At 36.1% G+C, this 1152913-nt stretch overlaps 6 protein-coding genes across 9 annotated transcripts; 2 read left to right on the top strand and 4 right to left on the bottom strand.

Moving 5' to 3' along the window:
* Positions 1 to 35165: 35165 nt before the first annotated feature.
* Positions 35166 to 65993, bottom strand: LOC150101850 (uncharacterized). The gene is made up of 2 exons (XM_090400206.1): positions 65892 to 65993; positions 35166 to 40306 (listed from the first exon to the last, which is right to left on the bottom strand). The coding sequence occupies exons 1-2, from the start codon at positions 65962 to 65964 to the stop codon at positions 39054 to 39056; spliced, it is 1326 nt and encodes a 441-aa protein (XP_090256332.1). The 5' UTR covers positions 65965 to 65993; the 3' UTR covers positions 35166 to 39053.
* Positions 65994 to 107475: 41482 nt separating this feature from the next.
* LOC150101849 (E3 ubiquitin-protein ligase RNF115-like) lies at positions 107476 to 214424 on the top strand. Its single transcript, XM_090400628.1, has 10 exons — positions 107476 to 107790; positions 149972 to 150042; positions 170918 to 170963; positions 174200 to 174423; positions 179237 to 179274; positions 192773 to 192797; positions 193608 to 193680; positions 200916 to 201009; positions 206283 to 206398; positions 210279 to 214424. The coding sequence occupies exons 1-10, from the start codon at positions 107698 to 107700 to the stop codon at positions 210543 to 210545; spliced, it is 1047 nt and encodes a 348-aa protein (XP_090256754.1). The 5' UTR covers positions 107476 to 107697; the 3' UTR covers positions 210546 to 214424.
* Positions 214425 to 256506: 42082 nt separating this feature from the next.
* LOC150101848 (mitochondrial inner membrane protease subunit 1) lies at positions 256507 to 272871 on the top strand. Its single transcript, XM_090400465.1, has 2 exons — positions 256507 to 256793; positions 269499 to 272871. Exon 2 carries the CDS (start codon positions 269522 to 269524, stop codon positions 270011 to 270013), a length of 492 nt encoding a protein of 163 aa, XP_090256591.1. The 5' UTR covers positions 256507 to 256793; positions 269499 to 269521; the 3' UTR covers positions 270014 to 272871.
* An 18360-nt stretch (positions 272872 to 291231) lies between these two features.
* On the bottom strand, positions 291232 to 306751 carry LOC150101847 (uncharacterized). Its single transcript, XM_090400701.1, has 2 exons — positions 306538 to 306751; positions 291232 to 292892 (listed from the first exon to the last, which is right to left on the bottom strand). Exons 1-2 carry the CDS (start codon positions 306617 to 306619, stop codon positions 291637 to 291639), a joined length of 1338 nt encoding a protein of 445 aa, XP_090256827.1. The 5' UTR covers positions 306620 to 306751; the 3' UTR covers positions 291232 to 291636.
* Positions 306752 to 329851: 23100 nt separating this feature from the next.
* Positions 329852 to 559711, bottom strand: LOC150101846 (uncharacterized). 4 transcript variants are annotated; one of them, XM_090400253.1, is made up of 14 exons: positions 559156 to 559711; positions 491351 to 491611; positions 477837 to 479672; positions 457971 to 458437; positions 457159 to 457305; positions 435826 to 435981; positions 435496 to 435576; positions 418918 to 418999; positions 405903 to 405979; positions 381179 to 381316; positions 361722 to 361856; positions 350807 to 350955; positions 339867 to 340026; positions 329852 to 331011 (listed from the first exon to the last, which is right to left on the bottom strand). In XM_090400253.1, the coding sequence occupies exons 2-14, from the start codon at positions 491418 to 491420 to the stop codon at positions 330943 to 330945; spliced, it is 3567 nt and encodes a 1188-aa protein (XP_090256379.1). In that variant the 5' UTR covers positions 491421 to 491611; positions 559156 to 559711; the 3' UTR covers positions 329852 to 330942. The 4 variants fall into 4 exon arrangements, with proteins under 4 accessions (XP_090256379.1, XP_090256382.1, XP_090256380.1 ...); XM_090400256.1 differs by lacking the exon at positions 559156 to 559711 and adding an exon at positions 556902 to 556931; XM_090400254.1 differs by lacking the exon at positions 559156 to 559711 and adding an exon at positions 507556 to 507679.
* A 67453-nt stretch (positions 559712 to 627164) lies between these two features.
* Positions 627165 to 1130921, bottom strand: LOC150101845 (3'-5' RNA helicase YTHDC2-like). The gene is made up of 27 exons (XM_090400932.1): positions 1130691 to 1130921; positions 1110283 to 1110384; positions 1101640 to 1101730; positions 1089106 to 1089299; positions 1082526 to 1082722; positions 1054562 to 1054728; positions 1033848 to 1033950; positions 1005292 to 1005448; positions 993689 to 993743; positions 961033 to 961249; positions 929767 to 929902; positions 911969 to 912161; positions 904953 to 905140; positions 860584 to 860677; positions 832153 to 832240; positions 823298 to 823378; positions 799317 to 799625; positions 773915 to 774080; positions 759880 to 759986; positions 749014 to 749285; positions 736654 to 736907; positions 725753 to 725865; positions 707006 to 707432; positions 692728 to 693011; positions 679011 to 679162; positions 636060 to 636144; positions 627165 to 628105 (listed from the first exon to the last, which is right to left on the bottom strand). The coding sequence occupies exons 2-27, from the start codon at positions 1110374 to 1110376 to the stop codon at positions 627878 to 627880; spliced, it is 4452 nt and encodes a 1483-aa protein (XP_090257058.1). The 5' UTR covers positions 1110377 to 1110384; positions 1130691 to 1130921; the 3' UTR covers positions 627165 to 627877.
* Between the last annotated feature and the right edge of the window lie 21992 nt (positions 1130922 to 1152913).

The following is a 1152913-nucleotide window of genomic DNA, read 5'->3' as shown; positions in this document are numbered from 1 at the left end:
AATAAATTCATATGGAATAAAAGAGAAATTAGTCGGAACACTAAATTAGCTGTATACAAGACAGTGTTCAAACCAGTTTTAACTTATGGATCTGAGTGCTGGGTCAGAAGTAAAACACTTGACCAAAGACTAGAGACTGCAGATATGAGAGTCCTGAGAAAGATTAGAGGCATGTACAGATGGCATCAATGGCAATATCATATTAAAAACGAGGATATTAGGAAAGAACTTGACATTGTCAGCATCCAGGAATGCATTATGTTGCGTCGTATATACCTGATATTGATATATCGAGGCAATATATTTAACTTTATCCTTTCCTACTTCAGCTGCTATATCAAATTCTATCGCATGTATCTCTTTGTTAAGTTGGTTGCGCCATTGTTATGTGATCTTCATTAATATTAATCTTAACGTTATGTCTCGCTTCTCTTATACCTTTTCTTACGTAATTTAACCTTTTAAGGGCCTTCAGAAATTACCTGTTCCCTGAATTCCATGAGTTATCTTGGTCACTCAGGCAAAATTTATTTTTTATCTGTGCCAGCCTGGGCCTTAAGGTTAGAGATAAACTCAGCCTTTAGGATAATCATAGAATATCAGGTGCCACTAATAATGTTAATTGATTTCTTAGAAGCCTTGGGTTCTCTGGCTTATTTTATTTGCAGTCGTGCCCTACTATTTTCAATTGGGTATCTCCGCACACACACGATCACAGGTTCGATGTTTTATGAAGAGTCAGAGTCAGTCATGATCAGAAACACATGTAAGGAATCAAAATAATTATTAAACTCATTATATAATTCCATACAAGTTAAAGTAGTTATGAAATCTAATTTAACTTCTACCATTCTTTCACTCTCTCACTCTTAAAACCATTGTGCATTGACTTCAAAATGTTAGCAAATTCAATAACTCAACATATAATACATTCTTAATTACAGCTCAATTGGACATTTAGGCATTTTAGCACATAAATAATCACTCTCGGATTAATTACGACGGAATATCTATCTAACTGAAAGTTCTTAAAGTTCATTTCAAAAGCATAGTCATTTACATAAATCTTAGTTCTTTCTTCACTCTTTCTTCCATTTACAAATTTTAAGATGCATTCTCTTAACACTGTTAGTCAATTCTCAAAAGGGGCTAGAACAAGTGAGAGTACTTATCTATTCTTTATCGGTTTTCTTCCGTCCTTCTTTGTTATGCCTGGTTGTCTCGATCTTATCGCCACATGGGTTACACGTGCTCGCCTGAGATGGGCGCTATCTCTCTGCTAAGGTTTTCCATCGATGACCTTCTCATTGACGGCCTACGGTTGATCTTGCCGAAATCTGCTGCGGTGTCATGCCGGAACTTTTCGTAAGTCAACCCTCAAAAATGAAAGCTGAACTGCGATGAACTCTTGGAGCACACGAAGAGAAATGCAGGAACAAGAAAAAATGGGGTGATTTACTTCTGTGGCGTGGGTTTTATACGCTCCTCTAGAGCACCACCTTTCCGAGTTTGAATTTCTCTTATCGTCTCAGGCTGGATGACTTCACCGATCAACATACGGGACTTCTTGTTTCCAGGAACGCATGCATCATGATGTCTTCTCAGATGTGATGCCTGCGGGTGCTTATGCTGCTCTTATAGTATTAGGGCGATCTTTGCCCTATGTTGCTGAATAATACGCATTCTTTCATTTATAATATTTCACTAATGATTTCTCTCATATCTGCACCTTTTTGCTGACTTACATTCATGCTGGACATATAGATACATTCATTTAAATTCACATAATTCACAGTTTATCATACAAGGTGTTGAAAAAAAAAACATAGTTACACTGCGCTAAAAGATAAGTATGCATATATATTTTTTGTTAATTGTGAGATTCTGGAATGGTGACGTCATGTAAAATTTGAAGTCGCCTATTTCAGATCTAACAGTTAGCAGAGCTAATCTCAGGTGGTATGGTCACTTAAATAGAATCGGAGAGGAAAGATTAGCAGAACAAGTGTTCTCTGCCAGTTTTGCAGGAAAACGACCCAGAGGAAGACCAAGATATGGGTGGATTGATACAGTACAAAGTGCCTTAGACAATAGAAATATAAGATCTGGTAATGTTGGAGTCTGGACAAGTAACAGACTGATTTGGAGGAAAATTGTAGATAGGAAGTTAGTAATGATGTAATTTTTTCATGTAGTACTATCATATCCTGTACACCCCCTTTAGGGTACATGGCAGGAATTTGTTGATGATGATGACGACTTTATGAATGATCACCATCAGATTCCTGACATGTACCCTCAAAGGGTGTACAGGATATGATAGTGCTTCATGAAAAATTTACCTCATTACTAACTCCCTATCTACAATTTTCCTCCAAATCAGTCTGTTATTTGTCAAGTCTCCAACATCATTATCAGATCTTATATTTCTATCGTCTAAATCACATTGTACCGTATCAATCCACCTATATCTCGGTGTTCCTCTGGGTCGTTTTCCTTGCCATTCTGTTTAAGTGACCATACCACCTGAGATTAGCTCTGCTAATGCATTCCTGGATGCTGACAATGTCAAGTTCTTTCCTAATAGCCTTGTTTTTAATATGATATTGAAATTGATGCCATCTGTTCACGCCTCTAATCTTTCTCGGGACTCTCATATCTGCAGTCTCTAGTCTTTGGTCAATTGTTTTACTTCTGACCCAGCTCTCAGATCCATAAGTTAAACTGGTTTGAACACTGTCTTGTATACAACTAATTTAGTGTTCCGACTAATTTCTCTCTTAATAATATTTTTGGTTTACAGATCAAGTGTTGATCAATTTTATTAACTTAACCAACTAGTTTTGCAACACTAACTGTTGGCATCTATTTGTAATTATTCTAGTCAGTTTTATGGTTACACATACTTGTGAGATTGTTTCAGCCTATATGTAAGTGCCCTGAAGACTCCAACAGTTAAAGCGTGGTGAAACTAGTTGGTTAAGTTAATAAAATTGACCAACACTTGATCTGTAAACCGAAAATATTATTATTAATTCTCATGATCAAGAAAATAAACCTTCATTAATTTCTCTCTTATTTCATATGAATTTATTCAATTGACTTCCTACAATACCAGTTTTGTTGATTCTGTTTTCTATTTCCATGTTCAATTTACCATCTTCACTAAAAATCGTGCCTAAGTAGCTGAAATGTTTTACTTGTTCCACAGGTTCCCCATTCAAAACACAGTTGACATTTTCAACGATTCTACCTATTTTCATTGTCTTTGTGTTTTTATTGTTGACCTTCATACCATATCTATTACAACAGTTATTCAATTTACTCAGGGAATCCTGCAAACTTGTAGTGGATTTATTTAAAAGTATAACATCGTCCGTATAAAGCAAAGAGCTGATATTAAACAATTCTGATATCATGTTTAATACCACTTTCCTTCGTAATGTGATCCATATAGATAATGAATAACAGAGGAGATAATGTACATCCTTCTCTCATACCAGATTTAACATTAAACCATCTTCCTGTACATCCTTCAATTCTAACTGCCAACTTACAACTCAAATACAGAGTAAGTATTGCTTGATATAATGCCCCACTGACACCACATAACTTTAGCGTATTGAATAGCTCCTCTCTTGGCACCTTGTCGTATGCATTTTCGAGATCGACAAAACTTTAATACAGATCTTTGTTATATTCTTATGCTTTCTCAACTAATTGTTGTAAAGTGAAGATCTGATCTTGACAGCCTCTATTTGTCTTAAATCCAGCTTGTTCTTCACCAAGCTTTTCTTCCACAATTCTTCTCAACCGTTTGTCAAGTATACTGGCATAAATCTTGCCCGGAACACTCAGTAGGGAAATTCCTCTGTAATTCTCACATTCAGTTTTATTTTCCTTTTTATATATGGGTACTATTAGAGCTCTACTTCAATCAACAGGAATTCGTCCCTCTGTCGAGGCCTTCTGAACTATGCAGTGCAGCCACTATAAGACTTTTATACCACCATACTTCAGCATTTCTGGTCAGATATCATCTACTCCTGCTGCCTTTCCACATTTCAAGCCTTTGATGGCTTTTTCTACTTCCAGTATGGTTATGTATTTCTGACTGTATGCCTGTTGAGTGTTTTTTTACCACTGTGCTATCACTGCTTGTTTCATTTACCAATTTTTCGAAGTAATTACTCCATACTTAAAGGATATCTTTTTCTCCCGTTTTCATTTCACCTTTATCATCTCTAACTTCTTTTACAGCATTCGTTCCTCCATTTCTAAAGAAGAGGGGATAATATACATTATCCCCTCTTCTTCAACAACCCAGAATATATTACCACCTTCTTGATATTTATTTTCTATGTTCTTGCCAAAGTTCTCCCATGACTTTTGTTTAGCTAGTTTTACACAGTGTTTAGCTTTCTTACATTTGTCTCTGTATTCTCTAAGAACACAAGTTGACTTATTTGCCAGGAACTTTTGATATGCTTTCTTCTTTTCCTTCACTGCCTCTTTAACTTCCTGTGTCCACCATGGAGTTCTGATTTTTTAATCCTTGCAAACAACCTCACCACATGCCTCTCTGGCTGAATCAATCAGGGTTTTCTTCAAGGTTTGGTTCTTGTTCTGAAACTCTTTCATATTTTCTTCAATAATCTTTGTTTATTTTAGTCTATAGTTCACATCTGAGAGAAGCTCAACTTTTATTTGCTTTAAAACTTTCTTACATGTCATTCTTTTCAATATGAAATTCAATTTTGTCCTGCTCAAGACTAAATAGTGATCGCTTCCAATTTCAAATCCTCTGTACCCTCTGGTGTCCTACACCAGGGAGAAAACATCACTATCAACAATAACATAGTCAATGAGACTTTTCTTATTCCTTGCCTCTTCCTTCCATGTGAATTTGTGCACATTGTTATGTTGGAACATGGTGTTAGTAATAACCAGTACATGTCCTGAGCAGAAATCCAACAGATATTTGCCATTATTATTAGCTTTGCTCTTTTCTCCAAATTTTCCCAAAATATTTTTGTATGTCTCGCAATCATTTCCTACTCTGCTATTTAGATCCCCAACAAGGAGCAACTTTTCCTTTTTCATTGTGTCAGTTGCTTTTTCTAAAGCCTCAAAAAATTCCTCCACTTCTACCTTAGTAGAACCTTCTGTGCAACCATAGGCACAAATAAGTCTCATTGTCCAGTTCTCCATTCTGATATTTGCCCACATCACTCTACTTGACACTGTCTACCATTCAAGAAGATGAGTCTTGTATTTTGTGTTGAATACTATGGCTACTCCTTCTTTTCCTTGATTGTCATTGCCTGAATATAACATTTTGTATTTATTGCTCAGAAAGATCTCCCCAGTTTTTGTCTTTTTTGTTTCAGTCACCCCTATTATGTCGATCTGGTACTTATCTAATTCCTCAGCTAGCTCCATTTCTTTGCCATTCAGGTTTCTTATGTTGATAGTAACTCTGGTGATGTTGAGTTGGGGTGTGCTTTAGGATTTGTATGATTAAAATCACTAACTTGATATCTTAGTTTCTTATGTGGCTTATGAAGCAAACATACAAGTGGGGAGGGAGGGGACTGAAAAGTACTGATAAACACATAGAACAAAAATATTAAAGCAACATATAACCACAAAAAAAAAAAAAAGAAAAACATCACTGGGAATATGTAGAATAATGTGCAAATTACATGGTTCTACCTCAATTCCTTCATGGTGATTATCACAACTTTTCAGCACACCCTCAGACAAACCCTTAGAGAATAAAAAAAAAAAAAAAAAACTTTCAACTTAATTATACAGTGTATATTCAATGTTTTTATTGACATTTTAATACTCTTGTATCACTGGCATAGAAAGCTGCTCTAGTACAGCAAATATACTCTGCTCTGTGGGCCAAAGCATCCTGTGAACACTTTCAAACCAGGCTTCCAATTTACATTGAAATTAAAATTTTTCACAAAAAAAGGTTTATATATTTTTACACAAAAATCAGTATTAAGTACAAAGGAAAAGTAAAACAAAAGAGCATAATGTGAATATAACAAATAATGCAAAAACTTAGGCAAATATGACAAAATAGGATTGTACCTTCTTGAATCATGGGCACATGCTCCACCTTTACTTGCTCAACATTTTATAAAATGTTTCTTTGTCTCACAAATCAAAATGAAATTAAGATTTTCAGATGTTAAGAGAACTATAAGCAGAATGAACTTATTTAGAAATCCTTTTACATTTTCTATTATTGATGCACCTGCTGAGTGCCAGTTAGAATTAACTGGACTTCAGAATGATCTACTGAAGATTGTTTATGAAAAATTAATAATAATAATGAAGTACCTTAAAAACAAACTTTATTCCCAACTCGCCCTCAAATTTTGAAGGGCTATATCATAGGTAGCCAACAGCAGGCCCACGGGCCACATGCAGCCCATAATATGATTTTGTGTAGCTCGCGGCAGGATAAAAACTATGTTAAGTTATATGTATTATTATTAATTTAGCTATTAGTTTCAACTGCAGATTTTCTGATTGATATACTAGTTATATTCATTCTTTCTGATGGAAACAATTTATATTCTCAACACAATCAAAATTGCTCTAAAAAGATTACTCAATTTATAAAATCTACTGCTTCTCTGTGTGAGTTGTGGGAGTGGTAGATTTCTATGTGCTCCAGAGTAACACATCATTGAAAGTCACTTGCTCTGCTCTGGTTACAGTGATCAGCTTCAGAGACTCAGTTTCAAGTATTTTATATTGTTCTCCTGGTAGTAAAATGATTTAACAAATATAGTAATTCAATACATATAACTATTGCCTTGAAAAAATGCAGAGTTAAGTTCTAAAATTATGTCTAAAAGCGTGTGGCCTGTGATGCTACTACTCATCATACATTGGCCCTCGTATAGAATGAAGTTGGCTACGCCTGGGCTATATGATAAAAATTCAAGCTCATTGTACATTATATTTTACTCATATATTGTCATATATAAATATAAATTTCTCATTTCCTTTATTGGCCCATACATAAATTAGGTTGGGCACTTCTGTATTACAGCATGGATAAACCAGGAAAACATCAGTCTTATTAACCAGTTAAACTAAGCAGAAAACTCCATTATATAGAAATGGATTATTCTAAAATAATTATGCATTGATAGTTAATATGCTGTTCCTGTTGGTTATATTACTTAACCTTATTAGTAGTGGAAACATTAAAATATTGGATAAAATATATAAACATAATACATTAATGATAATCAATGGCAGACACAAATGATTCTGCCAAAATTGATCTTTTGGTGAGTGATGTGTGATCTACATAACCTTCCACAATGGTGATGCAGAAATATTTCCTCATTATCTGATGCCCTTTTCTTATTTTTTTTTCTCACAATCTTTGTGAATCTCAGTTTCAAAATATTATGACTGTAAAAATCGCATTGCCTTCCTCCATTTCAAGCAGTCAATCAGAGCTTCCCAGTAGTTTACTGATTTTGAATTTCTTCATGTTTGCCTTGCATTTATCCTTGAAGCATTCTTTTGTTTCTGTTTAAAGAGCTGAGTATCTGGCATATTTGCAATGCTGCCAATCCATTGAAGTTGGTCGCTGATAATCGTCTTAAGATTTGTGCAGCTAGCTTCAAAAAGATGCTTGCAAAGAAATCTTAAGGATTCTTTGTAGACATCATTGGCAGTGATTTTTTTTCAGGTGTCTGTAGTAGGTGGCCCATGTTTTACAACCATAAAGAAATACTAGGTTAACAACCCAGTAGTCCAAGTTTCATTGCAGCATGGATATTCTGGTCATCAGATTTTCACTAATGTTCAAAAACTACATAACTACAAATACAAACTACATTTTGAAATGTACTAATGTAGTACATTTCAAAAAAAAACATTGAATTTCCTCATACATTAGTGTTTGCTGAGAAAAGACTGCCACGAAAATGGAAAAATAACTAGAAATGGTTACCATTGCTCCATTCACCTGAATAACAAATGTTTGCACCTGATCAGCTGGGCAGATTTTTGAAGCACCTGCAGTTTTTGATGTTTACATAGTCTTCTTTGAAAATGTCAATGATTTGAAATTCAGTTTCGGAATATGAGAAAACATCAGTATATGGACGTTCCATATAATGCTTTGTCTTTGTTTTAGCTTTCCATTCCAGTCAATAATATATAGTGTTAGGACTTTGAACCACGAGATTGCTGTAGTTATCTGATATACTCTCCCCATTTGATGTCTATTACAAGTACTGATAGCCTTAGGCCATCTACCTGTGATGGCTGAGAGTGCAGATTGGTTGCTTCCAGTCTTCAAAAGTTAATCAGGCTGAACAGCCTTGCCTACTGCTTTGGAGAATAAAAGCATCAGAAAATGTTGCACCATCTAAGCTATTTAAGAATATATTCCACTACCTAAATGCTTATATTCATTCTATTCTATTCTCTAGTTGAAAGATTAGAAAAATTATTTCAAAACAGCCAAATCTCAATCCTATTTTATTTACAATAAAAACTGCTCAATCAGGACAAGCAGTGCTCTTTACTTATTCATGCGTCTGACAATACACAGATTTTTATCATCTCAACAGTGAGGCTCTCAAGTTGTGACCACTCCTAAAGAACTGAACACTGAATTTCTGGCTTTGAGGAGTTTTTCAAAGGAAACTAATTTTTCCTCTCACAGATAATCCAGCTTTGGCACTAGAGGTTTGAAATCAAAGTGATAATATTCTTGAATAATATCAATTTAAGGGTTCTCATATGTTCATTTATTTCAAGGTTTCTCATACTGCTGAATCCCTGGCTGATAGCTTATAAACCTTAAGACTAAATCTGTCATCATTATCCTCCTCTTTTCATAGAAAAAGTAATGCTACTTGCATAACTTTAATAAAAATCAGCTAACACCTTTTATTCCCATACAGTAAGTGAGGCCTTTTAACCCTATTTAGCTTTTGGAAACTGAGTTTGCAGTTCAATCTCCACCAGTAGCCAGAGATAGCTGGCTCAAGACTATCACTAATTATAATTAGCTACCAATCTCGTGTACGGTACCCAACCCTAACAATGTTTTTGTCTGAAATAATGTGGATTCTGTGGTTGATTATTTTGAGTTTATGGGATGAAAAACCAGAGTTTCCATGAGAAAAAACCTGTTTGCCCGTGCCAGAGATCGACTAACTTGGGAACTAGTCAAAGAAGGGCTTACAGTAAGTTCCTCCTTTCGGTGACTAGACTTGAATTCAAGTCTATCTTTGGGTAGCCTAGTGCAGAGGATGCAAGCACCACTTCCATTGAGTTTCATGAGCCTCATAACTTTTCAATATTTTTGTTATTAACATAACTTAATTCCTCCAAGTTATCGCTGGAGGGCACTCCACAACCCCACCATCTACACTTCTGTCAACATACTGTATCACTAGCCACCAACTCCACACCATGTTATTCATGTGTTATCTGGCCAGTTTTCATGCAACATGAAAAAAAAAAATTTCGAGAGTAAATCTCTGCTACTTTTGTATAAGATCGGCCAATTCACCTTCAATTATATAAATATTTTTATAGGTAAACTATTCATTTGAATGGTGCTTAATTAATCCTTATTTTCTAAAAATATGAGTGTTAACTGAGTAACATATATTCATGCAGTAGCGCAGTCAGGATTTAATCTTGGGGGGGGGGGGGGCGAGTTGAGTAAACGATTTGAGAATACACTACGCATCGCATACGACCTATGACTAAGCATCTGCAGCGATAGATAATTCATAAGTAGTATAGAAATAGAAGACACGACACAACATAAATTTAAAAAAATGAATTGTATTAATTAGGAAAAGATTTGGAAATTTTTCTAGTGTTTTTTCTTTTTCTTTAAGGGGAAGGGCCCATTGCCCCCATCTGGGCGTGCCACTGCATTCATGGTCCAAACTTAAATTCATCCGATTGTCCTTATACCATCTTACTATTTTTAAGAACACTTCTTCATAATCACTGTTTCTTCCAAAATTTAAACCTGTAACTTTTTCAAGTCGAATATTAATAAGGTTCTTCTCTTATCGTAACCTTTGTCTTACTGTTCTTTACATGAGACAGTCTGTTTTGAACAAGGCTTAAGTGTATCAGTGTAATCATTACAGTTTCACGTGGTTTTCGAGAAGATTTAAGCATTCGTTGTTTATGTTCTAACTGCTGTTTATTCAGTAGATTCAAGTAATTTTTGAACATTTTGGATCAGTTGTAATTTCGACTGCTGCTGCTTATTTACTGTGGATTTGCCTTTCATTCAGTAACTGTTCTGAGTTTCATTTATCAATTATTTCTTTTACCATGAACATGGCTCGACTGATTTTTGATACTATTAAGTACAGTCCTTTTTCTTATTTTCAATTATATTTATTGTTTGTTTAAATAATTAAAGTTAATAATTAATTAGATTCAAACTGATTAAACTATTGTAAACTCATTCGAAATAATTATAATAAAATATACTTTATTGTTACTTTATTTATTTTATATATATATATACACACACACACACACACACACACTTTATCATTTAAATGTCGAAATTGTAATAAACAATACATCTTAGTGTATCTTGAAATCATTAATAAATAGAAAAGCGAAAACACTGTACTTAAAGTCCGATATCTCTTTTTATCTATCGTGATTTCTCTTTCTCTGTGGCGTTTTGTACACATATGCTTATTATACAACTGCTCCCAGAAAATATCAGGTTAGGAGGATCAAAGCGCTGCTTATTCTATATACACTTCTGCAAGAACTGTGACTGAATAGAGGAGCGATATTAATAATAGCATATGGTCAAATTTTGAATACAATTTAAACGAAAAATACAAATATATCTGGGAAACCTTTCGTAATTGACAAATTAATGCCCAAGCAGCTTATATTGCCTATTCATAAATATAATACTGACCATCGGCCATCCTTGTGTTATTCTTATTTTGATAACTGGTGCTTCGTCAGGCAGCAAATATAATGATGATTCTGCCCTCATTTGACGATAAGTAGAATCAACAGAAATAATTACCAACTCTTACGCTTACAATTCATGGAGATAAACCAGATCGATGATTACGTATTTCTATATTTATTTATATAATTTTCGCAGCGGCAATCCCACGCCGAATATATTCAGAATTGTCAAAGGTTAATTCGTCGAGGAATATCAAGGAATATATGCATCCGAACTTAACTGATACATGATTACTAATTTAAAATGTTCGTGGCTACATTTTAGCTCTAATTTACAACCTACTCAGAAGTTCAAGATTTCTCATTAATCCGGCTGCATCAGTAAAGGTGCGTGATAGCGAACAATGAAAATCGAAAGGCATATTACGTTGTTTCCATAACAACAATCTTATCTCTCCTGAAATGTATATGTAAGTTTTGTTAATGTACTCTCTGCATGACGAACACTATACTAAACTTCCAGAACGTATATCTTTTGTACAAAGGGCAATAACCTCGTGATTAGATAATATCTTTGTCGATGTTATATTATTCAAATGAAATAATATGGACACAAAACAATCCGGAGATACGCATCCATGTTTCGTTCTGAATTTTATCTTTACAAAATTAATTTAGTATGGATTTCTTGGTAAAACTGCACATCTCATTTGGTACCAAGTGATGTAACAAATAAATGACAAAGAATTAAAAAAAAAAAAAAAAAAAAAACTACCGATAATGACAATATCATTCAGCTTCCACAAGAGTAAGCACGTGTTTTATCCTGAATGCTGTGGTGGTGGACTGCATAACCTTGTAGTGACTTCCGTGATGATAGAGCTACGAAAGAAAAATTATATAGTCGTTTGTAGTCAGCAACCAGAGGGCTTTGGACGTTTTTTTTTAACATCATTTATTATTCAAGTGAATCCCACTCGCAAAAACGGTGGTAAATCTATGGTACATTATTTAGTCATAAATAAGCCAAGCGCTAGACAATTCGATAACTGTTCTCGAATTGTCGGAACACTATTCTTGAAAGAACTTTTAAAACCACTCAGCTCTTCAATAAACACGCATTTTTGCGGTCTCACAATGAAATCATCTACCACCTAAAGACATTCACAAGACATCCATCCTCAAGGTAGGATTCACTTTCCACCCAAAATCTATTGGGTGGAAAGTGAATACACTATTTGCTCGATCAGAAAGTTGAGTAATCTTGATATAAATAAGACAGGTGGCCTAGATCAGATTTCGTTCTGTTGGTGAAAGAACGTGCTAAAGAATTAGTATTACCACTGACTTGGTTGTTTAATGAGAGTTTTTCGTTTGGAACAAAAATGCTTTAGGGCGAGAATTTTTCATTGCATAAAGGTGAAGGTAAAGAGACTCGTTTTCATTTCTGAAGTGGTTATTAAAAGTTTTGGCGATATTGGTTAAGAAAAGGGCAGAGAATTGGGTAGACAAAAGAAGAAAAGATTCTATATATAGATACAGAGGTCAACGCAGGTTGTTTAAATGGGAAATCTTGAATCAGTCTTGTATAGTATGCACATTTTATAGTAAGTTGATTACAGTGGTAGTGATGGTGCTGATCAGGGCGGTGTGCAGGTTGTGCCCCCGCACAAAGGCGCCTGATCAGGAGGGGCGCCATTTCAAGAATTCAAGAAGTAAAACTTTACTACATAGATAGCACGACTTAAACAGTAAGGCGATAAAAGATGAACAGTCAATTCCACACCCGATTAGCCGCTTTGCTTTGACGTACCGTTTCATGAGTGGTACGTCAAAGAAGGTTTGAATTATGTTGTGCTTTTTTATGATAATTGAACAAAATAAATTTTAGATGTTCTATTTTTATGTACACATACGCATATCTTGTATTTATATAATAAATAAATAAAAATTTCTTGAAATTAATTTCATTTTAATTTGCAAATTCTATTTTATGGGGAGCGTGCTGATAGTTGCTAAGTCATAATAAGGTTGATTCATGTGATATTTCTGGATTTCGCTAAGGCACTTGACAAACCGCCATGTTAAAAATTGTCGTACAATCCGCAGAAATAGATTTAGATCTGTGGATTAGATGATTGGTTAAGAAACCGACCCGCTAATTGATCAAAAGGTTGTATATAGAGTGCTTCATCTTTGTTGGAAAGAGAGTTACCAATGAGTTCCACAGAGTTTTATCCTGAGAACACCAACCTGTTTCTTAACTATATTAGTGATTTTCAAGGGGATATTCAGTTATTTGCAGATGTTCGCGCGGTTAGCCTAGCGGCTTTGCGCTTCGCAACCATATGCCGGGGGAAGGAGTGTCCCAGGTTCGATTCCCGTCGAAGACGTGAGGAACTTGAGGATCTTTCTCAGCCATAGCCAAGTTAGCCGCTCTTGGGCGCGGGCAGTATGGTTTTTTCCGCCAGTTTATCTGGCTTTTTCATCCCGCAAGCAGGCAAACCGTCCCCGTGAACATACGCCTCTACAGCCAAAAATATATCCCCCTCCCAGCGGCAGACTAGGCGACAGGTCGGTTGGGAGTGGTACCAACTGCGTGTTACTTAGTCGCATCTAAGTAACACGCAGATCCTGCATAGGAAGCGGGAATAACGCGTAGTAAAAGAAGATTCAGTTATTTGCAGATGATGCAAAGGTGGGCAAAACTATTAGAAATTATACTATTGTATGTAATTGTGCTTTAGAACGATTTCGATAGGCTGTCTATGTGGGTAGATGAGTCCGTACCAATCTATTCAAATACGATTGATTGATGTATAATTTCTCTTGGCACCTCCTTTATGCATCAGAACTATTTTGCTCTCTAATATGGAAGGTATACTTTACGTTGGAACTTTAAACGCTGTGTATCACATTGGCGGTATTGTATTGTAGGGGATAAGGAAGTGCAGAATCGTTGGATGATGGTGGACACAGAATAAAACTGAAGTGCAAAAGATATATTGGTGAAGTGATAAAAACCACAGAAAGAAATGATGCTATATTAAGAACACTCACAAGCATAGATAAGAGGTGGTCATTACACTGCATAAGTCTTTAATTAGACCTCATCTAGGATACAGATTTGGTCACCTGGTTGGAGAAGAGAAATACTTGCAAAAAAAAAAAAAAAAGTTCAGAAGCGGACAACAAAAACACTTTGTGAAATATTAGCTATAATAAGAGACTGAGGTTATGTAATTTGCTGTTTGTTAAATAGGAAGAGAATGGTATGATTGAGACATAAATTGCTATTAAGAGCTTACCAGATAGCCAAAGATAGATTTCAGAGGTTGAACAAAAATAATGAGAAGAGTTCATTCTTCGAAATTGTGTAAAGGTATGGTGCATAAGAGAGTGAGCCATGATCCCCTCCCCTTGTATGGCGAGTGGTTAGTGAACAGAATTCAGAGTACACACAAATTGATTCAATGTGTATACGCACACATTATGTGAAGCCTTCATGGAGTCCAAGGACTCGTTACGGGAGAAAAACTCCACAGCACGTTAAATTCACCATACTTACTCCATCTACCTCCCACTAACATACTACTTACTTATCCTCTTCATGCCTCGTATGACACATAAGGCCGAGATCCGTTTATTCCAGATACCTCTCTCCTGAGCACCAGTTCAGCTTCCCTCCAGCCAGCCATTCTTTCCTTTTCTATTATTCTCTGCCAAGTTAATTTAGGCCTTCCCGTTTTACTTTTAAGATTCACTCCATGGCGAAGCCATTCTAGGAATCTCTAATGTTCATTCTTAGTATGTCTCAAATCAATTTCCATCTTTTTTTTTATTATTATTTATTTCATCCGTGATGCTTTTTGCTCAGTCAGTTTATAAAATTTATTGTCAGTTACACGTTGGGGCCAAAATATTTTACGCAGACATTTTGTTTGAAAACTGTTTAATTTAATTTCCTGTTTTTTGGTAAGCTTCCATGTCTCTGATTCATATAATAATCCGGCCTTAATATTGCTGTTGGAGATCTTTATTTTGGATTTATTATGATATGATATTTTGAAAATTTACATATATTTATTTTTCTGAAAGCAATATCAGCTTTTGTCACTCTTTGCATTACGTACATCCCTGTCAGTTCCGCCTTCAATAGCTACATTTCAGGTGCGAATGCTGGTCTTGAAATTTATGCTTGCTCTTGTTATCATTCAGGGAGTGAGAGGTGTGATTGAAGTGTGATTAGCGGAATAATAATGAATTACTGACCATTTAAAACTATATATTTAGAAATTTATGTACATTTAATCATGCAAATACAACATTTATTTTACAAATAATATTCTATCTTTTTCAATTTAGCTACTTGAATACAAATTCTACTCTACGATTCTTCTTTATGAACTGGTCAATAACATCGTCATAAAAAGTTGGTTGTAACTTAATTTTCCCAAGCAACATGTACACTTGTAAAGGCTGGCTGAAGCTCACTGGCTAGAGCTACTTTGACTGCGTATGGCCTTGTGTTTAAGACGACGTTAAGGGAGCGGAAATGGCTATGCGCGCACTTAAAATCACAGTGCTGCAGCGAGGACTTGGAAGATCCTACAACCGAGCAAGCTAAGGTAGCTTTGACTAGACCAGCAAGCATCGGCCTTCGATACACAATGCAAAGCTCAATTATTGCTGCGCAAGCTTAAGACGTCTTCTGTCTACAAAAATAAAAGCCTAAATGGAATGCTTATAAATGCATGCATTTGTTAACAAATAAATATTACTTCTTTCTCAATTAATGAGCTTGCATAGCAAGCATGGAGAATTCGCCACTGCTACATTTGCTCCCAAGTACATAAAATTCTTAAATTCTTCTCTGGCATGCCAATTGATTTTGATCTCTTTGTGGCGTTTGGTGCTTAGTTTAAAAAGTATGGTTTTAGTCATATTTATTCTAAGACAAACCATTTTAGCTTTTTTAACAAGTCTTCAGATTCTGTTTGATACACAAACAAAATCTGTAGATGATATCAAAATGCTGATGATTTTGATTATATCAAAACTATGTAACCAGCATAATCTAGATCTTCTAATTAATACACTACATGATCCGAAACCATGCACTATGTCATCTACCGCCTTATAATAGTATTTTTACATTAACTGCGTGTGATTTCTGGCTGATTTGCATGTGGTAATAACTTAAGCGACTGTTTCAAAAATTGAGAATTATCTTACTTCACGTTGTTGTTAATGCAGTATTATAAATGACGTCTCTGAATATCAAAAATTAACCTAACATGGTTGATATCCAAGGCTGGCCTTAAACCGTTGAACCTAGTCGGGCAACGAAGCAAGAAATATAAAATTTGATAAGATTTTGGAAGGTTTTTCTGAATAAAAAGCAAGAAAATTTTCTTTAAAATTATTTTTTTTAGTAAAATAGAATCAATAAATATATTATTGCATTTTTAATAGTGTTTACAGCATATATTCCTGATACCTAATATCTTAAATTACGGGTCCCAGCAAAATACAAAGCCACTCTAATAGACTGCAATAAGATCAAGCAAAAATGGCTCGTAGAGATATTCAAATCCATGATATGTTTTTGGTACAATATTTTTTTAAAAAATACGCATGCTACAATTAAACGCCTTGATTGCTGCACTCTACGTGTGACCTATTGTGAGAATTCTCAGAATTCATCAAATAAGTGCAGGGGTATATATTTACATTATAGTCATATAGTCAATCTATTTTAATGTCTGGGAATTCCACCAACAGGGCATAGGCAGTGTGCAGTAGTAGTTAGCCTCTAACACACTTTCAAGCATAGGAACATTAATTACGATCGTGATGTGTATAAATTTTAACTGTGTCATTATACGAAGTACTGTATATAACATTATTCATGCAAATTTGAAGTCATCAAATTATAGCGAGCGGAAAGTAACTGAAAGTGAGTAGTAGATACATATTCATGTTATTAGAAACAGTGAAGTATTGAATTTAGAAAATCAAAATTCTGATCACATAATTCATCTTTAAAAAAAAATAAATAAGGTAGACTTCAGACTAAAGTAAGACTTCAATTGGTAACGTACACGGAAGAATGAAATTTTTTTCACCAAGGGTTAAAAAATATAACTATACTAGCTACAAATATTACATTCAAGTATTCTATGAGCATCATAAATTAAATAATATATCAACACCAACCGACGAAACAAAAATTTAGCTAAATCAAATTACCTATCAACATTTAAAACGAGTTGTAGCCAAATGTGACACCAATGCCATCTATGTTAAGTAAAAGCACCGCAAATTGTAAAAGGTGTAAATTGTTAAACTTCGTTTATATTATTTCTAATAATATATTTGCTTACGTATTTCTGATTCAGCCATGTATTAAACATAAAATAAATATGAATTGACTGTTTTTAGGAAAACCGGTTTTCGCTGTACTTTTAATAACATTGTAAAATGTTAAGTATTTTTCGTTATGCAGTAGTTACTCTTCTAGCAAATAAAGAATCTTTATTGCACTTCTGGATATTTTATGTGTGATACGTTGCTTAAATTAAAATATAATTAGCTTATTTATTGGTGGTGTGCTACTAACAAATACATTTATGCGTGTCAAGACACCATTGCTTCTAAACAACGTACACTAGCAGAGGCGAAACTGAACAATTAAAAAAAAAACATCAATGTGTGTATCATAAAGTTCAGGCTTTTCTATGTTATTTATTTATTGTGCGAAGAGGGGGGGGGGGATGCGAGTAAGAAAGGGAGTTTCAAAGTTCAAACAAGAAAGACAACACTTATGCACTTAAACAACCAACCAAAGATCATGAAATTTTCTAAGGTCAGCCCGCGTTTCGAATATTTGGAGCAAAATAAAATTCGGCGTACCTTATTAAATATTTTTTTTTTATTGTAAGAGGGCGCTTTAGCTAATAAAATGTTTATGATAACTGATGGTTATAAATGTATGCCTTTCAGAATTAAATATTTGAAAGTAGCGTCTTTTAATGAATCTTTTTTTTTTTTTTTGTAAATCGGAACCTCTTTAATGATTATTATTTTTATTTATTTATTTATTCTTGAAAATCGGAATTTCTTTAATGAATCCTTTTGTAATTCCTTCTTAATTTTTTTAGTCTAGATCTTGAAAGTAAAGAACTTACTTTGTTGTTCTACATATATAAATTTATATTTAAATTTTACATCTACGACCTAATAATGAAACGATCTCTTCTTTAAATTTTAAATTATTATTATAAAATTATTTATTGCAATATTAATAAAGCACAAAAGGTTCTAAAAATTTCGTACTGGTTATAAAAAATAGTGACAGTTTTGAAACTTAGTATCAAATAAGCAGTTATGCTGTGTGACGCTAAAAAAGCAAAAAAAAAAAAAAAAAAAAGAAAGATCGGGATTGTGCATCTGGGCTGATTACACATCTGTTTCCTGACCAATTTCCAAAAAAAGATCAAAAATGCATCTGGGAAGTAGGGGATCCCCAAAGTAGGTATTAGTATATCATTATATGTGCTGCAATATAAATTTATCAATCTGAAATATAATGTAAATAAAAGAAATGATATTATTACCGTGTCCTGTTACTATAAATTCATAATATATATATTTTAGGTGACTACATGCTTACTCTAATTCGAAACCATATAAAAATTCGTGACATTAAGAACGTAAAAGTTAAACAGTTTACAAATATTAGTAATTGCAACACAACTTCCTGAATCAGCTTATACACTGAAGAGGATTCTTCACAAACATGTACACCATCGTTCCCTTATGTTTCTAATAATCTAGTGGATGTGCTTGGTTTAAGCTACAGGAAGCCTTTCCACTTCATGCATACATGCTCTGTCTTTCTTACAGTCAGTTAGATTACTGTGGTTCAGTTACTTAAATAATAGTTATAGTATCAATATTATTTCTCGGTGAGAGGGGAGAGATTTAACACTTCAGTCCCCCAACACCCAGTAAGGATAAATAAAGCATATTTTAAACAGTTTAACACAAAAATTATTAGCTTTTATATTTCGTTGCTTGTTATAAAAGTATCTTCAGAAAGTTTGCCAAGAAATGGTAAAGTTACATTCAAAAGGCAGCATGCATCACGAATTTAGTATATGCAACTGTGACAGCATAGCATTGTACATACGTGAATGACACATGCAATACTTCGCGTGTTTACGTCCTTTGTTTATATTGTTTTCTTTGAATGAAGTCTTAGCGTTTCTTGGTACACGCTCACACGACGATATCCCTATAACTAATAGCGAAAAATGTCCCTGGTAACGTGCAAGGCACAATGGCCCGTCACGGCCAGGTAACTAGGCTTTATTCTATCTGCATGGCATGCTGTGTGTGTGTGTGTGTGTGTGAATTGCATGTATTCTCTGACTGGTTGTTTATCTCTCCTGCAGGATGAAAATAAAAAAATAAATAAAGATAAATGATTCCCTCCTCCCCCATAGAGAAACTCTTCTATCCCCTGTATTAGACCACCTAACTCCCCACAAGTCGAAAATTCCTTATAAAGATTCTTTGTGTGCTAGGCAGGATTCGAATCCATTTACTAACCTAAAGGCATCGTCACCGACAGCCACGGAAGCTAAATCCTGATTTTTACGTGTTAAATTGTTATTCATATTTTTTTTAGTGTCTTTCATATACACATATACGTAAATAAAACAGAACTTCTCCATGTTCCATGGAGAAGTTCTGTTTTATTTACGCAGTTTCATATACGCAATTACTTGGCTTTTACAGACATATCTCTTGGACTTTATCCCACAAAGGTCATGGTTAAAATGACATTACACTTTTTTTTTCTCGATACTTTTTAACTCTTTGCCTTTTATCCCAAAATGTTAGAGCTTCAACTAGGAGCTAGTTGGTTTGGTGCATTTTGCCATTTGTTCAACCATCTTAAGTTCATGATTGGCTGATGAAAAATATTATTATTATTATTTTCAGTTCTAATTCTGTTTTTATTAAATAAATCAATGGTTACAATGCATTATATATACTGAGTAAAATTTAAATAATTAAGTATATGATATATTATTTTATATAATGTATTAATATATACTTGGTGAAATTTAATAACATAATAGAATGAGAGAAATGTAACTAACATAAAAAATAGAAATAATGAATGCACATTTATTTACGCGCTAAGAACGCTCTTTTTTTAAAAAAAAACATATCTCTTGTTTTATCAAAGAGGAAGATCTATAAGGAAATTTATCACTTATTTACACGAGAGCGATTCGTCAATGCTACTCACTGTACACGTACTGACTTTCTCAATGTGGTTTGCGCAACACGGCCTGCCATTTGCACAATACAGCTACTATATGAATGGGTTAAGTAATTTTGAAACTTCACTTATATGCCAGACAACAATTTTATCACTCACTAAATGTTGTAATGCAAATCGGTAAACACATTCCAGAAAATATGTGAATCATATTCAGAATTTTTTAAAATTAATAAAAAGGAAAAATAAAATAATACTTTCTAGAGCAGCGCTTCCCAAACTGTGGGCCGCGGCCCTTTTGGGGGCCGTAGGTTTTGTTGAGGGGGCCATGAAATAATGAAAACAAATTTAAAATCTTTTAAGACTAAGTAGATTCTTTTTATCTTAAAAGAAACGTATTTAATTTTTATTATTTATTTATTATTATTTTTTATATTTTAATGGAAAAAAAATCACACATTGGTGCGTGTTCACAAATTTTGCTTCCTTCGTATTTCGGCGCTAGGCTTATTCATATAAGTTTCATTTCAAAGCGGAAATATAAGAATTGCAGTTTCAAATATTTCACCTGATATTGGTGTAGCAGTATTGAAACACATCCATCACATTAAATTGTTATTAAACTTCTTTTATGTTTTTAATTCTTTCTTTATTACTAATCGTTTTATGTTTCATGTGCTTGTACTGCAAATGTACAATAAATCTATCTATATAAAAATATGAGATAATATGACATGTCAAATGTGTATGTAACATGCTAAAAATGTAATATTTGCATTTGATTTTTGCAATATTCGTTGTGTATGTTTTGTATTGAATATAAATATAATAATATGTCTATATTACGAATTTTGTTCGAGGGGAGCAGTGATATATTTTAATTTTTCCAAAGGGGGCTCTGGCATCTAGAAGCTTGGGAAGTACTGTTCTAGAGTATACTAGAGTGTTGGTTATAGCTCTACAGTAAGAAAATCTGTAAAAAAATAAATTTAATTTAAATAAAAATTAAATTAAAATATGTGATTTTTGCTGCATCTTAAAAGATATCTATTTTTGCAAAAATGTCCGTCTGATCTTCAGCCAATTTTTTATTATATAGACTTTTCAATGTTTTCTTAATGGGGAAACCTTCGTCTGCTTTAAATTATAAATTTTGATTAATTGGCGATTCACATTTTCGTCTGCTTGAAATAAAAAAAAAAAAAGTTCTCTGCAAGCAGAACTTTATTACGTAATGAAAATATACGAATGAAGATCTCTATTTGCAAAATCCGTAATTTATTCAAATAAACTGCCGATTCACAGTTAATAGTGAGTGATTTTTCAACGAAACTGTCCTGCAGTATATTTAGTCTTACGATTAAATAACCTTTGATACACTGTGTATTCCACTTATGGAATATATACTTGTTTTCTTGTTTTACATTTATAGTTTAGCAGAGTGAGCACAAAAATAAATAAATAAACAATAAAGAAATAAATACATAAACGAAGTAACTTGATAAGTGTATTCATTATGACTTAACTAACAGATATTAGAAATTACTCATGAATAAATTGCGATATGAAAACTAACACACAGAAAAAACCTTAAGGAACCTACACTGCACTAATAGAAAACATTTGACACGTAGTCATTGCTACTTCCTATTATGCATACGTATGCATTCTAATAGTCGCGCAACATTCAAGGTCGAATGATTCAGAGAAGTTGCGGTTGTTTACACCTGAAAGTCACCTTATACTATTCAATGGACTGAACAGTCAGGTCATAAACCTGAAAAAAGTCAGGTTTTATCTTTCTCTATTTGGAAATACGTGATCAAAGGAAAGGTGGCTGGTTTCGCTCACTGTCTACGAAATTGCTATTGTTTGCAGTGGGCTTAAATCGCTTTTTTTTGAGTATTACCATCGGCTGGAAGGGCGTGGCCAGGGCCGGCTCTACCGACGGTTTAACGCGCGTACATTTGCACGGGGCGACAATATTTTTTGGGGGAAGGCGGCCAAAACGAAGGTGAATAAAATTAAGATGTGGAATAAATAATAATAATAATAATAATAATAATAATAATAATAATAATATTGCGTAAGATCGCAGTTTTTATAAGTTGACCAGTGACTTATTATGCCCATGATGCTGTTTCTATTTCCGACAATCCGTCGACCAATGATACTCGCTTAATGCTCTTCGGTAATCGAAGCTATGCGAGTCATTCTTCGCTTACTCTCTTTCCCTCTCGCCTCTCCTCTCTATTCCTTACATATGCAACAATGGAGTCTGCAATAAAACTGCATTTAAAAGTTCATTATGCGATATTATATTTCCATCTTGTGCTTGTTAACTTACTATGAATTGAATTTCCCACTGTTAGCTGGTGTTAAATTCTGAATGAGAAGAATTAAAATATAATAGTATCTCATTCAGAGTTTAACATAATCTGCCATTCCCAAGGCCAATTTTGTTCATCAGAATAAATGTTAAAATATTACCCACTGTTGTGTGTCTCTATTTTGTATAATATATTGTAATATATTTGTAAAAACTTGTAATTGTTAGTTGTATTAATCACGCTAATTCTTAGTATTGGGTATGCATACATTTGTGAACTAAACACGGGAAATTGGAACTTAATCCGATTATATGAATTATTGCCTAAGGCACGACACGTGTACTAGAAAACGAGTCATATACGAAGTAATTGAAATTTTCACTAGAGTCCTTCTCTTAAAGTAAAGGCCGTCGATACTGTAATCTCCAGAACGTTTCACTTGTTTTTGAACGTATATTAAGGAAAGTTGATTTTGCTCAGTGTTAGTGACTGTTACAATGATAAGATTTTTTTTGAGTTTTATGTAAATTAGTAGTTAGTACAGTGTTTCAACCTCCATTAATAATACCATACTAATAATAATATTTTATTGTAGGGTTTAAAACAATTTTAATATTCAAATAGATTACAATGTCCGATAAAAGAAAAAAAGCTATCAGGTGCAGAATATCGCAAACGGAAACTGGAAAAAGAACGTGATATTCAAAAACATAACGGGACTTGACTTAAATATCTAAAAACTGAATCAGCTGATGTAGGGCAGGAGGAAATAAGTAAATGTACCGAAACCAATGATTCTGAGCTCATGGCAAGTACTTCTAACTCGGATCCCAGTAACATAGACATTGCAAGGAATTTCGAAAATGAGACTGATATGACAATTTCCGAATCTAGAGATTTAGGTGATGAACTTGATAGGTAAACTGATCCAGCTAGATGGAATACTTCTTTACGCCGAAAGACTGGAAATCGTAAAAAAGGGCCCGCCAGAGAAACCAAACAGTGATTTCATTTTTCTGCGCAGCTCTAATGGCAGGAAATATTCATTAAATTTTTACACCAGGGAACTAAGCAATGGAGAACATATTAATCGATCATGGTTACTGTATTCAAAAGAAAAAGATTCTGTATTTTGTTTCTGCTGTAAGTTGTTTTCCTGTAATATAATGTCATTCACTACTGATGGGTATAATGATTGGGGTCATTTATGTATCTTAATGAACACGAGAAATCCAAAAACCATTTGGAGTCCCATAAAAAGGATTGAATTATCGTTCAGGCTTAAATTAGACCAGACAATTGATTCAATGCAGCAAAAGTTATTAAATTCAGAAATTTGGCACTGGAGGAGCATAATAGAACGCCTAATTGCTGTCGTCCAGTTCTTGGGTCAACAATGCTTACCATTTCGTGGAACATCTGATAATTTATATGACCCAAATAATGGAAATTGTTTACAGCTTGTTGAACTGATTGCCAGATTTGACAGTGCTATGTCTGAACATTTAATGAGGTTGCTTGTGGTTCGGCCCAACATTATCTTGGGGAAAATATTCAAAATGAATTGATTGCTCTCCTCTCTGGAACCATAAAAAAAAAACAAATAATTTCTATGGTTGAGAAAGCTAAATATTACAGCATACTTGCAGACCGTACTCCCGATGTAAGCCACATTGAACAATTAACATTAATTGTAAGATTTGTTAATACGGATCCAACTGATATCAACATTCATTAACATTTTCTTGGTTTCATTCCTGTAGAAGCCACTACAGGCTCAGCGTTAACCGAATGTATCGTAAGAAAATTATCAGACATGAATATTCCAATCGCAAACATGCGTGGCCAGGGTTATGATAATGGATCGAACATGAAAGAAAAGTATTCAAGAATTCAACAACGCATTAGAGACTTGAACCCAAGAGCTTTTTATATCCCTTGCTGTTCTCATTCTCTCAACTTGGTGGTCAATGATGCCACAATGTCATCTAGAGAAGGGATTTCATTTTTTGAAACGGTTCAGAACTTGTATGTTTTTCTCAGCGTCAACGCTGCGTTGGGGAATCCTTAAGACACATATTACAACCCTAACTCCCAAGCCATTAAGTACAACTCGCTGGGAATCTAGAATCCACGCTATTCGTCCTTTAAGATATTATATTGAGGAGTTTTATTATGCACTGATAGAAATTGCGGATGATGAGTCAGTAGACAAAATGGCGAGACACGAAGCTGAAACCCTTTCTCTAAAACTTAGAGACTTTAAATTTTTATGTTGTCTGGTTATATGGCACTATGTTTTAAATGAAATTAATGTTGCAAGTAAACTGTTGCAAAGCATAAAGATGGAATTGTCTAGCGCCATAACAACATTGGGTAATGTTCTCAAAAGTCTTAAGAATCTCAGAAATGATAAATCATTTCAAAATTTTCTTGTCGATGCTACAACATTAACTGAGAAAGTCGAAGCTGATGCTGATTTGAAACCAACATTCGAAAGTACCAGATCGCGTCAGCAGAAAAAGCAGCATGATTATGAAGCAAGAGATGAACCTATTTTAGATCCAAAAACATAATTCAAAGTTGAGTTTTTCTTTTTTATTATTGATGTTGCAACTAATGCTATTGAAAAGGTTCGAACAATTGGAACATCACAGTTCACATTTTTCATTTTTATATAACATCTCTAAATTAAAATCTGAGACGACAAATGAGCCTTAGACAATTGTAAAAACCTAGAAGCCGTTTTAACACATGAAGAAAATAGAGACATCGATGCAATTGAGCTATGTGATGAACTGAAAGTAGTGTCCAAATTAGTACTAGAAAATACGCCGCCAATTGAAGTTTTTCGTTTTATTGTTGAAAATAACTTTGCTCCGAATGCCGCTGTCGCCCTAAGAATATTACTGACATTGCCTGTGACGGTTGCAAGTGGTGAGCGTTTAATAAGATTCAGTTTTGAGAAACTGAATCTTATTAAACTTACTTACGCTCAACAATGGCCGAAACTAGATTGGAAGGTCTTGCCATGATTTCAATTGAACATGAAATCGGTCAGAAATTAGACTATGCAGACCTAATTTCTGATTTTGCAAATATGAAAGCAAGAAAAATGTATTTTTAATCAGTAGATACTAAAAACAATATAAATTCTAATTAAAATAATGTGAAAATAGTGCTAAAACTATAACGTGTACATTCTATAGTTAAGTGTAACTCAACAGTTCACCATTGTACAAGCGAAGATCATTCCATATATGTAAGTAATAAATTATTACTACATTTCGTTTCATTGTCAATTGATGAAGTCTATGGTTTATTTTATGAATATGCGGTATTTTAATCACTTTATCAGTGCATTATTATTAATGGTACTATATTTAAAATTAATGGTCATGAAGCTAATGTTGAACATAATGGTTTTCAAAATTCCAAAAGTTAATTTGAGGTTGGTGCTGGGGCGGTAAGTAATGGATTGCACGGGGCGACAAAAATTCTAGAGTCGGCCCTGGGCGTGGCACGTATTTGTAAAATAGTTCTTGATCGTAACTGTTAACACTTTCTACATGATGACTCATACCCCGTTTTTCAGAAGTAATTACCTTTTTAACTAACAGCATTTATTTAATAAAAGAGATACTACTACTACTACTAATAATAATAATAATAATAATAATAATAAAAAGATTAGGAAACACAGAATAATACTTAAAAATAAGTAGACATAATAATAAAGAATGTTTGTTATGTCTACTTATTTTTAAGTATTATTCTGTGTTTTGGTTGGTTTGGGGGAGAGAGAGAGAGAGAGAGAGAGATATCTATATTTCATCTCTTTCAATGTGTACTTTGTATCCTTTCTTACAAACAGCCTCTATGAGATTTGCGTACTTCTTTTGGGATATCTGAAGCAGTCTTTATAACAGAGGGTTCTATGCTCATTTGCTCATTCTGCGAATTTACATATTGGTTATTTTTCGACGCATAACTCACAACCCAACTCGTTATAGGGGTGGAATATGAACTATACTTTATCTATACGAAAAAGAGTAAGAAATATTGATGTCTCTTCAATTTAATTTGCAGATGTACAGAGATCTGATGCCAGAATTTTAACTACCAGTTGACATGTTCATTTGTCACTTGCCTTGTATTTATTTATTTATTTTTAAAGTAGACTTTTCTTCTCTTGTTTTTCATAAGATAATACAAATGAATATGATATTAAGTAACTGGCAAAGAAATATAATATGAAATATAAAAGGGCTGCGTATCCTGAGGAGGAGGACGAAAATTACGAGTGAACTCCCACAGGGTTCTGTCCTGGAACCCTGTGGGAGTTCACTCGTAACTGCATAATAAAGATATTGCAAGTGATTTATAAGCAGATATTCAACTATTTGCACATAATGCAAAGTTGGGGGAAACTATGAAGAATGACGCTAATGTGCTGGGCTTCAGAGCGATTTGAATGGACTGCAGGCAGAATGGGGATGCTAATTCAACACCAATAAAACTAAAACACCAAAGGTTTTTGCAATTTGGAACTGTGAAATGGAACGCTGTTAATCATGCTGGTGGCTGTATTACAAGAAATCGAGGAAACGAGGGATATTAGTGGATAGCGAGTTGAAGTTTAAAGGACATTTCGCAAAAAAGAATTAAAACAGCACAAAGAAGTTCCTCTATAGTAAGAACATTGATGAACATTGACAAGTACAGGTAAGAGGGTAGTCATTCTGCTGTACACGGCTTTGAATACACCACTCCTGGACTTGACACCACTCATTGACTTGGTCGTCGGTATTTTTTGAAACAAGCTCTGAAAATATTCACAGGTAGATAACAATGGCAGTAACATAAAAATCGTTAAAGAGCTATATAGTTACCAAGATGAATACTGCAGATACCGTATAAATACCTAGGATATTTTTCAAAACATTAAGGAAGGGAATGACATAACCAAGAACTATATGAACTTTATGGATCTCTATTTCTAGTTGATGAGATTCGAGCAAGCACATTGAGATGGCTGGGACATGTGGACAGAATGGATGAGGAGAGAATGGCTAAACAAGCATTGAAGATGAGGGCTCATGGAAAGCGATTCAGAGGTAATCCGCGGATGCGTTAGAAAAATAATGTCCAAAAAGAATTAGATGAGAAAGCAATTCAGAACTGGAATGAAAAGCTCAAGACAGAAAGGAATGAAGAAGCTGGTGCATGCAGCTAAGAATCTTAGAGGTTCAACTTCTTCTTCTTCTTTAGAATTAAAGAAGGGAATGGAATAGGGGAAAGAGGTTATTCTTGGAAAGTGTATAAAACGTGGTGCATAAGAGAGAGTGGCATGTATTTTTTCCCTCTCAATTTAAGATGTATGACGGATATTATCTGTTAGATTACCTGTTATCTAGCTACTAAAAAAGTTCCAGTCCAGACGATATCTTCTCCAACTATACTTAAGAGATGCGCTCCTAAACTAACACCCTCTCCAAGCAATGTAAGTCACGAACAACTTTATCACCTAGAGAACCGCCTGCTAATCAGTAACCAATAGTGTGAATTTCGCACTCAAGATCCACAGCGGATTTCGCCTTCTGCCTCTGGACACTGCGATGGAAATATTTGAAGAAACTTGCGCTGTTGTACTTGCTATTTCCAAGGTATTTAATAAGATTTGGAAGTCTGGAGGTAGAGCACTACTGGGCAATGTATTGTCTTATGGCATGCCTTCCAGAAAACTGGAGACCCTCTGTAATTGGGTCTCCAGTTTTTTTTCAAGTCGTCCACTGCATGTAATGATTGCTGGTGTTCTCCCTCTTCAGATTTCTCAACGAATGCAGGCATTCCTTGGTCTCTGTTATAGCACTCACCGTCTTCTCCACACACAAACGACCTTCTGTCACTGACCTCAAAGCTTTGAGGGAAGATAGCACTCTCCATTCATCTTCATATGAGGAACTTCTTAGTGCTCAAATATTTCAAGCTCTTCTTCAGTGCCCTAAATGTAGATCTCCATGCCAACCTTCAGTGTACAGGAAGACAACCTAGTCACCTTCAATGCTTCCAAAACAAATTTTATATTTTTCTCCCTCGAAAGACCTTAGTTATTTTTCTTGCTTTTCCTTTGATAGCATTCAAGATCAGATCTCTCTCTCTCTCTCTCTCTCTCTCTCTCATATCTTCCATTGAACCCGACACTGCTCTCACATTTTTGGTACTAAATCAAATACGTCTCAAAACATTCGTGTTGCCGTTCGAAAGGGGGTGGAAAACAATTCTGCTACGATTTCTCTCATATCCTCTCCTGCCGCTGTCTCACAGAGGATCGGTTTCCGCGTTGTCTTTTTCACCGCTACTTCCAAGGACGCTCTTCAGCAGAAATGGCATCCATTATTCCTTCCATTTCTGATAAACCTATAATAACACAAGCTACAGCTATCAAACATTTATTTACAGTTCAGCTGTATAAAATCACGAAGGTTATTTTCTTGATCATAAATTAGTAAATAATAATAATATTTTTTGGTTTACCGATCAAGTGTTGATCAATTTTATTAACTGAACCAACTAGTTTCGCCACACTTATCCGTTGGCATCTTCAGGGCTTACATAGAGGTTTAAACAATCTCACAATTATGCGTAACTGCAAACTGACAAGAATAACTGTAAAAAACTGACTAGAATAATTACAAATAAAATAGTATCGAACGTGAGTGAAACACGTATCGCGTGTACAAGATCAGCTAGCTGCTGCTGAGGAACAGAAACTGAGGAACAGAACTGAGGAACATTGCCAAACCTGTTAATTGTTGATAGATCTTATTTTTCCAAGAAAAGTAGTTGGAGTTTAGGCAGTGAGCAAACAATGAGGTTATATCTTGTGGGAACAAGGTACTTAAGATGTCAATGACCTCCACTACAGGAACGTTTGTAAAGAGAGAGGTGACATCTAAGCTGGCTAGAAGATCATTATCCGATATCTTGATGTTTTTTAACTTTTCCACAAAATGTCCGGAGTTTTTTTTAACAGGCTTGGCAATGGGAAGCCCACTCTCACCTTCATGTGCTGACCTCTTTATGGAAGACTTAGAAAACAAAATCTTATTGCAAATTTTTCCTAAACCTAAAATTTGGTTTAGATATGTGGACGATATCTTCATCGTATGGAACAATAATAAAGATGACATATATGATTTTCTCAAAAAGATCAATGCCTTCCATCATTCTATTAAATTCACTCTGGAACTTGAAAGAGAAAAACAACTACCGTTTTTAGACATCTTAATCAAAAAACAAATTGACGGCAGTATAAATCTATCGGTGTACAGAAAACCGACCAATACAGGTCGCTACCTACATTTCAACTCCTCCCACCACATCTCACATAAACTCAGCATTGTACACATGTTAAAGAAATGAGCGATTCGCATCACAACGGACAACAAGACCCTTCAAGATGAGTTAAAATTTATTTCCAACAATTTGTACTTGAACGGATATCCAAGAAGACTAGTCAATAAAATCCTTTTCTCTGAACCACCACAAAGAGAACAAGAAGATATTCAATATATAAAAACGATTGCAATTCCGTTTGTAAGTGGCATCTCCAACAAGTTCGCCAATCTCCTCAAACAACATAAAATAAGAGTAACATTCAAACCAATAGAATCTATTAGTAAACTACTAAGATCTCCAATAGACAACCATTCTTTCTACAAATATGCTGGAGTTTATAATATTCCATGCTCATGTGGCTCTAGTTACATCGGACAGACTTCCAGAAGCCTCGAAATCAGGAAAAAGGAGCACATTGGCTATGTCAAAAACAACAGACAGGACATTCCTGGCCTATCGTCTCATTTCTCTACAACTAACCATGTCATCAAGTGGGACAAAAGCTGTTCCCCTTACATAGAGGAAGATTACCATTCAAGAATTTTCAAAGAGGCAGCCACAGTCGCCCGTTCTACTGTCAACCTCAACAGAAATCAAGGCCTAATACTCCCAGAGATATGGAAAACCCTAATCAGAACCTTAAAAACGGAAGAAATGAACTTTAATACAAACTACAGAAAGTTCCTCAGCAGCAGCTAACTGATCTTGTACACGCGATACGTGTTTCACTCACGTTCGATACTATTTTATTTGTAATTATTCTAGTCAGTTTTTTACAGTTATTCTTGTCAGTTTGCAGTTACGCATAATTGTGAGATTGTTTAAACCTCTATGTAAGCCCTGAAGATGCCAACGGATAAGTGTGGCGAAACTAGTTGGTTCAGTTAATAAAATTGATCAACACTTGATCGGTAAACCAAAAAATATTATTATTATTTAATTACTTATAAAACTTTGTTGTGAAACTCCATAATTATGGAAAATAAAACCCGGAGACACTAGAATATTTTCTCCATGTTCTTTGAGAGGACAGGAAGCTCTAGATTTAAGGTTATTGTGATCCCCTAAGCCAGTGTTTCTCAAAGCGTTGTATGCGGACCCCCGGGGGTCCGCGAAAGGTCTTCAGGGGGTCCGTGGAAATTTTAGGCTATGCATCATTAACGCATGGAATAAAATTTAAGTTTGAGATCGTAAAACGTTCCTATTTTATCACTGATATTTTAGGCTATGCATCATTAACGCATGGAATAAAATTTAAGTTTGAGATCGTAAAACGTTCCTATTGTATCACTGAATAAGGTACAGAGACATCTGCAGGCTGTGTAATACGTTTCTCAACAAATAGTGCAATTAAAGACAACTGGGTAAAAACGGAACTAATGAATCGCAGGCTCCCACATAAAATGCTGTATAGTAGACAATCAAAACCATATGGTGCACCGGCAACATATGGTTTTGTTTGAGTGAACGTGTTAAAACTAAGAAATATATAGTGAATGTGTTTCAGATATTATATAAGGAATTCGGTTGAAGAGAATTAGCATTTCAACTGAACTGTCGGCTTGCTTTTGTCAATTAGTAGCGCGATCTTTTGTTAATACCGCACCAATAATATGGACGTCTTCATAGCTGCTTTATCTCTACTGGCCTACCATTGCTGTCGGTTTCGAGTTCTGCTTTCACTAGCCATTTGTTGAAGGACTGTTCGTTAAATACGGTAATTTTTTTTTAGCTTTCAAATTCTTAAGTATGGATCGCCGGTTAAAGACTGGATTTTTAAAATGCGCAAAAGAGAGGAACATAGTAGATACAAGTAGCTGTCAGCAACAAGAAAATGTTGATAGTGTATCTGGATCAAGTGAAATTGATAAGTGTGTGTCGTCTGACATCTCTAAAGAACCAACTAGGAAGAAGATGAGAAAACTTCGTAAGTACGATATAAATTACTTGAAATGTGGATTTTCATGGACGGAAAATGAAGAGGAACCTATTCCATTATGTGTAATTTGCGGTGAAGCTTTAAAAAATGAAAGCATGAAACCATGTAATTTAAATCGCCATTTTGAGTCGAAACATAATGAACGCAAGGATAAACCTGTCGAATTTTTTTTAAAATAAACTAAAAAATTTGAAAGAATCTCAAAAAGTGATGTCGATCGTGTCAGGAGATGAAAACATGAAGGCTTTAGAAGCTTCATATCGTGTGTCGCTATTAATAGCAAAAAGTGGTGCAGCGGAAACAATTGGTGAAACTTTGGTCAAGCCTACAGCAAAAATAATAGCGGAAATTATGATCGGAGATAATGTAAAAAGATCTTTTGATAGGATTTGTCTTTCAAATAGTACCGTTCATCGAAGAATCACTGAAATGGCTGAAAATATAAAACAAACATTGTTATCCGATGTACGTAAGAGTCGTTATTATGCGTTGCAGGTAGATGAATCCACCGACATTACAAAATTTGCAGATCTTCTAGTGTTCGTTAGGTACGAAAAAATCAAAAAATTCATGATGACCTTTTATATTGCCAACCCTTGCCAGAACATACAACAGGAGAAGAAATATTCAACAGCATAAATACCTTTATGCATCAAAACAAGCTTGATTGGAAAAGTTGTGTTGGAATAAGCACGGACGGAGCGAAATCCATGGTCGGATCTAAAAAAGGGATTGTTTCAAGGATTCAAGCTGTTGCACCAAATGCAAAGTCGACACACTGCTGCATACACAGGGAGGCTTTGGCTACACACATGATGTCTACAGACCTAAGAAAAGTTCTTGATGAAGCTGTAAAAATCATAAATTATATTAAAGGCCGTCCTCTAAACGCCAGACTTTTCTCTCAACTTTGCAAAGAAATGGGAAGCAACTATACACAACTTCTTTTTCCATACCGATGTTCGTTGGCTTTCTCGTGGAAAAGTTCTTACTCGTTTATTTGAACTTCGGAATGAACTACAAGTTTTTCTTGATGAAAAGCTTGAATTGAAAAAGTATTTACATAATTGGAAATGGCTCAGTCGATTAGCATACCGGGCAGATATATTTACTGTATTAAATAGTCTTAATTTATCTTTACAAGGCAAGGAAATTTCTATATTTCATGTCCAAGATAAAGTGAACGCCACGTTGGCAAAAATGAAGTTATGGCAAAAACGGGTTGGTAATGGAGAATTTGACGCGTTTCCATCGCTTCATGAATTGCTCACAAGTTCAAATGAACAAATTGATGATGATGTGAAAATTACTATCATGAAGCATTTAAAAGCTTACAAATGAATCTAGAAAAGTATTTCCCTGAATTGGACATTAATATTGAGTGGATAAGATACCCTTTCAATAAAAACAAATTTATGCCAAAAAGTCTATCGTCAATAGAAGAAGAACAACTTTTAGAACTAGCTTCTGATGGTTTCCTAAAAAATAAATACAGTGAGAATACGTTATCATCATTTTGGCTACAAATACTGAATGAATTTCCTGAATTAACAGATAAAGCTCTAAGGTTCATTTTTCTATTTCTAAGTTCATATCTGTGCGAAGTTGGATTTTCGGCCCTTGTAGATATTAAGACGAAGAAGAGGAATCGCATTATAGATGTCGAACCGCATCTGAGATTGAAATTAACAACTATAGAGCCAAATTTTGCTGAAATTTTATCTCACCATAAGCAATTTCACTCCTCTCATTGATGATAAATTATTTCAAGTAAGTAAAACTTTATAGTATCTTTATAAAGTTTGTTCTATTAAAAATAAATCATATTTTTTGTTTACATGAACATATAAATTCAAATAAAATAGATATTTAATTTTTTTAATATTTTAAATTAATTTATTAATTTTAATTAATTTAATTTAATTTATTCGTTTTAATTAATTTATTTTTTAATTAATTCGTTTATTTTTGAATTAATTAATTAGGGGTACTTGGTAATAATACAAATTTAAGAAGGGGTTCGCGGATATCTGAAGTTTGAGAAACACCGCCATAAGCTGTAACTTTTAAGACCTGGTCTACTGAGTCGATGTTAGGTTATCTATACTGAGGCAGAGGCCCCTTTTAATGTGAGCTGTAGCTTGTAAAGCTTGCATGCGAGGGGACCTGTACTCCGGCTATGAAGACAAAGCATGTTTTTACGAAACTTCAAAACTTCAAGCTTCCAGTAGACATGATATAGCGGCATCACACTGAACGATTAAAAATCATTTGCCATTGCTTAAAGATATTCTCTCTCTCTCTCTCTCTCTCTCTCTCTCTCTCTCTCTCTCTCTCTATATATATATATATATATATATATATATATATATATATATATATATATATATATATATATATATATATATATATATATATATATATATATATATATATATATATATATATATATATATATATATATATATATATATATATATATAATGTGTGTGTGTAATTTTCATCAGGTGAATAACTGGTCATTATACTCTGGCGTTAGAATGTACATGTTTGGGAGTCGCCGATCACTGACATGGAGCGTAGTGCCATGACCTTCAGTTTATGAGAATGTAGGATGTCTACTCTTTGTAGATGAGTTTTCGAAGGTCACAGTAGTGAAGTACTGGAATCGCTGATAAATGCCAAGGTTATTTTTAGCCCTGACAAAACATTTTCTTTACCAAGTTATTATATGTGTGGATGTCATGGAAATTGGTGTTTTTTTTTTTTTTTTTTTGCTGCTTCTTTTAGTTTCGTAACTACTGTTTTCTGATTCCATCTATTATTTCTAAAAATATCGCATATGTATATGACACTTTAATAATTTAAGGCAATTAAAGAAAGAAAAACAAAATGCAATAATCAGATAACTATTTTAAATAACAAAAATAAACATTTATTCAACTTTTTTTTTTTCCATTCTGAAATACACATAAAATGAACACCACTTACAATTATGTTTTAATATACAGCATTTTGAAGTTACACATACTTAGACAGTGACGCAACTTATTTTTGTTTCTCCCACTCTTTCATGGCAGAGTTTCGTGGTACGGTTGGTTACGTCATCACAGTTTACAACTGAAATGGCAATCACAAGTAGGAGGAAAGGAAAGCAGTTCATTCTCCCTCTGAAACTTCAGACGGTTGAAATTTAAATATATATATATATATATATATATATATATATATATATATATATATATATATATATTGACAAATTAACAGTTTGTTAATTTTTCACGTTTTCTTCTTTCAAGGTTTCAATTTAACTCTTTTCGAACAGCAGATTTAATGTCCACATTCCATAAAAGACAGATGTTGTTTGAATAATAGTATATTTGATTTAGACAAATGCAACATTGGCATACCCTGCTATCTGTCATTTCGAAGTAACGTCATCAATCAATTTCCAACCATTATCATTAACCTGTTTTTATGTCATTTGAGATCCGTATTTAACTTCCCCCAATCCTCCGGTGAAGTTTTTTTCGATAAATTCTTCCAGTCGAGATTGTGACTTCGAGTAGTCATGGTTTTTAGCACGTTATTGATTTTTATGCGGCATTAGCGAAAGGAGAGTTCTGTAACGTGGTCTAGATTTTTCACCTTGTTCTTTTCTGTTTTTAGGTCATGATTCCGATATCAAGTGCAATTTTAATAGTATTCTGTGCATAATATTCACTTACCACATGCAGATATATATAATATTTATAATATCATGTTTCCATACTTAGAGGTGGGGTGGGGGGGATGATGTTCGTGTGATGGGTTGATTACAGCCGAATCAGCCAAGACTATAAGGCTGTGTTGTCTATAAAATGCCTGATATAAATTATATAAATCATTCACTGATCGTTCGCTGATATAAATAAGTAGTTAATGTGAATACTATTGCTATTGATAATTTATATTCCGTGAAGTGCACGGTTTGGATAAACAGAATTGGATATCTGTTTGGTTTTTGCTATTTTTCTGCTATTAGTAGTGCAGTGTTCATGAGAATCACAATAACAGTCCTGACATCCACACTGTCAGTAGCGATTCCATAGGTTTTGTAGCATTTTGGAATCAGTTTCTAGTACTAACTATATTCTAGCGGTATTTTCAAACACCTCTTGCTCTGAAATTGTGGAGATATTAAGGGGGGGGGGGAATTCCAAAAACAGTGAGTGATGAATAGTAAAATTTAGAGGTGGGGGAGATAATGATGTGCGTGTGCTTGGTTGATTACAGCCGAATCAGCCAATATACAGTATTTTATATACTGTATATTGGCTATAAAAAAACTGTTGAGCATAACATAAAAAGGAAGGTGGAATATATCGGAATGTGTCAGAATATATAGAGATAACAACTCCGCTTGTGATCACTGCTGGGGCATTTCATCGTGGGAAAGTAGGTTTTATTTCTGACAGGATGGAAAGGATTTGAGGTTTAGAAGTGCATGAGAAAAAAATGTAGTTTTAATACTATGTCCTCTGGAATCAGTAAAGTGGATTGCGTGGTGTTTCATGTATTAAGAGGAACTGACAGCTGTAACAGGAGATGTGCAATTGTTTGCCTGTGATACAAAGATAGGCAAGGCAATCAGGAATGCTACTGATATCCAGCACTTACAAAATGATTTGATAGGCTGGAAAATTGGACAAAAGAAAATGGCTGTCAGTTTAATGTTAGTCAATGTAAAGTTATGCACTTTGGCATAATGAGATTTCCAACTGCATATTATATCAGCGGGATTATGGTACAAGAAACTAGTGATGCTAGTGATCTTGGCGTAATGGCGGATAGGAATATAAAGCTTAAAGCTCACATAGCAAAAGTTGCAAATACAACTCAGAGGATAATTGCGATGTTGTATTGAACCTTGACATTTAAGTATAAGGAAGTCATTTTACCTCTTTATACGACCACACCTGGATTATTTTGCGCAGATTTAGTCTTCCGAGTTCCAAGGGGATAAAGAAACTGTGGAAAGGGTGCAAATAAGCGTTACAAAAATTATATCCGGTTATGGGATTTAGATTATGAAGACAGATTGCGAGCATGTGGATTGCAGACTCTAGTTAATAGGAGAAAGAGGGGTGATATGATAGAGGTCTATAAACTTTTGAATGGATATTATAGGATATCGACTGATGAAATTTTTCATTCTATGGAAGGTAGGGAGAGAACACCGGAGCATCCAGGTGTTCTCTCCCTACCTAAAGGGGAAGTTAAGTTTGTTCACAGTCAAGAAAGGGACAAAAGCTAGGTTTTTTTTCCTCTCACAGAGCAGTGAGTGAATGGAATAGTTTGCCTTTAGTGGTATTGAGTGCATCTAATGTGAATGAATTTAAGGGAAGGTATGACAGCTGCTTTAGGTGATGTATAGCCTATGTCAGCGTTTCTCAACCTTTCTAAGCCCAAGGACCAGTAAAATGCCTGTAACAATTCTACGGACCACTAAGTTTTTTTTTTTTTCGATAATTTTAATTTTTACTTTACTTATTCAATTTTAATGTATTTTGTTTGGATAATTAAAAAATATATAATTTATTTAATTAATTTAAGTCTGCCTGCGGACCACCTGTCCTATCGTCGCGGACTACCTGTGGTCCGCGGATCACAGGTTGAGAAACACTGGCCTATGTTAATGAGTCCTTCATTCCTTGAACTCAGATAATAATAATAATAATATTGATTTGCTGTTCAGTGAAAAGTTTTTGGACTGTTACTGGTGAGGATTAGCATAGATTTGTTAAGAGATGCTATTGTTTCATTAAATTTCTTACCTTTCATATTTTTTTTTTTTTCAGAGGCATTTGACAGGGTGTCACTTGAGAAATTTATTTAAGTTGCAACGTATGAGTTAGATATCAGGTTTCTGGACGGAAAGTGGCGTCTGATAGATATTGGGGAATTCTATACGGGAATTATCAAGGAAGAAGGATGGTTAAAAGTAAGGGTTCCACAGGGCTTAGCATTACAAGTCTTTGCCGTTTAATCTTTATGATACTGTTCGTGGATTGCAAGGAGATATTCAGGTTTTTCTAGATAGTGTCAAGCCTGGAAATGTTATTAGTAATAGTGCCAATTTTGCAGTCCTAAAGGGTGGATTTCAATAAGGTTGACAGGTGAATGGAGATGTCATGTAAGGTATCACCGATATATCGCTAACGTAATCTGATCCAGAGGACGACCAGCAGAGATAAAAGAGAGGAGTGGAGTGATGATTCCAATGTATATATAGCTCTGATCAGACCACATCTGGATTATTGTGTTCAAATCTGATACCAGAATTTCAAAGGGATGAAATAATCTTGGAAAGAGTCATTGTTAACTCTTTTTTTTTTTTTTTTGTTAACCTTGGCGGATAACAAAAATGATATTAGGATTGTATAATGGTAATTATGAGACTGGGGATATTCAGACTGCAGAGTCAGGTAGATAGAAGACGAAGTGATAATATGATTGAAGCATTCTTGTGTCGTGCGCGCGCGCGCGCGCACGCACGCACACACACACACACACACACGCGCGCGCGCGCGCGCGCGCGCGCATTTTTCCTTCAGGTTTCCTTCTTTCCTTGTTAGTTAGAAATATTTTGTTTAAATAATTCATTTATCAAAACTGCTTCATCATAAAATTAAGCAAACAACTTTAAATTGGATTATATCAGTCACATTATTCTTTTCTCCTTCTTGTGTAATCTGGAAACTAAGTAATTAATAATAATCAACTGCATAAACGTATAAAATTGCCACATCTAATATTGGTTCGTCTCTAGGGATCTACAGCAAAAACATAGATCGTTGCCAGGTGTTTAGAATTAATATTTAAATATCACATAAGACGATTTTTAATTATTAAACATTGTCAAAATACCACTTTGTAGTTCATAATGGCTTCGTATAGTGTTTCTAGATTTTTATCGGTTTATGATGGATGTATAATATTTATATCACACAACCCCTTTATAAATGCAGTGTGTGGTACGATAATAGTATATATAGTAGATATTTCTATCAGCGATGTAATCCAAACTCGTGGAGCAATTTACCATAACCATCAGAACACTTGATTAACAACTTTAAAACAGTGATATTGGCATATGATCAAGCTCATCTTGCACGCTCATTTGAACAGGACCAGTAATTTCATTTGCTAGAGACAATTTTAACGAATTAGTAATCAAATTGATAATTATTTCCAGTATATAATCCCATGTCCCTAGTCCAGAAATATCTATCCATATTTGTCTGATATCATTCACTTTAAAATTTTCAATTTTCGGTTTTTTCCCACTATATAGTTCCTGTTTTATCTTAATAAAAGCAGATAATTCTCTCACTGTTATAGCGGCATAGCCTTTAGGACCTATATTAGCAAAATGGGCATAGAAATCATACCCGCCTGTTAAATTTTTAAATCCCAGATTTGCCTCTAAAAATACTGTATTATTGTCATATGTCATTATTACATCTCCAGTACGACATAGTGTCGATAGACCATACAAAGTTCCATTGGTTAATTCAAGTTGACCATAAGCAGTAAAGAAAACCATCTGTTTTCGAAAACTTTCTTTGTGATCTGGTAGATTAAGAGGATCCACTTCACTTGTCTTCATATGTTCTCCAGCTTGTTCAAGAATATTATCGAAAATATTTACGGACTCTTCTTTAACCAGTTCTTCAGGTATGAACTGAAGCTGTTGATCCATTTCATTTTTTAAGTCATCTTTCAGTTCTTCTAGAATAGATTCCTTGACTTCATCGAAAATAATTTGGCTTAGTTGATTTAACAACGTGTTCATAACACTGGACCATGCACCACCTCCAAGCAGATTTTCAAAATGTAATTTAATGTCTTCCACTTCTACGTTAATGTCTATGGAGCCCACTTCCAATTTCTGTGCTGTAGTATTTAAAGCCGTTGACGCATGGATAGTAACATGACTTATATTCATCCAAAAGGTACCATTCCCCGAGAGTGTGAAGAAAGTAAATGATCCACCTAATACGTATTCTCCTTCAAGCCGTAACATAGGTATATATAAATTCAGGCTTGCATTCATGTGTGCAAGATTTATTTTGACACGGCGTATATCCAGCTGTCGAAGACCATATATTAACATATCCCATAACTGTCCTTTGATATCGGTAAACGTTCCGCTTTGCGAAATATTAAAGTTCGGTACAGGAAAGGGATCGTGGAGAAACTCTTGAATTAGGACATTTGGGTGTATACTTCCATCATCTCTTGTAGCTTTCTCAATTACATTTTGAAAATCAATCACAAAGTTTTCATCTATGTTTCGACGATCTCTTGAAATATCTTCTTTGTCTGTTCAAGAAAGAAAAAAATAAAAATAGTGTAGTACTAACATATTTTACTATATTTTTACATTAGTAATCTCAACACTAATTTATACTTATATGTTGTAGAAGTATAATGTTTAGATCAGTAGTTCTATAGAAACCTGCCAGAGATTGATTGGAGCTATATAGGGCCATTCATATGAAGTCATCATAAGCGTAGACATGCATGCTATTGATTTTTTAGAAGGTTAATGTCTTGCTAAAAGCATTTCTCTGGAGGGTAATTAAATTAATCGGGCAATGTTCACTTCGGTATCCGATTAAAAATGCTATTATAGAAGGTCAATATAGAAAGTTACCATGAAGAAAGAAAGAAGTATGGAGCAACTGTAATGTTTTATAGTTCATTTGAATCTTTTCATGACTGCTTTGTCTTGAACGTTCAAATGAATGAACATAAAGTTGTATGTATACGTATGGAGAAGTCCCTTGTGATACTGTCCATGGATTATTCTAGCATTTGATACAATTTGCTAAAAGTGGCTGGCGATAGCAAATGTAGAACTACTATGAGGTTGCGTCGAAGAAATTAAGAGTACAGCAGAAATATACGAAATCTCAGCAGAGATTTTTTAATCAATGCTGTGAGAAATACTTGAATGCGTGTATACAGCTGGTAAGAGTCATCAAGAAAAATAAACTCGCTTAACGAACAACGCTCAACATTGTTAAGGAACTCTACCGCCCACAATGGGAATAAATCGAGTTCACTGACTGCATTTCAGATTAGCAAGATGTAGTAATGCTTCTCAATTTTCTATCAACAAGAATCTGCTCTAATACAGACCTTTAGTTGTTGTTGTTGTTGTTTCTCAGAGAATCCTGTGTAGGCTGCAGTATGATCAACAAACCCGGATTGTTCCAGTTCATAGTACTCAAGATATTTCTTAAGATTCTTGCCACGAACACCCGCAGTTCTGGATAAGCCAAATTAGTCACACCACCCTTGCAAGAGATCTGGCAAACACCAGTAGTATTTATGGAATCCCTTGTGGGGAAAATTTATCCCTCAAAGAACCCAAAAAATAAAGAAAGTTTCAGAATAGCTCAGAATGCAACTTTAAGATCAAGAGTTTTCTCAGCAGTGTACTTAGGGGTCCTATTGACATAAATGTCAACCACACTGTTAACTTCTTCTTGACTTTTTAAAGTTAAAGCTTGAAGAAGGGAATGTTCAAGGAATCTACTTTCTGTCTAATGATTTTTGTGACCTTCTCATCAGTGAGATAAAAAGCATATAACACTTTTTCATCTACAACCACTCAAGAAGAAATTAACCGTGTGATTGACCTTCATGTGCGAGAGGTCAATCTCTGAGCGCATCACCAAGATACTTAGGTCTCGTGACCTTCATGTAACATTCCATCTTGTCGGAAAGTTTTCTTTCGCTTCCTCTGCTAGCATTTCCTGTTGTTTATCAGATTTTCATTTTTGATTTAGCTTACTCAGACCCACCTGGAAGATTTGCTGTTGATTGCAAGCCACATAAAAAAATACATCAAGTACCAGAACCGGGAAAGTCTTCGCTTATAGATTTGCATGGGATTTGACGGATATCCCAATGTAATATAGGGTTCCTTATAAAATTCCTGTATAAGGAAAATTGTAAAACATTAGTACATCCTCTTAAATATGAACGGAGCAGATGGACTACGTTGATCAAATCATGCTCAACATGCTTATACGTTGACCAAAAAATGCCACAAATCAAGAGATTTATTTTGGTAAAAAGTATTCCTTGTTTATTGATTTTCATAATGTCAACTTACTATGCAATTAAACAACAGATTCTTACTAAAAATAGTATACACATTACTGTAACTAATAGGTTTTAACTGTTTATTAGGACAACTACAGATGTTATTGGAAGCATATCGCTGAAATGCACCTCTTTCCATACGTAAATAAACTCCATATGCCCCTTTCTGTTTGAATAGAAACATATTCTTATCTTCATCCAATATTTCATCCCAGTATAAGCAAACAATAAAAGTTTGCATATGAAGCATCTCAACGATTAGCTACTTGCTAATGGAGAACGACTAAAGTCATTACAAGTTCGTTCAAGATATCCCACAATCGGACTGACACCTGAATTTTGGCCTTTTATGAACAAATAAATACCCACTCTTCTTAGAAAAAATGTGTCATCAAAATAAAATATAGAATTTTTAAATATATATATATATATATATATATATATATATATATATATATATATATATATTTCATCTTTCTTTTTCCTGTAAGGTTCAACAGTCTCTCACGGCCAAGAACCTGCCATTGTAGAAACTTGATTACTGCTTATGATGCGTGGTTAATCATACCTGCATTATCTACTGTATCTGTATATTGCGTGTGTTCTTCCGGCCGGTTTACTTGTTTTGTGGGATAAAAACTCTTCTATCTCCATATGAGAACAGCAAACTCATCATACCTTGAAAAGCCCTGATAAGGGTTCTTCGCGTCTTAGACGAGATCCAAACCCAGGTCTTTCCAATAAAACAGCATTAATAACCAACTACAGAGCATTATTTATAACCGGTTCAACAACAAAAAATAATAAATTTATTTATTTATCAAGTTTTTCACACACATCGCTACTTGGTACTTTTTTGAAGAATACGCTGCTTGGAAAGAAGTCAACGGACACCATAGTATCAGGAACAAACAGCTATATCACCGGCCTTAAAAAGATGTAGGGCCTCTTTTTTGCTGCGATGACTACAGCAATTCTACTGGGCATACTTTCCACAAGTGTACAATAGCGATCAATGGTAATTTTGGACCATTCTTCTTGTAGTCATGTAGTGATGTCCTGGAATGTTGTAGTGCGGACGTCCTTGACCTCACTCAACACTTCACTTCATTCCACAGATGTTCGATAGACAATGCACCTTATAACACGGTGCATTGTCTTGCTGAAAGAGACAATGGTCACTGCCGTAGAAACGCCACAAAGTAGGAAGCATTACATTTGTCCCAGAATGTTCAGATACCTCACGGAGTTGAATGTTTGTGGTATCACAAACAGAGGTCCGAGGCCAAAGAAGGAAACACAGGCATAGCATCACACCGTCACCTCCGAATTTCATAGCTTTGGTTACACACTCTGGTTAGAGACGTCCACCGGGCACCCGCCACACCCACACTTGTCCGTTTGCTCGGTAGAGGATGTGCGTGATTCGTCGCTTCATAATACAGCTTTCCAAGTTTCCATGTCCCACTCTTTGCACCAATGAAGACGACGCTGTATGTTAGTTCGGATAATGTGGGACTTGCATATTGGGGTCCTACCATGGAAACCCATGTTGTGCGCCTCGATTCTGAATGTGTTTGTGCAGATTCGTGTTCTAGTCGATGCGCGGAACTCCGCATTCAACATGTCGGCCGATGAATGATGGTTTTTACATATTATCTTTTGTAGCACTCGACGGTCATGTTCGGTGTGTGGTGAGTTGTTCATTGCGGGTAGCACTTGCAGTTGACTCCCTGCGCTTCCATCCGAGTATGGTATCATTGAATCGAACTTGCAAAATATATACGATGTCATATTGAAACTCCGTCAGTTCCCTTCTCGATGAAAAAGTGCGGGTTCACATCATCGGCCTATGAAAGAATTACAGAGGGCAAGTGAGACTGTTCATAGGAGAGATAGAAAAAGGGGAGAAAAAAAAAGTAGAAAGAGTTGAAGAAGTAGGAAAAGGCCTCAGCTCATAATTCTCATCTTAATAGCAAAAAGCTATCTGTTAATCTCTTTCATCGTGTGCTTAATAACATAAAACTCACAGACCCTTGTTAGACGGGACTCGAGTGTGAGCGGTATTCGGATGATCTGTCCCCTTCCGAGCGGATCGCCAGGAGTTAGCCTGCCTCGTCCGTGATTGTCATCCACTCATTCCGTGAAAAACCATAGAGGAGAGAAGACCCAAGAAGATTGTATAAGAATTAGAACTCAAACTTACATTCTGATGAGAGGGAAAAATCACTATAACGGAAACAGACAAAAGTTAACCGACCTATATTGCAGCCATGTTACCCGGACACAGTCCTACTGATTTGGGAGTATCATCATTCCTCCAATAAACACGGGCTATAAACACCTGACTCATTATATGACACGATACATTTGTCCATGGGAATGTTCGTTGACTTCTTAGCAGTGTATATTTAAAGGCGTTAACACAGGAACTATTAAACATGTAAAAAAAAAAAAAAAAAGTCATAACTTAAAATGTCTTAAAAACGTTTATAGAATGTAACTTTAAAAAAGAAAGTAATTCATTCTTGAGTTGAATGCATAGCACTTTGATTTATAGCGCTAATAACTAAAAACTATTGCAAAAAATGATAATAATGATGAATTCTTTTATATCAATAATGCATGGATATTCGAATAATAATTTCTTTTTATGTAATTCCATTCCTTTCAGTATAATATAGCTTGTGCATACACAAGCTTGTTCCTCTTGTCACAGTCGGCAGACCAATAAATAGAGAGGGTAAAAAGATACCGTCAAATGGAGATGTAATGGCGAAAGCAACTAGAGCTATGAGATCAGCGTATTATATTGCACGGGATTAAAAAAAAAAAAAAAAAAAAAAAAAAAAGAGTTTCGTGGCTATAGTTGTTATTTTGAGGTGAAGTTAAATCAATTTAGATCGACGTGTTAAGCAACTGGAATATGAATTATACAACTTTTTTTTTTTAAATACACATTTATAACTTTTTTATTACACAGTGTCTGCTTATCATTATAATACACGTATAAATTAATCTATAATATAGTAAAATGTTGGATATTTTATAACCAGAGTCATTTGATTCTGTACATAATAATAATATAATACTAGTAATCCGCATGGTACTTGCAGATCCTTAAGTGTGGAATGAGTTTGATGAAAAAATGGATTTATATAAGAGGGGATCTGCCTGCATTTGAATGCGTTTGGTATCAGGAGTCTGAAGAAATTACTATGATAGGAGGAATGCGAATATATATATAGGTAAGAGTTAAGTTATGTAACTGTGACAATAATACGAATGTGCATTGTCAGAGATGTAAGAATGATGAAAGGACGATTGCGAAGTCGTCGGGTTTAGACCAATTAGATACTTGCAAGAATATCTGCATAAGTGATGCATTGGATACAAATATAGATCTGCAAATTGTCCAACTGAACCAAGCAGGCTACAGGAGTGCTATTAAAGAAAAAAAAAAAAATAATAAAACAGAGATAATAACTTATGTCTGTACACAATTGCTAGGTGTATCGGGAACCAAGGGGGTTTATGTGTCTTGCCTTAGCGAATAAGTTGCCTCAGATCAAAGGCAGTAGTATGTGAGACGTGGCTTTCAGAGGCAGATACACTGTAAACGGTATAGTAGTTGTGGGAAGGGCAGTCAATATAAGAGAGAGAGAGAGAGAGGTGTGCTGTTAATGATAACTGAGAATTTGAATCCGGTCCCAATCGAAAAACCTTATGAATGCAATGCTAGTAACAATCCATGTAGCAGTGAGTTTAAAGCTATCAGCTGAGGTGGAATCTGATCCATCTTGTAAGAGACCTGGTAAATCAGTTGCTGGTGAAATGAAATGCGTCGTCAAATTAGCCTGATGTGTATCAAACGAGTATTTATCATGGGAGACTTTAATTATCCGAATATCGATTGAGTAGCGTTGAAATCTTATGAAAAGAACGACGTCGAACTTATTGATCTGGTAAGAAACAATTTTGTAAGAAACAGCATGTGCTGACAGGAGGAACCCGAGATTAGAGAGTGTTGAGTCAGATTGTGGTGTCAGACGGAGTTTCAATTAAAGACGTGGCTAAGTATATGGATGTTCCAGTCAGAAAATGTTACATGAGGAGAATACTAGACCTTGTCCCAGTCCTTCCCTTGAATAGGAAGGATACCGGCAGTGCATGGGAAGCAATAAAAAATTCGTAAATGATTCAATATCGGGATGCATTCCAATATACCACGAACTCTTGGGTCAAGAGTTCAAAGAATAAATAAGATTGCAGTGAAATGAATGTGTAATAATGCCATTAAGAAAAAGGTTAGAAGGAATACCGTGTGTATGAGGATTACGTTGGTTATGAAAATTACAAAGCTCAGGCTAGAAAAGTTAAAAGTATTGTATGAATGCGTCTGAATATGAAAAGAAACTACAAGCCAAGGACAACCTAAAATAATTCTATCGCTATGTTGTAAGTAAAAGAAAGAATGAATTTGGGGAAAAAAATCCAACTGAATGCTGATGGTATGCGGGTGGTAGAAGCAAAAGAGATTGTTTAGCTAACGAGCTTCCCCCCCCCTCCTTTGCTAAGAACTATTAACCTGATGTACGTAACATCGAACTCAATGCTAGAGATCTATACTTAACAATGTGACTCCGGTGCATGAAGAGGAAGTACTAGGCTGTTGCAAAAAGCACTTAAGAATTCGGCAATAGGGGCTGATGGGATTTCAGCACGGATGCTGAAGGAGTGTTTAGTAGAACTGGTTGTGCCCTTTGACACAGCTGTTAACTTGAGTTTTCTCAGCATAGGGAAGATTCTATAAGATCGGAAAGATATATGATACCGTTACACAAGGGTGGTGTAAAGACTAATGTATCTATCTGTCGATCTATCATTATCTCTGCAGTGGTGGTGAAGATTTTGGAAAAGTGAGAGCTCGCATACAGAAATGGGATGACAGAGAATCCATACAATGAACCACTTTGCAATGCCTTCCAACAGAATACGGAATGGAAAGATGTTGCATAAGTTCGAGGATAAGGAATTTAATTATAAGCTATTAGAGTGGACAAGAACAGCAGAATGACAGGCATTAAAATGTAATGTACTATAAGTCTGCGAGAATTAATAATAATAATAAAAAAAATAATAAATAAATAAATAATAATAATAATAATATTATTATTATTATTATAAAAACCTCCACGGAGTCAAAGACTCATCGTGGGAGGCCCACTGTTATACACACAGTTTTTCACACCGCACCGTAAATATATTCACTCTCTCTCTCTCTGCGCTCACTACACTCTCGGGCAATGCAATCCAATCACTCACCACTCTCCATGCAAAAAACCTGCTCCTCACTCCCTTGCTCACACCCTCCTTATACAGCTTCCAGGGATGACCTGTTGTTCTCCTGCTATTTTCATTCATTCTGTGCAAAACCTCCCCGACATTAATCTGGTAATAACCTCTTAATAGCTTATATGTCTCAATCATATCCCCTCCCTCTCCTCCTATCCACCAATTTCTGCAAATTGCGTTTTGTCAATTTCGCCAATCTCCAATCAACATTCCAGAGACCAGAAACCACCTTAGACAATCGCCTCTAAACTTTTTCCAACGCATCTTCATCTTCTTGAAAACCAGATGACCAGATCTGTGCACAGTAATCCATATGTGGCCTGATCAAAGCCTTTACAAAGGAACCATAACATCCTTACTTCTACAAGTCAGTGTCCTCCACATCATTCACATTATCCGCTGTATTGTCTTCACAATTTTAGTAACATGTCCCCGAAATTTTAGGTCCTTGTCTACAATCACTCCAAGATTGCTCATCTCCTCTACTTCTTCCGATATATTTCCACCGATTGTGTACTTTACATCCCATCTCTGCTTCCCAAATTTCAAAACCTAACACTTTGAGACATTGAATTGACATGAAGTCCTCTTGCAAAGTTACAGCATCTGTTGTAGCTTTGCAAGAGGACTATTAGAGTGGGGATATCATATCACCATTCAAACCTCTCCAAATATCATTTACATACAAATTAAACAGCAATGGACCCGAAACAAACCCTTGAGGTACACCACTAGTAACTTTCCTCTTCTGGGATATCGCTCCTCCATAGGCAACTCGCTGATACCTATCAGACAGCCAATCTCCAATCCAGCGAACTAATCTATTGTTCAGTCCCATCCGTTCCAATTTAATTACCAGCTTGTCGTGTGGCAATTTATCAAACGCCTTTGCAAATCTAAATATACCACTGTATATGCAACACCCTTATCCAACGCATTATTGTCACTTTATTGTAAAAAGTAAACAGACTGCTAAAGCACGATATTCCTTTAGCAAATCCATGCTGGCCGCCAGAGAGTATTTTTCTATTGTCAACCCAATTCTGAATCTTAGTCTTAACTAACTTCTCTAATACCTTAACTACAACTCCAGACACACAGACTGGTCTATAATTCAAAGCTTTACTCTTATCACTTCCCTTATGAATTGAAACAATTTTATCCCCTCTTTCCACTCTTTTGGAACTTGACCCAGTGAAAGACTCATGTTGAAAAGATATGCAAAAGCTGTTGTTAACCCTCTGGCATATTCCCTCAAATCGTGGTGAAATAGCATAAAGTCCCACAGTCTTATTTACATCAAGTCTATTCAATTCCTCATATACCTCCTGTTCACTTTCCCACTGCTTTCAAGTTCTGAAACTTGAGAACTTCAATGAGATTTTCAATGGCATTAAACCAGGCTTTAAAACGTGGTATAAGTGCGCAAGAATTAAGGCGTACCCAAACATATTACATTTATGAAGTCATCCTAGAAGAAATGAAGTTCGATATTCATATAACAAAGATTGTTAACACACCCCAAGAAGATAATAGCATTGACTTTTAAGGAAGTCATTTTGCCTCTTTACCAGATCTTTGATTTCATCTAGGCTATTGCATGCATGTCGGGTCTCGTGGTTTTCGAGGTGATGCAGATACAGTGGGGAAGATGTTAAAAACGATATCAGGACTTTGGAATACTGATTATGAAGACAGATTTGAATGTGCAGACAGCATACCTCAACAAACAGGAGAAAGAGAAGTGATATCATACTTTAGAAGGGATAGAATTTTTCATTTTATAGAACGCGGGTGGAGGATGAGAGGGCATCCATGGAAGTTGAGAATGAAAGTAGTCAAGAAAGGGATGGGAGCTAGATTTTTCTTTCATAGAACAGTGCGGGATTGCAATAGCTTACTATTGCACTGAAAGTGGTAGGTAAGTGCAGAGCGTGAATGAATTCAAGGAAAAGAATATTAGCTAGTGTTAGTGATGCGTAACCTCCCTTGATGTACAAAGTACGGTGAAATATGAAACAACAACAAAAAAGTCCCATTCATCAAAATACAAAATTTTGTTGCTTGAATTTAATTTCTAATTTGATGATTTCACATGGAATGACCCATATTGTATTATCAGGGCTGCATTTATACTTTTTGAGACCCTAGGTGCAACATCATTATGAGGCCTCAAAAGAATAAATCTATTTCAGTTAATCAAATTCCTACACATTTTTTTTTTAGTTTATTGAAAATAAATGTCAACATTTCCATAATAACTTATTTTAATAAAATAAAAATAACACAAATTAGTATACATATATTTGCATTTTAAATATATATATATATATATATATATAACTCAGTTCAAATTTAAATTAAAAAAAAATAATAACTAAAAGTTTTTTTTCTGGCTTTGGTTTTAAAAAAAAATCAGCTAACGCCTTTTATTCTCTTATAGGGAGTAGGCGAGACCTTTATACCCTATCTAGCTTTTCGAGACTGAGTGGGCAGTTCAATCTCCACCGGTAGCCAATCAGAGATAGCTGGCCCATGTGTATCACTAATTATAGCAGCCACCGATGAAGAGGCTGGCAGACAAGTGCTGCCATCTCTTGGTACCTAACCCTAACAAGATAGGTTACTGTCTGAAATAATGTGGGTACTACGGTCGATTTTCTTGAGTTTATGGGACGAAAAACCCGAGTTTCCGGGTGGAGAAACCCGCTTGCCCGTGCCAGAGATCGACTAACTCGGGTTACGGCCGAAGAAAGGCTTAGAAAAAGTTCCTCGAGTCGGCGACTAGACTTGAACTTAAGTCCGACTTCGAGCGACCAAGCGCAGAGGACGCAAGCAGCACTTCCACTGAGCTACACAGGCCGATTGGCTTTGGTTTTGGTAAATATATCTATAATGTCATCATAATTAATCGAGTCTATTACATCTGATTCAATGCATAATAACGACAGGTCACTTGTTTTATTTTGGTGCAAGCTGCTTCTTAAATTTTTTTATTCATTTCAACACTGAAAATGAGCGTTCAGCACTTGCATTTGAAATAGGCATCGTCAAAAATATTTTTAGAATTGTTTCTACGTTCGGAAAAGTAGACCTTAACCCATCGTTTATAAATTTGTACATATTTTAATTGAAAAATTTTCTTCCTTTATCATTATTAAAAATTGCTTAACTTCACCAATAAATTTTTCTGAGTCAATATCAGCCCCATAAGATTGTAAAATTTTGTTAATACTAGTCTTCTGCTTGTCTTGAGCTATATCTTTCTTAAAAAAAAAAAGCCAAACATATGTCTAAATAGCTTTTTGCTCTTTCATTAATTTGAAAAATTAGCTTATCGCAAAGGCATTAAAAGTATTAACAATGGAATTTTTAATTACTCGTTAGATTGTGAAATTTCGTGAGACATTTTTTTTCCGTTTTTTTTTCACTCTTTCCTTCTTATCTTTAAATTTTGTCTCATCTGTTAATAAATTCGCTTCTTCATTTAAAAACTACGCAGCAAAACTATTTCTTATATCTAAAATAAAACCAACTAAAGACTAACAAATTATTAGCTAAAAACAAATCCATATTGGGATCTTGTAGAGATTTACTAATAACATTTATTCGTTAAAATTTTGTTCCACACAACTGTTAAACCGGTTAGCCTAGTGGTTATGCGCTTCGCAATCATATGACTGAGAAAGGAGTGTCCTAGGTTCGATTCCCGTCGGTGACGTGAGGAGCTGAAGGATCTTCCTCAGCCATAGCCAAGTTAGCCGGGCGTGGATAGTAGGGTTTTTTTCCCCAGTTTAGCCTGGGATTTTTCATCCCGCAAAGCAGGCAAACCGGCCTTGAGAACTCAACACTACGGACATAGGATACACGAACGTAGGGCCGACCACCTTATCTTGTGAATGGTTTGAGGTCTGTTGATTAATAAACCCTCGAACACCGCAAGGTAAAAAAGGGTAAAAAAAAAAAAAAGATGAGACAACTGTTAAAATTGCTGTTTCTGAATTGTCGAAATGATCAGCCAATGATGAGCTTTAATTTAGAAATAGGTTTTTCATGAGGAGAAATGGATAGTTCAAGTAATGCCTCTTTAATTTGTTTATATCTACGTTTCAAAGCAATACAGCGTCAGCTCTTACGGACCACCTCGTTTAACTTAGTCTTTTAACTGTTAAAGATTTTTTTTCCCTAAATGTTTAAGAGGTATACTCCATCTTCTTGTCGAAGATGAAAATTAACAAAATCAACTCTCTACACCACACAATCAAATTCACTCTAAAACTTGAAAAAGATAACCAATTATCATTTCTGGACACTTTAATTAAGAGGCTTCCGAATGGTGGTATCAACCTCTCAGTTTACCGCAAACCTACCAATACAGGACGTTATTTACATTTCACTTCCTGCCACCACATTTCTCAGAAACTTAGTATTGTACACATGTTGAAGAACCGTACCTCTCTCCTTACAACAGATCAACAAGACCTCCAGGAAGAACTATCCCTGATATCCACCAACCTTACCATGAATGGATTTCCTCGAAGACTCGTCCACAAGATACTTTGCTCTGAACCCCGACAAAGACAACAAGATGATGTGCGTTATATTTCTACCATCGTCATTCCATACTTAGGGACAGTTTCCAATAAGATTGCTAGACTCCTTAGACCACATAAAATAAAAGTGGCCTTTAAACCCACAGAAACGATTAGACAATTCTTAAGATCTCCAAAAGATAACCATCCTTTCTCCAAATATGCTGGAGTTTATAACATACCCTGCTCGTGCGGCTTGAATTACATCGGCCAAACTTCAAGGATCCTTGAAATTAGGCAAAAAGAACACATAGGTGACGTTAATAATAACAGAGAAGAAAAATCGGGGTTAGCTTTTCATTTCTCAAGAACGAACCATACCATAGAGTGGGATAGAAGCACAATTCCTTACATGGAGGAGGACTTCCGCTCCCGAATTTTTCAAGGAGGCCACAACAGTTGCCCGCTGTATACAAAACCTTAACAGGAACCAAGGACTAATCTTGCCCGTGATCTGGAAGACCCTTATCAGATCCTTCAACTCGCCAGAACTGAATTATAGTGCCAACTATAGAACGTTCCTAAATAACAACAAGTGATATCATCCACGCTCTCTGAATGTATTGTACGCGCTCTGTTCTCTGTTTAATATAATTGGAATCAGTTGATTATAGTTTGTAACAGTTTTTTACTTTTTAGTGCCTTACATCAGTTATGTACCCTGAAGATGCCAACAGCCTTAGTTGGTGAAACTAGTTGGTATAACCTAGTTGTTTATTATATGCACTTGATCAATATAATCCCATTAAAAGTCTTTCCACATCAAAAATTTATATCCAATGATATTTTAGCAGGGACTTTTCGCCTTTGTCTTAAAATTGCAACAGATTATTATTAATAATAATAATATTATTATTATTATTATTATTATTATTATTATTATTAATATTATTATTATTTATTATTATTATTTTTTTTGTAGGATCCACATTACTATAATATCCTGTGAGTAACCACTGGAGATATGTGGAAAATATAATACGAAGGGTATCCCTATACGGAATTATTCAAAATTTATGCTTATTTTGAAGATTTTCTACTGCATCTCCCTCCCATCTCCTCTCCTGGAACTAAGTTACATAACTACTTTAAATTTCTACTAGTTTGAAAGCTTTCAGACAGTATTCAAAATGATTTCATTTTTTACTTCAGCTTACCGTTTTGACAATAGAAATAAGCAATGTTGTTGTACTGTCGAAGCTTCTAATTCTGTACTGTTTTTTTGCAATCTGAAATCCGTTGTTCAGTGGTCTGCTGAAATTATTCAAAGTTTTAGCAATCCTATGCTACATTTTCAATATTTTTCTAAAACTTCATGCATACCACACAAAAGAAAATTCAGTAGTGTTGTTATTATTATTATTTTTAAATTCTAAATATTACTACTTCTTAGAAATACGCGATAATAATCCTCTTGGCTGGATTAAAAGCTAAACCCTTAGATTACTCTCACTGCTATTGAGAAAAACAAGAGAGACCTTTTCCCAAGAAATCACACTAAATTGCCTCAGGCTGTAGTGCACATGCATCAAGAATGTCTTGTTTTTGTTTAGATTATATTTGGTGAATTCAAACATATAATTAAAATGAAATATATATTAATCTTTAATTGACCATGATTTATAAACATCTAATACCAACAAATAATATCTAATATCATGGTGAATTAAAGATCAATATATATTTCATTTTAATTAAATGTCTTGTTTTGATTTCAATTGTAGATTAGCAGACATGCAAACAGAAAAAAAAAATTGGCATTTCTTTTACAGGCTGATACAGTATTTAGGCTAAAATGATTTCTTAATTTATAGTGATCGGTTTCACTTTTATTATCGAAAAATTATAAATTATTTCATACAATTATCTTGAAAAAAAGAATTTGAATTATTTAAAAGAAAAAACGCATATGTATTACATAATCCTTTATTTATTTTTTTTTTGAGGGGGGGGAGAGTTATAGACCTATTCCTTTCTGTTCAAGTAACAGTCTGTAAGCTAACGAAAATTATTGAGAAAGTGAGGAAGGAACAAGTCAAATAGACGTGCCTCACAATAGCCAAATACACACAGAAATTTATTTTATTTTATTATTTTTTTACACCTATATAATTGATTTACAGATGTTCCAATTCTGGTACAATCACGTTGGAAAAATAACGAATTGAAATAAAAAGAAAATGCACGGAAGGAGTTAGCCATCAAAGGCGAAATACAATGTTTATTCTATTATGAAAATTTTAAAAATAAAATTTCGTTGTGACGCATGCACCTATACATGTTTCGAATGATAAACTGTAGAGAAAGTATCGCTACTTCAAAACTACCGCATAATATCGCAATTTACCGAAAATATGTACATAACAGTTGACTTCATAACCGCGGTTATTTCGATTTGTAGTGAGTAATTAGGGAAAACCAAGAAAGTTGAAGTGCAAAAACCTAAAGATTACTTTATAAAAATTATGCATTGCGTGATATGATTTAAGATTTACTTATGATACTCAATAAAGCAAAATCGTAAAAGTGCGAACCTTGGCACAATCTGTGAACTAACCTTCTTCTAAGATTATGAATAAAAAATAAAGAAAACTTAATTTCGACAGATGAAGGCTGTATTTATTTTAAGATTCGGATTTTCATTAATTTATAAAATAATTGTTTGACAAAAATAATTATCGTGAATCAAGTGCTGGGAGAATAAAATGAATTGGAGATTAAAATAATTAGCAAAAAAATTGATAGTGACATTGATTTTCCAAAGTGATACAATATGAAGTAAAGTGAAGAAAGCATGAAAAGATTTCTTATTTTGCACTGGCATTAAAAACTATAATTATACGATAAAACAAGTAGTAAAGATGAATATAACTCGTAGGTATTTAGTCTAATATTACTTAGATTCCGGTTACCGAGCAAACGACAAGCAACTGCGTTTCTTGCTATAGGCAATGAACGTAGCTACTTACGCCAGGTGGTCTAGTTAAGTGTTCTTTTCAGCGTGAAGAATTATCGCACCTTCTAATGGACACGACAGTCAAATTACACTTCTTATCCATGTTCTTTCAACAGGTGGACAGAATATTATCCAGGTTTGCTGGACGTGTATATACGTCCAGCAAAGAGATGGTACGCTTACAGACATGAATTTTATGGAATACAGCAGTTCCTGTTAGTTTTATATTCTAAGGAAAGGACAATGTATTTCAAATGGAGGTGAAAGGCCTCACAAGTTTTTCAGCGGCCTCTAGTTTTTGTATTATGAATTCAATATTTAAAAATAAGTATTTTATTTTGCAACTATAAGTAGTCTGTTTTTTATATTGTTGTTTGTGAGGAGTAAGGTTTTAAAATGTGGCCCCCATAAAGAGTGAGGCCCAGCTTGTGCCTTATGGTAAATGCGACCCCGTGTATTATTTTTTTTAAGTGACTCCCACCCGACGAAAGTTAATATACCTATAAGCATTAATACCGTGGTAGTATAAGGATTTTTTATTTATTTAGTTTCGTTCGTTTTTAATATTTATGTAATTTTACATAACTCGGAAACCTTGCTCTAGAGATCAAACATGAAACTACTTTTCAAACCTCCAGTACTGGACGATGGTATTCATCTCCCGCTTAAGGACGGTAATAAACATTCATGCCCATGACAGGATTCAAACCTATCACCTGTTGATTGGCATAAATTAAAAATATGGTTCTGAGAATCTAATTGTTTACTTTGTTAAAATCATTAAAATTTGTAAAAAATATAGTTCTGCTAAACTGTGGTGTGCTGTGTATACGTATATAAATATGCAATATTAGTACAACAAATTCCATGATTAGGTATTCCCCCCCCCAAAAAAAAAAATCTCTATGCGTATCATGCCAATTTGATACAACAAATTTAGTACAACAAATTCCATGATTAGGTATTCCCCCCCCCAAAAAAAAATCTCTATGCGTATCATGCCAATTTGAATGGCAATATGGTATAAAATTGATGGAATTGCGGATCTCATTATGTGAATACATTTCATCTTGAACCTGTTTGACAAGATGCCAAAGTATTCCACTTAACAATACTTCTGAATAAAACAAGAAAATGTATTTCTATTGAAATACGAAAATAGCCGTCGCTCGATTTTTAGTAAAGCACTCTTTATCGAGAAGATAAAACACGCCCTTTATATTTTTTGACGTCGATATCAAGCTTTTTATATATCAACAATAACTATATTAACCGCTAAGAGCTTATTAGAGCTAATCCAAATCCTATACATGTAATAAACTTTCTGTATATTGCTTTCTTCATAACTGCTTTGCAATGCTTTTCAAGGCGTGTTTCAGAAATATAACCACATATCATTAAGCTGGCTGGCGTAAGTTATTTGGAAGAGTTAATCAATTATAAGATAATGTGCAATTTCCTCTATCAGTGAAATTGATGAGAAGGTTTTTTCTGTTTCCTGTATAACACGTGGTTCTGAGATCATGCCAATTATCGCACTCTAGTGGAAAGGAAACACTCATAAATAATGTGTATAATATTATTCATTTACATGTTTATTGGAGGAATTTTCAGTCTGCTTTTTTTATGTAACTCAAATTAAAATAAGATATTATTTATCAAATTACAGTATTTACATTTTATTTAATTTAAATAAAATTAAAAATTTAATTAATTTAAATTAAATTTTATTTAATTTAAATAAAATTATATTTAAAAATCCTTTTAAGGATACTGGAAAAGCTGGTTAAAAAAAAGTCGCGCAGTGCTTGTAAAACATCGGGCAAATGTTAATTATTAATAATAGCATTCGATTCTAATATGTTATGTTATGTAATATTATATTTGCATAATTATATGCAGTGGGGTTCATAAAACCTTAGCATACTCTCAATTATATTTAAAACTGTTCTTGCTTTAATAAGTTCTACTGAAAATATGTTCTTCTCAAGATATTTGTGATTAACAAGGGTTAAGAAAATGGTCATCCGTAAACATCGTTGTAATATTAACCACCGAAGAGAAAATTCCGAAACGTAAATCTAGATTGTGAAATGTGCTACAGTAAAAAGCAATCTGTTCTCTTTTAGGTATCGTCTGTTTAATCATAGTAGTGCAATATCGCGGTATCTCTTGTGCTAAAGGTCACCATGCCTCTTAGCATGGCTACTGTTCATGATTTTATCAAATCATAAGCAAACTTATGATTATCTAAACTTTGTTAAGAGATTTCCCAGATTTAGGAAACACCTCCAAGTTGTAATTTTACACTATTTTTGTTTGCGAAAAGTCTTAATTTACTAGCTACAATATTAACCTCTTTGGCACAGTTAATTTACATAAATTTCCTAGAAATATTTAAAAAAGAAGTTTGTGAATAGTGGTCCTCCCAAAAAGGTGTCCTCCCGCGATGAGTCTTCGGACTGCTTGGAGGTGTCAGGAATAATAATAATAATAATAATAATAATAGTAACGAAACGCTTTGGGCATCGTCATCTGCTTTTTGCAAATGGATATGTATCAGGTATTTGTGTGGTTTTAATTAGTTGTCAGGAAATAGTGCATTAAGAATTGACAGTTTCAGCCTGGGAAATCTAGACCGCTAGCTTCGAAACATGACAAAACACTTAGTGAAAGTTATCTGTCTGCTGGTTCTCGTCTAAGAGCCTACCCTGAAATACCGCATAACCTGTACGGCTCGATCTTTTCTCGAGAAGCTACGCGCACACGAACACATATATTAGTACTAGAAGCCGCTACCGTAATCTTCGGTATCAGAAACTAGTATAGAGAAAACATGATTGCTTCTGGCTCCACAGAAGTATTTCACAAGCTGAAATTATCAGTTCTATAATGCACTATTTTGCTGATAACAAAGCAAAGTCGCAGAAATATTCCATGCGTATAACAACACATTTGCAGATAGCAGACTACAATGCGCAGAACCTTATGCTATAGTAGCAGATGTGCGCACTCGTTTCTTCGCCAGTTGCTTCTGTATTATTATTATTATTATTATTATTAGTAGTAGTAGTAGTAGTAGTAAATATACTAAAATTTCCATTAAGGTTAAGACTCATCGTAAGCCTCCACTTTTTTTTTAATTAAATCATTTTATATTAATTCACGTAAATCTATTGTAAAACCTAACTCTCCCAAAGAGACTAATAATGAAATTAATTTAAAACTTTTCACACGATCATCAAAAATGAAAAATACAAAGTAGATGCAATGCCTTGTATACAAAATCTGTACAGTTTAGGTAATTATAAAGAACGGATTTTTATTTCCTTTCCGCAAAAAAATATTTAGTTGATGCCGAGTAAGAAGTCGTCACTAGCTCAAGTTGGCTTTAAAAAAAAAACATCATTTTACTGTGAGTATATATGTGTATGGATTTATATTTTTGTATAGCCATGTTCAATAAATGTACATGGCTATACATTTATTGAACAACCCATGGAGAAAGGATCAGGACGACATTTATTTCTGCGGCATTCGTAGACCTTGTTAGATGTCCATTTTTTTCTTTCATAAATGATATAATTATAAGTGATTTAAAGATAATATTCAATAAAATGCTTCATTTTAGTGTTTACTATATATTTATAGTAATTTAAAAGTAGTATACTACTAAAGACAAGTTCGATTCTCCTCAACGTTGAGGTAGTTGATTTCATGCAAAAGTAGGATGGTTTCCCTCCCGGAAAATTGGGATTGGGTTTTTCACCCCACATATGGGCAAATCGGCCAGGGAAGAACACAAACATTTAACAGGCAAATACACTATTAGAGCAGACAGTGTAATGTATGGGGAGATGGTGGAAAGTGGTGTAATGTGAAGCTGAAGAATTAAATAGTATTGATAGGGTTGTGTGGAGTAGTGTCCTCCCACAATGGGTCCTTGGAGGTGTCACGTAATAATAATAATAATAATAATAATAATAATAATAATAATAATACTCTAGAACTGTTTGTCAATTAATTTGTCATCATAGGCAGTTGCATATATTGTTTTTATATCACAACCAAATCATTGTACACGGAATCACCTGTAACAGGTGATTCCGTGTAGCTAATTCTTGAAACAGCTTTAGAAAATATATGAATGATGGTGATGTTTTATCTCCATTTTTTCTCAAAAAAAATCAATACATAAAATTCTTTAATCTTTTAAAATTCCAGATAAATTTAGTTTTTTTTTTTTTTTAACTTTATAATAATTGTTATAATGTTAAAATGGGAGATAATTTCATCGCCCAGGGTGAGATCACTTTTTATTGAAAGAGGCCTGAAGTGGATTGAAGAAGCTCATTGTTTGGTCTTTAAAACGGGGATTCATGACTATGAACAAATAATACTTAAGAAAAAAAAAAAGGCATCCATGGTATAAAAGTATTATATTACAGCTCTTCGTGAATGGGAGTGACATAAAAAATAAAAAAATAAAATAAAACTATATCTGAAAAATTCCAATTTCTAAGAAAATGCTTGATTTTGTGATGACGTCATTTTAGATGTACCTTTTTCAGTCTCTCCGTTATGGTATAATGTTTAGAGAGGCACTTGAGGATGTAGAAGAAGGAATAAAAATAAACGGAAGAATCATTAATAACTTAAGATATGCGGATGATGTAGTAGTGATGGCAGAAAGTGAAAATGGGTTACAACAAATTATTCAAAGAATTGAAAACTCTTGTAAAGACTATGGACTAAGAATTAACACAAAAAAGACCAAGATAATGATAATGGGTAGAAAAATAGGAGATAATGTAAAAATAAGATGTAGAGGAAAGATTTTAGAAGTGGAAAGATTTCAATATTTAGGTAACTGGATCTCAGAGAAAGGAACTTCAGAGTTGGACATTAGAAATAGAATAGGTAAAGCTAAATCGGCATTTATGGAAATGAAGAGAATTTTAATAAACAAGAACACTAAAATAGGCGTTAGAATTGGAATAGTTAAAGCAACAGTTTGGAGTATTGCAAGTTATGGAAGTGAGTCATGGACACTAAGAAAGAGAGATATGGAAAGAATTAATGCATTGGAAATGTGGTGTTATAGAAAGATGGAAAAGATTAGCTATACAGAAAGAATATCAAATCAAGAAGTTTTAAGACGAGTTGGGATGGAAAGAACACTGTTAAAGAATATTATGCAAAGAAAGACTAGATTTGCAGGACATCTTCTGAGAGGTTCTTCGGGACACCTGACAAGAACTATATTACAAGGGATAGAGAAGACATGGAAGACCGACTAGAGAGTGGTTTAATGACATCGTGGAATGGACTGGTTTAAGAATGATGGAAGCGACAGACAGAGAGAAATGGAGAAGAGCTGCTCATCTGCTGCAACCCTCTTGCTAGAGGATGCTACCGGACGACGACGACGACGAAATTCTGGTAGCTGCGCATTCTCTTGAGATGTCCCTAAGGAGGCGCGCTCAACTGAGGGCTGATGCCCCATCGCATCAAACCCCTTTCACTTATAAAGTAGAAATGGTTTGATGAATGTCTCTGTTGATAAATTATCAGCCCAAGTTCACAAAATAAAATAAAATAAATAAATAAATTACTTAAGATCTTCCTTGTTACTTGATATATATATAGAGAGAGAGAGAGAAAGAAAGTTTTTTTACCTTCGGTGTACTATATGTTAAAGATACCAAGCAATTACTTTTACCCAAGGTAAAAACTGTCTACAACTTTCTCTCATCCGAAGACTTTCATTTAATAAGGTCAAAGCATCTTATTGCAACTCGTAAAGGTAAATATAAGTTTTGCATTACTGCAACCTTGGTATCACCACTTGGGTCTAGCTCCCACTGAGTAGACCTCAATAAAGGTCGAAACCGGCCTGGGTAGTGACCCTTCCCATAATACATAGCATTATAGTTGTCCGTGAAAATATCTGTATTGTATTACGGGATACTTAAGCAAGTGATCAGAGCTTATGCCACCTTTACCACGAGTTGCCTGAGAGCTGAAAATACTTCAGGTACAAACTTAGCTTACTTGCTTGTTTGCTTACTTCGAAAAAAAAAAGGATTAAAACCAAGTTTATAAAATTTCTTGGTATCTTTAATATATATATATAGACTATTGGAAGCATAAAGTTCACCAGAAAGTGGTTGAGAATGAAAAAGCTAAAATACTCTGGGATTTCAAAATTCAGACTGACAAAAGCTTGGAATGTAATACACCCGATATCACAGTGGTTGAAAAAAGTGAAAACAAGGGTGTTACGTTTATCGAAATATCAGTACCAGGAGATAGTCGGATTGACATCAAAGAAAATGAAAAAATTACAAAATATTGCGATTTGCAAATCGAAGTTGAACGAATCTGGCAAAAGAAAACGAAAGTTGTCCCCATAATAATAGGTGCTTTAGGCGCCATCCCTAAAACATTGAAAAAACATCTAGAAGCACTCGAGTTAGATGGATTAAAAATTGGGCAGCTGCAAAAGGCTGCTTTGTGCACAGCTTTCATTTTCAGAAAGTATTTCCACAACTCATAGGCCCTTGGGAAGGGCTCGAATTAGTGGAATATAACCAGCCTTTTCTTAAGACTGAGGAAGCAAATCAAGCTTTGATGAATATTATATATATATTTATATACAGTATATATGAAGTAACGAGGAAGATCTTAAATATTTCTTCTTTGCGACATTTCATAGTAATTATTCAACAGCACTACTATAAAGAAGAATACGTTGAAACACGAGCATTAACTTATGTCGTTCGTCAACACACCAAATAATGCGGTTCCAGTGGGTTCAAAATACCTCTCGCAGGGCAGTAAGAAGCTCTTACATATCTTTTAACACGTTCATTGCCAAGCACGCGATATCGCGCGATGCGAGTTCTCACCAAACGGCCGATCACGCGTTATCGCGTGGACGTCGCTAACTAAATAAAAAAAGAAAAAATTTGGCCACCACACGAAATTCCAATTTTCAGTTTGGCAATGAAAGTGTTAAATGCACTTCCAGTAAATCAGCAAGCGATCGCCATCTATAGAGAGACCTGAAGAACACTCTATAGATTCTTTATAAAAATTACAAATAGATGAAATCCCCCGAAAAAATTAAATCATGTGATCAGATTAAATGAGCCTGTGTAGCTCAGTGGATGTGGCGTTTGCACACCATCGCGCTAGGCCGCACGAAGGAAGTCTTGGTTTCGAGTCTAGTCGGCGACTAGAGGAAATTTTTCTAAGCCTTTTTTCGACCGGTTCCCGAGTTAGTCGATCTCTGGCACGGGCAAGCAGGTTTTTCCTCCCGGAAACTCGGGTTTTTCGTCCTGTAAACTCAAGAAAATCGACCGTAGAACCCACATTATTTCAGTCATTAAATATATTGTGTTAGGGTTAGAGACCACGAGATGGCGGCACATTTGAGCCGTCTCTCTTCACTGCGTACTGCTTAATTAGTGATAGCCTTGGGCCATCTGTCTCTGATTGGGTACCAGTGGAGATTGAACTGCCCACTCAGTCTCCAAAAGTTAGATAGGGCTAAATGGCCTCGCCTACTCCCGTATATACGGGAATAAAAAGGCGTTAGCTGATTTTTTTTTTGATCAGATTAAATACAACAAATTGTCACGTACGGTATCCTCAAAAAAAAAAAAAAAAAAAAAAAAAAAAAAAAATCTACCCGAATAACTTTGAGAGTACCAGTTAGAATCATGATTATAATAATGTTTTATTTATTTATATTGGTTTAATAATGATAATATTCATTGTTGTTGTTTAATATATGTTAAGATATCTTTGATTAAGTTTTCTTCATTACTAACTTAATTAAACTGAAGTAAGTTGTAAAAATTTATCATTGGAGTCTAACAAATAGCAGGACTCTCGTTTAAGAAATGTTGTAAACCTAATAGTACCTTAGTGCCGTTGGTGAGCTAAGGTTTCTTTTTTACATATTTTTATTAATTTTATCTATTTTGTTGTACTTTTATATAATTTTTACATAACCTGGAAACCCTGTTCTATAGACCAAACATGGAACTTTTAAAGCAACTTCAAGCCTCCGATAAGCAGGGAGGTGGTTTCACACCGAGTGATGAAATTCGCCTCTCATCTAAAGTTATTATTATTATTATTATTATTATTATTATTATTATTATTATTATTATTATTACGGGTGACCCCCAAGCAGTCCTTAGACTCATCGAGGGAGGCCCTAAACAACTATTCGACATTCACACGGTATCTATCATACTTTGCCTTGAACTCATTCACAGTCATAGCACCCACAACAGACTCAGGCAGCTTATTCCATTCATTCACCACTCTCCAAGTAAAAAACCTAGTTCTAACACGCTTACTAACCAAACTCTTTCCCAGTTTCCATGGATGGCCCCCTAGTCCTCCCACCACCAGTCCTGTTATCAAAAATATCCTCTGAATTAATCTTATAGAAACCCTCCAATAATTTGAATGTCTCAATCATATCACCCCTTTTCCGCTTAACAACCAATTTCTGCAACCCACAAATCTTCAACCTGTTCTCATAAGGTTCATTCCATAGACCTGCTATCATCTTGGTCACTCGTCTCTGGATCCTCTCCACTTCCTCCTCCCCATCAAGAAGAAACCCTGGCGACAGATCTGGGCACAGTAGTCAAGATGGGGTCTTATCAAGGTTCGATACAGAGGAACAATAACTTGCTTGTCTCCGCTCGTCAAAGTATTCTTCAATAACCATGTGATTTGATGAGCTGATTTAGCCACTGTGCCCCCTAAACTTCAACTCCCTATCCACCAACACTCCCAAATCCTTGGCTTCGTCAATCTCCTGGAGTACAGTTCCACCATGTGGTACACTGCTGCTAATCTTTTCACCCCAAAATGCATAACCTTACACTTTGGCACATTAAATTGACATCCATTCTCCTTAGTCCAGTCCTTAAAACTATCCAAATCATCCTGCAAAATTTTGACATCCTGTGCACTCACTATTGCTCTACCCAACTTTGCATCATCAGCAAACAAATGAAGAGTTCCTCTGAGATCTTTTCTTATATCGTTAATGAACAAATTGAACAGTAGTGGTCCAAGAACAGAACCCTGCGGCACACTACAGTCACAGGCCGTCTTTTGGACTCCACTCCTGAGTAAGTAAACTATTCTCTGATATCTCTCCATCAACCACCCTCCTAAACCACAAAAGTTAACCACAAAAAAAATCCATGCCCACCGGGTGGGGGGTGTACCCACAACCTGTTAAATGCAGAGCGGATATACTAACCACTAGGCCAACTAGACCAGCCTAATTTGGAAGAAAAATATTGATAGGGGATTAATAATAATATAAACTTAATCATGGAACATTATCATAGTATCCCTTTGAGAGTACATGATCAGGAATGATTACGGTGATGACATTTTTTATATAGTATTATGCATAGAATATGTATTTGTATGCACATATAATACATATTCATTAATACATGTGCATATATATTGCATTATTTACAATATATGCACATGTATATATTGCAAATAGTATGTATGAACTATAAAGATTCATGGCTAATTTACATATTATTATTATTATTATTATTATTATTATTATTATTATTATTATTATGTAAACTGCAACATAAGTAATATTGTTTAACCTGTGTAATTGTGAGTTATTAAGTGTAAAGTATTACTATGATTATTATTAATGGTAATAATACACGCTTTTTACTGTTGTGTCAATGAGAAATTCTGCAAATGATAATGATATTACGAGTAATTATAATATGTACTGAACCATTTTGTAAGAAAAAGTTGCATTGTTGCCTAAATTTTAGTATATTCATGTAATTATTTTAGAGATAATAAATTATCATTATTATCATTATTATCATCATTTATGGACTTCAAAGATTTAGACCTATTATGGTTTATTCCAGTCTGAGAAGTATCTCTTCAATGGATTATATCATCTTTATCCCGAGAGACGATTTATAATGAAGCACATGTTTGAACAGTCTTTCTGTTTGCATTCTTTTAACATGCTCCATCTAATTATGTTTATATTTGTTTATTTTCTCTATTACTGGTTCCTGGTTTAATGCTTTCATTATTTCTTCATTTATGATGAAATACCGTATATTTCTTTTTTGTTTTTCTCATAAAGTTACTATTGATTTTTATTGTCAAATTTCACTTCCATATTGGTAAAGCTAGTGGATTATATAAACTTTTAATCGTCTGTCTTTTTATCAGGTCAGGTTTAAACACAAAATTTTGTGCACTTGTAATTTTTAGATATTTTGTCATTTTCATGCTCTTTTCAACTTATGAACTCATGCTTTCTAAGTATGTAAAAGAATTAACTTGTCTCCCAAAACTTAGAATGCTATTTGGAAAATAATATTGATTACTATTCTTATGTCGCAATATTATAAGTTATATATTATAAGGTATGGCATGCAAATCAGCTGTATTTTATTATATTTATTTACTTTCGTTTCTTTAGATAATCTTAGAAATTGCACCACGATTTTAAAATAAATATTTAACAGTAATAGATGGATAAATAGTCTAAATATACATATGTCTATAACCACACATATAAAATGTGTAATCGTTTTTATCATGAGATCAATACGTTCTATAACGATGATTCTTAGCATGGAATTATTAGCATTTCAAAGAATCAGAGTACTGCTTACATCCAAAACGTATTGCCATCATTTTTAATTTATCCCAAAGGGAAAATTAACGATGTGATCTGTGCTACATTGTCGTAAATGTGTATATTTGAAGAGGTTAAAACGTACAGTAATCTAGGTTAAAATGTTAATTTATATCAGAAAGAAATAACTTAAATAGCCATACTAACCGCTATATGATAAGACAAAGTTTGCTGTTAAAATTCCAATGAAAATCGAGATGGTCACTTTCAGGATAATCATTTCGTCACCAAATGTCACTTTAGCGTCTGCCAAGCGAGCAACTGCCAACCTTACAGTTCCGTAATCAAACAACTAAACTACTTTCCTGACCCCCATCTCTAATGTACCACGTGATTTTTAAACAGCGTTGTGACCACTTCACTCTGTTATGTTTTGATACGAAGTTCAGAGCATTGTGTATATCTGTTTTAGCCGATGATTGAATCATATAGGAAAGTTTAGTGAGAACTATGTAGCGAAACAGGCGACTTTCGAGATTTCAAGGTTTGGGGATTATATTTCGACAGATGAAGAATTATGCAAAGTGATAAAAACTTGTTTGATTTTGATTTATATATTTAGAGGAAAATGTTAAAGCAGTTTCAGATGTGTACGGGTATGACTTATTATGTTGTATTTTTCAACCTCATTTAAAGAAAACAGCATCATAAATTATTCGAAAGTCACTTTGTATCGCTTTTTTAGACAAGCACTGTTTGATGTACAGTATATTTAATTGTATCCAGGGCCGCATACGACGAGAATCATTGTCAGTTTTAGCTAATAAGGATCATGATATTGAACCGATAGCAAACAAAAATTAGCTCCCAATCTTTTCGATAACTAAATGTATATAAATCAGCAAATTAATAATTATTAATAACAACAATAATACTTTTGAGAAATATAGGTCCTATAGAACTATTTTAGGAATATTTATCATGCACTGGCGTTCGAAATATTTGCATGTTTGTCTGGTTGGCCAAGTGGATAGCGTCTACTCTCCAACTAACAAGCTGTGGCTTCGAATATTACTGTGGGGGGGGGTAGATCTTTGTGGTATCATTAGGTGGTAAATCATTTTCATTCGATGTGAACCCCAGTCTTGCTTATTGAGGGGTCTAAATAGTATTAACATATTTTGTCTATAAATTTAGTCTCTGAATTCACCAACCCCTAAACAGCCCACCCACTGTACTAATGTACTATAAGTTTATAACCTTTCGTAAATGGGATTAAAATAGCCAAGTGATATATTACATTCTAGACTACCAGCTAGATAACCATATTTCCAATTAGGTCCATTTTATAGAATAGATTTTTTGCTACGGTTTCCAGTTTTTTATTTTTTTATTTTTTGTAAACGTTCATTATTGCTAATAATATGTTCACTTTCATATTTGGAAGTTTTAAGATAAATCAATGAATACATTCTCTTTGATATGGAAAGTTTTTTAACTTGGGTATATTATGTATTCAAGATACCAAGTAATTTTATATAAACTTGGTTTTTAATCCTATTTCCCAAGTGAGCAAACAGACCAGTAAGTCAAGTTTGCGCCTGCACGTACTGCAAGTCTGAGGCAACTCATCTCAGGTCTGGCTCTCACTGACGAGACCTCAATAAAGGTCGAAACCGGTATGGGTAGTGACCATTGCCTTTAATGCATAGCATCATACATCTCCGCAAGGGGATGTGCTTTACATTAAGGGAAAAATACTAAGGAAAGTGATCAGAGCTTAATCCACCTTTACCACGAGTTGCCTCAGACTTGCTCTACGTGTAGGCGCAAACTTGACTGTCTGTTTGCTCACGTGCGAAATAGGATTAAATATCAAGTTTATAAAAAATTACTTGGTATCTTGAATACAATTTAGTAAATTTTCGATTTTTAAAGAATTTTAAAATATGTTGATTTGCCATGTAATATGAATTTAATTCTAGACCTATTTAGCTGCATAAAAAGTATTTGCATCCATAGCATTAGCTTGCTCGAAGAAAGACCATCTAAGTTCGATTCTGGTCTCTCCGACTGGTTCCCAAACAGGGACGAATGCTGGTCTTGAAATTCACGCTTGCCCTTGTTATCATTCAGTGAGTGAGAGGTTTGATTGAAATCTGATTAGCAGAATAATGAATTACTAACCATTTAAAACTATATATTTAGAAATTTATGTACATTTAATCATACAAATAAAACATTTATTTTACAAATGATATTCTATCTTTCTCAATTTAGCTACTTGAATACAAATTCTACCCTACGGTTCTTTATGAACTGGTCAATAACATCGTCATAAAAAGTTGGTTGTAACTTAATTTTCCCAAGCAACACGCACACTTGTAAAGGCTGGCTGAAGCTTACTGGGTAGAGCTACGTTGACTGCCCATGGCCTGTGTTTAAGCAACAGAGTGAGACGACGTGAAATGGCTATGCGCACGCATGAAATCACATTGTTGCTGCGAGGACCTGGACGCTCCTACAACCGAGCAAGCCAAGGTAGCTTTGACTAGACGAGCAAGCACCGGCATTCGATACACAACGCAAAGCTCAATTATTGCGGCGCAAGCCTAAGACGTCTTCTGTCTACAAAAATAAAAGCCTAAATATAATGCTTATAAATGCATGCATTTATTAACAAATAAATATTACTTCTTTCTCAATTAATGAGCTTGCACAGCAAGCATGGGGAATTGGCCCCTATTACTAAATGAATCAATCTCTGGCACGGCAAGTGGAGTTTTTTCACTGAAATTCGTGTTTTTAATCTAGCAACGCAAGAAACTGACAGTAGAACTAACACTATTTCAGACTATTATATATAGTGTTAGGGACCATGAGACGGTGGCAGTTAAAAATCATTCGTAGTCTTAGAACAGCTATCTATGATTGGCTGATAGTGAAGAATAGCTATCCCTAGTTCCCAAAAGTTAGGACTAAATGGTCTTGCTTACTGCTTTTGAAGAATAGAAAAACTTCATCATTCATTGCATATTTCTTTATTTCTGTCATACACAGAAATAAAAACCAGGCGTCTGTATAAAGTCTTTTTTCTCATTTTGTCTCTTTATTTGAAACACGGATGTTATGGTTAACGTATGTATACCAAAAGACCTACTCACGTGTAATCGGATGCTTGGGTCTTTGGCATGACAGCATCATTAAGAAGAACTGCTTGTCTATATCAAGGTAGTGAATAAGTGGTTCGTTGGCTGATAATCTCCATTTCGTGATCGATCAATCAAAGATTTGATCAAGTTGTGCAATGCTTGGTGTATCAATGGTTATCAGCATTGCTTGTCTCCAAAAATAGCAACCAAATGGGGTGTGGCTACTGACCAGTCTTCAGAAAGATGTTAAAGATCATGGTATCTTTAACATCCATGTGTAGAGGCTTAAGTGTTGTCAGGACATCATGTCGGAGGCTTAATAGATTGTATACAGCACTCATAAAGCATTAAAACAGAATTTAATACTTCCCATATTTCGTCTCAGTCACTGGGACATCTTCAGGGATTACAAAAAAACTAATGAACATATAAACAAATAACACACAATACTAAGCCCAACCACGTGGGTGACTCTACAGTTTTATCAAGGTGGAGCACCCACTAAGAGCGGTTGTAGGTGGCCTGGAATGTAAGGTGGAATCTCTGATGATAAGTGTTTCCCAAATCTTAGGAAGCTTAATGCGACCGTATTTATTAAGATTTGGTTGATTTCTGCGAGCTGCAGCTGATTCTAAAAATAGTTTCTATTTTTTGAATTTGCTGTGGTGAAGCATGTTGTTTTTTCCCCATTAGATCCTGTGGGTTGCATCCAAGACAAATATTCAGTTCCTCCCCCATTCCCCAGTCTTCTCTTCAGAAAGTGTTTAGGAATGCCATCACCATACCCTACATCCGTGGCACATCGGAAAAAATATCCAAGATTTTAAAAAAGTAAAACCTACACACAGCATTTAAGCTCCACCTCAAACTGACTACCCTTATCCGTTCTACAAAAGATCAGCTCTCTCCTCTCTCAGTGCCTGGAGTTTATAAAGTACCCTTTTCCTGTAAGCTGGCATACTTTGGACAGACAGGCAGATCAGCAACCATCTGCCTAGAGCAACACAAGTCATACATCACCAACCACGACTATGGTCAGTCAGGCCTGGCTGACGTGAGGTATCTTTAACATATATACCAGGGTGACTCCAGAAAGTAAGTTCCTTTTTTAAATATTTTCACTTCAGGGCTGCGATCGCAATAGTGAGTTTGTTGATTCCTGAGCAAGGCGGTGGTGCCATTTTCAGACATGCTCGCAGTGCATATGCTTCTTGGTGTGTTTTTATAATGTCTAAGAAAATCGAATCACCCGCCGCATGTGAAATTTGATCAGTTATCTGTTTCCTGATTGCGATGAACGTTAAAGCAGCTGAAATTCATCGGCAAATTATTGAGCAGCATAATCATGTTCACAAACAATGAATTTCAAATTATGGAGAACACGCAACGAGTGATTCAATGGTAGGAAGATGGGTAAAAATTTTCCCACCTTCGGCTGGGAGAGTTCCATCATCCCCCATATAGTTCTGACCTCGCGGCAAGCAACTTTCACCTGTTCAAATATCTGAAATTTTTCCTTGGTGGCTGGCGGTTTCAAGGCGACGACGAGGTCAAAGAAGCCGTCAATACGTGGTTTGCGTCACAGGCGGCAATCTTCTAAAACGATGGTATACAACTCTTGGTGCCCCGTCTAGTTTTCTGAGATGTGGGATTCAAAACCACAGTGCCTGAACAATGACGGAAATTATGTAGAAAAGTAGTGAAAGATGTCTACTTTAATTTCGAATAAAGTTTTTTTTGTAAGTATATTTTTGTTTCTCTGACAGCCCATCGGAACTTACTTTCTGGACGTCCCTTTCGTATATATATATATATATATACAGGGTGTTCGGGATAAATTTGACATATTTATAATTAATTATATTTTTCCGTAAGTTATATGTATTAACACACACTTCTCTTCATTTAAAAGTTTGGACCCTTCTTCATTCATATATAAGATGTCAGAAAGGATGGATAGCTGGAACCCACCTGAATCATGGAAGAGAATAACTTGTATCATGATGATTCGTGCCCGCCATCAAAATAAGGATATTACGACTGCTGCCCAATGCTCCCTGAATACAGTAAAAACAATCAGGCATGAACTAGAGACTTGCAATGGTGACTACGAGGATGTAGCAAGAAGAAAGATCCCTAGCAGACGATCTGATTGCGTTCGTACAGCAGAATTCCTCGCAAATCTGCAGGAACAGGTGTTGAAGAACCCTGGCATTGGAATTCGGGCTTTGTTCGTGGAGTTGCTAACTGTAGTCAAGCCCTGGATAACAAGGGTAGCCAATGGTAGGTCGTATGTATGGCAGCAGGATTCGGCCCCTTGCCACACCTCTGGGAAAAGTCAAAAATGGTTGTCTGAAAATTTCTACGACTTCACCAGTCCAAATGTTTGGCCTCCAAACTCCCCAGACCTTAACCCCATGGATTATTTTGTATGGGGCGCAGTTGAAAAAGACACCAATCGCACTTCCAGTAATACAAAAGCCCAGTTAATGGATAAAATTAAAACAGTTTTTGCGGCCCTTCCCAGGGAGACTGTAGCATCAGCTTGTTCGAGGTTCCGAAGCAGAATTGAAGCTGTGATCGATGCTAATGGTGGTTATTCTGAGTAAATCTTGTTGATAGTATTGTAATTAACTCTGCCTGTAATGTTTTTTTGTCAATTCATTAAATTTAATAGATACAAAGAAGATTTTCTTTTTCCTTACGAAACTGTCAAATTTATCCCGAACACCCTGTATATATATATATAATTTTATACAACAATTTTATATAGGCCCAAATTTCAATTGAGCCTATAGTTTCCAGCGATTTCGAAGGCATCGGGGAGAGAGTATGGTGGACTCTTGCACTATCTCGTGATCTTAAACCAAGCACTGCTACTGATTTATGAAATAATGTGATTCTATGTCTAGTTTTCTGAGATGTGGGATTCAAAACCACAGTTTCTGGAGACAAAAGCATACTTGTTTGTAATAAAGATTGCCTAACATAGGAAAGAACTGAAAAAAGCCTACAGAAAGTTCTTGTTGATGAATAAAATACAACCTATGGTAAAAATTCAAAAGAACAAAGTCAGATGGATATAAATGATAAACAATGTAGACTGGAAATGAAACTGAAAATAGAAAACATTGTACAGGTTAAAAGAAGACGGTAGTGTGTTCTGTGATGGAAAGGAAATTAGATGTTTTGGATTTGTGCGAAACAAAATGAAAAAAATAAGCAAAGTAGAATTTAAGAGGAGACTTTTGTTTCAGGAAGCAGCTAATGACTAAAGAAAAATGCTATTAATTTGATCTTCAGTAAAGATGTAAACGAAAGAAGTGTAATGGAATTAGTGATAATGAGGTTTGTATTTGAATGTAGCGGAAAACGAAACTGCTTGGGAAGTCAATGGACACCATAGTGCAAACAACAACCATTGTGCCCACCTTAACAAGGTATAGAATCACATTTCACTACAATGACTGCAGCAATCCTATGGGATATATACTTTCCAAAAGCGTACGATATCGCTTAATGGATATTTTGAGCCATTCTTGCTGTAAGCATGTAATAAGGTTCTGGACTGTTGTGGGGTGGTGTTCCTTTTCATCCCACAGATGTTCAATAAGGTTTCGATCAGGGCTCTGTGGAGGCCAGTCAAGTGTGGTGAAGTTCATGTTCACAAACCATGCAATTACAGCAGCAGCCTAACGACACAGTGCATTGTTCAGCTGAAAGAGACAATGGTCAGTTCCGTAGAAACGCCACAAAATAGGAAGCACTACTTCGTGGCATTCTACTAACTGTCACAAATCAGAATGGGATAATTAGTATAAGGCATCAAGATAGGGGTGGGACTAATCAGGCTTCTGCACTTCATGTATACTAATGCCAGGAATATTTGGAACAAGAGGGAAGAAGTTTTGGCCTTGGTTGGCTCTTCCTGGTCACAAGTTATTCGCATTAGTGAGGCATGGCTGACAGAAGATGCTATAGCTAGTGGGACAGAATGTGAAAGGTATAGTGTGTTTAGGAGGGACAGAGAGAATAAAATGGGGGAAGGGTGTTATTGATGATAGCAGATGAACTGCAGCCAAGGAGAATTGAAGTTGTATTGCAGGATAGTGAAAAGAGCTCATTTGAGGCTATTTGGTGTGAGATTGAGACTGGCAGAACCAAATATACAGTTGGGTGCTGCTATAGACCAGGTGATGGAATAGATGGTGGAGATAGTATGCATAGACAAATAGACGCAATGAGTGGAAGGAGGGTAATTATTATGATGGATTTCAACTATAGTAATATTGAATGGAAGAAGGAGAGGACACGTGGGAGGAAGGAATTGGATTTTATGCAGTTATTAAGGGATAACTATCTGAATCAGAATGTAATGGAATATACTAGGGATTCGAGGTTGACCAAGTAATTGCATCTGAGAATTTGACTGCAATGAATATGACCACGTTGCCACCAATTGGTGAGTGTAATTATAAGGTCTTGGCCTGGGAGGTGGCTAAATGTGTGGAATTTTCAATTAAGAAAGGGTAAATGTGGATTGGAGATTGCTTGCTTCAATGCCATGACATGTAAAACTGCAAGGACTGGAGGTTGATAGTGCATGGGAAGCAGTAAAGGAGCATTTGAAGGAGGTAATGGCTGACTGTATGCTTAGAGTCCGGATAGTAAATCAAGTCGGGGCTAAATGGATGAATAACACCATTAAGCTTGAGCTGCAAAAAAAGAAACAACTGTGGAGGGAATTTAAGGAGAAATGTGACCTGCAGGTCCATGAACAGTATGAGGCACAGGCCAGAAGGGTAACGAGTGTGGTAAGAAAAGCAAAAAGCGGATTATGAAAGGAAATTTGCCACACATGCTAAATAAAATCCCAAACAGTTTTTTCGATATGCTGCAAGCAAAAGAAAAAAAATGTATACTGCAGAATGATTTTAAGGAATGCCGATGGTATGGAGGTAACTGAATCCGTTGATATAGAGGAATTACTGAGCAAGCACTTCGCAAGAGTATATCATCCAGGTGGTGATATTGCAGGAATGAAGGAACCAATAGCTTATATGGGAATTGTGATGAATGAAATGGAGATGAATAGTATATTACAAAACCTTAATGTGAATATATCTGTGGGATTGGATGGTATACCAGCTTGGGTCTTACGCGAAGCGGCTAAAGAATTTTCAGTGCCCTTTACCATTTTATTTAATTTAAGTCTGGGTTAGTCCCGAGTGGGTGGAAAGAGGAGAAAATAGTTCCACTGCATAAAGGAGGTTCAAAGACTGCTGTTGCAAATTACTGACTGATCTGCATATCAGGAGTTGTTGTCAAGGTTTTGGAGAAAGTAGTCAAGAGAAAAATATAGGAATGGATAAATGAAAATGGGATACCGTTTGAGGGACAGCACGGTTTTGCGAAGGGTTGATCATGCCTCAATAACTTGCTCACGTTTTATACACAGTGACAGCTGAACTGGATAAGGGTAATGGGTATACAGTGATTGCTGGACCTTGCTAAGGCCTTTGACAGGATACCACATGGAATTCTAATCAGTAAACTGCGGCATATGAGTATGGATATTGGGTTGGCGAGATGGATAGGAGGATGGTTGATGGAGAGATATCAGAGAGTAGTTTATTTAGGAGTAGAGTCCAAATGACGACCTGTGACTAGTAGTGTGCCGCAGGGTTCTGTTATCGGACCACTACTATTTAATTTGTTCATTAATGATATAGGATAGGATCTAAGAGGAACTGTTCATTTGTTTGGTGATGATGCAATGTTGGGTAGAGCAATAGTGAATGCACATGATGTCAAAATTTTGCGGGATGATTTGGATAGATTGGAGGACTGGGCTAAGGATAATGGATGTCAATTTAATGTGGCAAAGTGTAAGGTTATGCATTTTGGGGTGAAAAGATTAGCAGCAGTATACCACATGGTGGAACTGTGTTCCAGGAGATTGACGAAGACAGGGAGTTTGGGAGTGTTGGTGGATAGGGAGTTGAAGTTTAGAAGGCACAGAGGCTAAATCAGCTCATCAAATCACTTGGTTACTGAAGAATACTTTGATGAGCAGAGACAAGCAAGTTATTGTTCCTCTGTATCGAGCCTTGATAAGACCCCATCTTGACTACTGTGCCCAGATTTGGGTGCCAGGGTTTCTTCTTGATGGGGAGGAGGTGGAGAGCATCCAGAGACGAGTGACCAAGATGATAGCAGGTCTATGGAATGAACCTTATGAGAACAGGTTGAAGATTTGTGGGTTGCAGAAATTGGTTGTCAAGCGGAAAAGGGGTGATATGATTGAGACATTCAAATTATTGAAGGGTTTCTATAAGAATAATTCAGAGGATATTTTTGATAACAGGACTGGTAGTGGGAGGACTAGGGGGCCATCCATGGAAACTGGGAAAGGATTTGGTTAGTAAGCATGTTAGAACTAGGTTTTTTACTTTTAGAGTGGTGAATGAATGGAATAAGCTGCCTGAGTCTGTTGTGGGTGCTATGACTGTGAATGAGTTCAAGGCAAAGTATAGATACTGTGTCGATGTTGAATAGTTGTTCTTGACATGATGTTTATTGCCTCCCTTGATGAGTGTAAGTACTTCTTGGAGCTGCCCATAATAATAATTATTATTATTCTTTGTTTCATCCTACGGTCATGTTCGGTGAGGGTGTGGGTCGTCCACTGCGGGTAGCACTTACGGTTGACTACCTGCAATTCCTCGGCAGTATGGTGTCATTGATTGTAGATCTAGTATGGTCCAATTTGTCAACATTTTGCCGAACATAGGCCTGCAACATGGCATCCTATCACAACACCTCTTTCAAAGTCAGTCAGTTTTTTTTTGCAACCATTTTTACTTCGACACAGTTACACTGACTTTGGAGCATCATATTCCACTAATTTATACAGGCTATAAACACGTGAATGGTTACATACATGACACGAGGCATCTTGTCCAGGAAATTGTCCGATGATCTCTTTCCGAGTGTATATGCACCAAAACAGAATTTAGATATAAAGGGAAAAAACGACATTTGAGGATAATTTTGAGGGTTTTATTCGAATTAACTATGGAATCATCATAGGAGATCCTAATGAATAGGTTGGAGGAAAAAAGAACAGGAATAGAAAAAAGATTGGACCTTTTCATTTTGGGCCAAGAAAGGACAAGGGCAACTGACAATAATTATTAGGTATCATCTCAAAATTGAAAATAGTTGGTTTGCGAAAAGAAGCGAAAAAATTTAAAGATATAGTTGGAATGGTAAGCAAAAAGTAATTTCTTGTTTATTTGTTTTATTATTTCTTGATGATATAATCAGAAATTCTGGTAGTACAAGAAGGATGTTTATATGACATCATTAGACTGATCTGGAGAAAATGATATATGATGATATGACAAAAGCCATCTATGTTCCAATATATAAAGGAGGCTCAAGAAGGGAGCCTCCTTTATATATTGGAGAGAAGGGAATAATATTACTCTGTCACTATGTAATAATTTATGAAAAAATAATGGCATCAAAAATAAACGATAAAATAGAGGGTGCTCGATGAAAAGAACGGTTTGGTTATAAAACAGGTGATCAACTGTTGATTTGATTTTTCCTGTAAGGGAAATTATGGGGAGACATGGGAATTTACAAAAAAATCCCTTTATAGCATTTCTTTATTTGGATAAAGCATTGGATTCAACGAGGGAAACGTCTGGTAAGTTTGGAAAAGATAGGCATAGAAAAATGTACTAGTCTCGATAACCTATACAGTATATGCTAAATCTAAATGCTGTATAAAGACTAAATTTGGTAATTCGAAGTGGTTCACACTAAATGGCAACTTAATGGATTATGATAAGGTGTATTGTCCCCATGTCTTTCACTGTGGTGATGAGTAGTGTCCCAGATACGATAAATGACCCGAAAGGAGAAAAGCTGTTTCCAGATGATGTGTGATTTGGGCACATTCTGTTGAAATTGAAGAAACTGAGAAAATGGAAAAATACGACAAAGAATTATGCATTATATATTAGTTAATAGCAGGAGGAGTGAGAACATGGTTTTAAATCTTAGAGAAAATGCAAACATTATTAGGGTTAGACTCAATGGGCCAATACTGAAGAGTAGTGAAAACTTTAGGTATCTGGGAAATATACTTTTTGGTAATGGAAGTTTAGATAAGAGGTAATGAGGAGAATTTCACTGGACTGAATCATTTTAAGAGTGTAAGTAGTCTACTTTCGGACAGATAAATTCCACTGAATTGTAATATCTTAATTAACCGAAGTACTTTTTTTTGCTTATTTTGCCTTATACAGCAGAGACATGGAGATTAATAATAATAATAAAGAGAAATAAGTAGAATACCAGCAGTAGAAATGAAAGTTTTCTCAGGAAAGTTAGAATAGGAAATAAGGATATTATGAATGTTTTGGGACTAGAAAGTGTTGAAGAAATTTTATGAACTCTCGCTCGAAGTGGTTTGGATATATATAAGGGAATAAATTTAGAAGAATACTGAGAAGAATGCATGAATGAAGGTTGAGGTGAAGAAACCAAGAGCAAGACCACAGAAAAGGTGGAGAGAGCAAATAAAAGAAGATTTAGAAAAAAGAAAATTGAACTGGAACGACGTTCACGAAGAAAGAATTTGGGAAGATAGAAAGAAATGCAGAGCTTTGGTCTTCTGATCTGACAGTTTCTATTGGATCATTTGTTGATTAAGAAGAAACTATGCTCTCATGTCAGCAATAAAAGACAAAATTTGCCATTTGTCATTTTTTTATGTACACTGTCTATTCAGATGTAATGTGCCACCTTTCTGATGTCAGTAAAATAGATGCTGATGTGCAATATGCCAATGGTGCTGCTTATAAAGGGAATAATTGGTCTCCAGGAAGTAATTTTGATCTTCTAAGCTAAACAATAGCTTAAAGTAACGAGTTGCTCGTTACATTAAAATACTCAATATTAAAATACTGAAATACTATAATACTCAATAACAAGCGCCAATGTATTATGAGAAAGCTAATTATTTCTTTGTTTATAGTTAGGCAATAGAATCTGTGTTTGGAGAAGTGAACAACCACAATCAATTGCATGAGTTACCAAGAGACGACCGTCAGCAATCATGAATTTCATGGAAGGACTACAAGCCAGAGTCTTCGTTAGTAATAATAATTCCCATCGTCGATTTTCACGGAATAAGATACTCACAGAAAGTAGTGAATCAGTGGAAATCCATGCGAAATAAGTTTAAGTATAAAGTATTTCCAAATGATGAATGTGTTAGAAATGGAGAATAAAGATACCATAAAAAATATGGGCATCAAAAACCATGCAAACACCTACTGCAGGTTTTTCATTTTTTGGAAAAAACTTCCTGATATAGACTCAGTGAAAATTAAAATATACAAATGCAAATAGAAATGGATCAAACATATTGAAAGAATAGACTTGTCTAGATGACTCAAGAAAATACTCCAATACAACTGGAGGACAAAAAGAGGAAAGGATGGGTTGAGACCCAGACATGCATGGGCCTAAAATCCTAGACATGGGCCTAAAAATCCATGGAAGGACAGGGTGATGGCGGTTTTTCTCCCTACAACGTCATTCTCCTGAAATCTCAAATACTTGATTTGAGGAGAATGACTTGAAAAGTTTGTAGTTGTGCCAGCACAGTCTGCTGAATATTTTTTAAAAATATCTGTAGGATGAACTGGAACATAGAATTAGGACCTAATTCGAATGGAGCTTGGCGCTGTTATGCAGTGCTAAGCAATTGTAGTCAAAACTGAGAGGTCATTAATTTCTGTCAATAAAGATATGTTTTGATTATATCTGCACGTAGTCAATGAATTTTGATAAGCTACTGATATAAAAGAGAAAATTGTGCTACAAAATTCCCTTTAGTATGGTGGCTTTGATGAATCTTGTCATCCATCACTAATCATAGCACTTGGCAAATTAGGATACTGTTTCTTCAAATCAGCTGGACGTGTTTCAGTATAGTGGCCGATAAGAGACGTTGCAGTGTATATTCAGTCCATTAAGTGTAACTTACGGGCTATGTTATGAAGATGTTTCCAGTTTGTTATATTAATTCCGAGTGAAAATGAAAACGAGCGTGATGTTAACAATCTGGTTATGATTATTCTCTCTTCCGAATGGTACATTGGGTAATAGCAAACTAGGCGTGAATAATCGAAAAAATCAATGGAGAAGGAAGAAAAAAAAATCCAAATATATTTCTAATGACAAGCAAACTCTTTGATAAAGTTACCCTTTACTTATAGAAAGAATTCTATAATTGGTAAATAATTTTAACAGGAACAACAATGATTATCTGATTGTTTAATAAAAGAACTTTTATGTATTTCGGTTAATAAACACTTCAGTATCATATTCTTTAATCCACCATTAATAAATTAAGAAATATAATGCATGTGGAAAGAACACCACTGTTGTGCAGTCACGAAAGCTAAGTAATTTGCCTTTCAGTCAGAATGGTTTAAATCTTCGATCATACTGTTCGATCACACATAAGAGAATCCTTGACACTTCTGTGCATGGCAGAAGAAGGCGAATCCATTCCGATAATAGGGTAATCAATCCGTTTCGTGTGATGAGTTTGTTTATTATTACACGTCGGAAAATTAGCTTTTCTTTTATGAACATTCTAGTTTTAAAAGTGGAAAGTATTTTGTTTGTATAACAGTTGGAAAATTTTAAGTATAGCATTAACAAAATTTTATAAAGGTATAAAATGAAAGATATTGTAAGCGAAATTTATTTTTTTAAGAAAGTTTTGTATACATATAAAAATAATTATGCAGAAAAAAGTTTTTTTTTTTTTTCAAATGCACTTAGCCATTTTAAAATTACAGTTCAGACAACTCAGACACTTTCATATACTAAACCGATTAATTATTTATGACTTGTAATTCTTTAACAAGACCATGCATAAAATTAAAAAAAAAACTTTATCAAATCATTTTAATCTTCATAGTCTGAATCAGTGTCCGAATCATAATCACTTTCACTTATATTAATCGCCAAAGGCTCGCATAGTTCTTTGATAATTCCATCTCTGTCCCAATACATATTTTCCAACAAGGCGAAATGAGAGCAATATTTTCCCCAGTTTTGAGCTGTAATACTTTTAATCACCTGTTCTGACTACTTGTAAAGGTTTGATATGTCAATATCCCAGTTACTTCGCGATGACGAATAAATTTCTTCACTTCTGCCCAAACATACTCAATAGCATTAATATCACAATGATATGGTGATAGTAATATATCAGCCACTTCTGAGCAGATCAAGATCAAGATAAGATAAGGAATCGTGCCGTGATTGGTTGTTGAGATTATGATGTCATTATGTGTGTGACGTCATGAGTTTGGAATGTTTGGAATTTCCCTGGGGGACATATGTGTGATAGGCTTCAGTTTTTGTGTTTTAGCTCACGTATGGAATTATGGGTGATGATAGAGATAAGGATTCGTGTTGTGGTTGGTCTGGACACTAATGACCAGATCAGGATCAAGATAAGATAAGGAATCGTGTCGTGGGGGTGTGTTGTTTTCGCATGTAGATAAGTGTCATTTGTTGTTGTCAATAAGTGACGTAATTTGTTAGTTGTAAATAAGTGACGTTATTGTTTGGAATTGAAAAGGAAGATATATTAGTGGATAAAGATTCATGTTGTGATTGATGGAACACTTCTGACCAGATCAAGGTAAGATAAGGAATCATGACGTGAATATTTGTTATTATTAGATGCAGATAAGTGATGTAATTTGTTAGTTGTAAATAAGTGACATTATTGTTTTGAATGGAAAAGGAAGATATTATTAGTGGATAAGGATTCGTGTCGTGATTTGCGGGATACTATGGACAAAATAGGGGTAGGTTGAATGGGAGGAAGCGACATCAGTGTCTTGGATGTGTATTGTTATACTTTGTAGATAAGTAAATGGTTTGCATATGGCATTATGGGTGATGGATATTGATAAGATAAAGTTTAGAATGTTTGCAATTTCGCTGGGGCCCCTATTCTGTCAGTGACATCACGTGGTGTGTTGGGTAAGCGTATAGTATTGTGGGTGTTTTTAGAGATAAGGAATCGTGACGTTATGTGTTTGGAAATTTCTGGAGAACACATGTCTCTCTGTGATATCACATGGTGTTTTGGTTTGCCTATGGAATTGTGGGCAATGGTTTTGAGATAAGATATCTTGGAATTTTCCCAGGGTGACACACATCTGTCATTGTCATCATGTTTTGTCTTTGGTTGTCTATAGATGGCTGTACTAATTTTCCAATACAATTCCAATAAATTTATTTCCAATAAATATTTCTTTCCTGTTAAGGGGTGGGAATTCTTAGAGTAGAGTCGCGATGGCGGCAGTGATTAGCGTTTTCTGAGTAATTTAATTATATGGTGGTGTCCCTCAAACACACACTTTTTTTTTTGCTCCAAAGTTATCACTATCAATTGGAGGCGGCATCACTAAAAGATTATTGGCAAATGACGACCTCTTTTTTGAATTAGCATTATCTTGTTTACCAATGTTTGGGTATTGGTGTTTTTTTTTTAGTTTACCATGAAGAGAAAAACCAAACGGCATTTTAAAAAATAAATTTAAAATAAACGGAGACAATTGCAAAAGGATTACAATAAATTTTTGTATGTAATCTGGAAATTCAAATGATAATTTAAATATACTTACAGTCTTTCCAGAATGACTCTTCTTAATGCAAATAGATATTCCAAAATAGTTGAATTTTATCCACAGCACAACACACACACAGAAAAACTCAAGTTTGAAAGAACGAAATTTCTGTAATAACCTGAAAACCTATTTGACTTTTGTTCCCTTAGATTTTCTGTCTGTTTGTTACACCAGTAATTCCTTCGCATTGGGTCATACTATGTTTTTATTCCAACGGTGGCGAGTGTAAGCTCAAACTGTCTTTTCCTGACTAATATATCCACCAGCGATCAGTAATTTTCCATTTCTCAATGCCGATTTTTTTTTTGATATGGTTCTTTTTTTTTCAAATGATTGGTTATTTTCTATTTTACTTTTAAAATTCAGTTAACTACATATTATAAGAAGAATAACTGAGTAAAAGAAATAAATAAACTGTGTATGAATTATTTTCCCATACTGTTAATTTTCATTAGACTTGTTTGTAGATAACTGAGTGACTCATATATCCGGTCATTTATTTTCAGTCCTCGTTCAGAGCGTGGGAACATTAGTTAGACATTTGTAAATGAATAATCCCTTCCTTTCATAGATGTATCGCGATTTCTTCAAAGGTAAAATTTTCCCAGGGTTGTGCATTTCTCATGATTTCTGATGTGACTAAATGTTTTCGAGTTGATACAGGAATTGATTACATTACTGTAAGGTTTGCAATTTGACCTCATGATCGATGAGGACTAAGTTATTCAATATCACATGTTGTCGTTATTGGTTTTCCATTGGTTCTGATTTTTTATAAATAGACTAATGTGCTTGGTGCTTCCCATTGTCTTTCAAGTATTTGGAATATCTGTATGCATTCAGAAGTTTGTAGTTCCAAAATGAGTTTTTCTGGAGAAAATATAAGTTTATTTTATGTCAATTTTTATGGCAATGTCATTAGAAAATATTCACATTAGTTGAATTTTTTTTAGCGACTAAATTAGCGAATTTTGCCTATAAGGTTATAAGGTGGTTTTTGCAATGGAAAATTAAAAATCATGTTCATGATTTTCAATCTGTTTTGTGTTAAGTGAAATCCCATAAGTCATTATACATGTGTGTGTGTATATGTATGTATATATATATATATATATATATATATATATTTTTTTTTTTTTTTTTTTTGATTTTATTCATTGGGAAAAGATATTGAGGGTGGTTATTTAGTAAAATTGTGTTAGTGAAAGCATCGCGTAGTGTCGAAATTGCAAAAACACATTATGATGAGTAACATTTATCTGAAATCTAGAAAGTATTTTTTTTTAATGTGTGTTTTTGAGGGCTGATGTTTAGTAAATGGTGTTAATGAAACTATTGCATAATGTCGAAATTGCAAAAACACTTTATGATGAGTAACATTTATCTGAAATCTAGAAAGTAATTTTTTTTAAGGTCTAAGTTTTTAATATATAAGTTTATAAGGTGGTTTTGCAATAGAATTAAAAATATGTTCATGAAAATACTTCAAACTGTTTCGTGTTTTATTTATTTATTTATTTTTTTTGCTTGTTAGGTTTTTGGGAAAGATTTTGAGGGCTTATGTTTAGTCAAATTGTGTTAGTGAAAGGATTACGAAGTGTCGCAACTGCAAAATCACTTTCTGATGATTAACATTTATTTATAAAAGAGATTTCTGAACCTAGAAAGTGATTTTTTTTTATAGTGATCATCAGTCATTCGGTTTGTTGTTGGTGGCATTGTGTATAATCATGCACCAGTTATTGTCAAAGTTGATTTAACAGATTCATCTGTAAGTGAAAACAAACAACAACACACAGGTCATGGTGTTAATCCACGTGTTTCTCTTACTGGTGTGGTTGGAATGAACCCCCACAATTATTACATTCTGAATGTGAAACTAAAAGATCTTCTACTACTACTACTACTGACCCCTCACTCTACAGGGATTTTTAGACTGTTTTGGTGGGCCAATCACATAATTCTATCAAATATCAAACTCGTCAATTGGAATATTAAATTCGATTTCGTGATATTGAACCCCTCTTACCAGAGTGTTTTTTGAAATGTTTCAAGATATGCTTAATGAGATCATTCAGTGTTTATGAAGTTCAGGAACTTTTTCTCACATTCGGTTGAGCATTAGTGCATCCAGTTTAGAAAGCAATATTAACTTATCATTCATGTTGCTTTTTGAATTAACTATCCAAAGGATAGTTCATGCATTTTGTGCTGTAGCTCAATCGAAATGTGGGTTTCTTTTGGCAAATAAGCTTTCTATAGATGTCATACTTATCAATATAAGTAATAATGGTGGTGGCAGAACCAATGTAAAAAAATGAATGCTGCTTAGCCTGGATGAATTTCTGAAAATAAAAAAAGCTATTGTAGAAATTACCAACAAAGACAATCTTTGCATGGCCCGAGAACTTGTTCTGGGTGTTTCTGCACACAGTGATGATGCCCAAACATACAGACAAGTGTGGTTAGATCATAAAAAAAGATACAAACAAAGAGAGATTTAACTCTGCACAAAATTGCTGGGGTTCTGCTTACTTCTGGTGGTATTCCAGAAGCAGCTCTCTTTCAAAAGCATTTGACTCCGGAATACCAAATTGTAGTTTTTTCTAATGATGCTGATTTTTCTGAGGTGTTTTGGGGACCAAATGCAAGTAAACAGATCTGTATTGTATACCGCAGCTCTCATTATGATTTTGTGCATAGTTGCCAGCTCTGTTTGGGAATAACTATTATTGACCCACTTGCATAAAAACTTTCAAAAACCAATTGAACTGCAAATGCATGGATGTAAAAATGTATGCATCTGCTGCTGCACAAACGCCAGACATAGTGTGCGGGGCCTTCTTTTGTGCAAGTCATCCAATAGATTTATCTATGGCAATGAATGTCTGACTTTGCACATACAAATATTTGTCCAAAAATCCATCATTGTGGACAGTGTTTGGCTACTTTCTCTAGAGATAAAAGCCACGTCTGTCCACCTGAAAATTACTGCCGCCACTGCAATTCAGATCACCCAAAACAGATGTGTTTTGTGCAAAAATCGGAGAGCTCAAATAAGCAGGTTACTGTGATTTATTTTGACATAGAAACTATTGCTAAAAATCATCGTCATGTTCCAATATTATGTATAGCTGATTTCGGTAGTCACAAATGCGAGTTCTGGGGTGAAAACTGTGTGGGTCAGTTCCTAGATGAGTTGTTTTCTGTCAAAAATATCATGAAAAGGGATCGAGTTGAAAGGATTCTTGGGACTGTCAAACAAAAATATGAAAATATCCGTGCAATTGCACACATTTTTCATGGTTTTGACTGGTATTTTATTTTGGAATACCTTTTTTTAAAAAATTTCCAACCTGTGTAGTGTTTGATGGATCGAATATACTTGCTATCTATTATGACCCTTTAAACATCATATTTCTTGATAGTTTTTTCTACATTAGTGTCACTCTTAGGAAACTGCCAGCCATGTTCGATCTCCCAGAAGTTCGTAAGGGTTTCTTTCCTCATAAGTTTCACGCATCTGAATCTCTGGATTATCGTGGAGTCATCCCCGAAAAATCATATTTCCAGCTGGAATTTATGAACAAAGAAACTCGTACAGAATTTCGAGACTTGGTACGAAAATCGGCTAGATAGACAGTGAATACTGTTTTAAAATGGAACTTTTGGCTTATACGAAGGATGATGTGCATATTTTGCATGACAGCTGCAACACTTTTTTGCACTCTCTTCATACAGCTCACCCAGATCGATCAGTTTCTCCATGATATTACAATTGCAGGAGTATGTTTGAGAGTATTTCTCCAGAACTTTTTAAAACCTAACACATTGGCCATACTTCCTGCTCGGGGTTACACAGGGGCAAATGTGTAAAGTCAGAAGGCCTTGACTTGGCTCAAATGGCAAGAACAACAGAACAACATAACCACACAATATGCACATTCTGTTGGGGGGGAGTCCGCATCGGACCTTATTTTTTCGATGGGAAATGTGAAAGTATTTTATATGAATACTACGGTTTCTTCTGTCATGGTTGTCAGGAATGCTATAGAGCAAATACTTATAGAAATACAAACATGATCACACTTTTTTAGCAAACAATGGATCGTGAAAACTATTTTCGTAGCAAAGGATTCGATGTGATCTCAATTTGGGAATGCCAATTTGATACAGAAATTTCTGAAAACACAGCTTTGAAAAACTTTATTGCTGCTCTTAATATTCCAGATCCCATTTTACCATGTAGTGCTCTGCATGGCAGAACCAACTGCTACAAAAAATATCACAAAATTCAGGCAGAAGGGGAAGTTATTCGCTATTTGGACTTCAATAACCTTTATCCATGGGTAATGAAATACCAGGTATTTCCTATGGGGCATCCCGAAGTTAATCTCGATAATTTCGACTATTCTCCTGGGGTATACTTTGGTATTTGCCATGCAAAAGTGGAAGCACCTACCGATCTCTTTTTACCGGTTTTGCCCATCACAGTGATCGAAAAATTAATCTTTCCCCTGTGTGGAAAGTGTGCTTCCGAAATGACTCCATTATGCTCTCATACGGACCAATCTTTTACAGGTTTTTGCTGCACTCCAGAATTAGATTTAGCACGTGCTTGCAGTTATAAAGTTATAGAATTTTACAATTTTAGAATTATAGCATTTTTCTCAAAAATTTGAAGGTGAAGAAAACTTCTTTCCTCACTACATTGATACCTTTCTGAAGCTGAAACAGGAAGCATCTGGATGGCCTGAAAGTCAAATCTGACAGTCTTATCTGGATGAGTTTTTACTAAGGGAAGGTGTTAGGTTAAATAGTGAACATATTAGTAAAAATCCTGGTAAACGTTCACTTGCTAAGCTTTGTTTGAATTCTCTATGGGGAAGGCTTGGTATGAGAAGGTTAAGAACTCACACCCAGGTGATTTCCTCTTATGAAGACCTCATAGAATGTTTTTTAGATAACAGTAAAGTTATCCAAGATGCCAGATTAGTTTGAGAAGAGCAGATGATGGTTGCCTATTCTGCTATTGAAGGCACTGAGTCTGAAAATAGGAAAGGGAATGCCGTCATCTCTTCATTTGTAGCTGCCTACGGTAGGATAAAGTATATGAGGTCATGGAACCTTTGCAAAGATGGCTTTTATACACAGATACCGATTCTGTCATTTTCAGTGAAAAATCAGGCGATTCTTCACCATCCACCTTGGGGAACTAGGTGACGAACTCGATGGTGACTTTATAGTTGAGTATGTTACCATAGGCCCCAAATCTTATTCCTACAAACACGGGGGGGGGGTAAGATTGTAACCAAATGCAAAGGCATTACTTTAAATTCTCGTGCAGCCACTGATATTAATTTGGAATCTATGATAGCTGCAGTAAGGGGTGAGCCACAAAATATCCAAATTCCTGTAACATTTTCTGTTCATAGAGACAAATGGAGCTGTTAACTCAAAATGACCTCCGTAACAAAAAGATTTGAATACACTTTTGTGAAGCGTATAGTGTCAACAGACACATGCACTATTCCCTATGGATATTTTAAAAGATAATTCCTTATACTCACATACCCCATAAGCAAAAGATGCCATCTATGGGACAGAACACTAAACAACGTTCTACCTGTTAGGTAAAAATCCATGATTTTTTCCCAACACGATAATTTGCAATGTTACCCTTCTCTCGTGCAGTTTTCACATCATTGTTATTGTTACTATTATTCCACAATAGCTTCTGTTTTTTCCCTTAGAATTTAAAAAGAAAAAAGTCGTCTTGGCATGACATGGTGACTGTGATAAAAAAAATCTTGACGGGGAGATTTTTTATATTAAAAACAACTATCTATCTGTTTTTACTTGATCTCTGATTATATAAAAATAATCAAAGTCTAATTATGTTATCATTTTCGCTATGTTCATATATCCATTTACAGGTATTATTTCGAGAGCCACTCAGTCAGGAAAAACAACATTTGTGTTGTCTCTCATAGATCATTGTAATCAACTAATCAAACTACCACCGAAGCGAATCGTTTACTGTTACAGTGAAAATCAGGATAAATTAAAAAAAATTACCAACATAGAAAATCATAATCGATGATTTGGTTCACCAGGCTAAGGACAGCACGGAAATAGCTGATGTTTTCATAAAAGGTTGACATGACCGTAACCTAAGTGTCATTCTACTGACAAAATTTATTCTGTAAAGGAACACATTTTCGGACAATTTCTCTCAATAGCCATTATGTTATTGCTTTTAAAAATCGCCGATACTCTTTACAGTTTTCTTATTTAGCTTCCCAAGTATTTCCAGGACCAACGAACGTGTTAGTTCAGATTTATAAAGATGCAACATGGGAATCCCACTCATATTTAATTTTAAACTTAAGACGGTAAACACCTGATATTTTGGGCTTAAGGTCACGGATTTTGCCAGGTGAAGAACCCAACACAGTGTTTCTACCTGAATGGCTGATAGACTCAAACGCTATGAATATCTCATCAATTATCAATTATCTTATCTCATTCCTCTTCCAAACAAGCAAATGATGCTTTAAAACACTGAAGCACCTCCAGCCAAATCACCACACTCTGTGAAATCTGCAAAAATGTTTTATCTGGAAATATTCCACTAAAAGACAACCAAAAGTCACGCCTATGTAGGAAAAAAAATTATAAGAGCACTAAACAATAAATCGCTTCCCTTCATTACTAGAAGAAAACTGGTTTTACAGCATGGGGGAGCACTGTACCCATTATTAGGCAGCATCATTGTTCCTTTATTGAGTTCACTTATTAGAAAATGAATATGTTTAAAAAATTTATGCTCCTCCAATCACCAGAGGAGCATGAACTGTACACACTAGATGATGAAATGAGTGCCATTTCAAAAATGAGAAATCAAAATCCAGATGAAAAAGTAAAAGCATATTTTGTTGTTTTCCAGAAGTATTTAGGTTTGAAAAACCAATTGGCTCACACAGAAGGAAAGCAACAGGAACATAGTCTCTCATATCCAGGACCTACCCTGAACAAACCGAATACCCAGAACCATTCCCCTCAACCATCAACATCAGCTAGTCCCAGTGAGGAAAATACTTCCAGTCCACTCCCTGCCCGCAGGAGAGCTCAAAGAACAAGTACCAAGTTCGTCTTTTTATCTCCCAGAAAGCTGCGTGGGAATAAGAAACTATTGTGAAAAAAATGGTAAGTGAAAAAAAAATTTTTTTTTAATTATTTTTTATTTTCAGTAAATGATCTGTAATAGAATAAGTTACTACAATATCATTTTACCACAAATCCTTAGAATAACATTTGCTAATAATATTTTACATAGGCAGACCACGACATCTCAATATTAAAAAATATACACAGTGCAAACCACACGCGACAGAATCATTAGGTTGTACAGGTACACTATTATAAGTGTACCTGTACAACCTGAACAGGTACACTTATAATATATTAGTGTTGATATTCAGAATGTTAACAATATTCCTTTCGGGTGGACGACCGAAGCTATCGAGAAAATCACCGTTTTTGTCTTTGATATAGATAGCTTGCCAATGTTGTCCTGGCAACCAAGTGGGATCTGTGTTCACGACGAACATTGACTGTCGTTGTCTGATCGGATGTTGTGGCAATTCATCACGAGCACAAACTCCTAAACCCACTTTTCTTGTGGTGGGTTCTAACTCTAGTATGTTTATTAATTGTTCAGTGTTCATAGTCCAGTAACACAGAATGATCCTTTATTATGGATCGTTCTGTGTTACTGAACGATCATACACATACAATTTCACATAACTTACACTCAAATTCTGCATAAAGAACCACTGTGATGTTTTCAGGAAGAGGTTGAGCAAATTTAACTTCGAGGCGTACACTTCCTCTTCTTAACAGACTGACATGGAGGCAACGGCATTTTGATCTGGCGATAAGTCAAATCCACAGAGAACGTTTCCCTTTACGTATTCCTCATAAGAAATGTCATTACGATAGACTCTGCTCCATTTGCCTAGTGATGTGAACAGTGACATGCAACATCTGCTGTAATGTCTTTCTTTGGGAGTCAAAGTTGCAAGGGGATATTGAATACCATCAGCTGTCACCACAAGAAAATTCAGATTGAAATGATGAAAATTAAATGGATTTCTGTTGAAAGTGCCATTAAATCCATCACTAGCAACCAGTCCAATAATTAATCTAGATGGTATTTCATCTAGAAACAGATTGTTTCGTGTGGCATCTGACATACCCTTGGGAATCGAAAAATAAGACATCTGCACTCGATTGATGGGCTATACCATGTTTGACTTGTCTAACACAGACAGGTGAGCCAGTTGAATCTTTGGGTTTATTTTGACTTTGCGGACAAAAAGTAGCCTCTTCAATTTGCACTTTAGCCTTAGCATCAGCATTTGCAGTCAGTAAACAAAATTCGGGAGAACTGCGAACCAAACGAACACGAAAAGAAACGTTGTTGATCAAGTACCGGTCTTGATGCATAATGTCAGCGTGTATTCGCCCAAGCATTTCGACACTTTTCGATTGGTTAATTCGAGCTTGTCATCTACGCATCCCACATCCACTTTTGGTAAACATATAACTAACATTAGCCACATCATCTTTAACAAATAGTTCATTTCTCAGTTGACTGTTTTTAGCATCTCTGTCATAATTTAGTAGGTTTTCAGTATAAGCCCTATAAGGATACGTGTCTGATGACACATTCACTAGTTTATCTTGGAGAAAAAAGTCAATTTGACTGAACAGGGAATGGAAAAAATTATTCACAACACCAACTGAAGAATCTTCGATAGGTTTACCATCATTGTCAGTGATGCGCACTCGAACGCGTAAGTATGATTTTCCCAAATCCAAGTATTCTTCCGATGTACCTTGTATGCAAAATTCCACAGGACGTCTACTGTCAATACTGGATATTGTTTGGTAGGTGACATAAGAACGTCTTTCCACACACATATTGACACGAGGATGGGAAAAAAGATCTAACTCTGACATCATATCCTCAGCAAATGATGTCATCTCGCTTGCGCTTTTTAGTATTCGTTTTTTTTTCTTGCTTCCTTGACCTCTCTAAAGTAATCGGCTCTGAGCCTTTTCAGCAATTGTTTTCCCAGCTTCTGTTGCTCTGTTTATAAAGGCTCGACGTACAGGTACCCCTTCCGATACATCTCCTATCATATGCTGACCGGCTTTTAAGGCTTGACGACCGACAAATTGAGCTGCAGGTTTTAAAAGTGGACTTAGAAAGGATAAGGCACTTTTAAAAATACTACCTAATCTGTACCCATCCTGTATTGGGGCCCCCGTAAACATTTGAGCTCCACCTGCCTGCAGTGTGTAATATCTGAGATAATCAGTCATCCTTCACTTGTCGGAAGTGTAATTTAAATATTGTCTTGCCGTCACGAAAGTGGAACAACTCGCCGCTGTCAGAACGAATTTCAATACTAATTGACTGAAATGTTTGTTTTCGTAACGGATAATAATCAGGGTGAGCAAAAACGAAGGAATACTTGGTGCTGCACTGAACAACTCGTAACAATGGTGCACATGTGTCACCAACTATCTGTTCTTGGATTAAATCAGAATATGCGGCTACACCCCTCTTTATATCAAGTGGATATTTCCCTGTGATTGTACCTTTCAGTTTATCACCGATTTTATTAAAACCCAGTAGAAGGCTCAAACCCAAGGCCTCCTTGGGAAACAACAGGTTGTAATCTTTTGGGACTGTCAGAGAAATGGTATTGTTTGGGTTCTTTTTTCCAGTAATCACAGAACTCACATCAAACACTGCTTGAAGAAGTTCAGAGGGTGAATTGTAGCTGCCATGGGGAATTTCTGGTACACTTTGTAAAATCCTTCTATAGACTTTTCGAAAACTTTATTTCCTGTGATGTTGTTGTCAACATTGTTGACTCCTCCTCCTCCAACTCCACGTATCATATGAAACTCATCGTAACCGGAATCGATGTTATTAAATTCTCCCGGAAGATGAATTTCGGCAAGAGCAACTTCCCATTTATCTTTATGTCTGATCTCGTGTGGTAATTCCACTTGAAATTTCTTTTGCGTGTTAGGAAGAAACAATTTCATACTGGCGTTACTGGGAAGGGTTAGTAAAACATCTTCACTACGAACCCAAGAATTATACGATGAGGGATAATCGAGCCACTTAACAAAATACTGAAGCTTTCCTTTCTGTCTGCGGTGTTTAAGTACTTGTTCGATTAGATACACGTCTTCCGGAAGTTCATTGGGTATATCAGTCTTTTGCAGTTGAGGTTCATAGAAAGTCCTTTTCACCATCTCTCCGTCCCGACTGCGAACTCTATATACGGCAGGGTTTCTATTAATAACCTGAGCAATAGTGAACAATTCTCATGTCCAGTTACCCCAATACTCTTTTCTAAATTTCTGGGTATCATCACTTAAAACCACTATCACCTACTTGAAATTTTGGTTTGGTAGTCTTCCCTTGGGTTCCGTACAAATATTTCCAAACATGATCCTCGTTGTGAAGGTTAACTTCCGAAGGAGCCATACCGATAGTGCAGTGTGGTGTGAGGTTATAAGTATGTACAAGAGTCGGCAAAACTTTCGTATAACTTTTACTTTTATTATACGTCATCCATTTGTAGATCTTTGTTTTCAATGTTCTGATAAATCTTTCTGAAATGGGTGCTTTCATTTCGCCCCTGGTCGTGTAGAAATGAATATTATGGTTCTTAAACAATGAACGAACTTTTAGGGAGCCTGTATAGCTCAGCGGATGTGGCGTTTACACACCGCCGCACGAAGGAAGACTTGGTTTCGAGTCTAGTCGGCGACTAGAGGAAATTTTTCTAAGCCTTTTTTCGACCGGTTCCCGAGTTAGTCGATCTCTGGCACGGGCAAGCAGGTTTTTCCTCCCGGAAACTCGGGTTTTTCGTCCTGTAAACTCAAGAAAATCGACCGTAGAACCCACATTATTTCAGACATTAAATATATTGTGTTAGGGTTAGGGACCACGAGATGGCGGCACATTTGAGCTGTCTCTCTTCACTGCGCACCGCTTAATTAGTGATAGCCTTGGGCCATCTGTCTCTGATTGGGTACCAGTGGAGATTGAACTGCCCACTCAGTCTCCAAAAGTTAGATAGGGCTAAATGGCCTAGCCTACTTCCGCATACGGGAATAAAAAGGCGTTAGCTGATTTTTTTTTTTTTTTTTTGCACGAACTTTCTTGTTTCAAAACTCTTTTCCTTGATCAGTGTTTATGTAACATGCCACTTCTTTAAAAATAGACTCGAAAGCATTAACAACAGCGTCTGCTGATTTCTTCTTCAGTGTTCGAACCCACTCAAATCGGGGAAAACAATCAATGCATACAAGAAGGAAACACACGCCCCATTCTCTTTTGCATGGGATGACATATCTGCCAAATCACATTGAAAAGTGTGTAAAAGTGTCTGGACTTTGATTTGATTGCGTTTAAACTTTCTTCTAATGGGTTTATGTCTCACATAAGTAGGCTGTGTTGCTAACCAACTTTTCACGGTTTCATGTGGCAAATTTGTATGTTTCTGTAAAGCTTTGATACTTCCAAAACTAACAACTGTATTAGGATTATAATAATCAGCTAACTTTTCCATCACTAACAATAAGTTTTTTCTTTGCAGATGAAAATCAAGAACCATCGCGAAGGTTGCTGATGTTTGTTATAATAGCAGTACTATTTATACTTATGTATTTTGAACTGTCTATTCTCATATGGGAAGCAGTATCGAAATCACCCAATCGCACATGTCTCATCCAAGAAATGTTACGACAAGAAAAACACCACATGCATTGGTGTTTATCTGTAAATTTCTATTTCTGCATAGATATTATTTACATTGTAAATAATATCTATGAAATAAAATGTGTGAACTTAAATGAACAAACGGTTTCACTGACGTGTTATGCATATTTAAGTAAGATCACTTTTGTTAAAATCACAATGAATTCACACACGATTTGTTTATTTATTGAACTTTAAGATCTTAATTTTAGACAAATCAAAATATTCGGATGAATTATGAATAAAATATCAATTCGAATATGAATGAAGAATAAAATATGTATTAGGTATGGGGAAAAAAAGAAAAAAAGTGTGTTTGAGGGACACCACCGTATAATTAAATTATTCAGAAAATTCTAATCACTGCCACCATCACGACCCTTCTCTAAGAATTCCCCCCCTTTAACAGGATAGAAATACCCCAAATGTATTTGAAAATTAGTACAGCCATCTATAGACAACCAAAGACAAAACATGACGACAATGACAGATGTGTGTCACCCTGGGAAAATTTCACGATATCTTATCTCAAAACCATTGCCCACAATTCCATAGGCAAACAAAAACACCATGTGATATCACAGAGAGACACATGTTCCCCAGAAATTTCCAAACACATAACGTCGCGATTCCTTATCTCTAAATATCACCCACGCGAACCCAACACACCACGTGATGTCCATGACAGAATGGGGAGCCCCAGCGAAATTCCAAACTTTATCTTATCAATATCCATCACCCATAATGCCATACGCAAACCGTTTACTTATCTACAAAGTATAACAATACACATCCAAGACACTGATGTCGCTTTCCCCCATTCAACCTACCCCTATTTTGTTCATAGTATCCCACCAATCACGACACGAATCCTTATCCACTAATAATATCTTCCTTTTCCATTCAAAACAATAATGTCACTTTACAACAAACAATTACGTCACTTATTTACAACTAACAAATTACGTCACTTATTGACAACAACAAATGACGTCACTTATCTACATCTGAAAACAATACACACCTACGACACGATTCCTTATCTCATCTTGATCTTGATCTGATCATTAGTGTCCCACCAATCACGACACGAATCCTTATCTCTACCATCACCCATAATTCCATACGCAAACGAAAACACAAGAACAGAAGCCATTGACACATATGCCCCCAGGGAAATTCCAAACATTCCAAACCCATGACGTCACACACACACAATGACGTCATAATCTCAACAACCAATCACGTCACGATTCCTTATCTTATCTTGATTATGATCTGGTCAGAAGTGGCTGGTGTACTACTGGTGATGGTCTCAAAGCTAAGAATCCATGCTCTTTGAGTATCGTGTCGAATTTAAATAGTTTAGTTTTGGGAGAGTTTCTTTTGATCAAGTTGAGAAATCAATTTTTCGCATATCTACGGAATTAGAAATGTTATTTTCAGGAAGCCAGTCCATTATAACTTGCTTCCTATTAGAAGAAGTTATTTTTATAACGTCTGCATCAAAATCATTCAAAGCTACATTTTCGATGGTTCTCGTTCTCTGGCGGATTTTATGAGATTTGAATTTTGGCTTACCTTCATCTTTTGATTTCTTACGAATTCATTCAACAGTCAACTCTTATATGACTGAAATTTCACTTGCACGTTTTGTGGACTGAGAAACTTAAACAAGGAGATTGTCTTCTAACGGTTATTTTTCGCACAATGTCAGCACATTGTCCAATATTCTTTTGCAAGAGCTATCGAAAGTTTTCAAACCATAACTGATTGACGGTACTGGATCCATAATACAAAAAAATAGTAAAAAAATCAATGCAAAAAAAAAAAGTGACAACAAAAATCAAGCTAGTCATCTGGTGTAACCATAATACAATAATGTATTGTATTATGGTTACACCAGCCAATCTGTGTAAGTCGTGCCTTGAGGGCCTGTATACATCAGATTATTATTATTATTATTTCTATATTCAAGAAATATGCCACGGTAGCATAATCAAATCTTTCACTGGATGAGCCAGCTTTAGGCCTTATCCCAAGACCAACTTCAGATTGTTCTTGACATCTCACCTAGCGTTTATAGTTTCTATAATAACTGGAACTTGGCCGAACATCGAGATTGTCATTTACTTCCATTTTGACTTAAATACTGAACTATAGAGGCTCTGAAATATGTGTGTGTGTATATATATATATATATACACGAGTTTTCACGACTATTGGACATGTTTTTAAAAATAATTGATATGACTATATAGCCGAATGAGGAAATAGAAAATAACGAATTTATTTCTAAAGGCACTGCTAATTTTGTCTTTCTAGAAGATAGAGATACATAAAAAAACATTCCTCGAGTACATCTACCAAAGTTTAAAATTATCAGCGAATTGCTCATATTCGAATGAATTCTCGGACTAGCTGCGTTGTTGTTCTCCTGCACGAGGACGTGGTCTCGCGACCACCATAGCTGAGGTTGGCTGTGGTTGACATTCAGGTGAAAAGGATTTCATCTCTAGTGCAATTTCTGCTGATTCTAAGATTTTTTTTTCAAATTAATCATTGAATTTATATATGATTTCAGATTTATCCCAGTTTACTGAGTGTATATTGGATTGATGACCTTTTTGATCAGAAGAATTAAGAAACGTGACTGGAGAAATCTGTGGCTCCGGTTCTATGATAGGACATGTCTCGAAGATTCTTCGAAAGAAGCTCAATTTATTTCTCTGCTTGTATATAATATGGAGAATTACAGCCGTGTCAAAGACGATAAACAAATTGTCATGCTTTGGTTTTACCGGGCGAAGCCAGGATCGAAGTTTGTTAAGGGGATGAAATAAGGTACGAATCTCATATTTTTGAGGATTTTTGCCAATTTATTAAAAATAGCGATAATATACGGAATAACTTTCACATCATTACTCTCTTCGACATGGTATGAAGGAGGATTAAACAAATGCTTAGAAATCAACTGTTTACGATAACATTTCTGAAAAATCGATAAAAGCAACTTTAATTCTTTAGTGATCTCTTTTCATCGCTAGGAATAAGACCAAGTTTTAAGGCGGATCACTATCTTTACACTCAGTCAGGGGACTGAATGTAAACATAGAGCTCTTCAATTTTTCGAACGAACGAACGAGTACGTTTTTCATTAAGAAAAGGAAGGGAACTGCTAAATTCTTGTTCTGCTCTAAATTTTATCCTGGGATGTTATTTGTTAAAATGATTCAAGAACTCTTGCAGTGAATCCGTACCATGGCTCAAAATCAAGAAAACACCATCGAACAATATTGAAATTTTCTTTAGAATAAGAGTATAAAATGACCGATTTCAGTGACCTATGTTTTTCAATAATTAGTAGGCTGAGTTTGATTCTTGTTGCGGAGAAAAGAATCTTTGTGTGGGCTTCTCATCAATTGAAAGTGTGTTAGCCAATTCATATGGAACCAGGACGTTAATTCGGGTTTTTCATCTCGCATATAGGCAAATCGGTACAAGTCCACGTGAATTTATAGACCAAAGATACTATTAGTGGCGGTAAATAGGATTGTGGTTTGTATGGAGTGCTTTCCCTCCATGAGTCCTTTCAGTTGGCATGTAACAGCAACACTGTCCATTTAAACTCCAAGATTCTTTGCAAAACTATAATTGGTGGCTAAAATATTCGAAATATTCCCATTCTAAATGCAAATTAAAATGAGTTTTCATTTATTTCAAGTGGAATTTTATCTTATACATACTTAGGAATTTAAGGATTTTTTTTTTGAGATACGCATTTATATGTATATATTACTGCATTCCATAATAAAATATCAGCATGCATTTTGAAATAGTTTTAGAAGGTATTTTAGAAGGAATGTTTATACAGTGAATTTGAGAATTTACTGTATAAACAGTCCAATAGTACACCTTCTGCCGATGATGTTGTTGAACATTGATGATTGATTACCATAATTTTTCAATGAGATTTTGATATTATTATTATTATTATTATTATTATTATTATTATTATTATTATTATTATTATTATTATTATTATAATGGCGTCTCCCTGGAGTCAAAAGACTCATCGCAGGAGACTCTACATTGACACACTAACCATTATTCAAACAATGCCCACCACACTTCTCCTTAAATTCATTCACAGATGAAGCATTCACAATCACCTCTGGCAACCCATTCACAACCCTCCAAGCAAAAAAATCTAGTCCTAACACCCTTGTTAACTACACTCTTACACAATCTCCAGGGAGATTCTGTAAGAATGTGGGTTAACATGTCTTTGGCCCCTCGTTGTCTCCCTTCCTGCACTAGTCTTAAAAAAAGTCATCAGAATCAATCCTATAAAACCCCTTTAATAATTTATATACCTCTATCATATCTCCTGTCCTATGTCTATCAGCTAGTTTTACAGCCCACAGATCTTCAATCTATCCTTGCAGGAAACATCTTACAGACCTGCAACAATCTTTGTAACTCGCCTCTGAATCCTCTCCACCATTTCTTCATCACCAAGAAATCCAGGTTACCAGATCTGTGCGCAATAGTCCAAATGCGGTCTTATTAATGCCTTATAAAGTGAAACGATCACTTCCTTATCCCTGTTTGTCAGTGTGTGTTCTTCAACAACCATATAATTTGATGTGATGTTTTGGCAACTTTCGCAATATGCCCTTTAAACTTAAGTTCTGTGTCCACAATAGCTCCCAATTCCGTTGCCGCATCAACTTCTTGCAGTTCAGTTCCATTAATATAGTAAACAGCATGTGATCTCATCCTCCCGAAATGCATCACCTTACACTTAGCCACGTTAAACTGACAGCCATTTACTTTAGCCCATATCGTCAGCCTATATAGGTCATCCTGCAAGACATCTACATCATCTGAATTGACTATTCCTCTTCCTGAATTTTGCATCATCAGCAAACAAGTGGATATTTCCTTTCAAATTATTCCAATATCATTAATGTCCAAATTAAACAATAGAAGACCAAGCACTTAACCCTGAGGTACACTACAAATCACCTACCTTCTCCTGGACTCAGATCCTCCATAAAGCACTCTTTGATATCTATCCACCAGCCACCCTATAATCCAAATCACCAGCTTCGGATCCATACCCATTTACTCCAATTTATGCAAGAGAGTTCCGTGTGGAATCTTGTCAAATGTCTCTGCAAAGTCCAACAGTATCACTGAGTAAGGATTTCCTTTATCCAACTTCACTCTTACTTTATTATAGAAAGTAAGCAAGTTACTAAGGCAAGACCTACCCTTCACAAAACCATGTTTCCCCTTTAAAGTATCATATTGCTGTCCACCCAGTCCTGAATTCTATTTTTCACCAATTTTTTTTCCAAAACATCACCCACCACTCCAGATATATTGATTGGTTTATAAATTGCTACCTCTGTCTTGGAACCTCCCTTATGCAGTGGAATTATTTCCCCCTCTTTTCACTCTATTGGAACTTCACAGAACTGAGGCTTAAATGAAACAGCCTGGTTAGAGGAGGTGCTAATTCTCTTGCACATTCTCATAACTCATGGGCCGATATGCCATCTAACCCAATGGTAACGTTAGCATTAAATTAAGGGGATATTAAATCCCACATTGTTTTAAAACCGAATAAGGAACTCAAAGATTGGAATCAGAGAGTTTCATGTCGAATATAGTATAAAAAACTATAAAAGTATCGGCGAATACTAGCGTGAGCTAATGCAAGTAGTCCTAGAACGTAGTACAAAAACGGGCAACTCGTTGCAAAGGTGGGTAACGTTCTGATCGCTATTTTTGGTATTTTCCATAAAGTAAAATGTGGGATCTAATGTCCCCTTAATTTAAATAATGTTTATATCCCTGAAATGAAGCCTGTTGGCTTTTTATATTTAAGTTAGCATTAAATTTCTGTAATATACTAAGCATCTCTATTTCGTCTATCTCTAAACTCATCAGTCAATGACATTATTATTATTATTATTATTATTATTATTATTATTATTATTATTATTATTATTATTATTAAGAAAGACCTCCAGGGAGTCAGAGACTCATCGAGGGTGGCCACATACTACACACACCAGATATCATACTTATTCTTGAATTCATTCACACTGCTTGCACTCACAACATCCAAAGACAATCTATTCCAATCACGCACCACCATTTGAGAGAAAAATCTAGCCCTCACACTCTTCTTGGCCGCCTTCATTCTCAGCTTCCAAGAATGCCCTCTCGTTCTTTCCCCATCCTCCATAAATTGAAAAATTCCATCAATCCTGTATGACATGTTCAGAATTTTGTAAGTCTTAATCATATCACCCCTCTTTCTCCGGTTTGCTAGTCTGCAGTCTACAATTTTTCAATCTGTCTTCATAATCAGTATTCCACAATCCTGATATCAATTTTAACACTTTCCTTTGTACTCTATCCAATATATCAGAATCACAACGGAAATTAGGAGACCAGACCTGCGCACAATAGTCCAAGTGAGGTCTTATCAAGGCCTTGTAAAGAGGCAAAATAACATTCTTATCTTTACATGTGAACGTTCGTTTCAGCATTGCAATTATCTTTGGAGTTGTATTTGCAATCTTTGCTTCAACTTCCTATCTATTAACCCTACAAGATTCCTAACCTTATCAGTTTCTTCCAGCCTAATCCAACCAATATAATGCGACATTGGATATCTAATCATGCCGAAGTGAATGACTTTACATTTACTGACATTGAACTGACACCCATTTTCCCATGCCCACAATTCCAACCTATTCAAATCATTATGCGAAGACTGCATATCAGCAGCATTCCTGAGTACTCTACCTATCTTAGCATCATCAGCAAGTAGGTGTATGTTGCTTGTCAAATCCTTCCCAATATCATTAATGTGCAGATTGAATAACAGTGGACAAACCACTGATTCTTTGGTAACTATTGGTTACCTTAAATCTTGCAGACTCCCACCTTCTGTATACCACTTTTTGGTATCTGTCAGTCAGCCATTCTCTTATCCATGCTAATATTGCATAACCCAAACCCATTTTCTCCAATTTATGCAGCAGTTTGCCATGCTATATTCTGTCAAAAGCCTTAGCAAAATCCAAAAGTATCTTGGTGTATACACCATGATACTTTTGGATTTTGCTAAGGCTTTCAATGGTAACATTGTTATAGAATGTGAGCAAGTTTCTAAAATATGACCTTCTCTTAGATAACCCATGCTGCTCATTGCAAATTAGATATTCACTGTCAACCCATTTCTTAATGCGGGCCCTGACCAATTTTTCCAAAATCTTCACCACCACTCCTGAGATACTAATTGGTCGATAGTTGGATACATCGGTCTTTGCACCACCCTTGTGCAATGGAATTACCATATATATCTTCCATTCCTGTAGAATCTTCCCTGTTCCGAGACTCATATTAAACATCTTGGTCAAAGGAATGGTCAGTTCAGCTGAACACACTTTAGCACACGTGCTGATTTTCCATCAGTCCATATTGCTGAATTCTTATTCGGTTTGTCAAACAGCTCTAATACCTCAGCCTCACACACCTGCGTTTCTTCATCTAGTGAAGAGGTAACAGTGAGCTCAATGTTGCGTTCACCAGGTTGATAGCTTTTATCGAAATGGGCAATCATTAACTGAACAACCTCTTATGCATGTGTAACTCTCACGCCATCTGTATTTAGAAGCGTTATTCTTTCATATTCATTCTTTCTTTTACTTGCATGATATCGATAGAATTCTTGTGGGTTGTCTTTAGCACGCAGAGCCAGTTTCTTTTCATAATCAGACTTTGCTTTCCGTACAACAGTTGTGAATATTCTGGCCTGCTGCTTATAAGTTCATAACGGACGTCATTCGTATGCAAACGATATTCCTTCCACATCGTCCTTTTCTTACGAATCTCTTGCTTAATAAGATTACAGATCCATTTGACTCCTACTCTACTTATTCTTCGAACTCTCTGAACACATTCTGATATCGCATCATTTAAGTATTGTTTAAATGCTCACCATGCACTGTCGATATTCTTTCCATCCAGCAGCCATTCGGCTTGACTTATTCGGCACTGCAATCTCACAACCAAGATGGTACAGTTTTGAAAAATTATCACTAAGTACCTGAACCATTTCATTTGCTTCTGTAATTTTCCTACCATCAACACTTTTTAAAGTCATCCTTCCATGGTTATCTTCCTTTTACTTGCCTCAGAATTTCTTTTGGACTCATCAACTAGCTTCCTCTCATAATTATCTTTGGATTTCCTATACACTTTACTCTCTTTGCCTGTACCTTGTACTGCTCATGGGAAGGTTCATCACTTTTTTCTTTATACTCCCACCACAACCTTTTCTTTATTTGTAACTCCTACTCAATAATATTATTCATCCATCTTACTCCTACTTGATTTCTCCTTCTGACTCTGGGAATACAGTCTGATACAGATTTTTTTTCAACACACCTTGAAAATCTCCCACTCGCTATCAACATGTCTCCCTTTCAAATTCTCATGCCATAGCACTGCTGAAAATTGACTTCTCAGGTTGACATATACCCCTTCTTACCAGAATATTCAGCACATCTTGCAATCTCCCAGGTCTAGACCACATGATCGCTTTCCCCAAGTGAAGACAGTGTAACTGAATTACTTATTGATTTGTTCTCTGATGCTATGACCAGATCTCACACTTTCGAATCTTTTTGTACCTTCCATTACACGCGGTCTCAGGTAGTTATCTCTTAACAACTATATAAACTCTATTTCCTTTGTTCCTTGTGACAATTTCTTCTTCCAAACTATGTCCTCAAAGTTAGAATCCCCCATAATAATTACTAGACCTTCACTCATCATTCTAATTTGCGAATACATACTCTCTATATTGTCCCTTATACTCCTTGGATTTAGCAACAACCGATTACATATTTGGCCCTGTTGATCTCTATCTCACACCAAACAGCCTCAAATGAACTGCCCTCTACGTACCTTTCACTTTGAAGCATTTCTACCCTTTTTGGTTTTAACGCTTCGTCTCTCATTAGTAAAATCGTTTTAAAAAACCAAGCTGGTGTAGTTCAGTGGAAGGTAGTGTTTGCACTCCTCAGCACTGAACCGCCCGAAAAAAAGAGCGTTGCGAGTTCGATTCTAGTCGCAGACTAAATGAAACTTTTTCTAAGCCTCTTTTTCGATCGTTTCCAGTGTTAGTCGATCTCTGACACGGGCAATAGGGTTTTTTCTCCCGGAAACATGGTCCCGTTAACTTAAGAAAATCGACCGTAGACCCATACTATTTTCAGACATTAAAAAAATATTGGATTAGGGTTAAGTACCAAGAGATGGTGGCTGGAGATTGAACTGCCCTCTCAGACTCTAAAATTTAGGGCTAAAACGGCCTATATGGGAATTTGACTATAGAAAAAATTACTAATTTTCTAAAGTTTCTTCCAGCTAATAACAAAGCATAAAATGTATCATGGCTATAATTCCATAACATTTCTAGCAGATAGATAAATAATTATATCATTTGGGAAAATATGTCAGAATGGCCTAAATGGATGTAGTTGGGGTTGATGTTTTCCTGCAGAAGAATTTCTCCAGTTCTAGTTCTTCAAAGCAGAACTAAGAAGAAAAAGAAGCTAATAAGAGAACACCGATTATCTGAGAGTTGACTTTTTTTTCACGTGGTAAGCTACAAATCGTGGAGAGTACCAATTTGTCACTTAACGTCTGAATTCTCTAAGTCAAGGATGATATCATCCATGACAGTGAGCAACTCTCAACTGTTCACCCAAAACAACCAACTCAACAGCCGCTCCCCTTTCTTTTGATGAACATAAATATCTGATTCTCCTGAACAAAGCAATTAAGTCCACATATATGGTAATAATACGTCTCTTCATATATCTTCGTGTATTGATGTGAGCTTAAATAGACAGCAATTATCATACTTTCATATAGTTTAATACAATTCAGTTTTGAAACATAATGTAAATAGTCATGAAGATATTTCATGCACATCCTTTGTTTGCTTATCATTGGTAAAGATATAAAACGAGAATATAATTTCTTAAACGGAATGTGCACCCTGTGAAAACGGTGTTTGCATTCATAAAAGTAGGCCAATAGTCGATCTCTGGTGGAAACGTTTTTTATGATTTATTATTTTTATTTTATAAATCACACACACACACACACACACACACACACACACACACACACACACACACACACACACACACACACACACACACACACACACACACACACACACACACACACACACACACACACACACACACACACACACACACACACACACACACACACACACACACACACATTACAAGAGAATAACAGCTATAAATTAACTTGCAAACATTTATTAAACTTTATTCTGAGAGTGCAGTATTACACTTACAAATCTTACTAGGCCGAAGCCTGTACAAGAGATCACCCGATTCCGGCACGAGGCATCCTAACGGTTAACCCTCTATGGCACTTTTGTGCTTTCGGATCCTGTGTGAATCATATAAAATCTGGCTGTACATTTATTTTTTTTTATTTTTTTTATTTAAGTTAAGGGATATTATATCCCATATTGTTTCTTAGCCGAATAAGAAACTCAAAGAGTTTCATGCTGAATATAGAAACTATATAAAGTTCGGCGATTCCAAGCGTAAGCAAATACTTGGGACAACAAGCTCACCTCCATCTCCACAGCAGATCATTCTATATGGAAATTCCTAAACAACCTCAGGATCAAGCGCAAATCACTCCCCCCCCTCTGCAAGCAGAACAGCACCTTGCATACACAGATGCTGACAAAGCCGAAGCCATAGCAAGAAACCTAGAGAAACAATGCAGTCCTGCATATGAGAACCTAAACATCAGCCACATATACAAGATCCATCGTAAAGTCAGGTTCACAGTAAATCGTCCCGATGTCAATCCATGTCCTATAATGCCTACCGCACCTACCGAAATAATCGTAATCATCAACCATCTCAAGATCAAAAAAGTCCCAGGTCCTGACGGCATCACTAACCAAGTCATCAAGGCACTACCACGCAAAGCCATAGCACATCTGGCACACATCATAGACTCCATCCTCAAATGGCAGCACTTCCTCCATTCATGGAATATAGCTGACATCATCCCAATTCACAAACCAGGCAAAGATCCACACCTACCTGAAAATTACCGTCCCATTAGCCTGCTGTCCTATTTAGGGAAAATAGCTGAGAAAATCATCCTCATCAGACTCCAAGATCATGTCAACCAACTAAATATCATTCCAGAAGAAAAATTTGGCTTCCGTCAAAATCACAGCGCCACCCCATCAAATCCATAGATTGGTAGAATACATCACCACAGGATTCAATTGGAATCAACACACCGGAGCTGTCTTCCTAGACATCTCAAAGGCCTTCGATAAGATCTGGCACCAAGCTTCCTCTACAAACTTATCATCCCTAACCTTCCACTAAACATGATACATCTGATCAAATCATACCTTTCCAACAGGAGGATGCAAGTCAAAATCAATGAAACAGTCTCAACCCAATGGAAAATCGCTGGAGTTCCTCAAGGATCACTGCTAGCCCCGATCCTGTTCAACATCTATATGGCAGACATCCCTCAAAATCCTCTCACATCCACCATCGCCCTTTATGCAGATGACACGGCTATTCTAGCCAGATCTCGTCAACCACTTCTCATTACCAAAAAACTACAAGATATCATCCTGAATCTAGAGAAATGGTTTAAAGAGTGGCGACTACAGTTAAACCCCCAGAAAAGCACAACGATATTCTTCACAAGAAGATGAGCATCCCCCAAAGGAGACATGACCCTGTTCAACTCTAAAATTCCCTGGAAAACTGAAGCAAAATACCTCGGAATACTTCTCGATAAACGATTATGCTTCAACAGTCACATCAAGAGCACATGCACCAAAGCTTCACACGTTATCGCCCAGCTACACCCCTTGATCAACAGACACAGCAAACTAAGCTCAAGAAATAAAATACTACTGTACAAGACAGTGATCCGTCCCACAGTCATATACGCCTGGAGCCATACCTCCAAGACAAACATCCTCAAGCTACAAAGACTACAGAACAAATGCCTGCGAATGATTCTGAACGCCCCGTGGTTCATCAGGAACGCCCAGATCCACCGGGACATAAATATCCCTTACATCTCTTCACTACTAAGCTCCCTAGCAGAGAAATTCTTTATGAAGACATCTACGCATCCAAACCAACTAATACAGCAAGCCGGAAACTATGACGGTAATGACCACTGGAAACATAAAAGACCAAAAGCCATCCTAACACCCAACGACGAATAACCACTTCTGCCCACTCAGGGCGAACTAAAATAGCTCACAAATCTCTCCCATCACTGCTCCCGAAACAGACAACAGGGAATATGAAAAGCGTCAAGCTTCACCCTCTGCGCCATATATGTCCTACGTCCTGTCCTGCGCAAGCAAATACCTGGATAGTGCAGCAACTGACCCTTGAAGGTAGTGCAAGCTGAGGCAACTCATGCGTAAGCAAATACCTGGATAGTGCAGCAACTGACCCTTGAAGGTAGTGCAAGCTGAGGCAACTCATGCGTAAGCAAATACCTGGATAGTGCAGCAACTGACCCTTGAAGGTAGTGCAAGCTGTGGCAACTCATGAGTTGCCTCAGCTTGTCGCCGGTCTTTAAACCATTTTTCTAGATTTAGGATGGTGTCCTGTAGTTTTTTGGTAACGAGAAGTGGATGACGAGATCTGGCTAGAATAGCCGTGTCATCTGCATAAAGGGCGATGGTGGATGTGAGAGGATTTTGAGGGATGTCTGCCATATAGATGTTGAACAGGATCGGGGCTAGCAGTGATCCTAGGGAACTCCAGCGAGGATTTTCCGTTGGGTTGAGACTGTTTCATTGATTTTGACTTGCATCCTCCTGTTGGAGAGGTATGATTTGATCAGGTGTATCATGTTTAGTGGAAGGTTAGCGATGATAAGTTTGTAGAGGAAGCCTTGGTGCCAGATCTTATCGAAGGCTTTGAGATGTCTAGGAAGACAGCTCCGGTGTGTTGATTCCAATTGAATCCTGTGGTGATGTATTCTACCAATCTACGGATTTGATGGGGTGGTGCTGTGATTTTGACGGAATCCAAATTGTTCTTCTGGAATGATATTTAGTTGGTTGACATGATCTTGGAGTCTGATGAGGATGATTTTCTCAGCTATTTTCCCTAAATTGGACAGCAGGCTAATGGGACGGTAATTTTCAGGTAGGTGTGGATCTTTGCCTGGTTTGTGAATTGGGATGATGTCAGCTATATTCCATGACTGGGGGAAGTGCTGCCATTTGAGGATTGAGTCTATGATGCTTGCCAGATGTGCTATGGCTTTGCGTGGAAGTGCCTTGATGACTTGGTCAGAGATGCTGTCAGGACCTGGGACTTTTTTGATCTTGAGATGGTTGATGATGCCGATTATTTCGGTAGGTGAGGTAGGCATTAGGACATGGATTGACATCGGGACGATTTACTGTGAACCTGACTTTACGATGGATCTTGTATATGTGGCTGATGTTTAGGTTCTCATATGCAGGACTGCATTGTTTCTCTAGGTTGTTTCTTGCTATGGCTTCGGCTTTGTCAGCATCTGTGTATGCAAGGTGCTGTTCTGCTTGCAGAGGGGGGGATTTTCGCTTGTTCCTGAGGTTGTTTAGGAATTTCCATATAGAATGATCTGCTGTGGAGATGGAGGTGAGCTTGTTGTCCCAAGTATTTGCTTACGCTTGGAATCGCTGAACTTTATATAGTTTCTATATTCAGCATGAAACTCTTTGAGTTTCTTATTCGGCTAAGAAACAATATGGGATATAATATCCCTTAACTTAAATAAGTTAATGTTGCCGAATTGAAGCCTTTGGCTCTTCATTATAATTAATAATTATTTGTTGTTAATTTTCATGATTCTTGTAGATGGCAGTTGTAGAGGAGCAGTTCAGATATATTTTGTTTTTCATAATGGTATTCGTGCGCTGAAGGTACGTTATTATTTTCTGTAGCGGGCTAAATTTGTATAAATTTTTAAATCAGTTACGCAAGTTTAGAAGGTCAACCTCACGAACAGTCATCTATATATCTAGTGTGTTTGCGTACTTTTTTTTTTGAAAAAAAAAAATTCTTTTTAGCGATGCAATAAATCTAAATGTGAAGACGGAGACCAACGGCTGTCAAAATATGGCAGAAGCGGCAGTAGAAATTGATGCTGTTGTCCCGGATTCTCGGTTTTTCTGCCATCAGTGTAAAGATGAAGTCAATCCTGTGATACCAGTAAGTTAAATTTTGATTTGCTTTCTTTCTGAGTCCATAAAATTACTACAACAGAAATTAGTACACATACTCTCAACTGAAGCATTTATAGAGGTGTTACAGTGTCCTCGTGCATTAGTCACCAATGGGTCAAGTACACGGTTGATGTCTCATTTTAACAGAGTTCTATGGCTCTTGAAAATACTTAAATTACGCAACATTTGAGAATTACAAGGAATCATGGGCATTATAGATTTAACATCGCTCTACTGAATAGCTTTGATAAGCAGTAAATGTACTTCACGGCAAAAAATATTACTTTGTTTCATTATTTTCTAAAGAGCGAAATGCAGCGATATCATCAAAATACACTGATCTACAATCAAAATTAGAATTATTAAAATAGCAGAAAAGGTTGAACTTAAAATAAATGACTAAAACAAGGATTCTTAAAATGAACAGCAAATGCTACAAAGAAACTGAAATCAATATGCAGTAAAAGAAATTAAGATTTTACATATTTGGGAGCAAATAGATATCGAAAATGGAACTACTGAAAGCAATTTAATTTTCTGAAAGCAAATACTACTTTCAGAAAATTAAATAATATATGGAGATCATCCAGTTATCATAATAAAACCAAAATGAAGATCTTCAGTAGCAAGTGTTAGGGCCATATTATTATATGGATCACACATGGAAACCGACCAAAAAACAAGAAACTAAATCAAATAGTTTTCAACTAAAATGTCTGTGTAAAATATTAAAAATATTTTGGTCCCAACATATAACAAATGTTGACTTATATAAACTGACTGAACAAAAAATTATCACCAATGAAATTAAAATGCAGATGGAAATGGGTTGGGTACTTACTGAGAATAGACAGCAAAGAGATTCCAAAAGTAACTTTGACATGGCTTCCAGAAAGGGAAAAGAGGAAAGCTTAAATTAGCTTGGCAAAGAATGACCAGAAAGGATTGACCAGAAAATGACCTGAATGGCTGGTTGGGAGAGCTGAAGGGAAGCTTAATTGGTGGTGCATCTGAGAGCTCAGCTTTATGTGCCATGAGGCACAAAGAGGAAAAGTAAGTATGCAGTGATATTGTCAATGGAAATTTTATTTTTATTTACATAGTTTGATTCCTAATTCTGCTGATGTTATTTACTTAGCTTGTGATAATTATTGTAACACTTTGATTTTGTTTAAAAGTATACCCATGTGGTTGAGAACTAGATTCTCTTTTAAAGTTAAGAACATGGTAAGATGAGAAAGAATTATAACATCTTTCATTACTATGGAACTCTGAAAGTGATATATAAAATTACGTTTATTGTATTATTACATGACACCTCCAAGGAGTCCATGCTACACCCAAATCGTCCCTACTTAATCCTCCAATACTACTACTACCACCGTTAATGCACCACACCACCTACTGCCTACCACCACCATAAATAGTAATTTTGTTCTGTAGATTGCATGTGTTCTCATGACTGATTTGCCTATATGCAGGATGAAAAACCTAAGTTTCTAGGAGAGAAAAAAAAAAACCCTGCTAGCTTCATGAGAGATTAGTTAACTTGACTTCAATTGAAAAAAAGCCCATATTAAGATTCCTCTCATCATGACGAGAATTGAGCTCAGGTCTCTTCCAGTTGAAGGGCACAATGTCCCATTGTTCCTCCAATTGTGCTAAGGAGGTGATATTTCTTTGGTTGATTTCTCTGCAAAGTAATACCAATTTTGTTGCATTATTGCAGGAATATCCCATGCAAAATATAGAACCTTATTAAGAAAAATGGTTAGTTTTTCATGTTAGTATAAAAATAAGAAGAGCATAAGCAAGAAATGCAAAGAACTGTTTACTGTTCTTTGCATTTCTTGACAGGTAGTTGTGCTCTTAGTATGCTGGTTAAAAAAGCAATGAAACATTAGTCTCAGTTGATAAATATTTTATTATTTGCCATTGATTGGCAAATTTTCCATTCTTTCCATTGATAGGCTTGCCTAAAGACAATGCTGGCTCTTGCTATAATTTTTGAGAAACATTAGTAAGTTTAAGTTGAAGTTGGACTGTGTTTGGATGTTGACCAAATACTGTTCATGTTTTCATAGGTTTTAAGAGAGGAATAATGAATGATGCTAGTTTGGTTTGACAGTGCTTGCGAAAGTAAGAAAAGAACTGAAACAGAGAATGAACTGTTTGTGATAGTATAGAACAAATGTGTAAAAAAAAAAAAAAAAAAAAAAAAAAAAAAAAAAAAAAAAAAAAAAGCATGAGAATGTTTATTCTGTAGAACAGAATTATCTGATTAGATATCTCTTGCATTCTTGTGATACTGCACTGTAGGTTTCTTTTTCTTTCTTAAGGTATCGACATTAAAAAAAAGGTGGGGGGAGGACTGTGATCTGGGCAACATCAAGAATTTTCAGGGACTTTTTTTGTAGGATACTGCAAATTTGGAAACTATGTTCAAAAGGTAGAGCATCTTTGTCAACAATTCTGTCCAGTTTGGTATCACTTGTTGTGATTTGGTTTCAGGTCCTCTTTTATTTTGTCTATCCATCTAATTCTGGGCTGCCCTTTGGATCTTTTACCTTCCATCTTTGTATTCAGGGCTTTAGTTGGTAATCTTTCTGTTTCCATTCTGGTCACATGGCCAAACCATCGCAGTCTTCTTTCTTGAATTTTGTCTATTATTGTTATTTCTTGTTTTAGTCGTTTCCTTATGTCTTCGTTTCTTAGTCTATCCAGCAAGATACTCCCAGTAATCTTCTTAGCAAACCCATTTCAGTAGTTAATAATTATTTCTCTTCATCCTTTTTGAGATTCAGGAGATTGAGGAAAATTGTAGATAGGAAGTTAGTTAGTAATGATGTAAATTTTTCATGTAGTACTATCATATCCTGTATACCCCTCAAGGGGTATACAGGATATATTGAGGGTACATATCAGGAATTTGATGCTGAAACACAACTGAATGGTAGTCTTCACTTTTCAGTATACAAAAAGAAAAGTCGCATCATCAAAACTTTAGTGCGTCGATGCACACTCTTTATTCTCCCCTAATTTTCTTCTAAAAGCAGAACTTTTAGTAGTTACTCTTATCTCCAGTGGCTGCATCACCAGAAGAAAGGGGATGAAGGCCAAAATTACTAATAATTTTGTCCTACATTCCCTTTCTTCTGCAGAGGAAACTTTGTCTCCATTCATTATGTTAAAGGTGTGCCTGAGAAGCATGCCAGATTTACCTTCAAGTCTCCTTCCATTTAGTTTTCAAACTAAATTGATTCTTACACTCTTCTAAGGATAAATATTTTCCACTTCTCTTTTCAGGAGTTTAAAGAATTCCTTGCTCATTCAGCCTCCCTAATTGGCTCAAACATTCAGAAGAAAACCAAGATTATATCCATCTCCATGATTCTGATAATAATCAGATCTTACCAGTCATGTCCTATCTACTAGATGCAGGATTCATTGGAATAAGACTAAGTTAAACACAAGTCAATATCTTTTAGATAGTGTGATGTTCTTCATCTGAACCTAAATAATTATATTAAGAAATGATTGCAGTAAACTATTTCCTGGATTTTTTAAAATTTTATTCGGCATATGCAATACAAATAGAATAAAAAGCAAAGCATGAACATAATTTAAAAACTACAATTTCATGTCTAAGTTTCTGATCCATTCTAGTGCTGATGGTGCAGCTTGGAAAAAATCAGACCAGTCACCTTGATGAGCATGCAGACTGCATTCAGTGGTGATGTGACAAATTATTTGTTTAGGAGCACCTCAGTCACATTGAGGAGGAAGGTGTTTTCTCCCCACTTAAATAACAAGTCTGCCCATATTTCGTAGTATGTATGAATCTTATTTAGGGTCACCCATGTTTTACATTCGGAAGTTCAAGAACAGAAGATTGGTTGCTAATTCCTTGAAACAGCATTTGTAGTTGAGGATTGTCAATGTTTGTATCCTGTTGTCCATTCTTCTCTGAAGATGAAATTATTTGTAACTATTGGTCTTCTGGATTTTAATAGTGCACAGAGAGAAGATGGGTATTACTTCTTGTATTCTTGAAGGAGAGCACCAGCTCTCTGAAGGTATAGGATGTTGCTCAAGATAAGAAACCAACAAGTATTCGTTGATCTGATTGCACCAGATATCAGCCATCCTATCCTATTCCCTCAGCCATACAGCTGGTGAGGGTAGCCATATGCTACCATACTATGGAGATGATGATGAGCAAGGTGGTTTCCCATTCCCTTCCTTGCTGTAGTATATTTTATGACTGTAGTTCATGGGACCTGTTTGCCTGTTTTGAGGGATGATGAACCTGAGTTACAGGGGAAAAAACCCTCTACCTCTGTTAACTTATCTTTAGTCGAAAGAAACTAGATAAAGTGTGTGGAATTTTTTCTTGACTATTATGTATAAGACTATTACACTTTTTATTATTATTATTATTATTATTATAATAGTCTTATACATAATAGTCGAGAAAAAATTCCACACAATGAACAGGATCAACGAGATCACCAAACAAAAGGTACGTAAAAAAAGATGTAGAGACAATAGCGTGATCCCAAAATTTCTTCGTTTAAAACAATATTATAAAACTAAAAAAGCTAACATGATTTACCAATGAACTTCGTGTGCACTTCTCAGAGAAAGAATTTGTCATACGAGATTCATGCTTAGCAAAATAGACTCACAGTGCTATAACTTATTCACAGATATCTCTAATAACCTTGACGCAGAGACATGGCAACTATTAGACAATATGATTAGCAACAGTTTTACAGAAACATTTAACCACAGCAAAAAGACACATATTGATAAATTCAATATGCTGTATGATAATCATATCAACTATAAACCGTCTCTACCAGATAACCAAGTGATAATTAACCTATCTAAACACGTTTTAACTAAACCTGAGATCTCTATCCTCAAAAAAGGATTCAATTTTGCCTTAAAACCCACTGCCATTCCTAAAATAGAGTTCATCTGCAACTTAGAAAAAGCCTTCTCATTGCTACCACTTCCAATAGCTAAGGACTTATGATTAAAAAGCAGCATAATCCTTTCAGCTCCGACAAGATCTCCTAACTCCAACTCTAACCAAATGGAAAGAAGAACGCTTCTCAAATTAAGAAATAATAAAGACATCATCATGCTCAAAGCCGACAAAGGTAATAATACAGTTATATTAAATACTAAAGATTATGAAGAAAAAATTAAAAATCTATTATCTGACAGGTCTGTCTATGAAGTTCTCAGTAGAGATCCGACCATAAAAAAACCATAATGACACCAATGAACTATTACGTGGAATGACTAACTGGCCTATAGAAGTAATAAGAAAGTTAAAATCAATGCACCCACTAACTCCTAGACTGTATGGCATTCCTAAATTTATAAAGAAGGTATACCAATAGTTGACGGAATCTATTCTCCCACTTACCAACTGTCCAAGTACCTTGCTAAGATTTTACAACAACACATTCACGTCTCGGATACTTACATTAAAAACTCACAACATTTTATAGATAAAATAAAACACATCCCTATCTATGAAGAGGATATACTAGCAAGCCTAGACATTACATCTCTGTTTACAAACATTCCAGTGGTTGAAGTCATCAACATCTTAGGCAACTTGTTCCCAAGAAACATCACTGCTTTGTTCAATCACTGTTTAACTTCTAACTATTTTATTTGGCAAAAAACTGCCTACAAACAACTCACCGGATTAGCCATGGGTAGCCCCCTCTCCTTTCCTTGTGCTGACTTATTCATGGAAGATCTAGAAGAAAAAATCTTATCCCAGATCATTCCAAAACCGAAAATTTGGTACAGATATGTGGATGATATCTTTCTCATTTGGGATCATACGAAAGAAGAACTAATGGATTACCTTAACCAAATCAATAGTTTCCACCATACCATCAAATTCACATTAGAAATTGAAAAAGATGAAAAGCTGCCATTCCTTGACATCCTAATAAAGAAACAAACCAATAATAGTATCAACCTATCTGTTTATAGAAAACCTACAAATACTGGACGTTACCTCCATTTCAACTCGTCTCGTCATATAGCTCAGAAACTTAGCATTATCCATATGCTCAAGAAAAGAGCTATACAGTACACAACAGATAAGAATGACCTACAAATGGAATTAACTACAATATCCAGAGAACTATCTTTAAATGGTTATCCAAAAAGACTCTACAACAAGATTCTCTTGACTGATATACCACATAGACAACGTGATGACATCCAATACATCAATACTATTACTATTCCATTTGTCAGCACCATTTCCAAAAAATTAGCTAACCCTCTAAAACCACATAATATCAGAGTAGCATTCAAGCCAATCAACGCTATTCGGAAATTTTTAAGATCACCGAAAGATCCTCATCCATTCTACAAATACTCTGGAGTATATAATATACCTTGCTCATGTGGTATTAGTTATGTAGGTCAGACCTCTAGAAGCTTTGAAACGAGAAAGAAAGAACACATAGGATATGTCAGAAACAACAGACAAGACATTTCAGGCCTTTCTTGCCACTTTGCCTCTACTAATCATCACATTGAGTGGGATAAGAGCCTTATGTCCTATATAGAAGATAACTACCATTCAAGAATCTTCAAGGAAGCAGCTACAGTCGCCTGTAAAACTGAAAACCTAAACAAGAATCAAGGTCTAATTTTCCAGAAATTTGGAAAGCTTTAATCAGATCATTAAACATCAAAGAAATGAACTTTCATGACAATTACATCATGAGCCATAACGAATAAATCACATGCATTGCCTCGTTCAATACTAATTTTTTGTATGAATTAGAACCATCAGTTATAACCTGGTCTGTTACCTTCATATAGCTTACTAGTTTGTATTCCCTGAAGATGCTGATAGAAAAATTGGCGAAACATGTAGGACGATAAAATAAAGCTACTTGACGAACATTATATAAAAAAAGTGTAATAGTCTTAGACTAGATAAAGGTTCCTCACGTCACTGATGGGAATCGAACCCAGGTCTTTCTGACCAAACAGCTTTGTCTATACTGACTGAGCTACGGAGGCTCTGAGATATCTCTCTCTCTCTCTCTCTCTCTCTCTCTCTCAGAAACTTGGAATTATTTCTACTTTGGGACATAGAGCTCACTCTCTTCTTGACGACCCAGATGAATTTCTTAAAGAAATCAATTTTCTTAGATCTACTTTCAGACTGAATGGTTATTCTCAAAAAATTACTAAAAAATACCTTTTTAATCCTCCTAGTCACCATACTGAAGAAATGAATAATGTTAAAGGCAATATATCTATACCATACATAAGCTCAGTCTCTCAAATATTAGCCAAGGTTCTCAAAAAATATAACATTACAACTTTATTTACTCTGCTTCCTAAGATCCGCTCTAGTGAGCCGTCCAAAACCTAGCCATCACAATCTAAAATATCCCGCTATGTACAAGATATGGTGTGACTGTGACATTCCTTACTTTGGCCAGACATACAAGTCTGTTGAATTGCGTTTGGAGGAGCATAGGAGGGACATTGCTTATAAGAGAACACGTGCCAGTGCTTTATCCAGCTATATCCTTTTTTCAGCCGATTCTGATAATGAAAACCATAGTCATACAGTCCTTTGGAATAGATCTAACAACATTTTCCATTGCCATGACGAATTGAAGAGAAAAATTGTAGAATCTAGAGAAATCATCCTCAACCCTGTACATTTAAATAATAATTTAAGCTACACCCTCCCAGACTGTCATTCTGCTGTGATCAAATACTGGCGCTCACGAGATGCTATGTGCATGCACTCACCCAACAATGTGGCCAACGAAGGAACAGCTTTGAATAAGTTAACTACAATGTTTTCATATTAAATATGTATAGTGACTTTCCTGTGCTGTTCACAGTTTTTATCTTCAGTGTTTAATGTTTTTTCTTTTTTTTTTATAAAAACAGCTGAACAAGGCTGTAAAAAGCCGAAACTAGTCGTGTGATACTGTTAAACCTTTTCCTTTTCTCTCGGTTTATGTCATTCAATTATTTTAAAAAATTTGTTTAACTACCAAGTAAATGAATCTCTAAGCACATACACACACTAGCGGGGCTCTGCTTCTACGCCCCCCCCCCGAGTTCCTGGCTGGTAAGACAAAAAGTGACATAAAAACGTTTCCAATTTCAGCTTATCTTTTTATATATATAGAATACACACACACACACAGCAATACCTCGCGTAGTCTGGGTAATCGGTTCCACTGATATCCAGACTGTTTGAAACCGGACTAATCGAGGAACTAAATACATACAAAAAATGATAATTGGTTCCAAAAAAAAATATTCTCCGTTTTTCAATAAATGAAACGAGATTAATAAATTCAGATGTCTTTATCAAAAATAATTAAACAAAAAATACATGTTTTTTGTAATTCTCTAAAAATTGCAATATCGATGTCTGCACATTTTTCTTCTTTGGTTTTTTCTCTTCATACATTTCCTTATAGCAACAAATTGCATTGTTTATCATTCAGCGAATTGTAAGGCTACGTTCAATATAGGGATCAACTTCCATAATATGCTCTGACAAGGTGTTTTGATAGTTGTTCAGCTGTTAATTCTCGCGCAGGCACTTCAACACAGTTGTCGTTGTCCTTCTGCTCTTCATAAACTCGTTGTTCATCCATGTTAATAAGTTTCATTATCCAATTCTTTAGTGTTCGATTCAATGCACTCAATTACGTTGATGGAATCTTAACTCTTTGAAACCAAGTTGCTGTCCAATTTCCACTATGTTATTAGTGGATAGGCTTATGTGTTCATCACACGTGTTGAATTGGATTTAAACGGTATTGATGCAAACACAGATTGATAAGAAAATAACTATTTATTAAGTAAAGGGGATAAAAATCCCTTATTGTTTTTCAGCCAGTATGCGAAACTAAGATCGAAAACTACGATCTAAACGTTTCATGCCGACGAACTGTCGACGGATCTAAGCGTAAGTGACCACTTGGTAGTGCCACACCAAGGCAACTCGATGCAAAGGTGGAGCAAACTCCCTCACTATCCTTGATATTTTCTCATAATGTAAAAACACACATCTCCTAGGAGTTGTAGAACTGCTTTACATTATGAGGAGAGGTCACTACCCAGACTGGTTTCTACCTTTTTTGAGGTCTCATCAGTGAGTAGCTAAACCTAGATAATATCAAAGTTTAAGTGAAAAGAACTTACATACCTTTGCTATACGAATGCCAGAAAGGTGTGCCACTCTATTATATTATAACATATTATAACTAAGATGAAAAGCCAAACGGCTATTTTATCCCCTTTACTTATCAACCTCGCCAGAAAAAATAGCCGTTTGGCTTTTCATCTTAACTATTTATTAACTTAAAAGCTAATATTTTGCTGGTATTATATCCAGCATCTTCAGAGCAAACAAACAAAGTTTGTTACAAATGCGAGACAACCACAATTCAGTGTAACAGTGGGGCTAGTATAAGCAATTGCAGCGTACAACACAAGACAAGTCCTAATACGGTGCCATCTAAGTTAAAAAAAAAAAAAAAAAAAAAAAAAAAAACAGTAGTCCAAAGTTCGAAAAAAATAAAATTAAAATAAATAAATATTAATTTGGTCTTAGGATGACTATCTCCCAAATCTTTGATAGATTTATACAGCCATACTTGTTAAGGTTTGGAGTATGTTTTAAGGCTTCTGTTGATTCCAGGAACAACTTCTCTGACTTGTAGACTTCTGTACTTTTGTTTTTTTCAATTGATCCTGTGTGCTGGGGTATCCGAAGCATGGTCTGCCAGACCTGACTTGCCATAATGAAAGTGCCAGATATATTTTTTGCATTTACTGAGGTGGATGTCCACAGTTCTTCCTGTCTGTCCATAGTAGGCTCGATGACAAGAACAGGGCACTTCATAGATTCCTGGATGTGATAAAGGAGTGAATCTGTGTTTAAGTGAACGGATGAGAGTTGCCAATTTCACATAAGGTTTAAATACAGTGCGCAGTTGGTGTTTGTTAAGCACCAACTGCGCACTGTATTTAATCTGTAGATATCTTTTCAGATGTGCCTTTAATGTACGGGATGGTGATAGTTTTGTTGTAGTCTTCTGTGGTAGATAGTGGGGGGGGATTTCTGGGTAGCATTTAGTATTTTATTTATCTTATGGGGATTATAGCCATTCTTTAGGATGGTGTGGTGCAGGTGAGGAAGTTCAGCAGTGAGAGCAATGTCATTTGAACAGATTACTCTAGCTCTATTGGTTAGTGTTTTTAAGATACCATATTGTTGAGAAGGGTGATGGTGTGATTGTTTCTGTAAATATCTTCCTGTATGTGTGGGTTTTCTATAAATACAAAATGATAAGGAACTTTCTGGAAGATGTGTGATCAGTGGTCCAGGAAGGGCAGGCAGTCATTGGCTTCTAGTTCCATTGTAAAGTGGATTTTAGAGTTCTAGCTATTTAGATGCACTCAAAATGTATTCAATGTGTCTGGGCCATGTGGCCAAATAGCATGCACATCATCAACATAGCATAGCCAGAGACTAGGTTTGAGAGTGGCTGTGTTAATAGCTAGCTTTTCCAGATGTTCTATGTAGAAGTTGGCTAAGGGGGGATCCCATAGCTGTCCCATCTAATTGTTTGTATATTTTCCCTTTCCATGTAAAATAACCTGCCTGTACTGTGAATTTAAATAGCTGAAATATATCAGGGGGAAATTGTGAATTTAGTAAGTTAAGTGTTTCAGTCAATGGTACATTAGTGAATAATGAGGTGATATCAAAACTCACCATTAGGTCTGAACTATTTAAGGTGCGGTTTTCTAAAATACTTTTTAGGTGGATAGAATTTTTAACAAAAGAGGGAGAATTGTTTGTGCAAGTGGCTAGTGGTTTGGCTAAATGTTTAGCTAGTTTATATGTCGGAGTGTTTATACTATCTACAATAGAGCATAAAGGTGTACCTTGTTTGTGGATTTTTGGAGCTCCATATATTCTGGGTGTTTTAATGTGAAACGGTTTGAGTTTGTTGACTGTTTCTTTTGGCCAGGAAATGACTTTGTTCAATAGCTTGCACACCTTATTCTTTTGTGAATTGGTGGGATCTCGATCTATAATTTGATATGTTGACCGGTCTTGGAGAAGTGTGTGCATTTTGCTTTCATATTCTGTTGTATCCATTACTACAGCTGCATTTCCTTTGTCTGATTTGGTTATTGTAATGTGGTTATTATTGCATAGCTCTTTTAGAGCCATTATTTTTTTATGTGGGATATTATTTTTGGGAGACTTAGAATGGATTAGGATATTGGCCACGTCTAACCTAATATTATTGGCTATTGCTGGAGGCAGGCCATATATTCCACGTTCAACGGAAGCCATTATTTTGGTTTTTGGAACTTCTTTAGGAGTAACGGCAAAATTGTGTTCATGACTTAATGCACTCGTGGCTTCTTTAGTTAAGGTTAACGATGATAAGTTCACAACGACGCCATCTTGATGTAATTGTGACCACTGGGCTGCTGGAGGAAAACATACTCCAAACTTTAACAAGTATGGCTGTATAAATCTACCAAAGATTTGGGAGACAGTCATCCTAAGACCAAATTAATATTTATTTGAATTTTATTTTTTTCAAACTTTGGACTACTATTTTTCAAGTTTCTAGGACTACTATTTGGACTACTATATTTTTTTCAAAACTTTGGACTACTTTTTTATTTTTTATTTTTATAACTTAGAGGTGCCTTATTAGGACTTTAGTCTTGTGTTGCACATTGCAATTACTTATACTAGTCCCACTGTTACCGAATTGTGGTTGTCTCACATTTGTAACAAACTTTGTTTGTGTGCTCTGAAGATGCTGGATATAATACCAGTGAAATATTAGCTTTTAAGTTAATAAAATAGTTATTTTCTTATCAATCTGTGTTCTCATCAATACTGTTTAAATCCAATTCAACATATGTTATTACTGACTTCAGCAAAATGAGTTTCAAAACCAATGAAATCGTTTGCGCAATGTAATATAATATGTTTCCATACTGCTCTCATATTGCTTGTCATTAATTCATGCCATGCTTCGTCTATATTTTCGATAATGTTTCTGATGTTGTAGTTCTTCCAAAATTCCATTAAAGTAGGCACATTTTCTCCTGTTGTAGCTTTTATGGCTTGCAAAAAAGTGTGGCGCAATAATAGGCCTTAAACGTCGCAATGACATTGTGATCCATTGGTTGGATCACCGACGTCGTATTTGGTGGAAGAAAAGTTATTTGTACATTTTCATTTAAATCACAAAGACTAGTCGGATGACCTGGAGCATTATCCAAGATCAATAAAATCTTAAAATCTAATCCTTTTACTCTGCATTAACGTTCTGTTGTAGGGCAGAAATAGTTGGTGAACCAATCTTCAAATAAAACTCTTGTGAACCATGCTTTCTTATTTGAACACCACAACACTGGGAGATTATTTTTTGATACATTTTTAAGAGCTGTAAGATTTTCTGCATGGCACACAAGCATCGGTTTTAATTTGAAATCCCCCTGCTGCATTTCCACCTAATAACAGTATGAGACGGTCTTTTGAAATTTTATATCCAGGGCATGACTTTTCATTGGCTGCTATAAAAGTGCATGACCGCAACTTTTTCCAGAATAATCCCGTTTCATTAACGTTAAATATTTGTTCATCTTTATAGCCACCTTTTTGTATGATTTCACTCAATTTCTTCGTATATCTTAAAGCAGCCTCTTTATCTGCACTGGCAGATTCACCAACAATACGAACATTGTGAATACCAGTTTGTTGCTTAAAATGAAAAAACCACCCACGACTTGCTGTAAAATTTTTACTACTTCCCTCACCTTCATTTTCTATATCATCAGTAGTCTTCAAGTCATTGTAAAGACTTAATGCTTTGACTTGAATTTCCATTTGAATAAGTGGAACTCTCTTTTGAGTTAAGTCTTTGATCCATATGGATAATAGCCACTCCGTATTTACCATTCGACTGCTTCTGGTTTTAGTCACTATTTTTGATAAATAAGAAGCTGTAGCCATACCTTGCGATTTGTATTGATCTTTTTTTTTGATAAGTTTTTGAACTGATGACTTGTCCATTCCTTTTTCATGGCCTATTTTAGCAAAGGATGCACGTTCTTCATGAAGCTTGATTATATCGAGCTTTTGTTCTAAAGTGAGTCATTTACGTTTCTTGTGACAGAATCACTTTCACGTTTTCTTTTTGATCTTTTTTTTTTTTTTTTTGATAAGTTTTCAAACCGATGACTCATCCATTCCTATTTTATGGCCTATTTTAGCAAAGGATGCACCTTCTTCATGAAGCTTGATTATATCGAGCATTTGTTCTAAAGTAAGCCATTTATGTTTCTTGTGACAGAATCACTTTCACGTTTTCTTTTTGCACTCATGTAGTTTTTTTAAATGGGATTAAAATTTAATTATCACAAATCAACTTTACTGTAGATTTGCGCATCGAAAACTGATAGACATAGAAGTTAATTCAACATTAAAGTTTACAAACGTCCACTGCTTACTCGTACTATACATAGCTTACACATTAAGACGTTGAACATAATGCTGTGTTTACATTCTCGCCGAGTCTAGGTACATACACATACAACAGGGAACCCCCGAAAAATATTCCATTCTGAAGAGCAAGTAGTGAGCCTATAGAATAAGTAAAACATTTCGGCTATTTATGCACAATTTTTACTGAAGAAGACAAATTAAAAATGGAAATAGACAGTAGAAGAATCAAAGCTGGTATCACAGGAAGTCAACTGAAAATTTATATTGAAGAAGAGAAAATTTAGCAAAAACACTATACTAGCAGTATACAAGAAAGTTAAAACCAAGTTTAACTTGTGGATCTGCAAGTCAGAAATAAAGCAGTTGATCAAAGACTGGAGATCACAGGTAACAGTTATTAGGGAAATAACTTGGTGTTAGCATTTTCAGGAATGTGTAAGTAGAGCTCTCAGATAGTGTAGGCACTTAAACAGTATGAGAGATGAAAGATTTCACAATAGCAAGGAAAAGAACCAAAAAGAGACCAAGAGTTAAATGAATTTGATGCAGTCAGAATCTCTTTAGAAGTAAGATCTGAAAATATTGGAGTTCTAGCAGATAAACTAATTTGGAACAAAATTGTTGTTGGAAGTTTTTCCACTTGGTTATACTATAAATTAAAGATTCCAAGAAATTATATTCTTGGTTTAATCCTTTATCCAAGTGTAAGCAAACAAAGTTTGTCCCTGAAGTATTTTCAAGGCTGAGAATACTTCAGGCCTGAAATAGCGTTGAAATTACTTCAGGTGCAAACTTTGTTTGCTTACACTTAGATAAAGGATTAAACCAAGAATATAATTTCTTGGCATCTTTAATTTATTGTTGATACAAAGCTAGTAATAATGTAAAGTTTTCATATGGTGCTATCATAGTATCCTGTATACCACCTGAAGGAACACATTTGTTGTTGATAATAGAATGACTTTAAAAGGAATATGTATTTGTTTGCTGGTAATGGAAAATTGAGAGGGCAGTAGTTAATGAATTATGTAGAGGTCTTGTAGAATGTTTTAAATAGACTGACAGTTCGGGCAAAGGTTAATGGTTGTCAATTTAGTGTAGCAAAGCATAAGTTTTATACGCTTTGAGATGAAAAGTGCATAAAATTGGCACTTCTCTGATGCAATGATGTGGCTAGGGATTTGGAGATGAGGGTGAACAGAGAGTTGAAGTTCAGAGAGCATATTGCAGAAGTGGACAAAACTCAAATTATTACTTAGATGTTAACAGAAAACACGGACGATATAAAGATAAGGGAAGTATTGTCCCTCTTTGTTAGGCTTTGTTATAGCCACATCACTTTGATACTGCATTGATTTTGTCATTTGAGTTTCTTAGGAATGTAGAAATGTTGGAGAAGATATTTGATTTCTGAAGATAGACTAAAGGTTTGTGAGTTTAGTTATTAGGCACAGAAGAAGAAGAAATGTAATAGAAGCATGAAAGGGTTTTATAAAGTAGATGCCAAAGAAAAATTTCAGTACATGACAGGACAGGAGAGAACAAGAGTTGTCCCTATAGTGAACTGCTCAGAGGAGAGCATTAGGCCTATGGATGATCCCTCTCTTACAGATTCACTTCTACTTTCATTTCACAGATGCAGTGTTTCAGCATTGTGTCTATTCTACAGGTACTTCAATAGTCATTGTTCTCTGCTGAACTGGAAACCATCATTCCTCCACTTTCTGTTGCACCCCTTAATGCAAGAGCAGCAGTGTCCCAGCATTCGGTATTATTGCCAACCTCAAATACATTGAACCTGCTTATCCTCTTTTATTATGTCCACCTCTGTCCTCTGGAACAGCCTTCTTCATGAAATATTCCCAAACAACTACAACCTGCAACTCTTCAAAAAAAAAAAAGTTTGTTTATTTTTTTATCTCAATTCTCTCCTGCATCCTACACATAGCATTGATGTGCTTATAGGTCCTTTGACCTCTCATGTATGGGATTGACATTAAAAAAAAAAAAAAAAAGTTAGCTTACTTGTAGAACCATTTTACTGTGTACTCTCATTCTTTCAGAATGCTATCCTTGATGAAAGAAACAGAAGGAAGTATCATTTTTTGAAGGTCTAGTTAGTATTTCATCCAACTAGGAAAATATCTTTTTTTTTTTCCCAGTGGGAATGCCCTGTTCTGTCAAGAGCACCTTTGATGGAAACAGCCATCAAAGGGCTCTGACCATGAAAAGGCAGGGAGTGATAGTTGATTGGGAGAGGCCATTAGCAGCCATGTTACTGGTTTTCTAGAAAACTGTTATCCACATTGTCATGTATAACCTGACTATCTGTGAAACAGTTTGTCTTATCAGTTTCACTAATCTGTTATCCATCTCTCTCTCTCTCCCTCAGCTTAAACACTAACTTGCCTTCTGCCTATCAGATGCCTTGGTAAAGTCCAGAAAATATCACACCTTGAATTTCATGTTCCCATTATATCTGTTTTTTCATAAATACAAGAAATAAAACAAGATTTCTTATTAAAAATCGATGCTGAGCTCCATATAAAGTCCTGTTTAAGTTACTCAAGCTTGTATCCTAATTTCTAACCTTTATCTACAACAGTTTCTCAAAGTTTGGTCTTGCATGGTTTTCCTGAGGGGCTGTAAGAGAATTTCATTAGTAAATAAAGTCTTTTTTTTTTTTATTTTAGTTTGTAAATTTTCAGATACAATTTTAAAATACAATATATTAAAAATATTATTAATTAAAAAAAGTTCTTTTACATAATTTGTTTAGTTTCGGTATAATAATGTGCATAATATTTTGCCATATGCTGTATATCTCAACATCCAAGTGTATAGTGGTATATAAAATCAGCCACTGCGTGCTGCCAAGGTGTGCTGAGAAATCCTATCCTAATTTTCCATGGAAATATATTAAAGGCAACTACTCTAGAATTCGTGTGGCATTTTGGTATGAAGCAACCATATGACATCTGTTGATGTTTAATGAAATTGATATAGAATTGTATGTTAGTGAATTTTATGTAAGATGAAAGTGTGAGAAAGGGGGTGATGCAGATATATTAACATGCCAGCAATCATTGGGCAGGCTAACTTATTCTAATTGTTGCTTCATACCAATTCTTGTTACTGTTCCCATTGCAGCATTTCTTGAAACTCTAACTCTCTGATGACCTGTCACTTCTAATACACCACTCAACCAATATCTAAACAAGGAATTACTGTGATGGAAAGCAAACATTAACAAGATTATAAACTGGTGTAGGATCTGCCACTTTTCCTGAATACTATAACTTTTATCAGTGTTTTTTTGCTAACTTATTCAGTGCCACAAATTCATTTCTTATTTTTGATATCCTTAATTGTGTGGTATGCTAGAACTGTACTTATGTTCCCTACACCAGTTCATAATCTTGTTAATGTTTTCTTTCCATCACAGCAATTCCTTGCCAACTAGTAGATGTAGCGTTGAAGCCTCACCTGCACCATCACGGCTTTGACAACTTGCTGCTCTTTCCTTTATACCTTTTGCTCGACCCTGGCAACTTTCATGTGGACATAGTAGGGTTTTTCTTCCCCAGAAACTTGAGGTTTTCATTTCACAAAATAAATGCACAAGTAACAGATGCACTGACCTTAGTCTCTGTTGCTTGTACTAAAAATTCCAAATAATACCATCATCATCCAGGCACCTCTTGTTTCTCTGCCACAATTTCTTTCTCTTTTACAGCTTGTTATTATCCTGCATCTTCATACAAATGCTCACTTTTTCAACTTTCATTATTTAAGATGCAAAAGAGTAATGATTAAAAATAGTTGAGGAACATGACTGAAATTTTTGCTTCTTTTGTTATCAAGTTTTGTTCTGTTTTCCCACTCTTTGTTTCCTCCAGTCGAGGAGCTGACAAAGAAATTAATTGGTGAATTGTCATTTAAATAAATAAAAATAAAAAAATCTTGCCTATATCTTTTTGAATTACAATGCAAATTTAACATTTGAAATTAAATGTTTTTAGTGAAAAACTGAAGTATATTAATATTAATAAGATCAATATCTAAAAACCTAATAATTATATCTCGGCAACCCTTTCCAACAACAGCAAACATATATATATATATATATATATATATATATATCAGTGGCGTCGCATGCTTATTTCGGTTGGGTGTGCTGTCGTGTGGGTTATGCAACCCATGCTACAAATTTTACGTCAATTTAACAATATGCATGGGCGTCTGCAGAAAAATAAAATTTAATTAATTTAATTGAATGATTAAATTAATCAATTTAATTATTGATGTAATTAAATAATAATAATTATTATTATTATTATTATTATTATTACGGGCGACTCCAGGGAGTCCTTAGACTCATCGAGGAAGGCCCTAAATATCATGTCCACACAACTATACGACATTCTCACAGTATCTATCTATCTTGCCTTGAACTCTCTCACCGTCATAGCACCCACAATAGACTCTGGCAGCTTATTCCACTCATTTACCACTCTAAAAGTAAAGAACCCAGCTCTAACACCCCTGTTAACCACACTCTTGCCCAGCTTCCATAGGTGTCCCCTAGTTCTCCCACCACCAGTCCTGATCTCAAAAATATCCTCTGAATTAATCCTATAGAAACCCTTTAGCAATTTGAATGTCTCAATCATATCTCCCCTTTTCCGCCTATCAACTAGTTTCTGAAACCCACAAATCTTCAACCTGTTCTCATATGGTTCATTCCATAGACCTGCTATCATCTTAGTCACTCGCCTCCTTCTCATCATCAAGAAGTAACCTAGGTGACTAAATCTGGGCACAATCATTGAGATGAGGTCTTATCAAGGCTCAGTACAGAGGTACAATAACTTGCTTGTCTCTGCTCGTCAAGGTATTTTTCAACAACCAAGTGAGTTGATGAGCTGATTTAGCTACTTTTGCCATGTGCCCCCTAAACTTCATCTCCCTATCCACCAACACTCCCAAGTCCCTGGCCTCATCAATCTCCTGGAGTACAGTTCCACCAATGTGGTATACTGCTGCTAATCTTTTCACTCCAAAATGTATAACCTTACATTTTGTCATATTAAATTGACATCCATTCTCCTTAGCCCAGAACTCCAATCTATCCAAATTGTCCTGCAAGATTTTGACATCTTCTGCATTCACTATCGCCTTACCCAACTTTGCATCATCAGCAAACAAATGAACTGTTCCTCTTAGATCCTTCCCTCTATCATTAATGAACAAATTAAACAGCAGTGGTCCAAGAACAGAACCCTGCGGCACACCACTAATCACAGGCCGTCTTTTGGACTCTACTCCTGAATAAACTACTCTTTGATATCTCTCCATCAACCACCCACCTATCCATCTCACCAACCCTATTTCCATTCCCATATGTTATAGTTTACAGATTAGAATTCCATGTGGTATCCTGTCAAATGCCTTTGCCAGGTCCAGTAGTATCACTGTAAACCCATTACCCTTATCCAGTTCAGCCGTCACCTTGTTATAAAACTTGAGCAAGTTACTGAGACATGATCTACCCTTCACAAAGCCATGCTGTACCCCATACAGTATCTCATTTTCATCAATCCATTCCTGTATTTTTCCCTTGACTACTTTCTCCAAGACCTTGACAACGACTCCTGATATGCTGATCGGTCGGTAATTTGCAACCGTAGTCTTGGATCCTCCTTTATGCAGTGGAACTATTTTCCCCTCTTTCCACACCTTCGGGACTAAACCAGACCCGAGACTCAGATTAAACAACATGGTCAAGGGCACTGATAATTCTTTAGCCGCTTCACACAAGACCCGTGCCGGTATACCATCCAATCCCACAGATGTATTCACATTAAGACTATTCATTCACATCAATAGTCTATTACATTCACATGTAATAGACTATTCACCTCCACTTCATTCATCACAATTCCCATATAAACTAATGGTTCCTTCATTTTTTCAATGTCACCACCTGGATGATATACTTTTGCAAAGTGCTTGCTCAGTAACTCCACTATATCGACTGATTCAGTGACCTTCTTACCATCGTCATTCCTTAAAATCATTTTGCCATGTACATTTTTTTTTTTGCTTGCAGAATATTGAAAGAATTGTTTGGGATTCTCTTTTGGTTGCATAGCTAGTTTCCTTTCATAATCCACTTTTGCTTTTTTTTACCACACTCATTACCCTTCTGGCCTGCACTTTATACCGTTCATGTGCCTGCAGGTCACCTCTTTCTTTACATTACCTCCACAGTTGTTTCTTTTTTTGCAGCTCAAGGTTAATGGTGTTATTCATCCATTTAACCCCTACTTGTTTTACAATTTGGACCCTAGGTATACAATCATCCATAACCTCCTGTAAATGCTCCTTTACCACTTCCCATGCTCTATCGACATCCAGCCCTTGCAGTTGTACATGCAATGGCACTGATCCAAGCAATCTCCTAAGCTTGTCATACTTGCCAGCATGGTAATTCCACATATACCATGTCTTAATCTAAAATTCCACACCTTTAGCCACCTTATGATCACTCTCACCAATAGGTGGCAACTTGGTCATCATTACAGTCAAATTCTCAGATGCTATTATCAGGTCAAGCACTCTCACACCCCTAGTATTTTCAGTTACATGCTGTCTCAGATAGTTATCCCTTAATAATTGAATAAAATCCATTTCCTTCGTCACGTGTCCTCTCCTCCTTCCAATCAATGTTACCATAGTTGAAATCCCCCATAATAATTACCCTCCTTCCACTCATTTCGTCAATTTGTGTATGCATATTATCTCCACTATCTATTCCATCACCTGGTCTATAGCAGCACCCAACTGTATATTTTATTCTGCCAGTCACAATCTCACACCAAATAGCCTCAAATGAGCTCTTTTCACTATCCTGCAATACAACTTCAATTTTTCATTAGTGAAAGCCATGTTTCACTAATGTCAATAACCTGTGGCCAGGAAGAGCCAATCAAGGCCAAAAATTCTTCCTTCTTGTTCCTAATACTCCTGGCATTAGTATATACATGAAATGCAGAGGTCCCTTTGTCCCACCCCTATCTTGATGCATTATTCTAAATATCCCATTGAGATTTTTTGTCCTTAGTACTGGCTCAGGTACATTATATACATTCTTACACTCAACTGTGTCACTGATGTCTGCATATCCACTTCCCCCCCCCCCCTCCTTGGTAGTTCTAGTTTTCCTGGTTTTGCACATCCATTTTCACTTCATTCAGCAACACTTTTTCCAGTCTTTGCACACCAAATCCATTTAAATGCAGGCCATAATTATATCAATAAACGTCTTTTAGCATTTTTTGATATAATTATTTGTCGATGTAAACTATAAATACATTATTTTCATTTTACATAGATTTTTAACGATCTTTAATTCTTGGTAAAACAAGTATTTGGAAATAATAGTTTTTACACAATTTCATATATAAAAAAATTGATCGGCATATTTTATTAAAAATTAACTAATCCCAAAATCCTAAATTAAATTATTTCAGTTTAAAAGCAAAAAAATCATAAAACTAACAAGTGAAATAATATTAAATTACATACACTTACCTTTTAAAAATGTATTTTTCTGTTTAAATCTGTTTCATTATAAATTTGCAATTCACACTTCACTCAGTGATTCACTAGACGCATATGGCAAATGAACACTGTCCACAACAGTAGTGAACATTTTTTTTACAAATCAGAAAAAGATGAACCAAAAACAGGAACACATGCTTTATTGCTGCAATAAAACGTGTTCTATGACTACCTCCACCGTGCACCAAAACAGGCCAACCCATAATAAAATTTTAAGACAGATAAAAGCGTCTTCCATGGTCAAGGGTGTAAAGTTGCATATCTCAATCACTTTTAAGATTATAATTTGTGGAATTTTTTACTCGATCCTGGGGGGGAGTTCCCATTTGCTCTCCCCCTCTGCAGATGCACATGACCGTATGATTGCATTTTTATCAATGTATGAAAGTTTGAGAGTGCATCAGCGCTCCTCTTAATTGGTCCAATGCAATTAATTGCAGGATAACTTTAAATACTTCTGCAGTGGGGGGAACAATCGGTTTGTTTTAGAATTTATTAGAAAACAACAATGATGGAAAATGCGATATTTGGTTGGTATATTTGAAATACTCAAAGATGAAATTATGTGAACCATCATTTATAAGATGTGAGAATAGGAAATTAAAGGAAAGAATAAGTGTGAGTGAAAATACTTTCATTAATGCTAAATGAATTATTAATAATTAACATTTGTGATAGGTGTGTCCTTTAAGTTGCTGGGTAGAGTGAATAGCACTAGCCTATAAAGTCTAGACACGAATAAGTGAATTTATGATGGCATAATTTAAAAAAAAAACTTACAAGCAGACAGAGAGTATGGCAGGAATAAATATGGTTTGATGGAGCAGCCAATCATTTCGTAAAATTTGTTGCCCATGTTATGTGTATTTTTCTGATTTGCATATATTTCGCTCCGTTTTCCAAGAATTTTCTTTTGTTTACTGAGACTCAGTGTACATAACATCCGATCATTATTGGAATTATCCACACTTCTGTGAATCCTACATTCATTTTATTTTATTTTTATTTTTTTTTAATTTATTTTATTTTTTTAAGTATCAGCGGTTCGTGTTTTATCAATATCACATATGCTGGTATTTTTTTGTAGATCAACAATGTCTCTAATACACAGAATATTCATTTTTATTCAGGAATAGATATCTTTTACTGTCTGTTGTTTGCAAAGTCTGCAAACAATTAGGGGAGTCTTGAACGGGAATAAATGCAAAAATATAATATCGGTGATACTGATATTTCATGGATGAGCACCGCACACCTAGCACACCCAGAATATTTGCCCCTGATATATATATGTGTGTGTGTGTGTGTGTGTGTGTGTGTGTGTGTGTGTGTGTGTCCTGTCCTGTCCTGTCCTGTCCTGTCCTGTCCTGTGGATCTCTCTCTCTCTCATCTAGTAACAGCTACTCTATATGTTCAACATTTTTACATAGATAGATAGATATATATACACACATCAAAATATATATAAATGCAAAGTCTGCAAACAATTAGGAGAGTCTTTAATGGGAATAAATGCAAAAATATAATACCAGTGATACTGAGGGATGAGCACCGCACACCTGGAATATTCGCCCCTGATATATATATATATATATATATATATATATATATATATATATATATATACACACAGGAATACCTCGATTATCGTGGCTTATAATTTGATACCAAAATTCCAATTATTGCACTCCAAATTCGAATTCTTGCGGCCGCGAGATGTAGCCCACTACATATGCAACCAGTTCGAGTCGCCACTCTCTAGGTATCGCTCTCTTGTAGCGCTTCGTTTTTTTATCCGACGGCACCTTCTCACCACTTACCAGTAACTATCTGTCCTTGCCTGAAGTATATGTGGATATTTATGTCTCTTGTTATTTACCCCTACAATGAATGCTAAAAGAAACAAGGATGATTTCAAGTCTACAGCTATCAAGAAGAAACATAGAGTGATCAGCTTAGGAGATAAGTTGCATATGATAAATAAATATGAATCAGGCATAACCAAAGCCAAGGTTGCAAGAGAGTATGGCCTAAATGAATCAACTGTTCGCCATATTTTAGACCACGCTGCAAACTATAAGCAACTAGGACAAAGTGCATCGACATCGTCTGTGTCCCAAACTACGAGAAACAGAAGCCATCTTATGATTGAAATGGAAACGCTATTGTCAGTGTGGACAGACTGTTGTAACCAAAAGAGAATTCCTCTTAGTCAAATGACAATAAAAAGAAAAGCATTGAATTTGCTTGAAACTTTAAAAAGAAAACAGTTAGAAAGCAAAAATGATTCGGTGTCAGTAGTGGAAGAAACTTTCTCTGCAAGTTCAGGGTGGTTTGATCAGTTCAAAAAAGCAATCGAGCATTCATAGTGTTCGTGTACAAGGTGAAATTGCAAGTGCCGATGAAAAAGCAGCAGCTAGTTTTCCTGGTGAATTGCAACAGATCATTGAAGAAGGAAATTATACCGATGATTAGATATTTAATGCTGACGAAACAAGCTTATTATGGAAAAAAATGCCCACTGAAACATTTTTAGCAAAAAATTAAAAATTAAAGCCTGGCTACAAGGTTTCGAAGGAGTGTGTAACACTTTTACTATGTGGCAATGCTTCTGGAGATTACAAGATGAAGCCTCTCTTTATTTATTGTTCACAGAATCTTCGCCCGCTTAGAAGTTTAGATAAAAATGTTCTCCCTGTTCATTGGAGATCCAATAGAAAAGCTTGGATGACAAAAACTATTTTTGTGGATTGGTTTAAAAACTGTTTTTGTCCTGAAGCTGAAAGGTACTGCAAGTCATTAAATCTTGATTTTAAAATCTTGTTATTAGATATTGCACCTAGTCATCCAACAGCACTGAATGATTTGTGCAAAAATGTAAAAGTTATTTATTTATCACCTAATACCACTTCCATCATCCAGCCAATGGATCAAGGTGTAATCGCATCCTTTAAGGCATGTTACCTGCGAAGAACATTTTCACAAGCAATAGAAAAGACTACAGGAGATGAAGCTATGACTTTGACAGAATTCTGGACAGCATTCAATATCAAAAATTGCATTGAAAATGTCAAGGAAGCATGGAGTGAAGTAACGTCTAGCAACCTGAGAGCAGCGTGGCAAAAGATTATTCCTCATTGTGCAAATGATTTTAAAGGATTTGAAAACAAAGTAACCCGTGTTATCAATGACATAACTGAGCTTGGCTTCGAGGACTAAAAAATTGAAAAAGGTGATGTTCAGGACCTGCTTCAGTCACATGATAAGGAGCTGGATGATAAAGACCTAATTAACTTCGAGAGAGAGAGAACGTGCTTACAATGCTCAAATCGATGATAATGACGAACAAATTGACTTGGCACCAAAGGAATTTACCCTCAAAGAAATGGACGAAATGTTTAGAATTGCTGAAAATTTTAAAGAAAAAATCTTGAACGGCGATCCAAATCTCGCGATCACTGAAAGTTCGTCAGGAAATTGAAAATTCCATCCATTGCTACCGAGTTTTATACGAAGAAAAAAGAGAAAAAATTCCACCAGACAATTCTACACTAGTTTTTTTATCCAAGAAAGAATAATTGTATGTACTATATGTACTTCTTATATATAAATAAAGATTAAAGAATAATCTTGTTTTTCTTAATGAATCTTCATTTTTTACTTAACATGTTTCTTTTTTACTTGATATATAAAATTTAATTAATAGATTTCAAAAATCCTTGGCATTGATCACCCATTCTACACACATTATTTATCCCGATTATCGCGGATTCGATTATTGCGGTATTTTTCATGGCAACAATAACCGCGATAATTGAGGTATTCCTGTACATACAGGTAACCCTCGTATAATGCGGTCTACAAATTGTAGTAACCCTTGTTCAACACGGTACTTATACAACGTGGTTTCGATATAAGATGGTATACAAACTGTCGTAACCTTTTATCTTTTCATATATTTTTCACCGCACGACTTAAAAATCTAATTTTATTTTCGTTAAATTTGCATCTGCCCGTATCGTGCATGTAGTTATAAGCAGCGAATTTATATTAGGGGAAATGCCCTTTAGCATGTATCTACGTTCAATTGTTTACCGTATAAAGTGTTTATTGATGAAAATTGTGTTTGTTTTCTGCCAGGAAAGTGCATTAAAAATCATAATTGTGTTAATCTCAAGCTGAGCACTTTATTTTCTGGTGAGTTACATACAATATGTAATTCTTTATTTGTGTAAAAAATATTTTTATAGTAATGGCCATTAAAATTGCAATGAAAGGGAAAAAACCAACATCGAAAAAAAAATTCATTTCTCTTGAAGAAAAAATTTAAATCTTGGATCGGTTGAAAAATGGAGAAAAATCAGGAGTTGTTGCAAGGACTTTGAATTTAAACGAATCAACACTTTGGACAATCAAACAAAATGAACATAAAATCCGAGAAAGTGTTATGCTGGGTCAACAGTAAGCACAAGGCACATTGCTCGTGTATGCGATATTCTAATGGAAAAAATGGAGAAATCTCTAATGATTTGGATAGAAGATTCCAAAAGAAAATTCATTTGGATGGAAATCTTATAAAACAAAACGCTCTCAAAGTTTATAAACATTTAAAAGAACTTGATCAAGATTCTTCGTCCAAATGGCGGGGAAAATTCTGTCGAAGATGTTGATTGTGATGAATCCGTTAATGAATTCAGTTTAAAGAAATTAACAGAAGATCGGACTTGGCAAGAAAGTTTAGAAGTTATTTTACAGATAATGATCCCTGAATGGAGTGCTCCAGATAATTCACGAGACAACTGGATATTTGTTTAACTCCAATATTATGAACTTAATAAAAAATTTCAGCATAGTGGTAAGCAAGGTCTTAACTTCTTGATAACTAAACCAGCCGAAGTATTCAAATGATGTCCAAGAGATTTCAAGTGATGACGACGTCCAGCCAGTCATAAATAAAGAACATCTACGAAATGTTATTTATGAAGACAGTGATGACAATTAAAATTTGCTTTTATTCTGCCTAAAACATTTATGCATTATGTGCAATGAAGTTTATGTACAATTTGTAATTTTTATAATTTTATACTATGTATTTGTTTCATAGTTTATATTTTCTTAACTTACATGAATTACTTGAATTAAATAAAAAATATTTTTTTTGTTTGATATGTCGTTGTTCATATAATTAAAAAAAACGACTTCGGAACTAAACCCTACTTTTTCTATGTGATCTCAGTCTCGCATAACACGGCATTTCTGTGGAACCTAACATCCGCGTTATATTATTATTATTATTATTCCTGACGCCTCCAAGGAGTCCGAAGACTCATTGCAGGAGGACACACCTACAACTGTCTCAACCACTACATCGAACCTCTACTACGAATCATCTCTATCAACGCCATCTACCATTATACGAGGATTACCTGTGTATATATATAACATGAGTGTCCTGTGGATCTTTCTCTCATCCAGTAACAGCTACTGTTCAACATTTATATATATATATATATAAATTTATTAAATATAAACTTATTTACATATATATATATATGTGTGTGTGTGTGTGTAAATTCAGCTTTAATCATGTACTGGCGTTCACGTGAGGCTGCAAGCACGCACTCTCCCAACAATGCAACAAACGAAAGAACAGCTTCAAATACAACTACAACGTCTTCATGCTAATTATGTATAGAGACTGTCTATGTTGTTCATAGTCTTTTAACCTTCAATGTTTAGTGTTTTTTCTTTCTTTTATAATGTCACCTGAAGAAGGCTGTTACAGGCCGAAACTAGTAGTGTTTTTATATTAAAACCTTTTTACTTAAATCTCGGTTCTAGTCATTCAATTTTTCATAAAACCATGTATGTTAACCGAGTTAATGATCATTCTGTCATATATATATATATAAATACACACACACACACACACACACACCGAAATATTATTAAAGAAGAAATCAGGAAAAGAAAAACAAGTGGAAATAAGTAATATATGGTGTTTTTTTGTTTTTATATGGCTTCTTTCCCCCCCCCCCCTCCTCCACATAAATGTTTATGAAATCCATATGTTACATAGCTATGTTACATGGTCTACATAGTGCTATGTAGACCAAAATAGAATGATTAGCAGAAAAGAAAGTACATTATTATTGGAACCAAAAAAGACATTTGAAACTAGGAATGTCAGTTAAAAAAAGCTCGTGTTTTGATTTAAAACTTCAGATCAAAAAAATAAATATATATTACATGTAGTTATTTTATCAAACTGTTACTCTTAAAAGTGTATAAAAGTGGTATGAAAATTTTTATTTCATAAGGTATTATTTAATGTGATATTTATTCTTATTTGAAATGAAATGACAGTGGAAATTGATAGAAGAAATTCATAGTCCTTATGAATGAGACTGCTCTGCCTACTTTCATCTCTTTATGCTTATAGCTATGCTTTGCCTCAGTCAAAATTTTCTCAAAGGTAAATTTTTTAAAATTTTTCTTGCAGATTTTAGACAGAATTTAGTGACTTCTACAAAGAATTCACTTAGTATCATTTTCTTTTCTTGCTTCCTGCAGTAAGGAAAACAGCAGCTGGTTGCATAAAAGTAGCAACAAAAATAGGTTATTTATAATGTGATAGGTCTTTGCTCTGGAACATAACTTTGAATCATGATGCCATGTTAAGCACACTAACTCATAGTTTAGTTATGTTATTTACCTCATTTAAGATGATTTGTGCACAGTCTGATTTTGTTGTTACAAGTTTATTTAACAGAGAAAGTAATTATTTAATATAATCAGGTGTGCTTTCACTTTTCCCCTCCTCTCACCCTTTGTTGGGATGAATTTATCTTCTTGGCATACTCTGACACACTTTATTTATAGAACTGTGGTGCTGAGGATTAAAAAGAAAAGACTTTTTTCATATGTTACTAAAACATTAAAAACTGGAGTAACAAATAAGTTATAGAAATGATATAAGCTCAAGGAATAAAATAACTAGAAATAATAAAAATTACAGATGAATTCAGTAACAACAGGAACTGTGTTTAAAAAAATAAATAAATTTTCATAAAATTGCCACTTAAATTGTTGTGAATACAGTAAAATTTAAATTTCTTTTCCTGATACATACAATAAATGTATCAGGAAAAGAAAATAATGGAAAGAATAACCTTAATAGATTTGTTGGAGAGGGGATAAGTAATGTGAACTTCAAGAAAATGTCTAGAGCACTTTCTGCAGATAGAAGGATGGTGTTGGATAAATGCCATTAGTAAATAGCAAAATGCAAGGAAATGACAGCATAGATTTTAGCTATATTTCTTTATAGCCTACTCTCCAGACAATTTCTGACTGATATAACAAAATGAATATGCTACTAAGGCTTACTTCTTATATGTATTGGTGATTTTAAAAGTTTTATTTCTGGACTAAGAAATTGTGGACAGTATTCACATTAATATTTGAGCCTCAGATAATTCACCTATTATAATTGAAAATATTTACTACAGATTGTAATAATAATGATAAGTAATCATTAAGAAGGACACAGAATATTAATTTATCATCATGATTCATTTTATATTTGATAGGCATCCAAGAATATGGTCAGGTACAGATCAATGGTTCTTAACCGGTGTTCCGCATACTCACTTGACTACAAAGCACGCCAATCTTGCTTCATAAACTAAAGATTATTACAAGAGATTGTTGGACATGCAAGTAAAATATTTTGAAAAGTTCATAATCAAATTCTTGACATTTACCCTCAAGGGGTGTACAGAATATGATAGTACTACATGAAAAATTTACATCATTACTAACTTCCTACCTACAATTTTCTGCCAAATCAATCTGTTTTCACAAATCAACCAAACCGATAAGGCACAACTCAACTTACATCATATAAGGTAGCTGAATTAATTGTTGTAAAATTAAAACCACATACTATAGCAGAGTCTCTTATTTTACCAGCATGCTGTGAAATACATGTTGATACCGAACGTACAACGGGACAAAATATTTTTGACTATTACGTCATATTTAGAAAATTTTAAAATTTCATGGGAGCTGTGTGTAGGAATGCGTACCGATGGTGCTCCATTAATGGTAGGCTCTATTAAAGGATTTGTTACCCTTGCAAAGAAAATAAACCTAAATATTATATCTACACAGTGTTTTTTGCACAGAGAATCCCCAGTTTCAAAAACATTACCCGCAATATTAAAACCTGTACAAAGAAACCTTTGCAAAGAAAGGTTTACCAAGTTGTAAATATGGTAAATTACATCGTCATTACCTTTAAAAGCAGGCCTTTTTAAAAAACTTTGCATATCTATGGAAGCCAAATACGAATCTTTGCTTTTTCACGCTGAATTAAGATGGTTATCCAGGGATAAAGTGCTATTCCGAATTTTAGAACTTAGAATGAATTATTAGTCTTTTTTCAAAATGAAGGTACAGATACTTTTGTAAAATGTCTTCAAAATGAATTCGATGTGCTAAAATAGCATATTTAGCCGATATTTTTAATTACTTAAATAGCATTAATACAAATATCCAAGGGGAAAATGAAAATATTTTGATATCCACTGACCAATTGTCAACTTTTCAGAAAAATGTATCTCTTTGGAGAAACCTTTTATCAGAAAAAAATACAGTAGATACGTTTCCTTCACTCTATAATAAAAATGTCGAGGGAATTATTTCCGTTATAACAGAATATTTAACAATATTGGAAGAAAAGATTTCAACTTACTTTTCTTCCTTAAATACACACAATTATGACTGGATACGAAATCCATTTGGTACAGTTAACACATCGAGTTATGAATTTTCGTTACAAGAAGAACAATTAGTTACCTTGTCAATGGATTGTACTCTAAAAATGAAATTCTCTGAAATAAATCTTGAGGAATTTTCGATTTTTGTCCAAGCCAAATACCCAGCTCTCTCCACAAAGGCACTGAAAATTTTGTTAGTTTTCAACATCATATTTGTGTGAGCTTGGTTTCTCAATATTAACCAATATAAACACTAAAAAGCATGAAAGACTTGCTAATATTGACAAGAGATGAGGGTAGCTATATCACATATTAGACCTGATACTGCTGAAATCTGCAAAAGTCGGCAAGCTCAAATATCGCATTAAAATAAGTTCCATTTTTATTGTTAGTTTTATGACCCTAATGCTTTTGGTGTTGCCCAAATTTTTCTTATAATCAAAAGTGTTCCGTGGCTTCGAAAAGGTTAAGAACCACTGGTGTAGATTTTAGATCAAGTTGAAGAAGCTGGTCAGGGACATCACTAAGTGCATGCTGAACACAAAGGATATCTGTAAAATTCTGGTTCAGGGTGGGAAGGGGTTAGTTTGGGATTCATAGAAATCATGAGTTTTGTGGTTATTAGTATAACTACATATTACAGTTTTTATAAAAATTTTAACATAGTTTTATATTTTTAAATAATACTTTATTGATAAATGCAATTATCACTGTGTTATTTCAAAAATATTCTTACGTGAAAACCCATTATTATTATTATTATTATTATTATTGGAACAAAAAAAGACATTTGAATCTAGGAATTTCAATTTAAAAAAGCCATAACCTATCATGGCCAAGTAACTTGGTTTGCTTGAAACCTGATTAATTCTCTGATAGATTAAAACCTACTTAATGCTCTGGTTAATCCTATCTTCATAGTATATTATAGCAGTCAGTTGTTGCAGGTATTTAATCTTCTTGCTGTTTTACAGTATGTAAAACCTGAGTTTTTTTGAGGAAAACTGTTTTGAAACTTGTTACTTTTTTTTTTTTTAAAGAAAACAGCCTGCCGATAAATTATTTGTCATCCATGTTAAAGATACCAAGCAATTTTAAACCTGGTTTTACTCCATTTTTTCTAAGTAAGCAAACAGACAAAATGTCAAGTTTGCACCTGCAATTTATGCAGGACTAGCTGATCCCACAGGTAGTGCAAGACCAAGGCAACTCGTGGTAAAGGTGGAGCAAGCTCTGATCACAAATCTTAATATTTACCCTTAATGCCAAAACACATCTCCAAGAAGGGGATGTATGATGTTTTGTATTAAAGGCAAGGGGCCACTACCCAGACCGGTTTCGACCTTTATTGAGGTAGAATGGGAGTTCATGCCTTTCATCACTGGCCTCTTTAGATTTAAAAAAAAAGTTGTGCTGAGAGTCAGCTTGATGGTGAGAGAGGAGAAGAAAGATAGAGTGGATAGTAGTAGGTAGTTAAAAGAGGCCTCAGTCGATCCACCTGGCCTGACTTAAATGCCAGCACCAAGCAGATCTCCGACATTATCTCCCTCCATCCGTTCTCCTCCGCGTTCTCCGGCCAGCCACCTCTTCAGATGTCTGGCCGATGAAAGAAGTGAAAAAACAAATGCAGGAAGACACACATAAATTGAAAATCAAAAGAACTAGGACACACATAAACAGAAACAACAAAGGAGCTAGAACACGCATAAACAGAACAACAAAAGTTGGTGAATTAACAGAAAAGTACTGCAAGAACGGGGGAAGAGCCTGGCCCGAGTGATGCAGCCCGCCAGGAGCTGCACCGCCTCGCTGTAAGCCTTCGCCGCTCGGGTTCTCAGGTCTGCCCCCTCCTATGTGGATTAAGTGTGAACATACAGAAACAGAACCAAGAAACTTAGAAGGGGCTTTTTTTTTTTTTTTAAGTCAAAATTTCCCTACTATCTCTTACCGCTTCCTCATAGTCTTTTACCACGTTTTCCATCACTGTGAGTACGTGTACTGACTCTTCATCATTAAGTTGCCATATTCTCTTCAAGCATTCATTCCATTCCGCTCGGTCGTAAGTGACTTTCCCAAACTTGAGCCATATTCTAAGACTCTCTAGCTCACCTTCACATTGCAAAGCCATGTCTCCCTTTTCCTGTACAGCTGTGTGGACTTTGTTTTTTATCTCGGGTTTATTCCTAAGATATAATAGGATTCGTTTTGTTACATTCGAATATTTCGAATATTCATATAGGGATTCTTTTCTTTTTACCAGTTTTGTAATGGGGTGAGAAGAACCGGTGTTTGTATCTACTGGTAAAGTTCTTTTTTCAAATTCCTTCATCATCCCTGGGTATCTCTTTTCCAGATCTACTCGTGTCAGCGACTTCAATGTGTCGCATAGGTGTTGTTTTTCTTCCTCTGTTAAGTCCAGGTGACCGTCCAGTTGCTGGGGTTCGACATTGGTTATATCCCTTTACATAGAGTTCTCCCCATATGAGTCTATTGCTCCTTTTAAAGAACAAGAAAGTTGGCTCTCCTTTTGTGGTCATTATCTGAAATAGTTTTTCTGCCGTTTTAGGAGATCCCTTAAAGTTCTTCAGAATGACAGAGCCATTTGGAGTATTGCTTTTAACAAAGTCTGTTCCTTCCTTAGTTTCTGGATTATTTCCTTGCTCTCTGTCTTCTTCTGATGAGGTTTCTTCCTCATTTTCTGTGTTGTTTCGCGATATTATCTCATTTCCTTCCTCATTCTTATCTGAACTTGAGGCTTCTATTTGGCTTTCAGTGTCCTGTTTATTTCGTTTCATTTCTCCTTCTTCTTCCGGCGTGATGGGTCGTTTAGTTGTACTGGTGTTGATTTCCATTTCCTCTGTTTCTGTGCTGTCATTGTTGCCTTCCGATTTCTTAGTGATCTGTTTCTTTTTCTTCCTAATTCTCCCTTCTGCTTTCCTCCCAGTTATTGCCCGATTTCCTAATGTAGTCGTTGCGGTAGCTGGCGGTTGGAGGGCTGGAAACTCTTCTGGTTCAGTTGTTTGTGGTTCGTTTACTGTTTGGCCCGGTAGCTCGAGAGTCCTGTGTTGTTAGCTTAGGAATGGCTACTGCCGCAGGTGTTATGGCGCCTCCTGCTCTTTCTGCAAGGGTCCTATTAGGACAAATGTCTATTTTATGGGATGTGTTCCCACATTTACGGCACGGTGACTCACATTGATTCAATGTGTGTTCTGTCGATAAGCAGTTGCGGCATGTGTTGTTTTTCGGGCAGTGAGCGCTAAGGTGACCCAAAGCGGTGCACCGAAAACATTGTTTTCTTACGCCTGGATAATTGACTATTACTCTTGCTGAGCCTAAAAAAATCAAGTTGGGAACCTCGGTTTTCATCTCGATTGAAATGCTCACTTCCCCTGATTTCCACTCTGGGATATCCGCGTCTTGTCCGATTGTTACGTTTCGGACAGTCCCCCATTTGGAGAAAATGGTTTTAATGATTTCCTCCCCTTTCTCTAGATATTCGAGTGGAAACCTGTCAATTTTTACGGATTTTAAAATACTCCCGACTAGGAAGGGTAGGTATTTTTTCCCTTCACATTCTACACCTTTAAGGAGTGTTTCTCTTGTTTCTATGTTGTTTGTTACTATTTGGAATCTACCCCCCCCCCCCCCGTAAGGGGTAAGCCCGTAAATACTTTCTGCTTTGACTACTTTGAGAAGAGCTCTCACAAACGTCGCTTTGTCGATGTTTGGGTCAATTTCGATCCCGAGAGTACGAACTCTTGGCAAGAATTTCGACATTGTTTAAAAGCAAATACCTTACCAACGGAATAGCAAATTTCAGTCCCCGAAAGGAAATACCCTAAAACGGACCTGCACCGATTGGAACGAGGCCGCAAAAAATAAAAACCAACAAAAGAAAAACTAGAAGGGTTCTTACCAAACAATACTGGAATAGGAGCTCTCTCTCGGGATCTGGTAACTGGCAACTGGAATCCAAAAGAAGATTGGAACATGGAGCTTTCTCTTGAGGTCTCATCAGTGGGAGCTAGGCAAACAATACTGGAATAGGAGCTCTCTCTCGGGATCTGGTAACTGGCAACTGGAATCCAAAAGAAGACTGGAACATGGAGCTTTCTCTGGGGGCTGCTTTATTGAGATCTCATCAGTGGGAGCTAGGCTAGAAATACCAAGATTTAATAATGCAGAGCTTGTAAGTATTTTACCAAAACAAGTTACCATAAGGTGTTATAACCTTATTAAATAAAAATCTCAGGAGGAGATATAAATGTAGAAAGTATTTTTAACTTGGGTATAGTTATGTTAAAGATACCAAGCAATTTTAAACCTGGTTTTACTCCATTTTTTCCAAGTAAGCAAACAGACAAAATGTCAAGTTTGCGCCTGCAATTTATGCAAGACTAGCTGATCCCACAGGTAGTGCAAGACCAAGGCAACTCGTGGTAAAGGTGGAGCAAGCTCTGATCACTAATCTTAATATTTACCCTTAATGCCAAAACACATCTCCAAGAAGGGGATGTATGATGTTTTGTATTAAAGGCAAGGGGCCACTACCCAGACCGGTTTCGACCTTTATTGAGGTCTCATCAGTGGGAGCCAGGCTAGAAATACCAAGATTTAGTAATGCAGAGCTTGTAAGTATTTTACCAAAACAAGTTACCATAAGGTTATCATCAGTGGGAGGAAAAATACTTTCTACATCTATATCTGCTCCTGAGATTTTTATTTAATAAGGTTATAACACCTTATGGTAACTTGTTTTGGTAAAATACTTACAAGCTCTGCATTACTAAATCTTGGTATTTCTAGCCTGGCTCCCACTGATGAGACCTCAATAAAGGTCGAAACTGGTCTGGGTAGTGGCCCCTTGCCTTTAATACAAAACATCATACCCAAGTTAAAAATACTTTCTATATTTGTCATCCAATAAACCACGGTTTCCCAAACTTCTTGCTAAAGTGGAGCCCTAAAGCAGCGCTTCCCAAACTGTGTGCTGCGGCCCCTTGGGGGCCATGAAATAATGAAAACAAATTTAAAATGTTTTAAGACTAAGTAGATTTTTCTTATCTTAAAAGAAACGTATTTAACTTTTATTATTTTTTTTTTTGTTTTTTTTTATATTTTAACGGAAAAATTCACACATTGGTGTTGGTTCACAAACCTTGCTTCCTGTGTATTTCAGCACTTAATGAATATTAGTAAATGTATGCTTATTCATATGTTTCATTTCAAAGCAGTGGTTAATTGTATTTACTTTGAATGCTCTCTGGGGAAGCTCCAAATCTTCCCGTCCCTTTCATCATGTGCTCGTAATCAGGGACTGTTGATATTGACTTTATATACACATCAAAACTCGTTTTATATTATCACTGTCATCCGAGCTAGTTTTCTGTTACCAATAAAAGTTTCGCGTATACTTCACACATGAAAAAAAGCTTAAACAAGTTCATGTGGGGAGATAGTAACTCACTTGCAATGGTAAACAACATGCCCTCCCTAACAGCCATTATACTGCAGAGGCAATAAAACAAGTTACTTTTATTATGCCAGTGAATAAGGTATGAGCAGTCTGTGTAATATATTTCTCAACAAATAGTGCAATTAGAGACAACTGGGATAAAAACACACTAATTATTGAATCACATGTCCCCTCATACAGAAACTGCTATATAGACTGAAACAAAACCATACGTTGCATGGGCAAACACAGTATCTAACTAAAATCTATTGTTATTAATTAGATGTGTGTAAGTTCGATTTCGCAAGGCAGCAATAAAATTCAACCAAACGTGTTAAAACCAAGAAATATATAGTGAATGTTATGGCAGTTTCACATATGGAATTCGGTTGAAGAGAGTTAGCATTTCAGCTCAATTGTCAGCTATGCTTTTATCTTTCGGTTGCGTGATCTTTTGTTAATACCGCACCAATCATATCCACGTTTTAATAACCTGCCTTTGCTGTCTGTTTCGCGTTAGGCTTAATTACTGTAAAGGAAGAAAAGTCACAAAAGAGAAAAATGTTCCTGGTCCGGGGATTCCCTTATTCAGGTAATATTCACTAATTTCATGTTGTTAGTCTGTGGTGTACCAGTATCGGTAAGTAGTGCTATTATTTGATCTATTCTACGTTAAAAATTTAACCCTGAGATGGATAAGTGGCTGATATAAAAAAATAAAAAATAAAAAAAAATCCAGCAAACAATCAGAAGAAGCAGAAACAGACTCAAAAAAAAGGACAGTATTTCATATTTTACCAGAACAGCCCGCGTCGTCTTCAGCACCAAATGGTAAGATGCAAAAAATGTTGAATGAAAAAATTCGAAAATACGATCCTTCTTATTTGAAATATGGGTTTGTACCATCATATAATAATCCAAACAAACCTATGTGTGTGTAATTAAAAATAAACATAGGTCCTGCTTATCAATGGAAGAATTGGAAAGAAATCTAAGAATAGCCATTTCAAATATTTCACCTGATATTGACTATTTGTGTAGCAGTATTGAAACACATCCATCACATTAAATTGTTATTAAACTTCTTTTATGTTTTTAATTCTTTCTTTATTACTAATCATCTTACGTTTCATGTGCTTGTGTACAATATGCAAATGTACAATAACAATATATTTATCTATATAAAAATCTGAGATAATGTGCCATGTCGAATGTGTATGTAAGATGCTAAAAATGTAATATTTGCATTTGATTTTTGCAATATTCACTGCATATGTTTTTGGATATAAATTATAAATTAGTATTGAATATAAATACAATAAATGTTATAATAATATATGTCTCAATTACGATTTTTTTTCGGGGGGGTGGGGGTGGGAAATATTTTAATTTTTATAAAGGGGGCCCTGACATCCAGAAGTTTGGGAAGCACTGCCCTAAAGCACGTAAAATTTTTTTGCAGAGCCCTCACAACTAAGTCTTCGAAAAAAAGGAAGAACTCGATAAAACTCGCCATTTTACAATTTAGTGCTCCATAAATTTAAAAAATTTAAGTTCATTTTAATGACTACTGTGCAGTTGTTTTGAACTGCAGACTTTTTCAAAGTCTGATATGAGGAACATGCTTGTAGTATCATATCATTTTCTTCATTTAGTCTGTTTCTATATTTAGTTTTAATAGCTGCATATCATGAGAATGTCTTTTCTCAGAGATATGTTGTTGAAAAGCGTATCAAAAACTTCAAAGTTTGAACAGCAATTTCTGAGTATTTCTCATATAAGTCGATCCAAAATGTTGAAAGTTCACTTTCTTTAAATTTGGCTTTCAATTCATAGTTGAAATTTCTGTTAGGTGCTGCTTCTCTTTCCAAGACAAGGATTATGTATTTGTGGAATCAACAAATAGATCTTGAATCCAAAGAAAATTCTCTATATTCTAAACAAAATATTGGCCAACTTCTAGCTGGTTGGCAAGAAGAAATTCACACAGATGTTCAAAGCAAATTCATATTTTCTCTCAAGAATGCATTCATTACAAAGCTTTAGTTTGCATTGGAGCGCATTGATCTTACCTTGATGCCTTGCATAGAAACCTTTGTTTCATTTAAATATAGTGAACATATCTGAGAAATAACTCGATCTCTGCATTCAACATTTATCTTTTAATTTAGAGGCTAAATCATGTTGGAGTTCAGACAAAATAACATAAATTTCCTCATGTAGTTCATAAAACCTCGTGGAGCACTAGAATTTTAGTTGTGGAGACTTAGGACTCCTCGAAGCCCACTTTGAGAAACCCTGAAATAAACTAGCTGTTATTTGGCCCTTCGTGGTGGTGTTGCATAATAATTATATTGATGTTTCACAAAAGTACAGCATCTGTTTGATGTTTTTATGATTTGTTTTTGAGAAAGAGTCTTGTATTTAAAAAAAAAAAAAAAAAAAAAAAAAAAAACTATTTAGAAAACAATTACATCCATTAACTTTATAATTAGGAGCATTTTTTTTATAAAGGATATTGTTTGGAAATTTGATATTTCTGATATTTCGTTTTTAAAGAAAATGTACTAATTAAAATTGTATTTGCATTTAAGTATTAAAACTTTAAAAAAATATTGAAATCATTCACTTTTTTTTTGTCTTGTTATAGTATTATATTATTATTCATTTAATGATATTCTGGATTGTTATTCTAATAATCTAGATTCTCTTTTTCATGACCTTTCATGTCTAATTTCAGGTCAAAATTTTTTCGCAAAAGAATACAATGATTTTAAGATTTGCCTACTACACTTTCATTTTACAAAAAAAAAAAAAAGTTTTAAGTTTTTGTGCTGTAATAATGTGAGCAATGCATTAGTCATGTTAGCATAATGTAATAACACTGGTGGCACAAGTTAGACATGGGTTGAAAGCAGAGCAGTGTCCTAGCCAAAGCATTAACTGTCTGTAATTTCTTTCTTTTTTAAATACAAGTAATACAGCTACTCTATAATCACATTTTACATAATAATTTACACAAAATAGGAACATCACTGAAATTTTACATGCAAAACTTACCTACCTGTACCCTTGTCTTATTCATTTATCAATAAATAACTGTACTGTGATTTTACAAATTCAGTTGCTTGCATTTTGCTAACTTCCATTCTGGTATAATTTTTGATGTTAGTATAGTTGAATATATTTAAGGTTTGTATTGCATTCCAATTCAAATTAATATGGAAATGATTGGAGGCAATCATAAAAAGGTGTTGTTTAATGGTATAGTGACATAATTCATTAGTATAAGTTAAACATAAAATGCATTTGGTTTATATAGTGTGAATATTTAATTTTGTTTCACCACTAAAAATGGGGATGCTGGATAAAGATTTGAGGTTTGATATGTTACCTTTGCAACATATCAAACTTCACAGATTGGCAGACTGTGTCATTATTGACAGCAGACAGTTTGGCTTCTCTTCCAGCTTGGGCTGTGAAGTTGGAGAAGAGAGGCCAGTCTGAATTGTGGATTTGAAATCACCAAGGAAGATTAGCTCATTATTAGGATAATAAGAATGTTGTATGATCAACTTTCAGAGACAGTCATATAAGTTTGTAAAGTCATCTTTAGGAGAACAGTAGAGGCAGCCAATAAATGTAACAAAGTGAGGTAAGGAAATCTTGAACCAAAGCTGATCCTATAAAGTGGATTCCAGGTCTATTAACCTTTGGCACAGAATATCAGACCTGACAAATGCCGAGTTCTGCTCTTTCTATTAAAGGACATGCACAATATAATGAGGAAAGCTGAAGTGAGATGTAATTGCAGCAGATGACAGTTAAGGTTCACTGATGAATAGCATATCAGGTGTGGATGTCTCTAAGTGGTGTGCACTTCATTGATATTAAAATCGAGACTTTGGATGTTGGTAAAGTCGTTCTGGAAGTTTTCTGCATGGAATATTGATGTTTGTTGGGTATTTTGTGTAGATTTTTTGTTATTTGCAATTTTTTGAGATTTTTGTGAGAGATTTTGTATACTGAATTATATGATTGATTGGTTTCAAGCAGATCCTATAAGTGGGGAAAATTTGGCAAAATTATTTGAAATTTTGGTAATAACTCTGCTACAGCTGGATGAAATTTAGATAGAATGATTTGAAATGATATGAAATTATATTATGTTACAAACAACACTAAAACTGTTTGTGTGGCAGCCTAGTTTGTTGGTTCAATAGTAATTCTTCTCTCCGACTGATGTCATGTTTGAATCCCACTGCTGCCTTTGATGTTTGAGAATATCTTTAAGTATAGATGCATTGCATTGCTTTGTGTGAAACTGCTGTCACCACTACCTTACTTACTGGAAGGCTAACATGCCATAAAGTTCCATGTTTGTTCTCTAGGCAGGATTTCTAGACTAGTGCTGTCCCACTCATAAAAGTTGTAAATTTTTTGTGAGTGGGATCCATATAATAAGATAATCAAAAATTGATCTAGATTCAGTTACTGTGATATTAAAAATGTCATAGTACAGAAATCCATCTTTTTGTGATAATTTCTATACTTGTTAATGCTGCATACTCTCAGATAGCTTGTCAGAATTTCATGTGCTATTTGTTAACATTGATAATCAAAATAGCATAAAAATAGGTTAAGGCAGATGATCAACCTTGATGATTTAGATATATTTGATGTATCTGTGTAAGCTGCAATTTCTCTTTGCTTAAAAACTTGATTTGTTGATAGTATGATTTCATAAAAGCATTCTAAAAATTTAAACTTGTGGACAGACTTATGTGTTCGTCGTACATGTTGTTTATTTTTTAGCGGTATATATTAGAACACAGAAAAATAAGTAAATAATTAATTTATTAACTTATTGCTGATATTTCGCTGGTGTTATAACCAGCATCTTCAGAGCACCAAAACAGTTTGTCACAATATGCGAGACTATAACAACATGGTGTAATCAACGGACTAGTTAAACAAAATTGTAGCAGCAACACAAAGACTAGAGTCCTGATTTTGGGACCCTCTATCTGGAAAAAAAAAAAAAAAAAAACGCAGCTATCACGTAAGACTCGAGTCCTAAACACAGAAAAAAAAACCCGGTACTAGTTTTTTTCTTAAGATGACTGTCTCCCAGATTTTAGGCAAATTTATACAGCCATATTTGTTGAGATTTGGAGTGTGTTTCAGGGCTTCTGTTGCCTCTAAGAACAATCTCTCCGACTTGTAATAGCTTCTGTGCAGTACTTTTGTGTTCTTCCAGCTGATCCTGTGTGCAGGGGTATGCAGAACATGGTCTACTAGGCCCGACTTGCCATAGTGATAATGCCGGATGTATCTTTTGTGTTTGCTGATGCAGATGTTCACAGTTCTTCCTGTTTGATCGTAGTAGGCTTGATTACATGAGCAGGGTACTTCGTAGAGTCTCCTGAATGTGATAAAGAGGGAATGTTGTCCTTGGGTGAGCAGATAAGGGTTGCTAATTTGTCACACAGTCTGAATGTGGTGCATAATTCATGTTTATTAAGAATTCTTGAAATCTTTTTGGATGTGCCTTTAATGTATGGGATGGTGACTGTTTTGTTGTAGTTCTCTGTGGTGGATAGTAGGAGGGGTTTCTTAGGAGCATTTAGTATTTTGTATATCTTATGGGGATTATAGCCATTGGCCAAGAAGGTGTTGCGTAAGTGAGCCAGTTCAGCAGCAAGAGCATTGTCATTGGAACAGATTGCTCTTGCTCTGTGGGTTAGCGTTTTTTAAAATCCATATTGTCGAGAAGGGAGATGGTGTGATTGTTTGTGTAAATATCTCTCTGTATGTGTGGGTTTTCTGAAAACGATAAGGAATCATCTGGAAGACATGTAATAAGTGTATCCAGGAAGGGCAGACAGTTATTAGCTTCAGTTCCATTGTAAAGTGCATTTTTGGATGTTGGCTATTTAAATGCACTAAGAATGTTTCCAATGCCTCTGGGCCATGTGGCCAAATAGCAAACATATCGTCAACATAGCATAGCCAAAGTGTTGGTTTGAGAGTGGTTGTATTGATTGCTAGTTTTTTCAGGTGTTCTATGTAAAGGTTGGGTGGGGAAAAGGGGGAGCCCATGGCTGTCCCATCTATTTGTTTGTATATTTTTCCTTTCCATATGAAATATTCTGCACGTATTGTGAATTTGAATAGTTCAAATATATCAGGGGAGAAGTGTGACTTCAGTAGATTGAGGGTTTCTATTAGTGGTACATTTGTGAATAGTGAGGTGATATCAAAGCTTACTATTAAGTCTGAGCTTTTTTGGGTATGGTGTTGTAAGATGCTTTTTAGGTGGGCTGAATTTTTGACAAAAGAGGGAGAATTGTTTGTGAGATCTTGGCCAATGGCTATAATCCCCAAAATAAACAATATACTATAAAATAAACAAAATACTAAATGCTCCTAAGAAACCCCTCCCACTATCCACTACAACAAAACATTACTTATTTTTCTGTGTTCTAATATATACTGTTGAAAAATAAACAACATTCTAAGAATTTTTAAATTTATTTTTACATTTCTTTATCATTGTGGTCTATGCACACCTTTGCAAACTATCTATATCTCCATAGTTTGAAACTGCTGCTTTAAAGCTAGTGTATTTCATGTTTTGTGTGATTAAAGCTATGTATTATTCTTCTTTAAATGTGTATTGCCAGATTAATTTTTTTTTAAAATTTAATTTAAATGATAGGAATGGATTTGTCCTCAATGCCAGAGTGGATTTATAGAAGAGCTTGAGAGTAGTCCAGAAGAATCAGTCAGGTAATTCATAATTTTTGTCATTTTGGCAGACTTGTGTTGTTTACTACTAATGCATTAAAAATGTAATTATACAATTAATTTATTTAATTGGTAATTAATTTACGGAATTAACAACGCATATGAAGTATTTAATTAAAGATAACTTTAATGAATCACTTCTATATTTCGGCAATGTCACATTGCCATCTTCAGGAACATAAAGATATGGTACGTGCACTAAGGAACTAACAAAGCAAATGAGGAAGAATGTAAGAAACTAATTTTGTTCCTAAAGTCCTAATGGTGCCCTCTTGCAGGCTAATTTGGTAGTCTTGGCAGTTGGGCTGAAGTTCTCATAATGAAAGTCTCCCAAATTTGGGGCAGTTTCATGCACCCAAATTTGTTGAGGTTAGGAACGTTTTTTAGAGCTGCTGAAGATTCTTTGAATAATCTTTCGTATTTAAACTTGCTGCGATGGATTATTTTTGTTTTCTTCCAACGAATTTTATGGTGGGTATCTAAGGCATGGTCTGCCAACCCAGAGCGGCGCTGTACTGGTGAAACCGGATGTAGTCTTGGTGTTCTGAAATCCTGATATTTGTTGTTCTGCCTGTTTGGCCAAAGTAGGACAATTTGCAGCTGCAAGGGACCTGGTATACACCAGGTAGGTCTAGGGGAAGTGGTTGGTCTTTGGTAGAGCGGATAAGGGATGCCAACTTTTTATATGGTCTGTAACAGGAAGTAAGGTCATATTTTTTGAGGATATTAGTTATTTTTTCAGAGGTGCCCTGGATGTAAGGGATAGTGATAGACTTGGTGCAGTCTTTATTGTGGAGGGGGGGAGGGGGGTTGTGGTTTACAGGTTTTAGTATTTTTTGGATTTTTTTGGGGTTATAGCCATTGCTAAGAAAGTGTTGAGGATGTGGTTTAGTTCCATAGTCAGGGCCTTGTCATCTGAGCAGATTAATTTTGCCCTGTTATATAGTGTTTTTATCACCCCATATTGTTGTGAGGTGGGGGGTGGGATTGCTGGTGAATGTATCTGCCAGTGTGGGTGGGTTTTCTGTAAACAGAGAAAACCAAAGATCCATCAAGCTGGCGGGTGATTAAAGTGTCTAGGAAGGGGAGGGTGTTGTTTTCCTCTTTTTCTAAGGTGAACTGGATTCTGGGATGTTGGTTGTTTAAGTGTGTTAGGAAGGAGTGGAGTGTGTCTGAGCCATGTGGCCAAATAGCAAACACATCATCCACATAACGAAGCCAAATAGTGGGTTTTTGTGGGGCGGAGTTTAAGGCTTTCTCTTCAAATGTCTCCATAAAGAAATTGGCCAAGGGCGGGGAAAGTGGTGAACCCATGGCTGTCCCCTCTATCTGTTTGTAGAACTTTCCTTGCCAAACGAAATAGCCTGAGTTCATTGTGAACTGAAATAGGGCTGAGATATCGGGAGGAAACTTGGCTTGGATGAGCTCAAGGGTTTCTTTGAGTGGGACATTAGTGAATAGGGAGGAGACGTCAAAACTGACCATTATGTCAGTGTGTTGGAGTGTGAGGTTTTCTATACTGGCTTTAAAGTGGGCTGAGTTTTTTATGTGTGATGGTGTGTTGCCAGTGTAGTGTGTGAGCGTTTTGGCTAAATGTTTGGCTAATTTATATGTGGGGGAATCAATGCCATCCACTATGGGACGCAATGGCACATTTTGTTTATGTATTTTTGGGAGTCCATATAATCGGGGGGGGTCTAGAGTTATAAGGTTTAAGTTTGTTGGTGACTTCCACAGGCCAAGAAGTGACCTTCTTAAGGAGTCTGTGGATAGTTCTAATCTGAGAGTTGGTCGGATTATATTCAATGGGGAGGTAAGTAGTACGGTCTCGTATTAAAGAATTTAGCTTACCTTTGTAGTCTTTTTGATTGAGTACCACAGTGGCGCTTCCCTTATCTGCTTTGGTGATTACTATTTTTTTTGTTGTTTTTTAATTCTTGTAGGGCTGTATATTCGTTTTTGGATAAGTTGGATTTCGGCGGTTTGGCTTTAGTGAGAACACCGACTACATCCAGTCTCACGTTGTTGGCGATATGGTTAGGCAGGTTGCGAATTCCACGCTCTATTTGGATCATGATTTCTTCAGCAGGTATCCTTTTTGGAGCTAGGGCGAAATTGTGACCACGTGAAAGTGCGGTGAGTGCTTCAGGCTTTAAAACTGTCGACGAGAGGTTGACTACTGTGTTAAGTGGTGGCTGAGGTACAGAAGTAGAAGTCTTTGTCAGGTTTTCGTATTTTTTCACGTGCCGACTACGTATTTTTTCGAATTCCTTTCTTGCCGATGTGCATGAGATGTCATGAAGTATCGACCATAGATCAAGGCCGAGTGTGTTAGAAAGCTCTTCCTCTAGCGCCCGTAAGGTTTTGTTTTCGTCGGCAAGGAGAACGCGTGTCGCGGTAATTTGTTCTCTTAACAGGGCGAAGCTAGTGCGGTTATAAATGCGTAGAGCTTTCTCGGAAGTGAAACGGTGCTTCAATTTGACACAGTTGGGGATCATTGCCGAAATATAGAAGTGATTCATTAAAGTTATCTTTAATTAAATACTTCATATGCGTTGTTAATTCCGTAAATTAATTACCAGTTATGTCTAACCAACGTATAAGTCTTACTACTAGAATTAATTTATTTGCACATTAACATCTAGCTACCTCGAATAAGCTACTCTAGATAAGTTAATCTGTTCAAAACTGGTGTTACAATTGCCTGCACTCATTCACTTTCAATATGGAGTACTGAAATTTCAATTAGGAGATGAATACAAACATTACATTGTTTGCAAGCATATTCAAACAGAAGTGTATTTTTGTTTGCTATGCTGAATATAACATGTATGTAAACAACAGTTAACTTCTGAACTAATGTTCTCTTCATCGGAGGAAAAAAAAAGAAAAAAGAAGCCTGTTGGAATTAGAAGGAATTTTAATAAAAATTATAAATATTGTTATAAAGTTTTGGTTTATGACAATATAAATTTTGTTGTCATAAAAATTTATGTTGCCGGCCGAGTGTTACTGTATCCGTTCTCTAGCCTGAAGGCTGCAGGTTCGAATCCTGCCATGGGTATGGATGCTTGTGTTGTCTGTGAAAGTGTTGGTGGTGGGTGGTAGATGCCATTGGTGTGCTTACGGTTCGTTGTAGTTGGTGGATTGAGTGAGTGGCGGAGACAGAGAGTTGTAGAGTAGATGCCCTCCCTCGATTAGTCTTTGGACTCCCCTGGAGGTGTTACATAATAATAATAATAGATGTACAGTAGCTTAGTTGGTTTTCACAGAGCCTGCTGGTTGGAACGACTGGACTAGTATCCTATCTATGATGTGAAGACCCTTTATCAGGGCCTTTCAATCAAAGGTGAGTTGGTTAATTTCATATAGAAGTGGAAGGTTTTATTCTCTCAGAAACTCGAATTTTTCATCACTACCAAGAGGCAAAAAGAGCCCTGTGAACACCTATCCACAGATGAATACTATTGGATCAGAAAGGGAATGGAAAACCACCTTGTTTTGTAATAATTCCCTAGTGAAGTAGCATAGCTATCCTTCCAATCAATCTAGTTAAGGCAACACACACACAATGCTCTGGTTACTATTTGCATATTGAACACATTAGACATTACTTCCTTCAGGAAAAAACCACCTCCTGGCCATTGATGCAAAAGTTCTCTATCGTTTTGTAAGTACTATGATCTGTATTGATTGCTTCTAAACTTTTCCCCATTTCAGAATTAAAGACAACGTGGAAGTTTTATAGTATTGAACAGTTATTTAAAAAAATATTAGTATACAGTTTGAAGACCTGTAGGTGATAGGAAAAAGTTAATATTAAAAGAATGCGGCAGGTTAAAATAGAAATGCTGGACTTGGATGGGAGGGGGGAATTAACGTAATGTGAATTCTGTGAAGGGATTTGTCTTTGTAGAGGGATATCATCCTGCATAGCAAAACTGAAGAGGAATGAACCATGTGATATTGCTGGCCTGGTTGGCTGAATGGTTAGCATATTCACTCTCCATCCAAAAGGCTGTGGTTCGAATCTCGCCATTGGCATGGATGCTTGTGATTGTCTGTGAAAATACTAGTAGTGGTAGTGGGTGGTAGTTGCAGTTCATTGTAGTTGGTGGATTGAGTGGTGGAGATAGAGTAGGTGCCCTCCCTTAATAAGTCTTTTCTAGGAATAATAATAATATTTTGTAAACCTATTTTTGCAATTATGAAGAAGGGAGGGGGGGAATAAAATATCAAATTATATAATTTGGAATTGGGGAGAGCAGATATGTTAATAAGGAGTTTTGTGGGATTGAATGTATTATAATAATAAAAAAAGTTCGATGGCAAATGTTAATGGAATTGCTAGCTTGGGGGTGGATATAGCATTTTTGCTCTCAACTACATTCTTAGGTTTGAATTTCACTGCAGCACAGTGATTTGCATTAGGTGGTCATGAATTTCACTATTCAGTGAGACCGTTCTATTAGAGGCTTGAAGTAACTTGAGAGAAAAATCAGAACTCCATGGTGGACGCAGGAAGTTAAGGAGGCATTGAAGGAAAAGAAGAAAGCATATCAAAAGTTCCTGGCAAATAAGTCAGCTTGTACTCTTAGAGAATATAGAGGAAACAAATGTAAGAAAGCTAAACACTCTGTAAAACTAGCTAAACAAAAGTCATGGGAAGACTGGTAAGAACACAGAAAATAAATATCAAGAAGGTGGCAAGATATTCTGGAGGTTGTTGAAGAAGCTCAGAAATGGAGGAAAGAGTGCTATAAAAGGAATTAGAGATGATAATGGTGACATGAAAACCGGAGAAAAAGATATCCTTGAAGTAGGGAGTAATTACTTCAAAAAATTGCTAAATGAAACAAACAGTGATAGCACAGTGTTAAAAAAAAAATACTGAGCAGGGATGCAGTCAGGAATACATATCCATACTTGAAGTAGAAAAAGCCATCCACCGAAATATGAAAAGGCAGCAAGAGTAGATGATATTCAACGAGAAATGCTCAAGTAGGGAAGTATAAAAGTCTTATAGTGTCTGCACTGCATATTCAGAGGGATGAATTCCAGATGATTGCAGTAGAGCTGTCATAGTAGCCATATATAAAAAGGGAAATAAAACTGAATTTGAGAATTACAGAGGTATTTCTCTACTGAGTGTTCCTGGTAAGATTTACGCAAATATACTTGAGAAACGGTTGAAAAGGATTGTGGAAGAAAAGCTTGATGAAGAACAAGCTGAATTCAGGCCAAATAGAGGCTGTCAGGATCAGATCTTCACTTTACAACAAATAGTTGAGAAATCATGGGAATATTATTATTATTATTATTATTATTTCGGGCGACTCCAGGAGTCCTTAGACTCATCGAGAGAGGCCCTAAACATCATGTCCACACAACTATGCGATTACATTCTCACAGTATCTATCATAACTTGTCTTGAACTCGTTCACCGTCATAGCACCCACAACAGACTCTGGCAGCTTATTCCACTCATTTACCACTCTAAAAGTAAAGAACCCAGCTCTAACACCCCTGCTAACCACACTCTTGCCCAGCTTCCATAGGTGTCCCCTAGTTCTCCCACCACCAGTCCTGATCTCAAAAATATCCTCTGAATTAATCCTATAGAATCCCTTTAGCAATTTGAATGTCTCGATCATATCTCCCCTCCTCCGCCTATCAACTAGTTTCTGCAACCCACAAATCTTCAACCTGTTCTCATATGGTTCATTCCATAGACCTGTTATCATCTTAGTCACTCGCCTCTGGATCCTCTCCACCTCCTCCCCATCAAGAAGGAACTGAGGTGACCAAATCTGGGCACAGTAGTCGAGATGAGGTCTTATCAAGGCTCGGTACATAGGTACAATAACTTGCTTGTCTCTGCTCATCAAGGTATTTTTCAACAACCAAGTGAGTTGATGAGCTGATTTAGCTACTTTTGCAGTGTGCCCCCTAAACTTCATCTCCCTATCCACCAACACTCCCAAGTCCTTGGCCTCATCAATCTCTTGGAGTACAGTTCCACCAGTGTGGTATACTGCTGCTAATCTTTTCACCCCAAAATGCATAACCTTACATTTTGTCACATTAAATTGACATCCATTCTCCTTAGCCCAGCACTCCAATCTATCTAAGTCATCCTGCAAGACTTTGACATCTTCTGCATTCGCTATTGCCCTACCCAACTTTGCATCATCAGCGAATGAATGAATTGTTCCACTTAGATCCTTCCCTATATCGTTAATGAACAGATTAAACAGCAGTGGTCCAAGAACAGAACCCTGCAGCACACCACTAGTCACAGGCCGTCTTTTGGACTCTACTCCTGAATAAACTACTCTTTGATATCTCTCCATCAACCAACCACCTATCCACCTCACCAACCCTATATCCATTCCCATATGTTGTAGTTTACGGATTAGTATTCCATGTGGTATCCTGTCAAACGCCAGGTCTTTGCAGTATCACTGTAAACCCATTTCTCTTATCCAGTTCAGCCGTCACCTTGTTATAAAACTTGAGCAAGTTACTGAAGCATGATCTACCCTTCACAAAGCCATGCTGTCCCCTGTACAGTATCTCGTTTTCATCAATCCATTCCTGTATTTTTCCCTTGACTACTTTCTCTAAGACCTTGACAACGACTCCTGATATGCTGATCGGTCGGTAATTTGCAACCGTAGTCTTGGATTCTCCTTTATGCAGTGAAACTATTTTCTCCTGTTTCCACACCTTCGGGACTAAGCCAGACCCGAGACTCAGATTAAACAACATGGTCAAGGGCACTGATAATTCTTTAGCCGCTTCACGCAAGACCCGTGCCGGTATACCATCCAATCCCACAGATGTGTTCACATTAAGGTTCTGTAATAGACTAGTCACCTCCACTTCATTCATCACTATTCCCGTATAAACTAATGGTTCCTTCATTTTTTCAATGTCACCACCTGGATGATATGCTTTTGCAAAGTGCGCGCTCAGTAACTCCACTATATCGACTGATTCAGCGACCTCCTTACCATCGTCATTCCTTAAAATCATTTTACCGTGTACAGTTTTTTTCTTGCTTGCAGCATATTGAAAGAACTCTTTTGGATTCTCTTTTGCTTGCAAAGCTAGTTTCCTTTCATAGTCCGCTTTTGCTTTTTTTACCACACTCGTTACCTTTCTGGCCTGCACTTTATACCGTTCGTGTGCCTGCAGGTCACCCCTTTCTTTAAATTCCCTCCACAGTTGTTTCTTTTTTTGCAGCTCAAGGTTAATGGTGTTATTCGTCCATTTAACCCCTACTTGTTTTACTATTCGGACCCTAGGTATACAATCAGCCATTACCTCCTGTAAATGCTCCTTGACCACTTCCCATGCTCTATCGACGTCCAGCCCTTGCAGTTGTACATGCCAATGCACTGATCCAAGCAATCTCCTAAGCTTGTCATACTTGCCAGCACGGTAATTCCACATATACCCTGTCTTAATCGAAAATTCCACACCTTTAGCCACCTCCCAGGTCAAGACCTTATGATCACTCTCACCAATAGGTGGCAACATGGTCATATTCATTACAGTCAAATTCTCAGATGCTATTACCAGGTCAAGCACTCTCACACCCCTAGTATTTTCAATTACATGCTGTCTCAGATAGTTATCCCTTAATAATTGAATAAAATCCTTTTCCTTCCTCACATGTGTCCTCTCCTCCTTCCAATCAATGTTACCATAGTTGAAATCCCCCATAATAATTACCCTCCTTCCACTCATTTCATCAATTTCCCTATGCATACTATCTCCACCATCTATTCCATCACCTGGTCTATAGCAGCACCCAACTGTATATTTTATTCTGCCAGTCTCAATCTCACACCAAATAGCCTCAAATGAGCTCCTTTCACTATCCTGCGATACAACTTCAATTCTCCTTGGCTGCAGTTCATCAGCTATTATCAGTAATACCCCTCCCCCCATTTTATTCTCTCTGTCCCTCCTAAACACTATAACCTACACATTCTATCCCACTAACTATATCTTTTTCCGTCAGCCATGTTTCACTAATGCCAATAACCTGTGGCCAGGAAGAGCCAATCAAGGCTAAAAATTCTTCCTTCTTGTTCCTAATACTCCTGGCATTAGTATACATGAAATGCAGTGATCCCTTAGTCCCACCCCTATATTGATACGTTATTCTAAATGACCCATTCCCATTTTTTGTCCTTAGTGCTGGCTCGGGTACATTATATACATTCTTACACTCATCTGTCTCACTGATGTCTGCATATCCATCCCCCCCCCCCCTCCTTGGTAGTTCTAGTTTCCCTGGGTTTGCACATCCATTTTCCCTTCATTCAGCAACACTCTTTCCAGTCTCCGCACACCAAGTCCATTCAAATGCAGGCCATCCATCTTGTATAAGTCCTTTCGCCCTTCAAACTCATTCCACACGTCCACGAATTCCACACCACACCGTCTGCGTAACCTACGCATAATGTCATTTGCAATTATGGCCCTCCTCCTAAACTCCTCTCTGTCATACCACGGCAACAGACTAACCATTCTAACTCTGTCACTCTTTTCTTTCGCTACCTTTAACAATACTTTCAAGTCCTCTCTCATAAAAAATTTATCACCTTTCAATTCATTCGTACCTGCCACAATTATTAATTCTTTCACCCTCTGTTTTTGCACTCTAATACTCTCACTTACATCCTTAAATTTCGCACCCGGTAAGTACGATTAAGTTACACTGCCATCTATCACCCCTCTTAATAACGAGTCACCATACAACACTCTTTCCTTCATTTCAGAAACTCTCTCATTCTTGCACTGTTTTTTTACATTATCCGAATCACTCTGGAAAGAGTTTTGCAAGTGCTCTAATTGCCGCTGCGCATTTTGTATCACTGCGCGCAACCTAGCGATCTCACTTCCTACAAATAATTCCTCATTATTTTTATCATTTAAACCATATTCTCTCTCAGTATGGTTGCTTTCACTCTTTCTGAGATCACCGCTCTCATTGCCATCTTGTACATCGCAATTCTCTATCAAGCCACTATTTTCACTCACATTCTAGCAATTCTGGCTTTCTTCAACCATAGCTATCTCACTACCTGACACATACTTCAACTCCTCACTTTGCTTACACTTTCTACACATTCTCCCACCACTATCACTTTCAGTCCAAATTCCAGCCTCATTCGGGAATGCATACACCCCACACACATCACATTGGACAAACTCTCTCACATTATAGTTTTTGTACAATGGCGTCGTATTTTTGGATGCCATTATCTTACGTCGCATTGGTCCATATTCAAATCTATGAAACGTAACTTATATACTAAATTAAATAACGTAATTCACACCAAAATCCCACAGACACAACAAACTACCAAAGTTAGGCAATATTACGTTATGATTTTAACCTATATTCTGATATAACAAAGATCTGTATTTAAGTTTTGTCAATCTGAAAAAGACATATGACAAGGTGCCAAGAGAGAATCTATCCAATACGCTACAGTTGTATGGTGTTAGTGGATCATTATATCAAGCAATACTTAGTCTTTATTTGAGTTGTAAGTCAGCAGTTAGAATTGAAGGAAGTACAGAAAGATGGTTTAATGTTAAATCTGGTGTCAGACGATGATGTACATTATCTATGTGGATCACATTATGAAGGAAAGTGGTATTTGCTGTTAATCTCAGCTCTTTGCTGAGATTAACAGCAAATCAAAATTAGAGAGGTTAATCTTACCTCTTTGCTTTGTAAACGGTTTTGTTTGTTTCTATTTATATATTGTTATTCTAATTAGCAGTGTGTGCTTTTCCTCTCGTAACCTTTCTCGCTTACTTTACTGCATACTATGTTTATCCACCTTTCGTATTTACTAGTCATATGCCTATGAACACTGGAAAATTTATTTGTAAGACTGTGCCATCCAATATATCAATATTTTGCATAAGACTCAATAAAACGTCTGGTAGATATCTCTCTCTCTTATTAGCGTAAATTCCTTCAACAAAGTTTACATAAACAGTTGTGGTTCGTAAGTAACTAAACTGCGCTTTTATTGCCTTAATTGTTTCCTGCTCACAATTCTGATTATTTTTAGAAACAGTGCAGTTGTAAAATAAAAGATCAGGCAGCACTCTTTTAACAAATAATTAAAACACATTTATTTACATTAATATGAAATATACATGAATTAAACAATAGGGAGATTGCTTTCTCTATCCATCTATAAAATCTTTAGCATAAAATTAGAACCCTTTTACTTCAACACTAAATAATCTCTTTAACTCAAAAACTTATTTACTCTTTGCTTACAATTTCAACTTATTAAACTCCTAGTTTACTCGCAAAGAGGTTAGCTAGCTCTCTATTAAGTTATTTTTACAATTTTGATATCAACTTCCAACATACCAATTGATTCTCTTAAGGACACTTCTTATTATTACTAAACAAATTTTTAATAGTCCATCTATAACATATTATAAGAGGAATTGTACAAAAGTATGAACTTACAAAGGCTCTATATCGTCAAAAGTCTTGCACAAAAAGTTCTATGGCAAATTCTTTCATCTCAGATCTCGAGCTTCCTCAGGAATGTCTGGCATTTGCAGTATCTCGTCATGAAAATAGTGGGCTGTGGACTGCAACCTATGGTACTCGTACAGCTCTGGCAAAAGGTTATTCTCCTACGGCGAAAAGAAAAAACTTCTTTTTTCTTTTTGCCATCATCTTTACATCAGTTTTTCTCCTTTGGCTTGGGCTCGCCATAATGCCTGGACGACTGGCTCCTCTATCTTGCCGTCTCCATTAGTTCAAACTGCCACCAGATGTGATTACTGGCTAGCTGTAGTTCAGATGGATTTAGAGAGAAGATCTTCTTTTGACTGCCGACTGGTTCCCTCTCTCTCTTCTCGGTGACTGGAAGCCCCCTTATGCTTGGCTCTGTCCCTTTTTATTATGCCTTCTCTGAGATTTCGCACGAAGGGTTGTAATCCCCTAAGAATTTGGCATGACTCTCTCATCTTCTTTTAAGTTCAACCCGCACTTTGTTCTCTTCCGTGCACTCTTTTGATCGTAAGTTGCCGGCCAGCGGAAAGTTGTTTGGACCTTTCAGACTGACTTTGGATGTTTATGCACAGAGCTTTTAAGCACCTTCTCTTACACACAAAATTTGTAAACAACCTTTCTTATGTCCTCATAGAGAGCTATTACAGAACGTTCCTGTAGCAAAACATTGCCTTTGTTCTTGACATCCTAAAATATTCTTGTTAAAGGAGTAAATACAGTTAATTTTCAAAGGGTTATTTACAATAATATCTAGCACAAAATATACAGCGACAAACACGGTTATTTTTATAACATTCTCATGGGACTTGACCTCTGTAAAAATCTGTGTAAAGCATTTTGGTATTTTTAAGCTACATCAAATTTTACAGCTTTATGTTGTACTTCTAAATAAATCTGCTAGAAGTCTGCAAGATTCCCTGACTAAATTGAATAACTGTTGTAATAGATATGGTACGAAAGGCAGCACTTACAAGACAAACACAACGAAAATAGACAGAAGCATTGAAAATATCAACTGCATTGTGAATGGAGAACCTATAGAATAAGTAAAACATTTTAGCTACTTAGGCACAATTTTTAGTGAAGATGGCAAATTAGATATGGAAATAGACAACAGAATCAACAAAGCTGGTATGGTAGGAAGTCAATTGAATAAATTTATATAGAATAAGAGAGAAATTTAGTCAAAACACTAAATTAACTGTATACAAGACAGTGTTCAAGCGAATTTTAACTTATGGATCTGAGAGCTGGTCAGAAGTAAAACACCTGACCAAGGACTAGAGACTGCAGATATGAGAGTCCTGAGAAAGATTAGGGGCATGAACAGATGGCATCAATGGCAATATCATATTAAAAACAAGGATATTAGGAAAGAACTTGGCATTGTCAGCATCCAGGAATGTGTTAACAGAGCTAATAATCAGGTGATATGGTCACTTAAACAGAATGGGAAAGAAAAGATTAGCAAAACAAGTGTTCTCTGCTAGGTTGTCAGGAAAAAAAAAATGCAGAGGAAGACCAAGATATAGATGGATTGATACAGTAAAAAGTGCCTTAGAAATATAAGATCTGATAATGTTGGAGTCTTGACGAGTAACAGACTGATTTGGAGGAAAATTGTAGTTAGGAAGTTAGTAATGATGTAAATTTTTCATGTAGTACTATCATTTCCTGTACACTCTTTGAGGGTACATGACAGGAAGTTGGGGATGACAAGAGGTCATCCCCAACTTCCGGGGATGACCTCTTGTTCTTCTCCCCTCTAGTCAAGTGCTGAGACATTTTCTCTGCATTAGTTCTATAAAATCCTTTAAGTAACTTAAATGTTTTTATCATAACTCCTTCCTCCTCTTTTTTTTGATGATGAAATAGCTTGGGAAAAATTCCTGTTTCGTTACTTTAGAAGGGTTCCTGAATTATCTAATCTTTAGTAAGAATCATCATAAAATTTAGACACTAGAAAGAGCACATGCTTTTGACAGTCCTGACCAAACAAAGTTAGTAGGTCACTGTGTTACAGACAGCTCATTAAATTACAAAATGCAGTTGAAAGAAAGCCAAATTATTCAGATTAATAGTCACCTTTCAATTTCTTTGTTTATTTGTTAAGTGCATTTTATGTTATGTTTCCATGCTCGGACTTGACATTTTAAAATCATTCTGTGTGTTATTTGCAATTTTATCTATTATCCAAACAGTGAAACCTTTCAGAACTGAAGGGGGAAGGGATTATTCCATGTAAGTTACTAGAGAACATTTCTGGGAATCAGTCATCCAAAACAAGTCTTAATAAGTGCAGCTGTTCTTATTTTACATTTGGGTTTAGCAACCACCATCAGAATGCTCGACCTATAACATTAGTGTGCCATGTGTAAGCAAATGATTAGAGTGAAAAAGGGAATCTAGCAATACATTTCTTGAAAGGGTTGTATTCATTGAGGAAAATGTTATGGGGGAAACACTTCATTATGAAAAGTCAGGTTGTGAGTTTGGAGCTGAATCATATATGGATGTTGACCAGTAGCTGCCCATGTTCATACATGATTAGAGGAAAGTGGAGGTGCTCAGTTCAGTGTATCAGCACCCCATGGAAATACCTATAGAAAAGACTACTGAAACAGCATGAGTGAAGTGTGGTATTTCTTCTGAGAAGAGATTGTGTTTTGGCAGTATTGAAATTTGCCATATTACCTTCCTTTTGCTGGCAAGTGGTAGGGAGATCAGTGTTTAAGGTATTAGTAATAGAAGATCTTTCAGCTTGAGTCATATTAGTACCTTAAAATCATGATAACATAACTTTACTGCCTGTCTATAAATGTACAGATTTGGATATTGTTTTGGATAGGTCAAGATTGTAAAATCCTTTTGGATTCTACCTGAAAATTTTTGGAATTCTGTGTTTTATTATTAATATCAGTCATCATGATATATTATTATTCCATTGTATCATTTCTAATCAGCTTGTTTACATTTATTTATATAAATTCTGTAGGTGGTGAGAATATTATGGATTATTTCCAGTCATAGTGTTGCTTTTATTATTATTATTATTGCACAGGCACCTCCATAGAGTCCTAAGACTCATCTTGGGAGACCCAAGCTATCAACATAATATATATTGTACCTCTCCTTAAAACCATTAACAGACAAGACATAATTGACTCAGGCAGCCTATTCCATTTATTCACTGCTCTCCAACTGAAAAATCTAGTTTTCATGCCCTTGCTAACCACACTCTTACCCAACTTCCGGGGATGACCTCTTGTTCTGCCCCCCTCTAGTCAAGTGCTGAGACATTTTCTCTGCATCAGTTCTATAAAATCCTTTAAGTAACTTAAATGTTTTTATCATAACTCCTTCCCTCCCTTTTTTTTTTTGCCTATCAACGCTTGTGCAATCCACAAGTCCTCAGTCTATCCTCATAAGGAGTATTCAACAGATGCATCATCTTGGTCACTTGCCTCATCCTCTCCACCACTTCCTCATCCTGAAGAAACCCAGGTGATCAGACTTCAGCACAGTAGCTCAGATGTAGTTGTATTAAGGTTTTATAAAGAGGAATGATAACTCCCTTATCTCTGCTTGTTAATGCATTCTTCCATAACCAAGTATTCTTGTGATTTACTCTAGCTACTTTAGCAATATGCCCTCTACACTTCAACTCTCTATTTAATACAACTACCTCCCAAATCCCTGGCTTCATCAATTTCCTGGAGTACAGTTCTCTCAATGTGGTACACAGCTTATGATCTTTGTATCCTAAAATGCATAACTTGACACTTTTTCACATTAAATTGACATCCATTATATTTTGCCCATATCATACCATCACCTATTCAAATCATCCTGCAAGCTCTCTACATCACCTTGATTAACTATTACCCTACCCAACTTTGCATCATCAGCAAACAACTGAATATCTCTCTCAAATTATTTCCTGTATCATTATATCATACAAATTAAGCAGCAGTGGTCCAAGCACACAGCTCTGTGGCACACCACTAGTTACCTGCCTTCTCATGGATTCTGCTTCTCCATATACTACTTTTTTGGTATATGTCCATTGGCCACTCTTTTATCCATATCTCCAGTTTCCTATCTGTTTCCATTTATTGCAGTTTGCATGATAGGATTTCATGTGATATCCTGTCAAACACCTTTGCAAAATCTAGCAGTATCATCATGTAGCTGTTAATAATTAATGTATTTTATCCTATATTATACGACATTGTTATTTATATGTATTATAAATAATATTTCATTTACTAACAATTATTTTTATTTTGACTCCGAGTGTCCCTATATGTTATTATATTTGCACAAAGAGTTCACTCCAATTGGTGCAATGACTTTAACTCACTCTTTCAGAATCCAACTAATCATTGACTCAATACCAAGTACAAAATAAACACATTTAATAAAACTTAAAACAACATATATACACTTCTAGTAAAAATACATAACTATAAATACAGATTAAATGGATCCAAGGCCTTATTTAAAAAATACAAACTTACTCTTAAGACAAAACACTTTTTCTTTCACAATCAAAAAAAATGTTCATAGTCTTATTCTCTTCCTGTTAAGGCTCTTTCCAGAAGTTACAAGGTTCTGTACTTCATTTTTTTTTAGGATCCCTTTAAAATTCTTTTTTACTGCCTCACATAAAACAAAATCAAGTTCCTTCCTACTTGAATATATCTTGGCCAGTTTATAAAAACTTAGTTTCAAGATTTCCCTTTTCTTTACTTATTCCTTTTTGAAACATATTTCCACTATTCCTTTTTCGGAATACAATATGAAATTTCCTTTTGACTGCCGCACACAAAAAATCAAGTTCCTCCCAACTTGAATATCCCTCGGCCAGTTTATAAAAACTTAGTTTCAAGATTTCCCTTTTCTTTACTTATTCCTTTTTGAAACATATTATTTCCACTATTCCTTTTTCGGAATACAATATGAAAATTCCCCTTAACTGCCGCACACAAAAAAATCAAGTTCCTCCCAACTTGAATATTCCTCGGCCAGTGTTCTAAAAAACTTTCCGAACGCTCTCTTGTTTACCACTGTAACTTGGATACGCAACGCTTTCTTGTCAGCTGTCAATCAAAACATCAAGTTCACTCCGGGAGCATGCGCACTTCAACAACGTCAGAAACTACGCATTGTAAAAATATGGCTGACTCGCTGTATCCACCAACGCTGAAGAAAGTCTTTCACAAACACAAAATTCAACAAAAAAATACAACAAACTTTCTTATAAATAATACAAATAATCAATTAAGTAAGTACTTCAATATTTTTACTTTCTTACATATTACTTCTAACATAATATTTTCATAACGAGCACATCACAAGTGCAGACACTGCGTGTATGAAAACAAAAACTAACAAGCAATATTAATACGTAAAAATATTCAGAATTTTTTTAATATGATTATTTTTACATCTCTTTTATCCATATCTCCAGTTTCCTATCTGTTTCCATTTATTGCAGTTTGCATGATAGGATTTCATGTGATATCCTGTCAAACACCTTTGCAAAATCTAGCAGTATCATCATGTAGCCATTCCCTTTATCTAACTCAGCTGTCACCCTATTATAAAAAATTAATAGATTACTAAGACATGATCAACCTTTCACAAAGCCATGCTGTCCCTCATAGAGTATCATATTCTTATCAATCCATTCCTGAATTCTCTTTTTGGCCAATTTTTCCAGTACTTTTACCATCACTCCTTAGATACTGATCAGTCTATAATATGCTACCACAGATCCTCCTTTATTCAAAGGAATTATTTTGCCCTCCTACTCTCTCTTTGGAACTTTGCCAGAGCTGAGACTTAAATAAACAGCCTAGTTAAAGGCATCATGGCATCACCAGCATGTTCTCTTAAAATGTGAGCTATATCCCATCCAATCCCACAGCTGTATTTGCATTCAGATTCTGCAATATCCTCAATTTATTCACTTGTGTTCTCATGTCAGTATCTGTCATAACGATCTTCACTTGGACGATATACCCTTGCAAAATGATCACTCAGTAGTTCAATAATTTCATCTGCCACTGTTACTTCTCTACTATCTGCGCTCATTAAATTATCCTCTCATAGTCATTCTTCTTCTTACTTGCCATATAATGAAAAAACTTTGATTTCCTTTCACCTGTTCAGCTAATTTCTTCTCATAATCTGTTTTACATTCCTTGCCATGTTGGTCATTTTCTTGCCTGATCTTTGTATCATACTGTTCATGAGTTAAGAGTCACCTTTCTCCTTATATACCCTCCACAACACTTTCTTTTCTTGCAGATTATGCTTAATGTTACTACTCATCCATCTAACTCTTTCCCAATTTACCCTCCTGACCTGGGTATATGGTGTGATATTGCTTCCTCCAGGTGTCCCTTCCTTGACTATTCCCCCATGCACTGTGAACATCTTTCCCTTGCAGAACTTTATACCATGGTACTATTTCAAACTGCCTCCTAAATAACATATACTCTTAACTGGAATTTCCACATGTTACCTACTAAGATAAGGTCACATGATCACTTTCATTGGAGGCAGAGTAACTGCTTCAAGTATTTATCTATCCATAAGTGTATAAATTCCATTTTCTTTTTGCCATGTGATCTTTCCTCCTTTTGATCTATGTCTCTAAAGTTGGTCTCCCATAATAACTACTCGACTTGCACTCATTGTACTAATCTGCTGATGCAATGTCTTCCACAATCATCCCTGGCCTATAGCAGCAACCAATTTTTATATTTTGTCCTATTGGCCTTGATCTCACACTAGATTGACTCAAAAGAACTGCCATCTGCCCAATTGAATCCTAATCTCGACTACGATTCATCTGCTATCATCAGCAATATCCCCCCCCCCCATCCTATCTACTCTATCCTCCCTGAAAATACTAAATCCATCACATTCTATCCCTGTAACTATGTGATCTGCTGTTAGCCAGGTATTACTAATACCTATAACTTTTGGTTAGGTTACACTAATCAATGCCAAAAAAATCTTCCCTCTTATTCCTGATGCTTCTAGCATCAGTATATAGAAACTGTAGCATCTCCTTGGGTCCCCAACCACTTTTATATCCTGAATCGACTACCCCGTTTGATATTTTTGCCTGAGACACTAGATTCCACATTTTTTGTTCATTCACACATTCATTTGCTTCATGGGTGCTTTCACACACATTCATCTGCCCTAATTTCTTTAGTTTTCTTGACTTTTTGCTTTCACACTCTCAGTGAACAAATCAGACACCTAACACTCCAAATCCATTTAAGTGCAGTCCATCAGCATTGTCCAAATCTTTCCAGCCATCGATCTCAGGCAATAGGTCCACAAACTCCATATCATTCCTTCTGCACAACCGGCATATTGATTTATTAGTTATCATCACTGTCCTTCTCAGTTTACAGTGGCAGTAAACTCATAAGCTTCACCCTCTCGCTCTTCTTTTTTGCTTCTTCCAACAACCCTTTCATGTTCTCCCTCATACAATATTTCTCACTTCTTAGATCTTTGTTCCAGCCAAAAACTCCACTTATCCTAGAATTGCCTTAAATAATTATTTGCTTATGCTCATTCTGTTGATTATTCTTATAATTTTCTTTTTTGGTTTCAGACCTCTTGTTTCAATCTTGCACTTCATCCTATGAAGGATTACATGCAAGCACACAATTTCTTTATTCAGGTCTTCTAATTCTCCTGAACTTCCTCCACTGCTCTTTTAGCATTATAATTGATATTTACATTTTCCAGTCTTGTAGCAATGCTCTCTACTCTCTCACATAATTTGTTCTCTCAGCATTCATATTCAAATCATTTATTTCATACTCTCTCTCACCAGTTTTGTTCTCCTTCCACAAATCTTTCAACTTTCACGACAAATTCATCTCACAAATTTTACACTGCACACAATCACACAAATATAGCTTACTCCACAAAGACGTCTTGGCTGCCATTGCTTTGCTCTGCTATGCATATTTTCCATACAATCAATATATCTAATTTAAGGAAATATGTTTTACTTAGGTCTAAATAATTCAGTCTATCTCGCATACTTATAAAAAATAAATGCAATAAATTAACTCCATATTATTAACAAAGATGTGAAAAAAAATTACTTATCCTTTAGTAGCATTTTGAATTGACAACATTCACCAAAGATCCTCAAACCCGGAATTTTAAGATGACAGAGTTTGTATTCTTTATCATTTTCCTCTTAATTTCAAGTGAATTTTCACATTAATTAACTGTTTCAGTGGACATTCTATTTCATGTTGCATCATGCCCTTTTTTTGTTTCGATATTGTATGGATATTTTCTTAAGTCTGTGTTCCTCATTCCATGTTTGAAGCTTTGTATTAATACAATAAGTATGTCTTCTTATTCATAGTAACATCAGATTATTTTTATATCATGCAGTATCATTTGGTTGAGTATTTTTTAGCCCTGATATATAATTATGGCTCTGCTGGTTGGAATTATTTAACTATTATGAAGATTCTAATGGCAGTCATACCATGCTTTCATATATTAATATTAGAGTATTTGCATTCCCAGAAATATATTTTAATGTGAATAAAGTTTTATTTTATTAATTTTTTTTGCGCAGTTGTGAGGGGGGGGGGGAGCAGAGTGAACAGCACATGAACCATATACTGACTCCTCACTACTGTGGCTAATCTGATACATATGAATTTCACCACACATATAGGATAGCTTGTGCAAATTCATGCAGCTTATTTTGATATTCATTCTCTCGCCTTTTATTATTATTATTTTTATATACATATATTCAATATATTTACACACACAACAATACTGACTTGCTCAACAGTGCTAGATTAGATAAGCATTATACTTAAATTTTAATTAACTTATCCTCTAGCCATAAGAACCCTAATTCTCTCTTACATAAATTCTGTTGATGAAAGTCAACATATTTTCTACCTGAATAGTAAAAAAAAAATTTTAAAAATTGCATATTTGTTCTAACTACCTTATATATATATATATATATATATATCCTGAATTAACTTACAAACTTCACTTCCTCTTCTTAGATAAATTCATCAGATTACAACTAACCAACAAATTAATTATCATGATACAATCCCTCCACATATGCTTAGTTAATTTTCTCTGAATGACCTAAATTTTATTGATGAGCATTAAAAACCCTAGTTAGTAAAACTGGGAGCTATAATCCCATATTAACTGAATAAAACAATATGGATTTTAGTATTCGTGTATAGAAGCTTAAGTGCTGTGAGGACATTATGTTGGAGGCTTAGTGGATTGTATATAGCACTCAGAAAGGATTAAAACAGAATTTAATACTTCTTATATTTCATCTCAGTCACTGAGACATCTTCAGAGATTACAAAAAAACTAATGTAACATCTACACAAATACCACACAATACTAAGCCCAACCACGTGGGTGACTCTAAAGTCCTATCTAGGTGGAGCGCCCTCTAAGGGCGGTTGTAGGTGGCCTGGAATGTAAGGTGGGATATCTAATGATAAGTGTTTCCCAAATCTTAGGAAACTTAATGCAACTGTATTTATTAAGATTTGGTCAATTTCTGAGAGCTGCTGCTGATTCTAAAAATAGCCTCTCTTTTTTTTTTTGAATTTGCTGTGTTTGAGCATGGTGGTTTTTTTCCATGAGATCCTGTGGGCTGTATCCAAGACATTGTCAGCTAGGCCTGACTGATCATAGTCATGGTTGCAGATGTGTGACTTGTGTTCCTCCAAGCGGATGGTTGCTGATCTGCCTGTCTGTCCAAAGTATGCCAGCTTGCACGAACAGGGTACTTTATAAACTCCAGGCACTGAGAGAGGAGGGAGCTGATCTTTTGTAGAACGGATAAGGGTAGTAAGTGGAAGGATTGTTGGAATGAATGTCGGCAGTTCCAGTGGAACCGCCCTTACAAGTGAGCTTGACCACATACACAACACTTTCCTCTCCAATGGCTACAGCGATCACAGTATTAAAAAATGTGTGATTGGAGAAACCGGATCAAAACTGGTGCTTTTGCTGATGGCTGTTTTTCTCTCAGAAAAATGTTCAGTTAGTTATGTATTGTTGGGTAAGTATTATGTAGAAATTTCTAAATATTTTATTTTATGTAAATTGAGTAAATTCAGATTTCATGAAATATTGTGATTTTTTTTCTTATTTTTATATTGCATTTAAAACTTGTAATTTAATGGATTTTAAATGTTGAGCATTTCATTTTTTTCCCCCTTTCAGTGATGACTTTGGTGATGGTGTTGATTCCTTTCTTCAAGTTTTACAGGTAAACTTCTTTTTAATTTTTAACTGTTTGTACTGTGTGCATTATCTGATGACTAATTTTCTTTGTCAGAATACAAACATAAGAAAAACTTCACACATCGTCTCTGAAATTCTTTCTTCTTCAGTGTTGAATCAGGTAATCTCAGTGGGAATATGCTTAAGTTTTGTTATTTATCTGAAGGATATTTCAGATAAAGTTAATTTTATTTATTTTTTTCTTACAAAATTCTCATTCCAGCAAATCTTAATTTTTATGAAACATGCAGAATTGTCTTCCATATAAATTAAAAATTCAGATTGCTGGTGTTATTATACAACATATTCATATTAATAACTATTGAAAGTATATGAATATATTTAAATTTCTCAGAATACTGATCTACCAGCTCTTCAATAATACTTGTGTTGGTAGATCAGTATTCTGATTGCCATTATATTATGTGTGATGTAAACATTGGTCATCACACCTTAGGAAAATAGCTCTACCTAATGTTTGCAGGAATTGGTGGCTAAAATCCAGCTGCTGAAAATAGTTTAATTGCTAGCAGTGGTGTGGCAAAGAAAACAAAAAATTTTGTTTCAAAACTAGACACTAAAGCAATGATTAAATATCATACAAAAGATTTTAAGTGATACTAGAAGTACGAGTCCCAGCACTTGGTTAAAACCCACAAGAACTTCACTGAGGGCCCACCTTAATCTTTTGTTTGTTACCTTAACTATGATCAGAGAAAACTACACAAGATTTGCAATCTTGCTCATACTTATTTGAGTAAACTTGCAAGAGTTATACTTAGATATGATGGAAATTAATTAAGAAGGGTTATGTTGGTAAATGATTCAGTGAAAGAATGGTTGTGAATATTTGCATGTGTAGCATCAGTTTGAGTGAAGAATGGATTTGTATGAGAGGGGTGCCCTACACTTGAATGCATTTGGTATTAGCAGTCTGGAAAAATTATTAATTGGCATGGGAACTGATACTGTGAGTCAGGGAAACTAGATTATGATGAGAGGAACAGTGAGCATCTTTGCAAAAGAGTGACTATGTTATGTAACTGTTAATGAGAGGAATGTGCATTATCATTGAAATTATTAGGAAAAAACAGTTGCATGTTCATCTCATTCAGATTTATTCAAGTGCAAGGATGTCAGCATGAGTAAAGCATTAGATAAGAATAGAGATCTACAAGTTGTGCAACTGGGTCATATGGACTGCAGAAGTGAGTATATATTAAAAAAAAACATATTGGTAACTTATGTCTACACGAATACCTGGAGTTTCAGAAACAAATGGGTAGCGTTGTTTCCTTGGTGAACATGGTGATCTGAGTCCCCAGCAGGACTTAGGTTGTAGGCATCGAGACCTGGCTATCGAAGGTAGATATACTAACTTGTATTTGACCGTAAAGGGCATAGTATTTTTAAAGATAGGAGGGGGGGGGGCTGATTTCAGTCCAGTTAGGGTAGAAAGCTATGACTACAATGCTAGAAACACTTTTCCATGTAGCATTAAGTTTAAAACTATTTGGTATAAGTTGCAGTCTAACAGGATCAAATACATAGTGGGATGTTGTTACAGACCAAGTGGATTAGTTACTAGTGACAGTGAAATACATTACTAAATAAACATGATGGATTATTTATTTTGTATGGGAGTTTTCCCCTTACCTTCCCCATCCCTTAGGACAGGTTGAGCCCTTCTAATGAGAGATTAAGTATGTATTTTCTGACTGTAGATCCATGTATGCTTACAGGGGGGCCATTTTGTCTGTTCTGAGGAACGAAAAAAACAAGTTTCCAGGTGAAAAAACCCTCGACCTCCATATGAGACCAGCTAACTCACCTTTAGTCAAAAGAGACCAGATAAAAGTTCCTCACGTCATGGATGGAAATCGAAACCAGGTTTTTCTGACCAAAGGACTTTGTCCATACTGACTGAGCTACAGAGGCTCAACATGATGGTGTGAAACGAGTAATCAACCCATAATGATTTACATTAATTATCCAAGCATTGATTGGATAGTGGTGAAATCTCATGAGAAAAATGAAACCAAATTTATTGAACTGTTGTGAGACAACTTCTTCAAGCAGCATGTGACAGAAGAAACTCCAGATCAACATGTTAGAGCTGATTATAGTGTCAAAAGGAATTTAGTTAAAGATGTGCCTCTTCTGCCTCTGATTGGTGATTGTGCTGTACTGACTTCATGAGTGAGTGGAAAGGCTTATGTGTTGGTAGTACATGTTAGTTTATTTTAGTGGTACAGAATGGAAAAGAAAATTTATATTTATTAACTTATTAGCTGATGTTTTGCTGGTATTATATCCAGCATCTCCAGAGCATCATCTCTGCCTCAACTTTAGCCTCAATCCTATTTAGCATGATCTTCAATAAAATTTTGCTTGCATGAGATATTAAACTTGTTCTATAGTTCTTGCAAGCCTTCATATCTCCCTTCTTATGTAGTGGTATGAAACAGACTTTCCATTCTCTAGGCCATGATCCTGTTGCCCATATCCTTGTAATCAATCTATGAAACTCTTATCCCTCCATCCCCCTTTCCTTAATTAACTCTGCTGTGATTCCATCTGCTTTTTTTTATGTTGGGCCCATATACAGGAGGTTGGTTGTTCAACCTATAGTATGTTAGTACCGTATATGGGTGGTGGGTTGTGAAAGGAGAAACTTGTTTACATTTGATTTGAATACCTGTATGTTGTATTCCTTGGGAAATACGTCTGGGGGAAGACTGTTCCACAGTACTGCAGTAACAGGGATGAATGAGGAGGAAAAGAAACTTGTTCTGTGGGTTTCGAGGTGTACTCTGAGACCTGGGGCCTTATTGCTGTTAAGCTGCTTAACTGCTCAAATATCCTCCACTTTTTCCTCCTGGAGCTTATAGAATTCCTTGCTTATGTGGCCTTCAGTTGTTCAGCTCAGATTTATCAAGAAGAATCAAGATTATATTCTACTTCATGAGTTTGATAATTCTGGTTTGGCCAGCCACATTTTATTCACTAGGCAGAAACAGATATAACTTTTGATAAGAATAATTCATCTTTTTTGTACTGTGTTTTAATTGTTTTCAAAAAATCAATTCTGAACTAGCTAGAAATTTTACACTAAGGTGCATTACACATTGTATATTTATATTACATCTTGGAATATGAAGTTTTTAGTTTTTAATTTTTTTTTAAATTTAAAATTTTTATTTATTTTTTATATCCTTTCAGTCACATTTAGGTGGATTAGATGAAGCTGAAACCAGAAGACGACAGCGGCGACAAAGGTATCGGCAGAGACATATGCATCGCATGTTAGAACCATTGGAGCAGACAGAGGAGGAAGAAAATTCTTCAACTAATAATGAGGATGATGTTGTTCAAATTACTGGAATGCCACAACGTTATCGAGGCCCATTTAATAGATTATTTTATCGTAGTGAAAGACCCACAGCGTATGTTTGTTTGTATATTTTATTTGTTTGTTTAGTTGACACTACTCTTATTAGTACTACTGCATGACTATTATTAGGCTGACTTTTCTGTGGAATTATTACAGTTGTATAAATAATTGCAAGGGAGAAATATGTGGAGCAGAACTTGGTTGGAGACATGCAGAAGACAGTTATGTAAAAAATAAACAGAGGTCAATCTTATTTTAAATACATGATCAAATTATGATTGAGGGGGAGAACATTATCTAACAAAGTACTTTCTTTATGAATTTTTTCTTCATTTTTCACCTTTGTTTACGTAGGTAGAAAAAATGAATCATTGACTTGAGCATGGTGATAATCAGATGGACTGGATGAGGGAGAAGCTCCATCTTCGTTTCCTTGATATTTGTAGGCCGAATACAAATATCAAGTTACCTGTAGTCAGAAAATTGGAAGGCCTTCACTGTTGACTAACTAGTGTAGGATACTGCTCACAGTGTGCCTTCATTCTGATTATTCAGAATAGCGATTAGCATTGACAGCATTCCTTTCTGGAATCAGCTCAAAGTAGACCAATCGCTCAGAATTCTATTAAGGCAGAATGACCGGTCTCAAGCTGACCTCTTACTGGAAGTGCTGCTTCACCTGAATTGAGCCAGTAATTTTGTTTTATTGCCAAAGTGGACCCACTTTACATTAAAGGTAATATTTGATGAAACAGTTTCCCTAATAATTAGTGAGCATTTCTGCAGAAGTAGCACTACGCTTGCTATACTGGTGAATGACATCACATAGCCTACCGTGGAATATATAGTTTGACCAACAATCTACAGGTATTTGTGGCCAGATTAGAACCAGTCACAAACACATGTAGACAGGGTCATCTGGAATTAAGTCAGTCTTTAAGTGCTGATGTGGCTAGTCATTAATTATTCAAATCAAATTTAAAGGTCTCTACAGAACATTCTGGTTTTTTATTTAGCAAATGCTTTAATTTATCTGTTACTAACTTTAAATTCATATGTATGTCACAGTAATCAACTTTTTAATAATATGTAAATATTTCACCTTAAGTAACATACGACATCATCAGTACAGTTAAAAACAAAATAGGAATTATCAAAAAAACACATTAGTGCACATGCTTACATTGGAATCCCTCTATGTATACAGTAGCATGTTTAAGGAATAAATACTATTGGTTGCAATTTAATTACAACCCAGTAGTATTTAGTCCTTAAACTCTACTGTATACATAGAGAGATTACAATGTAAGCATGCGCACTGATGTGTTTTTTAATGTAATTCCTATTGTTGTTTATAACTGTACTGATGATGTGTTATGATACTTAAGATGAAATATTTACATATTATTAAAAAGTTAATTACTGTGGCATATATATGAATTTATTGTTATGAATACTCCACAGGTTTGTTTCTCTATATATTTAAATAAATAATAATAATAATAATCAATTTAGCTGCATCATACCAGAATTTGAACTCATTCTGAGATTAGAATGATAAATGGCCAAAATCATAAATAAATGTTAGTGTTTTTAAATTGAATGATTTTGGCCAAATATCCTCACCAGGGAATCGTTTAAAGTTCAAAGCTACATACAGTGTAGAGAAATAACTAGGGTTTCTGACAAATGTCCAAACTTCATCTTTACATGGTGTGTCCCATCATTAGGTATTCACCTGGATACTGAACAATTGACAATGCACTAGCAATTTGGGACTTGCCCATCAAATTGTATTCTGCATTGGCTTTAAGCACAATAAACATTAATACAACATAAAGTTTCAGACCAGCTGTGGCTGTGCTCCTGCAAAAGAAAGAGCAGCTGTAGTAGTGAACACTAAACATAAACTTCTTAAGCAGTTTCAAGTAGTATGCTGTTGGCTAATATCACAATGTTAAATTTGGACAATGCAACTTATTTGTGCCTTTGCTATCACAAGGAATTTGAAGGAAGAAGCAGGGGAGTTTTTCTAGTTATTGGAGAGGACAGATATATAAAAGAAGCTGGTTCTTGTTGGAGGTATAAACAGCATAGTAAGAACTAAAAAAGTTCAAGCAGAAATGAAAATTTGAAGAAAAGGGCAAAGCTAATAGTAATGGTAAATATCTGCTGGATTTCTATTCAGAACATGGACTAGTTCATTACAAATACCATGTTCCAACACGTTTATAAATTCACATGGAGAGGATGCGAGAGATAAGAAAGTCTTATAACTTATAAAAAATGGTATTTCACATTTTTTACAAGACACAAGAGTATGTCAGTAATTGACATTGGAAGTAATCAGCATTTTTAATTTTAAGCACGATAAAAACGAATATGGTATTGAAAAGAAAAATTTTGTATGAATTTTTAAAAAGAATTACATTCAAGCAGCCTTTAGTGATGAAGTGTAGACTGAAATATACTAATCAAGAAAATATGAGAGCTAATTCACCATTCAGAATACAGTTGATGTTTTAAATGTTTCTGCTGATTTTCATACCAAATTTATTACGACAGTTATTCAGTTTAGTTAGGGAATCTTGCAGATTTGTACTGAATTTATTAAGAAGTATAGGCATCATCATCTGCATAAAGCAAAGAGCTAAGATTAATATCACCAATTTTGATATCAGATTTAATACCACTTTCCTTCATAATGTGATCCTTATAGATAATCAATAACAGTGGAGATAACGTGCACCCTTGTCACACACCTGACTTAACAATGTGTGTGTGTGTATTATAGTGGAAATAAAAAAAAAAAGTAGGTGAAAGGACAGTCTTGTGGAACAAAGCCAGTTGCAGAGTTTGGAGATAAAAGATCCATCTGCCATCACAAGTAGTGTGCAGCCTGTGAGAAGCTAGTAACCCTGTTGCAGAAGTCAGATCATATGGTCACAGCTTCCTTAGATATATTCATTATCTTTCATTTAATTTATATTTTGTATCTGTCTATTTCTCCTTGTTGGCTATATGGTTTTTTGGCATTCTTATTAATTTGATCCTTTCCTACTCTTGCATTGAGGTTTCTGCTATTATTATATTTTTAAATAGGGTGCCCCATAAGTTCAACATCATAGGAAAAATATTTAAAATAAAAACAAAAGCTTTTATATACAGAACTTGCTCAATATGTCTTTGGTACACATTCAGATGTGATACCCATCAGCAGACATGTTGAATGGTGTGAAGAGTTTACTTAAATTTTTGCAAGTCTGATAACATAACATGTGGCTACTTTTGTAAAAAGCAGTGATTGTGCATGCGCTCATGCTAGAAATCAAAGTAATCCAGAATCCTAGAAAGCCAATACCACACTCTTGTGGTATTGGCTTTTCTAGAATTAATTTATAGTTATGATGATAATATCCAAATAGTTAGTAATTTATTTTGAGAGATTTAGTTTTATGTATTTAGAATTTCTGTGAGCACATTTTCATATGGTAGAGTACATTGCAACCTCAAAATAGACATTTGCCATTTCATGTGAAGGATCTTAATCTCTGTTTTCTATACCATTTGTGAATTTTTTTATTTATTTATTTTTGTATGTGGTTTCTACCCACAAAAGGTTAATTGCAAACCTATAGTATATTTGTATCATGGGTGGGATAAGGATTTTTTTTTTATAAATTTTTATTAATTTTATTTATTTTTTACTCGGTTTGGAAACGCTGTTCTAGAAACCAAACATGGAACTTTTTCAAGCAACTTCAGCCCTCCAGTAAAGCAGGACAGTGGTCTCACACTGAGCAATGAAATTCATCTCCCCACCTAAAGACAGTCACAAAAATACATGCACAGAGCAGGATTTGAACACGCGACCTGTTGATTGAAGAACAGGTAATCCGCTCAGCTAACCAGGCCGGCAAATTGCACCATGTTTTAAGACTGAACAACTTCACTTTTGATGTGAGACAGTAGAATTACTCTTGGATGCTGATGATTTTAATTACATACTCTGCATATTAATTGCTCTTTCTGAATGTAACAATGAACTAATTTCTTATGTTTTGTTTATGATTTACCTGTGATAGTTTTTGTAAGCAGTATGTGGACATCAATATTATGTGCATACATTACCCAGTTTTTTTCCTTTACTAATTTTAATGCTTAAATTAATTATTTTTGTTTACATTTTAATTATTTTTATCTCATGGAAATATATCTAAGTAATAATACTTAAATTTTTTTCTGAAAATTTCATGAAGCTTCTAATATTTAATTATAAATTGGAAAAAGCAAAACATTTAATGTAGAACTGCCCCTATAATCCAACCTAGGCAAAAATTAAATTTTAACTAAATGAGATTTATGTTATTAAAAAAGGATTATTAATTTGACATACCTGTGTATATATATATTTTTTTTGAGGGTAAAGGATGGCATAGTACTTTTTTTTTTGAGGGGGGGGGGGGGAACGTGTGTATACCATGTAGTCAGGTGGTTAAGATGAAAAAGCTTTTATCTTTTTTGGGGAGTCATAGTCCTAGTTGAAAACGGTGTGTGAAAGACTGTACCAAAGAATGTAGGGAGGAAGAAATGAAGGAAGAGAATGAGAAGTGGGTTTAATAGGTTGGATGCAAGATTGATAGATTGTGAAACGATGTTGATCAGCAGTTTTTCCTGTATTTCTAGGTGTAACTGGCTAAAAATGACTAATTAGGCTCAAGATAAGTTTTAGATGATAAGTGTACTTTTGGACCTGATTATTATGAAATTTGCAATGTATTTTTTAAAAGCATTTTTAATGTATATGTTTATTATCTTTAAGTAGAGCCCTGTAGAATAATCAAATTATTCAATTCAATTTTTAGTTTCTGGGAGCAGCTAGCAGCTTTGTTAGAAGGACGAGGTGAGAAAAATGATTTGCTACAAATACTTTAAACTTCTAAAAGAATCATACCAGATATTCAAATTTATTATACATAAATCAAATCTAAAATTTTCTAGTTTTCTCTTTCAATTAATTTCTTACAACTTTTATTATCAACAGAACAAGAAAGAGAACGTTTTCTCCACTATTCAAAATACTCGTAGATATCTGGTTTTGGAAATATAAAATAAAAACATTCAAAAACATTGCTGCAAAATGACTTCACCTCAAGGAAATTTCAACACATCCTAGCAATGACCTGTAATCTTAGATTACAATTTAAAAGATTAGTAATGTAAAGTCTGTTATATTTTAACATACTTCAATCCTTTACGAGGGTGGTCTGAAAAGTTCTCGGCCTCAACCATAGATGGCAACACTATTGGTAACATTTTTTTTTTCTAAGGTGGTACATCTGTCATAAGCATCCATGTGAGATTGCAAGCCATTCTATCACCTTAAAAAAAAAATCAGCTAACGCCTTTTTTATTCCCGTATACATAGGGAGTAGGCGAGGCCGTTTTAAGCCCTATCTAACTTCTCCCTTGAAATGGATAAAATTGAGTATCATGCGGTTATAAAATTCTTTGTAAAAGAAGGTTTAACGCCAAAAGAAATTCATTCGAAGTTCATAAAAGTTTATGGGCACTCTTCTCCTTTGTTTTCGACAATTAAGAAATATTCTGCTGAGTTTAAACGTGGCTGTACCAGCCTTGAAGATGATCCACGTGAAGGACGTCCAGAAAAGTGTAACAACACCAGAAATCATTGATCATGTGCACGATATGGTATTGGATGACTGGTGAGTCAAAGTGCGTGTAATTGCTGAATAGGCATTTCAAAAGAACTTGTAGGATATATTTTGCATGAAGAATTGCAAATGAAAAAGCTTTGTGCAAGATGGATGCCACGCTTACTCACATCAGATCAAAAACGCACTCGCATGAAAATCTCCGAACAGTGCTTGGAGCATTTTAACAGGAATAAAACTGATTTTGTGTGTCGATTTATTACTGTGGGTGAGACTGGATTCACCATTAAACACCAGAACCCAAACAGCAGTCAAAACAGTGGACAGAAGCTGGTTGTTCAGCACCAAAGAAGACAAAATCTGTTCCATCAGCAGGGACGGTCATGGCATCTGTGTTTTGGGATGCTAATAATTGTTTATTAATTATCTTGAAAAGGGTAAAATAATAACCGAGGAATATTATTCTGATCTTTTAACCAGACTAGATGAAAAAATTTGTGAGAAAAGACTCGGTTTGCAGAAGAAAAAAAATCATCCTTCATCAGGACAATGCGCCTGCCACAAAGGTGTTTTGGCAATGGGAAACTTAAGTGATCTGCACTATGAATTGTTGGAACATCCATCCTATTCTGCAGATTTGACTGCCTCTGACTTCTATCTCTTCCCAAAACTAAAACTCTTCCTCACTGGTCAGTGTTTTTCTTCGAATCAAGAAGTGATTGCAGCTGTTGATTGTCGATATTACTGAGAACCACTACAGGGACAGGATAATGGTGCTGGAGCATTGCTGGAATAAATGTATTAGTCTTAAAGGAGATTATGTTGAAAAATAGATAATTTTTTTTTAAATTATAAATTTGTTTTTTCATTGTTAAGCCGAGAACTTTTCAGACCAGCCTCTTAAACTTCTAGATACAAATTTTCCTCATCATTAACTATTCCACAAGAAGATTAAAAAAAAAAAAATTCTCTTTGCCAAAGTAGTAAAAGAAACATTTATCATCATTCAAGTAGATAACTTTCACATAGTTAATGAGAGGAGATGGAATTTTCTAACCTTCAAATGAAGTGGCTTCCACTCCCATCCTCCTCTTTTACAATTGAGAGTTGTTTCATATACAAAGTATCTCATTAAAATAATGTTCTAGGATTTGCTTCCTTAATATTCATTAAACTATCATTCCATGTGTATTCTACAAATGTGTGGGATGACACTGTTCTCATAATACAAGTTTGTTGAATTCTTAGAAATAAAAGGACTGGTGACCTTTAAACATAATTATAGTACCCGTAAGAGTGAGGTATTAACATCAAATAACTGTCACCTTGAAAACCTACAAACAGAACAGAAAAAAGGACTTTCTTTAAATCCTGGTTAATATTATATTAGTAAATTCTAATTAAAATTATATCCAAAAAAAAATTCTTCCTTGCATTCCATATTTTGAGCCTTATGATCTCCCCACCTACAACATTTGCCCCAGTACATCCATCATGGCATCTCATAACACTGATTTCAAGTCAAGTAACAACAGTTTTAATAATAATAATAATAATAATCAACGCTGATAGATATCCACAATTATCAAGTAAATATGAAATCATCGGGAAGCATTAATATGCCATTCACAATTTTTAAATGAAGAGCGATTCAGTCAAATACCACAATATGTATAATAATTTTATAGCTCCCTTATTTTTCACAATAGTATCATATTTTTATGTTAATAATCATTTGTAGATATATATGAAGCCATGTGCTGATACATTGATGTGTCTAAATTTACTCTTCTTTAAAAAATAGTAGTTCCTCCAAAATATTAAACATAATCTGATTTATAACATTCACATATTCTTAATCCCAGGAACAAGACTACAGAACTGTAGTACAAAAAAAAATAATAAAAAAAATAAAAATTTATGATTAATATAAAAAATTATACAACGAATTATTTACATAAAATTTGATTTAAACACCTTTAGCGATACTTTCTCTCACTTACACATCATTAAGCTTAACTTTGTAAAAAAAAAAAAAAGTGGGGGCAGGGTGATTGATTAATTAAGGTTACATGAGTTATCAAGGTTAGATAAATGGAAAAAGATCTCCACATAACTCATTATAAAAATTATGGAAACAACTCCCATGTTAGAGTAAAACTTCAGTTTAATATAAACCAAAATAATCACTCTATGTTTCGACCTTTATATTTGGAGTATACACATATATACAAAGAAACAAGCTGTGCTACAATCTTCATGGGTATGCTAAAGTTACATTGATTTGGTCAACTGTTAAAATTACTGGCCTGATCTGGTGGTGGTGGGGGGGACTTATTACATCAATGCTAGTCTCCTGTTATCATTATTATCTATTTGGTTACAAAAATAAGTTAAACTAGAGAGCAACATGTTCACACAAAGTTACTCATATAAGTATACATATAAATTCAAACAAAGCAGTATGGATGGTGGCCAGCGAAAAACTAAGTGGACTGAATGTGTGCCATCCAAATTCTTGGGATTTTTATGCCACTGTTATTGTTAAGATTAGGATGGTTAATCAAATTTTTTTTATTTAGTTTATTTTATATTAAACTGAAGTATTTACTCTAATACAGTAGTCATTTCCATAATTTTTTATAATGAATCCTCATCACTGTGTAACCATGAAGGATCTCCACATAGTCTTTAAGCAGTGCAAAGAATTGACTAAGGCCTCTGACCTAATGTCCAATTCCTGCCTTAACATGTTGCACCATGTTAGTAGTTATACACTGCATACTAAAGGAACAGAGATAGACTGGCAATTTGGGATTGCCAAATTGTATTCTGTATTGGCTTAAATACAAACAAAGAAACATGATAGATAAAATTTCATGCTGGCTGGGCATTGCCTGTTTAAAAAAGATTTTCACTCTTTTCATCAAAAAAAAAACCCAGGGCAATTGGCAGAAAGTTAGCTACTGGAACAAACTCAGCGTCAGCAGATTTGTAAATGGCCACCATTAGTTTACGAAGTATCAATGAAAAAAAATTAAAAATACATGACGTTACATTTGGGCAGTATCAAGAAAAGGAAGGAGTGGCAATAGCATCCAATACAAAATTGGATGTTGAATATTAACTTTTTGGTTGGAAGACAGTTTCAGATAGCTGATAAACTTCAAAATGGGGAATCGGACAGTGAAACTTATTTGTGCTTATGGTCCCACAAAATTCCTCCACTGCTTCCTTAGGGTTTCCTAAAAAGTGGAGGAATTTTTCAAGTGCCATTAGAGACAATTGATATTTAAAAACAAACAAACAAACTAGAAATCAAGTCCATCTTGAAGCTCTAAACAGCAGGGTAGGAAATGGCCCCTAAGCATATAAAAATGTTTGGAAAAACCTGGAGAAAAGAACAAAGCTAATAATAATGGTAAATACCTGCTTAATTTCTGTTCAGGAAACATTCATCACTAACACCATGTTTCAACATACACATGTGCTGAAATTTGCATTGAAGAGGACATAAGAAAATTCTTATTTGACTATATTATTGCTAAAAGTGATATAATCACACACCAGTTTATGATACAAGTGTACAGGCAATTTTAAATTGGAAATGATCATTATTGAGTTTTAAGCAGAATAAAAATGAATATCATAGTGAAAAGAAAAATATTGTAAAGAAAGTTTTAAAAAGAATTAAAAACAAACGGCTTTTAGAGGTGAATTGTAGACTTAACTATAAAGACATTATTCAAGAAACAATGAAAGAGTTTGAAAATAAGAACCAAATCTTGTAATATCATTGGCATATTGTGAAGAAAGGATAGAATTGTAGGAACTCCAGAATGAATGCAGAAAGTTAAAGAAGCAGCCCTGGAAAAGAAGAAAGCACATCAAAAGTTCCTAGCAAGTAAGTCGGCAGATGCACTAAGAGAATAGAGAAAAATATAAGAAGGCTAAATAAAAATAGGTGATATTAAAGATCCAACCTTATATGTAGAAGCTTTGAAAGATTTGAAAATTTGACTAGAGAGCTTATGAAAATGCAGTCCTTGGCATCTGATTTGCCTTTTGAAAAATACAACAAATAAGGTTGGATTTTTAATATTTCCTATTTCTATTTATTTACATCACTGAAATGAAACCATATGGCTTTTCCTTTGATAATTAGTGACAGGATAAGCTATGTCTAAAAGTAGCTCACAAGTTTTGGGAAGACTGCTGCAAATATAGAACAAAAATATTAGGAAGGTGGCAAAATATTTTGGAGGCTATTGAAAAGCTTAGAGGAAAGAGTACTGAAAAATGTCTAGAGTAATCATTAAAAGTGACTTCCATGGAGTCAGAGAATCATTGAGACAAGCCACCTATCACTCATACTGCATCATACCTTTTCTTGAAGTAAGTCATTCCTGTCATGCACCATTTATGAGAGGAAAAAAAAATTAGCTCTCATCCCTTTCTTGACTGCATTCATTTCCAACATCCACGAATACCCTCTTGTCCTTTTCCTCATCCTCTATAAATTGAAATATTCCATCTACTGGTGGAATCCTGTATGACCCTTTCAAACATCTATCATATCATCTCTCTCTTTCTCCTGTTTGCTTGCATTTGCAAGCCACAAATTCTCAGTCTCTCTGTATAATCTGTGTTCCACTCCCGATCTAATCTTTAACGCTCTTCTTTGCACCTGCTCTCCTCCATCCCATTGGAAACCTGGCAACCAGATCTGTGCACTGTAGCCATGAGGTCATAATCAAAGTCTTGTACAGAGGCAAAATGACTACCTTATTCTTGCATGTCAATGTTTGTATCAGCTTTGCAGTCCTTTGAGTTATTTGCAATGTTGTTATATGGCCTCTGAACATCAACTTACTATCTACTAAAAGTCCATGATCCCTAGCTTGGTCAGTTTCTTCTAGCATACTCCCACCAGCAGAATACATCATTGGATATCTCATTACACTAAAGTGCATTACTTTATGTTTACTAACATTGAACTGATAGCTATTTTCACATACCCACAGTTCTAGCTTATTCAAATCATTCTGCAAGTACTGATTGCCAGTTTCATTCCTGATCATCTTGCCTGTCTTTGCTTCTTCTTGGCTTCACAATTGTTTGCCTGTTACGTTTTCAAGGATTTAAAAAGTCTTCTGCCCATCTCCTCTTGGGTCTTGCTCTTGATTGGTGTCCCTTTATATATAAATATAAAGGGACACTTATTAAAATATTGCCAGGAAATATAGATTTATATTTCCAGGCAATATTTGGCCACCTGCTCTCATTCATTCTTTTTTTTTTAATAAATTTTTTTTATTTTAGTATTTGTTATTTTCATCATCATCAAATTCCTGACATTTATGATAGTACTACATGAAAAATTTACATCATTACTAACTTCCTACCTACCATTTTCTGCCAAATCAATCTGTTACCTGTTAAAGCTACAATTATCAGATCTTATATTTATATATCTATCTTCTAAGGCACTTTTTACCATATCCCATCTATATCTTGGTCTTCCTCTGGGTCTTTTTCCTGCCAACCTGGCAGAGAACACCTGTTTGGCTAATTTTTTATTTTAGTAATAACCATCCACAAAAGGCTATTACTAAACCCTATAGTACATTTGTACTGTGGGCGGGCAAGGATTTTTTTTTCTCAATTTTTGTCAATTTTTTATATACATATTTTTTTAAATTTTATTTTTACATGGTCCAGAAACCCTGGAACTTTTTCAACCACTTTATTCCTCCAATAAGTGGGGAGGTGGTCTCACACTAAGCAATGAAATTTATCTTCCACCTAAAGATGATTACAAACATTCATGCCCATGGTGGCATTTGAACCTGTGACCTGTTGGTTGGAGAACAGGTATGCTAAGCACTCAGCCAATGTAAAGTTTGAATAACAATGGACCAAGGACTGATCAATGTGGTATACCACTGGTCACTTTAAATTGCAGACTCACATCTGTCATACACAACTTTTTGATGTCACTCAGCCATCCTCTTATTCATACTAATAATTTATAATCCAACTTGTGCAACAGCCTTTCATGCTTAAATAAATTATAATACCAGAATTAACTCACATAAAATATTATTTTATTAGTATAATTTTTGCCTAAGTATCAAAGGCATCTTCAATACAAAGCTAATCGAACAATTCCACAAGGCACCACCTAAGTAGTTAATGTAAGATAACTAAAAAAGATCATTAAATTTCCTAACTTAAAAAGTAATTAAATAATATGTGTATATATATATATATATATATATATACACATACACACAATTAAACAAAAGTTAGGAAAGATTAGCTGATTTAAAAAGTACACTCTCCCACAAGCGGGATAGATGTAGACCATCGGATCTGTTTATAAGTTAGGAGAGTGAAGTAAAGTTTCACATGTTTCTTTATAAAGCTGTTCCATGAGGAACCAACTTGTGTGAAGAACTCTTGTCTTGTTCCAAGCGAACTCTATGTCTAGTGTTGATAGCATGCTCTGCAAATCCAGACTGTTCAGGTTCAAGGTATTGAATATAAAACTTGTGTTCTTCTTGCCGAATAAAAGCAGATCTTTCCGAAATAAGATAACCCACAAGAGCAAGGAATCTGGTAGAGACCTGGATAATTGAGATATGGAAGCTTGTCCTTTGGAGAAGTGAAAAAGGTTGAGATTTTTCTGATGGAGCAAAAGGCAGCAAAAATATTTAGTGGTTTTAAAATTGTTATGCATTCACTAATGTTTTGCACATAAGGGATAGGAATATGAGTTATTTCTTCTGCATTTGAAGAGGTAGAGATGCCAAAACTGCTCAAAACTCTTTTCATGAAAAAAATTCTTTTAACTATTAGATAAAAATGTAGAAATAATGTAATTCTTTCTGTAATAGTTCATCTGAAGAACATAAGGAGTGGCCTGATGAACTAGTGTTTTAACTTTTGACTGGGATGGTGATGAAATTCATGGATATAACGACTGTATGAGTCTTTTTTCTAAAAACTGAGAAATGTAGATTACCATCTGGTTGGCAAAGAATTAAAAGATCTAAAAAGGCTAACTGCTTATTTACTTCTTCTAGGGTGACTTAGATCCTTGGATGAAGTGCATTTAATTTAGAGAGGAAACTGTTGTAATTCATAAGAAGAGCCATTCCAGATAGCAAAAATATCATTTACATATCTGAACCAGTGAGTAGGTCTAGGTGAAGTGTTGTTCAAAGTGCTCCATAAAGAAGTTGGCAATAGCAGGAGAAATAGGATTGCCCATTGCTGTTCCTTCGATTTGTTGATATAACTTGTTTTTGACGGCAAAATAAACAGAATGTATTACAAAATCAAATATTTTAACAATGTCTGAAGGGAATTCTTTTTGTAGTAATTCAATGCTATCAGATAAAGGAACATTAGTAAATAATGAAACAACATCTAAACTGTTCAAAAGAAGATCCCAAATTTTATTTTTGAAATGCAAAGTATTTTTTATATAAGTAGCAGTTCTAGTTGAAGAAGTGAGTAAATTTGATAAATATTTTGGAATTTTATAAGTGGGACATCCTTACAGTCTGTAACTGGTCTTCACAGAATACCTGGTTTATGAACTTTGGGAAGCCATACAATCTAGGTGGACAACAAAAGAAGATTTTAAGTTTTTTTCTTTTGATCTTCATGGAAATCATAGATACATTATCAATAAGAGAATTAAGTCTGTTTAATTGACTACCAGTATGATCTGATGTGAGGGGCCTGTAAGTTGAATGGTCTCGGAGTAATAGAGACATTTTTCTCTCATATTCTTTTCTATCTTGAATAACAACAGCCTTTCGCTTGTCAGTTTTCATAATAATTAATTATTATTATTCTTCAGTGATTTCAGCGCTTTAAATTCAGAGTAAGAGAGATTTGGACACGGAGGCTTGGCATTAAAAAGAATTTTTGCACATTCGAAACACATCCTGTTAGTTGTTTTTTTGGGATAAGGATGAATATCTATCTATGCTATGAAAAAAGTTTATAAGGGGTACCTTATTCAGAGCAACGGTGAATTATGTCCTTTTGATAAAGCAAAATGTTCATTTTCTGTTAGTGGACGGTTGGAAACATTGATGACTAGTTTATCTGTATCACAGACGTTAGTACTGGTTCTAGAGTGACTCACTAGTGAATCAAACTTACGCTTTAAACTTATCATGAAAACCTTTAGGTATGAAGCCAATGATATGCACAAAATAGTGTTAGAAGTTTCACCACTAACACAGATTCCAAGTCATTCTTGATATAAACAATTTTTCTATTTAAGAGGGCTAGAGATTTTTTAGCTTCACATAGCTGATAATTTAAAAGTCACCTACTAGCCTTTAAATAAATCCTATGAGCTTTATGAGACCTAAAAACTTCTTTTAATTTACAACAGGTAGGAATACCTGGGCTTATCTTACAGCGCTTTACGAATGTTATTCTGTAAATGCATTTAGCCTTCTTTACTAATACTTTATCGTATCTAGCACACATCCTTATTGAAGCTTTTCGTGATGAATTCTGTCAAAACCTGTAACAAAGTTTAAAAATATCAGTGCATCCATTCTCCTTGTTTAACTCAGCCATCACATTATTATAAAATCTAAGTTTGACCTTCCCTTAGTAAACCCACGCTCTTCATTGCAAAGTGTAGATTCTCTATCAACTCATTTCTTATGCGATCTTTGCCACCACTTCAGAGATGCTGAGAGGTCAATAGTTAGACACATCATTGTTGCACCACCCTTGTATAATGGGATTATCATACATTATTTCCACTCCTGTGGAATCTTTCCTGTGTTGAGACTCAAATTATACAGGTCAAGAGCACAGCCGGTTCAGCTGAGCAGCATCAATACTAGTATCCCATCAGTTCCCAATTGTTGAATTCATATTCAGTTTATGCAATTGCTCTTGTACCGCCTCATACACTTGAGTTTCTTCCTCCAATGTAGAGGTAGCTTTGGGCTCCATGTTGCATACAGATCGATAGCTTTAGTAAAATGGGTACTCAATAGATGAGCAATTACTTCAAAAGATTGTTAAATGAAACAAACAGTGACAGCTTGATGGTATGAAATATTTAAGAGGAATGCACCCAGGAGTATGTATCAATACTTGAGATAGGAAAAGATATCAAAAACCTGAAGTGTGAAAAGACAGCTGGACTAAATAATATTCAACCAGAAATGCTCATGTATGAAAATATAAAAATTTAAGTGGCTGCACAGCATTCTGGAGATGATTGAATTGGAGCCTCATATTTCCATGTATAAAAGGGAATTAGAACTGAATGTGAGAATCACAGAGGAATTTCTGTACTTAGTGTTCCAGTAAGATTTATGCAAGTGTATTTGAGAAAAGGCTAAGAAAAATTGTGGAAGGAAATCTTGAAACAGAACAAGCTTCAAGGTCAAATCGATGGTGTCTGGGTCAGATTTTCACTTTAAGACTGATAATTGAGAAATCATGGCACTATAACAAGGATCTGTCTGTAAGTTTTTAGATCTGGAAAAGGTGTGTGTGTGTGTGTACACACACACACACACACACACACACACACACACACACACACACACACACAGTAGCGAACAAATTAATCCAAACAATCACATTTTAAAGAAAAATTATTTTAATTTTGCAAGAAAATAATTACAAATAAACTCCAACTTTACATAATAATTTATATGTGCTCATCTGTTCCTAATAAGTTTGTTAATTCGCTTAGGCATAGACTACCAACGTAGAACACGTTTTTCTTATTTCTGCATCTTGAAACAATACTTTTTATAATGGATTGTATTAAGTTATCCTTTGTATTAGAATTTAATTTTTCAAGTCTCTTTTTTTCACTATGATCTGCAACTTTTCTATTGGGTCAGGAAAGTTACCTGACCACTGAAACAATTGGATGTTGTAATTTTTGAGGAACTCTTTCACTTTTTTCAAAGTGTGACATGGAGCAGGATCCTGTTGGAAGATGAGTTCTTTGTTCTTTCTGGATCTGTGGGACCACTCATTTCTCCAATATTTTTATGTATTGGTAACTTTTTATCATACTGTCAACAGGGCACAAGTGATCCTGTGTAAAACAACCCCAGAATATCTTTTTATCTGGGTGTTTAGGAGGCTTGTTGAAGGTGGGTAGGAGAAGTTCTCAGCTGCTGATTTGTGAACATAGGGTACATCCTTGGACAAAGAAATGGCTCTCATCTAAGGATGTGACCCTCTTCCATTTCTCAACAGTCCAGTTTTTTACACTTTTGTCCATTGAGGTCTTTTTTTTTTCTGCATAGCCTTTATCAGCAGTGTTTCTTTTTTGGTCTGTGGGCAGTTCTCCCTGCTTCCAACAATCTCTGACAGACTGTCATGTCAGAAACATTAATCCCACTAGCTACCAAGTCTCTAGGCATAAATGCCTAGCAGACAATCTTGGATTCATTTTGCTTTTTCTAATTAGTAAATGATCTTGAGGAAGTGTAGTTTTCCTCTTTCATCCACATTTTCCTTTTCTGAAGGGAGAAAAGGTAATTGTCTCCCTAAACATCTTTAAAATTGTATTAACAGTGCCCAAACTATAAATTAAAAGATGCCAAGAAATTATATACTTGGTTTCATCCTTTATCCAAGTGTAAGAAAACAAAGTTTGACTTCACTAGACTAATGATTTCACATCAATTGCCTTGGTATCCCATAATGCAAAGCACATATCCTTACAGACATGTATAATGCTATGCATTATTGGAAGGGCCAGTTTGCTTACACTTGGATAAAGGATGAAACCAAGTATATAATTTCTTGGTATATTTAATTTATAATATAACCAAGTGGGAAAACTTTCAAGTATGTGCTGAGAAAGAATACATAGTTTTGAATGCTTTCTTGGATATGTATCCATTTTATAGCTACACAAAATGAATAAAACGGTATGAATGTCAACTTACTTATGCTATTAAAAACATGCAGCACTCAACCAAAATCATGAACTAAAACCAAAATTATTGTGAAGTGAAACAGAAGCCAAACCAAAACTAAAAACTTGACAAAAATTCAGCTTGTTTGGATTAATATGTTTGCTACTGTGTATCATCATCAGCTTTTGTTGATCCACTGCTGGATGAAGGCCTTTCCAAGATTACTCCAAAACTGTCTGTCCATGGCTCTCCTTTTCCATGTCACTCCTGCAAATTTGATGATATCATCAATCCGCCATGATTTAGGTTGGCATTGTGGTCATTTTAGCTTAGGCAAACCATGTAGCAAGAACATGGAAGAAGTTAACCCTAATTCGCTACATAAAAAAAAAAAAAGGTTAGGTAGAATTTGTTGTGCTACTTGAATATGGTCCATTACTAAAGCTACTTCAAAAGCCTGTCTGTTCCTTTGGTTGTCCAGAGTCATACAAAGCCTATGAGCTAAGACTTTTGTAAACCAAACCACTGACAGTAGACTGATGGGTTGATAATTCATCAAGTCTTCTACCTCACCTTTTTTATGTAGCAGAATTAGGGTTGCCTTCTTCCATGTTCTTGGTACATGGTTTGCCTAGGCTAAATTTATGGTGTCTCTCTCTTTAGAGATAAATTCCGGGTATTTTTCCTGTTTTATTTCATTTTTTTCATTGGTAAAGCAATTCTTTACCAATAATTTTTTTTTTAAATTCTAGCATGAGGCTTTGTTCTAATAGGAATATTTTGCATATTAAACATGTATATATAAACATTTATTAGGCCATAACATATTATTCATGTTTTAAGAAGCTAAAGACTATAATCTGGACAGACTTCTTTGGATTCCAATCAACTTAACCTCTATAGTAATCCTACGGTACTTCTTGGCAAGTACAGAATTATGGAGATAAATGATAGAGTAACACTTCATGCTGCATGTATAGCTAATTACACAGATTAAGACAGCATTTTTTGTGCCATGTTTAGCCTAATATAGTATGGTGCAAAAAAATAAATAAATAAAATGCAACAATATGTTATGCTATGGAGTAAATGGATGTCAAAGTTCAGTGCTGCTTTTTCTGCACCATGCCATACATGCACTTTAAACAGGCATAGTGCTCTATGGAATATGAAATCAGTTGGCCATCTAATTTTTATTAGATATATGATTTCAAAGCATAAAACACAATTTATTGTCTAATAAACATTTATGGTCTGTTTTAATTCAGTGCAGTACAACCATTGTTTTTGTTTATAGACTTATCAACTATACGAGTTTTTAGTACTTGTCCGCAGTATATATCAGACACAAACATAAAACAAATTACTTTTTTTGCTAAACAGCATAATTCTGAATGACATAAAATCAGTAAGTAGCTGTATGTATATATATAGATAGATAGTAAGATAAGTAAAATTTGTAAACTAAAATTAAAGCTTTATATCTGGTTTTATCAAGATTGAACTTATTTTTTAAAATGTTAATAAATAGTTTGTTAAAAGAAACATACATGAAAAGAAACTTTGTTTTATCATTTGTTAGGGCACATCATTGCAAAAACTTTAAAATCTGATCATTCTCACATTCAGCAGATTACATTTTAATATGAGTTGAGAATGTTTCTGAACTTCATCCATGTTATAAAAATGCTATAAATCTTGATTTTTAGGGTAATTTTAATAGTTCATAGTATTTTGTGCATTGTTTTATATGATAGCCTGACAGTATTTCTTTTCTATTCCTCTCTAGATGCTGAAGATTTTGAACATCCTTTGTAAGCATTGCCTCTTTTTTTTTTAAAAAAAGTGTCAGATAGAGATCTGTTTTTTTAGGCGTTCTTTACCAGTGAAGTTCATAATGGCAGAACACCATCTTATTGGCCTATGTCCAATATAGTGTTGTTTTTCTGTACTTAAAACCACGTGATTTGTAGAACTACTATAAGTATGTGTGTGTGATAGTAACAATGTTTATGGACATGTGTCTATCATACTGCACTTTCATCTGATGGATGTTGATGAAATTTGATATAATGGTTCCTTACTAAAATATATATATATATATATATATATATATCCTAAATTCAGTTTTGGTTGAAATTAGATAACTCAGTTTTTTATTTTACACAGAAAATATTTATATGAAACATCCTGTTTAATGCAGTTCAAATCTACCATTATTATGATTCTACTTTTTGGCTACATGTATTTCATTAGCATCTAGTGAAAATTTTATGTTTGTATAAAGTTAGATACTTTGTATATTGTATTTGAAATTTATGTAGTTGAATTAAAATGTCATGCAAGTGAAGATTACCATTTCTGAGTTCAGTAATTTGGTAAAGAGTTCAGCCTACAGAATTTTTCTTGACAAGAAGGGACTTTTGAGATTCCCAATGCAATGAACTTGGGCTTTGGATGTAAATAAGTTAATGAAACCCTAAAGTTAAATAAAACTGAAATCACAGTAAAGAACGCCTTTGAAAGCTCCATGTATTTCATTTATGGAAAGCCATTCTCTTCTTATTATGAATATATAGATTATAAATTTTTAATTCAAATTAATATTGCATTTCCTTTTACAGTTTTTTTCCACTGCATGGAAATCCAGGAGATTATGCTTGGGGAAGAGAAGGTTTAGATGCTATAATTACGCATGTAAGGTTTCACGCAGTGTTTATAATATATTTTGTTCTCTCATATTTGTACAAGATGATTAAGTTTTGTTAGCGGGAATTTTTTTTAATAATAATTAATATAACCAAATGTGTTCCATTCTATTCAGATCTAAGTATATTTTGCATATTTGGTATTAAAATTGTTCTTTAAGAGACACTTGTGCCATGAGAGGTTTCTATTAACACAAAAAAAAAGAAATAAGTAATGATATTTATTTAAAGCCATATATTTCAGCCTGAGTATTACAAGGTAGAACGCTGCTAACAATGGATTGATTTGAAAAAGTAAGAAGTGCGCGATGTTACAATAAAACAATGATTTAACCAAGGGAATATTACATTATTAAATATTAATTAGCTTTATTTAAAAAATAAAAAAACACCTTTAACTATGTGTGATTAGAATAAGACTTTCCAATATCTTAGAGGCAGTAGATCCAGTTTAAGTTTGGACAGCAAAGTAAGGCCTTGGCACTTTATTTAAACAAACATTCAAATTTATACAGACATAGATGAAGTAAGCGTGATTCAATCTATAGTATAATATGATCTGTATCTGTTCCATACTGTGCCAAGCCAGATTTCTCAGATTTACTGTTTCTAATATAAGATTGGTGTTCTTGTATTCTCTTTTCTGCTGAGCATCCAATTTGTTCTAAGTAAGAATGATGATAGTCACAAGGAACTTGGTAGACACCAGGGCGAGCCAGAGCCACAAACTACCACACAACAGCTTTTTAATTCCTATAATCCTAGCTGAATTAGCAAGAAAACAGTATGTCGAATTCCAATCCCTTACATTTCTCGCATCTTGGAACCCTTAATTCTTAAGAAATACAATTTAGTGACTATTTTTCTTCTCATCAACATAGTTTCCATCTTCCAAAGATAAACAGGTCTCCTCTGACTCTCTCTGGTGTCTAACAGTGACTTCAGACAAACTGGATGCTCAGTAGAAAAGAGAATACAAGAACACCAATGTTATATTAGCAACAATGAATCTAAGAAATCTTACTTTGGCACAACACGGAATAGAAACAGATTCAATATCCTATGGTCTGAAACTCACTTACTTCATCTATGTCAATATAAATTTGAATGTTTTTAAAGAAAGTGATTGCTTTTCTCTAAGATATGGGAAAGTCTTATTCTAATCATTGTTTTTTTATGCAGCTAATGAATATTTAATAATGCAATGTTTCCTAGGTTATACCATTGCATTGTTTTATGTATAACAACATGTGGCTTTTACTTTTTCAAATCAAGAGTTTTGAAGGAATCAGTGTTTAATTGCATTGCTTAGTCTTTATTTGGTTATTTCTTCAGGACCAAAAAAGTTTGCTGTAGAGGATAGTTCGTTATACTGAATTTGGAATAAAAAAATTATTTTTCTTCCAGAGTACTCTCAAAAGGATAACTACATTTTCTTCCCCACACAATTAGCTTTCAGTGAATCTCTGGAAAGCAAGCTGGTTAAGCTTGAATATTTTTATTTATTTTTTTTACCTATTTAGATTCCTCTACTCCCAGCCCTAGTATTACAGGGTTTCATATGTCTGAATATAATACAGACATATTTCATATGTCTGTATTATATTATGTTTCATATTCAGCTGTCTGTATTATTGCCTACAATCATAAAAAAAAAATAGATTTCATTTCAATCATATTGGAATCTGCATGTTATGTCTGTACTCCATGGTGTTTTGGCTACATTATTTATAGTTGTTAATATCATGGAATACATATTCCATGTCTGCACTTTACATATGGACATTATAAAAAAGTAGATACTATTCATTAAAGTTTGAATGGAGACCAAAGAGGAGACCCCAACATAGCCTTTTAAGGAATGCGAAGACACAGCCAGGGCTTCTAACCTATTGTGCAATCCTCTCCTTCTCGTTGCACCCTGTTAGTATGGGCTGGTAATTTAGGATTTAGTTGAACAAAATTGTATACGTATTGGCTTAAACCACAATAAAAGGATACAACATGATGAACTTTCTTACTTTATCTTAATCTCTACGATTCAATTTCATGACTCTGGGTATACTCTCTGATACTGCCTTGCTCAAACAATCCTTGACCACTTTCCATGCACTAATGACATTCATTCCATGTAAGTTTGTTATACCATGGTGCTGCTCCAAGTTGCCTCCTAAGTTTGTCATAATTGCCAACTTTGTAGTTCTGCATAAACTCTTTCTTGACTAAGTTCCATATGTTGAGGACAAGACTTCATTGTCACTTTCCTTGATTGGAGGTAGAGTTGCTACTACAGTTATAGATAAATCCAGCACTCTCAAAATCCTGATCCCTTCCATCAGGAAATGTTTCAGGTAATTATCTCTTAGTAACTATTATTATTATTATTCCTAACACCTCCAAGGAGTCTGAAGACTCATTGCGGGAGGATACCTACAACTGTCTCAACCACTACACCGAACCTCTACTACGAATCAACGCCATCTACCGTCCACCACCACCATAACTGGTATTCTATGTCTGTAAATTGAGTGTGTTCTGAAGGGCCGATTTGTCTGTATGCGGGTGAAAAACCCAAGTTTCCGGGAGAAAAAACCCCGCTACCTCCGTATGAGATCGGCTAACTCACCTTCAACTGAAATTGTCCAGATAAAGATTCCTCCCGTCGCGACGAGAATCAAACTTAGGCCTATTCCAATCGAAGGGCGCAATGTACAGTCGTTCTTCCAATTGCGCTAAGGAGGCGCTTAACTATATAAATTCAATTTCCATTTTGCCATGTACCCTTTCCTCCTTCCAATCTATATCATCATAGTTGAAGTCTCCCACCCATGATAATTGCCTGGCCTGTACTCGTGCTAATCTGCTGATGCATGCCATCCACATCTTCTTCTAGACACACATGTCTATAGCAGCAACCAACAATATATTTTGTCCTATTGGCCTCTATCTCTCACCAGCCTCAAATGAACCATTTCCATCAGATCTACAATCTTCCTTAACTTTTTTGTTGATTGAAATTCTTCAGCTATCATTAATAATACTCCCCCCGCCTCCTGCCCTATTTCCTCTATCTTCTCTGAAAATACAGTATCCATTACATTCTATCCCTGTAATGGGATAGAATAATATTTGGTCAAGTTGAGCTGACCAATGCCAAAAACTCATCTTTTTTTATTTCTGATGCTTCAGGCATTTGTGTACATGCATTTCAACATCCTCTTGGATCCACAGTTATCCTTACATAATTTTATTATATCATGTCATCATCAGCAAAACTATGTATAAGGTTTTATCAGAAACAGATTGGGTGGAATGACAGAGCCCAGAGGGATGCTTACATTGACAAGAAAGTCTGAGGAGAGAACACCATCCACTATTGAGGGGATCAACCTGAGAGAAAATTAGTGATCCTGATCCATTTTCTAAAGGGCAAAGGTAGTCGAAGATGTTAGCTTGTTGAGAAGCTTTCGATGCTAGATCCTATCAAAAGTCTTGGAGATTTCAAGAGCATTGGCGCAGATTACCCCAAACCTTTCCATTGAATTTGTCCAAATGTGTGAGTGATATAGGCCAGGAGATCTCCTGTAGATATAGAGTGCTGAAATCCATACTGGTGGTCACTAATTAGATAGCATTTCTCAAGGTGTTGAAGTTGACTGCTGATAACTTTCTCCATTACTTTACACAAAATTGACATGAAAGCAGTAGGTCAATAGCTTGATGGTAAACGTTTATCTCCCTTTTTGGGAACAAGTTGTGAGTTTCTTCCATGGAAAGGATGAATGACAGCTGAGTACAGTTTAGTGAATAGATGAGAGAGAACAGGTTAGTTCAGGAGCACATCTCTTGAGCATGATGTGGAGAATTCCATCAGGATCAACTGTCTTTGTATTATCCAAGATTCTTCTGATGTCTTTCAGAATACAACACAGGCATGACCTGGTAGTATAGTTGGCAGTGAGATTATGTGCCATTTGATCAGTAAGCCTCCTAAAGAAAGCATACACTAACTGTCTCCTAAAGAAAGCATACACTAACTGGTGGCCAGCCTGCAGAACTGCTTTATAGCTGTATCCTCAGAGGTGGAGGAAGTACTGCATCCCTACAGTGTGTTTGGCATGCCCTCGAAGGGTATTACTGATGCTGCATGATGCAGTTGGGGGGGGGGGAGAAACTGGAACTCTTTCTCTGGGAACCAAACATAGGACTAGTTTGAATTTCCTACAACTAGGAAGGTATCTCTTTATAGCAGGAGGAATACTTGCTGTTGCCAGAGACCCTTTAGTAGAAACGGGCCACACCGTGACAAGGTGGTGTTGACTTGACTGGGAGAGGCTGTATATTGTGTAATCACCATCCCATAGTGGCCTATAGTTATAGTATTTAGTGCTAAATATGAAGCTAATTTTTTTTTTTCAATGCCAGATAATATCAATTACAGTGGTGTGAGCAAATATCAGAATGGGGAACTGGACAATTATTTGTACCTATGACCTACACAGAAGGTTCTACTAACGAAGAAGTTTAGTCTGTTTGCTCTCTACATTTATACCACTCAAATGAAGATAATCTACCACATAAAAACTTCAACAAATATTCTTATTTGACGGGAGTGGAAAACCCATATCATATAGATTTGAAAGAAGAATTGCTATCCATTCAGACAAGAAATTCTATCCATTTACTTTATGTAGGATACTTTGTAGTTGATTGAGATGCTGTTATTTGGCTTTCTTTACAGCTCTTCTAAGACAGAAATATACACATTAATACTGTTCATTTGTAAATTTGAAATGTGCTAGTTTATTTTTCCATTATTCTCTGTTTGATCCTACTTTGGCTTCACTAAGCAAGAAATTTTTATTTTCACATGCCTGCCTATCTTTTGAGTATTAGGGGTGTGAACAGATGGCATCAATGGCAATATCATATTAAAAACAAGGATATTAGGAAAGAACTTGATGTTGTTAATCCAGGAATGTGTTGGCTAATCTCAGGTGGTATGGTCACGTAAACAGAATAGGAAAGGAAAGATTAGCAAAACAAGTGTTCTCTGCCAGTTGGCAGGAGGAAGACCAAGATCTAGGTGGATTGATACAATAAAAAGTGCCTTTAGAAGATAGAAATATAAGATCTGACAGTGTTGGAGTCTTGACAGTAACAGATTGATTTGGAGGAAAATTATTGATGGGAAGTTAGTAATGATGTAAATTTTTCATGTAGTACTATCATATTGTTACGTCATTATTTCCTTATATATTTTACCTCTATTGTTCTCCTTGTGCCTACTGAGATCTGGCTTCTAAACTGACTTTCTGGGACCGTTTCTCTCTTCGAGCTCTGACGAAATTTATTTGTTAATGCTGCACCAGTCAGAACTCTAGGAAAGAAATTCTTATCCAAAGAAACTTTCCCAGAATTTAATACCTTATATAGATTAAGTAGTTAGGTAAATTGAGTTCTCAGTATACAGTCGTGGCCTTGACAATCTTAAATTCCCCTTCTTTCCTCTACTTAGGTTCGATATTTTTGTGAGTGGTAAAATTCAATCTCTTACTCAGACAAACTCAGGTATACATGGGAAAACATTTATTATTTATCTAAGACATTACAATTTAAACAACACATATAATCAATCAAATCAAAGTTAATACTAAAATACAAGTAAAGCAGGATAATAATAATCAAACAGACAGGCTATTCAAACACACTCATGAGAATCTTATATTCATCTATATTACAAACATGGATGTCAGTATTAAACTAGATAACTGCTACTAATGACCTATACGCATTAAACTTGGTCTAGACAACTTATGAACGTAGACTACCAGTCCAATTCGATTAACATAACACAGGAAACTGTCTCAAAAATCTCTCTGTCTTCTTTTCTAAACTCTGTCCATTTTACACCTTCGTCACCAATAGATAACACATAAAAAGGAAGATTTGTACATTACCACCTTGTTAGATGATTTCTCGATCCTTCCGTCTGTTCTTTGTTATAGATTCTCCCTCTGTACGATGGATTGCTGTCACGTGCTCATCCCGAATTCACCACTTGTTTCTTCTGGACTTACAAACTTTTCGCGTCGCCGCTTCTAACATGATTTACCTTCAAAGGAATCATTTGCTGCTTTCTCATCAGTTAGATCCACACCGATGGTCTAAAACTCGAACACTGTCATCATCTCATGCTATATTTTCTTCGATTCGTGTCGCTCAGCAACGGGAAACACGCTGCCGCTTTGCCGTCTTCACATGTCTTGTCGGGTATCAGGCATGCTGATCAGCTTCGACCAGGAGACCCACGGGGAGGGCACACGCGACTGGGGAACACCACAAGAACCAGGAGAAAAAATGTAAAAGGAAGCTAAAAAGAAGCCTCTCTCAACAATGTGAATCCGTTTTAAACTTCATTATTGCACCCTCTTTCTGCACCCCATACTTGTCTACGACGCTCTCCCATTTGCTGTCGCTTTTTTCTGGGAACGCGAATTTCTTGCACCTTCCACAAATGCCTACTCATCACTTGTTACGTCATCTTTGGTGGTCAAACTGTAACCTTTGAACTTTCGTTCGCACAATGATACACGGCTTTATACATGGCATATTTTAACATTGATGTTTTTGACAAATTAAGATTCCATCTATTTTAGACAATAAACCTTAAACATAGTACAATTTAATATTTATTTCCTACTTCGATTTCATTTTAACTTAAGATTCAACCTCTTCTTTTATATTTTAATTCTTTTTTAAGCAAAGTTAATATCTGCATCTTTACATATTATGTGTGCTTTTGCTTGATATTGTTCTCTTGTTAAATCTTGAATGGAGCAGTTCTATTCTTGATAGAGCCATCATTCAAGATCTAACAATATCCTGTACACCCCTTGAGGTATATATCAGGAATTTGATGATGATGATAATGTATACTGTTTGCAAAAGCACAGGAACATATAGTAGGTTTGTGATATCCTTATCTTAATTACAGTTGAGGCTGGGAAGAGATGTCTTGCTGTCAGAACTGTACTTTTATTTAGATTCTGAGAAACTTGCAATAAACATTCAGGAAACATTTTTGATTATCCTTTAATATTATTGTTTGCTATAACAAATATATACTGTATTGGAATGCATAATACAGTTTATTGTTATAGATGCTTACAATGGATATGTTGTCTTTCATATACTATTTTTTTTTTTTTTTTGTTTTAACAGTTATTAAATCATACCGATGCATCTGGCCCTCCACCTTTATCCCAGGAGGAAATAGAAGATATTCCATCTGTAAATATTACTATGGAGCAAGTAGGTAAGGGTATTTTATTTTAACAAAAGCTATAATCATAAAGTTTATAATGCATAATTCTGTGAAGTAGGTAGATAATAAGAAAAACATACTGTCTTAAAGGATTAAAAATTCACTGTTAGAAATGTCGAGATAATTGCATTGTTTTACAAAAGAATCATCTCATAGATTTATCAGGAGGTGAATTATAATAGACCAATACAATGATGACTTCATTATCAGTGTACTATCAACAATTTTACTGCAGAATTGTTAAGGGTCTCTTATTTGATAACTTTTGATATGCTTACACATTCTTGAATATTAATGATACTAAAATCTTTTTTGTTGTTATAAATATGGTTCTGTTCATTGGTCCTCTAATTGTGCTTAAAACTTTTTTCTAATTCATATGCTAGATCCATTCTGTTAAAAGTGGTTTGAATATTGATTTTTTTCATTGTGCAGTTTGAATCTTTAAGCTGCTAATATTCATATCCATTTTTTTGCAGCAATTATTCACTTTCATTAATGAGCCTTTAAGGCTGGTGGATTTATTTAAGATGATATTATTTATACATAGAAAATTTACTAACACATTTGGGGAAGAAAAAAAAAGTGAATGTAATATTCACTTGGGAGTTGTCAATATTGTGAGTTATTCTGGCATAAAAGGTGTGAAGTCAAGCTTGATGAATTACTGGATTTTTCTTGACTAGTTCTTCACTTGATTTACTGAGTAAAGTGCACTTGTACCCACATGATTTGATGATAGGAACAATGTATGCTGATAATTTTGATGTATTTTTGGCTATTCCTTCTTTCTCAAGACTAACTTTTTGAGTCCATCACAAAGTTCTGATTTGTCTACCCTTGCAGAGCTTCAACCTTGTCTGAGTCCATGCTTCTTTAGATATTGTTACTGAATTTCTAATTAGTTCTTGTTTTCAAAGTCTTTTACTCAATTGTTTATTTGAGTGTACATTTCATCTCTTAAAATGGCTTGACTTTGATTAGTTTTAAAACTTTCATGCATATTTTTCTTTTTAATATGAATTTCTCATTTTTATCTTGCTCAAAATAAAGATGATTGCTTCCTACAGGATGATCATAAAGTAATGCAACCAAAAGTTTGAATTTGTACCAGTTGTTTCCAAATTGTTATAATCATTCCTTATGCTACTAGATGTCACCATCATATTATTACAAACTGTTGTATGGTCATTTAAACAGAATGGAAGAGGAAAGATTAGCAAAACAAGTGTTCTCTGTCAGGTTTGCAGGATAAAGACCCAGAGGAAGATCAAGATATAGGTGGGTTGATACAGTAAAAAGTGCCTTAGAAGACAGAAATATAAGATCTGATAATGTTGGAGTCTTGATAACAGGTAACAGATTGATTTGGAGGAAAATTGTTGATAGGAAGTTAGTAATGATGTAAGTTCTTCATGTAGTATTATCATAATATCCTGTACACCCCTTGAAGGTACATATCAGGAATTTGATGATGATGAGTGTTAGTTCCCTCTTGCTTGTTTAATAGATGGATTGTTGTTGTTGAGTCCATTGAAGAGCTTCTAGATATGACTGTGAGCCTGTAGAACTGCTTTGGCAATCTCTTGAACTTTGATGGAGTAGAGCTTTTCTCTGGGGTTATTCTCGATTTTCTGTAGAGCCTCACTCACCTCAAAAATTACGCCCACTACCACTAACTGATGCTATTTCACTCTTCTTCTTGTTAGTTTATTTTAACAATCTTATTTTTGCAACAGAATTGGCATCAGTTAGTGGTAGTGGGTGTAATTTTGAGGTGAGCATCTTGCTTGTTTGGCTAGTTTGTTTGCTCTCTCTCATTACCTTCATTATTTACATGACTTGTATCCATTTCAGTGTACAGTTATTTTTCAAACTTAAAGTTGTTAGATGTTCATGAATTTCCTGTGTGAGTTTTATTTTTTTTTTCATTTTTTAATGCTTCAAGTGCATATTTTGAGTCACTGAAGATGGTCATTCCTTCTGTAATGTTTATTACTCGATTAGAAAGATAGAACTTTAGAGCTGCATGTATGGCTGTTAATTCACAAATGAAATTTGAAGCTGAACAGGGGAATTTTTTCAAGAAACTTACGGTCTCTAATAAGGAAAATAGTGATCTCATAAACATCCATTGCTACAGTGGGATTGGAACTCGTAGAATTTTGGTTAAAGATGGGTACTTTCAGTTTGCCTGTGAGGCTTCTCTCGTTGCTGAATCATTCACATCCGTAACCAGATCTTGTTGTTCTTCGGTAGGAAGAGGTTTTTTTGGTACCATCCAAAATGTGTCAGCAATTGCACAAATGAGAAATAGTGTCTTGACCAACAGTACACTTAACTCTTTGAAGGCTAAATAAGCTATTATTTGAATTAAGGGGATATTAAATCCCACATTGTTTTAAAACCGAATAAGAAACTCAAAGATCGGAATCAAAGAGTTTCATGCCAAATATAGTAAACTATAAAAGTATCGGTGACTACTAGCGTAAGCTAAAGCACGTAGTCCAAGTACGTAGTACAAACTAGGGCAACTCGTAGCAAAGGTGGGGAAAGTTCTGATCGCTATTCTTAGTATTTCCCATAATGTAAAAGCCATCTCCTAGGAGATATATGATGCTATACATTATGGTGGGAGGTCACTACCCAGACTGGTTTCGATCTTTATTGAGATCTCATCAGTGAGTAGCTAGACCAAATTAATACCAAGGGTATAGCGAAAAGAACATATATTATAACATAAATTGAAAGCCAAACGGCTATTTTTCTGGCATCCTTAATAATAATTAAGGGGATACAAATCCCTTGTTGTTCAACTGCCAGTAAGCAAAACTAAGATTGAGAACTACAAATCTATGAGTTTCATATATACCGAAAAACTATCGACGAATCCAAATGTAAATGACCACTTGGCAGTACATTATGATAAATGTACATTATGAGAAAATATCAAGGATAGTGAGGGAGCTTGCTCTACCTTTGCTTTGAGTTGCCTTGGTGTTGTACTACCAAGTGGTCATTTACTTGGATTCGCCAATAGTTTTCGGTATATATGAAACTCATAGATTCGTAGTTCTCGATCTTAGAGTTTTGCTTACTGGCAGTTGAACAACAAGGGATTTGTATCCCCTTAATTATAAGAACTTATATACTTTGCTATACGAGTTGTCAAAAAGGTGCACCATTGAATTACATAAATATAAAGAGCCAATAGGCTTCATTTCGGCGATGTAAACATTATTTAAATTAAGGGAATATTAAATTCCACATTGTTTTAAAACCGAATAAGAAACTCAAAGATCGGAATCAAAGAGTTTCATGCCGAATATAGTAAACTATAAAAGTATCGGTGACTACTAGCGTAAGCTAAAGCACGTAGTCCAAGTACATAGTACAAACTAGGGCAACTCGTAGCAAAAGTGTTTATTATGTAAATAAGCTATGTAAATTTTTAGCTATAGCTATATTCTCAGCTATAGCTTATTTACATAAATAAGCTATAGCTGAGATGTCTCTATGTCAGGAAAGACCAGAGGAGTAAGTAGTAGCACTGAAGTTCACTAGGTTATCATCGCCCTACTGAAGAACAATGACAAGATCTGATTTTGGACAGGTTATGGATGCTGTGAATGATTCAACAACAAGATTAGTCTCATAGGCAAAGTGAAAGTACCCATCTTCAACCAAAATTCTATGATTTCCAATCCCACTGTAGCAATGAATGTTTATGAGATCACTAATTTACTAGAGGCATGAAGTTTCTTGAAAAAAATTAGCTTCCTGAGTTGACAACAGTACGAATTCTGTTCTCTTATAACTGTAAATTAAACGAATGTTGCACAGTATTTCTTTAATTGAAAGTATAAAAAGTAAAAGTTATGAAATTTTGTTTGAGTACCAGCTCATGTTTGAAAAACTCTATAAGGGAAAAAATTATACATTTCTTATTTAGAATTTGAGTTTTTGATCTAAATTTTTCATTTTAATTGTAAAAAACCTAGATTTTTGCAGTCTGTACATATTTACAATAGTTCATTCTGATTTCAGGTAAGTGAAATTAGCTTAAATGTTACTTACCTCTCAGAATTTAAACATTTGTTCATTCTAGATTTTATAATTTCATGATCTAGTTCTATCTTATGTCTCCAATTGTTTATGTGTGTGTATGTTGTATATATGGCTCTTGTCAATCCTTTGCGTGTTGTCCTCAGTATACGATTTCCTTTGTTCTGTTTCCTTTTTTTTTTCACCATTTTGTTTGTCTCCTGGTTGTGATGCCATCTGCTAGGAAATTCAGTTTGCTATAGTGAAGGCTTCAGCTTTTATTTTTTGTAACAGTGAGCTTAAAATAACATTGGCGCTTTTGAACTTAGGCTGGTGCTTTTCTGTAATTTGTTATAGCATTTTATTTTATTACCATGGTGTTCTCTATAGTGCATGTCCACTGTACATATTGCAATTACTTACCTTCCTTTTTTTAGTTTACAAATATCAGTATTCATCATTTCTGCTATTCTAGTTAATAAAAATTGTCAATCAACCCAATAATTATTCCTTGTTAATATTGTATAACATAGGACACTGAGTTCAACCCAAACTAATTTCATATTAAAGTGGCTTTATGATGTGTTTGGGCTGGAATTCTGTTTTGTGTTAGCTGCTACAGCCAGTTTCATTTTCACCTGTACTACTGTGCACAGATCTGAGTTCTGAGGTGATAGAAATAAAGCTGTGAAGGTGAAAAGGAAAGTGTTAAAGATGATATCAGAACTGTGGAATGTAGATTATGAGGACAAATTGAGAATTTGTGGACTGCAGATACATGTAATAAATATCCATAAATTTACAAGTGTGTTTTTTTAAAAAAAAAAAAATGCCTAATGTTCTCATTAATTTTTAGTAATTTTTATTATCAGTTAATTGTTATCAACTGGTAACAAAAATTCAGCAGTGTACTAATTTATTTAACAGCAACAATAGTGATTCTGCAGTGCTGCCTGATTTAAACATACTGATATTGATATCAGGACGCTAAAATGGAATTTAGAATATCATAATCTTCCAATGTGAAAGATTTGTGCTCCTCTAATCTGAGAAAAGTCTTCAAAAAGGATCATATATAATAATATGCAATAACTGTATTCTAAATAAACTTACTATAATTTGAATTTATCTTATGGAAAAAAAAATTTAGTTTCTCTTTAGTTTTTTTTTTTCCTCTTTCATATTTGATATTTCTTTAGTTTCCTTTTTTTTTCCTCTAGAAAAAGCACTGCAGTGCACAATTTGTATGGAAGATTTTACTTTTGGAGAAGAAGTAAAAGAATTGCCTTGTCAACATCATTATCATAAAGGATGTATTGTTCCTTGGTTAAAGTTGGTGAGTAGCACTCTTTATAGAATGTTTAAATTATTCTGTTAAGGATAATATTCTGTCTGTTAACTAATAGCAATGAATTGTACTGAATATTCATTACCTATTTAATTATTAATTTGCCTAAAAAAACTGGAAATATTCTGTCTAAAGTAAAAATGAATATATCTATCATTAGGTTTCCTTCCTTGGCAGGGAGAAATATCTTAATCTTCCCCTATCTAATTTTCATTAGTGAGCCTGTGTAGCTCAGTAGAAGTGTCTGGCATTTGCATTCTACGGTGCGTGACCGCATGAAGAAAGACATAGGTTCAAATCATGGCCTTGGGCCAGCTATCCCTGATTGGTAACCAGTGGAGATTGAACTGTCCATTCAGTCTCCAAAAGTTAGATAGGACCAAAACAGCCTCACCTACTCCCTATACGGGAACAAAAAGGCGTTAGCTGATTATTGTTTATTTTTTTAATTTTCATTAATAACAGTATTTATTTTCTTACCATCTGTATTCACCAAAGTTATTCTTTCCCTTTTACTTGCCACAAAACTGAAAAAAATTAAATCATTACGATTTCCTCTGACCTGTATAGCTATTTTTTCCTTTCACAATGTTTGTCTTCCTTGTTATACTTAATGTGTATTGAAAGATGAATCCTAAGGGAGTTTTTTTTTATACTTTTTCTGGCAGGAGGCAACATTACTGGATATTATGAAATCTCTCCTGCAGTTCTCTACTTTTTCGAGTATACTGTACTTTCAAGGTGGCATGTATTGTATGATTTTTATGGTTTCAGAATATCATACCAAGTGAAATAATTATCACTGGATGCTGATAAATTTCTGTTTTGAGAATAGAAAGTTCATCATTGTGATTAAGGCTAAGATGATAAACCTTTGGAACTTTCTTTAAAGAAATGTTTGGATTTGAAGTTGCTTCAGTGTAGTAATGTGGAATTTTCTCAAAGATTCTTATGGCTGATTCAATCCCATACTAGACCAAACTGGACTTGCATGGTTTTATAATAAAAGCCAGATGTAGCTTTTGTGTTCATTTGATTTGAATTTGCATATCATGCAACTCAGCAAGAGTGCTGGGAGGGTTTAAAAAGATGGACATTTCCCTGGATGGATTTTTCCCTTCATTCTAGTTGTTAATGCTATCCACAGTGATGGCACTAACTTCATGAGCATGGGACTTGATAAACAACAGTTGAAGACAAGAAGCAAGTTTTTTTTTTTCTTTCAGAAAGTAGCTAGCTTGAACTTGCTGAGAATCCTGGCCACATGTTCTTAGAACACCTGTCACATCAGAAATAGTGAATCTACATATTCATCTTAATTTGGCAGATGATCAGAGACATGACCAATAATTTTTTGAGTTGCTTTAGGGTTATCTGAGTACTATGTTTAATTAATAGTTATGTTGGAGAAATAACTTCAGATATTAAGAAATGTGAGCCCTTGTTGATAGTTTTGAGTAATCTGTATTTTTAGGAATAACTGCACTTCTGATAAATTTTTATGTGGTTGTATTTAAAAGATCAGTTGTATTTGAATTTCTCCATTTTTTTTTTAATATATATATATATATATATATATATATATACTAATGATGGTTTTGAGATATTCAAAATATCTCTTATTAACTAGCTTTGGTTAATAAATGTCCATCTTTTTCAGTATGGTCACATGTTTCTTTCTGAAGTTTTGGAAAACCTACATGTTCCACTATCATTAACAGTACTCTTCTGTGATATTTGCCATTCTAAGAAATACTGTACCCTTCATATTCTAATCTTGCGAATATAAGGTGATCAAAATTAAAGTATCCTTGTTTAATGGAGCATCATTCATTGATCCATATGCTGCAAAACTTTGCAGGAATAATACATTGCATATCATGTGGAAGTGATATCTGGGGGGGGGGACAGTTCCAAACTCCACCACTAGGGGCATTGTAGACACCAAATGTATGGAATTTGCATATCATGCAAGTTGTCTGGTTATAGGGTTTAAAAAGATGGATATGCTATTTTCCCCTTCAATCTGGTTATTAATATTGTCCACAGTGATGACACTAATCTTGTCCCAATGTGTGCTTTGCTCGTGAAGCTGTACCACTTAAACAATTACAATGCTGTTGCTTCACTCTGAAAATTTCATTGCCTGAACAAACGTCGACAAGAAGAAATGGGATCATTGGGATTTAGACCTAGCAGGGGTTGCCAGGTGTAAGACACATGGATGTGCCTTACACTGGAAAATTCTATGGAAGATTCTGTATTTCTACCCATTCAAGATAACTGTGATACAGGAGTTGTGCCAGCAAGACTTTGAAATTCGACTAACATTCACTTTAACATTCCTTGCTCAAGTAGAGTTGGACAGTGCATGGCTGTGGATGATTTTTTGGGATGATGAGGCTTACTTTCACCAGGGTTGACCACAGATAAGGGGGGTGGGGGGCATACGGTATTGCAATATTTGAAAGTATGTTCGCTTTTCAGAGTAGGCTTCCTGGATCATTTCACCTTTAGTTCATCCATGGTATACTAATCTATAAGTTTTACAGTCCTTTGTGGATGTGATTTAAAAATTAATAATAAAATAAGATATTGTTGGTAATAAGTCATAACTTCTATTGGTTTTTAGTGTTCATAAACCTCCCACATAAGAACAGTTGCAAATCATGTAACTTTAGTGTCATGTGTGAATGAATGGTTAGGAAAAGGAATTTGTTGGTGTAGACATGGAATGGACAGAATGCTATTTATAATATGTACATAAATATATTTAAGGTTAGATGAACTTATTGTTGTATTATTACTCAAAAAAAAAAAAAAAATCTCTGAACTTTATTCTAAGCATCCCTGATTTCACACTATATATTTGCATATCTATTTGTCATGTCATCTATTTTTATCATTTAATAAACATAGTTGTGGATTTTTCCACTTCTGCTGAATACTATCAGCAGAGGTGGCAGGGTTTTTCATCCCTCAAAAACAGACTAACCATAAGAACACGTGCAATTAACAGACATAATACACTGGCCTCATTGCCTAAGTTACTTTGGCTGTAAATCCAAAATCATCAGACCACCAGATCGATCTTGCAATTCTAAAATAGATTTAATATATTAAATATGATGCTGAAGCCATTTGTATGAAAATGTGGTAGAATTAATTTACTATTATTTAGTTAAAATCAAAGTAAATTAAGGCTTAAATAGATACCATCTTATTGTACAAGATAGCATTCTGAATACTCTGCAGTTGGTAGTTTTCCAGTGCAGTGTAGAACTAGTATTTTTAATTTTATAGTTAGCTGATTGCTTTAGTTGCTTTTCAATGGTCACATGAGAATTAGTTTTGTCTCGATAGAGTTAGACCTATTTGTCCATTAGGTGGCTTCAGTGTCATATTTTAATATATTTTAAATTTTCATTTAATTCATTGAGAAAAACTTCACAGAACTGTAATCTGATTGGAATCATCCTCAAGGTAACAATGCATTAATTGGGGGATGTATGGTTTAAACTGAATACTCTAGCATCCGTAATACTGATTTTTCATTAACTGCTTCTAAAGAAGTGTCGTGGGTTGATTTTTTGGGACTTTGCATGGTAGTAGTAGCAGAAATGAAAGCTTTATTCTCCTCAGTTGTCACTGTTATGGGCATTCTAGAATGTGATACATCTAAAATAGATCCAGTAGCTTCCATCTTATCTTGCAACTTATAAATTGTTTGGTGGGATGGCGATGACAGTCTGGTTTCCAATACCATTTAATCACAGTACATTATAGTTGATAAATCTACATCTTTCAATAGAGGTGTATTCAATTCATTTCATTCTGAATGTTTATTTTATTTTTATGTATATCATAGCATGCCAGCTGTCCGATATGTCGCACATTATTTCATGAGGATCAATCATGTGGCAGCAGCCCACCAAATGGAAGTAGTAGCAGTTATAGTAGCAGCAGCAGCAGTAGTAGCAGTTCATGTGAAACAAGTGGCCACATTAGTACTAGTAGTAACAGTAGCAGCCATAGTAATAATAGGCAAGTTCGTACTCCAAGATTTTCAGAGTCTAGTTTTCTTAGTGAACCAAATAGAATTTCGTTAGATGACCTTCTGGATGACTCCGATTGACAATATTATTGTTTCGTGTATAGCTATATATAAATATATTTATACATGCACATATATATATATATATGTATGTATACATACATACAAACTTATGCATATATGTATTTATGTGTGTATAAAAATGACTGCAGTCTTTTAAGTGTCACAGAACTATATTCAAAGATCTAGGACTATTGACTACTTATTTGGTATATCCTGCCTCATTTTCCTTCACATGTACCAGAAAAATCTGCTGATTAAAGCAACAATATGCAACAAATTTTTTCAGGTTCTAGTCACAAATGCTGAAATTTATTTGTAATAAAATTAATATGACAATGGATAACTTATCTGTTCATTGCTACATTGTTCTTCTGTATTTATATATGCATGTTAAAACATTTAGCATATTTTTATTCATATTGAAATAAAATTTACATAGTTCAAATTTATATGATCTGAAAGAATTTTGGAATGGATATGCCACTGAATTTCAAAATTTGGGACCAACATCAGTGAAGGTATTTGAAAGAAACTGAAATCTTATGTTACACATTTTGTTATTGTTAAATAGTGGTGATATGTATAGTGCAATTTTCAGAATTTACAATTAGGATTGTGAAATTAAAAAGAAAGAAAGAAAGCTGTTAAGTAATTTGTTATTCTGGTATACAAATGAAAGCCTATATTAAATGATGTTGATATAACTTCTTTGGACAATTGCTTACGTTCCTGTTGATCTTCTGCCCTTATGAAAATCTGTAAATTGATATTGATGGAGAAATATGTATGCTAATTGGATGAATGTTGCTTTTCCCCCCCTTAGAATTGTTTTTCTTTGTTTAAGTTAAAATGGTTTAGTCGTATAAAAATCAAAAGTGATATTTTTCCTTGTATTGTCATCAGTTTAAATTATTTTAATTCTTCATGGGGGGAGGGGGACACAAAGTGATATCCATGTTTTGTGTTGTCTTACGAAATGTGATTTGTGTCCAGTAGAAGTTGTAGTCAGATATTAATTCTTTCTTATCTTTTAAAATATTTGGTATTGCATTGTAAAAATAAATAACCTGATCTCTGGATTTTCAGCATTTAATGTTCTATGACGGGATTTTTCTGCATGTGATGAATAATAGTTTTAGCACACTGTGCTGTAGTTAATATCATTTTCTTGATGATGTTAATAAAATGGCAAGATTGGCAGAAATGCATACATTTAGTGATCAATAAATATCTATCACTATAATGTTTAAAGTCTTGGATATAAATGTATATGAAATATAGTTATTTATACTTTAGAAGCTTATTACAGAAATTAAAACTGTTAATTCATTTTTATGGAATTATGCTTGCCATGAAAAATATAAAAAAGTTTTATTCCATAAGTTGCACACCATAAAGTTTTGCATCCATGTCCTTCCACACCTTTTCTTCATAAATAAATGAAACATTTCATTGATCTTTTAATTACATGGAGTTTGGGATTTTTAGTTGGTTCAGAAGGAAATCTGTTCTTATCATACGTACATACAAACTTTTGTACGTATATATATATATATATATATATATATATATATATATGTAGTAAATCACATGGTATCCATCTACTCATTGGCAACTTAGTGTTCTGCAAATAAGCAGAATACTAATTTGTAATCTCTGTTAATAATTAGTCATTGAACTAGCAGCTAACTGCTAACTTGTCATTATTGTGACAGTAGCAGTGATGATAACAAGTTTATAGTATTAGCTGTGTAGCTGTGATTTACTCATATTTTAGTTTAATGGAAGAAACAGATATCTAGGGATGATTGTTTTTATTTAATTACGAAGCCAGCGTTTCACCTCGGTCACCAAGGCACAAAGATGAGAATATGCACATACGTGTAGACACACAAAAAGTAGGTAAACAACACAACGAAATCCTGGGCTCTTAACTGGCACCCCCCCCCCTCTATAGGTGTGTTCAAGATTTGATTTGGGAATGATACTGTTATAATAATGTGAGGCAGGCTTTTTGATTGGAGGAATATTGTACAGCTGTGGCAGATATCAAAAATTCTCATATTTAAATCTCTATCTGTACAGTAAAAAAATCCTCCGCCTACTGAATACAATGATAATCAGTGGCATTGTTTGCAACCCTAGAATGGTGGTAGTTTAGATATTGAATGTATATTTTATGTTCATCCAGATCCAATTTGAAGGAGCAGAAAGATCCTGTATATCAGGATGATCTAAGTGTTGGAAAAAATTTAGTGAGTGGATAATGGCAGCTAATTTTTTATAAAACTTGAAAGAAGTTTAAATGTTATCTTTTAAGCACTTGTGCTTTTTTTACATCCGTCCTTCACACCACCACTGAATTGTATGGTGTTATTAAAATAGCAAAAGGAGCTAGAATGATCTGTTCAGACCATACCAGTCTTACTACTGAAATCATTTGTATCATAACACTTTCTCAGCTTACTGCAATAGCAGAGTTATGATTCTAGTGAAATCAGTTGTATCCTAACACTTTCTCAGCCTACTGCAATAGTAGACGGTTCTGATTCTAGAATCAGAACTGTCTACTCATTGCCATTCTTAAATCCACAGTACCTCTGAAATAGGTACTGTGGATTTAATGTTGAAATGTTTGAAGCACTCATGCTATGAATGCTTCAAACATTTCAACCTTTCATGCCTTACCAAAAATTAGCTACCCTTATCCATTCATCAAAAGATGTTTGTTACTTAGATCATTTTGGCATATATTGAATTCCTTGCTGTTGCAAATTGCATACTTGGCAAGATTGGAAGAACTGGCAATATCTGTTGGGAAGAACATGAAAAATAGGTCCAATATCTACACTACAATTGTTCTGGGGTACAACCATATCATTGATTCAGATCATCATATCACAGAGGTTTTAAAAAACCTCTGTTATACTCGTTGATTTAAATCAGAATATTTTTGGAATATGCCACAGCTGCAACACCCACAACATAAATAAATATAACTGCTACACACCACTAAAAATTTAGGGGAGTTATTACAAAACTGTCAGCCCAAAGAGATCTTATCGTGATCACAGAGGGTGCCAGAGATCATAAGAATACAGACATACGCACACCATAAAATCTAATAGTAGTGAATACAGTGTCATATAAATAGCCATTGGTCATAATTGAAAAGCATTGTAAGGCAGAGCATTACTGTACATTATTTAGCAGTCTCCTGTTTAACCCTTCCTCTTGTTTGTCTGTGAGAATGCTTAATGAGTAGGACCAAATATTAGCATAATTAAATTCTGTCCACACAAGCGCTATTGTGTTAGTTTTGTGACCATTTATACACATGTGGGGTTGACAAAATAAATAAAATAAAACTTGGTTATTTATTATTCCTGTGCATCTGATACTTCCATTAAAGTTAACCAATGACTCATCAGCGTTCAAGTATCCACACAGCATGTGATTTACTGTGCTAAACTTTTGTGTGGTGTGCTGCTTACAGGAATTTCATTTTACATAATATTTAAATTAATTCTTCTTTAAGAAATATCAAAAAAAAATATTTATTATAAATACTTTTTATTTTGTAGATACATTTATATTTAGTGTCTATGAGAAAAATGTTTTCTTAAAAACTTTTGTGCCTTAAGGCAACATGTTCAAAATATTGTCAAAATAATAGGATAGGTTTTGGAGATGATAAATTGCTCAATTCTTTTTAATTAGAATGGTTCTTTATTATGCAAAATGATAAATATCAGATGTGAATAACAACCATTAATTTATTTATATCTCCAAAACATATCTTTGTGTAAAACAAAAGTATAGAACTGGTTGTAACTTTCAATTGTTAAATTGAAAGAAAATTAAGAGAATGCAGTAAAGAAAACAAAAAAAAGTGTGCACTGTGGTTGTTTCTCTTGGTAAAATGCTTAATTTGAATACAAGACTTAAACCTTAATTTGTAAACTGTGAAAAACTAGGTTTATGATTTGACAAGAAGACTGTGTTTTAGTTTTAAGTCAGTTTGAACGTAATTTAGGAAGAATAAGGCAGTATGATTATAGTCCCCCCCCCCTTATATATATATATATATAACTTAGTACATCATGATCTATCTAGCACATATGTCATTGTAAGATAATCACTTCTTGTAGTCAGTGCTCTTATGTGCCTAAATTGTAGATATTCTCATTCAAGTTTGCTTGTTTGTTAGAGAAAAAAAAAAAAGCTGATACTAAGACCACCTATGCTTTGTTGGGAGTGGGGTAAAGTTTCTTTTGCTCTTTTGTTTCTTTCATCACTAAGTGAAGAAGATTAGTTATAAAACTATTTAGTCATTGAGTAGGTTGTTGTAGACTTTTGAGTTTTGCCTCAAAACGACAAGCATTAACTGTGTTTGCTATTCTAGGATGCATCATTTAGAATCTTGCTATCTAAAAATCACATTCAGCCTAATTTCAAAATTTACTCCAATCATAAACACTGGTGTTAATATAATTTACCAGAGATTTTATTCAAAAGCCATTAAAAATAGGTCTTTTTTAAAACATTTTTGAAATGCTTTTTTAATATATTAAATAGAATAGATGCCTTCAAAATGAAGTTGAATTTTAAAACTGATTATATACAGATCTCATCAAAAAGCGATATAAGGCTTCAAAACCAAATATGAGTAAAACTAAAAACGATACTTTTATTTATTTTTGTCATTCATTTTCTATGTGTGTGTCAGACTAGAGGTCTCCAAAATTGTTTGACAAGTGCACTGCACAAGTTCGCATGAACCAAATACTGATTATGACCTAGACTAATTGTTGATTTCTAAAATGAGTTGCAATAAAAAAAAAAAAAATCATCATCATCAAATTCCTGCCATGTACCCACAAGGGGTGTACAGGATATGATAGTACTACATGAAAAAATTATATCATTACTAACTTCCTATCTACAATTTTCCTCCAAATCAGTCTGTTACTTGTCAAGACTCCAACATTATTAGATCTTATATTTCTATCGTCTAAGGCACTTTGTACCATATCAATCCACCTATATCTTGGTCTTCCTCTGGGTCGTTTTGCTGCCAACCTGGCAGAGAACACTTGTTTTGCTAATCTTTCCTCGCCCATTTTGTTTAGGTGACCATACCACCTGAGATTAGCTCTGCTAATGCATTCCTGGATGCTGACAATGTCAAGTTCTTTCCTAATATCCTCGTTTTTAATATGATATTGCCATTGATGCCATCTGTTCATGCCTCTAATTTTTCTCAGGACTCTCATATCTGAGGTCTCTAGTCTTTGGTCAAGTGTTTTACTTCTGACCCAGCTCTCAGATCCATAAGTTAAAACTGGTTTGAACACTGTCTTGTATACAGCTAATTTAGTGTTCTGACTAATTTCTCTCTTATTCCATATGAATTTATTCAATTGACTTCCCACCATACCAGCTTTGCTGATTCTGTTGTCTATTTCTATATTTAATTTACCATCTTCAGTAAAAATCGTGCCTAAGTAGCTGAAATGTTTTACTTGTTCCACTGGTTCTCCATTCACAACACAGTTGACATTTTCAATGATTCTGCCTATTTTCATTGTCTTTGTCTTTTTATTGCTGACCTTCATACCATATCTATTACAACAGCTATTCAATTTAGTCAGAGAATCTTGCAGACTTGTAGCGGATTTATTTAGAAGTATAACATCATTCGCATAAAGCAAAGAGCTGACATTAACATCTCCAATTTTGATATCATGTTTAATACCACTTTCCTTCATAATGTGATCCATATAGATAATGAATAATAGAGGGGATAATGTACATCCTTGTCTCACACCAGATTTACCATTAAACCATCTTCCTGTACTTCCTTCAATTCTAACTGCTGGCTTACAACTCAAATAAAGACTAAGTATTGCTTAATATAATGCCCCATTGACACCATATAACTGCAGCGTATTGAATAGGTTCTTTCTCTTGGCACCTTGTCATATGCCTTTTCCAAATCGACAAAAGCTAAACAGACCTTTGTTATATTCCCATGTTTTCTCGACTATTTGTCGTAAAGTGAAGATCTGATCCTGACTGCCTCTCTTTGGCCTGAATCCAGCTTGTTCTTCACCCAGCTTTTCTTCCACAATTCTTCTCACCCGTTTCTCAAGTATACTTGCATAGATCTTGCCAGGAACACTCAGTAGGGAAATACCTCTGTAATTCTCACATTCAGTTTTATTTCCCTTTTTATATATGGGTACTATGAGAGCTCTACTCCAATCATCGGGAATTCGTCCCTCTGTCCAGGCTTTCTGAACTATGCAGTGCAGCCACTGTAAGACTCTTATACCACCATACTTCAGCATTTCTGGTCGAATATCATCTACTCCAGCTGCCTTTCCACATTTCAAGCCTTTGATGGCTTTTCTACTTCAAGTATGGATATGTATTCCTGCCTGCATGCCTGGTCAGTGTTTTTTATCACTGTGCTGTCATCACTGCTTGTTTCATTTAGCAGTTTTTCAAAGTAATTACTCCATACTTCAAGGATATCTTTTTCTCCAGTTTTCATGTCACCTTTATCATCTCTAATTCCTTTTACGGCACTCTTTCCTCCATTTCTGAGCTTCTTCAACAACCTCCAGAATATTTTGCCACTTTCTTGATATTTATTTTCTATATTCTTGCCAAAGTCCTCCCATGACTTTTGTTTAGCTAGTTTTACACAGTGTTTAGCATTCTTGCATTTTTCTCTATATTCTCTAAGAGCACAAGCTGACTTATTTGACAGGAACTTTTGATATGCTTTCTTCTTTTCCTTCACTGCCTCTTTAACTTCCTGTGTCTACCAGGGAATTCTGATTTTTTTATCCTTGCAGACAACTTCACCAGATGCCTCTCTGGCAGAATCAATCAATGTTTTCTTCAGAGTTTGCCACTGAATCTCCAAGGTTTGATTCCTGTTCTCAAACTCTTTCATTTTTTCTAGAATAATGTTTGTATATTTTAGTCTACAGTTCACATTTCAGAGCTGCTCAACTTTTATTCATTTTAAAACTTTTTTACATGTTCTTTTCAATATGAAATTCAATTTTATCCTGCTCAAGACTAAATAGTGATCACTTCTAATTTCAAATTCTCTGTACACTCTGGTGTCCTGCACCAGAGAGAAAACATCGCTATCAACAATAACATAGACAATGAGACTTTTCTTATTCCTAGCCTCTTCCCTCCATGTGAATTTGTGCACATTTTTATGCTTGAACATGTTAGTAATAACCAGTCCATGTCCTGAGCAGAAATCCAACAGATATTTGCCATTATTATTAGCTTTGCTCTTTTCTCCAAATTTTCCCAAAATACTTTTGTATGTGTGACAGTCATTTCCTACTCTACTATTTAGATCCCCAACTTCATTTTTCATTGTGTTGCTTTTTCTACAGCCTCAAAAAATTCCTCCACTTCTATCTTAAAACCTTCTGTGGGATCATAGACACAAATAAGTCTCATTGTCCAGTTCCCCATTCTGATATTTACTCACATCACTCTACTTGAAACTGCCTGCCATTGAAGATTAGCCTCATATTTAGTGTTGAATACTATGGCTACTCCTTCTTTTCCTTGATTGTCATTGCCTGAATATAACATTTTCTCATATGTTATATTCAGAGCTCACCGGTTTTGGTCTTTTTTGTTTCAGTCACTGAAACAAAAAATTATGTCGATCTGGTACTTATCTAATTCCTCGGCTAGCTCCATTTCTTTGCCATTCAGGTTTCTTATGTTGATAGTACCAATCTTCAATTCTGGTGATCTTGAGTTGGGGTGTGTTTTCAGATTTGTTCCAGTAGCTGGCTTTTTGCTGTTTGCCCTGGTTCCCTGGCAAAAACAACGGGGGCCTTGTTTAACCGGCCGACGCCCCAGCCGGCATGAAATTTTGTCATGTTGTACCATCATTTTTTATTTTGGTTTAACCAATAAGAATACAATTTGGTCGGCTAAATCCCAAATTGCCAGCCCATCCTTGTTCGTTCATATCCAAGTAGATGCCCAATAGAGTGCACCACGAGAAGGTGAGGATTGGACATTAGGTCAGAAGCCCTGGTTGGTTCTCCCCATCCCTTTAAAGGCTATGTGAAGGTCTCCTCTCAGTTATACAGCTTTGACCCTTAAGCACCAAAAAAAAAAATATATATATATATATATATATATATATTTTTTTTTTTTTTTTTTTTTTTTTTTTTCAGAATTCATTTTTACTCAGTTGGAATATTATGAAAAAGCTTTAATGACTGATACCGAGAGAATAAAAAGATGACATGATATATTTGAAAAGGTACTACTAGTTTCATTGAATAGATCAACATCTTTAGGTATCACAATCAAAGAAATATATAAAGAATTGCAGACACTTAAAATTGTAATAACTGAACAAGTACAAAAAAGACAGCGTGTTTGAAAACAAAAAGCGAGCTTGAGTTCCAAACAAACATATACTCTGCCCTGTCGCGAGTGTGCCAATACTGAACAGAGGCAACATGTGCATCAGAGAGATTGAAACTTAGGCTGTTATTGATATGAGAAGAATCTAGAGAAATTTCTCTAGATTCGATAATCTTTCTCTCGAGTTCATCATAGCACACATGGATGTTAGATGTGTTTTGTCTTAGGATTTTTTCTTTTTTTCATACAGTTTGCTGGTTTCTTAATTTTGGACTTAGTTGACAAAATAATTGCCATATACACCCATTTGATTCCTAGGATGGCAGTGGATATTTCAAGAAGTGTATCCAAGTAAAATGAGAGTATTAGTTATACTAGTTAATTGATGTTGTATAGTTATATTAGTTATACTTGTGGGGGGGGTGCTTAAGGGTCAAAGCTGTATAACTGAGAGGAGACCTCCACATAGCCTTCAAAGGAATGTGGAGAACCGACCAGGGCTTCTGACCTAATGTCCAATCCTCACCTTCTCGTGGTGCACCCTTTTGGATATCTACCTGGATACTGAACGAACGAGGATGGGATGGCAAGTTTGGATTTAGCTGACCAAATTGTATTCTTATTAGCTTAAACCAAAATACAAAATGATGGTACAACAGGACAGAATTTCATGCCGGCTGGGGTGTCGCCCGATTGAACAAGGCCCCGTTGTTTTTGCCAGGGAACCAGGACAAACAGTGAAAAATCAGCTATTGGAACAAATCTGAAAACACACCCCCAACTCAACATCACCAGAGTTAAAGATCGGTACTATCAACATAAGAAGCCTGAATGGCAAAGAAATGGAACAAAAAAGCAAAACTGGTGAGATCTTCCTAAGCAATAAATACAAAATGTTATATTCAGGCAATGACAATCAAGGAAAAGATGGAGTAGCCATAGTATTCAACACTAAATACGAGGCTAATCTTCTTGAATGGCAGGCAGTCTCAAGTAGAGTGATGTGGCAAATATCAGAATGGGCAAGTGGACAATGGGACTTATTTGTGCCTATGGTCCCACAGAAGGTTCTACTAAAGTAGAAGTGGAGAAATTTTTTGAGGCTTTAGGGAAAGCAACTGACAATGAAAAAGGAAAAGTTGGTCCTTGTTAGGGATCTAAATAGCAGAGTAGGAAATGATTATCAGACATACAAAAATATTTTGAGAAAATTTGGAGAAAAGAGCAAAGCAAATAATAATGGCAAATACCTGTTGGATTTCTGCTCGGGACATGGACTGGTTATTACTAACACCATGTTCCAACATAAAAATGTGCACAAATTCACATGGAGAGAAGAGGCAAGGAATAAGAAAAGTCTCATTGACTATGTTATTGTCGTTACTGATGTTTTCATCCTAGTGCAGGACACACCAGAATGTACAGAGGATTTCAAGTATACTTGAGAAACAGTTGAGAAGAATTGTGGATGAAAAACTTGGAAAGAACAAGCTAGATTCAGGCCTTTCTTTTAGTATTGCACGGTGATCAGCATTCATTTTAGAAATTATGGACTTTACAACCGTGTTATAAAAAACTTTTAATTTCCCGACGTTTCGATCTTCATATTAAGATCATCATCTGGAGCATATACAAATATACAGGCTGAGTTATATTATATACAGTAAGCTACAGAAACAATGATTTGATTACAGGTTATTCTACTGGCATGACCTCTAGTGGGAAAAAAAAATATTTAGAAACTACATCAAGCTAAATTCTATTTATGATAACATGAATAAACATTCTTTCTTATAGATAGTTTTCTTTCAGTAACAATGATGTCCTATTTTTAGCATTACAATTGTTATTTTTGATTTAGGATCCTGGATTATCTATAGTCCTGTTTATAGTTACTCTTAGAGAGGAAGGTTCCGTGGGTCGAATATGTGCCTTCCATATGTTTGGGATTTTTAGACCATCATTATTGTTCAGATTGTGGTGGTTGATAATAATCTCGCAGGCTTCCTTAAATTTGCGTTCATACCATGTTTTGGTGTGATGTAGACAACTAGTGCTTTTCCAGTCAATAAGGTGTTCAGGGCATGATCAGAAAAGCCAGCTTCACCATAATTATTATATTTAATGTGTCATTTATGTTCTTTTTGTCTGATAGGAATTATGTATCCTGTTTCCCCTATATATGGTATGTTGCAGGTACAATAAATATCGTATACTCCAGTGTGGGCCAGCAGAGGGAGTGGGTCTTTGGATGAGTTGAGTAAGCCTTTTCATTTTACAGGAGGTTTAAAGGTGGCTTTGAGGTTGTATTTTTGTAGTATTCTGTTTATTTTATCTGATGTTCCTTGAATGTAAGGAAGGTTATAGTTTTATTGTAGTCTGGTTTATCTTTGTTTTTTATTGAGGTCTTGTAGAGAATTTTGTTAATAGTCTTTTGACTGTAACCATTTTTTTTGAAAAGTATTGCTGATAACTTTAAATTCATCTTTCAATGAATGTTTACTGGAGCAGATCTTCAGAACCCTGTTTTTTAGAGTGTTAACAGTGAAGGAAAGATTGCCAGAAAGAAGATGTGTGACAGGTGTATCTAGAAACGGAAGTGTGTTCTGTTTTTCAATCTCTATTGTGAACTTTATGCGTTTGTGTTGTTTGTTTAGGTGGCTAAGGAATGTGTCTAGTGTCTGGCGGCCATGGGACCAGTTCACAAAAACATCGAAAATGTATCTAAGCCAGACTTTGGGTTTTAAAGGAGAGGAATCTAAAGCATGTTGCTCAAAATGTTCCATGCAAAAGTTAGCAATGGTGGTGGTGGTGGTGGTGGGGAAATAATGGCGAGCCCATGCCTGTGCCTTCTTTTTGTAGGTAGAAGTGTTTTGCCTTACAAAATAACCAGAATGTAATACATGCTCAATGAGTGCTGTGATATCTGGAGGGAATTTGGTCTGTAAAAGAAGGATTGTGTAATTGATTGGGACATTTGTAAAGAGCGCAGAGATGTCAAAACTGACTAATAAATCATCTTTGTAATATAATGTCTTTGATAATGCTTATGAAGTGTTGTGTGTTACTGATATAGGAGGGGGAATGACCTACCAACTCCTTGAGTGTTGCTGCTAATTTCTTGGCTAAGTGATAATTCGGGCTATCTATCCCTTCGACTATTGGCCGTAGTGGTGTATTTTGTTTGTGAATTTTCGGTAGCCCGTAAATTCTTGGGGAACGAGCGTAGTGTGGAAATAGTTTTTTGACCATATCTTCGAGCCATGTGGTAATTGATTTAAGTAGTTTCTCTGTTTTCTTTTTTATTCTATTGGTTGGGTTGTAGTTAATGAGTTGATATGTATTATTGTCCGAGACTAGCAGATTCATTTTTTCTATATAAGTGGTTCGGTTTATAATAACAATGGCACTTCCTTTATCAGCTCTAGTTATCATGATGTTTGGATTTGATTTTAATGATTTCACCGCTGTTAATTCGTTTTCATTAAGTTGCTTGTTATTGTTTTGTTATGATTTAAAATGTTGGCAGTTTCTAAACATATTTTGTCTGTTATCTTATTAGGGATGAATCTAAAGCCTCTTTCAATATTACAAATAAATTCCAGTTTGTTTATCGATTTTGTTGTGCTACTGCAAAATTTAGACCTTTGATAAGTACGAGAGTTCATCATTGTTTAAAACGTAGTTGGATAGGTTAACTACGTTACTGTTACCTGCAGGCGATTGGTGGCTCCTGTCGTTTCTTGCTTCTGGTTGATTGTTATCGTTCACTGTGGAGAAATTCAGGCTAAATAGAGGCTGTCAGGATCGGATCTTCACTTTACGACAAATAGTTGAGAAATCATGGGAATATAACAAAGATCTGTATTTAAGTTATGTCGATCTGGAAGAGGCATATGACAAGGTGCTGAGAGAAGCTATTCAATATGCTACAGTTGTATGGTGTCAATGGGGCATTATATCAAGCAATACTTAGTCTTTATTTGAGTTGTAAGTCAGCAGTTAGAACTGAAGGAAGTACAGGAAGATGGTTTAATATTAAATCTGGTGTCAGACAAGAATGTCTTTTATCCCCTTTGTTATTCATTATCTATATGGATCACATTATGAAGGAAAGTGGTATTAAACCTAATATCAAAATTGGAGATGTTAATATCAGCTCTTTGCTTTATGCTGACGATGTTATATTTCTAAATAAATCCGTTACAAGTCTGCAAGATTCCCTGACTAAATTGAATAACCATTGTAATAGATATGGTATATGAAGGTCAGCAATAAAAAGACAAAGATAATGAAAATAGGCAGAATCATTGAAAATGTCAACTGTGTTGTGAATGGAGAACCTGTGGAACAAGTAAAACATTTCAGCTACTTAAACACGATTTTTAGTGAAGATGGTAAATTAAATATGGAAATAGACAACAGAATCAACAAAGCTGGTATGGTAAGAAGTCAATTGAATAAATTCATATGGAATAAGAGATTAGTCAGAACACTAAATTAGCTGTATACAAGACAGTGTTCAAACCAGTTTTAACTTATGGATCTGAGAGCTGGGTCAGAAGTAAAACACTTGACCAAAGACTAGAGACTGCAGATATGAGAGTCCTGAGAAAGATTAGGGGCATGAACAGATGGTATCAATTGCAATATCATATTAAAAACGAAGATATTAGGAACGAACTTGGCGTTGTCAGCATCCAGTAATGTGTTAGCAGAGCTAATCTCAGGTGGTATGGTCACTTGAACAGAATGGGCTAGGAAAGATTAGCAAATCAAGTGTTCTTTGCCTGGTTGGCAGGAAATTGACCCAGAGGAAGACCAAGATATAGGTGGATTGATATCGTAAAAAGTGCCTTAGATGATAGAAATATAAGATCTGATAATGTTGGAGTCTGGACAAGTAATAGACTGATTTGGAGGAAAATTGTAGATAAGAAGTTAGTAATGATGTAAATTTTTGATGTTGTACTATCATATCCTGTACACCCCTTGAGGGTACATGGCAGGAATTTGATGATGATTATAGTTGGGTGATATTTCAGTGTCATCGGACCACAAAACAAAACTTTTTTTTTTACAACCAATATCCAGTGTTGAAAAGTGTTAAAAACATTCTTGCTACCTTTGAATTTGAACACATATTGGCGAAATAAGGATATTGCTTACATAGCCATACATATATAATAAAATGTCTTGTATTAAATTATTTGTACGATGTTAGGCCAGTTATATCAAGAAGCACTAAATTTTATTAATTAAAGGAAAAAATTAAAACTTTAAATAGAACTTTCTGATGGCACTTATATATCACAGAAGAAATCTACATTAACAAAAAAAAAAAATTTTTTTTATCCCCATTTTGGTGATATAATATATAACTTAATAACCTGAATGCAGTTAAGCATATATACAACCAACTTTGTTAAACTTGTAATTATTATAAGTATTTAATATGAGAATATTAATCCTGAATTAGTTTCAGACATATCATATCTGCATGCCACTTATCCCTGCTGGCAGTGAACTCATACCATCATATTAAACATATTTTTTAAAATCTATTCTTAACTTAAGCTTAGCAGTGAAAAATTATCGTGAGCAGTTTAAAAATGACATCCTTGCTGAGCTCTGCTGTCCTCAGGCATTTTGTATTTGAAAAATCTGTCACAACTACTTTTAAACACTTGAATTTCATGGGCATGTCAGAGATATGTTATGAATATAATTAAGTTAAACTCAAACACTTCTCTGTCTTTATCTGTTATCTGGAGGAAAATATTTGCACTTTCCTGTAGCAGAAGAAATCTAACAGCCAATATCACGTTTAGCATCTTTCCATGGATTGTAAAATAGTGGGAAATGTGCATGCTTGATCATAAATCATGAAAATTGCATGAAATCATCATGAAAGAGAGAGAGAGAGAGAGAGAGCTTGAAGTCCATTGCATAATAGAATACCATAAGAATAGCATGAGCAATTGAGATTAGCTATGATGAATAGTTCTGCTTAACGTTTTTGTTACAACTTGAAATGTCACAAAAAATCTGGTGGGTATGAACTGAAGAATGCAAAAGACCACTACCCTGCTTATTGGCTAAACTCTCCGATGCTACAAAGTAAATGCAGAGAAACATAAGACTAAGTATTGCAGATTTTCAACAGACTCTCAAAAGGGAAATTTTTGCATAATGATGAAGTTTAGCTACTAAAATGGAATGTGTATTGTCTGGTAATCAACCAACCAGGTTCAAAGGAAGACTCTTCCCAATACTATTTCTTCCCTCTTAAAAAAAATCTCACGAGGTATTTTTGTTAACCATGAATTTTTTTCTGGGCATAATTATGAAAGTACACCTGACTGACAATGCAATGGTGGGAATGATTGCTTGAATGCAAGAGTTGAGGAATGAAATTAGACATATGATGGATAGGAACAAAAGAGTGCAATAAAATTAAATGAAAGACAATGCAGAAAAAGTCATAGCTAGTGACTCAAGAATAGCACTATATGGAGATTCTATTGTAAAAGGTATGTTTTCCAGGAGAGACAATGAACAGGGTGATTGAGGTGCTGGATATAAGAAGTGTGTGGGGAAGTTAGTGGTTTTGATGAATGATTTGGTTGGGCATAAGGAAAATGTGAGATTGGATATCAGGAAATTATTAAGGAGAGTGAAAGACAATGTAGTTGGAAGGATAGTTTGTGTGTTTCCCAGGTATGACAAGTTATAGCAGACAGCAAAGATCTTGAATGGAATGTTAGCATAAATTTGTGAAGAGAAAAAAATGCAGTTTGTGAACATGTGGGATGAGTTTGAGGGATGAATGAAACTGTATAAGAACAGTGGACTGCATCTGAATGGTTTTGGAGTGAGTAATTTGGAAAGGTTGCTGCTAGAAGTAAGTGTGTAATGAATGATGCAAATATGGTATCAGTGAAAGTCAAAGATGATGTGAATGAGCAGTAGTGTGTACTGGGTAGTACTGCTGTGGTCATGAATGCGTGTATAGGGATGGTCAGCATAGGAATAGAGCAGCTAGGAATAGGAATACATGGGGAGGTTGGATATAGGGTGTATGGGCAGAAGGTGAGCAGGTGAGAAGTCATAGATGGACTGGGAGGCATTATGAATAGAACTGGTTATAGAATAAGAAATTTCTTTATTTATGAATGCCAGGAGTATCAGAAATAGGGAGTCTAAGTTGGTACATCTGTCATAAGCATCCATGTGAAATTGCAAGTCATTCTATCAAGTAGTTTTTTTTTTATACAGCTGTCTGAAGCAAAAGTATTGTCTGTATCCCTTGAAATGGATAAAATTCAGTATCGTGCAGTTATAAACTTCTTTGTAAAAGTAGGTTTAATGCCAAAAGAAATTCATTTGAATTTCATAAAAGTTTATGGGCACTATTTTCCTTCGTTTTCGACAATTAAGAAATGGGCTGTCGAGTTTAAACGTGGCCATACCAGCCTTGAAGATGATCCACGTGAAGGATGTCCAAAGAGTGTAACAACACCAGAAATCATTGATCAAGTGCACGATATGGTATTGGATGACCGGCGAGTCAAAGTGCATGAAATTGCTTAGACTATAGGCATTTCAAAAGAACGTGTAGGATATATTTTGCATGAAAAATTGCAAATGAAAAAGTTTTGTGCAAGATGGATGCCACGCTTGCTTATATTAGATCAAAAACGCAATCACAAAAATCTCTGAACTGTGCTTGGAGCATTTTAACAAGAACAAAACTGATTTTGTGAGTCAATTTATTACTATGGATAAGACATGGATTCACCATTACACACCAGAATGCAAACAGCAGTCAAAACAGTTGACAGAAGCCAGTTGTTCAGCACCAAAGAAGACAAAGTCGGTTTCATCAACAGGAAAGGTCATGGCATCGCTGTTTTGGGATGCTAAAGGCATTTGGTTTGTTAATTATCTTGAAAAGGGTAAAACAATAACTGGGGAATATTCCGATCTTTTAACCAGACTAGACAAAAAAAAATTGTGAGAAAAGACCTGGTTTGCAGAAGAAAAAAAATCATCTTTCATCAGGACAATGCACTTGCCCACAAAGGTATTTTGGCAATGGGAAAATTAAGAATCTGCACTATGAATTGTTGGAACATCCACCCTATTCTCCAGATTTGGCTCCCTCTGACTTCTATCTCTTCCCAAAACTAAAACTCTTCCTCGCTGGTCAACTTTTTTCTTCGAATCAAGAGGTGATTGCAGCTGTAGAGGGGTATTTTGCAGATCTTACTGAGAACCACTACAGGGATGGGATAATGGTGCTGGAGTATCGCTGGAATAAATGTATTAATCTTAAGGGAGATTATGTTGAAAAATAAAAAGAATTTTGAAATTATAAATTTGTTTTTTCATTGTTAGGCCAAGAACTTTTCAGACCACCCTTAGATGCTGCATAGGCATTGATCAAGAGCTATTTAACAGAAGCAATGTCTAAGTGTATTCCAAAGGTGAAAAGGTTAAACAATGTAGGAGTTAAATAGATAAATGAAGAGATTAAGCAAGAAATTTGGAAGAAGGCACTGTGGAGGCAACACAAGATGAATATTTGTAGTGATCATTTGCATAAAGAGTATAAAGATAGGCCAGGAAGGTGACTCAGTAAAGGAAGCAAAAGTGCAGTATGAAAAGAAATTAGCCAATCAAACTAAGAAAAATTCTAGTGAATTTTTTTGATATGTGATAAGTAACAGAAGAAATGACTATGGAATGATGATGATGCTAGTTGATGACACTGGCAAATTGGTTACTAATGTGAAGGATATAGTTGAAGTATTCAGTGATCAGTTTATCAGTGTATTTGATCCTCATGAAAGCAACATCAGAAGTAGGAGCGTAGAGAGTATGCTGCAGGTGGGATTGATGATTAATGAGCAGGAAGTATATGAAGAATTTAGTGAACTTGATGTTAATAAAGCAATAGGACTTGACAGTATATCACCACAGTTCTTGAGGGAATGCTCTCTGGAATTAATGGCATCTTTGGTACACTTATTAAACATGAGTCTTGAAATAGTACAAATCTCAAAGGAATAGAGAAAATTTTTTCCACTTCACAAGGAGTTGGAGGGAATAAGACTGAGCTGAGGCCACAAATTATAGGCCGTTATGTGTGTGTGTCTTGGGTTGTTCTTAAGGTGTTAGAGAAGTTGGTGAGGACTAGGATTCAGAAATGGATTGATAATAGTGGTATTATTTATGATGGTCAGCATGGGTTTGTTGGGGGGGGGGGTCACATTTCAGCTGTTTGTGTTATCACAAGGTGACAAATTCACTTGATAAAGAATATGCATATATTCTTTATGCTATTCAAGATGCTTTACTTGGATTTTTCAAAGGCCTTTGATAGACTGCCAACATGAAAAGTCAGTAGCAGAATTGAAACAGATGGGATTAGATAAGACTAGTAAGTTGGATAGCTGATTGGCTTTATGGCAGGTATCAGCAGGTGAGGAGAGGAGTGATATCTCAAAAGAGTAAGATTAGTAATGGAGCACCACAGGGATCTGTTTTGGGACCGTTACTGTTTAATTTGTACATTAACAACTTTACGACTGGCTTGCCTGGAGATGTGCAGCTGTTTGTCGATGATGCAAAGTTGGGAAGAACTATGAGAAGTAGAGATGTTGTGATCTTGCAGGAGGATCTCAATAGGCTGAGTGGTCAAATGAGTGAAGTTGTCAGTTTAATGTTGCAAAGTTCAAGGTGAAACTTTGGTAGGCCAGGTTAGGATGCAGAGTATACAATTAAACATGAAATTTTGAAGGAGATGATAGATCTGGGAGTGATGGCAGACAGAGATCTGAAGTTTAGAAGTCGCATTGCTAAAATTGTAAGAACATCCCAACAAATTATGGCAATTATGAGAAGGACATTGACTTCCAAAAGCAAAGAAGTTAATGGTTCCCTTGTGTAAGGTTTGATCAGGTCATATGGACTGCTGTGCACAGATTTGGTCACCTGGTTTTTCAGAGGAATGATGATGCATTGGAGAAAGTCCAAACAAGATTTACTAAGTTAGTCTCAGGTCTGTGAAATGTCATACAAAGAGAAAGATTCAGGGAATGCAACTTATATAGCCATGTTAATAGAAGAAGAGGGGATATGATCGAGATATTTCAAATGGCGAGGGGTTATCAGATTAATGTGGAAGAGATTTTTCATAGAGTAGAGGGAGGAAAGGGTTAGAACTAGAGGCCATCCCTGGAAGCTATAAGGAGGATGTGAGCAGGATAGTGAGAAGCAGGTTCTTTGCATTGCATAGAGAGAATGGTGAGTGAAATGTATTGCCTGAAAGTGTGGTGAGTATGGAAACTGTGAATGGGTTTAAGGCATGGTTCATCGATATTTTGCATGAGAGTTTAGACTTCCCACGATGAGTCCTCTGACTCCATCGAGGTCAGATTTATAATAACAGATCGGTTTCTAATAATACATAAACTGGCTGAAGTATTATTAAATTGATAGTGCATGTCGTGCTGAGATGTCAGACATGTGGTCTATTGCTGAGCTTGTGTTATGTAATGTCTATCATAACCTAGTTCCTAGCTAGTAGGTCTTTTATATATCCCAACCACGGTTGCTTTGCAGAAAGGCTTAAATTCAATTCAATCCTTTTCTCTACATTCTTAATCATTTTTTTTTTTATGTGAATTTTTCGTAAGCATCTGACATAGCAGATAGTGCACATGCAAAATTTTATTTTTTGTCTGGTCTCTTAAGTAGTGAATGGAGTTGTTTTGTTGACCTTAACATCATTGAGACTTTTGTCATCAGTGTGAAATTTTAGTAATAGTAATTTTATTTGTGGTGTTTTTCATATGAGGTAAAGAAAATGCATCTTTATAGTTTAAGTTTTTTTTGTAATGTGCTAAGATATTTTGATGGCTTTGTAAAAATGTTATTAATAGCTTTTAGGTTGCAGCCATTCTTTAGGAGTAATCCCCTGAGGTAATCTATTTCTTGTTCTCTTTTATTATTTGATATGTGCACGTACATTCCATTATGCATAGTTGTAGACACCACACATTCTTCAACATATTGTCTATTCAAATAATTAACAAAATTTCTACCTCTACATGTTGGTAAATATCTTACTGTATCAAAAATTTATAGGATTTCATAAACAAAATTAAGGATTCCATTTCGAATCTGACAGATGTTTTAGCAAGTTTAGACAGTATTGTTGAGCAACTTTTCTAGAGATGATGTAATGTAGTTGCCAGAAAAATTATTTCCTCTAGCCTCCATTCATTTTTTCAAACATTATCTAAGAGACAATGCTTTCTTCAAATTTGAAGACTTATTCCAAGTACAGAGTTGCCACACTTGACAACTCTGTAAATATGGCTAAGGTATTATATGTGAAGAATATTTTCCTTGTCTAGCTGGGTTCCAAATTTCCTGAATAGCTTAAGCCACAAAATGTTTCACAGTGGAAAGTGAAAGAAAACAAATTTACTAATCGCTCAGTTATTGAATAAAACTTTTTTATGGTATTGGCGTGTGTGGGGGGGGATATTTACATGTAACTTCCTATCATCATTCTGTCCAGAAGCAAGGTTTCATAGACTCAAAGTGAAACATACAGTATACGAATGCAGACAATGAAGTGAATAAGAAATCCATTACCTCATGGAGTTACTCCTAAATAATAGATAAATTAAAGACTATCAGTAACATTTAACAAAAGCCCAGAGTAAATTAATAAAGTGATACACCTTTTGACAACTCGTATAAGTAAATATGATCTCTCCATTGCTTCTGCCTTCGTATCACCACTTCTGGGTCTGGCTCCCACTGACGAGACCTCAATAAAGGTCGAAACCGGTCTGGGTAGTGGCCCTTCCCTTAATGCATAGCATTATACATGTCTGCAAGAAGAAGATGTGTTTTGCATTATGGGAGATACTGAGACAAGGAGTGATGAGAGCTTGGTCCACCTTTACTACGAGTTGCCTCAGTCCTGAAGATACTTCAGACGCAAACTTTGTTTGCCTACACTTGGGTAAAGGATTAAACTAAATTTATTATAACAAAAGCCATTAAATGTCTCGGCTTGCATACAAGAAAACGTATATTGTAAAGGTTCAGATAATATAAAATTATCTGTTATGTTAGACAGATGGACACTCAGAAAAGACTCGTGTGAAAAAACATTAAGGATGTAAAGAAAAAGTGAGCTCACAAATCTGGCCTTGTTTTTCATACTACTGGTGAAAAACAAAACATCAGGCAGGTACTTTGGGAATTCACATGAGTACCAGATATTGAATTTTACAGCTATGTCTGACATTTCTGTTAGTTTATGTATTAGGAATCAATCTGTTACTGTAAATTTTCAAATTAAAATATTTTATTCCTGATTAAGTATACGAATGAACATAAGAAACTAAGCAGAATTACAATTTACTCAAGTTTTTTTTTTTCCCGTGTTGTGATATTCTTGCCTTTAAAAAATCATGGTTACATATCTGAAAACACACCCCAACTCAACATCACCAGAGTTAAAGATCGGTACTATCAAAATAGAAGCCTGAATGCCAAAGAAATGGAGCTAGCTGAGGAATTAGATAAGTACCAGATCGACATAATAGGGATGACTGAGACAAAAACTGGTGAGATCTTTCTGAGCAATAAATACAAAATGTTATATTCAGGCAATGACAATCAAGGAAAAGAAGGAGTAGCCATAGTATTCAACACAAAATACGAGGCTCATTTTCTTGAATGGCAGGCAGTGTCAAGTAGAGTGATTTGGGCAAATATCAGAATGGGGAACTGGACAGTGAGACTTATTTGTACCTATGGTCCCACAGAAGGTTCTACTAAGGTAGAAGTGGAGGAATTATTTCAGGCTTTAGAGAAAGCAACTGACACAATGAAAAAGGAAAATTTGGTCCTTGTGGGGGAATCTAAATAGCAGAATAGGAAGTGACTGTCAGACATACAAAAATGTTTTGGGAAAATTTGGAGAAAAAAGCAAAGCTAATAATAATGGCAAATACCTGTTGGATTTCTGCTCGGGACATGGACTGGTTATTACTAACACCATGTTCCAACATAAAAATGTGCACAAATTCATATGGAGAGAAGAGGCAAGAAATAAGAAAAGTCTCATTGACTATGTTATTGTTGATAGTGATGTTTTCTCCCTGGTGCAGGACACCAGAGTGTACAGAGGATTTGAAATTGGAAGTGATCACTATTTAGTCTTGAGAAGGATAAAATTCAATTTCATATTGAAAAAAATGACATGTACGAAAGTTTTAAAGCGAATAAAAGTTGAGCAGCTCTCAGATGTGAACTGTAGACTAAAATACACAAAGATTATTGAAGGAAAAATGAAAGAGTTTGAGAACAGGAACCAAACCTTGGAGATTCAGTGGCAAGCCTTGAAGAAAACCCTGATTGATTCAGCTAGAGAGGCATGTGGTGAAGTTGTCTGCAAGGATAGAAAAATTAGAACTCCATGGTGGACACAGGAAGTTAAAGAGGCAGTGAAGGAAAAGAAGAAAGCATATCAAAAGTTCCTGGCAAATAAGTCAGCTTGTGCTCTTAGAGAATGCAGAGACAAATGTAAGAAAGCTAACCAGCATGTAAAACTAGCTAAAAAAAGTCATGGGAGGACTTTGGCAAGAACATAGAAAATAAATATCAAGAAGGTGGCAAAATATTCTGGAGGTTGTTGAAGAAACTTAGGAATGGAGGAAAGAGTGCTGTAAAAGGAGTTAGAGATGATAAATGTGAAATGAAAACAGGAGAAAAAGATATCCTTGAAGTATGGAGTAATTACTTCTCAAAAATTGCTAAATGAAACAAGCAGTGATGACAGCACAGTGATAAAAAAAACACTGACCAGGCATGCAGTCAGGAATACTTATCCATACTTGAAGTAGAAAAAGCCATCAAAGGCTTGAAAGTGGAAAGGCAGCAAGAGTAGATGATATTCGACCAGAAATGCTGAAGTATGGTGGTATAAAAGTCTTATAGTGGCTGCACTGCATGGTTGGGGGGTAGCCCGGAACTCAGGGGGGGGGTTGGCGCCTATACACTGCATAGGTGCCCTGTCCATCTGTTTTAAATGCTGACTTAAATTTTATAAGCTTATTTATATAACTCATAAGCTATACATTACTATGTATAATGTAACATATTGAACAGCTGCATGCAATAAATTTCATAAGAGATAAATCTTTTGGCATTATATATATATCTTGTGATCTACAAAACTTAATACAAATCCTTGTTATATTCCTATCATTTCTTCTCTATTTTATTTGTCCTAAAGTAAAAAATCAATTTTCACAAATCTCTCTTTGGCCTCAATTCAGTTTGTTTCCAAAATTTCTCTACAACAATTTTTCTTAGCCTCTTCTCAAGTATGTTTGCATAAATCTACCTGGAGTCCATCTCAGAACATAGCAGAAAAGTTTTTCTGGAATTTGTTTTTTGACACCAAGTGTCTTCTGAATTATGCACTGTAGCCAACCTGGTTGGCCAAGTGGTTAGCATATCCTCTTTCCAATCAACTGGCTGTGGATTCAAATCCCAGCATGAGTGTTTGTGATTGTTAGTAGGTGGGAGATGAATTTCATTGCCAGCTTGAGACCATACATATTTCTGCTTATTGGAGGACTAAAGTGGCTTGAAAAAGTGACAAGGTGCCAAGAGAGAAGCTATTCAATACGCTGCAGTTATGTGGTGTCAATGGAGCATTATATCAAGCAATACTTAGTTTTTATTTGAGTTGTAAGTCAGCAGTTAGAATTGAAGTAGAGGAAGATGGTTTAATGTTAAATTTGGTGTGAGACAAGGATGTACATTATCCCCTCTGTTATTCATTATCTATATATCTATATGGATCACATTATGAAGGAAAGTGATATTAAACATGATATCAGAATTGGAGATGTTAATGTCAGCTCTTTGCTTTATGCAGACGATGTTAAACTTCTAAATAAATCTGCTACAAGTCTGCAAGATTCCCTGACTAAATTGAATAACTGTTATAATAGATATGGTATGAAGGTCAGCAATATAAAGACCATGAAAATAGGTACAATCCTTGAAAATATCAACTGCGTTGTGAATTGAGAACCTGTAGAATAAGTAAAACATTTCAGCTATTGAGGCACGATTTTTAGTGAAGATTGTACATTAAATATGGAAATAGACAGTAGAATCAACACAGCTGGTATAGTAGGAAGTCAATTGAATAAATTCATATGAAGTAAGAGAGAAATTAGTTGGAACACTAAATTAGCTGTATACAAGACAGTGTTCAAACCAGTTTTAACTTATGGATCTGAGAGCTGGGTCAGAAGTAAAACACTTGACCAAAGACTAGAGACAGCAGATATGAGAATGAGTCCTGAGAAAGATTAGAAACGTGAACAAATGGCATCAATGGCAATATCATATTAAAAACGAGGATATTAGGAAAGAACTTGACATTGTCAGCATCCAGGAATGCGTTAGCAGAGCTAATCTCAGGGTTACTTGATCAGAATGGGCTAGGAAAGATTAGCAAAACAAGTGTTCTCTGCCAGGTTGGCAGGAAAACTACCCAGAGGAAGACCAAGATATAGGTGGATTGATATGTTACAAAGTGCCTTAGACAATAGAAATATAAGATCTGATAACGTTGGAGTCTTGACAAGTAACAGACTGATTTGGAGGAAAATTGTAGATAGATAGGAAGTTAGTAATGATGTAAATTTTTCATATAGTACTATCATATCCTGTACATCCCTTGACGATGATGATGAAATCTTTCCGAAGGGATTTCATATCACTCTTAATGACCCCACCCCAATTTTGCATTATTAGCAAATAAGCTGAACAGTTGTATCTTAATAATAGAATCATGCAGCATACCATCTATTTTGGAACATAGTTAACCCCTGAGCACACATCTTGCTATGATTTAGTTCAACAAATGATATCAAGTGATAACAAATGATATTCAACTAAAACCCAATAGGTAAGGATGGATTTTAAATTAATGTTTCAGAATCGTGAAATTCTGTTTCAGTGTTAATGTGATACAGTCATGTCCATTCACTTGCAAATATTGCATTGCTGTTACCACTGATTCTTGCATTGAGTACCAACTTGATACCATTTTGAATGCTGCAGATTTCTTAGTCCTACATATCACGAGTTTACATTGGTGAATGTTTGTATTTGTACCAACATTCACCCTGTTAAGACATTTTCGAATATGAAGTACAAAAAAATGTCATTACAGATCAGTATTTTTGCAATTGCAATTGATTGTTTTTTGATTACTGAAATCCCCACATTCGAACTAATTAAGCATAATTATGTATAAAAAAAATTCCATACTTGTTAATTTTCAAAAAAAACAACAACTTTATATGCAGTTACATTCTGTATTTTGTTCATAAAAAAATTATGTAATTTTTTTTTTCTATCTTTACCTGTAAATGGTAAAAAGTTCCATGTTTGGTCTCTAGAGTAGGGTTTCTGGACTATGTAAAAATAAAATTTTAAATATTACAAAACTATATATCTACTCTAGAATATAAAATTATAAGCTTTTTTTGTAACGTTTTTGTCAAGTTATTTGAAACGTTTTGAAACTCAGTGGCTACCTTGAGTGTCGAGTCATCTGAATTCAAGGAGAACCGGCCTACCAGTCTGGAACTCGGGGGATTGGGTGACCCCTTTTCGAGTCATCAGAATTCCAGGAGAACCGACGTACCGTTCCGGAACTCGGGGGGAAGGGGAGAACCCCATTTCGAGTGTTTAAATTTTGAGTCTTCAGAATTCAAGGAGAACCTGCCTACCTGTCTGGAACTCGGGAGGAGAACTCGAGTCAACGAGAACCGGTCTACCAGGTCCGGAACTCGGGGGGGGGAGGACGCCGTAGGCGTCAGGAGAGGGGGGAGATACCCTTAGTATATAGTATATATATATAAATTGATAAAAATTGTAAAAAAATATGCTTTATAATAACCTTTCATGGATGGGAACTACACATAAAAAGTACCTTAAAACCTCAATTTTTGCTTCTTAGCCTGTGAAGCCTATATTACTGATTACTGTCTGGCTCTTAGAAAAAGTTTGCTGATCCCTGATTTCGATAGCCAATCTCTTATCCCTTTCACGCAGTTGCCAAACGATATGGTCATGGTTGCTTCTACTGCAGCATTATTTAGTACAGTAGCCCTCATAAGTTATCCATATCGTTTGGCAACTGCGTGAAAGATATTCTTTCATGCTCTATATTCCCTTCAATTGCATGGTGACAAGGTGATGATTCATCACCTACAGGCCTGGCCCATCAGGAGTTGATCAAAGGTCTGAAGCTCTGAACCTCAAAAGACAATATCCACAGCCCTGCTGAACACTACAGGTCATTCTCTTATGCAGATGTAGCTAACAGCCTTCGCATGAATTTTTACTACTGTGTACAAATGCACAAATAACTAAATCGTGAGAATGGAATCATCTTTGCGATCAAAAATACTCTATTAGAGCAATATTTAGAAGCAGTGCAACATGTCACCAGAAAATATAACCCACATTTCAAGTGTTGCTGGAATCATTCAAATGTATTTTAACAATTCATTTAGTCTGAGATGGTAATCAAAAAGGAGTAAACATTGGTGCATGCCATGCGGATCACTCATCAATCACACATATACCCCAGAAAGTAATGGCTTCAAGTGTTCCACCAGAAAAAAAGTCATCAAATACAGTGTGGATTACTATCAGAATACAGAACAGACAAGCATAATCCCAATGCTACAAGAGCCTCTGCCACTAGGCTTGAGTTTGTGCACATTGAAAAACTTTTACAAGAGAACTTTAATCAGTTGGTGCCTGTGAAAATTTTAAGTTGGAGTGCTGCATACACAAAAAAAAATTTTTTTTCCTAATCAGTAACGAATTTATTAGTAAATGAATTTACATATTAAAAATTGCTTTATTAAAAATATTTCATCCTCACCACGAACAAACATCAATAATAAAAGTTTCGTATCAATAGCAATGACAAGCGCAAACGAATATCGGCGTTAGATCTCAGTGCATTTGTTTCGTGTAATGATAATTGAAAAAATATAAGTTTTTCATATTTTCAACAGGCCTGTGTTATCTCAGTGGAAGTGGCGCTTGGTCGCTCGAAGTCAGACTTAAGTTCAAGTCTAGTCGCCGACTGGAGGAACTTTTTCTAAGCCTTTCTTCGACCTATTCCCGAGTTAGTCGATCTCTGGCACGGACAAGCGGGTTTTTTATCCCATAAACTCAAGAAAATAGACCATAATACCTACATTATTTCAGACAGTAACATATCTTGTTAGGGTTAGGTACCAAGAGATGGCAGCTTGTTTGACAGCCTCTTCATCGGTGGCTGCTATAATTAGTGATAGACATGGGCTAGCTATCTCTGATTGAACTGCCCACTCAGTCTCCAAAAGCTAGATAGGGTATAAAGGCCTCGCTTACTCCCTATAAGGGAATAAAAGGCGTTAGCTGATTATTTTTCATATTTTCATCAGAGACTCATAATTCAGTCTTGTATCTATAATAAATAATTATGTTATTTTAACAAAATAAAATAAGATTTACAAAAAATAGTTCACCACGAACAGGCATCAATAATAAACGGTTTATTTTATATCACAGAAATAACGAGCGCAAGCATACGATACACTACCCAAATGGCAGGTGTCAGAATGACGTAACGTGCAATGACAAGCGCAAAGGAATATCGGCGTTAGATCGCAGTGCATTTGTTTCGTAATCTAAAGCGTTAATCGAACAATTCCAATTAACTCTGCAATCAATATCAAAGCATAAGCTGTAACCTTTAACATGTATTGCATTTATATATAATGTAAGCATTGTTATTATTTATAAACACAGACAAAATTTAATTTTTTCCTTGGGGTGTTGCAGTGCTTATGTACGAGCCGCCACTGACTTTAATGCACTTTGCTGATGACAAATTGCTCCATCGCAAAGTAGATGGAATAGCCAACACCTTTTACATTACTAGCTGCTGGATGTCTTTACATGAAAAGTCATGATAAAGAAGAAAGTGGAATAGCGAACGTCTTTTTACATCACTGTAGCTGCTGGATACCTTTACTACTGCGAAAAAGGTCATAATAAGGAAATCGTGCCCATAGACATAGATAAAGGATATTAGTGAAGCTGTAAGTCTGCAGAAGAAAGAGGCAAATGAGTTAACTGTTTTGGCAGGCACAAACGATTTGAAAAGTGAGAAATGTGCAATGAGAGAAGATATGAAAGATGTTAGGTAGAAGCAAAAATGAACAGTAAGAAAGTAAATGTGGATCTGCTGCTTCGGTATGATAGGACAACTGAGAAGAAGAGTGGTGATTATCAGTGAAAAGTGCAGGAGAAATGGCGTGCAGTTTATTGATGTGTGGAGTGAATTTGATGGACAAAAGGACATGCCTGACGGACTACATTTAAATGGTTTTGGAATTAGGTTTGGAGAATGTGGTAGTGTAAAACCAGGGAAACTAGAGATATTAGAGAAGATGAAATCAAGCATGTGTCTGGTCACCCTTGTGATAAATGAACATGTGTACAGTAATGATTATACAATGACGAACGGGATTTCACATGTCTCCAATTTGAATGGATTGGTAATGACATTACACAAAGGTGACTAAGGATACAAAGGAGTTTTTAACATAGGTCAGCTTGACTTGCCCAGAAATAATAGGCATCAGACCTGGTTGACTGAAAATGATATATTTGCAGGGATAGAATGTAAAGGGTATATTTTCAGGGAGGATAGAGGGGAAAGGACAGGGAGGTGGGGTATTGATGATAGCTGAAGGATTGCAACCAACAAAATTAGAAGTTGGGGATTTTAGGTTTGAGAGAGATGTTTCATTTGAAGCTGTCTGGTGTGAGATAGGGGACAGAACAAAATGAGTGTTGCTATAGACTGGGAGTGGAAGGGGGGGAGTCCACAGAAAGATGTAGATGCCATGTATTGGCAGATTAATACAAAACTATGCCAAACAATTATGGGAGACTTTAATAGTGGGGACCGATTGGAGTAAGGAAAGGGGCATGGCAAAATGAAAGTGGGATTTATATGTTTACCAAGGGATAATTACATGAAACATGTCATGGAGGGACCAAGGGGTTTGAGAGTGTTGGATCTGATGATAGCATCAGAATATATATCCATAACCAAGTTAAACATTCTACCTCCAGTTGGGGAGAGTGACCATGGGGTCTTGTTAAAAAAAGTGATGTCAGCTTCCATAGCGCAATTGGGAGAATAGCGGAACATTGCGTTATTCGATTGGAAAAGATCTGGATTCGATTTTCAAGTGACAAGGGGAATCCTTATATGGGATTTTTCAGTTGAAGGTGAGTTAGCCAATCTCATAGTGGTAGCAGGGTTTTTTTCTCCCAGAAACTCGGGCTTTTCATTCTGCATACAGACAAATCGGCCTTCAGAACGCAATTAACAGACAAAAATACTGTTGTTGATAATGGGCGATGGATGGCGTTGATGGTAGTAGTGGAGAGGAAGAGATGTAATTAGCAAAGTATAGTATGTCCTCTCACAATGGGTCTCTGGACTCCCTGTAGATGTCTCGTAGTAATATTCATGACCAGTACAAAGTGCAAGCAAGAAGGATGACTAGTATGGTAAGGAAGGCCAAATCCGGGAGTATTAGTCAAAGTAAATCAAAAGAGTTTTTTCGTTATGTAGCAAGTAAGAAGAAAAATGACTATGGTAGGATCACTCTAAACAATGCCCATGGTAGGAAAATGACAGCCGACAGTTGAGCTGAGTTGCTCAGTGATCATTTTGCATAGGTGTTATCATCCAGCTGGAGATTTTACAGTTGTTGATGTTACAAAAACATCAAAATTAAGGCAGATGAACAGGTGTTTGGCATATTAAAAAAAAATATGAATATGAACACAGCAGAAGAGTGGGTGGCATATCATCTCGTGTACTACGTGAATGTGCAAGAGTATTAGCATTGCCCCTGACAAAGTTGTTCAATCTAAGTCAACTCTGGCAGGGTTCCAAGGTAGTGGAGAAAGGGTAAAATAGTATCATTGCATAAATATGGCTTCAAGACAGAGGTAGCAAACTGAGGTAAAATACGACAATGGGTGGACAGGGATGCAACACTATAGTGGGCAGCATGGCTTTGTAAAGTGTAGGTTCTATCTTAGTAAATTATTCACATTTTATATAATAAAGTAGCAGCAGAATTGAATAAAGGTAATGGTTGTAGCATGATACTGCTCGACTTTGCCAAGGCATTTGACAGAATACCACATGGAAAACTTACAAAAGCTGGATCAAATGGGAATGGATATGAGACTAGTAACATGGATGGGGACGGGCAGGGGTTAGCTGATGGACAGACACCAGAGAGTATATGATGGGTGGAGTACCTCAGGCTTCAGTACTAGGACCACTATTTAATTTGTATTCAATGATATAGGAAATGATTTAAGAGGGGATATTCAGTTGTTTGGTGACGATGCCAAACTGGATTGAATATGGTGTATCATATTGTTGATATTCGTTTACAGGAAATTGATGAGGCTAGGGACTTGGGGGTAACGGTGGACAAAGAGTTGAAGTTCAGAGGGCATATTGCAAAAGTTGGTAAAATAGCTTAGAGGTTTACTTAGATGTTAAAAAAATAACCAGTAAAGATGAAGTTATTATCCCTTTTACAAGACTATGATTTGGCCATATCTGGACTACTGCACACAGATTTGCTCACCTTGGTTTCTTGGGAGAATAGGAGGTAGTAGGATTCAGAGACGAATGACCAAGATGGTGACAAGTCTGTGGAATACTTCCTATGTGGATAGGGTGAAGGTTTGTAAGTTACAAACTGTAGTTGATAGGCAGAAAAGATAGGACATGGTAGAAACATTTAAGATATTAAAGAGGTTTTATAAAATTGATGCAAGTGAAAATTTTCAATATTCAATATGTGACAAATAGAGAACTGGGGACCATCTGTGGAAGTAGGGATGTGCAAATAAGATTTATTTTGTGGTGAGTGAAAAGATTGCCAAAATTTGTTGAGTTCTTTGACAGCGACTGGATTCAAGGAGAAGTATGACAGGATCTGTGTCTATAATGGTTTTGGGTCTCCCATGATGCATTTCTGGACCGCATGAAGATACCCAATAATAATAATCTCAAGAATTAGAAAGCTGACAGCACCACAAATGCTAATGGATTAGAAAACCAGAAACCTGAAAAATAAAAATAATAAAAAAAATTTCCCAAACATTCTGAAAGTACAAAACATTCTGACCCTGATGATTTATAATCAAGTACCGCTAAAGTCTGCTCCATCTAAAAGCGGTCATAGAGTCAAGGAAGCTGCAAAACCGGCAAATAAACATGAACATGAAATAACAGGAGCAAGAAGAGAATATTGTTACAATCGAAGGGAAAAAAAGCTACTCAGATAACTAAAGATGAACCACTGCAGTTTCATTAGAGAACACGTTCTTCTCAACAGTCAGCAGAGAAGGATGAGGAGCTGATGCTTTCTGAATCCTCCAGTGTCAGAGGAAACTAAAAATGCAGTCAGCTCCCCTAACAACTGAGTAGCTTCAGTGATGCTCATCGCAAAATTGTCCATAGCATATGTGACAGTGACATCGTACTAGTGACACTGTACTAGTGACATCGGGGGTCTAATTACTCAGCTAGAACTAAGAAACCTGGCAAGGGAATACCATATCAGCCAAAACAACTCTGACCAACAGAAGCATAAGGATCAGGAGTTACTATAGCTAACCACTAAAAAGCACCCCTAAAACAACACATCATCAGTACCTTTCTCAGTTGCAAGCATGCATTTATTAAAATTCAGACGGAAAAATATATACATAATATTATATACTACGGGATGAACAGCTTGCAGTACAAATACTGGAGCGCATCCAAAGTCACCTCAGTAATATTAAGGATGACCACCTCATAATTGCAGTGGATTTCAGCTGCACCCAGAAGCCTGTATTGGACAGACACTAATTACAGAACATTATCTTGCCTTACTTCAATTCCTACATGTGATTAATTACGACTTTACTGATATCTTCAGACACCTACATCTACACGAAAAATTTCCAGGAGAACCATGGGTGGTCTGGGACTCTTTATCAGGCACGGCCAATTTTTAATGGAAAAGGATCTTTAACAATTGCTTCCCAGGACACTGGTATCTCACTATCTCTAGGAACTATTGTTACTTTCATCGAAAACACGAATTTCACAACCAATCTCTGAATGTTGGTCACTCTTTAAGTTCAAGTTATTTACACAAAAGTACAGCAACCAGAAGATTCGGAATAGGCATTTAATCTCGCTCGAACTGTAGCAACAATCACATCATCCAGGCTCATAGGAGCTCTAGTAAAAGCACAACGTATACACATAAAACAGATGTGACCACAAAGTATTTCTGCTCATTAGAAAAGCCAGAAACAGGAGTCCACCAGCATTTTTGCTATAACATAGCGAAAGCATAATAAAAAATCACGATGAAATCCTATCTATTTTACAGTACTACAAAAATATCAACATAGTTAATAACCATCAATGCCACTAGTAAAATCTTGATTTGAAAATATTCATCCTCAGTGCTACATGATTTCCAAAAGCCTGCACTTCTCTGTCAAAAATAAATCTGGTAAAGATGGGTCTGATTACTGTCATTAAGCGTGTACCAAAGAAAGGTGACCTTTCAAAATTCTGAAATTAGCGATCCATCTCCATTATAAACACAGACTATAAAATGATATCAAAAGTCATTACCAACAGATTAAGCCTGCTCTTAAGGAAATAATAGATGGGCAACAGAGCCATTCTATCCCAGGGTAATCTGTCCATTCCTCAGGTGATCTTATAACCATGCGCATTTTAACACTAAACCATACTTTCGACTGCATGGAACATCCTACTTATTCAACTGCTTGTGGCTTTGGTCAGGCATCATTCAACTTTTATGAAGGTAAATAACAGGCTCACTATATCTCTACCATACAACAGAGGTATTAAATGAGACTGTCTCCTTTCTGGTCTGCTTTACAGAATTGCCATTGAACCTCTTCTGTATCTGGTAAACATGTTGCTTAGACCGATCTTTCTTGAACTCCAATTTTCACAGCATAGGCTAATAATGTTACTGTTATAACCCGCAAGGAGCAGGATATCTATCCTCCTCCTTGCGGAAAATGCAGAAAATAATGCATAAGATAATACAGAAACAGCACATCAAGATTATGAATACGGTTTATTTGCTGTAATTTCAGATAACCAATCTAGCACCTGCAGCTGTCACTATCATTATTCACTCATTTCACCATTTAGTGATTATTCTTCATTTTGCTTACCACATAATAGAAGTTTTGGTCATGCTCAGTTGTAAATGGGATTTACAACTGAGCATAATCAATAAGCTCGCCCTTTTCCAGTTCACTCCCTAACTCTTTTCACTTTAGAATTCTGAACGATATGCGGGGTTACTTTCATGATTAATTGATTTCGGATGTGTGGGTTTAGTCTGTCACTAAAAATCCTATTTTGGGATAATAACAGCTTAGCTGATTAAAGGCACTAACGCGATTGAAGAAACTATAACAGAAACAAAAATTACTTAAATATAAAGAGCCAATAGGCTTCACTTCGGCGATGTAACATTATTTAAATTAAGAGGATATTAAATCCCACATTGTTTTAAAACCGAATAAGAAACTCAAAGATCGGAATCAAAGAGTTTCATGCCGAATATAGTAAACTATAAAAGTATCGGCGACTACTAGCGTAAGCTAAAGCACGTAGTCCAAGTACGTAGTACAAACTAGGGGAACTCGTAGCAGAAGTGGATTAAGCTCTGATCACTATTCTTAGTATTTCCCGTAATGTAAAACCCATCTCCTAGGAGATGTATGATGTTATTCATTATGGTGAGAGGTCACTACCCAGACCGGTTTCGACCTTTATTGAGGTCTCATCAGTGAGTAGGTAGGCCAAATTAATACCAAGGGGCCCTAGTTTGTACTACGTGCTTTAGCTTACGCTAGTAGTCGCCGATATTTTTATAGTTTACTATATTCGGCATGAAACTCTTTGATTCCGATCTTTGCGTTTCTTATTCGGTTTTAAAACAATGTGGGATTTAATATCTCCTTAATTTAAATAATGTTACATCGCCGAAGTGAAGCCTATTGGCTCTTTATATTTAAGTAATTTAATGGGTGCACCTTTTTGACAACTCGTATAGCAAAGTATATAAATTCTTTTCGCTATACCCTTGGTATTATGATGAGACCTCAATAAAGGTCGAAACCGGTCTGGGTAGTGAGCTCTCACCATAATGAATAACATCATACATCTCCTAGGAGATGGGTTTTACATTAGGGAAATACTAAGAATAGTGATCAGAGCTTAATCCACTTCTGCTACGAGTTCCCCTAGTTTGTACTACGTACTTTAGCTTACGCTAGTAGTCGCCGATACTTTTATAGTTTACTATATTCGGCATGAAACTCTTTGATTCCGATCTTTGAGTTTCTTATTCGGTTTTGAAACAATCTGAGATTTAATATCCCCTTAATTTAAATAAACAAAAATGATTTCGATTTTTTTTTTCTTGAGAGAATACATTTAGGTACTGTGCATCTGCTCATCGTTCTGAAGTTTTTTTTTTTCATATTTAATTTATATGTAGGAAATGTACTATCATTTTTCTGCAGTTTTTTAATTTATCTTTAAAGTTCCTTTTTTTAATTTACTTGAATGTCATAGTAAATGTGGCGAATTGATATAATTTTTCTAGATTAATATTAATGCTTCTTAGTAACTTCCAGGTTTTGAGTTTTCTATAACAACAATACATCCATTATTACTTTGCTTTTCAGAAACCGCAGCAGAATCTTTCCTTACTTTCACAAAACTTCTAAACTTCTAAAATTGTTCAAACTTGCCACTTCTATTGGTTAGTTATTGTCAGTTTTCTGAGTTAGGCGCCCACCTGGCTTCCATTAATTCTTTCCAAATTACAAATATGCTCAACATTTACCACTGTTCACACATTTGTGGCAATGCTACATAGAGATATCTGAAAATACCTGACAATACAAAAGAGAGTAAGCAATTAGTTGAGTGATGACATTTCATTCCATTATATTTCACACAGACACTTACATTCCCCTCGATTGCACTTCCTATAAATATTTCCATGGTTGTTGTTCATCAGTACTGGTCTCGACAAATTTTCTTCTTGCTTCTAAATCTGTTAAAAGATATGCCAGATATTCAACATCTCTTTACAATTGTTCTAACTCCGTACTCAGAGACCAATTTTCTCTTCTGGAAAGTCTTTCCATGTATATATTTCATAAAGGGAAATATAGACATGGTTTAATTTGAAACATGTACAGTCTACAGGGTTCAAATCAAATGCTTTCAAATTCTTTCAGCAATATGTAGGGCTTTTATTTCCTGGATTGATTTTGAGGATCTGCATGTGAACAGTAAGTATAGGTGAAATAAAATCTCTTAAGTTTGCTGAAGTTTAGGGTCATCATAGATGAGTTATTATTTCTCTTTGTTAACTCTAAATGTGACACACCTTAGAACTTTTATTCAAAACGAATATCAAGTTAAATGCAGTTGGAGATAAAGAATTCAAATTCTAGACTCTGAAAGGTTTGAAAATTCATGAAAAACGCATTCTGTTCACATTTACAGTATATTTCCTAAAACTCTGCTAACGCCTTTTTATTCTCTTATAGGGAGCAGGCGAGGTGTTGACTAAGGAAGTATTTCAGTCTCCACCAGTAGTCAATCAGAGATAGATGGCTGAGACTAGCACTAATTATAAACAGCATCCAGTAAAGAGACGGCTGACAAGTTCCTCCATCTTGTGTTCCCAAATCTTAATATCATATTTGTTGTCTAAAATAATATGAGATCTGCGGTCGATTTTCTTGAATTTACCAGACGAAAACCCAGTTTCTGGGAGAAAAAAAAACTGTTTGCTCGTATCAGAGATCGACTAATTTGGGATCTGACAGAAGAAAATATTAGCAAAAGTTCCTTTCTACTCAGCGACTAGAAATGAACTTAAGGCTTTCTTAGTGTGGGCGGCATAGTGGTGTAGATGCAAATGCCACTTTCACTGAGCTATACAGGAATTAGTAACCCCTCTATGTTACCTTAAAAGATTGAGAAGTGCATTTCATTAGATTTGTGTCACATCTAGAGGACAATTATTTTGTACTACAGTGAAACACAAGGACAGCATCCACCATATTTAGCTTTATGACCATTGTTCCCTAGATTAAAAATAATTCAATCGCTACAGATTTGAGGATATATAGGTACAAATAAATTAAATTAAAGATTCCTTTGTACCTCCCAAAAACGGATATAAATATATATATATATATATATAGCCTGTGTAGCTCAGTGGATGTGGCGTTTGCACACCACCGCGCTAGGCCGCACGAAGGAAGTCTTGGTTTCGAGTCTAGTCGGCGACTAGAGGAAATTTTCTAAGCCTTTTTTCGACCGGTTCCCGAGTTAGTCGATCTCTGGCACGGGCAAGCAGGTTTTTCCTCCCGGAAACTCGGGTTTTTCGTCCTGTAAACTCAAGAAAATCGACCGTAGAACCCACATTATTTCAGACATTAAATATATTGTGTTAGGGTTAGAGACCACGAGATGGCGGCACATTTGAGCCGTCTCTCTTCACTGCGTACCGCTTATTCAGTGATAGCCTTGGGCCATCTGTCTCTGATTGGGTACCAGTGGAGATTGAACTGCCCACTCAATCTCCAAAAGTTAGATAGGGCTAAATGGCCTCGCCTACTCCCGTATATACGGGAATAAAAAGGCGTTAGCTGATTTTTTTTTTTTTTTATATATATATATATATATATATATATATATATATATATAAAATGATAGAAAGGTTTGGAAAACTTGTGCTGTCATCCCTGACATTTCCAAAGCCTTTGAGGATGTGCCGCATTGTGGGCTACTTAACAAATTGCCATTCTTTAGTCTCTTGGCACCCTCTGTAATTGGGTAGCCAGCTCTCTCTCTCTGGTCATTATCTGCAAATCATGGTAGATGGCTCTATCTTCGAGCTTCACCATCGATGCTAGAGTGCCTGAAGACACCTACTCTTTTTGAATTGTTCATAAATGACCTACTCGCAGTCACCACTAATCCAGTCCTTGCTTTGTTGATTATAGTACTCTCCATTCATTCAATAAACTATACAGTACTCTAATATCCCAGGCTACAACATCATCTAATCAGTGACTTGAACATTGATCATGCTATCCTTCAATTGGGAAGAAGGATAACCTTGTCTTGTTCAATGCCACCAAAACACAGTCTTACCTTTTCCCTTACAAAGGAGATCTCAGCTCAGCTCCACATATTCAAATCACCAGACATGATCAGATATCTCTGCTTGGACTAACGTTTACCTCCAGTATCTTCTGGCATAAACACATCAATAGCCTCCTCAGTATCCATGAATCTAGGCATTCTCTTTCGTTCAAATTCCATTTTACACCCATTCACCTAACTACATACAAATGCCAAATCCGTTGATGCTTATAATATACTACTCACATATTTTGGGTGATGCACCTAAATCTTCCCTTCAAATTCTGGCCTTGTTCAGAGGCAAGCAGTAAGGTTCATTGATGATCCCTCTCTTACAGATTCACTTTTACCTCTATCTCACAGAGGCAGTGTTTCAGCAGCACTGTGTCTATTCTACTCTTTTATTCTAGTCTTCTTCATCAAATATTCTCAAACAATTACAGCTTGCAGCTTTTCAAAAAAAAAAAAAAACATTAATAAATTTCTATGTCAGTCCCCACCTGCACCCCACACACACAGCACTGATGTGCTTATAGGTGATCTCTCGTTTATGAGATCATCATAAAAATAAACAAAGAAAACAATAAGAAGAAGAAGTTGGACTAACAGCTAAAGTCCTATTCTGGGGTGTTCTTTATGGGAGTTGTTTAGCTTAGCTGTTGAGTTAAGAAAGTTTAACAAAATTATATTTATTTGGATTAGGTTGGTGTTTTAAATCTGCTACTGGTTCTAAAAGTCTTTCAAGGTTGTATTTGTTCTAATTGCATTCTGTGAAGGGTATCCAAGGCATCGTCAGCTAGATCTCACTGACCATGGTTATGTCAGTGATATTTCTTGCATTCTGCAAGACAGATCTCCCAGTCTGATCATAAATGATAACTTTCTGTTTATTATAATAGCTGTTTTGACCATAATATAAGTGCGATTCTGATTGCTGAATCGAACTTATATTGTGGTCAAAACAGTTATTATAATAAGATAAGAAAAAATCCCTTGCCCTTGAGATAGATCATTTAACTCGGGAATCGGTCGATAAAAGGCTTAGTAAAAGTTCTACTAGTCAGGAAAGGCAGCCCCTAGGAATTTTGTCGCCCCGTGCAGTGGCATATTTTGCCGCCCCTTCTCCCTTATTTTTCGTATAGTTTATGCCAACTTTGCCGCCCCATTCAGTAGCATATTCTGCCGCCCCTTCTCCCTTATTTTTCGTATAGTTTATGCTAACTTTACCGCCCCAAAAAACTTATCGCCCCGTGCAAATGCACGTCTTGCACCGTCGGTAGAGCCGGCCCTGCTGCTAGTCGGTGATTAGAACTGAACATAAGGTCCTTTTTCTTCAGGAGATCTTGTGCCATGGAAGAACTTTTTTCCAGGTTTTTTTTTCCGCTGGTCCCTGGGTAGTCGATCATTGCCATTGGCAACGATCGACTAAACAGGAATGACACCTCTCTCTCTCTCTCTCGAAGTCGCTGAGTTCACGTCGTGTTGCTATACCACCTGTATTCAACTACTACAATGAAATACTGCTTCCTACTATCTGTATACTGGTTTTTATATTATTAATAAACCTGGAATGTTCCATAACTTCAATTAACAGGATGCCCATTCAGTTATTGATAGAAAGTGTATATAGTATCTCTCCTTTTATCCGGGAGGATATGTTCCAAGACTTCCCCTCCCCTCCCCTCCCCTCGCGGACACCTGAAACTGCAGATACTATCGAATCCTATATACACTATGTTTTTTTCCTATACATGCATACCTATATTAAAGGTTAATTTATAAATTAGGCACAGTAAGAGATTAACAATAACTAATAATAAAATAGTGCAATTATAACAACATACTGTAATAAACGTTATCTGAATATGAATGGAATCTTAGAACTTCAGCAGACGTTATTTTTTATTATTTATTTATTATTTTATGAAGTCGAGAACTTTCACCTTTTCGCTTAAAAGGAAGCCCTTTATGGCTTCTTTTTGGCATATCCGAATTGCCAGCATCACTAATCTTGCACGTTGAGGCCATTATTTAATAAAGTAAGGGTTACTTGAACACAAGCACTGCAATACTGCGACAGTCGATGTGATAACCGAGAACTACTCAGAACGGCACGCGATTTAAAACTTTTGAATGGCTTATTTCTAGAATTTTCCATTTAATATTTTTAGACGGCTACTAAGTGAGTAACAGGCTGGTAGAGTATACAGTACAGCATGGATACGCTGAACAAAGGAGTGATTCACGTCCCAGCGAGACGGCGCGAGATATCATCACGTTACTAATAACGGCGCTCAATTAAAAATATAAATTGTTTATTTCTGGAATTTTCCATTTAATATTTTCGGACCGGGATTGAACCCTGATAACTGAAACTGCGGATAAGAGGGAGAGTGGAACTACGGTAATTACTATCATTGTTGTTGGTGGGCAGTAGATGGCCTGTATGTAGTTGGAAAATTAAGTAGTGGATACCATGAGTTGTGTGTGCAGTTCGAGGATTAAGTAGTGGAGGGTGCAGTGTAATGGAGTGGAGTAGAGTGTCATCGCGCGATGAGTCCTTGGATTCATTGGAGGTATTATGTAATAATAATAATATTCACACAAGGGTGCAGCACCCTGTCTCATCACTGTAGGATCTGGATATGACTGAACGAGTAAAATTTTCATCACGTTAGCATTCAGTAAAAGATGCAATCTTTTATGTTGCAATTTTTTAAGTTAGTTTACTAGGTATCATCATCATCATCATCATCATGCTTTTCAAGGATTTAGGCCTAGAGTGGCCTGTTCTGGCTTTAGAGGTCATAGTTAAATCTCTTTAGAGGACGTGCTTTATTTTCTTTTTCCTAATGGTTCGTACCTAGTACTTTACTAGGTATGTTACACGAAATTTATTATAGTAAAGTCCTGACCCTAGGAGGTTTGAATAAGAATAAAGTATATTCTATGTAGAAAGTTTATTTTTCACTTGGTTAGACTATAATAAATTTAGTTTAATCCTTTATCCAAGCGTGAGCAAACAAAGTTTGCACCTGAAAATATATTCAGGGCTGGGGTAAGAGAGTACAACACCGGGCAACTCATAATAAAGGTGGAGCAAGCTAAAATCACTCCTATCCCAGTATCTCCCATAATGCAAAACACATCTCCTTGCGGATATGCATGATGTTATGCATTAAGGGAAGGGCCACTACCCAGACTAGTTTCTGCCTTTATTGAGGTCTCCTCAGTGGGAGCCAGGCCCAGAGGTGGCGATACCAGGCAGAAGCAATAGTGAGGTCATCTTTACCTATAGGAGTTGCCAAACGATGTGCCACCTTTTTATTAAATTATTCTGGATTTAGAGAGAGATGTTGAAAGTTTATTTTTCACTTGGTTAGACTATAATAAATTTAGTTTAATCCTTTATCCAAGTGTGAGCAAACAAGGTATGGGCCTGAAACTATCTTCAGGACTGGGGTAAGATAGTACAACACCGGGCAACTCGTAGCAAAGGTGGAGCAAGCTACCATTACACCTATACCACCACTCCTGTCCCAGTATCTCCCATAATGCAAAACACATCTCCTTGCGGATATGTATGATGTTATGCATTAAGGGAAAGGCCACTACCCAGAGAAGTTTCAACATTTATTGAGGTCTCTTCAGTGGGAGCCAGGCCCAGAGGTGGAGATACCTGACAATTGACAATTGGCATTTATGACTTAAGGAGTGAAGCGAAAAGCTTTTCAAATTCCCCATTGTCTGTCACGGTCACAGTGAGAGAAAATATTATGAGCAGTTTGCTCGCCCAGAATGGGCATGGAGATTATACATCACTGAAGGAAGTTAAAATGGCTTTTGGTCTTTTGTGTTTGATTGTATCTGTAGGCTCATAGGCTACAGCTTGCTGAACTAGATCATTGGGATGAGTGGACGTCTTTAGGAAGAACTTTGCAGCTAAAGTCTGCAGGAAGGAGAAGACATAAGGAATATTTGTATCTCAGTGAAGTTGATGATTTCTGACGAGCCATGGGGCATTTAGGATTATTCTCAAGCATTTGTTCTGAACCCGTTGCAATTTGATAATATTTGTAGTGGAGGTGTGGCTCCAGGCTGGAGAAGCATAAGTAACTATAGCACGAATCGTCAGCTGGTATAAAAGCAGTTTGATTCTGATGTTTAGCTTGCTGCTTCTGTTTATTAGTGGGTAGATCTGAGCCATGGCTTTAGATGCCTTTGCACATGTAGCCTTGATGTGTTGGCTAAAAGTTAATATTTTGTCGAGGACGACACCTAAGTAATTTGTTTCCCTCTGCCAGGGAATTTTGGTGTTGAATAATAAATGTCTCCTACAGGAGATATCGACCTTTTTGTGAAGAGAATAGCTGAACGTTTTAGGGGATTTACTTGCAGTCTCCATTTGGAGAACCATCTTTTTAATTTTAGGTTTTCTTGAAGTTTTCTAGTAACGAAATATGGTCGAAGAGATCTGACTAATAATGCTGTGTCATCTGCATACAGGGCCATGATGGATGCCATTGGGCTGTGCGGGATATCAGACATGTATATAGAGAATAGCAATGGAGCCAGTAGTGATCCCCGTGGCCCTCCAGCCAAGATGGGTCACTGAGATAAGGTATTGCCGTTAATCTTGACTTGCATGGTCCCGTTTTGCAGATATGAACTAACTAAATGTGTCAATTTCATTGAGATACCAGCTGAGATAAATTTATGTAGCAATCCAAAGTGCCATATTTTGTCAAATGCTTTGGATAGGTCAAGAACAACACTCCCGTGTATTGACGCCAGTTGTAGCTAGTAGTAATGATGTATTCCACAATTCTCTGGATTTGGTGAGTAGTACTGTGGTATTGCAGAAAGCCGAACTGCTCTTTAGGAAGGATGTCTAGTTCATTTATTGAGGCTTGAAGACGTGCGAGGATGACCTTCTCCGCAATCTTGCCTAGGTTGGAGATGAGATTGATTGGACGATAATTTTGAGGCAGGTGAGGATCCTTGCCTGGCTTATGTATATGAATTACATCGGCCAGTTTCCAGGTGTAAGGAAAATAGTGAAGAATTAGGATTGCATTTATAATTGTGGTCAGTGCACTACTGCTTTTCGGGGCAGAAGTTTGATCACCCGATTAGTAATGCCGTCTGGCCCAGGAACTTCTTTGTTCTTTAATTTTTTAATAATGTAATATATCTCAGCAGGTGATGTTGGTGCAATATGGTCAGTGCTGGTGTCAGGAAGTTTGAGTGAGTGTCTGACCTTGCTGTGAATCTTATATATGTGGTCAAAGTCAAGGTTTTCATACAAAGGCCTGCATTGCTCCTCCAAATTGTTTGCTATAATTTCTGCTTTGTCTACATCTGTGTGAGCAAGGCCGTGGTCAGAGAATATTGGGGGAAGGGATCTATCTGTCTTTGTTTTTGATATTTTTCAGTAGTCCCCAGATGGAGTGATAAGTAGGTGAAATGGAGACTAACTTTTCTTCCCATACTTGGTCTCTGTAAGCTTTGAGTACATCTCTTACTGCCCCATTTAATCTGTTTAGAGCTATTTTATCTTGTGGTGCACACGTGTTACAGAATCTTTTTCTAGCTCTGTTTTTGTCTCTGATCAAGTTCATGATGTCTTCAGGCAAACGATCTGGCTTGCGGGCAGATTTGTAGGAGATAGCTACCGGTATAGCAGAATTAATGTGTTGTGTGAGATTTGTAACTGCAGTTTCTACTTCTTCTTTAGTGCATATGTGAGGAACAGGTTCAATATAATTCTTGAGTGCTGTTGACAGTCCTTCCCATGCTATGTAGGAGTGCGAAGGAGGAGACAAGTATTCTTGTTTTCCCAGCTGTAGTAGAATTGGGTTGTGATCGGCTGATAGTTCATCCATAGATATACTGCTGTATTGAAGTTTGATATCCTGCAGAATAGCTATATCCAGGATGTCAGCAGTGCCAAACGTACTGAGATGAGTTTGTTAGGTGGGGCCTGCCATAACAGCATTTCTTGATCCTAAGTAATTGGAAACAATGCAACCATTATTGTTGGTGGTTGTGCAATTCCAAGCAGGATGCTTGGAGGTCAGATCCCCAGCTATAATGGTGGGCTCTCTGACGCATAAGATGGCATTTAGGTCAGAGTGTAGTAGAGATTTTTGGGGAGGGTTGTAAGCTGAGTAGATTTTCAATCTGCTAGCGGAGCTGGTGACTACTTCCACGCCTGTGATCATTAGTGGTAGAAGTGGTTAGTGGTAGAAGGGTTGCTCACAGTGTGGTGCTTAATGTAATTTTTTATGAAGATGGCAGTGCCGCAGCCTCTGTAGAGTAATCTATCATTTCTGTATAGGCGATAATCCCTTATTTTAGGATTGTCTGAGGGTCTTAAATGAGTTTCACTGATTAATATAACATCTGGTTGATACCTATATGTGAAATCTCGGAGTTCCGGAATTTTGTTTTTGAGGACATTTGCATTCCAAGCAACGATCTGAAGAGATGCTGGAATGAGTTTGCTACTATTCATTTATGAGCGCTCTGAGGATGACCTGGGTTTCACGAAGAAATATTTTAGTGGAGGTTGCAATAGGGTTTGAAAGGCTGAAATCTTGTAGCATGTTTGCTAGTGAGGCCGTAATAACAGCTGTTAGATTTTTAGGTGCTATTGGTTGATTTTGTTCTGGTATTGGTCTATTTGTACGGGTCACATCGACATAACTTCTTGTTTGCTTTTGGGTGTCTCTATTATTGGAGGTCTCCGACTGTGGCCGCTGAGTCTCAGATTTTGATGCCTGGGCCTCTGGTATTCATATACTGTAGGAGGAGGGCTGATTGACTGCCTCCATCCGTCTGTTCTTTGGGCGCTGAGTACATCCTTTGTAGTTCGCAGGATGAGGGCCACTGCAGTTGGCACATTTGGCCGAGGTGGTCCTCGGCTTTGTGCAGATATTGGTTGGGTGGCTGTCCCCACATTTCAAACATCTATATTCCGCTCTACATAAATTCTGGGCATGGCCAAACTTCTGGCACCTGTGGCATTGCCCAGAAGATGATCTTTTCTGGGGTGGTTCTGGTGTGAGGAATGTTTTTAAGTTGTAGATATTTTTGTAAATTTTATGAATTTCTACTAGGGGAGATACCAGGCAGAAGCAATAGTGAGGTCATCTTTACCTATAGGAGTTGCCAAACTGTGTGCACCTTTTTATTAAATTACTCTGGATTTAGAGAAAGATGTTGAAAGTTTATTTTTCACTTGGTTAGACTATAATAAATTTAGTTTAATCCTTTATCCAAGTGTGAGCAAACAAAGTATGGGCCTAAAACTATCTTCAGGACTGGGGTAAGAGAGTACAACACCGGGCAACTCGTAGCAAAGGTGGAGCAAGCTACCATGACTCCTATCACTGCTGCTCACACTTGGATAAAGGATTAAACTAAATTTATTATAGTCTAACCAAGTGAAAAATATACTTTCAATATCTTTCTCTAAATCCAGAGTAATTTAATAAAAAGGTGGCACACCGTTTGGCAATTCCTATAGGTAAAGATGATTTCACTATTGCTTCTGCCTGGTATCTCCACCTCTTGGCCTGGCTCCCACTGAATAACCTCACTACCACTACCAAGACGAGTTCAAAACTAGTCTTGGTAGTGGCCCTTCCCTTAATGCATAACATCATACATATCTGCAAGGAGATGTGTTTTGCATTATGGGAGATACTGGGATAGGAGTGATGGTAGCTTGCGCCATCTTTGCTACGAGTTGCCGGTGTTGTACTATCTTACCCCAGTCTTGAAGATATTTTCAGGGGCAAACTTTGTTTGCTCACACTTGGATAAAGGATTAAACTAAATTTATTATATTCTATGTAGTGTATCAGTGATGCAGAATAGAAATCCCTTGAAAATTGCAAAGTAAGGGTCTGTTTTAGTGACATTACTATTTAACTTGTATATTAATGATATTGGCAAAGATTTGGATGGAGATGTTCAGTTGTTTGCAGATGATGCAAAGTAAAGATGTTGTGGCCTTGCAAGAAGACTTGAATAAATTGAGTGATTGGGCAAGCAAATGGGGATGTGAGTTCAAAGTTGCAAAATGTAAGGTTTTAAAATTTGGAAAACAAAGATGGGATGCAGAATTTATGCTTGGTGAGAATATATTGTTGGAGGTAGAGGAAATAAGAGATCTGGGGGTGATCTCTTATTTGGATAAGGATCTAAAATTTAGGGGACACATCCCCAAAATTGTGAATACAACACAAAGACTTCTGGGAATGATGCAGAGGACAACACTGACGTGTAGAAGTAGGGAGATTCTTGTTCCATTGTATATGGCTTTGATTAGGCCACACATGGACTATTGTGCCCAGATTTGGTCACCGGGTTTTCAGAAAGATGAAGAGAGGTTGGAGAGGGTCCAACGGCGACTTACTAAGGTAGTTTCTGACATCTGGAATGTTGAGTATGAGGAAAAATTGAGAAGATGTAATTTGCAGAGTCTGGTGGAGATATGATAGAGACCTACAAGTTGGTAAGGGGTTGTTATAAGATCAGTGGTGGAGAAGTTCTACAGAGAATAGTGGGAGATCAGGGGAGAACCGGAGGTCATCCCTGGAAACTGTATAAAGAGGGTGTGTGAGTAGGGGAGTGAGAGGCAGGTTTTTTTCGTGCAGAGTTGTGAATGATTGGAATGCCTTGCCTTAGGGTGTGGTGTCTGCAAGGAGTTTGAGTGTGTTTAAGACACGGTATGATGAGATGTGTGCGTGATAAAAGGACCTCCAAGATGAGTCTTTGAGTCCATGAGGTTTTGGGAAATAATAATAATAATAATAATAATAATAATAATAATAATAATAATAATAATAAACAATGCCTTATCTCCAGAATATTACAGTATCACCAGAAATTCATGTTGCTCTGCATGTTTTTAAAATTTTAATTTTTATCTATTGGACTTTGGACTCCTTCATGTTCTACCACACGACCAATTCAACCTAACAGCCTGTGGTCACGTGTTTCACCTACCTTTTAGCGTCGATGGAAGTGAACTTAGGCTCTTCTGACGAACAGGAAGCGTCTTATGTTTTCATGACGAAATGTAACTTCGGCCGTCATAACCAATACAGAACTTTCCATCAAACCGAGGAAGCGGTGTACCGAAAAAAGAAAGTAATATAGAAATTCTTAGGGAGGAAAAGGAGGAGAAAGATGATTTTCAAATATACGAATCGTAATTTAAACATCCCTTTTTAAGTGTAGTGTGGCTTCATAATTGTTGGTTTAGTAAACGGGAATATGGGAGATAGAAAAACGTGTGTATTTTGAAAATTGACGAATAATGTATGAACTAGATTTGATTGTTCTCTAATTGTATAAAGGTAAGGAGTTGATTATTAGGAAAATTTTGAAATTTTCAGGGGAACAAATTCATCACTAATACCCATATTCTAATTTTACCAACTGAATATTAACTATGTAATATGTATATTGAATATAGCATATCCAATCAACAATATTATTATGTGACACCTCCAGAGAGTCCAAAGACTCATCGAGGGAGAGTGTGGCAACAGCATCGAACGATTGTTTCCTTCCAACTACTAACCTCGCTCAAACTTGCTTAACTTTTTGTATGAGCCATTAGTATCAGAGGCTATACCAATCGACTAACCTTTGCTGGCGTTAGATTGCATGTATTTAATAACTGCTTAGAAGTAACTTTTCTACAGATGAAATGTAATTAACATACAAAATTAAAGCGCTCAACTGAAAACCTTATCACAGCACAGCATAAAAATAAGTTAAAACTGCAGGTATTTTTTGCAGAATGCTACAAATGTTTTTAACATTTACAATTGTACAAATGTTTTTAACATTCAGAAATTCCCCATATAATGGACAATGCAGATATTATACTGCCAAATCTTATATATTTATGTTGATTATTATCGTTCTTTGTGTAATGCTGACTTGATTATGTAATGAAATGACTTGATTAGCATTACCTGTTAACATTCCATGAACGGCATGTTATTATTTAATAGACTTCCAAAGTCAGTAGACTTACTGTCATATTGAATCTTGAACTAGCTCACACTTTTCACATTCACTAAATCTACTGGCAAAGGTTTGCCACTCATCTATAGCTTACCAGGTAAAACTCTTACATACAGTTTATATGGATAGTTGTCCTTTCTCTCTCCTGGTATACTCCAGTATTAACCAGCATGAAATTGGAAGTTTTTCTTTTGGTAATACTGTTGATGGGGGATGATGATGTTTTTTTTTTTTTTTTTTTTTTTTCCCCAAAAGGATGTTTGCCTCTTTACAAGGCCTTACTTTATTGTGCACAGGTCTGGTTTCCATGGTGATTCTGATTTAAGGAGTGTCAAAAATGATAATCAGGATTGTGGAATATAGATTATGAAAACAGACTGAGAATTTGTAGGCTGCACACAATAGTGAACAGGAGATAGAGGAGTGATATGATTGAAACATACAAACTTCTGAAAGGGTTATATAGAATTTCAGTAGATGGAATTTTTCATTTTATGGAGGATGGGGAAAAGACATGAGGGCATCCATGGAAGTTGATAATGAATGCTGTCAAGAAGGGGGTTAGGGCTGGATTTTTCTCTCATAGAGGAGTGTGTGACCGGAATGGATTGCCGTTGGATGTTGTATGTGTGCAGGTAACGTGAATGAATTCAATTACAGGTATGATAGCTGGTGTGAAGAGTATGGCCTCCTTTGATGAGTCCCTGACTTCCTGGAGGTCTTTCTTAATAATAACAATAATTCACTGAATGAATGTTTTTTCTTTGTACCTTTTACTCCCATTTTTCCGTTTGAGTAGTCCAAATTATTACTTTTGAACCCAGCAAGAGGACTTTTATAGTGTAGAAATTATAAAGGAAAATATTACATGCTACTAAAGGAGCAATGTTGCCTTAAACTTGGCTACAGAGTAAGAGCACAAAGGAGCTACTCCTCTCCAATAAACCAGAGCGCAGCAAACCATGTGACAAGTGTTACGTGACTGATGTTATCAGAACTCGTGTCACCAGTGTTCACTAGAAATAACAGTACTGCATACTGCTTCCTAATATAAAGTGGTAACTTATACAAATTTAAAAACTCAATCCAACTAAAAGAACACAGATAATTCAAAATGGCTAAAAATATTGATTTTTAATAACTTTAACAATTTGATATTACTAACTGTATTATCACATGAAACTAATACAAAATTAACAAAATAATTACAACCCAAACTATTAATGAAAACAAATTTAAGACCAAGTGTAACAGAAAAATGAAACAGTTATCAGTGAAAAAGATATGATAAACTAAATACAATCTAAACCACACAGATATATGAGCACTAAGATAACCCAGTACCACACTGCTTAAAATAACTGCCATGAAAACCGGTACCAAAAATATAAGATTTTACAGTACCTATGGCCTACAGACTTAGCCTTTTACAGTCAGTAAAAACAACATATTTCCACTTCTGGTATCAAGAAACACACAGGAATACTGCAATCATTGAATACAAGACCTGCTATTACCACATCCTATAGCACCTCTGCCCTGTGATCCTTGAAGTTAGTAAAGTCAACATATTACTACTGTTGACATCAAGAGACTCATACCATAGTTTCCCCCAACCTGCTGCCTTCAGTAATTAACCTCACACTTTGAAAGTGAGTAAACCAGCATATTGCCACTGGTAGCAGAAATAATTTTAAAAAAGTACCATTTCTTATGTCATCCAGAAAAAAAAAAAAACACTTTCTTATAAAAACAATAAAATTGTATATCACGACAGTATTTTATTCTACAGTTCCATAGTATTTATTCTCTATATATCGCAACCTCAAGTGCTCACTAAGTGACCCACTCAGGAGTGGTGAACTCCTGCCACTCTTGTACTCACTTTAGTGAGTACAGGAGTGGCAAACCTGAGGTACCTGATGTTGGACAATGCCTTACTTCACATAATATACATCTGTTATATTATCTGTAGATTGGTCCCTATCCTTCTTTCTTCCTTTCATTTATTCATTCTCCCCCCCCACCCCCTCCCAATGCTATTAGAGTATATGAGGACTAGGATGAACATTTCCCCATCTTACTTTGTTCTTTGTGTGCAGTGAGAGTCTGCCTTCTCACTCTCACCATGCCCAGCTAAATCTAGAGGGAAAATGCAGCAGAGAAGTGGCAAACCAGCTGTATTAATATTGCCAAAATTCCCTATGAATAGAGAATCATTATCGAATCAAGATAATGCTACCACATCTGGAGGCATCCAACATGGCTGTTTTTAGATCACAGGAAACAGCTGAGAAATATGCTATGTGGTCAGCTCAAAAATAACCCACCTCCTAACATTGGATGTAAGGACTCTTCTTAAACCAGGAAAGACCAAGTTGATGGAGATAAAACTAGAGAGGATTAGGTGGATATAATAGGTATTGCTGAAATACACTAGCCAGGAGAAGGCATGGTAAATTTGAAGAATGGAAAACTGTTTTACTCAGGAAGAAAATATAACACCCATAGAGAGGGAGTCACAATATTAATCAGTAATCGCTTGCAGAACTCTGTCTTAACCTTAGAGTCACATGGTCCAAGAATTATAACAGATTAAAAGGAAAAGAAAACGAGATTTTTTTTTTTTTTTTCAAAATTACTCAGATTTATGCACCATATCAATCATGTGAAGATGAAGAATTAGATACCTTCTACCAGTAACTACAAGATCTTATTAACAAAAGAAAAAGGATATCCTAATAGTAATGGGAGACTTCAACAACAAGGTAGGGAGATTTACACCAGGATATGATGAGCAAATTTGGAGTGAAAGAGATGAAAGACTGCTGGAATTCTGTGAACATAACAATCCATTAATCTCAAACACCATGTTTTTTCATAGACCATCATGCAAATGCACATGGACATCTCCAGATGGTATAATTAAAAATTGTATTCATTACATTCTGATCAAAAATAACTTGAAATCCTCAATCCAAAATGTAAGAATACTAAAGAAAGCAAATTTTGACTCTGATCATGAATTACTAGCTGCAAAAAGTAAACTGAAATTTAAAAATAGCAAACCAAAGACCCTATAATACAAACATAATAGAAACAGAGTTAAAGCAAATAACCTTTGACAGTGTAGAAAATACATGGAAAATGGGCAGAGCAGTTATGGTAAATGCTGCAAGAAAAACACTTGGTGCAACAATTAGAACAAATAACAAGTGGATAATCACAAAAATTTTGGAAACTTTAGAAGAAAAAAAGAGCTGCAAAAAATACTCTGAACAGAGAAAATACAGAGAAAGCAATATTATTAAAGACTGAAAAACAAAACAGGTAGAATGTGCAATCTGCTAAAAACACTTGATTAGAAGAAAAAGCAAAAATCTATGAAGAAGCCAATAAAAAGAATGATAGCAAGACTGTATATAAAATTATAAAAGAATTAACAAACAGACCACTAAAAATGAATGATAAAAACAATATTGAAACTGTAACAATTCAAGAGATTAAAAAATTTGGAAAGAATATTACCACATACTTTTCTGGAGAGAAGAGGACTGGAAAAACACAAACAAAAAGATAGAAAGAGAAAAACAACAATTCATAATAAAAGAAGAATTTCTGAATGCAATAAACCAAATGAACATATTTAAGTCACCTGGTTGTGATGAACTTCCTACTGAACTGTGGAAATATGGTGGTATAGCATCCACGAGTTTCTTGCTTGAACTTTTTAACCAAATACTATATGCTTGTGAAATTTTAGGTGACTGGAAAACAACATACGTATAGCCGAACTAGTTGGCCAAGTGGTTAGTGTATCTGCTCTCCAGCCAAAAGGCTGCGGGTTTGAATTCTGCTGTGGGCATTGATCTTTGTGATTGTCTGTGGAAATACTAGTGGTGGTAGTGGTGGTGGTGGATGGTAGATGGCTTTGATGTAGTTGTGGTTAGTTGTATTGTAGTTGATGGATTGAGTGGCTATAGAGTAGGTGCCCTCCATCGATGAGTCTTTTGACTCCCTGAAGGTGTCACGTAATAATAATAATAATAATATACTGCAGTTTTATTGACTTTAAACAAGCATTTGATTCCATTGATAGGAACAAAATGATAAACATCTTAAAATATATTACGTTAGATTCAGAACTACAAACCTTTATTACAAATTATTATAAAGATTCCAAAACAACTGTCAGATTTAATAAAATAAAAACAGACAAATTCAAAGTAGAAAAAGGAATTATGCAGGGTTGCCCACTCTCACCAAATTATTTATTATCTTGCAGTCTCATTATTTACATCAATACTTATAGCCCATTTGCTTATTTTCTAAAGGAGCACCTTTAGTATTAAACCATTGGCTTAATTCTAGGAGTAGCTCCTACTAATACGTAAAACTTTTATTCCCTTGAGCTCTGAAGATAACTCATATGTCAAAATGACTCACACACCATAAAAGCATATTTTCTTTTTTTTTATCTTTTTATTTTTAATTTCTTTCTTTCATTCTTCATATGAGCTTATTACGGCACCACTGTATGTATTCCTCCGTTTTTAATTTTTAATTTCCATATTTTCATATTTTTAAAATTTCCTCTAGTCGGTGACTAGAATAGAACTTAAGACTCTCTTTCTTTGGGCAGTCTAGTGGTGTGTGAACAGCATGCACGCACACACACACACACCACTTTCACTGAGCTACACAGCCGTCAAAGTCCTATATGTGTGGCAACTAGAATTGAACTTACGAAGCTCCCTCTTCGGGCAATCTATCACCATGGATGGCACACACACCACTTAGACTGAGCTACACAGGTGCTCTAAAAGGTGTTTCAAACTTACTTTATTATTTTCTACACATTATCTACAAACAGAACAACACGTCAGTCAGAGAACAAGCATTTGTAAACAACTTAGATGACTGAAAGTTATTATTTGGTTCTTTTCATTAAAAATTGAAACGCACTATTTGATTTTTAAGACCATGAATTTAATAAACATTTAAACAAATCATCTACTAGTTTCACTAGCTGTAACTGTCTAGCTTTGTCAAGATGAGAAAGGCTATGCTAGATTAAATACAAAAAAAAGAATGAAGTAACAGGTTAAAAACAGATAAATTGGAGAGCACGTGTGACATCACATGCATAAGGTGTGAAGACTTAGTTATTGTTATTAAGTCATGTTTTATAATTTTTTACATAATTTAGTTCCGTTAAACTTAATGAGTTTAACAGATTTTTTCACGTCTTTTAATATTATTCCCTGGTTTCTATTGAGATTATTTCCTGTTCGTAGGACTACTGCAGCTTCTTTAAAGGTTCCACATCTAAAATCCTCTTCGATATATGGCATGGAACTGTTGTCCCAATCTATTGAATGGGTTGAAGTTGAGAAATGATGTGCTAACCCTGAGGTGTCTGTTCTATTATTGACATCTCTGACATGTTCCTTTCGAATTTCTAAGCTTCTTGAAGTTTGGCCTATGTAGGTAAGTCCACACGTACATGATATGCTATAAACACCTGCGTATTTGTAGAAAGCGACGCTATCCTTAGTGGATCTTAATAACTGTCTTCTGGTTGTGGTAGGTTTAAAAACAATGCTGATGTTAAAAAGTCTCATGATTCTTACTATTTTGGTGGAGACTGATCCGGCATAGGGTATGACGATGGATGATACGTACTGGGTCGTCCGAGGTTGTTGCTGGAGGTGTTTCTATAGAGAATTTTGTTGATTATATTTTGAGGATAACCATTTTGTGATAGAGTTTTTGATATAAGTGAAAGCTCAGCAAGTACGTCTTTTTCCCCTTTTTAATGATATTTTTGGCTCTGCTTTTTAGCATATGTATAATGCTCAGTTTCTGTGCATAGTGATGATTGGATGTATAATGGAGATAACGTCCTGTATCTGTAGGTTTATGATATATTGTAAGTTTGATATTTCCATTAACTTTTTTTTAACTAGTACATCTAAAAAGAGTAATTGATGATTGTTTTCCAATTCTAATGTGAATTTAATTTTATGATGGAAGGAGTTAATTTTTTGGAGGAACTCATGTAAGATATCTTCGTTATCTTTCCAGATAATGAACACATCATCAACATATCTTCACTAGACTGATAGTTTTGGATTTATTTTTGCTAGGATGTTATTTTCTAATTTTTCCATAAACAGGTCCACACACGGTGGTGACAGTGGACTGCCCATGGCTAAGCCTTCTAGTTGTTGGTATACTAAGTTGTTAACTTTAAAGTAGTTGGACTTGAGACAGTGGCAGAATAGTTGCATAATATCATTTGGAAAGAGATCTTTTGTAATCTTAATGACTTCTTCAATTGGTATGTTTGTGAACAAAGAGACCACATCCAGACTTGCCAATAAGTCTGTGTTGGATATATTAATGTTTTTAAGTTTTTCAACGAAGTGTTGAGAATTCCTTATATATGAAGCTGATTTCCTTATCTTCTCTTTTAATAGGTTAGCGAGGTATTTGACTAGTAGGTATGTTGTTATTATTATTATTATTATTATTATTATTATTATTATTATTATTATTATTATAAAAACTTCCATGGAGTCAAAGACTCATGTGGGAGAGTATACGCGAAAAATTATAAAACACGACCTAATAACAATAACTAAGTCTTCAACGCCTAATGCATGTGATGTCATTCGTGGTACAGCACATGTGCTGTACCACGAATAAGGGCAAACACCTTTGTAGTGAAATTGGAAGAACGATGGCATGTTGTGCTCTTTGATTGGAAAAGGCCCAAGTTCAATCTTGTTTTGACGAGAAGAATCTTTATATGGGCTTTTTCAGTTGAAGGTGAGTTAGTCGATCTCATAGGTAGCAGGATCCTGGAGGTAGCAGGATTTTTTCTCCCGAAAACTTGAATTTTTCCTCCTGCATACAGACAAATCAGCCTTGCGAACACACACAATTTACAGACAAAAAAATACTAGTGGTGGCATTGATGTAGATCAGGCGTAGCCAACTTCATTCAATATGAGGGCCAATATATGATGAGTGGTAGCGTCATGGGCCACACACTTTTAGACAGAACTTAATAAAAATAAACCCTGCATTTTTTTCAAGGCAATAGTTATATGTATTGAATTACTATATTTATTAAATCATTTTACTACTGGGAGAACAATATAAAATACTTGATTGATTTAAATATAAGTTGTTAAATTAAATTTAATTACATATTTCTGGATTTTTACATGTAACACAACTTAATGAGAACACTGTGGGCATTCATGTGCGGCAACAAGTTCATCAAAGTCGATTTTCAACGATGATGACGATATTCGTAACAAATCCTGAGTCATCAGTTGGTCAGCTTCTTTGTGACGATTTAACCGCCCTCATAGTTGAGAAAGTGTATTTACATATGGATGTGCTTCCAAACATAGATGCAATTCTCAAGATGAAATCACTCAATGCAGGATATTTTTCCCTTGGTACCAGTTTCCAAAAGTCAATGCCTATCTCCACCCTTGACTGTAAAAAGGGGTCACTTTGAAGGTCACACAACTCCAATTGAATAGTGTCATGCTGCTCTGAAATGTCGCATTTCAGTGGGTTGTTAAATAATGTCAGTTGTTGCCACATGTCACTGAAGTCAGAAAATCGTTTACTGGATTGCTCCAAAAGTTGGTCTAACATTGGCACAGAAAATTTGAAGTCAATGTCATGGTTCTCCTCCATCAAATCCCTGAAGGAAGGGAAATGTACCAAGATTCCTCTGACTAGGGTGAATTTAAAAACCTTCAGTCGACTTATGAACCCATCTAGGTGTCCAACTAAATCTGAGATTGTTTGGTTACGTCCTTATAACTTCACATTGAGTTCGTTCATGTGGTGTGTGATTGGAAAGTTAGAAAGGCGAGTAAGCTGTTAAAATGAGGATCACATATATAGTTTTATGATTAGTTCTTTGATTGTATTCTCGTTTTACTCTAAAAACTGTTTTATTTCCTTTCTCAAAGCAAAAAACCGTTTCAAACAGTTCCCTCTGCTTAGCCAACATACTTCTGTGTACAACACTAAATCGTCATATTCTGCCTCCATTTCTGTTAGAAAAGAAAGAAACTTGCGGTGTGTCAAGGCCCGATTTCAGCCCTTAATTAGATTTACAGTTTTCACAACATCCTCTTTCTCCAGAATTTTACCACACAGAGCCACCTGATGTATAATGCAATGCAATACAGGGCAATTGATTCCAGCCTTCCTTAGTAAGCCAACTAAGCCTGTTTGAATACCACGCATTGATTTGGCACCATCTGTCACAATAGCTGTGAGATTGTTGATGTCACCAGTACCATTTACAACCTTCATAACTGCATCATAAATGTCTTAACCTTTGGCTGTGATGACTCTAATGCTAATAGGTCTTCATTAATAACAAAGTCTTTGGAAACAGTTTGAATGAAAATTAGAAGTTCATCTGTATCTGTTATGTGAGTTGATTCATCCAGAGCCAATGAGAAGTAAGCTGAATCTGTAATAACACTTTTTAATTTATTTAATATGTGAGAACCTATTTCCTCGGCTCTTTCTGTTACAGCTTGTTTTGATAGTGGGACGCTTTCAAACTCACTGGCAATTTTATCTTCCCCAAATGCACTTGCCACTTTCACAGAACAGTGTTTTACAAATTCACCATCAGATGATGATTTTTTTTCTATCTACGATTTTCCTCCAAATCAGTCTGTTACCTGTCAAGACTCTAACATTATCAGATCTTATATTTCTGTGTTCTAAGACATTTTTTTACCATATCAATCCACCTATGCCTTGGTCTTCTTCTAGGTCTTTTCCTTGCCAACCTGGCAGAGAACACTTGTTTTGCTAATCTTTCCTTGCCCATTCTGTTTAAGTGACCATACCACCTGAGATTAGCTCTGCTAACGCATTCCTGGATGCTGACAATGTCAAGTTCTTTCCTAATATTCTTGTTTTTAATATGATATTGCCATTGATGCCATCTGTTCACGCTTCTAATCTTTCTCAGGACTCTCATATCTGCGGTCTCTAGTCTTTGGTCAAGTGTTTTACTTCTGACCCAGCTCTCAGATCCATAAGTTAAAACTGGTTTGAACACTGTCTTGTATACAGCTAATTTAGTGTTCGACTAATTTCTCTCTTATTCCATATGAATTTATTCAGTTGACTTCCTACCATACCAGCTCTGTGGATTCTGTTGTCTATTTCCATATTTAATTTACCATCTTCACTAAAAATCGTGCCTCAGTAGCAGAAATGTTTTACTTATTCTACAGGTTCTCTATTCACAACGCAGTTGATATTTTCAATGCTTCTGCCTATTTTCATTGTCTTTGTCTTGTTATTGCTGACCTTTATATCATTTTTATTACAACAGTTATTCAATTTAGTCAGGGAATCTTGCAGATTTGTAGCGGATTTATTTAGAAGTATAACATCGTCTGCAGAAAGCAAAGAGCTGGCATTAACATCTCCAATTTTGATATCAGGTTTAATACCACTTTCCTTCATAATGTGATCCATATAGATAATGAATAACAGAGGGGATAATGTACATCCTTGTCTGACACCAGATTTAACATTAAACCATCTTCCTGTACTTCCTTCAATTCTAACTGCTGACTTACAACTCAAATAAAGACTAAGTATTGATATAATGCCACAATCACACCATATAAGCTCCATCAAAATTCTTGACTCAATACAGGGGAAAGCAATTAGACTGATAAATGACCCATCTTCACCAACTCACTCCCCTCACTTTCACATAGACACTTGGTCTCTGCAATTTGTATATTCTATAAATATTTCCATGGGAAATGTTCATTTGAAACAGCATCAATAATTCCCCCACTCTGTGCTAAGTCCATTGGAACACATACAGCTACCGCCCAACATCCTTTCACAGTACACCTTGAAACCCACAGAACAAGTTTCTTTTCCAGTTTCTGAATCCAGCTTCACCAAGCTTTTCTTCCACAATCCTTCTCAACTGTTTCTCAAGTATACTTGCATAAATCTTACCAGGAACACTCAGTAGAGGTGAGTGTGAGGGGGGGGGGGGCAAGTGGGGGAATTGAAAGAACCAATGGAAAAAACTCGTTTTTTTTTTTAATAACATATATATACATATATATTATAAGGGATGGGCGGATCGTTTTTTTATATACAGGGTGTTCGGGATAAATTTGACATATTTATAATTAATTATATTTTTCCGTAAGTTACATGTATTAACACACACTTCTCTTCATTTAAAAGTTTGGACCCTTCTTCATTCATATACAAGATGTCAGAAAGGATGGATAGCTGGAACCCACCTGAATCATGGAAGAGAATAACTTGTATCATGATGATTCGTGCCCGCCATCAAAATAAGGATATTACGACTGCTGCCCAATGCTCCCTGAATACAGTAAAAACAATCAGGCATGAACTAGAGACTTGCAATGGTGACTACGAGGATGTAGCAAGAAGAAAGATCCCTAGCAGACGATCTGATTGCATTCGTACAGCAGAATTCCTCGCAAATCTGCAGGAACAGGTGTTGAAGAACCCTGGCATTGGAATTCGGGCTTTGTTCGTGGAGTTGCTAACTGTAGTCAAGCCCTGGATAACAAGGGTAGCCAATGGTAGGCCGTATGTATGGCAGCAGGATTCGGCCCCTTGCCACACCTCTGGGAAAAGTCAAAAATGGTTGTCTGAAAATTTCTACGACTTCACCAGTCCAAATGTTTGGCCTCCAAACTCCCCAGACCTTAACCCCATGGATTATTTTGTATGGGGCGCAGTTGAAAAAGACACCAATCGCACTTCCAGTAATACAAAAGCCCAGCTAATGGATAAAATTAAAACAGTTTTTGCGGCCCTTCCCAGGGAGACTGTAGCATCAGCTTGTTCGAGGTTCCGAAGCAGAATTGAAGCTGTGATCGATGCTAATGGTGGTTATTTTGAGTAAATCTTGTTGATAGTATTGTAATTAACTCTGCCTGTAATGTTTTTTTGTCAATTCATTAAATTTAATAGATACAAAGAAGATTTTCTTTTTCCTTACGAAACTGTCAAATTTATCCCGAACACCCTGTATTTATACGAGGTGGGAAAGGGTGAAAGGTGTTGAAAACAGCAACTCTCTGTTGCTGTATTCAGTTGCTGTTTTCAACCCCTTTCACCCTTTCCCACCTCATATAAATATATAAAAAACGATCCGCCCATCCCTTATAATATATATGTATATATATGTTATTCAAAAAAACCCGGGTTTTTTCCATTGGTTATTTCAATTCCTCCACTTGCCCCCCCCCCCCCCTCACACACACAGTAGTTTGGACAACACAAAAGAAGAAGAGCCACAACACCCACAAAAAGGTATGTGCAAATTTCTTGTCCTCTATGCAACATATATTTATTGATAAATATATATCTACAATGCCCTAAGAATCCGTGAGAAAAAAAGCCAATGTCATTTAAACTGGGGCACTCCTAAACAGAAGCAGGCAAATAGCCGTAAATATAATAATTGAAAATAATAGTTTATAATACACTAACCTTCACAGTCAGAAGATGACATTTTTCTTTAATGCAAGGTATTCACTTCCTAGAATAAGTGTTTTGCATTACGGGATGCCTACGACTGGTCAGTTGCTTTGGTCATGTACAGTCAAAGAATTACACAGGTAAACTTGTAGTGAAATCAACTGATTTGTTATGTAAGTAAGCAGTTATGAAGATATTTCACATGTAGACTTTTATTTACTTAAGCTGGGATAAAATACAGATGTAAACCATATAAGTTTGCAACTATGTGTTTCCATTGTTATTCATAGAACTTTATATAGATATATATATGATATATTTCAGATTGTTTAATATCCAGTTGTCAATTACTATATTTGTTTTATTAATTTTTCCATACTTTTATCCCCTTAAAAAGTATGGTACATTTTTTTTTTTAAATGCAAATTGTTTCTTTTATACATGAACTAATGTTTTTACTGTTTTTGCAGGATATAGAATTTGAAAGTTTAAAATGGCTGCTGTTGCTGCTACTACTACATTGAGGAAATTTTTTCAGAAACTTGTTAGCCATAGCTTTGTGGCAGCAAAATGTGGTATCCAGTTTGGATGCTTAATTTATTGTACTATGGAATTTGTAGGAGATTTTGTAATATGTAGTGGACCCTCTATGGAACCTACTATATTTTCAAATGATGTAATTCTAACAGAGCACATATCAGTTTTGAGAAGAAAAATAAATAAAGGAGACATTGTTATAGCTCGGTCCCCAACAAATCCTAAGCAGTATATCTGTAAGCGTATTGTAGCACTACCTGGTGAGAAAGTTAGGAAAGGTTTTCGTTCAGAGTTTATTCCTCAAGGACATGTATGGCTTGAAGGTGACAATAAAGGAAATTCAACTGACTCGCGTACATATGGTCCTGTACCCATTGGTCTGCTAAGAGGAAAAGCTGTATGCAAAGTATGGCCTTATGAAAAAGCTTTGTTTTTTTCTGATAAGTGATGTGAAAAATTACTAGATAACATGTTATCATTCAAAAAAAAAAAAAAACGTTCCTCCTAGTCCATCAGACCAGTATTTCTCCAAATAATAATTTTACAGATCAGATCTTCCAGTAAAAGAGAAAAAAAATAAAAAGTTTAAAATTAAACTTGCATGTCACGACAGTTCATTAAAAATTTAAAGCTGCAAGTCTGATCTTGAATTTGTCTTAGGTCTTGATTTTTATATAGTAGTAAGATCTATAGCAAAACATTTTGTTACCTTGCATATTACAAGTGAACAGGTTTGCTTCAGCATAACAATGATAGACATTGAAGATTTCTAAAGTTTTACAAGTTTTATTTGTCTTCAAGCAAACAAAAAAAAAAAAAAAATTGAGAACTTGGTTTGAATAAAAGATTTTCATCTGAAAAGAAATTACCTGTAGGCTGGAAGGAACTCATTTGATTAGTGCAAAATGTTGTATTTAATTATCAAATATTTTATATTTTATTTTCAAATGTAGTAACGAATTTGTCCATAACATCCATCACTCAGAAAAATAATTTTATACTTCACCAATTGCAAGATGTTTATTATATGTGAAATAACTTCTGTTTTCTAATTAATCTCTTTAAGATCTAAAGCTTTAGGTGCTGGCAATTATTCATTTTAACTATTTTTAATGATCTTAACTAATGCACATACCATAGATTGAACCCTAAATTGATGTTCACTTGCCAACAACTTCCTGTTCAGCATTATGATATTTTACAGTCTCTAAATCCAGCTTCTAGATATTTTTAGCCTCTACAAGTAGGAAACCTTGTACAGAATACACAGTGTACCTCTTATAAGCTCATTGTATCCCGACTGGTTTCTATATTTATAGGATGAAATTTCATCTCAGATTATCTGAGTTTTATTTATTTATTATTTTTTTATGTAAATCCCAGCCATGAAAGGTTGTAAACCTAATCACACTTGTGCTAAAAAGTTCAATAATCTGAAAACCATGTCATAGACATGAAAGATCTTTTTCAAGCTGCTTCAGGCCTTTAATAAGCAGGATGTTGGTTCTCACCAGGTGATGAAATTCACCTGCCACCTAAAGACGTTCACAAAATATCCATGTCCATAGCGGGATGCGAACCTACCACCTCTGGTTGGAGAGTGGGTAGGTGTAGATAATCTGGCTAGCCAGGCTAGAAAATCCAAGATGAAAAATTCCTGCTACCTCAATATAAGGCTCTCTAGCTCACCTGCAATTGAAAAAAAAGCACTTTTCTTTCACATTCCTCATGTCAACAACAAGAACTGAACTCAGACTTTTTCAATCAAAGAGTGCATGTTGCATCTACTTTTGCTGGGGAGGTTGAAGATCAGGTGGTACTATGATGTATCTGTCAAGGTATAGCGAACAGCATACCATTGAATTGAATTGAAACATAACTAAATAATATAGTAGTAATAAATTGTGTTCAACAGCTTATGTTGCAAATGTTTGAATTGTTTGCAAATACAATAATTTGGTTATTCTGATTATACAGTTTAGTTGATGTATAGTTCTAAGTGAAAGTATTCATTGCAAAGTATTTTTACCAAAATTGTGTTCTCTAAACTCCTTATTGAGATGTGGAGTGACTTGAAAAATTTCCATTTTTGGTCTCTTGGTAGGGTTTCTGGATTATTCAAAAATTAAGTGGATATTGAATACCACATTATTTCTTAGCCAAATAAGACACTCAAAGATAGAAAATCTAATCTAAGAGTTTCATGCCGAATGTAGAAAACTATATAAAGTTCAGCAAGTCTAAGCATAAGCCAACACCTGGTAGTGCAATGCTAGAGCAACTCGTAGTAAAGGTAGAGCAAGCTCCGATCATTCTTCTTGGGTTTCTGGATATTATCCAACTTTTAGCTCACCCATGGTACTAATATTTATATGCTAACAATATATTATGAATAGAATTCACATTAAAAAAATAAATCAATCTAGAAAAGTTGTGTGGTCTTAGAAATTTGTTTTGTACCTAACTGCAAGAAAAAAATTCAGTGCCTTTCTCAGTTACACACTGAGTCTCTGAATAAGCTCATTATTGCAATTGACTGTAATAATCTCTTGATTATCTGACACAAAACTGACCAGTTTAATTTAATTTTGTAAGTTAAAAATTTAAATTTAAACATCATAGTACCATGCAATTGCTAGTTCTGAGAACTGATGATTTTTGGTATGTTCTGAATTGTTAAATCCTTTTGTCAGCATCATGTGTTTATTTTAAATTTCACACCTAAACCTATATAAGCAAAACAATTGCTTTGTCACTCAAATGTGTTTTTTCTAAGTAGCACTGAATTTTATATTCAGTCATTATGTTTGTGGAGAAGAGAATTATCATTTTTTTATTGCTTTCATTTTCAGGATTTAAAATCTTATTTTATTATTATTATTATTATTATTATTACGTAACACCTCCAGGGAGTCCAAAGACTCATCGAGGGAGAGCATCTACTCTACAACTCTTCATCTCCACTTCACACCAATGCCATCTACTGCTGATCACTACCACTAGTATTTTCACAGACAATGACAAACATCCATGCCCACGGCAGAATTCGAACCTGCACAGCCTTTTGGCCAGAGAGTGGATATGCTAACCACTCAGCCAACCAGGCTGGCATAACATTTTTTTTTTTTTTTTTTTTTTTTTTTTTTTTTTTTTTTTTTAATATAGCAAAACTTTTCAGAATATACGTATGTCTGCAATATTTGGGTTTAGTATAAGTTCTTGGTAAATTTTATTTTGTATAGTGTATATATAAATACATATATGTAGTTGACCTCCTGTGAAAAGGGCAATGGAATGCTTGAATTTTTATGTTAAGCCATGAACGTTTAATTTGTTATAAAGTTATCAAAGAAGTTTTTATATGGATGGGTGGATATTTTTGGATATGTTTAGCTTATTTTTATTCCATTTACATTCAGAATTCTTTCTAATAATAATAATAACTATAATAATCTCTTAATTATCTGGTGCAAAACTGGCCGACCCATTTTTCTATTTATTAACTATTGCGCCTGTGGGTTAACCCTCAAAAAGGGTTAACCCACAGGCGCAATAGTTAAAAAATGAGTTGCTTATCATTGTGCATTCAAAATAGCCCATTAGGGTCTGCATTAGTGGTTAGTTGATTTGCCACTTGGAGATCCAGATAATTGATTGATTACTCTGATAACATTGTTTTCTGTTGTTATTAGTGAAAAATAAATTGAGAAACAATTTTTTTTTAAATTGTACAATGTTTTGGTTTAAAGTGTATAATCATGTTGTAAAAGACTGACTTAAACATTATATCCACTATTCTCTATGCAAAAAACCCTATTCCTCATTCACCCTTTCCTTTAGGAATAAATCCTGTGCCATTGGTTTATTCCTACAGGGAAATCAAGATATTCCTAGAATGGAATATTCTGATTCATGAAATATGACCATATAACAAAAGAACTTGGGATCTTCCATGGCTTGCACTATTGTCTCCTATATTCCAATGCCTTCCCCCTTTCCTTATAGAATGCATTGTTATTAGATTTGTTTATCTCATCTATATGCAGATTATTTGAAGACTAGCTGCATGAAGTTTATTTAAATTTGGTATTTGGAACATTCTCCTTACAAAAATTTTTCAAACATCCCAATTTATGTCTCATTTGGGCTATACAAAGGGCGAAACATAATTACACAAAATTATAATTGCAGTAACTGTGCTCTGGCTAGATAGAATAAGAATTTTGGATTTAGGGTATATACAAGAATATGTCTATCTATTTCAATTTTGGTTTCAGTCAGATCATTTTATTAATAAAATGATTTAATTAACTCTCTACTGGCTAAAAGAGTTTAATGAAATTTGGTAAATAGGCTATTACTTTATCAGATTGTTTTCGGTTTTGGTTTCATTTGGATTGCTAGTAGTTACTGACTCTTAACTTGTCAGATATTTAAACTGACTTGTCAAATAACCTCAACAGTCAGTCGAGGAATTTGAAGAATACACATTTGGCAATAGCTATTATAATGTCACAGACATTATAATAGCTATTGCCAAAACATCAGATAAAGACAATTAAAAAATCAACAGTGAACAGTTTCATGCTATATTTGTTTGTTACACATATTGATGGCAAAAAATTGACTAATACTAAATACCAGATTTCTATAGTTCTTTTTGCAGGTTGATAGGCCAACTGGATAGCGTCTCTGCTCTTCACTAAGTTATAGTTTCGAATTCCACTACAGTCATGGATTTCTGTCAGTGTCTTTAGGAGGGAAATGAACTTAATTTTTTTCATCTGGTTTGAGACTGCCACATCAGGTAGACTAAAGTTGCTTAAAAAAAAAAAAAAATTCATTTGATAACAATGTTTCCAGAATATCCCCGAGCTCATGGTACTCATATACAATACATTTACAAACATTCGTAGGTGGCTCACATTAAAAAAAATAAATAAATAAAAAAGAAGTCAAAAACAGTTCTTAGTTTAATTATCATGACAAATGGTATCACTATACAAGAATGCTGTTATGAAACAACTTCAATGTGCCTGCTTCTTCTTACCACTTCCAAGTCTCTTCAGCTAGGGGTAGAGGTGTTGACTATGTGTCTCCTATATGCTTTCTAGGTTATGGGATAACAGCCACTCGAGAATTGCAGAAAGTCAGTTTCATTTTTATGAAATGCTGATTTCACTTCCTAATCTGTGTTGCTATTCTTGAATTGCTCATAGTAATTACTTGCTTATATCAGCTAACCTGATTTGCCTAAACATCACATATTCATTGCCTCTACATTCCCCACTAAATATTCTATACTGCCATGATCAATTATTAAATATATTATAGTAGAGTATACTCTAGCAAACTGAAGTGTGAAGTACTATAAATGTATATGCATTTAAAAAAAAAAAAAAGTATATTTGCTTGCACTTTTTTGTTATGCTTCATGGTCAATTTATTGAAGGATAATTTCATATCTTAATTATTTTATTTAAAACAGAGTTCAACGTAAGCATTTAGCTTATACATAATTGAAATTAACTAAAATTTTGGCTTTTCTATGGCTAACAATGGAACTTTTGTCTTATCCAACTTAAAAATTTATTTTGATGTATTTAAATTGTAAATTTTTAGATGCTAAAAATGCCAAGATTATATGTATATTGAATCTATAGATAAACTATTTTTCGATCCTCGATGTATGTAAATAAAAGAAAACATTACTTTTATGTGTCTAATGTTTCCAATTCGGCTTACATTTAACATGTAACATTTAAAAGAAACCGACCTTTTGATAGAAAATAAAACACCCAATTATAATTGTTCAAATCATTTATCAATATTATTATTATTATTATTATTACAGGCAACTCCAAGTAGTCCTTAGACTAATCGAGGGAGGCCCTAAACATCATGTCAAAAACAATTATTCAACATCCGCACAGTATCTATCATACTTTGCCTTGAACACATTCACAGTAATGGCACCACAACAGACTCTGGCAGCTTATTCCACTCATTCACCACTCTCCAAGTAAAAAACCTAGTTCTAATACCCTTGCTAACCACACTCTTGCCCAGTTTCCATGGATGGCCCTAGTCCTCCCACTACCAGTTTTGTTCTGAAAAATATCCTCTGAATTAATCTTATAGAAACCCTTCACTAATTTGAATGTCTCAATCATATCACCCCTTTTCTGCCTATCAACCAATTTCTGCAACCCACAAATCTTCATCCCGTTCTCATAAGGTTCATTCCATAGACCTGCTATCATCTTGGTCACTCGCCTCTGAATCCTCTCCACCTCCTTCCCATCAAGAAGAAACCCTGGTGCCCAGATCTGGGAACAGTAGTCAAGATGAGGTCTTATCAAAGCTTGATACAGAGGAACAATAACTTGCTTGTCTCTGCTCGTCAAAGTGTTCTTCAGTAACCAAGTGATTTGATGAGCTGATTTAGCCACTTTTGCAATGTGTCCCCTAAACTTCAACTCCCTATCCACCAACACTCCCTAATCCCTGGCCTCATCAACCTCCTGGAGTACAACTCCATCAATGTGATATGCTGCTGCTAATCTTTTCACCCCAAAATGCATAACTTTACACTTTGCCACATTAAATTGACATCCATTCGTCTTAGCCAAGTCCTCCAATCTATCCAAATCATCCTGCAAAATTTTGACATCATGTGCATTCACTATTGCTCTACCCAACTTTGCACCATCAGCAAATAAATGAACAGTTCCTCTCAGATCCTTTTCTATATCGTTAATGAACAAATTAAATAGTAGTGGTCCAAGAACAGAACCCTGCGGCACACCACTAATCACAGGCTGTCTTTTGGACTCTACCCCTGAATAAACTACTCTCTGATATTTCTCCATCAACCGCCATGATATCCATCTCACCAACCCTATATCCATCCCCATATATGCTGCAGTTTACTGATTAGAATTCCATGTAGTATCTTGTCAATGGCCTTAGCAAGGTCCAGCAGTATCACTGTAAACCCGTTACCCTTATCCAGTTCAGTCGTCACTGTGTTATGAAACATGAGCAAGTTACTGAGGCATGATCTACCCTTCACAAAACCTTGTTGTCCCCCATACAGTATCCCATTTTCATCTATCCATTCCTGTATTTTTCTCTTGACTACTTTCTCCAAAACCTTGACAATGACTCCTGATATGCTGATCGGTCGGTAATTTGCAACAGTAGTCTTGGATCCTCCTTTATGCAGTGGAACTGTTTTCCCCTCTTTCCACTCCATTGGGACTAACCCAGACCCGAGACTCAAACAAAATGGTCAAGGGCACTGACAATTCTTTAACTGCTTCATGTAAGACCCGAGCTGGTATACCATCCAATCTCACAGATGTATTCACATTAAGGTTTTGTAATATACTATTCACCTCAATTCCCATGTAAGCTATTGGTTCCTTCATTCCTGCAATATCACCACCTGGATGATATACTCTTGCAAAGCGCTTGCTCAGTAATTCCACTATATCAACTTATTCAGTTACCTCCAGTGGCAGTTGTGAAAATTTTAAGTGGGGGTGCTGCATATACAAAAAAAAACATTTTTTTTCCTAATCAGTAACGAATTTATTAATAAATAAATTTACATATTAAAAATTGCTTTATTAAAAATATTTTATCCTATCACGAACAAACACCAATAATAAAAGTTTCGTATCAATAGCAGTGACAAGTGCAAACGAATGTCAAATGTCGGCATTAGATCGCAGTGCATTTGTTTCGTGTAACGATAATTGAAAAAATATAATTCTTTTCATATTTTCAACAGTGACATTCGTCATAATTCAGCCTTGTATCTATAATATATAAATAATTATATGTTATTTTAACAAAATAAAATAAGATTTACAAAAAATAGTTCACCATGCACACGCACCAATAATAAACGTTTCATATCTCACAGAAATAAGGCGCATAAGCATACTAAAAATACTCCGATATTCGTTTGCCTTAGGCAAACGAATATCGGCATTAGATGGCAGTGCATTTGTTTCCTAATCTAAAGCGTTAATCGAACAATTCCAATTATTTACTATTCAATCAATGTCAAAGCATAAGCTGTAACCTTTAACATGTTGTATTGCATTTATATCATACTATCAACATTACTGACATAAGGGGTGAAGCAAAAGCTTTTCATATTCCCGGCTATCTTGAGAGAAACTGAGTGGAGAAAGTTTATGAGCTAATTGCTCACCCTGAGTGGGCTAGGAGATTAGTCCTCAGTGTTGAAGTTTAGGATGGCTTTAGGTCTTTTATGTTTGAAATAATCCATTGCGTCATAATCTGCAGCCAGTGGGATCAGTTTGTTAGGGTGCACCGATGCTTTTGAGAAGAATTTGATTGCTATAGTCTGCATGAAAGTAAATATAGGGGACATCTTTGTCCCGATGTAGCTGGACAGTTCGGAAGAACCATGGGGCACCCAGGATCACTCTGAGACATTTATTCTGGATACGTTGTAGTTTGAGAATATTAGAATTTGAAGTATGACTCCAGGCCGGTGAAGCATAGGTGAGTATTGGACGAATCATCAGTTTGTATATGAGAAGTTTGATTCTGGTGCTCAGCTTACTATTTCTGTTAATTAGCAGATAGAGCTGGGCTATGGTTTTTGATGTGTTTGCACAGAGAGTCTTGATATAGGAGCTGAAAGTCAGTTTTCTGTCCAGTATTACGCCAAGATATTTGATCTCATTTTTCCATGGAATTTTAGTGTTGAAAAGGAGAATATCTTCTTTAGGAAGCAGTGATTTTCTGGAGAATAGGACGGCTACTCTTCAGGGGATTCACTTGGAGGTGCCATTTAGAAAAGTATTGTTCGGTTAGCAGTAGGTTTTCTTGTAGTTTCTTGATGGATAGGTAAGTCTTTAAAGATCTGGCTAATTTCGCTGTATCATCAGCATAAAGAGCTTTAATTGAAGATAATGGGTTGTGTGGTATATCATACAAGTATAAGGAGAATAGGATTGGTGCTAGTAAGGAACCTTGTGGAACTCCAGCCAAGATGCATTTTTGTGTCGAGACTACCCAACATATCCTGACGCATGCGCCTATCGTAGAGGTATGCCTTTATAAGATGAATGATTCCAACTGGTACACCAGATGATATCAGTTTGTATAGCAAACCATAATGCCAAACCTTGTCAAATGCACTGGCTGTCAAGGAAAACATCCCCAGTGCATTGACCCCAGTTAAAACCCGTGATGATGTGTTCCACCAATCTGTGTATTTGCTGTGTGGTGCTATGCAACTGTCAGAAGCCAAACTGCTCCTCAGGCAGGATATTTAATCGGAGTATTGAATCTTGAAGTCTGGTAAGAATTACCTTCTTGGCAATTTTGTCGAGATTTGAGATGAGGCTGATTGGTCTGTAATTTTGAGGCAATCTGGGATCTTTTCCAGGTTTATGGATCGGTATTATGTCTGCCAGTTTCCAGTAGGAAGGGAAATATTTGTAGTGAAGGATGGAGTTAATTATATTTGTCAGATGGACAATAGCTCTATGTGGTAGAAGCTTTATTACTTTGTTATAGATACCATCCGGTCCAGGAGCCTTTTTGTTCTTGAACTTTTTAATAATAGCATATATTTCAGCAGGTGAGGTGGGTGCAATTTGAGTGGAATATGCGAGAGCAGAATTGAGTGAGTATCTGACATTTTGGTGGATCTTGTATATATGGTTAAAATCAAGGTGATCGTATGCAGGTTTACATTGTTTTTCAAGATGATTTGCTATTGCTTCAGCTTTATCAGCATCCATGTGGATGAGACCTGAATCTCTTTGGAGGGGGTGGGGAAGAGGTTTATTTCTGTTTTAAATCTTTTGGATGAGATTCCATATGGAGTGGTTATCAGTAGAGATGGAGGTTAGTTTTTCTTCCCAGAGTTGAGTTCTATGGGCTGCAAGGACATCTCTCACTGCAGAATTCAACCTGTTCAGGAACCGTTTGTCTTGCGGCACGCTGGTGTTGTGATATCTTTTTTTCTTGCCTTATTTTTTTCTCTAATTAGATTCATAATATCTTCTGGCAAGTGGATGGAATTGCGGGCAGTTGCAGGGGTAGTAACTGCTGCACAGGCTGCTTTAATCTGTTCTGTTAAGTTTTTAACAGCTGTTTCAATTTCCTCTTTTGATTTAATGATGGGAACAGGATCAATATATTTTGAAGTACCTTGGAGAGCCTTTCCCAAGGAATGAATGAATGAGTGAGGGAGGAGATAATTTTTTAAGGTTTCCCAATTTTAATCGTATTGGATTATGGTCTGATGATAGATCGTTGATCGTCATTAAATTGTATTGGAGTCTGATGTGCTGCAATATGGCTATATCCAGCACATCAGCCCGACCATAAGTGTTGGGATGGGTGGGATCAGTGGTTGTTGCAAGAAGGTTGTTGAAACCAGCATAGTTTTGTAGTATCTGTCCATTTTTGTTGGTGGAACGGCTATTCCAGGCTGAATGCTTGGCATTTAAATCACCTGCCACAATGATAGGCTCTCCGGTATCGAATAAGGCGTTCAAATCCGAGCAGAGTAATTATTTTTGCGGAGGATGATATGCTGCAAAGATTTTTAATTTCCGACAGAACTCGTGAGAATCTCAATGTCAGTGACCTCGAGGTTGGTGGTAGGAGGGATGGTTATGGAGTGATGACAGATGAAATTTTAAATGAAAATTGCTGTGCCTCCTCCTCTTTGTGATAGTCTATCAGCTCTGTACAGTTGGTATCCACAAATTTTGGGGTTGTCTGAAGATCTTAGGTGCATTTCATTTAGTAAAAGGACATCTGGCTGATGTCTTTCGATGAAATTTTGAAGTTCTAATATCTTACTCCGCAGGCCATTCGTGTTCCATGCAATGGTCTCTAGAGATTCTGGTTTTAGTTTATTACTGTTCATTAGTGAGTGCTGAGATGATGGTTTGGGTATCCTTTAGGAAGCTTTTGGTAGAAAGTGATGGGTTGGATCTGCTGAAATGCAACGCCATATTTGCGAGAGAAGAGGTAATGATAGCCAGATTTGTGTGTGGTGTCTGTTCACAGGATGACTGTTTAGGACGAGTTACATCCGCATATGTCCTAGATTGTTGATGCGGAGTTACTCTTTTGGGAACCTCTGACTTCTGAAGGGCATCTTACCTTTTATAGAACTACAGGAAACTGTGAAGTAGTCTCTAACATAGGTGAGGAAGAAAATGTTTCTGCTTCTGATTTTCTATTTCTTGGATTGTACATGCATCCTTTGTAGTTGGCAGTGTGAGGACTGCCACAGTTGGCACATTTAGCCAGGGTGGATTTTGACTTAGAGCATGTATATTTTGGGTGGCCGACCCCACATTTTAAGCATCTAAATTCAGCCCTACACATTTTCTGGGTGTGACCAAACTTCTGACATCTATGGCATTGCCCTGTTGAAGCCCTTTTTCTCAATGGTTCTATAGTGATTTTCAGTCCACAGATGGACATCAGATCATATATGTGCTTGTAGGTTTGACTAATCTTTACTAACACTAGTGGCATTGGAGTCCTGTCTCTCCTGGTCATTCTGCTGACCTTTACGGGTGGTAAATCTTGCTGGTATAGATCTGCAAAGATTTCTTCTGTGAAAACATCTTCAGATACACCTCTAATCACTACCTTGAGGTTTTTTCCTGATCCCAGTGAAAAAGTGTGGTACTGAATACCTCTAGTATTCAATTCAGAGGTTAACCGTCGATAATCCATCACTGTTCTGGGTTGGATTTTAATGCCGTCTGTGACATTTTTTGCTTCGCTGTATGAGATCTGTAAGTTGTACATTGTAGTCCTTAGGGACATCCATTTATTCTTTTCATGCAGAATAATTGGGGGTATCTTTTCCCTTGAGGAGGTAGGCGAGTCCGGGACAGCCATCTTCTTCCATAACATCCACATTTGGTGGTTCAGAGGCCGCAGTTTTGCGTGCGCGAACCTCCAGATAATCAGTGTGGTCAGTAAGGGGATTATCCTCAGCAGTTGTTGCTATTTCGCTAGCGCTGTCTTGAAGAAGTTCTAAGAGTTCAGAGTCATCTGTATCAACTTCTTTTATTTCATGAACTACTACCTTTCCTGGCCATTGTGTGTGAAGCAGATTTCCTACGTGTTTAAAAATTGCTAGAAGCTGTTTAAAATTAAGTTCGTACGGTGCATCCATAGTTAGACCCAAGTCTTGTTCTCTAGAGCAGGACATGACTTTCCCTTTCCACAATAGTAATAATAGACAGTTTCTAATGAAATAAATGAAGCAATGAAACAATTGGCGATACTGATGGCAGTAGGCCTAGCGTATCGCCCTTGTTTTGAAAATTGTTGACTTACCTAGTTAGCTGATTCTTTGGACCTCTTTAAAATAAACTGATTGATTATAGTAGTAAAACTATTTACTACTATTAAATTTACTAGTCAAAATTCCTTGAATCACATTTTATATCAACTATCAAAAACCCGCACGTCAGACATCAAAAATCATTCCTTTCAAAAACCAAACTACTCAGCATTTATATCATGCTGTAAGAATTGTTATTATTTATAAACACAAACAAAATTTAATTTTTTCTTTAGGGGTGTCGCAGTGCTTATGTACGGGCCGCCACTGGTTACCTCCCTACCATTGGCATTCCTTAAAATCATTCTGCTGTATACATTTTTTCTTTTACTTGCAGCATATCGAAAAAACCGTTTGGGATTCTCTTTAGCTTGCGTGGCTAATTTCCTTTCATAATCCTCTTTTGCTTTTCTTACCACACTCGTTACCCTTCTGGCCTGTGCTTTATATTGTTCGTGTGCCTGCAGGTCACCTTTCTCCTTAAATTCCCTCCACAGTTGTTTCTTTTTTTTTTGCAGCTCAAGCTTAATGGTATTATTCACCCATTTAACCCCTACTTATTTACTATCCGGACTCTAGGTATACAGTCAGCCATTACCTCCTTCAAATGCTCCTTTACTGCATCCCATGCACTATCAACCTCCAGCCCTTGCCATGGCACTGAACTAAGCAATCCCCTAAGCTTGTCATACCATCCCAGTAATTCCACATGCACCCTGTCTTAATTGTAAATTCCATGCATTTAGCCACCTCTCAGGTGGCTAAATGCATGGAATTATGATCACTCTCACCAATTGGTGGCAACGTGGTCATATTCAATACAGTCAAATTCTCAGATGCAATTACTAGGTCAAGGACTCTCGAACCCCTAGTATATTCCATTACATGCTGTCTCAGGTAGTTATACCTTAATAACTGCATAAAATCCAATTCCTTCCTCCCATGTGCCCTCTCCTTCCAATCAATGTTACCATAGTTGAAATCCCCCCATAATAATTACCCTCCTTCCACTCATTGCATCTATTTACTTATGCATTCTATGTCCACCCTCTATTCCATCACCTGGTCTATAGCAGCATCCAACTGTATATTTTGTTCTGCTACTCTCAATCTCACACCAAATAGCCTCAAATGTGCTCTATTCACTATCCTGCAGTTTATCAGCTATCACCGATAACACTCCTCACCCCATTTTTTTCTCTCTGTCCCTGAACACACTATACCCTTCACATTCTATCCCACTAGCTATATCATCTTCTGTCAGCCATGTTTCACTAATGCCAATAACCTGTGGCCAGGAAGAACCAACCAAGGCCAAAAATTCTTCCTTTTGGTTCCTAATACTCCTGGCATTAGTGTATATGTAGTGCAGAAGCCTGTTAGTTCCCACCCTTATCTGGATGCCTTTATACTAACTATCACATTCTGATTTGTTGTCCTTCGTACTTGGGCATATTATACACATTCTTACACTCAACTGCCTCACTGATGTCTGCATATCCACTCCCCCCCCCCAATAGCTCCAGTTTCCCTGATTCTGGACATTGACTTCATTCAGCAACACTTTTTTCAGTATCCACACACCAAATCCGTTCAGATGCAAACCATCCATCTTGTAAGTCCTTTTGCCCATTAAACTCACTCCACACGTCCACAAACTCCACACCACTCCTGCATAACCTGCGCATAGTCATTTGCAAATATACTCTCACTATGCACGGTCATCTATACACACACACACGGTTAAATAAGTTTTTTATATATAGTTTTGGGATACTGTTGAGGGTCGTGGTTACTGCCAGTTGAACATTTTCAATGGTGTCGTATCGCTTACATTTCATTTGAAGGCGGAGGAAGAGAAATAAGTTACAGGGTGCTAAATCAGATGAATACGGCGAGTGATTCAACACACAAACTTGGTTTTTGCTCAAAAACTGTCTCACAATGTTCTAACGATGAGATAGTGCATTATCGTGCAAAAGTGACTAGCTGTCTGCATCACTACATTCATGTCTTAAGCGACAAATGCTCACAATCAATCGCTTCAAAGCTTCGAGATAAAACTCACCATTGACTGTTTGGTCAGGTGGAACGAATTCTTTGTGGATCCTCTTGGAATCCTCTTCAAATACAGAAGAACCTATGCATATACCTATCCCCTATGTACAAAGCATTAGCGAACGCATAGTTAAAATGTTAAAACAACTAAATATTTGTGTGGCCTTTTGATCCATCAGAAAAATCTTCACATTCCTCATGTCTCCAAAGGACAAGCTCCCACATCTCAGCTATCCAGGTGTCTACCGGATTCCCTGCTCTTGTGGGTTATATTTCGGACAAACAGGAAGATCTGCTCTGATCTGGTTAGAAGAACACAAGTCGTATATCCGGTGCCTTGAACCTGAACAGTCTGGACTTGCAGAGCATGCCATCAACACCAGACATAGAGTTCAGTGGAAGAAGACAAAAGTCGGTTCCTAATGGAACGACTTTACAAAGAAACATGTGAAACGTTACTTCACTCCCGTAACCTAAACAGATCCGATGGTCTATGTCTTTCTCACTTGTGGGATATAGTACTCTATAAATCAGCAAATCTTTCCTATGTTGTATACACGTATATGTATTTATCAAAAAAAAAAAAAAAAAATCAGCTAATGCCTCTTTGTTCCCGTATAGTGTTAAATTGTGAATGAAACTATTTTGTGTAATTTATTTTTTTTCATTCACATTTAACATTGCTTATTATGTATTAATCATGATTTGTATAAAAATTATTTATTATTCCTTAATTTAGGATTACTATTTAAATATTTATTCTAAACTTAACCTACTATTAATTTGTTAAGTAATAATATGTGCAGAATTTATAATAACTAAAATATATATATGATGTAACGAAAAGTATTATTATAATTAATTCTATACGTAATGAAAAAGCTGATTGAGTAGCTCAAATATTCTGTTTATTCTTATTTGTGAAAATTTAACGTTATGTAATCACTCATGTAGTAGTAGAGCATTGTATTACATTAGCGAAATGTTTGCGTTCATTTGTTGTCATGGAGACGCATGAAATAAACAAGCACGAGTCGAATACAGCGTGACCTTCGGACTGAAAGGAGAGGAAAGATATTATATAGAAGATTTTTAATTAGAGAGGAGAGAGGGAGTTTTGTGGAGCGGGAAGGAGGATAGGATACAAGCAAAGGAAGTGGAAGAAAATTATAAGTTCTCTAGGGCAGAAATTCATGAGAATAGTGTTTAGAAGTGAGCTAAAACATAGTGAATCATATACTTAGCTGTAAGTGAAATCAGCTGTGTTGTAAAGGAAGATTAATGCCGTAACCGGATAAATAAAGAACTGGACATTCAATGCAAAAATTCTGATTAGTTCCAGTTAGTCTAGGATTACGTCTTAATTCTATGTTGCCCTGAGAAGAATTATATTGAAATTAACTAGTTTGAGAAAAGTAAACAAGGAAAGATATCAGTGCCTTATTGATGTTTTTTTTTTTTTGAGTAGTGAAGCGCAATTAACAATAGTTCAGTTAAATCGTTGGAGAATTTTTATTAATGTGCTCCGCTAACGTAAGTAAGTTAATTCATAAGTGTGCTCACAATTAATTGATGTATTGAAGATTGTATCTGGTAAGAGTAGTCATACTTGTTTGTTTATTCTAACATTAACATATCTTCAAACTTCAAAGTCCGAAATAAGATTGCTTGGAATATTGTATCTGGTAAGAGTAGTCATACTTGTTTGTTTATTCTAACATTAACATATCTTCAAACTTCAAAGTCCGAAATAAGATTGCTTGGAATATTGTCTACCTTGATTAGTGCTTCCTGTGAATTTTAAACATTAAATACAGCTGATAGATATTTGGAGACTGTTTAAATAAGAAGTTTCGTTTTACTAACTTGAGTTAAGAAAGCTTGTGATTTTGAAACTGTGAATTGTATGTGAAAGTTTAGAACATTGAATTGGCATGAGTGACTTAGCAAGATGTATTAAGTTGATTGTATTGTTTCATTTTAAAGCAGAATGCTTGTATTTGTTATATATATCATATATTAAATGTTTTATTTTGTTAATCTAAATATTGTGTTTGCCTGAATTCCTTTTTATTGCACCGTTCATAAATATTCGAATCTTGCAGGAACCCCAAGTGGAATAGTAAATAATTCGGCCTAAATAAATGAGTTTTTGATGAAATCACATGATTTCATCAAAAACGACTTACTTGTCTGAAAACAGACAAGTAAGCCAAGTTTGCGCTCGTGACTCGTGGTAAAGGTGGAGCTTACGCCACGAGTTGCCTCAGACTTGCACTACTTGCAGGTGCAAACTTGCCTTACTTGTCTGTTTGCTTACTTGGGAGAAAGGATTAAAACCTAGCTTATAAAATTGCTTGGTATCTTTAACATGGTTTCTACATCTTACTCTCATCCTGAGATTTTTATTTAATAAGATCAAAGCACCTTGTTGGCAACTTGTTTAGGTAAAATTTATATGCTCTGCATTACTTCAACCTTGGCATTTTTAGGTCTGGCTCCCACTGACGAGATCTCAATAAAGGTCGAAGCCGGTCTGGGTAGTGGCCCTTGTCTTTAAAGCATAGCATCATACATCTCCACAAGGGGGATGTGCTTTGCATTAGGGGAAAATACTAAGGAAAAGTGATCAGAGCTTACTCCAACTTTACCACGAGTTGCCTCAGACTTGCACTATGTGCAGGCACAAACTTGACTTGTCTGTTTGCTTACTTGGGAAAAAGGATTAAAACCTAGCTTATAAAATTGCTAGGTATCTTTAACATATATATACGTAGGCTGTTCAATAAGTTATGACTATATTTATACAGAAAACAGATTACCTTTAATCGTCATCATTTACATGGTCTTTTTCGAAGTAACTACAGTGAAACGCGATGCATTTGTCCCAACGTTGCCCACTTCTTAAACACATGTGAAAGTCCGTTTTTTGAGAGTTCTTTCAAAACCGCCTCCGCAGCTTTTACACATTTGCTTTGTTTTGCTTCGTTGCTTTAGAAATGGCGGCCTCTTAGTGGTTTCTTGAGCTGAGGAAACAGCCAGAAATCGCAGGGTGCGAGATCAGGACTGTATGGAGGGTGTGGTAGGATATCTATGTTGTTTTTCTTCAAAACGTCCACTACACAACCAGCAATATGTGGCCTTGCATTACCGTGGTGCAATAAGAAGCCATTCTTCAGCAATGGACGCTTCCTTTTACGTGCTGTACCATTGTCCGTAAAACATCCGCATAATATGAGCCGTTTACAGTATTCCCAGGTTCTACAGCGTGTTGGTAAACAATGCATTCGTAGTCAAAAAACATTGTGGTCATAACTTTACCAGCCGATTTTACAGTTTTTGCTTTCTTGGGGATAGGCGAAGATGGATGCTTCCATTCACTGCTTTGTTGTTTCACTGTAGGGTCATAGTGATACAACCAAGCTTCATCTGCTGTAATGATGCATTTTAAGAAGTTGTCGCCTTCTTGTTCCAGTCTTTCTTTCCATTCTGTGCACACATCCACTCGATGTTGCATTTGCTCCGGTGTCAAGAGTTTGGGAATCCATCGGGCGCAAACACGTTTCAGTCCCAAATGTTCAGCCATGATTGAGTGAATACTTCCCACAGAAATATTCAGGACAACATGTAGCTGGCGTACTGTAATTCTGCGATCCTCCTTGATGATAGTCGCTGCTGTGTTGATCATTGTCTCTGTGATGGACGTTGAAGGTCTTCCCTCACGTTCAAGATCTTCAACATTTTGCCTTCCTTCCTTAAAAGTTTTATGCCAGCGAAAAATACTTGCCCTCGACATTACTTCTTCGTGGAAAGCTTTGCGTATCATGTTAAAAGTGTCCGATGCCGATTTTTGCAAATGCACACAAAATTTAATCGCATAACGCTGTTCCAAGGACGCTTCCATTTCGACGACTGGTCACGCTCGAAGGCGCGCCGAAACAAGCTTGCGTTTAGTTACGTGACACTCTGGCACATCAGCCCGTATACGCCATCTATCAACCTCTTTTGTTAATACTGACAGCAACATTTCTTTATTCCACAGAAATTAATATTGTGATCAGTGGTTTCGCGACAGTAAAATTAGTCTTATTACTTATTAAACAGCCCTCGTATATATACATATATATATGAATTCTCTTTATCAAAAAAATCAAAAATCAACTAACGCCTTTTATTCCCTAATAGGGAGTAGGCGAGGCCTTTATACCCTATCTAGCTTTTGGAGACTGAGTGGGCAGTTCAATCTACAGGTAGCCAATCAGAGATAGCTGGCCCATGTCTATCACTAATTATAGCAGCCACCGATGAAGAGGCTGGCAAACAAGTGCTACCATCTCTTGGTACCTAACCCTAACAAGATATGTCACTGTCTGAAATAATGTGGGTACTACGGTCGGTTTTCTTGAGTTTGCAGGACGAAAAACCCGAGTTTCCAGGAGGAAAAACCCGCTTGCCTGTGCCAGAGATCGACTAACTCGGGAATCGGTCGAAGATAGGCTTAGAAAAAGTTCCTCCAGTCAGCGACTAGACTAGAACCTAGGTCTAACTTCAAGCAGCCAAGCACAGAGAACGTAACAGCCACTTCCACTGAGCTACACAGGCCAGTGCCAATTTTCCTGTCTGCAGGATAAAAAAACCCTGCTACCTCCATATGAGAGCAGCTAACTCACGTTCAGTCGAAAATGATCATACATATAAGGATTTCTTTCATCAAGACGAGAATCGAACTAAGTCTTTTTCCAATTGAACAATTGCCATTGTTCTTCCAATTGCACTACAGAAGCACTTATTGTTGAGCATATTGTGTTAGTATCTGTAAAATGATGATTTTGGCATTTCTTATACACTCCTATGTAATGTTGCTTTTACCTTTCTGATATTTCATGCTGTCTCCTCATTTCATTGTTATTCCATAGTACACCACCATAGCAAATTTTGTCTTCCATAATTGGCAAAAACAAAACCATATTTTGTTTTGTTTTTGCCAAGCGATGTTATTCACTAGTGTGTTACTGACAGAAACCCTTATTTTATTAAGACACATTCTGCATATCTCCACACATCTGCATATATTTGAATTTTTCAAATTCTCCACATGCTTCAGTTACTTCTCATGGAGAGAAACCTATGCAACTAGCCAGATGGATAAGATGGACAAGAGCAAATTAAAAGCAATGTAGTTAATTTCTATAGGGAATAATTTTTAGAAAACCCAGCAGAATACTGCTAAACAAAACCATCTGGCTATATACAGGGTGATTCAAAATTCCACGTACAAACTTTGAGGGGAGATAGAGAACATCAAAATCAACCATATTCACATAGGAAAGCATGACCAGAAACGCCACCGAAAGGTACTAACAGGGACACAAAGATACAGAAATAACACAAGGCAGTAGGTAGTGTAAAAAAACTATTAGGCGTAACTGAACAGTTCAGTAGTAGTTGGATACATAATATTGTAAACGAGGTGTATGTCTGCGATCTCAGCACTCGTAAAACGACGCATGTTCTTCGTACGATGTTCAAAGGCTTGAATGAGGAAGCCCAATTGCTCACCTTTAGCGCTGGCGAACAGCACCACCTATCACTTTCGGGTTTCGTTTCCGGTCATGCTTTCCTATGTGAATATGGTTGATTTTGATGTTCTCTACCTCCTCTCAAAGTTTGTACGTGGAATTTTGAACCACCTTGTATATAGAGGACATATTTGCTATGTGACCTAGGTATGTTAGATACATTTTTAGTACAGCGATACCTTTCACTAAAGAAAAGGAAACGACTGTTTTCCCTTTCTAGACAATAATTACGACTAGGAAATGGTCCATTATCCTTTTGTCTTTATTGAAACATCTCCCCTCCACACACACACACACACACTGGAAGGTAATTATGTAAGCAGTCATCATAATCCATTCCAGCAGCATGGCATGTCTGATTAGCAGACCATGCTCTTGGTACTCTTTCATAGAAGATTAAACTGCAGAGAACGACCGTGCTGTATGGAAATTGGTATTTTTGGAATTAGCTATGAAACACTGTTCTAAACCGTCAGCATTGAGTATATACGAGTTGCTCTTGATCTTTACCATTGCTGAAGACTGAGGGGGGGGGGGAATGTGTGTGTGCATATATTGTATGAATAAATTAGTAGCTTAATTGGAAGAACGACGGTACGTTGGGCCCTTCAATTGGAAAAGGCCTAAGCTCGAGTCTCGTCATGACGGGAAGAATCTTTATATGGACTTTTTCAATCGAAGGTGAGTTAGCCGATCTCATACGGAGGTAGCAGAGTGTTTTCTCTCGGAAACTCCGGTTTTTCATCCCGCATACAGACAAATCGGCCTTTCAGACGACATGCAATTTACAGACAAAAAATAATAGCTGTGGTGTTGGTGGGCAGTACATGGCGCTGATGTAGCTGATTGCTAGTGGAGGTTCGGTGTAGTGGTGGCGACGGAGAGTTGTACAATAGGTGTCCTCCCGAGATGAGTCTTCGGACTCCTTGGAAGTGTTACGAATAATAATAATAATAATGACGTCACAAACATCCATGTGCAAGGTGGGATTCGAATCAACAGTTTTTTGGTTGGAGAGAGCATATACTGATTACGTGAGCAGCCAGGCTGGCATGATGAATTAATTTGCTAAATATAGTGAAAGTCATTTTAAGACCACATTTTGCCCGACTTCTCTGAATTAACTTCTTTTTTATTCGACTCTCGAAGGGTGCCTTGATTAGTTCTTTTTCAATTACAATTTGAAATAATCTACAATCTAATCGAGTGTTGTGTGTTTTATCACAGGTGTAATTGATTTGTGCTCTGAAGATTACCTAAAATTTACTGAGATCTCATGAGGACCTCTTACAAGTTATAGCTTAGAACCCCACAATAACTTTAAATGCGATTACGTGTGTTAATAATTTCCGCCTTTTTTGAGTTTGATACAAATTTTAGAAATAACGAGCATTTCGAGCATGTTGAATTACTGGTTGAACAAACAATGAAACCGAATTTATTGCCTTTATTTACTTATTTATAAACAAGACCAAATTAAGAGCAATCTCTCAGTACAAAAGATTGAAGTATAACAGTTCGGTGGTAGTGCTTGTATAAATTTAGCTAATTGTTTTATTCTGCTCATATCCTTTAGTTGTGTTTTAATATTGTAATTCCTATAAGCAAATACAAGTCCACATTTCAGATGAATTCGCCGTGAAGTTGAGTTTATAAATCATTAAATGATTTTAGTAGTACCATGGCTGAAAATTAATAGTAATTTTTTCATCTTCTGTAACTGAAGATACTTTTCTCTCGTGGTAGTAGTGGTTTAAAACAAAGCATCCTTCCTCCATTCTGATGGGAGTGGAGAAAGGTGATTTAAAAATCTGAATATTATGTACCAAGTAATTATAAAACGAAATTTATTATTTTTGTAGAAACGGAATTTTCCATTTTGAATAGCGGTATAAAGCACTTGATTTATCTTATTACTACAATGAAAGGCAAAACATCTGTCCGTTAAGTTGAAATTCCATTTTAATTTTACACACATCTCCCTGCCTTTTGTTTTAGTTGTTAAAAGAAAAAAAACCATACGATGTACTCGTATGCATGAAAGATAGCAAACAAGTTTTAATTTAAAAATAATGATAAAGGCTTATTGTCTAACTCTTTTTGAACACTCCTTTGAACCTGATCAGAAATTGCATTTGCCAAGAAAAACTTCAAAGTATTAGTAACAATATTAAATATTATATCTAATATTACATCCCACGTTCCTAGTCCAGAAACGTTCAGCCTTATGTTGTTAATATTGATCACCTCAAAATCTTCAATTTGCAGTTTGCTTTCAGGTTGCAATTCTTGGCTTATCTTGATAAAAGCGGACAGTTTACTTATTGACAAGGAAGCGTAGCCCATGGGACCCACACCTAATATGTGAGCATTCCACTCATATCCTCCAGTTAGATTTTCAAATCCGAGATTTGCTTCTAGAGATATAATATCATCTTCATATGTAATGATTACATCTCCTGTGCGATGAATTGTAGATAAACCATGAAGAATTCCATTTGTTAAAGAAATTTCGCCACGCATAGTGAAAAACAGCTGACTTTGATATATTTCTTTATAATCTGGAAGTTGAAGAGGATCTACTTGGCTTCCTGCCATATGCCTACTAGTTTGTTCAAGAATATCATCTAGAATGCTAATGGAATTTTCGGTAATGACAATGGGAATTTCATGTAGTTGACTGTCAATTAATGTTTTCAAGTTGTCTTTCAATGTGCCTAATATAGAATTTTTAACCTGATCGAAAACGATACCACTCACTTGATTCAGCAGTTTGTTAGTAAATTTCGACCAACCACCACCACCCATAAGATTATCAAAATCAACCCGGATATCTTCAACTTCTAGATCAACATCTATGGAATCTACCTCTAGATTTTTTGCACTGTCAGAAATTAAGGAACTCGAAGCATGAACTATTATGTGACTTACATTCATATAAAATGCACCTTCACCAGAAACCGAAAAGAAAGTGACACGCCCATTTAACGTATATTGACCTTGAAGCTGCAGAAGTGGTAGGTATATCAGCACTTCTGCAGTCATCATTGCGAGATTCAGTTTTATTCTATGGATGTCTAGTTTTTGAAGACCACGTAGTTTCATTTCCCAGAATTGGCCTTTTAACTGTGATAGCGTGCCACTGCTTGTAATGTTGAAATCAGGAACCAGAAAAGGGTCATGGATGAACTCCTGTATTAAACCATTGAGATGAAGTGATCCATCTTCCATTCTAGCTTTTGATAATGCGATTTGGATGTCATTTATATTAATGTCGTCTAACTGCCTGGCATGTCTGGATTTCGAGCTCTTTCCTGTATACAAAATGATAAATAAATACAAATATTTACATTAGTAAACAGATAAATGATAATGTGAAAAATTTTAAATAAGATTATCAAAAGCTTTGAAACAATTTTATAAAATGTTCTGTTTCAATAAAATAAAAATATTTTTATTTTATTGAAACCACTTCCACTGAACTAAAAAATTTAGTTCAGTGGAAGTGGTGCTTGCATCCTTCGTGCTTGGTCTCTTGAAGTTAGACTTAAGAAGTCTAGTCGCTCCGGCTCCCGTATCTAAACCTATCTTTTTTGATTTTTATCTTTTGACCGGTTCTCAAGTTAGTCGATCTCTGGCACAGGCAAGCAGGTTTTTCCTCCCGGAAACTCGGGATTTTCATCCCGTAAAACTCAAGAAAATCGACTGTAGTATAGTCCGACCACAGAAGGGAGAGCTCTCGTTGGAAGACTGCTAAGAAGAGTCAATTCATGTTGAAGGGGAGAAAGAAATATAAGGCGATGAACGAATTGGTCAACAACATGCGAAATCACGTGCTTTATAGGTAAAATTTTCCAACTGTTATACAAGCAAAATAGTTACCACTTTAAAAACTACAATGATCATAAAAGAGACGTTAATTTTCCGACGTGTAATAATAAAAAACTCATCCCACAATATGGATTGATTACCCTATTATCGGAATGGATTCTCCTTCTGTTGACATGCGCAGAAGTGTCGAAGGGTCTCGTGTCAGTGGGCATACTATACCCACATTATTTCAGACAGTAACATATCTTGTTAGGGTTAGGTACCAAGAGATGGCAGCACTTGTTTGCCAACCTCTTCATCGGTGGCTGCTATAATTAATGATAGACATGGGCCAGCTATTTCTGATAGGCTACCGGTAGGGTGACCAACTCTCCCGTATTTTAGCTAATTTTTTTGGATCATCCCGGCTCCCGTATTGATCTTCAAATACTCCCGTATTTTTCATAATCAATGATTATCGTTAATTTCTCAATGTATATTATAACCGCCAAATACAATTTCACATTAATATCGATAGTTTGGAAAATTCTAATCGATCCAATTCTGTTCTGGCCAACGAATATACACGGGTGTTCCGGCAATGATGTTATGTCGTTGGTTGATCTTGTAACGTTTGGCGCCATTTTAATAATCGATACCCATTCGGAATAATCAAATCGTTGGTAGCGATTTTCAGTATACACTTCCGGATTTTGTTTGTCTGTTTCCTATCTTGCGTTCTTACCAGCCACAACTGTGTCTGCATTCATTCTCAAAGTATTTTCAGTATCCTTGAACATCGAGTGCCATCGTATATTTTCGTGATGGATAATGACGGTGAAACGGAAAGTAATAATGTAAAAACCCCACCAAAAAAGAAATGTAAATATTTGTGTGTTTATCTGAAGAAATGGGTGAACAGTACCTGTGGCTAAAACCCGTGCCATCATCCAACGTTCACAAAGCTAAGATAACATTCTCTTAGTGTGGGCATTTGAGCTCACACTAAGAGAATGTTCTCAATGATGAACAATAAATGGACAGATCAGAGAAATCAAAGTAGCTTAGAATTAATTACATTAGAACTAATGTAGTGATCAATTTTGATTATAATTGTAAAGAGATTTTGCAGTTTGCACAAGGAGACAAGAAAATCAAAGCTGCTGCAGCATATGTTATAAATATAAATAAGTTTAATCTAAAAAGTATGGATATTTTAATTGTATGTAAGTATAAATGTTTAAAATTATATTAAATATTTTGATGTGATGCAATTTAAATTGCAGTTTATACATTTTAAATATAAACCATCCTCTCAATTAATGTGGGATTCACGTCCCAAAAATTTTGCTAAAATTTGTCGTGTCCCAATCTCCCTTATTTTCATGTTCAAAAGTTGGTCACCCTAGCTACCGGTGAAGATTGAACTGCCGACTCAGTCTCCAAAAGCTAGATAGGGTATAAAGGCCTTGCCTTCTCCCTATAAGGGAATAAAAGGCGTTAGCTGATTTATTTATTTATTTATTATTATCAGCTTCCTTAGTTTTCCATGGAGTTTTATATTACATAACGTGAAATGGAAGGATTACTCTTACTATCATTGCTATATGATACTGCTGTCTAGAGTGCTGTAAGAGTTACTGGTTTTACATTATCAACACACTATTTAAATTTATTAGTCGTATTAAACAAGATATAGTCTACCACATTTAAACTATTAAATCCTGTTATAAAAAAAGAGAGAGAGAGAGCAGTTCAGAAATAGCAAATATAAATAAGTGCATTGCAGACAATCATAAGGATGCGTTTTGTATCAATTACAATCTTGTGTGTGTAGGGTTCAATTCAAATACCGTCTAGGAACGAAATTTTTTTTTTTAACAGTTTTATATGAAGACAGCAAGGTTCTTCATTTGCAAACTAGAGACTAGAATATATAGCCTGCGATTGAAATTCCAAATAATCTTACTCGCCTTGCATCTCGTACTTGTAATATACTGAACTGTTTAAAGTCTGAAACTATTCCGAGCTGAATGTTTCGTTGTTGATATTTCTCAACTGCTGTTGTGGAATTAGAAGGCATGCATTCGATTTTCGTAATGACGTGAAGTATCTTATATATATATTTAAATTTAAACCAGATTTCCACGATGAGTTCTGGGACTTCATGGCGGAGGTGTGTCGGGGGAGGGGGGATGTAATTATAAAATATTACGTTATTCAGTGACTACGGTAGTTTTGTGAAAGGAGCCTCTATAGCTCAATCGGTAATGGAAAGACCTGTGTTTCAATCCTATCCAGGGCACATTTCAACTGAACATGAGTCACTTGGTGTTATGTGGAGGAGGTAGTGTGTTTTTTTATCCCGCAAATACAAGAAACTCTGTCGTAGAATACGAAATTAATATGCTAAATTGCTGTTTAAAAAAAGGGAAAATCTGCCACCTGTACAAGACACGTTGACGAATTTCATCTTCACTCCCTCTAAAGCTTCTTCGTATTTTAGGATACGTTGTGAGTGAGTGGGGAGTTCTGTGCCATTTAGTGACAAAAGAAAGGTCAATGCGTGAACTTCACTTAAGGATAATCTATTTGACCATTTGAATTTATGGTCAAATAGATTAATGTCCAGATCATTGGACATTAAGTTTCAGTATGACGTGCTCTTTGATGTTACATAACTAAACAGGCCAGAGAACGTTTTTAACACTAGCGTCATAGCCTAAGTCGCTTTTGGACATAAACTTAACCATTCCAATCAAGCTATTGATTGGAATAGTTAATCCCATTAGGCCTGAAGAATAATTTGTGTTTAGCAGTATTTTCAAATATTTCCTCTTATTCAAAGTAATGTGTGAAGACTGATAAAAGCTGTGTACTAGGAGTAAGAACTATTAAGTTTGCTCCACAGAAAAAAATTACCCTCCTATGTATATAAGTTCAAAAAGGTGTATGTGTGTGTGCGCGCGCGATCTGAATCATCCCATAGTTGAATAGTTAAGCTATCAACCTTCCAGAAGTAGTCTATACTCACCCACCAACCTTACCTAATTCCGAGATTATACATCAGTAACTGCACTTGTTTGTACAGCATTTGGTAAATTTATTTGTGTCTGTGTTTTTAACCTGCAAATTTCAAAATTTTGTAGTGGTATAGTGACATTCTCGATACATAGTATGTTTAGTCCATGTCACAGTACCATACTTTCCTGTCTCTTAGAGAACTCGATTAGATTAATTCTGCATATATTTTCATGTTCTGGAATGCAATTCTGGAAAAGAAATCATACAATGTACAGTATCTTTAAATCAATGCTTTATTATTATTATTTATAAATTATATTTCCGTTTAACGCCTTTTATTTCCCCATAGGGAGTAAGCGAAGTCGTTTAGCTCTAAGACTGAGTGGGCGGTTCAATCTCCACCTGTAGCCAGTCAGAGATATCGGGCCCCAAACTATCATTAATTATAAATACCGCTGAAGATTGTGTGGGTTCTACGGTCGATTTTCTTGAGTTTACGGAACGAAAAACCCGCATTTCCAGGATGAAAAACTTGCTTGCCCATGCCAGAGATACTATCTCGAGAACCGGAAGAAAGGCTTAGAAAAAGTTCCTTTATTCGGCGACTAGATTCAACAGAAAACTATTTTCTTCGGGCAGCCTAGCACTGTTGGGTGTAAATATCACTTTCGCACAGGTCTTCAAATTATATTACTTTGCAGTGTCTAAAGCGAACCAACTACAATGTCTCATTCCAATAGCGATAGTGAATAATTATAATAATGCAAGTTGCTAGAAGTTTATCATTATTAATTTAAATTTTGAAATCGATGCTGTTTTTTAAAACTTAATTTGTGTTTAGCTCTTCTGTACAGTTGCGACAGCATTTTTATTACTGTTTATTTTAATTTAAATAAAAACTCATTTTTTTTTTATCCTTTAAAAACAAGTCTGGCGTAGAAGATAACGCAAATAATAAACCTTATTCAAATAATACATTGTCATAATGAACTGGGTGTAATACAATCTCGCTTGTTAAGATAGGGTCTCACTAGGTGGACAGGTCAGGAGTTAGAGGGATACCCTAGTTTCCAAGTTGGGGGCTGGGGGGTGGCGTATGGAAAATTCATCGGATAAAAATAATAGATTATGACCAGGAAAGGATAAAGGTAAAAGATAAAGCATATCTCGAACATTTTAAAAGAAGCCTAGCGGAATGTAAGCAGTATAATAAAAGAACTGGAATCAGTAAAACAAATAAAAACCAAAAATAAAAATATAGCATTGATAACTGAAGGGGAAAAAAAAGAAATTAAAAGAAGCAAAATATATAGAAATTTATAGTGTGTTATATAGTGGAATAGACTACCAGAGCAGAACATCGAAGCTTTCCTTTATTATAAATTATAATAAAGGAAAAATAGAATACGAAAATACAGTTTCAAAAACGAACGAATTGTAACAGTTATATTAAAAAGAAATGGCAGCTACTTAAATATTATAGGAGTCTACGCCCATTAAAATGGCGGAAAAGAGGATTCTGAACACTTTATGGGATCTACAAAATAACTACACGTTAATAGCAGGAGATCGTAATGCTAGAATTGGAAATAATCAAATCCAAATGCTTTGGGATCGGATTATTTCCCAAAAATATGGTCGAGAAAACAAGTTCTAAGATCCAGCTAATTTTCGGTAGTATTAAGACCACACTTCCTTAACATATACCAGTTTTAATAAAATGAACAATTTAACGCAACAAATTTCTTAGTCATCTAACGTAATCATGGATGCCAACACAAAAAAAACTAGAAAATAAAAAGAATTATACACATCAGATATTATCAGAACTCACAATTAGTATAAATAAACACGTGACCAGAAAACCGTTGTATTTATTGTTATATATGCGTTGGAACAATGCTAGTTATTGCTGTCAAGTTCTGTAGCATGATGCATGTCTTATCCCAAGTCCGCTGTTAGATTTTTGATGAAAGCAGAACAAACTTTTTTTTTCCTTTTTCGTTGCATTGTGTCGGGATCCGAAGCATTTCTGATGCTTTTTTGAATTCTTGTAAAGTAATTATAATCAATATATGGCATTTCTGTTTCTTGCCAAAGTATTTGGTGACCTGTTTTTATTATATGGAAGGATAATCCTGATTTGTATTGTCTTCTTTTTTAAAGGGTATTTTACGTGTTCAGACATGCAAATCTCCCAAGACCTTCCCGTATAGCAAATGCCACAAGAGCAGTGAATTTCATAAACTATTTTTTCATGGGAAGTTGTAAGAACCTCGAGTTCTTATATATTAAGAAAAAAAAAAAAAAAGCCACTTTAACTTTGTAAACGACGCACGTTGCAACTTTGTATAACATTCTAGAAATATTGTTTATGTAAAGGAGCTGTCTGAGGTGTCAGAATTTTACTAATCATCTTCGGGTGGCACCCACTGAGGACCAGAGTATGTCTCAGATAGCACTTTTTTTTTTCTTTTTTTTGACGTACCCGAAATGTTGTAAACTCTATCTTGTAATGTTTTAATCATAACTACTCTATCTAATCGGACTTACATAATCAAGAGTACCTGATGATATAAGTCCGACGACTCACGAAATTTGTTGGGTTATGTTGTTTATTTTAATAAACCTGTTGCATATTAAGAAATATGTGATCTCAATACCGAAAATTAACTGAAGAACTGCTAAACCACAGAAACATTCGCATTGATCTAGAGCAGAGGGGGGGGGGTTCCCAACCGGGGGAATTTCAGGGTTTCAGATGGGAATTAGGACCATAGTGGGGATGAATTATGTGTTAGGCACTACTTTTAAATACTGTATGCTTTACAAATAAAGTTTTCTTAATAGTTTATCATTATATTTAAAAAAAAAATCAGCTAACGCCTTTTTATTCCGGTATAGGGAGTAGGCGAGGCCGTTTAGCTCTATCTATTTTTTTAGATAGGGCTAAACGGCTCTAGATTTTTACACCCGGGAACTGTACAAATATTCATCTTTTTTAAAGAGATTAACAAACATTTGTTACAAACAACCAAAATATTATTGTACATGTTTAGAAAATCTGATGTGTCACACACACTGATCTCATGGAAAAAAGAAGTACATGCGAAATAAAAAGAGAAAAAAAAAGAAATAGACAATTATATAACGTATATCTATTACAATAAGAAAGATTAGTACATTATCAGCGCTGCCAGATGGGTAAGAGGCACCTTTGTTCAAAATTTCAGTGCTCCCATAAAATAAAATTTGCGAATTAAAATGAAATTAATTTCAAGAAATTTTTATTTATTTAGTATATAGATACAAGATATATGTGTACATAAAAATAGAGCATCTCAAAAAAAAAAATTATTTTTTTCAATTACCACAAAAAAAAAAAAAAAATCACAACACAATTCAAACCTGCTGCTTTGACGCACCACTCATCAAGTGGTACATCAAAGCAAAGCAGCAATTCGGTTATCGAGTTTACTGTTAATTTTTATCGCCTTACTATTTATTTTAAGTCGTGCAATCTATGTAGTAAAGATTTGTTTCATGAATAAGAGCATTGTTTCAAATGTTTTCAAATTTTACTATTATTTATCATCTTGAAATGGAGCCCCCTCCTGATCAGGCGCCTTTGTGCAAGGCATAACCTACCACACCCGCACAGGGCGGCCCTGCATATTACAGTATATCAATCGCGATTAACAGATTATCTAAAATAAGCCAAAATTAATGAGAATATAGAAGAACACAAACCGAATAAAATGATTCTTAAGGCGGCTTCTGAAGAACTTGGAAAGAAAAAATAAAATATCAAAAAAGAAAAACAATAAAAATTTAGAAAATATATACAGACAGCAATAAGAGAAAAACAATTAGCATATAAATCATTATTTCAAAAACAAACAAAGGAAACAAAAGAAATATACAAAAACAAAGAAATATAGTTGAAACCGTAGTAAGCTCACAAAGAGATTCTTTGGATGGCTTATTAATAATACAGGATATATATATATATATATATATATATATATATATATATATATATATATATATATATATATATATATATATATATATATATATATATATATATATATATACAGGGGCGGCTCGTCAATAGGGGCGCACCCACCTATATTTGTATAAGTAGCCCAATAATTGTAGTTTTAAAAAATATGTTTCTTGTAATTATTAATTTTTGATCTATTTCCAACACGTTTTATTGATTAATAAAAAAACAAAAACAAACCAATTCTGTAGTATTTTGTGGCAATATTGTATAATGCGACTTAGTACGGTCTCTGGGGCCAGCCACGGTTGGCCCTATTTTATACGTGTAGAACACAGGGCATGTATGAGCACGTACACTATTTGTTTACCGGGCGCAACGCTTACCTTGGGGGCCAGTTTAGTCTGGCCCAGTCGCTGTGTTGCACGTAAGTACTTAGCGCGCGATTCTTTGATTGTGAACCACGTGCACTCAATCGTGTTTGTTTACCGGGCACAACGCTTATTTTGGAGCCCGTTGTTAGTCTGGCCCAATCACTGCGCTTGTACGTAAATAACGCGCAATTCTTTCATTGTCTTATTATTTATTCTCGTTGTTGATCTGTTTTATTGTTTAATAAAAAATTTTACTGTAGAGTTCTGTGGCAATATTGTATAATGCAACTTAGTAGGGTCTCTGGGGCCAGCCACGACTGGCCCTATTTTATACGTGTAGAACACAGGGCATGTATGAGGTACGTGCAGTAGCGATCATGTTTGTTTACCAGGTGCAACGCTTATCTTGGGGCCCGATTAGTGTCGCCCAATCACTGCGTTTGTACGTAAATAGCGTGCGAATCTTTCATTGCCTTATTATTTATTCTCGTTGTATTGTTTTTAGGCAAAAGGCGCGAACTTCAAGGCTTGGAGCGATGATGTCTGACGTGCGGAATGAATGATTTTTGATCTAATGGAAAAATGAATGGGCGATTTTGATGGGAACGGACGTGTTATTTTAGACTGAGCGTGGTTACATTGCATACAAGGTTTCTCAGTAATCTCACATTGCACTGGCGCTAACAGTGTGATTGCTACTGTCTCCTCCTCTGCACGAAATGTGCAAGAGGTCAAATGGCCGGCAGGCCCCACTCGCAATGAGGACCAGTGGTGGATTTAAGGTTTTATAGGGAGGTAGGTTTCTAAACTGTGGCCAAGTGAGATATTGATACTCCTTTTCCCCAATTAGTAGGTTGCAACAAGACTTAATTTGCTAGTAGACCAACTCAGTCTAGAGGACACTTGCTGGCAGGCTACAAGCCCTGCGAGATTATATACTGCTAGTAGTCTATCTAGGTCTACAGGATACTTTGCTGGCAGGCCCCTAGCCCTGCGGGATTATTTATACTGCTATTAACCAATTTCTGCTGGCAGGAAATCGCCACTTTGACATGGAAAACATCAAAGAACAGATCCAGATCCTTAATAAGGAGCAGTCCCTAGAGGTACTGAAACTCATAATAAGCAAGTTAGAATCTGACTGGCCAGGATTTATAAAACAATATATTCACTCTAATGATCAGGATGGAGAGGAGGAGGAGAATGAGATTTCACAAGATGAACTCATTGCTGCACTGTCACCAAAATCCCCCTGTCAAAACATCTCTGAAGGGGAGCACTCTAACAAAAGAAGAAAAACCATAGAAGACCAGATGGATGAAGACATACCAACATCAGATGTCCTGAGGAACACCGAAAAGGTTCCACCAGTTATACTAAGAGACAAGGACAAATGGACTACTGTCACAGCAGCCCTTAGGGAACACAAAATCTCATATTGCTGGGCTAAAAATGAAGACGGAGTCAAAATCCATCTCTCAGTCTAAGTATCTCAGTCACTGACTACAGACAGCTGACAAGATTAATGGATAACAAAAGTCTTCCATATCACATTTTTGCTTTACCCGGTGAAAAGAATCTCAAAGTACTTCGCGGAGTACTGGCCTCACTACTGTCCTATAGATTTTGGCTTTCAGATTGATCGGCACCCTCTTATCGCATAACACTCCAGCCATCTCCCTCCAGTTCCTCCAACCCGCTTGTATCCTGCATCCCACTTCCTTCTCAGCTCCTCCATTTTCTTCCACTGTTGAACCTAAGTATCTAAAGTCTCTCACCTTCCTGATGACATTTCCTTCCAGCTCCAGATCTGTCTCCTGTCTGCCGCCCACTGTGCAACACATATACTCTGTCTTACTTCTGCTCAGTCTCATACATCTCTCCCAGTACTTTTCTCCATCTTTCAAGTTTAGTTCCCGCTTCTTCTCTTGAATCTGCACACAGCAAGATGTCATCTGCATACAACATTGTCCAAGGCGCATCTTCTCTCACCTCCTCTGTTACCACCTCTATCACAATATTAAAGAGAAACGGACTTAATGCTGACCCTTGATGCAAGCCAACTGTTACTTGAAAACTTTCTGTCTGTCTGTCCCAGACAGGTCCGAACACTTGTCTTCACATTTCTGTACATTTCCCGCAACAACCTGACATATTTCTCTGGCACCTTCTTCTCCCTCAAACACCTCCAGACTTCTTGCCTTGGCACTGTATCGTATGGTTTCTCCGGATCAACAAATGCCAGATGTAGTTCCCTTTGTTTCTCTCGATACTTTTCCATCATCTGTTGTTGATCTACCAGGCATGAAGCCAAATTGTTATTTTACAATCTCCACCTCCTTCCTGAATCTACTATCAAGAACCCCTTCTAGAATTTTCATTGTGTGGGACATCAACTTTATTCCTCTGTAATTTTTACAGTCTTGTGCATCCCCTTTACCCTTGTAGATGGGGACAAGAGTACTCTCCCTCCATTCCTCGGGTATATTTTCCTGTTGGCAAACTTTCATGAACAGGTCCCACAGCAGGTCAGTTCCCTCTTCCCCCAGTGCCTTCCATGCCTCCACTGGAATTCTGTCGGGGCCCACCGATTTTCCATTCCTCATCCTCTTCATGGCCTCCATCACTTCCACTCTACTGATGTTCTGCACCTTCCCCTCAGAGGGCTGCCCATCTCCTCTGTGAGTCCTTGCATTTTCCTCATTTAAAAGTCCCTCAAAGTATATTTTCCATCTGTTTCTTATGTCCACATCCCTCCATAATACTCTTCCTTCAGTGTCTTTGATCTGCCTCACATGTAAGATGTCCTTTGCTGCTTTATTTCTACATTTCGCTAGTTGGTAAATTATTCTCTGTCCTTCCTTTGTTTCTAATTGATCATACAGATCTTGATATGCCATGGCCTTCGCCTGTACCACAACTCTCTTGGCTTCTTGCTTTCTCTCTCTCTGTATACCTCTCTGTCCTCTTCCACTCTTGACTCATCCCACTTCTGCTTTGCCTTCCTCTTAGCTGTCACTGCCACTTGTACATTATTATTCCACCACCAACCCTTCTTCTGCTCTCTAATCTTTCCAGATGTCTCACCAAGCACCTCGATTGCACAGCTCAGGATTACTTTTGAATTATGTTTCCACCAATCTTGTACACAGTCCATCCGAAATCCTCTCTAACACTCTCTCCCTAAAATGATTCCTCACACTCTCCTCTTTTAAGCGAAACCACTTAATTGTCTTCATCCCATGGCATCCAGAGGTTCTTATCTTCGATCTTATTTTAAAGTCTGCACACAGCAGTCAGTGTTGCTGTGCTACTTGTTCTGTTGGAATTACTTTACAATTTGTCACAATCTTAAGATGTTTTCTTATAGTCAAAATGTAGTCAATTTGTGAACTGTTGTTACCACTCCTAAATGTTATCAAATGTTCTTCCCTATTGTAGAAAAACGAGTTCACAATTGCCAGATCAAACGCTACTGCAAAGTCCACAACCCTCTCTCCTTCCTGGTTCATCATTCCCACTCCATGGCCACCATGCACCCTTTCACAGTCTCTGTTCTGCCTTCCTATGTGTCCGTCTCCTCCGACAATCAACATTTCATTTTCTGCCAATTCCCTCATTTCTTCATCTAATACGTTCCAGAACTCATCTTTCTCCTCTGCTGTACAACCAACTTGTGAGGCATATACACATAATACGACCACCTGCTCTTCTCCAAGACCCAATTTCATTCGCATGATCCTGTCGTTCCTTCTACCCACTTCCAGTACTTCACCCTTCATCCTGCCACACACCACAATTCCTACACCATTTCTTCCCTCGTTATTCGCTCTAGAGTAGAACAATTTATATCCATCTCCCAGTTCCTTTGCCTTTCCCCCTTCCACCTTGTCTCCTGCACACATAAAATGTCCAGCTTCCTCTTCCTCATGATGTCTGCCACCTCTCTTCCCCTTCCAGTCATGCTTCCAACATTCAGTGTTCCCACTCGCAACATCCTCTCCACCTGCTGGGCTCGCTTCTTTAACCGCACCCGCCCTTGATGCGGTAGCCCTCGTCCACTTCTCGCAGCTGTAGGGCGATGTGGCTGCGTGTCGCTTAAGGGGTACTCCCTAGTCCTTATATCATTTTCTCTTTGACTCATATCATAGTTTGAGCTAGCATTGGCGTTTTCCGACCGGATGCCCTTCCTGACATCAACCCTCGCATTTATCCGGGCTTGGAAATGGCACCTATTGAGGCTAGCTTGCCTCCTTCGGTGGCTGCATAAGACGAAATGACTTAGCAAGATAGGAAAGACTCACCCCTAGCCCTCGAATACTCTAATAGCATCAGGGGGAAGAAGCAAGGAGAGGAGAAAGAAGCAAAGAAAGAAGAGGAGGGACCAGTCTACAGAATAATATAACATATATATATTACTTGAAGTAAGGCATGGTCCAGCATCTGGTACTTCGGGTTTGCCATGCCCGTACTCACTAAAGTGATGCCTTGAGATTAAGGTTTTTTACACTTTTACTACCTTATGTTATTTCTATATCTTTGTGTCCCTGTTAGTACTTTCGGGTGGAGTTTCCGGTCATGCTTTCCTATGTGAATATGGTTGATTTTGATGTTCTCTACCTTCCCTCAAAGCTTGTACATGGAATTTTGAACCATCCTGTGTGTGTATGTACGTACGTATGTATATATATATATATATATATATATATATATATGTTCTTACGTTTTCTGTAGTTCGCACACGAAATAAATAAATATCATTTCAAAAGGCCTGTATAGCTCAGCGGAAGTGGCACTTGCATCCTGGTACTGGCACATTCCATCTTGACACTGGCAAGCGGATTTTTTCTCCCGGAAACTCGAGAGAAAATCGACCGAAATGGCAGCACTTGTTGCCAGCACAAATAAAAAAAAAAAAAAAACGATGTTTTTATTTATTTAAAGTCAAATGTTCTAGCGATAGCTTTTATAAATTATGGTAGTTCTACAGCTGTTGTTTTTCTACGCGAAATATCATTTTTTTTTTTTTTTTCCACAGGAGGTAACTGAAGTATAGAGTGAATCAGACTTTATATTATTATTAGTAAGTGATGCCTCCATGAATTCATTGCAGGAGGCAGTTCCCCATCCACACACATGCTACTGCATGTGTGTGTGGATGGGGAACTGGGAAAATTTTAAAATAAATAATGGATCCACATCCACACACATGCTACTGCATATGCAGTAGCATGTGTGTGGATGTGGATCCATTATTATCCTCATCCATCTATTCATCATCTACTCCCAAATGTCAAATGAAAAATCCGAATTTCCGGGAGGGCAAACCCTGCTCTTACTGTATGAGGTCAGCTAACTCTTCAAAGTTTCCTAAATGTTTTTTTTCCTTTTCTTTTTTTTATTTCGAAGCACTAGTTCAAAGTCCAAGTTAGACTGCGAATTAAAGAATACGGGAATAAAGGCGTTAGCTCATTTTTTTAAATTAAATAATTTAAATATTCTGTATAACATTTTTAACTGCAAAAATTATAAATTCCCGCTGCGTAATTTCTGTACAACTTATGTATTAGAATAAAGGCTGGAGTCATTAGTGGAGCAACTGACAGTTTCGCATAATAACTATGATCGCCCAACTAATCAAAAATTGATTTCTTAAGGCATGCTTCCATTTTTCTGGCTAAAAAAATGTCAGTGATTAACTTGATTAATAACGAAAAGTAAGAAAAATGCGTATTAAATACTCACCGTTAAACGATGCTGAAGACACGAGTAAAGAAACGTATAAAAATAATGTAAACATGAATATTATTAATCTTGAGTTGCACATTATTTTAGTTTATATGTCAAACTACCAATATGAGACCCTGGATGTAAACTTGTAAAACACATGAACAAAAAATTGCATTAAAAGACGTTTTTTTTTCACTTTTTTCCGGCCTTTTACAGATTAGAATACTAATGACGGGTATTGTGCGCGCAGAGTTTAACGAATTAAATATTCTTATCATCTTTGCTGTTTATTGATAACAACTTGACACGCAACATGTGATGAATGAATGCATTCAATCAGTTATTATTTCTTCCATCACTTCCCGTACGCATATCAGTGGAAAATCTTGCAAAAGTTTTTAACTTCAAGGTTTGTTTGTATCAGAGCCAAACGAAAGAGAATTCATAATGATCATGAGGACGTGCTGTGCTTGCTTGCGCTCTTCTGTGTTAATTGTTCTCACTGTAAAATAAATCGATCTAAAATCATTCCTAGTTATGTTTGTAGATATACATTTTTTTAAACTTTTAGATGACGTCATGCGGAAGGTTCTGAATCCAATATGCAACCAAAAAATCACACAAGGATTTATTTTACATCTATGTACTTTTTTTTTTTTTTTTAAATTATTTATTGGTTTTGGGATATTTTATCATTAGGAGTTTGACAGGATAGATACCAGCAGGTTGTGTATTGGGGAATAATATCCCAGAAGAGGAAAGTCTCTAGTGGCATGCCCCAGTGGTCTGTTTTGGGGCCATTGTTGTTTAATTTGTATGTAAATGACATTAGAAAGGGCCTAAATGATGATATACAGTTCTTGGCAGGAGGTGATGCAAAGTTGGGGAGCATTATGAGAACTACAGCAGATGTTGTATTGCAAGAGGGCCTAAACTGACTGTCTGAATGAGCAAGTGTGTGGGGATATAAGTTTAATATTGCAAAGTGTAAAGTTTTAAATTTTGGAAAGCAAAGATGGGATGCAGAGTATAGGATTGGTGGAGATATTTTAGAGGAGATAAGGATCTGGGGAATGATGGTGGATAGGGACATGAAATTTGTGGATATTTTGCTAAAATTTTAAGAACAACACAGCAGATTATAGGAATGATGCAGAGAATACTGATGTGTAGAAGTAAGGATGTTTTTGTTTCCATTGTACAAGACTTTGATCAGGCAACACATGGATTACTGCAAAGATTTGGTTACCAGGTTTTCAAATGAATGATGAGATGTTGGAGAGGGTTTATAGATGATTGACTAAGTTGGTTTCTGGTCTCTGGAATATGAGGACAGATTGAGAGAATGCAAATTACAGAACCTAGTGGATAGAAGGAAGACATGATTGAGACATAAGTTGGTAAGGAATAATTACCAGATTAACGTGGATGAGATTTTTTGTAGAATATCTGGAGACGGGGAGAATGAGAGACCATTCCTGGAAGCTATATAAGCTGAATGTGAGCAAGGGAGAGGGGGTGAAGAGTAGATTTTTTTTGCATAGAGAGTGGTGAATGATTGGAATGCTTTGCCTGAGAGTGGGGTGAGTGCAGGAACAATGAATGCATTTAAGTTGAGGTATGATGAGCTGTGCATGTAAGAGTGGGACCTCCCACAATGAGTCGCTTGACACCATGGAGGTCTGTTGATAATAATAATGATGATTAGGAACATTACAGTTTAAAAATTATCACAATTTCTTTAGTAGTTAATCTTTAGCAGAGTAGTAATGAAACTGAACATATAAACTTGTTTGCATCGAAGAATATGTAACACAATTTCAGTGAGAATATACACTTGTGTTCAACTGTCTTTGTAGATTATTAATTTAATGTTATATTATCACAAAGTAGTGCATTTGGAAGAATGATTGGCAAGGACTGGAGCTCGGCTTTTGTCCTGATGAGAGGAATCACTGTATGCATTCTTTTGCTTGAAGGTGAGATAGAGCAGCCCAGAAACTCAGGATTTTCATCTCACATGTAGGCAAATTGGCCAGAGAACACACACACACACACACACAGTCAACAAAAAAATACTATTAGTGGGCATTCTATGTCAATGGCATAGTGAGTGGTGGTTTATGTAATGTGAGAGAGACAGCATAGTGATAATGTAGATGGTGAATTAAGTGGTGGAAAGTGGATTTTGTGGTGATGAGTTTGTCTCCATGGAGGTGCCACATAATATAATAATTTAAAAGTTAGTTGTAAAAAACACACTGTGGGCTGTTTTGGTGTTGTTTGTATATTTAGATGTGTGTTGATAGGTAATGCATCACTTACATAATAAGGCCTGCATAGGAGTATTTTCATTATTCTGGATGTAAAATACTGACAAGAAAAGAAAACATTTTTTTTTACAAAAAACAAAATATTGTTTTTTTGTTTGCATGTAGTGGTGTTAAGTACTTGGTTTTATATAATTCCATATAGAAATTGGATTTTTCGGTGAGAAAATTTGGTATAATAAGGTCCAGGGTTTCTGTAATAGTAGAATGGTAAATAATGAAGTAATCTTCCAGTTGATCACAGTGTCTACAGCCTTTAGGTTATGGTTTAAAGCAAACAGAATTTTTAATCAAAGCAGGAAAGTTGCTTGTGAATGGGAAAAGTGATTTTGCTGTTTAGTAGAAGAGAGTAGGACAGTGAAATTATTTCACTCCACAGAGGAAGGAGTGACAAGACTGGGGCATCAAATTACTAGCTATCTAATTTGTATATATCTGGAGTTTAAAAGAAGTTGGGGAAGGCTAATGAATTAGAATTTAGTTGATAATAGTGCAGCTCTCTATTAGGATCAGTTGAGCAATCTATTAAATGGATAGAGATTTACTTATATATTAAAAGGTGACAAATGTAATTGGACAAGGGAGATTGATTATAAATATGAATTATAAAAAAACATAAATATTCATATTTTTTAATGTGCATAATGAATAGACTGTGTGGATCAGTGAGCTACCATTTCATTGTTGCAAAGTGCAAGGTTTGAAATTTAGGGGACAAGGAAGGGATGTTGTTTATATAATATAACTGGTAGGGATTATTGAAGGAGGTGGAGATAAGGTACCTTCTCTGATGGTATGCAAGGATCTAAATTTTAGGAATGAGCCTCAATAGCTCATTTGGTATAGATGATTCCTTTCGTTGAAAACACCCAGATTTGAATCCTGTCTGTGAAATGAACCTATGTCAGGCCTTTTTTAATGAAATGGTAAATTAGTAGGTCTTATACAGAAGTAGAAGGTGTTCCCCCCCCCATGGAAACTTTGGTTTTTCATCCCTCAGAACAGGTAGCCTAGTCCTGTGAACACAGTTCTACAGACAGATAAAATACTTGACCCTAGAGGGAGAGAGGGATGCATCAGAGGAATGGCAAGTTGCATTAAACTGCCTAAAACTCCTAATCAGGAGATTAAATTCATCTTGGATGGATGAGAAATGGATGGATATTAGGAGGGAGGGCATAGTTCTATTTCTACTATATAAGGTCTTGGTCTTGCTGTATTTCGACTACCACATACAGATTAAGTTGTCTGGTTTTGAGGAGATGAAAAAATTTTGGAAATTGCCCAGTAGAGAAGATATTATCAAGTATCTAACAATTTGGGTATGACGACAGTTTGAGGAAATGTCATCCAGATTGTGGTGTATATAACGAAAGTGTTACAACTGGAACAGAAGTTCATACTAGATCAGGGGTCTCAAACTCAAAAGCAGCAAAGGGCCAGTCAATTAGATGTATATCAGACACGGGCCTTATTCAGTATTATTCTGTGAATTTTTTTAGTCCTTTCTTTCTGTGAACACAGAAAGAAAGGACTAAAAAAAAAAGAACCTCTAACAAAGACCCTTTTGTTTCTAGGCCTTTACAACTTACGTAAACAGTTACACCACCATTTAAATTTTAAATTTATAACCATTTTTATTTTTAAATTTTAAAAATATAACAAGTTTATAAAATATAAGTTCAATTACATTTTATTCATACTTTAAGAAAATTATTTAAATACATAATTTTGACTTACAAAAATAAAGATTTTTATCTACAATTCCTTTTTTTAATTTGATTTTGATCCTGAAATCTGACATCTTTTCCTCTGTACTAACATGTCGATATCTGCTTTTCGTTTTGTGTTGCAATATGAAGTATTGCATTTAATCCAGAATCTTTTTTTAATCCTTGAGTGGAACTTTGACTTAGTAAGTTTCATAATTGAAAATAATTGCTCACATACATAGGTGCTTTCAAAGATTGACAATATTTTTGCACAATAAATTTTATATTTGGGATATTTACTGCCGAATCAATGTTAGAATTCCTAAAATCAATATTAGATACACTGATTTTTAGAAAAGAAATCATTAAGGTCGCTGGCCAGATACGAAGCCTTTGCAGGCCATATCTGACTAGTGGGCCGCCACTTTGTGACCCCTGTACTAGATTAATGCAGGAGAGATTTTTCTTAAAGTGGAGACAAAAACAAGACATCATCCTTGAAATTAAAGATCCCAAGAAATTATATTCTCGGTTTCATTCTTTATCTGAGTGTAAGCAAAGTTTGCTCATGAAGTCACTCCACGTGCAAACGTGAACATTGTTTACACTTGGATAAAGGATGAAATCAATAATTTTTTGACATCTTTAATTTATATTGTATTATTACTAAATGAAAAAACTTTCAGCAGCCATCTTTGAAAGTTTTATAATGTGGAATTGATAAAATGGTGAATGACACAAATGTACTGCTTAAATGTGAGGTAGGTATAGAAACAGTTTATCATTCGGTTGTTTGCAGATGATGCAAAGCTGGGAAGGGTTATTAGTAATAGTGTAGATGTGGTAGCCCTGCAAGAGGATTTGAATAAGCTAGATAGATGGGCAAATGAATGGGTGGGAGTCAGTTTAATGCAGCAAAATGTAAGGTCTTGAGGTTTGGGATACATCGATGAGATGCTGCATACTCTATGGGAGGAGTTAAACTGGAGGAAGTAAGAGAGACAAGAGATCTGGGTTTGATGATTAATAGAAACTTGAAATTTAGGGGACATATTGCAAAGGTAGTGAAGGTAACGCAGATGATTGCTGCAATAATGAGAAGGACACTGACCTGCAGAAATAAAATGGTTATCTTCCGTTGTATAAGACTCTGATCAGACCACACTTACACTATTGTTCTCAGATCTGGTCCCCAGGATTTGAAGGGGATAAATTAACTGTGGAAAGGCTACAAAGGCAGATAACAAAGATGGTGTCAGTGTCAGGACTGTACAATGTTAGTTATGAGGATTGGCTGAGGGAGTGTGGACTGCAGAGTTTGTTGGATAGAAGAAGGAGGGGTGATATGATTGAGACTTTTAAACGGTTGAGAGGTGGTTACAGGGTTGACACTCGGGAGTTCTTTCGCTTGGTTGAACAATGGGAAGGAGTCATGACAAGGGGCCATCCCTGGAAGTTAAAAAAGGAAACTGTGAGAAAGAGGTGGTGAGGAGTGGTTTCTTGGCATGGAGGGTGGTTGAACCATGGAATGCATTGCCTGATGGAGTGGTGAGGGCGAGAATGGTCAATGCATTTAAGGAGTAGTATTATTATAGACTTTGTGTTTCCTAGGAGGGACCTCCCTCGATGAGTCTTGATATACTTGTTTCTTAGAAAGGATCTCCCACGATGGGTCTTTGACTCCATGGAGGCCTGAATAATAATAATTATTATTAATATCAAAACTCCATGAAGTCAAAAAAACTCTGTTGGTAAAAACAAACTATCACATACAAAGCCCATCACTGTTCATTCAACTCATTTCTGTTTCTGTACTTGCCATACTCTTAGGCAGTGCATTCCACTCATGTAAAGAACTTCTACTGCCCCTTTGCTCACACTCTCCTTATACAGCTCCAGTTATGGATTTTGTTCTATGCCTGTCTTCTGTCTTTACTCAATCATTCCATAGACTGAAAACACCTTATTCAATTTTCACTGACCCTGTCTGGTGTATAACTGTTCTGTTGAAAACAGGTAACTAGATCTTCACATATGTAGTCTGATCAAGGCTTTACACAATGGATAAACCTTTTAAAGGAGGTGTTCTGATAATAATGTGCACAGTAATTAGAATACGTGTGGCCTTGAAAGTGTTTGGTCTTGTTTTGTATCTTCTTTCCTCCATTGCAGTTTAACATATATAGTGATGAAAAATATCAAAGTTGTATTCATTGTGTTATCACATACACAATGATTGAGTTATTTAAAAGTTTGTTGTGTTTATGATAATACACCAGATGCAACTTTGATACTCATTACAGTACATAGACCTATAGTTTTTTTCATCATAAAAATTGGTGATGACTCAATTTTTCGCATCAAAAATGATTGCTGCACACTTTTACATGCTTTGGATTTTTGATGAACAATTACAAAATTTTTATCATCACCAATCGTGATGTAAGCAACCCAAATTGCAACTAATGATTTACATAAGCAAAAAACTGAGCAGCTATCAGAGAGAACTGGCCATTAAGTCACATACTAATAAACATTGGATTAGCAAAATTCAATGTTTTTAATACCTGTGCAGCAATTACCAGTCTAGTCTACCATTTTCATCTTAATAATGAAAATGGTAGACTAGATAGGGGTGGGACAAAGAGACCTATGCATATCATGTATACTAATGCTAGGAGTATTAGAAACAAGAAGAAAGAATTTTTGGCCTTGGTTGACTCTTATTGGCCACAGGTTATTGGCATTAGTGAAACACTGCTGACGGAAGATGATAAAGTTAGTGGGACAGAATGTGTAGGTTATAGTGTGTTTAGGAGGGACAGAGAGAATAAAATGGAGAAGGAGTATTATTGATGATAGCTGATGAACTGCAGCCAAGGAGAATAGAAGTTGTATTGCAGAATAGTGAAAAGAGCTCATTTGAGGCTATTTAGTGTGAGATTGAGACTAGCAGAAGAAAATATACAGTTGAGTGCTGCTATAGACCGGGTGATGGAATAGATGGTGGAGATAGTATGCATAAACAAATTGATGAAATGAGTGGAAGGAGGGTAATTATTATGGGGGATTTTAACTATGGTAACATTGACTGGAAGGAGGAGAGGACGCATGTGAGGAAGGAACTGGATTTTATTCAGTTACTAAGGGATAACTATCTGAGACAGCATAGAAAATACTAGGGGTGTGAGAGTGCTTGACCTGGTAATAGCATCTGAGAATTTGACGGTAATGAATATGACCATGTTGCCACCTATTGGTGAGAGTGATCATAAGGTCTTGATCTGGGAGGTGGCTAAAGGTATAGAATTTTCGATTAAGACGGTATATGTGGAATTACTGTGCTGGCAAGTATGACAAGCTTAGGAGATTGCTTGGTTCAGTGCCATGGCATGTAAAACTGCAAGGGCTGGATGTCGATAGAGCATGGGAAGTGGTCAAGGAGCATTTACAGGAGGTTATGGCTGATTGTATACCTAGGGTCCGAATAATAAAACAAGTAGGGGTTAAATAGATGAATAACACCATTAAGCTTGAGCTGCAAAAAAAGAAATAACCGTGGAGGGAATTTAAAGAGAAAGGTGACTTGCAGGAACACAAACGGTATAAAGCGCAGGCCAGAATGGTAATGAGTGTGGTAAGAAAAGCAAAAGCGGATTATGAAAGGAAACTAGCTATACAAGCTAAAGAGAATCCCAAACAGTTCTTTCATTATGCTGCAAGTAAAAGAAAAACTGTACACGATGCCGATGGCAAGGAGGTCACTGAATCAGTCAATATAGTGGAATTACTGAGTGAGCACTTTGCAAGAGTATATCATCCAGGTGGTGACATTGAAAAAATGAAGGAACCATTAGTTTCTACGGGAATTGTGGTGAATGAAGTGGAGGTGAATAGTCTATTACAGAACCTTAATGTGAATACATCTGTGGGATTGGATGGTATACTGGCATGGGTCTTACGTGAAGCGGCTAAAGAATTATCAGTGCCCTTGACCATGTTGTTTAATCTGAGTCTCAGGTCTGGTTTAGTCCCGAATGTGTGGAAAGAGGGGAAAATAGTTCCACTGCATAAAGCAGGATCCAAGACTACTGTTGCAAATTACAGACCGATCAGCATATCAGGAGTTGTTGTCAAGGTCTTGGAGAAAGTAGTCAAGGGAAAAATACAGGAATGGATTGATGAGAATGAGATACTGTATAGGGTACAGCATGGCTTTGTGAAGGGTAGATCATGCCTCAGTAACATGCTCAAGTTTTATAACACAGCGACGGCTGAACTGGATAAGGGTAATGGGTTTACAGTGATACTGCTGGACCTGGTTAAGGCCTTTGACAGGATACCACATGGAATTCTAATCCGTAAACTGCAACATATGGGAATGGATAAAGGGTTGGTGAGGTGGATAGGAGGGTGGTTGATGGAGAGATATCAGAGAGTAGTTTATTCAGGAGTAGAATCCAAAAGACGGCCTTTGATTAGTGGTGTGCCGCAGGGCTCTGTTCTTGGACCACTGCTGTTTAATTTGTTCATTAACGATATAGGGAAGGATCTAAGAGAAACAGTTCGTTTGTTTGCTGATGATGCAAAGTTGGGTAGGGCAATAGTGAATGCAGAAGATGTCAAAATCTTGCAGGATGACTTGGATAGTTTGGAGTTCTGGGCTAAGGAGAATGGATGTCAATTTAATGTGACAAAATGTAAGCTTATGCATTTTGGGGTGAAAGGATTAGCAGCATTATACCACATTGGTGGAACTGTACTCCAGGAGATTGATGAGGCCAGGGACTTGGGGGTGTTGGTGGATATGGAGATGAAGTTTAGGGGGTACATTGCAAAAGTGGCTAAATCAGCTCATCAAATTACTTGGTTGCTGAAGAATACTTTGATGAGCAGAGATAAGCAAGTTATTGTTCCTCTGTACCGAGCCTTGATAAGACCTTATCTCGACTACTGTGCTTAGATTTGGTCACCTACATTTCTTCTTGATGGGGAGAAGGTTGAGAGGATCCAGAGGAGAGTGACCAAGATGATAGCAAGTCTATGGAATGAACCTTATGAGAACAGGTTGAAGATTTGTGGGTTGCAGAAATTGGTTGATAGGTGGAAAAGAGGAGATATGATTGAGACATTCAAATTGCTGAAGTTTCTATAGAATTAATTCAGAGGATATTTTTGAGATCAGGACTGGTGGTGGGAGGACTAGGGGACATCTATGGAAGCTGGGCAAGAGTGTGGTTAGTAAAGATGTTAGAGCTGGATTCTTTACTTTTAGAGTGGTAAATAAGTGGAATAAGCTGCCAGTCTGTTGTGGGTGCTATGACAGTGAATGAGTTCAAGGCAAGGTATGATAGATATTGTGAGAATGTTGAATAGTTGTATGGACATGATGTTTAGGGCCTCCCTTGATGAGTCTAAGGACTCTTTGGAGTTGCCCTTAGTAATTATAATAATAACATCATCCTCCATAATCATTCATTCGGCTTGACACACGAAAAAAAAAAAAAAAGCTATGGATTTTTCTTGGCCAGGTGTTGCCATACTGCACTTTGGCTATCTCTACCAACCAAGTCATCTCCCTAGCTTCCTCTTACTAGTCCTTATGCAACAGGTACTACAAGAGGATGTTAGTACACTAGTTGTATAGTAGAATTGCTGGTCAATGTTACAAAGTGTAAGATTATGAAATATGGAAGGCAAGAGGTTTTTTTATATGGAGATTGATAGGTAAATACTTATGCTGCTTAAATAATGCTTTCTTCTTCTTTTAGATTGCATTCTTAATCTCCCTAGTCATCCTTTTTACACGTACTTTATTTAATCTGCTGTCCTTCCAAGTACAATTCTTCATTCTGTGGTTTAGTTTGTAGTCATCTCCTAAACTTTTTTTACCAGCCTTTTATTTCCACACATTCTTCCTCACAGAATTTCTCATATGGTTTGCTATCACCAAGGTAATCACTTCTTGAACACTCTCACCAACTGGTTCATTATTCATTTGACAATTACATCCTCTAATGACATGTCGAAACCTAAGACTCAATCTTCACATGTACCTTCATTATGTACTGGGCTAAGGTAGTTGTCCCTCAAATACTTGCAAAATTAATTTTCCTTGCTCCTCTAGGGTATTACCATAATTAAAATTATCCATAATGATTACCCTTCTTTTCTTCACTAAGCCAATTTGTCTATACATTTCTTTTTCACCCCTCACCAACTATGGAGTGCTGTGAGTAGTGAAATAGATGTTATGGTGCTACAAGAGGATCTTAGTACACTAGTTGTGTAGTAGAATTGCTGGTCAATATTACAAAGTGTAAGGCTATGAAATATGGAAGGCAAAAGGTTTTTTTGTATGGAGAATAATAGGTGATAGGAGTACACTGCCTAAGAATGTAGTGAGTGCAGAATGGTAAATGCCTTTAAGGCATAGTATGATGAGCTGTGGATGTAGCAGTAGGACCTCCCACGAGTCTTTTGGGTCTGTGGAAGTCTGATGATAATAACTGTACCCCACAAAGTGGAGTAATTTTGTTCTTCTTTCAGCCTTTGAAACTCCTTTAAACAAGGATGTGAAGTGTTTCACTGTCTGGAACATTCCCTTAAAACACATGCCATTATTTCATTATTAATGGCAACGTCATTTAATTTTTTTTATATCTTCTGCTCGCTCATTAATAATCTCCTCTGTCATCCCATCCTCACTTAAACTTCATACTTTCTTTTCCCTCATTAGTATGAAATATCTTGATGAATTACCCATATCATATATATTTCTTTTTCATCATATTTCTTTTCCCTCATTAGTATGAAATATCTTGATGAATTACCCATTAAATATTTCAGCTGTAATCCTCTGCATTAGTTATCTTTTCCCCATTTCCATCAGCTAATATCATCCTTCCATAGTTTTTCCATAGCACAATTGGAAGAACGACAGTACATTGCGCCCCTTCGATTGGAAAAGGCCTGAGTTCGATTCCTGTCGTGATGGGAGGAATCTTTATATGGAAGATTTTTCAATTGAAGGCGAGTTAGCCAATCTCATATGGAGGTAGCAGGGTTTTTTCTCCTGGAAACTCGGGTTTTTCATCCCGCATACAGACAAATCGGCCCTTCAAAACACATGCAATTTACAGACAAAAAATACTCGTGGTGGTGGGCGGTAGATGGCGCTGATGTAGTTGATTGGTAGTAGAGGTTTGGAGATGGAGAGTTGTACAGCAGGTGTCCTCCCGCGATGAGTCTTCGGACTATATGGAGGTGTCACGAATAATAATATCTACCAGCCATATATTGAAAGAATGTCTTGGAATTTATCTTGGTGATTATTGGCATCTGATTTATACCATCATCTTCCAAACTGCCTTCTTAATTTCACCTGTCATCCATTTTACACTTACCATGTTTAATCTTCTACACTCCACTCCCATGTAAACAACAAGATATTGTTGCTGTTTAATATTCTGTGACCAGTGTCCAAGCAGCATTGTTCTTATTTCCACTTGAGTTCCTCATGCCATAAGGAACTACTGCTCTAAGTTAGTGATATTTAAAGTGTGTTCTGTGGAACTCTGGGGTTCAGCAGAAATATTTGCAAAAATATTTCATAAAATTCAAATTTTTTTTGTTTGTATTTCTTCAAAACATTTTTATAATCTATTTAAAGTTAGTTATTGAAAAAAAAAAAATTAATTTAAATCATATCAGAATAAGATTTTTAGATATCCCTACAAACACTCCCCCCCATAAGATATTATTATATTGGTATCTCCATGTAGTCAGAATAGTCATCACAGAAGATCCATTATTCTTCACAATACTTATACCTCTCCTTAAACTCATTCACTGATGAAGTACTTAACCATCTCTCGCAATTCCTGGCCTCATCAATTTCCTGCAGTTTCGTTCCATCAGTATAGCACACAGCTTACAATCTCTTCTTCCTAAAGTACATCACCTTACACTTGGCCACATTAAACTGGCAGCATTCCTGCCCGATTTCTACATCACTTTCATTTGCTATTGCTCTTCCTAGTTTAGCATCATCATCAACAAAGAACTGAATATTTCTTGTCAAATCACTTCCTATATCATTGATGTACAAATTAAACAATAGAGGACCAGGTACTGAGCCCTGCAGTACACTAGTTACCTGCCTTTTCCTGGACTTATCTCTTCCATAAACCACTCTTTGATATCTGTCCACATATTTCCTCCCATGATGAGTCTTTTGACTCCACGGAGGTCTGAATAATAATAATATTTCCAAGTGCTGAGGCATGTCGACCATAAACAGTTTGTCTCTAATATGCCTCTTTTTGAGTTTATTATAATAAACTTACGAATTTTTATTTATTATGAATATTTATGAAAGTTTTTGATATTTTTATTATTAAAGTATTACAGTTCAAAAAATTTTAATTCATTTTTATACCTAAAAATATTCACTAAAGTAGGCTATACTTGAATAGGGTTCCATAGAAATAATATTTGGAAACAAAGGTTCCACAGGTTTTGGAAGTTTGAAGACTGCTAATCTGTGAGCTTTCCATAATTATATGTCCTTTTCGCATTAATTTAATATGATCATTCATATAGCTGGTTTCCACAGGTGAATTACCTTGGTTACTTTTGCCAACTGAAGATAGATTTGATATCATCATCTGAAGTAACAATCAAATTGAAGACTCTTAGTTTTCTGTTACATATTGTCAAAGGTGTTTGTCCCACAGTTAACTGAAGAAAGTCATTTCCTTTGCTCATAGATGCTATTCTCTTTATTTCAGTCTATATTTTTCATACTTAAAATCATCACTTTCCTCAAATTTATGAAAACAATTTGTGTGAACATTATCATTATCTTCCCATTTTCAGACTTATAACAGTATCTCCAGGGCCATCGCCAGATTAGATCGCGCCCTGAGGCAAACAATTAAATATTGCCCCCGATGGATTATAAGACAAAAATATAAGAAAATCTCCAATTTTTTTAACCTAGTCCAGAAACTCTGCTCTAGTGACTAAATATGCAACTTTTTCAAACCACTTAGGTCCTCCAATAAGTAGAAATGTGGTCTCAAGCTGACAATGAAATCCATCTCCCACCTAGAAATCACAAACACTCATGCTGGGATTTGAATCCACAGCCTGTTGGTTGGAAGAGGATATGCTAACTACTTGGCCAACCAGGCTGGCTACAGTGCATAATTCAGAAGACACCTGGTGTACAAAAACAAATTCCAGAGAAATTTTTCTGCTATGTTCTGAGATGGACTCCAGGTAGATTTATGCAAACATACTTGAGAAGAGGCTAAGAAAAATTGTTGTAGAGAAATTTTGGAAACAAACTGAGTTGAGGCCAAATGGAGATTTGTGAAAACCGATTTTTTACTTTAGGACAAATAGAGAAGAAATGATGGGAATATAACAAGGATTTGTATTAAGTTTTGTAGATCACAAGATATATATAATACCAAAAGATTTCTCTTATGAAATTTATTGCATGCAGCTGTTCAAAATGTTACATTATACATAGTAATCAGGGCCATCGCCAGATAAGATTTCGCCCTGAGGCAAACAATTAAATATTATCGCCTCTGATGGATTATAAGACAAAAATATAAGAAAATCTCCAATTGCATTTTGTTTTTTTTTACAAGAGAAACATTAATGCAAAATGATTACATAATAATATTAAGTAAATGTTTGTTCTCTGGGGATATTGCACAATAAAACTTTATAAGCTCTTCTAAATTTAAATTATAAGCCATGTCCACCTCTAACAATATAATTATTAGACCAACCAATCTTTCTTGGATCATTGCTGTTCACAAATAATTTTTAATCAGTTTAAGCTTGGGAAAAACTTCTTTCCGCACTTGCTATGCTAACAGGAATTGTTAGCGTAGCGATGGCACTTACTGCAATATAGCTGAAAGAGCACCCTTTTAAGCCTTGGCCAAATGTTTAGCTAGTTTGTATGTGGGGTCAGTTTTGATGTCTCCTCCTTATTGATTCCCCCACATACAAACTAGCTAAACATTTGGCCAAAGCTCTCTCACACACTATACTGGCAACACACCTTCATACATAAAAAAACTCACCCCACTTCAAAGCCAGCATAGAAACCTTACACTCAAACACACTGACATAATGGTCAGTTTTGATGTCTCCTCCTTATTCACAAATGTTCCACTCAAAGAATCCTTAGAGCTAATCCAAGCTAAATTTCCTCCCAATATCACAGCCCTATTTCAGTTCACAATGAACTCAGGCTATTTTGTTTGGCAAGGAAAATTCTACAAACAAATAGAGTGGACAGCCATGGGTTCTCCACTCTCCCCACCCTTGGCCAACTTTTATATGGAGACTTTTGAAGAAAAAGCCTTAAATTCTGCCCCACAAAAACCAACCGTTTGGCTTCGCTATGTAGATGATGTATTCGCTATATGGCCACATGGCTCTGATGCACTCCTCTCCTTCTTAACACACTTAAACAACCAACACCCCAGAATCAAATTCACCCTGGAAGAGGAAAAAAACAACTGCATTCCTTTCTTAGACACACTAGTCACCCGCCAGCCTGATGGAACCTTGGTTTTCTCAGTATATAGAAAACCCACCCATACAGGCAGATACATTCACCAACAATACCACCACCCCTCCTCACAATAATATGGAGTCATTAAGACACTACAGAACAGGGCTAAACTTATCTGCTTGAATGACAATGCCCTAACCACAGAACTAAACCACATTCTCAACACTTTCTCAGCCAATGGCTACCCCCCCCCCAAAAAAAAAATCCAAAAAATATTGAAACCAGTAAACCACAACCTCCCCCCCTCCCCTCACAACAAGGATTACTCTAAATCCATCACCATACCCTACATCCGAGGCACCTTGGAAAAAATCACAAAAATCTTAAAAAAACATAACTTCTTGTTACAGACCATATAAAAAATTGGCATCCCTTATCCGCTCTACTAAAGACCCCCCCCCCCCCCCCCCTAGACCTACCTAGTGTATACTAGGTCCCTTGCAGCTGTAAGCTGTCCTAGTTTGGCCAAACAGGCAGGACAGCAAATATCAGAATTTCAGAACACAAGGACTACATCCGTTTTCACCAATACAGCCACTCTGGTCTTGCTGACCATGCGCTGGATACCTGCCATAGAATATGGTGGAAGAAAGCCAGGATAATACACCGTAGCAAACACAGATACGAAAGGCTTTTCATGGAATCAGCTTCAGCTCTAAGAAACGATCCAAACCTCAACAAATTGGGCTGCATGAGACTTCCTCAAATTTGGAAAACCTACATCAGAAGACCTTCAGCCCAATCGCCCAAGAATACCAACATTGCCTGCTAGAGGGCACAATCAGGACTTTAGGAGAAATAATAGCTTCCTATTTCTTCCTCACTTAACTGTTTTGTTGTGCCTGCGTGCAGGTGTCTTGTACTTAAGTTCTTGAAAATGGCAACGTGACATTGCCGAAATATTGAAATATATTAAAATTTATTTTAATGTATATCCTAGTAGTACGTTGTAATTTCCTTAAATTATATAGTGAAAATTTAATAAGTATTCGAAAAATAAAATCTTCACAGAATAACAGAAAATAAATTAAATTACATAAATATACTTGAAATTTTTTTTATTCAAATTTTAGGGTTTTTGATTTCATATTCACAAAATTAGAAATAATGGTCTTAACTTCTAATTCCGCACATACATCATTTTCAATAGCTATTAACGCCAAACTAACAGGCCTATTTTGTGATATACTTGTTCTTAAGTAGGTTTTAATCAATTTCAACTTGGAAAAGGAACGTTCACTGCTTGCTACACTAACAGGTAATGTTAATAGTATCCTTAAAGCAATTGAAAAGTAAGGGAAAGATAAATTATTGGACACAATAAAATTGAGAATATCGAAAGAGTTTTGAATATTTAAAATATCCCAGAAAGCACAAGCACATAACTCATTATATAGTTCTATTGCATTTACGTCTTTATTGTCGCCTTCCTTCAAGAGAATCTCTAAATCGTCAAATTTTTTCGTAAATCTTTGTTATTAATTTGTAGTAATCTATACAATAAATTGAAATTATCATAATATGTTTTTAGTTGTTCAAAATGCTATTAATGAACACATTGCAACGTCTGGAAGTGTATAAAACACATTCACTCTAACTTATCTTCTGGCGATTGTGGTGTTTCTTAATGATCCTCATAAAAAAATTGTCGTGTCTTCTTTCGTCGTCGAATTTCCGTACCAATTTTAAATTATTGTTCTCCATCCACCTCTTCACTCAGTTCTTTTGCCGTTTTTAGAACTTCTTTAAAATTCGTATCTGATCGATACTCTTGTAAGAATATTTTTAAGTTTTCGATAGATTCTAAAGCAAGTGTAATGTTCATATTTTTGTCTTGAAGCATTTTACTCACAGGGTTTATTCTGTTAAGTAAATCATGCCAAGTTATAAGAAAGCAAATAAATTTGTAGTCCTTTATTTTAGCACATAATGTTTGTGCTTCAGGCTGAGTTTATGAAAATTTTCATTATTTAAAATTTCAATCGTAAATTTTTCCTAACTGATATCGTAGAGGGCAGATTGCATTAATTTTACTTTCCCATTGCGTTTCTGATGGCTGTTTCAATGTTAAATTTTTACGAACTTTAAAAAGGATTGCCCACCGTTTGTAAGAGAATGAAAAGAAATTGTATACTTCTTGAATAATTGCAAAGAAACTAATTGTATCTGCATTCACTTTGGCTGCATCGTTAATGATTAAATTTAGAGTATGTGCAGCACATGGCATGTAAAAAAAGCTAGAGGATTTTTGTTCAAAAGCAAATTTTGTAGCCAATATTTTTTCCCTTTCATATTTGCCCCATTGTCATATCCTTGACCTCACATGTCTTCAATGGGAATGTTCCATTTTTCCAGTTGTTCCATTATTGTTGCACATAAACCACGTCCTGTGGAATCTGATAAGTACAGATATGATATATCTGTGCATATATGATATATCTGCAGATATGATATATCTGCAAAACCTAAAAGGTTTTCCATGATCTTGACAATTCCATTGTCACATGAAACAAAGCAAATAATAATGGTCATTTGTTCTGTTTTACTTGCATCAGATGTGCAGTCTAAAAATATGGAATAATATTTAGATTTTCGAATTGTTAATAAAATTGTATCCCTGATTGCGTTACTTAAAGTTCACAATATTTTATTTTGACTATCTTTTCTGAAATAGTGTACTCTATTGTTTCGTTGTAGGGCCCTTTCAACATGATTTTCCATAACGGGATCAAACTTCCCAAACAGTTCGACTAATTTTAAAAAATTGCCGTTATTCCTTTCATATAATTTATCAGGTGATCCACGAAAAGCTAAATTTCAGCTACCAAGGAATTTTATAATTTCAATCAAGTGTTCTCAAACAGTCGTCCAATGTTTCTTTTCCATTTCATACATGCTTTAGCAATCAATAGTAGTTTTGTTTTTTTAAATTTTTATCAAGTTCCTTCCATTTTAAGAAAGTTTTCATTTGAGTTAAACTAGTCCCGTGTCTATGCAAAGTTGTACTTACATTTCTCCGATTGTTATAACCTTCCACAAGACTACTTGATTCAGTAAGGGCGAAAAGTTTGCAACAAAAGCAAAAAACAGAATTTAAAGTTTTGGAATAAATGAGCCATGTTCTTGGCACGAGCTACCCGTTTTCCATTGTTCTATTATAATATGTTTCACCAAATTTACGACCATATGTATCTCTGGGATTTTTCTTTTTAATATTATATTTTTCTTTTGAACAGGCCCCATTTCAATTAAAACAACTCTTAATTTTTCATCAATATTTCCCCATTCACCTGGATCTAAATTTACAGAGACTAACAATGTGTTAGTTTCCTGGTCAACTGCAACTAAATCTTCTAACTTGTTTTCTTCTAACTGTTTTTCACTTAAATCATGCATCTTGTTATCATGTTCAGTAGTTGCAATAGTACTTTCATGCAAACTGGATGATGTGCACGGTTCTTCGACTCTGATTTCTGATGTATTGAGTTGGTTACAATCTGTATCAGAATATTTTAATATTTTAACAAATTTATTAAGAGCCCCAGTTTGTTTCTTAATATCTGCTTCTTTCGCAGCATGACGCTTACGATTTTGTGCACCGGATAACTTTTGTTTTAAATTTTTGATTCCATTTCTATTTTATACCCACAAGAAATTATTACATAACACGACACAGAGACAAAATAATAGTCCGCACTGCGCTACTGTTAGTAGCCTACTGAGATGCATACCATATGACTGGTTAACTAGCAACAAATGTTTTGTACGAAAATTCATTTGTGCTCATAAAAATCGTTCACCATTTCACTTTAGATAGACTGAAGTAGACACAACATTCTGCAGGCAAGCATTTAGCCTGCTCTCGATGCACAATTGTAAACAGCTGGCTGATCAAAGAGGCGACAATATAAATTTTTTTTTTAAATTTTTATTCGGTGTATCCAGCTTTATTTATTTTAATGTTGATCATTCTAAGAATATTTTGTTATAATGATAAAAATTTTGTTTTTTGCGTGCCCGCTTCCGCCAGCCATGGTTCCAATGACTGTGTGTCGGCAGATGTGATTCCAACAGGACGGGGCTCCAGCCCATTTTGGCATTTGTGTTTCAGTATTTGGACAGGTCCTTTGGGGCTCGATGGATTGGACGTGGTGGACGTGTCGCATGGACCCCATGCTCACCTGATTTATCAAGTATTGATTTCTTTCTGTGGGGGACCCTTAAAGCCATGGTGTATGAAATGCCTGTTGCCTCTGACATGGACCTCGTGGCAAGAATTGCCATCAGCACTGCTAATATCCGGGAAACTCCAGGTATTTTCGAAAATGTATGGCAATCAATGCATTGTTGGTGTCAGGCATGCATCACTGCTAATGGTCGTAACTTTGAGCACCTGATGTGAAACCATATTATGTATCCAACTACTATTGAACTGTTCAGTTACGCCTAATAAAGTTTTTTGCACTATTTACTGCCTTGTGTTATTTCTGTATCTCTGTTAGTACCTTCCGGTGGCATTTCTGGTCATGCTTTCCTATGTGAATATGGTTGATTTTGATGTTCTCTACCTCCCCTCAAAGTTCGTACATGGAATTTTGAACCACCATGTATATGCGAATAATTTTTGGACATATCAGCTCTGTAGGATATATTCTTCATATTAATTCTCATACTCCTGGTATTTATAAACAAAACATAGTAACTTGTTTTGAGTGTGTAACCAATCTAACTTATTCTGCCTCTCATCACTGTCTCCTCTATACCAGGTTAAATTCTTCATATTCTCCCCTCTACCATTAGATTAGATCTTTCATTTCATTAATATAATACTCTGCCTGCAGTGTTCTCAGTCTAAAATACATAACTTTACTAACCACAGAATCAGTCTGTTCAAATTAGCTACACTTCTTGTCCCTTCCTCCAACTTTGCATCATCAGCAAATAACCAGGTATTATTCTGTAGACTATCCCCAATATCAATACACAATTTAAACAATGGCCCAAGTGTAGAATCCTGTAGGACCCACTGGGGGATACTTTTGGATTCAAGATTTCTTTGGCTGTGAACCTTTGTCTCCAACCCCATTGACTGTTGTTTGGTCTCTGGATCATGGTGATGAAGCCATGTTTCATCAACAGTCACAATATGAGCCAAAAAATTTGTACCTGATTTCTCAAAATGACCCCAAATCTTTTAAGATGACAGCACACATTCTCTCTTTTGGTCAGCATTCAAACATTTCGGAACCCACTTCACTGAGAGCTTCTGCATGTCCAGATGTTGGTGGATAATGACCCCAACTCATTCCCTGGATATCTCCAGAGTCTTTGCAATATTTTTGGCTGGTATTCATTTATCATCAAGGATAACGGCATGCACTGCATCGATGTTTTCAGGTGTGATCGCTGTGGAAGGTCTTCCTGACCTAGGTGCATCTGTTGTCTCAGGATGCCCAGTTTTAAACTTGGCCACCTATCTAGTGACTGTTGGATATGCTGGGGCACAGTCCCCTAAAGTCTTGCACAAAGTTTGGCGAATCTCAGTTACGAACGTCTCTTGCAGCACAAAAACTTGATGGCAGCACATATCCCATGTTTTCAAATTTCTTCAAACCTCTGACATTTCTTATATATCCTAAAAGAAAAAGAACAAATTATTACAATTTGAAGAAACAAAGGATTAAAGGGTTTTAAGATATGTTCTTTCTTGTGGTTATATCAGTTGCTTTAATATCATTTTTTGTTCTAGATCTTTATTAGAGATTTTCACCCCCCCCCACCTCATAGGTAGATGAAGAGTTTTATAGGATCAGTGGTGCACCCAGAGGGGGGACCTAGGGGCCCTGTCACCTCCCCCCCCCCAAAAAGGAAAAAACACTAGAAATTTTCCAAAAATCTTTTCCTAATTAAAATTCTTTTTTTTTAAATTTTTGTGTCGTGTCTTCTATTTCTATACCACTCATGAATTAGCGATCATTGCAGATGCTCAGTCATAGGTCGTATGCGATGCATAGTGTGTATTCTCAATTCGTCTACTTAACTAGCCCCCACCCCCCAAGATTAAATCAGGAGTGCGCTACTGTATAGGATGACACAGAAGAACTTTTTTCTGTACGTGAGAGGAAGGGAGAAAACAGGTCTCGCTCCTGAAAATAGAGAGTGTAGTTAGCAAGCATGAGGACTAGAATTTTGAGTGCTGCTTTTGAGTGTTTTTTTAGCAACAGAGTTCAAAGAGAAGTATGACAGGTTTGTGTAACTCATGAGTGATTTCATGGAGATGCCTAAGAAAATAAGTAATAGATAGCAAGCAGTTTTTTTGAGTGTTGCACAGCACTCTAAAAACTTTCTATCCTATTCTCCTTTAATAGACATAATGGCTCGTCATGTCCAAGTAATTTGACTTTTTGCAAACTTAATTTATGCTATGGTAGGTGATGAACTATCACTATAGTCTGTCTGTTAGTGTAAGGTATTACTTGGATGTTTTTTTTTTGTTTTTTTTCACAAGAGAAATAAACCAGGTTTCCAGGAAGAAACACTGCCAATTTATCAATTTATGTATGAGAATAGCTAAAAACTAAGTTTCAGTTGAAAAGCCTCTATAAACATTTCTCATATCTTTAAATGGAATTTAATACAAGTTTTTCCAATCATTCTCTTCCTCCTGTACATACATACCTCTTCTCACTGATCCCAAATCCCATTCATAGTTTTGCTGACAATAGACCTGGAAAATGCATACGACAGAGTGGCCAGGCAGGAGGTATGGAGGTGTATGAGGAAGAAGGGGGTGTCGGAGAAGTACGCGAGGTTGGTGAAGGAGATGTATGAGGAAACAAACTCAGGTCAGGTCTAGTGTCGGCATGACAGAAGGGTTCCCCATTGTCGTAGGGCTACACCAAGAGTCAGTTCTGAGCCCCTACCTCTTTGACCTGGTCATGGATGTACTAGTGGAGGATGTCAAGAAGGAGGCACCATGGAGTATGCTGTTTGCCGACACATTGTTCTATGCGAATCATCCCGAGAGAAGCTTGAAAATACCCTGGAAGAGTGGAGAAACTTATTGGAGGAGAGAGGCATGAAAATTAACTGGGAGAAGACTGAATATATGTCAACGGGGAGTCACGAGGATATGATCATACGACTTCAGGGTGAAAGGCTAATTTCAGGGAAGAAATTCAAGTACCTTGGGTCGGTCGTCGAGAGGAATGGTGACCTGGATGAGGAAATACAGCACCGAATAACATGCGGCCGGATGAACTGGAGGAAGATGAGCAGTGTCCTGTGCGACAAGAGAATGAGTTGTAAGAGAAAAGGAAAGCTGTATAAGATGGTGGTGAGGCCGGCGATGCTTCATGGTGCAGAGACGTGGCCTATAACAAAGGCACAGGAGAGGAAGATAGAGGTAGTGGAGATGCGGATGTTGAGATGGATGAGTGGTGTGACAAAGAAGGACAGGATAAGGAATGACTACATCAGAGGGACGGTTAAGGTGGGACCAATTGGCAAGAAGATACAAGAAAGTAGGCTGAGGTGGTTCGGACATGTAGAGAGGAAGGGTGAGGAGTATGTTGGTAAACGAGTGGAGTATATGGAGTTGGAGAGAAGGAGGAAAAGAGGCAGGCCCAAGCTCAGGTGGAGGGATAAGGTGACAGAGGATCTTAGGGAGAAAGGATGGAGTCCGAAGGACGCCCTGGACCGGAGAACTTGGAAGAGGAAGGTTAAAGATCGGTGCGCCGACCCCGTTTAACATGGGATATAAGGCATAGTGAAAGAAGAAGAAGAAGTACATTCCATTTGTTGCTTTCATGTGACTGGCCTTGTTGTGCACAATCATTCAAAGGTTTAACATTTCCACCATCAGTGTCTTAAACTCTGGTCTTCTAGCAATTCTTAAATGGGAATAAGGATAATCAATAATCTTGTGAACTTCAATGTTACCAAAATGTAGTAGTCCTAAGATCTGACTTCACTTCCCTTATTTTTGATAATTTGAATGATCTTGTCTCATAGATTCACTACAATCACTCTTTCAAAGATGTTTTGTTTCAGCCTTGAGTCTTCACATTTTTGTGGACAGTGTTCTGCTGAACTGGCCACCATAATTTCTCCACTTTCTTCTAAGATTGTAAGAACACAAACAGCTGCTGATCAACAGCTATTTGCTTCCCAGCTTAAAACCTACTCCAATTTCTCATTCTTGTCTTCCATCTTCCACTGTTCTTTAGAACAATTTCTCTCATTCTATTTTTCCCAAAATACTACAACCTTCAGCTATTCAAGAAACATCAGCAAATGCCTTTTTTTTCTCTTTAATCTTTGCTCACACATGATGCAGATGTACTATAAATTTTTACACTCTTTCATTTGTGGGATGGATATAAAGAAGAGCAAACTAACCAAGTACACTACAGAGGCACAAGATCAATATTTGGAAACTATCTGGATGAAGCAAGATACTTCATTCTAAGATTAGAGAATTCATGCTTGTTTTCTCAGATGATACCACAACACTGCTTATGACAAGCATTAAGTCTAAAAAAAAACAATAAATAAATCCTTCTCATCAGTAAATACAAAAATCATTATCACTAAATAAATGTGACTATTGCAAAGTGTATGCACAGATATTTTTTTCCATTTATGAAAATAAACAGAATAAAACCACTGTTTTTATTACACAAATTTTATTTTATTTATATATATACACACACAGACATTACATACACTGAAATTAGATTCTGTACTTCAGTTATAGTATAGTTTTTGTTACTTTAGCAATGGCACCTTTATAAATAAACATTCAGAGGACAGGGCATCTGAAAGTCTATGTACTGTACATACTAGGAGTGATATCTGCATCATAGCTCTCTTAATTACAATGATATTGTGGAAATATACATATATTCAGCAGGATATAGTTCGAGAGGATAAATTAAAGTTGACTGAAATAATTTATAAATACTTGTAATTATATTACAGAGCAATAGTCAAAACTGTCATGTTAGAGTAAGTACCAAAAGATACAAAACTATGAAATGTGCAATAGACAGGTGTCCAAGAGTTTACATTATCTCTTCCACATGATTGAAAGTCTTATGAAGGTGTTTACAACACCTTTTAAAAGCTCTGTATGAATATACCCAAATCTACAATTACTGTGATATTGCAGATTCAATTAGTTACACTAAGTGAATCTACAATTGTTTAGAGCATCAATGATCATGCAGAACAATCTAGAAAATTTTCACACGTACTTCGAATCTATTAATCTCATTATAAATGCTCAGCAAATAACTGCATTAAAACTTTGGTTATCACATGACAGTGTTTACTGCCTTACCATACCATCTGAAGCCAGATAAAAATATATATATTAGTTATATTATAAACAACTTTGTGAAGAAATAAAAATTTTTCACAAGTACTTTAACAAGGAAATTTAAAGGCCTAAAAGGATTTCATTATACAGCACAAAGTTCTTAATATAAACTATATACATAGTATTTATAGCAAAAAATAAATTTCATTAAAATTTCCTATAATAAAATAACCATGATAAAATATTTAATTTTTTTTTCCTAGATTTCTGAAAATTTCTGTGCTCATAAATTTGGAGCTGATCATTGGGATATTTAACAACTGTCTGAAAACTGTACAGTGCAAAATGCTCACTGAGTATTTGAGGTAGATGAATGTGACAAAAAATATTTTTAACAGTTTACATTAATTATTTTTATTTATTAACAAGCTTCACGTGCAATTTCTTGTCTTATGCGATGGACTTTAAAGATGGCCGGTGAGAATGACTAACAAGTCTAGCTGCATATTCATGCATTGTCTAAAGAAAAAAGCAACAATTAAAATTCATTAATTCTTGAATTAATTTATAATTAATATAGGAAAACGCTTTTTAAAAAAATTCTCATTTGCACATCATAGGTTAATAAAACTCTTCAACTTAATGATAGAACCTCTTTAATATATTAAAATAATAATGAAAAAAATATAAAAAACTCCTGAAATCAACAGAATCTCCTTAATACATTCTGTGTGTGTGTGGGCGTGCGCACAGAATCAAGAAAGATGAAATAAAGTCTCCTTTTCAGGATGAAAGTTTTATCGATTATTTTATTATTTCAGTAACCTCTATGCAGTCAATAGACTCATCATGGAAGGCCCACTCAACCAGCAACATATCATAATGAACTTTGAAGTTATTTACACTCCATGCATTCACAATGCACTCCAACAATGCATTCCACTCACCATCAACTCCCCACATAAAAATTAATTCTTTCCATACCCTTCTTCACCACATATTTATACTTCTTCAAGGGATGGCTCCTCCTCCTTTCTTGTTCATCCCTCTTAACAGCGCTTAATTTGAAGGTCTCTCCTATGCTACAAGTGAACAAGAGGGCACAATTTGGAGTAAAGCGGATGACAAACAATATTAAACAGGAATTGCATGCGAAAAAGAGGTTGTGGAAGAGATATAAGGAGACAGGAGAAGAGAAGATGCATGAAGAGTATAAGACACAGGCCAGAAGAGTGACTATTATGGTAAGGAAGACGAAACTGGAATATGAGAGGAGATTAGCCCTAAGATCCAAAGAAAATCCTAGGGAATTTTTTAGATATGGCCAGTAAGAGGAGAAATGACTGTGGAAGAATGATATTGTGGGTTAAAAATGGGAATAGAGTGACTGATGCAGCAGATATAGTGGAATTGTTCAATGAACACTTTATTGGAGTATTTCATCCTGGAGGAGTCAGTTTTAATGCTAGAGGGATAGGGCATGTTCAAGGTTTAGAGGTGCAGGAGGAGAGTGTGTTTCAAATACTGAGTACTCTGGATATCAGTAAAGCTGTGGGACTGGATGGTATTTCACCACAAGTTTTGAGAGAATGTGCTAGGGAACTGACATTGCCTTTGACCTGGGTTTTCAATGAAAGTCTGGCTGCTGGAAAGGTGCCCATTGAATGGAAGGAAGGTAAGATAGTGCCATTACATAAGGGCAGTAGCAGACTAGAAGTGTCTAATTATAGACAGTTTGTGTGTCATCAGTAGTTAGTAAGATCTTGGAGAAAGTAGTAAAGGACCGTATACAGCATTGGGCAGATGAGGGTAATGTTATCTGTGAGAGTCAACATGGATTTGTGAAGGGGGCGCTCTTGTTTTAGCAATATGCTAGCCTTTTATGATAAAGTTACAAGAGCATTAGATGAGGGAAAGGCATATACTGCCATTTTCTTAAACTTAGCAAAGGCATTTGACAGGGTGCCACATGATAAGCTGATATTTAAGTTGCAGCACATGGATCTGGATGTCAGATTGGTCAACTGGATCCAGGATTGGCTATCTGATAGGTATCGGAGAGTTGTGTATGGTGGGGCAGTTTCAAGGAAGCAGAAGGTTACAAGTGGGGTCCCACAGGGCTCAGTACTGGGACCTATATTGTTTAACCATTATATAAATGACATTGTCAGTGGATTGCAAGGGGATATTCAGTTGTTTGTAGATGATGCGAAGCTGGGAAGGATTATTAGTGATCCTTCCTGGGGTGAAAAGATTAGGCAGCAGTATATCACATTGGTGGAACTGTACTCCAGTAGATTGATGAGACCAGGGATTTGGGGGGTGTTAGTGGATAGGGAATTGAAGTTTAGGGAGCACGTTGCAAAAGTGACTAAATTAACTCATCAAATCACTTGGCTTCTGAAAAATACTTTAACAAGCAGAGACAAACAAGTTATTGTACCTCTGTATCGAGCCTTGATAAGACCCCATCTAGACTACTGTGCCCAGATATGGGTTCCAGGGTTTCTTCTTGATGGGGAGGAGGTGGAGATGATCCAGAGATGAATGACCAAGATGATAGCAGGTCTGTGGAATGAACCTTATGAGAACAGGTTGAAGATTTGTGGGTTGCAAAAATTGGTCGATAGGCGGAAAAGGGGTGATATGATTGAGACATTCAAATTACTGAAGGGTTACTATAAGATTAATCCAGAAGATATTTTGGAGAATAGGACTAGTGGTGGGAGGACTAGGGGCCATACATGGAAGCTGGGAAAGAATGTGGTTAGCAGGGGTGTTAGAGCTAGGTTTTTTACTTGGAGAGTGGTGAATGAGTGGAATAAGCTGCCAGAGTCTGTTGTGGGTGCTATGACCATACATGAGTTCAAGGCGAGGTATGATAGATACTGTGTGAATGTTGAATAGTTGTTCTTGACATGATGTTAGGGCCTCCCTCGATGAGTCTGATGACTCCTTGGAGTTGCCCGTAATAATAATAATAAAAAAAATTAGTAATAGTGCAGATGCGGCAGCCCTGCAAGAGAATTTGAATAAGCTAGATAGATGTGCAAATGAATTGGGGGGGGGCGGCGTCGGTTTAATGCAGCAAAATGTAAGGTCTTGAGGTCAAGTAGGGGAAACAAGAGATCTGGGATTGATGATTGATAGAAACCTGAAGTTTAGTGGACATATTGCAAAGATGGTGAAGGTAACACAGAGGATTGTTGCAATTATGAGAAGGACACTGACTTGCAGAGATAAGAGGGTTATCATTCTGTTGTATAAGTTTCTGATCAGACCACACTTGGACTATTGTTCTCAGATTTGGTCCCCAGGATTTGAAGGGGATAAATTAACTGTAGAAAGGATTCAAAGACGGATGACAAAGATGGTTTCAGGACTGTACAAGGATAGTTATGAGGATCGGCTGAGGGAATGTGGACTGCAGAGTTTGGTGGATAGAAGAAGGAGAGGTGATATGATTGAGACTTTTAAACTGTTGAGAGGTGGTTACAGGGTTGATGCTGGGGAGTTCTTTCGCTTGGTTGAACAGCGGGAAGGAGTGATGACAAGAGGCCATCCCTGGAAGTTATGAAAGGAAACTGTGAGTAAGAGGGCGAGGAGTGGTTTCTTTGCATGGAGGGTTGTTTAGCCGTGGAATACATTGCCTGATGGAGTGGTGAGGGCGAGAACGGTCAACGAGTTTAAAGAGTGGTATGATAAACTTTGTGTTTCTTAGGAAGGACCTCCCACGATGAGTCTTTTGACTCCATGGAGGCCTGAATAATAATAATAATAAAAGGTGTGCATGAAACAGGCACGAATGGCAATCAGAGACAGAATCAGGGAAATGGGAGTGGTCAAACTGAAGGAAGAGGTGTGGTCTAGTGGCTAGAGTAGAGAATGTTGGTACTGATAGAATGATCTCAAAGACACAGGGATTGTTATGTATGTATACAAATGTAAGGAATATTCGAAATAAGAGAGCTGAATTTGTTGCATTGATTGAGTATGGCTAACGATAACTGGTATAAATGAAACTTGGTTGATGTGATGTTTGGAGTAGAAATGGAAGGGTATACTTTATGGAAGGATAGGAAGGTGAAAAGAGAGGTGTGTGTGTGGGGGGGAGGTAACTGTTAATTGCAGAGCAATTGTGTCCACAAAGTGTGGAAGTTGATAGTACATGTGCAGATTTTGAATCTGCATGCTTTGAAGTTGAAATTAACAGGCTAGTATATCTGATAGGCTGCCTGTAATAGGCCAGGGAATGTAGAGAATACTGATTCATGAAATGTTTAGGCAAATTGAATGGGCATGAAAAAAGAAGGCGATCTGATAGGAGACTTTAATCACAGGAATATAGAATGGAAAGAGAAGATAGTGTATGGGAATAAATTGAATTTCTGAGGGATAAATATCTTAAGTAGCATGTGACTGCAGCAACTAGAGGCTTTAATGTTTTGGATTTGGTTATAAATTCACAAGATGTAGTTGTTAAAGGGGTGTTGACACTGCTGCTGGTTGGTGAGAGTGATCATAAGGTACTTGTTTGGGAAGTGATGAAACAAGAAAGGTTACTGCCAAAAAGGGACATATATGTAGAATTATAAAGTGGGTGACTATGGGAAGCTCTGTACTCAAGGAGAAGGAACATCCAAGGGCAGTTCCATAAAGCTCAGTAGTATGAGCACTGCTATTTTCAACCTTTATGTCAAAAGGGGACAAATATCCTGGAGGATAATTTACCCATCTCATCTATGAATAGCCCATCTACCCATCACTATGTTGGACAGATGAGCTGTGCAGAAAAGATGCTGACAATGCATGGAAATTCATAAGGCAGTATCTGACACAAGCAATGTATAACTGCATACCAAGGGTCAAGTGAGTAAATAGAAATCAAACATGCTGTGTTGGAAAAGAAAATACTATGGAGGAGGTACAAGGCAGTTGACAATCAGATCCATAAAGAGTATAAAGTGCAGGCTAGGAAGGTGATGAGCATGGTAAAGAGCATATACCAAAGGTGGTGAGGGTAACTCAGAGGATTGCTGCAATACTGAGAAGGACGCTGACCTGCAGAGATAAAAGAGTTATCATTCCATTGTATGAGGCCCTGATCAGACCACACTTAGACTGTTGTTCTCAGATTTGGTCCCAAGGATTTGAAGGGGATAAATTGACTGTGAAAAGGGTACAGAGGCAGATAACAAAGATGGTTTCAGGACTGTACAATATGAGTTATGAGGATCGACTGAGGGAACGTGGACTGCGGAGTTTGGTGGATAGAAGAAGGAGAGGTGATATGATTGAGACTTTTAAACTGTTGAGAGGCAGTTACAGGGTAGACATTGGAGAGTTCCTTCACTTGGTGGAACGGCAGGAAGGAGCGATGACAAGGGGCCATCCCTGGAAGTTACGAAAGGAGGCTGTGCGCAAGAGGGCGAGGAGTGGTTTCTTTGAGTGGAGGGTGGTTAAACCTTGGAATGCATTGCCTGAGAGAGTGGTTGGAGTGGGAATGGTCAATGGGTTCAAGGAGTGGTATGATAAACTTTGTATCTCCTAAAAACGACCTCCCACGATGAGTCTTTTGACTCAATGGAGGCCCGGATAATAATAATAAAATTATACAGCTTAGTATAATTCAAACTTACTTAAAAATAAAATCCATTATCATAACCCCAATAATGTTCTAAAATAAAAACTATAACAAATGTTATGTCTTTAATTGTAATGTCCAAATATTTAAAGAGATGGAGTAAACACGATAAACACACTACGAACACTCTACTACTGCGCAAACTGCATATAAATAACAGTGAAACTGCACGACGGACAGTGCCGCATTATGCTAATAGCTTTCATCTCACTGACGTGCATATGCTTGTGCATGTAGCAATATGACACTGTGGTAAACACAGTGCTGCTAGCATCCTTCGCCCTCCTAAGTGCTACAAGATGGATTTTTATTTTTATTATTTTTTATACAAAATAAGAGAATTGTATAGGATTGTTGATGATAAAATTAAATATTACAAGCAAATATAAATAAATTAATAAATAATATCAATTGTTTGCTGATAATCCAATTTGGGGTTGTAGTTTTAACATTAATAAGTGCAAGGCATTGCATTTTGGAGTGCAGAAACATAAGGCTGTGTACTATATCAGCAGTGCTGTTCTGCAGGAAGTGGATAAGATTTGAGAGTGATGGTTGACTGTAGACTGAAGTTAAGATAGCATATTGCTAGTGTTGCAAAGCCTGCACATCGTAGTGCTGCAATGATAAGAGGTACTCTAATATGTAGGGATATGGAAGTGGTCAGACCACATTTGGACTATTGTGGTCAGATCTGGTCACCTGGTTTTCAGTATGATGTAGAGAAATTGAAGAGGATCCAGAAGTGAGTGACTAAGGCAATATTAGGACTTTGGAATGCTAGCTATGGAGAGAGGTTTAAGAAAGATGGATTGCAGAGCTTCAGTGGATAGAAAGAAAAGAGGTAATATGATAGAAGGAGAATTGTCAGCGAGTGGAATGCATTACCAGAATATGTTGTCAGTGCCGGGAATATTAAGGATTTTAAGATTCAGTAGGATGAATATGTTGTTAGTTGAATGAATCTCCCATTATTAGTCTGCTGGCTTCTTGAAGGGTGTAATAATAATAATTATTACTACTAATAATAATTATTATATAGGCACCTCATTGGACTGTTTCTACAATTGCTTCACTGTCTGAAAGACCAGGTGCCCAAATCTGCAAACAGTATTTTTTTATTTTTATCTTTACTTCTACATATCAATATCCTTCTCATTACTGTCAACACAATGTGGTGATCTCACAAGTCTAAGAATGCAGAGAACCCAAATTTCAGGTCCTTTTTTACATCACCCCCAAATCCCTTATATACTCTATCTCCTTCAATGTATCCTGCCAACCACACGTGGCAATACTATTCTTGATGCCGAAATTTCAAACCACTGTGGTGCACCTCAGGGGTTTGTTTTAGTGGAATTCCCATACATCCAGTTTAAATATTAATCAATCTTGTGGCAATTTATTAAATGACTTTGCAAAATCTAACTATATTAATGTATATGCATCTAATATCTCTCTTTTGTCCAGTACAACTGTCACCCTGTTGTGATAAGCAATCATCTACTGAAACATGATTTCCCATGAACAATGCAATGCTGATCCACAAAAATCCTGCTGTTATTCTCATTCTGGATCTTAACCTTCAAAATTCTCCAATACCTTAAATACAACACCACAAGATACACAGATTAGCCTGTAATTTGAAGCCTTATTTCTTCAGTGCAAAATTTTTCTTCTACAATTTTATCCTCCTTTCATTCTTTAGATGTCATAAGGTGCTTGCTATACAAGAGTAACATGAAGAGTGCTACTAATTTTCTTAATTAAAAATCACCATTTCCTGGTATGTATCCTCAATTATTATACTGCATTATTACATTTAAATTATTAGCTTTTTATCAACAGTTTTGTCTTAATTTTTTTCAATAATGGTAATAAATTGCTATTTATTATTATTATTATGCAACGCCTCCAGGGAGTCCAAGGAGTCATCGTGGGAGGGCACTAATTTGCTAAATACATCTCACCCTCTCCACTACTACTTAATTTTCTTACTATGACATTACTGCCATCATCAGTAACAACAGTATTTTTTGTCTGTAAATTGTGTGTGTTCGAAGGCCGATTTGTCTGTACGCAAAATGAGAAACCCGAGTTTCCTGGGGAAAAAAACCTTGCTACTTCCTTATGAGATCAGCTAACTCACCTTCAGTTGAAAAAGCCCATGTAAGGATTCTCCTTATCATGACAAGAATCGAACCCAGGTCTTTTTCGGTTGAAGGATGCAATGTTCTTCTGTTCTTCCAATTGCGCTATGGAGGCCGATTTATTAATAAGGTCTTCAATACTATAAAATCTTACATTTCATTTTTCTATCTCATCAGTCCACCCAGTTTTGGTATTAGCTTTTTCTTGTTAAATGCTAATATGCAAGTTCCTTTCTAACATATTCATCTCTTTGCTTGTTAGGTTTATGGCCAAGTCACTTAGCTTCATAGAAACCCAATTAATGCTCTGATAGGGTGATTAATCCTATCTGCATCATATGATATGTTTGTCAGTTATGCATATTATCTGGATAGGTTTTCTGTCTTGCAGGATGAAACACCTGAGTTTTTAGGAGGAAAAAATCTGCCAACTCCATATGAGACTTATTAACTCACTGGTTAAAAGCCCAAAAAGGGTTCTTTGCATCCTAGCTAGGATTCAAACCCAGGTCTTTTCAACTTAGGGCAATGATTAGCTTATGGAGACATTTTCTGATATCTTCATTTTTAAGATGATCCTGACACTTGCTTGGTTCCCTAAGTTTCCTCATAACTCTCAATATTTATAATCTCAGTCTTTGATCAACTGTTTTTATTTCTAACTCAACTTGCAAATCTTTAAGTTAAAATTGGTTTGAATACTGTCTTGTACGCTACTTTGGTATTTTGGCTAATTTCTCTCTTAATCCATATAAATTTATTCAAATATTCACTAAATTAATAAACTCTCACATCTAACCTCTGTTATCCCTTTCTTTGATTCATACATATGCTTTGCATCATCATTATATATTGCAAAAAGTCTTTAGTTTTTAATCATTATTATTGATCAGCAACTGAAAAGTAAATCCTTGGAAGTTTTTCCACTTGGTTATACTAAAAATTAAAGATGTCAAGAAATTATATTCTTGATTTAATCCTTTATCCAATTGTAATCAAATGAAGTTTGCCACTGAAGTAAATTCAGGACTGGGAAACTCATATATAGAGGCTAATGACTTCACATCACTTGCCTTAGCATCCTATAATGAAAAGCACACATCCTGACAGACATGTATAATGCTATGCAAAGCAAGTGATGTGAACTCATTAGCCTCTATATATGAGTTGCCCAGTCCTGAAGTTACTTCAGATGCAAACACTTGGATAAAGGATTAAACCAAGAATATAATTTCTTGGCATCTTTAATTTATTTTATGAAAATTAGATCCATTCTAACAGAGAAAAATGACTAAAGATAATATTACTAAAAGAAATTTATTTCTGCTGCACTTTTCTGTGTGTGCGTGCGTGTGCCGTGCTCATGTAAGGAAAAAAAAAATATTTAAAAAAAATATTTCATATAAATAAAGTAGGATCAGGTTCATTACTGTTTATGTAAATTATTAGTTTGTGTAATTAAAAAATGTCACTAGTTGATTAGGCACTTTTGAACACTGGGTAAAATATAAAGTAACATAGTTATTATGGAAAAAATATAATTCAATAAAAATTTATATTAATAATTAAAATACTCTTACTTCATGTATGAATATATATTGTTCTTTGGTTTGTACAGCTCCACCCCGATCGATCCTCAATTTCGCTACACATCTTAAAATATCAACACTTCTACTCTCTTCATATTCTTTCATGCAGATGTCCAAGGCAATGAATACACCAGTTCTTCCTGTTCCAGGACTTAAAATGTTTTGACTATTAGTAAACTTAATGGAACAACAACATATTACTGATTTTTCACTTAGAAATATGATAATTTGTATACATATTACTTAAAAGCATGCATGGATCAAGGGGAAAAAAAATCTTCCTACAATAATATTAATTTATATCTCTTCAGAGTCACTAGAAGGTCCATCACTAATTATGATATATCTCATGTTGTCTTATTTAATATCAGTGCACTTGTAACCTGCTCTGGCTACTTTTCTACTTGCTCATCACTCAAAAATTCTGTTTCTCACACCTTTTACAACTTTCAGGAAATGACTCCTTGAGCTCACACTACCTACTGCCTTGTGCCAAACCTTACATGCATCTTATAAACTCTTCTCACTAACTCATAAGTTTTGACATGCATTAAAGTGCACAAGAACTGATAGTGACCCTGACTAGACTAAGTCCTAGCATAGGAAGGGTCCCAAAAGAGTGGAAAGAGGATAAGAGTTCCTTTATATAAAGGAACTCTCGTCCTTTAGAAGCTTAAAAGACATAGAGCAAGTTATTGACTAGTTTTTATATCAGGCATGGCTAAGGTATTATTGGGAGAGTTAATTAAGGTCATAATATTATCAAGAATGGATAGATGGATATATTTCATACTTCAGATGGATATATGAGTCAATTACTAAAGTAACTGACTCATTTTTCTATAATAAAGTTTTAGATAAAGGAAAGGGCCTACTTCAAACTACGATAATGCAGGACTGATTTCATAGGCTACTGCACAAAAATCTATTATGTAAATTGGAACAAATATGGAGGGATATGAAGCTGATGGATAAGAGGATAACTTGCAGGAAGATATCAAAAAGTGTAATATATGGTGAAACAGAATCAAGAAGTAAGTAGGTACCTAGCAGTGTACTACAGGCTCAACACTTGCTATCTAATTTGCACATTAATAATATCATGGGAAACCAGTTGAATATACAGGTGACCCTCGTATAACGTGGTGTACAAATTGTAGTAACCTTTATTGAATGTGGTACTTATACAATGCGGTTTCGATATAACTCTGTCTACAAATTGTAGTAACCCTTTATCTTTTCATATATTTTTCAATGTGCAACTTAAAAATCAAATTTTATCTTCATTAAATTTGCGTCTGCCCATATCGTGCATGTAGTTATAAGTAGCGAATTTATATTAAGGGAAATACCCTTTAGCACACATGTACATCAGTTGTTTACCATATAAAGTATTTATTGTTGAAATTGTCTTCGTTTTCTGCCAGGAAAGCGCGTTAAAAATCATAAGTGTGTTAATCTTAAGCTGAGCATTTAATTTTTTGGTGAGTTACATACAATATGTAATGCTTTTTTTATGTAAAAAAAATTATTTTTATAGTAATGGCCACTTAGAGTGCTTTTGCGATATACGCGTTTGTTAACAGGGGTAAACCCACCCACTGTAAACTGCCAAGGTAACAACTGAACAAGACTCAAGATACATTCGGTTTCAATCAGCACATGAGACTCAACCTTCGCGAACTTCTTCATAAGTGCTCCAATCTCTTCAATAGTGAATTAATTGATGGGGAAACAGATTTAAATGAGGAGGAACTGGTACAATTAATAGATGATGTCGAACCAAATGGCAGGGAAAGTTCTGCCAAAGATTCCGATTGTGATGAATCCATTAAAGAATTCAGTTTAAAGAAATTAGCAGACGGATTGGACTTGGCAAGAAAATTATTTTATGGATAATGATCTTTCAATGGAGCACTCTGGAAAATTCACAAGGCAATTGAATATTTGTTCAGCTCCATATTACAAACTTAATAAAAAATTACAAGGTCTTATTACTGACTTCTTGATTACTAAACCAGCCAAAGTATGCAATGAAAATTATACTAATGATGTCCAAGAGATTTCAAGTGATGACGACGTCTGGCCACTCGTAAATAAAGAACATCTATGAAATGTTAGTTTTGAAGAGAGTGATGATGATTAAAATATGCACTTTATTTTATTTTGCGTAAAATTAATGTATTATGTGCAATGAAGTTTACATACAATTTATAATTTTTTATAATTTTATACTATGTATTTGTTTCATAGTTTATATATTTTCTTAACTTATGTGACTTACCTGAATAAAATAAAAATATATTTTTGTTGAATATGTTATTGTTTATATAATCTTTAAAAAAAAAAAAAAAAAGATTTCAGAACCTAACCCAACTTTTTCTATGTGATCTGAATCTCGCATAACGCGATTTATATAGTGTGCCATTTTTGTGGAAACTAACATTTGCGTTATACGAGGTTAGCTGTACTTGTATGGGCTAAGAGAAAAATTAAACAACACACCAAAAAAAGTAGCAGTATACAAGACACCATTCAAACCAACTTTAATTTATCAAAGACTTGAATTAGATATTGATCAAAAACTTGAAACTACATATACATAACTCATATATATATATATATACCTCAGAACTCATATGAGTTCTGAGGAAAATTAGAGGAGCAAACAGCATAAATAACAGAATTGTATTCCATAACAGAATTCGAGCTATGCATGGAAGAATCAAAATGATGAAAACAAATGATATCATTATGAAAGAGGTAAAGAAAGATCTGCAAGTGGCATTATATGGGGATTTGATTATTAGAGGCATGGTAAATGAGAAGATGCACAAGGTTTGTTTTCCTGGAGGTAAAATGAATAGAGTGAATGTTGAAAGTTTATTTTTCACTTGGTTAGACTATAATAAATTTAGTTTAATCCTTTATCCAAGTGTGAGCAAACAAAGTTTGCTCCTGAAAGTATCTTCAGGACTGGGGTAAGGTAGTACAACACTGGGAAACTCGTTGCAAAGGTGGAGCAAGCTAACATCACTCCTATCTCAGTATCTCCCATAATGCCAAACACATCTCCTTGCAGATATGCATAATGTTATGCATTCGACCTTTATTGAGGTCTCTTCAGTGGGAGCCAGGCCGAAGTGGAGATACCAGGCAGAAGCATTAGCAAGGTCATCTCTACCTATAGGACTTGCCAAACGGTGTGCCACCTTTTTATTAAATTACTCTGGATTTAGAGAAAGATGTTGAAAGTTTATTTTTCACTTGGTTAGACTATAATAAATTTAGTTTAATCCTTTATCTAAGTGTGAAGGTCGAAACTAGTCTGGGTAGTGGCCCTTCCCTTAATGCATAACATTATACATATCCGCAAGGAGATGTGTCTTGCATTATGGGAGACACTGAGATAGGAGTGATGTTAGCTTGCTCCACCTTTGCAACGAGTTTCCCAGTGTTGTACTACCTTACCCCAGTCCTGAAGATACTTTCAGGAGCAAACTTTGTTTGCTCACACTTGGATAAAGGATTAAACTATTATTATTAGAATAGAGTGAATGAAGCATTGGATATGAGGAGTAAGCAAGTAACAGAGTTAGTAGTGGCAATAAGGACAAATGACTTGACAAAGAACACGTAAGATTGGATATCATGAGGTTGAGAAGGATAAAAGATAGTGTGATAGGAAAGGTAGTTGGTGTTTTGCCCATGTATGACAGTGATGAAATGAGGTGGCAAGCAAAGATAGTGAATGATATGTTAGCAGAAATATATGAGGAGAAAGGAGTGTGGTTTATTAATGTGTGGAATGAGTTTGAAGGATGAATTGAGCTGTATAAGAGTGATAGACTGCTATTGAATGGTTTTGGTGCAAGTCATTTGGAGAGACTGCTGGAAGGTAGAGAAAAGAGTGCAGAGAATAAATCTGATCAAGTAAGAAGTGATGTGAAAGAGTGGGAGAATTAAAAAGGAGAGATTGAAGTGGTGGTTATGAATGGAGAAATGAGTAGCATGAGTATAGAGATGGAGAGAACAAGTGTGCGAGAGAAGCAGGGAATTGGGAAGCTTAGGGTGAACAGGGGAACACAGTGTGAGAAAGGATGATGCCGCAAAAGGATGTGAATGTGATGACCTGGAATCAAAGGAAAATAGTTGGATTTGAAGAAAGTTCTAAGATGAATAAGGAATAAAAGAAATGGCTCGAGTAAAGTTTGAAGAAGTTGCATCTAATAAGTGGTATCAGTGAAACTTGCAGTAGATCCAGCAATGAGTTGTTATGTTTTATACAAATGGTAGAAGTGTAAGAAATAAGGCAAATAAAATAGTTACATTAATTGAGTCTGTTCACCCAAGAATTGGTGGAATAAGTGAGACATGGTTGGATGAGGATGACATTCTGACAGCAATAGAGATGGAAGGGTATGATATATTTCATGAGGATAGAAAGAGTGAAAAGGGAGTAGGGAGTACTATTGATCATAGAGAAAAGAGTTATGTCCATACAAAGTAGAGATGCAAGAAGGAAATAGTGCCAGTGGGTTTTGAGGCAGTATGGTGTGAGATAGAGACGAATAGAATGAAATACTTAGTTGGATGTTGTTATTCACCTGGCAATGTCAATGATAGTGACTATGAAATGTATAATCAAATTAGCCAAGCAAATAACAAAAGGGTAATCATTGTGGGTGATTTTAATTATGGCAATATAGACTGGGATGATGAGATAGCAACTGGAAGTAAACAAAATGAGTGAGTTTTTCAGGAACAACTATCTCAGACAGTATGTAACACAGGGCACATAGAGATTGACGGTCTTGGATTTGATCATCTCATCAGAGGATGTAATTATAAATGAGGTGTCCAATCATGCATGAATTGGTGAGAGTGATCATGAAGTGATTACCTTGGTGGTTTCCAGTAGTGTGAGGGCTTCTGTGACAAAAGAGTATATGTGGAACTACAAGGCTGGTGATTATGAGGAGCTCAGGGGACAGATTGCAGATGTAGCATGGAATGAGGAATTTAGCTGGAAAAGCAGTCAATGCAGCTTGGGGGGATATTCAAGTACTATCTGGTAGAAGCAATGTCTAAATGTATTCCAAAGGTCAGAAGGTTAAATAAGGTAGATGTGAAATGGATGAATGAAGAGATTAAGCATGCGATACAGAGAAAAAAGGCATTATGGAGGCAGTATAAGAGAAGTGGCAATAACCAATTTTATGAGGATCACAAAGACCAAGCAAGGAGAGTAACTTGGTTAGTAAGGGTAGCAAAAGTGAAATATGATAAGCAGTTAGCTAATGAGGCCCAAAAGAATCCTACTGCAAAAGCTTTTGATGGATTACTACATAAGTTGATAGTCAAACTACAGTGGATGGGGTTGGATATTAGACTAGTGGATTGGATTGGAGATTGGCTATCTGTTAGGTATGAGCAAGTTGTGTATGGGAAGCAATATTCCAGAAGAGGAACATCACTAGTGGTGTGCCTCAGTTTCTATTTTAGGGCCATTATTGCTTAGCCTGTATGTTAATGATATTGGGAAAAATTTGGATGGGGAGATTCAGTTGTCTGCAGATAATGCAAAGTTGGGATGAACTGTGAGGAATAGAGCAGATGGCCTTCCAAAAAGACTGGAATAGATTTAGCGAATGGTACAGGTGTGGGGATGTCAGTTCAATATTGCAAAATGTAAGGTTTTAAAATTTGGGAAAGATGGGATGTAGAATTTATGCTTGGTGGTGATATATTGTTGGAGCTAGAGGAAATAAGAGATCTTGTGGTGATAGTGGATGAGAATCTGAAATTTAGAGGACAAGTTACCAAAATTATGAAGACAATATAATGAATTCTGGGAATGATGTGGAGGACATTGACTTGTGGAAGTAAGGAGATTCTTGTTCCATTGTATAAGGCTCTGATTAGGCTAAATGGAGTATTGTGTACAGATTTGTCACCTGGTTTACAAAAGGACAAAAGATGTTGAAAAGGGTACAGAGGCAACTGACTAAGGTAGTTTCTGATCTCTGGAATGTTGAATATGAGGAAAAGTTGAGAAGATGCAATTTACAGAATCTAGTGGATAGGAGGAAGAGGGGTGATATGATAGAGACATACAAGTTGGTAAGGGGTAGTTATAGGATCAATGTTGAAGTTTTTCATAAAATAGTGGGAGATCAGGAGATTAAAAGAGATCATCCGAAAGAGATCAGGAGATTAAAAGAGATCATGACGGAAGATGATATAGTTAGTGGGATAGAATGTGTAGGTTATAGTATGTTTAGGAGGGACAGAGAGAATAAAATTGGGGGAGGGGTGTTATTGATGATAGCTGATGAACTGCAGCCAAGGAGAATTGAAGTATTGCAGGATAGTGAAAGGAGCTCATTTGAGGCTATTTGGTGTGAGATTGACACTGGCAGAATAAAATATCCAGTTGGGTGCTGCTATAGACCAGGTGATGGGATAGATGGTGGAGATGGTATGCATAAACAAATTGATGAAATGAGTGGAAGGAGGGTAATTATTATGGGGGATTTCAACTATGGTAACATTGATTGGAAGGAGGAGAGGACACATGTGAGGAAGGAAATGGATTTTATTCAATTATTAAGGGATAACTATCTGAAACAGCATGTAATTGAAAATACTAGGGGTGTGAGAGTGCTTGACCTGGTAATTGCATCTCAAAATTTGACTGTAATGAATATGACCATGTTGCCACCTATTGGTGAGAGTGATCATAAGGTCTTGACCTGGGAGGTGGCTAAAGGTGTGCAATTTGTGATTAAGACAGGGTATATGTGGAATTACCATGCTGGCAAGTATGACAAGCTTAGGAGATTGCTTGGATCAGTGCCATGACATGTACAACTGCAAGGGCTGAACGTCGATAGAGCATGGGAAGTGGTCAAAGAGCATTTACAGGAGGTTATGGCTGATTGTATACCTAAGGTCCGAATAGTGAAACAAGTAGGGGTTAAATGGATGAATAACACCATTAAGCTTGAGCTGCAAAAAAAGAAACAACTATGGGGGGAATTTAAAGAAAGGGGGGGGTGACCTGCAGGCACACGAACGGTAAAAAGTGCAGGCCAGAAGGGTAACGAGTGTGGTAAAAACAGCAAAAGCCGATTATGAAAGGAAACTAGCTATGCAAGCAAAAGAGAATCCCAAACAGTTCTTTCAATATGCTGCAAGCAAGGAAAAAACTGTACATGGCAAAATGATTTTAAGGAATGACGATGGTAAAGAGTTCACTGAACCAGTCGATATAGTGGAGTTACGGAGCGCGCACTTTGCAAAAGTATATCATCCAAGTGGTGACGTTGAAAAAATGAATGAACCATTAGTTTATACGGGAATTGTGATGAATGAAGTGGAGGTGAATAGTCTATTACAGAACCTTAATGTGAATACATCTGTGGGATTGGATGGTATACCGGCACGGGTCTTGCGTGAAGCAGCTAAGGAATTATCAGTGCCGTTGTCCATGTTGTTTAATCTGAGTCTCGGGTCTGGCTTAGTCCCGAAGGCGTGGAAAGAGGGGAAAATAGTTTCACTGCATAAAGGAGTATCCAAGACTATGGTTGCAAATTACCGACTGATCAGCATATCAGGAGCCGTTGTCAAGGTCTTGGAGAAAGTAGTCAAGGGAAAAATACAGGAATGGATTGATGAAAATGAGATACTGTACAGAGGACAGCATGGCTTTGTGAATGGTAGATCATGCCTCAGTAACTTGCTCAAGTTTTATAACAAGGTGACGGCTGAACTGGATAAGGGAAATGGGTTTAAAGTGATACTGCTGGACCTGGCAAAGGCGTTTGACAGGATACCACATGGAATTCTAATCCGTAAACTACAACATATGGGAATGGATATAGGGTTGGTGAGATGGATAGCTGGGTGGTTGATGGAGAGATATCAAAGAGTAGTTTATTCAGGAGTAGAGTCCAAAAGACGGCCTGTGACTAGTGGTTTGCCACAGGGTTCTGTTCTTGGACCACTGTTGTTTAATCTGTTCATTGACGATATAGGGAAGGGTCTAAGTGGGACAGTTCATTTGTTCGCTGATGATGCAAAGTTGGGTAGGGCGATAGTGAATGCAGAAGATGTCAAAGTCTTGCAAGATGACTTAGATCGATTGGAGTTCTGGACTAAGGAGAATGGATGTCAATTTAATGTGACAAAATGTAAGGTTATGCATTTCGGAGTGAAAAGATTAGCAGCAGTATACCACATTGGTGGAACTGTACTCCAAGAGATTGATGAGGCCAGGGACTTGGGAGTGTTGGTGGATAGGGAGATGAAGTTTAGGGGGCACATTGCAAAAGTAGCTAAATCAGCTCATCAACTCACTTGGTTGTTGAAAAATACCTTGACGAGCAGAGACAAGCAAGTTATTGTACCTCTGTACCAAGCCCTGATAAGACCTCATCTCGACTACTGTGCCGAGATTTGGTCACCTCGGTTCCTTCTTGATGGGGAGGAGGTGGAGAGGATCCAGAGGCGAGTGACTAAGATGATAGCAGGTCTATGGAATGAACCATATGAGAACAGGTTGAAGATTTGTGGGTTGCAGAAACTAGTTGATAGGCGGAAAAGGGGAGATATGATTGAGACATTCAAATTGCTAAAAGGTTTCTATAGGATTAATTCAGAGGATATTTTTGAGATCAGGACTGGTGGTGGGAGAACTAGGGGACACCCATGGAAGCTGGGCAAGAGCGTGGTTAGCAGGGGTGTTAGAGCTGGGTTCTTTACTTTTAGAGTGGTAAATGAGTGGAATAAGCTGCCAGAGTCTGTTGTGGGTGCCATGATGGTGAGCGAGTTCAAGGCAAGGTATGATAGATACTGTGAGAATGTTGAACAGTTGTGTGAACATGATGTTTAGGGCCTCCATCGATGAGTCTAAGGACTCCCTGGAGTAGCCCGTAGTAGTAGTAATAATAATAATCCCTGGAAATTGTGTATAAAGGGTGTGAACAAGGGAGTGAGAAGCAGGTTTTTGCATGCAGAGTTGTGAATGATTGGAATGCCTTGCCTGCGAGAGTGGTGTTTGCAGAGAATTTGAATGTGTTTAAGGTGCGGTATGAAGGGCTGTGTGTGTGTGTGTGTGTGTGTGTGTGTGTGTGTGTGTGTGTGTGTGTGTGTGTGTGTGAGAGAGAGAGAGAGAGAGAGAGAGTCTTCCTAGATGAGCTTTTGACTTCATGGGTCTTAGGGTAATAATAATGATAGTGGTATTATCTCATGAATCTTTCTGGAATCATCACGGAAGACCACTCTATGCTACAGCACTACATGATTCGCCATTTACAGTGCCAAAATCTACTACTGCTACTAACACTCCATGGTATTTTTGTTTGATTATTGCATGTGTTCTCTAGGACTTGCAAGTTTGTATGATTACTTAACAGAATGGAACAAGAAAGTTTAATAGGCTGGCAGGAAAAGACCCAGAAGAAGACCAAATTATAAGATTTAATAGTGTGAAAATCCTGACAAATAACAGACTATTTTGTTTGATTACCTAATTGCAATTATATTGCAATAATGTAATCATAATAACATAGTACTGTTATAGTATCCTATACACACCTTGAAGGTACATTTGATATTGAGAATGATTTAGGAATAGAGTGGTATTCAATTGTTTGCTGATGCTAGACTGAGGAAAGCAATAGTTAAAAATAATGTAGAGATCCTGCATGGTGATTATTATTATTATTATGTGACACCTCCAGAGAGTCCAAAGACTCATCAAGGGAGAGTGTGCCAACAGCATCGAACAATTGAACTCCTTCCAGCTACTAATCGCACTCAAACTTGTTTCACTTTTTGCTTAGGCCATTAGTAGCAGAGGCTCTACCAATCAACCAACCTTTGCCAGATTAACTACTGATATCATGGGCAAAATGTTAATAGTTGCCAGCTCAATATGGCAAACATAAATTATTCATTTTGGGAAGTAAGATTTTCATGTAGCATATTTTCATATGCTACATGAAAATATTATATGTAACATATTGCAATGTACTGCAGTAAACTGATGAGGCTAGTGATTTGGGGTTGGTGGAGGATAGTATTTCTCTCTCTCTTTCTCTTGGAAATTCACAGATGAGAAAAATTAAAAATGTTTTAATTTTTCTCATCTCAAGTCCTGGGATAAACAACAACTTGAGATTGAAGACCTTTCATAAATTTAAATTTATAAATCTGAAAAAAAATTGTCTAATTTAATTATTATTAGGAGATATTAGAATTAGGGGATATTAAAGATCCATATATACTTTATAGCCAAACAGAGGAATAGGAAAATGGGGGAGCTCATTTCCCTATTCCTCTTGCATTCCCATTCTCTCTTCATCTCTCATACTACTACTGTTTCCACTGCCAAGCAGTTCTATCTCTTCAATACCACTCTCCTGATCTTTCACTTCATCTCTTACTTCTGATCTCTTGCTTGCATCACACACATTGCACTTCCATCTAGCAACACTTTCTCCAGTGCACTCACTCCAAAGCCATTCAAATGTAACCCATTACGCCTGTATAATTCCATTCTTCCCTCAAACTCGTGCCATACATACTCCCTTCTCCTCACACATATCTGTTAGCATACCATTCATCATTCCAGCTCTCTATCTCAACTCATCACTTCCATACCTTGGCAACACACTGACAACCTTTCCTACTACACTGTTATCTTTTACTCTTCTCAATAACCTCCTGATATTTGCTCTCACATGCCCCTTATGTTATTTATAACCATATTATAATTATAATACCATTATAATCATACCATACTATTATTATTACATTATCATATCATTATAATCATAATATATTTATATATGATATTTATTTACATAAATATATTTTTTATAACCAATTCATTTGTTTAAACAGAATCAAATACATCAACCTACCTACAATGGACAACAGCTGGACCAGAATTACAGTTCACGTAACACCTGATATGCAACAGAAAATTTAGCAGAATTCCGAGATCTTGGGGCACTCCTTGTGATGGCCATGCTGTATACCAGAAATGAATCACTTCTCTAAATAAATTTTTCTGAAATGACAAAACAAAATAATTAACTTTTCAGATAAGATTCATGACATTTAGGTTATTAAGAACATCTACATGAGAAGTATGGTTCAGATTATTGTTATTCTGGACTTCCATTGCATTGCAAGCCTGATTGTGGGGCCCAGTGTGGACAACACAAAGTTGACTGCACAACTCATTAAACTTATTCACTATTCTACACTCTCACCACTCTTTCAGGCAATGCATTCCATGCTCCTATCACTCTCCATGCAAAAAAACTTACTTCTGACTCCTCTAACTCTGTTTCCTTTTGCAGCTTCCAGGGATGTATCATCATGAAATATGAAACTTATATGATGAAAAATCTTCACAGTATCAATCCAGTAAATACCTCTCAACAGCTTAAATATCTCAATCATTTAAGGTTATTTCCACTTCATTTTTCTGTCTAGCAAACTCTGCAGTTTGTATGCCCTGAGTCTATCTCCATATTCAGACATTGTCCAGTCCTGATATTATTTTTGTTTTCTACCTCTGTGCCCTCTCCAAGGTTATTTCATCCCCTTCAAATAGTGACGAGATCTGAGCAAAATAATCCAGATGGGATCTGATGAGGGCTTTATACAATGGACATCTTCTCAATATTGTACAGTATTCTGGGTTATCTTTGCAGCTTATATCCTATAAATTTCCATTTACAGTCGCCTCAAAATCCTTGCTTCCTCCAGTGATAACTCCAAATAAATATGAAGTGCCTCCTTCTGTGGATTCCAAATTTCAAAACTTTATGTTTGGCTGTATTAAATTGATATTTCCATTCATTAGCCTACATTTACAGTTTCTTCAAATCCCCCCCCTTTCCCATATATTACTTTTTGATATGTCAGTTAGCCATCATCTTATTGATACCAATAGTTTAGAATCCGATCCCAATTATGTCAAAAGTCTTAGCAGAATCCAAAAGTATTATGGTATATCCATTCCCCTTGTCTAACTCAGTGATAAAATTATTATAGAATGTGAGCAAGTTACTAAAATATGACCTTCCCTTAGTAAATTGCTGTTCATTGCAAAGTGTAGAGATTCTCTGTCAACCCATTTCTCCATGTGAGCCTAACCAATATTTCCAAAATCTTCACCACCACTTCTAAGATACTAACTGGTTGATATTTGGATACATCAGTCTTTGCACCACCTTTGTGCAATGGAATTACTATATATTCTTTCCATTTCCACAGAATCCTCCCTGTTTTGAGACTCATATTAAACAGCCTGGTCAAAGGAATAGCCAGTTCAGCTGAACACTCTTTTAGCACACATGTTGATATCTCCTCAGTCCCTATTGCAGCATTCTTATTCAGTTTGTGCAACAGCTGTAGTATTTTCTCCTCATACAGCAAAGAGGTAATTGTGAGTTCAACATTGCATATACCAGGTTGATAGCTTTTAGCAAAATGACTACTCATTAGTTGAACAATCTCTTCTGCATCAGTCACCTGTTTCTTTTCACACTCAGACTTAGCTTTCTCTACACTTGCGACTATTATGGCTTGCTGCTTATAATTATCATGACTGACATCATCCTTATGCACATGATATTCCTTCTGCATAATCTTTTTTTTTTATGAATCTCTTGCTTAAGAACACATTCTGATATCGCAGCATTTAAATATTTTTTTAAACACTTTCCATGCACTATTGATTTCCTTCACATTCAACAACAGATACCAAGGTGCAGAACCCAGCACAATCCTCGGGTGATCATAATTTCCTGCTTTGTAGTTCAGCAAATAACCTTTTGTGAATGGAACATTCATAAACTTAGCCATTTCCCTAGTGAGTACCACATGATCACTGTCACCAACCAGAGTGGAATAGGTATTTTTAAATGAACCCCCCCCCCCCGGCACTATAATCAGATCTAACACTCTTTGACCACAAGTTCCTTCCATCACATGTTGTGTGAGGAAGTTGTATCACAACAGCTCAATAAATTCAGTTTCATTCTTCTCATGATTTCACAGCTACCCAATCAGTGTTCAGATAACTAAAGTTCCCCATTATGATTACTCTTTTTGTACCCATCATCTTTATTTGGCGATGCATTTCCTCATTACTAGCAAACCAATCCATACCCCACTATGTATTTGATCTTGTTAGACTCCACCTCACCAGATAGCTTCAAACTCACTGCCACATGAAAAACTGTTACTAGTACTGCAGTCATATTTTTCAACTCTAACTAGATTCAAGTCATCTGACATCATTACCAGCACACTCCCTCCTCTCCTATCCTTCCTAAAAATACTATGCTCTTTGCACTCGATACCAGTTACTATGTCTGCTTCTCGCAGCCAGAAGCAACCTCCCATCAATGTATCCTAAAATTCAAGGCTACATTTAGCTTAATTAAACTAACATCCTCATTCATTTTTCACCTGTCCAATTTATTCAAATCCTCTTGCAGAGCTACCACATCTGCAGTACTATTAATAACCCTTCTCAGCTTCACATTATCTGCACACAACTGAATATCCCCTTGTAATTCATTGATATAAAGGTTAAACAACACAGGTCCCAGTACTGAGCCCTGTGATATCCCACTTGTAACTTTCTGCTTCCTTGATACAGCTCCCTCATACACAACTCTCTGATATCTAACAGATTGCCGATCCAGAATCCAGCTTGTTAACCTGACATCTTAACCCATGTGCTGCAACTTAAATATCAGTTTATCATATGGTAAAATCAAAAAAAAAATGGCAGAATATGCCTTTACCTCATCAATTGCTCTTGTTATTTTATTATAAAAGGCAATCGTATTATTAAAACAAGAGAACCCCCTTAACAAATCCATGCTGACTCTCACAGATAACATTACCCTAATCTGTCCCTTTCCCATGGCCAGACTTTCATTGAAAAAGCCACATTCTCTCAAAACCCGTGATAAAATTGCTTTATTGACAAGCAGAGTTGTCAGTATTTGAAACATAAATGCTTCAAATTGTCCAATGAACAATAAAGTGTTCATTGAATGACTCCACTATGTCCTTTGTATTAGTCACTCTATTCCCATTTTTATCCAACAATGTCCTACTGGCCACATAATGAAAGAATTCCTTAGGATTTTCTTTGGATCGCAGGGCCAATCTCTTCTCACATTCCAGTTTTGCCTTCTAGCCAAATTAGTCACTCTCTTGGCCTGAATCTTATATTCTTCATGCATCTGCTCTCCATCGTGCTCCTTATATCTCTTCCATAATCTCTTTTTTACCTGTTGTTCCCATTTGATACTGTTTGTCATCCACTTTACATCAAACTGTGTTTTCTTCACTCATGGTATACAACTTGCAATTACTGCTAATAAATATTCAAGTTTCCCAAGCAATTAAATATGGAAATAGACAACAGAATCAACAAAGCTGATATGGTAGGAAATCAGCTGAATAAATTTATATGAAATAAGAGAGAAATTAGTCAAAATACTAAATTAGCTGTATACAAGACAGTGTTCAAACCAATTTTAACTTATGGATCTGAGAGCTGGGTTAGAAATAAAACACTTGACTAAAGACTAGAGACCACAGATATGAGAATCCTGAGAAAGATTAGGGGCATGAACAGATGACATCAATGGCAATATCATTAAAAATGAGGATATTAGGAAAGAACTTGGCATTGTTAGCATCCAGGAATGTGTTAGCAGAGCTAATCTCAGGTGTATAGTCACTTAAACAGAATGGGAAAGGAAAGATTAGCAAAACAAGTATTCTCTGCCAGGTTGGCAGGAAAAAGACCCAGAGGAAGAACAAGATATAGGTGGATTGATATGGTAAAAAGTGCCTTAGAAGATAGAAATATAAGATCTGATAATGTTGGCATCTTGACAGATAACAGATTGATTTGGAAGGAAAATTGTAGATAGGAAGTTAGTAATGATGTAAGGTTTTCATGTAGTATTATCATATCCTGTATACCCCTTGAGGGTACATGTCGGGAATTGATGATGAAATTCTCAAGCACTGATGATATCTTGCCCTTCCAATTCCTCCTTCAATGGAACTGCCCCAAGCTGATATCTAAGACTGTTGAAAGTTTTTTTTTACCTTGGTTCTGCTATACATTAAAGATGCCAAAAATTATATACTTAGTTTTAATCCTTTATCCAAGGAGGCAAACAATTCTGCACATGAAATATATTCATGTCTGAGCTACTTATAGAGTCTAATGCACAAAACGTTGTTTTGCTTCCTTGGGTAAAGGATTAAAACGAAGCATATAATTTCTTGGTATCTTTCTGAAAGCAAAACAATGTTTTGCATGTAAAATATATTCACATCTGAGCTACTTGTATATAGAGGCTAATGACTTCTCATCACTTGCCTTAGTATGTATCCCATTATGCATAGCATTTGAACATCCAAAAGGGCATGTGCTTTGCATTATGGGATATATAATGCAAAAGGATACATAATACATTACTTTCTCTTCGATACTCTTGCATGTCTATTTGTCTTCCAAATCAAAACCACATGGTCACCCTCTCCAACTGGAGGCAGAGATGCCATCTTAGTTATAATCAGATCTTCTGATGTTATGACCAAATCTAAAATGTTTCTTCTACTACATCTTATCTAAGACATTTGTCCCTCAAGAATTCCAGAAATTCCATTCCTTTACTACTACAAGCAGTTTCCTATTCCTGATTTATACTGCTGTAAATCTCCAATAACAATCATTCTTTTTTGCACTTGCCAAGCTCAACTTCCTAAACATCTCCTGCTCTTCACTCTCTATGTTCCCTGGCTTATAGCAACACCCCACTAAATATCCTCTCCTACCCACTGCTACCTCACACCATATGCTTTCAAAACCATTAGTACCATCGCCTTCCAAATCCTCCTCTCTGAAAGGACACATCATCACTTATCATAAACAGTACTCCACCACAGGATAGTTAGGACATTTGCCCTAACTATCCCATCGCAAAATGCTATACCTGCTACTTCTATTCCTGTCAGTATTATTATTATTATTATTATTGTTCCGGGAAACTCCAAGGAGTCGACAGACTCATCGAGGGAGGCCCTAACATCATGTCAAGAACAACTATTCAACATTCACACAGTATCTATCATACCTTGCCTTGAACTCATTCAAGGTCGAAGCACCCACAACAGACTCTGGAAGCTTATTCCACTCATTCACCACTCTCCAAGTAAAAAACCTAGCTCTAACACCCTTGTTCACCACGCTCTTGCCCAGCTTCCATGCATGGCCCCTAGTCTTCCCACCACCAGTCATATTTTCAAAAATATCTTCTGGATCAATCTTATAAAAACTCTTCAGTAATTTGAATGTCTCAATCATATCACCCCTCCTTCGTCTATCGTCCAATTTCTGCAACCCACAAATCCTCAACCTATTCTCATAAGGTTCATTCCACAGACCTGCTATCATCTTGGTCACTCGTCTCTGGACCCTCTCCACATCCTCCCCATCACGAAGAAACTCTGGTGCCCATAACTGGGCACAGAAGTCCAGATGGGGTCTTATCAAGGCTCGATACAGAGGAACAACAACTTGTTTGTCTCTGCATGCTGAAGTATTTTTCAGAACCCAAGTGATTTGGTGAGCTGTTTTAGTCACTTTTGCAATGTGTCCCCTAAACTTCAACTCCCTATCCACCAGCACTCCCAAATCCCTGGCCTCATCAATCTCCTGGAGTACGATTCCACCAATGCGATATACTGCTGCTATTCTTTTCACCCCAAAGTGCATAACCTTACACTTTGCCACATTAAACTGACATCCATTTTCCCTAGCCCAGTTCTCCAAACTATCCAAATCATCCTGTAAAATTTTGATATCCTGTGCACTCACAATTGCTCTACCCAACTTTGCATCATCAGCAAACAAGTGAACACTTCCTCTCAAATCCTTTCCAATATCATTGATGAACAAATTGAAAAGCAGTGGTCCAAGAACAGAGCCCTGCGATACTCCACTAGTCACAAGACGTCTTTTAGACTCCACTCCTGAATAAACCACTCTCTGGTATCTCTCCTTCAACCACCCTCCTATCCATCTCACCAACTCTATATCTATCCCCATCTGCTCCAGTTTACTGATTAGAGTTCCATGTGGTATCCTATCAAAGGTCTTGGCAAGGTCCAGTAGTATCACTGTAAACCCATTACCCCTATCCAGTTCAACCATCACTGTGTTATAAAACGTGAGCAAGTTACTGAGGCATGATCTACCCTTCACAAAACCATGTTGTCCCCCATACAATATCCCATATTCATCTATCCAATCCTGTATTATTTTCTTGACTAATTTCTCTAAGACCTTGACAATGATTCCTGATATGCTAATCGGTCGGTAATTTACAACACAGTCTTGGAACCACCTTTATGCTGTGGAACTATTTTCCCCTCTTTCCACCCGCTCGGGACTAACCCAGACCCGAGACTCAAATTAAACAAAATGGTCAAGGGTACTGATAATTCTTTAGCTGCTTCTCATACAACACGAGCTGGTATACGATCCAATCCCACAGATGTATTGACATTGAGGTTATGCAATAGACTACTCACCTCCACTTCATTCACCACAATTCCTGTATAATCTACTGGTTTATTCGTTTCTGCAATGTCACCACCTGGATGATATATTCTTGCAAAGTGCTCACTCAGTAACTCAACTATCTCAACTGATTTAGTTACCTCCCTACCATCGGCATTCTTTAAAATCATTCTGCCATGTACATTTTTCCTTTTACTTGCTACATATCTAATAAACTGTTTAGGATTCTCTTTAGCCTGTATGGCCAATGTTCTTTCGTAATCTTTTTTGCTTTTCTTACCACACTCGTCACCCTTCTGGCCTGCGCTTTATACCGTTCATGTGCCTGCCAGTCACCTTTCTCCTTAAATTCCCTCCATAGTTGTTTCTTTTTTTGCAGCTCAAGCTTAATGGTGTTATTCATCCATTTAACCCCTACTTGATTTATTATTCAGACTCTAGGTATACGATCAGCCATTGCTTCATGCAAGCACTTCTTAACTACCTCCCATGCACTATCAACTTCTAGTCCTTGCAGTTGTACATGCCATGGCACTGAACCAATCAAACTCCTAAGCTTGTCATACTTTCCAGCCTGATAATTCCACATGTACCCTGTCTTAATTGAAAATTCTACACCTTTAGCCACCTCCCAAGTCAAGACCCTATGATCACTCTCACCAATTGGTGGCAATATGGTCATATTTGTTACAGCCAAATCCTCAGATGTAATTACTAGGTCAAGCACTCTCTGTCCCCTAGTATTTTCCATTACATGCTGTCGCAGATAGTTATCCCTTAATAACTGCATAAAATCCAATTCCATCTTCCCATGTGTCCTCTCCTCACTCCAATCAATGCGACCATAGTTGAAATCTCCCATAATAATCATCCTCCTTCCGCTCATTTCTTCTATTTGCTTGTACATACTGTCACCACCATCTTTTCCAACACCTGGTCTATAGCAACACCCAATTGTATATTTAGTTCTGTTAGCCACAATCTCACACCAAATGGCCTCAAATGTGCTCTTTTCTCTATCCTGCAATTCAACTTCTATTCTCCTTGGCTGTAGTTCATCAGCTGTCATCAACAATACTCCCCCCCCCATTTTATTCTCTCTGTCATTCCTGAACACGCTATACCCATCACATTCAATCCCACTAGCTATATCATCTACAGTCAGCCATGTCTCACTAATACCAATAACCTGTGGTCTGGAAGCGTCAACCATGGCCAAAAATTCTTCCTTCTTGTTTCTAATACTCCTAGTATTAGTGTACATGAATTTAAGACCCCCATTAGCCCCAACCCTACCTTGATGCCTTATATTAACTATCCCACTCTGATTTGTTGTCCTTATTTGCTCTGGCATATTATGTTCATTCTTACATTCAACTGCCTCCCTAAGGACTGTATATCTACTCCCTCCCCTTAACAAATCTAGTTTCCCTGAATTGGCACATCCACTACATTCAGCAACACTTTCTCAAGTCTTCTTACACTGTAACCATTCAAATGCAAGCCATCCATCTTATACAGATCCTTTCACCCTTCAAACTCACTCCACACGTCCACAAATTCCACACCACTCATCATACATAACCCACGCATAAAGTCATTCGCAATTATGGCCCTCCTTTTAAACATTTCACTGTCATACCGTGACAAAAGACTAATCATTCTAACTCTCTCACTCTTTTCTTTTGCTACCTCAAACAATTCATTCAGGTCTTCTATCATTTCCATTTTTTCTCCTTTCAAATCATTCGTACCTGCAACAACAATCATTTCTTTCACCCTTTCCTTTTGCTCTTTAATAGACTCAGTTACATCCTTTATGGTCGCACCAGGTTGGTACGATTTTGTCAAATCCTCTACTAACATACCTCGTACTAATGAGTCTCCATACAGCACTCTATCCTTCATTTTGTTCATGTTCACATTCATACGTCTGTTTTTCCTGTCATACCTTTTATTATTGGTTGGTTCATTCAGTCGACTTTTGTTCATGCACTCTAGCTGCTGTTTTGCCCTTTCTATCGCACCTTTCAACAACGCGATCTCACTCAATGCATCTATCTCATCTTTTTTATTCTCTGAGAAATCATTAATACTATCATTCACACTTTCTATATTCACACTCTCACAATTCTCATGTACAACCTTGCCCATTCTGTCATATCCCTATTTTCTTCATTCTGAAGTTTGATAAAAATATCACACTCACGATCCGAAATACATTTCAATTCCTCATTCTCCCTACATTTTCTACACACATTCAATCCTTTATTATCTTCTAACCACACTCCGACCGCACTCCGCAAAGTGTACATTTCACAGCTAGTACACTGACTCATTTCTTTTATACTACCGTTCTTTGATAAAGATGGCGAACCATCATTACTGGCCGCCATTTTCCTTCGTACAGGTACCATACTTATTTGCAACGTGTTTTATCAAATTATAGGTTATAACACACCAAAAACACACAAACAGATGCACTAAAATACGCAAGGCAAACAAAACTACGCAATATTAAGTATTGCGCAATATTAAGTATGTTGTTCACAATAATGTCAACAATGACATTATTGTGAACAACAATGTTCTGTCAACAATGTCTCAAAGATCCCAATAATCTTTGGACAGGCTGATGTTATCAGCACTACCAATTCATGTCCTTTATTCCAGATGCTCCTGGCATTAGTATAAAGAATCAAGGCATCGTCACTGCTTCTATACCTATCATTATCCCTTTCAGACTACACTGGATTCAGCATCACATGATTTATTTCCCCCCTTTTTCCAAATGCCTGTTCCCACAAGAGGCCACCCCTGCTAGCATCCACTCTGATAATTCTAGTTTCCCTACATTGATACACTGACTTGTTCAGAGGACAACATTCTCTCCAGGTACCTATGTCCTTCCCCCATTCAAATGCAAGTCAAAAAAAATACAAGTTCCCAATTAATTAACCAAGGCAACAATCTACTCCTTTGTTTCTGATACGCTTAGCATTTGTGACTGGTTTTCCCTTTCAGTCATTTTCGACCGTAAGTGACTTTGTAGGCATTGCCCACAAAGTATTCCTAGTGACATTTTTACAGGGTAGTTCACCATTGCTTTCCCCAATCCCCCCAATTTTATCTAGGCTCGGGACTGGCATTTAGCTGGGATATATTCATGACCGTAATCTGTGTGTGTTCATGAGGTCGGTTTGCCTGTTCTGGGGGATGAAAAACCAGAGTTTCGTGGTGAACCTCCTCCCCCCTACTTTCGTATGAGACTGGCTAACTCACCTTTAGTCGAAAGAGACCAGATAAAGGTTCCTCACATCACTGATGGGAATCAAACCCAGGTCTTTCCGCCCAAAGGGCTTCGCCTATACTGACTGAGCTACAGAGGTTCTAGCATTTGTGTACAGACATAAGTTACCACTGTTGGAGGGTGGCATTTATGTAGCTCAAATTAGCATTATGAAAGATAAAGGCAAAGGATAAAGATAATCCAAAAATGCTGACCTGCTTTGCTTATGGATAAATTCTGAGATGTCATCTCACCAGATCCAGGACTTCCAAAGTCTGAGTCTCCTCCATTATGTTTTGTTTTAGGCAATTATTTATCTGGAGTTACATAAATTCCACCCTCCAAAACTGGCAAATCTTTAATCTTTCTTTTCAAGATAATAATGGCTTTACTGACAAGGAAAAGTGATACAGACATTTTTTTAAAGATTAAACTCAAAAGCTAAACATTTTTTTAGATGGTAGTTCCAAAGAAAAGCACATCCAGATTAGTATTATGATTAATAAAGGTAAAGGATAAAGATAATCCAAAATGCTGATCAGGAGACCAAATAATGGTACTTTTTTCAAGTCACTTCAGGCCTCCACTATAAGCAGGAATGGCAATTGCAATGGGTAATGAAAATTATCTACCATCTAAAGTCATTCACAAACATCCTTGCCACAGTAGAATTAAAACAGTCTGCAGGTCAGTGAACAGAGAGACTGTATGCTTAACCAATCAAGCACAGATCAATCACAGATCAATCACTGGGTAATAGTACCTACATTTAGATTATTATTATTTTAATTTTCTGAGTGTAGTAGACAAAATTATAAAAGCAGTATTTGAGATGCTACTGATGACACTGATAAATATTTTTACTGCTTATAAGCCTAATCTGCAATTATAAAATTGTAATGTCTCTTACCTCAAGTTCATACAGACGAAATGTAGACATTATATAATTCTCCCTGACATCCTTCTTCTGAAGAGACACTTGATAATCTCCATATAACTTATGGCAGTCTAAAGTGTTTTCAGGAAAGTATGGGGCACATCGTGGCTATTAAAGGTACATTTTAAGCTAATTAGTTATGTTCATGTAATAAACAGCAATAAATGCCATATTATTAGAATTTTAATTTCTTATGAAATAATATTTTTAAAGTTTTTTCCTGTGATTAACACGCATACATACTCAAACATATACCTGCATTATATCTTTAATAATCCATTCCTAAATTGTATTCTAAGGCATATATAATTGTATACAAGTATATATAATTGTATACTACAGCAGCTTGAAATGTATTTTTTAATTTTATTTATTTTTTTTTTTTTATACAGCTGTCGCCCATGAAAGATTTATAAAAAACCTAGAGTACATTTGTATACAATGGATAGACCAAGGATTTTTTCTTACTTTATTTCTTTATTTTAATCATTATATATATACATATATATATACATATATATATATAATCTCCCATCTCCTATCGGAGGTCGGCGACCAACTTGGTAAATTTTGAGCGATCCTCAGCTACTCTGAGTAGTGTCTCAGAGCTCATGCCAGTCCACTGTCTGCCCAGCCTAGATTTTCTTTGTCTTCCTTGTCCTCTTCCTCCATTTATCTTTCCTTTTATAATCAATTGAAGTATCTTATATTTTTCATTACAAAGTAGGTGACCAAGATATGCAGTTTACCTTCATTTTATGGTACCTAAAAATTCACGTGACTTCCCCATTTGTTCCACTACTTCCTGATTGGACATTCTTGCTGTCCATGGGATTTTTAACATTCATCTGTATAACCACATCTCAAAGGCTTCAAGTCTTTTTATTGATGTTGTTCTCAAGGTCAAAATTTCTGTACAGCAGTGCAGACCATACATAGCATTTAACCATGCATACTTTAGCTAAGCTCTAAATTTAAACTGCAGTTACACAGTGTTGATTTTATCAAGAGAAAGTTTTTTCTTACCATTTCAATTCTAACTTTTATTTCCATTTCTGGATTACAATCTTCATTTAACCTGCATCCAAGATATTTAAACTTTGCCACTGTTTCTATTTGTTTCCCATTTAAAGAAAGTGCTGAATTAAGAATTGGTTTCTTGCTTATGACCATGAATTTAGTTTTGGTTATATTTATTTTTAATCCCATTTTTTCACTCTCTTCATTCACTAGTTCAAGACGATTTTTGAAGAGTCAGCCAGGAGAGATGTGCCATCAGCATGTCGGATGTTACTCATGATTTCACCATTTACATTAATCCCTTCCTTCCTTCCTTCTAAGATTTTTTGAAATATGGCTTCTGAGTATATGTTAAAAAGAAGAGGTGACAGCACACATCCTTGCCTTACTCCTCGTTTGATATTAATGGAGTCTATAATAATGTCAACAACTTGAACAGATGCCTTTTGGTTCCAATATAAGTTTTCAATGATCCTGATGTCTTTACCATCTAATCTGATTCTTTTTAATAGTGCAATCATTTTAGCATGTTGGACTTTGTCAAATGCTTTCTCGAAGTCAATGAAGCAAATGAATACTTCTTTGTTTTGGCCAATACATTTTTGGAATAAGATTTGAGAAAAGAAAAGAGCCTCTCTTGTTCCTAAACTGTTTCTCAAGCTGAATTGGGTATCACTGATGGTGTCTTCACATTTTCTGTATATTCTTTTTTGAATTATTTTCAGAAACATTTTAAGAACATGACTCATTAGGCTGATCATTCTATAGTCATTACAAGTTTTTGCATTTGCTGTTTTAGGTAGCATGATGAAGGTCGACTGTAACCAGTCTTGAGGGATTATGTCTGTATCATTGATCTTATTAAATAGCTTTGCTAATATATTAATGTTGTCACCTTCTAATAACTTTACTATTTCTGCCGGTATTCTATCCTGGTCTAAGGCTTTACTATTTTTAGCTGAGTTCACCTTCCATCTGTTCATAAGTATTTTGTGGATTCTGTCTGATATCAGTAAAGAGTTCTTCTATATATATTTCACCCATTCTATTTAGTCATCCATATATTATTGGATATTATTTTTCCCTTTTTGTTTCGAAGGATACATAGTTGTTTTTTCTTAAATATACTCTTTTTTCTTAAAAGAAGTGGTTAAGAATGAGGACGTAAGTGGCATGAGTATGGAAAATGAGAGAATGGATGTGCAAGATGAACAGGGAAACGGAGAGGCTCAGAGTGGACAGGGATACACATTACAGGGGTAGTGGAACTAGCTGTAGATCCAGGAATGAGTTGTTGTGTTTATATACAAATGCTAGAAGTGTAAGAAACAAGGCAGATGAAATGGTTGCACTAATTGAGTCTGTGTTCACCCAAAAATTGTTGGAATAAGTGAGACATGGTTAGATGAGGATGACATCCTGACAGGAATAGAGATGGAAGGATATGATGTGAAGATAGAAAGAGTAAAAAGGAAGGGGGAATGCTATTGATGATAGAGAAAGACTTATGTCCATACAAAGTAGAGATTCAAGAGGGAAATAGTGCCAGGTTTTGAGGCAGTATGGTGTGAGATAGAGGTGAATGGAATGAAGTACTTGGTTGGATGTTGTTATAGACCAGGAAATGTGGATGGTAGTGACTATGAAATGTATAATCAAATTAGTCAAGCAAATAAGAAAAGAGTGATCATTATGGGTGATTTTAATTATGGCAATATAGACTGGAATGATGAGATAGCAACTGGAAGTAAAGAAAATGAGTTTCTTAAGTTTTTGAGGGATAACTACCTCAGACAGTAGGTACAGAGGGAACACGAGGATTGAGGGTCTTGGATTTGGTCATCTCATCAATGGATGTAATTATAAATGGTCAAATCACCCACCAATCGGCGAGAGTGATCATGAGGCGATTACCTGGGTGGTAATCACCTCAGAAGTGTGAGGACTCTGTAAGAAAAGGGTATATGTGGAACTACAAGGGGGGGTGATTATGAAGAGCTCAGGAGACAGCTTGCAGGTGTAACATGGAATGAGGAGTTAGCTGGAAAAGAGATCAATGCAGCTTTGGGGATTTTCAAAAACTATGTAGTAGATGCAATGTCTAGATGTATTCCAAGGGTGAGAAGGTTAAATAAGGTAGGTGTGAAATGGATGAATAATGAGATCAAGCATGCGATACAGAGAAAAAGGGCATTATGGAGGCCGCATAAGAGAAGTGGAAATAACCAATTCCATGAGGACTACAAAGACCAGGCAAGGTGGGTGACTTGGTTGGTGAGGGTAGCTAAAGAGAGAGATATGAACAGCAGTTAGCTAATGAAGCCAGAAAGAATCCTAACGAGTTCTTTCGATATGATCTAGCAAAAGAAAGAATGATTATGGAAGGATAATCATTCTTTCTTTTGGGTGGATATTGCGGAGTTCTTTCACTTAGTGGAACGGCTGGAAGCAGCATGGACAAGGGGCCACCCCTGGAAGTTATGAAAGGAAGCTGTGAGCAAGAGGATGAGGAGTGGTTTCTTTTCATGGGGGTGGTTAAAAGACAGGATGCATTGCCTGAGAGAGTGGCAAGAGCTAGAATGGTCAATGAGTTCAAGGAGTGGTGTGATAGACTTTGTGTTTCCTAAGAAGGACCTCCCACGATGAGTCTCTTGACTTCATGGAGGCCTGAATAATAATAATTATTATTACTGTTATTATTCAACTCCATCTGTTGAATATTATTGTTGGATATTATTCAATATCCAACTGTTTTCACTACTTCCAGAGTGATACATTGTCATGCCATTAATTTGAGTTTTGCCTAATCCTGGCCACCTAACCTCACTCGTTCCTAAAATCCCAATTTCAAGTCTTTTAATTTCCTGGACAGCATTTCTTAGCTTGAGGAATGGAGTTGGAATAATATTAAACAAAGATGTTAATAAGTCACTGTTGAGTTTCATCCCCCACTCAGATAGGATGATGTTATTAAAATTGAAAGGTCAACCACTAGATGTTAATTTTATACAGGTCTATGCCCCCTACTGATGACAAGAGTGATACCGAAATCGAAGAGCTAATAAAAAAACACAGGGGTGCTTAAAGGTCAAAGCTGTATAACTGAGAGGAGACCTCCACATAGCCTTTAAAGGAATGCGGAGAATCGACCAGGGCTTCTGACCTGATGTCCAATCCTCACCTTCTCGTGGTGCACCCTGTTGGGTATCTACCTGGATACTGAACGGACGAGGATGGGCTGGCAATTTGGGATTTAGCCAACCAAATTGTATTCTTATTGGTTTAAACCAAAATAAAAAATGATGGTACAATATGACAAAATTTCATGCCAGCTGGGGCATCGCCAGTTAAACAAAGCCCCCCCCCCCCCCGTTGTTTTTGCCAGGGAACCAGGGCAAACAGCGAAAAGTCAGCTACTGGAACAAATCTGAAAACACACCCACAACTCAACATCACCAGAGTTAAAGATCGGTACTATCAACATAAGAGGCCTGAATGGCAAAGAAATGGAGCTAACTGAGGAATTAGATAAGTTCCAGATCGACATAATAGATGTGACTGAAACAAAAAAGACAAAAACTGGTGAGATCTTTCTGAGCAATAAATACAAAATGTTATATTCAGGCTATGACAATCAAGGAAAAGAAGGAGTAGCCATAGTATTCAACACAAAATACGAGGCTAATCTTCTTGAATGGCAGGCAGTCTCAAGTAGATGGATGTGGGCAGATATCAGAATAGGGAATTGGACAATTCCCTATTCTGATATCTGCCCACATCTGCAAATGAGACTTATTTGTGCCTATGGTCCTACAGAAGGTAGAAGTGGAGGAATTTTTTGATGCTTTAGAGAAAGTGTTAAATTGTGAATGAAACTATGTTGTGTAATTTATTTTTTTTCATTCACATTTAACATTGCTTATTATGTATTAATCATAATTTGTATAAAGATTATTTATTGTTCCTTAATTAAGGATTACTATTTAAATATTTATTCTAAACTTAACCTACTATTAATTTATTAAATAATAATGTGTAGAAATTTATGATAACTAAAATATATATGTAAAGTAACGAAAAGTGTATTATAAATAATTGTATACGTAATGAAAGAGCTGATTAAGTAGCTCAAATATTCTGTTTATTCTTATTTGTGAAAATTTAATGTTATGTAATCACTTATGTAAGAGTAGAGCGTTGTATTACATTAGCGAGATGTTTACGTTCATGCGTTGTCATGGAGACGCATGAAATAAACAAGCACGAGTCGAAGAGTGCGTGACCTTGGAACCAGAAGGAGAAAGGAAGGCAATAAGAATTTTATAGAAAGAAAAGGGAAGAGTTTTGCGGAGCCTGAAGGAAGGTACGATACAAGCAAAGAAGTGAAAGAAAGATTATAAATTCTTTAGGGCAGAAATTCAAGAGCATAGTGTTTAGAAGTAGCAAGGAACGTAGTGAATCTTATACTCAGCTGCAAGTGAAATCAGCTGTTGTTATAGAGGAAAATTGATGTCGTAATCGGATAAATAAAGAACTGGACATTCAATGGGAAATTCTGATTAGTTCCAGTTAATTTAGGATTACGTCTTAATTCTATGTGTGCCCTGAGAAGAATTATAATGAATTTAACTAGTTGCAGGAAAGTAAACAAGGAAGGATATCAGTACCTTATTACTGTTTTTTTAGAGTAGTGAAGCGCGATTAACAGTAGTTCAGTTAAAGCGTTGGAGAATTTTATTTAATGTGTTCCACTAGCTCAAATAAGTTAATTCATAAGTGTGCTCGCAATAAATTGAAGTGTTGAAGATTGTATCTGGTAAGAGTAGTCATACATGTTTATTTATTCTAACATTAACTATAGCGTATCTTCGAAGTTCAAGGTCCGAAATAAGATTGCTTGGAATAATGTCTACCTTGATTAGTGCTTCCTGTGAATTTAAACATTAAGTACAGCTGATAGATATGTGGAGACTGATTAAATAAGAAGTTTCGTTTTATTAAATTGAGTTAAGAAAGCTTATGATTTTGAAGCTGTGAATTGTATGTGAAAGTTTAGAACATTGAATTGGCATGAGTGACTTAGCAAGATGTATTAAGTTAATTGTATTGTTTCATCTTAAAGCACAATTCTTGTATTTGTTATATATATCATATATTAAATGTTTTATTTTGTTAATCTAAATATTGTGTTTGCCTGAATTCCCTTTTATTGTACCGTTCATAAAAATTCGAATCTTGCGGGTGCCCCAAGTAGAATAATAATAAATGATTCGGCCTAATGAGAAGACTGCTAACTTAATTAAGAATCGATCCTACTATTTTATATAGACTAATCTAAAATAGGGTGGCGCAGTATAATTATAAATTTCCCTACTTTTGGATCGGTGATCAATTCGCAATTAGTTATTTTATTTATAAGAGTGACATGAACCAAGATGGCGGATTTAGAACATAACATGAAAATAGAACGTCACGACAAAAGCAACTGAAACAATGAAAAAGGAAAAGTTGGTCTTTGTTGGGGATCTAAATAGCAGAGTAGGAAATGATTGTCAGACATACAAAAATATTTTTGGAAAATTTGGAGAAAAGAGCAAAGCTAATAATAATGGCAAATACTTGTTGGATTTCTGTTCAGCACATGGACTGGTTATTACTAACACCATGTTCCCACATAAAAATGTGCACAAATTCACATGGAGAGAAGAAGAGGCAAGGATAAGAGAAGTCTCATTGACTATGTTATTGTTGATAGTGATGTTTTCTCCATGGTGCAGGACACCAGAGTGTACAGAGGATTTGTAATTGGAAGTGATCACTATTTAGTCTTGAGCAGGATAAAATTGAATTTCATATCGAAAAGAATCACATGTAAGAAAGTTTTAAAGCAAATAAAAGTTGAGCAGCTCTCAGATGTGAACTGTAGACTAAAATAGACAAAGATTATTGAATAAAAATGAAAGAGTTTGAGAACAGTAACCAAACCTTGGAGATTCATTGGCAAGCCTTGAAGAAAACCCTGATTGATTCAGCCAGAGGCATGTGGTGGTGGTTATCTGCAAGGATAGAAAAATCAGAACTCCATGGTGGACACAGGAAGTTAAAGAGGCAGTGAAGGAAAAGAAGAAAGCATATCAAAAGTTCCTGGCAAATAAGTCCACTTGTGCTCTTAGAGAATACAGAGACAAATGTAAGAAAACTAAACACTGTGTAAAACTGGCTAAACAAAAGTCATGGGAGGACTTTGGCAAGAACATAGCAAATAAATATCAAGAAGGTGGCAAAATATTCTGGAGGTTGTTGAAGAAGCTTAGAAATGGAGGAAAGAGTGCCTTAAAAGGACTTAGAGATGATAATGGTGACATGAAAATGGGAGAAAAAGATATCCTTGAAGTATGGAGTAATTACTTCGAAAAATTGCTAAATGAAACAAGCAGTGATAGCCTAGTGGTAAAAAACACTCAACAGGCATACAGTCAGGAATACATATCCATACTTTTATACCACTATAATTCAGCATTTCTGGTCAAATGATATTTGACCAGAAATGCTGAATTATGGTGGTATAAAAGTCTTACAGTGGCTGCACTGCATAGTTCAGAAGTCCTGGTCAGAGGGACGAATTCCCGATGATTGGAATAGAGCTCTCATATTACCCATATATAAAAAGGGAAATAAAACTGAATGTGAGAATTACAGAGCTATTTCTCTACTGAGTGTTCCTGGTAAGATTTATGCAAGTATACTTGAGAAATGGTTGAGAAGAATTGTGGAAGAAAAGTTCGGTGAAGAACAAGCTGGATTCAAGCCCAAATAGAGGCTGTGAGGATCAGATCTTCACTTTACAACGAATAGTTGAAAAATCATTGGAATATAACAAAGATCTGTATTTAAGTTTTGTTGATCTGGAAAAGACATATGACAAGGTGCCAAGAGAGAAGATATTCAATACGCTACAGTTATATGATGTCAATGGGACATTATATCAAGCAATACATAGTTTTTATTTGAGTTGTAAGTCAGCAGTTAGAATGGAAGGAAGTACAGGAAGACAGTTTAATGTTAAATCTAGTGTGAGACAAGGATGTACATTATCCCCTTTGTTATTCATTATCTATATGGATCACATTATGAAGGAAAGTGGTATTAAACATGATATCAAAATTGGAGATGTTAATGTCAGCTCTTTGCTTTATGCCGATGATGTTATACTTCTAAATAAATCCGCTACAAGTCTGCAAGATTCTCTGACTAAATTGAATAACTATTGTAATAGATATGGTATGAACGTCAGCAATAAAAAGACAAAGACAATGAAAATAGGCAGAATCGTTGAAAATGTCAACTGTGGTGTCAATGGAGAACCTGTGGAACAAGTAAAACATTTCAACTACTTAGGCACGATTTTTAGTGAAGATGGTAAATTAAATATGGAAATAGACAACAGAATCAACAAAGCTGGTATAGTAGGAAGTCAATTGAATAAATTTACATGGAATAACTGATTTCTCGGAACACTAAATTAGCTGTATACAAGACAGTGTTCAAACCAGTTTTAACTTATGGATCTGAGAGCTGGGTCAGAAGTAAAACACTTGACCAGAGACTAGAGACTGCAGATATGAGAGTTCTGAGAAAGATTAGAAGCGTGAACAGATGGCATCAATGGCAATTAAAAACAAGGATATTAGGAAAGAACTTGACATTAACAGCATCCAGGAATGCGTCAGCAGAGCTAATCTCATGTGGTATGGTCACTTAAACAGAATGGGAGAGGAAAGATTAGCAAAACAAGTGTTCTCTGCCAAGTTGGCAGGAAAACGACCCAGAGGAAGACCAAGATATAGGTAGATTGATACGGTACAAAGTGCCTTAGACGATAGAAATATAAGATCTGATAATGTTAGAATATTGACAAGTAACAGACTGATTTGGAGGAAAATTGTAGATAGGAAGTTAGTAATGATGTAAATTTTTCGTGTATTATTATCATATACTGTATACCTCTTAATGGTACATGGCAGAAATTTGATGATGATGATGATAAAAAACACAAAAAAACATGATATTAACATCGTCGTGAGTGATTTCAATGCTAAAGTTGAGGAAGGCAGAAGTGGAGATTTAGTTTTTGAGCATGGACTGAGAACAAGAAATGAGAGAGGAGACCATCTTATTCATTTCTGCCAAGAAGAGGAGCTAATAATCACAAACATAGTTTAAGCTACCATCCCAAAGGCTGTACTTGGCAATCACCACAGGATAATAATGGGTCAGAAACCAAATTGATTACTTGCTAATTAATCAACAATTTCAAAATTCTATAAAGAGTACAAAAACCTATCCTAGCGCAGATATTGCTTCTGATCATAATCTACTGGTGGCAGAGCAACTTAGACTGAAAGCTATACTTAAGAAACATCAACAAAAAAGTTCGATTTAGGAAAATTAAAAAACCCAGAGATAAGAAACAAATTGAGATCAAGATCTGACTCAAGAACTAGACTCAACAACACTTATCAAGACTCTGACTCAACAACACTTATCAAGAATGATGACGTCATGAGGATTAAAGAATCATGGGACAAATTAAAATCTGTCTTCATAGAGAACTGTACCAATACCTCGTGTGTTGATAGAGCAGTAAAAAAAGAAAGATTGGATAACTGACAAAATTCTCTCTCTCATGGATCAACGCAGATCATATAAAAATCATAGTCCAACAAAATATAAAGAGGTTCAGAAAATTATTAAACGCAAGATCAAAGAAGCAAAAGAAATCTGGATGAATGAAAAATGTAAAGAAATAGAAAATCTACAGGAAAAGCATGACAATTTTAATCTACACAAAAAGCTGAAAGAGACCTCAGGTATATTATTATTATTATTACCCAAGACCCCTTGGAGTCAAAGACTCATCTAGGAGGTTCTTCTTAGGAAACACAAAGTCTATCACACCACGCTTTGAACTCATTCACCATTCTTGCTCTCACCACTCTCTCAGGCACTGCATCCCGTGGTTCAACCACCCTCCATGCAAAGAAACCACTCCTCACCCTCTTGCGCACAGCTTCCTTTCATAATTTCCAGGCGTGGCCCCCTTGTCCTCGCTCCTTCCTGCCGTTCCACCAAGCAAAAGAACTCCCCAATGTCCACCCTATAACTGCTTCTCAACAGCTTAAAAGTCTCGATCATATGACCTCTCCTTCTTCTATCCACCAAACTTTGCAGTCCACATTCCCCTCAGCCGATCCTCATAACTGATATTGTGTAGTCCTGAAACTATTTTTTTTTTCTGCCTCTGCATACCCTTTCCACAGTTAATTTATCCCCTTCAAATACTGGAGATCCAAATTTGAGAACAATAGTGTAAGTGTGGTCTGATCAGGGTCTTTTACAAAGGAATGATAACTCTTATCTCTGCAGGTCAGCGTCCTTCTCAGTATAAGTAGGGCAGTGGTCGTACACAGAGCAATGGAATTCATCTCCTACCTAAAGACATTTACAAACTCTATGCCAAGATCTGAACCTGCAACATGCTGATTGAAGAGCAGATAAGCTAATTGCTCAACAACCAGGCCAGCCTATAAGGATTCATTATTAAATTTAATAGTTTCTTCCAAATAATTATCTTTAGATGTAGGTTGATCTAGATTCTATTTCTAAAGCAGTAATAACTGTAACCAGTCATTGCTACAGTTATTCACAGATCACACATGTATGAGAACTTGAAAAAAATTAGGAAATGAATGGATGGTATCAGTGGCAGAAGCATTAAAAATGAAGGTATTAGAAAGGAATGTAACATCATTAAAGTGTGAGCTTAGCTAATGTAAGCTCACACTTTAATGGTGTCTTAAACAGAATGGCAGAAAAATTGGCAAAAGAGGCAATGCCAGGAAAATGATTTGGAGGAAGACATAGATATAGGTGAATTAATGACGTTAGTAATGTCTTAGAAGATATAAATGTAAGATTTGAGTATTGCTGAACTAATAAATAACAGATCAGTTGGGAAGAAGAGTATAAAGCAAGTCATAATGTAAATGTAACTTGGATCCAGATATTATTATCATTTTTATCATTAACATCTAACCTCCATGTAGTCAAAGGACTCATCGTGGAAGGTTTATACCCATATTAAAAAAAAAAAAAAAAAAAAAAAAAACGACCTGTGCTTTAAGACACATTCACAGTTTCCACACTTTCAGGTAATGCATTCCACCCACCAATAACTCTCCATGCTAAGAATCTGTTTCTCACTCTCCCTGCTAACACCCTCCTTATACAGCTTCCAGGAATGACCTGTAGTTCTACTTGCTTCCCTCTATGAAAAATCTCCTCCACGTTAATCTGGTAACAAACCCTCATCAACTTATACATTTCAATCATATCTTCCTCTTCTTCTTCTATTCAAAAAGACTAAGTTACATTCTGTCAATTACTTGTATCTGGCGTTCCCAAGACATGACACCGATTTAGTCAACCTTCTCTGGACCATCTCCAACACATTCTCATCCCTCTTAAAACCAGGTGACCAAATCTGCACACAATAGTCCATATGTGGCCTGATCAAAACTTTATACAAAGGGAACCATATCTCTTTGCTTCTGCATGTCAATGTCCTCCTTATTATTGCCATAATCCGTTGTGATGTTCTTACAATTTTAGCAATGTGATCCCTAAACTTCAAGTCTCTGTTCATCATCTCAGTCTCTCCTCCAAAATTTCTCCATTAATTGTATCCTAACCATGCCTACCAAATTTCAAGACCTTGCACTTTGCAAAATTAAACTGATAGCTCAACTCATTTTCCTACTCACAGTCTATTCAGATTCTCCTGCAAGGCACAACATCTTCTCTACTTCTCATAGTTCTTTCCAACTTTGCATCATCAGCAAACAGCTGCACATCTCCAGTTAAGTTGGTCCCGATGCTATTAATGTACAAGTTAAACAATAATGGTTCCAAAACAAACGACATTCCTCTTTTGGGATACCACTTCTCCATACATAACCTGCTGATACCAGTCTGACAGTAAATCAGCTATTCAACTTACTAGTCTGTTATCTAATTCCATCTGTTTCAGTTTAGCTACTAGCTTGTCATGTGGGTCTTTCAAAGGCCTTTGAAAAATCCAAGTACACCACCATGTATACATCTCCTTTATCGAGTGAATTTGAATTTCTGATGTGTGTCTCCTGGTGATAAAGTGCAAGAGGGGATCTATCAAATCAAATTCTGATCTATACATACAAAAAAGTTATTTTTTTTGTGCTGCATTATTTATCTACTGCTACAAACTCATTTATTTTTATTTCTTTTTCTAATATTAATCTTAATTTTGCTGCCTGGTTGGCCAAGTACTTAGTATATCTGCTCTCTAACCAACAGACTGCAAATTGGAATCATACTGTGGGCATGGATGTTTGCGATTGTTTTAGGTAGGAGATGAATTTCATTGCCCAGTGTGAGACCACTTTCCTGATTCTTGGAGGTCTGAAGTTTCTGGACTATATAACAATAAAATTTATAAAAATACAAAAATATATAAAATTAATGAAATATAAAAAAAAAAATCATGAATATACTATAGTTTTACAAACAAAAACTTTTGCAAATGGAAGCCAAAAAAAATAATATGATAAGAAATAAAATGATAAGAAGTTAAAAGAAAGAGAGAATCTAATTATGGAATTTGTGTGTAATTCAATAACTAAATTCCTTTCATAATAGTTCGAGGTTGTGGTCCTTGAGGAGAACTGCATACAAGGTGCTATTCCAGAGGTTAGAAAAAAGATAGAATGAAAGATCGATTGGAGGAGCAATACTGGAGGAAGTAGGGGAGACAAGAGATCTGGGGGGGGGGTGATGATTGATAGAAAACTGAAATTCAAGAAGCATATTGCAAAGGTGGTGAAGGTAACCCAGGGGATTGCTAAGAGGTAACCCAGACGATGACCTGCAGATATAAAACAGTTATCATTCCATTGTATAAGACCCTTATCAGACCACACTTAAACTATTGTTCTCAAATTTGTTCCCCAGGATTTGAAGGGGATAAATTAGCTGTGCAAAGGGTACAGAGGCGGATAACAAAGATTGTTTCAGGACTGTACAATATCAGTTACGAGGATCGGCTGAGGGAGTGTGGACTGTAGAGTTTGGTGGATAGAAGAAGGAAGAGGTGATATGATTGAGACTTTTAAAACTGTTGAGAGGCAGTTACAGGGTGGACATTGGGGAGTTCTTTCGCTTGGAGGAATGGCAGGAAGGAGTGAGGACAAGTGGCCACCCCCTGGAAGTTATGAAAGGAAGCTGTGAGCAAGAAGGTGAGGAGTAGTTTCTTTGCATGGAGGGTGGTTGAACCATGGGGTGTATTGGCTGAGAGAGTGGTGAGAGCAAGACTGGTCTATCATAGTATGATAAACACAGTCTAGCATATCATGAGTGGTATGATAGACTGTGTTTCCTAAGAAGGACCTCCTGTGATGAGTCTCTTGACTCCATGGCTGGAATAATAATAATAATCAGTTAGAAGGTTTGAGGTTGCAATGTAGGATGTTAACTAGCAACTGTTCCTATTTTTGTGGATCAAGAAAGAGAGGGGAGGGTATGAAAGTTAATTTAATAGAACAGTGACACAGAAGAAGGTGATTAAATACTGGTGAATCTACACATGCAAATACCAAATATGATTTCTTATATTCAGCAAAGCTTCATTCTCAAAAAACGATTAAATGAAAATGTGGTGACATGCCACTGATGGAAATTTGTTAGTTCTCCTTTTACAATCATAATTATTATTAATACTGGACCTTTATGTAGGTTCATAGATTCATTGCAGGAAACCCCCCACTATTACAAAATATCATTAGACCATGCCTTAAATTTGCTATTTCTACACTCACTGCACTCCAAGGTAATGCATTCCACTCACCACACATTCTCAATGCAAAGAACCTGCTCATCACTTCCCTGTTTATACCTTTCTTATATAGCTTCCATGGGTGTCTTCTACTTCTGTCTGTCTTCAATTCTAGGAAAAATCTCTTCCACATTAACTGGTAATGGTCCCTTACCAATTCATATCTCAATCATATCTATCCCTCTCAAATTCACAAAGCTCTATAAATACCATTTTCTCAGTTTGTCTAGAGCATCTCCATGGAGTCTACAGACTTACTGCAGGAGGCCTCATAAAATTTTGATAAGTACTAGCCATCATTTGCATGATACCCATTACAATACTCACAACTGACTCTGGTGGCTATCCCAATTCTATTCATTAATTTATTTCTCTTCGAGCAAGAAATCTAGTCCTCACACTCTTCCCAACCACACTCTTACTCAATTTCAAATGAGGACGCCTAGTTTCCCTCCCTCAATAGTCATACACTTAAAAATTTCTTCAGTATCAACCAATTTCTGCCTGTCACCCAATTTTGTTAACCCATAAATCTTCGACAGTCCTCATAATGAACATATCACAGACCTGCCACCATTTTGGCCAGTGGTCTGTGGATTCTCTCCACCTCTTCCTCATCCACTCCAGAAGAAACCCATGTGATCAGATCTGTGTACAATATCCATATGGAGTCACAACAAAGTCTTAAAAAGAGGTATAACTTCTAACCTCCTTATCTCTACTTGTTCTTCAATAACCAGGATAATGCTATGAATTTTAGCTACTTTTGCAATAATATTATTATTATGATGATGATTCGAGCTCTCCATGGAGTCACAAGACTCATCATGGAAGACCAACCTTAGAAAACACAAAGTCTATCATGCCACTCCTTGAACTCATTTACTGTTTGTGCTCTCACCACTATCAAGCAGTGCATTCTAGACAGAAGGTGGTTCAACCACCCTCTATGCTAAGAAACCACTCACCTTTCTTGCTCAAAACTTCCAGGGATGGTCCCATTGTCCTTGCTCCTTCCCCTTGGTGAAACAAGGGGAAGGAGCAAGGAAGAAAGAAGAAAGAACTCCCCAGTGTCAACTCTGTAACTACTTCTCAACAGTTTAAATTTCTCAATCATATCACCTCTCTTTCTATCTACTGAACTTTACAGTCCACATTCCCTCAGTCTATCCTCATAACTAACATTGTACAGTCTTGATATCATCTTGTTATCTGCCTCTGCACTCTTTTCAAGGTTAATTTATCCTCTTCAATCTTGGGGACCAAATTTGAACACAGTCAGGACTTTATACAAGAATGACAACTATTATCTTTACTAGTCAGTGTCCTTCTCAGTATTGCAGCACTCCTCTGGGTTACCTTCAGGAAACATATTGCAAATGTGATGAATTTCAATGTTTTATCAATCATCACCTCTAGACCCCTTGCCTCTCCACACTTCCTCCAGTATAGTTCATCCAACAGAGTATGCAGCCTCTCATCAATCATCGATGTACTCCAAACTTCAAGACTTTACATTTAGCTGAATTAAACTTACCCTCATTAATTTGCCCATCTTTCCATTTTATTCACCACCTCCTCTTCGAGGGCTACCACATCTGCACTATTACTAATAACATTTCTCAGTTTCACATCATTTGCAGCAAATAATTGAATATTCCCTACAATCCATTAACAATGTCATTAATATAAAAGGTTAAACAATACAGCTCCCAGTAATGAGTCCTGTGGGATCCCACTTGTAACCTTCTGCTTCTTCCTTGATACTACTCCATCATACACAACTCTCTGATACCTATCAGACAGCCAATCCAATTCACTAACCTGACATCCAAACCCATGTGTATAAATTAAATATCAGCTTATCATGTGGCTCCTGTCAAATGCCTTTGTAAAATCCAAAAAGGCAGAATATGCCTTTCTCATTAAACTACTCTTGTCCTTTTATTATAAAAGGTAACATATTACTAAAACAAGAGCATCTCTTAATAAATCCAGGCCTTTGCAGATAACATTACCCTTGTCTTCCCAACGATGTAAATGATCCCTCACTAATTTCTCCAAAATCTTAAACTGGTCTATAGTTTTGACACTTCCATTTTACTACCACTCTTATACAATGACACTATCTTACCCTCCTTCCACTCCTTGGGCTCCTTTCCCATGGCCAGAATCTCACTGAAAAGCCAGGTAAACAGAACTGTCAGTTCTTTAGTACGCTGTCTCTCAAAACCCATGGCAAAATTCCGTCCAGTCCCATTGCTTTATTGACATCCAGAATACTCAGTATTTGAAACACACTCTCTTCTTGCACTTCTAAACCTTGAACCTGCCTCATCCCTGTAGTATTAAAACCTACTTCTCTAGGTTTTAATACTACAGTATACAACTTGCCATTGCTGCTAATAAATATTCCCAAGCACACTTGGGAAAGTCTATGAAATTTAATTTGCATCCCACAGCAATTCGAGATCCCTAGCCTTATTAATTTCCTCCCCAGTTCCATCACTGTAGTGCACAGCTTGTAATCTTGTCATCCCAAAATGTATAACTTTACACTCTGGCACATTAAAGTGATAGTCATACTCCTTCACTCATATACCTTGTGTACTGGGTAAAGGAGTATGTAGCCTTTGGAATGGCACAGTATGACCGTTGCTGTCCCTGTGCTACTAAACTATAAATCAATCAATCAATTTTTTTTGTTCATACTGTTAGTTTGTTTAAATCATCCTGCAAGATGATCTTCATAACATCATTATTAACTATTACTCTACCTAGTTTTGCATCACCAGTGAAAATTCAATATTTTCCTCAGATCATTTCCTATGTTATTAATGTTCCAGATTGGTTAAGCATAGAGCCTATAGCATCCCAATAATCACATGGCTTTTCTATAAACTGCTCTTAAACTAGTGGTTTGACTGCATTGTGTTGATTATGTGTTTGCCATTTGGCCACCCAGACACATTAGATACAATATTTTTAATGCATTTAAATAGCACTGTAAAATCGAATTCACAATGGAACAGGGAGCTAATGGCTGCCTTTCCTAGATATACTAATCACATGGCTTCCTGATGGTTCATTATCTTTTTCTGTTTATAGAAAACCCACACATACTTGGGAGATATTTGCACAAACATTCACACAATCATCCAACTCAACAATATGGTATTGTAAAAACACTAACTCAAAGAGCTGGAGCTATCTGTTCCAAAGACAATGCTCTTACCACTGAATTCACTAACTTGCATCACACTTTCTTAGCCAATGGCTATAATCCCCATAGAATAGAAAAAAGTACATGCTCCCTGGAAATCCTCCTCCATTTGCATGGAGGGTGGTTGAACCATGGAATGCATTGCGTGATGGAGTGGTGAGAGCGAGAACGGTCAATGAGTTTGAGTGGTATGATAGACTGTGTTTCTTAGGGGGGGGGGACCTCTCCCTCAATGAGTCTTGATAGACTGTATTTCTTAGGAAGGACCTCCCACGATGAGTCTTTTGACTCCATGGAGGCCTGAATAATAATAATAATAATAATAATTGCTACAGCAAAACCATTATCATCCAATATGTTCAAGGCATATCCAAACAAATATCTAGAGTGCTTAATATCATCTGTGCACCACATTTAAACTGTATGTCAAAATGTTCTTAGGTGAACAGATGAGAGTTGCCAAACTCTTCTTTATTGCATCCAGAAGTATATGAAGTGCCCAGTTCTTGTGACCAGCTTGCTATGGACAGACAGGAAGAACTTTTGACATCTGCCTTTGAGAACATAAAAAAAATGCATTTGGCACTATCATTATAGCAAGTTTGGTCTAGTAGATCATGCCTTGAATATCCCTTCACACAGGATCAAATGGAAGAAAACAAACGTGCTACACAGAAGTCATTATAAGTCAGAGAGAGTGTTTTTAGAATCAGTAGCAGCTTTAAAACATACTCCAAACCTCAAAAAGTATAGTATCAATTTACCAAAAATCTGGGAGGCAGTCATTTTAAGATTATAGTAATACTTGTTTTTTCTCTCTCTTTATCCAACATTAGCTAGCACCAGTTAGGACTTTAGCTCCTTGTGTTGTCCATTACAAGTTTTTTTAAACTAGACCAACTGTTATACCAAACTGTCATTGTTTTGCATACTATTACAAACTGTTCTTGTGCTCTGAAGGTGCTTGATATAACTGTAAAATATCAGCTAATAAGTTAATAAATATTTTAATTATTTTCTTATTATTCTGTGTTGTGAATCGATACCATTAAATAACTAGCATGTTCATTCAGTATCCACAGAATGGAGATGATTAAATACAGGGTCAGAAAAATTGGTTGACTTTCAACATTCTTTACGAGATCTCTATATAGCTTGTATATAGAGATACATGTTCGGGGTCAATTTGCCTGTTCGAAAAACCCGTATGAGATCGGCTAACTCGCCTTTAGCCGAAAGAAACCAGATAAATGTTCCTAACCTCATGGATAGGAATCAAACCACGCTTTTTCGACCAAAGGGCTTCTATACTGACTGAGTTATCTAGTATTGATCCTTAAGTGTCCTGGACTCGAGTAAAAGTAAGAGTCTGCATAGCTCAGTCAGTATAGAAGCCCTTTGGTCGAAAAAGCGTGGTTTGATTCCTATCCATGAGGTTAGGAACATTTATCTGGTTTCTTTCGGCTAAAGGCGAGTTAGCCGATCTCATACGGGTTTTTCGAACAGGCAAATTGACCCCGAACACAAACATATCTATAATCATAAAAAGGAGCAAAGCCGGCTGCATTAAATCGTCATAAACCCCTCATGAGGGGATTCTACCCATCCTCAGGGACGGATGAGAAGGGTAGGAAGGAACATAACGTAACTACAAAAAAAAAAAAAAGAAAAAGTCATTACTTTGATTCATTTTGCCGGCCTGGTTGGCCAAGTGGTTAGCGTATCTGCTCTCCAGCCAAAAGACTCTGGGTTCAAATCCCGCTGTGGATATGAATGTTTGTGGTTGTCTGTGAAAATACTAGTGGTGGTAGTGGGTAAATGGCATTGGTGTAGTTGTAGTTCGTTGTAGTTGGTAGATTGAGTAGTAGAGAGTTGTAGAGTAAGTACCCTCCCTCGATGAGTCTTTGGACTCCCTGGAGGTGTGATGTAATAATAATAATAATAATAATAATAATTATTTACAGTATTACATATAAATATTCAGTTTCTTTCTATACCGAATACTTAATTATGTTAAAGCTGATTATAAAAGACTATTTCAAAGTGCAATGCATGTGTGGGGGAAAAAAAGCATATGAACACAATATAAAAGGTATGTTTCAATGTTTAATGACAACTTGTAGATCCTTAAATGAAAAGAGAATAAACTTAATTTAATGAAATAATGGAATTTTATATTGATATCCAAGATGGCATGCCAAATCAACATTTAACTGAAAATACATTTCCTGATATATTACTAAAAAATAAAAAAAGTACCATGTTATTTTCTTCCAAATTTGTAAGCATTATAATAACTCTGCTTTGCTGTTCCCACACCATTCTCCAGAAGTCTTCTACTGTTTCTGGTAAAGGTGCTTGGCAAGCAATATAGACATGAGGTTTACCTCCATAACCCTAAGAATGCATAATCATCAGTTTCAAGAATGATAAAATTAAAAATAAAATGTTTACAACTATTTCAAGTAATATACTATGCTGATAAATTCTGCCTTTATTGTAACCAATCTTTTTACTTTTTTTTTTAAAAATGGACTAGAAGGAACTTGAAATAAAATGAAAACTACTAGGATCTAATATCAGCTTGATTTATATAATTTTACATCACCAAACTGAAGCCTTTCAGTAAAAACTACTAGGTTATTATTAAAATAGTTACCATTATGATCCAGCATAAGAGTACAGTGATTAAGTGTGCTGTGTTTGGTAAATTGTCAAGTGCTCTTGAAATTTTTCCGGAGGTTTAATTTTTCCCATTCTTAGCAGGACATTCAAAGTAACTGCTGTTTTAATTTACATTGTCATCCAGTCCACCACCATTCAGCAATTACAATCCTTTCTATCATGCTTACACGGTGATCAGAATACATTTTGAAAAATTATGGAGACAACTACTGTGTTATAGAGTAAAACTTTAGTTTCATAAAAACCAAAATCAACACTCGACATTTTGACCTTCATAACAAGGTCATCCTCTGGAGCATACACAATATATACAGAAAAACAAGCTGCACTACAATCTACATGGTTAGCTAAAGTTACTGACCAACCGTTACTACAATTATTGGCCTGACCTCTGGTGAAAAAAACAAACAAAAAAAACAATGTAATTATACATATAAATTTCAGCCAATTAGTATGGAATAGTTTCCTAAAGTCCTCAAGTATGCTAGATACTAAGTGGGCTGAATATGTGCCATCCAAATTCTTGGAATTTTTATTATTATTATTATTCCTGACACCTCCAAGGAGTCCGAAGACTTATCGTGGGAGGACACCTACAACCGTCTCAACCACTACACCGAACCTCTACTACGAATCATCTCCATCAACGCCATCTGCCACCCACCTCCACTACCACCACAACTAGTATTTTTTGTCTGTAAATTGCATATGTTCTGAAGGGCCGATTTGTCTGTATGCGGGATGAAAAACCCGAGTTTCCAGGAGAAAAAACCCTGCTACCTCCGTATGAGATCGGCTAACTCGCCTTCGATTGAAATCGTCCAGATAAAGATTCCTCCTGTCACGACGAGAATCAAACTTAGGCCTATTCCAATCGAAGGGCGCAATGTACCGTCGTTCTTCCAATTACGCTACGGAGGCGCTTATGCCACCATTATTGTTGAGATTAGGGTGATTAATCAGAATTTCACAGGCTTCTTTAAATTTTCTTTCATACCAGGTTTTTGTATTTTCAGCGATTACAACTTTGGAGGATAGTAAGGACTTCACAAAAAATGATCCACTTGTGTGCCCTGTAAGCATCTGGTTATTAAAAATGTGTCAGGTAAGGTGCAGGAATCAGTGTATTCTGGATGCACGTAAGCAGAGAAAATAAGTTAGAATGGTGCGATGTGGTTGAGAACAATTAAAATATGTACTAGCTAAGAGACCATTTAGTGTGATTGAGAGCAGGATGATGTAAAAGTGAATATGAATCTGAATATGTGAATAAGTATAGGATGAGAATAGAGTGCCTGGAGAAAGAGAGAGAAATGGAAAAGATGAGAAAGAAAATGTGAGAAACGTGGCAAGAATAGAAGAAAATGAGCAAGGGTGGGAGTGAAAAGATAGATGGGAAGAGAAAGGAAATGAATGAAAGTGCAAGACAGATCAGACAATACATGGGAGGGAGATAAGGGAATGAGCAGAAATGCAAATTAAAACAAGGGAACAATTGGAAGGGATTATTCTATGATTCAAGATGTTCAAGGCAATGTTACAGGAGTGTTGACCTCGAGAATTGAAAGTTCAATTTTGGCAGTGAAGAGAGGTCTGACCATGGATAAGATCATAACGTTTGTTGGTAAGTAACTTGAGAGAAATGAGAAAAGAAATATAAACTACTTTCAAGCCTTATTTGAAACTAGCTGCCCTTGTCCACTCTCCTGAAGTTCAACTCCTTTCCCTCTCAATTCCAGGTGTATGTGTGTGTACAAGGTCCTTGTTCTTGCAACTAACTTGTCCTATGGTCAGACTGAAAGATCTACTAATATTCTTTTGAAGAACAAGAAATATAGCAGCCACCATTATTATTATTATATAACACCTCGAGGGAGTCCAAAGACTCATCGAAGGAGGCACCTCCCCCCCCCCCCCCACTCCACAATCCACCAACAGCAACTACCTTCATTGTCTGCACCAACGTCAACTACTGCAGACCACTACTAGTATTTCCACATACAATCACAAACATCCATGCCAATGGTGGGATTCGAACCCCGAAGCCTTTCAGCTGGAGAGCGGATACACTAACCACTTGGCCAACCAGGCTGATAAATTATTATTATTACATGACACCTCCAGGGAGTCCAAAGACTTATTGAGGGAGGGCAACTACACCAACGGCAGCTACCGCCCACCACTAGCATTTCCACAGACAATCACAAACATCCATGCCCACAGCAGGATTCGAACTCATAGCCTTTTGGCTGTAGAGCGGATACACTAACCACTCGGCCAACCAGGCCGGCTTCAATTATGGTCAGTCAGGTCTAGCTAACAGTACCTTGGACACCATGCACAGAATCAAATAAGGGGAAAAAAACTACTGTGCTATACTGCAGAACTACTACAAACATGACCAACTTTTTTTTTTCTTTTTTCTTTATTATTATTATTTTTTCTTTTTTTGGAATCAGCAGCAGCAGATTAAACAACAAACAGCCAAATCTTAATAAATGCGGTGTTTGAAACTCTCAAGATTTGGACCAGTAAATCATATACTTCCTATTCAACAACTTGTCCATGCCCACAGAGGGCATCTTCTCTCTTAAAACTTTAGAGTCCTACACAAATAAGTAGGAGATATAAACCTTTTTATATCTCCTACTTATTTGTGTTGTTTGTATACATTATACACTAACTAAAAGTGTTTTAAATTAGGGTATAATGTGGCTCTTTTTTATCACAAATTGTGCTGCATTTTTTCAGTTTGGATACAAATGTCCTTCAGTGGTGTCGTTGAAATTTTTTGTTATTTATATTGTGTTTTGCTACTTGTTTGTTCATACTGCTTCTGCTTCTGAAAATGGCATTCATAAAGAAACATACGTCAGCAGTACAGAAGGCTTCTGTACAAAAGTCTGGTTCTGCTTTGGATTTTTTGCAGGAGATGCTTTGCGAAAATTGCTATAATGTATACACTAAAAAATGCGAAAGATTTGTGGACTGTTCGGGTAAACAAGAAGGAAAACATTAACATATGTGAAAAGCATCTTGATAGATTAGAGTGATTAGAAACTGAGGCAAGTGTTGGAACTGTAGTAGAAGAGCTTAGGCAGGAGTTAGTGAAAATGAAAAGCTAAATGAGACATCTGGAAGAGGATATTTATTATTATGTGACACCTTCAAGGACTCATCGAGAGAAGGCACCCACTCTACAGGTCCCAGGTTCCACTCAATGCACCAAACCATAACTACCATCATCTACACCACCAATACTATCTACTGTCAACCACCACCACTAGTATTTTCACAAGCAATCACAAACATCCATGTCCAAGGTGGGATTTGAACCTGCAGCCTTTTTTTTTTTTTTTTTTTTGACTGGAGAGTTGATATGCTAACCACTCAGCCAACCAGGCCAGCATATTAAACATCTAAAGAAGAGATTGGCTGATGATAATGTGAAGGAGGAAGAAGTTAGTATTATGAAGAAAGAGTTACAGGATAGTCGTATATAATTGTATGGGGGGGTACTCAATCTTTAGAGGTGTGATTACAAATAAAGTGCACAAAACATGCTTTCCTGGTGAAACAATGAAGCAAATAACTGATGCATTGTAGAAAAGGAAGGACTGGGCATCAAAATTAGTGGTAGTCATGGGCACAAATGACTTAGTTGGGGTGAAAAAGAATGTTGATTGACACTTGAAATTGTTGCAACAGGTAAAGAAGAATAGTGTTGTTGGGAATGTTGTAGACAAGTTGCCCAGATATGAAAAGAGTGAATTGAGAAGGAGAGCAGAGATAATGAATTGTAAGATGGATGAGTTATGTGAGGCAAAGGTAATTCAATTTGTAAACCATTGGAATGAATTTGAAGGGAAATTGGAATCATTGAAAGCTGATGGATAACATTTGGATGGGTTTGGTGTTGGGCATTTAGAAAGTCTATTGTTTTCTGAGAAGACACAGAGTCAAGAAGTTAATGTAGTAAATGATCAGAGTCTACATGTGAAGCAGGAGAGCACAAATAAACAGATTGTATGACAGAAAGAAGATGGATATGAAGTTGAAGATGTGGTTGCAGTAGCACAAGATGATGGAATGCATAAAGGTGAAGATGAGACAAGTAGGATTGGAAATCAGAGTCAGGATCAGGAAAACTGGAGTGGTCAGACTGAAGAGAGAACGTTGGTGCTGGTAAAATGGCCTCAAACATGCAGGGATTGTTATGTTTGTATACAAATGTAAGGAGTATTTGAAACAAGAGAGCTGAGTTTGTTGCATTGAACACTTAAAGATAATTGGAATAAGTGAGACTTGGTTGTCTGAGGAGGATGTGATGTTGGCAATAGAAATAGAAGGATATATAATTTCCAGAAGGATAGAAATGTGAAAAGGAGGAAGAGGGGGGGGGTACTGTTAATGATTGCAGAGGAATTGTGTCTGCAAAGTATGGAAGTTGATATTGCATGCACAGATTTTAAATCTGTGTAGTGTGAAGTTGAAATAAAACAGTTTAATTCCGGTAAGACTTATAAAACTTATAAGTCTTACCGGAAACAGTATAATTCCGGTAAGACTTATAAGAACCGCAACCTTTGACTGATGCGATGGTATGGGAGTTAAGTGAGTGTGCACATGGTGAGGTGGGGGAGGTGGGGATGCAGAAGCTATGCCTGCCCACCACAATAAGTTAGTTACACTTCCGGTGCTCATCTGTTGGTATATTCAACATATTGTTGCGCAAGTCCATTGACAGTGCTTGTTATCATTGAATTCTTTTTCAAGTGCTTAGAACTGTCGCATCAAAAATGTAAATATGAAGAGGAACACAAAAGTTTTAGGCCAGGGTGGGAAGAGGCGTTTCTTTTTGTGAAACGACAAAGTAAACCAATGTGTGCCAATTTTCCATATGCCAAATAACACTTGCGCAATTCGAAGCAGCAATCTCAAGCATTATTATGACACGCATCACAGTAATTTTAGTAATGAATTTCCTCTTGGCTCTGATCTGAGGTGAACTAAACTTTGAAAGAACAACTCCATTGGCAGAGTAAATTGATGTCCACGTTTACTAAAGAGGCTGATATTACTACCGGGGCTGGTTTTATTGTAGTGTTTAATATTGCACAGGCAAAATATCTGTATAGAAGGAGAATTTATCAAGAGGAATATTGCACAAATAATTTCGGTTTATATAATAATAAAAAAAACTACTCAAACAGATGCCAGTCCCCAGGCATTCAACTGAAAGGAGAATTTCCGTTATGAGTGCTGACATAGTAAATAACTTGCACCATAACTTGAAAAACTGTGCTGCATTTAGTCTGGCTTTGGATGAATCTACAGATATTCAGGACAAACCACAACCAGCTATATTTGTCTGCTTTGTATCTCACGACCTAGACATCAAGGAAGAGCTATTGGACTTGATAGCATTGAAAGATACAACATGTGGCTCTGATATCAAAGAAGCTCTCGATGTTGCACTTACAAAAGCTTCGGCATCATGCAAAAAAATCATCAGCATTGCAACTGATGGTGCTCCAGCTATGAGGGGTAAAACTAAAGGGCTCATGAGGTCTCCTTGATAATGATGAATCATATCCTGCTTTCCTACCTGTACATTGCATTATTCACAGGAAACATCTAGTTGCCAAGTGTTTTAAATTTGAACACATAATGAAAGTAGTTCTAAGAATTGTCAGTTTTATTTGATCAAGTGCTAAAACATGCCATTACAATGAAAATGACAATTCAGAAGCTTTCTCGATGAGTTGAATTGTGATGAGATTCCCAATGATGACGTATCATTGTTTTGCTTAGTAAGGTGGCTCTCAGTTAGCAATGTACTGTACGCCCACAGATGCGAGACACTTCTGTGGATGTTAAAAGAAGGAGAATCCATTCTGATATTAGGGTAATCAATGCATTTTGTGGGATGAGTGTTTATTATTGTACATTGGAAAATTAACTTTTCTTTTATGAAAATTCTAGTTTTTAAAGTGGTAACTATAATATTTTGCTTGTACAACAGTTGGAAAATTTATGTATAAAGCATGTGACTTCGCTTGTTGGTGGCCAATTCATGCATCCTTTATTTCTTTCTCCCCTTCAGCATGAATTGATTATTCTTGGCACAAAGCCAAGGTCGGTTCTATGACGTGTGGGTGTACAATATCAAACAATTTTTTTGTTGTTGTTAGGTCCATTTAAACAGTTACTTAGAGTGAAGGAGAAATTTTTCCCCTCATCTCGAAAACACTTAGTGGTTGTTAGACATGGAATTTTTCACTGATGTTTTCCAGCATCTACAGATATTAAACATTTCACTTCAAGGGTAAGAAAAACTAATAACTGATCTTGCACAGACCATGCTAAGCTTCCAAAACAAACTGCAACTTTTCCAGAGAGACTTGGAAAATAAAACTTTCAATCACTTCGTTTGTCTGAGGAAAATACTGGCAAATTTCCCAGGAGTGGAATTAGAAATGGGATCTTATGTTAGCAAGTTAAATGATCTGGTCGAAGAACTAAACAATTGATTTTGCAACCTTAGAGAACTTAAGTCAACATTCACGTTTTTGGAAAATCCTTTCCTCACGAATGTGCTTTAGTGCAGTTGTCCTGTTTCAAAATCAATTGTGATGGATGTCACAGCTGCAAATCATGAGCTTTTGCTACTTCAAGAGGTCAAAGGACTGAAGCTAGTGAATATTTCGTAATTGAGTTTTGGAAGCAAGTTCCGGACCAACGGTATCCAACACTTAAGCAACATGCCAGAAAACTGATCTCCATTTTTGGGACCACATACTCCTGTGAAGCGCTATATTTGACTCTTAAATTTATTAAATCTAAATATAGATTGTTTTAGATAATGAACATTTGAACGAGCTTGTAAGAATTGCTTTCACTGATTACACACCTAATTTTAAAGAGTTGTTTACTAAAAAAACGGATAAAAGGAAGGCCTCTACTAGTAAATACGTAACTAAAATTATTGTGTTTTGACTTTGAACAATTAGAATAATTTGTTCTAAGTAAACTTCATTTAATATGTTTTGAATTAAACTTTTTTATTGCAGTAAATTATATCTGTCACCATAAAACAAAAAGTAGAAATATTGTCACACATGACAAAAATGGTAGACAGCTATCAGTAAATTCGAACTTGATGAAAGAATGGAGAAACTACTTTCAAGAATTACTGAATGTTGATAACCCTAACATTCAAGTCAGCTAGCGTACCTGCATCTAACCACCACTCTACCAATAAATTGTGAAGACTTCACTGAAAAGAAACTGAAAATAGCAATAGATCAATAATTCTAATTCCGTCAAACCCCGTATTGACGGAATTAGAGCAGAAGCTTTCAAAAATGCTGGGTATAATACATATTCCAATCTTCTTGCTATAACGAATTAAGTTTTAAATGCTGGAATAATACCTCAACAATGGAAACAAGGCCTTATTGTCCCTATACCCAAAAAAAGGGCAGTCTTAATAGAATGGATAACTGCAGAGGTATTACTTTGCTATTAACCACAGTTAAAATCTACAATAGGATGATACTCAATAGAATAGAACCTTACTTAACACCACTTTTAAGAAAAAAACAAGCTGGATTTCTAAAAAAATGATGTACAATAGAACAGATACATTGCATCAGAAGAATCATAGAAGGTTCACATGATGAAAACTTACCACCTTTATAGGCTTCAAAAAAGCCTTTGACTCCATTAATAGAGAAGCAATGTTTAAAATACTCAGCTTCTATGGTCTACCCTCAAAACTCATACAAGCAATTACAGCACCTTATAAAGATTACAATGCTAAAGTAATCTTTAAAACAGAAACGTCTGAATCATTTCCAGTGACAACAGGAGTCCTGTAAGGTGATGTACTAGCACCTTATTTGTTTTTAATATGCTTGGACTATATCTTCTGGACCATCAACACAGAAGATCTTGGTTTTAACATTAAAACATCCACCCACACCATGCAAATGACTGATCTTAGATTTGCTGACGATGTTGTACTTATTGATACAGAACCAACAAATGCACAAAAACATTTTGGTCTATTAGAGGCACAGGCTAAACTTATTGGTCTGCAGATCAGCATCCAAAAGTTCAAAGTATTCTTAATAGGTTGTGAAAACTTTATACTTCATATGTAAAGGTGTTAGAGCTGAGTTCTTTACTTTTAGAGTAGTGAATGAGTGGAATGCGCTCCCTGAGTCTGTGGTGGATGCTGTGACAGTGAATGAGTTTAAGGCGAGGTATGATAGATACTGTATGAATGTCAAATAGTTGTGATGAATATGATTTGGGGCCTCCCTCGATGAGTCTAATGACTCCCTGGAGTTGCCCGTAATAATAGTAATAGTAATATCAACAATAAACCCTTAGAAAGAATAAAGGACTTTCATTACCTTGTATCGTACATCAGCAATACAGAAAATGATATCAGAAAGCATAAATAGCTGGCTCTAGTCTTCCATAACAAACTCTGCCCCATCTGGAAATCATCATTGGTATCATTAAAGACTCAGATGGCTTGGGCATCAACTCATATCCTGAAGTCTCGCCTTTTTGGAATCCCTCATCCTGTACAAACCAGAATATGACAAACAACTACTGTCATCAGTAGCTGTTAAGATCTTGGAGAAAGTAGTGAGGGACCGTATACAGCATTAGGCAGATGAGGGTAATGTTATCTGTGCGAATCAACATGGATTTGTGAAAGGACGCTCTTGTTTTAGCAATATGCTAACCTTTTATAATAAAGTTACAAGAACATTAGATGAGGGAAAGGCATATACTGCAATTTTCTTAGACTTGGCGAAGGCATTTGACAGGGTTCCACATGATAAGCTGATATTTAAGTTGCAGCACATGGGTCTGGATGTCAGATTGGTCAACTGGATTCAGGATTGGCTGTCTGATAGGTATCAGAGAGTTGTGTATGGTGGAGCAGTTTCCAGGAGGGTTACAAGTGGGGTCCCACAGGGCTCAGTACTAGGACCTATATTGTTTAACCTTTATATCAATGACATAGCCAGTGGATTGCAGGGGGATATTCAGTTGTTTGCGGATGATGCGAAGCTGGGAAGGATTATTAGTAACAGTGCAGATGTGGTAGCCCTGCAAGAGGATTTAAATAAGCTAGATAGATGGGCAAATGAATGGAGGTGTCAGTTTAATGCAGCAAAATGTAAGGTCTTGAGGTTTGGGAAACATCGATGGGATGCTGCATACTCTATGGGAGGAGTTATACTGGAGGAAGTAGGGGAGACAAGAGATCTGGGATTGATGATTGATAGAAACCTGAAGTTTAGGGGACATATTGCAAAGGTGGTGAAGGTAATACAGAGGATTGCTGCTATTATGAGAAGGACACTGACCTGCAGAGATAAGAGGGTTATCATTCCATTGTATAAGTCTCTGATCAGACCTCACATGGATTATTGTTCTCAGATTTGGTCCCCAGGATTTGAAGGGGATAAATTAACTGTGGAAAGGATACAAAGACGGATGACAAAGATGGTTTCAGGACTGTACAAGGATAATTATGAGGATCGGCTGAGAGAATGTGGACTGCAGAGTTTGGTGGATAGAAGAAGGAGAGGTGATATGATTGCGACTTTTAAACTGTTGAGAGGTGGTTACAGGGTTGACACTGGGGAGTTCTTTCGCTTGGTTGAACAGCGGGAAGGAGTGATGACAAGAGGCCATCCCTGGAAGTTACGAAAGGAAACTGTGAGCAAGAGGGTAAGGAGTGGTTTCTTTGTGTGGAGGGTGGTTGAGCCATGGAATGCATTGCCTGATGGAGTGGTGGGAGCGAGAACGGTCAGTGAGTTTAAAGAGTGGTATGATAGACTTTGTGTTTCTCAGGGGGGACCTCCCATCGATGAGTCTTGAGAGACTTTATGTCTTAGGAAGGACCTCCCTCGACGAGTCTTTTGACTCCTTGGAGGCCTGAATAATGATAATAATAATAATAAATATCTTAAGCAGCATGTGACTGAAGCAACTAGAGGCTTTGTTGTTTTGAATTTGGTTATAAATTCACAAGATGTAGTTATTAAAGGGATGTTGACACTGCTGCTGGTTGGTGAGAGTGATCATGAGGTACTTGTTTGGGAAGTGATGAAACAAGAAAAGGTTACTGCCAAAAATAGATACATGTGGAAATAAAAAGCAGGTGATTATAGGAAGCTCTGTAGTCAGTTAGCATCAGCATGTTAGGTAGATGAGCAGAAAAGATGCTCATAGTGCACAAGGCAGTATCTGACAAGCAATGTATAACTGAATATTAAGGGTTAAGTGAGTAAATAGAGTAAGTGTGTAATGGATGAACAGTGAAATCTAGCAAGCTGTGTTGGAAAAAAAAAATGCTATGAAAGAGGTACAAGACAGTTATTATTATTATTATTATTATTCCGGGCAAAACCAAGGAGTCTACAGACTCATCAAGGGAGGCCCTAACATCATGTCAAGAACAACTATTTGACATTCACACAGTATCTATCATACCTCGCCTTCACCTCATTCACGGTCGTAGCACCCACAACAGACTCTGGCAGCTTATTCCACTCATTCACCACTCTCCAAGTAAAAAACCTAGCTCTAACACCCCTGCTAACCACATTCTTGCCCAGCTTCCATGTATGGCCCCTAGTCCTCCTACCACCAGTCCTATTCTCAAAAATATCTTCTGAATTAATCTTATAGAAACCCTTCAGTAATTTGAATGTCTCAATCATATCACCCCTTTTCTGCCTATTGACCAATTTTTGCAACCCACAAATCTTCAACCTGTTCTCATAAGGTTCATTCCACAGACCTGCTATCATCTTGGTCACTCGTCTCTGGATCCTCTCCACCCCCTCCCTATCAAGAAGAAACCTTGGCCAGTAGTCTAGATGGGGTCTTATCAAGGATCGATACAGAGGAACAATAACTTGTTTGTCTCTGCTTGTTAAAGTATTTTTTTCAGAAGCCAAGTGATTTGATGAGCTGATTTAGCCACTTTTGCAATGTGCCCCCTAAACTTCAATTCCATATCCACCAACACTCCCAAATCCCTGGCCTCATCAATCTCCTGAATTACGGTTCCACCAATGTGATATACTGCTGCTATTCTTTTCAACCTAAAATGCATAACCTTACACTTTGACACATTAAATTGACATCCATTTTCCCTAGCCCAGTCCTCCAAACTATCCAAATCATCCTGCAAAATATTGACATCCTGTGCACTCACAATTGCTCTACCCAACTTTGCATCATCAGCAAACAAGTGAACATTTCCTCTCAGATCCTTTCCTATATCATTGAAGAACAAATTGAAAAGTAGTGGTCCAAGAACAGAGCCCTGCGCACACCACTAGTCACAAACCGTCTTTTGGACTCAACTCCTGAATAAACCACTCTCTGGTATCTCTCCATCAACCACCTTCCTATCTATCTCACCAACCCTATATCCATCCCTATCTGATCCAGTTTACTGATTAGAGTTCCATGTAGTATCCTGTCAAAGGCCTTTGCAAGGTCCAGTAGAATCACTGTAAACCCATTTCCAACCAATTACCCTTATCCAGTTCAGCCATCACTGTGTTATAAAACATGAGCAAGTTACTGAGTCATGATCTACCCTTCACAAAACCATGTTGCCCCCCATACAATATCCCATTTTCATCTATCCAATCCTGTATTCTTTTCTTGACTAATTTCTCCAAGACTTGACAACGATTCCTGATATGCTAATTGGTCAGTAATTTGCAACAGCAGTCTTGGAACCTCCTTTATGCAGTGGAACTATTTTCTCCTCTTTCCACTCCCTTGGGACTAACCCAGACCTGAGACTTAAATTAAACAAAATGGTCAAGGGTACTGACAATTCTTTAGCCGCTTCATGTACGACACGAGCTGGTATACCATCCAATCCCACAGGTGTATTGATATTGAGGTTATGCAATAGACTACTCACCTCCACTTCATTCACCACAATTCCTGTATAATCTATTGGTTCATTCATTTCTGCAATGTCACCACCTGGATGATATGTTCTTGCAAAGTGCTCACTCAGTAACTCAACTATCTCAACTGATTCAGTTACCTCCCAACCATCGGCATTCTTTAAAATCATTCTGCCATATACATTTTTTCTTTTACTTGCAACATATCGAAAAAACTGTTTAGGATTTTCTTTAGCCTGCATGGCCAATGTTGTTTCGTAATCCTTTTTTGCTTTTCTTACCACACTCGTTACCCTTCTGGCCTGCGCTTTATACCGTTCATGTGCCTGCCGGTCACCTTTCTCCTTAAATTCCCTCCGTAGTAGTTTCTTTTTTTGCAGCTCAAGCTTAATGGTGTTATTCATCCATTTAACCCCTACTTGATTTATTATTCAGACTCTAGGTATACAGTCAGCCATTGCTTCATGCAAGCACTTCTTAACTGCCTCATATGCACTATCAATTTCTAGCCCTTGCAGTTGTACATGCCATGGCACTGAACTAATCAAACTCCTACGCTTGTCATACTTACCAGCCCGATAATTCCATATGTACCCCGTCTTAATTGTAAATTCCACACCTTTAGCCACCTCCAAGTCAAGACCCCATGATCACTCTCACCAATTGGTGGCAATGTGGTCATATCTGTTACAACCAAATCCTCAGATGCAATTACTAGGTCAAGCACTCTCTATGATCCCTAGTATTTTCCATTACATGCTGTCGCATATAGTTATCCCTTAATAACCACATAAAATCCTATTGCTTCCTCCCGTGTGTCCTCTCCTCACTCCAATCAATGCGACCATAGTTGAAATCTCCCATAATAATTACCCTCCTTCCACTCATTTCTTCTGTTTGCTTGTGCATACTATATCCACCATCTTTTCCATCACCTGGTCTATAGCAGCACCCAATTGTATATTTTGTTCTGCTAGTCACAAGTTAGTGGTGATTGGTGATCAAATCCATGAAGAGTATAAAATGCAGGCTAGAATGGTGATGAGCATGGTAAAGAAAGAAAAGGTGCAGTATGAGAGGAGATCTGGCTTGTCAGGCCAAGGTTAACTCAAGGAAATTTTTCCGTTATATGGCAAGCAAGAGAAAGAATAATTATGACAGGTTAACACCGGTGGATAGACATGGCAGTGTATATCATACTGGTGTAAATGATGCCGTGCAATATATAGAAGAGAGGCAAGTATTAGGAGAACTGGAAGTGAAAGAATCAGAGGTGTATCAGATGTTGGTTGGGTTAGATATTAATAAGGCTGTGGGAATGGATGACATATCATCACTTATTCTTAAGGAATGTGCAGCACAGTTAGCTATACCCTTGATCTGGTTATTTAATGAAAGTCTTGTAGTGGGTATGGTTCCTAAAGAGTGGAAAGAAGGCAAAATAGTACCACTCCACAACCATGGTTCTAGGATAGAAGTGTCCAATTATTGACCAGTCTGCATAACTGCATTTGTGGTCAGGGTGTTGGAAATTGGTGAGGAATAAAATACAAGATTCAGTCATCCAGAGGTCATCCCTGGAAGTTATGTGAAAGTGTGGTGAGGAGGAGTGTGAGGAGTAGATGATTTTTTACATGGAGAATTGTCAGTGAATGTAACGCATCATTACCAGAATATGTTGTCAGTGCAGGGAATATTAAGGATTTTAAGATTCAGTAGGATGAATATGTAGTCAGTTGAATGAATTCCACAATGAATCTGCCAACTCTATGGAGGATGTAATAATAATTACATTTCTCATATTGTATCCCATATGACGTCTCTGTAACTGATGTAAATATTGAGACCATTAAACCTGTGTTTTTTTTCATTATGCTATTTTTACTCAATTAAACCTTAACATGTACTGGTGTACAAATAGAGAAAGATAGGGATGAATAATAGATTAGTCAGACAGATTAGGAGATTGGTTGTCCCAATAATACCAGCAAGATGTGTGTGATAGCACTGTCTTAGAAAAAGAAGGTAACCTACTTGTTGCCTTCTTTTTCTTGGAGCAGGGTTCTGTTCTTGGACTGCTACTGCATGACTTATTTGTTAATCATATTTCATGTGGATTGACAAGGGATATTCAGTTGTTTGTTGAGGAGAAAAATTGAATAAAGTTGTTGATATCAGTTTCTTTCAGATACCTTTTTAACAGACTTTGGTGGACACATGAGTTAAAATTTTAATGTTGATAAAACAAGGCGTTTCACTTTTGAGTGCAGAAGTGCAGGGCATTTTACATATTAGCGGAACATTACTGCTTTAGAAAGTGAATGACATTCAGAATCTGGCACTGTTAGTTGAAAAAGGTTGATGTTAAGAAGGCACATTAAGAAGTCTGAAGATTACACAGAACATTGCTGCAATGATAAGGAGCATACTGTCAAGAAGAGAAAAGTGGTTGTATCATTGTAAAAAGTGATAGTGTATGGTCTTAGACCATACACAAACCTATGTGCAGAAATTTAATCATCTGGTTTCCACAGTGATAAACTGAGCATGGTCCAGATATAAGTATTAGAGGCAGTATTAGAAGTTTAGATTCATGGTTATGGAAAGTGGTTAAGAAAATGAAATTTGCAGTGTTTAATGAAGACAGAAAAGAGGAGATATCACACAGATGTTTAAGTTAGTGGAGAGATTTTACAGGATTAATAAATAAGAAGAGATGAAGGACAAAGGGGAAGAATAGCAGCTATCCTAGTACGTCGTATAACATTAATGTAGAGAAGGTAATGGGAAGTACTTTTTCATGTGGACAGTAGTGAGTGAGTGCATTGCATTTCCAGTGTTGTGAATGCTCAAACTTGCACAATTGAGTTTAAAGTTCATCATGATAGTTCTATTGCTAGTTCAACCAAGGTCAGCTCCACAGTCATTTGTTAACAATAATAATAAATTTAGTTTAATCCTTTATCCAAGCATGAGCAAACAAAGTTTGCACCTGAAAATATTTTCAGGACTGGGGTAAGGTAGTAACAACACCAGGCAACACGTAGCAAAGGTGGACCAAGCTAACATCACTCCTATCTCAGTGTCTCCCATAATGCAAAACACATCTCCTTGCAGATATGTATAATGTTATGCATTAAGGGAAGGGCCACTACCCAGACTAGTTTCGACCTTTATTGAGGTCTCTTCAGTGGGAGTCAGGCCCAGAGGTGGAGATAACAGGCAGAAGTAGTAGCAAGGTCATCTTTACCTATAGGAGTTGCCAAAAGGTGTGCCACCTTTTTATTAAATTACTCTGGATTTAGAGAAAGATGTTGAAAGTTTGTTTTTCACTTGGTTAGACTATAATAAATTTAGTTTAATCCTTTATCCAAGTATGAGCAAACTAAGTTTGCACCTGAAAATATTTTCAGGATTGGGGTAAGGTAGTACAACACCAGGCAACTCTTAGCAAAGGTGGACCAAGCTAACATCACTCCTATCATGCAAAACACATCTCCTTGCGAATATGTATAATATTATGCATTAATAAAATCCAGGAAGGGCCACTACCCAGCTAGTTTTGACCTTTATTGAGGCCTCTTCAGTGGGAGTCAGGCCCAGAGGTGGAGATATCAGGCAGAAGCAGTAGTGAGGTCATCTTTACCTATAGGAGTTGCCAAAAGGTGTGCCACCTTTTTATTAAATTACTCTGGATTTAGAGAAAGATCTGGATTTTGATAAAGAATTAAACTAAATTTATTATAGTCTAACCAAGTGAAAAATAAACTTTCAACAATAATAATATTTACTGAACCACCTTGCACAAAATTCCTCCTTCCGTGAACCAAGAAAGAGGTTCAGCCAGCCTGGTTGGCCGAGTGGTTAGCGTATCTGCTCTCCAGCCAAAAGGCTGCGGGTTCGAATCCCGCCTTGGGCATGGATGTTTGTGATAGTCTGTGAAAATACTAGTGGTGGTAGTGGACAGTAGATGGCATTGGTGTAGATGATGCAGTTGGTGGATGATGGGTGGATGAGGTTGAGTGGTGGAGACAGAGAGTTGTAGAGTAGGTGCCCTCCCTTGATGAGTCTTTGGATTCCCTGGAGGTGTCAAATAATAATAAGAAGAAAATTTTAATGATTTAATTGAAATAATGATTCCAAAATAACTATGATCCGATCTAACAACATCTGTCAAGTTAACACCTAAATGAAACACTGGGTATCTTCAACATAATTAAGCATGTATTACTTGCTTAATTAAGTTGAAGCCTTTAGCTGTAAACCACACTATCACTGATTTGTGTTTTGTTGATAATAAATGTTGCTGATGTTCTGCACAAATATATTTATTCTAAGTTGGTAGATCATTGACAAAAATCTTTTTTAACACTGGCATGAGAAGGATTGTTGTGTTGGAGGAGGAGGAGGAGGAGGAGGGGGGGGGAGTGATTATCATCATCAAATTTCTGGCATGAATCCTCAGGGAGTGTACAGATTACTATGATAATAGTATATGAAAAAGTTATACCATTACTAACTTCCTGTCAACGTTTCTCCAAATTAATCTGTTATCTCTGAAGAACCCTATATTATCAGATCTAATATTTCTGATTACACAGGGGGGGGGGCCTCTTACAATATCAATCCACCAAGACCGTGATCTTCCTCTGGGTCTTTTACCAGCCATTCTGGCAAAGAACACTTGTTTTGCTAGCCTTCAGTAATGGTAACACATTACTGAATGCTAATAATGTCAAATTCTTTCCCAATGTCTTCATTTTTAATATGCTACTGCCATTGATGTCATCTGTTCTCTCAGAACTCTCATATCTGTGTATTCCAGTCTTTGATCAAGTGTTTTATTTCTAACCCAACTCTTAGATCTGGAAATGGTTGGAATATTGTATTGTATATAGCTAATTTAGTGTTTTGACTATTTCTTTCTTATTCCATATAAATTTATTCAACTGACCTCCTAAGATTAGTGAAGGTGTACCACCTTTACTAATCCAGCTGTCTATTTCCATATTTAATTCGCCATCTTCACTAAAAATTAAACAGCTGAAATGTTCTATTTCACCATTCAGGATACAGTTGATGTTTTCAAATGTTTCTGCCTATTTCCATTGTCTTTGTATTTTTATTGCTGATTTTCATAAAAATTTTTTACAGCATTTATTCAGTTTAGTCAGAAAATCCTGTAGACTTGTAGTGGATTTATCAGTACAATAATCCATATGCAGCCTGATCAAAACCTTATACAATGGGACTATAACATCCTTACTTCTACATGTCTTCACAATTTTGGCATCATGTCCTTATACATCATCACCCAAAGTTCCCTTATCTTATCCACCTACTTTAAAATGTCCCCCTCCCCCACAATTGTATACTTTGCATCTCATGTTTACTTTCCAAATTTTAAAACCTTTCACTTTGCAAGATGGAACCGTAGCTCACTTACTTTTCCATTCACCCAGTCTGTTCGAGTGGTCTTGAGAAACTACTCCTCAATAGTTCTTTCACACGTCGCATTATTTGCAAACAACTGCATATCATTATTCAAACCTTTCCCAGTATCATTAATATATCAATTAAACAGCAATGCCCCTAAAATGGACTTGGGCACACCACTAGTGACTTTTCTCTTCTTCAATATTGTCCCCCCCCCTCCAAACACAACTTCTCATATCTATTAAATAGCCAGTCCAGTCCAGTAGGATAATCTGATATCATAGTCCTTTGCAAAATCAAAACTTATCATTGTATATGCATCTCCCTTGTCCAATCCATTTGTCAAAGGAAAACTAAGGAAAGACTACTAACCTCAACCTCTCTTCCTATGGCAAGATGGTAGAACATGAGCCTCACCCAAAATACCTTGTAGTGAGCTTGGACCAACCTGTCCAACAAAATTAAAATGAGAAATAATATCATTTCAAAGCTTGCTGGAGGAACAACCTAGGGGTTGTGGGTTGTAGGGCAGAAGTCCTAAGGTCATCTGCACTAGCCCACACATTCTCTGCAGCAGAATACTGTGCCCCCCATCTGGGAAAGAAGTGCGCACACTAACATCATAGATACCCAGCTAAACTCTACCATGTACACAATTAGTGGGACACTGCACTGAGAAGCACCTCTCTCTCTCTCTCTCCCCCCCCCCCCTGGCTGCCTGTCCTATCCAACATTGCTCCACCAAATATACGGAGAAGACAAGCCTCAATTAAAGGATTTAATAAAGCAATGAGCAACCCACTTCTGTCCCTGCACCAGACTCTCAAAAATTTACCTAGTGTTCGCCTAAAATCAAGAAACCCTTTCTGGTCCATGGACAAACTCTCTTCAGCTGCCTTACCATCAACATCTGACACGTGGAGAGAATACTGGTCCAGCAATCTCCCAACAAATGGCTTCCAGGTTGAAGATCCCTGTGCTCTGCAGCCTGGTTTTGCTTTTTCTAGGAAGATATGGTCATCTGTTAACAAGATCAGAACTAACCAGAGCAGATGTGGCTACCTACTACACAAATGGAAACTGTCATTATTGTGACTGTTCTCTCATAGCCCAGACAATCACTCATATTGTGCACGACTGCCCAAAGTGCCAATTTTTGGCTTTTTGGACTAGACATTGACCTATAGCTGCATTGTATTCTTTTCACCATAAGAATAAAAAATAAGTAGATTGCTAAAACATGATTGAGACCTCGTAATGTGGAGGATAGTGAAAAGGAAATGTATAAACAAATTGGCCAAATGGGTAAAGGGTTATAATTGGTGATTTTAATTACAGTAATACAGATTGGAATAACAAGATAGCAAAAGGATGAAAGAAAATGAGTTTCTTGAGTGTTTTTGAGGGACAACTACCTCAGGCACTATGTAACAGAGGGCACATGAGGATTGAAGGGGTCTTGGATTTGATTACTTCAGCAGAGAATATTATAAATGAGGTGTCAAATCTTCCTACAGTTGAGAGTGACCATGAAGTGATGACCTGGGCGATTGCCAATCATGTGAGGACTTCCATGAGGAAAAGGTATGCAGAACTACAAAGCTGGTGATTATGAGGAGCTCAAGAAACAGCTTGAAGTTGTAGCATGGAATACGGAGTTGCCTGGAAAGGAGATTAGTGCTGCTGGGGTGATATTCAAGAACTATCTTGTAGACATAATGTCCAAACATACTCCAAAGATCAGAAAATTAAATAAGTTCGTGTGAAATGGATGAATGAAGAGATTAAGCATGCAATACAGAGAAGAAAAGGCATTGTGGAGGCAACATAAAAGTAGTAGTAATAATCAATTCCATGAGGAATACAAGGAACAGGCAAGGAGGGCAACTCAGTAAGGCTAGCAAATGTTCAATATGAGCAGCAGTTAGCTAATGAAGCAAAAAAAAAAAATCCTAGGGAGTTTTTCGATATGGAGCTTGAAAAAAAAAAAAAAAAAAAGATTATGGAAGGATGGCACTGATTGGAGAAAATGGTATAAGGACAACCACTGCAGAGGATATAGTTAAGATATTTAATGAGCAGTTCAATAAAAGTCTTTCATCCTTGTGAATATGACATCACAGAGAGTTTGAAAGCAGTGGATGATGAGGAGGAGAGAATGACTGTGAGTGAGGAAGAGGTATATGGGGAATTAAGTAAACTTGATATCAACAAGGCTGTGGGACTTGATGTATCACTGCATATTCTGAAGGAATGTGCCTGGGAGTTGACATCTGTCTTGACATACTTGTTTAACATGAGTCTTACATTGGGTCAAGTTCCAAAGGAGTGGAAGGAAGACTTTGTGAAGCAAGACTGTACTGCTTGAATTCAAGCATCAAATTATAGCCTGATCTGTGTGTTAGGTGTTGTGGCTAAAGTGTTGGAAAGGCTGGTGAGAATCAGAATCCAGAACTGGTTGACAACAATCGTATTATCTGTGATGGACAGTACAGATTTGCTAAAGGGAGATTATATTTTAGTAATCTACTTATTTATTACAATAAGGTGACGGCCTCATTCAACAAAGGAGATGGATACACAGTAGTATACTATGATGCAAAGTTGAGATGAACCATGAGAAGTAGAGTAGATGTGGTGGCCTTACCAAAGAAGACTTGAATAAACTGAGTGAATGGGCACAGGAGTGGAGATACTTATTACAATAAGGTGATGGCCTCATTCAACAAAGGAGATGGATACACAGTAGTGTACTATGATACAAAGTTGGGATGAACTATGAAAAGTAGAGTAGATGTGGTGGCCTTACAAAGAAGACTTGAATAAACTGAGTGAATGGGCACAGGAGTGAAGATACCAGTTCAGTGCCAGTTCAAAACAAAAGGTGAGATGTAGAATTTACTCTGGTGGGGATATATTGTTGGCAGTAGAAGAAATAAGAGATCTTCGGGTAATGATGAATAAGGATCTAAAATTTAGAGGACATGTCAAAATTGTGAGGATAACACTACCAATTCTGGCAAATGATGTGAAGGACACTTACTTGTATAATTAAAGAGATTCTGGTTCCATTATATAAAGCCTCTGATTAGACCACATATAGACTACAGATTTGATTACCTGGTTTTCAAAAGGATGATAAGATGTTAGAAAGGATCCAGAGGCAATTGACCAAAATACTTTCTGATCCCTGGAATGTTGTATATGAAGAAAGGTTGAGACAATGCAGTTATGAGGAAGATGTGTGATATGATAGATTAGGAGTAGGGGTTATTATAGGGTTAGTGCTGAAGAGGTTTTTCATAAAATGGTGGGAGATTGGGGGGAAAACAAGAAGTTATCCCTGGATGCTGTATAAGGAGGGTGTGAGAAAGGAAGTGAGAGGCAGGTTTTTTGCATGGAGAGTTGTAAATGATTGGAATGCATTGCTTGAAAGGTATCTGCAGAGAATTTGAATGTATTTAAGGCATGGTGTGTATGACAAAAAGGACCTCCTAGATTAGTCTGTGACTACATAGGGTCTTATGATAATTATTTTTATTATCATTATACACATAGATTGGCCTATAATTTGATGCTTGAATTCTTTCACCTTCTATATGAAGCAGTACAGTCTTACCTTCCTTCCTTTGGAACTTGACTCAGTATAAGACTCATATTAAACAAATATGTCAAGGCAGATGTCAGCACCCTGACACATTCCTTCAAAATATGCGATGATATATCATCAAGTCCCAAAGCCTTATTAATATCAAGTTTGCTTAATTCCCCATGCACCTCTTCCTCACTCATAGTCAGTCTCTCCTCCTCGTCATCCACTGCTTTCAAACTCTCCGTGATGAAGTAATATATATATATATATATTAATTGCAATTTCTACTAGATCTACTTATATAAGAAACTCTCGATTTTAAAAATAACATTTGTGATCTTCATCTAGGAACTTTTGATGTTGTGGATGTCAGCTTAGATATTATTATTATTATGTGACATCTCCAGGGAGTCCAAAGACTCATCAAGGGAGGGCACCCACTCTACAACTCTCCGTCTCCACCTCACCATCTACACCAATGCTATCCCACTGCCCACAACCACCACTAGTATTTTCACAGACAATCACAAACATCTATGTCCATGCCTGGATTCGAACCCACAGCCTTTTGGCTGGAGAGCAGATACGCTAACCACTCGGCCAACCAGGCCAACAATATTGTATCCTTGTTTACTAATATTCCTTTATCAGACACCATTGAATTATTTCAAGAATAATTTCCTTCAGATATTGTTAAACTATTTGATTTTGTAATACATTCCAGTTATTTCACCTTTGAAAACAAATTACAACAGATTAGACAAGCAACTATGAGTAGTCCTTTTTCTCCTATCATTGCCAACTTCTTGCATTGAACACTTTGAACAACATATCTTTGATAACATGTCACCTAGACCTACGTATTGGTGCAGAATTAGTACACATTGGTACATAGATGATACTTTAGCAATTTGGAATGGCATTTAATGGCTCTTCCTGAGTTACAGCAGTTTCTTTCCGAATTAAATACCTTTCATCCCAGGATCCAATTCATCTTAGAAAAAGAAACAGATAACCAAACAGCTTTTTGGATCTTCTGATGCTTTGTCAACCAGATGTAAACTTACAATTTATTTTCGCTTTTTAGGAAGAAGCATACAGGCTGCTATAGCCATGCTGAATCTCACTACCATGCTAGTCAAAAGGCTAGAACTATCAAGACCTTATTACATTGTACTCATTCTTTATGTTCTTCTGATGGTTTTTTACAGAAAGAATTACAATATATTAAATCCACCTTTTTATCATATGGTTTTAAGAATTCTTTCATCAAAAAAGCATTTAACAATTATGGTACCTCTGCCTCTTCCAATGCAGAAGAAATAACTTGCATTCATATCCCTTATGCCAGCCTGGCTGGTCGAGTGGTTAGCATATCCGCTCTCCAACCAAATCCCACCATGGGCATGGATGTTTGTCATTGTCTGTGGAAACATTAGTGATGATGGTCAGCGGTAGATGGCATTGGTGTAGTTGCGGTCAGTTGGTGGATTGAGTGATGGAGACAGAGTTGTAAAGCAGGTGCCCTCCCTCGATGAGTTCTCTGGACTCCCTGGAGGTGTCAAATAATAATAATAATAATAATAATAATAATAATAATAATAATTTATGTGCAAGACATTTCTGAATGAATAGTGAAAGTTAAAATCTCTGAATATTTTTGTTGTCTTTTACCCTATCAGGAAAATCTCCAACTTTCTCTCTTCTCCTAAGGACAAGCTTCCGCCTCTAGGTTTTTCAGGCATGTACCAGATCCCTTGTGTTTGCAGCTGATCTCATTTTGGTATATAAATGTAGCAGATTACTCTGGTCTCACCTTCTTTCCATAGCTCCCTATCCTATCATTCTTCAAACAGTTAAAGAATTAATATACGATGCTTATAGAAAACTATGCAGAGAGACATTTCAGTATGCAATATGTCCAACTTAAACTATAATGCAGTTCTCACAATGTAATACCATGCTCAGCACCAAGTGATTCAGGAATTCTTGAGGCAAACTGGCTGAATCCTTCAAAGCAAGGATAAGGCCTTGTTTGTTTTTTGGAGGAGAATTTCGAGCAGCATTGCATCTCCCTATTGCGTACCAAGCATACTCAATTGGGGTTGAGATCTGGGGATTGCACTGGCCACTCGATTCAATTTGATGGCATTGTCATCCATAAAAATGAATTCTTTGCCTACAGCACCATGGAACAATCGAACACGATGTCGAAGAACTTTGTTGAATATTGTTCACCAGGCATAGTCCCTTTTTTGGTGCATCCATTCCATTAAGCATAATAACTCTCTACACAATGACCCCAGTACCTCCACATCTATCCCTTTCAAGAACATTCTCATGATGGTAAGCAGTACCATTTTCATGCCAGTGTCATTTAGAATCGAGGAAAGACTAAAACGAGTCTCATCTGTAAAAAGTACATTAGCCCATTAGTGTCTTGTCCAATTTTTATGGATACAACATCACCGAAAACGTGCTGTATGATGAACTGTGGATAAAGGGATTCAGACTTCAGGCCTTTGGTTGTATAGGCCTACATATTGCAGATGTCTTGCCATAGTTTGTCTAGATATTCATGTACCCGTGCTTGAATGGAGCTGACTTGCAAGCTGACCTGCCTTGCCACATTGATTATGTTTTGCTGTCATAACCAAATATCTGTCTTCATGCTGCATCATAGAGCGAGGAGGACCTCTTCGTGAATATCTGGAACACATTCCACTGGTCTGAAATGCTGACCAATGCCATCCTGCTTTATGAGATTCCAAACTCTCTCTCTCTCTGGCAATATCAGTAATTCTGCAGCCTTCTTCAAACTTTCCAATAATTTTTCCCTGCATGAAATCATCTAGATGACGTCTTTGAGACGTTACAAGACATCCAAGTTTGCAACTTTATTCCTTCTCTAAAAGAGCTTCCTTACAAACACAATTTGTTTAGTGAAATCTTTTGCCTTTTACCTGTTGTTGTGCTACGTGACTCCTTTGCACACGATTCAAAAATTTAAATGTGTACCTGCTTTCTACTCGAAATCGTCAGTTATACAAATTGCCACAAGCTGATTCATCTGGTGGTTGTAATCTTCAGAAATAGTGTTCATTCTTAGGTTTTGGACACGAGTATACTTGAGTTTTTAGTATTAGCATGACTCTTACTTACAATATTACATACATCTATTACACTATCTTCTCATGTCTAATGAAACCAAGGGATTTAAATGCCCATTAAAACGGTCTGAAGCTATAAATGTTGTTACTTCAAATTAATTAAAAACAAAGATAAGCACAAAACTTACCCGTACATAGTTGGCATTTATATAATCTGAATTCGGTTTACTTTCCAATGTTGACAGTATTACACGTGTTTCTGGAACTATAGGAATTAAAAGAATAAATGACACATAAAGCAAACAAACCATTCTTTACATGTCAGTTTTTGTTTAAAGAGAAATGTGTTCATATGCACTTTTTAAAAACTATCTTATTGACTTAAATTTTATGAAAACAAAAGTAGACAAGTTTGGATAAAAGAATTGTTTAAATATAAAGACAAACTTAAATCAATCAATCTGCAATTTAACATTGTATATTAACTTTCAAAATTAAAAAGAATTTTTTATTTTATTTTTTATTTTATTTTTACATGTTTACATCTGTATAACCGAATCTTTAAAAAGGTACCTGTGGCAAAATATAAATAATAAATTAAACAATAACTACAGTAATTAACTTTAATGAAAGGTACAAATATTTCAGAAATCAACAGTACATCATCAGTGTAGAACAAACAGTTCAAAGGAATGGAATACAAAGTACATAACAGTCGGTGGATTACCAATTAAAAATTGTTGCCGTGTGCTAGAAATTAATATTAATAAATTATTATTAAATAATACTTAAAAACTATTTCTTTGATGTTTACATAAGATAAGAATCTCCCAAACTTTTGGGGGAGAGAAACAATCATTTCGATTCAAATTTGGCCGATGTAAAAGGGAAGATGCTAATAAACTATGATTTGAAGTTGCTGCTTCACTTTTTAAAAGCAAATTACCTCCATGCAATTTATCGAGTTCTGAAACCCGTGCGCTAACCTCATTAAGAAAAAATAGCAAAATATCTATTTCAAAAGCTGATGAAGTAAAAGCGGCAGTGGTAATGGATAAGGCTGACTATGAGAGAAAAGTATTGGAAGTTTTTTCATTTGGTTAGACTATAAATTATATACTTAGTTTTTAATTCTTTATCCAAGTGTAAGCAAACAAAGTTTGCACCTGAAGTACCAAGGTTGAAGCAATGCAGAAGTCGTATTTCCATATACCAGTTCCCATAATGCATAGCATTATACACAATTCTTATGTATGTATCTTATGTGGTTTGCCCTAGTATCCCATAATTTGCATTATAGGATACTAGGACAAGTGATGAGAAGTCAGTCCACCTTTGCCATGAGTTTCCCCGAGTCCTGAAGATACTTCAGGTACAAACTTCGTTTGCTTACACTTGGATAAAGGATTAAACTAAATATATAATTTAGAGAGAAAAGTAAACTGCCTTTTGCAAGATACCTCCACCTAGCAAGGAATCAATCATAACCCTAGAAAATTGCAAATTAAACAATTAAATACACTGCTTAATGAAGTTGTTAGTTGGGATTAAAATACCATGGACAAGTTGTGCACTCATTTTGGAAGAACTCCTCGTTTATACAGCCTCACAAAAATTCATAAAGAAGGTTATCCAGTAAGACCCATTGTGAACTGTACTGACTTTCCCACTTATAGAATTGCTAAATTTCTGTCACGTTCATTAACTGCCCATACTGGACAATCCAGATCTTTCATCAAAACTTCGACACATTTTCTTGAACAAATGTTCAAATACAAGAGTCTGACTTGTTAGTCAGTTTTGATATTATTTCCCTCTTTACCAATATTCCATTATCTTACACTGTCAATTTACTATATGATGATTAAACTCTGGATATTGCAAAGATTTTTGAATTTGTTATACATTGAGGATATTTCAGCTGGAAAAACAAGATCTATAAACACGTGGAAGGTACTGCCATGGGTAGCCCTCTGTCTCCACCTTTGGCAAACTATTTTTTGAACCATCTGGAAGGCCTTGTTCTCATCCATTCATCCCCAACCCTCTCTTTGGTTTCGTTATGTTGATGTGTCTTTGCTATTTGGCGGCATGCTGAAGAGGAACTTACTACATTCCTAAAACAGATCAATAACTTTCACCCACACATTCAGTTCACCATAGAAAAAGAAAAGACTGGTAGTTTACGTTTCTTGGACATCCTTCTTACACGCACAGCCTCTGGTAATTTATCAACCAGTGTTTATCGAAAACCAACCTTTACCTGCAGATACATTCATCAAAAGTCTACTTATCACATCTCTCAAAAAATTGGTGTTATCAAGTCTTTAATTAATAGAGCACATAAAGTGTGCTCCTCTCGCTCAGGCTTACAAGAACTTTTCCCTATCAAGAAGTTAATAGAATTTAATGGTTACAGCCCTAATCAAATCCAGCAGATAATTGACTCCTATGTTCCACCTAAGGATTCTTCAACAGACCACAGGGTTCTAATCCCTTATATCTCTGGCATCTCAGAATCGATTGGCAGAATTATGAAGAAGAATCATCTCATTCCCACATATTTTCCTATCAATAAAATTTCTCACTTGTTGCCATCTACAAAAGATAAACTGGCACCTCTATCATTAGCTGGTTTCTGATAATTTAACCAAACATGCCATTCTGTGGAAAAAAGAAAAGTCTGGTCTGGCACAACATAGCATTAACACTAAACACAATATCCAGTGGGACAAAGCTTGTCTTCTCCATAGATGCAAGTTTAAATATGAACGCCTTTTCAAAGAAAGTTGCGAAGCCCTTTTATATTGGCCAAATTTGAATCGAAATGATTGTTTCTCTCTCCCAAACGTTTCGGAGATTCTTATCTTATGTAACTATCAAAGAAATAGTTTTTAAGAATTGTTTAATAATATTTTATTAATATTAATTTCTAGCATGCGGCAACAATTTTTAATTGGTAATCCACCGACTGTTACGTACTTTGTATTCCATTCCTTTGAACTGTTTGTTCTACACCGATGACTATTAATGTTAATTACTGTAGTTATTGTGTAATTTATTATCTGTATAACCTATAAATCATCATGAATGATGATGCTGTTTTTTCTAATTATGGAAATTCTAGGATCATATTACAAAAACTGAGTAAACAACACAAAACTCTTATAATAAAGAGCATGCTGATGAGTAAACATATGAAAATAGTTGGTCTCAGATCAAGTGTTAACATTAGAATATCAATGTAACACTGCATTCTAAATAAACACATTTTGTACACTGATTTTTGCATCTGGATTTATTTCATGGAGATAAAAGCGGGGGAGGGCAAGATTAAAAGGAAAGATTTCAAAAATTGCATATAGTTATAAGAATTATTATTATTATTACGGGTATTACGGGTATCTCCATGGAGTCAGTAGACTCATCGCGGGAGACCCAAACTAGCAAAACAATATCTGTCATATCTCTTCTTGAATTCATTTACAGATGAAGAGCTCACAATGCTGTACTCATTCAGTAGGAAGTAGGATCTGAGTCATTCATGAAAGGTCTACACCAGTGTTTCTCAACATTTTTTAGATCATGCCCCACCTCAACATCTCAAAGATTTTGATGCCTCCCTCTAGCATAATAGTCAGCCAAGGTCTGAAAAAGTATAATATAAATATGTATAAATATGTGCATGTACATTTTCTAATTTCCCCCCAAAATATTCAAATTGCCCCCCTGTGGGGCATATGTCCCATGTAGAAACACTGGTCTACACCAAATATGTGAATAAAATATCAAATGCTATTTATATGCAGGAAGGGTAGTTAAAAGAAGACAAACATTGCCATTGTGAATGGTAATTGTAAATACATTAAACACACAAAGAAAGAAGATAAAATAAGAAGATTAGAAAGAAAAAAAAATCCAAAAAATATTGAAACCAATAAACCACAACCCCCCACCCCCTTCGCAACAAGGATTACTCTAAATCCATCACCATTCCAAATATCCGAGGCACCTTGGATAAAATTAGAAAAATCTTAAAAAAACATGACTTAACTTATTGTTACAGACCTTATAAAAAACTGGCATCCCTTATCCACTCCACTAAAGACCCCCCCCCCCAGACCTACCTGGTGTATACCATCATGACTTTTAGGAGAAAGAATAGCTTCCTGTTTCGTTCCTCATTTACTGTGTGTTGTGCTTGCGTGCATGTGTTCTGTATTTAAGTTCCTGTGATAATGGCAACGTGACATTGCCGAAATATTGGAAGTGTATTAAAATTTATTTTAATGTATATTCTATTGTACGTTGGAATTTCCTTAAGCTATTTAGTAAGAATGTATAACTAACGTCTAAGCCTTTCCACTAGAAAAAAGAAAGAAGATAATTCCATGATATATTTAAAAGTAATTATGATCTCAAACAATGAGACACAGACTCCTTGGATGCATGTAATACCAGTTTCATATCTGAATACATACATATATACATCCATAAAAACTATACTTGAGATCTTTTCATGGCTGAACTGTACAAAGAATATTTGTATAGTAAGGTAGTACAATCATACTACTGTACTATGCAAATAAGGTCAATAAAACAATGCATAGTCATTATCCTTGAGAAGCTGCTAGAGGCAATTTTACTCTGGAATTTGGTCTGAAATTATCATTAAGTGAGAACCTCTGTGGAGTCCAGAGATTCATAGCATGCAGTCCACACAAACCACTATTCACTGTACCTGTCACATCTCTCACTGACAAAGAACTTATGCAATTAGGGAAAAGTGACAGTTAGTGAAGATGATAGAGATATTGCAAAATGATTTTAATAGGCTGAAAATATGGGAAAAGGAAAGATGATAGAGATATTGCAAAATGTTGATTAATTTTAATGGTATAGATGAGAACACAGACTTATAAGAAACTAACTATTTATTAACTTATTGCTGATATTTCGCTGGTATTCTATCCAGCATCTTCAAAGCACAAAAAACAGTTTGTCACAGTATGCGAGACAACAACAATCCAGTATTACAATGGGACTAGTTTGAACAATGGTAATGTACAGCACAAAAACTAAAAGTCCTACTTACGTGCCATCTATGTGAGAAAAAAAAAATCCAAAATGTTTAGCAAATTTATACAGCCATATTTATTGAGGTTTGGAGTATGTTTCAAGGCTTCTGTTGATTCTAAGAACAATCTCTCTGACTTATAAAAGCTTCTGTGCAGCACTTATGTTTTTTCAAATTGATCCTGTGTGCAGGGGTATCCAAAGCATGGTCTTCTAGACTTGACCTGCCATAGCAATAGTGCCGGATGTATTTATTATGTTCACTGAAGTGGATGTTCACAGTTCTTCCTGAAAGTCGTCCATAGTAAGCTTGATCATGCGAACAGGGCACTTCATAGACTCCTGGGTGAATAGATGAGAGTTGCCAATTTGACATATGGTTTAAATATGGTGCATAGTTGATGTTTATTAAGCACTAAAGATATCTTTTTAGATGTGCCTTTAATGTATGGGATGGTGATGGTTTTGTTGTAGCTTTCTGTGGTGGACAGTGGGAGGGGGATTTCTCTGAAGCATTTAGTATTTTGCCTAACTTATGGAGATTATAGCCATTGGCTAAGAAGGTGTGATGCGGTGAGTGACTTCAGCAGCGAGAGCATTGTCATTGGAACAAATCGCTCTATGGGTTAGTGTTTTTAGGATACCATATTGTTGATATGAATAATAGTGTGATTGTTTGTGTAAATATCTCCCTCCATGTGTGGGTTTTATAGAAAATCCACACATACAGGGAGCCCTTTCTATTATCCATCTGCTTAGATGGATAAATGAGAATAGTGTGACAGGAAGGGTAGTAAGCATGTTGCCTAGATATGACTGTGGTGAGATGAGGTGGAGAGCAAGGATTAAGAATGGTATGTTGGCTGAAATATGTGAGGAGAGTGGAGTACAATTTGTTAATGTGTGGAATGAGCTTGAAGGACGAAGTGAACTGTATGGGAGTGATGGACTGCATTTGAATGGTTATGGTGCGAGTCATTTGGAGAGACTGTTGCTGGAAGGTAGAAAAGTAAGTATAGGGAATGAATCAGATCAAGTGGGAAGTGATGTGGACGAGCAGGAGAGTATGACAGGAGATTGAAGAGATGGTTATAAATGAAGACCTAAGTGGCATGAGTATGGAAAATGAGAGAATGGGTGTGCAAGATGAATAGGGAAACGGGGAGGCTAAGGGTGGACAGGGGTACAGAGCGTGAGATGGGTGGATGCTCCAAAGGGATGTGAGAGCATGTGTAGACAGGAAAGGAATGGGATGACCTGGGATCAAGAGGAAACAGTTGGAATTGAAGAGGGTTCTAAAATAAATAAGCAGTAAGGGAAATAGCCCCAGTCGAGTATTACAAGATCACATCAAATAAGTGTTATCAGTGGAACTAGCTATAGATCCAGGAATGAGCTGTTGTGTTTATATACAAATGCTAGAAGTGTAAGAAACAAGGCAGATGAAATGGTTGCACTAATTGAGTCTGTTCACCCAAAAATTGTCGAAATAAGTGAGACATGGTTAGATGAGGATGACATCCTGACAGGAATAGAGATGGAAGGATATGATATGTTTCGTGAGGATAGAAGGAGTAAAAAGGGAGGGGAAGTGCTACTGATTATGGAGAAAGAGTTATGTCCATACAAAGTAGAGAATTGTAGAAGGAAATAGTGCCAGTAGTTTTGAGGCAGTATGGTGTGAAATAGTGGTGAATGGAATGAAATACTTGGTTGGATGTTGTTATAGACCAGGAAATGTGGATGGTAGTGACTATGAAATGTATAATCAAATTAGCCAGGCAAATTAAGAAAAGAGTGATCATTATGGATGATTTTAATTATGGCAATATAGACTGGAATGATGAGATAGCAACTGGAAGTAAAGAAAATAAGTTTCTTGAGGGATAACTACCTCAGACGGTATGTAACAGAGGGCACACGAAGATTGAGGGTCTTAGACTTGGTCATCTCATCAGAGGATGTAATTATAAATGAAGTGTCAAATCACCCACCAATTGGTGAGAGTGACCATGAGGTGATTACCTGGGTGGCTGCCACCAGTGTGAGGACCTCTATAAGAAATGAGTATATGTAGAACTACAAGGGGAGGGTTGATTATGAAGAGCTCATGAGACAGTTTGCAGGTGTGTAGCATGGAATGAGGGGTTAGCTAGAAAAGAGATCAATGCAACTTGGGGGATTTTTAAAAACTATCTAGTAGATGCAATGTCTAAATGTATTCCAAGGGCGAGAAGGTTAAATAAGGTAGGTGTGAAATGGATGAATAAAGAGATTAAGCATGCGACAGAGAAAAAGAGCATTATGGAGGCAGCATAAGAGAAGTGGAAATAACCAATTCCATGATGACTACAAAGACCAGGCAAGGTGGGTGACTTGGTTGGTGAGGGTAGCTAAAGAGAGAGAGATGAACAGCAGTTAGCTAATGAAGCCGAAAAGAATCCAAAGCAGTTCTTTCAATATGTAGCCAGCAAAAGAAAGAATGACACTGATTGGAGAAAATGGTATAAAGACTGCCATTGCAGATGTGGTGGAGATACTTAATGAGCAGTTTATAAATGTCTTTCAATGTTGTGAATGTGACTTCATGGAGAGATTGAGAGCAGTTGATGATGTGGAAGAGAGACTGACTGTAAGTAAGCAAGAGGTGTATTGGGAGTTGAGCAAACTAGATCTAAATAAGGCTGTGGGACTTGATAATATATCACCACGTATTATGAAGGAATGTGCCAGGGAGTTGACGCCTGCCTTGACATATTTTTTTAATACAAGTTTTGCACTCGGTCAAGTTCCTAAGGAGTGGAAGGAGGGCAAAATTATGCCACTTCATAAAGGAGGTGATAGAACTCAAGCATCAAACTATAAGTCTATCTGTGTGTCAGGTGTTGTAGTTAAGTTGTTGGAGAAGCTTGTGAGAACTGGGATCCAGAATTGGGTTGACAACAATGGTATTATCTTTGATGGACAGCATGGATTTGCTAAAGGGAGGTCATGTTTTAGTAATCTACTTACTTATTACAATAAGCTGATTGCTTCCATAGACAGAGGAGAAGGATACACAGTAATACACTTAGATTTTGCAAAGGCTTTTGATAGATTACCACATGATAAGCTGACAGTCAAACTAGAGCAGATGGGGTTGGATATTAGATTAGTGCATTGGATTGGAGACTGGCTATCTGATAGGTATCAACAAGTTGTGTATGTGGGAGCGATATCCAGGAAAAGGAAAATTACTAGTGGTGTGCCTCAGGAGTCTGTTTTAGGGCCATTGCTGTTTAACTTGTATATTAATGATATTGGTGAATATTTGAATGGAGATATTCAGTTGTTTGCAGATGATGCAAAGTTGTGATGAACGATTAAGAGTAGAGAAGATGTTGTGGCCTTACAAGAAGACTTGAATAAACTGAGTGACTGGGCATAGGAATGGGGATGCGAGTTCATTGTTGCAAAATGTAAGGTTTTAAAATTTGGAAAACAAAAATGGGATGCAGAATTTATGCTTGGTGAAGATATATTGTCAGAGGTGGAGGAAATAAGCGATCTGGGGTGATAGTGGGTAAGGATCTGAAATTTAGGGGACACATGGCCAAAATTGTGAAGACATCAGAAAGTCTTCTAAATGATGCAGAGGACACTGACTTCCACTATTGTGCCCAGATTTGGTCACCTGGTTTTCAGAAGGATGAAGAGATGTTGGAGAGTGTCTAGAGGTGACTGACTAAGGTAGTTTCTAACCTCTGGAATGTCGAGTATGAAGAGGCGGCAATATTATGTGCAATATTGTTGCAATGATAAGTGTATAAACCACTGTATAAATCAAGACCAGACCACACTTCAACTATCGTTGTTAACTGAGGTATAAGACTACTATAATGTAGAGTGCTGGGATTCCATCTAGTGAAGATGGAATCATCTGCAACTGTGTTACATGTGGCTGCATAATGCACTGGGAGGATGCATCCAAGATGTGCCTACTGCCTGTATTGGAAAAGTAAAAAGTGAATTGGCCTCTGATATCCATTTTATGGCCTTTGATAGCCATTAACAGGGCTGTAATATTATTCTGAGGCATTGCTGATAGATCATATGCCACTGGAATACCCTCATCCCTCTCCACAATTGACTATCTTGATTTTTAAATATTCTCTTTTTTGTTTCTGCTATCTGCAAATTTTACAAGCATTAATTATTTTGATCCAAGTAATAACTTTCCATTAAAAAGGGATGTGCTTACACTGTTCTCTGCAAATCCAACTCCACGAGACTGAATGCTAGGATTACAAATAATACATGTTAAGATCATGCCATCATAAGGATTTCACATTGCCTCCAAGTCTGCTTCTGTCATATAGGTGGGAATATTTGCTATATATATATATATTTTTTTTTTTTTTTTGTTGAATCTTGTTCTTGTTTGTAGAGCTCTGACTGTTGTTTCAGCTGCTACAGGAGATTCAAAATCCACAAATCCATACCTTTACATTTATTTGGATTTTTGTCCAGTATTGCTCATGCAAATATAATTTGTCTATGGGGGAGGGGGAACCCATGTTATATAGATTTGTTTTGCTAAGCTGCTCTGTTTCAGATGAGTTCCTTCCATCAGCATTACTTGAACCATATAGAGAATGTGAGTCAGAGCCAGTAGTGTTGACACTGGATACAGGAGGGGAAGCAGCTAAAACTCTAGTACTAGCATAAGCTGTAGTTGGATATCCTTCATATGTTGAAAAAAAAAATGGAGCTGGGCAGCAGCTGAGGTAGGGGATTCAAATAGCTTTGAGTTTGATAGATGGCAGTTACAACAAACAAAATTGAAACAATGCATGCCAAATGTTAAGCACAACAGAAAAAAAAAAAAAAAATTAAATATGATAACTGAATTTCAGCTTCATGCCATTGATACAGGATAGTTTGTAAAAATAAATAATAGCAAACACATGTACACTTCCTAACCACCAAACACTTGTTTCACGAGTGGAAACTACTGCATTCCCTGGCAGGTTGATAGCGACGAAGCAGCCAGCTCCTTGTTTAAAAGAATTTCTTGCTATTAACCAAATTTAGCAGCAAAAATTGATACTAAAAGAGACCAAAACAGTGAAAGGCACGCACACACACACACACACACACATCCTTTTTTTGTAAAACAACTAAATCTACAACAAAACAACTAGATACCAAGAATCCAACCTGGCAGAGATGTCCATCTTGAACAGCTACCACAGCTAGGCTATAGGGAGAGAGATAGAGGTTAAGAGAATGTAAATTAGAGTTTGGTGGTTATGAAGAAAAGAGGTGATATGATAGAGACTTTTAAGTTATTAAGGGGATTTTATCTGATTAATACAGATGGGATTAATACAATGTGTGCCAGGTGAGAGGGAAAGAACCAGAGGCCATCCCTGAAGTTGTGTAAGAGTGTTGTGAAGAAAAGTATGAGGAGTAAATTTTTTACATGAAAAATTGTGATTGAATGGAACACATTATTGGAATATGTTGTTAATGCAGGGAGTATTAAGGATTTTAAGATTCAGTATGATAAATATGTTGTCAGTCGAATGAACTCACCACAATGAGTCTGCTGATTCCATGGAGGAAGTGATAATAATAATAATAAAGAAATACAGTACTGCATTAAATACTATATTTCTTCAGGCCTTGTTCTAATTGACTGCAGCACTTGCAATTATTCCTGATAACTTCAAGTACCTTTTATATTTTTTAGTTTTGTGTGCAATGTGATGTGTGCAGTGTGGATCAAGTAAGAGAAATGAAAAAAATCTGTCTATAAATGTAATGGCTGTTTTGCCTCCATCTGTAGAGAGTGATCATTCATTTTTAACTTGAGAGGTAGTAATTCTATAAGAAATACACTACTGTCCAAAACCTAATTTGTATATGAAAAAAAAAGTTTCTTGACTACAGTCAAATGTGGACAAATTTATTGCCAGCATACTAATAAATTATATTACACAAAATGCATGTTATAAATTTCATAGAAATTACATTGCAATACGTTTTTTGGCAAAAAGTTACAAATTTCTTAAGAATGCATGTTAAGGAATTAAGGAATTAATGTACAGTTCTTACAGAAAACTTTGTGGAGAGACATTTCAGTATGGAATATGCTCACCCAAACTGCAGTGTAGCTCACAATGTCGTACCATGCTTAGCACCAAGTGATTCAGGAGTTCTTGAGGCAAACTGGCCGAATCCTCCTTCAGATGCAAACTTACACTTGAATAATGGATTAAACTAAGTATATAATTTCTTGGTATCTTTAATTTATAATATAACCAAGTGAAAAACTTTCAACAACTATCTATCTCTAACCCAGAGTATTTTAATAATAAGGTGTGACACCTTTTGCCAACTCATATAGGAAAATATGACTTCTGAATTACTTCAACCTTGGTATCTCACCTCCTGGTCTGGCTCCGACTGATGAAACCTCAATAAAGGTCGAAACCGGTCTGCATAGTGACCCTTCCCATAATGGATAGCATTATATACTTGTCTGCAAGGATGTGTTTTGCATGGGATACCAAGAAAAAGTGATGTCAAGTCATACCACCTTTGCCATGAGTTTCCCCAGTCCTGAAAGATACTTCAGGAGTAAACTTTGTTTGCTTACACTTGGATAATGGATTAAACCAAGTATATAATTACTTGATATCTTTAATTTATAATATAACCAAGTGAAAAACTTTCAACAAGGATAAGGCCTTAAGTTAAGGGGGGATAGTAAATCCCGTATTATTTATTATTTTTTTAACATAACTTAATTTATGTCGCCGAAAAAAAAAAAAAAATAGCCTCTTGGCTCTTTAAGGATAAGGCCTTGTTTGTTTCTGGAGGAGAATTTTGAGCAGCAATGTGCATCTCCCTTTTGCATCCCAAACATGTGCTATAAAGTTGAGATCTGGAGACCATGCTGGCCACTCAAATCGATTAATATCCTTGGTCTTCAGAAGTATCTCCACTGCTCATGTAAGATGTGGTGTGTGTGGCACTGTCATCCATAAAAACGAATTCCTCATCTACAGCACCACAGAGCAATAGAACATCATATTGAAGAACTCTGTTGCAATATCATTTCCATAGTGCTGGAAAAAGGGACCCGTCATGATCCCTTTTTCCAGCACTTGTATCTCGGTATGTCCATTAAGCATAATGACTCCCTATACAATGCCTCAGCACCTCCACATTTATCCCTTTCAAGAACATTTTCATGATGGTAAGCAGTATCACTTTCACTCCAGATCAAGTGTCATCTAGAATTGGAGGAAAGATTAAAACGACCATCTGTAAAGCGTACATTAGCCCATTAGTGTCTTGTTCAATTTTTATGGAAAAAATTGAACAAGACACAGAAAACATGCTTTATGATGAGCTGTGGATAAAGGGATTCAGACTACAGGCTTTTAGGCCTACATATTGCAGACATCTTGCCATAGTTTGTCTAGATATCTATGTACCTGTGTTTAAATGGAGCAGACTTGCAAGCTGACCTGTCATGATGCATTGATTACGTTTTGCCATTATAACCAAAAACTATCTCCATGCTCTGTTGTTGAGCAAAGACGACTTCTTAGCAAACGTCTGGATCACATTCCATTGATTTGAAATGCTGCCCAGTGCCACAATGCTATGTGGGATTCCAAACTCTCTGGCAATATCAGTAATTCTAGGCCTTCTTCAAGCTTTCCAATAATTTTTTCATGCATCCAGGGATAAACAAGACAAGACAAAACATTATAAAGACATCCAAGTTTGCAACTTTATTCTTCACTAAAAGAACTTCAAACACAATTTGCTTAGTGCAGCCTTTTAACTCTTATACTGTTGTGTGCTACCATGTGACTCCTTTGCACGCAATTCAAAGGAGTCAATTTGAATGCATATAAACTTTCTACTTGAAATCTTCAGTTATGTAAATTGCCACAAGCTGATTCATCTGAATTTGCAGTTGTAATCTTCAGAAATAGTATTTGTTCTTAGTTTTTGGACACCAGTGTATAAAGCAGTGAATTAGTTTTAAAATAGTAGTTCAGATGATCTCCCCTATTAAGTCTTCTGACTCCCTGAAGATCTGTTGATAGTAATAAAATAACTTACTTGGAATAACATTAGCATACCGATTCTTTACTTCAGCTCCAGCTGGCACCTGGTCTACACGTGGCATGTTCATTGGAATTGTCTAGTTAAAAACGATCAACAATATTTATTTTGATAATATATTAAAATTATTCTTTTATATAATTTTACAAAACTTTAAATGTATAACAATGCTAATTTTAAAACAAAGAGAAAACATGACTTCATATCTGATATGCAACTGTGGTAAAAAGCAGAATTTTTAGGAGAGACGTCTTCAATTGTAGACCAATGTTAATTTTAAAACAAAGAGAAAACATGACTTCATATCTGATATGCAATTGTGGTAAAAAACATAATTTTTAGGAGAGAAGTCTTCAATTGTAGACCAATGTTAATTTTAAAACAGAGAGAACATGACTTCGTATCTGATATGCAATTATAGTAAAGAACAGAATTTTTAGGAGAGAAATTCTCGTAGAAAGACTTACACGTTGGTTATACATGATCATTAATTAACTTAAGGAATTCACAACGTACACTAGAATATAAATTAAATTAAATTTTAATATATATTTCCAATATTTCGGCAACGTTACGTTGTCATCTTCAAAGGAACTTAAAATAAAGACACGTGCACGCGGGCACTACACACACAGTAAATGAGGACGAAGCGAGGAAGCTATTGTTTCTCCTAAAAGTCCTGATGGTGCCCCCTAGTGGGCTATGCAGGTATTCTTGGCTGTTGGGCTGAAGATCTCCTGATGAACGTCTCTCAAAGTTGGGGCAGTCTCGTGCAACCAAATTTGTTGAAGTTTGGCATGTTTCTTAGGGCTGAGGCTGATAACATGAAAAGTCTTTCAAATTTGAACTTGCTATGGTGTATTATTGTGACTTTCTTCCACTGTATTCTGTGGCGTGTATCCAGAGCATGGTCTGCAAGACCAGAGTGGCTATACTGGTGAAAACAGATGTAGTTCTTGTGTTCGGAAATTCTGATATTCGCTGTCCTGCCTGTTTGGCCAAAGTAGGACAGCTTACAGCTACAAGGCACCTGGTATACACCAGGTAGGTCTAGGGGAAATGGTTGGTCTTTAGTGGAGTGGATAAGGGATGTCAATTTTCTATATGGTCTGTAACAAGAGGTCAAGTCATGTTTTTTAAGATTTTGGTAATTTTTTCCGAGATGTCTCGGATGTAGGGAATGGTGATGGATTTAGAGTAATCCTTGTTGTGAAGGGGGGGGGGTTGTAGTTTACTGGTTTCAATATTTTTTGGATTTTTTTAGGGGGGGTAGCCATTGGCTGAGAAAGTGATTTAGTTCAGTGGTTAGGGCACTTATTATTTGAACAGATTAGTTTAGCCCTGTTGTGTAGTGTCTTAATAACTCCATATTGTTGTGAGGGGGTGGGGTGGGATTGTTGGTGAACGTATCTGCCTGTATGGGTGGGTTTTCTATAAACTGGGAAAACCAAGGTTCCATCAGGCTGGCAGGTGACTAGTGTGTCTAGGAAAGGGAGGCTGTTATTTTCCTCTTTTTTTTCAGGGTAAACTTGATTCTGGGGGTGTTGGTTGTTTAAGTGTGTTAAGAACGAGAGAAGTATCAGAGCCATGTGGCCAAATAGCGAACACATCATTAACGTAGCGAAGCCATATGGTTAGTTTTTGTGGGGCAGAGTTTAAGGCTTTCTCTTCAAAAGTCTCCATAAAGGAGTTGGCCAAGGGTGGGGAGAGTGGTGAACCCATGGCTGTCCCCTCTATTTATTTGTAGAATTTTCCCTGCTAAACGAAATAGCCCAAGTTCATTGTGAGCTGAAATAGGGCTAAGATATCGGGAGGAAATTTAGCTTGGATTAGCTCTAAGGTTTCCTTGAGTGGGACATTTGTGAATAAGGAGGAGACTTCAAAACTGACCATTTGTCAGTATGTTGGAGTGTAAGGTTTTCTATGCTGGCTTTGAAGTGGGCTGAGTTTTTTTTTTTATGTGTGATGGTGTGTTGCCAGTATAGTGTGTGCACTCTTTGGCCAAATGTTTAGCTAATTTGTGTGTGGGGAAATCAATGCCATCCATTATGGGACATAATGGCACATTTTCTTTATGTATTTTTGGGAGATCACATATACGGGGGGGGGGGTATAGAGTTAAACGTTTTTAATTTGTTAGTAACTTCTACATGCCAAGAAGTAACCTTTTTAAGGAGCCTATGGAGTGTTCTGATTTGCGAGTTGGTGGGATTCTATTCAATAGGGAGGTAAGTAGCCAGATCTAATAATAGCGCATTAAGCTTACCTGTGTAGTCCGTTTGGTTGAGTACTACGGCAGCGTTTGCCTTATCCGCTTTGGTGATTACTATTTCTTTGTTTTTCTTCATTTCCTGCAGAGCTTTATATTCACTATTGGATATGTTGGTTTTTGGTGGTCTTGCTTTGGTGAGAACACAAGCTTCTTTATGGAGACTTTTGAAGAGAAAGCTTTAAACTCTGTCCTACAAAAACCAACCATGTTCACTATTTGGCCACATGGCTCTGATACACTCCTCTCCTTCTTAACACACTTAAACAACCAATACCCCAGAATCAAATTCACCCTGGAAGAGGAAAAACACAACTGCATTCCTTTCCTAGACACACTAGTCACCTGCCAGCCTGATGGAACCTTGGTTTTCTCAGTTTACAGAAAACCTACCCATACAGGTAGATACATTCACCAACAATCCCCCCCCCCCTCACAACAATATGGAGTTATTAAGACACTACATAACAGGGCTAAACTAATCTGTTCAAATCATAATGCCCTATCCACTGAACTAAATCACATCCTCAACACTTTCCCAGCCAATGGCTATCCTCCCCCAAAAAATCCAAAAAATATTGAAACCAGTAACCCCCCCCCCCCTTCACAACAAGGATTACTCTAAATCCATCACCATTCCCTACATCTGAGGCACCTCAGAAAAAATTACTAAAATCTTAAAAAAACACGACGACATCTTGTTACAGACCATATAGAAAATTGGCATCCCTTATCCACTCCACTAAAGACCAACCACTTCCCCTAGACCTACCTGTTGTATACCAGGTCCCTTGCAGCTGTAAGCTGTTCTACTTTGGCCCAACAGCGGGACAGCGAATATCAAAATTTCCAAACAAGGACTACATCTGTTTTCACCAGTATAGCCACTCTGGTCTTGCAGACCATGCTCTGGATACATGCCACAGAATACGGTGGAAGAAAGCCACAATAATACACCATAGCAAGTTCAAATTTGAAAGAATTTTCATGGAATCAGCCTCAGCCCTAAGAAACATGCCAAACTTCAACAACTTTGGTTGCATGAGACTGCCCCAAATTTGGGAGACTACATCAGGAGACCTTCAGCCCAACTTCCAAGAATACCTACATAGCCGGCTAGGGTTCACCATCAAGACTTTTAGGAGAAACAACAGCAGCTTCCTCGCTTCATCCTCATTTACTGTGTGTAGTGCCTGCATGTATGTGTTTATATTTTAAGTTCCTCTGAAGATGGAAATGTGACGTTGTCGAAATATTGAAAATATATGTTAAAGTTTAATTTATATTCTAGAGTACGTTGTGAATTCCTTAAGTTAATTAATAATTTTAGGAAAGAAGTTTTCAATTGTAGACCAGTTTGCATAACTGCTGTTGTGGTCAAGGTGTTAGAGAGATTGGTTAGGAATAGGATACAAGATTGGATTGATGGACATTTATGATGGTCAGCATGGATTTGTAAAGGATAGGTCTTTTTTTTAGTAATTTACTTACACTTTATGATAAGGTGATGAGTCTATTAGATAAGGGAGAATAATATACAGTAATATTCTTGTACTTTGAAAAATTGTTTGATAGATTATTATATCATAAGTTGGTGTACAAACTGCATAGCATATTGGTTAGATGGATATGAGATTGGCTCTCTTAATGATACCAGCAAGTTGTATATGATGGAGAAGCATCTCAAAAAATTGAAGGTAACCAGTGGCTTGCACCAGGGCTGTGTTCTTGGACCCTGCTGTGTAACTTGTTTGTAAATGATATATCATGTGGACTGGCTAGGGATCTTCATTTGCTGATGATGCAAAGTTGAGGAGAATTATAAGTTACAGTGCTAAGTGGAAGAAATCTAGATTGCAGAGTTTGGTGAATAAGAGGAAAAGAGATGATATGAAATACATATACAGATGAAAGATTTTCATGCTAAGAGATGAAAAAAAAATTTGCTTTTCAAGTGAAGAGGAATTTACTTCATGGGCTCACTTTAGTGAGTATGGGCATTGCAAACCCAAGGTACCTGATGCTGGACCATGCCTTACTTCATATAATATATATTAAATTATATTTCTCCTTACCCCCAATGTACTGGAAGGGGAAGAGAGGTGGCAGACCTGATGAGGAAGAGGAAGTTGGACATTTTATGCATGCAGGAGACAAGGTGGAAGGGAGAAAAGGCGAAGGAACTAGGAGATGGGTATAAATTGTTCTACTCTGGAGTGAATAAAGAGGGAAGAAATGGTGTTGGAATTGTGGTGTGTGGCAGAATGAAGGGCGAAGTACTGGAAGTGAGTAGGAGGAACGACAGGATCATGCGAATGAAACTGGATCTTGGAGAAGAGCAACTGGTCGTATTGTGTGTATACGCCCCACAAGTTGGCTGTACAGCAGAAGAGAAAGATGAATTCTGGAATGTGCTAGATAAAGAAATGAGGGAACTGGAAGAAAACAAGATGGTGATTGTCAGAGAAGACTTGAACGGACACATAGGGAGACAGAATAGGGACTGTGAAAGGGTGCATGGTGGCCATGGAGTGGAAATGATGAACCAGGAAAGAGAGAGGATTTTGGACTTTGCAGTAGCGTTTTTAACTGGCAATTGTGAACTCCTTCTTCTGTAAGAGGGAAGAGCATTTGATAACATTTAAAAGTGGAAATCCCTGAACTATTGTAAATAGTTCACAGATTGACTACATTTTGACCAGAAGAAAACATCTTAAGGCAGTAAAAAATTGTAAAGTAATCCCAACAGATCAAGTGGTGCAGCAACACCAGCTGCTGTGTGCAGACTTTGAAATAAAGTCGAAGATAAGAACCTTTGGAAGTCATGGGAGGAAGAAAATTAAGTGGTTTTGCTTAAAAGAAGAGCGTGTGAGGAACTGTTTTAGGGAGAAGGTGTTAGAGAGGATTTTGGATGGACTAGAAAGTGTACAAGACTGGTGGAGACATAATTCAAAAGTAATTTTAAGCTGTGCAATTAAGGTGCTTGGTGAAACATTCAGAAAGTTTACAGACAGAAAGAGGTTTGGTGGTGGAATAATGATGTACAAGAAGCAGTAACTGCTAAGAGCAATGCAAAGCAGAAGTGGGACGAGTCAAGAGTGGAAGAGGACAGAGAGAAAAGCGAGAAGCCAAGAGAGTTGTTGCACAGGCGAAGCCATGTGCAACAACTTAATCATCAAGACCTTTATGATCATTTAGAAACAAAGGAAGGACAGAGAAAGATTTATCAATTGGCAAAATGTAGAAATAAGGCTTCAAAGGACATCGTACATGTGAGGCAGATCAAAGATGCTGAAGGAAGAATATTATGGAGGGATGTGGACATAAGAAACAAATGGAGAATATACTTTGAGGAACTTTTGCATGAGGAAAATGCGAGGACTCACAGAGAAGATGGGCAGCCTTCTGAGGGAATGGTGCAGAACATCAGTAGAGTAGAAGTGAAGGAGGCCGTGAAGAGGATGAAGAATGGAAAATCGGTGGGCCCAGACAGGATTCCAGTGGAGGCATGGAAGGCTCTGGGGAAAAAAGGAAATTGACCTGCTGTGGGACCTGTTCATGAAAGTTTGCCAACAGGAAAATATACCCAAGGAATGGAGGAAAAGTACTCTTGTCCCCATCTACAAGGGTAAAGGGGATGCACAAGACTAAGAATTACAGAGGAATAAAGTTGATGTCCTACACAATGAAAATCCTAGAAAGGGTTCTTGATGAAGACTGAGGAAGGAGGTGGAGATTGCAAAGGAGCAATTTGGCTTCATGCCTGGTCGATTGGCCACAGATGCTATCTGTGGGGTACGACAGATGGAAAAGTTTCGAGAGAAGCAACGAGAGCTACATCTGGTATTTATTGATCTGGAGAAAGCATATGATAGATAGAGTGCCAATGCAAGAAGTCTGGAGGTGTCTGAGGGAGAAGAAGATACCAGAGAAATATGTCAGGTTGGTGCAGGAGATGTACAGAAATGTGAAGACAAGTGTTCAAACCTGCCTTGGAGTGACAGAAAGGTTTCCAGTGACAGTTGGCTTGCATCAAGTCCGTTCCTGTTTAATATTGTGATGGAGGAAGTGAGAGAAGACGCGCCTTGGACTATGTTGTATGCAGATGACATCGTGCTGTGTGCAGAATCAAGAGAAGAAGTGGCAGCCAACTGGAAAGTTGGAGGAAAGTACTGGAAGAGAGGTATGAGACTGAGCAGAAGTAAGACCGAGTATATATGTTGCGAAGTGGATGGCAGCCAGGAGACAGATCTGGAGCTGGAAGGAAATGTCATCAGGAAGGTCAGTGACTTTAGATACTTAGGTTCAACAATGAAAGAGGATGGTGAGGTTGAGAAGGAGAAAGAAGTGGGATGCAGGATCGAGGAACTGGAGAGAGATGGCTGGGGTGCTATGTGATAAGAGGGTGCTGATCAATCTAAAAGGCAAAATTTACAGGACAGTAGTGAGACCAACTATGACGTATGCTTTCGAAACTGTGGCCCTGAGGAAAAATAACATCAGCAGGATGGAGGTGGCGGAGATGAGAATGCTTAGGTGGATGTGCGGTGTGACTAGAAAGGATCATCCGAGAAATGACTATGTAAGGGGAACGGTGAAAGTTACGAACTTAGGAGCAAAGATACAGGAGGCAAGGTTGAGATGGTTTGGTCATGTGATGAGGAGGAAGGAAGAGTATGTGGGAAGAAAGGTCATGCAGATGGATGTGCAGGGGAAGAGGAAGCACGGACGGCCAAAGCCAAAGAAGAGATAGAGGGAGATGGTGGAGGAGGACTTGAGGATGAAGAACTTGGATGTAGCTACAGCCCAAGACAGGAAGTTGTGGAGGAGACTCACCACAAAAAGCGACCCTACTTAAGTGGGAAAATCTGCAGAAGAAGTGAAGAGGAATTGGATGTCATATGGAACTGGCATAAAGAAAGGAGTTTACAGTTGTTCTAGTAATTCATGCTTTTAATCCTATAAAACAGACAAACTAGCAAAGGAATACTATGGCAATAGGATTAACTGACTTGCCAGAATTAACTTATGCTGGGTAAGATGGCTGAGACTGAGTGGGTAATGTACTTGTTCTCCATCCAACATGCCATAGTTGATAGTAATAGGTGTTTGTGATTGTCTTTTAGGTGGGAGATGAATTGCATTGCCCAGAAAAAGAGATAAACCTGTGACCTGTGTACTGGAGGCATAAAGTGGCTTGATAAAGTTTAATAAGTTGATAATAGATGTTGTCATCTGAACAATTTAGGTATAGGCTTTACATCCTGTTTGGACATCCATAGGACAGTGGTTAGCAGGGGTGTTAGAGCTAGGTTTTTTTACTTGGAGAGTGGTGAATGAGTGGAATAAGCTGCCAGAGTCTGTTGTGGGTGCTACGACCGTGAATGAGTTTAAGGTGAGGTATGATAGATACTGTGTGAATGTCGAATAATTGTTCTTGACATGATGTTAGGGCCTCCCTCGATGAGTCTGTAGACTCCTTGGAGTTGCCTGGAATAATAATAGTCTCTTCTTCCTGTAGATGATAGATGTTTCTTGTCAAATTTAATTAGGTTTGTAACCAAGTAAAAAAACTTTCTATAACTATTTCTGATCCAGAGTATTTAGTATAACACCTTTTTTACTGTTTGTATATGAAAAATTTGGCTTTTGCATTAATTCAACTGTGGTATCTTCCTGAATTTAACACCCACTGATAAGACCTTAATAAAAGATTGAAACTGGTCCAGATAGTGGCCCTTTCCATAATGTTTTTGCATTATGGGATACCAAGACAACTGATGTGAAGTCAACAGCTTCTATATACAAGTAACCTAGTCACAAGGATATGTCACATGCAAACATTGTTTGCTTACAGTTAGATAAAGGATATGTCCCCTGAATTTCAAATTTCTATCAAATATCACTAAGTCCTTTTGGCCTCTTCCACTTCCTCAAGTATAGTTCTGCCAGTGCAATATATATTCTAGCAGTGAATTTCAAATTTCAAGACTTTACATTTCATTGCATCAACTGACATCCCCATTCATTCACTCTGTGGAGCTTGAAAGAGTGCTAATTAGTAAATGTTAATGCTGTGGTCCTTCAAGATGATTATTATCTGCAAACAGCTGAATATCTCGTTAAATTAACATGAAAAAACACAATGAATAAGTAATACTATTTATTTAAGATCATATATTTCAGCCTGAATATTACAGGCCTTCACATACAACAATAGTTGATTATAAAGTAGAATGCGAACAATAGATTGGCTTGAAAAAGTAAGAGCTGCATGATGTTATACATAAAACAATACAATAGTATAACTGAGGAATATTGCGATATTAATTATTCATTAGCTATTTAAAAAAATTATTGATGTGTGATTAAAATAAGAAATTCCCATATCTTACATAGAGAGGCAGTCGTTCCAATTTTAAGTTTGGACAGAGAAGGAAGGGCTCAGTGTCTTCTTTATAGAAGCATTCACATTTATACCAACATCAACGAAGTAAACATGTTTCAGACCATACTATGCTGTGATCTGTATCTATTCTGTGCGGTGCCAAGCCAGATTTTTCAGATTTGCTGTTGCTATTATAAGATTGGTGTTCTTGTATTCTCTTTTCTACAGAGTGTCCAAAGTAAGAATGATGACAATCATAAGGAACTTGATAGACATTAGGGAGGGCTAGAGGAAACCGTTTATCTTTTGAAAATGGAAACATGCTGATAATTTGTGGATAGGAAGAAAAGTAGCCACTAAAAGTTGTTGGCCAAGTGGTTAGCGTATCTGCTCTCCAGCCAAAAGGCTGCGGGTTCGAATCACACTGTGGGTATGGATGTTTGTGATTGGCTTTGAAAAATACTAGTGGTGGGCAGTAGATGGCGTTGATATAGTTGTGGTTCATTGTAGTTGATGGATTGAATGGTGGAGACAGAGTTGTGGAGTAGGCTCCCTCGATGAGTCTTTGGACTCCCTGGAGGTGTCACATAATAATAAATTACATTGAAGGGCACCGTGGCTTAGTTGGTTCAAGTGCCTGTCTTGTAAGCAGGAAATTGTGGGTTTGAATCATACCAGTGCCTGTATTTGTATTTTGTCATGGTTGGTTAAGTGGTTAGCGTTTCTGCTCTCCAGCCAAAGGCTGCAGGTTCGAATCCTGCTGTGGGCATGGATGTTTGTGATTGTTTGTGAAAATACTAGTTGTGGGCAGTAGATGGTGTTAGTGTAGATGATGTGGCTCACTGTAGTTGGGGGAAAGAGAAAACTGTAGAGTAGGTGCCCTCCCTCAATGAGTCTTTGGACTCCTTGGAGGTGTCACATAATAATAATAAATAGTAATTTCTTAAGAATATCCTGAAAATGAGTTCTGTGATGTTAGAAATATATGGGATTGGAACTTGACATACTGTTTCCTTGTTATTTGAGCTCCACATTGTTAACCCTTCTCTGTTCAAGACCTTCCAGATACATTATCTAGTTTCTATCAAGTAGCCATCCCTATATCCATGCTAACTAAGTCATTAGAATTGATTCTTCTTATTCACGCATTTCCAATCACAGTTACCAGTAAAAGTTATTATCACCTCCCTGTCACTCACTCTCATATGTCTGAACATTTCAGAATCACCTTCCTATACATTTCGCAAGCTATAGTAATATTTCCCAAGATTTTTGCTCACCTCAAACTGCCCCAAAGTATTTACTGCTTCCCTGGCCCCTGCCCCATATACTTAGAGAGGGATAAGTCCTCTGCATTTATTAGTTATACCCCACCCTTCTTATTGTTTATGTTTTCTCAAATAATGCTCTATCTGTTATATTTTCATCAGTATATCATGTTCTATCAACTAGATCTCATTGACACCAATGAATTTGGGAACCAAGTAATTTGATCATGGCCTGCAAACTTCATCACTTTAGGGTTTTGAGGCAGTATGATGTGAGGTGGAGGTTGACAGGATGGGATATTTAGAAGGATGCTGCTGGAATGTGGAAATGAAGTAATGTATAGCTAACTTGGGTTACTAAATAAGTGAGGGGTGATTATCATGGGTAATTTTAATTATGATACTATTCACTGGAATGAAGATATACAGTCTGGAAATAAAAATAAAAAATTAATTCCTTGAGTTCTTGAAGGAACTCTCTTGGACAGTATGTAATGGAGAGCAAATCTTAGATCTGATCATATCAGGGAATGTGACTGAACTGCATGTCTCATTTCCCTCCAGTCAGAGAGAGTAATCATGAGATAATCACCCATGTGGTGGTGGTGGCCAGTCATATAAAGACGTCTTTGGGAAAGAATATATGTGGAACTACAACAGCCAATGTTTATGAAAAGCTTAGGAGAGGGCTTAGAGCTATAGCCCAGAATGAGGAGCTAGCTGAAAGGAGATAAATGCCACTTGGCTTGACCAAAGGGTACTGATGTTCTATTCATGTACTGATGATGTTTAACAGCATCAGTACATGAATGTATTCCAAATGGTCAAAAGGCTGAATTAAGGTAGGTGTGAAATGGATAAATGAAGGGATTAAGAGTGAAATGTAAAAACAAGAGACACTATAGAAGCAGTATAAGTTGAATAATGGTAGTAAGCAGCTTGTATGAAGAGACAAAGAGCAGGCCAGGATGGTGACTTATTTGATAAGCAAAAGTGCAACATGAGCAGAATCAGCAAGGCCAAGAAAAATCCTAGCCAGTTCTTTTGATATTTGCAAGTAGAAGATAGAATGATTGCGAAAAGTTGATGTTAATAAGAGATGGATTGGTAGATTGGTAAATGCTAGGAGGACATAGCTGAGGTATTTGGTGAGCAATTCATCAAGGTATTATTTGGTTCCCTCACCAGTGTAGCATCATAAGCAGCTCAGGTGTAGAGAGAATGGGAGAGGATGGATGGTCGGTGAGCAAGCAAAAGGTATGCGAGGAATTAAGTAAACTCGATATCAGTAACGCAAAGGACCTGATGATGTGTCATTGCATGTTTTAAGGAAATGTCCCAAGGAGTTAATGGCAGCCTTGTTATACCTGTTTAACAAGTTCTGAAACAGCAAGAATTCCAAAGAAGTAGAAATAGGGAACTGTTTCACTCCACAAAGGTAATGTAATGACTGAGGCTACAAGTTACAGGCTAATCTCTGCATGCATTTTTTTTTTTATGTTGAGCCCATACACGAGAGGTTAGTTGACCAACCTATAGTACATTAGTATCATGTATGGGTAGTGGGTTGGAAAAGGAGGAACTTGTTTACATTTGATTTAAATGACTCTTTGGGGAACACAACCGGGAGAAGACTGTTCCACAGTACAGCTGTTGCAGGGATGAAGGAGGAGGAAAAGAAACTTTTTCTATGGGTTTCAAGGTGCACTGTGAAGGGATGTTGAGCAGCAACTGCACGTGTTCCAATGAGCTCAATACTATTTCAGATGAACATTTCCCATAGAAATATTTGTAGAATACACATATTGTGGAAACCAATTGTTTGTGTGAAAGTGGGGGAGTGAGTTGGTAAGAGATGGGTGATTATTAAGTGTAATTGCTCTCCTCTAATGAGTCAAGCATTTTGAGGGAGCTTTTGGGGATCCCACCCCATATGTGAGAGCAGTATTCAATAACTGGGTGGATTTGTGATTTGTATAAGGTTAACAGCTGTTCAAGGGTGAAGTAATGTCTTGAGCGAAAGAGAAATCCTAGTTTTTTTAGAAGCTGAGGATGCAATGGTTGTGATGTGTTTATGCCAGAAGAGGCTTGATTTTAGGGTAATTCCAAGAAGAGAAATCTTAAATTGTCTGGAAATTTGGGTGTTGTCAAAAATAATACTGAGAGATAATGGTCCTTTTTTATGAGATATAAGACAGTACTAGGTTTTATTAGCATTGAAAGTGACTAGGTTATCTGAACCTCATTGGAGGATGGCTTGGAGGTCTGAATTGAGGGCAGTGGTGGTTGCTGTTCTGTAGGTTGAGGTGTGTGGAGTAAGGTTTATCAAAGAAAGGGAGGAGTGCAATGTTCATCTGCAAAACTGTGTATTGGGTTGGAGGTAAGCTGAAGTAGGGCATTGATATATAGTGGGAAGAAGGTTGGTGAGAGGACAGAACCTTGTGGAACCCCAGCATTAGTTGAATAGTGAGAGGATAATGAACCATCTGTCACCACACAGTGTGTGTGTGTGTTCAAGACATAAAGCTGGCAATCCAAGTACAGAAGTCTTGAGACAGACCAAATAATGGCAGCTTGCTTAGTAAGCCCTTGTACCAGATCCAGTCAAACACCTTGGAGATATCAAGTGCAACCACTTGAGATTTGCCAAACTTCTCCATGGCATTTGTCCAGAGATGGGCGACATATGTGAGCAGATTTCCTGTTGATCTGCAGCGACAGACTCCATACTGGCGGTCATTTATTAAGTGGATACCTTCAAGATAGTGCGAGAGTTGAAAATTGATGATTTTTTTCTATTACTTTAGACAGGACTGAGGTGAGTAAGATAGGGCAGTAGTTGGATGGCAGTGACTTGTCACCCTTCTTGGGAATGGGTTGAATATAGGCCAATTTCCAGGCTGTGGGAGAGATACCAGTAGAGTAAGACAGTATATACAGGCAACATAGGATAGGAGTCAATTCTGGTGCACAAACATTCAGGACAATTAGAAGAATGTCATCAGGGAAAAGAGAATTTTTTTTATGTCTAATTTGGACAGTATTTTTGTGATCTCTTTCTGGCAAAAGGATATAGTAGGCATTGTATGTTTGTATTGGAGTAATTGGGGTGGGGACATTTACCAGTATCAATTATGCATGCATTGGAAGCAAAGTGTGAGGCCAGGAGGTTGCTATTTTCTGTAGGTGAAGATGCAATAGAAATATCTGGGTATGATAGGGGTGGGAATAGTGTTGGGCAGAAGTTAAGACTGATCGCTTTGGCGAGAAACCAAAAGGCTCAGCTGCTGTTTGGACAGGCTGCTAATTTCCTGCTTTTTGCTCTTTTGAACTGTTTGTTTGATTGTTTTTTTTTTTGCATCTATTTTGGGCTTCAGTATAAGAGGGAAGGAGGATGGAGTTCTTGATTTGAGCCAGTTGTGGTATGCTTGAATTTTCATTTGTACAGCCTTGGCACATCTTTTGGAGAACCAGAGTTTAGTTAAAGGATAGCAGTTCAGAGAAGTGTGGGGAATGTATGTCTCCATGCCAGTGAGGATTACTTTGGTGATACGTTCGGTGCATATGTTTGGATTGGAAGACTGGAAACAATAGTCCAACCATGGGAATGAAGTAGAAGTCATGGGGGGGGGGGCTGTCCCACTTGGCACTGTTATAATGCCAAACTACTCATGTGGGAGTGGCTGTGTAAACATTGTTGCATGGGGGAGGAGTTGAGCACTAGTGGGCTCACTACATCCACTGTGTATTTGGAAGGGTCATTGATGAGGAAGAGATCTAGAGTATTTGTGGAGTGGTTTGGGTTATCTGGTTGGCATGTGAACAATTTGTGTAAGGTTGCTAATGATGGCAAATGTTTCAGCATCTCTGCCTACAACATCTGTATAGCTGGAGGAAGAAAGCCAGTTTGGTGTTGTGGACATTAAAATCTCCTAGGAAGATAATTTTGCTGTTGAGAAAGTGGGATTATAGAAAATTAATTTTTAAGGAGAGGAAATTAAAGAGCTCAGAGTGGTTGGTTGCATTAGGGATAGCAAATGAATTTGACTGAGTGGAGAAGGGATATTTTCAACCAAAAATTGTCAAAGTTGGGCAATTCTAGGTTGGGTGCTTTCTGGCAAGGTCAGAGCAAATGTATGCATAGATGCTACCCTTACGTTGAAAGGAGTTAAAGAGTGTGTAGTTTTGAAGGTTGAGATGAATAGTGCTGGGGAGGGGTGAGATTTGAGTTTCTGCCAGAAAGAGTAGGTGGGGTTTGGTAGAAGTCATGGTTAAAATATTGGACAGTTGGTGAGAGTTAAGATAAAAAATTGGGTTGATAACAGCACTGTTCCCTCTCATGATTAGCATGAGTTTGTTGAAGGGAAGGAATGCTTTACCAATTTACTTATGTATTACGACAAGGTGATGCTTCCACTGAACTGGCACCCTGCATTATCCCTACAACTTTCCTAATCTAAATCACATAGGAAGGTGAACAAGGAGTAAAGTTTGTGAAAGTTTGCAAGGTGGAACAGTGAGGAAGAGCCAGTGGTGTACCCAGAGGGGGGAAGGGGCCCAGGCACCCCCCCAAAGAAAAGGAAAAAACACCAGAAAATTTTCCAAAAATCTTTTCCTAATTAAAATTCATTTTTTTTATTTATGTTGTGTCGTGTCTTCTATTTCTCTTCTACTTATGAATTAGCGACCACTACAAATGCTCAGTCATAGGTCATATGTGATGCGTAGTGTGTATTCGCAAATCATCTACACAACTCGCCCTTCCCCCAAGGTTAAATCCTGAGCGCTCGGCCCCCTCCAAGATTAAATCCTGAGTGCGCCACTGGGAAAAGCAATTGTGTTGTATATTGATAATGCATCAATAAGGAGCAGGTTCTTTGCTTAGAGAATGGTTAGTGAGGTGAATGCATTCCCTAAGAGTGTATAATGAATGTGGACACACAAAATGAGTTTAATGCATAGGCTGTTGTGTGTGTGTGTATGTGTGTGTGTGTGTGTGTGTGTGTGTGTGTGTGTGTGTGTGCATGCGTGCATCCTCTGATGAGGGCTTGACTCCATGGAGGTCTGGAATTAATTATATTTCTAATACTGGTATATAAACAGTTTGTTATCTTTCCTTCCCAGTTTCCCTGATCATTTCATAAGAATTTTGACTTTGCAGCCATATTTCATTTTACCATTTTTCATACCTATTCTGCAATCTTACACTTACAGTCTCACCACCTAATTTTCCTTCTCTCCACTTGGACACATTTCTCTTCACCTCGCAGCAGATTGCTGCTGAGATGGAATGTGCTGGAGCAGACTCACACTGTTTTTTATGAATTACACTATTTAATGCATAATTTTTGTGTATTTGATTAATCAGCGTTTTATTTCATATATGTAACCATCACCATCTCTTTTTCCCTCCCCAATTATTTTATCTTTCGTATACAGAAATTGATAATCACTTTCAAAATAATATGGCTACACAGTGGTACTTCTGGATTTTGCTAAGGATTTTGACAGGATACCCTCATGGAACACTGTTATGCAAATTGGAGCAGATGGGAATGGATACTAAATTGGTGATATGGATAGGAGAATGGCTCAGGGAGAGATACCAGAAGGTGGTGTATGGAGGAGCCGAGTCCAGGATGAGGCAGATGATCAGTCATGTGCCTCATCCTAGATGCCTCAGGGCTCTGTGCTTGGGCCATTGTTGTTTAATTTGTATATAAATGATATAGGAAATGGCTTAAAGGGAGATATTCAGTTGTTTGCTGATGATGCAAAGTTGGGTAGCGCAATAAAAAATCAAGCTGATGTTGAAAGTTTGCAGGATGATTTAAATAAGCTGGTAGAATGGGCAAAAGGTAATGGATGGCAGTACAATGTGGAAAAGTGTAAAGTTATGCATTTTGGGATTAAAATATTACCTGCTGTGTACTACATTGATGGAACAGTACTCCAAGAGATCGATGAGGCTAGGGACTTAGGGGTGTTGGTAGATAGGAAGATGAAGTTCAGGGGACACATTGCTAAGGTGTCCAAGATCGCACATAGGATTACTTGGTTGTTGAGGAACACACTGACATCCAGAGATAAAGAGGTTATTATTCCCCTTTATAAAGCATTGATACTTCCACATTTGGATTACTGTGCTCAGGTCTGGTCACCTGGATTCCTTTGAGATGAGGAGGCTGTGGAGAGGGTTCAAAGAAGAGTGACTAAGTTGGTGAGTGATGTAAAAAATGCTCCCTACATTGATAGATTGAGAGCTTGTGGATTGCAGAGGTTGGTTGATAGGCAGAGAAGAGGGAATATGACAGATACATTTAAATTACTGAAAGGCTTTTATAGGATTGATACAACGGAAATGTTTCAGCTGTGTGATAGTGATGGAGAACAAGAGGTCATTCCTGGAAATTAAAGAAGAGTGTGGTTAACAAGGGTGTGAGAACAAGGTTTTTTGCCTGGAGGGTGGTGAATGAGTGGCATTCATTGCCTTAGTTGTGAGTTCTTCGTCTGTAAATGAATTCAAGAAGAAGAGATATAACAGATATTGTTTTGCCAGTTTGGGTCTCCCACGATGAGTCTACTGACTCCATGGAGATACCCGTAATAATAATAATATTTATAAAGGAAGAAATATGTATTTAACCAACCTTAAATTCCTCTTCAAGGGATTCTTTTTTATTGAATGCATTTGTGAGTCCAACAAAATTCAGTGGATGAGATGGGAGATCCTATATTACCATTGTTAATAAAAAGTACAATTAGAAATAAACTAGTAAAACTTATGAAGCTATACAAAATAAGAATGATGATAATCAGTGCAATTACCTCTCAAAAAGAAAAGTATAAAGAAATAAAAAAATACTGATGTTTATGGTAAAATATGAAAAAATATGCTATTATGATATGATAATAATCATATTAGCTTACATATTAAGAGCAAATCTAAATTTCAATAGTTTATTTCAGCATGTACTCACTGGATCATCAAAGCCATGATTGAGAAATGATCTCATGGACTGGCGTGCTCTTCTCCTTTGAAAACTAGCATTTACAGAAAAAGAATCTAGGCTATATGCATCATGTGTGGGATTATTGCAGTTTCTTGCCTGAACCAGTCTTTGCTTCATGATCACCTGTAAAATTATCCTAAATGAACTACTGTACATACTATTACTCTTAGAATAAAATAAAATTACATACACAATAAGAAAACTTGCATTTATGTAACTGACTGCCACCCACAAGAGGTTGGGAACCTCTAGTATATTAGTACTGTGAATGGACTATTTTTTAGTTTTATATATTTTTATATAATTTTGTTTTGAAAAAAAAAAAGTACATGCATATTTTATGCATATGCTTTTAAATTAACTGACAAATTGAAACAAAATTGAAAAGGTGAAATAAGAAAATTCATTGTGATTTGCTATTCAGTACAATATGCATATATGAATAGAAATGAAAATGGCAGTGCAAGGCTACAAAAAGTGAGAATGAGTGGGGGGAATGCAAATGACAGATACAATTGGAAATTAATGACTGTAAATTCTTGTCTTTTGCCATTGCAGGATGTACTGATAAAGGAAAGAGTTATTTGCTTCAGTTTGGGGTGGTATCGCAAAAAAAAAAAAGGCAGGCTTTACAACAGAACATCGAACATAAATAAATTGTATCATAAGGAATTTTAATTGTTCCAAGAACTCTACAAAATTGTGTAATCATAATTAATCATAAGAAAATAAAGAACAGTACCCAATGTTTAATGTAGTTTTTGAATTTGCTTTATAGTTAATAGGATTGGTGTTTGAGATTGATAGTAGTTTCACAATTAAGAGGCGTCAAGTTATAATAATAGTATGACTACTATTTTTGTCTTACCTCCCCCACCACCAGATGCATGCATGCATGCACACACTCTTGCAATAAATATTAGGTCTCTCATTCCTTGACAGAGTTTCTGCTAAGATCCCCTCCTCCTACCACAACCACAATTATAGTCTTCACTGGACTAACTTAAACTCTCATTCCACATTGCAAAGTTATGTGATATGGTAGTTATACTGCTTAAACAGCTTTTTTTTTTAAATGAAATTCGTTATTGTAAACTGCTTGTAAACATAACGTGGAATTTATCAAATTCAGTGCAGTTTCCATTTTTAGTGGTATTCTCCATGCTATTTGAAATTAAAAATGACTTAATGAAGAGTAAGAGTATAACAGTGTATTTTCAGCTTCAAAAGTTTGTGCATTAGGCATCTAATAGCTCTTAATACTCTAAAGGAGAACAGCATCTGGCAAAGTCTGGTTAAGATTTCTGAGGCATGTTGTTTAAAATAGTTGTCAGTTGGTCAATTGTATGGCACTTCTGTGAGACCACCATCCTGCTTATTTGGATTCTTCGCTCAGAATAAAACTTTCCATTTTTGATCTTAGAGAAACTTTCTCAGATTATTTGACCCTTAGCTTGACTAAGAACACACAGTATGCTTACAGCTTTTTGCAAGTGGGATTTACAAAAAAAAATGAACTTGATTCAATACTGTTGATATTAAGAAAAAAAATGTTTACATAACTGCTGAGAGCATTATGATTGGTATTTGGTATTTTTCAGGAAAGCTAAATTACAGAGCTAACACACACACACACACACACACACACACTAGCACTATATCTAAATTTTAAAGTATTCTTAAACAAGTGAATTGTTTTTTTTTTCATTAGCCCACAATACACTACTATTAATAATTGTTTGGACATCCCTGTTATTTGAAGTTATGGAACATTCCAGGTTTGTTAATAACATAAAAACTGGTGTACAGATAATAGGAAGCAGCATTTCATTGTAGCAGTTGAATAGGGGGTGGTATGGCAACATGATGTGAATGCAGTGATTTCGAGAGAGGCGTCATTGTGGGCTATCACATTGGTGGCATGTCCATACATGCCATTGCCACTCAACTGGAGCACATCCAAAATCAACAGTTGGCAATGTGATCAACAAATTTGGAGAGGTTCTGGCATCACTAGTGTAGGAAACACCCAAGGCAGTCACCAAAAATGACTGACAGGAATGGGAGGGTGTTAAAATAGGTGGCATGCAAAAACCATAATGCAAAACCCCACAATCCATAATGAGTTCCAGAGCACTAGTACAGCACTAATACTGTACGAAAGAAACTCCATTTACTGGGTTTCCACAGAAGAGCAGCAGAACTCAAGCCAAACATCAACAACAAACATGGTGGCTTGTCTGGCCTGGTGCAAAGAAAGTGAACTGGACAAAATACCAGTGAAATACTGTGGAGCAATGAATCAAGATTCACCTGTTTCTAGTCTGATAGTAGGGCGTGGAGGCAGCCTGGTGAATGCTTGTTACCACAGTAATGGTGTGGGGTGCATTCATCAGCTGATTTGGAGTGGGACTACTGGTCATTGTCTGTGGTTCCATGAAGGCAGTTCGGTACCTTGATATTCTGGATAATCAGGTTCAGCCTACACTTTGGAGTTTTTATGGAACAGACCCATGTTACTATCAAGACAATAATGCCCCCATGCCAAAAAGCTGCAGCTGTTATGGAATGGTATGAAGAGATGGATGTTAAACGAATGCTCTAGCTTGCACAGAGTCCTAACCTCAATCCCATCGAACACCTGTGGGATGAACTGAGGTGGCAATTGAGGTCCAGAGAAGCACATCCTCGATCTGTCACTGAACTCAGTGCTGCTTTGATGGAGGAACGGAGACAAATTCCACCTGGCGTCTGCGGCACATTGGTAGAAAGCCTCCCTCAAAGGGTGCAGGAGGTGATCAAAGCCAAAGGTGAACATACTCGATATTAGTGTTTGCCTGCTGGTATCAACTGTAATTGCTAAAGTGTCCCAAAAATTATTGGTAGATAGTGTACATTACCTAGGGCTAAATTTTCAGACTCAAATCTTATTGATCAGATGTAGTTCAATATGATATTGCCAAATTCATCTCTCTAGAACAGACAGAGAAATGAATGAAATGGGTTAATGAGTGTGACCCAGTTTCTTGCAGCTCTGTTATATAAGTGCTTGTTATATAAACTCCCCCATAGTGCAATTGGAAGAATAGGACATTGTGCCATTAGGTTGGAAAAGATCTCAGTTCGATTCATGTCATGATGAGGAATCTTTATATGGGCTTTTTAGTTGAAGGTGAGTTAGCAGATCTTATATGTAGGCAACAGGGTTTTTCCTCCCAGAAACCCAGGTTCATGGAGGGAGGAATTGGAAGGCCGGAATATCATTAGTGCGTGGAAAATTATGAAAGAATATTTGTTAGCAGCAATTGTAAGTTGTATACCACGAGTGAACAAGATGACACAATTTGGAGTAAAGTGGATGACAAACATATTAAACAGGAATTGCATGTGAAAAAGAGGCTATGGAAGAGATATAAGGAGAGAGGTGAAAAGAAGATGCATGAAGAGTATAAGACACAGGCCAGAAGAGTGACTAGTATAGTAAGGAAGACGAAACTGGAATACGAGAGGAGATTGGCCCTAAGATCCAAAGAAAATCCTAGGGAATTTTTTAGATATGTGGCCAGTAGGAGGAGAAATGACTGTGGAAGAATGATATTGTGGGATAAAAATAAGAATAGAGTGACTGATGCAGAGGACATAGTAGAATTGTTCAATGAACACTTTATTGGAGTATTTCATTCTGGAAGAGTCAGTTTTAATGCTAGAGGGATAGGGCAGGTTCGAGGTTTAGAGGTACAGGAGGAGAGTGTGTTTCAAATACTGAGTACTCTGGATGTCAATAAAGCTGTGGGACTGGATGGTATTTCACCACAAGTTTTGAGAGAATGTGCTAGGGAACTGACAGAGCCTTTGACCTGGCTTTTCAATGAAAGTCTGGCTGCAGGAAAGGTGCCGATGTATTGGAAGGAAGGTAAGATAGTGCCATTACATAAGGGCAGTAGCAGACTGGAAGTGTCTAATTATAGACGGTTTGTGTGTCATCAGTAGTTAGTAAGATCTTGGAGAAAGTAGTGGACCTTATACAGCATTGGGCAGATGAGGGTAATGTTATCTGTGAGAGTCAACATGGATTTGTGAAGGGGGCACTCTTGTTTTAGCAATATGCTAGCCTTTTATGATAAAGTTACAAGAGCATTAAATGAGGGAAAGGCATATACTGCCATTTTCTTAGATTTAACGAAGGTATTTGACAGGGTGCCACATAAGCTGATATTTAAGTTGCAGCACATGGGTCTGGATGTCAGATTGGTCAACTGGATTCAGGATTGGCTGTCTAATAGGTATCAGAGAGTTGTGTATGGTGGAGCAGTTTCAAGGAAGCAGAGGGTTACAGGTGGGGTCCTGTGGGACCTCACTTGTAACCCTTGGTACTAGGACCTATATTGTTTAACCTTTATATCAATGACATTGTCAGTGGATTGCAAGGGGGATATTCAGTTGTTTGCAGATGATGTGAAGCCAGGAAGGATTATTAGTAATAGTGCAGATGTGGCAGCCCTGCAAGAGGATTTGAATGAGCTAGATAGATGGGCAAATGAATGGGGGATCGGTTTAATGCAGCAAAATGTAAGGTCTTGAGGTTTGGGAAACATCGATGGGGACTTCATACTCTATGGGAGGAGTTATACCGGACAAAGTAGGAGAGACAAGAGATCTGGGGTTGATGATTGATAGAAACCCGAAATTTAGGGGGACATATTGCAAAGGTGGTGAAGGTAACACAGACGATTGCTGCAATAATGAGAAGGACACTGACCTGCAGAGATAAAACAGTTATCATTCCATTGTATAAGACCCTGATCAGACAATACTTCGACTATTGTTCTCAGATTTGGTCCCCAGAATTTGAAGGGGATAAATAACTGTGGAAAGGGTACAAAGATGGTTTCAGGACTGTACAATGATAGTTATGAGGATCAGCTGAGGGAATGTGGACTGCAGTGTTTGGTGGATAGAAGGAGGAGAGGTGATATGATTGAGACTTTTAAACTGTTGAGAGGTGGTTACAGGGTTGACACTGGGGAGTTCTTTCACTTGGTTGAACAGCAGGAAGGAGTAATGACAAGAGGCTATCCCTGGAAGTTACGAAAGGAAACTGTGAGCAAGAGGGTGCGGAGTGGTTTCTTTGCATGGAGGGTGGTTGAACCATGGAATGCTTTGCCTGATGAAGTGGTGAGAGTGAGAACGGTCAATGAGTTTAAGGAGTGGTATGATAGACTTTGTGTTTCTTAGGGGGGGGGACCTCCCCTCAATGAGTCTTGATAGACTTTGTGTTTCTTAGGAAGGACCTCCCACGTAGAGTCTTTTGACTCCATGGAGGCCTGAATAATAATAATACAGACAAGTCAGCTATGAGAACATATGCAATTTACAGACAAAAAACAAAAACAATATACTATTGTTGGTGGTGGGCAGTAGATGGTGAGTTGGGTATGGTTGGAAGATTAAGTAATAGGTGAAATGATGAGATGTGTGAGTGCCCTGCTGCAATTAGTCCTTGGAGGTGTCAAAGCCAAATGACAAAACCCTCCTTGGAGGGTTTTGTCATTTGAAGTAAAAAAAAAAGCTCTCATTCCCACTTCTAGTTTGATGTTCTAGTATTTTCACTGAGAATGATTTGTCAGGTCAACCTGTTTACTTAATATAAATCTGCAGACTTAAAACAAAATAACCTATTCAACTGTCTGCCATTTTCATACTTCTAGTTTGATGTTCTAGCTTCACTGAGAAATTTATTAGAAGGTAAACTTGTTTACTTAAATGAAAATTTCCACCTGAAAGTGGTACAACACTGGGCAACTCCTTGCAAAGGTGGAGCAAGCTACCAACACTCCTATCTCAGTATCTCCCATAATGCGAAACACATCTCCTTGCGGATATGTATAATGTTATGCCTTAAGGGAAGGGCCACTACACAGACTAGTTTCGACCTTTATTGAGGTCTCTTCAGTGGGAGCCAGGCCCAGAGTTGGAGATACCAGGCAGAAGCAATAGCAAAGTCATCTTTACCTATTATACCTGTTGTACCACTTTACCCCCAGTCCTGAAGATACTTTCAGGCGCAAACTTTGTTTGCTCACACTTGGATAAGGGATTAAACTAAATTTATTATAGACTTATTAGAAATGTTTTTAGAGATTGAGAGTAAAAGTGCCATTTAAAAAAAATAAAAATGTTGTCTCCAAAGCAATGTTTTCTACTTGCATAATCCTTGACACAGCATTAATGTACTATAAGTTTGGTTGGTGTAACCAGTGGCGGATTATCCATTAAGGCAATGTGGCACGTGCCTAAGGGCCAGTGGCACACTCAGGATTTAACTTTGGAGTGGGCTGAGTGCTCATGATTTAATTTTTTTGGGGGGGGGGGGGAAGGGGGACTAGCACACATGATTTAGTCTTGAGGGGGACTGAGTTGAGTAGACGATTTAAGAATGCACACTACATAGTGCTTACGACCTATGACTGAGCATCTGCAGTGATCACCAATACATGATATCCGTGATCTCTGGCCCGGCTCGGGCGATTCTTCGAACGAAGTATCACCTGAGCACTACTTCGTTTGCTTTGTGTTCACAATGGTCGTGATTCCCAAGAGCCAGAGGGTATTCCCATCTCCTGTGATTGCTAATTCATAAGTAGTATAGAAATAGCAGACAAGACACAACATAAATAAAAATAAAAATAAAAGAATTTTAATTAGGAAAAGATTTTTGGAAAATTTTCCAGTCTTTTTTTCCTTTTTCTTTTTTTGGGGGAGCCAGGGCCCCTTGGCCCCCTCCCTGGGTGTGCCAAGAGGCCTCAAGCTTTGCTAGTGTCCTCAAGCTTTGGGCCCCCAAGCCAAGACATTTTCCTATAGTGTTTTAAAATAAATTAATGTTTTCAGTAGACATCATAAAAATCTTGATTATTTTAAGCGAAAATTTTTTCAAAACAATTATAACATTTTAATACATATTCTGAACAGCGCGCACTATCTACGCTTTAAATAATGCCGCAATACCAATGTCAGCGCTAGTTGACAAGCTTCGTATTTTGAACAGTCACGCTATCTACGTTTTAAATTAAACCACATTACCAATGTCGGTGCACGGCATTGTTGACAGCTTCAAGGTTACGAAAACTGATTGCATTGCCGAGATAGGAAGTTTCGCCTGGTTGCTCCTTAATTTCATTTGTTATTGAATCATGTAAGAGTGAGGTGTTTGTTTCAAAAATAACTTTTCAGTGTGACTTTTTGTGTTTTCATTATTTGAGTGTAGTGCAAGTAAAAAAAACTTTGTAAAATTGTAAAAAAAAAATGATAAAGAATTTAAAAAAATAAAATAAAATAAAAAGTTTTATTATTTTATTTTTTATTATTTAACTTAAGTGACCTTTAACAGGCAGAAAAATCCAAAGTTCAAAAAATTCAAAAGTACAAAATTTCATTTATTTGCCACCTAACTTTTATTATTTTTTTATTATTTTATTATTATTATTATTTTTTTTTTGGGGCTCCCAAATATAATTTGCCTAGGGGCAAATTATATTTATGCCCCAACTATCCTTAATTTGCCACTGGGTGTAACAGAGTATTGTTTTACTTGTAAGTTTTTTTTCATTTGGTTAAACTATACATTAAAGATGCTAAAATTATATTCTTGGTTTAATAGTTTGTCCAAGTATAAGCAAACGCATAGCATTATACAGGTCTGAAAGGAGTTGTGCTTTGCATTATAGGACTCTAAGGCAATTGATGTAAAGTCATTAGCCTCTATATACAAGTAGCCTAGTTGCAAAGATGACAAACTATGGCTTACACTTGGACAAAGGATTAAAACAAGAATATAATTTCTTGGCATCATTAATTTATTATTATTATTATTATTATTATTCAGGCCTCCATTGAGTCAAAAGACTCATCGTGGGAGGTCCTTCCTAAGAACATAAAGTCTGTCAAGACTCATCAAGGGGAGGTTCCCCCTAAGAAACACAGTCTATCATACCACTCCTTAAACTCATTGACCGTTCTCGCCCTCACCACTCTATCAGGCAATGCATTCCACGGCTTAACCACCCTCCATGCAAAGAAACCACTCCTCATCCTCTTGCTCACAGTTTCCTTTCGTAACTTCCAGGGATGGCCTCTTGTCATCACTCCTTCTCGCTGTTCAACCAAGTGAAAGAACTCCCCAGTGTCAACCCTGTAACCACCTCTCAACAGTTTAAAAGTCTCAATCATATCACCGCTCCTTCTTCTATCTGCCAAACTCTGCAGTCCACATTCCCTCAGTCGATTCTCATAACTATCCTTGTACAGTCCTGAGACCATCTTTGTCATCCGTCTTTGTATCTTTTCCACAGTTAATTTATCCCCTTCAAATTCTGGGGACCAAATCTGAGAACAATAGTCGAAGTATTGTCTGATCAGGGTCTTATACAATGGAATGATAACTGTTTTATCTCTGCAGGTCAGTGTCCTTCTCATTATTGCAGCAATCGTCTGTGTTACCTTCACCACCTTTGCAATATGTCCCCCTAAATTTCGGGTTTCTATCAATCATCAACCCCAGATCTCTTGTCTCTCCTACTTTGTCCGGTATAACTCCTCCCATAGAGTATGAAGTCCCCATCGATGTTTCCCAAACCTCAAGACCTTACATTTTGCTGCATTAAACCGATCCCCCATTCATTTGCCCATCTATCTAGCTTATTGAAATCCTCTTGCAGAGCATCTGCACTATTACTAATAATCCTTCCCAGCTTCGCATCATCCGCAAACAACTGAATATCCCCTTGCAATCCACTGGCAATGTCATTGAAATAAAGGTTAAACAATATAGGTCCTAGTACTGAGCCCTGTGGGACCCCACTTGTAACCTTCTGTCTCCTTGAAACTGCTCCACCTACACAACTCTCTGATACCTATCACACAGTCAATCCTGAATCCAGTTGACCAATCTGACATCCAGACCCATGTGTTGCAACTTAAATATCAGCTTATCATGTGGCAACCTGTCAAATGTCTTTGCTAAGTCTAAGAAAATTGCAGTATATGCCTTTCCCTCATCTAATGTTCTTGTAACTTTATTATAAAAGGCTAGCATATTGCTAAAACAAGAGCGCCCTTTCACAAATCCATGTTGACTCTCACAGATAACATTACCCTCATCTGCTTAGTGCTGTATATGGTCCCTCACTACTTTCTCCAAGATCTTAACAACTACTGATGACACACAGACTGGTCTATAATTAGACACTTCCAGTCTGTTACCACCCTTATGCAATGGCACTATCTTACCTTCCTTCCATTCCCTGGGCACCTTTGCCGAAGCCAGACTTTCATTGAAAAGCCAGGTTAAAGGCACTGTCAGTTCCCTAGCACATTCTCTCAAAACTCGTGGTGAAATACCATCCAGTCCCAAAGCTTTATTGACATCCAGAGTTCTCAGTATCTGAAACACACTCTCCTCCTGTACCTCTAAACCTTGAACCTGCCCTGTCCCTCTAGCATTAAAACTGACTCCTCCAGGATGAAATACTCCAATAAAGTGGTCATTGAACAATTCCACTATGTCCTCTGCATCAGTCACTCTATGGTTTAACCAAGTGAAAAAAAAACAAACCTACATCTGTCTCTGATCCAGAGTACACTACTTGGAAAGAAGTCAACAGACACTCCCATGTAACAAGTCGTGTGTTTGTACCCAGTATAAATTGGAGGAATATGATGCTCTCAAGCAGTGCAACTGTGTCCAGGTGAAATGGCTGCAAGAAGAGAACTGACAGAGTTTGAAAGGTGCATCATGACAGGATATAATGTCGCAGGCTTATATGTTGGGCAAATTGTTGACAAATTGGGCCATCCCAGGTCAACAATCAGTAATACCATACTGAGATGAAAGTGCTGGTAGTCAACTGCAAGTGCTACCTTCAGTGGACGACCCACCATGCTCACTGAACTTAAGTGACCATTGATGTGGGGTTCCAGCCATTGACTGGAACATGAATCTGAACAAAAACATTCAGAACCAAATGCTCACAACATGGGTTTCCATGTTGGACCACAATATGCAAGTCCCACATTACCTGAACCAACATGTAGCATTGTCTTTGGTAGTGCAAAGAGCACATACAGTGGGACTTGGAAGCTTGTAAACCTGTGGATCAATGAATCATGCACACCCTCTACCAAGTATATGTACAGGTGTGGCAAATGCCAGTGAATGAATGTCTCTTACCAGAGTGCATAATCCCAACTATGAAATTCAGAGGTGGTGGTGTGATGGTATGGTCTTTGATCCTGTTTTTCCTGGCTTGGTCTTAGACCTCTGTTTGTGGTGCCACAAACAAACATTGAACTTTGAGAGGTATCCGAACATCCTGGACAATGCAATGCTTTCTACTTCATGGTATTTCTACGGAACTGACCATTGTCTTTTTCAGCAAGGCCCATGTCATAAGACTGCTGCTGTGACTGGGTGGTTTGTGGACATGAATCACCAGGATTGACTGGCCTCCACAAAGCTTGATCTCAACCCTATTGAACACCTTTTCCTGTCTTGCTTAATGTGTACAGACTGCTACTGAAGGAACTCTGCAAATTCTCAAAAAATGGAAAGTAGAAGGAAAAAATCTCTGAGGAGGTTAAGAAATAAATAGGTACAAAAATTATGAGTGGACTGAACCCACACAGAAATTTAAATATAGTAACTTTGTTGCAGATAGACTCAACTGGAAAGCTGTTCATGTTAGCCTTAACCCACCTTAGGTAGATGAGGATGATATATGTAGAATATATCGGCCATGAGAGGGCAGAAGATAGTGAAAATCATGAATTTTGGGATTGAAAGATAAGTTCTTTTTTGGAAGTTTTTAGTGACAATTAAGTCATTCTTTTTGCATCATTATATTTATGAGTGTTTGTTGGATTAACTGTATGGGTAGTATGTGCATTTTTAGGAATTTTAAAGGTTTAATATTTGTTTTTATTCTACACTGTACTGTGCATCATAGCACCAAAATGCAAAACAGTAGCAGGCAATTTTAATGGGCATGTGAAATATGACCTTTGTAAAACAAGATATTTTTTGGAAAGAAGAATGAAACTGGGGAATGTGTGTTTGTTGAAAGTGTTTCATAAATGAATATAATGAGTGGTAAGAGGGTAAGAAGAGTGATGGTAACTTGAAAAATGAAATGCATGATAATGCAACTGGCATAGTTTGTGTTGCAAATGTTATAAGTGACTGTATGAATGATGCAGTGGAATATCAAGAGGATGATGATGGAAAGGATAGCACACATACATGGAGTTCTTCACAGAACAAAATGTGAGATTGAGTGGTTGAAGAAACATCTGGCAGAAGGTATGACACAGAAGTGAAGGAAAGTGGAGAGAAAGTAGAGAGTGAAAAAGTGCAAGCATGAAAATAAAGATCGGATTTTGTATGGCGAGTCATTGATACGTGTAGTCCTTGAGGAGTGTGATGAAATCGCCTTTTCCTGAAGCTAAGATTCAGGAGTAGAGTCCAAAAGACGGCCTGTGACTAGTGGTGTGCCATAGGGTTCTGTTCTTTGACCACTGCTGTTTAATTTGTTCATTAATGATATAGGGAAGGATCTAAGAGGAACGGTTCATTTGTTCGCTGATGATGCAAAGTTGGGTAGGGCAATAGTGAATGCAGAAGATGTCAAAATCATGCAGGACGACTTGGATAGATTGGAGTTCTGGGCTAAGGAGAATGGATGTCAATTTAATGTGACAAAATGTAAGCTTATGCATTTTGGGGTGAAAAGATTAGCAGCAGTGTACCACATTGGCAGAACTGTACTCCAGGAGATTGATGAGGCTTGGGAGTGTTGGTGGATAGGGAGATGAAGTTTAGGAAGCACATTGCAAAAATGGCTAAATCAGCTAATCGACTCACTTGGTTGTTGAAAAATACTTTGATGAGCAGAGACAAGCAAGTTATTGTACCTCTGTACCGAGCCTTGATAAGCCCTCATCTCGACTACTGTGCCCAGATTTGGTCACCTAGGTTTCTTCTTGATGGGGAGGAGGTGGAGAGGATCCAGAGGCAAGTGACCAAGATGATAGCAGGTCTATGGAATGAACCTTATGAGAACAGGTTGAAGATTTGTGGGTTGCAGAAATTAGTTGATAGGCGGAAAAGCGGAGTATGATTGAGACATACAAATTGCTAAAGGGTTTCTATAGGATTAATTCAGAGGATATTTTTGAGATCAGGACTGGTGGTGGTAGAACTAGGGGACATCTATGGAAGCTGGGAAAAAGTGTGGTTAACAAGGGTGTTAGAGCTGGGTTCTTTACTTTTAGAGTGGTAAATGAGTGGAATAAACTGCCAGAGTCTGTTGTGGGTGCTATGATGGTGAGCGAGTTCAAGGCAAGGTATGATAGATACTGTGAGAATGTCATCTAGTTGTGTGGATATGATGTTTAGGGCCTCCCTCGATGAGTCTAAGGACTCCCTGGAGTCGCCCGTAATAATAATAATAAGATTAAGGATGTCAGTGATATATTAAGGATGCAAAGAGTTAAGGTGAAAGAGATGTTTATTTTGGCTGGTACAAATGATTTAGCAGGTGACAAGTGTGGTAAGTGAGAAGACATGAAAGAGTTGTTATAGTGCATGCGAAAATGAAGAGTGAGAAAGTAAATGTTGCAAGTTTGTCGCCAATAAAAGTCTTACAACAGCACAGGTTCCAAGGAAGTGGAAGGAGGGTAAAATTGTTCCACTGCATAAAGGTGGTGATAAGGCTGTAGCTTCAAATTATAGGCTGATCTGTATATCTGGAGTTGTGTTAAGGGGAGATAATGTTTTACTAACTTATGTACTATAACAAGGTGACAAATACCTTGGACAGGGGAGATGCATATACAGATTTTGCAAAAGGCTTTTGATAGACTGCCACAAAAGCTCTTAAATAAATTGAAACAAATGGGATTGAATAACAGACTTCAGAGTTAGATCAGTGACTGGCTGCCAGATAGGTATCAGAAAGTTGTATATGGGGTGCAGTATCCCGAAAGAGAAAGGTCACTAGTGGTGTGCCACAGGGGTCAGTTTTGGGACTATTGTTGTTCAGTTTGTATGTAATGATAATGGGATGAGTTTAACTAGTGATATGCAGATGATGCAAAACTGGGGAGAGCAATGCAGAATCAAGTGGATGTTATAGCCTTACAAGAGGACTTGAAGAGATTGCATGAATAGGCATGTAAGTGGAACTGTCAGTTCAATGTCTCAAGTGTGAGGTTTTGAGATTTGGTAAGTGACGATGGGATGCAAAGTATACACTTGGTGGGGAAACTTTAATGGAAGTAGAGGAGATGAGAGATCTAGGAGTGATGGTGGACATTCAGGAGCCACATTGGACAAGTTGTGAAGATGTGACATTGGATAATGGCAATGATGCATAGGATCCCGACATGCAGAAATAGAGGTTATAATGGCATTGTACAAGGCCTTGATCAAGGCCTCATATAGATTATTGTGCACAGATTTGGTCACCGGATTTTCATGGTTTCGAAGATATGTTGGAATAGGGTCCAGAGAAGATTCACAAAGGTGGTCAGCGGTCTTTGGAATGTGGAGTACGAGGACAGATCGAGAGAATGTAGGTTACAGAGCCTCATGAATAGGAGGAGGGGGGGGGATGTGATTGAGACATGTAAGCTAGTCAGGGGAATCTCTTCAACATGGAAGAGATTTTTCATATAATGGGAGAGGAGGAGGATAGAACAAGAGGCCGTCACTGGAAACTGTATAAGGAGGGTGTGAGCAGAGGAGTGAGGAGAAGGTTCTTTACATGGAGAGTGGTTGGTGAGTGGAATGCATTGCCTGAGTATGTTGTGGGTGTAGACACAGTGAATGCAGCTTAAAGCATGGTTGGATGAGCATTGTGTGCAATAGTGTGTACCTCCCACAATGAGTCTCTGACTTCATGGAGGTCAAATGTTAATAATAATAATGATATGATATAGGTGAGCCAAGATGGAAAGCTATGATTACGAATTCTTCCTGCACAGATTGATGTGGAGTTTGTGGAGTGAGTTTGATGGAAGGAAGGAATTGTAATATAGGGTGGATGGTTTGCATCTAAATAGATTTGGTGTCAGGAATCTTAAGAAAGTGTTGTTCGGTGACAGTTTGGAAGTACAAAGGCAGGGAAACTAGAATGTTTAGTGGAGTGCATGTGTTCAGGTCCTTGAAGTTAGTAAGTAGGAGAGTGATCACATGATGCGAAGTATAGCTCCCCCAGGTTAACTTTTGTCAGCTAAGTAACACAAGGTGGTGGGGATCAAGGATATATTCCAGTTTATATATGCTAATACCAGAAGTATTCAAAATAAGATTGAGGAGTTTTTGGCATTAGTTATCACAACTTGGCCAAAAGTTACATGCATTAGTGAGATGTGGTTGACCATGGATGTTTGGCCATAGGAATAGAACACAAGGGATATGTCTTCAGAAAGGACAGAAGAAACTGGATGGGGGGGGGGGGTTAAACAAGAGTAAAAGTACATCAGGGGAATATGGATTCATGGAACATGGATCCAAGAAGTATATGGGAGAATGTAGATGACATGCATTTGCATATTATTAAGAGAGACCTGCAAGGAGTTAGGGACTCATCGAGGGAGGCCACATACTATATGCACCAGCTATCATACTTCTTCTTGCATTCATTCACACTGCTTGCACTCACAACATCCAATGGCAATCCATTCCAACCACGCACCACCTTTTGAGAGAAAAATCTAGCCCTCACCCCCTTCTTAGCAGTATTCATTCTCAGCTTCCAAGGATGCCCTCTTGTCTTTTCCCATCCTCTATAAATTAAAAAATTCCATCAACTGAAAGCTTGTATGACCCTTTCAGAAGTTTGTAAGTCTCAATCATATCCCGCCCCCCTTTCTACTCTGTGCTAGTGTCTGCATTCCACAAATTCTCAATCTGTCTTCATAATCAGTATTCCACAATCCTCATATCATTTTTAACAGTCCTTTGCAAACTCTCCACTATATCAGAATCACAACAGAAACCAGGAGACCAGACCTGTGCACAATAGTCCAAGTGAGGTCTTATCAAGGCCTTGTAAAGAGGCAAAATGACATCCTTATCTTAACGTGTGGACGTTCGTTTCAACATTGCAATTATGTTTTGGGTTATTATTATTATTATTTTGTGACACTTCCAAGGAGTCCAAAGACTCATCGAGGGAGGTCACCTGCTCTACAGCTCTCCATTTCCACCACTTCCATCCATTGCCATCATCTACACCAATACCATCTACTGCCACCACCACCACCACCACTACTAGTATTTTTTTTTTTTTTATCTGTAAATTGTGTGTGTCCTGAAGGCTGATTTGTCTGTATGCGGAATGAAAAACCCAAGTTTTCGGGAGAAAAATCCCTGCTACCTCCATATGAGATTAGCTAACTCACTTCAATTGAAAAAACCTATATAAAGATTCTTCCCATCACAATTAGAATCAAACTTAGGCCTTTTCTAATCGAAGAGCATAACATACCATTGTTCTTCCAATTGCACTATGGAGGCACTTGTATTTGCAGTCTTTGCTACATGGTCCCCTGAATTTCAACTTCCTATTTACTAACACTCCAAGATTCATAGCCTCATCAGTTTCTTCTAGCATAATCCCACCAATATAATAAGACATTGGATATCTAATCACACCCAAGAGAATGACTTGACATTTACTGACATTGAACTGACATCAATTTTCCTATGTCCACAATTCCAGCCTATTCAAATCATTCTGCAAGTACTGCATGTCAACAGCATTCCTGATTACTCTGCCTGTTTTTGCATCATCAACAAGTAGCTGTATATCACCTGTCAAATCCTTCCCAATATCATTAATGTACAGATTGAATAACAGTGAACCAAGTACTGATCCTTGTGATACACCACTGATTATATTTTATTTTATTATACTTTGTACTGATAGAGCAGTACAGAGTCCAAACATAATGTCCAAAAGGACTTAAGAAGCCTTTACAATAGCCCAAGGCCTTTACATAAAGGTTTACAAGAGTAACACCCGATGCTAGGCCTTGGTATGCTATTTGTCATGCACTGATGGTAATGCCAAGCCACTAGTATACCATGCAGGGCCCTCAAAGAAATAACTTTAACATCACTCTTGGATAACCAAGTAAAGACAGGTCTCTATAGCTAGTAACATTCCACACACCATTCATAGAGACGGTGGCACTGGTAAAACGAGGAGCTGCCCCAAACTCCTCTTCTATTTGCCTGGCAAGGTCAGCATTTCACTCATAGTACTGAACCTTGCTCTTATGGCAATAGGTAAGTGAGTGCCCAGTACCCACTACCTGAATACCAATCACCCAAACACCACCATCTCTCCTCATTACTATATCTGGCTTTCTAATGCCAGAAGTTGTTCTATAGTGTGGTTCAACTGTGGTCTCCTAACCATTGTTATTAAAATAGTTAGTCAATATGGAGACCACAGCATCATCTCTCTGCACACAGACACCACGTGTCTGGAAACAGCATTGGGAAATGTGAGACAAAGTCTCACTATAATGGCAGTCAGCCCTACAGCTAATGTCTTCACTGCCTCATCGGGCTGGGCAGACCCCAGGTACTTATTAAATCAATAAACTCAAAACCTGGAAGTAATCCACACCCTCTGTCCAAAAAGAAACTGAACTTTTGATAGAAAATAAAACACAGGCTAATTATAATTAGTCAGATCATTTATTTCAATCAATATACTTTCCCTCAGCTTTGATACATCTGAGGTATGGTCAATTAATTTGTTAAATGAGTTTTTTTTATATCGGTTTTTGGGATACTGTTGAGAGTCGTGGTTACTGCCACTTGAAAGTTTTCAGTGGTGTCATATCACTTTCCTTTAATAGGCAAATGAAGTCAGGGGAAGAGAAAGAAGTCACAGGGTGCTAAATCAGGTGAATAAGGCGAGTGATCCAACACTCAAACTTGGTTTTTGCTCAAAACTGTCTCGCAATGTTCGAACGATAAGATGGTGAATTATCGTGTAAAAGTGTCCAGCAGTCTGCATCACGATATTCATGCTGTACGTGATGAATTCTTGCTATTAATCGCTTCAAAACTTCGAGATAAAACTCACCATTGACCGTTTGGCCAGGCGGAACGAATTCTTGTGGATGATGCCCTTGTAATCGTAGAAACAAATCAGCATTGTCTTCACTTTTGACTTCTCCAAGCGACTTTTTTTTCAGATGCCCCTCTTCTGGTGGTCTCCACTTAGCACTCTGGCACTTTGTTTCAGGCTCATACTAAAAAAAAAAAAAAACACCACGTTTCGTCACAAGTAACAATCGTTTAAAGGAAGTTTGAGTCCTTACGAGTAGTTTTAATGAGGTCCTTGCAGTGTTCAATTCGATACATTTTTTGGTCATCGGTCAACTTGTGGGGAACAAATCGCGAATTCAATTTACAGAGGCCCAAACTCTGTAAAAATGTTGTGCACAGTTGATTTTGGAACCCTCAATTCATCTTCAATCAATCTCATGGACGATTTCGGGTTTTCTTTGATGAAATCACGCACTTTTTGGATGTTAACTTCGCTCAGTCCAGTTTTTGGACGGCCCGGCTTTTTGTCGTCCACTTTGAAATCGCTCAAACCACTCGTAAACTTGAGTACGGGATAAGCATTCATCACTGTATGCTTTTTGAAGCATTGATACATTTCAGTAAAACTTTTACCAAGTTTAGCACAAAAGACAATCGCAGCTCTCTGTTTGAAACTCATTTTCCGACCGTTCGTCAAAACACTCCGTCACTTTTGGCACTATAACTCGGCTTCTAATGAAACAAATGTCATAAACAGTTGACAACACTAATGAGGGTTGTCGCTTTCGACAACAAAAAGATACGACAGGAGGCGCCACTAGTTTCTTCCATTTTCGAAGATGTTCGGTTTCTTTTTGGACAGAGGGTGTAGTCCCATCACGTACCCACTGTTGTGGGGGTACCAAGTGTGACTCTACTAAGGAGGCACCATCTACAGAACTGTAAAGCAAAGATGCCCATCTCTTATACTCATCTCTTGCTGTCTTAATCTGGGCACCCTGATACAGAGTCCACTCCTTCACACATCTAAATTCCTCTTGGATATTAGGACTATGAAAAGCCTCTCTACAGATAGCAGAGGATGAAGCTGCAAGTTTTTCTATTCCAGATAAGTGGAGCTGTAGAATCAACCACCTTAGTGATGGGACCCTGAACCCACCATCCTTCACCCGACCATGGAAATATGCTATTGAGGTATCTGGCGGTAATCAGAGTCATGATCTAATGGCAGCGCGAATAGCCCTATCCATTTGGAAAATACTGAGACATGCGTCCTATCAAGAACCAACTTGTAGTAAAATCGAGGTAGGAGATAATAGGACAGAATAAAGAGCCTTTGCTGGGGGATTTAAGAAGAGCTTACCTCAAAACGCTGTCCACCCTAAGGCAGAAGGGACAGAAGACCTCCCCTTTGGAGTGAACATAACACCAAGGTATCTCCACTCCTTTAGGATGATCAAAGCATGCAATGGTCTCGCATGCAGGGAAAACTCTATACTCTCAAATCCTTCCCAATTTCATTAATGTACAGGTTGAATAACAGTGGACCAAGCACTGATCCTTGTGGTACACCACTGGTTACCTTAAATCTTGCAGACTCACATCCCCTGCATACCACTTTTTGATATTTGTCAGTCAGCCATCCACTTATCCATGCTAGTATTCTATAATCCAAACCCATATTCTCCATTTTATGCAACAGTCTACCATGCTGTATTCTGTCAAAGGCCTTAGTTGGTTAAGATGAGGCAAGAGATGAAATGGATGCAGAATGAAGTTAAGAGAATTCAAGATATGTATGGAAGAGTGAAAATGATGAAAACAAATAATGTGGTATAAAAGAGGTAACGAAAAACCCATGAGTGGCATTGTATGGTGATTCAATTATTAAAGGTGTGCTGGACAAGAAGATGCACAAAGTTTGTTTTACTGGAGAGTAGAAGAGTTGGTAGCTGTAATAGGTACAAATGACTTGACTGCGAACAAAGAACATGTCAGATCAGATATCAGGAGGTTGTTGAGACGGATAAAAGAGAATAGTGTGACAGGAAAGGTAGTAAATATGTTGCCCAGGTATGACAGTGGTGAGGTGAGACAGAGAGCAAGGATTATGAATATGTTAGCAGAAATGTGTGAGGAGAAAGGAGTGCAGTTTGTAAATGTGTGGAATGAATTTGAAAGACAAAGTGAACTGTATAGGAGCAATGGACTGCATTCAAGTGGTTTTAGTGCAAGTTGCTTGGAAAGACTACCGGGAGTGTTTGAAGAAAGCAGTATCTGAATGTTTATCTAGAGTCAGGATAAATCAGGTAGGAGTTAGATGATTGAATAGCTTCATTAAGCAAGAGTTGCACAAAGAAAAGGTTGTGGTGGGATTATGAAGAAACAGGTGATCAGCATACTCATATGTTACAATGTGTAAGTTACAATGGAGTTGGATAAGGGAAATGCCTACTCAGCGATGTTGCTAGACTGTAAAAGCATTTGACAAGATTCCACATAGCTCCCTATTGTATAAATTGGAGCAAATGGGGATGGATATGAATCTGGTGATTTGGATTAATGTGTGACTGACAGATATCAAAGAGTGGTTGATGGAGAAGTTGAGTGAAGGAAAAGGCAAGTGACCACTGGTATACTACAGGACTCAGTACTTGGACCTCTGTTGTTTTAATTTGTATATCAATGATACAGGAAATGATTTGACAGTGTATAGATAGTCAGGGCCAGCAGAAGCAGGCCTGCATTGCAGGTGGGCTCCACTACAAGGTGGGCACCATTTCGAAGTGTTAGTATGAAGTTTCATTCTTTCTTTAAATTTTTGTAAATTAAGTAATAATAATTAGGTAAGTCAATATAATTGCTGCAAATTTACAGTTAGAAAAAGTTACAGTTACAAATTTACAAAACATTCTTGTAAATTCTTTCCACATGATTATGACAAAAATAAAAATACATAAATAAATTGCCATTTGTTTGGGGGCGTCCATTTCAGCTTTGCAGGCAGGTGACGTCCAGCCTAGCGCCGGCCCTGTAGATAGTGCATGGCTTACTGTGCAAAGATCTGAACTCCCAGATTCTGTTGTGATGAAGTTGTGGAGAGGATCCAGAAGTGAGTGGCAAAGATTGTGGCAGGTTTGTAGAATGTTCCTTATGAGAATAGTTTAATGGTCTGTAGGCTTAAAAAATTAGCTGATAGATGAAAAAGAGGAGAAATGATAGAAGCATTTAGGTTATTAAAGGAGTTCTATAGGACTGACACTGAAGACTTTTTTCAGTATATGGCAAGACGGGAGAGAACAAGGTGTCACACCAGTGGAAGTTGTGTAAGAGAGTGGTTAACAAGGGTGTTAGGACTAGGTTTTTTGCTTGGAGGGTGGTGAATGGTTGAATGGGCTGCTGGAGGTGGTTGTGAGTGCTTCATCAATGAGTGAGTTTAAGGAGAAGTATGATAGGTATTGTGTGAATGATGGTTAGTGTGTGAATAAATGGATCTCCAATGATGAGGCTGCTGACTCCATGGAGATACCTGCATAATAATAACATCCCTGAGGATTTAAAATGAAGGTTTATTTAATCTCCATATATAAAAATTTTGATTTTCAAAACAATTATTATTAAGTGACATCTCCAGGGACTCTTCATGGGAGGGCACTCCATTCTATACACCCCATCATGTAGTTTATGCGACTGCGTTCCATGGAATACTAGGATTTCCCCATAGTATACAGACATTCAGAACTTGTATTAGTTATAGTTTCTGATTTAACAAAAATTCTTCAATGAATTGGGGAAAAATACTAAATTTTTATTAAATTGACTTATTTATAGAACAGTTATGTTACTTTATTTTTTTTAATATTATGTATCCTGTTTTCTTGATTAGAATTTTTACAGGTAATAGTTCATTGTCATAGCTCCTTTCTTGTAACTTTTTAATGAAAATTTTAATACCGATCTTGTGAAAAACAAATTTTTATGTAGGGTTCCATGGTGTCAAAAAAAAAAAAACCTCAAGAACCACTGGTCTGTTATCCACTAACTGTATTTTGTCTGTATATAAAAATAAGAATTCTGAATTCATATGTCAAGAAAAATGAACTTTTTCTTCCCTATTTAATAATATATATTTCTTTCCCTATTTCTTTATTCCAAGAGTTAAATAAACCACTCACCAACAAAATGCACAACAAGAACAAGCATGCTCCTGCTATAGCTGAAATAGTAATGGCTGCTATGATTCCTGAATTTGCATGGAATGGAACAGTTGTATCTGCTGCAGGAGGTTCATATTCTATTTGGTATATTTTAACATTGATGACCTATATAATAAGGAGACATAATTAAATAACATGATAAAGCTGCATGATAAATGAAAAAGACAGCAAATTTCTTTGATTAAATAAATTCAAAAATATTATTATTACTGTTATGCTTCACTTCAAAGACTCACTGCAGGAAGTCACACCATTCCGCACAGTTCACCACCTACATTACTTAATATATTATGAACTGTTTATTATTCAGAAAGAATCATTCAGAAGATTATCTTCTTCTGAATGATTAGAATGATTAGAATCTCATATTAGAATTACCCAATAATGCTAATATTGCCCAGTAATACCCGATTAATGCTATGTGAGGACAATTAAAAATCCATCCATATATATAAACTATTCACCTATCATTTCTGCAATGATTCTAGAAAGAATCCCCTCCCCACCTTTTTTTTAAGCACAAAGAACTTAATCTATCAGTTGTATCTATTGTCCAGCCAGTTTCATTGCCTATCTTGCAAGAGGAAAAATCCATATGAATATTTCATATAAATATTTTTATATGAATATAAAAAATATTCATATGAAATATTCATTAATTTGATTTTTTGTTCAAGTACAGTACATGAAAATGTTCAGCATGAGAAACAGTGAAAGTCAATTTAGATCATATAGAAACATTTAAAAATCTCTCATAAAAGACTTCTTACCTTATTATAGAAAACTGTTCCATGTGCTGGTACTCCTTTTTTAAGTATAATCCCACATATTTCTGTCATTTTATCATCATATACACCATCTTTATCAGTCACAAATATATTTACAACAATAGATGGATGCCTTCGACGGCGTACTAAGATTTCATTATCTCTACGAGGTTTGCATTCTTGCAGATTGCTGAAAATAATTTGGTATGGTTGGATTGGTTTTGTATATTGGGATAAAGATTCTGATAAATGTTTCCTGAATTCATCCAGATTAGCACAGAACTCACTCCAGCTCATACTGATGGTAAGTGCAATGCAAACTGGGAGACTACTACAGTTTTGTTGTGGGGGAGTTGAGACACTTGAAGATGGCTCTTCATTTAATGTATCACTATCCACAGTCTTATATACATGAGTAGGAAATGAACTTGATATAGGAGACTGGAATGAAGAAAATGAGCTGAATGTTTCTGCAAAATAAAGAAAAAAAAACTTATACAAATAAATGAAACTATGCCTTCAGTAAAAAAAAAGTTTGGCAAGAAATGAGTTGAATGAATTTCAAATTAGTATATTTACAATTAAAATATGCCATGTAAAACCTGGGTTAAATTCTTGTCATTACCAGAGGAATCTATATATGGGCTTTTTTTTATTGAAAGTTAGTTAGTTAGCCAATGTTATATGGAGGTAGCAGGATGTTTCTTCCCACATTCAGACAAATTGGCCTTAGAACATGTGCAATTTACAGGTAAAAAAAATACTGTTAGTGGCAGTAGATTGCACTGTATATAATTGATGGATTGTGATGCAGTGTAGGGTGGTTTGGGTAGAGTAGGATGCCCTCCAGTGATCAGTTCTTGGAGGTGTCATAATAAACAGAACACTACAAAAATACAACCTTAAAGCCTCCTTTAAACCTCCTGCAAAATTAAAGAATGTATTCAACTCATCGAAGGATCCACTTCCTCTGCTGGAGTATACCTTATTCATTGCACCTGTAATTTGCCCTATATAGGGAAAACAGGATGCACAATTCCTATCAGAAAAAAAGGAACATAAATGACACATTAAATTTAATAACTATGGTAAAGCTGGTCTTTCTGATCATGCCCAGAATACTACATAAAATTGACTGGAAAAGCACCTGCTGTTTACATCACACCAAAACGTGGTATGAACGTAATTTTATAGAGACCTGTGAAATTCTTATCAACTACCCTCGTTACAATAATGATGGTCTAAAACTCACAAGAATATGGAAGGCACATATTCTACCCACATAACCTCCTTAAGATCAATTATAAATATCACTGTAAGTAATCTAGGATCTTAAATCTAATATAACAATTCCCATGTTAAATCAGGACATCATTTTTTCTGTAATAAAACTATCTATATGAAATTGTTCTTTGATGTTGTCATAAATAGAATATAACTTTGATGTAGTTATTTTATTTAAGTTATTTAATTTTTTTTTCCACTAGAGGTCAGTCCAGTAGAATAATCGTTGATCAAATCATTGTCTCTTTGACATACTGTGGAAAATGTAATATAGCTTGTCTATATATATATATATGTGTGTGTGTGTGTGTGTGTGTGTGTGTGTGTGTGTACTGCAGATGATGACCTTAATATGAAGATCAAAATGTCAGGAAATTAAAATAATTATTTCTAACAAAGTTGTAGAGTTCATAATTTGTCTAAAATGAATGCTGATCACCGTGTAACACTAAAGGAAAGGTAAATGAAGGTGATGCAGAGTACCTGAAGGAAGACTTAAATCAACTAGTAGTATGGGCAAAGATAAATGGCCGCCAGTTTAATGTAGCCAAGTGTATGGCGATGCACTTGTGATCTCTTTCTTTGAAAAGAGATCACAAGCTGTGTACTATTATTATTATGGGCAACTCCAGGGAGTCCTTAGACTCATCGAGGGAGGCCCTAACATCATGTCAAGAACAACTATTCAACATTCACACAGTATCCATCATACTTCGCCTTGAACACATTCACAGTCATGGCACCCACAACAGACTATGGAAGCTTATTCCACTCATTCACCACTCTTCAAGTAAAATACCTAGCTGTAACACCCTTGCTAACCACACTCTTGCTCAGTTTCCATGGATGGCCCCTAGTCCTCCCACCACCAGTCCTGTTCTCAAAAATATCCTTTAAATTAACCTCATAGAAACCCTTCAGTAATTTGAATGTTTCAATCATATCACCCCTTTTCTGCCTATCAACCAATTTCTGCAACCCACAAATCTTCAACCTATTCTCATAAGGTACATTCCACAGACCTGCTATCATTTGGTCACTCGCCTCTGGATCATCTCAACTCCTCCCCATCAAGAAGAAACCCTGGTTGTCCAAATCTCGGTACAGTTGTCAAGATGGGGTTTTATCAAGGCTCGATACAGAGGAACAATAACTTGCTTGTCTCTGCTGTTCAAAGTATTCTTCAGTAACAAAGTGATTTGATGAGCTGATTTAGCCACTTTTGCAATGTGCCCCCTAAACTTCAACTCCCTATCCACCAACACTCCCAAATCCCTGGCCTCGTCAATCTCCTGGAGTACAGTTCCACCAATGTGGTATACCACTGCTAATCTTTTCACCCCAAAATGCATAACCTTACATTTTGCCACATTAAAATGACATCCATTCTCCTTAGCCCAGTGCTCCAAACTATCCAAATCATCCTGCAAAATTTTGACATCTTCTGCATTCACTATTGCACTATCCAGCTTTGCATCATTAGTGAACAAATGAACCGTTCCTCTCAGTTCCTTCCCTTTATTGTTAATGAACAAATTAAACAGCAGTGGTCCAAGAACAGAACCCTGTGGCACACCACTAGTCACAAGCCTTCTTTTGGACTCTACTCCTGAATAAACTGCTCTCTGATATCTCTCCATCAACAACCCTCCTATCCATCTCACCAACCCTATATCCATCCCCATATGCTGCAGTTTACTGATTAAAATTCCCTGTGGTATCCTGTCAAAGGCCTTAGCAATGTCCAGCATAATCACTGTAAACCCATTTCCCTTATCCAGTTCAGCTGTCACTGTGTTATAAAATGTGAGCAAGTTACTGAGGCATGATCTACCCTTCACAAAACCATGCTGTCCCTCATACAGTATCCCATTATCATCTAACCATTCCTGTATTTTCCTCTTGACTACTTTCTCCAAGACCTTGACAACGATTCCTGATATGCTGATTGGTTGGTAATTTGCAACAGCAGTCTTGGAACCTCCTTTATGCAGTGGAACTATTTTTCCCCTCTTTCCACCCCCTCGGGACTAACCCAGACCATACTCAAATTAAACAAAATGGTCAAGGGCACTGACAATTCTTTAGCCACTTCACGTACGACATGAGCTATACCCGAGTATACCATCCAGTCCCACAGATCTATTCACATTAAGGTCTTGTAATAGACTATTCACCTCCACTTCATTCACCACAATTCCCGCATAATCTGTTGGTTCCTTCATTCCTGCAATATCATCACCTAGATGATATACTCTTGCAAAGTGCATATTGGAATCACTCAGTAATTCCACTATATCAACTGATTCGGTTACCTCCCTACCATCGGCATTCCATAAAATCATTCTGCTGTATACATTTTTCTTTTACTTGCAACATATCGAAAAAATTGCCTGGGATTCTCTTTAGCTTGCATGGCCAATTCCCTCTCATAATCCACATTTGCTTTTCTTACCACACTCGTTACCCTTCTGGCCTGTGCTTTATATTGTTCGTGTGCCTGCAGGTCACCTTTCTCCTTAAATTTCCTCCACAGTTGTTTCTTTTTTTTGCAGCTCAAGCTTGATGATGTTATTCATCCATTTAACCCCTACTATTTGTTTTACTATTTGAACTCTAGGTATACAGTCAGCCATTACCTCCAACAGCAGTTTTGGAACCTTAACACTCCTTAACCACTTCCCATGCACTATGAAAATCCATCCCTTGCAGTTACATGCCATATCACTGAACCAAGCAATCTCCTAAGCTTGTCATACTTACCAGCCCGGTAATTCCACATGTACCCTGTCTTAATTGAAGATTCCACACATTTAGCCACCTCCCAGGTCAAGAACCTATGATCACTCTCACCAATTGGTGACAACGTAATCATATTCATTACAGTCAAATTCTCAGATGCAATTACTAGGTAAACACTCTTGAACCCCCTAGTGTTTTCCATTACATGATGTCGCAGACAGTTATCCCTTAATAACTGCATAAAATCCAGTTCCTTCCTCCCATGTGTCCTCTCCTACTTCCAATCAATGTTACCATAGTTGAAATCCCTCATAATAATTACTCTCCTTCCACTCATTGCATCTATTTGCTTATGCATACTATCTATCTATTCCATCACCTGGTCTATAGCAGCACCCAACTAAATATTTTGTTCTGCTAGTCTCAATCTCACACCAAATAGCCTCAAATGTGCTCTTTTCTCTATCCTGCAGTTCAAGTTCTATTCTCCTTGGCTGCAGTTCAGCTATCATCAATAACACTCCTCCCCCCATTTTATTCTCTCTGTCCCTCCTGAACACATTATACCCCTCACATTCTATTCCACTAGCTATATCATCTTCTGTCAGCCATGTTTCACTAATGCCAATAACCTGTGGCCAGGAAGAGCCAACCAAGGCAAAAAATTCTACAGTTTTGTTTTTCTACATTTTTTTCTACATAAAAATTCTACATACTCATGTTCCTACTACTCCTGGCATTAGTATACATGAAATGCAGAAGCCCATTAGTCCCACCCCCTATCTTGATGCCTTATACTAACTATCCCATTCTGATTTGTTGTCTTTGTACTAGCCCAGGCATATTATACACATTCTCACACTCAACTGCCTCCCTGAAGCCTACATATCCACTCTGTCCCCCCCTTAACAACTCTAGTTTCCCTGATTCTGCACATCCACTTTCACTTCATTCAATAACACTTTTTCCAGTCTCCCACCAAAACCATTCATACGCAAACCATCCATCTTGTATAAATCCTTTCGCCCATCAAACTCATTCCACACATCCACACCACTCCTCCTGCATAATCTGCACATAGAATCATTTGCAATTATGGCTCTCCTTCTCAACTCTTCTCTGTCAGACAAGATAGTGAGGCAACAGACTCACTATCTTAACTCTCTCACTCTTTTCTTTTGCTGCCTCTAGTAATTACTTCAAGTCCTCTCTCACAGCAATTTTTTTTCCTTTTAAATCATTCGTTCCTGCCACTACTATCATTTCTTTCACCCCTCTGCTTTTGCGCTCTAATAAACTCACTTCCATCCTTAATTTTCGCACCCTGTTAGTATATGATTTTAACAAACTCTCATCTTACTAATGAATCACCGTACAACACTCGCTGATCATACTGTTATTTTTCTTATCATACATTTGCTTTTCATTAGCTGATGCGCTCGGTAAACAATTTTGCAATCACTCCAGCTGCCGCTTTGCCCTATGTATCACTCCGCACAACTGTGCAATCTCACTCATTGCAACTAACTCTTCATTTTTTTTTTATCCGTTAAACCATTCTCTCACTCTGTATTTTTACTTTCACTCTCAACACTGCTCTCAAAGCTATCTGGTACTACATCGCAAATTCCTATCATATCACTATTTTCTATCACATTCTGGATTTCATCAACGACATCAATCTTGTGACCTAAGACACACTTCAAATCCTCACTTTCCTTACACTTTCAGCACACATTCCCACGACTATCATTATCGAACCAAACTCCAGCCACTCTTGGCAAAGCGCACATTTTGCGGGGGGGGGTGATTGTGGACAGGGTACTGAAGTTTAGAGGGTATATTACAAAAGGTAACAAAACAGCACACCAGATTATGGTTGTTGAAGAATGCACTAACAAGCAGGGATAGAGAAATTATTGTTCACCTTTATAACACTTTATTAAAGCCACATCTGGACTACTAGATTCTATGGTAATGAAGAAGTGGTGAAAAGGATCCAAAGGTGAGTGACAAAGATTGTGGCAATTCTATGGAATGCTCCCTATGAGAATAGATTAACAATCTGTGGGCTTCAAAAATTAGCTGATAGGCAAAAAAGAGGAGACATGATAGAAGCATTTAAGTTATTAAAGGGCTTTTGCCTTTTAATAACTGAAATTGTCAATCCTATAAAAATAGGATTGACACTGAAGACTTTTTTTTTTTAGTAAATGGGAAGAAGGGAGAGAACAAGGGATCACCCATGGAAGTTGCATAAGAGTGTGGTTTGCTAGGACTAATTTTTTTGCTTTGGACGGTGGTGAATGGGTATAATTGGTTGCCAGAGTTGGTTGTGAGGTCTTCATCAGTGAATGAGTTTAAGCAGAGGTGTGATAGGCATTTTGTGAATAATGGATCTCCCACGATGAGTCTTCTGACTCCATGGAGATTCCTGTTTAATAATAATAACAATAATAAGAAGAAATGCATTCAACTTATTCAACAAAAATGAAAATATAAAATAATTACAGGTGACAAGTTGGTAGAAGTTATATGCATCTAATGTCAAGAGAAAACTGTGCAGGATTTCCATCTCTGCATGTTAAAAGTTTATGTTCCACTTGGTTAGAGTATAATAAATTTAGTTTAATCCTTTATCCAAGTGTGAGCAAACAAAGTTTGCGCCTGAAAGTATCTTCAGGACTGGGTTAAGATGGTACAACACCAGGGCAACTCGTTGCAAAGGTGGAGCAAGCTACCAACACTCCTATCTCAGTATCTCCTATAATGCAAAACACATCTCCTTGCGGATATGTCTAATGTTATGCATTATGGGAAGGGCCACTACCCAGACTAGTTTCGACCTTTATTGAGATCTCTTCAGTGGGAGCCAGGCCCAAGTGGAGATATCAGGCAGAAGCATTAGTAGGTCATCTCTACCTATAGGAATTGCCAATTGGTGTGCCACCCTTTTTTAATAATTTACTCTGGATTTAGAGAAAGATGTTAAAAGTTTATTTTCCACTTGGTTAGAGTATAATAAATTTAGTTTAATCCTTTATCCAAGTGTGAGCAAACTTGCTCCACCTTTGCAACGAGTTGCCCTGGTGTTGTACCATCTTAACCCAGTCCTGAAGATACTTTCAGGCGCAAACTTTGTTTGCTCACACTTGGATAAAGGATTAAACTAAATTTATTATATTCCATTTCTGCATGTTTACTTCTGCTCATGCTAAGAAATTCAAGGAAATTTCATGTACCACTCTGATTTCTGCTCATGGTCATCAGGCCTTCCATTGGAATTGCTATAGTTTATTTCTTGTTTATTTTAGAGAAAGTTCACAGCTGAATCTTGAGATATCTAGCAATAATCTTATAAGATTATTGCTAGATATCTCAAATATCATCTGAGACCAACTGGCAATGATGGTGATACACTGTCATGACACAAGTTCAGTTTAGTCACTTTCTTTTAAATATAGACACGAGTTAAAAATAAAACACATGAGTTACAAAACATCTGGATACCTCCACCCCAACAGTACAAGATATTTTCATGTTTTGCCACATTTTTATGCACTTTCTCTCCAAAAATGCATAGTCATTTGTGATGTGTCTGTAGCATTTTAAAATTTTGCTAAAAAAAAAATTGTACAGTTTATATCTGTATAGTGGTTTCAATTTCTAATAACTGAAATTGTGACCTAACAAAAGAGTGAGCCATCAGCTTTATGAGTGCTCCACTAAAATGTGAAGCACTCATAGCTTGATGGCTAAAGCAGAGTCTTTATATATTATTATTATTATTACGTGACAACTCCAGGGAGTCCAAAGACTCATCGAGGGAGGGCTTACTCTACAGCTCCCTGTCTCCACCAACTACACGACTGCAACTACACCGACCACCACCACTAGTATTTTCACCGACAATCGCAAACATTCATGCCAAGAGCGGGATTAAAACCCGCAGCCTTTTTGATTGGAGAGCAGATACATTAACCACTTGGCCAACCAGTCCATGACAGGCATTTTCCTAGCTGCAAATTTCAGAATTAATGAATGATTGCTGTATGAATAACTGTAATTCTTTTGTTTCTCTTTGACAGAAAAACAGTTTAAAAAATTTGGTATGCCATTTCCTGTGTCTGAAACTTTATCTGCGTCTATTATTGTTCATAGCATAAAATTTCTGTGGTGTCAAAACCTCATTGTGGAAGAACTTCACTGTTATACATAATGCTCATCGAATAATGCCTTAAACTTGTTCCTTGTCTCCATGCTTGACATACTTTCATGCAACAGATTACAACCAGCTACTTTCTGAGCAAAAAATTGTTCCTTACGTTCTGCTTCATATTACTTTCCCTACATTTCAGGAATGGCCTCTTATTCTGCTCCATGAAAAAATCAATTTCAAATTATTAATCATTATTATCAGACCTCGGTGGAATCAAAAGATTCATCATGAGAGGTTCCACTATCACACCCATGGTTCATTATACTGTGCCTTTAGCACTTCACACTCACGACACTCTCAGTCAGTGCATTCTAATCTCCACCACTCGATCATATCCTCTCCCTTCTCTGCTAAATACTAAGCTCTGCAAACTGCATTTTCTCAATCTTTCTTCATACTAAACATTTTAGAGATCAGAAACTACCTTAGTCTCCAGACCCTTTCCAAAATGCAAAGAGTATTTTATGAAAGAGGATGTAAATGAGTTATTAGAAGAAGCAAAACTGAAGAGCGAGAAGGTGAAGATTGCAAATCTCCTGCCATGCTGATAGAGGTGAACTGAGGAGGAGAGCATTGGTAGCAAATGAATCAATATGCAAGTTATGCAGAAGGAATGATATAGGATTTGTTGATCTGGTCTGTGTTTGATAGAAAGAAGGATTTGTATAATGCTGATGGACTGTGTCTAAATGATTTTGGTGTTAGGTGTCTAGAGAGCTTTGTTCACCAAACATGCTGACGTGCAAATTCAGGGAAACTTAAGCAGTTAAGGTGGAAGCAAGTGAGTTTGTGTGAAGGTACCCATGAAGCCAGTGAGTGTGAGAAAGACCAAGTGAGGAATCTAGTCTCTCAAGCAAAAATATCAAATAGGGTAGTCAATTCAGAAAGCATCTAAGCAGTTAGCCTAGTGGCTATGCACTTTGCAACTATATGCCTGGGGAAGGAGTGTCCTGGGCTCGATTCCCATTGACGACGGGAGAAGCTTATTATTATTATTATTACCACGGGCTACTCCAGGAGTCCTTAGACTCATCGAGGGAGGCCCTAAACATCATGTTCACACAGCTGTTCAACATTCTCACAGTATCTATCATACCTTGCCTTGAACTCGCTCACTGTCATAGCACCCACAACAGACTCTGGCAGCTTCTTCCACTCATTTACCACTCTAAAAGTAAAGAACCCAGCTCTAACACCCCTGCTAACCAAGCTCTTGCCCAGCTTCCATGGGTGTCCCCTGGTTCTCCCACCACCAGTCCTGATCTCAAAAATATCATCTGAATTAATCCTATAGAATCCTTTTAGCAATTTGAATGTCTCAATCATATCTCCCCTTTTCCGCCTATCAACTAGTTTCTGCAACCCACAAATCTTCAACCTGTTCTCATATGGTTCATTCCATAGACCTGCTATCATCTTAGTCACTCGCCTCTAGATCCTCTCAACCTCCTCCCCATCAAGAAGGAACCGAGGTGACCAAATCTGGGCACAGTAGTCGAGATGAGGTCTTATCAGGGCTCGGTACAGAGGTACAATAACTTGTTTTTCTCTGCTCGTCAAGGTATTTTTCAACAACCAAGTGAGTTGATGAGCTGATTTAGCTACTTTCGCAATGTGCCCCCTAAACTTCATCTCCCTATCCACCAACACTCCCAAGTCCCTGGCCTCATCAATCTCTTGGAGTACAGTTCTACCAATGTGGTATACTGCTGCTAATCTTTTCACTCCGAAATGCATAACCTTACATTTTGTCACATTACATTGACATCCATTCTCCTTAGTCCAGAACTCCAATCTATCTAAGTCATCTTGCAAGACTTTGACATCTTCTGCATTCACTATTGCCCTACCCAACTTTGCATCATCAGCGAACAAATGAACTGTCCCACTTAGACCCTTCCCTATATCGTTAATGAACAGATTAAACAGCAGTGGTCCAAGAACAGAACCCTGTGGCACACCACTAGTCACAGGCCGTTTTTTGGACTCTACTCCTGAATAAACTACTCTTTGATATCTCTCCATCAACCACCCAGCTATCCATCTCACCAACCCTATATCCATTCCCATATGTTGTAGTTTATGGATTAGAATTCCATGTGGTATCCTGTCAAACACCTTTGCCAGGTCCAGCAGTATCACTGTAAACCCATTTCCCTTATCCAGTTCAGCCGTCACCTTGTTATAAAACTTGAGCAAGTTACTGAGGCATGATCTACCCTTCACAAAGCCATGCTGTCCTCTGTACAGTATCTCATTTTCATCAATCCGTTCCTGTATTTTTCCCTTGACTACTTTCTCCAAGACCTTGACAACGACTCCTGATATGCTGATCGGTCGGTAATTTGCAACCATAGTCTTGGATCCTCCTTTATGCAGTGAAACTATTTTCCCCTCTTTCCACGCCTTCGGGACTAAGCCAGACCTGAGACTCAGATTAAACAACATGGTCAAGGGCACTGATAATTCATTAGCCGCTTCATGCAAGACCCGTGCCGGTATACCATCCAATCCCACAGATGTATTCACATTAAGGTTCTGTAATAGACTATTCACCTCCACTTCATTCATCACAATTCCCATATAAACTAATGGTTCCTTCATTTTTTCAACGTCACCACCTGGATGATATACTTTTGCAAAGTGCGCGCTCAGTAACTCCACTATATCGACTGGTTCAGTGAACTCTTTACCATCGTCATTCCTTAAAATCATTTTGCCATGTACAGTTTTTTTCTTGCTTGCAGCATATTGAAAGAACTGTTTGGGATTCTCTTTTGCTTGCATAGCTAGTTTCCTTTCATAATCGGCTTTTGCTGTTTTTACCACACTCGTTACCCTTCTGGCCTGTACTTTATACCGTTCGTGTGCCTGCAGGTCACCCCTTTCTTTAAATTCCCTCCATAGTTGTTTCTTTTTTTGCAGCTCAAGCTTAATCGTGTTATTCATCCATTTAACCCCTCCTTGTTTCACTATTCGGACCTTAGGTATACAATCAGCCATAACCTCCTGTAAATGCTCTTTGATCACTTCCCATGCTCTATCGACGTCCAGCCCTTGCAGTTGTACATGTCATGGCACTGATCCAAGCAATCTCCTAAGCTTGTCATACTTTCCAGCATGGTAATGCCACACATACCCTGTCTTAATCACAAATTTCACACCTTTAGCCACCTCCCAGGTCATGACCTTATGATCACTCTCACCAATAGGTGGCAACATGGTCATATTCATTACAGTCAAATTCTCAGATACCAGGTCAAGCACTCTCACACCCCTAGTATTTTCAATTACATGCTGTTTCAGATAGTTATCCCTTAATAATTGAATAAAATCCATTTCCTTCCTCACGTGTATCCTCTCCTCCTTCCAATCAATGTTACCATAGTTGAAATCCCCCATAATAATTACCCTCCTTCCACTCATTTCATCAATTTGTTTATGCATACCACCTTAAGGATCTTCCTCAGCCATAGTCAAGTTAGCTGGTCTTGGGTGTGGACAGCAGGGTTTTTCCTTCAGTTTATCTGGGTTTTTCATCTTGCAAGCAGGCAAACCGGCCCCATAAACACCGTCAGGAATACTTAAGACAATTCCTCCAGCCACAGGTCTGAATTGTCAGCTATGCCGGTCCTGAGCCCGGACCAGTGCTGCTGCACGGGGAGGTACAGCATCACCTCAATCCTCCCTATTTTTAAATAGGGAGGATTGAGGTGGTGCTGTACCTCCTTGTAAAAGGGGCTCACGGCTGTTGAAAATCACCATACAAAATGAATGAATGAATAAATTCAGAAAGTAAAAGGTGTGTGTGTGTGTGTGTGGTGGTGGTGGGGGAATAAAGGGATGTTACCGTTTCTATATGCTAATGCCAGAAGTATCAGGAACGAGAGAGAGGAGTTTTTGGCATTGATTAGTGCAACCTCTTCAAAAATGTAGAAAGTTTTTTACCTTGGGTATACTATATATTAAAGATACCAAGCAATTTTATAAACTTAGTTTTAATCCATTTCCCAAGTAAGCAAACAAGTAGGTAAGTCAAGTTTGTGTCTGAAGCATTTGCAGGTCTGAGGCAAATCGTGGTAAAGGTGGAGTAAGCTCTGATCACTTTCCTTCCCTTAATGCATAGCATCATACATGTCTGCAAGGAGATACTAAGGAAAGTGATCAGAGCTTACTCCACCTTTACCACGATTTGCTTCAGACCTGAAAATACTTCAGGCACAAACTTGACTTACCTACTTGTTTGCTTACTTGGGAAAAAGGACTAAAACCAAGTTTATAAAATTGCTTGGTATCTTTAATGTAAACCTCGTCAAAAGTTATAGGCATTAGTGAGACCTGGTTAACAGCAGACGATGTAGTTACAGGGATTGAATATGAAGGATTTAACATTTTCAGGGAAAATCCAGAAGATATGGTGGGGGAGGAGTACTGCTGATGATAGCAGATGAATTTCAGCTAAAAAAAATAGGAGATAGGAGGATCGCTGTTCATTTGAAGCAGTCTGGTGTGAGGTCAAGGCCAATAAGACAAAATATACGGTTGGTTGTTGCTATAGGTCAGGGAGTTCCACTGATGATCTGAAAGACATACGGCAAATTAGTAAAATGAGTACAGGTCGAGTGATTATTGTGGGAGACTTCAATTATGGAGATATTGAAAGGAAGAAAAAACACATGGCAGGAAGGAAATGGAATTTATACACCTACTGAGAGATAATTATTGAGGCAGCATGTGATGTAGGGGACTAAGGGCATGAGAGTATTTTACTTGCTCATAGGATCGGAAGAGCTATACATAACCAAGGTGGCCACATTGCCTCTGATCAGCGTGCCCATGCGATCTTGACTTGGGAGATTATAAAACATGAGGAATATTCTGTTAAGGAGTATATGAAGAACTACATGGTAGGTGATTATTACAAGCTTAGGAGGAAGCCTAAATCTGTACTATGGCATAAAACACTACAAGGGAAGGGAAGGATGTTGGTAGTGCATGGGAGATAGTTAAGAGTTATCTAGAGAAAGCAATATTAAATTGTATACCCAACATAAGGAGGGTTAATCAGCTAGAAGTTAGATGGATGAGTAATATCATTAAGCATGAGTCGCAGAAGATGAAAATGCTGTGGAGGGTATATAAGGAGAAAGGTGAGCAGCAAACTCATGAACAGTATAAGTCTCAGACAAGATAGGTGACCAGCATGGCAAGAAAGACAAAATCAGATTATGAGAAGACTAGCCGAGTAGGCCAAAGGAAATCTCAGAGTTCTTTCATTATGTGGCAAGTAAGAGGAATAATGACTTTGGAAGATTAACCTTAATGAGTGATGATGGTCACAAGGTGACAGAAGCAGATAAAATAGTTGAGTTACTGAGTGACCACTTTCCATGAGTATATCATCCAAGTGATGTTACTGCTGTAACTTATGTAACAGACACTGATGTGGGAACAGAGGTGGATGAATTGGAGGTTCTTAGGAAAATCCAAAATCTCAATGTCAATACAGCTGTGGGATTATTATTATCATTCAGGCCTTCATGGAGTCAAAAGACTCATCATGGGAGGTCCTTTCTAAGAAACACAAATCTATCAAGACTCATCGAGGGAGGTCCCTCCTAGGAAACACAAAATCTATCATACCACTCCTTAAATACATTGACTGTTCTCGCTCTCACCACTCCATCAGGCAATGCATTCCATAGTTCAACCATCCTCCATGCAAAGAAACCACTCCTCACCCTCTTTCTCACAGTTTCCTTTCGTAACTTCCAGGGATGGCCCCTTGTCATCACTCCTTCCCGCTATTCAACCAAGTGAAAGAACTCCCCAGTGTCAACCCTGTAACCATCTCTCAACAGTTTAAAAGTCTCAATCATATCACCCCTCCTTCTTCTATCCACCAAACTCTGCAGTCCACTCTCCCTCATAACTAACATTCTACAGTTCTGACACCATCTTTGTTATCCCCCTTTGTACCCTTTCCACAGTTAATTTATCCTCTTCAAATCCTGGGGACCATATCTGAGAACAATAGTCTAAGTGTGGTCTGATCAGAGTCTTATACAATGGAATGATAACTATTTTATCTCTGCAGGTCAGTGTCCTTCTCATTATTGCAGCAATCCTCTGCATTACCTTCACTACCTTTGCAATATGTCCCCTAAATTTCAGGTTTCTATCAATCATCAAACCCGGATCTCGTCTCTCCTACTTCCTCCAGTTTAACTCCTCCCATAGAGTATGCAACGTCCCATCGATGTGTCCCAAACCTCAAGATGGGATATCAGCTTGCAATTTGTGGGAATGTGCAAGGGAATTGGCAATTTCTCTGATGAGGTTCTTTAATTGTAATTTTTAGCTCTAGTAGACTTCGAAGTGAGTGGAAAGAAGGTAAAATAATTTCCTTGTATATGAGAGGTTCTAAGATTACAGTAGCAAATTATAGACCAATCAGTATCTCAGGCATTGTGGTAAAAGTACTGGAAAAATTGGTCAAAAAGAGAATTCAAGAGTGCATGGATAAAAATATGATACTGTTTGAGGGTCGGTCATGCCTTAGTAATCTACTATCATTTTATAATAGAGTAATAGCAGAGTTGGATAAAGGAAATGGCCATATGATGGTTCTATTTCATTTTGCAAAGGCATTTCACAGAAATCACATGGAACTCTCTCATGCAAATTAGAACAAATGGGGATAAGAGGGTGGCTGCTGGAGAGATATCAAAAAGTGGCATATGGAAGGCAGAATCAAGGCAAAAACAGGTGACTAGTGGTACTGCAAGGTTCAATGCTGGGACCACTAATATTTAATTTGTACATAAATGATATAGGGAATAACCTGAAAGGAAATATTCAGTTGTTTGCCGATGATGCAAAATTAGATCAAGTAATAGCTAATCAAGGTGATGAGGAGAGCTTGCAGGACTATTTAAATAGGCTGTCAGTATGGGTAAAAGATAATGGATATCAGTTTAATGCAGAGAAATGTAAAGTTATTCATTTTGGGATAAATAGATTACAAGCTGGGTACCACATTGATGGAACTGTATTCCAGGAAATAAATGAAACTAGAGATTTTGAGGATGTTGGTAGACAGAAAGTTTAGAGTACATATTGCTAAGGTTGTTAAGGTAGCTCATAAGATTACTTGCTATTGAAGAACATACTAATGAGTGGAGATAAGGAAGGTGTTATTCCATTTTATAAAGTTGGATATGGATTACTCTGCTCAACTCTGGCAGAGTAATCCATACTCTTGGGGATGAGGGGAAGCAGTGCAGAAGATTCAGAGGCTAGTGACCAAGATGGTGAGTGGTCTGTGGAATGTTCCCTATGAGGATAGACTGAGGGTGTTTGAACTGCAGAAGTTGGTTGAGAGGAGAAAGAGAGAGGATATGATAGAAACATTTAAGTTGCTTAAAGGGTTTTCTAGGATCAATGCAGGGGAAATGTTTCAGCACTTGGCCAGAGGGGCTAGAACAAGAAGTCTTCCCTGGCAGTTGAATAAAGGTTTGGTTATTAGGGGTGTGAGGAGTAGATATTTTTGCTTGGAGAGTTGTGAATGAGTGGAATGGTTGGCTAGAGTCGATTGTGAGTGCTTTGTCTGTTAATGGGTTTAAGGAGAGGTATGATAGAGGTGATTAGTTCGGGTCTACTGCAACGAGTCTTTGGACTCCGTGGAGGTACCGATACAATCTCATATATCATGTCAATACACTAAATTATTTGTCAATGATATCACTCCTCTTCTTGTTTACAGAATTCTACAAATGGAATTTTTTCAGTAGTCTTCTTTCTTATCCAACATTCCAGAGACCCAGCACCACTTTAGTTACTCTCACTATTTCCAAAATATCTCCAATTCTTCAAAAACCAGGTGACAAAATCTGTGTGCTCCACTTGTACACAATATATACATACATACATATACACACACATGGTCTCATCAAGGCCTTGTACAGTGGAACCTCTTATATTTCTATATATCAACATGTTTCTCATCATTACAATAATTCATTGGCTTATTATTACCATCCCAAGGCCTCATGGAGTCAAAGACTCATCTGGGAGGTCTTTTATCACACACACACACAGCTCATCATACCGTGTTTTAAACACATTCAAACTCTTTGCAGACACCACATTCTCAGGCAAGGCATTCCAATCATTCACAACTCTGCATGAAAAAAAACCAGCCTCTCACTCCCCTACTCACACCCTCTTTATACAGTTTCCAGGGATGACCTCTGGTTTTCCCCTGATCTCCCACTATTCTCTGTAAAACTTCTCCATCATTGATCCTATAACAACCCCTTACCAACTTGTAGGTCTCTATAATATCTCCCCCTCTTCCTCCTGTCCACTACACTCTGCAAATTACATCTTCTCAATCTTCCTCATACTCGACATTCCAGAGGTCGGAAACTACCTTAGTCAGTCTCCTTTGGACCTTTTCCAACATCTCATCCATTTCTGAAAACCCGGTGACCAAATCTGGGCACAATAATCCATGTGTGGCCTAATCAAAGCATTATACAACGGAACAAGAATCTCCCTACTTCTACACTCCAGTGTCCTCTGCATCATTCCCAGAAGCCTTTGTGTTGTCTTCACAATTTTGGTGATGTGTCTCCTAAATTTTAGATCCTTATCCACTATCACCCACAGATCTCTTATTTCCTCTACCTCCAATATATTCTCACCAAGCATAAATTCTGCATCCCATCTTTGTTTTCCAAATTTTAAAACCTTATATTTTGCAACATGGAGCTCGCATCCCCATTTCCATGCCCAATCACTCAATCTATTCAAGTCTTCCTGTAAGGCCACAACATCTTCACTACACTTCATGGTTCATCCCAACTTTGCATCATCTGCAAATAACTGAATATCTCCATCCAAATCTTCACCTATATCATTAATATACAAGTTAAATAGTAATTGCCCTAAAACAGACCCCTGAGGCACTCCACTAGTGACTTTCCTTTTCCTGGATATTGCACCCCCATACACAACTTGTTGATACCTATCAGATAGCCAGTCTCCAATCCAATGCACTAATCTAATATCCAACCCCATCTTCTCTGGTTTGACTGTCAACTTATCATGAGGTACTCTATCAAAAGCTTTTGTGAAATCCAAGTATATTACTGTGTATCCTTCTCCTCTGTCCATGGAAGCAGTCACTTTATTGTAATAAGTAAGTAGATTACTAAAACATGACCTCCCTTTAGCAAATCCATGCTGTCCATCAAAGATTATACCATTGTTGTCAACCCAACTCTGGATCCTAGTTCTCACAAGCTTTTCCAACAACTTAACCACAACACCTGACACACAGACAGGCCTATAGTTTGATGCTTGAATTCAATCACCTCCTTTATGAAGTGGCACAATCTTGCCCTCATTCCACTCCTTAGGAACTTGACCAAGTGCAAGACTCGTATTAAAAAAATATGTCAAGGTAGGTGTCAACTCTCTGGCACATTCCTTCAGAATACGTGGTGATATATTATCAAGTCCCACAGCCTTATTTACATCTAGTTTACTCAACTCCCCAAACACCTCTTGCTCACTTACAGTCAGTCTCTCCTCCCCATCATCAACTGCTCTTAATCTCTCCATGAAGTCACATTCACAAGATTGAAAGATCTTTATGAACTGCTCATTAAGTATCTCCACCACACATTCTGCATCGGCTGTCTTTATACCATTTTCTCTAATCAATGTCATCCTTCCATAATTATTCTTTCTTTTGCTGGCTACATATCGAAAGAACTCTTTAGGATTCTTTTTGGCTTCATTAGCAAACTGCAGTTCATACCTCTCTTTAGCTACCCTCACCAACTAAGTCACCCTCCTTGCTTGGTCTTTGTAGACCTCATGGAATTGGTTATTTCCACTTCTCTTATGCTGCCTCCACAATGCCCTTTTTCTCTGTATCGCATGCTTAATCTCTTTATTCATCCATCTCACGCCCACCTTATTTAACCTTCTGACCCTTGGAATACATTTAGACATTGCATCTATTAGATAGTTTTTGAAAATCCCCGAAGCTGCATTGATCTCTTTTCCAGCTAACTCCTCATTCCATGCTACACCCGCAAGCTGTCTCCTGAGCTCTTCATAATCACCCCCCCTTGTAGTTCCACATATACCCTTTTCTCTCAGAGGGCCTCGCACTGCTGGCAACCACCCAGATAATCACCTTATGGTCACTCTCACCAATTGGTGGATGATTAGACACCTCATTTACAACTACATTCTCTGATGAGATGACCAAATCCACGACCCTCAATCCTTGTGTGCCCTCTGTTACATACTGTCTGGGATAGTTATCCCTCAAAAACTCAAGAAACTCATTTTCTTTACTTCCAGTTGCTATCTCATCATCCAGTCTATATTGCCATAATTAAAATCACCCATAATGATCACCCTTTTCTTATTTACTTGGCTAATTTGATTGTACATTTCATTATCACCACCATCCACATTACCTGGTTTATAACAACATCCCACCAAGTATTTGATTCCATTCACCTCTATCTCACACCATACTGCCACAAAACCACTGGCACTATTTCCCTCTTGCATCTCCACTTTATATGGACATAACTCTTTTTCTATCATCAATAGCACTCCCCTCCCTTTTTACCCCCTCTGTCCTCACGAAACACATCATACCTTTCCATCTCTATTCCTGTCAGGATGTCATCCTCTTCCAACCATTTATACTCGCATTTTAGCACATTGTGACCCTAAATTCATATCCTTGCCCACCGCCACCTTCTATAGTTACTCTTTTTTGAACCATTTCCAAAATATCACCAATCCCCCTCAAAAACCAGATGATGAAAACCTTCAAAATATTCCCACCAATTTGCAATATTCCAACAGGTGGAATGCACTATCTGAGAGCATAGCTAGTGTGAAAACAAGGAACAAGTTTAAAGTATTGCACAGACTACACTTATGCCATTCTTACCTTCCAAATTTTAAATCTTATACTTCACATCACTGAACTGTTAGCCTCACTCATGTCATATCATCCTCCTCATCCATGGTTGAATGAGGAGGAGGATGATATCCTGACAGGAATAGAAATGGAGGGATATACACAATGTTTTTCATGAGGACAGGAAGGACAAGAATGGAGAGGAAGTACTGTTTATGATAGCAAGAGAATTTATGTCCACACAAGGTGGAGATGCAAGGGAAAAACAATGACAGTAGTTTTGAGGCATTATGGTGCGAGGTGAAGGTTGACAGAATGATCTTGGATATTACTATAGGCCAAGGAATGTGAAGGATGATGACAAAATGTATAGGCAACTTGGGTTAATGAACAAGGGAAGGGCAATCATTATGGGTGATTTTAATTACGTAATACAGATTAAAATGAAGATATATCATCCTGTAATAAGGAAAATGAATTTGAGTTCTTGAGGGATGACTATCTTAGGCAGTAATAAATACGATAAAAATTAGCAAGTCACAGATACAAATTTTTGTTTCTTTAATTTTAAGATTTGTCTTAATAATTAAGGGTAATTATGAACATTTTTAATATTCAAGTTTTATCTAACATGCAATTCATAAAACTCTTGACAGATGCTTACCTGTTGCTTTGGAAGAAAAACTTGCAAGTAAAGATAGCATTTCAAGACTTGAATAATTCAAGTCAATGGCTGTTTGAAGATTCATTTGTTCCGTAACATAAGGTGACATCATAGATGTAAGTGATGAGGAGGGAATAGCAGTAAAACTATACTGTGGGGAAACTGAATGTAAACTATTTGTAACTTGCATGAAGGATGATTGGACAGGTGTATCACTAAAAAGAGTGGTGCTTACTGGTATGCTGTAATAGTCAGTGTCAGACATAAATTCTTGAGATCTCTCTTTTTCATTAATCACTGAATCAGAGATATTAAAAAGAGCTATTGTTGAAGAGAGTGTTTCTTCTTTTTCTTCTTTAAAAATTACTGATGCAGTTTCATTTTCTATAAATTCTGCAGTGTAGTTCAAATCTTGATCAAAAGAATGTTGAGTGACTGGTTCAGTGAAAGAGATCTCTTCAATAGAAGGATGTTCTGCAGAAAGTGAAGATGTCTCCCTTGGAATGAGACTCTGCACTATAGGTGAAATGAACTCACTTGAATTATTCCATTGGGAAAGTAATATGTGTAAACCGTTAGTCTGTGATACCACTTTGGTTGGTTTAATAAGGTGAGATATATCCTTATTTTCTTTATCCGAATATCTGAAAGTGCTCCACTCTTCACTAATATTAACAGCAGTTCCTACTGTACTAAGTTCAGTCTGACTTGTAATAAATGGCACACTTTGAACTGAAACAGGAGAATACATGAAGGTTGCATCTGTAAAGCTGTTATCTGTAACTGATTCAAAAACATCTTCATATGGGGTTGAACTTAATGTGTGCATAAAAACTGAGGTAGAAGTGTGTGGAATTAGTGACCCATAAAGATGAGTTGGTAGTTCTGAAAAACTAATTGTTGCTGTCTGAGTGATGTGTGTTCTGGGAGACTGGTAACTGGTGCTCTCATCTGGTTTAAGTTTCATATCTTTCACTTCTTTAGTCCTTTCAATAAGGGAAATTTGATTCTGATCCAGATTATGATCTTTAAATTGAGCTGTAATTACTGAGGAACTCATATGACAATGTTGATGATCACACATAGTTTCAACAGCATGCCATGTTGATTTAAGTTCAATAGCTTTATCTGTCCCCATGCTGGGTGCCATTGTTGTTAAATTTTCATTTATGGTAGGACCATTATAATTGGATGAATAAGAACTGAGATTAGTTATAGCTGATATATAATGTGTTTTCTGTGATTCACTATTTGAAGCTGTATCTACCAAAGATGCAAGCATTCCAGAAGAAGAGGCAGTAGATTCTTCAGTCACTATTTTTGCTTTATGGAATTCTTCAGAATTTGAGTCTAGAGACTGTACATTGTGCATAACTGTAATATTTGTCGGTACATTCTTCTGATTAGTTTCACTTGAAAGAGATCGATTACCCAAAATTTCATTCTGTTCGTATACAGCTGATGGAGTTTGACCAAGACCAGCATCTTTTTTGTTTCCTGTATCTTCAACTTCTTCAGTGGTTCCAGACAGCATACCATCTTGGCTCATATCTTCAGAGACTGGCATCTCACTTGACTCTCCATTACTTGTCTGTTCCCTGCCTCCATGAAGGTCATCACGTTTGTGAAAAATTTCTTGTGTCATGTTATTTAAACTGGAATTTGAGATTTCTTCATGCTCCTCTTCACCATTATCATTCTTTTGGTTACTATTCTCATTTAATGGATTACTGTAATGGAAATTATCTTCTTGTGGGGCAGGTGTGACCTTCAAGTCATGAGAATCACTTTCTGCAGCAACTGAGGAAATATCTGAGGTGGTAGTTGTGATGAATGCTAATAAAATATTGAAAGTACAAAATTAATGAAAAGCTAAAATCATTAAAGATATTTAATTTAATTTATTTCATCTTAGATGCAAGAGGTTGTAGTTAATATTTCATTACTGTCATCATTATGAAATTTAAAAATTACTATACAATAGAAACTGTTATGGAAACTTCTGGTGCAACTAGTCTGAGATACAAGTATGATCTGAGATGAAATATCAGATTAGGGATGACAGTGGATAAGTAACTAATTGGGAGGGTGGGGGTATAAGTGTAGTAGACCAAGAGGCTACTGTTCTTTTAATCTACAACCTTAATCTGATCCCACTAGGACTGCTGTGCAAGGTCTGAACACCTGGTGTCTTTGGATGTCAGAATTTGGGAAAGGTCTACAGATGGGCAACTAGGACAACATTACACCTCTTAACTGTCACTAATGAAAACTGATTGTGATAATGTATTCTGTAAAGCTTCATAATTAGTAAGAGAAGAGGTAACAAGATGGAGACATTTAAACTAATCATGAAGCTTTACAGATTACATTATTGCAATCAGTTCTCATTCCTTTGACATGCTAAAATTATTCAGCATGTCAAAAGAGGAGGAAGAACCAAAACCTCCCACCATGAGATTTACACCTGTCTTATATTAGTACTGTGAGTGAGTTAAGGGTTAGATAATTCTGAAACCTTGCTCCTGAAGACCGAACATGAAACGTTCACAAGCCACTTCAGGCCTCCAATAAGCAGGGTGTAGTCTAAGATTTTCACTAACATTCTTTCCACCATAGTGTAGATTGGAGAGTAGAAATGCTATCCATTTACCCAATAATGCTGGTGGGATAATGTAGAGTTAAGGAAATAGTTGTACCACTATGAGGCCTTGATGAGACCACTCATGAATGCTTATTCAAATTTGATAACTTGGTTACATTAATTTGGAAACTTTGAAAAATGTCCAGAAACAAGTGAGAAGCAATATCAGAGCCATTTAATATTGGTTATAGGGAAAGACTGAGGTTAATATAAATTGCAGAGTTTAGTTGATAGTAGAGAAAAGTAATATAACTGATCTATTTAGGTTGGTAAGAGAATTTTAAGGATTAATGTAGAAAATATCATACATAAATATTATGCCAAAACGGTTGGTTGAGTAGACCTTCAACTATAGGCATGGATATGTGTGAATGTCTTTAGGTGGAAAACAAATTTAATTCCCAGGTTAAACCACACTTCTCCTCTTATCAGAAGCCCCGAAGTAGCTTGAAAAAAAGGTACTGTGTTTAGTCTCTACAGCAGGATTTCTGAATTGCATAAAAAGTAATGAAAAATACAAATAAATAAAAATAGTAAATAGATAGAAATAGGGAATATTAAAAGATCCATCCTTATTTCACAGACAAAGGAAAAAACGTAAACGTTGAAAGTTTCAAAAATTGATGGGGGGGACTTATGAGCACATAATCCTCAACATTGGAGTTGCATTAGCTAGATAGTTAATATCCCCTCTCTCTCTCTCTCTCTATTTATCACCGAAATGAAGCTTTTGGCTCTTCTTTTCTTTTCATACTTCTTTGAAGTATGCAAAGCAGGAACAGCACATACTAAAATGATAACTCTGGTTGTCAGATCTAATTGACATAGGAGGATATTGTTACAGAAATAGAACGTGATGAGTTCATGCTCTTAAAGAATTTTAAATTCTGCATTTAAAGAATTTTAAATGGTTTATTAAACGCATAAAAGTAAAAAAGTTGCACACTTTAATCCAATATTTTGCCTAAGAGTAACTGGGACATTTTCAAGGATAAAGATAAGCAATGTAATTTGAATAATTATATTGGCAGTTACTTCAAGAAATCTGCCTGTTCTTTACAGAACACTCCTAGACTAAACATGTAAGGATGTTAAAGCCTTCCAAACATCTGGGAGGCTGCTGCTTTTAAATCAACAACAAATCCAGCTAACTTTGACTGCATCCAAAGGCCATAGTTAAAAGTATTTTAACAGTTACTTGATATTTTATCAAGTTCTATATGTGCTATCAGGTACACGTGCCTTTGTGTGATCTGATATTCCTTGCCAAAGGATGCATAATCTAGAATGTCACCTTTATTGAACTCCTGTGGCTTAATATTTTTTATGCCACATTTTGTTTCATTCATCTGCTACCTCTGCCATTCTCCAAATTCTGAAAATCATTATGACCTCTTTGACTTTCTATCTTTGAAGGGCAGTTTTATTCAGTCTACATTTCTAAACAGTGAAGACATCTTGGTGATTTCGATGTCCACAGTTCTAATTAGTTCCCTTGTTCAAATTTCACTGACCAAACAGAGAGGCAGAGATCTTTGCTGTAGGCAATGACTTAAAACATCATTCATCTCCCTATCAGAATTCCCGACAATCCTCTTGGTAATTCAGATAACAATCTCATCCAAGTTTTGTCTTTGGTGGAACTTCTTTCCTTCAACCATTCACAACCATATGTACTCTGGCATTTAAATGCCAAGTAGGAGGACTTATACATGATTTTACTCCTCCTTTCCATGATCATGCTACTATTTTCATTCTTCAGATCCAGACACTTTTTTGTGATCATGTTACAGAAATAATTCATATTGGAATGAAAGCTTTCATTCTTCTCTCTGTTCCACATGCTCACCCTATATCTAAAACCATTATTCTCCAAGAAGTGTGCCAGGGCAGTCTAAGAAAAGCAAACAGCCTATCACAAATGGCTCGAAACCAAAATACCAGCCTCCTTTATAGTCAACACATTTGTCCACAACATTTGTAAAACCATCATCAAAAGGGCAAAGTCTAAAGTCAAGGATAAATGTAGAAAATTCACTACTCATGCCACTGGGTGCCATCTGGTCCCTCACCAAAGCTGTTGGGTGCAACTTTTGTCCATCTGTTGTCCATTCTTTTCCTCACCCTCATGGTAGCATTGCATCATAACCTAAAGACAAGGCTGACATCCTAGCTTCTTTCTTCTCTTCCAACTCCTTCATTGATGACCATGAAAAATTACCCTTTCTGACAGAAAGACATTTGAAGAATCTTGAAAAACCTTGGATACCACAAAGGCAGCCAATCCTGATGGAACCTCACTTATTGTGCTTAAGAGATGTGCTCTGAACTAATACCTGTTCTTTATTCTTTACACTAAATTTTACTCAGCTGGCATCCACCCTACAGCATGGATGCAAGACAATATACAGCCAGTTCTCCCCTCATATACACACCCATGAAAAAAGGTGATGATTGTCTACCATCAACTATTGGCCAGCCTGGTTGACTGAGTGGTTAGCGTATCTGCTCTCCAGCCAAAAGGCTGCAGGTTCGAATCCCACCGTGGGCATGGATGTTTGCGATCGTCTGTGGAAATAGTAGTAGTGGTGGTTGGAAGTAGATGGCGTTGGTGTAGTTGCAGTCAGTTGGTAGATGAGTGATGGAAACAAAGTTGTAGAGCAAGTGCTCTCCCTAGAGTCTTTGGCCTCCCTGGAGGTGTCATGTAATAATAATAATATTCTTACCTCAGTTTTGTAATAGAGAAGGTTATCAACAGTCAACTTCTTCAACACTTGGAGAACTGCCATCTAATTAGTGACCACAGTCACTAATTACACTAATCAGATCACTAATTGGATATTGCCAATCTAGACTCACAGGAGATCTTCTGGCCTACATTATGCATCTTTGGACTCATTCCATGAAAGATTTGGAGAAACCTGTGCTGTGCTCTTACCATCTTTAAGGCTTTTGATAGGATCTGGCATCAAGGGCTCCTCAACAAGGTATCAATCATTTCAACTGCCATCATACTTATGTAAATGGATCACCACTTTTCTCTCAGATTGCTCCCTATGTGTAATGGTGGATGGTGTTCTCTCCTCAGGCTTTCCTGTCAATGCCGATGTCTCTCAGGTTCCTGTCATTTCACCCACCCCTCTCCTAATTTATATAAATGACCTGCTCTCATCGACTGCAAAACCTATTTATAGTTTTGCTGATGATAACACAGCACAGGTTTCTCGAAATCTTTCATGGAATGAGTCCAAAGATGCACTACAAGGCTCAAAGATATTTGAGCCTTGTAGTGCTCAAACATCAAGCTTCAAGATCATCTATATGTGTGACTACTGATCTCCACGGTATCCTTGAATGGGGTGAAAGAAAAACACAGGTTTGCTTATTTTCCCATAAAAAAGACTTCAGATCTTTTGCCACCTGCCAAAAGGCATTTACCTTACCATCTACTACAAGATATTTATCGGACCCCACATGAACTGGTATAAGAAAATTTGGTCGCTGGGTTTCCATTGTGTTGTGAACATTGGAGAGGGTTCAGAGAAGAGTGACTAAGGAAGTATCAGGATTCCAGAATGAAAGAGGCTGAGGTGAGGAAATATCACCCACAAAGTTTCATGGACATGAGGAAATGTGGTAATGTTTTAAGGCTTTAAGCTGGTAAGGAGATTTTATAGGATTAATCCAGAAGAAATTATAAACAAGTGGAAAGGGAGAGCAAGGGAAGCCATCCCTGGAAGTTGCATAAAGACGTGGTTAAAAAAAATAAAGTGAAGAGCATATTGATGGTGGAGATGAGTGAGATGCATCATCAGTGTTCACTAGGATCGGAAATGAGTGTAAGGATCAATATAACCAACACTCTGCTGATTATTAATAATTTATGGAATACTTTTACTCTTCTGACTTTTATAATGACTGGTAGTACATCTGATAGTTCTATATATAATTTGTCTGTATGCGGGATGAGAAACCCGAGTTTCCGGGAGAAAAAACCCTGCTACCTCCATATGAGATCGGCTAACTCACCTTCAATTGAAAAAGTCCATATAAACATTCCTCCCGTCATGACGAGAATCAAACTTAGGCCTTTTCTAATCGAAGGGCACAATGTACCATCGTACTTCCAATTGCTTACACAATCTGAGATTGCCCCCCAGATTGTCAGATTGTCTGGAAATTTGGGTATTGTCAAAAATAATACTGGGAGAAAATGTTTTTTTTTTTTTTTAATGAGAAATGAGACAGTACTGGGTTTTATTTGCATTGAAATTGACTAGGTTATCTTAATTCCATTGGAGGATGGCTTGGAGGTCTGAATTGAGGCCAGTGGTGATTCCTGTTCTGTAGGGTGAGGTGGTGTGGAGTAAGGTTTATCAAAAGAAAGGGAGGAGTGCAATCTGTTTGCTTGCTTAGTAAGCTGCCTCTAAGCAAGGCATTTAGTAAGCCCTTGTGCCAGACCCGGTCAAACTCCTTGGAGATATCAAGTCCAACCGCTTGAGATTTGCCAAACTTCTCCATGGCATTGTTCTAGAGATGGGTGACATATGTGAGCAGATCGTCTGTTGATCAGTAGCGACAGAATCCATACTGGCGGTCGTTTATTAGATGTGTAAGCTTCATGCTAGTGTAGGCAGTACTGTCGACATTGTGTAACATAGTGGCAGCCTACCTCACGACTCGGCTTAATAAAGGCGCTCGTTCAGCCATATTGTGGTAGGGGGCATAGCAAATGCGAAAAGAAGTTTTTTCAAGCTTAGACTGATTAAAAATTATTTGTGAATAGCAATGACTCAAGAAATTTTGGATGGTCTAGCAACTATATTGATAGAGGCAGACATAGCTTATAAATAGTTTTATTGTGCAATATCCCTATAGAGCAAACATTTAATTAATATTATTATGTAAATTGTTTTGCATTAATGTTTCTCTTGTAATAAAAACAAAATAACAATTGGAGATTTTTTTATATTTTTGTCTTATGATCCATCAGGGGTGATATTTAATTGTTTGCCTCAGGGCACGATCTAATCTGGCGACAGCCCTGAGTGTAGGAGTTGGGAATTGATGATTTTTTCCATAACTGGGGCGAGAGAGAGATGGGGTGGTTGTTAGACAGCAGCCACTTGTCACCCTTCTTGGGAATGGGTTGAATATAGGCCAATTTTCAGGCTGACAGGATTCCAGGTGAAATCCTGTAATTACAGTAGTGAAAAATATATCCATACATAGTAATATTAACTGGCATAATTTCAGAATAGAAGCTCTGAGAGTTCACATTTTAGGTCTAAGAAAATATGCCGACAACATATTCATGTTAACGTTTTTTCTGTTTTGTTTTTTAATGCACCATAAAATATTTGTATCAGTCTGCTGTTGCTATTTGTTTTACCAGAGCCAGTGGCTATTATTGTCCCTTTTTATTTGCTGACATTTGGAGTTTATCCCGTTAAATTTCATTTCCTGTAGCCCAGGGTTATTTTTCAGTCCTGTGATACTGTAATGCTCATGAATATCTTAGATAAAAAAAAAATCAGCTAACGCCTATGTTGTTCCCGTATAGGGAGTAGACGGGGCCATTTACCCTATCTAACTTTTGGAGACTGAGTGGGCAGTTCAATCTCCACTGGTAGCCAATCAGAGAGATAGCTGGCCCAAGGCTATCACTGATTCATCGGTACGCAGTGAAGAAGGCAGCAAGCTAGTGCCGCCATCTCGTGGTCTCTAACCCTAACACAATATTTTTAATGTCTGAAAATAGTGTGGGTTCTATGGTCAATTTTCTTGAGTTTACGGGACGAAAAACCCGAGTTTCCTGGAGAAAAAACCCACTAGCCCATGCCAGAGATCGACTAACTCGGGAACTGGCCGAAAAAAGGCTTAGAAAAAGTTCCTCTAGTCAGCGACTAGATTTGAACCACCAAATCCTTTCTTTGTGCGGTCAGGTCAGTGCAAACGCCACTTCTACTGAGCTACACAGGCTCTCCTTTTTTTGGTAAAAAAATCAGCTAACGCCTATGTTGTTCCCGTATAGGGAGTAGGTGGGGCCGTTTACCCTATCTAACTTTTGGAGACTGAGTGGGCAGTTCAATCTCCACTGGTAGCTAATCAGAGAGATAGCTGGCCCAAGGCTATCAAAGAAAATCTTATTGTTATGCATTTCCCTTTAACCCAATATTATTATTGTTATTATCAGACCTCCAAGGAGTTAAGAACTCATCAATTTATGATAAGTTCATCAATTTATGAACTCATCATAAATTTTCAATCGATTTTGTTATATCATCCCTCTTTCTCCTGTCTACTATTGTGTGTAGGCCATATACTCTCAAAATCTATTCTCATAATCTACATTCCATAATTCTGATATCATCTTTAACTCTTTCTTTGCAGCCTTAACACAGCTTCTTTATCCTTTCAGAATCCAAGAGACCAAATCTGTGCACAGCAGCCCAGGTATTGTATCAAGGTTAGTGAAATGGTAAAACGACTTCAATCCTTACATGTCAATGTTCTTTTCAACATCATGATTATCTTCTGCCAAAGTGAATAACTTTACTGCCTGACCACAGATCCGAGATCCTTGGCTGGCAATGTGTCAAGAAGAGTCAATTCATGTTGAAGGGGAGAAAGGAATAAGGCGATGTACAAATTCGTTACCAACACGCGAAAGTACGTGCTTTATGCGTAAAATTTTCCAACTGTTGTACAAGCAAAATAGTTACCACCTCATAAAAGAAAAGCTAATTTTCCGGCGTATAATAATAAACGCTCATCGCACGAAACGCATTGATTACCCTATTATCGGAATGGATTCGCCTTCTGCCATGAGCAGAAGTGACGAGGGGTCTGACATCCGTGGTCTCACAGTACGCTTACTAACACAGAATTGATAGTCATTATCGTTTGCCCACATTCACAAGGAGACACGTCGATGAACAGTAGCAACTGCATGAACTCCACGAAATATCCAAAATTTATACCGGGATGTGACTAAAACCAAGATGTGTTCAAAGTCGGTTTAATGTTTGCAAGGAGAAAATCTGAACGCCTAGAGGAAAACCAACGAAGGAGTTTGAGAACCGACTAATCTAGTGATGTGCGGGGGGGGGGAGGAACAGGTAAACCACATACATACTGACAAATCACTACTGTGGCCAAATCGATACGCGAATTTTACCACCGGTGAATAGGGTAGATTATGCAAGTTCTCTCGGCTTATATTCTCATTCATTCTTTCACATTTTATTTATCGATTTTCTTTTCTTACCCCTCATATCTATTTATACATAAATACATAATGTCGACGTGTTCAACAGTGTCAAATTAGATAATCATTTATTTAAACCAGTGAAATTGTTTCACCGGTTTAATCAATGTTATCATGTAAAAGGGAGGTATGGACAAATGGTGAGTACAATATTGCGCTGGTGCAATGATATTGTCAGAGTGTTACGATTTCTATGTGGTATGGTTCTTAGCAACATATTTTGAAAAATACTTCATTGTTGCTAATTGATTCAATTAAATTGTCCATACAGTTTTGAAACACACACACACACACACACACACACATGGTGGTATTACTTTACCACCATGTGTGTATGGTGGTGAAGTAATACACGACAGTTTCATGGTGAAAACTCTACTCGTTATCAGTAAGTCTTTAAATCTTTTCGATTACTGATGAGTCTCTTTCTTTATAATCAACGCTCATACAACATTTCAAAATGAACTCCATGCGTTTAGCACGCTCTCCTATTTATGATGTAATAATTGGAATAGCCAGAAATTCTGTATATATATAAACGCGATTTGTACGATGTGATTTGGAAGAAGAGGAAATGGTCATCTGTATTGTCGGGGGTTTAACTTTCACAGTACAGATGGAGATTAACTAAAATAATATTTTAGTTCATCTCCATCTGTACTGTGGAGGTTTAACCCGGCGATTCAATAAGATTATTGATTTGAAGTCAGTAATGGCATTCAAACTCTTCTGGGAAAAAGTTCTAGTTAGTTTCATGCTAATCTAGACGAGGGTGAAGGAACCAGAACGGACCACTGAAGACTGACGAAATATCTTAGAAATTGAGTGTAAATAAATACGATGAAATGAGAAGGGCCAGCTCACTCATTGGGACAGAAGCATCAGCTGTTGGCTCACGAGGATGCTAGAAGGCGAAAAGGTTCATGATTCATGGGCAATCAGCGCATCATGAAGCTTGTGGAATTATCGACAGTACGTGGAGTTGAAAACACGATGATATGACTGGCATGCTAACTTGAGACCAGTTATTGTTATTGGCTCAAGAAGTTAGAAGCAGGCGAAATAGTTGATATATTTAAGGCAAGCAGCGCGTCTTAAAGTGCGTGAAATTATCGACGGATCATGGAGTTCATTACACGATAATATGTCTGAAATGCTCCCTCTTTGAGATCAAAGCATTACTATTGGCTCAAGAGGTAAGAAGCAGGCGAAAAAGTTGATATATTTTTGGCACTTATGGCGTGGCGTGAAGCTTCATCTACTATGTCCTGTTTTAGAAATGAATTATCGTTAACGTCATGAAAATTCTTTTGTAACGATGGAATATTTAATTTAATTGGAAACCAGTATGTGACATTGTGGTTGACGATTCTGCGTCCAGCATGGATTCGTACTTTAGAATTATTCTGAAAGTATATCACAGAACACTTGTAGCTGATTGCATTATCAATAATTACATAACATTTCGATAATCGATTGGAAATTTAAAGGAATCTTTTAATGATCATATTTAATAAAAAAAAATATTTAAACGATTTTATATAATTAATAGATTATACATTAGATATATCAAAAATATCTGAGTTGTCTAAAATCTCGAAGATACAAACGATTTTAAATACGACAAGATAGCAAGAACTCAAGCGGAAATAAGAAAAACGTAAAGCTATTCAAAAGTATCAGAATCTTGATAACATTAAGAAAACAACACTACACTTCGCTGTAAATATAATTTAATTCATAATCGTAATAAGAAACGTATGTCAGTTTTCGTCCAAAACGTAAATACAAATCTCACACTGAAATTTTGAAAAGATTCTTAACTGAATTCAATGCCGACTGTGCGGAGATAATGAAGAGACAAATGGACCAACTAATTAGCTCTTACAGCAAGATTGCTACTGCAAAATCTAAACAAAGATTATTTCGTAGCACAACTGAAGTTCTTTCATCGTTCATTGAATGGGCGATTTGATTTTAAGTCGCAGAGCGGTGAATGTTGTATTACTGGAAGCATATCAGACACCTAATTTTTCTTACAGAAATCGTAAAAATGAGAGACGAGGAGTGCCTCCAGTACCGTTCTGTATTGAGAAATTCCTTACAGTGAATTCCTAACATCAAAAAGTTCCTTACTATGAACTGGTGTCTATCGATGAGTGTTGATAACATTGGAAAATAACCTGGAAATTGAGTTCGATCTGTCAGAAAAAAAAAAAAAAAAAAAAGCTTCGTTTTGCATCTTTCATGAGGATGGCGAGTGGAGCTAAACTGATGATCAATAATGGGATTCCATTTTTTTTTTTTTTTTTTTTTTTTCCCTGTGTATATGTTGACGCTTTCATTACTTGGGATTTCTCGTGTTCCCAAATGCTACTTTAAGCTGTACGATGTGAAGAAAGATAAACGCTGGTTTCTTCATACGAAGTAGACAAAATGGCTTATTTGCTTCACCGTTTGGCAGATCGCTTGCAGTTTAAATTTTAATTAACCTGCCCTCCAGTCATAACACTAATTCTATTTTAAAATTACATAGATTCACCACTATTATAACCCCATTGATGAAGTCCATTCCACATTTTCTACATAGTTTTTCGAACTCCCTTCTTCATTGTCTTTTTATTTATGTCCCGGTTCAGCGATAGCAAACTCTTGCTGTCTTTATATATATATATATAAATCACTGAATTAGTCAGTCTCCTGTTGGTAAGATTGTCATTGACTAATCGATTTTCATAATTATCTGATATAATTCCTCTAACACATTCAATCCCTCTCTTAACGTCCTCAATTTTTGACGTCCATTAAAACAGCAGACAGTAAAGCTGGACGTACAAATCCAATATTGACTTAACTAAAAGCATATAATATTATTACTTCCTTTCTACTACAAGTGACACTTCTTTTAATTAATCCTGCACTCTGCTGAACTCTAAGCCGTCTTGTCATTTTTATTTCATTTTATTGTTATCGTTTCATTCTCGTTCAACAAAATACCCAAATCTTTGTATTCATCAACCATCTCTAAGTCTCTCCATTCATCTTTTAACTATTTATTATCTTCTTACCGAATCTGATACACTTGTATTCAGATTAAAATTTAAACTCTACTTCCCAAGTCCATTGCAATGTTAAAATATCATCCTGGAAAGAACATTAGTGTCAAATTAGACTAAACTATATACTACTATCTATCCGAACAATCTATTACTCTTCCCATTCACATCATCAACAAGGGAGATGCTGAGATTGTTAATCAGTAATTACTCATGGCACATGCTATGATTAATCCTCCACCGCCAAAAAGATAGCATTCGCATTTGCATATCCGAGCTATCAGTTTGGAGACAAACTGTTTGGAAACTGATATTGCTTCTGTTCCTGATGTATATTCTAGTGGTGCACTTACCAACTTCAGAATTTGATTATCATTATCGCATTTTTATATTCTAAAATATATGACTCATGAATGTTTTAAATCAGGCTTATTGCTCTTAATATAATGCAATTTGTCATTGATATCAGACATATCAACTGAAAATTTTAATATTAATGGATGCAGTATGAAAAATAATGGATGCAGTATGAAAAATTACTTACCTGTCCAGAACAGTGCAATACTGACAACTGCACAAGAATCTGTTATCCGTAATTTCTTAGTGAAGATCATGGCCAGTTTACAATAGTTTTTGTTGCCTAATGAACGCTGACCACCAGTCCTTCATTTTCATTTTATTCTTCATGGGTAATCCAGTGTCACAGAGAAATATATAATGAATGCAGTTGTTGTGAAAATTTCAGCTTCTATAAATGGCATATCTTATCTTGCTATGCTGAGATAAGGAGAAGGAGGAAGCTAATCTGAAAATAATCAGAATAAATGTTACATTCGTAGTTTTGACTAAAGTATTTTAAAAAACATTGTTCTGAAAAAAAGATAGTTGACCAATTATGCAGTTTTCTGCAATAACAATTAATTCTACAAGTAGATGTGATAATGGTCGAAATGATATATATAAATCAAAACCTTTGAACATTTCTTTCGCTGTATATTGTGTATGTATACGAGTAGTATGTATACCCTTGGTTCAAAAAGAAACCGAACTTTTGATAGAAAATAAAACGCAGGCCAGTTATAATTATTCAAATCATTTATTTCAATCAATACACTCTCCCTCAGCTTCGGAACAGCATTTGGCAGGGTCAATTAATTCGTAAAATTAGTTTTTTATATCGGTTTTTGGAATACTGTTGAAGGTCGTGGTTACTGCCGCTTGAACGTTTACAATGGTGTCGTATTGCTTTCCTTTCATCGGCAAACGAAGTCGGGGGGAGAGAAAGAAGTCACAGGGTGCTAAATGAGGTGAATACGTCGAGTGATCCAACACAAAAACTGTCTCAATGTTCGAACGATGAGATGGTGCATTATCGTGCAAAAGTGACCAGCTGTCTGCATCACGACATTCATGCCGTACGCAACGAATTCTCGCTATCAATCGCTTCAACACTTCGAGATAAAACTCACCATTGACCGTCTGGCCAGGCGAAACGACTTCTTTGTGGATAATGCCCTTGGAATCGTAGAAACAGATCAGCATTCTTTACTTTTGACTTCTCCAAGCGACTTTTTTTCGGATGCCCCTCTTCTGGTGGTCTCCAATCAGCACCATGACGCTTTGTTTCGGGCTCATACTCAAAACACGTTTCGTCCAGTAACGATCGTTTCAAGGCAGTTTGAGTCCTTACGAGCGGTTTTAATGAAGTTCTCAATATGTCGGTCAACTTGTGGGGAACAAATCGCGAATTTAATTTACGAAGGCCCAAACTCTCATCAAAATATTATGCACAGTTGATTTTGGAATCCCCAATTCATCTTCAATCAATCTCACGGATGATTTCGGGTTTTCTCTGATGAAATCACGCACTTTTTTGGATGTTAACTTCGCCCAGTCAAGTTTTTGGACGGCCTGGCTTTTCTTCATTCTCAAGCTTCTCACGACTACTTTGAAATCTCTTAAACCACTCGTAACTTGAGTACGGGATAAGCATTCATCACTGTATGCTTTTTGAAGCATTTGATGCGGTTCGGTAAAGCGTTTACCAAGTTTAACACAAAAGTCAATCGCAGCTCTGTTTGAAACTGTTTTCCGACCGTTCGTCAAAACACACTGTCACTCTTGGTACTATAACTCGGCTTCTAATGAAACAAATGCCATAAACAATTGACACAACACTAATGAAGTTTGCCGCTTTCGACAACGAAAAGATACAACAGATGGCGCCACTAGTTTATTCTGTTTTTGAAAAGTTCGGTTTCTTTTTGGACAGAGAGTGTAGTTTAGTCAGGATATTGCATCTTACTATGACCAAAGTAATAATTGTGATGTGTCATTTCATAAAGAGTTGTCTTGGTATTTACGCTATCCTCCAGAGTTGTCTCAAATACTATAAAATAGTCCAGTAATCCGTCACCGTTGGGACGCGAGCGCCAGGTGATTGAATATTCAGTGTTACATGATACTCCTAGAAATAGCTCAAGAGACTTCCACACTATTATTATTATTCCAGACCCCCATGAAATCAAGGACTTATCACGGGAGGAGGTCACTTTGTCATACACACAAATCGTCTGTATCATATTATCCCTCTTATCTACCATACTCTGTAAACTGCATGTCCTCAACATTCCAGAGACCAGAAACTACCCAAGGCAATCGCCTCTGGATTCATACCAATATTTCATCATCCTTTTGAAAACCAAGTGACCAAAGCTGTGCACAGTAGTCCATATGTGGCCTAATCAAGGCCTTACATAATAGAACCAGAATCTCCTTATTTCTACTTGTCAGGATTCTCCGCATCATTGCTAGAATTCGTTGTGTTGTCCTCACAAATTGTCTTCTATATTTTAGATCCTTATCCACCGTTACCCTAAGATCTCTCTTTAACTTATATTTCCTCTGCCTCCAACAATATATTCCAACCAAGAGTAAATTCTACATCCCATCTCTGTTTTCCAAATTTTACATTTTTCGTAACAATGAACTGGCATCTTTACTCCCGTGCCCATTCACTCAGTCTATTCAGGTCTTCTTGTAAGGCCACAACATCTACTCTACTCCTCATATTTCTTCCCATCATCTGCAAACAAATGAATATCCCCACACTAAAACCTTCTCCAATATCATTAACATACAAGTTAAATGGGAATGGCCCTAAGACAGACGCATGAAGCACATCATTAGTGACTTTCCTCTTCTGGGATGTTGCTCCCCCCATATACAACTTGCTGATATCTATCATAGCTAATCTCCAATCCAATGCACTAGTCTAATATCCAACCCCGTCCGCTCATTGTAATAAGTAAATAGATAACTAAAACATGACCTCCCTTTAATAAATCCGTGTTGTTTATCAAAGATAATATCACTGTTCTCAACCCAATTCTGGATCTTGGTTCTGCCTAGCCTCTCCTACTTGAACCACTACATATGGCACTTCAACATTTTATATATTATGAAATAACTGGAATAACGATTCTAAGTTTCCTCCCTGAGAACTATATTTTATTGTACTAATCAATATTATAAAGATGGCTTTAGAAATAAACCACAGCAACTGATTACTGGAAAACATCAGAACAACTTACGCTGTCCAGTTTATGATGAATACTTTGTTTTATTTCTATTAAGTGCAGGTTTTTTTTTTTTTTTTTTTTTTTTTTTTTTTTTTTTTTTTTTTGAGGAGGAGGAGCGGTCAAAGACAAACCAAGTCCAAACCACTAGGCTCATAAAAGTATACTTATTATTATATACTGGTATTATCTACCAACGCAGTTTTAATGTAACTGCCGTTGGGAAACGCTGATTTAAGGGTTAGCGGGTGTTCCAGAGGATTTTTATATGCGAATCCCACCGACGAAAAGTTGTAATCCTGTCATATATTATTACCGTACATAGGGTTAAGGTCAGATATTCTGCTCAAGAGACTAAACAAGGAACGTGTTCTAGACACTTCATGCGTTGGTTGTCTCGAAGCAAGTAACGAAATTTATCAACCCCCCCCCCCCCCCAAGACCTTCGCAAATAATCATGTCTGCATTAGCATTCAAAACTACAGCCTATTGATTGGAGAGAAGCGAAACTATCCACTAGAATTCTAGGCTAAGAATAAATACTGGCCACCTCATCTAGGAAAAGAAGACTAACGAGAACCTGGATTAAGAGAATCTCGAATTTTACATCTGACCCAATTACTCACACAATACTGCTGAGCTTATAAATTTTTAAAATAATTTGAGAATGAATTTCCTGAACGAAAGAGTTCAGGAAATTATTCATAATGATCGCTTTCAGTTGAAATTATTTTCATTATTGGAACGATCTTCCTTATCATTTAGGTATATGATCACTTTTTCTTTTTTTTTATTAACCAATACCATTATATACAACTAACCCAATACACACTTTTAACTATAAATTTAGAGGCCTGAATTAGTTCGAAAAAAAAAAGTTCCATTGCTGATTTCCGGGATATGTAAAATAAGGTAAAATAAAAAGGTAAATAAATAAATAAACCTTTCAGTTTTTTTTTTATTAATATATTTCTGTAACAATGAATATCCTATTCATTAAAACTCGAGAACAACAGGACTCTTCAACAATTTCGACGGATTTAAATTTTGTTAAAGCTTCACATCAGATTTAGCCAAGTAAACTTTGCCCACTCACTCCGATAGAACAATTTCTGAGCCACTCTAATTCCAGTTACGCTGTTCAAGAGAAATGTTCAGTTTTTTAGGAGGGTGTGCTGAAAAGTTGTGATAATCACCACGAAGGAATGACCATGTCTGACGTCTTCTTATATATCCTAAAAGAAAAAGAACAAATTATTACAATTTGATGAAACATTGGGGTTAAGGGGATTTAAGATATGTTCTTTCTTGTGGTTATATCAGTTGATTTAAATTCTTTTTGTTGTAGGTGTGTTTATCAGAACTTTTCAGTCCTTCCTCCTCGTATAACAGAAAGGAGAGGAAAAACATCGAGCCCGTACAATATGTGCATCTGAATTAAATCGTATGTTGAAAATACAACTAAGTTAGTTAAAGCTTCAAAATTATATGGGTTAACAAAGTTATAAATCGTTTAAATTTATTTTTCTGGGATTAGTGTAACTTGTTGTAATTTTATTGCAAAAGAACAAACATATAACTGCAATGAAATAACATATATTTAGTTGAAAATAACTGCCACAAATTTTGGAAAGAATAATACATATAATTCATTTATCAGATTTAGATATTAAATACAAAAGTTACATATAGAATGTCGTTTTATAATACTATTAATTATCAAAAGTCTGGATGTCTACAAGCTTTAAAAGTACACTTTATTATTATTATAATTTTTATAGTGTTGCTGTACTTCTTGGCCAATGAATAAAGTGTTCATAAAAAATCCAGCATGGCATTACATGGCAAACAGAGCGACAAGTTATATAAAATAGTTTAGAGTAAGAAGAGTACAGCAGCGCTATAGTAGTTTAGTGGCGACATGCATTTTGCTACTTCAAAACAGTTTGGATTTTCTTGGGTAACTTACGCATTTGTGTGCGATTATTTTAGCCAGTTGCAAGGAGTAGAATATATAAAAAAAAAATTAAGTCATTTTCGTTTCTAAAGGGCTTAGGGCTTGTTTTTATCCTTAACATTTTTTTGTTTTGTTTTAGGAAATCAGTGGGCAACTAGGCTCTACTCCATTGCAAAATTGAACGCATTCCCATGGCCTGGTAGTTAGGGTCATGGAACTACATATTAACTAGTATTGATTTGTATGTACTCGTGCGTAGGTTCTGTGGTCGATGTTGCTGGATAAAAAAAGCTACTTGCCTACACTAAGATCGACTAACTTGAAAATCGGCTTGAAAAACAGTTTCTCAAGTCAATAACTGAAGACCTGACATTATAGAAGTTATCACGATGCAACGAAGGCAGCTTTGTAATAATACATGTAACTGAAACGTTAAACTGACATTATTCGAATGCAATAAGAATTTTGGGCAGACATATTTGAAAATTAAGTTCGTCTCTTCTTGGAGAGATCCGGTAAGACGTATCTCACTCCAAAAAGACTTACCTAACAAAGTCTTACCTTTGAAGCTGTTCCCAACCAATTCGATACTATGTGCGTTTTAATATAAATATGTTCACAAAAAAGTAAGAAACTTCAGCTATGCTGAAACTATCCAAAATGTGTTAAGAGGAGAATTATTTTTTAAACGTACAGTCCAACAAGAGATCGGCTAACTCTTCTTGCAGTGATAAAATTACTTCCTTGGTTTTTAGTAATTAGATTCTGTATCTCCAGACTATCTATTCTGATATCTTTATTTAAAGGGGAACTCTCCAAATTTAAGCCAGATTAGTTCAGGTAATTAAAAACAATTGATCTTAAGTCATGAACTGATCCGATGTTGGCAACAGCTCAACTTACGCATCCCAAGTTTGTGACCCCCCTTCTAATATTCTTCATTTCGCTGTGGGACAGATGAAGTTCCCGTGAGAAGTAACTACTTAACACGGAAAGCAAAGTTCACGAACAAGCAATCAGGTTATGATTATTTTACTTGGTATACACAGATAAGGAAAGATTGATCTTGAAGAGGTGATCTTCAGCCCAATACGTTAACGTGACAGAACATCGATAGTAGACTATGATATTGAACTATAGCACACCGGCTGTAGTTCGGTACTACTGCAATAGTTTCGTTTGGTAGTGATGAGAAGTTATTCGGAATCCAAAAATAGATTCCGAATAACTTGGGAGATAACAACTTCCTATTCGAATCCAAGAGTCTGAGAGGGAGAGATGCAATGTCCAAAACTCTCAACGCTTGTTTTAGACAAACATATTTCTTAAATAAGAATAGTCAAATATGAGAAGTCCTGCTTCTTGTACCGGTCCTGATATTTGCCTATTCTTGGTAACCAGGGCCGAATCAACACCGTCTTGGGCTCCCGGCGAGAAGAGGAATGTGAGGCTCCCTATCACATTTCCTAATGTTCAGTAATAATAATAAGATACTCATCGATTTTGAAATCCCAAATAATTCCATTGGTGGATATGAAGGCGATATTCAAAACAAAAATAACACAACAATTCACTCCTTCCCACCCACACGCTTCCCCCATGGCAAAACTAACATTATAAAGTGACTTTTCTACATTTCGATGTGGCAAAATCATATAATAGGTCAAAGTTAATATTTTGTAAAATCTCATGTTCAATGCCCATTAAACTTAGGTGGTTTAATCGTGACTGTGCCATGCTGTTTCTTAATTCATTTTTTAATAATTTCATTTTAGTTCACAATAAGAGAATGGATCCCCCTAAAGGGCGGGGGGCCCCTGTGGCCGCCGGGTTCGCCGTTACCTTAAAACGGCCCTGTTGGTAATTAACAACGAGTTCTGGTTTATGCCATGTATTCGCTTTGGTGAGAAATATTTAATGAATCATTCTCAAAACAGTTGAGGAATCTTGCCATAGGCTACTTTTTCAAAAAGCTCTTAGAACGCATTCATTGTACTTGTAAAATACTGATCGCTGAACAGGTTTAGAGGGCCTCACGCTGTTCACGGTTAAATTTGCTCGATTGTTCATTCAACTCACTTTTTAAACTAATATATTCAAATGATCCCTCTTCATACTACATGAACTGAACACAGTTCTGACTGCACTGTTAATGTAGTGCAGTCATAACTTCATTGAGTTGATTGTGCAATCATCTTATTTTGAGCCCACGGTATCATAATCAGGTGAAATACTGCTTTTAAAATTTAACACATTAAGTTCATTATGAATTTTTTTTTTTTTTTTAAGTGACGAACACAACAGTGTCGCAAAATAATAAGAAAGAAAGAAAGAAACCTCGTGATCAGGGTTCTTGACTAATTATGCAAACTTTAAGCCAAGACCATCTCCCATTTTTCTAATGTGCTTTAATAAGTCAGTATGTGTTTTAGAATATCGTGAATAGTGCTGTACCATGGTTGGAGAAGTTATTTTTTATTAAATAAAAAAATATTCTGTTTTGTCCAGTCGGTAGCTACTCAGTACTGGCGAGTGTATTTGTTCGAGCCTTGCTCGTGGTACATAAACGCCGAACAAATTTTATATCAATGTCTAACTTATGCTATTTCACTGAAAGAAGCATAAAGCACCCATAGACGTTACTTACTAAAATACAGAAAACAGTACTGTATGTAATATGTTTCGCTGCTTTTTTAATGACACTATCATCGGTGTGGCACTGTGAAGAAATGTCTAGGACTTCCTCTACGAGTCAAGAAACTTACCTCCCCCCCACATACTTAATGATGCCATTAATAGGCTTTTTTTTAAATCCGAGTTGGAAAGATCTGAGATCAATTCTGCAGATGAATTAGATTGTTTTGAATCACTACTGAAGCTGAGTTGTTTACAAAGTTATGGCCAAAGCAACTAAGGCGTTGGCCGTAATTTCTGACAGGATGAAAAACTTGGTTCCTGGGTGTCCATCGCAGTATGAGAACTTTTTTGAACTAAGAAGACTTTTCATCCAAAGGCGAGTTGGCGAGTTAACTAGTGTCACTGAGATGGAAGGATTTTTACGTCGAGAAATCAGATTTTTCATCAAGCATAAGATGCAATGCGGTCAGACTGCGCATGTATAAACATATTACATTCTCTCAGCCGAAATTGGAAAAAAAAAAGTCGCGTATCATAATGTAAAATATTTACTTAATTCCCACCATATTCTTGATTTTCATAGTTTAAAAGTGTACGCGTCATCTAGCCATTACTGCTAATTATAAGGCTTTTGCCTTGTAATTAGCGTAATGTTAATCACGAATCTTTCCTCAAACGGTTAATTACAAAACAAAACAAAAAGCCTTGTAATTAGCAGTCGGGGAAAGGGGGACACTATTTAGCCAGCATGTTTTTACGTACTAGATAGATGGTGTTTTCTTCCAGAAGAAAGTTCATTTGGTTAATATTGCTTTTAAAAATTTTTTTACCGGTTTATTTAAAAACCGGTAAAAACGGGTGCAAAAGTCAAAAGCGAGTCGATATTTCATAAACGCCGCTATTAACCTTGCCATATTGGTTAGATTTCTGCAAAAGCTCCACGCCGCTTCATATCTCTTGGAATCTCGTAAATCTGTCACAGACATCATAATAGATCGTCGAACATGAGGAAAATATCTATAATTAGAAATTCATATCTGAACTATTTCAAGCTAGATTGTAAGTGAACAATAATGAGAGCCTGCTTATCCTAATATGTATGTAGTCGTAAGGGTACATTGTAGTGTAATTTTTTTTTTTTTTTTACCGAACTCTAGTTTAGGACCGCTCATGAATGTTTTTTTTTTTCTATCAATAATTCCATTTCTTACAGGGTGATCAAATTAAAACATCCCTGTTTAAGGCCTTTAGGAGCGCCACCCAGTGATCTAAATGCAGCGAAACTTAGGAATACATTGCACGTCATATGGAAACGATATCTGAGAGGGAAAAAAAAAAGTAGTTCTATGATTCACCACCACGGGTGCTGTATGATGACCGAATGTAGATGTAGTAATTATTCTGTGCTGTGTGTGCGTGGTAAGAAGGAGAAAAGCGACAAGCATAAATAACACATTCTTATTCACTTTCATTATGCATTCATGGGCTGCCCTTACAAACTACATCTCCCCACAATCACATCCACGCAGCGTCCAACTTCATTTGAGCAAGGAATGTTAAAACGAATGTCGGTCGACTTTCAAAGTCCTGCGGGCGCAACTCCTGTGCCAGGGTTATCTTGAATGGGTAGAAATGTAGACTCTTCTGTAGAATTTTCCATATAGTTGTGTAAGGCACATCTATGTGTGTCTTGATAGAGAACGTGCACTACAGACAGGAACCCACTGTTATTCATGACTTGCTTCTACAACAATGGTAGCAACTTCATTTACTTGTGAATTGATTGCTTTGCGCCCTCTGGCAGGTCTAACTCCCAACGATCCAATTTCTTCAAAACGACTAATCATTCGTCACAGAGCACATGGAGATAGTGGACCTCTTCGACATTTGTTCAGGCGATAAAATTTGCACTGTTGCTGCACTCGGCGAATTTCGGAGAACGAAATTCGCGGAATGCAGCAACAGCATCGCATTGTTTAGGTAGTACAACTTCACGAAAGCACGTGAGGGAAAGGTTAGTACCGTGACTGTGGACGGAATTAACTAGATTGAACGAAAAAATCCCGTGTCCATCTTTTTAAAACTCCTGGCATCTGCCGAATTGTGTAATATGCAAATTCCATTTATTCGGTGGTCACAAAACCTTTGATGGTGAATTCTGGAACTTTTTTTTTCTCTCTCTCAAATATCGCTTCTGCATGACGTACAATGTATTCCTGCCAAATTTCGCCGCATTTGGATCACTGGAATTTGGATCATTTGGAAAACTGGAATATTTTAATCAATTCCACAAACGAGAGGTCACAACAACCTATCAAGGGCTTTCTTGATAGGTTGTTGTGACAACCTACATGGGTTTCTTGAAAAGTTGAGAGTTGTATTCATTGGATAAACCCATTGGACACAACATTCCCCATTGTATGGAGAATGCTGTTCTAAAGAACAGAAGTAAATGAAATGAAGCAAGCAGAAAAGGTGGATCAATAAGTATGGAGTTGAACTTATTGAGTTCAACTCCATACATAATGGATGCTGACTAGTAATGGCTACTTGTGTTCTTACATGATTAGAGGAAAATGGAGTGGTCTAATCAGTGGATCAACGCCCATGAAAGTGCCTGTTAAGCGAAAATACAGAAACAGATGTCTAGGAGAAAGTGACCTAGAGATTGTGCATGAGAGAGAGAGACCGTCTATTAAGCATCTATTTGTGAGAACGTTTTATTGGTTAAACTATATTCGAAAAACATTCCTCTGCGGCTTCGCGAAATGTAATGAACTTTAGTATTTATTTAAACCCCTATTAAAATTTCTCAATTCTTTTCAGCTGGACTATTTTAATAGACTAACTAGACAAAAGAAAATTATTTATACACAGTACATTTGCCAAAAAAAAAAAGTTCGATTGTTACGATAATTAATGATGACACTACGCAAGACACCATGAACTGATTTATGATTATCTACAGTCATTTCGTCACTTTTTTGGGTTAGGTACTGCAAACATAGCACACTGCATTGTATGGTTTTGCCACTGGAAAACTACGAATGAAACCAAAATTAAGATAATTCAACGAATTGTAATAGATCCTAAATCTATTCATGGAAGATCCGGAGTTTCTCTTAACATCTCCAAGCCATTTGATTGAATCTGACGGACTAAGTCGCTGTCCTATGGTCTCTCCCTCTGTATTGGTTCGCCAGTTTTTCTCTGACTGTTCATGGTGGATAGTTTTTCCCTGTTTTTCCCAGGCCCTGTTTTTGTTCTCTTCCTCCTATATCAATGCCCTTCACTGACTTCAATCTCTTTCTATAGTTTTGCTGATAAAAGTACACTTCATTTTTTTATTCGAGAAACCTTGTAATGCACAAATGATTTTAGAATCAAGATTTTCATAACCATACTGATTCTCCATTAAGGTAATCAGTGAATTTCAATGCGACCAAATTACAGTCTTATCTTATTTTCTCAGAAGAATCATCTTGCTTATCAAAAGAAGAGGGAAGAATCATCTTCCCTCTTCTTTTTGATAAGATCCATATCTCCAGTCGAGATTTTCTCTTGCACGTCTTGCCTTTCTTAGCTCAAGTGCATCATATCCGTAGCCTCTAAAACCAGTCTTCTTTTGTTCAAAACAATACTACTTCTCGCTTCTACCACGCTCAACATTTATAAATTCCACATCCTCCCTACTTTAGAATACTGTTCAATATTTGCGGTGATGAACCAAAAAATTCTCTTAAAACGCTTGCTGTCCAGAAGAGGGCAATCTAAGTCGCTGTCCTTGATGACCTATCTCTTACAAACGTCTTCCAATTGTTTACTGATAGAGTTGTGTTTCTACGTTATGTGTACTTTCACGAACACTACTCCACCACAGTTACCCCGAGCTTTCTTCTAATGTGAGAACACAAACAGCTGCTGGCCATTATCCCTACACAGTTCAGTTTCAAAACTTATCGTACCAACATCTCATCTTTCTCTTTCATTTCATCTATCTCTGCTCTTTGGAACAATTTCTCCATATCATTTTCCCGAATGATTACAATTTTAGAAGCATCTAGAATATTTCCAAATACCAAGTTTGAGTAAAATCCGTCCAGCCCGAGTCCCTTAAAAACCTGCGTATGAATTCATGGATGACTGACTACTAGAGAAGCTCACGCATGTTTTTATTTTAAGGATCCGTTTGATCTTCAAGATCAGATACTAATACCTTCTTGAAAAGCAGTCCCTTAGAGATACGAATTTTGATGGACCGAGGATTTAGTTTAATAACTAAAGAATAATTGATACATTTTTCTAGTCGTTCAGATTATTTCCTCTTCCATAAATCCAATTCATTTTTGTTAATTTTTTTTTCTATTGTATTACTCATTAACGGGAACCATTCATTTTTGCCATCTCAAAAGCTTGGTTGGAAATTAATTTATCATTATATAGAATATACAGTGAATGAAGAGATAATATTGCGGAGGATAGTATAAAGTCAATTTATTTTGAACCATATTTTAACCCAAGGAGAGAATACGATAAAGGTCAGCAGCTATTTTAAGACATAATTAAAGGCACCACAATTTTAAATTCATATCAGTTAACGGCTGTATGATCAACTAAATTATCTTGCACAGATTCAAGTTCTACGTTCCTCCTCCCATTTATTATCTTCAAGGGTTTCTAGTTCGCACCTAGATAAGGAGATTTTATCTATATTGCTTTAACCTTCGCAATGTTTTAATGTTATATTCAGTAGCTGGTAGTCACGATGCGCTCTGAGCTCTCCCAATAAATTAGAATAACATCTCTGCTTTGCTTAATGAATAACCTTTTCTTTATTTATCCTCACATTTTAGCTATTATTTTTTATCGCATGATCAATACCTTTGTTGATATCTTAAGGTAGTTCCTTTACTTTATTTCTGGGTGTAGCGTTCTTTCAAAAAGATTAGAAAGATCATTACATAACAAGTACCTAGTTGACATTCCTTTCATTTTCAAGACATTGAAGCCTATTTTGGATGTGTTCCAGACTTTTATAATAAAGATTTTTATCGTTGTGTTAGTGTACTGAACCTGCTTACTGGCGCAGGCTTTTTTTTTTTTTTTTCCAGTCGTGTCCAACTTACTGTAACCTTTCAGATTTCTTTCTTAAATAAAAACAATACAACATTTTTTTTTTAATTAAAACAAAGAATACATAAAATAACAAATCAACAAGCCCAAAACAAATTATATGGCAACTCAGGGGGATGATTACCATAAATTCAAAAATCAAAGATGGGAGGGCCAAATAAAATATAGCATCCAACTCTTGGAATTCGATTGGGGACTAGGAATTAGTAACTAGGAATTACAGATTTTTTACTAGCTGCGAAGTACTTGAAGCCAATTAAATGATGAGGAATTCTCTCATGCTAAATTTAAAAAAAAAAAAAATCAAAACAATATGAATGAATGACCACGAAAGATTTTAAGATGATTCATGAACAACACTTAAGCAACATTCATGGAGAGATACAATAATTAACATGGGATGCGTAGAGGCCTGAAGAAATTTTAAGATCAAAATTTTCTTTGATAAATATTCCTCAACACTAGAGGGAGGGGAGGGAACTTGAGTAATACCTTTTTATGATAATGTCCCGAAAGGAGGTGTTGAAAATCTAGTACTTTTGAAGGACTACAATAATCTGAGAACTGGTACAGAAAACAAAAAAAAACATGGTACTTTAATTATAATGAAGAGCCAAAGGCTTCGATTAATACTTTAATAGGACACCTCTCGGCAATTCTCATTAAAGAGTTGTAAGTTCTGTTCGCTACAAACTTGGTATTAACATGGTCTACCTACTCACTGATGAGACCTCAAAAAAGGTCGAAACCGGTCTGGGTAGTGACCTTCTCTCATAATGTTGAACAGCAATACAGCTCCTAGGAGTTAAGTTCACATTATGGGTAAATATCAAGAATAGTGATCGGAGCTTGCTCCACCTTTTACATGAGTTGCCTCAGCTTGCACTACCTTCAAGGGTCAGTTGCTGCACTATCCAGGTATTTGCTTACGCCTGGAATCGTCGAACTTTATATAGTTTCTATATTCGGCATGAAACTCTTTGAGTTTCTTATTCGGCTAAGAAACAATATGGGATATAATATCCCTTAACTTAAACATGGTACTTTATCCTACTTTGGAGCTCTGATAAAGTATATTTAACGTCAAATCTTTATTATTTATTTTTAATACTTTATATATCTCACTTTTATGGGAAGGATCCTCCCAATTTAACAGAAACTGTTCTGTTTTGAAATGGTTATGAAACTGTTTCCACAATTCTCAGCTGTTGAATCAATTTATCAGGAATAATCAACTACTGCAACAGAATCATCACCAAGCAATGATTTAAATAAACATTTACAACGTTAAGAGAAATAAAGTATTTAAATAAAACCAAGAACTGCGATACAGTTTATAACTATTGCTAGTTCCAACTGGATAGTCGAGATCAGTGCGGTATCTAAGCTTCCTTCAAAATGGCAGGTAGTGTTCTTTTAATATCATTTTTGTGTGTGTGTGTGTGTGTGTGTGAAGATACTAATTCGCTAAGAAATGGAAAATTCATTCTCGAAAAGAAATATTCTTCTTTCCATTGCTTTGCTCTTTTGTTATAGTTTTGTCCTGTTCCTAACTCCCACAATGATGCTAGCTTCTTACCTTTAAAAGATGCCATCCCAAATGTAGCCGTATCTGTAACATGAACACTGACAAAACAATATAAACATTACAAGTGACAAATTGTAGCACTTAACCAGGCCCCCAAGAGACAATGATATTCTGCACTCACAATTCCAAGTACGTTATCTGATACCGTAATTCCAGACAAGCATGCTATGAGCACGTGGAAGGAATACAATGACCGTGCTGGAGGGCGACTGCAGGCCAAAGTCAAAACAAAGTGATATAGGGAATGGGTAGCCTATTTATTTATTTAGAATTGTACCTGTCTCTGCTTAAATCTGTAAAGCGAGAAGACAGTGTTCCAGTGAAATATTGTGAGCACGCGTGCACACACAAATTCATAAATACTTGGCTGGAGTCGATTCCAAAGTCATTAAGCTTATTTCATTATTTCAAATATAAATCATTTTGACTATAAGGTATTAATTAAATATAAATGCAATTCAAAAACCACACTATAGCTTGTTTAGGACGTATTGATAATGAACGATGAAATTTATTGATGACGCCATTTCTCAAAAAAATCAAAGCTGTTAGTTTAGTTTACAAGTAATTTCTGGCAGATTTCTATAATAAGATTCATGCTAAGAAATAATTTTTCTCTATATAATTTTGCTACAAATACAGTTTTCCGTTTTATTATATTTCGCGTTTTACTGCAACAAGCAATGACAGTTCCCCAAGAATTAAATCGAATTTCTTCCGGTATCGTGAACATTTTCTAATTTTTACCATAATCTTAATGGAGTCATGAGACTTGATACAAAATGTCTAAACGAGGAAAAAAAAAAAAAAAAGAAAGAAGTAACAATAATAGTTAAGCACAGTGGTTAAGTATGTTATCGTGCTAAATGTCACGAAATGCAGGCTGAAAATAATGGCAGTCTATCGCTTCCTGTTTATCATGTGACCTCAGATTTCCGCTTACTTTATCTCGCCGACTGCTTTTTCTAACTAATAAGTGGAAAACTATTTCAATTTACTGCTATCAAAAACAAAACAGTTTTTTTTTTTTTCCAAACAGGATACAGTTCAGTAATATCTGAAATGCATCCCCCCTCCCTACTTCCCTGAGAGCGCCACTTTGCGGACAAATAAGATGAATACAAAACGTGAAGATCATAAAATCTTAAGTTATTTTCTAGAAGAATGACATTACCAGTTTCACATAATTGCTTTGGAAAAAATGTTAATACATCTGGGCTATGGGAATTACTTTCGACAATTCTCTTTTTGATTTATTATTATTAATAAATAAATAAAAATTACCGAAAGTAATTTCCATAGTCCATCTGGTATTTTATTTTTCCAAAGCAGTTATATGAAACTGTAAATGTTATGGGCCCTCAGTAATTTTTTTTCTTCTCATATGGCTGAGAAGCATTTATTGTGCAACCATATAGTAATTAAAATTTTTCATGTTATTACGTTTCTATTATTCAATTTTTAGGTGTATTTCGAAAATCCCATAGCATCTCTTAGCTTCGTTTTCTCCATCTGTTCCTCGCTCATAATAATCACTCTGGCTGGACGAATGGGATCTTCAGTAAAATTTAGAGTTCTCAGTTTCGTTGTAAAATGGTTTCTATTGGATCATTTTTAGTGACAAAATAATGCAAAATTATATGTTAAAATACAGATAAAATCGAAATCTGAGTCTGGCATCCTATATGAATCAGTTTTTGCTAATAAAAGGGCTCTTTTTAGCAAATTACTCTCTCTCTCTCTCTCTCTTTCTATCATCAAAGACAACACGCACATGCACACACACTGCTTAAGTTCAAATCATACCAAATAAAAGAAGTTTAAGATGGATATTGTATAAATTACTACAAGCTTACCCGGAATTTATATTTTGTTTGCTGAAATAGAGAGAATTTTTTTTTTTTAAATCCTCATTAAGAAAGAACCATTTTGTAGAACCATACAATATAATAGCAGGGAGGAGAACCAAACCAAACTAATTCTTTTGTAGTACATATTACAGCCTAGCTGAGAGCGAGCGAAACTTTAACGGAAGCAACAAACTTCTACAACTGTATTCTTAATCAAGAATTTCTTGCCAGGAATAATTGTATTTCTCAGAAGTGAAGGCTATGTTTAGCCTATGGATTATCATTTTCGTCAGGATATGTAGTAGCGCCAATAAAACTTGATAATATAATTTCAACAAATATAAACTAGGACTAGCTTAAAGATAAAATATATTATTTAAAGTAGCAAAATTTCAAGAAGAGAAAATTTGTTTGATTGGAAAAAATATATGAAGAATGATGGTTAACACATATTAGCCACAGATCCTTCTGCATAACACCAAAACCTATTTTTCGATTGTTTCTCCCCAAAACACAAGAGGTTCGTTCGTTACCCTAATAATACACTAGTATACTATGGGTAGTGCGAAGGTTGTAAAGAGCAAGATACTTAATACCTGCAAATGGCACTTTTGGGGAAATATACAAAAAGGTTTGTGTTCTAGAGAATAATAAGCTAAAGTGGAGGAGGAAACAAAATTTTCTTCTACCGGCACATTACAAATCGTCTACCATTTAAAATATTTTGCGTGTGTTCTCCAGAAGGTTTGCCTGTTTTGTCTAAAGGCACCATTTCGAATAACAGTATCCATAACTGGGAGGATTTTGTAAGTAGTATTCGAAGGAAAAGTATATATATCACTAAAGTGGAAAAAAAAAAAAAAATCTCGGTTTCTGAATAGTGAGGACATGTAACCTTTATAATACAAAATTATTTCGAATACCCTACCATAAAAAAAACATGTGACAGCGGACAGAATGAAGAACTATATTAGCACCATCTCGTGACCAACTAAGTTTACCGATTCATTTCTCTTTTCTTTATCTCGTCTCATTCATCCAGCAAAACGTTTTCTAGATTTTTCCTCGGATGGTCCCCGAGTTAGTCAAGTTTTGCACAGGCAAGTAGTTTTCTCCCTGAAACCAGGGATTTTAATTCCGCAAATCAAACAACTTTATCGGCGATCTCACTATTTTAGATATGAATATGTCTATTAGAATTTGGAGCTATGTGATGGCAGCACTCGTCTGCCATGATCTCTCCCCCTTGAAAGCTTGATTCACTAAAAGAATCGAGCTTACTTATAGTGATGGCGCCTGTGTAGCTCAGTGGAAGTGGTATTTGCACTCCTCAGCATTAAATCGCCCGAAGATAGACTTAAGTTCAAGTCTAGTCACTAACTACAGGAATTTTTTCTAAGCCTCTTTTCGACTCGATTCCCGAGTTAGTCGACCTCTGACATGATCAAGTGGGTTTTTTTCTCCCGAAAACTCGGGTTTTTCATCCCGTAAACTCAAAAAAAAAAAAAAAATCGACCGTAGAACCCACACTATTTTAGACATTAAAAATATTGTGATAAGGTTAGGAACCACGACATGGTGGTACTTATGGAGCCGTCTGCCGTTATCTCTCCCCAATCTAATTAGTGATAGCCTTGGGCCAGCTATCTCTGATTGGCTACCAGTGGAGATTGAACTGCTCACTCAGTCTCTAAAAGTTAGGGCTAAAAACGGTCTCGTACCCTTTACGGGAATAAAAGGCGTTATGTAATTTTTTATTTATTTATTTTATTTTATTTTTGATACTTTAGTGATAGCTGAAATGTAGGGATCTGTTTCCTAGTCAAAGAAAAGTTGATTAGGACTGAAAGGAGATTCTGCATATTCTCTTTGGGAATAAAATATGTTACAGGATTTGTATTTATTTACATGAATAAAAATTTCAAATTGGAGGACAAAGTCTGACTGTCACCTCCTCGTGGTGCCCTCTGGATAATCTAACGATTCGAGTCGCGTCGACTCGTGACTCGACTCTTGACTTGGAAATCATGTCAGAGTTGAGAAATGAGCAAATCATTCCACCCACTACAAAAAATATTAATATCATCCAATGTAATTTAAATGGTATTGTTACTCCAGCAAGCAGAGCAAAACTAAATAGCTGACAAACATGATGCTGATATTCTTTGCATCCAGGAAACCAAACTTTGACAAACCAGCAGACTAAACATTAAAAACTATGATATACGACAAGATAGGCCTACTGGGTAAAATGGAGATGGGCTTCTGACACTAATCCGAAACTTGTCATATAAAGTTGTTGAGCTAGACATAGTAGCTGAAGGAACTGAAATACAAGGAATCCAAATACTAGAACAAAGTAAAAAGCCATTAAACATATTCAATTGTTACCATTCTCTTGACAAACCTGGACCACATCTTTCCAGCCTATCCCATCTCATTGAAGAAAACTCCATTATCTTAGGAGACATGAATAGCAAACACCTCTCATGGGATTCTGAGGAAATAAACCCAAGAAGAGAAAATCTGAGTAATTTCTTAGATGAAACTAGACTAATAACTCTCAACAGTGGAGAACCCACTTATCTCTCTTATTCTTATGGTACAAAAGATGCCCCAGATATTACTGTGGTGTCTCCAGATAGGGGACGGCTCTTGCACAGCAGTACCCCGAATTTTTTTCGATACATAAATACATTTATTAGTATTTGCTTGTAATATTTAATTTTATCATCAATAATCCTATACAATTCTCTTATTTTGTATAAAAAATAATAAAAATCCATCTTGTACACTTAGGAGGGAGATGGGCGCTAGCAGCACTATGTTTACCACAGTGTCATATTGCTACGCGCGCAAGCATATGCAAGTCATAGTGAGATGCGAGCTATTAGCGTAATGTGGCACTTCCGTATTACGCTAATAATTGTTGTTTATATGCAGTTTGCGCCAGTAGTAGAGTGTTCGTAGTGCTTATCATGTTTATCCGTCTCTTTAAATACATGAAATACATGGATTCCGAAATAATCTTCCAATGGATCCCATCCCATGTGGTATTAAAGGGAAATGAAACTGCAGGTGAAGTATCAAAAATAACTGCAACATCAAGTGATACCACAGATTTCAATCTTTTTAAAACCACCCAAAAAGAAAACATAAAAAGAATGATTCTCCAGGACATGACTCACCACTGGTATTCAACAGAATAACCAGGAGCTACCATGAAGTCCAAGTTTAATCGCTGTGCCACTACCATGATCTCTCGCCTAAGACTGGCCACACAAGACCAATCAAGTTTAGCAATGGCATAAAAATCTTCCCCATCTGCAAAATCTGTAACATCGAGGAAGCATCGCTAATGCATTTATTAAATTGTATGAATATTTCCAAATGTGAACTTTATAACAAGGTGCTGCATAAAATACATGAATTTGACCTCTATGATCTGGTGTAATAATGCCATGGGATAATATAAAAATTTAAAAAAATTCAAACTGGTAGATGAATATTTATCACGCTTATTTTTGACACACGTGAAGCCACGTAATGAACAATCGGAAACAACCAAATGAACTGTAAACAAAAATCAAACATTCTTAGAATTTTTCCTAATTGCGATGTATGATTGCATGCTTGTGTATGGTCTGTTACTGAGTCAGAACTTTTAGGCAACGAATCAAATATCGTAGACAACGGAGTTTAACGAAGGGAATATGTACCAAATATTGCTTTTATTTTGCTTGATATTTATTCAGCATTTTAAACTAAGATTCTTTACAGCCTGCAAATCGCGTCATATTAACCTTCCTGCAATATTCAATACTGCCAAATACTTGTACATATAGTCTAAAATACAATGCTAAAAATATACATAAATATTACATATGCCAGTTCAGGTGAAACATGCTGTGCTTTTCCTTTTACTCCAAGACGTATGCATATTTATCTGTTGTATTTCTGCTTCATGCTACGAGATAATTAACGTTTATCATCAAGAACATCGCTGCCCATGACTAGCCAAGTGTCGTGTCTAAAATTTCTAGTTCTACAAAGAGATAGCAAACTATTTGTTCAGCTTATAATGACCTTAACATTTTTTTCCTTCTAATTTTCGAGTTATCGATTGCATATACAATATTTTGTTGCAACTGGTGATTCGGAATTATTACTATTGTCATTAGGACTATTGTCAAACCTGGAGCTCCTGTTGCTGAAATTGTAGGCATCCATCCAGCTTCACCTGTCTTCAGTGTATGTTCTCCGACCCGTTTATTTATTTATTTATTTTCTTTTTAAAAAGGAGGTAAACCCGTTTGAAGGCCATTTTTAGCTGTTCAAAGCGGCCTTCAGAATTCTAAGACAAAATCCGAACAAATTATTCGAATCACCAAATAACTCTCCCCTCCGAAATAAATAAAATTAAAAAAAAAAAGGAAAAAAAAAGGAACTTCCTAATTCGATTTCCTTCTTTCACTTTAAACACTACAATTAAAACAAACTTTTCTTTACGCTGAAGCAGACTGTGTGTACTGAATACAAAAATGACATCCAGATCATTTCTATAATCTACAGTTTGCTTAAGGAAACGGTCTTTGTTTATCAGAAGTCGGCAGGTGCTGTTACATTACCCCAAATGATGCTGATATGGCGATGTGTTAGGTTAATCCTCAGGCACCTGCATTCCCGGTTAACCAATGCATCCGGGAATTATTACGAGAGACCAACAGGGAATGAGGAACTCATTGAGGGAGGCCACATACTAGAATTCATTCACAGTGCTTGCACACACAACATTCAATGACGATCCATTCCAATCATGCATTACCCTATGAGAAAAAAAAATCTAGTCTGCCCCCCCCCTCTTGGTGGCATTCATTCTCAACTCTCAAGGAGCTCTCTCGCCCTTTCCCCACCCCTCAATCATATCGCCCCTCTTTCTCCTGTTTGCTAGTGTATGAAGTCTACAAATTCTCAATCTGTCTTCATAATCAGTATTCCACAATCCTGATATCATTTTTAACACTCTCCTTTCTACTCTGTCCAATATATCAGAATCACAACGGAAACCAGGAGACCAGACCTGCGCACAATAGTTCAAGTGAGGTCTTATCAAGACCTTGTAAAGAGGCAAAATAACATCCTTAGCTTTACATGTGAACGTTCATTTCGGCATTGCAATTATCTTTTGAGTTGTATTCGCATTCTTTGCTACATGGCCTCTGAACTTCAACTTCCTATCTATTAACACTCCAAGTTCTCTAGCTTCATCAGTTTCTTCTAGCCTAATCCCACCAATATAATACGACATTGAATATCTGATCATGCCGAAGTGCATGACTTTACGTTTATTGACATCGAACTGATACCAATTTTCCCATGCCCACAAGTCCAGTCTATTCAAATCATTCTGCAAAGACTGCATACCAGCAGCATTCCTGATTACCCTACTTATCTTTCATCATCAGCTAATACCTGTATGTCGCATGTCAAATCTTTTTCAATGTCGTTAATGTGCTGATTGAATAACAGTGGATCAAGGACTGATCCTTATGGTACACCACTGGTTGCCGTAAATCTTATAGACTCATCCCCCCCCCCATATACCACTTTTTGATATGTCATTCAGCCGCATTCTTATCCATGCTAATAGTTTTAATCCAATCCCATATTCTCCAATTTATGCAACAGTCTTCCATGCTGTATTCTATCAAATGCTTTTTCAAAATTCAAAAGTATCATGCTGTATTCATTCCTTCTGTCTAACTCAATGGTAACATTAATACAGAATGTGAGCAAGTTGCTAAAACAAGAACTTTTCTTAGTAATCTCATGCCATTCATTGCAAAGTAGAGATTCTCTGTCAACCCATTTCTGAACGCTAGCCCTAACTAACGTTTTCCAAAATCTCCACCCCTGAGATACTGATTGGTCGATAGTTGGATACATCGGTCTTTGCACCATCCCTTTTTACCATGCATTCTTTCCACTCCTGTGGAATTATCTCTGTTCTAAGGCCCAAATTATATAGCCTGGTCAAAGGAATAGCCAGTTCAGCTGTACACTCTTAACATCCGTGCTGATATCCCATTAGTCCCTATAACTGAATTACAAATAAGGTGTGACACTCTTTCGCAACTTATATAGGAATATAGGAAAATATGACCTGCATTACTTCAACTTGGTATTTCATCTGGATCTGGCTCCCACTGATGAGACCTCAATAAAGGTCGAAACCTGTCTGGGTAGAGACTCCCAAAATGCATAGTATTATACATGTCCGCAAGGAGATGTGCTTTGCATTATGGGATACTAAGGCAAGTGATGTGAAGTCATACCACCACTGCCACGAGTTGACCCAGTCCTGAAAGATACTTCAGGCGCAAACTTTGTTTGCTTGCACTTGGATAGTGGATTAAACCAAGTATATAATTTTTCTTGGTATCTTTAATTTATAATATAACCAAGTGAAAAACTTTCAAAGTTACATAACATCGTCGTCGCTTTAAAACAAATTCTCACCATTTCTACCATTAAAATTTAGTTTCACTGACTCTCTGTATTACGTCTCATACCAGTTATTAATTTTTCAAGACTCCTGATGTCAAAAGCATTGAAGTATAGGCTGTCTCTTTTATACAAATCTAATCTTCCCTCAAACTCACTCCGCACATCCAAAAACTCGCATCCATCCATTCATTCTGCACAGCCTACGCATCGAATCGTTTGCCATCATTGCCCCTTCTTAATTCATTTTTATCACATCGAGGTAATACACTTACGATTATCGCTTTCTAACTATTCAATACAGGTGAGTGAGTATTAACTCAACACATCGGCATGTCATGCGAGACGTGTTGATTACTGTCACAAGTATACCCCGCCCCCCGGGAATTCGGGTTTTCCGAAAAAACAAACCAGTTAGAGAATGCATGCAATTAGCACATTCTCAATAAGACCACAGCATATAAACGAAGCCAAGACAGTGGATTAAATAGCGAGGAAAAAAAAAAAAAGAGGGTTGTTTTGTATCCTTATGAGTTAGCACATTTTCTTTCTCTTAACTTATGTTGTTTCAGTAACTTTGTGGAGTGCATTTTGATGTAGGTGTTCATTTGTTGACACAAAGGGAAGATTGCATAATTTTGATTGATGAAGTGTATATGAATAGTGCATCCCCATTTTGTTGTTGCTGTGTGTGTGTAGCGAAGTGACATTAAAACCTACAAAACAAGCCTTTACTCTGATGAAGAAAGTATTTATTATACTTTGGATGTAAAGTGGGGGATCAGGGCCATAACTAGGCTTCCTGTATATACTGCAGCAGTTCTGCACAGTATTTAAGAGAATTTGCTATTTCAGTGGCATGAAGAGAAACTAGATATCATGCACTTGATTTTTTTACTTCTGTTTAACAAACATCTTTCTTTTCTGCAAATTCGAAATACGTAATTAAACATTAACTTGCCTTCATCCATGAAACCAGGACGTTATGGTCGTTATTTGAACCACCTGAGACGAATTGTGGGTAAATACACTATCGATGCACCTGAAAGGGCATCAATATGCTCTCAGAAAAACGAATCCAGATTTTCAGTCACCATTTATGCATGCACATTTGATAATCCAAATAGTTCAAAATATTGTAAGAGAGCCGAATCTTACACCAAAACTCAAGCTGAAATCTATAATGCTGAATCCTTCTGGAGAAGAGCCTGAATACCGTCTCATTTCGAGATATATAACATGCTCTCATTAATGTTTAATAGATGCATGAAAGCTTAGTTTGAAGGCCATGCTTATAAGCATTAGAAATGTATATTTCTATTCCAGCAAATTATGCCACCCATAAAAATAATCTGATGTATATAGATAGAACATTTGCGATGACCTCGAAGACAATTATAATGGACATGCAAGCCAGGTTTCACGCAGTATGGTTTCTTTTTATGCCATATTTCTTTTTATGGTTTCTTTTTTATTTCTTTGTATGATTTGATGAACAATTTAAGACTTTAAATAAGACTGCTGTGTTCTGGTATTTAAAGGATAAGTTCCGAAGAAAACGTGAAGCAATAATTAACGAAAACATTTTAATTGTTCATAAATTCATGGGAACATTTTTTTCGATAATAATCTTGTATGATTCTGAAAGAGCAGCACGAATGATTTATAGAGCAGCTGCTACTGGAGCTTTTACATTTGGGAAAAGCGACACAGAAGTCATGCAGAAGATACCAAAACATGAAAAGCAAAGGGATACAAACAGCATGACATAAAAAATCCACTTTCTGCATTCATATTTGAATTTCTTTCCCCCTAACTTAGTAACGATCTCGTCATTCACTTTCTTTATGGAACAGAGGTATTGAGGTAAGTAGAAGCCCAGCAAATAGAAATTCATACTGGGTTTCAATTAAAGAGAAAATAAAGTAAATTCTCATTTATTTGTGGTTTATGGGTTCACGTAAAATGCAATTAAGTTTGTCCACACGTAATTTTGATTTCTTAAAATTCGAAGAATGATAAGGACAGTTTTAAGCTCATCTTAAAAATCAATACATCGAAATTAGATTCGCTTACTTTCGCTTTACACAAACAAAAACAATAACGTAACGCACCATTGATTGATCATTCCGCAAAACAGCCAAAAGAACACGCTCACTTGAGAAGCACTTCTCTCATAGCCTTAACTGCTTCGGATACAATTCCAAGCCACCGCAGCAATGGCGAATCGACACTGTGTGGTTTTATACAGACTTGAAAAGATAACACGTAAGCTATTTTGTTATGAAGGCATCACACCACGAATATGAATATATCGTTCACTTTCTCATTTATAAATTGCAGACTTAATAAGATATGAGGAGGGGGGGGAGCAACTAGTCCAGGAAATCCATGGACTAAGGGATTTCCATGTTGCTGTTTTAGGTAGTCGAATTATGGAGTATCTGCCAATGACAGGAATCCCAACGGCTGACATTAAATTTGGAATCCCCAACGTCTGCTTCATTTAAGTTTGGTTAGGCTAAATTATTCAGGTGGCCTTCGCAACTTGTATTCCAAATTTGGATGAAATCAATTGCATGGGAATCTGTAAAAGGGGTTACTTTTTTATTCCTTCATCGCGGAGTACAATCACAAGGGCCTGAGACCATAGCTTGGAAATCCTATATTACACCTTCTAGATATGTAAACAAAGCTATGATTTGTGGAATTCGCTCATTACACCTTTACAGAATCCCAAGAGTCATTGCGGTAGTTGAACTCTACATCACTAAACAGTTGCATAGAAACACAACCGTTTACCTCTATTCCACAATTATTCTATTTACTATTATTTATTTATTTTTGGTGTGTTCTTAGTCTAGTTTGCTTTCCTCCTCCGTACGAGACTGGTTAACCAACTTACTTCAGACTACGTGTTTTGTTTTCTTTCAAACCAGCCTCGTAACATACTTTCGTTGGAACCGTGCACAGTACAATTACGAAAAGCGTAGCCTTTAAGAAGAAAGTGACAAGAAACACTTCCTTGTACGTGTTCGGAGTATCAAGTCCATCCTCAAATTACTTTCGCTGACATTTCGGGTTATGAGTAAGGCTAATCAAAGATCATTCTGTTAGAGGAGTCACGCACGACTTCAAATACGAGCACACAGAGACACGGAACTTGACTCATAATTCTCTTGTACCTTTCTCATTCGCTCTTGTCTTTCTGTATAAACAGGCCACGGCTGTTTTCAAATTATTTGCTGCACTTCGCTGTGAGTGGAACTTTAACCTGTTGGGTATTAGAGTGTTTCATAATTATTCAGAACTATTTTCGCAATGCATTGTCCAATACTAGCAAAGAATGTAAGGAAAGTCACACAGTGGATTCCTACTCATTTAAGTCACAAAATAAATCTTGAAATTCATTTATGCTATTCGCTGACAATAAAAACGAAACAAGAAGTACTGTATACTTCATAAGTAAAATAACATTTCAAGTAGTTAAAATATAGTCAAAATCTTATTTAGGCGACGAACATTATCGATTTCTTGTAAAAAAAAAATTAAATCTTTGAACCCCCTCCCAACAACCAGAACCGTCATTTGGCTTAGGTTAACTCTTTCATTGTGGAGTTTTTCCATTTCCCTTAAAGCTTAAAAAGTCCTTTCAACATCACTTGGAATTATCTCCCCCCCCCCCATTCTCTCTGAAAATTAGTCATGTAAATATTTTTAGAATCATCATTGAATAAACATAGAATAAACTTTGTTTAATTGACGTTAATACTCCCTTCTTTATCTTATCATATAACACGAGAATGCTTCTATTAGCGAATCTTTTATGATGCTTAGGAATAAATATTTGTGGACTATTACTCATTTGGTTAAATACTCTTCCTGCTGATATTTAATAATGCAGTTTTACTGCTTCGATAATCATCGGTAGGATTATGACACTGGAGTACACGATCCTATCTTCAGATAAGAATGTCTAGTACTTGGCCAATTTTAAAGAATCGTCTGTGCACAAATCTGTAGGAATGGAATAGCGCTGTCTTTGTTTATTTCAAAGATGAAAAGATCGATTCACACAAGTTTTGTAGGACCGAAACACGAATGTAGAAGTTGAATTGCAGTTTCTTACATTTGGGCACATTTCAAACGTTTTTTTGGACTACATAGCTTTTAGGATTAGATCGCATTGCAGCGTAATAATTTCGTTTTCAAGTAATAGTTTATCCATGATAAAAAATAACTGATTTTTTTTCCTGCAAAATGTTTCGTATCCAAGTCGGCTTTAAATGAATAAAAAGTATATTTAATGACATTTATTAAAGAAAAAAAGAACTTTAATACCATCGTCAAATAAGAATGTCTATTAATTATCTCTTTATATTCGGAACAACTGATCTCGTGGTATACACAAGTTATGCTTAGATTTAGTATACTTTCAATACTAGAATTTCAAAGTATATCAAGAAGAAAAAATAGTAGTGTTTTGTTCATTTTGTCAACCTTGGTTGTAAACAAAAAGTTTCGTGTAACTAATAGAATTCTCAACCCGTAGCTCAGTCGGTATAGACGAAGCCCTTGGGTCGGAAAGACCTGGGTTTGATTTCCGTACATATCTGGTCTCTTTCGACTAAAGGTGAGTTAGCCAGTCTCATAAGGAGGCGGTGGGTTTTTCTCCCTGACACTCGGGAGAAACCCTCAAACCGGCCCTGTGAACACACTTCTATAGACAAAATAATAATAATAATAAATCGCATCATGTAAAAAGATCGACCCCAAATAGATGGGATAAGGCACAAAAGGAAGAAGATATGTTATTTGATTTGATTTTTTTTTTTTTTTTTTTTATTAAGGAAATGGTTAGCTTGCAAATTCAAAATGTCTTCCTCCGGAGGACATTATAAGGAAAAAAGAAAGTCAAATTATGAATCACTTTTTGAAAAACAGAAAAACAAATGAAACAATAGTTGTAATGGTATAAACTTGATTTGCGTTCGTTCTTAATATTTTGTAGAAAACAAGGACATGAACCTGAGGTAGCAATTAGGACCAATTGAAGGTTTCAGCTACTGTCAGAACCAGTGGCGGCCGGTGAAAATTTTAAGTGGGAGTGCTACATATACAAAAAATTTCTTAATCAGTAACAAATTTATTAATAAATAAATTTATATATTCAGAAATTGCTTTATTAAAACTATTTCATCCTCACCACGAACAAATACCAATAATAAAAGTTTCGTATCAATAGAAATGACAAGGGCAAACGAATATCGGCGTTAGATCGCAGTGCATTTGTTTCGTGTAACGATAATTGAAAAAATATAATTCTTTTCATATTTTCAACAGTGACAGTCGTCATAATTCAGCCTTGTATCTATAATAAATAAATAATTATATGTTATTTTAACAAAATAAAATAAGATTTACAAAAAATAGTTCACCACGAACACGCACCAATAATAAACGTTTCATATCACTTGCAATGGGAGAGGTCTTCATCCTGCAGTGGTAGAAAAATAGGCTGTTCATCATCATCATCTCACAGAAATAACACGCGCAAGCATGATACACTACCCAAGCGGCAGTGTATCTAATGACGTTGCAATGACAAGCGCAAACGAATATCGGCGTTAGATCGCAGTGTATCCGTTTTGTAATCTAAAGCGTTAATCGAATAATTCCAATTATTAACTATTCAATTAATGTCAAAACATAAGCTGTAACCTTTAGCATGTTGTATTGCATTTATATAATGTTGTAAGCATTGTTATTATTTATAAACGCAGACGAAATTTAATTTTTTCCTTGGGGGTGCTGCAGTGTCGCCGTGCTCACGTACGAGCCGCCACTTGTCAGAACTGCTTTTATCGTATCAACATACGATAAACATGTCGACATCTTCACCGCTGTGAAGGCAAATGATCCAAGGAATTATTTTCCAATTTTTGTATAATAAGGGAGTTATGTGAAAACAGGTCTGCAAGCTGGCACTTAAACAGAATTTGACGTAAATACCCAGCATGGAGCCATGACCTGTATTGTGTGTGTGTGTATAGGCTGACTCATGCTGTTGCAGAAAAGCGATAACGTGATCGCGATGCTCATTGTATTATTAATGTCTACTCTTCTGAATAATAACTTTATTGCTAACAGAAGAAGCTGCAATTTACAAGGTTTAACTTCAAGGTTTTTCGAAGAAATAATTGAATGTAATGCATGAAAAGAAATATAGCTGCGTTTTGCACTTAGACCAGCTTAGGAATATCCATATTAAAACAGGTTTTTTTCCCCTCCTGGGGATACACAGTTACGCCCTAACATTGTGTTGTTTTCTTACAAACGCATTTTCATAAATATATTTATGAGAAAAAGCGTATTTATGAATGAATTATTTTGATGGAAACAACTGGAGACAATTATAACATTTCTGCATGGTGACATGGAATTCATTATGACCAGTGCTGTAATTAGGTGTTTTTGGACCCAGATAATAATAATAATAAATAATAATAATAATTTAAAAAATTCAGTTTTGCGCCCTAGGCAAAAAATAGTAATTATTTATCTGCTCTTAATATTAATACGCAAAAGAAACTTTTATGAATTTTTTTTTAATATAAATTTTATGGCTCTCGTAGCGAAAGCATATAACCTTATCCTTCCTAGTTATGGTACGGATTAGAATTGAACTAAAACCATTTTTCAGTATGTACTACAGACACATTTTTTGTCCACTAGAAATAATCCAATTGAAACAAATGGAGATCGTTAAAATTGAATTGTTGAACAAATTTCAGTGGCGATCCCAAATACTAAATTACTTAAATTCTTTGTCTGCAGCTGAATTATTTTACATAATTTCGAAACATAGTCATTTTTTTTCTCTGAAAATGGAATATCGTGTATACGTATACGAACACATAAAATGAGTCCAATAGAGGGCGCATAAAATTTAGTCAAAAGCAACACGAAGTTTCACTGCGATATCGTCAAAATGTTATATTTGGTAACAATAATCCTGCGAATCATCTTAATAAATTGAAATTTAATTATTCATCTCCATTTCATTTCTAAATTGTCATATTTATAGTGTCTATAAACAGATAAAAGTAGAAATTATTTTGAAATAAAAAAAAAAAACTCAGTAAATACAATTTAAAAATTGTGTTGTCAAAACATTTACAACTCTTGTGTGCACAAGACAGTCTTTTTACTAGATGAAAATAAAAATTATTAAAAATAATAATAAAATAATTAAGTTAACATTCGTTTAACATTCCTGTTAAGAAAGATAACTTTTTTTTTTTTTTAAAAAAGTCAACCACATCACAATATTCGCATCTTTTTAAGGCAGCATTTCTGAAATTAAAATTGACAAGACAAGTGGGAGCAAGAATTCGGAACGCTGAGAATTTACACAAAATTATTCCTCCAGGCGTATCAAAGCTGTCGTCAGCAATTTTATATGACAGCATGCCGATGGAAGCTAGACTCCAGTGGTTAATTACGTAGTTAGATAAGCCTAATTTACGTTGGCAAAAAATGCATCGTTATAAGATGAAGTGACCTTGAAGTCAAAATGGAACGGCAAACTCGACATTTTGAGAATACTGTACAATTATCGGAGAGAGAGAAAAATGTAAATCTGAATTCACAGGAAGATTCAAAACAATGTTTATGATATTCCTGTGAATCGAAAACAAATTCTTTAGATATACAAATTCTTGTTCAAGAATATCTTGATACTAAGGAGCTAGCAGCATTGCTTGAGACAGAATTAGCAGGAAAAATCTCAGAGGAAACTATGCAACTGACCCAAGTAGCAGTTACCTACAGGTAAATACAGGTTTTCAAAAGCGAAATATATGCATTTACAGAGTATTCATTTTATTGATATACCAGTTCTGCATTGCATAAACTTCAAAAGGTCATTCAGCGTTGTACCAGTATTAGGTATAAGTACTTGGAAAGGTGAGCATTTTAGTATTAGATTGAATACAAATCCATCCTTTAAAGGATGCAAAAAAATAAACGAAAAGCTAAACATATGAAATAGTTGTTAGAAGTTTTTCCACTATAAATTAAAGATACCAAGAATGATATATTTATTCAATCCAGAGTATTTTAATAATGAGGTGTGACACCTTTTGGCTACTCGTATATGAAAATATGACTTCTGCATTACTTCAACCTTAGTATCACCTCACTGAAGAGACCTCAATAAAGGTCGAAACCGGTCTGGGTAGTGACCCTACTCATAATGCATAGCATTATACATGCCCGCAAGGAGATGTGGTTTGCATTATGGGATTCTAAGGCAAGTGATGTGAAGTCATACCACCTTTACCACGAGTTGTCTCCCAGTCCAGAACTTTTCCTGAAAATACTTCAGAACTTTTCCTGAAAATACTTCAGAACTTTTCCTGAAAATATTAAACCAAGTATATAATTTCTTGGTATCTTTAATTTAAATATATGAAACTAATATGGCTGGCAAGAACATTTATAACGTTTGAAATAGCTGTCCATTTTCAAACTTACTTAAAAATGCAAAAAACCTTTCTATTAGTAATTTAACTATTTGAAATCAATATAACAGAATCGCTGGAATACATTAAAACACGGGAATTGTGCTCGGTCCGCTCCTCTTATCTATGGAAAGGGAAAGTATTGCTGTTAAAAAAAAAATGCTTAGAATTATCATAGAAATACATACCAAACGATAGAATCCATACAACAGGATGCAAGTTGTTGTCAAAGAAAACCGAGGCATAATCAATATAGCTTAAATCGGCCTGTGTAAAATTCCCCTTCTATCACGGAAGTGAATATTTCAAACCTGTGTTGAAATAAAATAACAACCGAACGCATAAAACATCTTTAAGTGCTCGTAGGGAAGAGGGAATTGAATAGAAAATTCATTTAACACTCCACAGATGGCAGTAGAATAGAGATTTTGCCATCCGTGTTAAAGTGCTTGAATACCGATTCAAGCATTCAGCTTGAATTGGTACCCAACAATAAATAAAAAGTGGTTTCCTGTTGGTGGCATATTAATAGAATTTGAACGTGCAGAGTGTAGTAAAGAAACTGCAAAATATTTTGCCGTTTATTTACTACACTTAAAACATTTACTAAGAAATGTTTTCCAGTATTGTACAATTAAAGATCAATAACATTTTAGTTACCTAGAACTTCAGTTCCTAAAATAATTATACCACCTGATTTCGACAAACGAAGGGATTCGGCTCCAGCCCACCACCATCCGAATGTGTATGCCATGTGAGGATTTTTGAAGTACAGTCCCAGATTTAATAATTCACAATTCTTTGGAGTCATTTTGAATGAGGTGTTCAATATTTCAATATGATAACAGATTAGATAAAGGCAACAAGTACGGAAATGATCTTGGACAACATAAAAAAGATGAGAATGCGTGTAACAGCATTCTTACATAGTGAACTAGGAGCTGTACTTTGTCATTTGTAATACAGTGTTTAACTCTTCTAAACTTTGATTTTAATAAAGTTCAGTTTGGTAGAATTTGGTAAAATTTTGCCACAACGTCAGATTTTAGTGCGATCTAGAATATCGAATTTTAACAAAATCCGAAAAAGAAAATTGAACACACTTACAGACGGATAAATGGAATTCAATAGTTGCTTCATTTTTGAGAAGAGCACCTAAAAAATTAAGTTGCTCGGATGAAGTTTTAAAAAAAATCGTTATTTTTTTATAACCTGAGACTCAAACGCTGCTGGACATGATTAGATTCTTCTTTCTGAACCTGGAATCTTTCTTGACATATTGAAACACTTATCCTAACAACTGCTTATATGGTGTGGTGGAGTTTCGTGTAAAATTTGTTATGTGCGAAAGAGCGCAGTGTACTGCGATCAGGAAACGTCCCTACGATATTCAGTAAAAAGGAAGAAGCAACTAATTCCTTACTGGAAGGAAAACCGACTGTGGGCATGCTTGTTGGTAAAAGCATGCTCTCGATGAGCTTAAAAAAATAAAAATTAATAAAAAAAGAAAATATCATGTTTGCAGTTACGAAGTTTTTCAAATCTGGTAACTGGCTGCCTCTGTTAAGCAAATCATACTGGTGCATTGTTGAATACAATACTTGCAGTACTATGGAAACTGTCAAACGATTTTTGCAAACTGTAGTTTCCTTTTTCATTACTCATATCTTTTTGATTGTCGTATCATTCAATGTAAGTAATCTGTTGAAGTTACATACAGAACTGCGCTTATCAGAGGATAACTTTAAGTCCTATCATTGGTAGAAATGTATAATCAGAAGCTTATTACTTAATCATAGGTCATATACGTCTGTGAGATGTCAAAGGTTAGACGAAAGAAGACTTCAATCGAATAAACAGGAATTTGAATTACCAATCTGGGACGCAGGGCTTCATTTTTATGTGTATTGGTGTCACGTAAGTATTTTATGCTGAGAGATGAGCGATGGATGCGTTGGATTTTCAACTATACAAGGTGTTGTGTAGTTGAAACCTGGCGTATCTATCACACAGAAAGCTCATCAAGAGTATAGCGATGGGATTGGCATAAGGAAAAGCCTCGCGGGGTGGGCGAAAAATTAGGCAGAATAACTGGATCCCGAGGATGTGTGACGACACACGAGTGCGGCAGATATTTTCCGTTAGGAGGAAGGGGGGGAACGGTGCACTGACTATTTTGTACTGGTGTCCTTCCGTATGGGTAACTCCATCTGAGGGATCCAGTTGAATAATCGTGATTTCTTTTTCTCTCTTTAGATTGCCACCGAATGACTACTTGGATAAAACTGGAGATCAAGACGGAGACAAAGGATAACATGGAAAACCGATTATCGTCATGCCTGGCGAATGCTGTAGGGAAGCATGTTTTTTTTTTTTTTTACTAAAACTGCGGATGTTTTACAGAAAAGAATCGGCAGATGCTGTGCTACAAAACCAAGGATAACGTGCGTGGTGTACTGGAAAGATCGAGAAGCATCCTTTGGTTGTATGAACTTTGATCAAATCCATCAAGAAGAAGAGGCCATTTCTGTATGATTAGTGGGAGGAGAAACCCTTCTGCCACTAACTCAGCCTTAGTTGAAAGCACTCTAGAATAATGGACAGATGTAACAGAGACCACTGCAAATTTGTGACGCACGAAGAATGGCGTTTCCTCATTGTCCATTAAGCAGCTGCTAAAATGAACAAAAAAGGAAGACCATTCAATTGCTTTTAGAAAATTATAACGACTGTTTAATCTTTTAAGATTCAAAACTATCGTGTATCAAACTCATGGTGAAAATAAAATGCAGTATCACTTTATTAATGAGCGTTACTAGTCTAAATTAATACACTTAAAATAATAATAAAATCGAACAAATATTATTTTGGACGAACTCAAATGGATGACAATATAAGTGCATCAATTCCAAAAGTTGATGATGTTAATCTAACAGAAGACTGAGACAAGTGAAAATAAATATGTTAATACAAAAATAAAATTTTAAACATTGAAGCTTAAAACTTAGAAAATCCAATAGCAGCACAGCGATTGCTAATGAGAGTGAGCGGATTTGGGGGGGGGAGAATATCTTTGAAGGAATAAGCACAGTGGAATTCAAATAGCTTGCATATCGCAAATTACGTGAGTAGATTAACTTTTTTTCTTTTTTTTTCGAAATCACGCGGTCTCATTCACCATTTGAAAATTATTCGGTAAATAAAACTATCATGTTTTCCTGGACGTTTTTCCCCCTTTGGCAAAGAGACGGGAACAGACAGGAGAAGATGGATACTAGTGAGTAGTTATTAACATAAACTTATTGGGAGTGAGCTGAAACAAAGAGAACTTCCTCATGACACAGCCTAACACAGGTATGATCCAAAACATTCGATTCAGACCCTCTAGAATATGTGAAATTGCCCTTTGGTTGTAAAGGGATGATCCGTTCGAATCCTGTGTTGCTGAACGCGAATAGCGATGGCAGGGTTTTCCCCACAAGACCGTAAAACGAGCAGGAACATACCTTTTTAACATACATGATACACTGATTTCGTATCGCTAATTCCTTTTGGTCGTAATCACAGCTTAAAAAGAAATCTTATTGTATAAAAGATGAATCAGGAATGTAACTCAACTTATTTTTTTTTTTTAGTACCTCAATTGGTGAAGGTTTAAATCTTAATACGTCCTTTAAAAAAAGGAGTACTGATTTCAGATTTTTTTAAATTTTTGACGCGCGCGCATACACACACACGTTATGACAATTGAAAACACTTCTCTATAGATACAGATAATGAACGTATGCATGTTTTTTTATTTCGTAAGCTTTTTATTAAAAAACTAATTCGCCACCCATTTTTATTTAAATTTCCAAATAATAATAATAAATGAGGAAACCGACTAAAAGGTTTATAAGTATTAATTTTAATGAAATATTCATTTTAATACCAAGGCAACTCACATCAAGGATTTCTTTTTCGTATGTCCTCGATTACTTTTGAAACTATATAGCCTTTATTATCCTACCTTTCAATACAATAAACTATACGTTAGAAATTTTATTATAAAGATATTTCAATAGGGATTAAATATTATCTAATGACTTTTTTGTTTTATGTTTATTCATTTTTCACATTTTTTTTTTTTTTTTTTTTTTTTTTTTTACTTTTCATCTTCCTCCCTTTTAATTTAATTTAATTTTAATGCACACAGAATCTGATCATCCAAATTGTACACATGATTGTATCGAAAAAAATCCTGGAACCGGAATTTCCGTGTATGTCGGGATTCCTACAAGAATAGAATTTTATGTTAATAATTCAACAGAGAATATGTTTTATTTACATTGTAAATTATATTGTATTTATACTGTAGAAATTGACGATTTTATAATTAACACACACACACACACACACACACACACACACACACACACACACACCACGAGAGATTTTTTTTGGTTATTACCATGAAAATTAACAATCATAAATATATATACAGGGTGTTTCGGGATAAATTTGACAGTTTCGTAAGGAAAAAGAAAATCTTCTTTGTATCTATTAAATTTAATGAATTGACGAAAAAACATTACAGGCAGAGTTAATTACAATACTATCAACAAGATTTACTCAAAATAACCACCATTAGCATCGATCACAGCTTCAATTCTGCTTCGGAACCTCGAACAAGCTGATGCTACAGTCTCCCTGGGAAGGGCCGCAAAAACTGTTTTAATTTTATCCATTAACTGGGCTTTTGTATTACTGGAAGTGCTATTGGTGTCTTTTTCAACTGCGCCCCATACAAAATAATCCATGGGGTTAAGGTCTGGGGAGTTTGGAGGCCAAACATTTGGACTGGTGAAGTCGTAGAAATTTTCAGACAACCATTTTTGACTTTTCCCAGAGGTGTGGCAAGGGGCCGAATCCTGCTGCCATACATACAGCCTACCATTGCCTACCCTTGTTATCCAGGGCTTGACTACAGTTAGCAACTCCACGAACAAAGCCCGAATTCCAATGCCAGGGTTCTTCAACACCTGTTCCTGCAGATTTGCGAGGAATTCTGCTGTACGAACGCAATCAGATCGTCTGCTAGGGATCTTTCTTCTTGCTACATCCTCGTAGTCACCATTGCAAGTCTCTAGTTCATGCCTGATTGTTTTTACTGTATTCAGGGAGCATTGGGCAGCAGTCGTAATATCCTTATTTTGATGGCGGGCACGAATCATCATGATACAAGTTATTCTCTTCCATGATTCAGGTGGGTTCCAGCTATCCATCCTTTCTGACATCTTGTATGTGAATGAAGAAGGGTCCAAACTTTTAAATGAAGAGAAGTGTGTGTTAATACATGTAACTTACGGAAAAATATAATTAATTATAAATATGTCAAATTTATCCCGAACACCCTGTATATATATAAAGATCAACGGCTCATTACTTTACAGAGATTTTTCTTTCACTGTTATGGTGTTCGTGGAGAAGATAGCTTCTCACCCTCTCTTTGAAGATTGAAGATCGGAGAAGATTATCATCTGCCTCTCTCAATGAAGATTTAGTGATGTATGCTCTGGTATGTGTGTGTGTGTGTGTGTCGAAAGTTGTATATTGCTGCTTCAACAGTGATGAAGATCCTTGCAGACCAGATGATTTCTTGTTTGCGAATGAACAAGGTCGAGGTATTCTTTTGTAATTTCCCTGCACGGACAGATCAGTTGGTTATTAACGAGGCACTCCAAGTAGATATGCTGAATATTTCCATTTCGATCACGGAAGAGAAAATTCTTCGGTACGTCCGGATTAAATTTGTGTATTATGGGAAGGGAGAGCACTGTGCCATCTTCTCCATTGATTGCCAGAGAAAGGTTTGACGGTTCTACTCTGGTAAGTTAGATCCCGCTTGGTCAATTGAGTGCGACCGAAGTACTGTGTTAACCAGTTACACAGATATATTGGCATTACGTCTTCTGCGGTTGGTTGTGGATGGCCTGTTCAGGAGTGATTTTTGGCATAGCTGATGAGGAACAGTTTAATAATATCAAGGGCTGCTTAGAGATTGGGGAAGTGCAGTGTGGAGCTTGAGGATGGAGTGTCCTCTACCACATGGTGCCAACTGTATGCTAGTTGAGGAACTTGAGCTTTTCCACATTTGAAGGCTACCTTTGTAAAAGTGTTTACATGTATTTTCCAATGACTGATGTTCCTCTGAAGCTGACTAGAAATGCTGACTGTCTGCTCACTTTCAGGCTGGCGGCTGTACTTTTTTGTGATATCTTAAGTTTGGTGTTGAGGAGCAGTCAGAAATCAGCGACTTACTATAATGAGATTCATGCATGAATTTGAATGAATAGATTTAAATTCATGAAGTTGTATGGTGGAAAATGTTCGAAAGGTTTTTCGTAGTGGATATTAGTTCTCTTCGGCATTCACTGTTTGTGATCAGTGCTGAAGGAAATGCTGAAAGAATGGACTGGTTCATCCTCTGGCATTTAACATTAAAACGGTTAATGAAGTGATGGTGATTTGCTCAGTTATTTTGGGTAACTGGAAAACTTGCTTTGGTTTACGGATAGTTATGGTCCCCCTGAGATCCAAGCCATCATGTAATGACTGCTTTTCTGGGAATGATGGTTTTTTCCTTCGTTTTTTTTGAGGCTTAGGTTTCTTAGCTCTTAAGGAAACTGAAGCTGCCCAACTGTTAGCGACCCTCTCTCTGCGTCTGTCAGGGAGGAAGACTTACTAATTGTTTCCTTCTCGTCATCTAAGGATTCTTTCATCTCGAAATATGGGCACAGATTCTTCTGTGTACTAGCGATGATTCATTTTTGGCTCTTTAGACGTTTATTTAATACTAGTTATTTTCGCTTATTCTTCCTCTTTGTTACTTTTCTAGGCAACTTTTCTCTGTTGCTTTTAGACGGTGCCCAATTTTTTTAAAGATGAGATTATTCTCTCTTTTTTTTTTTTTTTTTTGTTTATTTCTGCCTTTTAATCTTCTCGTTCTTGAAAATACTGTGCGACCACAGTATTTTCAAGAACGAAACCCCTCGAATTTCTGCGATGGCAGAAAAAGGAGAATCCATTCCGATCATAGGGTAATCAATGCGTTTCGTGGGATGAGTGTTTATTATTATACGTCGGTAAATTAGCTTTTCTTTTATGAAAATTCTGGTTTTCAAAGTGTTAACTATTTTGCTTGTATAACAGTTGGAAGATTTTACCTTTATAAAGCACGTGATTTCGGGTACCGGTGACGAATTCGTACATCGCCTTATATACTATCCGACCACACGTCTTGCATGTGTGGTCGGATAGTATATAGAGATGCTTTTTTGATATGGTCCCGTTTGTAGGCGTAGAAACAATGAGAAGCTCTAGTGATGTAATATGTTCTAGCTACTCCTTCCATCTGCGTGTTTATTATTTTTGGGCTGGACACGTTCGCGTTGTTGCTGAATAACACCAATACCATCAAAATCTTTTAATGTAGATGAAGTCGGGCCTACGTGTAGAGTAGCTGAATATTCTGATTTTGCTGTTATTCTACTGCATTTAGATAAAAACTGCTTAATCATTTTGTAGCTATCTTCATGGGACTTTTTTTAGATAACTTTTGTAGGGCCAGGCTGACTGATTAAACATTAATATGATATGCTAATATTAATGCCATTTTCTATTAATATCTAGGAACCACCAAGTGTTATTAAAATACATTTCAATGGTACATTTCTTGCATCAGTGATGTATCATTACAGAAATAACAATTCCTTTGTCTCTGAAAATGAGATTAATTTTTTCCTCAATTTCTAGAAAGCGAGTGCAGTAACAGCCCTGGTAGAAGAACCACCAGGTTAGGAGGAGGAGAACCAGAACTGGTGAGAGGAAAACTAGTGGCATTTGTCCTTTGCTGCAGATAGGGTATGACTATCGTCCTTTCCACAGTTCAGAATTTTGCGACCTTTGACTAACTCCTGCTGAGTAGGGTAGCTGTTGGTGGTGGCAGTAAGCATAACCTGTTGAACGTTAATTAGCTGTCAGTTTAACCTGATGAACTTTGGGAAGAAGAAATCATAGGGTGTGTACTATATTGATAGAACTGAATTGCAGGAAACTGATAAGGTCCAGGACTTTGGGGGGGGGGGATTGTGGACAGGGAGCATATCGCAAGGCCAAAACAGCACATCACTGTTGAAGAACAACTTACAAGCAGGAATAGAGAAATTATTGTTCCCTTTTATAAGGCCACATCTGGACTTATATCTAGGTGACAAGATCTGCACACAGATCCTGTCACTTGGATTCCGTGATGTAGAGGATCCAGAGGCGAGTGACAAAGATCATGGCAGGTCTATGGAATGCTTCCTGTGAGAATATATTGAAAGTAGGCTTCAAAAACTAGCTGATAGGCTAGTTTTTGAAAACAGTGGAGACATAATAGAGACATTTAAGTTATTAAAGGTATTTTATAGAATTGACACCGAAAACCTTTTTTCAGCACATGACAAGAAGGGAGAGAAGGAGGAAGTAACTCGTGGAAATTGTGTAAGAGTGTTATGAGTGGAATTTTTTGCTTGGAGGGTAGCGATGGGTTTGCCATAGGTGGCTGTGAATGCTTGCCACTGAATGAGTTTAAGGGAAGGTATGAATAGGTATTATGTAAATAATGGCTAGTGTGGGAATAATTGTTCTTCCGCGATGAGTCTTGACGTCATGGAGATACCCGTATTATAACAATAATAAATATCAAAAATTAAAGAATTAATAGAACCGGATCGCCGTTGTAGTCTTACTTCGACGAAATGACCAATACTGGATATAAAAAGGCATTTCCGTTTGTTTGTTGTTCATTCAGATTATGCGAGAATGTTTAACTAAGGACTGGTTCGTATAACCGGAAAAGTATTGGTAAACTGATATTTAAAATGTTGACTCACGAATGCAAGAATTTGAAATAATTAAAAAACACATTACAATAATAACGACAGATGGAGCGTGCGTGATCCTGAAATTTGAATGTGGAAGATCATTTGAAAATTTAAATTTACTCTGCCTTAATCATGCTATTTAGCAATTATTGATGCATTTTATAAAAATATAATAAATTATACATAAAAATTATTTAAGTATATTTGTTATGAGAGAAAATGTATAGTACCGCGAATTTTCGGACTTTGGGGAAAAAAAAACATTTCTGGAGTCCTTGAAATGGAAAAATAGCCGAGACTCAGAAACTGTAGTAAAAATTTCATTAACATATTTTTCTATATTTAAATTTACTTAAATGTTTATTTAAACCCGGATATAAGCAGCACTATTGCACCATCTCCTTTGCTATTAATGTTATTATTTTGAGATAGAAGCATAAATAGTTGCAACATCAGCTAGTAATGCATGTTTTTTTTTTTTTTTGTCTAACTTTTCTAAACTAAACTTCATCATTCGTAGCGGGGAGGGTTGATGACAAAGCTCTTCCGTGTTAAAAGAAAAATAATTACTAGTGATAATACATACATTATTTTAAATTAAATACTGTACACTATTTTTTTCAGAGTTTACCTCCTTTAAATTGTCTAGTTGTCAGCAATCAACCAGACACAATGTCCTATTTAAACAATTGGGCTTGGAAAATCTTTTGCATAGAGCTGTTTGGCCGTATTTGAATTATTTAACAAGGTCGCTATTATTTTTAATATTGGCGAAAAAAGTGACCAAATTATATTTAGCAACCAGTTTGTTTGTTGTCTTGGCCTCCTTTAATAATATAAGACTTTTATTTCGAGACATGTCTGACTGGTTTGGAAGCTTTCGAATCGAGAATAAATGGGTTTTATGTGCCTAATCCGATAAGTAATTTCATGGATTATATGGAGGATGAATAATAATTTTGTTTTATGTTGGAGAAGGGGAAAGGAATAGAAACTAGTTGAATTACAGATGAGGTCATCGTTATAATTAAATTACATTTTTTAACGGAGGTTATTTTATCTTTGACCTACAGGTCACCAATCTGTTGATTATATCTTTTGAATACTTAAGATTATTTAAATGAAATCAGTTTGTATCCGATCATCTCCAAACCCTCAACCCAGTCATTTAATATATATTTTTATCCAGTAGTGCAGACAATCAAAGAACTGGTTCGTATCTAACGCAGACGAAGTAAAGATTTGTTTCCCTCTAGTACACAGAATCAACTGTAACGTATGTACATCTCTGCCATTTGCCCCTTGCACGTTTCTCTGCATTTTGCGAGGCTTTGTTATTACTTTTCATAATTCCGTTGCGACAAGTGGAAGTGGTGGATGGTGTCTCCGTTGTCCAACAGGCTTTCACTCTTTAGATGCTAGATGAATTTCATCGCTTGGTGTGAGCCACTGTACTACTTATTGGAGGTCTGCAATCGGTGTCTAGAGCGGGTTCTGGATCATTTAACCTTTAGTACACTCTCGGTACTAGATGCGTGCTCTAGGTCACCAAATTTCATTGGGTAGGATTTTACATAAAAAAAAAAAAAGTTTTGAAATGTGCTATTTGGACTACGAGAGATTCAACATTGTAGTCGTCAGTGATTTTCGTGCATCAGCCATTTTTAATTTTTTTTTACTTTATTTACTAAATGTAAATAATTCCTGAGTATACCACGTATATGAAGGAAAATTGGGGTTAAATATTACGTGCAGCCCACGTAACAATTGGAAAACTGATATGAGATCTCTAATTTACTACAAACTGATCAATAAATATCGATACTAAATGGAATTTCCATGTTGAACAGTAGGTCCTGACCATTCACAGTGTCGTTTTTGAAAAACACCGCGATGCGTGGATTTACGATACCTATTTTCCTCATAGAATTTTTTATTTTATTTTATTTGTTTACTTCGGAAACGTGAAGATCTACAGATTTTTCTAATGTAGCCTGGTGTTAACATGCGACTTCACTTACGTCGTATGGTCACTCTTGTACCTCATCGGGTTTTGGGAGTGATGTCATCTGCTAGAAGATTACTTTTTCATAAAGAGTTAGGACATTCACAAACATCCATGCCCCTGGCGGGATTCGAACCCACAGCCTCTTGCCTGGAGAGCAGATACACTAACCACTCGGGCAAAAATGCAGTAAAGGATCAAAATTAAATTCTTTCCTCAGAAAAGTAATTTTTTTTTAGAAAGAAATGACAGGATTTTTAAAAAAAAAATTTTTACGCTTTTCGGTGGGATTCGATAGCAACTTGAATAGCTCTCTTAAACTTTATGGTTCTATTCCTTAGCAACTGGTCCCTTCTATATCGTCTTTTTCAAAGACATATTGCCATCTTCTGAAAGTTTCACTTGGAAAGACCTATAAAAACAAATCCTTCTTAGAGGCATTCTATTCAGAACCGAAGGCTTTATCTTGTCCAGAGCTTCTTTAGTGTTGACAGCAACGTAATTCTTTATATCCTTTTTTTGAGACTAAGTAATTTCCTGTGAGTGATCGTTGTTACCAGTCAAGTTATTTTTCCCTTCACATACCTGAAGACGTATTGGAAGCAATATTTATTCTCAGGCTGTGTTCAATTTTCTTAACTGAAGAGACAGTGTTTGTTCACAGCTATCAAAGCATAACTTTTACTGGTCTCTAACCTATCTAGTACTTGTGCATTTTCTTTCATTCGCTAATCATTACTTGACTTGCATTTTACGAGTCATTTACATATTAATAAACGAACAAAAAAAAATATATTTGCATTTGTAAAATGCAAAATAAACAGTGAGAGTTGCAGATGAAATGAGTTGTAAATAAGAAAGGTAAAAGATGGCCGTATTTCTAGGTGTCACTCAACTTCGGCTCAGACTACTTTCTCTTACCAGAAACCATGACTAAAACATTTTCTCGCTAGCTGCAAACTATCCACAAATAAGTAATTAGCGACCGGCAAAGTTCACTGTGTGTAGTACGGGCATCAAGAGGAGGTCTCGTCACGCTATTCTCGAGAAGCCTCCACCCAGGAACCAACCATCTAAAGCAGCTGTCCAGTAGTTGTTAAAGTTCTTGGAGATAGACAACTGAGAAATTGATGACCTACTACTGAATGCGCTGAATAACCCAGTTTGAAGTGCTTCTCAGAATTTCACTCATAGGAACATTCCTGCATCATAGCATGTACAGAGTACGTCTAAATTGTCTATATAATGGACAGTGTGCTATATTATATTATATATATTTTATAGCCATTTTTTTTATTTGAATTTCATATAAAATATAAATTGAGAAAACGTATTTTTTGACTTCTACAGTTCAATATCTCGGGCAAAGATGATCATTCTAATGTTTTACCGAAGATAACCCCAATACCATTACTGCAATAGTCCATGATTATCGCAAATGTGAGGAGTTCACACGTGTAGCATCACTAATACTTTTCATTTTCATTGAATGCATCATATTATGAAGTAAGTCTTTGCACTGTGGAACAATTTGCCGTTTATATTTTAGGAAATGTAAAAATAAATAACTTTCAAAATTATGGTGCTTCACTGGAGTAAACGGGCATTTTACGAATGAGTGATGGTCGAAGTGGAAAAATTCTATTCTTGAGAGATACACACTAAAATTACTGGCATCTCACAGAAATACATACCTTAAAATTTTATGTTTGCTATTGAGTTTCATGCCTGGAGCTTTTTAATGAGAATACTGGGATGTTCATTTTTATGAGCACCCCAATGAGAATTGCAATAAATTCTTGCTTATTGCAATTATTTTAGCATTTGAAATACTGCATATTTTTGTTCTATAATTCAGTCTGCACTGTATAAATTTCTTTCACCTTAAGGCCCTAATGTGTTCTCTAACAAAATATGACAAGGGTTGCCAAAGAAAGGTCCGTAGTGTGGGACAAGGGCAGAGGGCAGATCCCAAAAAAAGTATTTATTAAAATATAGCTTTATCAAATTTCTTTCCTTTACAATATTTGTGTATTTCACATCTTTATATAAAGAAGAGAGACCTACATTACAAATAAAGGCAGAAATTGTATAAGCTTCATTATACATCAAAGAGCTATACTTCAATTTTTCTTAAAATTTCTACAGAAATTTAATTAATAAAATAATTTAAAGAAATTCGAACTCTAAAAACTCATCCGATTTCAAAGTAGAATATACCTCCTGTTTTGTGCTTATGCGTAGAACATAACATAACGTTCTTCTGCCCTGATTTGCTCAATGAAAAACCCGACTTTCCCGGAGGGGAAGAAAAAAAAAAAACCTGTCACCTCCGTATAGGGTTAGCCGATCTCATACGGAGACGATTCTTCCGAGTTGTGGAATTAAAATACCCTATTTGCTTTCGCCGGTCTTATTTCTATTTTTGAAATAAGACTTAAATAGCATTAAATATTTGTCATTACGTTCAATCCAAGTATAAATCTTAATAATTTGATACTGTTATAATGAATATTTGTATGTAATATGGAAATATGCTTATAATAAATGCAATGTTTTTATGGAATTGATATATATATATTTTTAATTAAATATTTTTCTCAACCATGTTTCTATATATGTGGTTGCCTCTAACATATTTTCGGGAATCTCAGCATACTACTCAAAAGTGAGACCTCGACTCTTTTTTTTTCGCTACGCCCGTACTGGTTAAAACACTGTTGCTTCTATAAATTTCTTGATTGAATATACGGTTTATTCAGGAGGAAAAAAAACACCAACAAAAAACTACCTAATTCCTTTCAAGATTCATGCAAAAAAGTATCCAAGTCCCTACAATTCCTACCACCAAACAATTAAATTAAAAATCATTACCATTATAGGAGTCAGTATTACAAGATTACACATAATTCGTTGGCCAACTGCGAATGCATAAAAAATATGAAAAGCATGAATAATAAATTATGACATTATTTCAGTAATTAACTGAAGCATGCATCTGACTTTTCCTCGATGCAGAGGAAGAAAGATGTTAATATTGATCCTATGGCTGAAGTACGAGAACCATTACTCTTCATTCTGCTTATGCAATAAAATATCGCATTCAACGTTCAAACTGGAGTAGATAATTTCAATAGAGCACTGTTATTTGTTATGTATCGTCCGCGCGGTTAGCTTAGTGGCTTTGTGCTTCGCAACCATATGCCTGGGGAAGGAGTGTCCTAGGTTCGATTCCCGTCAACGACGAGGAGTTCAAGGATCTTTCTCAGCCATAGCCCAGTTAGCCGGTCTTGGGCGTGGATAGCAGGGTTTTTTTCCGCCAGTTTATCTGGTGTTTTTCATCCCGCAAGCAGGCAAACCAGTCCGAGGACACACACGAATTACAGTCAGGAATACTGACCCAGCCATAGGTCTGATTCGTCAGCCTATGCCGGTTCCGGAGCCCGGATAAAATTTGGGGGGACTAGATGGCACCGTGAACTCCCATATAAAGGGGAGCGCTGTACCATCACACGGAATTTATTTGTTATGCGTTATTTATTACCTGAGATATTCTTTTATTTAAACATAATCTTCTTGGCTTCAGTAAAATTATTATCAGTTTCAAATAAAATGTCAGGTTTGGCATTACTATTATGTAGCATTTACTGATCCAGAATGTCTCATCGTCCCCTAAATCTTTTTTCTATTCCCTATATGAGTGTTTTTTTTTTTTCGATCTCTTCTCCTCCACCCCTCGATTCAAGATTTCATTTTCAAAATCATTTTACGCAAGAACTAACATCTCTCTCACTCTCTGTGCTGCTATCCAGTCAAAAAACACTCATCTCAAAGAATTCTTCTGTATATTGTTTATTCAGCAGTTCACTTTCTATTTGGCATTCTGTATCTCTTTTTTTCACTCCTCCCTCCCATTGATTTCTTTGTCAGACGCATGCATACACATCCGAGTATAAAATTTGCTTTAATAGAACTTCTTTAGTACCAAAGAACTATTCTTCTGCACTAAGATAATTGCACCTTCAAGATATCCAGCTAGATATCTTTGCTAACCAAAACTTTCTGACTTGAAAGAATACCTCTCAGATATGTAAAGCTTTTAAAAAATCTTACCAAATACACTTGCAAGCAGTGCAATAATAGACCGATACATTTGCACGTAATAATACTGGAAGGTTTTATGTAAAGAGTATGCATAGGTAATTTATTTCTCTATACGTACACAAAAATACAATAAACTGGAAGGGAGAAAAATATAATTTAACCATGAAAAGCATAAAAAGTAAACGGGGATAATTATTTAATTCAAATCATCTACTAGCATTCTATCATACATTGATGAGAAGAAAATAGAATTAATCAAAAATCCACGATGTAAAGTCATCCATCATTGAACTTGGAAAATAAGAAAGCCTCACGGTTGCAGATATATCTTCACGGATAAAAATGAAGATCGATCCTTTTCCGGAGGCTATGCAAATTGCATAGCTCGTTTCCCCGATACTACTGTTCGAGACATATTTCATTCTTTTTTAATCATAGTTACCTCATCGCATTTTTCTCCCCCTAAGCATTTTCATTAGCTATAATCCTATCAGTAGTATTAATCGTAAAGTTGTACCTGTAACAACATTCTATACCAACAGAGCTTAATAGCTTTAATGCACCAGTGGCCTGAATACCTAAATTCTTAAGCAAATTATCTAGACTATGACAACCTCAAATCAGTTCATATCATTTGGCATTGTCCTTCTGTAGCACTAAATATGTCAGTCATTAATAATAAGAATTAGAAGTGTTCACAACAATGACCTACATGGATACACGGGTTCTTAGTAGTTGCAGACAGAAGATAAAGATTTAAGAAAATGTGCAAAGACAATTCGAAAAATGACCTACGAATAGTGCTGCAGAAAATATTTATATACGCCATTTTGATTTTGAGGATCGATAAAAGTAATATAAATCTCGGGTCATCCATTTCATACTCTGTACTTGTTTATACTTGTGAAATTTGTCCCAGTTTCATATTAGTAATGTTTGCGCACCAGTATGCAAGTAATAATGTTTGTTTTGGAAAAAGAGGATGGTACAGACACGCCGAGTCAGTCACTGGTACAACAGTAACATGAAACCACTGCCACATACAGGTGTCGCTTAGTTCTGTTCATTATATTTTATTCTTATCCTGAACAGTTAATGAAATCGATCTAAACAAACAATACATTTTTCACAGATATTCCTACATGGCACATATTTGGTGATTATTAATTTTTAAAATACCTACGACTGACTTTCGGAGATATGAGAAATTTCCTAGTCTTTTTTTTTTTTTTTTTTTTTACTCTGTCTCAGGAGATGTAATTTATCTCAGAAACCTCGTCTGTTCCATAGTGTCAAGCTGGTCTGAGAAACATGTGAACTGAGTAGATCTCTTGTGACTCCGTAGAGATTTGATGGCAACAGTCATGATTTTTTTTTTTTTTAATTAAAATGTGAAAAAATAATCATCGATGACCTGGTGTGTGTGTTAGGAAGGGCGATACGTTTTCTATAAAAATGCGCCTAACAATATAGCGGTGTTTTTTTCTGTCGGGTATATCATGCTCCAACTACTTTCACTCCAGGACGAGCATTTTACTCCCTCCGGACCACCATCTTAGCTACAAATACGGTAATATTCAATTAAAAAAAAAAAAAAAAAAAAAAAACGGAATCTAACTTTTTTGGGATGATGGTGCTTACAGAACCATACTGTCAACAGACTTGTTACGTCACACAAAGTGTTGTTCGAGCGTCCAGTCCGGTGACTGATAGAATATTTTATGAGGTCTCACAAGACACTTCACTTGCTTCTCTTCTTGATGCTCATTTGTCATCTGTTCGACGTGAATTTTTAGTGAAAAATGAATCCGTTTTTTTTTTTTTTTTTTTTAAATACATTTATCTTTGGTTAATATATTTTAGTGAAATGCAGTCTATGATGTCTTTAGCTAAAAGAATTCAGACATTAATGAGGTCTCCTTGTGGTTTCCCAAACTTGAGCAGCTTTTCGCCTCACTCACGATGACATACAGGAGGATTATTTTTAATTATTGGGCATGAGACATTTCAGCTACTTGAAGTTATTTACTCCAAAGCCTCGACGACTAATTTCTAAGTTTAGCTTCTCTTCAAAAGTAAGCAGCAATAGAGAAAATAATGGTTTCGAAGAAAGGTTGGCTAAAAAATTTCTATGATTAGGGAGCGATATCGACTTGGCATTTCAGTCAGCCAGTTATACAAAGTACTGAATAGAATAAATGCATATTTATGCCCAAGTGTCTGTAAAATTAGCACAAAAAATTTTATGTATTTATATTCTGCATATCCGTAACACCAGAAATTTGTAAGAAAGAAGTTTGCATAAAGATGTATGCAGCACAATTCTTACATTTTTTGGGAAATGAATTATCCATATTAATATGTAACCGAATTATTACATTATGATATAAAATTAATAAATGCAATAAATAAATACTTTCAATAAAAATTAAAACCAAATTTGATTTTTTTTTCTTTGTGCTTTTACAGAATTTGTTAACTGCATTTTATTATTTCATCGTCCAATATATACACACACACACACACACTGAATAGAATAAATGCATATCTATGTCCATGTATCTGTAATATACATACATCCTTTCTACAACGTTGTTCTGTGCAAGATTTAATTTCTTCGAAATGGCAAACCGCAGGCGATTTGAGAGATCGAAAATAGTTCCTGTAAAAACACAATCACCCAGACTTACACAACGCGTTGCGTGTATAAAACTCGTGATAAATTCAAGGTTACAGTGAAAGGAAAGATTCTCCTCACGTTAACCCTATTTTTGCAGCAGAGCTGATCACGAGTTGTGTCGCGTGGAGCAAGCCTTGTGCTCGTAAGAAGACGTGACAAAAGTGTATAATTTCTCCTGTTATTAATATCTGTGATGATGATAATTACTTTTTTTTTCGTAGTTCTCCGCCTAATCGTTGCTACTTTACGTGACAATCTTGGTCTTGTAATTAGTGCCATACCGAAAATCCCCTGTCATCTTTCAAGATATTTGTTCATTTAAATTCAGCAATGCGCTTTACCGTTTTCGTGCTGGTCTATTGTTAAACTTTGATTTGTTCTATGAGCTCATTGTTATTAATGAAGCTCATTGATTTCCGTCGTGTATACAAAGTATAATTATATTTAATCATAATATTAATATTCAATACTATTCCTTACACGTGCAACAAGATTCACTTGAAATTAAGTGGCAGTACACTTCTACATATCCCCTGCGTGTAGTCGTGCATATCTATTAAGTGTTAGAAAATGACTGTCATATAAAGTTTATTCAGGTCGTATACAACACTTAAAACTATTAACTATTGGACTTATAATCCAATGACTTTTATTCCTCAAAAGGAACAGGCAAGGCAGTTTGGTCTTAACTAATTTTTGAAGACGTGGACAATCGGGTTAGGGACCACGAGATGGCGGCAGTTGTCTGCCGTACTCCCCTCTTCGGATACCAATTAAAATCATTGATAGTTTTGGGGAAGCTGTCTCATTGGCTAAGGGAGGAGTAACATATTACAACAAATTTCATCATGAGAATAGTTTTAGCAGGTGGGAGATAGAGGATTATCAACTTTAAGCGTTTATTTTTCCAAGGTTCCAACTCAGAAACAGAGCATTGAAAAAAAAAAAAAAACGAGCTTTATCTGTTTATTTTTTTTCTCTCGATTCTAAAAAGCTCTTAGCGCCAGTTTGAATGGAAGTGCAAAGTCACGGTGTCAGTTTCTTGCTTGTCCGTTCAGCCAAGGTAATCTAATAATACCAGAATCTTAATTATCAATTAAACAATTTAGGGGCTAAACAAATTAGTTATGATTACATTTAGTGCAGAAATACAAATACCGATTAACATAAACTGGGCTGTATATTGGTCGAAGGATTTTAATAATTGTTACTAAGTAAAAAAACACCAACAAGTTTTGCCAACTTGATTTTTTTTTTTTTTTTTACTTAGTATCAATTATCAAAATCTTTGGTCTAATATAAAGCCCAGTTTATGTTAATTTCTTGCACTAAAAGGTATCTGTTACATAAATATTTTCTATTAGTTTGGATTGTACTCCTGTAAACATTTCCGTGAACAGTCGGTAGCTGCGACGACGACTGAGGTTCAGTTCCCGTCTAGAGGAACATCTTACGCCAGCATACAGGATTGTTAAATGAAGGAATATATTTCACAAATAAGATAAAGAAACATGCCAGCGATTTCTAGAAAGACATCTGAAGGGAAGAACACCTCGTTAATAAATGAAACGTTAAGTCCAATCACGCAAAAGATTACTTTATTCAGCTTGGCTAGAACCTCAGTCGGTATTGCCAGCAAAGGTTGGTCGATTGATAGAGCCTCTGCTGCTAATGGCTCACGCAAAAAGTTAAGCAGTTTGAGCGCAGTTAGTAGTTGAAAAGGATTTCTGCGATTGTTTTTTTGACAGTCGCTGAATTTCATCACCCTGCCTGTTGTAAGTCTTCTATGGATTGAAAGAGTTGATGTTTGGTCTGCATACCAAAGTTTCCGGTTTATCTAGCCCTTAAACCATCAACACTCTCAATATCAATGTGTTATAAGTTTTATGATCTTTCATAGTGAGATTCATAAAATACGAAAAACTTTATTAAATAAGGGGAATTTAGAGCCCAGAAAACATCCCCTTTTGATATCCCATAATCAGTAACTTATGGTAATACAGACTTTTTTTTTTATTTTCAGCACAATCTAGAAACAGTTTAAGAATCGGACAATGCGATATGACATGCATTTTATAATTCCTTTAAGCAATGTATATTATGACCATTTCTAAATTGCCAAATGCAGGAAACTGATACTTTCTGAACAGTAAATATTTGGATTGCGGATGCAAAGTATTTTCGAAATTTCTACGATGATAGAATTCTTAGAAAATCCTTTTACAACTTTTAAAAGTGAAAACAAAACAAATATCTACAAGAGTACTGAAATGAATTTTTTTAATACAAGAAACATTTTTTTAAATAAATAAATAAATGCAAGACATATGAACAGTGGCGCACCCAGGGAGGGGGCCAAGGGGCCCTGCTCCCTCCAAAAGAAAAAGGAAAAAAAACACTAGAAAATTTTCCAAAAATCTTTTCCTAATTAAAATTATTTTTTTTTTTTACTTATGTTGCGTCGTGCCTTCTATTTCTATACTACTTATGAATTAGCGATGATTGCAGATGCTCAGTAATAGGTCGTATGCAATGCTTAGTGTGTATTCTCAAGTTGTCTACTCAACTCGGGGCCCCCCCAAAGATTAAATCTTGAGTGCTCGGCCCCCTCCAAGATTAAATCCTGAGTGCGCCACTGTATATGAATATATCAAAAGGGACAAGAAATAACTCCTTATAATGTTCGACTCCGATTTGTCAAGTGGTTTAATATGTTGGGTTAGAGGCTATTATATTTATACAAAGGGAGCTCCGTATTTTCTCCCCACCCCCTTTTTTTTTTAAATAATAAACTTAAAAACGTAGGCAATTTTGTTATTTTCTCCCCGTATTCCAATTAAAATAGCAACTCACTTTATACCTGCCGATCTAACAGCAGACAAAACAGCACTTTATAAAGTCCGTGAGCCACCTCCCCCCCCTTTTTTTTTTTTTAATGGTGATACCTCCCATGAAAGGATGATTCCATTGCACGTTAATAATACCGTGGGTAAGGTTATGGTTAGATAGTTCGAGAACTATTCTCTAAAAACCAGGACATTTTCAAATTACTTTTTCAAACAACTTCAGCACTCTCATCTCTTCGGGTGGTTTCGCACCTAAAGACATTCCTCAACATCCCTGCCACACCGGGATTCTAAACCACGATGGTAGGATAAAAAAAAAAAAAGAAAAAAAAAAGACACAAATGAGAACTGTTTAAACTATTATACACGATGATGTGTTGAGAGTAACTGCAATCCGGCTAAAGTCACTTCTAAAGTGATTTGTTAGTGACGTTAATTACAGTATTATACAGAGAATACCACACATTTTTCTCGTCAACTAGAACACTGCATGTATGCTGCTGATGATTGCATCAAAACTACATCTAATGCCATTAACATGGCTTCCCAACCTAAAGGTCTGCCGTTTGAATCTCATTTCTCCAAGCTAGATAAAATGCACTCTACCTAAAAACAGTTTTAAAATAGGATTTTATCGATTTTTGTTGTTCGTGTTGTCTGAATATTTCGATAAAATCGGAAGGTAGGAAGTATTGTGTAATCTGCCCTTGACAGGAACTTTGTTGACGTCATTTCAAAAATACAAGAAAAAAAATGGTATTGCATTTGTTAATAAAAAAATAAAAGTCCGATATAACGGATTTTTTGATGGTATATTTTGCCAATAACGAGAAGTCCATTTCTACGTTTTAAACATACGGTCACTGTTAAATTAGGATTTTGTTTTAGCAAAATTATTTTGCTAAAATAAGTAGGTTTCCATAATCTCGCAAAATTACGACTGAGAATGTGATGTAGTAGCTATTCTAGTCAGTTGTATTCAATTGCCCTTAAACACTGTTCTCCACATCATTCTCCTTGGATGAGGCTAACCCACCACGCTCATAAAAAAACATCTTTGTCTTCTTTATTGCAAAAAAAGATCTCAGTTCGCCTTCTCTTAACTTCAAATAATACATAAATTAGAAAGGATTATATCTCGCTTGGACTAACATTTTCTGGCTACAGGTAAATGGTAAATACGTCACATTAATGGCGTCCTCAGTCAAAAAAAAAAAAAAAAACTTTTCTGTTAAGGGTTAATTTTCGCCCATGCAAGTAGCAATTCCAAACAAATCCGTCTATATTCTTATAACACTGTTCACACGTTTTGGATAGTGCACCTAAATCCCTTTACAAATTCGTGAGGCTGTTCAGAGAAGAGCGATTCGGCTGATGAAGTCAGTGAGATTCCTCTCACTGAACTCACTTCAACCGCTATCTCATGGACATACATGTTTGACCACCGTCTTTCGACAGCTACTTCTACTTCATCGAATTGGCATCCATCATTTCCCTCTACTTTCTGTTGGGTCTATTGCAGCAGTTTCACTAAGTGTGAGGTTAGCATTTTCGTATCCGGGCAAGGATATTTGCGATTTTTTTTTTTTTTTATATAGGTGGGAGATGAATTTCATCACCCGGTGTGAGACCACTGCCCTGCTCATTGGAGTGGCTTGAAAGTGTTTAATGTTTGGTCTCTAGAGCAGTTCGCGGACTAAGTAAAAAGTAAAATAAAAATACACTATACATAATTGATAAAAAAAAAAAAAACCAATCCTTACCAACCCACAGTACAAAATGTATAATACGCTTGCATAATAACCTTTCGTCAAGTCAACAATAATAATAATAAAAGTATTAGGTATGTAGAAATAATGATAATCCTCCAATTCATCTACTAATCGACTCTTTTAGCACGAACACCAGCACTATTCATTGACAATTGAAATTAATTAGAGACAAGGCACTCTGAAATTAAGAGCCAGATCTATTATTTGCTCACCCTGCACTATAACAAATAATAGATTTGTTAACAAATCTATTATTTGTTCACCCTACACTATGTTTGATAAACATGCTTCGCAGTGGGTTGATTTTTACATTCCCTTACTCAGAGGGAATGGAAAATTGCTTAAAATTCATATTCATTATAAATTTATTCCCCACATTTTCAAAATTCCAGGATTCGTATGTTGGTGCGCGCACTGCGCACCCTGTATATATATAGACCGCATTTTATCAAGGATTAGGATTGATTGAACAAGACAAAATCCTGGATTGGTATCCGTTAGAATGACGACTATCCTAGGGCTTGAAGTCAGTACACTATTTGTAAACCGCATTTTCCAGGGTGGAAAAATCCTGTCACATTTGTATGACAGGTTAGCTCACAACTCAGTTGTAAAACTAAAGCCCTTAAAGGTTTCTCTCATAATACAGCTGTCTTTCAAACAGAAATTAAGCTGAGTTCCTTTCAGCACCTGCTGTAAGTAGAAAAACCACACCCCTCCTTAATAAGGGGCGTATAATTTGTTTATTTTTATTATAGGTTATCCATTAAGCCTTTTGGACTCTTTCGGAAGTATTATCAATTAGCAAATGCGGTTTTCGGAGGATACTATGAGTTATTTCAGTAACGGTAGTCATCACTTAAGCAAGTGAAAATATGGTTTTAAAAAGAAGACACCACTGATATATAATTAATAATTAGAATAGACGCGTTTTATAACTTATTATTATTATATATATATGGGTATCTCCATGGAGTCAGAAGACTCATCGCGGGAGACCCAAGCTATCAAAGCAATATCTATCACATCTCTTCTTGAACTCATTTACAGACAAAGTACTCACAACTGAGTCAGGCAATGCATTCCGTTCATTCACCACTCTCCAAGCAAAAAATTTAGTTCTCACACCCTTGTTAACCACACTTTTCCTTAATTTCCAGGGATGACCTCTTGTTCTTCCATCACTAGCACACAGCTGAAATATTTCCCTTGCATCAATCTTATAAAAACCTTTAAGTAATTTAAATGTTTCTATCATATCTCCTCTTCTCCTCCTATCAACCAACCTCTGTAATCCACAAGCTCTCAATCTAGGGAGCATTTTTTACACCACTTACAAACTTAAGTCACTCTCCTCTGAGCCCTCTTCACCAATTCCTTATCTCCAAGGAATCCAGGCGACCAGACTTGAGCACAGTAATCCAAATGTGGAAGTATCAATGCCTTATAAAGAGGAATAATAACCTCTTTATCTCTGGATGTTAGTGTGTTCTTCAATAACCAAGTAATCCTATGTGCAATCTTGGACACCTTAGCAATGTGTCCTCTGAACTTCAATTTCCTATCCACTAATACCCCCAAGTCCCTAACCTCACACCAATCTCTTGGAGTACCGTTCCATCAATGTGGTACACAGCTGGAAATCTTTTAACCCCAAAATGCATAACTTTACACTTTTCCAGATTGAACTGACATCCATTATCTTTTGCCCATTCTACCAGCTTATTTAAATCATCCTGCAAACTCTCAACATCGGCTTGATTTCTTATTGCGCTTCCCAACTTGGCATCGTCAGCAAACAACTGAACATCTCCCTTCAAGTCATTTCCTATATCATTTATGTACAAAATAAACAATAACGGCCCAAAAACCCTGAGGCACACCACTGGTCACCTGCTTCATCCTGGACTCTGCTCCTCAATACACTACTTTCTGGTATCTCTCCATAAGCCAATCTCTTATCCATAAGACCAGTTTAGTATTCATCCCCATTTGTTCTAATTTCCGCAACAGTATTCCATGGGGTATCCTGTCAAAAGCCTTTGCAAAATCCAGAAGTATCACTGTGTAGCCATTCCCCTTGTCCAACTTAGATGTTACTCTATTATAAAAGTTAATAAATTGCTAGGGCAGGACCGATCTTTAACAATACCATGTTGGCCCTTATAGAGTATCATATTCTGATCCACCCAATCCTGAATTCTGACCTTAACAACTTTTCCAGTACTTTTACCACCACTCCCGAGATGGTAATTGGTCTGTAATTTACAACCGCAGTCTTGGAGCCTCCTTTATGCAAAGGAACTATTTTGCCTTCCTTCCACTCCCTAGAGTCCATACCAGAGTTCAAACTCAAGTTAAATAACCGAGTAAGAGGAGTTGACAATTCCCTTGCTCATTCGCATAACACCCGAGCTGATATTCCATCTAAACCAAGAGCAGTATTTGCGTTTAAATTCTGCAATATTCTAAATACCTCTGTTTCATTAACTTGAATTCTCACGTCAGTTATTGCTACAGGTACAGAGATATCCTCACTTGGGTGATAGACTTTTGAAAAGTGCGCATTCAGTAACTCTACTATTACATCTGATTTGGTCACTTCGATACCATCGGCACCCACTAAGGTTATCCTTCCAAAGTCATTCTTCCTTTTACTTGTCACGTGGCGAAAGAACTCTTTGGAATTACACCTGATCCCCTTAGCTAAGGTCTTCTCATAATCGGATTTTGCTTTTCTTACTATGCTAGTAACCTTTCTAGCCTGAGCTTTGTACTGCTCATGAGTGTACTGATGACCTTTCTCCTTGTAATTTCTCCATAACACTTTCTTTTTTTTTTTGTAGATCAAGCCTGGTACTATTAATCATCCATCTAATGCCTACCTTGTTAATCTTCCTAACCATGGGGATACATTCTGATATTGCCTCCCTCAGATACCCGATAAATATATCCCATGCACAGCTACATCTTTCCCCTGCAATATTTTCTGCCATGGGACGGCTGTAAGCTCACTCTGAAGCTTGTTATAGTTACCTAACCTGTAGTTCCGAATATACCCCTTCTTAAGAGAGAAATCCACAAATTTTACAACCTCCCAAGTCAATACTACATGATCACTCTCACCAGTTGGAGGTAACGCGGACACCTTTCTTATGCATATGCCCTCTGCGCCTATGACCAGATCCAACACCCTCACACCACGAGTCCCTTCAGTTATGTGCTGTTTCAAGTAATTATCTCTTAGAAGGTGTATGAATTCCAATTCCCTTTTGCCACGTGATAATTCCTCCTTCCAATCGATATCACCATAATTAAAATCCCCCACAATAATCACTAATTTCCCTGCACTCATTACACTAATTTGCTGATGTATGAATTCAACATCACCCTTTGCACCCCTCTGGCCTATAGCAGCAACCAACTGTATATTTGGTTGCGTTGGTCACTATTTCACACCAGACAGCCTCTTATAGGAAAGTTCGTTCTGATTATTAATAAAACGCTGATTTCCCCTCCCCCACACGACTATCTTGTTTTTCCTGTTGATATAGTTTGCAAGACAACCACATGTAACATAACGTATATGGAGAATGCGATCAAGATCAGATTTGGCTAGCTATCAGAAAACATTTACTTAATGTCTCCTTAAAGTAGATGCAAGGTCACTTCATGGCGCAGTTTAATAATGGCGAATGTCATAAACAGATGTGAGCCATTTGTTACGAATATGTTTCGCTTTCATTGTATAAAATCTTTGAAACGTTTTAGCTACAAATATCAACTCGTGCTATCTAGTAGCTATACGTATAATTAGGAACTTGGTTGGTTGTAATAATGTTTTCATGTGAAATATTAACATAAAAAAAAAGCCTACAGTTTTAGAAAATGAACTCTGACATTATAATATACTTTGTAAACCATCTTAAATTAATCCAATGATTCAGTGATGCGATATATTTAATCGCATCACAGAGTATAAGGATCTATTTTGTGGAAACTGATTGAATTAATTGTCCGAAATAGACGTATTATGAAGGTCATAGTAAAGGCCACTAAAATTTTCTGAAATATAAATACATCCTTACATGCAAAATCGCGCAGCCTAATTATAATGCATCGGGTCGATGCAGAGGCAGTTATCAGACAATTCCACGAGCTGTCATTCAAGATATGGTTTGTAGGTAGTTGGTACCACCCGCTAAAAGTCGTGCGTTTGTACTAATGTATGTCAGGGTCAGTTGTGACTGGTATCTTGTCTAAAATAGAACTATTTAGAACACCATGCTTTATACCAGGGGGTGGGCACCTTCCATTCTCTTCGATAATGTTTAACAGACGATGATTTTCGGCCGACTACTTAGCACTATTCGTAAATCTGTATTTATTAAATGTCTGCATTACCAATATTTTTTAAAGATTAACTTGTATTCGCATGAAAATATTAGTAAATATAATGAACTATTTAAAATTACTTCTTATTGTTAATGAATTTAGTACAATCGGTTTAAATTTTTTTAAAACTTGAACTGATCACAGCTATTAAAAATTTTGAAGAAACTCCCGTAATTTCCCCTAACAGCCCAGTACATTTAATTAGGTCTGGTACTAGAAAGATATTTAATCAAACAGCATCCCTAATAAGTGAGGAGTCAGTTTAATTTCGACATTGTTCGCTACATGTCATAGTGAAGGTTTGCCTTTTTTTCAGATTTTCCCCATCAGTGCCGAGGCATTATAAGTTTAGCAATCAGTTCATTCTATTCTTCTTCTCCATTATAACCTTGTAGTTCTAAACTTCGAGATCTTCAACAACTAATGCCTTATATGCCGATGACTTTCTCTAGAGTGAGGCGAGGTCAGTCTCGTGAGCCACAATGCTACCAAAGCAGAGCCATAGCTTATTTCTCATATGAAAGGTCCCACTTTGCTTTCCTTTATGTTTAATAATACTCTTATCTCAAACAGCATCAGATGTCTCATGAGCTGATATTAATTTCTAGCCTTTTTCAATACAAACATATCCATAACCTCCTCAGTCTCCAGTAAGCTTGGTGTCTTTTTAAGGGAGAGGTGTTTGGTCTGGTGCACCAAACACTTCCGCTAAAATGTTTAATATCGTCCTCTCTCACATTCATTTCAAATCACTTTCTCATAGACGTTGTGTTTCTTCCTTATGCTTTCTGCTATTAGGTATTTTCATGCAAGGTCTGCGAACTGATGTGACAGTTTCTCCACTTTGTAGCATACTACACTGATACATCATAATTTCAGAACTAGGGGATGATCAACCATCCTGGACTTTGAAAATAGTTTCGTTTTTAAGATGCTAATTATGATTTCCCCCCCCCCTCCCATCTCGCGCGAAAAGTAACACTGTTCGTAAGCTTGACAGTTCGCCGGCATACACCAAGTGCGTGTCATATTCGGAACTACGGAGAAAGTAGTTCGATGAGCTGAAGCACTTCAAACGGGTGACATCAAAAAGTGCGGTTGACTACAAAGATGTAGAGGAGCAAACGTTAATTTATGCGAGAAAATATTTTGAGGAAAGAGTTGTCAGTCAACGAATCATTAGATGAAATTTCATATTCGAAACGATATGTATCAGCTGAAAAAAAAAAAAAAAAAAAATTCAGGAATCGAATGGGAACAAAATGAAACTCGACATGAAATGGGTTGAGATTTTTTCTTTCTTGTTGTCAGAAAAATTTTCTCTATCGGATTAGCGTGAGTAAAATATTGGTCACCATATTCAGAACATTCTTAGATATTAATACTGTAAAATTCTTTTCTACGCTACATTTTTAATATGGCTTTGCCATCGAAGTCATCTATTTCTCTCTCTTTTATGAGTTCTATTATCTCGATTGGGTTTCTCCATGGAAATTCCTTTTTTTTTTATCCTTATAAAAGAGAAAAACCGATTGGATATTTATGATTATCTGGCATGACATACTCCTCTCACAGTCTTATTTTCCTCATCTTTGTTCTAAAACTCTCCAGGGTTCCCGATTTTGAAAATAACTTATTCTGATGCAACTCTAATTTTCAACTGGTTTGTACACAGGTTTGTGTACTGATGTGAACTCGATATATCTGGTTGATTTTTCAACTCTGTGATAAAAAAAAAAAAATAATAATCTATGTTTCCCTACCCTATCAATCAGCCTTGCTTATTCCAGTTTTAAAATTTCCATGATCCCCCCTCCTTCACTAAATGTGCCTAAGTAGCTTAAATGTTATTTGTTCTCTCAGTTCGCTACTCAATTGGATTTTTTCCCCCTTCTCTCCTTTTATAGTTTTCTTTCAGTTTTATTTTAATTATTTAATTTCGTTTACTGAGGTTTGAAAATTTCCTAGTACATTTAAGAGGGTGAATTTTGCACTGAGTAAAGAACCAAATTTAATTTTTGAAAAAAAATATTTTTAATTTTTGCTCCTTCAGCAGCTGCGGATGTAAAGGGATGGGTGGAGAGATAATGATGCTAATCCCTTCCTTAAAACTCGGGGGGGGGTAAATTTTTAAAGAAAAATCCAAGTTTTTAATTAACACTAATTGAAATTTAAGCTAATTAATCAAGCAAAAAATATAAACAAAAATAAATAAATATTGATCACTCCTAAAAATGAAGTCATCTTAAATGCCACTATGGGTTTTGAGTTGGATATCTTGCTTTGAAATAGAGTTTTAGCTGTATGCATCAGAAGGTATGGAAACATGCATTAATTTCTTGATAAATGCTGCTCGTCTTTATATATTTTGTGTTAAAATCATATCTGTGACCTAATATAAGAACTTAAAGTGGTCTCATTTCTAGGAAATTTGTTAACGAAAACTAAGGTTATTACGAAAGCAAAGAATTATGTACTTGATTAAAGTTTTTTTTTTTGTTTTAAAATCTTAATATCCTACACAAAAGTTGCAAAACGTATAATTCATTAATACCCCATGGGAACTAGATGACAGCAGCATATCATCCTTTGGGAATTTTGAATGAGGAAGACTATTCCAGAGACAGACGGGATAAAAGAAGAGTTAGTGTAAGGTAATGAAAGAGGTATTTTGTTGAAAATTAGGCTTTATATGTGAAAAATAACATTTCAAGAGGTTGTTCATTTGGGTGAATACGAACTATGAGAATCTAATAATTGAAATCGTTTTTATAATTATGGTTTCGATAATTATGTACACATTAAAATAAGTCGAGGCTACTGATAAATTACTCGATTCCTTTTAGTCCTCTGAAGTCTCACTATGACAAAATATTGCTACATTATCGATATGGTATGCATAATTCGATATAAAATAAACAGCACGTCTTTCAAGCGTAAAATGTCGCATCTAAAGTTATATTCGGCGTGTTAATGACCACTTCTCCAGCAGTATCGAATGTGGATCCAAAATATTGCATGATGGATCCTTGTTTGTTATACCATTATAGGTAATCACATTCGGACTTCATTTCTGATCTACTTACTCGAGATTTAAGTTCATGATGTTCCTCTAAAGTAGAGTTGAAAAAAAAAAAAAAAAAACTTAACTTATCATAGACAAAGTCGTTTTTTTTTTTTTTTTCTTTTCAGGGGGATAGGAAAATTCGAAGTATGTTTGGACACGCTCCACTTTTTGAAAATCTCGTAATATTAATCCGAAGAAGTTGAATATTTTAAAATGGATAACTGCATTTTTTACTATAAGTATTAGCAAGTATTGTAGACTTTTCGCTTTGATAAAAATCACGTGTTTACAAAGAACAGAAACACGATCCTTCCATTTCCTACAACACACGAGGTAATAAGATTTACTGGTTCTTGGTGTGCAAACAGGTCAAGCAAAACAAATGAGAATTTGCGGTGAGGCTTGAAATAAATCTCTAAGCAAAGACGAATTCAGCAATAACCTGTTATCGATCGGTTTTCGCATGATACCGAAGCTAGAAGATTATTTATTCAACTCAAAACAAGCCGGGAGCTAAATTTTATTAATCTTTATTATTAGCTTTATGTCAACTTGACCAAAAGAAATTCTCAGAATGTAACGAGGAAAAAAAATATTTTCGTGTTCAAAATGAATGAGGAAGTCTTCAAAAATTCCAGGATTAGAGATTGGCCCCTTCTCACTGATTTCACTCCATATATATGCAACCCAGTTTCTCATTTATACAAGGCCTATTCACAAGAGGCATCTAAATGTCTCTTTTGAAATTTATAATTGCGTCCCCCCCCTCCTTAAAAATCTACACACATATGACCACTCACTCCTTTGCAATCCTACTTTGAATTTACGAGTAGCCCACTAACTCTTCCTCTATAACAGATTTTAAAAATTAAAATATCGCTTTCAGCATTTTATTTAATATTTATATAACTGGCTCAGTTAAGGAATAGCCGACGTCCTTTCCTTATGAAAGCTGATCGCTTTTACTAGATATAAATACTAATGATTATTTACAAGGGTTGAAGAGAAAAAAAAATTGCAGTAAACCAACAATTCCGACAACTTGTGTGTGGCTTGTAGATGGTAGTAATTGCATGGTTAGTTTTCATGAGTCATGCCGCAAAGCGCGAAATTTGTGACGGGTAAAGAATTTAGATAATGAGAGACATTGGGGAGGGAAGGAACTAGAACCACGTTCGATATCAAGATTGTGATCGACGAAACATTGTGGTCTTGCAAACCAAATGAAATGTCAAAGCGAGTGGAATAGAATCCGTTACTGAAAAACATTATAACAAGAGCATTTTTAGCACACTGAGGGGGAAGCAACTATATTGCTCCCCCCCCAAGTATTCATGTAAGTGGAGAACAGAATTGACATATTCTGGAACATCTTTCCTGTTAATTTGATCTCGTCACTAAAATGAAGGCAGTTTTTGAGCGCAAATAGGGTTATATGGAGACTGGTCCTCTGCAGATATTCGGCAACACTGTTCTGAAGATCTGTTACATCATGTGTAGGAAGAGGGTTATTCAGGTGGTCGGTGATTACATTAAAACGCATGCAACAAGCACCTGGAGGGGGGAGTTTTTACTCCTTTTTCCTCAGATTCTCATAAATTAAAAAAAAAAAGCGAGGGAATCGAAATCACTCGTTTTCGCTGGATTAAGGAAGCAGATCAACTGAGACTTATTGGATTTGTTTCTTAATGTTAGAGGATATTGTTTTAATTTCAGTTTTTCCATGTTCAACAACACGTCATTATTTCTAGCACACATGAATCGTTCATGAAACTAGTTCCCCTGCAATGCATAAGGGACTAAGTTTTGACGATGCGAAACAGCATTCTTCTGCATGAACACTCACGTTAAGTACAGCATTGCTAAATTTACATCAACTCTTGCCAGGGATTTTAATAATTTTATTGCGTTGTTTAATAATTGGAAAATTGTTTTATTTGGCGCATCCACCAAAAAAGGATATTTACTTAGAGGAAAGTAATCTACCACACAAAAATTCAGATATGTGAACTTTTTAAAATGAGAAAAGTAGTACAATTCACCATCACAAGAACACACCACCTTCAAAGTAGCACATAGTTTCCAATTCAATGGTCACCACCTATAAAGCAGGCACGAGTACAGTGTCTTTTGAACGGCACAACCACAAATCGTGTCCCCACTTACTCGCTCTTTCTCTCTCAGGGCGCCACCCTCTTTCTCTCTCACATAGCATCGCATGCCCAGAGTTTAGGTAGTATATGAGGCGAAAAGTTATCTGAGCCTAATACAACTGAGATTATTATTATTTTTTTTTTTTTGCGAATGTTACATCCTCTCTCTCAAAAAAAACTCCATATTAGGATTTTTTCAAATTTTTATGGCCTGGAAAAAAAAAGATGTTGCTGTTCCTCTGATTTTCGCTGCTTAGTGGTACACTATTAATCAGATTAGATCATTAGCCACTTTTTTAAAATTTTGTTTTTTATTGCGGGTCCTACCTACGAACGGCTATTTTACAAATCTATAGTGCATTTTGAACCGTGGGTGAGCTAAGGATTTTTTTTTCTATTTTTATCAATTTTGTATTTTTTGTCTTTTTAATTTATTATTTGCACTGGCTGGAAACCCGCTCTAAAGACCAAATATGGGAGTTTTTCAAGCCACCCCAGTCCTGCAATAAGTGGGGCAGTGGTCTCACACTGGATTCGAACCACAGCCTGTTGGTCGGAGAGCGGATGTGCTAACCATTCGGCCAACCAGGCCGGCAAAAAAAAAAAAAAGTGCATCCTTGGTGGGAGGGTTTCCCCCCCGATAACTCATATTTTTCATCCTACAAAAGAGGAAAAACCGACCAAAAGAACACATGAAACCCAGTTACTTTGGTCTAATTCCAAAACAACCCAAACCAACCTAGCTCAACAGATTTTATTATTATCGTCCTTTCAGCAGGAGAGAAGTCTATTTAGGATGGCAACACCATGAAGTCCACAAATTATCTAAATTAATACAGGATGTACAAAACTACCATTCAATATGCTCAAGTTATTAAAATTTGGTATTTCAAATGTTTCTACAACTTCTTCAAGCCAATTTATTTACGATTTAAACTGAAGACTACCCCCCCACACACACACACAAACAAACAAATGAAAAGACAGACTTTGCTGATGTTGCAGTTATATATTTGTTTCCCAAATAACTACAAAGTGTATCCTATTATCGAGGGGTTTTGTTTTTTCGCTGTACGTCTGCAGTGGGCTGCTTTTTTTTTTTTTTTTTTCATTCTCCCGTTCTGTTATTCGGGGCTCATTGGAATATTGCATTAGGCGGGCGCAGTGGCAGAAACTTGGTCATTAATTGTCTTCACCACTGAGCTGAACTTGAGACAAACCGAATGAATGCTTAGAGGACATCCGGAGACCAACCGGGCTTTCATGTGGCATTTCTTAATAGTCCTCTCTTGATTTTGGAATTGCTAATCCATAGGAGGTCACAGAGCATAAAGCTACGATCTTCGTCATATCCTAAAGTAGAAAAAAAAATAGACTTCACTGAGATAGGTCTATGATGACAATGCTCACACACTTACCGAAATTTCTCTCTAAAAGCATGTTAAAACGAAAAACTAGTTGGCATCAAGATTATTCATCAGCTGTTTTAGACTTTCCAACGTTATCATTGGGTTTCTGATGGCTACTTTGGGAGGCTTTTGTATTGCTGTATTCTGAAATGCATGATTTTGGAAGTATTTATATTATATATACAAAAAGTATTTCCACTTCACAGTAGAAAAAGAATGGAGTTTGACTACGTCAAGTATCCAGTAAGTAAGCTAGTGGTAGTACAGACTGATGAAAATTATTAGCGAACTAAAGGATCTAGTAGGATCTGGTTTACCTTTTTTTTTTTTCAGGGTATTAAGCCACTTCTAAAGTTTGTTTTTATGCGTACTTAATGAAACACGATATCGGTTCCAAAACATCTACCTTTTTCAAAACCTTTATCTTTCTTCTCTCATTTTATAGCATATAAACAAAGTATACGGAATAAAATGTTTCCCAAAAAATAATCTGCAGGAGTTGTTTTGAAGAACAATTCATTGGGAAAAAAAGAGCTTAAAAAATATTATTTAAATTAAGGGGATATTAAATCTATGTATATGTTTCACCTATACATAAGGTTGAAACCGGTCTGGGTAGTGACCTCCCACCATAATGTATAACATCATACATCTCCTAGGAGATGGGTTTTACATTATGGAAAATACTAAGAATAGCGATCAGAACTTTCTCCACCTTTGCAACGAGATGCCCTAGTTTGTACTACATACTTGAACTACGTGCTTTAGTTTACGCTAGTAGTCGCCGATACGTTTATAGTTATACTATATTCGGCATGAACCTCTTTGATTCCGATTTTTGAGTTTCTTATTCGGTTTTAAAACAATCCCCTTAATTTAAATAATGTTTTACATCGCCGAAATGAAGCCTATTGGCTCTTTATTTTAAATAATTTTAAATAATAATAAAAAAAAAATATATATATATATATATATATATATACCGACTGGAAATCGTACGTCTTCTGTGGCTGATCACGAATCGGTGAAAATTTTCGATCTTCGGCTTCGCTGCGATTCTTGCGTACGTCATTTGCAGTCGTGAAATATATGGCTACGAAAATACTTGCTTTAGAGGCATACTCACGGAAGGTTGGAAAGCTATCGTACATTAATACTGCGGGCGCGTCAAGAGTTATTTTCAAGCCACTTACGACCTCCAATAAGCAAGGTCTCATACAGGAGAAGAAAATCGTCTACTACCTGAAGGCTTTCCCAAAGATCCATGCACGCAGTGAGATTCGAACACTCCCCCAAAAAAAATGTTGGTTGGAGAGGGGAAATGCTATCCTCTCGGGCAACAAAGCCTGGTCTCTAAGAAAAAAAGTGTGTGCAAACCATATTTTATCGATCTTTGTAGTTAAATGAAATGGAAATCATTCAGCACCGTTTCTTTTCCACGCACGAGTGGAAAACTTGAATGTACAGAAATAAGCCGTACATTCAAGAAGAAACTAATAGTTCACCGTCACACTGATTTATTCCGTGATGTGCGTGCACTGCGTATTACAGCGTGCTTTGCATTGCTAAGGAAAGACACACACACACATACCGCTACAATTCACACTTTTCTCGGTTATAAAAATCTTACTGATTACATCATGGGTAACTTTTTTTTTTTTTTTGAAACATAGTTAACAGGAAGGGTAGTTAGAATATGAACAAGGCAGCTAGCAAGGCCACGGGTTGGTATACAGTCTTAACTGAATATGATCTTAATTGTATTCTCTAACCGCATAATTTCTTTTACCGGAAGGGGGCGGGGAGTAAGACAAGTTTTATGGAGTCCAACTAACCTACCTTCAGCTGAAAAGTTCCTCGCATCCTAGATGGAATAAACCAGGGCTTTACATCCGAAGGGCAAATGTCACCCAGAAATAGTTGAGAGAGGAGAGAAGGGCGGTTAAGTGTTCGTTCCCTATTGCTTATTGGTAAATGCTGTCATTCATAAGCAGCAACCATAAGCATGAAAGATTGTTTTCACCGATGTAAATAAGTGTACTGCACTTTTTTAAGTGCTTTTTAATATATGGTTTAAATCTACATTTCATGCATACACTGCGGCATTAGAATGTCTATCGAATTTAATTATTTTAAAAGAATAAGTAACTATACCATTAGAATCGGGATGGCAAAAGTCCAATTTCAATGTGCTCTTCGATCGTTGCATAATCTCCTCCCCGTTTCGACAAATGTATACCCGGTAATTACCCAAACCTATTCCCGTCGCTAATTAGTAGTAGTTAATGCATAATAGATGTTGAAACGTGCATGGCGCTACCTTTTTATGGAAAAAAAAAAAAGGTAGTAGCATGCACTTATAATACTATATTTTTAATTTTTCAAATAAAATGAAACTGATAGAGATCCTAATTCTTTACCCAAAAAAGCACTCAACCTTAGCAAAATAATCAGCGCGAAATCCATTAGTACCAATCTTCTCAAGGAAATTAATAGTTCTATCTTGCGTCTTTAAATGAATTACTTTTGTGTGTATCGAACGATTTCTACTGTAATATTAGAAACAAAGCAATTAGGCTAATGTGTCCAGGTTTTTCTTTAGGTTAAACGTGTGTATCTTCTTCCGAATGATTAATCATCCTAACCCTTGCTATCTTAATCCAGATCACCTTCAGAAAATGCCACGCTTAACTAACTCACCGGGGTCGACGAACCTCGAACAAGACATAGATCTCTTCGCTTATTAAAAAAATGCTGCTCCCTTGTTCCATATAGATTGTTATAACTTTATTATCTTGTTCTAAATATTGATGATTATATGTCTTCAAATGAGGATTAGAAGCAATAAATAATATGCCAGCCTCGGACAATGTTTAGAATTGAAATAAAATTAGAATTTTAATTACAAATGCAATCAAATAAAATTCGATTACATTTGTAATTAAAATTCTATTATATTATTCTTCTTTTAAAATACGTTTAATCCATTCAGGTAGAGGTCGGTAATATCGGTCTTATAAAGTTCGCGTATAGTAATGAAGTTAGCAGAAGAAAAAAACACGCCACATCTGTATTAAAATCGTTTGCATTTGGCAGCCTTATTCGATATCAAATCATGTCATATTCGTTGTTTATATTTAGATTAGAACCGTGAATTTTATTAATGTTTCTAAATTAATAATACTAATTTTCTGTACTACTGCCATGTTGGCGCATTTATAAATGAGAATAACTTACCTGAAAACCAGTATCGTTCGTTGCGGTAATATCAAAACAAAACAGGGGTGGGTGGCTGTTCTTCATTTAGTATACGTGTCATTGCACTCTACAAGAACGCCAAAAGCACAGAAGGGAAATCCGCAGCACGTCCTTGGCACTACTACCAAAGCAAGTGGATGTTGAGCTTTCTTTCTTCGAAGCTGTATTCGTCCTGTCAAATAATTTCTTTTTATTATCGTATCATACCTGCATTGTCCAAAATGAAACAACTGCTATACACGGTATCATCATCTGCAAATTGTCCAGCTTCATTTCGACACATTTGGTAGATTAGTGCACGTGAGGTTGAATAGTGAGAAACGTGTTCACCTGCTCCTCACCTTGCAAGTAGAAAGCCGGAATTCTCGCGCCTGTCTTGGCTCGTATAACCGGTTTCCTTTGCCGGTGAAAGTGCAATCAGTAGTAGTAGTTGTGGTGGTAAAGGAGCTCGTTAGCGATCAAGAAAAATAGCACTACTTACGGGTTTAGAGTAGGAAAAACTACGTCAACAAAATAAAGCTTTCTTTTATGTGCATACAAGCAATGGCATGCGTTCAAACGTTCTCAGAAGAAACCAAATTATATAAGTGCACTTGTCAAATCAACCGTCTTGGTACAACCACGTACTTTGTTATTCTGGAATGTTAAAGCTTGTCACCTGCCAGCGCACAGCTGAAACTACTGCCGGTTGTCATAGTAACAGCTGACCAAACAACAAGTTTGATATGAACGGGCGGTGGCGGTAAAGTCGTCTGCTGTCGGCGACTGTTTGTTCCAAATCGACTATTTTTCCTGCAGTCTTTTTGCGCTTTAACGAAAAACTTCGTGGAATCTGAAGAAAGGCTAATAGTAATTTTGAAAATTATTAGAGCGTATTGAAGTTGAAAACTACTTTTCAAAAGAACGAATCGCTTGCTAGATCTGGGACAAGTAATTTGTGCCTTGGAGGTATGTATGTGTAGGCAAAATTTTAAAGCGTGGCAGATTCTTTAATTTAAAGTCACTGTCCCCTATCCGATTTTTGAGATGTTTATAAGGTGGAGGGAAAGAAAACTAGGTATGGAGTACAATGAGCTATAAATGGATCTAGGGAAGGATGCGCTTGGTTCAACGTGTTTGAACAAGAACTGTTTCCTTCCAAAAGTGATTTCCACCCACTTTTTATTTAGTCATTCGACAGCATTTATGAAAAAAATAATAATAAATAAAATAAATAAATACAAATTGTTAAAAAAAAGAAAAAAACTACGCCACTGTGTTTATTCGAGTTGCAGTATTTCGAGAGCATTTTTTTTCTTTTCTTTTTTGTGGGTGGGTGGGTGGGTGGGTTGATTGGTGTATTTTTATCGACTATATATAAACATGTATTATACGTTTGCTAACCATAGGTCTATAAAATGTGTCATGCTTGACATTCGTTTTGTTATTATTATTATTATTTTTTTTTTAATTTCAGGCTTGGTTTCAGGTTTGCTTCTTAAATATAAGGTAGCACCCAATAAGCCACCAGTATTCTGTTAGCCTAACTGGGTAATTGTAAAGTTACCCAGTTAGGCTAACAGAAGAGTTGGCAATACAATACGAAACTAGATTTTAGCTCCAACTATTATAATAACAATAATCAAGGCTGAATCATATGTTGGAAAGAAAAAGGAAATTAAATATTTTGATCTATGAATCTTATTTATTTTATCTTTTGTAATGTCATATGACAGACTTTAAAGTGTTGGCTAAAAGATAAAACTGATTACATTCAAGAAAATAAATGAGAAATACGGAAAACACTAACAGTGCATTTCTCTTGGTGATGAGGAGAGACTTGAGCTTGGCATGTATCGCACGCGCGTCGCGCGCATGTGTGTGTGTGTGTGTGTGTGTGGTGCTTGTTCAGAAAATTAGAAACTCCACTTCAGTGTGTGTGTCTTCAGGGACGAGAATAATAGTTTCAATGCCGTTTACCACGTTCTAATGCAGTTCACGTTTACTCAGTTGGGATTGAGGTTGGCCCAAAGAGGATTGATGCCCTCTTCACGTTCCTCAGATTATAACGTTTCCACCGTGGATCGGTAATATTAGTTTATTTGTTTTGTTGTCTGTCTATTCCACGTGCATGCACATAACGAACTGGGAGGAAGTTAGAGGGCAATGATAGCAAATGAGTCAATGCACAGGCATTGTAGACGAAATGGGGTGAATTTCTGGATGTAGGGAGTAAGTATAGTGGTAGAAAAGACTTCTATAAAAAGGATGGGGTTGCACGTGAATAGATTTGGCACATCCAGCTGTCTGGAAAAATGATTTGTTGGAGTGAAACCTAATGCAGAGAGGTATGTCTATACACAAATACCAGGAGTCTCAGGATCAAAGGATTGAGTTCGTTGTCATGGTGAATACATTTTATCCTAAAGTTATTGATATTAGTGAAATCCGATGTAGAAACTTAAATCAAGTGTAAAATGAAGTATTCCGTTTAGTAGTGGATTTGTGGCTGTCTAGTGTGAAGTCGAGGCTAACAGCATTGAAATATATGGTGACGTTTTCTATAGATCTGGCGGTTCAGCTACTGGAGACGATGAAAATTCATTGCCATATTACCCTGATGGGTGTTAAACAAGTAATCATTATGGAGAATTTAAATTATCCGAACATTAACTGAGCAGGGTAACAGAGAAAATCTCTTGATAAGCATGAAGGGTAATTTATTGAGTTGTTGCAGGACAACTTTCTAGCATGTGTGAGCGAGCGAACTCAAGGTCAAGGAGTGTTAGATTTGATCATAGTCAGAAGTCTTAGTTAAAAAATCTGACTGTTTGCCACCAGTTGGTGGGATGATTATGCTGCACTGTTACGAGAAGTAACTAACTATATGGATGTTCAAATTAGAACAAGTTACATACTGAACTACAAAGCTGGAACATATGAAAAACCCAGGAGAATACCATCTTTTGTATTCTCCAAATTGGCTAGGCCCTTGACATGTTTGTATACCTTGAGGCTCAGTTCAGGAATGGCGATTAATGGTATACCCCAGAGATCAGTCCTTGGACCATTCTTGTTCAGTCTATTCATTAATGATATTGGGAAGGATCTGACGTTAGGTGTTCAATTGTTTGCTGATGATGCAAAGATGGACTGGGCAATCAGAGATGCTATCGAGATACAGCATTTAAATAGTGATTTGAATAGGCTAGAAGTGTGGGCAAAGGATAATGGCTTTCACTTCAATGTTAGTAAGTGTAAAGTTTTGCACTTTGGGATGATGAGATATCCAACCGCATATTAAATACGTGGATTATGCTTGGATTATAGTAGGAATTTGAAGTTCAAAGGTTACATATCAAAAACTGCACATACATCACAGACGATAATTGCAAAACTAAAGTGAACATTGACATCTAAGGATAAGGAAGTCATTGAATGCATGTGGAGTGCAGACGTTGTAAAGAGGAGAAAGAAGGGTGATATGATAAGTCAAACTTCTGAAAGGATGTTATAGAATATCGACTGAAGAAATTTCTCACTATATGGAAATTAGGGAGAGAACAAGGAGGGGCATCCGTAGAAGTTAAGTTTGTGTGCGGTTAAGAAAGCAGTGAGAGCCAAGATTTTTCTCTCACAAAGCAGCGAATGAGCGTGACAGCTTTCCTTGAAGCGTTGAGTGCATTCAGTGTAAATGAGTTTAAGAGAGGGTATGATAGCTTGTGTAGGTGATTTGATTTCTCCTCAATGAGTCCTTGACTCTCTAGAGGTCTCTATGCAAATTCCCTAGTACATTCATTTTTGATATATATATATATATATTACATATGTACAGTTATAACTTTATTGTTACATTTACTGTTCAATAGAAATCCTGAGAACGTTCGTTTATTATAACTATCCATGAATGGTTTTGTTTATCTAGTGGAGTTTCTGGTGTCTTCCTCGAAGCGAAGCTCGTGCTGAACTTATTTGAGAAATATATTAGATGGCAATGGTTTAGTGGTTTTGTTTCAGCACTCACGGCGAGCCAGGTGCACAATTTTACTGTTTCTATGTGTGTGTATACACACATACAGTATGCTTATTACACTTCATTACAGCTCGGCTGTAAAAAGGCGGGTTCCAATTAGGATTATTTTGGTGGGTCCCCTAATTCAAGGTAATTAAGTATTTGGAATAATATACTGTTAGACAATATTAATAATTAAATAACATATTTATTGATTATACTTTTAGAGAAAATAAAACAATTATAAAGAAATATTTCTTTCGTTTTTGTTCAACAACATCTTCCAAAAGTTTATCCAATTTTCAATTGTTTATTTCATGGGATAGCGTAGGAACCGACTGGATTCAATCGGTTTAAGACCGGCCCTGTGAATCGGAGCATTTTTAGTGATCAAATATTTGATAAAGAGATTCGAAAGGACAAAATTATATTCTTCAAGTTTTGTAATAAAGAAATCGTCAACAGAAAAAAAAAAAAAAAAAGCGTAAGTCAAAAACGGCTCTAAGTCAAATTAGTATGGTAATCATGACGCCAGTGCAAACATACTATTGCGAAACTCGCTTTTTGATGAATGTTTCGCAATATTTACATACTCATTTTAATCATGTTTTTTTTCTTGCCATTTTTTTTAATAAACACTAAAATTTTTAATAAAAGACTAAGTTCCTCCTTCCCTTATAAATGCTAAGTTTATGTATTTGTCATGTTTTTAAATGGTACATTTTTTAAAATAATTGACTGATTTTAAAAAGTAAATGCAAAAATTAAAAATAATTTGTTCAATTGAAAATTTTTTTTGCTGATTTTGGTCTAAATGCCTTTCGTCTAAATTGCATAATTCCAATTGTTTCACCTTTACCTTAGAACCGGTGATCGGAAAGGATATTAGCGAATTGCGATCAAGACGGGCAATTTCTCTCTCTCTCTCTCTCTCTCTTGGACACAACTTTGTGCAGTCAAAAATTACTTTCATTGTTTACCAAAATATATGAAGAGGCTACAGAAATTAATAATTTTACCTTGGTTGCTTGTGTATCCCCCTTGGAAATGGCAAGACCGTTATAGGGTCGATTCCAGTCACCGACTACAACTTTTTCTAGTGGACAGGTTCCGTAGTTAGTCGATCTTTCACGCAGATAAGATAGGATTTTTAACTTCCAGAAAATCGGATTTTTAACACACCATCGCCAGAAAATGGCTCGTAGAACTCACACTGTTAACAATACAAATGGTATTTGTAGTTTTGTTCTTACAGTGTAAATATTCGTATTCACGACCTAACTGGATCTAACAAATTTAGTCTCTTCATTGCTGACCTTTATCTTTGCCCAACTAACTCTTTACATTTCCATCGTACTGATTATGGAAATATCAAAACATGTAAGCTTTTAAAATTACGGTATATTTAATACATCATTTCATTAATCTCCACAATCTTCAGAGGGAATGTTTACGTTGGCTATAGGAATTTAAATACAAAAGGTAATTAAATAACAAAATCACACTTAAATGGTCTAAAAATAACAACATAGGCAAGAATGGAGGATCTTATGTTAGGGCCACTGCTGTTTATTCTGTGAAGTAACGTCGAAATTGTCGTGATTTTTATACTTGAAATGTGCTCAGCATTTCATCCATTCTGCATAAGGTCAGTGGCCAAAAAAAAATAGCGATGGGAAAGAACATCATTCCTTGTGAAAAATTTGAAAAACTAAGCTGTGAAGTTCTTAAATGCATATTTAAATTATGTTCAGTGATCTTTAACCGAAGGAATCCTTTATATTTCCCCTAGACTTGTGGCTCGCATATAATCACGCTGACATCGGTGTTTATTTTGTGTATCCGGTATTGGGTGATGGGCTATTTGTTGCTGTATGAGTAGGAACGGAGATTACCATACGTGACCAGCACGATTAATTTTAATGGTTACCCATATGTTTCAATTGCTGAAACATGTTCCTTCCGTTCAGCGCCGGAAAATAGCTGCGTCCGCCGCGAATAATCATTGCTTCCTACATAAAGTGCTGTTGTCGTAAATCCTTATTAGAATTATGCCAAAGAAAATAAAGCTGAATGTATTATGCCTGTCAATTGAGGTTTTCAGGATGGTTAAATTCATTATATATATATGGGGGAAGTAAAACGAGTTTCTGGAGGGGGGGATTCCCTTTCTAACATTTACATTAATTTTCTTAATCATTTATTAGATAAAAACTATAAATTAAAATTGAAACTGAGATTGAGATTGGCAACATAATGATGTGATGTTCAGTCGTGCATTAAGACTGATTAGTTATAGTCTTGTCGAGTTCTTGATAATGGGAAAAGATAAACGACCATCTGTGATAGTAATTTTCTCCCGTAACTATGTTCTCAAAAAAAAAAAAAAAGTAACGGTCCAATCAGTCCTTTAGTGGATGTTGCCCTCAGACAGTTGCTCTTAGTTGATTTAGCTCTTCTTTCAATTCCAACTATTGCGGCGATTGACTTTACCATTTAATTAAAAGAAGGATTCGTCGGGCCATATATTCATTAACTCTAAATATTCTGTTTTTAGCTAATTAATAAAAAGTTGGCACGTTTTCATGAGAATGGCAGGTCAGCCACAGTTCCAAGTTAGTGAAACTTATCTCCTAATTTACAAATTGTTTACTGTACATCTATTCCATATTCTTCTTCATAGCTTTCTTTTACTCTTTTAGCATGTATTGTTTCCGATAATTCCCAATAATGAAAATTTTTGAGCTGCTGTAAGTTTATCCACTCTTTCAGGAGGTGGATAAAGATGCAGCGCGTTAAGAGTATACTCACCTCTCAAGCCAGAAACATCCAGAACACACGCTCATTTAAATTGATTATCTGAAAGCAGAACAACAGAAATTATCTAAACCAACGGATCAGCTTTCTCTCAACAAGATTATAATCAATAAATCTGGTTACCATCTTTCAAACGTAGAAAAAATATATTCTCAGTATGGGGTATAACTTTGCAATATTTCCACGTACTATTACCAAAGAATTGTTATTATTCAAAATTGAAAAGGCTGTTTCTTTCCCTTCCATCTCATTAAGCTAAATTAATGCCATAGCAGACCTCCAAGCACAAAAATTTTAAAAGAAAATTAAGATACAGTAGAATTCGCTTATTGCGATCGTGGATAATGTTATCATTCGGCCATTGTTATGAAACTCAGTGGATCCCAAAACACACCATTTACAATGAATTAAAAATAATCAGTTTATTATAATTAAAGTTCCGGTTATTGTTAAAATCCTCGAATATTTAGCCTTTTGCGTCTCAGAATTCTAAGAAATAAGGATTAATCAGGAGAAAATCTGACAAAGAGCATTTGTCGAAACCTGACTTTTTTTTTTGTTAATTTTCCTTTAATCTTATTCTTCCGTAAATCTTATATCTTTCAGGCAAATGCACGTGGGTAATCTTAATTCTTCCCTAATTAATTCTTCCCAGGCAAATGCTAATTGTGATTTTTCGAGTTTATTTTCGTGTTCTGTTTCAGTAAGTGAATTTGATTTTAAGTGCTCGTTAAAACAGCCTTTAGCATTATGGCAAAAGCAAGCAAAAAACGTCAAGATTTATCTTTTCGAGAAAAGCAAAGAATTTTGGAGTGCTACGATAAGTTGCCCAACATGAGTCAGTGTAGTGCGGCTGTAAATTTAAAAATTTCACAACCACTCTTGTGTAAGATCTTAAAAAACAGATCAAACATTGAAACTTCAGCTCTGACTAATGAGAACATGGATCGGAAACGAGCCCGACCTGGTAAGGATACTCAAGTTAAATCAGCATTAAAAATTTGGTTTAGTAAGTGAAAAGAATGCTTTGATTAATGGCCTTTAATGCATCAAAAAGCCAAAAAACTTGCAGAAACAATGGGCTTAGAAAATTTCACTGCAACTGATGGATGGTTTAACAGATGGAAAAAGTGAGAGACCATGTGACCAAGTCAAAAGTTTGTCTGTTGACTGCTGTTCTAGTGCAAATGATTGGATGACTAATAACATTTTCTACAATTGCTTAGTTAAGTGGGATCATAAATCAAAGCAAAAAATTGTCTTGTTAGTAGACAACTGCACTGCACACACAAGCAATTTATTATTAAGAAACATCGAAGTAATCTTCTTGCCTTCGAACGCTACATCGTTAATTCAACCATGTGACCAAGGCATCATACGAACTTTTAAAGCTTATTATCGCAGGGAAGTTCGTGGGAGTATGAACTGCATTATACAATAAAAGACCAATCTGATGCAAGTGCAATTGCAAAAAATATTTCCCTTCTTGATGCCAACGGATCATCCGGTAGGAATTCATGAAAGCAAGTCTCAGAGAAAACTATTAAAAACTGCTTCCAAAAAGGTGGATTTTTTAAGACAAACTCTGAAACTTCTTCTTCCAAAGAACTTGGATGTCTTACAAATGAAAGTTTTGATAAAACCCCCCAGACGGTATATCAAAAGAAGAATTTGAAGAAAATTGGTTGGATATTGATAACAACGTTGAAGTGGTGGCTACAATGACAGTGTCGGAAATAAGTCAAGTTGCTTCCGATGAGAACTTTAAACTAACAGAAGAAAGTGAACCTAATACAAGTATAGAAGAATAAATTGTAGAAGCTGATCCAATCAATGCCCAGATGCAAGAAGCTCTATGAATACTTCGTCGCGGTGTGCATAATAGAGTGACAAACTTCGAAAGGCATTTTTGAGTCTGAGCAATTTATTCATGAGCTACTATATTGAAAGACACGACAGATAACACTAGATAAGTTTTTAAAATAAATGTTATGTTGTTGCTTATTAAAAAGTTGTTTAAAACAATAAATGAAATTAAATAATGTTCATAACAATAAACTGAAATAAATGATGCAACTTTTTATATCCTTTGCTTAATGTTATCAGCCGGTTGGCGACTACTGTATTATAATCCTTCCTGCAGAATATTATTACAAGATATCACATTTACTTCATACTTATTCTGTTCTTGGAAATAATCTAACAGGAGATTTACATAACCGAACTAATAATCTCTCTAGATCTTCTCTAGAGAATTAAGATTCTCTTTCCAGTCTTTGCACCCGCTCATTCCTCCCAGGTATGGGGGTTCCAAAAATACACAAGGAATAACACCCCACTAAGACCAATTGTAGATGGGATTAACTCACTTACCTATAAGTTATCTGAGCATCTGACAAATTTATGGAAAGCTCTTACAGATTCTTCTGACTCCTACATTAAGAGTTCCAAACACTTTTTTTTTCATAATTAAAGACACACATCTGTAAAAATATTTATGTAGCTCCAAAAAGTCTAAATATTTTTACATAAATTTTACCAAGGTCAAGCCCAGTTAAGAATTGTAACTTGCACATAGATGTTTGTTTAAATGTAAATAATCCCAATGGGAATTGTGTATGCTCTCTGCCAAATAAGGGAATATTCTAGAAGGTGTAGTATTAAGGTAATACCTTGCCACTAGTAAACAGTATATTTTTAGCTCTTTGTAAAGACGTCAAATTTTGTGTGTGTTCTACATGGAAATGCTCAAGGTCAGTGCTAGGTGGACCAACTAAAGCTTCAAACGAATGTCCGCTGCCAGAACGAATAGGATTTAGGGAGTTTTGGAGAAAAACAAAGGAAGGGCCAGTCTGAGAAAAGGATCAAGGGATTTCACCGAAATGTTCGGGGGTCACATCTCCATGCAAGGATTCGCAAGTGACCGAATAAAAGGCAAAAAGATCGCAACATCGGTTCCAGAAATTTTCGTCAGTGATCCAGAGGTCGTCGGTCAGTCATCGGCAGTTAGCCGTCAGATGCACATCATTGGGAACTCGACTTCAGGGGGAAATCATGCCAGTCATCTAAAAGAAAGATGACAAGGAGCCGATCTGTCCAGGCAAAGCAGATATTTGATGACGAATTGATGAGTCTTCGCCAGGAGCTGTCAACCAGAGGGAAGAAATTTGCTCTGTTAGTCCAACATGCATGCAAGCATTCCACAAGCCGATAATCTTCGTCCGAAGTGAGGCGAGTACTGCGTCCTAGAAGTGTTAGTAAATCTATCACCGGCATAAAGAGGGAGAGAAAAACCTGACACGGAAGAAAAGGGAATAGAAGTCCAGTTCAAAGCCAAGTGCACAGTGGGTAGCAACTATAAAGTGAGTTGACCTGTTTGTTCAATTTTCTTGAGCTTTTAAAAGAACTTATTAGTGGACTGTAAAATAGAAGCTGATCTAAATAGACATATTTAACAGTTGAAGATTATAAAGTAATTAATTGTCAGGAATTTGTAGTTGAAATAAGTCATAGTGTAACTGTTTGCTGAATTGGTGAAACTTACCTATAGAATATTCCTAGCATAGAATGGAAGGAGCAAATTGTGTGTAAAAGATATTGTCTATGTGTTCGATGAATAAGAGTTAACAATTAAGTAATAAGTACCATTGCTCAGTATAAATGAATTATGATATATTAAGAAAATTAGTTAAATATGTGATATGAATTGTGTGAGTAAAATGCAGGAACTTAACTAATTTATTTATGCAGATTTGAAATGAGATGTTTCTTTTTTCTATTACTGAAAATGCAGCGTAAATTTGTCTTATGTAAATTAAATTTTGTTGTTTAAATAAGTGTTTCTTAATTATTTGATGCACTGTTCCGGGAAAATATTAGAACCTATTAGCAGAAACCCAAGAGAAAGGATAGTAAACAATAGATCGTAGACCACGACTGCAGATACTAATTAAATTAGGGACATTCTGTAAGTAAAAATGGAAAACTACTGGATGTATTTCACACTTCTTGTTAATAGAAAACGAACATCAATGGCGCAGCTTTTAAAAAAATAAATTTTCTGGTTTTCAAAGAATAAGAAGGCAAGTGTGGAATGCAGTTTAGAGTAAGGAGATATATAAATATATAAAGCGATAAGATAGAGACATAGGATACAGATATATATATATATATATAAGATAATAGCCCCTCCCCTCTCATTACAAATGCAGCAGCCAGTAGGATAAAAACGGGTATAAAAAGGTGAAATCATGGCTAACGATCAAATCACCTCTCTATTTACTGATGTACCCACAGAAAAAGTATTATTATCTTTTACAAGATGAGTTATCTAGAAGAGTCATGGCAATCTTGACTCATCGTATAAATTCAGGCTACTTAATTTTTCGAAACACGATCTACAAACAAAATGTCGGGTTAGCTATAAGTAATCCTCCGTCACCTGTACTAACAAATACTTAGAAGTCTTATAAGAAAAAAAACAATAAACATCTTTCCATGAAACCAAGATTCTAGAAAAGATATATTGATGATGTTTTGTTGATTTGTAGCCATGGCTTAGATTCACTCCAAGAGTTCTTGAACCATCTGATCAGCCAATATTCTAGGATAAAATTTACAGCAGAACTAGAAGCTAACAGTTCCCTTCCTTTACTTGAAGTAAAACTTCTTGTTCTTTTGAAAAATCTCTATTTACAGAAAATTTACACATTATTATTATTTTATGATATCTCCATGGAGTCCGGAGACTCATCGCGAGAGACCCAAATCAACCATCATACACATAAATCCTATTATACTCAAGGGTGTAGTCGGGCCAGGGCGAGGCCCTGGTACTTTTTTAAAACTATCAAAATTTTTAAATTCATTATAATAAATTATAAGAATTATAATAATAAGACTTATAAATGCAGTTCCAGCTTTCGGAACTGCATTATAAAAATATAATTTTTATAATGCAGTTCCGAAAAATAGCAGCTTGCCGCTATTATTATATTATCTAATATATAATATTATATCATATAATATTAATTGAAATATATAATATAATAATTAATACAATATAATATAATTAAAATTAATATAATAAAATTATAATAATAAATGCCGCACTTTATGCTCTGGATTTTTGTTTCCAAGGTAGAGCCCTGGCACTATTTCTTTTACGACTACACCCCTGATTATACCTCTCCTTGAATACAGTCGCTTTGAGGGAACTCGCAGCCAATTCTGGTAATTCATTTCATCACTCACCAATTTATAGCGGGAAGGAAAGGAAAATTAAGTGCAAAATATTTGTTGTAAAAAAATGCGATGCTTCTAATGAAGGAAAATGCTACAAATGGCTGATTCCTAGAAACATCTACGAATAGAAATAACCCTTTCTGGGGTTAAAATAAACAAACAAAAAAAAAAAAAAACATGAAATGTTTAAGCTTTTATTATTTGCAAACATTAAAAAGGAATGTTTTATTCATTCCAGCTACGTATGTTAAAGCAAATGTGACACGCTCCCCCCCCCCCCCCCCACACACACACTGATTCAAACCCCGTATTCTTCCTCCTCGTTTTTCGGCACACCAGAAGCAGCCAAATCGTATTTATAACTGCAAAAAAACGTCAAAGTTTCGCTTAGAGAATGCTAAAAATGAATTTTTACAATGTAAACCGAAGTATCTCCCAGAGCTTTGCTACGGTAATACGTTAATTTAGACCCCCTTTGCCACGAGTTGCCTCGGCATGCACTATTTTAAAGTAGTTCTGGGCAACTCGTTGAAAAGGTGGATCAAGATCCTAACCTGCACGTTTGAATTCGCTTGAAGATATGGATTTTTGTCTTTATAAAATACGTATAATCTTATATATGTTTAAGTTGTCTGTAAGCAACCTGATTTGTTAGAAAAAAATATCACTGAAACATTTATATGTATGCAGCTGATGATCACAAAACATGCTTATAGTTTGCAGTTTGAGTGTGTTCATGTGCGCATTGGCTCTTTGTGGAGCTTGTGGGTTTTTTCCCTATTGCAGACTATTTTCTGTCGAGGACTTTTATTTCCCTAACCTTTCCCGAGTTAGACTATCTCTGTTACGGACAAGAGTGTTTTTTTTTTTTTTTTTTTCTCCTTCGGAAAAATCGATATTTTTCTTCCGTAACTTCAAGAAAATCGACCGTAGATCCCACATTAGTTCCAAACAATAAATATAGTGTTACGATTACGTACCACGAGATGGCGGCACTTGTCAGCTGTCTTTCTTCACCTTTAATGTAGTATTTTATTAATAAAAAATTATAGTCATACATACTAAAAGTAAACATTTTAGAACCCACTTATTACATCAGTATTTCTCAGTGTGGTATGCGTATCCCCGGGTGTATGTGAAACGTCTTCAGGGGGTACGTGGCGATTTTCGGCTAGGCATCATTAACGCATGGAATCATTATTAAGAAAAAAATAATTAATTTAAAAGTTAATGAATTTAAATTAATTTAAACTCCAACTCAAATTGCGAGTCGTAACGCGCTCCCTACGGTAAGCAACCCTCCCCCCCCCCAGAAGTGGACATCACTTATAATTTAAATTTAGATCTTATAAACAGTTTTATTGTGCGGTATCCCCGTAGAACAAACATTTAAATAATATTATTATGTAACTGTTTTGCTTTAATGTTTCTTTTGTAATAAAAACAAAATAGCAATTGGAGATTTTCTTATGTTTTTGTCTTAGTCCATCAAGGGCGTTATTTAATTGTTCGCTTCAGGGCGCGGTTTAATCTGGCGACAGCCACCTTTGAGTTATGTTAGCACATGTATTTCATAATTCCTTTGCACTAATCGTTATAATACGGAATTACAAACAGCGAAGTTTACTGAGTGGTTTGTTCCTATATACAATGCGATTACAATTAAACTCACCTAAAACGTAGATGAGTGAATAGATTTCCGTACAACTATACAGCTCTAAATTCTTCCCTTAAGGGAAGTGGGATAAATAACAACATCCACCATGAAATTACCTTTCACTTAAGACATTTACTTGTTTGGAAAGCGATTATGCCGACCAACAGTTGCTGACATAGTCCTCAGGGCGATGTTAGTATAACAAATGGTTATCGTAATTTTCTGTTTGCAACTAGTTTAGTCTTTTTGTCTTGGCTCACCTGCTGGATATATATTTGGCGAGTGAGCGCCTGTGTAGCTCAGTCGATGTGGCGTTTGCACACCACAGCGCTTGACCGCACAAGGAAGACTTCTTGCTTTCGAATCTAGTCGGCGATTAGAAGAAATTTTTCTAAGCCTTTTTTCGACCAGTTCCTGAGTTAGTCGATCTCTGACAGGGGAAAGCGGGTTTTTTCTCCCCGAAACTCGGGTTTTTCGTCCCGTAAACTCAAGGAAATCGACCGTAGAACCCACATTATTTCAGACATTAAATACGAGTGTTAAGGTTAGGGACCACGAGAAGGCGGCACTTGTTGAGCCGTCTCTCTTCACTGCGTGCCTGTAAATTAATGATAGCCTTGGGCCAGCTATCTCGGATTGGGTACCAGTGCAGATTGAACTGCCCACTCAGTCTCCAAAAGTTAGATAGGGCCAAAACGGCGTCGCCTACTCCCTATATACGGGAATAAAAAGATTAGCTGATTGATTGATTGATCATGTTTAGTAAAAAAAAGTCTACGTTATCATTGAACGTTTTCCACTACATATTAAGCATGTGGTATATTCTATAGAATTCCTGTAGAATTTAGCACACATGCACACGACTTGGTCAGTTTCTTTTTAAATTCAGGTTTTCTTGCTCACTTTGTGTTTTTGAGTTTTAAAGATAACAATTTCAGTGTCGTCTTATTCACTTGTTTAGTAATACTACGTCACTTTAGTTAAAATCAAACGATTTATAATATAAATTCACGTCTATCACAATCATTACTTACACACGAGTATTATATTGTTCTTGTTTTAACTTTTTATATTTGCCATAACGATTAGCCTTACGTCTGCTCTGTCGCAATGCCCAGGCAAAGTACACTGAGAATATTGAGCATGTCGTCCATGTACGCAGAAAGATAGAACAGCAGTTAAATGTTTAAAGAGCCACACATTACCAACCCGTTGTCTATTTGCAAAAACCAATCATCTTATTGAAAATAAGCAGTTATTTAGAAGCCAGGCAGTATCAGAATTGCTCTAATTGTCGTGAGTACTGGTAGTAATATGTTAAAATAAATATTTCAGTTTAGCAAATATTCAAAGGAAAAATGAAATTTTTAATTAAATATTATACTACGACTTTTAAAGAATATACAATATTTAAAACTATTAGACATTTCTTGAAAATGCTTTAAAATTTTCCAGTATTTTTTAATACACCATAAAATACCGTCTGTAAATAGAACCTAAAGGTAAAATTTTTTGAGATTCTGGTTGTCGCTTCTCGGCCTTTTGGCTAAGATCTTATCGCTTCATCTTTGTAGCACACCCACTTGAATTTCTTTCATTTTTCTTGAAAAGTAAGCCTTTATCGTTTTTAGTTGATTACACAAAAGAACTTTTTCTCTGATTTTTAATATCTCCTGGTCAGTGGCGTAACTAGAGCTTTTGCCGCCTGGGGTGGTCCCTGAATTTGCCACCCCTCTCAATACACACCAAAAATACTACAACAAGTCAAAACGACGTATAAGGAAATAAATTAAAACACTATGTTTAATTTTTGAAGTAAAACTTTAATTCCAACATTCTAAAATGTTATTTTTCTTGCTTTTCTGTTAGCAAAATCGTCGATGACATTGGCGAAGTCTATTTCATAGTCCATGTACGCAATTCTTTATTTATTTAGAAAAACTCCTCTGACAACTAGCAACACCTACAGCAATTGTAAGGCAATTCGCAGCAGTATTACAATATTTGGAAATGAGTTCTCGAGACTGTATTTTAGAATTAACTGCAAAAGTTCAAAAAGGTTCAAAGTGCGCCACCTCCCCCTCTAGCTAAGCCACTGCTTCTGGTCTCTTTCGACTTCAGTCTTACACCGTCGCACAAAACAAAATAGTGTGGTTTGCATTTTTCATTTATTGCCATAATGAAGGGTGAATTTATATAAATTATCCATAAAAATTATTCGATAGGAATGACAATAAAATTTACGAAAGCAGAAAATGGTCAGCATGAGCCACGACGGTGCTAGACTCACTTTTCAAGATATCATGTCACTCACATGATCTACCGACTGGTCATTGCAAAATAACTGTGTTTCTTAAATAACAGTATTAAAATGTCTTTTCATCTTGTATGTCAAGTATATACAGTGGTGACCTATGGAAATTTTAACAAAGGTCTCGCATCGTCGAGAGGAAAAAAAAAAAAAAAAACGTATTTCACACCAAAACTTTTATTAATACAGCTTGTGTACGAATTGAGTTCCGAATACCTCATATTCGGAACTCAATGGGTTCCGAATATAAGGAATCAACTATCATAATCAACTCCTTACATGAATCAACTGACATGGTGGAAAGGCTTCTCTCCGCAATTGACAGGCTCGGCGAACACCTATTTTATATATTTAATGAAGAAAATTCAGAAGACTCCTGTGTGACCATATAATGGTCTACTTTCTCTCCTTAACCGATATATTAACTGTCTTATCAGAATCATTTAAGAACTCCATATCGTCTTCATGAAGAGGAAGAATATGACAGACTTACACAAAGCATTAATAGAAATAGTCAAAGGGAGAGGAGGTTACCATACTAAAAAAAGGAGCATGACTAACAATTTACTTTTTCCCATTGCCATTCTAAACATAAACGGTTTGCGATATCTCCGCACAGCGCGCTATTTGGGGACTATTTTTAATTCATCTAGTTCATGTACCATTTTGGCAGGAGTATTTGGCAGGAGTATTTTTATCAGTTCTGGGACACAGAAAACAATACGAGAAGAGCTTCCCTTTACAAATCTTCTGGCGTTTTGGAAAACTCTGTGCAAAGGGGGGGGGGATTCTTGTTCGTCAGCCTATTCTAGGTGGGTTTTTGAATGTACAGAAATGTCTAGTATCTATAGACTAGAAGTGTGGAGAAAGCATCATCTGCTTCTGGACTGTCTAAGGTCCAAATAATAAACACCAGCGATGCACACATACATCTGACTTAGAAACCTTTATGCAGATGTACGTAAACTTTACTTACGCGGCGAATTGGCAAAATAAGTGGTCACGTGCGTCAGTACTTATCCTAGGTAACTAACAATGCTGCTGGTCGGTAATCGCCAGTAGTGTAGATTACAATGGGAAAAACAAAGGAACTTTCGGAGTCCAATAAAAGACTTATTGTGAATACCCGTCTGGCTGGAGTTACTTGAAAACAACAGAGCTGAGTGTTTAATCAGTGGGAAAATAACCCATTTTGCTTGTCTAATAGGCGAAACTGTGGTTCTAAGACAGTCTTTCAAGGACGATATCGCCATAGTCTAAGAAGACTTGTACGGACAAACAGAACTTTCTGTGTACAGCAATTGACCGAAGCATTTAATGAAGGCTGTTCCCAATCCATATCTCACTGAACTATGTGCAGGTAATTGAAGAGGATCGGCATTTGCAGTTGCATGCCTATACGGAAACCACCGATTTCTGCAAAGAACTGTAAAGTTCGTCTACAGTGATGTCAGGAATACCATGACTGGACACTGGAAAATCAGTGGTTCGATGAGTCACGGTATCGTTTTGTACTGACGGCATGCAGAGAGTTTGGCGGGTGTCCCATGAAGCAATGAGCCCAGCTTGTCTTGTAAACACAACTCAAGGTTCTAGAAGTGGTGTGATGATGTGGAGGAAGTTCTGCTGGTACGAAACTGTCCCTTGATGTTATGGGAAGGTCAGATGTCCTTTAAGGAATATCTGAACATTGTTGCAGATCAAGTCCATCCTGCAATTTCGATTTTTTATCATGTTTTAATACTGTGTTAGAACTCCTTTATCCCGAATTACCCTACATATGTGGTTTGCATAGATTCCACAACGAGTTGGATTACATCTTTCAACTTCACCTGTTTCATGGACAACTGTCGTCCATGAAACAGGTGACAGTTGTTTCATGGACGACAGTGCAATTGTCCATTGCGCAAGAGACTTGCTTAGTAGTGGTTCAGCGAACATGACAGCGACTTTCATAATCTTTGCTGGCCACTACAAACTCTGGATCTGAACCATATTGAGAATATATGGAATATTTTAGAAAAAAGAAAGCCAGTAGCAAAGTCCTCTCCCGTCAAATCGGACCCATTTTAAGATCTGGTGAACTCCTGGTATGTTGTACGCATAGATGTAATCCAACTCGTTGTGGAATCTATGCAAACCACATATGTAGGGTAATTCGGGATAAAGGAGTTCTAACACAGTGTTAAATAAAAGTTTCTAATTCAATGGTTGATATGTATAGGTTCTTCACATCCTTAAACGCTGTTTTTACGGAATTCAATATATTATCGCGGAGCGGGGAGGTGGAACTGCATCACTGGCATAAGATATGACAAGGCTGGCCGTAAATTCTTATACCAGTGGTTCTAGGGAACTGCAACTGTATGGTGATAATGCCAATTTCATTGACTCTCTCCAGAGGTCAACGAGATCGACACCACAGGTGGCACATTTGCCACCTCTGGTGGCAACTGTGCGAACCAGAGAAACGGATTTCCCAGTAACTCCTAATTAAAGAGGTCGAAATCGAGTTAGGGACACATCCACAAGAAAACAAAAGTCGACAAGCTCGATTTTCTTGCCAGGTTGTCCCTCTGTTTTTCCGAAAACACCCCGAGTCATGTTTTTTTCCATTCGGTAGCGCATAACAGCATATGACGAGAAAGCAATTCGATAAATCCAAGTTAACGGTCAAAACATTCAAGACCACAGGTGATATCCTGAAACATTTTTTTTTAAACTTCAGAAGAGGTTACTCGGGCATACAAACAACTAAAGCTCAAGAAAATCCCCGTTCTAAATGGGCTGGATGTTGAGTTTTATCTGAGGGGAAAAAAAATCATCAGAGGAAGGCCACGTCCGTTGGTACTATGTCTCCAATAAAATATATTTTTAACTTTGTAGAAGAGTTAATCTTTCTTTGCATCCCATTTTAATTACCTGTACTTTTGCAGGGATTGAACACTTTCAAGTGCTTCCTATCCAGACTTAACGGGAAAGAACGAGGAGTTTAATTATCGTTATTTAAAAAAAAATACTCCGGGACCCATCCTCATTGTTTGGGGCCTTTAAATTAGTCCTAATTTTTCGATGCCCCCCCCCCCCCCCCGTCTGCCTGTGGATAAGTACGGCCCTGTTACATTGATCGATCAAATTTACTGACGTTAATTGGTCAGTAAATTTGATTGGATCACTAGTCCGAAAGTATTCGATGGAATTTGTTGAGATGTGGGAGTGTTGAGGATTTGGTGGTACTCTGGGAGGGATAGGTTAGATTTTCATCCTTATGTCATCATTCCATAAGTTCGCCTGGTTACTCGAAAGTTACTCTTATGTGCATGTGGGTGGGTCTTACTGCAATATTCGACTTATTGTTTGTGATCTAAACAGGACAAGCAACAATCTATTATATAATCCCCCCCTCCCTCCACAAAGATTGCATCTAGCAGAATAATAAAAGCAAACAGCAAACATGGAAGAGAGAACTATCAGTCTCATTATCATCAGCTATAAATAAAATATGCACGTTTTACTTATATTTTCTTCTTTGAAATCAGGTTTAGAAACAAAAAGTTGGCAACGTATTTTTGTATTTTGTGAAGACTGATAAGATTCCTGCCTTTAATCCAAGAGAAGTCATGCGTTTAGATCAGAAACTTGAACCATCTTTGCCACCAGTTGCCTTTTAAGTGCGTTTCGTAGAACTACGATTCTGTGGAACGCATTTCGAGAATGTTTTGAATTGGGTTCCGCTTTCTCAAGGGATAAATCGGAATTTCGTGGTGGAAGAAACAAACACCACCGAATGGGACCCGCCAACTCACCTTGGATTGAAAAGAAGTAATCAGAAATATGATTATTTCCTTGAAGGACCTCATATAGGATTATTGTTCCCTTATTAAAAGTTGTGGTGAGTACAGTGTTTACACATTTCTTATCTGAATAAAATTAAAAAAAAAATTAAGTGCTAACATTTTTCAAAAACATGTTTTTATCGTTCTTTTTGTATGTACGAGTTGAGCTCGTATTGGGATATTTACATCCATTATTTTTTAATAAAAATGAGAGTATAATTTTAAAATAATTAAAATAATTTATTTATTTTTATCAGAGTTGATATGCCAAAGAAATTACAGATGAATACTATTGGATTACCAAGAATAATTCCAATAATGACAATCGGTTCATATTTCAATAATTGTTTGTTTCAATTCCGAACTCAACTGCAGGTGAAAATGACTTTTGTTAGCCAGAATGTTACTTGGCTTCAAACTGCCACAAAGAATTTAAGCTATTGGACAGAATGCTAGAACAGCATCATATAGAAGATATAGGATAGATATTAGTTCTAAATCACTGATCTCAAGCCAAACTAAGTGGGTAATTACGATCAAAATTAGTAAACAGATGTCTTTCTAACGAGAGCTAGGGCCCCCCCTTTTATTATTCATCCTAGTTTTTTCCCCATTTTGAGAGAGCTGGAAATTTCGGCAAAAGTTGAATCCAGTAACTTTTCGCAAGGTCAAGAAGACTTGGTTATCGTCTTTGCGAGAGAAGTTATTTTGTGCACTGTCTCATTTGGACTAAATGATGATCTTTTTGCAAATGTTGCCTGCTGCAGCGCAAAATTTCTATGATTTTTGGTGAGATGGAAGATAAATGCATTAATTCTAGTAAGAGTTATTTCAATCATTCGGTTGGAGTAGTTGGTTGGTTGGTTCAGAAGAGCGAAAGCAGTAGTCAGTTCAAGAAAAGGAAGAGTAGAATGTATCCATTTGGGAGCCAATAGACACGAGACATATAATGGTTGGGTGAAGAACGTTCTGAAGAGAATGAATCTTGGACAAGGTTGTGACTTTAGTTACCAAGAGAAAAGCTGACATCCATAGTATAGTTATCAGCAAAACTTCTCATTTGTCTAGTTTGTGGAAACATGCCCCACTGTGTTCTTTGTTGATCACGAGGCGAATAAGTTCTCTTATCAGAAATAGGTTGAGTCCAACCGACCTATCCGGAATTCTGTACAATTGAGTACTTGTAAGCACATTCCTATGAATAGTTTCAGACGATTACACACACGCTATTGTGAAGAGTTTGTAATTCATATTCGTCAAGGAAATACGACTCCAGCTAAGGACACTATTCAAGTCTCTCTCCTTTTTGTGGATAAAAATATTTATTAAAAATCGAAACTAGAATAGATAAGATGAAATTTTAGACAGACCGATAAAACTCGACACCTAGTCCATCCAGGTCGAGGTTTTTCCTAAACTTTAGTTCTTTGTATGTCTGAGTAACCTCTTTGGATGTCATGCGTTTACATTGATGAAGTGTTCGTTCTTTCAGGTTAAAGTTACTTGTCATCCTGACGTCGTCGCAATAGGTTCTAGAATAATGATTAAAAAATTTCTGCAAGATATCTCCGTGATCTTGAAATCTGAATTTGTCAAATTGTATTAATGTCGTTATTATGCTGCTATCCGGTTACTGCATAACGGAAGAACAATCTGCAGCGGAAATGGAGCTCGTCGGGAGAAGTGAATAATTATAGTTATTTACTTGTCTAGTATAATCCCATAAAGACAAGTCCTACCAGCAATATAAGGCTGCTGACCAGAAGGTCTATTAGCACTAAAATCCTGCGATAGCTTACGAACAAAAGCAAAAATCAGCAGAGAGAAATTAGACACGATCTTACATTTCAAGATCTAATATTTAAATATTGGATGTCAAATATTTTATATCTTATATATTTTAAATTTTATATATTAAGAATAGTTGTTCTTGACATGATGTTAGGGCTTCCCTCGATTGAGTTGTAGAGTATGTGTCCTTCCTCGATGAGTATTTGGACTCGCTGGAGATGTCATGTAATAATAATAATAATAATAATAATAATAATAATAATAATAATAATAATAATCAAATGTTGGTTTTTTTTTCTTATGGTCTGTAAAGCCTAATTGCAATGGTAAGTTGTATTCTTTGAATTTTTCTCTTAGTTGATTCAATGTCTGCAAGATGCTAAACCACTTTCTGAATCAAGCTAGTTTTGGCTGAGCTCCATCTAATGAACTGGGGATTGTTTTATTTTTCATATCTTTCAATGCTTGTTGTATTGCAAAATTTGATATTTCTGGGATACTCTCTTCTTCCTGTTCTTCTGGCTTCTATGTAACAGCATTTTCAACAATTCTTGTGGTGTTATACAATTCAGAAAAATACTATCTAACCCTTTCCATCTTTGTATGCACACCCACACACACAAGGCGTGTTCAAAAAAAAAAGACCGAACTTTTGCTATAAAGACTTTATTACTGTCCCCTTCAAAGTAGTCCCCTCTACTGGCGATACACCGTTCCCAATGTTTCTTCAGTTGTTGGAATACTTCTTGGAATGCACTTTCTGTGATAGCGCCGTTCTCTTATGACATTTTCCTGAATCTCCTCTATGGTTTGGAAAAGACATCCTTTCAAAGTCGTTTTAAGTTTGGGAAACAGGAAAAGGTCTACTGGAGCTAAGTCCTGAGAATAGGGTGGATGGGGGCACAACGGATGTCTAATGTTTTGCCATATAACTGCAGATGAGGAGTGACGCAATGTTGTGGTGCAACATCCAATTCTGGTTTTCCACAATTCAGACCTTTTCCTGCGCATAGCATCCCTAAAACGCGCTAAACCTTCCTGGTACAACTGTTTGTTTACCATCTAACCACGTTGTATAAATTCATAATGGATAATGCCTTTCCAATCAAAAGAAAACATTACCTTGATCTTTGACCGACTCATCCGTGCTTTTTTTTGGTCGAGAAGACTGAGTTCGGCTCAAACTACAATTTCATATATTCAAGAATGACCACATTTTTTTATTAAAAATCAACGAATTAATTGATTCTAACATCCTAAATTAAATTATTTTAGTTTAAAATTAAAAAAAATCATAAAACTAACAAGTAAAATAATATTAAATTACATAGACTTACCTTTTAGAAAAGTATTTTTCTTTTTAAATTTGTTTCACTATAAAGTTACAATTCACACTTCACTCAATGACTCACTAGACACAGAGGGCAAACGAACTGGTCGCTGTTCACAACAGTAATGAACATTTTTTTTCAAAAATCAGAAAAATATGAGCCAAAAACAGGAACATGTGTTTTATTGCTGCAATAGATGAAACACATGTTTCACGGTTACCCCGCCAAGGGCTGAAACCAGCTAACCCATAATAACATTTTAAGACGGACAAAGCTCCCCATGGTCGAGGGTGTAAGATTATATATCTCAATCACTTTTACGATTATAATTTGTGGAATTTTTTGCTCGATCCCAGGAGGACAAGTGCCGGTTTGCACTACCCTCTGTGGACGCCCTTGAAAACAGGTATTTTAGGAGTTCATATCTAATCATCGGTCTTTATAGTATATAAGAGTGCTGAGTGTCAACTAGAAGTCATAGAGAAAGAGATTTAAACCGCGCAGTATGATAGTAGGAGGCAATAAAAGGCCTCGGTCGACTAATTTAGCTATATAACCACGAAGGTAGTGGTTAAAAACGGTCGTGAGACTTCACTCTTAATAAAATAGCAAGTGAAATCTTGAAAAATAATCCATCTAATAGCAGATATCTCTCCTGTGCCAAGAACTGAGGCAAGTAAAAGTAAAACCCGCTAAAGGACTGTAGTGTATATTCTGTTTTCGTTGTGCCTGTCATTTTCCCATACTTTTCAAATATGGTATTTAAGCAGATTGATTAGGAAAATTAGGAATTTGAGTTTTCCGAAAAGGTAGCGGAAACTGTAGCAACACGACCTCCCCAAAGGTCAGCATTGGAATGCCTAACACATTGCTAAATCTCCCCCTGATACTCTGAGCGGGGGAGGGGGGACAGATAAGAAATACCCAACCGTTTCAACGTTCTGGCAAACATCGCAGAATGGGTCAATAAAATTAAAAATTAAACACACTACCAATAGAACTACAGTCTGTTACAACAAGCAGGAACAGGCTAACTCGACCCGCTCAGCTATACTCGCAAGTCGTTAAAAACAATGCTAAAAATAAAGATGAATGCTAGAAACTAATATTAATAGTGAAATCAATAGCTCAACTAAACAGCGAAGAAACCGAAAATATCCGAAAAGAATAAATAGACCCAAGAAAAATCGCAATAGACTCAATCCGCATGCAGAACGAAGAACGTTTCAGTGGCGATACAAAAGATGACACAGAAATTCATCATGAAAAATAAAAAAAAACGAACAAGAGAAACTTAGTTATCAAAGTTGATTCAACGGTGAGGACCAAATTGCTGACACCAGTGTTAAAATGCTGTGGAGAATTCGCCATTGTGCAGACTATTTAAGCGTTTTGAGGTGCTTTTAAATTCTACCATCTTACACGAAACTGCAGAGGAAAAACCACTTGTCCATTTCGCTCTAAAGAACATGAGTTCGGCGAGTGCCCACGAAATAAGTCCGAGATGAATTGCATAAATTGTCAAAAAATCACAACAAGCATGCCAAAAAGGACAACAAACCCATGGCACTAAACAAAGTCTGCCAGACATATAACTACTATAGACTACTCAAAATTCAAAACATAGATTATGGAAAGCAATACTAAAGCTAGCAAAAACAGCACCACATCCCTGACATGCCTTCAAATAAATCTCAACACTCCATCAAGGATGTAAATAACTAAACAGAACTCATATATAGATAAAGTATAGGACTAGCATTAATACAAGAACCTTTCAACATCAACAACAAAATATGTGGCCTTCCAATTAATTATAGAATATTTTCTAAAAGATCAGAAAGAAAGAGAGCTGCAATCGTGGTCAACTCTGAAGTCTAGGCAATATTAATTTATGAGCACAGCAACGGAGACTCGGAACATCGAAATTACGTAGCGCGGAATTAAAACTTTTGCAGTAAGTATGTATCTAAACTATCTCACTGACATAAAATACGACTTAGAAAAAATGGACAACGTCGTGGATTTTACCATCAGCCACAGTCTAATTCTTGGAATAGATAGGCAACGGCCATTTGGTTTCATGGTTTAACGAGAGCACAAACAACGGAGATAAAAATCGGGAAGAGCTCTTTGCATCGAATTCCCTATACATACTTAAACGACGACTGTAACACGCCATAATTTGAAAATACCAGAGGAAGTAGCATCATTGATCTGACAATAGCAAATAACGCTATTTTAACCCAGGTTTCCGAATGGAGATGCGAAGAAGAGAAAAGCTGTTCTGATCATCACATATTAAGTTTCATCATCAGTAACAAAAATTTAAAGAGAATACACAACACAAACCTTCGCATTAACATCAAATACTTCACCAATAAAACCAACCTAGAGATATTTATAAAAGCACTAAAAAGAGAATTTTCACGCCTAATCTCAGAACATCACGTTAATGCGAACAACAGCTCAGCTTAGACAAAAACCTAGCCATCTTGGCATCAGTACAAACCGATATAGACTTCCCTGCTCTTTCATCAGGTTTGATAAAATCCAGCGACCAAACACTCAGAACAACTAAGAAGCTAAAAAATCAGTACCTTGGTGGAACGGCGAACTAAACAGCCCTAAGAAAACGTGTTAACTCACTCAGGCGACTATATCAAAGAACATACTAAAACCAAGATTTGAGAGATAATAGAAGATAGAACTACTATAAAGTCTGTACAGTTTCAAGAAATTTATTCCTGATGACGACGAATCCACTGATGAAGAAATCCACAAAATTTACTGACATAGACACTTTTAACGACGACTTATTTACAACTAATGAAATCGAGTCGGTATTAAAATCAACGGATCCAAGAAAAACTCCTAGACAGGACGGAATAACCAGTGATATACTCCTAAGAGCATTTGTCGAATGCCTAAATAGAGGGCGATTTCCTTTAGTATGGAAACGCTCTAAAATTATACCCATAATCAAACCAGGAAAAGAAACATCCGACGAAATTAACAAATACAGACCAATCAGCCTCATAAACGTAGCTGGTAAGGTGCTAGAAAAATTCTGATAAACCGAATAATGCACTGTCTACTCAAGAAACCCGTTAAGCAGCAATCAATATGCATTTAGACCTCAGTCCAGCACAGTAGACGCAATTATGGAGGTTAAAGAGTTCGCAGAAGACAGTCTACTGCAAAAAAAAAAAAAAAAGACGTACTACCGATCTCGGTGCTGCGTGGTGGTCAGCCATAATCTATCGATTAAGAGATCTAAAATGTCTAAAAAACCTACTCTACCTTACAAAAAATTATTTTACAGACAGAAGAGCAACAATGACATTAAAAAACCACAGCTGTAATGAAAGAAATCAAACAACGCTGCCCGCAAGGCTCCTGCTGTGGACCAGGTTTCGTGAACGCCAGTAAGACTCGAAATTAAGATTTCCTATCGCTACTGGAAAATAATAATAATAATAATAATAATAATAATAATAATAATAATAATAATAATAATAATAATAATAATAATAATAATCAGAGTTTTCGCCGATGATGCGATGATAATGATTCGTGGAGACTACTGCTTATAGTTAGAAGTAACGGCCAATGAAGAATTTTAAAATCGCAGAGTGGGCACGCGAGAAGAAAGTGACCTTCATTAGCACCAATTCTAAAAGTGTTTCACATCACACGTAAAAAATCAAGACAACCAGTAACGGTCTTCCTAAACAGGAAAGTTCTCGAGGTAGCCAGTCAGCTAAAATATCCAGGCGTAACAATAGATGAAAAATTTACTTTCAAGTACATGTCATAAGTTGCCGACAAAAAGCTTACAAATTGTAAACCTTCTGGTAAAGTCGGCAAGGATTAAGTGGGGATTAGGCCAACGAGCACTGAAAACAATATATACAGATTTACTATCGCTAATATCTTATGCTGAACCTGCATGGAAACATTCACTAAAATCAAACAAAAACCGACAAAAGCTGAACAGAGTTCAATACCGTATAACCATACGTATAATTAAAGGATACAGGACAACATATTTCGAGGCAGATTGGGTTATTGCTAGTCTAACACATTGATCTGCTTGAAAATACAAGAATTCTTCTCATATATATATGAAGTCACTTCCGGAAGACACACCGAAAGTTCCAACACTGATCCATGCTACAAACGTCCGCTTCACTACAGTAGGTGGCCTCATCGAGCAAAGAGAATATATACTAAGGAGAAGGAAAGCTCTGAAAGTAACGAATTCCAAATATACACTGAAGGAAACGAAATCGAAGGGAAAGTCGGTTGCATACAACAGACCGTCCATTATACAAGAACGCTACTTTAGACTGAATCCTGTTCCAACAACCAAGCAGAACAACTTGCTATAGTTCATTCGCTTACATATCTCCGGGAATTAGAACTCAACACCCATCTCTCATCAAAAGATAGCAACAATTTACAGTGATAGTAGAAGCACTATAGACGGCATATTAAACCAGAACAATCACATAGCATTAATAGAACAGACAAGAAATAGGATTTCGAATCCCACTCTAGAGCAGTGTTTCTCGACCGCAGGGCGGTGGCTTGGTATCAGGCCCTTTCTCCTGGAATTTTTCATTTTAATTTTCTAAGCATCTAAGCAATGCGGTCATATCATGGCCTTGTAAAGAAGAGGCAAAATGAAATTCATATCCTTACATGCCAATGTGCGTTTCAGCATCACAATTATTTTTTGATTTGTTTATGCAATTTTTGCTATATAAGTTTAACTTCTTGTTCACCATAATTTCAAGATCAGTAGCTTTATCAGTTACTCCAAGCATGCGTCCACTAACATAATATGCCGTTGGATACCTCATCAGACCAAAGTGCATAATTTTATACTTACTAACATTGAGTTGATAGTCATGATCATATTCTCACACTTCCAGCCTATTAAAATTACCATTTAAATACTGAATATCAGTAGCTGCTCTGATTAAATCATTAGCAAACAACTGAAGATCTTGTCAGGCACTTCATGAACTTCCTTTAGTAAACTCATGCTGTTTCTTTTAAAGAAGAAAGCTTGTTCGTCTCACTCCATTTCAGTATGCGAGTCGTTACCAATTTTCTAAGTTTCAGAGTCAATCCAGAAATATTGATAGGTTAATAGTTAGACACATCCGTCTTTGCAGCATCATTATACAATGGGATTTCACACATTCTTTCCATCCCACGGGAATGGAAAGTCAAATTATACAAACATATCAAGCACTTAGTTAATTCGGCTGAACATTCTTTTAGTATAAGTACTGATATTCCGCCTCCCTCCGCGCGGTTAGCCTAGTGGCTGTGCACTTCGCAACCATATGCCTGGGGAAGGAGTGTCCTAAGTTCGATTCCAGTCTACGACGTGAGGAGCTTAAGGATCTTTCTCAGCCATAGCCAAGTTAGCGGGTTTGGGGCGTGGACAGCAGGGTTCTCCCCCCCCCCCCCAGTTTATCTAGGGTTTTTCATCCCCCAAGCGGCAAACCGGCCCCGTGAACACACGATGGTACAGGTCAAAAAATACCCTTGCCCCAGCAGCAGGCTGGTTGGGGATTGTACTAACAAACAGGCGCATAAAAATGTAACACGCGGACCCTGCATTGGAAGCGGGATAAACGCGTAGAAGAAGAAGACTGATATTTCACCTCCCGATTGACGAATTTTTATTATCCGGGTTATGCAACAACTCTTGAACCTCATTCTCTGCACCTCTTTCTCTTCATCCAATTATACCTGGTTGATAGATTTTAGTAAAGTTAGCACTCATTATCAGAGGCGTAGCTAGATGGGGGAGGTCCGCCCCGGGCGACACTTTGAACGTTTTTGAACTTTTGCAGTTATTCTAAAATACAGTCTCGAGAATTCATTTCCAACTATTGTAATGCTACTGCGAATTTCCCTCACAATTGATGTAAGTGTTGTTAGTTGTGAGAAGAGTTTTTCTAAATAAAATTGATTAATAGTTACCTACATTACTATAAAATAGACTTCGCCAATATCATCGACGATTTTACTAACAGAAAAGCAAGAAAAATAACATTTTAGAATGTCGAAATTAAAGTTTTACTTCGAAAATAAACAGTGCTTTAATTTATTTCCTTATAAATCCTTTTGACTTTTTGTAGTATTTTTGGTATATATTGAGAGGGGCAGCAAACTCAGGGACCGCTCCGGGCGGCAACAGCTCTAACTACGCCACTGCTCATTATGCGAACAGTCGCATCTATTTCCGACGCAAGAGTACCGATTGTATTTACTAAAGTTATTCTTCCGCATTCATCTTTCTTTTACTTGCAGCCTAACGATAAAATTCATTTGGGTTGTTTTAGCCTGCTAGGTCAATTTCTTTTCATAGACCAACTTAACTTTCCAATACAATACTCGCACCTTTTCTACCTTGTGCTTTATATACTATATTTCATAACTCTGCTCACTCTTATACAAGTAACTTAGACGTGAATATATTTCATGCGCAAAACTTACACACACACACACACACACACACACACACACACACGATATTTATTCCCCATCAACTACTTATTATGGATCTCATGCTTAATTAGGAGTTCATATCCAATTCACTTCCACCCTGTTTGTTCTTCGAACTCTAGGAACACACACGGCATTATTTAAGCATCTTTTCAAAGCTTCCTATCCTCCCATGCACTGCTGAAATCCTTCTCATTCAGTAACTGATACCATAAGACCAAAGATAGTATTCTCTTGAGTTGGTTATAATTCTCAGCTTTGTATCATACTTCAATATGTAACCTGTTCTGATAGAAACATCCATGCAGTCAGCTACTTCCCAGGGCATGTACGACATGATTACCGGTAATCATGCAGATTCTTAACTAAGACTTCTTCTGACTCTGTGATCAAATCTAACACTTCTTGACCACGAGTTTTTTGTCCTTCACATGTTATTTATGAAAATCGTCCTGCAACTGCTCAATAAATTCCCCTTCATTCTTATCAATTTTCTTCCATCTTACCCAGCCAATGTTTGGATAATTTAAGTCACCCATACTTCTTTAGTATCCATCATGCTAATATGGCGATGCATTTGATCCTCTCTAGCAACTGAACTGATAGCAAAAACCCACTATATATTTTAGCTCAGGCGTGTCCAACTTTTAGCTTGCCTGGGCTACATTGGAAGAAGAAAAGTTGTTTTGGGCCACACATAAACTACACTAACACTAACGATAGCTGATGAGCAAAAAAACGTAGAATGTATAGTTAACATATTTAAGTAATTTAAACTTCATTAATTCATGCTTTTTTTTTATTATAAAAGCAAAAGACAAGACAGCAACATGAAATTAGTGAGATGTTTGACATTGTTTTTGAGACACTAATGCTTCGATATTTGGTTCGATGGAAGTAGTTGCAATTCTCAGTGAGTTCTCAAGGTGCTCATCAGATATTTTGGTTGTATAATATAGCTTATAGATATAGCTATAAGCTATATTATAGATATAGCTTATAGAAGTCCAGTAAAGAGACATGATTAAATTTTTCTTTAAGTTGAATGTCAGATTGTAGCTCTAGGCATTCCATTTGAAAATTGGCAGTTAATATGTTTATGTCGACTGAAAATGGAGTCGCAAATATATCAAAAGAGTGATGATTTTTCCGGAAATCTTGAAACCTCTTCTCAAATTCCTGTATCAAATCGAAAAGCAAGGCTACATATTTTTCGTTGTTCACAGGACCGTGTTTAGCCAACGTGTCGAAATGCATAAAATTGTTTGCCTTAATTTGAGATTGCCATAATTTCAGTTTCATTTCGAGCGCTGTTATAGCTTGAAACATTGTATTGATCAGTTGGTTTTTTACCTTGAAGACACATGTTTAACTCATTTAAATGAGCTGTCAAGTCTACTAAAAATGCCAAATCTGTGAGCCAGTTTTCATCGTCAAGTTCTGGCACAAATTTTGTTTTTGATTCCATAAACGACTTGATTTCATTTCGCAAATCATAAAATCCTTTCAACATTTTACCTCGACTTAACCATCTTACCTCCGAAAAGTAAATGATGTCCCCATAGTCAGCATCCATAAATTTAAGGAATTCCTAGATTCCTTACATTTTTATGCGACTTTTTGTTAGTACAATCTCCAACCGGCATGCTGCTGGGGCAGGGGTATTTTTTGACTGTACCGGCGTGTGTTCACGGGGGCCAGTTTGCTTGTTTGCAGGAAAAACCCTGCCGCCCATGCCCCAGACCCTCTAACTTGGCTATGGCTGAGAAACATCCTTAAGCTCCTCACGTCGGAGACTGGAATCGAACTTAGGACACTCCTTACCCAGGCATATGGTTGCGAAGCGCACAGCCACTAGGCTAACCGCGCAGAGGGAGGTGGAATATCAGTACTTATACTAAAAGAATGTTCAGCCGAATTCACTACGTGCTTGATATGTTTGTATAATTTGAGTGTCAGCTCAGGAAAGATCCCACGGGAATGGAAAGAATGTGTGAAATCCCATTGTATAATGATGCTGCAAAGACGGATGTGTCTAACTATTAACCTATCAGTATTTCTGGATTGACTCTGAAACTTAGAAAAGTTGGTAACGACTCGCATACTGAAATGGATTGAGACGAACAAGTTATCCTTTAAAAGAAACAGCATGAGTTTACTAAAGAAAGATCATGAAGTGCCTGACAAGATCTTCAGTTGTTTGCTAATGATTTAATCAGAGCAGCTACTGATATTCAGTATTTAAATGGTAATTTTAATAGGCTCATTATTCACATTGAAATATGAACCTACTATCATTATTTGAATTATTCTTGTAATCTAATAGTATTCATCTGTAATTTCTTTGGCATATCAACTCAATGTTAGTAAGTGTAAAATGATGCACTTTGGTCTGATGCGGTATCCAACGGCATATTATATTACTGGACGCATGCTTGGAGTAACTGATAAAGCTACTGATCTTGAAATTATGGTGAACAAGAAGTTAGCAAAAATTACATAAACAAATCAAAAAATAATTGTGACGTTGAAACGCACATTGGCATGTAAGGATATGAATTTCATTTTGCCTCTTCTTTACAAGGCCTTGATATGACCGCACCTGGACTACTCTACTGGATTTGTGTATAAAGCTGGGAACAGATATCAAGATTATGGAATATATATATATATATATATATATATATATATATATATATATATATATATATATATATATAATTAAAAATTGTAATTTCTTATTGATTCATAAAGTATACAGTATAGGGTTATGCATGGAATAGCATATCGGCTAAATGGCCTCCAACGGCTTTGCTGGTACATACGCATTCTTTTGTCGAAATTTTCCATGACAGTTTTGCATAAATGTGGCTGAATTTCGTTGATACAGCGCTCAGTTTCCTCCTTCAAGGCGTGGGTGGTCATGGGCTTATTGGCATAAACCTTAGACTTCAACCCCAAAGAAAAAAGTCCAACGGCGTTAAGTCACATGATCTGGGCGGCCAATTCTGATCACCAGAACTGGAAATTACACGACCAGGAAATGACTGATGCAGTAATTGAATTGTTTCTTGGGCTGTATGGCATGTGGCACCGTCTTGTTGAAACCACATGTCGTCCACATCCATATCTTGCAGTTTAGGCACAAAAAACTGGATTATCATGTCGCGATAGCGAGCACAATTAGTTGTTATTGCCTTACCAGCCGCATTTTCGAAGAAGAATGGATTGATGATGCCTCCAGCCCAAATTCCGCACTAAACAGTGACACGTTGTGGATGCATTTGTTTCTCAACAATCACTCGTGGATTTTCTGAACCCCAAATGCGACAATTTTGTCGATTAACGAAGTCATCAAGATGAAAATGAGCCTCATCGCTGAAGATGATTTCGTTTGAAAAATAAGCATCCACTTGTTGTTGTTCCATAATCAATTCAACGAACTCTCTCCGCTGTGTGTGGTCAGTTGGCTTCAGTTCTTGAGTCAGTTGAACTTTGTAAGCATAAAGATGCAAATCTTTCGTGAGAATACGCTGTAGAGAGCTTCTCGAAATGCCCAATTCAAGGCCACGGTGTCGAATTGATGTTCCTGGACTCTCAGCAACATTCTCACGAACTAATTCGATGTTTTCTGTTGAACGACTTGTTGAAGGACGGCCAGAGTTTATAAGATCACTAATTGATCCAGTTTCCTTGAATTTTTTAATTAATCTTTTCACAGTTGATGAAGTTAAATAACTATTCCGACCATATTTTGTACGAAAATTGCGAACTGTAGCTGTCAAACCTTCATTATTTTAAAATATTGCTCAACAATGAAAATGCGTTGTTCATTCGTGTAGCGCTCCATTTTTAATAACCCTGAACTGTCAGCTGTCACGCTGTCTTTTTTTTCTCGTTGGCAACACTTTACAGCACAAATGGCGCTAAATTTAAATCTTGCATGAATTTTGGGACACCCTATATATATATACCAGGGGCTCCGCCCACCTGGCGCCTACTGCGCCCAATCCCCGAGTCCTGGCTGGTAAGCCGGTAAGATGATAAGACAAAAAACGTGACACAAAAACGTTTCAAATTTCGGCTTATCTTTTTATATAGAGAGAGTAGATGTATGATGTGAAATATATTCACGTCTAAGTTACTTGTATATAGACGCTAATGACTTCATATCGTTTGCCTTAGTGTGTATCCCATAATGCAAAGCACACCCCCTTTTCGTGCCGGTATAATGCAATTCATAATGGGAAGGGGCCACTACCCAGACCGGTTTCGACCTTTATTGAGGTCTCTTCAGCGGGAGCCAGACCAGGGAGAGATACCGAGGTCATATATATATATATCCCATATACAAGTAGACAAAAGGTGACAATTCTTTTTTAATAAGGTCTTATTAAAAGACCTTATTAATAAGAATCTCTGGATGACAGAATGATGTAGTAAATTTTTTACCTTGGGTGTATTATACGTTAAATACGTGATATACAAGTAGCTTAGACGTGAATATATTTCACGTGTAAAACTTTGTTTCGCTTACTTAGGAAAAGAATTAAAACCAAGTATAAAATTTCTTGGTATTTTTAACGTATAATACAGCCTTCTCTCCACTGGTAGCCAATCAGAGATAGCTGGTTATCCCAAGAATATCCCAAGGCTATCACTAATTAACCACGCTACCGATCAGGACGTATATATACGTCCACATTACCATGGATGCGAAGTGCATATTAAAATTGTAATACCATTGATATTACATTGAAATTTATGATGAATACGAAGCTTTTGAGAATGCGTATTTGATCGTTAATGGCCTGTAAGGTTGTTAAGCGGCAGTGAAGAGAAGGCTAATAAGTGCCGCCATCTCGTGGTACCTACACAATATTTTTAATGTCTCAAAATAGTGTGGGTTCTACGGTCGATTTTCTTGCGTTTACGGAGTGAAAAACCCGAGTTTCGGTGAGAAAAAACCGCTTGCCGTTCCAGAGATCGACTAACTCGAAAACCGGTCGAAAAAAGCTTAGAAAAAGTTACTTTAGTCGGTAACTCGAATCGACCTCGTGACGCTCTACTTCAGGCGGTTTAGCGCTGTGGAGTGTAAACACCACTTCCTCTGAGCTACACAGGCGCTATCACGCGATGAACGAATGCAATGCGGCGTTGCCGGGGTTGGCTTGGTTTCGACTGCATTGTCCAATTCGCAGAGCACTACAGCCTCCACAGACACAACCAGTGGCGCACTGGGGGTGGGGAGACTCTGTACCCCCAAAGAAAAAGGAAAAAAAAAAACACTAGAAAATTAGACAAGTTTCAAGTGTGACCCATGTTCCCCTCCCCCACTCCTCATGTATTGATATCCATGAGAAAGGGGGGGGGGGCTATTCCTTATGAATTGTGTCAATCTTATAGAATCCCTTTAGTAACTTACTATGGTATCTCCTCTCCTCTGCCTTTCAGTTGAACACGACACAACAAAACTTTGAAAAATAATAATCATTTTAATTAGGAAAAGATTTTTAGAAAATTTTCTAGTCTTTTTTCCTCTTTCTTTGGGGGGGGGGGGGAGGACCCCTTTTCACTGGGTGCGCCACTGGTAAAGATTATTTTATTTTCAAACGTTATAGAGCGTTCGTTATAGGGGAGTTGAAACAATAATTCCAGATAATCTATACACTGCCAAATAGACTAATTTTTGTTAGGTCACCGTATGTAATTACTGTAATTACACTAAGCTAATTCTGTTGTGAAAATAAGCTTACGATAAAACTACAACTGCACCTACTTCAGCGTAAAAGATGGTGTTCGGAGAATTAGATTTTTTTTTTTTTTTTGTATTATAGACAGTGAAACAAATGAAAATTAATCTAGTTAAATTATTATTATTATTTTATTTTATTATTATTATTTTTTGTTCGTTTAAACCACACCGGCCATTATGGATCAAATACGCATCCTGATATGCTTCGTATCCATCATATATTTCAATGTAATATCAATGGTATTACAATTTTAATCTGCACTTCGCATCCATGATAAACTTGACGTCTATAGACGTCTTGGCCGGTAGCGTGGTTAATGGTATGTCTGATTTCTATAAGAATAATGATGACTAGCAAATTATACCATAAAACAGTTCTTCAGAATACTGGGCTATTTATTTCAAACTGTATCTGTGGATACAACGGTAGGCTTAAATTTATAACAGAGGATGAGATATATCTACTCTATACTATAAAATTCTAAGCTGAAATTGGCAACGGATGTGACGTCGGCTTGAAACGGATGTAGGCTGTAACGTTTTTGTCAAGTTATTTGAAACGTTTTGAGTGTCGAGTCTTCAAAATTCGAGTCATCGGAATTCAGGGAGAACCGGCCTACCATTCCGGAACACGGGGGGGGTGGCGCCATAGATGTCACGGGGAGGATCCCCCTAGTAAATATATAACGCTACTCGTCCTAGATTAAAATTCAAATTTTGGAAAGAGCAGCGAGGTATATCTTTGAGAATGTCTTCATGCAGATAACTTTTCGCACAGACAAACAGTCTATGCAGGAATTAACTTCTTAAATTAATTACATAAGATATTCTCCTGTTGAAAATACAATTTATTTGTTACATTAATTCACACCAAATGTGTGAATAATAAATTTAGGTAAAGAAAATAAAGGTAATATATTTTGAAGCATTGCAACAAGGCTAAAAATTCACAGAACTGAATGGCAAAGAAATGGAGCTGGCTGAGGAATTGGATACTCATCACAAATAAAAGACAGATCATTCTTGATTTATTTACTCAAATGACTCCACTTGAATGATGTGAATTAAACATAGGTCACACCCTTCGTTTTCACTTCCACTCGTCACAAAAACATTACGTCCCATTTATTTTAAAACCAGTCCTAGCTTTATTTATTTCATATTTATTTATTTCATAGAGGCAAACTGTATTAAACAATAAAGAATCAACAATCGTTGTTTCAACAGCAAATGCCTCAGTTAGGATGCTTTCCATTGTTAATAGGAAAGCTGAAATTCACTTTCACAACAAAAGAACCCATACAATGGTATGGGTTGTTCTTCTGTTGAGATTACAAAGTGAACACCGCATTTACCACGGGGATTAGTTCTTCAATCGGAAGATAGAACGCTGTGTCTTCGTTAAGTATATTTGCGATGTCACGAGTGAATTTACAGAAGTTGGCAAAAAGAGGAAAAGATCGGATCAATGTTGGATTGGTAACTTGCATGCGAGTGAACGGTGTTCAGAGTGGCGAGTGTAAATTGCAAGAGAAAGCTGATTTTATAAGTTATTCTTAATGACGGTGTTTATTTATTCATCTAGTTTTTATTTTCCCTTGGTATTAATTTTAAGTGTTAATTAGGAAATTTAACATTGGTTTCAGAATAGATTTTCTTCTATCATTGTCGTTTTCAGGTGTTTGTTTTTGTTTTTGTTTTTAAAGGTGATCATTCTCATTCGTTGAGAAACCCCAAATGTGATGAACGATGGGCGTGTTGGCTTTTAACTGAACGGCACCTTGCTGTAGTCGAACTTTGATCGTTAGGAGTTGGAGGATACGGTGACTGTTCCTACACAACGTCTTGCGTAGTTGAAATGCCGCGTGTCCATCCAGAAGGGGTTCGTCACAGTGTTACAGGCCGTGTAGAGCCGTTCTTCTGAGCTGGCAGCCACGAGCCAATTAGTTACGTAAGGTAGGTTAAGTTGAGTATCGATCAGCACAACCGGATCCGGACGATGGGGTGGGGTCACCAGTGCAGCATATGTTTGCCCGTTAGGAGGGGGAGGAAACGGTGACACTCATTGTTCGTGCTGGTGTCCTTCCAAAAGGGAAATCTCGTCTAAAGATCCGGTTGAATAATGAATTCTTTTCCTTTTTTTAGAGGTAACAAAGAAAGAGATTTCCAATGAAACATGAAAGTTTCCATTGCTGAATTCAGAAGACTCTTGTCGAATACAAAAGACGACAATTTCTTAGCTGCTTTCAGAAATGCAAGTCATCATAAAGCAGTTGGATGATTGGCCGTCCATTGCGTCCTTCTACCGGAAAAGACCAAACTTCAGTTTTACTCATGACGGGATGATTGTTTATATAGATGTACTTGTATTTCAGTGCGAATTAACCGATCTCATACAGATATAGCAGGGTTTTTACTTCCGGAAACTCGGGTTTTTACTCCCGCTATCGAAGTATGTCTTAATTGCTGTAACCGAAGATCGTAGAAGCAATAAAACTTATTTTTCAGAAACTTCTTGTATCTTTTGTGTGTGTGTGTGTGTGTGTGTGTGTGTGTGTGTGTGTGTGTGTGTGTGTGTGTGTGTGTGTGTGTGTGTGTGTGTGATTCCTTTTACTGCTCAGAATAAAATAGAAATCTTTTTAGAGTGGATCCGGTGACAATTTGATTTTTAAAACATAACTTTAAGTGAAATTTCGTATTATTTTTTTCATCTTGAGTCTTAGAACAAATAATTTTGGGAACTTCCTCATTGCATTACAAATAATTCGACATTATTCAAGCAAATAAAATAAATGATCGAATTTATAAGTTTAAATAAGTTTATTATTGTAGCTTTTGCATATCGTGTGAACTTTGTCAGTTTTCGGAATGGAACAATTTTTCAACTTAAAATATATATGTAGATATAAATTTTAACTCTTTTTCCTTTGTCAGTTTAATATATACATCGCCCTGGGTTGATAAGAGGCTAAGTTACTTCATGTGTGTGTGTATGGGGGGGGGGGGTTTCCCTCCCAATAGCAACCCTCCAGGAGCTAATTTATTTCTGGATACTCCATTGTATACAATGCGTATATTACATGCAGCTGTCAAGTACTGATTAACGTTTATATTTTCAATTTTGAATCAATATTCATATTTAGTCTTATATTTTTACATCTATAAGTACATATTCCGACCTTTATGTCCATACTTATTTTATATATACATATATTCACACTGTATAATTCATATAATATCAGTAATTTATGTTACAATACAACGACTCGAAATTGATCTTATTGGTAAAATTAATCAGTTCTGAGTAATACTTTTTAAGTCTGTTTTGACACTGGCCACTTGTCTCCACAAGTGATGACGTATTGTATTTGGGCATCCGAATGGAGTCCAGTAGCTGACACTCGTAAAGTACGTGATCTACAGTCTGTTGAAGGTGCGGACAACAAATGCATGATGGGGATTCCAGGATATGGAATCTGTGTAGGTAGTGTCTTAATTTTCTATGTCCCGTTAGTAGCGTGGTTAAACCTGGAGAAATGACGTGTTTTTCAGCTGGAGTCTGCTTCTGATACTTGAGAAAAATTCTTTCGTTGTTGATCCGTTTTTAGGTGTTTTCCATTCTTCTTCACACAAGTTTAGGCTTCCTTCTTCTGCAAGTGTTTTTATAGAAGATTTCGAGTACTTTTGGTAACATTTGTAGCCATTCGTTTCTAGCCGCTTCTTTAGCCAGCTGTTCCGCGCTCTAGTTTCCTGCTACCCAGTATGCGCGTTCACCCAAGAGAGCAGTGGTTCTCAACCTTTGTGAGACCATGGCATGGTAAATCTTTTTTTTATAAGACGAGGACCAGGTCCCAACAAATTTACTCGTAAATACCTTTCATTTTTTTAAAAAATTTCATTCATTAAACTAACATAAGTATTAATAATTAATTATGGCATAATCAAAAAGAGCATTAGTACACTTATGTATACGGTGTGGCATGTTGACAAATATAAAATTATATTTAAATTAAGTTAAGGGGATAATAAATCCCTCATTATTTTAAAGCCGGATACGAAACTGGGAGATCGAAATCTAAGAGTTTCATGCCGAGTCAATCCCTTGACCCTTATGAAATTTAGAGCCTTGATGACAATCTACATGCGTTATCCATCTTTAAAGCTTTTGCGCATCAATTTGCTTGGTGTACTATGCAGTGATATTTCATCATACTTAAATTTTAATTTTACAAGTCCATCTCTTTTTCCTATCATCGCGGGGCACCATCAGTAGCTATACCAGATATGTTCGCAATGGACAAAGAAAATCGCTTTAACGTATTTTTCACTGCTTCGTATAAATCTCTTGATTTAGTTGTGTCTTTTAATGGCACTAAAGAAGCCATTTCTTCAGTGATATTAGATTCGTAATACCTCTAATAAAAATTGCCAATTGAGCTGTATTAGTAGCATCAGTACTTTCGTCTATCGCCAAAGCATAAAATTTAAAATTAGCAGCTCTACTCTCTAAACCTTTTTCGACAGATTTTCCTATTTCATCAATTCGCCTGGCTATAGTTTGGTGAGACAAACTGATTTTAGAAAAATCCCATTTTTTATCAGGGCAAATTATATCTGCCACGCTTTCCATACATTGCTTAATAAACTCACCATCGGCATACGGTTTTTATTTTTTTGCTAATCAAGTTTGCAAATACATAACTAGCTTTTACAATAGAATCCGCTTCAGTTGTTATTTTTTTAAAAAAACTTTGTTGAGATGATAGACATTTTTTCAGTTCCGCTATTTTGTCTTTACGACACATTCCTTGATGAGCACTAAATTTCGCAGCACGTGTTTGCGTGTAATGCCTTTTCAAATTGTAGTATTTGAAAACTGGCACAAATTCCCTACAAATTAAGCAAATTGCCTTAGTATTTGCCTCGACAAAAAAGTGGTCGTCTGTCCACTTTTCGTTGAACAATCTTCCTTCTTCTATAATTTTTTTTTTTTTTGGTTCGGTTTTCTTTTGAGACGCTGTGGAAGCCATGCTGGAATTAAAAAAAAAAAAAAAAAGAATGAAAATTACAAAGCTAGGTTTAATAATCACCAAATCGCCACAAACATACGTAACTTCTGCACCTTTCTTCGGTGTCAACTCGACTGTTTACAATTGCACATTGAAAGCCGTACCAGCGTACCCATGGCGCACATAGAGAGACATCTATTGTGTGGTAAAAGTAGGAAGCAAGAGCGCTAGCGCCATTTATTATGTCGAGAAGTAACTACTCGCATGGGCGGCAATTTTAAATAAATACAATTATTTGAGAATGATTTTATGAATCTCTTGTTGCTAAAGAACGTGTTAAATTCAAAAGTTCATTGCTTATAAATTAATAGCATGTTAAAATTGTATTTGTAGTATTATTAATGGTATTTGAAGTCGCAATCTCATAAAGTTTGTAAGTTTACGATTTTTTGTTGGGCCGCATGCGGCCCGCGGGTTGGACAAGCCGGTTTTAGCTGTTAGCCCCGACTTCACACTGCTACTCAGAACGTTATTACCATTATTGCTTTCATGAGTTTATATCCTAACTGGACTCAAGTCGTCTGATATCCACAATAATATCTTTCCTCCTCTTCTGTCTATTCTGTCGTTCCTAGAAATACTGTACCTTTCACACTCGATTTCAATTAATAATTTCAACTCTGGAAGCCAGGTTTTATTAAAGTGAACAAGTTTAGGCAGCATCCTGCGCATGCGTGTGTATTTTTTTTCCTTTTTAATGTCACATTTCTTGGACTTTGGAAAGAAGAAAGCATGAGCATGAAACTTTTATACAGCAGGTGAAAAACATTACTGGACAGTTGTTGTTTTAAAATAGTATAAATATAAACTTCGATTCCAAGGCCAAAAGTTCCCATGTCGTATTTCTAATTCTAATGGTAATATTGTGAAATAGCGAAGTCTAGATAAATGAATGTGAGTTAGGGAGTTAAACATTTGAGTTTTCAGAGGAAAACATACGCCGATCCCAAAGGTCAATTAACTTGAGAAATGAGAGAGGGAGGTCTTATTAAGAAAAAAAAAAAAAAAACAGTTTCTCTAGTCGGTGACACGATTCGAACTTGACCGTCTACATCTTAGTTACGGAAGTTACCACGAGATTACATGGACACACTTAAATCACATTTAATATATCCAGTTATAAATACCTAATCAGATCACAGTAAAATGCACGTTCAATAACGAGCAAATCATTTTCTCTGATAAACATGGTCTAGTAAATGATCCAATATTAATGATCTTTATCTGGAAAGGGTTAAGAACTGTGATGGTACACGATATACCTGACTACACATTTAGGTTGACTGTATACCGCAATAAGCCATTTAACTTATCATAATTGCGATCTGATGCCGGTTATATTATTAAATTATATAACGGAAGAGATTGAAAGTTATTGATTTTCGTTTGTGAAATGAAGTACCATGCATGGATGAGTCAAAATCTTTACCGAAATTTGTTTGTACATTGCATTTAAAATTTTTATTTGTGTCACAAAAAATAAATATCACCTTTTGTATACCACATTAAATATTGTTCTTGAAATGTAAATGGTAATATGAATATTTATCAGTCATTAATGCACTATCACGATCATTTAGACATGCAATTCTAAACAATAACAGCGGGCTTTACAGTATTGATAAATTGGTCGTATGCAGTTGTGGCTTCTAAATGCCAAAGAAATATCTGAAAAATTATGCTAAATCTGGGGAAAATGGTGGATGTTTCAACAATTCATAGTGCAGATACCTTAATTTTCCCATTGCCAAAACACCTTTGTAGGCAGGTTCATTGTCCTGATGAAAGATGGTTTTTTCTTCTGCAAACCGGGTCTTTACTGGCGAATTTTTTCGTCTAGGCTGGTTAAAAGATCGGAATAATATTCCCCGGTTATTGTTTTCCCCTTTTCAAGATAATTAATAAACAAAATGCCTTTAGCATCCCAAAACACCGATTTCATGACCTTTCCTGCTGATGGAACCGACGTTGTCTTCTTTGGCGCTGAACAATCGGCTTCTGTCCACTGTTATGACTGCTGTTTGGATTCTGATGTGTAATGGTGAATCCAAATCTCATCCATAGTAATAAATCGACGCACAAAATCACTTTTATTCTTGCTAAAACGCTCCAAGCACTATCCAGAGGTTTTCATGCGAGTGCGTTTTTGATCTGCTGTGAACAAGCGTCGCACTCATCTTGTGCAAAGCTTTTTCATTGGCAATTCTTCATGCAAAATATATCCTACACGTTCTTTTCAAATGTTTGTAGTCTCAGCCATGCACTTTGACTCTCGCCGGTCATCCAATACCATATCGTGCACTTGATCAATGATTTCTGGTGTTGTTACAACTTTTGGACGTCCTTCAGTTCACGTGGATCATCTTTAAGGCTGGTACGGCCACGTTTAAACTCGGCAGCACACTTTTAATTGTCGAAAACGAAGGAGAAGAGTGCCCATAAACTTTTTTGAACTTCGAATACATTTCTTTTGGCGTTAAACCTTCTTTTACAAAGAATTTTATAACCGCAAGATATTCAATTTTATCCATTTCAAGGGATACAGACAACACTTTTGCTTAAGACAGCTGTATAAAATAAACTACTTGATAGAATGACTTGCAGTTTCACATGGATGCTTATGATAGATGTACCAACTTAGAAAAAAAATCGTGCCGATAGTGTTGCCATCTATGGTCGAGGCCGAGAACCTTTCAGACCACCCACGTAAGTGTTCATTAGAGGTTTCCTGGTGGTATTGAGTTTTTGTTATATTTCTTATTTACTTTCAAGATCAGTTTAAATTATTTTGTTCCTCTAAGGTTCAGAACTTATTTTGCAGAACATCACTGTGCTGATCTCATCCTCAAGTAAATAATCAATGTGATATGTCGGATTTTCGGATTTATATATATATATATATATATACATGTATATGTTAAAGATACCAAGCTATTTTAAATCTGGTTTTACTCCATTTCCCAAGTAAGAACAGACAAACAAGTCAAGTTTGCGCCTGCAAGTGTTGCAAGTCTAGCTGATCCTGCACGTAAGTGCAAGAAATGGAGTAAAACCAGGTTTAAAATAGCTTGGTATCTTTAACATTTATTATACCCAAGGTAAAATACTTTCTACGCACGCGCGCACACACACACACACACACACACACACACACACACACACACACACACACACACACACACACACACACACACACACACACACACACACACACACACACACACACACACACACACACACACACACACACACACACAGGATGGTTCAAACTTCCACGTACAAACTTTGAGGGGAGGTAAGTAGTAGAGAATGTCAAAATCAACCATATTCACATAGGAAAGCATGACCGGAAACGCCACCTGAAGGTACTAACAGGTACACAAAGATACAGAAATAACACAAGGCAATAAGTAGTGCAAAAAACTTTATTAAGCGTAACTGAACAGTTCAATAGTAGTTGGATGCATAATATGGTTTTACATCAGGTGCTCAAAGTTACGACCATTAGCAGTGATGCATGCTTGACACCGAGGACGCATTGATTGCTACATTTTCGAAAATATCTGGAGTTTCCCGGATATTAGCAGCGGCGATGGCGATTCTTGCCACGAGGTCCATGTCAGAGGGAACAGGCGTTTTGGACACCATGGCTTTAAGGGTCCCCCCCACAGAAAGAAATCAATGTTCGATAAATCAGGTGAGCGTGGGGGGGGGGGAGCATGCGACGGATCCACCGCGCCCAATCCATCGAGGCCCAAAGGACCTGTCCAAATACTGACGCACAGAAATGGCAAAATGAGTCCCGTCGTGTTGGAACCACATCTGCTGACGCACAGTCATTGGAACATTGTTCAGTAAATCCGGCAGAACTTCTTCTAGAAAGGTCCGATACTTCTGGGAGTCCAGTCGGGGGTGGTAACAGGTATGGGCCGACTAAACAGTCAGCGACGATACCTGCCCATACATTAATGGCGAAGCGCTGTAGTGCAGCATGTGATCGCACAGTGTGTGGGTTCTCATGGGCCCACGCATGAGCATTGTGGTGATTGAAGACCTCCCCTTCGCGGGTAAATGAAGCTTCATCTGTGAACAAAACACAAGTTGGAAAATCCGGCCTACAGCACTTTTCTGCAGAAACCACTACGCGAATTCCACACGTCGAGGACAGTCTTCAGCCATCAGTAACTGGACTCGTTGCAGATGAAATGGATGTAAGGATTCAGAGTGCAAAACGCGCAATACACTGGATCGAGATACTCCTATAGCAGAGGCAACAGCACGTGTGCTTGTCTCTGGATTATTGTCCATCGTATGCAACGCCCCCCCCTCTTCCATTGCGGGATTTCGCGATGATCGTGGCCGCCCACTATCATGCCTGTAATCCCTGAATGATCCATAGTCACACAAGTTCCGATGGAAATGCGCAAACATTTGGTGATACGGTATACGTCTGTTTGGGTACCTTTCGCGTTACATTCGTACAGCGGCTCGTCCATTACCGTGAGCTGACCCGTAAACGAGGTGCATATCTACCATCTCAGCGTTCGTAAAACGACGCATGTTCTTCATACGACGTCGAAAGCTTGAACTAGGTATCCCCAATTGCTAACCCGGAGCGCTGCCGAACAGCGACACCTATCACTTTCGGGTGGCTTTTCCAGTCATGCTTTCCTATGTGAATAGGGTTGATTATGATGTTCTATACCTACCCTCAAAGTTTGTACGTGAAATTTTGAACCACCCTGTATATATTTCTTCCACACGTGAAAGGCAGAAGAGCCTATAACAAAGTGATGTGTGAGAGCAGGGTTAGGAATGGATGTTCTTCTTGATCTGTTGAAGATTGCAGTCCTTTGGAAATGCTTCATGAGGGAGACTGTTCCACAGAATTCAGGTGGAAGGAATGGAAGATGACTGGGAGTAGTAGGTTCGGTAATATCTGTCTGAAAAGGAAGGCACAATGGATGTTAATTCTGCTGAACAATAGCCATGGAAATATCTGTAGTAGAGAAATAATGGAGAAACTGATCTTCTGTGGGTTAGTGACAGAAGAGAGAATGTAAGGAAAGCATCATTTACCAACCGGACTACCCTCTTCTGAACAGTATCAAGAATTTTTAGGGAGGTTTTAGCTGCGGCATCCCATATATGAGAGCAATATTCCAATGTTGGTCGAATTTGGGATTTATACAGAATAAGTAACTGTTCGACACGGATGTACCATCTTAAGTGGAAAGGATGCCAAGTTTTTGGAAGCAGTTGATGCTGCTTTAGAAGGGATATGATTGTGCCAAGAACGGTTTGAAGTGAGAGGCAGTCCAAGAAGAGAGAGAGATTTGGTCTTGTTTGTTAAACTAAGCATTATCAAAAGTAGAGAAGATCTAAGGTCTTTTTTAAGGGAAAACAAGCAAAACTACGTTTTGGAAGCATTGAAGTTGACTAGATTTCTTTCATTCCAATCAAGGATACTGTGGAGATCAGTATTCAGGGCACTTATTATAGATGATCTTGAAGCTTGACTGCACTGTAGTAGCTCTATAGTCATACAGCGCTTATACTGTATGACTATAGAAGTATGCTATCATCAGCAAAACTATGAATAGGGTTTGCAGTCAATGATAGCAGGTCGTTATATAAATGGGGTTAGCCCTGAGGAACACCGGCATTGACAGGAAAGAACACCATTCCACTTAAGGATCTATCTGAGAGAATGGCGATGTATTTTGACAAGGATAAAGGCAGTCCAAATGATGGCAACTTATTGAGAAGTACCTCAATGCCAGACCCTATCAAAAGCCTTGGAGATGTCAAAAGCACAGGTTTCTCTAAACTTCCCATTCCCATTCCCGGCTTACGATGCTCATATTTGGATATGAGCATCGTAAACATGGAGATATATATCTTGTAGATCTAGATTGGCCAAATCCATGCTGGTGATCACTAATTAGCTGGCAATTCTTTGATAAAGAAGTTGACTGTTGATAACCTTCTCCATTACTTTACACAAAATTCACATGAAAGCAATAGGTCGATAGCATGATGGTAAATATTTATCTCTTTTTTGGGGGGGGACTGGTTATGAGCTTTCTTCCATGCTAATGTATGGATGCCACAGTTTAGTGAATAGATATAGAGAACATGCATTAGTTCAGGAGCACATCTCTTGAACACAGTGCATGGAATTCCATCAGAACCAGCTATCTTTGTGGTATTCAAGTTTCTTCCGATGTCTTTCTGAAGGGACACAGGAGGCATGAAATGCAATGTTCTAGGCAAGAAAAGATGTAATTTGCAATGTCATCTATGTATGGGAGAGTAGAACGAAGCGAAAATATCACCTTTGTCTTTAAGTGATGTTACAATGCTACCATTAGGGTGAGACAGAGGAGGAAGCACAGATGGGCAAAAGTTGCTCTTGACAACTTTGGCGAGGAACTAGAAGGCGCGACTGTCGGTGGCACAGGCACCGGGTTTTCTACATTTATTCTTGTTGAATTTGGACTTTACCCTTTTAATGGTGGTTTTCCAAGTGTTGCGGTGCAGGCAACTGTGTAGACTGTATATGAAGCCAGGCTGTTTGCTTTTCTTGGACAGCTCTGGTAAACTTTTCTGTTGGAGAATCGTGGTTTAGATATGGGTTGGGGAATTTGAACAGAGTGAGGAATGAGTTTCCATTCCAATGTGTATTATCCTGTAACATGATCAGAATAGGTATGTGGATCTTAAAACCAGTAATCTGATTATGGAAAGAGGAGTAAATGTAAATGATGGTAACTTGTTGAGAAACCTTCGATGTCAAACTCTAGCAAGTCCTCCCACTTAGCATTGTTGTAATGCCAGAGCATGCAAGGTTGTGAGTGTCTGAAGGAAGAACTTTTCACCAAAGAAGGAATTTTGATAAGATTGTTGTCTGAATTGTCAAGAGGAGCAGTCACCTGAACAAAGTACCTGGAAGGAAAACTAGTTAAGAAAAGATCTAGAGTATTGGACGAGTGAAGACGATTGTCAGGAATTCGAGTAGGAAGATGATCTGTTTTAAGTCAATGCTTACTACAAAACTTTCTCTCTTCCAGTTTGTTCCATGAAATTTAAAAAAGGAAAGTAATTAGAATTATGAACATTGAAATCACCAAGAAGGATGGCTTCATTGTTTGAAAATTTTCATTGTATGACATTGCTGAGACTATAGGAATTTCAAAAGAACGTGTAGGATATATTTTGCATATGCAAGATATACCATTACACGGACTCTCCAGGCACGAACTGGCAGTGAGGGTATGCGCCAGTTGATCAGGAATACTCGTAAAAGGCACGTTACCGTCTGGTTCGGTCCTGTGAAGCAAACATGGCGGTAACCACTTCAGGTCTATAATAAGCAAGGTGGTGACAATTCAACGGACGATGAAAGTCATCTATCACTAATTGTCATTTACTCCAACTAGGAAGGTAACCCTTTGCAGCGTGAATACTCGGTGTAACCATAGCTCTTTTAGTATAAACAGGCCACACCACGGGAAGGCGGGGTTAATTTGATCGGGAGAAGCTGTATATTGCGCATCATCGGTCCATAGAGGAACACCAGAGTAGAAAAATCACGTGACTAACTTGGTTTAAGGGGTTACAGGATTGGTTTTTGCTTTATAAAGCATACAGTATTTTAACCTGATAATCTTTTATGTCCTTATACATTCCGATTATAGCAATTTTCCAATACAGTAGAACTTTTTTTGTTATTTGCCTGTTATTACTAATAGGCAAACACAATACCTCCAAGAAGTCCAATACTCATCGCAGAAGGCTTGTTCTACATGTATCTCATATAGTATCTGTCACACTTCCTTACAATCGTTCATTACCAGTACCCCACTTCCTCAAAACATATATTCCATACCGGATGAGAAGAATCTGCTCTTCGCTCTCTTTAGCCATACCGGGTGAGTCAAACTGATGCCAAGAATTAGAAACGTTTATTAAAAAAAAAAAAAAGGATTAAGCACAAAAACTATGAAAGTTACACTTCAGAACAGCAACACAAACGGTCTTTTGATAACACACATGAAAGTTCACTATGCTCATGTCGAAACGATACAGCATGATATGCATAGATGTTGCAAAGATTATACTGTATAATCCTTGCAACATCAATGCATATGCGATTCTTCTAATCACTTTTTTGTAACAACAGGAGTATATACAGAGTGTCAGTTATGTAACTCCTTAGAGGAAAGTCAATTGGAGCAATATACAGTGACCGTGAGGCCAGGTTTTAGATCCCATTCGTCCAATCCATCTGCTAGGAAACTGCGTTCAAATGGATTTTGACAGTATGATAGAATGAGGTGTTCTATCTTCTTGGAAGACAGCAATATGTTTGGTTTCAAGGATATGCGGCAGCAACTATACTTCACCATGTTGCAGTACACGTATCCAGTCAATTTTCAAGGAAAAAAAAAAATACTGGACACAACAAATTGTGTCCTATGTGACTACTGAATCGGTATTGAACATTCAGCAGTGATGGTGGATTTTCAGGATTCTACTTAACAGTTGTTGCAGTTCACTTTTTCTAACACATGAAATTTGGCTTTGTCACTGGAACATCCTGTAAACAGGAATGTTGCGTCCTCCTCGATGTGAACCATAAGTCCATGCAAAACACCATGCAAGTCATTGTCTCGTTCCAGCTGTAAATGTTTACTGTAAATGGCCTGTTAGCCATTTACAGTGAACGATGCAGCTGGCGTGCAAAGTATTTTCATAGAATTCGCTACACAGTTTCATGTGGTACATTCTCCTCACTGATAGTATGGTGTAAACTTTCACAGGTTTTCGTTCGTGTAAACGTCTGTCAAATGCTCAACTGTTTCCTCCTCACATCTGGTTGGCCAAGATTCTTCCTTTATTGCTGCAACTGGTCCCTCGAAATTTGTGATACTACTTAAGAATGGAATGGAAATACCGCACCCCTTTCTGAAAAGACAACCGAATTTGTGGCATGAAACTCTAAGACACAAAAAAGCATTACCTGTTCCACTCACCATCTTCATCTGTATCAAATGGGCAGCACAATACAATTTAATGATAACTGTTCGAAACTAAGTACTCTATCTGATCAAAAATATACGGCACCCTTTGTAGTAGCGAATATGGCTATACACGTCACAACAATGGTTTATATAGGTATAAAAGAAAGCACACGGTCTTACAATATTCATACGCAAATATTAACAGTAAATTGTTTTCCAGGAGCGAAAATTAAAACCATAAAGGAAGCAAGTCAAAAACAGAAAAAAGTAAACCAAATCGTAGTTGTAGTAGGTGCTAACGACTTAACTGGCGATAAGTTCAGTATGAGAGAGGACATGAAAGGGTTGTTGGAAGAGGCGAGAGTGAAGAGTGAGAAAGTGAAAATCGTATTTTACCTATGATAAAAATGAATTAAGAAGGGCTATGATGGCAAACGATTCGATGCGGAGACTGTGTAGAAGGAATGGAGGCGAGTTTTTGGATGTGTGGAGCGAGTTTGAGGGAAGATTGGATTTGTAGAGGGACGGAATACACCTGAATGCGTTTGGTATCAGGAGTTTAGAAACACTAATAATTGGTATGAGACCTAACAAAGAGAGTCAGGGAAACTAACTTATAAAATAAGAATGGTTGAATGTGAGTGTAAGAGCGACAATGTTATGTAACTGTGTTAATGACAGAAACGGGCTTTATCATAGAAATCTTGACGAGGAGAGAACGATTTCGGGTTTGTGTACGTCCGGTTCTGACCCATCAAATGTGTGCAAAGATGTCTAAGGCATTAGAGAAGAACAGAGATCTGCAAGTTGTCCAACTGTGTCAGGCAGACTGCAGATAAGACAATGCAAAAGAACAAACAAGTAGATTATTATGTCTGTACACGAATGCTAGGAGTATCAGAAACAAAGGAATAGAGTTTGTTGCCTTAATCAAAATGTTGCGACCTCAGATTGTAGGTATTAGTGAGACCTGGCTATTAGAATCAGATCTACTAACTGGTATCGAGTGTCAAGGGTACAGTATTTTTAAGAAAGATAGAGAGGTTAGGAGATGAGGAGGCGTGCTGCTAATGATATCGGATGACTTGAATCAAGTTAGAGTTGAGACCTATGATTGTAGTACTACTGCTAACAATATTTTCATGTGGCAGTGAGTTTAAGGCCATCTGGCGTGAGGTGGAATCTAATAAGATCAATTACACAGTGAGGTGTTGTTACAGACCTGGTGGATGCAGCATGTGACAGGAGCTCGACGGCAAAGTGTTAGATTTGTTTATAGTATCAGAGGGCGTTTCAGTTAAAGACGTAACTATTCTGCCTCCGGATGGTGACAATGACCATGCATTACTCACTTGGGAAGTGACTAAGTTTATGAATGTTCCATTCAGAAAAGGTTACATGCTGAACTACAAAGCAGGAAATTATGACCAACTGAGGAGTATACTGAGTTCAGCAGAATGGGATTGGTTGCTGGATGGAAGGAATATCGAAAGTGCATGGGAAGCATTTAAACAATACTTAAATGATGCGACATCAGAATGTGTCGCGAGAGTTCGAAGAATAAATCGAGTAGGAGTCAAATGGATGTGTAATCTTATTAAGCAAGAGATTTGTAAGAAAAGGACGATGTGGAAGGAATACCGTGTGCATAAGGATGACGTCCGTTATGAACGTTATAAGCAGCAGGCTAGAATAGTCACAACTGTTGTACGGAAAGCAAAATCTGAGTACGAAAAGAAACTAGCTGTGTGTAAACTAGCTATTACAACCACTATGTAATAGAGGTTGTTCAGTTAATGAGTGCCCTTTTTGTTAAAAGCTATCAACTTGGTGTATGCAACATTGAGCACACTGTTACCTCTTCACTAGATGAAGAAACGCAGGTGTATGAGGACAAGGTATTAGAGCTGTTGCACATGAACAAGAATTCAGCAATAGGGACTAATGGGATATCAGCACATGTGCCAAAAAAGTGTTCAGCTGAATTGGCCATTTCTTTGATCAGGATGTTTAATATGAGTCTCAGAACAAGGAAGATTTTGCAGGAATGGAAGGAACGTATGGTAATTCCATTGCACATAGGTGGTGAAAAGACCTGTGTATCCAACTATCAACCAATTAGTATCTCAGGAGTGGTGGTGAAGATTTTGGAAAAATTGGTCAGGATTCACATTCAGAAACAGGTTGACAGTGAATCTCTACTTTGCAATGAACAACATGGGTTTAATAAGGGAAGGTCATGTTTTAGCAACTTGCTCACATTCTATAACAATGTTACCATTGAACTAGACAAGGGGAGTGGATACACCATGACACTTTTGGATTTGCTAAGACTTTTGATGGAATCCAGCATGGTAGACTGTTGCATAAATTGGAGAAAATGGGTTTGGGTTATACAGTATTAGCATGGATAAGAGGATGGCTGACTGACAAATATAAAAAAAGTGGTATATGGGGGATGTGAATCTGCAAGATTTAAGGTAACAAGTGGTGTACCATAAGGATTAATGCTTGGTCCACTGTTATTCAATCTGTACATTAATGATATTGGGAAGAATTTGACAAGCGACATATAGCTATTTGCTGATGATGCAAAGATAGGTAGCTTAATCAGGAATGCTGTGATATGCAGTACTTGCAGTATGATTTGAATAGGCTGAATTGTGGGCATGGGAAAGTGGGTGTCAGTTCAATGTCAGTAAATGTAAAGTCATTCACTTTGGTGCAAGCAGTGCGATTAGATATCTGATGTCGTATTATATTAGTGGGATTAGGCTAGAAGAAACTGATGAAACTAGAGATCTTGAAGCTTAATAGATAGGAAGTTGAAGTGTAGGGGTCATGTGGCAAAGATTGTATTTGCAATCTTTGCCACAATACAATCAAAAGATAATTGGAATGCTGAAATAAACGTTCGCATGTAAAGATAAGGATGTTATTTTGCCTCTTTACACGGCTTTGATAAGACCTCACTTGGACTATTGTGCGCAGGCCTCGTCTCCTTTTTTCCATTGTGATTCTGATATATTGGAGAGAGTATATGAGTGTGTTAAAAATGATATCAGGATTGTGGAATACAGATTGAGAATTTGTAGACTGCAGACACTAGCAAACAGGAGAAAGAGAGATGATATGATTGAGACTTACAAACTTCTGAAATTTTCATGTAGTACTATCATATCCAGTACACCCCTTGTGGGTACATGGCAGGAATTTGATGATGATGAAACTTCTGAAAGGTTCATACAGGATTTCAATTGATGGACGTTTTCAGTTTATGGAGGGTGGGGAAAGAGTGAGAGGGCATCCTTGGAAGCTGAGAATGAAGGCTGCTAAGAAGGGGAGTGAGGGTTACATTTTTCTCTCAGAGGGTGGTTCATGATTGGAATGGATTGCCATTGGATGTTGTGAGTGCAAGCAGTGTGAATGAATTCAAGAATAAGTATGATAGCTGGTGTGTGTAGTATGTTGTCTCCCACAATGAGTCTCTGACTCCCTGAAAGTCTCTCTTAATAATAATAATAATAATAATAATAAATGAATGGACCATATTGGAGAGCTCATTGACTTTTGACATGCATTATAATAGGATGCCATCTTTCTAGCAACTGAGTTCTGGAAATTTCTGCACTGTTGCAGCTTCCCCGATCAACTGTGAATGTTATTGTGAAGTAGAGAAGCAAGAACAGCAATTCATCAATGCTTACACAGCTACTCCCATAGCTGTGTAAGCATTGATGAATTTGGCATTTTAACAGTGCTAAGTGGGACAACCTCTGTGACTTCCATTCCTCATTCCTATGGTTTTTAACTATTGTTTCTGGCTATCCAACCCAAACACATGCACCAAATGTATCACTGAAGTAATCCTTACTGGAATGGAAACATACATCATTCTACAACATTCCATTCTACTTTGAACTGCCATTCCCTAAGTCCTGGCTCTCCAAACGATGTACCAAGGCTGCACAAATAAAAAATCAAGCATAATACAACTGACTTACATCAAGAACTCCACCATCCTTTAGTGCTTATACTCAAGTCCGAAATAACTGCAAGAAAATTGTTTCCATAATACTTTGAAAAAGCAAAAAGTAGGAAACTTGCAGCATGTCCAAATGGCAGTTGAGCATTTTGGTTTATTGTCAAAGCAATTGGTCATAACTTTTGTCCAACATTATTCCCACCACTATCATATCCAGATGGCTCTATCACATCATCATCATCCACAGAAAAAGCAATCTTCTGGCTTCACACTTTGCCTCAAATGCGCACAAAATTGACCATGATAAACAGTCAATTCCAAACCATCAATGATTCCAGATGCCCAATACACAATGCTCCCTATATCCTTTCATCAGAAAGAGATTAGAAAAATATCGTCCAAATTAGACACAAAAAAGTCTCTTGGTCCTGATAGCATTCCTCCAATTGTCTTGAAGGTTTGTGCACCAGAACTGAGTCCTGTCTTGCTCCACTGGTATCTATCACACAACCTGGAAATTGGCCTATGTTCAACCCATTTCCAAGAAGGGTGACAAATCACTGTCATCAAACTACCACCCTATCTTGCTCACCTCAGTCCTATCTAAAGTAATGGAGAGTACCATCAATTCCTAACTCCTACACTACCTCAAAGGCACTCAGCTAATAAACAACTACCGGTATTGGTGCCAATCAACAGATATACTCACATATATCATCCATCTCTGAGAAAATGCCATGGAGTTTGGTGAATCTCAAACGCTTTTGATCCAGTCTAGAACAAAGGCTTACTAAACAAACTCCAATCATTTGGTCTGTTCCAGGACTTCTGCAGTTGGATTGCCAGCTTTCTGTCTGAACGTACACTATGCATGATGGTGGATAGTTCCTTATCCTCTCACCATTCAACTAATGCTGGGGTTCCACAAGTTTCTGTTCTCTCATCAACCATCTTCCTTCTGTATATCAGTGACCTACTTCAGTTTACCTCCAATTCAATACACATTTGGCAGATGACATAACAGCACATTGCACTTCTTTTTATTTGATAAATCTTACTCTACACAAATCACTTCAACCTACAGAACATCATCCACCACAGCCCTCAATTGTGATCTCCAAGCCATCCTCCAAAGGGGTTCAGACCACCTCATCGATTTTTACCAGTTATCTTTAACACTTACATTTCCAGAAAAGATGAGATTTCTCTTCTTGGAATCACCCTAACATCAAGCCTCTCCTGGCATAAACACATCATAACCATTACCTCCTCAGCTTCTAAAAAAACTAGGATTTCTCTTTTGCTTCACCTCTGAACAGCTGTTAAACCTTATACAAATCACAAATCTGTATAAAAAAGTGCTTCATATGCCCTAAAGAACTTTTACGTATCCATAAGGGTATGCATTCTGGAAAATATAAGCTATAAAATATAAAGGAATGAGCTATTTCATGTAATAATTGCAATGTTGCTCACATTTTAGTACACAATTGTTTATTTTTGATAACTTAGTGTATTTGCATGATTACTGAACTTGTGAATTTGTTACTGTTTTTATTGAATTCTTAAGTCTTGCCTTGAATGGAACATAATGGCAGTATGCAACAAGGTCAACCAGCAAGTGGTCAACTAATCAAAAAATAGATTTTTTGAAAATAGTTCGAAGTTATCAGTGTATCATGTATGCATGGTGAAATGTGAAAGATGTATTTGTGAAGAGACTGAACAAGAGATGAGAGAAAGCATGGATTTGTAGAAAGTGATATTTTGTTAGACTATGAGTTATCAAATGAGAAACAGACTGAAGGAATGAAAGAAATGGAAATGGAACGAAAGATAGTGAGACTGAGGGAGTGAAAGAATGCAAGAATGAAGTGAAAGTAAGTAATATGGGAGCAAAAGGAAGTATGAACGAGGAAAGAAAGGTATGGCAGAAGGAGAGGTAGTGAGACTATGGAAAACTACAGGAATGCAAGATTTGAAGAAAGAGCTATTCAAAATGAAAAAGTGGAATATGTGGTGTGATATTAGATGTTTAGTAAAAACAAATGAAAGAGTATAAAAAATAGAATGAAAGAAAAAAAAAAGGGAAAAAGAGCTAATGAATGATTTAAGAATAGCAATGTATGGAGATTCCATTGTTAGAGGACTGGTTAACGAAAAAGTCCATAAGGTCTGCTATCCAGGAGGGAGAATAAGCAAGATAATTCATGCTTTAGACATGAGGATAAAACAAGCAAAAGTTGTGGTTGGGGGGGGACAAATTATTTAAGTGGACATAAGGAAATGTAAGAGCAAATAAAGAGGATCTACCAGTTGACCAGCAAAGGTTGGTCGATTGGTAGAGCCTCTGCTACTAATGGCTCACGCAAAAAGTTAAGCAAGTTTGAGGCAGTAAGTAGGGGTTCAATCGTTTGATGCTGTTGTCACACTCTCCCTCGATGAGTCTTTGGACTTCCTGAAGGTGCAACATAATAATAATAATAATAATAATAATAAATATTAAGTCATTCAGGAGAGTGAAAGAAAGCAGTATGGTGGAAACAGCTGTAGTGTGTGTGTGTGTGTGTGAGAGAGAGAAAACAAAAATGCAAGAAGAAGATGGAAATTGGGGAGGGGGGCATGTGGATAGGGAGAGTGGATGTTGGAAGTAGTAGTAAATGCATGTATGGAGATGATCAGTAGAAATGGAACAGATCAGGAAGTGAGTGAGGTAGTTGAGACTGTGGATATATATGTGGTAAGTGGTAATAAAAGTGATTGGGCAAGGGCAGGTGTAGTGGGAAAATCACAACCATCAAGGGTAGGCCTGCTCTGTTTATTTACAAATGTCAGGTGTATCAGAAATAAGGGAGATGAAATTGTTTTACTGTTGAGTTTATATGCTCCAAAATTGTTGGAATAAGTGAAACAATGTTGAATGAAGATGATATCTTAATGGGAACATAAATGGAAGAGTACAGTGTTTTTCGAGAGGACAGAAAGGACAAAAAGGGAGAGGGAGTGAATGATGATAGTAGGGGAATTATATCCACACATATCCACAGTCTCAACTATCTCACTCACATCCTGATCTGTTCCCACAATATATCCCCACCAAACATAAATTCTACATTCTATCTTTGTTTTCCAAATTTTAAAACATTATATTTGGCAACACTGAACTGGCATATCCACTCCCATGCCAATGAAAGAGTACTTAATCGTAAGCAAGCAAGAGGTATACTAGGAGTCAAGTAAGCTACATGTCAATAACACAATAGGACTTGATGACATATCACCACATGTCTGAAGGGAATGTTCCAAGGATTTAGCATCAGTCTTGGCCTACTTGTCTTGCAGCAGTACTAGTCCCAAAGAAGTGGAAGGAAGGCAAAATTGTTCCACTTCACAAAGGTGATATTCTTCAGCATGGGTTTGTTAAAGGGAGGTCGTGTTTTACAAACTTGCTTATGTACTTATAACAAGGTGACAAATGTATTGGACAAGGGAGGTGCATATACAGTGGTATACTTAGATTTTGCAAAAATTTTTGATAGATTGCCATACCACAATTTGGTCACTAAACTGAAGCAGATGGGAGTGGATGATAGACTAGTGAGTTGGATAGCTGAATGGCTATCAGACAAGTATCAGCAAGTTGTGTATGGGGGGGGGGGTATACTGAAAATGGAAAATCACTAGTGGTGTGCCAGAGGGGTCAGTTTTGGGAGCATTTTCATTTCATTTGTTTAACCAGTGATATACAATTGTTTGCTGATGGTGCAAAACTGGGGAGAGTGATGAGGAATGAAGTAGATGTTGTAGCCTTACGGTAGGACCTAATTAGATTGCATGAGTGGGAAACAGTATGGAACTGTCATTTCAATGTTGGAAAGTGCAAGGTTCTGAAATTTCATTATCAACACCAAGATGCAAAACTTGGAAAGGAAATTTTAGAGAAAGTTGAGGAGATAAGAGACTTCTGAGCAGTTGATGGACAAGGATCTGAAGTTCAGAGGTCACACTGCACAAGTTATGAAGACATTACATCAGATTATGGCAATGATGCAGACAACCTTAACTTGTAGAAATAAAGAGCTTCTGGTTCCAGTGTATAAGGCATTGATCAGGCCTCATATGGATTGTGATGACGATATGCTGGAAAGGGGTCCAAAGAAGACTGACTAAGGTTGTATCTGGTCTTTGGGATGTGAGATACGATTGAGGATTGAGGGAATGCCATTTGTAAAGCCTTGGGAACAAAAGCAAGAGAGGAATAGGATTGAGACATTTAAGTTGGTAAAGGATTGTTACCAGGTTAATGTGGAGTAAATGTTTCATAGAATGGGAGAAGGGGAATGCATTGCCTAACACTGGTGAATGCAGACACATTGAATGACATGGTTTGATAGGCTTTGTGTGTAACAAGGGAAGGCGGAAGCAATAAAACCATACTGTTATTCACTTTACCCCTCTTTATTACTTGTCATTCTGCCACTATTTGTTGGTTTTTTTAAGTATCTTTTTTTTTATTTCAATAATTTTTACTTACTTATTCAATTTTAATTTGTTTTGTTTGGATAATTAAAAAATATATATTTATTTTCTTACATATTATCTTACATGTTTGCCTCCTACAATGAGTCTTTTGACTCCATGGAGGGTTGGTGTTAATAATAACAACAATACCATACTTCAGGCATTAGGAATCTCTCCCCAAACACATTTTTTCTATGCTGCTTATCCTTCCTGAATACATAGTATCAATCACATTCTATTCCTGTAAGGCGATCCTCTTCTGTTACAGGTCTATAAAGCTAATAATTTTTGATCTTACATATTGTTTATACCAGTGTTTCTCAACCTGTAGTCTGCGACAGTGGTACAGGTGGCTCCCATTGTTGCAGGAAGACTTAAATAAATAAATATATATATACATATATTTTAATTATCCAAACAAACCAAATTAAAATTGAATAAGAAAGTAAAAATTATTGAAATAAAATGGATACTTAAAAAAAACCCAACAAATAGTGGCAGAATGACAAGTAATAAAGAGAGGGATAAAGTGAATAACAATATGGTTTTATTGCTTCTGCCTTCCCCTGCTGTTTTGTCAGATTTGAAGTAAACATGTGTTATCTACATTTCAACCAACTGCTTGTTGTTTATTGATTTTTATTATTGAAGGTTTTCCTCCTTCAACCAAGGCTCGGTATATCTCCAGAAGTGCTAAATGATACTTGGACAAAGTGTGTCATGAGTTAACCATAGTATTTATATATTTTTTCGGAAACATTTTTTAATAAAGGAAAAGTAGCCTTAGAAGTAGGACTTTGAAAAGAAAAGTAAATGAAACAGGTGATGCTAACCCTAATTGTCATACAAGTGTTGTAATGGCGAGAAGAAACAAGCAGTTCAAAGAAAAAAATACAGCAGGAAATATAACAGTTCATATTTGGAATTCAGATTTACTTGGTGTGGAGATGAAAGTGAACAGAAACCTCAATGTGTTTTGTGTTATGAAGTGTTGTCGAACGAGTACATGAAACCTGCGAAATTCTCACATCAGAAACTAAACATTGTGATATGAAAAATAACCAATTGAATTTTTTCAGCGATGCTTACAGACATTAAATCATGGGAAAGATATAGTATTGGCTATAGGTTGGATTAATAGCAAGGCACTGGAAGCATCCTATCTCTTAAGTTTGCGAATAGTGAAAACAGGGAAAATTTACTACTTTCAGCTATAAAAGATGTGGTAAAAACTATGTTTGGCAACAAGTTACTAAAAGATGTTGATCAGATTCCTCTTTCAAATGACACTGTTGGTTGCAGACTTAATAATATGGCAGGTGACATAGAATCTCAGTTAATCGAAAGAGTAAAGAAGAGAGCCCTTATTATGCATTACAATATTCTGTTTTGTAGTACTTTGTCATCCCGAACAACTGGAGAAGAAATATTTCACATTCTCAATAATTACATAATACACAAAGGGATCCATTGGGAAAAATGTATGGGCTTCTGTTTGGATGGAACTCATGCCCTTACAGGTAAGCATAGTGGGGTTGTTTCTAAGGTTAAGGAAGTAGCTCCGAATATGAATCGGGTATATTGTTTCATACATAGGGAAGCATTTAGCCTCCAAAGGAATGCCACCAGAATTTAAAACTATGCTATACAATGCTGCAAAGCTAGTTAATTTTATTAAGGCTCGGCTGTTAAATAACAGGTTATTTTCAGTACTCTGCAATGAAATGGGCAGTGAATATATACAGCTTTTACTTCATTCTAAAATTCACTGGCTTTCCAGGGGGAAAGTACTAACAAGGTTATTTCGATCAAGGCACAAAGTTTTATTGTTTGTAAATGAACGTAATTCTGATTTTGCATCACTCTTTGTTGACAAAGTTAGCAACACCATCCTAGTATAGTGTAGATAGGATACCTAGTATAGATGAATTTAAATGAACTAAATCTCTCCCTTCAGGGAGATTCTTTAACTGTTCTTGATGCCTACGACAAAATAAAGGCACTCGAGAAAAACTGGTGTTATGGATTAGTTATGTAAAAGACAGACAATTTGCAACTTTTCGAACACTGGAATCCTTTTTAGTGGAAAATTATATTTTTGTTGATTCTGAGTTTCTGGAAAGGGTTTGTGACCACCTCAAAACTTTGAAACAGAATTTGAAACATATTTTACGATTAATTTTTATAAGAAATTTCTGTGGATTCGCAATCCATTTCAGGCTTACAGTCATGAGAACAACCTTTCATTATTGAAAAAAGAACAGTTAATTGAGCTTTTAAGTGACAGTGGGCTTGAAATGCAATTCTGTGATACTGGTTTGGCTCGATTCTGGATCTTGCCTTTAGTGAGAAATTTCCCGAATTACCTGAAGCAGTAGTGCACTCAGGATTTAATCTTGGGGAGGGGAGGGGAGTTGAGTAGACGATTTGAGAATACACACTACACATCGTGTACGACACAACATAAATAAAAAAAAATGAATTTTATTAATTAGGAAAAGATTTTTGGAAAATTTTCTAGTGTTTTTTCTTTTTTCTCGGGGGGGGGGGGGGCTTTCCCCCCACTCTGGGTGCATCACTGATCTGAAGAAGCACTGAAAATCATCACGCAGTTTTCTACAATCTCTTTGTGAGATAGGATTTTCATCGCTCCTTCAAATAACAACATCGAAAGTATGCCAATCTTCAACTGAGGTTGACCAATATTGAGCCAGATATCCAGCAACTCTGCAAGGGTCGAGAAGCTCAAACATCTCATTAAAAGTAAGTAGTAACATAATTATATCATATTATTTATTTGTTTAATAAAAATTAAAACTTGGTTCAATGATGATTCACTTTTAATCGCTTACTTCCAATTTCATTAATTATGTTTCCATGTGTATTCAAAACATGCTTTTAGATTTATTATATTATAAATGCCACAGTTTTTTTTCAAATGTTAGTAATCCCTCACATAGGTTTTTTAAAAAAAATTACATAACTTAGTGGTCTGTAGAATTGTTTTAGGCATTTTACTGGTCCTTGGGCTTAGAAAGGTTGAGAAACACCCATTTATACTAACACTAAAGAAGATTCACTGCCTTTAATCCTGAATACTTCTGGTATTAATCAACATGTATCATAAATTAACTACCAGGTTGATGCATACTCAAACAACTCTTTAAACCTGACTGGTTCAAAGCAGCCTGAATTGATTTATCATTCTTTATCTCTCTGCATAATTATTAACTTTTTTGATGAAACTAGTCCCACCATTCTCAGGGTCATAAACTTAATTCCTTTGTTCTCTCACTCTATTCTATGTCATGACAAAAGTTGATCTTTCATCTTAGCACACACATCCAATCTCTCATGCAGTCATCCTATCATACCTAATTTCCCTCACCACCTATATTCATTATTTCACTGAACTACAATTTCTTTTTAGATGAAATTGTAGTTCAGAAATTGTAGTTCAGTAACCATATCTAGTGTCAGAAAGAGCTCCAAAAAGATAAGTGCTATTTTGAATAATAATAATCGGCAGTGTTTCATAAATTCTAGGGTTTCATTATCTATTTTTACGAATGAAGTACGTCTGAGTGATTTTTGGTGTGAATTCTATCAGAATTATTAGTCTAAATTGCCATATTAAATATCACACAATACTGGTCAGGAGGTCAACCACGCGGCCGTTGACTGGTGCTACTAGGCGAATGCCACAAAAGTCAAGTAGCAATGGCGACATAGATTTTTCAAAACTGATTCAATGTCCTGAGTGCAATATGTATGCATGGCAGAATGTTAGAGATGGCTTTGTGGAGAAGAAGAGAATGAATGAAAGACAAGTGAAAGTATGGATTTGTTGAAGTGCGTATACTGTTGGACTATGATACACAGAATGCGAAACTGATTGAAAAGATGGAAGTATACATGAAAGAAATGAAAATGAAACAAAACATAGAGAGACTGACGGAGTGAAAGAATGCAGGAATGTAGAAGTGAAAGTTACGGAAGTAAAAGAATGCACAAGTGTAGAAGCGAAAGTTACGGAAGAAGTTGCAAAATGAAATGAAAGTTGGAGAAACTGAAGGAGTGAAAGAATGCAAAGACGAACAAGTGAAAGTTAGCGATAAGGGGGGGGGGTCAAAGAAAGTATGAATGAGAAAAAGGAAGTAAAATGCGGCTGAACAAGAGGTAGCGAGATAGAGAGTGAAATTTTCGGAATGCAAGATTTAATGAAACAGATATTGGAAATGAAAAATATGTTGAATGATGTTAGGCATATAGTGGAAACTAATGAAAGTATGTAAGAAAACAGAATGAAAGAACAAAGAGTAAAAGAAGTGACAAGTGATTCCAGGATAGAAGTCTATGGAGACTCCATAATTAGAGGGCTAGTTACTGACAAAGTCCATAATGTCTGCTATCCGGGTGGGAGAATGAGTACGATAATTAAAGAGTTGGACATGAGGAAGAAAAACGAGTGAGAGAGTTAGTTGTGATTCTAGGGAAAAATGATCTAACTGGACATAAGAAGGACGTGAGGACAAATATCAGGAGACTATTGAGAAGAGCGAAAGATAACAGTGTAGTAGGAAAGGTTGTCAGTGTGTTACCAAGGTATGACGATGATGAGTTGCGACGGAGAGCCAAAATCATGAATAGTATGCTGGCGGAGCCATGTGAGGAGAAGGGAGTGGAGTTTGTGGATGTATGGCATGTGTTTGAAGGAAGAATGAAATTATACAGGCTTGATGGGTTGCATTTAAATGGCTTTGGAGTGGGTGTGCTGGAGAAAGTGTTGCTGGATGAAAGTATAGTGTGTGGAAGTAAAGTGTGATGTATGTCAGAGATAAGAAGGAAGAGAAGAAGAGAAAAATCAGGAGATTGGTACTGAAGAGACAGAAGTGCTTAGCAGTGGGGGAGATCGGATGGACAGGGAGACATGGCATAGAGGGAGAATGAATGTGAATGTGGCAGTGAATGTGTGTATGAAGATTGGAGTATATTGCAACGTGGATGGAGAAGTGGAGACTGAGAAGGTATATGTGGTAGGCGGTGATAAAAATGATTTGGCAGATGTAGTGGGGAAATCACAACCAACATATGGCTTGGATAGGACTGGCTACAGACCTAAAAATGAACTGTTGTGATCAAAAATAAAGGGGATGAAATGGTTTCAGTGATTGAGTTTATTAGCCCCCAAATCATAGGAATAAGTGAAACATGGTTGAATGAAGATGACATCGTAATGGGAATAGAAATGGAAGGATACAGTATTTTTCGTGAGGATAGAAAGGCCAGGAAGAGAGGTGGGGGAGGAGTGCTGCTGATGATAGCAGGGGGATTAAGTCCACATAAGGTATACATGAAAGGGGGAAATAGTGGCAATGGTTATGAGGCAGTGTGGTTTAATGTGGAGGTTGAGAGGAAGACATATTTAGTTGGATGTTGCTATAGGCCTGGGAATGTGGTGATGAAGAAATCTATAAACAACTTGGATTAGTGAACAAAGGAAGGGCAATTATTATGGGTGATTTTAATTATGGTGGTATAGACTGGAATGAAGAGATAGCATTTGAAAATAAGGAAAATGAATTTCTCGCGTTCTTGAGAGATAATTATCTCAGGCAGCACGTAAAGAAAGGCATGCGAGGATCAAGAGTTCTAAATCTCATCATTTCATCAGAGAATGTAATTGATAGAGGGGTTCCACATTTTTCTCCAGTTGGTGAAAGTGATCATGAAGTAATCACCTGTGTCGTGATTAGTCATATGCAGACTTTTGCAAGGAAAGGATATATGTGGAACTATAAGGCTGGTGATTATGACAAGCTTAGAAGACAACTTCGAAATATAACGGAATGAGAGTTAAGCAGTAAGGAAATAAATGCTGCATGGGAACTTACAAAGAAATACATAACAGCATTGATGTACAAATGTATCCCAAAGGCCAAAAGGCTGAATAAGGTAGGTGTAAAAATGGATGAATGTGGAGCTTAAGCATGAAATCTGGAAAACGAAAGTACTTTCGAGGAAGTACAAGATGAATAAATGCAATCAGTTACATGAAGAATATAAAGAACAAGCCAGGAGAGTAACTCAGTTAGTAAAGAAAACAAAAGGGTATTCAGTGATCAATTTATAAGAGTATTTCATCCTGATCAGGGCAGAATCAAGAGGAACTTAATAGAGGACATAGGAGAGGATAGCTTAATTGTGAATGAGCAGGAGGAATTTCAGGAAATAAATAACCTTGATGTTAATAAGGCGATAGGATTTCATGACATATCACCATGCATCTTAAGGGAATGTTCCAGTGAACTGGCAGTAGCAATGCAATGCCTGTTTAAAAAGAGTTTTGCAACAGCACAGGTTCCAAGGGAGTGAAAAGAGGGTAAAATTGTTGCACTGCATAAAGGCTGTAGCTTCAAATTATAGGCCGGTCTGTATATCTAGAGTTGTGGTGAAGGTCTTGGAGAGATTTGTGAGAAGTAGGATACAGAAATGGGTTGATAACAGCAGTATTCTCTGTGGTTATCAGCATGGATTTGTTAAGAGGAGATCATGTTTCACTAACTTACTTGTGTACTATAACAAGGTGACAAATACCTTGGACAAGAGAGATGCATATACACTAGTGTACTTGATGCATATACACTGGTGTACATATACACTGGTGTTAAATTTCTTTAAGAGCTTGCCACATGACAAGCTCTTAAAGAAATTGGAACAGATGGGATTGGATAACAGACTTCTGTGTTGGATCAGTGACTGGCTGTTGGATAGGTATCAGAAAGTTGTATATGGGGGTGCAGTATCTCAAAAGAGAAAGGTCACCAGTGGTGTGCTGCAGGGTTCAGTTTTGGGGCCATTATTGTTCAATTTGTATGTTAATGGGTTGGGTTTAACTAGTTATATCCAGTTGTTTGCAGATGATGCAAAACTGGGAAGAGCAATGCACAGTCAGGCTGATGTTAATGCTTTACAAGAGGCCCTGAATAGATTGCATGAATGGGCAGGTAAGTGGAACTGTCAGTTCAATGGTGCCAAGTGTAAGGTTTTGAGATTTGGTAAACAATGATGGGATGCAAAGTATACACTTGGTGGGGGAAACTTTAACAGAAGTAGAGGAGATGAGAGATCTAGGAGTGATGGTGGACAAGGACCTGAAATTCAGGATCCTATTGCACAAGTTGCGAAGAAATCACATCAAATAATGGCAATGATGCGGAGAACCCCGACATGCAGAAATAGAGAGGTTATGATTCCATTGCATAAGGCCTTGATCAGGCCTCATATGGATTATGCACAGATTTGGTAGCCAGGTTTTCATGGTAACGAGGATATGTTGGAAAGAGTACAGAGAAGATTCACAAAGGTAGTCAGTGGTCTTTGAAATGTGGAGTACAATATGAGGACAGATTGAGAGAATGTAAGTTGCAGAGCCTCATGAATAGGAGGAAGAAGGGGGGGGGGATAGGATTGAGATATATAAGCTGGTCAGGGGTTGTTATCAGGTAGACATGGAAGAGATTTTTCATAGAATGGGAGAGGGGAGTAGAACAATAGGCCATTGCTGTTAACTGTATAAGGAAGGTGTGAGCAAAGGAATGAGAAGTAGGTTCTTTCCATGGAGGGTGGTTGGCAAGTGGAATGCACTGCCTGAGTGTGTTGTGGATGTGGACACATTGAATCAGTTTAAGACACATTTGGATGAGCATTGTATGCAATAGTGAGTACCTCCCATGATGAGCCTCAGACTCCATTGTGGTCAAATGTGAATAATAATCTATTTAAGTGAATCTATTTATGCACAAATCTATATCAACACAAAGTTTAAAAGAAAACAAAAGAAGCTGGACTAGGAAACTAGTCCATCTTCAGAAAAAACAACAAACTTCATTGAAAAGAGAAAACAGCTGATTTCAGAAGGGAAAAGAGAAACTAATGAAATAACAGTAATAAATAAGGCAATAAGGATAAATATAAAAGAAGATATTAAGAAAAGAGAAGATGATATGATCCAAAAAATCATTGATGAAACAGAAACCTCAGAATTCTAAGAAATAAATTTCATCTGGAAGAAAGAATATTATAGCTCTTGAAAACCAGAATGGAAAAAAATTATTTAGTAAACAAAAAATTACAGAAGAAGCAAAACATTTCTACATGAATCAGTATAAAAGTGAATATGCTGTAGCAAATAGAAAACTTCTATTTGCTGCAGCAAATTCCAGAATCAACAGAAAAAATGAATTATGACAATACCTCTGATATATCTCCATTAGAACTCTTTGAAATTGAAAAACCATTAAGACAAATGAAAAATAATAAAGCTGCCAGAGAGGATGGTTTAATAATAGAGATGAGTAAAGAAGTTGGGGATATTCTAAAACAAGAATTGAAAATTCTTTTCAACAAAGACATCAAAAAAGGAGAAACACCCCAAATATGGAATAATTCAAACATTATTTTACTGCATAAAAAAGGAAGTAAATTAAAACTAGAAAAAACTACAGACCTATTAGCTTGTTATCCCCTATTTATAATTCACTAGAATTATAACAAATAGATTACAAACAAGACTTGATTCAATACAACCTTCCTCTTCATATGGCCTTCATAGATTAAAAAAAAAGCTTTTGATTGCATAAAAATATCATCAATAATAGAAGCACTTAGAGATTATGGTATTGATAAACAGTTTATTGACATAATAAAATATATTTATGAAAATGCTGCAGCAAATATCATTCTCAATGAAATAAATGGAAAATTTCACATAAATTGGGAAATAAGGCAAGGAGACACCATTTCTCCCAAACTCTTCACATTAATACTGGAACATATAATAAGCAATTCCAAATGGTCCAATAAAGGAGTCAGTATTAATGGAATTAAATTAAACAACCTAAGATTGCCTTATGATATTCTTATTATTGCAAACAATATGAAAGATTTAAAAGAAATGATAGAAGATCTAACAACTAAATCATTAGAAATTGAATTAGACATTAATTCTGAGAAAACCAAAATAATGACAAACTGAAAAGGATACAATGAAAGACACAACATTATTAAGGTAAACAGTAAAGAAATTGAAATAGTAGATGAGTATGTATACTTAAGCAAATCGTTATCAATGAACAAACAAAGAGTCATGGAAGAAATGAAAAGAAGAATAGGAATGGGATGGTCAGGTTTTGGAAAATTGAAGAGATTTTTAAACAGCAAAATAAAACCTGAGAACAGAGCAAGACTGTTGAATCTATGTGTATTGCCTTTTCTGACAGACAGAGTAGCAACCTGGCTAATCAAAAAGGAACTAATATATAAAATACAAAAAACATTGCATTTTCTGCTGACAGAAAGAATAATGGAAAGATGTTCTGTATATCTGTGTATGCTCCAGATGATGATCTTGATATGAAGATCGAAACATTGGGATAATAAAAAGAGTTAGTTATAACAGGGTGTAAAATCCATAATTTTGAAAATGAATGCTGATCACTGTGTAACACTAAAAGAAAAGAATTCTGTCCATCTGTTGCTATCCTGGGCTTGTTGGTACCAGGAAATTCCAATTGTTTTCCTTATATTGTCTGACCATCTTCTTTCAGGTCTTCCCACAGATCTTTTATCCTTCATATGGCTGCCACTCCAGTATAACTTTTGTCTATCTATTGTTCTTGAGCCTTGCAATGTGTCCTGTCCATTTCCATTTCTATTGAAGTATGTTTTCTTCAATATCCAAAAATTTTGTTTTAGCTCTTATTTATTCAAGTTTGATTTTATCTTTGAGTCTAATGTTTAGCAGACATCCTTCCATTAAAATTAAAGATGGAGAGAATTGGGAGATACCTATAGCCAGAAGTGGCTATAAAAAGGGATAGAAGAAGAATCATATTTTTATTTTAACCACTTTTTATTCATGACAGCTGCTGACTAGCAGAAAATAACCCAGTAGGTATGTTTCACATGTTCTTTAATCAGAATCACCTATGAATTTGGCAGAAAATGACATATTACCACATATTAACTATACTAAAATACTGTAATGATTTGTTTAAAAAGCATACTTTTTATTAATTCATTTTATAAAAAATGTAACATCTGAAAGAAATACTAATTACAGTTAGATAACAAACAATTTTAATGATAAATTACAATGCTTTTTACAAGACTATTCATGTATCAATAGAATGTTTTTAAATTTACATCAAGTTTTTATTTTAACCATTTCTTATTCACAACAGTTGCTATCAAACAAATGAAGAAATAAAAAATAACTATTCTAAATGTCTTGCAGTTAATTTTAAATACGATTTTATTTTCTATGATGTAAACGTCAACATGTATAATTTTGAACCTTTCAGATGGATGATTAAAATAATATCCAAAAAAATATTAACTGCACATCAAATTTAATAGTTACATACATAAAGAATGGTGTGTGTGTGTGTGTGTGTGTGTAATAACTTAATAAGAACATAAAGTTTTAAAATTTTGAAACTTTTTAAAAACAAATTAAAAATGTTTAGTTTTCTTGTGCAAGAAACAAATTTCTTTTCGCACACAAAGAAAAAAATTTCATAGAAATTTTTTTCTTGTGTGTAAACATAAAATTTCAGCTTAATTTAAAATTACATTAGATCATAACTATATGCATGCATAAAATTAAAAGTGAAGAAATAGCTGCATTTTTTAAAAACTCTATAATGGCAATTATAATACTTTATAACATTATAATTAAAACATAAGACAACATTTCCAAAAATGCATGCTGCTAATGATTTGTTCTTCATTATAAAACAATAGTATATTTCAAAGTGCTTTTTCCTACAACAATTAAGTACTTGAAGTACTCCATACACTTGATCCTGCTGTCAATGAAGGAGTGTCAGACCATGGACTGCTAGGTATCTGAGAAGGATGGCCAACACAGGAATCTCCTGAGCCGCGATTCTCGTGATGAAATCCTATTTGCCTTCCTTGTAGTAAAATAGATTTGGAGAGATACTGTGGAACTTTATCCCACATCTTGCATAATGCTTCACCAACCGAAGGTTCTAGTTCCTGAAAGAAGTTCAACCATGTAACACAATTTGAAGAGTACTCCTTGCTGGCATATAATATCAACTCTCTATCAACTTTTTATATAATGTATTTTCATATATAAATGTGTGTGTGTATTTTTTTTCAATAATGCAAACATGTTTTTTATGTCATAAACAAGATTTTTTTTGTATAAAAAATTCAAAAATATCCTCCTTAAAACAGAAACAATATAATAAACATATTTGATATACATTAACATTTCAAACTATATATAAATGTGAATGATAAGCTAAAATACTTTAGCAAAATATACAACAGTGTACAACTGTGAGGATACAAAGTACACCTAACAGGCAATAAAACTCTCTCCATATAGGTGTAAAATTTTATCTTCTCATTTTTATTTCTTATTATCTTTTATTATCTACTCTCTTAATTATACTTATTGTACTTATCTCTAACACTTAATTTATCCTATAAGTATCAACATTCTCATTGAGCTGATCTTTAACTATATGAATGATGCTAGTGGTTTGGGGGACAAAGGGAATACTAATGGTCAATGCCAATTCCTTTGTCTCAACACTGGTTCTAATTCCTTTTTCGGATTCAGGGAAAATTTATTTTTCACTGCGCCACCCTGAATCCTAGATTAACAAAGAGTGTAGAATCAAGGAACCAGAACACAGTTTAGCATACGACTTACTTCACTATAAATTACTTTTGCAGTTGTAGCCTCTCTATAAATTAATCTCCCGCTGTGGTCCGTATTTTATGAGAAAGTGCAATAGAGAAGAAAATCAGGCAATTCATCCGTTAAACTTAAAAAGCAAAAACATTTAATTCAATTGAAACATCTTACACATTATGAATACACTCTGATTAAGTAATCTGCAATTGCTAAGGAATGAACATTAATGATTCAGATTCTCTATCATAACATGCATAACAAAGAACTTCATTTATAGTTTACAAATTCAACTTGATAGAACAAACTTATTCTTCAATAATAAGGACATTTGTTACTTACAAATACAAATACTTACAAATAAGTACTTACACAAAAGCAGTAAGGTTTAAACAATTTAGCAATTTACAATACTTTACATTATAACATAAATAAATAAAAGATTCTCAGTTTAGTAATATTTTGTTAAATTACAAGAATTTAGTATATCTGACGTGAATTAATTTAATTTAAGTTTCATTCAGAACTTAACATAGGGCTATTTATATTACGTTCTCCATGCATATTACATATGCGTGGAGAACGTAATATAAAAAAACTTATTGTAAAGCGCTGAAAAACTTTTTATAATGAAGGTTTCATAGAAGTGAAACTGACATCATGCTGGCCTGGTTGGCTGAGTGGTTAGCATATCCACTCTCCAGTCAAAAGGCTGTGGGTTCGAATCCCTCCGTGGGTATGGATGTTTGTATTTGTCTGTGAAAATATTAGTGGTGGCGGTGGGCAGCAGATAGCATTAGTGTAGATGATGTGGTTTGGTGTAATAGGTGGACTAAGTGGTGGAGAAGGAGAGTTGTAGAGTAGGTGCCGGCCCTCGATGAGTCTTTGGACTCCTTGGAGGTGTCATATAATAATAATAATAATTATTATTATTAAAAACAACAACTTGAAAAGTCAGAATGACAAGTCCGATTAAAGATATATAGTACAAATATTGAAAATATTCAAAGCATTTATGCAAAATAGTGTTTAAGGAAAGCAAACTTTTCATACCATGTTTCAAGATTATCTTCAGGCTAACAAACTCACATGTTTGTGTATATGTGTGAGTGTGTGCAAATTTTAGATCTCAGTTTTGAGATGATGTCAACTGTGTACATGTGCCCATTAAGTAAATTATAATAGCTGGGTGAAAGTGTGTGTGTGAGAGAAAGAGAGGGTAAGATTGAACAGTTATTCAAACTGCAAGCATTCCAATAAAGTATCAAATAATTTTTTTGCTTTACCATAATGCAGCTCAACTGTGAACATAAAATCTTGGTTATATGTACAGGGGGATATCCAAAAATAACTGGAATTATTTAAAAAAAAAATTATTAAAGTTTATAATACCATATTCTCATTTCTTTCAAAGTACTTTCCATGTGAGTCAATGCACTAGTCCCAATGTTTTTTCCACTGTTGTAAACAGTTCTGGAACTGTTCAATTGGAATCCTATTTATAGTGACTTTTCTTTCACTTCGTCCACATCAACGAATCGCTGCCCTGTCATGGTTTTCTTTATTATTATTATTATTACCCTAAGACCTCATGGAGTCAAAGACTCATCTGGGAGGTCCTTTTATCACACGCACACATCTCATCATACTGTGTCTTAAACACACTCAAACTCCTTGCAGACACCACACTCTCAGGCAAGGCATTCCAATAATTCACAACTCTGCATGAAAAAAACCTGTCTTTCACTCCCCTACTCACACCCTCTTTATACAGTTTCCAGGGATGACCTCTGGTTCTCCCCTGATCTCCCACTATTCTCTGTAGAACTTCTCCACCATTGATCCTATAACAACCCCTTAATAACTTGTAGGTCTCTATCATATATCCCCTCTTCCTCCTGTCCACCAGACTCTGCAAATTACATCTTCTCAATCTTTCCTCATACTCCACATTCTAGAGGTCCAAAACTACCTTAGTCAGTCGCCTTTGGACCCTTTCCAACATCTCTTCATCCTTCTGAAAACCCGGTGACCAAATCTGGGCAAAATAGTCCATGTGTGGCCTAATCAAAGCCTTATACTTCTACACGTCAGTGTCCTCCACATCATTCCCAGATGCCTTTGTGTTGTCTTCACAATTTTGGTGATGTGTCCCCTAAATTTTAGATCCTTATCCATTACACCCCCAGATCTCTTATTTCTTCTACCTCCAACAATATATTCTCACCAAGCATAAATTCTGCATCCCATCTTTGTTTTCCAAATTTTAAAACCTTACATTTTGCAACATTGAACTCACATCCCCATTTCCATGTCCAATAACTCAATTTATTCAAGTCTTCTTGTAAGGCCACAACATCTTCACCACTCTTTATGGTTCGTCCCAACTTTGCATCATCTGCAAACAACTGAATATCTCCATCCAAATCTTCACCAATATCATTAATATACAAGTTAAACAGCAATGGCCTTAAGACAGACCCCTGAGGCACTCCACTATAGTGACTTTCCTTTTCCTGGATATCGCACCCACATACACAACTTGTTGATACCTATCAGATAGCCAGTCTCCAATCCAATGCACTAATCTGGGAATAAAAAAAAAGTCACATACAGCGAGAGTGTGGACAAGTAACGGAGGTGGGGAACAACTGCCATGTTGTTTTTCATCAAGAACTGTTGGACAGACAAGAGTGCGAGCCGGGGCATTGTCATGGTGCAGTAACCAATCTCTGCTACTCCACTTTTCTGGTCATTTTCATTGCACCTTATCATGCAATCTTCTCAAAATGTTGAGATAAAAATGCTGGTTCACTGTCTGTCCAGGAGGAACAAATTCTTTGTGTGAAATATTTCCATACAAAAAAAAATCAACATTGTCTTGATGTTGGATTGAACTTGACATGCTTTCTTGGGTCTCAGTGAATTTGCATGTTTTCATTGGCTTCATGCTCGTTTTGCTTCTGGATCATAACCATAGGACCAAGACTATCCCTGGTCACAATTTTTGAAAGAAAGTTCTAGTCATTTAGAACTTGCTCCCTCAAATAGAGTAAAAATTCACACTTTTTTTTTTTTTGATCCTCTGTGAGCAAATGAGGCAGAAATTTAGTAGACACGTTTCATTTGCAAATCTTCTGTTAAAATTTGCTGGCACAAACTCCATTGCAATTTGTATCTTCAGAAACTTGCTCAATGGTCTTTTGAAGATCTTTATTGATTACCTGGCAAACCTTTTCAATGTTTTCATCATTTCTGCTTGTCGAAGATTGGCCAGAATGTGTTTGGTCTTTAACTGACATGTCCTCATTTTTGAAACAGGAAAATCATTTGTAGACCTGCATTTTACCTAAAGTGTTGTCTTTAAAGGCTTGCTGAAGCATAACAATAGTTTCAGCTGCAATTTTATCCAAAAGAAAACAAAATTTCAAGCACACTCTCTGTTCCTCATGGTCGGCCATCACAAAATCGCCAAACTTGCTTGTAGGTACTAATAAAAAAGCAGACCAAACAAAGAACCAGTTCACACAGAATGATGCCACATGCCAGACTGGCACAGAAAACTGCACACTCACGATGCCTAGCAGCTTCATCCATAACTAGAAAATGCATATACACCAACTTCAGATCCCAGTTATTTTTGGGTACCTCCTCATATGCAGGCTGTCTTGATTTCTGTCAACAGTCTAGTAAACTGCAGCTGAAGATATTGCTATGCTTCGGCATATAATGAAAGCCAATTATGTTTCTGACTGAAGTCTAAGAAAAATAATTTTGCATATGTGAAAATGAATTTGCACATCAATACTGAAAAAATTCTGCAAGATGCCAAAGTTCAGTCCATACAAAAAATGCATGGATTCTTTAAATGAACAGAAGTAAAATCAAACAGAAAAATCTTTGAATGGCCTATCATAAAGCTGAATATGACTTCAGCTATATAATAGACATATACGAGGGTGGTCTGAAAAGTTCTTGGCCTAACAATTAAAAAACAAATTTATAATTTCAAAATTATTTTTATTTTTCAACATAATCTCCCTTAAGACTAATATATTTATTCCAGAGATGTTCCAGCACCATTATCCCATCCCTGTAGTGGTTCTCAGTAAGATCTGCAAAACACCCCTCTACAGCTGCAATCACATCTTGATTCGAAGAAAAAATAATCAAGACCAGCAAGGAAGAGTTTTAGTTTTGGGAAGAGGGAGCCAAATCTGGGGAATACAGTGGATGTTCTAACAATTCATAGTGCAAATCCCTTAATTTTCCCATTGCCAAAACACCTTTGTGGGCAGGTGCATTGTCCTGATGAAAGATGATTTTTTTCTTCTGCAAACCTGTTCTTTTCTCATGAATGTTTACGTCTAGTCTGGTTAAAAGATCAGAATAACATTCTCTAGTTATTGTTTTACCTTTTTCAAGATAATTAATAAACAAAATGCTTTAGCATCCCATGACCTTTCCTGCTGATGGAACCGACTTTGTCTTCTTTGGCACTGAACTAACTTCTGTCCACTGTTTTGACTGCTGTTTAGATTCTGGTGTGTAATGGTTTTGGTGAATCCAAGTCTCATTCATAGTAATAAATCGATGCACAAAATCAATTTTATTCTTGTTAAAATGCTCCAAGCACTGTTCAGAGATTTTCATGCGAGTGCATTTTTGATCTGCTGTGAGCAAGCATGGCACCCATGTTGTGCAAAGCTTTTTTATTTACAATTCTTCATGCAAAATATATCCCACACATTCTTTTGAAATGCCTATAGTCTCAGCAATTTCATGCACTTTGACTCACTAGTCATTCAATACCATATCGTGCACTTGATCAATGATTTCTGGTGTTGTTACACTTTTTGAACGTCCTTCACGTGGATCATCTTCAAGGCTGGTACAGCCACGTTTAAACTCACCAGTCCATTTCTTAATTGTCAAAAATGAAGGAGAAGAGTGCCCATAAACTTTTATGAACTTTGAATGAATTTCTTTTGGCATTAAACCTCTTTTACAAAGAAATTTATAACCGCACGATACTCAATTTTATCCATTTGAAGGGAAAGACAACACTTTTGCTTCCAACAGCTGTATAAAACAAACTGCTTGATAGAATGACTTGCAATATCACATGGATGCATATGACAGATGTACCAACTTATATATAATATATATATAACAGAACATATTGAGATCATTATTTAAATTAAGGGGATATTAAATACCACATTGTTTTAAAACCGAATAAGAAACTCAAAGATTGGAATCAGAGAGTTTCATGCCGAATATAGTAAACTATAAGAGTATCGGCGATTACTAGCGTGAGCTAATGCAAGTAGTCCTAGTACGTAGTACAATCTTGGGCAACTCACAGCAAAGGTGGTAAAGTTATGATCGCTATTCTTGATATTTTCCATAATGTAAACATTGATCACATATTGAGATCAATTTGACTTATAACAAGAATAGTAATTCTTGTTATAAGTCAAATGTGAAGATACTATTTCATCCAAATTATTCGATGCAGTATTACAACATGCCCTGAACGAACTAGATTGGAGTGACAAATGGATTAGTATCAATGGTAAAAAAAAAACCAAATCATTTACAATCTGCTGATGATATTGTAGTAATAGCAAATAACAAAAAGAGAACCAGAAGAAAAGATGAATTAATTAAATCAGTATCAAATAAAGTAGGATAAACATAAGCTATGAAAAAACTAAAATAATGACAAATATCAAAGAAAATTAGATAAGAAGAATAAATAATAACAAACAGTAATGCAATAGAATATGTATACCTTGGAAGAATTTTCAAATTAGGAAAAAAAAGAGGCATTCATGAAGAAATAAAAAGAAGAAGAATACAGCTATGCTTTATGGCATTTGGCAAACTGAAAAAATTCCTTTGCAATAAAATCAAACCAGAAAATAGAGCAAAACTTTTCAACCAGTGTGTGATCCCACTTATCACATATGGATAAGACATGGCCAATAACCAAACAAATACTAGACAGAATGAGGAAAACTGAGTGCAGAATTGATAGAACCATGCTAAATATCAAATTACAAGACAAAGATATAAGGAAAGAAACAAAAGTGTTGGATAAAGGGGAAGAGATCTTAAAATTAAAATGGAGAGTGGCAGAAAATATTTCATGGATGAAAAGTGATAGGTGGACAAAGACAATTATCCACCAAAAATTGTCTTTGTCCACCTATACAGTGACATCCATATGAAGGAAGATGAATGCCTGGACAGCCAGAGAGACAGAAAGGATGACCTAATGGAAATGGTTGGAGAATGCTGGTATTGGGAAGCTTTCAACAGAGAAAGATGAAAAGAGGGAGACTATAACCAAAAACTGTTATCAAAAGGGCTGAGATATAGTTTTCTTTTACTGTTATTAATTTTTAATGATAACAGATAGCAATGGCATGAATTTCTTGTAGATGAAGAAGTATCCTACGTTTCATTTACTGCTATCAGTGTTTTGTGATAACTGAAAGCAATGCCATATGCATAAACTTCTTGCAGATGAAGCAGTATTCTATGTTTTCCATTCACCAACTATCTCAAGGAGAAAGTTGCAGCTATTTTTTTAATCCTGCTTTGAAAATTTTTAACCTACAGATGAGATAAAGGTCAAATAATGAATGTTCTAGAGATCAAACATGCTCATTATCATTGACTCAAATTATCAAATTGTGGTGGCTATAACATTAACAGTAAATGAAGTGCTGTCAGGAGACATAAGAGACATTTATATATCAAACACATACACACACACACATATGAAAGGCAGTGAAATATACAGCACATTAGTGCCACATGTGGGCAAGAAGTTAAGGTGAAAGGACTCTACTGACATGTTTCTTGATCAACCACAGAAAAGACAGCAGGCATGTTGCAAATTCCGTTATGGATTCACTCAATGCAGTATGGATGTGTTTATGAGAAAGATAATAGATGATTTTTAATGTACACTGTGAGACTACTATCAAATATTCTCTTAATTTGATTTCTAAAATCAGGATGGCAACAAGAGGAACCATAATATAGAATTGCACTTCTTCTAAGCACTTCTTTATAACCATTTTCAGTAATAGGCTTCATCCATTTATTTCTGAGTTGAAGGCTTCCTGATGCTAACATTCTCTGATCATAGCACATATAAATTGTGCTGGTGTCTGTAACATATCAATAGATTATAATTTTTCTTTGCTATGAGGAATTTACTAAAGCTGAACTTCACACATATATATAAATATAGAAAATGAACTCTACCTGACCATCTCGACTTATTTGTACTTTCCTATTTTCATTCCATGGGTTCTGAAGATGCCGTGTACTTTGAAAAGGAATATTTGCTCTGTATAAAAAAAGAAAATAGATATTCATACAGTGACTGAAGTAACATTGGTTTTAACACACACACACACACACACATGTATTTTCAGGAATCCATATTAAACCAAAATATTACTTTCCATAAGTCATTTCTTGTATGGCCTGACTATAATTTTGGTAACTGGCTTCATATGGCACCTAATGACAAATATATTTATAGCATATTTATTTATTATAGCAACTGTATTCAGCAGAGTGAGTTTATCTGTTTTGCATGAGGAGAAACCAAGTTTCCATGAAAAGAAATACCCTACCATTTCCATATAAAAACAGCTAACTTAGCACTGTCTGAAAAAGTCCTAAAAATGAGATTTGAACTATTTCCAAGCAATGACTTGGCAGAGCCACTAGACACAGTGATGCACAATATATAGCCTCTCATTATTATTATTATTCAGGCCTCCATGGAGTCAAAAGACTCATCACGGGAGGGCCTTCCTAAGAAACACAAAGTCTATCAAGATTCATCGAGGGGAGGGTTCCTCCCCGAGAAACACAAAGTCTATCATACCACTCCTTAACCTCATTGACTGTTCTCAATCTCACCACTCCATCAGGCAATGCATTCCATGGTTCAACCACCCTCCATGCAAAGAAACCACTCCTCGCCCTCTTGCAAACAGTTTCCTTTCGTAACTTCCAGGGATGGCCTCTTGTCATCACTCACTCTCATGGTCAAGTCAACCCTGCCTTCTCATGGTATGGCCTTTTCACTAAAGGACTCTGACAATAGCAAGTATTTTTGCTGCAAAGGGATACTACCTTCTAGATGGAGATATGCCAAGTAGGCTTACTAGGTGGCATGTGACTTTTATTGCATGCTGTTGCAATGTTTGGTTCCTAGAGCATGTGATCCAGTTTCTTCCTCCACCCAATCTTCAACATGCAGTATGAGTGACATTCAACAAGGTATGCCAAATATACTACAAAGATCCAGAACTCCCCCATCTTCAAGGGTATAGCAGTTCTGCAGGAGGCCACCAGTTAGGGTATAGGAATACATATGGTAATGCATTTTAGGTGGCTGTGTAATGGTATATGAGAGAGCACTGTTGAGGCCACATAAAGGTTTACAGACTGGATGCTCGTTTTAATGTCCAAGAGTCTATTTTCCCCCAATGCATGTTCCCTTTCTCTTTTTCTCTTAACCTTTGAAACATTAAAATTAGAATAAATCTATATAATTATAGTGTTACTGCAGCTTAACTAAAAAATAAATCTCCCTCAAAAATTAAAATAAAAAAACTTACAACACTTAAAAATTCTAACCCCCTCCCCCTGCTTCCATATCGACTTCACTAACATTTGTAGCATCAATAATAATTTCAATAAATTTAAATATTAATTTTTTTAATCCAAAGACATCCGAAACTAATATTCTATTTCTGACTGATCTTCAAATTTCCACTAAATTGATCACAGCCTGTATTGCAATTACACCCTGTATGATTCTTTCTTTCTGCCACAAGGATGGTTCATGTGTTTTTGTGTGATCTAATATTACTTACCAAAGGATGCCTAATCTAGAATCTCACCTTTCTGACCTTCTCTGGCTTAAGATTTATTTGCCCATTTTGTACTATTTGTCTGCTGCCTTTACCATTTTTTCAATTCTGAAAATCATTCTGACCACTTTGACTTCTTACCTTTAAGGCTTGATTACATTTGATCCAAATTCCCAAATGGTAAAGTCATCTTTCTTGGTGATTTTAATGTATAATTGGTAATACAACTAATAATTGACTCCCTTTCTCCAATTTCACTGATCAAGCTGAAAAAGAGGCAAAGATTTTTTCTGTAAGGTGATCTAATGGCCTAAACATATTATTAATCTTCAAGAATTCCTGATGACCGTCTTCATTCACCCAACACGTTGGATCTCTTATTAACTAGTTCTCCTTTCAGGTGATTGCTCCTATTGGTAATTTAGATCATAGTGTCATCCAAGTTCATTCTACATCCTTCCTTCAACCATTCACAACCTTGTATAGTCTAGCACTATAACAATGCCAAGTGGGGAGGACCTAAGCAATTTTTACTATTTTCCATGCTGAGACTACTGCTTTCATTCTTCAGATCCAGATACTTATTATGATCTTGTTATGGAAATAATCCATATTGGAATGGTGGCTTTCATTACTCACTCTATTCAAAATTTTTGCCCTATATCCAAAACCATGGTTTTCCAAGAATTATACCAAGGTGGTCCAAGAAAAAAAAAAAAGCCTATCATAAATGGCTTGAGACAAATTCCAACTTTATTCATAGTCCCATAATACTTGTATGAGTATCATTAAAAGGGTAGTCTGACTTCAATATGATTAAATGTCGAAAACTCACCACCTGTGCCATCAGCAGTCATGTCTTCTAGTCCCTTGCCAAAGCTGTTTGGGCACAACTTTTGTCCATCTGTGCTTCTTCCTCTTTCTCATCCAAATGGTGGCACTGTATCATCGCCTAAAGAAAAGGTTGATGTCCTGGCTTCATTCTTCTCTTCCAATTCCTTCACAGATGACAAATCCCTTCCTTCATTGCCTAGAGCCCAGATGGCGAACCTATGGCACGCATGCAAGAGGTGGCACGTCAACGATTTACAGGTGATTTCCTTTTATAAGTTTATAAATTATTCAACCTCTTTTTTAAAATTATTACAATACCTACAAGTTAAATTTTGTTTTACACCAGAGAGAAGCTATGAAGATGTGCATATGATTGGTGCGGTATTAACAAAAGATCACGCGACCCAAAGACAAAGGCAACCCATAATCGTTGAGTTGAAATGCTAATTCTCTTCAACTGAATTCCATAACATCTGAAACTGTCATAATAACATTCACTATATGATTCTTAGTTTTAACACATTCACAATGGGGTATCATTTATCGTTCCGATGGAACTTCTCATTACCGATGGACTCAACTCACACAAAGTTTCAACCCTTGGTCGAATTTTATTGCTGCTTGTTGGCATTTGAGCTGGCAGGGGAACTCACACATGCATTATATGACATGTTTCAGTTCATGGTAGAATTTTATTTGAAGTTAGCCTTTGTGATTTGTCATAATGCCATTGAGAATTTCAAATGCAATAAAATAAACACTTATTTCATATTTAAATTAAGGGGATATTAAATCCCACATTGTTTAAAACCGAATAAGAAACTCAAAGATTGGAATCAGAGAGTTTCATGCCGAATATAGTAAACTATAAAGTATTGGCGATCACTAGCGTGAGCTAATGCAAGTGACCCTAGTACGTAGTACAATATCAGACAACTCGTTGCAAAGGTGGGGAAAGTTCAGATCTCTATTCTTGGTATTTTCCATAATGTAAAAACACATTTCCTAGGAAATGTATGCTGTTTATTATATTATGGCGGGAGGTCACTACCCAGAATGGTTTCTGCCTTTTTTGAGGCTTCATCAGGGAGTAGCTAGACCAAATTAATACCAAAGGGTATAGCGAAAAGAACTTATATAAATAAAAAAATATAAAGAGCCGATCTATTGGCTCTTTATATTTAAGTAACTTAATGGGTGCACCTTTTTGACAACTCATATAGCAGATATATAATGTAACAACATATGTTTTTACATTATGGAAAATACCAAGAATAGCGATCAGAACTTTACCACCTTAGCTGCGAGTTGCCTGAGTTTGTGCTACGTACTAGGACTACTTGCATTAGCTCACACTAGTAATCGCCGATTACTAGTGTGAGCTTTTATAGTTTATTATACTATATTTGGCATGAAACTCTCTGATTCCAATCTTTGAGTTTCTTATTCGGTTTTAAAACAATGTGGGATTTAATATCCCCTTAATTTAAATAATGTTTATATCACCGAAATGAAGCCTATTGGCTCTTTATATTTAAGTAACTTATTTCATGTAATTGAAAAATTGGACCATAGTTTTTAGTTAGATACTGTGTTTCCAGTGCAATATAGTTTTGCTTGAGTTTATACAGCATAATTTCTGTGAGAGAGGACATGTGATCCATTAGTTAGTGCCGGTTTTATTCCAGCTGTCTCTAATTGCACTATTTGTTGATATATTACACAGACTGCAAAAGCCTCTGTACTTTATTCAGGGATACAATAAAACTACTTGCTCCACGGGTAGTTTTATTGCATCGGGGAGTGAGGTACTATCATCTTAATGTGAACATGTTTAAACATTTTTTGTGTGTGAGGTATATTCAAAACTTTTGTCTTTTTTCGTAAAGTAAAATCAGGAGTGAGAGTTATACACAAGGGCAAGTTATCTTCTTCTATTGACACTACTGGCCTAGAGCAACATGTTACGTTTCTTGTTACCTTCTACCAGAAAGACATCAGAAGAATCATGAAAAGGCTGTATACTAGTCCTGATGGAATCTTAACTACAGTACTGTACTGTACTGTGCTCAAGAGAAGTGCTCCTGAATTAACATTATTTATCATCTATATGCTAAATTACATTCAGTCTCGGTAGCTCACTCAGTATAGACGAAGCTCTTTGGTCGGAAATACCTAGGTTCGATTCCTGTCAAAGATGCGAGGAACTTTCATTCGGTCTCTTTCAACTGAAGGTGAGTTAACCGGGCTCATATGATCACAGTACAGTACTATAGTTAAGATTCTATCAGGACTAGCTAGTATACAGCCTTTTCATGATTCTTCTGATGTCTTTCTGGTAGAAGGTAATAACAAAAAACATAACATATTGTTCTAGGCCAGTAGTGTCAATAGAAGAAGAAGATAACTTGCCCTTGTGTATATCTCTCACTCCTGATTTTACTTTATGAAAAAAGACAAAAGTTATGAATATACCTCACACATGCAGGAAAGACGTAGGTTCGATTCCCGTCCAAGACGCGAGGAAAACCTTCATTTGGTCTCTTTCAACTAAAGGTGAGTTAACTGGGCTCATATGGAGGTAGGAGATTTTTTCAACCAGAAAAAAAACTCAGATTTTTCACCCCTCAGAACAGGCAAATGGCCCCATGAACACACATCTAAATTCATAAAACAACCCCCCCCCCCACTCCAATGCCAGACTCTGCAAGAAGCCGGTTGAGGTTTTCCCAAGGTCGCATAATTACAGCAGACCCTGCACTGGGTGGGATAAAAGCACCATAAAGAGGAAGAAATGCTATATTGCACTCAGCTGGCGGTATCCACCTTATAAGCATGAAAGTAAGCTTGTATACAGTTTAAAAAAAAAAAAAGTGATAAATGTCTATCATCAAGCTATTAATCTATTGCTCCCACCTGCAATTTGGTTTAAAGTAATGGAGAAAGTAATTACTAAAAGAAACCCCAAAAGGCTTCATTTCAGCAATTTAAAATTACATAAGAAAAGTGGATATTAAATTCAACATTATTTCGAAGCTGAATGTTTGTAGAAACTATGAAATTTTCGTAAGTTGATCTGAGAGCTTATGAGAATACAATCCTCAGCATCCCCAAGTAGCCGTAATATGGACTACTTAAAAAACATTGGCACTGCCCAAACATCCATATATTTGCCTTTTATTAGTCCATTTGATAAAGGTTTCACTGGCATGACAGCTCTGAAGAGAATCAACCAGTTCAAAACAGCTATCAGTACCAAAGATCTCATGAGCAGAGTGAAACCTTTATCAAATGGACTAATAAAAGGTGAATATATGGACGTTTGGGCATATATTTTCTGTTATTCATTTAAAAAAAATCTTTGTCATGACCAGCAGTCTGAAAAACACTGATTTAAACAAAAAGTAATTGCAATACTGAGGCAACATTTTGCGCCAGAAAATAGGTAAAATAGTTAATTACCATGAAATACAGTCCCCTGTTTATGCATCACATAAATTTCTGTAACTGAAAACTACATAAATAGAATAGAATTTTTAAAGCAGGTTTTCTGACTTGTTTATAAAGAACAGGTAACCCTCGTATAATGCGGATGTTAGGTTCCATAGAAATGCTGTGTTGTATAAATCATGTTATGCGAAACTCGGAGCACATAGAAAAAATAGGGTTATGTTCCGAAATCGTTTCTTTTTTAATTATATAAACAAAAATGACATATCCAACAGAAATATAGTTTTATTTAATTCAGGTAAGTTACAAAAACATGTAAACTATGAAACAAATACATAGTATAAAATTTACAAATTGTATGTAAACATCATTGCGTATAAATGCATAAATGCTTAAAGCAAAATAAAATGAAGTGCATATTTTAATCATCATCACTGTCTTCAAAAATAACACTGCGTAGATATTCTTTATTTATGAGTGGACAGATGTCATCATCACTTGAAATTTCTTGGACATCATTTGTATAATTCTCATTGTATACTTTGGCTGGTTTAGTTATCAAAAAGTCAGTAATAAGACCTTGCTTACCACTATGCTGCAGTTTTTCGATGTTCAATGTTTCTCAATGTGACCAGATGTTCACACTGAGATTTTTGATGATTTTTAAAAGGTCTCCTGGATATTTCCGGGCAGCTTCTATGTCTGCTGATGCTGATTCGCCATGGATTTTAAGATTATGCAAAGATTACTGCTTTTTAAAGTTTTCGAACTAACCCTTACTGGCACTAAAATCCATGCTGAGAGCTTTCTTTTGAAGAATCTTCATCAAGTTCTTTTAAATGTTTATAAACTTCGAAAGTTTTTTGTTTAATAAGATTTCCATCCAAAGGAATTTCTTTTGAGTGCAATCTTCTATCCAAATCAGTAGAGATTTCTCCATTTTCCCATTAGAATATTGCGTACACGAGCAACGCGCTTTGCACTTACCGCTGACCTAGCAATAACACTTTCTCGGATTTTATGTTCATTTTGTTTGATTGTTTGAATTGTTGATTCATTTAAATTCAAAGTCCCTGCAAAAACTCCTGGTTTTTCTCCATTTTTCAACTGATCCAAGATTTTAATTTTTTTTTTCTTCAAGAGAAATGAATTTTCTCTTCAATGTTGTTTTTTTTCCCCTTTCGTTTCAGTTTTAGTGGCCATTAGTATAAAAATAAACTTTTTACATAAAAAAAACATTACATATTAATTAAGATATATGCGCTTTCCTGCAGAAAACGAAGACCAACTTTATACGGTAAACAATTGACGTTCATGCGTGCTAAAGGATATTCCACCTAATATAAATTCACAACTTATAACTACATGTGTGATACAAGCAGACGCAAATTTAATGAAGATAAAATTAATTTTTAAGTCGCAAGGTGAAAAATATATGAAAGATAAAGGATTACTACACTTTGTAGACCACGTTATATCGAAACCGTGTTCTATACATACTGCGTTATATGAGGGTTACCTGTATATTATATTTGACAAGAAATTCTATTCTTGTTTTAATCCTTACCCTAGAGTAAACAAAGTTTGTTTGTGAAGTATCTTCATGAATAGTCTACTTGTATACAGAGGTTGTTGACTTCACAACAAGTGCTTTAGAATTTTCTCATTCAAGTACATGTAAAGTAGAGAAAGATGCATTTTGCAGAGAATCAACAAATGATATTTAAACATATGACTTTTTTTTTTTTTTTTTTTTTTTTTGAGAGGAAGTGATATCAATGATCAGTGCTGTATAGTTCTATGAAGAACTGTGCAGCATGGAGAATATGAAAAATTTGAAAAAGCCTTCTCATTAGGAAAACTCCAATTCAGAACTTCGGGTTTGTGATTGAAAGAGCAGGTAAACAGCTTAACAACAATAAGGCTCCAGGTGTAGATGGTATCCCAGCAGAGTTAATTAAGGTCGAGGATGGAGGGATAAGAGTGTATCATAAATTGGCTGCAAGGACATGGGAGACAGAATCATGTCTAGAGATTGGAAGAAGTCAGTTTTGATACCACTGCACAAGAAGGGAGATATGATGGATTGCAAGAACTATAGAACTATTTGTTTATTCTCTCATGCAAGCAAGATACCGGAGGAACAAGCAAGTTTTATGAAAGGCAAGGGTACCAAAGATCAGATCCTCTACCTTAGACAGATCATTGAGAAGGTATAAAGAGTTTAGACTCCCTTTGGTAGCATGTTTTCATAGATTCTCTGTGAAATCTCATAAACAGAATGAACCTGAATTTATTTAGCTCTTGTGAGACAATTTCCTTAAGCAGTATGTGACAGAAGGAATTTTATTATAGTTAAAGATGTAACTACATCTCCCTAGAATTTGAATAATAAATAGACATCCATTTCACTAGGAGTGAAATGGATGTGTAATCTAATTAAGCAAGAGATTCATAAAAAAAATATTATGTGGAAGGAATACCGTGTGCATCAGGATAATGTCAGTTATGAAAATTTTAAGCGGCAGGTCAACAGAGTCATAACTGTTGTATGGAAAGCTAAGTGTGAGTAAGAAAAGAAACTGGCTTTCAAGCTAAAGACAACCTAAAAGAATTCTATCGTTATGCTGCAAGTAAAAGAAAGAATGAATATGAAAGAATAATGTGACCATACCTAGTCTTGTAAAGTACATGAATAACTCCTTTATTTCAAGAATATAACTACAAGTTATATTCTCTTAAACAGAGTAATTATCTGATCTAATGATTTAACCACCTCAACAATACAAACCCAAAACTTTTAACTTTCTGTTTACTATAACTCTAAAGTTTCACGGAATTTAACTATTTATCAAATTTGACTATTTATCAAATTCCCATTAATATAATACACTGCCTATGATTTTCTTCCTGAAATACATAATTCTAAATACATTTGGCAACATTGAACTGATATTCCTTGCCATTTGCCCATATAACAAGTCCATTCAAGTCAATATGCATACAGCCTGCCACTCTCCCATCCCTGTTACAAGTTTATTTTGCACATCCATTCCTTTTAGTTTATAAAACAACTTCATATGCAGAATCCTGCCAAGTGCCTTAGCAAAACTGAGAATTATACAATATATTCATTCCCCTTATTCAACTGTGCTGTCACAGTTGAATAAGGGGAATCTATGTTATCTATAGAGAATACAAGAACTGTCTCCTCACGTTTGAATTAAATTCCTATCGAACCTCTTCAATACCTTGTGACCATTCAAGAGATATTAATTGGTCTATAATTTGCTGTATCAGTTGTAGCTTGACCTTTGTATAATGGAATTATCTTGCTTAATTTCCAATGATCGAAAATCAGGCATGTGCTGTGAGTTAAGCTGGACAATGAGAAAGAGACACTGTTTAACTCTCTTGCACATTCTTTCAGTATCTTCTTCTTCTCCTCTCTTCCATCATCAATGTGGATGATGATGATGAGGCCGAATGGACTCTTTCCATTTCTCCTCACGTTTGAATTAAATTCCTATCGAACCTCTTCAATACCTTGTGACCATTCCAGAGATATTAAATTGGTCTATAATTTGCTGTATCAGTTGTAGCGCACCTAACTGAAAGAAAATTGAAAGGGAAATTGAAAGGGAAATGGCCCAGTCCAGCATGGAGAGATCACATCGAGTGAGTGGTATCAGTGGAACTAGCTGTAGATCCAGAAATGAGTTCTTGTGTTTGTATACCAATGCTAGAAGTATAAGAAACAAGGCAGATGAAATGGTTGCACTAATTGCGTCTGTGCACCCAGAGATTGTCGGAATAAGTGAGACATGGTTAGATGAGGATGACATCCTGACAGGAATAGAGATGGAAAGGTATGATGTGTTTCGTGAGGATAGAAGGGGTAAAAAGGGAGGGGGAGTGCTATTGATGATAGAGAAAGAGTTATGTCCATACAAGGTAGAGATGCAAGAGGGAAATGGGGCCAGTGGTTTTGAGGCAGTATGGTGTGAGATAGAGGTGAATAGAATCAAATACTTGGTGGGATGTTGTTATAGACCTGGTAATGTGGATGGTGGTGATAGTGAAATGTATAGTCAAATAAGCCAAGCAAATAAGAAAAGGGTGATCATTATGGGTGATTTTAATTATGGCAATATAGACTGGAATGAAGAGATAGCAACTGGAAGTAAAGAAAATGAGTTTCTTGAGTTTTTGAGGGATAACTACCTCAGACAGTATGTAACAGAGGGCACAAGAGGATTAAGGGTCTTGGATTTGGTCATCTCATCGGAGGATGTAATTATCAATGAGGTATCAAATCATCCACCAATTGGTGAAAGTGACCATGAGGTGATTACTTGGGTGGTTGCCAGCAGTGCAAGGACCCCTGTGAAAAAAGGGTATATGTGGAACTACAAGGGGGGTGATTATGAAGAGCTCAGGAGACAGCTTGCAGGTGTAGCATGGAATGAGGAGTTAGCTGGAAAAGAGATCAATGCAGCTTGGGGGATTTTCAAAAAATATTTAGTGGATGCAATGTCTAAATGTATACCACAGGTGAGAAGGTTAAATAAGTTAGGTGTGAGATGGATGAATAAAGAGATTAAGCATGCAATACAGAGAAAAAGGGCATTGTGGAGGCAGCATAAGAGAAGTGGAAGTAACCAATTTCATGAGTTCTACAAAGACCAGGCAAGGAGAGTGACTTGGTTGGTGAGAGTAGCTAAAGAGAGGTATGAACAGCAGTTAGCTAATGAAGCTAAAAAGAATCCTAGGGAGTTCTTTCGATATGTAGCCAGCAAAAGAAAGAATGATTATGGAAGGATGACATTGATTGGAGAAAATGGTATAAAGACAGCTGTTGCAGAATGTGTGGTGGAGATACTTAATGAGCAGTTCATAAAGATCTTTCAATCTTGTGAATGTGACTTCATGGAGAGATTAAGAGCAGTTGATGATGGGGGAGGAGAGACTGACTGTAAGTGAGCAAGAGGTGTTTGGGGAGTTGAGTAAACTAGATGTAAATAAGGCTGTGGGACTTGATAATATATCACCGCGTATTCTGAAGGAATGTGCCAGAGTGTTGACACCTGCCTTGACATATTTTTTTAATACGAGTCTTGCACTTGGTCAAGTCCCTAAAGAGTGGAAGGAGGGCAAGATTGTGCCACTTCATAAAGGAGGTGATCGTACTCAAGCATCAAACTATAGGCCTATCTGTGTGTCAGGTGTTGTGGTTAAGTTGTTGGAGAAGCTTGTGAGAACTAGGATCCAGAGTTGGGTTGACAACAATGGTATAATCTTTGATGGACAGCATGGATTTGCAAAAGGGAGGTCGTGTTTTAGTAATCTACTTACTTATTACAATAAAGTGACTGCTTCCTTGGACAGAGGAGAAGGATACACAGTAATATACTTGGATTTTGCAAAAGCTTTTGATAGAGTACCTCATGATAAGTTGACAGTCAAACTAGAGCAGATGGGGTTGGATATTAGATTAGTGCATTGGATTGGAGACTGGCTATCTGATAAGTGTCAACAAGTTGTGTATGGGGGTGCAATATCCAGGAAAAGGAAAGTCACTAGTGGAGTGCCTCAGGGATCTGTTTTAGGGCCATTACTATTTAACTTGTATATTAATGATATTGGCGAAGATTTGGATGGAGATATTCAGTTGTTTGCAGATGATGCAAAGTTGGGACGAACCATAAAGAGTAGTGAAGATGTTGTGGCTTTGCAAGAAGACTTGAATAAATTGAGTGATTGGGCAAGCAAATGGGGATGCGAGTTCAATGTTGCAAAATGTAAGGTTTTAAAATTTGGAAAACAAAGATGGGATGCAGAATTTATGCTTGGTGAGAATATATTGTTGGAAGTAGAGGAAATAAGAGATCTGGGAGTGATAGTGGATAAGGATCTAAAATTTAGGGGACACATCGCCAAAATTGTGAAGACAACACAAAGACTTCTGGGAATGATGAGGAAGACACTGACGTGTAGAAGTAGGGAGATTCTTGTTCCATTGTATAAGGCTTTGATTAGGCCACACATGGACTATTGTGCCCAGATTTGGTCACCTGGTTTTCAGAAGGATGAAGAGATGTTGGAAAGGGTGCAAAGGCGACTGACTAAGGTAGTTTCTGACCTCTGGAATGTCGAGTATGAGGAAAGATTGAAAAGATGTAATTTGCAGAGTCTAGTGGAGAGAAGGAAGAGGGGAGATATGATAGAGACCTACAAGTTGGTAAGGGGTTGTTATAGGATCAATGGTGGAGAAGTTCTACAGAGAATAGTGGGAGATCAGGGGAGAACCAGAGGTCATACCTGGAAACTGTATAAAGAGGGTGTGAGTAGGGGAGTGAGAGGCAGGTTTTTTTCGTGCAGAGTTGTGAATGATTGGAATGCCTTACCTGAGAGTGTGGTGTCTGCAAGGAGTTTGAATGTGTTTAAGACCCGGTATGATGAGATGTGTGTGAGATAAAAGGACCTCCTAGATGAGCCTTTGACTCCATGAGGTCGTGTTTTAATAATAATAATAATAATAATAATTTCTGTCTGTCCCTGGAGAGTCCGAACAATTCTGTTTAGTTTGGTGTCGCTTGTTGCGATTTGGTTTTCAGGTCCTCTTTTATTTTGTCTATCCATCTAATTCTGGGCCGCCATTTGGATCTTTTACCTTCCATCGTTGTATTCAGGACTTTAGTTGATAATCTTTATGTTCCCATTCTGGTCACATGGCCAAACCATCAAAGTTTTTTTTCTTGGATTTTGTCTAATATTGTTATTTCTTGTTTCAGTCATTCCCTTATGTCTTAATGGGAGTTTTTTCACTTGGCTATGCTACCAATTATATACAGTCGGGTCTCTTTTTATGCGGTAGATATGTTCCACAGAAACCCGCATATAAAAAATCGCACAAAAAAGACGTAACTTATGTGAAAAATTAGGGATACGTTCCATACTTTTCTAAAACCGCATAAAACCGAAGCAATGAATTTAAAATAAACCTAAAATCGCATAGAAGTTTATAAAAATTCAAGAAAATAAGAATGCCTAAGTTTGTTTTAAAGCTTTATTCATTTAATTTTATTCAAAAGTAACAATTTTTTTTTTTTACATTTTGTCATCAGAATTATCGTCGCTATTAGATAATATTCGGTAACGTTTGCAAACTGGTGCGAAATCGCTTTCATCACCAGTGATTTCGTCACCAGTGATTACAGATCTGATACAGCACATCAGATCTGTATGGTTAAGGCAATGGTTCTTCACAAACAGAATTAGCTTCACCCTTGTTGTGTGCTGAATTTTTTCTTCTGACAATGTAATCAGTAATTAAACTTTGCGATGATGATTTTACTAATTTTTTGTATAGCTCACAATATCCAGACATATCCAGTTCTTCAGCTCATGTTGGAATTTAAAGGCTCATTCAGAATTTGTGTCATTAACAAGAAAATGATTTCCAATTTATTGCACAGTTCAAGACCTTCTCGTATTATATTTGCAGTGAGGGGAACAGGTTTTATTCAACTTCACTATTGTTTTCTGGATCTTCAATATCTAAAGTTAATCGATATTCAATATCATCATCGTCACTTTATCCACAAGCAATTCGTTTACATCATTCTGGCTAAATGTATCAAAACCTTCTCCACCAATTTCCTGTGCCAAAGTAATGATTTCAGCTGATAATGTAGATGTTTGCAACACATCCAGGCCAAGCTGTTTTCCAGCAGGCATTTAAAGTTTGTGGTCTTATTTCAGTGATAGCAGATGCAACATGATTCAAGCAGTCCAAAATAAAAAAATTTTTCCAAACGTCAGTAACTCTTAATGATTCATTTTCTAGTTTATCCAATATAAATTGAAAAGTGTGTTTAATGTAATATTTTTTAAAAGTAGCAATTATGCCTTGATCTAATGGCTGAATAATGCTTGTTGTTGGGTGGAAAAAACACTACCTGTACAGTTGGAATGTTCTAAATGCGGATGACTTGGTGCATTGTCAATAATTAATAAAACTTTAAAATCGAGAGCTTTTTTGCTTCATATATGTTTCCACTTCTGATACAAAGCAATTATTGAACCATTCAGTAAATACAGCAGTTGTTACCCAGGCATTTGTATTAGCCATCCAATGTACTGGTGGCTGTTTTAGATCTTTGCCTTTTAGAGCACGTGGTCTTAGAGATCGATTTACTAGGAGGGGTTTCAATATTCGATTTCCTGATGCATTGCTACAAAGTAACAACGTTACTCGATCTTTGCTTGCTTTAAACCCACTTGCTTTTTTCTCAGACTTTGCGATGTAAGTTCGACTAGGCATTTTCTTCCAAAACAATCCTGTTTGTCAGCGTTAAACACTTGATCGGAACAATATCCATAATTCAATAATTCTGGCTAACTTCTCTTGAAACTTTTTGGCTGCTTCTTCACCTGCTGCTGCAACCTTGCCTGTAATCTTCATGTTATGAAGTGCATTTCTTTTTGAAAACCCGGTTAGCCATCCTTCGCTAGCCGAAAATTCTTTATTGGCCTGGGAAGCGGACTACTTCTGCTTCCCAGGTCAATAAAACCGTTCATAAAATTCGGTTTTATGAAAATGAACAATAAAACTGTTCATAAAACCGAAGAGCTTTTTTTGTTTAATTAAATAACCACTTATAGGAATTCTCCTTTGAGTTAATTCTTCAATCCATATTATGAGTGCTTGTTCCGTTTTTTTTCTAATAAAGCATCTCTTGAGTACGATGATAGTTTGGCACTTAGTTTTCTTCCAGAAATGACAGATTTTCTTATTGCAACTTCATTCTTTTTAATTGCTCTTATAGTAGATTCCCCAAAATTAAAATGTTTACCAATTGCCGTAGATCCCTCTCCTTTTGCTAAGCGATCTAAAATTGCAATTTTTCATTTCCAAAGAAATTGCTTTTATTTGGTACTTTTTTTCTCCACTGGACCAAATTAAATCTTTAAAATAAAAGTTAGCAAAATTTAGAATTATGATAATGAAAAGATAAACACTTACTCACATACAAAATTAAACTTCATGGACACTCACTGCTTACACGCTACGATAGAATGTGCTGCACACATTGTTCATTATATACAACAGGGAAACCCCTAATTTGCATGAAATATGCACCGCATAACTTCAAACTGCATAAAAAGAAATCCGAGTGTATTTGGTTTAATCCTTTATCCAAGTGTAAGCAAACAAAGTTTGCACCTGAAGTATTTTCAGGACTGGGGCAACTTGTGGTAAAGGTGGTATAAGTTCAGATCACTTGCCTTAATATCCCATAATGCAAAGCACATCTCCTTGCAGACATGTATAATGCTATGCATTAAGGGAAGGGTCACTACCCAGATCGGTTTCAACCTTTATTGAGGTATCGTCAGTGGGAGCCAGAGACCGAGAGGTGGTGATATTAAGGTGGAAGTAATGCAGAAGTCATATCACTATATACCAGTTGCCAAAATACTTGCTTGAAAATACTTCAGGTGCAAACTTTGTTTGCTTACACTTGGATAAAGGATTAAACCAAATATATAATTGGTAGCATAGCCAAGTGAAAAAACTTCCATCAACTATCTCTAATCCAGAGAATTTTAATAATAAGGTATTGACACCTTTTGGCAATGGTATATGACTTCTGCATTACTTCCACCTTAGTATCACCACCTCTGGGTCCAGCTCCCACAGACGAGACCTCAATAAAGGTCGAAACCAGTCTGGGTAGTGACCCTTCCGCTTAATGCATAGCATTATACATGTCTGCAAAGATGTGCTTTGCATAATGGAATACTAAGGTGAGTGATCACAACTTATACCACCTTTACCACAAGTTGCCCCAGTCCTAAAAATTCTTCAGGTGCAAAATTTGTTTGCTTACATTTGGATAAAACATTAAACCAAACAAAGGCGTCCCTCACTTTATGCGATTAATTGGCTCTATGAAATAATCGCATAACATGAAATCGCGTAAAGTGAATTGAATTTAGCATGGGTGAGACAGGGATAGGGGTTTCTTCAGAAGGATAAAAAAAATGAAAACGTTACACCTGTGAGCAAAAGAAATTTTAATGAATGAATTATTTAAACTTGAGATTGAACACTTGCTGAGGCAAATAGCCATGTTCCTGAATTATAGTTAGAAATTTTGCTGGAAAGTTCTCAGCAGCAACAACATCAGCTCCCACAGCCTCACCAATCAGCTTGAGATTATGGAATCCATGTTGCAATCCTCAAAACATTCAAACCACCAAGCACTTGGCAAGAGATTGCACTTCAGGATCTATAATATTGAAATCATCAAACTTTTTGCTTCAGCCTGGATAATCAAGGTGGATAACAGAACAGCATGCTGATTTTCATGTTCAATCCACTGGGCCAACATCCTTTCCAATTTCTCCATAATTGGTGCCCTTATCTGTGTTATCTTAATTGTTGACATTCTCGTTGCACTTTTACAACTTTATTTTATTTTCTCTGTTCGATTTCTTATTATTCTTAAAGTTGATTCTGAAATTATTGTAGCTGTGACTATCAACTGTGTGCTCATTACATTCATACCTCTTTATAACTTCTAATTTTTCCTCAAGTGTTATAGCTTTTCTGTTTTTTAGTCTTGGAAGTATTTTGATCACAATTACCTCTTTTTTCCATAATGTTTGCATTGCAGAAGACTCCAACAATGGAGCTTATTAGTTCTACACCTTCTGTGAGACTGACATGCAGCACGATGCACTTTGCCAAAGCAGCGTGCGCACAAAGTCACGTGCCCACACACAGGGTGATTTCAAAATTGCTACTGGTTGCGATTTTTTAAATTAACTTTTTAAAATCGATTTATAGCAAAAACGCATAAAGTGAGATTGCTTATAACGAGGGATACCTGTATATAATTCCTTATGTCTTCTTTTCTTAGTCTGTCCAGCAGAGATACTCCAAGTAATCTTCTTAGCCAGGGCCGCGGAAGCAGGCATGCAGAGCATGCGGGCGCTGCCACCGGGGCACGGTTCATAAGTTCATTTTTAAGAAACAAAATTTTTATCATAAAAACAAAAAATTCTTAGAATGATCAATGTTAAAATAAATAAGGCCGAATAAAAATTAAAAAAAATGTGTATATTGCTGCCTCTTTGATCAGCTGGCTGTTTACAATTTTGCAGCGAGAGCAGGCTAAATGTTTGCCTGTAGAATGTTGTGTCTACTGCAGTCTATCTACAGTGAAATGGTGAACGGTTTTTATGCGCAGAAACGAATTTTCGTACAAAACATTTGTTGCTAGTTAACCAGTCATATGGTACGCATCTCAGTAGGCTACTGACAGTAGCGCAGTGCGGACTATTATTTCGTCTCTGTGTCGTGTTGTGTAATAATTTCTTGTGGGTATAAAATAGAAATGGAATCAAAAATTAAAAAAGCTATCGGGTGCACAAAATCGTAAGCATCATGCTGCAAAAGAAGCAGATAATAAGAAACAAACTCGGCTCTTAATAAATTTGTTAAAATATTCTGATGCAGATTGTAACCAACTTGATACATCAGAAATCAGAGTTGAAGAACTGTGCACATCATCCAGTTTGCATGAAAGTACTAGTGCAACTATTGAACAAGATGCATAATTTAAGTGAAAAACAGTTAGAAGATTTAGTTGGAGTTGACCACGAAACTAACACATTGTTAGTCTCTGTAAATTTAGAAGATCCAGGTGAAAGGGGGGAAATATTGATGAAAAATTACGAGTTGTTTTAATTGAAATGGGGCCTGTTCAAAAGAAAAATATAATATATCTCAGAGATACATATGGTCGTAAATTTGGCGACACGTATTATAATAGAAAAATGGAAAACGGGCAGCACGTCCCAAGAACATGGCCATTTATTCCGAAACTTTAAATTCTATTTTTTGCTTTTGTTGCAAACTTTTCGCACCTACTGAATCAAGTAGTCTTGTAGAAGGTTATAACAATTGGAGAAAAATGTAAGTACAACTTTGTATAGACATGAGACTAGTTTAACTCACATGAAAATTTCTTAATATGGAAGGAACTTCATAAAAAGTTAAAAAACAAAACTACTGTTGATTGCCAGACTCAAAGCGTATATGAAATGGAAAAGAAACATTGGACGAGTGCTTTAGAACGCTTGATTGAAATTATAAAATTCCTTTTTAGCCAAAATTTAGCTTTTTGCAGATCATCTGATGTATTTATTTATTTATAAATAAATAAATCAGATTTATTATATAGCCATAAATAAATAAATTTATTTATGGCTACATGAAACTGGTAACTGAAGAGTATAATCACAATTTCCAGCAACAAATGATGAAAATCTTAACATATAAAAGTTCATTACATAAAAGCTTTCTAAGTCTTTCCTTTTTTTTTTTTTTTTTTTTTTAAATAAAGCAAAAGTAACTTGTCATAATCATGCCAGGGGAAATTATCGTCCTACTGTAACAGGTATGACAAGGCTGCATGTTTTCACAACACTTCACAACATAAATGTAGCTGTATCCTAGGTTTAATTAGAGAGCACATTACATCATCTTCTAACATGAGGAGTTCGGTTGATTGACGAGGACTATGAGAATAACATATTCATGGTGAGACGGGACCGTGATCTTGTTTCCTCCATAACCACGGCCACATCAACTAGAGGTCAAAGTCCAGGCTGGAAAGTCAATTTAAGCCTTATCCATCACTTTGTGGATGTCCTGTAGGCCACCACCGTGAAATTTGCGCATTGGCAGTTGTACACAATATGAGTAATCGTCTGAACCACGGGAGAACAATCAGAATAAGGGTGATCTGACAGCCTCCATTTATGTAGAAGGTAGCCACATCTGCCCTGACTAGTTCTGATCCTGTTTATTGATGACCAAATCCTCCTAGGAAGATCAAAACCAGGCTGCAGAGCACAGGGATCTTCTACCAGAAAGCCGTTTGTTGGACAAGTGTTCTCTCCATATGTCAGATATTGATGGCAGTGCAGCTGAAGAGAGTTCGTCCATGGACCAGAGAGGCTTTCTAGATTTGAGGCATAGATTAGGTGGGTTTATGAGAGTCTGATGTAGGGGCAGGAGTGGGTTGCTCACTGCTTTATTAAATTCCTTAATCGAGGCTTGTGTTCTCCGTATGTGTGGTGGAGCATGTTAGCTAGGACAGGCAGCCAGGAGAGAGGGGTGCTTCTCACTGTCCCACTAATTGTGCGCATGGTAGACTTTATCTGGGTGTCTATAATGTTAGTGTGTGTACTTCTTTCCCAGACAGGGGCACAATATTCTGCTGCAGAGAATGCGAGGGCTAGTGCAGACGACCTTAGGACTTTTGCACCACAACCCCAAGTTGTTCCAGCAAGCCTTGAAAGATATTATTTCTGGTTTTAATTTTATTGAAGAGGTTAACGATGTGCCTTTTATAGGTTAGGCTTCTGTCCAGGCTCACCCCAAGGTATTTTGGGTGAGGCTCGTTTTCTACCATTTTTCCACAGAAAGAAAGAAAGGTTGAGTTGTCGATTCGCCTCTGCATTGTAAAGGTGGAATACTGAGGACACTGTTTTCGTTGGATTTGGCTTCAAGTATCGCTATCACTGCTTGAAGTACTCTTCCAGGGTGTTCAGGTCTGTATTCAAGGTTGGTAAAGGAGGTGGATTGATGTAAGATCATTAGGTCATCGGCATACATATACTTGCTTGATCTGGTATGAGGTAGATCATACACATAGATGTTAAAAATTATAGGGGATAACAAAGAGCCCTGAGGAAGACCATTGTGAAGGAATCTAGGCCTGCTCTTTTTTCCGCCAATATAGACCCGGATCTTTCTGTTGGAGAGAATAGAACAAAAAGTAAAGTTTTTTACACTTTATAATATTTCCTAGTTTTAGGAGGAGGCCCCTGATCCAGACAGTGTCATAAGCAGATATTAGATCCATGAAAGTGGCTCCAGATTTAAGTTTCTTCTGGAAGCCTGCTTCAATTTGAGTTGTCAGAGCCAGGACCTGGTCACAGCAACTTCCTCCTGGCCTGAAGACAGCTTGTTCAGTAGGAAGTGCTCTTTCGATGAGTGGTGAAATTCTGTTAAGGAGAATTCTTTCAAAGAGCTTAAAAGTGGTGCAAAGCAAGGAGATAGGTCACAGGTTTTTCACATCATTTGGATCGTTCCCTGGTTTGGGCACGGCAATTATTTTGGCTTCCCGCCATAGCTTTGGTAGTTTACCAGTCATGATGATTTCTGAGAAAAGGGCAGTCAGCCATGTTTGGCCATGTTGACTAAGATGTTTTAGGAACTCAGGAAGTATACCATCCATTCCTGCAGCTTTGCCATTCTTGGTAAATTTTAAGGCTATTTGTACCTCTTCCCGAGATACTGGGTGTACGAGTTCAGGAAACTCGGGTTCCGTCTTCAGGATTTGTCTGGTGGAAGCTTGTACAGCAATTTTCCTGGTAGAGCTGGGATGAATCTTGGAGGTTTTCAATAAATGGTTAGTCATTTGATCAGGAGTTATCTCTGTTGTTTTGTGTGTTGTTGGCTCTGCTCCACCTAATTTTCTCAGAAGTGACCAGCTTCTCCGACTAGATGTGACGAAATCGAGTTCATTGATGGTTGAGATCCATCTTTCCTTTCTGTTTTTATCCAGGGTTGATATGAGCTCCTTAACAATAGTTGGGTCTTCGGATTACTCATATTTGGTTAGGAGTTCCTCACATGGGATATATTGTTTTCTGTAACCTCTAGGGATAGTGGCTTTTGCTGCAGATTTGAGTAGTTTAACAAATCTAGGGTAGCAATTAGGAGTGGTGGAATTGCTCTAATGGTTTGCTCGATTTGTTTCTGAAATGTAGTCCAGTTGGACCTGCAGAGATTCCATCTAACGATTTGTGTTCCGCTGATGACTGGGATTGATGTTCCTATTTCTATTAATGTAGGACGATGTTGACTATTAGGGAATCTGCTAAGGATGGTTCTGGTTCATGGTAGAGGGTGGTCTTCAGAGTCTTTAGTGACTATGCACAGATCTGGGGTGTAGGTTCTGTTCCATCTGGCTGAGTAAAGAGTGCCGTCTTGCTTGGCATCATAATTCAAATACAAGTTATATGTATCCATCCAGTTAGCTAGATTATTACCATCCCAGTTGTTAGAGGAATGGCCCCACATGGTGTGATGGGAATTGAAGTCACCAACATAGATAGCAGGGTGAGGAGGAGGTCGGTCCATCTGATCAGGCCAGGATTGCGATGAAGGTTTATAGACATTGTATATGGTGATATTTTGAACTTCAATACCTATAGAATATTCTGTATCAGAAACACTTTGGGTTATATCCTTGAGATCAAGCCAGATATAGGTTGCTAGGCCATGCTTGAGGTGGCAGTCATAAGTCACGAGAATGAGTCCTGGGATTTTTAATCTATTGAGGGCTGTGTTAGGCACATGAGTTTCCTGGAGAGCCAAGACGTCAATTGCTTTATCTTCGGCTATTTTGCCGATGACTTCAGCTTTGGATTTAGATATCCCTTCTATGTTTAGGGAACATATCTTGAGGTAGTGTTGGTTAGGGGACTGTAACATATTTTTCGAAGCTTGCCCTCCACCTAAACAAAATTAGTCGAACTGTTTGCGAAGTTTGATCCCTTTATGGAAAATCATGTTGAAAGGGCCCTCCAACGAAACAATAGAGTACACTATTTGAGTAAAGACAGTCAAAATGAAATGTCGGAAACTTTAAGTAACGCAATCAGGGATACAATTTTATTATCAATTCGAAAATCTAAATATTATTCCATAATTTTAGACTGCACACCTGATGCAAGTAAAACAGAACAAATGACCATTATTATTCGCTTTGTTTCCTGTGACAATGGAATTGTCAAGATCAGGGAAAACATTTTAGGTTTTGCAGATATATATCAGATTCCACAGGACGTGGTTTATGTTCAACAATAATGGAACAACTGGAAAAATGGAACATTCCCATTGAAGTCAAGAGTATGACAATGGGGCAAATATGAAAGGGAAAAAATATGGGCTCCAAAATTTGCTTTTGAACAAAAATCCTCGAGCTTTTTACGTGCCATATGCTGCCCATAATCTAAATTTAATCATTAACGATGCAGCCAAAGTGAATGCAGATACAGTTAGTTTCTTTGCAATTATTCAAGAAATATACAATTTCTTTCCATTCCCTTACAAATATTGGGCAATCGTTTTAAAGTTCGTAAAAAATTTAACATTGAAACAGCCATCAGAAACGCAATGGGAAAGTAAAATTAATGCAATCCACCCTGTGGAATATTAGTTAGGAGAAATTTAATGCACTTTTTGAAATTTTAAATAATGAAAATTTTAATAATGAAACTCAGCATGAAGCACAAACATTATGTGCTAAAATAAAGGACTACAAATTTATTTGCTCTCTTATTGACATAATTTACTTAACTTGGCATGATTTACTTAACAGAATAAAGCCTGTGAGTAAAATGCTTCAGGACAAAAATATGAACATTACACTTGCTTTAGAATCTATCAAAAACTTAAAAATATTCTTACAAGAGTATCGATCAGATACAAATTTTAAAGAAGTTCTAAAAACGGCAAAAGAACCGAGTGAAGAGATGGATGGAGAACAAGAATTTAAAACTAGTACGGAAGTTCGACGACGAAAGAAGACATGACAATTTGACTACAAGCATCATTAAGAAACGCCACAATTACCAAAAGATAAATTTAGAGTGAATATGTTTTACATACTTCTAGACGTTGCAATGTGTTCGTTAATAGAACATTTTGAACAACTAAAAACATATTATGATAATTTCAATTTCTTGTATAGATTAGTACAAATTAATAACGAAGATTTATGAAAAAATTGTGACGATTTAAAGATTCTCTTGAAAGACGGCGACAAAAAGACGTAAATGCAATAGAACTATATGACGAGTTATGTGCTTTCTGGGATATTTTTCGGAAGGATAATTTAAATATTCAAAACCCTTTCGATATTTTTAATTTTATTGTGTCCAATAATTTATCTTTCCCTAACTTTTCAATTGCTTTAAGAATACTATTAACCTTACCTGTTAGTGTAGCGAGCGGTGATCCAAGTTGAAATTGATTAAAACCTACTTAAGAACAAGTATGTCACTAAAAAGGCTTGTTAGTTTGGCGTTAATAGCTATTGAAAATGATATATGTGCGGAATTAGACGTTAAGACTATTATTTCTAATTTTGTGAATATGAAATCAAAAGTCCTAAAATTTTAATTTAAAAAAATTCAAGTATATTTATGTAATTTAATTTATTTTCTGTTATTCTGTAAAGATGTTTTTTTTGAATACTTATTAAATGTTCTAATTATTTCTGAATTCTTTTCTTATTTTCTCATCTATCTGGAGTTTCTTTTATTTTCCTAAAAGATAGTTCCACTTATAAAAATTATTAAACAATTTTTACAAGTTACTAAGAATTTAGTAACTTGTTAAATGCAAGAATATTTTAAACCTTAGTTCAAATAAATTTTAACTTTAATTAAAATTCATTTTAATTTTGTTAGTGATTTGGGTCGGTGAAAAGGCATATTCAACGATTAAAGTGAAATGGCTTTATCAAAATTTGCTTTAACTTTTGAGAATTTTTTGAATATTCGGGTTTTTAATGATTATCCTGCCTAGTCAACACCCCCAGTTCTTTACATTTAGCAAACCAACGTGTGGCTGTTCTGTCAAAATTTATTTAAGAAATTTCAAATAATTTAAATTTTTATTATCGTAAAAGAACCACACACCCTGGATCGTTACGGGGCACTTAGACATTGCATGCGGGCAGCAAAGACCCTAGTGCTGGTTCTGTTCTTAGCCAACTAATTTCAGTTAATAATTTTTTTCTCTTCAGCCCTTTTGAGATTCCAGCATTCACTTCCATAGAGAAGTATTGGGAGGACCATCGTTTCATAGATTCTTACTTTTGTTACTTGTTTGATGTCTCTTGACTTCCATATTTTATTAAGTCATCCAAAAGTTTGAGATGCTCGACTGATTCGTCTGTTCATATCTTTTGTAATTTCACCATTGTACTCAATTACTCCTCCAAGGTAGGTGAAGTTTTCTACCTGCTCTAGATTCTTACTATCAATTTCAGTTTGGTGTTTCTTTTTCCTATTTGCATAATTTTTGTTTTGTCTATATTTATGTTTAATCCAAATTTTATACATTCTTCCTTTATTTTATCAGAAATTCGTTGTAGATCTTCCATGCTTGCAAGAAATGCAATGTTGTCTGCAAATTTTAAATTTGTTATATTTTCCCATATATTTTGATTCCGGAGTCTTCTTTTTTAAGGCCTTACTGGTTGCTTCTTCCAGTGTAAGGTTGAACAGGTCCGGTGACAGATTGCATCCCAGTTATTCCGCTCTCTCTCTCTGTGGAACCAGTGAATTAAGTTGTCCTCCACTCGTACTGCACTTTCAGATTTCTCATACAGGTTCTTTATTATTCTTATAGTTTTGTTGGGAATTCCAAATTCTTTCATAGTTTTCCATACTTCTCTTCTACAGATTGAATCAAATGCCTGACGAAAGTCTATGAAATTTATATAGCAACTTTGATTGTACTCTAGTGTCTTTTCTATTAGATGTCTTAAGGTGAATAGTTGATCATTTGTGCTTCGTCCTGGTCTGAAACCTGCTTGTTCCTCTCCTAATCTAGTTCTATATATGGTTTATTTGAAAAACTTACTTGGAATACTGAGGAGTGGAATGCCTCTGTAATTATTGCATTCTGTTTTATCTCCTTTTTTGTATATAGGAGTTATAACTGATTTGGTCCAATCAGTAGGCACTGCTTCATTTTTGTAGATCCTTTCAAATAATGTTTTTAATGGTTCCAAAAGTTGTTCCTTTCCTGCTTTTAAGAATTTGCTTGTATTTGATTAATACCAGGTGCTTTCCAAGTTTTAAGTTTATCTATGCAGTGTGCTATTAATTCTTTGGTCAAGATATCTGTTTCCTTTTACATTTCAGTGGCTGGAATAGTAATATCCGGAGAGCTGCTTTTATTATATAAGTCTATTATATAAGTCTCTATATTCTCCCCATCTGGCCATTCTTTTTGTTTTACTTTCAATTAGTTGTCCCTCTTTGTTTTTGATCATTACCATTATTGTTGTCCATGTCTTACTAATTTGATCTATTTGTTTATATAACCCATGGAGGTTATTTTCTTTTGATGGCTTCTCAGACATTTTGCATTTTACTTCTAACCAGTTATTCTTGTCTCTTTTAACTAGTTTTTAGGGGAGAATTCTCCATGCTTGCTATGCAAGCTCATTAATTGAAAAAGAAGTAATATTTATTTGTCAATAAATGCATGCATTTATAAGCATTCCATTTAGGTTTTTATTTTTGTAGACAGAAGACATCTTAAGCTTGCACGGCAATAACTGAGCTTTGCATTGTGTATCGAAGGCCGATGCTATGCTTGCTCGTATAGTCAAAGCTACCTTGGCCTGCTCGGTTGTAGGAGCTTCCAGGTCCTCTGTGATTTCAGGCATGTGCATAGCCATTTCACGTCGTCTCACTCTGTTGCTTAAACACAGGCCATAAGCAGTCAACGTAGCTCTGGCCAGTGAGCTTCAGCCAGCCTTTACAAGTGTGCGTGTTGCTTGGGAAAATTAAGTTACAACCAACTTTTTATGATGATATTATTGACCAGTTCATAAAGAAGAACTGTACGGTAGAATTTGTATTCAAGTAGCTAAATTGAAAAAGATAGAATATCATTTGTAAAATAAATGCTGTATTAGTATGATTAAATACATAAATTTCTAAATTTAGAGTTTTAAATAGCCAGTAATTCATTATTCTGCTAATCAGACTTCAATCACACCTCTCACTCCCTGAATGATAATAAGAGCAAGTGTGAATTTGAAGACCAGCATTCACCCCTGCTAGTTTTCTAATTTCTCTGGTTAATCTATAGATTAACCAGAAGAGAAATTAGAAAATTAGAAAATGAATTATATTCATTTCTGTTATAGTTCTGTTTTAATTTCATGCTTTTTCTTTGATCGCTTAACCTTTTTACTTCATCTGAGATCCAATCCTTTTTACTTTCTCTTTCTGTGTAACCTATTGCATTTTCTGCTGATTTTAATATTATTTCCTTTAATTTGCACCAATGTTCTTTGATGTTTATATTCTGTTTTGATAATCACCCACGAACGAAGTTAGGAGCAACCAACCACCATCATATCATGGCCTGATTATCAACCATTCAAACTACAATCTCACCCAAGGTGAACTCTCACTGCTGGAGAAAGGTCTAAACTATGCAACTGCGCCGAGGTCAGTAAACAAACTTGATATCATTTATCATATCGAGAGAGGTTTAAGACCCCCCCCCCTCACCAATCCAGTTGACAAAATATGCATGGAAACATTTTGTATACTAAATTCAAACAAAAAACTAAGCAGCAACCTAAACAAAATGGAAAAACTGGCCCTTAAATCACTAAAAAATAACCAGGACATTATAATCACAAAATCAGATAAAGGGAATGCCACTGCTGTTTTAGATCGTACGACTTACATAGAAAAAACGAACCATTTGGTATCGGACCACAACACCTACCAAATGGTAAATTACAACCCTCGACACATCAAAAAGAAAACAACCAAATTAATTAAATCCGTTAACACATGGCGAGAAGAAACAACTAAAAAACTAATACCTCATTATGCCCGTATGCCCAGAATTTATGGTCTGCCAAAAATACACAAAACAGACACACCACTCCGTCCGATTGTTAAAGGAATCGATAGCTCAAATTACCACTTAGCCAAAAAATAAGCAGCCACACTCAAGGAATTGGTAGGTCAGTCCCCTTTCTACATAAAAATACACATTTCATAAACAAAATTAAAAACATTACACTCAACGACCAAGATATGTTAGTGAGCTTTGACATAACTTCCCTTTTCACCAATGTCCAGATCAATGAGACTATCTTGCTCCTACAGAACGTATTTCCACACGACATCATGGCCTTCATTGCCCACGTACTCTGCTCCCAATATTTCATGTGGAAAACAACTTTTACCTTCAAAAAGAGGATACAGCCATGGGCTCACCACTTTTCCCCCAATAGCTAACTTTTATATGGAAGACTTTGAGCAACGAGTTCTAGAGTCAGTGTGCTTAAAGCCCACAATTTGGCTCAGATACATGAACGATCTTTTTGCTGTTTGGCCCCCACGGCCGCGAAGCACTAAATACATTCCTTAGCCACCTGAACAAACAACACAAACGTATCCAATTCACCATTGAAATAGAAAAAACAACTCTCTTCCGATCCTAGACAGACTCGTCACACATCTTCACTCAGGATGTCTCTCTTTCTCAGTCTACCGCAAAACTACACACACACACACACACACAGAAATTCTTATCACCACCGAACACAAAAAGTAGGGATCATAAGCACCCTTAAACATAGAGCTCAAACTATTTGTTCAAATGAACAAGCTCTGAACCAGGAATACAAGATTATCAACCATACATTTATAAAAGATGGATACAGTAGAAAAACTATTCATAAGATCCTCCACAGAGATACTAGTAAAAACAAAAAAGATTTCAAGAATGCTATTGCCATACCTTATGTTAGAGGCATTTCCAAAAAAATAGGCATACACTACACAAATGCAACATCAAAACCAATTTTAAACCCCTGGCAAAATTAAGACACCTACTCAGTTCTTCCAAAGATCCTCTTCCACACCTAGCCCACCCAGGGGTTATACAAAATACAATGCACATGTAACCTACCATACATAGGGGAAACGGGGTGAACCATCCCAATTAGGAAGGAGACGAACACAAACGACATATTAAATACCTCCATTTTGGAAAAAACAGGCCTTTCTGACCATGCACTCCGAACAATACCACAGAATTTATTGGAAAGGTACCAAGTCCCTACATCGCACCAAAACCTGGTTCGAGAGGAAATTTAAAGAAGCATGTGAAATGCTCAAACATAATGTTGGAGGTAGAGGAAATAAGAGATCTGGGAGTGATAGTGGATAAGGATCTAAAATTTAGGGGACATATCGCCAAAATTGTGAAGACAACACAAAGGCTTCTGGGAATGATGCAGAGGACAATGACGTGTAGAAGTAGGGAGATTCTTGTTCCGTTGTATAAGGCTTTGATTAGCACACATGGACTATTGTGCCCAGATTTGGTCACCGGGTTTTCAGAAAGATGAAGAGATGTTGGAAAGGGTGCAAAGGAGACTGACTAAGGTAGTTTCTGACCTCTGGAATGTCGAGTATGAGGAAAGATTGAGAAGATGTAATTTGCAGAGTCTGGTGGACAGGAAGAAGAGGGGAGATATGATAGAAACCTACAAGTTGGTAAGGGGTTGTTATAGGATCAATGCTGGAGGTCATCCCTGGAAACTGTATAAAGAGGGTGTGAGTAGGGGAGTGAGAGGCAGGTTTTTTTAGTGCAGAGTTGTGAATGATTGGAATGCCTTGCCTGAGAATGTGGTGTCTGCAAGGAGTTTGAATTGTTTAAAACATGGTATGATGAGCTGTGTGTGTGTGTGATAAAAGGACCTCCCAGATGAGTCTTTGACTCCATGAGGTCTTGGGGTGGTAATAATGATAATAATAATAATTCAAATCTGAACAAAAATGATGGCCTAACCATTCCAAGAATGTGGAGGACCCATTTGCAACCTTTATAGCAACCAGAACAAGTCAAAGAAAAATCCCACTACAAGAAGATTTGGTGAAGTGTCCCCCCCCCCCCCCACATTCAATAGATAGCAACTTGAACTGTACAAGCCCAGAAGAAAATCGTAGTATAACAATCTGAACTGTACAAATCCAGAAGAATCTTAGTACAGGAGGACTTTAGCAGTTTATTGTAGTTTTTATTTATTTATTTAATTAATTAATTAAGTTAATTTTTTTTTATCACTAGAATGCAGGCTAAGAAAAAGATTAATTAACAGCATAGATTTAATTTACCTTTATAGAGTTCAAGAGCATGAAGATAAGCTCCATCAAGGATGGCAGCAACATACTCTCAATTATAACTATTATTTTTCAGGAAATTACAACATATACTGACAATATTAATTATAATAATTTTAATTAATACCTCCAATATTTTGGCAGCATTACATTGCCATCATCAGGGAATCACAGAACAATGACATATGCATGCAGGTACTAACACCAGGTAAATGAGGCCGAAGAAAGGCAACCAGAGTCAGGCCTAGAGTCCTAAATGGTGCCCCGTAGTGGGCTAAATTGGGTTGTATTGTCTGTTGGACTGACGATCTTAAAATGTACGCTTCCCAAATTTGGGGAAATCTCATGCACCCAAATTTGTTGAGATTTGCAAGTTTCTCAGGGGTGAGGCAGATTCCAGGAAAAGCCTCTCATGTTTGTATTTATTTGCTGTGGTGCAATATCAGCAAGTCTAGAGTGGCTATAATGGTGGAACTGGATGTAGTGCATGTTTTCAGAAATTCTGATATTGGCTTTCCTGCATGTTTGGCTGTAGGAGGACAGTCTGATGATATGGATAAGGGAGGCCAATTTTTTAAGGTTGTACGGTTGTATTTCCACAAATTTATTAGTGTATGAAACTGCTCCAAATTTGGAAAGCACCTATCCCCAGATCTTCAGCCCAATGTCCAAGACCACTCAATTTAGCCCACTAGAGGGGTGCCATTTAGGACTCTAGACCTGACTTTGGTTGCCTTTCTTCAGTATCATTTACTGAGTGCTAGTGCCTGTGTGCACATATCATTGTTCTGTGATCCCTGATGATGGTAATGGGATGTTGTCAAAATATATGAAGTATTAATTAAAGTTATTATAATTAATATTCAGTATACCTACTAATTTCCTGAAAAATAATAGTTATGAAGCTAGCATGTAAGCCTTTCTACCAGAATTACTTAAAAATTAATGTAGAACAGTTTAAAGTATCTTTGAAATTGGTCTAAAAGGGAAAACTGCAGCACCTTGAAAAAAATGAACCCTAAATATTAAAATATATATGACTAACCCCACTGTAGAAACACATAAATCATCCTCTGAAATTCTCAACTTTGAATTGGAAACTTGTGTTTTCTTGCATTCACACCATTGCCTTTGCATTTCATTCATCCTCTTCTCTTTCTCTCTGTTGCTTTCTTTTTCTTTTTTTAAATGTGCATGCTACAAAATCAATATTAACTCATTCAACAATGCCAATTACATATCATCAAATGCCTTATCAGTCACTGTTTTTCTTGAATGTCATACAAAATCAATGAATTTTCTTGAATACTTCATAATCTACTATCCCCGTGAACCTGATAATTTTACTGAGACAGTATATAGATAAAAATTTCTTAAAGACTTAAGAAAGCAACCAAACAACCATAGAAGAGTAAATTAAAAATGAATTAAAAAACATGATAAACTGTAAAAGATTAAATATAAAGGTTAAGAATACATGGAGAATAATTTAAAACACCAGAAAATGATGATCTCATTCTTATTTATTCAAAAGGGATAAGGGAGATGCATCCACAGCAGTATATTTAGATTTTGCAAAGGCCTTTGATAAGTTGCCACACAATTAAACTGGGATTGGAGAATAGATTGGCATGTTGGATTGGAGACTAACTATCTGATAAGTATCAGCATTGTGGAGCCATATCATGGAAGGGAAAAGTAACTAGTGATATGCCCAAAGGGGTATGTTTTGGGACTGCTGCTTCTGTTTAACTTTCCAAGTATCATTTACTTATATGTAAATGATACTTGGAAAGGAAATGAATGGTAATATGCAGTTCTCTGCAGATGATGCAAAGTTGGGAAGAACTATGAGGAGTAGGTTTTTTGCATGGAGAGTAGTGAGTGATTGAAATGTATTATCTGAAAGTGCAGTCAGTGCAGAGACGGTTAATATGTATAAGACACAGTTGGATGAATTATGTGACAGTGAAGTCTTTCACACTGCAGAGGTCTGATGATAATAATAATCTATTACTCTGCCTGAAAGATTTGAGTCCAAAATGCACAACCTTACACTTAGCAATACACTGAATTGACATTCATTCATCATCAATTTCCTGATATGTATCCCCAAGAGGTGTTCAGGTTACTATGACAGCACTACATGATTAAGTTTACATTATCATCATCATCAAATTCCTGCTCTGTACACTCCTTGAGGGTTCATGGCAGGAATTTGATGATGATGATAATGATAATTTACATTATTATTAATATTATTAATCTCTTATCAACAATTTTCCTCCAAATCAATCTATTACTTGTAAACACTCCAAGATTGGAGTGTTTACAAATAATAGATTGATTTAGATCTCAATCCTAGGTAGATTGAGAGAATCAATCCACCTAGACCTTGGTCTTCCTCTGGGTCTCTTTCCAAGCATCTTGGCATCAAACACCTGTTTTGCTAACCTTTATTCACTGATTCTATTTAAGCAGCCATACTACATTAGAGTAACTCTGCTGACACATTCTTGAATTCTAATAATGTCAAGTTCCTTTCTAATATCTTCATTTTTAGTAGGATTCTGCCATTGATGCCATTGGTTCACTCCCAGATCCATTGGTCAATCTCGTGTGTATTCCTCCTTACTTACAAATTTAATTAAAACTGAAAACATAATATTTTATTTATCATTATTTTGTATTATTTTTAATTCGCTTTAAGTGTATTGCTATTGTTTATTTAATTTTTGTTAAAATTGTCAAATCAGTAGTTTTCTTATAAGTCCGGGTAAATGGATTAATTTGGATCAGTGGAAGTCAAACAACGAGCCGAGTGAATACGATTATAAGCAAAGTGTAAAAACTCGATTGTAGCTTAAATATTAAATATTCCAAAGCACATTACATCGATTTTTTACTTTGGTTAAGTCCCATGTGAATATTGTAAAAAAATAAGCTTTGTTTGTCTCGGTGTAGTTTGTATTAGATGTTTTTGTAAATAATTCTTTTGAAGCTAACTGTATATACTGCTTTAATAAGAATATGTTAGAGTGTTAAAAACAAAGGCAATGTTTTTGCTGCTGAAGCTGTACATGGCGGCATTAGAAAGATTGTTATCGAAACTTGTATGTAGGAGAAAGGCTTGCAGGTTCTAAGTGTAAACATCTCCGAAGTCAGTCAGAAAGAGTTCAAACAACTTTCCGATGGCTGGCAACTTTCAAAAGAAAGCGGAGGAGAACAAAAGGCGTGCCGAACTTGAAACTTAAGATGAAAGACTCATACCGATTCTTTGGGGGTTGCCAAACTTCATGCGAGGTCTCAGAGGAGGCCTAATAAAAAGGGACTGAAGCAAGCAGGAGTCCCAGTTCCAGAATTGCTGTCAGAGAGGAGTTTCCCGCTTCCAGAAAGGAGCTTCTTGGTTCGAGACATCGCTAGAGAGACTACTTCTAGGCCACAGACAAGATTTCAAATTGCCAAAAGGAAGAGTTCCAATTGCCGGAGAAAAGTTTCCAGGCCAGGTTAATGTCAGACATTCACTAGTGTGTTGTGTTTTCATTACAATTTGATGAATCAAACGACTTCACTGATATTGCTCAGTTAATGGTATTTATTCGCATGGTATTTCAAGATTATTCAAGTAAAGAAGAAATTTTGAAAATTATACCATTATTGGGAAGGACTAGGGGAGAAGACATTTTTTCGGCATTTGATGAATTTGTGAAACAACACAAACTTCCGCTTTTTAAACTTGTGTCTATTACTACTGATTGTGCTCCTGCAATAAGAGGTTCATTTCATTATGTAAAAATGATGACAAATATCCAGATTTTTTAAAGTACCACTGTATTATTATTATTATTTGACACCTCCAGGGAGTCTTTGGACTCCCTGGAGGTGTCAAAGGGAGAGTGTGCCAACAGCATAGAACGATTGGTCCCCTTCCAACTACTAACCGCACTCAAACTTACTTAACTGAGCCATTAATAGCAGAGGCTCTACCAATCGATCAACCTTGGCGGCATTATTCACCAACAAATACTGTGTAGTAAAAGATTAAACACAAAAAGATGCTTTGGATAATACATTTAAAACTGTAAATTCTTCGAGGAAAAGCCCTGCAATGGCGGTTATTTAAATTACAGGAAGATGATGATAGGGAACTTCTGTTGTACAATAATGTTCGCTGGCTCAGCAGAAGTCAATTTTCAGATAGATTTCTTGTATTCATTAAGGATATAAAAATTTTTCTTGATGAAAAAGGAGATATTTATCCACAATTGAGTGATAAAAGATGGTTGTTACACTTATCATTTTTATTAGATTTCTGTACGAAATTAAGCAATTTAAATTTAGAGTTACAAGGTAGAGATAAAAATTTAATTGACATGTTAAGCTCAATAAAAACTTTCCAACAATACTTACTTTTATTAAAGAAAAATATAAATGACCACGAATTTAGACATCTCCCATATTTATTAAATTTTTTTGAACAAAATCAAGAAATGCTTCACTATGATTTAAAAGAATTATTTGTGAAACAGAATTAGTTGAGGAAGAAATAAATTCAAGATTTAAAGATTTTAATAAAACTGAAATGATTGTATCTTTTATCAATAATCCATTTCAAGAAAACTTGAACATCACAGAAATTTCAAATAAAATTAGTGGGCTGTTTGATATAAACCAAGCTGAAGTAGAACTTAAGATAATAAATATTAAGAATAGTTTACATTTAAAATCAATAAACAATGAAGTCATTTGGAAGTATGCAAATGAAAAATTCCCAATATTAACTGATATTGTGTGAAAAATTCTGTCGTGTTTCGGATCAACATACTTGTCAGAATCCACTTTTTCAAATATGACCATCATAAAAAATCAATTAAGAAACCAAATTACAAATGATCATTTGGATGGTTGTCTGCAATTGGCCACTTCTTCATATCAACTTGACTATGAAAATATTGTGAGGTCCGAACAATGCCAAATTTAACATTAACTTTTTTTTTTTTTTTAATCAACCAGCATTTCCTGTAACTTGTGAGTTTATAATCAATCTGTTGTTTTTTCTAACTTTGGTTTTCCAAAATAGAGAAATAAATATTTTATTCCAATATATTTGTTTTTTTTTGTTGTATTAAAAAATTAAAAGTGATAAATAAATTTTTAAATACACAAATAAAGTTTTTAGTTGTGTTTTTTTTTTAATTGTTTATTTGCGCATAATCAGATATCAGGTTGGGGGAACGTGATCTATATAAGAGAGGAGATCGCCGAATAACTTTTTATAGAAAAGTAGCTCGCGTAGTAAAAAAGGTTGAACACTAATGTTTTAGGGCATCTCCTGACTTATTTGCCAGGAACTTTTGGTATCATTCTTCTTTTCCAGGACTGCTTCTTTAACTTCTTGTGTTCACTATGGTGTTCTTATTTTTCTATCCTTGCAGACAACTTCACCACATACCTCCCTAGCTGAATCAATCAATGTCTTCTTCAGAGTTTGCCACTGAGACTCCAAGGTTTGGTTTTTGTTTTCAATTTGTTTCATTTTTTTCTTCAATAATGTTTGTATAGTTAAGTCTACAATTTTCCTGTAAAAGCTGCTCAACTTTAATTCTCTTTAAAACTTTTATACATACATGGAAGTTGCCGCTAGAGGGCTACATGGTGTGTAGCGTTTTCAGAGAGCTCCCGAAAGCTAAGTATAATTTTAAGTATAATTTTGAGTGAAAATTGGAATACTGATTTAAATTTTAACATAGTATTGTTTATTTTTGGTGGGATGTTGTGTCTGTGTGATTTTGGTGTGAATTACGTTTTATTTAAACTTAGTATTTTAACGACACGTTTCATAGCACATGGCGGCAATGCGACGTAAGATGATGGCGTCCAAAAATACAACGCCTTTGTTCAAAAACTGTAATGTGAGGGAGTTTGTCCAATGTGATGTGTGTGGGATGTATGCATTCCCGAAGGAGGCTGGAGTTTGGATGGAAAGTGATAGTGGTGGGAGAATGTGCCGAAAGAAAGTGTAAGCAAATTGAGGAATTGAAGTATGTGTCAGGTCGTGAGATAGTTATGGTTGAAGAAAGCCAGAATATGAGTGAAAATAGTGGCTTGATAGGGAATTGTGATGTTGTACAAGATGGCAATGAGAGCAGTGATCAAAGAGAGAGAGAGAGTGAAAGCAACTATACAGAGAAAGAAAATGGTTTAAATGATGAAAAATAATGAGGGATTATTTGTAGGGAGTAAGATCGCTAGGTTGAGTGCAGTGATACACAGTGTGCAGCGAGCGTTAGAGCACCTGCAAAACTCTTTCCAGAGTGCCTTGGCTAACGGAAATAAACAAGTGTTTGAAAGGAAAAATAAGCGTAAGAGTGGGAGAGTTTCTGAAATGACAGAAAGAGTGTTGTATGGTGACTTGTTATTAAGAGGAGTGATAGATGGGAGTTTAACTAAATTGTACTTACCGGGTGCGAAATTTAAGGATGTAAGTGAGAATATTAAAGCGCAAAAACAGAGGGTGAAAGAATTGATAGTTGTGGTGGGTACGAATGAATTGAAAGGAGATAAATTTTTTATGAGAGAGGACTTTAAAGTATTGTTAAAGGAAGCGAAAGAAAAGAGTGACAGAGTTAGGATGGTAAGTCTGTTGCTGCGGTATGACAGAGAGGAGTTTAGGAGGGCCATAATCACAAAAGACTTTATGCGCAGGTTATGCAGATGGTGTGGTGTGTAATTCGTGGACGTGTGGATTTGTGTGCGGAGACTGGAAAAAGTGTTGCTGAATGAAGTGAAAATGGATGTGCAGAACCAGGGAAACTAGAACTACCAAGGAGGGGGTGGGGAGTGGATATGCAGACATCAGTGAGACAGTTGAGTGTAAGAATGTATATAATGTACTCGAGCCAGTACAAAGGACAAGAAATCGAATGGGATAGTTAGAATAACGCATCAAGATAGGGGTGGGACAAAGGGACCTCTGCATTTCATGTATACTAATGCCAGGATTATTAAGAACAAGAAGGGAGAATTTTTGGACTTGATTGGCTCTTCCTGGCCACAGGTTATTGGCATTAGTGAAACATAGCTGACAGAAGATGATATAGTTAGTGGGATAGAATGTGTAGGTTACAGTGTGTTTAGGAGGGACAGAGAGAACAAAATGGAGGGGGGGTGTTATTGATGATAGCTGATGAACTGCAGTCAAGGAGAATTGAAGTTGTATTGTAGGATAGTGAAAAGAGCTCATTTGAGGCTATTTGGTGTGAGATTGAGACTGGCAGAACAAAATATATAGTTGGGTGCTGCTATAGACCAGGTGATGGAATAGATGGTGGAGATAGTATTCATAAACAAATTGATGAAATTAGTGGAAGGAGGGTAATTATTATGGGGGATTTCAACTATGGTAACATTGATTGGAAGGAGGAGAGGACACATGTGAGGAAGGAAATGGATTTTATTCAATTATTAAGGGATAACTATCTGAGACAGAATGTAATTGAAAAACTAGGGGTTTGAGAGTGCTTGACCTGGTAATAGCATCTGAGAATTTGACTGTAATGAATATGATCATGTTGCCACCTACTGGTGAGCGTGATCATAAGGTCTTCACCTGGGAGGTGGCTAAATGTGTGGAATTTTTGATTTTAAGACAGGGTATAGGTGTTATTACCGTGCTGACAAGTATGACAAGCTTAGGAGATTGCTTGGATCAGTGCCATGGCATGTAAAACTGCAAGGGCTGGATGTCGATAGAGCATGGGAAGTGGTCAAGGAGAATTTACAGGAGGTTATAGCTGATTGTATACCTAGGGTCTGAATAGTAAAACAAGTAGGGGTTAAATGGATGAATAAGACTATAAAGCTTGAGTTGCAAAAAAAGAAACAACCGTGGAGGGAATTTAAAGAGAAAGGTGACCTGCAGGCACACGAACGGTATAAAGCGCAGGCCAGAAGGGTAACGAGTGTGGTAAAAAAAGCAAAAGCAGATTATGAAAGGAAACTAGCTATGCAAGCTAAAGAGAATCCCAAACAGTTCTTTCAATATGCTGCAAGCAAAAAAAAAAAAAAACAAACACTGTACAGGGCAGAATGATTTTAAGGAATGACGATGGTAAGGAGGTCACTGAATCAGTCGATATAGTGGAATTACTGAGCGAGCACTTTGCAAGAGTATACCATCCAGGTGGTGACATTGATAAAATGAAGGAACCATTAGTTTATATGGGAATTGTGATGAATGAAGTGGAGCTGAATAGTCTATTACAGAACCTTAATGTGAATACATCTGTGGGATTGGATGGTATACTGGCATGGGTCTTACGTGAAGTGGACCTTGACCATTTTGTTTAATTTGAATCTCAGGTCTGGGTTAGTCCCGAGGGGGTGGAAAGAAGAGAAAATAGTTCCATTGCATAAAGGAGGTTCCAAGACTGATGATGTAAATTACCGACCGATTAGCATATCAGGAGTCGTTGTCAAGGTCTTGGAGAAAGTAGTCAAGGGAAAAATACAGGAATGGATTGATGATAATGAGATACTGTATGGGGGACAGGATGGCTTTGTGAAGGGTAGATCATGCCTCAGTAACTTGCTCAAGTTTTATAACACAGTGACGGCTGAACTGGATAAGGGTAATGGGTTTACAGTGATACTGCTGGACCTGGTGAAGGCATTTGACAGGATACCACATGGAATTTTAATCCGTAAACTACAACATATGGGAATGGATATAGGGTTGGTGAGATGGATAGGCAGGCGGTTGATGGAGAGATATCAGAGAGTAGTTTATTTAGGAGTAGAGTCCAAAAGATGGCTTGTGACTAGTGGTATGCTGCAGGGTTTTGTTCTTGGACCACTGCTGTTTAATTTGTTCATTAATGATATAGGAAAGGATCTAAGAGGAACAGTTCATTTGTTCGCTGATGATGCAAAGTTAGGTAGGGCAATAGTGAATGCAGAAGATGTCAAAATCTTGCAGGAAGACTTGGACAGATTGGAGTTCTGGGCTAAGGAGAATGGATGTCAATTTAATGTGACAAAATGTAAGGTTATGCATTTTGGGGTGAAAAGATTAGCAGATGAGCTGATTTAGCTATTTTCGCAATGTGTCCCCTAAACTTCATCTGCCTATCCACCAACACTGCGAAAGTAGCTAAATCAGCTCATCAACTCACTTGGTTGTTGAAAAATACTTTGACGAGCAGAGACAAGCAAGTTATTGTACCTCTGTACTGAGCCTTGATAAGACTCATCTCGACTACTGTGCCCAGATTTGGTCACCGAGTTTTTTCCTTGATGGGGAGGAGGTGGAGAGGATCCAGAGGCGAGTGACCAAGATGATAGCAGGTCTATGGAATGAACCTTATGAGATCTGGTTGAAGATTTGTGGGTTGCAGAAATTAGTTGATAGACAGAAAAGGGGAGATATGATTGAGACATTCAAATTGCTAAAGGGTTTCTATAGGATTAATTCAGAGGATGTTTTTGAGATCAGGATTAGTGGTGAGAGAACTAGGGGACATCTATGGAAGCTGGGCAAGAGTGTGGCTAGCAAGGATGGTAGAGTTGGGTTCTACCATCCTTATAGAACCCAGTCAATGAAGTAGTGTAGTCAATGAAGCTTTTCTTATTTTTTGTGTCTTCTCTTCATATGAACTTGTGTACATCTTTATGTTGAAATATGGTGTTAGTAATGACTAGTCCATGTCTCTTGAGAAGAAGTCCAGTATTAGCGGCTTTGCCCTTTTTCCAAATTTTCCTATATGCCTGGTGGGATTCGTTTCCTACTCTTCTGCTGAGATCTCCAAGGACCACGTTTTCCATTTTCTTTATGTCAGCTGCCTGTTCTAATGACTCAAAAAATTCCTCTAATTCTTCCTTAGAACAACCTTTTGTGGGACCATAGGCACAAATAAGTTTTATTGTTCATTTCTCTATTTTGAAGTTTGCCCACATAACTCTAATTGAAACTGCCTCCCAATCAAGAAGTTTATCTTCACATGTTTGTGTTGAATGCCATTGCTATTCCTTCCTTTCTTTTCCTTGATCATTATTGCCTGAAAATAACATCCTGTACTTATTATTTAGTAAGATCTCACTTATTTTTGTCTTCTTTGTTTCAGTAATGCCAAATATGTCCACACGGTACTTTTCAATTCTTCTGCAAGTTCGATTTCCTTTTCATTAACACTCCTTATATTGATGGTTGCTATCTTCAGTTCGTCTGATGTTGGGTTTATTCTTCTTCTTGATGTCGAGTTGTTGCTTATTCTAGTAACTGACTTTTCATGGTTTGCCCTGGTTCCCTGGTTTCATCAGGGAACCAGGCAATGTCCTACCTGGCATGAAGTTTCATCATGCATTACATGTATTTGAGGTTAAAGCCAAGAGAGAGAGAGAGTACAATTTTGTCGGCTAAGTCCTAAATTACCAGCCCATCCTTATTTGTTCAGTATCCAGTAGATACCTACTAAAGGCTGGCACCACATGAAGGTGAGGATTGGACATTAGATTGGTTCTCTGCATTCCTGAAAGGCAATTTGGAGGTCTCCTCCCAGTTATTTGGCTTTGACCCTTAAGTAACCCTGACATTCATTCATTCATTATCATTTGCTCATAGAACCAGACTGTTCAGATAAACTAACAAGGATTTTGCATCACGAATTTTCCTTATCTTTGTTATAAAGAGCTTCTTTCTTATATATTTCCTAACTTTTTGCTGTCTGCACCATTGTAATATCACTTATATATATTGTAACGTCCTTTACTTCCCCTTTCTTGTACAGTTATAATGTACCTGAAATTAGTTCCTGACAAATTTATTTGAGATCGACTGCACCAGCCAGAAATTAAACCAGTTTCTGATACTAAAACTTAAACTACTAATTATATCAACTCTTTGTCTTGGGTTAGAGATCACGTGGTATGCAGTCGTGGCTTCCCTTTTCCCTTACTTCTAAAGTATTCCCCCACTTATACGGTTTCCCCTTACTTATACAGATTTCCTTTATTTATACAGGTTCGAACTTTTCTAAGTGGTAGTTCAGTCTCAAACACAAAAACTCACAAGTTTTAGATTAAAAGAATACATTTATTTGAACTAATGGCATTTACATTAAAATCATATCTGATAAACATAAAGATGAACTCATGCATAATTATTCACACTACTGTAATAAAATCAACTCAAATGTTTTAATTGTTAAGATCTCTCTTATGTATCACTTATCATACAGGCTCATATAATTCGATGTCAAGAGCATTAGTTAATCATCCCTTTTTCTGTTTCTCGCATTAGGATTAAGTGATGCTCTCGTGGTTATACAATCTTTGAATATTGCAACTTTAGCTAAATGCACATGATACGTTCACTCAATTAATAGTCATTATCTTATTCAGAGGATTAAAATTACTTCTTGTAAATTTCACACAAGTTATAGGCTCAATATAACGAACAGGGCCTTCACACATTATCATAAATACTGAATTATCTCATAACTGTTCTACTAAAATGTCTCTTTTACACAAAAGATTAAACTACCATAGGACAGTCTTATCATAGACGATTAGTCCAAACGGATCACTTAGATGGCACGAGCAGGGCTATGCTCAAAGTTCTCTCTCCTTCTGTTTCCTCTCTTTCTATATGACTTAAGATATATGAAAATGAAAGTTCTGCACCTTACCGGCTATTTCCTTAGTGAAGCGGGTTCCTTAACTCTAATCTCGGGCTTTCATCGGACGTGGCAAGAATTCTCTTGGCACTCCGCTGTCTGTTGCTTTCTTTCCTCCTCGAGAGATATCCTTCGCCATCCTCACATTGGTAGCAGATTTACCAATGGCTCTCTTTACTGGTCTGCAGGTGTTTTGTCGGGTATCTTGTACATATCAGATCCCACAGCAACGTGGAAGGTTGATGGATACCAGGGACAAGCTTCCTCAGCCTTCGAACCAGAACACAGGAACTACAGGAACACAAGAGAATGAGAGAGCATTTAAAGTGCTCCTTATATTTCATCCGCGAGCGCCCTCTCTCTCTTTGCTTTCGTCACCTACTTAGCTATTTCTGATTCGTCAGGTATTGAAGATGTCACATCCTTTTCTCCACACCTCTCTTGATGAAACTGTTACGGTTGAGGTTACCGGATGGCTATACGGTTTTTCTGCTGTGTCACTGTGGACTCTTACATAGTGATTTGACCTTCCGTTGATTGGTTGACATATGATTCTGATTTCCTTAACATAATTTTCCCACACTGGGCATGATTTTAGAATACAATTTGGGCTATTTTATAACAATCTTATTAATTAAATTGATATACCCTCTTTGATTACAATTCATTTATATTTCTTTATCCCTGCTCTTGAGAGTATAAGCACATTTTTATCGTAAGTCAATGTCTTTTCATGTTGGATCCGAAATAAATGGCTGACTGATAGTGGGCCAGTTATTTCTGACACAACATCTTCTTTTGTGACTTTGTATCACTTGCAAATCATTGTATAATTAATACCCATAAACAAGTTTAACAAGAATGACCTAAGCAAAGGGTCATCTGCTATTTAGCCATGATCCTTTACTTGTACTCCATCACAAGCCTATTTTGCATATCAATCCCTTTGAATGTATATAGTACCCTCCAGTTATATAACATTGTGTGAAAATTCTTGGCAAATGCAAAAGTATCATGATATATCAATTCCACTCAACATTGTAGTCATTTTTTAATAAAACATGAGCAAAGTGATAAAGCAGGACCTATCTTTAAACAATGCTATGTTCTCAAGGTTCTACTAACTGCTTGCAGAGAGGTACTAATTAAATGAATGATAGACTAATCAGTATTTTTGGATGATTCCAGAGATATTGATTAGTGCATAATTCATTGGTGTCCCAGTTCCGTCATGTGTATAAAGGAATTATCTTGCCTCTCTTTATTGAGACCAAGTTATTTATCTTGAGACCCAAGATTAATATCTAAGTCACAGGCACAACTAATTCTCTTTTATATTCCTTCAGCACCTTACCAACATCTCATCCAATCCCACTGATGTGTTCCAATCAGGCTTTATTATCTACAATACCTTTATAACCTCTAACTCATATCCTTCCACTTAGTTCCACCTCTGCATCCAGACAGTTAATGGATCTTCAAGGGATGTATACCTTACTAAAGTGATTGCTTAAACTCGGTTTTTCTAAACCATTCAAAACTTTCTTCCATTCCACATTCACTAATGTTATTCTTTCAGTCATTTTTTCTTTTTCCCTGCCATATAGTGAAGAATTTTCCTTTTGCTTGTTTAGTTAACTTCTTTTCATAATCCAATTTTGCCATCTTTACCATGATTGTCCTAGCTTGTTCTTTAGGGAAAAGTGATGACTAGGCTCCTGAATTTGATTATCACCTTTCTTCCAGCATTGAATCCATACTTTCTTCTCATGCAAATCTTGTTTCATATGCAATATATTTATTATCGTATTTTCATCATTAGATTTCTTTAATATTTTTACTTTCTTTTGTAACATAGTTTGCCATATTATTCAGCATCCTTTCAGTTTATTTCCATTCCTGAAGAAGCACATCAGAGAGTGTGAGAATCTAAGTCAAATTATGGAAAGTTTTTCTGCATGGTTATGTTGCACTTGACAAGAAATTATATTATTTTTTAATATAATTTCCTATACCCTAAATGTGATTTTTCTACATCAATTTAACCTTGGTAAAATTGATATTAAAATTATTTAATCTTAGTATCTTCTTGTTGCTGGTTTCCACTGATGAGACCTCAATACAGGTTGAAAAACTGCTGGATAGTGATCCTTTCCTTAATGTTTTTACATTATAGGACACTAAAGCAACTGATGTGAAGTCAACAATGTCTAATATGTATTAAAACAGGAATATAATTTCTTGTCAAGTATAATATATGTCAAATAAATTAAAAAAATATTTTATACATACATACAAAATTTATGCTATCCTACCTTTTTAGCCACTCAATTTGATAACAGTTGCCAAGATTTGGTGCTGTAAATTCAGAAGGTCTGTGATCACAGAGATGACCTATAAATTGAGCATAACCTTGAAAATGCCCACTACCTTGGATAGAGAAAATAAGAATCACATCTTTACCTTCCTAGAGATAAAATAATGAAATGATCACCACAGTTTGACCGATTAAGATCCCTAAGCATATGCAATAATTGACCTTCAGTGTTTTAAACTTTATATCAAATCAAACTTTTTAAAGTGGAGACAATACATCTAGTGTTTGCAATATTGGTGAACTAGTTTACTTGGCTATGGCACAAAAATTCTTTAAAATTTACCAGCAATTCAATGTTTTTTTACTAGTATTTCAGTAAATGAAAAAATATTTTCATTCATGTTGTAATAATTTTTATTGTTGGCTAATTTTATAAAATATAGTTCCTTGTCACTGAATGATCTGATACAGATGACTGTAGCAAATATGTGAAGGAAGACAATGAAATGCTTAAGAGGTGCTGTGTGACATATTCATTGATTCTCAATTAAATTCTATACAAAATGCACTGAGTTCTCTGACAGTAATGATATGAATAGCAGTCAATATATTTCCCAAGCAGAATGGCAGCAAACAAACTACCAAGAAGAATACTAAAATATAAACCAAAAGGTAAAGAAACAGAGGAAGATCCTCAAAGTGATAGCATGAGGCTGGAACAGGCCTGTACTGCAAAAGGAAGAAATCAAAGAAGATATTTCCCAAATCAACAACAAAAACAATGATATACTCCAGAAACATGAAAAAGAAGAATTCAATAATGATAGTGAACCTCATTAATATTGGATTCCAAAATCTATTGAAATAGTTTGTTGGCTATGTTTGAGCAGTTCTTGATGCTTCAAAATTGACCAGAAAGAATCTCAGAGATTTCAAATTGGATATTAACTTTAGAGATACTGAACACGAATAAAAATAAGTCTCCAAAAGTTATTTAGCCCTAAATAACTTTTGGAGACTAGTGGACAGCTAATCTCTACCCTTAGCCAATCACAGATAGCTGGTCCAAAACTACCGGTGACTATATATCATTGTCTGAAATAGTGTGAGTTCTACAGTCCATTTTTTTGAGCTATGGGATGAAAAACCCCAAGTTTCCAGGAGAAAAAAAAATATTACTTGCCTGTGCCAGAGATTGAATCAGTTGGTAACCAGTCAAAGAAAGGCTTATAAAAATTCTTTTTAGTTTGTGACTAAGATCCTTACAAAGAGCTTTCTTCATGTGGTTTAACATTTCAACTGATAAAGTTGCTGTAGGAGTATTATGACACAAAAATATGAATTTGTATATTGATGACTAACATTAAAATATATGCTCTATGAGCTAACAAATCAAAAGCAATGACTTAAAGATGTGCAATACCTCGTATAAAGGAATGATAAAGATTTTTTGATGTTCTGTCCTGTCTTTATGATCCCAAGAAATCAAATGATAATGATAATGATTATGGATGTTTAACACAAGCAACAGATGCTGAATAATGAAGATAATAATGAAGTTAGCTGAACACATTTATAAGAAAGAGAAAATTTTGAAGATCAGAATCTGAAATTGTAGCATCTTCACATTCAGTTCCTTCAACATCAGTAGTGTTACCAATGAAGGAAAAGCTTGAAATTGGCAATAAAGAATATATATGAAGATATCCAACTCAAAAGTAAACAAGCACTAAAAACTTAACAAAAGTAATTGGAAAGGAATTGATGCATTTTCACAAAGAAAAATAAGATGAAAATATTTAAAAATGGCTTTTGATTTCCAATTGAGCAGTTGACCAATAAGTGTCAAACCTGAAAAAGCTTTCTCACTGCTGGATTAACTTATACAAAAATTAGACCACATTTAGGAAACCACGGCCTTCATAAGGCATGTCTTCTATATCTATGTGTTCATGTTAATAAAAAAATACATTAAATAAAAAATACTTTAAAATAAATCATCTAACAACATCTTTTATTATATGGCTGGGACCATTTTAGCCTTAACTATTTTTTGAAGATTGATGTCCAATTTATGTTGGGTGTGGATTGTGTATTTTTGGTTACCGAGAAGGCGGGGTCGGAATCGGAAACATAGCGGTGGATGAGAAGAAGATAACATAAGTTTTCGTTATTTAGTATATTTAAATGTTTCATACTTATAGTTAACTTATACTTATATAGTTATACTCACTTATACTTATTTAGAGTTTAGTTGTAATAGTTCCTCGACACTATTTTGGATAATGGTGGCAGCCGCCGATTGCAAATGGCGCATCACCAAGTCCACCATTTAATGACTCCATTTTGCGTGAAATATGGGATTTTGTGGCATGCAAGACTTGTGGAATGTATGCATCCTGGCGGTTGTATATGTGGCAGGTAAGAGAAGGGGAAATACATATATGTGCAAAATGCAGGCAATGGGAGGAATTTTGTAAGTTAGAGATGACTATAACTGACCATAGAAATGGTCAGTTATAGTATCGTTGAATCAGAGGCAGGAGATTCTCCACATAGAGAGACGAGTGGTATGATAGAGGGCGAGAATAGCGAGAGAAATATGAATGAAAAAAATGAGAGTGGGAAGTGTGGAAAGGTTGCATGATTGTGAAGTTTTTGGAGATGGTCTCAATTGGGAGGACGAATAACAAACAACAGCGGCTAACTTACAGAGAGAGAGAGAATAGATGAGCTGAAAGAAAATGTGGAATGTCTTGGGAATGAGATGAGAAGTGTGAATGATGAGATTAGGCAAATGAAAGAGGTGAATGCAAGGCGAATCACAGTAGGAGTGAGAGAGAGTTATGTGAATGACAGAAGAGGAGAGAATAGGATCAGTGGAAGAGAGGGAATGAGAGAGAGTTATGGGAATGATAGAAGAGGAGAGAATAGGAACAGTGGAAGAGAGGGAATAAGAATATGAGGGAGCACTACCAGGGATAGAGTGATGTCATTAGAGGAGAGCGAGTGAGGGATGCAGATGAGCAATCGAGGAACAGGGTGGTAAGAGGTGTGATGTATGGGGAGTCAATGATCCGTGGTGTGCAAGATAGGATGCATGAGGAGTGTTTGCCTGGAGGAACGATAGAAAGGGTGGCTATGGCAATTAAAAGGAGTGGATGAGATGATTGTGATGGTAGGAACGAATGACATGAGAGGCAATGTAAATTGGGTGGCGAGAGATATGAGATTCTTGCTTCAGGTTGTGCAAAAGAAAACGCAGAGAGAAAAGATAGTGTGCGTGTTGCCTAGGTATGATAGTGACGAGGTGAGAAGAAGAGCAGTAATATTGAATAGCATAATGGCTAGAATGTGTCAGAAGAGAGGATTGGAATATGTGGATACTTGGAGGGCATTTGAGGACAGAAAGGAATTGTATGGGAGAGACCGCTTGCATTTGAACGAGGAAGGACGTAGGCATCTGGAGAGATTGCGGTTTTCTGAACGAGTCGGTGTGTCAATGCAGGGAAAGTAGAATAGTCAGGTTGGATGGTGGTGGGGGTGGCCTCTTGTGGGAATGGACACTGGTAACACTGAGCCCAGTGGAGTCTAGAGGGGATAATGCTAGGTAAAGAAACAGTGGCATTTTTATGCTTTATACTAATGCCAGGGGTATCTGGAATAAAGGAGAGTGACCGGTGGTACAGATAGCATCAGCCTGGCCAAAGATTATTGAGATCATGAGATGTGGTTGACAGAAGAGGATATAATAACAGGAATAGAAGTAGCAGGGTAGGAAGGAAAAGCATGGTGTTGGAGTACTGTTTATGATAAGTGATGAAATATGTCCTCTAAGAGTGGAGGCTTTGGAAGGTAGTGACACTAATGATTTTGAAAGCATATGGTGTGAAGTAGAGGTGGGCAAGACAGGATATTTAGTGGGGTGTTGCTACAAACCAAGGAGCACAGAGAGGAGAGACCAGGAGATATTTAGACAGTTGAGGTTGGCAAGCAAAAACAATGATTGTTATGGGAGATTTTAACTACAGCAGTATAAATTGGGGAGAGGAAGATGCATGCAGCAATAAGGAAATGGGATTTCTTGAATTCTCGAGGGACAAATGTCTTAGGCAGCATGTAATAGAGGGAACAAGATGTTCAAGAGTTTTGGATTTGGTCATAGCATCAGAAGAGTTGTTAATAACTGAGATGACATCTCTCCCACCAGTTGGAGAAAGTGACCAGGTGGTTTTGACTTGGAAGATGAATAGATGCAGGAGTATCAAAGAGACAGGAAAGTATGTGGAATTATAAAGCAAGATTATAATAGTCTTAGATATCAACTTGGGGAAGTTTCATGGAGGGAGGAATTGGAATGTCAGGATATCATTAGTACATGGGAAATTGTGAAGGAATATTTGTTAGCAGTAATAGTAAGCTGTATTCTGCGAGTGAAGAAGAGAACACAATTTGGCGTAAAGTGGATGGCAAACGATATCAAACAGGAACTGCAGGTGAAAAAGAGGTTATGGAAGAGATATAAGGAGAGGGGGTGGAGAGCAGATGCATTAAGAATATAAGACACAGGCCAGGAGAATGACTATGGTAACGAAGGCAAAACTGGAATATGAAAAGAGATTGGCCCAAAGATCCAAAGAAAATCCTAGGGAATTTTTTAGCTATTGTAGCCAGGAGGAGAAAGGATTGTGGAAGAATGACATTGTGGGATAAAAATGGGAATAGAGTGACTGATGCAGAGAACATAGTGGAATTGTACAATAAATATTTTATTGGAGTATATTTCATCCTGGAGGAGTAAATGTTAATACTAGACGGATAGGCTAGGTTCGAGGTTTAGAAGTGCAGGAGGAGAGTGTGTTCCAAATACTGAGTACTCTGGATGTCAGTTAAGCTGTGGAACTGGATGGTATTTCACCACGAGTTTTGAGACTGACCTCCTTTGAAATGGCTTTTCAATGAAAGTCTGGCTATGGGAAAGGTGCCAAGGGAATGGAAGGAAGGTAAGATAGTGCCATTGCATAAGGACGGTATCAGACTGGAAGTGTCTAATTATAGGCCAGTTTGTGTGTCGTCAGTAGTTGTTAAGATCTTGAAGAAATTAGTAAGGGACCGTATACAGCATTGGGCAGATGAAGGTAATGTTATCTGTGAGAGTCAACATGGATTTGTTAAGGGGTGCTCATGTTTTAGTAATATGCTAATCTTTTATAATGAAGTTACAAGAGCAGTTGATGAGGGAAAGGCATATACTGCCATTTTCTTGGATTTAGCGAAGGAATTTGAAGGGTGCCACATGATAAGCTGATATTTAAGTTGAAGCACATGGGTTTGGGATGTCAGTTTGGTCAACTGGATTCGGGATTGGCTGTCTGATAGGTATCAGAGAGTTGTGTATGGTGGGACAGTCTCAAGGAGGCAGAAGGTCCACAGGGCTCAGTACTGGGACCTATATTGTTTAACCTTTATATCAATGACATTGTCAGTGGATTGCAGGGGAGATATTCAGTTGTTTGCTGATGATGTGAAGCTAGGAAAGGTTATTAGTAATAGTGCAGACGTGGTAGTCCTGCAAGAGGATTTGAATAAATGAGACAGATGGGTAAATGAATGGGGTATCAGTTTAATACAGAAAAATGTAAGGTCTTGAGGTTTGGGATCGATGGGATACTTCATACTCTATTGGAGGAGTTGTACTGGAGGAAGTAGGGGAGACAAGAGATCTCGGGTTGATGATTGATAGAAACCTGAAATTTAGAGGACATATTGCGAAGGTGGTGAAGGTAACACAGAGGATTGCTGCAATAGTGAGAAGGTCGCTCACCTGCAGAGATAAAAGAGTCATCATTCCGTTATATAAGACCCTGATCAGATCACACTTAGAGTATTGTTCTCAGATTTAGTCCCCAGGATTTGAAGGGGATAAATTAACTGTGGAAATGGTACAGAGGCAGATAACAAAGACAGTTTCAGGACTGTACAATGTTAGTTGTGAGGATCGGCTGAAGGAATGTGGACCACAGAGTTTGGTAGATAGAAGAAAGAGAGGTGATATGATTGAGACTTTTAAACTGTTGAGAGATGGTTACAGGGTTGACACTGGGGAGTTCTTTCGCTTGGTTGAACAGTGGGAAGGAGTGATGACAAGGGGGGGCCATCCCTGAAGGTTACGAAAGGAAGCTGCGATCAAGAGGGTGAGGAGTGGTTTCTTTGCATGGATGGTGGTTGAACTGTGGAATGCATTGCCTGATAGCGTGGTGAGAGTGAGAACAGTCAATGAGTTTAAGGAGTGGTATGATAGATTGTGTTTCCTAGGAGGGACCTCCCACAATGAATCTTTCCGATCCTTCCGCTCCTCACGTCACTGACGGGAATCAAACCTAGGACACTCCTTCCCCAGGCATAATGGTTGCGAAGTGCACAGCCACGAGGCTAACCTCACGGTTAGCCTACTTTATTGGAAATTAAAGCACATCTTTCACTACTTTTCTACATAATTTCCACCATTGTTCAGGCACTTATCATAATGAGGCACCAAGAGTTGTATACCTTTGTCGTAGAAGGTTGCTGCCTGTGACACAAACCACGTATTGACTGCTTCTTTGACCTCGTCGTCGTCTTGAAACTGTTGGCCACCAAGGAAAGATTCAGATGTTTGAACAGATGAAAGTCACTTGGCACTAGGTCAGCTGTATGGGGGGGGGGGTGGAATTGTTCCCAGCCGAAGGTGGCAAGAAGTTGTGTTATGCCGGTTATCATGAATCAAAACAACACTCTGGTAAGCATGCCATGTTTTATTCTGGATCGCACGACACAGTTTCTTAAGGATTTGGCAGTACATGCGTTGATTGTGGAGCCTTGACCCAAGAAGTCTACCAGCAAAATTCCTTGTCTGTCCCAAAACACGGTGCACATGATTTTCCGAGTGGAAACCATTGTTTTCAATTTTGTCTTGACTGGTGATGAGGTGTGCCTCCACTCCATGAACTCTTGTTTAGATTCAGGGGTTGCATGCAACACCCATGTCTCATCCTCGGTGACAAGTCTGCTTGTCACCAAGGAAAGCATTGCCATCCTCATGGTAGCGTGTCAAGAATTCCAATGCACTGCCCAGGCAGGCAATTCGTTTTGTGTTGTTCTGTAAGCAACTTCTGCACCTGGCGTGCATACAATTTCCAATAATTCAATTTCTCCGACACAATTTCATGAAGACATGAACATGAAACTTCTGGAAATTGCAGTGAGAGTGACATCAGAGTGAATTCCCTAGTCTGTTGAATCTACTCTTCAACTGAATGCACCAAACCACCAGTCACTAAAGATGTTCGCCCACTCCGTTCATCATAGTGCACACCTGTCCTTCCTTCATTAACATTCCTTGCATCCAAGAAATGGATAACTGACCTAATTTCACATGTGGCGAGCAATTCAATTTTACATGCGGTGGATGATTCAATTTTCTTAAACATTATAAACACACACTCCAAGAAGCATATGCACTGTGAGAATGTCTGAAAATGGTACCAGAGCTTTGCTAAGGAATCAACAAACTCAGCACGCATGCGCACCATTGCGATCGCAGCACTGCAGTGAAAATATTGAAAAATGGAACTTACTTTTGGATGTCCCTCGTATAATATACTGCTGGAAATCTCATCATTCCAAAGCACATAACTTTACACTCACCAACAGTAAACTGATAGCTATTTTTGTTTGCCCACATTTCAGCCTATTCAAATCATTTTGTAAGTGCTAAATATCAGCAGCATCCCTGATTGCCCTGCCTATCTTCGCATCATTGACAAACCATTGCACATATGATGTTAGACCCTGCCTGATGTCATTAATGTACGGATTAAACAATAATGGACCAAGGACTGAATCCTGAGGTACACCCTGGTCACCTTAAATTGGCAGATTTACGTACGCTATATAACACTTTTTGATATCGGTCTGTCAACCATCCCCTGATCCAAGTCAACAGTTTATATTCCAATCCCATATTCTCCAGTTTATGCAACAGCTTTTTTGTGTGATACCTATCAAATGCCTTAGAAAAATCCAACATTATCAAAGTATGTCCATTCCCTTTATCCAACTCAGCCATAACATTGTCATAAAATATGAGCAAATTGCTAAGACATGGTCTTCCTTTACTAAACCCATGCTGCTCCTTGCAGAGTATAGTTTGTTTGTCTACCCATTTCTGCATGCAAGTTCTTACCAACTTTTCTAAAATCTTCACTCCACACCAGAGATACTGATAGGTCGGTAGTTAGACACATTAGTTTTTTCACCGTCCTTGTTCAATAGAACTAACATGTATTCCTTCCATTCCTGTGGTATCATTCCTGAGCTAAGAAAAAGGGCTTGATATTCCATCTGTCTTATTGACAAATTCTTATCCAGGTTATGCAACAGCTCTTCAACCTCATTTACACGAACCTCTAACTCTTCAGCCAATGTAGCAGTAGCACTGTGCACCATGTTACATAATCCTGGTTGATATATCTTAGCAAAGTGAACATTCATTAATTGAACAATCTCATTAGCTTCCACCACTAGAGTATCATCTGCAATCAATAAAGTTATTCTTTCATATTCATTCTTTCTTTTGCTTGTGGCATAATGATAAAATTCTTTTGTATTGCCTTTAGCTTGCATGGCCAATTTATTTATTTATTTTCATACTCATTACCTTTCTGACCTGACCTTTATATATTTCATAACTCCTTTCACTCTTATTCTCGTGATATTCTTTCCACATCATCTTCTTCTTGTGGATCTCTCGCTTAATAAGGCTGCACATCCATTTCACTCCCAACCTATTTATTCTTCAAACACCAGGGATACACTGAGATACCACCTCATTTAAGCACTTTTTCAAAGATTCCCATGCATTGCTGACATTTTTTCCATTCAGTAACTAATACCATAGGACCAAAGATAGCATTCTTCCAAGTCGATCATAATTTCCAGCTTTGTAGTTCAGCATGTAGCCTGTTTTAATTGGAGCTTCAATACAAGTAGATACTTCCCAAAAAAGAACAGCATGATCACTGTCACCAGTTGGTGGTAAAATAGCCATATTCTTGATAGAGATCCTTTCTGATGATATGAGCAAATCCAACACTCTTTGACCTCGAGTTCCTTCTTTCACATGTTGATTGAGAAAGTTGTCTTGCAACAATTCAATAAATTCCTGTTCTTTCTTATCGTGAAATTTCTCTTCTACCCAATCAATGTTTGGAAAATTAGTCACCCATAATGATCATTCACTTGGTACCCATAAGGCTAAATTGGCAATGCATTTCTTTGTCCCCTACAACTGAGCCGCCAGGTCTGTAGCAACACCCCCACTATATATTTCATTCTGTTAATCTCCACTTCACACCAGATAGACTCAAACTCATCGCTACATGGGACAATGTTACTATCATTGTTTTTTTGTATTTCTACCCTAACTGGACTTAAGTCATCTGATATCATCAATAGCATTCCTCCTCCTCTCCTATCTCTTCTGTCATTCCTAAAAATAGTATATCCATTACACTTGATCCCACTTACCATATCTGATTCTGATAGCCAGGTTTCACTAATGCCAACAATCTTAGGCCACATCGTTTTCAGTAAAGCAACAAACTCAACCTCTTTGTTTCTAATGCTCCTGGCATTTATGTATAGACATAATAAATTATGACCTAGCCTATTCTTATAATTAGATATGCAATCTATTTGGCCTTGTTGTAGCACTTTCTCTTTCCCTCACCAGACATACTTAAAAGGTCCGAATCCAAAGCATATTTTTCCACTCCTTTGCCACATACATAACCATGTTTGAAGGCATTCATATCTTTATCACATTTGCATGCTATAGTTGAACTTTCACACACATTTTTCCCATTCCTCCCTTGATGATTTAATTGCCCTGACTCTCCGCATTAGGTCTCATACTGAGAAGTAATTTTTCCAGGCTCCTGATGCCAAATGAATTCAGGTGCAGGCCATCCCTCTTATACAAGTCTTTTCTGCCAACAAACTCACTCTGCACATCTAAAATTTCACATCCATTTCTTCTACACAGCCTATGCATGAAATCATTTGCTACAATCATCACCCCTCCTTCTTAACTTGGTACTATCATATCTGGGTAGCAAACTTGCAATTTTTACTCTCACATTTCTTTCTCACTTCTTCTAACAGAACTTTCATATCTTTCTCATACTATATTTGTCGCTGCCAGAACTACCACTGCTTCATTGCTTTTACTTTTCTTTTTTGTTTTCAAATTATGTTTGTCATATCTCTCAGGAAAGAAAGCAGATCATAACGAAATGGGTATAGCATAGTAGATATTTTTCAATAATTCACTTAATATCCAATTGCTAATCATCTGACTAGTTTAATCACCTGATCATCTCACTGGATGCCTCTTACAGTTAGTCATAAGGCATGATGACCTCATGCATCGCTGCCAACTTTTCTCAGTTGTCTGTAGCTGTTTGCACTATTTATTTTCTTATTTAATATGATGTGTTTTTCATTTATAACTTTGTTTTGTAATAATGTAAAAGGACCTGGTAGTCTTGCATTGTCTTCGAGATTGCTAGTAAAGTTTTTCACAACAAAGAAATTTTGCTTTGAAATGAACAATTTTTAGCAACAAAATGGGCCAAAATTATATGCTATATTATTAAACTAATCTCTAGGATATTCAAGAAGGATCCGATTGTTAGTTTTTAATCTGTATATGTTCTTATGTTCTAGACATTATGGCTCCTAAGTTTTTAACTACTTTATTGTGCTAAGTAAAGATATTTACTAACAATATATTAAGAAAAATAATATTAAAAATTAATATTAAACAAGCAGTATTATGAAATCTGATGAGAGAGAGAGAGAGAGAGTGTGAACAGTTTGAAATAAAAGGAAGATATTAACTCCTTAGTACATGGAGAAAATTAAACTACTGGCAAAGAAGAAAAAAAGAAGCCCCTTTAGCGCATATGCAAGATAAATCTGGTGAATAAAGTATAACAGATACAAAAGCTTAAGATATGAAACTAGCAATGAAATTTCAAACATTAAACTATTCAAAAAAGTGTTTTCTAAAAACTGAATACAAGATAAACAGAGAAAAAAATATCACAATGCCTTTTTTTTTTTAAAAAAAAAGGAGGAAAAAACAGATCCAAATAATTAAAGAGGAATCAATCTATCACCAATAAAATTCTATATAAAACTTATTCAAGAAAATATAAATGAATCTAACATTAAATGATGAACGGCAAGGTTCTAGACCTGGAAGATCCTGCAAAGATTCAATACTTACAGTGAAACAAATAATAGAAAAATCAATAGAATATAGCGCTTCAGTTTTTGTTTACACAATAGTATAAAATTACAAGATAATTATAAGTAATAGTGAAAAGAAAAATAATACAAATAATATAGCTTAGCAAAGATACTTATAGAGCAAATAAATGTGTACCTCCAACATAAGATCTATATTCAATGTCCCAAGAATTGAAGAGAGGAATTATCAACATTAGGAGTATCAGTGGAAAGAAAATCGACTTGCAGAAGAACTCGAAAAGTACTACATGGAAATAATTGGCGTTACTGAGATGAAGAAGAGTTTAGTCTTCTTCATCTCAGGATCTCAGGTGATATCCTAAATAATAAATACACATGCTGTCACAGAATTAGAAACTTTTATTTGATATGATGTTGGATCTTCTTTAGCCCGATTTGCAGCACATATGTGGTTTGGCATAGATTCCACAAGGTGTGGCATTGTATCTATGACTACAAATACCAGGCATTCATTAGACAGTCATTTAACTGGCTCAGATTTGATAGAAGAGGACTTTGCTCTCAGGCCTGTTTTTCTAACATGTCCCATGCATTCTCAATGGGATTCAGATCCAGGGTTTGTTGTGGCCAGGAAAGATGGTGAAAGTCGATGCCATGCTTGCTGAACAATTTTTGCACAATGGACAGTAGCCTTGTCATCCATGAAACAATCGTCACCTACTGGATAAAATGTCAATATTGCAGTGCAAGTCTCCAGGATTCTCTAACTAAATTGAATAACAGTTGTAACAAATTTGGCATGAAAATCAGCAACAAAAAGACCAAAACAAGAAGAAACACTGAACACACAGACTGCATTCTGAATGGAAACAGACAACAGAATAAGCAAAATTGATATGGTAAAGAGGCAGTTGAATAAATTTATATGGAATAAGAGAGAAAATAGCCACAACATTAAACCAACAATACACTGCCCTGACAACAGTATCTGGACACCCATAGATATAATGTACGGGCCTCTCATAAAGCACTGCATGGGATCTGCTATAAAATGAAGGAAGCAGCTTTTGCAAAACACAGCTGGCCAGCATGCCCAAGACACATTCGTTAAGTTAAGTGATTTTGAATGAGGCATGATCATTGGGTGCTGTATAAGGGAAAAGTCCATCTCGATCTCATGAAACATGAATTGTTTCATGAGATCAGTTTTGACCATGATCCACAATCCACTGTACACGAAATTGTATAGAAATACAAAAACAAGGTACTACAATGGTTACACTATGATCAGGAAGACCCCACGTATCCTTTTGAATCACGACAAACGGGCCATTGCCTGAGAGGTCATGAAAACTTGTAGGACCACTCTTCAGCAAAGCCTCTTCATGAGATGGATTTTTTTGGGGGACAGGCTGTGAAGAGAAAACCTTTCGAGGATTTGCTGAGTATTTGGAGGCAAATAATTAGCAGCATGTGTGCTGGTGTCAAGAGTGTTAGCAATGGACCAGTGACCAGTGAGTGAAAGTGATGAGAGTCACTTTGCTCTCTACCAAATGGACGGACGTGTATGGATCTGGAGGTGCCCTCACAAGAGATACAACCAAGACTATTTCATGCCCACAGTGAAGGATTGTGGTGGTGGAGTCACAGTATGAGCAATATTCTGTTCTACAGGTGTGGGCATGAGACTCGATGACTCTAGGTACCAGAAGGTGCTGGCTAACCATCTTCCTGAAGTGATGGCATAGTTCTATGGAAATGGAACTGATTGTTTCTTCCAGTAGGGCAAGGTGACATGCCATCTTTACATACAACACAAAGGCGGTTCACAGAGGTTGGTATTAACCTGTTGTCTTGGCCAGCATAGAGTTCTGATTTTAACCCAATTGAAGTGATGCAGGATATTCTGGAGCACCGCATACACCTGTACAACCCACCTGTCACCAACCACCATCAATCAAACCACAAATATGTGATTTCTAAGAAAAATCAGGAGGGTAAACAGATGGCATCAATGACATAATCATATTAATAATGAAGATATTAGGAAGGAACTTGATATTTTTAGAATTCAAGAATTTATGAACAGAGCTAATCTAAGATGGTATGGTCAATTAAAACAGAATGGGAGAGGAAAGATTAGCAGAACAGGCATCTGAGGTCAAGATGGCAGGAAAAAGACCCAGAGGAAGGCCAAGATCTAGGTGGATCAATACAGTCAAAAGTGTCAGAGGAGAAGACAGGAATGTAAGATTTGACAATAATGGAGTAGTGATAGACTAATTTGGAGGAAAATTGTTGATAAAAGATCAGTAATAATGTAAACTTGATCATATAGTAGTGTCATAGTATCCTATACATCTTGAGGATACATAACAGGAAGTTGTTGATGACAATACCTTTATGGCCCAAAGAAGCTTTCTTTCAGTAGAAGGAGAGAATGCCCAAAGACCTTTGGCTAGAGAAATTTCTATCATCCTGGGTGTATTTGCTTTTATAACGTAATAGCGGACATGAGAGGTGGTGGTGGTGCAGCTTCCATCAAGTTTCTCTTTAAATCCACTGACAGAAGATGATGGTGAAGGACTAGTGCAAGGGCTTATTGGAGAACTTCCACTACCACTTCCAACAGAATGAACAGATGATGTATCTGAGCGTTCATCAGATCCTCGAGACTGCTGTCCTAAAAGATAGCAAAATGCTCCCAATTTTATTATGAATTACTGGTACAGTACAAAATGTTTATTGTTAACTTAGTAAACTTTCACTATAGTAAACACAATTCTAGGAATTCTCTCTCTATAACAAACCAGAAAATAAAAAAGTCCCATTAATTATTCTAAAAGCAGGGCACGAGTTGTTTTAGCCCATGTGGAATCTAGCATATTATTACCCCACCACCTGGGCATCTTATTTTACAAGCATTATTTTGATGCCTATACACTGGTAATAGAAACTACATAGTCTCTGAAAACTTTAACTTTAGCAGTAGATTAAATTTTACAACAGAATATGAGAAAAATAATCCCATTAACTTCCTTAATGATATCATTATTATTACATGACATCTCCAAGGACGCATCATAGGAGGATACTCTACTCCACCATACACAACTTACCATTTTCTCCTACTTAATTCCTCCAACTACTATCACAACAACATTACTACCGTCAACACACAATACCATCTACTGCCTATTACCACCACCAACAACAATTGTATGTTATGTCTGTAAAATGCATGTGTTCTCATGGCCAATTTACAATGAAAACTGTATGGTGCATGAAAAACTAGTTCCAGGAGGGAATTAGTTTTTCAATGCCCATTAGTTCTTCCAATTGGAACCATGGATCACTTAACCATATCTTAATCACATCAAACAATCACACTGATACAAAAATGTACTGTAAATCAACAAATACAGGTAGCAATTCATAAATGCTTATATGTTTTCCACAACTGTCTAAGAATTTAAATAATGAAATTAGAAATCTAGCAAAATCTCTATTAATTGAGCTTGCCAAATTATGCCAATTTCATAGTCAAGATTCAAGTCAAGGAAGTTTTTTCCCATCCCCAACAATCTCAAGAAAGAAATCCTTTCTTCCAATAAAATATTAAAGTTTTTCTATATAACAATACACACACACACACGAGCCTTTAAATATATTTTTAAACATACAAACTATAAAAATTGTATTCAAAACCAATCAGAAATTGTTAAATCCTTTGAAACCACTAAGATAACAGACACAAAAATATATTTAAGTATTTCAATGTTGTATATAATGTAGTTTTCCTTGTTAATCCAGATTGCTATGGACACAGTTGCAAGAACATTTAAGAGACCAATATCCCCACTCCAGACAACCTGAATGGAACTAGAAAGAAAAAAGACCCAGAATAAAAATCCTAAAATGGACAAAACTGAAATTGAGGTTTTATCTCAATTTCAGTAGAAATTGAGATAAAACAGAATATGTTATAGAAGAGAATCATATAACAAATCAAAAAACCTGTTATTCTAGAATTTCAAAATAATGAAACAAAACTATGCATTTCAGAAAGAAATCACCAAAACTAATATTAAAGCTATATACATCCACAGCCCTCTGTGATATTGGAGAACAGGCAACAACTGAACAATATTAAGATTAACTCTAAGTTCTCAACCTATAACAATGCTCTTAGCTTCAATGCCATTTATTTGTAGAGAACTGTCATGTATATCTCACAATTCTCATTCATTCCCTGTTTATCTCTCTTTTTGAGGATGACTGAACAGTTCAAAACAGCTTGTGAACATAAATTCTTCATTTCCTTATTTAAATTTCAACACGTTAAGTAATCAAACAGAAGCAATATCAGGAGTGTATAAGATTTTTTTTTCTTTTTTTTACTAAAAATACTATATGCTGATGATTCTCCCCTTTCTTCATTATTTATAAAATTATCCATGTAGCAAGGGAATTTTTTTCCCCTTTCATATGATTTTATCCTCCAATTTTTTTTAGGTTTTATTTTGATATCAATTTTATGTATTCTAAATTTATTCAGCATTTTTTACTTTTCCATTTTCAGTTAAGGGTCAAAGCTGTATAACTGAGAGGAGACCTCCACATAGCCTTTAAAGGAATGCGGAGAACCGACCAGGGCTTCTGACATAATGTCCAATCCTCACATTCTTGTGGTGCACCTTGTTGGGTATCTACTTTGATACTGAACGAATGAGGATGGGCTGACAATTTGGGATTTAGCCGACCAAATTGTATTCTTATTGGTTAAACCAAAATAAAAAATGATGGTACAACATGACAAAATTTCATGCCGGCTGGGGCATCGCCTGGTTAAACAAGGCCCCGTTGTTTTTGCCAGGGAACCAGGGCGAACAGCGAAAAGTCAGCTACTGGAACAAATCTGAAAACAAACCCCAACTCAACATGACCACAGTTAAAGATCGGTACTATCAACGTAAGAAGCCTGAATGGCAAAGAAATGGAGCTAGCTGAGGAATTAGATAAGTACCAGATCGACATAATAGGGGTGACTGAAACAAAAAAGACAAAAACTGGTGAGATCTTTCTGAACAATAAATACAAAATGTTATATTCAGGCAATGACAATCAGGGAAAAGAAGGAGTAGCCATAGTATTCAACACAAAATACGAGGCTAATCTTCTTGAATGGCAGTCAGTCTCAAGTAGAGTAATGTGGGCAAATAGGAGAATGGGGAACTGGACAATGAGACTTATTTGTGCCTATGGTCCCACAGAAGGTTCTGCTAAGGTAGAAGTGGAGAAATTTTTTGACACTCTAGAAAAAGCAACTGACACAATGAAAAAGGAAAAGTTGGTCCTTGTTGGGGATCTAAATAGCAGAGTAGGAAATGATTGTGAGACATACAATAATATTTTGGGAAAATTTGGAGAAAAGAGCAAAGCTAATAATAATGGCAAATATCTGTTGGGTTTCTGCTCAGGACATGGACTGGTTATTACTAACACCATGTTCCAACATAAAAATGTGCACAAATTCACATGGAGAGAAGAGGCTAGGAATAAGAAAAGTCTCATTGACTATGTTATTGTTGATAGTGCTGTTTTCTCCCTGGTGCAGGACACCAGAGTGTACAGAGGATTTGAAATTGGAAGTGATCACTATTTAGCCTTGAGCAGGATAAAATTGAATTTCATTTTGAAAAGAATAACATGTAAGAAAGTTTTAAAGCAAATAAAAGTTGAGCAGCTCTCAGATGTGAACTGTAGACTAAAATACAGAAAGATTATTGAAAAGAAAATGAAAGAGTTTGAGAACAGGAATCAAACCTTGGAGATTCAGTGGCAAACTATGAAGAAAACATTGATTGATTCTGCCAGAGATGCATGTGGTGAGGTTGTGTGCAAGGATAAAAAAAATCAGAACTCCCTGGTGGACACAGGAAGTTAAAGAGGCAGTGAAGGAAAAGAAGAAAGCATATCAAAAGTTCCTGGCAAATAAGTTAGCTTTTACTCTTACCGAATATAGAGACAAATGTAAGAAAGCTAAACAGTGTGTAAAAACTAGCTAAACAAAAGTCATGGGAGGACTTTGGCAAGAACATAGAAAATAAATATCAAGAAAGTGGTAAGATATTCTGGAGGTTGTTGAAGATGCTTAGGAATGGAGGAAAGAGTGCTGTAAAAGGAGTTAGAGATGATAAAGGTGACATGAAAACAGGAGAAAAAGATATCCTTGAAGTATGGAGTAATTACTTTGAAAAACTGCTAAGTGAAACAAGCAGTGATGACAGCACAGTGATAAAAAACACTGACCAGGCATGCAGCCAGGAATACATATCCATACTTGAAGTAGAAAAAGCCATCAAAGGCTTGAAATGTGGAAAGGCAGCAGGAGTAGATGATATTCAACCAGAAATGCTGAAGTATGGTGGCATAAAAGTCTTACAGTGGCTGCACTGCATAGTTCAGAAAGCCTGGACAGAGGGACGAATTCCCGATGATTAGAGTAGAGCTCTCATAGTACCCATATATAAAAAGGGAAATAAAACTGAATGTGAGAATTACAGAGGTATTTCCCTACTGAGTGTTCCTGGCAAGATCTATGCAAGTATACTTGAGAAACGGTTGAGAAGAATTGTGGAAGAAAAGCTTGGTGAAGAACAAGCTGGATTCAGGCCAAATAGGGGCTGTTAGGATCAGATCTTCACTTTACGACAAATAGTCGAGAATGCATGGGAATATAACAAAGATCTGTATTTAAGTTTTGTCGATTTGGAAAAGGCATATGACAAGGTGCCAAGAGAGAAGCTATTCAATATGCTGCAGTTATATGGTGTCAATGGGGCATTATATCAAGCAATACTTAGTCTGTATTTGAGTTGTAAGTCAGCAGTTAGAATTGAAGGAAGTAAAGGGAGATGGTTTAATGTTAAATGTGGTGTGAAACAAGGATGTACGTTATCCCCCTCTGTTATTCATTATCTATATGGATCACATTATGAAGGAAAGTGGTATTAAACATGATATCAGAATTGGAGATGTTAATGTCAGCTCTTTGCTTTATGCGGACGATGTTATACTTCTAAATAAATCTGCTACAAGTCTGCAAGATTCCCTGACTAAATTGAATAACTGTTGTAATAGATATGGTATGAAGGTCAGCAATAAAAAGACAAAGACAATGAAAATAAGCAGAATCACTGAAAATGTCAACTGTGTTGTGAATGGAGAACCTGTGGAACAAGTAAAACATTTCAGCTACTTAGACACAATTTTTACTGAAGATGGTAAATTCAATATAGAAATAGACAACAGAATCAGCAAAGCTGGTATGGTGGGAAGTCAATTGAATAAATTCATATGGAATAAGAGAGAAATTAGTCAGAACACTAAATTAGCTGTATACAAGACAGTGTTCAAACCAGTTTTAACTTATGGATCTGAGAGCTGGGTCAGAAGTAAAACACTTGACCAAAGACTAGAGACCGCAGATATGAGAGTCCTGAGAAAGATTAGAGGCGTGAACAGATGGCATCAATGGCAATATCATATTAAAAACGAGGATATTAGGAAAGAACTTGACACTGTCAGCATCCAGGAGTGCATTAGCAGAGCTAATCTCAGGTGGTATGGTCACTTAAACAAAATGGGCGAGGAAAGATTAGCAAAACAAGTGTTCTCTGCCAGGTTGGCAGGAAAACGACCCAGAGGAAGACCAAGATATAGGTGGATTGATACGGTACAAAGTGCCTTAGACGATGGAAATATAAGATATGATAATGTTGGAGTCTTGACAAGTAACAGACTGATTTAGAGGAAAATTGTAGATAGGAAGTTAGTAATAATGTAATTTTTTTCATGTAGTACTATCATATCCTGTACACCCCTTGAGGGTACATGGCAGGAATTTGATGATGATGAACTGTTTGTCCATTACCTCAGTGTTTTAGTTATTTTCCAGCTTATCAATTATATATTTTACTCTATGTTTAACTATGTTTTTATGCAAAAGAAACAGTAGAAAACATTACAGTCTTATATCCTAGTTATTTTTGGAGGTAAGTCTCTTGTTTCCAATAATCTTAATAGAAAAAGCATGTCTTATTCTTTAATCTATATTAATTTAAGAATCTAAAAGCATTTGGCACAGAGAGAGTGAATGTTGAAAGTGGCAGTGAATGTATGTATAAAGATGGAGTATATTGCAATGTGGGTTGAGAAGAGGAGACTGAGCAGGTATATGTGGTAAGAGGTGATAAAGGTGATTTGGCAGATGTAGTGGGGAAATCACTAGCTATAGACTTAAAAATGAACTGTTGTGTTGTTTACAAATGTCAGAAGCATCAGAAATAAAGAGGATGAAATGGTTTCAGTGATTGAATTTATTCGTCCCCAAATCATTGGAATAAGTGAAATATGGTTGAATGAAGATGATATCATAACGGGAATAGAAATGGAAGGGTACAGTATTTTTCGTGAGGACAGAAAGAGCAGGAAGGGAAGAAGGAGAGTGCTGCTGATGATAGCAGGGGAATTAAGTCCACATAACGGAGACATGAAAGGGGGAAATAGTGGCAATGGTTATGAGGCAGTGTGGTGTAATGTAGAGGTTGAGAGGAAGACATATTTAGTTGGATGTTGCTATAGGCCTGGGAATGTGGAAGGTGGTGATGAAGAAATGTATAATTTTCCTTATTTCTAAATGTATAGCATTTAGAAATAAGGAAAATGAATTTCTTAAGTTCTTGAGAGATAACTATCTCAGGCAGCATGCGGAACATGAGGAACAAGAGTTCTAGATCTCATCATTTCATCAGAGGATGTAATTGTCAGAGGGTGGTTTTATATTTGTCTCAAGTTGATGAAAATGATCATAAAGTAATTACCTGTGTTGTGGCTAGTCACATATGCAGACTTTTGTGAGGAAAGGATATATGTGGAATTATAAGGCTGGTGATTATGACAAGTTTAGGAGACAACTTCGAGCTATACCATGGAACGAGTAGTTAAGCGGTAAGGAAATAAAATCTACATGAGAACTTACAAATACATAACAGCATCAATGTATAAATGTATCCCAAAGGCCAAAAGGCTGAATAAGGTAGGTGTAAAATGGATGAATGTGAAGCTTAAGCATGAAATCTAGAAAAAGAAAGTACTTTGGGGAAAGTACAAGATGAATAATGGTAATCAGTCACATGAAGAATATAAAGAACAAGCCAGGAGAGTGACTCAGTAAGGAAAACAATGAGCGGAAATTGGAAAATCAGGCTAAGAAAAACCCTAGAGAGTTTTTTAGATATGTGGCAAGTAGAAGGAACAATGATCATGGAAACATGAAGTTAAGGGATGAAAGTGGTAGAATGGTAACTGCTGCAGAAGACATTGTGGAGGTATTCAGTGATCAATTTATAAGGGTATTTCATCCTCATCATGGTAGAATCACGAGGAACTTAAGTGTAAAGGACATAGGAGAGGATAGCTTAATTGTGAGTGAGCACCAGGTATTTGAGGATATAAATAACCTTGATGTTAATAAGGCAATAGGTTTTGATGACATATCAATGCGCATTTTAAGGGAATGTTCCAGTGAACTGGCAGTAGCATTGGCATGCCTGTTTAAAAAGAGTTTTGCAAAAGCACAGGTTCCAAGGGAGTGGAAAGAGGGAAAAATTGTTCCACTGCATAAAGGCTGTGATAAGGCTGTAGCTTCAAATTATAGGCCGGTCTGTATACCTGGAGTTGTGGTGAAGGTTCTGGAGAGATTGTGAGATTAGGATACAGAAATGGGTTGATAACAGCAGTATTCTCTGTGGTTATCAGCATGGGTTTGTTAAGAGGAGATCATGTTTCACTAACTTACTTATGTACTACAACAAGGTGACAAATACCTTGGACAAAGGAGATGCATATACAGTGGTGTACTTGGATTTTGCAAAGGCTTTTGAAAGACTGCCACATGACAAGTTCTTAAAGAAATTGGAACAGATGGGATTGGATAACACACTTCTGTGTTGGATCAGTGACTGGCTGTCAGATAGGTATCAGAAATTTGTATATGGGGGTGCAGTATCTCAAAAGAGAAAGGGCACTAGTGGTGTGCTGTAGGGGTAAGTTTTGGGGCCATTATTGTTCAATTTGTACGTTAATGGGTTGGGTTTAACTAGTTATATCCAGTTGTTTGCAGATGATGCAAAACTGGGAAGATGCACAGTCAGGCTGATGTTAATGCTTTACAAGAGGCCCTGAATAGATTGCATGAATGGGCAGGTAAGTGGAACTGTCAGTTTAATGGTGCCAAGTGTAAGGTTTTGAGATTTGGTAAACAATGATGGGAAGCAAAGTATACACTTGGTGGGGGAAACTTTAACAGAAGTAGAGGAGATGAGAGATCTAGGAGTGATGGTGGACAAGGACCTGAAATTCAGGGGCCACACTGCACAAGTTGTGAAGGGATCACATCGAATAATGGCAATGATGTGGAGAACCCTGGCATGCAGAAATAGAGAGGTTTTGATTACATTGTATAAGCCCTTGATCAGGCCTCATATGGATTTTTGTGCACAGATTTGGTGGCTGGATTTCATGGTGACGAGGATATGCTGAAAAGGGTATAGAGAAGATTCACAAAGGTAGTCAGTAGCCTTTGGATTGTGGAGTACGAGGAGGTTGAGAGAATGTAAGTTGCAGAGCCTCGTGAATAGGAGGAAGGGGGGGGGGATATGATTGAGACATATAAGCTAGTCAGGTCAAGTTGTTATCAGGTAGACGTGGAAGAGATTTTTCATAGAATGGGAGAGGGGAGTAGAACAAGAAGCCATTGCTGGAAACTGTATAAGGGTGTGAGCAAAGGAGTGAGAAGCAGGTTCTTTGCATGGAGGGTGGTTGGTGAGTGGAATGCATTGCCTGAGTGTGTTGTGGATGTGGACACAGTGAATCAGTTTAAGATGCAGTTGGATGAGCATTGTATGCAACAGTGAGTACCTCCCATGATGAGTCTCTGACTCCATGGAGGTCGAATGTTAATAATAATAATAATTTATTGCTCTAATCATATCACTATAAGGTAACAGCCAATGAAGATGACTATGTAAGGGTGCTTGTTAATACAATATGCTTGCAGGAATTACTTAACTTTGATTCCTATATCCTTTCTATACTGAGGATTCACTTATTACAAAATAAGTTTCAATTCATAACTGGATGGACTTGTATATGTTCTTGAATATCAACGAATCTAATATAAAACAAAAACAGAAGACTGATTTACTGTTTGAGGTAATGTGTAAAAAAATAAATTGTGGAAAGGAAATATTTTGTAATTAAAACTTATATTGTGACACTCAGTCTGCTGCTTTAGCTTTACAAGACAAGTATATACATATGGTTTATATATAATATTGTGTTTTCACTATAGATTAGAATATTTTAGTAATAGCTTCAATATTAACTGGAATACATAATCAACAATTTCATTTGACATTTTTTTTTATGAGAAACTGTTTACATATAATGAACCTGAAATTCACTTTGGAAAATTTAATGTAATATTTTTAGTCTTATTTAACTTTTAGTTTAGCATCATTTTATAGGAATGTAAGTTTTGTGATTTTGTAGATAGAAATGGTGATAAGTTCTGGAATAAACAATTGCTTATTTTTAATTATATCGATCATCTATATTTTATAATTAAATTAAGCAATTGCATTACTAATATTATAATTAACACTTGCATCAGTTGTTGGATGGGAAGGATATCAACAATGCATGGGTAGGAAAGAAATATTTTGTGTTTAAAAAATTCAGAAAGAAACCCAAGAAATGATATTGCATTATTTAAGTATTTAAAAAATACTTATGAGGTAGGTCCCAAAAGTTTCTGGCTTGGCATACAAAATTTGCGCTAATTTTAAAATCGTGTGTGTGTGTGACAGATAGCACCATCTATGGGAAGCTTACTGTACCAGTTTCGACTCTCTACCTGTATCAGTTGGAAGCACTCATTCGACTAACACGTGGCATGCTAAGTGGCTGTAATAATGTTCAAAATTGATGGTGTTTAATGGAGAAGCTTCTCCTTCCATGAAGGAATGGGTTAAATAGTTTTGCCTAGGAAGAGAGAGAGCATCGAAGATGGTACTCGTGATGGTACTTTCTGAAGCTCAGAGAAATCTCAGCAAGGTTGGGCTTTTCTATAATAACTGTCTTTCACATCATTCACAAGAAGCCCCGCATGACAAAGGTCAGTGCAAGGTGCCTTGACTTCTTTTTTCAATTCAGAAGGAGCATCGTGACCTGTTCCCCCAAATTTTTAGAGCTTTGCCAAGGGAATCAATCAGAGAGAAGTGCTGTAATCCACTGTCACCAGAGATGAAATGATGGTCCTTTATTATGATCTTCTTTCCAAAAGGGAATCCATGTAGTGGTGCAAACCAGGCAAAGCACTGCCAAGAAAAGTCAAAGTCACTCAGTCCACCAAGAAGATCATGAATACAATCTTTTGGGATTGCCAGAGAATTTTCTTGATCGACTTCAAGGAAAGGAATACTACCGTGAATGCAGAATATTATGCTTCACTCCTGCACAAACTGTGCAACACCATAAAGGAGAAGAGACAAGGAATGCTGAGTATTGGAGTTTGCTGCTTCACAACAATGCTCTAGTTCATATGGCGACTGTTGCAAAGGCTGAAGTGAAGGACTGCAGCTTCCAGGAGATTGAACACCCATCCCACAGCCCAGATCTAGCACCCAGTGACTACTACCTCTTCTCAAAATTGAAAAAAGACCTTCAAGGAAGAAAATTTACAAATGACAATGAGGTGATGGATGCAGTTTTAGGTCACTTTGCAGACAAAAGTACAGACTATTTTTCCAAGGGCATGGAAATGTTAATAACAAAGATGTGAAAAGTGTGTTGAAGTAAAGGGAGATTATGTCAGAAAGTGACAGTTTTCTAAAAGTTAGTCAGGTCGGAAACTTAGAAACACCCTCATAAATGATGCAGTATCAGAATGTATCTCTAGAGTTTGAAGAATAAATAGAGTAGAAGTGAAATGGATGTATAATCTTATCCAGCAACAGATTCATAAGAAAAGGATGATGTGGAAGGAATACCGTGTGCATAAAGATGATGTTTGTTATGAAAATTTCAAGCAGTAAGCCAGAAGAGTCACAACTGTTGTATGGAAAGCTAAGTCTGAGTAAGAAAAGAAACTGGCTCTGCAAGCTAAAAACAACCCAAAAGAATTCTCTTGTTACAAAACAAGTAAAAGAAAGAACGAATATGAAAGAATAACTCTACTGTGTGCAGATGTTATGCAGGTAACTGATGCAGAACAGACTGTTCAACTAATGAGTGTCCATTTTGCTAAAATCTATCAACCTAGGGTATACAACATCAAGTTCACTGTATGAAGAAACACAGGTCTATGAGGAGGAGGTACTAGAACTCTTGCACAAACCGAATAAGAATTTCATGTTGGAGGCTTAATGGGTTGTATACAGCACTCGGAAAGGATTAAAACAGATTTTAATACTTCCTATATTTCGTCTCAGTCACTGAGACATCTTCAGGGATTACAAAAAAACTAATGTAACATATGCACAAATACCACACAATACTAAGCTAACCACGTGGGTGATTCTAAAGTCCTATCTAGGTGATGCACCCTCTATGGTAGATGGACTAGAATGTAAGGTGGGATCTCTGATGATTTTGCTTCCCAAATCTTCAGAAGTTTAATGCAACCGTATTTATTTAGATTCGGTTAATTTCTGAGAGCTGTTGCAAATTCTAAAAATAGTCTCCCTTTTTTGAATTTACTGTGGTGGAGAATGGTGGTATTTTTCCAAGAAATCCTGTGGATTGTATCCAAGGCATGGTCAGTCAGCCTGGCTGACCAGGTCTTGGATACAACCCACAGGATCTCTTGGAATGAAGATATAAGAATAGAAACAAAACTGTTGGATATATAGAAAGCAATTTTAACATTATATAGCATATTGCATGGATGAAAAGTGACAGATGGACCAAGACAATCACCTTATTAGTATGAAGAAGGACAAATGCTTGGATGAATGACCTAATGGAAATGGGCGGAGAATGTTGGTATCAGGAAGCCTTCAACAGAGAAAGGTGGAGATAAATAGGGAAGGAAGAAGAATGACCGCTCATTTTCTTAAAAGCCAGCAACCTGAATATGCTACATGAAGCACAGTGCATAACCATTTTTGGTTATAGGCCCTCCCTATTTATCTCCACACTGGAGTAAGAAACTCAGATTTGTGAAGAGGAAGTATTACAGCTGTGGTGCATATGACTTAAATTTCAGCAATAGGGACTCAGAGAGTGTTCAACTGAGCTGGCTGTACCTTTGACCTAGTTATATACAATGGTACCTTGGTTTGCGAGCATAATTCATTCCGGAAACGTGCTTGTAATCCAAAGCACTCGTATATCAAAGCGAATTTCCCCATAAGAAATAATGGAAACTCAGATGATTCGTTCCAAAAAATCAAAAATATTCATATAAAAATGATTAATACAAAATACATATACCTTCATATACCTTATAAATGTACACCTTTTTATATTTTTATTATTTAAATGTAATATACATAAAGTAATCGAATTTATTAATTACATTACAATTACATATTACAGTAATTATATTGGGTAAGACGACTTTCATTGTCACTAACGGAATCACTGCTATCTGTTTACTCTTTTTCTTTTTGTGCATCTTTAACAAGGAACCTATCCAATGACACTTGCTTTTGCCTCCTTTTGAGGATTTCACGGAAATATGACATTGCATTGTGGTTAAACAGATTCATTGCTTGCACTGCCACAGCCTTACTTAGATGGTGCTTTTTTACAAAATTTTGCACTGTTTCCCACATTTTACACACCTCCCTAATCTTTTGACTACATTTGGACACAAAATAAAAAATGCTTTACGCACACACACGTGGTCACAATGCTAGCACGAATGTTGATTATATGAATGAGGTATGCTGACTGAGACTGAGCATGCGAGATGATTACCCACAATCCCGAGCGACTTGTGATCACATGACGTGCGGCAGACAAAGCGTATAGGTAATACCCGTATTGCAAGACCTCACTTGTTTATCAAGTTAAAATTTATTAAAAAATTTTGCTGTCTTGCAAAACACTCGCAGACCAAGTTACTCGCAATCCAAGATACCACTGTAATTTGAGTTTCAGCACAGCGAAGATTCCAAAATAGCAGAAAGTATGCATGATAATCCTATAGAACAAAGGTAATGGAAAGACTGATGTGTGTAACTATTGATATCTCTTGAGTGGTGGTGGTGAAGATTTTGGAAAAGTTAGTAAGAGCTTAAGAGCTGCTAATTTGTTGCTAAAAAGGAAAAACTCCATCCTCTGTCACATCCTGAAGTGTCCTGTGATTGCAACATGACATACTATGGATAGACAGGAAGAACTGTAACTATCAGACCATGCCTTTGACATCCCTTCACATAGGATTAGTTGGAAGGAAACCAATTTGCTATATAGAGGTTGTTACAAGTTAGGGAGGGGAGGGAGGGAGGAAGGGAGGGAGAGAGAGAGACTACTTTTAGAGTTGGCAATGGCTACGAAACACTCTCCTGAGTTTAACAAATATGACTGCATTAACTGTCAAAAACCTTGGAGCCAGTCATCTTTACAATTTGAACTGTTTCACATATCCATTGTCATGTGTAGGCTGTAACAAGTAGCAGTGTTTTGAATATGCTGGTTTGAAATCAGTGAAATATAAGCTACTTAATAAATATCTTTCATGATTTACTGTTTTTTGTGTTGTAATATAATACTGTACAAACACAATGAATAATGTCCAACACCTAAGCCTTTCTACAAGATAATTAAAAACATTGCACTTACATAAGAACAATTTTTTTATGTGACTCCCATATTTGAAATTTTTTTTTTGTAAACCTATAGAACATTAGTATCACATGTAGGCTAAGGATTTTATTTAATTACTTTTATTTCTTTATTTTTTTGTATTTATTAATTATTTTGTACACAGTTCAGAAAACCTGCTCTAGAGACCAAACATGGAACTTTTTCAAGCTGCTCGAGCATCCAGTAGTGGAACACTGGTTTCACATTGGTGGTGATGAAATTTGTTTACCTAAGAACAATCACCAACATCCATGTACGCAGCAGCTTTGAACCTGCAGTCTGTTGGTTGGAGAGCAGATATGCTAACTACTTGGCCAACCAGGTTGATAATTATTTTGATAATCATGAACATATATAAAAGATATCACATGCATTCCCAATCAATACAGAATTGTTGCCATTATAACAATAATGAGATCATATTTAGGTAGAATGCATTTCAGTGCTCAGTGTGAGACCAACATCGTACATGTTGGAGACCTGAAGTGCCTCCTATGTTTGGGCTCCAGAGCAGGATTTCCAGATTATTTAACTCTTAGTCCTCCTCCTACAGCATGAATGTTCTACGTTTTCAACCTTTTGTAGGTGGAATTCACATAAAAAGAATTATTGATAAGTGAATAAAAGCTTTCAAACATTCATCAGACTCTATATCTGTGTTATTAAGTTTTTTAAAGACAGGAATTAAAACGTCACTAGTTTTTAATATAAGAAAATCTGAGTAAAATATGAACCTACGTTTCTCCATAGCAATTCTTCTAACAGGCTGATATGAACTTCCTGCACTAGCAAAGGAAGAGGAATATGATTCAACACTTGTTGATCCATCATCTGGAACATCTTGTTCAAAAGAACTATGTCTTCCAGAGTGCATATCAGATGCACTGTAAGGACTGTGGTTTCCAAAACTACTAGAGCTAGGACTTGAAGGAGCTTGTGGGCCCATACTGACAGGTGGGCAAAAATCTGTGGACATTGGTCTTGGTCGTTGGCCAATACCAGCTGGTTGTTGTAATCCAAGTGATTGTTCTTCAGCTGAAAGAACTCCAACTATTGCTCTAACTACTGCTTCATCCACCTGAGACCAAGGTTTTGCTGGGGCATGCATCCTTCGTAAAAAAAGTGCATGCCATTTCTGTCGAAGCTGAAGAGTCAACCGAGCTGCCTACAATAATAATGCAGTTCTAACGTTCATAAAAGGTTAAGGAAAATATAATTAAATTTTTATGGTTAATTCAAATAATTTATGTCCATTGAATATAATAAAAAATCACACACACATATCACTGCTTGAGAATAAAAGTTAGCAAATTGGTGTGTTACCATCAGTATTATCAGTCTAGTAAGCTATAAACAAGTAAGAATGTGTAACATCCCTGTGTGAATTCTCATAAGAGGGAAACCTGAAAATGTTCTACCATCAATCTAGTCTCTGATCATTTTTTTTTTTTTTAATTCATAAGTCAAAATTAGCCAAAACACTAAATTAGCTGTATACAAGACAGTATTCAAGCCAGTTTTAACTTATGGATCTGAGAGATGGGTCAGAAGTAAAACATTTGACCAAAGACTAGAGACCGCAGATATGAGAGTCCTGAGAAAGATTAGGGGCTTGAACAGATGGCATCAATGGCAATATCATATTAAAACGAGGATGTTAGGAATTAGTGATAGCCTTAGGCAAGCTATTTCTGATTGGGTACAAGTGGAGATTGAACTGCCCACTCAGTCTCCAAAAGTCAGATAGGGCTAAACAGCCTTGCTTACTCCCTATATGGGAATAAAAAGGCATTAGTGGGTTTTTCTTTAAGAGGGATATTAGGAAAGAACCTGCCACTGTCAGCATCCAGGAATGTGTTAGCAGAGCTAATCTCAGATGGTATGGTCACTTAAACAGAATGTGAGAGGAAAGATTAGCAAAACAAGTGTTCTCTGCCAGGTTGGCAGGATATAGGGGGATTGATACAGTAAAAAGTGCCTTAGACGATAGAAATATAAGATTTCATCCTAACAGATTGCAAAAGAATAATAAAAAATGTCGAAGTCATCGGGAAAACCTACTGCGACATTCATTCAAACCACCGTCCAATAAGAGGAAACCCTCAAAATACACAAAAAAATGAAGAATGCATACGAGCACAGTCCAACCATAAAAAAACGCTCAAAACAGATAAACCCAGAAGAATTTAGAAAAAATGTGGAAGAAACTGACTGGAAATTAAAAAATGACATCGACAAAGATTTGACAAACTTTAACAATCAATTAATGAACTGCAAAGAAAGAGCCTCGTATGAACTTCCTCCTAAGACCAGGGAACGCCTATCAGCAAGAACAATAGAAACTATTGAAGAAGAGAAAAATAAGACTGTCTAGAGCAGTGCTTCCCAAACTTATGGATGCCAAGACCCCCTTTTGGAAAAATTAAAATATTTCATGGCCCCCATCGGAAAAAAAAATCGTATATAGACATATATTATTATAATATTTATTGTATTTATATTCAAGATTTTGCGTTTGTAATCTTTTTTTTTGTGTTTCTTATCATTACCTTCGACATGAAACTTATATGAATAAGCATATATTTATTAATATTCATTAATCGCCGAAATACACAAGAAGCAAAATTTGTGAACCAACACCAACGTGTGATTTTTTCCATTAAAATATAAAAAAGAACAAAAAATAAATAATAAAAATTAAACGTTTCTTTTAAGATTAAAAAAAATGTACTTAGTCTTAAAACATTTTAAATTTGTTTTCATTATTCCCCCCCCCCCCCTCAACAAAACTTATGACCCCAAGGGGGCCGTGGCCCACAGTTTGGGAAGCGCTGGTCTAGAGTATAAAATTATTTGTAAACAACTGAAGCAGAATATCAAAGACGATATAAAACAACAAAATTGGCAGAAGCAGCTAGCTCTGCAGTAGCCTAAAAAAGTCGAAAAAGAAATAAATCTAAAACAACCACTATCATCAGCCTTCATAGACAATCAAGGAAACAGAGTACACAAATAGAGGTGAAATGGAAAAAATAGTAAAATCGTTTTATGAGAACCTTTACTCATCTAAAAAAGTAATCACAGCTCCAGTACCAGACAAAAATTTGGAAATACCATCTGTCCTCCTACCTGAAGAAGTAAAAATGGCTATCCGCCATATGAAAAATGATTGATCACCAGAAATTGACAATATAAAATCTGATGAATTAAAAATGGGTAGACAAATACTCTTTAAAGCTTTAGCAGAAGGAAGGTACCTACTGAATGGAAAACATCAAAGACCATAATTCTGCATAAAAAGGTAATAAAGAAGACATCCGTAACTACAGACCCATCTGTCTATTAGCACACACATATAAAATATTCACCAAAGTCATCCTAAACCGAATACAAACCTCCATCAACAAAAATAGCTGCAAAGAACAGGCTGGTTTCAAAAAAGGCTTTTCAACAATAGATCACATTGAAACTATTACTCAGCTAACAGAAAGATGCAGAGAATACCAGATCCCACTTTGTCTTCCTTTTATAGATTTTAAAAAGGCATTTGACACTGTTGAGCATAACGCAGTATTCAAGCTTTAATAGAACAAGGCGTAGAAAAAGCATACATCCAACTCATAAAAGATATATCTACAAAGAAGGCACAACAAATATCACCCTTTTCAATCACCCGATTAAAATTAACTTAAGTAAAGGAATACGTCAGGGTGATGTCTTATCACCTAATCTCTTCACATCTACTCTGGACAGCATCATTCGTAAAACATTGATGGTGAAATGTTAAATATCCTATTATTTGCCGATGATGTGGTATTAATATCTCACTCACCCAAACTCTTAGAATCAGTGCTGAATAACATAAGCCAAAACTGCCAAAAAATAGGATTGGAAATACACCCAGACAAAACAAGATGGATGGAAAAACAAATACTGTAAAGATCATACAATCACTCTAGAATCTCACACCATTGAAAAAGTTGAAGAATCCATCTACCTCGGCCAGTCCATAAAAATGAATAATGATATATCAAATGAAATAGCAAGGAGAAAAAAAGAGCTGCTTGGATAGCCCTCAATAAAATAAAATCAACAATTACCAACCAAAACATAGATATAGAAATAAGAACCCATCTTTTCAATAGTCACATCTTACCAGTATTAACTTATGGCAGTGAAACATGGAACACAACTTTAAAAGAAGAACAAAGCTTAATCACAAACTCAACGTGCAAAAGAAAGAAGAATGTGCAATATAAACAAAATAGACCATGTAAGACACACAGAAATCAGGAAGAAGTCTGGACTCACGGACATAATAAAAGCAATCGACAACAGCAAAACAAGATGGGCAGGACATCTCGCCAGAATGAGAGACAACAGATGGACAGTCAGAGTTACAAACTGGTATCCGAGAGATACCAAAAGAAAACCTGGAAGACCAGCCTTAAGGTGGGAAGACTCAATGATTAAGAAAGTCGGAAGAAAATGGAGAAGAAAGGCCCAAGACAGGAATAGCTGGACTCTTTACGACCTGCAGTCATGGAGAAATCCTGACTGAAATCACAGGTCCATCAAGGTAATCAAGGAAGTTAGTAATGATGTAAATTTATCATGTAGTACTATCATATCCTGTACACCACTTGAGGATATATATCAGACATTTGATGATGATGATGAAGTCAAAATGGGCTTGAACACTGCTAATTTAGCATTTTGGTCAATTTCAATCTTATTTCATATAAATTTATTCACCTGGTTGCCTACCATACACCAACTGTGTTTATTCTATTATGCATTTCTAAATTTTATTTACCATCTTCACTAAAACTGTGCCTAAATACCTGAAATATTTTACTTGTTTTACAGATTCTCCATTCAGGTTCTTCATATAATTGATGTTTTCCATTTTCTTGTCTTTTTATTGTTGATTTTTATACATAATTTTTTTGATAGCAGCAATTCCATTTAGTTAAATCCTAAATCCTTACACTAGGTTTATTTAAGAGCATAAATACTCTTACACCATCTGCATCAAGAAGAACCAAGTCGAGTTGTATGAGTGAGAAGTAGTGTCTTGAGTGGAAAAGTATATCATGTTTTTTGGAGAGTGAAGAAGTAGCTGAGATGTATTTTTGCAAGAGAGAGGTGAGAGGCAAAAGTCATCCCAAGAAGAGAAATCTGATATTGTTTGGTAGTCTAGTAGTAGTCTTTCTTTGGTAGTCTTTCATTATTATGAAAAGTGGGAGGGAAGGACAGTGAATTTCTTGCAAGGCATAAGGATGGACTGTGCTTTAGTAGCATTAAAGTTCACAAGATTAATTTCTTACTCTTCATTTTTGCTTTTTCTAATAGCGCTTTCATATCCTCTCTCATTGCATATTTCTCACCATTCAAATCATTCATGCCTGCCAAAACAATTAACTCATTTACTTGGAAAGCATGCTTTTGTCACTTTCTGATTAAGTATACCTCTTATCATCAAATCCCCATATGATACCATCTCTTTTCCTCCCAATTTCTCACACTTTTATGCTTTTCTCATTCACTCTTTCTTTCATTCGCCCTCTTGCTATACCTCTTGCTCCACCAAAAGACAGCAAGGAAATCAGAGCTTGAGCCATTAGTTATTGAAGGTTTTTGAAGCTTCTCATAATTGTGCACTACAAGATTTGTCAAATGATGAGGAGAAGGTGCACAGGATTTGAGATCAATGAGAGCAGGTCATTTATATATAAAAGAATGAGAGTAAGTGAAAGTACAGAGTCCTGGGGTAGTCATGTTAGTGGGGAATTAGGATTACCTGGGCTTTGGATATTGTAACACTGGCACCATACTATTGTAACAGTATCTGCAGTTTCATATACAGTCTGAGGTAGGTGTGAATGGTGAAAAACTGTGTGGAAAAAAGTTGTGGCCAAATGGCTTAGTGAAGGACCAAAATCCCAACTGCCATTTGAACAAGAAGCAAGGTTTCTGCACTTGGTCCCCTTCAAAATCAGTTCCCCCACCTCCAGCTGTTGCAAGCTGTACTGTTTGTAGGCTGGGGATCAAGTTTTTGTCTCAATCCCCCCCCCCCCCTGAATGTAGAGTGAACTAGCATCGTCCTTAGTAGCAGCTGCAGTACACAAGTTGCGCAGATAAGTCCTTATTTTTAATAAATACTGAAGATGTTGTTAAATATAATTGATGGCATTTTCTTTATTTTTGACTGTGTTGTTTAGTCGTGACTATTATTACATGATATTATTTCAAAAGCATTCTATGTTATGGCACTGATGTGTATACGAAAAAAAAATGGTGACCAAAACATTGGTGTTTAATGATATTAATATGAAAGATTTAGTGTGATGTAGCATGTGTTTAATGTATTCATTGTTGAGAGCGAATGGTTTACGGTATGAGAGCAAAAATGGAGAGAATGTTTCATAAGCAAATGTAACAAATGTGAGTCATGTAGTGTACAAAATATGAATCAGCGTTTGAAAGCAATTGGCATGTGGTATAGCAAGAGGGCGAATGAAAGAAAGAGTGAATGGGAAAAGCATAAAAGTGTGAGAAATTGGGAGGAAAAGAGATGGTATCATATGGGGATTTGATGATAAGAGGTATACTTAATCAGAAAGTGACAAAAGCATGCTTTCCAAGTAAATGAATTAATTGTTTTGGCAGGCATGAATGATTTGAATGGTGAGAAATATGCAATGAGAGAGGATATGAAAGAGCTATTAGAAAAAGCAAAAATGAAGAGTAAGAAAGTAAAGATTGTGAGGCTGCCTTGGACAGAATTGAGAATGGCCATGATTGCCAATATGTTGAGGAGAAAATAGTGCAGGAGTAATGGTGTGTAGTTTATAGATTTGTGGAGTGAATTTGATTGATGTAAGGACCTGTTAGTGCCTAACAGAGTGCACTTAAATGGTTTTGGAATTAAATGCTTGGAGAAAGTGTAGTTCAGTGATTGTTTTGAGGTGTAAAACCAGGGAAACTAGATATATTGGGGGGGGGGGGGGGAATCAAGCATGTGTCTAGCCACACATGGGACAAATGAGTGTAAATGCATGAATGACTGTGTGGATATAGCTACCCACGGGATAGATAAGTATGAGTGCAGAAATGTAAGGGTAACTATGGGCTCAAAGGGATGTCAAAATGCAAATACATGAATGCCAGAACCAATATTATTGCCATCAGCAAGACCAAGTCAGAGAATGATGTAGTTACTCATTCTCTGACCTTGATTCTCTGATGTAAAAATACAATATCGATTACAATGAACTGGATATTGTATTTTTTACAGAAGATAGAGGAAATAGGGAAGGAGAAGGGGTATTATTAATGATAGCTGAAGAACTTCAACCAACAAAAAATAGAAGTTAAGGAAGATTGTAGATTTGAGTGAAATGGTTCGTTTGAAGCTGTCTAGTGTGAGATAGAGGCCAATATGATGACAAAATATATTGTTGGTTGCTGGTATAGACCTGGAGGTCCAGAAGTTGTGGATGACACATGAATTGGCAGATTAGCACAATGAGTGAAGACCGAGCAATTATTATGGGAGATTTCAACTATGGAGATATATATATATATACTGGAAACAGGAAAGGGCAAAATGGAATTTAAACAGTTACTAAGAGATTATTACCTGAAATAATACATGATGGAGAGAATCAAGTGCTTGAAAGTGTTGGATCTGGAAATAGCATCAAAAGATTTACCTATAACTATAGTAGCACTCTACCTCCAATCGGGGATGGTATCATACCATACTGTCTTGTCCTGGAAAGTTGCTCAGCATGTGGAAATTTCCGTTCAGTCAAGAAAGGGTTTATGCAAAACTACAAAACTGGCGATTATGGCAAACTTAGGAGGTAAGTCAGAACAATGTCATACATGGTACGAATATCATTAATGCATGGGAAGTGGTCAAGAATTGTTTGAGCGAGGCAGTATCACAGTGCATATCCAGGGTCAGAAGGATAAACTGAGTAGGGATTGAGTGAATGAGTATCAATATAAAGCAAAAACTATCAAAAAAAGCAATCATTCCAGAAGGAATATAGAGAAAAAGATGATCAGCACGATCATGAGCAATATCAAGCACAAGCAAGAAGGGTAACGAGTATGGCAAGGAAGGCTAAATCAGATTATAATCAGAGAATACTGTTCAAATCAAATGGCATCCATCATTCCTTGAAACATATTAATTATGCAAGTTGTGCCAGTTGATTGATACCCATACAATCCAACTTCAAACACACTGAACTAGATTCTTTTTTTTTCATCCATTCCATTCTATTCTCCAGAAGTGCCATTCTTATCTATTGTGCCAAAAAGATTATAACCTGTAACTATTCAAGAAGAACCTCAATAGGTTTATTATCCGTCATCATCTCTTATCACCACACACACAATGCTAATGCCTATTTTTCTCTAATGTTGGTCTGGTTGGCCGAGTGGTTAGCATATGTTCACCAGCGAAGAGGCTACAGGTTCAAATCCCACCAAAGGCATAGATATTTCTGATTGTCCTACTAACCATTTACCATATGTACTGATGTAACCTGTGTCCTGGTGCATTATGATCTTTGATGTCTTTGCACCATAAAAATTAAATTAAACACAATCAAATCTTCTCTATCTCTTTAATGCTATGATATGCTATACACAATGACACTAATGCTATTATTGGGATGCCAGTGAGAGTGTAATGAAGAGAACATGAGGAGCAAAAGTTTTGGATTTGGTCATAGCATTAAATAATCTGATTGTGACTGAGATGACATACTTGTACTCATTGGTGAGAGCAACCACGTAGTCCTCACCTGGAGGATGAATAGGCATGTGGAGGAATCAAAAGAGAAAGAATTTATTTGAAATTATAAGGTGGGTAACTATCATAAAATTAGAAACCAGCTTGCAGCAATGCAATGGATGAAAGAATTTGATGGAAGAGGAGTTATTAGTGAATGGTAGATATTTAAAGAAAAAACTGTTGACACAATGACAGATTGCATATCTCGAGTGAAGAAGATAAAGCAATTTGGAGTCAAATGGATGACAAAAGGAATAAAAAAGGAATTATTATTATTACCCCAAGACCTCATGGAGTCAAAGACTCATCTGGGAGGTCCTTTTATCACACACACACACACACACACACACACACACACACACACACACACACACACACACACACACACACAGCTCATCATACCGTGCCTTGAATACATTCAAACTCCTTGCAGACACCACAGTTTCAGGCAAGGCATTCCAATAATTTACAACTCTGCACGAAAAAACCTGCCTCTCACTCCCCTACTCACACCCTCTTAATACAGTTTTCAGGGATGGCCTCTGGTTCTCCCCCTGATCTCCTGCTATTTTCTGTAGAACTTCTCCACCATTCATCCTATAACAACCCCTTACCAACTTGTAGGCTCTATCATATCTCCCCTCTTCCTCCTGTCCACCAGACTCTGCAAATTACATCTTCTCAATCTTTCCTCATACTCGACATTCCAGAGGCCAGAAACTACCTTAGTCAATCGCCTTTGGAAACTTTCCAACATCTCTTCATCCTTCTGAAAACCAGGTGACCAAATCTGAGCATAAAGCCCACTCCTTATACAATGGAACAAGAATCCCCCTACTTCTACACGTCAGTGTCCTCCACATCATTCCCAGAAGCCTTTGTGTTGGCTTCACAATTTTCGCTATGTGTCCCCTAAATTTCAGATTTTTATCCACAATCACCCCTAGATCTCTTATTTCTTCCACCTTCAACAATATATCCTCACCAAGCATAAATTCTGCATCCCATCTTTGTTTTCCAAAATTTAAAACCTTACATTTTGCAACATTGAACTCACATCCCCATTTCCATGTCCAATCACTCAATTTATTCAAGTCTTCTTGTAATGCCACAACATCTTCACTAATCTTCATGGTTCGTCCCAACTTTGCATCATCTGCAAACAACTGAATATCTCCATCCAAATCTTCACCTATATCGCTAATATACAAGTTAAACAGTAATGGACCCAAAACAGATCCCTGAGGCACTCCACTAGTGACTTTCCTTTTCCTGGATATCGCACCCCCATACACAACTTGTTGATACCTATCAGATAGCCAGTCTCCAATCCAATGCACTAATATAATATCCAACCCCATCTGCTCTAGTTTGACTATCAATTTATCATGAGGTACTCTATCAAAAGCCTTTGCAAAATCTAAGTATATTACTGTGTATCCTTCTCTTCTGTCAAAGGAAGCAGTCACTTTATTGTAATAAGTAAGTAGATTACTAAAACATAATCTCCCTTTAGCAAATCTATGCTGTCCATCAAAGATAATACCATTGCTGTCAACCCAACTCTGGATCTTAGTTCTCACAAGCTTCTCCGACAACTTCACCACAACACCTGACAACAGATAGGCCTATAGTTTGATGCTTGAGTTCAATCACCTCCTTTAAAAGGTGGTACAATCTTGCCCTCCTTCCACTCCTTAGGGACTTGACGAGTGCAAGACTTGTATTAAAAAAATATGTCAACAGGTGTCAACTCCCTGGCACATTCCTTCAGAATACGTGATGATATATTATCAAGTCCCACAGCCTTATTAACATCTAGTTTACTCAACTCCTCATACACCTCTTGCTCATTTACAGTCAGTCTCTCCTCCCCATCATCTACTGCTCTCAATCTCTCCATGAAGTCACATTCACAAGATTAAATGACATTTATGAACTGTTCATTAAGTATCTCCAACACACATTCTGCAACAGCTGTCTTTACACCATTTTCTCCTATCAATGTCATCCTTCCATAATCATTCTTTCTTTTGCTGGTTACACATTGAAAGAACTCCTTAGGATTTTTTCTGGTTTCATTAGCTAACTGCTGTTCACACTTCTCTTTAGCTACCTTCACCAACCAAGTCACCCTACTTGCCTGATCTTTGTAGACCTCATGGAATGGGTTATTTCCACTTCTCTTATGCTGCCTCCATAATGCCCTTTTTCTCTGTATTGCATGCTTAATCTCTTTATTCATCCATCCCACACCTACCTTATTTAACTTTCTCACCCTTGGAATAAACTTAGACATTGCATCTACTAGATAGTTTTTGAAAATCCCACAAGCTGCAATGATCTCTTTTCCAGCTAACTCCTCATTCCATGCCACACCCGCAAGCTGTCTCCTGAGCTCTTCATAATCACCCCCCCCCCTTGTAGTTCCACATATACTCTTTTCTCACAGAGGTCCTCACACTGCTGGCAACCACCCAGGTAATCACCTCATGGTCATGCTAACCAATTGGTGGATGATTTGACATCTCATTATAATTACATCCTCTGATGAGATGACCAAATCCAAGACCCTCAATCCTTGCATGCCCTCTGTTACATACTGTCTGAGGTAGTTATCCCTCAAAAACTAAAGAAAATCATTTTCTTTACTTCCAGTTGCTATCTCATCATTCCAGTCTATATTGCCATAATTAAAAATTGCCCATAATTTTAGTCTTTTCTTATTTGTTTGGCTAATTTGATTATACATTTCATTATAGCCAACATCCACATTACCTGGTCTATAACAATATCCAACCAAGTATTTGATTCCACTCACCTCTATCTCACAACAACATACTGCCACAAAACCACTGGCACTATTTCCATCTTGCATCTCTACTTTGTATGGACATAACTCTTTCTCTATCATCAATAGCACTCCCCCTCCCTTTTTATCCCTTCTATCCTCATGAAACATATCTTTGGGTGAACAGAAGTTAACCCAAAGATTGTCGGAATAAGTGAGACATGGTTGGAAGAGGACGACATCCATACCCTTGCTGTCAGGATGTCGTCCTCTTCCAACCATGTCTCACTTATTCCGACAATCTTTGGGTGAACAGAAGCAATTAATGCAACCATTTCATCTGCCTTGTTTCTTACTTCTAGCATTTGTATAAAAACACAACAGCTCATTTCTGGATCTACAGCTAGTTCCACTGATACCACTCGCTCGATGTGATCTCTCCATGTTTGACTGGGGCCATTTCCCTTTCTGCTTATTCATTTTAAAACCCTTTTCAATTCCAACTGTTTCCTCTTGATCCCAGGTCATCCCATTTCTTTCCTGTCTACACATGCTCTCACCTCCTCTCGAAGCATCCATCTTTCTCACGCTGTGTATCTCTGTCCACTCTGAGCCTCCCAATTTTCCTGCTCCTCTTGCACACCCATTCTCTCATTTTCTATACTCATACCACTCACTTCCTCATTCATAACTGCCTCTTCAATCCCTGTCCACCCTGAGCCTCCCTATTTCCCTGCTCCTCTTGCACACCAATTCTCTCATTTTCTATACTCACACCACTCACTTCCTCATTCATAACCACCTCTTCAACTCTCCTATCTTACTCTCCTGCTCTTCCACATCACTTCCCACTTGATCTGATTCATTCTTTCTCACTCTACTCACTGCTCTACTTTCCAGCAGTAGTCTCTCCAAGCAACTCACACCATAACCACTCAAATGCAGTCCATCGCTCCCATACATTTCACTTCTTCCTTCAAAGTCATTCCACACATTAACAAACTGTACTCTTGTCTCCTCACACATTTCAGCCAGCATATCATTCATAATCCTTGCTCTCCAGCTCATCTCACCACAGTCATACCTAGGCAACAAGCTGACTACCATTCCTGTCACACTATTCTCTTTTATCCTTCTAAGTAGCCTCCTGATATCCATACCGACGTGCTCTTTGTCCTTTGTCAAATCATTCGTGCCAATTAAAACCATCAACTCCTTTGCTCACTCCCTCCTCATATCCAATGCCTCAATCACTCTACTCGTTTTACCACCTGGAAAACATACCTTGTGCATCCTATCATCCTGCACACCATTAATAATGGAGTCGCCATATAACGCCACATGCTCATCTTTCGTTAACTCTTTCATGCCATCGTGATTAGTTTTAATAGTTTTTACCCCAATTTTCTTAATTTCCACATCCATTTCATCTCTTTCCTCATCCAATCCAATGAAAGGCATATAAAGAGAGAGGTGGAGAACAGTTGCATGAGGAATATAAGGCTCAGGCCACGAAACTGACTAGCATTGTAAGGAAAGAAAATAAGAATATGAGATGAGACTGGCAGTGCAATCCAAGAAGAATCCCAAGGAGTTTTTCACCATGTGGCAAGTAGGTGGAAAAATAATAGTGAAGAGATTATCATGCTAGGTGGAGATGGGAATCAGATGACCAAAGCAGATGACAGAGTATTACAAGCATTATTCTTAGAAGGACAATGAGTAGTGAAGTGTTACAAGTGAATGACAAGGATGTATTTCAAATACTGAGTATTTTTTTTTTTTTTTGTTAATGTTGAGTCCATACATGAGAAGTTGGTTGATCAACTTATGGGTGATGGGTTGGGCAAGACTGTTCCATAGTACAGCAGTTGCAAGGATGAAGGAGGAAGAGAAGAAACTTGTTCTAGGGGCTTCAAGGTGCATTGTTAAGGGATGTTGAGCAGCAGCTGCACGTGTTCCAAAGAGCTTTAGTGGGAGAATATTGATGCTATTTCAGATGAACATTTTCCATGGAAATATCTGTAGAATACACACAGTACAGAGACCAATTGTCTGTGCAAAAGTTGGGGAATTGAGTTGGTAAGAGATGGGTCATTAATAAGTCTGATTGCTCTCCTCTGTATTGGGTCAAGCATTTTGAGGGAGCTTTTGAGGGTCCCCCCCCATATGTGAGAGCAGTATTCAATGGTTGGGAGAATTTGTGATTTGTATAAGGCTAACAGCTGTTCAGGAATGAAGTAACGTCTTGAGTGAAAGAGAAATCCTAGTTTTTTTAGAAGCTGAGGATGCAATGGTTGTGATGTGTTTATGCAAGGATAGACTTGATGTGGTAATTCCAAGAAGAGAAATCTCAAATTGCCTGGAAATTTGGGTGTTGTCAAAAATAATACTGAGAGAAAATGGTTCTTTTTTTATGAAAAATAAGACACAGTACTGGGTTTTATTAGCATTGAATTTGATTAGGTTATCTGAACCCCATTGGAGGATGGCTTGGAGATCAGAATTGAGGGCAGTGGTGGTTGATGGTCTGAGTTTCATTCATAGCATTCATGTGCTGTCGAGGGTTTTCAATTTGTTTGATTAAGTTTCAGGAACTGTTTTACAGATGGGAGGCACAGCAAACAGAAATAGGGCTCGTTAAGGTTGATATATATCTTGTGCGCTGATTCGTCTATTTGTGTGTAGGAACCGGTGGCAACAGAACTCCCACATAATATCCTTTTTTTATCGCTGATGTCAATTTTACAGCTGAGGCACTTTTGTGGGTTTGTTGGCAATCAACAGTGCTACGCTGGCAAGACACGTGGGCTTGTTCGTCGTTGGCTTTTGTTGCTGCCATCTTTTCTTTGCATGTAGGCATGCTTGCAAATGGCTGAAATTTAGATCGAAATATAACTGATTTAATGCACTAAAAGTACTTACAGGTTGTGCAGAATTAATCGGCTTCTTAGTACCTGCTGTTAAGATTTCTGTTTGATGTTTAATTTGAATGAGAAACACTTGCAGAAGCAATAAAATGCTGGAGGACTAGTTTAGAGTGGTTTACTTACAGAATACCATCTAGTGGTTTTTTGAGATTCCAGTAAGATTTATGCAAGCATACTTGAGAAGAGGTTCAGAAAAAAATGAGTATGCTAAATGTCAATAAGGCAGGAGAACCAGATGGACTTTCACTATATGTTTTAAGGGAATGTGCTATAGAACTGACTGTGCCATCAATTGGCTGTTTACTGAAAGTCTTGCAATAGGTTAGGTTCCTGAGAATGGAAGGAGAGTAAGATATTACCACTGCATAAGGATAGTGGTATAATGGTGGCAGCAAACTATAGGCCTGTTTGTATTTCTTCTGCAGTCGTTAAAATTTTGGAGAAATTACTAAGAACTTGTATAAAGAATTGGGCAGATGAGAATAATATTGTCTATATATGTAAGCATGGATTTGTTAAAGGGGTGCTACTGTTTTAGTAATCTAGTAACCTTTTACAACAGAGTAACAAAAGCAGTAGATGAGGGTAAGGCATATATTCTGATATTATTTTGCATATTTCTGAGGCAGAGTGCCACATAACAAGTTGATTTTTAAGTTGTATCATATGGGTTTGGATATCAGGTTAATAAATAGGATTGGTGATTGGCTCTCTAATAGATATCAGAGATTGTATATTGGGGAGCAGTATCAGGGAATGAAAAGGTTACAAGTGGAGTTCCACAGGATTCAGTCCTGGGATTATTCAATCTATGTGACAATGATATTGTCACAGGACCACAGGGAAATGTTCAGTTGTTTGCAGATAATGTGAAGCTTGGGAGGGTTATAATAATAGTGCTGATGTTTTGGCTCTTCAAGAGGATTTCGATAAGCTGGAAGGTAAGTAAATAAATGTAGATATAAGATTAATGAAACGAAATGAATGGTTTTAAAATTTGGGATCAAAGCTATATAACTGAGAGGAGACCTCCACATAGACTTTAAAGGAATGCAGAGAACCGACCAGGGCTTCTCACCTAATGTCCAATCCTCACCTTCTCGTGGTACACCCTGTTGGATATCTACCTGGATACTGAACGAACGAGGATGGGCTGGCAATTTGGAATTTAGCCGAACAAATTGTATTGTTAAACCAATATAGAAAATGATGGTACAACATGACAAAATTTCATGCCAGCTGGGGCATCGCCTGATTAAACAAATCTGAAAGCACCCCCCCCACCCCCCACTCAACATCACCAGAGTTAAAGATCGGTTCTATCAACATAAGAAGCCTGAATGGCAAAGAAAGAGCTAGCTGAAGAATTAGATAAGTACCAGATCGACATAACAGGGGTGACCGAAACAAAAAAGACAAAAACTGGTGAGATCTTTCTGAGCAATAAATACAAAATGTTATATTCAAGAAATGACAATCAAGGAAAAGAAGGGGTTGAGAAGAATTGTGGAAGAAATGCTTGGTGAAGAACAAGCTGGATACGGGCCAAATAGAGTCTGTCATTATCAGATCTTCACTTTACGACAAATAGTTGAGAAAGCATGGGAATATAACAAAGATCTGTATTTAAGTTTTGTCGATCTAGAAAAGGCATATGACAAGGTGCCAAGAGAGAGAAGCTATTCAATACACTACAGTTATATGGTGTCAATGGGGCATTATATCAATCAATACTTGGTCTTTATTTGAGTTGTAAGTCAGCAGTTAGAATTGAAGGAAGTACAGGAAGATGGTTTAATGTTAAATCTGGTGTGAGACAAGGATGTACATTATCCCCTCTGTTATTCATTATCTATATGGATCACATTATGAAGGAAAGTGGTATTAAACATGATATCAAAATTGGAGATGTTAATGTCAGCTCTTTGCTTTATGCAGATGATGTTATACTTCTAAATAAATCTGCTACAAGTTTGCAAGATTCCCTGACTAAATTGAATAACTGTTGTAATAGATATGGTGTGAAGGTCAGCATTAAAAAGACAAAGACAATGAAAATAGGTAGAATTGTTGAAAATGTCAACTGTGTTGTGAACGAGGAACCTGTAGAACAAGTAAAACATGTCAGCTACTTAGGCACGATTTTTACTGAAGATGATAAATTAAATATAGAAATAGACAACAGAATCAACAAAGCTGGTATGGTAGGAAATCAATTGAATAAATTCATATGAATAAGAGAGAGAGAGAGATTCGTCAGAACACTAAATTAACTGTATACAAGACAGTGTTGTGTTCAAACCAGTTTTAACTTATGGATCTGAGAGCTGGGTCAGAAGTAAAACACTTGGCCAAAGACTAGAGACTGCAGATATGAAAGTCCTGAAAAAGATTAGAGGCGTGAACAGATGGCATCAATGGCAATATCATATTAAAAACAAGGATATTAGGAAAGAACTTGACATTGTCAGCATCCAGGAGTGCATTAGCAGAGCTAATCTCAGGTGGTATGGTCACTTAAACAAAATGGGCGAGGAAAGATTAGCAAAACAAGTGTTCTCTGCCAGGTTGGCAGGAAAACGACCCAGAGGAAGACCAAGATATAGATGGATTGATAAGGTACAAAGTGCCTTAGATGATGGAAATATAAGATATGATAATGTTGGAGTCTTGACAAGTAACAGACTGATTTAGAGGAAAATTGTAGATAGGAAGTTAGTAATAATGTAATTTTTTTCATGTAGTACTATCATATCCTGTACACCCCTTGAGGGTACATGGCAGGAATTTGATGATGATGATGAGATGGGATACTTCATACTCACTTGGTAGTGTTATACTGAAAGAAGTGGAGGAAGCAAGATATCTCAGGATGATTGTGGAAAGAGATTTGAAGTCCAAGGACATATTGAAGAAGCTGTGAAAACATTTTAGAGAATTGCTGAAATGTTGAGCAGGACACTGACCACAAGAGATAAATGTTCTGGTGCCATTGTATAAAAAGCTTTGATTAGACCACATTGAATTTCTGTGCTCAGATCTGATCACCAGGATTTCAAGGGATGAGGTGAATAAAGAAATGATATCAGGACTGTAAAATGCTGATTATGAGAACAGACTTAGGGCATGCAGACTTCAGAGTTTGGTGTATAGAAAACAAATGGGGGGGGGTGATAGAGACATTTAAGCTGTTGAAAGGTTATTATCATGTTAACACTGAAGATATTTTTCATATGGTAGAATGAGGGAAAAGAGCAAGGGCAAGAGGTCATCCCTGATGGAGGTGGTGAGTAAAAGAGTAAGAAGTAAATTTTTTGCATGGAGAGTGGTAGTAGCATGGAATGCACTGCCTGAGAGGGTGGTGAATATGCAGGCTGTGGATGATTTTAAGGAGTATGAAAAACTTTGTGTTAACCTCCCACAATGAGTCATGAGTCTTATGACTCCATGGAGGTCAGGAAAAAAATAATAATAATGCTATTATTATTATTATGCTATTATTGGTTTGGCCATATTTTGAATGTTTGATTAATATCCATATTCAATGTAAGAGGGATATCCAGAAATAAGTTCCAATGGGCTGTCAGAGAAACAAAAATATACTTACAAAAAAACTTTATTGGAAATTAAAGTAGACAGCTTCCACTACTTTTCTAAATAATTTCTGCCATTGTTCAGGCATTTATCATAATGGGGCACCAAGAGTTGTATACCTTTGTCATAGAAGGTTGCCACCTGTCATGCAAACCAGGTATTAACTGCTTCTTTGACCTCGTCATAGTCTTGAAACCATCGGCTACCAAGGAAAGATTTCAGATGTTTGAAGAGATGAAAGTCACTTGGTGCGAGGTCAGGACTATATAGGGGATGATGGAATTGTTCCCAGCCGAAGGTGGCGAGACGTTGTTGTGTTATGTTGGCCATGTGTGGGCGGGCATTATCATGAATCAAAACAACACTCCTGGTAAGCATGCCACGTCGTTTATTTCGGATGGCACGATGCAGTTTCTTAAGGGTTAGGCAGTACATATTCATGTTGATTGTGGAGCCTTGACCCAAGAAGTCTACCAGCAAAATTCCTTGTCTGTCCCAAAACACAGTGCACATGATTTTCTGAGTGGAAACTGTTGTTTTCAATTTCGTCTTGACTGGTGATGAGGTGTGCCTCCACTCCATAGACTATTGTTTGGATTCAGGAGTTGCGTGCGACACCAAAGTCTTGTCTCCAGTGACAAGTCTGCTCAAGAAAGCATCACCATCCTCATGGTAGCACGTCAAGAATTCCAACGCACTGCCCAGCCGATTCACTTTGTGTCGTTCTATAAGCAACTTTGGCACCCAGCGTGCACACAATTTCCGATAATTCAGTTTCTCTAACAAGATTTCATGAAGATATGAATATGAAAGTTCTGGAAATTGCAGCAAGAGTGATGCCATAGTGAATCCCCTGTTCCGTCGAATCTTCTATTCAACTAAACACACCAAATCGTCAGTCACTAAAGATGGTCACCCACTCCGTTCATCATCTTGCATACCTGTCCTTCCTTCATTAAAAAGTCTTACCCATCTTCGTACCACTGAATCATTCACTGCGTGTTCCTTGCATTCAAGAAATGGATAACAGACCTAATTTCACATGTGGCAATTCGATTTTCTTAGACATTATAAACACACACCAAGAAGTATACGCACTGCAAGAATATCTGAAAATGGCACCAATGCCTTGCTAAGGAATCAACAAGCTCAGCACGCATGTGCACCATTGCGATCGCAGCACTGCAGTGAAAATATAGAACTTACTTTCTGGACGTCTCTCGTATATTTCATGGTGAAAGGATAAAATATGTTACATTAATAAACTTTCTCCTTGATTAATCCAACTTAGACAAACAGAAAGTTATGCCTTTTTTAAATTACCAAATAACCAGAATCAATAACAAACAGCTTACCTCTGGTTCAACTCGAAAGGAAATCCAGTCATCAAGCTTAAACATTGCTTTCTGTCCATCTGTTTTTTGCTCAGCTTCACTATCACTATCCTCACCATAACCTTCCATACGACCTTCCAAACAAATCATTAAACAATTTGTTAGTCTCATCAAATGGCCAATCACAAAACAACAGTTATGCCAAAGAAAATGACTGATAGCTTACATATCTGAGAAAAGCATAAACTCAAGCTGTATTATTGCAATTTTAATTTTAAATGATTTTATAGTTAGTTTGCAATTTTCTGGCCATTATATAGAAAATTAAATATTTTTTTATGGAATTAGTATGTTCCTTAAGGTAGATTGTCATTTCCAATTTACTGAAATATGTAATCTCCTAATATACAGAGTAATAAAAATGGGCCTTATGAGCATCATCCAGTAATCCAAATGCTGCCAAACTTTGCAGGAATACATTGTGCATCATGCAAAAGCAATATCCAAATTTAAAAAAAAAAAAAAAAAAAGTTCTTTTTAAAATTCTCCACCAAGAGCGTTGTAAACACCAAATTCATGGAATTTGCATGATATGAATTCAGGGATCAAAATGAATTCATTGCATGAATTCATTTTAAACCCTCCTGACACCAGAAAAGGAGTCAGGAGGGTTTAAAAATATGGACATAGGATTTTTCCTTTCATTCTGGTTTTAATACCATCCACAGTGATGGCACCAACTTTGCCCCAATGTACTTTGCTTGTGAAACTGTACTATATAAACAATTGCAATGATGTCGCAGCACTTTGTGAATTTTGTCACATAAACAGTCGATAAGGTCCAGTATCACAGAGTTCCATTAGCTCTGGGAGTGTTGGGAGTTAGATCTGGGAGAGGTCATAAACTAATCAGTTCACAACAAGTGAATGAAGTTATGAAGTTGCTGATATTGTTATGGAGCAGGCCATGAATAACAGCATAGAAGTGAAGAACATCAAGACTATATTACAAGTTTCTCCTTGTTTGTTAAAGATACCAAGCAATTTTAAACCTGGTTTTACACCATTTTTTCCAAGTAAGCAAACAGACAAAATGTCAAGTTTGCGCCTGCAATTTATGCAAGACTAGCTGATCCCACAGGTAGTGCAAGACCAAGGCAACTCGTGGTAGAGGTGGAGCAAGCTCTGATCACTAATCTTAATATTTACCCTTAATGCCAAAACACATCTCCAAGAAGGGGATGTATGATGTTTTGTATTAAAGGCAAGGGGCCACTACCCAGACCGGTTTCGACCTTTATTGAGGTCTCATCAGTGGGAGCCAGGCTAGAAATTTATTGAGGTAGAATGGGAGTTCATGCCTTTCATCACTGGCCTCTTTAGATTTAAAAAAAAAGTTGTGCTGAGAGTCAGCTTGATAGTGAGAGAGAGGAGAGGAAAGATAGAGTGGATAGTAGTAGATAGTTAAAGGAGGCCTCAGTCGATCTACTTGGCCTGACTTAAATGCCAACACCAAGCAGATCTCCGACATTATCTCCCTCCATCCGTTCTCCTCCACATTCTCCGGCCAGCCACCTCTTCAAATGTCTGGCCGATGAAAGAATTGAAAAAAAAAAAACAAATGCAGGAAGACACACATAAATTGAAAATCAAAAGAACTAGGACACACATAAACAGAAACAACAAAAGTCGGTGAATTAACAGAAAAGTACTGCAAGAACGGGGGAAGAGCCTGGCCCGAGTGATGCAGCCCGAAAGAGCTGCACCGCCTCGTTGTAAGCCTTCGCTGCTCGGGTTCTCAGGTCTACCCCCTCCTATGTGGATTAAGCGTGAACATACAGATACAGAACCAAGAAACTTAGAAGGGGGCTTTTTTTTTTTTTTTTTTTTTTTTAAGTCATATTTGCCCTGCTATCTCTTACCGCTTCCTCATAGTCTTTTACCACGTTTTCCATCACTGTGAGTATGTGTACTGACTCTTCATCATTAAGTTGCCATATTCTCTTCAAGCATTCATTCCATTCCACTCGGTCGTAAGTGACTTTCCCAAACTTGAGCCATATTCTAAGACTCTCTAGCTCACCTTCACATTGCAAAGCCACGTCTCCCTTTTCCTGTACCGCTGTGTCGACTTTGTTTTTTATCTCGGGTTTATTCCTAAGATAGAATAGGATTCGTTTTGTTACATTCGAATATTCATATAGGGGTTCTTTTCTTTTTACCGGTTTTGTAATGGGGTGAGAAGAACCGGTGTTTGTATCTACTGGTAAAGTTCTTTTTTCAAATTCCTTCATTATCCATGGGTATCTCTTTTCCAAATCTACTCGTGTCAGCGACTTCAATGTGTCGCATAAGTGTTGTTTTTCTTCCTCTGTTAAGTCCAGGTCACCGTCCAGTTGATGGGGCTCGACCTTGGTTATATCTTTTACATAGAGTTCTCCCCATATGAGTCTATTGCTCCTTTTAAAGAACAAGAAAGTTGGCTCTCCTTTTGTGGTCATTATCTGAAATAGTTTTTCTGCTGTTTTAGGAGATCCCTTAAAGTTCTTCAAAATGAGAGAGCCGTTTGGAGTATTGCTTTTAACAAAGCTTGTTCCTTCCTTAGTTTCAGGATTGTTTCCTTGCTCTCTGTCTTCTTCTTCTGATAAGGTTTCTTCCTCATTTTCTGTGTTGTTTCGCGATATTATCTCATTTCCTTTCTCATCCTCATCTGAACTTGAGGCTTCTATTTGGCTTTCAGTGTCCTGTTTATTTCGTTTCATTTCTCCTTCTTCTTCCGGCGTGATGGGTCGTTTTGTTGTACTGGTGTTGATTTCCATTTCCTCTGTTTCTGTGCTATTATTGTTGCCTTCCGATTCATTGGTGTAAGATTTCTTAGTGTTCTGTTTCTTTTTCTTCCTAATTCTCCCTTCTGATTTCCTCCCAGTTATTGCCTGATTTCCTAATGTAGTCGTTTTGGTAGCTGGCGGTTGGAGGGCTGGAAACTCTTCTGGTTCAGTTGTTTGTGGTTCGTTTACTGTTTGGCCGGTAGCTCGAGAGTCCTGTGTTGTGAGCTTAGGAATGGCTACTGCCGCAGGTGTTATTTGCTCCCGAAGTAAAGCCTGGCTTGCCCTGTTGTAGATACAGAGAGCTTTCTGTGAGCTTTCTTTATAGAGAGCTTTCTTTATATTCTTTCGGAAAGTATATATTAAAGTTTATTTAATTTATATTTCTAGTATACGCTGTCAATTCCTTAAATATTAGTTATCATACTCTGCTATTTAGATCCCCAACAAGGACCAACTTTTCCTTTTTCAATGTGTCAGTAGCTTTCTCTAAAGCTTCAAAAAATTCCTCCATTTCTACCTAGAACCTTCTGTGTGACCATAGACACAAATAAATCTCATTGTCCAGTTCCCTATTCTGATATTTGCCCACATCACTCTACTTGAGACTGCCTGCCATTCAAGAAGATTAGCTTCGTATTTAGTGTTGAATACTATGGCTACTCCTTCTTTTCTTTGACTGTCATTGCCTGAATATAACATTTTGTATTTATTGCTCAGAAAGATCTCACCAGTTTTTGTCTTTTTTGTTTCAGTCACCTCTATTATGTCGATCTGGAACTTATCTAATTCCTCAGTTAGCTCCATTTATTTGCCATTCAGGCCTCTTATGTTGATAGTACCGATCTTTAACTCTGGTGATGTTGAGTTGGGGGTGTGTTTTCAGATTTGTTCCAGTATCTGACTTTTCGCTGTTTGCCCTGGTTCCCTGGCGAAAACAATGGGGGCCTTGTTTAACCGGGCGATGCCCCAGTCGGCATGAAATTCTGTCATGTTGTACCATCATTTTGTATTTTGGTTTAAGCCAATAAGAATACAATTTGGTCGGCTAAATCCTAAATTGCCAGCCCATCCTCGTTCGTCCAGTATCCAGGTAGATATCCAACAGGGTGCACCACGAGAAAAGGTGAGGATTGGACATTAGGTCAGAAGTCCTGGTTGGTTCTCCACATTCCTTTAAAGGCTATGTGGAGGTCTCCTCTCAGTTATACAGCTTTGACCCTTAAGCACCCCAAGAAAAGAATCATTGCACAAAAATGAAACGTGAGAAGAATGGCAGGTTATACAAGACTAGATAAACAGACAAATGAAAACATACTGAAAGAACTAAACCAAACCACATATCAGGGAAACCATAAAAATGCAGAACAAAATGGAAAGAGCATCTAGAACAAATGCCATACGATAGAATACTGAGGAACATGATGAATATAAACTAAAAAGTCATAAAAATAGATGCAGACTAATGAAATGCTGGACTAAGACCGAAACAGGCCTTGCCTAGATTCATGATAAGAAATGGAAAAAGAAGAACATGAAGCAAACATTTCATATTATACTTTTATTTATGAGCAATATATGAATACATGTGGACTGCTTCATCAATCCACATGCATTCTTGCCACCTTGAACTGAATTACAATTGAATCACCTAAACAAAATAGTTCACTGGATAGTCCCCTCCATATAGTTATTTAATGAGCCTCCGTAGCTCAGTCAGTATAAACTGAAGTCCTTTGGTCAAATACCTGGGCTTAATTCCTGTCCATGACGTGAGGAACTTTTATCTGTTCTCTTTCAACTAAAGGTCAGTTAGCTGGTCTCATACAGAGGTAGAGGTTTTTTTTTTTTTCACCTGGAAACTTGGGTTTTTGGTTCTTCAAAACAAGCAAACCGGTCCCATGAACACACATGAACCTAGAGTCATAAAATACATAAGGCAAATTACAGGTGCAATGAATATGGTATACTCATTCAACTCATTAAAGGACCCACTTCCTCCACTGACTCACCCTGGAATATACTGCATTTGCTGCACCTATATTTGCCCTATATAGGGGAAACAGGATGCACAATTCCTATCTGAAAAAAGGAACATAGACTGCACATAAATTTAATAATGTGGTAAATCTGGCCTTTCTGATCATGCCCTGAATACTCTACATAGAACTGACTGGAAAGGCATCTGTTGTTTGCATCACACTAAAACATGGTATGAGCATAAATGTAAGGAGGCCTGGGAAATTCTGATCCACCACCCTAATCTTAACAATAACGGTGGTTCTAAAAATCCAAAGAATATGGATGGCACATATTCCACCCACTTAACCTTTTGGTCTAAGAGTTAATTATAATTAGGACTATAAGCAATCTAGAATCTTAATTCTAATATAACAACACTCTTGTTAAATTATGGATTAGACCACACTTTTGCTGTATTAAAATTATCTATACGAATTTCTTCTCTGATGATGTTATAAATAGAATATTGCTTTAATGTAGTTTTTTTTTTTCCACTACAGGAAATGCCAGTAGAATAATGGTTGATCAAATCAATGTCATTTTTGCATAGTGTTTGAAATGTAATCTAGCTTGTCTTTGCATATACAGTAAACCCTTGATTTAACAGACTTCGGATTTAACGGACAAAATTTCCAGTCCGTATGTCACATGTGAAAATTAACACCTTGTTAATTTTAAAATGCTTTTAACCAAGATTTGCTTATAATTAAATTAACAAGCTTTTTTTGTTATTAATTTCCTATTATTTTTAACAAATTTTGGTGAATAGGCCATCATATGTTGGAAAAACACTGTAGTAATTTAGCCGATATAAATGAGTCACCGCTCATAAAACATGTTTAGCAAATGATTAGGACGTGACACCAATTACACTGTAATTGGTTCTTATGTCATGTGGCGTGACTTTCTATGGCAATTTTATTACACATTTTCGTAATTTTAGGGAGTTAATTATAAAAAAACAGCAGAATTCAATAGTTTTTTCAAAGCAGGATTACCTAAACAAGCGTCTCAACGTCAAACATTAACCTATCTAAAAGTGTGAAAATTGTGTGTAAAACAATTTTTTTGTTATCACAGTGCTAATATTAATAAAATTGCAGTATAATGTTACAGACATTTTTATTTAAAAAAATTTGTGATTTAATGGACTTTCGATTTAACGGACACCCCTTAGCCCCTATTAGTCCATTAAATCGAGGGTTTACTGTACATGTATACTCCAGATGATGACCTTAATATGAAAGTTGAAACATCAGGAAATTAAAGTAACTGTAACGATAGAGAGTGGCACTGGCAGTGATGAACATGTGGAGGAGATGATAGTAATGCTTGGGATGAATAACCTGAGAGGTAGTGTGAATCATGTAGCATGAAACTGGATGTTCGGCACAAATGTATCAGAGGAAATACAATGAGCATGTTGCCCCATGTGATAATGCAGAGTGGATAAGAAGAGCGGTAATAACGAATGATATGATAGCAAGAATCTGTAGGAAAAGAAGTCTGAAATATGCAGATATGTGGAATACATCTGAGGATAGAAGAGAGTTGAATGCAACAGGTACACAGACATTTGGAGAGATTGTTGTTTTCTATTCAAGTGAGTATATTAGGACAGGGAAACTAGAAATTCACAGGTGGAACGTGGGGATAGTGACATGAGAAATGAGAGCGTGTATACTATATTACAGCCAAGTGAAGCATCCAGAGAGTAATAATGGCTATAAAAGTACAGGCAATACAGTGGTTTTTCTGTATACAAACACTAGGAGCATGGGAAATAAATGGAATGAGTTTGTGGCATTTATTGACTCAGCCTCTCCAAAGGGTGTTGGTATCAGTGAAACTTGGTTAACTGAGGAGGTTGTTCTAACAGGAATAGAACTTGAAGGATATAGCATATTTTGGAAGGATAGATGGTGGTTTATCCTCTTAGGATAAACCACCACGTTTATCCTAAGAGAATAAATGTGGCGGTTGAGTGTTACTCATGATAAGAGATGACTGGCATCCTCACAGAATGCTGAATCCTCAGTGGAATAACACTAATAGCTTTGAGAGCATATGGTTGTAAAAAGATGTTTATAAGAAAAGATATTTAGTTGGATGCTGCTACCGACCAGGGAATATAGATAGTGATGAGCAGGAAATGTTTAGGCAAATCTGGTAAGTGCCAAGTGAGCAATCATTATGGGAGACTTCAACTATAGTGATATAAACTGGGCAGAGGAGACATTAAGCAGTAATAAGAAACTGATTTTTTTTTTTTGATTTCTTGAGGGAGAACTGTCTTAGGCAGCATGTAATGAAGGGAACATGAGGAGCAAGAGTTTTGGATTTGATCATAGCATCAGAGAATCTGATTGTGACTGAGATGACATACATGCACCCATTGGTGAGAATGACCATGTAGTCCTCACCTGGAGGATGAATAGATATGTGGAGGAATCAAAAGAGAAAGAATTTATTTGGAATTATAAGGCAGGCAACTATCGTAAAATTAGAAACCAGCTTGCAGCAATGCAATGGATGAAAGAATTTGATGGAAGAGGAGTTATTAGTGAATGGTAGATACTTAAAAAAAAATTGTTGACACAATGACAGATTGCATAACTTGAGTGAAGAAGATAAAGCAATTTGAAGTCAAATGGATGACAAAAGGAATAAAAGGGGAATTGCAGAATCAAAAAGGAGATTATGAAAAGCATATAAAGAGAGAGATAGAGAACAGTTGCATGAGGAATAGAAGGCTCAGGAATATAAGGCTAGGAAAGTGACAAGTATTGTAATGAAAGAAAAATTAGAATATGAGAGGGAGAATGGCACTGAAATCCAAAGAGAATCCAAGGAGGTTTTTCACTTTGTGGAGAGTAGGAGGAAAAATGATAGTGGATGGATTACCTTGCTGGATGGAGATGGGAATCAGGTGACCAAAGCAGATGACATAGTTGAGCTATTCAATGATCACTTTATTAGTGTTTCATCCTGTCACAGCAGCTATATTCTTAGAAGGATAATCAGTGATGAGATGTTAGAGGTGAAGGAAGAGGGATTTATTCTGAATGCTAAATGTTAATAAAGCAGGGGATCTAAGTGTAATTTTGGCAAGTGTTTTACAGGAATGTGCCATTAGCTTGTCTGTTTAATAAAAGTCATGCAATGGGATAGGTTCCTGGAGAGTGGAAGGAAGGTAAGTACCATTGCATAAGAGTGGTAGTAGAATGGAGGTATTGAACTATAGGCTTGTTTGTATTTCTTTTGTAGTTAAGATTCTATAGAAATTGCCAAGAGTTCATATTCAGAATTGAGTAGATGAGGACAATATTAATTTATGCATGGCAGCATGGATAGAATAACATTTTACAACCGAATACAAGAGCAATGATGAGGGTAAGGCATTACACTGTCATTTTTTTTTTGCATTTTTCCAAGGCATTTGACAAAATGCGACATGACAAGTTTATTTTTAAGTTGCATCATATGCATTTGGATATCAGGCTAGTAGATAGACTTGGTGTTGACCAGCCAGAATGAGTATTATGACTCCATGGAGATTAGGAAAATAATAATAATAATAAAGATTCATTGCATGATTCTAACATAACTATTGAAAGGTTGGCAATAATTTTCCTAATTTTTTCATAACTGCAGTATCATGAATAGTACTCACAACTACAAATGTTTCAAAACAAATCTTTCTTTATTCCAATCTTTCTTTCTTTAATTCTAGAATAGGGCTTCTCTGTAGAACAAATGCTATGAATCTTCAGTTCATGTATCATGTAATCAAGGTTCATGTATCTTCAGTTTCTTTTACCTAGTCCATTCACATCCATAGAAATGGTAATTTTTTTTTTTTTTTTCATTTAAAAGCTAAAATTTTGTTCAGTGTACACTTGCTATAACAACACATATAACAGATGACAGATTTTTTATTAACTACGAGCCTCTTTTAGAGAAACTTTCTTGATTAAATCACTTTTTATGATAGTATTAATAGAAATTCCATCTACTTCTGCAAGTTTAGAAAATAATGGATCTTCACCACTTTCTTTCTTTTCATGCCACAAATATGTTCAAAATGACAAAATCCACTTGTCGATGCTCTGCACTGCAATGTTTTCGAACACATTTGAAAATGAGTTGTTTGATTTTTGCCATCTTTTTATTCTTAAAATACTACCAACATTCACTGTATATTTTATGCATTGTTAGGGTTTTTACAATAAAGTGAAATTAGTTCTTATTCAAAAATAATTATTAATAATAATTTTACTAATATCAACTTTGTACTATTCCTATAACTAGGAATTTTAAAATACAAATTTTCCCATGAATTCTTGAGAAGAAACCATAGCTTTTAACCACCTTACTGGCCATTACAGATCAAATACGCATCCTCATATGCTTTGTATCCATCATATATTTCAATGTAAAATCAACGGTATTACAATTTTAATATGCACTTCGCATCCATGATAACCTGGACGTATATATACGTCTTGGCAGGTAGTGTGGTTAACAGAACATGATTACTATTCTGATGAAATATGCAAGATTCTTCTTCTTCAATATGTATACAATGTATTCTCTATTTGGTCTCATGGGCCAGAACACATTAGACTCTTTCCTCTGTTGCCTCAAATAGTCAACATTATAGAATCCAATTTTAGATAGATAAAATCAATAACAATCTGTCTTTCTAGACACCTTAGTAACACCTTCCTAATGGTAACCTCTTGTTCTCAGTACCCAGTAAACAGACAGATACATTCATAAATCTTCTGATTATTCCTTCTGCAACAATATGGTATCATCAAAACTCTAACTGATATATCCTTAGTTCCAATGAAGCTCTCTTGCAGCAGAACTCAGCCATATAACACCACACTTTCCTATCTAATGGCTAAAGTTTCTACAGAATCAAAAAAAAAATAATAATAAAATAAATAAAATAAAATATATATATATAAATAACCATTCCTTCTTCCAATCCACAACTTTCTCCTCAGAAGGATTTTAGTAATGCTATCAGTATCCCTTACATCCAAGGCAGATCTGAAAAAACAGTCAACACTCTAAAGAAATCCAAACCCTGCACAGCTTTCAAGCCCTCCACGAAACTAGCTACCCTTATCTACTCCACTATAAGGGCCAACTCCCTCCTCTCTCAGCTCCTTATAGTTTCCTGTTCTGCAAGTAGACATGAAGATCATCTACAATTTGTACAGAAGAATGTAATACGTGTGTGATCATGACTATGGTCATTCAGGTTTTACAGACCATGCTCTAGATACTACTCATAGAATCAAAAAGCACCATGCTCCAGTCCAGCAAGTTTAGAAGAAAAAGACTGTTTTTAGAATCAGTAGGTGCCCTCAAAAATCAGTACAATCTGAACTTTAAATATTGATGCATGAAACTTCTCAAAATATGGGACTAATGCTTTGAGATCCCAGTTTACATTTGAGGTCTCCATCAGGTGGCAACATTTGTCATTTGTAAGCATGTTTCACTTCGTTTTGTGTTGCCTTTGTGTGTATTTCAACTTATTATCTCCTTGGTCTCCATTAGCATGGTAATATTATTTTTCTCTCTTTGTTCTCTATATAGTAGTAGTAGTGGTTTGGTGTAGTAGTTGGATTAAGTAGTGAAGACTAAGAGTTGTAGAGTAGGTGTCCTCCCTTGATGAGTCTTTGGATTTCTTGGAGGTGTTTGAAATAATAATAATAAAAATTCCAAGTTTTCTTTTTCCTAATATCACCATGCTAGTACAGGCTATGCTAGTAAATATTCTAATTGGGGTTTTACCAATAACTAAGAAAACTTTATATAATAAGTTAAAATATTTAATGAATCTCATTTGCTCGTATAAATGCAAGTTTTATATAATTCTTTATATAACTCATTTCATTTATTTGAAATGAGTGCATATCCAGCAAAATTAGTACACATAACTACCTCAAACTAATTTACTGATTATTTTATAAAATATACACCACTCATGGAACTGCAAATCATAATTTAACTTTATATTCAATTAGTAATATTCATAAGCATTGTTCTGATTACCATGATCAGGTTCATGAAGGGCATCTAAAGGTAGCCGAGCTGGTCCTGCAAACAATGCAACAGTAATGGGTGATACTAAAGTACAGCAATGTGCATGGGCTATACAACCAGTACGTGTCATTTCTTCATAAATAAGCCAGTCACATGGAAGACTTGAAACAACTTTTGCATGCATTATGGCAACTGTTTGCTTGCTAGATGTTGGTAATTTGTTTAGGACTGATGATCGATGAAATCTAACTTTGCTTTCTTTTCTTAACAGATGTAAAGGAAAAAATAAGACAAGAAATCAGGTAAATTTTGACATGAAACTTTAAAAATAGAAATAAAAATGAACAGACATTACACACTTTTGTATAGTGGTAGTATTCTATATAGCTGTGTGATAGTGTAAAAAATTATTTTTAAAAGTACTAAATTACTTTCAAATATAGTGGCATAATGAGACCAAAAACAGAGATAAGAATATTAAGAAATACTCTTATCTTTGTAATATTATTTCTGGGAAAATTCCCACATTACTCCTCTAAAAATAGACTATTATTTTAATGGCTAATATAGCCTACTTTTGTTTAGGAGTGCCTCTTTTTTTACAATGTCATTGGCTCTTTACCCAAATTCTAGGGCATTACTGAAATGTTATAAACTGTTGTTCAGTTTCTATGGTGAAATTTAGTCTGTTGCTATAATTGACTAAAATTCACCATACAAACCGAACAAGACAAATCCATCAATTTCCTAAATCTGACATTAGTCAGAATAAACAACAAAATAGCCATGAAAATATTTCATAAACCCACACATATTGAAAACTACCTTCATTTTAATTCGTACCATCCTTATTCGATTAAAAAATCAGCCATCTTAACACAATTCATAAATGCTTACAAGTTTTCAACAAACCATAATTATCTCAACACAGAAATAAAGAAGTTAACACAATTTTTCAAAATCGAAATTACCCAACACAACTTATAAATTATGCCAACAAAACAGCAAAAACCATGCAAAACAACCCAACAACCAAAACAAACTTCCCAACACAAAAAATTATCAAACTGCTTTACATCCAGAACACATACAAAAGCCTACAAATACATTTTCACACATTGACTATAAGCTGGTGCTCACCACAAACCAAAAATTGATAACACTTCTAAAACCTGCAAAACCTCATATACACAAAGAAATATTAGAACACCACAACGTTGTTTACAAATTTCCCTGACAAAAAGACTGTGATGTCACCTACACAGGTTCTATCATCAGGTCTTTGTGGACAAGACTACAAGAACACTTCTGTGACTGTAACATCCCTATTCCAGAACATTTAAACAATAAAAAATGCAACAACCAAAAGAAAAACAGGATACAAAGTAACAAAACAATGCTTAGAATATCGGAAACGAGCCATAAAATGTGACAAAAATTTAATAAATGTCCACCGACCCTACATAATCTCTGAGAGTTGGAAGCTCCATAACATAAAAATTAGGTCATGACTCAGACCAATAGGAGACAAAAACAAGTACATCAAAGACAGAAACACCTAACTGACATGACATAGCAACCATTTCCCCCACGAGTTGCGAAGATGACAGTTGCTGAAACAGCTCACACCTTGTTACTCCCACCCCTGACTTTTTCCCTTAAATACCTCCTCTTCCCCCACCCCAAATAATTTCTATCTTCAGATCCTAATCTCAGCCCCCCCCCAAATGCTCTCTACCCACCCTTAATAATAATAATATTATACATACATAAAAACTCGGGTTTTTCAAATAATTCTCCCATATGATTTTAGCCTCCCCCCCCCACACACACACAAAAAAAATCCTTCCTTTAACAGCTTAACAGCATATGAAGGCACATCACCAGAATAAGGAAACAGAAAACGACATCCAAAAAGGTATGTCCAAATTTTCTCCTATTTTTATTCTTCATATATTAGTTTTATAACACTTCAGTAATGCCCTAGAATTTGGGTAAAGAGCCAGACATTGTAAAAAAGAGGGGCACTACTAAGCAAAAGTAGGCTATATTAACCATTAAAATAATATTCTTATCTTTGTTTATCTGCAGATGCAGAACTACATGATATTCATAAAAGATGTTATGATTTTGGTAGAAAGGCTAATGTTGGTTACTCATAACTATTATTTTTCAGGAAATAACAATGCATACTAAAATATTAATTATAATAACTTTAATTAATACTTTCCTATATTTCAGCACATTACATTGGCATCGGGGATCCCAAACACAATAATGTGTGCATTCAGGCAACCAAAGTTGGGCCTAGAGTCCTAAATGGTGCTCCCTAGTGGGTTAGATTGGGTGGTCATGGCCACTAGGCTGAAGATCTGAGAATGAGGGCTTCCCAAATTTGGGGCAGTCTCATGTACCCAAATTTGTTCAGGTTTGGAAAGTTTTTCGGGGCTATATTTGTATTTGATGAAGTGTAAAAGAGTGGCCGTCTTCCAGCATATCCTGTGATGGGTGCCCAAAGCATGGTCAGCAAGTCCTGAGTAGCTACATTGGTGAAACCTCATGTAGTCCTTGTGTTCAGAAATTCTGATATTGGCTGTCCTGTCTGTTTGGTTGTAGCAGGACAGTTCTCCACCAAAGATCAGCTACATTCCCTGGACCTACAGGTCCTATGCAGTTGCAAACTATCCTACAATGACCAAACAGGCAGGACAGTCAATATTAGAATTTCTGAACACAAGGAGTATATCCAGTTCCACCATTATAGCCACTCAGGATTTGCTGATCATGCTTTGGACCAAAGGATATGATGGAAGAAGGCCACTATTACACTGCAGTAAATACAAATATGTGAAGCTATTCCTCGAATCTGCCTCAGCCCTGAAAAACTTTCAAACCCCAACAAATTTGGGTGCATCAGATTGCCCCAAATTTGGGAAGGACTAATCCTCAGATCTTTAGCCCAACAGCCAAGACCACCCACTAGGAGGTGTCATTTAGAACTCAAGGCACAACTTTGGTTGCTTTTCTTCAGCCTCATTGACAGGTGTTAGTGTTTTCATGCACATATCATTGTGTTTGTGATCCCTGATAATGGTAATGTAATGCTGTCGAAATATAGGAAAGTATTAATTAAAGTTATTATAATTAATATTTTAGTATACGTTCTTATTTCCTGAAAAATAATAGTTATTTTGAAAGATGTTACAATTTTAAGTTTATATCATTCCTACTCACAAATTGGTTGTAATCTAAAATACATATGGTACCATGAATGAGCTATGGATTTGATTTATTTTTAATCTGAATACTCTGTTCTAGAGGCCAAACATGAACAGCTACTTCAGGTTTAAATTAAGAAAGGCAATAAGCTCACACTAAACAACAAAAATCATCTGCCACATGAATTTATTGTATTTAGCAAAATACGTGCTTTACATTATTATTTTAGATAACTGTTAACTACAGGTGGTTTTGAGAGATGAAAAAACCCGAGTTTCTGGGAGAAAAAACTCTCCACCTCCATATGAGGCCAAGTAACTCACCTTTTAGTCAAAAATACCTGATAAAGGTTTCTCATATCATGGATGGAAATTGAATACAGGTCTTTCTGACCAAAGGGCTTCATCTACACCAAATGAGCTATGGAGGCTCCAACTACAGGTTAAGAGAAATTAACATTAATCAAAATTTTTCTGTTCAGCATTTTGTTTTGTAGACTGCTTAGAGTCTGGTCAAATTTTAGTTATAATCCATGTTGAACTTGAAATAGCATTGCCAATCCAATAAACATAGTTGCTGAGTTAATGAACACAAAACACAATGATGTGTCATGTATTTTACTAAATAAATATAATTAAAATTGGAGCATCTTCTGAGAAACACCTTGTACATTAGAGATCAGTTCTCCCTTCCTTTCTTCCTGATTTATGCTTATGCAAAGACCCACACTTCATCATGCAGGTATTCAAAACCAAATCTAATGAAATATGTTGGTTAATCATTATTCCCGAGGTGTTCTATGATTATATATTTCATATGTTCTTCTATTAGTTTGCCTGTTTTGAGGGGCACCCCTCCCCCTCCACCTATGTATGAGACCAGCATTTGGTTTAAAAAGCCTGATAAAGGTTCCTCACATCATAGACAGGATTTGAACCTCGATCTTTTCAACCAAATGGCTTGTCTAAACCAACTGAGCTACGGAAGCTCTAGTTCTCCCACAGCTTGAAAATTTTAATGTTCAAAGTAACTTATATAAAGTGCCTCTGTGCTTTCAGGAAATATAACTTTGCAAATATTCCAGATAATGTTGGGTAGCTGGGGATGCATTATTCACATGCAGCACCTTGTAAATGACAAATATGCTCACGAGTGAATTATCAGAATCTATTGAGTAGAATTCTCACTTATTGTGCCTTTTATAGCCATTGGGTATTTAAACTATGCAATCACACAAGGTCATAATGTCTCATGAACAGAGAAATTATCAATCACTGAGCACTCTGCTGATTACTGAAGCAGAAAAAGGAAGGACTGCTCAACTTACAACTTATTAAATTTTGCTTCAGAACATATAAAAGTTAAAATATATCTTCTAATTGCTTTAAATAATCCCTTTAACTTTTAAGATGTTATTATCATTATTGCACAGGCACTTCAATGGAGTTCAAAGACTTATCATGGGAGACCCAAGTATCTACACAATATAACTAGTCCAGCTATAAATACTGTTACAACTTAAACAGTGAATAAACCTTTTATCTATCAGTAACTCATTTACAGATTTTGGCACATAGAAACCACATAGAAAGAAACGTGCATATAGCAGCACTCAATGTTCAAAATGTCCCCCTTTTGCCTTCATGCATGCCTGAAGTCTGTGTGGCCACACATCAGTGGCGACATACACAATATCCAACAGAAACACTGCCACTGCTTACTCCAAATCCATCTTCAGGCTGGTGATGTTGGGGTGTCATTTCTTTGTCATTTCTTGCAAGATACTCTCTCAAGCTCTGCCCCATAATTTAAAGTCCAATGGATTCAGATCGGGACTTCCAGATGGCCAATCAGATGGTGATATGTAGTTGGGCACATTTACCTCCAATTACTGTTGTGTGGTCCTTGCCTTGTGTGCAGGGCTGAGTCCAGTTGGAAAGAACACTGCCTACTGTGAAATAAAGTGTCATTCAGGGGACCATATCACAGGTTCCAGAAAGGTGTGTTGATACAGTTTGGGTCTTGATCCCTTTCTCACAGAAATGCAACTCAGATATCCCCTGATACATCACTAAACAATCATTGACATGGGGTGATGACCTCTCTAAATCCTGGTTGATATGGCATGTGCTGTGCGATCATCTAGAGCACATATCCAATTGTTTAGCTGGTTAATCGACTCTTCAATGGTGAAAATCTTCTCATCTGTAAAGAGGATATCTCTGTGTCTGTTATTTGCATACCGCTGGAGAAGTGGTATGCAAATAACTAAACAATCATTGACATGGGGTGATGACCTCTCTAAATCCTGGTTGATATGGCATGTGCTGTGCGATCATCTAGAGCACATATCCAATTGTTTAGCTGGTTAATCGACTCTTCAATGGTGAAAATCTTCTCATCTGTAAAGAGGATATCTCTGTGTCTGTTATTTGCATACTGCTGGAGAAGTGCCTTTTGGATTTTATTACCCTCTGCCGCATAAGCTGTGGTGTTGGGAACTGTCCAGTAGAATGATTATACTCTCATCACCCAGGTCGTCAGTTAGTACATGTGATATCCTTCTCTGCAAAATGTTCATCTCTTGTGACATCACTCGTGAAACAACTACTCTGGATACCTTAGCAATATGCCCTCTAAACTTTGACTCTTTATCTACATCCCCAAATCCCTAGTTTCATCAATTTCCTGAAGTACAGTTTCTTCAATGTGGCACACACAGCTTGTAATCTTTTTTTCCTAAAATGCATAACGTTATGTTTTTCCACATTAAATTGACATCCATTATGTTTTGCCCATACTGTAAGCCTATTTAAATCATCCTGCAAGCTTTCTACATCACTTTGATTAACTATTACTACAGCCAACTTTGCATCATCTGCAAACCATCGAATATCTCCAAATTATTTCATATATCATTTATGTAAAAATTAAACAGCAGTGGCCCAAGCACAGAGCTCTGCAGCAGACCACCAGTCACCCGCATTCTTCTGGATTCTGCTCCTCCAAGTATACTCCATTTTGGTATCTGTGTATCAGTTACCCTTATATCCATCCCCATTTATTCCAGTTTGTGTAACAAAGTTCCATGTGGTATCATGTCAACCTTTGCAAATTCCAGCAGTATCATCATGTAACCATTCTCCAACTCAGCTGTCACTCTATTATAAAAAGTTAGTAAATTATTAAGGCATGACTGATCTTTTGCAAAGCCATGTGTCCCTCTTAGAATATCATATTTTATCTATTTCCTGAATTCTCTTTTTGACCAAATTCTAGGATGAAAACTGTTCAGGTGAAAGAGTCAAATGTGTCCGAACCATGATGCCAAAGGGAGAACACATCCACATATCTTAACCAGATAAAAGGTTTGAGAGGGGCTGAGTCAACAGCATGCTTTTCAAAATGTTTCATAAAACAATTGGCAAGAAGTGAAGTGAGATGGGAAAATCCACACCCTCTATCTGTTTATAAATTTTGTATTTCCAAGAGAAATATCCAGAATGGATACCAAAGGAAAACAGATTAGTAATATCAGGAGGAAAAACACCGCTTATAAGGAAATTTTTTCCTCCTGATATTACTGATCTGTTTTCCTTTGCTATCGATTCTGGATATTTCTCTTGGAAGCACAAAATTTATAAACAGATGGATTCTCCCATCTCACTCCATAAAATGTTCAAAATGCTTGTCAAAATGTTCCATAAAACATTGGCACTCCTTGCCAATGTTTTATGGAACATTTTGACAAGCAAGCTCTTGACTCAGCCATTCTCAAACCTTCTATCTGGTTAAGATATGTAGATGATGTGTTCTCCCTTTGGTCTCATGGACTAGACACATTAGACTCTTTCCTCTCTCACCTGAACAGTCTTCATCCTAGAATTTTGGTCAAAAAGAGAATTCATGGCTTTCAAGTCCTCACCGAAAGCTTGCTAACCTTATATGTTCCACTCCTCTCTCTGTGCCTGGAGTATACAAAATGCCCTGTTCTTGCAAGCTGGTCTACTATAGACAGACAGGAAGACGTTGTATAAGTACCACGTTATATGAGGGTTACCTGTATATTATTATTAACAACCACCATGGAGTTAGAGACTCATTGTGGGAGGTACACACTATCACACACAACGCTCATCCACCATGCCTTAAATTGATTCAATATCTCTACATTCACAACACACTCAGGCAATGCATTCCACCCTCCATACAAAGAACTCCTCCTCACACTCTCCTTATACAGTTTCAAGGGATGGCCTCTTGTTCTAACCCCCCCCTGCCTCCCCTCTCCCATTCTATGAAAAATCTCTTTATGTGAACCTGATAACAATCCCTGACACTAGCTTATATGTCTCAATCATATCGCCTCCTCCTATTCATGAGGCTTTGCAATTCATGTTCTTTCATTCTGTCTTCATACTCCAAAAACCACTGACCACCTTTACGAATCTTCTCTGGGCCCTTTCTAACTCATCTCCCTTGTCCAAGACATTTGTTGCCTTGTTATAGTACATAAGTAAGTTAGTAAAACATGATCTCCCTTTAACAAAACCATGCTGACAACCACAGAGAATGCTGCTGTTATCAACCCATTTCTGTATCCTAGTTCTCACCAATCTCTCCAGTACTTTAATCACAACTCCAGATATACAGATAGGCCAATAATTTATAGCCACAGCCTTATCATCACCTTTATGTAGTGGAACAATTTTACTTTCTTTCCACTCTCTTGGAACCTGTGCTGTTGTAACTTTTGGCATGCCAATGTTGTCAATTCCTTGGACATGTGGTAATATGTCATCAAATCCTATTTCTTATCAGCATCAAGCTTATTTATTTCCTCATATACCTCTTGCTCGATCACAATTAAGCCGTCCTCTCCTATGATACACTTGAGCTTTTCATGATTTCAATTTCACCCTGATAAATTATTTGCTGAATATCTCAACAATGTGATGCAGCAGTTTCCATTGTGTCGTTTTCATCCATTAACATCATCTTGCCATAATCATTCTTCCTTCTACTTGCCACATATCTGAAAAACTCTCCAGGGTTTTTCTTGGACTGATTTGCTAATTTCTGCTTATACTATAGTAATGCTATTATTCCCAACTGAGTCACCTTCCTGGCCTGCTCTTTATACTCCTCATGCAATTGATTGCCACCATTATTCATCTTGTGCTGCTTCCACGCTATCCTCTTCTTTCAAATGGCATGCTAAATCCCTTTATTCATCCATTCTGACACCTACTTTATTGTCTTTTGGAATACATTCACACATCAGTGTTGTTAAATATCTTTTTGATCAGTTACTGTACAACATTTATCTCCCTCCATGTTAGCTCTAAACTGTCTCTTAAGCCTTTCATAATCACCAGCCTTGTAATTCCACATATATCCATTCATCCCAGAAGTCTTCATGTAGCTAATCACAACCCCGGTGATCACTTCATGATCACTGTTGCCAACTGGAGGGAAGTGTGAATTCCCACACACAATCATATCTGATGAAATGATCAGATCTAAAACTCTCAATTCTCATGTGCTCTCCTTCACGTACTGCCTGAGATAGTGGTCTCTGAATTGATGAGTTAGATAAGAAAAGCAGATAAACAAGTGAGCAGGTGGTGGCGATTGTTGGAACAAATGACTTGTATGGACATAAAGAGCATGTAAGAATGGATGTCAGGAGATTGTTGAGGAGAATGAAAGATAACAGTGTTGGCAGAAGGTGTGTTGCCTAGATAATGGTGAGTTGAGACGAAGAGCAGGGATCATGAATGGTATGCTGGCAGAGTTGTGTGAGGACAAGGGAGTGGGAATTTGTGAATGTGTGGAATGCATTTGAAGGAAAGATGGAAATCTACAAAAGTGGCAGGGTTGGATTTGAATGATTTGGTGTGAGTTAGTTAGAGAGACTATTCTGCAAGGAGGAGCAAGTGGTATGAGCAAGGAAGAGGAAGTAAGTGAAACAAGAGATCAGGAGAGTGGAACTGGTGAGACTGAAGTTATCGTAAATGGGATCATTATCACTCACAATACTACTATTCCCATAAAAATATGCAAGGGAATGGTCAAAGGGTATTTGGAAGAAGCAATATTATGCTGTATAGGCAGAATGATAAATTAGGTAGGAATTAGATGAATGAGTAGTATCATTAAGCATAAGCTGCAAAAAGAAAAAAGTGACCAGTATGTTAAATGAACAGCATAAGGCTCAGGCAAGAAAAAGTGACTAGCATAGTAAGGAAAGCAAAATCAGATTAAGAGAAGAAATTAGACAAGCAGGCCAAAGAAAATTCCAAAGAATAACTTTAATATGTGCTGATGGTAGAGAGCTAATAGAGGCAAATGAAATAGTTGAGCTACTGAGTGATCACTCCGCAAAGTATATCATCCAAGTGAGGATACTGCTGTGGCAAAAGTGACAGGGACTGATAAGAACAGAGCTTGATGAATTGGAGGTACTTAGAATATTGCAGAATCTCAATGTAACTATGAGATTAGATGAGAGATCTGCTTGCAAGAGGTGCAAGGGAACTGATGATGTCTTGGACTAGGCTGTTTAATTCAAGTCTCAAGGTAGTAGGAGTGCAAAAATAATTTACATAAAGGAGGATCCACATATGTGTTAGCAAATTATAGACCAATCAAAAAAAAGAGTATACAAAAAAAAACATGTGGTTAACTTATTATGTACACATGAATGCCAGGTGAGGTAGAGTCTGTTGCTCATTAGAAGATTAATGAGTGAAACAGCACTGAGAAAGGATTAAAATATTATTTAATTCTTCCAATATTTCATCTCAGTCACTGAAACATAGTAAAGGAGTACAATACGAGATTTATAACACATATACAAAGGGCACCACAAAACTAAGTGAAACACATGGATAAAAGACTAGAGTCCTAACAAGGTGGGGTGCCCTCTGTGGGCACCTGTTGGATGCAAACTGGTATCTTGGAGTATTAGAGTTTCCTGCAACCATATTTATTTAAATTAGGCTGATTTCTGAGAGCCATTGCAGATTCCAAAAATTTCTCTTCTAAATTTACTATGACGGAGCATGGTCTTTTTTCCAACTGAGTCTATGAGCTGATCTAAAGCATGGTCTGCAAGGCCAGATTGACCATAGTCATAACTGCAGATGTATTTTTTGTGTTCTTCTATACAGATGTGGGCTGAGTAGTATCTTATACAATGCAGTTTCGATATAACATGGTCTACAAATTGCAGAAACCCTTTATCTTTTCATATATTTTTCGCCGTGCGACTTAAAAATCAAATTTTATAATCGTTAAATTTGTGTCTGCCATGTAGTTATAAGTATCAAATTTATATTAGGGGAAATATCCTTTAGCATGCATGTATGTCAATTATTTACCGTATAAAGTGTTTATGTTGAAAATTGTCTTCGTTTGATGCCAGGAAAGTGCATTAAAAATCATAAGTGTGTTAATCTCAAGCTGAGCACTTTATTTTCTGGTGAGTTACATACAATATGTAATGCTTTTTTTATGTAAAAAAATTATTTTTATACTAATGACCACTTAGATGGCTTTTGTGATATGGTTGAAAACGAAATTAGTGAATTAACTAATGGAGAAATAGATTTAAATTAAGAGAAACTGGTACAATTAATAGATGACGTTGAACCAAATAGCACAGAAAGTTAGGAAGTTATTTTACGGATAATGATCCCTCAATGGCGCACTCCAGAAAATTCATCAGACAATTGGATATTTGTTTAGCTCCATATTATGAACTTAACAAAAAATTGCAGCACAGTGGTAAGCAAGGTCTTATTACTGACTTCTTGATCACTAAACCAGCCAAAGTATGAAAATGATGTCCAAGAGATATCAAGTGATGATGACGTCCGAAAAACTCATAAATAAAGAACATCTAAGAAACGTTCGTTTTGAAGCCAGTGATGACAATTAACATATGAACTTTATTTTACTTTGCCTAAAACATTTATGCATTATGTGCAATGAAGTTTATGTATAATTTGTAATTTTATAAGTTTATACTATGTATTAGTTTCATTTATATTTTTCAAAACTTACATGAATTACCTGATTAAATAAAATATATTTTGTTGAGTATGTCGTTGTTTATATAATTAAAAAAAAAAACGATTTCGGAACTTAACCCTACTTTTTCTATATGATCTAAGTCTCACATAACGTGATTTATATAAAGCGGCATTTCTATTGAACCTAACATCTGCGTTATACGAGGGTTACCTATATATTTCACACTACTTACATATAAAATTCACATTAATATTTTAAGAGACTCAAATTGGAATGGGATAGATTTTAACTCCCAATGATGAAAAGTTATCCACACCTTAGTACATGAATATTTTATCCTTTTATACTCTTATCCAATGTTCTCTCTAAACTGTGTGCATGTGTGCACAAAATTATTTGTTTTTGGAATTTCTAACTCACTGAACAACTTTTGAATATACTATGAAAATGAATTATATGATAAATCATATTTGTCACTGATTTTATTTAGTAATTTCTTCAATGTCACCACTCCAATATTACTCTAATCCATTTGAACTTAATACTCTAATCAGTTACTTTTAACTTGCACTATGTGGTTGAAATGATGCTGACATGAAAAGTTGCAGTAAACACATGCATGGTAATGGATTTTTTAGTAGCTATGTGGATTTAAGTAAATTAAAAGCAGTAGAATTTCCAATTCTAGAAGATGATATAATTTATTTATAGGCTGCATATATATATGATGTACTTAGTGAGGAGTAAGCATTTAGGTTGTTCTTATAGAAATATTTAGCATGCAACATACAAGTTCTTTTAACAGTTTTCACAATTTTAGGCATATCAAATTAGAGTTAATGGGTTGTGACTTTCACTATTGTGAACACAGACTACTGCAAACATTGAGTGCGACACTGGAAACTTGTGCACAAAATGTTTTTCATGCACACATGGGTTGGCAAAAATTAGAGGGAATATTGGTATTATCCATTTAAAAGTATAACATCTTTCTAATTCCGATATAGAATATTCAGACAAATTCACATTTTTTTTTGATATTCTTTACTTGTATCCTAATTCTAAACAATGAATCATATTTAATTTAGATATCTTAATAGAAAATCTTACTGTGTTATAAGCTGTTGTCTTTCACGATCAACCCGAATAAGGTTAGGATAGGTTCCAGCACATAATGCAGCTTTAACAACTGCCCAATTTTCAGAATTAGAATTTAAATCCCGGATGTCTCCACCACCTCTAGCTCTTACAAATCCAGATGCTCTCAGCTGACCCAACAACTGTGTCCGCATACCAACTATCATTTCCATAGTTGCTGCAGAGAGGAAACTTTTTTCACAGAAACTATGTTCATAGCCATCAGTTCTAGCTTTCTGCCATGCCTACAAATGAATATAACACATTTTACAGTTCATGAGTAGATTGAGTATTTCTAAATCTAAAGATTGTGGGTATAGGAAAGGAGAATCAGAGTTCTGCTTTTCTAAAATTATAACAAAAAATTAACAAAATATCAATCTATGCCACATGGCACTGGCTGCATAGCAAGCCTCCCAGCATTCTTCTTCTGTCTTCTCCTTTACTTATCCACCTACCACGTACAAAAATTTACTGGTATTACAATCAGTTTCCTGCTGATTGAGATTTCAAAATCAACAGGAAATACTTCGCTATTATTAATTTCCTAGGTATACCTTTAAGGAATTTTAATGGTGATATTCAGGGAAAGGAAGAGAAAGAATTGCTGAAGTCATGCCTAAGAGGAGTATAGTATCTTCACACAAACATGATACCCAAAAAGTTCATCTCTTTTATTTTCTGCATCTCTTTCAACAGCTTCAAAATTTTAAAACTTATTTATTTAATGAAATTAAAAATGGCAAATGAAAAAGTACATTCGGTTCTGACAACACTAAGAGTTTGGGTTGTAATTTTTGAATTAGGTAGTAAATTGTTTTCAATTTACCATGTGATGTCAGAGAGTGACATCACTTGGTTAATGGAAACCTTAAGTAGCATAAAGACAAATTGTGTTATGAGGTGTTCTGGAAACACAATACTGTATATCTACTAATGTATGGTATGTCTTTTGTGAGTGAGGTTAGAAACAAGTTTGAATTTCTGCAGGGAAAAAAATGCATTTTATCCTTCGACTTTGATACTTGTTTTTTGCTCTTGGTCTGACATGTATTATGATGATTGACATTCATTTTAAAGAGTGAGTTTTCTGCAAATCCTGAACTACTACTACTCAGTCTCTTTCCATCTACTGCTGGATATAGGTATCTGCCATAAATTTAAAGTTGTCTCTGCCCTTAGATAATGTCCATTATCTCGTGTCAAACCTTTGTGGATCATCTCACTAACTTGTTCTTTGGCAATCTTTTCTTGTCATGGTATGAATCCACTTAATTTTTTCATCTTTTATTTGTTAATATGCTACTATGGCCATCACCATTTGCATGCTTTACAATATTTCACAATATCCTCTAATATGGTCATCTCTCTAATTTTTTTCTTTTTTGTTACAGTTAACATAATAATAATAATAATAATGATACTGGTATTGATGCCATCTGTTCACTCCTTTAGTGTTTCTCAGAACTTTCATATCAGTGTGTGATCAAGTGTCTTATTTCTTATACAGCTCTCGCTGTATAAGAAATATATCCGTTATTTAAAATCAGTTTGAACACTCTTGTATACAGCTAATTTAGTATTTGATTAATTTCTCTCTTATTCCATATAAGTTTATTCTACCATACCACCTTTGCTAATTCTGTTGTCTATTTCTATATTTTAATTTGCTAAAAATTGTGACTAAATAGCTGAAATGTTTTACTTGTTCTATTTGCTCTTTATTTTCAGAATATAGATGATATTTTTTTCAATGTTTCGGCTTATTTTCATAGTTTTGGTCTTATTGCTGACTTTCATATAAAATTTATTACAACAATTTAGCCAATGAATCCTGTGGACTTGTACAGGATTTATTTAAAAGTAAAACATCATCTGCATGACATAAAGAGCTAAGATTAACATCTCCAATTATATCAGGTGTACCACTTCCTTGCATAACACGATCTATTCCAATCACTCACTCACTCACTCACTCACTCACGCATGCGCACGCACGCACGCACGCACGCACGCACGCACACACACACACACACACACACACACACACCTTGATGAGTGAAAAATCTAGCTCTCACCCCTCTTCTTAACAGCATTCATTCTCAACTTCCAAGGATGCCCTCTCTTCCTTTCTCCACTCTCCATAAAATGAAATATTCCATCTACAGATACATAATGATGGTTTCAGAAGTTTGTAAGTGTATTTCACTCCTCTTACTCCTGTTTGCTAGTGTCTGCAAATTCTCAATCTATCTTCATAATCTGTATTCCATAATCCTGATATCATCTTTTAACACTCTTTCCACTCTATCAGAATCACCAGAAACCAGACTTGCACACAAGATTCCAGTTGAGGTCTTATCAAAGATTTATAAAGAAACAAAATGACTTTCTTATTTTTACATGTCAAGGTTCATTTCAGCTTTCAAAATAATAACCTCTAATGAGTATTGATGATGAATAACAGTGGAGATAATGTGCACTGTTATTCATCTGAACTTAATGTCAAACCATCCTCCTGAACCTCCTTTAATTCTAACTGCTGAATTAGAACTTAAATACAGACTAAGTATTGCTCGATATAATGTCCCATTTACATCATATAACTTTAGCGTTTTTGAACAACTTTCTCTTGGCACCTTGACAGAAGCCTTTTCCAGATCTACAAAATTTAAATACAGATCTTTGTTATATTCTCATGATTTTTCAACTACCTCTTTTAAACTGAAAATCTGACCCTGACAACAACTTCTATTTGGCCTGAATCCAGGTTGTTTTTCTCAAAATTTATGTTCCACAATTTTTTGCACCCATTTTTCCAGTATGCTTGTATAAATCTTACCAGGAACATTCAGTAGGAAATTCCTCTGTAATGCATATATTCAGTTTTAATTCCCTTTTTAATAAATGGGTACTATGGAAGACTGACTACAATCATCCAAAATTCAACCCTCTATTCACGATGTCTGAATTATGCAGTAGTCACTGTAAAACTTTTATACCTCTAAATCAGGGATGGCCAACCTATGGCATGTTGAACTCCAATGATAATAATAAAAAAGTAAGCCTATTTAATTGAATGAATAAGTAAAATTCATAAATATGCTTACTAAAAGTAGGCCTATTTTACTGAATGAATTTAAGGGAAGGTATGACAGCTGGTTTGGGTGATTTATCCTCCTTCGATGACCTTGACTCCCTGGATTTCTCAGATAATTATGCAAAAACTATTAACCAAAAACTGATTTGTTAAAAAAAAAAAAAAAAAAACTTAGTCATTATTTTTAGTGATTTTATTGTTTCAAGAACATCTTTTGCACATTTACTTGTTTGATCTTGAAGCGCCAAGCATTAGCAACAGCAGTGCATTATAGTTTTTGTTGATTCAAAAAACAATCTCTCTGACCTGGAATCAACAGAAGCTTTGAAATATACTCCAAACCTCAACAAGTATGGCTGTATAAATTTACCAAAAATTTGGGAGACAGTGATCCTAAGACCTAATTAATACCTGCTTTCTCACTCTCTCTCTGTTTTTTTCCCCCTGCAACATAGATGGTGCCTAATTAGGACTTTAGTCTTTGTGTTGTCCATTGCAATGGTTTAAACTGATCCCATTGTTATACCAGATTGTTGTTTCATGTACTGTGGCAAACTGTTTTTGTGCTCTGAAAAAAACAGGGTTATTTATTAACTTATTTGCTGATATTTTGCTGGATATAATACCAGCAAAATATCAGCAAATAAGTTAATAAATAGCATTATTTTCTCATCAATACCATTAAAAATAAATTAGCAAAAAAAAAAAAAAAAAAAACAAGTGGTTGTGCCACTGTATAAAGCACTGGTCAGACCACACCGGACTATTTTGCTCAAATCTGGTCACCTGGTTTTCAATATGATACGGAGACGCTGGAGGGTCCAAAGGCAAGTGACTAAGACAATGTCAGGACTTGGGAATGCTGGCTATGGAGAGAGGTTGAAGAGATCTTTACAGAGTTTGGTGGATAGGAGGAAGAGATGATATGATAGAGACATTTAAGTAGTGAGAGGTTTTGTCAGATTAATCCAGAAGGGATTATAAAAAGAGTAGAAGGTGAGAGGGGAAGAACCAGAGGTCATCCCCAGTAGTTATGTAAAGGTGTGGTGAAGAGGAATGTGAGTAGATTTTTTACATGGAGAACTGTCAGTGAATAGAATGTGTTGTTAATGCAAGGAGTTTTAAGGATTTTAAGATTCTATATGATAAGATAAATAAGTTGTCAGTTGAATGAACCTCTCACGATGAGTTTGCCAACTCCATGGAGGGTATAATAATAATAAATTTAATAATAATGATTACCTATAATATCTAAACATTCAAGTTTTGTGTCTTTTATTTTTGAGAGAAATTCTGTGGATTTTTTTTTTTAATCAAAGAAATTGATTGACTAATTAGAAAATGGAGAAAGTTACACAAAAATTTAGAATTTTTTTTTAATGGAATCAACAACAAGTCAATTATTTCTTATGTAGTTTAGATGTACCACAAATTCTAGGAGGTCTCACACACACAAATATACGAGGGACATCTAGAAATTAAGTTCCATTTTAAAATATTTTCACTGCAGTGCTGTGATCGCAATCGTGCACATCCATGCTGAGTTTGTTGATTCCTTAGCAAGGCACTGGTGCCATTTTCAGACATTCTTGGAGTGTGTATGCTTCTTGGTGTGGGTTTATAATGTCTAAGAAAATCAAATTCTCCACCGCATGTAAAATCGAATCGCCTGTCGAATGTCAAATTAGGTCAGTTATCCGTTTCTTGAATGCAAGAAACGTTATAGCAGCTGAAATTCATCAGCAAATTATTGAGGTTTATGGAGAACACGCAATGAGTGATTCAATGGTACAAAGAGGAGTAAGACTTTTTAATGAAGGAAATACGGATGTGCATGATGATGAACGGAGCGGGTGACTGTCTTTAGTGACTAACGATTTGGTTCATTCAGTTGAAGAGAAGATTTGACAGAATAGGGGATTCACTATGATATCATTCTTGCTGCAATTTCCAGAAGTTTCATGATCATGTCTTCATGAAATTGTGTCAGAGAAACTGAATTATCAGAAACTGTGTGCACGCTGGGTGCCGAAGTTACAGCACAAAGTGAATTGGCTGGGCAGTGCATTAGAATTCTTGACATGCTACGATAAGGATGGCGATGATTTCCAGAGCAGATTTGTCACCGGAGACAAGATTTGGGTGTCTGCACGCAACCCCTGAATCCAAACAACAGTCCATGGAGTGGAGACACACCTCATCACCAGTCAAGACAAAATTGAAAACAACGGTTTCCACTCAGAAAATCATGTACACTGTGTTTTGGGACAGACAAGGAATTTTGCTGGTAGACTTCTTGGGTCAAGGCTCCACAATCAACACGAATATGTGCTGCCTAACCCTTAAGAAACTGCATCATGCCATCCAGAATAAATGACGTGGCATGCTTACCAGGGGTGTTGTTTTGATTCATGATAACAGCTGCCCACACATGGGTGGGCTGGCATAACATAACAACTTCTCGCCACCTTCAGCTTGGAACAATTCCATCATTTCCCCATATAGTCCTGACCTTGTGCCAAGCGACTCTTCAAACATCTGAAACCTTGGTGGCTGATGGTTTCAAGATGATGACGAGGTCAAAGAAGCAGTCAATACCTGGTTTGCATGATAGGTGTCAACATTCTACGACAAAGGTATACAACTCTTGGCGCCCCATTATGATAAGTGCCCAAACAATGGTACAAATTACGTAGAAAAGTAGTGAAAGATGTCTACTTTAATTTCCAATAAAGTTTTTTTTTGCAAGTATATTTTTGTTTTTCTGACAGCCCATCGGAACTTACTTTCTAGATGTCCCTTGTGTATATAAATATATATATATATATATATTTTTTTTTTTAAATAGGTTTTTGATCTATGGACACTATCTTATCTAACACACACACACACACACATATATATATACAAGAGGGTGGTCTGAAAAATTCTTGGCCTAACAATGAAAAAACGAATTTATAATTTAAAAATTATTTTTATTTTTCAACATAATCTCCCTTAAGACAAATACATTTATTCCAGTGATGCTCCAGCGCTATTATCCTGTCACTGTAGTGTTTCTCAGTAAGATCTGCAAAATACCCCTCTGCAGCTGCAATCACCTCTTGATTCAAAGAAAAACGCTGACCAGTGAGGAAGAATTTTCGTTTTGGGAAGAGAACAGATTTGGAGCCAAATCTGGAGAATAGGGTGGATGTTCAAACAATTCATAGTGCAGGTCCTTTAATTTTCCCATTGTTAAAACACCTTTGTGGGCAGTTGCATTGTCCTGATGAAGGATGATTTCTTTTCTTCTACAAACTGGGTCTTTTCTCAAGAATTTTTTTGTCTAGTCTCATTAAAAGATCGAATTATATTCCCCAGTTATTGTCTTACCCTTTTCAAGATAATTAATAAACAAAATGCCTTTAGCATCCCAGAACACCGATGGCATGACCCTTCCTGCTGATGGAACAGACTTTGTCTTCTTTGAACTAACTTCTGTCCACTGTTTTGACTGCTGTTTGGATTATGATGTGTAATGGTGAATCCAAGTTTCATCCATAGTAATAAATCGATGCACAAAATCAGTTTTATTCTTGTTAAAATGCTCCAAGCACTGTTCAGAGATTTTCATGCGAGTGCATTTTTGATCTGCTGTGAGCAAGCACGACACCCATGTTGTGCAAAGCTTTTTATTTACAATTCTTCATGCAAAATATATCCTAAACATTCTTTTGAAATGCCTGTAGTCTCAGCAATTTCACGCACTTTGACTCACTGGTCATTCAATACCATATCGTGCACTTGATCAATGATTTCTGGTGTTGTTACACTTTTTGAATGTCCTTCACGTGAATCAACTTCAGGGCTGGTAAGGCCATGTTTAAACTCTGCAGCCCATTTCTTAATTGTTGAAAACAAAGGAGAAGAGTGCCCATAAACATTCATGAACTTTGAATGAACTTCTTTTGGCATTAAATCTTCTTTTACAAAGAATTTTATAACCCCACGATACTCAATTTTATCTATTTCAAGTGATACAGACAACACTTTTGCTTCAGGCAGCTGTATAAAAGAAAGGTACTTGATAGTATGACTTACAATTTCACATGGATGCTTATGATAGATGTACCAACTTAGAAAAAAAAATCTCTTGATGATAGTGTTGCCATCTATGGTCGAAGCCGAGAACTTTTCAGACCACCCTCATATGTATGTATGTGTGTGTGTGTGTGTGTGTGTGTGTGTTTGTTTTAAATAGGTTTTTGATCTATGGATGCTATCTTTTCTAATAATTTATTAGACTCAATTCCACAGTAATTTCATTTTTTTTATCATAAGCATTATGATCCAAAACAAATGCCAATAAGACATCCAGAATATCTTCTGTTTTTCTATTACCTTAATCATCTCTGATTTTTTTTACCCTTTCCTATATTTCTTACTAATTATTAATACCCTCCAACATTTCCTGATGTTTACGAGTATCTCTTATCTTATCTAAGAGTATCTCATATCTCTTAGATTCTTACTATTCTTCCATGATTTATAATTATCAACTTTTACACACAGCTTTAGCTATTTTACATTTTTCTCCGAATTCCCTCATGCCATCTGCCAACTTACTAACCAGGAACTTTGGACACTCTTTTTTTTTTTTTTTACCTTTTTTAACTTTAGCTCACCACAAAGTTCACGTTCTTCACCCTTGGAAAACAATTTCACCACATGCCTCCTTTGCTGAATCAATCAATGCCTTCTTCACAGTTTACTGAAGTGACATAGGTTTAATTCTTGTTTTGAAACTCATTTTTTCTTAAATATTTGTATAGTTGAGTCTTGTTAGAACACAGTCATAGGAGCTGAACAACCCATGATTGAGTTCTACTATAATTAAAATTCTATGGTGTAATCATGTCATACAGCTCTGAAAAAAGAATATAAGTGAGCAGAAAAGGGAGTAGAAAAGGGGGAAGAAGGATAAGAGAGAGAGAGAAGGAGTGGCAGTACAGAGAGATACAGCAGATGGAGAAGTCAGTCTCAGGAGCACTGCTATTCACTGACAGCAAATAAAAAAATGTTCATAAATATGGCATTTGATTCTTCCAACATACTGGTATATTTTATGCAGCATAAAGCTAGCAAATCCATAGTCATATGCATTTCCTATATTGTGTGAGAGTAACGGTGTAATTTAAGAAGAAAGACTGCATAGAGGCCAATTTATGAGATTTTTTTTTTTGAAGTAAGCCCATGGAAGAACCTAAACTTCCTATTTGTTATGTGTATTTATTGCCTCAGTTTAATTGTGTAGTTCTAAAGACAGGTTGTAAATGCCTTACAGGACTATAGATGCCTTGTTGAGGTAAGATAATATAACTGATAGAAAGAAAATGCTTATTATTGAAGTGCATTTTTGTGTGTAGAGTGTTAATTATCAGAGTGTATAAATAAATTGTGTTAACTCAGTCAAGTTATGCATTCAATTCTGTCATGAGAAATTTTACATATGTAAATAAGTTAAAATTACCTAGTTAAGCTACATGCATATGTAACAAACAGATGTTAATTGAAGTCTTTTATGTTAAAGAGTGTCTTTACTGAGCCTATCACATACACTAATACTAGTAATCAGAAACTCACTAAAGAAATAAAACCCTCATTATAATCAGGATGAAAACTCTGTTTGTTTCTTCAAATTTCTCTCATGATTCTGAGCAGTGCAGCATGCAGCACTCAAACAGGTTGTAACAAGTCTACACTTTATCTCTAAAAGCTCTCAACTTCACTTATTTCTAAAACTTTCTTCTCAATTTTTTTTTTCAATATGATACTCATTTTTACCATGCTCAAAACTAAATGGCTGATAATTTTCTATTTCATATCCCTAGTACACTTTTGTATTCTGAGCCAGTATGAAGATATCACTATCAACTGGTCACTATTACTAGTGTTAAACATATGTTAATTTGTTTTTTTATGTGTGTGTGTGACTTGCCCACTTACAAAAGATAATAAGTCTGTAGAACATTAGTACTGTGATTGCGGTAGGGATTTTTTTTTCTATTTTTATTAATTTTGTATATATATATTTTTTAAATTTATTTTTTACATGGTCCAGAAATCCTACTCTCAAGACATAGAACTTTTTCAAGCCACTTCACACCTCTAATAAGCAGGAAAGTGGTGTCACGCTACGCAGTGAAATTCATCTTCTGCCTTAAGACAACCCTACATATTCATGTCCAAGGTGGATTTCAAACTTACATCTATTGGTTGGAGAATGGATATGCTAACCACTTGGCCAGCTAGACCAGTAAATTAAATCTCAATCAATATTTATCATTGTTCAACAGGGAGACATACCACTATACTTATACTACTGATGGATAAAGCATTAAAGATTGTAAGCTCAAGCTGGACAGCTCTCTGCAAAATGTCTCCATCTATAGGTAAAAAAAGAGCATACTAAGCAAGGAAAAAAATCCTACTCAAACTGTAATGAAAAGTATTTTATATGATTTCTCTCTGCACAATTGTTTGAACTGCATCTTTGTTCAAGCTGATAAGTCATGCAAGCCATAATTTGTGACTGCTGTTTCAGCCTTCACCTGTATAACATTTTTATGTATTTTATAAGTTTAATTAGCTGGTTTATATTAAACAGCAGCCCATAAAATTGTGCTATGCAGTATGAACATAAGAGAGCTAATTTATACATAACTTGAGCATTTTATGGAAGGTCATTTCACTCTATAAAATGCTACACCTGCTTTTAAATTAATGCCAAGAATCATGTTATGTGCTACACTTAAAATAATTCTTTTTCATTTTTCAATTTCCTAGTCTTTTAATTTAAATGACTATGAAACTGAAAAATGAAAAGGCATTTTTATCACTGTAAACATGTGATAGTTTACAGTGATGAACTGTAATCATCTGAATGATATATAAAATGAAAGAAAACATGAATTAAAAGAAATGATTCCTCTGGAAGAAGAATTCCACTCATGCAAGACTGGAAACTTATTGTACACATATTAGTGATGTGTGTAAGTTAAGGGTTAAATAAGCTAGGAACCCTGTTCTAGAGACCAAACATAATCATTTCATATTGCTTCAGAACTCCAATAAGTAAGGTGGAGGTGGTGATCTCGTGGTAGGTAACACCATTCATCAACTACTTCAAAAATTACCTTTGCTATCAATGGCCATATTATTTTTATTATATCCTTTGCACTCAAAGCAGAATTAGTAAATGTCTAGACTTAACTTTATACCACTTCCATTTTTTTTTTTTTTGATATTGCTAGTTTTAACAATGGCTATTGTTGTAAACACTGTCACCTTCCACTACAGCAAACTCACAGGGACCAACAGAATAGTTTATTATAGTTTGTTATGAATTTTCTTTAAAAAATATTGATACTACATAATTTTAGCTGGTCTGCTGCTATTGAAATTTGCATCATTAGTATTCCTATTATGAAAGTTGGCAGTATACAGAATATATTTCTAGGAAGCATCAAGAATACCATATTAGTATTTTTACCAGGGAGGATTATTTATATAGTTTAAATATTTGTGAATCATTGTTTTCCAAAATTATAAAACACAAAATATTTAACATATCCCTTGAAACTCTGAGATGCTGCTTTATTTATTTATATCAGTAAGGAAATGAAAATATCTCAGTAAAATCAAAATTATAGGCAGTCTCATTCTTCTAATTAAACTACAATGAACTAAATTCTTACTTGAAAAGACCGAAGTAGTGCCATATGATCACTGTAGGTATCAGCAGCTAATTTTTTCTTAGCTAAAATGACAGCTCTTTTTTTTGCAGGTTGAGAAGGAAGAAGAACTAAAGTGAAAAAAAGAACAAGATCAGAATTTATAATTTTTATCAAAAAAAAAAAAAGAAAAAGAAAAAAAAAAAGAAAACTTACTGGTTATTATTTTATACATTTATTCACTTATGATGTGCTCACCACTTTCATCATCAGCGAATGCTAAACTGAATAATTAATTTCCAATGATTGTACAAATACAGAAATTATAATGTAAAATCTCTCATGATATGTTAACTTAGCATGTTCACTTTTACAAGTTTTTTCTAAGGAGAATGCACTTAGAGAAATATTGATTTTTTTGTCTGTAATAATCTTGTATTTGTAATAACTTAATCATATGCCTTGTTATAATAATGTGGTGCATGACGTCATTATGTAATGCTGTTAACCCATGTCCATATATGGCAATTTTAAAGATGCACAAAGTATGATGTTATCATGTCCGAAGGTCAACACATGACCATATATGGAAGTTTCGAGAGATGGGCGAATACGTACAATGGAAGTCCAGGCCTTTATAAAGCAAGACGTTGAGAAAGACTTTGTCAGGGTTCTCAACCTTCTCTTCCCTGGGTCGCTGCCACATGAGGTCCATTGTTGGTAATTGAAATAGAAGAGTCTTATGTTTCTCATTCTTCTCTTACCTGGTTCCACTGCTATGTGAGGTCCAAGGGTTCTCAATTGTTTTCCTACCTGGCTCCGCTGCTCATCTTGCTAGGAAAGAGCTGTACATTGCTGCCATGTTAAGGATCCTAAAGGGCAGAGAATAATCGATGACTCGCACAAAGAAGAAATTTGGCAGGAATTCAAGAACAAGCCAGCAGAAGGAAAGAAGGTCAAAAAAAAAAAAGAAGCACTTTGCATGAACAAAAGATTCATGTAAAAGGCAGTGCTGAACGTATGTGATAATCCCGAACAAGAATGTACATCGAGTGTGTCTGTTTATGGGTACAATAAGATCATGTATATTGATATTGAATTAAGCTTACTCAAAGTATGATTTATTTTCAGTTTGTGTATATATAATGTGTATATATATGTAATGTGATTTAACTTTAAGAGAAGAAACATAGAACTAAGTCTAAATCAGGAAGAACTGAAATTGACAAAGACTTGAAATGGAATTATATACGTATATATGTTAATGTGGATTGTAAATATTCCTTTTTTATGTAAATAAATGGTTTGTGAACAACACATTGGACTGATTCTGTCAATGCACTATCCTGAAAATTTTGAACCTGCATAAGATAACTTTTAAGTGATTGATAATTAAGCCATGACTAACTTAAGGTAAGGATTAATATAAGCAGGGAATACAAACAATATCTGATTTGTCTTTAGTTTAAAATCTTATAATCTCACACTAAATACTTAGTCTAACTGGCACAGTCGTAAAACAAATAAATTTGTTAACTACAGGAGTGTGAGAATATAAGATGTAATAGAAATAAATAAATGGTGAGAGTCGACTTCAAAAATATTAAGTAAATAGAATAAAGAAGGCATGATTGAGAAATATGTAACAGAAATTTTAACAATATGAGGGAATTATAAAAAAAGCACATTCCACAACTAACTGATCCTGTTTATGGTTGGCTCATAGTTTTCTAATCCCCCTCCACAACAACAAGATTATAACTGGCCAGTATCTTTGGTCCAGTCAAATTAGGAAAAAAGTGGAAATAATTCACAGAATTTAGAAAATTGTTAACTGTCCTAATTAACATATTAAAAGCCCCAAGAATATGTTCTCACTTACTCCTAGACTAAAACAGATAGACCCTCACTTAAATAAATTCAACTGAAGGAAATTCGTACTACAAATTATCCTGAAAGGGCTATGGAAAAATTTTGAGCTGTAAAATTTTTATTTGATATGCCATATGTTAAGTAAAATGAAAATGATAAAGAAATATGAAGGTGAACAAAGCTTAATGGCCACAGGACATGATACTGGTCTCACACCATCAACAGTGAACATAACTGTAAAGGATATTTCTGTATAAAGGATTATGTGAAAGGACCTGACTTGAAGTCAATAATAACTACAAAAAATATTCTGGACTTTATGACATGAAAAAATTATTAAGTATGTGAGCAGATGGTCAAAGCACATTCTGTTAAGCTTAATGAATTCAGAAGGCAAGAAGTCTTTTTGAAGAGATAAAGTTAAAATATTCAGACAATTTTCAATCCTTTGTGGCAATAATGATTGGCTTGTTAGATTATTTTTTGGGAAAAAAAGCCATTATTGTTATTATTTGACACCTCCAGGGAGTCCATAGACTCATCGAGGGAGGGCACCTGCTCTACAGCTCTCTCCACCACTCAATCCACCAACTATAACTAACTGCAACTACACCAACACCATCTACCACCGACCACCACCATTAGTTTTTCCACAGACAATCACAAACATTCATGCCCATGACAGGATTCGAACCTGCAGCCTTTTGGCTGGAGAGTGGATACGCTAACCACTCGGCCAGCCATGTTGAATGGCTTTTTTCCATAAAGCCATTTCATATTATTCAGACAATCCATATGCTTTAAAAAGCAACTCTTCCCATATACTATTATACAAATCCAAAAACATGGGTTACTATTGCTCTTTATGAAAACTGGTTTATTAACTGTATTGTGTCTGAAGTTGAGAAATATTACTGAGAAATTGACATTTCATTCAGGATTTTGCTTACTGCCAAAATGGACGATTTTCATCCAAAGATAAAGTACTCTACCTTCCAAAGAACCACTTTTTTCATCCAGCCCACAGACTGGAGAGTGACTGCTAACTTCAAATTTTATGCAGAGATCCTGATTTAACAGTCCAAACATTCTGGAAGTCCTACAGTATTTAGTGAACATACAAAACATTGCAGAAGTATGGGAAAAGGTTACATAAAATTATATTAAAAATCGAGTTAGGGAAAAAAAATCTGTCTGCAGTTTGTGCAATGGTTTTCATGCAATCACTTAAGAGCGAAACTTTTGAAGACTTGACTGAAAAATTAGTGAAGCTTGCTGAACAACTAAAATTAGAAGTTGATAAACAAGATATAAAAGACTTACCATATTTGCCAGCATATAAGATGCACTTTTTTTTTTTCCTGAAAATTTGTCTCAAAACAGGGGTATGTCTCATATGCCAAAGGTTGAAATTTCAGTTAGAATTTTCATCAGTTAAAATTTGTTATTTTATGCTTCTACTCGCGCTCATTTGTCATACATGATTTCAAGTTAAATATGTAAGAAATTTAAAATACAGATAACTATAACTAATTAAAGAAGACAACTGATATATTCCATATAGTGAAATAGAACTTAATGAATCTGGTTTAATTTTAAACAAAGTACATGACACTTGACAGCTTGCATTTGTACAGGTTCGTAACAACAATTGACAAGTCATACGTCCAACAGTCACTGAAGTGCAACAGAATTAGTGATGTTCTAATGTTTAAGATTATTTTTATTACTAACCCATGGCTCAAAAGCAACACATACATTGCTATAATTTTGCTTTCAAACTTGGCATCATTGCATTTGCTAGGGAAAATAGCAATAGAGCAGCAGCACAGTATTTTGGCCACCAACAGAAAAAATGATATGAACTTGGAGAAAACAAGAACAGAAATTAAAACAGACTAAATGTAATAAACATAATCTTTGTAAAGGAATCGTAAAATGGCCAGAACTTGAGGAAGAATTAAAAATGTGGGTATAAGACAACAAAAAACTGTTATTTCAGTATCCACAAAAATGATTATTCACCAATCAAAATGAACAGCAACAGATAGAGGTAGCATTGAAATAACCTATACATTCAAATGAAAACAAAAATATCCCAAAAGATGCCAGATGAATATGAAAATAAAGGTATTGACTTTCATAAGAATGCCATTATTGCTAGGAAACAAGGGAACTTTGAAATATCACAAACTGGAAATATGGAAAATGAGGATGAAACTGTTATTGTAATCCTACATTATTTTCCTTGATACATAATTGTTTTACACTGAAATTCTCTGAAACTGATTTTAATCATAGATGATATGATTCTATAATTATTTTCGAAAATGTGTACTTTTTTTTTTCAAATAAAATAATTTTTTTCCCCAAAAAATTTCCCAAAAAATGAAAAATGCCAGGCAACTATGATAATTAACTCACATAGAAATGAATTATGAAATAAAGTACTCATTGAATTAGAAACAACAAAAGTTGCTGAAGTCCAGCAAGCCAATGTTTTTGAACCAGAAAAGAAACTGAGCAATCTGTGAAAAAAGAGATGACAATCACATTCTGTGAGATATTTCAGGATGGCGTGATTGGAAGATGGAACCTAATACCTTACAGTTCTTAAAAGTCCAAAGAGAAATTATGATACTTTACCTGTTAGCAAGAGATTCGTGAAGAGAAGAAAGAATCTGCTGAGCAGTCATCCATCTCTTGATAACTTCAAAAGGAAGGTCAAATACGAAATTATCATCATTCATCATCAATTGCCCGATAGGTACCTCCAAGGGATGTTCAGGTTAGTGTGACAACACTACATGATTAAGTTTACATTATTATTAATCTCCTATCAACCATTTTCCTCCAAATCAATCTATGATTTGTGAACACTCCGATATTGTCATATCTAACATTTCGTGGTACTTCTGACCGAATGAATCCACCTAGACCTTGTTCTTCCTCTGAGTCTCTTTCCTGCCATCTTGGCATCAAACACCTGTTTTGCTAACCTTTCTTCGCATTGTATTTAAGTGGCCATACCACTTTAGATTAGCTCTGTTGATACCTTCTTGAATGCTAATAATGCCAAGTTCCTTTCCTAATATCTTCATTTTTAATATGATTCTGTCATTGATGCTAGTTCACTCCCTTAATTTTTTCTCAGAACCCTCATATCTGTGGTCTCTAATCTTTGGTCAAGTGCTTCATTTCTAACCCAGCTCTCAGATCCATAACTTAATGGTGGATGACAAACAATATTAAACAGGAACTGCATGCGAAAAAGAGGCTATGGAAGAGATATAAGGAGACAGGTGAAGAGAAGATGCAAGAAGAATATAAGAGACAGGCCAGGGGAGTGACTAGTATGGTAAGAAAGGCAAAACTGGAATATGAGAAAAGATTGGCTCTTAGATCCAAGGAAAATCCTAGGGGATTTTTTAGCTATGCGGCCAGTAGGGGGGGGGGAGAAATGACAGTGTCTAATTTACAGGCAAACTGGCCTGTAATTAGACACTTCTAGTCTGCTACCGCCCTTATGCAATGGCACTATCTTACCTTCCTTCCATTCCATGAGCACCTTTCCCGCAGCCAGACTTTCATTGAAATGACAGGTCAAAGGCACGGCACTGTCAGTTCCTTAGCGCATTCTCTCAAAACTCGTGGTGAAATACCATCCAGAGTACTCATCCTGGAGGAATCAATTTTAATACTAGAGGGATAGGGCAGGTTCGGGGTTTAGAGGTGCAGGAGGCAAGTGTGTTCAACATACTGAGTACTCTGGATGTTAGTAAAGCGGTGGGACTGGACGGTATTTCACCACGAGTTTTGAGAGAATGCGCTAAGGAACTGACAGTGCCTTTGACCTGTCTTTTCAATGAAAGTCTGGCTGCGGAAAAGGTGCCCATGGAATGGAAGGAAGGTAAGATAGTGCCATTGCATAAGGGCGGTAGCAGACTAGAAGTGTCTAATTACAGGCCAGTTTGCGTGTCATCAGTAGTTAGCAAGATCTCTTGGAGAAAGTAGTGAGGGATTGTATACAGCATTGGGCAGATGAGGGTAATGTTATCTGTGAGAGTGAACATGGATTTGTGAAGGGGCACTCTTGTTTTAGCAATATGCTAGCCTTTTATGATAAAGTTACAAGAGCATTAGATGAGGGAAGGGCATACACTGCCATTTTCCTAGACTTAGCAAAGGCATTTGACAGGGTGCCACATGATAAGCTGATATTGAAGTTGCAGCACATGGGTCTGAATGTCAGACTGGGCAACCGGATTCAGGATTGGCTGTCCGATAGGTATCAGAGAGTTGTGTATGGTGGAGCAGTATCAAAGAGGCAGAAGGTTACAAGTGGTGTTCCACAGGACTCAGTGCTGGGACCTATATTGTTTAACCTTTATATCAATGACATTGTCTGTGGATTGCAAGGGGATATTCAGTTGTTTGCAGATGATGCGAAGCTGGGAAGAATTATTAGTAATAGTGAAGATGTGGTAGCCCTGCAAGAGGATTTGAATAAGCTAGACAGATGGGCAAATGAATGGGGGTTTCAGTTTAATGCAGCAAAATGTAAGGTCTTGAGGTTTGGAACACATCGATGGGACACTCCATACTCTATTGGAGGAGTTAAACTGGAGGAAGTAGGGGAGACAAGAGATCTGAGGTTGTTGATTGATAGCGAACTGAAATTTAGGGGACATATTGCAAAGGTAGTGAAGGTAACACAGAGGATTGCTGCAATAATGAGAAGGACTGACCTGCAGAGATAAAATGGTTATCATTCTGTTGTATAAGACTCTGATCAGACTACACTTAGACTATTGCTCTCAGATCTGGGCTCTAGGATTTGAAGGGGATAAATTAACCGTGGAAAGGGTACAAAGGCAGATAACAAAGATGATGTCAGGACTGTACAATGTTAGTTATGAGGATTGGCTGAGAGAGTGTGGACTGCAGAGTTTGGTGGATAGAAGGAGAGGCGATATGATAGAGACTTTTAAACTGTTGAGAGGTGGTTACAGGGTTAACACTGAGGAGTTCCTTTGCTTGGTTGAACAGCAGGAAGGAGTCATGACAAGGGGCCATCCCTGGAAATTATGAAAGGAAACTGTGAGAAAGAGGGTGAGGAGTGGTTTCTTTGCATGGAGGGTGGTTGAACCATGGAATGAATTGCCTGATGGAGTAGTGAGATCGAGAACAGTTAACGTGTTTAAGGAGTGGTATGATAGACTTTGTGCTTCCTAGGAGGGACCTCCCTTAATGAGTCTTGATAGACTTGTGTTTCTTAGAAAGGACCCCCCACGATGAGTCTTTTGACTCCATGGAGGCCTGAATAATAATAATAATAATAATAATAATAATAATAACTTAAAACTGGTTTAAACACTGTCTTATATACTGCCAATTTAGTGTTTTGGCTAATTTCTCTCTTATTCCATATAAATTTATTCAGCTGGCTACCCACCATACAAGTCCTACCTATTCTGTTGTCTATTTCCAGATGTAACCTGTCATCTTAACTAAAAACTGTGCCTAAATACCTGAAATATTTTACTTGTTTATAGGATCTCCATTCAGAATGCAATTGAAGTTTTCTATGCTCCTGACTATTTTCATCATTTTTGGTCTTTTTATTGCTGATTTTCATGCCAAATTTACAGATGTTATTCAATTTAGTTAGTGAATCCTGGAAACCTGCACCAGATGTATTTAGGAGTACATCATCATCTGCATAAAGCAAAGAGCTAAGTTTGACATCTCCAATTCTAATATCACGCCTAATGCCATTTGCTTTCATAATGTAACCATATAGATGATGAATAAGAGTCGAGATAATGTGCATCATTGTCTTACCCCTGATTTTAAATCAAACCATCTTCCTGTAGTTCCTTCAATTCTAACTGCTGACTGAGAGTTTAAATATAGTTGCTCTGTATAATGTTCCATTCACCCTATAATTGTAGTTTTGAAAAACTCTTCTTGTGCTTTTTTTCCAGATCAACAAAACTCAAGTACAGATCCTTGTCATGTTCCAAACATTTCTCAACCACTTGTCTTAAAGTGAAAATATGATCTTGACAACCTCTATTTGGCCTGAACCCAGCTTGTTCTTCTTCAAGTCTCTTTTCTTATCTTAAATAAATATGGATGCGAAAAACTTCCTAATTTGGGAAACATTAATCATCATAGATCCAATTTACATCCTAGGCCACCTACAAATGCCCACAGAGGGCACAATATCAAGATAGGCCTTTAGAGTCAGAGTGATGGGTTTCATTGAGTACTGCATTTTTTTTTTTTTTTGTATGTGTGTGTGTCATAAATGTTATTTGTACCACCTGAAAAATGTCTCGGTGACTGAAACGAAATATTGGAAGCATTAAAATTAGTTTTTAATCCTTTCTTGGTGTTATCAATACTCCATTAAACCTCAAACATGATATCCTTTAAGCACTTTAGCCTTAACATATGTACACCAACTCTCCAACCAACAGGCTGTGAGCATAAATATTTGTGATTGTCTTTAGGTGGAAGGTGAATGTCATTGAAACAGTTCCATATTTGGTCTTTAGAGCAAGGTTTCCAAGACCATGTAAAAATAAATTACAAATACAATATATATATATATATACATATCTCATCTCATTTTCCTTTTACCCTCTTTTACCTTGCAAGGGTTTATTAATCATCGGACCTACAACCGATCATAGGATAAGGTGGTCAAGCCCTACGCCCCAGTGTATCCTATGTCCTGTAGTGTTGAGTTCTCAAGGCCGGTTTGCCTGCTTTGCAGGATGAAAAACCCCAGGATAAACTGGGGAAAAAACCCTACTCTCCATGCCCAAGACTGGCTATCTTGGCTATGGCTGAGGAAGATCCTTCAGATTCTCACATCACCGACAGGAATCAAACCTAGGACACTCCTTCTCCAGGCATATGGTTGCAAAGCACACAGCCAGTAGGCTAATCGCGCAGACTAAGTGCTATATTTACTTAACTAATAGATCATTATACCAGTATTTTGCTTTGGCCACCAAACAAGAACAGCAAATACCCATCTGGAGGAAAGAAAAATATGTCCACTACCTGTACTATAGCCATTCTGGAATAGCAGACTATTTCATGGATATGGATCACTGGAACAAAATCTCCATTTTATAGAAGATATAAATCAGATAGATCATTTTTAGAATCTGCCACAGCATTACAACATTTACCAAATCTTAAATTCAGCTGCCTCACTTTAACAAAAAAGGTTGGAAGCCATAATTGCGAGACCACATGATTGCATCACTACACCCGCAGAAGAGGCTAGTTAGAACTGTGGAATTCTCACTATTTGTATTTGCCTTCCTGCAATGATTAGTGTATTTCTTTGTGCTCGTGAAGTTTGCTTTGATGGCAATGGCAAAGGCAAAATACTGGCATAGTAATTTATTTGTTAAATATATTTAGTAATCATCTCTAAACGTGTATTTTCTCCACTAGACATCAACATTAGAAACTGGATGAGAGACAGAAAAGAGATATGATAGGCACATGAGTGATCACTGAAAAGCTACTTATATGTAATGAGGATAAACAGAGGTTTTTACAGGAATGATAGAGGAAATTTTTCAGTACAAAACTAATATGGAGGGAGGGAAAAGAACTAAGGTTCATTACTGGAAATTGAACAGGAATAAGGTTAGCAATGATGTGAGGGTTTTTTTTTTTTTTTTTTGCTTGCAGAGTGGTGAATGCACTGAAAGCAAAGTATGACAAGTATTGTATGAATGTTGTTGCTGCGTAAAATGATGTTCAGGACCTCTCTTGATAAGGACTCCATAGAGATACCTATGCATTAATAATCTGGTGACATTAGAGGATATACTTATAGATAATGTATCAATGTTCTACTGGAAAAAGAGCAATTACAAGATTTTCATTAGGGTTGCAGTGTTTGGATTACAGAGCAAATGATTATGAGAAGATTGATAAAACAGCTTTGAAATAGTGAAAAAGGGAATGGAAATTAGTCAAGGGGTGCCTCTAAAATAATCAATATTGGGTTGTTTTCTCCATAAATAGTAGTAGGAATCAGGTAGGATATGCATAAAAAAAAAACCATGTAGGAATACAAGAAGAAACATGATGAGAGACTACTAAGTGGTATGAAATGCAGGCCAGAAAAAGGCATGGCAAGACAAAACTGTATTATGATAAGAGGAAATTAGCTATGCAATCTGAGAGAAATCTCTGAACGTTCTTGTGGATGATAAATAAAAGCAAGAACGATCATGGATTGATCATTGATATCATCCAGGCAGACAGAGTATGGCAAAATTTATGTGAACAGAGCAGTGAGAGTATACCGAATATTAGCATCTGTGCAAGAGAACCCCTGATATCTGTAACCAGGTTGTTTAATTTAAGTGACAGTAGTGGCAGGATCTTTAAGGGAAAGGAAAACGATAATTCTATTACATGAGGAATGATCCAAAACCGATATGAGAATAATAAACAAGTTGGTATGCTGATCTGGTTTGCCAAATAGATAATGCTTCTGCTTTCCAACCAAACAGTTGCAGATTCAGATCCACTGAGGAAATGTTTGTAAAAGTCCTCTAGTAATAGACGAATTTTGTATGGTGTTAGACTACCCTTATTACTAAAGGCCTATAAGGCTTTAAAATTTGTGTTAGGGCTCTAGAAGGTTTCCTGATTATCTAACTATCTGACTACTCCAACTACCAATGTACAATAGGTAATAGGTTTACACCTTCCATGAACAGGACCACAAACTAAACAGTGATAGTTAAGCCCCAAATTCAGAAAGAAACGCCTCTCTACAATTGCCTGCTTTACTTGCTTCTTATATCTTTCAACATCTGTCACTTCCTATTACAAGAATTTATAATTAAATATGTTAATCTTTAAATTACCACTGCTGTTTAATTTGTACATTAAAAATACTCCATAATCCAAAAAAGAATCTTCCGTTATTTTCTGATGTAATGAAGTTGGGGAGAACAGAAAGAAATGAAATTATGAGATCCTGCATGAAAATTTGAAGAGACCGACTACTGGCAAATGACAATGACATCACTCCAATGTTGAAAAATGTAAGGTCATACATTTTGGAATGTGAACAAAAGCAAATTTATTACAGTGATGAGACTGAACTACAAGCAACTATTGAGGCACGTGATCAGAGTACCATACTGGAGACATAAGGTAGAAGAGGACAAAACAGTGCAGTACGTCTTTTGGTGGTTGAGAAAAACACGGTTGAGGAGGAAGTTACTGTTCCTCTTTATATGGTATAAAAATGATCACATCTGGGGCACTGTGCTCCAGATCTTCAACACTTATTACTTCCTACTGCAAACAACTGCAAGAATTTACAATTAAATAACTTAATCTTTAAATTATGTGAATAACAAGAATATACTTCTCTAGAATTTTGCATGATACAACTGTGTGTACACATAGTATTATGTATACCACTCTAAATGGTGTATGCTTCAACTTCCACTGCTTTAGCAGTTAAAATAACTGGAATGGTGGATATAAGTATGTAATAAAACATTGACTTATTAAACTATTCATAGTCAAACCCTTTTATAAAAAAGTGTATATATGTATTGGAAGACTGATCATTGAAAAGCTACTAATATGTAATGAGGGTAAACAAAGCATGCGCTGCAGGAAAAATTGTCAATCACCATCAATCAAACTGCCATTGCACTACACCTTTGCTGTATTATTACCATAATAAAATAATCGAAAAAAATGTTTAAAACATGTGTAATATGTGAATGAGACTAAATTAAACATGATTTACACATCACTTAAAGTAGCATTTTCCCACGTCAGATTTTCTTCTTCACTGACAAGTGAAAAAAAGCTGTCAACAGTCACCGGTCATCAATTTGCATTTTACAATACACTGTAGATGTTCATATACATTTCTGTTTTATGTTAAATCACATGCTTTGTTTCCATCATGTGCCAAAGAAGATTAAAAAAACAAGATTCTAGAAAATGTATAAAAATTTCCATTTTAACACCTCTAGTTTAAATATTAACATCCATTTCATTATTCAATGGTTCTTACTTATTTCCTAACTGTATACAATTTATCAGTATAAATTGTATGTTACAATTTATACTGATAAGTGCCTTCGTTATCAGATAACACCTAACTTTTGTACATGATTCAGTTTTTCTGATATGGTATTTATGCATTTAAAAAAAATACGAAGAACAAAGTTGTTGTTTTTTTTTAAAAAAATCATACTGTTTTTCTCTGAGTGTGAAAACAGGGTTATTAGTTTTAAAAGACTTGTAGGATTACGATTAAATATTCAAAATACAACTAGCCTATCGTAATGACGATAGGCTAAAGATACACAGCAGCTACAATGCGCTACGTATTTTTATAGATATCTCATAAAATAATCTTTACAGAAGCTAAACCAGTATCCTCTCAACATATTACATAATTGAGAAAACACATAGCATATAATGAAATAGGCTAATAATAAAAGCAATACCAAATGTGACAACTAGCAAATTTCACCAGTATAGGAGGCAATGACAAATGTATTTCACTATTCTATTATTTATGTGTGTTGTATAACAGTATGTTTCTAATGGTTCTAATCCACTTCCTTACCTCTATATCCTGAGGAGCCAGAAGTTTGTGTCTCTGGAGATATCCTATTTTCTGGCAAATGCCTTGTTTTAATTTATATATATATATATATATATATATATATATAAATTGATAAGAATAAGAAAAGAAAAATCCATAGCCTACCCAAGGTAAAAAAGTGCTATGGGCATGCAAATAACCTTTTGTGGGTTTAGCAACATAAAAAAAATTAATTTCCAGGTGAATCTGAAACAATTGGCATAGTTTTTTTTTTAGTTCTAAACATTTGTTGGTGTTAATTAAGAGTACTAATTTTTTAAAAAAGTAGGTGAAGTGGGTTTGATATATAAAAAAAAATATTGGAACAAATTCAGATTTCGTGTTTATTATCTCTAAGTACTATAAAACCTATTATAATGCTAATCAATTTATATTAGCAACAACTGCTCACTCATCAAATGTAACATCAATTAAATAATTTTCTTTAGATTAGTGAATTTCTATATTATGGTATTAAAATGTACACAAGAATACAGTAAAAAGTATAATTAATAAGTTCGATTCAAGACAAAAATGAAAAGCTGAGAGAAACTGTATTTAAGTAGTATATATGAACTAGAATTCTTATTATGATTACCCAATGGTAGCCATTCATTCTAGAGAAACAAAATCAATAAAAAATCAATTTGCATTACTGTTGCACTGAATAAAAGTACTTTTTATGTACTATAAAATCAATACATTTATTCCAACGTAGTCTGATACGAGGCAGCAGTATGTGTAGCCAATACTAAATTATACAATGCAAAGCAAAAAAGTTGCCACATTTTTCTAATTTTCCTTTCCTACATATTAAGATGAACTAGATTTTTATGCCTAATTTTTAGAATGAATTTCTCAGCTTTAGGAACTATAATATACCTAATAGCCAAGAACCAATAAGAAGGAGAGGAGGACATAAGATGCACTTCTTCACTTCATAATAACACTGCTTATAAAACGGTGCTGACACAAAATCAGACTTCGGACATGTTCTTGTTCGCACACTTCAGTGCAATAAATCACTCTTTTGAATTAATTGGCTGCAAGCTAGTCAACCTTAGCTTCAGTAGTTCACAACAAAAAAAAATACAGGTAATGAATATATAAAAAAAAATTAGGTCACTCCCTCATACATATATAAGGTAAAAAACTTAACTCTTAAATGTTCTATATATTACTCTAAGGTAGTAGTTAAGTTTATTTTATTTTTCTTCATTCTGCTGCCAATGAATAATTGAAATATCCCAAATAATCAGAAATTAAAACAAAAAACAATAATTAAATTGCTTTCTAACTTCATTTCATTATGTTTAAGTGCACATTATGTTTAATAATGTGCACTCGTTTCATTATGTTTAATACCTGCAAAAAACAGAACTTTTTGCAGGTATTTTAAATTCAATTTAAAAAACTATGCAAATTTTACCAAATAAGCTAAATTTTATAGTCATATACATTAATTAACAACATCATATGAAGTTTAACTTCATTTACAGGTAAAAATAATAGCCTTACATGGATCACGATATGCTAGTGCACAAACAATAGTTAAAACTGGATCCAAGCACTTCAAAACAACAGAATACAAAACCATCTTGCCAAGTCTTGGTTCAATTGGAAGATCCAAAAGATGCAATCCTAACTCAGTTAATTCTTCCCAAGGATCAAGAGCATCAATAGTCTAAAATAAAAATAATTAGCTATAAGTATGCATACAGTTAATTTCTAAAAGAAAAACCACTTCAAAAACATAAATAAATATATTAATGATATCTGTTTAAAGATAAGTATTTTTTAAAATGTAGCTCATAGTTAAGGAAATTTTAATATGAAAAAAAAAAAAAAAAAGAAAAAGAAAAGAAGTCATATTTGCATGAAAGAAGCATATTATTTGCCAATGTCTACATAACAACACCTCAGCAGCTTTCAGAGGTGAGCTGTGTGACTCAAATACAAAAACATTATTTGAGAAAAAATAAAAGGATTCGAAAACAACCAAACCATGGAGATTCAGTGACAAACCCTAAAGAAAACATGGACTGATTGAGCTAGAGAGCATGTGGTGAGGTTGTATGCAAGGATAGAAAAATTAGAACTCTAATGGTGGACTCCAGAAGTTAAAGAAGCAGTCAAGAAAACGAAGAAAGCAAATCAAAAGTTCCTGACAAGTAAATCAGCTTGTGCTCTCGGAGAATACAAAGAAATATGTAAGAAAGTAAACCTGTGTAACACTAGATAAAGAAAGTCATGAGAATACTTTGGTAAAAACATGGAAAATAAATGTTAAAGATACCAAGCAATTTTAAATCTGGTTTTACTCTATTTTTTCCAAGTAAGCAAACAGACAAAATGTCAAGTTTGCGCCTGCAATTTATGCAAGACTAGCTGATCCCACAGGTAGTGCAAGACCAAGGCAACTCGTGGTAGAGGTGGAGCAAGCTCTGATCACTAATCTTAATATTTACCCTTAATGCCAAAACACATCTCCAAGAAGGGGATGTATGATGTTTTGTATTAAAGGCAAGGGGCCACTACCCAGACCAGTTTCGACCTTTATTGAGGTCTCATCAGTGGGGAGCCAGGCTAGAAATACCAAGATTTAGTAATGCAGAGCTTGTAAGTATTTTACCAAAACGAGTTACCATAAGGTGTTATAACCTTATTAAATAAAAATCTCAGGAGGAGATATAGATGTAGAAAATTACCACGAGTTGCCTTGGTCTTGCACTACCTGTGGGATCAGCTAGTCTTGCATAAATTAAAGGCGCAAACTTGACATTTTGTCTGTTTGCTTACTTGGAAAAAATGGAGTAAAACCAGGTTTAAAATTGCTTGGTATCTTTAACATAACTATACCCAAGTTAAAAATACTTTCTACATGGAAAATAAATATCAGGAAGGTAGCAAAATATTCTCAAGGGTATTGAAAAGCTTTGATGTGTTCAAAAGGAATCACAGATGATCAAAGTAACATGACACTGAAGATAAAGATATTCTAGATGTGTGGAGTAATTACTTTGAAAGACTGATAAATGAAACAAGCAGTGAGAGAAATGTGGTAGAAATACTCAGCAGGAATGCAGTTCAAGTTGATGTGCAGTGTTCAAGTTGATGTGCAGTTTCCTACTTCATGTTGATATGCAGTGCATATCAACATGAAGTAGGAAAAGCCACTGAAATCCTGAAATGTGGGAAAGCAGCTGGAATAGATGATATTTGACCAGAAATACTCAAATGTTGAGGTATAAAAGTTTCAATCAAAGGCTTGGTACGAGAGTTGAAATCCTGATGATTGAAGTAAGATTCTTATAGTACCCATCTATACATATCGGTCACTGAATTAGAAACTTTTAATTAATACTGTGTTGGACTTCCTTTAGTCTGAATTACAGCACATATACAGTTTGGCATAGATTCTACAAGATGTTAGATTGTACCTATGTCTACAACACACAAGGAGTTCATTAGACAGTCCTTTAACAAACTCAGATTTGATGGAAGAGGATCTTGCTCCCAGATCTGTTTTTCTATGCTTTTCGGATCTGTTTGACATTTGTCATCCATGAAACAATCGTCACCTGCTGTATAAAAAATCAACACCACAGGCTGGACTTGACTGGCAACGATGTTCAGATATTCCTCAGAGGACACCTGACCTTCTGACAATATCAGGGGACCTGTTCCATGCCAACAGAACATGAGTCGTATCATGACAGCCACTGCAGGACCTTGAGTTGTGTTTACAAGGCAAGCTGGGTTCATTGCTTCATGGGGCTCTCGCCAAACTCTCTGCCTACCATTAGTACAGAACAAGATGTACCATGACATGTTGGACCACATGAGAAAGACCAAGATGTAGGTGGATTGACACAGTAAGAAGTGCCTTTGAAGAAGGCAACAATATAAGATCCGATAATATTGGAGCCTTGACAGATAACAGATTAATATGGAGGAAAATTGTGTCAACAGGAAGTTAGCAATGTTTAATGTGACTCCCATCCATGAAAGACTACAAACCTATAGGATATTAATACCGCAGGTAAACTAAGGCTTCTTAATCAATTTTAAGTATAAATAATAAACTTCTTACTATCATCCTCCAATACGCAGAATGATAGTATCACAACAAGCAACAAAATACATATTCCCCCCACCATCCCAAAGACATTCACAAACATTCATGCCAGCAAATGGATTAAAATCCATGACTTACTGGCTAATTAATAAAAATATCAGCTAATTAATGAAGCCGTTGAAGAATCATGAATATGACACATACAAACACTTCCATGTACCTCTATACCTCTAAAATGACAGTGTATTAAATTATAATCATTTTGGTGGTTTTTTTCACTGCATATGTTAATTTTTTTTTTTTTTTGTCAGTAACTGTGTTCTTTAGTAATCATGTAATCCTGTGATTAACCTTGGCCATCTAAGCAACATGCTTTCTGAACTTCACCTCTCTACCTACCTCCCCAAATTCCTAACTACATTTCCAGCTTGTTATCTTTTCATCCCAAAATGCTAACTTGACACTTCTCCACATTAAACTGGCATCCATTATCTTTTGCCCTTTACCTTATACATCTGTCAGTCTGTTTAAATCATCCAGCAAGTTTTCTACATTGCCTTGATTAACAATTAAGCTACCCAATTTTGCATCATTAGTGAAACAACTGAATAATTCTCTTCAAATCATTCCCTATATCATTTATGTACAAATTAAACAGTAGTGGTCCAAGCACAGAGTCTTGTGGCTAGTCTCCTGGAACTCTTCCCATTACCCAACTCAACTGTCACTCTATTATTTAGTAAATTACTAAGGCATGACATATCCTTCACAAATCCATGCTCTTCCCCCTTATCCACTCATTCCTATTCTGTCAGAGACAGAATAGGAATGAGTGGATAAGGGGGAAGAGCATGGATTTTTTTAACATCATTCCAGAGCTATTGATTGGTCTATAATTTTTTATGACACTCTTGTGGCCTATTTTATACAATGGAACTATTTGTCCTCCTCCTACTTCTAGAACTAGGGCTTGACCAGAGCTGAGACTTAAGTTAAACAGCCTAGTCAGAGGCAATACCAATTCCTTTGCATATTCTCATAATACACAAGATGAAATCCCAACTAATCCTTGGCTGTGAGTGCTCCCAATTTATCAACCTCTATTCTTATATCAATCTCTGTCACAGCAATATCCTCACAATAAGAGTATAAAAAAAAAGTTAGAGCTTTAGGTCACCATACTGAAACTGCATGGAGTACAGTCAAGTCTTTAATAGCTTATGATATAGAAAACACAAGATGTTTATCTGAAAATAACAAATCATCATCAGCAATTGCAAAATGAATTTCAAAAGACATGAGATGCACACATGTAACACAACATAGTCAATTAGTTAAAGAGAAGAAATCATTACAGTTTAAGCTGAGAAAATGTCACAGTGTTTCAGCAATCTCTTTGAACAAACACTCAAATTTGAAATGGTAACAGTATAGTAAACAAGTCTTAGATCAGAAGATTCCATTTCATAGAGACATATTCAAACTGTCTGATTTCATTATTTATTTAGGGCATTTTGTCTGCAAAAAATAAACTCTGCAAGCAATTGAAAGTGCTTCCATGGTAGGGGCACACACTCTGGCCTTACTCAATATTTATCTACTTACCTACTAATCTTTCCTACTTTTACCAGCTATTATATACAACAAGATTCAACATATCATCCATTTCAAAAAATGGACATCATCATAAATAGATGATAATTGTTAATGTGTGTGTGTGTGTATTCTGGTTGGTATGCCTGTTCTGCAGGATGAAAAATATTTTAACCTACATATGAAACTAGCTAAGTTACCTTCACTTGAAAAGCTCTAATAAAGGTTCTTTGCATCCTAGATGGGATTCAAACACAGGTCTTTCCATCAAAATCAACTGGCATGAGGGTTCTTTTCATTTAACGAAAATATTAATTATGGAAGTTGCCGGCCTGGTTGGCCAAGTGGATAGCATATCCGCTCCCCAGCCAAAAGGCTACGGGTTCAAATCTCACCGTGGGCATGGATGTTTGTGATTGTCTGTGGAAATACCAGTGGTGGTTGGGGGGTAGGTGGCTCTGGTGTAGTTGCGGTTGGTTGGTGATTGAATGATGGAGACGGAGTTGTAGAGCAGGTGTCTTCCCTTGATGAGTCCTTGGACTCCCTGGAGGTGTCAAATAATAATAATAAAATAATAATAAAGTTAAACGTTAGAAAACTAAAAAGTTTCAATATTTTGAATATTCTGAAAAACATAAATTCTATGTAGCTCCCTAGACATAAGATACTAAGTAGCATAAAGTTTCACTTTTACTTATCATCCCAAAAACTTTCAGTTATTCATAATTGTGATGAATGACTGGATTAGAAATTAGAATGCATGACAAAGTTTTTGAATTCGTAGTGCACAAGAAAATTAAAAGTTTAGCTTCACGAGATAAAAACAAACAAAAATAAATTTTCTGCTTTTCTGCAAAATGCCAACTTAATATTAAGCTCCTTTTATAACAAATTCCAAAATTTAACTGGACTTTTGTTTTTAATTATCATATTATTTTTCTTTACACTGATTCTTGTAGATAAGCTTATACATTACTTAGATATACTTCGAATTTTTTTTTTAGGAAATGACAATGTAAACTAAATTATTAATTATAAAAACTTTAATTAATAACTACCTATATTTTGGCAATGTTACAAGAGAATGCCACCCACATTCTCTTGGCCGACACCAACAAAGCTATTCGTGCACTAGAAGTAGAGCTTGCCGCAACACTGAATGGTGACCTTAGGACAATCCTTTCCGACATCTCAAATACTTCAGCAGAAAAAGAATTTCAATGTATACGATGTTGGCACATTAAACAATTTGAAAGTTTACAAACTAACTCAGTTTCCAAACATCAACTACCTCTCAACACAGTAATAAACCTATCATCCCTTACCCTGAAGCAATCAACACACTTGTGCAAGTGGCCACAACTTCACTATAGCACCTAAAAAGATCACTGCAGAAGAAATAACGATACAGGTAGAACGAGGTATCCGCAGCCTTCCCAATGATATTGCCAACAATATCAGGCTGGATATAGCCAGTGTTCTTACCCAAGCCAAACCACCAAAAAACAACCTATCAAAGCTCTGCAAGAAAAAGCAACAAAAAAAAAAAGTAATTACTAAAGCAGATAAGGGAAATGCAACTGTGGTTCTAAACCAATCAGATTACACAGGTAAGCTTGCCTCTTTACTTTTAGATCATTCTACCTAACTCCCTATAGAAAATTATCTCACCAGCACCCAAATCAGAACAATCCACAGGCTCCTTAAGAAGGTTACTTCTTTGCCTGTGGAAGTGACTAACAGACTAAAACCTTTCAACTTTAGAACTGCCCACCCCCACCACCAGATATATGGACTACCAAAAATCCATAAGAAAAATGTACCATTATGTCCCATTGTGGATGGCATTGATTCCTCCATATAAAAATTAGACAAACATTTAGCCAAAGTGCTCAAACAATATAGTAGCAACACACCTTCACACATTAAGAACTAAGCCCACTTTAGAGCCAGTATAGGAAACCTCACACTCCAATACACTGACATAATCATGTTTTGATTTCTCCTCCTTATTCACCAATGTCCTACTCAAAGATAAGTTAGATCTCATCCAAGCCAAATTTCCTCTGATATCTCAGCTGTATTTCAGTTCACCAGAGCCTCCATAGCTCAGTCAATACAGACAAAACCTTTTGTTTGGAAAGACCTGGATTCGATTCCCATCAGTGATGTGAGGAATCTTTCGACTAAAGGTGAGTTAGCTGGTCTCATATGAAGGTAGAGAGTTTTTTCTCCTAGAAACTCAGATTTTTCGTCTCTCAGAACAGGCAAACCGGTCAGTAGAACACACACAATTTACAGACAAGAAAAATTAGGGGTATATCTTATCCTCGTATTATGGTTAGGAAATCCAAGGATACTTAAAAGGCCGTGGGAGCTTAAATGCATGTTAAAGCCACTGATGAATGACTGAATTTCAGTTCACCATGAAATGAAATAGGGCTGAGATATCTCCACTCTCTCCAACCCTGGCCACCTTTTTATGGAGACCTTTGAAGAAAAAGCCTTCAACTCTGTTCCATATAAACCCATGGTTCGACTATGCTATGTGGATGATGTATTTCCCATTTGGCCACAAGGCCTGGGAAATTTCTCAATACACAATTTCTCAATACACTTAAACAATCAACACTCCAGGATTCAGTTTACCTTGGAAAAGGAAAACCACAACAACAACAGTCTCCCTTTCCTAGACACTCTGGTTGCACACCAGCCTGATGGATACCTACACATAGAGGTAGATACATTCACCAGCAATCACCCCCCCCACCAAAACACAACAATATGGGATTATCACCATCATCACCATAACACTAATTACGGGTATAGACTGGTCTGTTCCGGTCTCATTATCCATTCAATATCCTTTTTTGAGGTCTACCCTGCTTTCTCTTTCCAACTGGCTTATATTTTAGTATTTGTTTAGGATATCGGGTGTTGGCCATTCGGTTTACATGTTCAATCCATTTTTGTTTATAATTGTTTAGTTTTTCTTCTATTGATTTTGTTTTTAGTTCTTTTAAAATGTCTTCGTTCCTTTTTTGATCTAATAATGTGTATTTTGCAGTTCTTGTCATAAATCTCATTTCACTTGTTTTTATTCTTTGTTTATCTCGTTTGTTTATTGCCCAAATTTCATTGTCATATGAATAATGTGGGTACTGCTAAAGTATTGTATATTTTCAAGCGTGTTTCTTTTTGTACTATATTTGGGTTGAGTGTTCTATTTATTAGGCCTATAATCTGAATTTTATGTCTTTTTCTCCTTTATATGATATTTCACATCCAAGATAACTGAAAGTATTTATCTGCTCTATTATTTTATTAATAATAACTATTTTGCATCTAACTGGAGTTTGTCTACAAAATGTGATTGTTTTAGTTTTATCTATGGAAATTTTCATTCCAAACTGTTCTACTATAATGTTTAAATTATATATTGCTCTTTGTAAATTGTCTTCCTTATCTGATATTACCTGATCATCTGAAAATAATAGCGTATTTATTTTGTCATTCTGGGAAATTTCTATACCTTGGTTGTTTTTAAGGTGTTCCACTGTATTAATATTTCATTAATGTAAATATTCAAAAGTGTTGGAGACAGAGGGCATGGCATCCCTGTCTTACTCCTTGGTTTATAGATTGTTTTTCAGACAACTTTTCATTTATTTTTATTTCATTATCTTTATATATATTCAATATTGCATGTAGTAAAATATTAGGCATTATAAAAACCCTATATAACAAGGAAAAATTAATCAGTTTAGATAATAATGCCCTAACCACTGAACTAACCATATTCTTAACATCCTCTTAGCCAATGGTTACAATCCCCAAAAAATAAATCCAAAAAGTATTAAAACCAGTTAACCACAACCCCCCCCTCCTCCTCTTTATAGGAGACTACTCTAAATCTATTACCATTACACTGGTAAATTTGAAAAACTAACAAAAATCTTAAGAAAATATGACCTCACAACTAGTTACAAACAACATAAGAAATTAGCATCGCTTATCTGCTCCACCAAAGACTAGCCACTTATCCTAGACCTACCTGGAGTATACCACGTCCCTTGCAGTTGCAAACTATCCTACTATGGCCAAACAGGCAGGATAGCCAATATCAGGACATCCGAACACAAGGACTACATCTGCTTCCACCATTACAGCCACTCGTGCATTGGACACCAACCACAGAATATGATGGAAGAAGGACACTTTATTACACCATAGCAAGTGCAAGTACGAAAAATTATTCCTTGAAACAGCCTCAGCTCTGAAAAACTTTCCAAACCTCAACAAATTTGGATGCATGAGACTGCCCAAATTTGGGAAGCATACAATCTAAGATCACCAACCCAATGGCCAAGACAACCTAATTTAGCCTGCTAGGGAGTAACTTTTAGGACTCTAGTACTGACTTCGGTTGCCTTTCTTCAGTCTCATTTGCTTAGTGTGAGTGCCTACATGCACATAACATTGTTTTGTGATCCCTGAAAATGGTCATTTAACATTGCTGAAATATATATAGTTATTAAATAAAGTTTTTATAATTCATAATTTAGTTTACATTGTCATTTCCCAAAAAACCAGAAGTATCTTTACACTGATGTTTTATTTCCTCTTGCTGACAGCTTTCTTTTAATAGCTGTAATATTAAATAATTAACAAAAAATAATACAACAGAAGATGCCACTTATTGTAATCACTTTGGGACAGTTGCTTTTCGATAACAATAACTGGCTGATAACATTAAGCAAAGGATGCATATAAAAATTGCATCGTTTATTTCAAATTATTGTTATGAACAGTATTTACTTTAATTTATTGTTATAAACAACTTTTGAATAAGCAATAACATAAAATTTATTTTAAAAACTTATCTAGTCTTGTCTATTATAGTAGTTCATGAATAAATTTCTCATACTTATAATGCCTTTCAAAGTTTGTTGCTCTATGTTGAGCACCACGACGAAGTATTCGTAGAGTTTCTTGCATTTGGGCATTGGTTGGAGGAGCTTCTAAAATTTGTTCTTCTATATTTGTATTAAGTTCATTTTCTTCTACTAGTTTCAAGTTCTCATTAGAAATAGCTTGATATATTTCTGACACTGTCATTGTAGCCACCACTTCAACGTTGTTATCAATATCCAACCAATTTTCAAATTCTTCTTTTGACACCATCTGAGATTTTATCAAAAATTTCATTTATAAGATATTCTTTGGAAGAAGGAATTTTAGAGTTTGTTTTAGAAATCCATTTTTTGGAAGCAATTTTCAATAGTCTTCTATGAGACTTACTACCAAATGCAATGCATCAAGAAGGGAAATTTTTTTGCAAGTGCACTTGAGTCAGATTGGTCTTTTATATAGAGTTCAGCTATAATTCTCACACTTAATTATTATTATTAATTCTCAAACTTCCCTGCAATAACAAGCTTCAAAAGCTCATATGATGCCTTGCTCACATGGCTGAACCAATGATGTAGTGTTTGAAGGCAAGATTACTTTTATGTTCTTTAACGCTACTATTTGTGTGTATAGTGCAGTTGTATACTCACAAGACAATTTTTCACTTTAATTTAAGATCCTACTTAACTAACCAATTGTTGAAAATAGCAGTAGTCATCCAAGTATTTGCACTAGAACAGTAGTCAACAGGAAAACTTTTGACACCTTTAAAAAAAACCGAGGATTTTTACTTTTTTCAATCACTAGGAGCTCTTGTTTCTCACACTTCATATTAGCACAACAAAGAACTTTCAGTCAATCTTTTGAAGATTTAAATCCTTTAGCACTTTCATTTTTAAACAAATAAGTGTGCTCAGGCATTGCACAAAAATAGAGTCCTGTTTTGTCTGCATTGTAAATATTCTCGGCAGAATTTCTGATAAAAAATCAGCACTTTTTTTCTTCACCATGAATACACTTGTACACAATATTCTCCACACTTTTTCCACCTGTTAAACCATCCATCAGATGTGAAATTTTCTTTGCCCATTTTTTTTTGCAAGTTCTTCTGCTTTTTGATGCATGAAAGGTCCATTAATCGAAGCATTCTTTTCATGAAGATTATTAAAGCAAATTTTTACTTGATTCAACTTGAGTATTCTTACCAGATGGGGCTCTATTCCAATCCATGTTCTCATTAGAGAGCTGAAGTTTCAATGTTTAATCTGTTTTTTAAGATATTACACAACAGTGGTTGTGAAATTTTTAAATGTACAGCCACACTACACTGACTCATTTTGGGCAACTTATCATAACACTCCAAAATTCTTTGGTTTTCTTGTAAAGATAATCTTTATGCTTTTTACTTGCTTCTGCCATAATGCTAAGAGCTGTTTTAATAAGCAATTAAAGTCAAATTCACTTACTGAAAGACAGCATGTAAATAAACTCGAAAATTTGCAATTTGACTATATTGATACCCAATCTGCATTTGGGTATAAATACAGTCAAATACACTTGCATTTACCTGGAAGATTTAAGATTTACAGAAGATTAAAAAGGATTAAGATTATATGAAGATAACCTATTTGCATTTGCCTGGAAGATATAAGATTTATGGACGAATAAGATTAAAAGAAGATTAACACAAAAGTCAGATTTCAACAAATGTTCTTTGTCAAATTAATTCTGAGATGCAAAAAGCTAAACATCCAAGGATTTTGATAACAATAACTGGAACTTTGATTATAATAGATGGATTATTTTTAATTCATTTTAAATGATGTGTTTTGGGATCAACTGATTTTGATAACAACAGCCGACTGATAACATTATCTGCAATCATAATATGCGGTTTTACTGTAATAACATATGCAAAAAGATTTAAACAAAAGTAGTTACAAAACCACAAAATAGTGGAACATGGACAAGATCGTCTCATGCTATATATAAAATTTATTGTTATAACTATTTCACAGTTGTAACCAATGACTTTTTTTTTTTTAGTGTCAATCTCGTCTATAAAATGTGGTTTTAATAAAATCAAGTCTTGGATTTTTATTTGAGTGCCAGGAAAGTGGATGACTTTATTGAAATCTCCAAATGAAAGCAACAATCATCTTACAGACACAGGATCACTGCTGCAGAGTAGTCTATTTTGCATTTGGACAAGAATCATTGGGCTTCCTCTTGCAGCTTCGGTAGATGCTACAAAAAAAGGAGTATGATTTTAGTTGTGTAAAACTATTCCATAGGCTGACACGATCTCTGTGGTGTGTGACTTCTCATAATTACCTGCTGTCATAACACTTAGCCAAGTTTTAAAGAGGCACCCTGCCACAATTTTTACATAAAGAACACATCGCATTTCATTCAAAAACTCTCAGAATTAGAATTTTTCCATCAGACACTAGCAAGTTTATACATGGCTTCTATATTTACCAATGTCCTTGTGAAATAAGCTCTCAAACATGTCAAAGATTTGTTCTTTCCTGATGCAGTTAGAATTTACTAACTCTATTTATTCATTCATCCTTTTATAAATAGCAAGGTTAATACAATAATCTTACAGATGGTTGTATATTAATCAGTATATATACAGATGATTGTATATATACTGATTAATATGCAGTACAGTTTAGCCAAGGCACTCTGTTAACATCTCCAGTTGCCAATTTAAAATTCATGAAATTTGAAGAAGCGGCCCTATTTCAAAATAGTCATCAACCCACCAACATAGTAATAATATACTAATATCACGTATATATTACATATTATGTTTATTACGTATATTATATACTTTGGACACAAAGTCAACAAGATTTAAAAAATTTCTTCAACTGATGCCATAACAAAAGATAAAATTAGCTAGTGACATGGGCAACAGCAGAAAACTACTACCTTTCATAGATGTCATTATACACAAAACCAACAGAAGATGGTCTAGATGTAGTGGCCACAAGAAACCAACTCATACTGATAGCATGAAAAATAGAGATGTATGTGAAGATTAATTATGGAATGATAACATCTACATAAAGAAAATATTTAATATATATACAGAATTTGTGGTTAAGTTTCATAGCCATTGTTAATGAATATATATGAAAAGATATAAACAAATTAGAATAATACTTGAATTCTAAGCACCTGTGACAAAATATGACATTAACTCCATCTATAACTATTAGAATTTGAAAAAATAAATTTTTTAAAATAATAATTCATTAGATACATGAATGAAGAATATTACTCAGGATGACTTCCCAAATTTGGAAAGTTTAAGACAGTTGTTAAGATTCGGTCTATAGATATGGGCTTCACACCTTTCTTTATTCCTTTCTCTCTAAAGTTACTTAAGCTCTATATAAAATGTAGAGCTTAAGTTTTCTTCTAATCAATTCTATTCTATGCCTGGTGGATAAAGTGTGAGTGGCCAAATCAGACTTATCTGATTCATGAAGTAGAATATAATCCTGATATTCTTCTAGGTGAATCTGAACTGAATGACCTGAATTGAATGCCCCATAATAATAAAGGCTAGAAGAGCAATAGCACAGAATTCTATAAACTCCAGGATAAGAACGTGGAGGATATTTATCTTTCAGAGAGTCTAAGAAGGAATTTAATTTCTGAACTGGATGGAAAAGAACTTGAAGGTCAATTTGGTGAAGTCGTCTTGCAATTCTTTCCAATATTTCCTTTACATTGGTATGGGCTGCCAATGTCTTCTAGAGGAGGATTTGATGAAGGTCATAATTATTACTTATTTTGTTGATGATTTTAGTTTTGTATTCATTGGGGGATGACTGTAGCTTTGATAAAGGACAGTTTCTTATTTAAATGAGAATAAGCAGAACACAGTTTATGTACTCCCATTTCTAGATATCCTCATCTTACAATGACCTAATGGCAGTTTATGGTTCTCTGTATATGGAAAAACAATGCGTCACATCGTCACCACCCTTGTCAGAAATGTTGCATCATTAAAACTTTAGTTCATTGTACACATAAACGATGTTCTACTCGTTCTCTTTTAAATAAGGAACTCTCCTGTATCAGAGCTCCCTTCATCTCCAATAGATACAAAACCAAAATCATCAATAAAGTAATTATGACCATCATAAAAATCCTCCTCTAGAAGAGGTTCCTACAATTTCCATCACACATATATAGAGGTAGTGGGAGAAAGCCTTCACCAAATTCACCTTCAAATTTCTTTCTGTCCAGTTCAGGAATGAAATGACTTACCAGACTCTCCAAACAGTAAATATCCTCTACTTTCTCATCCTGAAGTTTATAGAATCTTGTGCTTTGCATCCTTTGTTATTATGGGTGGATGGGTCATTAAGCTCAATTTTACTTACAAGAACATTAAGATTGTATTCTACTTCATGAGCCTCAAAAGTCTGGTTTGGCCAGTCACACTTTATTCACTAAGCATAGAATTCACTGGAATAAAGTTCTACAAAAAAAAAGGTACTTTTTAAGTAACTTTATAAAGGAAGGTGTGAAGCCCATATTTATAAGTCTGAATCTTAACAACTGTCTTAAACTTTCCCAATTTTGGGAAGTCATCCTACGTAATACTTCTCATTCATATGTCTAATGAATTATTATTTTTAAAAATTTCTTTCTTTGAATTCTTCAGTTACAGATGGTGTTATTGTCCTGAAGTTAATATCATATATTGTCAGGCGTGTGCTTAGATTTCAAATGCTATTCTAATTTGTTTTATCTATTTTCATATATGCATCAACAATGGCTACAAAACAGCCACAAATTCTGTATATATTAAAAAAATATTTTCTTACATAGGTATTACTATTTCATAATTAATCTTATCATTACAACTCATACTGATTAATATACCAAGCAAAATCTTTATATTATCCTAGCCAATAATTTGGAATCACCAATACTGAAAAACACCGAGCTGTATACAACCTATAAGACAAGAACAAAAGAAAATATAAGGCACATGCTTCTTAGATTATGCTATCCATGCAGCCCCAAATTGTGCCTTTTTCTTCAAGCAACTATTCTCAATCCTACACAATTTTAAAATTCTAATATATTCATAATATCTACAAAACCATCATGCACATCTTCAAGAATTCTAGCTACAAAATTGTACCATCAATAACAAACTACAAAATTTAGTAAACTATAAAATCAGAATATCTCAGACCAATGTATTACTAGGGCATAATATCTCAGGGGTACACAGTGGTGAGTACGGACATGGCAAACACAAGATGCCCAAGATAGACCTGATCTAACTTCCTACAATATACGCCAGTCTACAGATATATCATATCTGTAGACTGGTCTTCTACTCTTCTTTCCTCTACCCTCACTTCTTACTCCCCCCAGTGTTATTAGAGCATTATTCTTGTTGAGAGGCTTATACGCTGGTTATACATGATAACTAATAATTAAGGAATTGATAGCGTACACTAGAAATATAAATTATGGGGGGGGGGGGTGGGGGGGGGGGGGGGTGGGGGGGGGGGGGGGTGGGGGGGGGGGGGGGTGGGGGGGGGGGGGGGTGGGGGGGGGGGGGGGTGGGGGGGGGGGGGGGTGGGGGGGGGGGGGGGTGGGGGGGGGGGGGGGTGGGGGGGGGGGGGGGTGGGGGGGGGGGGGGGTGGGGGGGGGGGGGGGTGGGGGGGGGGGGGGGTGGGGGGGGGGGGGGGTGGGGGGGGGGGGGGGTGGGGGGGGGGGGGGGTGGGGGGGGGGGGGGGTGGGGGGGGGGGGGGGTGGGGGGGGGGGGGGGTGGGGGGGGGGGGGGGTGGGGGGGGGGGGGGGTGGGGGGGGGGGGGGGTGGGGGGGGGGGGGGGTGGGGGGGGGGGGGGGTGGGGGGGGGGGGGGGTGGGGGGGGGGGGGGGTGGGGGGGGGGGGGGGTGGGGGGGGGGGGGGGTGGGGGGGGGGGGGGGTGGGGGGGGGGGGGGGTGGGGGGGGGGGGGGGTGGGGGAAAGTTTGGATAAGTGGAACGCCATTGTGGTACTCAATCTTAATGACTACACAGGTAAGCTCAAGGCCTTACTATTAGATCGATCCACTTACCTCCCTATTGAATATAATCCCACCAACTCTCAAATTAGAAAACTCCATAGGCTCCTTAAGAAGGTCACTTCTTGGCCTGTGGAGATTACCAACAGACTGAAACCCTATAACTCTACACCTCCCCCTCCCCACTCTCCAGATATATGGGCTCCCAAAAATACATAAAGATAATGTGCCATTACGTCCCATAGTGGATGGCATTGATTCCCCCACTTACAAACTAGCCAAGCATTTAGCCAAAGCGCTCTCACACTATACTGGCAACACACCATCACACATAAAAAACTCAGTCCACTGTAAACTTTAAAACAAGTTTAGAAAACCAGACACTCCAACATAATGACATAATGGTCAGTTTTGACGTCTCCTCCTTATTCACCAATGTCTCACTCGAAGATACCTTAGAGCTAATCCAAGCCAAATTTCCTCCTGATATCTTAGCCGTATTTCAGTTTACAATGAACTCAGGCTATTTCATTTGGCAGGAAAAATTCTACAAACAAATAGAGGGGGACAGCCATTGGGTTTCACCACTTTCCCCACCCTTAGGCTAACTTCTTCATGGAGACTTTTGAAGAGAAAGCCTTAAACTCAGCCCCCACAAAAACCTATCATATGGCTTTGCTACGTTGATGATGTGTTTGCTATTTGGCCACATGGCCCAGATTCAGTCCTCTCCTTCCTAACACATTTTAGGGTGTTAAACAACCAAACACCCTAAAATGAAGTTCACCCTGGAAAAAGGAGGCAAACAATAACCCCCCCCTTCCTAGACACACTAGTCACCCGCCACCCTGATGGAACCATGGTTTTCTCAGTTTATAGAAAACCCACCCATACAGGTAGATACATTCACCAACAATCCCATCACCCCCCACCCTCACAACAATATGGAATTATTAAGACACTATTCAACAGGGCAAAATTAATCAGTTCGGATACAGTGCCCTAACTACTGAACTTGACCATATCATTAACACTTTCTTAACCAATGGCTACAACTCCCAAAAAATCCAAAAAATATTAACATCATGTAACTGCAACCCTCCTCCTCTTCAAAGCAGAAATTACTCAAAATTTATCAACATTCCATATATCTGAGGTACATCCAAAAAATCCTAAGGAAATATGACCTTATAACTAGTTACAGACCACATAAGAAATGGGTATCTCTTATGTGCTCCACCAGAAAACAGCCATATCCCCTAGACCTACCAGGAGTATACCAGGTCCCTTGCATTTCTAAATTGCCCTACTACCACTAAAACAGGCAGGACAGCTAATATCAGGATATCCAAACAGGAGGACCACCCCCCGGTTCCACAACAGAGCCACTCAGGACTTGCTGACAATGCTTTGGACACTCTCACAACAGGATATGCTGGAAGAAAGTCACTCTATTACACCACGAGAAATATAAGTATGAAAAACCATTCTTTGAATCTGCCTCAGCTCTGAAAATCTTTTTAAATCTCAACAAATTTGGGAAGCATACATATTACGATCTTCAGCCCAACAGACAAGACAACCAATTTAGCCCACTAGGGGACACCATTTAGGACTAAGGCCCGACTTCTGTTGCCTTTCTTCAGCCTCATTTGCCCAGTCTTAGAGCCTGTGAGCACATATTATTGTTTTTTTTTCATGCTCTCTGATGATGGCAATGTAATACTGTCAAAATATAGGAAGGTATTAATTAAAGTTTTTTATAATTAATATTCTAGTGTGTGGGGAATGAGGCAAGTCCACATCCCTATTGTGCTCCCTGGGACCTTCCGTAGGGTACACTACTATATTCTGTAGGAAACTACTGCTCCATTCTCTCCAGACTAACTGCCATGGCAAGCAAATCTACACAAATTGTCCCAGGTTCCAAGTGTCCCTTAAATGGGATAGGAGTGCGAAGAATCTCTGGGGTCAAAATGGTGTATCCATTAAAACTAGGAACCTTGAATGTCAGAACCCTGTAGGAACCAAGTAAGCTAAGAAACGCCTAGAAATCCTGGGAATAAAAAGACTTCGAATCGGGATTTTAGGAATGAGTGAAGTTAGCTAGCCAGTATCAGGCAAAACTCAAGTTGATGACCACTCTGAAGGTACGGAAAACAACCATCAAAACGGAGTTGGAATAATATTAAAGAAAGATGCCAATAAGTCACTGCTGGCTTCAATCCCTTACTCAGATATGATGATGTTATTAAAACTGAAAGGTTAACCACTAGATATTAATCTTATACAGGTCTATGCCCCTACTGCTGACAAGAATGATACCTAGATCGAAGAATTTTATGATCAGTTAAAAGAACTAATGAAAAATACAAAGAAATGTGATATCAACATCGTCATGGGTGATTTCAATACTAAAGTTGGGAAAGGTAGAAGTGGAGATATAGTTGGCAAACATGGACGGGGAACAAGAAATGAGAGAGGAGACCGTCTTATTCAATTCAGCCAAGAAGAGGAACTTGGCGATCACCACAGCATAATAATGCAAATATAGTCAGAAACCAAACTGATTACTAACTAATTAATCAACGATTTTAAAGTTCCATAAACAATACAAAACTTATTCTAGCAGGGATATTGCTATTGATCATAATCTACTGGTGACAGAGCTAAAACTTAGACTTTTTTATTTCGTATCCAAACACATAAGTAAGTGGCACAACATGATTTACAACAAATTAGGATACATTACAATGAGATCAGCTTAGATTTAGTAGGTGAATTAGACAGGAAAATAATAATTAAATATGAAAAAAAGGAAACTATACATAACTTATATACAATAAATATGGTCAGATGTTCCTCCAGTATCTTGCACAATCAACTGCTCTTTCTGTGCAGGATATAAGGTCCTCTTTTGTGTAAGGTGATGAAAGAAAGGGGCAAGGAAGAAGGTGTTCCATGGACTGGGTTGTCCCACACTCACAATTGTCTGGCCAGTGAGGTAGCCCCATTTGACAAGGTTTTGTTTGCAACGTCCTGTAATTCGAAGTCTGTTCAGACTTTTCCAAGTATTCCAGTTCAAGTGGGCACCACGTGGAACATGTTCGGCTGTTGGAATACCAGTATTATTTTCAAGATATAGTGCAAGCCATTGTTGAAGTCTTGTCTCTGGAAGGTTTTTAAGTGGTTCTACAGTTGCCAAGAAGCTTGTCGGGATCTTAGTTTTTGGGGCACTGCGGTCTGGCCGAATAGTGGGTGCAATACCAGCCAAAGTATACAGGTCTTTTAGTGGTGTTGGTTTCAGGCATCCTGTAATTAAGTGGCAGCTTTCATTCAATGCTGGATCAGGTTTTTCAGCATGGCAGGATCTGGATCATACTGGGCACACATATTCAGCAAAAGAATAGCAAAGGGCCAAGGCAGATCTCAATATGCACATTGTTTCTTACATTCACTTCTGCCTTTGTTTTTTCTATGTGGGTTTTATATGAGAGGGTGCAATTGAGAGTTACACCAAGGTAGATTGGGTTCCAGGAATGTTCTATATTAGAGCCTTCTCAAGAAATCTGTAGCTTCCTGTTGGCTTCCTTATTGTTAAGGTGGAAAAGGCCAGTCTGGGTTTTTCAAGGGGTTTGGTTTTAGTTGATTGCTGGTATAGTATGTGGTTAGACTATTTAAGGCAAGTGATAGAGTAGTTTCAATGGACTTGAAATTTTTTGATTGAGTAGCTATGGCAAGGTAATCAGCATAGATAAAATTTCTAGTTCCTGGAAAGATGGAGAGATCATTGACATAGCTGTTGAAAAATAATGGTGATAACACACTTCCCTGTGGGAGGCCATTTTTTTGGAGATGCCAGCGGCTCTTCCTACCCCCCCCCCCCCCCCAAGATCCACATAAAAGAGTCTGTTGTCAAGAGTGATTGGATCAGGAGGAGAAGCTGATAGTGAGATGGTTTATGGTATCATATGCTGCAGTTAGGTCTACAAAAACTGCTCCTGTGACTAGTTTTTGCTCATAACCATTTTCTATATATATTGAGTGAGGTTGAGAATTTGTGATATGCAGGATTTGCCTGGTCTAAAGTCAGCCTGCTCAGCAATAAGATGGGGTTCGATTAGGGGTTGTAGCCTATTCAAAATTAATCGTTCATAGAGTTCAAAGAGGTTGCTGAGTAGTGATATAGGTCTGTAATTTTTTGCTTCTGTTGGAGTTTTCCCTGGTTTTAGAAAGACCGCCACTTTGGCATGCCACCAGATAGTTGGTATCCTTAGGGTTCTGAGGGAGGTGTTGTATAGGTTTAATAATCACTCTTTAGTCCTGTTTCCAAAATGTTTAATCTGTTCATTACAGACATCATCAAGGCCTGCAGATTTTCTATTTTTTAATAGGTTTATGGCAGCATTGAGTTCAGTGATGGTGAAATCTGAATTAATCATATTTTGTTCCTCACTTGGGGTTCTAAGTATCTTCTTTTTTGTGTGCTTTTTAGGGAATTTTCCATTCAGCAACAGCTGGTGAGCAATTTGATTAGCTGTTACCTGCTGATGCTCATATGGCTTAGTGAAATCCTCCCTAATTCTGTTGATAAAGTTCCATGATTTCTGCTACTATGGGTCATATCAAGGGCTTCTATTTCTTTTTTCCATGAGGAGCGCCTTTCCTCTGCCATCTTGGAGCATAATTTTTCTCCTGCTTGGATAGTCTCTTCTGAGAAAGGGTTGGGGTTGTAAAGTTGTAAGTAATCAGCATACTAGGCTTGTATGTCATTGGAAAGGCCTGGAATGTAGTTTGTGCGGCATCCTCGGAGGATGTGTTTGGTGAAGATTTTCCTCAGTATTTTTATGAATTCAGGATACTCTTGAGGGTTTGGAGGGACTTGTTCTATGGAGCAGTCGAGATCTTCCATGAACCCCTTCCAATTAGCTTTTTGGAAATTAAATCGTCGTCTGTAAGGGACTGTGTTAGGCATAATTGCTGGGTTGAATTGAAGCATTATAGTCTATGTTGAGTGAGTATGTTGAATTGGATTTAAAACCTTTTTAACACAAATGTTGGATATTTTTGAGCTAACAAATATGAGGTCAGGGTTATAGCCTTGCTTCCATCTGCCACTGTTGAAAGATGCAGGAAGTTTTGGATTATGTATCAGGTTTAGAGAAAGGTTTTCAGCCCATTTTTCAACAAGTTCTCCATCTTCGTTGGACTTTGTGTAATCCCAGTTAACACTATAGCTGTTAAAGTCACCCTTTAACACTATAGCTGTTAAAGTCAACATTAGTCATGTATGCATTATTATTGAGGAGGATGTTAGGGAAGGAAAAAAGCTTCTTCTGGTGGTTTATAGACTGAGGTGATTGAGATTTTTTAAATGTGATTGTAATAATCTCAATGTTTCTGTTGTTCATCGAGTCAATGGACGATGGGATCAAGTTTTCTTTTGTAAATATTGCACTACCATATTTATCGTGGGGTATTTCTTCGATGAGTTTCGTGCTATGGATGTAAGGTTTAAAACTTAGACTGAAAGCTATACTTAAGAAAACATCAACAAAAAAAGGTTTGCTCTAAGAAATCCAGAGATAAGAAACAAATCTGAGTCAAGATCTGAATCAAGAGATAGCACTTATCATGAATGATGATGTCATGAGGGTTGATGAATCATGGAACATATTAAAATCTGTCTTCATAGAGAAATATGTCAACACTTTGTGTCCTGATAGAGCAGTAAAAAAGAAAGATTGGATAACTGATGAAATTCTTTCTCTTGTGGATCAATGCATAGCATATAAAAATCACAGTCCAACAAATATAACGACATTCAGAAAATTATTAAAGACAAGATCAAAGAAGCAAAAGAAATCTGGATGAATGAAAATTGTAAGGAAACAAAATTTCTACAAGAAAAGCATGACAGTTTTAATCTGCACAAAAAGCTGAAAGAGGTCTCAAGTATATTTAAGAAAAAACAACTATATGTCCTTCAAAACAAAAAGGTGGAAATAATATCCAAAAAGGACAATACAATACAAGAATGGATGAACTATGTAGAAGACCTCTTTACTGATGGAAGGTCCTTGCATTGCATTCTAAGATCAGAGGTAAAAACATGTGCTTAACTCAGCTAGAAATGGTAAAGCCTTAGGCCCTGACAGAATACCAGCAGAAATAGTAAAGTTATTAGAAGGCAACGATATTAATATATTAGTAAAGCTATTTAATCAGATCTACAATACAGGCATAATTCCTCAAGACTGGTTACAGTTGACCTTCATCATGCTACCTAAAAAAGCAAATGTGAAAACGGTAATTACTATAGAATGATCAGTCTAATTAGTCATGTTCTCAAAATGTTTCTGAAAATAATCCAAAAAAGAATATATAGAAAATGTGAAGACACCATCAGTGATACTCAATTCAGCTTTAGAAACAGTTTGGGAATGAGACAGGCTGCTTTCTGTCCTCAAATCTTATTCTAAAAATGTAGTGACCAAAACAAGAAAGTATTCATTTGCTTCATCGACTTTGAGAAAGCATTTGACCAAGTCAAACATATGAAAATGATAGAATTATTAAAAAGAATTGGATTAGATGGTAAAGATATCAAGATCATCCAAAAGGCATCTGTTCAAGTTGATGACATTATTACTGACTCCATTAACACATCAAATGAGGAGTAAGGCAAGGATGTGTGCTGTCGCCTCTCCTTTTTAACATATAGTCAGAAACCATATTTCAAAAAATCTTAAACGGAAGGGATACATACATACATTTCATATGGATTGGTTTCGTAAAGTTCAGATTGTCTCTAATCTAGTGCTTCCCAAACTTCTGAATGTCAGGGCCCCCTTTGGAAAAATTAAAATATTTCACGGCTCCCCTCGAAAAACAATTGTAATATAGACATATATTATTATAATATTTATTGTATTTATATTCAATACAAAACATACACAGCGAATATTGCAAAAATTAAATATAAATATTACATTTTTAGCATCTTACATACGTATTTGACATGGCACATTATCTCATATTTTATATAGATAGATATATTGTTATTGTACATTTGCAGTACAAGCACATGAAAAGTAAAATGATTAGTAATAAAGAAAGTAAGAATTAAAAACTTAAAAGAAAGACATATTTCAGTGATTACACCACATTTTTTTATTATTCAGTTCTATAAAACACTGAAATAATAGTTCCCGACAAGTTTCGTAAATCGTAGGATTTACATCTTCAGGGGTAAATAGTATAACTTAAAGTTTAAACAAGAGAATTAATAAATACAAATCATAACCGTCTGGCTATTCATAAAACTTAAATAACGGAATGCAGATATTATTTGAGTTTTATGAATAGCCTGACGGTTATGATTTGTATTTATTAATTCTCTTGTTTAAACTTTAAGTTATACTATTTACCCCTGAAGATGTAAATCCTACGATTTACGAAACTTGTCGGGAACTATTATTTCAGTGTTTTATAGAAATGAATAATAAAAAAATGTGGTGTAATCACCGAAATATGTCTTTTGAACCAATTAGCCACAGAAGCTTACGCCTGCAACTTAAAAGAAGTTTAATAACAATTTAATGTGATGGATGTGTTTCAATACTGCTACACCAATATCAGGTGAAATATTTGAAACTGCAATTCTTAGATTTCTGCTTTGAAATGAAACTTATATGAATAAGCATATATTTACTAATATTCATTAAGCACTGAAATATGCCAGAAGCAAAATCTGTGAACCCGCACCAATGTGTGATTTTTTCGATTAAAATATCAAAAATAACAAAAAAGAAATAATAAATCATAAATATTAAATACGTTTCTTTTAAGATCAAAAAAATCTACTTAGTCTTAAAAGATTTTAAATTTGTTTTCATTATTTCATGGCCCCCCTCAACAAAACCTACGGCCCCCAAGGGGGCCGTGGCCCACAGTTTGGGAAGGGCTGCTCTAATCCATTGGACTGCACCTGGGGTATCCTGGAACGAGTCTGTCAAATGTGCCCTTAAAACTCTGCAGTGGGCAAGTCCTGGATAATATGATTGACGGTCTGTTGATCAGCACCACAATCACATGTTGGGGATTGACACAAGCCCCACTTGTACATCATGGTAGTACATCTGGCATGGCCTGTCCTCAGGCGGTTGAGTGTGCTCCATTGTCGTCTGGGCAGGTCAAAGCCAGGGGCCTCTGTTGTGGAGTCTGTAATGAGGTCTCCATTTTTTATTGTTGAAGTAAGCCAGTGATTCTTCCATTCAGTTTCAGGAGAATATGTATCTGGTTGCTGAGGTTTCCAGATTGGGTTGCGGGACTTCAAGCAAATAGGTTGTAGATTTTGGAGATCCTCATGGATGGGCAAGTTGTTATTTCCCATACATTTTATCCACTCTCTGTTAGTGGCAGCTTTTCTCCTTATGTCTGGTGGTATGATGTTGGAGAGTGTTGGTAGCCATTCAACAGGTGTAGACTTTATGCAACCTGTGATAATTCTCATGGTATTGTTAAGTTGCACACTGACCTTGCTGACATGGTGACTTGAATACCACACTAGAGCACAGTATTCTGCACAAGAGTACACTAGGGGCATGGGCAGCAGATTTAAAGCGTTGGCTCCTGCCCCCAGCCCAAACACACAAGCTTCCTGATGATATTATTCCTAGTTTTTAGCTTTTGGCAGACATTTCCTAGTTGTTTACTGAGGATTAAAGAGGATCTAAGGTGACTCCAAGTTATTTGGGTTGGGGTTGTGCTTCAAAGTTTCTCCTTTGAATGAGACCTTCAGCTGTTTATCAGCTCGATGATTGTTCAAGTGAAATGTGCAAACTTCAGTTTTAGAGGGATTTGGACAGAGATGCCATTTGGTGTAATATTGTACGGAAATTCAAGGTCAGAACTGAGCACAGTCTTGCCTCTTTCAGGTGTTTAGTCTGAGTTGCCAACGCCAGATCGTCTGCATATGTGAACTTTCGGGATGAGGTTTGTGGCATGTCACTAATGTATAAATTAAAGAGGAGCGGAAGGGATTAATGTAAATGATGAAATCATCGATAACATCCGATATGCTGATGACACAGCTCTCCTGGCTGACAACATTCAGGATCTTCAAAAGTCTTCTCAAACTAATGAACAAAGATAGTGAAAAAATGGGATTAAGAATAAATATCACCAAAACTAAATTCATGGTCACAAGCAAGAAACCAATTCTTAATTTAGCACTTTCTTTAAACATGAAACAAATAGGAGTGACAAAATTTAAATATCTTGGATGCTGGTTATTTTAAGAATGCAATCCAGAAATGGAAATTAAAGTTAGAATTGAAATGCAAGAAAACATTTTTTCCTGATGAAATCAACACTGTAACTGAAATTTAAATTTAGAGCTTAAAGTATGTATATTTAAATGCTATGTATAGTCTGTACAGCTGAACAGTTAAAAAACTTGGACCTTGAACACAACATTGATAAAAAAAAAAAAAACTTGAAGCCTTTGAGATGTGGTTATACAGACAAATGGTAAAAATCCCATGGACAGCAAAAATGTCCAATCAAGAAGTGAACAAATGGGGAAATCATGTAAATTAGATATAATAAATTTTAGATATCATAAAAAGAAGAAAAATTGCATATCTTGGTCACCTACTTTGTAATGAAAAATATAAGATACTTCAAATTGATTACAAAAGGGAAGATAAATGGAAGAAGAGGACAAGAAATACAAACAAAATCTTGGTTGGCAGACATCAAACAGTGGACTGGCATGAGCTCTGAGGGATTGTTCAGAGTGGCTGAGGATTACTCAAAATTTGCCAAGGTGGTTGCTGACCTCCAATAGGAGATGGCACTCAAAGAAGAAGAAGATTCTAATATACGTTGTTATTTCCTGAAAAATTAAAAACTATGTGTAACAAATGTATAAGCTTATCTACAAGAATTCTATATTGTTCTTGAACTTCATATATTCAAAGTCTTCCAATAACTTCTCAATCCTTTAATCACCTTTCACCTGGCAGAACATTTGAAAGAATCATCTTCATTAATAGCAGGATTCCAAAGCATGTTTTATTTCTATTCCATTAAATCTAAGTGATAAATTTGTTTTAATCATTTTAATTCTTAATTCAGCTTGAAGGCAGGTAAAATAGGAGTCACTCCATAATATATTAAGCTTTGCTTGTCTCTAATTTATATGCAATAAATAACAGCAATACAAACTTAATGTTCAGATAATTCAAAATAAATTTTACTAAATTATTAATAGATACTTACTTTCAGCAAAGTAACAGCATTTCTTGTAACCATGAATGCAGGAGGGTCAGGAGCACGAGCTAAGAAATCAGCAATAGGGATGTTGGGAGGAGCTAAAAGTTTTGCTTGTAGACAAAGTTCATGAATTGGAACTCTTAAAATCTCTGGCACCTGAAACTGCGTCATGCTGTTAAATCGTGTCTGACTAAACATGTGATAGCAAACTCCAGGACAACAGCGGCCTGCTCTTCCTCTTCTCTGAATTGCACTTGCACGTGACACCCAACCAGATTTTAGTGAGGTCACACCACTTACAGCATCAAAAGATTTCTGAAATTGAAAAAAAAATGACACTGCCCAATCATTTTTTCCACATTAAACATGTCTGTGAATAGTAGAAAATATTCAATAGTTGTATTTCACAATGGGAATAGAGTCCGTAAATTAAAAAATATATATATATATATATATAAAGTAAAAATAATAAGCAAATAAAAAAGAGATCAAGAATAAAGAGAGAAAAATGTGAAAATGAAGGAGAGGAAAAATTAATCTATTAAGCACAGAGATTACTTGATGTATGGCTCATTGGTTCTTCAATTTCTTTTTTCTTTTTACTCAGCATTAAGCTTTCAGTGTTTGTGCTACAGGTTTTTTGTCTGCAGGCTCCAATTTCTCTTAGAAACAAAACTAATCTCATGCACATTTGGTAGTAGTGTTACACATAAGTTAGACAAAATGAAATTTAGTAATTTGAGAGTTCCACGCCGTTGTCACCTTAGAAGGATTTGTCTTCTGATGGAAAGCCAATAATACCACTAATAAAGTACTACACAATGAAATGAGATCAATAATCTGCCAATTCAACCAAGATATAAATAAATTTCTTGTTCATTTTTACTTTACAAATATTCAACTTGATCATGGTGCCTAAATCAGAATGCAATTGAATATCTGAATACATAAGAAATATTAAGTTCTGCTACTGTGTTTTGCAAAATATATAGAAGACTTGATTAGCTATGATGCTGAAGTAAGAAACAGAATTCATTTTATAAGGAAGGTATTCTTAAACTATAATACATATCCAATTCAGTGGGAGGGGTTGTTTAAGGATCAAAGCCAGATAACTAGGAGGACATCTCCACATAGCCTTTGAAGGAATGTGGAGAACTCATGAGGGTTTATGGCCTAATGTCCAATCTTCACCTGTCTGTAGTACACTTATTAGGTGCATGCCCCGAAGTTCGGGGCATGCACTTTAATACTGAAGAGGGTGAGATAACTTAGAGAATTCAGCTGATCAAATCAAACTATCATTATTGGCTTAAACCAAAACAAAATGATGAAATGTCATGCTGAGTGAAGCATCACAGGATGAACAGTGAAAAGTTAGTTATTGGAACAAAAATACTCAACATCATTAGAATTTGAGATAGGTGCCATCAACTTAAGTGACTGTGATCATGATAAAAAAAAACTGTTGTCACTGAAACAAAGAAGAAAAAACAAGTGAGATCCATTAAATACCAAATACAAGCCATTCAAGATTGTCCTCATGTTTAGTGCTTACAGAAAGGAACATGAGAATAATCTTGAATGGCAAGCAATATCAATAAGAGCGATGTGAGTATCCATCAAAATTGAGAAAATAGACAATGAGATTAAAGTTTATGCTCATGGTTCCACAGATACTAAAAAGGAAAAAGCAGAAGAATTTGTTGAGTCATTGCAGAAGGCAGCTGATAAAGGAAACATTGGCCCTTGCTGAAGACCTATATATATGGTAGACAGGAAAATGAATAACAGACATGTTGTTTATTTTGTAACGGTATATATTAGAACACAGAGAAATAAGTAAATAATTAATTTATTAACTTATTGCTGATATTTCGCTGGTGTTATAACCAGCATCTTCAGAGCACAAAAACACAGTTTGTCACAATACGCACGACTATAACAACATGGTGTAATCCTAGGTGTTAAAACACCTAGGATTTATGGGGCACCAAAAATTCACAAATAAGGTACACCCTTACGCCCAATTGTGGACAGTATAAATAGTCCCACATACAAACTGCCTAGACATTTAGCTAAGCTACTAGCCACCCTCACAAACAATTCTCCCTCCTTTGTCAAAAATTCAGCCCACCTAAAAAGCATCTTATAACACCATACCCTAAAAAGCTCAGACTCAATGGTAAGTTTTGATATATCACCTCACTATTCACAAATGTACCACTAATAGAAACCCTCAATTTACTGAAGTCACACTCCCCCCCTGATATATTTGAACTATTCAAATTCACAATATACGCAGAATATTTCACATGGAAAGGGAAAATATACAAACAAATAGATGGGACAGCCATGGGCTCCCCCCCCAGCCAACTTTTACATAGAACACCTGGAAAAACTAGCAATCAATACAGCCACTCTCAAAGCAACACTTTGACTACGCTAGGTTGACGATGTACTTGCTATTTGGCCACATGGCCCAGAGACATTGAAAACATTCTTAGCACATTTAAATAGCCAACATCCAAAAATCCACTTTACAATGGAACTGGAAGCTAATAACTGTCTGCCCTTCCTGGATACACTTATCACACGTCTTCCAGATGGTTCCTTATCATTTTCAGTTTTTAGAAAACCCACACATACAGGGAGATATTTACAAAAACAATCACACCATCACCCTTCTCAACAATATGGCATTTTAAAAATGCTAACCCATGGAGCGAGAGCAATCTGTTCTAACGACAATACTCTTGCAGCTGAACTGGCTTACGCCACACCTTCTTGGCCAATGGCTATAATCCCCATAAGATAAACAAAATACTAAATGCTCCTAAGAAACCCTTCCCACTATCCACCACAGAGAACTACAACAAAACAGTTACCATCCCATACATTAAAGGCACATCCGAAAATATTTCAAGAATTCTTAATAAACATGAACTACGCACCACATTCAGACTGTGGAGCAAATTAGCAACCCTTATCTGCTCACCCAAGGACAGCATTCCCCCTTTATCACATCCAGGAGTCTACGAGGTATCCTGCTCATGTAATCAAGACTACTATGGTCAAACAGGAAGAACTGTGAACATCCGCATCAATGAACACAAAAGATACATCCAGCATCATCACTATGGCATGTCGGGCCTAGCAGACCATATTCTGAATACCCCTGCACACAGGATCAACTGGAAGAACACAAAACTACTGCAGAGAAGCTCTTACAAGTCGGAGAGATTGTTCTTAGAGGCAACAGAAGCCCTGAAACACACTCCAAATCTCAACAAATATGGCTGTATAAATTTGCCTAAAATCTGGGAAACAGTCATCTTAAGAAAAAAACTAGTATCAGTTTTTTTTTTTTTTCTATGTTTAGGACTCTAGACTTATGTGATAACTGCATTTTTTTTTTTTTTTTTTTTTTTTTTCAGATAAAGGGTGCCAAAATCAAGACTCTAGTTTTTGTGTTGCTGCTACAATTTTGTTTAACTAGTCTGCTGATTACACCATGTAGTTATAGTCACGTGTATTGTGACAAACTGTGTTTTTGTGCTCTGAAGATGTTGGTTATAACACCAGCGAAATATCAGCAATACGTTAATAAATTAATTATTTACTTATTTCTCTGTGTTCTAATATATACCATTAAAAAATAAACAACATGTATGACGAACACATAAGTCTGTCCACACGAATAACAGACATGTTTTGGAAAAATCTGGATAAATGAGCAAAAGTAATAATAATGGTAAGTACCTGCTGGGTTTCTGTTCGGGGCATGCACCAGTTATTACTAACAACATGTTCCAACATAAAGATGTGCACAAATTCACATAGAGAGAAGATGAAAAGAAATGAGAAAAGTCACATGAATAATTATTATTGATAGCAATATACAAGGAGTGTTCAAAAACAAACCGAACTTTTTAAATAGCACGTGAACCAGTATAGAGAGCATGTGCTACGGCTACTGAGTGCACCTAGCGACAGGTTTTGACAACAAACTCCCATTTGCCCTGTTTTGCTATGAGCATTAGTCATTGAGTTACATCTGCTGAAGTAAGCACGTGCACAAGCTGTTCATCAGATTAGTGACAATGAAAGAGCTTGAAGAACTACGTGTGTGTGTGTGTGTGAAATTTTGCTGCAAAATTGGTAAAAATTTTACAGAGACATTTCAATTGCTTAACCAAGTATACAGGGAAGACTGTATGAGCTGAATGCAGTGCTATGAGTGGTTTAAGCATCAATGGATGAGTCAGTCAAAGATCAAGGTGATCTTTTGGTTGTGTATTTTGATTGGTAAGCATTGTCCATTATAAATTTGTACCACATGGTCAGATAGTAAACAAAGAGTTATACCAGGATGTTTTAGCGTGTTTCAGGGATGCTGTGCACAGGAAGAAGCCTGAATTTGGGAAAACCAGATTTGGATGTTGTGCCACAACAATGCGGTGGCTCACGCGCCACCCCTCAAATCCACAGTTATATGACATCTGTTGTGCCCCATCCACCCTATTCTCTGGACTTAACCCAGCAGACTCTTTCCTATTTCCCAAACTTAAAACCACTTTGAAAGGATGTCATTTCCAAACCACAGAGGATATTCAGGAAAATGCTATAAGAGAACTGAGAGCCATCACAGAAAGTGCATTCCAACAAAAGAAGAAACATAGGGAATGGTGTATTGCCAGTGGAGGGGAGTACTTTTGAAGGAAACAGTGCTTAAAATGTTGTAAAATTATTATTATTATCAACATTTGACCTCCATGGAGTCAGAGACTCATTGTGGGAGGTACTCACAATTGCATACAATGCTCATCCAACTGCATCTTAAACTGATTCAATGTGTCCATATCCACAACACACTAAGGCAATGCATTCCACCCACCAACCACTCTCCATGAAAAGAACCTGCTTCTCACTTCTATGCTCACACCCTCCTTATACAGTTTCCAGCAATGGCTTCTTGTTCTACTCCTCTCTCCCATTCTATGAAAATACTCTTCCATGTCTACCTGATAACAACCCCTGACCAGCTTATATGTCTCAATCATATCCTCCCCTTCTTCCTCCTATTCACGAGGCTCTGTAACTTACATTCTCTCAATCTGTCCTTGTACTCCCCATTCCAAAGACCACTGACTACCTTTGTGAATCTTCTCTGTACCCTTTCCAACATATTCTCGTCACCATGAAAACTCTGGCAGCCAAATCTGTGCACAATAATCCATATGAGGCCTGATCAAGGCCTTATACAATGGAATCATAACCTCTCTATTTCTGCATGTCAGGGTTCTCTGCATCATTGCCATCATTCGATGTGATGTCTTCACAACTTTCACAATGTGGCACCTGAATTTCAGGTCCTTGTCCACCATCACTGCTAGATCTCTCATCTCCTCTACTTCTGTTAAAGTTTCCCCACCAAGTGTACACTTTGCATCCCATTGTTGCTTACCAAATCTCAAACCTTACACTTGGCAACATAGAACTGACAGTTGTACTTACCTGCCCATTCATGCAATCTATTCAAGTCCTCTTGTAAGGCATTAACATCAGCCTGAGTGTGCATCGCTCTCCCCAGTTTCGCATCATCCACAAACAGCTGGATATCACTAGTTAAACCAGACCCAATATCATTAACATACAAATTGAACAACAATGGCCCCAAAACTGATCCCTGCAGTACACCACTAGTGACCTTTCTCTTTCGAGATACTGCATCCCCATATACAAATTTCTGATACCTATCTGACAGCCAGTCACTGATTGAACACAGAAGTCTGTTATCCAATCCCATCTGTTTCAATTTATTTAAGAGCTTGTCATGTGGCAGTCTATCAAAAGTCTTTGCAAAATCCAAGTACCCCACTGTACATGCATCTCCTCTGTCCAAGGTATTTGTCACCTTGTTGTAGTACATAAGTTACTGAAACACGATATCCTCTTAACAAACCCATGCTGATAATCACAGAGAATACTGTTGTTATCAACCCATTTCTGTATCCTACTTCTCACCAATCTCTCCATGATCTTCACCACAATTCCAGATATATAGACCGGCCTATACTTTGCAGCTGCAGCATTATCACCGGCTTTATGCAGTGGAACAATTTTATCCTCCTTCCACTCCCTTTGAACCTGTGCTGTTGCAAAACTCTTATTAAACAGGCATGTCAATGCTACTGCCAGTTCCCTGGAACATTCCCGACTCATACTCGACTTTTGTTTTCCTTACTAACTGAGTTACTCTCCTGGCTTGTTCTTTATATTCTTCATGTGACTGATTGCATTTATTCATCTTGTACTTCCTTGAAAGTACTTTCTTTTTCCAGATTTCATGCTTAAGCTCCACATTCATCCATTTTATACCTACCTTAATCAGCCTTTTGGCCTTTGAGATACATTTGTACATCGATGCTGTTATGTATTTCTTTGTAAGTTCCCATGCAGCATTTATTTCCTTACCACTCAACTCCTCGTTACATGTTATAGCTTGAAGTTGTCTCCTAAGCTTGTCATAATTACCAGCCTTATAATTCCACATATATCCTTTCCTTGCAAAAGTCTGCATATGACTAGCCTCAACGCAGGCGATTACTTCATGATCACTTTCACCAACTGGAGGAAAATGTGAAACCCCCCCTCTAACAATTACATCCTCTAATGATATGATCAGATCTAGAACTCTTGATCCTCACGTGCCTTCCTTTACATGCTGCCTGAGATAGTTATTTCTCAAAAACTCGAGAAATTCACTTTCTTTATTTCCAAATACTATCTCTTCATTCCAATCTATACCACCATAATTAAAATCACCTGTAATAATTACCCTTCCTTTGTTCACTAATCCAAGTTGTTTATACATTTCTTCATCACACCTTCCACATTTCCTGGCCTATGGCAATATCCAACTAAATATGTCTTCCTCTTAACCTCCATGTTACACCACACTGCCTCATAACCATTGCCACTATTTCCCCCTTTCATGTCTCCTTATGTGGACTTAATTCCCCTGCTATCATCAGCAGTACTCCTCCTCCCTTCCTGCCTTTGCTATCCTCACGAAAAATACTGTACCCTTCCATTTCTATTCCCATTACGAATGGGAATATATGGTTGAATGAATTATCTTCATTCAACCATGTTTCACTTATTCCAATGATTTGGGGCGAATAAACTCGACCACTGAAACTATTTCATCCCCTTTATTTCTGATACCTCTGGCATTTGTAAACAAACACAACAGTTCATTTTTAGGTCTATAGCCAGTCTTATCCAAGGCACATGTTGGTTGTGATTTCCCCACTACACCTGCCAAATCACCTTTATCATTGCCTACCACACATACCTGCTCAGTCTCCACTTCTCCACCCACATTGCAATATACTCCATCTTCATACACATTCACTGCCACTTTCAACATTCACTCTCTTTACGCCATGTCTCCCTGTCCACTCGAGCTCCCCCACCCACATTTCTCTGTTCCTCTTGTATTCCTGTTCTCTCTTCCTCTCCCACACTAATAATGTTTCCACTGCCAAGCACTGCTGTCTCTTCAGTACCACTGTCCTGATTTTTCTATTCATCTCTTCCTTCTGATCTCTGGCACGCATCACACACTATACTTCCACACACACACACAATACTTTCATCCAGCACACTCACTCCAAAGCCATTTAAATGCAACCCATCATGCCTGGATAATTTCATTCTTCCCTCAACACATGCCATACAGCCACAAACTTCACTCCCTTCTCCTCACACAGCTCCACCAGCATGCCATAAATGATTTTGGCTCTCCATCGCAACTTATCATCATCACACCTGGGTAATACACTGACAGCCTTTCCTACTACACTGTTATCTTTCACTCTTCTCAATAGCCTCCTGGTAGTTGTCCTCACATCCTTCTTATGTCCAGTTAGATCATTTGTCCCTACAATCACAACTAACTCTCTCACTTATTTCTTCCTCATGTCCAATGCCTTAATTATCATACTCATTCTCCCACCCAAATAGCAGACCTTATGGACTCTGTCAATAACTAGCCCTCTAATTATGTTGTCTCCATATACTGCTATTCTGGAACCACTCGTCACTTCTTTTACTTTTTGTTCTTTCATTCTGATTTTTTGCATACTTTCATTAATTTCCACTAGACACCTAACATCACTCAACATATTCTTCATTTCATTTTTCATTTCCAATATCTGTTTCATTATATCTTGCATTCTGACAACTTCACTCTCTATCTCGCTACCTCTCGTTCAGCCAAACTTCACTTCCTTTTCCTCATTCATACTTTCTATCTCCCCCTTATCATTAACTTTCACTTGCATATCTTTGCATTCTTTCACTCCTTCAGTTTCGTCAACATTTGTTTCACTTCCATTTTTCGCAACTTCTTCCGTAACTTTCGCCTACTTCTTTGCATTCTTTTACTCCCTCGGTTTCTCTTGCTTTCGTTTCATTTCGGTTTTTCATAACTTTCACTTCAACATTCCTACATTCTTTCACTCCGTCAGTCTCTATCTTTCGTTTCATTTCCGTTTCTTTCACGTAAACTATCTATCTTTTCAGTCAGTTTCGCATTCTGTGTATCATAGTCCAAGAGTATATCGCACTTGTGACAAATCCATACTTTCTCTCATCTTTCGCTCATTCTCTTCCTCTCCACAAAGACATCTCTTACATTCTGCCATGCATACATATCACAATCAAGAATATTGAATCAGTTTTGAAAAGTCTATGTCAGCAATGCTGCTTGACTTTCGCAGCATTCGCTCAGTAACACCAGTCGACGCCAGCATGGTTGACCCCCTGTCCAGCATTGTGGGATATTTAAAATGGCATTCACACCAAAAATCACTCAGACACACTTCGTTCTCAAAAATAAAAAATGAAACATTAAAATTTATGAACCCCTACTAATTAATATTCAAAATAGCAGTTATTTTTGCAGAGCTTTCATTTTAGAAATTATGGACTTTACAACCGTGTTATAAATAACTCTTTTAATTTTCCGATGTTTCAATCTTCATGTTAAGATCATCATCTGGAGTATATACAAATAAAAAACGACAAGCTGAGTTACATTACACACAGTAATCTAAAGAAACGATTTGATCACCTATTATTCTACTGGCATGACCTCTAGTGGGAAAAAAAAAACGAATTAATTAATTATTCAGAAACTATATCAAAGCTCAATTCTATTTAAGATAACATGAGAAAAACATTCTTTCTTATAGATAATCTTCTTTCATTAACAATGATGTCCTATTTTTAACATTACAATTGTTATTTTAGATTTAGGATTCTGGATCACCTACATTCCTGTTTATAGTTAACTCTTAGAGAGAAAGGTTCCATGGGTAGAATATGTGGCTTCCATATGTTTGGGATTTTTAGACCATCATTATTGTTCAGATTGGGGTGGTTGATAAGAATCTCACAGGCTTCCTTAAATTTGCATTCATACCATGTTTTGGTGTGATGTAAACAACTGGTGCTTTTCCAGTCAATTCTATATAAAGTGTTCAGGGCATGATCAGAAAGGCCAGCTTCACCATAGTTATTATATTTAATGTGTCGTTCATGTTCCTTTTGTCTAATAGAAATTGTGCATCCTGTTTCCCCTATATATGGTATATTACAGGTGCAATAAATACGGTATACTCCAGGGTGGGACAGCAGAGGGAGTGGGTCTTTGGATGAGTTGAGTAAGCTTTTTAATTTTGCAAGAGGTTTAAAGGTGGCTTTGAGGTTGTATTTTTGTAGTATTCTGTTTATTTTATCTGATGTCCCTTTAATGTAAGAAATGGTTATAGTTTTATTGTAGTCTGGTTTATCTTTGTTTTTTATTGAGGTCTTGTAGAGAATTTTGTTAATAGTGTTTTGGCTGTAACCATTTTTATTGCCTGATAACTTTAAATTCGTCTTTCAGAGCTTGTTCATTGGAGCAGATCGTCAAAGCCCTGTTTTTTAGAGAAAATCCTTTTCTCTAAAACAGAAAGGAAAGAAAAAGAGAAAAAGAAAGGATTCTTCTGGAACTCTTTCTGACACTACACAACTTACAGCCCTCTAGTGGCCGATCCCGAAAATGAGCAATAAAGTCTTTATAGCAAAAGTTTGGTCTTTTTTGCACATGCTTTGTATTCTATATTCATGCTGGCTCAGGGCCAAGAGTGTATAATAGGAAGAGCTGATCATTTAGTTTTGAGCAGGATAAAATTGAATAGCATATTGAAAATAATGAAGAAAGTTTAAAAAAGAATCAAAGTCAAGCAGATTACAGAGGTGAACTGCAGACTGAAATATACAAATACTATTCAAGAAAAAATTAAAAAGTTTGTGAACAAGTGCCAACTGGAGACTCAGTGGCAGACTGAAGAAAATATTGATTGATTTAGCTAGTCATCAGAGACAGCTAATCTCCAATCCAGCACATTAATCTATCGAACCCATCTGTTTGAATTTAATTAATTTAATTTATCAATTTAATTTTATCTATCCAATCTCATCTGTCCCAATTTAATTACCAGCCACATCACAAGCTCGTAATGTGGCAATCTATCATCAAATATCTTTGCAAAATCTATGTATACCACTGTAATATGCATCTCTCTCTCTCTCTCTCTTGTCCAATGCATTTGTTACCCTTTTATAATAATATAAGTAGATTGCTAAAATATGATCTTCGTTTAGTAAATCCATGTGGTCAATCAAAGAGAATGCTGTTGTCAACCTAATTCTGAATCTTGGTCCTCACTAACCTCTTTAATGCTTTACTACAATTCCAGACATAGGGACTAGCCAATAATCTGAAGCTTTGGTCTCATCTTATGACCTCCCTTATGAAGTAGAACAGTTTTATCCACTTTACACTCCTTTGGAACCTGGCCCAAAGGAGCGGGAAACAAATGCAAAGCATTTGACAGTTAAATAAAACATTCCTTCAAAATTGACAATGATATATCATCAAGCCTTACAGCCTTATTAATATCAAGTTTACTCAATTTTCCATATACATACCTCCTGCTCAATCAATATCAGTCATCCTTCACTCCTAACAGTACTCAAGTTCTGCATTATGTCACTAGGATAAAATACCTTTAGAATTCCTCATTTAATATCTCAACTGTATCCTCCTCAGTGGTTATTATTTTCATTAACCAGCATCATTCTTTCTTCTATTTGCCACTTATCAAAAGAACACCCTGGAATATTTTTTGCCTCATTAGTTAAATTCTACTCATACTACACTTTTAGTATGAGTAGAGGGAGTCAATCTTTCTTGCCTGCTCTTTCCACTCCCCATGCAACTGATTATTACCACTCATCTTGTGCTACCTCCATAATGCATGCTACACTTCTTCATTCACCCATTTCACACCTACCTTATTTTAATTTAATTTAATTAGTTTTAATCCATGAACACACGACTGTATACATAGAGAGGATTTCAATTTAAGCATGCACACTACTGTTTTCTAATTCAACTCCTATTGTTGTTCAATATTTGTACTGATGATGTCTTATGATACATAAGATGAAATATTTACATAATAAAATTTATTTTACTGTGGCATACATGTTATTCTACACTTATGGATGCTCCACAGGTTTCACTATATAAGAAAGTCTTATTCCTTCACAGGTAGTCGACAGCACAGAAGAGCAACTGAAACAGGTAAGATGCATGCCAGAATCTCATTTTTAGAGAAGTGCAGATGCACTAAACTCATTCCCACTTTCATTAAGTTAAAGAAAGTCATTAAATTGCCAAGTGCTCATAAAATTTATAAAAAAGCTAGCTATTCCTTGTTGTTAATCAGTTATGAGTTTGGAAAAAGGAACTGGCATTAAATTTTATTAAAAAACAAAAAAACAGAATTGGAAGCTGATTTGTCAAATAAATTAAAGACTTGCTACACATGGTTATTAATATTTAAAAAATATGCAGGCACTAAACCTTTCTTTAAAAGCATTTGTAAAAAAAGTATCATAAATTTCAATTAAAAAAATACTCAACATTGTTAGAATGATCTAAGAAAAATACAACTAAATTACCTGCTGACAAATGCATTGTAAACTTATCTGGCCATCCTATAACTGAAGATGCACTGAATGTACTAGCACGAGGTCATAAGTTTACGATTTCATCCAAACTATTCCCTATTTAGATTTCATGCACAACACTGAAAAGAACACCAGTCATCTGTCTAGTATTGAACATAATAGACTTCAATACTAAAAGCCCTGAATTCCTTAAAACGAAATAATAACATAGTAATCACCAAAGCTGACAAAGGTAATATCACTGTAGTCTTAAATGCTAAATCATATGAGCGAAAAATGAATTTAATTCTTTGTGATTGCAATACATACTCCCAACTTAATTAATAATGATCCTACCAAGTCAGCTCAAAAAAACTCAACCAGTTATTGGATGAAACAACATCCACAGATCAAAAAACCATCAAAAGACTCAAAACACATACCATACAAGACCTCCTAGAATATATGGTTTGCCAAAATTACATAAAAGTAACTGTCCACTTAGGCCTATTGTGGACTCTATAGGCAGTCCCATGTATAAAATAGCAAGATTTCTATCTAACCTTCTCCATTCCCTCATTGGCCACTCAGCTTCTTCAATAAAAAATTCCATAGAATTTTCATATAATAAAAGACATTAAACTGGATAAAGGGCTGTCAATGCATAATATATAGCCTCTGCAGTCAAGTCATCCCCACCTTCCAGCGGTATAGGCTGTTTCCACAAACGGGGATCTGGCAAACCTGGCAAGCACTGCCATTGCAAATGTATATTTTCCCTAGTTGGAGGATATGCCAACTAGACTGTAGGGGGTCTAGCCCTTCCCCATTTGAGGGTACAGCTAGTGAAAAATCCTGCAACCATGTATTTGGACAGTCGTGACTGGAGGGAGACCAAATACTGTAGCTGCAGGGAAAACTGTCGAGGCCACATATGGACAGAAGACTGACTCTCCTCTGAGTAGGCAGTAAGTTTGAGAGTCTGTGACCTCTCACTGCATGCCTCACTTCCTTTATATCTCTTCCTCACCAAACACAATGAACCACGACCAAAAGAAATGCATTTCTACTGTGGATCTCAAAAATTCTCCCACACAAAATAGTTTAAAAAAATCCATAAAAAAACATCAAAAATCCAACGAAAAAATCATAAAAGACAACAGAAATCCAACCAAACAACCCACTAATACTAATTCTTACCAAAAAAAAAAAAAAAGTTTCCACATCCACTTCACCAACATCTGTGGCCTAAACAGCAATATAAATGATGAGCACTACCACCTACAGTCATCTAAACCAGAACTACTATTTCTTTCAGAATCCCAAAGTAGCAACCTCAACAGCCACTGTATACATCTCAAATGCCCAAACTATGCATTACACAGCTCTTTCTGCCACAAGGGTAGCACTTGTGCATTCGTCAGAATTGACATGTCAGAGACTGCAAATCCTTGAATCCCACTGTTCGATCTGCTTTGGCTCAAAATTTCTCTACCAAATCAACCTATCCTATTCATATGCTCCTTCTGTTGCTCTCCAAACTCCATCAACCACTCTGACCTCTTCAACACCTTCTCTCTCTAAAGCTAGACTTTCTGCAGTCTAAATACTATAAGTGAGGTCATCCTTCTTGGGGACTTCAATGTCCACAACTCATATTAGCTCCCTTTCTCCAGTTTTGCCAATCAAAGAGACAGAGATTCTTAGGTGTTCACCATCAGCAATGACCTATCTCAGATCATCAATCTTCCTACCAGAATTCCAAACAACCTCCCCCTCCAATTTGCCAACACACTTGACCTCTTCCTAACAAGCTCCCTTTCCAGGTCCTCCTCTTTTAAACTTGGACCACAACCTCATGCAAGTCTATTTTATCACAGAATAATCTTCACCCACCAGTTCACAGTCCCGTGCCCTTTGGCACTACAAGGGTGCTTACTTGAAGATCTCCATAATTTCCATTCCTCCTTCCCATGGTCCGACTATGCTGCAGTTTTTCTCATCCAAACCTGCTCAGACTGAATAACAGAAATCATCCTCACAAGAATGAAGGCTTTCATCCCTTATTCTACTCCAAATTCTCAACCACCATTCAAGCCTTGGTTCTCAAAAAAGTATGCCAATGCTGTAAAAGAAAAAAACCTCTGCTTACCACAATTGGCTCAAGTCCAAACCAAAACTCCAGCTGCCCTCTCTGCCTATTCTGAGGATAGCAACAGTTGCAAAAGAATCAACACCAAGTCCAAGTCAGACTTTGAAAGGGCCAAATGCTGCAAACTCACCTCCTGTCCAAATGGTAGTTGCACCTTCTAGTCCCTTGCCAAGGCCATTGGGTGAAACTTCTGCCCACCCAGGTTTCCACCACTCTCTCAGATACCAATACCGTAGTCACCTCACCAAAAGACAAGGCCAACTTACAAGCATCACTCTTCTCTTTTAATTCCTCCATTGGTGACGTAGGCAAAGTTCCCTACACTCCACAAAGAACAGCTCCTCCATGTCTCCCTAGTCTTCCGACAAAATGAAATCCGAAGAATCCTTAATAATCTGAACACAAACAAGGTATCAGGTCCTGATGGTATCTCACCTATTGTATTAAAAAATTGTGCCCTAAAACTAACACCGATCCTGTATCGCCTCTTCAATCTATCCTATTCAACTAGCATCTGCCCTACCACATCCAGCTCATCCCAAAGAAAGGTGATAAAAGACAACCAATGAACTACCATCCAATTGCTCTCACTTTTGTTCTCTCAAAAATTATGGAGAAGGTCATTAACAACCAACTCTTGAACCACCTAGAGACATATCAACTAATCAGTGACCAGCAGTATGGATTCTGCCACTCGTGATCTGCAGCTGAACTTGGTTTCACCACCCACCTATGGACTTAGGCCATGGAGAAATTTGGAGAAACGTGTGTGGTTGCCCTCAACATTTCAAAGTCATTTGTGTGGATTTGCCTTCCTACCTCTGCAACTGAATCACCAACTTCTCACTCGCTCACTATGTGCCATGGTGGGAAGTTTACTCTGCTCAGATTTTCCCACCAGAGCAGGAGTACTCCAAGCATCTGTTCTTTCACCCACTCTCTTCCTCTTGTATATAAATGACCTGCTCTCAAAGACTTCCAATCCTATCCATAGCTTTGCTGACTACAGTATTCACAAACCTTGTAGTGCTCAAGTATTAGAATCCTCAAGATTTACCATGACAAGGGACCTGAACTCCAATCTTCTAGCTATATTCCAGTGGGGAATCTCCTCATTTCCAGTTTCTTGTGCTTTCATACTTTCCTCATTCATTTTTTTCCTTCATTCTCCTGCCTGCCTTCTGTACCATACAACAACTGTTTATTCAGTCTTGCTCTAGCTCCCATCTTGTCTGGCGAAGGGTGTCATGTAAGCATGCAGTTTCACTCCTTACTGTCATCATCATCGCCACTTCTTTTATGCTCTCATTTTGTGCACTATCTTCCCTTACATCGCTAATATTCATCACTTCATTTTTGTACTTTCCAGATGACTTACATTTCTTGCACTCACACACAAAATATTTATGACAAACTCGCTCTGCTCTCAATTCCATACCATAACTCGTTCACTCTTAGCAATGAATACACATATCGTATCGTACAAAATCCCTCATGCTAAACTTGACATGAGGAGCAACAAGGAAGCCTTGGCTGCCATTTTCCTTGTATGCATCTCTCTCACACACACACAGTCTGAAATAAGTAAGATATAACAAAAAATAATTACTAAAATTACCAATATTCACTAAAATAAAAGATCTGTAGACTACTTGCAAGCAACACAGTTTGCACTATGTGCTACGCTAGCATCCTCATATACCAATGTTGAACTTCTTTTTTGGATATGGAGAAATACAGATGTTTTGACGCTCCTATGTGGAGCACTTACAAAAAAAACAAATAACTTCATTGAGGGCCTTTAAACTGGCCTATAGAAATTAAAGATGACATAACATCCAAACATGCCATCATCTCATGGATCTACAGAGCAATTAAAATTCATGGAGAAATTATCCCATTAAACTGAATATATATGTGAAGCATTTTCCAATAATGGAAAAACATCTTCCTATATTAAGAATTCAAAAGATTTCATCAACAAGATAAAGGACACCAATTTATATCTCAAAAATATATTAGCAAGAGTAGACATAATGTGTTATTTTATCAATGTTCTCAGAGAAGACATGATACTGCTACTAGAAGAGCTATTTCCAGAGACCATAACTTATTTTAATGGTATTAACAACACCAAACAAACTATTTTATAAAAAAAGATATTTATTAGCTTGGCTTATATTTCACTGAATATTAAACCAACATCCTCAGAGCACAAAGCAGCATATTATAGTTTACATGCAACAAAGAGTAAGTGAAACAATTCAAAATTGGAAAACTTACAAAACTGTTGCCCAACAATTAGCTAAGTCCTCCCCCACCCCTTACTCCTCTACTTTTGTAAAAAATTCAGTCCATTTCAAATCATTAGGATTTGAGGAAATCGTTTAAGGATATCCTTAAAAATTCAGAAATAATGATTAGTTTTGATGTCACTTCTTAATTTACTAATGTACCACTAATAGACACTCTTAATTTAATAAAATTTAAATTTACCTGATATCTTTGAATTACTTTACATGGGGAGGAAAAATTTACAAATGGATATGTCACTGCTATGGAATCCCCCCCCCCACTCACTCTATGGCAAACTTTTATATGGAACACTTTGAAAACAAAACACTTACCACAGCTACATACAAGTCCCTAGTGTGGTTACATTTTGTTGATGATATGTTTGCTATTTGCCCCCCCCATGGACAAGATACTTTAGATGCTTTTGTCACCTACCTAAGCAGCCAACACACCAAAATTCACTTCACAGTAGAAACAGAATCTAATAACTTTTTGCCTTTTCTTGATACATTAGTGGATCACTATCTTTTTTCATTTACAGAAAGCCAACACAAACATGAAGACATCTACACAAACAATCGCATCATCATCCAGCCCAAACAGTATGATATTCTAAAAGCACTTACACACAGACCCAGAGCAATTTGTTTTAGTGATACAGCTCTTTCCACAGAACTTAAATATCTGTGTCATACTTTCTTGGCCAATGGATACAATTCCTACAAAACAGATAAAATACTACATAGTCCCGTTACTTCTCCCTTCCCTAACATACAAAAACAAAACATCATTATTCCTATTCCTTATGTAAGAGGTACCTCAGAAAAGATAGCCAAAGTACTAATAAAACATGACCTTTGCACCAATTCAAACTGCATGTTAAATTAGCAACTCTGATCCGCTCTCCTAAGGATAAACTCCATCCTCTAGCATATCCTGGAGTGTATGAAGTTCCTTGTGACTGTGACTTGGCATTACTATGGGCATACAGGAAGATCTGTTAACATCTGCCTTGGAGAACATAATACATTAACTACCATTATTATGGAAAGTCAGGACTGGCAAACTCCACTTTGGACATCCCTTTGCACAAAGAAGAAAACCAATGCATTATTTAGAAGTTGTTACATGTCAGGAAGATTATTTTTAGAGTCACTATGAAGAATTCTCCTTGCCCGAACAAGTATGGTTGCATTAATTTGCCCAAAATTTGGGAGATTGTCATCTTAATGGCTTCTCGCAGCCATTTCATCCAGACACAGTTGCACTGACTTAGGAGCATCATATTCCTCCAATTTATACCAGCTACAAACACATGACTTGTTATATGGCATGATATACTCGTGGGGGGGTCCATTGATTTCTTTCCAAGCTGTGTATAAACATATGTAGAATCTTTTGAAAAAGATTACCATTGAAATGTTTCAATGAAAATTTCCTTTTCAGGCTGTCATGTGAATAAACACTCTATACACAGTTTGAATAACTTTCTGAATAGCTTAAAGACTGAGATCCATTTCACAGTGGAAATTGAAGAAAATAGCACACTTTCGTTCCTGGATGTACTAATCTCCATCACTGAACAAACATATTGTATACAGAGAAAAGTTCAACATATGCAGATATTTACATTACTTCTCATCATTAACCAGCTCAGAAATGAAGTATCATAAAGATTCTCAGAGCCCCAGATCATGCACCATATCTACTAATAATAACAAAAAGGGAACAAGAAAAGAGAAGTGAAAATAAACATGCATTTGCTTTACCATATGCAGCTGATTTCTAATGTTTTGAGAGAGTATGACCTCATAGCTGCTTTCACACCCAAAACAATAGTCTTCATGCTATTGTCATTCAAAAGTCAATTCACTGCTTAAGAGGCCAGGTCTTTATAAAACTTTTGTGCATGTAGTATCAGTTACTTTCCACAATTAGTTCAGATAAATTTCAGAAGAAATTTGCATGAAAGAGCAAATCAAAGATGGAGAGAAAAAGAGAGCATCTATTATGTTCAAAGTGGGCTTGATACTACTAGTCATGTTAGAAGTTTGATGGAGTGAAACAGCACTAGAAAAGGATTAAAAATGCTATTTAATTCTTCCAATATTCATCTCAGTTACAGAGACATTATCAGGGAGTACAATATGAGACTTGTAATACACACATATATAAAGGCAACACAAACTTAAGTGAAACATGTGGACGAAAGACCACAGTCCTAATTAGGTGGAACACTCTCTAATGGACACTTGTCGTCAGCTTATGACATAAACCGGGATATTGAAGTATTAGCCATATTCTGGGAATTTTATCATATTTATTCAAATTAGGCTGATTTGTAAGTGCAGCAGCAGATTCCAAAAATAGTCTTTTTCTCTAAATTTACTGTGATGGAGCATGGTGGTCATTTTTCAACTGATTCTATGAGCTGTATTCAAGGTATGGTCTGCCAGAATGATCAGTTATGACTACAGATGTATTTTTTATGTTTTTCCATGTGGATGGTAGCTGAACTTCCTGTCTGTCCAACCACCTGGAACTGTGTGTGTGTGTGTGTGTATATGGAGAGAGAAGGAAGTTTATCTTCAGTGGAGCAGATAGAGGTATCTAGTTTTAAGTGGTACTTGAAAGTAGTGCAAAGATTGTATTTCTTTAAGATTCTGGCTATTTTTTTCTGATGTTCCTCAGGGGAAGATGGCGATAGCATTACTAAAATATTTCTGAAGAGAAGGTCATGGATTGGGGGAAAGGATTGATTACTATTATTATTATTTATTTATTCATTTGATAATGTGGGAACTGTAGCCATTAGATAAGAAGCTGTGATGTGTATGATTAAGTTCTGCTGTAAGGGAGGATTCCCTGGAACAAAAGTTCTAAGCTCTGCTGAGGAAGAGGGGGTGGGGGTGGGGGAGATGATAGGAAAGTTTGTGAACGTATTTGAGTATGGGTAGGCTTCCTGTATACTGAAAAGGTAAGATTATCATTGAGGGTAGGTGTGTTACCAAGGATAACACACCTATCATGTTACTAATGATAGTCTAGCTTTTCTAGACTAATGATAGTCTAGAAAAGCTAGCCTATCGTTAGTTTCCTTTTCCATTGTAAATTGGATTATAGGAAGAAGACTACTGAGGTGACAGAGAAGAGTCTAATATGTCTGGGACCATAAGACCAAACAGAAAGCATATCACTACATACCTTAACACATTGACTGCCAACTACGAGATAATTCATAGTAGGCAATCTGGCCGAGAGTACCGACTATGAGTTATCTCATAGTTGCTGGACTTGTCTTTTTCGTGCAGCTGTGAGTATATTCGTAGTATATAAGCATAACTAAGGATAGTTGGCTTCTGGGAAGAGAACAAAAAATCAAGGCTGGCATACATGAACAGAAAATTTATTCATACAGTGAAAATCAAATACAAAGTAATAGAACAATTTTATTTTTTGTGATATTTTTTAAAACAACCTTCCACACAAAGTGCTGGCTTCTCTTCACAGGCTGGATAATAATAATGCATTTCTCATCGTTTTTTAGCTTGGGAACAAATTCGACATGGCTTTTTTCGGACGCAGTTTTTTTTCGGTAGGTGGGATACTCTCTAAATAATGAACTTCTTCCAATCTAACTTTCTTTGAAACTGGTAGCATCTCTTTTCCAATCAACTTCAACAAATGCTTCTCTAAATTTTAGAAGTTTTATGTTAGAATTAGTTACTTTATGAAAAAATTTGAATGCATTGTGTATATATATTTCTATAATATGTAATGCAATTTTTTTCGGCCATCTAATGGTCTTTCTTGCAGCTGAGTAGTACGACAGCATTTGATCTGATCGGTCAATGCTGGACATTCCTTATTATAATGTCGAATTATGTTTGGTCTTATCGAAAATTTTCCATTGCAGTTGGACAGCTCTACCATTTCAACAACATGCATGTTAGAAATACAAAGTACTTCTCGTTTGTCTTTCAATTTACACACTATAGCAGGACTATTTCGCTGCCAAAAATCTTCCCCTTTTTTTCAATTTACCACCTCTATGGGATTTCTCCTTCTGTTATTACATAGTTTTCCACGCACGCAAGTTTTTCATGCAGTCAATAATTTTGTGAGAGTAACAGAATTATAAAAATTATCCATATATAATATGTACCCCTTATCAAGATATTCCTCCAGTAAGTGCAAAACAACTTCAGTAGTGTGACCCAAATTATGGTCAGTTTCTTCAGATTTACCAGAGTAAATTTTTATTTTCATAACAAGACCATTGGACTAACACAGTTCATAAATTTTGATTCTGTATTTGTGTTTTTTATTTTGTATATACTGGCGTTCCGCCAGTATATACAAAATAAATAAAAAACTTAATCTTCTACACCACAACATCATTGATTTGTCGATACAGATATTTTTATCTGGTACGTAGTTTTGGCACATAATATTATTAAAATGATTCAATATTGGTTTTCTCTGTCACCTCAGTAGTCTTCTTCCTTGTATAGTCTGTCAGAAGATGGTACTGAGTTATCAGCGAAATGAAAATAATGCAATAACAACTGGAATCTATTTCGATTAATATATGATCACCAAATCAAAACATTATATTATGAAGTGGGTTTATACTCCAGTAATGCTCTATTAGAAAAGAACAAGGGCCTATTTCTAATAAAAGTCCAATAAAAACTTTTGTTTCTGCGATGTTGACGTTCTTCCATTGTGATGCCCTGTGAGATTTTCTTACTCATGGAAGTTTTGGAATTTCTTGCTCAGCATATAAATTAGTTTGTTCGACCAGTAATGCAAGAAACTCTTCTGAAAAATATAAGTCCACCAATGTTTGTACTGCAAAATCTGTTGTGTCCAGTTTCAAACCAACGTTCTCTTGGAAAATAAATTATTCAGGATATTGTTGTATTTCAGTCCTCAAATTATCGTTTGTATTTGATGTTGTTGCTTGGGAAGTATCAGGATTATCTTCAGGCTTGGGGATGACTTCATCTTCGCTGTCCTCACTCGAATCCTCAGCAGGTTCATAATCGCTACTGTTGTAATCATCCTCGGCAGAAATCTCGTCAAATTCTGACTCATTTAGATTAGCGTAGTACTCAAGTTCTTCTTGAGTCAGTGGTCTTTTCTTATCCATATTGTGGGATTATAAATATATATTATAATAATAATTATAAAACAAAATACTCAAAAAATAAGTAAATATCACATACTCAACTAGGTTTGATTCACTACTGACGAATTTACATACATATCGCTAACTCTGCTTTAGTGAAACAACGACAAGTCGAAGCGTGTCTGAGTATGAATTAACTCATAGTTGGCTACTGCGAGACTTTCTGTTACATATGCCAACTACAAGATTACTCGTGAGACCTTTTTTTCCCAAAAAAACACATTCTGTATGTTTTTTGGTGATTACTATGTATTATAATTAGGGTTTTGAATAATATGATATGATTAAATCAAATTTGCTTCTGAGGCCCGAATCCTGAAAATTGCCCTGGCAGTCAGCATGTTAACCAGATAGAAGGTTTGATAAGGATTGAGTCAAGAGCTTGTTGTTCAAAATCTTCCATAAAAAAAATAAAAAAAAATTGGCAAGGAAGAGAGTGAGAGGGGAGACTGCATAGAGGTACCCTCTATCTGTTAATAAATTTTATTCTTCCAAGAGAAACAACCACAATGGACAGCGAAGGAAAAGAGGTCTATGATATCAAGAGAAAAACTTTCTCAAACCAGCCAGTAAGCCATTATCATTGCTGCTGGCTTGTCATGTATGTTTTTTTTTTTTTTTTTTTTTTTTGTTATTGGTACATGTTTCTAATTGTTCCATATTTTACTCTTCCATGGTTCATGCATTTTGGATCTTCACTTTCTGCATTACAATTAATTTTATACTGAATTTCAGCAAAATTATAAATTCAGTACAAAAAATTTCTCTCAGAAATTAATTTGCTTCCATGCTGTTCTGCCTTGGGGAATTTAGTATAACTGAAATGTTCAGATGAATATTATCTTTCTTTTCAAGGTCATTTAGGGAGCTTTCAACATCTTGAAAATAAACTTTTATTAAACTCTAACCAAAGAATTAGTAGCATTGAGGGTTGGAAAGAGGGATAACTATTTTTCCTATTATGACTAGCTTATCTATTTAGTATCAAGTTTACAATTTATGAAATCATTTTGTATAACAAGCAATGGATACAAAGAAAAACTAAAAAAAGTATGTTAACTGTTTTCTTTTAAAGTGTAACAGTGCTGCTAAAGGAATGTATTATATAATAAGTAAATAAATAATACAAAAGAATAACTTACATGATGATTTTTATTTATTGTAAAATTTTCACTCTGCTATCATGAGCTCGGTATGAATTTTACATCAAATAGGCAGAAGAGAACCATGAAGGAAACAATGAAAATGTGAGTACATGCACACACACACACAAATGACAGAGAGCAGTGCAGTCTCAACTACATTAAAGCCTGCACTGCATAATTTTAAAACAATATATTATTAAATTTTAAAAATATCTATAGAAAACAATAGAATGTATGAAGAAAAACCATCTTCCATAAGAGGAATAACTCCTGTCCATTATTTCTGTTCACAATGGTCAGTGAAGCAAGGCTTCACAACTTTCTTTGAATAAATGCTATAAGAGAGAGCCATTTTTGTGACCTTTGAGTTTTATTCCAAAGGACTTAATGTTTGGTAATGATGGCATGTTCTACAAGTACTGTTCTGGCTTGTGGAATTTAATAGAACTAGAATGTTTAGTACAACAAACAGATCAACCAGGTTGGCCTAAGTATGATAACCTACAATGGCAGGGAATTTCATAAACATCAATGTAGGCTAAAGGTAGAAGTTTATCCTTTGCATATCCTAAAATTCATTCAATATAATTTAAAATTCATACTGAGGATGCTCTTAATAGCAGAGTGAAAATTTTATGATAAATAAAAATTATCATGTAAGTGATTATTATTATTCATTATCTTCATTCTTATTTATTTGGTTATGCCAAATAAATCCTTCACATTGTTATATAATCAAGTTTTCAGAAAAATATTCATTTGAAATAAATTTTTGCTTTGATGACACTGGAAAATATACTCCTAAAAATTGAGTTGATTTTTTACTGATATAATTGTAATTTAAATTTACATTTAAGACTGGAGAGTAAAACAGTAAACAAATTATACAATTGTATAAAACAATCCTCAAATGAACTAAACAGCTTATGAGATGAGAATCAAAAACAAAGAGAGTGATCATATTTAAAAATTGGAGTTAACTGAGGTGAGGAGTAAAGTTTTACTTTCATCTTATTTAAAAGTAATAAAATGAGATTTTGAAATAATCAGTAAACAAACTTTCTAATTTTGCATAAAAGCAAGAAATAGTTTAAATTACAGTTAAATTAATTAGAAAAAAAAATCCTACCTCTTTTACTTTTCCTGAATCAATTACATAAACAACATCATTGATGGTAATACTAGTTTCAGCAATGTTGGTGGACAGTATCTATGAAGGAAAAAAAAACTCTTCAATTCTCATTACTTGTCAGTTAATTATTATTTTTTAACCAATTTTCACATAATCTTAAATAATTTGCTTAATATTATGTGAAAATCGCTTAATGCCTCAGATAACAATCCTGAGATCATTATGATTTATTACTTTTCAGGTGTTACAATCATAACTGTTCAGTTTGTGATAACTGGGAGACATTTTTTAAAATTTAAATGTGCAGTTTTTTCTTTTTTTGGAATTATTTTTTATTAATGTAGTAATGCACTACTATTATTTAAATATATTATTATATTCTATATAAACATGGTTATATTAATTTGGATAAACAGGTAATCAGCAATCACAGTTTAGTATCAGAGAATGTATAGGTGTGAAACATATGTAGTCAACTTTTATTATGGAAGCATAGAGACCAAAGAAATAGTTTGTTATAGCACAATATTTGTTATAGTGAATTTCCTTTAGCACAGCACTAATCTAGCTTTGATCAAAACTTTTCGGTAATTACTAATCACACTCTGAACCTTCACATCATCATCAGCAAACAATTGAATATCTACTTACAATCCAGTGACAATATCACTGATGTAAAGGTTGAACAGAAACAGTTCATGTACTGAGCCCTGTGGAACTCCACTTGTGACCTACTTTTTTCTCTGATACTACTTTCACATATCTTTTTATTTGATACTGCTTCTCAAGCAATTTCCAATCCGACCCAGTAACTTGATACCTGAACCCAAACAGTGAAACAAATATCAACTTATCAGGTGGCAGCCTGTCTAATGTCTTCACAAAATTTAGAATAATGACAGTATATGACTTTCCCTCATCAACTGCTCTTGGAACTTTATTATAAGAGGCAACCAGATTACTACAACAATAGCATCCTATTAACAAACCTGCTAACCTTCATAAATAATACTGACCTCATTTGCCAATTTTGTATATTACTATATAGAACTCCTACAAATTTTTCAAAAATCTTAAAAACTGGACTATAGTTTAATATCTCCATTCTGCCACTACCAATATATAATGGTGCTATCTTACTTTTCTCCCACTCTTCAGAGAATGTTCCAATGGCACGACTTTCATTAAACAGCCAGATCAATGGCAATAAGTTCCTTAGCAGATTCTCTTAAAATGCATAGTAAAATCTCATAGTCCCACTGCCTTACCATACTAACTTTCAGTTTTAGTATTCAAAAGACACCCTCTTCATTCACTTCTAATCCTTCAATTCTCCACACCACCCTAGGAATAAACATGCTTTACTAGGATGAAATACCCTAATAAACTGATCATTAAATAGCTCCACTACATCATTTGCATTGGCCGCATGACTACCATCTCCAACCACAATAATTTTTCCCTCTTAATGGCCACATAACAAAAACATTTGGAATTTTTTTCCTTCGATCATAGTGATGTTTCTTGCTGTATTCTAATTTTCCCTTCCTTTCTTTCTTACTACACCAGTCACTTCCTTAGTTTGATGCATAAATTCCTCATTAAATTTCCCCTAGTCATCCATTTTTACACTAAATCACTTTTTTACTTCAGGGATGCAATTAGACCCTGTTGCTAACAAACATTTCTTAACTAGCTGCAATGCACTACTTATGTCTCTTCCTTCAAATTCTTCTATCATGACACTGCCCAAGCTGGCTTCTAAGGCTATTATAATCACCTCTCTTAAAATTCCATATCCATCCTATAAATCAAAACTACACTGTTATTCTCACCAACTAGGGTCAAGTATGACACCTTGGTCATGATTAGGTCTTCCAATGTTATGATGAAATCCAGAAGTCTTGCTACACATGTTCTCTCCACTACTACATGCTTCTTAAAACATTTATCTCAAAAATTCCAGAAATTAAGTTCTCTTATTACCACATGCTGTTTCCTCTGCTTAATATATACTGCTATAGTTAAAGTTCCTGACTTGCCAAACATTTTCTGCTTCACGGCTCTCTATGTTCTTCATTCTATGGCAACATCCTACTAAATATCTTATTCTGCACACCTCTACCTCATGTCATATACTCTCAAAGCAATCAGCAACATTTTCCTCCTGATTCTTTACCATGAGAGAGCACAACTTATTACTTACTCATAAAAAACATCTTCACCCCTTTCCCATCTTGATGAAATATGCTATGCTCCACTTGTCCAAAGAACAATCTCTCCAAATGTCTGCATCCTTCATAGTTCAGAGGCAACTCATCTCCTACATACAATGATCTTCTATCATTAAATGCACTCCAAGTTTCCACATATTCCAGATCTTTCTTTAACACATTCTTGCTATCAGAGTTGAGAAAAAGAATGACTATTCTTGTTCTATTCAACTCTGCATTATCAAACCTGGGCAAGCAGCTCTTCTTTCACAACTTTTCTGTTGAACAATCTTCGATATGTTCAAATTTTTTGCTACCCTACTTATACAGTCTCTCAGGTCATTCATACCCACCATCACATCAGAATCACGTAATCCACAGTATTGTCCTGCTTCACTGCCAAAGTCACTTTGATGTTTTTGCTTCAGGCAGGCATTCCTCTAATATTCTATTCTGCACACCACTGCATGTCTATACATGATGCGCTCCTCATTCTTCTTTCACTGTGGCATCTCCAACTCTTTCAAATCCATCCACACTGTCTCCTTTGTCTATCCTTTGTTCTCTCTCTCTCTCACTTTTACTGTCATTTTCCTTACACCAATTATCCTCATGAGTCTTTTCATATCTCCATTCACTCTCATCATAAGACTTCATTCTCACACGTCTTCATATCAACCACTCCCTTTTTAATTTTTTTTCTCTCCACCATATACTGTCTTTACTAAACATTCATCCATACAAACAAGGCTATCTATTAGAACCTTTTCCTCAACCACTCCATGGTTTGTTAAATCTATTAACATGCATGTTTTCCTCACATCTCAAATACACTACTCTTATTTCTCTGCCAGCACTCACTCATTTTAAGCACACTGCATTTACTTTTTATTTATTTATTTATGTTTAATATCATTTTCATGCACAAGAGGGTGCAAAGCCTATAGCAAATCAATGTCAGATATTGGCACAGCCAAAAGAAAAGTAATCTTATGATATTTTTATTTTATTTATTTATTATTTTTTTTTATTGAAGAGCTGGAGGCAGTCTTTGAGAAATACTTCATTGAGAAGGCTGTTTCAAACAACAGATAATAATAATAAATTTAGTTTAATCCTTTATCCAAGTGCAAGCAAACAAAGTTTGCATCTGAAAATATCTTCAGGACTGAGGTAAGGTAGTGCAACACCAGGAAACTCCGAGCAAAGGTGGACCAAGCTCTCATCATTCCTTGTCTCAGTATCTCCTTGCGGACATGTATACTACTTAATGCCTCAATAAAGGCCCTTCCCTTAATGCATAGCAGTAGTATACATGTCTACAAGGAGATACTGAGACAAGGAGTGATGAGTGCTTGGTCCACCTTTGCTCGGAGTTGCCTGGTGTTGCACTACCTTACCTCAGTCCTGAAGATATTTTCAGGCGCAAACTTTGTTTGCTTACATTTGGATAAAGGATTAAACTAAATTTATTGTAGTCTACCCAAGTGAAAAATAAAAACTTCCAACATCAAACAACAGAAGTAGATGGAATGAAGAACAACAGGAGCTGCAGGTACGTTGAGTCAGCAAGTAAAATAATAGAAAGTTTTTATCGGTGTGCTAGAAAGTATACATCTCTGAATCAAAAAATTAGAATAACCAAAGGAAATGTGTTGAATGATTTGCAATTCTACTTTATTTCATAGAAAATAATTAGTATCAAATATGAATTAGCATAATCTAAATCCACATTACAAATTGTTCTAAAAATTAGAACAATTTGTAATGTGGTTCAAAATATTAGAATAGTGCGAAAATAAATGCACAAAAATTACAATCAAAGAAAAACAACATAATTTATAATTTGTTGCATTCCCCCCCCCCTAACTTTTATGACCATTCATAAATGGCTGGGCATATTATTTATTAGCATTTCACATTCTTTTTTTTATCAAAACATACCCATACGGTCTACAGACTACAAACAAGTTCATTTTTGTTTCTTGGGGCAACTTCTTGAAGACATTTCTTCATAATTCCCCACGAATTCTCAATGGGATTTAAATCGTGAGTTTGCCAGCCAAGGAATTACACGATTTGCCGAGCTATCTAGTAGTGGTTTTGGAAGTGTGACAAGAAGCCGAATCTTGCTGAAAAAGGAAATCACTATTACATAAATCTTCTAATGCCAGTATCATAAAGTGCTCAAGAATTTCTTGGTATGCTCTGGAACCAACTCTTTTGTACACAATACACAGCCTATCTGGACCCTCTGTGGTCATACAAGCCCATACTATGACAGAGGTTGCAAATTTCACCAAACGTTTCATGCATTCGTTATCAAATGCTTCCCTTAAGATGTCAAACACGTATTCGTTGATGACCATGGGACATGCAAAACATACTTTCATCGCTAAAAAGTATCTTTTTCCAGTCCTCTTGACCCCACAACAGTCTTTGCTTACATCATCATCACACACAAGCTGCCTTTTGCTTGGAAGTCAGTGGCTTCGTCTTAGGCACATGTGATTCAAAAGCCAATTAGTGAAGTCACCTCAATGTCATAGATTTAGACACATTCACACCTAGTTCTTTCCATTGTAAAATCTCATATAGAAAAAAAAAAAAAAGAAATTTTTTTCTGTGTCAATTTTACATGGGCAATTAAATTACATATTATACTTGTGAGTAAAAGAATGTATAACTCACTGTACTGAGATAAATGTTGTAACTAAATGTTAAAGTATTTGAATAAGAACCAAAGGATTTGTAACTGAAATTAAGCTCAGACAGGATTAGGCTAGGAGACCTAAGTCTAGCAAAGGTCACCGGATTATGAAGATTCCTGCCAAAACCTAGCGATAGCATGGGTGACAGAGAAAACCCTCCAGTAAATCCGGAGGACTTTAGAGAAGAAGGGCCAAGGTCGGGAGAATGATATAAAAGACAGAGATTGAGTGGCTAGGGGACTCTTGTTTCAAAGTTTGTTCCTGTGTCAAGCCTTTCCGAGGACGGGGAAGAGTCACATTCCCACAAGCAGCAGTTCCGAAGAAGATGGGAAGTTCGCTAGTAGCAGAGACAGCCTTTTCAAGATATCCCATCGTGAGATTCCCCGATGATCTACTTGTGTGCTGAATTATCGCAGCCATGTCCTAGTGCCCAATCGAAAGTTAGTTGGGAAGAAGAGGAAAGTGCCTGTAAGCCTTGAGGATCTATGACTGTGTAATGAACTAGAAAGATCGTAAGTAGATTTTATTGTCTACAACATGAGAGAAGTTTAAGTGTGTTAAGTTTCATCCAAATGTCTGAAAAGTTAATGCGTAATTATGATTTCTTTGTCTTAAAGATTAAGCGAAATGCTTAATTGATTTTTTTGAGAGTTAGACACGTGATAAGTATTGTCTCCAGTGTACTCTTGTTGTCTTAGTTAGAACCAGACACGTGATATGTGTTGTTTGAATGTTGTATATAATTTGTCTTAGTAAGAATAAACATGTTGTTTTTGTTAATGGCTTGCCTGATCTTGTTTAGCCAATGCTAAACAAGATCAGGCAAGATCTTGTTTATAAAAATAAACAAATAAATATCTCCTCATAAAAATACTGAAAATGTGTGACCTAAGAGTAGTAATAGCTACGACTGACTGATTAATTAATAGCAGTTGATTGAGATATGATCTCAATCAAATTAAAAATTATTCTAATTTTGTGAATGTCGATGCAATGTTTTCAAATAACAGTTTTCTTATAATTTATATTACATTTTTATGTGTTTACGTATCTATAAAGTATGTAGTTTAGAGTATGCTAATTTATATTTGGTACTAATTATTTTCTATGAAATAAATTAGAATTGAAAATCATTCAACACATTTTCTTTCATTATTCTAATTTTTTGATTCAGATGTGTATTATGTATTATACTCGACAAGAAATTATATTCTTGTTTTAATTCTTTACCTAATCATAAGCAAAAAAAGTTTAAATGTGAAGTATCCTCATGGACTAGTCTACTTACATACAGAGACTGATGACTTACGTATCAACTGCCTCAGTATTCTGTATTATGAGAAGGGCATTACCAAGACTGGTTTTTACTTTATCACAAGCTGATACTAGTGATCATGGTGTATTGACCTGGGAAGCAGCTAAATATATGAAGGTTCCAATGAAGACAAGTTAGATGCTAAACTACAAAGCTGGAAATTATGACAAACTCAGAAAAATATCATATTTCATCCCATGTCAGTTACTAAATTGAAAGGATATCAGCACTGCATGGAAGGCTTTGCTTAAATGATGAAGTATCTCAATGTGTCCCTAGAGTTCAAAGAATAAATAGGGTGGGAATGAAATGGATAGAAGAAGATGATGTGGAAGGAATATGGTGAGAATAAGGATGGGCTTTGTTATGAATTATCTGGAGCACAGTTCAGAAAAGTTATGAGTATTGTAAGCTTGATGAGCATTAAAAGAAAGAATGAATGTGGAAAAATAACTTTACTGAATGCAGTTGATACCCTTGTGTCAGAAGCAGATGTGATTGTTCAAATAATGAGTGCTCAATAAGATTTATCAACATGGTGCTCAGTTCTACAACTACATTGCATAATGAGATACAGGTGCATGAGAAGAAAGTTTGAGAGCTTTTGCATAAATTGTATAAGAATTCAGCACATATGCTAAAGGAATGTTCACCTGAAATGGCTGGGTCCTTGACATGGTTGTATAATGTGTCTCAGCTCAGGAAAGATCTCACAGGAAATGGAAATAATGTATGATAGTCCTGTTGTACAACAAGAGTGGAGCAAAAACTGATGTGTGAGTAATGACCTATTAGTATCTCTGGAGTGGTTGTGAAGAGTTTAGAGAAGCTGTTAAGAACTCATATACAGAAATGGTGTGATAAAAAAGCTAAATTTTGCAAGGAACAGCATGGGCTTACTAAAGGGAGGTCATGTCTGAGTAATCTGCACATATTTTATAATAATGTTATGGTTGAAGTTGGATAAAGGGAATGGATACACGATAATGTTGGAGTTTACTAAGGCATTTTATAGGATATCACATGAAAAGTAGTTGCATGCAACAAGGAGGCATAAACTGGAGAATAAAGGATTTGAAAACAAACTACTGGCTTCATTAAGTGGATGGTTGAGAGATAGGTATCAGAAAGTGATTGTGAGTCTACAGTTTTATGGTGATTAGTGATGTACATCAGAGATCAGTTCTTGGATGATTGCAGTTCAATCTATACATTAATGACACTGGGAAGAACTTGACAGGAGATATTCATTTGTTTGCTGATGCTGCAAAGACAGGCATGGCAATCAGGGATGCTACTGATATTCAACATTTACAGAATAATTTGAAAAGGCTGGAACTGTGAGCAAATGATAATGACTATCAATTCAATGTAAGGTTATGCATTTTAACATGATGAGATTTCCAGTAGCATATTATACTGATGGGATTATGCTTTGAGAAACAAACGAGGCTAGAGATTTATGGTGGATAGGAATTTGAAGTTCACAAGTCACTCATCAAAACTGCAATTACACCTCAGATGACAACTGTGATGCTGAAATGAAACACTGATATGTATAGATAAGGAAGTCATTTTGTCTCTTTATAAGACATTGATATAATCACACCTTACTACTGTGCACAGATTTCATCTGTGTTCCAAGGTAATGAAGAAGCTGTAAAAAGAGTAAAGAAGAGTTACAAAGATGATATTGGGATTATGAGGATAAACCAAAAGTATGTTGACTGCAGACACAGGTAAACAAGAGAGAGAGAGAGAGGGGGGGGATATGATAAAGGTCTATAAACCTCTGAAAGGATGTTACAAAATATCAGTTGAAATTTTTCATTATATGGAAGATGGGGGAGGAATCCATGGAAGTTAAGTTTGTTTGGTGTCAAGAAAGGAGCGAGAGCTAAATTTTTCTTTCACAGAGCAGTGAGTGGGTGGAACAGTATGTCTGTTAAAATGATGAGTACATCCAGTGTGAATTAGTTTAAGAAGGCATGACAGCTGATGCATTACCTCCCTCAATGCATCATTGACTCTCTGGCGGTTTCTCACGATAATAATAAATACTTTTCAAATTCAGTCAAAATAACATGCATAGGTTGAAAGGCCTGTTCAAATCCCATCTAAAATGCAAATTTTCCCTGTGCAATGATCTGAATCCTGCTTACATAAAGCTCTAAACTAATCATGCATTAGCACTGTTGATGAGGCTAAGGGTTAGATATTTCATAAACCCTTCTCTAAAGATCAAATATGAAACTTTTTTCAAGTCACTTCAGGTCTCCACAGTAGTGGTCTAACATAAAGTGATGAAATCAATCTCCAAACTTTAAAAAAAAAAAAAAAAAAAAGTTCACAAACATTCATGCCTACAGTGAAATTTGAACACCTAGCTTAAGTGTTCCTGTCTCAGCAAAATGGCTTAGCCAGAAAGTAGATACCATTGACAGACAAATCAGATTATGGAAACAAGATTAACCAGCCTATCTTAGCAATAATAAGTTTATCAGCCCAAAGTAACTATTTTAAGATGGCTTTGATAAATAGGCTTAATCACTCCTAACAGGTTAATAGGAAATAAAATAAAATTTACTTCTTAAACATTTAATTAAGACTTACAATTTTCCTTACTCCTGGAGACACAGCTTTAAATACCCTCTTCTGATCGGAACATTGCATGTGTGAATGCAATGTGTACAAAATGAATCTGAATAAGAAATGCAGAGAAAAGATTTCAGTTTAAAAAAGTCACAGTCGTCATTTTCAGAAATTCACTAATCAAAATTACTATTATTACATATGATGAGTGAACTTAACATTATGATAAAGATTATTTTATTTTTGATTCAAATGAAATGTGAAGTAAATGATAAAAGCAAAATTATTTGTAACTGTTTAAAATATGAAACAGCTTGAAGTATGTTTAAACCAGTGACATAACTAGAATTGCTTCCCCATTCCATTGCAAGCTTTAGATTGGTCCAAAAATGTTCCCTGGTTCTTCTAAACTCATGCTCTGTAATAACAAGATTTTGCTAAAAAGATAAAAACAGCTATATCCAAAACATTTGTAAAGAAATAGAAAGACACTCCAATTCTAATGAAATGACAGATTTATTCAAGAAGGTTAAGTATATAACCAAAAAATTCAAACCAAAACTTAATATAATTGCAGAGGAAAATGGCAAGATCTTAAATGACACTAACAACATAGCCAAAAGATAGAAAGAGTATTGCGCTGAGCTTTATAAGGACCCAGCTATTCAACAAGAAGACGAAGGAGCTATTGAAAACATGGAAATGGAACCAGAGATCCTCAAAAGTGAAGTAGAACAAGCAATCAAAAAATTAAGGAATAACAAAACTCCAGGTCCTGATTCAATATCAGCTGAAATGCTGAAAAACCTTGGAGAGAATGCAGTCAACTGAATACATGATTTGTTCAACAAAATCTGGAAGATGGCTAAATGACTGGACTAGTTTCACCATTATCCCAATCTACAAAAAAGGCAATCATAACAAATGTGAAAACTACAGCACCATTGCCCTTATATCACATACTAGCAAGATTTTACTACACATTATTAAGGAAAGATTACAAAGTTTTATAGACTCAAATCTCAGAAGAACAAGCAGGATTCAGAAAAGGTCGAGGAACTAGAGATCATATATCTAACATCAGACAAATAATCGAAAAAACAATGGAATTCAATTTATGTCTTTTTTTTATTATTACCCCAAGACCTCATGGAGTCAAAGACTCATCTGGGAGGTCCTTTTATCACACACACAGCTCACCATACCGTGCCTTGAACACATTCAAACTCCTTGCAGACACTACACTCTCAAGCAAGGCATTCCAATCATTTACAACTCTGCACGAAAAAAAAACCTGCCTCTCACTCTCCTACTCACACCCTCTTTATACAGTATCTATGCTTTATAGATCACTCCTCCAAGGCCTTTGACTGTATGAAGTGGGATATTTTATGGAATATCATGCAAGATTTGGGAATACCAAACCATCTAGTAACCCTCATAAAGAACTTATATGAAGGACATCAAGCAACAGTAAGAATAAAAAACTCTGTGTCTCCTGCATTCCAATTTGAAAAAGGATAAAGACAAAGATGCATGCTCTCACCATTACTATTCAACCTTTACAGCGAAACTATAATGAAAAGATCTCTAGAAAGTGGAGTTTTAATGGAGGCATTAAATTAGGTGGCCGAACAATCACTAACCTACGATATGCAGATGACACAGTATAGCCACAAACGAACAGGAATTAAAATCCATCTTAAATCAATTAGAATGAGAAAGCTTAAGCCATGGTTTAAGAATAAATCAAGATAAAACCAAAATAATGATTTTAAACAAGGCAGAAGAGATATAGAAGGAATTGAAACTATCGACAATTTCAACTACCTTGGAGTGATAATAACAAAAAAAAAGATGGATCCAAAAAAGAGATAAGAAGAAGAAGAATAGCACTAGCTAAGAAAACGATGACTGATTTAACTAAGATCCGGAAAGACAGGCACATCTCCAAAAAGACCAAAATCATGCCTTGTAGAAATCTTAGTTTTTTTTTTTTTTTTTTATCTTTCTCTATGCTTCTGAGTCTTGGACAGTGACAAAAGGTGATAGAAAAAGAATTGAGGCATTTGAGCTCTGGTGCTGGAGAAGAATGTTAAGAGTGTCTTGGACAGAAAAACAAACAAACAAAAGTATCCTAGAAGAACTGAACATCCACACAAGACTAACAAACATAATTGACAAGCAAATTGTGCAATATGCAGAATGGAAGGCACCTGCCTGGAAAAAATAATCATCCAGGGTAAACCGTGTAGAAAAATAAAAAAAAAGAGGGACCTCCCCCCCCCCTGCAAAAAAAAAAGAAGGATTAACCAAATATCAAGAATCACCAGATTTAAACTAGAACAAGCAATAAGAGAAGCACAGGGGGAGAAAGAAATGGCGAAACATCATCAGGAAGGTCATTTGTCCTCAGACATGAAGAGATCTGAGAGAGAGAGAGAGAGAGAGAGAGATGATAGGTTTTTATGGTATCACTTAAGGAATAAATGAAATAACAGGAAGAAGACATCCATACAGACTATAAAAATGTACACATCTGACTGAGATTGGACATTACTTGATATCCATTTGAATTGAACAAATGTAGATAGGTTGGAAAATTGCATTCAATATTGGCTCAAACTCTATATACATTATAATATATATAGAGTATATAATGTAAAACACAATCAGCATCACACTGGATGGAACTCTGCCTGACTATACAAGTGGGCATCAGGGAACCAGAACAAACAATCAGATAGTATGACAAACTACATAAAATGAAGATGGGCACCATCAACATAAGAAGCAAAGAACATCAAACAGGTGAGATCCTTTTAAATAATGATTTATTCAGGCACCAGAGATCAGAAAATCCCTAGTGTCTGAATACTATATCTATCACCAGAGACAGCTATAGTATTCAACTCTAACAAGATAAGCTTCTTGAATGAGAGCAATTTCAAGCTGAAACACTTCAAAATGGGAAATTGGACAATGAGACTTAATTGTGCCTACAGTTCTATAAAGCTTCAGATGGTTAAAGTAGAGAAGCAGGGAGAAATTTTTCAAGTCATTAGATGGTAAATGATATAATGAAAATGGAAAAGCTAGTTCTTTTTTGGAATCCTACAGCTGAGCAGAAAGTAAATCCAAAACATATTCAGATGTTTTGTGAAAATTTGAAGAATAGAGTGAGTACTAATAATAATAATGGCAAGTACCTACAAGATCTAGACTTGGACTGAAAAGAGATCAGTCCAAGCTCTGAATATAGATCTTGTAGGTACTTGGACTGCAAGATCTTGTAGAAATAAATGAGTATTGACTGACTTAGTCAATCTTCATTACTATGACCTTTCAACATAAAAATATACATAAATTCATGTAGAGAGAATACATAAAACAAGAAAAGTTTTACTAATTGTTATTGCTTGTAGTGATTTCCTGAGATTGGTCCAAGACATAGTATACAAGAGATGTGAAATAGGAAGTGACCACTATAATGAATTGAACAGATTAAAAAAAAAAAAGCATTCTAATGAAAAAGAACATACGTACTACACTTTAGAAAAGAATCAAAGTTGTTCAACTTTTGGTTGTTCTGTAAACTCAAATATAACATATTAATGGAGGAAAGACTCAACAAAACAAACGAGAGCCAAACCTTAGATACTGAATAGAAATCTGAAGAAAATATTGATTAGCTATCAGGAAAGCATGTAGTGGAGTTGTCTAAAAAATAAGAACTTCATGGTGGCCACAGGGGATTAAATATTGTCCATGAAAAGAAGAGACTGTATTAAAAAAATTGATGGCTAATACATGTTAGTCAGTGCGTATTCTTAAAGAATACAGAGAAAATGTAGGCTATGCATAAAAGTAACTAAGCAAAGCTCAGGGGAAAGTTTTGGTAATAACAGAGGAGATTCACATCATCAAAAGCAAAACTGTTCTGGAAGCTATGAAATACTAGAAAGCATAATGAATCTAAAGTTTTATATATATAAAAAAAACTCAAGAGAAGGAACAAATTTGAAAAATCTTAATGTGACCAATGATAGTAAATATCCTGAAAGAATGCAGCATCATCATCAAATTCTTGATATTCACCCTCAGGGGAGGGGGGGATATTACTATAATACTACAGAAAACTTCTTCAAAACATGAAAACTACATGTCAAATACTGTCAGAACTTATATTTTTTGGTCTTCTAAAACACTTCTTACCTGTATCAATCTGTTTAGATCTTGGTTCCCTGAGCCTTTTACCTGCCAACCGAGCATTAAACATCTGCAATAATAATCTTTCCTTTCCTTTTCCATTCTTTTTAAGTAATCATACTACCTGAGATTAGTTCTGTTAACGCATTCCTGAACATCATCAAGTTCCTACCTAATATCTTCATTTTTACTATAATTCTGCCATCTGTTCCACTCTCCTAATTTTTCTCAGAATCCTATTATCTGTGGTCTTGGTCTCTAGTCTTTGATCAGCTTGTTATTTCTAACCAAACTGTCAGATCTAGAAGTTAAAAGTGTATGGGCTGTTTTGGCTAATTTTTCTCTTATTCTATATAAATTTATTTAACTGACTCTCTATCATGCAAGCTCTGTTTACTCTACTGTCTATTTTATTAAATCCATATCATTAAAGAAAGTGGTATCATATGTGATATTTTAAGCTCAGTTATTGACTGAATTTATTTACTTCTTAAATATATTCTGCCAACAGGGCTAGTCTGAGTGCATAGCACTTCTGCTCTATGACCAACATGCTGTGGATGGTTGAATCCCATTGTGGGCATGAATATTTTTATGGTAGACAATTCACATCAACCATATGAGCACAGAGGCATGTTGGCAAATTATTTCGGAAGATATTTTTCTTTCAACCTTTCTACTGATTAGTCAGACTGTTTACTCCATGAAAGCCATTTAGATTGAACCATAACATAGTGAACATGAAAAGTGTTTCAGGATTAGGTAATCTATTGCAGTAATGTGGGAGAGATACATAAAAAATTAAAATTTTTAATTTATTAATTTTTTTTCTGATGTACCCAGAAAAAGGAGTAATAAAAAACTGTTGCAAACCTTTGTCATTAGAAAAATTACTATGACAAATTTGATATGAAAATTGATGATAAAGAGACTAGATTGAAGATGCAAGAAATTATATTCTTGTTTATTTATTTTATCAAAGTGTAAGCAAACAAAATTTGCATGTGAAGTATCTTCATGACTAGGCTACTTGTATATAGAGGCTAATGATTTCAAATAAATTACCTTAGTATTCCATAATCCAAAGAAACGCATCCTTTGGGATGAGTATAATGCTATGCATTATGGGAAGGACCACAGCACAGACTAGTCCTTCCCATATAGGAGGGAAACTGTGGATTGGAGATCAATAATAATGTACCTTAATCATGTACTGCTGTCACAGTAACCCGAATACCCCCTTCGGGGTACACATCAGGAAACTGATGATGATGACATGCTGATGATTTATTCAGCTGACTACCCACCATCATACTAGCCTTGATTATTCTGTTGTGTTGTATACTTCCAGATTTCACTTACCACCTTCATTAAAAACTGTGCCTAAAAGCTGAAATATTTTACTTGTTCTTAGGCCATCTGTCTAGAATTCAGCTGATGCATTCAGTGTTTCGGCCTATTTTCATAGTTTTGGACTTTTTATTGCTGATTTTCATGTCAAATTTGTTACAGCTGTTATTCAATTTAGTTAGAGAATTCTGAAGACATGTACTAGATGTGTTTAAGAGTACAACATCATATGTTGTACTCTTAAACGCATATGCATAAAGCAAAGAACTAAGTTTGACATCTCTAATTCTAATATCAGACCTAATTCCACTTTCTTCCATCTATATCTTAAGTGTAGAGGACATAGGAGAGGATAGCTTAATTGTGAGTGAGTAGGAAGTGTTTGAGGAAATAAATAATCTTGATCTTTAAAGTACCTATGGCATAACTATAAATAATAAATTACATGATGAAATGAAAGTACAAATATTTCATACTGAAATTAACAGTCCATTATCAGTGTAAACAACGAGCAATTCAAAGGAATAGAATACAAATACATAAGAGTTGGTGGATTACCAATTAAAAGCTGTTGCAGTGTGCTAGAAATTAATGTTAATAAAATATTATTAAATAATTCTTAAAAACTATTTCTTTGATGGTTACATAAGAATATGTAACCACCCTTCTTATATCTTGGACATCCTTCTTACATGCACAGTCTCTGATGCAAAAATATGAATGTTTATACTGTAAGCAAAAAATTACCTTTGATAACACTCCTACTAATAAATGGAATGTGTGAATATTTCTGGATGCCCGTTATCTGATGCTGAAACTAGTGATTAACCAAAGGCCTTGATTTTGTCATAGTACCTAAATGCATCCCGTATCTGGATTTTTTGCATAACATCGAATGCAATCTGTCAGGACTTTCCAGTAAAGATGCTAATAAACTACACTTTGAAGTTGCTGCTTCATTTTTTAAAAGCAATAAATATAAATTAAAGATACAGAAATTATATACTTGGTTTAATCCTTTATCCAAGTGTAAGCAAAACAAAGTTGGCACCAGAAGTATTTTCAGAACTGGGGCAACTCGTAGTAAAGGTGATATAACTTCACATCACTTGCCTTAGTATCCCATAATACAAAACACACTTCCTTGCAGACATGTATAATGCTATGCATTATGGGAAGGGTCGCTACCAAGACTGGTTTCGACGTTTATTGAGGTCTCTTCAGTGGGAGCCAGAAACAGAGGTGATACCAAGGTTGAAGAAATGCAGAAGTCATATTTTTCTATACTAGTTGCCAAAAGGTGTCACACCTTATTAAATTATTCTGGATTAGAGAAAGATTGTTGGAAGTTTTTTCACTTGGTTATACTATAAATTAAAGATACCAAGAAATTATATACTTGATTTTAAAATTTTAAAAGCAAATTACCTCCATATAATTTATCGAGTGCTGAAACACTTGCACTAACCTCATTAAGAAAAAATAGCGATATATTTATTTCAAAAGCTGATTAAAGGAAAAGTGGTAGTGATAATGGATAAGGATAACTATGAGAGAAAAGCAGACCGCCTTTTGCAAGATACCTCCACCTATTAAGAAATCAATCATAACCCTACAAAATTGCAAATTAAACAATTAAATAAGCTCCTTGATGAAGTTGTTACTTGGGATCAAAATACCATGCACAAGTTACACACTCATTTTGAAAGAACTCTCCTTGTTCATATGGCCTCCCAAAAATTCATAAAGAAGGTTATCCAGTAAGACCCATCATGAATTGTATTGACTCTCCCACTTATAGAATTGCTAAATTTCTGTCACGTATAGTAACTGTCCATACTGGACAATCCAGATCTTTCATCAAAAATTCCACACATTTTCTTGAACAAATCAAGGATGTTCAAATACAAGAGTCTGACTTGTTAGTCAGTACTGTTTCCCTCTTTACCAATATTCCATTATCTTACACTGTCAATTTACTATATGATGATTACCCTCTGGCTATTGCAAAGATTTTTGAATTTGTTATACATTGAGGATATTTCAGCTGGAAAAACAAGATCTATAAACAAGTTGAAGGTACTGCCATGGGTAGCCCTCTGTCTCTATCTTAGGCAAACTATTTTTTTGAACCATCTGGAAGACACCTTGTTCTCTTCAATTCATCCCCAACCCTCTCTTTGGTTTTGTTATGTTGAAGATGTCTTTGCTATTTGGCCACATTCTGAAGAGGAACTTACTGCATTCCTACAACAAATCAATAGTCTTCACCCATGCATTCAGTTCACCATGGAAAAAGAGAAGGCTGGTAGTTAACCATTTTGGGACACCCTTCTCACACGCACAGCCTCTGGTAATTTATCAACCAGTTTTTATGGAAACCTACCTTTACTGGCAGATACATTCATCAAAAGTCTGCTCATCACATCTCTCAAAAAATTGGTTTTATCAAGTCTTTAATTAGAGCACATAAAGTCCGTCCTCTCCCTCAAGCTTACAACAAAAACTTTTCATTATCAAAACGTTAATGGAATTTAATGGTTACAACCCTGATCAAATCCAGCAGATAATTGACTCATATGTTCCGACACCTCAGGATTCTTCAACAGACTGCAGGGTTCCAATCCCAGAACCGATTGGGAGAATTTTGAAGAAGTGTCATCTCATTCCCACATATTTTCCTATCAACAAAATTTCTCATCTGCTGCCATCTACAAAAGAAAAACTGGCATCTCTATCATTAGCTGGCATTTACCAGATATCGTGAACGTAATTTAACATACTTTGGACAAACAGGCTATTCTGTGAAAAAAAGATTGAATGAACATCAATCTTATACTGAATACATGAAACCTCAAAAGTGTGATCTGGCACAACATAGTATTGACACTAAACACAATATCCAGTAGGATAAAGCTCGTCTTCTCCATAGATGCAAATTTAAATATGAATGCCTTTTCAAAGAAAGTTGCGAAGCCCTTTTACATCAGCCAAATCTGAATTAAAATGATTCTCTCTCTCTCTCTCTCTCACCACCAAAAATTTGAGAGATTCTTATCTTATGTAATAACCATCAAAGAAATAGTTTTTAATAATTATTTAATAATATTTTATTAATATTAATTTCTAGCATGCGGCAACAGTTTTTAATTGGTAATTCACCGACTGTTATGTACTTTGTATTCCATTCCTTTGAATTGCTTGTTGTCTTACACTGATGCTGTACTGTTAATTTCAGTACGAAATATTTGTACTTTTATTTCATGAAAGTTAATTACTGTGGTTATCATGTAATTTATTATTTAAATAACCTTGATGTCAATAAGACAATAGGATTTGATGACATATCACCATACGTCTTAAGGGAATGTTCCAGGGAAGTGGCAGTATCATTGGGATGCCTGTTTAATAAGTCTTACAACAGCACAGGTTCCAAGAGAGTGGAAAGAAGGTAAAATTGTTCCACTGCATAAAGTGGTGATATGGCTGTGGCTTCAAATTATATGCCAATCTGTATATCTGCAGATGTAGTGAAGATACTAGAGAGAGAGAGATTTGTGAGAAGTAGGATACAAAATTGGGTTGAAAACAGCAGTATTCTTTGTTAAGGGGAGATTATGTTTTACTAACTTACTTATGTACTATAACAAAGTGACAAATACCTTGGACAGGGAACATGCATAAACAGTGGTGTACTTGGATTTTGCATAAGCTTTTGATAGACTGCCACATGACAAGCTCTTAAATATATTGAAACAGATGGAATTAGATAACAGACTTCTGAGTTGGATCAGCGACTTGCTGTTAGATAGGTATCAGAAAGTGGTACGGGGAGTGCGGTATCCCATAAGAGGAAGGCCACTAGTGGTTTGCCACAGGAGTCAGTTTTGAGACCATTGTGGTTCAATTTGTATATTAATGATATTGGGATGGGTTTAACTAGTGATATGCAACTGTGATATACAATGTAAATTGGAGAGAGCAATGCAGAGTCAAGTAGATGTTATGGCCTTGCAGGAGGACTTGAATAGATTGCATGAATGGACAAGTAAGCGAAACTGTCAGTTCAATGTTGCAAAGTATAAGGTTTTGAAATATGGTAAGCAGTGATCTGATGCAAAGTATACACTTGGTTGGGAAACTTTAAAGGAAGTAGTGGAAATGAGAGATCTGGGAGTGGTGGTGGTGGACAAGGACCTGAAATTATTGCACAAGTTGTGAAGACATCGCATTGGATAATGGCAATGATTATTATTATTATTTGACACCTCCAGGGAGTACAAAGATCAAGGGAGAGTGTGCCAACAGCATCGAATGATTTAACCCCCTTCCAACTGCTAACCATGCTCAAACTTGTTTAACTTTTTGTGTGAGCCATTAGTAGCAGAGGCTCTGCAGAGGACCTTGACATGCAGAAATAAAGAGGTTATGATGCTATTATATAGGGCCTTGATTAGGCCTCATATGGATTATTGTGCACAGAGCGAGTCAGCGGGTTTTCATCATGACAAGGATATGTTGGAAAGGGTCCAGAGAAGATTCACTAAAGTTGTCAGTGGTCTTTGAAATGTCGAGTACAAGGACAGATTGATAGAATGTAAATTGCAAAGCCTTGTGAATAGGAGGAAGAGGGAGGATATAATGGAAACATATAAACTAGTCAGGGATTGTTATCAGGTTGACATAGAAGAGATTTTTTATAGAATGAGAGGGGGGATAGAACTAAAGGTCATTGCTGGAAATTGTATAGAGGGTGTGAGCAGAGGAGTGGGGAGTAGGTTCTTTGCATAGAGAGTGGTTGATGAATGGAATGCATTGCCTGAGTGTGTTGTGAATGTATACACATCGAATCATTTTAAAAGGCATGATTGGATGAGCACTGTGTACCTCCCATGATGAATCTTTGACTCCATGGAGGTCGGATGTTAATAATATAATAATAATAATAATATATATTATTATAATATATAATAATAATATAATTATTATTATATAATAATAATAATAATAATAATTTGTAGTGTTTTACACTATAAATATACACATCCTTGTCATATTCCCATGATTTCTCAACTATTAGTCATAAAGTGAAAATCTGATCTTAACAACCTTTTGGCCTGAACCCAGCTTGTTCTCCCCCAAGTTTCTCTTCCACCATCTTTCTCAACCTCTTATGTAAGCCTGCATATATCTTACTTGGAACACTTGGTAGAGAAATTGCTGTATAATTCTCACATTTAGCTTTATTTCTTTTATAGATGGTATTAGAGCTCTACTCCAATCTTCTAGAATTCAACCTTCTGACCTTCTTAAGTCACAAGAAATAATCATTCTCCAATTCAGCTACAATTTTTCCATGTTCTTTTAGAAATTCTGTTATTTCAGATTTAAGTGAAACAGCGCTGCAGAACATTTCCATGGCTTAGCCAACATAATTCTGTGTGATTTAACAAATCACCATACTCTGCATCTATTAAATATTCTTGGAATTTTTGGTGGTTCAATGATTTTCCTTGCATAAAATTCACTGATGAAACAATTAGTTATTACATGATCAAATTGAAGTACTTTACTGCATAAAACTTCTTGATATATCAAATGGTGATAATGCTATATATCAGTTTGTTGACAGAATGTTTTTTTTTTCTTTAAGTAATGTAATTGCACCAATATATTTTCCTAGCATAGATGGTGTGTCATCACTACAAGCACTAATGAGTATGTCACCTGGAAGGTTAAGATTCTTCAAAGCTTCACTTACCTTTATAAATATTTTCTCTGATAGTATAACGAAGTAATGATTGAATATCCACAAGTTCTTCAGTGATTTCTAAATCTATATTTACTCCAATAATTGTGCATTAGCATTGCATCTCTCATATACTGCAATGGAATAACTAATGAATTCTGTACATTTCATTTTAAGAGTATCGGTTAAATTTTCAGATACATCAGCTATTCTATGTTGTATGGTTATTTTCGATAAACTAACTTCTTCTAAAAAGAGATTTCTTCTCTGTACATATTTCTTCACCGAGTAATGACAAACGTTTTTTTATAAAATCTCCTTCAGCGGTCAAGTTGAACGTGTAATTTCATGGCCAACCAAATAACTCGTTCTAGTCACTGCTGTATTTGTTGAACTACTTTCTGTAAAAATATTTTGTTCTAACTTAAGATTTTTTTAAACTCGTTCACTTTTATTTTTATTTCATGTGAAGATAACCAGTCAATTTTTTTTCATGTTTTATGTCAAAGTGTTTCTTAACATTATATTTTTTGTTCATAGCAAATGAATCATGGCGTATCAGAAATAAAAATTTAGTTTTGCAGCCAATAAAATGATACTTGTGCATTCATTCTTTGAACTGTCTGTGTTAGGCATCAATTTTTCTTTTTATCCATATTTAGGGATATATTATTAAAATTCAATCTGATTTATCAAAAAAAAAAAAAAAAAGAGAGAAAGAAAACAACAAATGGTCTAAGGCAAGAAGATGCATTAGTTTGCCTGTTGTTTAACATAACATTAGAGAGGGCTTTAAGGGACTCTGGAATACACAGAGCAAATACAATTTATTATAAAACAGCGAAGAAGTATCTCAGCCCAATAAGAAGACCAAGAGACCCATGGATATCATATTCAACATGGGAACTAATCAAAAGAAGGTGGTTGGAAAAACAAAGCGACACAGGGACTGAAGAATACAAGTGATTACAAAGAGAAGTCAGACGTGCCATCAAGCAGGACAAGGAAAAGTTCTATACTAATAAATGTGAAGAAATAGAGTTCCAGATGAGAAGGCACAATTATAAAAGGATGTTTTATTTAGTTCGTGACTAAAGCACAAGTTTAAGCCTAAATTGAATGTCATCAAAGACAGGAATGGATCATTACTAACAGAAAAGTTGGAAATCAAAAACAGATGGAACTGTACAGCAGAGTGGATAAAGAAAATGTGGAGCTCTCCTGCCAGGAAAATTTTGATTTGAAACCTCTTCCACTTAGGCATGAAGTTGAAAGAGCAGCTAAGCAACTTAACAACAATAAGGCCCCAGGTGCAGATGAAATCCCAGCAGAGTTAATTAAGGCCACAGGGATGGAAGTCAGTTTTCATACCACTACATAAGAAAGGTGATATGAAGGTGTGCAAGAATTATAGAAAACTATTAGTTTGATATCTATGCAAGCAAAATTTTATTGAAGATCATGCTAAATAGGATTGAGGCCAAAGTTGAGGCAGAGGAGTTGCCCAAGGAACAAGCGGATTTTAGGAAAGGAAAGGGCGCCAGAGATCAGATCCTTTGCCTTAGATCATAGAAAAATATAAAGACTTCAGACTCCCCCTGGTAATGTGTTTCTTAGACTACTCTAAAGCTTTTGACTGTGTTGAGCATGTGAAACTGCGGGAAGTAATGAAAAGAATGGGTTTTCCTCAACACACTATCAGGTTGATAGCCAACTTGTATTGTATAAGGAGCAAGAAGTCATGGTAAGAACGGGTGTTGGATTGACTGACTGGCTTCAAGTTGGAAAAGGAGTTAGGCAAGGATGTTTACTTTCTCCTCACTTGTTTAGTATATATATGCGGAGGACATCATTGTGAAGTATTGGATGAGCTCAGGACAGGAATTAGGATAGGAGGTAGATTGATCAGTAATCTGAGGTATTCTGATGATACAGTACTCCTTTGTAATGACATGGAAGAACTAGGACTAATTCTTGACAAAGTTAACAAGATCAGTAACAACAGAGGACTTCAACTCAATCCTAGAAAGACAAAGATTATGGTTCTCAAAGGAAATAAAGAAGAGGCAGAGAAGCTCTTGAGAAACAAGTGTACCTTAATGGAGAAAGAATTGAGGAAGTCAGCAAGTTTGAGTACCTGGGATCCATTATTAATGTGAAGAATTGTTGTTCAGAAGATGTCAGAAAAAGGTTAGAAATGGTTAAAACAACAATCAGAGACCTGTCTAAAATCTGGAAGAATGGATCTATCTCCATGGGAGCAAAGTTGAGGATTTTGGATTCAATTGTTTTTCCGACAGCGACTTATGGATATGAGACTTGGAACCTAAAGAAGTCAGATAAGAAATGGATATCTGCTTTTGAGATGTGTTACAGAAAGCTGTTGAGGAAATTGACAGAAGAAAGTTAAAATATTTTGGACACATAGAAAGGTTGGAAGGGGGGGGGGGGGAGACTTCTCAGAACAGTAATAGAAGGTAAAGTTCCTGGAAAAAGAGGCAGGGGTAGACCATCAATGAGATGGATTAATGGTGTGTGTGTGTGTGTGTGTGTGTGTGGAGTGACTGATCTTCAGAGAGTTGAGGCCGCCAGAAAAGCAAACAACAGGACTACATGGCGTGGCACATCACCGGGCATCAGAGTGACCATATGGAATCTGTAGATGCCCAGTGAACATAGTAGTAGAATAAATCAGTCTAGGTCTTGGCATATGCTGATGACACTTATATTATTGCTAGAACACAGAAGGCCTTGGCAGAGGCATTCATCTCCTTGGAAAACTCAGCAAAAATAATGGGGCTAAAGATTAATGAAAAAAAAACTAAATACAAGGTTTCAAGACCCAATAATAATAACATGAATTTATTAGGTTTATAACAATTGGAAATTATAAATTTGAACATGTGGAAAACTTTATATATTCAGGTTCCATGATAATGATGACAAGCCTTGAGATTAGAAAAAGAATATTTGTAGCAAATGGATGTTATCGTGGGCTTTTAAGACATATAAAATCAAGACTATTATCTCTCTAAAGTAAAATTAGGATTTATAAAACCTTAATTCGACCTGTATTAGTGTATGCATCAGAAATATGGAGTAGGAACAAACAGGATATAAGAATTTTATGTTGGAGGTTTAATGGATTTTTTACAACACTCAGAAAGAATTAAATTAGAATTTAATACGCCTATATTTCGTCCTAGTCACTAGGACATCTACGGGGATTACAAAAACAATTAATGTAACATGCACACAAAAACTTACAATACTAAGCCCAACCATGTAGGTGGCCTGGAATGTAAGGTGGGACCTCTGGTGATGAGTGTTTCCCAAATCTTCGGAAGCTTAATGCAACCGTATTTGTTACGATTTGGTTGGTTTCTGAGAGCTGCTGCTGCTGCTTCTAAGAAAAGTCTCTCTTTCTTGAATTTGCTGTGGTGGAGAATGGTGGTTTTCTTCCATGATACCCTGTGGGTGGTGTACAAAACAAGCCTGAATGGCCATAGTTGTGTTTAACGATGTACGACTTGTGTTCCTCAAGGCGGATGGATGCTGATCTGCCTGTCTGTCCAAAGTACGCAAGCTTACAGGAACAGGGTACTTTGTAAACTCCAGGCAGAGAGAGAGGGGGAAGCTGATCTTTCGTAGAACGGATAAGGGTAGCAAGTTTGCGGTAGGGCTTATATGCTGTGTGTAGGTTATACTTTTTTAGTATCTTGGCTATTTTTTCCAAAGTGCCTTGGATGTAGGGTATGGTGATGGCATTTTTAAATTCTTGTTGACGAGAGAGACGGGGAATGGGGGAGGAACTGATTATTTTTTTGATACTGTGTTCACTGTAGCCATTGGAGAGGAAAGTTCTGTGTATGTGGTTAAGCTCAGTAGTGAGGGCGGTTCCACTGGAACAAAGATTGTGGGCTCTCTTGGTAAGGGTTTTAATGATGCCATATTGTTGTGAGGGGTGGTGGTGGGAGAGTTTGTGAATGTATCTGCCTGTGTGTGTGGGTTTTCTGTATACAGTGAAGGCAAGTGTATCATTGGGCAGGCACGTGACTAAGGTGTCTAGGAAGGGTAAACAATTGTTCTTTTCCTTTTCCATAGTAAACTGGATTCTTGGATGTAGGCTATTGAGATGACCGAGGAAGGAGTCTAACGTGTCTGGGCCATGAGGCCAAATGGAGAACACATCATCTACATATCTTAGCCAGATAGAAGGTTTGAGTGGGGCTGAGTCTATGGCTCGTTTTTCGAAATCTTCCATATAGAAATTGGCAAGGGGGGGGGTGAGAGGGGGGAACCCATGGCGGTTCCTTCTATCTGCTTGTAGATTTTGTTATTCCAAGAGAAATACCCAGAGTTGATGGCAAAGGAAAAGAGATCTAAGATGTCAGAGGGGAAAACGTTTTCTAAGAGAGATAAAGTGTCAGTTAAGGGAATATTGGTAAACAAAGAGGAGATATCAAAGCTTACCAATATGTCTGTATTGTTCAAGGTTAAATTTTCTGTGAGGGCTTTAAAGTGGGTCGAGTTTTTTATATAGGAAGCTGAATTTCCGATGGGGGGGACAGAGAGTTGGCCAGCTGTTTAGACAGTCTGTAACAAGGTGCATTGGTGGCATCTACTATAGGTCTGAGTGGGGAATTGGGTTTGTGGATTTTTGGTAAACCGTATATTCGAGGGGGGGACGGGAGCGGAAAGGTTTAAGTTTTTTCGTGACGTCAGGGGGCCAGGAGGTTACTTTTTTAAGTAAGATTTTTAATTTCTTAACTTGTGTTTTTGTGGGGTCGTGTTCTAGCGGGATGTAGGTAGCGCGATCGCAGAGGATAGTGTTCATTTTACGATTGTATTCGCTGGTATTAAGAACACCTGTGGCATTACCCTTATCCGCTCTGGTGATGACGATACTTTTTTCTTTGCATAGTTTATGGAGAGCCATGCGTTGAGCATAAGATAAGTTACTTTTTGGAGGCGAAGCGTGAGCGAGGCAGATCAGCATCCATCCGCCTGGAGGAACATCAAGCAGCAGCAGCTCTCAGAAACCAACCAAATCGTAACAAATACGGTTGCATTAAGCTTCCGAAGATTTGGGAAACACTCATCACCAGAGGTCCCACCTTACATTCCAGGCCACCTACTACCGCCCTTAGAGGGCGCTCCACCTAGATAGGACTTTAGTGTCACCCACGTGGTTGGGCTTAGTATTGTAAGTTTTTGTGTGCATGTTACATTAATTGTTTTTGTAATCCCCGTAGATGTCCTAGTGACTAGGACGAAATATAGGCGTATTAAATTCTAATTTAATTCTTTCTGAGTGTTGTAAAAAATCCATTAAACCTCCAACATAATGTCCTCACAGCACTTAAGCCTCTACACAAGGATATAAGAAGATTAAGTATTTTCAAAAGGAAAATACTACAAACTATATATGGGCCAGTTCAAGTGCATAATGAATGGAGAATAAGGTATAATAATGAACTGCATAATTTGTTTAGGGAACCAGATATTATTACATTCATAGAAATTGTTCGCCTGTAATGGGCTGGGCATTTAATAAGAATGGAAGACCTAAGCCAGTAAAGAAAGTCTTTCTCTCTGACCCAGGGGGTAGCAGATCTAGAGGAAGACCAAGAACTAGATGGGAGGATAATGTGACAGCAGAAGGTGCCAAAACTATTGGGGAATGTAATTGGATGAATAAAGCAAAAAATAGAGAAGAGTGGCAGAAGCTTCTGAGGAAAGCTAGGACTCTCAAAGGGTTGTTAAAATCAGTGACGATGATGATGATGATGATTTACATGTAACTGCTTTAGTATATATTACCACATATTTACACAGACATGGAATAACATACACACACAGAAAAACGCATGTAATATTCACTATGACTTGAACATAACGTGGCAATGACAATGACGAGAGTAACCACATACTAATCATAAAATACTGGATTGTTTTCTTTGGGGCATTGCAGGTGGTGCAAAGTTGAGAAGCTGACCAATTAAATTTTAGTATTTATTAGTACTCAAATATCACTGAATGGGCCACATCCAACCCATGGGCTATATGTTGTGCATCTTTGGTATAGACCAGGGGTCGGCAACCTTTTTGGAGTGAAGAGACATTTTTAAAATTATATCTGTTAAAAAAAAAAAATTAGGGAGCTGCACGTTTTTTTTTTTTTTTTTTTTTTTTTTTTTTTTTACAGTAACAAGTTATTATACTTGTAAAAGACAGGGGTGACATGTCACATGAAATTATATGATATTTTAAAATATTAAATAATAAAACAAAGATTTCCTTCTCCTTACAAACGCATATGTATAAAATCCAATAACATACCTATTTCTTTAATTTTTTTAATTTAAAATATCTTCTTAGTGCGACTTTTGCTGTTGAACTTCTTCGGATAGTTTCTCAATATGCAGCGAATATGCCATAATTTTCATTTTCAAACATGACGAAAGACTCACGTTGTTTAGTTGGTTTCTCAACTTAAAATTCATATTAGAAAATATTTCCTCACACAAATATGTTGATCCGAAAATCAATAGAAGTCCAAACGCATATGTTTTTAACTGAATGTAAGTGTCCGGTAAACAATTCCACGTGTCAAATACAATCTGATCTTGTTTTTTAAAATCTTCTATTTCAGACCATTTGTGTTGTATTGCAGGGGTAGATTTTTGTCTTTCCAACTCCTGCAGGTCAGCTTTAAGATTTCTAAATTTTGAATTCCACAAATCCTTGGTTTTCAGGTCTTCTAACTCAAGTTGAAATGCAGCCTCATCAATTCCAGCAAAAGGTGAAAAATTTAATTCAGCAGGATTAATTTCAAGTGGTCCCAATAAAAATGACATAGTTGCCTTGTTCTTTCTAAACTCCTCAAATCTCCCATTAAATTCAGATCACATATTTACTACAATTTCTTTGAAAAAGGTTAAATTTATGGAATTATCAGCTTGTTCTTGTTGATATTTCTTCAACATAGGAAAATGTAATAATGTGCCTTTCTCTAAGTCTGTTGCAAACAAATATAATTTTTGTTCAAACGAAATCACTTCTTCTAAAAGCAAAACTGCTGTATTTCCCTTTCCCTGTAGTTTCTTATTTAGTGAGTTTAAATGGGAAGTCATATCCACCATAAAGTAGAATTTTCACTTCATGGTGGATATGTGCCATGAACTGTGCATATTCAAGGTCCTTTTGTCTTAGAAACAACTTAACCTCTCCAAGGCAGGTGGCAAATTGCATTAACACTGCACCTCTGGAAAGTCATCTTATTCTGTTTTATGCAAAAAAAGATCAGAATATTCGCAACTGATTTCTTTAAGAAGTTCACAAAATTTCTGCTGATGTAGCGGTATTGCATTATTTTGTTAACAATTTCTACAACCAAATTCATCACTATTGTTATCTCTTTTGGAAAAGTTTTGCACAAAAGTATCGCTTGATAGATTATGCAGTGAAAGGAAAACATGTCATGAAAAATTTGTTTTTTAAATAAAGAAACAAAACCTTTTTTGCACCTTTCGTGCTCAGTGCCCCATCGGTCGAAATAGATATTATTTTGTTAATATTAATACCCTTACTTTTCAAGCAAGTGGTAACAGCAGATTCAATGTCTTCTCCACGAGTTTGTCCTGTAAGTGGCAGTATATCGAGTAATTCTTCATGAGGTCCTTGAGAGTTTATGTATTTACAAATAAGTACAATCTGTGCAATGTCATCCACATCACATGATTTGTCACAGGCAATGAGAATCCTGATGTTGAATTTAGTTCTGTAACCTGCTGATTTGTTATATCTTCTGACATTCATATAGTTCTGTCCCTTACAATCTTAGCAGATGATGGCATGTCTTTTATTTTTGTAATTATTTCCGCTTTGTTTTTAAAAATCACAGAAAAGATATTCGGACAGTTTAATAAAATATTCTTTCACATATTCACTGTCCGTAAAAGGTTTTCCTCATTTAACAACTTCTTAAACGGCCACAAAACTAGCAATAGTTGTATTTCTTGATTTTTTTATCCATTTGGAAAATGAACATTTAGTTAGATTTACTTTGCATTGCAACTCTTCTACTGCCTTTTTTCTTTCATTTCCTCGTGGATATGCTTTGTCAAATGTATCATGTTTATTTAAAAAATTCTTTGTATATTTGATTTTTTATTATTTGAAAGCTTTTCATGGCATATTAAACACATTGGAAATCCTGCTGTATTTGCTACAAATGCATAAGTTTCGGTCCATTCACTTTTAAACTCCCGATTTTCTTGTTTTATCTTTCTCTTCTTTGCTGACATTTTAAATACTATAAAAATATTTTTATTTTGTTAATATTTAATTGAATGTTACAATATTCACATTACCTAACACAATCACCAGTAAATAAAAGCACGGCAACGTCCACTACAAAACCTTTATTTATTTTAACAAAGTGAGCAGATTTACATACCACACCTGCACCATATGCGAAGACAATGGCACGTTCAGACAGGCAAGTGCTACTGTAGTGCTACATGTGCTAGCCTAGCATGACGTCATATATGTGTCTGAGCCAACTGCTCGATCATAGCGATCGCCATTTGCTACAAATGAAATTAATTTGTAGTGATTAATTTTCGCTACAAAGTAGCGTTCTGCCTGGCTGATTGCACCCAATGTAAACTGACGTTTTTTGAGTATCAACATATGGTTAGGGGTCATTTGACCTATAAAATATTTATTTTTACTTCTATGTTTAGATAGATTGTTTAATAACGAAAAGAGCCACAATTATTCATTCAAAGAGCTGCAGGTTGCCGACCCCTGTATCACAGCTGTGTACTGCATTGATGGGCTGTATTCCAGAAGATTGATGAAGCTGGGTATTCAAAAGGTGTTGCTGGATAGGGAATTGATGTTATCAGAACATAATGAATAAAAGTGGCCAAAACAGCTAGTGGGATTACTTGGTTAATGAAGAACACACTAACAAGTTGAGATAAGGAAGTTTTCATACATCTTTGTAAGGTCACCAGCTTGTACACTGCAACCCATCTGGACTGCAGTGTACGTGTGGTCATTGAGTTTTTTGGTGATGAGGAAGTCAAGAGAATCCAGAGGTGAGTGATCTATGAATGCTCCCTATGCCAGTTTCTGTAGCTGAAGTTAGAAAGAGGAGGAAAAAAAAAAGTCATAAAGTGCATATTTTTTATTTGTCTGATAGCTGTCAATTAAAAGTGAAATACATTCTGAAATGGATAAAATTTAGTTACATTCAATAATTAATAAACAGATGACTGTTATTTTATTAGTGTGCATAACTGTTTGAAGTGATCATCATATTATGATTGGATAAAATGATTTTCATAGCCATTCAGGGAGGAGAGTAAGGCAGACAACTGCATCCATCTTGTGGTCTCTCTAACACTATGAAATAGTGATCATTACAAGTTGATATTCTTGAGTTGTGAGGTAAAAATCCACATTTCTGAAAGAGAAAACTCTGCTTGTCTGTGCCGAAGATCAGCTAACGTAGGATCTAGCTGTTTTTAAAAAAAAAAGTCTAGAAAAGTTCTATCTTATATATGGAATAATGCACATCCTCTTGCAATCTAGCATTACGGAATCAAATGCTTTCCATAGGGCTAAACAGGACTGGAGATATCATAGACATGATTAATAAAGAGATCTTAGTACAGATACAAGTGAGATCTTGCAGTTTATAACTGATGAAAGGGGAGGTGGGCAAATACAAGGTTATCCTTGTAAGCTGACATGGAGCATGGTTAGGAGGTATATGAGGTCCAAGCTCTTCTCATGGCATGTGGTGAGCATGTGTGTATGTGTGGAATGGACTACCATTGTATGTTGGCTCTTTAGTAGATGTTCAGAGAGAAGTATTTAGACATGAGTGATTAAAAGGGACTATCCCTCGACAAGTTCTTGGACTCACTGGAAAAGTCAATGATAATAACATGAAGTATAGTGGATAAAACTCTCAGATAGCTGAATTAACTCTGTATTTCCTGATATTGTCTATTGATGAAGTTATGCTCTAAGGTGCTATGAAACCAAATCTGAAATTCTGTTTTACAGTATTTGATTAATAGTGTTTAGGAAGCATGTGGGATGAGCCTGATAATTCTGAATTAGCATTCATTAGTCTCTGTCTTCTTGCAAATTGGGATTATTAGGGATGATTACATTGGGGAAAGTAGTCATGTGACCAACTTCATTCAATGTAAATTCTGTTCAAAAGTTCTTTCTTAGTTTCTTAAGAAAGCTACTAACTCCAGCTTTTAATAGTTAATTGCTATTTATCCATTCCAGTGCCTCTGCTGTGTGGAAGAGATTTCAATATAGCATCAAATTCCTCTTTGGTAATTTCCAATAAGGATTCATCTTTAGTGATTCTATGTTGGGTCACATCTAAATATTCTGAATATGAATGAAAGCAAGACATGGTTAGATGAGGATGACATCCTGAGACGAAGAGAGATGGAGGGATATGATATTTTTTTTTATGAAGACAGATGGCAGAAAAGGAGGAGTACTGTTGATGGTAGCAGAGAAGTTAAGCCCAAGGTGAAGATGCAAGGTACATACAGAGGCAGTGGTTTTGTGGCAATATGGTCTAAGGTGGAGGTGAACAGGACAAAATATTTAGCTGAGTGCTGCTATAGACCTGATAATGTGGAGGACAGTAAAGAAAGAAATGAATAGACTAATTTAGTCTGGCAAATAAGAAAAGGGTGATCATTATGGGTGACTTTAATTAGGATAATATAGATGGGAATGAAGAAACAGCATCTGGGTGCAAGAGAATGAATTTCTTAAGTTTTTGAGGGACAACTACCTTAGAGATAGTACATAACAGAGGGCACACGGATCAAGAGTCTTGGATTTCATTATCTCATCAGAGGATGTTATTGTAAATGAGGTGTTGAATCCCTCCCCCTTCAGTTGGTGAGAGTGAACAGTAGTGATTACTTGGGTGGTGGCCAGCCATATGAGGACTTCTGTGAGAAAAGGATATGTGTGGAACTATAAGGCTGATGATTATGAAATATGCAAGACACAGCTTGCAGCTATAACATGGAATGAGGACTTGAATGGGAAAGGAGATCAATGTTGCTTGAGCCCTACTCAAGAACTGTCTGGCAGAGGCAACGTCTGAGTGTATTCCAAGGGTCAGAAGGTTAAATAAAGTAGGTGTGCAATAGATGAATGAAGAAGTGAGGCATACAGTTTGGAAGAAGAAGCCATTATGAGGCAGCACAAGATGAGTGGAAATAATCAGTCATGAGGAGTAGAAAGAACAGTCAAAAAAGATGACTCACTTGGTAAGGATAACAAAAGTGCAGTATGAGCAGCTTTTATCTAATGAGGGAAAAAAAAATCATCCCAGGGAGTTCTGTTGATTATGGTGGGATGTTGCTACAGACCTGGAGGTTCAGTTGTTGGGGACGAAGAAATGCTCTGACAAATTACTCTGATAAGTATTAAATGAGTAATTATTATGTATGACTTAAATTATCCGAATATTGATTAGGTAACAGAGAAACTCGTGATAAGAATGAAGGAGAATTTATTGAGTTGTTGTGTGATAACTTTCTTGAGAAGCATGTGAAAAATTAACTTGAGCACAAAGAGTTAGATTTGATAATAACACCAAAAGGTGTCTTTAGTTAAGGATGTGACTACTTGGCCACCAGTTGGTGATGGTGATTATACTATGCTGACCTGGGAAGTAGCCAACTATATGAATTTTCAAATCAGAACAGGTTATATGCTGAATTACAAATCTGGAAATTATGAAAAATTCAGGAAAATACCATCTTTGGTTCCATAGTATCAGTTGTTGAATGGGAAGGATATCAGCAGTGCATGGAAAGCTTTGAAAAGATGCTTAAATGATGTGGTATCTGAATATGTTCCTAGAGTTGAAAGAACAAATAGAATGGGAGTGAAATGGATGTGCAACATCATTAAACAAGACATCCACAGAAAGAAGATAATGTGGAAGGAATATTGTGACAATAAGAATGAGATGAATTATGTAATACATAAAGCTCAGGCTAGAAAAGTTATGAGTAGTGTAAGGAAAGGTAAGTTGGAGTATGAGAAGAAATTGGCTGCATAGGCTAAAGACAACCCAAAAGAATTTTATCATTATGCTGCAAGTAAAAGAAAGAATAAATGCAGAAAAATAATTTTACAGAATGCAGATGGTACCCTGGTATCAGAATCAGATGAGGTAATTCAAATAATGAGAGCTCATTTCACCAAGATCTATCAACCTGGTGTATATAACACAGTGCTACTACTATGTTGGATGAGGTGATAGAGGTGCATGAGAAGGAGGTTCTAGAACTGCTGCAGAAACTGGAAATAATTCAGCAACTGGGACAGATGGGATATCAGCACGTGCTAAAGAAATGTTCAGCTGTACTGCTAAGCCATTGTTTGTAAAATCTGATCAGCTCAAGAAAGATCCCAAATAATGGAAAGAATGTATGATAATCCCATTGCACAAGGGTGGTACCTAGACTGATGTGTCTAGGCACCATTGACCTATCAGTATCTCCAGAGATACTGATAGGTCGATAGGTAATTATAAAGATTTTAGAGAAGTTGATAAGAACTAATATACAGAAATGGGTGACAAACTAGATATACTTTGCAAGGAACAGCATGAATTTACTAAAGGGAAGTCACATCTGAGCAACTTGCTCATATTTTATAATAATGTTACAGCTGACTTGGATAAAGAGAATGAATACACTATGCTACTGTTGGAATTTGCTAAGGCATTCGATAGGATATACCATGTGAAGGTATATCCTATCGCATAAACTAGAGCATATAGGATTGGAATGTAAACTATTAGCTTGGATAAGTGGGTGGCTGATGGACAAGTATCTGAAAGTGGTATATGTAGGATGTGAATCCACCAGATTTAAGGTGCCCAGTGGTGTGCTCCAGGGATCAATCCTTGGATCACTGTTGTTTAATCTATACATTAATGAATTGCAAAAGGGCTGCCAGGAAAGCTTCAGTTGTTGATGATGCAAGGATAGGCAGGACAATTGGAGATACTACTGATATACAGCATTTACAGGATGATTTGAATAGGCTGGAAGTGCAGGAAAATGATAATGGCTTTCAATTCAATGTTAGTGAATATGAAGTGTGCACTTTGGCATGATATGAATTTCTACCAGCATGTTATATTGATAGAATTATGCTTGGAGTAACTGATAAGAATAGAGATATTGGATTTATGATGGACAGAAAGTTGAAGTTCATGGGTCACATAACAAATATTGCAAATACAACTTAGAGAATAATTGTAATGTTGAAATGAACATTGTTATGTTAAGATATGGAAGTAATTTTGCCTCCTTACAAGGCCTTGATATGACTACAAGTGAACTACCATATGCAGATTTGATTTCCTGGGTTCCAAAGGGATAAAGAAGCAGTGGAAAAGCTGCAAAGAAGATATTGGGATTATGGAATATAGATTATGAGGACAGATCGAGAGTATGTAGACTCCAGACACATGCACATAGAAGAATTTTTTTATGTTAGTATTATCTGTCCAAAGATCTGTAAATCAGAAATCTCAATCAGAAAATCACAACAATTAGAAATCTATGAATTCTTTTAAATCTACTTTATAGTTTATATTTGCAAATATAAACTATAAATGTATGGAATACTGATGAATCAGAGAAATTATAACTATGAGTATGGCAACTGGGAAGTCTAGATAATTGTGCAGGTATCACAAGTTATTGCAAAAATAACAAATAGAAGGGTCATAACATGGAATATCAGATCCTGATTGCTGTGCAGAGTCATTTGAAGGGGAAGGGGGGGGGGAGAAATCAACATTATGCACAGCCAGTTACTAAGGAAGAAGCATCCCCATAACTGGAGATTGACCATTATCATTATTCATTAATGACAGAAGTATCAGATATAAAAAGGAGTTGACTGCATTAGTCAGAGCAATTTGTCCAAAAAAGAGTAATATCAATAAGCTCTTGCCGACAGAGGAAAACACAAAATATGTAGGATATAGTATTTTCTGGAAGAAGAGATGGAGTGGGTATTATTAAAGATGAACACTCAAGAACTGTAGCAGTAGGTGTGAGGACATCTGGTTTAAGTGAGGGCAATAGGTCAAAATATATGGCAGAATCTTTTGCAGGACTGAACAGGATGAAAAAGAAGAAAGGTAAAAGTGAAATGTACAGCCATGTTAACTCAGGAGGTAAGAAACAAGTAATCATTATAAAAGACTAACTATATATAGACTTGAAGGAGGAAACAACACACAGGAGAAAAGGGAATTTTCTCTTTTTTCTCCTTTGTGCTTTTTTTTATATAGACTGAAAACAGAGTAACATCAAAACACTAGATGAGCAAACTAATTGCTAATACAGTTAAAATTTTAGAATCTTGTCAAGACTGTTACTAAGATACAAGAGTATTTTCCAACAAAATGAAACTTATGGCATTTAAAGGAAAAGAGCTAACAGGAATCAATTTTTTTTTTCGATAATAAATAAACAGAAAATGTTAATAATTTTAAAACCCAATTTAATAAGAAGAAATACGAGTTTAAGAATATTTAGTGTTTTACCCAAACCTGTTATATGGAAGTGAAATATGGAAATTAAAAGAAGTGATCAACAAATGAAATTTTTGATAAACAGCAGGATAAACATCATACTACACAAGAAAAGAAATATAGAAATTTGACGATGATCAGAACAAGAACTAATCTGAAAGTGAAATATATGGATTCAACATATATTTCACCTTTTAAGAAATGTAGAGAACTGAAAGACGCTTCTGATCTAACATCCAATGCTCACCTTCTCACAGTGCACCATAATAGCAGGCATCTACCTGGATGAACAAGGATGGACTAGCAATTTGGGATTCAGCTGACCAAATTGTATTCTGCACTGGCTTAAATAAAAGACAATGCTGATGCAAAAAAGATGAAATGTCATGGTGACTGGAGTATTGCTTGATTAAACAAGGACCCCACTGTTTTCATCAGGGAACCAACATGAACACTGAAAATCAGCTACTGGAGCAAATTCTAACTCAGCAAAGGCAAAGAAGTGGAACTGGCAAAAGAATTAGAAAATTATCATACTGACATATTTGGTGTTACCATAACAAATAAGGCAAAAACTGGTGAGATTCTGCTAAATAACAAAAATTAGATGTTCTATTCAGGCAATAATGATCAGGAAAAGAAAGGAAGGAGTAGTTATAGTATTTAACACTAAAAATGAAAATAATCATCTTAAATAATTATCATCAAATACTATCAGGCAGATTAATGTGAGCAAACAACAAAATGGTGGAAAGGGACAACGTGATTTATTTGCACCTATAATCCCAGAGAAGGTTCTATTAAGGAAAAAATGAAGGAATTGAGTCATTAGAGAAAGTAGCTAACAAAGAAAAAGTTTGTTTTTGGTGGTGATCTAAACAGCAGAGTAAGAAATGAATGCCAGATATAGAAAAGGCAGTGATACAATTTGAAGAAAGACCAAAGTTAATAATAATGATAAGCACCTAATACAACAGTCCAATATAAAAATGTCTGCAAATTCGAATAGAGAGAGAGAGAGAGAAATAAGAAAAGCAATATAGACTATGTTATTTTGGATGGTGACATCCTCACCATCCACAAGTAGTCTGCAAAGACAGAGTACTTTTAAAAAACAGAACTTTGTGGTGGACTCAAGAAATTAATAAGGCAGTCATGAAAAGAAGAAATATCAAAACTAGCAAGACAATAGGATACAGGAAGAAAAGTCTAGAAATGGAGAAAAGAGTACTGTAAAAGGAATTATTAGAAAACATTAACATAAAAAAAAAAAAATTGATATTAAGATGGGAAGAAAAGTTCCAGAGGATAACAGAGATCTAGGTGGACTGACTGATGTGTTTCCATAATCCACTCTTAGGTGCCTTTTGCCATTTCTGTAGTTTATTGCTGCAAATAACAAATCATCCATACAGTTCTTCAAGAAATGTGAGTTAATACTGTTAAGACTGGTTTGATTTATTTGGATTTTTCAGCCAAAGCTAATCAAGCTTTAAGGCCATTGTATTATGTCTGTTAATTGCATGTGTTCTAATGGATGGCCTGCCTGATTTGTGGGATGAAAAACCTGAGTTTCCAGGAAGAAAATCCCTGCCACTTCAAATTTCATTGTTAGACTGCCTTCTGCTCCTTTCCTTGAGAAATACAAATTTTGTATATGTTGTAAGTAAAGGACACAATCCAAAAATGAACAGCATGCCAAAAGAATTTCAATCAAAAGAGCAAATTTGAAACTCTTTTTAATTTGATCTTGATAAAAGGTAATTTTAACTTTTATTTGGCTATCAACATCTGTCTGTGGTTAGGCATGGGCTATGTCACAGTCAAGATTTCTTTCTCTTCACTTACCAAAGCATAACTATGCATGCTGCTAGTAGAAATAAACCTTTACTATTTACTGCTTGAAGATGATGCTCTTTTCTTCTTCTTCTTCTTCCAAGCAATGTAAATGGAATTTGGTTAAAAGTTATCTAAAAATTAGAAGAATTTTTGTACAAGAAAAATGCAATGAAATCTGTTAATACATGAAGTTTAGAGACAGTATGTAGGAGCAAAGATCATTTTTTAATAACAGATGTTATAAAAAATTATACTATATATGCCATCTGGTCACTCAATAACTGATTCATCCCATATACCAGATGTCATGTGAAGTTATTACTTCATTATAGTAACAGCATCTGCAATTGAAACAAATTATCACCATCTAGTGGCTAATGTGGAGTACTGAGCACAAATGTTTGCAACTTCTATCTTATATAATAAATTTCATCTGTACTGACTATGTTTTAAATATTTTCTCTCAACTATTACTAAGTTATCAATTGTAATTTTTTTTTAGTTGAGATTTTTTTATTACTAATTACTATTTAATTGTGTGAATATTACAATACTTTAATCCATGCAGAATTAGACAGGTTAATCTCATTAAAGCAAGTACTGATCCTAAAACACAACTTGCCTAAAAACAAATAAAATACGAAATAACCTCAAAAAATAATGGAAAACTTACCTGTTTGTATCAGGAAAATGTTGTTCATCATTCAGAATTTTTTCTCTTAAACAAACAATTTCATCATACCCAGGTAAAAAAATCAAAACAGCACCTAAACTTGGGAAAAAAAAAAAACTTGTAGATATAAACTTTTGGGTTGTATGTACCAAGTAGTTACCATTCAAAAAAGTGTATTATTATTATTATTATTTCATTTTTTGGAATTTTCACCCTTAACTGCTCAATAAAAATTATTATAAGGACAAAATTTAAAAGATTGAATGAGATATGAGACAATATGAGATACAGAAAAATCAAGAATGAATGTATATATGATGTTTCAGGAGCAATAGCAAATATTTTGGTAGGTGGTGGTATTGATTATTCTGAGCAAAAAAAACTTCACATAAACATGTGTTCAATTGCCAGTGGATGCAAAGATATAGCTGTTTGAAACTGGCAAGTAAAAAGCTATTATGAGAGGTATTAAAGAACAATAAATGACTTACTGATATTTATTGACTATTTGAATGATACAAAACACAAATATTTGACATATACTGTAATTTAGAATAATCAATGCACTTTGCAACTCTTGTGGTAATAGTATGTGTTGTTCCTCAGAGATCATTTTGATGTTCTTTTATGAGAGCAGCATTATCTATAATGCGGATGACCAGTTCATCTCTTGTGTTTCACTTTTCTTTGTAACAGACCTTGGTGGCCAATGAACAGGACCACTGTAGTCCATCCATTGTTCAGGGAAAGTTCGATTTAGATATCATGTCACCTGACAGCTATAATGTGCAGGAGTTCCAACGTGCTAAAAGAACACACACCAATCCTTGTAGCCAAGTGAATATCCTCCAATGGTAGTGGAAGCTCGTTTTGCAGAAACTGTAGATAAATGGGACCTGTAAGATGATTTGGTAACACAACAAGCTCAATAAATTGAATGTCAATCATACCATACCACATGTTTACAGAGAGGAGATATTGGAAATTTCTTTCTACGGTGGTGTGTAGTTTTCATCGGACCACTAATGTCAGTGGTCTGATGAAATTGGTGTTGTTGACACTGTCACAAGTGAAAGTAGATTCATCAGTGAACAGTATTAATGGAAATAATCAGCAATTAGAATTCACCCAATGAAAAAAATTCCACTCGACTGCCTTCATCCCTTGGGAGAAGGTGTTGCACCTGCTATATGTGAAATAGAAACAAACCTTGCTCACATAATGTTTGCCATACTCTTGTATGTGGAACACTGATACATGCAAAAATTCTCCGTGTGCTTGTGGTAGGACTACTTTCTACTGACCGAAGAACATGTTCTACTTCACCCACATTTTGTTTATTTTCATATTCAGAAGGAATATGACTGCTAGGAACAGTACAGTCTCCAGCAGTTTGTTGTAAACACTAGAAAACACTCTTGAATCCAGTAATCTGTAGATAGGAAACTGTCAATGGTTTTCTCTACAAAGCAGCAAAAGCACTTCCATTTACAAAAACCGTAAATGAACATTCATTTTAGAAATTATGGACTTTATAACCATGCTATAAATGACTCTTTTAATTTCCAGACATTTTGACCTTCATATTAAGGTTATCATCTGGAGTATATACAAATATACAAGGACAAGCTGAATTACATTTCACACAGTCCGCTAAAGAAACAATGATTTGATCACCAGTTATTCTACTAGTATGACCTCTAGTGAAAGAGAAAAAAAATACAGATAAAATTACAAATTAATTAATTATTTAGAAACTACATCAAAGCTAAATTCTATTTAAGATAACATGAGAGAAACATTCTTTCTTATAGATAGTTTTCTTAGTAACAATGATGTCCTATTTTTAACATTACAATTGTTATATTAGATTTAGGATTCTGGATCATCTACAGATCTGTTTATAGTTAACTCTTAGGGAGACAGGTTCTGTGAATAGAATATGTGCCTTCCATATGCTTGGGATTTTTAGACCATCATTATTGTTCAGATTGGGGTGGCTGATAAGAATCTCACAGGCTTCTTTAAATTTGCGTTCATACCATGTTTTGGTGTGATGCAAACAACTGGTGCTTTCCCAGTCAATTCTATGTAAAGTGTTCAGAGCATGATTAGAAAGGCCAACTTCAACATAGTTATTATATTTAATGTGCCATTTGTGTTCCTTTTGTCTGATAGGAATTGTGTGTCCTGTTTCCCCTATATATGGGATCTTTAGATGAGTTGAGTAAGTTTTTTAATTTTGCAGGAGGTTTAAAGGTGGCTTTGAGGATGTATTTCTGAGTATTCTGTTTATTTTATCTGATGTCCCTTTAATGTAAGGAATGGTTATAGTTTTATTTTGTCTGGTTTATCTTTGTTTTTTATTGAGGCCTTGTAGAGAATTTTGTTAATAGTGTTTTGACTGTAACCATTTTTTAGAAAAGTACTGCTGATAACTTTAAATTCGTCTTTCAATGCTTGTTTATTGGATCAGATCTTCAAAGCCCTGTTTTTTAGAGTATTAATGACACCTAGTTTTTGTGTTGGGTGGTGGTGGTAGGAGTTTATGTGTATATATTGACCAGTATGTGCCAGTTTCCAGTAAACAGTGAAGGAAAGACTGCCAGAAGGAAGACCTGTGACAAGTGTATCTAGAAATGGAAGTGTGTTCTGTTTTTCAATCTCAATTGTGAACTGTATGCATTTGTGTTGTTTGTTTAGGTGGCTAAGTTAAGTGTCTAGTGTCTGGAGGCCATGGGGCCAGATCGCAAAAACATCGTCAACGTATCTAAGCCTGACTTTGGGTTTTAAACTTTTGGTTTTTAGAGCATGTTGCTCAAAATGTTCCATATAAAAGTCAGCAATGGGGGGATAATTATGAGCCCATGGCTGTGCCTTCTTTTTTCTAGGTAGAAAGCATTTTGCCAAACAAAATAACCAGAACGTAATATATGCGCAAAGAGTGCCATGATATCTGGAGGGAATTTGTTCTGTAAAAGAAGTATTGTGTCATTGATTGGGACATTCGCAAAGAGGGCAGAGATGTCAAAACTGACTAATAAATCATCTTTTTCTAATGTAATGTCTTTGATTATGTTTATGAAGTGTTATGTGTTTCTGATATAGGAGGGGGAATGACCTATCAACTCCTTGCGTGTTGCTGCTAATTTCTTGGCTAGGTGATAATTCGGGCTGTCTATACCTTCGACTATCAGCCGGAGTGGTGTGTTTTGTTTGGTAGACCCTAAATTCTCGGGGAACGACCGTAGTGTGGAAATAATTTTTTGACTGTATCTCCGGGCCATGTAGTAATTGATTTAAGTAGTTTCTCTGTTGTTGTTTTTTATTCTATTGGTTGGGTCGTAGTTAACAAGTTGTTATGCACTATTGTCTGAGACTAGCAGATTCATTTTTTCTAAATAATTGGAAATAATTGGAAGGGGGCACTTCCTTTATCGGCTCTAGTTATTATGATGTGTGGATTCGATTTTAATGATTTCGCAGCTGTTAATTCGTGTTTCGTTAAGTTGCTTGTTATTGTTTTCTTATGATTTATATTTAAAATCTTGGCAGTTTCTAAATGTATTTTATCTGCTATGTTATTTGGGATGAATCTTAAGCCTCTTTCAATATCACAAATAAAATCTAGTTTGTTCATCGATCTGGGTGCTATGACAAAATTTAGCTGAGTAGTGAGAGTTCATCTTTGTTTAAGGCATGGTTGGATAGATTAACTACATTACCGTTACTTGCAAGCGATTGGTGGCTCCTGTTGTGTCTTGCTTCTGGTTGGTTGTTAACGTTCACTGTGAAGAAATTCGCATATGTCCGTTGGTTTTATCGTAGTAGTGTGTTTTGTTTGTGTACCTTTGGTAGACTGTAAATTCTGGGGGAATGAGCGTAGTGTGGAATTTCTTCACAGTGAACGTTAACAATCAACCAACCAGAAGCAAGAAACAACAGGAGCCACCAATCGTCTGCAGATAACAGTAACATAGTTAACCTATCCAACCATACCTTAAACAAAGATGAACTTTATGAATGTCCCCAATCAATGACACAATCCTTCTTTTTTACAGAACAAATTCCCTCCAGATATTATGGCGCTCTTTGTGCATATATTACGTTTTGGTTATTTTGTATGGCAAAACACTTTCTACCTACAAAAAGAAAGTACAGCCATCGGCTCGCCATTCCCCCCCCCCCATTGCTAACTTTTATATGGAACATTTTGAGCAACATGCTCTAGATTCCTCTTCTTTAAAAAAACCCAAAGTCAGGCTTAGATATATGTTGACGATGTTTTTGCGATTTGGCCCCATGGCCGCCAAACACTAGACACTTTCCTTAGCCACCTAAACAAACAACACAAATGCATACGGTTCACAATTGAGATTGAAAAACAGAACACACTTCTGTTTCTAGATACACTTGTCACACGTCTTCCTTCTGGCAGTCTTTCCTTCACTGTTTACCGGAAACTGACACATACTAGCTAATATATACAAATAAACTCCTACTGCCCCCACTCAACACAAAAACTAGGTGTCATTAATACTCTAAAAAACAGTGCTTTGAAGATCTGATTTAATGAAAGACGAATTTAAAGTTATCAGCAATACTTTTCTAAAAAATGGTTACAGTCAAAACACTATTAACAAAATTTTCTACAAGACCTCAATAATAAACAAAGATAAACCAGACAAAATAAAACTATAACCATTCCTTACATTAAAGGGACATCAGATAAAATAAACAGAATACTACAGAAATATAACCTCAAAGTCACCTTTAAACCTCCTGCAAAATTAAAAAGCTTACTCAACTCATCCAAAGATCCCATATATAGGGGAAACAGAACGCACAATTCCTATCAAACAAAAGGAACATAAATGACACATTAAATATAATAACTATGGTGAAGCTGGCCTTTCTAATCATGATCTGAACACTTTACATAGAATTGACTGAAAAAGCACCAGTTGTTTACATCACACCAAAACATGAAAATTTTTGAATGTTTTGGTGTGATGTAAATTTAAGGAAGCCTGTGAGATTCTTATCAACCACCCAAATCTGAACAATAATGATGGTCTAAAAATCCCAAGCATATGGAAGGCACATATTCTGCTCACAGAACCTGTCTCCCTAAGAGTTAGCTATAAACAGATCTGTAGATGATCCAGAATCCTAAATCTAATATAACAATTGTAATGTTAAAAATAGGACATCATTGTTAACTGTAAGAAAACTATCTTAAGAAAGAATGTTTCTCTCATGTTATCTTAAATAGAATTTAGCTTTGATGTAGTTTCTAAATAATTAATTAATTTGTAATTTTATCTGTATTTTTTTTTTCTTTCACTAGAGGTCATGCCAGTAGAATAACTGGTGATCAAATCATTGTTACTTTAGCTTACTGTGTGAAATGTAACTCAGCTTGTCCTTGTATATACTCCAGATGATGATCTTGATATGCAGGTCGAAACATCGGGAAATTAAAAGAGTTATTTATAACACCGTTGTAAAGTCCATAATTTCTAAAATGAATGATGATCACCATGCAACACTAAAAGAAACGTAAATGAACATCATATCAGCATATCCAGCATTCTCGACAACACTTCTAATATGAAATTATATCAGGTTACAACTGCTTCTTGGTCACATTTGATTCAGAGAGCTGCATGCTGGTCACCTGATCTACAGTGAGCTGCATGCATATTGGAGTTGTATGTACCAGTTTCGAACAGCTATATCTTCGCACCCATTGACAATTGGACACGTTTGTATATGAAATTTTTCTACTCAGAATAATTGATACTACCATCTACCAAAATATTCCTCCTGAAACACCCTGTATAAGTTTTCTTTGTTTCTAAGTGCTATATACAATTACAAATTAATAAAACAAAAAAGTTTATTATCCAACAGGCCATACTCATATCTGTTTTCACTATTAAATGTTCATAAGAATTCTGTTTAACACCTTTTTTGTTTTTTTTTGTTATGTGGCTTTAGCACAAGCAGATGGCTTGATGTAAAATCATGTGTGAAAAAAAAAGAGTGCACACCATTTTCACTGTTGTTCATCATCTATATGGATCACATTATTAAGGAAAGTGGCAATTAAACCTGACATCAGAATTGGATATGTGAATCTTGGCTCTTTACTTTATGCAGATTATATTATAGTCTTAAAAATTTCCAGTACAGTCTTCAGGTATCTTTAACTAAGTTGAATAACTGTTATAACAGATCTGGAATGGAAATCAGAAAAAAAATCAAAGCAAAAAAAAAGTAAGAACAGTAAATAGCAGGAACATAAAAAATATCAAATGCATCCTGAATGGAGAATATATAGAATAAGTAAAATATTTCAGTTATTTAGAGAGAAGGTTTATTGAAGATGACAAATGAAGTATGAAATAGATAGCAGTGTAAGCAAGGCTGCTATGTGAAGTTTTGAATAAATTTATATGGTAGCATAAGAGAGAAATGAGTTAAAACAACATGCAAGCCAGTTTCCCAACCAATTTTAGCTTGTTGATCTAAAGCTGGGTTAGAAATAAGAGATGATTAAAGATGACAGATATGAGGAAAATTAAGAGAATGAAATGGTGACATTAATGCAGAGGCATGTTGAAAGTAATATTAAGAAGGAACTGGACATTATAACATTTGAGAATGTATGAGAAGATTTAATCTAAGATCATTTATTAACTCAAATATAATGGGATACCAAAGGTTAGCAAATCATAATGGTAAAAAAAAAACATATCCAAAGGAATATTCAAATCTAAGAGGATTGATGCATTAGAACTGCCTTAGATTGAAATATAATCAACAATTGTCAGGGGCTCAACATTGGTGAGTACGGGCATGGCAAACCCGAGATACCTGAGCTAGATCTGATCTTACTTCCTACAATATACAATTGGTATATCATATCTGTAGATTGGTCTTCTACTCTTCTTTCCTCTACTCTCTCTCTCTCTCTCTTGTCTACTTACTCCTCCCCTCCCCTCCCCCCCAGTACTGTTAGAGCAATTCAAGGGTGAGGGAGTGACTCATTCCTCTCAAACTCTAGTTTCCAATATCTATTAAAAAATAAAGGCAAGCCTAGTTGTCTTAAGGTGGCAACCCACCACCAGGATACCTATTGTCATGCTAGACACTTGACATAGGGAAACACATGTTACTTTCAAGTCTCAACAAAATCCAAACTGGACAGAAAACATGGGAAAACTGGAAAAGGTTAAGAAACTTTGGACGTGGTGAAATATGCTATATGGAACATTAGAAGTACAGCACATAAAGAAGAAGAATTTGATAAAATTTTAAATGACAAAAACATAGAAATTACAGTTCTTACAGAAACAAAAAAGAAACAGCTAATTACAATATCATATATAGTGGAGTGGGCAAACAAATACATGCAAAAACCTGGTGTAATGATTTGGATCCATAAATCAATTAAAGTAAAAATAACTCATTATACATACTGGAATGAAAGAATATTAGAAGTGTGATTAAAAAGAAATAAAGAAAATTTAACAGTTGTTGGAGTGTATGCCCCTGAAGAAGGAAAAGAAGGAGAAAATGATGACTTTTATAAACAGTTACAAAGAATATGTGAAAAATGAAATAAAATAGACAATACAATTATAGCCAGAGATTTTAATGCCAGAACAGGAATGAAAAAAAAAATTAACAATAACATATAAAAATTTGGAGAACAAACAGTAAACAAAAATGGAAAGTGACTCATTGATTATATAATATATAATAATTTAAAAATTATGAATACATTTTACAAACATAAAAATATACATAAATATACATGGTGTGCAAGAGAACAAAAATCAATAATAGACTACTTTATAGCAAATGAAAAAGCAGCAAACCTCTTCCTAGATGTTTAAGTCAGAAGAGGGCTAGAAATCAACACAGATCATTATTTAGTGTAGACAAAACTAAGGTTTCCACCAAACTGGTTATAAAAAATACAAAAAAATAAACAAACTAGAGAAACAAAATCTAATTACAAAGTAAGACTATTAAATGATTCAAGTATAAGAAACTTATACCAACAGAGATTAATAATTACTTAGAAAAAATCCAAGAAAATGAAGACATTGAGAAAGAATGGAATAACATAAAAGAAAATTATTGCATCAGCAGCATATGAAAGTTTAGGAACACATAAAAAATATCATAAAAATAAAAGATTACATATATGGGACAATGAAATAAAAATTGAAACAATAATTGAAAATAAAAAGCTGGTTTTTAAAAGATTGTTAAGTAGCAAAAAACAAGAAGATGAAATTGAATATCAAAAAAGAAGAGCAATAGCCAAAAGAGAAACCAGAAAGAGACATAGAGAATGCTGGGAAAAATTTGTATCATATCTAGAAAAGGACATGTACAAAATAAGACCCAATCCGTATGAAATACTAAAATACATGAATGCAAATATAAAAGAAACTGCATTATAAATTGCGAAATAGATTTTAAACAATTCTTGGATTACTTTACAGATCCTTGGATGGATAATACTGCTGGCATCAAAAAAAATTAACCACCAACTTACAAAATACTTCAAATGATATAATAACAATGAAAGAATTAAAGGACAACCTAAATAAAACAAAAAATGGCAAATCAGCAGGAGAAGATGGGATAAACTCTGAACTGTATCAATTTGCTGGAAAAAAATTTCATCAAAGATTATTAAAATTTTTAAATAAAATATATACAAATGGACAAATACCAATAAAATGGTATATAAGTACAGTAATAATTATATTTAAAACAGGGCATAAAACAAAACCTGCTAATTACAGAGGTATTAGTTTATTGAATACATGCTACAAATTTTTTATTAGAATGTCAAAATGGATTTAGAAAAGGACACTGTACAATGGATGCAGCTTTCTGTTTAAAACTACTTATAGAAAAAAGAAGGGAATTTAATTTAGAGACTCATCATTTGTTTATTGATTATGAAAACACATTTGACAAATTTAAAAGATCTATACTGTTTGATATATAACAAAGAATAAATATACCTAATATTTTATTACATGCAATATTGAATATATACAATATTGAATATATACAATATTGAATATATACCGGGTTTTTTTTCGCATATTACGAAAAAAAACCCGGGTTTTTCTAACTTATTCTACCAAACTGCCTACCCCCCCCCCCACACACACACTCTGCAGTTCTCGACATCGCAGACAGAGGAAAAGCCACAACACCCAGAAAAAGGTATGTGCAATTTCTATTCCTTAAGCTACATATACTTTTTAGTACATCTACACTCATAATGCCCTAAGAACCCATGAGTAAATAGCCAATGACATTTAAACAGGGGTACTCCTAAACTGAAGCAGGCGATATAGCTGTATTATAATAGTTTATAATGAGGAGTAACATGGGAGTTTTCTCAGAAATAATATACATAATTATTAATAATCCGTGTGTAGAGGTTTAAGTGCTGTGAGGACATCATGTTGGATGCTTAATGGATTGTATACAGCACTCAGAAAGGATTAAAACAGAATTTCATTCTTCCTATATATTTCGTCTCAGTCAATGAGACATCTTCAGGGATTACAAACAAAATAATGTATCTTATAAACAAATCACAAACAATACTAAGCCCAACCACGTGGATGACACTAAAGTCTCAACTAGGTGGAGTGCCCTCTAAGGCCGGTTGTAGGTGGCCTGGAATGTAAACTGGGACTCTGGTGATAAGCGTTTCCCAAATCTTAGGAAGCTTAATGCAACCATATTTTTTAAGATTTGGTTGATTCCTGAGAGCTTCTGCTGATTCTAAGAATAGTCTCTCTTTTTTGAATTTGCTGTAGTGGAGCATGGTGTTTTTTTCAATGAGATCCTGCGGGTTGTATCCAAGACATGGATACAACTGAATGACCATAGTCGTGGTTGCAGATGTATGACTTATGTTCCTCCAGGCAGATAGTAGCTTATCTGCTGTCTGTTCAAAGTATGCCAGTTTACAGTCCTGGAGTCTTTATAGACTCCAGGCACTGACAGAGGAGGGAGCTGATCTTTTGTAGAGCAGATAAGGGTAGCAAGTTTGCAGTGGGGCTTAAATACTGTGTGTAGGTTGTACCTTTTTAAAATCTTGGCTATTTTTTCGGATGTCCCACGGATGTAAGGTATGGTGACGGCATTTCTAAACTCTTTCTGAGGAGAAGAATGGGGGAATGGGGAAGTACCTGAGTATTTTTTTAATACTGTGATCACTGTAGCCATTGGAGAGGAAAGTGTTGTGTATGTGGTCAAGCTCAGTTTTAAGGGCGGTTCAAACCAAGAGAAAATTAAAACTGTTACCAAGATTAAAATTAAAACTCTTACCAAGAGAGCCCACAAAGATTGTGGGCTCTCTTGGTAAGAGTTTTAATAATGGCATATTGTTGAGCTGGGTGGTGGTGGGAGAGTTTGTGAATGTATCTGCCTGTGTGCATGGGTTTTCTATAAACAGTGAAGGAAAGTGTACCGTTGGGAAGGCATGTAACTAAGGTGTCTAGGAAGGGTCAACAATTGTTCTTTTCCTTTTCCATCGTAAACTGGATTCTTGGATGTAGGGGAAGGAATCTAGTGTGTCTGGGCCATGAGGCCAAATAGAGAACACATCATCTACATATATTAGCCAAATAGAAGGTTTGAGAGGGGTTGAGTCTATGGCTCTTTTTCAAAATCTTCCATATAAAAATTGGCAAGAGAGGGGGGGGGGGACTCATGGCAGATCCCTCTATCTGTTTGTAGATTTCGTTCCAAGAAAAATAACCAGAATTGATGGAAAAGGCAAAGAGATCTGAGATGTCAGAAGGAAAAACGTTTTTTAAGAGTGTTAAGGTATCAATTAAGGGAATATTGGTAAACAATGAGATGTCAAAGTTTACCAATATGTCTGTGTTATTTGAGGTTAAATTTTCTATAAGGGTTTTGAAATGAGTCCAGTTTTTTATATATGATGGGAAAGTCCAGTGAGACGGGTCAGACAGTTGGCCAGCTGTTTTGACAGTTTTTAGCAAGGTACATTAGTGGCATCTACTATAGGTCTTAGTGGGGAATTGGGTTTGTAGATTTTTTGTAAACCGTATATTCGGGGCATGGGGGACAGAAAGGTTTGAATTTTTTGTGATTTCTGGGGTCCAGGAAGACACTTTTTTAAGTAGGTTTTTTAACTTGTGTTTTTCTGGGGTCGTGGTCTAGCCAGGTGTAGGTGAGCGATCTCGGAGGATAATTTCCATTTTTTGATTGTATTCCGTGGCATTACCCTTATCAGCTCTGGTGATGATTATACTTTTTTCTTTTCGTAATTTCATGAGAGCATTGCGTTGGGTGGACGATAAATTACTTTTTGGAGGCGAAGACTGGGAGAGGATGTTGCCGATGTGAAGTCTGATCTTATTTGCAATCTCCGGCGCTGAGCGACAGATACCATATTCGACATTGAACATCACATTAAGCACCGGTACTATACACCGACCTATAGTAGATGCCACTAACGTACCTTGCTACAAACTGTCATAACAGCTGGCCAACTCTCTGACCCCCTCTCTCACTGGACTTTCATATCCTATGTAAAAAACTCTACCCATTTCAAAACCCTCATATAAAATTTAACCTTAAATAACACAGACATAATAGTAAGCTTTGACATCTCCTCATTGTTTACCAATATTCCCTTAATTGATACCTTAACACTCTTAAAAAGATCTGAGATGTCCGAGACATCTTAGATCTTTTCCTTTGCCATCAATTCTGGTTAGGTTATTTTTCTTGGAAGAACAAAATCAATAAGCAGATAGAGGAACCGCCATGGGTTCCCGCCCCCAACTCTCACCCCCCTTCTTGCCAATTTTTATGTGGAAGATTTTGAAAAAGAGCCATAGACTCAGCCCCTCTCAAACCTCTTATCTGGCTAAGATATGTAGATGATGTGTTCTCTATTTGGCCTCATGGCCCAGACACACTGGACTCCTTCCTCAGTCACCTCAACAGCCTACATCCAAGAATCCAGTTTACGATGGAAAAGGAAAAGAACAATTGTTGACCCTTCCTAGATACCTTAGTTACACGCCTTCTCAACGGTACACTTTCCTTCACTGTTTATAGAAAACCCATGCACACAGGCAGATACATTCACAAACTCTCCCACCACCACCCACCTCAACAATATGCCATTATTAAAACTCTTACCAAGAGAGCCCACAATCTTTGTTCCAGTGGAACCACCCTTAAAACTGAGCTTGACCATATACACAACACTTTCCTCTCCAATGGCTACAGTGATCACAGTATTAAAAAAATATTCAGGTCCTTCCCCATTCCCCGGTCTTCTCCTCAGAAAGAGTTTAGAAATGCTGTTACCATACCTTACATCCATGCACATCCGAAAAAATAGCCAAGATTTTAAAAAAGTACAACCTACACACAGCATTTAAGCCCCACTGCAAACTTACTACCCTTATCCGCTCTACAAAAGATCAGCTCCCTCCTCTGTCAGTGCCCGGAGTCTATAAAGTACCCTGTTCCTGTAAACTGGCATACTTTGGACAGTCGAGCAGATCAGTTACTATCTGCCTGGAGGAACATAAGTCACACATCTGCAACCATGACTATGGTCAGTCAGGCCTGGCTGACCATGTCTTTTATACAACCCACAGGATCTCATGGGAAAAAACCACCATGCTCCACCACAGCAAATTCAAAAAAGAGAGACTATTCTTAGAATCAGCAGAACAAATCTTAACAAATATGGTTGCATTAAGCTTCCTAAGATTTGGGATACGCTTATCACCAGAGGTCTGACTTTACATTCCAGGCCACCTACAACCGCCTTTAGAGGGTGCTATACCTAGTTAGGACTTTTGTGTCACCCACGTGGATGGGCTTAGTATTGTTTGTCGTCGTCGTCGTCGTCATCATCATGAGTATCAAGGATTTAGGCCTAGCATGGCCTATTCCGGCCTTAGAAGTCATCTTTGAATCATTTAAAAGGACGTCCTGGTTTTCTTTTTCCTAATGGCTTGTACTTTAAGGCTTGTTTTGGTAATCTTTCTGTTTTCATTCTTTGTATGAAAACAGAAAAATGTGTTCCATCCATTTATGTTTATATTTTTTAATTTTTTCTATTACTGGCTCTTAGTTTAATTCTTTCATAATTTCTTCGTTTCTTTTGTGATCAAATTGGGTATACTTTGCAGTTTTTCTCATAAACTTCATTTCTGCTGTTATTAATCTTTTTTTTTTCTTTTTTGTTTTATTGTCTAGATTTCGCTTCCATACATTAAGACTGGTAGGGCTAATGTATTATATACTTTAGTCTGGTTTGTTTTTGAACTAGGTTTGGTTTATATATAGAGTTAATTAGAACTATTATTTTTAAATATTTTGCAATTTTTATGTTTATATCTTTTTCATTTTCATATGTGATCATACATCCTAGGTAGTTAAATGAATTCACCTGTTCTAAGATCTTGTTATCTATTACTATTTTAGTTCTTGCTGGATTTTGTACTTTAAAGGCCAGAGTTTTTGATTTTTCTGTTGATATTATCATACCATAATCTTTGGCTATCTCAACTCCAAGCAAAGGTGGAGCAAGCTCCGTCACTAACCTTAATATTCTCTCATAATGTAAAACACAGCTCCTAAGAGATGTATATATACTGTTTTACATTATGAGAAGAGGTCGCTACCCAGACCGGTTTCAACCTTTTTTGAGGTCTCATCAGTGAGTAGTTAAACCTGGAATATCAAAGTTTTAAGTGAACTGAACTTACATATACCTCTACTATAGAATTGCTGAACTGGTGTACTTCTAAATTGTTATTACTACTATAATAAGCCAAAAGGCTATTTTACCGGTGACATAAGTTAAGTTAAAGGGAGATGGTAAATCCCGTTTTATTTTATAGCCTGGTACGAAACTCGGATCGAAATCCATCGAATCCATAGAGATTCATGCCGAAAAAAACTATCGGCAAGCCCAAGTGTAAGTGATCACTTGGGTAGTACAACACCAGGGCAACTCCAAGCAAATGTGGAGCAAGCTCTGTCACTAACCTTAATATTCTCTCATAATGTAAAACACAGCTCCTAAGAGATGTATATATACTGTTTTACATTATGAGAAGAGGTCACAACCCAGACTGGTTTCAACCTTTTTTGAGGTCTCATCAGTGAGTAGTTAAACCTGGAATATCAAGGTTTTAAGTGAACCGAACTTACATATACCTCTACTATAGAATTGCTGAACTGGTGTACTTCTATATTGTTATTACTATAATAAGCCAAAAGGCTATTTTACTGGTGACATATACCTCTACTATAGCTGGGTACGAAACTCGGATCGAAATCCATCGAGTTTGATGCCGGAAAAACTATAGGTGAGCCCAAGCATAAGTGATCACTTGGGTAGTACAACACCAGGGCAACTCCAAGCAAAGGTGGAGCAAGTTCTGTCATATAATGTAAAACAGTATATATACATCTCTTAAGAGCTGTGTTTTACATTATGAGAGAATATTAAGGTTAGTGACAGAGCTTGCTCCACCTTTGCTTGGAGTTGACCTGGTGTTGTACTACCCAAGTGATCACTTACACTTGGGCTCGCCGATAGTTTTTTCGGCATGAAACTCTATGGATTCGATGGATTTCAATCTGAATTTCTTACCTGGCTATAAAATAAAACGGGATTTATCATCTCCCTTTAACTTAACTTATGGTGCCGGTAAAATAGCCTTTTGGCTTATTATAGTAGTAATAACAATATACAGGGTGTTCGGGATAAATTTGACATATTTATAATTAATTATATTTTTCCGTAAGTTACATGTATTAACACACACTTCTCTTCATTTAAAAGTTTGGACCCTTCTTCATTCATATACAAGATGTCAGAAAGGATGGATAGCTGGAACCCACCTGAATCATGGAAGAGAATAACTTGTATCATGATGATTCGTGCCCGCCATCAAAATAAGGATATTACGACTGCTGCCCAATGCTCCCTGAATACAGTAAAAACAATCAGGCATGAACTAGAGACTTGCAATGGTGACTACGAGGATGTAGCAAGAAGAAAGATCCCTAGCAGACGATCTGATTGCGTTCGTACAGCAGAATTCCTCGCAAATCTGCAGGAACAGGTGTTGAAGAACCCTGGCATTGGAATTCGGGCTTTGTTCGTGGAGTTGCTAACTGTAGTCAAGCCCTGGATAACAAGGGTAGCCAATAGTAGGCCGTATGTATGGCAGCAGGATTCGGCCCCTTGCCACACCTCTGGGAAAAGTCAAAAATGGTTGTCTGAAAATTTCTACGACTTCACCAGTCCAAATGTTTGGCCTCCAAACTCCCCAGACCTTAACCCCATGGATTATTTTGTATGGGGCGCAGTTGAAAAAGACACCAATCGCACTTCCAGTAATACAAAAGCCCAGTTAATGGATAAAATTAAAACAGTTTTTGCGGCCCTTCCCAGGGAGACTGTAGCATCAGCTTGTTCGAGGTTCCGAAGCAGAATTGAAGCTGTGATCGATGCTAATGGTGGTTATTTTGAGTAAATCTTGTTGATAGTATTGTAATTAACTCTGCCTGTAATGTTTTTTTGTCAATTCATTAAATTTAATAGATACAAAGAAGATTTTCTTTTTCCTTACGAAACTGTCAAATTTATCCCGAACACCCTGTAGAAGTACACCAGTTCAGCAATTCTATAGTAGAGGTATATGTAAGTTCGGTTCACTTAAAACCTTGATATTCCAGGTCTACCTACTCACAGATGAGACCTCAAAAAAGGTTGTGGTTGCCGGGATAAGAATAGCACCAATGCAAATCCAAGCATGTCGTAAGAGGCGACTAACTGGACGCTGAGATTGGAGAGTTTGAGTTCGCTCTCTTAAGGTTTTTGCCTTAAGGGAGCAATTTGAGTCTCCGGGGAAAGTATTCTCTGGCATGGTCCACTGAGGAGCTTTGTCGGTGAATGCTTTTCTTCAGAATATGAGTGGTTCTGCTTGGTGGTGGTGTGTGGGTGGAAGGCCATCACTGAGTGGAGCCAACGCTGAGATGGACGGCCTTTCGGCCACTATTGAGAGGTCTAGGGATCGTCTTAATTTTTAGAAATTTTTAGAGATTGGCTTTACTTACGTATCACCTCAAAAAAGGTTGAAACCAGTCTGGGTAGTGACCTCTTCTCATAATGTAAAACAGTATATATACATCTCTTAGGAGCTGTGTTTTACATTATGAGAGAATATTAAGGTTAGTGACGGAGCTTGCTCCACCTATGCTTGGAGTTGCCCTGGTGTTGTACTACCCAAGTGATCACTTATACTTGGGCTTGCCGATAGTTTTTTTCGGCATGAACCTCTATGGATTTCGATCCGAGTTTCGTACCAGGCTATAAAATAAAACGGGATTTACCATCTCCCTTTAACTTAAAGTGAAATGAGATTTATGAGAACTGCAAAATACACATTATTAGACCAAAAAAAAAAAAAAAAGGAATGAAGCCATTTTAAAAGAACTAAAAACAAAATTAATAAAAGAAAAACTAAACAATTCTAAACAAAAATGGATAGAACATGTAAACCGAATGGTCAACACCCGATAAACTAAACAAATACTAAAATATAATCCAAATGGAAAGAGAAGGCAGAGTAAACCTCAAAAACGGATATTGGATGGATAATAAGACCGGAACAGACCAATATGGTCTATACCAGTAATTAGTGTTATGATGAATTTTTAATATTAGAATTCTAACTAATAACAGACTGATTTGAAGGAAAATTGTCAATAGGAAGTTAGTAATACTGTAAACACATCATTTAATACTGTCATAATATTCTGTACGCACCTTGAGGATACATATCAGAAATTTGATGATGATGATAGCAATTAATTATGCAAAGTATAAAACAGCAGTGGGTAACTTATGTACAAACAAAAGCTGCTTTTCATCATCAAATTCCTGACATGTACACTCAAGGGATGTACAGGATATTCTGATAGCACTACATGAAAAACTTACATCATTACTAACTTCCTATCAACAATTTTCCTCCAAATCGATCTGTTATCTGTCAAGACTCCAACATTATCATATCTTATATTTCTATCTTTTTACTGTATCAATCCACCTATAACTTGGTCTTCTGCCAACCTGGCAGAGAACACTTGTTTTGCTAATCTTTCCTCTCCCATTCTGTTTGCAAACATGAGATTAGCTCTGCTAACACATTCTTGGATACTAACAATGTCAAGTGCTTCCCTAATATCTTTCCTAATTACTGATAGAAAAAAAAGAAGAGAATTTAATTTAGAAACTCATCTTTAGTTTATAGATTATTTTAATATGATATTGCCATTCATGCCATCTGTTCACACCTATAATCTTTTTCAGGACTCTCATATCCGTGGTCTCTATTCTTTGGTCAAGAGTTTTATTTCTAACACAGCTATCAGATCCATTAGTTAAAACTAATTTAGTGTTTTGACTAATTTCTTTCCCTCACTTCAAATTGTTAAGTACATAGGAATAAAAACAACACAGGAATAAAAAATTCCATTACAGAAATGCAAAACATTGCATTTGAGAAATCTAAATTGTAGATGGATTAAACATTTTAAATACCATACATATTTCTTTTTATGAGGAAAAAATTATTTGTTCAACTACTAATCTATCAGTATCTCTGTGGTGGTAAATCTTTACCACCACAGAGTCGTAAAAAATGGGTTGATAGACAACAATATGGTTTTACAGAAGAAAGAGAGGTCATGTTTTAGCAATTTGCTCATATTTAATAACAATGTTATGGCTGAGTTGGATAACGGCAATGGGTGAGCTATGATACTGTTGGATTTTTCCAAGGCATTTGATAGGATATTATTATTATTACGGGTATCTCCATGGAGTCAGTAGACTCACCGCAGGAGACCCAAACAATCAAAACAATATCTGTCAAGACCGGAACAGACGAGTATGGTCTATACCAGTAATTAGTGTTCTGATGAATTTTCAATATCAGAATTCTAACTAATAACAGACTGATTTGAAGGAAAATTGTCAATAGGAAGTCAGTAATACTGTAAACACATCATTTAGTACTGTCATAATATTCTGTATGCACCTTGAGGATACATATCAGAATTCTGTAAATGTTCTTCGTCTGTAAATGAATTCTTCATGAATTCATTTACAGACGAAGAACTCACGACTAAGTCAGGCAATGAATTCCACTCATTCAGCACCCTCCAGGCAAAAAACCTTGTTCTCACACCCTTGTTAAACACACTCTTCTTTAATTTCCAGGGATGATCACGTGTTCTTCCATCACTATCACACAGCTGAAACATTTCCCCTGCATCAATCCTATAAAAACCTTTCAGTAACTTAAATGTTCCTATCATATCCCCTCTGCTCCTCCTATCAACCAATCTCTGCAATCCACAAGCTCTCAATCTATCAATTTAGAGAGCATTTTTTAAATCACTCACCAACCTGGTTACTCTTCTCTGAAGCCTCTCCACAGCCTCCTCATCTCCAAGGAATCCAAGTGATCAGACCTGAGCACAGTAATCCAAATGTGGAAAATGATTTATAAAGGGGAATAATAATCTCTTTATCTCTGGATGTCAGTGTGTTCCTCAACAACCAAATAATACTATGTGCAATCTTGGACACCTTAGCAATGTGTCCCCCTGAACTTCATCTCCCAATCTACCAACACCACTAAGTCCCTCATCACCATCATCATCATCATCATCAAATTCTGCCATGTACCCTCAAGGGGTGTAAAGGATATGACAGTACTACATGAAAAAATTACATCATTACTAACTTCCTATCTACAATTTTCCTCCAAATCAGTCTGTTACTTATCAAGACTCCAACATTATCAGATCTTATATTTCTATCGTCTAAGGCACTTTGTACCGTATCAATCCACCTATATCTTGGTCTTCCTTTGGGTCATTTTCCTGCCAACTTGGCAGAGAACACTTGTTTTGCTAATCTTTCCTCTCCCATTCTATTTAAGTGACCATACCACCTGAGATTAGCTCTGCTAATGCATTCCTAGATGCTGACAATGTCAAGTTCTTTCCTAATATCCTTATTTTTAATATGATATTGCCATTGATGCCATCTGTTCACACCTCTAATCTTTCTCAGGACTCTCATATCTGAGGTCTCTAGTCTTTGGTCAAGTGTTTTACTTCTGACCCAGCTCTCAGATCCATAAGTTAAAACTGGTTTGAACACTGTCTTGTATACAGCTAATTTAGTGTTCCGACTAATTTCTCTCTTATTCCATATGAATTTATTCAATTGATTTCCCACCTTACCAGCTTTGCTGATTCTGTTGTCTATTTCTATATTTAATTTACCATCTTCAGTAAAAATCGTGCCTAAGTAGCTGAAATGTTTTACTTGTTCCACAGAATCTCCATTCACAACACAGTTGACAGTTTCTATGATTCTGCCTATTTTCATTGTCTTTGTCTTTTTATTGCTGACCTTCATACCATATCTATTACAACAGTTATTCAATTTAGTCAGAGAATCTGGCAGACTTGTAGCGGATTTATTTAGAAGTATAATATCATCTGCATAAAGCAAAGAGCTGACATTAACATCTCCAATTTTGATATCATGTTTAATACCACTTTCCTTCATAATGTGATCCATATAGATAATGAATAACAGAGGGGATAATGTACATCCTTGTCTCACACCAGATTTAACATTAAACCATCTTCCTGTACTTCCTTCAATTCTAACTGCTGACTTACAACCCAAATAAAGACTAAGTATTGCTTGATATAATGCCCCATTGACACCATATAACTGCAGTGTATTGAATAGCTTCTCTCTTGGCACCTTGTCATATGCTTTTTCCAAATCAAAAAAACTTAAATACAGATCATTGTTATATTCCCATGCTTTCTCGACTATTTGTCGTAAAGTGAAGATCTGATCCTGACAGCCTCTATTTGGCCTGAATCCTGCTTGTTCTTCACCAAGCTTTTCTTCCACAATTCTTCTCAACCGTTTCTCAAGTATACTTGTATAGATCTTGCCAGGAACACTCAGTGGGGAAATACGTCTGTAATTCTCACATTCAGTTTTATTTCCCTTTTTATATATGGGTACTATGAGAGCTCTACTCCAATCATCGGGAATTCGTCCCTCTGTCCAGGCTTTCTGAACTATGCAGTGCAGCCACCGTAAGACTTTTATAGCACCATACTTCAGCATTTCTGGTCGAATATCATCTACTCCTGCTGCCTTTCTACATTTCAACCCTTTGATGGCTTTTTCTACTTCAAGTATGGATATGTATTCCTGATTGCATGCCTGGTCAGTGTTTTTTTATCACTGTGCTGTCATCACTGCTTGTTTCATTTCGCAGTTTTTCAAAGTAATTACTCCATACTTCAAGGATATCTTTATCTCCTGTTTTCATGTTACCTTTATCATCTCTAACTCCTTTTACAGCACTCTTTCCTCCATTCCTAAGCTTCTTCAACAACCTCCAGAATATTTTGCCACCTTCTTGATATTTATTTTCTATATTCTTGCCAAAGTCCTCCCATGACTTTTGTTTAGCTAGTTTTACACACTGTTTAGCTTTCTTACATTTGTCTCTGTATTCTGCAAGAGTAAAAGCTGACTTATTTTGCCAGGAACTTTTGATATGCTTTCTTCTTTTCCTTCACTGCCTCTTTAACTTCCTGTGTCCACCACGGAGTTCTGATTTTTTTATCCTTGCACACAACATCACCACATGCCTCTGGCAGAATCAATCAATGTTTTCTTCAGAGTTTGCCAATGAATCTGAAAGGTTTGATTCCTGTTCTCAAACTCTTTCATTTTCTTTTCAATAATCTTTCTGTATTTTAGTCTACAGTTAACATCTGAGAGCTGCTCAACTTTTATTCGCTTTAAAACTTTCTTATATGTTATTCTTTTCAATATGAAATTCAATTTTATCCTGCTCAAGGCTAAATAGTGATCACTTCCAATTTCAAATCCTCTGTACACTCTGGTGTCCTGCACCAGGGAGAAAACATCACTATCAACAATAACATAGTCAATGAGACTTTTCTTATTCCTAGCCTCTTCTCTCCATGTGAATTTGTGCACATTTTTATGTTGGAACATGGTGTTAGTAATAACCAGTCCATGTCCTGAGCAGAAATCCAACAGATATTTGCCATTATTATTAGCTTTTCACTTTTCTCCAAATTTTCCCAAAATATTTTTGTATGTCTCACAATCATTTCCTACTCTGCTATTTAGATCCCCAACAAGGACCAACTTTTCCTTTTTCATTGTGTCAGTTGCTTTTTCTAGAGCGTCAAAAAATTCTTCCATTTCTACCTTAGTAGAACCTTCTGTGGGACAATAGGCACAAATAAGTCTCATTGTCCAGTTCCCCATTCTCATATTTGCCCACATTACTCTACTTGAGATTGACTGCCATTCAAGAAGATTAGCCTCGTATTTTGTGTTGAATACTATGGCTACTCCTTCTTTTCCTTGATTGTCATTGCCTGAATATAACATTTTGTATTTATTGCTCAGAACAATCTCACCAGTTTTGGTCTTTTTTGTTTCAGTCACCCCTATTATGTCGATCTGCTACTTATCTAATTCCTCAGCTAGCTCCATTTCTTTGCCATTCAGGCTTCTTACGTTGATAGTACCGATCTTTAACTCTGGTGATGTTGAGTTGAGGTTTGTTTTCAGATTTGTTCCAGTAGCTGACTTTTCGCTGTTCGCCCTGGTTCCCTGGTGAAAACAACGGGGGCCTTGTTTAACCGGGCGACGCCCCAGCCAGCATGAAATTTTGTCATGTTGTACCATCATTTTTTATTTTGGTTTAACCAATAAGAATACAATTTGGTCGGCTAAATCCCAAATTGCCAGCCCATCCTTGTTTGTTCAGTATCAAAGTAGATACCCAACAGGGTGCACCACGAGAAGGTGAGGACTGGACATTAGGTCAGAAGCCCTGGTCGGTTCTCCGCATTCCTTTAAAGGCTATGTGGAGGTCTCCTCTCAGTTATACAGCTTTGACCCTTAAGCACCCCCCCCCTAAGTCCCTAGCCTCATCAATCTCTTGGTACTGTTCCATCTGTGTAGTACACAGCTGGTAGTCTTTTAATCCCAAAATGCATAACTTTACACTTTTCCACACTGAACTGACATCATTACCTTTTGCCCATTCCATTCTACCAGCCTATTTAAATCATCCTGCAAACTTTCTACATCAGCTTGATTTTTTATTGCGCTATCCAACTTTGCATCATCAGAAAATAACTGAATATCTCCCTTTAAGCCATTTCCTATATCATTTATATACAAGTTAAACAACAATGGCCCAAGCACAGAGCCCTGAGGCACACCACTGGTCATCTGCCTCATTCTGGACTCGGCTCCTCCATATACCACCTTCTGGAATCTCTCCCTGAGCCATTTCTCCTATCCATATCACCAATTTAGTATCCATTTCCTTCTGCTCCAATTTGCATAACAATGTTCCATGGGGGGGGGGGTATCCTGTCAAAGGCCTTAGCAAAATCCAGAAGTACCACTGTGTAGCCAGTTCCTTTGTCCAACTCAGATGTCATTCTATTATGAAAAGTTAATAGATTGCTAAGGCAGGATCTACCTTTAACAAAACCATGTTGGCTTCTATAGAGTATCATATCCTGATCCACCCATTCTTGAATTTTGTCTTTAACCAACTTTTCCAATACGTTTACCACTGCTCCTGTGATGGTGATTGGTCTATAATTAACTACCGCAGTTTTAGAGCCACGTTTATGCAAAGGAACCACTTTGCCTAACACTCCCTAGGGACCATACCAGAGTTCAAACTTAAGTTAAATATCCAAGTAAGAGGGGTTGACAATTCCTTTGCACATTCACACAACACCCGAGCTGATATTCCATCTAAACCTACAGCAGTGTTTGCATTTAAATTTTGCAATATATTAAATACCTCTGATTTCTTAACTTCAATTCTCACATTAGTTATTGCTACAGGTACAGTGATATCCTCACTTGGGTGATAGACTTTTGAAAAGTGATCACTCAGTAACTTGACTATTACATCTGATTTTGTCACCTCAATACCATCAGCACCCACTAAAGTTATCCTTCCGAAGTCATTCTTCCTTTTACTTGCCACATAGCGGAAGAACTCTTTGGAATTACCCTTGTTCTCATTGGCTAACGTCTTCTCATAATCTGATTTAGCTTTTCTTACTATGCTGGTAACCTTCCTAGCTTGAGCCTTGTACTGCTCGTGGGTGTACTGATCGCATTTCGCCTTGTACATTCTCCACAACATTTTCTTTTTTTGCAAATCAAGCTTGATACTACTGCTCATCCATCTAACGCCTACCTTGTTTGTCTTCCTGACCACGGGGACACAATCTGATATTGCTAGGGAGGGTGCCTACTCTACAACTCGGTCTCCACCACTCACAATCCACCAACTGACCGCAACTACACCAATGCCATCTACCGCTGACCACTATCACTTCTTATATATATATATATATCCCTTCTTATATATCTTATATATATATCCCTTATAAGAAGGATATATATAAGATATAAGGTATATAAGATTATATACCTTATATATATATATATCCCTTATATCTTATATATATATACATCCCTTCTTAACAGAAAAATCCACAGATTTTGCAACCTCCCAAGTCAATACCACATGATCGCTTTCACCAATTGGAGGTAACGAGGACACCTTACTTATGCACTTATCCTCTGAGCCAATAACCAGGTCAAACACTCTCACACCACGTGTCCCATCAGTTATGTGCTGTTTCAAGTAATTATCTCGTAGAAGATGTATGAACTCCATTTCCTTTTTGCTATGTGATATTTCCTCCTTCCAATTGATATCACCATAATTAAAATCCCCCATAATAATCACTAAACCTGCACTCATTGCACTAATTTGTTGATGCATGAATTCAATATCTCCCCCTGGCCTATAGTAGCATCCAACTGTATATTTGGTTGCCACCTATTTCCCATTAACTATTTACCACCAGACCACCTCAAATGAACTGTCATTCACATGTCTATCATCTTGATATACTACTTTCTTTGGCTGCAACACATCAGCTATCATCAACAGTACTCCTTCCCCTGTTCTATCTTCTCTATCCTCCCTGAAAATACTGTACCCATCACATTCAATTCCACTGATCACATCTTCTGCTGACAGTCAAGTTTCACTAATGCCTACAACTTTTGGTGAGATTGCACTAATGCCAAAAATTCTTCTCTCTTATTTCAAATGCTTCTTGGGGATGATGAGAATCTCCACTTCCAACTGAGACCTGGAAACTGAGAACTCAACTTTAAAATTCTCTCAAAATAAAACAGAGAAAAAAAAAATCAAACAGCAAGCTACTGTAGTGATAGACAACAGTATGGTTTTACTGAATGGGAGGTCGTGTTTTAACATTTTACTCATATTTAATAACAATGTTATGGCTGAGTTGGATAAAAGGAATGGGTGAGTTATGATACTGTTGGATTTTTCCAAGGCATTTGATAGGATACTACATGAAAGGCTGTTGCATAAACTGGAGAATATGAGTTTCTGGAATATAAACTCTTGACTTTGACAAGTGGATAGTTGACAGACAGCTATCAAAAAGTGGTATATGGCTGTGTGAATCTGGAGATTTAAGGTGGTCACCTTAACTCTGTGAGTCATTGACATTAGGAAGGTTCTAACAGGAGATGTTCATTTTTTTGCTGATGATGCCATATGGCATATTACGTTGGTGGGATATTGCTATGAGAAACTGATGAGTCTACGAATCTTGGAATTATAGTGGATAGGAATTTGAAGTTTAGAGGTCACACAGCAAAAATTGCAAATACAACTCAGAGGATAATTGCAATGTTGAAACAAACCTTGATACATAAGAATAAGGAAGTCATTTTGTCTCTTTACAAGGCTTTGATAAGACTGCACCTAGACTACCATGCACAGATTTGGTCTCCTGGGTTTGGAAAAGATGAAGCATGGAAAGGGTGCAGAAAATAAGTTACAAAGATTATTTTGGAATTATGGAATGTGGACCACAGACTCTGGTTAACAGGAGAAAGAGGGGTGATATGATAGATCTATAAACTTTTAAATGAGTGTTACAGAATATTTAAAATTTTTTTTCACATTTGATGTTCGTGGATGCTGTATGGTCACTGCTGCACCTCACATGGTTTTAGCAATGATGTCTTCTGTTAGAATAAGTGGTAGGGTCGCAGATTCCCTTTCAACACAAAGTTTGTAGGACAATCACAAACATCCATGCCCACGGCAGAATTCGAACCCGTAGCCTCTTGGCTGGAGAGTGGACACGCTAACTACTCGGCCAACCAAGCCAGCAGATTTCATCAGACAATACAGGATATTATTATTATTTTTTTTTTTATTTGTCACCTCCAGGGAGTCCAAAGACTCATCGAGGGAGGGTGCCTACTCTACAACTTGGTCTCCATCACTCACAATCTACCAACTGACCATAACTATACCAACGCCATCAACTGCCGACCACTTCCACAGACAATCACAAACATTCATGCCCACAGCGGGATTCGAACCTGCAGCCTTTTTGCTGGAGAGCGGATACGCTAACCATTCGGCCAACCAGGCTGGCATATTGTCTGATGGAATTTTTTGTTATATGAAAAATGATGAGAGAACATGGTGGCACTATGGAGGTCAAGTTTGTGTGCAGTTAAGAAAGGGGAAAGAGCTGGATTTTTCTTTCATAGAGCAGTGTGTAAGTGGAACACCGTTTGCCTCTTGAAGTGGTGAGTACATCTAATGTGAATGAGTTTAAGAGAAGGTATGACAGCCAGTTTGGGTGATGTATAGCCTCGATGAGTCTTTGACTCATTGGAGGTCTCAGATAATAATATTAACAATAATAAAATTATTTATTTCACTGGGTGGATAGGATTACAATCATAACTTAGATCCAATAGGTGAGCCCATTAGATATTATCAGGATAACAGATAAAAACTGAAAGATAAATTTAGTTTTAAAAATCATTGGTGATATCTGATTTCTCTTTTTTGGCATTACTGGTTTTTATTAGGATTAGTGTTTGTTTGCTTGAATCTGTGTTTATAAGAGCTGTTATTACTTTCATTATACATACAGTAGAGAACAAATTAATCCGAACACTCACATTTTAAAGGAAAATTTTAATTCTGCAAGAAAATAAGTATAAAAATTAAACTCCAACTTTACCTAATAATTTATGTGATCCTCTGTTAAGTTCATCAATTCATTTAGGTATGGACTATATCAACATAGAATACATTTTTCTTATTTCTACATCTCAAAACCATATTTTTATAATGGACTGTATTAAATTATCTTTTACTTCACAATTTAATTTTCCAAGTCTCATTTTCACTATGGCCCACAAATTTTCTATTGCTATTGGGGTAATTCAAGAGAGTTACCTGACAACTGAAGCAATTGGATGTTGTGAATTTTGAGGAACACTTTCACTTTTTTGGAAGTGTGGCATGGAGTGAAATCTTGTTGGAAGATGAGTTCTTTGTCTTTCTGAATCTGTGGGACCACTCTTTTCTCCAATAAAAGGTCACTTTTATTGGAGAAAAAACTTTTCATTATACTGTCAACAGGCACAAGTGATCCTGGACTGTGATATGTAAAACAATCCCAGAACATCTTTTTAGTTGGGTGTTTAGGAGGGCATGAGAGGTCTTCTCACTGATTTGCAAACATAGGGTACTTACTCTCCTTGGACAAAGAAATGGCTCTCATTGGAGAATATGACTTTCTTCCACTTCTCAACAGTTCAATCTTTATACACTTTTGCCCACTGGAACCTCTTTTTCTGCACAGCCTTCTTCAAAAGTTGGTCTGTGGGCAGTCCTCCCTGCTTACAACAATCTTCGATGGACTGTCATGTCAGAAACATTAATCCCACTAGCTACCAAGTCTCTATTTAAGCCTACAGTAGACAATTTTGGATTCATTTTGCTTTTCCTAACTAGTAAACAATCTTGAGTAAGTGTGGTTTCCCTTTTTGGCCTCATTTTCCTTTTGTTAGGAGAAAAGGTAACTGTCCTCTTAAACCTCTTTAAAATTGCATTAACAGTATGCAAACCACCACCACACTCATTGGCAATATGTCTTTGAGTCATGGATGTGTGCTGAGAAAGAGTACATATTTTTGAACTCTTTCTAGGAGATGTATCCATTTTATAGCTACACAAAACGAATAAAACACTACAATTTACACTCTTAAAAATGCACAATACTATTAATAAACATTGTAGAGACAGTTAAAACATGCAGGACTCAACCAAAATAGTTAACCAAAACGAACATTAGTAAACTGAAACCAAAACCCAAATTACTGTGAAGTGAAACAAAAATCAAACCAGAACCAAAAACATGATGAAAATTTGGCTTGTTGAGATTAATTTGTTCACTACTGTAAAATGTATTCAACAGTTTGTTGCTCATATGTGATGAGCACTGGTGGGTAAGATGAGAAAATGCAAGTATGAATGTTAGCAAAGTTGCTGTTGGTTCAAGTAAAGTCATGAAAGCAAGCAAGGGTGCAGATAGTAAGAGTATAATCAAGAATGAAACCATGGAAAATGACAAGATATAAAAGGGTTGCTGGTATAAATGCATAAGAAGAGTGAGACAGTAAAGATTGTAAGTCTGTTGCCAGAGTATGAGAGAGGCTGAGAAGAACACCAATCTTATATTGAATACTTTAAACCTGAAAAGTCTGGACTTGCAGAACATGCCATCTTCACTAGACATAGAGTTCATTGGAGAAAGACAAGTTCTTGACAAAAGTCAGTTCCTCATGGAACGCCTTTATAAAGAAACATGTGAAACTCTACTTCATTACTCCTAACTTAAACAGATCCGACGGCTTATGTCTATCCCCTTTATGGGAGATAGTACTTTACAACTCAGCTAATCTTTCCTAATTTTTTATTGTATTGATTTTTTTTTTAAATTTTTTTTTAGGAAATTTATTGACCTTTTTAGTTATCTTACACCAGCTACTTCGGTGGCACTTTTTGGAATTGTCAGTTATTGATTAATTTGAGCTTAATATGTACTGAAGGCGAAAATTATACTATTAAATAATCTTTGTACGTGAGTTTTTTCTGTTATTAATTTTGTATCGACATGTCTACTCACGGTATACCTCTTTTAAAACTTATTGCCAAAATATGGGAAAGAGTATTCCTAGTTATCCTAAGTTACAGCCTAAGCTTTGTGCTTGTGTCAATATAGGACACTCTTTCTAACTAGAACTCTAGACTTTAGTCTGCTAGATTTCCAGGAATAGCCTTTCTGGTTTAAACTGGGATTTGTGAAGTAGCCTAGCTTTCTTCTACCTTATGAAGTGGTCTTTCTCTAAGGTATGTTAAGATATTCTGCTTTTTGGTTCTCCATTCTGGATATATTTTAATGTTCTTTTTTCTTGACCAAAGCAGTTCATCTTGTCTGTCTGCAATATTGAGTTCCAGACTGGCAGGGGGATGCTCTAGATACCTGCAAAAGGAAAGAGGGTCCAGGTGATCATATGTCTTAGGCAGGTAGATATTTTCTTCATTTCAGGAGGGAGCCTCATTTATCAGTTGTGCCTTTGATGTAGTGTAAAGATATAATGTATGTATAGTCTGGTTTTTTGGGGGGGGAGACGTGGTGTTCTTTTTAAGGAGTTTTTATTATTATATCTATTTTGTTGGACTAATGTGAATACAGTGCCAGCAAAGGTTGGTCGATTGGTAGACTCTCCACTACTAATGGCACATGCAAGTTAAGCAAGTCTGAGCATGGCTAGTAGTTGAAAGGGGCCCAATCATTCGATGTTGACTCTCTGTTGAGGAGTGGCCATTCTCATAGGGTTAACTTTGGCCTGTAAACTGACGTATGTCAGACCTCTGTACCTTCAAGGGCATGTGGGGATATGACAAAGACAAATGTGAATACAGCCTGTTGTTCCAGGTGCAGTGCTGGTCCTGAGGACCATATTTGCTCTACCCTGGAGGCTAAAGTTTTGAAAATTCCAAGTTTCTGGGCTGGATGGTGGTGTGATGGGATGAAAGTATAGATTTACAGTAAACTGAACATCTGAGGGACCTATCTGTCTGGCTTGTAACCAAAGTATTCAAGAGGCAACAGCCCCTTCTTTTTTCTCTTTCACAATGGAACTAATCTGGGATAAATATTATTAAGGAAATGTACAAGACAGTTTGCAGTGAACAGAATAAACTGCAGGCCACAAAGTAACAAGCATGGTTAAAAATGAAAAAGCATAATGTGAGAGTAGACCTGGCCAGGCAGTTAAAGCTAATATCCAATGGAATTTTTCTCTATGTGGCAAGCAAGAGGAAAAATAATTATAGCAGGTTGACAGTGGTAGATAGTTATGGTGGAAGAGTAACAAGAGCAAATGATATAGTGGAATTATTTAACAAACACTTCATCAGTGTACATCAATGGAGTGAATAACATATAGGAGGAGGCAAGGAATAGAAGAATTAAAGGTGAAAGAATCAGAGTGGATGGCATATCACCATATATTTTTAAAGAATGTGCAAAAGAATTAGCCATGCTCTTGATGTGATTATTTGATGAATGTCTTGCAGTGGGGAAGGTTCCTAAGGAGTGGAAAGAAGTTCGTTCGAAAACAGAAATTTCCAATTATAGACCAGTCTGTATTGAGTCTGCAATTGTGATGAAAGTGTTGAAAAAACTGGTTAGAAATAGAATACAGAATTGGGTTGATGAAAATAAGATGCTCTATGATGGTCAGCATGGGTTTGTGAAGGGCCGGTCTTGTTTACGTAATCTGCTTATATTTTATGATAAGGTAATGAATATGTTGGATAAGAGCAATTCATATATAGTGATTTTTTAGACTTTGCAAAAGCATTTGACAGATTGGTGTGCAGAAAACTACAGAAGATGGAATTAGATAGCAGACTGGTTAGATGATTGAAGATTGGCTTTCTGAAAGATACCAGCAAGTTGTGTAGGTGCATGGAGCAGTGTCTCAGAAAAGGAAGTGATCAGTGACATGCCTCAGGGTTCTGTTCATGCACCTCTACTGTTTAATTTACTTGTTAATGATATTTCATGTGGATTAACTGGAGATCTTCAAATGTTTGCTGATGATGCAAAGTTAGGTAAGAATTATCAGGAGTAGTGCTGATGTTAATTAATTCTCTACAGGAAGATCTGAACAGAATTTTAGCTTGGACAAATGAGTGGGGTTGCAGTTTTAATATTAATAAATGCAAGCTGTTACACTTTGGGATATAGAAATATAAGGCTACATACTGTATTGGGGAAGCTGTACTTCAGGAAGTTGATGAGTTTCAGGATCTTGGAGTGGTGGTAGACAGTGACTGAAATTCTGAGGACACAACTCAAGCGTTGCAAAAGGCTGCACATTGTATTGCTGCTATGATAAAAAGTACATTGACATGTAGGGAGATGGTGGTGGTGGTGGTGCCTTTATATAAGCTATTGGTAAGACCCCACATGAACTATTGTGTTCAGATTTGGTTACTGAGTTTTCACTGTGATGTGGAAACACTGGAGGATTCAAAGACGAATGACCAAAGTGATATCAGAACTCCTGAGTGTTGGTTATGAAGAGCATCTGAGGGAATGTGAGTTATAGAGGTTAGTGGATTAAGAGGAAAATAGGAGATATGATAGAGACCTTCAAGTTAGTTAAGGGATTCTATCAGATTAATACATAAGGAATTATAAAAAGAGTGGATGTTAAGATGGGAAGAACGAGGAGTCATCCCTGGAAGTTGTATAAAGATGATTAACTTTTTATTAACCATAATAAAATAATAGCCAAAATAAGTGTTAGTATCAACAGAACATGATAGTAATACTTGAATTTTATTTTGTAACATTGTATTGTGCAATGAATTGTATTGTGAAATATTCTCATAATTATACAAGTTGAATAGTATAATATGTATAATTTGTATACGTGATGTGAATAATAAAAACTGTTAAACTGTCAAAAAAAAAATAAACTTTCCTTTTTGAATGATGTAAAGTCTATTTCTGTTAATTTTCTCTTGAAGAAGACTTACAAACTCCATCCTCTCACGCTTCTTTTTTTACTTTTCCAATAACTCTTTCACATTCTCCCTCATACAACACTTCTTACCTCTCAGGTTATTGGTTCTAGCCAAAACAATCAATTCTTTCACCTTGTCTTTCTGCATTACTAATATTTTAATTTTCGCACTAGAGAAACAAGATTTTGTAGTGCTTTTGTGAAGTACCTCCCTTATCACAGAATTGTCGTAAAACTTATCTGCTTATACTCTTTCTTTCATTTATTCCTACAATTTTCTTTTTGATTTTGGACCTCTTGCTTTTTTCTGTTCTCAGTTTGACTAATCTCTTTCTGCTTCTGCAGGCTTTCAATCTCATTCTTTGTTCTGTATGATAAGAATGCTATTTAGGTTTTCTGCATTCTCCTGAACTGCTGTCATTGCAACATTCACCTTACCGCTACTTTTAATTTTTTAGGAAATGACAATGTAAACTAAATTATTAATTATAAAAACTTTAATTAATAACTACCTATATTTCGGCAAGATTACATTGTCATCATCAGGGATCACAAAACAGTGATATGTGCAAGCAGGCACTCACACTAAGCAAATGAGGCTGAAGAAAGGCAACTGAAGTCGGTCCTAGAGTTTTAAAAGGTGCCCCCTAGAAGGCTAAATCTGGGTTGTCTTGGCTATTGGGCTGATGATCTTTTACAGTTTATTCTATAGGGTGTCCAATGCATGGTCAAAAGTCTGGAGTGGCTGTATTGGCAGAACTGGATGTAGTTTGGATATCTTGATATTGGCTGTCCTGCCTGTTTGGCCATAGCAGGGCAGTTTGCAACTGCAAGGGACCTAGTATACTCCAGGTGGATCTAGGAGAAGTGGCTAGTCTTTGGTGGAGCAGCTAAGAGATGTTAATTCCTTATGTGGTTTGTGACTAGTTGTGAGGTCATATTTTCTTGGGATTTTTGCTAGTTTTTCGGATGTACTCTGGATATATGGAATGGTGATAGATTTAGAGGCTATGAAGAGGGGGGGGTTAACTGGTTTTAATATTTTTTGGCTTTTTTTGGGAATTGTAGCCATTGTCTAAGAAGGTGTTAAAGATATAGTTAAGTTCAGTGGTTAGGGCACTGTTATCTGAATTGATGAATTTTTCCCTGTTATATAGTTTTTATAATCCATATTGTTGAGGGGGGAGGGGTGACCGCTGGTGAATGTATCTACCTGTATGTGCAGGTCTTCCTGTAAACAGAGAAAGCCAGGGATCCATCAGGCTGGTATGTAACCAGAGTGTCTAGGAAAGGGAAACTGTTGTTGTTTTCCTTTTCCAAGGTAAATTGGATCCTGGAGTGTTGATTGTTTAAGTGTGTTGAGAAATTGTGGAGTGCATCCAGGCCATGCACCAAATGGCAAACATCCGCATAGCATAGCATAGCATAAACAGTGGGTTTATGTGGAGCAGAGTTTAAGGCTTTTTCTTCAAAGGTCTCCATAAAGAAGTTGGCCAGGGGTGGAGAACCCATGGCTGTCCCCTCTATCTGTTTGTAGAATTTTCCTTAACAAACAAAATAGTCTAAGTTCATGGTGAATTAAAATAGGGTGAGATATCAAGAAGAAATTTGGCTTGGATGAGACTGATGAATGAGGAGGAGACATCAAAACTGACGATTATGTCAGTATGTTGGAGTGAGAAGTTTATTATACTGGTTCTAAAGTGGGCTGAGTTTTTTGTGTGAAGGTGTGTTGCCAGTATATTGTGTGAGCACTTTGGCTAAGCGTTTCGCTAATTTGCAGGTGGAGGAATCAATGCCATCACATTCTTACCGGTTGGTTTAGAACCACAGTGGCTATCTTCAAGCTTATCTACAAGTATCTTACCACTCCTTTCAATCACCTTATTTATATTCTCTTTCACAATCATTTAAACCCGAAACTCCACTCACCTCCAATACTTTCAGTTTCATGGTTTTCAGTACTAACTTCCATTCATTCTCTCACTTCTGATAAGTCTCACATTTCTGGCTTGTAAAATATCTACAGCCCACTTTCTCTCCACTGCCACTCTCATACCACAATCCATTTTCTCTTCGGAACAAATACATAGCACACACACTACATTTCTCAAAATCCCCCATCAAATACCCTGCACAATGAAAACAGTGGTCTTGCTGACCACTGTTTTCATTTGCATCAGTGCCATGAATAATGCAGTTTATCTATTGTAAACAGTATAAACATATCAACAATAAATATTTAAATTATACATATTTGGTCATAAAATACTTAAAAATTAGACTTTTTGTGGTTATGAGACCATCGGTACTTTATTAATATAATCCTTGACAAAGCTAGACAGTCGCTAGCGAAACTAGTAGGCAGGATTATATTAATAAAGTACCGATGGTCTCATAACAATAAATATTGTTGATATATTTATACCGTTTACGATAAATAAACTTGCTGAAACATGCTGAACCACACAGTCACACACAAGAATACTACAACTGGTTATTATCAAAATATCATTAAATCAATATTAAAACAATGACTTAGCTGCGAGTTCATGATCAAGTAGTCCATCCAGCTACATGCCATTGGCATCTATAATAATAATAATAATAATAATAATAATAATAATAATACACCAATTATTCTTGAAGTATGGAAAATAACATAGAAGCTTGGTGACACATCCTAAAGAATCAAGGCTTAGATAAGAGACTAGAATTAAAAGTGGAATGGAGAAGAAATATTTCCATACCTATAAGAATTGTTTCAGTGATTCAGAGCAAAGTTTCAATTACAAAAAAAAAAAAAAAATAGAGCAGAAATAGATGAGAAGAAAATGGATGTGTGAATGTTATTAAATAGGAAAAGAACTGAACACCAGGTTGTGTTCTTTAGTGACAAAAGGACAAATAATATTTATAGTACAGTGGTGAGCAACAGATCAAGACTGTTTTGAAGAGTGGTTAGGAGTATCTATCTGATATACATAACAATTTGTGGGATCAATGGTGACAGGTACATGCCTTGACATCTCTATCTGCTAAAATTAGTGATGTTAGAAAAGAGAAGCTCATTGGATTTGTGAATATTAAAATCTCTGCAGAAGATAATTTCACCATTAGTAAAGTCAGGATGGAGAAAATCAAGAGCCTTAATCAGTGAATTGGGTGAACAACAGAAAGGCTTCAGAAGAGGAATGGAAACTATTAATGCTATCCTGAAACTAAAAATACTAATAGAAAGATCACTTGAAAGAAATAGGAACATTTACATATGCTTCATAGACTTTCAGAAGGCCTTTGACTGGGCAAAACATAATAAAATGCTATTTAATATCTATAGTGAGACGGTGATGAAAAAGATTGAAAAACAAAAAAAATATTAGATAAATTAGACATAGAAGATCATGTACTTAAGATTATAAAAATGATTTAAGCCAAACAGAAAATGCAGCTGTTTAACTCTGAGGCTTCTGTAGTGAAAATAAAAAGAGGAGTTAGACAAGGTTGTATCCTTTCACCAAATCCATTTAATATCTATAGTGAGACAGTGATGAAAAAGACTGAAAAACAAAAAATAGGAATTAGTATCAATGGTATTAAATACAACAATCTTAGATATGCTGATGATACCATTCTAATAGCAGAAAACAGAAACAAATTAATCAAATTAGTGCAGCTACTAATTGAAGAAGGTAAAGAGTTTGGATTAGATATAAATGCAAAAAAGACCAAATTTATGAAAATCTCAGAAGGAAACAAATCCGAGTCAGAAATATTCATAAACAATATGAAAATTAAAATAAATACACAAAATTAATGACGGAAAATTAGCCAGCAAAGGTTGGCCGATTGGTAGAGCCTCTGCTACTAATGGTCAGTTAAGTAAGTTTGAGTGCGGTTAGTAATTGGAAGGGGACCAATCGTTCGATGCTGTTGGCACACTCTCCCTCGATGAGTTTTTGGACTCCCTGGAGGTGTCAAATAATAATAATAATAATAATAATAATAATAATTACGTAAAAAGATTTTTTTAATAATATAATTTTCACCTGTGTGTCCCCTTCAGTAAATGTTAAGCTCAAATTAAACAATAATTGACAATTCCAAAAAGCGCCACCTAAGTAACTAGTGTAAGATAACTAAAAAGGTCGATAAAATTTCCTAACAAAAAAAAAAAATATATATATATATATATTTATATATATATATATATATTTATATATATACACACACAAGGTGGTATCAAAAAGTTTCGAGACCAGGTTTGTAACACACCAACAGATGGCAGCACAAGGTTGCACGCACAGTCACAGGGAGCACCTACCTTCATAAGTCAGTATAACAAAAGACATCGTCCTGTGTACATCAGGAGCTGTGCAACTGATGCTATTCTGACTACCTGCGTTACCATATCTGTGATTTCATCATGGACAGCAAGTTAGAACAAAGAGCAAACGTGAAATTCGAGGATCATTACCGGTGATGAAACTTGGGTGCATGGGTATGACCCTGAGATGAAGTAAGTCTTCACAGTGGAAGAGCCCATCATCCCCACAACCAAAAAAGGCGAGGCAGGTCTGCAGCTTGACTAAGTGCACGCTCATCGTCTTTTTCAACATTCACGGCATTGTGCACTGAGAATTCGTCCTCAGGCCAGACCATCAATAGCGAGTTCTACTGTCAAGTTTTAAGGCATATGAGGGAGGACATTCGGCAAAAGCGACCAGATGTGTGGCACGCGTAAAACTGGATGCACTACGACGACAATTCACCCTGTCACCAAGCGCTCCTCACATATGAGTTTCTCGCCAGAAACAACATGATCTCACTTCCGCACCCACCCTACTTGCCATATTTGGCTCCTGCAGACTTCGCCCTCTTCCCAAAGAGGAAGATCCAGCTCAAAGGTCATCATTTTTTGACACCGTTGCGTAGATCCAGCATGAATCGCAGAAGGTGCTTGACATGCTTCAAAAAGAAGACTTCCAGGACACATCATTCCAGAAGTGGTAAGAACGCTGGGAGCGCTGTATTGATATGCAAGGGGACTATTTTGAAGGTGATAGTGTGCAAACATAGATAAATAAAGTAATTTCTCGTAAACAGAGACAGTCTCGAAACTTTTTGATACCACCTCGTATACAATAAAAAGTTAGGAAAGATTAGCTGATTTGTAAAGTACTATCTACCATAAAGGGGAGATAGTACTTTACAAATCAGCTAATCTTTCCTAACTTTTTATTGTATGTATAGTTTTGTTTTATTGTTTTTTAAGGAAATTTTATTAACCTTTTTAGTAATCTTACACTAGCTACTTAGGTGGTGCTTTTTGGAATTGTCACTTATTGTTTAATTTGAGCTTAACATGTACTGAAGATGCCTGTGACACAAAGGCGAAAATTATACTATTAAAAAAATATTTTTTACGTGAGATATTTCGTCATTAATTTTGTATTTATATGTCTACTCACAGTATTCCCTTACTAAGAATATGAAAATTGAACATACAATCATCATCATCATCAAATTCCTGCCATGTACCCTCAAAGGGTGTAGAGGATATGACAGTACTACATGAAAAAATTACATCATTACTAACTTCCTATCTACAATTTTCCTCCAAATCAGTCTGTTACTTGTCAAGACTCCAACATTATCAGATGTCAAGACTATAACATTATCAGATCTTATATTTCTATCGTCTAAGGCACTTTGTACCGTATCAATCCACCTATATCTTGGTCTGCCTTTGGGTCGTTTTCCTGCCAACTTGGCAGAGAACATTTGTTTTGCTAATCTTTCCTCTCCCATTCTATTTAAGTGACCATACCACCTGAGATTAGCTCTGCTAATGCATTCCTAGATGCTGACAATGTCAAGTTCTTTCCTAATATCCTTATTTTTAATATGATATTGCCATTGATGCCATCTGTTCACGCCCCTAATCTTTCTCAGGACTCTCATATCTGAGGTCTCTAGTCTTTGGTCAAGTGTTTTACTTCTGACCCAGCTCTCAGATCCATAAGTTAAAACTGGTTTGAACACTGTCTTGTATACAGCTAATTTAGTGTTCCGACTAATTTCTCTCTTATTCCATATGAATTTATTCAATTGACTTCCCACCATACCAGCTTTGCTGATTCTGTTGTCTATTTCTATATTTAATTTACCATCTTCAGTAAAAATCGTGCCTAAGTAGCTGAAATGTTTTACTTGTTCCACAGGTTCTCCATTCACAACACAGTTGACATTTTCAGTGATTCTGCCTATTTTCATTGTCTTTGTCTTTTTATTGCTGACCTTCATACCATATCTATTACAACAGCTATTCAATTTAGTCAGAGAATCTGGCAGACTTGTAGTGGATTTATTTAGAAGTATAATATCATCTGCATAAAGCAAAGAGCTGACATTAACATCTCCAATTTTGATATCATGTTTAATACCACTTTCCTTCATAATGTGATCCATATAGATAATGAATAACAGAGGAGATAATGTACATCCTTGTCTCACACCAGATTTAACATTAAACCATCTTCCTGTACTTCCTTCAATTCTAACTGCTGACTTACAACTCAAATAAAGACTAAGTATTGCTTGATATAATGCCCCATTGACACCATATAACTGCAGCGTATTGAATAGCTTCTCTCTTGGCACCTTGTCATATGCCTTCTACAAATCAACAAAACTTAAATACAGATCTTTGTTATATTCCCATGCTTTCTTGACTATTTGTCATAAAGTGAAGATCTGATCCTGACAGCCTCTATTTGGCCTGAATCCAGTTTGTTCTTCACCCAGCTTTTCTTCAACAATTCTTCTCAACCGTTTCTCAAGTATACTTGCATAGATCTTGCCAGGAACACTCAGTAGGGAAATACCTCTGTAATTCTCACATTCAGTTTCATTTCCCTTTTTATATATGGGTACTATGAGAGCTCTACTCCAATCGTCGGGAATTCGTCCCTCTGTCCAGGCTTTCTGAACTATGCAGTGCAGCCACTGTAAGACTTTTATACCACCATACTTCAGCATTTCTGGTCGAATATCATCTACTCCTTTCCACGTTTCAAGACTTTGATGGCTTTTTCTACTTCAAGTATGGATATGTATTCCTGACTGCATGCCTGGTCAGTGTTTTTTATCACTGTGCTGTCATCACTGCTTGTTTCATTTAGCAGTTTATCAAAGTAATTGCTCCATACTTCAAAGATATCTTTTTCTCCTGTTTTCATGTCACCTTTATCATCTCTAACTCCTTTTACAGCACTCTTTCCTCCATTCCTAAGCTTCTTCAACAACCTCCAGAATATTTTGCCACCTTCTTGATATTTATTTTCTATATTCTTGCCAAAGTCCTCCCATGACTTTTGTTTAGCTAGTTTTACACACTTTTTTAAATAACGAAACCTGTTGTGCGATCATAATTAAAACAAACACACGTATAAACCACAGTGAAAATTATTTAATTGTAAATATTTCATCCTAAGTATCTTAGGACATCATCAGTACAGTATTTAAACAAAAATTAGGAATAACATACAGTTAGGGCGCATGATTACAATAGAATCTCATGAAAACGTGCATAACGTGCTAAAGTAGTAAAAAAAAAAAAAAAAAAAAAAAAAAAAAAAAAAAAAAAAAAACCTTAATAATTTAACACAGTTTTGTATGATAATTTCCCATACTTTAGGAATAGTAAGAACGTTGTTGCCTTCTTAAACCGCAGAAATCTGACCTCTCTCAACACGGAATTCAAAATCCAAACCATAGGATCCATTGGGAAAAGGCTAAACTTTTACATAGATCTTTATTTAAACATGAACGTTTATACATAGAAAGTTCTGAAGCCCTACTACACAGACCAAACCTAAACCGCAACGATGTTCTTACTATTCCTAAAGTATGGGAAATTATCATACAAACTGTATTAAATAATTAACGTTTTTTTTTTTTTTGTACTACTTTAGCACGTTATGCACGTTTTCATGAGATTCTATTGTAATCATGTGCCCTAACTGTATGTAATTCCTAATTTTTGTTTAAATACTGTACTGATGATGTCCTAAGATACTTAGGATGAAATATTTACAATTAAATAATTTTCACTGTGGTTTATACGTGTGTTTGTTTTAATTAGTTTTACACACTGTTTAGCTTTCTTACATTTGTCTCTGTATTCTGTAAGAGTAAAAGCTGACTTATTTGCCAGGAACTTTTGATATGCTTTCTTCTTTTCCTTCACTGGCTCTTTAACTTCCTGTGTCCACCATGGAGTTCTGATTTTTCTTTCCTTAGAGACAACTTCACCACTGAGCTTAACCACATACACAGCACTTTCCTCTCCAATGGCTACAGCGATCACAGTATCAAAAAAAATAATCAACTCCTCCCCCATTCCCCGTCCTTCTCGTCAACAAGATTTTAAAAATGCCATCACCATACCCTACATCCGTGGCACATCCGAAAAAATAGCCAAGATACTAAAACAGTATAACCTACACACAGCATATAAGCCCCACCGCAAACTTGCTACCCTTATCCGTTCTACGAAAGATCAGCTCCTTCCTCTCTCTCTGCTTGGAGTTTACAAAGTACCCTGTTCCTGTAAGCTGGTGTACTTTGGACAGACAGGCAGATCAGCATCCATCCGTCTAGAGGAACACAAGTCTTACATCTTCAAACACAACTATGGCCATTCAGGCTTGGCTGACCATGTTTTGGACACCACCCACAGGGTATCATGGAAGAAAACCACCATGCTCCACCACAGCATATTCAAGAAAGAGAGACTTTTCTTAGAAGCAGCAGCAGCTCTCAAAAACAAACCAAATCTCAATAAATACGGTTGCATTAAGCTTCCGAAGATTTGGGAAACACTCATCACCAGAGTTCCCACCTTACATTCCAGGCCACCTACTACTGCCCTTAGAGGGCGCTCTACCTAGATAGGACTTTAGTGTCACCCACATGGTTGGGCTTAGTATTGTTTGTTATTTGTGTATATGTTACATTAATTGTTTTTGTAATCCCCGTAGATGTCCTAGTGACTAGGACGAAATATAGGAAGTATTAAATTCTATTTTAATTCTTTTTGAGTGTTGTAAAAAATCCATTAAGCCTCCAACATGATGTCCTCACAGCACTTAAGCCTCTACACACGTAATATGAAATTCAATTTTATCCTGCTCAAGACTAAATAGTGATCACTTCCAATTTCAAATCCTCTGTACACTCTGGTGTCCTGCACCAGGGAGAAAACATCACTATCAACAATAACATAGTCAATGAGACTTTTCTTATTCCTAGCCTCTTCTCTCCATGTGAATTTGTGCACATTTTTATGTTGGAACATGGTGTTAGTAATAACCAGTCCATGTCCTGAGCAGAAATCCAACAGATATTTGCCATTATTATTAGCTTTTCACTTTTCTCCAAATTTTCCCAAAATATTTTTGTATGTCTCACAATCATTTCCTACTCTGCTATTTAGATCCCCAACAAGGATCAACTATTCCTTTTTCATTGTGTCAGTTGCTTTTTCTAGAGCGTTAAAAAATTCCTCCACTTCTACCTTAGTAGAACCTTCTGTGGGACCATAGGCTCAAATAAGTCTCATTGTCCAGTTCCCCATTCTCATATTTGCCCACATTACTCTACTTGAGACTGACTGCCATTCAAGAAGATTAGCCTCGTATTTTGTGTTGAATACTATGGCTACTCCTTCTTTTCCTTGATTGTCATTGCCTGAATATAACATTTTGTATTTATTGCTCAGAAAGATCTCACCAGTTTTGGTCTTTTTTGTTTCAGTCACCCCTATTATGTCGATCTGCTACTTATCTAATTCCTCAGCTAGCTCCGTTTCTTTGCCATTCAGGCTTCTTATGTTGATAGTACCGATCTTTAACTCTGGTGATGTTGAGTTGGGGTTTGTTTTCAGATTTGTTCCAGTAGCTGACTTTTCGCTGTTCGCCCTGGATCCCTGGCGAAAACAATGGGGGCTTTGTTTAACCGGGCGACGACCCAGCCGGCATGAAATTTTGTCATGTTGTACCATCATTTTTTATTTTGGTTTAACCAATAAGAATACAATTTGGTCGGCTAAATCCCAAATTGCCAGCCCATCCTTGTTCGTTCAGTATCAAAGTAGATATCCAATCCTCACCTTCTCGTGGTGCACCCTGTTGGGTATCTACTTTGATACTGAATGAACAAGGATGGGCTGGCAATTCGGTTCTCTGCATTCCTTTCAAGGCTATGTGGAGGTCTCCTCTCAGTTATACAGCTTTGACCCTTAAGCACCCCTAACAGAATACAAATATTTAGGCACCTACTTTACTGCAGATGGAAAGCAAGATAAAGAAATAAAAATAAGAACAGACATAGCTAAAGATGTCTTGTGGAAAAATAAAGATCTGCTCAGGAGTTCTGTGGATATCAAGACAAATAAAAATATGCTAAAAACATTGTGAAAAAAAATTTTAAATATTCTGTAACACTCATTTAAAAGTTTATAGATCTATCATTTTCAGAGCTCTCCTATAGCACCACATTGAAAATGTGGTGCTATAGGAGAGCTCTGAAAATCTTATGGACAGAACATGTGACAGATACAGATGTCCTACAGAGATTGAGAATACAGAGATCTTTATTACAGGAAATGATCCAAAGAAAGATGAGATTGGCAGGACATGTACTGAGAGGTTCAGCAGGACAAAGAATACTAACAGTTTTAGAAGGAAAAATTATTAGAAAAGGATCAAGAAACAAAAAACAAAGGACATGGCTTGAAGATATAAGATCATGGACAGGATCACATGGCTATGCAGAAACAAAAAAGGAAAGCCACCAACAGAGAGAGAGAGAACTGGAAGGATATAATGCTGCACCCTCTCACTGAGGAAGCTACATGAAGAAGAAGAAAGTCAGGTTGGAGAAAATCAAGACTGAAAAAAAAAAAAAAAAAAAGAATACTAGTGTTTGGGCTTATATGTTGATTATCATACATGATATTGTTTCAGGATATTAACAACAAAGATTAAATAATGACTAAATATTTACTTATAATTTCCAGTATTTCACCAGTCAAACTGACTTTTTCAGGGATTAATACACTTGTATCAACAAGTGTATTAATCCCTGAATAATCAGTAAATGAAAAAGAAAAGGAGAAATACAGGGAAGCCTATAGTCCTAAAACTATGGCTTTGGCTGGTATTCTTGCTGTTGGACTGACTGACTGCAGATAAGTTTCTCATATGAGAAGTTTGATGAGTCCATATTTATTTAGATTGGGATAGTTCATGAGGGCTGAAGCAGATTTGAGAAAACCTTCTAAATTTAAATTTCCTTTGGTGAATAAGGTGACAAGCATCCAAGCATGGAAGAAACAGATGTAGGCTTGATGTTCTGATGTTTGGCCATAGTATGAATGTTTGCAGCTGCAGGGTACCTGATAGACCTCAGGTAAATCCAGAGATCCTGCAGCTACACTTTCTCACTTTATCTCCTGTAGGAGATAAAGTGAGAAAAAAAAAGGCACACTTGTATTTGATATATGATTTTTCAACACAAAAAATGTTCTGTAATCAATTTTCTGTGTTTAATAGTGCATGGAACATTCTAGGAAGGGTAGAAATGTCTTGCTAGAGATTAGTTGCCTGCTGACAGTGATGACAAAAAATATACAAACTCCAAACTTTAACCCAAGTTGAAGCAGTGAAGTTGTCAATACTTAGCACTAATGAATGAATGAATTATACTCCAAAAGAAGCATTATTCTATGCATTTTAACTGTGCATATAGCAGCGCTACCATTCTTCATTAAGCTTATCAGAAGACAACACGCAAAGTGCCTCCTGAATGACAATACTGGACAAACCATTTATATTGAATAAAAACTGAAATTGTGCATAATAAAAATACATTCTATTAAAAAAAAAAAAACGTTTTACAGAATATATTACAAAGTGAATCACAAGGAGGAAGATTTTTTTTTTTTTTATGGGAAGAAAACATTTACTTCGAATTTTCACCAATAGAGGGCACGGCACTATACCACATGCATCATTTGCAAATATGTGCAAATGAGAGTTCTACAAAATGCAGGGTGGACTGCTGACAGCTTGTAATCAATGTATGCAAATTCCCAGTCATTGGGGATGAACAGAATTGTTTTTGTGAAAAGAAAAATTTGTTGCTGTGGTGCTTACTTTGGTGGATAAGATATTGTTAGTGAAGTTGTCTTACATAAGTGAGGAATCGATAGCAGAAGTTTTACAAAAGTTTCGAACGTAGAAAAGAATGAAGAAAGGTCAAGGTCCTATCACTCCTGCAATAATATAGTCTCTAATACAACTTTCGAGAAAACTGGAAATTTGTCAGATCGCCTTCGAACATGCAGACCAGTGTTATCCAAAGCCCGTACCAGCATTGTGGTATCGCAAATGAATATCCTAGTGGCACAACCAACAAGCAGTGTAAGCAGTGCATGGGAAGATGCAAGAATCAGAGCATAGCAAAAATGTCACTATTCCACATCCTTCATGGTGCGTAATCATCACACCACAAAAGCAAGCATCACAGCAACGAATTTTTCTTTTCACAAAAACAATTCTGTTCATCTCATCCCCAATGACTAGGAAATTGCACACATTCTTTACAAGCTCTCAGCAGTATACCCTGCGTTTTATAGAACTTTCATTTGCACATATTTGCAAATAATGCATGTGGTACAGCACCCTTTATCGGTGAAAATTTGAAGTAACGTTTTTCTCCCAGCCAAAAAAATCTCCCTCCTTGAGATTCACTTTCATGCAAACCACACTCTAATATACCAATTTTTCTAATTTTTATGAATTATTGAAATATCTAGGAACTTATGGGACACCCTGTATATTGTTAATTTTAATAATTAAACATTCTGAATAAAATTTTTTGAGTATTTCATATGGACATGAAGTTGAAGGCAGATAATAGAGTAAAAGAAATGAAATGACTTTTGATGTATATAAACAAATACAATATGGAAATTGTAACTTAAAAATTAAATACGATACTACTGCCTATTTTTAAGCATATATGCAATAGAGAAAAGATCAAGGTAAATAATAATAAAAAGAGTGTGTACCTTCATCTTGTTTAGTGCAAATTTTATGCAAAAGACAAAGAATCAAATCCAAATCAACCTTTTCATCATCAAAACTGTGATGATAAATATCCAATAAATCTTTATCTTCTTCACTTAACTCCAAAGTTTCTAATAATCCTAAAGAGCGATTTCCTCTATCTGAAGTTTGAACTTCCTTTGATGAAGGCCTAAAAGTATTTATATAGTATTAAAGAATCACTACATAAAAATCGCTACATATAAAAACATTATTATTATTATTATTATTGCACAGGGACCTACATGGAGCCTGAATACTCATCATGGGAGATCCAAACTTTCCACAATATCAATGCTGCTCTCTTTGAACTTAATGACAGACAAAGCACTCATAGCTGATTCTTGCAACACCTACCACTCTTCAAGTGAAAAATCTAGTCTTCTCACACCCTTGCAAACCACCATACTTTTACTCAATTTTCAGGAATATGAAGGACTACTCAAGACAAATAGTTTTAAGGAAATAAATCATGTCAAAAAAAAATACTGTTATGATGCACTTCACAATAACATATATAATTTTTTTCAAATAAATTTTTACAATGAACTTCAATTTAATGTGCTTTTCAATATTATGTATAAACTAGAACAGGCAAAAAAACAAAACAAAACAAAAAAAACATAAAATACAAGGAAAGCAGTGAAAATAAAAACAAAGGCTTGAAATAGATGCACTTAGTTTATTCATTCATAAGCAATTAGTTTATCATTACATAATGCAACCCAGAGTCAAACTTTAAATCCAAGCTCTTACAACAAGAAATAGTACAAAATAATTCCAATGCATAAGCCATAAAGATAAAATATGGGTTCAAACCCATCTCCCAAATAATTCAAAGACCACTTCTTTTAGTCAACTGATGCTATTTTTATCACATAAGACTATAAATAAATGTTATGCTTTAATATCCACATAAGAACAGAAGGACTGTTACCAATAAATAAAAAATTTCACAGATCAATAATATGTCAGAAAAACCAATTTATCACTTTCTGGTGAGGACAAAAAGAGAGCTTTCCAGAAAGCCACTTTTCAGATCAGAAAAATTTTCAGAAACTAAAATTGTATTCTAGTTATAGTGAGCATGAATAACCAGCTTTTCCAGTAGCAGGTTTTATTCATATCATGCAAATAATGTGAAATAATTGGATTCATCATATTAGCTAAACAAATATAATGAATTCAGTTTACAGGCAGTCCCCAAATTACATAAATTCAATTGAAGTAAATTTGGACTTATACAAATTATCCTGAAAGGGCTATGAAAAAAAATTCAAGTTATAAATATTTTAATCTTATCTTATTATGAATATGGATGTACTGTTTATTTCTGTCTATGATAATTTCTAGTTGAAAGTTTATTTTGCACTTGGTTAGCCTATAATAAATTTAGTTTAATCCTTTATCCAAGTGTGAGCAAACAAAGTTTGCACCTGAAAATATCTTCAGGACTGAGGAAAGGTAGTGCAACACCAGGCAATTTGGAGGAAAGGTGGACCAGGCTATCATCACTCATATCTCAGTATCTTCCATAATGCAAAACACATCTCCTTGCGGTTATGTATAATGTTATGCATTAAGGAAAGGGCCACTACCAGACCGGTTTCGACCTTTATTGAGGTCTCATCAGTGGGAGCCAGGCCCAGAGGTGGAGATACCAAGGCAGAAGCAATGGAGAGGTCATCTTTACCTATAGGAGTGGCACACCTTTCGGCAACTCCTATAGGTAAAGATGACCTCTCCATTGCTTCTGCCTTAGTATCTCCACCTCTGAACCTGGCTCCCACTGATGAGACCTCAATAAAGGTCAAAATCGGTCTGGTAGTGGCCCTTTCCTTAATGCATAACATTAAACACATCTGCAAAGAAATGTGTTTTGCATTATGGGAGATACTGAGATAGGAGTGATGATAGCTTGGTCCACCTTTGCTCCGAGTTGCCTGGTGTTCACTACCTTTCCTCATCCTGAAGATATTTTCAGGCGCAAACTTTGTTTGCGCACACCTGGATAAAGGATTAAACTAAATTTATTATAGTCTAACCAAGTGCAAAATAAGCTTTCAACATCTTTCTCTAAATCCAGAGTAATTTAATAATAAGGTGGCACACCTTTTGGCAACTCCTATAGGTAAAGATGACCTCTCCATTGCTTCTGCCTTGGTATCTACACCTCTTGGCCTGGCTCCCACTGATGAGACCTCAATAAAGGTCGAAACTGGTCTAGTGGGTAGTGGCCCTTCCCTTAATGTCTAACATTACACATATCCGCAAGGAGATGTGTTTTGCATTATGAGAGATACTGAGATAGGAGTGATGATGGCTTGATCCACCTTTGCTCCAAGTTGTCTTTCCTCAGTCCTGAAGATATTTTCAGATGCAAACTTTATTGGCTCACACTTGGATAAAGGATTAAACTCAATTTATTATAATGATAATTTGTAGTGTTTGTGTGCACTCAGATAGAGTACATAAATGAACCAAAACTGAGTTAGAGATGAAAATAAAAATTATAAAAGGAAAAAATAAATAAAAAATAAATATATATATATATAAATATGTAGAGAGTATTTTCGCCTTGGGAATATATTATGTTAAAGATACCAAGCAATTTTATAAGCTAGGTTTTTAATCCTTTTTCCCAAGTAAGCAAACAGACAAGTAAGTCAAGTTTGCGGCTGCATGTAGTGCAACACTAGGTAACTCGTTGTAAAGGTGGAGTAAGTTCTGATCACTTTCCTTAGAATTTTCCCCTAATGCAAAGCATATCCCCTTGCGGATATGTGTAATGTATAACATTACACATATCCGCAAGGAGATGAGTTTGTTATACATTACACTTTTTTTTTTTTTCTCTTGTTGTTGTTGAGATTGTGGGGCATGATTTGTATGTTGTGCTTGGTTTGCCTTTTTTTTTTTGTTGGGATTGGTTTTTGATGTTTCCGCATTATGTTTACATTTGTACTTTTCATGTTGCCATTTTATGCACTTTATGAATGGCTTCTGCCTTTGTGTTCAGTAATCAATGTATGATTACGGCCATTTCTATAATCATCATCAAATTCCTATCGTATACCCTCAAGGGGTGTACAGGATATGATAGTACAACATGAAAATTTACATCATTACCAATTTCCTATCTAGAATTTTCCTCCAAATCACCTCAAGCTTTTCTTCCACAATTCTTCTCAACCGTTTCTCAAGTATACTTGCATAAATCTTGCCAGGAACACTCAGTAAGGAAATACCTCTGTAATTCTCACATTCAGTTTTATTTCCCTTTTTATATATGAGTACTATTAGAGCTCTACTCCAATCATCGCGAATTCGTCCCTCCGTCCAGGCTTTCTGAACTATGCAATGCAGTCACAATATGGTGGTATAAGACTTTTATACCACCATACTTCAGCATTTCTGGTCGAATATCATCTACTCCTGCCTGCCTTTCCACATTTCAAGCCTTTGATGGCTTTTTCTACTTCAAGTATGGATATTCCTGAAGGCATGCCTGTTGAGTGTTTTTTACCACTGTGCTGTCATCACTGCTTGTTTCATTTGGCAGTTTTTCAAAGTAATTACTCCATACTTCAAGGATATCTTTTTCTCCAGTTTTCATGTCACCTTTATCATGTCTAATTTCTTTTATAGTACTCTTTCTTCCATTTCTGAGCTTCTTTAACAACCTCCAGAATATCTTGCCACTTCTTGATATTTATTTTCTATGTTCTTACCAAAGTCTTCCCATGATTTTTTGTTTAGCTAGTTTTACACAGTGTTTAGCTTTCTTACATTTGTCTCTGTATTCTCTAAGAGCACAAGCTAACTTATTTGCCAGGAACTTTTGATATGCTTTCTTCTTTTCCTTGACTGTCTGTTTAACTTCCTGTGTCCACCATGGAGTTCTGATTTTTCTTTCCTTAGAGACAACCTCACCACTGAATCTCCAAGGTTTGGTTCCTGTTCTCAAGCTCTTTTATTTTTTCTTCAATAATCTTTGTATATTTTAATCTACAGTTCATATCTAAGAGCTGCTCAACTTTTACTCGCTTTAAAACTTTCTTACATGTTATTCTTTTCAATATGAAATTCAATTTTATCCTGCTCAAGACTAAATAGTGATCAGTTCCAATTTCAAATCCTCTGTACACTCTGGTGTCCTGCACCAGGGAGAAAACATCACTATCAACAATAACATAGTCAATGAGACTTTTCTTATTCCTAGCCTCTTCTCTCCATGTGAATTTGTGCACATTTTTATGTTGGAACATAGTGTTAGTAATAACCAGTCCATGTCCTGAGCAGAAATCCAACAGATATTTGCCATTATTATTAGCTTTGCTCTTTTCTCCAAATTTTCCCAAAATATTTTTGTATGTCTCACAATCATTTCCTACTCTGCTATTTAGATCCCCAACAAGAAACGACTTTTCCTTTTTCATTGTGTCAGTTGCTTTTTCTAAAGCCTCAAAAAATGTCTCCACTTCTACCTTAGTAGAACCTTCTGTGGGACCATAGGCACAAATAAGTCTCATTGTCCAGTTCCCCATTCTGATATTTGTCCACATCACTTTACTTGAGACTGCCTGCCATTGAAGAAGATTAGCCTCGTATTTAGTGTTGAATACTATGGCTACTCCTTCTTTACCTTGATTGTCATTGCCTGAATATAACATTTTGTATTTATTGCTCAGAAAGATCTCACCAGTTTTGGTCTTTTTTGTTTCGGTCACCCCCTATTATGTCGATTTGTTACCTATCTAATTCCTCGGCTAACTCCATTTCTTTGCTATTCAGGTTCTTATGTTGATAGTACCAATCTTGAACTCTGCTGATGTTGAGTTCGGGTGTGTTTCTATTCTTGTCAAAGTCCTCCCATGACTTTTGTTTAGCTAGTTTTACACACTGTTTAGCTTTCTTACATTTGTCTCTGCATTCTGTAAGAGTAAAAGCTGACTTATTTGCCAGGAACTTTTGATATGCTTTCTTCTTTTCCTTCACTGCCTCTTTAACTTCCTGTGTCCACCAGGGAGTTCTGATTTTTTTATCTTTGCACACAACCTCCCCACATGCCTCTCTGGCAGAATCAATCAATGTTTCCTTCAGAGTTTGCCAATGAATCTCCAAGGTTTGATTCCTGTTCTCAAACTCTTTCATTTTCTTTTCAATAATATTTCTGTATTTTAGTCTACAGTCTATTGTATTAAAATAATACAATAGCAAATATGAATTTATAAGATGAAAAAAAATCTAGTTTTTTCTTTCATTTTATTTTCTAGTTTTCAGACAAAATAAAAATTATTTTCTGACCATTCTCAGAAGATGTATTGTGTGACATCATTTGTGAGGAATTTCGGTTTTGCTATCATGAAGGTTTTGTGTTTTTAACTGTTTACAATAGTAAGCTTAAAACAATATTGATTCTGTGGCCAGATCTTTTCAACCTAGTAGAACATAATTTCATTATTGTGTTGTTCACTATAGTGCTCATCTACTATATGAGGGTGCTCTGAAAAGTTCTCAGCCTAACAATGAAAAAACAAATTTATAATTTCAAAATTATTTTTATTTTTCAACATAATCTCCCTTAAGACTAATACATTTATTCCAGCAATGCTACAGCACCATTATCCCATCCCTGTAGTGGTTCTGAGTAAGATCTGCAAAATACTCCTCTACAGCTGCAATCACCTCTTGATTCGAAGAAAAATGCTGACCAGCAAGGAAGAGTTTTAGTTTTGGGAAGAGATAGAAGTCAGAGGAAGCCAAATATGGGGAATAGAGTGGATATTCCAACAATTCATAGTGCAGATCCCTTAATTTTCCAATTGCCAAACGACCTTTGTGGGCAGGCGCATTGCCCTGATGAAAGATGATTTTTTTGCTTCTGCAAACCGGGACTTTTCTCATGAATTTTTTCATCTAGTCTGGTTAAAAAATTAGAATAATATTCCCCGGTTATTGTTTTACCCTTTTCAAGATAATTAATAAATAAAATGCCTTTAGTATCCCAAAACACTGATGCCATGACCTTTCCTGCTGATGGAACTGACTTTGTCTTCTTTGGTGCTGAACAACTGGCTTCTGTCCACTGTTTTGGCTGCTGTTTGGATTCTGGTGTGTAATGGTGAATCCAAGTCTCATCCATAGTAATAAATTGATGCACAAAATCAGTTTTATTTTTGTTAAAATGCTCCAAGCACTATTCAGAGATTTTCATGCAAGGACGTTTTTGATCTGCTGTGAGCATACGCGGCACCTATCTTTCACAAAGCTTTTTCATTTGCAATTCTTCATGCAAAATATATCCTACACGTTCTTTTGAAATGCCTATAGTCTCATCAATCTCATGCACTTTGACTCACCCAATACCATATTGGGCACTTGATCAATGATTTCTGGTGTTGTTACACTTTTTAAACATCCTTCACGTGGATCATCTTCAAGGCTAGTACTGCCATGTTTAAACGCGGCAGCCCATTTCTTAATTGTCGAAAAAGAAGGAGAAGAGTGCCCATAAACTTTCATGAACTTCGAATGAATTTATTTTGGCATTAAACCTTCTTTTACAAAGAATTTTATAACAGCACGCTATACTCAATTTTATCCATTTCAAGGGATACAGACAACACTTTTTCTTCAGACAGCTGTATAAAACAAACTACTTGATAGAATGACGTGCAATTTCACATAGATGCTTATGACAGATGTACCAATGTAGAAAAAAAAAAAATCTTGCAGAGGGTGTTGCCATCTCTGTTCGAGGCCAAGAACCTTTCAGCCCACCATTGTATACATGTTAGAAACATGAAACTACACTGTTATTTATTTTGCAATAGTTCCTGCAATGAAAATCCTTTACAGTCAAATGATTATTGCCTGGACAATTAGTAGGAATAACAAATTAAAGTAAAACAATGCAGTACAGCATTTCCCATATAAACAAGTTTTAATTTTAAAAAATAAAAATTGTTTTCATTACCAATTTGCTTCTAAGAGTTCCTGTATATCCTTATGCCCAAAATGTTTAGCCCAGTCATATGCACTAAGTTCATTAGATGCACGGACTCTCACATTTGCTCCAAGGGCTAGCAACTGTTCAGCAACATTTATATTTCCTCGTGCTGCTGCAGCCATTAAAGCAGTTGCACTAGTTTCACTATGCTGATAATCCACTGTTTGGAAAAAAGACATGAAAGAAAAAATAATATATATAACATACAAGGCTCAACAAATTAAGCAAAATCCTACTTTGCACACAAAAAAGTGCAAAATTTTTTGCATGAGAAGTAGGATTTTGCCGCATTAAAACAGTAAAAGATTAGTGGTACTTCATGTAACCAGTAGGATTTTGCCTCATTAAGTCAGTAAAAGATTAGATTGCATTCTAAAGTTAAAAACACTTTATTCAAAAAGCTATTTATGAAATCAAAAAATATTCTATTTTGCCAAGTCAGTGAGTAGATTTTGCCAGCTGCTCACCAGCTTAAAAAATCTACTCATCACAGGTGAGTGGGCAAGCTCTGTATATATATATATAATTCAGAAATCATGTTCTAAAATAAAAACTGTGAAAACTGAAATTTTTATGTATTACATATCATGATAGCCAATTCACAGCCTAAGGACAGGACATTGTCTTGATAAGATTGTTGCAACAATTTCATTGAAGCCTGTGAATAGTTCAATGCACTTTGCATAAATGTTTTCTTCTTTTTTTTTTCTTTTTTTTTTTTTTTGTGAGGAGGAAAACTTATATAGTATAGCTTTTCCTTCTAAAAAGAAAATGTATTGTAAAAAAATTTCAAATTTTTAATATATCCCCATCATTGCAACCATCACCATTGCATTTCTCTATCCTTTCTTCTTCTTTTGTGTAATCCAGCTCCAAGCAATTTAAATGAAAGTAGTTCCTGGTTAGATATAAGTTGGTTATCATTAGCATACAAAACGCATTTTAAAAATTTACCAGCTGTAACTGCTTAGCTTAAGAGTAGTGCATTTTACAATAGGGTGATATTTGTTTTATTTATTTTTTTTTTATTATTTCAGCTAATATTAGTACTCTTGTTGGGAAAAAGGATGAAATAATGAATAAAATTTGAAAGCAGAATGAGGAGGAATTAAAAAGATTTTCACTTTTGCAGAATCAGTTTTAAAGGGTCAAAGCTGTATAACTAAGAGGAGACCTCCACATAGCCTTTAAAGGAATGCGGAGAACCAACCAGGGCTTCTGACATAATATCCAATCCTCACCTTCTCATGGTGCACCCTGTTGGGTATCTACCTGGATACTGAATGAACGAGAATAAGCTGGCAATTTGGGATTTAGCCAACCAAATTGTATTCTTATTGGCTTAAACCAATATATAAAATGATGGTACAACATGACAAAATTTCATGCCGGCTGGGGCGTTGCCAGGTTAAACAAGGCTCCCTGTTGTTTTTGCCAGGGAACCAGGGCGAACAGTGAAAAGTCAGCTACTGGAACAAATCTGAAAGCACACCCCAACTCAATATCACCAGAGTTAAAGATCGGTACTATCAACATATGAAGCCTGAATGAATGACAAAAAAATGGAGCTAGCTGAAGAATTAGATACGTACCAGATCGACATAATAGGAGTGACTGAAACAAAAAAGACAAAAACTGGTGAGATCTTTCTGAGCAATAAATACAAAATGTTATATTCAGGAAATGACAATCAAGGAAAAGAAGGTGTAGCCATAACATTCAACACAAAATACAAGGCTAATCTTCTTGAATGGTAGGCAGTCTCAAGTAGAGTGATGTGGGCAAATATCAGAATGGAGAATTGGACAATGAGACTTATTTGTGACTATGGTCCCACAGAAGGTTCTACTAAGGTAGAAGTGGAGGAATTTTTTGAGGCTTTAGAAAAAGCAACTGACACAATGAAAAAGGAAAAGTTGGTCCTTGTTGGGGATCTAAATAGCAGAGTAGGAAATGATTGTGAGACGTAAAATATTTTGGGAAAATTTGGAGAAAACAGCAAAGCTAATAATAATGACAAATACCTGTTGGATTTCTGCTCAGGACATGGGCTCGTTGTTACTAACACCACGTTCCAACATAAAAATGTGCACAAATTCACATGGAGAGAAGAGGCAAGGAATAAGAAAAGTCTCATTGACTATGTTATTGTTGATAGTGATGTTTTTTCCCTGGTGCAGGACACCAGAGTGTACAGAGGATTTGAAATTGGAAATGATCACAATTTAGTCTTGAGCAGGATAAATTTGAATTTCATATTTAAAAGAATAACATGTAAGAAAGTTCTAAGGCGAATAAACGTTGAGCAGCTCTCAGATGTGAATTGCAGACTAAAATACACAAAGATTACACTGGCCAACAAAAAAAAAATTTTTTTCTGCTGATTATGATCTGACACTTGTTTTTTACTAATTTGGGTGTGCTGATTTCAAATATCAAACCCATTTTTCTCTATCACGTCAGGTTTTTCCTCTATGGCATTTTCTTTTTGCTATTTTGTAAGTTTTTGATAGTTTTAAGGAGGCAGTACTATTTAGAGGATCAAAAAAATTGATTTTTTAATATTATTTTCTGAAAGTATGTACTTTTAAAAATCTGTTCCTAACTTTTTATCAAGAAATTCGAAAAATTCCCGAAGATATAGCCTATTATTCAAAGCGGTGCACAGATCAGAATCAGAGCGCTCACTGCTCTCGCTTGTTAGTAAACGAATAAATGCGTAAGAACCTGCAACGGCACATACTGGAGCTTTGAATGCAAGAGAGGCTTATAACCAACCTAATACATTTAGGTGATGAAAAGTAGGCGATGACAACTGCCTAAAACAAATGAATGCTATATGCGTCATAGCAGACAAAGAACGATCGAAATCAGTCAATCGTTAATCGATCGTGAAAATATGATGAGCGCTTATAACGTTTCAATAAAGTCTCTGTTTTTTTTTGTCTTGTTAATTGCATGTTAGTCGGCAGTGAAGAAAATACATCATGTCTACTACTCGAAAATGTGTCAATAGTGTAGATTCCTTCTGCTATAATTGTAGCAGAAGGAATCTACACTATTGACACATTTTCGATAGAATCATAGAAATGGGTAAAAATATAACTCATCAGCAAAAAAACAGATATAAAATCTTCTGGTTTAATTTCTCTTTGTCTTGATGCGAGTACTGACATAACTGGATCAGATTGTTTAGCAATTTTTATTCATTATTGTGTTGGGAATAACATCAAAGAAGAATTGATAAGTTTAACATCATTAGCAACAACAACCAAAACGAAAGGAATAGATATTTGCAACGCAGCTGTAAATGCACTTGCTGAAAGAGATATAGATCCCTCCAAAATTGTATCAGTAACTACTGATGGTGCTCGCAGTATGACTGGAGAGGAAAATGGGTTCGTCAATTTATTTACCAAATATATTTCACATTCAGTTCTGGGTTTTCATTGTATTATGCATCAGCAGGTTTTATGCGCAAAGGCTAGTTTCAAGCCACTGGAAGATATTATGAGCATTGTAACCAAATTGGTCAATTTTATATCAGCAGACGTTTTAAATAAACAAAAATTTATAGAATTATTAAGTGAGGTAAATTCGGTGTACAATGGTTTACTTATGTACAACAACGTCCGATGGTTAAGTCATGGGAAAGTTCTTCAAAAATTTGTTGAGTGTTTAGATGAAGTCAGACTTTTTTTACATAATGAGAAAATCATTGAAAAATACAATCAATTAATGAACGTTGAATGGCTTTCGAAATTAATGTTTTTTACTGATTTTTGTTTATATATTTAAATATATATGAATTAATGAATTAAATAATGAATTAAATAGTAAACTGCAAGGTGTTAACAAGACAATTATTGTCATGTTTGATTTAATCAAAGCATTCGAAGCTAAATTACCAATTTTTAATCGTAATGTCATTTCCAATACCTTCGGATATTTTCCAAATACAAAAAAAAAAAAAAGTCTTTGCAGATCTAGAATCCCATGAAAAAACAGATCGAGTTAAATTGACAAAAGAGTTTTCTTCAGTTATTCAGTCAATAATCAACAAATTTTCTTCAAGATTTATGCAGTTCAGGCAAGTTGCAGAGACATCAAAATTTATTTTGCATCCGGACACAACATCAACAGATAAACTCAATTTGGAGATTTTCGAGTGGCTGAATTTGGAAGATATACAAATGCAGCTAATCAATTTTCAATCTAGTTCTATATGGAAACAAAAGTTTGTCGATTTGAGAAATGACTTGGAAATAATGGAAAATGATCGATTATTGGGGACAATTAAAAAGAATGCAGAAGAGGAAATATTGAGAACTTGGAATGCCATTCCTGAAACCTTTTGTTGTTTAAAAAAACTAGCGATGGCTATATTATCAATTTTCTCCTCTACATATGCTTGTGAGTCATTATTTTTTTAAATGAATTTTATAAAAGACAATTTAAGAAATAGAATGACTGATGAATCTAGTTCCGCGTGTGTATTACTAAGTGATAAAATATGAACCTGATATAAAGCATTTAGCAACTATTATACAGCAAAAATCTCATTAATAAATTGATATATCGATATTGATAAATTAATAAATTGATAATAGGTTAATATTGATTTGTATATGACAATGTGTATGTCAAATGTGTATGTGTATTATGTGTTCATTATTATGAAACTCTATATTAATTTTTAAACTTGTCTCAATAAAATACTGCAATTAATTTTGTATTAATTAATGTTAATTAATTAATTGGTGTTGTATTAAATACACCAATTAATTTGTAAATTTTGTAAATTTACAAATTAATTGGGGTTGTATTTAATATGTAAATATTAAATAAAACACCAATTTGTAAATTATTTGTAAATTTTTTGGCATGTGCCAGCACGTCAGCAACTCGATTTGTAAAATTTTGGCATGCGGACATAAAAAGGTTCGCCACCACTGATCTAGTCTATAGAAGCATCCAACTGTACACTTTGTTCTACTGGCCTCTATCTCACACCAGATAACCTCAAATGTGCTATTTTCACTGGTCTGTAGTTGAACTTCTACTCTCTTTAGCTGCAGTTCATTGGCCATCGTCAATAATATCCTTCCCCCATTCTTTTCTTTCTATCCTCCCTGAACACACTATACTCTTCACATTCTATCCCACTAACTATATCATCTGTCAGCCGCATCTTACTATTACCAATAACCTTTCATCGGGATTAACTTACCAATGCCCAAAACACTCCCCCCCCCCCCATTGTTCCGAATGCTCCTGGCATTAGTGTACATAAATTGCAAAAGCATCTTAGGCACACTGCTGTCCTTACGCTTTATACTATCTCATTCTGGTTTGTTACCAATAGCACTAACTTAGGCATTTTGTGCACATTCTTGCACTCTGTACCCGCTCAACAGCTTCCCCTCCACTTAAAAGCACTAGTTCTGATTTTGCACATCTACTTTCACTTCATTCAACAACAACACTTTTTCTAGACTCTGAACACCAAATCCATTCAGATGCATACCATCCATCTTGTATAAGTCCTTTTGTCTGTCAAACTCACTCCATACATCAATAAATTCCACATCCTTTCTCCTGCATAACTCATTTGCTATTATGACCTCCTTTTTCAGACTCTGTCATACCATGGTAACAGATTCACTATTTTAACTCCCTCACTCTTTTCTTTTGCTACTTTCAATAACTTTCTCATGTCTTCTTTCATACTATACTTTTCTGCTTTCAAATCATTCATTTCAGCCAAAACAATCAACTCTTTCACTTTACCCTTATGCACTCGCTCTAATAGCATTGAAAATCATTAATTTTTGCACCTGAGAAGCACAATTTTGCCACTCTCTTGCTAATCACACCTCTTATGATAGAATTGCTATATAAGATTCTCTCTCCTTAATTTTTCTTCTCTCTTAGTCAAGCATTCCTTTCTCTTTTATCACAATTCTTTCTTTCTTTCTTTCTATTCTCAGTTGAACTACTTGCTGCATTTGCTCCAGCTCATGCTTACTGTGCATTACTCTGTATAACCGCACTATATCCCTCATTATGGCTCTTCATTCTTAACATTCATCATACTACTATTCTTTATTCTTTTGATTATCACTTTTACTCTCTCTCTCCCTTTCAGTCCTATCTTCTGTTACATTGTAACACACATTTTCACAGGTATTCTCTCTTACATCCATCGCTTCAATCTTGTGACCTAACATTTTCAGCACACTCTCCAACCACTATCACTTTCAAAACCAAAGTCTATTTGCCTTTGGTAATGGATACATCTTGAAGGCATTGCACCTGAACAAAGTTAGTGCAATGTTTATGAGAGATGTTTATGCATTTTGTAAAATGAGCCTTAAAAAGCCAAACAAAACCTAAGATTCAAGGCAGACTTTCTGAAACAGATTCTGCTATGCCTGGCCTAAAATTCTCTCATTCCAGAGGATGTTATCCAGCCACTTGTAATAAATTTGCTTTTGCAAAAAAAACTTTAGAGATTAAAAAATAGCTTTTTTCTTAAAATTCAATACAAAATTTCATTTTCAAAGCAATTTTTTCTTCTTTTAAGATTTTGCCTCAGAAGAGCCAATGACAATTATATTAATGCTTTTAAAAAGTTCCCATAATTGCTTCAAAAATGTTTAATGGATATTTTGTATAGGAATAAGAACGTTCTATCTCACCTACTTTCTTTACAAAGAAAATAAGGAAACAAGACTTATATACTTGCATAATAAATCATGGAGGATTGAGTGGCTTAGACAGTAGGCGGTGTGTAGTGGTGCCCTCCAACAATGATCCTTTGGATTCCTTAGAGGAATCCTTATTATCCTTATTATATAAGGATAATAATAAGGATAATAATAATAATAATAATAATAATAATAATAATAATAAGGATATATAATAAGGATAATGCATATTATCCTTATTAAGCAATAATAAGGATAATATGCAACTTGATCTTGGAAATACTTAAGTAAATGCTACAGTTGGCACTTGAATATCCAAATGTTCAACAGCAATAAATTCAAAGGAATGACCTGGGTATTTTGCAGACCTTTAAAATGAAATGATGATTTTAAAGTTGTCTATTTCTCTTCACTTAAATAATCTTATAACACAATATTTTTTTCTCAGTTTTCTGTGAAATGTTCTATCCTCCTTTGAACAACCATATACAGAATGAATTTGTCTGAATGTTTCACGAAAGCTAATTTGTCAGCAATTCCTGACCTCTACCTTCAAAATGTGCATTGAGTGTTATAATAATGCTGCAGAATTAATTTCTTTATTACATTACTACTAGCTTCCAACAACAACAACAACAACACCATTCTTCCAGATTAAATTATTTGTTAGGTTTCCAATACTGTTAGATCTCATATTTCAAACTTCTAAGGTACAGGATTGGCATCAATCCATATAGACCTAATACCAAATACTTGCTTTATCAATCTTTCCTCTCCTATTCTATTTAAGGGGTCACAGATTAACTCTACTCACACATGTATGGTTCCTTTCTGATATCTTTTTTAACATGATACTGCCAATGACTCCGACTCATGAAAGGTTGAAGCATCTAGCACATTAGTACTGTGAACAGGATAAGGATTTTGTTATTTTTTATTAATTTTATAATTTTTGTGTGTTTTATTGATTTTTTTAAATAGTCCAGAAACCCTGTCTAGAGAAAAAAAAACAAACAAACAGGGAGCTTTTCAAGCCACTTCAGGTCTCCAATTAGTGGGATGGTAGCCTCATACCAGGCAATGAAATTCCTCTCTCACCTAAAAACAATTGCAAGTATCCATGCCAATGGTGGGATTCAAACCCACAATCTGTCGGTTGGAGAGCAGATATGCTACCCACTCAACCAACTAGGCTTGTTCACTCCCCTAATTTTTTCTTTAATCAACTGAACCCGCCATATCACCACTGCTTATTTTATTATACAGAGTTTTCTATAATTATTCTTTGCTTAATCTATTATAAATAGCAGTTTTTAAAGAATTTTTATCCTTCCATCATTCTGAAATAGTTCTTTCAAAATTAATCTACAGATATTTTATTAGACTGTTAGATGTAATTCTAAACAGATTTCAGATATGGTGAATCATCTCAAATTCAATACAACTGTGTAATATGTCATAGTTTTGCTGTTTCCATAGAAGAGTTGAGGACTCACATGTGTAGAGGCTTAAGTGCTGTGAGGACATCATGTCGGAGACTTAATGGATTGTATACAGCACTCAGAAAGGATTAAAACAGAATTTAATACTTCCTATATTTCGTCTCAGTCACTGAGACATCTTCAGGGATTACAAAAAAACTAATGTAACATAAAAACAAATACCACACAATACTAAGCCCAACCACGTGGGTGACATTAAAGTCCTATTTAGGTGGGGGTGCCATCTAAGGGCGGTTGTAGGTGGCCTGGAATCTAAGATCGGACCTCTGGTGATAAATGTTTCCCAAATCTTAGGAAGCTTAATGCAACCGTATTTATTAAGATATGTTTGATTTTTGAGAGCTTCTGCTGATTCAAAGAATAGTCTATCTTTTTTGAATTTGCTGTGGTGGAGCATGGTGGTTTTTTTCCATGAGATCCTGTGGGATGTATCCAAGACATGGTCAGCCAGGCCTGACTGAACATAGTGGTGGTTGCAGATGTATGACTTGTGTTCCTCGAGGCAGATGGTTGCTGATTTGCCTGTCTGTCCAAAGTATGCCAGCTTACAGGAACAGGGTACTTTATAAACTCCAGGCACTGAGACAGGAGGGAGCTGATCTTTTGTAGAATGGATAAGGGTAGCAAGTTTGCAGTGGGGCTTGAATGCTGTGTGTGTGTAGGTTGTACTTTTTTAAAATCTTGGCTATTTTTTTCGGATGTGCCACGGATGTAGGGTATAGTGATTGCACTATACCCTAATCACATCCTCAACACTTTCTCAGCCAATGGCTACCCCCCAAAAAATCCAAAAAATATTAGAACCTACAAACCACAGATCCCCTTCCACCCCCCCACACAACAAGGATTACTCTAAATCCATCACCATTCCCTACATCCGAGGCACCTTGGAAAAGATTACCAAAATCTTAAAAAAACATGACCTGACCTCCTGTTACAAACCTTACAGAAAAATGGCATCCCTTATCCGCTCCACTAAAGACCAACCACTTCCCCTAGACCTACCTGGTGTTTACCAGGTCCCTTGCAGTTGTAAACTGTCTTACTTTGGCCAAACAAGCAGGACAGCGAATATCAGAATTTCGGAACACAAGGACTACATCCGTTTTCACAAATACAGTCATTCTGGGCTTGCGGACCATGCTCTGGATACACGCCACAGAATACGGTGGAAGAAAGCTACAGTGATACACCGTAGCAAATACAAATTTGAAAGACTCTTTATGGAATCAGTCTCAGCCCTAAGAAATTCTCCAAACCTCAACAAATTTGGTTGTATGCGACTGCCCCAAATTTGGGAGGCCTACATCAGCAGACCTTCAGCCCAACGGCCAAGAACACCTACTTAGCCCGCTAGAGGGCACCATCAGGACTGTTAGGAGAACAATAGCTTCATCTCTTCATTCCCTCTTTCTGTGTTGTAGTGCCTACGTGCACGTAACTTTTTTGTAAGTTCCTTTAGAAGATGGCAACGTGGTGTTGCCGAAATATCGGAAAATATTTATTAAAGTTTAATTTAATTTATATCCTTAACTACGTTGTTCTATTCCTTAAGTGTTTTAATAATGCATAACCAACATATAAGCCTGTCTACGAGAATCCTAATGTTGTGTATGTGGTCAAGCTCAGTTGTGGGCTTTCTTGGTAAGAGTTTTAATAATGCCATATTGCTCAGTGGGGGGAGGGGGTTGAATGTATCTGCCTGTGTGCATGGGTTTTCTATATACAGTGAAGGAAAGTGTACTGTTAGGAAGGCGTGTAACTAAGGTGTCTAGGAATTAATCTTCGAGAGCGCTCTACCTACATCCTGCTAGAACACGACCCCACAAAAACACAACTTAAAAAATAAAAAAACTTACTTAAATAAGTATCTTCCTGGGTCCCCAGACATCATAAAAAAACTCAAACCTTTATGTCTCCCCTGCGAATATACAGTTTACCAAAAATCCACAAACCCAATTTCAGAGAGTTCAGAGAGTTGGCCAGCTGTCAAAACAGCTGGCCAACTCTCTGAACCCCCCCCCACTAGACTTTCCACATCCTATATAAAAAACTCTACCCATTTTAAAACCCTCATAGAAAATTTAACCTTAAATATCACAGACATATTGGTAAGCTTTGACATCTCATCATTAGTTACCAATATTCCCTTAATTGATACCTTAACACTCTTAGAAAACGTTTTTCTTTCTGACATCATAGATCTCTTTCCTTTGCCATCAATTCTGGTTATTTTTCTTGGAAGAACAAAATCTACAAGCAGATAGAGGGAACCACCATGGGTTCGCCCCTCTTACCCCCTCTTGCCAATTTTTATGTGGAAGATTTTGAAAAAGAGCCATAGACTCAGCCCCTCTCAAACCTTCTATCTGGCTAAGATATGTAGATGATGTGTTCTCTATTTGGCCTCATGGCCCAGACACACTGGACTCCTTCCTCAGTCATCTCAACAGCCTACATCCGAGAATCCAGTTAACAATGGAAAAGGAAAAGAACAATTGTTTACCCTTCCTAGACACCTTAATTACATGCCTTCCTAATGGTACACTTTCCTTCACTGTTTATAGAAACCCATGCACACAGGCAGATACATTCACAAACTCTCCCACCACCACCCCACTCAACAATATGCCATTATTAAATCTCTTATCAAGAGAGCCCACGATCTTTGTTCCAGTGGAACCGTCCTTACAACTGAGCATGACCACATACACAACACTTTTCTCTCCAATGGCTGCAGTGATCACAGTATTAAAAAAATACTCAAATCCTTCCCCATTTCCCGGTCTTCTCCTCAGAAAGAGTTTAGAAATGCCATCACCATACCTTACATCTGTGGCACATCCGAAAAAGATTTCTGTAAGCTGACGTACTTTGGACAGACAGGCAGATCAGCAACCATCTGCCTCGAGGAACACAAGTCATACATCTGCAACCACTACTATGGTCAGCCAGGCTTGACTGACCATATCTTGGATACAACCCACAGAATCTCATTGAAAAAAACCACCATGCTTCACTACAGCAAATTCAAAAAAGAGAGACTATTCTTAGAATCAGCAGAAGCTCTCAGGAATCAACCAAATCTTAACAAATATGGTTGCATTAAGCTTCCTAAGATTTGGGAAATACTTATCACCAGAGGTCCCACTTTACATTCCAGGCCACTTACAACCGCCTTTAGAGGGCACTCCACCTAGTTGGGACTTTAGTGTCACTCATGTGGTTGGGCTTAGTATTGTTTGTAGTTTGTTTATATGTTACATTATTTTTTTTTGTAATCCCTGAAGATGTCTCATTGACTGAGACAAAATATAGCAAGAAGTAAATTCTGTTTTAATCCTTTCTGAGTGCTGTATACAATCCGTTAAGCCTCCAACATGAAGTTGAGGACTCAAGATGGTGAAAATGATCAGTATTGACAGTTCTGAAACTGATGAGAATTTTAAATATGGCAAAATTTTGAAATTTTTTCTGTTCAAATATTACTAAAATCAAACAAGTCTAATAATAATAATCATCTCTGTCATGTCAGATTGGTCATGGCCAAGTAACTCAGCTTCTTAGGAATCTGATTATTGCTTACAACAGAGTGGCTAATCTTATCTGCATCGTTTGTGATGTCTGAGAACTGCATGTGCTCTTCAGGCAACTTTGCCTGTTTTGCAGTATGAGACCTCCAGAAGGGGAAACCATACCACCTCCATATGACACTAACTGACTCACCTTCAAATGAAAAGTTTTGATAAAAGTTCTTTCCATCTCAGATAGGATTTGCAGGTCTTTCCAACCAAAAGGAATCATAAATACTGAACGAGTTATGGAGGCTCAGGTACTGATAATATGATTACTTAAATCTTTTACTGAGACAAAAGTAATAAAATAAATTAAGATGTCATGCTAATACAATAATCAGTATAAAACAGATTTACCACTGTTCTACTTAAAAGTAATAAACAGATAAACAAAAGAACTGAAAGTTAATAAATAATTTTAACGTTGTAAAAAATTATCATATTAGATAAGTTTAAACATTAGGATATAATAACTATTTCAACAAAGTAGATCATAGTGATGAATATTTCAAGTGAATGTTCACAAATTAATGAAATAATACAAATAATACAATACAATAACCAATACAAAATATATTTATCACTATTATACTTAAAAGTAGTTAAACAAAATAATTTAAAGTTAATATACAATTATAACAAGAAAAGGTTACTGCTAAAAAAGGATACACGTGTAATTATAAAATGGGTGATTATGGGAAGCTCTGTAGTCAACTAGCATTAATATGTTGGGTAGATGAGTTGTGCAGAAAAGATGCTGACAGTACATGGAAATTCATAAGGCAGTATATTCCATTCCAAGGGTTGGGCAAGTAAATAGAGTAGGAGTGAAATGGATGAACAGAGAAATCAAGTAAGTTGTGTTGAAAAGAAAAGGTTATGGAGAAGGTAAAAGACAGCTGGTGGTGATCAGATCCATGAAGAATATAAATTGCAGGCTAGGAAGGTGATAAGCATGGTAAAGAAGGAAAAGTGAAATATGAGAGGCGATTGGCTGATTAGGTCAAGGTTAATTCAAAGGAATTCTTCCACTATATGCACGACATATTAACCAGAACTATTAGGTATGTTTAGAAGGGAAGAGAGGAAGAGTGAGAGAGAGAAATTATCCTGTGTGCTTCTGGATGTATACTGACTAATGTCCTGCTGCCAGAAGGAAGGCAAACTGCTCTCTTTCTGCTGCTGCTGGATATATATATATCCTGTAATCAATTGCCTTTCAATTTCTTATTGGCTGTCTAGAAGTGGTCAGCTGGTCCAAAAGCATCCCATCGATAATTTGGTATTCTTGAGTAGCTGTCTATTTTGATATTACAGTGATTCTTGGTGGCTTGGCTATTTCCTTAGACTTTCTCATAAACTAGTATTTAGTTTTGTAAATAAATGGATGTGTGTGTTTCCAGATGATTCCATTGGTTTGGAAGGGCATGATCTATGAATCTGAATTCATTGCATTTTAAAGAACTTTTGAGGGAGCTCTCTTTATTAATGTCTATGATCAACAAGGAAGTTTACTTGAGTCTCTATTATTTGCCACATCTTTACTTTCATTGTTATTTACCCATGTACACTTTCTGAATCATTGTCTGTTGAGTTTCATTGTCTGAATCATTGACTGCATAAATTGCACCGATATGCAATTTATGCAGTCAACTGCATAAATTGCATATCAGTGCTTCTGCTTTAATTTGCAAGGCATTTGATAACATTGAATTTCATAGACTTATGATACTATAAGTCTTTCATTCTTTTCTCATATTAAATTATTTATTTTATTTTTTTTACGAATGATGTTCTAGCAAATAAATCTGATGTTTTATTTGCTAGAACCTCACTGATGATTTTTTATATATTTTAACTCACATTATACCAAGTTCTTCACTGTCTTATTCTAAAACTGAAATTTTGGTTTGGCAAACATGGTTGGGTTCTTATTTAAATAAAGTTTTTAATTCAGTTCAAACATATAATTTTCTTATTAGGTTTTCTTGCATCTGCAAGTTACTGCTCTTTTCTAGGATGGATTGAAATTAGCCAGAGACTGTTATTCCTAATCATTTGATAACACTAAGTTGTCAGGTGAAAAATACATATTGTATGCTTAAATTTAATAACACAACACCTGAAAATTATTTACTTAGCTATAGTACAATAATACATAAGTAGTAATTAAGGTTATCAAATCCAAATGTGACAAAGCTAGACATTTTTTTTTTTTATGGAGGCATGAACATGTTTTATGAAAAAAGAGTTAAATCTAAGCAGGGTGAAACAAGGTATATTTTTCTTTCATGGAAATATGGAAAGTCTTTTATGCAAAAAAAAAAAAAAAAAAAGGTTAGAGGAGGTTTTCCCTAGTTTATTGCTTTGCTAATTCACCAGGTCAAAGCAGATTTGCTTAAATGTCTTAAATCAATCTTCCATACCAACTGGTACTTTGTGGAAAGTATAGCATGATAAAGTTTATTTTCATATTAAAAAAAAAAAAAAGCTATTTATTAGATTCTTTTTGTGTGTTTACATGACTCAAGCAAAACTGGAATGTAAAGATGAATGCCTGATAAGGGACACCATTCCTATATAAATCATGGTATTTTTTTTATTTATTATTATTATTTTTTGCTATGGAATGTGATATTTTAAGGAGATAGCTTCTATACACCTATATAGGCCTAATCAGAAATTGCTAATTGCATCTGGAAGGAACAGCAAATTTTAGTTTTCCATAGAGAAAGTCAAACTTGACAAGAATGATATCCTGTGCAAGATATCACTTTCTGTCCCTTTCCAAAAATATTTTTTTCATACTGCGTTGTATTAAAAAAAATATATATATTTGCTGTGTGCCTCATCCTTTGGAGTGAGTAGAGGGAGTGTGTATGAATTTGATTTTTTTCATGAGGACAGGAACATGATATCATACCAACATTAACTGAAAAAATGGAAAACCAGCTAAAATCTGGAAAACATGTCAAAATTGGAGATGTTAATCTCAGCTCTTTGCTTTATACGGATGATGTTATACTTCTAAATAAATCTGCTACAAGTCTGCAAGATTCTCTGACTAAATTGAATAACTGTTGTAATAGATATGGTATGAAGGTCAGCATTAAAAAGACAAAGACAATGAAAATAGCAGAAACATTGAAAATATCATAATTAAAAAAATAAAAATATCAACTGCATTGTGAATGGATAACTTATCCTTTATCCAAGTGTGAGCAAACAAAGTTTGGGTGGCACACCAATTGGCAATTCCTATAGGTGGAGATGACCTGCTAATGCTTCTGCCTGATATCTCGACTTGGGCCTGGCTCCCACTGAAGAGACCTCAATGAAGGTCGAAACCGGTCTGGGTAGTGGCCCTTCCCTTAATGCATAACATTAGACATATCCGCAAGGAAATGTGTTTTGCATTATAGGAGATACTAGGATAGGAGTGTTGGTAGCTTGCTCCACCTTTGCAACGAGTTGCCCTGGTGTGTACCACCTTAACCCAGTCCTGAAGATACTTTCAGGTGCAAACTTTGTTTGCTCACACTTGGATAAAGGATTAAACTAAATTTATTATACTCTAACCAAGTGGAAAATAAACTTTCAACATCTTTCTCTAAATCCAGAGTAATTTATTAAAAAAGGGTGGCACACCAATTGGCAATTCCTATAGGTGGAGATGACCTGCTAATGCTTCTGCCTGATATCTCGACTTGGGCCTGGCTCCCACTGAAGAGACCTCAATGAAGGTCGAAACCGGTCTGGGTAGTGGCCCTTCCCTTAATGCATAACATTAGACATATCCGCAAGGAAATGTGTTTTGCATTATAGGAGATACTAGGATAGGATTGTTGGTAGCTTGCTCCACCTTTGCAACGAGTTGCCCTGGTGTGTACCACCTTAACCCAGTCCTGAAGATACTTTTAGGCGCAAACTTTGTTTGCTCACACTTGGATAAAGGATTAAACTAAATTTATTATACGGTAAGTTAAATATGGAAATAGACAACAGAATCAACAAATCTGGTATGGCAAGAAGTCAACTGAATAAATTTATATGGAATAAGAGAGAAATTAGCCAAAACACTAAATTAGCTGTATATACAAGACAGTATTTAAACCAATTTTAACTTACAGATCTGAGAGCTGGGTTAGAAGTAAAACACTTGACCAAAGACTAGAGACTGCAGATATGAGAGTTCTGGGAAAGATTTAGGGCATGAACAGATGGCATCAATGGCAATATCATATCATATTAAAAACGAGGATATTAGGAAAGAGCTTGATATTGTCAGCATCCAGGAATGCATTAGCAGAGCTAATCTCAGTTGGCATGGTCACTTAAGCAGAATGGGAGAGGAAAGATTAGCAAACCAAGTGTTCTCTGCCAGGTTGGCAGGAAAAAGATCCAAAGGAAGACTAAGATATAGGTGGATTGATACAGTAAAAAGTGCCTTAGAAGACAGAAATATAAGACCTGATAATATTGGAGTCTTGACATTTACCAGACTGATTTGGAGGAAATTTGTAGATAGAAGTTAGTGATGTAAATTTCTCATGTAGTACTATCATATCCTGTACATCCCCTTGAGGATATACAGGGTGTTCGGGATAAATTTGACATATTTATAATTAATTATATTTTTCCGTAAGTTACATGTATTAACACACACTTCTCTTCATTTAAAAGTTTGGACCCTTCTTCATTCATATACAAGATGTCAGAAAGGATGGATAGCTGGAACCCACCTGAATCATGGAAGAGAATAACTTGTATCATGATGATTCGTGCCCGCCATCAAAATAAGGATATTACGACTGCTGCCCAATGCTCCCTGAATACAGTAAAAACAATCAGGCATGAACTAGAGACTTGCAATGGTGACTACGAGGATGTAGCAAGAAGAAAGATCCCTAGCAGACGATCTGATTGCGTTCGTACAGCAGAATTCCTCGCAAATCTGCAGGAACAGGTGTTGAAGAACCCTGGCATTGGAATTCGGGCTTTGTTCGTGGAGTTGCTAACTGTAGTCAAGCCCTGGATAACAAGGGTAGCCAATGGTAGGCCGTATGTATGGCAGCAGGATTCGGCCCCATGCCACACCTCTGGGAAAAGTCAAAAATGGTTGTCTGAAAATTTCTACGACTTCACCAGTCCAAATGTTTGGCCTCCAAACTCCCCAGACCTTAACCCCATGGATTATTTTGTATGGGGCGCAGTTGAAAAAGACACCAATCGCACTTCCAGTAATACAAAAGCCCAGTTAATGGATAAAATTAAAACAGTTTTTGCGGCCCTTCCCAGGGAGACTGTAGCATCAGCTTGTTCGAGGTTCCGAAGCAGAATTGAAGCTGTGATCGATGCTAATGGTGGTTATTTTGAGTAAATCTTGTTGATAGTATTGTAATTAACTCTGCCTGTAATGTTTTTTTGTCAATTCATTAAATTTAATAGATACAAAGAAGATTTTCTTTTTCCTTACGAAACTGTCAAATTTATCCCGAACACCCTGTATATTTATATATATAAATGGTTTATATATTTATTCCAGATAAATATATATTTGCCATCTTTACTAAATTTTGTACCTAAATAGTTAAATTTTGTAGCCCGTTCTGATTTCCATTTTCTTGCCTGTTTCTGTTCAGTTTGATTTCATTTTCAATGAGGTTAAAATATATGGTCCTATAATCTGTCCTAAAATATACTTGTTCTGCAACAAGTTTTTTCTTGAGTGTGCTTGAATAGATATTTTCTATACCAACCACATCCTGGATTCTGAAGTTTAGCTACTGCAAAACCTAAAATTAAATGTATAAGTAAAAATAACATATTTTTTAAAAAAAAAAACCCTACCTGGATTTAAAGACACTTAAACATCATTAATACTGAAAGGAAAACTAAATTTTTGCCATTACTTTTATAGAATTGAGGATTTCATAATGCCTCAATTTTACACTAACACCAGAAATTTTTACACTAACCAGACACATTTTCTGATAAAACAAATTGCATGAGTGAAGCAAATGATTCATCTGTTCCAGTTAGCCATGCTTCTTGAAGAGAATGATCCATCTGGAGAGCAAGATAGGGTTCTAGTTCTGTTTTCTCTGTAATCATCTGATTAAAAAGGAGTGAAAAGTTTTTAATAAAATATTAACTATAAGATTTTTTAATATAAGATTTTAATATAACATTAAGTTTTAAATCTCTTCTCAGTTATTAAAATATTTTAATGATGTAAAAAAATTGACTTGAAATATAGGAAAAAAACAATCATTGTCAGGCAAATAACATGTATATTATCACAATAAAAAATATCAAAATATGAAAAACGGGAAACTTTATTCCAAAATATTTGTGCAAAATTTACATAGTCATTTTCAAATGGTTTTAAATTCCATGGAGGGATAACAAAGACCCCCCCCCCCCACAATTTTTGTAATTTCATTCTCCTACCCTAAAAACTTGTAATCACATGAGGTATGCTTATAATCACAAACATGCTCCAATACTACTGTGATCCAAAGGTTTTCAAAATTTGTCATTTTTACTTTAACTGTATATTAAATGATACTTTAAAAAGATAATTTAGCAAAACATAAACCATAGTGTTCAATGGTCTTAATAAATTTCTCTCTAAAAACAGTTTTTTTTTTTTTCTCGCTCTCTATGATCGACAAGCTAAGTTGTTGGTGGCGGAAAAAATCATAATGTCTGATCACAACTTATAGGTTCCATACTATAGGCCAGGAATTCCACAGATGACCTTGAAGACATGCATCAGCAAATTAGTACAATGAGTGCAGGTTGGGTGATTATCATGGGAGATTTCAAATGTAATAGGCATTAGTGAGACTTGGCTGACAGCAGATGATGTATTTACAGGGATAAAATGTGAAGGGTTAAGTATTTTCAGGGAAGATAGAGAAGACAGGATGGGAGTAGGGGTACTGATGATGATAATGGATGTATTGCAGCCAAAAACAAATGGGAGATAGGCAGGAGGGTGGCCATTCATTTGAAGCAGTCTGGTGCAAGATCATGGCCAGTAAGACAAAATATACAGCCGATCGTTGCATTAGGCCAGGGAATGCCACAGATGATCTGTAAGATAGGCATTGGCAAATTAGTACAACAAGTGTGCAGATCTAGATTACTATGAGGGAATTTCAACTATGGAGATAAAGACAGAAAGGAAAAAAAAAAAAAAAATCACATGGCAGGAAGGAAATGGAATTTATATACCTACTAAGTGATAATTACTTGAGGCAGCATGTGATATAGGGGGATTAGGGGTGTGAGAGTACTGGACTCAAATGATTAGAGGAGCTATCCATAACTAAGGTGGCTACACTGCCTCTGACTGGTGAACGTGACCACGTGGTTTTGACTTGGGAGATCATATAACACGAGAAATATTCTGTCAAGAAGCGGGGGGGGTATAGCGGGGGGGGGGGGGTATATGTAGAACTACAAGGCAGGTGAATACATCAAGCTTAGGAGGAAGCCTGAATCTGTGCCATGGCATAAAAATGGCAGGGAATGATGTTAAAAAAGGATAGTGGTGCATGGGAGATAGTTAACGGGCATATAAAGGAAGCAATATTAAATTGTATAATTAAGATATAGAGGGTTAATCAGGTAGCAGTTAGATGGATGAGTAATATCATTAAGCATGAGCTGCAGAAGAAGAAAATGCTGTGGAGGGTATATAAGGAGAAAGGTGACCAGCAAACTCATGACCAGTGCAAAATCAGGCAAGAAAGGAAAGTAAGAGCTGATCAGATTATGAGAAAACTCTAGCCAAGCAAGCCAAAGGAAATCCCAAAGAGTTCTTTCATTATGTAGCAAGTAAAAGGAAGAATTACTATGGAAGATTAACCTTAATGAGTGCTGATGGTGATGAGGTGACAGAAGCAGATAAAACAGTTGAGTTACTGAGTGGCCACTTTGCACAGCTATATCATCCAAGTGAGGTTACTGCTGTAAACATATGTTAGAAAAGAGGCAGATGAATTGGAGGTTCTTAGGATACTGCAGCACCTTAATGTAAATACAGCTGTGGGATTAGATGGGATATCAGTGCGGGTTTTGTGAGAATGTGAGAAGGAACTGGCAATACCTCTAGGCTTTTTAAGTCTTAGCTCTAGAAGACTTCCAAGGGAGTGTGGAAAGAGGGCAAAATAATTCCCTTGAATAAGGGAGGATATAAGACTGCAGTAGCAAATAAAGACCAATCAGAATCTCAGGCATGGTAGTAAAAGTACTAGAAATATTGGTCAAAAAGAGAATTCAAAAATTGGTGGATAAGAATATGATACTGTGTGAGGGACAACATGGCTCTGTGAAGGGTTGGTCATGCCTTAATAATTCATCAACTTTTTATAATGAAGTAAGAGCTGATCTGGATACAGGATATGGCTACGGCGATTCTGCTGGATTATGCAAAGGCATTTGATAGAATAATACCACAGAGAGCTCTGTTATGCAAATAAGAACAAATGGGGATGGGTACAACAGTGGTCTTGTGGATAAGAAGGTGGCTGCTGGGCAGATTGCAAAAAAAAAAAAAAAAAAAAAAAGAAGGGTAGTGTATGGAGGGGCAAAATTAAGGCAAAAACAGGTGACTAGTGGTGTGTCACAAGGTTCACTGCTGGGACCACTACTGTTTAATTTCTACATAAATAATATAGGAAATAACCTGAAAGGAAATATTTGAAAAATTTCCTGAAAGGTAATAGTTTAATCAAGGCAATGTGAAGAGTTTGCAGAATGATTTAAATAGGCTGTCAGTATGAGCAAAAGACAATGGGTGTCGGATTAATGTGGAGAAATGTCAAGTTATGCATTTTGGTATAAATAGATTACAAGCTGTGTACCATATTGATGGAAATGTACTCCAGGAAATAAATGAAACTAGAGATTTAGAGGGTAGTGGTAGTAGACAAAGTTTAGAAGATATATTGCTAAAGTTGCTAAAGTAGCTCATAAAATTACTTGGCTCTTGAAGAATACATTAAAAAGTAGAGATAAGTAAGTTATTATTCCACTTCATAAGGCCTTGATGCATTGACCTGTGGATTACTGTTCTCAGGTCTTGCTTCCTGGGTTTATTGGAAATGAGGAAGTGGTGGAGAAGATTCAGAGGTGAGCAACCAAAATGGTGAGTGGTGTGAATGTTCCCCTTGAGGATAGGTTGGTTGGGGGTGTGTGGACTGTAGAAGTTGGTTGATTGGAGAAAAAGAGGGGATATGAGATAGAAACATTAAGTTACTTAAAGGGTTTTATAAGATTGATGCAGGGGAAATGATTCAGCACTTAGCTAGAGGGGCCAGAACAAGTGGCTATTCCTCGAAGATGAATAAAGGTGTGGTTAGTAGAGGTGTGAGAACTAGATTTTTTGCTTGGAGAGTTGTGAATGAATGGAATGAGTTGTGAGTCCCTTGTCTGTTAATGGGTTCAAGGAGAAGTATGGTATATTGTGTGGATAGTTTGGGTCTCCTGCAATGAGTCTTTGGACTCCATGGAGGTTCCTGTACAATAATAACTTTCTCGATGCTGCCAAAGCCCATGCAAAGTGTCTCTAATGTAAAATTGCAAGAATAATGAAATGTACACTTATTAGGTGAAAAACACTTGGATCTAATTTTCATCTATCACATGTGGAACATTTACAAGGTGTCCCAAAATTCACGCAAGAAGTAATTTTGATAGAAAACACAGGTTTTTAATTAAAAATTGTAATTTCTTATTGATTCATAAAGTATACAGTATAGGAATATGCATGGAATAGCATATCAGGTAAATGGCCTCCACGGCTTTTCTGGCACATACGCACTCTTTTGTCAAAATTTTCCATGACCGTTTTGCATAAATGTGGCTGAATTTCGTTGATACAGAGCTCAATTTCCTCCTTCAAGGCCTGGGTGGTCGTGGGCTTGTTGGCATAAACCTTAGACTTCAAAAAACCCCAGAGAAAAAAGTCCAACGGCGTTAAGTCATATGATCTGGGCGGCCAATTCTGATCACCAAAACGAGAATTTCACGACCAGGAAATGACTCATGCAGTAATTGAATTGTTTCTTGGGCTGTATGGCATGTGGCACCGTCTTGTTGAAACCACATGTCGTTCACATCCATATCTTGCAATTTAGGCACAAAAAACTGGATTATCATGTCGCGATAGCGAGCACCATTAACTGTTATTGCCTTACCAGCCACATTTTTGAAGAAGAATGGACCGATGATGCCTCTGGCCCAAAATCCGCACCAAACAGTGACACGTTGTGGATGCATTTGTTTCTCAACAATCACTCGTGGATTTTCTGAACCCCAAATGCGACAATTTTGTCGATTAACGAAGCCATCAAGATGAAAATGAGCCTCATCGCTGAAGATGATTTTGTTCGAAAAATAAGCATCCACTTGTTGTTCCATAATCCATTCAACAAACTCTCTTCGCTGTGAGTGGTCATTTTTAATAACCCTGAACTGTCAGCTGTCTTCAACGGAGGCGGTTTTTTTTTTTTTTTTCCCCACATGGAAACTCCGGGTTTTCATCCTGTAGAATAGGCAAACCGGTCCTGTGAACACACGCATCTACAGACACATGACACACTGGGAGGCAAAGAGCTAACCACCTTATCGTCGAGTTACGGTTGCAAAGTCCAATAATAGATGGAAAGTAGTGGGCGCTAAGTGCTTGTTAGAACCACTGATGATGACAATTTCTAAGTCAAAAGTTATTTCCAGTAGCAGAAAAAGTTGTTGTTTGGAAATTTTTAAGAAAAAACAAAAAACAACACAACTGAACTTTCTTTTTGTTGCACACATGTAAACATATCTCTGATATCCAATCAGAGATATCTGGACTAAGGCTATCACTAATTAAGCAGCCCGCAGTGAAGAAACAGCTCAACAAGTGCCACTATCTCGTGGTCTCTAACCCACACTATTTCAGACATTAAAAAAGGGTTCCAGATCATGGGATGGTGGCATTTGTGCTGTCTCTTCACTGTGGACTGCTTAATTAGTGTCGATTTTCTTGAGTTTACAGGACGAAAAACCAGACTTTCCGGGAAAATATACCCACTTTCCCGTGCCAGAGATTGACTAACTCGGGAACCGGTCGGAAAAAGTCTGAGAAAAAGTTCCTATAGTCGGCGACTAGACTTGAACTTAGTTTATCTTCGGGAAGTTTAGCGCTGAGTAGTGTAAACACCACTTTCACACACAGGCTATGTCTCTGCCTGTGTGTGAAAGTGGTGTTTACACTAATTATTTTGCCCTCTTTGCACTGCCATTCCATGGCAGTGCAAAGAGGGCAAAATAATTCCCTTCTATAAATAAGGGAGGTTCTAAGATTGCAGCAGCAAATTATAGACGCGAGTGTATCAGAATTGTGTAAAAGCAGTGGAAAAATTGGTCACAGAGAGAATTTAATAATGAATTGATAAGAATATTACACTCTATAAGAGAAAACATGGCTTTGTGAGAAATGCTTCTTCTTTTAATTTCCCCTTCGCATTTACCATCATTTCTAATTCTAGACCCCAATAAATCATCCTTCAACTATTTCTAGTTTATCTCCCCTCTATTATAAATTCATTTAAATTGCCAGAAGCCATCGCTTTTGTTTCATTGATGTTTAAATTAAGCCTGACTTTGTTACTTTCCGTATTAACCAATAGAATCAGCCCCTCAAGATCTTACTTAGTTTCTGCTATTTTGACGTCTCTGCCCTCTTTACGAACGTCCCAATCAATGACACAATCCTTCTCCTACAAAACAAATTCCCTCCAGATATCACGGCGCTTTTTGCGCATGTATTACGGTCGGGTTATTTTGTATGGCAAAACACCTTCTACTTACAAAAAGAAGGCACAGCCATGGGCTCGCCATTATCCCCCCCTATTGCTAACTTTTACATGGAACATTTTGAGCAACTTGCCCTAGATTCCTCCCCTCTAAAACCAAAAGTCTGGCTTAGATACGTTGACGATGTTTTCACGATCTGGTCCCATGGCTGCCAGGCATTAGACACATTCCTTAGCCACCTATACAAACAACACAAACGCATACAGTTCACAATTGAAATTGAAAAAACAACACACTTCCGTTTCTAGATACACTTGTCACACGTCTTCCCTTGGGCAATCTTTCGTTCACTGTTTACCGAAAACCGACACATAAACTCCTACCACCACCCAACACAAAAACTAGGTGTCATCAACACGCTAAAAAACAGAGCTCAGACGATTTGTTCCAGTGAACAGGCACTGAAAGACGAGTTTAAAATTATCAGTAATAACCTACAAAAAAACGGATACAGCCAAAATACTATAAACAAAATTCTCTACAAAACCACAATAAAAAACAAAGACAAACCAGACTACAGTAAAACTATAACCATTCCCTACATTAAAGGAATATCAGACAAAATAAACAGAGTACTACAAAAGTACAATCTCAAAGCCACCTTTAAACCTCCTGCAAAATTAAAAAACTTACTCAACTCATCCAAAGACCCACTCCCTCCACTAGCTCACCCTGGAGTATACCGGATTTATTGTACTTGCAACATACTATATATAGGAGAAACAGGACGCACTATTCCTATTAGACAAAAAGAACATAAACGACACATTAAATATAATAATTATGGTGAAGCTGGCCTTTCTGATCATGCCCTGAATACCTTACACAGAATTGACTGGAAAACCACCAGCTGTCTACATCACACTAGAACATGGTATGAACGGAAATTCAAGGAAGCCTGCGAGATTATCAGCAACCACCCCAATCTGAACAACAATGATGGTTTAAAAATCCCAAACATATGGAAGGTATATATTCGACCTTCCTCACCAAGAACAACTATAAACAGGACTGTAGAAAATCCAGTATTGTAAATAAAAAATAGGAATTGTAATACTAAAAATAGGACACCAATTGTTTCTGAAAGAAAACCATCTAAAAGAATGTTTATTCCTGTCATTGTAAATATAGAATTTAGCTTGATGTAAAAAATGTTTATTTTATTTTATTATTATTTTTTTATTTTATTCACCAGAGGTTATGCCAGTAGAATAACATGTGATCAAATCATTGTTTCTCTAGCTTACAGTTAATGATGTAACTCAGCTTGTTCTGTATACTTATGTATCCTCCAGATGATGATCTTGATGTGAAGATCGAAACGTCGGGATAATAAAAAAGTTTTTTTTAACACAGTTGTAAATTCCATAAAAATTTTTAAAATGAATGCTGATCACCGTGTAACCCTAAAAGAAAGAATTTCTGCTATAAGGATTGTATCATTTGCATTTCTGAAATTATTTATTTTTCTGCCACCAATCCTAATTCCGGCTGGATCTTTGTCTAAATCAGTCATTCTCATAATATATTCCCTATAAATATTAAAAAGAGGTAGGTAGGTAGGTAGACAGTATACAACCCTGCCATATCCCTTTATCCACTCGAATACTGTTTCTCCAAAGACTGTTTTTACTGAAGATTCTTGGTTGTCATACAGCTCTCTTATCAAGAGAACTACAATCCATAGTCTGTTGTGATCCACGAAATCAAAAGATTTCTTATAATCATTAAAAGAGATGAATACTTCCTTCTGAAATTCTCTTGTTTTTTCCATAATCCATCTCATGTTTGCTATTTGTCCCTCGTTCCTCTACCTCTCCTGAAGTCTGCCTGCCTGCCTGCCTATTCTTGGCATTTGTTAGCCTGTTGTTAGCATTTCTCTATTCACATATGGCTTCAGCCATTGTTGAAACACTTTCAATATATGTTTACTGGCATGTAAAATTAAAGTGATGGTTTCTATAATTCTCACAATCTCTGGGATTTGATTTTTTTTTTTTTTTTTGAATTGGGATGAATACTGATGTTTTATATGTTTTACAATCTCTAGGATAGCATATTTTCTTCCAAACATGTTGACAAATTTCAGTCAATATAATCACTACTTCATCACCAGCTGGTCTCAATAATTCCACAGACATACGACCAGCTCCAGAAGCTTTTCCTTTAGGCAGCTCTTCCATTGCCGATATTGCTTCACTTTTCATTATCATAAGTTCCTCTTCCCATCTTTTTTTCTCTGCTGCTTTTTTCCATGAGACATTTTCCCAAATTAATTTTCACATCTCATGATCAAGAGATAAACTTCCCTGTATTATCATTATTTTTAAAAACAGATATCTCTTGTTGTACCCATAATGTTGCTTTCTTCAATTTCCTGGCACCTTTTGTTTAAATGTTTTTCACTATCTTTCCTAACCTAAATCTGGAAATCTGCACTCAGTTGTGTAATAATTTCTTTGTTTCTCCGAAGTTTCATTTCTCTTCTTTCCTCTGCTATTTGAATAGCTTCTTCTGAGAACCATTTACAATCTTTCTTTCTTTCTTGTTGCTTTATTTGGAGTCTTCTTTGCTGCTTCTATGAATGTACATTTTGTTTCTTTCCACAGTTCTTCTAATTCTCATCCTGTACATTATATTATTATGGCTATTAAGTGATACTTCTGAGGAGTCTAAGGAATCATCGAGGAGGGCACTCTACTCTGCAACTCTTCATCGCCATCATTTAATCCACCAACTACACAGAACACTACTGCCATCATCATCATCATCTACTGCCCACCACTACTAGTATTTTTTTGTCTGCAAATTGCTTGTCTGTAAACTGCAGGAAGATGAAAACCTACTTCCAGGCTTCCTTCTCCATTGGACTGATGGGTGCCATTGATCCAAGGGCGCTTAAGAACCGAATAGTTTTTTTATAAATGCGTAAAATTATATATATATATATATATATATAGATATTTATATATATACAGGGTGTCCCAAAATTCATGCAAGAAGTAATTTTTATAGAAAACACAGGTTTTTAATTAAAAATTGTAATTTCTTAGTGATTCATAAAGTATACAGTATACGGTTATGCATGGAATAGCATATCAGGTAAATGGCCTCCACGGCTTTGCTGGCACATACGCACTCTTTTGTCGAAATTTTCCATGACCGTTTTGCATAAATATGGCTGAATTTTGTTGATACAGAGCTCAATTTCCTCCTTCAAGGTGTGGGTGGTCGTGGGCTTGTTGGCATAAACCTTAGATTTCAAAAAACCCCAAAGAAAAAAGTCCAACGGCGTTAAGTCACATGATCTGGGCAGCCAATTCTGATCACCAAAACGGGAAATTACACGACCAGGAAATGACTCATGCAGTAATTGAATTGTTTCTCGGGCTGTATGGCATGTGGCACCGTCTTGTTGAAACCACATGTCGTCCATATCCATATCTTGCAATTTAGGCACAAAAAACTGGATTATCATGTCGCGATAGCGAACACCATTAACTGTTATTGCCTTACCAGCTGCATTTTTGAAGAAGAATGGACCAATGATGCCTCCAGCCCAAAATCCGTACCAAACAGTGACACGTTGTGGATGCATTTGTTTCTCAACAATCACTTGTGGATTTTCTGAACCCCAAATGCGACAATTTTGTCGATTAACGAAGCCATCAAGATGAAAATGAGCCTCATCGCTGAAGATGATTTTGTTCGAAAAATAAGCTCCACTTGTTGTTGTTCCATAATCCATTCAATGAACTCTTTTCGCTGTGTGTGGTCAGTAGGCTTCAGTTCTTGAGTCAATTGAACTTTGTAAGCATAAAGATGCAAATCTTTCGTGAGAATACACTGTAGAGAGCTTCTTGAAATGCCCAATTCAAGACCACGGTGCTGAATTGATGTTCCTGGACATCAATTCAGCACCGTGTTTCGATGTTTTCTGTTGAACGACTTGTTGAAGGACATCCAGAGTGTATACGATCACTATTTGATCCAGTTTCCTTGAATTTTTTAATTAATCTTTTCACAGTTGATGAAGTTAAATCACTATTTCAACCATATTTTGTACAAAAATTGCGAACTGTAGGTGCCAAACCTTCATTATTTTTAAAATATTGCTCAACAATGAAAATGTGTTGTTCTTTCGTGTAGCACTCCATTTTTAATAACCCTGAACTGTCAGCTGTCACGCTGTCTTTTTTTCTCATTGGCATCATTTTACCGCACAAATGGCACTAAATTGAAATCTTGCATGAATTTTGGGACACTCTTTATATGGAAAAAAAGAAGGTGTTACCAACTGGTCAGTTCCATAAGGAGGTAGTAGTTTCACTTTCTGGAAACTCAGGTTTTTTTTATCCTACAAACAGAAGATCTGGCTGAATTAATGGATAGTATCTCTGCTCTCGCCACAAATTGCGAATGAATGTTTTTAGGTTGTAGGTGAATTTCAATGCCTGGTGTGAGACCATTCTGCTTATCTGAAGCCTGAAGGCTTGAAAAGTTTCATGTTTCATTTCTATAGGGGTTTCCAAATTATGTAATCCTGAGACCACTCATAGTGCTGATACACTGTAAGTTTACCACCAATATTTGTGAGTGGGATTTGCCCAAAAAAACTCCGTTAATATGAGATCATAGAGTGTGGACAGTGACAATACTTGCACCTATGATGGACATGATAAGTAACAAGAAACATAGTCCTAGTTACATGTGGTCTGAGGGAGATGAGCCTGGTTCTGGAGAGGGTGGGGGAGGATTTGCTCCAAAGTAGAACTGGCTTTAAGAGGCTAATTATGAAACTTGGCTTTATTTATTTTTATCTCATCCACAAAGGTTATAAACCTGTGGTATTTATAGTATCATGGATGGATTAAGGATTAGATAATCTGGGAAACCTGCTCTAGAGACAAACAAATCCATTAAGTAGGGTGGTGGTAATCTTGGCTACTCAAAGACTAGACTACTCAAAGTAACTTGGTAATGAACTTATAACTGGGAAGTGGAGGAGGGAGAACTGAATATTTGAATGTTGCATGCACATACGAGATTAGTTTTCCTTTCCTGCACTTCAAACCAACCAATGCCCACACAAGAAGTGAGGCACAACTGGAACAACTGATAAGCAAAAGATGGCAGGTATGAACTGAGTACTGAATAAGGGAGAAGCCACTTAATTTTTTTTCCAAAGTGCTAAATACAGTCCAAAATTGCCTTGTTGGAGGAGGTACCCACTGCATTAGTAACACTTACGCAGAACAGCATGCACTTGCTTAGTTGAGAACAGAGGCTGAGAACAATGGCACACTCTGGAAATAACTCAGGGGTTCACTATTCTCAAAATTCTAACAATATAACTTTGTTGTAGAGCTAATCTCTTATTAAGATCACATGTGCTGCTATACAAAACTGATCTGCTGACTGTGTGAATTTAAGCTGATCCACTTTTCATTTGAGGTAATAATTCTTTTTGATGATATCATTACAATGAGGGTCAGCAAGAAAATTCTTTACAGACTAGCATGATGCTGAATCTGGTGTCAATTTATGCAAAACAATTCAAAACTGTTGAACTTGCCATGCTGGTGATTTTACAAGATAATTTTGTACAGTTTCTCTTGATGCATCAAGCTCTTAGCCAACAATTTCTAAGTAGTTCTGCAACCATGAACTTTTTAAGTCAGTCAAATTAGGCTGACTCTTTTAAGTATCTCTGCTTTGCAGACATTCTGGAGCTCTTAAGCTACAGCATCCCAAAGTCAACCTTAAAGTTAAACTTCAAAAAATTAAACAGTTTGGGCCACCCATTCTTAAAAAAAAAGTCACTTAAATATTACTCATAAATGACTTATTACATTTTGCTAGCAAAAGCAAGCTTTTTAATTTGGTAAGCAGTGCAGATATAATTATTTCATGAAGACAATTTTTTGCCATTTCTGTTTGAAATATCAAGTTTGACCAACAATCTACAAATGCTTCTGGCCCAAATTTGCCCAGCTATGGAATATTGCTCCCATATTTGGGGTGGGACACCAAAATCCTCTCTAAGATTGCTCGATTTTTATCCAGAAGAGGGCAATCTGGCTAATTAATGATCCATTTCTCACAGACCCGCTTCAATTCCTCTCTCTCATAGACATTCAATTTCTGCCTTATGCCTCTTCTACAGATACTTTCATGGACAGTGCTCTGCTGAAATGGTTATTATTCCTCCACTCTCCAAAATCATGAAAACAAGAGTCGCTGCTAACCAACACCCTTTTACAGTCCATTTTAAAACTCACTGAACCAACTTAACTGTCTCCTCTTTTATTCCATCTACTTCTGTCCTTTGGAACAGTCTCCCCCAACTCTGCCTTCCCCAAAAATTACAACCCTCAGCTGTGCAAGTAAAAATATGAACAGACTCCTCCTCTCTTCTATCCCTCTTGCCCATACATGACATTAGTGCCATACACTCTCCGATGTTTCAAGTTCCTTAGTACTGAGAGTTTTTGCTCTCTTAAGGTTTCTGCCTGGTCACTGACAAAAAAACCACTCAGTTTGAAATAGCTGTCAGGCCAGTGAAACGTTATCAAATTGGACCAATAGGAGGCAAATATATGGTTGTTATCATAGTGGGCATGTCTCCTATAAGGTCCGGCTAGGACAACTCATAAACACTGGCGAGTGTATTCCCGTAAGCTCTCTGGTCAAATTTCATATGAAACATTTATAGTTTCTGTATTCAGCTTTGAAATAATGCTGGATTTAATATCCACTTGCTTTTTATAATTTTACTTTTTTTTTTTTGACTGTTTTGGCTGCGGCATGCCCAAGATCAAACTCAAAGAAAAACTTCTCAGATAGTTTTAGCTACTCATTCTAAAATGAGTAGCTAAAACTATCTGAAATGAATAAAAATTGATTTAAGTATTCAAAATAAGTGATTTAGAATAAGTTGCACGAAAAGTACAAAGAGTATAGCAACCTGGATGGCTGAGATCCTGAACATTATTCAACAAAGTGCTAAAATTCCCAGAGACTTAGCCAGAAGCATAATAGTGTCTATTTGGCACACACTATGCAATCTCCTTTCTTAAAAATGGGCACTATTATACTTCTGGCAAAATCTCTGTTTCAATTCCATGTGATTTTTTGTTGTTATGCTCAACATGATAAAGGACCTAGCTGGCAAACAGCATAGAGGTGTGCAAACTGGATTCAGAAGGGGAAGAAGCTACACACAGAGTAAATATTTTCACCCAGTAGATCTCTGAGAAATGTTTAGAAACATTTGTCATGCATATTGTTGATTTATATTTAAAAAGGCTTTTCCATTCAGTTGTCAGGTAAAATTTATGGAATATTGTTCGTCAGCTGTTCATAACTTCATGAAAAGGTGACAGGACATACCCCCCCCCCCATTTTACTCCAATTGTTATTTCAAAACCATTCACCATATGTTTTATCAGCTTTAACACAAGCCTCACTTTATATGATAATAGTGAGACTTGTGTTAAAGCTGATAAAGCATATGGTGAATGGTTTGAAATAACAATTGGAGTAAAACATGGGGGTGTCCTGTCATCTTTTCTATTTCGTCTTGTGATGAACAAGACTGCAAAGGAAGTACTGGGATCAAAGCAGTCTCAAAATCTTAGAATATCTGACCAGGATAATAAAGAACTGACTAACTTCATGCACAGCTTTCTCAAAGCCATCCTACACATTTTTAATTTCATAATCTTATAGGCTAAATCAATATAATAATAAACAATGGAAGACATGTGAGAGCTTTTTTATTTTATAGAATTTTCATCAAGTATCAAGGGCATCACCAATGAAATATATAATTCAAATTAAACAAACAGCTGATTAACTTTATGACTACATTAGATTCCATGGGTCAGATCAATCTGAACATGCCATCTCCACCAAGCATTGGATTTTTTGGAATAAGACTGAGATCCTAAACAAAAGCCAGTTTCTTTTAGAATGATTATAAAAGAAAGATTACTTCATTGCTGCAGTCTAAATAAAAATGATGGACTAAAATAATCTCCCTTATGGGAAATTCTTTTTTATACATCCCACCCTTAAACAATATAATTTATTAAAAAAATTGTTGTTAGGACCTAAAGAGTACTTAAGACTATCTCTCTGTGTTATTAAGTATAGCTCATTCAGGTTGTTGATATTTATCCCCCTCCCCCACAGACACACACACATGAGGTTCAAGAACCAATAACCAATGGCACATTATTACTGTGCATGAGATGCAGATAAGGATTGAGAAAGAAGACATCTACTGACATTTTTTTAAAAAAGCTGGCTGTTGAAGTTGTTGAGGAAGTCTGTTCCAGAGGACAGAAGTGGATGAAATAAATGAGGAAGAGGAGAAGCAGGTTTGATGAGTTCAGTTGTACTGAAAATGGATGAGCTACCTTTTTCTCAGCCTCTGCTGCTCCTGAACAGACCCAGCAACAAGTGGAGGATTGCCAGTTCACTGAAGCAGTGACCATGGAAGAAGAGACACAGAGCTGAAACAGTGCATCTGTGAGACAGCAGGCTGAAGTGAGCCTATGAAGTAAGGGTCATCTATGAGCCAAATTATTCTCCTGTGGACAGCATCAAGAATTTTTAAGGAGGTTTCAGGTGCACCATCCCAAATGTGTGAACCATATTCTAATGATGGGCAGATTTGGAATTTATATAAGGTCAGTAGCTGGGTGAGTGTAAAATATCTTCTGAGCAGAAAAATGTCTAGTATCTAATTTTTTAGAGGCTGAGGAAGCTATTGATGTGTTTGTGCCAAGAGAGGCAGGAGGAAAATGTCAGTCCAAGAAAAGGTAGCTCATCCTGTCTGTTGATATGGATATTACTGAAGATAAGGGAAAGTGAACTGAGAGCAGCTCACTTTTGTGAGAGAAAAGGCAGGACTGTATTTTTCCCCACTGAGGGATGATATGGAGATCAGTGTTTAAGGTGCTGGATGTAGATGATCTTAATGCAAGTTATGTCTAGAAACTACTTGTCAAAGGAGTAGGATGAATGGAGAGTTATTGTTGGAAAAGTGATGAATAGGATTTGTAGTAACTGCGAGTAGGTCATTTATGTATAAGAAAAAGAAGGTAGGTGATAGAATGGAGCTCTGAGTGCCTTAGGAATCCATTCTATGAAAAATTCCATGAAATTTTGCATTAGTGCATGTCATGGTGAATGACTAGAGAGAGAAAGCTAGCTTACAGAGGACTGCAAGTAGGAAGGACCAAGGGAAGGCAGTTTACAAAGCAGGCCTTGATGCCAAACATGATCAAAAGCCGTGGAAATGCCAAGGGTGACAGCATGTGTTTCTCCGAACCTCTCCATGGCATGTGTCCAGTGATGGGTGGGTAGGCAAAGAGATCAACCATGAATCTCGACTTGTGGAATTCATACTGGTGAGCCTCTAGGTGGAGGCCACATTGACTATTGATAACTTTCTCATTATTTTCGAGATGATGGCAACTGGTATGTAGCCGGATGGTAGGTTTTTGTCTCCCTTTTTTTGGAATGGGTTGATATATGCTTGCTTCTATGAGATGGGATATGTGCAAGTTCAGTATAGAAGACTGAAGAGACAACACTGGACACATGTTAGCTCTAGAGCACATCTGAGTATAATAGGAGAGAACTTTGTAGTGCTCATGTTGTCAACATTCTTCTTATGTCTTTTTGACATAAGATACTTGAGCAAAAATTCTATGAAATAAAAAATCTTTCACGTAAGTTTTTCAGTGTTTATTACTGCATACATTATCTATTTACATTGCTACTCTTTGTAGCAGATCATGCAGGCTAGCTCTTTCTGAGCAAGTGTAAATTCAGGTAATATCAGCATTACTCCATGCTTTGGTGTTGATGTAGGTCTTAGATAGGCTCTGGAGTGCATTTTGTGCTTCAACTGCTCATGTGCTCAATGAGGTGGAGATCAGCCCCTATCTCTGCTCCTCTGTAAATCCTAATGTTCTACACAAAACTTGCTCATTTACATTAATTAGGACATAGCCAAGCACGTTCTTCCAGATACCATTAGATGAGACCCAAGTGTACTTGTAAATATCTTTAGGCTTAAAATCCATTTAGCTCACATAACTAGTAGAGGAGTCTCTCACTGCTGCCACCGCAATTACTAATTATTCCTGTCCAGTAACTGGAATCATTATCAACATTGGTATTCGTATTCCAATCCACCGAATGGCTGTTACATCACATTGATCTTTCTTAAAAATGCTCAGTATAACCTGGTTATAAAAATAAAAAAATCTTTCTTTCGATTTTCTGAATCCTCAATAGAAACACAGGAGCTAACCACACTCAGAACTTTAATCCTAGCTTTAAATTTAGCAGATATGAACCTTTTGTTCATGCAAATATATCCAGAAGAGCCTACTACTATTTCTATTAACAGTCTTGATGCTTGCTGTTGTCATATCCTGAGTATATGAATTGAGAGCCATCCTTCTGAATGTCATTTTTCTGTCCATTTCAAAAGAATCTCCAACTGGTACTAATGAAATCAGCAGAAAGCATTGGGTCAGTGACTTTATGTATTAGGTCCTTACAGAAGGAAAAGTTTTTAGTGGACCAGTGGAAGAATTTTTTTTTTTTTAATTTATTTCAGGGTCAAGCAAAATCAGCTCCCTAAACCAACTATCAATGACACATCAGTTGAAGTCTTGCAATGTTTCTAGAAGCGGTGGAGTTCAGGTACCTATGATGACTTCTGCTCTTAATTAGTCACCAGTTAAAATTAGGTATTCTGTGCAAGCAGTCCAAAAATGCTTAAGTATGAAAGTATACAGGTTTTTTAGTGGCTCATAGTACCCATCATAGCAGAATTTTCTATTAAGAAGGAATATACACTATCTGCCAATAATTGTCCCCCCCCCCCGTTATTTGAAGTTATGGAACATTCCAGGATTGTTTATACTATCTGTACATGGGATTTTATGTTATAAACAGACCTGGAATGTTCCATAACTTCAAATAACAGGGGTGTGTGTGGACAATTATTGGTAGTATTTCGTATTTCACCACTTCACCTGAGTACAGGTATGGCAACACGACATGAACTCAAGAGTCTTCAAGAGAGGTGCCATCATGGGCTGTCACATTGGTGGCATATCCACTGTCGCTCAAATGAAGCATCCAAACTCAACAGTTGGGGATGTGACCAACAAATGGAGATGTGTAGCATAGAAAAACACCTAGGGTGACCACTAAAAATGAGTGACAGGGACAGGAAGGTGCTAAAAGGAATGGCACACAAAAACCGGCTATAATTGGCACAGACTATCCCTGATGAGTTCCAAAGAACTCCATTTACTGAGTTTTCCATGGAAGAGCAGTAGCACACAAGTTGAATATCATAAGGCCCGTCTTGCCTGCTACAAAGAGTGCATGAACTGGACAATTGATCGGTGGACCGAAGAATCAAGGTTCACCTGTTTCCAGTCTGATGGCAGGGTGTGGATGTGGAGGCAGCCTAGTGAGAGCTTGTTACCACGGTGTACCCACGGTACAGTTTGGTGGTGGTGGAGTAATATACCCTCTGTCCAAAAAGAAACCGAACTTTTGATAGAAAATAAAACACAGGCCAATTACAATTATTCAAATCATTTATTTTAATCAATATACTCTTCCTCAGCTTCGATACAGTGTTTGGAAGGGTCAATTAATTCGTTAAATAAGTTTTTTATATCGGTTTTTGGAATACTGTCGAGGGTCGTAGTTACTGCTGCTTGAACATTTTCAATGGTGTCGCATTGCTTTCCTTTCATCGGCAAATGAAGTTGGAGGAAAAGAAAGAAGTCAGAGGGTGCTAAAGGTGAATACGGCAAGTGATCCAACACACAAACTTGCTTTTTGCTCAAAAAGTGTCTCACAATTTTTGAATGATGAGATGGTGCATTATTGTGGATAAGTGATCAGCTGCCAGCATCACTATATTCATGCCGTAAGTGACAAATTCTCGCTCTCAATAGCTTCAAAACTTCGAGATAAAACTCACCATTGACCATGCAGAAAGAATTCTTTGTGGATAATGCCCTTGGAATTGTTGAAACAAATCAGCATTGTCTTTACTTTTGACTTCTCCAAGCGACTTTTTTTCGGATGCCCTTCTTCTGGTGGTCTCAACGCAGCACTTTGGCACATTGTTTCGGGCTCATACTCAAAACACCACGTTTCGTCACCAGTAGCGATTGTTTCAAGGAAGTTCGAGTCCTTATGAATGGTTTTAATGAGGTCCTTGCAGTGTCCAATTCGATACATTTTTTTGTCATTGGTCAACTTATGGGAAACAAATTGCGAATTCAATTTACGAAGGCCCAAACTCTCGGTCAAAATGTTGTGCACAGTTCATTTTGGAATCCCCAATTCATCTTCAATCAATCTCACGGACAATTTCGGGTTTTCTTTGATGAAATCGTGCACTTTTTGGATGTTAACTTCGCTCAGCCCAGTTTTTGGATGGCCCAGCTTTTCGTTCGTCCTCAAGCATCTCACGACCACTTTGAAATTGCTTAAACCACTCGTAAACTTGAGTACGGGATAAGCATTCATCACCGTATGCTTTTTGAGGCATTTGATGCATTTTGGTAAAACTTTTACCAAGTTTAAACAAAAGTCAATCGCAGCTTTGTTTGAAACTCATTTTCCGACCATTCGTCAAAACACACTGTCACTCTTGGCACTATAACTCAGCTTCTAATGAAACAAATTTCATAAACAGTTAATACAACACTAATGAAGGTTGCCGCTTTCGACAACAAAAAGATACAAAAGGTGGCACCCACTAGTTTCTTCTATTTTCCAAAAGTTCGGTTTCTTTTTGGACAGAGGTAGTAGTGCGAGGTGCATTCAGCTGATTTGGAGTGGGACCACTGGTCGGTGTGTATGGTTCCATGAAGGCAGCTCAGTACCTTGATATTCTGGATAATCAGGTGAGACTTACAATGTGGAATTTTTATGGAACGGACCCGTGTTACTATCACTACAACAATGCCCCACACCACAAAGCTGCACCTGCTAAGGAATGGTATGAAGCGATGAGTGTTAAATGACTGCCCTGGCCTGTGGAGAGTTCTGACCTCAACCCCACTGAAACACCTGTGGGAGAAATCGGAGTAGTGATTGAGGTCCAGAGCAACGTGTCCTTGATCTATCATTAAACTCAGTGTTGCTTTGAGGATGGAATGGAGACAAATTCCACCTGATGTCTGCTGCACATTGGAGGTCTCCACCACAAATAGGTGTCCCATGAAAAAGGGATGGGTGGTGTAAAAACCGATGTAGCTACATACTCATCCATAAGTATCTTTGAAATCGTGGTAAAGATTTTATAGTAGTTGGTAAAAACTCATGTAACAAAATGGGACAGACAAGCTATACCCTGCAAAGGGAAATCGTGTTTTTGTTGATATTTTATAATGATGTTACAGCTGAAATGATAAAGGGAAGGGATGCACCATGATACTGTTGGACTTTGCTGAAGTATATGATAGAATACCAAATGAAAGGCTATTGTATAATCTGGAGAATGTGGGATTTTAATATAAACTATTTACCATATATTCCGGCGTATAAGTCGACTTTTCGTACTAAATTTTTTAGGTCGACTTATACGCTGGGTCAAAAATTGATTGCTTTCCAAGAAAAAACTAGTACGTATCAGACTCTGTTAAATTTATTAGCAATATACAAAAAGGGTAAATAAGTAAAAATATTTCAACTTATATCAAATTTATTTACAGAAAAAATTATTTACATTATATAATTATTTATTTACAAAAGAAAATAGATAACTACATAATTAAAATTTAATTTTCACTATCTGAATGTATGAAAGTTCATTGTACTCTGGTTCTGTAATTTCTTCTGGTATATCATCATATAAATTGTATTCGTTTTCTTCATCAGATTTAGCATCAATTTCGTCATCATTGTAAACAAAATCATCTTCCGAGCCATCTAATTTGTTAGATATGGCACATTTTTTAAAAGATTTTATTACTGTATCTGGTTTTATTTCACGAAAACTAGTTCGTCAATCGCGAACTAGTTTTTTATTTACTCCGAATTGACGTGCAGCAACACAGTTAGTATTTTCTTTTGCAAATTTAATAATTTTGCACTTAAAACTCGCGTCATATTTCATTCTTTTAAAAGGAGCCATTGTACTTTAGTTCGCTATTGGTCAACTGGTCAATACGAAAAAGAAATTTTTCGAGTTGACTTATACGACGAATATACTATAAAAACTCAAAAAATTCCAATATCAACTTATACGCCAGGTCGACTTGTACGCCGGAATATACGGTACTTGGATAAGTGGGTAGAAAATGGATAAGAATCAGAAAGTGGTATAAGTTGGTGTATCTGCAAGATTTAAGGTGACCAGTGATGTATCTCAGGGAACAGTCCTTGGACCATTGTTTGATCCATACATTAATGATATTAAGGATCTGACAAGTGATGTCCAATTGTTTGCTAATGATGGAAAGATACACAGGACAATCAGGGAGATGCTACTAATATACAACACTTACAGAATGGTTTGAATAGGTGGGCAAAAGATAATGGCTAACCATTCACTGTTAGTAAATGTAAAGTTACTGCGCTTTGGCATGATTTTCCTATTTATAGGAAAATCATGCCAAATGATTTATATGATTTGTGTGATATATCCTATAAATCATGCTATATGATTTATAGGATTATACTATAAAAGAATGATGAGGATAGGGATCTTGGAGTTATGGTAGAGAAGAATTTGAAGTTTAAAGGTCACATGGCAAAATCTGCAAATAACTCAGAGGGTAATTGTGATATTGAAACAAACATTGAGAGGTAAGAATAAAGGTATTATTTTGCTTCTTTACAAAGCCTTGATAAGACCGCACATGGACTACTGTGTGCAGATTTGATCCTGGGTTTGGAGGGGATAGAGAAACAGTGGAAAGGGTGTAAAGCAGAGTTACAAAGATTATATCAGGATAATGGAATACAGATTATGAGGATAGCCTGAGTTTATGTGGACTGCTGACTTATAAACAGAAGAAAGAGGAGTAATATGATAAAGGTCTAGAAATTTCCAAATGTGTCTCATAGAGTATCATCTGATGAAGTATTTTGTTATATGGAAGGTAGGGAGAACAAAATGGCATCCATGGAAGTTAAGTTTGTGCATGGTTAAGAAAGGGGTAAGAGTTATATTTTTTCTCTGAGTGCACATACATTGAGTGGAAGAGTTTGCCTGTTGAAATAGTATATGCCTCTAATGTAAATGAGATTAAGAGAAGGTATGACAGCTGGGCATGGGTGATGTATGGTCTTGATGAGTCCTTGACTCCCTGGAGATCTCAGATAATAATACAAGGGTGGTCTGAAAAGTTCTCAGCCTAACAATGAAAAAAGGATTCATAATTTCAATATTATTTTTATTTTTCAACATAATCTTCCTTAAGACTAATACATTTATTCCAGCGATGCTCCAGCAGCATTATCCAAGATCTGCAAAATATCCCCTCTACAGCTGCAATCAACTCTTGGTTCGAAGAAAAACGCTGACTAGCAAGGAAGAGTTTTAGTTTTGAGAAGAGATAGAAGTCAGAGGGAGCCAAATCTGAGGAATAGGGTAGATGTTCCAACAATTCATAGTGCAAATCCTTTAATTTTCCCATTGCCAAAACACCTTTGCGGGCAGGTGCATTATCCTTATAAAAGATATGATTTTTTTCTTCTGCAAACCGGGTCTTTTCTCACAAATGTTTTCGTCTAATCTGGTTAAAAAATTGGAATAATATTCCTGGTTATTGTTTTACCATTTTCAAGATAATTAATAAACAAACTGCCTTTAGCATCCCAAAACACCAATGTCATAACCTTTCCTGTTGATGGACCCGACTTTGTCTTCTTTGGTGCTGAACAACCGGCTTCTGTCCACTGTTCTGAATGCTGTTTGGATTCTAGTGTGTAATGGTGAATCCACGTCTCATCCAGAGTAATAAATTGATGCACAAAATCAGTTTGATTCTTGTTAAAATGCTCCAAGCACTGTTCAGAGATTTTCATGCAAGTGCATTTTTCATCTGCTGTGAGCAAGCACGGCACCCATCTTTCACAAAGCTTTTTCATTTGCAATTCTTCATGCAAAATATATCCTACACATTCTTTTGAAATGCCTATAGTCTCAGCAATTTCAGGTACTTTGACTCACCGGTCATCCAATAGCATATCATGCACTCAATCAATGATTTCCAGCACTGTTACACTTTTCGGACATCCTTCACGTGGATCATCTTCAAGGCTAGTACGGACACATTTAAATTTGGCAGCCCATTTTTTAATTGTCGAGACGAAGGAGAGGAGTACCCATAAACTTTTATGAACTTCGTATGAATGTCTTTTGGCATTAAACCTTCTTTTACAAAGAATTTTAGAACCACATGATACTCAATTTTATCCATTTCAAGGGATACAGAGAACACTTTTGCTTCAGACAGCTGTATAAAAAAAATTACTTGATAGAATGACTTGCAATTTCATATGGATGCTTATGACAGATGTACCAACTTAGAAAAAAAAAAAATCTTGCGATAGTGTTGCCATCTATGGTCGAGGCTGAGAACTTTTCAGACCACCCTCGTAAATGTTTTGTAAATCCTTCTTATGTTCCTAGCAGTATGCAATTACTTTTAAATGAGTACAGATATTTCAGTAGTCCTTGTATCTTATTTCTTTCATCCATATATAAACATTTTCAAAGATCTCCTACATATTCAGAGCATGCACAAAAGATAGTACAGAAAGCTATTATTAAACTAAAGATGCCAAGAAAGTATATTCTTGTTTAATCTTTTATCCAAGTGTAAGGAAAACAAATTTGCATGTGAAGTATCTTCATGACTGGGCTACTCATATACAGAGGCTAATGACTTCACATTAAATGCCTTAGTTTCCCATAATGCAAAGCATATATCCTTTTGAGTGTGTATAATGCTATGAATTATGGGAAAGGTGGAAATACCTCTCCAAAAACTCTAAGTGACTTAAAAGATCATTCTAAATCTCACTGGGTGACTCTAAGTAACATAGTCATGAAGATACTTCTTGTACAACCTTTGTTTTGCTTACACTTGGATAGAAGATTAAACAATATAATTTCTTGGCATGTTTAAATTTAATTTATAACCAATTAAAAAAAATTTCAACAAGAAGGCTATTATGCAACAAAAGTGCTTTAACTTCTTTTAGAAGATCCCATAAGTAGCAATCTTACAACTTATTGACAACAGTCAATTCTTTAAAAAGAGGCTCTCTATCTCAACAGCAAGATTAAATTCCATTCTTTGTTTTGAAATAAAGAGTTTCAAAACACAAAATCTTAGTTTATATTTTGAAAATACAAACTAAGATTTTGTTTCTATTTCCCAGAGAAAGAAATTTTTGTTTCTGAAACTATTAGGTTCCACTGCTTGAGATGAAATCTAAGGAGTTCAGATTGCGGTTCAGATAAATTTAACTTTCTAACAAGATTGGAGCCTCTGTAGCTCAGTCAGTATAGACGAAGCCCTTTGGTTGGAAAGACCTGGGTTCGATTCCCGTCAATGACATGAGGAACCTTTATCTGGTCTCTTCTGACTAAAGGTGAGTTAGCCGGTCTCATACAGAGGTAGGGTTTTTTTTCACTCAGAAACTTGGGTTTTTTGTCTCCCAAAATAGGCCAACCAGCCCCATGAACACATGCTTCTACAGACATAGGACACCTCCAGGAATAAGGAGTAACCAACCTATTCTGTAGGATTTCAGTTCCGAATACCTACATGGTAAAATGTGTAGGTCTACACGTGACTGTAAATTAGGATAGGATAGGATGGGAACAAGATTGATGAATTTCTTCAACCCAATCAGATGAGGTTTATTAGCCACTCAAATGCTTTAATCTGATAATTTCTTGTCTACACTGAAAGCAAAAAGGTCATCTGTCAGTACTGAAAGATGTATATGTAGGCTTTATAGAAAGCCTACACACACACACACACTGAAAGACATTTACATGAACAATTAACACACAGAGCCAGAGCCATGTGTTCCAATAACACTGCTCTTACCATTGAACTCACCTACCATCACCAAACTTTTTAGCCAATAGCTATGATCCCCAAACTTCAGGGCACATCTGAAAAGATATCCAGAGTGCTTAATAAATATAAGCTCCATACACATTCAAATCATATATCAAACTAGCAATCCTGATCCTTTCACTTAAGACAAACTCTCCTTTACCACATCCAAGTGTCATGTACTTATGACCTGGCTCACATCGGCAGACAGGTAGATCTAGTGATGACAACTGCTGCAGAGAACATAAGCAATACATTTGACACCACTGCTATGGCAAGTGGGGACTGTCAAACACATTTTGGACATCCCTTCACATGGAATTAGAAATAAACTAAAATGTTATACTTAAGTCATTACAAGTTGCAGAGACTATTTTTTGGAATGACTGCTGTTAACTGTTTATATAATTTTTAATTTAATTAATTATATATCTATACCCACTTCTCTGAAACATTAATACTGTTTCTTCCTACTTGTACAACTGTGACTGAGAAACACATGATATTATATTATATGCATGATGTATAACTCATTCTTGTTTTCATAATTTAAATGTTCGTACCAATTCTTCTGCTTTCTCCCTGAATGAAGTTCATGACATATTGAGCAAAATATATAGGAGTAATAAATTCAGTTAGTTTTCTCTTATATGTAAGAAGCCATTATCTAAAACATTATACTATGTCTAATACACATCTCTATCAAACATCTAATAACTTACATTTAGGTACTAAACTGACATCTTCATTTATTTTTTTTAACTACCCAACCGGCCATGAAGTGTATACACATCATGGCCAGTATTTCATCATAGTATTCATCGTAGCAGTTGAATACAGGTGGTATGGCAACATGATGTGAACGCAGTGACTTCAAGAGAGAGAGAGAGAGATGTCATTGTGGGCTGTCACATTGGTGACATATCAATATGTACCATTGCCACTCAACTGGAGCATCCGAAATCAATGGTTGGCAATGTAATCACCAAATAGAGATTTTCCTGCACTATCACTAGTGCAGGAAAACACCCAGGGTGGATGCCAAAAGTCATTGACAGACAGGAGGTTGTTAAAACGGGTGGCACGTAAAAACTGGCTACAATTGGCACAGACCATCCGTGATGAGTTCCAGAGTACCAGTAACACCATGGCAAGCACTAATACTATATGAAAAGAAATCCATTTACTGGGTTTCAATGAAACAGCTGTGGAAAAACGAGCTGAACATCACAACGAACAAGATGGCTCATCTAGCTTTGTGCAAAAAGCGTGAACTGGACAACTGACCAGTGGAAAATGGTATACTCTGGAACTACAAATCAAAGTTCACACATTTCCAGTCTGATAGAAGGGTGTGGAGGAAGTCTGGTGAACACTTGTTACCACAGTGTGTTCTACCCACAGTAAAGTTGGTAACAAGTGTTCACCAGAACACTTGTTACCATCAAGTGTTCACCACTTGTTGGTGAACACTTGGTGTGGGGCGTTGGTGTGGGGGTGCATTCAGCTGGTTTGGAATGGACCACTGTTCATTGTCTTTGGTTCCATGAATGCAGCTCAGTACCTTGATATTGTAGATATCAGCTGCTGCCTTCACTGTGGAAGTTTTATGTAGACCCATGTTACTATCAAGACGACAATACCCAATGCCACAAATCTGAATGTTATGGAATAGTATGAAGAGATGGGTGTTAAATGACTTCCCTGACCTGCACAGAGTCCTAATCTCAATTCCATCGAACACCTGTGGGATGAATTGGAGCAGCAACTGAACTCCAGAGCAGCATGTCCTCAATCTGTCGCTGAACTCAGTGCTGCTTTGATGGAGAAATGGAGACAAATTCAGTCTGATGTCTGTTGCCATTGATGGAAGGCCTCCCTGAAAGAGTGCAGAAGGTAAACAAAGCCAAAGGTGGCCATACCCCGATATTAGGGTTCACCTGCTGGCATCCACAGTAAATTGCTAAAGTATCTGGACAATTACTGGTAAATAGTGTGTGTGTGTGTGTGTGTGTGTGTGTGTGTGTGTGTGTGTGTGTGTGTGTGTGTGTGTGTGTGTGTGTGTGTGTGTGAGATGATGATGAACAGCCTATTTTTCTGCTCACTGCAGGGTGAAGGCCTCCCATTGAGGGAGGTTTTGGGTCTACTACTCTCCATGATGACCCAGTCCATATTGGGAGAGTGTATCTATACTGGGGTGAATGAATTGCAAACAACAGAGAACAGTAACACTCCCATAACAGAATTGGAACTCTACTTGTGACCCTCTTACTCCTGGATACTGATCTCTCCCATGTACAACTCTCTGATATCAGAAAATCAATTTCCAATCCACTAGCTGGATATCTAAACTCATGCAGTACAACTTAAACATTAACTTGTTACATGGCACCTATTAAATACCTTTGCAAAATCCACAAAAATTTCAATGTATGGCTTCCTCTTATCTTCTGCTCTTGTTACAGTTCACTCTACCTTGTTATCTCTATTATAAAAGGCAATTAGATTACCACAACAAGAGTGCTGTTTAACAAATTAATGCCAGCATTCATTTTTGGAGAATCACCAAAAAGAAAATTTTTTTGGTGATTCTCCTTGAATCTGGTCTAGTTTCCTATCATATTCTAATTTTTTCCTCTTTACTAGTCACCTTCATAGCTTGAGCCTTGTATTCTCATGCAGCTTTTCTCCACTTCTCTCTTTATGTGCCCTCCATAACCTCTTTTTCCATATGCAATTTCTGTTTGATTTCCCTAGTTATTCATTTTACTCTAAAGATATCATTTTTATCTTTTATGCTTGAGTTATACAACCTACAACTGCTGTTAACAAATATTCTTTAACTAGTTTCCATACACTACAAACCTCTCTTCCTTTAAATTATTTCATCTATTACACCATTTCAAGCTGGTTTCAAAGTCTATTATAGTCATATGCCTTACAATTCCACATAAATTCCTTTCTCCTTGATACCTATGTATGTCTATTTCATCCATGTGGTCAGGATTACATGGTTATTCTCACTGACTTGGGGGCAAGTGTGATCTCTAAGTCACAGTCAGGTCCTAAACTCTTCTTCCTTGTGTTCCTTACACTTTATGCTTGTACAAGACATTTCTCTCAAGAATTCCAAAACTTCAGTTTGCTCATTACTGTATCCTCTGCTCAGTTTATATTGCTATGGTTAAAGTTCCCCAAAATGATCATTTATTTTGCACTTGTCAAACTTACTGGGCTAAAAAATTTTCTGTTCATTATTTCACCTATTCACCATTCACATTTTCTGGTTTACAGCAACATCCTACTAAATATCTTGTCCTATTGTGAAAATAAATACTTCGCATGTAAACTTGCTTGCTTGGATAAAGGACTAAACACGAATATAATATTTTGCTTATTATAATTCATCCTGTCCTACCACTTGTATCTCAAACCATGTACCATCAAAACTATCAGTAGTGATTCTGTGATTCTCTATCCTAAGAGGACAAAATTCATCACTTACCATAAGTAAAACTCCAAGTACCTTCCTTATCCAGCCAAAATATGCTATAAATTCAATTTGTGTCTCTGTCAGGATAATCTCTTCTGTCAACTAAATTTTGCCAATGCCAATAATCTCTGGATTATCTGAATCAATTAACATTAAAACTTATTGCTCTTATTTCTAATGTTCCAGACATTTCTATATAGAAAAACCAGTACATTGTGAGCATTCCCATATAATATTATTATTCTCCACAGATTCTGCTCAGCTCTGCAACACAGCACACAGTCTTTCATCTTTCAAGCAGCTATCCCCATGAAGCCATTCCCTACCTTTCATCCTAGTTTCCCTGTCCTAGCACACTCCCTTGCTCAGAAAACTACAGTCTAAATGACACAGTCATGTGTTTAAATACAATCCATCTTTTGCATGCATTTAGTCATAGAAGTTTCCTTCTATGACCAAATGCACTGTAAACATACAATTATTCCAGACCTCTCTTCCCACACATTCTCACTATCACAAATGAGATTCATCATCACTGCTATTCTTTTCCACTCTGCATTTATTATACTAAGGCAACATATTCACTATCTTCCCTCTCACAAAATCTCTAAGATTAATCTCAAATTTCATGCTAGACGATTTAGACTACTTCTCAGGCCATTCATAATAACTTTTGTCATCATCTCATCCCATTTTTACCTTGCTTCATTGCCATCAGCACACACACTCTCTAACATTCCTCTATTATCAAATCTCCATACATCACACTCTTATTAATCATCTGTATGAATTTTGAAAGTTTATTTTTCACTTGGTTAGACTATAATAAATTTAGTTTAATCCTTTATCCAAGTGTGAGCAAACAAAGTTTGCACCTGAAAGTATCTTCAGGACTGAGGTAAGGTGGTACAACACCGAGAAACTTGTTGCAAAGGTGGAGCAAGCTCACAACACTCCTATCTCAGTATCTCCCATAATGCAAAACACATTTCCTTGCGGATATGTATAATGTTATGCATTAAGGGGGAGGGCCACTTCCCAGACTAGTTTCGACCTTTATGGACTCTTCAGTGGGAGCCAGGTCCGAGTGGATATACCAGGCAGAAGCATTAGCAAGGTCATCTCTACCTATAAGAGTTGCCAAACAGTGTGCCACCTTTTTATTAAATTACTCTGGATTTAGAGAAAGATGTTGAAAGTTTATTTTTCGCTTGGTTATACTATAATAAATTTAGTTTAATCCTTTATCCAAGTGTGAGCAAACAAAGTTTGTGCCTGAAAGTATCTTCAGGACTGGGGTAAGGTGGTAAAACACCAGGCAACTCGTTGCAAAGGTGGAGTAAGCTCACAACACTCCTATACCTTACCCCACCTTACCACTTTACCTGTACCACCTTACCCCAGTCCTGAAGATACTTTCAAGTGCAAACTTTGTTTGCTCATACTTGGATAAAGGATTAAACTAAATTTATTATCATCTGTATGAATCACATTATGACAGTGACATTAGGTCGGATATTGGAACTGGAGATGTCAAACTTAGCTCTTTGTTTTATGCAGATGATGCTGTACTCCTAAATACATCTAGTGCAAGTCTACAGGATTCTCTAACTAAATTGAATAACAGCTGTAACAAACTTGGCGGGAAAATCAGCAATAAACAGACCAAAACTATGAAAATAAGCAGGAGCATAGAAAACTTCAGCTGCATTCTGAATGGAGACCCTATAAAACAAGTCAAATATTTCAGCTATTTAAGTACAGTTTTTAGTGAAGATAGCAAATTAAATTTGGAAACAGACAACAGAATATGGTGGCTACCCACCATATTCTTAAAGCTGTTATGGTGGGTAGCCAGCTGAATAAATTTATATGGAATAAGAGAGAAATTAGCCAAAGCACCAAACTAGCAGTACATAAGAGAGTGTTCATACCAGTTTCAAGTTATGGATCTGAGATTTGGGTTAGAAATAAAGACTTGATCAAAGATTAGAGGCCACAGACATGAGGGTTCTGAGAAAAATTAAGGGAGTGAACCAATAGCATCAATAACAGAATCATATTAAAACTGAAGATATTAGAAAGGAACTTGACATTATTAGCATTCAAGAATATGTCACCAGAGCTAATCTTAAGTTTTATGGCTACATAAATAGAATGAGGAAAGGTTAGAAAAACAGGTATTTGATGCCAAGATGGCAGAAAAGAGAAGCTCAGAGGAAGACCATGATCTGGTTGAATTGATTCAGTCAGAAGTGCCTTAGAAGCATGAAATGTTAGATATGACAATATTGGAGTGCTCACAAATAATAAACCGATTTGGAGGAAAACTGTTGATAGATTAATAATGATGTAAACTTAATCATGTAGTGCTGTCATAGTAACCTGAACATCCCTTGAGGGTACATATCAGGAAATTGATGATAAATACACATACACACATATATATATAAATAAAAACCCTCATTTTTCTTAAATACCGTACAAAGAATTTATAAGGAAGATCCCAAACTACATGGCAAAGAAACAATTGAAAATGAGCATAATAACATCAAATGGGTTATCATAAGACTATCAAAACTAAGAAGCACATGAATCACAAATGTTTTCACTTGTTGCAATAATTATTGAAAGTTTTTCCACTTGGTTATACTATAAATTAAAGATACCAAGAAATCAACCTTGGTATCACCTCTGGGTCTGGCTCCCACTGATGAAACCTCAATAAAGGTCAAAACTGGTTTGGGTAGTGACCATTCCTATAATGCATAGCATTATACACACCTGTAAGAATATGTGCTTTGCATTATGATAATAAGGCAAGAGATGTGAAGTTATTAGCTTCTATATACGAGTTGCTTGAGTCCTGAAAATACTTGAAGAGTAAACTTTGTTTGCTTATACTTGGATAAAGGATTAAACCAAGTATATAATTTCTTGGTATCTTTAATTTATTGTTGCAATAAACTTACCCTAAACCACTCAACAATATTCAGGAAAGAATTATATGATGGAAAAAAGTTTATTACAATTATAAAACACCTGACCACCGTGAAGTATGTTTACAGTCATTAAAGATTTGCCTTGCTTGAAGAAAGATGTGCTCAAACATACGAAAAATTGTATTTTGTTGTAAAAGGCTTGTTCACATGTGTTATTATTTCAGTATAATAAATATTATTCTTCAGTAATTATTGTTATTTATTTTTATAATATTTTATTCTTCAACAATAAAAAAAAAAGGAAGTTGACATATACACAACACACAGACTGGAAGAATAAAAATTCTACCTAAAAATTCAAACTAGCATTATACATAAGTGACATATATGTATAAATTAGAAATAACAACCATATATAAATTAGAAATGACAACCATATATAAATTAGAAATGACAACCATATATAAATTTATTATTATTATTATTATTATTTGACACCTCCAGGGAGTCCAAAGACTCATCGAGGGAGAGTGAGCCAACAGCATCGAACGATTGGTCCCCTTCTAACTACTAACCGTGCTCAAACTTACTTAACTAAGCCATTAGTAGCAGAGGCTCTACCAATCGACCAACCTTTGCCGGCTAATTTTCCGTCATTAATTTTGTGTATTTATTTTAATTTTCATATTGTTTATGAATATTTCTGAGTCGGAAATGAAAAGTAAAGTAAAATTTATGAAAAGTAAAAAATAACATTTTATAAGAAACAACTCTTTCTTTCAGTATTACCTGTTGTGTCGCTGCATCACTATCAGGTGAAGACAATCCACTATTTTCATATGCATCTATACTCTCTTTAGTGGTAAATGTTGAATCTGAAGAACCAGAAGAACTCTGAGTTATCACAGGAATATATGAACACCAAGATGCCAATTGCTGTCTTTGAGATTTTAATTTATCCAAGTCTTTTTTATACTTCTTCATTGCATCAGTTATATAACCTGTACTGTAAATTTATTTATTTTTCCTATTTAGTCTATTTTTTTTAAATAATAATGCTTTTCAAATTTGATTTATTTTTTCCCCCCACTAACAAAGAAAAATAAATGCCACAAACTTCACCAAAAAATATACTTAAATTTCTTAACATGTATGTATGCACAAGAAAAACTAGTTTCCATATTTGCACTACCACTTCACTACACATAAAGCAGCAAATTTAGTTTCTTTCTATCAAGAGGAATCTATCAAACTTCAGTTGATTCCTCGTTGATTTCAAGCAATTTCATATCAATATCATTAAGTCCAGTTTGGGATGGGTGGGAAAATAGCCATTTTATGATTCAGTCACTAGCAATGCAGTGCTTTCTGAACTGTGCATATATTGTGGTTTAATTAAGCAGGCTAAGATGTCTAAGACCAGTTCTCAGAAGCATTCGTGGAACCTGTAATCTGTGTTTCATTGTATATTACTGGATTGAATGTATTTAGCTGTGTGACTGTAGTGAAATTATGCCTATTAAGTTTTCAGCTGAGATGTGTGTGCTGACATCCAATGCATTCATGATACAATGCAAGAACTGTAAAAGAATCCCAGCATGATTTTGCAACCATATTGTACATAATAAAGAAGTCTTTATTAAAGTACACTAATAAATAGCAAGTGAGAGAAGAAGATCATTTAGTCATATATATCTGAACACAATATTAATAATTTAAAATTCAAAATGATGTGCTTTGAGCAATAAAATACAGTCCTGGAACAAATTATGAATTACCACAATAAAATTCTGATGTACGAGGGGGTACACAAAAATAAATGGAATTATTTTTTTTTTTAAATTTTATTAAAGTTTATAATACCATATTCTAGTCTCCTTCAAAGTACTCTCCATGTGAGTCAATACACTTGTCCCAACGTTTTTTCCACTGATGGAAACAGTTATAGAATTGTTCAATTGGAATACTGTTAATGGCCTCCAGTGACTTTTCTTAAACGTAGCATAAAATTCTGGTCATTAGAAACTTGCTCCCTCAACAGCAAACATTAACATGACTTTTTTTTTATCCTCTGTAAACAAATGTAGCAGACACATGCCTCATTTGCAAATCTTCTGACAAAATTCGCTGGCACGAACTCCATGACAAATTTGTCTCTTCAGAAACTTGCTCAATGGTCTTTTGATGATCTCATTGATTGCTTGGCAAACCTTTTCTATGTTTTCATCATTTCTGCTTGTCAAAGGTCAGCCAGATCATGGCTGGTCTTCAACTGATGTGTCCTCATTTTTGAAATGGGATGTAGACCTGTGTTTTACCTAAAGCACAGTTCTTAAAGGCTTGTCAAAACATAACAAGAAATATACCATGCCAAAATTTCACACACACTCTCTGTTCCTTGTGGTCAGTCATCACAAAAATCACCAAACTTGCTTCTAAGCACTAACAAAAAAGCAGCCAGAACAACAAACCAGTTCACACAGAATGATGCCACTTGTCAGACTGGTGCGAAAAACTGCAAACTCATGATGCCTAGTGGCATCATCCGTAATTAGAAAATGCATGCGTGCCAAGTTCAGATTCCAGTTATTTTTAGGTAGCCCACATCATATGCAAATATTCATCATAAAGTTATATTTACTTAATATAACATGAATAATAATCATAGTGGGCATTAATGGGCAAGTGACAATCCTCATCCAATGGTTAAAACAAATTTCCAATGCTGATTTTTCTGTAAACGTATAGTGCAGCCTTGTTGGGAACTAGTTCATCATGCTACATATATTATTCAAAATTCCAGTGGAGAATATGCCTTAATTTTTCAGGTCTTTTGGAGGATGCTTTCTTGTGGAATATGTATTTCCATTATGATGGAGCTGAAATGCATATTTTCCAACAGATTTCCAAATATCTGAAAAATCACAACCATTGTATTAGCAAAATTGATCAAGGTTATTTTCTAGCTGGACAATCCTGCAAACTTGACCCATTAAATTATTACATGTTGGTTATTGGAAATGACCAACTAATGGCAGAGAAAAAAATATAGGCATTATTACAATACACAAAGTATATCCATGCAACATTTTGACCACTAATATAAGAGCTTCATAGAAGTTGGTCTGAACTGATGTTTCAACCTTAAGATTATATTCAAACATTTTGTAACTTTTAATCAAAAATGTTTTCAGTATTGCAATTCTTTTCGTATGACTGCATATTTCCATGCTGATTAGAAACTAGAACAATGTCAAGATCAAATTTCTTTTTTGTTTAAAATAGAAATCAACCTCTGAAGTTTCGTAGATTCCTTCTGAGGCTAAGTTAGTTTATTTCCATCCATTATCCCTTCTGTACTAGTATTCTTTTTTTACAGTCTAACTCATATACAAAACTTTTTTAAGACATAACTGAAGTACAGATAGCATAATGCTGATGCATGCAGGCCAGGCTGGTGGCGAAGTGTGCAATATATACAGGTGCCACAGAAGAAAAGGCACCTAAAAGATGTCAAAAAATATGAAATAAGAGTTTAAATGAACAACGAATGGTACATATAATTATGAATGTACGTCGTCTTCTATTCGGGTCCCTTCAGATCTTCCCGGAAACAAACAAATAAATTCTGAAATTGTATCCTGGACCCGATTATATCACTTTAATTTTTGATTAAAATTTATGAAAATATATCTAAAATAGTTCTTCTTTATTTTTTGATGTATCATAAATCAACTTATGATTAATTGTCGAGTTCCGTGTAAGGGCTGTATCCTAATTTTAATTGGATCGGATGCATGTGGTCCGCCCCTAAAAGTCGGCTTACTACTGATAACTCATTCTTCTCAACATTCGAGCCTGTTATATTAGCGGGCTGTTAGGGCGGCATCAGTGACACAAAATAATTGGCGAACTTTCGAGTCCAATGCGAAACATTCTTGTAAAATTCTCTTATCTATTTTCATTGAATCTTCAAAATTCATTTATTTATTAATGCAAAATTAATGTAAAGAATATTTGAATAAATCTCTTAACTTTATATTATTATTTTATATTATTTTGAAAATTTATATAACTTGAAAAAATTTGTATAAGCAGGACTAATCCGTAGGTAACATTGAGTAAAGTGGTTTTCATTTGTTTTTCATTTCCTGTTCGTTTTATTCACACTTTATTCAAAAAAAACTTTTTTTTGGAAAGGCCCTGAACATTAATTGCACACACAAGAAAAATACTATGTGCCGGTCAATGTCAAATGGGATTTCACAGGTCTCCAATTTAAATGGGTTGGCAATGACTTTAGACAACAGTAACTATGAGTACAAAGGGATGTTGAAATGCATGTACACAAGCAACATCTTGAGTAGCAGATGCAGTACATGTGTTGCTCAGCTAAGTTATTATTTTTTAGTACATATTAACAAAATTGTTATATATATTTGGTAGTATTTTGTTTATTTTCGACTGTGTTGTTAAGTCGTTTTGCTTACTCATCTATTATTAAGTGATATTCTTTTCAGAATGATTTTTCATTATGGCACCAGTACGCATGAAAAAAATGGTGACCAAGATATCGATGTTGACTGACATCAATGTGCAGGATTTAGTTCAATGTAGCATGTGTTTAATGTATTCGTTGCTGAGAGTGAATGGTTTGTGGTATGAGAGTGAGAATGGAGAAGATATTTGTTGGAATGGTTTGTAAGTGAATATAAGAAATGCGAGTCAAGAAAGAATGAAGTGACTGATAATAAGGATATAAGGCAGGATTGTCAAGGTGTTGTGGAGAAAGAAGCAGTGAGGATGGTACACAAAATATGAATGAGAGTTTGAAGAAAGAGATTAAAAGTAATGTAAATTATGAGATGCTAGCATGGAAAGAAACTGCATGCTTACGCAGACAGGATAAAATGTGAGCTCGTGCAAATGGAGAAACAATTGTGTGTTGTATAGAATGGGAAAAGCATAAAAAAGGGCGAATGGGAAAAGCATAAAAGTGCAAGTGACTAGGAGAAAAGAGATAGTATTGTATGGGATTAGATGATAGCAGGTGTACTTAATGAGAAAGTGATGAAAGCATGTTTTCCAGGTGCAAAGATAAATGATGTTAGTGATGCTGTAAGTATGCAGTAGAATGGAGCAAACAAGTATTGGCTGGCACAAATGATTTGAAAGGTGAGAAATATGCAATGAGAGAAGATATGAAAGAATTATTAGTGGAAGTAAAAATGAAGAGCAAGAAGGTAAAGACTGTGAGTTTGCTGCCTCAGTATGATAGGATAGAACTGAGAAGAAAGACCATGATTGTCTATGAGAAGATTGTATAGGAGGAATGGTGTGCAGTTTTTATTTATTTATTTATTATTATTTTTAATGTTGAGCCCATACACGAGAGGTTGGTTGATCAACCTGTAGTACATTAGAACTGTGTATGGGTAGTGGTTTGGGAAAGGAAGTACTTGTTCACATTTGACTTAAATGACTGCATACTATATTCCTTGGGGAACACAACAGGGAAAAGACTGTTCCACAGTACAGCAGTTGAAGAGATGAAGGAGGAGAAAAAGAAATTGCTCTGTGGGTTTCAAGATGCACTGTGAATGAATGTTGAGCAGCAGCATCTGCACGTGTTCCGACAAGAAATAGCATTAATAATTCCCCCCCCATTAAGTGAGGGAATCCTCCAATTGGGGAGAGTAACTATGCAGTCTTGTTCTGGGAAGTTGCCAAACATGTGGAGTTCTCTTTCAAGAAGGAGTTTATGTTCAACTACAAGGCTGGTGATTATGAGACTCAAGAGTCATCTTGGAACAGTGCCATGGCTTATGAAGCTACAAGGAAAGGATGTCAGTAGTGCATGGCAGGTGGTCAGAGACTGCTTCAGAGTAGCATTATCCGACTGCATACCCAGGAGGTATGCAGTCGGATAATGGTCAGGACGATAAACCAAGTTGGAATTATGTGGATGAGTAGAGATATAAAGCAAGAGTTCCAAAAAAAAAAAAAAAAGAAAGCACTGTGGAGGAAATATAAAGAAAAAAGTGATCAGCATACTCATGAGCAGTACAAAGTACAAGTGAGAAGGGTGACTAGTATGGTAAGGAAGGTCAAATCAGACTATGAGAGAGAATTAGCCAAACAAGCCAAAGTAAACTCAAAAGTGTGTTCTTGTTATGTAGCAAGTAAGAGGGAAAAAGACTATGGTAGAATGACTTAAAACAATGCTCATGGTAGGAAGGTGACTGAACCAAAAGAAATAGTTAAGCTGCTCAGTGATCATTTTGCAAAGGTGTATATCATCTAGGTGGTGATTTTACAGTTGTTGATGTTAAAGAAATGCATATCAACATTGAGATAGATGAACAGGAGCTGTTCAGCGTATTAAAAATTATGAATGTGAACACAGCAGTGGGACTGGATGGCATATCAGCCCGTGTACTATGTGAGCATGCAAGAGAATTGGTACTGTCTCTGACAAAGTTGTTCAATCTAAGTCTCAGCTCTGGCAGGATTCCAAGAGAGTGAAAAGAAGGTAAGATAGTACTATTGCATAAAGGTGGCCCCAAGACAGAAGTAGCAAACTACAGACCGATTATATATATTGGGAGTGGTTGTTAAAGTATTGGAATTAGTATTATTAGTTGGTGAAAAGCAAAATACAACAGTGGGTGGATAGCGATGTGATACTCTACAGTGGACAGCATGGCTTTGTAAAGGGACATGGGTCCTGTCTTAGTAACTTATTCACATTTTATAATAAAGTGATGACAGAATTGGATAAAGGTAATGGCTACACCATGATAGAGCTCGACTTTGTCAAGGCATTTGACAGAATACCACAAGGAAAACTATTACAAAAACTGGAGAGGATGGGAATGATATGACACTAGTAGTAAAAGTGGGAGGATGGCTGACAGACAGACACCAGAGAGTAGTATATGGTGGAGTCTAGGAGAATGATGGTGACTACTGGAGCCTCAGTTTGGTAGTAGGGCCATTACTCTTTAATATGTATATCAATGACATAGGGAAAGATATTCAATTGTTTGCAGATGATGCAAAGTTGGTAAGAACTATGAAGAGTAGAGAAGATGTTGTGGCCTTACAAGAAGACTTGAATAAATTGAGTGAATGGCATGGGAATGGGGATATGAGCTCAATATTGCAAAATGTAAGATTTTAAAATTTGGGAAACAAAGATGGGATGTAGAATTTATGCTTGATGGGGATACATTGTCAGAGGTGGAGGAAATAAGAGATCATGGGATGATAGTGAATAAGGATCTGAAATTTAGGGGACACACTACCAATGTGACGACAACACAAAGATTTCTGGGAATGGTGTGGAGGACACTGATGTAGAGAGATTCTTGTTCCATTGTATAAGGCTTTGATTAGGCCACACATGGACTACTGAGTACAGATTTGGTCAACTGGTTTTCAAAAGGATGAAGAGAAGTTGTAAAGGGTAAAGAGGAGACTGACTAAGGTAGTTTCTGCCCTCTGGAATGTTGAATATGAGAAAAAAAAAATTATAGGATCAATGTTGGAGAGGTTCTACAGAAACAGTGGGAGATCAGGGGAGAACCATGGGTCATCCCTGGAAGCTGTATAAGGAGGATGTGAGCAGGGGAGTGAGAAGCAGGTTTTTTGCATGCAGAGTTGTGAATGATTGGAATGCTTTACCTGAGAGTGTGGTGTATGCAGAGAATTTGAGTGTGTTTGAGGCACAGTATGATGAGTAGTGTGTGTGTATATGATAAAAGGACCTCCTAGACGAGTCTTTGACTCCATGGGATCTTGGGGTAATAATAATGATAAATAATATTAACAAGATTTAAGAGTGGATATTCAGTTGTTTGCTAATGAAACAAAACTGGGGAGAGCAATAGTTAATAAAAGTTAATGTAGATATCCTGCATATCTACATTAACTTTTTATTAGCATTGTGGACAATAGATAATGATTTTCAATTTAATGTTGCAAAATATAAGGTTATGCACTTTAGGTTGCTTATGGTGTATCATATTGATGGTATTGGTTTGCAGGAAATTGATAAGGCTAGGGATTTGGGGACAATGGTGGACAAAGAGTTCAAGTTCAGAGAGCATATTGCAAAAGTTGGTAAAATAGCTCAATGAATTACTTGGATGTTGAAAATCACACTGACAAGTAAAGATAAGGAAGTTATTATCCCATTTTATAAGGCTATGATTCAGCAATGCCTTTACTGAGCACAGATTTGGTCACCTGAGTTTCTTGGGGACCAGGAGGTAGTCAAAAAGATTCAGAAATGAAAATGAAAATTATAAAGAAACATGAAGGTGGACAAAACTCACGGGCCATAAGATGAATGTCTTTCACCATCAGCAGTGAATACAATTGTGAAGGATGAATCATCATCAATTTCCTGATATATATCCTCAAGGGGTGTACAGGATACTATGCCAGTACTACATGATTAAGTTTATATTATTACTAATCTCCTATCAACAATCTTCCTCCAAATTAGCCTAGCATTTGTTAGTACTCCAGTACTGTCATATCTAATATTTTGGTCTTCTAGGACACTTCAGACTGAATCAATTCACCTAGATCAAGATCTTTCTCTTGTTCTCTTTCATGCAATCATAGCATCAAACAGATGTTTTGCTTATGTTTTGGTTGCCCTTCTGTTTAAGTGGCCATACCACTTTAGATTAGCTCTGCTCACACATTCTTGAATGCTAACAATGCCAAGTTCCTTCCCAATGTATTCATTTTAAATATGATTCTGCCATTGATGCCATCTGTTCACTCTCTCCTAATTTTTTTTTTTTTTTTCCGAACCCTTGTATATATCTCTGGTCTTCAGCCTCTGATTAAGTGCTTTATGTCTAACCGAACGCCCAGATCCATGATATAAAATTGATTTAAACAATGTCTTGTATACTGCTAGTTAGGTGTTTTAGGCTAATTTTTCTCTTATTCCATATGAATTTATTCAACTGGCTCCTCATCATACCAGCTTTGCTTATTCTGGTGTGTATTTCCATATTAAATTTGCCAACTTCAGTTAAAACTGTACCTAAACAGCTGAAATATTTTTCCTGTTCTGTAGGTATTTCATTGAGAATGTAATTGAAGTTCTCTATGATTCTGCCCATTTTCATTAGGTTTGGTCTTTTTATTATTAATTTTCATGCCAAATTTTTACAGATGTTATTCAAGTTAGTCAGAGAACCTTTGAGACATGCCGTGAAATTGTTTAGGAGTACATCATCTGCATAAAGAAAAATGCTACATTTTATATCTAGAAGCCATATCAGGTTTAAGATCACTTTCTTTCATAATGCAATTGATATCAGTATTTATCAAACTGCAAGTCTTAATCTATTAGTATACTTAGCAGGTCAGGAAATGAGAATTTTTTTTTTAATGAAATCGAATATTTTCTATTCGATTTATGGTGGGTATATATATATATATATATATATATATATATATATTCATATTTATGTATACTAATTAGAACCAAGAAATAACAATTAAATTTATTCAAAACGCAACATGTTTCATCGGATTGTCCGACCTCTTCAGGCGTGGGAACATAGAAAGCAAATAAAAAATACTATAAGAAACATTGTATCACTATAAAAACGACTATTATAAAATTCAGTTAGCTTTGAACTGTAGCTACAGTCCGTGTTGAAGTTCTATCGTTGGGCATCGTGCGTCTGATTTCACGAGTGTGCCAATATCGGATAGCAGAGCTGAAAGAGTCCGGTAGATTATAACTAAGTTTATTATTTATATGATGAGGGTATATATATATATATATATATACCATAAATGTCTCTGTACTGTATTTAGTGATACAATAAAACTACTTGTTTTTCCTGCATAAGCAGAATGGCATCTGTTAAGGAGGGGATGTTTATCACTATATAGGGACATTTTTATTCCAGTCTTCTGAAAGAATAGTAGTGAGCAAAAAGTTATTCATTCATGTGAATAAAAACAAATTCTTCCATGATTTATGGTAAGTACACCTGTCACATTCCTAATTTTTGTTTTTGTACTATTTATGAGTTCTTTTTTTATTTGTATGTTGTATTTTAATGTTAATAAAATCACATTTGATATTAACTTGTTTTTGTTTGTTTAATATATGCATGTGTGTGTGTGTTTTATTTCTCACAGAGGAGAGTGAGTGAGCTGAATCCGAGAGGTAGTGCAATACAATAGCATGGGAAAAGGTAGTGGAAGCTTCAAGCACTTTGCAGCCTTTAAAAAAAATCTCTTTAATATCTTGGTGCTCATATCAGATATTAAACTGATAAAAATAGATACTACACTTTTTTCTTCTTATTAATATCTTATTAGGGACCCATCAGCACTCAAGACATTAAACTGATTTTTGAAAGGGGCAAAATGTTTGCAGCTTGCTTCACCTTTACTAAAAGTTGCCCCAATATTGTCTGACCTTCAGCTCACTCTCCACGAGATGTCGTTACTTGATCTTTTGGCAAAGATCAGAGTGTAATGTATATATACATATATATAACGTGTGTGCGTGCGTGTGTGCGTGCGTGCGTGTGCCAGGCTGCAATGTAAAATGCATTTCTTATTGTGGATCTTGGCCAGAAAAAGTTTGAAGAATTGATATCGAGGATAAATAACAGTGGAGATAGTGTGCATTCTTGTCTTACATCTGACTTTCCATCAAACTATCTTCTGTACCTCCTTCAATTCTAACTGCTGACTTACAACTCAAATACAGACTAAGTATTGCACAATATAATGTCCCGCTTACACCATATAACTGTAGTGTTTTGAACAGTTTTTTCTTGGCATTTTGTCTTTTTTTTTTTTGGATCTCCAAAATTTAAACACAGATTCTTGTTATATTCCCAAGACATCTCAACTATTTGTCAAAAAGTGAAAACAACCACTATTTGGCATGAACCCAGCTGTTCTCATCCAAGTTTCTCTTCCACAATTCTTTTTATCATTGCATAAATCCTACCCGGAATCTTAATAGAGAAATGCCCCTGTAATCTCATATTAGTTTTATTCCCTTATTTTATAGATGAGAATTTTGAGAGCTCTTATTCAAGTCATCTGGACCTTCTGACCAGGCCTACAGAATTATGGAGTGTAGCCACTACAACACTTTTATACCTCCATATTTGGGGCATAATCTAGCTCGCCTCCTCATGGTGCACCCTGGGTAATGCTAATTGAGCTAGAGTGATTTGGCAGCCAGTCTAACACTTAATTCTCCTAGCTAAGGCATGCAGTATTTTTCTAATTTTATTGAGGATGCATCCTCAATAAAAATTTTTCTAATTTTATTGAGGATGCTGACAAAAAACTGGGATTTAGCCTAATTAAGATGTGTCAACTGAATATCAAGGGAATTAACAGAGCAAAATGTGACTATCTCAGCAAAATACTACAAGAAAATAACATTGATGTTGTTCTTCTTCAAGAAATGCATGCTGAAAATGACGATGACCTTAATAGAAGAGGAAAAATAACTGGTTACACTCTGATTGGTGCTACATACCACCAGAATTATGGCACGGAAACATATATCGAGGATGATATAGAAAATGCTTCTGTCCTGACAATGAGATGTGATAATGATGCCCATTTTGTGAGTGTGAAAATTCACAACATAACAATAGTCAATGTCTATAAATCTCCTTTAACATCATGGTCTATAGATGTGATACCAACTTATCAACATTCAACAGTATGGAGTGGTGAATTTTAATAGCCATCATGAAGAATGGAAGTACCATGATAACAATGACTGAGGTACTACCCTCGTTCAATGGGCAGAAATAAATAATATACACCTTGTATTTGATGCCAAGGATAGAAACACCTTTAGATCACCAGCATGGCAAACAGAGTCTAATCTGGACTTATGTTTTGTTTCAATAAACACAGAAGGGCAACCATTACCAGCAAGACGATATGTACTTTCTAACTTCCCACACATGTTACTGGAAATTGGTATGACACTACCTATAGCAAGATCCTTTCAAAGCATTGGAATTTTAAAAAAGCAAATTGGAGAAATTCTGCAAATGAATTGGATAAATGTGTTTGTTGGATACCTGCCACAGATGAGGAGTACAAGAGATTTGTAGGAGCAATCATATCAACTGCGAAAAAATATATCCCTAGAGGTTACAGAAAAGATTATGTCACTGGATGGAATGAAGAGAGTGAACATTTCTATAGTGAGTTCCTGAAAAGTGAAGATCCTGAAATAGCAGATGAATTACTACATAGCCTGAACGCATCTCAAAAAACAAAATGGTTTGATACGGTTGAAAACCTTGACTTCAAACGATCAAGTAGAAAAGCTTGGAATTTTCTCCAACAACTATCCACAACTAATCTACCTAAAAGAAAAAGCATAATTATCTCCCATGAGAAAATAGCTAATCAAATCGTTCCATGAACATACCAAGAAAGTTAAGAAAGAACTTAGAGCTTTAAAAACAAATGCCCCTGCTTTCTCACAATATGCCTCAATCTTCACTATAATGAAGTAAAAGCTATCATAAAAGAATATCAAAGCAGGCAAGGCCCCAGGCTTCAACAGTGTCCATCCTGAATTTCTGATTAAGAGTGGGCCAAATACTATAAAATGGCTCTGTGAATTCTTTTCTGATATATTATTGACTGGCCGACTACCTAGCCAGTTTAAGAAGTCAAAAATAGTTGCTATTCTTAAACCTGGAAAACCACCCCAGGAGGCAAAAAGTTACAGACCTATTACTTTATTGAGTTGCACCTATAAAATGTTAGAAGGCCTTCTGTACAACAGATTGTCCATACCAATTATGCAGCATGTCCTGATAGAACAAGCTGGTTTTAGAGAAAAATGTGGTTGCTGTGATCAAGTGCTCACTTTAACATCATACATAGAAGCTGGATTTCAGAAGCAAGAAAAAACATCAGCTGCCTTCATGGACCTAACAGCAGCCTATGATACAGTATGGCGTGAAGGTCTTATATACAAATTTCTTAGCATTGTCCCATGTAAACGGACTGCACACTTAATTTCCTCCATGCTCACTAAAACATTTCTTTCAAGTTATATTAGGAAATAAAATGTCACGACAACGAAAACTTAATAATGGTCTTCCACAAGGGTCAGTATTGGCACCCTTGCTTTATAACCTATACACATATGACTTGCCTGCTACCATCAAGCAAGTTCTGTTATGCTGATGACACTGTAATTGCCATTCGACACAAAAACATGAGTCAGGCTGAAGAGGTACTTACAAAAGATCTGAAAACAATAGGTGAATATTACAAAAAATGGAGGCTCCAGCTCAATCCAGACAAATCAGAAGTATCAAGCTTTCACCTTAAGATGTCACTTTACACATCTTCTTTGAAGGATGTTTACTACAACACAATAAGTTTCCAAAGTACTTAGGCATGACCATGGACTGCACGCTCTCTTACAAGCAACACCTAGCAAACATTTCTGCTAAGTTAAGAACCAGTAACAACATAATACAAAAACGAATAGCATGACATGTGGAGCAACAGCCGATAATCTGCAGATTACAGCTCTTGGTCTAGTTTTCTCTGTTGCTGAATATTGCTCACAGTGTGGCTAAATAGCACACATGTTAAACTTGTTGATAATCAATTAAATAATACGAGACTGATTTCTGGCACAATTAAATCAATGCCCACACACTGGCTTCCAGCTCTTAGCAACATTGTTCCACTGAATCTGCGCAGAACTAAGGCTCTCTTACAGGAGTATAAGAAAATCTTGGAGAACACAGCCCTTACCAATACATTTAGATCTCCCAGACTTAAGTGTATGACAATTGAGATCAAGACATCCACCACTACAATTAGCCCAACTACTACTACTACTACAATCTAACTTTGACCCGAACCAAAAGTGGCAAGAACAGTGGGAGAGCCAGACAGATGACATCGCAAAATTTTCTCTCAAAGAATTACAAGAAAGTTTTGATGCTTGCTCACACCTCCCACGGTGTGAGCAAGCATCAAAGCATGTCTGCACATACACCTCTCATGGTGTATGTGCAGACATGCTTTTTAAATGGGGGTAAATGACCATCACTGCATTGTGGAGCTCAAAGACAAACTGTGGACCATATTGTGACTCAGTGTTATCTCAGAGCATATTCAGGAGACAAATTGGACTTTTTAAGTGCTACACCCAAAGTTATGAACTATTTGACCAATATGGAAGTAACCTTTTAATTTTATTGGTTTTTAAAATGACTTTTAATTTTATATGTTTTTAAAGTGACAGTGTATTGTACTGCATGTTTTGTTATTCATGCCATATGAATAAATAAACCTGCATATTTGAGCATTTCTGGTTGAATAGTAGGTAATATTTTGGACTTAAGTATACCAACATGTCTGCAAAAGTAAGGCATTAGATAAAAATAGAGATCTGCAAGTTGTCTAACTGGGTTACACAGACCACAGAAGCGAGTATTCTTTTTTGTATACTTCAGATGCAGGTAACTTATTATGTCTGTATAGGAATGCCATGAGTATCAGAAACAAAGGGGTAAAATTTGTTGTCTTGGTGAATAAGTTGTAGATTGCAGATTGTAGGCATTAGTGAGACCTGACAATCAGAGCACATATACTAATGGAATCAAGTGTAAAAGCCATAGTGTTTTAGAAAGAGCAGATAGAATAGGTGAGGAGACAGTGTGCTGCTTATGATACTGAATGATATAGTCCGGTTAGGATAGAAAGTTATGACTGCAATACTAGTAACAATTTTCAATGTGACAGTTTGAAGCCATCTGGTTTGAGGTGTAACAAGATCAAATGCATAGTCAGAAGCTGTTACAGATTAGTGGATTCGTGACTAGTGACAAAGAAACACATTACCAAATAAACATGATGGGTAAAAAGCGAGTAATCATCATGGGTGACCCTAATTATCCAAACATTGATTGGGCAGTGGTAAAATCTCATGAGAAGAATGAAACTGAATGCATCGAGCTGTTGTGAGACAACTTCCTCAAGCAACATGTGATAAAAGAAACATGAAGTCAAAGAGTGCTACATCTAATTACAGCATCATAGGGATGTTTCAGTTAAAGACATGACTGTTCTGCATCTGGTTGGTGATAACAATCATGCTATGCTGACTTGAGAAGTGGTCTATGCTTATGGAAGTGCCATTGAGAAAAGGTTACATGCTGAAGTATAAAGCAGGAAATTATGACCAACTTAGGAGGATACTATCTTTGGACCCATGGTAACAATTACTGAATATGGAAGATATCTGCAGTGGAAATCTTTAAAAAAGTTCCTAAATGAGGCAGTATCTGAATCTATCCTGAGAGTATGAAAAATAAATAGGATGAGAGTGAAATGCATGTGCAAGAGATTAAGCAAAAGATTCATAAGAAGAAGATTAACTGGAAGGAAAATCATGAAAATAAGAGTAAGAAGAGTTATCAAATATATAAAGTGCAGGCCAGAAAAGTTATGAATATGTGGCAGAAAGTTAAACTGGAGTATGAAAAGGAATTGGCGATGTAGGCAAAAGGCAATCCAAAAGAATTTTATCATGCTGTGAGAAAAAGAATGAAAGCTAAAGAATAACTTTACTGAATGCAGATGGTGCTCAAGTGTGTCAAAAGTTAATGAGACTGTTCAATTAATGAATGCTCACTTGCAAAGATATACCAAACAGGTGTATGTAACATGGTGCACAGTACTCCTACTACAATGGATAAAGGGGTTATAACTTGAGTATCAGCTCAGGAAAGATACCACAGGAATGTATGATAGTTCTGTTGTACAAGAGTGGTGCAAAAACGGATGTGTTTAACGTGCAAGGTGATGACTTTAGAAATGTTGTTAAGAACTGGTATAGTATACAGAAATGGATTGAGAGACTAGGAACAACATGGGGGTCATGTTATGGATGAGTTGGATAAAGGAAATGGATATACCATGCTTCTGTTGGATTTTGCTACAGCATTTGATAGAATGCCATATGAAATACTGTCGCACAAACTGGAGAATATCGGTTTGGAATATAAACTCCTGATTTGGATAAGTGGATGGTAGACAGATAGGTATCAAAAAATGGTATATGGTTGGCATAAATCTGCAGATTTAAGGTGACCAGTGGTGAATCCAAAGGTTCAGTCCTTGGACCATTGCTGTTCAATCTATACATTAATCCATTAGGAAAGATCAAGAGGCAAGAAATAAATGAAATTTATACACCCAAAAGATAATTACTTGAAGCAGTATGTGATGGAAGGGATTCAAGATATAAGAGTGTTGGATCTGGTCATAGGATCAGAAAATCTGTCCATAACAAGCCTATAACAAAATCTGTCCATAACAAGAAGGGCTATACGATGGTGGTATGAAAAGTTCTCAGCCTCAACCATAGATGGCAATGCTATCACAAGATTTTTTTTTTCTAAGTTGGTACATCTGTCATAAGCATCCATATGAAATTGCAAGTCATTCTATCAAGTAGTTTGTTTTATACAGCTGTCTGAAGAAAAAGTGTTGTCTGTATCCCTTGAAACGGATAAAATTGCATAATGTGTAGTTATAAAATTCTTTGTGAAAGAAGGTTTAATGCCAAATGAAATTCATTCGAAGTTCATGAAAGTTAATGGGCACTCTTCTCCTTTGTTTTCGACAATTAAGAAATAGGCTGTCGAGTTTAAACATGGCCGTACCAGCCTTGAAGATGATCCACGTGAAGAACATCTAAAAAGTGTAACAACACCAGAAAGCATTAATCAAGTGCACGATATAGGATATTGGATGACATGTGAGTCAAATTGCATGAAATTGCTGAGACTATAACCATTTCAAAAGAACGTGTAGGATATATTTTGCATGAAGAATTGCAAATGAAAAAGCTTTGTGCAAGATGGGTGCCGTGTTTGCTCACAGCAGATAAAAAACACACTCGCATGAAAATCACTGAACAGTGCTTGGAGCATTTTAACAAGAATATGAGTAGTAAAGCAGAATTGAAAAAAAAATATATATATATATTGTGGAGGACATATAAGGACAAAGATAAATGGCAAACTCACAAGTTGTAAAAGACTCAAGCAAAATATTATGTACTCAAAGGATAATTGTGATGTTGAAGCAAACCCTGACATGTAAGGATAAGGAAGTTATTTTGCCTCTTTACAAAGTCTAGGTAAGACCACATCTATATACTGTGCACAGATTTGGTCCACTGGGTTTCAAGGAGTGAGAAAAGCTGTAGACTGGGTGCAAAGAAAAGTTACAAAGATTATATTGGAATTATCCTTTCCTTTAGTGAATAATGAATATTGGAATTATAATTATGAAGATAGGTTGTGAGTATGTCAACTACAGATTTTGGTTAACAAGAATAAGAAAGGTGATGTGATAGACATCTATTAACTTCTGAATGTTCTAGAATATCATCATTCTTCTGTTATAAAATATCATCATCATCATTTTCCTGTTATGTATTCTCAAGGAGTGTTTGTTCAGACTAATGTGACAGAACTACATGATTCAGTTTAACATTATTAATAATCTCCTCTCAACAATTTTCCTCCAAATTCTTTCTTTTAGAGTTACATGGTGATCAGCATTCATTTTAAAAATTTATGAATTTACAACTGTGTTAAAATTTTTTTTTATTATCCTGACATTCCGATCTTCACATCAAGATCATCATCTGGAGCATACATCAATATACAAGACAAGCTGAGTTACATTAATTAATGGTAAGCTAAAGAAACAATGATTTGATCACATGTTATTCTACTGGCATGACCTCTAGCGACAAAAACAAAAACAAAAAATTACATCAAGCTAAATTCTATTTACGATGACAGGAATAAACATTCTTTCAGATGGTTTTCTTTCAGAAACAATGATGTCCTGTTTTTAGTATTACAATTCTTATTTTTGCTTTTAAGATACTGGGTTTTCTACAGTCCTGCTTATAGTTGTTCTTAGTGAGGAACATTCCATGGGTCGAATATATACCTTCCATATGTTTGGGATTTTTAGACCATCATTATTGTTCAGATTGGGGTGGTTGATAATAATCTCACATGTTTCCTTAAATTTCCGTTCATACCATGTTTTAGTGCGATATAGACAGCTAGTGCTTTTCCGGTCAACTCTGTGTAAAGAATTTCATACTGGAAAAGCACTAGCTGTCTACATTGCAAACATGGTATGAACGGAAATTTATGGAAGCATGCGAGATTATTATCAACCACCCCAATCTGAACAATAATGATGGTCTAAAAATCCCAAACACATGGAGGGTATATATTCAACCCACAGAACGTTCCTCACTAAGAACAACTATAAACAGGACTGTAGAAAATCCAGTATCTTAAAAGCAAAAATAAGAAATTGTAATACTAAAAATAGGACATCATTGTTTCTGAAAGAAAACCATCTGAAAGAATGTTCATTCCTGTCATTGTAAATAGAATTTAGCTTGATGTATTTTTTTTTTTTTCACTATAGGTAACGTGATCAAATCATTGTGAAGATCGAAACATCGGAATAATAAAAAAAAGTTTTTTTAACACGGTTGTAAATTTCATAAATTTTGAAAATGAATGTTTCCTCCAATTTATTCTATTACTTGTCAGCACTCCAATATTATCACATCTAACATTTCATACTTCTAAGGCAATTCTGATCGAACAAATCCACCTAGACTATGGTGTTTCTCTGGGTCTTTTTCCTGCCATCTTGGCATCAAGATGGCAGGAAAAAGCAGGAAAAAGATGGCAGGAAAAAGGCTTAAAACTGGAGTGAACACCATCTTGCATACTGCTAGTTTAGTGCTTTAGCTAATTTCTCACTTACTCCATATAAATTTATTCAACTGACTCCCCATCATACCAGCTTAGCATATTCTGCCATCTATTTCCAAATTTAATTTTCCATCTTTGCTAAAAACTGTACCTAAATAGCTGAAATATTTTAATTGTTCTATAGGCTCTCCATTCACAATGCAGCTGAAGTTTTCTATGTTCCTGCATTGCTAATTTTCAGGTCTAAATTTGTTACGGCTGTTATTCAATTTAGTTAGAGAATACTGGAGACTTGCACTAGATATGTTTAAGAGTACAACATCATCTGCATAAAGCAAAGAGCTAAGTTTGATATCTCTGATTTTCTAATTTATGCCAATTTCTTTTATCACATGATCCATATAGATGATGAATAAGAGTGAAGATAAATAATGTACATCTTGTCTTACACCTGATTTTACATCAAATCATCTTTCTGTAATCCCTTCAATTCCAAATTCTGACTTAAAACTTAATTATAGATTATGTACTGCTCTGTATAATGTTCCATTTACCCCATATAACTGTAGTGTTTTGGAGAGCTTTTCCCTGGGCATCTTGTCGTATTATCTTTTCCACATCTACAAAACTTAAGTATAGATCCTTGTCATATTACCACGATTTCTCAACTATTTGTCTTAAAGTGAAAATCTGATTTTGACAACATTTTATATGGCTTGAATCCAGCTTGTACTTCTCCCAGTTTCTCTTCCACAATGTTTCTCAGCCTCTTTTCAGGTATCCTATTCTTGAGAGACACTTGTGACATTAAATTAAGAATTATAAACATGTTAACACAAGATAGCATTCAAACACGGTAGTTGTCTCCATAATTTCCAAAAATGCATTCGGATCACCGTGCAAGCCTAAAAGAAAGGATGTTAACACAAGAATATTTTAATGGTTGTCAAATATTTTAGTCTGAAACTAACAGACTATCCTCAGTGACTTGATAGGAACAGATTTTACAAGATGGAATACAAACAATTGATCATTCAAAAGTAGAACGAGCCGCGTGATGTTACATTGCTAAGCATTAAAGAGAGGTAAATTTCATCAGAGTGATGAATAAATTGTAGGTATTCATTCACAGTTTCATATAACAATCTTAATTTATAAATTCAATTAAAGATAGCATTGGACTAATGTAAGAATTAAAGGTCTCAATTAAAATTTTATAAATTAAGATTGTTATATGAAACTGTGAATGAATACCTATAATTTATTCATCACTCTGATGAAATTTACCTCTCTTTAATGCTTAGCAATGTAACATCACACGGCTCGTTCTATTTTTGAATGATCAATTGTTTGTATTCCATCTTGTAAAATCTGTTCCTATCAAGTCACTGAGGATAGTCTGTTAGTTTCAGGCTAAAATGTTTGACATCTTTAAAATATTCTTGTGTTAACGTGTTTATAATTCTTTTCAGGTATGCTTGCATAAATCTTACCTGGAACACTAAGTAGAAAAATTCCTGTATAATTCTCACATTCAGCTTTATTTCCTTCCTTTCTTATAGATAGGAACTATGAAAGCTCTAGTCCAATCATCTGGAATTTGACCTTCTGACCAGGCCCTCTGAATTATGCAGGTAGCAAATGCAAAACTTTTATATACTCCATATTTGAGCATTTCTGGTCAAATATCATTTACTCCAGCTGCCTTTTCACATTTCATGTTTTTGATGGCTTTTTCTATCTGAAGTATTGATATGTACTCCCTTTTTGCATTCTTCTTGAAAATTTTCTACTATTGTTCTGTCACTGCTTGTTTCAATCAGCAGTCTTTCAAAGAATTACTCTGGACATGTAGGATAGGAACTATTCTACATGTCTGGAAGATATTATTATTATTATTTCGGGCTACTCTAGGGAGTCCTTAGACTCATCAAGGGAGGCCCTAAACATCATGTCCACACAACTATACGACATCCTCACAGTATCTATCATACCTTGCCTTGAACTCGCTCACTGTCATAGCACCCACAACAGGCTCTGGCAGCTTATTCCACTCATTTACCACTCTAAAAGTAAAGAACCCAGCTCTAACACCACTGCTAACCACACTCTTGCCCAACTTCCATAGGTGTCCCCTAGTTCTCCCACCACCAGTCTTGATCTCAAAAATATCCTCTGAATTAATCTTATAGAATCCTTTTAGCAATTGGAATGTCTCAATCATATCTCCCCTTTTCTGCCTGTCAACCAGTTTCTGCAACCCACAAATCTTCAACCTGTTCTCATATGGTTCATTCCATAGACCTGCTATCATCTTAGTCACTCGCCTCTGGATCCTCTCCACCTCCTCCCCATCAAGAAGGAACCGAGGTGACCAAATCTGGGCACAGTAGTCAAGATGAAGTCTTATTAAGGCTCGGTACAGAAGTACAATAACTTGCTTGTCTCTGCTCGTTAAGGTATTTTTCAACAACCAAGTGAGTTGATGAGCTGATTTAGTTACTTTCGCAATGTGCCCCCTAAACTTCATCTGCCTATCCACCAATACTCCCAAGTCCCTGGCCTCATCAATCTCTTGGAGTACAGTTCCACCCATGTGGTATACTGCTGCTAATCTTTTCACCCCAAAATGCATAACCTTACATTTTGTCACATTAAATTGACATCCATTCTCCTTAGCAGAACTCAAATCTATCTAAGTCATCCTGCAAGACTTTGACATCTTCTGCATTCACTATCGCCCTCCCCAACTTTGCATCATCAAGCATATCCTTATCTTCCGTTTTTATAACGCCTTTATCATCTTTTAATCCTTTTACAGTACTCTTTCTCCATTTCTAAGCTTTTTTAATAGCCTCTAAAACATTTTGCCACCTTCCTGATATTTACCTTCTATATTCCTAGAAAAGTCTTCTCTTGACTTGTTTAGCTGCTTTCACACAAAGTTTGGCTCTCTTGCATTTTTCTCTGTATTCTTCTAGGGCATCTGCCGACTTGTTTTCTAGAAATTGCTTATTCTGTCCTTGAAGATAACTTCATCATGTGACTCCCTAGCTGAATCAATCAATGTTTTCTTCAGAGTTTGCCACTGTATACTTCCAAGGTTTGGTTCTTATTTTTAAACTGTTTCATTCTTTCTTCAATAATGTTTGTATAGCTGGAGTCTATGGCTGACCTGTTAAAGTTGCTCAGCTTGAATTCTTTTTAAAACTTTTTTACATACTGTTATTTTCAATGTGATATTCACTTTTATCCTACTTAAAACTAAGTGATGGTCACTTCCAATTCTAATCCTCTGTACATTGTTGCATCCTGAACCAGCATGAAGATATCACTATCAATAATAACATAGTCATAGTTATAGGATATTGTCTGATGAAATTTTTGTTATATGGAAGATGGGAAGACAATGCAAGGCATCCTTTAAAGTTAAGTTTGTTTACAAATGGTTTGAGCTATAGATTTTTTTCTCACAGAGCAGTGAGTGAGTGGCATAGTTTTCCTGTGCCAATGAGTTTAAGGGAAGATATGACAACTGTTTTCTCTAATGTATAGCAACCCTTGATGAATCCTTGCTTTACCTGGAGGTCTCAGATAATAATAATAATAATAACCAGCTGCCATACCTGTCATTAACAAATTAACCATATACGGCTGCAAAAAAATGGCATTACACCCAATTCTCCATTTACACAGTAGACTGGTTCCAGAAAAAAACATGTAAAAAAGAATACAGTGCAAATGAAAAAATAGAGGAATGATTCCAGATGTGAAAACCCGATATGAAAAATAAGTTATTTTCAAATAAAATATATGAAATGCATAAAATGCAATGAAATAAAATATATGCATAAAACTCTATTTAATTTTAATGGCATTGTTTTTTATTTTAAATACTTATTTAAAGTATATACATATGTATCTTTCTTAAAGAAAATAGTGTGCCACTAATAAAACAGAGATGCAAAAAGGCTCAAATACACTGTGCATATGGTTATTAGTTAAATTTTATTCGTCGTCATTTTCTGACAGTAGCTGCATTATTTTGTGTGATACTGGAATAAAATCACTTTCATCGCTTGAAACACTTTGGCCTTCCTGCTCATACTGCAATAGCAAAACGTTTTCTTCTGAAAAAGGAACTAAATTGGCATTAATTTCCAATAATTCTGAAGGTTGATTTTTTTTTTTTTTATCACAAACTCTGCAATTAGTCGTTGAGATCCTGTTTTGAGATCTTTGTATAGTTCTTTATATTGCACCATATATGACTTCAGTTCACGTTTAAACTGTTCAGCTCGTTCAGTATTTTGATCATGTGTAAAAAAATGACTTTGTAATTTACTAGTCATTTGAAGACCTTCTTTAATTAATCCTATAGTGAGTGGAATCTCTTCATCATCATCATCACTTTTTTCTTTCTCATCGAGATTCTCAAGGACAGCTTCTGTTATTTCGTCATCACTAATAGCCTTGTCAGCCATCAATTCTTCAATATCTGGAGAAGAAAAATCATCAAATCCTTCTCTGCCAACTGCATGTGCTAATCTTATGATATTGGGATATTCAGTTGTATGCAAAGGTACAGGGTTTTTCTTTTTCCCATATCCTGGCCAAGTAGCTTAGCATGCATTTAAAGTTGATGGTTTCAATTCTGATAATGCCAACTTAGCAAGTTTGATGCAATCCAAAATAGAAAATTTTTTCCAGACATCAATAACTATCAGTAAATTATCTTTATCTAGTTTATTCAAAATGTATTGGAATGTTCTTCTTATGTAGTAAGTTTTGAAGGTAGCGATCACACCCTGGTCTAGTGGTTGTATTAAGGATGTTGTATTAGGTGGCAGAAAACAAAATTCCACATTCAGGTGTTCTAAAACAAGATGTCCAGGAGCATTGTCTATAATCAATAAAACTTTAAATTCTAGATTTTTTTCCATCAAATAGTGTTTAACTTCTGGAACAAAACAATGATGGAACTATTCATTAAAAATTTCTTTTGTAACCCAACTTTTTTGTTTGCCTTCCAGTGCACTGGTAACGTGTTAAAATCCACACCTTTCATTGCTCGTGGTCTTAGGGATCGATTAATGAGTAATGATTTTAATATACGATCTTCTGAAGCATTGCTGCAAAATAATAGAGTCACACGAGCCTTAGCTGCTTTAAAGCCACCAACACATTTTTGTGCTTTCTCTATATAAGTTCTACTTGGCTTTTTTTTTTTCAAAAAAAGGCCAGTCTCATCTGCATTCCAAACTTGATCAGGAGTGTAGCCACCATTTTCAATAATTTTAGACAGTTTTGAAAGAAATTCCCTAGCTGCTGGCTCATTTGTAGATGTGGTGTCTCCTTTTATCTTTACATTACGAAACACGTATCTTTTGAGAAATTTTGTAAGCCAACCTGTGCTTGAAGAAAAATCACAATTGTTGTTTGATTTTGTTGGCTCCTTTTCCTGAATCTATTTGTACAACCATAATGTTTTCTCTTTGATGACATTTCTGTCTAAAGGTATTCCTTTTTGTGAACAATCTTCTATCCACATCATTAGAGCCTTTTTTCATTTTCACTTTTATAATGTCTCTTGTATACGATGACAACTTTGCACCTAATTTTGTTCCATAAAGAACAGTCTAATGGCCTCTTAATTTTTCTTAATCGTTTTCACGGTAGCTTCGTTCAGTCCAAAATATTTTCCTCAGGATGTTGAACCATCTTCAGCTGCTAAACGATCTAAAATTTGGATCTTAATTTCTAAGGAAATAGTTTTTCTATTCTTCTTCTTCTGTCTAACTGAATTATCTGACATCGTGATTAATGGGATAATGTTAAGCAAATATCTGAAAATAATCAATAATTAATTTTACTAATTTGATATTAAGCATACAAAATTTCAAAATTTAATATATACCTGTATAAATCTATTGCATGAACAAAACATAAGACGTCTAAACGTTTCATATTGTAAACAAGAAATGATTGTTTAGCAAACAGCTTAACTCCTTCCAAGCAGCTTTATATAGGTGGGCCTCCCACAATGAATCAACTTAACTTTGAGGAACTGGCACCCTTCTGTTTCCAGGAACTAACGACAAGTGAATATAATGGATCACCTGTCGGCTTAACTTCGAGGAATCGTAATCACAAAAATAGATTTTTTTTGTTTACGCCATTGCCTACATTCTGTAGCGTAGAGTAATCCCTGATATTTAAAACATCGAGGGGGGGGGGCTTTAACTATGGAGACACAGACTGAAAGGAGGAAAGATCATGTGGCAAGAAAGAAATGGAATTTATACACCTAACAGATAATTACTTGAAGCAGTATGTGATGGAGGAGATTCGAGGTATAAGAGTGTTGTATAAATCTGTCCATAACAAGGTTCGAGTAATTATCTGTTAGGCATATAAATGCCATTTCTTTCTTGCCACGTGATCTTCCCTCCTTTCAGTCTGTGTCTCCATAGTTGGTTGTGTTGCCTGTGACTTGGGAAAGTGTTCATGCAGTCTTGACTTGAGAAGGTATGAAATGTGGAATTTTCAGTTAAGAAGGGGTATATATATATATATATTATATGGAAGTACAAGGTAGGTGATAGCTTGAAGCAGTTATATAGCATAAGAATCTAAAAGTAAAGAATGTTACCAGTGCATGATAGTCAAGGAGTATCTGAAAGAAGCAATATTAGGCTGTGTATCTAAGCTCAGGAAGATAAATCAGGTAGGAGTTGGATGAATAGTAAAGCAGAAACTGAAAAAAAAAAAAAAAAAAGGAGAAGAAGAAGAAAGAAGGGCATATAAGGAGAAAGATAAATGGCAAACTCACAACCAGTAAAAGGCTCAAGCAAAATATTATATATTTATGATGGTAAACACATTTATAGAAAAATGGAATATATTAAGCATTCCAGTATATTTTGTCCAATGTTACATGGACATCATCAAGGAGAAAAGAGAAAATCCATGAACTATGCTCAAAACATGAATCACAAGATATGTCATATAGTATGTGCTTACTAACTAATGTCCTGGTCATAGCTGAGTTTTCAGAAGAATGCACAATTAGAGTTCCAAAGAACAAAATGAATAGCATCTGTAATTCAAAATTAAATATCTTATTCAATATTACAAAAAAGATAATAAATAATAATAATAAAAATAAAATGAAACAGAGATTATTTCCCAGAATTGAGACTGGTATGAAGTAAAAGCAGTTAAGATTTGGATGTCATAAAGTTTCAAGAAACAGATGATTAAATTTAAATCTACTGGAATGAAGAATCTTCATTTTGCATTAATGAATGAATAGCTTCTACAATTCAAAATTAAATATCTCATTCAATATTACAAATAGTAATAATAATAATAAGAAGAAAATTAAAAAAAAAAAATGAAACAGATTATTTTCCAGAACTTTGAGACTGGTATGTAGTCAAAGCAGAGATTTGGATGATGTCATAAAGTTTCAAGGAACAGATTATCAAATTTAAGTCTATTGGAATGAAGAATCTTTTGGTTCCAAAGAACTGTGTCTAACATCAATAGCATAGCAAGTAAGCAAGCAAGACAGATTTCTCCATTTCTAAAAACTTCATGCATTCCTGATGTTCATGGATTCAAATCTTAGCAAAGGCCAAAAGCCAAAAGAAATTTTTCACTTTTCACTGTAGCAAGTAAAAGGAAGAATGACTATAGAAGGATTACATTAACAAGTGTTGATGATAGCTAGGTGACAGTTAAAAAAATAGTTAAGTTACTGTTGAATGATGATTGTGGCTAGCAAATGTGAGAGGAACTGATGCGAGAATAAAAGGTGATGAATTGGAAGAATATCCTAAATACTTTTTTCCAAAATTTTTAGACCAAAAATTGGGGGTCGTCTTATACACAGGGGGGGGGGGTAACCAGTTGAAGACCTGCAGTGCCATGGTGAAAACACAGGTACCTTGTCTCTCTGAACAGGTTTCTGCCAATCACTAGCCTTTGTTAACTCTGTCGATTGACATCATTAATGGCTGATTCTGATAAACCAATCAGAACTCTGAAAGCATTCATATGTCTGCAACTCGTTGGCAGGGTAAGTTAATGCATTAACAATATTTTGAGCACTAGCCCATAAAAATGTCTGAAAATAAAAAACGATTGTCATATTCTTCAAAATTCAAGTTAAAAGTCATTAATTACACAAAAGAACATGGAAATAAAGCTTCAGAGAGACAGTTTGGACCTCCTCCCACTAGTGTATGATTAGACAGTGGAGATGTTTAAAATATGATTTCTTAATTTTGGGTTTGAAAAAGTAGGGTTCATCTTATACATGGAAAAAATATGGTAATTCCTTTGCATAAAGGGGGCTCCAAGACCACAACAGTAAATTACAAATCAATTGGTATCTCAGGAATGGTTGTAAAAGTACTGAGTTCGGAATTGGTAGATAAGAATACGATACTCTATTGGGGCAGCATGGCTTTGTGAAGGGTTAGTCATACCATAGTAATTTACTGACTTTTTATAATAGAGTGACAGCTAAGTTAGATAAAGAGAATTGCCACATGATGATACTGCTGAATTTTGCATGGAAACTAGAACAAATGGGGAGATGGATATGAAACTGGTAATATGAATAAGAGAGTTGCTGATGGACAGATACCTATGAATAGTACATGGAAGAGCAGAATATAGGAGAAAGCAGGTGACTAGTTTACGGATGATACAAAATTGGACAGGATAATAATTAATGAAATTTGGGCAGGATAATAAAATATGGGCAAAAGATGATGGATATCAGTTGAATTTTTAAAATGTGTCAAGTTATGCATTTTGGGATAAAAAGATTACAAGCGAGCTTCCTAGCTCAGTCGTTATAGACAAAGCCCTTTAGTTGGAAAGACCTGGGTTTGATTCCCAACCGTGATGTGAGGAAACTTTATCTTTTGATGAAAGGTGAGTTAGCCAGTCTCATAGGGCAGAAGGGGGTTTTTTCACAGGTTTTTCATCTCCAAATCAAGCAAACCAAACCGGCCCATGAAAACACACATATCTACAGACATAGGACACACCGGGAGGCACTGGGCCAACCACCTTATTCTTGAGATGTTGCAATTGCAAGAATAAAAAATAAAAAACCTCGACACCATAAAAAGTAGAAGAGGAGGATTAAAAAAGAAAGAAAGATTACAAGTGCAATATCAATGGAACTGTATCAATTTTGTCAAACAAGAACTTTGAACTGAGAATTTTGTGAACTTCATCATTTTCTTGGATGATACTCAAGGAAATTGATCAAACTAGAGATTGTGGAGGATGGTAGACAGAGAGTTTAAGTTAAGAGGGCATACTGCTAAGGTAGCCAAGGTTGCTCATAGGATTACTTGGTTACTGAAGAACACACTAGCAAGCACACATAAGGAAGTTATCATTCCTCTTTATAAGGCCTTGATACATCCACATCTGGATTAATGTGCTAAGGTCTAGTCACCAGGCTTTCTTGGGAATGAGGAAGTTGTGAAGAGGATTCAGAGGTGAGTGACCAAGATGATAAGCGGTTTTTGAAATGTTCCTTATGATCATTAGATTGAGGGTTTGTGGGTTGCCGAAGTTAGTTAATAGGTAGACAAGAAAGGATATGAGGAGTCATTCCTAGAAATTGATTAAAAGTGCAGTTGGCAAGCATGTGACAAGATTGAGAGTGGTGAATGAGCAGAATGGAGTTGGTCGTGAGTATACTCTGCAAATGAGTTCAAGGAGAGTTATGACAGATACTGTGTAGATAGTTTGGGTCTACCATGACAAGTCTTCAGCCACCATGGAGGAGCCCATTCAATAATAATAATAATAATAATTGCTGATTTTCATACAAATTTCTTATTCAATTTAGTTAATGAGTCCGGAAACTTATTGAATATCTGTGATTTTCAACAAGTGAAGGAAAATTGAAGATACTAAATAAACCACATGAATAACTTCAATTTTATATCAGGTCTAATGCTATATTTCTTCATAATCTGTTTCATATAAATTATAAATTTTGAAGAAGATAATGGATGTACAATCTTGTTTTACAAGTGATTTGATGTAAATCAAACCTTTCTGTACCTCATTCAATTGTAACTGCTAACTTTACTTTTCTTGCTTTCTCCAAGTTTCCCTTCCACAATTTTTCATAGTCTCTTCTCAAATATGCATGCATAAATTTTATATAGAACAGTGAGTGGGGAAATACTGTAATTTTCCACACTCAGATTTATTTCACTTTTTTATAGGCAGAATTATAAAGAACTCTACATCAATAAGTCTGGAATTTGACCCTTCTGGTCAGGCCTTCTGCATTATGGCACTTAAACTGTAAAACTCTTATAGCTGCATATTTGAGCATTCTGTTGAATATTATCTACTCCAGCTGTATATCTCATTTAATAATCTTTCCAAGTAATTACTCTAGACCAGGGGTGGCCAACCTTTTATAGTTCATGCGTCAATTTTTTCATTTTTTAGTTAAGATGCACCATACAAACTTATACCACTCTTCAGCCCTTTTAAAATATGGTAACATGGATATATTTAACAGTTATGCATAAAATGATTTATTATATATATGGTAATATACACACTTTTAGCAGTTTTAAATAAAAGGATTTCATATAAAGACAAGATAAACATTAATTATTTTATTGAGACTTTAGAAATTGCTTTGCTTTTGCTAAGCTTGTAATGTTTGGAGTTAAATCAGTTACAGAAAGCATCAAGCAGTTTTTCAAATTTGAATCAGTCAGTCATGACCTTAATCATTTTCATTGATGAAAATGCTTGTTCGCATCTGTATGTAGTTCCAAAACGACAGATATAACTCTGAGCAAATTTTCTCAGTTCTGGAAAATGTTCACAGGGCAACATTTGCCAGAAATTAATTATATCAGAAGCATCTGGGAGTGGTGGAAGTTCATTAAATTTAATTTTCAATAAAGAATTGGTTTTGAGATCAATAAGTTCCATTTGTATGTTACTAGGCATCGTCAAGATTTTTTGTTCAGTAAGTGAAAAGGGATTTATAAATGCAAGTATGCAGTCTTCTTCGGCAAAATCGCAAAAACGACTGTTAAAGGACTCTTGCAATAATCTGAGTTTGTCAGTATATTCTGTAAAGTTGCCATTATCTTCAACAGATTCACTATATTCTTTTAAATGCAGAAGATTCAAATCCCTGTTTTCTAACTGGGAGATGAAGAGATTTAATTTCATTTTGAATGCATTGATGTCATTTACTAAGCTAGGAAATAATTTGTTCTTGCCCTGCAGTTTCAAATTTAGATCCTTGAGGGGGCTGGTAACATCAACTAAAAATACTAAATCAAACAGCCATTTCTCATCAACAGGGCTTTTTCCTCATGCAGCTCATCCTTCTCTTCCAGAAAATTACGAACACTTTCTTTCAGGTTCCAAAATCTACTGAGAACTTGTCCTTTAGAAAGCCAGGGATGAGATCACCATATTCCATATCTAGCAGTTCACAATATTCTCTGAATTCTCTTCTGTTTAACCTTCTTGCTCTAATTTTATTTACACATTTTACAATTGGTATCATAACATGCTTCAAATTTAGAGTGTTTCCACACAGAGATTCTTCATGTATAATACAGTGATACTTTAGTAGAGAACGACCTAAAAACCTTTCAAGTAAAGTTACAGTCCCAGAAACTCTACCTACCATTGACAGTGCTCCATCAGTGCAAACACTGATGAGCCTACTAGAATCTAGTTGTTGATTTTTTAGACATGACTTTACTTTGTCAAATATGTCTAACCCTCTGGTTTTTCCATGAAGTGACTCAAGACTGATAAGTTCTTCAAAGATGTTAAAATTACCATCAATTCATCTTATAAAAATGCTTAATTGGGCTACATCACGTATGTCAGCGGATTCATCCAAGACTAAAGACAAGAAAGAACAAGCATGAACATGGTGTTTCAATTGCTCAGTAATATCATGGGAAAGTTCTTCGATGCGTCTTGTAATTGTTTACTTGGACAGAGCAATTTGGTTTACTTTTCTGTCAACATTCTTATCACCATGACATTTTGCAAATTTTTCAAGACAGGGCTTAACAACTTCCTCTCCATGTCAGCGGATTCGTCCAAGGCTAAAGACAAGAAAGAACAAGCATGAACATGGTGTTTCAATTGCTCAGTAATATCATGGGAAAGTTCTTCGATGCGTCTTGTAATTGTTTGCTTGGACAGAGCAATTTGGTTTACTTTTCTGTCAACATTCTTATCACCATGACATTTTGCAAATCAAGACAGGGCTTAACAACTTCCTCTCCAACAGAGAAAGGCTTGGGTTTTTTAGCCAACACAAAGGCAATTTCATAAGATGCCTCCAGCATTGCCACACTTTCACAACTTAGTTTCACAAATATATTTTCTCTCTTTTTTTATTTCTTCCTTTTTCTTACCTGCACATTCTTTTCACAACTCAGACCCAGGAATTAACTTCAGTTTTTCTTCTAATTCATCTTGATGTTTTCTATAGTGTCTGTTAAGATCATGTCTTCTATTATCTGAGAGAGTGCTTTCACAAACAAAGCACAACGGTTTTCCTAAAGGACCCGCAATAAATAAGAACTCATTTACCCACAGTTCATTAAACCGGTGCTTGCTATCACCTTCTGCTTATTTTCTTTTGCAAAGTAATGGGTAACTGACTGTAAAAAAAAAATTATTTCAAAAAGTAAAGCTTATTATTAAATAATTTATTTAAATTATTTTATCGTTTTAAACATTATGAACATGAAAACAGAAATCTTATCTTAAACTTAAAGAACTGTTAATAAAAACATATAAATTCGAAAACACAGAATTGTTCACTCACATCGAATCAGAAGTTCATGGAATGTTATGACACAAGAGTCAGCTGTAAACTGATTGAGTAACTGGTGACACATGTCAGCATTTGCTGGTGCCTGTTGCTTCAAGATCAAACAAGTATAATAAGAACGCACTCTAGAATTCAGTGGTAGGTTAATTGTGTGTTTATATATATATAAATCGTATACAAAATTTTTAAAAATTTTTCTCTGGGGTTCAGTGCGCCACTTCTAATCATGCAATGCGCCACTTTTGGCGCATGCGCCATAGGTTGGCGACCCCTGCTCTAGACATTCAAAATATCTCTGTCTTGAGCTTTTATGTTGCTTTTATTAATATCTAATTCCTTTTACAGCATCTGTTTTCATTTCTAAGCTTGTTCACAGATGCTAGAACATTTTGCCACCTTTGTGATATTTATCTTTTATAGTGTCCCAAAAGTCACTGCATATTTTGGTGAAATATGGTAAATTTCAAAAAAATGTCTTAATCACGTGATTATATGCATATTTTTATACAAAATACAAGTATTTAAATTCTGAATAAATTTAAATGAATTGGATCTGTGCATGAGGATGTGAGATCTGAATACCAAAGATAAACAGTAGAATGCACTGAATCTGTTTGCCAAGTCTTCAAAAAGGCTCAGAAATTATCAGTTAAGAATGCATTCCAGAGATTGAACATACTCAAAATAACAATTCACTGAACTTTACATTTGAGTCTGAAGAAAAAACTTTACTGCATTAAAACATTGTACAACTTGCTTTAAGAAGATTATCCAAGACAAGCAGGATAATCAATGGACCAAGAATGAAGCTGGAATTCTTGTCTCAAATCACTTGATATGCTGAATTTTTTTCTTGAAATGTCTTTGTACACCTATCATTAAACTATGGCTCAAATAATGAAAGGAATTTTGAATGGAGTAGAGAATGAGTGGAAATAAATAGCATTAGATCATTAAAAGAAGAGTAGATATTCTGGAGGTCATCTCACTTGATGCTGTTGTAGTGTCAAGGGACATGAGATTAAGACTCGCTGAGAAAGGAAGAGGAAATAGTCAAAGTAATGGTCTACGTTATTGAGAGGAGAGGTGACTTTTACAACATACCTGGAAGGAGAATTGGAAAGAAAAGAGTAAGGATACTGGGAAGGTTATTTTGGCTAATAGCTAAACAATTTGCAAATGATCATTGCCTACAGCAAATACTTCTGTACTTTTCCAGCTTGATTAGGAGAACTAAATAAGAAGCCAGAGTCACAAATATTACAGTTACTTAGAAGATGGCTTCAATGTTTGGATAGCTGACAGAAAAAAGTCAAGCTTCAGGGATAGGAACTGCAAATGAATACAATATGATAGACAAAATGAGTACTGTGTAACTAAATGGTTAATGGTTCAATTAGATATATATGAAAAGCTTAATACTGATTGTTGCCTGTTGTGTGACAAAAAATAACAAAATAAAATTTCTAAACATGCAGATACATGGAACCACAGTTATCTTGGCTTGAAATGCTTTACATACATGCACAATAAAATGAGAATCGGTATAGTTCATGAAGTCATATGAATTACATTTACAACTTGTTTTAATATATTCCAATGATCATATGAGCTGAAAAATGACCATAATAATCAATTCCACAAGCTTAACACTCCTTCCCCCCAATAAAATGAAAATACTTACTTAAAAATTGAATTTAAGACAGAAAGATTTAATACTAATACTAACCTTTTCAAGATACCCTCTAAAAAGTATGCCTGAACTTCATGATTACAACCAGGTACTATAAAAATCAATTATAAATAACAAATGAATATTACAAAGTAAATTAAAAGCATTACAAAATTTTAAAGATAATCAGCATTTTATTATAATACTGAACATATTCAAAAATATTAACCTCATTCATCAATTCTAGAGCAATTAAAAACAATGAATTTAAACTACCAAAACATGATTTTGTGTATGTCCTGTCTGTCTGTCCAGATATTAATCATAACTCTGCCAAAACTCAAGCAAGTAAATAATCTCCATGATGATAACGTGACCTGAGATGGTAACACTATTAAGAAATGTCATATTCATTTTGGAAGGATGTCTTTTTTATCTGGTCTCAAGATGTGAAACAAAGGCTGACCATTGAGACACGTGATGAACAGTAATGACTCACAAATATATTATTATTATAATACCTTGCATGGAGTCGGCAGACTCATCGTGGGAGGTTCATTCAACTGACAACCTATTTATCATACTGAATCTTAAAATCGTTAACACTCTCTGCATTAACAACATATTCTGGTAACATGTTCCATTCACTCACAATTCTCTATACAAGAAAAAAAAAAAAAAAATCTACTCCTCATACCCCTCTTCACCATGCTCACACATAACTTCCAGGGATAGCCTCGGGTTCTTCCCCTCTTCTCTTTTTATAATTGCCTCTGGATTAATCCAATAAAATCCTCTCACTAACTTAAATGTCTCTATCATGTCACATCTTTTCCTCCTATCCACCAAACTATGCAATCCTCATTCCTTCAACCTCTTTCTCTCTCCACTCCATAGCCAATATTCCAGAGTCCTGCTATTGTCTTAGTAACTCATCTCTGGAACTTCTCCAATGTTTCCACATTACAATGAAAACCAGGTGACAAAATCCAAGCACAACAATCCAAGTGTGGTCTGACTAGTGCTTTATACAGGTGGCACAACTACCTCCTTATCCCTAAATGTTAGTTACTTATCACAGTGGCTACGATGTGCAGTCTTTGCAACATGCCCTCTAAACTTCAGTCTCCTATCAACCATCATCCATTCCCATCCTCCCAAATTCTCGAATCTAATCCACTTCCTGCAGTACAGTCCCATCAACATGGTACACAGCCTTATATTTTTACACTCCAAACTGCAACATCTCACATTTATTAATATTAAAAATATTAACTCCACCCCTTTGTTCAAGTCAAAAGATGCAAATTTTCCTGAAAGGAATTAACATCAGAATTAATATCAAACAACTGAAGATTCCCCAATCAGTCCATATGATATATCATTTACAAATAAATTAAAAAGCAAGGATCCAAGAACAGAATCGTGTGGCACACTACTGGTTACCCTCCTTTTTTGAGAAGGGTATCCATCTAACCAATATACTATCCATTCCCATCCTCTGCAGTTGGTACACCAACTTATCATGATGGGCAAAATTTTTTTATCACATTTATTAAGTATACATATTGGACAATTAAAATCACGTATTAAAAATTCTGAACACTTTATCAGAAAGATCAGAGATATTACCCTACAATTTTCTGATATTCTGATCAGCTTTGACACCCTCCTTATATCTGCCTCTTAACTGAAGACTTACCTCCTGATATGTGATATTTCCAGCTAATTTCAGCAAGAAAAATAAGCATTAAAGCTACTGCCATGGAGAGTCTTCTACGTCCTTTGTCTGAATATAAATTTAATCCAGTGGATTAAATTTATATTCAGTCTACCATTTAGCCAACAGTAGACAGACAGCACATATATTTAGCCAATATATCTTCTGTCTGGCCTCGTTCTGAAAATGAACTATTTTCTAACAACTCAACAGCCTTCATCTATGAATTCAATTCACTATGGAAAAAGCAAGTTCTAGAATTTACTTCTTAATTATTTCTCTCTGAAGATCAGTTGTTGAAACTATACTTAACAGAAGCCACAATATTTGTTCCTTATCTTCAGCTTTACAACAAGAGCTTTTCTCAATCAAATGGTTATAATCCTTGATATATTCAAAGGATATTTGATCTTACAATCCTACATCCAAGGTTACCACAACATAATATATAACCTAACCCATATATTTCTGCTGCCTCTGAACTTATCAGCAGAATTTTTAATAAATTTCACCTGATATCTATATTTTTTCTTATCAAAAAAATTTGTCATTTCACCTAACTACCAAGGACAAACTTTTGCCTTTATATTTAGATCGTGATTATCAGATTCCATGTGAAAGTAATTTATTATCATATTTTAAAAGCATGTGCACTGTTTATTCAGTGGAGAAAAGAATTAATGCCAATATTCTACCTGATACCATAAATTTCACAAGACCCATCTAGTCTCAGAATATTATTCATAACTTTTGAATATCGAACGTTATTCATAATTTTTTTTTACAGTTTTTTCTGTGTTGTAATACTGTAAAAAAAAAGTAAACCATAAAAAAGATGTTTACTGACTAGCTTATATTTCGCTGGATTTGAAACCAGCATCCTTATGGCACAAGTACTTTCTGCGGTCTACATGCAATAATGAGTAAGTCCAACCCTTGATCATTGACCATGTAATGGATCTAAAGTCCTAATATGGCACCCTTTAATGTTGTATAGAAGTTATTATAGTTGTAGTGTTGAAGTTCATCTTAAGATGACTGTCTCTCAAATTTTTCACATATTAATGTAGCCATACTTGTTAATGTTAGGAGAATGCTTCGTAGCCAAAGCTAACTCTAAAAGTAGTCTCCCCCCCCCCTCTCTCTCTCTCTGACCCTGTAATGACTTTTATATAGCACACTGGTTTTCTTACATCTAATTCTGTATGTAGGAGATGTCTGAAGTGTGGTCTGCTAGTTCTGACTTGCCATAACGATGGTAGCAAATGTATTTTTTTTGTATTCTCTAAGGGATATTAATGGATCATCAAGTCTGTCCATAGTAGGTCACGTTACAATCATTACAGGGCACTTCATACACTCTCAGAAGTGCTGAAAGATGAAGTTTGTCCTTAGGAGAGTGGATCAGAGTGCTAATTCGAAATGTAGTGTAAAGGTTATATTTCATTAGTACTCTAGCTATATTTTCAGACTACCCGAGATATATGGAATAGTAGTGCTTTGCTTAATTATTTGGGGCCCTCTCCCCAAACTCATTTTTGGAGCTCTAGCTATTGGCTACAGCTCCAAAAATGTGTGTGATGAAGATAACTGAGTTCTGTGACAAGGACTATATCACTATCCAATCCTGATCCAATCACTCTTCCTACCTAGAGATAGGAAGAGCTGCTGGCATCCCCCAAAAAATGGCCTCTCCCAGGGAAGTGTGTTATCACCATTACTTGTCAACATATTTTTCTTGCACTTCCAGGAACTAGAAATTTTATCTATGCTGATGACCTTGCATAGCTACTCAATCAAAAATTTCAAGTCCATTGAAACTACTCTATCACTTGCTTTAAATAGTCTAACCACATTATAGCAGTAATCAATTAAAACCAAATCCCTTGAAAACCCAGCCTGGCCTTTTCCACCTTAACAATAAGGAAGCTACAGATTTCTTGAGAAGGTTCTAATATAGAACATTCCTGGAATGTCCTATATCTACCTCGGTGTGACTCTTGATTGCACTCTTTCATATAAAACACACACAGAAAAAACAAAGGCAAAAGTGAATGCAAGAAACAATATACTAAGAAAGCTTACCTCTTCCAAATAGGGTGCAGACCCTAGCACACTGAGATCTTCTGCCTCGGCCCTTTGCCATTCTTCTGCTGAATATGCCTGCCCAATATGGTCCAGATCCTGCCATGCTGAAAACCCAACATTGAATGAAAGCTGCCACTTAATTACAGGATGCCTGAAACCAACACCACTAAAAGACCTGTATACTTTGGCTGATATGCACTCGCCCTTCAATTCGAAGATCTGCGCTCTCAGCTGACAAAAGAGTGATGAATGCCACCCACTATTCAGCCAGACCACAGTGTCCCAAAGACTAAGATCTCAACATAGCTTCCTAGCAACTGTGGAACCACCTAAAACCCTCCAGAGACAAGACTTCAACAATGGCTTGCATTATACCCTGAGAATAATACTGGTATTCCAACAGCCGAACATCTTCCACATGGTGCCCACTTGGACTGGAATACTTGGAAAAGCCTCAACAGACTTCGAACGACAGAACGCTGCAAACAAAACCTCATTAAATGGGGCTACCTCACTGAACCAGATAATTATGAGTGTGGGACAACCCAGTCCATGAAACACCTTTCTTGTCTCCTTCTTCAATCATCTTGTACAAAAGAGGACCTTATATCCTGCACAGAAAGAGCAGTTGATTGCGCAAGATACTGGAAGAATATCTGGCCATATTTATTGTATACATAACTTATGTATAGTTTCTTTTTTCTTCATATTTTACTTATTATTCCCTGTATAATTCACCTACCAAATTTAAGCTGTTTTCATTTGTAATGTATCCTAATTTATTGCAAATAATATTGTACCACTTGCATTTGGATATGAAATAAATAAACTAGAACAAATAGCCCTGGCTCTATCGGTTATCTACATAAACAAACACACCAGCATCGCGCGCATGTGTGTGTGCGTTGGCTTTCTATAAATAGAAAAAGATAGAAACCATCTGAAAGGTGGGTGACTAATATGTCAAGAAAAGCTAGACAGTTATTACTCTTTTTCTAATATGAGGTGAATTTTAGGGTGTTAGCAGTCAAGGTGAGTTAAGAAGGAATCCAAAGAGAGTTGCTCAAATGGCAAAGTCTATATAGTGCAGACAGGCTAAAGGTTTGAAAGTAGCTGCATAGAAAAACAGTCCCACTTATAACTAAATCACAGCTAACTCCTCTACTTCTATAGAAAAAATTCTATTAATTTCACATCACTAGTAAAATTTTACATCCTTAAAAAGTGAGACACAGTAGTTAGTTTTGATATCCCATCCTTATTTATTAATTTACCACTAACAGACACTCTCAAGTTAATCAAGACTAACTCTCCCCTTTGAATTATTAAAATTTAATATCTATGCAGGTTACTTTACTTGACAAGGAAAAATCTAGAAACAAATTAATGGTAACTGGAATGGATTCCCTGCTCCCTCCCTCCCTCTTCTTTGGCCATTTTTTGACATGGAGAATTTTGCTGACTAAGCACTGATGCATTTGCCATTTGATACCACTTGGGAAGGCCTCATTGGATTTCTTCTTAACAGTCAACACCCTAAAATTCATTTTATGTTAGAAAAATAATCTAATAACTGTCTGCCTTTTCTTGATCAGATGGTTCACTATTGTTTTATATTTATAAAAAGCTAACACATACTGGAAGTTATCTGCACAAATAATGTGCCCTCATTATCCAGCTCAACAATATGGAATCCAGAAAACACTAAATGACAGAGCCAGGACTATTGATTCTAGTGATGTAACCTTCTGCAAAACTCAATTATCTTACCACATTTTTTTGACGTGGCTATGGCTCCAACAAAAGAGAAAAAATACTACATATCCTTCTCCACTTCCCTCCTCCCTGGAGACAAAAACAGCAAAGCACCACGATTCCTATTCCATACATCTGGGGTATGTTTGAAAATACAGCCAAAGTACTAATGAAGTATAACCTTCATACCATATTCAAATTCGTTAAATTAGCAACTCTGATCTACTCTCCTAAGGACAAACTCCATCTATCAGCACATCCTGGAGTGTATAAAATGCCCTGTGACTGTGGCTTGGCCTACTATGGACAGAGAGGAAAAGCTGTTAACATCTGACTTGGAGAACATAAGAAATACATTCATTAACATTATTACGGCAAGTCAGGAATGGCACACACACTACTTGATACACTCCTTCGCACAGGATTAAATGAAAGAAAACCAATGTGCTATACAGAATTGTTACAGGTCAGAAACACTATTAGAGTCAGCAGTGGCTATGTAGCATTCTCCTAACTTCAAAAATTATGGATATATCAATTTGCAAAAAATTTTGGAGACTGTCATTTTAAAATAAACTCTTACTCAACTGCAATACTTCTTTTGATGAACATTAGCAGATACCAAATCAGGATATCAGATCTTTGGTACAATTTGAACTGCTTAATTTACTCATTGTTGCATGTAAAATGTATAACATGTTTTGTTCTGAAGATGCTGGTTTGAAATCCAACAAAATATAAGCTGGTTAATAAACATCCTCTTATAATTCAGTTTTGTTTGTTATGGTAATACATAAATTAAAATAAGTCATGTTCTATGGCTAGTTGGACTGTTTATAAGATGAAAAAGATTCAGATTAGGAGGAGGAGGGAAATCCTGTCTACATATGAGACCAAATAACTCACCAGCAACTTAAAAGTCCTTATTACAGTTCCTTGCATTCCAGATGCAAACAAGAGAATACAAACAATTCAAACCAAAGCCTTTTCAAGTGAAGCGTTTTCGTTCCTGCATTCATACTTATCTATCCCAAGGTGGCTATTTCCACCTCTGTCATTTCTGCACTCACACTCATTTGTCCCCGGGATGGCTAGAAATATGCCCTATTGCTTCCACCCCCACCCCAAATATCTCTAGTTTCCCTGGTTTTGCACTTCTGAACTCTCACTGAATAACACTTTCTCCAAGCACCTACCTCCAAATGATCAAGCACATACAGGTCCTTACATCCATCAAATTCACTTCACACATCTATAAAACTGCACCCAATTCCTCCTGCACAATCTTCTCATTGATTGACTGGCAATCATGGCCCTTCTCAATATTGTCCTATCATAAGTGCCTCCGTAGCGCAATTGGAAGAACAACGGTACATTGCGCCCTTCGATTGGAATAGGCCTAAGTTCGATTCTCGTCATGACGGGAGGAATCTTTATCTGGACGATTTTCAATCGAAGGTGAGTTAGCCGATCTCCTACGGAGGTAGCAGGGTTTTTTCTCCCGGAAACTCGGGTTTTTCATCCCGCATACAGACAAATCAGCCCTTCAGAACACACGCAATTTACAGACATAGAATACCAGTTGTGGTGGAGGTGGGCGGTAGATGGCGTTGATGGAGATGATTTGTAGTAGAGGTTCGGTGTAGTGGTTGAGACAGTAGTAGGTGTCCTCCCACGATGAGTCTTTGGACACCTTGGAGGCATCAGGAATAAAATAATAATAATAATAATAATAATAATAATATTTTTGGCACATTTCACATTTTTTATCACATTTCACACATTTTTAGCAGGCCTGGTTGGCCGAGTGATCAGTGTATCCGCTCTCCAGCCAAAAAGGCTGCGGGTTTGAATCCCACTGTGGGCATGGATGTTTGTGATTGTCTGTGGAAATACTATTGGTGGTGGTGGTGGTGGATGGTAGATGGCATTGGTATAGATGATGATTGCAGTTGTGGTTCGTTGTAGTTGGTGAATTGAGTGGTGGAGACAGAGTTGCAGAATAGGTGCCCTCTCTCGATGAATCATGTAATAATAAATATCAAGGCAGCAGATTCAATCTTTACTTTCTTACTCTTATTTTTGCTTCTTCTAACAACTCTTTCATATCTTCTCTCATTGCATATTTCTCATCTTTCAAATCATTGGTGCTTGTCAAAACAATTGACTAATTATCTTCTTTCTTCTGCAAACTTAGATCTTAACTAACATCCTTTATCTTTGCACCTGGAAAACATGCTTTCATCACTTTCTCATTAAGTACATCTCTTATCGTTGAATTCCCATACAATACTATCTCTTTTCTAGACACTTTTATGCTTTTCCCATTCACTTTTTCTTTATTCTCCATCTATCTGTACCACACAACAATCTCCAGTTGCTCGAGCTCATGCTTTGTCCTGTGAAGGAGTCCACATGAGTGTGCGATTTCTTTCTGAGCTAGCAACTCATAATTCACATTATTACTTTCAACCACTTCCTTCAAGCTCTCATTTGTATTTTGTGCACTATCACTCACTGCTTCTTCTACATTCTCCATAACACTTCCACAATCCTGCCTTATATCTATAATATCAGTCACTTCATTCTTTCACTGCCAAAATTACTCACATTTCTTACACTCACTTATGAAATATTTCCAACAAATATTCTCTCCAATCTAGCTCTCATATCACAAACCATTCACTTTCGGCAATGAATACATTAAACACATACTACATTGCATTAAATTCCACACACTGATATCAGTCAATATCGATATCTTGTTTGCCATTTTTTTCATACACATCAGTGCCATAATGTAGAACATTTTTGAAAGAATATCACATAATAATAGTCCAAGACTAAACAACATAGTCAAAAATAAGAAAAATACCAATTATATTTAACAATATCGCCAATATCTACTAAAAAATAATGAATTATCTGAGCAACACATGTGCAACAGCCACTACTAAGGACAATGCTAACACTCTAATGTGATTGTTATAATCTCTTATTCCTTTTTTACAGTAATTTTTCGGTCCTTCTAAGTTTTCTCAATAGCCTTCAGAAAATTATGCTGCCTTCCTAAAATTTATCTTCTATATTTTTACTGCATCTTTCCACAAGTTGTCTTTGGCTTCTTTCACATGTAGCTTACCTCTCTTATATGTGCCTATGTATTGTTTTAAGACATCTACAGACTTACTTAACAGGAACTTTAAATATGCTTACTTCTTTTTCTTGAGTGTCCCTTTAACATCCTGAGTCCCCATGGAGGTCTGATTTTTTTTATACCTTGCAGACAACCTCACCAACATGCCTCTCTGGCTGAATCAATGTATATTTTCTGCCAGTGAATCCCCAAGGTTTGGTTCTTGTTTTCAAATTCTCATTTTTTTCTTAAATAATATTGGCATGCTTGAGTTTACAGTTCACCTCTGCTCAACTTTGATTCTTTTTAAAAACTTTTCTTTTCACTATAATTTTCAATTTTGTCCTACTCAAAACTGAATGGTGATCACTTCCAATTTCAAAACCTCTGTATACTCGTGTCTTGAACCAGCATGAAGATACTACTATCAATGACAATATAGTTAATGCTACTTTTTTTTATTTCTTATATTTTCTCTCCATGTCAATTTGTTTTACATTTTCTTATTTTTTCTAATTAACAATAAAATTTAATCACTAACAAATTATGTAAAGATGTTTAAACAAATTTAGATATCATTACACTAGTATTAAATATTTCAAATTTCTATTTCTCAACCACTTCCCATGTAGCAGCGATCTGTTGTTTTCCAAATTGTTCATCCTATGTTACTGTTTTGTGCTACCTTCTGTGTTTTTTGTAATGACATAATTTGTAGTTTCAAAAATTAAACATGCCAAGAAATTATTTTGGTTTAATCCTTTATTCAAGTGTAAGTAAACAAATTTTGTGTGTGAAGTAACGTAACGACTGGACAATCCATATAGAGAGGCTAATGACTTCACATCACTTGACTTAGCATCCCATAATGCAAAGCACATATCCCTACTGATATGTGCAATGCTATGCATTATAGGAAGAGTTACTACCCAGACTTGTTTCAACCTTTATTGAGGTCTCAATAGTGGGAGCCAGACCCAGAAGTGATACAAAGGTTAAAGTAATGCATAAGTCATATTTCCATATACAAAGTATCCAAAAGGTGTCACACCTTATTACTAAAATACTCTGGATTAGAGATAGATGTTGAAGGTTTTTCCACTTGGTTATACATAAATTAAAGATGCCAAGAAATTATATTCTTGGTTTAATCCTTTATCTAAGTGTTAGCAAACAAAGTCTGCACTTGAAGTAACTCGATGACTGGGCAACTTAGTAATAAGGTGTGACACCTTTTGGATTACTTCAACCCTGGTATCACTTCTGGGTCTAGCTCCCACTGATGAGACCTCAGTAAAGATCGAAACCAGTCTGAGTAGTGACTCTTTCCATAATGCTATACATTATGGGATATTAAGGCAAGTGATGTGAAGTCATTACTTCACGTCGGAGGCTTAATGGATTGTATACAGCATTCAGAAAGGATTAAAACAAAATACTTTAATACTTCCTATATTTTGTCTCAGTCACTGAGACAAAATACAGGAAGTATTAAAGTATTTTGTATTCCCAGACATCTTCAGGGAATACAAAAAACTAATGTAACATACACACAAATACCACACAATACTAAGCTTGGTCCTAACTAGGTGGTGTGCCCTCTATGGCCGATTGTAGGTAGCCTAGAATGTAAGGTGGGATCTCTGATGATTAATGTTTCCCAAATCTTCGGAAGTTTAATGCAACCATATTTATTTAGATTTGATTGATTTCTGGGAGCTGCTGCAGATTCTAAAAACAGTCTTTTTTTTTTTTTTTTTTTTTTTAATTTACTGCAGTGGAGCATAGTGGTTTTTTTTTTCAAGAGATCCTGTGGGTTATATCTAAGACATGGTCAGCCAGGCCTGACTGACCAGTCACGGTTGCAGATGTATGACTTGTGTTCTTCTAGGTGGATGGTTGCTGTCTGTCCAAAGTATGCCAGCTTAGAGGAACAGGGTACTTTATAAACTCCAGCTGACGTACTTTGGACAGACAGGTAGATCAGCAACTATCCGCCTAGAAGAACACAAGTCATACATCTGCAACCATGACTATGGTCAGTCAGGCCTGGCTGACCATGTCTTGGATACAACCCACAGGATCTCTTGGGAAAAAACCACCATGCTCCACCACAGTAAATTCAAAAAAGAGAGACGATTTTTAGAATCTGAAGCAGCTTTCAGAAATCAACCAAATCTAAATAAATATGGTTGCATTAAAATTCCAAAGATTTGGGAAATATTAATCACCAGAGATCCCACCTTACATTCTAGGCCACCTACAATCGGTCGTAGAGGGCGCACCATCTAGTAGGACTCAGAGACACCCACGTGGTTAGCTGAGTATTGTGTGGTATTTGTGTATATGTTACATTAGTTTTTTGTATTCCCTAAAGATGTCTCAGTGACTGAGACGAAATACAGGAAGTATTAAAATCTGTTTTAATTCCTTTCCAAGTGCTGTATACAATCCATTAAGCCTCCAACATGATGTCCTCAAAGCACTTAAGCCTCAACACACCAAAGTCATTAGCTTCTATATATGAGTTGCCCAATCATGAAATTACTTCATGCATAAACTTTGTTTGCTTACACTTGGACAAAGGATTAAACCAAGAATATAATTTTTTGGCATTTTTAACTTATAGTATAACCAAATGGGAAAACTTTCAACAAAACCTATAGTTTTGCATATATCCTTTCTTTACCTAAAGAATGGATATATATAATATAACCAGATGGAAAATCTTTCAACAAAACCTGTAGTTTTGCATATATCCTTTCTTTACCTAAAGAATGCATATATATGGAAAAGATGATTTGGTTAGTTTATCATGGTCTGTTATAATGTGTATTGATTATATGTAATGTTTGACATGTGGTCTCAGGCAAAAAATAAAGTTCAACGACACTATATGTTACATAGTTTCTGAAAAAAATATACATATATACATATATATTTTTTAATTCCAAGACAAACCTTCAATCACAGGACATCCTCCAAAGTATTTGACAAAAAGCTGTACATCCAAAGCAGCAGACATCAGTATCAATTTCAAATTTCTAAACTTCAACAGAAGGTCTCTTAGTATTGCAAGAAGAAAATCGCAGAAACGATCTCGTTCATGGACTTCATCCTATAATCCAATTCAGTAATTGTTTCTTTATATTTATGTAACAGCAGTATCTACTCATGAAAATATGATTTTAGTATTATAATAACTCTAATATATATATAAATCTTAAGATTTTTACAGCTCATTTTCTACATTTTAATAATTTGAATATAATGGTGACTTTTTTTTTAATTCTTCCATATTTGGTACTGTTTGTTTTGAGGAAGGACAAACCAAAGTTCTCAAAAAAAACACCTACCAGCTTCCTCTGAAAGTTAATCTAGCTTCAACTCAAATGATCTACAAAATTATATAAGTCAAGTGGATATCAGTTCCAACATTATTCCAAAGCCAAATGTAGAAACGATGACAGTTTCGTAAGGTAAGTTGACCAGAGAGCTTACGGGAATACATTTCCCAGCATTCATGAGTTGCTTAGTATGGAACATATAGAAAACACAGCCACTGCCCAAGTGTCTATATATTCACCTTCTATTAGTCCATTTATTGGCAAATATATAGATGTTGGCAGCACCTAGGTCTTCTATATGGTCCATACTAAGGCAACTTGTGAATACCAGGGAATGTATTTCCATAAGCTCTCTGGTCAAATTACCTTACAAAACTGTCATAGTTTTTACATTCGGCTTTGAAATAATGTTGGATCTAATATCCACTTGACTTATATAATTTTTACATTGCCGAACTAAGGCATTTTGGCTCTTTATTTTAGTAAATCTATAAAATGTTTCTGATGTTCTTGATGACCTGTAGTCAGTCCAACTAAAAGAGAATGTGTCACTCTTCTAACTGCATCACTGTTACACTTTTAAAATCCTGAACTGTTTTTACAAAACAGCAATTACATTAATTTACTCCACTGTACCAGATATATCACAACTATTTTTAATCTAAATTAGTCACTATAACAGAACTACTTCCTTCAAAACCTGTTAAAACATATTCAGTAATTATACACATTCATTCATAGTCCAGTTACAAGCTTACTAAGCTTTTCTTTCTCCACTGATTTTTCCTTTTACTTCCTTTTTAAAGCAAAAAAAAAATAGCCAAAACAATGAATAGCAAGTAGTTCAGTAAATACTTGATTTTTTTTTATGCCACAACCACATAAAAAGCTGTAAACCCACCCATAGTAAATTCATGAAGAAGAAGAAGAAGAATGAATTAAGAAAAATGGCTATGATGGCAAACTATTCAATTTGTAGTCTGTGTAGAAGAAATGTGGGTGGATGTGAGTTTTTGGATATGTGGAATGAGTTTACAGAAAGATTAGGTTTGTAGCCTACACTTGAATGTGTTTGGTATGAGGAGTCTTGAAAAACTAATAACTGTTATGAGATTTAACGCAGAGAGTAAGAGAAACTAAATTATGATGGGAGAAATGGTGAGAATCTGTGTGTAAGAGTGACAATGTTATGTAATTGTGTTAATAATGGGAATGGGCATTATAATGGACATGACTAAGCAGAGAAAAGTTTGATTTTGAGTTCGTCCAGTTCAAACCCATCAATCAAGCATGTGTAAAGATGTCTACATAAATAAGACACTAGATAAGAACAAAGATCTGTAAGTTGTCCAACTGTGTCACACAGATGACAGACAATAGCATACAAAAAAAAAAAAAAACATGCAGGTAGTTTATTATACCTGTACACAAATGCTAGAAATATCAGAAACAAAGGGGTAGAGTCTGTTTCCTTGGTCAATATGTTGCCACCTCAGATTGTAGGCATTAGTGAGACATGGCTATCAGAAGGAGACATTCTAACTGGTATGGAGTGTGTAGGTTACAGTTTATTTTTAGGAAGAATAGACAGGATAGGAGAGGAGGGGACATGCGGATAACGATAACTTGAATCGAGCTAGTGTTAAGATCTATGACTGTAATACTAATAACAGTTTTTCATTTGGCAGTGAGTTTGAAGCCATCTGGTGTGAAGCAAAGGTTACCAAGATCAAATACATAGTGGGGTGTTGTTACACATCTAGTGGATCAGTTGCTAGTGATGAAGAAATACATCACCAAATACAGACAATGGGTGCAAAAAGAGTAATCATAATGAGGGACTTTATTTATCCAAACACTATTTGGGTATCAGTAAAACCAGAATTAACAAAATCTATCTTGAATTGGGCACTAGAAATAGGAGGTGTAAAAAGGCACCAAGGAGAGGAAAAACTAAGACAGGAAACCTTAGATCTGATGAAGAAAAGAAGAGATATGAAAAGAGATTTGAATGACAGTAATAAAATAGAATATGTGGAAATTTGTAAAACTATACGTAAAAGGATGAAACATGAACTTAGATCGTATAATACTAGGAAAATTAAAGAAACAATAGAAAACAATAGTAACATGAAGGTTCTAAGACGAACATTATCAGTTGGAACAAAGGAAATAGCTACTGTAAGAGGAAAAAATGGTGAACTTATAAAAAATAGAGATGCAATAATCAAAAGAATTCAGGAATTTTATACTGAACTCTATGAAGACAAAGACAAGGACATCCAAGAATCATCTATGGATAACTCGAGTGAGGAAGAACATGATGCCCCTGAGATCTTACAAGGTGAAGTGGAAATGGCACTGTGGGAAATGAAGAATGGAAAGGCCCCATGAGAAGATGGAATTATGGTAGACTTCTTAAAACTAGGAGGAAGTCTTGTCATCAAACAGCTGACTAAACTCTTTAATAAATGTCTAAAACAGAGAAAAATTCCAAAAAATTGGAACAATTCACTTCTAATATTAATTTTTAAAAAGGCAATAAGGAAGAATTTCTTCCTTATTGCTCTTAACTACAGACTTATAAGCTTACTCCTGACCATATATAAAGTTTTCACAAAAATTATAAATAATAGAATAAAATCAAAACTAGAGGGAATGCAATCCTGTGAACAAGCTGGATTTAGAAAGAATTACAATACTTTGGACCATATTCACATATTAAGACAGCACATTGAAAAATTAATTGAATACAATAAACCTTTATGTCTGGCCTATATAGACTATGAAAAAGCATTTGATTCAGTTAAAACATCTGCAACAATAAAAGCACTTGAAACCCAGGGAACTGAGAAACCATATATTGAAACACTAAAACATATTTACAATAATGCAACTTCTGTAATTAAATTATATAAAAACAGTGAAAAGTTCCCAATACAAAAAGGCATCCGGCAAGGTGACACCATATCTCCCAAATTATTTACAGCTGCACTAGAGAAAGTCTTTAATTGGGAAACAAAAGGAATAAACATAAATGGAGAAAGGCTGCATCCTCTGAAATTTGCAGATGATGTTGTCCTAATAGCAGATAATCTTGAAGATCTGGAAGACAGGCTAAATCAACTAAATGAAGCCTCTAGAATAATTGGATTAATAATAAATAGAGAAAAAACAAAACTAATGATGAATAAATACATAAACCATAGAACTGTCAAAGTTGAAAGCCATGAAATAGAACAAGTTACTTCATATGCATATTTGGGCCAATTGTTATCCTTTGAGGATTGCCAAAGAAAAGAGATTGAACGAAGAATTCACCTTGGATGGATGGCTTATGGGATAATGAGAGACATATTCAGAAGTGACATCCCTATGAGTCTAAAAAAGGAAAGCTTTCGACCAGTGCATGCTTTCTGTCCTAACACACGGAGGAGAAACATAGACTTTAATAGAAGCCCTAAATAAAAAGCTGAGAACAACACAACATCGCATGGAGAGAAGAAGACAAATACCTGGATAAGAGCGCAAACAGGTGTCATGGATATTGTAAAATACATTAAACAGGCTAAGTAGAGCTGGGATGGCTGGCCATATTGCCAGATGCAGTGACGGGAGATGGACTAGAAAAACAAGAGTGGAGACCAATGGATGGAGGAAGACAAAGAGGAAGACCGAGAAGAAGGTGGAGAGATGAACTGGAACAAATTGCAGGAGTGAAATGGATGGGAGAGGCAGAAAACCGAGTGATCTGGAAAATCATGGGGGAGACCTTTGTACAGCAATGGACAGAACCAGAAGGTTAAAGAAGAAGAAGAAGAAAACCAGAATTTATAAAGCAGTAATCAGGCCTATTATGACATATAATGCAGACACACGACCAAACACTAGGAAAACAAAACAAGAGTAGACTAGATAAAATAAAAAATACAGATATAATAAAACAATGTGAAATACAAGCAATAAAATAAACAATCGGGTATCGATCCAAAGAATAAAATGGATTGAACACGTGGAAAGAAGAAATGAAGATAGAATAATAAAACAAGTCTATAGTTTTATGTTCTTCTCTTATTCTTTGGAAACCAAAAAATAAGAGAAGAACAGAAAGACCTAGAAAAGATACCATTAAAGAAGATGAAGTCTTGGTCACAACAGATATTACATCTAATGCGTGAAGAAGAAGAAGTAAAACCTCATGAGAAGAATGAAATTGAATTTAATAAGCTGTTGTGAGACAACTCCCTCAATCAGCATGTCACAGAAGGAACTCGAAGTCAAAGAGTGGTAGAGATTTAATTGTATTGTCAGAGGGGATTTGAGTTAAAATATGACTATTCTGTCCCTGACTGGTGACAGTGACCAACCATGTTGTAATCACTTGATAAGTGGCAAGTTTATGAATATTCCATTCAGAAAAGGTTACATGCTGAACTATAAAACAGGAAATTATGACCAACTGAGAAGTATGTTTGATACTGTGCCATGGTATCAGTTGTTGGATCGGTAGGACATTGAAAGTCCTTGGGCAGTGTTTAAAAAATAATTAAATGATGCAATATAAGAATGTGTCCCTAGAGTTTGAAGAATAAATAGAGTAGGAGTGAAATGGATGTGTAATCTTATCAAGCAAGAGATTCATACCATGTGCATAAGGATGATGTCAGTTATGAAAATTATAAGCAGCAGGCCAGAAGAGTCACAACTGTTGTATGGACAGCTAACTCTGAGTATGAAAAGAAACTGGCTCTGCAAGCTAAAGACAACCTGAAAGAATTCTATTGTCATGTTGTAAGTAAAATAAAGAATGAAAATGAAAGAATAACTGTACTGAATGCAGATGGTGCAAGGATGTCAGATGCGGAAGAAGTTGCTCAACTAATGAGTGCCTATTTTTCTAAAATCTATCAACCTGGTGTATGCAACATGGCACTCACTACTACCTCTTCAATGAATGAAGAAACTCAGGTGCATGAGAAGGAGGTGTTAGAGCTGTTGTAGAAACTGAATAAGAATTCAGCAATAGGAACTGATGAAATATTAGCACAAATGCTAAAAGAGTGTTCAGCTGAACTGGCTATTCCTTTGACCAGACCATATAATTTGATTCTCAGAACAGGGAAGATTCGACAGGAGTGGAAAGAATTTTGTACACAGCTCTTATCAACTATCCATATCTGCTGCAGCTGTTACCAACTATCCCAACTTAAACAGGTTTGTTTAGGTTGGGATAGTTGGCTGCAGCAAATTTTAGGAAAAGAATTTTAACACTATGTACCTCCCTCATCTTCCAAACCTAGATCACAGCAAATCCATCATTATCCACTATACTCCTGGCATCTGAAAAGGTGGCCAAGATCTTAAAAACGCACAATCTCGTGACCACTTATAAACCACACAAACGCTAGCAATCCTTAATCACTCCCCTAAAGACCAGCTACAACCTCTGGATTTATCCAGGTGTACCAGGTATCTTGCAGCAGCAACCATTCATACTATGGACAAACTGGTAGGACAGCCAGCATCTGTATATCAGAGCCCCAGGATCACATCCATTTTCATCAGTAAGGCCATTCAGGATTAGCAGACCATACCTAGGATACCCAGCACAGGATCCATTGGAAGAAAGCCACCTCACTCCACCAAAGCCAATTTAAATTCAAGAGGCTTTTCCTCGAATCCACTGTAGCTCTTACCAATTATCCTAATCTAAACAAATATGGTTGTATCAATCTTATATGGGAAACCCTCATCAGCAGACAGTCAGTCCAACAGCCAAGAACACCCAATCAAAGGCAATAGGTGGCATAATTGCAGGACTTTAAGTCTTCCTGTATCTCTTCTGTTCCATCTTTGTTACTGAAGCGTGCTTGCATGCACATGTTTAATACCAGTGTATTAATCACTGAAGATACCAATTTATCTTTGGTGAAATATAGGAAGTAATAATTAAATATTTTTCGGTATTATCTGGCCTATGTTGTTAATTTCCTTAAACAACACAATGCTGGAGAATCAACATATAAACTGTTATGTCGACTTTCTACTATTATAACTATTCTTTGGTCTTTGGGTCAAATCCCCGTTATACTCTCAATCAGGTATCACGTGGTACCTCTGAGGGACAATGGAATTTCCTCGAGATTGAGGCAACACCAGAGTATCAGAGTGTCTGAGATCTACCTCTCGTAAAACGCCAAGAAAATTTATATTTCGCTGCGCCACTTAGCGCTATTAGATTAACAATATTATCAATCAAGAGGTGATCTCAGGAGAGTACTTAAATGATACCTAGCAACTTTTCAGACGTGGCCAAAATTTGCTTCTTTCTAGTCTCCCGCATAGGTTCGTATTATTTTTATAAGAGGTGCATCGGATTCAAGAAATTACAGATAGTCTTAGTTAGATACAAAAGCAAGGTTTATTATATATCAAAAATATGTACATTCAATACTATTAGCTTAATTCCCATCTTAAGGGAGTTCCTGAGAGTCAGGGCAGAGTTAAAATATTACAATACTATAAATATATTTATAACTGATTATGCTGTAATTCTCTAAAGTAAGAATCTTATTTATACTCTTAAATACCTTAATCATGCATGATTATCACAATCTTTCTATTTCTCAGTAGTTCTGTCAAATCACACAAGATAGCATTTATATCTTTTACAATCTCTTTATAAATTAGCAATTCCTCACTCTAGACATATTCGTAACTTCTTACAATATATTAAGGAACTTTATCACAGTGATAGACAGTAAGATTAAAGGCAACCTTCTCTAAACAATAAAAACGCAGTCTTATTCAATATCATTAATGTTCCCCTTTCTGCTTTATCAACGTGGCACAAATCTCACATTCAGATTCAGTGAAATACAAATAAAGTCTGCCCTTGGTTCTGTATTGCGTCAATGGTCTACCGGAATCTGGCTTTCTATGAACAGCCGGGCTTATTTCTTCCGCGGAGATACAACCGCCGAGTTCCGCTGCTGTCTTTATCGGAATCCTCCGGTATGGAGGCAATTCCACCCTTCACCACCACGAGAGACGAACACTAGGAGATCCAGGAACAAAAAGCCTTTATTCAGGGGTGCATGACCCTTATATTTCCCTCTTTTTTCTCAGTGTTTCTCACATTTTGCAATGTCCAGCCAACACACTCACGTGGTCTTACGTCACAGCATCCAGCCTTCTCCACTATTGCATGTGAGCTGACGTCATGCTGTTTGCTTGGGGCGAGCCGCTCCCGCACGTCATTGCTCCTTGACCTTTGGACTTCACTCCCCCCCCCCCCTTCATGTTGAATTTGTGCTAACATTCTATATCTATTAATACATATTACTTTATGCAACTCTGCTAAAGGTTTACACTTCCATTATTGATTTTAACTCATTTGTGAATGGTACTAAATACACACTTATTTAATCTCCCATAGTGAAACTTGCTTGATATATTTACATAGCATAAATCTTACTCAGAGGCAATCACCTGTATTTATATTCCTTTTTTGTTTGGAAACGCATGCTAGATTGTGATAAGACAGGAGTTCCTAAAATTCCACTCTATCACAATCCAACAAAGCCTAAACACCACAATTTTACTTATAACTTACAAAATTAACGTTTCATTATCATGATCTCCTGATATGTATCCTCAGGGAGAATACAGAATGCTATGATAGTGCTGCAAAGTTATTACAACTTTTTATCAATAATTTTCTCCAAAATAATCTGTTATGTGTCAAATGTTACATTTCAATCTTCTAAGGTTGTATCAACTGCTTCAATCCATCTAGATCGTAGTTTAATGAATGGGAATTAAGTGGATGAATTATTTATAAAAAGCATTGGAATCTAGTTATTGGAGTCATCAAATCTAACTCTTTCTCTAGATCTTTTCAGATGGTTGGTGACAGAAAAATATCTAGAGCAAGACCATTTCCAGGCATCACCCATCCTGTTTTGCTATCTCTTTCTTTTTCCCATTCTGCTCAAGTGATCATATCACAAAACAGCTCTGTTCACATATTCTTGAGTGCTAACAATATAAAGTTCCTTTCTGATATTTTAATTTTTCATATGATTCTGCCATTGGTATTATCTGCTCATGACACTAATTTTCCTTAAAAACTCTCATATCTGTGGTTTCTAGTTATTCATCAACTGTTTTATTTCTAACCTAATCCTCAGATTCATAAGTTTAACTAATTTGAAGAATGTGTCTTGTATAGTTTGTGTTGTGTTTAATTTCTCTCTTATTCCATATAAAATTATTCAGTTGGACCCCTCACCTACAGCCTATGCTTATTCTATTTTGATATTTAATTTGCCATCTTCACTTATAAAAATTATACTTAATTAGCTGAAATGTTCTACTTATTCAATAGGTTCACCACTCAGAATGCAGTAATGCCTTCCATGTTGTCACTTATTTTCACAGTTTTGTCTTTTCCTTGCTGATTTCCATAATAAATTTGTTACAAGTTATTCAGTTTAGTTAAAGAGTCCTGAAAACCTGCACTGTATTTATTTAAAGAAATACAAAGGATTTATTTCCTTAAATAAATACAGTTTTATTCATAATCCATATAAATACACAGGGCTGTTTACGGATCAAAACTAGATTACTGGAAGGAGACTTCCATGTAGCCTTTTAAGGAATCAAGTATTTATATGCTAGCGCTGGTTTAAGTTCATGTTTCACTGGAATAATTTACAGCACAAAGAGAAATAATTAAACAACAGGTTTAATTGTTACTGTCCACTTATTGTTACTGAGAAAGTAACAATAAATGGAAGAAATGAGATTAGAATAAATTAAGACTAAAGTTCTACGAGAGGCACCCTATATGAGCACTGTTGGCTAGCCTTAGATGTTGGGCAAGGAGACCTGAGAATTGAAGTTTCCCAAATTTTGGGAAGTTTAATACAACTATATTTATTACGATTAGGCTGGATTTTTAAGTCTGCTACTGATTCTAAAAAGTCTTTCAGGTTTGTATTTGCTGTGGTAGAGCATAGTAGTTTCTTCCATTTGATTCGGTGCAATCTAAAGCATGGTCTGATAGACCTGACTGACAATAGTTGTGGCAGCAGATGTATTTTTTGTATTCTTCTAGGCAGATGTTAGTAGATCTCCCAGTCTTACCATAATATGATAAGATGCAAGAAAAGGAACCTTGTAAACACCTGGAATAGAGAGGGGAGGAAATGGATCATTAGGAGAGCAGAAAAGGAAAGCCAGCTTCAAATGAGGTTTGAAATCAGTACAGAGATTACATTTCTTTAAAGTTCTGGTTATTTTTTTCTGAAGTGCCCTGGATACAGGGAATAGTAATGGCATTACTATAGTCTTCATGTTGTGAGGAGGTGAAAGGGACAGATAATTTGTGGGTTTTTTTTTTTTTTTTTTTTTTTTTTTGTCATTATAACCATCAGACAGAAAGTTTGGCAAATAAAGGCAAGTTCTGCTGTAAGGGAAGCTTGGTGGAACAGAAGTTGGATGACAAGAGTTTTATTCAGTGGTAATACTCTGTACTGATTTCAAACCTCAAATAGAAGGTTTGAGAATAGGACTATCAAGAGCATGTTTTTCAAAATGTTTTCAATTTTGAAATCATTCAATTTTGAAAAACCTCCAGGAGGGGAATCCTACCATCTCCATATGAGATTAACTTAACTATGTTATGCTAATATAATAATAAACAGATAAACAAAACAATTTAAATTTAACATACAATTATAAAATTGAAAAAAAATTCTAATATTAGATTCCTATTTTTAGAGGTACCTGTGGCATAGTATAATTATTAAAGAACAAGTAAATCCACAGTAATAACTTTTAATTAACAAATAAGGTACAAATATTTTATACTAAAACTAATAGTACATCTTCAGTGTTACAAACAGATAGGAATGGAATACAAGTAATGAACATTCGGTGGATCACCTATTAAAATACATTGTTGTCACGAGCTAGGAAATGAAAGAAATTAATAAATAATTAATATATAAGACAATTGTTTTTTTTAATGATTAGATAAAACAAAAGTCTCCCAGATCTTCGAGAGAGAGAGAGACAATCATTTCGATTTAAATTCGGTCAGTGTAAAATAGCTTCACAACTTTCTTTAAAGAGGCGTTCATATTTGAACCTGCATCTATGAAGGAGAACAGCTTTATTCCACTGGATATTATGGGTAGTGGTAATACTGTGTTGTGCTAGACCAGACCTCTGAGGTTTGTTGTAATCAATATAATATTGATGTTCTTTAATTCTTTTTTCCACAGAATGGCCAGTTTGTCCAAAATAAGAAACATCGCATTCACATGGTATTTGGTAAACGACAGCCAAAGATAGAGATGACAGTTTATCTTTTGTAGAAGGCAATAAGGAAGAAATTTTGATGATAGGAATATATGTGGGAATCAATTGGTACTTATTTAAAATTCTACCTATAGGTTCTGAGATTCCTGGAATGTAGGGGGATTGGAACTCTGCAGACTGTTGAAGAAACCTTAGGTATTGGAACATAAGATTCAATTATCTGTTGGATTTTATTAGGGTGGTAATTATTAGATTCCATTAACTTTTAATTAAATGATGGAAAGTTCTTGTTGAAGCTACCTACAAAGAGATCACGCATAATCCTACAAATTCTCAAATTAAACAAGTAAATAAATTACTTGATGAGGTCTTCAGTTGGGAGCCAAATTTTGTGGATAAATTATGAACCTACTCTGGAAGAACTCCCTGTCTATATGGTCTCCCGAAAATCCATAAAGAAGGCTATCCAGTACGACCAATCGTGAATTGCATTTGATTCTCCTACTTATCAAATTGCAAAAGTCTTGTCTCGTTCTTTAAGTGCTCTCACTGGACATTCCAGATCCTACATAAAAAATTCAACAGATTTCCTTGAAAAAATCAAGAATCTAAAAATCAAAGAGTCTGAGTTGCTAGTCAGTTTCGACATTGCATCTCTGTTTACCAATATTCCAATAGCTGACACAGTCAAATTATTATATGAAGATTACCCTCCAGATATCGCAAAGCATTTCAAATTTGTTATCTATTCAGGTTATTTTAGTTGGAAAAACAAGTTGAGGGTACTGCCATGGGTAGCCTTTTGTTTCCACCTTTGGCTAACTATTTTTAAACAATTCGAAGACACTATGTTTTCATCCATTCACCTTCAGTCATCTCTTTGGTATCATTATGTCGATGATGTTTTTGCCATTTGGTCACATACTGAAGATGAGCTTTCCACCTATCTACAACAGAAATATAGCCTTCACCCTCGTATAGAATTCACCATGGAAAAGGAAAATTCTGGTACTTTACCATTTTTGGACAGCCTGCTTACTCGAACTTCTTCTGGTACCTTATCTACAAGCGTCTTTCGAAACCCACATTTACTGGCAGATATATTCATAAAATGTCTACTCACCACACATCTCAAAAATTTGGCATTCTTAAATCTCTAATCTATAATTAATAGAGCATATAAAGTTTGCTCTTCTCCAGAAATCTTAAAAGAACTTTCCATCATTAAAAAGTTAATGGAATCTAATAATTACCACCCTAATCAACTCCAACAGATAATTGAATCTTATGTTCCAATACCTAAGGTTTCTTCAACAGTCTGCAGAGTTCCAATCCCCCTACATTCCAGGAATCTCAGAACCTATAGGTAGAATTTTAAATAAGTACCAATTGATTCCCACGTATATTCCTATCAACAAAATTTTTTCCTTATTGCCTTCTACAAACGATAAACTGTCATCTCTACCTTCAGCTGGTGTTTACCAAATACCATGTGAATGCGATGTCTCTTATTTTGGACAAACTGGCCATTCTGTGGAAAAAAGAATTAAAGAACATCAATATTATATTGATTACAACAAACCTCAGAGGTCTGGTCTAGCACAACACAGTATTACCACTACCCATAATATCCAGTGGAATAAAGCTATTCTCCTTCATAGATGTAGGTTCAAATATAAACGCCTCTTTAAAGAAAGTTGTGAAGCTATTTTACATCGACCGAATTTAAATCGAAATGATTGTCTCTCTCTCTCTCTCTCGAAGATCTGGGAGACTTTTATTTTATATAATCATTAAAAAAAACAATTGTCTTATATATTAATTATTTATTAATTTCTTTCATTTCCTAACTCGCGACAACAATGTATTTTAATAGGTGATCCATCGAATGTTCGTTACTTGTATTCCATTCCTATCTGTTTGTAACACCGAAGATGTACTAATAGTTTTAGTATGAAATATCTGTACCATCATCAAATTCCTGCCATGTAACTTCAAGGGGTGTACAGGATATGATAGTACTACATGGAAAATTTACATCATTACTAACTTCCTATCTACAATTTGAGTCCAAATCAGTCTAATACCTGTCAAGACTCCAACATTATCAGATCTTATATTTCTATCGTCTAAGTCACTTTGTACGGTATCAATCCACCTGTATCTTGGTCTTCCTCAAGGTTGTTTTCCTACCAACCTGGCAGAGTACACTTGTTTTGCTAATCTTTCCTCGCCCATTCTGTTTAAGTGACCATACCACTTGAGATTAGCCCTGCTAACGCATTCCTGGATGCTGACAATGTCAAGTTGTTTCCTAATATCCTCGTTTTTAATCTGATATTGCCATTGATGCCATCTGTTCATGCCTCTAATCTTTCTGAGGACTCTCATATCTGCAGTCTCTAGTCTTTGGTCAAGTGTTTTACTTCTGACCCAGCTCTCAGATCCATAAGTTAAAATGGGTTTGAACACTGTCTTGTATACAGCTAATTTAGTGTTCTGACTAATTTCTCTCTTATTCCATATGAATTTATTAAAATGACTTCCTACCATACCAGTTTTGTTGATTCTATTGTCTATTTCCATATTTAATTTACCATCTTCACTAAAAATCGTGCCTAAGTAGCTGAAATGTTTACTTCTTCCACAGGTTCTCCGTTCACAATGCAGTTGACATTTTCAATGATTCTGCCTATTTTCATTGTCTTTTTATTGCTGACCTTCATACCATATCTATTACAACAATTATTTAATTTAGACAGGGAATCTTGCAGACTTGTAGCAGATTTATTTAGAAGTATAACATCATCTGCATAAAGCAAAGAGCTGACATTAACATCTCCAATTTTGATATCATGTTTAATACCACTTTCCTTCATAATGTGATCCATATAGATAATGAATAACAGAGGAGATAATGTACATCCTTGTCTCACACCAGATTTAACATTAAACCATCTTCCTGTACTTCCTTCAATTCTGACTGCCGACTTACAACTCAAATAAAGACTAAGTATTACTTGATATAATGCTCCATTGACACCATATAACCGTAGCATATTGAGTAGCTTCTCTATCGGCACCTTGTCATATGTCTTTTCCAGAACGACAAAACTTAAATATAAATCTTTGTTATATTCCCATGCTTTCTCAACTATTTGTCGTAAAGTGAAGATCTGATCCTGACAGCCTCTATTTGGCCTGAATCCAGCTTGTTCTTCACCAAGCTTTTCTTCCACAATTCTTCTCAACCGTTTCTCAAGTATACTTGCATAAATCTTGCCAGGAACACTCAGTAAGGAAATACCTCTGTAATTCTCACATTCAGTTTTATTTCCCTTTTTTATATATGGGTACTATGAGAGCTCTACTCCAATCATCGGGAATTCGTCCCGCTGTCCAGGCTTTCTGAACTATGCAGTGCAGCCACTGTAAGACTTTTATACCACCATACTTCAGCATTTCTGGTCGAATATCATCTACTCCTGCTGCCTTTCCACATTTCAAGCCTTTGATGGCTTTTTCTACTTCAAGTATGGATATGTATTCCTGACTGCATGCCTGGTCAGTGTTTTTTACCACTGTGCTGTCATCACTGCTTGTTTCATTTAGCAGTTTTTCAAAGTAATTACTCCATACTTCAAGGATATCTTTTTCTCCCGTTTTCATGTCACCTTTATCATATCTAACTCCATTTCTAAGCTTCTTCGACAACCTCCAGAATATCTTACCACCTTCTTGGTATTTATTTTCTATGTTCTTGCCAAAGTCCTCCCATGACTTTTGTTTAGCTAGTTTTACACAGTGTTTATCTTTCTTACATTCATCTCTGTATTCTCTAAGAGCAAAAGCTGACTTATTTGACAGGAACTTTTGATATGCTTTCTTCTTTTCCTTCACTGCCTCTTTAACTTCCTGTGTCCACCATTGAGTTCTGATTTTTCTATCCTTGCAGACAACCTCACCACATGCCTCTTTGGCTGAATAAATCAATATTTTCTTCAAGGCTTGCCACTGAATCTCCAAGGTTCGGTTTCTGTTCTCAAACTCTTTCATTTTTTCTTCAATAATCTTTGTGTATTTTAGTCTACAGTTCACACCTGAGAGCTGTTCAACTTTTATTCTCTTTAAAATTTTCTTACATGTTATTCTTTTCAATATGAAATTCAATTTTATCCTGCTCAAGACTAAAATAGTGATCACTTCCAATTTCAAATCCTCTGTACACTCTGGTGTCCTTCACCAGGGAGAAAACATCACTATCAACAATAACATAGTCAGTGAGACTTTTCTTATTCCTTTCATCTTCTCTCAATGTGAATTTGTGCACATTTTTTATGTTGGAACATGGTGTTAGTAATAACCAGTTCATGTCCTGAGCAGAAATCCAACAGGTATTTGCCATTATTATTAGCTTTGCTCTTTTCTCCAAATTTTCTCAAATTATTTTTGTATGTCTGACAATCATTTCCTACTCTGCTATTTAGATCCCCAACAAGGATCAACTTTTCCTTTTTCATTGTGTCAGTTGCTTTTTCTAAAGCATCAAAAAATTCCTCCACTTCTACCTTAGTAGAACCTTCTGTTGGACCATAGGCACAAATAAGTTCTCATTGTCCAGTTCCCCATTCTTATATTTGCCCACATCACTCTACTTGACACTGTCTGCCATTCAAGATTAGCCTCGTATTTAGTGTTGATTACTATGGCTACTCCTTCTTTTCCTTGATTGTCATTGCTCGAATATATCATTTTATATTTATTGCTCAGAAAGATCTTACCAGTTTTTGTCTTTTTTGTTTCAGTCACCCCTATTATGTCGATCTGGTACTTATCTAATTCCTCAGCTAGCTCGATTTCTTTGCCATTCAGGCTTCTTATATTGATAGTACCGATCTTTAACTCTGGTGATATTGAGTTGGGGTGTGCTTTCAGATTTGTTCCAGTAGCTGACTTTTCACTGTTCGCCCTGGTTCCCTGGCAAAAACAATGGGGTCCTTGTTTAACCGGGCGACGCTCCAGCCAGCATGAAATTTTGTCATGTTGTACCATCATTTTATATATTGGTTTAAGCCAATAAGAATACAATTTGGTTGGCTAAATTCCAAATTGCCAGCCCATCCTCGTACATTCAGTATCCATGTAGATACCCAACAGGGTGCACCAAGAGAAGGTGAGTATTGGACATTAGGTCAAAAGCCCTGGTTGGTTCTCTGTATTCCTTTAAAAGCTATGTTGAGGTCTCCTCTCAGTTATATAGCTTTGACCCTTAAGCACCCCAATATATGTACCTTATTTATTAATTAGGTATATCAAACAGAATCCTTGCAAACTTACTTTCTAAGTGCCTTTTTTTTTTTTTAATTTGAATAATTTATCATACCATTATTGGGACATGCTATGAACCTAATATAGGTAGTGCATATGGCCGCACGGTTAGCCTAGTGGCTATGCGCTTCACAACCATATGTCTGGGGAAGGAGTGTCCTAGGTTCGATTCCCATCGACGATGTGAGGACCTTAAGGATCTTCCTCAGCCATATGCAAGTTAGTCATTTTTAGGCGTGGACAGCAGGGTTTTCCCCCAGTTCATCTGGGGTTTTTCATTCCGCAAGCAGGCAAACCAGACCTGTGAACACACACACACACACACACACACACACACACACACACACACACACACACACACACACACACACACACACACACACAGATACAGTCATGAATATTGCCCTTAGGAGATGCAGCAGAGGAGTGGCAAACTGGCTGCATTAATACACCAGTAACCTCTCATTAGGAGGGGGACTCAACCTGTCCTAGACGGATGAGAAGGATAGGATAGGATATATTAACCAGCATTGTTCAATACTTTATTTGGAAGGGGTGGTGAGATAGAAACAGATAGATCACTCTAAGTGCTTCTGGATGGATAGCAGTGGCGTCATGTGCCCATAATAGTAGGGGTATGCTATCATGTGGCTTATGCAACCTGTGCTACAAATTTCACATCAATTTGACCACATTTTTATTGATGCATGAAAGTTTTAAGAGTGCATAGGGCATCAGGCACTTATCTTAATTGGTCCAATGCAATGAATTGTAGGAAACTTTGAATACTTTAATTTATCAGTTAATTGTAACGAAATCAGTGTAGATTGGGGGACAATGTGTTTAAGATATATTAGAAAACAATAATGAAGGAGAATGCTGTATTTGGTTGGTATATTTGAATGACTCAAATGGGTGTAAATATGTGAACCATCATCAATAAGTCATGTGAAAATGGGAAATGTAAAGGAAAGAATAAGTCTGAGTAGAAATACTTTCATTAATGGTAAACAAATTATTAATAACTGACATTTGTGATACATGTGCTATAAGTTGCTAGGTAGAGCATACAGCATGTGATCCTATTAAGTCTAAACATGCATAAGTGAATTTATGATGGCATAATTAAAAAAAAAAAAAATTTATGAAGAGGAGGAAAGAGATTTGTTTCCAAAGTATAAATGACTAACCAGTAATAAACAGCCGCTATAGGGAAGTTGGGGGGGGAGAGAGAAAGAGAACTAATAATGTTGATCAGGTGATTCATTTAGGCATGGCAGGAATACATGTAGTTTGATGAAGCAGCAAATCATTTCATAAAATTTATTGTGCATGTTATGTGTATTTCTCTGGTTTATGTATATTTTGCTTTGTTTTCTGAGAATTTTCTTTTGTTTACTGAGACTCGGTATACAGTTTATGCAATAATAGGATACATGATATGTGATCATTATCGGAATTATCCACACTTTCAGGAATCCTACATTCATTAGTTTTTTGTTTTTTTTTTAGTGTCAGCAGCTGTTCTGTCTCATCAATAATAGATATCACTTCTTATTATACACAGAAGTACTCATTTTATTCAGGAATAGATAAATTTTTACTACATCTATCATTTCCAAAGACTAGAATAAAAATGTCCCTATACTGTTAAAATTTTTCAACCTCAACAAATACTATACTGTACAAGCAAGAAAAACAAGTAACTTTGTTTATTACTAAATACAGTAAACAGCCATTTAACATCTGTGTACTATATTTAGGATAATTAGTGTAATTAGAGACAACACAAATGATGCACTTAATAGAAAAACACTCTGCTCCTGCAGACTAGTCTGCATGCATGCATCAGACACAATAACTAATCCAATCACAGTCACTAGGTGCTATTGTCTCAGTGGCCCTGTCTCATCTTCTGGATAGTTTAAAACCACTGGAATGCTAAGAATTTGACTCACTGCACCATCTGTACATCTGTTCAAAGGGATCAAATGTGCATGATTCGGGACTGCACACCCTGGCTATTCGTGTGTAGAGGCTGAAAAAATAGCCAAGATACTAAAACAATACAATCTACACACAGCATATAAGCCCCACTGCAAACTGGCTACCCTTTTCCGTTCTACGAAAGATCAGCTCTCTCCTCTCTCTCTGCCTGGAGTTTACAAAGTACCCTGTTCCTGTAAGCTTGCGTACTTTGGACAGACAGGCAGATCAGCATCCATCCGTCTAGAGGAACACAAGTGTTACATCTTCAAACACAACTATGGCCATTCAGACTTGGCTGACCATGTTTTGGACACCACCCACAGAGTATCATGGAAGAAAACCACCATGCTCCACCACAGCAAATTCAAGAAAGAGAGACTTTTCTTAGAAGCAGCAGCAGCTCTCAAAAACCAACCAAATCTCAATAAATATGGTTGAATTAAGCTTCCGAAGATTTGGGAAACACTCATCACCAGAGTTCACACCTTACATTCCAGGCCACCTACTACTGCCCTTAGAGGGCGCTCTACCTAGATAGGACTTTAGTGTCACCCACGTGGTTGGGCTTAGTATTGTTTGTTATTTGTGCATATGTTACATTAATTTTTTTTGTAATCCCCGTAGATGTCCTAGTGACTAGGACGAAATATAGGAAGTATTAAAGTCTATTTTAATTCTTTTTGAGTGTTGTAAAAAATCCATTAAGCCTCCAACATGAAGACCCTGGCTATTATTGCGAATGTGATGCAATGTTTAAGCATCAAAACGTGTCCTCTTTATGAAGCATTAGCGTACTAGGTTTTTTATTTTAGGAAACACATGAAGCCAGGAAACAAATAGGGGAGGTCTTTAACAGGAATAAATGCAAAAATACTATTGAGTGGATGTGCACCGCACACCTGGAATATTTGCCCCTGAGGATAGTGACTAATGTTCCACTGACAGAGGGAATGCAGCAAACTATTCTCTCTCCTTCTGCTAGGTATTTATGACTATTTATTCTGTGAGGATTTTGGGAAATTTGTCATTTACAGAATATAATCTATACTCTTTGTTTGACTTACTAAGTTGAAATATTAAGTTGAAGTTAAATTAAGATGATAAGCCATACACATGGAGAATTTTGCTCAAATCATAGTCTTGACAGTACCCCTCCCTTACACCCAGTTTGCTACCTTTTAAAATGTTCACATGTCAGAACCAGATGGTGATAATCTCAAATAGGATTTATTTATGTAATCTTGATAATATAATGAAGCATGTTAGCAATGATAAGTTTATGCTCAGTAAAAATCCAGCATATTTGCTATAATTATCCTTGGTTCTGTTATTTCCCTAAGTCGAGAGTTTGTTCTCTTTTTCCATGTATTTTTTCACTTTCTAATAAGAGAAAAATATCATAGTTGATTTTAATTAATTATAATAGTAATTCCTTCCACTTTAATGAAAAATATTTCTTTGATATCAGAGTTCATACCGTTGATTGGTTTCTGGAAAATAGTTTTTATTTTATTTTATTTAATTTTTTTTTTTTTTGCTATCAAAAATTTTAAAACTATTTTAAACTAAAAACTGGAACATAATTTGTTGCAAAATATTACAAAATAATCTGATTTTATTGTACTCAGTACAAGATGAAATTTAACAGAACTAAATTATTGGTAACTGTGCTATAATTTTTCAAAGTACAGTAGATATCACTATAGCAGACCTCAGAGACACTGTTCATTATAATGCAAGGTTTGCTATAGTAAATTCAGAGTACGAATACTAACTCCCGTACTCCATTCCCAAGGGGATGGAGTACGGGAGTTATTTCTTTTCTGTGGTGATTTCTTTTCTTTTCTTTTATTTCCCAAGGGGGAAATAAAAGAAAAGAAATCATGGGAAACACAACAGAGGATATTGTGGGAAAAAAAAAATCACAGGAAATAACACAAAAAAAATCAAGAAAAGCATAACAAAGAAGCAGGAAATCACCAGACCACCAGAACAGAAAAAATAAGAAAAATCACATAAAATGACAAGAAATTGTGGGAATAGAAGAAAGAAAATCCTAGAAAAAGAACAACAGAAATCAAAGAAAGAGAACAAAGAAAATTGCAGGTAATAAAAAAAAATCATGAGAAACAGAACAAAAGAAATCACAGAAAACAGAACAAAGGAAATAGCAAAAAAAGTCACACATTAACAAGAGAACAGGAAGCATACATAAAGCACACAAAATGACAATATGAAAAAGTATAAATGCAAACAACAGTGGGAGAGATAAAAGAACCAGAAGCGTATGAAATAATATGAAGAGTATTGAGGGTATCAAGGATATTTGGTTAATTTATTATTATTATTATTATTACATGACATCTCTAGAGAGTCCAAAGACTCATCGAGGGAAGGCACCTACTCCAAAACTCTCCATCGCCACCACTCAATCCAACTACAACGAACAGCTCTATTTTCATCATCTACACCAATGCCATCTACTGCTGGCCACCACCACTAGTATTTTCACAGACAATCACAAACATCCATGCCCACGGCAGGATTCAAACCCGCAGCCTTTTGGCTGGAGAGCGGATACGCTAACCACTCGGCCAACCAATGTCATTGATTAACATCACTGATCTGTAATGCTGTGGAAAGATAAGTATTTTTTTTTAATTTTTGGTAACAAAACAAGTTAAATTTTGTTTTATGAGTGTGCAAGATAGACTAAATTGTTTAGACATAAGTGAAATGTGTATTCCTTAAACTATATATTGTTGTTATGGTACTTATGCACAGCAGAACAATGCCAGCCAAGACATTTTTGTTGGGTGAGCTAAATTTGCGCGATTTGTGCAGCGAAAAATTTATGAAATATATTCGTCGCAAAAGTTAAAAGATTTGTGGAAGGAGGACAAAACTGATGAGCAAGCGTGTAGTAAATGAGAGTGAATGTGACAGATAGAAGACTCAAAAATGCAAATATTGGTGATAATACTGAAATTGCAGTTCAGGAGAACATAGAAGACCTAAATAAAGAAATAGAATGCTTACATGTGGTCCTTCACAAGACAAAGCATAAGATTGAAAGCCTGCAGAAATAGAAAGCGATTAGTCAAACTGAGAACAGAAAAAAGCAAGAGGTCCAAAATCAAAAAGAAAATTGTAAGAATAAATAAGAACATAAGTCGGTCATTTTTATGGCAATTTGGTGATAAGGGAAGTACTTCACAAAAGCGTTACAAGATCTTGTTTCTCTAGTGCAAAAATTAATATTAGTAATGCTGCCAGAATGCAGTAAAGGAAGGCGAAAGAATTGATTGTTTTGGCTGGAACCAATGACCTGAGAGGTGAGAAGTATTGTATGAAGGAGAAAGTTATTGGAAAAGCAAAAAAGAAGACTGAGAGGATGAAGCCTCCTGCCATGCTATGATACAAGCGAACTAAGAAGGAGGGCAATGATAGCAATGAATCAATATGCAGGTTGTACAGAAGGAATCATGTATAGTTTTTGGACCTATGAACTGACAGATTTGTGCAATGCTGATGGACTGCATTTAAAGGGATTCAAAGTTACATGTTTAGAGTGAGAGCTTTGTTCACTGAGTGTTTAAATGCAAAGTAAGGAAAACAAAAGAAATTAGGGTGGATGCAAACAAGTGTGTATGTGTGAAGAAACTCATTACGCAAATGAGTATATGAATCAACAAAAAATGTGGAATCTAGCCACTCAGGCAACAATATCGAATAAGATAGTGAATTTAGGATGTAAAAGTGGTTGGGGTCTAAGGGGATACTACACTTTCTATATACTAACATCAGGAATAAGAAGCAAGAATTTTTGGTATCAGGTAATAGCAAATGACATAGTTACAGGGAAAGAATATGAAGGGTTTAGTATTTTCAGGGAGGATAGTGTAGACAGGACAGGGTACTGATGATAGATGAATTGCTGCCAAAAATAGTAGTAAGTCGGGTAGATAGAAGTTCTTTTAAGTTAATCTGAGGCCAACAGGGCAAAATATAAAATTGCTTGCTGCTATAGACCAAGGGATGAAAGGGATAATGTGGACCACATGAATCAGCAGATTAGGCACAATGAGTGCAAATCAAGTAATTATTATGGGGAAGAGGACTTCAACTTCGGAGATGTAGATTGGAAGGAGGAAATCTCACATGAAGGAAGGAAATGGAATTTATACACTTATGAGATAATTACTTGAAGCAGAACGTGACAGAGGGGACTTGGGGTACAAGAATGCTAGATCTTGTTCATTTTTTTTTCTTAGCATTATGTCCTGTTTAATGCAGGGTCTGCTGAAATCCCATTATGGGAAGGTTCAGTCTACTTCTCCCATGGTGACCCACTCCATTTTGGGAGTGTGTGTCTGTGTGTGTAGTTGTATGACTGAATGTATGAACGTGAAAGACAATTACAAACATCCATGCCCACAGCAGGATTCGAACCCGCAGCCTTTTGGCTGGATAGCAGATATGCTTACTACTGGGCCAACAACCAGGCTGGAAATGCTGGATCTTGCTATAGGATCAGAAAACCTGTCTATAACTAAGGTGGATACACCAAATATCACTTTCCCAAAGTGATATATAAGTGATATTTATATATCACTTTTCCAAAGCAACATTGCCTTTGCTTTGAGAACGTGATCATGTGGTACTGATTTGGGAGGTAGCAAAACATACAAATGCCAGTTAAGAAGGCATCAATGGGTATCAAGAAGAAGCAATATCACATTGTATATCCAAGATCAACAGAGTAAATCAAACAGGAGTCATATGGATGAATAATATCATTAAGCATGAGTTGCAAAAAAAGAAAATGTTGTGGAGGATATATAAAGTGAAAGGTGACCAGCTAACTTGTGAACAGTGCAAGAAAGTGAACAGCATGGTAAGGAAGGCAAAATCAGATTATGAAAAGAAATTAGCAAAGCTGGCAAAAGGAAATTCCAAAGAGTTTTTTCATTATGTGGCAAGTAGAAGGAAGAATGACTATGGAAGGATAACTTTAATGAGTGCAGATGATAGAGAGGTAACAAAGGCAGATGAAACTGTTGAGCTACTGAGTGACCAATTATGCAAGGGTATATATATCATCCAAGTGAAGATATTGTTATGGAAGAGGTGACAGGGACTAATGTGATAAGAGAGAGAGGATGATGATTTGTAGGTACTTAGGATATTGCAGAATCTGAATGCAAATATAGATAGGGGATTAGATGGGATATAGGCTTAAGAGAAAGAATGTGCGGTGAAACTGGCAATGCCTTTGAGTAGACTGTTTAAGTCTCAGCTCTGGCAAAGTTCCAAAAGAGTGGAAGGTGAAATAATTCATTTCCATAAAGAAGGATCTAAGTCTGTTGCAGCAAATTATAGACCAATCAGTATTTCAGGAGTGGTGGTAAAAGTACTGGAAAAGTTGCTCAAAAAGAGAATTCAGTAATGGGTGGATAAGAATATGATACTCTTGACCAACCCTTCACAGCATGACTTTGTTAAAGGGTCAGTCATGCCTTAGTAATCTACAAACTTTTTATAATACAGTGACAGCTGAGCTGGATAAAGGGAATTGCTATACAATGATACTGCTAGATTTTGCAAAAGAGTTTCATAGGATACTACATGAAACTCTGTTATACACACTACAACCAGTGAGAATGGATACAGAGATGGTAAAATGAATAAAAGGATGGCTGCAGGACAGATATCAAAAAACAGTATACAGAGTAGCAGAATCCAGGAAAAGGCAGGTCACAAGTGGTGTGCCACAGGGCTCTGTGCATGGAACACTACTGTTTAATTTGTACATAAATGATATAGGAAATAATTTGAAGGGAGACGGTTGTTTGCTGCTGATGCAAAGTTGGGTAGGGTAATAGTTAATCAAGAAAATGTAGAAAGCTTGCAAGATGATTTAAATACACTGACAGTAGTGGGAAAACATAATGGATGTCAATTTAATGTGTAAAAGTGTAAAGTTATGGATTTTGGGATATAAAGATTAGTAGCTGTGTACCACATTGAGAGAAATGTACTCCAGGAAATTGATGAAGCCAGGAATTTGGGGATAGTAGTAAATTAAAAAATTCAATTAAAAAAAAACAGCCATGTGAAAGTGCCTGATATGCCTACCATGTGAAGTAAAGATGGCGGCAACAAAGACCAACAACAAAAGAATACTTTGAGTCCTGTCAGCATAGCGCAGCCGAATAGCCAACAAACCGAAAGACAATATGAAGTGCCGCAGTTGCAAAACCAAAGTTACCGAAAGGAAAAAAGGTATATTGTGCGATTTCTGTTGCAACTGGCTACATACTTCCTGCACGAAAATAGATGAATCGCTGCTCAAGCTTTTTATAGAACTGAACCAACCTTTTTTTCTGTTCGATGTGTTTTCCTTCTGTTAAACAGTGGCTGAACCTAGGCAAACAAGTTGAAACTCTCGAACACCTTAACAACACGATCGATACTTTCTCATCCAAAATCAGAAAGTTGGAAACAAAGCTCGAGATACTCGATGATCAGCAGCCAATCACAAGTGCATCTGTACCCACTAACGAACTTCGAGATTTAATCGCATCAACAGTACACGTGTCACTTGAGGCCGAAAACAGGAGACTCAATGCCATTATTCTGAACTTTCTGGAGGAAAACGGTAAATCTTTAAAAGAAGAAGTTAGCAAACTAGCAGGTAAATGCAACTTCAATCCCAGGAATATCATCAAATGTCATCGTTTTGGTCCCATAAACAAAAGAAAGGACGGAACGAACTTTCCACGTCTCGTGAAAGTGATCTGTGATACACTGACAAACACTTCCAAATTAATAATGGTGATAAATAGCAAGCTAAAGGACGCTTGCCCCCAATCGCGTGTACATGCTCAACCTAACTTAACCTTTGTACAAAGGGAACAAAGACGCCAACTCCGAAGACAGCTAGAAGAAAAACGCCAAAATGGAGACAACAGCTGGACCATAGACTACAAACAAACCAAACTAGTGCAAAAACCAAGTGACGCCACTAGTAGCCACCAAGGAGACCAGTATGCAGGCACTGCATATGAAACGTATAAGATCCTTGCGGTCAAAGCCATGCTCCACAGATCCTTGCATCACTACACCAACATCCATGGTCTCAACTCCAACCTTAATAGCGTTCACTATCATCTGCAGTCAATCAAACCCCATTTACTCTTCTTAACAAAACTCAAATTTCACCTTCCCCTGGCACCATCCATCTCAACCATCGAAACTATTCACTATTTAACTCCTTTCGACCCAAGGATGGTGTGTATGCATATATCTGCTCTGACATACCCTGCCAGAGAGCCCTAACCTAGAATCACCCAACTCTGACTTTCTTTGGCTAAAAATATCCCTTCCTCACTCAGTAAAATTCATCTGCTGTCTCTATCGCTCTCGCAATACCACCAACCACTTCAAGCTCTTTAATTTCCTCTCCTCAAAAGTTGATTTCCTCCAGTCCCACTATCCTAATAGCGAAATCATCCTCCTAGGTGATTTTAATGTCCATAACACCAACTGGCTTTCCTCTTCCAGTTGTACAGATCTTGCAGGCAGAGATGCTGAAATATTTGCCATCACCAACGACCTTACACAAATTGTTCACAAGCCGACCAGAATACCAGATAACCCAAATCACTCTCCAAATACCCTAGATCTCTTCCTTACCAATGACCCTTCCAAATATACAGTGAATGTAGTGAGCTCCCTGGGTAATTCTTTAACCACAACCTAGTGCTCATCTCCTGCCCTATGCAACAACACTTACACAGTCACACCTGCACAAGAGTAGTTTGACATTATAACAGTGCCAAATGGGACAGCCTCTGAAACTACTATGCTTCCTTCCCATGGTTGGACTATTGTTTGCAGTGTTCCAATCCAAGCATATGCACCGAACACATCACCAAAGTAATCCTCACTGGCATGATAACATACATTCTGCACACTACTCTGAACTGCAGTCCCCTATCCAAACCCTGGTTCTCCAAAAAAAGATGTGCCAAGGCTGTACAAATGAAAATTCAGACATACCACAACTGGCTCAAATTAAGAACTCCATCCTCCTTCAGTGTCTATACTGAAGCCAGAAACAGATGCAAAAAAAAAATATCAATGATTCCAAAAACAGAATTCAAACAGGCAAAAAGCAGGAAACTTGAAACTTGTCCTAGCGGCAGCCATGCCTTTTGGTCTCTTGCCAAAGCAATCGGTCGCAACTTTTGCCCTACACTACTTCCACCCCATCATACTCAGATGGTTCAATTGCAACATCACCCACAGAAAACGCTAATCTCCTGGCTTCACACTTTGCCTCCAATGCACACATAACTGACAATGGCAAATGCCACACAGTCATTCTAACTGCCCAACATACAATGCCCCTGTATCATTTTGCCAGAAAGAGATCATAAACCTGCTGTCAAAATTAGACACAAAAAAAAAGCCCCTGGTCCTGATGGCATTCCTCCAATCGTCCTGAAGGTCTGTGCAGCAGAACTGACTCCTATCCTATTGTCTGTACACATTCTCTTACTCCACTGATATATATATCCCAAAGCCTGAAATTGGCCTATATTCAACCCATTCCCAAAAAGGGTGACAAATTGCTGCCATCTAACTACCGCCCTATCTCACTCACCTCAATCCTATCTAAAGTGATGGAGAAAACCATCAATTCTCAACTCCTGGATTGCAAAAGTTAGTTAATAGGCAAAGTGAGGATATGGTAGAAATATTTAAGTTATTTAAAGGATTTTACAGAATTGATGCAGGAGAAATATTTCACCACTTGGTTTGAGGGAACCGAACAAGAGGTTATTCCTGGAAGTTGGATAAGAGTGTGGTTAGCAAGAGTGTGAGAACTAGATTTTTTGCTTGGAGAGTGGTGAAAGAATGGAATGGGTTGCCTGAGTTAATTGTGAGTCAGTAACAATGCTTTGTCTGTTAATATTTCAAGGAGAGGCCTGATAGACACTTGTTTATAGTTAAGGTCTCCCAGGATGAGTCTTAGGAGTCCATGGAGGTACCCATGCAATAATAATAATAAATCATAAAAATGAAAATTCAGAATTAATGTTTAAATTTTGAAATGCTACATATTAGCTTAAATTAATGTCATGATAAACTAGATATGTGAAGTCTGTACAATTAAAATCTAAAATAACCTGAAAGCTTCAGTAATGGGCTGATTACTGAAGTGGACGGATTACGGAAAGGAATGGAAGTGATGAAAATTATTCTGCATTACTCATTCAACATTAGTTAGATTGGTCAGCTTAAGGATAGGGAAAAAATGATACACACTTCTTAAAGGAGTTTTCTTTTCTTTCATTTTGGATGGATTGTAGCCAAAATTGATACTGAAAAAGAAATGTCAGCAATTCTTGGATACCAAATTTCATTACTTCTATCTAACCAGAACAAAGTCCTTTATTATTATTATTATTATTATTATTATTATTATTATGAATTTTATTGCATTTTGCTGCTAAAAGTGATCCAATTTAAATCAAATTGAGATGGAAAATTTTATTATAATTTCTATTCAGCCAAGTAAAATACAATAAGTATTTCTGATTTTTGTTAGAATGCACCTAAATGACAAGGTTTATATTAAGAAAAGGTATTTAGTGTATTAACAAGGAAACAAACTACAGATTTATAATAAATTATTGCAGTACTTGATAATTTTAAAAATAAATATGAGAAAATGATCAAAGACAACTATAAAAAATGCATTTCATAATAGCATTCTTGTATAGGGGCATCACTCATTATTGTAATCAATTACCCCCAGAAAGCCACTTTTTTGCTTTGTTGTATTGTTGACAAAAAAAAAAATTTTTTTTTTTTTTGAAATTTTGCCACTAAAAATAGTGAGTGTTATTGAAACCAAAACTGAGGCTACTAAAAACATTTTACTGAACATCTTGAATACAAAAATTATCATTAAATTATATCCAGCCAGAGTAAAATTATTATCACTGTGATTATTTTGCCAAAAAAGTTTGATTAAAAGCATAATGGAGGTGACTAAAAAAAAGTTCAGCATAGATTATATGTACCAAATTTCGCTAAATTCCATTCAGACAGAGAAATTATTACGTGATATTATTTTCATATATTTCACAAAATTATGCCATAAAATGGTCTGATTAAAAACTGAGATGGCTTGTCAAATTTTTGAAAGGATCTTAAATACTAAATTTCAACAAAAGATTGCAGAATAATATGTATATATGGCTGGTACTCATAGGTCCTATGCATTCTGCAAAAACAACACACCTAACAAAAGTCTGTATTTTCATTTGTAACCCAGTGCAGAGTCATTAGTAAACAACAGCCTGTCCAGTCTAGGTTTGATCTCTGAAATTAGATGTTTATAATTCTCTCATATAAAGTGTGCAACAGAAACTTTCAATGTTCTATATAATAAATGAAGTTTTATATCAAACAATGTAGTTATAAATTACACATAAAAGTAACACTTACTACAATTATATGAGTTACAGTAGCCATTGACGCATCTCCTCCCATTAGGGTGCGAAGCAAGACACCATTTGTACAAAATGTTAAAAGAGTCTTTGGTGATACTCTGCAATTAAGAAAAACAATGAAGGAAAAAATCTTTTTCAGATAAAATTTTTTTGGTTCACTGTCAGCATTGGAACCTTGAGTAATGTTACTTAGGGTATATTCAATAAACATGGTTTATCATATATATGTTATGTGTTTAGCCTGATATTCTAAAACATGACTTTCATGTTTTAAAGGGTGAGAAAAAACATTCTGAATAATGATTACATTAGCTAATTTTTTTTTTTTTAAAAATAATAACTGAACATATTGGTGCAATAAACAAAACCTGATGAAAAAATGTCACCCCAGTAGCTTCATCAAAATTACAATAACAATAAAATAGCCATGCAATGACATATTAAAAGATGTAACAAGGGGGGGGGGGGGATGCAAGAACTTCAATTGTAAAACACAAACATAAAACCACCAAATTCTCTAGTTTCTCCCCAACAAACATAAGACTAACTGCTCCAGTTTTACCTCCAACAAACATAAAACCAACTTTAAATATATTATGGAAGTAGTATTATGAACTGAATGGGCAGGAAGTACAGTCGAGAAATTTATAGAGTGAGCTGTGCAATCCCAAGTGGGCTTATGTTTCTTTTTGGAAGATTCTCAATAACAATAAGTTACTTAATTATACAGAGTATTTCACATAAATGTGAAGAGTTATATAAATTTATCACCCTTCAAGTATGGTATGGTAATAATCATCAAAATCTTCAACCTTGGTTATGGACTTCTTCATGTCAGTCTAGAGTGTGTAACTCCAATCAATTGCAAACTGAAATCAATGATTTCCTATTTCAGTGTGGTTATTTCTGGGTAGAAGGAATACAAGAAGAGAAATTATTACCCCCCCCACCTTTTTTTTTTTTTTTTTTGCTGATCCTATACACAAGAGGCTGAAGAATTTATAAGCACATCATTGACATGTATGGATCCTCGTGTTGAAGGTTTAATGGAATATTTACATCACTAGGAAAGGATTAAAAACTAATTTTGATGCTTCCAATACTTCATCTCAGTCACTGAGACATCTTCAAGGATTACAAATAACTTTTATAACACATACTCAAATACATCACAATACTAAATAAAACACGAGAGTGACTCTAAAGTCTTATCTAGCTGGTGTGGCCACTATGGGCATTTGTAGATGGCCTAGGATGGAAAATCTGATAATTAATTTTTCCCAAATTTTAGGAACTTTTATGCAACCGTATTTATTTAAATTCAGCTGATTTCTGAGTGCACCACAGACTCTAAAAACATTCTTTCTTTTTTGAATTTACTATAGAGCATGGTGGTTTTTCTCCAGGAGATCTTGTGAGTTGTATCCAAAACATGGTCTGCAAGGCCAGATTGACCATAGTCAAGATTACAGATGTATGATTTGTGTTTGGTTGCTGATCTAACTGTCTGTCCGAAGTAAGCCAGCTTACATGAACAGGGTACTTTATATACTCCAGAAACTGAGAAAGGAGGGAACTGATAAGGGTAGTAAGTTTACAGTGGGGGCTTGTCTGTTCATGCAGCTGACCAGCATCCTTTTCAGCGCAACTGCAAACACACCAAGCCTACTTCTCTTCTTGTATTCCTTCTACCCATGTCCTTGAAACAGTCTCTTTTATGAAGTATTTTTAAACAACTACAATTCTTCGAGAAAAATGTTAACAAATGCCTTCTTTCTCAATCCTTACCTGCACCCCATACATGTCCATGTGTGTGTGTGTTGAGGCTTAAATGCTGGCAGGACATCATGTTGGAGGTTTAACAGACCAAACAGAAAATGGAGGAATGATGGCTGCCAGCTCATTGCAGCAGTAACTATGGAAGTATCTGTGGAATAGGTACAGTAGTGCTGAATATATTGCATCTGAGAGATCTGTAAGGGAGGGATAATCTACAAGCCAAACTGCGCTCGCTAAAAAATTCTTGCTACTGAGAACTTTCAGTGAAGTTTTAGGTGCATTCCCTAAATGTGAGCAGTATTCGAAGGATGGGGGGAGGGAAAAGATACACACAGAGAGAGAATGCCTAATTGTTTAGATGCTGAACAAGCAACTGATAGGATATGTTCATGCCAGAAGAAGATGGAGGTAGATGTTAGTCCAAGAAGAGATCTGATCTTGTCTTACATATATTACTAAGGATAAGGATAGCTGAGATCCCTTTTGCAAGAGAAAAGGCAAGACTGCATTTTAGTAGCACGAAAGATAACCACATTGTCCTTGTTCCATTCAAGGATGGTGGGCAGATGAATATTTAAATCAATGGTTGAAAATGCACATAAAGCATTTAATGTCTTAGCACTGCATGGCTTGTCAAGTGAATAGGATGAATGGAGAACATTATCATGCAAAGCTGTGAATAGGATTAGTGATGATTGCAAATAATTCATTTATGCACACGTGTAAGAGGGTAAGTAACAGAACTGAGCCATGAGGCCAGAGGCATAGCTGGGGGGGGTCTGCCCCTGGCAGCACTTTGAATCGTTTTGAACTTTTGCAGTTAATTCTAAAAAAAACAGTCTCGAGAACTCATTTCCAAATATTGTAATATTACTGTGAATTTTCCTCACAATTAATGTAAGTGTTGCTACTTGTGAGAGGAGTTTTTCTAAATAAAAATAAATAAATAAAATTGATTAAGAATTACCTACATTATATGAAATAGACTTCGCCAATGTCATCGACGATTTTGCTAACAGAAAAGCAAGAAAAATAACATTTTAGAATGTTGAAATTAAGTTTTACTTCAAAAATAAACATAGTGTTTTAATTTATTTCCCTATATGTCATTTGGACTTTTTGTAGTATTTTTGGTGTGTATTTAGAGGGGCAGCAAACTCAGAGACCGCCCTGGGCGGCAAAAGCTCTAGCTACACCACTACCTGAGGTAATTCTACATTTGTGTCAAATCACAAAGAAAGGAAGCCATCTGCCATGACATGTAGCAAACAACCAGAGAGAACTATCCAACTGCAAAGGACGGCAGGTATCAAAGGGTGGCAATTTGCTTCAAGGCCTCGATATTAAACATGATCAAAAGCTCTGGAAATGTCAAAAATGACAGCACGTTTTTCCTAACCTATCCATGGCATTTGTCCAGTGGTGGTGGATAAGCAGTCAGCCATTGAGCTTGAATGGCAGATTCCATATGGTGGTCAATGATTAACTGATGAGCTTCTAGGGTAAAGAAGTTAACAGGGTTTTTTTTTTCCATTATTTTGAAGAAGAGAGAAGTGATGGAGATTGGTTAGCTGATGGCAGATTGTATCTCCCTTTTATGGAATAGCCTGAATATACGATTGCTTCCACCATCATAATCATCATCATCAACTCATAATAGGACAGGATATTACCCTCAAGAAGTGTTCAGGCTATCATGACAGTACTACATGATTTAGCTTACATTATTATTAATCTTGTAACAACAATTTTCCTCCAAATTAGTCCATTATTTGTCAGTACTCCAATATTGCCATATCTAACATTTCATTCTTCTAAGGCACTTCTAACTGAATCAACCCACCTAAACCTTGGTCTTCTACCTGCCATCTTGGCATCACACCTGTTTTGCTAACCTTTTCTAGAAGTGACCATACCATGTTAGATTAGCCCTGCTCACACATTTCTAACTGCGAACAAAATCAAGTTCCTTCCTAATCTCTAGATTTTTAATATGATTCTGCCATTGATGCCATCGGTTCAGGCCCCTAATTTTTTGCAAAACTCTCATATTTGTGGTCTTCAATCTTTGATCAAGTGCTTAATTTTTAATTAAACTCTAAGATTCATAACTTAAAACTGGTTTGAACAATGTCTTGTATTCTGCTAGTTTAGTGTTTTGGCTAATTTCTCTCATATTCCATATAAATTTATTCAACTAGTTCTCCACCACATCTGCTTTGCTGATTCTACTGTTTGTTTTCAAATAGTCCATAAGTTTTCTATGTTCCTGCCTATTTTCATAGTTTTTGGTCTTTTTATTGCTGATTTTCATGCCAAATGTGTTACAACTGTTATTCAATTTAATTAGAGAAGCCTAAAGATGTGCTGGATGTGTTTAGAAGTACAATATCATCTGCATAAAGCAAAGAGCTAAGTTTGATATCTCTGATTCTCACATCAGGTTTAATGCCATTTTCATTCATAATGCAATCCACATAGATGATGAGAAAGAGTAGAGACAATAAGCATCCTTGTCTTACACCTGATTTTACATCAAATCATCTTCCTGTATTTCCTCCAATTCTAATGACTGATTTAAATTTAAACACCTGCCCTGTATTGTCTGTATAGTCTTTTATATTTAGCCAGTACATATCCCAAGATGCGGAAGCAATCATGGAAATATGACAATAATCTATACTTAAGTTATGTAGATCTGAAAAAGGCATATGACAACGTTCCAAGAGTAAAGATTTTCAAAACACTACAATTATATGGGAGTAAATGGAATATTTATAAAGAGAAATACATAGTCCATTTACCTCCATATAATTGTAGTGTTTTGAAAATCTTTACTCTTCGAATCTTGTCATATGCCTCTTTGAGATCTAAAAAACTTAAGTATAGATCACTGTCATATTCCCATGATTGCTTTCACATCTTGGGATATGTATTGGCTAAATATAAAAGACTATACAGACAATACAGGGCAGGTGTTAGCCAGGAGCACAATGTACAAGTACAATTGGAGAGATGTCATAAGAATCAGAAGACTTTTTTCTGCACAGGAGATCATACAATGCCTGGATTCTGATACTGTAGGAGGCTATGAGAGTGATCTGAAAAGTTTTCAGCCTTGACCATTGATAGCAACACTATCAGCAAGTTGTTTTTTGTTTTTTTTTCTAAGTTGGTACATCTGTCATAAGCATCCATGTGAAATTGCAAGTCAATCAATCAAGTAGTTTATACAGCTGTCTGAAGCAAAAGTGTTGTCTGTATCCCTTGAAATGAATAAAATTGAGTATCGTACAGTAATAAAATTCTTTGTAAAAGAAGGTTTAACAGCAAAAGAAATTCATTCGAAGTTCATAAAAGTTTATGGGCACTCTTCTCCTTCATTTTCGATAATTACGAAATGGACTGACAAGTTTAAACGTGGCCGTACCAGCCTTGAAGATGGTCCATGTGGAGGACGTTCAAAAAGTGTAACACCAGAAATCACTATTAGATGACTGGCAAGTCAAATTGCATGAAATTGCTGAGACTATAAACATTTCAAAAGATATATTTTGTGTGGGATATATCTTGCATGAAGAATTGCAAATGAAAAAGCTTTGTGCAAGATGGGTGCTGCGCTTGCTCACAGAAGATCAAAAATGCACTTGAAAAAATCTCTGAACAGTGCTTGCGGCGTTTTAACAAGAATAAAATTGATTTTGTGCATCGATTTATTACTATGGATGAGACTTGAATTCATCATTACATAACAGAATCCAAACAGCAGTCAAAATAGTGGACAGAAGTCGGTTGTTCAGCGCCAAAGAAGACAAAGTTGGTTCCATCAGCAGGAAAGGTCATGGCATCGGTGTTTTGTGATGCAAAAGGCATTTTGTTTATTAATTATCTTGAAAAGGGTAAAACAATAACTGGGGAATATTATTCGATCTTTTAACCATACTAGATGAAAAAATTCACGAGAAAAGACCTGGTTTCAGAAGAAAAAAATCATCTTTTATCAGGACAATGCACCTGCCCATAAAGGTGTTTTGGCAATGGGAAAATTAAGGGATCTGCACTATGAATTGTTGGAACATCCACCCTATTCCCCAGATTTGGCTCCCTCTGACTTCTATCTCTTCCAAAAACTAAAACTCTTTCTCGCTGGTCAGCGTTTTTTTCCTCCAAATTAAGAGGTGATTGCAGTCGTAGAGGGGTATTTTGCAATCTTACTGAGAACCACTACAGGGATGGGATAATGGTGCTGGAGCATTGCTGTATTGGAACATAATCTCCCCTATTAGTCTTAAGGGAGATTATATTGAAAAATAAAAATAATTTTGAAATTATAAATTCGTTTTTCCATTGTTAAGCTGACAACTTTTCAAACCATCCTCGTATTTGCCTTGGTCATCTATGCAGGAATTAAAGGTAAGGAGTAATGCCAGGAGGTTAGTCTTATCCTTGGGTACTATTAACAGTGGTGCTTCTGGATAAGAGAAGGATGGAAACACTGGTGAGTAAAAGATGCATCTAATGGCCTTTACAAGGGACTAGAAAGTATATGGCTTCCCTCTGACCAGTCAGCAAGTTTTCTGCTATTGGCCATTATAAAATCAGAATTAGTTCTACAAATGACTGTTTTGCTTTTACTGCATACTTAAGGCTATCAAGGTTCTTGATGCAATTCACTTGCAGTAAGCCAATTCCATCCCCACACACACAACTAGTTTGGTGCTCTACCTGTTGAACTATGACTTGGAAAGTGGGTGGAAATTTTGACTAGAATGGAGAATAATGGCCTTTGTGCCAGGAAGGATCATTTCTATGACTTGCTCAGAGCAGGTGGATGGGTAAGAGTAGAGGAAGGAATAGTTACACAATGGAAAGGAAGAGCAGAACATCTCACTTGCCACCTTTGTAAGTATTAAAGGATATGAGTGGTAGAAGCTGAAAGAAGGTCATTCTGTGAGAAAGGGGACTTGCACAAGATTGTGATCTGAGTTACAGAGAGGAGAGGTGACCTCTATGGTATTTGGAAGAAGAGTTGGTTAAAAAGGGATCTAGAGCATTGGAAAAGTGAAAAGGGTTAGCAGGAATTTGGCATTAGGTCACTACTTATAGCAATGACTTCTGCATCTCCTCCAGCTTGGTCAGTGATGGTTGGAAAGGGAAGCCAGTTAGAACTGTGGGCATTAAGGCCACCTAGAAAGATGACCTCACCATTTGGATAGTAGATTACAGATGGCTATGCTTCAAAGAAAGAAAGTTGAAAAGGTTTGAGTCTTTTCAGAATTTGAAGACCAGAAAAGCAGCAGATAAATGTTATTAAATGGGGCAATGACCAGCCAGATGAGGTCAAAAGTAGGGAATTCTAAATTATCCCTTCTTGAAGAAGCAATATTAGATCTCACAAAGACACACAGGTGCCACCATTGTGTTTAAAGGAATCATGAACCATGTAATTTGGACAATGATGTAGCTGCAATTTGGTTTCTACCAAGAGGTCCAGTCTGGATGACTATAAGTGATGGTGAACATAATTTATGTTGGTGTTTATACCATGGATGTTATTAAAGTAAATGGAAAAGTGAGTTTTTATTTGTGGAGATTCTGGAACATCCCTGAAGAAATTTCTTTTTTTTTTTTTTTTTTTTTTGGCACAATGTTGTTGTATGTTTGCAAGATAAACATTGACATTCGATGTTTGTCATTGTAGGTTCAATTATAGTTAGATGATAGAGCCTTCAAAGCTAAGTGAGCAGGAAAGACCTGGGTTTAAATAAAATCTAGGATGCAAAGCACCTTTACCAAGGCTTTTCAACAGACAATGAGTTAGCCACTCGCATGGAGGTGGCAGGGTTATTCCTCCTGTAAAATCAGGTATTTTATCTCACAAAATAAGAAAATTAGCTAGAAGAACATAATTATATGCACACACAATTTACAGCCACAGTAGACAATGCAGGTAGAATATAGCTTTGATGTAGTTTTTTTCCCCTCCACTAGAGGTCAGACCAGTAGAATAATAGTTGATCAAATCATTGTCTCTTTGGCATATTGTTTGAAAAGTAATATAGCTTGTCTCTGTGTATATATATATGTATATATATATATGTGTGTATACTCCAGATGATGACCTTAATATGAAGGTCGAAACGTCAGGAAATTAAAGTAATTAATTCTGACAAATGGAAATTAATTACTTTAATTTCTCGACGTTTCGACCTTCATATTAAGGTCATCATCTGGAGTATACACCCTATCATAAACATTAAGCAGGATTATAAGAAGAGAAGTGACTAAACTGTGGCAGGCCATCAAGCCTAAGATAAACAGGAAGACAAGATATAGGAATAGAGTAGGAACATACAGCAAGAGGAGATAAACTCTTGGACATGACACCTATACACGGAGTGACCAGTCTCATGGAGTGATCAGTGAGTCAAAATGTACAATATCTATTGTACATTTTGACTCACTGACTGAAAAAGCACTCACAACTGACTCTCGCAACCCATTCCACTGTTCACCAGTTTTCCAAGCAAAAAAAAATCTAGTCCTCACATCCTTGCTAACCACATTATTATTCAATTTCCATAAATGATCTCTTTTCTCCCTCTATCCTCTAGCCAAGTGTTGAAATATTACAGTTATTCTCCATACTTATCCAATCACAGAATAGCTGGTCCAAGGCTATCAGTGATTTTATTGGCATCAAGACAAGAGAATACAGCAGACAACTGCTGCCATCTCATGATCCAACACCATATATTATTTGATGAAATTGTGTGAGTTCTATGGTTGATATACTTGAATTTATGGGATGAAAAACTCATTTCCAAGAGAAAATCCTATCTGCCACTGGCAAGTAGGATTTTTCTCCCAGAAACTAACTTGGAAATGGTTGAAGAAAGGCTTAATAAAAGGTTCCTCTAGTTGGTAACCAGAATCAAATTTAGAAGAGTCTTCCTTAGGCTGCCCAGAGCTATGGATGTAAACATTTATTAACAAAAATAAATTATTACACTCAGTGTTTCAGCTTTCATATTGAAGCTATCTTCAGAAGTATGAGGAAGATCTGGAAAGTTCTCCTAGAACAAAATTATATTAAAGCAATTGATATAACCACAAGAAAGAACATATGAGGATATAAGAACATAAGTTACCTTCATAACTCTGCTACTAGTATGTTTACTTTTGGTTATATCAGTTGCTTTAATATCATTTTGTTCTAGGTGTTTATCAGAAATTTCCAGTTTCCACCCCTCGTACACATATAGAGTATTCATAGTAATAATACAGGTTCAGAAATGCATATAGAAAGACAAGCTTCTAATGAAGTAAGCAGAAAACTGAGTTGAATATTACTCGTTAAAAAAACCTATTTATAACTGATATTCAAGCTAAGAGTCCTATTGTACTGGGAACAGATGAGGAAGGACTTAGGCAGCGAGTCTAGAACTTAAGTCATTGGTTTAACCTTTTCCACTTCAACACAAGTCATGATGCTTGCATGATTATGCTCTTTAATTCACTTGATATAATAATAATCATAATAATTATTATACAGCTATCTCCATGGAGTCAAGAAGACTCATCACAGAAGAACCATTATTAACACAATACTTATCATACCTCTCATTCACTGATAAAGTACTCACAATCACCTCTAGGAAAACCCATTCCACCCATTCACCACTCTCCAAGCAAAAAATCTAGTCCTAACACCCTTTTTAACCATGCTCTTACACAGTTTGCTCTCATTCTCTCCCTCTTGTCATATACCACAAATAAATCTTCAGTATCAATCTTATAAACCCCTTTAATAACTTATATGCTTCTTTCATGTCTCCTCTTTTTATCCCTATCAGCTAGTTTTGAAGTCCACAGACCTTCAGTCTATTCTTGCAGGAGGAATTCCATAGATCTACCTCAATCTTTGTCACTTCACCTCTGGATGCTCTCCACTACTTCTTCATCCACATGGAATCTGGGTCTCTAGATGTGGTGTTATTAAAGACTTATATACAGGAATAATAGCCTCTGTATCCCTACTTGTTAGTGTGTTCTTCAACAACCATGTAATTTTATGTGCTGTTTTGGTTATCTTCATAATATGCCCTCTAAATTTCAACTCCCTATCTTCATCAGATTCCTGCAGTTCAGTTCCATCAATATATTATAGTACACAATAAGAAGTACTACTTTGGGGAGAGATCACAAGATCTCTCTCCTAAAGTTCATCACCTTACACTCGGCCACATTAAACTGGCAGTCAGTTACCTTTTCCCATACTGCTAGTCTGTTTAAGTCTTCCTACAGGATCACTACATCACCTTCATTTATTATTGCTCTTCCCAGTTTAGCATCCCCAGAAAACAACTAAATATTTCCTGTCAAATCATTTCCTATAATATTGTATACAAATTAAACAACATTGGACCAAGTAATGAGCTCTGTGGTACATCAATGCAAATTGCAAGAACTCTGCCTTGTACTTGTCAAATACCTCTGCAAGGTCTAAGCAATATCACTGAGCAGCCATTTCCTTTATCTAACTCCAATCTCATTTTAGTATAAAAAGTAAGTGAATTTACTAAGTCAAGACCTACCCTTCACAAAAGCATGTTGTCTCTTATAGCAATGCTTCCCAAACTGTGGGCATGGCCCCGCTTGGGGGCCGTGAAATAATGAAAACAAATTGAAAACGTTTTGAGACTGAGTGGATTTTTTTTTATCTTAGAAGAAACATTTTAATTTTTATTATTTATTATTTCTTTTTTGTATTTTTTATATTTCATATTTTTTATATTTTAATGGAAAAAAAAATCACACATTGGTGCGGGTTCACAAATTTTGCTTCCTGCTTATTTCGGCACTTAATGAATATTAGTAAATATATGCTTATTCACATAAGTTTCATTTCAAAGCAGAAATCTAAGAATTGCAGTTTCAAATATTTCATCTGATATTGACTTTTGGTGTGGCACATCCATCACATTAAATTGTTATTAAACTTCTTTTATGTTTTTAATTCTTTCTTTATTACTAATTGTTTTACATTTCATGTGCTTGTACTGCAAATGTACAATAACAATATCTATATAAAATTTATATCATTATCTATATAAAAATATGAGATAATGTGCCGTGTCAAATGTGTATGTAAGATGCTAAAAATCTAATATTTGCATTTGATTTTTGCAATATTCGATATGTATGTTTTGTATTGAATATAAATACAATAAATATTATAATAATATGTCTATATTATGATTTTTATTTCAAGAGAGGGCCGTGAAATATTTTAATTTTTCCAAAGGGGGCCCTGACATCCAGAAGTTTGGGAAGCACTGTCTTATAGGATATCATATTCCCATCCACCCACTCCTGAATTCTGTCTTTTATCAATTTCTCCAATACCTTAACCACTACTTCTGAAATGCTGATTGACCTATAATTTGCTACTGCCATCTTGGAGCCTCTTTTATGCAACAGGACTATTTTGCTCCTTTCCATTCCATTGTCACCTTCCCACTACTGGGGCTTAAATTAAATAGTTTGGTCAGAGAAGCTGATAATTCCCTTGCACATTCTCGTAATACATGAGCCAATATGCCATCTAATGTTATGGCCATGTTTGCATTGAGGTTCTGCAATATTTTAAGCACCTCCATTTCTTCAATCAGAAAATGTCACATCTGGAATTGCAACGTAACCACCTAGATGATATACTCCTGCAAAATGCACACTCAGTAATTCAACTATTTGGTTTAGTTCTGTTACCTTCCCACCATCAAAGCTTTTTAAAGTCATCCTTCCATAGTCATTCCTCCTTTGGCATTGGTAATTCACATAGAGAAAGAACTCCCCATGGTATAGATACCATGCAGGTTGCCCTTCTTGCCTCTGCCTTGTACTGTTTATGGGCATAGTAATTACCTTTTTTTTTTCTTTATATTCCTTCTACAGTGTGTGTGCGTGTGTGTTTGTGAGTGAGTGAGTGAGTGACTCTTGCTTAATGATGCTATTCATCAATCCAATTCCTAACTCATTTATCCTTCTGACTCTGGGTACCTGATACTGTTTGCTTCAAACACCTGTTGACCACCTCCCATACACCACCAACATCTCTTCCCCCCTCCAAATTCTTATGCCATGGCATTGCTGAAAATTGACTTCTCATAATCACCTGCTTTGTAATTCCAGATATGTTCCTTCTTAACAAACTAGAAAGAGTAGAGTACATCAGGGGAAGGGCAATTTGCTTGAGGCTGTCTAGTGTGAGATAGAAGCCAACAGAACAAAATATGTAATTGGTTGCTGCTATGATCCAGGAAGGCATAACGGAGAATGTAGATGACATGAATTGGCAAATTAGCATGATGAGTGTAGGTCAAGTAACTATCCTGAGGGATTTCAACTATGGGGACATAGGTGGAGCAGGAATGGTCACAAGCAAGGAAGGAATCTGCATGTCTGTAAATCTCCCAGGTGAAGACTACAGATCACTTTCTCCAAACAGAAGCAGGCAACATACCTATATTGGTTAGTGTTAAATTCTCTGATGCAATGATCAGATCCAGCACTCTTGAACCTTGCCTCCCCTCTATTACATGTTGCCTCAGGTAATTTTCTCTCAGCAACTGTATAAATTCCATTTCCTTCCTTGCTTGTGACCATTCCTGCTCCACCTATGTCTCCATAGTTGAAATCCCTCAAGATAGTTACTTGACCTACACTCATCATGCTAATTTGCCAATTCATGTCATCTACATTCTCCATTATACCTCCCTGGATCATAGCAGCAACCAATTACATATTTTGTTCTGTTGGCTTCTATCTCACACCAGATAGCCTCAAGCAAATTGCCCTTCCCCTGATGTACTCTACTCTTTTTGGTTTCAATTCCTCTATTATCACTAGCAGAACCTCTTCCCCCCCCCTCCAATAGTTCCTTCTGTCCTCTCTGAAGAACACCATATTCCTTGCACTCTATTCCCATAACCATATTATTCTCAGATAATCAAGTCTTACCAATGCCTATAACGTTTGGTGAAGATGAGTTAACAAATGCCAAAAGTCCTCACCCTTATTTTGCATACCTCTAGCATTAGTTTACATAAACTGTAATATCCCTTTCATCCCACAACCTCCCTTACACTTTGTGTTGCTTAGCCAACTAAAGTTAAGAACCTGGGGTGCTACATTTGGCATTATGCGATCACTCTCCCACTTACTAACCTCTAGGTCTTCTGGACGTACACTCACCTACATCCCATCCCGAAAACATTCTAGATTCTCTGACTCTGCACATCTGAACTCTCAATGAACATTTTCTCAAGACTCCTGACCACAAATCCATGCAAATGCAAGCCATCCACCTTATATAAATACCTCCATCAAATGCATGCCACACCATTTCTCCTGTACAATATACACTGATTCATTCATGATCATAGCTCTCCATATCAGCTCGCCTCTTTCAAAATGTGGAAACAAACTCACAACTTTTCCTCTCTCACTCTCATGCACTAGCAGCTCTTTCATGTCTTTTTGCATACTACACTTGTCACCTCCTGCTAAATTATTTGTACCAGCCAAAATAAACATCACTTTTATCTTCACTCTTTTCATCTTTACATCACTAACATCCTTAATCTTAGCACAAAGAAAAATGATTTTGTCACACTCTCCTCAAGCACTCCTCTTTCCAATGAATCACCGTACAAAATCCAATTCTTATTTTCATGTTTTTGATCTTTGATACTCTGCCTTCTCTCCCCCCTTTCATCTTTCCCTTCTGTTTCATACCATCTGCCAGACATTCCAATCACTTAATTTCACATTTGTTCTGTGGAAAATTCCACATATGTGTACTATCTTTTCATTACCATCTGGTCATTCTCTGCATTTTCCACTGTGTCATTCACTCATATCATTGTAAAACAACCTTGCTAATTGCATTATCATGCATTTTATCTTTTAACTCACTGCTATCATTATTCTTACTTTCTTCACATTTCTCACATTAATTCAAAACATTTATGACAAACACATTCCCTCACACAAATAAATGGTCCTTACCACCCAAAATTTATGCTTGTTCATCTTACTAAAATTAAATGTTAAGGGCAATATGCAATAATTGTAATTATTTCTTAATAAGTGTTTCTTAAACCTCATAACCTTTAATATAGTCAGTCAACTAGACATATATCAAAATTTTCAAATTTCTTTAGTTCATGGGATACTTGTATTGGAAGATATGAACCTCTGTAGCTCAGTCGGTATAGACAAAGCCCTTTAATCGGAAAGACCTGGGTTCAATTCCCATCTATGATGTGAAGAACCTTTATCTGGTCTCTTCTGACTAAAGGTAAGTTAGCTGGTCTCATATGAAGGTAGAGAGTTATTACACCCAGAAACTCAGGTTTTTTGTCCCTCAGAACAGGCAAATTGGCCCAGTGAACACACACACACACACACACAGATTTACAGTAATAATATATATATATATATATATATATACTTGATCCCTTATTAGGAGGGCTCAACCCCCAACCCCAAATGGGGAGAAAGGGGATAACGTCAAATGAATATATAAATAAATAAACTGGAAGATATGGTGAACAGTGATGTTTCAACCAAAGATGAGAATTTTGCCTTATGCTGATGAAAAAGTTCATGTAATTTTACTGTCATTTACTTTAATATAATTATTCACAGAGAGCACAATAGCCCTGAATGAGCACTATAAAAACTAATAATATCCTTCAAAATCTCTTTACTCTGCAGGACATATGAAGTCAGTTCCAAAATATGATTATCCTATAATTAATAGTACTTCCTATTCAAAATTCGTTCAGAAAAAAATAAAATAAAATAAAACCTGAATGAGTCTCTTAAGTTCACACAAAAAAAAAAAAAAAGTACCTTCATTTGATAGTACTGACTGGAAGGCAACCATATGCAATTCTCCAAGTTCCCTCTTATTACAGGTATCCTTGGAACTTCAATAAGTTATGAAACAAAGAGTTGTTGTCAGTACCCAACTGTGGAAGTTCTTGGCAAAAGAGGTTAAAGATTTCCTTAAATCAAAATTTACTTTTTTTTAATGGAAAGAATGTCATTGCCAGAATGTTGTAGTATTCAAGAACAATCTTGGTTTTTGGATTTTTATAATCATTTACTCCAAAAGGGGAAGATGAAAATCCAGACAGTGATGGATTAGGTCTGCACATGTGTGATTGGTTTTCTTGACGCTGTATTGCTTAAACAGCAGAATTTTAAGACTTGAAGATTCAGCTCTTACTGAGATCTCATCAGTGGGAGCCAGACCCAGAAGAGATATCAAAGTTGAAGTAATGCAGAAATCATATATTTCCCATATAGAAGTAGTCGATAGGTGTCACAGCTTATTAATAAAATACTCTAGATTAGAGATAGATGCTGAAAGTTTTTTTACTTCGTTATACTATAAATTAAAGATGCCAAGAAATTATATTCTTGGTTTCATTCTTTATCCAAGTATAAACAAACAAAGTCGGTATGAGACGTAACTTCAAGATTAGGTTACTTTTATATAGATGCTAATGACTTCACATCAACTGCCTCAGTATCCCATAATGCAAAGTACATATCTTTACAGACACGTATGTAAAGATTATGGGAAAGGCTACTACCCCAACCAGTTTCAATCTTTACTGAGGTCTCTTCAGTGGACCAGACTCAGAAGAGACACCAAGGTTGAAGTAGTACACAAATAACCAAGTTGTGAAGATTCCAAAAACAGTCTCTAAGAATGAAATCTGCACTTGTACAATAAAAAAATTTTTGCAGATACTATGGTCTATCAACTTTTTGTAAGATACATAATCGGGACTTGAAAAATGCACTTGTCTGCTCATCCATGATGAGAAAACTGATCAGAAAAAAACAAACTAGAAATTGAAATTAAACATCAGTTTTATTTATATATGCCTATTCTGTTTCATGATGTAGTTTTTATATAATTACCTTACTCAGTGCATATATTGGGGAATGCTGGTCATTTTACCTGCTTTGTTGATTATGACTGATTTTCTGTGAGATAACTAGTTAATCATGACATGGAAACCTAAAACAGATATATCATGGACAATGATAATTTACCTTATTTCTTACCTAGTGAATGGGATTAGCACCATTAATACTGAATATTAAAACTTGAAAAACTGGAAAAGAACTTGGAAAGCTGGAAAAGAAGTATTTATTTTCCCAAAAGTCAGATATTTGCCTGACTGGCAAGTCAAGATGAAAATTTTCAAGACCTATGTGTAATATATACATACATCAACAGTAAAAGGCATCGAAAGTAGAGTCTGTGTCTCTACAATGGGCAAGCAAATGCAACTTATAAACTCTGGCAAAATTCAAAACTTTTAATTTTGATTTTATTGTTATAAAATGATGGAACTTTAGTTCCATCATTTAGCTAAAATAGCAATATTAAATGAAAATTAAAAGTTTTAATTTTAATTAAAAAATTAGAGTCTGTGTCTTTTAATAAATTAAAAGACACAGACTCTACCTTTGATGCTTGTATATTTGCCTTTTATTCTTGATTATACACAGGGCATGAAAATTTTCAAGCCCTGAAAATAAATACAGGCAGACCTCAGTTTGCTCCTCACTTCCATTCCTGAAAAAATGGGCGTAAACCGAATCGGCATAAAATGAACCCAATTTTAATGGGAAGTACAAAATTATGTTCCGTGCAGTCAAATATATGCACATGAACTATGTGTAAAATTATTATATTTAAAGCTTTGATAATATATACATATATATTTGTTAAAATAAAATTATTAATAACGAAAACAAAACAAAATTATATACAAAAAATATGAAACTTCGAAAATATATTACATATTTCTATGTTGAAGTTCCTGGTTTCAGATCACCTGCATTTTTTTTGAAAAAAGTATCCAGTGTTAACTGCCTAGATTTTCTTTTTCTTTCTTTAAGGAATTCAGTGTAAGGTCGAATGATGTGATTACACTCCTTTTTACGTTCGCACTCCATTCCCAATCATAGTCCATTTCGCAGAGTCCATCAGTCAATGTCTCTATGCTTGCAAGGATAAGCTGTAAATTGGCCATTTTTATATCTCTCAGAGGACCTTCTTCGTTTTCTTTCTCCTCCTTTGAATGTTGACTTAATTGTTCAGCTAAGTCTTCATTGGAAAGCAGTTTATCATGGCTCTAAGACTTCTGTCACATCTTCAGCTGTAATATCGTCCAATCCCACCTCTTGCGCAAGCTTGGTAACGTTTTCAATAACATTCTCCTCTTGCTCTAATTCTTCGAAGTCATGCATAAATGCTGGAAGAAGTTTTCATCGTGCTCCTTTTAAACACTTTGTTGACACTTCGTTCCAAGTTGCCTTGATGCTGTTAATGACCTTCAAAATATCGAATGACAACCAATAGTCTTTAATAGTTTTTCCTGAAGTGTCCAAGACTCTTACCATTTCCATAAATGTTATAGGAAGGTAATGGGCTTTAAAGATTGATATAATCCCATAATCCATTGGTTGCAAAAGCGATGTTGTGTTTGAGGGGGCATGTAAACAACCTTCACATCCAATGGTGTTCTTACTTCAGCAAGGTTTTGAGGATGTCCAGGGGCATTATCCAAGAGAAGCAAAGCACAGTAGGACAAAATAATTTGTGTGCCAATCTATAAAAACATCTTGTGTAACCCAAGCTTTCTTGTTCCATTTCCAATAGACTGGCAACATGGTTTTTAGATCCTTGAAGGTGCGTGGTGTCTGTGAATGGTACACCAACATTGGTTTGAACTTCAAAATTCTGGAGATATTTGCACCCAACAAAAGTGTAAGTCTATCTTTTGCAGCTTTAAAACCTGGAGCAGAACATTCTTCATAGGAAACGAAGGTGTATGATGGAAATTTTTTCCAGTAGAGCCAGTCTCGTCAATATTAAAAATGAGATCAGGAGGATAACTTCCTTGTTCTACATAGTCTTGAAATTCTTTAGGAAAAGCAGCCGCTGCCACAACATCTGCACCTGCTGCCCCACCACATAATTTGACACTATGGCACTTACTTCAAGACTTAAATCTCATGAACCAACCTTTGCTTTCTAAAAATGTTTCTTCACCTCCATCTGTTTTTTTAAGATCCTCAAAAATTGTTTTTGCTTTCTCAGTTATAATAGCCTGCATCAGAGGAAAGTTTTCCTGACTCAAGTCATCCACCTATAATGATAATAATTTTTCCATTTTTTAATGAAGTTTACCCCTGCTATAACTTACATGTTTTGCATTTAATACTGCCGTATATTGTTGCACAGACTGTTTTATTCTATCTGCTTTTTTCATAATGTAGTAACAGTCAATATAGGTAAGTTTATACTTATACAGACATTAACACGTGTCTGCCCATCTTCCATTCTTCGAATCGCCTCAATCTTCTTTTCAAGTGTAATTGATTTCCACACCTTCTTAACACAAGTTCTGCTAACTTTTCCGCACTTCTTTTATCAGACATGGTATGTAATTACGTACTTTATCAATTTAAATACGCATGTATGTAAAAAAAATTAAATAGAACAATTAGGTAGATTCAACAGTAAAACTAGGTTTGATACATATACACTGTAGTAGCTCGGTAAACACTAGAGTGCCTGCCTAGTGTCGTTTCTCAGTTAGACCACACTACAGTAAGAAAGCATGCACAGGCATCCATAGTTATTGTGAATCGGCGTAAATTGAAACGTTGTAAACCAAGGGCTGCCTGTACTTCTTTTCCAGCTTTCCAAGTTTTAACATTCAGTATTAATGGTCAAATTCTGCACATTTCATTCACTAGGGAAGAAATAAGGTAAATTACCATTGTCCTTGTCCGTGACATATCTGTTTTAGGTTTCCATGTCATGATTAACTGAAAATCTCACAGAAAATCCTGATTAGGTATTAGTCATTTGTCAAATAAAAGCCTTTGTCACTCTATATCCTTGTATATTATATTTATGTATCTATTGAGAGTTCACTTATGAAGAATATAAATCTCTGATATGGGACTTGCATGGTATTGAAGATTGCTTTATGGCTGGTTTCTGACAAGAACAGTAGGCCTGTGCACAATGGCAGACTTTGTCTGCCCTGCCACTGCACTGAGCAATAGCATAGCAGGGGGGGGGGGGGTAATTACTTGTGGCTGTACCAGGCCAAGGTTTAGCACAGTTTTCAGATGGAGCCCTACAGATTCATAGGAGATCAAAAGAGTTGTTCCTTGGGGTGCTGGCTGGGTTTACAGTTACTCAGTGGCGTAGCTATTGGGAGGGGGGGGGGCAGTCTGCCCTGGGCAGCACTTTTTACGTGAGACACAATTTTATTTTTCGACGACTCTTTCATTTATGTTAACTTAGTAATTTTCATTACTTAATTAATAATTAGTTATTAGCAATTATACTTACAACTAAAATAAACATAAACATAGTATTTTAATTTATTTTCCTATACTTCGTTTTGACTTATAGGAAATCGTGTGTATTGAGAGGGGCAGCAAACTCAGGAACTGCCCCGGGAGGCAAAAGCTCTAGCTATGCCATTGCATCTACTTGAAATTCTGGAGCAGTGACAAATTTGCAGCTCCTGGAGAGTGGCCTTTCTAGGTTTCTCGTAATTTTTTGATACTTGGACATTTTGAACATTTGATTCCACCTGATCTCTGATGAGAACTAACAGTTCAAAACAACTGTCAGGCCAGTTAAACCAAATCGATGCACTAATAAAAAGTAGTGCAAGCCAAGGCAACTTCCTATGCCAAAGGTTTTCTCATAAACTTTCTGCTAAAATTTGAAACTTTTATTAAAATTTCATTTTATTTGGCTATACAAAGATGATGGAGTTTAATATTCTGTCTTCATTATGTGTTTCTGTTTTCTGTGTCTGTTTTCTTATACCAAAGACATCCTTTTGATTTTTCAACAATTGATGTGTTGCTGGCCAAGCAGATAGCATCTCTCTACTCCAGTGGCGGCTCATCCATAAGGGCTGCATTGAATGCAGCTCCAGTGTTGAGTATACTAGCCAGTACTACTCGTTAGTATATTAAATGCTGGAGCTGCATTCAATGAAGCCCTGCAGCCCTTATGGACAAGCTCCCACTTTAGATAACAGATGATTTTCTGTCACCCTGTGTAAGACCACTGCTCTGCTTACTAGAGGCTTAAAGCAGAGTGAAAATTTTCTGTGTTTAGTCTCCAGAGTAGGTTATCTAATCTGCAGATAATCTAAATTCTTACCTCACCCACAGGAATAAAATGTTCTATAGGTTTTCCACCCTTTCAATGAAGGATGAACTGAATAATATTTTCCAGTAGCATTAAACTTGTGAACTAATCTATTTATTACAAAGATGAAGGAGTCTCTTTTCATGCATACAAATGTCACTCAAACCTGAATAGTAGTGGCAATACTATTCAGCTGCTCCTTTGTACATCACCTTGCTCAATACTAATTTCATGAAGTTACCACAAGGAAACAGCATATTCTCTTAAGCCAGTTGCAGAATACAATAATTTACATCATTTTTTTTGTTTAATTTGTTAAATAAATAAATAAATAAAAATTTTTAAAAATATAAGCATTTTTGAAAAAACAAATGTATTTGCAATCTTGGTTGGCGAGTGAAAACATCTCTACTCTCCAATCAACAATTCCATGTTTGGTCTCTAAAGCAAGGCTTCCAGATTATCTATCCATTAACTAATCACCCATGAAAATTAGGAATGTATAATTCCAAATTTTCATGGGCATATAAATATTTTAACAAAAATTAATGCACTAATAAAAATTTAACACAATATTCATGATATTTATTTAAAATTATAGATGCAAATATTGCCATGATCCCAATGTGCACACATGTACTAACCTGCTTTCTAACCGTATTTGATATCCAACTGCTTGTCCCACTTTGTCATCGCGTTCAATTGCTACTCTTTCTGCGACTGATAATGCTGCAAGGCGACGTGGCTGAGTACAAATTATACGACATGGTTGTCCAATAATATGGCAATGATCTAAAATAAACTGGGGAACCTAAAAAATTAATTAATTAATTAATTAAAATTTTAAAAAAGTAAACTTTTCAACTTCAATAAATCATGCTGAGACCAAATTGGCATTACTAGCATAATCATTAAGAATAAGCGCGTGCAGAAAATTCACTTCTCAACAACTCATGATATCATTTTGAAGCAAGCATAATATTATTTGATAGCATAATGTAACCAGTTTAATGAATTGTTTTCTACAGTGAGATATCTATATCTTCTTTGTTTATATACAATGCTGCAACTCATGATCTTTTGCAAAGATGTACGTTCATTAAAACACAAAACATAAACTGTAAAACACAAAGAGATACTTGAGGTAACAATCTGTGTTTACATCTTTGTATTTTAATGAATGTACATCTTGCAAAAGAAGATACAGACATCTCACTATAGTCTGTAAGGAGAGCATCACTTTCAACTTCCAACATCTTTCTCTAAAATCAGAGTAATTTAATAATAAGGTGAGACACCTTTTGGCAACTCGTATAGGTAAAGAAGACTTCTCCATTGCTTCCACCTTGGTATCTCCCCTTCTGGGCCTGGCTCCCACTGACGAGACCTCAATAAAGGTCGAAACTGGGCTGGATAGTGGTCCTCCCCTTAATGCATAGCATTACACATATCCGCAAGGAGATGTGCTTTGCATTATGGGAGATAATGAGGCAGGAGTGATGAGAGCTTAGTCCACCTTTGCTACGAGTTGCCTCAGTCTTGAAGTATCTTCAGGCACAAGCTTTGTTTGCTAACACTTGGATAAAGGATTAAACTAAATTTATTATAGTGCAACCAAGTGGAAAATAAACTTTCAACATCTTTCTCTGAATTCAGAGTAATTTAATAATAAGGTGAGACACCTTTTGGCAACTCGTATAAGTAAAGATGACCTCTCCATTGCTTCTGCCTTGGTATCTCCACTTCTGGGCCTGGCTCCCACTGACGAGACCTCAATAAAGGTTGAAACCAGTCTGGGTAGTGGCCCTTCCCTTAATGCATAGCATTACACATATCTGCAAGGAGATGTGCTTTGCATTATGGGAGATACTGAGACAGGAGTGATGAGAGCTTGGTCCACCTTCACTATGAGTTGCCTCAGTCTTGAAGTATCTTCAGGTGCAAACTTTGTTTGCTAACACTTGGATAAAGGATTAAACAAAATTTATTATAGATAGATAAATTGACAGAAGATCAAAAAGAACATAGACAAAAGTAGAGCACCCTAGGGGCCTGTTATTTATGGGGAAATCTGAAGGAAACCATCCACCATGACATATCATGAACAACCAGGGAAAAAAACTGGCAATCCAGTTGCAAAACTGGATGAGTAGATCATACAACAGTAATTTGGTAAGTAAGCCTTTGTGCTAGACCTGAGCAAAAGCTTTGGAAACATCTAGAGTGGTCACATGACGTTCACCAAATGTTTCTATAAGCTTAAGTCCAAAGGAGATCTGTTGTGGACTGAGAATGGCAGAATCCATATTGATGGTTAATGAATGACTTTCTCCATTATTTTCAACAGTACTGAGGTGAGTGCAATGGGATGATAGTTGCTGGCTGGCTTTTATCTCCTTTCTTTGCAATTAGCTGGATATTGGCTTATTTCCATTCTGAAGTGAAAATGTTAGATGAGTATCAGAATGCTGAGATTAAACAAGATGGGTGTTAGTTCAATAACACAAGTTTTAAGCACAAATGGGAATATACCATCAGAACAAGGCTTGTTGGCATTTAATAAGCCTTTTTTTTTTATTAAATTACTCTGGATTTAGAGAAAGATGTTGAAAGTTTATTTTTCACTAAGTTAGACTATGATAAATTTAGTTAAATCCTTTATCCCAGTGAGAGCAAACAAAGTTTGCACCTGAAAATATCTTCAGGACTGAATATAGTGTTGTACTATCTTACCTGGGTAATTAGTACAACACCTGGCAACTCGTAGCAAAGGTGGAGCAAGCTACCAAACATACATAGTACAACACTATATTCAGTCCTGAAGATATTTTCAGGTACAAACTTTGTTTTCTCTCACTGGGATAAAGGATTAAACTAAATTTATCATAGTCTAACCTAGTGAAAAATAAACTTTCAACATCTTTCTCTAAATCCAGAGTAATTTAATAAAAAAAAGGTGGCAAACCTTTTGGCAACTCCTATAGGTAAAGATGACCTTGCTACTGCTTCTGCCTGGTATCTCCAACTCTGGGCCTGGCTCCCACTGAAGAGACACCGAAGAATAAAGGTCGAAACTAGTCTGGGGAGTGGCCAATCCCTTAATGCATAACAGTATACATATCCATAAGGAGATGTGTTTTGCATTATGGGAGATACTGGGACAGGAGTGTTGATATCTTGCTCCACCTTTGTAACGAGTTGTCTGGTGTTGTACTACTTACCCAGGTAAGATAGTACAACACTATATTCAGTCCTGAAGATATTTTCAGGTGCAAACTTTGTTTGCTCTCACTGGGATAAAGGATTAAACTAAATTTATCATAATGTTACTAGTAGCATATGGATGTGAAAGCAGTGGAAATGTTGATGGCCTTAGGGAGGGATCCCAAGGTCATCAAACAAAAAAAAGTAGTAAAAAAACTGAATAATTTTTACAACATTACTTATTTAAAGGAGTATTCTGCAAAGTATAAGCAGATTCACAGAACCACATACTAACTGATAACTGAATGTATGTTAATTTACACCACCACCATGCTATGCAAACTTATGTATAATAAAAACATTAGTACACTGAGCAAAAGTCATCTGCTCAAGCAACATTTTACTCCAAAATGAATTAAAATACATTTTAAATAATTTCATCAATAATGGTTACAATTTTAAAACAATAAACAGGCAATTCCAAATTAGACACTCTAAAATTGTACCAGTTCCTTATACAGTAAAACCCCTTTTTTACACTTTTCAGGGGACTGATGGAAAAAAGTGCAAATAGCAGGAAATGTAAAAAAACATTAAAAAAAGGCTAAAAGATGACTTACTGCTAGTATGTGAGTCTACATACTAGACTACAAAATTTAATAACTGAAAATAAATGAATTTACAATGTACTTACATTTATCTATTTAAAAAAATCTTTAATTGCTGCTTGTTTTTGCTTTTCGTTTTTTTTTTTTTTTTGACTTAGCGCCAGATTGCTTTACATTGAGTTCAATGCTTGATCTGTTTTTTACTATCGTGTTCAAAGTGGACACGGAGAGTCCGAGATCTTATGCAAAACACACACGTGTTCCGGCAATCCAATTTACACGTCGCAGAATTGCCATCTTTTCTTCTACTGAAATACATTTTCTGTCTTTTTTTCTCCATGTTACTAACATGGATAATCCACCACTGCAAAGCAACTTTCACAGGCTAAATTACGTTGCAGAAATTCTGCAATATCAATTCGTACTGGGATTGAAAAATCACTACAGTACTGCTGCATGCGTGCAAGTCACCGTGATGGCAGAAACAAAATTACAGCCAAAAGCAACACCACCTGAGAACAGAAATGTGCAGATTTCCGCTGAAATCAATTTGAAAATCGGTATTGCCACCAAGAAAAAAACACACATCACGGGAAATAATGTCCATGTCAAGTTGTTAATGGTGGGAAAACAATACATTGTGAGAATAGGTCTTAAGACGGGACCAACAGAAAATGACATAAATGGCAGGAAAACGTAAATTGCGGGAACGTAAAAACAGGGTTTTACTGTATGTATATATATATATATATACAGTAAGGCCCCCATATCCGTGAGGTTTGGTTCCATCGTCCTCCGTGGATAGTAGCGAACCATTAGTGAGACCCAGATTTTTGCACATATATAACAAAACTGAAGCAGGAAATTATTAGTAAATTGACTTAGTCTCACGTGCTAGGACTGTAGGGTTCTTTAGTGAATATGTTATGTACTTAATATATAATGTATACACTAAATTGTATGGCTAAATAAATAATAATAAAAAAGAGTTTTTTTTTTTTATTAAATGAGGTAATTTCTAGACTATCACTTCATCTGTACTATCCAGGGATTCTATCTACTGCATTTGGGCGCACATTCCATTGCTCCTTGATAATAATATTACATATTTATTTAAAATTATCATGAAACAATTTTTACTCTTTAGAATCTATGAGGAGCAATGGAATGTGTGCCCAAATGAGGTAGAAAACACCCCTGAGTAGTACGGTTGAAGTGGCAAACCAAAAATTTGCCTCATTCAATAAAACTTCATCTTTAGACAAATAAAATTTAACCCACATAATAATTATGTAGAACAAAATGAGCAAACATCCTAATAAAAATGCAATTGTCAATAAAATATTAACATTTTTATTCTTATTAGGAGGAATCAACTGAGATCAGAACACCTCGTTGTGTTCAGCTACATATTTATTCATCTTCCGAATCTTTGGCAGTCAGCTGCTTGCTTGCCTGTTGAGCAAATGATGTGGATGGCTGAGAATCATCGATAATAGAAGCTTTTTCAACTTTTTTTGAAAACATTGTTATTGGAAGCTGCGTTTTTGTCTCTTCAATTCAGTAAACAGGTTCTGCAAAGGTTCCAAAGCTTCTGTTATTCTGCGAGTAATTTTTATGCTGCACTCCATCATTGAATCATAATTCATTATCTGGTTCTTTATGTTTGAGCCATTCAAAATATCGTAGCAAATTTTTCGAGTGTCCACGCTGGTGGTTCTTGTTCACTTTCATCCTCATCGTCATCTTCTTCTGTAGAAGATTTGGCAAGATCTTTCAACTCCTTGTTAGTGAGTACCTCATGATGTCCATCTATGTAATCATTCAATTCTTCTTCTATCATGTCATCAAATCCCTCTCCATCGTGCTGTGTTAATTATCATTGTTATCTGTGAGTTAATATCATCAACGACTTGGGAATTAAGAACGGCATCACTCCACAAATTCTTCCAGCATGCAGTTACCGTTTCTGGTTTCAATTCGTCCATTGCTCCCTGGATGAATACAATTGTATCTGCAATTGTGAATGATTTCCAACATTCCATGACTCCAACATCAGCAGAATCCTCAACCATTGCACGAATCATATCAAAAACCTGTCGAGCATATGAAGCTTTGAAGCATCTAATGACACCTTGATCGAGTGGCAATGAGGTCATATTAGGTGGGAAGAAAATCACTTGAACATTTTCGTCTTCGTTGACTAGTTACTCAGGGTGCCTTGGAGCATTGTCTATTATCAATAAAACTTTAAATGGTAATCCTTCCCTCCCAAAGTATTTTTTCACCTCCGGAATAAAACATCGATGGAACCATTCCATAAATAACACAGCCGTGACCCACGCTTTCGAATTTGATTGCCAAAAAACAGGCAGACAACTTTTGTTTTTGTTTTTAAGGGTATGTGGATTCTGTTCTCAGGAAACAAGGCCAGGTTTAATTGTATGACCAGCTGCATTGCCAGAAAGTACCATCGTCAATCTGTCCTTAAATGCTTTAAACCCTGGTGCTTGCTTCACAGTTTTATGAATGAAGGTCAGTTGGGGAATTTTCTTCCAAACGAGGCCAGTTTCATCACAATTAAAAACTTGCTTAGGATGATAACCTTTCTTTGCAATAATTTTTTTAAAATTCTGCTGGGAACAATGCAGCAGCTTTCTCATCAGCTGATGCAGATTCTCCCATAATTTTTATATTTTTTAGATTAAACTTAGTTTTGAATTTATGCAACCAGCCCTTGCTTGCTGTAAATGACTTTTCTTCCTCTTCTGTTTCGTCTTGCTGCCCCATATCTTCATATAGGATCAATGCGTTTTGCCGTAACGTGTTACCATCAATAGGAATCCTTTTTCTTGTCATGTCTTCTACCCACAAATTCAAAGCTTTCTCTACCTTGAGTAACGTCATATCACACACTGTACCCGTAACTTTTGCAGATTTGGGTGCAATGGAAAGACTGGCACGAAATTTTTCTTTGTTCTTCAACACTTCACGTATCGAAGATTCGTTTTTATTATAGATCTTGCCAACAGTTGCAATTGACTTTTTTCCTACTTCAATCATATCGGTAATCTTTGATTTTTCACTAATACTAAGCACTTCACATCTTCTCTTTGGTTTTGAAGCCATTGTTAAATTTTTCACAATTTATTTGCTTGAATTTAAATGCAATTTTAAATTGCAATGATAGACAATTGACTGCTTTCTTCGACAATTTGAGTAAAACTAAACAGGAACAAGCACGCGGGTTTAAGTCCATGTGCCTAGCAAAACAAGAGTGTTTCGATAAGTTTTCAGCCTGCGCATATGCATGTTTCAACCAGAGCGGCGCTCGACCATTTCGCCCCCTTTTTTCAAACTGCGGATAAGTGAAACCGCGAATAGGGTGAGGGGGGGGATACTGTATATGTATGTATTCAAGATACCAAGTAATTTTATATAAACTTGGTTTTTAATCCTATTTCCCAAGTAAGCAAACTTGATTTACTTGTCTGCTTGCTTACTTGGGAAATAGGATTAAAAACAGCGGCAGCCTGTGCATAAGCACTGCAACACCCCCAAGGAAAAAATGAAAAATTTAAATTTTGTTTGTGTTTATAAATAATAATGCTTACAACATTATATAAATGCAATACAACATGTTAAAGGTTAGAGCTTGTGTTTTGACATTGATTGAATAGTTAATAATTTGAATTGTTCGATTAACGTTTCAGATTACGAAACAGATGCACTGCAATCTAACGCCGATATTCGTTTGCGCTTGTCATTGCATGTTACGTCATTCCCACACTGCCCAAACGGCAGTGTATTTTTAGTATTCTTACATGCGTGGTGAACTATTTTTTATAAATCTTATTTTATTTTCTTAAAATAACATATAATTATTTATTTATTATAGATACAAGGCTGAATTATGACGAGTGTCACTGTTGAAAATATGAAAAGAATTATATTTTTTCAATTATCACTACACGAAACAAAAGCATTGCAATCTAATGGCAATATTCGTTGCATTGCCGCTTGTCATTGCACATTACGTCATTCAGACACTGCCCAAATGGCAGTGTATTTTTAGTATCCTTCCGCATGTTATTTCTGTGAGATATGAAACGTTTATTATTGGTGCGTGTGCGTGGTGAACTATTTTTTGTAAATCTTATTTTATTTTGTTAAAATAATATATAATTATTTATTTATTATAGATACAAGGCTGAATTATGACGAGTGTCACTGTTGAAAATATGAAAAGAATTATATTTTTTTCAATTATCGTTACACGAAACAAATGCACTGCGATCTAATGCCGATATTCGTTTGCACTTGTGATTGCTATTGATACGAAACTTTTATTATTGGTGTTTGTTCGTGGTGAGGATGAAATATTTTTAATAAAGCAATTTTTAACATGTAAATTTATTTATAAATAAATTCGTTACTGATTAGAATTTATTTTTATTTATTTTTCTGTATATGCAGCACCCCCACTTAAAATTTTCACCAGCCACCACTGATTAAAAACCAAGTTTATATAAAATTACTTGGTATCTTGAATACATAATATACCCAAGTTAAAAAACTTTCTACATATATATATATATGTAGAAAGATGAAATTTTCTAAGAAAACGAAACTATTGTGCAATCAAATAATAAATAGTATTATTTTCTATTTTTATGGTATCTCTCAGCTTCCAGTCATTTTTTTTTAATCATGTCATATAACTGATTAAATCTGTTGCATCAAATTTCTAGCCTTTATGATTAGGCAACCTACAAAAGTATCAGAGATTTACAGAAAACTTTATAGAGAATTGGACTTGGCATGAATAGGTTAGTATTTCTGAAACACTGGAAATTCCATGATCTTGTTCTTAAATTCATTGCCTTCAAAGAAACAATCAAAACAAAAAGAGCTAAAAGAATATATTATAAAGCAAAAAAAGAGCTTCTAAATGAAAGAATTTTTTAAACAAAACATAGTTTAGTGCATTTGTACTCCCTTAAAGCTTCTTTATCTTCTGCTATTGATAAGATTATTATTAATAAATCCAGTTACCATCTTTCTAATGTTGAAAGGAATATTCTTAGTAAAGGTTTTAATTTTGTTGTCACCAAGATCTATTCCAAAAGAACTATTACTCACAAAGATAGAAAAAGCAAGTTGATTCCTTCAACCTGAAGAAGCTAATCTACTTAATATGGAATTGATCCTCACAATTAACAATACAAACCCCCCAGCAGAAAGTCAAGCCATGAAAAATCTACAGAAAAATAAGGATATTATAATTCTTCCTGCAACCAAAGGTAACTCGACTGCCATCTAGATACTGAATATTACAACAACAGAATGTTACAACTACTACAGATACCTACTCAATTCTTGAAAGGGATCCAACTCATGAACTTCATAATCATACAAACAATCTCCTGAGAACTATATAGATCCACCATAGAAGGCATTGATTCTCCCACATGCAAGCTTTCAAAACACTTGGCCAAGATTTAAAAAGTTTAACAAGCTCGACCACCTTCTTTCTCAAGAATTTGGAACGTTTTGCTTTGATTATTAAAGACACATCTTCAAAAAGATGAAATTATGGCAAGCTTAGCTGTTATTTTCCTCTTTACTAATGTGCCTACAGAAGTGGTTTTAATTCTTCTAAAAGATAAGCAAAAAAAAAAAAAAAAAAATCTTATGTCACTCCTGACCCATTGTGTAAATTCTTGTTACTTTCTTTTTAAAAATACTATTTACAAACAGAACTTCAGCTTGGTCATGGGTAATCCATTATCTCCTATATTAGCAAATTTATATTTAGAAATCTTTGAGGAAAAAAGCAATCAATTCCTTCCCGTTAAAGCCAAGGTTATGGAAAAGAAGATATATTGATGATGTTTACTTCATTTGAAGTCATGGACCAGATTCTTTAGAGAAGTTTCTAAACCATCTGAACAATCAACATCCAAGAATACAATTTACCTCAGAACTGTAAATTAACAGTTCTCTCCTTCTTGGATGCAAAACTCACTTGTGTGTCATTAAAAACTGAAGAACTCTATTTATAGAAAACACACGCACATACCAACAGATACCTTCATGCACAATCACATCATTATCTGTCCCAGAAGATTGGTATCGTTTCTACTTTGGGTAAATGTGCTCAAGTCCTTCTCGGTGAAGAAGAAGAAGAGATCACACCTTTTGACTACTAGTATATGGAAATATGACTTCTGCATTACTTCAACCCTGGTATCACTTCTGGGTAGTGGCTTTTCCCATAACATTCATAACATTATAATCTCTGTAAGGATATGTGAGCTGCATTATGGGCTACTATGGCAAATGATGTGAAGTCACTAGCCTCTATATACAAGTATTCCAGTCACGAAGATACTACAGCCTCCATAGCTCAGTCAGTATAGACGAAGCCCTTTGGTCAGAAAGACCTGGGTTCGATTCCCATCCATGACGTGAGGAACCTTTATCTGGTCTCTTTCGACTAATTGTGATTTAGCCAGTCTCATACAGAGGTGGAGAGTTTTTTTTTCACCCGGAAACTCGGATTTTTCGTCAGAACAGGCAAACTAGCCCGTGAACACACATGGATCTACAGTCATAAAAAACACATACTTAATCCCTCACTAGGAGGGCTCAACCAGTCCTAAGGGACAGTTGAGGAAGGGGGGGGGGGGAGGAACCCCACACGAATAAAAAAAATAAATGAAGATACTTCATTTGCAAACTTTTGTTTGCTTGCACATTGATAAAAGATTCAACCAAGAATATAATTTCTTGGCATCTTTAATTTATAGTACCAAGTGAAAAAAACTCTCTTGATATATGGTAAGATGATCTTATGATGCAAAGCATGAAATTAATGTCATCATAGATAGATAAATGTTCAGCATTGTAAAAAGATAAATGGCAACTACCTATTACATCAAGCACAGCAATGCTATATATGCTGAACACTGGGCAAAATACATGTGTGTGGAATATGAAGAAAATTCATATTCCACACACACTGTTAATTCTGGGCTGAAAATCCCTGCCATGCCATAGAAGACTAGATCACACACTTCAGTTGAAAATATCATATAAAAGTTCTTTTATATGACAATTTCAATCCTGACATTTTCAGGATCTGAACTCAGGACTAAATTCAGACCAAATGGCATCACTAATACCAACTGAGCCACAGAGGCTCAAAAATAATAATAAATAAATAAAATAATAATAAAATAAAATATAAATAAATAAGAATTGATCTTAAACATTTACTTGAAATGAAAATAATAATAATAATGAGAGCACTCACAACTGTCTCTGGCAACCCATTCCACTCATTAAATACTCTCCATGCAAAAAATCTAATTCTCGCACCTTGCTAACTCCATTCATTAAATACTTTCCATGCAAATAATTCTGCTATCCACACTTTTATGATATTTCCAAATATGACTCATTGTTCTTTAATATCCAGTCATGTACTGAAATATTTCTTTAGTATTTACTCTATAAAACCCTTTTAGTAACTTTATCAGCTAAATATATAATTTAGCTGATAATGATATCTTCAATAATGATACCTTCAATCTATCTTCAAAGAGAACACTACACAGAGAAGTCACCATTTTAGCCACTTTCCTGTGAATTTACTCCATAACTTCCATATCTCCATGAAACAGAGAATGATAAATCTGTGCACATTAGTCTTCATATGGTCATATTAAAATCTTATAACGAAAGAAAGATATTAACTTCTTTAGAGAAATAACACTCACTATAGATTTAATACTTACATCATGTTTTTTTATTTAACATAAAATTTTACCCTAGTATCCTTTCTGGGCATCCTCAATATGACTTTCCAATTCAACAAGCAGAAGAGAAACCGAAAGACTCAACAACGTAAACATATGAGCTACACATACAACACATAGAGTGGCCCACTTTAAAATACATTGAGGTCCTAACTATACAAAATTAAACAAGAAATAAAATATTAATCAATTAAAATCTATTGTCTATAGAATGTGTTGAGAAGTACTACTTCCCAAAGGATAATTTCAGTCCATCATCATCAGCAAATGTGAACATTTCTGTTCACATTTGCTTTCGATTTTTGTTAGTCTATTCTTAATTGTATTTAGGTAAATATTTTCTGGAATATTCAGCATGGAAATTCCTTTTACAACTTCACACATTTTTACATCACCATCATCATCAAATTACTGCCATATACCTACCCTCAAGGGGTGTACGGGATATGATAGTACTACATGAAAAAATTACATCATAACCAACTTCCTATCTACAATTTTCCTCCAAATCAGTCTGTTACTTTTCAAGACTCCAACATTATCAGATCTTATATTTCTATTGTCTAAGGCACTTCGTACCGTACCAATCCACCTATATCTTGGTCTTCCTCTGGGTCGTTTTCCTGCCAACCTGGCAGAGAACACTTGTTTTGCTAATCTTTTCTCTCCCATTCTATTTAAGTGACCATACCACCTGAGATTAGCCCTGCTAACGCATTCCTGGATGCTGACAATGTCAAGTTCTTTCCTAATATCCTCGTTTTTAATATGATATTGCCATTGATGCCATCTGTTCATGCCTCTAATCTTTCTCAAGACTCTCATATCTGTGGTCTCTAGTCTTTGGTCAAGTGTTTTACTTCTGACCCAGCTCTCAGATCAATACGTTAAAACTGGTTTGAACACTGTCTTGTATACAGCTAATTTAGTGTTCCGACTAATTTCTCTCTTATTCCATATGAATTTATTCAATTGACTTCCCACCATACCAGCTTTGCTGATTCTGTTGTCTATTTCTATATTGAATTTACCATCTTCAGTAAAAATTGTGCCTAAATAGCTGAAATGTTTTACTTGTTCCACAGGTTCTCCATTCACAACACAGTTTGACATTTTCAGTGATTCTGCCTATTTTCATTGTCTTTGTCTTTTTATTGCTGACCTTCATACCATATCTATTACAACAGTTATTCAATTTAGTCAGGGAATCTTGCAGACTTGTAGCGGATTTATTTATAAGTATAATATCATCCGCATAAAGCAAAGAGCTGACATTAACATCTCCAATTTTAATATCATGTTTAATACCACTTTCCTTCATAATGTGATCCATATAGATAATGAATAACAGAGGGGATAATGTACATCCTTGTCTCACGCCAGATTTAACATTAAACCATCTTCCTGTACTTCCTTCAATTCTAACTGCTGACTTACAACTCAAATAAAGACTAAGTATTGCTTGATATAATGCCCCATTGACACCATATAACTTCAGCGTATTAAATAGCTTCTCTCTTGGCACCTTGTCATATGCCTTCTCCAAATCGACAAAACTTAAATACAGATCTTTGTTATATTCCCATGCTTTCTCGACTATTTGTCGTAAAGTGAAGATCTGATCCTGACAGCCTCTATTTCGCCTGAATCCAGTTTGTTCTTCACCCAGCTTTTCTTCCACAATTCTTCTCAACCGTTTCTCAAGTATACTTGCATAGATCTTGCCAGGAACACTCAGTAGGGAAATACCTCTGTAATTCTCACATTCAGTTTTATTTCACTTTTTATATATGGGTACTATGAGAGCTCTACTCCAATCATCGGGAATTCGTCCCGCTGTCCAGGCTTTCTGAACTATGCAATGTAGCCACTGTAAGACTTTTATACCACCATACTTCAGCATTTCTGGTCAAATATCATCTACTCCTGCTGTCTTTCCACATTTCAAGCCTTTGATGGCTTTTTCTACTTCAAGTATGGATATGTATTCCTGACTGCATGCCTGGTCAGTGTTTTTTACCACTGTGCTGTCATCACTGCTTGTTTCATTTGGCAGTTTTTCAAAGTAATTACTCCATACTTCAAGGATATCTTTTTCTCCTGTTTTCATGTCACCTTTATCATCTCTAACTACTTTTACAGCACTCTCTTTCCTCCATTCCTAAGCTTCTTCAACAACCTCCAGAATATTTTGCCACCTTCTTGATATTTATTTTCTATATTCTTGCCAAAGTCCTCCCATGACTTTTGTTTAGCTACTTTTACACAGTGTTTAGCATTCTTGCATTTGTCTCTATATTCTCTATGAGCACAAGCTGACTTATTTGACAGGAACTTTTGATATGCTTTCTTCTATTCCTTCACTGCCTCTTTAACTTCCTGTGTCCACCAGGGAGTTCTGATTTTTTTATCCTTGCAGAAAACCTCACCACATGCCTCTCTGGCAGAATCAATCAATATTTTCTTCAGAGTTTGCCTCTGAATCTCCGAGGTTTGATTCCTGTTCTCAAACTCTTTCATTTTCTTTTCAATAATCTTTCTGTATTTTAGTCTACAGTTCACATCTGAGAGCTGCTCAACTTTCATTCGCTTTAAAACTTTCTTACATGTTATTCTTTTCAATATGAAATTCACTTTTATCCTGCTCAAGACTAAATAGTGATCACTTCCAATTTCAAATCCTCTGTAATCTCTGGTGTCCTGCACCAGGGAGAAAACATCACTATCAACAATAACATAGTCAATGAGACTTTTCTTATTCCTAGCCTCTTCTCTCCATGTGAATTTGTGCACATTTTTATGTTGGAACATGGTGTTAGTAATAACCCGTCCATGTCCTGAGCAGAAATCCAACAGATATTTGCCATTATTATTAGCTTTGCTCTTTTCTCCAAATTTTCCCAAAATATTTTTGTATATCTCACAATCATTTCCTACTCTGCTATTTAGATCCCCAACAAGGACCAATTGTTCCTTTTTCATTGTGTCAGTAGCTTTTTCTAAAGCCTCAAAAAATTCCTCCAATTCTACCTTAGTAGAACCTTCTGTGCGACCATAGGCACAAATAAGTCTCATTGTCCAGTTCCCCATTCTCATATTTGCCCACATTACTCTACTTGAGACTGACTGCCATTCAAGAAGATTAGCCTCGTATTTTATGTTGAATAATATGGCTACTCCTTCTTTTCTTGATTGTCATTGCCTGAATATAACATTTTGTATTTATTGCTGAGAAAGATCTCACCAGTTTTGGTATTTTTTGTTTCAGTCACCCCTATTATGTCGATCTGGTACTTATCTAATTCCTCAGCTAGCTCCATTTCTTTGCCATTCAGGCTTCGTATGTTAATAGTACCGATATTTAACTCTGGTGATGTTGAGTTGGGGTTTGTTTTCAGATTTGTTCCAGTAGCTGACTTTTTGCTGTTCGCCCTGGTTCCCTGGCAAAAACAACGGGGGCCTTGTTTAACCGGGCAACGCCCCAGCCGGCATGAAATTTTGTCATGTTGTACCATCATTTTTTATTTTGGTTTAACCAATAAGAATACAATTTGGTCGGCTAAATCCCAAATTGCCAGCCCATCCTCGTTCGTTCAGTATCCAAGTAGATACCCAAAAGGGTGCACCACGAGAAGGTGAGGATTGGACATTAGGTCAGAGCCCTGGTCGGTTCTCCACATTCCTTTACAGGCTATGTGGAGGTCTCCTCTCAGTTATACAGCTTATTAGAACAATAACAATTTTCGTTTAATCATTAAGGATTCAACCTTCTGACCAAGTTTTTCTGAATTATACATTATAGCTAATGTAGAAATATGAAAATTTTTACAGTAAAGCATCAGATCTAATATCAGCAACTTCAGTTGCCTTTCCACATTTTGTTCTGATGGCCTCTTTTTGTGTATTTAGTTCTTTTAGCAATTAAAAATATGCATTACTACATTCCTCTTGAATACTCCCAATGCTTCATGAGTAGATCCATCATTCAGTCACTTTTCGAAGTCTTTCTGAAGACTTTGCCTTCAGAAAGTAGCCTTATATTCATTATTTTTACCATCTCTTATCATATTTGATTCATTTTGGGAAATTCTTTCATTCTGAAGTTTTTTTTTAGAAAGCTCCAGAACACCTAAATGTCATCTTATTCTTAAGCAAAGTCAATGTCCGAGGTCTCAAATCTGAAATATGAATTAGACAGTCATTAAAAGATGTGAGGGTATCTGTGTATCCAAGGAGATATTGCAATTTGTACAGACCAATGACAGAAGCATGAGAAACAGGGGTAAGGAGTTTTTTGGCAATTGGTTAGCTTGACTTGGCCAAAAATTATAAGCATTAGTGAAATTTGATGAACAAAAGAGAATATAGTTTCAGGGAAAGAATGTAAAGTATATTGTATTTTTAAGGAGGATAGGAAGTGCAGGATGGTAGGGAAGAATATCACTGATAACAGTGAAAAAAATTGCAACCAACATGGGTAGAAGTTCTGCAAGAAAGTAGGGTGCAGAGAGGCAACATTATCTCAGGCTGTATTTTCTTATGTGAATCTCACACACAAAAGAATTGTAAACCAGCATAGTATATTAGCATTATAGGTAATGAAAATCATCTATCACCTATCTGATTTGAGATAAAAACAAACAAGCCAAAATATACAATTAGTTAGTTGCTCTTATAGGCAAGAAGTTGCCAAGTAAGATGTAGATGACATGCATCAGCACATTAATTCAATGAACAGAGAACAATTATGGAGTAATTCAACCATGGGGATATACTGGAAAGAGTGGGAGAAAAAAAAAAAAAAAAACATGTGGGAAGGGGAGGGGTAGAAGAAGAAATGGAATATGGAATTTATGCAACTACCAAGAGATTACCTTAAAAAAAAAAAAAAAAGTAGGATCTGGTGATGGCATTCAAAGAATCTGTCCATAATCAAGGTAACCATTTTACCTCCAAATGGGGAGAGTAATCAGCTAATCCTGACCTGAAAGGTAATCGAGTGAAACTTCTGGTTAAAAAGCCAACCTGGTTGGCCAAGTGGTTAAGAATATCTACTCTCCAGCCAAAGGTTGCAGGTTCGAATCCCACCGGGGGCATGGATGTTTGTGATTGTCTGTGAAAATACTAGTGGTGGTGGTGGGCAGTAGATGGCATTGGTGTAGATGATGATGATGGTAGTTGTGATTAGCTGTGGTTGTTGGATTGAGTGGTGGAGACAGAAAGCTGTGGAGCGGGTACCCTCCTTTGATGAGTCTTTGGACTCCTTGGAGGTGTCACATAATAATAATAATTATTATTTATTCACATAATCGGTACACAGTCAAAACAAGATTTAAACAACATTATATAAACAACAAATATTATTTAAACAACAATTTGACTGGTGATGATACAGAACAATTCAGATTCTACTGAAGAATCTAAGAATAGTCTGTCAGGTAGCATCGTAAAATATGGACTGTTCAAGCAATGCTGTTTTTTGTAGGTCATATGGGGTCACTTTGTTGATGTTTAATTGCTGTAAATAGTTGGACAGCTTCTTTGAAATGACGCCAAGTGCACCGATAACTATTGGGATAACTTGAGTGTGTTTAAGCCACAGCCAGCCAACGTCGATTGCCAGATCTCGATATTTAGTAATTTTTTTCAGTTCTTTGTTGTTAATGTTGTTATCACTGGGTACTGCAATATCGATAATCCAAACCTGTTGATGTTCAATAATTGTGATGTCAGGTCTATGGTGTTCCAAATGCCGATCAGTTTGTATTCGAAAGTCCCAGAGAATTTTTGCTGTTTCGTTTTCCAATACAGTCTCTATTTTATGCTGCCACCAGTATTATTATTATTACTATTATTATTATTATCTAATATTATTATCATATATATATGATAATAATATTATTATCATATATATATGATAATAATATTATTATCATATATATATGATAATAATATTATATATTGTATATATATATATATATATATATATATATATGATAATAATATATCATATAATTATTATCATATAATAATAATAACTTAGCAAGTAGCTTGGAACAACAGCAAGGTATAAGAAAGTCAACAGAAGGATGTTAGTAGTACATGGGAAATAGTTTAAGTCTGTCTGAGAGAAGCAACATAGAACTGTATATCCAGCAATGAAGTAAGAATTAAATGAATGAGTAGCGTAAATAAGCAGGATCTTCAAAAAAGGAAAAATCCTGTGGAGGAAATTATCCAGAGAAATGTGATCAGCAATCTTGTGGATAGTACAGGGTGGCGCAAAATTAGTAAAGGGGTTTACAATAATAATAACTTTCTAAATTGCAAGTTTTCGATTTATTTCTCTCCAAAACAGTAACATATAATCCATGGAAAATTTTATGAGCTAGGTATGGAAGACTACCTAGCTGTAAGTGACTGCCATTTTCAGCTTCACAAAATTGAGCTCTTTCGAGAACATTTTCCATTATGCATGTCAGAGTATTGGGTGTTAATTCCTGTATTTTGGCTTGAATGTTCTCCTTGAACTGCTCTATGGTTCTGGGTTTATTCACATACACCCTCTCCTTAAGATGTCCCCAAAGCTAAAAGTCAGGGGCCGTTAAATCTGGCAATCCAGCAGGCCAATTGAATGCTGAATTTCTTGAAATTAGACATTTGCCAAAAATCTCCCTTAAGACCCCCATCCTGTTGGAACCACATCTCTGGAGAATCAGCAAGAGCTGGTATTAAAAAATTTTTGGTCATATCGCGATATTGCTCACTGGTTACAGTTATTATTTCTTTTAAGGTTACATGGTGATCAGCACTCATATTTGTAAATTTAGGGACACAAAAACACAAGTGTTGAACAGACTATTTTATTAATTACTAATAAAATAAAACTTAATGTTTCGACCGCTATATCGAGGTCATCATTGGAAGAATACAAATGTATAAGGAACCAAGCTACATGCTCATGCCCTGTATACCGGTAAACTAAATCTACATAGTCAATAAATCCTTTTTCCTAGCCTGACCTCTAGTGATAAAAAGAATAAATAAATAAATAAAATAAAATAAAATAAATTTAAAATAAATAAATACATATATATATATATATATATATATAAATAAATACAACTACAATAAACTGCTAAAGTCCTCATGTATTAATATTCTTCTGGATAGTTCTGATTGTTATAAAATGATTTCTTTCAGTTGCTGTTGAATGTTACAAACACTTCACCAGGTTGTCTTCTTGTAATGGGATTTTTCTAAGGCTAGTTTAGGTTGTTATACAGGTTGTAGATGGGTCCTCCACATTCTTGAAATGGTTAGGACATCATTTTTGTTGAGATTTGGGTTGTGTTTGAGCATTTCACATGACTCTTTAAATTTTCTCTCAAACCAGGTTTTGGTGCAGTGTAGGGACTTGGTATTTTTCCAGTCAATTCTATGGTATGTTTGGAGTGCGTGGTCAGAAAGGCCGATTTTACAAAAATGGAGGTATTTAATGTGTCGTTTGTGTTCATCTTGTCTGATTGCGATAGTTCGCCCTGTTTCCTCTATGTATGGTATGTTACATGTGCATTGTATTTTGTATACCCCTGGGTGTGCCAGGTGTGGTAGAGGATCTTTAGAAGAACTGAGTAGGTGTCTTAACTTATTTGAGGAATTAAAGGTGGTTTTAATGTTGTATTTGCGAAGTGTTCTATCTATTTTTTCAGAAATGCCTCTAACATAAGGAATGGCAATAGCATTCTTGAAATCTTTTTTGTTCTTACTGGTATCTTTATGGAGGATCTTGTGAATAGTTTTTTTACTGTATCCATTTTTGATAAATGTTTGGTTGATGATCTTGTATTCCTGGTTTAGAGCCTGTTCATTAGAACAAATAGTTGGGGCTCTGTGTTTAAGGGTGCTTATGACAACTAGTTTTTGCGTTGGGTGGTGGTAAGAATTTTTGTAAATGTATTGGCCTGTGTGTGTAGGTTTGCAGTAAAATGAGAAGGAGAGACAGCCAGAGGGAAGATGTGTGACAAGTGTGTCTAGGAAAGGAAGAGAGTTGTTTTTTTCCATTTCAATGGTGAATTGGATACGTTTGTGTTGTTTGTTTAGGTGGCTAAGGAATGTATTTAGAGCTTCGTGGCCATGGGGCCAAATGGCGAAAATATCGTCGACGTATCTGAGCCAAATTTTGGGCTTTAGACATGCTGTCTCTAGAGCACGTTGCGCAAAGTCTTCCATATAAAAGTTAGCTATTGGGGGAGAAAGTGGTGAGCCCATGGCTGTACCTTCTTTTTGAAGGTAAAAATTGTTTTGCCACACGAAATATCCGGAGCGGAGTATGTGGACAAAGAGGGCCATGATGTCATGTGGAAATATGTTCTGTAGGAGCAAGATCGTGTCATTGATCGGGACATTGGTGAAAAGGGAAGTTATGTCAAAGCTGACTAATAAATCTTGGTCGTTGAGTGCAATGTTTTTAATTTTATTAATGAAATGTTGTGTATTTTTTATGTAGGAAGGGGATTGACCTATCAATTCCTTGAGTGTGGCAGCTAATTTTTTGGCTAAGTGATAATTTGGGTTGTCAATTCCTTCAACAATTGGACGAAGTGGTATGCCTGGTTTGTGTATTTTTGGCAGGCCATAAATTCTGGGCGCACGGGCATACTGAGGTATTAATTTTTTTGTTGTTTCTTCGGGCCATGTGTGGACAGATTTCATTAATTCAGTTGTTTTCTTTTTGTTACGTTTTGTGGGGTTGTAGTTTACCATTTGGTAGGTGTTGTGGTCCGATATTAAATGGTTCATTTTTTCAATGTATGTTGTACGGTCTAAAAGGACAGTGGCATTGCCTTTATCTGCTTTCGTGATTATAAGTCTTGGTTATTTTTTAAGGATTTAAGGGCTAGATTTTTGGTTTTGTTTAAGTTGGTACTTAGTTTTTGGTTTGAATTTAGTATACACGATGTTTCCATTCGTATTTTATCAGCCAGAATGTTGGGGAGGGATCTTAAACCTCTCTCAATATGATACACGATATCAAGTTTGTTTACTGACCTCGGAGTAATGGCATAGTTCAAACCTTTCTTTAGTAGTGAGAGTTCACCTTGAGTGAGATTGTGGTTTGATTGTTTGATAACCAAGCAGTGATCCGATGGTGGTTGGTTGCTCCTAACTTTGTTTGTGGGCGATTGGCTGCTCCTTATGATGTCGGTTTGTGATTGGCTGTTCCTTTCATAATGGCGTCTTGATGGTCTTGTGCTTTTCTGTTGTTGTAGGGCTTGAAATTTCATTACTAATTTTTCTTTGTTTTTCAGTAATGATTGCTTGGCCGAGTAGACAGTGATCCTGTCTAGAATCTCCCAAATTTCTGGAATAACATAGTCGGATAACTGAAATTTAAGTTGTAGAACTTTGGCTTGGGTGGATGCTAGATTTTTAAGTGCCTCATGGATTTGTTCTTGTAACAAGGCTTTTTCCAACCGGGCATAAATACGGAGCGCTTTGGCCGATTTAAACTTCTTCTTTAGTTTAATGCAGTTGGATATTACGTTGCTGTCTCTACGTTGTTTCAAAAAGGCTAGTCGATTCGTTAACAAGGAAACACATATCTTTAGCTTACCGTAGAGGCTGCATGTAGATGCAGCTTGTGGGTCACATGGAGATGTTACCCACAAGCAGTGCGTGGGTAACATCTCCATGTGACATAGTCTTTAGCTCTATGGTAAGCTAAAGACACATGTTTCCTTGCAGAGGCTGCACATACAAGCAGTGCAATGATGTAGAGACAGCAATGTAATACCCAACTGCATTAAACTAAAGAAAAAGTTTAAATCGGCCAAAGTGCTCCGTATTTATGCCCGGTTGGAAAAGCCTTGTTACGAGAACAAATCCACGAGGCATGTAAAATTCTAGCATCCACCCAAGCCAAAGTTCTACAACTGAAATTTGAGTTATCCGACTACGTTATTCCAGAAATTTGGGAGATTCTAGACAGGATCACTCTCTACTCGGCCAAGCAATCATTACTGAAAAACAAAGAAAAATTAGTAATGAAATTTCAAGCCCTACAACAACAGAAAAGCACAAGACCATCAAGACGCCATTATGAAAGGAACAGCCAATCACAAATCGACATCATAAGGAGCAGCCAATCGCCCACAAACAAAGTTAGGAGCAACCAACCACCATCGGATCACTGCTTAGTTATCAACCAATCAAACCACAATCTCACTCAAGGTGAACTCTCACTGCTAAAGAAAGGTTTGAACTACGGCATTGCTCCGAGGTCAGTAAACAAACTTGATATCATGTATCATATTGAGAGAGGTTTAAGATCCCTCCCCCAACATTCTAGCTGATAAAATACGAATGAAAACATCGTGTATACTAAATTCAAACAAAAAACTAAGCACCAACTTAAACAAAACCGAAAATCTAGCCCTTAAATCCTTAAAAAATAACCAAGACTTATAATCACGAAAGCAGATAAAGGCAATGACACTGTCCTTTTAGACCGTACAACATACATTGAAAAAATGAACCATTTAATATCGGACCACAACACCTACCAAATGGTAAACTACAACCCCACAAAGCGTAACAAAAAGAAAAGAAACGAATTAATCAAATCTGTCACATGGCCCGAAGAAACAACAAAAAAATTAATTACCTTAGTATGCCTGTGTGCCCAGAATTTATGGCCTGCCAAAAATACACAAACCAGGCACACCACTTCGTCCGATTGTTGAAGGAATTGACAGCCCAAATTATCACTTAGCCAAAAAATTAGCTGCCACACTCAAGGAATTGGTAGGTCAGTCCCCTTCCTACATAAAAAATACACAACATTCATTAATAAAATTAAAAACATTGCACTCAACGACCAAGATTTATTAGTCAGCTTTGACATAACTTCCCTTTTCACCAATGTCTTGATCAATAACACAATCTTGCTCCTACAGAACATATTTCCACATGACATCATGGCCCTCTTTGCCCATGTACTCTGCTCTGGATATTTTGTGTGGCAAAACAATTTTTACCTTCAAAAAGAAGGTACAGCCATGGGCTCACCACTTTCTCCCCCAATAGCTAACTTTTATATGGAAGACTTTGAGCAACAGGCTCTAGGGACAGCATGGCACAGATACGTCGACAATATTTTTGCCATTTGGCCCCACAGCTGTGAAGCTATAAATACATTCCTTAGCCACCTAAACAAACAACACAAACGTATCCAATTCACCATTGAAATGGAAAAAAAAACAACTCTCTTCCTTTCCTAGACACACTTATCACACATCTTCCTTCTGGCTGTCTCTCCTTCTCAGTTTACCGCAAACCTATACACACAGGCCAATACATACACAAAAATTCTTACCACCACCCAAAAACTAGGTGTCATAAGCACCCTTAAACACAGAGCCCTAACTATTTGTTCTAATGAGCTGGCTCAAAACCAGGCATACAAGATCATCAACCAAACATTTATCAAAAATGGATACAGTAAAAAAACTATTCACAAGATCCTCCATAAAGATACCAGTAAGAACAAAAAAGATTTCAAGAATGCTATTGCCATTCCTTATGTTAGAGGCATTTCTGAAAAAATAGATAGAACACTTTGCAAATGCAACATTAAAACCACCTTTAAATCCCCAAATAAGTTAAGACACCTACTCAGTTCTTCTAAAGATCCTCTACCACACCTAGCACACCCAGGGGTATACAAAATACAATGTACATGTAACATACCATACATAGAGGAAACAGGGCGAACTATCACAATCAGACAAGATGAACACAAACGACACATTAAATACCTCCATTTTTGTAAAACCGGCCTTTCTAACCACACACTCCAAACATACCACAGAATTGACTGGAAAAATACCAAGTCCCTACACCACACCAAAACCTGGTTTGAGAGAAAATTTAAAAGAGTCATGTGAAATGCTCAAACACAACCCAAATCTCAACAAAAATGATAGCCTAACCATTTCAAGAATGTGGAGGACCCATCTACAACCTGTATAACAACCTAAACTAGCCTTAGAAAAATCCCATTACAAGAAGACAACCTGGTGAAGTGTATGTAACATTCAACAGCAACTGAAAGAAATCATTTTATAACAATCAGAACTATCCAGAAGAATATTAATACATGAGGACTTTAGCAGTTTATTGAAGTTGTATTTATTTATTTATTTATATATATATATATATATATATATATATATATATATTTGCGAGTACAGGGGATAAAGGATTACCCATAGCCAGTCCATGATTTTGTTTGTATATATTATCTTGAAATTTGAAGTAACCGGACCTGATGCAATGTGTGTAAGCAAGGCTAACATTTTTTTGGATAACTTGTCCTTGAGTAATGTTAGGACTTCATCTGTAGGGATATTAGTGAACAAAGAAGTTATGTTCAAGCTAGCCATGATGTCATTTTCATCAACTGTAATATCCTTGATGTATGTAACAAATTCTGTAGTGTTCTTGATAAAGGATGGTGACTTCCCTGAAAAACTTTTGAGGTATTTGGCAAGATATTTTGAAAGTTTGTATGTAGGAGAATCGATACCTTCTACAATTGGGCGTAATGGGGTGTTCTCTTTAGGATTTTAGGATCACCATATATGCGAGGAATTAATGGATGGAGAGAGCGTAGAGATAAATGAACGTTTCGGGATAATTTAGTTGTTGTTTTTAATAAGTTGTTTGTACGATTTTGAAGTTCACGAGTTGGATCTCTCTCAAGTATTGAGTAGGTATCATTATGTAGTAATTCAATCATTTTATTCTGGTAATCTTCAGCGTTCAGGATGACTGTTGCATTTCCTTTATCCGCAGGGAGGATGATTATATCTCTGTTGTTTTTTAAACTTTTAATAGCTTTGCATTCAGTTGAAGTAATGTTGTCTGCAGGTGGTTTTGCGTTATTGATAATAAAGATTGATTCAATATGTAGAAGGTTTGCATCTTGTGGAGGGAGAAAAGAAGCAGCTTTTTCTATTTTTGTAAGTAGTGTCTCCTTTGGTATTAATTTTGGGGAAGGAATAAAGTTTAGACCTTTACTAAGGATGCTTTGTTCTACATCTGAAAGTATATAGGAGGATTTGTTGATAACGATTTTGTCAATATTGATGTGTGGTTTTGAGTTCCTCTTATTTTGTAATCTCTTTAATGTTTCAAATTTACTTATAAGATTTACTTTGTTATCATATTGTATTCTGGCTGCTTGAGATTCACAGTATGTATTAAAGGTATACCAACTTTCATTATCTAGAGGTTCTTCCAGTTTTTCAGCTATGGTTCTTTTTTTATTGAAAAGAAAAGTGAGAGTGCGTTTAGTATCCGATATTCTTTCAGACAGTAGGTCTAATTTAGCTTTATGATAGATTCTCTTCGCACGTTCAGTTGTTATGTTTTCTTTAAAGCATATAAATTTAGGAAAGACAGCATGGAATTTGCAACGTTTTAAGAAGACCAACCTGTTGATGTTTAGTCCGATCCTCTTTAGTGTCTTGTTGAAGTTTCTTTTATTATTGATAATAGAAGCCTCGTCATGAAGGTTATAGATGACAGAATGATCATTGGCTCGGTTAACATATATAGTTTTATGAAGAATTAAATGACTAGAACCGAGATTTAAGTAAAAAGGTTTTAATATAAACACACTACTAATTCCATGCTGTCTTTCCTAAATTTATATGCTTTAAAGAAAACATAACAACTGAACGTGCGAAGAGAATCTATCATAAAGCTAAATTAGACCTACCGTCTGAAAGACAGTAGGTCTAATTTAGCTTTATGATAGATTCTCTTCTACCTAATTATAAAATAATCATCCTCCCTGCGGATAAAGGAAATGCAACAGTCATCCTGAACGCTGAAGATTACCAGAATAAAATGATTGAATTACTACATAATGATACCTACTCAATACTTGAGAGAGATCCAACTCGTGAACTTCAAAATCGTACAAACAACTTATTAAAAACAACAACTGAATTATCTCGAAACGTTCGTTTATCTCTACGCTCTCTCCATCCATTAATTCCTCGCATATATGGTGTTCCTAAAATCCATAAAGAGAACACCCCATTACGCCCAATTGTAGAAGGTATCGATTCTCCTACATACAAACTTTCAAAATATCTTGCCAAATACCTCAAAAGTTTTTCAGGGAAGTCACCATCCTTTATCAAGAACACTACAGAATTTGTTACATACATCAAGGATATTACAGTTGATGAAAATGACATCATGGCTAGCTTGGACATAACTTCTTTGTTCACTAATGTCCCAACAGATGAAGTCCTAACATTACTCAAGGACAAGTTATCCAAAAAAATGTTAGCCTTGCTTACACATTGCATCAGGTCCGGTTACTTCAAATTTCCAGATAATATATATATATATATATATATATATATATATATATATTATCTGGAGTTATATATTTATATATATATATTACCAAGCTACATGTAATATATATATATATATTACATGTAGCTTGGTTCCTTATACATTTGTATTCTTCCAATGATGACCTTGATATATGGGTCGAAATATCAAGTTTTATTTTATTAGTAATTAATAAAATAATCTGTTCAACACGTGTGTTTTTGTGTCCCTAAATTTACAAATATGAATGGTTACAGTTATGACATTGCCATTGTTCTCTTCAAAGAAAAATGGTCCAATAGCAGATAATGATACAACTGCACACCATACTGTACACTTAAGTGGGTGTAATTCTTGTTGGTGGATGACCCTTGGATTCTTGGTACCCCATATTCTGCAGTTCTGTCTGTTTATAAAACCATTCAAGTTAAAATGAGCTTCATCGCTCATTATCAGATGATCCATAAAGTCATTTTGTTCTCGAACCAATTCTTGTAAGCGAACAGTGTACATCAGACATTGTTGGTTATCACTTGAGTTCAGATCTTGCAGTAATTGCATCTTGTATGGAAACATGTGTAAATCTTTTCTTAAGATTCTTTGCAATGACCTCCAAGGTATTCCCAGCTCAGCAGCATACCTTTGGGTTGATGTTCTGGGGTTCTCAATACTCTCCTGAACGCGCTCAATATTCACGTCACTTTGGGCAGAATGTGATCTTCCAGATCTTAGCAGATCTCACACTGCACCTTGCTGCCGAAAACATCCCACCAAGCGTTGGATCATTGATTCAGAGGATGTTTCAGGCAATAAAATGACAGCGTGGGTCTGGATTATTGAACGATGATGTTCAAAATAAAGCTCTATGAAGATCATACTGAATCTCCCAGATGTACTTCACAAGCTCTGAAAAGAAAAATTAGAACAACATTGAATTTCAAAAAGTTATGATTTTTTTCAACCCCTTCGCTACTTTTGCACTGCCCTGTATAATTATAGCATACGTAAGAAAGGAATCAATATGGTAAGGAAGACAAAGATTACAAGAGAAAATTAAATGAACAAACCTAAGGAAATCCCAGAGTTCTTTGGTTGATAGTGAGTAAAAGGAAAAATGATTATGACAGGATAACTTTGATGAATGCTGAAGAATCAAACTGAAATCACTGCTTTCAAATCAAGGGCTGCAAACAAATCAGTTTGCAGCTCTTGCATTGTATTTTCTCCCACAGTTTTTCCCCTGTTGTGCACCCAACAACTGATAAGAACACATTCTTCAATGTTGCAATTACTCTGATTAGTCATTGTTAAAAATGAGAATATGAAAGAAAACAAATATTAAATTTAAAAAAAAAATAAAAATATTTAAAATTGGGAAACCCTCATTTCCACAAGGAATTAGAAAACCAACCAATTCTCATCAGGTAACAAGACTTTGTGGTCACCCATTAAACTAGCAATTGAACAAAAAGGTAATAGTTGCCAGTTCAATGTAAAAAAGTGTTAGGTCATGCACTTTGAGATGAAAAGACTAAAAGGCACTGATACACCCACACACGGACTACTAAGCACAGATATGTTCAACTAAGTTTCATGGGAATCAAGAAGTGGTAAAGAGAATCCAGAAAAGCTGAATGGTAAGTTTGGGGTGCTCCTTAAAGGAGGTAGACTGAAGGTCTGTAGGTTACAAAATTTCTTTGAAAGGCAGTAAAAAGAGGATATGATAGAAACATGTTACTAAAGAGGTAATTCACAGGGTAGATGCAGAAGATATTTTTCTGAGGGACCACACTGAAAGTTCACAAAAGGGTGGTTAACAAGGATGTCAGGATTAAATTTTTTGCTTGGAGAGTGCTGAATGAGTAGCATGAATTACCTGAAGTAGTGAATTAATTTAAGAGAAAGGTATGATAGACAATGGTAAATAACAGTGAGGGTGAACCTCCTTAGATGATTCTTCAGGTTCCATGAAGATACCAATGTAATAATAGAAATAATAAGCATCTATATTACTAAAATAAAGAGTCAAAAGGCTTCAGTTTGGTGATGCAAAATTATATAAGCAAAGTGTATATTAGATCTACCATTAATTCAAAATGCTGAATGTAGAAATTATGAAAGTTTCGTAAGCTGACCAGAGAGCTTGTGGGAATACATTCCTTGGCATTCCCAAGATGCCTTAGTGTGGACTACTTAAAAGACATAGGCGCTGCCCAAGTGTCTATATATTCACCTTTTATTAGTCCATTATGATAAGGTTTCACTGGTCTGACAGCTGTTTCGAACTGGTTGGTTCTCTTCAGAGACCAGGTAGAAACCTACTAAGGAAATGTCAGAGAAATGTATTTTCTGTAAGTGAACTCTCGGGTGGTGCATAAAAGTACTAAAATAAAAAGTCAAAGGGCTTCAGTTCGGTGATGCAAAATTACATAAGCAAAGTGGATGTTAAATCCAGCATTATTTCAAAGCTGAATTATAGAAATGTAAAGAATCTATATATTTTTTCAATTACGTCAGCCATAAAATGAAAAATAAACATCATAAAGGTAGATTACCTGTGTTGTTTTACCACAACCTGTATCTCCTGATATTAAAACTACTTGATGCCTGAAAATAGCATGAATTATATCATCCTTCATATTCCATATTGGCAAACTCTGTCTAAAAATAGATAAATCAGATTCTCCACGACGTGGTGGCACTTGTGGGATGCCATTATTGAGTCTTCCTGTTGTGCGGTTTACATCACGTGCTGAAACAAAACTTCAATATTCAATAAAGGATGATTTAAAGTGTAATATTTTAAGCAACCAGTTTAAAATTATTATCATTATTACTTAACAACTCCATTAGCAATATCATAGAATTTATATAAAAATGAAGTATTAAATAGCCATCATAACATTATTAGTATAGCGCAATAAAAATAACTAATAAGCGGAAAATAAAACAGAGGACATCATTACTAGAATCTGAGAACAACTGTCCTGTTAGTGCAGTGAAGAAAATTAATCCAAACAGTAACTCATGATTTAACTTCATAGAATTTCATTGACTTATCTCAGATTTTCACCACAATCTGAAACCATTTAAAGACTTGTACAATACCAAATGGTATGAAACTTACAAAATTTCTTTAAATGCATGTATTTTAATGCACAATCGAAGACTTGCATCATGCTTCTAGGGCAAACTGCACTCTTGAAAAAAAGTCACACACACACATCATCATCAAATTCCTGACATGTACCCTCAGGGGGTGTATGGGATATTATGATGGTACGATGTGAAAAAAGTAACATCATTACTAACTTTCTATTGACAATTTTCTTCCAAATTAATCTGTTAACTGTCAAGACTCCAATATTATGAGATCTTATATTTCTGTCTTCTAAGGCAGTTTTTACTGTATCAATCTAACTAGATCTTGGTCTTCCTCCAGATCTGCCAATTGTTTTGCTATGGTCACTTAAACAATTCTGTTTAAGTGACCATACCACCTGAGATAAGCTCTGTTAACACATTCCTGAATGCTAACACAGTGTTATGTTCTTCCCTAATATCCTCAATTTTGATATGATACTGCCATTGATACTATCTCTTCACTCCTAGTCTAATCTTTCTCAGAACTCTCATTATCTATGGTCTCTAGCCTTTGATCAAGTTAGCATCTTGTATTTGATGCTTACAAAGATCTCACTTGTTTTTATCTTCTTTGTTTTTATAACATCTATTATGTTGATTGATCTGGTACTTATCAAATTCTTCTGCTAGTTCCATTCATTTCTACTGATGCGTCTTATGTTGACTGTGCCAATCTTCGGCTCTGCTGATGTCAAGTTCAAATTTGTTCCAGTAGCCTTTTGCTGCAGTATTCGTACTGATATTTTTTAATATACTGAATACCTCCAGTTCATTTATCTCAATGCTCACATCAGTCTTTATTGCCTCAGTAACTGCCAATTCACTAAATGGATGATATAACATTACAAAGTGATCACTTAGTAACTGAACTATTTTCAGGGCCATTTCTACATTTTGTGGGGCCCTGTGCGAAATGGAAAAGCAGGGTCTCTGAAAGTTAGTAACATTTATGGAAATTTTAAATGGAAGAATATCTTGTTAATTAATTAAATCAAATATGAAAAATATTTATGCACATAAATAAACAAGTATGCTCTTTAGCATCAATTTAAGTAAAGGAAAAAAATTAGTTAAAAAATAAATGTGTTTGTATGTACATGATATATTATTTTATTATTAAGTGCACATTATCATATAAATATGCCAGAACAATGATTTATTTAATAATATAAATAATAATATAAAAATATAAAAAAAATATCCATTTTTACTATAAAGAATGAAATATATGTATAACAACTTATAAGATTTAAACGAAATCTTAATATATTATATTTTATTTAATCTAATGCACTTATCAATAAAATCATTTATAACACTATCAAAATTCAATGTTTTTGCAATTTCATGCTCTATAGATATTATTGCCAGGGACGAAATGTTCTTGAGACAGAGAAGATAGCAAATAGGTTTTTATTAATTTTAATTTGGAAAATGACCTTTTTGTTGATGCAACCGTAACTGGACTGGTCAATAATATTTTAAATGTCGTAGTAATATTTGGATGAATATCTGACAAATTATTTGCACTTATGAATTTTAAAATATTAATTGGTGCATCTTCTGGAACAATATTTCTAAAAATAATTAATTCATTGTAAAATTCAGATTCATCAATATCTGTATTTAATTTTTGATACAGCTGTTTGCAACAAAATTTTAATTCATTTTCTGTCATTTTTCTTATTAATTTCATATCATAAAGAAATCCAAATGATTTTTCATGAATTTCATACAATTCAAATCTTTTTTTTGACCGATTGTAGAGCAGTATCTAAAATTACAAAAAAGAAATTTATCCTAAAATTATCTTTCTTATCATCTATGTGTGATTCATCAGGCGTTTCATAATCAAAAAATACTTTTCTTCGACGTACTCGACTTTCTTTAAATTTAATTTCTATTCCTAATAGATTTGACAGCTCTTTAGCAATCTCAAAACAGGTATCAAATCCTGATATTCTCTGCTCTTCAAAGTACTCCACTAACTTAGTTGCTACGTCTATGGGAATTTTTGCATTTTGTAATACTTTACTTACTAAATTAACTTTTGACTAAATTAACTTTAGTATAAACCCAAATGAATCTATTTGTTCATATATTGAAACCACTTCTACTTTGATATTATTACCTGATGCAGTTTTAGATAATTCTTTTAGTGCATTTAAAAATTCTGGAATTTGAAAACGTACAGCTCTAACTGATTCTATTCTACATTCCCATCTTGTATCACATAACGGTTTGGGAGTTAATTGTTTAACAAATTTCTTTAATATGTCCCAACATGAAGTTGAGGCAGCAAATAATGTATATGTTTTTTGTATAACATTACAAAAATGTATTGCTATAATTGATGATTTTGCAACATCTCCTAAAATATGAGTCTTTGACTCCATCAGGTCTTGGGGCAATAATAATAAAATCAAATTTAAATTATGACAGGCACAAGGAGTATAAAATGTCGTTTCATTTTAATTTAAAATGTAAGCACGGAATCATACTCCTTTCATATTCACATCGTTATCATACCCTTTTTCATTTTAATTTAAAATGTAAGCACGGAATCATACTCCTTTCATATTCACATCGTTATCATACCCTTGCCCTCTACAATCTGACAATTTAAGAATTAATTTATTCAAAAGTGTTTTATATTTTCATATATACCTTTACCAGTAGTGTCAATAGTTATTAAAAATATCAAAAAGTGTTCACGAATTTCAATATCTGCTTCAAATATATGTAAAAATCTAAAAATTAATGAAATTTGCTCCTGATGACTACCATCAGCAGTACAATCAGGAATTATTGAATAGTACTTTGCCTGTCGTATCATATTTACAATATTTTGTTGAATTTTGGTTCCCATATCAACAATTAATTCATTTTGCATATTGGGTGATAGATATGAATTTTGTTTCTTATCTATAATTTTTTTTCCTGAACATCGTGTTAAATGATATTTTAAAAGTGGATCAAATTCTGCAATTAATTCTATGATTCCTAAAAAATTACCATTATGGGCTGTGTACAAAATATCAAAATTACCTCTAAAAGCTAAATTATGTTCGGATAAATAAAGAATTGCTGCTACTATTCATCTTAAAACATTTCTTAACCGTTCTGTTTCAAATTTTATGACATTTTGATTTGCCTGATCAATTGTATTGTGATTTTTTAAATTACATTCCATTTGTGTCCATGAATACATGCATTTCATGTGCACTGGATTTCGTTCATGCGACTTTAATCTTTCACTTACTTACATGTCGCCAGTCAGAAAAGCCATTATTAGATAAAAAATTATCATCTGAAGAAAATAATTTGCAACAAAAACAAAAAATAGAGTTGGAAGAGTTTGAATATACAAGCCATCTTCTGTTTTGCTTCTCTCCATTTCAATTGTCCTAACATAGTGAGCTGTGGAAAAACACCTCTTGTTGTCATCTTTTGGAAAATCAGTTTCAGTTGGAGGAAGGCCGTGGACCACTTTGTCCACGTACAATTTGCGTTAGTGTTGCGTTGTTCAAAATTTTGGGCCATGTTGCTGGATCATCAATAGTAAATAGTTCACTTTCCTCTGGTGTCTCAGTTTTAGAATCTACAATACTCACTGTTTGACCAAACACGTCATGTTCTCTGCTTCCTTTGAGTATTTCAGAACTCCCATTATTAATTAATGTTGAAGCTGAAGAACTGTTCATAGTTATTTCACAACTCTTGTTATCAACTGATATATCTGAACAAATATGAGTTCAACTTCATAAATTTAAACAGTGAATTTCTTTGAAGTTCCTCAGCCGCTTCTTTTTCTTGTTTTCTTTTTCGTTTTTCATGCCCACTTGGGTATTTTCTTCCATAAGAATCTCTCTCATGACTAGTCATACTCTAGAATTAAATATGATAGATTTAATTATAAAATAAGTTATAAAACAAAATTACTTACCTGATAAATAAAATATATCTAAAATAGATAATATTAGAAAATAAATAAATCTAATATAGATTGAAAACTGCTATTGAAGAAAAATTCTGATGTCGGATAATCTAAAACCAGTTTACAAAATATATTTTTTAAGATTTTGCAAGTAATGTCACATAAAAAAATTGCTGTGACAGTACGTGTATATACTTACTTGATCATAAAATCATAAACTAAAATCCAAAAACTCCTTAAAATTATTAAAAACACCTGTTTTAAAATCACTTTTCCCTGTTTAACACTATGTGTACGATATTGTTATATATTTTAGAGTAGTTTCAAATACTACTGCTCTAGCGCTACAATCTTAAAATTTATTCCCTATACTAATTACAGTTTATCCTAATGTTATTTCATCAAACAATAGAGCCAGACCACTGGTCTGGCTCTGGCCATGAGATACTGGGCAAGCAGTAATGCGGTGCAGTGCCAAAAAAGAATGATGCGCCATTATCAGAATAATTTTAATGCATTTTCATGAAAAATTCGGTGTTTATTTTACCAAGAAAATACATAAAAACTGTGCAGTGGTATGGGGCCCTGTGCCACCGCACAGTTTGCAGACCCATGAATACGGCTCTGACTATTTTTACTTCTGTAACTTTCCTACCATCAGTACTGAGTAAAGTTATCTTTCCATAATCATTCTTTCTCTTACTTGCTACATTCTTTTGGATTTACTTAGCTAATTTTCTCTAGAAATCTGATTAAGCCTTCCTTATCATACTAGTTACCCTTCTTGCTTGTGCTTCATACACTACTCATGAGAATGCTGATCACCTTGTTATTTATATTCCTTCTACAATGCTTTCTTTCTTTCTTTTTTTTCTTTTCTTTTTTTGCAGCTCCTGCTTTATATTGCTAGTCATCCACTTAATCCCTACTTGGTTTAACCTCCTGACCCTGAGTAAGCACTCTGATACTGCCTTGCTCAAACAATCCTTGACCACTTCCCATGCAATAATGATATTCATTCCATGTAGTTTTTTATGCCATGGCACTGTTCCAAGTTGCCTCCTAAATTTGTCATAATTGCCAGCTTTGTAGTTCTGCATAAACCCTTTCTTGACTGAAATTTCCACATGCTGAGCAATCTCCCAAGAATAGACTGCATGTTACCCTTCTTAACCTTATGAAAAAAATGGTCACTTTCTGCAACCAAAAGTAGAGTTGCTACTGTAGTCATAGATAGATCTTCTGATGCTATTACCAGATCCAACACTCTCAAACCCCTGGTCCCTTCGATCATGTGTTGTTTCAGGTAATTAGCGCTTAGTAACTGTATAAATTCCATTTCCATTTTGCAATGTGCCATTTTCTCCTTCTATTCTATATCACCATAGTTGAAGTTTGTACTCAGTGATGTACTACTCAGTGGGATTTCCCTGCACAAAAATAAACACTTCTGGTTTGAATACAGAGATCAACTGCATAATCATCCAATAAAAAATATTTCAATATAATATACATGTAAGTCTACCTGCAATACTAGGTTTGTTAAGGTTTCTCAGATTAATTAAAAATAGAAGTTTTATGTTAATTTTTTTCATCAATTTTGAAGATAATGCTTAAACAATGTAATGCTGGATGACCAGAATCTTTTGCATAATAGCTCTTCTGGCTGAAAAATCTTCCTTCTTCCAAGTCAGTGATGTCACACATGAGCAAACAGATTTAAGCCTCTGCAAAAAAAAAAAAAAAAAAAAAAAAAAAAAAAAAAAATGTACTTTTATATCTTCATAAAAATCTCTGTGTGTCCCTTTAGGATCATGAAATTAAATGAATCAAAAGATTCACTGCCAGTTCATGAAGCACAATTAAATCTCTTTTTTCTTGTATGATTACTAACATTTACCATGCTAATCTCCTTCTTGTAAAAATAAGTACATATAGTTAAAGAACATATAATTAAATGTCAAGGAGATATGGCGTCTCCTCTGCATTAAGTGCATAACTAATATTAAAATTATTCAGAAAATAATACAATTCCATTAAGCCTTTATACCTACCATCTTGGCCTAGCATTCGATCTCTTTCTGTTGGAGGTAACAATTCTTGCCTTTCTCTTGCGCTAACTGGATAACGCTGCAAAAGGTTAAGCGCATGTTGACGAGATACTCTACCCAGTTCAAATACTGCATCAGCTTGAACAATAGTAGAGCCTTCCTTTTTATAAACTGTAAGGTAGCGATTTGCTCCATCACTATTGAAAAAAAGTGAAAAGTCAGAGAGATAAATATATGCACACACACACACACACACACACATATATATCTATACATACATACATACATACACATTATCCTACCAAAAGTCATAGCATGCTTATCCTATTGCAGAAAAATGGACCTGACTACACAATATGCAACTTTTGTGGCCTAATAATAATAATAATAATTAGCAGCAGTATTTGGCATAATAATAGCCAAAACATTGAAGCCAAAAAGAGTAGAAGTGCCTCAAGAGGACAGGTTTGCAGAGGGCAGTTCATTTGAGATCATTTGGTGTAAAATAGCGATCGAAAATAGCGATTAATCCAAGAGATATAAGGGAGAATGTAAATGCTATATATTGGAAAATTTGCAAGATGAGTGCAAGTCAAGATTATTATGGGGGGGGGGGGATTTTAACTATGGGGATATAGATTGGGAGAAGGAATAGTCACAAAGAAGGGAGGAAATGGAGTTTATACAGTTGTTAAATTACCTGAGATAACATGTAATGGAGGGGGAGAGTGTTGAATATGGTCATAATATCAGAAAACATATCAATGACCAATTTAGCCACACTATCACCACTTAGGGAAAGTAGCGATCATGAGGTGTTGATCTGGGAGATTACAAGAAGTACAAATTTTCTGTTAAGAAGGAATGTATGTGGAATTACAAAGCTGGTGATTATGATAAGCTGAGAAGTCAGCTTTCAGCAGTGCTATAGAATGACAATTTGAAGGGGAGAAATGTTGGTGCATGGGTGGTTGTTAAACAGTGTTTAAAGAAAACAGGATCAGACGAATTGATGGACATTTCATCCATCAATTCATCTGTTTCCAGATGAATTGATGAATGAAATTGTGAAACAAACTAATCTGAATGCATGCCGTAAAGGCAAAGATAATTTAGCACTTACTATGACTGAACTCAAAATTTACCTTGGAATTGTACTTGTCATGACATACATAAAATACCCATGTGTATACCTACCCAATAAAGACAAAGCAATACGTATAAGACCAGTGCTGCAAAATCATGAAACATTCCATGCTGCTGACAGCCTAGAAGAATTTCAGAATGTAGATGAGATGATGATGATTCCATTCAAGGGACGTTCACAACTCAAATAATACTTATCTAAGAAACCAAAAACATCGGGCTTGAAAATGTGGGTGAGAGCAGGCGTTTCAGGCTACGTATATTGTTTTGATCTTTATGTAGGTGCAGATCCTGGAAGACAAAATTCAGACTCATTCAGTGCAAGTGAAAATGTAGTACTTAGGCTCTGTCATGATCTTGCTGGTAAGAACTTTAAGGTATATGCAGCTTCACGAGCATCCCCCTAATTAAGAAACTAAAGGAAGCTGATATTTATTATGTGGGTACATGCAGAAGAAATTGACTTCAAGGTGCTGACAAGGAACTGAAAAATGAAAAGGATTTGCAGAAGATGGGACGAGGAAATGTCAGTTACCATATCCTCTGATGGCATTACTGTCACTAGATGGGTTAATAACTCAATAGTACCTGTGGTATCTAGCTATTTAGGAAAGGAGCCTGTCAGTGTGTGTGTCAGAGGTTCAGCCAGAAAGAAAAAAAGTACATTGAAATTCCACTACCTCGCAGCATAGCTGTTTATAACAAACATATGGGTGGAGTGGACCTTATGGACTCTCTTGTGGATTTATATTGAAATGATACCAGGAACAAACAATGGTATATGAGAATTTTTTACCATATGTTGAACATACTTATTTGTAATGCACGGATCATTTGGAAATGGGAAGAAAAAGAAAAATTGGATTTGTTGGAATTCAAATCAAGAATGGCAACTGCATTGATATATCAAGGTTTAGCTCAGCTAGGTACAAAGAAATGAGGACGCTCTTCAAGTCAGACACCACCAGCACTAAAGAAACACAAAACTCACTCTGTGCCACATGAGAAAAGTTTTGATGGCGTGGACACTTCCCAAAGAAGATGACAGGTACTAATTCCATTTGTTGCAGAGATGTACACTGTAAGAGTAAAACAAGATTTACAGTAGAGCTATGTAAATGAAGACTGTTCTTGATTTACATAGCTCTACTGCAAATTCTAATTGTTCTACTTTTTTGTATGTACTAAGTAATCTAAATTTTGATCATTCATGCAGTGTTTCAGCAAAATATAAATTGTTTATAACCTCTGCTTTGCCATACTTGTGATGTCTTTCAATGAAAATAAATTCCTTAGTCTAAGTCATTTCCACAGAAATATGTCTGTAGTCTGTTGGTGTTAGTGCATGATGTCCTCAGATGAGGACATCATTTTTAACATATACAGGACACAAATTTAACAAAATTAATGAATTCATGGTACTACTGTAAGATTAAATGGTACTGTATCGTGCCATTATAATTTTTTATAAATGAATATAAAAATTCATGCATGAGAGGGTTAAACTTATGAAACACTGCTCTCCCACCACTATTGAAAATTAATGTTTGAACACTAAGAAATACTGACTCAACGAATGTGAAATCAACATGTGAAATTCCTAGCTGAGGATGGTGTGTGTCTTTTGGATGCTATTTGCCAATTGAACAGATAGATATAAGACAGTTTAGGAAAACAAACTTTAAGCTATTTTGATGAGGTTACATTCACTGTCACTGGAACATGAACAAAAAGAAATATTGAAAACAACTGGTTTGTGCAAGGATTTGGATTAAAAGAAGAATGCAAAAATAGAAGGGGGCTGTTTTTAATTTCTGATGTGATGACAAAACTTGTGTACTACTTTGTGGTGAGCTTGACGTAAAGCCAAAGTCACATGGTATCATTCCTGAATATGCTTACTTGCAGGCTACTGGAGGACTGTCAATATGAAATATACAATCAGCCCCTGACTAAAAAAAAAAAAGGGTTATGTTCTGACAATCCCATCATAAGTCATAAATCACTATGAACTATAAAGGATATGTTAACAATTAACATGTCTGAATGCTAAAATGTGTTTATCTGCTATTGTTTCTTTTATACTTTTTATCTAATTTTACTCTTTGTTTATAGTGAAATACTGCTACTACTAGATCATCAGAAAGACAGAACTAATACAATGTACAAATTATAACATAAAATTACTGTATACAACACGGTGCTGCAATAAATAATGAAACATGAGTATAGAGTGCTTTTGTTCATACACTTAGCAATAAAAATAATCAGCTGGAAACACATAAAACAAGAGTGATTCTTCGAAAGATGGTTTATCAAATGCATAACTTGTGGAAGGTCTAGGCACATCATCAGAAGGTGAAGCGACAAAATTCTTTAAAAATGTGTACATTATGTCCAACTTAATCTGCATTGTTTTGTCTTTTTCTTTTCTGCATAAATTTGTCTCCAGCAAGTAACTGAGCTTGCTTGTTACAGAACTTACATCATTCTGTTCACTTTGCTAAATCTCTCCATGTTGAGAGTCAACTTTTTTTGAGAGCCTCATTTTCTTCTTGTTATTCTGCTGTTTTCTCTTCTTCTAGTTTTGTAATTGTGTACTTCTAGTTCTGCAATTCATGCTTCTAGCTCTCATTTCAGAGCTCTTCATCCATAGCTTCAACCAACAAATCTACATCTTCAATGTCCAACTCCAACTGTTTAGCTAACAGCACTGTCTTGTCACCAATCTCTTGGAAGGCATTTTGTCGAATCCAGTAAATGTATGGACATATTTCAGCTTCTTCCAAACACTATCCATATCCACTGCTGTCGCCTTACTGAATGTCATACATCCTTTATACAATGAAAGATATTATATTCCTTCCAAAGTTTCTCACCCTCAGTAGCAGCAATAATATCACCCTGTTCCATGGGCTAGAGCAGCGTTTCCCAAACTATGTTCTGTGGAACACTGGTATTCTGTGGAAAGTGAATAAGTGTTTCGTGAAAAATTATCAAAATTAATATAAGCCTGGAATGGTTTTAAATGCTGCAACAAGTTCAAACATGTTTGAAAATCAGATACTCATCACTTTGCATGTGGATTGTGCTATTAAGGCCAGTGCGCATGCTGGCCTTAATAGCATAATCTTTCGTGTTTGTTAATAGCACAATCTCTCTGTTACTCGTTGAATGTCACAAGCATGGTCAATGCGATGTGCTGCAGCCCTGCATGTCTGTAGTGTGTGCTGTCGCATTTTTGCAATGCGATAGTGTGCATTTAGCTTTACATTGAATATGAGATCGATGATACTCGACTCTGACCAAGGTGTTCTGTTAAAATTTTGGGGTTTGTGAAGTGTTCCAACATAAGAAAAAGTTTGAGAAACGCTGGGTTAGAGGAATGAAATAGTTTCAGTGACTGTGTTAATGGAATGCTGTCAGAAACATGAGTGGTCATAAGTTGAGGACTGACTGTATATAGATTTTCACAGTCAAGTAAACCCCACTAACCTGTTTCCACAAAGGGCTCTTAGTATCCAGCAAGGACCGAAGCTGCAAAGGCATATTTTCTCTAGTTGGAGCAAATGCCAACTAAATAGTCGATGTCTTTAACTGATTGATGAAACACCATCTCACTTACTGGTGGGCTGAAGTAGCTTGTTGCCAGGCTAGTCTTCCAAGCAAAAGCTCTGGCCTTAGTTCTCCTAGTTCTCAAATGCAGTGCAGGTGGCACTCGCCAAGGATATGCCAAACACACTGTACTCAGATCCTACCCATTCACAGGTACAGTACTGTAGTAGTGAAAACAATACCGTAGTAATAAATCCATAGGTCTACTGATCTAGCAGTGATAAATCCAGACCCACTTACTCAGCCAGTTTGTGCATGGAAGCAGTCTAAACATGGGGAAACTGAAGAAATCACACAAAGAGAAGAGACTGAGTTCCCCCTTTATGTATATAGTATGCTTGTAAGTTTCTCACTTTCCAATACATTTTTTTTTTATTTATGTGATTCCCATCTACAAAAGATTGTAAACCTATAGTACCATAGATAGGATAACATTTTTTTTTTCTATTTTTATTAATTTCAGATTTTTGTTTGTTTGTAGTTTTATTTACGTTTTACATAACCTGGAAATCCTACTCTAGAGACCAAATAGGGAATTTTTTTCAAGTCACTTTTGGCATTCAATAAGCATGGCAGTGATACAATGAGTGAAGAAATTCATCTTCCACTTGAAGACAACTACACACATTGAAGCTCATAGTAGAATTTGAACCCACAGATTGATAGTTGGAGAAAAGATATGACAACCACTCAGCCAACAGGCTAGCATGTCCCTGTTCTTTATTTAACTCTTTCCTCACACATATACATGATGACAAACAACTTAATCAAACACAGTTTCACTGAGAATCATCATAAAAAAATTTTAAAAAAATCCACAAAATACAATTTAAAAAAAAAAAAACATAAAGAAATAAAAATACAACTAAAAAATCACCCACAAATATTAATATTTCCTTACAAAAAAAATCCATATCCACTTTACTTGCATTCAGGACCTTGACAGCAATATAAACAATGTGCGATATCATCTGGAATCATCGAACCAGAATTGTTATTCCCAACAGAACCTCAGTTGGTGACCTCAACAAATAACAACCACCTTAGCTTCCCAAACACAGTTCCTCCTGTCACAAAGGCAGAATGTATACGTTCATTAAAATTCATTCATTAAAGAATGCCAACACCCCACATCACAGAATGCAAAATCTAGAATCCCATTTGCCAAGTTTGACCTGCTATGGCTCAAAATTTCCTAACCAAGCCGTGTCACATTTATTTGCTGTCTTTATTGCTCTTCATATTCTAATAAGCATTCTGACTTCTCTGATTACCTATTTCTAAAGCTCAATTTTCTGAAATTCAAATACCAACCAGTAAGGTAAGACAATCTTCCTTAAGGACTTGAACATCCAGAACTCTAACTGGTTTTCTTTCTCCCATTCTAAGGAGCAAGTAGGCAAGAATGCTGTGATATTTGCTATTAAAAACAACCTTACACAGATAGGAACTAAAAAGGCTTATGTGTTGGCAGTTCATGTCAATTTATTTAATGGTATTAATTCACAACACAAGAAAAATAAGAAAATAATTAATATTTACAGTAAAACCCCGTTTTACGTTCTCACAATTTATGTTTTCCTTACCATTTACGTCATTTTCCATTGTCCCATCAGGCCTATTCTTACCATATATTATTTTCCCACCATTAACAACTTGATGTGGACGTTATTTCCCATGATTTGCGTTTTTTTTCTCAGGTGGGAACACTGATTTTCGAATCAATTTCCTCTCATTCAAATTGATTTCCGAGGAAATCTGCGCATTTCTCTTCCCAGATGGCGTTGCTTTCGGCTGTAGTTTCGTTTCCGCCATCACGGTGACTTGCATGCTTGCAGCAGTAATGTAGTGATGAGCGATACCGTGATTTTTCAATTACAGTTCGAACTGAAAATTACTGATATGAAAACTTCACAGTTTCATATCAGTAATTTTAAACTGTCAGTAGCTCGTGGCACGCGTAATGTGTTGTGATGTGATTTCACAGTGCTGTATTGAAGTCGAGAACAAGGATCATACACAATTGTGAAATTCCATTCGTACTTCTACCAAGTAACACTTGTTACTCATGAATATTAGATATCAGTGAATAAACCACATTCGTGAAATATCGCTTCACTAGCTTGCAGTGTTAGCGTTCATAGTCGCAATTCAGAAGCACGTGGTATATTGCAGAATTTCTGCTACATAATTTAGCGTGTGATAGTTGCTTTCAAGTTGTGGTGGTGGATGATCCATGTTAGTAACATGGATCATCCACCACCAGAGAAGAAAAGATAGCAATTCTGCAACATGTAGATTGGCATGCCGGAAAGCATGTGCAATTAGCAAAAGATCTTGGACTCTCCGTGTCCACTTTGAACACAATAGTAAAAAGCAAGTAAGAATTGAATTCAACGTAAAGCAAAAAAACGAAAATATATCCGGACATCAACATACGATGAACTGAATAAACTTGTGGCGGAGTGGTTTGCTTCTACGAGTAGTTTGGGTATTCCTGTTGATGGTACTATACTCTGAGCAAAAGCCCTTGAATTTGCTGCGAGGTTGGGGGATTAATGGTTTTACTGCATCAGATGGATAGATTGATCATTTTAAGACTCGTCACAATATTGTGTATAATCAAGTGTATGGAGAAAGTAAAAGTGTTGCAGGGGAAACTGTAAACCATTGGAAACATGAACTAAAGACTATTATTCAGGACTATGAACTGAAAAATATTTTCAATGTTGATGAAACTGGGCTCTTTTATAACATTCTGCCAAGTAAAACATTGTATTTTAAAGGAGAGAAGTGTCATGGTGGAAAACTCAGCAAGCAGAAGGTAACTGTTTTGCTCATGGTCAATGGTGATGGATCAGAAAAATTACCTCCATGATGGGGCATTTAATATCCTATCATGGAGACAATGGGGCATTTAATGCCTTATAGCTGTGGAGAGGCAGGTGGGACTTATAAGAGTGCAGGAAAAGCAAAAACAATCAACAGTTAAAAATTTTTTTAAATAGATAAATGTAAGGAATTGTAAATTCATTTATTTTCAGTTATTAAATTTTGTAATCTATGTGGAGTCACATACTAGCAGTAAGTGATCTTTTAGCCTTTTTTTAATGTTTTTTACATTTCCTGCTATTTACACTTTTTGCCATCAGTCCCCTGGAAAGTGTAAAAAGAAGTTTTTACTGTATTTAACTCATTTGCTGATATTTCACTGGTATTATATACGACACCTTCAGAGCACAAAAACAGTTTGTCACAGTACACAAATAGCAATAATTTTGTTTTTAACAGTGGGATCAGTTTGAAAAATTGTAATGGACAACATGAGGAACTGACATCCTAATCGAGGCCAGCTACTGTTGGAGAGAGAGAGAGAGAGAGACAGAAAGTATTAATTTAATCTTAAAATGACTATCTCCCAGATTTTTGATAAATTGATACAGCCATACTTGTTGAGGTTTGGGAAATGTTTTAAAGCTGCCACTGATTCCAAAAACAATCTCTCTCTCTCTCTCTGACTTATGACTTCAGCGTAACACTTTTGTTTTCTTCCATTTGATCTTGCGAAGAAGGGAGTATCCAGAGCATGCTTGCTAGTCCCAACTTGCCACAATGATAGTGATGAATGTATTTTTTTTTATTCTCCAAGGCAGATATCAACAGTTCTTCCTGTCTGTTCATTTATAGTAAGCCAGGTCAAAAGTAGAGAATATTTCATACACTCTTGGATGTAATAAGGAGAGAGTCTGTCCTTAAGTGAAAGAATGAGAGTTGCTGATTTGATATATGATTTAAATATGGTAAGGACCTGATATTTATTAAGCACTCTAGATATCTTTTCTGATGTGCATAAATCTATGGGATAGTAACAGTTTTGCTGTAGTCTTACATATTAGGCAATAAATGGATTTCCAGGGAGCATTCAGTATTTTGTCTATTCTTTGGGGATTATGGCCATTGGCTAAAAAACTGTGATGCAAGCGAGTTTGGTAGTAATAGCATTGTCATCAGAACAGATGGCTCTGTTAGTTAGTGTTTTTAGAATACCAAATTGCTGAGCTAGATGATGGGTTGTGAATGTTTGTGCAAATATCTCCATGTATGCATAGGTTTTCTATAAACAGAAAAAGATAATGAACCATCAGGAAGGTATGTGACTAGTATATCTAAGAAGGGTAGACAGTCATTAATTGTGAAGTGGATTTTTGGGTGTTGGCTATTTAAATGCACTAAAAATGTATCTGATGTGTGTGGACCATAAATAGCAAATGCACCATCAACACAGTACAGCCAAATCACTGGTCTGAGATTGGATCACTGGTCTGAGATTGGATGTATTCATTCCTTGGTTTTCTAATTGTTTTATGACTAAAGGAGAGAGAGGAGATAGCTCACAGTTGTCCCAACTAGTTTGCATATCTTCCCTTTCCACATGAAATAACCAGCATATACACTGTAAATTTAAATAACTAAAATATGTCTGGGGGGAAATGTGACTTTAATAAATCAAGAATCTCAGTTAATGGTACACTGGTAAATAGTGAAGTAATATCAAACTCATCTTATCACATACAGGAGTATATGGAATGCACAGTTCTTGTGACCTGGCTTACTATGGCCAGAGACAGGACGAACTGTTGCCTTAGAGAACATATAAAAAAATACATTCGCCACTATCGCTGTGCCAAGTCGGGACTAGCAAACATGCTCTGAATACTCTCTCCTTCAGAGGATCAAATAGAAGAAAACAAAAGTGCCACACAGAAGTCATTATAACTCAGAGAGAATACTTCTGGAATCAGCAGCAGCTTTAAAACATTTCTGAAACCTCAACAAGCATGGGTGTATCAATTTACCAAAAATCTGGGAGATAGTCATTTTAGAATCGAATTAATACCTTTTTTATCTCTCTCTCTCTCTCTCTCTCTCTTTATCCAACAATAAACAATAACAGACCACCAATTGGACTTTAGATCCTTGTGTTGTCCATTACAAATTTTTTAAACTAGTCTACTGTTAACGAAATTGTTGCTGCTCGTGTACTGTAACAAAGTGTTTTTGTGCTCTGAAGATGCCAGATATAATACCAGCAAATAAATTAAATAAATATTAATTATTTTCTTATTTTTCTTGTGTTGTGAATTAATACTGTAAAATAAATTGACCCACACAGATAGTTCTGTCTACCTACTAGAATACTAAATAACCTTCGCTATCCTGCTAACATCCTTGACCTGTTCTTAATAAGTTTCCCTACCAAATACAGTGTGGTTGTCACTTCTCTTCTTGGTAGCAGTATCATGTCCTTTCTTATTATAAAAGTGCTAAATGAGAAATGAGATGACCTTTATGACTTTCCACAGTCTAACTCAGTGGTCGATATAACATTGTTAGGGACTGATAGAAAAATATAAGACATCATTGTATGGGTAATGTTTAATTCAGTTAAATGACCTCCATCCTGAATGACAATACAATTAAGAGTGAATTGTGGGAACAGTGACATAAATAGGACCTGTAAGATGGAGCAAGGTCATGAAAATAGTTATGGAGGCCAATCAAGTAGGCCAAAATGACCTATTTACCAATAAATGGATGTCGGTGGTTCCCGCATGGCCGGCGCGGTGGGAGAGAGATTGCAACATGTGCACGGTTGCTTATTTACTTATACTTACACATATTCATTCCTAGTGTCAACAAATATAAATGTTGTAGAAAAATATCCAAAACTTTCTGAAGTGGTACTCCCCTTTTTGCTTGCATTTCCAAGCTCAGTTTCAGCAATGTTAATTCCATTTTAACAAAACAAAGAAATAAGCTAGATATAGAATTCTGTGGCGATTTAAGGCTGAAACTTACTAATTTTGAACCCAACATTGCTAATCTTGTCAAGAGTCACGAAGCACGCCCTTCAGATTGACAACGTTAGTAAATTGTATACTAAGTTAATAAAAGTCTTATTTTCATATATATAAGGAATATTGTATTATTGTTATTTTGTTATCTAAATTAAATTTTTTATATTTTATATATTATTTATCCCTCCTATCAAATATGTAATGTTAAGAAGGATGTCAAAAATGTATCCCTTTGACGTTAAGCCAATATAATAATATATACTATATTATACATACAATAAACACTGTAACTATAAAATAAACAATCTAAAAACTCACATAAGCATCTGTTTTTTCACTTGTCCTATTATAATTACGTAATAGTAAAATAGAGGGGGGGGGGGAGAATCGATAAAAAGTCAAGAAACTCTTGAAGGGGTCAATGGTCAAAGACGTTTGGTGACCCCTGGTCTAACTACTATTTCTGTTCTCCTAATCCAAACATGTGATTGAACAAAATAACAGAGAAATAATTCTCACCAGAATGAAGACCTTCATCCCTAATTCCACCCAAAATTCCCAACCACTATCCATGCCTTTGTCTCAAACAAGCATATAAAGGCAATCGAAGAAAAAATTTAGACTACCATGACTGGCCTGAAAGCAAAACTCCAGCATCACATTCATCCTACATTGCAGCTCACAACAACTGCAAAAAAAAAAAAAAAAACATCAAAAAGTTCCAAATGCCATATCTTTTTTCTGTTCGAATGGCAGTTAAGCTTTCAAGTCAATGCTACCACCAGACACAACTTTTTTTTCCCATTTCCATCCATGTTTCCACTGCTCTCACATATAGATGATACTATAGTAACATCTCTTAAAGACAAAGCTGACCGCTATTATCACTCCTCAATTCCAATTACAGCACCGATAACAAGGCAAAGAGCCCCTCACTTTACCATGAACCATTCACTCCATGCTACTCCCAGCCTTCTACTAGAAAGAAATCAGAGGAATACCAGAATACCCTGGCCATGAATAAGGCATCTGGTCCTGATGGTATTCCTCACCACCACCAATGTGTGCTAAAAAAACTTGTGCTCCACAACCAATACCTATCTTATATTGCCTGTTCAATATTTTTCTGACTCAATTAGCATCTATCCTACTGTGGAAATAACGCCCAAAAGGCTGTCAATGTGGTAATAAAAGTCAGAAACAAACTAAAAAGAAAAAAAAAAAGGCAATGAAAGTCAGACAAACTACTGTTCAATTGCTCTCACTTCAGTTTTCTAAAAAAAACTATAGGAAGGGTCATAACAGCCAACTTTGCCCACCTGGAGACACTGTCTGACTAGTTTAAAGGTGTGTGTGTGGGGGGGGGGGGGGAAGAAACCGCATCCATCACACAATAGAGAGGGTTATTGGTTTCAGAAATTTTAGGTAAACTATATATCCAATGGGGGTGAAGAGTAAAAATTTGAGTTTCTTAACTAATTCAGAGGTGCAAGATGTGACACTTTCTGGGAATTGCGCAGATACATGTACAAACTTTCCTCATCATTCCCTCCTAACAAGATGGCATCATAATAGCTTTTATTAACAGAACCTTTAACCTTTGTTCTATCCTAAATTTTACCCAAAATCTTCAAAGTCTACAATCAGAAACAGTATTATCATAAATATTCATATATATGTACAAACAGATAATGCATAAAACTGCAGCTCTAAAAAACAATTAAACTTTGGTTTTTTTTTTATTTGCATATATTTCACTGTATAAGTTCTGAAAGCTGATGAGAATGTATTATTTATTACAGGATTAACATTTTAACAATAAAAATAAACTAATGCTTTAGGAAATTCTTTTTTTTAAAAAAAATCCATATCTATAATTTCAATAATTATGATACTGAAAAAAAAAAGGGATAAATACCCTCTACTCTTTGATTTTAAACCAAGTTGCAGACAATATCGATGAATATAAGCTCTTTCAACTGATGTGAAGGATGAAGGAAATTCAAGTTCTGCATCAAAATCAATAAATTTAAAAAATTAAACATATGAAAATCAACACACACACACACATGCAAAGATATGAGATATCTTGGAAAACAGACATGAATAATAATTTTACATGCTAACAAACAAGTTACAGGTAAAAATGTACCAAAGATGAACACAGTTGTAGTCTCTATAGTGAATGTAGCGGTAGTTTCGAGCTGTACTTAAAAAAAAGTGTTTTTAATTAGTAAATTAGTAAATTAGTAAATTAGAAAATGCAGCAAATTGTGCTGCATTTTCTTCAATTTGGATAGAAGTGTCCTTCAGGGTGTCGTTGTAGAAATTTTTTGTTATTTATATTGCGTTTTGCTATATGTTTGTTGTACTACTTCAGCTTCTAAAGATGGCGTCCATAAAGAAATGTATGACAGCAGCGTGAAAGGCTTCTGTATGAAAGTCTGGCTTTGCCTTGGATTTTTTACAGTGGATGCGATGCAAAAACTGCTATATGTATGCACCAAAAAATATGAAAGATCTGTGGACTGTTTAGATAAACAAGTAGAAGAGAAGTGTTCACGTACGTGAAAAGTGTCTGGATAGATTAAAGCAATTAGAAATGGGAGCAAACGTCGGGACAGTAGTAGAAGAGCTTCAGCAGGAGTTAGTGAAAATGAAAAGTGAAATGAAACATCTGGAAGAGGATATTAAACAGCTAAAGGAGAGATTGGCTGATGATAAAGAGAAGGAGGAAGTTAATGTTATAAAGAAAGAATCAAAGGATAGTCATACATCAGTGTATGGAGACTCAATCATTAGAGGTGTAATTACTAATAAAGTGCACAAAACATGCTTTCCTGGTGGAACAATAAAGCAAATAACTAATGTGTTGCAGAAAAGGAAATAAAGGGCATCAAAATTAGTGGCAGTCATGGGCACAAATGACTTACTTGGGGAGAAGAAGAATGTTGATAGAAACTTTAAGAAGTTGTTGCAGCAGGTAAAGAAGAATAGTGTTGTTGGGAAAGTCATATGCTATCATATCTGGGAAAGTGAGAAGGAGAGCAGAGATAATGAATAGTAAGATGGCCGAGTTCTGTGAGACAAAGGGAGTTCAATTTGTAAATCTGTGGAGTTAATTTGAAAGGAAGTTCAAATGGTATAAAGCTGATGGATTACATTTGAATGGGTTTGGTGTTGCGCATTTAGAAAGGTTATTGTTTTCTGAGAAAGCACAGAGTCAAGAAGTTAATGTAGTAAATGATCAGAGTCTACATGTGAAGCAGGAGAGCACAAAAAACAGATTGTATGACAGACAGAAGTGGATATGAAGTTGAAGATGTGGTTGCAGTGGCACAAGATGATGGAATACATAAAGGTGAGGATGAGACATGTAGGAATGGAAATCAGAGTCAGGATCAGGAACATTGGAGTGGTCAGACTGAAGAGATAGAGTAGCACCTAGAATAGAGAATGTTGGTGCTGGTAGAATGGTCTCAAACATGCAGGGATTATTATGTTTATACACAAATGTAAGGAGTATTTGAAACAAGAGAACTGAGTTTGTGGCATTGATTGAGACGGTATACCCAAAAGTAACTGGAATAAATGAAACTTGGTTGTCTGAGGAGGATGTGATGACAGGAATAGAATTAGAAGGATATATAATTTTCCGGACGGATAGAAATGTGAGAAAAGGAAGGGGAAGTGCTGTTAATGATTGCAGAGGAATTGTGTCTGCAAGGTGTGGAAGTTGATGGTGCATGCACAGATTTTGAATCTGTGCATGCACCATAAGAGATGTACATATTGGCTATAAATGAAGTGTATAAACATTAATTTTACAATGGCATCCAACTCTGGGGATAAGCTGAACAGCTGTCCAAATTTGGAAGAATTTTGCAATCTTCCAGTGGGGCTACAGACAGTGAGTGATTTAGCCTTCATAGAACATGATATTCCTTGGTTTTCATTTGTTCTTGGGGCTGTATAACAGATGTACATATTGGCTGTAAATGAAGTTATAAACATTAATTTTACAATGGCAGCTAACTCTGGGGATAAGCTGAACAGCTGTCCAAATTTGGAAGAATTTTGCAATCTTCCAGTGGGGCTACAGACATGCAATGTGCTGAAACATCACTCTCTCTCTCTCACACACACGCACACACACAAACACACAAAAAAAAAACCTTCTTAAACCATTTTAACATAATCTCAATGGTAATCTTAGCCATTTTTATTTGTATAGGGTAAATTTTTAATGCATTTTAAGGCGTTGGAACATTTCAGCTTTCCTATCAGCAGTGGTTTCCATCAGTACATGACTGCTGCATCTGAGCACCTTAGGATAGTAACTCCTCTATCCTTAAATTATCTAAATTCCATGGGAACTAAATTCTGAGCACCTTAGGATCGTAACTCTATCCTTAGATTATCTAAATTCTGTGGGCCCTCTCTGCTGTTAATGATCTCTGTAGTGTGCATCAGCATTATATGTTGCTTAGTACTCAAGGCCACGTTAGCTGCAAGTTTAGCAAACTGATTCAGTAGCTACTGTGGTTTGCCACCCTTTTTTTTTTTTTTTTTTTTTCAAAGCACATTATGGATGGAAATTCCATGGCACTTCTTAAACCTTTAGATAGTAGCATGAAGTGTATCAATAACCAAAGCAGACACTCTGCCTCAAACGGGAGAGTGACCATGTGGTTGTGTTCTGGGAAGTTGCCAAACATGTGGAGGTTCTCTGTCAAGAAGGGGTTTAATGTTCAGCTACAAGGCTGGTGATTATGAGAGACTCAGGAGTCATCTCGGAATACTGCCATGGCTTGAGAAGCTACAAGGAAAGAATGTCAGTAATGCACGGCAAGTGGTCAGAGATTGCTTCAGAGTAGCAGTATCAGACTGCACACCAAAGGTGTAGGATAAATCAAGTTGGAATTAAGTGGATGAGTAGGGATATAAAACAAAAGCTGCAAAAAAAAAAAAAAAAAAACATTGGGGTGGAAATATAAAGAAAAAAGATCAGCACACAGCATACTCATGAGCAGTACAAAGTGCAAGCAAGAAGGGTGACTAGTATATGGTGAGGAAGGCCAAATAAGACTATAAGAAAGAATTAGCCAAACAGGTCAAAGTAAATCAAAAGAGTTTTTTCATTATGTAGCAAGAAAGAGGAAAAATGACTACGGTAGAATGACTTTAAGCAATGCACATGGTAGGTCACTGAACCAAAAGAAAAGTAGAGTTGCTCAGTGATCATTTTGAAAGGTATATCATCCAGATGGTGATTTTACAGTTGCTGATGTTATAGAGGTGTATATCAACAATGAGGTAGATGAACAGGTGTTCAGAATATTAAAAAATATGAATGTGAACATAGCAGTGGGACTGGATGGCATATCAGCCTATCTCTTGCATACTATGTGAGTATGCACGAGAATTGACACTGCCTCTGACAAAGTTGTTCATTTTAAGTCTCAGCTCTGACAGGGTTCAAAGGGAGTGGAAAGATTGTAAGATAGTAATGCCATTGTATAAAGGTAGCTGCAAGAGAGAGGTAGCAAACTACAGACTAAGTAATATACATGGAGTGATTGTTAAAGTATTGGAAAAGTTGGAAAAAGGTAAAATACAACAGTGGGTTGATAGTGATGTGATACTCTATAGTGGGCAGCATGGCTTTGTAAAGGTAGATCCTGTCTTAGTAATTTATTCACATTTTATAATAAATGTGACGGTAGAATTGGATAAAGGTAATAGCTACACCATGATACTACTTGATTTTGCCATGGCATTTGACAGAATACCACATGGAAAACTGGAGAGGATGGGAATGGATATGAGGACAGTAGTGTGAATAGGGGGATTGCTGACAGACACCAGAGAGAGTAGTATATGATGGCGTGGAGCCTAGGAGAATGATGGTGACTAGTGGAGTACCTCAGGGTTCGGTATTAGTACCACTACTCTTTGATTTGTACATTAATGATATAGCAGAAGATTTGAAGTTGTTTACTGATGATGCAAAACTGGGGAGAGACCAATAGTTAATAAAGGTGATGTAGACATCCTGCAGGATGATTTAAATAAATTAGCATTGTGGGAAATGGATAATGATTTTCAATTTAATGTTGCAAAATATAAGGTTATGCACTTTGGTTGAAAAGGTTGAATATGGTGTATCATATTGATGGTATTGGTTTGCAGGAAACTGATGAGGCTAGGGACTTGGGGATAATGGTGGACAAAGAGTTAAAGTTCAGAGGGCATATTGCAAAAGTTGGTAAAATAGCTCAATTTTGGATGTTGAAAAAAATGCTAACAAGTGAAGAATCATAGCCTCTTTATAAGGCTATGATTCAGCAACATCTTGACTACTGGGCAGATTTGATCTGATCACCTGGGTTTCTTGGGGACCAGGAGGTAGTTGAGAAGATTCAGAGATGAGTGACCAAGATGGTAACTATTCTTCCCCCCCATATGCAACCCACAAACCCTCAATCTATCATCTTAGGGAGCATTCTACAGCCCACTCACCATCTTGATCACTTCCCTCTGGAATCTCTCCACCACTTCCTCATCCCCAAGAAACCCAGAAGATAACCAGACCTGAGTTTGGTCACCTGGCTTATGTACTCTTTTTTTTTTAACTGGATGGGTGGGTGTGAATGACTGAGGAATGCCATATGTTTAATTCCTGTAGAAAAACTTTTATGTTGGTTACACATGACTAACTTTTTCAGGAAATGACAATTCGAGGCATGTGTGAAAAGCTCACAATTACTACAAAAATATGACCTGACTACCTGTTACAAACCAAATAAGAAATTGGCATCTCTTATCTGCTTCACCAAAGACCAGCCACTTCCCCTAGACCTACCTGGAGTAAACCAAGTCCCTTGCAGCTGTAAACTGTCCTACTACGGTCAAACAGGCAGGACAGCTAATATCAGGATATCAGAACACAAAGACTATATCCGGTTTCATCAATACAGCCACTCAGGACTTGCAGTCCAGGCACTAGATACTCACTTCCCAAATCTCAACAAATTTGGATAGCTTGCATCCTTAGAACATCAGCCAAACAGCCAAGACAACCCAATTTAGCCTGCTAGGGGCACCTTTACTCTAGGACCAATGCCAGTTGCCTTTGTCAGCCTCATTTGCTCGTTGTTAGTGCCTGCATGCACATATCATAATTTTATGTTCCCAGAAGATGGTAATATATGTAACATTAAGTTACATATATTACTATCACATTTCTGTTCACCTTATCACATAAGGTGAACAGAATCCAGTTTACCTTGGAAAAAAGAAATCAACAACAGTCTCCCTTTTCTATACACTCTGATTACACAACAGCCTGATGGATCCCTGGCTTTCTCTGTTTACAGAAAACCAACCCATACAGGTAGATACATTCACCAGCAATCACACACACACACACCCCTCACAACAATATGGGATTATAAAAACCCTATATAACAAAGCTAAATTAATCTGTTCAGACAACAATGCCTTAACTACTGAACTTAACCATATCCTTAACATCTTCTTAGCCAATTAGCCAATGGCTACAACCCCAAAAACATCCAGAAAATATTGAAACCAGTTAACCCCCCCCCCTTCTAAACAGAGATTACACTAAATCTATCACCATTCAGTATGTCCAGGGCACGTCTGAAATGCTCACAAAAATCCTAAAGAAATTGGCATCTCTTATCTGCTCCATCAAAGATCAGCTACTTCCCCTAGACCTATCTGGAGTATACCAGGTCCCTTGCAGCTGTAAACTGTCCTAATACGATCAAACAGGCAGGACAGCTAATATCAGGATATCCGAACACAAAGACTATATCCGGTTTCATCAATACAGCCACTCAGGACTTGCAGTCCTGCACTAGATGCTCACCACAGAATACGCTGGAAGAAAGCCACTTTACTACACCATAGCAAATATAAATATGAAAGATTGTTCCTGGATTCAGCCTCAGCTCTAAAAAAACTTCCCAAATCTCAACAAATTTGGATGCATGAGACTGCCCCAGCTTGCATCCTTAGAACATCAGCCCAACAGCCAAAACAACCCAATTTAACCTGCTAGGGAGCACCCTACTCTAGGACTAATGCCAGTTGCTTTCTTCAGCTTCATTTGATCGTTGTTAAATCCTGCATGCACATATCATAGTTTTATGTTCCCAGAAGATGGCAATGTAACATTGTCAAAATATTGGAAGGTATTGATTAAAGTTTTTTAATTAATATTTTAGTATACATTGTCATTTCCTGAAAAATTTAAAATCATGCCTTATGTTTAAATATATCATCCTGACAATTGAAGTTTGGTAACAGAGGCATAACCTAAAACTTTTTTTCTCTTGATATGGACTAAAATTTTGGTTCTGGTGCTTGGAATGATGAACAGCTATTTTAAAATAGTATACAAATAGTATACATACATACTGTCTAACCACAGATGCGAGAACCTTGGCTATCACAGTGCCAAGAAGAGTCAGTTCATGTTTGAAGGGGAGGAAGGAATAAGGCAATGTATGAATTGTTAACCAACATGCGAAATCACATACTTTATACGTAAAATTTTCCAACTGTTGTACAAGCAAAATAATTACCACTTTAAAAACTAGAATTTTAATAAAAGAAAGCTAATTTTCTGAAGTATAATAAGTTCTGCACAGAACTGAGGGAATCACAATAATGGATAAAATGTAAAGCAGCAAAATCAGAAATAAACTTGGAATTACAAACTCCCTAAATGAAACAGTGATTTGCTATAGAGAAATATGAAAGAACTTGTACTGAGAATGAACAGAAGCAGAATACCTATAAAAAAATTCTAAATTACCACCCTAAAGGTATCCAATGCACAGGAAGACATATCAGCTCAAGCAAGTATATGTACGCTGATGATCTAGCAATCCTACATCAATCTACCTCCTTTGCCAACCGGAATCAACCTTGAACACAGACCTGAACATCCTGGAAGAGTACTTCAAGCAGTGGTACTTGAAGCCAAATCCAACAACAACTGTGTCCACAGTATTTCACCTGAACAATGCAGAGGCGAAATGACACCTCAACCTTTCTTTCGGTGGAAAAATGGTAGAACACAAGCCTCACCCGAAATACCTTGGAGTGAGCCTGGACAGAGGCCTAACCTATAAAAGGTGCATCACCAACCTATCCAATAAACAACATCATTTCAAGGCTTGCTGGAACAATCTAGGGTTGTGATGCAGAAGTCCTAAGGTTGTCTGCACTAGCCCTCGCATGCTCTGCAGCAGAATATTGTGCCCCTGTCTGGGAAAGAAGTGCACACACACTAACATTATAGACACTCAGCTAAACTCTACCATGTGCACAATTAGTGGGACAGTGAGAAGCACCCCTCTCTCCCAGCTGCCTGTCCTATCTAACATTGCTCTACCAAACATACAGAGAAGACAAGCCTCGATTAAAGAATTTAATAAAGCAATGAGCAACCCACTCCTGCCCCTGCACCAGACTCTAATAAATCTACATAGTCTTCGTCTAAAATCTAGAAAGCCTCTCTGGTCCATGGACAAACTCTCTTCAGCTGCTCTGCCATCAACACCTGATATGTGGAGAGAATACTGATCCAACAATCTCCCAACAGCTTCCTGGTAGAAGATCCCTGTGCTCTGCAGCCTGGTTTTGCTGTTCCTAAAAAGATTTGGTGATCAATCAACAGGATCAGAACTAACCAAGGCAGATGTGGCTACCTACTACATAAATGGGGGGGGCTGTTAGACCACCCTTATTGTGATTGTTCTCCTGTGGCTCAGACGATTACTCATATTGTATACGACTGCTCAAGGCACCAATTTCACAGTGGTGGCCTAGAGGACATCCACAAGGTGACGGATGAGGCCTTGAATTGGCTTGCCACCATACCAACTACTGGACATTGACCTGTAGTTGGTATGGTGGCAGTGGTTATGGAGGAAAATAGAAGATCAAGGTTCCATTTCACCACGAACACGTTATTCTCGTAGTCGCTCTCATAGTCCTCATCGAAGTATCAGAGGAACTCCTCCTCATGCTAGAAGATGATCCATTAGAGAAATGGGTTTTCTCTAATGGATCAAGATTTTCACACAAGTCACAACTGCTCTCTAATAAAACCTTGGATAAAGCTACATTTGTGTTGTGATGTGTTGAGAGAACATGCAGTCTTGTCATATTTGATGCAGTAGGATGATAATTTTCTCTGGCTTGATTATAACAAATTACTTTTGTTTTGTTTTGTTTTTTTTTTAAAAAAAAAGGAAGACTTGGAAAGCAGTTTGTGCCTTTTAGTAATGAACTTTTACATATTAAGATTTTCATCATTTGTTTCTGGATACTGTGATTGTACATTTCACTTGCCAGTTTCACAAAGCCATATGCATAAATAAGTAAATTGATTACTCTATTATCAGAATGGATTCGCCTTCTTCTGCCATGTGCAGAAGTGTCGAGAGGTCTCACATCTGTGGTTGGACAGTATAACATAACTTATTATATAACATAACTCATTACGTATAAACAAGCCCACCTTTTTGATCTTCATTTAAGCGAAACCGCTGAAGTGCTAAAGTTACAGCAATACGAAATTCTTCACCGACATAAACTTTGTTCTTCTTTGTCATGGTAATATCTATCAAAAGATGTCATAAATAATGTTTATACAGAATACACACATCATCCAACATACAGTACATGCACTAAAAACCTATTTTCAGTAATCCTTATTAATTTTTAAGATATCTGTTTATATATATTTATTCATATAATTTGAAAATTTCTAGAAGCAGTATAAGGAGTGTGTGAGCAAGGGCATAAGGAATAGGTTCTTTCTATGGAGAGTAGATGGTGAGTGGAATGCATTGTCTGACATTATGGTGAATGCAGATACATTGAATGAGTTTAAAGCATGGCTTGATGGGCTTTGTGTGTAATAGTATGTGCCTCCTGTGATGAGTCATTTGACGCCATGGAGGTCTGATGTTAATAATAATAATAATAAGCCTCTGTTATTAACTAAGCAGAAATTTTGACTACAGAATCAAAACATTTCCAAGTTTGAGATACTGAGACTTGCACAATACAAGCTTAATTGTATAAGATGGTTGTATGTACCCTATGATTAGCAATATTCCTCAAAAGAAAAGGTTCTTGATTTCCTTTATAATAAAAGTGGATATTGCTTTTTTCCAAATGATTATTTAAAATCTCCCATAGAATGATAACCCACTACTGTTTTCTTTTTTTTTTTAAAAAAAAAGAGATAAATACAAGATATACCTAAAATAATTTATTGAAATAAAGGAAATTATGGATCCATTCATATTTTATAACCAAATGCAGAAAGACACTTAAAAATTTCTGTATCAGGGCTGCCTTGGTTTGCACCAACTTAAAAGACACAATAGAGTGTTGCTCTCTTGAGATTTCTGCCAGGTCTCTGATGAGAACCAACAGTTTGAAAGCTGTCAGATTTAATTAATTAAACCATCAGTGCTTAATAATTGATGCTTGAAAAATTTTGTGCTGGCTCAACAGGTAAGTAAATACATCACTAGTCAAGTGTCAACCTGGATAAACTGATGAGGTCTATGACTGACCACACAACTATGCAAAATCTGATATATCAATATTAAATTTTGCATAGTAGTGTGGTCATTCTTTTGCTATGGCTAATTTTCATATTTAACTACCAATGTTGAAGAAAATATGCTAACTAATTTAAACCATTTATTATTATTTATTTGTTAATGATAAATGGTCATTTTCACACATTTTCAGTTCTAACACTTAGAGTATTATTATTATTATTACTTAGGCCTCCATGGAGCCAAAAGACTCATTGCGGGAGGTCCTTCCTAGGAAACACAAATTCTATCAAGATTCATTGTGGGAGGTCCCTCCTAGGAAACACAAAATCTATCATACCACTCCTTAAACTCATTGACCGTTCTCACTCTCACCACTCTATCAGGCAATGCATTCCATGGTTCAACCACCTCCGTGCAAAGAAACCACTCTTCACTCTCTTGCTCACAGCTTCCTTTCGTAACTTCCAGGTATGGCCCCTTGTCATCACTCCTCCCCGCTGTTCATCCAAGTGAAAGAACTCCCAAGTGTCAACCCTGTAATCACCTCTCAACAGTTTAAAAGTCTCAATCATATCACCTCTCTTTCTTCTATCTACCAAACTCTGCAGTCCACATTCCTGCAGCTGATTCTCATAACTAACATTGTACAATCTTGAAATCATCTTTCTTATCTGCCTCTGTACCCTTCCCACAGTTAATTTATCCCCTTCAAATCCTGGAGACCAAATCTGAGAACAATAGTCTAAGTGTGGTCTGATCAGGTTCTTATACAATGGAATGATAACTCTTTTATCTCTGCAGGTCAGCATCCTTCTCAGTATTGCAGCAATCCTCTGTGTTACCTTCACCACCTTCACAATATGTTCCCTAAATTTCAGGTTTCTATCAATCATCAAGCCCAGATTTCTTGTCTCCCCTACTTCCTCCAGTACAACTCCTCCAATAGAGTATGAAGTGTCCCATCGATATGTCCCAAACGATCTTATAGTTTGCTGCATTAAACCCACACCCAAGAGTATGTCTTGAATCACTCCCGTGAAAAAGTCCATTTCTTCTGTGCCATTATAAGCAAATGTTCAAGGTAAAAACCATTCAAAATCAACATAAAAATTATCAATAAAATAAAACCCTGTGGTTTTCTGAATTCTGATTGCCTTCAAAACATGACAAATAAATAGGGCAAGTGATGTCATTTGCTATAGCTGCAAATAAGAAAACAACTGAAAAATTAGGTGGCTTCATTCTGCCAAAGAATCAATAGTTCAAAACAGCTGTCATGCCAGTGAAACCTAAAGGCACTAATAAAAAGGTGAATATATAGACTTGTTGTGGGCTCAGGTCATGTCTTTTTAGTGCAAAGCAAAGCAACTCCGACATTGAAGGTATATTCTCATAAGCTCTGGAAAATTTCGAATTTGGCTATAATAACAATAATGGATAGGTATCAGCAGGTTGTGTATGGGGGAGCGATATTTCAAAAATGAATGATCACTAGCAGACTATCTCATGAGTTTGTCTTGGGGCCATTGCTATTCAACTTGTATGTTAATGATATTGGGGGCAGGCTTAACTGAGGATATGCACTTATTTGCTGATGATCCAAAGTTGGGATAAGAACTGAAGATATGCAGTTGTTTGTTAATGATGCAAAGTTGGGATGAGAAGCAAAGCAGATATTATGACTTTGCAGGTGGTTTTCTCACTCAATAGACTATATGAGTGGAGCTGTCTGTTTAATGTAGCAAAGTGCAAGGTCTTGAAATATGGAAGGCAAAGTTGGGACATAGTGTATACAATTAATGAAAAAATTTTAAAGGAGGTGGAGGAGATTCAAACATCTAAGTGTGATGGTGGGCAAAGGATTAAAGTGTAGGAAAACATACTGCTAAAATTGCAAGAACATCGCAATGGATTATGGCAATGATGAGAAGTGCAGAAACAAAGAGGTTATGATTCCCTTGTATAAAGCCTTTTCATCAGGAGCTGCAGTGCATCAAATTTAGTTGCCTAGTATTCAACAGGATAAGGATAAATTAAGGTCCAGAGAAGATTCAGTAAGTTGATTTCAATGTAAGGAATATGGAAAATGAGGATAGATTGAGGGAACACAACTTGCACAACTTTATGAATAGAAGAAGTAGAGGGAATATGATTGAGACATAAATTGGTGAGGGATTGTTACTAAGTTTTTTTTTTTTTTAATCTGATCCACACATGAAAGACCACAAGACCTATAGCATATTAGTGCCGTGTATGGGCAAGAGGAATACAAAAAAGGAGAAGTTGTTCACATTTTGCTTGAACAGCTGAGGATTGTAATCTTTGAGGAAGGCAGAGTGGGGGGGGGGGAGATTGTTCCAAAGGACAGAAGTAGATGGAATGAAAGAGAAGGCAGTGAAGTTGGCTCAGGGAGTTTCAAGATGGACTATAAAAAGGGTGTTGGTTAGCAGTGGCCCTTTTTTAATGATTTTGGAGGAGAGTGGAGGAATAATAGTGGCTAATTCAGCAGAGCGCTGTCTGCCAAAGTATCTATAGAAGAGGCAGAAACTGAACATCTGTGAGAGAGAGAGAGAGGGGGGGGGGATCATTAATTAGTAGGATTGCCCTCTTCTGGATAGAATTGGGCCATAGTAGAGAGGATTTTGGTGCCCCACCTCAAATATAGGATCAATATTCCATGTCTAGGCAGATTTAGGCTTTATATAGAGTTAGCAGCTGTGAAGGTGTGAAGTTGTGTCTTGTGTGAAAAAGTACACCAAGTTTTTTGGCAGAAGCTATAGTTGAAATATGGATGTGTCAGGAAAGATCAGAGGTACAGGTCAGTTCAAGAAGAGAAATTTGATTGTGTTTGGATATCTCAGTATTACCGAAGGTAGGGAGATACGAGCTCTTTCTTGCGAGAGATTGAACAGAACTGAGTTTTGGTGGCATTGAAGTTTACAAGGTTGTCATTGCCCACTGGGATATAGCTAAGAAATCAAAGTTCAAGTCCCTGGTTGTGGCAGATCTTGAGGATTCTAATACTCAGCAAAGTTCTAATACTTTGCCGTCAGCAAAGCTATGGATAGGATGACCAGAAGTGAGAGCAACTGGATGGTAGTTCATTGGCTGACTTTTTATCACCTTTCTTTGGGATGAGCTAAATGTGGACCTGTTTCCATATTGTAGGGTAGATGCCAGTTGGGGTTCTGAAAGGAATATCAGTTCTGTTTAAATAACTGTAGGTGGTGATGCACATCATTTATATTGCTGTTTAGGTAACAGAGGTTGGTGAAGTGGATGTGGAAACACGTTTTTTTGGTAAGAATTAGTGTTGGTGGGTTGTTTGGATTTCTGTTGTCTTTTCAATTGTGGTTCATTGTGTTTGGTGAGGAAGAGATAAAAAGGAAGTGAAACAAACATACTACCCATACAGAGGAGAGTTAGTCTCCTGTCCATATGTGGCCTTGACAGTTCCCCCTGCAGTCATATTTGGTCTCCCTCCAGTCACGAACTGGCAAAATATGAGGGTTGCAGGATTTTTCGCTAGCTGATCAGGAAGCCTCCAGGTTCATTATATCTGGTTTGGTCCCGTGGCCAGCCTGCAGAACCATTTTATTGCCCTTACTGCTGTGCCCTCAAATGGAGGATGGTCCAGGCCCTCTACAGTGAGATTGGTATGTCATTGAGGGTATCATTCAGTCACTGCATATGGGAAGAAACCAGAACCTTGCTCTAGCAACCAAACATGGCTGCAGCCACTTCAGGTCTCTGATAAGCAATGTGGTGGTATTTCAACAGGTGATAAAAGACATCTACTATCTAGCATCTACCACCTAGGTAGGTACTAGATAGTAGAGGGGAGAGAATAGGCCATTCCTGGAAGCTGTATAAGGAGGGTATGAGCAAGGGAGTGAGGAGCAGGTTCTTTGCATGGAATGTGGTTGGTGAGTGAAATGCACTGACTGAAACTGTGGTGAGAGAAACTGTGAATGGTTTAAGGTACAGTTTGATGATCTATTTGCATGACAGTGCAGACCTTCCATGATGAGTCTCTTAACTCCATGGAGGTCTGATATTATAAACAACAATAACAATAATAATAATAATGATGATGATCCAGTCCCTAGAGGGCACATTTAGTTTCTTTTCAATTACAAGTTGAACTGCTTCTGTAATAATTTGAGTGTCCACATATGTCTTATATCAGCTTAAATTTGTGCTACGAAGATGTTGGTTTGAAATCCAGCAAAATATCAGTAATCCAATAAATCGTTTATTTTGTTCTTCTTCTGGTTGTTTATATTATGAAATACTATTATGAGAATGAAGTACTTTGATGAACTGCTCATTTAATATTTCAACCATATCCTCCATAGCAGTTATCATTTTCATCAATTACGATCATCCTTCCAAAACTATTCTTCTTTCTACTAGCCAAAGATCAAAAGAACTTTCTAGAACTTTACTTGATATCACTGGCTATTTGCAGTTCATACTGCATTGCCCATTCTTATAACTGAGTAACTTTCTAGTCTGCTGTTATTAATCCTAATGTAGCTGATTACTACCATTCATCCCATGCTGCCTAATGCCTTCTTCTTTCAGACTGCATTCTTAACTCTTCATTCATCCATTTCATACCTACCTTATTTAATCTCCAGATCTTTGAATTTTGTAATTCAGTATTTTGTAATACTAGTTTTTTGTAACACTAGTATTCAAAAAATAATTTTCGAATACTAGTATCCAAGTACCATGCTCTTCGTTCCACCCAGCTCCTCGTTTTATGCAATATAGCTCTGAGTGTCTCTTAAGTTTTCCATAATCAGTAGCTGTGTGGTTTTATATATCCTTGCCTCATAGAAGTAGTCATATGGTTGGCCTTTCCCCCTAGGTGATCACCTCATGGTCACTTTCACTAACTGGAGGGAGATTTAATATCATATTTTTAATAACGTCCTCTGATGAGATGATGAAATTCATGATTCTTGACCGTTATGTTCCTTCTATTGTATAATATACAAAACAGATGTTCCTCAAACTTGAGAAATTCGTTCTCTTTGCCTTCAGATGCCATCTCTTCTTCCAATTTGTATTAGTATAATTAAAATCTCTTCATAGGTGATTTGATTTTAATTATAGTAATACAGAATCAGAGAAGTATAAGGACATTGAGCAAGAAAAATCACAACGAAATTATATAGGAAGAACTGAAAACGAACTGGAGGACAGAAACAACAAAGTGGTATCTGCAATCAAGGGAGCAGTGGAACAAACAGTCCCAGAGGTAGAAAAGCCAAAGAAGAGGTGGATCTCACAAGAGACATTAAAAATAATTTAAGAAAAAAGAGAATTAAATATTAGGTGAGAGAATCTCTGTGGAAATGAAATGGAAGAATAGTATAGAGAGTGAACTGCAATGAAGGGGTTAGAAGAGACAAATCAAAATGGCTAGAGGAACAATGCAAGGATGCAAGGATATTAATAAATACTATGATGAATACAGAACAAGAGAAGTACATAAGATGATTAAAAACATCAACAAGAAATGGAACCCTAGCAGAGAATCATAAAAGATGAAAATAGTGAAATCGTAATGAAAATAGAAGAAATAGGAGAGAGAGAGAGAGAGAGAGATAAACAAGATATTCTCAGAGTTATATTAGACACAGGGAGATGTTGAGGTCCAAATACAGTTAACTGATGAATTGAGGGGAATATCACCAATTCAAAAATCATAAAAGCACCAGGAATGATGAAATCACTGGAGAGATGCTTAAACATGGTGGCAAGGTGATCATAAATGAACTATACTAGTTGTGTAACATGGCATGGGATGAATGCAAAACACTAAAAGATCAATCTTAATACCCACAAAATGGACTCCAAAAACTATAGAACATATGGGAAGAATACTTGTTAATGGAAATAATAAGAAAACTAATGGAAGAAAATCTGGAAGGTGAGTAGGCAGGATTTAGAAAAGACAGAAGTACTAAAAAATCAGAAAAATCAGCTAATGCCTTTTTATTCCCATATATAGGGAGTAGGCGAGGCCGTTTTAAACCTATCTAACTTTGGAGACTGAGTGGGCAGTTCAATCTCCATTGGTATCCAATCAGAGATAGCCGGCCCAAGGCTATCACTAATTATGCAGCACGCAATGAAGAGAGATGGCTCAACAAGTGCCGCCATCTCGTGATCTCTAACCCTAACACTCGTATTTAATGTCTGAAAAAATGTGGGTTCTACGGTCGATTTTCTTGAGTTTACAAAACGAAAAACCCGAGTTTCTGGGAGAAAAACCCGTTTGTCCGTGCCAGAGATTGACTAACTCGGGAACCGGTCAAAAAAAGGCTGAGAAAATTTCTTCTAGTCACTGACTAGATTTGAAACCAAGAAGTCTTCCTTCGTACGGTCAAGTGCCGTGGTGTGCAAACCTACTGAGCTACACAGGCTCCTTGACAGACAGAAGTACCATGCACCAAATATTAATGTTAAGATTAATCGTACAGAAAGCTCTGTGTAAAAACAAAAATATTTACACCTGTTTTGTTGACTTTCAGAAATCATTCGATAATATAGATCGGAAAGTGGCATTGTCTACACTCAAATCTTACGGAGTGGACAGGAACTTGATGTCTATTGAAAAACATTGATGACAATGCAGAAGCTGCTGTGAGAAACTGGAGAAATAAGAAGATGGTTCCAGACAAGGAGGCACGAGATAAGGAGATCCAATATCCCCAAGTATTGTTATCATGCTTTTGGAATGAACAATGAATGTCATAAGACAAAGGGAATTTCAATTCAAGGTACAAAAATAAATAATTTATGATTTGCAGATGACACAGTCATTATGGATGAAGATGAAGAGGAGCTAGAAAGACAGTTCTAACATTAAGTAAACATCAGTAAAACAAAAACAATGATATTCAGAGAGAAGAGACTGAAAAAGCAAAAAAAAGGTCAATGAACAAGAGCTGGAAGAGGTTAGGAGCTTTACATACATAGGGAGCAACATGACATAAGATCCTGAATAAAAAGCAAAAGTAAACCTACAGGCAATGGGCAAGATATAGAAAAGTAAATCAGTGAGCCTTCTTATAAAGCTGAGACTGATGGAAACATGCATATTTACAAGTGCTCTCTCTATGAGAAAAATATTGGATTTTGAAAGAATATGTTATAGAAAGATTATGAATTGGATGTAAGCTTAAGGTAAGGAACGGTATAGCAAAGTAAACTGCAAAGAGAATCTATTGCCGAAAATAATTCAAAGGAAATTAAAGCTTTAGATATATTTGCAGAATAGATAATAGTAGAAAGATCAAAACCTTAATGCTTGGTACAATGGATGGTATAAATAGAAGAGGATGGCCAAGGAAAGTGTGGGTAGATGATGTTTTTTATTTCTTTATTTGTATGGGTTCCCCCCCCCCCGTTCCTCAACCATCCCTTAGGACAGGTTGAGCCCACCTAGTAAGGAATTTTAAGTACGTATTTTATGACTAAATCCATGTGTGTGTGTTCACGAGCTGGTTTGCCTGAGGGATGAAAAATCCGAGTTTCCAAGTGAAAAAAAACCTCTAACTCCGTATGAGACCGGCTAACTCACCTTTAGTCAAAAGAGACCAGATAAAGGTTCCTCACATCATGGATGGGAATCAAACCCAGGTCTTTCCGACCAGAGGGCTTCGTCTACACCAACTGAGCTATGGAGGCTCAAGGTAGATGATGTGAAAGAATGGGGGTGGAAAGAGTTTACAGAATTTGAGTCACTGGCAATGGACAGAGAAAAATGGTAAAGAATGGTGAAACAGGTATCAGTAACCAACAGGCATTGGACCCATGGATAATGATAATGATTACCTTTCCTTTCTTTTAGTGTTACACAGTGATCGGCATTCATTTTCGAAATTGTGGATTCTACAACCGTGTTATAATACGGTTTTAACATGGTTGCAGAATCCATAATTTGGATAATGATTACCCTTTTCTAATTTACTAAGCCTATAATCTTCCTATACATATTTCCTTTTTATCACCCTCTGTACATCACCAGACCTGGAGTAACATCTAAATAAATATGCATTCTCTCCACCTCACATTATACTACCTCAAAACCACTGTCCCTCTTGCATCTCCACCTTGTGCTGACATAACTCCTCTACTATCATCATCAAGAACCATTTTTTCCTGTCCAATCCACATGAAAAACATTCCTGTTTGAGTATCATCCTCATTCAACATATTGCATTTATTCTAACAATTTTCAGATAATGAACTTGATCAATGCTGCAATCAAAGAGCATTCATATACAAAGTAATAATTCAATACAGGTGTTTATAACCAGTCCTATATGTCACCTTTCATATACTGACCAGTCTATAACCAATCTATATGCCGCCTTTCATATAGTGACTCTTCCACATCTGCCTTAGTAATTTCACTATATAAAACCACCTATTCCATAATTTTTTCCCCAGATTAAAATGCACTCCTTGTATCCCAAGCCATTTCATTCCATCCCTTTATTGTCTGCCTACATACATTTACTACTACATTCAACATCTAACCAACTCATTCTGAATCTCCTTGTTCATCCCCAACTTCTCACATTTTCCCCTTGTCTGTCATGCATTCCTGTTCTCTAATCAGTACCTGTCTGTCAAGTGTTTCTGTCTGGTCAGAGATTTTTTAACCATTTTTAACATAATTCATACGTCATAATTCAGAAAATGCAGAATATATTATTGAATTATCAAAATTCTATTTGTTTTAATAGAATATTTCTGTTGTTCTCTTATAAAACTGTAACATAACTGAATACAAATCCTGATATGTACATGCAATGAATAAATATATTATGATAGTATTAATTAAGTTAACATTATTATTAGTATCCTATCAACAATTTTCTTCTAAATTAATCTGTTATCGGATTGATTCATTTAGATCTTGGTTAAAAAAAGGTATCTTTTTCCTGTTTTGCTAGCCTTTTCCCATTTTGTTAAGTACATTGCTACAGCAGATTAGCTCAGATCACACATTCTTGAATGCTAACGATGTCAAGTTCCTTTCTAACATCAATTTGATGGCAATTCTACAAATCATGCCATTTGTTCACTCTAATTTTTTTCAGCACATATGTACTGCATATGGCTAGTTTAGTGTTATGGCTAATTTCTTTCTTATACTAGATAAGTGTAGGTCTACGCATGAGCATAAATTAGGATGACTAGACAAATGTAGAGCAGGTAGAAAACTTCACCTACCTCGGAGGAGTAATTGAGTACAATAGTGAAATTACAAATGATATAAACAGATGAATTAGCCAAGCATCCCAAACTTTTGAACGACTAAATAAAATATGGAAGTCAAGCGACATCCAACAAGTAACAAAAGTAAGAATCTACGAGACAATGGTCCTCCCAATACTTCTCAATGGAAGTGAATGCTGGAATCTCAATAAAGCTGAAGAAAAAATTATTAACTACTGAAATGGGTTGGCTAAGAAGATTAATTGGAGTATCGCTGCTGGATAGACTAAGAAACAAAGACATAAGGAAATGATCTAAAACAAGAAATAACAATAATAGACAAAATCCAAGAAAGAAGACTGTGATGGCTTGGCCATGTAACCAGAATGGGAACAGAAATATTACCAACTAAAGCCCTGTACACAACGATGGAAGGTAAAAGATCCAAATGTCAGCCCAGAATTAGATGGATAGACAAAATAAAAGGGGACCTGAAAATCAAATCACAACAAGGGACAACAAACTGGACAGAATTGTTTGGACTCCCCAGGGACAGACAGAAGTGGAAAGAGTTCATTTGGCCTCATCATCATCCACATATATGATGGAAGAGAAAGAAGAAGAAGACAAAATAAATGTATACAATTAGCTTTCTGATTATTCTATTATCTGTTTCCATATTTAATTTACCATCTTCACTAAAAATTATGCCTAAATAGCTTTGATTTGCCAGTTGATGTTTTCTATGTTTTCCTAACTAACTGTATTGTTCGTTGGAAGTTTTTCCACTTAATTTTACTAAAGATACCAAGAAATTCTATACAGTGATACCTTGGCTAATGAGCGACTCTGCTAATGAATTTTTCGGCTAACAAAAATTTTTTTCACTGTTTTATTGGACTCAGCTAACGAATGTTTTAGTGGATGCGTGTGCTAACATGAAGTAGCAAACATGAACAGTCGGGCCATTCCATGAGCTTATCTTTTCCATCTGCATGTGTGTGACAAAGAAATGAGCTGACCACATCACATAGGGAAGAAGGTCAGGGATCCATAGTGTAATTAGATATGGAGAAGGCGCCAGTGCAAATAAAGAGGAGGCTGAGAAGTTTGTTAGAGAATTTCAGGAGTGGCCCATCATGAATCATGGATGTATCATGGATACAAGCCAGAACAAGTGTTTAATTGTGACAAAACTGGGTTGTTCTGGAAGCAAATGCCCAAAAGAACTTTCATCACAAAAGAAGAGAAGTGTATGCAAGGGTACAAACCTATGAAAGATAAAATAACTCTCATTTTGTGCTAATGCAAATAGTGATCTCAAAATTAAACCAATGTTGGTCTACCACTCTGAGACACCAAGAATTTTCAAGAAGGAGAATGTTAGTAAGCCCATGTTGGTAAGCTTGGTGTTTATTGGAAGTCAAACACCAAGGTATAGGTAACAAGAGGCATATATACACAGAGTGGATTGTGGAGGTGTTTGGGCCCATGGTGAAAACGTACCTGAGAGAAAAAACTTGCCTGAAAAGGCTGTGTGCTTCTTATGGACAATGCTCCAGGGCATCCACCTGGCTTGGAAGAAGATTTGAAGGCAGAATTTAACTTCATCAAGATAAAATTTCTTCCTGCAAACATCATCTATTTTGCAACCCATGGACCAACAGGTCATATCAAACTTTAAGAAATTGTATACGAAACACATTTTCCAAAGATGTTTTGATGCAACTTCATTTACCAGTCTGACTCTGAGGAAATTCTGGAAGGATCATTATCATATCCTTCATGCTATTCAAGTCATTGCCATGGCATGGGATGAAATGTCAGTTAGGACACTTAATGCTGCCTGGAAAAGTTATGGCCAGACTGCTGCAAGATAAGAAGTGCTGTTTCCAATGTTCAAAATGCTGAAGATACTGTTGGAGAACTTGCTGCTGAAAATTCTGACATTGCAGATAATTTAGTCTCCTTGGGTAAAGCATTACATTTGGAGGTAAATGAAGATGTAGAAGAATTAGTTGAAGAACACTCAAAAGACAACAGAAGATCTTGAAGAGTTGAAAAAGCAACTGAATCAGGAAAGAGACAAGGAAGATACAGAGTGCTCATCAGAGGAGGAGGACAGCAATAAAAAGGGAAGAATGCCAACAGGTGACATTGAAAAAATGCTGCACTACTGGGAAGAGTTTCAGTCTTTGGCTACAAAGTGGCATCCCAACAAAGCTGAAATCAACAGACTTTGTGCCTTGGTTGAAGACAAGTGTCTGAATCACTTTAAAAACATTCTGAAAAAAAGAGAAGTTCAATCAACTTTGGACAGATTTTTGACTTCTCCTTTAGCAAAGAAACAGAGGCCAGCTACTGAAGAACAGGAGACTTACCTTGAATAAACTTTGAAAATTTGGAAGAAGAATAGTAATAATGTTGTGTACATATTTTCAGTTTAATAAAGTGTATATAATAGTGTAAAGATCGTCAGTTTTTCATTCTACTTTTCATTCTCCTCCATCTAATTGGGTAGCTGTTCATCTCAGCCTTTGGTGAGTTTTTTCCCTTTTATAGTTTGCTTTTTACTATTTTATAAAACTTATCTTTAAATAGTAGGCAGGATCCAGAACGAATTAAATGATTTTCTATAGAAACCTATGGGAAATTACGTTTCGGCTAACGAATGTGATTCCAGAATGAATTATCTTTGTTAGCCGAGGTATCACTGTACTTGGTTTAATCCTTTATCCAAGTGTAAGCAAACAAAGTTTGTGCTTGAAGTATTTTTCAGGACTGGAGAAACTCGTATATAGAGGCTATTGACTTTGTATCACTTGCCTTAGTATCCCATAATGCAAAGCATTATGGGATACTAAGGCAAGTGATATGATTTCTTTGAGGACATTATACATGTCCTCAAAGAAATCCTTGAGGATATAATGCTATGCATTATGGGAAGGGTCACTACCCAGACTGGTTTCAAAATATGACTTCTGCATTACTTCAACCTTAGTATCATGTCTGGGTCTGGCTCCCACTGATGAGACCTCAAATAAAGACCCTTAATGTCCATAATGCAGAGCCTTATTAAATCACATGTCCACAAGGACATGTGCTTTGTATTATGGGATACTAAGACAAGTGACGTGAAGTCATTAGCTCTATATACAAGTTACCCAGGTCCAGAAAATACTCTAGGCACAAACTTTGTTTGGTTACACTTGAATAAAGGATTAAACTAAGTATATACAACCATCCCTCGATTAATGCATTCTTTAAAACAGGCGCATTAATTGAAAATGCACTAATCGAATATAATAACTATCGGGGAAAAGTATAATTCAGTTAAGGGGATAAAAATCCCTTATTGTTTTTCAGCCAGTAAGCAAAACTAAGATCGAGAACTACGATCTGAACGTTTCATGCCGACGAACTGTCGGCAGATCCAAGCGTAAGTGAACACTTGGTAGTGCCACACCAAGGCAACTCGTTGCAAAGGTGGAGCAAGATCCCTCACTATTCTTGATATTTTCTCATAATGTAAAAACACACAGCTCCTAGGAGATGTAGTACTGCTTTACATTATGAGGAGAGGTCACTACCCAGACCGGTTTCAACCTTTTTTGAGGTCTCATCAGTGAGTAGCTAGACCTGGAATATCAGAGTTTAAGTGAAAAGGTGTGGCACTACCAAGTGGTCACTTACGCTTGGATCCGCCGTTCGTCGACATGAAACGTTCAGATCATAGTTTTCGATCTTAGTTTCGCTTACTGGCTGAAAAACAATAAGGGATTTTTATCCCCTTAACTTATCAACCTCGCCAGAAAAAAATAGCCGTTTGGCTTTTCATCAAAAGTATAATTCGTTCCTCAAATTTCTTTTTTGACTCTTAATTTTTTTAAGAAAAGAATTAGGGTATATTTCAGGATCTAGTTAAAGGAAAACCATGAAGCTGAAAGACAATAAAACATATTCAGAATATAAATTTATTATTCTACTTCTTAAAAGAATTGAGCTAACGTAGTTTGGCTGGCACTGTTTCTTTTTTTCATACAACAATCATCCTCTTTCCTCTTCTGCTACTTACAATACTTTCATTTCGAGTGCATGCATGATGAACTTAAAGCAACCTTACTTTTCTCTTTGTAATCAGCAGCTTTGCTTAATATTGCTCTTATAGCTGATTCATCCATTTTTGTATTCTTGTGCTATCTTTGCTATGGACTCGCCTTTTTCTTTTTCTTTATTATTTCAAGTTTTTCTTCCACTGAGATTACTTTTAGAATCATTTTCACAATTCAACTTCTTTGCTCACTAATTCATTTTACTCATGATGAAAGGTTGGGAAAATACTTTAAAATAAAAAAAATAAGGAAAACAATTGGAAAGGAGGCATGAGATATGATCATCAAAATGCTATGTAATTAGCATTTTGATGATCGAATGAATATTATCAGTGGAACTAGCTGTAGATCCAGGAATGAGCTGTTGTGTTTATATACAAATGCTAGAAGTGTAAGAAACAAGGCTGATCAAATGGTTGCACTAATTGAGTCAGTTCACCCAAAAATTGTTGGAATAAGTGAGACATGGTTAGATGAGGACGACATCCTGACAGGAATAGAGATGGGAGGATATGATGTGTTTTGTGAGGACAGAAAGGGTAAAAAGGGAGGGGGAGAGCTATTGATGATAGAGAAAGAGTTATGTCCATACAAAGTAGAAATGCAAGAGGGAAACAGTGCAAGTGGTTTTGAGGCAGTATGGTGTGAAATAGAAGTGAATGGAATGAAATACTTGGTTGGATGTTGTTATAGACCAGGAAATGTGGATGGTACTGACTATGAAATGTATAATCAAATTAGCCAAGCAAATAAGAAAAGAGTGATCATTATGGGCGATTTTAATTATGGCAATATAGACTGGAATGATGAGATAGCAACTGGAAGTAAAGAAAATGGGTTTCTTGAGTTTTTGAGGGATAACTACCTCAAAGGATTATCAAAGAATACCTCAGAGGGATTTGGTCATCTCATAAGAGGATGCAATTATAAATGAAGTGTCAAATCACCCACCAATTGGTGAGAGTGACCATGAGGTGATTACCTGGGTGGTTGCCAACAGTGTGAGGACCTCTGTAAGAAAAAGGTATATGTGGAACTACAAGGAGGGGGGGGGGATAATTATGAAGAGCTCAGGAGACGGCTTGCAGGTGTAGCATGGAATGAGGAGTTAGCTGGAAAAGAGATCAATGCAGCTTGGGGGATTTTCAAAAACTATCTAGTAGAAGCAATGTCTAAATGTATTCCAAGGGTGAGAAGGTTAAATAAGGTAGGTGTGAAATGGATGAATAAAGAGATTAAGCATGCGATACAGAGAAAAAGGGCATTATAGAGGCAGCATAAGAGAAGTGGAAATAACCAATTCCATAAGGACTAAAAGACCAGCAAGGCAGGTGACTTGGTTGGTGAGGGTAGCTAAAGAGAGATATGAACAGCAGTTAGCTAATGAAGCCAAAAAACAATCCTAAGGAGTTCTTTCAATATGTAGCCAGCAAAAGAAAGAATGATTATTGAAGGATGACATTAATTGAAGAAAAAGACAGCTGATTCAGGTGTGGTGGAGATACTTAATGAGCAGTTCATAAAGATCTTTTAATCTTGTGAATGTGACTTCATGGAGGGATTGAGAGCAGTTGATGATGGGGAAGAGAGACTGACGGTAAGTGAGCAAGAAATGTATGGAGAGTTGAGCAAACTAGATGTAAATAACGCTATGGGACTTGATAATATATCACCAAGTATTCTGAAGGAATGTGCCAGGTAGTTGATGCCGGCCTTGACATATTTTTTTAATACGAGTCTTGTACTCAGTCAAGTTCCTAAGGAGTGAAAGGAGGGCAAGATTGTGTCACTTCATAAAAGAGGTGATCGAACTCAAGCATCAAACTATAGGCCTATCTGTGTGTCAGGTGTTGTGGTTAAGTTGTACAAGAAGCTTGTGAGAACTAGGATCCAGAATTGGGTTGACAGCAATGGTATTATCTTTGAGGGGATAGCACACATTTGCTAATTGGAGGTCATGTTTTAGTAATCTACTTACTTATTACAATAAGGTGACTGTTTCCTTGAACAGAAAAGAAGGATACACAGTAATATACTTAGATTTCGAAAAGGCTTTCGATAGATTACCGCATGATAAGTTGATAGTCAAACTGGAGTGGATGGGGGTTGGATATTAGATTGGTGCATTGGATTGGAGACTGGCTATCTGATAGGTATCAGCAAGTTGTGTATGGGGGAGCGATATCCAAGAAAAGTTGTGGTGTGTGCCTCAGGGGTCTGTTTTAGGGCCATTGCTGTTTAACTTGTATATTAATGATATTGGTGAAGATTTGAATGGAGATATTCAGTTGTTTGCAAATGATACAAAGTTGGGACAAACCATGAAGTATAGAGAGGATGTTTGTGGACTTACAAGAATACTTGAATAAATTGAGTGATTGGGCACGGGAATAGGGATGCAAGTTCAATGTTGCAAAATGTAAGGTTTTAAAATTTGTAAAACAAAAATGAGATGCACAATTTATGCTTGGTGAGGATATATTGTCGGAGGTGGAGGAAATAAGAGATCTAGGGGGGGGGGGGTGATAGTGGATAAGGATCTGAAATTTAGAGGACACATAGCCAAAATTGTGAAGACAACACAAAGGCTTCTGGGAATGATGTGGAGACACTGACTTGTAGAAGTAGGGAGGTTCTTGTTCCATTGTATAAGGCTTTGATTAGGCCACACATGGACTATTGTGCCCAGATTTGGTCGCCTGATTTTAAGAAGGATGAAGAGATGTTGGAGGGGGATCCAGAGGCGACTGACTAAGGTAGTTCCTGACCTCTGGAAAGTCGAGTATGAGGAAAGATTGAGAAGATGCAACTTGCAGAATCTGGTGGACAGGAGGAGGGGAGATATGATAGAGACCTATAAGTTATTAAGGGATTGTTATAGGATCAATGCAGGAGAGGTTCTACAGAAAATAGTGGGAGATCAGGGGAGAACCAGAGGTCATCCCTGGAAGCTGTATAAGGAGGGTGTGAGTAGGGGAGTGAGAAGCAGGTTTTTTTTTTTTCATGCAGAGTTGTGAATGATTGGAATGCCTTGCCCGAGAGCGTGGTGTCTGCAGAGAATTTGAGAGTGTTTAAAGCACGGTATGATGAGCTGTGTGTTTGATAAAAGGACCTCCTAGACGAGTCTTTGAGTTCATGGGGTCTTGGGTAATAATAATAATAATAATAACAATAATAATAAATCGTTAACTAAATTATTTCATCCTGGTGAGTGATTTTTTTAAAATAGTTAGCCATAAAAATGTATAGATAGAAAATTTTTAAAATCTGTAATATTTATTTTTAAGATGTATATAGGCACACTAATCAAATTTGGGTATAGAAAAAAAATGACGCACTAATCAAAAATGCACTAACGGAGGTACATTAATTGAGGGATTGGTGTAATTTCTTGGTATCTTTAATTTATAGTAAAACCAAGTAGAAAAACTTCCAACAATTATCTCTAATCCAGAGTATTTTAATAAGGTGTGACACCTTTTGGGTACTTGTATATGAAAATATGACTTCTACATTACTTCAACTTTAATATCAACCTCTGGGTCTGGCTCCCACCGATGAGACCTTAAAAGCCAAGAAATTATATTCTTGGTTTAATCCTTTATCCAAGTGTAAGCAAACAAAGTTTCCACCTGAAGTAATTTCAGGACTGGTCAACTCTTATTCTACATTACTTCAACCTTCTTGGTCTGGCTACCACTGCTGAGACCTCAATAAAGGTTGAAAATGGTATGGGTAGTGATCCTCCCCATAATGTGTAGCATTATACATGTCTGTAAGGATATGTGCTTTGCATTATCGGATACTAAGGCAAGTGACATGAAGTCATTAGCCTCTATATATGAGTTGTCCCAGTCCTGACAATACTTCGGGGGAAAACTTTGTTCGCTTACACTTGGATAAAGGATTAAAAACCAAGAATATAATTTCTTGATATCTTTAATTTAATTGTATTGTTTTTCAACTATAATTTCCACAACCATTTGTTTTAAAGTAAAAAATATAATTCTGACAACCTTGATTTGGCATAAAAAAAGTTTGTTCGTCTTTCAAATTCTTTTCAACAATTTTTCTTTTCCTCAAGTATGTTTACAAAATCTTATACCAAGAGAATTCTTCTGTAAACTACACATCTATGTGATATTTTCTTTTTCCAAGTAATTTTTTCTAGAATTAATAATAACTAATTTTGTGCTCACTAAACTATTTTTAAAGCATCTTACATAACTTTGTCTCTCTTTGTGTGTATGTGTGCACTCACAGGCCTATGGAAAATGGGCATTAATTGACCTACACAAACTCTGCAAGAAAGGAAAACATATTATGTGACACTCCAGGATAAAGGATAAACATATCACTTCAGCTGTTGTTGATATTACATTAAGAAACTCACTAATACAGTTGTCATAATTCTACATAGCTCTGCCACTGTCAGTACATATGTCTTTTTATTTACAGAAAACCATATCTCACTTAAACCAATAATTTTGAACAAGTATGCTGATCATGTCCAAAAGTTAATTAACCTACCACACTTTTTTTTTTTTTTTTTAAAAAAAGGACTTAAACCTAGGGCCTATTGGTTGGAGAACAGGTATGAAATCTACTCAGTCAAACAAGCCAGGAATTGTGTTAGGTCATAATTGATGACAAATTATTATCATTATTATTATCATCTGACCTCCATGGGATCAGAGACTCATTTTGGGAGGCACACAGAATTCCACACAATGCTCATCCAACAGTACCTTAAACTGATTTAATGTGTCTACATTCACGACACACTCAGGCAATGAATTCCACTCACAACCACTCTCCAAGCAAAGAACTTGCTCTTCACTACTCTGCTCACACCATCCTTATATAGTTTCCAGTAATGGCCTCTTGTTTTATCCCCTCCCTCTCCCATTCTATGAAAAATCTCTTCCATGTCAACCTGATATCCCTCCCCTGTTCCTCTTATGCATGAGGCTTTGCAACTTACATTCTCTCGATCTGTCCTCATACTCCACATTCCAGAGACCACTGACTACCTTTATGAATCTTCTCTGAACCTTTTCCAACATATCCTCATCACCATGAAAACCCAGTGACCAACTCTGTGCACAATAATCCATATGAGGCCTGATCAAAGTCTTATCATATCAATCGCATCATAACCTTTCATTTCTGCATATCAGGGTCCTCCGCATCATTGCCATTATTCAATGTGACATCTTCACAACTTGTGCAATGTTGTCCCTGAATTTCAGATCTTTGTCCACCATCACTCCTAGATTTCTCATCTGCTCTACTTCCTTTTGATTCAGCTCCTCTTCTGTCTTGATCTGTAAAATGGGAGTAGGGAAACCAGTTTGTGTTATGGATGTTAAAATCCCCTAGGAAGGCAAACTCACAATTTGGATAATTAATTTGTATGAAATCCATTTTTTGTGGTCTGTAGTTCAAAACGGGCAGAATGGTTGTGAGGGTCGGTAAAGGCAGCAAAGTCTGATATCCATCATTGTTCATCACTATGCTAACAATGGCTTGTAACAAACTATTTACCTTCACTTTTATCTGTGACAATTTCCATGTACCTTCTGAAAAAACTTACTGATCTAGGTAATCTTTTTAATATTCTTCTAGATATTAGTGGTGGAGCTGGATTCCCCCCCCCCCCCCCACCTTATAAGTGATCCTAAAGCCTATATAAGAGAAAATGTTAAGTTTTAAGTCGAGGTGACCAGCTCCGCATGAATAGTAAACACTGTAATTCTTTCTCGTATACTTCAAAGATAGCTTAAAACACTTTTAAAACTTTTATTATATTGCACCAACACTTTCAAATTTAAACAGGACGCTAATTTTTGTTGGCTCAGGTTGCGATATGTTTCAATTCAACCAGCGTTAATTTTTGAGTTTTTCTTTTCAATAATGACCTACTTTACTTTTCCTTTGATTTTATTTACGGTTTGGTTTAAAATGCCATAGATAAGAAAATGTACTACCTGACAGAAAGCAAACCCACTATGGTTTAGCATCTAATTACTGACAGCAGCATTATTTCATATATCACTGAGTGAAACATGGAACAGTTCATTGTTTTAATATTTTGTTTCGTCTGAAGTTTAAATCAAACACAATAAAAATACGTGTATAAACACAAATTTAAACAAATAAATATAAATATATGATAGAAATAAAACACGATTCGCTCAGCTTCCCACAGCAACGTTTCTACGTTCGTCCATGTTGTCAACAATTTCTGATCTTCCCTATAAACGAAAAATTTGTCTTTAATTGAAATTTTAAAAAATCCCCATACCTAAACAAATAAGAACACACTTCCGTATATTTGTGTATTGTATTTATATATTCGAATGGCAAATCTAGGGAATTGCCGATGAGAAATCGTATTTCAAAAAAAAAAAAAAAAAAAAACTTCACCAGTTTGTATATGTATGAGTGTGGTGCGTGCATCTATATTTTTCATTTATTTATTTTATTTCTCATAAGTGAAGCAACAATACTAGTTAAGATGAAGAACACGAGAGGGGAGTGGGGACAGCCGTTTTCTTCCGAATTCTTGTGTCCTTTTCATTTCTCTTCAGCGATTTTAAAAACGCACTCAACTTCCGTCGGTAACAATTTGGTAGGCAGCCTTCTGAAAAGACTTCTTTTCGTTTTTGCATCCAGATTTCATTAAGAAATCTTTTCAGATTTCTGAAAAGACCAGAAGAAAATAAAGAGAACTGCCTACTCCCTTAGAAGAATAAAAGACGTACAGAGTGCATTTATTTACTTGCTATTTCAAATGATTATTAGTGCACGCGTGCAAGAAATTATATTGATTAAATAAGAAATGTTTAAAATCTTATGAACTCCTACGTATCTTGAAGTTGCCATTATTATTATTATTATTATTATTATTATTATTATTGTATGGGCACCTCCATGGAATCTGAAGACTCGTTGCAGAAGACCCAAACTATCCTCTGTCCACACAATTATCATACCTCTTCTTGAACCCATTAAAAGACAAAGTGCTAACAACCGACTCTGACAACCCATGCCATTCATTCACAACTCTCCAAGCGAAAAATCTACTCCTCTCGCTCCTACTAATCACACTTTTACTCAACTTTCAAGGATGAAAAGTGTTGAAACATTTTCCTCGTATCAATCATATATAAAACCTTTAAATAACCAAATGTTTCTATCATATCGCCTCTTTTCAGCCTATCGACCAACTTCTGCAGTCAAACACTCGCAGTCTATCCTCACGGGGCACGTTCCGCAGACCGCATACCATCTTGGGCTCTTCCCTCTAAATCCTCTCCATCCCTTCCTCATCCCCAGGAGACAGATCTGAGCAGAATAATCCAGATGTGGACGTATCAAGGCCGGCCTTATGAATAAGAATAAATAACTTCCTTATGTATAATGCTATCCATTATACATAACCAGTCTGGGTAGTGAACCTTCCCATAATGCATAAGATTATACATACCCATAAGGATATATGCTTTGCAGGATACTAAGGAAAGTGATGTGAAGTTATTAGCTTCTATATACGAGTTGCCCCAGTCCTAAAAATACTTCAGGTGCAAACTTTGTTTGCTTATACTTGGATAAAGGATTAAACCAACTATATAATTTCTTGGTATCTTTAATTGGAAAATTGTAATTGGAAATTGCACTGTCTTCATAAGGTGGTACATTCCTCCCTTCGACTAGGAGAGGTCTAAGTTCGATTTTCGTCGTAATGAGAGGAATTTTTAAATGTTTTTTTTCAAGTGAAGGTGAGTTAGCAGATACGGAAGCAGATCTGATACGGAAGCAGCGCCGTCTTAACAAGTTTGAGTGCCCTGGGATAAAATTTGTCGCCTTAATCATATTGGATTGAGTAATAATTAAATAATACATATAATTAATTAAATAACTTTAATTGCAAAAATAATATATATATATATATATATATATATATATATATATAATTTTACGTATTTATAAAAAATGCTACTCGGTTCTTAAGCGCCCTTGGATCAATGGCATCCATCAGTCCAATGGAGAAGGAGGCCTGGAAGTAGGTTTTCATCTTCCTGCAGTTTACAGACAAGCAATTTGCAGACAAAAAAATACTAGTAGTGGTGGGCAGTAGATGATGATGATAATGATGATGGCAGTAGCGTTCTGTGTAGTTGGTGGATTAAGTGATGGCGATGGAGAGTTGCAGAGTAGAGTGCCCTCCTCGATGATTCCTTAGACTCCTCAGAAGTATCATATAATAGCCATAATAATATAATGCACAGGATGAGAATTAGAAGAACTGTGGAAAGAAACAAAATATACATTCATAGAAGCAGCAAAGAAGATTCCAAATAAAGCAACAAGAAAGAAAGATTGTAAATGGTTCTCAGAAGAAGCTATTCAAATAACAGAGGAAAGAAGTGAAATGAAACTTCGGAGAAACAAAGAAATTATTACACAACTGAGGGCAGATTTCCAGAGACAGGTTAGGAAAGATAGTGAAAAACATTTAAACAAAAGGTGCCAGGAAATTGAAGAAAGCAACATTATGGGTAGAACAAGAGATAACTATTTTTAAAAATAATGATACAGGGAAGTTTATCTCTAGATCACGAGTTGTGAAAATTAATTTGGGAAAATGTCTCATGGAAAAAAGCAGCAGAGAAAAAAAGATGGGAAGAAGAACCTATTATAATGAAAAGTGAAGCGATATCGACAATGAAAGAACTACCTAAAGGTAACGCTTCTGGAGCTGGTCGTATGTCTGTGGAATTATTGAGACCAGCTGGTGATGAAGTAGTGAATATATTGACTGAAATTTTTCAAAATGTTTAGAAGAAAATATGCTATGCTAGAGATTGTAAAACATCAGTGTTCATCCCAATTCAAAAAAAAAAAAATCAAACCTCAGAGATTGTGAGAATTATAGAAACCATCACTTTAATTTTACATGCCAGTAAAGATATATTGAAAGTGTTTCAACAACGGCTGAAGCCATATGTGAATAGAGAAATGCTGACAACAGGTTAACAAATGCCAAGAATAGGTAGGCTTCAGGATAGGTAGAGGAACGAGGGACAAATAGCAAACATGAGATGGATTATGGAAAAAACAAGAGAATTTCAGAAGGAAGTATTCATCTGTTTTAATGATTATAAGAAAGCTTTTGATTGAGTGGATCAAAACAGATTGTGGATTGTAGTTCTCTTGATAAGAGAGCTGTATCACAACCAAGAATCTTCAGTAAAAACAGTCTTTGGAGAAACAGTATTCGAGTGGAAAAAGGGATATGGCAGGTTTGTATACTGTCTACCTACCTACTTTAATATTTATAGGGAATATATTATGAGAATGACTGATTTAGACAAAGATCCAGCTGGAATTAGGATTGGTGGCAGAAAAATAAATAATTTCAGAAATGTAGATGATACAATCCTCATAGCAGAAACTAAGTAAGATCTTGAGGGGATGATTCTATTGGTTAATACGGAAAGTAACCAAGTCAGGCTTAATTTAAACATCAGCGAAAGAAAAGCGATGGCTTCTGGCAATTTAAATGAATTTATAATAGAAGGGAGATAAACTAGAAATAGTTGAAGGATGATTTATTGGGGTCGAGAATTAGAAATGATGGTAAATGCGAACGGGAAATTAAAAGAAGTATTTCTCACAAAGCCATGTTTCCTCTTATAGAGTGTAACATTCTTATCAATTCGTTATTAAATTCTCTCTGTGACCAATTTTTCCAGTGCTTTTACACAAATTCTGATACACTTTCGTCTATAATTTGCTGCTGCAATCTTAGAACCTCCCTTATTTAAAGAAGGAAATTATTTTGCCCTCTTTCCACTGCCGTGGAACTCTACTAAAGCTGAGACTTAAATTAAAAAGTCTAGGCAGAGACATAGCCTGTGTGTGAAAGTGGTGTTTACACTACTCAGCCCTAAACTTCCAGAAGATAAGCTTAAGTTCAAGTCTAGTCACCGACTATAGGAACTTTTTCTAAGACTTTTTCCGACCTGTTCCCGAGTTAGTCGATCTCTGGCACGGGAAAGCAGGTATATTTTCCCGGAAAGTCCGGTTTTTCGTCCTGTAAACTCAAGAAAATCGACAACTAATTAAGCAGCCCACAGTGAAGAGACAGCACAAGTGCCACCATCCCATGGTCTGGAACCCTTTTTTAATGTCTGAAATAGTGTGGGTTAGAGACCACGAGATAGCGGCACTTGTTGAGCTGTTTCTTCACTGCGGTCTGCTTAATTAGTGATAGCCATAGTCCAGATATCTCTGGTTGGATATCAGAGATATGTTTACATGTATGCAACAAAAAGAAAGTTCAGTTGTGTTGTTTTTTGTTTTTTCTTAAAAATTTCCAAACGACAACATTTACCGCTGCTGGAAATAACTTTCGACTTAGAAATTATCATCATCAGTGGTTCTAACAAGCACTTAGCGTCCACTACTTTCCATCTATTATTGGACCTCGCAACCGCAACCGTAACTCGACGATAAGGTGGTTAACTCTATGCCTCCCGGTGTATCATGTGTCTGTACATGCGTGTGTTCACGGGACCGGTTTGCCTGTTCTACAGGACGAAAACTCGGAGTTTCCGTTTGAAAAAAAAAATCCTGTATTAATCTTATAAAAACCTTTTATTATCATATCTGAAATGTTTCTATCATATCCCCTCTACTCCACTTGTCACCCAACTTCTGTAATCCACAAAGTCTCAATCTGTCTATTTATTGGGAGCCAATTTGGCTCCCTGCATAGATAGATAAGCCAAATTGTACTTCTTTTCCATGTTCTTTCAACAGGGGTTGAAAGAACATGGGTAAGGTTTTGCTACACATATTCAGGGTGGTTCAAAATTTCATGTACAAACTTTAAGGGGAGGTAGAGACCATCAAAATCAACCATATTCACATAGGAAAGAATGACCGGAAATGTCACCCGAAAGTAATAGGTGGCGCTGTTCTCCAGCGCTCCAGGTGAGCAATTGGAGTTTCCTCATTCAAGTTTACGACGTCGTGCGAAGAACATGAGTCATTTTACACGCTGAGATGGCAGACATGCACCTCGTTTACGGGTCAGCTGACGTAATGGACGAGCCGCTGTACGAACGTATCGCGAAAGGTATCCAAACAGACGTGTATCACCAAATGTTTGCGCATTTGAATCAGAATTTGTGTGGTTATGTATCATTCAGGGATCGCAAGCATGATAGTGGGCGCCATGATCGACGCGAAATCCCGCCATGGAAGAGGACGTATTGCATGTGATGGGCAATAATCCAGAGACAAGCACACATGCCGTTGCGTCTCTTATATGAGTATCTCGATCCAGTGTATTGCACGTTTTGCACTCTGAGTCCTTCAGTGGAAGCCGGTGAAATTTTAAGTAGGAGTGCTGCCTATACAAAATAATAAAAAAAATTCTTTTTTTCCTAATCAGCAACCAATTTATTAATAAATAAAAGGCGTTAGCTGATTTTTTTTTTGAAATCTACAGATTAATTAATTAATAAATAAATGGATTATTAAATAATAATAATAATAATAATAATAATAATAATAATAATAATAATAATAATAATAATAATAATAATGGATTAACATCAATAAATGGCTGTAAGGACTGAGTCCTTACATCCATTTCATCTGCAACAGGTCCAGTTACTGATGGCCGAAGATTATCCTCGACGTGTAGAATTCGCGCAGTGGTTTCTGCAGAAAAGTGCCGTAGACCCCCGAACTTTTCAACTTGTGTTTTGTTCACTGATAAAGTTTCATTTACCCGCGAAGGGATCTTCAATCGCCAGAATGGTCATGTGGGTTCTCATGGGCCCACATGCTGTGCGATTACATGCTGCACCACAATGCTTCACCATTAATGTATGGGCAGGTATTGTCGCTGACTGTTTAGTTGGCCCATACATGTTACCACCCCGACTGGACTCCAAGAAGTATCGGACCTCTCTGGAAGAAGTTCTGCCGGATTTACTTAACAATGTTCCAATGACTGTGCTTCAGCAGATGTGGTTCCAACACGACGGGGCTGCAGCCCATTTTAGCATTTCTGTTCTTCAGTATTTGGATAGGTCCTTTGGGGCTCGATTGATTGGGAGTGGTGGACCCGTCGCATTCCCCCACGATCACCTGATTTATCGAGCATTGATTTTTTTTGTGAGGAACCCTTAAAGCCATGGTGTACGAAACGCTTGTTGCCTCTGACTTGGACCTTGTGGCAGGGATCAGGGGCAACAAGCGTTTCGTACACCGCTGCTAATCTCCGGGAAACTCCAGGTATTTTCGAAAATGTACGGTGTTGTCGGTGGCAGGCATACATCACTGCTAATGGTCGTAACTTTGAGCAGCTGATGTGAAACCATATTATGTATCCAACTACTATTGAACTGTTCAGTTACGACTAATAAAGTTTTTTACACTACCTGCTGCCTTGAGTTATTTCTGTATCTTTGTGTCCCTGTTAGTACCTTTCGGTGGCATTTCCGGTTATGCTTTCCTATGTGGATATGGTTGATTTTGATGTTCTCTACCTCCCCCTCAAAGTCTGTACGTGTAATTTTTAACCACCATGTATATACGTCCTGGTCGCTAGGGAGGATAATATATGTATTTTTCAAAGTACACAATTTTACATAAAAATATATGTGTTCTGATTTTTTAACTTTTAAATTTTAAGTGCATTTAAAAACAAAAGTAAGGGGCAATCAACTTAAAATTGCATCGTAGAGCCAGGATCCCTAGAGCCAGTGCTGGATTAAGGGGAGGACTCACTGGGCACTAGCCCACGGCGCAAAACGTAGGGGTAACCAAAACTAAGGCCGGCACTAGGGCTTAAGGGCCTGCTCTCTTCCATAATTAATTACTTGGCAATGAAAACATTGCTTTACTTCTTCCGCTCCGAGAAGATGCAAATATTGAAAGAACATAAAATAAGTCATTATCTTCTATTGATAGAAATGTCTACTTAGCAAGTACGAAACAGTCACATATTTAAGAATGCTGTCTATATATATTTTATCTTTATATATGTATTATAGTATAACCTGTTATGCATGATAGTGAGCGGTTATACATGATAGTGGGCGGCCACGATCGACGCGAAATCCCGCGTCGATTGTGTCATTATTGTCCATCACATATTTGTGATGGACAATAATCCAGAGACGAGCACACATGCCATTGCCTCTGCTATATCAAACACTGTACATTATTCCACAAAAGTATAAATAAGGAATAAGGAAAGAAATAAAAACTATTAACAATTTAACTATTCTCTGCTTGTAATAAACATAAACAAATATCAATAAAAACATTTAAATACAAACCCTGTTACAGTTATCTAACTAAAGTAATTATCTACTTTTTTGTCAAAGGCCAATGGTTGTTATCTAAAATAGTAGTGATATTGACGGGAAGGAACTCTTTGTAGAAATTAAATCTCTAAACAGTTTACTTCCGGAAAACATCAATTTGCAGTTAGAAATTTTACAATTTTTAAAAGCGAGCAATTTGCAGAATATAGTTCTAAATACGTGGGTCGCATTGAGAATTTTGCTGACAATTCCTATAGCGACAGCAACAGCTGAAAGAAATTTTAACAAATATCAAAACATATTTGAGATCGACAATAGGGAGTGAGAGATTAAATTCTTTATCATTGTTATCTATTGAAAATGCTATTGCTCAGAAAATAGACATTAGTGAAAGAATAAAAGTTTTTGCAGATTTAGAAACAAGAAAAAAATATATCTAAATTATAATTGATTAAATTAAAATTACAGTGTAAAATCAATAACTTTTGTTTGTAATCATTTTTATTTGTTTCCTTTTTATGTAGTATATCTGAGTGAATAAAAGGATAAGTAGAAATAATGAAGTTATGAAATTATTAATAATTCGAAAAAATACTTATACTTACAATTGAAAAGTACTTAAGCATAAAAATAAAATAAAATAATAATAAAAAAAAAAACTAAGGGACATCACACACGGAGTCCATCTCGGACGCGAAATTAACTTGGTCCACCTCTGCCTAGAGCCGGAACTGTTGATAATTAAGAAGCAACAATATGATTGCTTTATGCTAGCCTGTGTAATCGATACGATTGCTTCACAGTGGCCTATCATATACACTAATGAATGAATCGTTGTAAAATTATTTTATTCTAATTAATTAAATAAACTTAATTAATAACAGTTAATTTTATGCAGTGACGATTTAATACTGAATCTTTACGTTTGTTTACATTTCTCTCGACTGAGAATGGCGCCATGAACGGTCTGTAAGGTGTATATTTTATGGTAGTAAATGATAAAACAGACTAGACTCTACATATATTTTATGCATGTATGACATATCTAACTTATTCTTAATTTTTTCGATATTTCTGGGTACGGGGTTCGTCTGCGAGTTTTTCAAATTGTCACAAATCTCCAAAAAAAATCCAGCATAATTATTGAAAAAATCCGCATATTAGTGGATCCTCGCAGTTAGCATTTTCTTTTTCTGTAGCTAATGCTTAAAGACATTACTCAACAACGTATACACTTACCTGATTAACCCTTTGTTGTACCTTAAGTATACAATTTAATATTGCCTCCTCCAGTGGCGAATTAACCTGGATAAAGGCGGTAAAATTTATGGAACCCCTAAAAAATTTCTACATTTGGAAAGTTGACGATATTTCTCTTGCAACCTGATATACTTTTGTGGCAGTATCGAATTTGTCTTTAACTTCTTGTTAGAATAGTAGAAACCGTTCCAATTCATCATCAAAATGCGTAATACCTATATCATTCTTATAGACTTTTAATTTTTCCACATAGCTCGGGGTCCCCCTGGCAACTGTCAGGTCCGACACCCGCTTGATTAGCATCTGACCTCTTCTAGATGCCACTTAACTACCTCTCACGTATTACTAACGTCCTTCCCTTGCATGGTTTTTATGCCATGGTACTACTTCATACTGTCTGCTAAGTCTATCGTAATCACCTGCCTTGGAGTTCCACATATACTCCCTCTTAAGGAAAATTTCCACATGTTTTCCTACCTCCCAAATCAAGACTACATAATCAGTTTTCCCAATGATTATGTAGTAACTAAGATGGTAACATTGTAGGCAATGTTACCATCTTAGTTACCGATAGCTCTGCTGATCCTGACCAGCTGAAATATTCTTACACCACGGGTCACCTCCATTACATGCTGCCTCAAGTAATATCACTCGGTAGGTGTATAAATTCCATTTCCTTCTTACCATGTGGTCTTTCTTCTTTCCAATCTATATCTCTATAGGTGAAGCTCCCCCCCCCACACACACACACATAACAATTACTCGATCTGCACTCATTGTGCTAATTAGTTTATGCATTCTTCAAGATTATGCCTGGAATCCCCTGGCCTATTCAACCAACCGTATATTTTGTCTTATTGACCTTGATCTCAAACTAGACAGCTTCAAATGATCAGCCATCCTCTCGCCTATGTCATATTCTTTTTGGCTGCAAATTATCCGCTATCATTAGCAGTAAAAGTCCTCATCCTATCATCTACATCTTACCTGAAAATACTAAACCCCTTCACACAGCATACTTGTAGGTGCTGTTAGTCAAGTCTCACTGATGCCTATAACTTTTGGCGATGTTGCAATGACTATATTCTGCACTTGTTGATCATTCTCATACGTTCCTCACACATGCACATGAACGTGTGTGTATCCACTCATATTCACATGCATTCAGCCTAACTGCTTATATTTTTCTAAATTTTTGCTTCAGCATGCTCGGTGAACAAAGTTCTCTCTCTCTCTCTCTCTCTCTAGACACCTGACATCAAAGTCAATTATATGCAGTCTGCAGCATTACTCAAATACTTTCTAACAACCACGCCTTTGGTCCACAAACTTTGTGAACTCTCTGCATAACTCCTCCTGCACAACCTACGTATTGATTTGTTTTCTATCTCAATACATCTCTATTATAGAGTGACAGGAGTCTTACAATCTTCACCTGCTCACTTTCATTTATACTTCGTCCAACAAATTCTTCACATCCTCCCTCATAGAATAATCTCATCTCCCAGATCATTGATGCAAACCAAGACGATAAATATGGCATAGTTTTATTACCCATTGCATCTCCGTACATAATTTTCTCTTTACCTTGTTTTTCTGGTTTGTTCACATCCTCACGATTTTTTCCTCAGACAACCTGATTCTTTCCCTTCTCAGTCCTGCTACTTCTGCATCTTTTAAAATTTTGGCTTTGTCCTGTGAGGATAACACTATTTCCTTATTTAGTTATATTTCGCTCTGCTGTATTTCTACTGCCATATGTTCAATATTAATTCCGATATTAGCGTTTTCCTTTTTACCATCAATACTGTATACTCTACTAACATTCGCTTCGTTCTCGACACCTAACTGGCACTCGCTGTCGAAATACTTAATACACACTCGAATTATGATGAATAGGAATTTGAAGTTCAAAGGTCACATAGAAAAAACTGCAAGTACAATTTTAAAAAAATCGACCATTAATTCATACAATACATACGGTGTTAAGATTGTGGACCACCAGATAGTAACATTTCTCAGTACTCACTTCTTTTCACCGGATGTCGTTTATAATTAGTGATAGTCTTGGGAGAGCTATCTCTGATTGGCTACCAGTGGTGATTGAACCCACCCCTTAGTCAAAAAAGTTAGAAATATGACTACTCCCTATAGGAGAATAAAATTCATTAGTGGAATTTTAGAGGATAGCTACAGTGTTGAAGCGAACATTGACATGTAAGAAAATGATATTTTTTTCTCCTTTACAAGGGCGTGATAAAACCCACCTGACTTCTGTGTGCAGGTTCAGTCACCTGAATTTCGAGGGATAAAAAAATCCCAGATTGTAGATCCTAGAACAGAAGAAAGAAAGGTAATATGATAATGGTCTATAAAGTTCTAAATGCAAATTTTAGGATATCGTTTGAAGATTTATCGCTGTATCTAAGGTGGGAATAGGACATGGTGGCATGCATGGAGTTACGTTTATGCATGATTAATAATGGGAGAACTAGATTGCTTTCTTTCACACAGTAGTGAGTGAGAGCAGATCAGTCATTTTGACAAATTGCTGAGTGCATTTAATGTGAATGAGTTTAAGATAAGGTATGACAGATGGTATGGGTGATGTATGGCCTCCCTCAGTGAGTCCTTTTACTCCCAAGTAAAGTTATTTTATATTTTAATGGATATTAGATTTAATCCTACAAACTAAGATATTTAAAGGGGATAAAAATCATTTATTGTTTTTCAGCCAGTATGCGAAACTAAGATCGAAAACTACGATCTAAACGTTTCATGCCGACGAACTGTAGGCAGATCCAAGCGTAAGTGACCACTTAGTAGTGCCACACCAAGGCAACTCGATGCAAAGGTGGAGCAAGATCCCTCACTATCCTTAATATTTTCTCATAATGTAAAAACACACAGCTCTTAGGAGTTGTAGAACTGCTTTACATTATGAGGAGAGGTCACTACCCAGACCGGTTTCAACCTTTTTTGAGATCTCATCAGTGAGTAGTTAGACCTAGATAATATCAAAGTTTAAGTGAAAAGAACTTACACACCTTCGCTGTACGAATGCCAGAAAGGTGTGCCACTATATTATATTATAACATATTATAACTAAGATGAAAAGCCAAACGGCAATTTTTTCTGGCGAGATTGATAAGTAAAGAGGATAACAATCATTTATTGTTTTTCAGCCAGTATGCGAAACTAAGATCAAAAACTGCGATCTAAACGTTTCATGCCGACGAACTGTCAGCGGATCCAAGCGTAAGTGACCACTTGGTAGTGCCACACCAAGGCAACTCGATACGGCTTGGTGTGGCACTACCAAGTGGTCACTTACGCTTGGATCCGCTGACAGTTCGTCGGCATGAAACGTTTAGATCGCAGTTTTTGATCTTAGTTTCGCATACCGGCTGAAAAACAATAAATGATTTTTATCCCCTTTACTTATCAATCTCGCCAGAAAAAATAGCCGTTTGGCTTTTCATCTTAGTTATAAAACTAAGATATTATTTTCTTCCCTTTTATTAATTAGATGTTTCAGCAAGTATAATCATACTTTTCGTATATTTATAAAATAAAAAAAATTGCTTTGTAATACAAAAATAAGCGATCAGTGTCCAAATAATGTAATTCAATATTTTTTCAAAACTAAAAAAATCAGCTAACCCCGTTTATTCCATTATAGGAAGTAGGCGAGGCTGTTTAAACCATACCTAACTTTCAGAGACTGAGTGGGCAGTTCAATCGCCATCGATAGCCAATCACAGATAGCTGGCCTAAGACTATCACTAATCATAAGCTGCATTAGATAAAGAGACGAGTGGCATGCGTCGCCATCTCATAGTCTCTATACGGGGACAATAATAATGTTATTGTCTGAATAATGCAGTTTCTATGGCCGATTTTCTTAAGTTTATGGGAAGAAACACCCGCATCTCATTGAGAAAAAAACCAGCTTGCCCATGCTAGAGATCCACTAACTCTGTAACCGGTCGAAGAAAGGCTTAGAAAAATTCCCGGTAGTCTTCGATTAGAATTGAAAAGTCGTTCTTTGGGCAGCCTATTGCAGAGGATGTAAATATCACTTCCAGTCAGGGATTCTGAGAGGAATTTTTTAGAGGGGATACAAAGTTTCTTTTGGGACACATCCCTTCTCCATTAGTCATTCTGTTTTTATCCACTGCAGTTTTATGCCATGATTTGTAGCCTCTAAGGTCAAAAAGGGTATGGAAGATGAGAAAGGGATGGAGTGCAGCGCTCTTAATTTTTTAGTTTTAAGATCCCATTCTCTTATACTCCCTCCACGATAATTATAAATAAAAGAGGATCAGGAATAGGTATGTACATTTGATTTGATCATATTTGTTTATGCTACAATGTGGATAAGGAGAAAGAATTCATATTGAAACAACCCTTTATATTGTAATGCAGATCAGGTGAGGTCAGCAGAAGACAAGTATTTTCACAAGAAAGCGCTTTTCTAGTCTTTTTTTTTTTGCGAAACATTTCGAATCACAACATGAAAATTAATTGTTCTGGCAATGTTTGATTTAATACTTAGAGAGAGGTGGAGCCTCGCCAAATCCACAAGACGTTCCTGAAACATTGTAGACCTTCAATAATTCTTAATTAGCTTAAATTTGCTAAATGACCTGAAGAACCTACTGTTGCTGGAATTGTTAATAGTATTCTTTAACTATCACAAACATTTCGAAACAGGTCACCAAATCTGTACAGTTTACAAGTTCAACAGATCTATCGATTTTAACTGTGTATCTCCAAAATATGCTTTATCTACTGAGGTTGCATTTCTTTTCCAAAATCGTCAGCATTAAGGTCAGCAGAATATTGCTCCAATAAAGATAGAGCTGTTCTCGCCACGTCACTTTCGAACATGGTGAGCTATTTCCACAAGGGATCAAAATTTTCTACCAAATAACGTTTAACATCATTGAAGTGGACAATAACATTGTCTATCAAAACATAAAATACACACTTTTTGAATTAGGCTTCTTCTGGAGTATCATCTGTATGATTCATTTCTTCCAAGTTAACATCAGGTGAGCTGTCATCATCCGGCCTAGCCCTCTTGCGCCTAGATCACATCCATCATCACATCTGCAGGAAAGTTTTATTTCTATATATAGCTTTGACACAACCAATTGGCTTCATTCACATGCATTTCCAGTTGTTTCTATTACTGATTTTTTTTCAGCTCTATGAGGAAAGTTTCTGTTTTCTATCTCAACATTCAGTGTGGTATCTTTACCTCGGATGACCTTGTTGCAAATATCTATGCCAGCTAATATTTTGTACAACACGACTAGCATTAACATACAGGCAAAATATGTCACAGACAATAAAACTCCATGGAATTCATATCTTGTTTTGACCGTCAAAATTAGTTCTAAGAGATCTTCCAGTACTAATTTAAAGCCAGACGAGTGGGCTACAAAAGGCTTTTCACATTCAACACAATCCGACCAATCTTGTTTCAGACATACCGTGAAGAGAACAACCTATACGGTTTTGTAATAATTCCCACCGCTTAGGACTGGAACCGAACAGGTAGTGCACAGTTTGAATTGTTCCGAAAAAGGTTATTGCTTCAGGTATGCATTCAACAGCAGCACATGAAACTGAGTGTGTGATAACCGCAAGTTGAAAGAATGGTTGTTGAGAATTGTTCTTCTATTTTTACTTATGCACCGTTGTGTTTTCTGGCCATATTTTCCCCATTATCGTAGACTTGAGCGCTACAATCACTGAAAGAAATGGCATGTTCTTTCAATGTATCATTTATCAGCTGAATAATTTTTTCCTCTCTTTGGATGCAACAATCTGCAAACTTGAGAAATCTTTCCTGAATCTCATACTGTGTTTCTTTTAAAAGTACAAATATTGTTTGTTTAATATTGGAAGAATCTAGTGTGGAATCTACTATTACTGCAAGGTATTTTGCAGATTGCCTCTCAATCAAAATGTGTTGTTTCGCAAGGTTAGAGCATTCTGTAATAAATTTTTGTGAGTCAGGGGACAGATAATGAACTTAAGCCGTTCGCTCCTTTTCTGTGACTCCTCTACACTTAGTAGATGTTCTTGAAGGATGGGATCCCACCTGATATGCAGTTCAATGAGTCTTAAACGTTTCATTGTTTGAATCATCAATTCGATGGAATGAACTAGTAAATGCTAGATCAGATTCTCCCAAGACGAGTACAACATCGACGATGCGCTTTAAAAGGTTGTACCATTTAATCTCAGTTTTGATTCTTCTAATATGATATCAAATCCTGTCCCAAACAGCAGGCGCAATTCTAGTTCTCTCCAAGCTAAATAATATTCTCTGTGACTATTGCCTTTTTAATGTTTTGGGATCCTGTAAGAAAGTTTCTGCCACTTCCTATTAGAATGACAGCCTTCATTAGATACCAGTGCAGAGACTCAGAAGATAGAATTCACTGGCTTGTGCCAAAATAATCGACATGGGAAGCGAAATAAAGCTTGCGTCTGACTCAAGAAAGTGAATCTTTTACATGTAGCTTATGGTGGCACAGATTTAGTACTTTGAAATTTCAGTATGCTTTTCGGGAAACTCGATTGCAGGCGTCTTTTGGGAATATTTTAGGAAGATGGATGTGAACATTCGCAACATATTTTTCTATTCCCTTTTGAAATGGAAACTTGTGATACATCAAACGTCCAGTCCTACATTATGATTACTCTTCTCATCTTCCAAATTAACTTCCACATCTGTATGTCTGTTTCTTTCTGTTTTCCTTTTTCTTTTTTCTTTTTTTTTTTGCATCTGCCCCTTCGTCAAAATACTGTGCATTATTACCCAAATCAACAGCCATTTGTTTGGGGATGAAGTTTATGACAGTTTCTTCTTGTTCATTTATATAAGTGAGTTCAATGAGAAAAATTTTGAAGTCACACTTAATCCAAATTGAAAGAACGTTTGTTGATCCCTGTTTTCATTTTCCTTTCGTTCATTCTTGTCTTTTCTTTTCTGGGCTCCTGATTGTGAGAATACATTTTGGAGAGATAGTTTATGATTTATACTTTATATCTGAAAAAAAAAAAGAAAAAATACAATAAGACAAAAATATTATGTACTAATAATTTAATAGAAATAGCAGTAGCAGTGGCAATAATAGTAGTTCAAGTAATGTTATTAAGAGATCTAGTCCCACTCGAGGAACATTTTCTAAGCCTACCCTCGACCAGTTAGCAAGTTAATCGATCTCTGGCATGGGAAAACAGGTTTTTTCTCCTAAGAATTCGGGGTTTTTGTTGCTAAACTGAAAAAAAAAAATCGATCATAGAAGCCACATTATTTTTCAGACAGTAACATATCCTATTAGAGTTAGGTACCAAGAAATGACATCCCTCATTTTCAAGTCTCTTCATCGGTTGCGGCTTAAAATTAGTGATAGTCGTGGACCATCTATCTCATTGGCAACTGGTGGAGATTGAACTACCTACGCAGTCTCCAAAAGCTAGATAGGGTAAAAAGCAGGGGAGAATATTCCGGATGTGCTAGGTGTGCGGTACTCATCCACGAAATATCAGTATCACCGATATTATATTTTTGTATTTATTCCCATTAAAGATTCACCCAAATGTTTGCAGACTTTGCACGATTCCTAAAATTGAACACAATATATTGTACTAATGTTTCATTGTCCTCTTCATGAGAATAATAAAGCATTAGTGCTTCATGAAGAAGGTGCTTTTCGCTGCGTAAACATTGCGTCACATTCGCGTTAATAGCCTGAGTGTGCTTTCAAAATGCATACACCTTTGAGCCATTTGAAAAGATGTAAAGAGGATGCAGCATGTCAAATTCTTAGCTTTGAATTATTTTTAAACCACTGAGAAGGCATGACTAGGCGAGCTTAAATTTTGAGCTAACTCAGCACCTAGCGGCTGTGATTAGTTATTGTGTCAGCCAATCCAATTGGATGTTGTCACTATCATGAGTTGAGAGATTATTATATCTGACTGCTTTATTACAAACAGCTGTTACACATGTTTTCTGGAACTGAAAATCTGAAAGCGGATGTTAGGAGAAAAATGCTAATTGTTTTTTCTTTTGCTGGTGCAGTATAGCATTTGCTGAGGTTGCAAAGTTTTTAACGGTATAGAGACATTTTTATACTAGTCTTTGGAAACAACAGAGAGTAAAAAATATCTATTCCTGAATAAAAATGAATATTCTGTGTATTATAAGACGTTGTTGATCTACAACAAAATACCAGCATATGTGAGATTGATAAGACAGAAAAACCGCTGATACTAAAAAAAAAAAAAAAAAAAACTAATGAATTTAGGATTCCCGAAAGTGTGGATAATTCCGATAATGATCGGTTGTTATGTATTCTGAGTCTCAGTAAACAAAATAAAATTCTTGGAAAATGGAGCGAAATATACACAAACCAGGGAAATACACATAACATGTGCAATAAATTTTATGAGATGATTTGCTGCTCCATCAAACCATATTTATTCCTGCAATACTCTCTCTCTCTCTCTATTATAAGTTTTTTTTTTAATTATGCCATCATAAATTCACTTATTCATGTTTAGAATTTATAGGATCGTGCTATTCCCTCTACAGAGCAACTTATGGGACACACATATAAAAAATTATAAATTAAGTATAGTCTCTGAGAAAAATCCCATGTTACTCCTCTTAAACACTATTATTATAATTAATAACTTGTTTTTGTTTAGGAGTGTCCCTTATTTAAATACATTGGCTATCAATACTCAAGAGGGGGTATATATATATTTAGGGCATTATTGGTGAGTATAGAAGGCAATTAAGGTAGAATAAAAGAGGTGGAAAAATTTGGTACATACCTTTTTTGATTCTACGATGTCTTCCATTTCCATGATCTCGTTGAAGGTTGTTTATAAGCGGGGGGAGAAGAGGGAGGGAGCGTGGGGGTGTGTTTTGACACGGGAAAATAAGTTTGGATAACCCAGGTTAATATTAATAATATATATATAAATGTATACATATATTATTTTGAATTAGGGCGCATTTTTGTGTGGGGGGAAGGGGAGGAAGGGTAAAACTATTGTGGCAACTGGGGCAGGGTTAACGGGGTGTGGAGCCGTTTCGGTCGTGTGACCATCCTCGGAACTTTGTCGGAAATGAGTGTAGAGCTATGTCAGGGCAAAGTTGCAACTGGCAACTTTGCCAGTTGCAACTTTGCTCGGGCTTGCTTTCAAACCAGTTTCTGATATGTCGCATCAGAAATATTCTTCCATTACTCGCGCAAAGGTAATCTCCATTGCAGATGCTGATGACAGCTGCTGTGATCTGGAGCAAATTCGGCGTTCTAATTTGTCCCAAAGATGTTTGATGATGTTGACTCTGAGTCTGAGCCGGCCAGTCCAAAACACACACACACACACACACACACACACACACACACACACACACACACACACACACACACACACACACACACACACAATGAAGTATAGCATGGAGCATTGTCACGTTGAAACATGAAAGGGTCACTGCTGAAGTACTTCCACAATGTCAGAAGCGTGAAATTGTCCACAATGCCTTGTTAGCCATCATCAAAATGTCATGATTTTGGGCACTTCGGCTAATGAACTAGGTCCCATCCAATTGAAAAGAAAAAAAAAAACTTGACATTGGAATGATGAAACACTTCCTGAACCGTTCCCTGGGTAATCTTCAGATTCATCAGAGTGAAATATTTGGAATCGTGATTTTTCGCTCCACAGAATCCTTTTCTAATCATCTATGGTCTAGCAACGGTGTGAAAGACACCAGTCCAACATCGTTTGGCGTTGAGGGGAGGAGGGGTGATGTGTGGCTTGTTCACAGCAACTCTGCCTTGATAACCAAAGGCATGCAATTCTCGGCGGACAGATCTAGTGCTAACAGATGTCCCTGCAGCATCTTTCAGGTTGATTGTAATGACTTGCGGGAATGCTCGAACATTCCTAGACAGAGCTCGTCGATCTCGGTGAATGTCGGTAGCCTCCCAGGACGTTTTTCTGGTGTGGTAGTACTATCAACTTTCCATCTACCAATGACATAAATAATGGTGGATTTCGTTACACTGACACGGGTAGCATTGTCACCGACAGAAAGACAACTGATGTGACACCTGTCAGTTCAGCTGAATGCGGCATCTTGGCATCGAGTACAATGCAAAACATGCAGCACATCCCATCTTTTATTACCAGATTTAGGCAGCCACTCCCTGAATATTTGCATGTGGTAGGATCCAAAATATCCATGGCATGTAAAGTGTCCAAATATTTGTCAACATAACGTATATGGTAAATCTATGGTACATTAGTACCTTGAATAGGGAAAGCATATACAATACATGTAAATCAGTATCATTTGATGTTTATATTTACAAGACACTTATTTTGATATGAGCTGTTTATCATTCGTAAAATTTTCATTATGTTTGGCCCCTGATACACTCGGATGGTTTAAATTTTTAAATCTCGCCCTTGATGTTAGAAATGGGAAAATGTTAAAAATAACATGGATAAAAAAGATATTAAACTGTTTTTTGCCATGTATGGCTTCTGCTCGTTTATTCTCCACAATTTTCACTTTTCCGTTCTAATTTCTAGCTATGTTTTCTATATAAACAATTAACGAACATCACACAGCTAAAGGGAACTAATTATCAACGTAATAATTAGTTCCTGCGATAATTTCAGAAACTAACAACAACCATAATAAATTCACCTTTTAAATAAATCAAAAGTGAAAACGTCGGAGGTGTATGGGGGGGGACAGAAATAGGTTCCCATTTCTAATTTTCGCTTACTATAATGGTCCTCAAGATTATACAAGATTACCAACTTTGAACCTTGCCTGGAAAAAAATATCAAAATTTATAACTAAACTACTAGAAGGAAAAATGTGATAAACATATAAACTTCGTGAAAAAAAAATCAGCTAATGCCTTTTTGTTCCCGTATAGGGAGTAGGCAAGGCTGCTTTAGCCCTCTCTAACTTTTGGAGACTGAGTGGGTAGTTCAATCTCCACCGATAGCCAATTAGAGAGAGAGCTGGCCCAAGGCTATCACTAATTAATCGGTACACAGTGAAGAAAGCGAGTAGCAAGTGCCACCATCTTGTGATCCCTAACCCTAACACAATATTTTAATTATTTTAATGTCTGAAAATAGTGTGGGTTTGGCGGCCGATTTTCTTGAGTTTACGGGACGAAAAACCTCAGTTTCCGGGAGAAAAAACCCACTTGCCTATTTCAGAGATCGACTAACTCAAGCACCGGTCGTAAAAATGATTAATAAAATGTTCCTCTAGTCGGCGACTAGATTTTAACCCCAAATCTTTCTTTGTGTGGTCAAGGGCTGTAGCGTGCTCATGCCACTTCTACTGACTACATGAAAGTAAAATGGAAAGAAAATAAAACTTGAAAAATTTTAGCAAAGATAATTTTATATATAAAAGAAGCGTCAAAAAGTTTTCGTTTGGTCTTAAATAATTAAAATAACATTAATTATTTTATTCTTCTTAGACTGAATTTATAACTGATAAAGAATTTGTTATAAAAGGTTTCGTTTTGGAATTGCGCTATTTAAAGTTCTTCATTGTTTAACACCATTGGGTGTGTACTATCATATCCTGCACATCCAGTGGCGTTAGCTAGAGCTTTTTCCGCCTGGGGCGGTCCCTGAGAGGGGGGAAGCAAACTCAGGGATCGCCCCAGGCGGCAAAAGCTCTGGCTAACGCCATTGGGTGTGCAGGATATGATAGTACTACAAGAAGAACTTTAAATAGCGTAATTCCCAAAACGAAACCTTTTTAACGAATTCTTTATCAGTTATATATTATGCGTACATGGTGGAAAATGGTTATTAAATAGCATCATCATAATCAAATTCCTGACATGTGTCCTCAAGGGGCGTGGGAGGAGGGGGAAGTCCGCCCACGCACGGCACTTTGCGTTTAAGAAATCTTGCCATACTCTCTACAGAACAGCAACTGAGTGATGAAATAGACTTCGACAATGTCATCGACGATTTTTTGCTAACGGAAAAGCAAGTAAAATAACATTTTAAATGTTGGAATTAAAGTTTTACTTCAAATGTAAACATGACGTTTTAATTTATTTCCCTATACGTCGTTTTGACTTTATGTAGTATTTTTGGTGTGTATTGAGAGGGGAAGCAAACTCAGGGATCGCCCCAGGCGGCAAAAGTTCTAGCTAACGCCATTGGGTGTGCAGGATATGATAGTACTACATGAAGAACATTAAATAGCGTAATTCCCAGAACGAAACCTTTTATAACAAATTAACAAAGTAATGGATATGAAGCTAGTAGCATGGATAGGGAAGTGGCTGACAGACTGACGCCAGAAAGCAATATACAGTATGGTTGAGTGGAATCTAGGAGAATGATGGCGACTAGTGGAATACCTCAGGGTTTGGTACTAGGGCCCCTACTCTTTAATTTGTATATCAATGACATAGGGAAAGATTTAAGAGGGGATATTCAGTTGTTTAATGATGGTGCAAAACTGGGGAGAGTAATAGTTGTTAAAAGTGATGTAGATATCCTTCAGGATGATTTAAATAAATTGGCATTGTGGGCAAAGGATAATGATTGCCTTAATGCTGTAAAATGTAAGGTTATGCACTTTGGGTTTAAAAAGGTTGCATATGGTGTATCATATTGATGGTATTGGTTTAGAGGAAATTTATGAGGCTAGGGATTTCGGAATAATGGTGGACAAAGAGCTGAATTTCTGAGTGCATATTGCAAAAGTTGGTAAAATAGCTGAATGAATTACTTGGATGTTGAAAAACATACTAACAAATAAAATAAGGATGTTATTATCCTTCTTTATTCGGCCATATTTTGACTAGTGCACACAGATTTGGTCACCTGGGTTTCTTGGAACCAGGGGGTGGTCGAACCGATTCAGAGACGAGTGACCAAGATGGTGACTGGTCTGTGGAATACTCCCTATGGGGATAAGTTGAAGGTTTGTGACTAACAAAGTTTATTGTTGAAAATTGATGCAAGCAACATTTTTCAACATATGACAAATAATTAGAGAACGAGGCCATCTGTGGAAGTTGTGCTAGAGTGTGATTAGTAGGGGGATGTGTGGACCAGATTTTTTGCGTGCAGAGTGGTAAATGGAATGGATTACCAGAATTGATTTTGAGTTCCCTGATGGGGAATAGATTCAAGGAGAGGTATGATAGGATTGAGTGTATGATGGTTGATTTGGGTCTCTTGCGATGAATCTTCGGACTCCATGGAGATGCCGTAAAATAAATAAATATATTTATTTATTTTATATATATTATTATTTATTAATAATAATGGAGTTGTAAGTTCTATTCTAGTCCCCAACTTGAGGCACTTTTTTAAGTCTTTCTTCGGCCGGTTGCGCCGAGTTAGTCGATCTCTGGCACAAGTAAGCGGGTTTTTTCTCCTAGAAACCCTGGTTTTTTCGTCCCATAAAGTTAAGAAAATCAACCGTAGAACACACACACACACACACACACACACACACACACACACACACACACACACACACACAC

This window comes from Typopeltis vanoorti, chromosome 11, assembly GCF_054136105.1.
Source record: "Typopeltis vanoorti isolate ZY-2024b chromosome 11, IOZ_Tvanoo_1.0, whole genome shotgun sequence".
In the NCBI taxonomy this organism is placed as follows: domain Eukaryota; kingdom Metazoa; phylum Arthropoda; class Arachnida; order Uropygi; family Thelyphonidae; genus Typopeltis; species Typopeltis vanoorti.
Note: the sequence above shows the minus strand (reverse complement) of the source record. Positions and strands in the feature narration are given on the sequence as shown.

What these genes read in the sequence shown, in the direction of transcription:
- LOC150101850 (XM_090400206.1), bottom strand. Translation starts at nt 65,964, where the DNA reads ATGATTATCCTGAAAGTGACCATCTCGATTTTCATTGGAATTTTAACA. An exon ending in CTTTGTCTTATCATATAGCG is followed by an intron (nt 40,307 to 65,891) that starts GTTAGTATGGCT and finishes TTTCTTGAACAG; the next exon opens with ACAAAGAAGATATTTCAAGA.
- LOC150101849 (XM_090400628.1), top strand. Translation starts at nt 107,698, where the DNA reads ATGGCAGAAGCGGCAGTAGAAATTGATGCTGTTGTCCCGGATTCTCGG. An exon ending in CGTAGTGAAAGACCCACAGC is followed by an intron (nt 174,424 to 179,236) that starts GTATGTTTGTTT and finishes TTCAATTTTTAG; the next exon opens with TTTCTGGGAGCAGCTAGCAG. An exon ending in TATTACTATGGAGCAAGTAG is followed by an intron (nt 201,010 to 206,282) that starts GTAAGGGTATTT and finishes TTTTTCCTCTAG; the next exon opens with AAAAAGCACTGCAGTGCACA.
- LOC150101848 (XM_090400465.1), top strand. Translation starts at nt 269,522, where the DNA reads ATGGCTGCTGTTGCTGCTACTACTACATTGAGGAAATTTTTTCAGAAA.
- LOC150101847 (XM_090400701.1), bottom strand. Translation starts at nt 306,619, where the DNA reads ATGTGCAACTCAAGATTAATAATATTCATGTTTACATTATTTTTATAC. An exon ending in GTCTTCAGCATCGTTTAACG is followed by an intron (nt 292,893 to 306,537) that starts GTGAGTATTTAA and finishes TTTTGTATACAG; the next exon opens with GAAAGAGCTCGAAATCCAGA.
- LOC150101846 (XM_090400253.1), bottom strand. Translation starts at nt 491,420, where the DNA reads ATGATCTTCACTAAGAAATTACGGATAACAGATTCTTGTGCAGTTGTC. An exon ending in TTTTTCTTCCAAAGCAACAG is followed by an intron (nt 458,438 to 477,836) that starts GTAAGCATCTGT and finishes TTTATTTTGCAG; the next exon opens with AAACATTCAGCTCATTTTCT. An exon ending in GAACAGTTTTCTATAATAAG is followed by an intron (nt 457,306 to 457,970) that starts GTAAGAAGTCTT and finishes CTTATTATATAG; the next exon opens with GTCATCAATGTTAAAATATA.
- LOC150101845 (XM_090400932.1), bottom strand. Translation starts at nt 1,110,376, where the DNA reads ATGACAAAGAAGAACAAAGTTTATGTCGGTGAAGAATTTCGTATTGCT. An exon ending in CCTTTCGAGTTGAACCAGAG is followed by an intron (nt 707,433 to 725,752) that starts GTAAGCTGTTTG and finishes TTATTATTGTAG; the next exon opens with GCAGCTCGGTTGACTCTTCA. An exon ending in AAATAAGTCGAGATGGTCAG is followed by an intron (nt 628,106 to 636,059) that starts GTAGAGTTCATT and finishes AACTTCTTTCAG; the next exon opens with GAACTAGAACCTTCGGTTGG.